General features: G+C 42.1%; 5 protein-coding genes, 2 long non-coding RNA genes and 1 other non-coding gene across 42 annotated transcripts; 3 read left to right on the top strand and 5 right to left on the bottom strand.

Moving 5' to 3' along the window:
* Window positions 1-45,109: 45,109 nt before the first annotated feature.
* RPP40 (ribonuclease P/MRP subunit p40) lies at window positions 45,110-55,338 on the bottom strand. Of its 2 annotated transcripts, XM_044773314.2 has the most exons (9): window positions 54,943-55,338; window positions 53,226-53,370; window positions 52,658-52,723; window positions 51,910-51,978; window positions 51,176-51,271; window positions 50,090-50,215; window positions 46,709-46,907; window positions 46,455-46,589; window positions 45,110-45,332 (listed from the first exon to the last, which is right to left on the bottom strand). In XM_044773314.2, the coding sequence occupies exons 1-9, from the start codon at window positions 55,336-55,338 to the stop codon at window positions 45,134-45,136; spliced, it is 1,431 nt and encodes a 476-aa protein (XP_044629249.2). In that variant the 3' UTR covers window positions 45,110-45,133. The 2 variants fall into 2 exon arrangements, with proteins under 2 accessions (XP_044629249.2, XP_014715673.3); XM_014860187.3 differs by lacking the exon at window positions 52,658-52,723.
* On the top strand, window positions 55,288-74,954 carry LOC123287029 (uncharacterized). 2 transcript variants are annotated; one of them, XR_011505238.1, is made up of 5 exons: window positions 55,288-55,426; window positions 55,586-55,750; window positions 58,690-58,936; window positions 69,435-69,526; window positions 73,488-74,954. It is a non-coding gene; the product is annotated as an uncharacterized lncRNA (long non-coding RNA). The 2 variants fall into 2 exon arrangements; XR_011505237.1 differs by lacking the exon at window positions 69,435-69,526.
* Window positions 74,955-78,524: 3,570 nt separating this feature from the next.
* On the bottom strand, window positions 78,525-85,120 carry LOC123286820 (uncharacterized). Its single transcript, XR_006529617.2, has 3 exons — window positions 84,319-85,120; window positions 84,088-84,187; window positions 78,525-83,973 (listed from the first exon to the last, which is right to left on the bottom strand). It is a non-coding gene; the product is annotated as an uncharacterized lncRNA (long non-coding RNA).
* Window positions 85,121-113,982: 28,862 nt separating this feature from the next.
* Window positions 113,983-116,493, top strand: PPP1R3G (protein phosphatase 1 regulatory subunit 3G). The gene has a single exon (XM_070515674.1). The coding sequence runs from the start codon at window positions 114,836-114,838 to the stop codon at window positions 115,889-115,891; it is 1,056 nt and encodes a 351-aa protein (XP_070371775.1). The 5' UTR covers window positions 113,983-114,835; the 3' UTR covers window positions 115,892-116,493.
* Window positions 116,494-136,520: 20,027 nt separating this feature from the next.
* Window positions 136,521-295,736, bottom strand: LYRM4 (LYR motif containing 4). 2 transcript variants are annotated; one of them, XM_014860189.3, is made up of 3 exons: window positions 295,439-295,736; window positions 248,875-248,995; window positions 136,521-136,971 (listed from the first exon to the last, which is right to left on the bottom strand). In XM_014860189.3, exons 1-3 carry the CDS (start codon window positions 295,522-295,524, stop codon window positions 136,903-136,905), a joined length of 276 nt encoding a protein of 91 aa, XP_014715675.1. In that variant the 5' UTR covers window positions 295,525-295,736; the 3' UTR covers window positions 136,521-136,902. The 2 variants fall into 2 exon arrangements, with proteins under 2 accessions (XP_014715675.1, XP_044629246.1); XM_044773311.2 differs by lacking the exon at window positions 136,521-136,971 and adding an exon at window positions 152,261-152,724.
* Window positions 295,737-295,812: 76 nt separating this feature from the next.
* FARS2 (phenylalanyl-tRNA synthetase 2, mitochondrial) lies at window positions 295,813-762,851 on the top strand. Of its 31 annotated transcripts, none has more exons than XR_011505236.1 (11): window positions 296,033-296,335; window positions 325,852-325,938; window positions 371,691-371,773; window positions 371,991-372,058; window positions 392,812-393,446; window positions 422,026-422,185; window positions 443,252-443,383; window positions 559,564-559,724; window positions 607,363-607,514; window positions 630,403-630,691; window positions 762,563-762,851. XR_011505236.1 is itself a non-coding variant. In XM_070515661.1 (11 exons), the coding sequence occupies exons 6-11, from the start codon at window positions 392,835-392,837 to the stop codon at window positions 762,699-762,701; spliced, it is 1,356 nt and encodes a 451-aa protein (XP_070371762.1). In that variant the 5' UTR covers window positions 296,197-296,335; window positions 325,852-325,938; window positions 371,691-371,773; window positions 371,991-372,058; window positions 392,182-392,245; window positions 392,812-392,834; the 3' UTR covers window positions 762,702-762,851. The 31 variants fall into 31 exon arrangements, 29 of the variants coding, with proteins under 29 accessions (XP_044629243.1, XP_070371774.1, XP_070371772.1 ...); XM_070515661.1 differs by lacking the exon at window positions 630,403-630,691 and adding an exon at window positions 392,182-392,245 and having other exon boundaries at window positions 296,197-296,335; XM_070515655.1 differs by lacking the exons at window positions 296,033-296,335; window positions 630,403-630,691; window positions 762,563-762,851 and adding exons at window positions 295,819-295,945; window positions 707,018-710,789.
* Window positions 454,550-454,656, bottom strand: LOC123287508 (U6 spliceosomal RNA). The gene has a single exon (XR_006530831.1). It is a non-coding gene; the product is annotated as a U6 spliceosomal RNA (small nuclear RNA).
* Window positions 762,852-951,001: 188,150 nt separating the features above from the next.
* On the bottom strand, window positions 951,002-960,000 carry NRN1 (neuritin 1). 2 transcript variants are annotated; one of them, XM_014860197.3, is made up of 3 exons: window positions 959,692-960,000; window positions 955,315-955,459; window positions 951,002-952,178 (listed from the first exon to the last, which is right to left on the bottom strand). In XM_014860197.3, exons 1-3 carry the CDS (start codon window positions 959,744-959,746, stop codon window positions 951,950-951,952), a joined length of 429 nt encoding a protein of 142 aa, XP_014715683.1. In that variant the 5' UTR covers window positions 959,747-960,000; the 3' UTR covers window positions 951,002-951,949. The 2 variants fall into 2 exon arrangements, with proteins under 2 accessions (XP_014715683.1, XP_044629234.1); XM_044773299.2 differs by lacking the exon at window positions 959,692-960,000 and adding an exon at window positions 957,034-957,205.
* Window positions 960,001-1,073,286: the final 113,286 nt, after the last annotated feature.

Below are 1,073,286 nucleotides of genomic sequence, written 5' to 3'. Positions count from 1 at the left end.
TAACCTAGATTCCACCTTAAGAAACTAGAAAAAGAAGAGCAAACCAAACCCACAGCAAGCAGAAGAAAGAAAATTAAAAAGATTGGTGCAGAAATGAGTGAAATGGAGAATATAAAAACAATAGAGAAAATCAATGAAACCAGAAGTTAGTTCTTTGAAAAGATTAACAAAACTCACAAACCTTTAGCTAGACTGACCAAGGGAAAAAAAAAGAATACTCAAATTACTAAAATCAGGAGTGAAAGATAGGACAGTACTACCAAACTCATAGAATAAAAATAATTGTAAGGGAATATTGTGAGCAACTGTATGCCAACAAATTAGGTAAGCTACATGAAATAGTCTAATTGCTACAAAGACACAAACTACTGAAACTGATGTAAGAAGAAACAGAAAATCTGGGGACCAGCCCCGTGGCCGAGTGGTTAAGTTCACGCGCTCCGCTTCAGCAGCCCAGGGTTTCGCCGGTTTCGGATCCTGGGCGTGGACATGGCACCACTCGTCAGGCCATGCTGAGGTGGCGTCCCACATGCCACAACCAGAGGCACTCACAACTAAAATATACAACTGTATACTGGGGGGCTTTGGGGAGAAGAAGAAGGAAAAAAAAGATTAGCAACAGTTGACGGCCCAGGTGCCAATCTTTAAAAAAAAAGAATAGAAAACCTGAATGGGCCTATAGCAAGTAAAAAGATTGAATCAGTAATCTAAAAACTTCCCACAAAAAAAGCCAGGACCAGATGGCTTTACTCATGAATTCTATTAAATGTTTAAAAGGGAATCAACAACAATCCTTCAAAAATGCTTCCAAAAATAGAAGAGGCAGGAATACTTTGTAACTTACTCCATAAGGTTAGTTTTACCCTGATACCAAAATCACACAAAGACATCACAAGAAAAGAAAACTACAGGCCAATATCCCTTATTAACAAAGATGCAAAAATCCTCAACAAAATAATCTAGCACCATGACCAAGTGGGATTTATCCCAAGAATGCAAGGCTGGTTCAAAAATCAATGTAACACACCATACTGAGAAAGGACAAAACTACATGATCACTCAGTGAATGCACGAAAAGCATTTGAAAAATGCAACAGTCATCACAATAAAAATGTTCAAACTAGGAATAGAAGGGAATTTCCTCAACTTGATGAAGGGCATCTATGAAAAACTGACAGCTAACATACTTAATGATGCGATTGAAAGCTTTCACCCTAAAATCAGAAACAAGGACGTTTGCCCCTGTCACTTCTATTCAACATTGTACCAAAGGTTCTAGCCAGGACAATTAGATAAGAAAAGAAATAAAAGGCAACCAGATTGTATAGGAAGAAGTGAAACCATCTACTTGCAGATAATATGATCTTATATATAGAAAATGCTAAAGAATCCACAAAAAAAACCTTATTAGAACTATTAAGTTCAGAAATCCAGTTCAAGATGGCAGTGTGGGAGTATCCTAAACTTACCTCCTCCCACAGGCACACCAAATCTGCAGCTACACATGGAATAATTTCCTATGGAAAAAAAACAAAAACTAGCTTAGTGACTCCTAGTCATCAGCATATGAGGAAAAAACCCACACCAAAGTGGGTAGAAGCGGCTGAGACACAAGCTCGCCATAAACCCCACCCCGGCATGCTGACCCACAATCAGGAGGACACTCACAACCCTGAGCTTCTCCCTGAGGAGCAAAGAGTTTGAACCCTCCATCTGGCACCCCGACTTTTCTTTTTTTTTTTTAAAGATTGGCACCTGAGCTAACAACTATTGCCAATCTTCTTTTTTTTTTTTTTCTGGTTTTTCTCCCCAAATCTTCCCAGTACATAGTTGTATATTTTAGTTGTGCGTCCTTGTAGTGGTGGCATGTGGGATGCCGCCCCAGTGTGGCCTGACGAGCGGTGCCATGTCCACACCCAGGATCCGAACCCTGGGCCCCAAAGCAGAGTGCATGAACCTAACCCCTTGGCCAAAGGGCCAGCCCAGGCACCCCAACTTTTAAGACCTACATCTGAGAGATGAGCCCTCAAAATATCTAGATTTGAAAGCCAATGGGGCTTGTGTCCATGAAACCCACAAGGCTATAGTGAACTGAGGAACAGTTCTTAAAGGGCTGGTGCAGACTCACCCACCCCTGGGCCCAGCGCCAAAACAGCCAAATGAAAAGCACCCAGACTTTCTATGAAAGAGGCTTGTTTGCCTGTCTTAAAGTATCAGCCTGAGGGGGCAGGCATCTAACTTAACACACTTATAGTGGCCTATCAAGTTACTCTCCTGGGACAGAGAACAGTGGGTGCCATCTTTGAACTCTCCCTCAGCTTCACTCTGTGTCACCAGTATCTCCTAGAAAGGAGCTTGGATGCTCATCTGGAGCCCTGAGGGCCAGAAGGCCTTGTGTTCACAGGTTCAACAGGATGGTAGCAAAGAATTCTTAACTGGCTATCACCCCAGGGCTCAGCAAAGAGGGAGCAGACGGAAATGCCCATCTCCCAGTCTTCCTATGAAAGAGGTATAGTTGCATACTTTAAAAGCTGCTGCCACAGGGTCTAGCTTCCAATCAGCCTGAATCTAGGTGCTGACTGAGATCCTTCCCTTTGGGATACTCACAGGTCTTGGCACACCTCAACTACTGGGAGCCAATAATAAATAAAATAGGCTGCTTGGACAATCACGAAGGTTTGAGAGATAACCAAGAGCTAGGGCAGCGTTGAATGATAAGTTTCACCTCCTACACGAGGCCACTCCTTCAAGAATGGGAGAAGTGACTGTTTTATCTAATGCACAGGAATCAATACAGAGAGTCAAGCAAAGTAAAGAAACAAAGGAATATGTTCCAGATGAAAAAACAAGATGAAACCTCAGAAAAAGATCTTAATGAAATAGAGATAAGTGATTTACCTGATGAAGAGTTCAAAATGATGGTCGTAAATAAGCTCACTGAGTTTGGGAGAAGCATGGGTTAATAAAGTTAGAACTTCAACAAAGAGATAGAAGATATAAGAAAGTACCAAATAGAAGACACAGAGCTGAAGAATACAATAAATTCACTGAAAAATACAAGAGAGGAGTTCACCAGCAGACTGGATAAAGTAGAAGAAAGGATCAGTGAATTCAAAGACAGGGCAGTGGAACTCACCCATTCAGAGCAACAAAAAGAAAAAAAGAATTAAAAACAGTGAAGACAGCTTAAGGGACTTATGGGACAACATCAAGCAGCATAGCATTTGTATTATATGACTCCCAGAAGAAGAAGATGGAAAGGGGCAGAAAACTTATTTGAAGAAATAATGGCTGAAAACTTCCCTAACCTGTAGAAGGAAACACATCCAGATCCAGGAAGCCCAGACAGTTATAAGTAAGATGAACTTGAAGAGACCCACACCAAGACACATTATAATTACAATGTCCCTCGTTATGTACAAGAGAACCCCTGTAGGAGTATTGGCAGATTTTTCAGCAGAAACTTTGCAGGCCAGAAGGGAGTGGCACAACATATTCAAAGTGCTGGGGGAAAAAACTTCCAACCCAGAATACTCTATCCAGCAAATTTGTCCTTCAGAATTGAAGGAGAGATAACGAATTTTCCAGACAAGCAAAAGCCAAAGGAGTTCATCACCACTAAACCAGCCTCCTAAGAAATGTTGAAGGGACTTCTTTAAGCTGAAATGAAAGGACACTAATTAGAAACAGGAAAATGTATGAAAGTATAAGTCTCACTGTGGTAGAAGTAAATATTTAGTAAAATAATGTTATAAAAGTGGTGGGTTAATCACTTATAAAGCTAATGCTGAAGGTTAAAAAATAAAAGTAAAACTACTAACTATAGCTACAATAATTTAAGGAATAAACAAGATAAAATGATTAAATTGTGGCATCAAAGAAATAAAAGGAGGGGAGTAAAAATGTAGAGCTTTATGCTATAAAGCTAGAAAGTAATTACAAGAAAAAAGCTGAGAAAGGGACAAAGATGTGGAGACTAAACAACATGCTACTGAACAAGCAATGGATCATTCAAGAGATTAAAGGAGAAATCAAAAAATATCTGAAGACAAATGAAAATGATAACATACCATACCAACTCATATGGGATGCAGCAAAAGCTGTATTAAGAGGAAAAGTCATCACAATACAGGCACACCTTAACAAACAAGAAAAATCCCAAATAAGCAATCTCAAATTACACCTAACTGAATTAGAGAAAGAAGAACAAACAAAGCCCAGAGTCAGCAGAAGGAGAGAAATAATAAAAATCAGAGCAGAAATAAATGCTATTGAAACAAAAAAGGCAGTAGAAAGGATCAATGAAACAAAGATCTGGTGCTTTGAGAAGATAAATAAAATTGACAAACCCCTAGCCAGACTTACAAAGAAAAAAAGAGAAAATGCAGATAAACAAAATCAGAAATGAAAGAGGAGAAATAACAGACTCCACAGAAATACAACGGATTATAAGAGAATACTATGAAAAACGATATGCCAACAAAATGGATAACCTAGAAGAAATGGATAAATTCTTAGACTCTTACAACCTCCCAAAGCTGAGTCAAGAAGAAACAGACAATCTGAACAGACCAATCACAAGGAAAGAGATTAAAACAGTAATCAAGAGCAACCCAAAGAATAAAACCTCAGGACCAGATGGCTTTCCTGGGGAATTCTACCAAACTTTCAGAAAGATTTAATACCTGTCCTTCTCAAGCTGTTCCAAAAAATTAGGGAAGATGGAACACTTCCTAACACATTCTACAAGGGCAACATCACTCTGATACCAAAGCCTGACAAGGACAGCACGAAAAAGGAGAACTACAGGCCAATGTTGCTGATGAACATTGAGGCAAAAATCCTCAACAAAATTTTGGCAACCCGATCTCAGCAATACATCAAAAGGATCATACATCATGATCAAGTGGGACTCATACCAGGGACACAGGGATGGTTCAAGATCCACAAATCAATCAACGTGATCCACCACATCAACAAAGTGAGGAATAAAAACCACATGATCATCTCAGTAGATGCAGAGAAAGCATTTGACAAGATCCAACAGCCATTTATGATAAAAACTCTTAAAATGGGGATAGAAGGAAATTACCTCAACATAATAAAGGCCATTTATGACAAACCCACAGCCAACATCATACTCAACTAGCAGAAACTGAGCGCCATCCCCCTTGGAACAGGAACAAGACAAGGATGCTCACTATTAACCCACAGCCAACATCATACTCAACTAGCGGAAACTGAGCGCCATCCCCCTGGGAACAGGAGCAAGACAAGGATGCTCACTATTACCACTCTTATTCAAAATAGTATTGGAGGTTTTGGCCAGAACAATTAGGCAAGAGAAAGGAATAAAAGGAATCCAAATAGGGAGTGAAGAAGTGAAACTCTTGCTGTTTGCAGATGACATGATCTTATATATATAGAAAAGCCCAAAGAATCCATCGGAAAACTAATAGAAATAATTAACAACTACAGTAAAGTTGCAGAGTACAGAATCAACTTACAAAAATCAGATGCTTTTCTATCTTCCAATAACAAACTTACAGAAAGAGAACTCAAGAATACAATTCCAGTTGCAATCGCAACTAAAAGAATAAAGTACCTAGCAATAAATTTAACTAAGGAGATGAAGGACTTATACAATGAAAACTATAAGACATTACTGAAAGAAATTGATAATGACATAAAAAGATGGAAAGAGATTCCATGCACATGGAGTGGAAGAATAAACATAGTTAAAATGCCCATACTACCCAAAGCAATCTACAGATTCAGTGCAATCCCAATGACATTCTTCATGGAAATAGAGCAAAGAATCCTAAAATTCACATGGGGCAACCAAAGACCCTGAATTGCTAAGGCAACCCTGAGAAAAAAGAACAGAGCTGAAGGCATCACAATCCCTGACTTCAAAATGTACTACGAAGCCATAGTGATGAAAACAGCGTGTACTGGTACAAAACCAGGCACACAGATCAATGGAACAGAATTGAAAGCCCAGAAATAAAACCACACGTCTGCAGACAGTTAATCTTCGACAAAGGTGCCAAGAACATACAATGGAGAAAAGATAGTCTCTTCAATAAATGGTATTGGGAAAACTGGACAGCCACATGCAAAAGAACAAAGGTAGACCACTATCTCACACCATACACAAAAATAAACTCAAAATGGATCAAAGACTTGAAGATAAGCCCAGAAACTATTAAACTACTGGAGGATAATATTGGTAGTACACTCTTTGACATCGAACTAAAAAGGATCTTTTCAAATACCGTGTCCTCTCAGACAAGGGAAACAAAAGAAAAAATCAACAAGTGGGAATTCATCAGACTAAAGAGCTTCTGCAAGGCAAAAGAAACTAGGATCAAAACAAAAAGACAACCACCACTTGAGAGAAAATATTTGCAAATCATATCTCTGACAAAGGGTTAATGCCCATAATATATAAGGAACTCACACAACTGAACAATAAATAAATAACTCGATCAAAAAATGGGCAGAGGATATAAACATTTTTCCAAAGAAGATATACAGATGGTCAATAAACACATGAAAAGATGTTCAACATCACTAAGCATCAGGGAAATGCAAATCAAAACTACACTAAGATACCACCTTACTCCTGTTAAAATGGCTATAATCACTAAGACTAAAAATAGCAAATGTTGGAGAGGGTGTGGAGAGAAGGGAACCCTCATATACTGCTGGTGGGAATGCAAACTGGTGCAGCCACTATGGAAAACAGTATGGAGATTCCTCAAAAAACTAAAAATAGAACTACCATACGACCCAGCTATCCCACTACTGGCTATCTACCCAAACAATTTGAAGTCAACAATCCAAAGTAACATATGCAGCCCTGTGTTCCTTGCAGCACTATTCACAATAGCCAAGACATGGAAACGATCCAAGTGCCCATTGACCGATGAATGGATGAAGAAGATGTGGCATATATATACAATGGAATACTACTCAGTCATAAAAAAAAGACAAATTCATCCCATTTGCAATAACATGGAAGGACTTGGAGGGAATTATGCTAAGTGAAATAAGCCAGTCTGAGAAAGACAAACATAGATGATTTCACTCATATGTGGAATGTAAACAAATACATAGACAAAGAAAACAGTTCAGTGGTTACCAGGGGAAGGGGGGTTGGGGGTGAGCACAGAGGGTGAAGGGGAGCACGTATGTGGTGACAGTCAAGAAATAGTGTACAACTGAAATCTCACATTGATGTAAACTATTATGAACTCAATACAGGAAAAAAATAAAGAAAAAACTGATACTGGGCTTTGCAAGAAATAGCAAGTCACCCTGAAATTATAGTTGTATGAAATTTACAATAAAGAGTATCATATAATGTAAAAAATAAATAAACAGGGGGCCAACCCAGTGGCGCAGCAGTTAAGTGCACACATTCTGCTTCAGTGGCCCAGGGTTTGCCGGTTCAGATCCCAGATGCGAACATGGTACCACTTGGCAAGCCATGCTGTGGCAGGTGTCCCACATATAAAGTAGAGGAAGATGGGCACGGATGTTAGCTCAGGGCCAGTCTTCCTCAGCAAAAAGAGGAGGATTGGCAGCAGATGTTAGCTCAGGGCTAATCTTCCTCAAAAAAATAAATAAATAAATAAATAAACAAATTAAATTAAATTAAATGTAGAGCTTAGGAATGTGTTCAGACTTAAGTTGTTATCAACTTAAAATTGACTATTATAAATATAAGTTGTTTTATATAATCCTCATACTAACCACAAGCAAAAATCTATAGTAGATACACAAAGATAGAGAAAGGAATTTAAGCAACACTAAAGAAAGTCATCAAACCACAAAGGAAGAGAGCAAGAGAAAGAAAAGAACAGAGAGGAACTATAAAACAACCAGAAAACAATTAACAAAATGACAGTAAGTACATACCTATTAAGAATTGCTTCAGGGGCTGGCCCCGTGGCCGAGCGGTTAAGTTCGCGCGCTCCGCTGCAGGCGGCCCAGTGTTTCCTTGGTTCGAATCCTGGGCGCGGACATGGCACTGCTCATCAGACCACGCTGAGGCAGCGTCCCACATGCCACAACTAGAAGAACCCACAACGAAGAATACACAACTATGTACCGGGGGGCTTTGGGGAGAAAAAGGAAAAAATAAATATTAAAAAAAAAAAAGAATTGCTTCAAATGTAAACTGACTAAATTCTCTGGTTGAAAGATATAGAGTGGCTGAATGGATAAAAAAAAAAACAAGCCCCATCTACATGCTGCCTACAAGAGACTCACTTCAGATGTAAGGACACACATGGACCGAAAGTGAAGGGATGGAAAAGGATATTACATGCGAATAGAAATCAAAAGAAAGCAGGGGCAGCTGTACTTATATCAGACAAAATAGACCTTAGGACAACGACGGTAATAAGAGCCAGGGAAGGTATAACAGAACTCTGAAGGCATCAATCCAACAAGAGGATACAACATTTGTAAATATCTATGCACCCAACATAGGAGCACGTAAATATAAAGCAAATATTAACAGACCTAAAGGGAGAAACAGACAGCAGTACAATTACAGCAGGGGATCTTAATAACCCCCTTTCATCAATGAATAGATCATCCAGACAGAAAATCAATAAGGAAACAGCAACCTTAAATGACATGTTAGAACAGATGGACTTAACAGACACATACAGAACATTCTATCCCAAAGCAACATACTATGCATTCTTCTCAAGAACGCATAGAACATTCTCCAGGGTATATTATATGTTAAGATACAAAATAGGTGTTAATAAATTTAAGAAGACTGAAATCCTATCAAGCATCTTCTCTGACCATAATGGTATAAAACTAGAAATAATTACAAGAAGAAAACTGGAAAATTGACAAATACGTGGAAATTAAACAGTGTGCTACTGAACAACCAAAGGGTCAAAGAAGAAATCAAAAGAGAAATCACAAAATACTGCAGACAAATGAAAATGGAAAAACAACATACCAAAACTTGTGGGATGCAGCAAAAGCACTTCTAAGAGGGAAGTTCGTAGTGATAAAAGGCTACATGGATAAACAAGGAACATCTCAAATAAACAACCTAACCTACATCTCAAGGAACTAGAACAACAAGAACAAATGAAGCCCAAAGTTAGTAAAAGGAAGGAAATAACAAAGATCAGAGCAGAAATAAATGAAATAGAGACAAAAAAGACAACAGAAAAGATCAATGAAACTAAGAGCTGATTCTTTGAAAAGATAAACAAAATTGACAAACCTTTAACGAGACTCACCAAGACAAAAAGAGAGAGGACTCAGATAAAATAAGAAATATAAGAGGAGGTGTTACAACTGATACCACAGAAATACAAAGGATAATAAGAGACTGCTATAACAATTATATGCCAACAAATTGGACAACTTAGAAGAAATGGATAAATTCATAGAAATATACAACCTACCAAAACTGAATCATGAAGAAACAGAAAATCTGAACACACCGATTACTAGAAAGGAGACTGAATCAGTAATCAAAAACCTTCCAACAAATAGAAGTCCAGGAGCAGATGGCTTCACTGGTGAATTCTACCAAGCATTCAAAGAAAAATTAATGCCAATCCTTCTCAAACTCTTCCAAAAAACAGAAGAGGAGGGAACACTTCCAAACTCATTTTACAAGCCCAGCATTACCCTGATACCAGAACCAGACTAGGACACCACAAGAGAAAAAAAAAGATTACAAGCCAATATCCTGATGAACACAGATACAAAAATCCTCAACAAAATGTCAGCAAACTGAACTCAGCACCATATTAAAAGGATTATATACCATGATCAAATGGGATTTATTCCAGGGATGCAAGAACGGTTCGACATCACAAATCAATGTGATACACCACATTAACAAAATGAAAGATAATAATGTGATAGCTCAACACATATAGAAAAAGCAAACTTCAACATCTATTTATGATAAAAAAAAAAACTCTCAAGAAAGTGGGTATAGACAGAATGCACTTCAACATAATAAAGACCATATGTGAGAAGCCCCCAGCTAACATCATACTCAATAGTGAAAAGGTGAAAGCTTGCCTCTAAGACCAGGAACAAGGATGCCCACTTTTTCCACTTTTATTCAAAATAGCATTGGAAGTCCTAGCCAGAGAAATTAGGCAAGAAAAAAGAAATAAAAGGCATCTAAATCAGAAAGGAAGAGATAAAACTGTCATCATTTGCAGATGACATATTATATATAGAAAATTCTAAAGACACCACCAAAAAACTTCAGAACTAACAAATGAATTCAGTAAAAAGTTACACAATACAAAATTAATATACAAAAATCTGTTGCATTCCTATACACTAATAATGAACTATCAGAAATAAAAATTAAGAAAAAATCCCACATAATGTTATAATCCAATGTTACTGCAATAAAAAATAACAATAAATAAGTTTTTTTAAAAAAGAAAAAATTACATTTACAATTACATCAAAAAGAATAAAATACCTAGGAATACATTTAACCAAGGAAGTGGAAGCCCTTTACACTGAAAACTATAAGACATTGATGAAAGAAATTGAAGACACAAATAAATGGAAAGATATTCTATGCTCATGGATTGGAAGAATTAATATTGTTAAAATGTCCATGAGCCAGCCCAGTGGCCTAGTGGTTAAGTTTGCATGCTCCAATTCGGCAGCCCAGGGTTTGCAGATTCTGATCCCCAGCACACACCTACGCACTGCTCATCAAGCCACGCTGTGGTGGCATCCCACATACAAAATAGAGGAATATGGGCACAGATGTTTGCTTAGAGACAATCTTCCTCAAGCAAAAAGAGGAAGATTGGCAACAGATGTTGGCTCAGGCCCAAACTTCCTACCACCCCCCCCCAAATGTCCATACTACCCAAAGCAATCTACAGATTCAATGCAATCCCCATCAAAATTCCAATGGCAGTTTTACAGAAATGGAACAAACAATCCCAAAATTGGTATGGAACCACAAAAGACCCTGAATAATCAAAGCAATCTTGAGAAAGAACAAAGCTGGAGGCATCACACGTCCTCATTTCAAACTATGTTACAAAGCTATAGAAATCAAAATAGTAAGGTATTAGCATAAAAACAGACACATAGATCAATTGGGACAGAATAGAGAACCCAGAAATAAGCCCAGGCACATATGATCAATTAATTTACGACAAAGGAGCCAAGAATATACAAAAGAGAAAGGAAAGTCTCTTCAATAAATGGTGCTGGGAAAACTGGACAGCCACAGGCAAAAGAATGAAACTGGACCACCATCTTACCCATGCACAAAAACTAACTCAAAATGGGCTAAAAATAAATGTAAGACCTGAAACCATAAAACTCCAGGAAGAAAATATAGGCGGTAAGCTTCTTGCCCCCAGTCTTGGCGATGATTTTGTCTATCTGACACCTAAAGCAGAGGCAACAAAAGCAAAACTAAACAAGCGGGCCTCCATCAAACCAGAAAGCTTCTGCCGGCAAAGGAAGCCGCCAAGAAAATGAAAAGGCAGCCTACGGAATGGGAAGAAATATCTGCAAATCATGTCTGATGAAGGGGTAATATCCAAAATATATAAAGAACTCATACAACTCAATAGCGAAAAAAAAAGAAAAAAAGAAAAAAAAAATCCAGTTAAAAAATGGGCAAAGGATCTAAAGAGACGTTTTTCCAAAGAAGACATACAGATGGCCAACAGGTACATGAAAAGGTGCTCAACATCACTAATCATCAGGGAAATGCAAATCAAAGCCACAATGAGCTATCATCTCACACCTGTTAGAAAGGCTATTATTAAGATAAGAAATAATAAGTGTTGGTGAGGATGTGGAGAAAAGGGAGCCCTTGTGCACTGTTGGTGCGAATGTAAGTTGGTGCAGCCACTATGGAAAACAGTATGGAGGTTCCTGAAAATTAAAAATAGAACTACCATGTGATCCTGCAATTCCACTTCTGGGTATTAATCCAAAGGACACAAAAACACTAACTCAAAAAGATATATACACCCTCATGTTCATTGCTGCATTATTTACAACAGCCAAGACATGGAAGCAACCTAAGTGTTGCTACGAATGGATAAAGAAAATGTGGTATATATACACAATGGAATATTGTTTGGCCATATAAAGAAGGAAATCTTGCCATTTGTGACAACATGGATGGGCCTCGAGGGTATTATGCTAAATGAAATAAGTCAGACAGAAAAAGGCAGACACTATGTGATCTCACTCACAGCAGAATCAACAACAACAACAACAACAAACCCAAGCTCATAGACACAGAGCACACACTGGTGGTGCCAGAGGTGGACGAGGGGGAGCAAGATGTTTCAAGAGGGTCAAAAGGTACAAATGTCCATGTATAAAACAAATAAGTCCTGGGGATGTAATGTACAGCATGGTGACTATAGTTAATAATATATATCTGTAGTTAATAATAGTTAATGCTGTATTGTATATTTGAAAGTTACTAAGAGAGTAGATTTTAAAAGCTCACAACAAGAAAAAAATTTTAACTATGTGTGGCAAGTATTGTGGTGATCATTTTGCAAAATATACAAATATCAAATCATTATGTTGTACCCCTGAAACTAACATAATGTTATACGTCAATTATATCTTAAAAACAAAGTAATAAGTTCAGTGAGGTTGGAGGATACAAGATCAATACACAAAAATTAGTTGTATTTCTATAAACTAGCAATAAACAATTTGAAAATGAAATTAAGGAAACAATTCCATGTACAATAAAATCAAAAAGAATAAAATACTTAGGATAAATGACCAAAAGAAATGCAAAACTTGTGCACTGGAAACTACAAAACATTGCTGAAAGAAATTAAAGAAAACCTAAATAAATGGACATAAGTTCACGGACTGGAAGCCTTAACATCGTTAAACTGGCAGAACTCCTAAATTTATCTACAGATTCACTGAAATCTTTATCAAAACTCGAACTGCCTTTTGTGCAAAAATGGACAAGATAGTCCTAAAATTCATATGGAAACACAAGGGACCCAGAATAGCCAAATAAATCTTTAGAGTTTAGACAAAGTTGGAGGACCCATGCTTCCTAATTTCAAAACTTGCTACAAAACTACAGTAATCAAGACACTGTGGTACTGGCATAAGGACAGACACATAGATCAATGGAATAGAACAGTGTCCAGAAATAAACCTGTACATCTAGAACCAACTGATTTTCAATAAGGTGCCAAGACCATTCAATGGGGAAAGAACACTCTTCTCAACACATGATGCTGGGACAACTGGATATCCACATGCAAAAGAAGCAAGTTGGACTCTCACCTTACATCAAATACAAAAATTAACTCAAAATGGATCAAAAACCTAAATGTCAGACCTCCCACTATAAAACCTTTAGAAGAAAACATAAGTGTAACTCTTCACGATCTTAGATTAGGCAATGATATTTTAGATAGGACACTAAAAGCACAGGCAACCAAAGAAAAAAATCAATTGGACTTCAACAAAACTCTTTTAAAACTTTGTGCTTCAAAGAACACTACCAAGAAAGTGAAAAGTCAACTCATAGAGTGGAGAAAGTAGTTGCAAATTATATATATGATAAGGATCTAGTGTTCAGAACATATAAAGCACTCTTACAATTCAACAAGAAAAAGGCAAATAAGCCAATTTTAAAATAGGCTAAGGATGTAAATAGACGTTTCTTCCAAGATCTACAAATGGCCAATGAGCACATGAGAAGATGCTCAGTGCCATTACTTATTAGGGCAGTGCAATCGACACCATAATGAGACACCACTTCACAACACTAGGATGGCTGCAATGGAAAAAATGAAAAACAGCACATGTGGAAGAAAATGTAGAAATATTAGAATCCTCCTCCATTGTTGTAGGAAGGTAAATTGGTGCAGCCACTGTGGAAAACAGCTTGGCAGTTCGACCAAAAGTTAAACAGAGTTACTATATAACCCTGCAATTCCACTCCTCGTTATATACCCAAGCGATTGAAAACAGCTACTCAAATATTTGTACGTGAATGTTCATAGCATCATTATTCATTATAGTCCAAAGTGGCAACAACTCAAATGTCTATCAAATAATGGATAAACAAAATATGGCATATCCAAAAAGTGGAATATTTCGCAATAAAAAGGAATAAAGTATTGGCACATGCTATAATGTGGTTGAACCTTGAAAACATTATGCTAAGTGGAAGAAGCTAGACACAAAAGGCCACATATCATATGATTCCATTTATAGGAGACCTCCAGACTGGACAAACCCATAGAAACAGAAAGTGGATTTGTGGTTGCCAGCAACTGGGAGGAGTCAGGGGAATGAGGAGAGAGTACTAGCCAGTACAGGGTTTTATTTGGGGATGATGAAAATGTCCTGGAATTACTGGTGATGTTTGAACAACCTTGTGAATATTCTAAAAACTATCAAATATTATACTTTAAAGCAGTTAATTTTACGGTATTTGAATTATATCTCAACTTTTTTTTTGGAAGATTAGCCCTGAGCTAACATCTGCCGCCAGTCCTCCTCTTTTTGCTGAGGAAGACTGGCCCTGAGCTAACATCCATGCCCATCTTCCTCTACTTTATACATGGGACGCCTAGCAGAGCATGGCTTTTTCCCAAGCGGTGCCATGTCCGCACCTGGGATCTGAACCAGCGGAGTCTGGGCCGCCGAAGCGGACCGTGCGAACTTAACCTCCGCACCACCGGGCTGGTCCCTATATCTCAATTTTTTAAAGAGTATATATCCTCTGAACTAACATAGAAAATGGAAAAATACTTAACTGACCCAAAATAAGCAAGAAAGGAACAAAAAGGACAAATAACAAAAACAGAGTTGATATGATGGATTTTAGCTCTAAATATCAATAAATATATTAAATGAAAATGGACTCAATAATTGTGTGAGAAGATCTAGATATACATATATGCGTTTACCAAAAAAAACTTGTAAAACTGAAAAATTGAAAGAGATAGAAAATATATACTGTGCAAATACTAACCAAAAACACCTGGCCTAAACCATATTAATATCAAAATATCTATTAAAGCAAAAAGCATGTTAGAGAAAAAGCATTACTTCATAATGACAGCAGACTGAGTTCTACTGAAAGATAAAACAACTCCAAATTTGTGTGCGCCTACTTACTTATCCTCAAAATATATAAAGCAAAAATTGACAGCTCTACTAGAGAAAAGAAACGAGCAAAAACATTAAGGGAGATTTTGGCACAACTCAGTAATTGATAGAATCTGACCCTCTTACACCTTCAATGAGGATTTGGGGACTTAGTAATGTAACTGGTTTTGAGCTTTATTTTTGCAGCTTCCCAAGTGAGTATGGTAGGTAGCTTCTAAATTGGCTCCCAATGATCCCCACCTCCCCAGATCGTGTGACTTGTTCTTAACAAATAGAATATGCCAATCGTGATTGGACGTCATCTCTGACTATAAAAGACTGACTTCCATCTTGCACACTTGTTCTCTTTCTGCCTCTTCTGGTTCACTCTGGGGAAGCCAGCTGCCCTGTCAGGGGGCGCCCATGAGCTAAGGAACCGAGGGCAGTTTCCACCAACAGCCAGTGAGGAGCTGAGGCCGTCGGGCTGACAACCCAGAGGAGCTCAGTCCTGCTGGCGCCCACGTGAGTGAGCTTGGGCGAAAACCGGCCCCAGTGGAGCCGTGAGAAGCCTGCGGCCCAGTCAGCACCTTAACTGCGTCCGCAAGAGACCCCCAGCCAGAGGACCAGCTAAGCCACGCCTGGATTTTGTTCCAGAAACTAGGAGATAATAAATGCTGGTATTTTAAGCCACTAAATTTCGGAGTAACTTGTTATGCAACAGTAGCTAATTAATACAGCCAGGATGGTCAGTCTCACCGCTCACTTTAGTATTTGATAAAGACACAGATAATAGATATATCTACATATAAATATAGAGCTGGCTAGATAGAGCCTCAGCCAAATTTTCATTTTAACATCCTGTTTCAAATCCTGATTCAGTCACGTCCAGGCTTTGTAATCTTTGAATTCTTTATGCCTCATGTTCCTTACCGTCACACGAGCGCTTTCCTCATCAGGGTGTGAGGACAAAATTGGATGACACCATGAAGAGCTGGGACAAGCAGGCCCGGCAAACAGGAAGCGTGCAGCGAACCTTAGCCACTCTGATGATGAAATCCCGCGTGGGAAAGCGAAGGGGAATGAGCACGTTTATTCCGCACGCTGGCTTCTACCTACCTGTGGTGTGGAGTCACTCCGATCTGCTTTCTTAACGTGAAATGATGATGTCTTTTGAAAACATTAGTTCTGCACAACATTAAGCATATTAATGATTACTGCATAAAACAACGAAAAGTCCAACGTTGATGCTCCTTTGGGGGAAAGCCTCAAACGTAAGGCGGAGGCTGCCCGGCAGGGCTCCCGGGGCAGCTCGGTCATCCACAGGCACGTCCGCAGAGTGTGAGCAAGGGGATGAAACCGTGGGAAAGTGTGTCAGCCGGCGTGAACCTCAAAGTGAACCTCAAGGAACACTAACTTGTTTTAAAATCATCTTTATGGCCTGAAAGGGTCCAAAAAGATTAAACATATGAACTATTCTGACAGTAGAGGAAAGAAAAAAGAAAGGAAGAAACTGGAAACAGCAAGTCCACGTGAGAAGAAAAGGGCCGTGTTCCAAGCAGGCGCTGCCTCCCTGTCAGTGAGCCGAAATCCTCATCTGGCTCCATCGGGGAAAAAAGATCTTTCCACTCTACTAGCTACGGTAGTCGTGGCAAAATCAGCGAGCGGACATTTGAGGAGCATCGGTTGGCATAACTGAATCTGACGCAGAAAGGACTCTGGACTTTGAAAAGTACTCCTGGGCTGATCGCGAGGGGTCACTCCAGACAGAAAGGATGAGAGCCAACAACTGCAAAAACGGTTTTTAAGTAAAGCTCAAGATGAGAGACCGTTACCAGGTTAATCTTCCTTAAAAAAAAAAAGAAAAAAAATTCTCCAGGTCATTTTGCCTAAAAATCCCGAATATTCCCCATAGCCTACAGGAGGGGCAAACACCCCTGGAGGTAAAGGAGCCCCACCTACCTTTGCAGTCTTGTTTCTCCATCAGGAAACGTCCGCTCGCGCCAGACTGGCTGCCTTGTTAGCTCCAGGGAGGAGCGAACCGCGCCCGTTTCAGCTCTGGGGCCCCAGCGCCTACACAGTCCCCGGCGCACAGCACAGCAGCCCCCTTATCCGCGGTTTCGCTTTCCCCACTTTCAGCTGCCTGTGGTCAACTGTGGTCCCAAAATATTAGATGGAAAATTCCAGAAATAAATAATTGATAAGTTTTAAATTTCCCGCCTGAGTAGCCTGATGAAATCTCTCACCATCTAGCTGCATCCTGCCTGGGACCGAATCACCCCTCGGCCAGCGCGTCCTCGCTGTTATCTGGTACCCGCCTGTCAGTCACTTAGTAACTGACTTGGTTAATTAGATCGACTGTGGCAGTATTGCGGCGCTTGTGTTGAACTCACCCTTATTTTACTTAATAATGGCCCGAAAGTGCAAAAGTACTGATGCTGGCAATTTGGATATGCCAGAGAGAAGCTGTAAAGTGCTTCCTTTAAGTGAAAAGGTAAGTTTTTGACTTAACAAGGAAACAAAAAAACCTGTATGCTGAGGTTCCTAAGATCTACGTAAGAACAAATGTTCTATCCGCGAAACAGTGAAGGAAAAAGAAATTCATGCCAGTTTTGCTGACTCACCTCAAACATGTGTGTATATTGGGGCCCGCCCCGTGGCCGAGTGGTTAAGTTCGAGCACTCGCTAGGCTGCCCAGGGTTTCTCTGGTTCCGATCCTGGGCGTGGACATGGCTCCACTCATCAGGCCACGCTGAGGCGGCGTCCCACGTACTACAGCTAGAAGGACCCACAACTAAAATATACAACTATATACCGGGGGGGATTTGGGGAGAAAAAGCAGAAAGAAAACAAACAAAAAGAAGAAGATTGGTAACAGTTGTTAGCTCAGGTGCCAATCTTTAAGAAAAAAAACCCAAACATTGAAAAAAAAGAAAGTATGTATAGGAAACACATAGTCTGCACAGGACAGGGTACCATCCGCCGTTTCCGGCCTCCACCAGGGGTCGTATGCCCCACGGATAAGGCCGGATTACTCTAGTTGCTCAGTAAGTGTTTGCTGATACCGCAAAAATGAGACCGTTTTTAGGCCTTTCCTCTGCCCTCACTCTTGGAAAGCCCCTTTCCCTCCTGTGTAGGGAAACCCCAGCCCTTCTCTAGAGCCCGCTGGGCTGCCTCCACCTCTTCTGACACCCACACGGATAGAGCAATCCGCGTTACAGGCTCCTCTCCCACTCAGTTCCTACAGATCCAATCGCTTGGGGCCTTGACCATCATTTAAACGTTTCCTGTCTCTATGTTTTGTCTGCTGCACTAAACTGGGAGTTTCTGGAAGAAGGCAGGATATTTTGAAGTAATGAGAAGCAGTGGGAAGGTTATCGATCTGTGGACAGACAGACCTAGTTATGTGACTCTGTGAAAACTTCATATAAAACATAGAAGCATGCATGGAACACAGTACCGCACTTCATAAACACGAGCTATTATCATTCGTCTCCCAGAACCTCAGCTCTCTCCCTTATAAAATGGGATTAGCAATAAATCCCCTGTAGGTAGGGCTTTATGAAGACTAGCAATAATGTCTGAAAAGTCTCTAGGACCTTCCTTGGCACAGTAGCCACTCAACAGCCACATGGCAGCTATTATTACAAAGTGTCCTGCTGAGTGTGGACAAGATGCTCCATGAAAGTTTATGGAAGGAGCTGAATGAATTGAGAGAGACATAATCTAATATCAACTCAAGTATCAAGGGAAAAAAATGAAAAAAAACCGCATCCTGTTTATTCTCTGCATTTAAATATCCCTTTACAAGGGATTGGATACATAAATGATTTTATGCTCATATAGTGGAATTCTGTGCAATTCTTAAAAAGAAGAGAATATTGGGGCTGGCCCCCTGGCTGAATGGTTAAAGTTCTGTGCACTCTGCTTGGGTGGCCTGGGGTTCATGGCTTCAGATCCTGAGCACAGACCTACTCCACTCAGCAGCCGTGCTGTGGAGGCATCCCACATACAAAATAGAGGAAAGCTGACACAGAAGTTAGCTCAGGGCTAACGTTCCTCAAGCAAAAAAAAAAAGAATGTGATCTTTATGATGATGATGTTAGTAAAAAAATATTCATATGATGATGAATATTTATTACTCTTTTAGAGTAGTCATATTAATTATATTAGAATTATAATCCACTCCATTTTTCAGGTGAGAAAATTGAGATTTGGAGAAGTTATACAATTTCCCTAAGGTCACCCCCTCGCTAGTAAGTGTTGGAGCAAGTACTTGGAGCAACCAAATCACACCCAAGATCAGCGTTCTCAGCCTCATTGTCCCCTGGGCCCCACAGACCCCGGGTCCTGATGTACATAACCCCAGGAAGCAGGAAGGAGCACGAGCCCTTCTCGTTTTCAGAGAATGGGAAAGAGCAACTGAGAGCTAGGCTTGACTTCACCTAGAAACATAAGTAAATGTGACATTGGTTGCCTCTTGAATTTTAGCAGTAATTTGTATTCTTGTTGCATGTGTACCATGATAGGTATTGTTGCTATCCAGACTTTCACCACTGAGCTCAAGGGTCACATAAAACCAGGTGACTTTTAAGATAAATCTTTGTTATAGAAACTCTTGCTACTCACTGTCTTAAACTCAGGAACCAAATTTATCTGAATCCGTACCATCCCTCCTGACTCAAGCTTGGTGTCTCTCCTTATCCAAATCAGGAACCAAATAGATTTGGGTGGAAAGGGACAGTTATGTACACAGAAAATACACCAAACTTTGGATTTGGCTCTCACTGAGTATCTCTAGTGGATGCTATTATGAGAAACTTTTACTTTGCTAATAAATTGTTGTAATGTTTTAATTTTTACAAGCATGTTGACATAACTAATTTTTATAAAATACACCTGTGGGTGGAATGCCCTTGTCCCTATCTTGAGAACCATAACCCAGATTCCCAAAGGGTTCCTTGCCCGAATATTTGGAAACTGAGGTCCTCAGAGCATGAGCCTGTTCCCTTATTCCCACCCACAGATCTTGGCTTCAGTGGTCCTTCCTTAGCACGGCCTCTGGTTTGCTGGGCTGGACGTGCCTGTGTTGAAGAGGCATCCACTCACACACCACGTGGACTTTTCATACTTTACTATGCAGCAAACAATTTGCTCCTCAGCCCTCGGTCACCCGGGTCCATTACTGGGTGTTCTGGGGGTGGAGGGTGGAGGCCTCTCCAACATTTTGCGGCTCAGCATTTCTGGCTCTTTCTCCTTTCACTCTGGAGCTGGTGCTCAGATGGTTAGAGTGCTGTGCAAATGAGGTGGTGATCTTGGCACGGGGACCTGTTTGCCAGCCTCTGACCCCTCTCCCAAGACCTCAGGCAGCTGTCTGGCAGCAACTGTTGATCACCAGAGGGACCAAGCAAGCAGCCAATGGACCGGGGCCACGTCAGGACTCATGGAGAAGGCTGCACACTTCCTACGGGGAGCAGGTCAACACATCAAAGACCCCTGAAGCACCTCTTCCTAGAACTGAGCCCTCATTTGTGTAAAAGAAAAAATGATCTGTTGATTTTTTACACTTTGCTGTACATTTTTGTTAGTAGCAATCTGTTAGTTGTGACAGTCCCACTGGGTCCCCCCCGACCCCGCCCCAATTGCTAGAAAGCTTTATTACTCTGGAGCTTTAAAGCCTCCTGGGGTGAGAAACTATTACATAAACACACTGTTTGGAGAGAGGAAAATGACCTGTCGTTCTCATTCTCTAAAGGGGTGTGATTATCACAACGCCAGTCCTGCCTCTGCTGGTGGGGACTCCCAGATGTGCCTCATTCCACTAGTGTTTTCACACCCAACCCCCTTCTCAATTTCCAGTCTGCTCAGGGAGGGGGAGGGAAGAATATTCCACTGCGTGTAGAGAAGAGAGGGACTCCTGTCGTGGGCCCTGCAGATCCTGAAGTTGAGGTCACAAGCTCCAGCGACTGTCTGCGTGTGTAATAGTTGTGGGGACGAGATCCTTGTGCGATTAAGTCTTTCTTACCCCTTACATCTGGCAAGTCCTCTCCTCAGCTTGGACTTCAGGGACTCCTGGAACACTGGAACATGCTGAAGATCCAGATCCAGCCCTCTGAGTGTTGGTCTCTCTCTTTTGTGACCAAGACACTTAGAAGAACCATGGCTTCTGCAAGAGGGCAGGTTGGGAAGAGATGCGTGCATTTGAGGGATTGAAGTGTAACTTGAACCACTTGTTTGCAAACTGCATGTGGGGATCTCATCCCAAGACTATTACACACCGGACAGCAGCTGGAGCTTGTGCACAAACGTGTGTGTGTACGTGTCAGGAGGATGTTTTTTCACAGCTTCATCGAAGGGTAATTGACATACAATAAACTGCACATATTTAAAGTTACAGCTTGACATGTGTTCACTGGCGACATCATTTCCATCACCCCAAAGTTTCCTGTGCCTCTTCGTAACCCTGCCTCCTGCCCCTCCTGCTCTACCTCTCCCCAAGCAGCCCCTGGTCTGCTGTTTGTCACAAATAAGTAGATTTGCAACTACTTATTATACCAGCTCTGAGCCCAGCAGGTAAACACTTTCTTGTTGTAGTTGGACCTTTCATTGTGTGTTTAAAAGTCTCAATTCCCAGAGAATGAGAGAAACAGAGACAGAGACAGGTGAAAGGCTAGTGTGGGTCCACCTCCTGGGGGTCTTGCCCTAACCAGCTTTGCTCACGTGCCCGGAGCCCCTACCCCCAGGACAGCCCCGCCCAGCCTCTGTCAGCTTGCTGGAAATTCTTACCACCTTTTCCGGTAGGTTCCGTCCAGTGTGGGACTCTTGGCCAGTTCTTGCACCGAAACAACAAATCCCAGCAACAGGATGTTTGAAGCCAGTCACTGCAACCTCACCTCCTATCCCTATCCAGCTGCTGAACAAAACGTACTCTCTCTCTCCCTCTTTTCTGGTAGCTTCCCCCTTACTGTCTGATCCTCCACATACTGGATCTTTCTTCCATCTGCTTCTTTCCCAGTCCATGCAGCCCCTGGAGCCCCATGTCAATATAAACAAACTCTTCTCTACCCTCAATCTGTCTGCAGAACTGCATCTCTGGCATGGATCTGCCCTGACGACATCACACCTCTTCCCATGGGGGCCTGCACCTGTGGATTCAGGTGAGGGTGGGAATGGGTGCCCACCTGGCTCCCCTCTGCTGCATCCAGGCCCATTCTCTTCCAACGTGTTAGATGTTGGGTAGCCATGGAAAGTGTCCAGCACACATATCATGTGTCCTGGTTTGGGCAAATGATGATGAAAATAGTGTTTTCCCATAAAATAGGCAATATCATCTGTGAAAGCACCTAGTTCATTTCTGACACAAAATAGGCATCAGAAAAGTAGGGCTTAGTGTTTTAAAAAGCTTCTTAAGAGACAGGTAAAGATTTCTTCAACAGGACATAAAAAAAGACTAAGCCAAAAGGAAAAGACTGATACATTGGACAAGAGTAAAATGAAGAATTTTTTTTCTTCAGTTTTATTGAGATATAACTGAGATATAACGTTTTATAAATTTAAGGTGTACAATGTAACAATTTGATATACACGTATATTGCAAAATGATTACCACCTTGAGTTTAGTTAACACATCACCACAAAAGTAAGATTTTTTTTCTTGTGATGAGAACTTTTAAGATCTACTGTCTTAGCAACCTTCAAATATACAAGACAGTATTATTAACTATAGTCACCATGCTGTAACTTACATCCGCAGAGCTTATTCATCTCATAATTGGAAGTTTGTACCTTTCGACCAACTTCACCCATTTCCCCCACCCCTCGCCCCCCACCTCTGGCAACCACCAATCTGTTCTCTGTATCGATGAGTTCATTTTTTTTTAGATTCCACATGTAAGTGAGACCATGCACTATTTGACTTTCTCTGTCTGACTTATTTCACTTAGTGTAATGTCCTCAAGTTTCACCCATATTGTTGCAAATGGCAGATTTCCTTCATCTTATGGTTGAATAATATTCCATTATTATCTTTATAATCTCACATCTTCTTTATTATTTCATCCATGGATGGACACTTAGGTTGCTTCCAAGTCTTGGCTATTGTAAATAGTGCTGCAGTGAACATGGAGATGCACATATCTTTTCAAGTTAGTGTTTTCATTTTCTGTGGATAAATACTCAGAAGTGGAATTTCTGGGTCATATGGTAATTCTATTTTTAATTTTTTGGGGAACCTCCATACTGTTTTCCATAGTGCCTGCATCAATTTACAGGCCAATCAACAGTGTACAAGTGTTTTCTTTTCTCCACATCCTCATCAACACTTTTCTTTTTTTAAAAAAAAATAGCCATTCTAACAGATACGAGGTGAGATCTCATTGTGATTTTGATTTGTATTTCCCTGATGATTAGTTACGTTGAGCACCTTTTCATGTCCCTGTTGGTCATGGGACTATCTTCTTTGGAAAATATCTATGCAGGTCCTTTGCCTGTGTTTTAACTGGATTATTTGTTCTTTTGCTATTGAGTTGTATTAGTTCCTTATATATTTTGGATATTTACCCATTTTCAGATATGTGTTTTGCAAATATCTTCTCCCATTCCACAGGTTGCCTTTTCATTTTATTCATCATTTCTTTTGCTGTGCAGAAGCTTTTTAGTTGTAAAATTAAGAATTCTTTTAATCAATAAGTGAGTAAAAAGGTAATTCACAGATGGAGAAATATATTTATAATATATGTAACAGACAAAGGACTCATATCAGGAATTTGTAAAGGATTCTTACAAATTAATAAGAAAAAGGCTGATGACCCAATTGAAAAAGGGTATATGAGATGAACAGCTGGAAACGGATGGTGGTGATTGTTGCACAACAATGTGAATATAATAATACCACTGAATTGCACACACAAAAATGATAAATTTATGCTATATATATGTTACCACAATTTTTAAAAAAGTCAAATTAGGTAATTAAAGAAATGAACACACGCTTCACCAAAAAAGAAAGAAAGGAAAGACATCCAAATCACCAAAAGCATATAAAAGATGCTCAACCTCATAAGCTATCACACAGATTTAAACCACTGCTGATGGGAAAGTAAAATAGCACACCCACTTTGGAAACTCTTTGGCAGTTCCACTAAAGCTGAGCACACCCTACCACCCAGAAATTCCACTCCAAGGCATAGACCCAAAAGGAATGTGCACATATTGTCATCCATGATGTGTACTAGAATGTTTACAGCAGCACTATTCATAATAGCCCCAAATGTCCATCAACAGCAGACCAGATAAATACATTGTAATATATCTATAAAGGAATTCTTACAGTAATGAAAATGGATGAGCAACTGCTATGCATCGGTGAGGAATCTCACCCACATAATGTTGAGCAAAGGAAGCCATATGTAAAAGAATGCATACTCCATGATTCCATTAATATGATGTTCAAAACCATGGCAAAACTTACCTATGGCATTAGAAGTCAGTACAGCAATTACCTTAGAGCTCAGAGGAGGGTGCCAGGGGGGAGGTGGCTCTGATGATAGTTTATCTCTTGATCTGAGGGCCAGTGAACCAGATGTGTCACTTTGTCATTCTCACTTGCTCTTCATGCCCCATATGAAGTAATAAAAAGCAGGAACACTTTTAGTAGACTGGTTTCCATGTAATAATTATATTTATATATGTCCTCTCAAAGATGCATGCATTCTCAGATGTCAGCAACATGGCAGAGGAGTTCTTCCCTTAGACTCTCCCCCATAAGATACAATGAAAAGGACATTCATATACCAACAGAGGTCATTCACACAACATAACAGATGTCTGAGAGACCCACGCAGCCATATGTCTGAAGGTGGAGGTGTGGGACTCATGGAGGAAGTGGAAGGAAGGGGATCTGCTCTCCCTTCCCCAGTGGCAGTAGCCCAAGGCATGGGACTGTGCACAGATCTGAGAGGAGAGAGGGGAGGGGGAGCCCTCCACAGGAATACCTTCATCCTCCAAGTTTCCTCACAGCCCTTGGGGAAGGCCCACAAAGAGGCAGCTAAGCTACTGCAGAGGTGTCTTCATCAAGCCAACAGCCCAGGAGAGCAGTTAGCAAGGATGAAGCAAGAATGCCCCCAGGATGGCACAGGGGAAAGAATGTGCACACCCCCTGCCCAGCACTCCAGCTCAGCCAGTGGGCCAGAGTGCCCATGCATATGACAGAAAAGCAGCAGCTGTGAGCAAGTGAGCCAGGGTCATGGTGGGCTCAGAACACACAGCTCTTGACCCCCACCCCATGGTGGCAAGTGGAAGCTGTGACCAAATACTATCATTACGTGGAGGCACAAATCCACACCATCAAACAGTATGAAAAAATATGTTAATACTCCAGACCAGAAAGAAAATGCCAAACACCCAGAAATCAATCCTGAAGGCACAGAAATTCATAATCTAAATGACAGAAAATTCAAAATAGCTATCATTTAAAAATTCAACAAATTACAAGAAAATACAGATAGGCAGTTCAATGAAATAAGGAACTTCACGAAAGAGAATGAAACTATAAACAAAAAACAATCAGCAATGTTGGAGATGAAAAACACAATGAATGAGATAAAGAAAAATCTGGACTCCCTGAATAACAGAGCTGATATTATGGAGGAGAGAATCAGCAGTCTAGAGGACAGAAATATGGAAATGCTCAGATGGAGGAGGAGAGAGAACTAAGACTAAAAAGAAATGAAGAAATTCTCCAAGAAAGGATGGAAGGCAATACTCCAAGCAAATAGTAAACAAAAGAAAGCAAGTATTGCCATACTTCTATTGGAGAAAGTGGACTCCAAGACAAAACAGGTAATGAGAGACAAAGAGGGACAATATATAACAATAAAAGGGACACTCCACCAAGAACACATAACACTTATAAATATATATGTACCCAACACAGGAGCACCAAATTTCATAAAGCAACTATTAACAAACCTAAAAAGAGATATTAACAACAACACGATAGTAGCAGGGGACCTTAATGGCCCATTTACATCAATGGATAGACTATCCAGACAGAAAATCAACAGGGAAATAGTGGGTCCAAATGACAAAATTGACCAGATGGATTTAATAGATATATATAGATCACTCCCTCCAAAAACAACAGAATACACATTCTTCTCAAGTGCACATGGAACATTCTCAAGGATAGACCATATGTCAGGAAACAAAGCAATCCTCAATAAATTTAAGAAGATTGAAATCATATCAAGAATGTTTTCTGACCATAATACTATGAAACTAGAAATCAACTACAAGGGGCCAGCCCTGTGGCTGAGTGGTTAAGTTCACGTACTCTGCTTTGGCGGCCTGGGGTTCACCGATTCAGATCCTGGGTACAGATGTAGCCCCACTTGTCAAGCCATGCTGAGGCAGCATACCACATAGAGGAGCTAGAAGAACCTACAACTAGGATATACAACTATGTACTGAGGGCTTTGGGGAGAAAAAAAAGACAAAGATTGGCAACAGATGTTAGCCCAGGGCTAACCTTCAAAAAAACGAAAAACAACTAGATTTCCAGCTGATTAACAAAATAAATGAATACATAAATTACAAGAAAAAAGCTGGGAAGGTGACAAACATGTGGAGACTAAACAACATGCTACTGAACAACCAATGGATCATTGAAGAAATTAAAGGAGAAATCAAAAAATATCTGGAGACAAATGAGAATGAAAATACACCACACCAACTCAAATGAGATGCAGCAAAAGTGGTCCTAAGAGGGAAATTCATGGTGATACAGACATACCTTGACAAACAAGAAAAATCTCAAATAAGCAATCTCAAACTACACCTAACAGAATTAGAAGAAAAGAGCAAACAAAGCCTAAAGTCAGCAGGAGGAGGGAAATAATAAAAATTAGGGCAGAAATAAATGAAATTGAAACCAAAAAACAGTAGAAGAGATCAACGAAACAAAGAGCTAGTTCTTTGAGAAGATAAAATTGACAAACCCTTAGGCAGACTCACTAAGAAAAAAAGAGAGATGGCTCAAATAAATAAAATTAGAAATGAAACAGGAGAAATCACAATGGATACCACAGAAATACAAAGGATTATAAGAGAATACTATGAAAAACTATATGCCAACAAATTGGACAATCTAGAAGAAATGGATAAATTCTTAGACTCATACAACCTCCCAAAACTGAACTAAAAAGAAATAGAGAATCTGAAAAGACCAATCACAAGCAAAGATATTGAAATAGTAACAAAAACGTTCCAAAAAATAACAGTCCAGGACCAGGTGGTTTCTCTGGAGAATCCTACCAAACATTCAAAGAAGATTCAATACCTATCCTTCTCAACCTATTCCAAAAAATCAAGGAAGATGGAACACTTCCTAACACATTCTACGAGGCCAACATCACCCTGATACCAAAGCCAGACAAGGACAACAAAAAGAAGAAAAATTACAGACCAATATTGCTGATGAACATAGATGCAAAAACCCTCAACAAAATATTGGCAAACCAAATACAGCAATACATTAAAAAGATCATACACTACGATCAAGTGAGATTTATTCCACGGACACAGGGATGGTTCAACATACACAAATCAGTCAACGTGATACACCACATTAACAAAATGAGGAATAAAAACCACATGATCATCTCAATAGATGCAGAGAAAGCATTTGACAAGATCCAACATCCATTTATGATAAAAACTCTTAACAAAATGGGTATACAAGGAAAGTACCTCAACATAATAAAGGCCATATATGGCAAACCCACAGCCAACATCATACTCAATGGGGAAAAATTGAAACCCATCTCTCAGAGATGAGGAACAAGACAAGGGTGTCCACTCTCACCACTCTTATTCAACATAGTAGACTATTGGTGGGAATGGAAACTGGTACAGCTACTATAGAAAACAGTATGGAGATGTCTCAAAATATTAAAAATAGAAATAGCATACAACCCAGCTAGCCCACTACTGAGTATTTATCCAAAGAACTTGAAATCAACAATTCAGAGACTTATACACCCCTATGTTCATTGCAGCATATTCACTACAGCCAAGATGTGGAGGTAACCCAAGTGCCCATTAACTGATGATTGGATAAAGAAGATGTGGTGTATATATATACAATGGAATACTACTCAGCCATAAAAAAGACAAAATCGTCCCATTCACAACAACATGGATGGACCTTGAGGGAATTACGTTAAGCAAAATAAGCCAGATAGAGAAAGACAAACACCATACAATTTCACTCATCTGTGGAAGATAAACTAACACATGGACAAAGAGAACAGTTTAGTGGTTAGCAGAGGGGAAGGGGGTTGGGGGTGGGCATAGGGCTGAAGGGGCACATTTATATGGTGACTGACAAATAATAATGTATAACTGAAATTTCGCAATGTTACAAACTAGTATGACCTCAATAAAAAAATTTTTTTTAAAAAGATGCATGCATTCTTTGTGACTATAAAAAAACAAAGAGCACTGTGGATTCTGGAATTAATGGATAAAGGGGAGGGGTTAGTCTCCAGATCAACAAATTGAACAAAGGGTACAATTGGGAAATGTCAAGCAGAGAAAGGTGGAGACTGGCTGTATTTTCTTCTGAATCTTTACTTTTACTTATGGAATGAAGGTCTTCATCCAATTAAAGAGATTCGAAAGTTAGCAGAGAAGATAGGAAGATCCTTTTTAGTGTGGAAGAATTTGTTTTGTAGAGCCAGAACTGATCCCATATAGACCCATGGACTGAGCTACCCCTGAGAGCAGGCCTGCGCCTGGGGCAGGGCAGGGACAAATTACAGCCAGGAGGCTGAGGCATCTTGCCTTTGCTGGGTGGTTGGCATGGGACAGTCTTCTGCTCAGTTCTGCACAGCAACAGCTTCTCATCAGAAGCTATGCTAAGTCTTGCGGATCCAAAAATAAATTAGATATGGCTCCTTTTCTCAAGGACAGGAAGCTACATAAATAGACTACAATATAATGCAACGATATGAGTACTAAGAATGATGCTATGATCCTGGACAAGCTGCTTAATCTCTTTGTGCCTCTGTTTCCTCATTCGTGAACTGGGGATAAAGATAGTACCTATACCATAGGGTTGTAAGGACGAAATGAGATCAAACATATGAAACAGCTAGCCTGGTGCCCAACACACAATAATTGCTCACTCCCTCACTTGCTACATGGCTGTAAAGATGATGACCAGACCACAGTTATGATAACGATGATACAGTCACACACGGTGAGATGGAAGCATCAAGACCCAGCCTGGGAATTGAGGGACACCTCCCTGCAGGAGATCTGAAAGCACGAATAGTTTGAGGGGATATGGTAGAAAAGAACAGCAGCCAGGACGGCTGAGAAAGTCCCAGAACTGTGCGACAGCGCAGCGTGTGCAGGCAGCCTCCAGCGTGGGAGGTGGAGCTGGAGTGTGGAGCACAGAGGAGGAGAAGAGATCTGGAGCTGGGTCTTGGAGAGCCTTGTATAAAATGAATGAGCTGGAATTTCAGCATGTAAGTGACAGGGAACCACTGAGGGGAGTTTTTTAAAAATCTCTCTCAAGTAAAATCGGCAGGGCTTGGTGTTGATTGGTTAGTGTTGAAGGAAAGAGAAGTCAGTAACGACTCCTTGGTTCTAGTTTGCAAAATGGGAATAGATGCCACTGGGAATGGAGGACACAAAAGGAAAACCAGGTGTGGTGGGAGGAGGGCTATGTGTTCTGTTTTGAGTGTGTTGAGTTTGAGGTGCCTTGGAACAATCTATAGCAAATGTCCAGCAAGCAGTTAGAGGTACCCACCTGAGGCCCAGGGAGACTGGCCAGATGTGAGGTGTAGGTGGTGCCAGGACAATGAGAGAGACATCCAAGAACTGCGTGTGGAGGAGACAGTCACCTCAGAGCCCCAGGCCTGGGGGCAAGCAGAGGAAGGGGAGCCATGTTGGGGCTTCAGGTGGAATAACGGGTCCATCAGGGACCAGCAGAGTGCAGTGCCCAGAGGAGGACAAATAAGACAAGGACCATGAAGGGCCTTGTGTTAGTCTGCTCTGACTGCCATGACAAGACCACACACTGTGTGGCTTAAACAACAATAATTTATTCCTCACATTCTGGAGGTTGGAAGTCTACCATCAAGGTGTCAGCAGGGCTAGTTTCTTCTGAGGCCTCTCTCCTTGGCTTGTAGATGGTCATCTTCACCCTGTGTCCTCACTGGTCTTCCTTCCATGTGTCTGTGTCCTGATTTCCTCTTCTTAGAAAGACACCCGTCACATAGGATTAGGGCCCACCCAGATGGCCTCATTTTATCTTAATCACCTCTTTAAATGCTTTATCTCCAAATACAGCCATGTTCTGAGGTTCTGGGGGTTAAGACTTCAACATTTGAACTTGGGGGCACACAGTTTAGCCAATGACAGGCCTTTTGGATTGGCAGTTGGGAAGCAGTAGATGAGCTCAACAAAGCATTGGAAGGCAAGAGGAAGCCAGGCTGCAGGGACTGGAAGGAGTGAGAGGCAGGAAATGGGGCCACCTGGGAGCCAACAGTGGGCTGGATGGAGAGCCAGGGTCAAGGTACAGGAGACTTGAGCACTGTAAAGGCTGAAGGGAAACATGGACGGGGGAGCAAGGGAATGAAAGGCCAGGCTCACGGGGTCACTGTGTTACCGCAGGTTCGTTTTTGCCCGTCGCCCAGAAAGCCAAACACTGAGACAACGAGATGGCAGCAGAGAGAGGGTTTAATCACAAGGCAGCCAAGTGAGGAAGCAAGAGAATGAGTTTCAAATCCTCTTCTCTAAAAATAGGGACTCAGGGATATTTATGGGGTCGGGGGCAAGGTGGTCTGAAACATGGAGAGAGGTGATTGGAGGTGAGGAGAGGTGAGGCAATTGATGATCTAAGCAAACATAATCAGACTCCATGCCTCTTCATGGGACCCATGTTCACAAAATGGCAGTGTTAGCATGATCTGAGGGTGGGGTTTTAGCCACTTGACGTCAAAAAGTCACCTATAGGACATCCGCGCTTGCCCAGTTGATGGGTTGGTGGTCTCAACTGACCTGAACTGGACAAGGGGTTCTAATTCCTGAAAAACACCTCACACGCCCATTACCATGGTGACCCAGGCTCCAGGGAGATGTTATCTATAGGAGCCTAGTGGGAGCCAGATAGCATATTGCCTAAGCAGCAGTTAACAATGGGCGGGTTAAACAGCTAAAAGCTATAATCAGTCATTGCAAAAGGAACAAAACCTTTAATTCCTAGCTACTTAATCATCAGTGTCTAACTGCTTGCCAATTTCAAATGTGTGTGGAGTGCGTCAGAGCACGTGTCCACCTCCGGACCAAGCTGGCCCATAATGAGCACAGTGAGTTAAAGCCCCCTGAGACGAGGGCATGGAGCCTGCTCAGAGACTTTCAAACCCTGATTCATCCTGACTCTCGCACCCTCAGGGATGGTGACTTGCCCCAGATGGCCAAAAGAAAAGCTGGTGGCCTGCAGGGAGCACGAGGAGACCTTGTCACTGTGACTTAAGGGAACAGAAATTTTAATTTTGTGGATGAAAAGATTATTTTCTCCTTAGCCTCAAGATACTTTCTAAATTAAAAAAGAAGTTTTCTTTCCACTTCCATGAGATTGCTGGAGGAGTCAAAATCACAGAGACAGAAAGTAGAACGTTGGTTGCCAGGGCCTGGGGGAGGGGGATGGGTAGTTAGTGTCTAATGGGGACAGAGTTTCAGTCTGGAAAGATGACAAAGTCCTGCAGATGGATGGTGGTGATGGTTGCACAACAATGTGAATATACTTAATGCCCCTGAACTGTACGCCTAAAAGTGGTTAAGATGGTAAATTTTCTCTGATTTTTTTTTTTTTTGAGGAAGATTAGCTCTGAGTTAACATCTGCTGCCAATCCTCCTCTTTTTGCTGAGGAAGACTGGCCCTGAGCTAACATCCATGCCCATCTTCCTCTACTTTATACGTGGGACACCTGCCATAGCATGGCTTGCCAAAGCGGTGCCATGTCTGCACCCATGATCTGAACTGGCGAACCCCGGGCCACCGAAGAGGAACCGCTGCGCCACCGGGCCAGCCCAAGGTGGTAAATTTTATGTTATGTGTGTTTTACTGCAATTTAAATAAATAGATAAGCAAATAAATAAAAATTTTTAAAAAGTTTCTATAGAGTCTGTTTTCCTCCCTGACATGCGTATTTGAACATTGGAGACAAAATGTCTAGAATGCTCTTGATTACCAAAATGTTTTTAAAAGCATCAGGCGGGAGACTGTCTCAGAGTTTAGACTATGAGGTGCCTTTCCAAAGTGTGGAAAGAGAGTTAAGCAGTTTGTAGGACAGTGAAGCGTTCTTCTCAACAAACCATTCCCTTCAACGGGCATTTGTTGGTTCCCTATTATGTGCCGGGCAGGGAAGGAGGGAGATTTGTTTTCTCTATTTGCGTCTTTTCGTGATTTGCTTCCTCACAAATGGTGCCGAGGTCTAAGGCAGATCGCTGAGTGTCGGGCAGGGCTGCGATCTGGGGCGCTCCTCCGATGCAGTCAGGCCCTTCCCCTGAAGAAGCTGAGGACGCTCCATCTGGCTCTCTCTGTGGTCCCTTTGCATCTGGGGTCTCCTTCCAATCTGGGGAAGCAGACCCGAGTCCCTCCCATGTCCTGGCCACAGAGGTCCAAAAGCCTTGTAAGTTTGAAGACAAACTGTTTGCCATCCGCTGGAATTCCAGAAAATTATGAATGAAAACAGCATTTGCAAGATGAAACGGCTTTGCAAACTACAGCTGGTTATTCACTGGCTGTCTTGGGTTTTGGCAGGAGTGCTCAAAATTTGCTGCTCAAGGATCCAAAGGGAGCAGTAGACAGCGATGGCGAAGCCTGGGCTCCCTCACCTCTCGCACAGTGTCTGCCGGTATTTGACTGGTACTGAGGAAGCTCAGGCCCCGAAGCCAGCATAAAGCGGCAGTTGGGGGCAGCTCCCGGTTCAGCTGAACTTGATCGTGTCTTCTCCCAGCTGGGGTGGGCTGAGGGCCAACACTCAGAGCCACTTATGGCTTTTGGCCCTGGGGTCCTGGGGAGCCAAGCCTACTTTTCAGGCACACCAGAAATGCCTGCATTCTGTCTCAAACGGGCCAGCAGACGCTTGTGGGTGCCAGGTCTTTGATGAACTGGATTTTGGATGCAAATCAAATATTTAAATTGATGTTTTCCCTCTCTGGGAGGACCATTCCAACCGGTCCTGTAGACTTGTTTTTACATAAAACTCAAGCATCTTTAAATATGCATTCCTTCTTCCTGAATATGCCTGAGGCAGGACGGTGGCTGCATTTGAAAACCCGAGGCTACCAGTCAGGCCCTAGAGAAGGGGAGGAGGTCAGCTCAGCTAGCCCTCTTGGCTGAAAGGCCACTTGTTAGAAAACCAATTTGCCCACTGGCTCCGTGCAGCTATCTGTTGTTTAATCACACAGGCCTTGGGCTTCCGCCAAGCAGCAACTTGCTGCCTGCCATCTTTTAGGAAAGGAGTAAGACAAATTCATTCACTTCTGTCTCTTTCTCAGTTTCCTGGGCTAAATGAAAGGAAGAACGTGTTTATGAACATTCCAAAGTGCTCTGAAATATCCATCTTGGTGAAAGTAGACATTCTGCTTCTTTTTGAAAAACAGCATTTTGTGAAAGGAATTTTTACCCATAAATCTACCTCAGATAATTCCAGATATTTCCATCGGCTCTCCTTCCTCCCTCCACATTACATATATAGGCTCGAGAAATGTAAAGTTGCCTTCTCCACCACTAGTTCTGGGATCTGGGCCTGGACCATGAGTCTCCGTCCTGGTCAGTTACTGCTGACACCATGAACACAGGGGCGGTTGGAAGCACATTTCCAGGCAGGTGCAGGAATTCCATAAATTCCATCCCAAGGAATCCAAGCAATCCCACAGCCACGCTTGGAAAGAGCAGGTGGGACGTTCACTTTCCAAGACGGGATGCAGGAAGAGCCGAGTCCTCCCCTCCCTCCTGCCATCCAGGCTGCTCCTCTATTGCCTGTGGAGGGCTGGGGATCCCCTCCCAAGCTGAGCCCATCCCTTCAGCCCCTTGAGCGGCCCTAAACCAGGAGCTCTGACCACAGCACACTCCTTTCTCCCTCTTTCCCACCCATTGCGCAGTCCAGCAGGAGTCCAGTTTTCTTACAGCCACTCCTTCTCTGCTTCGCTTATTGCCAGTAAACTGTCTCCTTTACTCACTATGCCATGGGAGCATCAACTGAGTGACGTGCATGTTACCTATCAGCTATAGACCAAGGCTTACTTGTAAAAGTCCAAGGTCAAGGTTCCGTCTCGGCACAGCCAACACACACGTTGGACACTGAGGTTTCTCTGAGCAACATCCTGGAGTGGAGGAATGCAGCCCCTGCTGTGCACCCGCCAGCCCAGGGTGGAAGAGTCGCTAAACCTATGGCCATGGGAACAAAAGCTTAAGAGAAGCACAGACTTGCTGAAAAGGGACATCATTCATGTCCCTATCTCATGGGGTCAGTGGGAGAACCAAATGAGTTGGTTCTCTCCTGCAGGTGCCTGGCATGGGTAACCTGTTGTTATTTTAATCTCCTTGTACTGCAGGCGTCGGTCAGAATTCAGTCCTTAGATGTCACATGTGGATCTGCACAAGGTACAGAAGAAAAGTCCAAGAAGACACTCAGCGTCCTGAAGCCAAACCTCTCCGGGCTGGGCGAGCCCTGGGGTCAGCAGGTTCTTCTTTAAACCCAGGGGGCTGAGGGCAGGGGACAATGAGAGCTATTGTTCAATGGGTACAGAGTTTCAGTCTTCAAGATGAAAAAGCATTACCTAATTGTACACTTAAAATGGTTAAGATGGCAAATTTTATGTTTTTCACCACAATTTAAAAATTATTAAAAAAAAAAAAGTCTGAGGGCCTGCTGCCCAGCATGTAGAATTGGAGCGACGGTCACTGCTCCACCTTTCTATCTCTCGTCCCCAGAACTGCAGTTTCTGGAATAGGCCCTCTCAGAAATACGTGGCCTGTCAGGTCTGCGTGGATGTTCTGAGATCACATCGCGGCCTTCTGACTGAGGGCAAGTGTACTGTGTAGTAGGAACACTTAGAAAACGACTTCTCTTTCCCTGATCCTACCACTCAGCAAGTGACCACCAGGAGCCTTCTCCACTCAGGCAGTCTTAAAACTGAGGCCCCACAGCTTTCCTGGCCACGGCACTCAGGGCCCTTCACACTGTGTCAGTCAGCTCGGGCTGCCACAACAAAGACCACAGACTGGGGGAGTGAACAACAGACATTTATTCCCCACGGTTCTGGAGGCTGGAAGTCCGAGATCAAGGTGTCGGCAGGGCTGGTTCCCTCTGAGGCTTGGGGACGGCCCCCTTCTCCCTGTGAACTCACTTCCCTCTGTGTGTGTTTGGGTCCTAATTTCCTTTTTTAAGTGGGAACATCAGTTATACTGGCTTGGGCCCATCCACATGACTTTATTTTACCTTAGCTACCTCTTGAAAGGCCTCATCTCTAACACATTCACCTTCTGAGGCATGGGGGTGGGCCAGCAGGGGGTTAGGACTTCAGTGTGTGATGAATTCTGGGAGACACAGTCCAGTCCATAACAACCACCTCCCACCAGCGACCTCCTGATGACCCCAACTGTGGCCTTTTTGTTGACCCCGTGCCCCAAGTGGCAACTCTGAACTTTAGGAAAACTTACAGAGGTAACCCGATGGGACTTTGAGGTGCCAAGTCCTGACCAGCCCAGGGTGCCCAGATGAAGGGCATTTACCCAGCACTTCCCCTCCAAATAGAGTTTCAAAAGTCACCAATAATTCTTCTGTTTAAAGCGTTAGAGGGGGCAGGGTTTCAGTTCGGGATGAAGAAAGAGGTCCAGAGATGGATGGGGGTGATAGTCACCCAACAACATAAATGTGCTCAATGCCACTGAGCCATACATCTACAAATGGTTAAGGTGGTCAATTTTATGTAAAGTATATATCACCACAATTTTTTTAAAAGCATTAGAGAGGAAGAAAGTTAAGACCAGGCCCACCAGTTTAACACGTCAGCAGGAAAGGACCCAAAGCCTCCAGACTGTGCTGCTGTGAGCTTCCTCCTCGACTCGAGGGCAGCGCACTTTCAACAAGTCTCTACCCTCCTTACAAATCTTTGTGGCCTGTGTTCAGCACCAGAGTGCATCGGACGGGGGATGGCTTGGAGTCCAGCACGGCTCAAAGCCAGATCTGCTGAGAGCCAGGTGTGTGACTTCACCTCCTCATCTGTGAAGCAGAGATAACAATGCCTATCGATGGGTTTTGTGAATATTCAACAAGCCAGCAAGCGTGTTAACAAGCTAACGCTCACTAGACTATAGCACCTTGAAAGCAGGGACTACTAAATTAGTAAATGAACTAGCCAATTATTGATGCATTCAACAGCCTGAACACCACTATCCCAAACTTCAAAACTTTTTGAAGGGCTATAAATGCAATTTCGGAGGCTGATTGGTGATCTTTGCTATCAGCCTGAGAGGAAAAGAAGGACGCTTCTCAGGCAAACAAAATATTACCACATAACGCCTACAGCAGAACTGCTACTTTGGTGGCCCCCAGTGAACCACAGCTCCCAAGATTCACTTCCTTGTATGGTCTCCCACTTTGACTCATGGCTTGGCCGTGAGACTGACTCTGGTCAATGGGCCATTAGCAAATATTTTAAAAGTGGAGGCTTGATAGGCACTTTCACAGTGGGGGTTGTCCTCTTGGAACGTTCCTTCTTAGCCCAGTCACCACGCTGCAAGGAAGCGAAAGCAGTGACAGAGTGAGGCCCATTTAGGGAAGAACTGAGGCTTCCTTCCACCAGCCCCAGCTGACCTTCAAGTCAGTAACCAGCACTGGCTGCCAGCCATGGGAGTGCCATCATCTTGGCTCTCCCACACAACTCACCCTCAGGTGAGACAGAAGACCCCTGGTCAACTGGCAGTGTCATGAGAAGTCATAAATGGTTGTTATTTTAAGCCCCTATGTTTTGAGGGCGGTTTGTTACCCATCAATGGATAACTGAAACAATTCCTTTTCATCCTCCCAATCTCATTTTGGTAATCAACCATGAATAAGGGAATTTGTGAGGGATAGCATACCTTGATGTTGAAAATCTCCAGCTATGGAATCAAACTTAATTTGTAATTTTGGTTTCACTGCTTACTTAGCCATGTGTCCTTGCAAAGATTACTCGTTTTATCTCACCTTATCTGCAAAATGTGAGTAACGCCTGCTTCAAGGGTCTTAAACGGGCATTCACTGATGGAATGGATATGAACACTTAGCCTCCTGAACACAAAGGAAGTGCTCAATAAATGTCAGCTCTTATTATGAAACCAGATAGTGTGGCTGGTACTTTTATTCTGAGAACTTTAGAATGGATTCAAATGAAACAGGGGCAAAGTTTACCCGTTGAGAATCGGAGACAAGCTTTGTAATTCAGAAGGCATTATGTACCCACAACTTTCCCTCAGGAACACACTGAGGCCTGTGAGAAGGCTAAGAGAAACACAACAAATTCTGGCTGCTCACAGACCCAAGAGACTGGCCTGCATTCTCAAGCGCTCCAACTCTTATCTGGGTCTCTCACCCAGAAGCCTGCACAGGCAGGGTGGACTAAAAGCCAAGAGCCACCAGGTTTACAGAACACACTGTCTCGAGGTTGCCGACTGTTATCTGAAATGAGAGCCAGAGATGAGCTCTTCACAAATGAAAGAGCTCAACTTACCTCATAAGTTGAGGGGAACAAAGAATGTCTGCAGAAATACACTTTTTCTGTGCCTGTTTTTTTCCTCAGAAAGAGCTCACAGATGCTAATGGCCTGATATTCCGGATTTCCAGCCCCTGAATTTCTCTGCATTTTCCACCTTTCTCACTGGGTCTTTCCCTGCTAGTCCTGCTCTGGCGATTGTGACAGATTTCTGCAGTTCCTTCATACTCAGCTGGCTGCCGCCACCTCCTACTGAATCCCCCTAATATCACATTAAAAGAGGAAGAAAAACATCTCTTGCCCCAAGTCCAGCCACCTTTTTCCATGAGTCTTCTCTGTCCTAAAACAAGGTCACTGTGTAGAAACAAGGCAGGAACTGCTATTCCATAAGTGGGGCACAGGGCTGTATTCAAGAAAACGGTTGTTTCTATAAGGTAATGCATTCTCCTGAGAAAAGGTGTTGATTCGCCATTAGAGGAGATCTAGCCAAAGAGAGCTGGCGTCCTGGTGAGCAACAGCTTCCCAAACTGGTAAGCTGGGGCCCAGGAGCTGATGGAGGGGGCTAGGAGACAGCAGCTCCAAGACTGGGAAGTTCCCAAGAGGCTTTCCTCTGCAGGGGAAGGGTCCTAGCTGACCTGAGACTCCATCCCTTCCAGCACGTTCCTTCAGCTCCTTCGGCTGTAACAGTCTACCTTGTCAAGCCAAGAGCTAATGAGGTCCAGGTAGAGACAGCAAACCTCCCGAAATGTCTTTTCCCAAAAGGAGAAGTCATCAATTTGCTCTGTTCTCACAATCCCCACAAGGAACTACCGGGTGTAAATCAGTTCCTCGATAGACATTACAACGAACTGAAGTAACTCAGGAGAGAGTTTATGTGTCAGCTTGACTGGATTATGGGGTATCCAGATATTTGGCTAAACTTTTTTTCTGTGTGCCGGGGAGCGGGTTTCTGGATGAGTTAGCATTTGAATCAGTGGAGTCAGTGCAGTGGATTGCCCTCGGTGTGGGCGGGATTTATCCAATCCATCGAGGGCCTGAAGAGAACAAAAAGGCTGAGAAATGGAGAATTCACACTCTGTCTCACTGCTGAGCTGGGACATGCATCTTCTGCCCTCGGACTGGGACTTCCACCCCTGGCTCTCCTGGTCCTCAGGCCTTTGCACTTGGACTGAACCACGCCACCAGCTCTCCTGGGTCTCCAGCTTGCAGATGGCAGATATCATGGGACTTCTTGCCTCCATAATTGGGTAAGCCAATACACCATAATAAATATTTATATTTATTACACATATAACAAATATATAAATATATTCATATATTTATGTTTCTAAAATGTTAATATATTTTAAAATATGTTTAACCTCTATATAATATATATGTTTATTACATGTATATCCCCTACCGATTCTGTCTCCGGAGAATCCAGAGATCTTTGTGGTGAAAATGGCACACAGGTTTAGAGGCTATGTGCCAGAAAGCAGAAGAAAACCCCAACCTTGGGAAATAGAAAAACAAGACAAATATTTCTTCAATTATGAGAGATGAAAATAATCATCTTTGACCTCTGGTCATTTCCTCAGAAATGGACGGGTCACCCTAAGCTTCCTGAAAAATAGTTTAATTTGATCTATTTATCAAGATGAATACAGCAGTCACTTTGCACGCAAAGGATAAAACTTTTCCCTAATCTGGATTCTGAAGAATATGCTTATAGTGATCCCTCTGGTCCCCAAGTCCCAGCAAATTACACTAAAAGAATTTGAGCTCACTCTTAGCTCCTTAAAAGGGATGCTGCTGGCAGAGCTCTTTTGGTCGGTTGCCGTGCTACCATTTCCTCTGCTCCAAACTCAAGAAAACTGCCTTGGTAATTTGTAGGTCTTTTTTTTTTTTTTCCGGAAACCTCTTGACACTCGTTCCTTGAAGATCTACAAGTCTATTTTCCTATTCATATAAGTTCCTCAACTCAGTCTTTTAAAAAACCCTTTTTTATATCAGATTTTAATTTTAATTTTATATAAAATAGTTGAACATGGTGTTAACCAGAAGATATAGTTTGAAAAAACTAGTCAACCCTGAATTATTTTAAAGAATTTACAGCAATAAATCTTACTTCCAACTTCAACTGACACCTCCTAAATTGAGTTCCTCATTACCCCGCTTCCTCCCAGTTGGCACGCACTCTTACAGATTACAGGAGGAGCACGCTGAAATAAAACCGCTCCTGACTTCCTGCTCAGGATGGTGGGGAAGGAGTGGAGCAGCTGGGAGCTTTGGGGAATATACTATCAACTCCTAAAGCAGCCCTGGAGGATACTCTGACTCCGTTGTAGTCCTACAAAAAGTTTAGAGTCAGCTTGTCAGTTTACACACACACACACACACACACGCACAGCCTGCGGGGGTTTTGATTGGGATTGTATTGAATCTATACCGAACCTGCGTTTTAGGAGTACGACATCTTAACAATTCAGTCCCCTGTTGCTTAACAAGAAGACTACGTTCTGAGAAACGTGTCCTTAGGCGATTTTGTTGTGCGAACACCAGAACACTTTGTGTAAGAACACTTACACAAACCTACACGGTATAGACCAGTCACACTAGGCTGTATGGGGCTAATGTCATGGGACCACGGTCACTGACCAGAACGTCGTTACAGCATGCATGCCTGTACTGAGTCTTCCGACCCATGAACAAGGCTTACACCCCCATTCATTTCGGTCTTTAAGTTATCATAGCAATATGTTGTTTTTCAGTGTATACAGGACTTTCACATTTTTTGTCAGATTTATTCCTAAATACTTTATATATTTTGCTATTGTAAATTTTTTTAATTTCAATTTCTAATTGTTCACTGCTAGCATACAGGAATACAACTGACTTTTGCACATTGCTTTGTATTCTGCAACATTAATAAACCTTTATTCATTCTAATACCTTGTTTGTAGATTCCATTGCATTCTCTACATAGATGATCATGTCCCTGTGAAGAAAGACAATTTTATTTTTTCTTTCCAATTTGGATGTCCTTTGTTTCTTGCCCGACTGCACGGTCTAGAATCTCCAGTACAATGTTGAATAGACATCCCTGATTTGTTCGTGATGTTAGGGGGAAAAGTATTCAATTCCTGACATTAAGGGGAAAGTATTCAGTCTTTCACAATTGAGTATAATATTCACCGTAGGGTTTTTTTAGATGCCTTCTATCACATTGGGGAAGTTCTCTTTATCCCTAGTTTGCCTGAGTTTTTATCAGAAATAGATGGTGGATTTTATCAAATGCTTTTTCTCTCTTGATTGAAATTACTGTGAATGTTAAATGAACCCTGCATTCCCAGAATAAACCGAGGACTACGATATGGTGCCTTTCATTCTATCATAGGATTCAATTGACTAAACTTTTACTTAAAATTTTTGCATCTATGTTCATGAGAATATTGTTTTGTAGTTTTCTTTTCTTGTAATGTTTGTCCAGCCAGGGTACCAGGGTAATTTTGGTACCAGGATGACGTTGCCCTCACAGAACAAGTTGGAAAGTATTCTCTCCTCTTTGAGTTTTTGGAAGTTTGTGGAGAAATGGTATTATTTCTTCAAATGTTTGCTAAACTCACCGCTGAAGCCACCTGGGTCTGGATTTTCATTAGAGGAAGCTTTTACCTATTTCGTCTTGAGTGAGCTCTGGTAATGTCTGTCTTTCGAGGCATTTGTCAATTTCACCTATGTTGTTGCTATATGAGCACAAAAGTGTTCTTAATATTCCCTTACTATTCTAACACTTGTAGGATCTTTAGTGATGTTACTGCTCTCATTCCTTACATTGGTAATTTGTCTTCTTTTTTCCCTTACCAATCTGGCTGGAGATTTATCAATTTGATTGATTTTCCCAAAGAACAAGCTTTCAAACTCACTGATTTTTCTCTATTGTTTCATCTTTCATTTCACCGATTGCCACTTTGATCTCTTTTCTTCTGCTCCCTTTAGATTTAATTGCTCTTCTTTTTCTTATTTCTTAAAGTGGAAACCAAGGTCACTGATTTGAGACTTTTCTTCCTTTCTAATAGAGGTGTTTAATGCTGTCAGTTTTCCCATAAGTACTGCATTAGCAGCAACCCACAAATTGTTTTTTATTCATTTCAAATTACTTTCTGATTTCCCTTTAGATTTGTTGCCTTGTGAGTTAGTTTCCAAATATTGGGAGATTTTCAAAGATGAGTTACTGATTTCTAATTTCATTCATTGTGGACAAAGAACATCCTTTATATGATGACTTTATTGAGATTTTTAAATGGGCCATGTGATCTTCATAAATGTTCCATATGCACTTGAGAAAAATTTGTATTCTGCTGTGGTAGGGTAGAATGCTCTATATCAATCAGGTCAAATTGGTTGATACTGTTGTTGAAGTCTACTATATTTTTGCTGACTTTCTGCCAACTTGTTCTCTCAATCATAGAGAGGGGTATTTAAATCTGATAATTGCATATTTGTCTATTTCTCCTTGCAGTTCTATTAGTTCTTGCTTCACGTATTTTGAAGCTTTGTTGTTAGGTGCAAAGACAAATAGGATTATGTTAATGACACTCATTAACTGACCATATTATCAGTACGAAACCACCTTCTTCAATTCGTTAATATTCTTTGCTCTGAAGTCTATTTTGATATTAATACAGCCCCTACGGCTTCCCTTTGACTAGTGTTATCATGGTATATCTTCTTCCATCTTTTTACTTTCCACCTATCTGTATCTTTAAAGTACATTTCACGAAGGGAGAATAGAGTCAGGTCTTTTTTATTTTTTAAATCCAATCTGACAATCTCTGCCTTTTAATTGGGGTGTTAAGGCTATTTATATTTAATGTGATTATTGACATGGTTGGTTTTGAGTCTATCATCTTACTATCTGTTTTCTGTTTGTCCCATCTGTTCTCTATTCTCTTTTACTTTTTTTCTGTCATTTTTTTCATTAATCAAGTACTTTATGATTTCGTTGTACCTCTTCTGTTAGATAACTGTAACTTCCGGGTTTGTTATTTTAGTGATTGTTTTAAGGTTTATAGTATACATCTTTAACTTATCACAGTCTAAATTCAAATGATAGTACATCATTTCATGTATAGTACAAGACCCCCACAATGCTATGCTTGTGGTATACCTCTCCCCTCCTAGTCTTTAAGCTATTATTGTCATCCATTTCACTTTTACATATATAATAAAGTCCACAATGCTATTTTTCTTTAAACTACTATCTTTTAAAGAGGTTTGAATAATAATAAATCAGGTATTTACCCATATTGTTACTATTTCCAGTGCTCTTCATCCCTTTGTGTAGATCCAGATTTACACCTGGTATCCTTTTTCTTCTGCGTGAAGAACCTCCTTTAACTTTCCTTGAAGTACAGGTCTGCTGGTGATAAAAGTCTTTCAGCTTCTGCAAGTCTGAAAACATCTTTATTTCTTCATATCTACTATTTTCTTTCCAGTGATGTCTAGTTTACTGTTAAGCCAATCCACAAAACTTTCAATTACAGCATTTTTTTGTTCCTAGATTTCCATTTGGAACTTTTCCCAATCTTCCTGGTTATTTTTACACTCATGCTCTTTAATCCTCCTTATTTCTTTAAATATAAAACCTAGTCTATATTGTGTTTGGTAACTCTAATATCTTAAATCTTTGGAGACCCGCTTCTTCTGTCCATTCCTTCTGCTGGTTCTTGACTATTTTACATGTTGATTTTTTTTATTGTGAACTTATATTCCTTGCAACTATCTCTGAGTTCCTCCAAAGATAATCTGTTTTGCTTCTGCCACTCACTGGAAGGCATTAAAAACTTGGCCTCACTTTAAATTTCCAGTTTGAGACTTTTTTAGACTCCCCAGGTTGTGTGAACAAACCAGCTTCAGGGCTGCTTGTGGTTACATATACACTCTCAGGGAAGATGTTTTCTCTCAGGACAATCTTCCTTGCTGCCCCCGGGAGTGGGAGGGGGGTGGGGGAGGCAGACAGGTTTGCTCACAGTTCACTCTGACTCTATGGCTACCCCTTTGGGGTCTCATCTTTACCCAGCCTCCTATGAGCCCTCCCACCTTGAGCAGGCCCTCAGCTTTGTCTGTTGTCCTCCTGCCTGTTCCCCACACCAGGCTGTGAGAAGCAAAGTTCAATTTGAGGGGCCGGCCCAGTGGCACAGTGGTTAAGTTCGCACGTTCTGCTTCTCGGCGGCCTGGGGTTCGCCGGTTTGGATCCCAGGTGTGGACACGGCACTGCTTGGCAAAAGCCATGCTGTGGTAGGCGTCCCATGTATAAAGTAGAGGAAGATGGGCATGGATGTTAGCTCAGGGCCAGTCTTCCTCAGCAAAAAGAGGAGGATTGGCAGCAGTTAGCTCAGGGCTAATCTTCCTCAAAAAAAAAAAAAAGTTCAAATTTGACATTTGGCAAATATCCTAAGGGTGAAAAGTGGCATCAGTGCCCTAATTATTTCTTTGGGTTTCTACTTCCATTAAAAACTTTTTATTTATTTAGCCTTTGAGAATTCTTAATTGTCTTGCAGCTCATTGATCTGTTTTTAAAAATGGTTCTTAATTTGTATTCCAGAAGTTCTGGTTGTTTCAGCTGGTCCTTATCAGCCATATAGCTGGAAAAAAATTCTTTCAATTTGTTCTTTATCAGTATACAGTATGCAAATATCCTTCCTGATCCAGAGGCAGGAGAGCGAGAACATACTTAGGAACCGGCTGGCCTGAGCTCAAGTGTCAGACCCACGAGCAGTGTGACCCTGGCAGCTTCTTTATACTCTGCAGCTGTTCCCTCATACGGCTGACGTGAGAATTAAATGAGGTAACATACGAACAGCAGTGAAGGCAGGGACTAGCTCTGTTAAGTATAAGAATTTTTTTATCATTCTGTGGAAGTGCTGTAATCGTGTGCCTGAGTAGCAGCACACACCTTACCCAATGGTCCAAAAACCACTGGCCCACTCTACCACAGAGTGACCCCAAACCCCTGTGCTTACACTGCCAGGGAGAAATCAGCTACCAGCTGGTCACTGGATGACAGGCCCAGCTGCAGTCACAGGAAGGGCCCGAGTCCAGAGCAGAATGCTAATAAATGCTGATCTAAGAAACATCGTCATCACATAAGCCTGAGTGAACACACAGCCCTTGGACCACTAAGAAAGCTGAGAACAAGCATACGCACAAACACGATTTTAAAGTCTGTATTTTTTTATGGTGGACAGTCATCATTTGCCCCCACAGCCATCTGAAGCCAATAGTCCTGATTATTAAAAATCACAAAGTTGTATAAATGTTCTCCTCCTTTTCGAAAACCATGTTCCTTTTCTCTCCAGGAAACAGGGCTGTCTGCAAAGCCTTGAACCGACAACGTAACCCAAGGAGCTAACTTTGGCTCATCGAAGTAGCGACTGAAAAAGAAAGATGATTCTTAACAAAAAGAGAGAGTGAGGAATGTTCACATTTCTTTTACTCATTCAGGACAAGTGGTATTTCTGATGTTCCAATGAAGCTTAGACCTTAGTTTTTATTTATAAAAACTAGAAGACGCAAATTAAATTCCTGATGCAGTACTGTGAATTCAATAAAGGTTAACCAATACACAACATGCAAAACAAACCTGAGCTGCTCCTGCCCTCGCTGTGGAAGGTCATCTAAGGTTCAAAGAACAAAAACCCACAAAGTGTGTAAGAACAGCTTCCCTCCTCTAACAGCGCTGTTTTCAGAGTCTCTGTTAACTGAAACACTGCAGAATAATTCATCCAATTTTTAAAAATTCAACGTTCTTATTGAGGAAAATCAAAGTAGTAAAAACACTAACAGATGTGAAAAAAGATGTTGGGTTGAAAAAGGAAAACTCTCGAGACTTAAATCCTAGACACTGTAGAGTGAAGACTGAGAAGTCTCGATGATCGCTTTATCGTCTTTGCAACATGGGGTCTGAGCTTCCTGGCATTCGCTACAACGTAGCGTTTTATTTGTAGAATACCTCCCAAATGAAAAATCCCATACTACTTCCTACAACCCTCGCCATGTTCCTGATGCTCAGTGATTCACAGGGTGTTAGAGCTGGAACAGACCTTAGATACGATTTGGATTCAGAGATGGTCAATTCCTTTTTTCCACCCATTTCAAAAAGAAACATCTTGCAGAACTCCAATATTTAAAATAGATCATAATGTGTTCTATAGAGTATTGCTGTTTTCTTAAGTGATATTACAACTTCAACTGCACCAAAATGGTCCGGGGGAGCAGAATAAGAAAAATGAGCAGCTTGTTTTCAAGAACCACGATTAAGCCCTGCTCTCTGTCCTTTCATAAGGACAAGGACGTGGCAGCAGAATTTTCCTCTCAGCAAGGATAATTATGTCATTTAAGATGATAAGATGATAATGTTACTACACTGTGAGCCCAAGCTAGGAAAAAGGGGAAACGTGTATGAGAGGACCCTGCAATCTGGAACGGCAGAACTGCCCCTAAAATGTCAAGTTGGCACAGACATGCAAGACATAAAAGGCAAAAAGTGTTCTCACCACAGCTGTTCCAACAGGAGACATATCTTCTCCGGAAGTATGAAACCAGTGATTGTACACAAATAGGCTTTTGCCACCACTGTGCTTGGCTGAGGACAGCAATAGGTTGATATGAAGTTATTAGGCTCATTATTTCTGTCACAAAAAAAAAGGAAACACAGTTATATCTACCACACAATCACTTTCAAAGTATTAAGCCCCTATCAAAAACCAGAAGCCAGAGCCGTCCAAGCCCCAGGAGCTCTCCTACGCACAGCTCGACGTCACTGAAGACGGCGCCCAGCCAATCGAGGAGCTCCCGAGCCCCGCAGGCCACCTCGGGCTTGCCCCCAAGCTCACTGCTCTGCAGCACTGGGCACTGCAGATCTGTCATCGTGCTCACGGCTATTTTTGGCTGATGCTCTTGAATTCGGTAACTGGAAAAGTATGACATCATCGTTGATTCTTCTGCACCTTAAAACAAACCATATAAGTCCTTTTGAATATTGTAAACAAGTCCTCTGAATCCCTGAAACTACCCCATTCCCAAGTGAGAGTTACAGGAAGCAGGTAAGATTAAGGAAAACAGAAGGAAATTGTGCAAAGCTGCATTCAAATTAAAATCACTTAAGTTGCTTTCAGCTCCTTCTGACAAAAGTTCTGCAAACATTCATCTTCTTTCACACTTTCCTGGAAAAGCATAATACTTTCAGATTCAACCCATACTAGTTTCATCATTTGCTCTAATAAGAAAATTTTGACTTAATAAATGACACCAAAAGTATTATTTACGTATAAATGAAATTAGTGAGCTCTACAGGAAAAGGAGCATATATGCACAATCTCTATAAAGGAAAGAGAAGAAGACAGAACCTCCTTAAGGCTTGTCTTTGAAAACCCAGTAAAATCCAGTGTTTTTTCAAGGATTTTTCAAAAACCCTGGAAGACAGAAGTAGTGGCCCCTTCTGGATCACAGGGCAGGCTTGCTTACTGTCCGGTGTAACAGAAATAATGTCTCCCTCCCACCTTCTCTCCAAGGCAAAGGTCACCAGCAGGCTTACTGACTGGTATAAAACATCCGATATACAGAAACTGAAACATAGCACAACTAGAACGACCTACGACTGGAATATACAACTATGTACCGGGGGGATTCGGGGAGAAGAAGAAAAAAAAGGAAACTGAAATATAATGATGTACACTTGAAATTTCTATCGTGTTATAAACCAATGTTCCTCAATTAAAAAACCTAAATAACAACAACAATGAAACGGTGAGCAAAGAAAATGATAAAGCCTGTGAGAAAATCTAAACAAACATTGTACAAAACAATAATTATACTTTATATTAGGAATTTTTAACTAGAGAAACTCGTGAACATGCACCAAGAGACATTTATAAAAATGCTCGAATAGTCTTTTGAAAAATAAAATTTACATACTGATAAGGCTCCGAAAAAAAACAAGTAGAGGCAAAAGGACAGAGTGACTTAGGGGGTACTGCTGTTTTTGGGACGGCTGCTTTCTATTAGGAGAGAAGGAAGCTCCCTCTCAAGAGGTGACCCCTGGGTGGTCTAAAAACCTTGACTATTTATATCTGAAAACTCAGGACCGGACCCTGAGCTTATAGTGAGGTATAAATTGCAAACTTACAAAGTTTGAGCAACCAGCCAGGATTTCTCTTTCTCTAACAACTTAAGTCCAATAATGGATAGTAAGAGATTAAAAAAAAAAAAAAAAAGACATATTAGTCTAAATTGCAGATGTGGAAAATGGAACTGACATTTGGGAATCCTGTCTTCTAGGGTGGACAAGTTATGTAATTTTCTCTGTCTTCAATTTTATCGATTATAGAAAGAGTTAAATTAGATGATGTTGAAGGTTCTTTCTAGCACTAAAAGCACAGGATGAAAGAAGGACCAATTTGGGGCAATTTCTTTTAAGGAAGTTATCAGAGTAAGTGAAATAAGTACACGTATGTGTATGTGTGAAGTTTGTAAAACTAGCCTGTGGCCACCTGACAGTTGTTAAAACCATTAGTAAATAACAAAATGCCTGTTCAGATAGGAAACAAGTTTTTCTTTAAAACAATGGAGGGGCCACCCCATGGCCCAGTGGTTAGGTTCATGTGCTCTGCTTTGGTGGCCCACGGTTTCACGGGTCTGGATCCTGGGCATGGACAGGGCACTGCTCATCAGGCCACGCTGAGGCAGCATCCCACACGGCACAACCAGAAGGATCCACAACTACAATATACAACTATGTACTGGGGGTCTTTGGGGAAAAGAAGGAAAAAGAAAAGCATTGGCAACCGATGCTAGTCCAGGTGCCAATCTTTAAAAAATAAAAGAAAGTTAATGTAAAAGTTCCATCTTCTTTAAAAAGAAGCAATGAAATTTTCATTGAAATATTTTGTATATTCAAATCACTGGTTTGGATATATGGGTTTTCATATGCATAAAGGTTGAGGCTTCATTATACCATGGTTCAATTAGTGGATTTTCACATTCGTAAAAAAAGATTGCGTTCCTTAAGCTCCGGGTTCCTCTCCTGTAACAGAGCTCACTGTGCTGGCATCATCTGACCTACTCTGTATCATCTGCAGGAACGCAGACTTGGTGAACTGATGCAAATGCCGACACTCTGGCTACTGCTATTGCTGTGAGTAATTAAGTCCTTTGTCTCTGACCCAGGTGTCTCGTGTCTTCTACCAGCATCCTTGAAACTGCAGGCTAACTTCTTAGCTTGCAAGTAGGATAAAATCTCAGACCTTTCAAAGTTCCTGACAAGCCCTTAAAATAATTAGGAGTCTTAGGAACCCAGAGCTCTTCAGAACCCAATGCACAGATGGTCCTCAATAAAGACTTCACGCAATTGAAATGCTAGTCTCTCTGCCCTTTTGTATCTCTACCATAAGCAGAAGGAGAAGCACCAAAGTATTACAGACCTAGGCCTCATGCAAGCAACTTGGAGCATTCAATGACCAGAAACTTCCCATGAGGAGCAGACAGATGGGCATATTTCCAAAATGGACCTATGTGCTTCCCTATGCTCCAAAAGAGAGTAGTACACCATCATATTGTGATGATTTGATGCATTATCATCTTGGGATGGGCCAAAGATACACATCTAAAAAGAGTGAGGCACATGGCAGTTGTGAGTAGATTAACGCGTTTGGTGACCATCAGACTTTTAATTAAATTTAGTGTTCTAATCAATTAAGAGTTACAACAAATTTAATCTGACTTTTAACAGTATGCCTGATTACTACCCTGTAATAATGAATAAGCAGTTTGTGTATGTAACTAAAATTGCTGTTATTTTAAAATATTACAGCCAAGGTTGTTTGAGGTAAGCAGTAGGAAGGAAGGGGAGAAACAGATAAGGGGTAGCTGCTCTGAAGCCACTCTCAAGATCTCTGGATCTACATACAACCCAAGAAGATGGAGGCAGATGGCTGCAGACCTAGATTATCCTGAACCACGGCTGTCGGGGATGTCTGAGGGGCCAAGGCAGCTTCCTTAATAATGTTTACATGTGTATGTACACAACTTCTCTGACCACAGGGATTAACCACCATTCAATCCTCCATTACTCTCCTTTAATTAACACGTACATTTCAAAATCATTGTATCATTATATAACATTCTCCATTACCTGTATGATGCCAAGCCAAAAGAAAATCAAATTTCAAAGGCTTCTTTTCTTTGAAGGACCAAGATATTCGTTTATACTTCTTAGAATCCAGGTTACAGGATAAATCCATCAAATCAATGGAAACAACTTAAAAAATGGAAGAGGAATAAATAGTTCATTCAAATATACACAATTTGCACTGTAGAAAAAGTACTGTATTAAAAACATCAGACTTTTTGGAAATTTTATGGTTAGTAAAAATTATTTTGTTCTTCTTGCACTCCCTTTGGTTTACCAAATCAAAACTCTGCTTTTAATGGGCCTAGCACTGACAGCTAATACCAACAGAAGTTTTAAATTCATACTTGTCCTAGGTCAAAGACCAAGGGCAGAGGTCCTTGGGAGGTCAACTCTAATCTACCTATGGATGTGGCAGCCTTAACACTGATGTTCAAGCCAGACACTGTCAGCAGAACCACATCTCTTCACTCAGGGGTGAATTTCTACTAGGAATCATAAAGACTTGGATAAATAAAAGGAAACTCTTTATTAAGAAAAAGTTATAGATGTTTTTAATTTTTTTTTTGAGGAAGATTAGCCCTGAGCTAACATCTGCTGCCAATCCTCCTCTTTTTGCTGAGAAAGATTGGCCCTGAGCTTACATCCATGCCCATCTTCCTCTACTTTATATGTGGGACGCCTGCCTCAGCGTGGCTTGACAAGCGGTGCATAGGTCCACACCCGGGATCTGAACCGGTGAACCTGGGCTGCTGAAGTGCAACATGCAAACACTGGGCCAGCCCAAGTTGCAGACTCTTATCTTGGGTTCACTAGTTTGAATTTTTCACCCAAAACATATATATCAAACAGATCATTCCAATTCTATGATCTTTATAAGACGTAGCCCACAGCTGAAGAGAAATACACGTAACAGCACTATCTTATCCTCTCCAAAGCCCAAGCCCCTCGAGTCAGAAGTTTTCAAAGTATGAAAAAGCCATACTTTTTCCAGCCAAAGAGAGTACAAGCAATTCAATCATTTAAATTTAAATTGCTATGGAAGATCATTGACTTGTTAGAAACTAATGGAGTGAGCATAATACCTACTAAATTTCATGATTTTTCTGCCAGAATACCGAGATGGGTGACCCTGAAGTCCAGTTTCTTCATAAGTGTCTTTATCCAGTGATAAAATTAATTTCCCTATAAATCAAATAATCATTCCCATAAGAGATGTTAAAAATATGACACATGTTCTCTGACTAAAAGAAAGCACAGCAAATTGAGCAGCTAGATATCAGTGTAATAAACTGCATACAAAGTTATTTATAATACAAGGATATTATTTATACATACTTATACCTTATTTATAATACAAGGGTATTACTTATACATTATACAGACAAGGATATTATTTCTAACAGTCAAACTAGAAATTATCTAAATTCCTATTAAAGAAGGAATAGTTAAATCATGATACACCTCTCCTTTGGAACACCTTCCAAACTTTAAAAGTACTAAGTCAGAACTATATGCAGTGAGATGGAAAGATATCCCCTTACAGCTTGGGAAAAAAGCAAACTGAGCAACAATGTAGTATGATTTAATTTATATTTTTTAAAAAAAGAACAACCTTTACACGTGTTTATAAACTCATAGAAAATGTCTAGAAGAATAAACACCAACCATTTAACAACGCTCCTCCTAAGAAGGGGAGTGGGCTGGGAGGCATGGGGATGAAAGGGGGATTTTTACTTTACACACAGCTGTACAGTCTGACTTTTTTCCCCTTACAGTATGTATTTCTTTTATAATAAAAGAAGAAAAATGCACGTGGTTACCGTTGGGCAGCAGGGCAGCAGTGTTGTCTTCATCAATATTTGTATTGTATGTCAGCGCACAGCATGAGCCTGTAAGAGAAAGCCCAGAGGGGAAATTAGGACAGAAAACCACACCTGCCAAAAGCTAGTGGATTATTTCCACATGCTAACAAATCTGCAGGTCACTGCTCCGGCTCGCTCGATAAACTAAAGCCCGCCAAGGCTAAGCCGGAGGACAGGGACAGCCTGGCGCAGCTAGCGCAAGCCCACCCAGGGCCTGATGTGCACACGGCCTCCTATCAAGCAGATGGACTCGGGATGGAGCAGGGGCCTTTGGGGATGCTGGCAGAGAGGCACAAAGCACAAGTGTACACACCTGAGACGCACCGTTCCAGGTTAAGACTGAAAATGTGCCAGGAACTTGTGTGAAGTTAAGAGAGCTACTCAATCTCTCCCAGCCTCAATTTCCTCCCCTGTAAGGTGGGGATCCCAGGCCGACTTCATGGAGCTGTCGCAAGGGTTCAAGTGGGTAAGACATGTAAAAGTGCCTGCTGCAGCCAGCATCCACACTATTAACACAGGAGGCCCGAACTTCAAAACAGACGGAAGGAATAATGTCGACAACACCCGACCGATGTCAGCTTCGCAAGCAGCCCCCGCCACCCCAGAATGAGAGAAGCTACAACTAACGAGGACTCTTCACAGCCCCACCGAAGAGGACAGACATGGGGCCTCCTATGAGGTAAGTGGCTCCTGCACAGTGACTTACATAGTGAGGGTGGAATCCGTAAAGACGCTGAAACACAGTGACAAACAAACGGCTCCGAGGAAAAAACTGGAACAAATCAATCAACCCAGCAGACATGAGTGGGAATGGGGTAAGCAGAGGAGGGTGAGAGTCACAAAATCTAAGACAACACCAAACCCCAATGAGCACCCGGCTCCGTGCAGTCCTGCTGTGGTCGCGCCGAGAGGGCAAGCTTCTGAGACAGACGCTTGGGCAGCTGGGAGCACAGTGGGCCCTGCAGCCACGCACTCAGCAGCAGTGCGTGTGAACACAGAGGGAAAGACTCTCCTCTCCACGAATCCTCGTTTTCACAGGAGGGATCCTCCCATGTTACAGCATCCCCACGCAACACTTGTGGACAAGGGTAACCAGAAGCCACCACACAGTGAGGGCACATGCAAGAGTGGGATGAGAATACTGAGGGATGGGGCAGTGATGCATGCACCTGACCACAGGCCCCATTTAAAACAGCAGAACCCTAGCACTGCGGATGTGACCCACCCACGCTTCCTCATCTTGCCACTCCCACAGACTACACGGTTTTTCTTACCTTTCTTTACAAAAGTATTGATGAACTCATGAGTAATTAACTCATGGAGAGGTAAATTCTTCACAAAGTAATAGGGTCCAGTTTCCATGACCAGGTTTTTCAGTTCTTTTGATAGTATCCCACATTCAGGAATCAGAAATGAAACCTAATGGAATGTGTAATATAAACAAATCTTATTTTCATGTGGATCGACACCCAGGTTTTTAGGGATGAGAGAACATCATGAAGGCTGCTAACGACTCCTCCACAGGTTTCAACAAAACTCTCAACTTACCAAATCTCAGGAAAAGACAAATGTGACAATTCAAGTTTTTCATTTGTATATTCAAATGCAGAGTACAGCAGAGTTGAATGAGCAAAGCAATTTAAATGGAAAGGTCTTGTTTGCGTTTTCTCCTTCTCAACTGAGCAGTGTATTTCATGTCCAGCTCCTGTCACTACTCCAATCAATTTATAGGGAAATATAGTACAGTCGAATGCCCCTAGATCTGTTTATCCTGGTGCCAGGCTAGAATCAAAGAAACTGCCCCTTAGGCCATAAGGAATTTAGGGACATCAATTAGCAAGAGGTTACAGGGAAGCGGAAGTGCTGCTGGACGTTTCTATTTTCCAGACGGGAGATGAGGTGCGCATCCCTGACTGCTGTCTGTGACGAGCTTTCCATCCAAAGCAGGGACGTTAGAGCTGACAGGCTTCAAACGCTGCCCAAGTGCTCCACACCTTGAACACCTGCCTGCTCCGGTGGATCCGGAGGATCAGGGTCACCACCGCGTCTGAGAAACCGGCCAGTCAGGCCTGAGTTGAGATTAGGCTCATGAATGGAAAGTGTAAAAGGCTTAAACCATTATCATCCTAAGGCTGATTTTTTGGGGGCCTCGCCACTTACATGGGTTGGTGAAAACAGCTCACTAAACAGCGGACTGGGAGTGTTAGCTGTTCTCAACTCTCAGCAGATGCCGGATAAACCCATAATTAACCTCACTGATGCCTCAACTTCCACATCCGTGAAAAAGGCGCCCCGCGAGGGTGACATTTTCATGAAGCAACAGCCAGAGTTGCTCTGAAGCTGTGCTTGCGAGTAGGGTCAGCAGGGCGAATTTCCGCTAAAGGCTGCCGAAACGGTGTGCCTCGCGGGAGAACGCGGAGGGCGGCAGGCAAAGCAGAAAGTTTCTCAGGTATCAGACCCGTTCCCAAAAGCACTTTAGAAAAGCCAGGAGCTCCCTGGGCCGGAACTCGGGACGATGCTCTGGAAAGATCTAAAGGCAAGCGGGTGGGAGAAGGAATCCAGTGGTGGGGAAGGGCGCGATGTGGCCTCGATTTGCGGCCGGCCCGCGCACTCTCCTAACTCCCTAGCCCCGACCCTGCCCTCCCGTCCCTCCCGGGGAGGCCACCAACTGGGGCGGGGGCGGGCTAGGGACCAGAGGAAGCAGACGCCAGCGCCTTGGACACGGCGAGGGGCACATCGCCCTGCCCCTCCCTCCGACGATTGGACACCGCCCTGAGCCCGGCGCATCCTGGGAGTTGTAGTCCTGCAGCTCTGCCATCCACCGCTCTGGAACGGTTAAGAGACTACAGCTCCCAGCATGCCGGCGAGAAGCCCCGCCCCCTCGCGCGTCGCGGGCTGGCCGACCACGCCGGGCAGAGCGCGGCTCTCCCCCAGCCTCTCCCGCCAGCGGGGATGGAGCGCGGTCCGGCTGGCGCAGGGGGTGGTACTCACCCTGTAATTGTGATAGTGCGTCTCCACAAGATGCCGGTGGCGCGACTTGTCGTGGCCGAAGTTGGATTTCTCGCAGACCAGCAAGTGCCGAGGCACCTCTCGCAGCCTGCGCAACGTGGCCATGCTCTCCCCCACGCAGGCCCTCCCCCAGCTCGGGCGCCCCGCCCCCTCTCGCCTTGCCCCAGGTCCCTGCCCTGCGGGCATGCGCGTTGCGGGCGGGCTTCGCATTTTTGAGGCCCCGGCGCCCTTCTTCGGGGTGTGGCTAGGTTTCTTAGGAGCCTGTTCAGGAGCTCTCTGACGGGTACTTGAAACGCTAAGCTCACTTCTTAAGATGAGAATAATCGGTACCTGTGGATCTTGCGTTTTCAAAGCCACCTTTCTCGCCATACCCTCCATCCCTCCCAGCTGCTGTCTCTTGCCATGAATCCTGCCTCTGGGCCCACTTTGGTCCTTCCCAAAGTGTAAAGGAAGTTTGTGTAGGACGGTAATAAAAATTTCTGCTTTCTGCTCTGCGTTAGGACTCCTTCAGACTTCTTTGAAATCACTTTTAAGATCCCCTTTTAAATATCCTTGGAACTGCTTTTAAGAATTTGTTGCTTCTGGGGATTACAGTGATAATTCATTTTTCCATTTAATTTTTCAGATCAACTCCAAGTACCACATTATTACTAGCTTCTCAAACTGAAGTATGCACAGCCCCAGTTCTGTACAGAAGGGATGCAAAACAGCAGAATATTTGTGGTACAACCTTCTAGAGCATCAATTTTACTCTCAGATTTTGAAGAACAGAACTTAAGTAATTTACATGGTAAGTATTTAAAAATTTAAAACTAAGACAGGCTAGAAAGTAATCTGCCGTTAATGTCAGTAACCTATGCCTGAAATGTCAGACTGTCTCCGAGGTTGCTCTAAGGAAAACCTATTTCCTATTATTGTAAGTAGGGAAAATTACAGGGAATAGGAAGTCAATTGAAAAACGATACCAATTTCCTAAATCACAGTATGGTACCTAGATATGTTAGAAATATCATCTTAGGATGTAAAATGCTTTTTAAAACCCTGCTTCTTGGGCATCTCACAATTAAGTAGCAGTGGCATCTCTTAGACTAGCACCATGAGATGTGTACGTCTTCTTTGTTGATACTCCAAAGCTTTGCAGAGTGACTAGGGTGACTCTGATGGTCTACTAATTGTATTTAGAAGCCACATGAAGCTTTTCTAGCAAGTCATTTTGTTTACATTTCATTAAGTTTTGAAGATTCGATAAAATTTTATTTGTATAAACATCAGCTGAAAAATGCATTGAGAGAGAAATAGCTGTGTGCAGTTTGGATATCCCAAACTCAGAAGGGTTCTTCCGGGGAAACATTACTTGAGGATATGTTCTGTGGGGTGTGCCTGTGTATGAAATAGAAGGCAAAAATCTCATGTGTTTTGAAGACTAAAGCTGTAATTCAGGTCAATTTGGGGCTGAGGAGTCCTCTCAGCCTGCCTCTTCAGGGTTCTGGAGTTCTGTCTATAATGATCCCTTGCCAGCACATTCATTTCCCCCTCCCTGCTGGGTCATTGCCGTCAGCAAACAAATGTGCCCTAATGTTGTGCATTAAACACACAGACCTCCTTGGACCCCAGGTTCCTCTGCATTCTCATTCTGTTTCTCTGCTTTTAGAGCTCTCCTCACGTTCTCTCCTGAGCCCATTCCATTCCAACTTTCCCTCGCACTACTTCACTGAAATGGCTTTTTGCAAGGTCACCAATGAGTTCCATTTTGCCAAATTCAAGGCCAAATTTTTGTTCTTATCTCACTCAAACTTTTAGCAGTATTTGACAAGATGATACAATTGAGCACTTCTTCCTTGCATTAACTATATTTCCTTATTTTCTCTGTTCTTATTTTCTGATGCTCTGGCATCTGGGGCCTTGCTGGCCAGCCTTGCTGACTACCCCTTGGAGAGTTAGCTAATTCCTGGAGATAGCAAACAGCTAGTGCTGTCAGCGTACCTTTCATTTGCAGACTCCCCCATCCAGAGCCCACACCCCACCACACCTCTTCTGTGGGCTGTTACACTCCAGGCTAACATTCTCCACCCTAAGCACCCCAGGGCCAGGTACCAGACAGCTGGGGACAGTCCCTCCACTCCAGAGCCCACTGAAATTGTTCAAACTAGCCAATCCTAAGGCTGCTTAGTCTGTTTTCCTGCGCCTCCCGTTTCTTCCCACAACAAAGGCTCTGGCTGATGCTTTCCTGCACTCCCTCTGCCTCCTGACCACTCAGGTGCTTCCCCAAGTGCCTCTGCCTGCCCGCCCTGCCTCCTGATTCTGGGGAACCCTGAGTAAAAACTTCTCCCTTCATGACAGTCATTTCCCTGTCTGCGTGTCTTACCATACCTGATCAGAGCAAATTCCCAGGTACATTTTTAAACATTCCTTCTTGAAACGCTTTCCTCTGGACTTAAGGCCCTCTCCTGGATTCCCTCCCACCTCTCTCTCCCTTCCACCTCCTGCTCCTCCTCCTCCAGATCTCTGGTAATCCTCAGCCTCTTCTCCTTCCTGTGTGCCCTCTCTTCTGAGGGTGATCCCACAGTCTCCCAGCTCTCAATACCGTCTACCTGCTGGTCACCCCCAGGACTGGCTCCTCTTCCCCGGGGAGAGCGCCCAGGAGTCAGGCTTGGCTCCTCCTCCCTTCTCACTCCACTTGCCATCTCACAGCAGGACTGTGGCTTGTTGGCTCTGCCTGTAACCTGCATCCTGGCTGTAGCTCCTTCTCGTTGTCTCTATTTCTACAGTCATTTCGGCTACCTTCCTCTCTTACTGGTTTACTGCCAAACAGAGCCTGGTGACTGTCTCCCTGCTGGCCCTCTTGCCCTCCTGCAGTCCGTTCTCCACTCAGCATCTGCAGTCATCTCTTGAAAAACATGATATATGCCACCCCTCCCCCATTGAAACCCTGCCACTGCTTCTCATTGTTGTAGAATAAAACCTCAGATAAACTGGCCCCTGCCTCCCTCTGCAGCCTCACCTACCCTTGCTTGTTTAGACTATTGTGTGTCAGATTCTCTGGTTTCTCAGGCTGAAAGCCATCTTAACTGACAAACAGATATGAGATCTTAGACTCTAGATCATAGGGCATGGAAAGAAGAGTCTATGAGAGAATGAAGGGTCAGAAATGACTAAAAAAAAGCCCAGGAAACAAAATATAACTGACGTGTATATATATCCAAAAGAATAATGAACTTTTTGAAAAAACAAGCCAAGAGACTTGCAAAGAAATAAAAATACCTTTGATTGTATTCTTAAAACAAAAATATGCTTAGTATCTAAAAGGACAAAAATTTTACACATGACGTTTTGGGGCTACAATGCAGTAAAATTAGCAATAACAAACAGAATTTTAAAGATGCTCAGCTCCTTAAAGATGTTAAAGTATTCTTTTAAACAAATTAATGCCTGGATCAGGGTCTAAATCTAAAATACGATGCCTATACATATATGTGCTTGCCATGTCATGCCTAGCTGTGTGCCGTGATCGGGAAGGAGAGAGCTGTCCAACTCAGAAGCTCTGGAGTGACCAGGTTGTGTTCATTGGGACCCTATCACCGCCCCGGAGCCATTTAACATCCTCTCATTATAATTAGGAGCAGCAGGGAAAGCAGGGCGGAACCGAACCTATGGCAGACGCCTGGTCGTAAATCAGAGGCCTCCCTCCTGCCGACCCTCAGCTTGACCTCCCAGTCCTTTCCGGCACAGGGCTCCAGGCAGCCGCCACAAGTGGACCAGTGTTGGCGAACAAGGTCAGAACTGCCCTCCGAGAGCAGGTAGAGTGGAAGCTGGATCCCGCAGCTGCAGTGGGAAAAACTAATGGCCCCCCGAGAAGAATATATGATCCACTCCCTGAGAGAACGCGAATCCCGGAAGTCCTCCTGCTGAGAGCTCAGAGCAGAGGCTTCATTTCCCCTCTCCTGGGCTGTCCTCCCTCTGGCTGACCGGAAATCAGGTAAGCACACAAACATGTTCAAAGTGGCAACTATGTGGCCTGTGTCAATACGTGGAAGTGTACAAATGGAGGAGTATTTTAAAAGCGGAACACTACACAATGTTTCATGTCAGTTATAACTCAATGAAGCTGGAAAAAAGCAGAACACAACAGTCAGAGTCTGATTAAAGTTCTTGTCACATGTGTTCATAAACAAGTTTGGAAGAGAATTTGGGAATAGTTGAAATTCTTTATAAAGCTCATTCTTTTAGTTTGTTTAACTTTATATATGTTTAGAAGTAAATTGGCACATAAAGAATTTAAATCTTAGCTATCCAGAAACTTAAGATATCTAGAATGAGGCATTTCTGCATAACTCGAATTTTACTGTAGTTTGAAAACTATTAATCCATAATGCACTTGATGAAATAAGATACATTTACAGAGAAATGAGCAATCACTATAATGATATATATGATTATTACTAATTGTATAACACTGTTGTGTATACTGTTACCTGTGTAATGGAACACCTGTAAAGAGGCGGGCGCTGCCAAAAGCACTTAGTATTCATTATTTCACGAGAACCCTCCCCGAGGTAGGTTTGAGTATCTTCACTTTAGAGGCTAATTAGTAAACAATACAGAGAATCAAATAATAAACTTTTTGAAATGGGAAAGACTCTCAAAAAATTCAATGTTGAATGAGAACTGCAAGTTACTAAAAGCATATATAGCTCATACATTTATAGAATTTTTAAAAACTTACAAAATTAAACTATATTATTTAGAGATACATATGTAGTGAAACTGTAATGAAAGTCAAAGGAATATTTTTTTCAACTTCAAATGAACGATTCTCTGAGGAGGGGAGGCCAAGGCTGTTTGGGCAGGGCTAGGCAGACGGCTTCAAAGGCTGCAGTGATAAAGTTTTATTTATTAAGCAGGTGACAGGTATAGGCTGTTTGTTTTATTTTTTTATACCATATGTTATTTTGTATGTATAAAATAGTTCATAATAATTTTTTAAAATTTTAAACAGCTTTATTGAGATACAATTGATATACCTACAATTTACTTATTTAAGTGTACAACTTAATGATTTTTAGTATATTAGCAGATATGGGCAACCAACACCACAGTCGATTTTAGAATATTTTCTTCGCCTCCGAAGGAAGCCTTTCCCTTTTAGCTATCTCCCTCCTGTCTTCCCTGCCCCCTGCCCCAGCCCAAAGCAACCATTAACCCACGTTGTGTCTCTATAGATTTGTCTTTTCTGGACAGTTCATATAAATGGAATCATATAATATTTAGACTTTTGTGACTGGCTTCTTTCACTTAGCATAATGTTTTCAAGTTTCATCCAAATTGTAACATGGGTCAGCACGTTGTATGGCCTTTGTATGGCCAGCATAATAATTTTAAAAAAAAATCTTGAATGCTGATGCTTGAGGAAAAGGATCTTAAATAGAAGGAAATGATAAAGATTAAGATTTCTCTGAAGATCCTAAAGGATCTTAAACTGCTTCCAAGATCTCCAGAGGTGGGTGGCGCTGGTTCTCGTTCCAGAATGTGACTGACTGTTTCCAGAGCTGTGGAGTACCAAGCTGTGGGGTGAATTGTTGATTCCCAAGTGAATGTGAATGAGGCAGAGTGGAAGAAGAGTTATTTTATGAAGAAAGGGGATAAAAATCGATGAAAGATACAGCAGGAGGGGTGGGGAGGGAGGCGAGAGAGCTGCTTGAAGTCGAATTGACAGAGCTCTGAGCAGTGAAACACAGAGTCAAAGGTGGAATACCGCGTGGGTACAGACCTGAGGGGAAGAAGATGAAGAGGTGGGAACACTGCCTGAGATAAATCTCTGGATTCGCCAGCAGCTGGAGTCGTTGCCCTGGGACTGGGCAGTAGGGGAGGCTAATTCTCAGGCAGGAGTGGGCGTCCAGGTGGCGTCAGTGTACACACGGACATCTACAGCGCCAGGTGTGGCACTTACGTGTCTTTGGCCTTCATGCCCATTGGAAGCATTCATTTGTTCAATCAACAACCCCTTAATTAAGTGCCACTGTGTGCCAGACACTGTGCTGACCACCACCGTACTGTCTCCCTGTCCTGGCCTTCGAGGGACTTACCATCTCATAGGACAATATTTGTTATTGTCCATCTCCCCACAGCTCCTGGAGTGTATTCTGCATAGAATTGTTAATAATTGAAGAAATGAAGCTTTTTACATTTAGAGTTTTTTAAAAAATGCAACATCTGAGATCTAGAACTATGTGTCTTTGGCTTCTTTAAAGTTAACAATACAGACAAAATCGAAAATGAAAAGACTGATTTCACACTGATATCAATGGGAGTTTTTTCTTCCTTTTTTTCCTCACAAAGAGTATTCGTGTACTTAGGACCTTTAGATGTTTACAAAACGGGGACAGGAGAAAAAAAATACATAATAAGGGACATGTGCTTTATCATTTCCTTGCGTTTCAAATTACTATAATGATTAATATATACATGGATTTATGGGTCTGGATTTCAGTGATATTTGTTTACAACTAAAACGTAGCTTTCGTCTCTTTTATTTCTGTTGAATTCTGTCATATTCCTGAGCAGCCATCAGAGCATTCTTACATCGGGGCTGGGTTTCTCTCCCTGAAAATGGTGTTTTTTGGAAAAGAAAAAGAAGGAAGTTGCCTTGAATCAGCTGAGCTTGGCCGTTGTGTTTGCATTCACTGAAGAGTTGTCTAGTGTCCTATGGAGTTCTGCTCCTTTCACAGATGGGCAGCCCTGTCTGCCCTGAATTCAGCATACACAGTCCCATTTCAACACCAGTGATGGCACGGGGACTGTCACAGTCTAATGCTTGGTGTGGACTAATTTGGGGGAATTTATTGGAATTGTTGGAAGTTATGTCCCTTTTTAGTAATACACATGCCCATGAAAATTAGATGCTATGTGACTCCAGACTCAATTCATTATGTCCTTTTTCCTGGCTGTGGACTGGAATTGGTATTTCTGATATTAGAAACTAAAAATGCTGGTAAGCCACAGCTAACCAAAATCCTTTGGTTTCTGAGAGCTTCAACTTACAATTACACCAGAGGAAGAGAATCTATGAAAAAATGAAAATATAGAGACCTGCAGCCAATCCTTGAGAAGATCTCTAAATAGTAAAGGTCTGGAGCCAAGGACAATGTCTTCACATTGCTTCTGCAGCCCCTGTGCAAGACAATGTTGAATCCTAGCATGATGTTGAAATGAATGTATAATTATTTTAATATTAAACTTTAAATGTAAGATTATATTGGGGTGAACATCTTTATTAAATCCTTTATTCACAAATGGAAACAATAAAATAACAAAATCTGGGGCCAGCCGGTGGCAGACCAGTTAAGTTCGCACATTCTGCTTCGGCGGCCTGGGGTTCGCCAGTTCGGATCCTGGGTGCAGACCTACGCACCACTTGGCAAGCCATGCTGTGGCAGGCATCCCACATATAAAGTAGAGGAAGATGGGCACGGATGTTAGCTCAGAGCCAGTCTTCCTCAAAAAAACAAAACAAAAGCAAATTCTTTTAAAATTTCAGGTTTTATAACCTTCCTGGACCCTGGTCTCTTGAAGAGGCAGCCTGAGCTTTGAAAAGGGAGGCAGTCCTCCAAGGCAGCGATGTCCAGTAGAAAGAGGATGTGAGCCACAGCTGTAGTTTTGAGTATTCTGGTAATCATCATGTTAAAGAAAATAAAAAGGAACAGGTGAAATTGATTGCAATAATATAATTTGTTTAACCCAATGTACCAAAATATTATTTTAATGTGTAATTCATATAAAATTATTAATGAAATATTTTACATTAATATTTTTGTACTAAATCTTCGAAATTCACTCTGTATTTTATGTGTCCAGCACATCTCAGTGCAGACCAGCCACATTCGGTGCTCAATGCCCACCCGTGCCAGTGGCTGCCACATGGCAAGTGCAGCTCTGAGGGCTCTGGTTCCCCCTGACCTCAGGGAGGTGAAGTGCCTGAACCCCGGTTCTCTGCCAGAGACCAGAGAACGCCCCCTTCGTACCAGCGTCTCTCCTCAGCCCCCAGGTGGGGAGAGAGGCAACAGGGGGGTGCACGCAGGAAGTTTCCAAACCACTGCTTCCCAGCTGCTGCTTGGCGTGGGCTCGTTCCCTCTTCCAGGGATCAGACAGCAGTGAAGGAGGCTAGGGCCCCAGGAAGAGGGAACCTGTGTCTTCAGATCTGTCCACAGCCTTGACCCCCAGAGTTCAGACTTGGAGGGAACAGATTAGAGGCAGACTTCTTAGTTTGCAGTCCGGCCTTGGGTCCTAGTGGTCAGATTCTAGATGTCTGTTTCCTCCCGTGTGGGGGGTACTGTGTGAGTTTAAGCACCAATCACGTGCATACATGTCTACATGTATTTCTCTATAAGTCAAGAGGTCCAACTTTTAATAAAGAGAAAAGGAAATCGCCTATAGGGTGCCTACTGTGCGCCAAGTAACTTATAATTAATACAGCATTGAATCCTACCACCCTGTCTGCAATTGGTGTATTATTTAGCTATAGTTACATAACAAACCACCCCAATATTCATCTAGCTTGTGATTGGGCTGGTCAGCAGTTTAGGTTGGGCTCAGCTGGACCATTCTTCTGGTCTCAGCTGGGCTCCTTCATGTGTTTGTGGTCAGCTGCTGGTTAACTAGGGGGTAGTGCTTCTAGGAGGTGAGCTGGCTGTTGACTGGGCCCCTTGGTTCCCCTCCCCATGGTAGCTCATCCTCCAACAGGCTAACATGGGCTTGTTCTCATTGAGATGGCTGGGTTCTGAAAGAAAAAGCAGAAGCATCTAAGACCGTTTGAGCCTACACCTAAGTTGGCACACTGTCCTACCCACAGCATTCTGTTGGCAGCTAAGCCCAGCCACAATGCAAGGTTTCGAGGAACAGATTCTGCCTCTCGATGGAAGCAGCTATAAAACCACATTGCAAAGGGCATGGATGCAGGGGGTATGGAGAGTCGCTGCTGTTTTTGCAATCAGTATCATTACGCCTTTTCTTGCAAATCAGGTTTATATAACTGTTCCAACTCAATTAACTTGTCCAAAGTCCCACAAAGTGGGACTGGGCTGGGACTTGGTATCAGCTCTGCCTGGCTCCAGAGCCCGCCCACCTCCACCAGACCACACTCCTCCTGCAGCTTCCCTAAGCATCTGAGGTCCAGCGAGTGATGCTTCTGTGATAGAAGCAGGATTCTTTGAGATTTGCGTCTGTCTAGTCCTCTTCGCCATTGGGAATAATCCCCTCAAGAGAATGCTGAGCCATCTTGGAAAGACTTGGAATAATTTAGGGAAATGACAGAGGGCTGAATTTAGGAAATCAAGGCCCCAGAAATATAGTTTTCATTTCTAATCACAGGAGAAATTTGAAAACACGTATAATGCACTCCACATGTTTGCAAATTCTTTTCATCCCTTTTTGGTATTTGTAGGCTATTTGTGATTTTCAACACAGACTAAATCAAACTACTGTGCCTGAAACAACCTCTTAACTCTGAAAGCAAGTGACATAAAGATAGATCTGCTGGGAAGACATTTCCTCTTGCTGCAATTTAGCCAAATAACTCAGTGACCTTGACGTCATCCTTTGATTTTAACAGGGCATAGTTGTTTTCTAAGCCCCCGTAGCACATGTGGAAATCACTTACAGCGAATGCATCCCGAGCCCTGAATCAGTGGTTCTCGCCCCCGGCTGCATGTTAGAATCACCTGGGGGGCTTTTAAAATTCCAGAAACCCAAGTTGCAACACACCCATGAAATCTCAGTCCCTGGAGTGGGACCTGGGCATCAGGACTTTTTACAGCTCCTCCGGGGGATTACAGCGTGTGGCCAAGGCTGAAAACACTGCTTTAAACCAACAGTTTTTGGGGAACTAGTTGCAAATGGTTTATCAAGTAAATGCAGAACGTTTGCCGCTGAGCTGTAGCCTTTCGCTCTCTCCTACTTGCTGACCTTTGTGGGAACCAACCTCTGCTACTCGTTTTATTCCCAGTTCAACCCAGTTCCACAAGTACCGCGTGTGTACTGCGTGCGAGGCCCTGTGCTAGGTGCCATGGTCTGGGTGAGCATCGTTGGGACGGGAGGATTTTTCTGGAAAAAAAATTGCATGATAAAAAATAAAAATCATGCCACCTACCAAATTGAGGCAAAAATTGACATTAGTTAACTACTTTGGAATATTAAAATCCATTGGATGATGCATGCATAAAGTGTTCCACTTTAAAACGGAACAAAACAAAATGCTGTTATTCTGAGATACTGAGTTAGGGTTTTTGTGTAGATATGTAGTATTCAAATTTTTATTGGCGTATAACATGCTTACAGAAATATACGCAGAGCTCACTCATGTAAAGCTCGAAGAGTTATTACAGAGTGAAAACACTGTGTAGCTAAGAGCTAGAACCTGCTTTTCTTGGGCCCCATGACAGGCGCTCTCTCCCTCTCTCCTCCGCAAAGGGAACCAATAGCCTAACGGCTGACACTGTGGGTCAATTTTGTCTCTTTACAAAAACATTTTATTGCAGAAAATTTTAAGCATATACAAAAAAAATGGTATAAATAGACCTGTCACTCAGCTTCGACAACTACTAATTATCTGCCATTTTTGTTTCATCTATACCTCAACCTATTACCCACCCCTCACTTTATTTTGTTGTTTTTATTTTTCATGAGGTAAGATATACATTGAAAGGCACAGATATTAACTGTAGAGTTTTGAGAAATAAATATGTCTATATAAGCTTCACCCCTTTTAAGAGCAGAATATTCCCATCGCCCCCAGGAAATTCCCTCATCTTCCCCGGCATTTATTCCTCCCCCACAGGCAGCCAGTGTTCTGATTTTTTTCACCATAGTTCGTTTTGCCTGCAGTCATACAATAATGTGTTATGTGCAGTTTGTCTCACCTGGCAGCATGAGATTCATCACTGATGTGTGTTTCAGTAGTTTGTTCCTTTGTATTACTGAGTTGCGTTCTGTTGTATAAATATACTACAATTTGTTCATCTGTTTTCCTATTGATCGACGTTTGGGTTATTTTCTGGGTTTGGCTACTATGATTAAAGGGTCTATGAACATTCTTGAACAAATACTTTTTGTATTCTGTTTAATTCCCTTGTTAGCAGGTAAGCAACACTCTTTGTATCATTTTAGTGGTTGCCCCAGGGATTACAATATGCGTCTTTAACATGTCACAGTCTGCTTAGCGTTAACAGTGCACTATTTTGACAAATGTAAGCTGTGAAAGCCTTGCTGCCCCACAGTGCCGTTTACCTCCTTCCACCCTTTGTGCTGTTGTTGCCATGCATTTGCACATGCTATAAATCCCGCAATACAATGTTATAATTTCTGCTTTAAATACTCATAGGTCTTTTAAAGACATTAAGAGAAGAAAGTTATTAATAAATGTTTGAAGGGAGATACTGCATGGGACCATGCAAATACACCATTTCTCCTTTATGTTTCACTCACAATTTGTACATTCGTGACTGAATCTTGCCTCCAGTAATTACTCCTGTGGTGCTTTAGTGATGACCTGATTCTCTGGGTAATAGTCCGATGCTGTCATTGTTTGTTCGTTGCTCATGCTGTTCTGGCTTGGGACACTGGGAGCCCTTTCAGCTTGGTTCCTTTTGACCTGTCTCATCCTTTTGGATTTTTTTTAAAAGCACTTGTTTACTTCCTGGCACTACAAGATGCTCTGGGCTCATCTTGTGTTTTCCACCCCTAGCCCTAGAATTAGCCATTTCACCAAGAAACCCTGGTTCCTTTTATTGGATAATGGTATTTAGAAACCAAGATCTGAGTATTGTGTGCTCATTGCTACTGGGGTGTCACTGCTAGTCAGTCCTCAGCAGACAGAGTTTGGAAATGTATGCATGAATACAAACTCAAGTGTACACACATATCTCTATCTGAGTAGCTAGCTAATTAACTGGATATATTATTATAGACACAAGTTCATACTGATACTTTCAACTCCAATCCAGCACCACAGGGTTTGCTCTGGCATTCTCCCTTTGTTTACTTGTAACTTCTTTCACCTACAGTGAGAAACTGGGCTCTAATTGTCTACAGTATATTTACTAACATGTAAAGTAACTTCAGAATTGCTAACTGATACCCTTTGGAGAAACAAATGTACCAACTACAGTATAGTGTTTGTGGACATTTCTTTAGCTTTACAGTATCCAGTCAAAATCCTGTTTTCCAAAGTTACTTAGATTGGCAGCTTTCATCCCCACCGCCTTCAATATGGTTAGGTCACACATTGCAATATTAGATTCATTTGTCACTGTCTGCATTCTGTCAGAGTTCCCCCAACATCTTGAATGGTTTTTTAAAATTCGCATAGAGTAAAATTCACTCTTTGTGGTGTACAGTTCTGTGGGTTTTGACACTGTATAGGGTCATGTATCCACCTCCACAGTGCCACATAGAATTATTTCATCACCCCAAAACTTCTCTCATGCTGCCCCTTAGTCAATCTCCTCCCCCTCCTCATCCCTTGGCAAGCACTGATCACTTTGCATCCACATAATTTTGTCTTTTCTAGAATATCATATAAATAATAATATATAGCCCTTGGGGTATGACTTCCCTCACTTAGAGAAATGCATTTAAGATGCATCCATGTTCTTGTGTGAATCAATAGTTTGTTCCTTTTTGTTGCCAAGTAGTATTCTATTGTATGGATGCACTAGTTTCTCCATTCATCTTTTGAAGGACGTTTGGTTTATTTCCATCTTTTAGAAATTATGACTAAAGTGGCTATAAACATTCACACACAGGTTTTTACTTAAACATTAGTTTTTAATTTACTTTAGTAAGTACATAGGAGTGGGATATCTGGGTCATATAATAAGTGTATGTTAAACTTTATAAAAAACTGCTAAGCTGTTTTCGAAAGTCACTGTACCATTTTGCATTTCCAGATCTAGTCACTCCAGATCCTCACCAGCACTTGGTATATACAATTTTATTTTTTAAGCCATTGTAATAGCTGTGTGGTATCTAATTGTAGCTTCTGCCTCATTTTTGGAGGAGAGTTCTGCTGAGTGAAAATAGAATTCTGTGTTGACATTTGACTTTCCTTTTTTCATCTTTTTTTTTTTTGGTGAGGAAGATTGGCCCTGAGCTAACATCTCTTGCCAATCTTCCTCCTTTTTTGCTTAAGGAAAATTATCCCCAAGCTAAAATCTGTGCCAGTATTCCTCCATTTTGCATGTGGGACACCACCACAGCGTGCCTTGATGAGCAGTGTCTGTGCCGAGAATCTGAACCCACAAACCATGGGCTGCTAAAGTGAAGCACACGAATTTAACCACTACACCACTGGGCCAGCCCCAACAAGCCCCAAACAAGGCTTTTTCCTCCTGCACTTTAAAGATCTCATTTCAGTGTCAGTTTGTCTCTGTCATTTTTGCTGATATATCATCCATCATTCATTTCCCCTTGATTGTAACGTGCTGTTCTTCTCTAGCTGCTTTCAAGATTTTCTTTCTGTCTTTGGATTTTTGCAGTTTGACTGTGATGTGCCTAGGTATAGTTTTATTTGCATTTTCTTTTGGAGTTTTTATTTTAACCTTTTTGGATCTAAAAATTTAGATTTTCTACCAAATTTTGGAAGTGTTCAGCTATGCATTATTGATTTACTTTTCTGCCTCATCTAATTTTTCTGTCTCTCTCTTCTCCTTCTGGGACTCAAGTATCCTACAGGTCTTTAAAGCTCTGTTCATTTTTCTTCAAACTTTTTTCACTATTTTCTTCAGGTTGGGTGATTTCTATTGCTCTGTCTTCAAGTTTCTCTATTCTACTGTTTTTATCTTTTTTTTTTTTTAATGCTTTATCTCCCCAAATCCCCCCGGTACATAGTTTTATATCTTAGTTGCAGTTCCTTCTAGTTGTGGCACGTGGGACGCCGCCTCAACGTGGCCTGACGAGTGGTGCCATGTCCACGCCCAGGATCCGAACCAGTGAAACCCTCGGCTGCCACAGTGGAGCGCGTGAACTTAACCACTCGGCCATGGGGCCAGCCCCTCTATTCTACTGTTTTTAATGTACTGATGAGCCCAAAAGTAATTTTTTTTCATTTTATCATCATTCTACTTTGTTCTTTTTTATGATTTCCATTTCTCTGCTGAATTTCCACATCTGTTCATTCATTATGAGAATATTTTCTTTTCCCCCCTGAGCATGTTTATAATGGCTTCTTTCAAATCCTTGTCTGCTAATTGCAACATCTTGGGGAGAGTTTCTACTGCCTGCTTTTTGTCTTGTATATAGATTACCTTTTCCTGTTTCTTCATACGTCTCATGATTTTTAAAGATTGCATACTAGACACTGTCGATGATAGTTATGGAGACTCTGGATTCTGTTGTATTCCTTTAAAGAGTGTTATTTTTCTAGCAGGGAGTTAACGTAGGTAGACTCAAAACTCTCACCTGAAGAATCTCTTCCGTTCTTTTAGCTTCCAGCTGCTGCTTTCACGCTGGGCCCCCCTTGGAGCTACCCTGCACATGCATGGTTCAAAAATCAGCCAGTTATTTGGGGGAAACTTACGTACGTATTTTGGAATTTGCCCCTTGTGATTCCCTCTTTTCCAGAAGTTCTCCCCTAACTTTGTAGCTGTTCTGCCAGCCCCAAAATGTATCCTCTGACACCACAAGAAAGACTGGTTTTTTGCTGCCTGCCTGGGCCGTGTACAGATTGTGAAGTGTTTCAAGGCAAAAAGACTCAAGCTTGCAAGTGTCTCCTGTTCCAATTCCCATCATTCAAGGGTAGACTCCCTCCCGCTCCTGCTTGCTTTTTGGAGAAATATGGATGTGAATCTAGACATAGATATATACATACATATATCCTATATGTATTACACATACATACATATTTCTTTTCTTTTTCTTTTTTAAAGATTGGCCCCTGAGCTAACAACTTTTGCCAATCTTTTTTTCTTTCTCTCTTTCTGCTTTTTCTCCCCAAATCCCCCCAGTACATAGTTGTATATTTTAGTTGTGCGTCCTTCTAATTGTGGCATGTGGGATGCTGCCTCAGCGTGGCCTGACAAGTGGTGCCATGTCCGCACCCAGGATCCAAACCAGTGAAACCCTGGGTCGCTGAAGCGGAGCACATGAACTTAACCACTTGACCACAGGGCCGGCCCCATAGATACATATTTCTATATGTATAAAAACACAACTGACTTTTATGTGTTCATTTTGTATCCTGCTAATCTGCTGAATTCATTTGTTAGTTCTAACAAGTTTTTTTGTGGAATCTTTAGGGTTTTCTACATATAAGATCATATCATCTGTGAACAGAGATAATTTACTTTTTCCTTTCCAGTTTGGATGCCTTTTATTTCTTTTTCTTGCCTAACTGCTCTGGTTAGAAATTCCCATTCTATATTGAATGGTAGGGGTGAAAGTGGGCATTCTTGTCTTGTTCCTGATCTCAGAGGAAAGCTTTCAGTCTTTTATTATTGAGTATGAGATTAACTCTGGGTTTTTCAAGTATGGCTTTTATTAGGCTGAGGGAGTTTCTTTCTGTTTCTAGTTTGCTGAGTGTTTTTGTCATGAAAGGGTGTTGAATTTTGTCAAATGCCTTTTCTGAATCAATGGAGATTATCACATGGCTTTTTCCCTTCATTCTGATATTATAGCATATTGCATTGATGAATTTTTGTATGTTGGATCATTCCAAGAATAAAGCCCCCTTGGTCATGGTGTGTAGTCCTTTTAATGTGCCACTTCATTTGGATTGCTAGTATTTTGTTGAGGATTTTGGCATCAATATTCATCAGGGATATTGGTCTGTAGTTTTCTTTTCTTGTAGTGTCTGTGTTCCACTTTGGTATCAGGGTAATGCTGGCCTCATAGAATGAGATTGGAAGTATTCTCTCCTCTTCAGTTTTTTGGAAGAGTTCGAAAAGGATTGGTGTTCTATAAATGTTCAGTAGACTTCACCAGTGAAGCCATCAGGTCCAGGGCTTTTCTTTGCCAGGCAGCCTTTGATTACTGATTTAATCTCCTTAGTAGTTAGGAGTCTATTCAGATTTTTCATTTTTTCACAATATAGTCTTGGTAGGTTTTGTGTATCTAGGAATTTAACCATTTTATCTAGGTTGCCCAGTTGGTTGGTGTACAATTGTCCATAGTATGCTCTTATAGTTCTCTTTATTTCTGTAGAATTGGTAGTAATATCTCCATTTTCACTTCTGGTTTTAGTAAGTAGAGTTTTTTGTTTTCTTAGTTAAACTAGCTAAAGATTTGTCAATTTTGTTAATCTTTTCAAAGAACTAGCTTTTGGTTTCATTGATTTTCTCTTGTTTTTATAGTCTCTTTTTACTGATCTCTGCCCTAATTTTCATTATTTCCTCTACCAGCTTTGAGTTTAGTTTGTTCTTTTTCTAATTCCTGAAGTTGTAATGTTAGGTTATTGATTTGAGATCTTCCTTTTTAATGTAAGCAGTTATAGCTAAATGTCCCCCTTAGCACTGGTTTTGCTGTGTCTCATAAGCTTTGCTATATGGTGTTTTCATTTCCACGAGTCTCTACGTATTTTCCAATTTCCCTTGTGATTTCTTACTTCACCCATTTGTTGTTTCAGAGTGTGTTGTTTAATTTCCACAAATGTGTGAATTTTCTAGTTTTCTTTCTGTTATTGATTTCTAACTTCATCCTGTTGTGGTGAGAGAAGATACTATGTATGATATTTATCTTTTTTAATCTGTTGAGCCTTAATTTGTGGCTTAACACTTGTGGTTTATCCTGAAGAATGTCCCAAGTGCACTTGAGAAGAATGTGTATTCTGTAGTTGTTGGGTAGAGTGTCTGTATATGCCTGTTATATGTGGTTGGTTTATTGTGTTGTTCACGTGCTCTTTTTCCTTACTCATTTTCTGTCTGTTTATTCTGTCCACTGTTGAGAGTGGAGTACTGAAGTCTCCAATTATTATTGTAGATTTGTCTATTTCTATCTTCAATACCATCAACTTTGGCTTCATATATTTGATTGGTCTGTTATTAGGTACATCAATATTTACATTGCTATATTTTATTGCTCTATTGATCCTTTTATTAATATTCTCTATTAATGTCCTGTTTCAATTTCACTGGTTTCTACTCTAATTTTATTATTTCTTTTTTCTATTTATTTTGGATTTAACTTGCTCTTCTTTTTCTAGTTTCCTAAGTTGAAAGCTTATATTGATTTTAGATCTTTCTTCTTTTCTAATGTATACATTCAATGCTATGAACTTCCCTTGAAGTGCTGCTTTTGCAGCATTCCACACTTTTTTTTTTGAGGAAGATTAGCCCTGAGCTAACTACTGCCAATACTCCTCTTTTTTCTGAGGAAGGCTGGCCCTGAGCTAACATCCGTGCCCATCTTCCTCTACTTTATATGTGGGATACCTGCCACAGCATGGTGTGCCAAGCGGTGCCATGTCCGCACCCGGGATCCGAATCGGTGAACCCCAGGCAGCCAGAGCAGAACGGGCGCACTTAACCGCTGCGCCACCGGGCTGGCCCCCACATGGACACATTCTCAATGAGCCCAGATTTCTCAAAAATATTTTTAGGGCCCAACCCTGTGGTTGAGTGGTTAAGCTTGCGCACTCTGCTTCGGTGGCCCTGGGTTTCACTGGTTTGGATCCCAGGCGCAGACATGGCACTGCTGATCAGGCCATGCTGAGGCAGTATCCCACATAGCACAACCAGAAGGACCTATAGCTAGAATATATATCTAGTACTGGGGTGCTTTGGGGAGAAGAAGAAAAAAAGAAAGAAGACTGGCAACAGATGTTAGCTCAGGTGCCAATCTTCAAAAAATATATATATATTTTTAAATGTTTTATTTTAGATGGTAATCTTTAAAAACTTGAGATAAGTATATTCTGGATCTTCTAGATGACCTTTATTTTTATAACTAAGTTGTGTAATTTCTGTGCCCAGTATTACAATACGGAAAGCCAGAAAGCGAAATGTAAATTTCTTGGTGTTTCTTTACTAAGAGTCATAGATTCACCAAAAACCTGTAAGCCTCACTACCTGGTTGACTTGAAATAAGGCTTTGGATGAGGGCTTTAAGTCGCTCAGTGTTTTCTATATCAGTAAGCTGAATGACTTACCAAATCTTCATAATAATTGACTTTTTTTTTGTTTAGGTATAATTAACATATAACATTATATTAGTTTCAAGTGTTCAACATAATTATTTGGTATTTGTATCTATTGCAAAATGATCCCTACAATAATCTAGTTAACATCTGTCACCATGCATAGTTACAAAATTTTTTTTTCCTGTGATGAGAATTTTTAAGACCTACTCTCTTAGCAACTTTCAAATATGCAATACAGTATTAACTATAGTTGCCATGGTGTACTACATTACATCTCCGTGACAGTATTTTTTTTAGATACAAGGATAGATTACCACAGTAAAAGTAAAATATGCATTTAGGACAGTCTAGTCCAGTCTTACAAATTTACTAGTATGATAGATATTTTCATTTCCTCTCATAATAGATGTGACATCCCGAGACTGACTCCAACACCATCCTGCCCTGAGGCGACCATGAAGCTGGCAGACGCCGACTCTCCCTGTGAGTCGATCAGGGTCCAAGGCCGAACTCTCCGTCAGGCAACTGAACGCACGAGGGGCTTCCAGATGAATCTGGCTGCTGCTTCATTCCCCAGGGCCACAGGGGCTCAGACACATCTTCCTCTCAGTGACACTGCCCTGTGGTTCAGTAGCCCAGGGTGCTTACCTTTGCTGTTGGGGATTACAGTACCCTCTAAATTAGGGTGGGAGTGAGGAGGGGGTGTATCCGCTAATTACGTAGAGGAATGGTCAGGGGCCAAGGATGGGGAGAGACTCTGGTTGGGGAAGCAGAGTGTACAAACCGTGTGGAACACAGAAGCAGAGCTGGGCGACAGCTCGAAGGTGTAAATCCATGTCCCGTTCTAGATAAGGTGGCATTAAATGTGAGGGGAAATTGTTCAGGCACAGGCAAGCTTTGGCTTTTGGGCTCAGTGCTCTTTGGTTTGGGGAATGATGAGGCCGTCATCTGTTGGCCCTGATCCGGGGTTTGATGCTCTGGGTAAGAGGGTCCCCCTCCCAAGAATCCAGGCCTTTCCCAGTTCTAGAGGATGAGTGGTAAATGTCTAGCTACATTTGACGTGCTTTCCAGAAATCTGCTGCTGAGACCCCCCCTGCCGGCAGCTTGCCCTCCCTGGTGCTGAGAGTAACAACAGGAAAGAGTCCCCCGTTCCTGGGCCTGTGCTTCCGGGGTTTTGATGGAACTGCTTTAAAGGAACTGCTTTGTGAGCTGCGATGACTTGGCTGCAGAAAAAGCACATCAGAGCTGGAGGTAGACAGTCTCTAACACTGGCATGGGGCCGGGTAACTCGGATGGACGCTGGCTGAGGCAATAATGAGTCCTTCGTCACGGAAACTGGCGACCACTCAGTGCTGTAGGGCCTGAGGTCTCATCATACATCACTGGGTTCATGAGAGTCTAAAATCAACCCAATAATTAAGATGTCCATTGTTTGTTGAGGGTTTCTTTTTCCTTTTAGGGGAAACGAGAGTGGAGGAGATGGAAAAGAAAGCAAGCTTAACGGATAAGGAGACCGTTAACTGTTACAAATAGCATCATGGCATTATTCGGACTCACAGCTTGCCTAAAGTTGCAGTTAAAGTGCCATTTTCAATGCCCAAATTGCTAATTTGGTTGCTTAAGTTCTTTCTTTTGTATTTTAATTAGAAAACTTCAGTTCAGGACTGTAGGACTTACTATCGCCCCTCACTCCGCCCCGTGCCTACTTGTCATTGTTCCAAGAAAATGGGAAACCAGGTTGATGGAACATGTACTAAGTTCCATGAGAGCAGGGAGTGTCTGTCATGCTCACTGCTGTGCCCCAGGGCTCAGCACAGTGTCGGTGCATAGCTGGTTCTCAACAAACATCAACTGAATAAATACTACTTTCCATATGGCTTTGCTTCAGCTTCTAAAACAAAACAATACTAATAGCTTCTAAGTGACAGCCACTTCTGGTAAGCTTTATACCAGTTTTTCTTGCAGTGTTACATACTTATTTTTAAAGCGGCAACTTATTTATTTCGATTAAGAAAAACACATGAAAATAATATTTTGTGGGCCCACTTATTCAGTGTCCCAGTGATATCAGACATCCTTAATTTTCAAAGTATCATAGTAATTTCAAAGTATCATAAGTAATTCTGATAAAAGATCCACTGGCAATATGTTTAGACATTCCATCAATGAGATGTGTCTGTTAATCCTTGCAGGCTTAACCCAGACATTTAGAGCAGGTCAAAAGGAACAAGCCAAATAGGCAGCTCTTCTCAAAATCAGGGAGACGCTGTGCTTCGGAAACCTAGATCTTAGAAGACTTTGAAAGGACCCTCCTTGGAATGATCCACCTGGCTTTCCAGACTTCAGCTTCTGCCTCTGTTGACTCAGAGAGGGGCTCCCCAGTGGTGTGACTGGCCCATCTCATGCCCTCAGTCCTTCTGAGAAAGCAGCAGTTCTTCTCACCCTCCTGGCTCAAGGAGTAGGTGCTGGCCCCAAGGGCAGCTCATTTACAGGGTGACCCCCATTTTAGGAGGTGGTCTGGTGAGAGCTCTCTGCCCAGCAGGAAGGACAGCAACTATCTGAAGCAATTGGATACTTTCTTTGTGGGGATTTGAATTCGAGACCTGTAGAGACCATCAGCACTTGCTTTTCTGGGCAGAAGCACAGGTAGGCAGAGAGCAGAGGGTAGAAGTGATGAGTCAGGACAAGCCATGACCAAGCAGAGGCTGGAGCAGCCCAGTCTCCAAACTGCAGCCCCAGCTCCTGGAGGAGCAAATGCCCAATCTCGAGGAGACAGCCGGTTATTGACTCACAGAGCTGCCGTCCAACACGGGACCCAGGGCTGACCACAAATGCCCCTCCCTTCAGGCCCCACACAGCCTGGTGAGGCTGTTTCCATTCTTTCCCTTCCTGTCTCCTTAGCTAACCTGGAAGAGCCCAATTAACACGTGTAAATTAAGATCTCTCTGGTACTAAAATTCTAGAATTACACTGAGCACAGTAAAAACTCATTAAGGCAGGCCACTTGTTCCAAATTTCTAATTATCCCATTTGGACTAAGCTAAAGTTTATTCTGCTCAGCAAACTTTTATTATAGATAACTCAAAAAGAGAAGGTGCAGAGGAATTATTCAAAAGATTTCAAAGAACAAGCTATTAATTTGTTAATTTAAAACTATTTTATTATAAAATAGTTTAGTAGTTATTTATTATAATAATAGTTATTTATTAAAAATTTATGACCCCAGGAACTTCAATTGCATAGAATGGATAAATATTGTTAACCTTTATGCTTTTATTTTTCAACAAATATTTACTGATCCTCTCTGTGGGCCAGGTTCTGTGCTAAGCACTAGAACACAGAAACATAGACTCAATCAAATACAGCATGGTACTGTGTGTTTATTTTAAAAATAAAATAGAAGTGGGGCTGGCCCCGTGGCCGAGTGGTTAAGTTCGCGCGCTCCGCTGCAGGCGGCCCAGTGTTTCGTTGGTTCGAATCCTGGGCGCGGACATGGCACTGCTCATCAAACCACGCTGAGGCAGCGTCCCACATGCCACAACTAGGTGGACCCACAACGAAGAATATACAACTATGTAACGGCGGGGGGCTTTGGGGAGAAAAAGGAAAAAAATAAAATCTTTAAAAAAAAATAAAAAATAAAAAAATAAAATAGAAGTGCGAGGTAAAAATTACCTTGGACTGTTGGTTTTTGCTCCCCCATGTGCACAGGTGTGCATGTGCGTGCACACACATATCATATATATTTAATGGACCTTGCCCGCAAGCAGCTTAGAGACTGGCGGGGAGACAGACAAATATATGAACAATGACGCTGCCACGATGGGTGCTGAGATGGAGGTGTGCGCACGGTGTGCTAACAGGAGTGGAAGAGGAACATCCCAGTCCCTCTAGGAGTGGGTCCAGAGAGGCTTCCTGGGGACAACTGGGGTTGAGGGTTAAGGATGAACCTAGGTGCCCAGGTGGAGAGGAGTGGGCACCCCAGGCAACTACAAGTCGCTCAGTGGGACCGGAGCCCACACGGCAGGAACAGCAGGGAGCGCAGTCACTTGTTATCTGCAGGAGTTATGTTCTGTGGACTTGCTGCAAACACTGAATTAGTGACACTGAACTATTGCTCGTAGGGGACACACAGGTTAGGTTCCTGGGAGCCTCCAGTCACAACATTTTTGTCAACCAAAACCCAATGTGTGTGATACAGGTTCGTTTACCAAGATCCGTGTAAAACAAGCCTGGCCCGTCAGCACGGCGCGCCTGCTGTGCCACACCACACCTTTCCTGCACAGCACTCACCAGCTGTTTCCAAAATCCTCCACAGCCTCCTGATCTGCAGAACCTTCCTCACCTGCAGGTTCAACGTTTTTCACAGCATTTCACCTTTTGAAATGTGCGAGTCAGCCAGCACTAGCTGAGAAGGGTTTAACGTTTACCTGGCTGTAAATCTCTTCGGGTTTTCTCACAACATTGCCCACTATGCTGTTTTTAATCAGTCGTCATCTCCTGAATCCGGAAATATAGCCGCTTTTCCATCTTCTCCATGGCTTCTCCACACACAACAGACGTTGCTCTAGCACTTTCTGCAGTGGCCTCGCGTTCAGATTGGCGAATTTCCTCTTCCTTTTTCTGGATGTACTGTATGTTGATTCACTAACACTGAGCCCACGGCTGACAGTACTGTGACCCATTCCTGACCAAAGCGCAGCTAACACGCGTATTTTCTCCAGAAGGCACATCACAGCTTTCTCGCCTTTAGAAACACTAGCCAGCACTTCAGCACCTACGCTTTGAGGGCCACTTAAAGAGCAAAATCATCAAAAAGCGCAAAAATATGAAAAACGTGGCACTAAGTAGACGATGAAAAGGATACTTGCTACAGTACGAGAGCTGAAGTGGAAAGCAGAGCGTGCCCTTGTTCAGCCCTGGCTGGGAAGCGCATGTTCGGCGAGTCAGATTTCTGCCCCTCTCTGCTCCCGTCTGTGGATACCGGGAAAGCACCGCGAGTGTTGATTTGGGGTACAAATAAATGTTAGCATGTAGGCAAATTCACAAATACGAAATCCATGAATAAAGAAGATCGACTGTAACGCTAGAGAAGCAGATAGAGGCCTGTTGCTAAGTGCAAAGGCTGCTCTTGTCGCGAAAGCCGTCATTGCCACTGAAGAGTTTCAGGCAAGAGAGCGCGGCGTGATCTCTTTGTGGGGACAGCACTTTTTCTAAATGTATCGCGTGGCTTGCAGAGAGGAAGATTGGAGACCGGCTGGGAGACGGCTGTCCCTAAAGAAGGTGAGGGGGTGAATGAACTGCCAGGGGCACACGTTTGAGGAGGAGCTGACCTGAGAGCCACTGAGTCTGCGGTGCGTTGGGCACGAGCGGCGAGGGGGAGGAAGGAGGACACCACCCCCCCCCCCCCCCCCCCCCCCCCCCCCCCCCCCCCCCCCCCGGTTTCGGTCTTGGGCCTGGAGTGGTGGAGGGCAGTGGGGGAGAGCTCTAGCCTCGGAGTCAGAGATACTGAGTTTAAATCCGGACTCCACCACTCACCAGCTGTGTAGCCTTAGATGTGTTCCTGAACTTCGCTAAGCTTCAGTTTTTTCATCTCTAGCACACAGATTCTATGTGATGGGAAAGTAACGCCTCTCAGAGTTATTTGGAGATTTAAATAAGTGCTGGTGCTTTTCACTTAAATAAGGAAACTAGGAAAAGGACAGCATCTGGGCTGATGGAGGAGAGGAGTCCCGTTGGACACGGGAAGTTGGATGTGCCCGTGGATGTCCATGTACCAACATCCAGTAGCCATTTGATATGCTCCCCAGAGGCCAGGAGCAGAGAAGCCGGGGCAGAGACAGGCTGATCTGGGTGTCATTAGCAGGCAGGCAGCTGCTACAGCTAGGAGGAGCAGGCAGTTCCAGCATCAGAGGTCCAAGGATAAAGCCTGGGGGATTCCAACATTTAAGAAGAGCCTGGGAGGAAGACCAAGAGAAGGAGGCAGGACGAGGAGGAAGGGTAGGAGCACCAGGAGAGCGTGGATGATGACAGGCGGGTGAGGAAAGTCCAGGAGGGAGTGGGCGGAGTCAGTGCTCCGAGAGCATCAAGTGAGAGTCACAGAACTCTCGGGCTGGAGGGACCCAGGAGATCTTTGAGTCTAACGCCCTTATCTGTCCTGAGAAGAAATCGACGTTCAAAGAGGAGAAGTGAGCTGTTTGAGGTCACACTGATTTCACAGCAAGATACCTAATTCCTAAGAAGAAATAAAATACATTCTTTAACAAATATTATAGATTCAAAATTGTTCCTCTTAAGTCACACTGGACTTTTCCCAATCTGATGAAATTAGTGAGATTGTATTGATGTATCAGAGCAACTGTTAACCTTCCATGTGCTAAGATGCTGTGTAGTCAATCTGTGCAATAAATCTTAAATCTATTTATAGTGTACATTTAAGAAATCATGCTCTAAAAAGTTTACAAACAACAAGAGTCATAACTCATGTTAAAAATTAGACAACAGGTCCAAAATGGAGTCACTTATGCTAAGCTCCACTTAATTGTGGTTTTGGCTCTCCCAGGAATGGACTCTTAAACCAGTCAATCAGGAATCACCTGGTCAGCACTAGGCAGGTAATCTGCCTGAGAGACTCCAGCCATCCCCTAAAGGAAGGTGACCTTGCAATAACCAGCCTGCATTTTGCCAGTGTAACTTCCCTGTTCCTGCTCCCTTCTGCCTATAAAAGTCTTTCATTCTGTACAGCTCCTTTGTATCTGCTAGACTGAATGCTGCCAGATTCCTGAATTGTTGAACACAGCCAGTAAGATCTCTAAAATTCACTCACTTGAATTTTGTGGGGTAAAAGCTTGTTTGTTTTGGTGAGGAAGATTGGCCCTGAGCTAACATATGTTGCCAATCTTCCTCTTTTTGCTTGAGGGAGATTGTCCGCTGAGCTAACATCTGTGTCAATCTTCCTCTATTCTGTATGTGGGACGCAGCCACAGCGTGGCTTGATGAGCAGTGCTAGGTCTGCGTCCAGGATCAAGACCCTGGGCCGCCAAAGTGAAGCTCAAGAACTTAACCCCTGCGCCACCAGGCCAGCCCCTGAATTTTGTTTTTAACACTCATCAAACTGTATATTTTAATTTTAACATATGTAAATTATACTTTAAAAAAAACTGAGTTTTAAAACACAGAGCAAATAAAAAGTTTAGCTATTTAAACTAAAAAGTAATTATTTTCTAAGTTATTTTGTACACAAAGACCTAAGGGGTAGAAACATTTGAATGTTTGGAGCTTGATCCTTCTTATAGCTTTTAGGGAACCACTTATTACTCTTCTTGGTTTCCTTCACAACGAAACGGGAATAATATCATCTTGTAAGACTGCTCATGGTTTATTAATACATGTGAAATTCTTGAGTAAAAACATTAAATACTTGATACTTAATATCTGGTAAATACCATCTAACTACATTTATAAATAATAGCACTTTTACAGCCAAGTTGGAATTACAAATTATAGCCCATATACAAATATATGCATACATACATACACTAGTAGGAAAAGAAATCCACAATTATCAATGAACAAAGAAAATATCTTTCATATAAGATTATTTCAATTGATCAATATAATAAATTCTGTGACTGACCATTTTTAACTTAATTGTTTAATGTCATTTGGGCCCTACCTAACTTATGTAAAATTGTATATGATGTAATAGCAGGAAACTAACAACTGCTGGCTTTTTTCCAGTTAATGAAGAGAACCAAATGAGGAAAATGTCCTGAAGATAAGCCATTTCATTTCCTCAAAACGTACTTCTGCTTCAGGAACCCAGGAGGACACAGTGATAGAGCTTTGCATTTCTAGAGGAAACATTCCTATAAATCAGGGTTGCTCAGTCTCAGCACTAGTGAGATTTGGGGAGCTTTGCTGTGGGGGGCCGACCTGTGCACCATAGGACATTTGGCAGCATCCCAGGCCCCTACGCAGTAGCTGCTCCCCTACCCCAGTTTGTGACAACCAAAACCATCTCCAGACATTGCCAAATGTCCCCTGGGGGGCAAATCGCCCCCGCTTGAGAACCACTCCTACAACAGCATTTCCGTGCCCAAGTGGGCCCACTTTTACGTGTACTGGGGACACAGGTCCATAGGTGGCAGTGAGTCTTTGGTTCCAACCTGGCATTTCCCGCTAGTTGGGCAGATGCAGCGTCCTCCAGATGCTTGGACCTCTCTGCTCCCCCTCCAGGCAGAAGCAGAGGTGCGGCAGGGGCTGTCTGCACAGCACCTTGGAGGAGCTGTGGCTGTGGGCAAACCTCGTCTGCTCAAGTACTGCCCGGGCCCTCCGAGGACTCACGACTCACCTCCCTACCCTCTGCAGCCAGGGCAGCCTTTTGGTTTGTCCTCGCTTCTCCAAACTAATTATCTAAAAAGTTTCCTTTACCATTATGTTATAAACACGTTGACACTTTGCCAAACAAAAACCTAATAAAAGATCTATCTTTGAGTTTTCTATTTTCATACATAAAAAAACTTGAAAACAACAGACCAGAGGAAAGACTGTGTAGAGAAACATAAAGAAAATGGTATCATAAAAAAGAGGTAGCGGGATCTTAGAGCTGAACTCCCAACACAGTCACACTAGCTACATTTCAAGGTCTCAGTAGCTGCACTGGCTGGTGGCTGCCATATTAGACAGCGCAGACATGGACCATTTCTGCGACCACAGGAAGTTCTATCAGACAGTACTGTCCCAGAGAGTATCTGGGTCACAGGCTTTATTTTACAGATGAGCAGTTAAGTCCTAGAGGACATATAAAACAACCTAGCTAAAAAGAAACCGCGAGCTTGTGGCAGCACCAAGACTGGAAACCGGAAGAATTAAATTCCCCTCCTGTGCTCTTTTCTTCCACACGCCGCCTCACGGTCAGTCCAAACTTGGAATACCACATGAGGTTTTCACCACTGTAGCTCAAAAATGGGGGTCAGAGGTGGGGGAAAACAACTCCAAACAATTAAGAAGATGGACCAACTCTAAATAAAATTTTAATCCAGCTCAACAACCATATGTTGCATGCCTATGCCTGCCATGTACTAGGAACTTGACTCTGGATATAAAGTTAAAAAGAAAACAAGAATCCCTATCCCACTGAAAAGCACTCACTGTCAATACCACGGTCAGAGCAAAGACGAAGGTGAGCGGGGAGCCCAGCCTGGGTGGCGGAGGAGTGCGGTAGGGCGCACTCGCTAGAGGAGACAGCATCCAGGTAAAGAAGGCGGGAGATGCGCCCAGGACGAGGGAGCTGGATGCCTGAGACACAAGAGAGCAAACATGACGGCGGCCTGGGCGACTTCGGCGACTCTTGGGCCTCAGTTACACTCGCCTGCTAACAGCGGCAAACCAGCGTGTCAGGGCAGATGGCTGCCTCTGCCTCTTGGCCCCTCCCACAGGAAGTCCCGCCTCAAGGCAGCGCTTCCGGTGGGCCTTCCCTGCACAGGCGCACCTTCCCATCCCGTGGCTCCCGCTCGAGCGCTTCTCATCCTCTGTTCCCGCCTTGCTCAGTGGTGCCCCTGTCCCCACAGGCATAGCCCTTCTGGGGTCTGAGAACCAGCCTCTCTTTCCTCTCTCTCATGCCCTGTATTCGACCTGTCACCAAACTCCATTACCATTGCTGTTCCAGCTCTCATCATCTTTTTAAAAAAATTAATTTTATTAAATTATGTTCATTTTAATAATTAAAATTATTTTAATTAATATCTAGTTATTTTAATTGAGATATAATTCACATACCATAATATTCATCCTTTTGAAGTGTACAATTTGTTAGTTTTTAGTATATTCACAAAGCAACCATCACCACTAATTCCAGAACATTTTAATCATCTCCAAAAGAAGCCCCATACCCATTAGCACTCACTCCCCACTCGCCCTCCTCACCTAGCCCTGATGACCAGTTCCTTTCTCTCTCTGTAGACGTGCCTCTTCTGGACATTTCGTATAATGGGATCATATAATCTGTGGTCTCTTGTGAGTGGCTTCTTTCACTTAGCATGATGTTTTCAAGGTTCATCCATCTTGCAGTGCATACCGGTACCAGTACTTTATTCCTTTACGGCCAAATGATATCCCACTGTATGGATATCCTACATTTATTTATCCTTTCTTCAGCTGATGGACAATAGAGTTGTCTCCACTTCGGGGCTATTATGAATAGTGCTCCTATGAACATTCCTGTACCCGTTTTTGTGTGGACCTAAAGTTTCAGTTCTGTTAGACATCGCATCATCTCTCAGCAAGACTAGTGAATGAACTTTCCAGGCTTATCCTGTCAATCCACTCTCCAACTTAATGCTGGAGTCATTTAAACATGTAAATCTTCTGAGTGTGTCAATCAGATCATGCTGTATTTAAAACCCTCCAATAACTTTCTATGGCACTGAAAAAAAAATGCAAAGACCTGAACGTGGCTTCCTCTTGCACCTCACCTCCCAGGGCGGCCGGGTGTTGGGACCATCCCTCTGTTCTCTCCAGCTGCTCTTAGGGAAGTGAGGCCGCGGGGCCACCGCAGCCTGAGCAGCTGCCGTTGGTGGTAGCACTATCTGCATCTTCCTTGTCCCCCAGCCCTCTGCTGCTGCTGAGACCACCTGCAGGGACCAGGCTGCCCTGCTGCGGGCTCTCTTCTCTCCTGGGGCCGTTCCTGAAATCCCCACGCCACAGGACCCAGACTGCCAGAGCCTAACGGGGCCTCCAGCACGTCCAGCCTGGTGATTTCCGAGCTGTGCTCTGGGGAGCCCCGGGCCCTGGTAGAGGCGTCAGCTGGGGATGGAGGACATGAAGCCCAGTGGGCAGGACACTGTAGGATGCATTTCAGTTACTTTTTGTTTGAATAAGATTTTTACCTGCTGAAAGAAAAAAAATATATTTGAGAACAAATTATTTAATCCAACCGTCTTCTTTTATAGACAAGGAAACGGCCCAGCTCTTCTCCTAGACGGAAGCCAGGCAGTTGCTCCCACCTGTGAGTGTCCCCTCAGGGCCCTGCTCCCCCATGATGCCTGGAGCGTCGGGCAGTCGCCCGAGGAACGCGGGAGCGGTTCAGGAGCAGAAGGACAAACGCTAGAGAGGAAACGAGATTTCAATCAAAGGTAAAAAGAGGGGCGCAGCCTGCTGGGGCCTGGGGCAGAGGCGCGCGAGGGAACCGCCTTGCTGACGACTCGCTGCCAGCAGGCGCAGGCGGGAAGTGCTACCTCAGAAACAGCCTCCGAGATGGAGAGAAGAGGCTGCGTCATGTGCCCAGGCTCCACCGAAAGTTTCGCGGGGTAGGGGTCGTCCCAGAGACAAACTTAAGAGGGAAGGAAAAGAAAGGCTGTGCGTGAAAGTCACCGAGGGGCTTCGGAAGGCGAGAGGCTGGGCTGTCATCCTTCCTGTCCCTCCTGGCTCCTGACCGCCCGAGCAGCAGCTGCTGGCGTCCAGCACAATTTTTCAAACCAATTAAGGAGAAGTCTTGCGGCCCCGGGAGGGAGTGCTGTCTGACTCTCCTCCTGAGTCAGCAGGCTCACATCAGAACCTCTGGCGACACGATCTGACGGCTCTAATTGATCCTTCATAGTTAAAAATAAAAAGCAGCAAGCAGCTACTCTTTGCCTTCAAACTGCTGCAGGGGGGTCTCTCTTTTCAGCAGAGGTTTTCCATCATCGGTGCCAGAGAGCGGCCTCCCCACCGGCTTAACTGTCTGTGTGCGGTGCGCATTTTCCTATTCTTTGCGCTGTCTCCTGCAGGAGGCCTCCCGTCCTGAGCTCATCAATTAGCCGTCCCATTTGCCAGAAGGGAGTTACATCTGGCGTGACGACATTGCTGTTCAAAACTAGGAAGCCCAAATCTCTCTGGCTGGGAAAGCTCACAAGGACTTTGGGCTCCGTCTTAAACCGGAAGCAGTCATTCGTTAAGATAATTGAGAGAAAAGAAAGCAGTGGAATAAAGCAGAAAAAGTGAGCCAAACCATCCGTTTTGGTCACCCTGTAATCTATAGACTTGGCTGCTGGCTGTTATCCGTTTACTTTTCCTCCAGTTTGTTCCGCGTTGTGTAGATCTTTCCTCAGAAAAAAGCCCCAGTTTACCTCCAAGCTTGAGATCAGAGTAGAAAGTTCTGGGCTTGCAGAGTTGGAAGGAAGATGAAATCAGAGTGTCCTCAGTCTTTAGGAAGGACACCCAGACCTTTCTCTCTTCTAAAACGTGAAAGCCAAAAATACTTCTTCTGCTTTTTTATAAAAATTGGATAGCAGCAAAATCATCACTGACTATAGTTTGTGAAAACACACAGCTCAATACAAGGTAACCCACATAAACACGGGACAGTACGGGCCAGTCCTGGCATGGTGTCACCTTCCAAGAAGTAACAGCCTGACACGGGTTGAAAGCAGTCCAAATCTGCATTTAGTCTCTGGAGGAAACTTTTTCTTAAGATGCAGCAAAACATCCATAGAAGGTTATATTTCTTCATCTCTCTCTCCTCTACCCCCCAACAGCTTCCATTACAGCTTCCCAAAGACCCTACCTGGGAGACCCTCAGCCCCTACCCCATGCCCACCCACACGCCCCTCCACCCTCCCTCTCCTCTCTGCTTCTCTCTTTATTCCATCCATCAAGGTAGCCTTTCTGGACTCTATAACTTTCTTACCTCCTGGAAACTGTGCAAAGTAGATCCCAGGAAGGAGGAGCTGGTCTAAGAGGAATGTGGGCACAGCAGGCGGAGGAGACGGCAGGAGGAGAGTTCAAAGGTGTGCGTACAAGTCTGCACTCCTCTCTCGCTCAGTCTTTGGGGGCCTTGCCAGGAAGGGAAGCCTATTGATTGTACCTCCCGGAGGATCTTTGCCACATCCCTCACCCCACTTCTGTCTTTTCTCCTCCCAGTTGGTCAGGATTCCCCCCAAAACCTCTGAAGACACTCCCTGGGGATTTCCCACAACATTTCTCTTTGCAGACCAGGGAGCAAAGATACTGGCTTAAGGACAGTCCCTCCCTCCTTCAAGGGTCTCTGCATCTAGCAAGATGAGGGAAAGCTGCGCTCATTGTGTTATTTCCTAAATGACCCGTGCTGCCACAACCAGAGTCAACATGGGGAGAGCTCCCATCCCTGAAAGTCTGAGAAGACTAGAGGTGTCACTGAATTGGTACCGCTCAACCTGGGGCCTGCCTCGCCTGTTCCTTCCCATGGAAACCACAAGAGTCTTGCCCACGGTTCTTCCCTCTCCCTCTGCCTCCTGACAACCCTGGTGCTTCCCCATGGCGTGGTGTGCCCCCTCCTCTTGGGAGCTGTCTTTTCAGTGGCTGTCATCTCCTGATCTGTTGGCCTTAGTATACCTCAAATTTTCCATTAATATACTTTTTTTTTTAAACAGCTGGGAAAACTCCCCATGCCAGTGTCAGGAGGCCAACTTCAAGAAGGTGAGGTTTCCCTGCCTCACTCGGGATCCCCAGTGCATCCTGGTGCCTAGATCTGACCTCTGTTTGTTAGACTTGCTCCAGGAAGGTGGCCAGGGTTTCTGCTTCTTCCTCAGCCCTGATTAACTTCAACAAGAATGAGAATTTAGCTTATCTGGTTTGTGATGAAATCCAAGATGCATTCGCCATTCTTGGTTCTCAGCTCTCCCGCTCTCATCTGACCCAATCACTCCTGATTCTCCAAGCATGGCTGTGGTATTGTCCTGGTGGGGGACGCTTTAGCCGCCTGTCCCGTCTGTATACAAACACAGCGTTGTCTTTCCTTTTTATTGGCACAGTTATGAATCCAATTTATGAACTGCGGCTACTCGGGGCCTGCTTTATCCTCTCTCCTGGGAAGCCAGGGAAGTGCAGGTTTCCCCCTCCAAAGCAGAAATCCTAGTGAGTCAGCAAATAATCCCTGAAGCTGGACCCCACTGCCTTTGTCTTTTTCTCTCCCTCCGTGACCATCATCCTTGCACCATTTCAATGATAAGCTCTAATCATGACTCAACATGCTGGTTGTCCATTGCTGTGTAACAAACCACCTCAAAAAATTTGTGGTTTGAATAAAAAGCAGGATCCCAAGGAGGTATTTGCACACCCATGTTCATAGCAGCACTATTCACAACAGCCAAAAGGTGGAAGCAACCCAAGTGTCCATCAGTGGATGAATCGGTAAACCAAATATGGCATATACAAACAATGGAATATTATTCAGCCTTTACAAGGAAGGAAATTCTGACACGTGCTACAACATGGATGAAACTTGAGATTATGCTAAGTAAAATAAGCCAGTTATAGTATAATTCAACTTCTATAAAGTTCCTGGAATAGTCAAATTCCTAGAGACAGAAAGTAGAATGGTGGTTGCCAGGGGCTGGGGGAGGAAGGAATGAGGAGTTATTGTTTAATGGGGACAGAGTCTCAGTTTGGGAAGATTAAGAGTTCTGGGGATGGACGGAGGTGATGGTTGCTCAACAGTGTGAATGGACTTAATGCCACTGAACTGGACACTTACAAAGGATTAAGATGGTAAATTTAATGAAAGTTTTATCTTACCACAATTTTTTCAAAAAAAGTGACTTAAAATCACACTCTTTTGTTATTTCTGATAGTTGTGTGGATTGACTGGGTTCAGTTGGGCGGTTTGCGCTTGGAGTCTCTCCCGTGCTTGCAGCCAGGTGGCAGCTGGGGCTCTGGTCGTCTGAGGGCTGGATATCAACACGGCCTCTTTACTCATGTTGGTGCCTCTGCTGGAGTAGCTGGAGCAGATGGGGCTTGCCTGGGATCTCTCCCTCCTGGTTTTAGCACTGAAAGTCCTGCATCCCAGTCCTGGGAAAACCAGGATGATTGGTCATCTGAATTTAGACATCCTCAATTTCATTAACTCACCTAATGCTTCAAAAGGCTGACCTTCCCGGGGCTGGCCCCGTGGCTGAGTGGTTAAGTTCGCGCGCTCTGCTACAGGCGGCCCAGTGTTTCGTTGGTTCGAATCCTGGGCGCGGACATGGCACCGCTCATCAAACCACGCTGAGGCAGCGTCCCACATGCCACAACTAGTAGGACCCACAACAAAGAATATACAACTATGTACCGGGGGGCTTTGGGGAGAAAAAGGAAAAAAATAAAATAAAATCTTTAAAAAAAAAAAAAAAAAAAAAAGGCTGACCTTCCCAAACCATGTATTTGTCTTAAAATTGTGATTCCAATTCTGATGAGGTCTCCACACATTCCTTGGTCTTTCTGGTGATTGTCCTAATCCGTGATGGTTTATATCTGATCCAGTTGTCTCTGGAGCTCTATAAACCCACTAATATGTCAGTGAAGATACATCCTTGGATTGGGCCTAGGGTAATTATTTTAATCCAAGATACAGTTGAGCACCATATCTAAGATCCAAAATCTCATGTGGTAAGCCTTAAAATGTAACCCATAGAAACCTGGAAGTTCACATGACCCAGACTTGGTAAGAATGTTATATTCAAAGAACCAACAATTTGACGGGAAAAGATAACAAAAGAGCAATTCAAACTTTATTTGAGTTGTAAATGCTAACACATTGCTCATTTTTTCCTCCTAATAATAGCATCAAACACCACAAAGTAGAAAGAGTTCTGGGTGCACTGGGGTCCTGCTGAGCGGCTCCGTGCCCTGGTGAGGGTGGTGAGGAAGGGTACCTAGCCCTGCTCCCTCCACCTTGAGATCCCAGTTAGAGTCAGCAGTCTCCTTAAAAATCAGCCAGCATCAAGCTCCTTCAATGTACAGGCTTAATAAATTCTGGTGATTGAACGGTCTGCATAAGCTCAATCTCTCTTAGCCTCTACTAACATCTACTACCATATTTCATATCCTGTTAAAGTGATGAGCATCTCTATTCTAAGATTTTTATAGAATATAGATGATCGACTAAAATTTTAATGACAGGCGAATCTTGATGATTCTGTGGGAACTTTTCTATGTGATCACTCTCTTTTTCATCAAAGAGAAAACTAGGCTAGCTGGCTTAGCAGAATGGCAACATTACATTTAAAGACAGGCTCTGTTTTGGCACTTAGTGTTCCCAGTAGCGCGTTCTGCGCTGTCCATCATGGACTTCACCTACATCAACTCATCATTTTTTACTTTAGAGTCCCGTGTGAACGACGACTCAAGGGGGCAGATAGCAGCCCAAAGGAGGGCAGGTGTAGGTGAGTTGTGTACCTCAACGGAAGAGAGTGATTGCTTAAAGGAAGGCAAGTCATGGCCTGATGGGGCAATGAGAAGGTAAAGAAAGCCAATAGTCCCTCTGAGCTCATGGAACTTGCCAATAAGCGTGAAAGAATTGGCAGCACTTGTTCCAGAGGGTATTGCTTCCCCTCAGGGAGAGCAAGGACGTAGAGCATCCTCCAGGGAGGAAGTTGGGAAGGGAGCTGAGGACAAAGGGTTTTAGTTACAGGGTAAGAAAGATTTGAAAGGGCTCACTGCAGAGGAAGTTTGAAGAGGAGACAGCATTGGAAGGAAGAGCAGCGAGGCAGTGAAGATCTCATGGGCGTCACCAGTGTGAGACAGGAGTACTGCACCTTCATCTCCATCTCTGGCCCTGAGGGCAGTTGTGTTACTGGGGTGAGAACCTGTGTCCTCCTCTCCAGAGACAACAGGGAGCCCCTGCCTTTGCCCAAGCTGAGAATCTGCAGACAGGCTCTCCTGTCAGGCCTAAAAGCACTGGCAATCGAGGAGCTTGCCCTCAGAGGACCTAACTTGCCACCCAGTTGGCTAATGTACATGATGTGCTTTGACTGCGATTCCCCTGCATCCTGCTGACCCTACAGACCATCCCCTGTCAACAGAGCGCAAGAGTTGAGATCATAGCTTTTAGAATTCCTAGGACCTTACACTTAGCAGCCATAGAACCTGCAACAGGTAAGTTATTGGTGGTTCTAACCCTTAGTTTCCGCATCTGGAATATACAAACAATAATAACTCATTATTATAATAGTACATGATCTCTTGATGGAGAACCTAATTTGGATCTCTTTTCCAAAAGAAAAGTTTGGGTAGCGGCAATCTTCCAGAATGTAACGGTACTGGCCTTCCAGCCATGGACACACAAACTCTGCTTTAAGAGGCACCCTGAGGTTGGATGTCAGAGAAGAGGGCAGAGCAGGAAGCACCCGGAATCCATATCCCCACACCGACAACAGTTGTGCTGGCAGAACCTCTCTGTAACTGTTTTGGAGCTCTGAAGTCCGCTGAAGGCTGGAACATCTAAGGGAAGTCTTGAATGGTAAATTGCAGTTAAGTTTGGTCAATTTCAGCTCTTAGAATAGTAGCCTCCCTCAGGGACCAGCCCCTGGCAGGCAGCTGTGCGCAGTTTCCTTGAGCAGCTTGCACACTGCTCAAAGGAGCCAGGGTGGGCAAGAAGGATCCTATCCTTTAAATAACAGGGATCGGTGCTGTGATCACTGATTGCTGCTTCTGATCACAGAGGTGCAGATGCAGAAATTGTTGGCATTGTTGCAATCTTCATTGCCATTGTTACAAACCCTACCTCCTCCAGCCGGGCAAATTCCAGGGGATTTAAAGGGCTGGCACTTGTTTTTGGATCCTGGGTTTTTTCCCCCTTTGTGTTTTCCTTTTTCCCCTTTTGAGAGCCAGACCTTTCAAGACTAAAACATTCAAAAGCGACCACATATACAGAGGACTCTAGAAAGTCACAGCACATACCCAGGAAAAGGTGTGGGCTCAGCAAGGGCCTGAGAAGACCTTACGTTTACCCCTCAGCTGATTTCCCGCACAGAGATACCCCACACAGTAATTTAAAAACAAAACAAATAAAGGGGGAAATCTGAGTTCCACATTAACACATTGTAAGATTCAAATGTCCAGTTTTTAACAACAATAACAAAAATCACGAGGCACATAAACAAACAGAGAAGTATGGCACACTGAAAGGAAAACAGTAAATCAACAGACGCTACCCCTGAGGAGAGCAGACAGTGGACGTACTAGACAAAGACTTTAAGTAGCTGTCCTGAAGACGCTCAAAGAGCCAAACAAGATGGAGGGTCAAGAAAATGATGTACGAACAAAATGGAAAGAGCAAGAAAGAGAAAACATAAAAAGGAATCAAAAAGAAATTCTGAAGCTGAAAAGTACAATACCTGAAATGAAAAGTTCACTACCAGGATCCAGAGCAGCTTTGAGCAGACAGAAGAGAGTCAGTGAACGTGAAGACAGGACAACTGAAATTCTTGAGTCTGAGGAGCAAAAAGAAAAAATATTGAAGAAAAGTGAACAGAACCTAAGGGACCTTTGGGATACAACCAAGTGGACCAACAGGTCCACCCCCTCTCTCCCACAGTATATACATTGTGGGAGTCCAGAAGGAGGAGAGAGAGAGAAAGAGCAGGGAAATTATTTGAAGAAATGATGGTAGAAAACTTCCCAAATCTGATAAAAGATATGAAAATAAACATCTGAGAAGCTCAATGAACTCCAAAGAAAAACTCAAAGAGGCACACATCAAGACACATTAGAATCAAACTATCAAAAGACAAAGAGAGAATCTTGAAAACAGCAAGAAACAAGTGACTCATCACATACAAGGGCTCACCAGTAGGTTTGTCAGCAGATTTTTTTTTTTTTTGGTGAGGAAGATTGGCCCTGAGCTAACATCTGTGCCAACCTTCCTCTATTTTTTTGTATGTGGGATACCACCACAGTATGGCTTGATGAGTGGTGTGTAGATCCACGCGCAGGATCCAAAGCTGCAAACCCTGGGTCACCAAAAATGGAGCACACGAACTTAACCACTATGCCAAAAGGCCAGCCCCTCAGCAGAATTTTTTATTAGAAACCTTGAAGGCCAGAAAGCAGTGGGTTGATATGTTCAGGGCACTGAAGGAAAAAACCTGTCAGCCAAGAATCCTATATGTGACAGGACTGTCCTTCAAAAATGAGGGAGAAATTAAGACATTCCCAGATAGACAAAAGCTGAGGGATTTTGAGACTGAGTTAGCATGAGAGACTCCATGTCTAAACGTTTCCAGAACCCCCCCCCCTGCCCCCGGCTTATCCTCACAGTGTGCTTTGGAAAATGCTGAGAACTGCACATAGGCAAGCTGACCAGTAACCAGTAGAAAGAATGACTTGTTAGCAGAAAATTTATGGCCCCTACCCCAAAACTGTTTCTTCTGTCCCTGATGAGAAAATCACTAATGTTTTCTTAGACTTCTCAGGAGTGTCACATTCAGCCGATCTGAAACTTTTTATTCATGAAGATGCACCCAAGGGTCTGCAGTCGTCCATCACCTGACACTCCTGAGCCCTCTCCCCAGCCCCATTCGCCTTATATAAGTTGTTTCCAAATCAAGTCGCCTTTAGGGTGGTCTATTTTAGGACAATATTCTGCCATCTTCTGATCGGCTAACTCATTGCTCAGTAAAGTTCTTTCTCTCCCACTGCCTGGCCTTGTGACTGATCAACTTTTGTCTTGTGGCAAGCAGACTGAGCCCTTGCTCGGTAACACTTCTGTTACCACCAGACCTACCCTGCAGGAAATGCTAAAGGGAATCCTTCGGGTTGAAATGTAAGGACACTAGACAGCAACTCGAAGCCATAGGAGGAAATAAAGATCTCTGGAAAAGGTAAATATGTGGACAATTAGGAAATAGCATTACTGTGACTTTGGTTTATAATCCCACTTTTTGTTTTCTACATGATTTAAGAGATTAATGTATAAAAAACAATTATTAGTCTATGTTTTTGGTCATACATTCATAAAGATGTAATTTTGTGACATCAGTAACTGAAAGGTGGTGGTTAGGGAGCTTTATAGGAGCAGAATTTTTGTATGCAATTGAAGTTAAGCTGGTATAAATACAAATTATAGTGTTTTAACTTTAGGATGTTTAGTTTTGCAAGATGAAAAATGTTCTGGAGACGGACAGAGGTAATGGCTGCACAACATACTTACTGTCACTGAACTATACACAAAATGGTTAAAATGGTAAGTTTTATGTTATGTGTATTTTACCAAAATTTTAAAAAATAAATAATATTTTTCAAATTAAAAAAAGGGAGGCATTAGGGCTGGCCCAGTGGCATAATGGTTAAGTTCGTGCACTGGGCTTCAGTGGCCCAGGGTTTGTGGGTTCGGATCCTGGGTGCAGACCTATACATTGTTCATCAAGCCATGCTGTAGTGGCGTCCCACATAGAAAATAGAGGAAGATTGGTGCAGATGTTAGCTCAAGGACAATCTTGCTCACCAAAAAAAAAAAAAAAAGAGAGGCATCCTGTGTTCCCCAAGGAGCCTCTTTTCCTAACTACTCTCTCTGTCTTCACACCTACCTTCTTCATTTGTGGGGAGGAGAATATAGACTAATTTTTGGACTTGCTCACATTGGCTGCTTCCTCTTAGTAAACAGTAATGCTTGTTTTTTCTTTCTCTCTTTTGGTCATTTCTAGTGAGGAGACATACACTATGAGCTGCTGCCTCCTGGTCTTCTGGAGCCATGCAAACTGAAAGCCATATTATGATTGTGTAATATAAAGAGAGGCAAGGTATTTCTATGTACTTTGGTGCTTACTTGGTACTCGCTGTTTTGGATATGGAATGGGTAAGCAGTCATCCCCCTGGAGCCTTGGCAGAGGGTGGGGATGGGGGAGTTTTTGATGGTATTAAACAGGAAATGTCATGATGACCCTGTTTCTGACAAAGTGGGTTTCCATTTTTAGCTCCTACACCAAATTAGGAAGTTCTTCTTCCTACCAAAGAGTGAGCCAGAGAAATCCTTTCTTCCACCCCAGTTCACTAACAGGTCCACAAGCACAAAACTAAGGAAACAGGATGGCTGACTATAGGGTGAAGCCTCTGACTTCAGCCTCAGGGCCAATGATGCAGAGGCGGGGCGTGAGGAGACAGGGATGGAGGAATGGGGAGGAGAGAGAGAGAGGCAGGAAGAGAGAGGGAGGGACAGAGGGAGGGAGGAAGCAGACAGGGAGAAAGAGAGGCCACTCACTGGAGAATAAACAGCAACAGACCTGGGGCAGAAATAGAAGCAGCAGATTTCTCTAGAACACTGTGGGTGAGGACTCTGTTCTTAAATTTTGGACAGTCATCTAAGCAGCGGAGGGGCTTACTACAGATGGTATTAAGTGCTCTGACACAATGAAGCAGCATTCATTAAGAAACTGGACATCGAGGGCTGGCCCCCTGGTGTAGCGGTTAAGTCTGGTGCACTCTGCTTGGCAGCCCAGGTTCATGGGTTCAGATCCCAAGTACAGACCTACACCACTTGTCGAGCCATGCTGTGGCAGTGACCCACATACAAAGTAGAGGAGGAGTGGCACAGGTGTTAGCTCACGGCTAATTTTCCTCAAGCGAAAAAAAGAAAGACAGAAATTGGCCATTGAAAGCAGAATCCATGGGAAATTATTTATATTATTATTATTATTATTATTGTTTCCAAGTTAGCTGTATGGACAACTGCATGTAGCTCCTGTTCTGTTTGAAGGAATCTCAGCCATTTTCAATGAATCCCATTCTCGTCTGCACGAAGTCCCTAGGGTAGGACCCTATAGTCAGTGGGTAACTTCTGCCTGATTATTACAGGAAAAAAATCTAGAACCCAAGTGGGCAAAAACAGGTAAACGGCCCAACTCCCAGGATGTGCCTTAGCCAGAGTTTATATGTTCTGGTTTTCCTACCTCAAATTCTGATGACAGTGCCTGTGCCCTCACTGTATCTCCACTAACAGATATGGCACATACTGTGTTTTCGAGTCTAGTTAACCTCTTACCTTCACCTGGGAACTAAAGCCAGGATGGCTCTGTCCTCACGGAAGTCATCTGGTTACGACTGGAATCCTAGTCCGAGTGTCTCTGCAAAGAGGGAGGGGGTGGGAAAGCAAGGAAAGAAGTCAATATTCATTACATGAACGCCTTGTCCCAGGCGCTGTGCTCCCATGTTTGTTTATGATTAATTGTTGCAGCAACTCTGAGAGGTTGGTGTTACCATGTCTGCTTTCCAGATGGAGAGACTGAGGCTTAAAGAGTTTGAGTAATTTGCTCAAGATCCTGGAATAAAGGGATGGGGAAGCCAAAATTCCAGCTGAGCTCTGTCCTACTCCAATGCTTATGGTCTTCTCACAGGAGGTGTGCTAACATCACCGTCTTAAGTCTTTACTCTCAGCCTCAAATCATGCAGAGTATTTCTCAATATGCTTCTGACAATAGGCTTATTCTAAGGCATGCCAAGAAGTTATAGGAATGATACTTGGTTATGCGAAGAGAGGTAGAGATGGAAATAAGAGTAGGCAAAAGAAGACAAGAACTGAAATACTTTAGCACGGTGAAATTAGCGTGCTTAAGTTTGTCCCTAGTCTGTGTATGTTACATTGCCCAGCCAAATATGACATGTCCCTCAAGATTTGCCTCAAATGCTGCCTGACCCCTATGCTATCTCCACTTCATACCTACCCTGCTTCTAAGTCTCTTTGGCTCAATTAAAAGGGCTTCATGTACTTCACTGCCAAGTACACGAAATATATTCCACCTCGCCAGGCTCCCTCCACCTCCAGGCAGAGATCTTCTAAGTGGGTAGAAACGGTCTTGAACTAGATAGGTCTCTGACCACCATGCCAGAATCTACTCAGAGGTTCAGACTGTGACTTTAGTTCACGGGGCTGGGAGGAACAGGGCCAAAGGGGACCCACTAAAAGGTAACCTCAGAATGCTTGAAAGCCATGAGCATCTTGCCGCATGGAGCTACTGGTGTTACTACCAGACCAGTGGATCTTAAAGTTTTTGGTCCTAGGACCTTTTTATTATAACTGTTATTATTATTATTATTATTATTATTGAGATCCCAAGGAGATTTTGTTTATGTGGGCTATATCTATTGACATTTACCATAATAGAAATTAAAACTGAGAAAAATAAAAAATATTTGCTTATTAATTGTTGTAAAAAAAAGAAACAAACAATTACAGGGGCCAGCCGGGTGACATAGTGGTTAAGTTTGTGTGCTCCACTTTGGCGGCCCAGGGTTTGCAGGTTTGGATCCTGGGCATGGACCTACACACTGCTCATCAAGCCATGCTGTGGTGGCATCCCACGTATAAAATAGAGGCAGACTGGCACAGGTGTGAGCTCAGGGACAATCTTCCTCAAGCAAAAAGAGGAAGATTCACAACAGATGTTAGATCACAGCCAATCTTCCTCACCAAGAAACAAAACAAAACCCCACTAATTACATGTTAATATAAAAAACCTTCTTTTGTTAAAAAAAAAAAAACCTATATTTTCCAAAACAAAGAAGATTAGTCAGAAAGGTAGCAACGCTTTACATTTTTTGCAAGTCTTTTCAATGATTGGCTTAAAAGAAGACTGCCAGATTCTCATATCCACTTCTGCATTCAATCTGTTGTGACATGTGCTCTGCTTGAAGGGTAAGAAGAAAATCCAGCCTCACACAGAGTATAGCTGGAAAGGGAGGAGTGTTCAGCAGCCTTTTCAGGCAGCAGTAGACGTCTTTCTTTGGTACTGCTCCAAAATTCAACTAGACGTGGTTTCTTTCAGGTGGCAGTAATGTGGAAACCTATCAGCAAACTTTTCATACCCTGTTACATTACAGTTGGTTTATTATGCACTTTGCATGGATCATTTACCCACGCATGATTTTGTAACACCATTCATTGATTGGTTGGAAAATATGGGTTTACTGAGAAATTCAGATCTTTCCAATGTTGATACCTTTCATTATCCGCTATCAAAAATTACATTTGTTTCATTGCTGCTCTCCTCAGAAAAGTCCGTAAGTACTGCGAAGCCGTCAGTCTCATGGGAGATGCAAGTACAGTCATGGGCCACATAAGGACGTTTCGGTCAAGGATGGGCTGCATATACAACGGTGGTCCCGTGAGATTAGTCTCATAGCCTAGGTGTGTGGTAGGCTGTACCATCTAGGTTTGTGTAAGTGCACTCTGTGATATTTGCACAACGACGAAATCACCTAATGGCGCAGTTCTCAGAACACATCCTCATCATTAAGCGACGCGTCACTGTGTTCCAAATCACAGGCACACTCCAGAGACGCTGCACGCTGGGCTCCAGGCCACCGCAACAAAGCCAGTCACACGAAGTTTTTGGTTTTCTGGTACATATAAACGTTATATATAAAAGACATAAAAGTTATGTCTACACTATACTGTAGTCTATTAAGCGTGCTATAGCATTATGTCTAAAAAACAATGTACATACCTTAATTAAAAAATACTTTATTGCTAAAAAATGCCCAATCATCATCTGAGCCTTCAGTGAATTGTAATCTTTTTGCTGGTGGAGGTTCTTGTAAAAAAAGTAATACCTGTGAAGCGCAAAAAAGCAAAGCACAGTAAAACAAGACGTACAAAAAAATGCCCACACAATCTTTCCTTCAAAGGACAGAGTTCAAAATTGGCAACACATTCTTTCCATTGCTTTCCTTGAAGTCAGAAACTCACTTCAGTGACTGGCAAGAAAATGTCACTAAACGCTCATTGTGAATGTTCGTAATTTATCAGTCTTTCCTTTAAGTGAAAATGATGTTTCATGGAAAAAGCAGCGAGTTCAACTCACAACTCAGCCATCACGAGGTGCTTGCTCAAGGCAACCCTCAGACTTCGGCAGCAGGAGTGCTTTATGCGGACGTCCCCTTTTGTCATGTAGAATATTAAAAGCCATGCACTCAACGGTTGAGATTTAATGAAATTAATCATTTTTGCTGGTTTATCTAGGATATTCTTAAGTGATACTGGCATGGTTTTACCCACCGTTGCTTTTGTACCATCAGTGCAAACGTCCACAGAGTGAAAGGCATAAAATGTCTTAACATTGTTATGAAAATAGCGTCGACTTCAGGAGCCCCCACTCCCTTCCCCGGAGTCTTGGGACCCCAGGGACCACACATGGACCACTGCTGTCGTGTCCTGTGACAATTGCTGATGCCTAGCGCATGCTCTAACCTAAAGGGGGAGCTCAAGGCCTTCCGATCTCTTTCCTTCCCTCCTCCCCTGTCCACTCTGCATCCCAACCTTGGGACAAAAGAGGTCAGGATGGAAGACCCGGATGGTCTCGAGCTTTCGGGTTCAAAGTTCTCTCCCTTTGTGTGCCACCCTCACTTTTCTTCATTCAGTTATTTATAGGACCTGCTCCTCTACATTAGGTCCCAAATACAGTTACGTCTCCTTTTTTGTCAATTCCCCAAGATCCAGCGTCCTTTCTTAAAGCTTCCACTCCCCTGAAGAGTCCAAATGGGGCTCTCTCTGCCTGGAGGGAGCCCGATGAGACCAGTGGGGCCAGCGCTGCGCTTTGCTGCGTAGGGTTGCAACTAAAAACAGGTCCTGGACAACATGACAGAGGATGCTTGTCCGAGCTTCTGCCCTCCCTGGATGCTGCCAGCCCCTGCCCAGACCCACACCCTCAACAACCTGTCCAAGGCCACTCCCTCCATGGGAACAGGGGGCTCTCAGCATTCTTCTCCAACTACAGCCCCGGGCCAGAGAGAGTTGGCCTGGAGGAACTTCCACATGCTGGTTCCAACTCCTGCCCGGACTCCCGCTGCCCACACTGCCCTTTTCAGCTCTGGGCCTCGCCTGGGCTCTGTGTGGCTCAGCTTCAGGCATCCTTGAGGGGAGCTCAGTGGGCATCAGCGTCCAACATGTGCACTCCAAGAGGACTCTTAGCTTTGTCTGCCTCCAGCTGTTATCTTTTCCCTTCCTCTTTCACGGTCCTTGTTATTTTTCCTGTCTTATCAATGTCATATTTGGTTGTACAGCTCCGTATCTCCACACTTCTCCACCATATCCAATTGGTTTAATGTCTGCTGTTCATTTTCCATTTGATCTTTCTACTTTAATTTCCTTTGTGTTTCTTTAAGGTAAAAACTTCCTGCTTCCAACTTGATTTCCTTGATTGTTTTATTAACTGTTCTTAATTGAAAGAGTAATAAAAGTGCATGATGAAAATGAAAATGATAAAAAAATATATACAATGAAAAGCAAGCAAGACCTCTGGTCTCCTAATCCCCGTCTCCAGAGGCAACGATGTTACCAGCTTCTTGTGCTTTCTTCTAGAAATCGTCTATGCATACAGTCATGCGTCGCTTAATGATGGGGACACGTTATGAGAAAGGTGATTTCGTCATTGTGCGAACATCATAGCGTGAACCCACACAAGCCTAGATGGTATAGCCTACCCACACCTAGGCTGTGTGGGACTAGTCCTATGGGACCACCGTCGTATATGCGGTCAGTCGTTGACCCAAATGTCATCATGCAGCACATGACTGTCTAACAAGCATGCCCCTTCCCTTTTATTGAACCGATAGAAGCTTGCTATTCACATAGCTCTGGATCTGCTTGTTTTCTTCTTAATCCAATATCTTGGAGATGGTTTCATTATCAGCACTTGAAGAACTACCCCAATATTTGTGAGGGCTGCGCTCATAACATAAAGTATGAATGTATGTAATATGTTGAATCTGTCCCCCTTTTATAGAACATCTCAGTTGTTTCTAGTCTTCTCCTGTTATAAACTCTACTTCAGTGAAAGATGCACACACGCGTGAGAGCACGGGATCAAGTTCTAGAAGTAGAATTGTTAGGGCAAAACTATTTTCTTTGAAAATGTTGATAGATATTGCCACATTGGTCTCCGAAGAGGTTGCCTTCTGTCACAGGTGTTGCCAGTGTTGTTCCGGTGTGTCTTCTTTTGGTTTTGCTTATTATGATTTTTCACCACGAAGAAATGTTGGATTTTTATGCAGGTAAATTAATGTTTATGCTTCCCAGGTAAACTCATGTATAGCTTTTGATTTTCATTTCTTACTTAAGTTAAGTCTTCTTCAGTCTTAAGATTTTTTTTTATTCTCCTATGCTTTCTTCTAGTCTCTTTTGGTTTTAGTTTTTACATTAAAATTTTTAATCTATCTGGAATTTATTTTGAGAATTAAAATTGAGGATGAGCTTTGTTTTTTCCCCAGATGGCCGACTCATTTTACCAGTAGTATTTATTACATGATTCATCTTTTCTCCACTGATTTTATTTGTTTTAATTTTTTTATTATTTTTTTTTCTTTTTTAAAGATTGGCACCTGGGCTAACAACTGTTGCCAATCTTTTTTTTTTTTTTTCTGCTTTATCACCCCAAACCGTCCCTGTACACAGTTGTATATCTTAGTTGCAGTCCTTCTAGTTGTGGGATGTGGGACACAGCCTCAACGTGGCCTGACGAGTGGTGCCATGTCCGCGCCCAGGATCCGAACCCTGGGCCACCGCAGCGGAGCGCGCGAACTTAACCACTCGGCCACGGAGCCGGCCCCCTCCACTGATTTTAAATGCCACCTTCATCACATACTCAGTTTCCATAGCTATTTGCATTCATTTCTAGATTCTAGAGAATAGATTCTGTTCTATTAATCTGTCTGCTTATTCACATGTCAGGGCCAATCTATTAAGGAAATAGCTTTAAAATTACTTTAACATGTGTTAGGACCGATGCCTTCCTCATTCTTTTATTTTTTTCTTAGAATTTCTCTGGTTATTTTTATAAATGAATTTTAGAATATATCTTTCCAAAATATTTTTATTGTATTGGGATCACAATAAATTTGTGGATTCATGTAGGAAGAATCAACATCTCTCTAGGATTATCGTTTCTTCATATTCAAGGTGAGGGTAGGTCTTTTCATTATTTACATCTTCTTTTGGAGAATTAAAGTTTCTTCAATGTGCAGACCTGAGCCTGTATATTTCTTAAGTTTACCTGTAGGTATTTTATACGTTTGTACTTTATTTTAAGTGGAATGTTTCTTCCACTAAATATTCTATCTCCCTTGCCTTAAACTTTAATTTTAATATTTAAAACAAAATTAAATGTCTTTTAAAAAAATTATTTTACTTTTAACTCCTTGATGTTTAATTCATTCTTAATCCTTCAATACTTCTATTTTCATGATTTTAACTCATTCTCAGGCTTCAGCTTTTTGTGTCCTTTATTCTGAACAGGATGTACAAGCAGTTGTCAATTTCCACGTACGAACTATCATACCGCGTGTGCTTCCTACGCTGTCCACCACCCATGAACCACGTTCCGTGTATGGCCATGATGGAGCATCTCCAGCTCCCGAATGGGGCCTGACTTTCAGTCAGCAGTTCAGTTCTAGCTGAATTGCCGTCTCTGCCCGTAGAGCAGTGATTTTGCAATTATTTGCATATTTTATTGCAATTTTGCCCTTTTCTATAAAAAAGAATGAACAACTGAAATTAAAAAATGGTTGATTCTATTTATGACACAAATGAGACAAAGATAGAAATATTAGTCATGCCCCAAACTTTTAGCTTGCTAGGTTTGAGCAGGTCAAATGTGTGTTCATTGGCGATAACTAAAAGGTAAGGATTTTTTTTTGGGGGGGGGGCGCTGATGACAATGTTCTAAAACTGACTGTGGTGATGGTTGTACACATCTGTGACTGTACTAAAAAACATAGACTTTTGCACTTTAAATGGGTGAATTGTATGGTATATGACTTAAACCTCAATAAAGATGTTTTAAAAACAGTAAAAGTGGGGCTGGCCCTGTGGCATAGAGGTTAAGTTCATGCACTCCACTGCAACAGCCTGGGTTCATGGGTTCAGATCCCTGGTGTGGACCTATACCACTCATCAGGCCACACTGTGGCGGTATACCACATAAAAAGGAGGAAGATTGGCACAGATGTTAGCTCAGCAACAATCTTCCTCACCAAAAAACCCAACCTAACATAAAAACAGCAAAAGCAAATAAAAGAAACTGTGAAAAATGCTGGAAAGTAGAACGTCAAAGGTTATATCCACCAACCTGGTGTAGGAGTGTAGGAAATGGAGAGAACTTGGGCATTCGGGATGACAGTTGTCATAGGAAATTCTTGTGATCCAAATGCAAAGAGTTGTTTTTTGGGAGAGTTTAATAGCCTTAAAAAGCTGTTAATAAAGATACAAATAACTTTTAAAGAAAAGAGATTGTTTTTGAGAAAGTTGACAGGATACCATCAAAATCCTCTGCCCAGTCTGTGTAGAGTGACTCAGTAATTCCTTCCTCCCCAGTCCAAACCTGTCTCTTCTCTTTGCCCCTGTACCGCTCTGAGTGAGCTGAGAGAATTAGATTCAAGTTTTTAGAAAACAGCTTTACTTAGATATAATCCACATACCACACAACTCACCCATTTATAGTGTATGATTCAAAGGTTTTCTGGGGTTCGCTGGTTTGGATCCTGAGCGCGGACCTATGCACCACTTGTCAAGCCACATAAAATAGAGGAAGGTGGGCACGGATGTGAGCTCAGGGCCAGTCTTCCTCAGCCAAAAGAGGAGGATTGGCAGCAGATGTTAGCTCAGGGCTAATCTTCCTGAAAAAAAAGAAACCTTATACCCTTTAGCCATCACTCACTACCTCCCCAAACTCCCCCAACCCTAAGCAAACACTAGTCTGCTTTCTGTCTCCATAGATTTCCCTATTCTGGACATTTCATAAATATGGAATCTTACAATTTGTGATCTTTCACGTCTGGCTTCTTTCACTCAGCCTAATATTTTCAAGGTCCATCCAAGTTTTAACATGTGTCAGAACTGTTATGGCCAAATGAGAATCCATTATATGGATACACCACATTTTGTTTATCCATCATCTTCTGCTGGACACTTGGGTTGCTTCCACATCTGTTGTGAACACTGCTGCTATGGCATGGGCGTACGAGTTTTTGTGTGGACATATGTTTTCCTTCTGTTGGGTATGCGCCTAGGCATGGAACTGCTGAGTCATGTAGCAACTCGATGCTTATCATTTGAGGAGCTGCCAGACTGTTTTCCAAAGCAGTTTCATCAGGTAAAAATCACTATTATTTAAATTTTTTTGTTCACTTAAATGACTTTAGTGACGATCACAGCTCTTGTTTCTTTTCCCCTTACTAACATGGATGCCACTCTGGTAGGGTGACCAACCATCTGGCTGTCTCAGCCTGAGAACATTCCCAGGACGCGGGACTTCCAGTGCTAAAACCAGGAACATCCCAGGCAAACCGATGGGGGTGGGTTGGTCCCCTAGTTTAAAGCTGTGCACGTGTGACCCCATGAATCTTCATTTCAACTCTGGGAGGCTGGGTCTGTTCTCGTACTCATTTTACAGATGAGGAGAACGGAGCCGAGTGTTTGCTTTGAAATTTCCAGCCACAGGGCAGGTGAGGATGATGCAGATGGCCCCTCTCCTGCTACAAACACATGGATTAGTAATCCTGGATAAAACACACACATAGCCCCAGTAAATTATGCTGCATAAAGTTGATTTTTTTAAAGCTGGAGAAAAAACATATAACTCCCCTTCTTTTTAATACATAACCAAGTTTGAAAGAATGAAATGTACACCCTTGGTGTCAGAAATAAAGAGAGAGAACAGAACCCAAATGGTAAACCGAAGCTGACGCAGGAGTTTGGGCTGAGAGCTGAGGCTAACGACCAGGACGGAGAGATGCAGTCCATGGCCCATCTGCCAGAAGGGCTGCAGAGGCATGCCTTCTCTCCTGAGCTTTGCTGCAAGGGGAACAATACTAAGTCTGGGCAGCATGTGGTGGGAGGAGGATGGGGTCTGAATCTAACTACCTGCCTGGTGCAAGAACTGAAACCTGAGAAATTAACACAGAAACAGATCAACGCCGTTGAAACCCGGGAGCTGGCAGAAGGAAACCTCCTACTGTTCTGTGCTGGAGCAACATTTTTACCACCCGAGGCTCAAAGAACTCCCTCAGAAAACCCACGAAAATGAGCTCACACACAAAGAATTAAAAATCTCTAGGAGAAATGAACTCTGAGAGATGCCATGTCCAGAAACTAAATATTTACACCATCATTGAGGATGTAGTAATATTTGTTTCTGGAAATGAAGGTCTTTTATATGTAAGTATTGTTCAACTTTTGTAGAACTCTGGTACTTTTGTACAAGAGTAAGCTGTTTAATACTGATATTTTGCTTTCCTCTTCCTACTATTCTCCTGGTTTAAGAGACTAGTATTTTAATTTCTTAATAATAGTTATTTCTCCTTAATCTCATAATGTCTCTGTGTTGTTCTTCTCCCAACACTGCTTTATTTAGTTTACCATTTCTTTCTAGAAAGGCCTAAGATAAGAGTGGCCAAGAGGAACCAACGAGGTACCACAGGGGGAAGGATTAGAAACCTTGCTTACTCTCAGCTGCCCACCTGCAGCTCATCCTTTCCTCTACTGAAAGCTTATCCTTTCTAAGGATCATTTTAAAAAAACAAATCAAAAGAAAAACAAAAACAAGAAACCCTCGCTCACCACCTTTCTAGTCCCAGGCAACTTTCAGGACAAAAATTATGTCTCTGCGCAAATGCCACATGAGTTCCTGGCTCCATCAGTTGATTTCTGCAATCTTATCCTTATGGGAGAAGCTGCACATTTTAGAATCTGTGATCTCTAATGAGTATAACTGCTGGATTTGGGGCAAATTAAAGCCTGCCACAGCCAGGAGGGGAAGGGAAGGAGGAAGTCACATGGGAAAGGACCTTGGTAGGACCCATGCGATACTGATGTCCCCATGGTCAAGGGAACCATGAGGGAGGGTGGCATGGCCAGTCCAGCACCAGGCCTCTGGAACTGCTTGCTCACAAGCCAGCCTCCAATGAGCTCACTTCCATCTCCCCGCCTCCCTTCTCTACAGACACAGGAATCTCTGTGAGCATGTCCCCTTCAATTCAAAGTCGTCCTGAGTACGATTTTTTAAATGGGGTACACAGGGCAGCTTAGATCTTTTTTTAGGATGGCACTTGGAATGGCACAATCTCAGGAGACAGGGAGGCCCGTTTCATCAACTGACCAAAGCCTTGGTCCCATGAGGCATCTCAGTGCAGCAGGAGATGGCTGGGGCTGGGCTTCAGGGATCTGTACCCCCAAGGGTGAACCAGGTGCTGTTCTGCGGAGACTGGAGTCCCTAGAAGGCACGCTAATCAACCTCCCATTTCCAGGTCCCGGACTTCCCTGACCCCCTATCCATGATGTCACCCTCCCCTCAACCTATCCCCCTCCCCCTTTCCCTTACTTTTTTTACTTTTTCCTCATAGCAATTATCATCATCAGATGTGTTCTACACGCGTGTGTTTGGACATGATCTGAGACCCACTACAACAAAGCTCCTGGGAACAATCCTGGGAACTTTGGCCTGCTCACCCCTGTACCCCAGCACCAGAATCGTGCCTGGCCCACAGTGATATTTGTTCAGTGAAGGAGCGACAGTACTCCTGATTCTGTGCCATTTCTTCCCCCCAGCTCTCATGCTGGGCACCACCATGGCCCGTGATGGGGGAGCCATCTCCCGTGACTAGACAAATCCCTTTCTTATTGTCCAGCCTCTTTAGGCGACACCTCCCCTAGTGCTCTTCTGACAACGGGAGGGCTGCCCCACTTTCCCCAGAACCTGAACCCCTGAACAACCCTCTTCACCTCTCTGCTCACGCCAGCACGTCGGTAACCTGACCCAGAAGTGTCATGTCCTGCTTCTCAGGAACTAGCTGGCCACTCTTTGCCTCTCAGTGAAGGAGCTTGACCTGCTGGGCAGAGGCGGTGGTCCAGCAGGAGCTGCCTCTCTGGTGGTCTGAAGCTATGCAGGCAGGCCCATGGCCACATTCCTGCAGATCTGGTGGACTCTCCCCGACGCAGAGCCTCCTGGAACGTTACGGGAGTCCATTCTCAATCTGCGTTTGGCTTTTGGGGGAATGTTTTAACAATACATGCCAATTAGGGATCCAGGATTTAGAATATTCTCCATTCCAAGGTCAAGGTTTTGGAACATTTATCCTGTTTGCTGGCTGGAAAACACATTGATAGAAATAAGGGTGACAGATGAATCAATCTTCCCTCATTCTCAGTGAAGTTTCTATTCCAGCTGGCCCGGATTTGGTTTCCTGGCACACTAGATGTGATGTCTAGTTTTGTATATTTGTCTTTATTCATCTTTTAAAATTTATTTTAAAAATAATTAATAGACCTTATTGTTTTAGAGCAGAATTAGGTTTACAGAAAAATTGAGAGGAAAGTACAGAGTTCCTATATAGCCACTGCCCTCCGCCACCCACACAGTTTCTCTATTTAGTAACATCTTGCATTAAGGTGGCACGTCTGCTACAATTGACACATCAATATTGATACATTATTATTAGCCATAGTTTGCATTAGGGTTCACTCTTGGTGGTGTATGTTCTTGAGTTGTGAGGAATGTATAATGTCATGTGTCCATCATTATAATATCATGCAGAGTATTTTCACTGCCCTAAAAATTCTCTGTGCTCTGTCTGTTCATCCCTCCCCTCCAATCTCTGGCAACCACTGATCCTTTTACTGTCTCCGTAGTTTTGTCTTTTCCAAAATGTCATGTAATTGGAATCATACAGTAGGGAGCCTTTTCAAATTGGCTTCTTTTACTTAGCAATATGCATTTAAGATTCTTCCCTGACTTCTTGTGGCTTGATACAAGCTCTTTATTTTTTTTTATGGCTGAATAATATCCCATTGCGTGGAAGTGCCACAGTTTATTTATCCATTCACCTACAGAAGGACACCTTGGTTGCTTTAAAGTTTTGGTTTTAAATTTATTTTTAATTATATAATTGAAGGAGCCATATACTCCTCTGGAGAAAAATTAAAGCAATACAGAAAAACTTATTAATTTTCTTGTCACTGTTCTACCTCTTCCAAGAGTGCCACAGTTCCCACATGCATGTTTCTAGATATTTCTTATGCATTTATAGACCTTTATGTTCATTGCTATGTAACAAAATTACTGTAAATTTAGTAGCATAAATCAACAATAAACATTTACTATTTTACAGTTTCTGAGTGCTAGGAATTGTGGAGTGGTTTAGTCGGGTGGTTCTGACTCAGTTTCTCAGGAGGTTGCCCTGAAGATGTTGGCCATCTTCGACAGTCATCTGAAGGCTTGGCTCCACCTCCCAGGCGGCTAATCCCCATGATTGGCAAAGCGATGCTCGGTGCTCCCCAGGGCTGCTTGAGTGCTCTCGCAACATGGCAGCTGGCTTCCCCAAAGCAAGTGCTTCAAGAGACAGCAAGGGGAATCCTGGTGTCTTTATGACCTCACCTTGGCAGAAGTCACACAGTCATCTCCACAATCTGCTTTTCGTTACACAGGTCATGAGAGGGGCATGAATACCAGGAGGCGAGGATCACTCTGGACTATTCTGGAAGCTGACTACCATATAGAGAAATTCATGGGTTTGTTTTGTGGGTCTTGTGGAAAACTTTATATTCGGAAAACGGAAAAATTACAAGTTGTAATCAATACACACAAAGTAAGGAATATATAACAAATCCAACGCCAATTTGTAGCAAACGATCTGTGTTGAGGAATTTTAACCATCATAGTAATGGAATCATAAAATCATTAAATATTAACATACAGTATGAAGGTTTAAAATTTGTGTGAACGAATATGTTAATGTTCAGATATGGGAATATTGCAAGAGTAAATTAACTGTCACATATTGAAAATCTCACAAAAACCCTGCATTTATCACAGAGTTGGATATGCTCTAAGTTTTATTTTTCCCTTTAAAAAAATGGCCCAGTTCCCCACACTCGGGTCTCTTTTAGGCGTGGGCTCATACATGTTGACCCTGGGCCTTTGGTTTTCTTGTTTGTTTATGAACAGATGTTTGCCTTACAATAGTGCTGTCTACTGGCCCATACACTGAAGGAGGTCGAAGTTGAGGGTCTAGTTGGTTTTGAAATGCTACGTCAACAGTGTTTGGAGAGAGAAGAGGATAGGTAAACATGGTGAATATTTCCTGCCAGAATCATCTAGGGCGGGAGGCACTGCCTGGAGACACAGGGGTCATAAACACCCTCCAGCCAGCACCTCTCTGACCCCTCACCCCACACGGTGCCCGAGAGCTGCTGTTTACTGTTCTGACTTCACAGAGCAGCGACTATTGATCACCAACAGTGCAAACTTATGAGTACAACAGTGGGATCATCCAGAGGGAAACTCACGTCAAAACACCTGTTGGTGTCTCACCATGTCATAGGTAGAAATGTCGCATGACCTCTGGGCTTTGTTCTTCTGTGCTGCAGCCCTTTCTAGCCACACACTTGGGATCCACTGCATGAGGTTTACACGTCCGTCTCAAGAGTTTAGGCCCCATATACATTATTTAATCACATTGGAAAGGGGATCTAGGACAGACAGAAAGTGAGGGATGGGAGGCTAGGGGAAAGAAAACGACTCAATCCACATATCTAATGAGTACCTACTGTGTGCAAAGCTGTGTATTTCCCAAAGCACACATCATTGTCAGGGATGCTGTATGTTTGATGTATTTATTTGTCGAGTGTCTCCCACTCCCAGACACTAGAACGTGAGCTCCCTAAAGGCGAGGATTTGTGTGTTTTGTTGACTGCTGTGTCCTCAGCACCTAGAAGAATGTCTGGCACGTAGTAGGCATGCAGTAAACATATGTTGAATTAACGAATGAAATCACTATGCTAATAGGTAATCACAGCAAACAGTTACTGTGCATTACATATGCTGGGCTCTGTGCAAAGCAGTTTGTAAGGGTTTCCTCTTTCAGTAGGCACTAACATTATCCCATTTTACAGATGAGGAAACCACAGCTCAGAGAGGTCAGGTCATTTGCAGAAATGGTGCTGTTGGGTTTAAACTCAGGTATTCTGTCTCCCAGGTCTTTAGTTCAGACCAAGCCTCCCAGCCCACACTCCAGGAAAGCTACAGAGACCAGTCAGACAAAGTCCCTGCTCTCCAAGGGGAGATAGACCAATTGGAGATAAGATCTGGAAACAAGTCTGAACCCACCAGAGCAGTGAACGGTAAGAAGCACTCCAGAGAAGCAGACAATAAACGCCATAGGTTTGCAGGAGTGAAAACAGGGCAGATAGAAAAAAATAAACAGCAAAATATTAACTAATAGGATTATTGCTGGATGATGAGATTATGAATGTTTACACTTTGTTTCCTACTTTATCTGTATTTTCTAATTTTTCCATAGAGAATAAGTATCGCTTTTACAATAAGGAAAAAAAAATCTTAAGAAATTTTCCCTTAAAAATTTAAAGATAGGGGCTGGCCCCATGGCCGAGTAGTTAGGTTCGTGCGCTCCGCTGCAGGCCGCCCAGGGTTTCGTTGGTTTGAATCCTGGGCGCGGACATGGCACTGCTCATCAAACCACGTTGAGGCAGCGTCCCACATGCCACAACTAGAAGGACTCACAACGAAGAATATACAACTATGTACTGGGGGGCTTTGGGGAGAAAAAGGAAAAAAATAAAATCTTAAAAAAAAAAACAATTTAAAGATACATTTTCTAAGGCAAGCCTCCTCAAGTATTTTTTAAATACTTTAACATATTATATACAGTAGCCCCCCCCCCCCCTTATTTGCAGGAAATACGTTCCAAGACCGCCAGTGGATGCCTGAAACCACGGACAGCACTGAACCCTGTATATACTGTTTTTTTCCCTATACATACATACTTGTGATAAAGTTTAGTTTATAAATTAGGCACAGTAAGAGATTAACAACATGATAAAATAGAAGAATTAAAACAATATACTGTAACGCAAGTTACTGTAGACCATATGTCAGTATATGATTTTTTTCTTTCCTCACTAAGTTGAGAACTTTTACCTTTTCACTTAAGGGGAGCACTTTATGGCTTCTCTTTGACATATCACATTGCCAGCATCACTACTCTTGCTCTTTGGGGCCATTACCAAGTAAAATAAGGGTTACTTGAAAACAAGCACTGCGATACTGAGACAGTCAATCTGACAACCGAGATGACTACTAAGTGACTGACGGGTGGGCAGCGTATACAGTGCGGACACCCTGGACAAAATGATGATTCACGTCCCGAGTGGCATGGAGCCCATAGGAATGGCATGCAATTTAAAACTTAAGACTCGTTTGTTTCTGGAATTTTCCATTTAATATTCTTGGACCGTGGTAACTGAAACCGTGGGAAGCAAAACTGTAGATAAGCGGGGATTTACTGTATGGTGTCATCAAGGAAGGGGTTTTCCTCTGTCTTCTTAGGTTCTGTGACTGGACCTGAGAATTAAAATGACAAAAGACAGATTAACAAAAGAAAAACATACAAATTTTATTTCATGTTAATATTTTTAAGTGTACATGGAGGCCTTCATGTGTAAGAAATGAAGACCCAAAGAAACAGTAGGTCTCGGAGCTTATATATCATTTTAACAAAGGATGATAAATTGCGGGGATGTGACAAGACAAAGGAAAAAGGCTTTTGGGCTGAGGTTGGTAAATTGTGGGAAAGTGACTCAGAAATATATGGGGGAAACTGATGGAAGATAAGGGTTGTTTCGGTAGGTTGGTTTGTGCAGACTCATCTCAGCGTCAGCTCCCTGTCTCACTGACAAGGTACAGGGAAGGCATCTTTCTCACAGGGAACTCGTGCCCTACTTTTAAGTGGAAAGGAGGAGGGCAGAGAGTCCTTCCTGCATCTGCTGTTTCTCAATTGCCTTCAGCTCAAAATAATCAACATGCCGGCTAAGGTCTGAATGCTTGTGTCTCCTCAAAATTCATATGTGGAAATCTAACCCCTAATGTGATGGTATGCGGAGGTGGGGGCTTGGGGAGGTGATTAGGTCATGGAGATGGAGCCCTCATAAATGGGATTAGTGCCTTTATGAAAGAGACCCTAGAAAGCTCCCTTGCTTTTTCTAATTTGTCCTGTTCTGTCATAGTTCAGTGGTTTTAAAGCACACCTGCAAGTTCTGGCACACTCCTCCAGCAAAAGGTGGAATCTCCTTCCTCTCCCTTTGAATATGTCAGCCTTACTGACTCACTTCTAAGGAACAAAATGCAGCAGGAAAGACACTGAGACTTCTGAGATTAGGCATAAAAAGTGGTACAGCTTCCCCATCTCTCTTCCAGAGCAAACAGGTTACAAGTCTGGCTGCCCTGCGGCTACCCTGCTGGAGATGACACAGAGAGATGCCTGAGGAGCAGCAGTGGGTCCAGCCTCAGCTGTCAGGGGTCTTCCCAGCCCAGGCAGCAGACTTGGGATCGGATGATCCCAGGCACAGACTTCAAGCTGCTGTAAAAGGGGAAGACACAAGCAGTGCTTGAGGGAGCCCTGCCTGTTTGGCAGATTTGTGCACAAAATAGATGCTGTTGTTATTTTGATAAGCAACTACATTTGCAGTGGTTTGTTATGCAGCAATAGATAACCAGAACTGATGGTAAAGCTAGGAGCCTCTGAATGCCTGGAGTAAATATTTTAGCAGCTGAAGTACGATATTTGAAGTAGGACTGAACACATTTCAGTGGTGTGGACTATGTGGGCTAAATTTTAAAAAATTATTTTGCATGCTGCATCATTTAGCAATTGACGTCAGGAATCCGGATCCCAGAGAAGAGAAGACTGGGGCCCTGTCAGGGGACAGTGAGCCTGGGAGAGAAGTCGTCTGCATCACCTCATGTGCCAGAGCAGAGGTGTGTGGGCTGGGGGCCAGAGATTGCCATTGTGTCCACACCTTTCAGGAGGCAAGGGAGAGGATCCCAAAGTCCCCACTGGCGCCAAGTGGAGCACTTCCCTCTCCTGCTTCTGAAGTCTTCCCCTTGCCTTCTGAAGAACTCTTTCCTGTTTCCTCCAACACTTCTGGCTGCTCATCCTCTCCTCCTGGCCTTGCAATGCCAGCGTTGCTGAAAGTTCAGTCCTGGGCTTTCCTCCTCTTCCGAGCTTTAGACCTATATATCCTACTGTGGTGTGACCAAAATGTGTATGTGGCCTTTGTCCCCAGTCTTAGCACAGAGCTCCTAAAACCTTTGCAATTTGCTGAGTGACAGGAGTGTCTTTGGTTTTGAGTCCCTTTTGATCACACCTATTTATACTAATGAGGTGACTTAGTAGGTAGGGCCCCCTAGATAGCCTCAGGATGAGCTGGTCACCAGAAAGACCAAGTGATTAGAGGGCTGGAATTTGCAGCCCCACCCACCAACCTCCAGGGATGGGTAGGGGGCTGGAGACTGAGCTCTATAAAAACGCATGAACGACAAGCTTTGGAGATCCTCCAGGCTGGTGAATACATTAATGTGCTGGGAGGGTGGATTTTCATTGGTTCAAAATCCTGCAATGGCTTCTCATTGTCCACTGCCCTGAGTGGCTGGCCCCTCCCTACTCTCCATCCTCAGCTCTGCCATCTCCTCCTGCTCTCTGACCTTGGGCCACACAGGCCTTCTTTCAGTCCCACTCTGCCACATTCCCTCCCCACAGGGCCTTTGTAGGGGCTGAAATGTTCCTCCCTGCAGCCCTATCTGTTAACTCCTACTTGCCTTCCTCACCGAGGCTGTCCAGGCCTCCCTGACCAGGTGGGATCCTGCCTTCTTAGCCTCTGCCCAAGTGGCTCACTCTGCATTTGCGTATGTGACTTTGTGGTTAATGCCGGGCTCCTCCAATACATTGAGAGCTCCAAAAGGGTAGGGAGTGCTAACGTTTCCACCAAAGAGAGGAGAGTGGGACGGGCCTGGGACCACGGCACGCATGGCCCTGAGAGTGATGCCTCCTTCAGTTCCACTGCCTGGGCGCCTCACCTCCCTCTAGTCCCTGCCCTGCCCCCAGCATCTGCCCTGATGAGAGCTGTAGCCCAGAGGGTCACCATAACCTCAAAATCTCTTTGAAGATCCAGTTTATCTTTAAAACAGCTTGCAAATTTTGTATTTAACTCCAAAATATATCAATACTTACTTAAACGTCTTTTCCCCTAAATCTTGGAGTTTTTCCAGGGAGACAGGCCAGGTGTACCCAGTGCCTCCTGGAAGCCCCAGGCTGAGATGCATCACGGCATCACACACCAGGCTTGGGAGGACCTGCAAGATGCGGCAAGCAGAGGGCAGGGCTCCTTCCTCAGGACCACCGCCCCAGCCCTGGTTTACTAGTTTACGGGACAAATCTTCCCTCTAAATTGCCTGGGTTCAAATCCCGCCACAACCTAGCTGTGAGGCCTGGGCAATGAAGAATCTTTCTACACATTTACGTCCCACGTGGAAAGTAGGGATAATATGACTCCTAGGTCACAGGATTGTTCTGAGATCAGATCGTGCAAGGGGAGCCTCTGCTCTGTTGATTGTTGGACACTCAGCCAATATTGGCTATTAACATGACCCTTACCTCCACTCACCACCGCTTTACCTGTCCCCACACCGAAATGCCTAAAGCACTGGCCCTTTCAATTCTGCCAGACCACAAGGTATTTTAGTCGCCATGCCTCAGTTAAACGACCTGGTAGCTGGCTTTGCTTTTAATTTTTTCTGAAATAGTAGATATGTGTTTCTAGAATCCCCAACTTTTTATACAAGTACCTGTACACGTGTGCACATAGGTTTATGAGTAGTCCCCAAATGCGGTCCCTAGAGCCTAGCGTCAGAGTGCCCCTTCGGAATGACTTGGGGGCTCCGTCCAGACCTAAGGACTCCGAACCTCTAGGGCGGGACCCAGCAATGTTTGCACAATCCCTCCAGGTGAGGCTGATGCGCCTTAAAGTTTGGAGAATCACTGACTTAGATCAAGCTCAAGTTAGCCTTAAAAATAAAACAAAACAACAACTAAAAACATTTTGCTTAGTCCCCCCAGTCCCCAGGTTCCGCATTCCCACGGAAGGCCTGGGACAGACTCTCGGCCTCGGTTCCTCAGGGCGCGACCCCGCGTCCCAGCGCGCGCCGGGCCCCTCGGCGGGCGGGCGAGGGGTGCGGGCTGGGGGCCGCGGCGCGAGGCGGTGCGCGCGGCGCGGGGCCGGTCCCGCGGGGCCCTCTCCTCTGGCCCGGAGCTCGGAGCGCGGCGGGCGGGACGAGGGGAGGAGCGGGGACGTGCTCCCGGGCCCCGTGCGAATGGCCTCCGGCAGCTCTCGCTGGCGGCCGTGTCCACTCTTCCTCGCGACCCGGCACCGTCCCCGCCCCGCACTCGGCCCAAGCCCACTCGGCGGCGCGGGGTCAGGCTTCTAAGTGGCACTGGAGCTCTGGGCGCCCTGAAGTCTGGAGAAGGAAGGAAGAAGAGGGAGGCGCTCCGCGCTCTCGTCCGCGCGGCCCAGCCGCCTCCCCGCTGCCCCGCAGGCGAGCTGTCCTCAATTGCGCGCCTGCCTCGGGGACTTCTGTGCCGACGCGACAGCCGAGAGGAGCCTGCTCTGCGACCCCCGAGGGCCGACCCCTAAGGACCTGGGGAGTCCACTTCATGAGCAGGAGGAGAGCCCGTGTCCACGAAAGCTGAGCGCGAGTTCACCCCCGGAGCTCCGGAGGCAGGACCGACGCGGGCCCCGCTCGGCTGGGCTGGGCTGCGAGGGAGGGAAAAGGGAGCCCCTGACTTCCAGAAAGCCGGCTCCCCGCTTTTGCGGCAGCATTCGGGGACCCCGCCCACTCGCTCCAGCCGGGTGCCGCCTCGCTTCCAGGTGTTCCGGCGGCAGCGCCAGGTAGCGGGAGGCCGGCCCGCACCGCCCCCTGGACCCTCCCCCGCCGCAGGCAGGTTCAATGCCGCCGGAGCCCGCCCCAGGCCCGTATCCTCCTCCCAGTCCGCTGAAACCCGGAGGCGCCCCAGTGGACGTGCGTTCTCCTCTGGAGCCCCGAGCGGGCGCTGCGCGCTCTTGCAACGACCCAAGACATTAAGTCTCCAGAGGAGTCTTGAGCCGGGGGTTCGCGACCTGGACAAGTCCCCCGGCCAGACGGCGTCATGGAGCCCCAGGGGGCGCAGCTGCTAAGTTCGGAGGCGCAGGGGCCTGCACCGTGTGTAGACCCCCCGCCAGCTGAGGAGCTGCCAGCCCCAGCGGTCCCTTGCATGGAAGGTGGCGGGGACGGCGGCAGCATGTCGGAGGCCTCGAGCCCCGACGCTGAGCCCCCAGCCCCGGGGGAAGAGGCTGCCCTCCGGGAGCCGGAGGAGCTGCTGGAATGCCGCCGCCGCCGCCGCGCGCGCTCCTTCTCCCTGCCCGCCGACCCGATCCTGCAGGCGGCGAAGTTTCTGCAGCAGCGGCAGCAGCTTGCCCTGGGGCTCGGCGCGGAGGGCGGCGAGAGGCCCGAGGGCGTGTCGCACGGCCCCGGCGGCTGCTGCGCCAAGTGCAAGAAGCGGGTGCAGTTCGCGGACGCGCTGGGGCTGAGCCTGGCCAGCGTGAAGCACTTCAGCGAGGCCGAGGAGCCGCAGGTGCCGCCCGCCGTGCTGTCCCGTCTCCGCAGCTTCCCCATGCGCTCCGAGGACCTGGAGCAGCTCCCCGGCCTGCTGGCCGCGGCCGCGCCCCTCTCCGCGCCGCCTCCCCGGCTGCGGCCCCTCTTCCAGCTTCCCGGGCCGGGCGCCGCGGCCGAGCGCCTGCGGCGGCAGCGCGTGTGCTTGGAGCGCGTGCACTGCCCGGCGCTCCCGGGCGCGGAGGTGACGGGCTCCGGCCGGGTGCTGGGCTGCCCCGGGCCGAGGGCCGTGGCGGTGCGCTACACCTTCACGGAATGGCGCTCCTTCCTGGACGTGCCGGCCGAGCTGCAGCCCGAGCCAGCGGAGCCGCTGCCGCCAGATGGGGCGTCGGGGGGGACCGGGGATGCCGAGGAGGAGCCAGGAGCCGAGCGCTTCCACTTCTCACTGTGCCTGCCCCCCGGCCTGCAGCCCAAGGAGGGGGAGGACGCGGACGCGCCAGGCGTCGCCGTCCACTTCGCCGTCTGCTACCGCTGCGCCCAAGGCGAGTACTGGGACAACAACGCGGGAGCCAACTACACGCTGCGATACGTGCGCCCGGCGGACGCGCTCTGAGCGCCAGGCGGCCCTCGGCCGCGCCCACCCCCAGCGCTCAGGACCGCGCGAGGGGCCCCGTCCCAGGGACCCGCCCTGACGCTTTGCTGAGCGGCGTCCACCTGGAGTGAGGGGAGCGTGGAAGGAAAGGAGGGAGCCGCTTCACCGTCACCTTGCAGCCAGACCGTCCCTTCGAGCAAGCGTGGTGACCCGGCCGTTTTCTTGTCGCTTAGGCCTTCCTCGATGGCCTCTAGAATTCTCGCCCCGCGTCGCAATGGGAAGCGGTGCTCAAGACTCCTGAGCAGTAGCTTTCTCCAAGAAAAAAGCTCCGAGACCCTAGCACAGCTGTAAGACCTTGGGATTTGTTTTTAACCGTAGGCGTCGTGTTCCAGCCTTTGCAGCTCGCTGGAGACCCCTCAGGCCTCAGGGAAAGGACGAAGCGTCGCGCCACACCGTGCAAAGGAGGGCGCAGGGCTGTGGCGCGCGCCAGGGCCTTCGCCCCGCGGCCTGTTTCTGGGCGGTCCTTTTTTCTTAACTGGAACCTGGGAGATGTTTGCCTTTCTTGACGTTATTATGCCTTTGTGTAAATGTCCTTTAAAAAAGTAAAGGCCACTTGCACACTCTTTTATCCTGTGCCTTGTATTTCAGCTCCTGGGAGCTGAGGAGGCCTTGGCAGTCAGGCCATTTTCCTCAGCTGATGACCCGCGCACTTTAACAATAGTTAAACAGCGTGTTTCCAAATTTCCTTTCTTCCATCCTTCCTCTCTGATGTGGAAAGGCCCAGATTTCCCATCCTGGGCAAAAGTGTTCTTTAAAATGTTTTGTAGGAGGCGTTCTGTCCCCCCCCCCCAAAATCAGATGCTTGGTGAATTGAAATGCCAGAGTAATCCTGTAGGCCTTGGCTGTGAGCCTGAAGAGCTGGTCCCTGGCCCCCAGCCCCCTTTGTGTAGGCGGAGCACACACTAGAGGCCGGACTTCTGTGGGCCATTAGCAGTCAGAGAGGCTGGACTCTCAGTGGCTGGACTCCAAGCGCAGGACATGGGGGATGGAAAGGTGGCTTTCTGTCCCACTCGGAGCCACAGGAGTAGTGGTGAGTTGACACGTGAAGCGTGCCCAGCAAGCAAATGCTGCTCAGAACCGGATGGGCGCCCTGCGCGTGGCGGGACTGCGGGCAAAGGGTCTGGTCGGCTTTCTTCACTCACTGCTGATGGCTCTGGAGACCAAGATGGGGTGGCCATGCGTGAGCATCTTGGATGAGGACTTGATTTCTTCACACCTCGGTCATCCCTTGGTAATTTATCTTTCCATATTTCCATATTTAGTTTTCATATTTTCCATCATTTTGTTTTGGAGTGGTAATCTTTAAGGAGGGATGGTTTCACTGTTGCTCTATAGGAACCAGGATAGGCATACTACAGCCCATGGGCCAAATTCAGCCTGAAGCCTGTTCTTGTAGGGTCCCAGAGTTAAGAATGGTTTTTACATTTTTAAACAGTTGGAAAAATTTAAAAGAAGAACACTATTTTGCGACACATGAAAGTTGTATGAAATTCAAATGTGTCCATAAATAAAGTTTTATTGGAACACAGCCATGCACATTCGTGTACATATTCCCTCTCACTGCTTTGCTGCTATAAGAGCAGAGTTGAGTAGATGCGACAAAGACCATATGGCAAGATCTAAAATATTTACTATCCAGCCCTTTATAGAAAGTTTGCCAACCCCTGCTCTAGAGAAGTAGTATTTTTTTTTAACACTGTATGCTGAGAGTTATACCTAATAAAGCAGTTAAACTTTTAGTAAAATTTGCCACTTGAACTAGGTCTCCTTTGAGTAAAGGTAAATAGGTTAGAATAAACACTAAGACACCAAATGTACACTGACTGCTGTACTGGGTGGGGGGGGGGGGAATCTTCCTGCTGCCTTCTTTCATCTAAGAAACAATAATACATCAGTGCAACTGAAATATAGCACCCATCTGAATTAATATCAAGCTCCAAAAACTGCTGGATATTTCCATGCCTCAAACTTGGATGTCTTAAGCTATAGAAATACTTACTTTGAACTCTGGGTTGGTGACATCTCTTTTGACGGAAGCAGTGTTTGTCAAAGGTAATTGATCATGGAAAAATTTTAATAACTTATTAGTGAAAGCCATCAGAAGTTAATTCATTATAATTTACATTTGGAGTAAAGCAGGCTAAAAAATGGTCCTGTTGATGAAATAATAAATTCTTAATTCACATATGCTTATAAAAAACTTTATAACAATAAAAATAAGCAATTATTAGATTTACATCATTTTTTGTTTACTAAACACAAAAGCAATCAAGCCTTTTCATGCAGTGTCCGGTATTGGGTCTGAAGTACCATTTTTTAAAAAGTGCATTATTGCATAATAATAGATAAATACATTTTATATTTTTCTTATGTATTTATGAATACATTTTAGTTGAAAAGTATCGATAGTGTATATAGCCTATAATACAGTTTGAAAGGCTGGTTTATATGGTAATAATGCATTCTTTTGGATTGTTTTGGATTATGTAATGATATATAATGTATATTGATCAAATATAATTGACCAATATAATGATCAAAATAGAGATCCTTTTGTCTGGTATACTTTAAAATGGTAACCTATTAAATCTAGAACAAAATAGATAAGTGGGTTTTTTAAGAGGTATGTATAGCAAATTTTCCATTCTTATAAAAGCTATTGTTGATTTTCAAAAGTATATTTTGGAATTCAAAGAATTAATTTAAAAAAATACTTGTTTTATAATATAATGAATGCCAAACATGGTTTTTAAAAAGGAAATCTAGCTTTGCTATCCCACAAGTCTTGGAGAATAGCTTTTCTAAGGTTCAGAATTTTGTGAAATATTTTGAACAGTCCAGTCTTCCTGCACTTGGTTATAGCCTTTCCAAGTACTAGAATTGGCAATCTTCCAAGTCAAGTTTATTTTATAAAGTGCCAGTTTTTCACTGTAGACTGATAGCAAACATTTTGTAAAGAAATGTAAGGAAGTGAAGATAGGTTTTGTTTCTGAAAAGTTAGTTTCAAAGGAAGGGGAATAATTCCTGACCAGAGTAAGGAAGTATTTAACAGTATATTCTCTGAATGGAACGAAAACGCACAGACTCATCCCAAAGACAAAATTCCCACGAGGCAGTTGCTGCTTTTTTGCAATATTTACCTCAACTTGGGTAAGCGAGTGTCACTCTGCTCCAAAATGTAATAGTTTTAATCACTAGAGCTGAGCAAGATGTTTAAGCTAAGTTCTGCTCAGCTCATTTAATGACTCAGAGAGAGAGAGTCCCGATTCTTCCTTAGGGCAGGTGGGTGCCTGGGTCACTGGCTCAGGGAATGCTCAGTGAAATGTGTTTCTATCTAGTTTCAGCCGCGTAGCTGGAAATGTGGCAGTCTGTATGGAACATGGTTTCCCCTCATCACCCCCAGGTTTGTGAAGCAAGGTGACCAGGCGGCTCCAAGAGCTAACTTAGGGAGGCCAGGATCCTGCTCCAGGGAGTGGGCACTGGACCCTGGGAGCTCCCTGAGTTCTGGGGACACTGAGGCATCTCTGTCCACGGGTAGCAGGGCCACTGCTCAGGCAGCCTTCCTGCAGCACCTGGTGGGGGCAGTTGTCGTCCACGAACCGTGGCTGTAGGGGCAGGGGGACTTTCTCCTGTCCAGTGCCCTGCGGCTGTCCATCCGACCACGCCCTCACCTGCTGTGCCTTTCCCTCTGCCTGACCGGGGATGAGGGCCTCTCTTGGTGATGCTGTGGTTCTTGAGCCTGTTCACAGATGCCAGCTCACAGCGAAGCAGAGCCTTCTGCTCATTTCCTTTTCGGAGTTTTAGTGTTGGTCTCTTTGTACATTATTATTTCATGAGTTTCCCCTGTTTCTGCTTTCTAGCACACAGTTTTTGCATATTTTAGTATGCTAAATTTTTTCATTCCCTGACTCAGTCTTGTGTTTCTTAGGAGCGTGTGGCTTGGAGCCACTGGGGGTATAGTGATCTGTGTCACGTGTGCTTTGTCAGGAGCACAAGGAACAGCCTTTGGGAGGAAATGGGATGTGGCATCGTGGAAGTGAATCAAATGTGCATTTTTGGTTCACAGAGTGGGACACAGGTTTGTAGGTTAAAGGGAGCACCATGACGTGTGGTACCTTAACAAACAACTCTGACAAACAGCGAGCTGTTTGCTGTTCGGCCTTTGCCCAGCCAAGCCCATGATGCCAGGGCCTGGACGGTCTTCCAGGGATCTGGGGTGTGCTCTTTGTGGTCGCAGGGGCAAGGGGCTGGGAGCAGGGAGAACCTGACAGCCTGGGCTCAGCCCAGGGACCTGGCCTTTCCTCCTACAGAATGGTCCTGGCATCTTGTAGATAAGTGGGCAGCGCCTGGAAGCTGGCTGGGAGAGGCTGCCCCTGGTTTCTCTTCCAGACTCCATAATAGACACGTTCTAGGTGGCCTGGTATATTTCCATTTTCCTCTCTGGACTCCTTTTAGCTGATCAAGGAGACTGTTAGAATGCAGCCCTAAATGGTCTTTTAATCCTCCAAGAGCTGGTTGTTGGAGTGCTAAATACTGTAATTTAGGCTCATTAGGATTTAAACTCCTTTGAATCTTTTTGGTAGACTTCACATTTTGTGGAGTTTAGTTCTTTGACCTTGGCCATCTGTGAGCTGACAAATTTTGGCAAGGAAAGAATAGAGTCACATTTCAGCTGAATGTAGATTTTTGAGATGGCAAAGGTCAAGGGCTTACTTTTAAGATGTGCTAGTGAGATTTGCCCAGTGAATCTAATAGAATAGAAGTTTATTTAAGTCATGAGTTCAGAGCCAGTTCAGCTGGGAAGTCTACATATATACAAATATCTCTGGTAATCAAAGATATTTTAGAGTAACTTACAGACATTTAAAGAAATTAGAGCAGTATAATTTCTCCATGATTGTACTTGCTTGCTTAGGTACAATCATATTGTTGACTTGCTCAGGTCCTTTGAAACTTGTTACCTCAAGTCATTTCCCATGGAAAGTCAACAGCATCCTAATGTATCCTGAAATGGGAAATTTGGTCTGAAAATCTGAATGGAATGAAGATTGAAGGCAGGTGGATTTTGTGAACTAAGCTTGAAACATTTAATCTCCGAGTTGAAAAATTCATGAGCACATCCTGTAAATGGCTTTTCTACAAATAGCTATACATGTTATGTTGAGGAAGCATCTTCTCCAGCAGATGAGAAGTTTGTGGTCACAGGAAGCTGATGGTCTTTAAAGGGGCTGCCTTGCAGTGCTCTTAGAGGATATGTGGTTTCAGCTCCTCCCTTGAGATCTTTGGATAAGGAACCCTTGTTATCAGGAGGCTGTTCTGGTACAGCTGAAGTGGCATCTTTTTATACCCTAAGCAGGTGAAAGAGGTTACTATTTCTTGGAGAGAGTTAGGTTTTTTCCTAATTTTTACATTATTTAAAAAGAAATGTGAATTTATATTCAGAACCTCTTAAATAGTCCAGAGCATTCCATCTGTTTCTTTCTGTTTGGTTAAGTAGCAATCGTGTTTTTAAGCACAGACTTCAGGCATGTTGTTTTTGACATTCAGGCAGAAAACCTCAAAACCTGTGTGTTACCACCCATGTCACAATTAACTGCAGACCCCAAGATTAGTGAGTCCTATTTATTATATTGTTTGTTGTTGTTAGTGCAGTCGAGTGGATTCCGACTCCTGGTGACGCTGTGGACAGCAGAGCAGAACCCTGCCCGGTCTTTTTGTGCCATCCTCTCACTTTCTGGGCTGTATCAGACCGTGTACCACTTCGCAGCTATTCACGGGTTTTCATGGCCAATGTTTTCGGAAGTGGGTGGCAGGTCTTTCTTCCTAGTCTGCCTAGTCTGGAAGCTCTGCTGAAACTTGTCCACCAAGGGTGACCCTGCTGGTATTTGAAATACAGGTGACGTAGCTTTCAGTATCACGGCAACCTGCAGCCGCCACAGTGTGACAGCCAACAGATGCGTGGTGTGGTTCGCTGACTGGGAAATGAACCCAGGCCACAGCAGTGAGAGCAACAAATCTTAATCACTAGATCACCAGAGCTGCCATTTATTGTATTAGGATTGTAATTTTATAAATCTGAGTTTGAAGGTCCCTGGAATATCTACAAATTGATATTAAATGGATAATTGCAGATATTAATGTATGTTAAATTGTAGACAAGTGCTTAACAATGAAATACATGTTCTTTTGCAAAAAAAACCAAAAGTTAGTACATATTTAGAAAAGTTTGTGAGCCTCCCACTTTGCCCCTACTCCCCAAAATCTGAACTAGAGGTTGCTTCTGTTACTAGATCCTGAGTTATTCTGGATTTGCTGTTTCCCAGCAAGTCACTGAAAATGAATTTATGTATTGGAGCAACATGCCCTGAAAGACTGGTTTTTCTGGCAGAGGAAACCGCACCCTCAAAATGGGTTGTAAAGGCACTGACTTCTGAGCCTGGGTGTTGCCCCTGCCCAGCACGACCTGCCGCTATCTAGAGCCCTGAGAAGGTGGAGGGGATGAGACGCCTGCTTGGGTCTCTGCCCTGGGCTGTGGTGTGTCCTCCCCAACCCCCCAGACCTGGCCTGAGCAGAAGGGCACTGATGGCTGCGAGGTCGAAGGCACAGCTTTCTGAGCCTTCACTTTTGACTCTGCCCCATCTAGTTGGTTCATAAGATCTTTCAGAGTCTTCACTATCCAGATAAATTTGTTGCAGCCAAGGGTTTCTAAAATGATTCAGCAACATTCTCTGTAGGCACAAATGTCAGAGGCAGTGGCAGAGACACCTGCGAAGCCTGACCCATTATGTGATGGCAGAGGTTTGGGACTGTAGGGCAGGGAGACCCAACCTAATGTGCAAAGGCTTCCTCGGTGAGTACCGATGGAGTCTGACTTCCGTGTGTTTGCCCAGAGCCCGTTATTGTTAAGGCTGATTGCCACTGTAATATCACTGAAACAGCCGAGTCGTTTCTCCCGGGTCTGAAAATGCAGTGTGGCTTACCTACGTGTCTCTCTGAAACCCCTGAGCTTCCTAGGGAGACTGCCTGTGGAGGGTGCTGACGTGCCAAAGGAAGTGGAAGTTTCCAGCCCTACCTGGGGGTGGGGGTGGTCATCAGAGCTGGAGCAAAGATGAGCATCAGCTTTTGTTGGCATAGTGTCTGTCCTCCTTAGCTGAAACCAGATGGGGCCGAGCGCGCCTTTATCAGGCATGCAGCAGAGACAAGAGTGGGCCACTATTTCAGACAGCATATTTTTATGTGATTGCATGAATTTTACACAGTTCCTTCTAATAAGGTGAGAGAAAATAACCTCATTAACCTCCGTTTTAAGATTTGCTTGAGAAATGTGCCAAGTGGAATGTCTGAGATGAATAACAAATTCCTGTGAATGTGATTTTTGATAACGTTTATTTAAACTAAGAACTACTGTAGTCAAAACCCAGCCCTTGTGTTTCTCCTTGATTTTTAAAAGCATAGTTATATCTTTGTGGTTTAAAATGTCTTTTCAATTCTGAGGGTTTTTAAAAAAACATTTTGACTGTTCTGCTTTATGTTTATTTTTCTGTATGTGTTACATCTAAAAAATGCTGAACCCAAAGTCCTATTTTGAATAAAGAATGTAAAGCACTTTGGTACTTTAAAAGCTATCGCTGAGTCTGGAAACATTTTTGGTGGTCACAACTGGGAGGGGTGCTACTGGTATTTAGTGGGTAGCAGCCAGGGATGCTGCTAAACATCCTACAATGCACAGGAGAGCCCCACAACAAAGAATTGTCTGGCCTAAAATCTCAGTGCCGAGGTTGAAAACCCCTGAATTAATAGTATTGTACCAACATCGATTTCCTGGTTTTGATAATGTACTATGACTATGGAAAATATTATCATTGGGGAAAGGTATGCGAAGGATACACACGAATTCTCTGTGCTATTTCTGCAATTTCTTATGAGTTTTAAACCATTTCAATATAAAAAGTTATAATAATAATAACAAAATTAAATTAAACCTTAAAAACTCCCTACTATTGAGAAATATAGAAAGCGTCGTGAGGCGCTCTGCTTGTGAAGAAGTGCGCTTAGCTGCCAGGGGAGGTGGCGTGATGTGGGAAGGACCACAGGCTCCAGGTGAGCCAGCCCTGCAGTTGACCCCAGCTGGGCCCTAGCTGGCTGTGTGCTTTCAAACAAGTCCCTTAACCTATGAGCATGAATTTTTCCATTTGGAAAATGGGGGCAGTAATTCCTGCCTAACTAGATTGTTGTGAGCACAAAGGGAAATTACCTGTGAAGTGACAAGCATACAGTCGGTTTTCAACATCTTTCTCTTTTCCCTTTGGCCTCTGCCAGCTGGTTGCTCCTGATTTCATTCTGAGGATAAAAGTTGTCTAACTTCTTCTGAATGTAGAAAGAATACATGAATCTTCCAATTTGGGGAACAAATTACAGTGGCCCCCAATGTGCTAACCAAACAAACTGTTCTTGTTACCTGGGGAGAAAACATACCATGTGCTTCCTCTTGTTCACAATATGGGATGTATATTACGTATATGTGTTGATATGACATAATGTATACAATGTACATATGTTCATCTGACCTATATCGTTGCATTTCCTTGAAATAGCTTCTTCAAAGATTATCTGTCTTATCTTAAGCTACTTTTGTGGGGGCCTCCTGTTTGTTGACTACTGTTAGATATGGTTGAACGTCCATTCTTCGCGACCCTGTTTTGGTTTCTGTGACCCCCTCTTCTGATCCTCTCGCTTCCCCTCCAAGCTGCTCCTTGTCGGGCTCTACTGGGCTGATTCTCCTTCTGTCTGCCATGTTGTCCTGCAGAAATCCACCTTGAACTCTCCGCTCTCTTACAAAGATGCTGCAGATTCCATGGCGGGAAACTACGTCTGATTCTTTTGACTCCCCTGCAGTGGCCACCGTTCCTCAGTCAGCTCCTGGGAAATCTGTTCCTTCTTTGAGCGAGTGTGGATAGCGCTCCTGCCCTGCGGCAGGCACAGCTGTGGCATGGGGAGACGTGAGGATGGAGACATGCAGGGGTCGTGGCTCTCATGGAGCCTGCGTTGGGGACAGCGGACCTTTATGTGAACACCTCCAAATCTACATCTATAGGCACATTCTCTGCACTCACATTTCCATCTTCCTTCCTTCTCCAAACCCTAGCCAGCTCCACACATGTAAGGAAATGTCGTTTTCTTCAGAAAATCTGGCACTCAGAATCCCCGGAGTTGGTGCTGCGAGAATCTCTGGTAGGCCACGTGGTTCTGCCTGTTTCCCTTAGATGAGCCTCCCTCATGTTGCAGGGTGGGGGTGGTCTTTGGACAAAAGCTGCTGCCGCCCACAGCAGACAGCTGCTTCCCGGCCTAGGCCTGGTCTGGCTGTCCACCCCTTTACGTCAGCCCTGTTCTCACAGGCATATATGTCTAGACATCCAAGGAGTGGGACTGTTACACTGAAAACCTGTTTGGCAGTATCTACTGAAGCTGAATGCACACATGACCCCACGATGAGAAATTCCACATATGTACAGCTGTGTACATATGGGCATCAAGAGACACATACAAAAATGTTTATAGCAGTGTTGTTTGTCATAGTAAAAAACTGGAAACAACACATACTGCAGTCATTGCAAGAACATGGAGATCTTCACATCCTGAGGCAGTGTGGATGCGACAGAGGGAGGGAGTTACAGATCCACACATCCCATCTCACATCTCCCTGAGATGCACCCCTCCAGCACAATGGTGGGCAGAACCCCTATATCCTAACTTGTCAGTTATGTCTCTCTCTTGCTGAGAATGGTTGACTTTAATTTGGTTAGATACTCATGGGATATAATGCCACTTTCCTGGATTGTTTCACTCAGTCCTAACAACTAGTCCTCCCTGGGTATCCACAGGGGATTGGTTCCAGGACCCTGGTGGATACCAAACTCTGTGGATGCTGAAGTCCCTTATATAAAACGGTGCAGTATTATATTTGCATATAACCTATGCATATCCTCCTGTAAACTTTGAATCATTTCCATATTCCTTATAATAACTAGTACAATGTAAGTGCTATGTAAATAGTTGTTATATTGTATTGTTTAGGGAATAATGGCAAGAAAAAAAGGTCTGTACATGTTCAGTACAGATGCACCCATCCCAGGCCTTTCAAAGTTGGGTGAACCCGTGGACGTGGAACCCATGGATACCGAGGGTGGACTGCATCAGTTGGGAGATGGGGAGGGACACAGTTCTGGCTCCTGAGAGGGCTTTCTCCCACACTTGCGGTCTCTTGCCCCATTCCTCACTGCTGCCCGCAGTGACCAGCGGGTGGGCGACAGCCATTGGTCTACATTTCCTGGTTGTGTGAGCTCATCTATCACAGGTTCTGAGGGTGGGTCTCCTCTCATACCAGTGGGAGGCCACAACCTGAACAGTGTGTACACTCTGCAGACTCACACTTCCCTGGTGTGAAGGGTCCCCCTGGGAATATGGACTTACGTAACCCGTTTTAACTCATACTTGGGCAGTGTTGTTCACTGTAGCCTACACCAATTATAAGGATGACATTGTTTCTACTGACCTTTTTATTTCTTAAATGGTACAAAACTTGGATTGGGAAGAGGTTGCGTGCTATTTACTGGGCCCCTTTAGAGACTCAAACACAACTGTGTGAGAGAGATATTACTCCTATTTCTGAATTTTCAAGAAATTGAGTCTCAGAGAGGTTGAGTAAGGTACCCAGCAGTAAGAGACTGAACTTGGATTTGAACCCAGGACAGCCTGACCCAGATCCATTGCTCTTAACCATATCCTGCTACAACAGATCCAAACACAGAGAAGACAACATATCTGGAGTTCATCCATAGGAAAGAAAGGTTTTACTTGGGTTCCTCCTTTCCTTGGAACTTGGTCTCTCACGAGGGTGCAGCCCTAGACATCTGGACCTCTTAATACCTGGACAAGGTCAACTTCCCTCACTTCCTACCCAGGTCCCATCATCAAAGTTTCCATTCCCTACTGCTTCTGGGGGACTGACACTAGAATGAGGTCCCCTTCTCAGAGGGGAACTTACCTACTAAGAAATGTGAACTAACCTCTTGCAGGCCTCAACATGATCCCATATTTCAGTAAAATAAAGCGGGGTCAGTGTTCCAAACTGCAAGTTACAGACACAGACTCAAGCCAGCTTGAAGAAACAGGGGAGTTGGTTTGATGGATTCTGGGCTGTCATGTGCACTCTAAAGGCAAGAAGTGTGAAGCTGCAGAATCAGGAGGGATTCCCTCTGCCTTGTCTCTGCTCTGTTCTGCTGCATCCTTCTCGCCCTGCAGACTGGATTTCTCCTCTTCTCTGTGTACATGATAAATGGAGGATGGCTGCTCTGTGCCTACCAAGTCTATGTCACTTGAGCTCCAGCAAACAGCTCAGGTAGAAACCGAACTCTCACTCCTAGTTCCAAGTTTATAAGAGAAAAAATTTGGTTCACTTTGGGTCAGGCATCCATCCCTGTTCCATTAGCTGTGGCTGGAAGTAGGGGTAGGGTTATGATGCAAAATGGTTGTCAAGAGCTCCTGACTCCTGTTGTGAGGGAGCAAAAGGGGGTCTCAGGAGATGGGCAGATACCCCAAAGGATCTCCACTGCAAATAAAACACATACACACACACTAATGTGAAATGCAGACATACGGCTGTGCATCAAGATATGTGTCTGTGGACGTGCAGCGAGGTGTCTGTGGATGTGCAGTGAGGTGTGTATCTGCGGACGTGCAGTGAGGCGTGTGTCTGTGGACGTGCAGGGAGGTGTGTGTCTGTGGACATGCAGTGAGGCGTGTGTCTGTGGACGTGCAGGGAGGTGTGTGTCTGTGGACGTGCAGTGAGGCGTGTGTCTGTGGACGTGCAGGGAGGTGTGTGTCTGTGGACATGCAGTGAGGCGTGTGTCTGTGGACGTGCAGGGAGGTGTGTGTCTGTGGACATGCAGTGAGGTGTGTGTCTGTGGACGTGCAGTGAGGCGTGTGTCTGTGGACGTGCAGTGAGGCGTGTGTCTGTGGACGTGCAGTGAGGTGTGTGTCTGTGGACGTGCAGTGAGGCGTGTGTCTGTGGACGTGCAGGGAGGCGTGTGTCTGTGGACGTGCAGGGAGGCGTGTGTCTGTGGACATGCAGTGAGGTGTGTGTCTGTGGACGTGCAGTGAGGTGTGTGTCTGTGGACGTGCAGTGAGGTGTGTGTCTGTGGACGTGCAGTGAGGTGTGTGTCTGTGGACGTGCAGTGAGGTGTGTGTCTGTGGACATGCATTTGCATTAATGAGGTGTGCTGTCGCCCTACATCTTATGATTCCAGTGAGAGGCAACCCCACTGTGTCAGTCTTTCAGGATCAAAACATTCAAGTTACCTTTGCTTCACTCCCATTCTTTATTCTGTGTATCCAGTCTCTCATCAAGTCTGTCATTTGGAAATAACTTTTGGATTCGTTCTTTCCTCCACATCCAATGCACATGGCACTGACCTCGGCCAGGCCTTAGTCCCCTCATATCTAAGTTCCTGCAACGATTCCTGGCTGGCTCTCCGCTCACGGGCATTCTCTGTGTCACTACCCAGTTAATCTGCTGCATTCCCCCATTCCCTGGCTTAACAACTCCCTTTCCCACCAAATAAACCTCAGACTTCTTCCTTAGAATTTACAGCTCAAGCAGAAGTAATTTCTCCTTCTTATGTATCTCACCCCCCGCTCCCTTTGAGCCCTGCTTCATGGGTGCCTCTCCTGGTGAACTTATCACCTTAGACTTTGTAAAGCTATTCACATACATGTCTTAAGCCAGTGCTAAATGTACTGCAATTAAGGGAAGAATCCACATCCAGTCCATTTCTATATCGCTAAGGTGTCTGACAGAGTTTCTAAGTGAATGATAAACAGCTGACAGTTGTGGCTTGCTTCTCTGCCTGACACACGGTAGACGCACTTGATGTGCGGTACGCATTTACAGTCCTCACAGCAACCCTGTAAGGTAAGTATGTGGTTAGATCCATCTCATGGAGGAGGAAGTAGGAGTTTAGAGAAGCTACTTACCCGGGATCTCACTGTCAGGGAGGCAGAGCCGGAAGAGGAAGGAATGAATGACTTTCTGGGATGTCTGTAGCTTAGGTACCTTATGGACCAGTCTATTTTTTCGGCAGGAAGCCTCTCAGGACCAGGCTTTGCTCCCTGTTCCAGGGCACACTCACCCCTGTGCCTGCCTCGCATGGTGCTCCCATAGGTGTGCTCTCCGCCTTCCCTGCCCTAACGCTCCGCTCCCCACTGAGGCTTCTCAACCCCTGGGTCCCTGTGAGTTCTCTCCAGTCCATGCTGTTCTCCTGCTCTCGCAGCCGGGCTAGCACTTGCTCATTTTCCAGTTTTTCACGCATGTTTAGCTGGTCTCCCCACAATGAGGACAGATTCTCAGGGGCAGGGAGCCCTGGCTCATATTGGCCCACAGCGTGCCTCCACCCCAGCTACTCACTCTCCCCTGAGTACCTTCAGAACTTTCTTTTTTAACCCCATCCTGTTCTGTTGGAAAGACATGCAAGGGAAAAGTTACTTCTGGGTAAGCGATAGATGTCCCTTCTTTTTCAGCTGAATCCAAATTCTGCTTTAGGAATCTCAGAAGCCAGCAGAAGCCAGGAAGACAAAGCTTTCAGTTCAGAAAATGTTGGAAACACACTTGTGTCAGAACCTGGACTGGAGGCTGGTGAGGATTCTCAGGAGCTATGGGCCTCCTCGCAGAGTTCCCTGTGCCTTTGCAGAAGGCCCAGCTGGCTTTGCTGCCCAGTTTCATCCCAGATGTGGGCTGTCATGGACCAGGAGCAGGGCTGAAAGCTCTGGCCCAGCCATAATAGCACCAAACCTCCAAACACGACAAGACCACCAATGCTGAGGACTGGCCCTAAGGATTTCCTGCTAATTTTTCCAAAAACTAACATTCGAAGGGTCTCCAGGATGGTTTCTTTCCTTTTGATTTAATTGGAATTGCAGGTTTTTTGAGCTAGAGAGGTCATTAGGGGGTCCTGGGATCTGTCCATCCCACAAAGGCCCAAGTTGAGGGGACTGAGGTGACATCACCAAGTCAATCGGTGCCCAGATGGAGTTAGAGCCCCTCATCTATGATGGTCTTCCCCAGGTCTCAGGCTGTCTTGTCCCAGTGGCTGGCCTATTTCTGCCATCCTCATTCCTCTCGTCACACCATATTCCTGTTTTCCAATTTCCTTTTAAGAAGGAATGTTTTATTTTTTGCAGTCCAAGTTACTGAGATATCATTTCCCCCCTTTGAACAAGCTTCTATTTATATAGTCCCACAAGGAAGCCTAAGGCTATTTTTAAACTGGAAATACATGTTAAAATTTGGCAAATTAATAATCCTAAATATCTCACATGTTTGAAGAGAATATTTAGCAAATCTTGACAAGACACTTAAGCAGTAATATTGTAGTCCTTGATCTATATCCAGCATGTGCTGTGTTTATTACATCTATGCACCTACATGAAATACTCCTTTAAAAATCTAGACCCAGGGGCTGGCCCAGTGGCACAGTAGTTAAGTTCATGTGCTCTGCTTTGGTGGACCGGGGTTCACAGGTTCAGATGTGGGGCGCTGGCCTACACACCACTCATCAAGCCATGCTGTGGTGGTGTCCCACAAAACAGAGGAAGATTGGCATAGATATTAGCTCAGGAACAATCTTCCTCAAGCAAAAAGAGGAAGATTGGTAACAGATGTTAGTTCAGGGCCAATCTTCCTCACCAAAAAAATAAATAAAATGTAGAACCAATTATATACTTATTAAACTGTCTCTGTACTCAAGACAGATTAAGTCCTGTGACTTCACTTAGTGTTTTAACAATGTTTAACCAATAGACATTTAAGTGAAACTTGCAAATAAAGTAACACTGACTGATGACAGAAAAAGGTTTCTATTTAGTACAACTGAACTTTTTGAGAAAGCTTACCACTTGAATAGGAAAAGGATGCAGACCATTCATAGGAATCCATTTTCCTTGTTTTCATGCTGATGCGGCTGATCTCTGGAAGTCCCACTTCTCTGGGAGGTGCAGCCAGAATGCCGCATGACTGACATGGCACACTGGTCAGCACAGGTATTTTAAGTCTGGGACATCTGGTTCAGGAAGACTCCAGCAATTGCAATTCCAACTCTATTGGTGTCCACAATTGCTTATGGTCTAATTTCAAGACAACAAGACACTGACTTTGTTTGCTGTCACCATGGTGGTGTCAGTGGTCCCCCTAGATAGGGAATACAGTCAGATTCATCTCTGAGAGTTCTCCTTTGGGGCTCTCTTTTTATAGTCTTTGGACTTAAAACTGTCCTTGAGCAAAAGCAGGAGCATGTATCTTACTCCCCAAATGGAGCTCAACATGAGAAGCAATTGTCATGAATGGTTCTTTGAAGTACTAAGGGCCACAGCCCCAGGAAGGAGAAGTGAAGGATCCCATTTGTTCTCAGAGGCAAGGTGAGCCACTGTCCATAGAGATTCTGGGCAAACTGTGGGAGAAAAAGCCTGCTCTATCATAAATCACTGCTCTCTCCGTGAAGTTCCAGCTGTTTTCTAGATCCTTTGTCACAATTGGCAAACACCAGATTGGCGATGAGGCGTCTGCTGACCTGGGAACAGCACAAGTTCCTGTTGGCTGTTCCACTCCTTTGTGGTAATGAGCAATCACACGGGCTTCGCCACCTTCGTCTGTGTGACCTCACCAGAGGTGTCCCTCCCAATGATTCAGAAAATGGGGCCACTTCCTGTGGCTTCTGAATCACACATGGGGCCACCGGCATAAAGCCACTGGCACAGTTTAACATTTGAAATGTTCTTTAAATGGTCCATATGGCTGGTGCCCTTAGTCAAGATTTGGTCATCTGGGTTTAGATCATATTTCTCAAGGAACTTGTCCACGACTGTGGGTAGGTTCAGAAGAAGAGTTCCCAACTCAGAGAACGTTACTTGTGGTGTGGGAAATGCTTTCTCCTGCTTTCAGAGTGCTGATTATTCCTTGAGCTGCTGCTATACTTACAGCCTGGCCTCAATACCTGAGATATTCTTTAAGCAAGAAAGCAAATAGCAGGGGCTGTCCCAGTGGCACAGCGGTTAAGTGCGCATGTTCCGGTTCGGATCCCAGGTGTGGACATGGCACCACTTGGCAAGCCATGCTGTGGTAGGCGTCCCACACATAAAGTAGAGGAAGATGGGCATGGATGTTAGCTCAGGGCTAATCTTCCTCAAAAAAAAAAAAAAAATCAAAAAAAAAAGAAAGCAAATAACAGTTTTAATGACATACTTAACCAAAGGAAAAAAGCAGCTTTTTGTTATAAAATGTATTTGTGTACTTTCTGTATACTTCTTGATATTTTACTGTGCATTTTAGTTTCATTCTTAGGACCGTATTCTTAGAGTATGTAGACCAACCTTCCTCAGCCTTTTGTTTTTTAAAATTTCATGTCATCTTTTGCTAAATACAGAAAATTTCCCCCTATTATCCCTGTCCCCAGTGATAATACTATCTATAGGCTTTACCTATAGAAAGAGGATATTTGTTCTACAGAGAGCAACAGATAAAATCTCTTTATAAGGGTCTTTCAAATTGTATTACTCCAATGGATTTTTTTTTTTTTGGTAAAACAAATAAACAAATAATATTTTCAACCATTGAAAGTAAACTATAAATTCATAGACACTGTTCTTTCCGCTTGAACTTGATGTTGTTTGAACCTGGCAGGAGAAAGCTTCAGACAGTGCCCTCTCCTGTCTTTTCTCAGCCAGTGGCCCAACGTTTGCTCAGTTACCCAGGCCCCAAACCTGGGACTCCTCCTGGCCTCCCCTCACACCCCTACACACTTCACATCCAATCAGTCATCAAGTCCTGTTGACTCTGTTTTCTTTTGTTTGTCCTGTTTTGTTCTCAACGTACACCCTAATGGGGTCCAGTGGTTTGCAACCCCTTCTGTCTGTAAGACCTGTGAGAACTGTACACGGTACTTTGAAGATACTTGTGGAAGTGGCCCTATACAAGAGACCCACAGTTTTGCCAAGTTTGTCTGCCTACACTTTGGTTTGCTATGTGGCCCTGGAAAAGTAATAAATTAAGGTAATATACTAGATGCTCCCTTTATTAGTTTGTTATTGCTTCAAAACAAACTACCCCCCAACTCAGTGCTTTAAACAATAATGTATTATTGTTTTATCAATCAAACAATAATGTATTATCACATGTCTGAGGGTTGGCTGAAGTTGGCTGAGCTAAGCTAGACTTGGCTGGGAGGCTCAGCTGGACTTCCTTGTGCATCTGCAGTCAGCTGGGAGCTGGCTCATGTACACCAGGCTTAGCTGGGGCATCTCTGCTCCACATGTCTCTCATCCCCCTTGGAAGAGCAACCTAGTCAAAGCAAGTTCTTCTCAGGGTGACAGTGATGCTCCTTTCGAGCTGTCACTCTCCTAGTTGAAGCTGCTACCATCTCTTCCCTGGATTACAATGTTCAATCTAACCCACCCGCCACCCCCCCCACCCCCCACCCCGGCCAAGTTGGTTTCCCTGCATCCCTCCTAATCTATTCCCCCTACAGCAGTGTGACCTTTTAAAAATACAAATGTCATCCTTCTTAAAAACTTCAACAGCTCCTTACAGTCCTTTGGCCAAGGCTCCCAGGGCCTTCCACGGTGTGGTCCCTGACTTTCTACCAATCCTTGTCTGCCAGCCATCCTCAGCTTCTTTTAGTTCCTTGCATTGCACTTCCCCTCCACACTTCAGGGCTTTGCATATGCTATTCCTCTTGCCTAGAGAGCTCCTCTCCCTACCCTTTGCCCCGTCAACTCTTCCTCATTTAGTCTTAAACTTCCACCTCCCTTCCTCAGGGAGGCCTTCCCTGAGCCCCACCATGAGCTCCTAGAGCACTGTATTTCACCCTTTGTAACGCTTGTCAGACCTGTCACTTTCTTATTGGCTTTCTCTGCTAGACTGCAAGCTCTGTGAAGGCAGAGGCTGTGTCTTGTATCCTGTGCTGGTCTCTCCTTGGCACCTGGCACTAGCTGGCTCTAAATCAATATTGAATGAATGACAAGAAAGATGAGAGAAAGGCCTGTAGGGGAAAGGGCCTGGATCTGCAAATGATAAAGAGATGCTCAGGATCTTAGTTTTCACACCTGCAGATTTGGGGGTTGGACTAGGTGATCTCTAATGTCTATCGGCTCTGATGCTTTGTCATCTCTGTAGACTTCACCCCAGCCTGTCCCCTTTGCTCCTGGTTGCACTACTGGTTGTATCTGGGGGCTTGAGATGTTGGGTGAGGCTCTGGATGAAGGGAATTAAAGGTAACTGCTCCTTGGTGGCAGGGCAGAGTAGATGGAAAGCAAGCCACATCAATTCCAGGACGATCATATTTCAGTTCCACAAACCAGAGAACAATAGCTGTTGGGATAACATAGTCACGTACTTGGCCACATAAAATATTAAAACATTACAGCCAGACCGACCAAACGTTATCTCTAGGAAACAGCCATGCTTCGCCAATGGTTTTTTGTCTCAGGATAAATTACCTTATGGCAGTATTTCTTGTCTGCTAAATGTTGACACTGGAAAGTGATCTCTAAACCCCGGCCTGAATCCCACCTTCAGAACAGCTGCATCTACTAAAGAGTTCTGTGAGGCCGACAGAGATGGAGGGTCAGCTCTCTAACAATCCTCTCACCCCAAGTCCCTCAGCTGGGGTCTACTCAAGCAAGTGGAATGCCTTACTATGGAAACACAAGCAATAGTCTCCATGGGAATATCACTTTATTCAAAGCTCTAGGGTCAACTTTGGGTCCTCTGAATTGAGCAATTCCCAGGTGAGGCTCTGCCTGCTATACCTGCACCTGGAATTTGAGGGAGGATCAAGACCCTTGTTTGTGGCTTTTTATGTCACAGAATTCTCAGATCTTTCCACAGATTCCAAATGCATAATTTGATTTGAGTTACAAAAATTAGCTCCATTCATTAAGGCTTTGGGCATGTTGAAACCTGTTCATGTGCTTCAATTGACATAAAAGCAAGCTGCTGTTAAAGGCCTGAAGAACAAGTTCAGTTTGCTGGGCCCACTGTCTCTGTGACTAAAATCGGGAGGGGGAAAGTCTCCTGTGGAGCTGTTTTCCTGCCAGAAATTTCATACTGCGAGGGGAAAGGTTCCAATCGGGACTTGGGTTTCCAAGTAGCAGCTGCTTTAATGAATGAAGTATAAATCAGAGGTGACATCCGTTAGCACGGCTGTCGGATGTAGTTGTTGCTGAAGGACCACGTCCTCTACTGAGGCAGAGTGGAAAAGTGCCCCCGGCTCACAGACAAGGGCCAGGAGACTGCCCAAGACAGTCAGCTGAGGAGGAGAGCCCATTTCCCACATCACTGATGCTCACCGTCTGTGGAACAGTTATTCTCACACCACAGCCCCCAGACTGTGTGGGGCCTGTTCAGAGGGTAACAGATCCAGAACGGCACTGGTCTCACAGGTGCACAAGACTATCCATGGGCAAAAGCATCCTGAAATCACAAGTTGTATTGCCAAATAGAATAGTACATGTTTAATCTATTTTGAATACACCATTACAACAAAACCTATAATCCATAGATGAGATGGATAGACACAATGTTGTGCCATGAGAGTGAGGAGGATGTGTACTCAGACTGCTCAGGCTCGACTCACAGGACAGTGAGAATTAAAATGGCTCAGGAACAGGTTTGGTGACACTTTCGTGGCTATTTTAGGACCTGTAAATATTTATATGAGCCTGTACCAAACGTAAACACATAAGTAATGAATTCACTTACTACTGTTTACAAACAGAAATAAGAAGTCACTTGGACAGTGCCTGGGTCCCTCATAAACTCCCCAGAAGTCAAGTCAGTCACCTAATACCTTCTTTCCATGTTTTGAACTGATATATAAATGACATCTTTATTACCCATAACATACTCAAAGAGCAGAGTTTCCTGAACTGGCTAAACATTAAAAACAGAGAATGCTTTAAAAATGTATATATAAATTATTGTGCCTCACCTCTCACTCACTAAGTCAGAATCCAAGGAGTGAAGTGCCAAGATACTTGTCTTTTTAGAAACGCTCAAACTCTCCGGGTGATTCTGACTTGGTGAGTGAGCTCGGGGAAGCAGTGCTGAGAGCGGCACCTCTCAGCCTTCAGTGTGTGCTGGAGTCGCTGCGATGTGTTCCACTGACAATTCTGATTAAAGTCTTGGGGTGGGGCCTGAGATTTTGCATTTCCAACAGGTCCCCAGGTGGGGCGGACATTGCTGATCCTCAGACCACATGCTGAGTAGCCAGGTTGTGAAGTACCCTTTCTCCAGGTGTGTGTCCACACGTGGGCCACCTTCGTTGTTGCATGGGCCCGGGTATAAATCACAGGGTGCATCTTCCAGACCTTCGGCCCTTCCCTACTCCCTGGTGTCCCCTAAATCTCTGGTGCTTGCACTTGCCTTCACAAAGGGAGGACTCAGCTCAGGGCTGGATGCTCCTGTTGGCCTTCCTCCCCCGCCCCCCGCAGGACCTGCATCAGCAGGAAACGAAAGTGCATTTATGAAGATGAGTCTATCTGGTATAGAAGGCTGAGGGAGACAATTCTGTTTATTGTCAAGGATCAAAAAACAAAGTCTGGAAATGCTCTGTATAAGTGGCGATGAGCTACAAAGGAGGGGTGGGGTGGAGAGGAGACACAATAATACACAGCATTATTGTGAGTGAACTCCAGCTCCTCATTCTAACACTTGAACCAAGGAGAGACAGCCATCCTTTTTCACTAAGGCTGCAGAAGAACGGAAACCTCACTCAGTTTATCAGCTCCTACAGGGCAGGCAGAGCAAGAAGCTATTTTAAGCTGATGGAAGAGGCCATTCGTGGTCTGTTGGGAGCCCCCATCCCAAGCATAGAATGGATGCTGAAGGTGGTCCATGGCTACCGGTAGTGGCTGGTCCCGGCTCGCTAGGTCCTGGGCTTCTCCTGAGTCTCAATGATAAGCTTGTCAGTCGAATACAGTTGGCCAATGTGGACCTGAAGGCAAAGAAAAGACACAGATCAAGAACCATGGGACTCCATTCACTGTGAAAAGTCAGAAAGAGCATTTTTAACATTTAAATGCAAATGTATGCTATCACAGAGCTGTCCCCTGCTGGAAACTGGACTGTGGGGCAAAGCGTAGTCATCAGATTTGCCTTTGCTAATTCCCTGTACCATCTAATTCCCACTACCCTCACTGTGAGAACATGTTAGAGATCCACACACTCACTCCTTCTTGCCTTTGAAATGGCACCAGCAGCCGAAGCCTGGGTTTCTTGGGCTGTCATGAGCTTGGTGAGACTATCCACCAGGTTCCCCAGCTGGTGGCTGGAGGGAGAGCCATCCAGATGTGTGCACAGCAACTCCTCACCTAAGAGGACCACCATCCTTTAGAACTGTTTCTTCCATAAGGAGAAACTTCCAGCATAAAGCAGCATGTGTTTTGTCTATTTTGGGCTACAGAAAGGGTGGCATTAAGGGTGATGCAAATGATACGGGGACACCTGACCTGGTGTGGCTGAGGACAGCAGTCTCTTTATTCACCTCCTGCCTCTCCTCTTTCCTGCCCTTTTCAAGTGTCCTCTTAAATGAAGTGTCTCTGTTAGTGCCCAAATGTTCCCACTGTCCCAGGTGGATGCTGGAGCCATAACCTAGGGTCACAGAAGGTGACTGGTCCTTCCTTTTGAACAAAGGGTCTTCATCACAATTTTTCTCCAAAAGTATGTGATACTTTCTTAGGAGCAGGTAGAATTGGTGAAGAAAGGATTTCAGAGCAGTTGGCCACTGTCTGTGGGTAATCTGGGGTGACTAACTGATCTTTAAGTAAATGAGGAAACTCCCAAAGGCTAGAGCAGCCACCAGAGTGGCCAGAGGTCAGCTTCAAGACCCTCAGGTGGCTTCCCTTCTTGCCTTAATACCCTATTTCAAAATGGTGACCCAGGAAAAGGGGAGATTATGTCACTACTAAGGTACACCAATGACAGCCCCAGTAGACCATCTGAATTTTTCCATTTTCCCATGCCATTTGCTACATCTTCCTAGCTGGTGAAGCATGCATGTCTGTTACTCTGTGGCCCACAGTCCTGGCAGACAACAGTGCTCAGCAGACCACTGACAAGTGAAAGAGAAGGAAGGGGGCCAAGGGAAATGGTGAACAAATGGCTGTGTGCAGCGGAGACACAGACACAGGGCAGGGGTCTTTCTTTTAAGTGCAATGCCAGTCACCTGCTGCAAGCTAGGAACAGGTGTTTGTTGAATGAAAGACCCAGTGAACCCTAGAGGAGGCCTCAAAGAGCAGCCACAGCCCCCAGCTATCAGGCAGACAAGTGGTGAGCACCTGCTGCGCCAGGCACTGTGGTCAGGCGAGACATGAGGACATGACTCCTGCCCTCAGGAAGCTCTGAGTCTGGGAGGGGAGACAGACAAGAAAGGAGGTGATCACCCTACGGTCCAGTAGGTGCTACCAACGTGGGCAACATGCAGGACTAGAGGAATACAGCAGGAGACGGGGCTCAGCCGGAGGGGGGTTCAAAGACTTCCCAGGGGAGATGGCTTTGAAGTGAGGCCTCAGAGGAGTTCAGTGGGCTGAGCAGCAGACCCAGGGACTAGGGAGAAGCACATTGCAGATGGAGGGATGGCACCCACAGAGGCAGCCGGCTGCGAACGCACATGACACATCTGGGCTTATGGAGAACGTCAAAGTCATCATAGGCTGTGAATGTGGATGGCAGGTGGGTAGAGAAGAGAGAGAATAAGAGGAAGGGAGGCTATGGCCAAATCAGGGATGCCAAACTCATTCTCAGGAAAATTTTGAAAAATTAAAAATAGAAGACCGACTTACTCAGATTTGTGATTAAAAAGATCACTTCACTAAGGTGTGAAGGCAAACAGCAGGTACAGAGCTGGGCAGGCCAGGGAAATACGTGGGTGATGTACAGAAGAGAGAACCAACAAGAGGATGTTCAAGATCAATCCCCGTAGACAAGAATTACCACTCTCATTGTTCTGGTGAGGAATGAAGGCTCAGAGAGGTCAACTCATGGAGGAGCAAAGACCTGAATCTACATCTGCCGACCCCTGTCCAGTGCTTTTCCCAAAACGTTGTTCCTCTTCCATTTCCCTAGCCAATGCTGATTCTTTTTAACATTAATTACATGTAACTTTAACACAGTTGTAGCAATCACAAAAACTTCAATGAAGGGGTGCAAAAACATTTATTAAAATTTAAGATAACCACATTATGTAATTGTGGCCTACCCAATATCTGTCTCTCCTTTTTCCTTACTGGGGACAATATATACATCCAAAAGACTATATTGTCCAGCCTCCCTTGTAGCTAGAGGAGGCCAATGAGGTGTTAGCTTCTGGGGAAATTCTTTAAAGGGGGCTGCCTCAGCTCAGGAGCACTCCACTTCCTCTCCTTACTTTGCCTCCTTTCTGCTTGGAATATGAACCTGATGGCTGGAACATCAGCAGCCATCCAGCACCGTGAGATAAGTTTGATATGGGAGCCACACACTAAGGATGACGGACAGAAAGAAGATGCCCAGGTTTTTGATGACCATGGAGCCACCATACCAGCCCTGGAAAGCTTAATGTCAACTTTTTTTGGCTGAGAGAAAAATAAACCTCCATTTTTTTTAGAGCTGTTGTTATTTGGGTTTCTTGTTATACACACCTAAACTAAATCCTAACTGATATGAATGCATATTGTGAATTTTAATCGTAGATCATATGACTATTGAAGAAGAAGTCACTGCAGAGAAGGAGGTGAGCTGTGCCCTAGGATAAGTAGAAACAATATCCCTATCACCTGGCAAGGTGCCATTAACAGACAGCCTGGAAATTTCTGAAGTTAAAATTTAAAACTACACAAGCACTTTATGAAGATCTTGTTATTTTTCCCTAAATATTGGCTTTAGAGTATGTGGCTATTAATATTTTGGTATTTTTCTGTCTAGTCTTTTAATTCACAGATTTAAAATGCATGTGTGTGTGTATGAGTAAACAAATACACAATATTTAAATTGGGAATCATATCATAACTTGCTTTTTCTACTTAACTTCATATTATAATCCTTATGTCACTAAATGTTCTCTGAAAGGATATTTTTAATAACTGCATAATATTCCATTGTAAAGATATACTTTATTTAATCATTGTCATATGGACATTTACATTGTTTCCACTTAGTGCTGGGATTACCATTCTTATGTATAAATCTTTTATAGCATCTCTGATTTTTTTTTCTTATAAAAGGTTTCTAGAAGTGGAATTATTAGGTAAACAGGTATGAATATTTTTATGGTTCCTGATAGATCTTGCAAAACTATTTTCCAAAAAGAGTCATTTGTTTGACACCTCCCTTTGTGGACCCTTTGAAGGTCCAGCAGCACATCCATCACACCACAGAATGAACACGCCTTCTCCCAGGTGACTCACTGTGTGGACGCCGCATGTGCTAATGGCCACCTTCCTTCCCGGTGGGTGGGCTAGAACAAGAACACAGGGCTCTCTGCTGCATGCTCTTCTGCTGTGTTCCTAACCGAAGGCCCACGAACACAGTTAACACATGACGAGTTTCTCAAAGTCCACCATCTGAAGCGTGGAGCCTTTGGGGGTAGCTGCTCTCTTGAAAGAAAGGCAGTTGTGATATGGGGTGAGCTAGTCCCAATCAAGCTCCACGTAAAAGGCTCCAAAGAAAGCTACAGAATGAAAAACAACGGGGTGACCCAAAGAGCTCAAGTTTTAGAAAACTTTAAATCAAAACAAATCTTAAAATTCATAGTCTGTTTTGACAGGAGTATGAATTAGATTTTAAAAATTCCATTCCGATACAACACTTTTATGGCTCTTTGGGGAAAAAGAAAGAATGAAATCAGATCTTAATGTTAATAGTGTTAAGAGGGCACAAAGATTAATATCTTTCCATCTATGCAGGCCCCTTGGTTGATGTTTACAGTCCTCTGATGGCCGTCCACCCTCTCATGTCAGTGAGCTTGTCACTGACTGCCAGGAGACCTTGGGTCTTCTAACTTCTGTGTCTTTGCTCAGGCCACTTCACCAAGAAAGGCTCACTCCATTTCTACCAGGCAAAAGCCCAGCTACCCTTTGGGCCAATGGTTGAAGCTTCCCTTGGCCCGCTCTGCAGAAGGGGCTCTCTCACCTGGGAACACTTACTGCACGTATCTGTGCCACTCGGGTGGCACTCATGCAGCCTTGTACCATCATCATTTGTGTGCCTGTTTCAGTTACTCTGTGTGAGTATCAGTGACTGATGGGGAGTAGGAAAAAGGAGGGGCTTATGTTCTACTTGACTTAGCTGCCTCATAGCATAGTTTAGGATAGTGCCACGCACTAGAAGGTGCTCAGTAAGTACTTGATAACTAAAAATACCACTGTCTGGTATCCCTGCTTATAAGGCTCTATGTCTAATGGTTCTAAAACCCAGATCTATAAGTGATTATAAAGTGCTTTGGTGGAGAGCTACTAGTGGAAATATGGAACTGATAAAGGCAAGTTAACAAAAATAGCAATAGGACCATTTACTGTAAAAGAATGTTCACTCACTGTTAAGCAAAATCAAATGATTTAAATTTGGCCCAGCAGAAGGTTTAAGGCTATAATCCAGGGCTATGAGGGAGCAACCTAGAGCAATTACAGAAGAGGTAAGGGAAATATTCAGTTCACATAGAGAAGAAATATTAAAAAGTTATCTCAATGAGGGCTATAGAGACGAGGCAATAAATGTTTGTGTAACTGTTGTGTCACATTTATTTAGGCTATAAAATGTGTCAGCATGCATCAGGGGGCCAGGTGGGGACGGATGCTGCAGTGCTAATGACAGAGCATGTTGCTTCCAAGCTGCAGGTGAGAGGAACTGGTCAATGGAAGTGAGGAGGCGCAATTAACAGCTCCAATTTACAGTCCCTCCGGAATCCCAAACTGACTTATACAGCCGTGCATAAATTGGTCATTAAAGCTGATCACACTTTTATTCTATAAACTTTAGGAGTTAGCATTAGAGTCCATTAGAAAAATACACAGATTACTCAACTGCAAGTAGATGGGATGACTGGATGGCCCAGAAACACTTATGAGCTCTGAGACTCATTAGACAAATAACCTGCTGGGAAGGAAGAAGTAGGATCCAGGAAAATAAAATTTAGTACAATGTTTCAGGTCTTCATTGCTTACTCATCTGAAGCAATGCGCTGTCTCCAGTGCAACACATCTCGATCTGATTTTGACCCAGAGGAGCTGGGCTCAATCACCAGGGATGGGGGAGGTGGGGCCTCTGCTACTCCCTGCCTATTTCACAGGGTTGTTCCGAGAATCAAATGAGATACTAGACTTGAAGAAAATGCACCAATTGCCCCAAATACTTCCTAGGCCCCAAATACATTAAATGCCTTCCTGCTGTTGGAGGATTAAATAAGAACGGCACCAGGTGTGCAGTAATAAAGAGTTGTTAAATGTTACTTATGTGCACAGCATTGTGCAAGGCCTGTCTGTTGTCAAGTTGAATACCACAGGGTCTCAGATCCTGACCTCAAGGATCTCCAAAATTCCTCACTCTCTAGTCATAGAGTGTATGATTTTGTACTTATTAAACTCCCCTGCACTGTGGAGAGAGGGTGTGAGTGATGCCCAAGACCACCACCTGGTTTTGAATTGGAACTTTCTGGGCTGGACTTGAGGACTGACTGCCAAGTCCATTCTTTCCTCGCCTCTGCTCTAGGCCACAGCTTCCGGTCCAGGTAGGGCCCATGATACTTCTAGCTGGTTAGCGCAGTTTGGTATGAAAAGGAGGTGCCCCTGGTCACTGAAAAGTTATGGGAGAGACATTGACATCTGGCTTTGCTGGTGAAGGCAAGGGGTAGGACTGTCCCTGCTCTCTTCCCTCTCTGAAGTGGTAAAACCACCCAGGCAGGGATGGTTCCCTGTTCAATGAGGGATAGTGCCAAATCTTGCCCCCGGCATTGTAATAATTATACTATAACTATTAATGATGGTAATGCTATTACTACTAAAAAGTAATAATGATAACGATGATGAAAGTAATGGTAACATTTAATGAGCATTTCTTTGTGCTAGGCACTGTTCTAAGCATTTAATTAACTAAATCAATTAATATAAAGTGTTTAATTCTAATCTCACAACAACTTTATGATAAAGATACCATTATCATCATCATCAATTTACAGGCTTTTTACAAGCAAACTCCACCTTTGGTGTTTAGTTTCCATATTTGGAAGGAGAGTAGCTGCTCAGATGGGCATGCCTTTCCATTTTCACATATAAGAAGCCAGCATCTGAGTGGATCACACTGAAAATATGAGAAAAGAGATTAACAAAAGTTACAACAACAAAAATAACACACCTAGAAAATCTAAATAAGAAATGCGTGTGATTTTTAGAAAGAAAATCATAAAACTTAGAAATATAAATTTGAATGAAATGAGAGATATACCATGTTCATGGAAATACTGAATCATAAAAATGTTAATCTTTTGCCAAATTAATTTATGTTTAACACAATGATGATAAAAATCCTAACAGGATTTTTTGAGATACTTGGCAAAATGACTTTAATGTTTATTTGAATGAATATGAAGACAAGAATAAGAAAGAACATTTTGAAAAGAAAGATATTAAAGCATTTTTGAGATACAATTAAAACACTGTGGCACTAGCCCAAAGAGAGAGAAATGAACAGAATAGAAGAGGGAGTTAGAAACGAGATCCTATTATACAGAAGTAATTAATACACAAAATCATACTCATGGGGGCTTGGGGCTTGGCTTGAAGAGGCTTCAGTAACTAGAACATTTCTTTGAAGTCTCATATTGATCTTCATGTAAATGGTGTATTCTGCTCCATATGCATTTATGCTCATTTTAGTATAAAAATGTTTTTAGTATAAAAATGTCAAGTAACTCTGGCCTTTCTAGAAGACGCACTTTATTTGTCATGTACCTTTGCCTCCTGACACACTTTCCTAAGATAGCTACATTTGACTGGGCCTTTGGAACACTCCCCAAAACCTTTAGAGTCACCAATACAATGAATCTTTGATAGTAGGATTACAATCTTTGGCCTCCTATCAGACCATACTTTCTGCTGCCTGCTGCCTGCTGCCTGCCGCCTGTTCACCTGTCTGGCAGAAGGAGAGCACATTTGTGCCCTTCCTCTGGCCTGAACAACATCAGATAGCTTTCCAGGCTGCTTGCATTCTTTCTGGTGAGATCGCAGTGTGGAGAGTTGCTGTCACAGCCTTGCGATAATTAAGTCACCTGCTATAATAAACATTTTTCAAATAGACCACTTTTATCACACTTTATGCTTCCTAATAATTTTTCCAAGAAGAAAACTGAAATAGGAATACATGAACTTCTATATAATTTTTTTCAGTCTCTTCTATTTAGCAATAAGAGGTATTATGAAACCCGAATTTATAAATATAGGTCACAGGGTCTTCCCCTAAATATAGCTCTCGAAGCAGATGCCTTTTTTCCTTTCTAGAATTCAGTAGTCTGTTTTTCAAAATGTTTACATATAACATTACTACTTTTAATTTTCCCATTATTTTATGCCATAGAAGATGCCTGAAATGTTCAAACTGGATCTTTGAAAATTCAGTCAACAATTAAATGTACTAGTAGAGAAAGGCCAGTTCAAAGAACCCAGGGATGGGTCCTTTTGTGTGCTCTTTCCCCATACACACACTATCTCCATTCAACTCTGTAAGCCTTGAATTTTAGATATTAGATATTCCTAATGTGGAGAGTGGTGTGAGGAGTTACCTCTTATTTCCTCTGTGATGTGTCTGGCAGCGAGGAACAAATTCCTATCTCTTCCCTAAATCCCATGTCACAGTTAACAATGTATCTCATCCTTGCTTCCAGAGACAAGAGAGAAACTAGATGCAGGAGTGTGTACTCTCATTAGCACGACCACACGTCCAGTTTACACCTATTGTCCCAGCGTGATTATTAATAGAGCCTTCTTTCCCTCTCAAGGGTCTGGATGATGAATTATATGGTTGCCCTAATTCTAATGCATTGTTTTCAGATTTCTGGGCCATTCTGTTGTTTTTCTGCATGTCTGAGGTTCAGTTAAAAAAAAAAAAAAAGCCCACCATGTCATAGTCTCTGTATTCCAGGCCTTTAGGGTAAAGGAAATCAAGCTGTTTTAATTGATCTCAGAGAACCATGGCCTCAGAGGAGACTGAAGTTGTGGGCAGCTGGCAGGGGTTGCCATTCCATCAAGCATACTTGCCCCTCTGCAGGAATAAGCCCTTTTTGAACAGATGTGCATATAAGGCAGTGGTTCCTAACAAGGACTGGGCCTCAGAACCACAGGGTCAGCTCTCCAAAATACATGTGGCTGGGGCCCCATTCATGTAACTTCTCATTAGCGATGTGGGGGAAGGGATCCAATGCATGTGACATCATTCCCTTGTGTTGGACTGTCACCCTGAGAAGGAGCACTAATCTAAGGGGATTGATGCTGAGCATTTATTAATATTTTTAAATTATCAGTTTTTTTTTCTAGTGGGTGAATCCTTTTCCAAAAAAACAGACAAAAAACCAGGGTTGATATGTACCCACTATGGTGTTTTTCTCTCATGTCCATATGGGTTTTCTTTTCAACCTGACTTCTGGGTGAGGGAGAGAGAAGGGGGCCCAGTTAATCAGATATGTTGGTATAGATCTGACCCCAATGTTGTTTAAGGTTTAATATCATTCCTGGAAGGCTCCCCAGCCCTGGAAAAGTGAGAATGTGGCTGACCATTTGTACTAATGTCCCTGGATATCACGTGGCAGGTCCCTGCAGGGATGGGACCCAAGGAATACAAGGCTGTTCGAAAAGAAGTAGATCTGTGTGTCCTGACATGAAAAGATGCTGAGCTTGAAAAGGGGCAAGTTGTAGAAAAATGTGTGGACTTTGATCTCTTGTTTGTTTGTTTCTTTTGTTTCCCATCATTTCTTTCATGAGCGCGACTTCAGCCCGTGAGAGGGAGGTAGGGCAGCGGCCACCAGCCACGGCCTTCAGTCAGAAACGGTTGAGTGTGGGATTGTTGGAGAGAAACTTTCCAGAGAGCCTGGGTCTGGAGAGAGGTGTGAGCACACCAGGGGAGGGAATGCTCACTGTCTCTCATCCGGGTACCCTTGCCCATTCCAGGCTGCTTAACACCAAAAAGCATCAAACTCAGCCTGGCAGTTTTTAAAAGAGGCCAGTAAATCAGCATATTTCACAAGCTTGAATTTAAGGAAAAAATTACAAGTGCACCTTCTGGTTCATACTCTGGAAACTCTCTTCTGTGTTGAGTGTCATTTCTTTGGTACTATAACCTTGACTTTGGATCTGTTCATTCGTTCCTCTGGAAGTTTTGAATCTGTTATGGGGACAGACGTCTCAGACGATGAATGCTCTCCCTAAGCCTGGAAACCCACAGAGTCAAGGACTTGTAAGTCCTACGGAGCAGTGTGGGTGGCTGTGCTCTGTACTGTCTAACCAAGCCTGGTGCCATCGTCATCAGATGAGGGAGACAGCAAAACCGAATGAAGTAGTCCATCTGCACATCTCTAGAAACGATTCGTCTGAAGTGGTGGGTAATCTAACTCAGTATTTGTCTTTCTAATATTTTGTGCTGAGCTTGCCTTCTCAAGTATATTCACTTAAAACAAATATTAAAATGAGAAGTGATTCAAGCTGACCCTGAAAAAAGGTGTCCCTGAAGGGGTAAAATAGCACCTGATTGTCCCAGAAAGTTCCCCAAGTAAGTGGTAAACATACAGTCAAGCACTTGCTGGTCCCGGCGCCATCCCAGGAGCTGCCAGCCTAGTCACTTGCATCACCTGTAACTAACGATAGCCATCCCGGGATTTGGGCTGTGCCGCTGCAGTGTCAGTGACGCAGAGCACTGAGTTCAGGGGCTAAGGTGCAGCTGAGCTCCCTGTAGGCGCGTGACCTTTGATGGGACATTATCTCTGGTGGTTTGCCTGGGCTCTTGTTGTCGCCATCCCAGCGACGTGCCAGGTTTCACTCTGATGTAATGTTTGGGTCCTGAGTTCTTCCCAGTTTCAAGAAGGGCTTGGTGACTGAGTTGCAGTCGCGCTAACAAGCAACATGGTATGCTTGCTGTTTGGACCCTTTCATCTCACAGAACCTTAGTTACACAGTGCTTCACAGCTGACTCCAGGGGACTCCTGTCCAGCATCTAGCAGACTGTTTGTATCCAGTGTCCCCATGTGGCCAGCTCTGCTTTGATCTCTCAGAGGTGGGGGAGGGAGAATTTGGGAATGTGGCAAGAAGACAGCCAGTGTCTGTCTCCAGTTTCATAGCCATCTGCCCACCAGAGCAGTGGTCCAGACCACCAGGTAGAAATCATCCACAAACACCCAGCACCTCTAAAGACCAGGTGCATGGAGGATAGGAAGATGCATTCCCTGGCCCTCATTAACAGTGCAGCCTCTTAGAGTGACACTATAAGGTACAAAGACACTTCTCTCCCTGATCCTAGTCTTGTAATCCGTGGCCCTACCTTCTCTTCCCCCAGGTCCTGCTTTTGCATGCCTCGGAGCAGGACAGGCTGCAGCAGTGGGCAACACGGGGCACAGGCCAGATTACCTGGGTGTTGGAGGGTCAGAGCAAGCCTGGTACAGCCCACCCTCTACCTGCCCCACTGCGTGTCCTCCTGGCTTCCCCAGAATAGGCCGCGTAGAGGCGCTCCCTGCAGCTGCAGCAGCAGCCTCCTTCCACCCACCTGGAGGGAACGGCTGCAGTGGAAGAAGCCATGTGCAAACAGGATATGGCCGCTTCTTTAAATGTGCTCATCTTTAACTGCTACGGGAAAGTGCAAGGAAATTAATCTGCCTGTCCCAACTTTTTACCTCAGCTGATTTTAAAAAGAGCCTCTTACCATTCTGCTGTTAAGGCCACTGCAATCTAGCAGATGGGCCTTTTCCTCACTTTCATTTGCTTCAATAGTCATACTATAGCCATTTTATTAAGACTATGACAACTTCATACTTGTATAATAATGATAGTAATAACTAATATCTGTCTAGCACTTTAAAGTTCACAAAGTATTTATACACTTTATTGGCTCACCTGATCCTTCTAAGGGCTGTTGAGTAGGTATCATCATCACTCTAACTCTATTTTACACTTAAAGAGATCAGGGCCTGGGAGGTAAAGTTAATTTATCCAACATCACGGGGTTAATACTTACTACTCTGACTTGAAGCAAATCTCTAAATTCTAATCCTTTAATTCTCAGTTAATTCTGCGATACAGTGTAGTTTTAAAAAACTATTAAAAGAGGGCCGGTCCCGTGGCCAAGTGGTTAAGTTCCTGTGTTCCGCTTTGGCGGCCCAGGGTTTTGCCGGTTCGAATCCTGGGTGCGGACATGGCAGTGCTTGTCAGGCCACGCTGAGGTGGTGTCCCACATGCCACAACTGGAAGGACCCACAACTAAAAAAAACCGCACAACTATGTACTGGGGGGCTTTGGGGAGAAAAAGGAAAAATAAAATCTTTTAAAAAAAAAGCTATTAAAAGAAACGTATTAAAAGAAAATTTAAAAAGTCAACCATAATCCCACCATCCCAAATCAACTTTATTTTTATTTTTGCATAATAATTCTGTCATGTTTACATATGAAAAGCTAGAAGTAATTGTTTACAAACTATCACGTGCATATACTATTTGGTGTTATTAATTTAGATTTCTAATACCACACACATTTCCCTAAATTTCTACATAGTCTTCACAATTATAAATGTTAAACAGTGTATTTCAGCTGAAAACATTATCAATTCCAAGATAAGGTTTGTTTATTTCCCCTCCCCCCCTTTTTTTACATTTTGGAGAAAGGATTTTTTTCTTAGAAAATATATTATTTTTATGAGTTCATATCTTTTGCCTCTTCTCTCTTTTCTCCTCTTTCCTTTTGTCCCTTATGTATCCAATTGGGCTAAGAGTATGACTTCAGAAATGTCCATCTCTCACGGATGGACCCTCTAAGAGAGAATTATTGCTGTTCAGGCAAGTGGGGACACACTTCCAGGAATCACAGCTGCACAAGGCAGCCGTTCAGGGAAGAACAGACAGGCTGGCTGGCTTTGTCCTGAGCTCGGGTGTCCTTCCTCCAGCAAGTCTTCCCTGACCCACGTCCCGGCCCGGCACCTCTTGCAGCAGGCACACAGCCCCCACTATGCCAGTGCGTCTCAAACTTCAGTGTGTGTGAGATTTACTGCAGGGCTCCTTGCCAACCCTCAGAGATTCTGAGGTAGCAGATCTGGGATGAGGCTTCAGACCGTGATTTGGAAAAGTGCTCCGTGCACTCATGACCTTCTGTACTGTCTCCGTCACAGCACCAGCCACACTGTACTGCCTTTATAGTTTATGTAGATTATGTGTTTGTCTCCAACAGGAGGCTGTGAGCTTCTTGAAGTCTGGGGCTGTGTCAGTTTCATATCCCTTACACCTAGCAGTGTGGAGTCAGCTTCGTTCCTACCCCCAATGAAACTGTATTCCCCCAAGAGTCTGGAAGCCAGTTCTCAGCATATGAGGCCTGTGGGATATCTTTCATGACCTTGCTAATGTGGTTGGCATAGCCATGGTGAGGAGAAAGGACCCTTGCCCCACCTTAGTCCACCGCACACAGCTGCTAGAATCATCTCTCTCTGATCATATGATTATATGAAGGTTCTTGGCATAGAAACCTGCATGGTTTATCTCTCTTTTTTTTTTGGTGAGGAAGATTTGCTCTGAGCTAACATTCCTTGCCAACCTTCCTCTTTTTTTTTCTGAGGATGATTAGCCATGAGCTAACATCCATGCCAATCCTTCTCTACTTTGCACGTGGGATGCCTCCACAGCATGGCTTATGACTGGAGCAAGCCTGCACCTGGGATTGGAATCTGCGAACCCCAGGACACTGAAGCAGAGCGCGCAGAACCTTAACCACTTGGCCACAGGCCAGCCCCCATGGTTTCTTTATTCACTCATATTGAATCCTCATTCCCTGGCCGAGCTCCAGGCCCTCCACCAACTCTTCTCCCCTTCAAAGCCACTCAGAATAGCCAATGGCATGCTTTTGTTGTCTCAATATGGAACCTTGGGTCTATGCAGCCTGAGTCTGAGATCATAAATCAGTCTGTGAGCAAACATCCCCCTTAGCTGTCCCCAGTGCCTAGCACGCTGTCTCAGTCAATCTCTGCTAAAAGAATGAATGAATCCCAAGAGAAGAAGGCACTTGTCCAAGGTCTCCGCGCAAGCCCCGGCCAGAGGAGCAGGAACCCAGCACTCTGAGTGGTCACGAGCCAGAAGCTGAGCCTGGCGGACAAGGCTTCTTCCTTAGGCAGTCCTTGCAGCAGAGTTCTTCATGTTGTTTAGGAAGAAGATGTTTTTGTTTTTTTTTTTTAAAGATTGGCACCTGAGCCAACAACTGTTGCCAATCTTTTTTTTTTTTTCCTGCTTTTTCTCCCCAAATCCCCCCAGCACACAGCTGTACATCCTGTAGTTGTGGTGTGTAGAACACTGCCCCAGCATGGCCTGATGAGCGGCGCTGTGTGCCTGCCCAAGATCCGAACCAGTGAAACCCTGGGCCACCGAAGCGGAGTGTGTGAACTTAACCACTAGGCCACGGGGCTGGCCCCAGGAAGAAGATGTTTTAATGATATTCCCTTGAACTAGAGAAACTGCAACATCTGAAGTACTTGCCGTTTTTTAGAGAGAGTGAAATTTGAAGCCTTTGATGATGATCTCAGTGATAAAAGCCATGCTCTGGATTTCCACTTGAGGCCAAAACTTGACCTGCTGTAAGTAGCTTTCCTTTGGACTGATTTCTGATTTGCTTTTCTGTTAAAACAAGGTGGCTAATCCATTTCTCTCATCACCAAGACGAAGGGACCCTGACATGGGCTTCAACCCTGAGGACATGGCCCGGCTGGTGGGACAAGCCCCTCTTTTAGAGTTGTTTGTAAGAAGCCCTCACCTTTCTCCTTTCCTTTCCAAATCGTTTCTTAATGAAAGTAACGTGTTCCTATCATTTAGCTTTGGGACTCTATTATAGAAACCTGGAGATTTACCACAAACGTGAGCTCTTTAGATATCAAGATTATTTCCTTTATTCTCTGACAGAAATATCCCAAACTCTTCTAATGCATAATGAAAGGTCACCCAGAACCGTGAGAGCACCAGGCTTCCTCTCCCTTGGAAGAAAGTGATAAAGCTCTTTATGGCCTTAGCACTTTGGTAGTGCCTGGGACACCACCCAGCCACCAGCACCAACTCACTATAAAACTCAGGGGGATGGAAACAAATCCTCCAAGACCACAGGGAGATTAGCAGTGTAGGTGCTAAAAATGCTCAGTTCTTTGAAGTATGTAAACAACAGGCAGATATGGCAAAGGAAAATGTATAAAAAATCAGTCGTGTGCAAAAATGATTTTGTGCAGCACTTCTATTCCTAGGTATATGCTCAAGAGAAATGAGAACATATGTCCACACAAAAAAGGTGTACAAGAATGTTCACAGCAGCACTATTCACAGTAGCAAAAAGGTGGAAACAACCCAATGCCCATCAACTGACGAATGGATAAATAAAACATGGTATATCCATACACCAGAATACATTCAGCCATAAAAGGGATGACATACTGATACATGCTACAATGTGGATGACTCCTGAAAACATTATACTAAGTGAAAGAAGCCAGACACAAAAGGACATATATTGTATGATTTCTTTTTTATGAAATGACCAGAATAGGCAAATCCATAGAGACAGCAAGTAGATCAGTGCTTGCCAAGAGCTTGCGGTGAGTGAGCGAGCAGGAGAGAATGCGGAGCGATTCCCAATGAGTGTGGAGTTTCTTTCTGGGGTGCTGAAAATGTTCTAAAATTGATTATGGTGATGGCTGCATAACTCTGAAAACACTAAAAACCAGTTAATCATACAATTCAAATGGGTGAATTGTATGATATGTGAATCTCAATAAATATGTTAAAAGATGTTAAGAGACATTAAAGGTTTTGTGTTTATAGCCTAAATACTACCTATACTTGTGTTGTCCTATTGGCCCCATGGCTATTTAGCACTTGCAATATGGCTAGGCCAAACTGAGATGTTCTATAAGATATACACTGGGTTTCAAAGACTTAATAAGGAAAAAAGAATGCAAAATATCTTAATATTTTTTGTATTACATGTTGAAATGACAATATTCTAGATACACTGAGTTAAAGAAAATACATTAGAATTAATTTTGCCAGTTTCTTTTTAATTTTGTTAATGTGGCTACTAGAATACACATGTGGTTTGGATTTATAGCTTGCGTTATATTTCCATTGAATAGTGCTGGTCTATACCATCCTTTTTTTAAAAAGAAGTTTTCTTTATTTTTAGTGGGTTTTTAAAAAACATTGCAAAATATACATTATGTTAAAATTTACCATATTAACCTTTACTTTTTATTTGGAAATTAATATACGTTCAGAGGAAGTTCACAAAAGTAGTACAGAGAGGTCCTGTGTACTTGTCACCCTATTTCTCCCAATGATAACATCTTGCCCAACTCTAGTACAATACTAAAACCAGGAAGCTGACATTGATACCATCCAATGAAATTTTTTTCGTGGAAGACCAGTCAAGCCTTGGTGAGGAGAAATCTAGGCATGCAATAGGAAATAGTGTCTTGAAGTTGTTGATCCTCCACAAAATAAACAGTACTCCTGTTGGAACAATAAAAATTAAGTGGAAATTTCAATTTAGATTTCTGTTGTCTGCACAGAAACATTTTATAGAACTGCCAACGTGAAGAGAACTGCAGCCATGACATTCACATCTTGGGAGCAGGGTGCCTATTCCGCTCTCTCCCTGCTCCTAGCTGAAAGTGGGGGTGACCAACTGCCTGGGCACCCTGTGGCCTCCCAGATACAAGGTGCTTCTTTAGCTCACCAATAATACCAAGGGCTTCATTAAGCTGTCAGGCTTGAGAGTGGCTGAGCACACTCCACCAGGGAAAGTCAAAGTTACAAGGCTGCCTGGCTGATGGACAGCAGATAAAAGGCAGACACCTTTATCTTTTCCTTCTCGGGGAAAGAAATCATATCTGAAGATTTCAGGGGCCACTTTTAACGAACTGACTGTCACAAATAAGTGCATTTGGAGATCATGCTCTCCCTCCTCCTTTACCTCCCCACAACCATTTTGTGAACTTGTCTTATGGGCCCTCTAACTGTTCTCTTTTGTTTTCCTCTCTGTCCACACTTCCTGATGTTCTTACACAACTTTGGATGTGAACTACTATGTGGGGGATGAGTCCATCAATCTTGGTTTTACTTACAACTTTGAGTGAGGTCCCTTCTCACCCACATGACAAGATGTTGATGCTCCCCCAGAGCTGGGGCCTGGGGATTCTCTCAGACAGTCCATGCTGGGGCCCACACTCCTTTGAAGGCTTGGCTTTGCCCCCTTCCCCAAGAACCTCTGATGTGCAGTTCACATAGGCACTTGCTCAAAGAAAACCTCAATCTCCACAAAGCACCTCTCTTGGTCACTAGCGCAGAATATCTCCACATGAACATTGTCTCTAAGGGCTTGGAGGCAGCCAGTAGCCTCAACCCTGACCACCCTCCAGCCATGCTCCCAGGACCGCAAGGGTCACTGTATATGTATGTGACATGTCTCAAGACTGTGTCCATCCCATTCCTTCCTGGGGACTGGGGACAGGAAATAGTGGCATTGGGTTCATCAGCTCTCCAAAGGATAAGTTTATGTATTAATTGCTGCTGTAACAAATTATCACAAACTGGTGGCTTAAAGTAACACAAATTCTCTTACAGTTCTGGAGGTCAGAAGTCAAAAATCAGTTTCAGTGGGCTAAAGTCAAGGTGTCAGCAGGATTGGGTCCTTCTGGAGGCTCTGGGGGAAGAATCTGTTTCCTTATCTTTTCCAGTTTCTAGTGGCTGCCTGTATTCTTTGGCTTGTGGCCCCTTCCTCCATCTTCAAAAACACATCACTCCAATCTCTGCTCTGTCATCACATCTCCTGCTTCTCTTCTGTAGTCAAATTTCCCTCTGCCTTCCTCTTATACGGACACTTGTGATTACAATTAGGGCCCACCTGGAAAATCCAGGATCATCTCCTCATCTTAAATCCTTAACCTGAATATCTCTGAAAAGTCCCTTCTGCCATGAAAGGGAACATTCACAGTTTCCAGGAATTAGGATGTGGACATCTTTGGGGGCCATTACTCAGCCTACCATTATTTTGTAGTTCTGTTGAAAATAAAAACTTGAAAACTTTAACATATTTTACTGTAGAAAATGTGAAAAGATAGCTCTAGGCCCATCCTTACTCTACCAGCCACACTGAAGGGAGAGTACAAGGCAGCCCACAAAGGCCAAGTCAGAGACCAAGTACCAAGGAGTAACCAAGGGAGGTGGCGTGGAGGGGAGGGAGGGTGTGCTCTATGAGGTCTTTATTTCTAAGTCAGTTAAGTTCTTGGAATATGCTTTTCTTATAGATTATATTCTCAATATTGATTAGGTTTCCAGCTCTCACTACAAAATTAATTGACTCTGAAATCTCTCTATTAAGAAGGGTTGGAGAGAGGGATTCTGGGAACTCGGAGACCAGATACGCTTCCCCTCTGCTCCCAAATCCAATCTCTCTGCCTCTCTGAGATAGGCACGAAGCTGCTGAGGCAAGTAGAGCAGCTGGTGTGAGTGAGAGCCTTCTTCCTGGAGAGCATGCCGGGCCTGGAGACCAGCACTGAGGATTCTGCGATGAGTGTAGCTGCAGGAGGTCTGTGGACCCTGGGGATCTGGCTGACACTGGTCTTGTAAGTGAACTTTATCAGTCAAGGAGGAACTGGAAAGCAAGGCTGGCACTCCCTGTTCCTGAGGATGGGATCGTATGAGGGGATCTGGGAACAGGAAGACAGGCAGTTGCTGCCATTGCTAGCCCAGTGGTCTCCTGGGAGTAGGAGATCCTTCCCTTTTATCCTTATGGAAACGTGGCCATGTAGGGCACCCCAACAACCAGACCTGAACCCAGTGAGATGACCAAGAAAAACAACAACACGCTTAAGGGACTCTAGAAGCCAGAGAGAAGAAAACTGATCCAAATAGCTGCCTATAAAATAAAGCTGCTGGGAGAGATGGACAAGTAGTATACAATAAAAGCGATTAGAGCGACTTGGAAAGAAACAACTAGTAAGCAATGAACAAATTTATGAAATTTATATACGTAGGGAAATAGGATGTCTTGATGGGAGAAATAGATATCCTTTTTCAAATAATGGTAACAAATGTATGCTTCTAATTATAAGCATCAGGCTACAGAAGGCAATCATCAAGGGCATAGAAGAGTACAACAGAATTCACAAACTACTAAAAGAGGAAAAAAAGGAATGAATAGCTACTTCATAAAACCAACAAAAACAAAGAAAGGAAGAAGGGAAATAAACCAGAATTAATAATAGAATGAGATGGAAGGAATAAAATCAACCCTACCAGCCATTATATGAAACGTAAATGGATTATCTGGGATAGACAAAACAAAACAAAACAAAACACCTAAAACAAGAGTGATAAAGACTGAAAATCAAGGGATGAATTAAGATACACTAGGCACATTTGAGGGGGAAAACACATGTTTATATTAACATTAGACAAGGCAGAGTTGAGTCTAAAAGCACTAAATTGAAAAATGAGCAACATTTACAAAACACATATAGCAGTTGTAAACCTGTATGCACTAAATAAGACAGTAACTAAGTATACATGGACTAAACTATTAGAAATGTGAGGAGAAACTGATGAAAATAAAATTATAGTGGGGAACTTTGATAGTCCTCTTTCAAAACTGGATAGAGCCAGTCCATTTTAAGAGGGCAATGACATAGAAGAATTGAATAATACAATGAACAAACTAAGTACACATATATGCAACTCAAAGCATATATTTTTTAAAAACATGTCCATAAGATATTTACCAAAATAAGCATCCACAAAAATTGGTCAAGGACTTGGCCAAAGAAAATCTTAAATCTCAGGCTACTTTACTTTTTATTAGATTTTCAAATTAGCTGCCAGAGTTGCCCATAGCTTTCTCTGACAGAATATCCTTAATATGTAATCATTAGAAATGAAGAATATTTAATGACCTAGAAAATATATTTTCAGTGGGAAAAAAAGGCAAGATATAAATCATAATTGAGATGCAATCATATGCCTTGGCCTCATAACTTTATCCCTAACTTATACCTCTATCTTCAAGGAATCATGGATCTACAATTGATAGATAGGATTTATCAGCAGATCCTAAATTCTAACCTGGTTTAACTGTACCCAGCTCTTGTGGCTTTCAGGACACCCTCACAGTGAAGAGAGAAGGCCTTTTTGCATCCTATCCCTTAACCCCCTGCCTGTGATGGATTAAGTTTGAGGATCACTTGTCTTACCTACTTAGCAATACTACCTATTTAGGAAAGTAACATTTACTGGGCATGTGTCAGCTTAGATGCTTTACTTAGTTTCTCACTTAATTTTTACAAAAACTCTACGCAATACATAAGACTCACATACATCTTATGGATGAGCAAAGAGAATCAGAGAAATTTAGTAACCTGCCTACATTTTCACAACTGGTAAATTAATTATGGCGCTGACATATGACATTCTAGGTCTTCTGACTCCAAAAGTGCATATAACCTTTAAAAAACCATATATATGTGTTTATTCACAACCAAGCTTTATTACTTTATTAGAGCTAAACAAGCATATCAAGGGTCACAGCAAGGAAGGGAGGAAACAGGGCCAGCTCCTAGGCTGGAGATGAGCCTAGAAAGGTGGTTGGTGAGGGGAATGTGGGTCAGAGCAAAATCTATGACGTTTTTACTACAACACACTTCATCTGAAAAAGTGTTTTTCTAATTAATATCTTAGACGGAAACTTCATGTTATTCAAACAGAAGAGTCCTTCGGTCACTTAGGCTGGGCTACAAAAGGCTGAGAAAGATCGAGTTGTGATTTCCAAGTTTAATTTGTAGTTCCGCTTAAGGAGTACATCTTAGCCACAGTCATTTTCAGAAATGAGAGTTTAGGATATTAACTGAATGCTGAGCAAAGAAAATTACAAGCCATCCATCTCTCGGATCACATAAAGAACTTAGCTTTGTGAAGCTCCATGGGGAGCAACAAGCCACTTGCCCAGTGTTTTTGAGTTTATTCAGATTTTGCCAGAAAAGGAAGTTGGCTGAAGCAAAGGAGAACTACAACTCCCTATCTACGTTTAAGCTATCTGCAACTCTGCCAAAGCCGCAGAGGCGGCAGCAGCTGTGGTCTGATCCGAGCTCACGGGAAGCGAGTCTTGCTAAGGAAACGGCATGTTCCTTCCTGAGGCAGGGAAGCAAGTGCTGCTGAGCTTCTACAGGACTGACGGCAGCACGAGCCATGCCCGGATTAGACAGATGACAGGGGAGCTCACTTCCCTCCTGAAGAGTCGCAGCAGTTGCTTGCTCTCTTGCGCCTAGGTTTTCTGGAGAAGTGGCCGGGACACACCCCGAGTCTGCTCTGGCAGGGTGTGTGCACGCCTGGGGAGACTGGGGACACTGAGGGGCCACTTGTCTCGAGGCTACCATTTCATGGGCTATGCCACTGTTTCACATATCTAGATGGCAGTTAGAAACGCAGGGCCTTTTTCTCTCATATTAAAAAACAATCACATCAGTGCAAGGTGATCTTTTTCTTCTCAGGCTTTCCAAACATTTATTTTCTAAAAAAAAGACATAATATTTTGCCTAACTCTAGGCAGCAGATTTCTGACAGCATCTGCTGTCTGACAGCAGTTGAAAGGACACGGCTATTCCTCAGAACAAGTGAACAGACTGGCACAAATTTAAATATATCACGCCCCCACCAGCACCTACGAAGACGACTTGAAATCCAGCCTCTATCTTCCAAACCTTGGCTGCCCACTGGCATCCCTTGGAGAGCTTTAGAATATTCTGATATTTGGGTCACACTTAAGAGATTATGATTTACTCGGTCTGGGGGGTGGCTTACATGTCAGAATTTTAAAAAACTGTGGTAAAATACATAACATAAAACTTACTATTTAAACCATTTTCAAGTGTACAATCCAGTGGCATTAATGACATTTGCAGTTTTGTACAACTATTTTCACTATCTACTTCCACAACTTTTCCATCACCCCATACCCACTAAGCTGTCACTCACCATTTCTCCTCCCTCCAGCCCCTGGTAACCTCTAATCTACTTTATGTCTCTATTGATTTCCCTATTCTGGATATTTCATATAAATGGAACCATACAAATATATGGCTTGTGTGTTGGACTTTTTCCACTTCGCACAAAGTTTTCAAGGCTCATCCAGCTTGTAGCATATATCACTACTTTATTAATTTTACGGTTCAATTCCACGGTGTGGATATACCACATTTTGTTTTATCTATTCTTCAGTTGAAGGGCATTTGGGTTGTTTCTACCTTTTAGCTATTGTGAATAGTGCTGCTATTTGTGTACAAGTTTTTGTTTGAAAACCTGTTTCAATTCTTTTGAAGTAGAATTTCTGGGTCATATGTTAATTTTATAATTAAGTTATTTAGGAACTGCCAAACTGTTTCCACACAAGTCAGGATTTTTAAAAGCTCCCCAGGTGCGTCTAACATCCAGCTGAAGTTAAGAATCTATTGAGTTAAGATCTACCTAATTTTTATACAAGATAAGTGATAAAGATGAAATCAGCAAAAATAGATACAAGGACTTACTTCTTCAGCAAACAAATTTCAAGAAAAAACAAAAGGGGCTGGCCCCGTGGCTGTGTGGTTAAGTTCGCGTGCTCCGCTTTCGCGGCCCAGGGTTTTGCTGGTTCGGATCCTGGGCGCGGACATGGCACCGCTCATCAGGCCATGCTGAGGCGGTGTCCCACATGCCACAACTAGAAGGACCCACAACTAAAATATACAACTACGTACTGGGGGGATTTGGGGAGAAAAAGCAGGGAAAAAAAAACCAGATTGGCAACAGTTGTTAGCTCAGGTGCCAATCTTTAAGAAGAAAAAACAAGAGTGAGCAAAAAAAAAAGATATATAGGCAGAACTTACAGATTAGAAGAAATTCAAGAGATACATTATCCAGAACCTTATTTGGATCCTAACTCAAAGACACACACACACACACACAGAGTGTAAAAAATTATATTTATGAGACAATTTAAAATTTAAACTGTATATTTCATGATATTAAAGATTACTGTTATTTTGTTAGGTATGATAATGGTGTTTTAGTTATGTTTTAAAAAAGAATCTATCTTGTCAGATATATACTAAAATTGTTTCATATGAAATATAAATTTTCTCAAAATAATATGAGAGGGAATGGCTGGGCATATAGATACAATATCATTAGCCACGAGTATATAATTATTAAAGGTGTGTAATGGGTATATTATACTACTCTGTCTACATTTGTATATATTCATATCTTTCTATAATAAAAAGTTAAAAAACAAGTTGGTACAGCCATTATGGAAAACAGTATAGAAATTCCTCAAAAATTAAAAATAGAATTACCCTATGATCCAGTAATCCCACTTCTGGGTACATATCCAAAGGCACTGAAATCACTATCTTGGAGAGATATCTGCATTCCCATGTTCATTGCAGCATTATTCATAACAGCCAAGATATGAAAACAACCTAAGTGTCTATCAACAGAAGAAGGGATAAAGAAAATGTTTTTTTTTGTATATATACGTGTGTGTGCATACAGATATTCATTGAATGGAGTATTATTCAGCTGTAAAAAGGAGGAAATCCTGCCATTTGCAAAAGCATGAATGAAGCTGGAGGACATTATGCTGAGTGAAATAAGCCAGACACAGAAAGACAAATACTGCAGGATCTCAGGAAAAAGGTAGAACTCATAGTGACAGAGAGAAGAATGGTGGTTACCAGAGGCTGGGGCTGGGGGCAATGGGGGAGATATTTGTTAAAGGGCACAAAATTGAACTTATAAGATGAGTAAGTTCTGGAGACCTAATGCACAGTATGGTGACTATAGTTAATAGTAATAATAATAATATACTTTATACTTGAAATTTGCTGAGAGAGCAGATCTCAAGTGTTCTCACCACAACACAAAAAAGGTAACTATGTGATGTAATGGACATTTTAATTAGCTCGATTGTGGTAATCATTTCAAAATTTATATATATATATCAAAACATCATGTCATACACTTAAATATATACAATTTTTATTTGTCGATCAAACTGGGGGGGAAAAAGTTAAAAAACAAACAAAAAGTCCCAGCCATTGCAAACTAACATACAGGGAAGAAGGTAACCAAATGTCTATTTAAGAAACCATATTTATTACTTTTTTATTAATATGAATAAATATTATTACATTTATCCCCTATTCTCCTTCCTTTCCCTAGCTAACGACATTTCTTGGGCCTATGAACTGAGTGCGGATTCACTCCAGGTGTGGTTTTTATGGTAGTAGAATGAGCTCCCCAGGTGCGGTTCACTCTAGATGCCTTAGGCCCTGTTTCCTTCAAAGACAAGGATTTTCTTTTAAGTTTTCCTGCTGAATCCACTCAAAAAAGCTTTTCAGCTCTAGAATTAGAAATAAATCTAATACTGTTTTTTATTGTGGTAAAATATACATAACATGTGCCAATTTAACCACATTTAAGTATACAGTTCAATGGCATTAAGTACATTTGCATTGTTGTGCAATCATGACCATATCCATCCCAACTTTTTAATCTTCCCACACTGAAACTCTGTACCTATTAAACACTAACTCCCTACTCCCCCCTCCCCTGGCAGCCACCATTCTACTTTCTATAAGGACCTCATATAAGTGGAATCATACAATATTTGTCCTTTTGTGCCTGGCTTATTTCACTGAACATACTGTCTTCAAGGTTCATTCATGCTGTAGCATGTGTCAGAATTTTTTTCCTTTAAAGACTAAATAATATGCCATTGTATGGATATACCATTTTGTTTATCCATCATCTGTTGATGGACAACTGGGTTGCTTCCACCTTTTGGCTGTTGTGAATAATGGTATGAACACTGGTGTACAAATATCTGTTTGAGTGCCTGCTTTCAATTCTCTTGGGCATATATATACTCAGAAGAGGAACTGCTAGTTCATATGGTAATTCTATTCAAGACTTTTTAAACCAAGTCAATATTCTTCTAACTAATAACTTGCCCAGTTTCCTGTTGCCTTTTAGAATGGGCCAGGCTGGAGGTGGAGAAGTAGAAGGCAGGAGTTCAGGTTCTAACCACAGCCTCTTCTAACAGCATGCTAAACTGTCCCACGAAAATGACACCTGTGGGAAGACTGGTTAGATTTCCTTCATTTCTTGTTGTAGAGAGTTATGCATAGAAAGAGCTCTGGTTTCTTCCTAGCACTTCTTCTTCCGAATAACTTTATGAAGACATAATTCGTATACCGTAAAATCTATCCATTTTAAAGTGTAAAATTCAATGGTTTTTAGTACGACCAAAGTTGTGCATCCATCACCACAAACAGTTTTCATTAGCTCCAAAAGAAACTCTGTACCTATTAGTTGTCACCTTCTAAACCTCCCATCCTTCCCAGCCTCTAGCAACTACTAATCTTCTTTCTGTCTCCATGGATTTGTCTATTCTGTTCATTTCATAAAAATAGAGTCATACAATATATGTCTTTTTGTGTCTGGCTTCTTTCACTTAGAATAATGTTTTCAGGGGTCATCCACATTGCAGCATGTATCAGTACTTCATTCCTTTTTAAGGCCAAATATATTCCATTGTATGGATTTACCATGTTTTATTTATCCATTCATCTGCTGGTGAGCATTAAGTTGTTTCCACTTTTTGGCTATTGTGAATAGTGCTGCTACGAACATTCTTATACACCTTTTGTGTGTGGATATATGTTTTCATTTCTCTTGGGTATACACCTAGAGGTGGAAGTGATGCATCATACTGGTGCTTCTTTTACACCCAATATAGAAGTGTTGCCTTCAGGATCTGTCAGGAGAGTACCAGACCAGCAGACACCAGACTCCTAGGGTTGGCTCCATTCAGAGAGAGCCTTAAAAGCTGTTCAAGTTTGTTGTTTGTAATTTTGCAATCTTGCCATGTTCATACTGAGTGTCTTCACTGAGTTCCTTCTTTTATAAACTCTAGTGTCCTTTAAGTATTGACTTTGCTACATGGCTGCTGGTATTCCTCTGTATGTCCACCTGTATTTAAAAACATTTTCCCTGGATGCACATTTTAATATTCTGCATCTAATGTCCTGTTACTCTATTTGTATAATGAAAACTACTCACTTGTTTGTTGACCTACTGTCAAAAAAGACAGAATTCCTGCTCTTTTCTAGGTATCTCCATTCTAGTCATAAACTGGAGTAAGAGTTGATACGCTTTGTCCTTGCAGGTTGCCTGGGGACCACCAACCAAATTACCTTCATCAGAGTATATTTTTGAGGGAAGATAGGGAGCATTCCTCCTGCAGTTTTGCAAATTCCAGCTTCTATTTTGCTTCTCCTTCTAGCATCAAATTACATAAGAGGCTCTGAATTCACATCAGTTGCAGAAAACAGGCACGTCTTCTGTCAAATATCTTACCTCTTCCAACTGTGCTACTCACACACCTTGAGGTGGTACAGACTTAATTTTGCCTTTGGTCAAAATTTATTGGGAATGGTAGTGGCCTCAGAAGTTACAAAGAGAAAAGCAATTGTGCTGTCTTCTAGGAGTTTAAAAAAGATTCCAAACAAGACTAACGGTAGATAAGGGGCTCTGAGAAGGTATCATGAAAGTAAGTTTCATGAGGACAAAAGAAAAATTTCTGCCAAAACTTTAAATATAGAAAAACTGATATTAAGCAGTTTTCCCTCAGTTGAAGAATTCTGAATCAGTAGCAAGTAAGTTGAGTGTTATTTGTGATTTCTAGACCATGTCACAGAAAATCTTATATATTATGACATTTGTTTATTACATAAGGAACCCTAACACATTCCCCGCTCAAAACCCAAGAAAACACCAAGATGCAACAGAAAATATACCTGGGGACAGACATGACTTTGGACTTAAGACTAGGGGTAAAAAAAAGTGAAAAAAGTAAAAGAAAGTTAAGAATTAAAGTTAAGAGAGAGGAAAAGTTCTTTGGGATTTTAAGTAGAAGCAAGTGCTAGAGATCTTTGAGAAAAGTTAAAAGCTGAAAATGAGATTAATCCTTTAGACACAGAAATTTTGGTCTTCACAACCATTTTAATACTTTAAAGTCTTAACACAAAAGTCTGTTGACAATCAGAGAAGGGCTTCAGAGTGGTTGCTACAGATAAAGCCTGAGAGAGCTTAATTCCAAAAGAAGAATCTTAATGTTCACTGAGTACTTACTAAGTTCCAGGCACGGGGCACTTTATACGCGTAACTGAATGCTACCCTTGCTGACATTTCTAGTAAATAGGTATTAAAATCTGTGTTGTAGGGACGAGAGGCCTGAAGAGGGTAAGCAGCCTATTCTAAATAAAGAGCTGGTGAACTGCAGAGGCGCGACTCATCTAGGCTGCAAGCCCAATGCCCCTGGAGAAACAGGCAAAGTTCAAACCATCTCATCACCACGACTCTATAAACATGGCTAATGCATCACAACTAGAACTTTGATTGACAATACACTTCAAAGTTAGGCAACAGAATATCAAGTCCAATTCATGACACAGGTCACACTGTATTTACAAAAAATACAAACTGGAGTAGGAGATTGAGAAAAATTATGTAAAAGTAAATGCTTGGTTTTAAAACAGTAGCACTTTACTGGTTTTTGACACTTTTGATATAACTGTGCTTAATATTATAGAAGATCTTTTGTTTAAATAAAGTTTAAGATTTGACAAAATTTTAAACATGTTTGGAGGAAGGGCATTTGTAAGTATGGAGAGTACATCCAAAGTACGTAGGGCTTTAGCATCAAAGGAGACCAACATTAGCTTTAGACAAACTATGATGTGCTATAAATATTTTACAAAGTAAAACTCTTTAATAGTGTTTTAAGGTATTTACAATTTGTAGCTGAGGACCTTTTCTATGAAGCATGGAGTTGGGCTTAGAAAAGTTAACCTTGTGTGTCAACTTGATTTGACTTGTGAACATGTGAGGCCTAGCACTTCCTTGCTTGTTATTTCTTAAGTTCTTGGTCACTGAATTAGAACCTGTTAAAAATGTAACACATGTACTTAAAAATGGTTAAGATGGTAAACTTTATTATGTGTATCTTACCACAATTAAAAAGTAAAAAGTAGCAACAGATTTAAACCCAAATGTGGACCCTTTCCTTTGTCCTGTACTGTAGTGTAACAGTACAGTTTTCTTCATGCCACCTTTCACCTCCTAAACAATTAACCTAGTAGATTAAAAAGCCTGTCGGTTTGTATTTAAAATATCTAGTTCTACACATATTCAAACGTTGTTGTTCTCCACCGATGTCATACCAAGAACCTCCATGTGTGATCATGATTACCTTTGGTTATAATCATTTTGGACTTTCAGCTCTTTAATCTAGAGTTTTATGTCTGAAAAATCTATACTTTTATAAAAGTAATTAAACATTTACCACATTTATGAAATTAAGAAGACAGCACTGTTCTAGGCTGCAGGCTCTTCCTAGAATGATGGAGATGACAGACATGGGGTACTGATGGGACCTGGGGTCCACATGTTTATATATGATCTACTAAAAGGATGATGTCACACAAACAGTAAAGTTCACTACCTTAGATAACAGAATTTTAGCCTAATTTGCCAATAATCCTGCTCTTTGTGATGGTTAATTTTGTGTGTCATTTTGAGGGGGCCAAGGGACGCCCAGATTAAACACTGTTTCTGAGTGTATCTGTGACGGTGTTTCCAGATGATATTAGCATTTGAATTGGTAGACTCAGTGATTCAGTTGCCCTCCTAAATGCTGAGGGCCTGAACAGAACAAAAGGCCGAGGAAGGAAGAACTCGCTCCCTTTGCCCTGACTGCTTGAACTGGGACACCTCATTTCATTTTCTCCTGTTCGTGGACTGGCATTTACATCGTTGGCTCCCCTGGGTCTCAGGTTTGCGGACTCAGGCTGGCTTTCTAGGGTCTCCAGTTTGCAGATCGTGGGACTTCTCAGCCTCCATAATTGTGTGAGCCAATTGCTCATCATAAATCTCCTTTCATACCCAATTGGTCTGTTCCTCTGGAGAACCCTGAGTAATACACCTTCTGACCTTGGGCAAATCACTTGGCCTCTCTGTGCTTCAGTTTCCTAAGGTGTAAGATGGAGAGTTTGATGATTCCCAAAGCCCCTACCACAAAAGCCACTCTATGATTCTATCATTCCACAGAAAGGAAAACATCTCAAACACCCTGGGCAGAACTTATAAACACAGGACTTCTTCTATAGATTCATGTATCCATATAGCAAAGCAGAATTAGTGTGGTTAAAGGAATCTCATTATGTCAACATGAATACTAAAATCAAACATTTGAAAGCTGCAAAAAGTCTAACTGATAATTTAATAGGTCTTTCATTTTATAGAGCAGGAAACTAAAACCCAAAGAAGCCAAGGAATGTGTCCAAGGTTTCAATGCTCATGGAGATCAGAGCTGGAAGAAATTTTACAGCTCGTTTAACTCAGGATTCTCAGGGTGGGGGAGGTGGGAGACTAGAATTTCCGAGGGGGGCTTTTCTAAACTTTTATCTTCACTCTCAATCAGAATTACTCCTGTTTCGAAACCCACTATCACTGAAGCACATATATCGGGACATTAAAAAAAGGTTAATAATCAGTGATTTAGAGCTTAGTCTTTTTGTTTTCCAGAAGGGGAAACTAAGATCCAGAGAGACTAAGACCAGGTCAAACTGCAAATTGGACACAGAACCAGAACTACAGCCAACCCACCGACCCACTCACTTAACCATCACAGACTGGTCCAGTGGTCACTGAGGGCCTATAACATGCTACACTCTGTTGCTGTACACGTGTGGGGATGGGGTTACAGACAATAAACGGGATAGGTACGGCAGATGGTATTTTTCAAAGACAGTCCTGCCACTCCACATGCTCGCCTGACAGCATGACTTGACTCTCCTCCACCGAGAGAAGGAGGTTAAGTTCCCTTTCCTTGAATGTGAGCAGGTTCTGTAACTCCCTTGACCAGTACTTTGACAGTGGAAGTGACATGGCATGACTTCTGCGGCTAAGTCATAAAGGCCATATGGCTTCTGCCTGGCTCTCTTTTGGGACTCTTGCCCTTGGAATCCAGCCACCATGTTGTGAGGAAGCCAACTCTACACAGCAAGGCTGTGTGTGCATGTTCTGGATGACAATCTCAGCCAGGCTCCCAGCTGACAGCCAGCATCATTCTTAAGACGAGTGAGCGAGTGAGTGATTCCAGGCCTCAGCTTTTGAGTCTTTTATAACTGTGGAGGTTTCTCTGTAAGACATGCCCAGTCTGAATTCCTGACCCACAGAAGCTGAGAGTGGTAATAAATAAAGATTATTGCTTTAAGTCACTAAGTCTTGGGGTGATTTATCATGCAGCATAGATAAATAATACGTAAAGTCCTTGGGTTTATAGTCTTAGCTTCCTCGATTTTCATTTCTACTATTCTGCCATTCCACATTCCCTTCCATAGTTCATGGTTAAAGTGAAAGGCCATCACTTTTTAAATGTTTCACTCTAAATTTGAAACATGATTTTCCTGCCCAACGACTTACCCTTTGTATTAGGAGATAATATTAACTGACATCTTTTTGGGGCTTACAGCCATGCCCAGATTTGAAGAGCCCAGCAGGCTTTATCAACTCTGCCTCTTAATTGCAGTATGTGGAATGCCTTTGCCTAAAAAGAGCACTGTCATGTCCAGTCAGGGCTCTCAGCCTGTATGCCTGCTGCAGAAATTTCACAGAACATCTGCATCGTGGTTGTACTGCAGGCATGATATCCCATGGTTCCATCAACACTCCTACATCCTTGCCCTAGCCCAAATCACCATGGGGCTGCATTCTGGATATTCTCCATCCAGCCTCTCACGCAACTTCAAGGAGCTGAGATGCCACATGTTTTGTTTCAGAGCTGGTGAGACTAATGATGCCACTTCAAGTTCAGAATAGCTCATGGCCATAACTGAATTGTATGATGCTGATAACTCGCTTGAGAAGGCTCATGTGACATCTGCTCTAAGACCCACGGCCATATTGAAGATCTTCATTTTGGATTAGTCTGATGCCTGGTCAGCACACCTCTGTCATTCAAGATATGATGGCCATTTTGAACTGATGTCAAAAGGTTACCCAATAATTATTCAACTATGTCTTACACAGGTGACCAAATTTACCTTCTGGCTCTGGTGACTCATGGCAACCTGTGTGGTAAGGTTTCTCTGCTGGAAATCATGTGAGCTCATGCTGATTTATGGGCAGGTTTTACTGGTAATACTAATAATTCCTGTTTCTTTGATGTAATATATTGGTAACTGTGATTTACAGACATTGAGAGGTAGACAGTTATGATAACAAGACCCCTTCTAAAGGCAAACGAAGTATTGAGTCTTTGCCCCTGAGATGCAGGCTGTCCTGGGGCCTGAATTCAGAGGGCCTAGATATGTACACAGAACTGGTTAAAAGTGAAGGTGAGGGGGCCAGCCCTGTGGCCTAGTGGTTAAGTTCAGTGGACTCTGCTTCGGCAGCCCGGGTTCTGTTCCTGGGTGCAGACCTACACCACTCATCAGTGGCCATGTTGTGGCAGCAACCCAAATACAAAATAGAGGAACGATGGCACAGATGTTAGCTCGGGGCAAACCTTCCTCCTCAGCCAAGGAGAAAAAAAAAAAAAAAAAAAAGCCAAGGTGAAGAAACCGGCTTTGTCATCTCTGTCTATCTTGTTCTTTCTGTCCTGCCAGTTTTAAAAAGTCCTATGGTTTTCTTTTACAATTCTCAAAAACACAAGGCAATTCAGTTTTGATGGGGTCAAATTTTATCCTAGAAAAATCTGAGCGCCAAAGGACTATGAAGAGCTGAAGGAAACTAAAAATATGGAAAACGAAGATTTAAAAGCATAATAAAACATTCGACCAGCAGATGGCAACAGAGGACTTTGTGAGCAATTCTGGCAGCCATGTTCTGAAATGCTGGAAGCTGGCTTTTAACGGCTATTGTATAAGTGATTTATGTATTTGGATTCTGCTCAATGTTATATATGCATTACTGAATAAAACATTCACAGTGTATTTTCCACCAGCAGCTGAGCTCCAATTCCAAGCTTCTGAGTCCTAATTCCCAAGGCTCAAAGGAGCCCCTGACATCAAATTGCTTTCCTCCCAGAATAGCCATTTCATATCCCAGAAAAAGAAATGTTTAGAGAGAGAGGGCGAGAGAGATCTGATGTGACCACATCATTAGAATGGCTTACCAAGTATGCGTTAGGAAAAGCAAATGCCTGTCAGATGGCTTCCTAAAGGCAAAGCTGCCCAGGGCTTCCCTGAGCTCCAACTGCTGTTGCCTGGATTTCCTCCATCTTGCTCTCCTTTGCTCAGCACCACTGCACTGATAGTCTGGGGTGAGAGGGGGCTAGCTTCAGCATGGACAAGGAAAAGGAACAGCTTATTTGTAAGAAATATGTCAAGTATATAAAAAAAGTGAAATTCTAATACTAATAATTAATTCATGGGGCTTTTCTTCCTGTCTTTTTCAGAGAACCCCAGCTACTCATAGTCATGGGGGCTGAGAAATCTCTCCAGCATCCCAAACACTGAGTTAGAACTGTCTGGCAACAGCAGGCATGTGTTGCTTGCTCTGAAGGCTGTGGGGCCATTCCTGGCCAAGCCTCTGCAATCCCTTCCCACGTGGTTTCTCAGCCAAGGCTACCCCAGGTGACTTCTGAGGCCTCCGAGGCCTGATGCGCTGTGGTGCTTTGATGTCCCACAGTAAGAAGGTAGGAGCCACAGAACTACTAGCATAAACCCAAGGTGTGATTCGGCTTGGTGGGGTGGCCCCCAGACAAGGAAACATACCTCCTCGAGAATGTTTTTGAGACAGAAAGGCAGGCTCTACCACCAGGCTTAGAGCTGAAAGATGTTTTCTACAGAAAGCACAGTGAGACAGGCCAATCCCTGTGGTAAATGCCAACCTACCAATTCAAGTACACAATCAACACGTTCGTATTCTGGCTTTAGTCTCTAATACATCATATTAGTTGAAGTCTGAGGCAAGCTTTTCCTGCTCCTTCTCATAATTTGCCTCCCTTTTTGTCTCTCTATTTGAGCAAAGGAAAGGAAATGTAGTTATGATAAGTGGAGATAATATTATTTTCATTTTGCAGGAGAGGAAAATGAGGTTTATAAAGACTAAGAAATGTGCCTGATTTCACACAGCTAATAAGTGGTGGAGCCAGGACCAAAATAGAGCCAGAACTAACACCCAGAGTCTGTCTGACACCAAAGTCAATGCTCCTCATCACTATGATGGTGACGGCTCCGCAACGGCTAAGGCCCTCCTGCCCACAAAGCGAAAAAAGCTTCATCTAAAGGGAAAGCAATATGACCCACGTCATTATAGGAAAAAAAATCGCAGGAGAGATGGATGCCAAGGAGGATAAAAGAATAAGCAGTTCATTTCTTCATTCCTCATGCATATTGATAGGAAACAGTATAAAGCATCAATAAGGCCACCAATATGTCTTTAATAAACACCCACCAGATGTGCTCTCATTTATACCCATGGCTTCACGACCAATGCTACAAGAGTACTGACTGTTAAATCTATATTGCTAGACCAGACCTATCTCTTGAGCCCCCAAACCAGCATATTCAGTCTTTAAATTATCTCTAGAGTTCATTCATCCTTTCCATTTGTACTGTTACCTCGTTCCCTCGCTCTCAAATGATCTCTTGCTTGGATTAGGTCTTCTACCTGGACACTATGCCTCCATTATCAACACTCTACAATTAATAATTTTCCTTACTGTAATTCCTCTAGCACACAAATCTGATACTATCACTTAACTGCTTAAACTATCTTAATACGCTCTTGGTGCATATGGTGCTTGTCACTCTGCCTTCATTCCTGCCTGGCCCATTAGACTGCGAGTGGCTTCAACACAAGGTGTGTCTCACTCACCCGTATACTGCTAGCCTGTCCGCTTAGCCAGTTTAGCAGCATCTTTCCCCTAGTCAGCCCCAGGAAACAAATACCTGTGAAGCAAATGAATTGTGCCAAGAGCTGAGGGGGCCTTATTAACACCCTGCCTGAAAAAGATTAGATCTTACTGGGAATGAAGAGGCCTGGGCATTCACATGACATCTCATGTCATCTCCTAGGTGGGTATTGTTGTTCTCATTTTTTATTAGTGAGAAAACTGAAATGCAGAGACATTAAACATGGTAACTTATCTAAGGTCACAGAGCTGGTAAAGGTAGAGGCAGGATTCAAACCCAAGTGCTTGCTTAACCACTACCACTAGGCAATACCTGGAGTACTTGGTAAACGCAGGTTCCCTGGCCCCATGCACTAAACCTACTGTGGTTGAGACCACTGGTTGCCCATTCCACAGTTGCTTGTTTTTCGCTTACTTCTTTCCCAACAAAGCCCCAAATTCTTCAGCCACCTGTAAGCTTCAAGGGAGGGAGGCCTCTTTCCAGCCCCATGGTATTGATCTTGACTGATCTAAGTCAATCATGGTCTCAATCTGCCTAACAAACAGTTTGGGTACAAGCATGTAACACAACTCTGGTCAATGTAACTAGAAGGGAGGATGGCTGGGGCCTTGTGGAAAAGGTTTCCTCACTCTGAAAGGAAGACATGAGCCAAGGACTTCCCTTTTTTTATTGTTGGACATTGCCAAGCTGGAGCCAGGAGGTCTATAGGCCACTGAATTAACCAACCTAGGACTTGTTGTTACGTAAAAATACTATGCCAGGTATTCTTATGCCAGAGATTTGCAGAGAGAGAGAGACCAACTTCCCCCCACATTGGCATTTCCTTAAGCATAAGCATCTTTCCTTAGGCTAGGAACTGATTGCTGTGCTCACCTTTGAGCACCCAGCTCACCTGTGACCACCCAGCTCGAGACAACAGACCTGCCACCCTTCTGTGTTCACTGAGACAGCAGACCTACCTGCTGTGTCCATCAATCGCTGTGCCGACAGAGCCATCTCGCGACTATTGTAAAAGGGACATTTCAATCATATGTGAAACATCCTTTTTGGGGGTATATAACCACACTGTACACCCCACTTCTTCAGTGCCCTTTCTTCCTTTGGGAAGAAAGGTCCCGGGCCATGGTCCTCACATTTCAGCTCAGAATAAATTCTCCAAATTTTCATTTATAGATTAGTTATGGATTATTTTCGGTGACACTCCGTTAGCAATTTATGGCCGTTAGCTCATTAACTCTCAGGTCCTGAGGATACAGGTCTCACGGATGGTGTCTGGCTTATTATCTCAGACACTGAAATGGAGACTAGGGAGATATTAGGTGGTTTAACCAAGGTCATACTGCATGTCACAAAGCTGGGATTCAAACCTTCTTAGATGTCAATGTCGGGTTTCAAAATCAGCTCAAACCACTGTTTGTCCTTATTGCCTCTCCTGACATTCTCCAAGTGTTCTTTGTTGGGGCAGGGAGGAAAGAACCATAAACTGCAATGAAACCTTCAGCAGCCCAATTTATCTAATCTATTCGGCTATTAAATATCCCAGGGGGCCAGCCCTGAGGCCGGGTGGTTAAGTTCGCAGGCTCAGCTTCAGTGGCTGGGGGTTTGCTGGTTCAGATCCTGGGCACGGACCTACACATCGCTCATCAAGCCATGCTGTGGCAGCATCCCACATAGAGGAACCAGAATGACCTGCAACTAGGATATACAGCTATGTACTGGGGCTTTGGGGAGAAGGGAAAAAAAGAGGAAGACTGGCAACAGATGTTAGCTCAGGGCCAAAAAAAAAATTCGAGGATTATAAGATACACTAAGGTTGGTGGGAAAAGTAATCTAAAAATCTTTGTATGTCTTATGGAAAAAAATGTAGCCCTGAAGTCTTTCACTGCTGTGGAGGTTAGGATATCATAGGGCTTCTTTTTTTTTTTTTCAAAGATTGGCACCTGAGCTAACATCTATTGCCAATCTTCTTCTTCCCAAAGGGCCCCCAGTACATAGTTGTATATTCTAGTTGTGAGTGCCTCTGGTTGTGCTCAAAGGGCTTCTTATATCTTAAAATAAGATCAATGAGTGGTCAGAGCTTTAGATAAGCCTTTCTCTGAGCTATGATTGGAATAATAAAACTATGAGACAGTGGAAAATTTGGAGCCAATGTTCCATTGAAATTAAATATAAATATTTAGAAATGTAAAAATGAGATACACAATTGCATTTAAAATCATACATGTGCATGCACATGCATGCAAACAAACACACACACACAGGGTGTATGAGCCATTCCAAGGATATGTCATCTTACTAGCTCATCACAGTACTATGTTTGTCACTCCTATAAACGACTCCCTAAAGGTAAAACATTCATCACTTAAAAATAATGTGAAGAACTCCAGGACAAATGTAAAAAGGGCAAATGTTACATATCAAGCTTTTATGCGCAGAAGCGGATGAGCACAGTGGCATGCCTCTGGCGTCCCTGAGTCCTGCTGACTTTCAGACATTCGCCCTTCTTTCAGGCTACAGTAATATGGGGTACTGAGAGGCAGTAATGTGCCACAGCCCAGCTGTTCTACTGTGAGCATGGAGAATCCTAGCACATCAGTAAAAGCTCAATGTGCAAGCTTTGTGGGAAGCAGGTGATTTCATGGTAGTGAAGCAGCACATGTTGTGGAAAGTCACTCCATTCTCAACCTTTACTCTCGAAGTTTCCAGTGGCAAATTAATAAACAGAGGAATCAACAGTGTCTACCTTCCTCACAATTCTTTCTTTCAATTTTTTCTTTCTTTTTCTTTCCCTGTTCTGTTTAACCAAGTCTGGAGACCTGAAGGCCATCAGACCTGGGCTCAAGCCCCAGTTTTGCCATTTACTAGTTGGTTAATTTATTTAACTTTGCTTCAGCTCCTTCCCATGTAAAATGGAGAAAATAATGATACCCACTTAGCAGGGATGTGAGGACTGAGGTATGTAAAACCCTGAGCACAGTGCCTGGTACACAGCAGGCTCTTCATAATTGTTAGTTATTAGCATAGGCATTCTTTCTCTGCAGTCTCTCCTGCAGCCATCGCAAAAAGCGTATGCGATACCAAATGTGCATGTGCTTTGTAAACAGTAGCATGCCAAACTCTTATTAGTTCATCTCAACTCCCAGCTTCCAGGTTTCCCCTACAAAGGCATGACTCCTGCATGTTCTGGCTCTGACTGCTTTCTTGAGTTCTAGAACTGCTGAAGAAATCTCAGCATCTCAGGAGTCCTCATCGTGTCTCTCAAGTCTGCTCCTGTTTTTGGGTTTGGTTTCCTGATGATACCACCTTTATGAGACTGCCACAGCATTCTCTTCAGTATCACCTTCTCTTCCTTCCTAATTTTGGATCTTAAATTTAAGCCCCTATCAGCTCATTCCTGCAGTAGCTCCCCAACCAGTCCAGATGACTCCTACCTCATCCCTGTCCACATTAGTACTCACAAGACATGGCTGGATGTGACCTCGACTTATCTAACCTCTTACCCAAATCTGGAGTAGCTCCAAAATGCCTTTTCTATAACTCTCGAATCTCTGTCTGACCCATCTGCCTTTTCAACCTGGCTTACCACCACACTTCCACAGATATTGCTAGGGCAGAGAGCATATTTAGGGGTTCCTACCTGCCTACTGCTTTCTCCTTCCAGTGTCCTTGCTGCAAATATTCTCCCCAGGTCACCTATGCCAATTCTACCCATTTTTAAGTCCTTGAGCAAATGGCTCCTCTGCCAGAAAGGGCTTATGCTGCCCCAAATGGCATATATTATCTGTTATTATCAATTCTCCTAGAATCTTTTCAGGAGGCAACATGGTCTAAGAGAAAAAGGATGGGCTTTGAAATCAGAAAGGCTTGTCTCTAAATTCTGGCTCAATATACTAGCTGCACAACTAGGGACAGATTACTTACTCTCTGAATGTTTGATCCCTTATCTACAAAATGGGATAATAACACCTACCTCACAGAATTATTGTGATAACTAACTGCATATAAAGTATTAACTACAGTCCCTAGGGCACACAGAGAGTCTTAATAAACATAAGTTTATCTTTCCATGGCCTTCTCAACTGGTATTTGTCATTTTCACTTTCTGGGAGAATTATTTTTGACACCATTTCATTTCCCTGGCTGGATGGTAGGCACCAGGAGGCAAGTCTTTATGGGGCTCATTGCTGCCTTCTCCACAGCATCTAGCGTAGCCCCCTCAACATAGAAGGTGATACAAACATAATGAATGAAAGAATGAAAGTATGATTATAATATTCTTGCCAACATGAATCACTGGAATCATTGAGTATAAGAACTGGAAAGGACTTTAGAAATAAATCATTAACTCAATTTCATTTTATATATGAGGAATCTATGTAATCCAGAGACGTTAAGTCACTTGCCTATGGTTAGTATGCAAGGAAACAGTGGCAGACTCAGCTTGGTGGTTCTCCTGCTCCACCATATTGCTTCCCTGATCAACGGGACGTTGCTGGCAGATATGTGATGCCAAAAGCATTTCTTAGGAAAATGTTACGGCCCATATAACTTAGGCCACTTGGGGAAGCATCCACAGGAAATCAATAACCTGTACTCTGAGAACGCATCCATAGTATCTCAGTACCTGGCATGACATAGTAGATTAAACAAGGAACCAGAGCTGGCTTTTAATTATCTTAATCCTTCTAATCTAAAGAAAAGTATATCCCGCTCTACCTTTGGTAGAAATGTCCAGTGAGAAGGCAGGGAGGACAGGGCAGCGGTGGAGGTGTCCGGCTGCCCTCGTCTAGCTCACACCGTTACGCTGCCTGTTCTTCTTCCACGGGTTGTTCACCTCGTCTGCACCCTTCCTCCCACAGTCCCACCCTTCAAACGGTCCTGTTTCCTCACTGCCTGAGTTGACTACTAGCTAGTCTCATAACCCAGCTAGAACTTACATGCTTAATGGGAACAGTTCTCAGGTAACGAGGGATTACTTGTGTCTTTCTGGAGAGGGCCCTCCTCTTTGGGTCTACTCTATTAATGGCTGAGTATGGTTTTCAGGCTGTGTCAGAAGACTATGTAATCATGTTGCTGGGCCAACACTCTGCTCACTGCTCTTTGAGGATGAACCTGCTGGTGGGTGGAGAAAGGTTATATGATAAAAGTATTTAGTATTTCATTTATCTCTAGATAATACACGTAACAACTAGGGGGATGTCCCTAATAGGATACTTAAGAACCCCTGGGCTCTCAGGTTCCTTACATGAGGTGAGTATTTGCTTAACTCTGCCCCTCTGTGGTACCACCATTGTTACAATATGCTATGTTTTCCAGTTATGTTTCTATCGAACCTTTGATAACCTGAAACACAACTAAGACCCCAGGTTACAAAACAGTGGGTTGGTGGAGAAGCCGGACACTGGGAAAATAAGATGAAGTGTTACCACGGGGTGTGACCTTGGGTAGCTCACTTAACCTGAGAGTCTCAGTGTCCTCCGTAAAAGAGAGGGTCATCAATAATACTTGTGTTAGTTTCCCCATGATGAGTGAAGGTGACATAAAACCACGTGAAATATATCCTGATACTCTTGGCAAACCTGTGATTTTCAACTGGGGACGCTCACCAAAACCATCTCTTAAAAATACATTCTGAGAAGTAGTCAGAATTGAGAACCACTGCTACACGGTACTCAAGAAATGTAAGGAATTACTGATATTTTTAGAGCTGTTTGTGAACACTTGAATGAAATGACCATATATTCTGTGAATACAGAAAGATACAAAAGGAAGCTTCTAAGAATTCCAAAAGAGAAAAAGAGACCTTATCCCTTAGAAGTAGAACATCCCAGATAAAAATGCTAAATTACAGGAATAAGGCCTGAGAACACCCTATACAGGGATACATGTCTGATTCTAAATTTCAGGTTCTTTCCTAAATCCAGTGAAGAAAATTACCTGCTAAATGTTATCATAAATGCAGGGGCTACAATTTTTGCCTAAGCTATAGAATAAACCAAGGGAAAAAACCCCCATAAATATTTAGATATTCTAAATCTTCAAGCCATTAATTTTAATCAATATCAGGCTGGAAGTTTTAAATGACTTTCTACTGGAACTACCCACCTCCATCAAGTAATTATCAGAAATATTGATTTCATTCCATACATTCAATCTTACAAGTTCATAAAATATTAGCCTATTAAGGTAACATAAATAATGTAATTTAGGGGCTGGCCAGGTGGCATAACCGTTAAGTTTGTGCACTCTGCTTCTACGGCCCAGGGTTCATTGCTTTGGATCCCGGGCATCGACCTACACATCACTTACCAAGCCATGCTGTGGCAGGTGTCCCACATATAAAGTAGAGGAAGATGGGCATGGATGTTAGCTCAGGCCTAGTCTTCCTCAACAAAAAGAGGAGGATTGGCAGCAGATGTTAGCTCAGGGCTAATCTTCTTCTTCTTCTTCAAAAAAAAAAGTAATTCAGTGTAATTGAGCAGCAGAGGGAATTCCATAAAACACCTGCAAATTGGGTCTATATAAGGAAGATTTTTGATATATCAGTGACACTCCCCTCCCCAGTCTGCAAACCTAAGTGTGGGGTCGGGGGAAGGAGGTGATAGAAAGGGTGATAACATAGCAGATAGAGAGTAGTGCGTAGGACCCACGATCATGCTGCACACAGACGAAACATCAGAAAAAAACTCCAACATCTCATTTTATAGATTAAAATAAATCAGACTCACAAATGTACGGTAATGACCCAAATTACATACTTAGTGTTAGAGGAAGGCATCAGAATCCAGGTCTGGGACTTTTTACAAACAATGTCACTGTAACAGAATAGTTGGTTGAATGGATGGATGGAAGGAAGAAGAGTGACACAGAAACAGTGCTTCTTTTCTGTACAGAATCACTGAATCTGTTATGTGGCCCACCGCTAGACTGATTGCTAATCCTACTATGGAAACACAGGGTAGGTTTTCAGACTCCATCTTTACTAGGCTAATAACTTCTCTGCTACCAAGATCACATGCACAGGATGGAAATTATGGATGCTGGCACATTCTACCATTTTTCAATAACTGAGTCTCAACAGCTGTGTATGTGTGTTTGGGGGGTGGGGAGCCATATGTATACATTATCATTTAGTGATCGTACACTTTTGTATCAAGATGTCATGGAATCTACCAGAAAACTGGGATTCTAATACTGGTTCTGCCATTACTTTGTTGTGTAGAGTAAGGCCTGTTTTATTAGCAGCAAAAAGTGGCTAACAGCCTTTCCCAGCTACTGTGAAGGTTAAAATGATAATCTATGGGAGAGCACTATAGAAAAGTTTAAAGCATTAAGCAAAGTGAAGCAAAGATTTTCGGTATGTTATAGCTCTCAGACTGTGTTTCAAGTATTATACATGCTCCCTGTGAAATAAGTATCAGTTGAGTTCTATGGCTAAGAAAAAAGGGCAGAGAGAAAATCTTGAGATATCTTTGGGGCAGGCTGGACAAACCAGATGTTCTTATCTCAAACTGAGTTCTCCAGAGGTAACCATATAGATTTATAATCTTGCTCATAGTATCAAATTCTTCAATAGGACTGTGTCATTTATCTTCTAGAGCATTTGTCAAAACAGGAGGCAATGGTAAAGAATGAATAATCCCTTATCAAATCCAAGATAACAAAGCTATACTGCTAAATCTGAAGAGGAAGACTGCTCCAGAGACACAGCCTAAACTCAAGACGAAAGGGAGCGTCCACATGCCAAGGCTCAGAGCCCCTTGTCTGCAGAGTGGCACACAAGGCCCTGGGGGCAGCTGACTGCCCTGGGAGAGGTGCTTGGACCACAGGTGCCTGCTGATGGCCAGGCCTCCCCATGGGGGGCAGGGATACTCCAAACTGAAGGAATCGAAGCAGTTATTTGAAACAGAGAGTCAGCCACAGGTAGCAAAAAGAATAAGCCGGGGGGAGAGCAAAGATGGGGCAGCAAAGTGATGGGAAAGGTGAACTGCTGAAGCTGCCGCTACATCTTGAAGGACTTCCAGTCTCGGTAAGGCAGGACAGGTGAATGCTGGGGCTGTTTGCTGAGCTGCCTCATTTCTCCAGGTGTTGTTAGAGTAAACCCCCATCCCAGATCTGTTCCGTGCAACCCGAACTTCTGCACCTCTTATTATCTGTTTCATGCACACAGAAATGGCCTAAGACAGGAGATACTACACGTCTCCTCAGGGAGAGACATCCTGACTTCTCAGCTTGCAAACCTAGATTGTCTCAAATCACAACAAACATCACAGTGATACCACAAGACTTTCTTCTAACCTCTCACTCCAGCCTAATTCCATCTTTTTAAAAGAAAAAGAAAAAACAACCTTCCAGCATTTTGAACTTTGCCTGGTGAATAACAATAAAGTGACACTGAGTCCACCTTCCAGAACTTTCTGCTTTAACTCAGATAAATAGCACAGAACTGCAAGTTAGAGAGTTTGTGACCCTTACAAAACAAAGAAAACACATTCTTCCATTCTCTTAAAATCATATGGATATTTGCTCATTGATAAAGAGATACTGAGTGAAAGCGCACAGCACAGAAAAGTATTTCCCCTAAATCATCGAGAATAACCTAGTATGGCAAAAGTTCCCATTTAATGCCTGGATTTTATTTTATGACTGATAATTTCACCTACAAACAAAGATTTAAGTGAATAAGGACTTAGGTATCTGCTAAGGACTATGATGCAGTCCTCTGATTATTAGTACTTTATTACCAGGCTCAGGCTGCAATTTCTTTACTATGTGAAGGTAGATACACAGCAACTATTTCTCACACGATCAGGTATTCACAGCCAGTTGACATTGTAAAATGTTCTTGGTATGAGCTCTGCAAACAGGAAGCAACTAAACAGCGTCTAAAGTTAAAAAAAAAAAAGGAACACTGAAATTTTATATTTACAACAGTATATGTTTTAACTAAAGAAGAAATCCTGCAGGTGACTTTAAAATAGAAACAACGCAGCAAAATCCCCAGAGGCGGCATCCAGCAGTGAGATTGGTTTTCACTTTACCTGGCTTAACTATGAAAACAGGAAGGATGGCTCCCGATTTCTCCAAGATCAACATATTAATCCATTTAAAGAAATGCCACCCGAGGCCTCTTCTACTTTTCCATGGAAGATAGATTTAGTTTGTTCTTGTTTAAAATTGAATGTCTTTCTCAATTTTAACAGCGCCTGAGCCAGAGCAGGGTAACATGAGTTGGATTTAAATCAAGCCTGTGGCAAAGCCTGCAGTGAGAACACCCAGCCGGCGGCCGCGGCTTCAGCACAGCCAGCAGGCCTGCTGCCATCCATGACTTCTGATGAAAAGAGGATGCAGGTCTTTGAAAAGGCAGGCGGCACTAAACTCCCAGGCAACACCACCACAAAGCATACCCGACTCTGTTTACTACTGGGACAGAATCAGAGAGAAGGGGGAAAAAGGAAGGACAAAGTAATCCCCGTTCCCACAAGTTATATACACATGTATGTGTGAGTGTGTCTGTACTTATGTATGTATGCAAGCACATGTGTGCATTCTGTATGTGTGTACATGTGTGTATGTATGGATTGTGTGTTTATGTACGTACTTACATACATATGTATTTATATAGATCCAAGAGTAGTCAGTATTTCAAAGTATTTCAAGAAGCATGAGCAAATGTGGACAGAAAAACCTTTGGCAGATACTTGTGGCAACGAAAATTTACCCTGAACATAATGTCATAAACTAGTATTAGTAACAATATTGTTTCCTAGAACACTTGCCACAGAGTGAGATAAACCGGCTATAGGGAGGGTGCTTTCCTCTGTCTACAGCTCTTGAGGTTATGCTCCTCCAGCACAAGTCTAAATAATTATTGCCATTGCCTTTGCTAGGTTGGAAGAGGGTGAAATCTGGAAGAAGCAAAGACTTCTAGAGGCAACATGCCCATCAGTTGGAGTGGGAGTTTTTTAAAGGCTCCTAATTTTAGAGAACTGTGGGTGGGAAGAAGACCTTGGCCCCCTCACTGTGCAGGCAGGTTCGGAATGCGAAACTCAGGTGGGTCACATCGGGAAGTGGGAGGCAGAGAAGTTCTAGTGCCACTGCAAGGGAGAGTCATGGAAGGGTTTTCAACAGGGAGTGACCTCAGCAGATCTGCATCTGGGCAAGAGACAGGCCACAGAGGATGAGGCTGACAGCAGGTGTCTACTCACCCGGCAGAAATGTGAGTACAAAGGCAGGTCAGTGTGCAGTTTGGAGAGAGGTGTACGCCAGAGACATGTATCTGGGTGTCACCACCACTCAGGTCATACCTGAGGAGGATGGTGAGTGGAAGGGTAGAAGGCCAGACTACAGTGATGCTGGGGCAAGGAGATGAGTGAAGAAAGGAGGCCACAAAGGGGATTGAGTGAAGTTGAAAGGGAAGTCAGGAAAGTGGGGGTATTTCAAAAACAAGGGCAAGAGAGTTTCCCAGAGAAATAGGTCAACATATTGTCAAAAGCCAAGAAAGATCATGTAAGATAAGGGATGGAAATTTATTTTATTATAATTCATTCATTGTATTTACAAAGAAGAGGTCACCAATGACCTTGAGGACGGCAGCATTTGAAATAAAACACTTTTTTTTCTTTTGAGAAGATTAGCTCTGAGCTAACATCTGCCACCAATCCTCCTCTTTTTGCTGAGGAAGACTGGCCCTGAGCTAACATCTGTGCCCATCTTCCTCTACTTTTATATGTGGGACATCTGCCGCAGCATGGCTTGATAAGCGGTGCTAGGTCCATGCCCAGGATCTGAACCAGCGAACCCCAGGGTGCCAAAGCAGAGTGTGCGAACTTAACTGCTATGCCACTGGGCCAGTGCCATCAAACACTTTTAATGGTTCCTTACTGCCTACCATGCAAACCCCCCTCAAAGTCTCTCTCAAAGAAAAGCTGTCTTCCAGCCATCGACAGGTGAATATACTTTAGGTCCTAGGCCTTCCCATCTTGACACTTCACTCAAGAATTTTCCTTAAAACTCATACCTATCTTTACACCCACTACAAATCATACCTCTGCTGTGAAGCTCCATGGGACCTCAGTCCAAAGTTCTTGATACCTCCTTTAACTTCAAAAAGTGTTTATCTTAATATCACCACAGCCACGCTCACTCAGCACATGTGTAGGGTCTTGGAACCTGCTTTTCCTGTTGCTCATCTATTTCCCTGCGTCCTCATTTCCCCTCCCTACATGGCTTTCTCATTCTACGCCACCATCTTTTCCTGGAATGTTTTCTTTCTTTTTATTTGTTTCCCCCTGGAATCCCCTCTTTTCTTTTAAACTTCAGTTTATAACTGATCTTTTCAATAAAGAAGCAGTTCTGCTGACCACCCATCCGCAAGTAATCTTATTTCTCTGGACCCCTTTAGCTTAGTGACTGCTATTTTCATAACTCACAACAGTCAATAGTACTTTAATTTCAGGTATATCCATTTGTGTGCGTAATTTTGCCTCCTTCCTAACCAGACTCTGAGCTCCTGGAGAAGGAGCAAACCACAGGAATTTCAGTGCCTGACAGGCCTGGGTTCCACTCTCTTGGAGTGGTTACTAGCCTCACTGAATCTCCATTTCCTCAACTGAAAAATCGAGGCCAGAATGCTGAGTTTGGAGGCGTGTGGTTCTCAACCAAGTCGAGGTACGAAACGGCATCCTGCTTGATGTCCGACTTATGGTGGCAATCACTATTCGATACTCCCCTTCCCTTTCTCTGTCTCCAAGTCAACTGGGCCATAAATTTACAGAGATGAAAATACTCCAAAGGAATAAAAAAAGGGAGCAAATGATTTAGATCAGAAAAATGGAATTCCAGCAATGGCTGCGCCCTGTATTGATAACACAGACAGTTACAGTCTAACCTCTCTGGACTTCGGCTCTCCTTTCCCGTTAGACAGATGAAGAATACGATACCATTGGTCCTGTCCAACCCACTGAAAATGCCGAGAAGCTGCATGGGATCATATATACAATATAGCTAAACCCAGAAGGAGCTGCTAAATTATGGAGTAACCAAAATCTTCCAAATTATAGTTAACGGTATATAAATTTATATCTTTTATTCAATAACAATATCCTGAGCTAGTGAATGACAAACTATGCTGGGAATAAGAACCAGGTTAGGGGGGCCAGCCCCGTGGCTGAGTGGTTAAGTTCGCGCGCTCCACTTCGGAGGCCCAGGGTTTCGCCAGTTTGGATCCTGGGCGCGGACATGGCACCACTCATCAAGCTATGCTGAGGTGGCATCCCACATGCCACAACTAGAAGGACCCACAACTAAAAATACACAACTATGTACCTGGAGGCTTTGGGAGAAAAAGGAAAAATAAAATCTTAAAAAAAAAAAAGTCAGGTTAGGAATATTAGATTAAAATTTTATTTCCTGTTTGCTCTTTGGTTGGCAGAAGAGATGGGTAAAGGAAAGGAAGAAATATAATTAGTTAAATGATAAATTAGTAGAATTTACCTTTAAAAGTTTTCCTTTATTTGCTTTTATTTAGACTTTTTCTATTTCATTGTTTTCAAACTATTGTACATAAACTTTTTTCCCCAACATCTCACAACCTTAAGTAGATTACTAGATGAGTATAAAATAATCTTAGTGGTCAGCATTTGGAATAACATACGGAATCAATTAAATCAGTATAATACAAAATATTAAAATATGATATATCCATTATTTTTGGTTACTGAAGAGGAAAGCAAATAAGATATTAACCACTGAAGAAAGCAGCTACAAAAGGCGGTATGAATTATGTAAAAAGGTTAGTGATGTATTTTCATTACAGTATATCTGTATTCACAATGGCATTTAAAAAATAAAAATGACAACTGCCTCATCACCACATTTCTCATTGGAAGAAGCTGCCTGAGCTTTGTGCTCTCACTGTATTGATGTATTTGAGTTACAATCATGAATTCTTAATCAGGGCGGTGGGGCTGAGAAGGATGGAAGGAAGACAGCTGCATGCACTAACACTCGAGGCCTTTCTTGTTTGCAATAGCATTCTCCACCGAGCTAGCACTGCGTGCGCACCGTCTTCAGTGAGCTCACGGGGTAATTAGGGAGGGTACGACATCTTTCTCTTTGGAAAATCTGTGAGCATATTCTTGAGAACAGAGTTTTACCATTTCCTGTTAGTCATTCCCAGGACTCATAATCCCTGGAGAAGAACTGTAAAAAGAACAAGTACCCCTCTCCCCAGTCCAGCCCAAACATCAATTATGCAGTGCACCAGGGTTGCTCTTTAGGGCAATCAGGTATTTCAGTCTTTGCTGTGCCGACTCAAGCACCAGCACAGGTCTCAGCCATGCCTACATGTCACAATCACTCAGGAGCTTTTAAACCTCCCAGGGTCCAGGTGCACTCTGGCCCCCAGGTATCAGCAAGTTCTTAGAGCTCTTCAGATGATTCTAATTAATCAGCATGCATTAGAGCAGTGTTTTTAAGTTGGTCTTGTATCAATTTCACACCTGTTTCATTTACCTAAGAAACAAACCATTAAATCTTCAGCTTTAAGAAATTTCCAAGCACAGCACACAAAGGGCCTCCTTACTTCATTCATCCCTGCCACTTACGGGCCCCTTCATTATTTCCCAAAAGATGACACCAGTGACCAGCAGTAGTGAGCCTGATGTGGCTCTGGGTCAGGGATGAGATATCCATAGCTTAAAGACTGGATTCTGTGTTGTGTATGTGTGTGTGCATGTGAGAGAGCGAGCGAGCGAGCAGGGGAGCTCTGTTTGCTCACATTTCATGGTAATGAAAAAGCTTATTTTTTTTAGGATTATAAGTATGTGTGAAACCATCTGGTGTTTCCTGCTGTTGCATCCTTTAGATTCTGCATGTTTATATGTCCATGGCCCCAAAACATCATGAGCCTAAAACAGTAACATTTAAAGGATGTGTTTTAATGTAATCACACATATTATTGATGTTTCATTAAGCATACTATTTTAGAATGTCAGTAGTAGAAATATTTGAATATAAAAGTAAAGAGAACTGACAAGAAAAAAGGAGGAATCATTTCACGTTAACTGGCCATCTCGGTATCACCTTTTGTGAAGAGTATTTTTGTATTTTTATACTTTTACACATTTTTAAAAGTTGATTTCTTTTAAAAAATTGATTTGTAGTTCTTTATATATTCTGGATGTTAATCTTTTTTCAGATTTTTCTCCCATTCTGCTTTTTCCATTCTCTTAATAATGGTGCTCTTGACACCATAATTTTAATATGGCCCAGTGTATTTTTTCTTTTAAGGTTCATACTTTTTGTGTCCTGTTTAAGAAATCTTTGCCTACTCCAAGGTAATGAAGATGTTTTCTTTTGTTTTCCTCTAAAACTTAAATTTTTTTACCTTTCCCACTTAAATCTACAATCCACTTTTATGTATGAAATGAGGAAGAGGTCAAGATACTTTTCCCTCCAAATAGCTATCTGTGTGGCTGAACTTCACTTACTGAAAAGGCCAGCCCTTTCCCACTGCACTGTGGTGTCACCTTTGCCGTAAATCAGATGCCACTGATTAGTCAGCCTAGCCTTGTATCAATGCCACACTATCCTAATTACCAGAGCTTTAGAATAGGTATTATACACAGTAGTGGAAGTATTCTAGCTTTCTTTTTTTCTTTAAGAATGCCTTGGGGGCCAGCTCGGTACCGTAGTGAAGTTTGTGCGCTCTACTGCGGCGGCCTGGAGTTTGCAGGTTCACATCCTGGGTGTGGACCTACACTGCTCATCAAGCCAAGCTGTTGTGGCGTCCCACATACAAAATTGAGGAAGACTGACACAGATGTTAGCTCAGGGACAATATTCCTCAAGCAAAAAACAGGAAGATTGGTGACAGATGTTAGCTCAGGGCCAATATTCCCCACCAAAACAAAAAGAAAGAGATGCCTTGGCTATCCTTGGTCCTTTGCATTTCCATGTTAATTTTTTAATGAGCTTCTCAGGTTTTGAAAAAAAAAATTGCTAGCAATTTGACTGGAATTGCATTACATTTATACACTAATTTGGAGAACACTGATAACTTTATAATATTGGGTATTCTGATTTATAAACATGAAATATCCCTCCATGCACAAATACATAAAAAGGTGCTCATCTTCATGAGTCATTACAAAAATTAAAATGAAATCCACCATATGCACTAGGATAGTTCAAATGAAAAAGGACAGAAAACATCAAGTATTGGAAAGGATGTGGAACAACTGGAATATACATTGTTGATGGGAATGCAGTCTGGTACATCCACGTTGGAAAACCACTTGGCAGAATCTATGATCTAGCAATTCCATTCCTAGAATGATCACTCATTAAAAGACAAGTACTGGAATATTCATATTGACAGTAGTCAAAATAGCCCCAAACTGGAAATTACCCAAATGCCCAGCTGTAGTAGAAAGAATAAATAAATTTTATGGCGTATTCACACCATGAAAAAATATACAGCCCTGAGGACGAACCATCCAAATTAGTATGCAATAATATGGGCAAATCTCAAACAGTATTGAGCAAGAGTAGCCAGATTCCATTTATAGAAAGTACAAAAACAGGAAAACCAATTTATGTGAGAAGTCAGGATGGTGGTTAGTCTTGGTAGGGTATAGTGACAAGGAAATACGAAGGCCTTCTGGAGTGCTGATAATGTTCTCTTTATTGATTTGGGTTCTGAGTACACGATGTTTTCAGTTTGTAAAACTACACTGAGCTGTACTCTTATGATATTGCACTCATGATATTGATATTTATGTTTTAACAAAAAATGTTTTTAAAGGGATACATAATTGGGTTTTTCATTTTAAAACTGATGCCTCCTCATCTGTTCCTCCCTGGTCCCAGAGCATTTATATGACTAATAACCTAAAGGGAATTAAAAAAAAATACTAGAACCAAAAAAGAAAAGTTGTATGCTCTACAGAAGCTTTCAAAATTGGAAATTAGTTTAAATGCAGTACTATTGGGTAGTATACCTTTCAACCAAGACTGTTGAACTCTTTGTAAGCATCTAACTAGAAACATTTTCTTTACCTTTTTTTAGGTGAGAAAATAGAGAAATAAGATATGAGACATTTCCAGTTTCAATGAGTTTGTCTTAACTTCCCATTCAAATCGACACTTATTATTCCTACCCATTAGAGTGATTCAGCAATAGCTCTGGCATGGACACAAGTGCGTCTGTATTTATTTTTCAAAGAAATGTAATATCATGAAAAATGAACAGCGTCTTTAAGGGTCCCTTTAGCCATCTTTTTGTAGATTAGTTATGCTAATATCTGGTTGTCCTAATTTGTTTTTCTGTAGTTTTGTGTCAACACTAAACTAATCAGTGGATGCAATTACAGAATTCCAGGAGACTCATTTTTAGATATGGTACAACAAAACTTCCCCCAAACTTGTAATAAATGCTGGCTTATTTCCTTTTTTTCTATTTCTAGAAAACATGCTCCTGCGATTGAGCCTCGTATTTCTATAATCCAGTAATTGAACATTTAAAATGAAACTAAGGATTGTGGGAAAAGCTGAGATTGTTTAACAAAACCAGTAAACCAAAAGGCTAGATGGATAATTTTAGTTTTTTTAAATAAATTATAAAATTACAATACAATTATAATTCAAGTTTGAATAAAAGTAACAAAAATCCTCATAGAGGAAGAAAATAAGTTCTCACGTGCTAGAAGAGCAAGTGCTGTCAAAGAGCTATCGGAAGAAGATTCTGTTCTGTGTCTATTTACCCAGCTTTGGTAATACACTAAACAATCAGAATTTTTAAGGAATATACCACAGTAAGCAGCACGACACAGAGATCTGTGATGGTTTTGAAAGCTGTCTATGAAAAAAAAAATTTTAACCACATTAAATATTTAAAATTTCCATTTAAAGAGCACAGAAATTACCCAATCTAAGTATATCATGATCTAAACAGCGTGGAGCTGAGATAGTGATAGTTGCATTGAAAAGCATGATCATTTGATTTTCAGCCACGTTTTTAAGTGGAATACACCCTGTAGTTCTATTCTTCATTTTTTTTCAAGGTGTCTTATTGCCCTCTTGATTTTGGGGGTGGGGTAGGAAGCGGAGTAGAGAATGATGTTGTAATTAAGCCATTTCCTATTTGTCTCCATTTGTTCCAGGATATCTGTCAGAGTAAAAGGGAGAAAAACAAGTTTTTTCACTCCATAAATAGCCCATATTGGGAGGTATGCTGCCACCATCACCACCACCGATGACTTAAGCACAGGTAAAGCAAAATATTGGCCTAAGTTTCAAAGGCTTATTTTTGGACACAGGAGGAAGGCAACAAATAAGTGACTTAAAATGAGGAAGAATGAAATATTCATTTCTAAAAGCTCACTTGGATGAATTAATCATTAAAAACTGGGACCATTTGTACTTGAGTGAATAGAGGTTGAATTTATTTTGAGAGTTTGATAATTTTCCTTGGGTATAATTTGTTAAGGCCAAACAAACAAACAAAAAAACCCCTCAAAAAACAAAAGAAATCAAAACCAAACCCAAAACAAGCCAAAAAACTGTGTAGTTGGAAACAGTTGACCTCACAGGGGAGAAGGGGGAGGGCCACACATTTACAGAGTGCCTCCTGCATGCAGGTCCCTCCCCACTCTCACCTGTGGTGAGTCTGAGGAATAAGCGGAACTCACAGTTGAAAGCAGCCCAGGATGTATGTGCAAAACTGGTTAACCTGTGAAGATCATTTTACTGTGGCATCCTGTCCCCAAGTGCTATACCCTTAGAATTCGACAAGAAGCACTGTTTACCCTGGGGAAGTGATCATTTCAAGATGGTACCATAAGTAGATACATGATCAGTGGCATTTAAACCTTCGTGGTAATTTTTAAAAAACGGTTGTTTTTGTAAAGCCACAGAAGCCAAGTTTTGAGGAGTATTAATTTTGGAAATGGCAGATCAAAACAAATTGTTCAGAGTTCATAAGTACACGCAGATATACCTTGACTTATTCAAAAGACATATCCCAATGACTTCACTTTAAAAAATATAAATCAAAGTGTATTTTAAATAGACTAGAAGTAATTAAGCCTGATTTAAAACACCATATAGTTACTCTTTCCTGAGTAAAGGCAAAGAACCATCTGGTATGGATGCAAATTATTTTCGCTAAGTTGATTTTCCTAAAGCACGTCTACTTTTGTCATGACCCTCCAGCAGTCAGCCCACCACTGTCTGGAAGATCAAGTCTAACTCTACTCTCACTACCCGACGCAACTCATGCCAAGGCTTGAGGTCTTTATTTTAAAGATTTTATTTTTCCTTTTTCTCCCCAATGCCCTCTGGTACATAGTTGTATATTCTTAGTTGTGGGTCCTTCCAGTTGTGGCATGTGGAACATTGCCTCAGCATGCCTTGATGAGCAGTGCCATGTCCGTGCCCAGGATCCAAACCAGGAAACCCTGGGCCACCGAAGCGGAGAGTGAGAACTTAACCACTCAGCCACGGGGCCGGCCCCCAAGTTCAAACATTTTTAATAAGAAAAATCTTAAATTTGTCTTTTTATTATAAGAGTAACATACGCACAGAAGGGCACAGAATGAAAAGTTTGAGTTTCCCTCTCTCGTGTCCCTCTGGTCCCCCTCCCCAAAGATAGTCACTGTTTAGAGCTTCTGATGTCAGGCAATGTCTTGTTCTAGGTCTACACAAACACAGAAACAAAGCCATCAGTTCAGTGCACCTTGCTTGAGCTCCTTAACAGACTAATCCCCCACATTCGGCTTTGTGCTTTCTCTTCCCCTATTACCTCTTGTAACATTAATAGGTACAATGTCAAGTACATTGGCTTGTCTCTATTTTTCAACTAGTTTTATCTCCTTTCGCCTTTTTAACAATATCTCCTTTTATATCTATAGTAACACTTAGCAGGGTGCTGGGCACACAATGTTCAATGAAAGTTTTTAAACTCTGAATTCTAAGTACAATTCACTTTCCTTTTGCTGCTGTCACGGAAGAGCCTTTTCACACACAAACAATGCTGAGTCAGATATTTCTTAATGGCCTGCTCTTCACCGGGAGGAAGTGCCTGTTTATTTGGATTATTAGTAGCTGGGCTCTGATACAGAAATCCGTTTCTGGAGAAATGCATTACATTTTATTTTTAGCTATGAATGGGGTATACATTTTTTGTTTTCTTATTTAAAATAGTTGCCTCTTCCGAAAAAATACAGCATGGATAGAAAATAACAGATAATTATATCTTGTATCATATAAACGGGAAGAAACAAAGAAAAAAAACACCTTGTGTCAGAAAGCAAGGAAGTGCTCAAAGACTAATGGGACACAAAGTCAAAGGGACAGATGAACTGGGTAGAAAGGGCCCTCACCGGCAAATGTGGGATAATGTGAGCATCAAAAGGAACAAATAGGGTAAAGGATTACAATATTCTGAATAAAAAAGAATCCATGAGTCTACAGTGATATTCAAAAAAATAGGGGGAGAAGAGGGAGGGAGGAGGAAAGAATTCTTCTTAAACAGAATGCCAGCTAGTTAGAAAATCACCTTTTGAAAACCACCCATATAATAATCACTCCAGGCAAGCAAGGGCCATCACCAAATGCTAAAACTTGGACGAAAAGTTGCTGCAGAACAGGATATGCACTAGGTCTCAAACATCACTTACTACTTACAAGGAGGAAGGGAGATCTCAAGAAAATGATCAAACTGATCACTCCAGTAATGGGGGCAAAGTCACACTATGTGCCTCCCAATGTGACAAAATGGGAAACACACAACATTACTCATATCACATTCTTCCCAGAAATGTTTCACCTGAATCTAAGCATGAGGACAACGAGACAAGTACAGATGGCAGGATGTTATCCAAGACAATTGGCTTGGACTCTTCAAAACTGAAATGTCACAGAAGACAAAAATAGGCGGTGAGGTGGTGAAGAGGGGTGATGGTAGTCAGATTTAAGGAGAACAAAAGAAGGAACATGATGGCCAATAGGTGGATCCTTCATTGGATCCTGGATGAGAGGGTGGGAGAGGGAGGAGTATGAAGAAATTTGTATTGGATTGTACTGTACACTAATGAATAATATGATCACATCATTCATAACGGTCTTGGATATGGATATTGGTACTGTAGTTATATAGGACAATGTGCTTGTGTGTTAAGAGATACATGCTGAAAAATTTAGGGGCAAAGTGTCCTCACGTGTGCAACTTACTTTCAAACGGTTCAGGAAAAAAATACATATATAGGGAGAGTGACAGTGGTAGAGAAAGAGGAGGGGGAGAACAAGAGGGTGTGCAAACAAGCAAAGAATGAGCAAATGTGCAAATGCTGAGACCTGGTCAGTCAGGGTAAAGGGACACACGTTAGTGTCATATAATTGTTTCAAATTGTTTTGTATTTTTGAAAATTTTCAACATAATTAACTAGAAAAAAAGACCAACGTATTTTTGGCTTTCTCTTGCTTGAATACCAAATTTTATCACTTATATGACAGCAGTCAGATCTGATCACTTAGAGATTCAAAGGAGAGGTAAAACTGGTCAGTTTTTAGCAAGAATAAAAGAAACTAACTGACACAAACGACGAAAGGCATGAGCAAAACCTGTCAGGGCACATGAGAGCATCCTTAAGGAGGCGCTCTTTTAAAAAAGGGAATTACAGTGGTACTTTGAATGGCACAGCCAAAAGTGTAACTAGGGCAGTGGAACTGATAGATAACTGTACAAGGTGAAAGTGCCATGAATACGAGTAGGTGAACTCACAAGGGTGGAATCTGCAAATAACGAGGAGCGACTGCACTGAAATACATACCTATTTTCATACCTAGACATCGTATATATTTTTCCCAGTAAATTAAAACCTTTTTCAACCTTGAAAACAATTCCTGTCTAAGGTTATAATTCACAATTTATAATTACATGCCAGCCAATTTATTTGCTTGCCTTTTTACCGACTGTTTCTCTCCCTATTCTGTAAGCCCCACAGGAAAAGGACCAGTTCTGTCTTACCCTGGCACCTTGCACTCTGCATCTGTTGTGTGACTTCTATGAGGTTTGGAGGAAGGAGAGCTGAGCATTGTGAGAGAAAGCCCCAAGACCAAGGATAACTTGAAGTAGCTTTGAGAGAGAGATTTTAAGGAATGGCTAGCAAGGGTGCTCTGGAGGGACATATTCAGGGACCATGGACAAACACGACCACTGTCCTGGGTCACAGACAAGGGAAGCGTCCAACAACTGGGCAGACTGAAGGAGCTTAAGTTTTAGGGGATTCAGTAACAGTTATGAAGCAGAATTTTAGGAGGACTAATTTGGTTGTGATACACAGTGGGGGTTGAAGGGAGAAGAGATGATATGATTCCCAACTGGCATCTTTGAACGCCAAAGGATTTGAGAAAGCGTCAAGGTGAAGGCCAACATAACATCCTCTACACTTGAAAGCAAGAGTTTCCATTTTGTTTCTCCGGAAAGTCTACTGGAAATAATATATTGATCCCAAATAAAGTGGAACAACTGAATTCAACCGTTGGCATTTTTGCTTTTAGTTGGAATTCTACAAACCTGTGATGACACACAAATGGTCTCACCTTGTTCACAGCACTGCACTGGGATCAGTGTAGCCGTGGGGTAAGAAGGCTAGGGGGCTCTGCATTCACACTTCCCGTGTCTGCATCTCGCCTCTACCATTTACTAGCTGTGCCACACTGTGCCACTTATACAGCCCCCTAGGCTTAGGGCTCATCGTAAAGTGGGAATTGAATATATGCTTTATAGAGAGGCAATTTATATAAATATGGTAATTTATACAAATGAAAAATATATAAATAAGGTAAAGTATATAAAGGCCAGAGTAGTGCCTGGTATATGGTAAATAATCAATGCTACTTTTTATTACTGACAACTATAAATGCTTTCGATTAATAAAAATGGCAAAACAGCTGGCTTGGTAGGCAAAACTCTCTCAGAACCTGAGATTCATAGGAAAAAATAGTAAAATTGGTACTGGTGGTAAAAAGCTTGAAAACCACTTGATAAAGACAAGAATACCAGCTGGAAGACTACTGCAATAGTCCTGAGTTAAGACAAAATTCTGAACTAAGCAGGTAATTGAGATGGAAAGAGTAAGAGAGATATGGAGACACCAGACAATAAGAATAAACAGGAGATGGGGACCAATAAATAAGGAGATGTTGGGTGTGATGGTTAATTTTATGTGTCTACTTGACTGGGCCATAGGGTACCCATATATTTGGTCAAATATTATTCTGGGTGTTTCTGTGAGGGTGTTTTTGAATGATATCAACATTTAAATTGATAGACTGAGTAAAGCAGATTGCCTTACATAAAGTGGGTGGGCCATATCCAATCAGTTGAAGGCCTGAATAGAACAAAAAGCCTGACTCTCCCCTGAGTAAGAGAGAATTCTTCCTGCCTGATGGCCTTAAAAGGATCATCAGCTTTTTTCCCCCTGCTTTTGGACTGGAACTAAACCATTGGCTCTCCTGGATCTCCAGCTTGCTGACTCATCTTGCTGAACTTGGGACTTGCCAGATTCCAAAATCATGTGAGCCAATTTCTCATAACAAATCACTCTCTCTCTCTGTATATATATGTTCTATTGGTTCTGTGTCTGTGGAGAACCCTGATTAATACACTGGGCAAGGGAGGACTCCAGTTCAATCTCAAGTTTCAACCATGAGTGACTGGGAGAAGAGTGGTACAATTAAAAGACATTTGGATGCCAGGAGGTAGAGCACGTTTTGAGAGAAAAATAATGAGTTTGGCTTTGGTCACACCAAATGGGACAGTGGGATATTCAACTGGATAAATCCTGCAAGCAGGAAAAAAATGCACGAACAGATGGGGTAACGTGAAGTAGGTGAACATGACATCCCATATATTTAAAATGGTCTCACCCAAATGGCTCAAATAAATCTTTGCTAATTTACTACCGATCTTAAGCCTGGAGTAGTAGGACCATTCTATGTTTTTGCAAAATGATTTCATTCTCAGTTTCAATACTATATTATAACAGCTCCTTGTAAAATAGGCTATATATGAAGGAGTATCAAGTATTTACTAGACTGGAACAGAAACAGTAAATAACTCCATTCTTAACCTAGTATGAAAGTGACAATAATTAAAAACAAAAACAAAAACCTAGGAGGTGGCTGCAAGTCAAAGGCTTAACTAGAGTCCATGGACTCTGGTCCACAGGTTCAGGAGTTGATGAAGCCCTGGCATTGTACATATACCTACAGGCATGGTACATATACCTACAAGCATTGTACACATACCTACAGGCATTGTACATATACCTACGGGCATCGTACATATACCTATGAGCATTGTACATATACCTACGGGCATTGTACATATATATACAGGGATTGTACACATACCTACAGGCACTGTACATATACCTACGGGCATCATACATATACCTACGAGCATTGTACATATACCTACGGGCATCATACATATACCTACGAGCATTGTACATATACCTATGGGCATTGTACATATACATACAGGCATTATACATATACCTACAGGCATTGTACATATACCTACAGGCATTTTTCAAGGGGAGTATCCAAACCTCTGTCAGATTCACGAAGGGTCTGTGACCCAAAAAGTAATTAGGTGTGAAACAGCTTTTTCTCCCTTTATTCCTTTTAAATATGCCCATATGAAAAATAAGATTTCATCTAACCTCATCGTATAAGAGTAACACATTAGAATATTAAAAACAAACACACTCTCTCCTCCTAAACTGGGCACATACAAAATCTCCTTATGTGGGGTATAAATTTTGACCTTTCTAGTCTATTTCCAGTAATCTATCCTAAATGAACAGCTAGATAAGTGAACAGAGATATATTACTCACAAGGATGTTCATTACAGCACTGTTTAAAATAGCAAATCCTGGAAGTGATCTAAAGGTCCAACAATAGGGGACTGGCAAAATAAATGACAGTTAATACATTCAGTGGCACCCTACGTGTCCATTTATTTTCATTGACGTGAAAAATGTTAATTTTAATTGTTGTTGTTAATGCTGCTCCTGGCGACCCTGTATACAGCAGAGCGGAACCCTGCCTGGTCTTTCTGTGCCATCCTCTCACCTTCTGGTGCTCTATCAGACAATGCTCCATTGCTACTCATAGGGTTTTCATGACTAATTTTTCCTGAAGTGAGTGACCAGGTCCCTCTTCCTCCTCTGTGTTAGTCTGGAAGCTCCGCTGAAATCTGTCCACCATGGGTGATCCTGCTCGTATTTGAAATACCAGTGGCATAGCTTTCAGTGTCACAAGCAACATGCAGCCACCACAGTATGACATCCGACAGCGGGTGGTGTGGCTCCCTGACTGGGAAACGAACCTGGGCCTTGGTGGTGAGAGCACCGCATTTTGACCACTGGCCCACCAGGGCTGGCTTAATTTTAATTAGGAGATCATATAGTTAAGTTATAAATGATTAGTAGGATTCCAGCTCATGAAAAATAAACATTCATATGTATCTATCTTCAGAAGTAACATTCTGGAAGGATATATATGAAAATAGTATTTTACGATAGAAGAATTACAAATAATTTTTCTTTCTCCCCTCAAATGTTATCACAATAACTACGGATTATCCAAGTAATAAAAAAAGCAATACTTCCCTTAAACCAACCCTCCCAATGTCAACAAAATCCCTAATCACTCATCAATATTATATCCCTCCCTACTTCCTACCCTCTCTCTTTGTCAGGAAAAACACTAAAACACTGCTGAGCCGCCTGTCCCTTCAATCCCTCCTTTACAAGTGTGAATCACTAATGACATTCCAGTTGAGTTTATACCCGTTGCCTGAGAAAGACACACCAATGTCAAACAAAAATGAACAATGGGTGGAGCGGGGAGGGGTACAATGACTACTAAAAGAGAACCAAGACTTACTTTTATAATCAGGAATAAATCTAGAAGTTTAACTGTCCACAGTCATAAGAATTAATACCAGCTGTTATCATTTTGCTGATGCTTGTTAACCAACCGTATAAACATTTTAAGAGTCCAAAGTGATGCCATAAGTACCACTTTCTGTGGTGGAAACTCTGATAGAGCAAATTGCGGGGACTTTATGACACTGTCATGGTAGGTGCTAAGATTTCCCCCTGTGCTTTTATCAAACACGGCAGATTTATACCACATGTTTAAATGGTTTATTATTAAGACAGAGTTATGAATGGGGGGAATCTCACTCAGAGATAATCAGTTTCTAGTACGGAATACCATAAATCACCACTCCATTGGAGTAGAGTCCATAAAGCTAGCAGTGACACCCACACGGCCATGCAGGGATGCTGACAGGACTGCAGCCTGTACTTGTAGCTGCAGGTGGCATACTTCAGGAAAAGCACGCCCGAGTCTACACACCTAAGCATAACGGAACTCTTGCCCATACCCAAAAGGGCTCTGGAGACACACTAACCATGCGACTGCAGGCCTACCTGCAAGCCGTAGGTTGGCAGCTGATCTGTGGAAACATGTGCTACAAACCCAGGCACTCTAACGTGCTGGGAAAGCATGCTGGAACCTGGCTGCTACTAAGTGGAAGAGCACAGTCTGCGGGGCAGCACTGTTCAGAAAGCCCAGAAAAAGAAAGAGCTGAGAAAAGAGCATTTCCAAACACTTGGAGTGAGAGGAAGCCCTAAACGCTGCAAGAATAATGACCACAGTTTCATGAACACCTCCCTTTCCTTTTGCTTCGCCGCTAGATTCACTCAACTGCCCAATCTGTTTTTTGCAATGTGAGATGCCCCACGGAAAGTCTCTCCCCGGAAGCACTAATCATCTCGTGATTCCAACATTCTGCATCTGCAGGGCTGAAAGTTCCGCTCTGTGGAGTGGGGACCACACCAAGTGACTGCACCCAGCTTAAAGAACTCTCCATCATCTTACAGACTTCATGCTGTTTGTCAGGCAGACATAAAACATACACTGAAATCATTCTCACACTCACAAAGCCAAAACATTGACATTTGTATTCATTCTAAAGGGACATGTTAAAGCACTTGGGAGATTAAAATTACTCATTCATAGCTCACAAACTGGTTAGTTATCCGTGGATTTTTAAAAAATGGGCTTTTGATGATTTGCAGAAATAATAATTTCACCCCTTCCCCATGTCCTCAGAATATAGCAATAAAACAATATGGTATTATTTCAGTGACCTCCAGGGCTAGCACCCAGTTATGTTTTATTCCTTGGTGTTAGAAGGAAAAACAATAAGCTCCCCAAATGATGTGGAGCTCAGCTGCATAGCAGCTTCTTTACTGTCAATAAATCTATTTTCTAATTATATACAAAGACACGTTTGTCTTTGGCCCTGATTACATTAAAAACACCAGAAGTACCCTTGTTTTAACGTGCATTATAGAAACACGACTCCCCAAGTGAATCTGATCCATTAATAACATCTCTTTAACTACTGTCTAATGATTTTTGTAGACACGTAATAGAATATTTTATCGCTGTCTTCAATCATCTGTCCTTTCTTTCAATATGAATTTGCCAGATATGTGATGAAACTTCCTGTGCTTTGTGCCATTACATGTTTGTTGATACCAACACATCAATTAGACATATCAACACTGTTACACAGGCTGTATATGGAGCTATGCTCTGGGCATTGCTCAAGAAATCAGAACCTTCTGTCTGCAAGATTCTCTTACGCTACTCCTTGAGCTGGCCTAAGGTTCTACCCTGTGTAGCAGCACATTCAGGTATGCACACAAGATGTGTAGGACTATGAATCATGAGGTTTGAATCAGTCATAGAACAACTAGCTGCATTAAAGATGCCACACTTTAAAGAGCTAAATATGCTTTTAAAATTGCAATCCCTTCCTTTTAAATTAACGATAACCTATATTAACGTTTGAAATTCCACTAAATTGTTAATTGAAGACAGAAGTTAATGAGTACAAAAATGATCAATAATACCTCATGTCATATTTTAAGCTTTTTTCATTTGCAAATTTACTATTTACTAAGTGCCTGTTTGGGCTAGTCACCTGCCATGGTCAATTCTTCCGAGCATAGGGCCCATGTTTAAATATGCATGTAAAAGAGAAATTCATTTGATAAGGAAGTATGTCTGACGGTAATGAACCAGCTTTCAAATTATAGTAACTTGCTTTAAGAGCTGCTTTCAAAAGGAAGTTGTCCTAGAGATGGGGCAGATTCCCAACAGTACCGGGTGCTGTGGAACAAGGAGACCTGAGAAGGCCTATTGGAAGCTGCATACTGAGGGACCTATTCCAAGACCTGGGGTAAACGGGGTTCCAAGGAGGAAGGTCCTGGTCACCATTAACGTCACTTCTTGTACTGAGCTCCAGGGTTCTGTGAGAAGAGAACTGTCAGCCAGCACAGTACGCAGACTAGAAAAACTCGCCTCCTCTTCAGTTCTCTATTGTCAGACCTGATGTTTCCCATCATAGATTCTCTGGAAATATTCCTGGCTTCATGTCTTTTTTTTTTTTATTTTTTAAGTTGGGGTAAAGGAGGAATAAAGAGCCTCCCGCAAGCAGCTGCCTATGTTTAGATATTACAATGCATTTATATAAGAAGCAGTAAAAGCTCTATGGAATATTGAAAAAATCATTAAAATTTCACCTTCACCAAGAGAAAAACAACTGATTTCACCCCTCCAGGGCATCAGCTATGTTACTAAGGATAGTGTCACCTTTAAAATCAATTACTGTGGTTAAAATGAGGAATATATCGCTCTTTCCCCACTCCTGGCTTCACCCAGAGGTGATAATGAACAGAATCCAAGGGACACATATTTCACAGGGAAGTTTTCACAAAGACTCAAGTGACAAAAATGAAACTGAAGATCATTCACTGTGCTGCATCCTGTTTGGTATCACCAGGACATTTCTTCTCAGAGGGAGAGGGTTATTTATAAACTTAGTTAATGATTAGTTCAAGGTAGGAAGAAAAATAAAACTTTAGCTTTCTTAAACCTTTTCTTGGTGTTTCTATTTTCTTATATTTTTTATTTTATCTTTACAGTTATAATTGCTAACCGTAAGGTCCCAAATACTAAATTGAGGTGCATACATGAAGACATTATTTTTCTTCTATTTTAAACCCATATCATGCTTAGGACAACTTTAAATTCTAACAAATGATAGAAGAGTTGAGAATATAAAACGTAAGCCAATCCTCCTTCGATTTTATACAGCTAATTATTAAAAGTCTGCTCCTTAGCTAACTGGGCCTAGAGATTTCATACATATAATTAATGCACCAGAAGGCTGCCATTTGTGTGCTAATTACAGATGGAGGAAGGATGCCTCCCACTTACTGAGAACCTAGATTCCTGGCTAGAGGTTTACAAATATTATTTAAAGTAAGCAGTATTTAAAGGAGGGGCATTCCACACCCCAGTGTGGACATTTCTGTGGATAAATGCAAATGTGCGATCTTAAATATTGCCTTGTTTTATGAGTTTTGGACCTTTATGAGAGGGGTTCAGAGACAGTTCATAGACAACAGCATAAACCCAGACTCTAGGAAGGTCCAGAGGTAAAAAATTAGCGGCCCTCAGGCTAGATGCAGCCAGCAAATGCGTTTGGCTGGCCCATACCATGTTTTTAAAACAATGTGAGCCAACATTTAAAAATCCAATTTCACATTAAAATGGGGGAGATCTGGAAATACAAAGACTTCATTCCTACCTTCAGTTGGAACAAACAGCTGTCCTTTTAAAATATACAAAAGCTTTCTAGTCAACCATAGTTCCTTCCACTTGAATTTTTTATGTATGCTTATTCACCCTTCTCTTTCCTGCCTGACCTAGTGATTAAGAATATGTAAGAGAATTATAATTCTTCTGAGGATTCCAGGACAAAGGGCTGTTGCAATACTAAGGAGAAGAGGCTGGTGGTTATTTTAAAACATGGCCACAAATTTTGTGACACTCTTACCATTGAGAATTGGGAGTCTGTGTCCCCATCCCTTCACTCTGAACTTGTGACTGCTTTTACTAACAGAATATGGCAGAAGTGATGCTATGTGACTTTCAAGGCTAGGTCATAAAAGGCCATGCAGCTGTGTCTTATCCTCTGGAATACTCTCCTCTGCAGTTCTGACCACCATGTAACAAGTCTGACCACTGTGAGGCTGCCATGATGTGAGGAAGCCCAAGACATGTGGACAGGCCACATATGGAAGTTCTATTCAACAGGTGGACCTGGTCCCAGCCTAGGCACCAGACCTGTGTGAAGAAGCCCCAGGTGATTTCAACCCCAAGTCAAGTGAGTTATCCCCAGCATTCCCAACAATGGTGGTGGTTTTACATTGTTAAGTTTTGGTGGTAGCAACAGATCATTGGAACAGGGCCTGAGGAATACTAAAATATCGGAAATGGCTTCTTCTGAGCTAGAAATGCTACTAGCCTCTGCTGGGTTCTAAGCCTTATCTAAGATTTCCAAATTGAATACTCAGCTGTCTGTAATCTGTTCCTCTCCTCCTCAGGAACCAGTGGGAAGGTTAACTGGGCAGTTTTCGTTGTCTTAACTCTGGTAAGTAGTGTGGTTTAGAAATACTCCTTGGCTGCTCCGTGCATGAAGGCTAAAGCACCAAAGGAAGTTTGCTTACGTTGAAAATGAAGTTTCCATCTTCATCTTGAAAACAAGGATAATGTCAGCTGATTACCTATGTCACAGTGGTTCCAAGTTTTGGTGAATATGAATCTCAGATTTCCAAACATGGGAGAACATAATTTTATCTACACTGACATGGAGGCAGAGGTATTACTCTGAAACCTCCTGTATATTTTCCCATCACATAATTACATATAAGTGGTGTTGTACATAGCAATATGCTCCTTTAATGCTCTACATATTTAATTTTGTTTAGGGTTGTTGGCTGTTTAAAAATATCTCAAATATCCCCTACTGTGTAAATGTCATAAACATGTGTCAAACTTCACAGTGGAAATATGAAGGAAAAATATGGAAAAGTACTAATACAATTGCATCATCAATAACTGATGGAGGACTACTAAGATCTCTCATTTCTTTGTGTGTTTAAGAGAGCCGTGCTCTTGACAGGTGTGACCACTGCTGAAACGTTAGTTTTGGCAGCAAAAATCTCAGACAATTTTAGAAATTTTTCAACTTTCCATTTCTCTGCTAGTTAATATGTCTTCTTAAGGCTTTCTTTAAATGGAATAGTTGATATATTCTTAAGGATCTCAGAAAGAAGTTTTCCTAGTAATGCAGAGAGTCAGGTATAATCATGCCCTTGCTTGGAACTAGATGATCTGACCAGAAAAGCCTGCCCCTGTTCTCCGGGATGATTTCTTCCTAAGCACTGACTGTCTCTTTAAGGGCATAATTCAGTGATACACAAGCTCTCTGGTGCCAACACAATTATCATCCTAGTGAAGGATGCCTGTTTACCTCTAGACCCAAACTCCCACGCTGTCTTGCTCTGACCTACTGTTTCTGTCCTACTGCTTTGGCTTCAGGAATATTTTATTTGTCTTTTCTTCAATCCTTTCAGCTATACCTATAAATATGTCCTTGTGGTACCAGGTTATTTTGATGACTAACAAAAGTATAAAAGCCAACTACAGTCATAAGATGCTCTAACTTATTATCTTCTTTGAACAGTTTGAGGGGCTAAAGAGGAAGTTATCACACTGTAGCAGTGTCTGTCTCCTAGCATTGCAAAGAAGTCAGATTTCTTATTTATTATGATTATTAGGAAATGAAGATAGTTTTCAAGAAATATACTTGACCTCACATCTTCCTTAAGACTGTCATTTTGGGAGGTGATAATGCATTCCAGAGATGGTGTCTTTGTTCAACACATTTCTGAAAGCTGCTCCTCACCCTGGGTTCCTGCTATACCCACACATGCCACCATTTTTCACTATGTATTTAATTGTTTGTGAGAATGTCTGTCTTCCCCTACAACTGTCAACGGCGTATGAGTAAGAACTGAAATTGTCTATTCATCTTGTATGCCTGCTGTCCAGCAGAACACCTGGCGACATAGTAGGTATTCAATATTTATTGAATGAATAACTCATACATTCTTTTGCATATTGTCTGTGTTGGCTAAATTTCATCCTTTGAGGGTAGATTTACCTTTTGGAGATAGTCAAAAGTGATTCAGAGTCAAGTATGAATTAAGAGGCCATGATACTATTCCATTTTCTTATGTGGACTGGACACGAAAACTGAAGGCACTTCAGAAAAGGAAGTTATTGGAGTAAACAGGCGGGCCCTTAAGGTAAATAATTTGAAGAGTAACACTTGGATGTAGAAATTCTCATATGGTTCTTAAAAATCATTGTTCAGGATTCCTAAGCATAATTTTTTCAAAAAATAAAACTTCTAAAAGTAAACTCTTTGTGTTTTGCAGAAGTACGTGTGTGGGAATAAAAAATACAAAAATCATTTATATCACTGTTCCTTAAACAGACATTTAAATATGGATAGACTTCATATTCTGGCAATCTGTGATATTGTAAAAGGGACTGAAAAACATTTAGCCTCTCCATCGTGGCTTCCTGTTCCATATCCTCCCATTTCTCTACATCTCAGCCTGAAGTACAGCACCAGTCTAGGCAGAACTAGAAAGAGACAACTTTCTTCTTTCTCTGACTTACACCTTCCTGTGGCAGTAATTATGGGTACTGGTGTTGTGAGGAGGGTGAAATGGGTAAAGGGGGTCAATTACATGGTTAAGGATGGAAACTACACTTTTGGTGGTGAACACGCTGCAGAATAAACAGATGTGGAATTATAATGTTGTGCATCTGAAACCTATGTTATAAAGCAATGTTACCTCAATAAAAAAATAAAAAAGAAATATACAGTTATAAGACCAAAAAGAAAGAGTAATGCCCACATAAGGTTGGAAGTAAGATATGTCGAGCATAAGCATCACTATGAATTAGCAAGAAGCAGACAGCCTAGGTTCTATGTGATACCTATGTTAACCTGATTCAGGGCTGAGGCTTGGCCTCCCTCTACACTCAACATTCCTTGCTGACTGTGCTATATTTAAATGCTAACTTTTAATCCAAATGAATGGATTGCAAAGCTGATCTACCTAGAGTTTCTTCTTTTTGAAAAACTGAAGTATAACATATATAATAAAGCACATACATCATTAGTGAATCAAATTGTCTTCATAATGGCTGAAAGCAAGTAATTCTCTTCTCTGATAACTTCCAAAAGGAAAAAGTAAGTGAATGAATTCACTTTTAGTATTAATATCAATCACTTCAAGAATGAGAAGAAAAACCTAAACAAATTCAATCCTTAACATTATTTTCAGTAAAGTTCAAAGAAACTGAAAATCAGAAAAAAAGTTTTTTCAAAAGATTATGTAGCAAGGAGATTTTATGTAGTTCCTATGAAATGACAGGGGCAGGCAAATCAACACCGAGCATTGCAAAGCAAGCTGCATTCTACATTTAGTAAAAGTGGTCCTGAACGTGACTTTTGGAGCCCACTTGGTCACCTAGTCTGCCTCTGCCTCTTAGCTGCCATGGACACTGTCTTAGACCACCTAGGCTGCTGTAACAGAACACCATAGACTGGTGGCTTCTAAACAACAGACATTTATTTCTCACACTTCTGGAGGGTGTGAGCAGGGTTGGGTTCTGGTGAGGGTGCTCTTCTGGGTTGCAGACTGCCGACTTCTCCTTGTGTCCTCACATAGGTGGAGAGCAAAGAGAGGAAGCAAACTCTCTTGAGACTCTTATGAGGCTACTAATCCCAGTCACGAGGGCTCCATCCTCGTGATCTCACCTAATCCTAATTACCTCCCAAACACCCCACTTTCATATATCATCACATTAGGGGGCAGGGTCTCCACATATGAATTTTGCAGGGACACAAACAGTCAGTTCATAACAGACACACAGAACCATTTTTTAACTATGATAAAGACAGTGGGTCAGTAATCCATGACAGTGTCTAATAGCACCAAAGTGACTACAGATATGCTTACTTATGCTCAGCTAATTCTAATCAAACTTTCTGCTGGTGCCACCTTTTCACTGTTTTACTTCTCAGGGCTCTGCCTAATGTTCCTAAACACCTGTATTTCTCCAGCCTGCTTCGTGGGCTTCTGTTGATGATGTTTACATAACCCCCTTGAAAACATACAGGCACCAGCACATCCTCAGGTATCTACATACAGATGAAGATGTGTGTCCTTGTGTATGCATGACTCAGTGCTTCTGAAGGCAGGGACTGTCAGCTAATTGTCCCCCTTCCTCACAACACACACACACACACACACACACACACTCATCCCAACACTTAATCCAAACATGCCCCAAAAGAGATCTATTAGGAATTTATGAGATCCACTGGCAAACCTTATTAATCTCTGGGAATCTCATTTATGGAAGGGTCATGGCCTGCTGAGGGTAACACTTCAACCTAGTGAAGATTTAGCTGAAATTTAGACCAAAACTACTTCCCTTCATCCCTCATCTTTCCTTGGAATGCTTAGTGAAACATAAAATAAAAATACGTATTGCTGTCATTCAGGCAACATGGCCGAGACTCTAACAGAGGAGCAGACAGGTTACAGAAGTGATTGAATGTGAGCCCAGGCCAGGTTGGCGAATCAGGTGATTTTTGGGGATAGAAATGAGTCCTAGATCAATTAGCCCATCAGGCTTACTTTACAGCCCAAAGAGAAAAACAGCTTTCCCTAAGCCGCACTGTGAACTTGCACCAAAGCTACAAGGAGAGGCTAGGGGGGAGCTGCAGCCCCTGCAGGGTGGCCAAGGGTGATGTGGTTGCAACACTGCCTCATTCCCAGGGTTGGCCTGTTCTTAAGATGTAGCTCTGACCCAGGCTATAAGGGGAAGTCTAAGATTCAAAGCAGGAAAAAGAGAAAAGATTAACAAAATGAATAAACGGTGGTATTTCAAATGAAGATATGCTTTTGAAAGTTTTCTTCCAAATAGGAGAAAGGATGAGGCAGCTGCCTCTGCCCCAATCCTGCTTCGCCTGTCTCCAGGGGCGTTATGCCTTGATCCCAGTGGGGAGGTTGGAAGATATGCTACTATCATTTTGGTGCCTTACATTTATAGAGAGGGTCATGGTTTTGAAAGACTTTTTACATACATTACCTTTTCTGACCCAGAGAGAAATAGGAGAAGAAATGAATAAAATGGGTGAGGTTGAAAGAGTTTTCTCTGGTTATTCTTGCCCTGCTACAAAGGGTTAAAATACAGTGAGTTTCTTTTAAGGAAGGGGGTTTACTTACTGGTGGTTCAAATTTGCTGTTTGAAAGCCGAATAAAGTATTTATTTGCATGTGTATATACACACACATGTGTGTTTGCACAGTTACTTATTCTTGTAAGATTAGAAAATGATACATAGGGGGCTAGCCCTGTGGCCGAGTGGTTCAAGTTCCACGTGCTCTACTTCAGTAGCTTGGGTTTGTGGGTTCAGATCTTGGGGGCAGACCCACTCCACTTGTCAGCCAAGCTGTGGAGGCATCCCACGTCAAAGTGGAGGAAGACTGGCACAGATGTTAGCTCGGGGCTTTTCTTCCTCAAGCAAAAAAGAGGAAGATTGGCAATGGATGTTAGCTCAGGGCGAATCTTCCTCATCAAAAATAAAAAAAAGGAAAATGATACATAGACCATGCTCTTACTGATTTTCTTTTCACTGAGAATTAAATGCACAGTTGGAAAAAAACAAAAAAAAGCAAACGTCTCTCAATAATTCAAAGTCAGAGGCTAAGATGTCTTTTTCTTTACTGTGATAAAACATATATAACAAAATTTAACATTTAAACCACTTATTTAGAAAAATTTACTCACATATTTTTATAAAATTGTGGTTAATTAGACATAAAATTTATCATTTAAGCCATTTTTAAGTGTACAGTTCTGTGGTGTTACACACATTCACACTGTTGTGCAACTATCACCACCATCCTTCTCCAGAATTCTTTTCATCTTCCCAAGCTGAAACTCTGAACCCATTAAACAATAACTCTCTATTCCTCTGGCAACCATCATTCTACTTTCTGAGTCTATGAATTTGACTATTCTAGACACAACATATAAGTGGAATCATGTATTTGTTCCTTCGTGACTGGCTTATTTCATTCAGTACAATGTCTTCAAGGTTCATCCATGTTGTAGCATATGTCAGAACGTCATTCCTTTCGAAGGCTGAATAATATTCTATTGTACATATATACTACATTTTTGTTTATCCATTTGTCCATCAACTGACATTTGAATTGTTTCTATCTTTTTGCTATGGTGAATAATGCTGCCATGAACATGGGTGTACAGTATCTCTTTGAGACTCTGCTTTCACTTCTTTTGAGTATGTACCCAGAAGTGGAATTGCTGGATCATATGGTAATTCTGTTTAGGTTCTCTGAGGAACAGCCATGCAAGTTGAGTTTTATAATATCTTGTCCCATCACGCTTACAATACACTTTGGCTATGGCTCTGCTTACCATTAATTTCTTACTGTCCTTAACCATAGGAGATGTGACTATGTCAGATGGAGTCGTCTTATGCCAGCCACATGGGCTAATCAATTTCCTTTAATTCTAGCCACATCACAGTTTCTTAGTTAGAAACAAACAAGTGAAGTCTCAACACAAACCACAAATGATGATTCAGCTATGTAAGCAGATTTGCTTACTGGGCTAACTTGAGGATGCTGACATTTTTCATGAGATGGCTACTGATGAAATCTGAAGAGCCTGTAATCCTAGAGGCCCCTACAGAGCCTCTGGATTCTTCTGAAGTTTATACCACCTGCTTACTTCACCTGCCCAGGCCACTGTGGTTGGCAGTGCAGGTGTACACTGTGGCAGTCCCGACCCTCTTCCCAAACTGGTAGCATTATCTACCAACTTCCTTCCTTTGGTAGCTTCGGTCCCCAGCTCAGTTTTCCTGTCCACTCACTCTTCTGCCAGCATTTTTATGCTTTTCAGCATCTGTGCTAATGAACTTCCCACACCCTGGCTTATACGTGTCATCCTCAAATCTAATCATTCCCTTTGCCTCTCTAACATCTCCTACCCTTCGGTGTGTTGCATCTTGGATCTCATTGACATACTCAAGCCCCAGACCTTGATTCATTCGCAATCCTTCTGCTTTTCTTAAGTCTGTCACCCCTGAGCTTGTTCTTCCCCTCAATGTGGCCTTCAGTTGATCAGTCCCTCCCATTCTCAGAGCCCGCCTGCTCCTTCCAGCTTCACAGCTGCCCACCTTGGACCTGGTGATCAGTCCCTGCAGTGAGCCTTGTGTGAGCACCTTTGCTTTACCTGACTCCTGCTGCATTCTCCTTGCCAATCCCGGCCTGGGGAAGATGACACCAACCACTCTCCCTATCTGCTGTCGAATGTTGCAAAACAGGACAGATTGGTCTTGCTGCTAAAGTGTATTTGACTTTATCTTTGTCATCTCTGTTGCACAACTGTTCTGGTACCCATTCTTAATGAACTCCCCTCACTTTCTCTACATCTACTCTAACAAACCCTTTCACTTTCCTCTTTTCACATTTCAATCGTACAACTCAAACTTTATACAGAGTTTTGCTTTTTAATTTTTTTGAAAGGACTGGGACCATGTAAGATGAACGAATTTTCATGCCAATAAAAAAAAAGTATAAAAGAAATTGTTGATATATTTGATTACATAATTACAAGTTTTTTTACAGCCCCAAACACAAGCCAGGTTGAAAGATGAATGACAAAGTAGGAAAAAGAAAATGTGAGCTGCTTCAATTTCTTCTTTGCCTCATAACTGTCCTACGTGTTTTTTATCTACTTTCTCCTTCCCCTCTCTAACAGTATTAGAGACCTCTGTGTTTTAGGAAAGCACATTTTCCCCTGGTTGCTCTAGGACCTTGCTCCATTAAGTTTTTTCTATTCTTTATTGTGTCTTCAATGATTTCTTCCGCATTGGCTCCTTCTGCTTAGTCAACAAACATAATAAAATCTTTATATCCTTAAAAAATCCCCCAAACTCAGGTGAACCCATCTATCCATTCCCCTGATTCTCAAACAGTTGCTCTGTTCTCTCCCACTCTTCAGTATCAAACTTCTCTCCCGCATTTGGTGTCTCTGCCTCTGGACCACTAGCTTGCTCTGTGGATTCTGTTCTTTCTCATTGAAGTTGCCCTCGGAATGACAAATGGCCTTTTCCCAGACAGCTTCCTGCTGAGCTCTAAGTAATGACACAAGCAAATATCATGCTTTGAAACTCTCTTCTGGGTGTTCTTCTTGTCCTCTTCTCTCTCTGCTTGCTCCCTCTAGGCAACACAGCCCAGTCTCAGGGGTTCACTCCTATCACTAGACTTCCAAACTTAGGTCTCCTGCCCTAAGTGGCCTCTGAGCTCTAAGGCTACATTTTCAACTGTTTGCTGGATGTACCCAGAAGATACAATGCTGGTATCTTAAGGCAGAATGTTTCCAAGAGAACATTTCCTTCCTTCACATGGGTCCTCTTTGTTCCCTATTGCTAATAGCATTCCCTTTGAAAAAGCAACAAATAACACATACACAAAGTCACACTGATGTAACAAGTGAACTTTACCCATAAAAAGGCAGTTCAGATTGGCGACAAGTGGCCTGACCAGGACTCAAGTGGTATCTACTTCAGGTCCTGTAATCTCAGGTATTCTTTTCCTTTTGTTATTAAAACTGAGACAGGTATTAATCAATGTGACACTTCTGAAATCCTAGGATGTGGTGGAGAGATAACGAAGACTTGAATTAAACAATAGTGTTGATATTTTAGAATAGGTTTAGGTGTAATTGTAGCAATTGGGTTTGCAACGACTATTTTTCTGTTGCTTTAGCTATTCTTTAAGGTGTGTGGTGAGTTTAAAAGAAGCAGCTATATTAGATTAGTAACTGCTTTTTAAATTGGTTAGGGAAATATAATTTAGCTTCTAATCAATGCTTAAATGTTTAGCAAAGATCCATTTTAAAGTTTCAGTTATTGGATATATAGGATTAATATACTGATCATTAAGTTGAGAATAAACTTATCCATGGCCGTAAGCTTGCTGCACATTAACAGGCAATCAATCTTTCAGAGGTATGTCATGCAGGTCTCTTCTTATCTTTATAGTAGTTTAGAGCCATGGCTTTATCTAGGAGTCAGGTGCTCAGAACTACAAGCCTGAGCGTGTGTATTTTAAAGAGGTGGTTCTGAGAGGCAATGCTGTTTAAGAACCACGCTTTAGATTCTTCTTTTAACCAACGTGGTAGAATACGGTAACCAGTATAGCCATGTAAAACTTAAATTAGTAGTCAAATCACATTTTGCTTGACTTCAATGGACCTTCTACGTTCTTCAGATGAAATGTATCACTTTTCAAGGCCATAACCTAAGAGAGGGGAATATTTTTTTTTAACTTTGTATTAAGATTATGATAGTTTACAACCTTGTGGAATTTCAGTTGTACATTATTGTTAGTCATGTTGTAGGTGCATCCCTTCACCCTTTGTGTCATCCCCTGACGCCCCCTTTCCCCTGGTAACCACCAATCAGTTCTCTTTGTCTATATGTTAACTTCCATCTATGAGTGGAGTCATAAAGAGCTCATCTTTCTCTATCTGGCTTATTTCACTTAACATAATACCCTTAAGGTCCATCCATGTTGTTGTGAATGGGACGATTTTATCCTTTTTTATGGCTAAGTAGTATTCCATTGTATATATATACCATATCTTATTTACCTAATCATCAGTTGATGGGCACAAAGGTTGCTTTCATGTCTTGGTATTGTAAATAATGCTGCGATGAACACAGGCTTGCATGGGACTTTTGGAATTGCTGATTTCAAGTTCTTTGGATAGATACCCAGTAGTGGGATGGTTGGGTCATAAGGTATTTCTATTTTTAATTTTTTTAGAAATCTCCATACTGTTTTCCATAGTGGCTGCACCAGTTTGCATTCCCACCAACAGTGTATGAGGGTTCCTTTTTCTCCACAACCTCTCCAACATTTGTCACTCTTTGTTTTGGATATTTTTGCCATTCTAACAGATGTAAGGTGATATCTTAGTGTGGTTTTGATTTGCATTTCCCTGATGATTAGTGATGATGAGCATCTTCTCATGTGTTTATTGGCCATCTGTATATCTTCTTTGGAGAAATGTCTGTTCATGTCCCCTGCCCATTTCTTGATCGGGTTGTTTGATTTTTTGTTGTTGAGCTGTGTGAGTTGTTTATATATTATGGAGATTAACCCTTTGTCAAATATATAACTTGTAAATATTTTTTCCCAACTAGTGGGTTGTTTTATTGTTTCAATCCTGTTTTCCCTTGCTTTGAAGAAGCTCTTTAGTCTGATGAAGTCCCATTTGTTTATTCTTTCTATTGTTTCCCTCGTCTGAGGAGATATGGTGTCTGAAAAGATCCTTTTGATACTGATGTCCAAGAGAGTACTGCCTATATTTTCTTCTAGAAGACTTATTGTTTCAGGTCTAATCTTTAGGTCTTTGATCCATTTTGAGTTTATTTGGGTGAATGGTGAAAAAGAATGGTCAATTTTCATTCTTTCAGATGTAGCTGTCCAGTTTTCCTAGCACCATTTGTTGAAGAGACTTTCTTTTCTCCATTGTAGGCCCTCAACTCCTTTGTTGAAGATTAGCTGTCCATAGATGTGTGGTTTTATTTCTGGGCTTTCAGTTCTGTTCCATTGATCTGTGCACCTGTTTTTGTACCAGTACCGTGCTGTTTTGATTACTGTAGCTTTGTAGTATGCCTTCAAGTCAGGGATTGTGATGTCTGCAGCTTTGTTCTTTTTTCTCAGGGTTGCTTTAGCAATTTGGGGTCTTTTGTTGCCCCATATGAATTTTAGGATTCTTTGTTCAATTTCTGTGAAGAATGTCAATGGGATTCTGATTGGGATAGTGTTGAATTTGTAAATTGCTTTAGGTAGTATGGACATTTCAACTGTATTTATTCTTCCAATCCATGTGCATGGGATGTCTTTCCATCTCTTTATGTCGTCATGAATTTCTTTCAGGAAGGTCTTGTGGTTTTTGTTGTATAGGTCTTTCACTTCCTTGGTTAAATTTACCACAAGGTATTTTATTCTTTTTGTTGTGATTGGGAATGGGATTGAGTTCTTGAGTTCTTTTTGTGTTAGTTTGTTGTTAGAGTAATGCTAGAGAAATGCTACTGATTTATGTATGTTGATTTTATACCTTGCAACTTTGCTGTGGCTGTTGATTATTTCTAATAGTTTTCCAATGGATTCTTTGGGGTTTTTTATATATAAGATCATGTTGTCTGCAAACAGCAAGAATTTCACTTCTTCACTGCCTTCATTTGGATTCGTTTTATTTCTTTTCCCTGCCAAATTGCTCCGGCGAAAACCTCCAGTACTATGTTGAATAAGAGTGGTGAGAGTGGACACCCTTGTCTTGTTCCTGTTCTGAGAGGGATGGCTTTCAGTTTTTGCCCATTGAGTATGATGTTGGCTGTGGGTTTGTCATATATGGCCTTTATTATGTTGAGGTACTTTCCTTCTATACCCATTTTATTGAGAGTTTTTATCATAAATGGATGTTGGATCTTGTCAAATGCTTTCTCTGCATCTATTGAGATGATCATGTGGTTTTTGTTTCTCATTTTGTTAATGTAGTGAATCACGTTGATTTACTTGAGGATGTTGAACCATCCCTGTGTCCGTGGTATAAATCCCACTTGATCATGGTGTATAATCTTTCTAATGTATTGCTGTATTCAGTTTGCCAAAATTTTGTTGAGGATTTTTGCATCTATGTTCATCAGTGATATCGGCCTGTAGTTTTCCTTCTTTGTGTTGTCCTTGTCTGGTTTTGGGATCAGGGTGGTGTTGGCTTCATAGAATGTGTTAGGAGTGCTTCATCTTCCTCAATTTTCTGGAATAGTTTGAGAAGGATCCGTATTAAATCTTCTTTGACTGTTTGGTAGAATTCTCCAGAGAAGCCATCTGGTCCTGGATTTTTATTTTTGGGGAGGTTTTTCATTACTGTTTCGATTTCTTTACTTTTTTTTTTAAAGATTTTATTTTTTTCCTTTTTCTCCCCAAAGCCCCCCGGTACATAGTTGTATATTCTTCGTTGTGAGTCCTTCTAGTTGTGGCATGTGGGACGTCGCCTCACCGTGGTTTGATGAGCAGTGCCATGTCTGCGCCCAGGATTCGAACCAACAAAACACTGGGCAGCCTGCAGCAGTGTGCGCGAACTTAACCACTCGGCCATGGGGCCAGCCCCACGATTTCTTTACTTTTGATTGGTCTATTCAGATTCTCTATTTCTTCCAGCTTCCATTTTGGGAGGTTGTTAAGAGTCTAAGAATTTATCCGTTTCTTCTAGGTTGTCCAATTTGTTGGCATATAGTTTTTCATAGTATTCTCTTATGATCTTTTGTATTTCTGTGGTATCCGTTGTGATTTCTCCTCTCCCATTTCTAATTTTATTTATTTGAGTCTTCTCTCTTTTTTTCTTAGTGAGTCTGGCTAGGGGTTTGTCGATTTTGTTTATTTTTTCAAAGAACAAACTCTTTGTTTCATTGATCCTTTCTACTGTCTTTTTTGTTTCAATTTCATTTATTTCTGCTCTAATTTTATTATTTCTCTCCTTCTACTAACTTTGGGCTTTGTTTGTTCTTCTTTTTGTAATTCTGTTAGGTGTCATTTGAGATTGCTTATCTGAGATTTCTCTTGTTTATTGAGGTGAGCCTTACTGCAATGAATTTCCCTCTTAGGACCGCTTTTGCTGCGTCCCAAATGAGTTGGTATGGCATGTTTTCATTTTCCTTTGTCTCCAGATAATATTTGATTTCTTCTTTAATTTCTTCAATAATCCATTGTTTGTTCAGTAGCATGTTGTTTAGTCTCCACATTTTTGCCCCTTTCCCAGCTTTATTCTTGTAGTTGATTTCTAGTTTCATAGCATTATGATTGGAAAAGATGCTTGCTACTATTTCAACCCTCTTGAATTTGTTGAGGCTTGCTTTGTTTCCCAAGATATGGTCTATCCTTGAGAATGTTCCATGCGCACTTGAGAAGAATGTGTAACCTACTGTTTTTGGATGGAGTGTTCTATATATATTTATTAAGTCCATCTGGTCTAATTTTTCATTTAATTCTATAATTTCCTTGTTGAGTTTCTGTCTGGATGATCTATCCATTGGTGTTAATGGGGTGTTGAGGTCCCCTACTATTATTGTATTGTTGTTGATGTCTCCTTTTAGTTTTGTTAATAAGTTGCTTCACATATTTTGGTGCTCCTGTGTTGGGTGCATATATATTTATAAGTGTTATGTCTTCTTGGTGGAGTGTCCCTTTTATAATTATAAACTGCCCGTTTGTCTCACTTTATCTGTTTTTCTTTGAAGTCTACTTTGTCTGATATAAGTATGGTGACACCTGCTTTCTCATCTTCATTATTAGCTTGGAGTATCGTCTTCCATCCCTTCACTCTGAGTCTGTGTTTGTCTTTGGGGTTGAGGTGTGTTTCCTGGAGTTGTTGGGTCTTATTCTTTAATCCATCCTGCCAGAGAGGGGAATACTTTATGTTATAGAGAGATTTCTATTGAAAAAAAAGATTTAGTTTGCACTATGTTTTATTTGTATAATCTAGCATCTGCCACATACAGTTGTAGAAACTACATCATAAGCACAAATCTTAGATTTTAAGTGAGAATACCTGACACTCACATATTATTTCATTACTAAAGGCTTCTTTCTCTTCCTCTGTCTTACTTCTCCTGGTCTAGTTTCCATGTGGAGAAAAGTTAACATACAGCCTGTGTGCATTTATTTAGAAAAGCATTTGGGAACTGGGTCTCTAGCTGGCTAAGTGAGAGTTTATGCACTAATGGCTACAGGAAAGAGAGAAAATAAAATATGTTGCTTTGTAACTTCCGCCCTTTCCTGTGATGTATAAATGAAAGGCTCCTGGTGCTTTCTACCCTGTCTAGCACTCTCCAGCTGTTGTTGAGGCAATAATCTTAAAGACTTAAATGTGGGATTCTGCAGCTTTAAGCGGCATGCATCTTTCCTTTCTAACCTTAGTTGGAGAAAACAGGTTATATAGTGTCTGGCATATAAGAAACATAATAAATGGCAGCTGCTGTTATTATTATATTTGGAACTACTATTTAGTGAAGCAAAGGTTTCCCATCCAAAAGGGATCAACTTGTACCAATGTAAAAATCTAAGAGTTAAAAAAAAATTTTTTTATTGTGGTCTAAACAGTTCATAACTGTGAAATTTCAGTTATACATTAATATTTGTCAAAAACCATATAAATGTGCCCCTGTACCCCTTGTGCCCACCCTCTCCTCCTTACCCTTGGTAACCACTAAATTGTTCTCTTTGTCCATAAGTTTGTTTATATTCCACATGAGTGAAATCATACGGTATTTGTCTTTTTCTGTCTGGCTTATTTTGCTTAACATGATGCCCTCAAGGTCCATCCATGTGGTTGCAAATGGGACAGTTTCATCTTTTTTATGGCCGAGTAGTATTCCATTGTGTATATATATACCACATCTCCTTTATCCACTCGGTCATTGGGCACTTGGGTTGCTTCTACGTCTTGGCTATTGTGAATAATGCTGCAATGAACATAGGGGTACATAAGTCTCTTTATAATTGTTGATTTCAAGTTCTTTGGATAAATATCCAGTAGCAGGATAGCTGGGTCACACAGAATTTCTATTTTTAATTTTTTGGGAAATCTCCTTACTGTTTTCCATAGTGGCTGCACCAGTTTGCATTCCCACTCGCAGTGTACGAAGGTTCCCTTTTCTTGACAACGTCTCCATCATTTGTTATTTTTTTCTTGGTGATTATAGCCATTCTAACGGGCATAAGATGATCTCTAACTGTAGCTTTGATTTGCATTTCCCTGATGATTAGTGATGTTGAGCATCTTTTCATGTACCTATTGGGCATCTGAATATCTTCTTTCGAAAAATGTCTTTCACATCCTCTGCCCAGTTTTTGATTGGGTTGTTTCTTTTTTTGTAGTTCAGTTGTGTGAGCTCTTTATATTATGAAGATTAACCCCTTATTGGATATGTGATTTGCAAATAATTTCTCCCAGTTGGTGGGTTATTTTTTAATTTTTGATCTTGGTTTCCTTTGCCTTCCAGAAGCTCTTTAATCTCATAAAGTCCCACTTGTCTATTTTTTCTTTTGTTTCCCTTGTCTGCGTGGACATTGTATTTGTAAAGATTCTTTTAAGGTTGATGTCAAAGAGTGTACTGCCTATGTTTTCTTCCAGAAGTTTTATGGTTTCAGGTCTTACCTTCAAGTCTTTGATCCATTTTGAGTCTATCTTTGTGTATGGAGAAAGATAATGATCTACTTTCATTCTTTCACATGTGGCTGTCCAGTTTTCCCAGCACCATTTATTGAAGAGGCTTTCCTTTCTCCATTGTATGTTCTTGGCTCCTTTGTTGAAGATTAGCTGTCTGTAGATGTGTGCTTTTATTTCTGAGCTTTCAATTCTGTTCCATTGATCTGTGTGTCTGTTTTTGTACCAGTACCATGCTGTTTTGATTACGACAGCTTTGTAATACGTTTTGAAGTCAGGGATTGCAATGCTACTAGCTTTGTTCTTGTTTCTCAGGATTGCTTTGGCTCTTCGGGGTCTTTTGTTGCCCCATATGACTTTTAAGATTCTTTGTTCTATTTCTGTGAGGAATGTCATTGGGACTCTGATTGGGATTGCACTGAATCTGTAGATTGCTTTAGGTAGTATGGCCATTTTAACTACGTTTATTCTTCCAATCCATGTACATGGAATATCTTTCCCTTTCTTTATGTCATTATTGATGTCTTTCAGTAATGTCTTATAGTTTTTATTGTATAGGTCTTTCAGCTCCTTGGTTAAATTTATTCCTAGATATTTTATTCTTTTTGTTGCTATTGTAAATGAGGTTGTATTCTTGAGTTCTTGTTCTGTTAGTTCATTATTAGAGTATAGAAATGCCACTGATTTTGTACATTGACTTTGTATCCTACAACTTTGCTGTAGTTGTTGATTATTTCTAAGTTTCCCGATGGATTCTGTAGGGTTTTCTGCATATAAAATCATGTCGTCTGCGAACAATGAGAGTGTCACTTCTTCAGTGCCTGTTTGGATTCCTTTTATTTGTTTTTCCTGCCTAATTGCTCTGGCCAAAACCTTTAGTACTATGTTGAATAAGAGAGTGGGCATCCTTGTCTTGTTCTTCTCAGTGGGACGGCTTTAGGCTTTTCTCCATTGAGAATGATGTTGGCAGTGGGTTTGTCATATATGGACTTTATTATGCTGAGGGATTTTCCTTCTATAACCATTTAGTTTTTATCATGGATGCATGCTGGAGCTTGTCAAATGCTTTCTCTGAACCTATGGAGATGATCATGTGGTTTTTGTTCCTCCTTTTGTTGATATGGTGTATCATACTGACTGATTTGCAGATGTTGAACTATCCCTGTGTCCCTTGTATGAATCCCACTTGATTATGGTGTATGATCTTTTTAATGCATTGCTGTATCTGCTTTGCCAATATTTTGTTGAGGATTTCTCTATCTATGTTCATCAGCAATATTGGCCTGTAATTTTCCTTCTTTGTGTTGTCCTTGTCTGGTTTTGGGATCAGGGTGATGTTGGCTTGAAAGAATGTGTTGGGAATATTTCTGTCTTCCTCAATTTCTTGGAATAGTTTGAGAAGAATAGGTAATAAATCGTCTTTCAATGTTTGGTAGAATTCTCCTGAGAAACCGTCTGGTCCTGGACTTTTATTTTGGGGGAGGTTTTCGATTACTGTTTCAATCTCTTTACTTGTGATTGGTCTATTCAGATTCTCTATTTCTTCTCGATTCAGTTTTGGGAGGTTGTAAGAGTCTAAGAATAATCTAATCTAAGAGTATCAAAAAAATTCCTGGAAAATGAGCCTACTAGTAATTCTGCTAAGGCTATAGAATCTCCTATTTTGAGTTCATTTCTTTCTACTCTCATACCCATTGGTTCCCCCCTTCAGATCCACTAAATCAGGTATGTGGTATAAAGGTGGTCACTTCTTATCTTTTGACTGTGTGACTAGAAATAAAGAAAAGAGGCAAAGAAAAGAATCTGACAACTAAATGAGAAAGCCTGGATCTCATTTAAAGCTCTGCTTGAGTTGTTAAGAATAATAAGAACCAAAAATCTTATTTCCTTTTCTTGTCTCTCAGACGGTTCTATGGAAGGGACTAATGGGGTAATTTAGTCCATTCTCTTGTCTTCAGACTTGCTTGCCCTGAAGACAAATGATTTTTCATATATATATTCTTAAATGTCCACACTGTAGGTACTGTGCGTTAAAATAAATAAACAAATTCCAAAAATCTAAAGCAGAATCCAAATGGCGAGTGGCATGGAATTTTACAATAAAGGGGTTCAAGATTACAACTGAATACTCTCCTCTCCTTCCTCAAAAGAGCTATGTCTTTAAAAGAAACAAGGTTATATTTTTCTTTTTTTCCTTTAGAAGGCAATAGATATTAATCAACTCTGTGTTCACACTTGTATTAAGACTCGATTTTAGTCTGTGGAGATGCTGTTAAAATGCTACAAAAACAAAAAGGACTTGCTTTTTATAAAGATCAGCCTTACTAACATTTTAATAAACTAATTTAAGCCATCTGGTGTTCAGAAAATGGGTCTGGTTCTCCAAAGAAAATAAACAAGATACAAATATCTCGAGTTCATGCTTTTTTTTTTAAGGAAAAGAAGACCTTTTTGATCATATACCCTGCATTCTAACATTTACCCATTCACCCACCAAACCCTGCTGAGCCTACTGTGGATCAGGCACCATTCTAGGTTCCAGTGTTAAAGACAGCCTCTGCTCTTATGGCACTTCCAAAGGGCAATAGTAAACAGATGATGGGCGCAGAGATAAACATAAACAGATGATATGCGCAGAAAAACCATAGTGGTGGAAGTAGGAGAGAATAACTGTGATCATTTCACACCTCCAATTAAACCCTCAAGGGCCCCTCTCTCAGGATACAGCCCAAGTATGGTCTCTGGCTCTTATTATCTCTCACAAACTTGACCTTTCTCCTTGACTTCACCTGGCTAACTCCTATTTGCTCCTTGGCTGGGGCTTCCGGAAGCCTTACCTCAAACGCTCCTCTTCCTCCCCGCCTCCCTGGCCCTTGGATTTACTTTGCCTCATTACAACAGTCTCCTACACTAGCTCCTTGAGGGCTGAACCTGTCTTACCGCCACTGAATTCCTAATGCCTGGGTGAAAGTCTGGCACAAAGGATAAATATTTATTCCATGAATGAGTGACTGAATGAGGGAAGAAGCTGTGTCTGTTGGTGACTAAACAATGACTGAAAGCCTGCCTTCTGCTCAGGACCGAGAGGGACAAAAGCTGAGCCAGGGAGCTGGCACGGTGGAGAGAAAGAGCACCGGCATTTAAAATGGTTACAAAGGGGATTTTCCTAGGAGATCGCAGCTCACCTCTCTGATCAAGTCTAAGCCTCTGGAGACACCAACAGATGCTTGGAGGGACGGGTTTTGGTTTCAGAGAGAGCAGTGGAGTTGGCAGAGAGGGAGAAAGTGAGGTTCTGGGAGAGCGGACGGCTGGAGAGGCAGGATTACCCTCTCCAGAGGAGGAGACTGTGGTAACTGAGAGCAAAGGAGAACCAGTAACTTTGGTGAGAATAATGGATGCTTCTTCATGAGGTAAAACGGAGGGAACTAAGAATTTTCTGCCCTGGTATGTTTGATTAAGACCAAAATATCTACGTATTCAATAAATGGTATTGGGACAAGAGGTTATTTTGGAAAAAGTTAAGCTGAACTCCTACCTCCATTCTTGTTCCAAAATAAATTCTAAATGCATCAAGAATTAAACATAAAAAAAAAAAAAATCTATACAAGCACCACAAGAAAATACAAGAGAATTTTCGTAATCTTGGAATTTGGCATGATGCAAAATTCAAAGGCAATAAAGTAAAACGGTAACTACATAAAAATTAAAATCTCTGTATAAAAAAATGTAGTAAACAAGGCCCCCAAAATAAATGACAAATAGGGAAAATATGTTTGTGACAAACATGCTAAGAAATAAAACAGTGAATAAATTAATATAGAAAAGAAACACACATGGCTAATATACATAAACTAGTTTTAATTTGACTTATAAATAAAGAGATATCATCTTTCACAAATTGGATCGATAGAGATGAAAATGTTTGAGATTCTCAGGGCCGAAGAGTGAGGGTGAAGATAGATTGTTGGGACGGTAAATGGCTGGGCAATGTGGTAATGTTGGTTTACATTTTCAATGCCCACACCCTCTGACTCAGCTCTTCCACCTCTCGGCCTTTATCCTACACAAAGACACAGATACTAATATGTCCACTGCTGTACAGTTTGTAATCGCAAAAAGCTGAGGACAATGTAAATGTCCATCATTAAGGCGTCAGTCAGTTAAATTATAACATATTCATACTGTGGAATACTATTCAGCCATTAAAAAGAAAAAGGCTACATGTTCTGATATGGGAAAATGTACAAGAAATATTCTATGAAGTGGGCCAAAAAGAGGGTAGTACAAAAGAGCATGTAGAGCATAATGTCCTCTGTTTTAAACAAAAAACCACATACTGTCTCTAAATGCAGAGGAAAATTTCTAGAAGGCTACAGAAGAATTTTAATGTGGGATGTGAGATTTTTGAGTCAGGAGAGGACAGTGAGGAGAAAAACCTTCTTTTTGTCTTTTAAGTTTTTTATCTTGAGGATGTACTATTTTGATTAAAAGATTACAAGTAAATAAATATAAATTTCAGAAAGATCAAGTTACCTAACTTGCAAATCACAGGGGAGGTTATTGGCTGTGTTTTCTGTTCCCTTTCATTTTAACATATGATCATGATAATCATATCAAGTCAACAGCTTGGGCTGTCAGTCTGAGTGTGAATCCTGGCTCCTTTACTTACTAGAGTGACAGTAGGTACATTAATTAACTGCTCTAAATTTTAGTTTCCTCACCGCATAATGTTGGTTGGAAGATTAAATGAGACAAGCACAATCATTTACATCAAATGAGGTAAATCATTTAGCATAGAGTTTGGTACAAAATAGGCGCTCAATAAATGTGATCTATTATCATAAATAGAATTCTTTCATCTTGCAGTTTTCTGGTGCCCTATTACATATAATTATTACTCGACTCTTCCTTTTTAGATTATAAAACCTTATTATCCTATCTCAATTTCACAACAGCCCCATTTTTACTGAGTTTCAGAGAAATTAAGCAGTTAGTTTAAGATCACAATCTAGGATATGAATGCAGATCTTCGGCTTAAAGAGTTTCTCCCTCTCCATCATAGCTACTGGAGGACCAGTAAGAGCACGGTCCCAATATTTTGCTGTGAATTTACGTTGACTGTAATTCCCTAGGCATTAGGGACCATGAAGATCTACATTACTCCATGTGGTTACGTGGAGAGAGCAAACCGAAGTGCTACCTATAACTTAATTCTGTTGATCACAGCTTTCCTTAAAAAGACTTTAAATTTGTCTACAGTGATTAGCAGTGACAGTATAAAGAGTTTAAAAAGCACAAAAAAGAAAAAAACCCAAAAAGGTCACTAAATCACCTGTCTAAGAAATCAATACATGCTTCATTTAATCTATGAATTTAACCACTGCTATCCCCAAATCTAGGCATTTAATCTGTGGTCATTAGGAGTACTACTGTGTTCAATAATTCTTTATGAAACAAAAAGTTGATTTGATCCAAAGAATGTTTTTCCTGGGCTAGAAAAGTAGACTGATATTGGCATTTTCACTTAGTAGATAGAAGCAAAGAGAATTTGCTTAATTTTCCCAAGGTCCTTCAGTGATTTAACGGCAGAACCAGATTTGAGTTCAGTCTCTTGCTTCTTAATTTGCCTCAAATTCCACACAGAGGGATCACACTCTTCCTAGCTTTAATTTTTTCACAGGATTTTCCTGGAACATCAGTTCTGAGTTTATTTTGGAATAATAAAGCATTACACTAAGCACATGGAGTAGATAGTACTGGAGCTGCAGTAAATTCCTTAATAGACTCAAAGTAATTGATTTCCTTGAGGTTTTTTTTTTTTTTTTTTAACAGTTTGGCTCAGCTGGGGAATGCTCAAGATTTTTTCATAGCTATGACTTCTAAATGTTCTCCTTTGATATAGATACATATTAGCGCAGTGTAACTCAGCTTAGGAAAAATCTACTTGGAAGAAAATTTATTTGGTATTCTGCAGTAGCACTATCTCTGTTCTGAACTATCTTAATGAGGGATCAATTGAATGTTATTTACCTAATTCAAATGACCTCACCTCACACATATACATATGCAAACACACACACGCATGCATGCACAGCATAACTTGACCACCTGTCATGTGACTGAAAACATCTAATTCTAGAAAACATTATTTTAAATCAGTTATCTTTCTCAGACATCTTTGGAAGCATTCTGAGTCAGGCTCTTTCCTGGGATGTGATGAGGTCAGAAATCTCTGCCATGTCTCAGCTGCCCAAAATGAGTACTTGGAGGGAATGAAGCAGATAGTATGGCTAATAATTCCTATGTTTTAATGGCAAGGTGGAAGGATAGCTCTTGACTTAAGTGACCTCAAAATCCCAATATTTACCTCAGTAAAGGCTGCATCTCAGCCGAAAGAAAGATTAAAAAATGTCTGGGTTGCAATTCCCACTGTGGAGATGTTCCCGGGTTAGAGTCCCAAGAGTTCAAATCTAGGCTCCCTTATCATGATATACTCTAAGATCTTAAGTGGGAAAGATATATCAGTGCTGTGGATTGGTCAGTCTAAGGTTCTAAAATTGCTTTTCCAAATTATAAATAAGTTAAGTTAGAATGACTGGATTGATGTAATTCTGATCAGGGAAAATTCAAACCCAAAGTGCCATTCTAAAAATTGCCATGACCCCACAATTACTAGAATTTTAGTTGTGGAATACAAACAAGTGAGTTATCGATTATGAAAGGTGAAGCATTCACTGTGTACTGAGGATTACAAGAGAAGCTGCAGGAACTGATTACGAATATAAAATATCACAACTCTATTCTCAAGAAATGAAAATCTGAGATGCGATCATAAGTATTTCTTATCAACATAATGGAAAAGCTCCTAACAGTCTCAGAACTACTTATTAGAATAAAGCTAGTGTCTGAAACTGTAGAATGGTGTGATCAGAGTGAGCCAGAGGGAGCTTCTTGGACAATGCAGTCTTGGGTAATTTCCAAAGTTCAATCTTGCAAACTGAAGTTTCTACACCTAAGCCCAGGGCTTCATTAAACCCAGATCTCGTATGCAAAACGTTGTCTATATGTATAGATGTACACATTTCTGGGGAGAGGGGGAGGAGCTTTTATCAAAGATACGGCACTGTGTTTAAAACTTGCCTCATAGACCTTAAAAACACACATAGTCTTTGACCTAGGAATTTTAATTTTAGGAATTTGTCTTAAGAAAAGAGTCAGGGATCTACATAAAGATATTTATGGCTACACTGTCTGTAGTGGGGTGGGGGGAGAAACCAAGTAAATTTTCAACATTTGGGGGATAAAATAAACAAATCATGGTAAGCTCTAAAATGAAATACCGGAAGCCATAAAAAAAAATCATGAGGCAAAAGAGAATTGAGTCACATGAGAAATGCTCACCATACATTAGGCAAAAAGAAGTTATAAACCTAGTGTGCAGTTATGATCCCCAAAGATGCTCTAAAGGCGAAGCCAGGTCTCCATTTTCATTCCCGGAATGGTCCACGTTGGTTGAGTGAATGTCACAGACAGCTCAAGAAAGCCACCTGAAGTCCTTCTGATACCAGACTGACCCCAAGCCTTTCTGAGTGGAAACAGTGGAGCCATGTGACACTCTGGGAAAAATATAACTCCAAGATAAAGCCTCAAAATGGGTTAGTAGGGTGTAGTTTCCCTGAGTCTTGGGCTAAGATCACGAGTGTGTTAAACTGGGAGAATTAAGACAGATTAGTGAAAAATGTAACTGACTGTAATGTAGGCTTTATTTTCATTAAAAAAGGCTCCCCCAAGTAATATGTAGAAGCTAATGAGGTGATGAGAGAATAAGAAAAGTCACTCATCTGCAACCACTAAGGAAAGAATTGATTCAGGCAAGATGCATTAATGGGTCTGAAAACCATTGGGTGAAGGCCTGTTGGGGAACAGGTTATTTATTAACTACAAAGAGAAACAGGATGTTTATAATGGAAGTATCTGGTCGACTCCACTTTAACAAATGATCAAACTTAACATAAATCAATAATGATACAACTGGCATTACAGGCCTCCTGATGTGATACAACGGGAGAACATTGTATTACCTATGCAGTGTTCCTGCCAGTGTTTACTCTGAGTGTAATAACAGATAAACAATCTGACAAATGCAGATTGGGGAACATTCTAGACTAAATATGTAAATATCACAAAAGTTAAGAAAAAGGCAGAGGAACTCTTCTTCATTAAAGGAGACTTAGGAGCCATGACTACAAAATACAGTACTTAATCTTTGAGTGGATTCTGGTTTAGAAAAAATTACAAAAAGGTATTAGAGGATAATTGGAGAATCTGAAAATGGACTGCATATCAGACAGTATGTATTGATGTTCAACTGTGAGGTGTGAAGACAGAATTGTGATAAGGTAGAAGGACGTCCTTATTCCACAAAGACATTCATTGAAGTCTAGAGAGGTTGTGTTATGCCTGCAACTTACTTTCAAACAGTTCAGTGACAAAAAAGGAAAAGGAAATAGATATAAAGCAAATGTGGCAAAAAAACATCAATATTGGTATAATTAAGTAAAGGGTAAAATATTCATTCTTTTACATAAACTGTTTAAGTTCAGGTAAAATAATTTTTTACAGGAGAAGACCATCCAGAAAAGAACAATATACTACTTTTCATTCACAAAAAACAGGCTTGAGAGACTAGTTTTAATAGTCAGCCCAGAAGCAATCCTAGGCTCGCTCCACAGGCACTGGGGTGATGCATCCCGAGTAGGGCACACATGCACACATTGAGAAGGGTGCATAATGAACCTCTTCAAAGTTAAATTTACAAACCTCACCAATGCTCTCAGTAAATATCACAGGCATTATGAAATTAAGATGAGAATTTAACATACAACAAAACGTAGATACCCCCCAACATTAATAATCCAAGAAATCACTTCCAGTCAAAATGCAGAGCCAATGAAAGCCTGAGATTTAGAAAAGGCAATGAGTGCATTTATAATCCATCTCTTCAGAGACATAAAGTCTGTTTCCTTTGCTGACCATCTTGGAGTGCGCTCCCCACAGGACCTGGTGAACGTTATTTAAAGTGCTCTCACTTCTACCCGAAGATAATGGGTGGTGGAGCTGGGTGGAGAGAACTGCTGGGGCAAGGAAGGAGGGCCCAAGGGCAGTACTTGGCCCCGTCACCTGGGGAGCAGGATGAGAGAAGTGCAGACTGTGGCTACTTCCTTCTCACTTTCCTGAATGTGCTCCAGATGTGTTCTGAAAAAGACTATCCCTCACACACTCTCCCAGATGTGACGTGTAGCAAGGATCTATTAGAAAAAGATTAGGGGCCAGCCCAGTGGTGCAGCAGTTAAGTGCACACGTTCCGCTTTGGGGGCCTGGGGTTCGCTGGTTTGGATCCCAGGTGAGGACATGGCACCGCTCAGCATGCCATGCTGTGGCAGGCGTCCCACATATAAGGTAGAGGAAAGATTGGCAGCAGTTAGCTCAGGGCTAATCTTCCTCAAAAAAAAAAGAAAAAGAAAGAAAGAAAGAAAAGAAAAGAAAAAGAAAAAGATTAATGCAAACTTTAAAAAAAAATTCTGGGGCTGGCCTCACGGCATAGTGTTTAAATTCAGCGCATTCCAGTTTGGCAGCCCGGGTTGGTGAGTTCAGATCCCAGGTGTGGACCTATATTACTTGTCAGCCATGGTGGTGGCGACCCACATATAAAGTAGAGGAAGACTGGCATAGATGTCAGCTCAGGGATAATCTTCCTCAAGCAAAAAGAGGAGGAAGATTGGCAACAGATGTTAGCTTAGGGCTAATCTTCCTCAGCAAAAGAAAAGAAAAAAAGAAAGAAGAAAAATTCTGAGGGGCAGGCCCCCATGGCCTAATGGTTAGATTTCGCGTGCTCCGCTTTGGTGACCCAGGTTTGGTTCCTGGGCACAGACCTACACCACTTGTCGGCAGCCATGCTGTGGTGGTGACCCACATGCAAAATAGAGGAAGACTGGCACAAATGTTAGTTTGAGGTGAATGTTCCTCAGCAAAAAAGAGGAAGACTGGCAACAGATGTTAGCTCAGGGTAAATCTTCCTCAGGAAAAAAAAATTCTGAGGTCCTGATCATTACTATACTGTTGGGAGATTTCGACCTTTGTGTCTCATGCTTCTCTCACACTAGAGCAAAGGCGAACGCTTGTGAAGGCGAACATCACCACCCTGCGGGCGTGGCACTGCTGTGCTCTTCTGTGATTAGATCAACATTTCTGAATTGGTGCAAGGTGAAACGACATCAAACCCACATCAAGCCGTGTACTCTCATGTATCCAAAGTGTGTTTGGGCACAACAGCTTCCTGGTTTGTAGTTTGGTAGACATATGTAATAAGCATGGAGTCCTACAGGAGAAGGCCTAAAATGCAAGATTCCTTGAACAAGCAAACAGGAGGGCTGACATCACAAAAAGAACCTGGAATTACAGTCACTTTCCTCTCCTATGACTGAGCGATAAGCTCTATCTTTAGCATCTCTATGTATTCATGGGATGTGATAATTTTCCCATATGATGCATTAAAAACAATGGCTTGATAGCTTTATTACAAGCAGTATTTCTGAAGACCATTTCAAGTTGGAGCTCAGCCACTCCAACTGAAGAAACATGTAAGGAAGGGCAGGGTTCTCGGACTCTTCCCAAAGCATATAATCTTTAGAAAGAGATTAGAGAAAAATGGCCAGAAAGAAGAGTGCTAGACTGTTAGCAGAGAGATTCTGTATATAGCACTTCTGTTCTTCCTGTTCTGGTCTTTGAAAAAGAGGCAGCAGGGAATCTTAGAGAAGTGAAGTCAGGTGGTAGGGTGTGTATGTAGAGGCAGTAAAGTAGTTTCCTAGCTTGTCAGAAGTGCTAAAAAGGCAAACGAAAGTTGCTCTCTAATTACTAATCTAAGTAACAAGAGACCATGTCTATGGTTGAGACGGAAGCAGCCACGGAAAGATGACCAGAGGCCCTGACAAGCTCCCTAGGCTGAAACACAGTCAATCAGCAAAGGCCCCTGGAAAGTCTGACAGACAGGACTACGGGTGACTTAAAGGAGCCTCCCAATCAAAGCTTGCATATATGGTTTGGTTAGGAGGGAGAGGACAAAGCTAAGGAAAGTGGGAAAATGAACGTATGGCGCCCGGGTACTTATTATCTCCCACATTTTAACGCAAAGAAGGAGCAAAATTAATGGTTCAAGTTTAATTTCAGCTGCTCTAACAGAGATACCATCAGAAAGTTTAAAAGTATGCTAAGTAGGCCACGCCCAGCCTCAACAGGCTTAGAGCCTGTATTAATCAGGATTCTCCAGAGAAACGGAGCCAGGAGGATGTGTATATATAAAGAGATTTATTTTAAGGAATTGTCTCACTTGATTGTGGTCGACAGACTGGAGACTTAGAGAAGAGCTGCAATTCGAGTTCAAAGGCCCTGTGCTGGCAGAACAACTTCTTGCCTGGGTGGGTGTCAGGGGTGGGGAGGATTCAGCCTTCTGTTCTATTCAGACCTTCAGATGATTGGCTGAGGCTCACTCGCATTAGGGATAGTAACACACGTTACCCCCAAGTTTAAGTCCCCCAATTTAAATGTCAATCTCATCTAAAAACACCTTCACAGAAACATCTAGAATAATGTTTGACCAAATATCTGGGCACCTTGGTCAAGGCAAGTTGACAGATAAAATCAACCATCACAAAACCCTATCTTTGGGGCCTGAAAAGAAGTAACTCTGTCACCCAGGGGGAGTAAATCACGGAGACTATCTCCCAAATTGAAATTTGCCTCTATTTAAGAGTCAACTTGATGCTCCCAATTTGGGGATTCGAAAAGAAATGTTACCTCCTCTGATAAACTGAAAGCTCCTTGAAGGCCTGGCTCATTGCAGGTTCCTAATAAATCTTAGGATACATACTTGACAAGGTTTTGCCTTGAGGTAAGAGCAGAGGATGGCAATAATAACAAAAAATAGCTACAATCCTTCTTCTAGCAACATGAGAAACTGGTGAGCATTCACCTTGACCCATGGTAACAGGTACTCCCTGGTGTACTGCTAGTTATGAGCATCAACTTTACAGTCCTTAAGTTTTTAAATTTATGTTCTCTGGCAAAATGATGAGGTGCTAACAGTCCTGGGTATAACCTCTAAAATCTTCTGTTCCCTCATCTCCAAAGTGGGTATAATACCTATCTCATGGGCTCCAAGGAGGATTAAATGCAATAAAACCAGTAAGTCTTATAAAAATGTCAAGTATTATCATTTTTTTTAAGCTCTTCTGTAGGGGTGAAAGTATAGATTTTTCCATTCATGTGGAAAACCATTATCTTTAAAGTTGAAAATTGTCCATAAATGGCCAAATCAGAAATAAGGAAAATATAAAAATACCATTTCATTATTGCAATAGCTTCTGGCTTTACAAAGCTCAGGTATTTTGGTAAAACTTATAGTGGTAGGATTTAAGCTTTTTAAATTTTTTATCTCATTAGCAAAATGTTTATACATGCAACCTTTATGTATGTTTATATATATATTTATATTTATTTAAAAATTATCCACATGTGCTTCTGTGCTACTAAATAAGGCGCGTTATAAAATATATACAAGAATGTACAGTTTAAAAGATGAGATAAAAATTATAAGCAGAAGTCCCATATTCCTTCTTGTACCCAGGATTGCCTTACAGGATTACCCTGAGGTGTACCCACCTCACCTTGGCAATCTAGAGGATGACAGTTTTAAAGTAAAGAAACATTCACATTGCTGTTTTGATCACTGGTTGCATTAAATTAACCTTGTTTTGCAGAGATGTTAGGAACATTATAAAATCCCACAGCAGGAAGCCCCTCTCACAATGACCTCTGCCAGCCTCTGCCTGGACACCTTCACTGATATTAGGGAAAAGGACAGGGGTCACTATCTCAGAAGAGGCTCGTACAGGTGCTGAGTGGTTATTTTATTGATTCACATAGAAATTTCCTTTCTCTTTAATACAGAATGTAAGCTCCACGAGGGCAGGGCCAGGGACTAGATCTGTCTTATTTATTGATGTATCCTAATGTCTAGTACATAAAGATTTCCAGAATTATTGTATAAATGTTGAGTGATTTCTTAAAGAAATCTTCCTCACACCTAGTCTGGCTTTATAATGTAGTAACAGCAAACTTTTATATCACACTTACTATGTGCCAAGCACCATCATAAGCACTGTTCGTATATTAACTCATTGAATCCTCAAACAATCATATAAGGGAAGTACTGTCATCACTCCCATCTTAGCTGAGGAAACTGGAACACAGAGTGGTCAAGTAACTTGCCCCAGGACAGGGGCTGGTGAGCGGCTGAGCTGGGATTTGCTGGGGGCAGTGTGGCTCCACAATACTCCCCTCATCACGTCAGAGGACTGGGCCCGGGCCCTCTTCTGCTGTCTGGATGCACAGAAGACAACGACTAACCCGCCTTCATGTGATGGTCTTTCAGGCACAGGAGGACAGACTTCGCAAGCTTTTTATATTCATCTCTTTTCTAAGCCAAACATTCTAGAGCCTTTAACTGCTCAACAGATGACGTGGATTCAGCCCTTCAACACCTGGGTCTCCCTCTCCTGTGGGTTTGGTCAAGTTTGTCCCTGAAAGGTGAAGAGTCCAGTCATGGACTCCTACAGCTCTGGGTTTGAGTCCTAGCCTTGCAAAGTCACTGTGTGATTCTGAGCACGTAACTTCAGCTCATAAAGCCTTAGTTTACTCTTCTGAAAAATGAGTTGATAACGCTTCCTTCTTTGTAGAAGTGCTCACCGTTCTTCTGTGAAAATTTCCTTCTTCAGGCAGATCCTTGGCACAGCACATTACTCTCAGGGGAGATACATTAGCATTCATTTGGACGGTGACACTGAACTTTATGGGAATATATTGTACTGGCTTGGGAAATAGCTTTCTTCGATTTTCATAGGAATGATTTGGCTCTTTAACTTAATTTTATATGGTGACAATGACTCAATTCTGTCTCTTGCTGTACAGTTCCTCCTTTCTCATAGGAAAAAAATCCTCATAAAAACAATTTATCATACATCAAAATATTGACAGAAGTCTTAAGCCCTAATGTCTGAAGATATCTGTGGGCATGATTTATTATAGAAGTTCCACTGTTATAACTTGGCAATTAGGAAATATTGATAAATGCAAAAACATTATTGATGTCAATTAAAAAAGCACAAGATTGAGGAGCCTCCCAAAGTGCTTTGACACAAGCAGTTAGAGAGCAATGCCCATCAATATACATCTAAGCACAATAAATGTCCTGGGAAATTGGGCTGCCAGGAAACAAAGGGTGCTTTCACATTAAAAGTGAGATTATTTAAACAAAAGAGCATCTAGTCAACAGGATTATATAACAAAACCTCAAGTAAAGTCCTCAGGAAAAACAGAACGCTTACTGGTGATTCATGATAAAGCAGACAAGGACAAGACTCAAGAGAAGTCCAAGAACGTGACCGCCTTGACTTAGCTAAAGGGTGGGCCAAGCACCTGACTTGGTTGGACCGGATTATATAAGTGAAGAACACATGCCAAGCCAGAACCTAAAGAAAAAGGGAGTTTTTAGGGTATTATCTTAGAAAATATTTTAATGTTTCCTATTTTGGAGGACCTGAAAAGAGTCTTAGATTTATTTTAAACAGAAGACATAAACAATCAAGGCTCCATTCTTTATGTACAGGGGTGAGGGAGGATTTGAGCCTGGGTTACTAAGAGAATGGAGATATTGGGAATTTGCGAAGGAAAATTAGTTTAACGGGAAAGGAAGAAAACTAAGTATGTTTTGGTCATGATGGGTTTCATGTTCTGGTAAAACACCCAAGTGCAAATATCTACTAGACACAGAGGTCAACAGTTTGCATGAAAAGAAGACCAAATATGACGTTTCAAGGAATAAACCTCATCAGCTCTGTAAAGAAGAGTAAGGATATAAGAAAGACTGACTGACGTAGCCATAAGGAGGTCTAAGCTAGAGTTCAAAGAAAAAGTCAGCTCGACACCTACTATGTGAAAGAACTCTATGAGGTTCTATGAAAGGCAAAGCACATTATCCTTGTCTATCTGGGAATCTCATTCTCTTCATTCAAAGCTCAGGGAGGGCTACATGGAACAATAAAAGACAGGCATTCTCATCCAGAGCTTCAGGTCATCCGAATCCACACCTGGCTACCCAAATCACATTGCAAACCATACCCATCTGTTATAAGCACTGTAAAGTCAGCAAGGGCTTAAACTGGTTCTCAGTCCACAGAGAACTGGAGTTTAGATATAGAGAAGAAGGACTGGTCTAAGGTTCATGTGGACAAAATAAATAAACAAAAATTTAAAAAAATCTTAACCTTCTTTAGAATGTTCCAAGAGCAAGTAGGTCAAAGTTAGCTTTCCAATCTAAATCTGGTTGTTTTTATGCACAAAAGGTATATGCCATACTACTTCCCAACCACTGGGATGGTTTAACCAAAACAACAGATAATAACAAGTGTTTGCAAGAATGTGGCAAAATTAGAACCTTTAGATACTCCTGCTGATGATGTACAACAGAGTAGCCACTTTAGAAAACAGGCTGGTAGTTCTTCAAAAAGCTAAACCTAGAGTTACCATATGACCCAGAAATTTTACTCCTAGGTATATACCCAAGAGAAATGAAAACATATGTTCACACAAAAATTAGCACATGACTAGGAAATTTCCACACAACTGCTTGACAAAAATTTGGTGTACTAGCCTGGTTCCTTTGAGCACATGAATGTTCATAGCATCATTCATAATAGCAAAAATGTGGAAACAAATGTTCATCAACTGATGAATGGATAAATGTGGTATGTTCATAAAATGGACTATTATTTGGCATTAAAAAGGAATGAAGTATCAATACATGCTACAACATGAAAGAATCTTGCAAACATTATGCTAAGTGAAAGAAGCCAGTCACAAACATAAAGTCCACTTATATGTCCAGAACAGGTAAATCCTTTGTGATTGGTGGCTGCCTAGGGTTAGGGGAAAGTGGGTTGGGGGGAAATGGGGGTCACTGCTAATGGGTATGGCATTTCTTTTCTTTTTGGGGTGATGAAAATGTTCTAAAAATGACTGTGGTGATGGCTGCCAACTCTGTGAATATACTAAAAGCCATTGAATTGTATACTTTAAATGGACGAATTTTATGGTATGTGAATTATATCTCAACAAAGCTCTTATTTAAAGAAAAAAGGCATACACTGAATGTTCCAGCAAGTTGAAGAACACATGATCTAGTGAAATTTATACAGTATTGGCCTTCACTAGGGAAGAACAGATTGAGCACCCAGTGAAACTGTCTCAGATTGTTTCATCAATGGGCTGAACCTTGAGTGATTCTGGAGTTGAGAAAAATCAGACTAGGAAACTTCCAGACAATTGCTTGAGAAAAATTTGGTACACTAGCCTGGTTCTTTTGAGTGCTAGAACATTTGGCCCAGTGCGTTAATTAGCATTTATCACTGGGCCGGCTCCCAAAAGCCATTGCCCTGCTCTGCTTCCACTGGTCTCCTTGCTCCTCCCAAGGTGATCTGAGAGTAGATGCTGAGGACAACTTGTGCAGCTGAGGGCTGCAGACAGTTTCAAAACAGACCAAAGGAGAAAGCATACTCATATCAACTATCTTGAAGGGCTGAACAAATTCTACAAGTATCTTTCTCGGTAGATAGCTTTTATATTAATATTAATGTATCTTCTTTTTTTCTATATAGTCCTCCTGAAAGGAGAGAAGCTACATGACGCCTTTAATAATTTTACCTAAAGTTGGACTCTAACTTGGGAAAATGCCTGCTATGAACATACAGGACACTGAGGATATTCTTATTGCCAGGGTTTATATGACAATCAGAAGTGTAGGACGGATGAGCTACAATTTATATGAGCAGCAACTCGCAGTTGCCCTAAAAAATGCCCCCAAAAGAATGTTAAATAACTTTTCCCTGAGATGAGGACTTCATTCCTGAGCAGACATCTCTGCCATGCTTTTGACACTAAGCCTTGTTATTCCACTCGGTTAAGAATATTGTCTTGGAACATCAGCCTAACTGCAAAGAACATCACCAGGAGTAAGCACTCCTTCCTAGAAGGGAGCACATGAGATTTTCAGTTATAAAAAGAGAGAGTTACACTGTTTAATTTGTTAGAGAACTTAAACAGTCTGAATCTCTGTAAAAAGTGAGACAGGATAAAAATTATCCTCAGAACAAAATTTAGAGAGATCTAGAGATCAGTAGTCACAAAGTCAAAGACAATTTGCCTCCAGGACTAGCCTTCTGGAGAACATGCACTTTGCACAGGGTCACAGGTTGGGGAGACCTGCTTAGGGTCCTTCCCTAGCTCAGCACAAACTCTGGTTCTCAAATCACCTGGGAGCTTTAAAAATACTGATGCCGTTGGTATGGAGGGGCCTGGTCATAGGGATTTGTAAAAGCATCCCAGCTGGATCTAATGTACAGTCAAGGTTCAGAACCACTAGTATGAGTAGATCCCGTCTTTGAAGATGCTGCTAAAGGCCCAGTAGGCTTTGGTCCCCCCAGTAATGCAGTTTAAAATATAAAGTTGAGTTCACCTAAATTCCAAGTATACTACAATACCCTAGGCACAAAACATTTTAAAACTAAGATGAAAATTTTTCTTTTTCTTGGGGAAACATATTATGGCTGTGTAGAGATTGGTTATAATTTTTCTTTCCAAATATTACAAAGTGCTTCGATAAGGGAAAACTTCACTTGTGTATGATTTAAAGTAGCTGAGATGAGTACATGAGTATAACACAGGTATCTGACGTGGAATGCACTAGTCTTCCTTCAGCTTCCTTTCACTATCCAGGAAGGGGCACGAGCAGTCTGGCAAACCTTAGTACCATCTACCTGAAGGGTCCTGTGTGGACAAGTGCACAGACAGGCATACATGCTCTTCCCCATCTAGCCAAACACTTCAGATCCCTGACCGTGGCCTGGCAACATACTAAAGCCTCAACTGGCCATCATCTAGGGGGCAGGGGCTCTGATTTGCTCATGCCACAAACTATTCCTTTTCTTTGAGTGAGTCATTTCACTGGTCAGACTTCATCCTCCTTTCAGCCTCTGCTCACTTGGGGTCTGGCCTCCTGGCTCACCTCCAGAGTAAATGTTTGCTGCTTTCAGAGGGAATAGTCTGTCTTTCAGATCCTGCCTGCAGCAAAGCTGTAAGAGCTCTAAGGGCTCAGGGTCGCTGCGCCTCATTTCTCTCTGTGAGCACCTGAGGACCCAGGGCATGGGGATTCAGGAATCACAGGGCGGCGGGTGCCTTTCCCAGAGACCCACTCCTCGACTTGGAGCAATCAATGGCTCTCAGTTAAAAGGGGTTTCCAAGGCGACAAAAGTATTCTAATCAAAAGTTTTTTGTTTTGGTGAGGAAGATTTGTCGTGAGCTAACATTGTTGCCAATCTTCCTCTTTTGTTTTTTTTTTGCTTGAGGAAGATTAGCCCTGAGGTAACATCTGTGCCAATCCTCCTCTATTTTGTACGTGGGTCACTGCCACAGTGTGGCTGATGAGTGGTGTAGGTCCGGTGCGTGCCCAGGATCCAAACTCACATACCCTGGGCTGCCGATGTGGAGTGCACCAAACTGAACCACTATGCCATGGGGCGGTCCCCCTAAATCAAATTTTTATAAAATTAATTTTATTAAAATGCAATTAAGGATTCTACTGTGAGGCAACATGGTACAGCGATGGAGAACTCAGCCCAAATCTTGGCTTCAACCAATACTGGCTATGGAGTCTCAAGCCTCCATAGTCTTAATCTCCCTGAGCTGGTTTCTTAACTTCTCTGAGCCTCAGTTTCTCACCTGTAAAATGAGAAAACTCTGCAGAGCAGTTATAAATCAAATGACCCATGCCTACAGCATGTGGCAAATAGCAGGAGATGATGAAATGTTAACCCCTTTTCTCTCCATAGTCAGTGAATAACCATAACCACAATTAGTTTTTATAGGTGCTCAATCAACCTCAAATTACATTTTGTTGGTAATCTGAATTTTCATAATGGATTTGTTTAAACAAAGTACCCCGGCAAAAACATTACTACATTTGACCATCCTACATTTTTAGGCATGTCTGAATTCACATCAACAGAGTTCTCCCACAGGGTAAAGGTGAGCAAAGCCATATCACAGTGAGGATCTTTGTGTTTACAGCACCTTTATTCCATGAAGCTCCAGAGAACTGAGCAGACAGGCAAGGCTGATGTCCCAACTTCCAATCTCCTTACACAAACAAGAGGAATATGAACCTTATGCCACCCCAACAGGCTGCCAAAGGAAGAAGTAGGCAATGGAAAAAAGAAGCAGCCTAACTCAGCAGTCTTTTTCATTCAAATCTTTGGGCAAGCATTACTTGCTACAACAGGCCTTTCCAAAGTTGCTTTGGTCATGCCACTCTCTTTATTCCTGCCTAATTCTCCCAAGAAGATATGAATAGATTGTTGTAAGTTGTATGCGTGTCAAGGGTGCCATTTGCCTCCAAAGAGAGAACTATTACATGGTTTTAATTATTGTTCCATGTTACGGATACAATTTAGTTAGCTCAAGTAAGACTTCTTGCTTTGCTGATAAAAGCTATGCCATAAATAGAGTGAATGACACAGAGCCACTACTAGGAAATTCAAGGATATATAATTCAGTCCTTTAAAATTAAAGCATATACGGGGCTGGCCCCGTGGCTGAGTGGTTAAGTTCGCGCGCTCTGCTGCAGGCGGCCCAGTGTTTCGTCGGTTCGAATCCTGGGTGCGGACATGGCACTGCTCATCAAGCCACGCTGAGGCAGCATCCCACATACCACAACTAGAAGGACCCACAACGAAGAATATACAAGTATGTACCGGGGGCTTTGGGGAGAAAAAGGAAAAAAAAAAAATCTTAAAATTAAAGCATATAATTCATTCAGCAATATTTTCTAAGCTGTATCAGCGTGTAAGGCACTGTGGCTAAGTGTGAGGATAGACACAGTCCTGTCCTCAAGGAGGCAAGGATAAAAACCCTAATAGGGTTCAGCCTGGTGGTGCAGTGGTTAAATTCGCACATTCTGCTTCAGTGGCCTGGGGTTTGCTGGTTCAGATCCTGGGTGTGGATCTAGCACCGCTTGTCAAGCTATGTTGTGGCAGGCGTCCTACATATAAAGTAGAGGAGGATGGGCATGGATGTTAGCTCAGGGCCAACCTTCCTCAGCAAAAAGAGGAGGATTGATGGCAGGTGTTAGTTCAGGGCTAAGCTTCCTCGAAAAAACAAAAAACAAAAAACCCCCTAATAAACTGAGAAGCCAAATGCACAACTCTCATTACCTGTCTACCTCTACGGAGGCATGTGTTAGAACATGGACACATGAAGTCTGCCCTTCATCTGTCCTTAGAAAACAAGTTCCTCAGATACTCTCCATTATTAGCCCCCCTGCTCCTACTTTGGTAACACATTCCAGTGGACACCCAATAATGCTTAGCAATACAGATTCTCTGAGATGAGTATTACAGAAACCTAAGGAAAATCTCACCCCTGCTCTGCTAAGACGTACCTTGTTTATCAGGCACTATTCTCTGTATATGAGTGTGGACGAAAAGACACTATGGAACCAGATCTTTCTACCTGTCCAGTTTGCTCTGATCCTCAGCCTATTAAGGGCTCCTAGTTCTGCTTCCCCTCTTCCGAATTTGAGGACACCTTTATTTATTCAAATTAAGGCACCTCCGGTTTTCACTTCCAAACACCAACTTGCCCTACCTGCTATTTTCATTTTCCTGTAGCCTTTCTTTCATTGCATTGCCTAATAGTCTGCAATGCGATGGGAAGATTTAAAGTAAGGAAGTAAGATTATGCAGACTGAATCTCCCTTTTGCGCTCCCAGTTCTATTTGGTGGATATACTTTTATTGGCACGTGATAAATATTTCATACAGAAACTGTCACTTGGAATTTAGTCTTCACAGTTCCACTGAAAGCACTGAAAAGCATTTGGGAAAGTCAGGCCTATATTACAAGTCCCATATGCCAGGAGCCTGCAGGTTAGCACAGCCTCTCGAGTCAGCACAGTGGAGACTGAGGACAGACCTGCCTGAAAGAGAACCAGCAGCACTCCCTTTCTGAATATTTAGGGGTCTGAAACCAAACTGTGGTGCAGCTCCATTATTTCAGCACTCCAGGTTTTAAAAGAAGCATGGAAAAAACAATCTGAAGCATGGATGAAGCTGCAACTATCTTTCATTTATTGAACATTTACCATGGGCCAAGCACTGTGCTGCATGCTTTATAAAACACATTTCTCACTTTCTACAAAGTGTGAACACTTATGGCTATTTTACAGAACAGGAAAATGAGTTCACTGGAAGTCATTTTCCTAAATTCATAAAACTAGGGAGTGACAACCAAGATTTAAAACTACTTCTGACTCCTTAGTCCCCTTGCCTTTCATACCTCCCAGTGGGGCAAGAAAATGCAATGATAAAGAGTTTCATTTCATACTGCTGCAATTCACCTCATCAGATCACCTCTTGTTTTCAGCTTATTCTGGCAGAGCCCATAGGCTAATTTCCAGGAGTTCATGGCTTCCTTTCTGGTAAGGGAGAGGGCCACTTCCTCAGCCAGAGCAGGATTTTCAGTTTGAGAGTTGGTTAGTGAAGGTCAACTCTACTCGCTGGTGAGTGGCTTTGCTGATTTCAGAGGGCGTCAGCACGGTTATCTCACTTTGTATTCACTAAGATGCCAAGTACACAGGGTAGGTATCTTCACACATTAGAAAACCTCAGGTCAGAAAGGCCAAGTCTGCTGCTCATGCTGCAAGTCAGAGGCAGAGCCTGGGCTGGAACCAGTCCTTCTGAGTTTCAGTTTAAAACTCTTCCTTCTGTGTTCTCCTACCAAGCTATTAAGTGTTAATGGAGTGCTTAGTACATCTATGAGGGACTGGGAGTCTCAGGGTGAACAAGAAAACAACCCTGTCTCTCTGGAAGGTCAGAGGCTAAGGGCAGAGATGACTTATTACCATGTCAGTGCAAAGCCATGTAATAAATGCTGTACAGCCACACTTCAGTGTTTTGGTGGCCCAGAAGACAACAAGATTTCAGCAGGCAAGAAAGGGGAAGAAGGACATCAAAGGCCTTCCCTCTGGGAGCTGGCGAATGCAGAAACGAGTTCACTGGGCATGCACTGGGCACCCTGTGCTGTGCTGGTCCAATGGACATGGAAAGCCTAGCCCTCAGGGATCCCACAGCCCAGCTGAAGAAAGACTAAGTTACCCCCAGTCGTGAAGCAATTGCAATGCTGCAAAGGCAGGACATGAAGTATGACTGTCCATGGGACAGGCTCCGCATGATACAGAAAAAGACAGGAGGAAGCTGTTTGCCTAATGGTTCCCTAAACTGCCTGGAATAGAAAAAAAAGTGAGCAATGTCTTATAGAAAATATGGGCTCAGTTTTAAAAAATATTTCTAGTAATAAAAATACTTAATATTCTGCAAATTTTAAATAATAGCTGAGAGTTATTGAAAAAACAAAACAGTAAGTCTGGCACAGCTAAGACAGATCCTGATTCAAAGCAAGAGGAAGAATCTCATTTTGCTCTTTCTTCTGGCCTCCCCTTCCCCACCCCACTCCTCAGAAGGTCTGTTGAGTCCCAGTGAAGAAAGCCTCATTAGTAAATGAGGAATTTATGATCTGTCACCTGTATGAAAGGGCAGGTTCTGTTCACAGCTCACAAGCCTCCTGAAGTCACCAGGATCCGTGTAACATTTCTGCCACCAGTGGGTGTTAAAAGCTTTTACAAAGTATAGCCAAGGGCTTTTCTCGAATTGGTCCTGCTGCTGAGGCTGACTGCGAAGAACTAACCTTATGTAACTCAGCATTACATAACCCAGTTACTCCCCCATGCTCAACAAAACATGCTGCCTGTGAGCTCTGGGCAATCCAGTTTTCTTTCTAAAGTCAATTCAGTAAATAGAGGTCAGTGACATAACTCACCCTTGGTCAAAATCCAACATTCACAGGTATGTTTCTGGGACCTAACAACCATTATCAATTATTTTTCAGAATCAGAAAATATCAGGCGTGAAAGGGACCTTAGAGAGCCATAGTGGGAACCTCTTCTCACCACAGGAGGAAACTGTTATATGACTGCCTGCTAGCCAGTAGGGGGTCCAGGTCTGCTGGCTCCTGGGCCAGTGAGTGTTCAGTAATTGAGTATTTACTGAGCTCCTATAGCATGTCTATCTCTGTGTAGGCAATTCTGGAACACATTCACTTAGTAGTGAAATGGCATAACCTCATGAAAGAAACCCCAAATCCAATCTCAACAAAGCAGTTAAACTTAGGTTTTTTAAATACAGTAGATTCATAAAAAAATTCTTGTGCTATTAGGACCCTGAAAACCAATGCACTCAATTCCTTACTTTTTACAGATGAGGTCTAATGGGTCAAGGACTCTGGTGATGCTATCACTAATCTGTGACAGACTCTGAAGGGGAGTCCATGTGACCTCTAGGTTGGTACTATTTTTACAGTAAGGAGGTGAGACGGGTAGGGAGAAGAGAAGTACCTCTTAGGCTCTACGAAGTGGAAATGTTTGAAGAAAAGGAAAATATTTAAAATGCTGATTTAATTATGCACTAGCATTACTTAATAAAACTAAGATTATTATAGTACCACATCTTAGAGAATTTTTAGCGCCTTTTGATTATTTATACCCAACCAATCCATAAAATGACAGCCTTAATTACCAGATTGGGGAAGAGAGAAAATTTCTGACACTTCATTTCGTTCTGGTATTTCAAAAACACAGCAAGTAAAAAACTAACATTAACTTAAGATTGGCATTTCTTTGCCTTTAGTAGAAAAATTGAATGATAATGTTTTAAGAGAGATTAAATATCATGACCAAGGATAGAGAGTTACCTAATAAGTGTTAGGATTGAAATTTAGGTGTATCTTGTTCAAAACCTCTTCTCTTCTTTTACCCACCACTCCTGTTACACCTCTGAGTAGAACAACAGTTTTTAGACTGATATTAAATCATGAGAAATCTTCCCAACAGCACCAGTGAAACTATCCTTCATATATATACAGATAAAACCCATCGAATTTGAAAAAATTCAACTGCAGGCATCAAGTGCTCAAGAAATGAGTACACGTCCTCATATACACACTGGGCATGGGGGGGTCACTACCTCCTTGCCATCTCAGAGGATGTGGTAAGAAACACAAATTAACATAAACAGGGGTGAGCTCTTTCTACTGCCCTTCCTAAAAGATGTGACATTGTTCCTTTGTCATCTGGGGAGAAGATCTCCTGCAAAAGCATGACTGGAATTAACTCTGATTACTTGAAAGGACAAGCCAAGCAGCAAGGCATCAAAAGGTTTCCACTGAAGGGCACTTCAGTGATAGCTTGTCAGGAAAAGCACAATTGGAGCTGCAACCTTCAGATCTATGGGGAAATTCTGAGCAAACACTTCTTAAATAAGGTGGCTGAACTTCAACATTTTCAGACTGTGGTTTCTGTATCTTTTTTTCTTTTGAAGGCAGAGAGAATGAGAAAGAGTTTTTTGAGAAATGATAAAGGATTCTAGCTCCTAGGGATAAACTATTAATAAGCCTACAGAAGGTAAGCCGTTATCCTCTAATAAGAGTTCTAAATGAACAATTAGAAAAAGAAACACACATCTTGCCTTCTCTCATCTCCAACATCTTGCTTACCTTCTGTTAAGTTAAAGCCACTCATGGTGTGAACCCTTTTCTACGAGCTGGCTAAAAAGTGAGAATAGATGTGGGCCCACCATTCTCCTAATTGTGTGTCCTTGGGAAAATTATTCAAACATGCCAAGTCTGAATTTCCTTATGGAACATGAAGATGATAGTATCTTTTTCACAAGACTGTTAAGAGAAACTGAGACAATGCATTAGAAGTGCTCAGTACATAGTGTTGGTGCATCGAGAGGGCACGATGAACCAACACCGACGACAAGCACACATCATCATCACCATCACCATCACCATCTCCATCAATAAAATCGTCCCTTTACAGATGTGGTAAATAAGGAGAATAAACAGTTTGCCCAAGACCACACAGTAAGTTACTATCAGAGCCGAGATGAGAACTGCCACCTCTTACCCATGAGATCAATGTACTTTCTGCTCCAGAGCTGATGATACCTACTTCTATTTTAGATGCTTCAGTAACAAAAATAGTTCTTCAAGGAATTCAAGATTGAACAGCTATAGTGCACTAGGCGGGAGAAGGATAATAAAAATTCCCAAACGAAACTCATGCAATGCTTTCCTATAAATGGCATTACTACTGCCTTCTTCATGAGCTGTTTTGAACATGAAAATATGCAAAACCCTCTCCCCCTTTATTGTATATGAAAAATGCAGAGGTAGATAGGCTTCTTCTAGAAAGGAAATGGAATCTTGTTTTGTGCATGTCAACCTTGGAGGAATCAAGCAAATTTAATAGGCAATCTCCAACTGAGAGGCATTTTCTCAACAGGAATGACAACTGTGGAAATACTACTGCCCCAGACTTAAGGACTTACTGGAATTTCTAGAAAAAGCAGAGAGGGAGGATATTAGTTTAAATTCTTGTATGAAGAAGTCTTTTCATAGCTGCAGAGGAATTATATATTGAACAGACTGAAAAAATGAATGTCATACATAGGCCAAGTTATAAAACTAAACACTCTTCTCACTGTCTTGCTTTCTTAAACTTTGATGGGAGCTGGGGAATTTTTCATTCATTTTCAAAGAATTCATATACCCCAAAAATACAGGGTTCACTTAGGGGACAATTCTGGTCATTGTATACAAATTCATGTTGATTTCCTGAGGATTTTTATTGAAGTCCAAGACAGAGCACTTAAGTCTTCTTTGCCTCTGCTTTATTATTATATTTTAAATATGTAGATTGATCCTTTGATTTAATCTTAGTTGATCTATACAGGTACAGGAGAAAGTACTGCTGGGATGTGCTTTTAAACTCTTTATTTCTGTTTTAGTTAATGAGTGAGTAGATGGGATCTACGATGGAGAGGAGGGGTTTGTCTCCAAAGAGCCAAAATGAGAAAGAACTTCTACAAGGTTCTGATGGACCTCATAATTCCATTCCAACTTTGCCTTCAAAAAGCTTATAAAGTCAATTCATAATTAGGTGGCACAGGGTGGGCACTCAAACATCTAGGGAAAGAAACTGTGGGCACTAATTACAAAAAATACAGTGCATTTGATTTATCTAGCAGGTTGTGTTTAATGTAGCTGAGAAGCCAGCCAGGGAGTAGGGAGAAGTTAACTCAAGAAGAAACTAGCGTTAACATTAAGGTGTGGCTTAAGGAAAGCATTTTAATCTTTCTCTTGCCTATCAGTTATCACATTATTGCTCTTCAACTGCTGCTGATCAGAGATATGTTCTAGTACTGGACACGTATCTTCTACCAGAAAGGAAGAAGGCTAACAGCAGAGGTGCTAGCAACCTTCATAAAATAATTCAATTTTCTGACTTTCCTTGAAACAGAAAGGTGAGACCCTGAGAAGTTTTGAAATTTATGATGGTATAAGTATACAGCTGGCTTAAAACTTTGCTCATTTATAGCCCAAGTCTGTAGAGTTAAGATACTGGTGAAAAATGGTCAAGGCAAGGTGAGCACAGAGTAATTTACTCTAAAATCTATCAGTAAGTTTCGGCAAATAAAGTAGGGCCAGATATTTATTTGAAATGTTGAACTATGGAATTCTAGAACTGGACCTAGCCTTAGGAATCACAGTATAATTCTTTGATTTTATAGATAAGAAACTGAAGGCTCACAGATATAAATCCACTTGTTTAAGCTTCAAATGACTTAAGCATCCCACCCTCAAACACCAGTATCTGAAGCATTTAATTTTATTTCTCCCAATTAAGAGAAAAAATGATGACTAGCTATAATTCTTTTCTTGGAGGGGAAGGGGAAATATTTTTTACTGTGAAAAAAAAAAGTTACCATACTGACCATTTTTTTTTTTAAGATTTTATTTATTTATTTATTTATTTATTTATTTTTTCCTTTTTCTCCCCAAAGCCCCCCGAACCAATGAAGCACTGGGCCACCTGCAGTGGAGTGCGCGAACTTAACCACTCGGCCACGGGGCCAGCCCCCATCCTGACCATTTTTAAGAGTACAGTTCAGTATTGTTAAAAACATTCGCATTGTTGTGAAATGGATCTCCAGAACTTTTTCATCCTGCAAAACTGAAACTGCACCCATGAAACAACTCCTATTTCCCTGCTTCCTCCAGCCCCTCACAACCACCATACTACTTTCTGTCTCTATGAAGTTGACTACTCTAGGTACCTAATATTAAGTGTAATCATACGGTATTTGTCTTTTTGTGACTGGTTTATTTCATGTAGCATCATGTCCTCAGGGTTCATCTGTGGTGTAGCATGTGTCAGAACTTCCTTCCTTTCTAAGGATGAATAATATTCCTCTGTATGTGCGTAGCACATTTTGTTCATCCATTCATCCATCTGTAGAAATTTGGGTTGCTTTCACCTCTTGACGATTGTGAATAGTGTATTTAATTCTTTTCACGTTTTTAAAAGCTCCTAATGTAGGGACTAACTTTCTTTTACTCCGTCAAAACAACTGCCAAGTAAATTTTTGAGATTCCTCCAAACTAGCAAAATGGTACTTAAACTAAACGTCTACAAGAGGAGAGACAGAGAGTGCACTATTACTTTTCCCCCAAAGGATCTAAAACAATCCTACCTTTTCACAGGCTGCTCTAAAGGATGAGAGCTGTGGGTAAGATACTAATTTAACTCAAGTTTTAACCACTCCTCAGGGCACTGGGGTGGATGCTGCGGTGACTGACAGTGAGAGAAGACAGCCATCGTTCACTAGCTTCTCGTCTCAGAACAGGCACATTAAAAAGTAACTGGTGGACATTTCTCTTGAATGATCATTTAAAGACTAAACCATAAAATAGCAAATAAAAGTAAAAAAATACAGTTTCAGAGACTCTCATCTACCACCACATAAAATGCCAATAAACTGGACAAATTATTTTGCTTTTAGTGATTTACAAATACGATAATTAAGTGTAAGCTAAGAAACACTGAAAATGCTTCATCTCTCTCTCACACACACACATACTCAGGTTAACAAAAATGCATGCTACTTATAATATCAACCCCTTCCCTGCTATCTTTAATGATCACACATAATGCCTGCTCACAATCACTTACAACTCCAGGGTCACAGTTCTGGGTCTGATACATCCACTATTTGAATTGCTTCATTAAAAAAGAAAATTAGCTTAAGAACAGCCAAGGTGATATAAAATCGTCATCACCGAAAAGCTCCTGGCAAGACTGGGATGACTCTAAAACCTTTGCTGTTATCCAGAATCAGAAAATATCCAGTTTATCTTCTCACCGTACAGTTACATACTACAGTAACAATGTATTTCTTCATCTTCATCCAAATAGTTAAGTCACATCCAACTTGTTCTGTTGGATGTAGTCCTTACTTCCATATTCAGTATACATGTATTCCATCCCTGGTAGGGTAACCAAACATTATGTGGATGTAACTTTAGTGCTAAATCCACTAGCCTACTTAAGCTAGTGGTTGGGAACCTCTCAATACAGAATATTTGTTCCTTTCCTAGAGATCATGATTTTACCCGGTTAACTACCTATGAGAAAGGTCTATAAAACGCACACACACTCCCCCCAACTTCTGTTACCTAGGTTTGCTGCTATATGAGAATCTAGAAGAACTGAAGGGTCATCTTCATAGGATGCCCTCTAATGAACACTGATAGCATTATATAGTTGTAAATAAACCCAAACTTTGCACAGAAATATATTAGTTTTCACCATGTTTTAAGAAAAAGTTGCTACACAATTAGGATTTCACTGAATATTCCTCCAGTCAGTCTTAATTCACATATTCAAGGAAATCTTGCTGAAGTACAGAAATAGAGGACTGGCAAATACTCCATTGCTGCAGCTATAGAGTTCCCCATTCCCAACTGTCTCTTCTATTTCTTCTCCTCTCACAGATGTGTGGCTGTGTAGCTAGGAACATAGCAAAGATTACAACTCTATTTCAGAATGCTTGGGAAATATTTTCTCTTTGGTGAACACCAAATCTCTGTGAACTACACAGGGAGAGAAGGCCCCCAGGCAACAGCTGATGCTGCGGGTCTTTACAGGACACTTTGAGTAGCAAAGTTACAGAGCACAGAAGTAGTGATATAAAACAAGGCACACTATGGTTGTTTAAAATCCAAAGGGGTATGACGAACTGCAGAGCTATAAGTGGGGGTGATTAACTGACAGTTATTCTAATTAATGCCTTATAAATAAGACTCAGAAGGAATACCTTCAGAAAAGCAAAATGCAAAAAAGAACAAAGACAAAAGCAAAGTCTGGTTGACCTTCTTGCCTCTGCTTCCGACATGAAGCACGCAAGGAGGCCTGTCTACTGCCTGAGGTGGAAAGTCCTTAGGTGCTTCCTTGCTGCCCAGATGGTGCGAGAGCTGTTTTGTCCAACCCTACACACAGCCCAGATTCTGTGCATCCTTTCTGACACCATCTGGCACATACACAAAAAGTCTCTTGAACTTTCTGATCCCGCCTGGGAAGCAGATAGGGAGGCTGGGTTTAGTGGGGGCTAGTCCAGAACTTGCTTCAGCAGAGAGGAAGAACTCATACAAGCTGCCAGGGTCAATCTGTCTTTACAGAACTGTTTTATATGAAAATAATGGGAGTTTATAGAAAGGTTTATAGAAAACTCTGCTGGTTTTGGGGTATGAGATGGATGCATGTAGCTGGAAAGGGATTAGAGACTGACAGACTGGATTACAATTTTCAAGAGGAGAGCTGGTCCAAGAAGGTCAAGGGAAGAACAAGTTATGCCAGGCTTTTATTCAGTGGGTCATAACTACGCAGAGTGAACAAATTACTTGCTCATAATGGAGGAAAAACAATCTGCCACTTTACTTCTTGAAATCAGAGTAATCCTTAGGAGTGGTGTGAAAGGCTAATAAGAAATGCTGATGCTATTTAGAATCCTTCAGAGTCACCATGATGAAGACTAAATATCTCTGAGGAGAGGCTGAATTAGGTTGATGCGGTCCTGAAATATCTTGAGAACAAAATGGGAGGATGACTTAGGAATATCTTTATCCTTCAGTTTCCACTGACTCAGGAGCTCTCGTCCTTAAACTTCTGAGTTTGCTCTAAGGAATTAGAAGACCTGAGCTCAGGTCTGGCCATGTGGCTGTGGACAAGGCATCCAGCTTTTTTGAATCCTGGTTTCTCTACCCAAAAAAGAAAGAGAAGAAAATCTTTGCTCAGAGACTTCTTTAAAATTGCAAAATCTTACCATGCTTACGGTTGTATCATTAGCATCACAGCTGATTGAAATGACTGAAGAAACATCTGTAGAAAGCAAGGTCCACTTTAAAGACTGACTAGAAAGCAGGGAATTAGGAACAGCATTGAGGGAGGAGAAAGTCAGATGGAGGATTTTAGTCTGAGTACTGCTTGTACAGATGTGCACATCTGGCAGCTGGAAAGATGTCTGTGGGCTTCTCATCCCTGGAAAAGTGGTGCTGAGACAAATGTGCATCCTGGTGGAGGGTCTCTGGTCCAAGTACTCAAGTGGAAGAGGGATTTGATATGAAGGATATTACAGCGCCTGAGGGTAATGTCTCAGGATCCTCATCAGATTTCTGCTTTCCTCTCAGGGTTCACTTTCTCTGAAGAGAGGTTCTGGGAAGCCAGCAAGATACCACAATTTTGGTGGCAGAGACCCCTTGTCTGAGGTGTATGGTTGATCTCAGGGGCAAAACTTCATATATCCATTTAGTCCACATAATAAGATAATAAGATAATAAGAGCAAACTCTATGTGAGGCTGTTCTAGACCCTCTGGATAACAACAATAGCAAGTGTTTACCACACGGCAGCATCTCTCTAAGGGCTTTACATATATTAACTTATTCTGTTCTCGCTGTAACCCATGAAGTTGGGCGTTTTCACCTGCATTTTGTATTAGCAGCAACAGGTTAAATGTCTGGTTCAAAGTCACATAATCAGTAGGCTGAGTCAGGATATGAACACAGGCACGCTGGCCCCAGAGCCCACACTGTTGCCCACCAGGCAGTGGTGACCTCCCTGTCTTCAAAGAAGAGGAGGAAACAGACAAGGCAACAAGTAATGTTGTTTTCAGTACTGATAAATGCTGTAAGGAGAAGTAAAGCAGAGTAAGGGGACAGAGTGACAGAGGGAAGGAGGCTATTTTATTTTAATTTTTTTTGTGAGGAATATTGGCCCTAAGCTAACATCTGTGCCAATCTTCTTCTGTTCTGTATGTGGGATGCCTCCACAGCATGGCTGATGAGTGGAGTAGGTTTGCACTGGGCACCCAAACCCGTGAACCCTGGGCTGCTGAAGTGGAGCAGAACTTTAACCAGTTGGTCACGGGGCCAGCCCCCGGAAGAAGGCTATTTTAGATAATGTGGTCAGGGAAGCCCTTTGTGATAAGGCAAAATCTGAGCAAAAGCCTGAGTGAAAGGCAGAATTGAGCTATGTGAAGGTCTGGGGAGAGACTATTCCAGGCAGAGGTACAAAGGCTCTGAGATGGGAACAAGGTGGGGGTGTACCAGGGACAGCAAGAAGGTAACTGAAAGGGTGTGAATGAGGGAGACTAGAGCAATGAGAGCCTTTGTGAACTGGTAAGGACTTCAGATTCTACTGTCTGGGTGCTATGAAGCCCCTGGAGGGTTTTGAGCAGGAGTGTAACCTGCTCTGACTTTCCTTTTAAAAAAGATCACTCTGGAGCCAGCCCTGATGGCCTAGCAGTTAAAGCTTGGCACACTCCGCTTCAGTGGACCAGATTTGGTTCCCTGGTGCAGACCTACACCACTCGTCTGTCTGTAGCCAAGCGGTAGTGGCAGCTCACACAGAAGAACTAGAAGAATTTACAGCTATACACAACTATGTACTGGTGCTTCACGGGGGAAAAGGAAGAAAGAGGAGGAAGATTGGCAACAGATGTTAGCTTTGGGCAAACCTTCCCCTGGAAAAAAAAAATCACTCTGGCAGCATGTGAAGAACAGACTACCGGGGGGAAAACAGGGAGGAAAGTTAGAAGGCTATTATAGTGGTCAGTGCAAAAAAAATACCGACACTACTTCATTTTAGGCCTTTAGGCCAACGTCAACTTATACCAGCTGACAGCATGGTGGCTCAGGAGTCTACTACGTCTCAGAAGCTAACGACGACAAATGTTATGCTTGGATTCAGGAATAGTCTTGATGTGAAAGGGAAGGGAAGAGAAACTTCCCAGTTGCTGTCTTATAACTGGCTAACCAGTTCTCCAATGGAATGAGAATGCTTTCATTTGTCAGGGCTTCTCTGAGGAGGGTCCTCAGAGATAACCTAATCACTTGCTGCTCTACTGGTTAATATGGAAGCCCTGGCCCGCAAGTAGGCAGCATGCGTTTCCCACCATCAAGGAAGGTGCACCTGCCAGGCTGTCCTGGGGAGGGCGCCCTGACGCCAGCACATGCCAGCAGCTCTACTGTTTGAGTCTGTTTCAAGTGTGAATTTACTGGGGATGTCTGAAGATGGCCCAGTCTAGGGTTTTCGTTTGTTTGTTTTTTGAAAGGGTAGTTTTAGCATTTCAAACTAAGAGGTGACTGGACAATTATATAACAGAAGAAAAGGTGGCACAGATTACTTACAGGTCTCCTTCTCTAAGCAGTTTCTACTCTGAGCAAGCTTACACTAAAAGATCAAACCAGCCTGTTTTGGAGATGCTTACCAGCTTCTACACTGCAAAGTGCCAAAAATTTGAACCTCTCTAAGTTTATGCAAAATAAGGACTCAGGCTGATTGTTTTTCCAAGTACCAGTGCTAAAGGAGCCCATAAAATTCAATCACTGGAAAACACCATCATTCTAGAGTTTTTGAAATAGCAACTGTATATCTGCCACTATCAAAGTATATGCAAACGTGCAGATCAGTTTCTTTTTCTGACTATCCTATTATCTTTTCATGCCTTTAGTTAAAGATCATTTCCCAGGCTTGTCCGAATGTGGCAAAGTTCTTCTATCGCTAGGTAACTGTAGAACTCAATGAGTTATCAGAATCTGAAATGTTATTCTGGAAGGGATTGTTCCATTATGCAGACAATATAACAAGACTTTTAATTTTGAGATAAAATGAAAACTAGAGTTTTTAATATGGTTCTTTTTTGAATTCTGTTTAGAGACAAGCATTAAGAAGGGTCAGAGATACATGTACATCTCTGATATATATATGTCATATATTATATGATATAATGTCAGCCAGGATGGCATCTCCTGATGATGCTAAAGAAGCCCTTTCCAAAACACTAGCAGAACTTAGGAAAATGGTGAGGGGTTTCCCCTCTACACTTTATAAACAAATTTACTGCAAATAAGAGAGAAAAACGAATGGAAGCAGAAATGGAGCTTAGAGAATAATTGTTGCCAAATCAAAGATTCTTTAGATAGTGAGAAAACCAATCGATAGCAGGCTACTTTAGCCTTTGGATTAACTAATTTTGCAGAAAGATGGACATATCACATTACCCAGGAGACCATGCTGTTGCAGATGCTCCGCTCTACCTCATGAGAAAGAGAAAAGCAAGCACAAATCAAGGTGATCCCTGGCACTTCTACAAGATGAAAACAAAAACACCTTCCAGGGGCCTTTATGGGGTCAGTATCTAAGCAGTTGTGCTGTCCAAGTGGCAATAAAATTTAGGTTCATCACCAATAATGATGTCTTCAAGAAAAGGGCAATATTTTTAATTATTTAAAAATACTAGGAAAAGTAGAATATATTTATACTCTTTGACTATCCACTATAAATGTGTAATGGATCTTACAAAGAGACAAATTTTTTAAAGTTTCCCATACTTATAGCATTAGCCTCCAGTAAACTATGAGAATTCAGCTCCCCAGAAGGATGCATTCCCTGGAAAGTCTAGAAAGCTGATATTTTCCTTTATGTTCTCCTTGAATTCAGTAACATGATAGGTCACCTTTCTATGTCTATATGAGTAAAAGGAACGGAGTTTCACGATCCTGTGGTGTAAATTATAAACACCAAAGCAGTGATGTCCAATCAAGGGGGATATGTCAAAGCTTAAAGCTCTTAATGAAAAATAGTGCAACACCAAACCATCTTACCTGTCGACGAATTATTTCAAGGTCTCTTTTGGCCTTGTTCACTAAGGCTTGAATTTCTACAGGATCCTTTACATTCTTATTTTCTCTGAAGGCATCTCTTATCCTCCTGACAGCGTAAGTTCTAAATCAATTCAGGGAAAAAAAAGAAAAGGTGTCAGCAGTCTGAAGCTATGCTTTTAAATGAATTCAAAAGCCTTTCTTTAGGAATTAACTGTCTGATTTTTCTCCTATGGATAATCTACTTTGATCTTTGCTCCTGGGACAGACCCATCCATTACTATTCTGGGATGACTAAGTAAACAGGTTTAGGGAAATAAATCTACCCCAAACAAGTCACATATATATGGCAAACTGCTACTGAAATGCTCCTTAGATTACTGGTTCTTTCGAGTTATTCACGTCTGCTTCCCTCCATTAACATTGATAATTGACCTCTAATATACAGAGACAAAGCAAGAATTAAGAGGTGAAATGACGCGTCACAGATGCATGCACCAAGACAGTGACCCATGCGGAACTCTGGTCAGCTTTCCAATTGTCTCATCTTCTGGCTGTTTCTTCCTCTTGTGCGATATAACATGTAAAAATCCACAGTGAGATCCTACCACAGTGAAGAGCAGAGATTACACCAAAATGCTTTTCTCCATCTTTAAAGTGTGTACATACGCACACACATACCTCCCCACCCCGATAAATTACACGCAATACAGGACAGCAGTCAAGAGCAAGACTTTCAAATCAGACAGGCTTGGGTTTGAATTCTAGTTCCAGCTCCCACTGTTTGTGTGAATTTGGACAAACTTCTTACCATAAGCTTGTTTCCTCATCTGTCAAATAGGCACAATACCACCTACCTCTCAGGGCTGCTGGGAGGATTAAGCTTTATAATGCGTGTCTGAAATGTGGCACAGAACCTGGTGCACAGAAAGACTCAACAACAGAAAGCTCTTCTTCTTTTTGTTATAGCTGAATGCAATCAGTATTCCCCTCTCCTCACATCACGGCCTCACCTTCATCCTGCGTCCTTAGGGTCACACCACAATGTGTGTAGAGAGTGTAGAATAGTCTGGACAATTGAAGAGTTCTTAACCTGATACGGTCCCACACTCAGTCAAGGCCCTAACCCTTACACCCACTCCATCTACACCAGACTGAAGACAAGGGACTAAGAGAAGCAGCCCAAGTCAGACACATCAGACATGATTTTCCTTAGTCCTTTCATAATCTCAGATGACTCTGCTTTTAACTTTAAACACCAGGTAAAGAATTCACATGAAACTATTAGTAACATTTAGAAATAGAAGAATGGAATCAGAGGCAAACAAATGAGAGAAGGGGGATATAATTCCTTGAGAGTTGCGGGGGGAGGGTGTTGGGAGATGGATACAACTTACTAGGAAACTTTGAGAGAGGACTAATTTTGCTTTAGATAAACTTCTAAAATAAAAATAAATTTTAAATTAAAAATTCAAAAATCAGGCCCACTTGCATTTAAAAGCAAGAGTAAAATGAAATCCTGTAATGTTAAGAACCATAACGGAGAATGGAAGATAGTTTAGGAACTTGCACTTCTTAGGATATAAGCCACTACTGAGACTGTCATCTTAATCCTACATGAACCAACTGGATTATCTGTAGAGGAGCTTCTGGGCGCTCAGTATCAATCTTAGGGCGACAGTGATTGGAAACGGAATCCTTGTAGTAGCAGACGCTATATTATAACGGGCTCATTCACTTAAAAAGGCATGTGGGAAGATTTTACTAATAGACTATATTAAATATAGATTTTCCTCATGTATAGCTGCTAATCTAACAAAATATTAGATAGTAGCTAGGTAACCTAAAAGCAATTTCTGGTTTATTTTCTTGTCCAGCGTAATGGTTATTTATATAACACAACACCACTGTTCTTCCTCCCACTCACACATTCCTCCAAAAGTTTCTCTTTTGCTGGTGATGGGAGTGGAGAGCGGAAAAAAGAATTTAATTCTAATATTTTGTTTCATATGCAGAACTGGTTTTATAACAGGAATTTACTTCAGGGAATCACTCATTGTTTTAATTCTTCACTGAGGACGCCACATGGACTTTTGGTCATTACTAAATCCATTTTTCTAAAAGCTAGAGACTAGCCCAGAATAGCTAGGAAAAAAGGAGTATGGCTTGGAATGCAAAGACCTAGTTCTTCCAAAGTTTAACGAAATCAGAAAACAGCTTAAGACACTGGACAATTTATATCACTTGAACTTAAGGTCCAGCATTCTAAATATTCTGCTGTGTATTCTTCTTGTCTCCCCAAATCTCCAAAGTCCATATCTAAAAGCATAAAGCTCTAGATCTTCAAATTAAATGTGTCTAAAGCAATTGAAAGTTGTCATTCTGATTTTGGATGCTCATTTGACATGACTGACATGATGGTTCCCTCCTCTCTTTCTTGCTCTTCCTCCTTTATCGCTGTCTAAAATACAAAGTGTCTTCTTTCACCCCAAGAGAAGACACTGCACTGGCTCAGAACCATAAAACTAACTCCTACTGCATGAAGAATTTTTCATTTGTACGCATTCTTATTCCAAACGATCAAAATGTTCTGAAGGTATCACAAATCTGGCTGAATCTTCCAATTTTGTAGGAGAGAGCTAACCATCAATTATTTCAATCCTGCTCCTGCCTTGGTTTTTATCATTTACATTTTTTTTCACTGCTACTAAGGGTGACCATTTACCCTTGAACACATTTTAGCCATCAGCCTCTTGACTGTATCACTGAGTAAGAACATTTCAAAGAAAAATGTGCAGATGCTTCAATGAAAATGGCAGCCAGCTGCTACACAATGCTTTACATTAGGATGATCCTAATATGAGTCAGATGCTGTTTGAAATAAAGCATGAAAAATTAACACATCCAGGGCAACAGCAACAGCTACCAACTATGAGAAAGTAGACTGCATCCACAGAAAGAGTAAGGCTATGCTGCTCACCTAATCACCGCTCTCCCTCTACCCTCCTGGAGCTTTGCAGAGTTTCTTTGTGCAGGAGATTCCCATTTAGCTTTTCTTTTCCATCCCAGACTTTACCTTCGATCTGCCATCAGACCTCCAAGTATACACAAGTTCTTCTACTGGCTTTCCTTTCACCACTGCAAGGATCAAACTCCCTTATGAGATTCTTACACCCATCACTATTTCCCAGCTAAAACAATACAGCAAGCAGTAATGAAAGCTCTGTAATGCCTGAGGTCCCGCTTCACTTTCACCCTTTCCAGAACCACTATCAGCCAAATGCAGGTCATAATCATCTCAGCCTCCTTAGCACTTGGAGGCTCACGTTGGTTTTAACATTTGAAAGGTATGATCTGGAAACCAGCTGATATAACACCCTTCATTTCTGTCATCCTTCATCACCACCCAACATGCTGGTTTCTCTGCTTACCATCCTGTAAAAATACCTGTGCTTTTTCCTCCTTCCCCAACTCCAAGTCAAGTATCCCAGTAACAAAACAACTCAACCCTTTCTACTGGCCTCTTTGGGCCAAATTCCTTCAATTGCTTAGAAGGACATACCCTCCATCTACTTGCCTTAACTCAAATGTGCCTTGCTCCTGAAGACAGTGCTTCCTTTACAGCCATTAAGAAGCTGCTTGATTCTGCCTTGCCTCCAGATTGCACGGGGCTGGGAGGAGAGTGCCAGGGTGTTCTTGGATTCTACTGCTGCTTCCGGATCATTGGTTTACCTGTATACATCTTTGAGGCCATGCTATCTAACAAAATCATCCTGTATGCCTCCACGATGATGCTGTCTGCTCACTTCTTGAGGACAAGACTTAAGATTCATCAAGCCTTAATATCTAAAAAGCACTCAGTGCATATATGGGCCACCAATTTTAGATAACTGAAAATAATTTTATTTAAAGTCTCCTAGCTATTTCTACCCAGTCTTCGTTGTGGGCTCATCTTATTCTTCTGCCTCTTATATGCTGCATTCTCTAGGGCTCTGTATTGGACATCTTTTCTTTTTAATACAATCTCCTTTACTAATTGCATGTGTCCAAGGTTTTGATTATAGCATATATATGCCATTGGCTACCAAATCTTTCTCTAGCCCACACCCCCATCTAAGTTCCAGATCTATGTAATCCAATCGCCTTTTGGACTTGCAGCAAAAGGCACCCACTATACCCACTACAGACTTTCCCACTGAACACGTTCAAAACTTAAGCCACCATCTTCCTTACCCTTGCCCTCAATGGCCAGTATTTCCTTCCTTGGTAGGAGCATCTTCATATAGCCAATTGTCCAAGTCAGACATTTGGAGATCATTCTAAATTCTTTCCTTTTCCCGAATTCCTTATATTGGGTCAATCACAAAATCTTAACTGTTTCAACCCTCTACATCCCTTCTGAATCACCTTCCACTTTTCCAAACCCTCGACCCTAATCTTGGTTCAAGCTGTTATCTCTCAGACTAATGCAACAGCCTTGTGATTATGGTGTATATGTGTGTGGTGTATAATAAAATGGATAGTAACACCAATAGAGAGAAAGCTCAGGGACCATCTGAAGGTCATAAGTACTCTGGGTAGATAATAGAGTGAGGAACAGAGCAGAGAGCGTCCTTCTTATGAATGTAAGTTCCTACTAGAATGTAAAGCCCACACAGTAGGGACTTTTACCTTTCTTGTTTACTACTGGATCTTAAGTATCTGGCTCAGAGATGATGCTCAATAAACATTTACTGAATAATGAACTTCCTGAAATATCATAGGCAATATTAAAAAGACACTCAAGAAAAATACCAATAACCAATAAGAAAGACCCAACAAAAAAAACTAAGAAATTGAATAAGAAATAGAATGAAAGAGTTTGCAGCACAAAGACTGAAATAAACTCTGAAAGGTAATGATTACAAAATTTGCAATGAGAATTCATTGAAGAAATATATATTGAATGCCTTATCAGGCCTACATATCAGCACTGTGCAAGGTGCTTGGGATACTGTGAAGATCAACAATGTTATTGGCTTCAGTGAGGGGTGGGGGATGAAATCTGTATACAAAGAGATGAAAGAGGAAACTGAAGCTATTCTAAGTGAACACAAAGAGGCTAAAGAGATTTTTGTGGGGGTGGCGTTTTCATATGCCTATATATTTGTCAAAATGTTGAATTGTACAATTACAATGGATGCATTTTATTGTATGTAAATTATTCCTCAATAGGTTGACTTTTTAAAAAAATTAAAAAATAAATAGTGTAGGAGTTATATTACATTTGCCCACTTTTAAGAAAAGCAAAAAAAGACAAGAAAGGAAAACATAAAATAAAGATTGCAATGCTAGAGTAATTATGTACACAGCTGAAGGAAATAAAAATTAACACTTTTATATAAAACAAAATAGACAACAAACTAGAAAATCAAATCTAAAACATAGAAAAATTAAATAAGTTGGTAAGAAATATGTGAGAAAAATTAACCTTCAAAAAAAGACAAAGCTATATAACCTATGAATAATAAGTGTGACAAACTGAACCGAGCATGTAATTAAAGTTATAAAGGAAGAAAATGTCCCAGAAGTGATTATAAAAAATTGAGAAGACTCACTGAGATTTAGCATCTAGAGGACACGCCAAGATATTTACTCAGAAAACCCTGCACCCCAAGATCAGAGAAAAAAATACTTTAAGAAAGGATAGAGTAAGAACTTAAAGCAGATAATATGGAATTGGAATATAGATAAGTATATCCTCAGATTCCTGTTTTCAAAATCCGCCAAGAAGAGGACTGATTTTCAGTCATTTGTTGTGCTGTTTTGAGGGTCTGAAGAATAACAAAGTAATATCTACGATTTATAATACAGGTGTCATGCACAGAGTACTGTGCTAAGTACTGGATATACATTATCTCATCTAACACAAATGAGATAAACAAACTATGACTCAGAGAGATTAAAAAACTTAGGCCAAGATCACATATCTAATAAGTCGCAGAGTTAGGTTCTGAACCCAGCTGACTACACCCTGTGAAGTTCAACACCAAGCTATGCCTCCTCCAGAGGCTGATATACTCTATCCAATCTCTGATAAGTACTTGATATAAGCCAAGTTGTTATCCATTTGAAAAGGCATTAAAAAAAACCTGTCTCTGGCATTACAAAGCTTAAAAAGATCATCTCTCTCCACACTACTTTAACTGTTCCTACAAATAGTTCAAGTGCCAAGCATGTCTTAAGAAAAGGTAAGTGGTTGAGAGCATTATAAGGGAAAGAGTTATTGATATACACAGCAAGAATACGTGAAATAATTGTGTTTTAATTGATTTAAAAAGGAGGAGAGTGACCACTGAGAATTGCTGTGGAGTGAGGAGCTGGAGTTACTATCAGAAAACCTACTTTGGAGACCAAAGCTTCTCAGTTTTGGGGCAGCTGTTAATAAAACCTATTGTATACTTCCCTGTTTAAAATTCCCTAATGGTTTTCCATTATCTTCAGGATAAGGGTCAAAAGTATTAGCATGGATGTATGTATAGTCCTGTTCATCAATCCCACTCCATCAAGTACCACTTCCAGCATGGCCCACCAGCTCTGGTCATGTGGAAAGACATGCAGTTTTCTTAGCTCTCCCTCCTTTGGGCCGGGTATTTCTCCATACATGGAGTGTCCTTCTCCAGCTTGATTCCTTGGCTAACTCCTACTCGTCCTTAAAGACCTAACCCAGTTAGAAACAAATATGACAAAAGATTAATACCCTTAGCATATAAATAGCATAAATAAATCAAGTAGAAAGACATTAGGACCACAATAAATAAGGGAGAAGCATGAAACAGCAATTCACAAGAGAGCACAAAGAGTGGCAATTTAGAGAGATGGATAGATACAGATATGTGAATGTTCAGTCTCAGTTATAATAAAAGAAATGCAAATTTAAACAAGGTGTAATTTTCTGTTCACCGAATTAGCAGAATTAAAAATTTTTTTTTTAAAAAAACAAAAGGCACATTCATCCTGCTGCTGGGAGTATGAACTGTACACTTCCTGTGGGGAAAATAGCATAATAATGTGTAGTAATGTTCATAGTCTTTTATCCAGTAATTCTACTTTTAGTGATCCTCCAGAAATAACTTAAAACATATACAAAGATGTATACAGAAAGATGTCCATCATAGAATTATTTATAAGCATTAAAAATAGAAACAACCTTAAATGTTCAACAATGGAGAAGTAGCTACATAAATTGTCACTATGTAGCTTTTTACATAGATGTTTCAAAAAACTTAAGGTCACAGGTACAAAAGTCAAAGGTATAAAAAGGTATAAGGTGAAGTATTGGTGTCCCTCCCAGTCCTGTCCCTCAGCCGGTACGCTGCCATCCCTCGGTTCCCCTCCCTGGACCCCCATTCCTCAGACGGCATGCTGCCGTCCCTTGGTTCCCCTCCCTGGACCCCCATCCCTCAGACGGTACACTGCCGTCCCTTAGTTCTCCTCTCCGGAATTCTTAGAAATGGAAGCGGTAGGGCAAAGGATATGTGTATTTATAGTTTTACTAAAATATTGCCAAAATTCTCTCCATAGAGGTTGTACTAATCTACGCTTCCACCAGCAATGTATAAGTGTGCCGTCTCCCAACACAATCTATCATCAAACTGCTGGATCTTTGCTAATCTGACAGGTGAAAAACAGTATTACATTTTTAATTACATTTTTGTTATGGATGATACTGACTACCTTCTCATAAGTTTGTATTTCTCTATTTATATCCTTTGCCTTTTCTTAAGTGAGTTACTTGTTTTTTTGATTAAGAAGGTCTTTGAGAAGCCAAGTCCTGGGGCCAGCCCTGTGGCCGAGTAGTTAAGTTGGCGCACTCCAGCTTCTGTGGCCCAGAGTTTCACTGGTTCGGATCCTGGGAGCAGACATGGCACCGAGGTGGCATCCCACATGGCACAACCAGAAGGACCTAAAATAGCGTATACAGCTATGTACTTGGGGTTTTGGAGAGAAGGAAAAAAAATAGATTGGTAACAGGCGTTAGCTCAGGTGCCAATCTTTAAAAAAAAAAAAAAGAAGCGAGTCCTTTGTGAGGAGTTGCAATATCCTCCCTGGTTTGTTAATTGGCTTTGTTTACAATGTGTGTGTGTTTTTGTCATGTGGAAAAGTTCAGTTTCTATGCAGTCAAGTGTATTAATTTTTATGTTATGGCTTATAGGTTACATATCATATCATATGGACAAAAGCCTTCTCTACTATGAGGTTACAAAAACCATTCACCCACGTATTCTTGGGAACTTTTATGGATTAACTTTTTACGTTTAATTTTTTGATCTCTGTAATTTATTTTAGTAGAAGATGTCGAGTATGAATTTGACTTTACTTCTAATGTTAAGTGTTTTAAAATGAAGGATCTAACTTTATATTCAGGATGATCTCAATTATGGAAAATACAGGTATAGAAAAACTACAAGGAAATATAACAGCATGTAAACAATAATTACTTTTGATTACTGAAGTTTATGCTTTCTAAATTATTACAGTAACCATTATTTCTTAATAATTTTTAAGTTCCTAGTGAAAAAATAAAATCAGTAATATACCACAATAAAGAGAAATCAGCAATAAAGGAGGTTAAATTTATGTGAGAAGAGATTGGGGAAAGAAAACACTTAGATAAGTACATATAGCCAGGTGAGATATATTATGCGTCATTAAACTAAAGCAGTGCCATGGGGAAAAAGAAGGGATGGATCAAGAAGTATTTAGTAGATAAAACCAATAAGCTCAGCAAATTTATTTTTAGACAGTTTATATTGAGGCAACGTCCAGCAGGCTGCCAGAAATATTGTTTTGGATTTCCGGCGAGAAGCTCCAGGCTGGCAATGAATTTGAGAATCGTCAACAAGCAAGACTGAGGCAAAACCATGGGGGTAGATGAATTTGTTCCGAGGAAAGCAGTAGAAGGGGAAAAGAAGCTAGCTTTGCAGAGACCTGGAGAAACAGTATCAATATTTAAGAGCAGGCAGAGAGGTCAGAGTACAGGCAGGAAAGAGAGGAGACAAGAAGGCAAACCTTAAGAGCGGAGAGGAGATAAGATTGTTCAAAAGTCCTAGAAAGGATAAGACAACGGCTAAAAAGAGCCCCAAGGAATTTAGCAGTGAGGATGTCATTAGTAACTTCAGCAAGAACATGAGCATAGACTTATGACTACAATGTAGTATACGTATGGAGAAAAAAATCAAAATTCTTGAAAATATACTCAAAAATAATAATTAGGCCTAGAAATAAATTCATTATATGATAAGAAAACATTTGTAAAATAATGAAAAAGATAAGGCATAAAATCTCTGGAATGTCATCAAAGCCATACTTGGATGAAAATTAATGGCTTATATATGCTAACTAGTAACAAAATAAATTCAGAGTTTAATAAATTAGGAATATTTCCTAACATTTTAGAAAGGCAAAACAGTATCTCACTAGAAAATAGGAGGACACAAGGTATTTAAAAAATATGTCAAACAAATTAAAAAAAAATTTAGTGGAATTAGCTAAGACAACTGAGTCTATTCTTTTATGTTATGGCTTCTAGGGTATACATCAGAAAACAAAATTATGAGAAAAAAGAAAGAGTGAGGAGGATTGGAAGTTTGAGAAGAGGGGTTAAAACAATCATTTCAGAAACTGAGAGCACGAGCAGACTGCAGGACTTGCTAAGCAATAAGAAGGGGTCAGTCGAGGTTGGTAACATCCAGTATGGTGGTACCAATTTGCCAAACCAAGTGATTTTTCTCCAGCTGTGTTCAACCGCCCAGGTGAAGTTATAGAAAAGACAGATGTCTGAGGAAATCCACAGTTGCAGTTTTGACAGGTGAGTGTAACAGAAGGGCAAAGAGAGAAAGGAAAACTTTCCAGGGCTCACAGGAGGTGGTGCTAGGAACTTCCTCCCCCAAGGTCATGAACTTCTGAAAGCACCAGTTCTTAGAACTGAGGCGATCCCGCCCCCCCCCCCCCCCCCCCCGACCCCGTCAACCCCTTCTGCAGGATTCAAGTCCTAATCTCAATGTTCAATAATAAACAGTCAAGGAAATTATGGTAAATTAACAGACTATATCTATCAAAATAAAAAGCCAAAAATTACGTACCAACAAGGAAAGGTATATTCCACACACTATGATATGACCTAAAAAACAATTGTACATATCTGCAAATTTTAAGTGAGGTTCTTTGGAGATTTTTTTTTTAAAGTAACTTGTCTCCAAAAAAAAAACCTAATAGAAGTAATGGAAAAAAAGAAAAGCACCACCATCCTGTAGCAGGTACTCCCTTCAGGCCTTAGAGGAAAAGTTTGGGACCATTTCTGTCCAGGCTTCCTTTTGTGGTGCTTTAAAATGTTTAAGATCTTTAACCTATAATTTATCAGAATTAAATTTCTAATTATCACTTGGCCTATCTTCATAGCCACTGACATTTTGTTGCAAACAAGATTTTTCAACATGTAAACCAATTTATCAAAGTAAAGGCCACCCACAAAATGCTGTCTAGCTCTTTTGCAGTAAGGCATACAGATCAAGCAGTGGTGAGGCCCGGCTTCTCTGTTATTTGGTTGCAGACGTGACTATTAGACAGTGCAGTACCCCGCAAGCTGGAATCTGAGAGCTGATGGCTGCAGCTAAGACCCACAGTCCCCTCCGCACATGTTCCTGGACTAAAAATGAACACGTCCTTCCTCTGTGGACTCTTGCAAACTACTCTTGTGAGGGAAAAAACAAAGATAATCCTCAGGTATTAACTGACCTCACATCTACATATTGTCTTCTTACGGAACTGGCCATATTCGTTTTAAAAGTATCTCTGTGACATAAAAGCTCTGAGTGCAGCGATGGGATTTTCTGGCTTCTTTTTTTCCCTCCACCTACCAGAAATGAGTGTGACCTAGTACCAAAATAGCATGTTCAAATTTTCATCATATAATAAGGGTTAAAAGGCTACAGAATATAATTTTTTAAATTTTATTTTAAAATTATACTGTGAACCAGCCAAAAGACACGACCTTTAAATGATTTAAAAATTATAGAGAATAACTATCTATGGCAGAATATTCCATTAATTCTGGACTTTCCACTTTACGGGAAAAATAAAGCACCAGCAGTGGAAATTCCTCTTGGTCGTTAAACTTAAATTTCTTCATTGAAGTTTCCTACCAGTGCTGCTAAAAAGAAGCCAAATAAAACGTCTTTTGTTTTATCCTTTCCTCCTGCCATTAGTCATCACCAAGAATAAATGAGCAAGGAAGCTGAAAGAGCACAGGGGACACAGATAAGTCACCTAGCTTGTGCTCAACATATTATTAAGGATAATTCACATAGCAAAAAAATGCAAGTCAATCAATGTGACACACCACATTAACAAAATGAGGAATAAAAACCACATGATCATCTCAATAGACAGAGAGAAAGCATTTGACAAGATCCAATATCCATTTATGATAAAAACGCTCAATAAAATGGGTATAGAAGGAAAGTACCTCAACATAATAAAGGCCATATATGACAAATCCACAGCCAACATCATACTCAATGGGGAAAAACTGAAAGCCATCCCTCTGAGAACAGGAACAAGATAAGGGTGCCCATTCTTGCTACCCTTATTCAGCACAGTACTTGTAGTTTTGGCCAGAGCAATTAGGCAAGAAAAAGAAATAAAAGGAATCCAAATAGGCAATGAAGAAGTGAAACTCTCACTGTTTGCAGACAACATGATTTTATATAGAGAAAACCTAAAAAATCCATTGGAAAGCTACTAGAAATAATCAACAATTACAGAAAAGTTGCAGGGTACAAAATCAACTTACATAAATCAGTTGCATTTCTATACTCTAATAATGAACTAACAGAAAGTGAACTCAAGAACACAATTCCATTCACAATCGCCACAAAAAGAATAAAATATCTTGGAGTAAATTTAACCAAGGAAGTGAAAGACCTGTAGGGGAGGAAGACATTTCCTCTATCTGCTCTGGGTTTTTCTGGCCAGAGAACGAATTAAATTCACATGACACAGACACAGGAAAAAATTAAACAAACCTTCATAACATGTATACACGGGAGAGGCTCAGGCAACCCGAGCAACTCACCAAAATGGCAGAAGCCACCACCTTAAATATCATCTTCAGCTAAAGACAAAGGAGGATGTTGGGCGTGGGGGGTGTCAGTCATGGGAGATTACCACACAAGTACAGTAAACAAGAGTCAGGTTATTATGCAGACTTGAGTCCTTGCCTTCCACATTGATAAGAGTTTCTAGAGATAAGGTCATCCCTCCTGCCTGGTACAGAGAGGGAGACAACTTTACAGATGGAGATTTCCTTTACAATGTAAATATCTCTTAACAAAGAGCAAGTAAATTCTATTTTTCAGAGTTTCTTTCCTGTCTGCAGTTTTTTAAAAGTAACCAGCCCAAGGGGCCGGTCCGGTGGTGCAGCGATTAAGTGCGCACGTTTTGCTTCTTGGCGGCCCGGGGTTTGCCGGTTTGGATCTCGGGTGCGGACATGGCACTGCTTGGCAAAAGCCATGCTGTGGTAGGCATCCCATGTATAAAGCAGAGAAAGATGGGCACGGATGTTAGCTCAGAGCCAGTCTTCCTCAGCAAAAAGAGGAAGATTGGCAGTAGTTAGCTCAGGGCTAATCTTCCTAAAAAAAAAAAAAAAAACAAGTAACCAGCCTGAAATAATCCTCATGCCCAAGAGACATATCTTGAGGTGGCCAATTCCAGTCCCCCACAGACCTATACAATGAAAACTACAAGACTTTTCTGAAAGAAACTGACAATGACAAAAAGAAATGGAAAGACATTCCATGCACATGGATTGGAAGAATAAACAGAGTTAAAATGGCCATACTACCTAGAGCAATCTACAGATTCAATGCAATCCAAATCAGAATCCCAATGACACTCTTCATAGAAATAGAGCAAAGAATTCTAAAATTCATATGGGGCAACAAAAGACCCTGAATTGCTAAAGCAATCCTGAGAAAAAAGAACAAAGCTGGAGGCATCACTATCCCTGACTTCAAAATATACCACAAAGCTATAGGAATCAAAACAGCATGGTACTGGTACAAAAACACCGATCAGTGGAACAGAATTGAAAGCCCAGAAATAAAACCACACACCTACGGACAGCTAATTTCAACAAAGGAGCTGAGAACATACAATGGAGAAAGGAAAGTCTCTTCAACAAATGGTGTTGAGAAAACTGGACAGCCACATGTAAAAGAATGAAAGTAGACCATTGTCTTACACCATTCACAAAAATAAACTCAAAATGGGTCAAAGACTTGAAGGTATGAGCTGAAACCATACAACCTCTAGAAGAAAATATAGGCAATACACTCTTTGACACTGGTCTTAAAAGGATCTTTTCACATACCATGTCTTCTCGGACAAGGGAAACGAAAGAATAAACAAGTGGGACTTCATCAGACTAAAGAGCTTCTATAAGGCAAAGGAAAACAGGATTGAAACAAAAAGACAACTCACCAACTGGGAAAAAATATTTGCAAACCATATATCCGACAAAGGGTTAATCTCCATAATATATAAAGAACTCATGCAACTCAACAACAACAAAAAATCAAACAATCTGAGCAAAAAATGGGCAGAGGATATGAATAAATGTTTCTCCAAAGAAGATATACACATGGCTAACAGGCACATGAAAAGATGCTCAAGATCACTGATCATCAGGGAAATGCAAATCAAAACTACACTAACATATCACCTTACACCCATTAGAATGGCTATAATAACCAAGACAAAAAATAAATGTTGGAGAGGTTGTGGAGAAAAACGAACCCTCATATACTGCTGGTGGGAATGCAAATTGGTTCAGCCACTACGGGAAACAGTATGGAGATTTCTCAAAAAACTACAAATAGAAACACCATATGATCCAGCCATCCCACTACTGGGTATCTATCCAAAGAACTTGAAATCAGCAATTCAAAGAGACTTATGCATCCCTATGTTCACTGCAGCATTATTTACAATAGCTGAGACGTGGAAGCAACCCAGGTGCCCATCAACTGATGAAGAGATAAAGAAGACACGGTAGATATACACAATGGAATACTACTCAGCCATAAAAAATGACAAATTTGTCCCATTCACAACAACATGGATGGACCTTGAGGGTTTTATGTTAAGCAAAATAAGCCAGATAGAGAAAGACAAACACTGTATGATTCCACTCATATGTGGAGGGTGGGCACAAAGGGTGAAGGGGTACATTTATAAGATGACTGACAATAATGTACAACTGAAATTTCACAATGTTGTAAACTATCATAACCTCAACAAAAAAAAAAGAAGAAGGGGCTGGCCCCGTGGCAGAGTGGTTAAGTTCGCGCGCTCCGCTGCAGGTGGCCCAGTGTTTCGTTGGTTCGAATCCTGGGCACGGACATGGCACTGCTCATCAAACCACGCTGAGCCGGCGTCCCACGTGCCACAACTAGAGGGACCCACAACGAAGAATATACAACTATGTACTGGGGGGTTTTGGGGAGAAAAAGGAAAAAAATAAAATCTTTAAAAAAAAAAAAAAGAAGAAAAAATGCAGAGCACTTTCCCCTCCCCCTTCCTAGAATGTATGAAACAGCAGAATATTTGATACATCATTCAGAAGGAAAAAAATTGACATAAAAACATTTCAGGTATATAGCAAGAAAACTAGAAACCAGGAGGTAAATAAAAAAGGTCTTGGGGCTTGGAGTTTATGGCAGCAAAGTACAGTCAAAACTTTGGTGAGCCTCCCCTGACTATTCTGGCTTTGAAAGGACAGCAAGGGACAGCTAAGTCTCTGTTCTCTCAATCCTTGAATAGTAGATTGAATCCAGGGCAAGGCAGCCCATTAGCTAACTTTACTTTGCCTACTTGGAGTTGAAGGGTTTTGAACTCTATATGTAATTTTATGCAAATTAACACATTAATCATATCCCTGGATTTACTGACAAAATCTGGTAGCCTTTTCCCCCTTTGGAGAGCTTTAATTTTGCCTTTCATAGAGAAAAGGCATCGCTAAAGTCTTGTCTAGTCTAAAATTCTATGAATTTAAAAATGCAATTAACCTCTATATCTCCTGGGATGTCATAAGCAGCATCAGGCATGGAATACCATGCACCATAATAAAGGGATGGTTATTTTGATCTGAGTGCTGTGTTGCTTTGAAATAAAGTTTGTTTGCTCAGCCATTTACAATACAAATAACTTGTTATTGCATCTTTCTTCTAAGTAGGTCAAAATATTTCCGTGCATTACATAATTTATTTCCTTAACATCGCTGTGAATCATCTAGTAGGTGTTTGTGTTAGAATTTAATTTTATTTTAAAGAATTTGAGGACTTTGACTGAAGAAAATTGAGTAAACATTTGCATTTACAAGTTGTTACTATTTATCATACTACTTTTTCATATTAATACTGAATAACATTAGAATGATGCTTGGCATTTATTTGCCAAAACAAGAAAAAAGTATACACGGTAGGTCAAACTAGAAATGCAGTCTCAAAATAAACTCTGATGATTAATATAAACCTAACTCGCCCCATAGGACCGGTGACCTGAGTCTTTCCCTGCGGGCATATTACATCTCTCCCCTCAGGGCAACTGTGGCTGAAGGAACCTGGCCACAGGCTGTCCCCGTTACCTTCCATGTCTGTGGTCACTACACAGAGCTCCTGTGCCAAAACTGCCTGCTTGACTGGACAGCCGAGCTCCTGGAAATTCTCATGATTCTCCAGGGTGGTGACACTTTCTGGACACTTAAGAGCATGCCTTGATTAGAAGACACGGAAAAAACAGGCAATTGAGTGTCATTACACGACAGGAGCCAGGATACTTGACAGAAGTGTAGAGACGTGCAGGAGAGGAATGTCCTACATTGCTAATAAAACTCTTTACTATATCTCACTGCATGTTTTCCTTCGAAATTTGATATTCTTCTTATTATTGCTTAGGTCCAAGGTTCCAGCAATTGCTGCTCTTTGGATGCTGACCATAACTGTTTAGATACCAGGTCTAACTGGTAAAATATGAAGAGCTTTATACTGCACCACTCATATTTTAGCATTCAAAACCTTAGGGATCGGAAATCTGCAAAATAGTTTCATTTTGAGTTGCATGAAACTTTATTACTTGGCCTAAATCCAAGGCCAACTTTTCAATATACGTAAATGTTCAGAGCAAGAACATATTTGGCCTCAGTGTTGTATTTAATTCCATGCTCCAATAAGCCCTGTCCAGAATCGATAAACAGCATGTTCACAGGGGTTATTTAGCAATCATTTTAATGTAGAGCAGACCAACTTAAATGAGTTCCATCTTCTTTATCTACCTACTAAAATTTTTAAATTGTCCATCCTGCATTAAAAGCCACATAACTGTGACAAATTGTATTTACCAAAATACTTAAAGGAACCACTGTCAATGGATTAACACAAAACAAGAAGCCCCATCCTCTCAGCCCATGTTCAGTGCACTGGGTTCAGTCAGGAAGCTCTCCCCTCTGCATTCTTGTGCAAAATGTAGGTTTCCTGGAAGTAAGGAGGTCTCATGTCTATGATCAACAATGGCAGGCAGAAAATGAGTGATTTGGTAGATTTGGGGAGGGCCTTCCAATTTCCTAGCTGTGCTTTCAAGAGCCTAAAGCAGGTAAAAATCAGATTTGACATGTCGACCAGCATTTCTCAAGTGCTATCTGAAAATCATCCCCTTGGGAAGAGTTACAAAGAATATTTGCACTTTAAAGCAGTGAAGAAACGTGGAAAGCTGAGAGACAAAGTCAAGACATCTGGATTCATTCACGAAACCTCTCCCCACTACGACTCATACCCATTACATTATGGGAAATGCTGATGTAGACAAACTTCTACCCAGGCAGCTCCTTCAAGGTTCAGAGCCTGGAAGTTGAATGGGCAGGTCCCAGACCCTGTGGCAACAGTTCCTATAGCCAAGTCCTGATTAATTCATTAAAGGCTATTTACAGAGTATCAGAACCAACTGTGAACCCTCCTCTCACAATAGCTAACTGATCCAACACACTTATTGCACACCAGGCAAGGCTTTGTTACTTTACTTATATCTCTTTAGCCCTCTAGCAACACAGCCTAAGAGGTGCATCAGTGGATCTTAGATGTGTGAATTCCATCACTTACAGCAGAAATCTTCAATATATGCCCCATCTCCTTCTCCCAAAATGTCCCCTGCCACACAGATCCCATAGCCAGCTCCAAAGTCAGATCACAGTAATGAAGGGGATCAGAACATTGCACCTCCAAATATGCCACTTTGGCATTTGCTTATTTTGAGCTGTGGCAACTAAGGAACAGCAGATGCAGGAAAGGCTCTCTGTCCTCCTCCTTTCTGCCTGGAAGCAGGGCATACATTTCCCACGAGATAGGTGTCCTCCCGGTACCAGGAAAAACAACACCCTTGTCACCAAAGATGGGAGTCTATGCTGAAATGAGTCTGCATAAACAAACTGTACTAAAACCATCCTTATCCTCCATTAGTTTCCCCCATATATTTCCTACTCACTTTCCCACTAGAAGCCCAAATCTTTTCCTTTGCCTAGTCACTTCTCCACAATTTAATCCTCCTTTGTTAAAATGGTATATGAGCCCCCAAGTCTAACTGCTTCTTTGGGGTTTCACGTTTCTGTGGAGACCCCTCTCCTAAGCCATATAAAAATATTAATATGAAATAAAATTTGTATGCTTTTTCTCCTGTTAATCTTTTAACAGTTTAATTTGCAGGTTCCAGCCACAGAATCTAAGAGTACCCTCTTATATTTTTCCTCCCCTACAGTGGTCTATGGGATTGCTCAGGATTGTGGGCAGTTTTGGCTTTCAAAGATGCTGAACCAAGGAAGTGGAATTGGTCTGACCTGAGGATCTTTCATCAGATTGGTATTCTGTAGCTCTTTCCCCAGCTTGTCCCTTCACTCCTCCACTGTAACTAACCACCTTGCTTTGCTTAAAGAAGGGTGGTCAAGAATTTGACTATAATTTCAAGCTATATTTCTTAAAACAGCCTGTACCATATATTTTCTAACATGATGTTAAAAAAAAAGGAACAAAGTAAAAACTCTCATAACAATGAGATTTAAAAAGACTAAATTTAGCACTGCTTTATATTTGAAGTATTAGCTTTTGGGGAATCTTCACCATTATTTAAAAATATTTATTCTGTTTCCAAAATCCCTGACATGTGGAGAACACTACTTTTGTGAGATGTGCTTAGTACTCAAAGGAAAGTCATTGGTCAATTGTTTGTTCACTCATACACTCATCCATTTAGGCACCAGATACTGTGTTAGCTACCAAAGACTCAAATGGAAACAGGCCAAGGCTTGATAAAGCTCCTGGGGTTAGGGACACATTATAAATTGCTACACCAAGGGTATATATACGCAGTGTTCTGAGAACAAAGAGGAAGAAGGGAGTAACTCGGCCTAGGGGTTTGGGACGTCCTTCTGGGAGGGTGACGTCTTTGAAGGATGAATACAATTTCACCAGAGTGGAGAAGCCGTTCTGCAAAGGGAGGTCAATGATAAATGTAGAACTCAAAATCCCATATTTCTACATGACTGGGAAAATGTATGGAAAAGGAAAGAGAAAAATATGGAAGAAAGAACAGAAAGTTTTGGAGGAAGGAGAGAGGGAAAGAGAAAGACTACTTTTTTTTAAACCTGATTACCTGAACATGGGATGGAATTCTCTGGTAATATTTAGTTGCTTGATTGAGAGAGAAGGAAAGCACATTTAGTGAAGTTGTAGTTTCAGAATTAGAGCTTGCAAGCAAAATTTAGTTCCCTCTAATGAGCACATCCAACTCCTGTGCCCCACTGCTTCCTAACAATGACCCCACTCCCAGGCCACCTCCTGCCTTAGGGTTCTGTGGCACTTAGTTTCTAGCACTATTGCTTACCCTCATTATACTGCCTTGTACTCTAGGATTTATGGACAGGTCTGTCCACCCACTAGGTTCTTCATCTCTTCAACAGGAACCCAGACCCTGTTCATCTTTACTTCCCCACAGACCATACTACGCTTTGTGCATAGTAGGTGCTCTATAACAACTGGGTTTTTTTTTTTTTTTTAGAGTGAAGTATAATTGACATATATTAGTTTCAGAAGTACAAAATGATTCAACACCTATGTACATTGCAAAATGATCACAATAACCCTATTTACCATCTATCACCATACAAAGTTACAGATTTTCTTTTTCATGTGATGGGAACTTTTAAGATTTACTTTCTTAGTGACTTTCAAATTTGCAATACAATATTATTGACTATAGTCACCATGCTGTACATTACATCCCCATGACTTATTTATTTTATAAGTAGAAGTTTGTACCTCTTGACCCCCTTCACCCACCTTCAACTTCCCTCCCCTCTGGCAACCACCAATCTGTTCTCCATATCTACGAGTTTTGTTTTGCCCAATTATTTCATTTTTTAGATTCCACATATAAGTGAAATCATATGGCATTTGTCTTTCTCTGTCTGAATTACTCTACTTAGCATAATATCATCAAGGTCCATCCATGTAGTTGCAAATGGCAAGATTTCATTGTCGTTAATAGCTGAGTAGTATTCTATCATATATAAATACCACATCTTTACACATTCATCACTTACTGAAGAGACTGTCCTTTCCCCATTGTATATTCTTGCCTCCTTTACTGTAAATTAATTGACCATATACGCCTGGGTTTATTTCTGGGCCCTCTATTCTGTTCCACTGCTCTATGTGCCTGTTTTTACAAAAATACCACACTGTTTTGATTACAATAGTTCGAAATCAGAGAGTGTGATGCTTCCAGCTTTGTCTTTCTTTCTCAAGATTGCTTTGGCTTCTCAAGATCTTTTGTGATTCCATATCAATTTTAGGACTGTTAATTCTATTTCTGTGAAAAATGCTGTTGGACTTTTGATAGGGATTGCACTGAATCTGTACATTGCTTTGAGTAAAATGGGTATTTTAACAATATTAATTCTTCCAATCCATGAGCATGAACTATCTTTCCATTCATGTGTGTCTTCCTCAATTTCTTTCATCAATGTCTAAATTTTCAGTGTACAGGTCTTTCACCTCCTTGGTTAAATTTATTCCTAGGTATTTTATACTTTTTGAAGCAATTGTAAATGGTATTGTTTTCTTAATTTCTGATAGTTCATTTTTAGTATATAAAAACACAACAGATTTTTGTATACTGATTTTGTACCCTGCAACTTTACTGAGCTCATTTATTAGTTCCAACACTTTTTTGGTAGAGTCTTTAGAGTTTTCTATATATAAAATCACATCATATGCAAATAGTGACAGTTTTACTTCTTCCTTCCCAGTTTGGATGCATTTTCTTTCTTTTTCCTGCCTAATTGCTCTGGCTAGAACTTCCAATATTATGTTGAATAAAAGTGGTGAATAAAAGTGGCGTTGTCTTGTTTCTAATCTCACAGGAAAAGCTTTCTGCTTTTCAGCATTGAATATGATTTTAACTGTGGGCTTGTCATATATGGCTTTTTTTATTTGAGGTACGTTGGGTCTGTACCCACTTTGCTGAGTCTTGTTTAATCATAAATTGATGTTGAATTCTGTCAAATGCTTTTTCTGCATCTACTGAGATGGTCATATAATTCTTACTCATTTTTTTTTTTTTGTGAGGAAGATTGTCCCTGAGCTAACATCTGTTGCCAATGTTCCTCTTTTTGCTTGAGGAAGATTGTCGCTGAGCTAACATCTGTGGCAATCTTCCTCTATTTTGTATGTGGGATGCCTCAACAGCATGGCTTGATGAATGGTGCATGGATCCACACCTGGGATACAAACCTGTGGACTCTGGGCCACCAAAGCAGAGCACATGAATTTAACCACTACACCACTAGGTCAGCCCCTATCCTTCATTTTCTTACGTGGTATGATGTTGATCAATTTGTGGAAGTTGAACTATCCCTGCACCCCTGGAATAAATCCCACTTGATCATGGTGTATGATCCTTTTAATGTATTGTTGAATTCAGTTTGCTAATATTTTGAGGATTTTTGCCTATGTCCATCAGGAATATTGCCCTGTAATCTTCTCTTTTTGTGGTGTCCTTGTCTGGTTTTGGCATCAGGATAATGCCAGCCTCGTAAAGTGCGTTTGGAAGTGTTCCCTCCTCTTCAATTTTTTGGAAGAGTTTGAGAAGGATAGGTATTAAATCTTCTTTGAATGTTTGGTCGAATTCACCAGTGAAGCCGTCTGGTCCTGGACTTTGTTTACAAGGAGTTTTTTGATTATTGATTCAGTCTCCTTACTAGCAAATCAGTCTATTCAGATTTCCTATTTCTTCATGATTCAGTCTTAGAAAATCATTTCTTCTAGGCTGTCCACTTTGTTGGTATACGCATGTTTACAATAATCTCTTATGATCCTCTGTATTTCTTGGTTTAGCTGTAACTGCTCTTTCCTGATTTTATTGATTCGTTCTGTCTTGCTTTCTCAGTGAGTCTAGCTTACAGTCTGTCAATTTTGTTTATCTTTTCAAAGAACCAGCTCTTAGTCTCACTGATCTTTTCTACTGTCTTCTTAATCTCTATTTCATTTATTTCCACTCTGATCTTCATTATTTCCTTCCTTCTAAGAACTTTGGGCATCATTTGTTGTTCTTTTTCTAGTTCCTGTAGATGTCACGTTAGAGTTTTAAATATTTCTCTTGTTTCTTGAGGTAGGCCTGTACGGCTATAAACTTCCCTCCTAGGACTGCTTTTGCTGCATCCCACAGATTTTGGCATGTTGTATATTCACTTTTATTTGTCTCAAGTTATTTTTTTATTTCTCCTTTGGTTTCTTCATTGACCCACTGGGTGTTCAGTAGCATATTGCTTAATCTCCACGTATTTGTGATTTTTCCAGTTTTCTTCCTGTAATTGACTTCCAGTTTCATACCATTGTGATTGGAAAAGATGCTTGGTATGATTTCAATCTTCTTCAATTTATTGAGACTTGTTTTGTGGCTTAAGATATGATCCTATCCTAGAGAATGTTCTATATATATCTCTTAAGTCCATTTGGTCTAACGTCATTTAAGACTGATGTGTCCTTATTGATTTTCTGTCTGGATGATCTCACCATTGATGTTAGTAGGGTATTAAATTCTGCTACTATTATTGTATTGCTGTCAGTTTCTCCCTTTAGTTCTGTTAATATTTGCTTTATATATTTAGGTGCTCCTATGTTGAGTGTGTAAATATTTACAAATGTTATATCTTCTTGCTGGATTGACCCTTTACCATTTGTGATGCACATCTTTGTCTTTTATTACAGTCATTTTTTTCTTTTCCTCCCCAAATCCCCAGGATAGTTGTATATCCAAGTTGCAAGTCATTCTAATTCTTCTATGTGGGATGCTGCCACAGCATGGCCCGATAAGCAGCGCGTAGGTCCACGACCAGGATCCAAACTGGCAAACCCCGGGCCGCCAAAGTGGAGCATGCAAACTTAACCACTTGGCCACAGTGCTGGACCCCTACAATCTTTGTTTTAAAGTCTGTTTTGTCTGATGTAAGTATAGCTACCTCAGTTTTCTTTTGGTTTCTATGTGCATGAAACATCTTTTTCCATACCTTCACTTTCAGTCTGTGTGTATCCTTACATCTGAAGCAAGTCTCTTGTAGATGGTATACAGATGGGTCTTGTTTTTTTTTTATCCATTCAGCCACTCTGTCTTTTGACTGGAAGATTTAATCAATTTACATTTAAAGTAATTATTGATACGTATGTACCTGTAGTCCCGCATCAATTAATGATGGGGACACTTTCTAAGAAATGCGATGTTAGGTGATTTCACTGTTGTGTGAACATCATAGAGCGTACTAAGATCAACCTAGCTGATATAGCCTACTACATACCTAGGCTATATTAATCTTAATATTAATATCAATCTTATGGGGCCACTGTCATATATGCGGTCTGTTGTTGCCCGAAATATTGTAATGCAGTGCAAGACTGTATTCCCATTTTGTTAATTGTTTTCTGACTTTTCTGTAGTTCTCGTTTCTTTTTTCTTCTCTTGTCCTCTTCCATTGTGGTTTAATGCCTTTCAATAGTGTTATGCTTAGATTCCTTTCTCATTATCTTTTGTGTATCTACTATAGGTTTTTGCTCTGTGGTTGCCATGAGGCTCACAAATAACAGCCTATATAGATAACAGCCTATTTTAAGTTGATAGCTAGTTAAGTTTGAATGCATTCTAAAACTCTACATTTTTACTCTTCCCCCTTTACATTTTATGGTTTTGAGGTCACATTTTACATCTTTTTATTTGTATATCCCTGAACTAATTATTGTGGTTATAGTTATTTTTACTACTTTTGTCTTTTAACCTTGATACTAGCTTTATAAGTGATTAATCCACTACCTTTGCTATATATTTACCTTTACCAGCGAGATTTTTACTTGCATTTGTTTTCTTGTTACTAATTAGTGCCCTTTTTTTTTTAGCTTAAAAAAGTCCCTTTAACATTTCTTGTAAGGCTAGTTTAGTGGTGATGAATTACTTTAGCTTTGTTTATCTGGAAAACTCTCTCTCTCCTTCAATTCTGAATGATAATCTTGCTGGGTACAGTACTCTTGGTTGGAAATTTTTCCCTCTCAGTATTTTAAATGTATCATGCCACTCCCTTCGGGCCTGCAAAGTTAGTGTTGAAAAATCTGCTGATGGTCTTATGGGGTTCCCCTGTATGTAACAAGTTGTTTTTCTCTTGCTGCTTTTAAGATTCTCTTTAACTTTTGACATTTTAAATATAATGTGTCTTCATGTGCGTCTCCTTGGGTCCATCTCGGTTCAAACTCTCTGAGCTTCCTAGATCTAGACGTCTGTTTCCTTTCTCACGTTAGGGAAGTTCCTAGCCATTATTTCTTCAATTAAGTTTTCTGTCCCTTTCTCTCTCTCTTCTCCTTCTGGGACCCCTATAATGCAAATACTGTTCTGCTTGATGTTGTCTCATAGGTCCCTTAAACTATTTTCAATTTTCTTAAAATTCTGTTTTGCTGCTCTTTTTGGGTGAGTTCTACTGCCCTGTCTTCCAGATCACTGACTCTTCCTTCTGCTTCATCTAGTCTGTTGTTGAACCCTTCTAGTGTATTTTTCAGTTCAGTTATTGTATTCTTCAGTTCTGTGTTTTCTATTTGGTACTTTCTTATATTTCCTCTCTCTTTGGTGAAGTTCTTGCTGGGTTCATTCATTCTTCTCCCAAGTTTGGTGAGCATCTTTATGACCATTACTTTGAACTCTTTATCAGGTAAATTACTCACCTCCATTTCATTAATGTTTTTCTTCTGGGATTTTTATCTTGTTCTTTTGTTTGGAACATATTCCTCTGTCTCCTCATCTTGCTTGACCCTGTAGGTTTGTTTCTATGTATTAGTGAAACAGGTATCTCCCCCAGTCTTGAAGGGGTGGCCTTGTGTAGAAGATGAAATTTATTGTTTAATCTTGCCTTAGCTCTTGGTTGTCTCTCAAACTTTTGTGATTGCTTAAGTAGCTGGATTTTTTTCTTGATAGGTCCCAGTTACTGAGGGTATGCCAAGACCTGTGAGTGTTCTAGAGGGAGAGATCTCAGTCAGCACCTAGTTATAGGGTGACTGAAAGCTAGACCCTCAGGCAGCAGCTTTTAAGGTATGCAAATATACACAGTCCCATGGGACCACAATCACAGACCCTGCTGGCCTCCAGACCAGGCCGTCTGGAGGTGTCCCCTTAGCAACAGTTGCCATAATCGGGATTCCAGACAAGTGTATGAGCTCCTTTCTAGGAGGTACCAGCAAGCCATAGCAAAGCCAAGGGACACCACAAAGATGGCATCCCTTAGCCCATGTTCCCTGAGAGCACTTCACAGTCTCTAGATATGTGGTAAATCTGAAGGCTGCCCCTGAGGCTGATGCTCTAGGACAAGTAAATAGGCCTATTTCACAGGAAGACTAGGTGTGTTTCAGTCTGCTGTCTGTGCAATGCCTTGGAGGTGGCAGTCTGCCAAGACTCTCCAATTGTTACAGATCTGTGTGGGCCAGAGATGCACTGCTCCCTGGCCACCAGAGCCAGGTGCTCAAGGGGTGTCCCCTGTGTGGGCTGAGTGAGCCTGCTGCCTTTGGTGGGGTCATGTGAGCAGTGCAGGTGTGGGGGTCTCACCTGGTTGGCTTTGGTAGGGTCGCAGGAGGGGCAAGGGGCATGTAACTACTGTTGAATTGAAAATTTTTATTTAATTAGAAAACAAGGAAACAAAAACTCTCAGAGAAACCTGTGCCCCAGTGGTAAATGTAAGATTACTATTCTAACAGGAGTAAAAATTCAATTACATTTAGCCAGAAGAATTATACAAATCAATAGACTAAACTGATAGTCACTGATTTTTTTTATTCTAACAAGCAATTTCAGATTCTTTTTTTTTGAGGAAGATTATCCCTGAGCTAACATCTGCTACCAATCCTCCTCTTTTTGCTGAGGAAGACTGGCCCTGAGCTAACATTCATGCCCATCTTCCTCTACTTTATATATGGGATGCCTGCCACAGCATGGCTTGCCAAGCGGTGCCATGTCTGCACCCAGGATCCAAACCCGTGAACCCTGGGCTGCCAAAGCAGAATGTGCAAACTTAACCACCATGCCACTGGGCCAGCTCCTAGATATTGTTTTTATCTTTCACCTACTAATTACATGTTTATATATTTTCTTCATTATTCATTTAATAATCATAGCAAATTATTAATATTAGACAGTTCTGGAAGTAATTTATATATATCTCCAATTAGTAGCATAGTATATTTCAATATTTGCTGTTAGACATAAGGTATTTGATCACACAGTTGATCATCACAATTCTACTCCTGTAACAAAATTTAATATGTGGAGGTAATTACTTTCTGATACTTTGGACTGAAATACTTACTAATATGTTAGACAGAAAAATAATCTAGTTGTGTTAGTCTTAAAAACACAGTTTAAGGCCAGTTCTTTTAACTCTGTGTCCAAGCTTTATTACCTGATTACAAAGTCGTTTCATCACAAAAATTGTGTTTACTGACAGATTGCTACTAAAAAACTATGAAAATATAAAATATTCTCACTAGTTTTGAGATTACTAATATGTATATAATATACTGGCTTGGAATAAAAAAAATGTTACCACTATGCTAAATGCTAAACTCTACCTTTCTGAGGGAAACTCTATGTCAACAAAACTATGACTACTCGAGAAGAGCAAAGTCTAGTTAAGTCTCTCTCTCTCTCTGAGCACACAGGGAAAGCCATTTTCCTGTCAGCAGATATTGAGGTTTTAACAAACAAGTAGAGTGGTCCAAAGAGATAATGGCTGTGAGCTCAAAATACTATTTTAAAATCTAGCTTTAGATAAAACTTTCTGACACAGAGTCTTAATTTTTGGCACATGTTAAGAGCTCAAACTAACCCTATAGAATAAACCAATTTAGTTACATAGGGGTTCATTTCAAAAGCAATTTATTTGAATGTCTCATTGAAAGCTATTTTGTTCAAAACAGATGGTCCATCATAATAGCCCATAAAAAACATCTCTGGGACAGAACTGGAGGCTTGGAACTTGAGTAAATCCAAAGTTCTTAGGGGTCTCTGGCTCTCTCCACAGTAAATCCCTCAAGGTAAAGGTAAATCTTTTACTTTCTACTCAGTCTAGTGTAATCTGTTATAACTTCACATCCATTGCTTTTCAAAAGGTATCAAAACTTTGACTGAAATAAGTACTATTCACGGGAGACTGACTAAAGGCGAGCCCTCTATCTATTCCTCTGGATACTCTAAACTCTATCTGTGGGTCGCACCAGGGACCTGCAATCTTGGCCTCTTGCAGAACTGCCTTAATCACTGCGGACTCGTGCCATTAGGTAAAGTTAAGAGATGCCAGAAGAAACTGCTGTTTGAAAGTGGTTGTATTTATGCCGACAACATTGCCCTTCATACAAAGAGCCACGAGAGAAATTTCTTGGGCTTTAGTGCCAGGAAGAACTGTTCTTCTAAGCAATTGGCTGCTTTTATATCATGGACACTGTACTCAGATAACTAGCCATGGTCCTCTTTTCACACAGGCTACTGGGAAGCTCAGAGCCAGACCTGGGGCTGTGCTCCTGGCTGCCAAATGTCCTGTCTTCTAAGCCCTCAGCATTCAAGGTCTCATTTTGGTTTTCCTATCCTTATTTTCCTGATTTTATCACTTCAAACACACATACAATCCTGAATCACTGGTTAAACACATATTGAAATAAGTTATGACTAAAATTAAATGCAGCTTGTTTTCAGTTTATTTGAGAAAGGATGGGGTTCCAAAATTTCTTATTAATTGAGAATTTGGAACAACACTACTAAAAGAGGTAAGGTTCCCAAGCCAGTTCAAGGAAATTTATTTAACCACAATATAAAAAATGATTGTGTTAAGAAAAGCTACTGTCATTCAAGACAGGTTCTGCAGGGTAATTCTCTATTTTAACTCAGTGAGAGTAGGGAAGTGAATACAGATATTTGAAGAACAATAAGATGTTTATTTTATGATCCTTTGTATTTTGGTAAAGCTTCTATATGACAGGACGCAAATGTGAATTTTGGTTCAGGGTCAATTCTTAATATTTCCAGCAGCAGAAAACTAATCTATTTGAATTTTACAAGCAAATTCAACATATTTCACATAAACATAATAATGTATTGGACATAGTTATTCATAGTCCTAGACTATGGCTTCTATTTACTGGGCTCTTATTCAGCATTTATTCATGTGCATTCTACCTAGTCAAATTTTCTTGAGAAATTTTAGCTTCTAAAGGAAAAATTCTGCTTCTATTAACCCTTTGTGCTACTTTTAAACACATGACTTCATAGAGTGGCACAATTAGATCTGAGATTTAGAAAAACATTCTGGTGGCAATATGAAGGATGCCTGGTAGAACTAAGAACTGGAGGCAGAGAGATCAGTCGAAGTCTGTTATAAAATCCAGACAAACACTGATGAGGGCCAACAAAGACAATCACTGTGAGGACACAAAGAAAGTTCAGTAACAGAAATATGTGAGAAAGAATCTGCTGGGCAAGAAGACCGATGACTACGCGTAAAGTAAAGAGAAAAAGAAGTGATTTCCAGCTTGAGAGCTGAATATTCAGACAATGAGAAGGAATGCAGGAGGGCCAAGTTTGCTGGGAGGGCTGGAATGGGTTAGGGAGGGATGCAGAGCTTGAGTTTAGACACACTCAACTTGTTTGCACACCCAGAAAATGCAGGAGGCCCTTGGAAAGAAGAGTTTGCAGGCTAGGGGAAAGGATCAACCAAGAGGTGAATCATCAGAGCACACAGGTGGAGGCTATGATTGATGAGTGCAGCGAGGGAGGGTGTGAGAAGGTGGAGATGGAATAGAAGAGAGCTCTCATATTGAAGGAAGAGAGTCAGAGGAGGAGCGTCAGCAAATGGGGAGGAGACTGGGAGACAGTGGTGTCCTGCATGCCAGGGAGGGAAGGAAGGAAGGAAGGAAGGAAGATGATTGTGCCAAAAGCTGAAGACATGCCAAACGGGCCAAAGACAAAAAGTAACAGAAGGCGTATGGCAAGACAGACTGCAGCGGAATGAGGAGTAAGAGAAGCTGACAGACTGGAAAGAGTGTGTAGACCATTCACCGTGAGCAGGCTGTCGGGGATCATCTACATCCTCAGTGGCACAAACCACACTGGTCTTTTTTCTAGGGGCTCTTTCAAAGTAATGATGTCTTCCTACAGGACCTGTTTATTGTCCTATGACAAAGGTTCCTTTAGCAAAGAGCCTCAGCCACCATTCTAGTCATCTCCACAAGGAACAGCACACAGACCCGAGGCAGAACAAGAGCACGAGCAGACAGAAGGATAAGACGGAAGGCAATGACTGCAGCCAGGACGCTCACACCTCCCTAGCTCTACCCTACCCAGAAAGAAACTGGGGCCTGTGGTCCAGGAAGGTTTCCTTCCATTACAGTAAGTGGGGCCATAAAGTGGCCTTGGCCCAAATGAGATTCATACCCCCAAGAGACTTTCCTGGGAAAGACCACCTTTAGGCAGTCAGCCCCGCTCGGGGAAAGCCAGCCTCAAGGTCTCTGCTGAGAACCTCTCCTCACAACAGAGACCTTTCCCAGGCTTCCTGCTGTCTTCTTGATTATTCTCTCTGATAAAATCCTGTCTCCTATCTTCCCTTTCTCCCTTTTTTCCTCGCCCTTTACTACTACTTAGCAGAAATATTTTACATTAACACTGCTCCTGCCCCTCCACTGATATTTTGAAATATGGCATGTACCCAAGTTAATTTATTTTCAATTTATAAAACTACAGCCTCTGTGATAATATTGCCTTAGGGTATACATACACAATACAAAATATTTACTTAAGAAACCTAAAACAAATTATCTGCTGCGAGCAACATCTATGAAAAAAACCATGGTGAAATGACAGTTTTAGGTATCTATTTTATCCTATCTTAAAAGGTGAGCACACAAAGGGGCAGCCAGCCTGTGGGAGTAGAGGAGTTCCAAAGCCAAGATATCTCTGCTGAAAGGATTCAGGGGCTTCCAATCTCCCCACAGACAGGACAGTAAACCCTCAGTAGCAGTATTCAATGTCAGTTTTAGCTCTGTGAGCAAGGCCAGGAAAAGGAAGGACTAACAAGAAAATGCAAATAATTATTTAGGGAATTAAATTATAGAGCTCAAACTCTCACCTGCACTTTGAAGTCAAGGGGTAGTGAGTACAGAAAGAGATCCGCTGTGAGGCTGGCAGGAGCTCTGTAGCAGGGGTTTTCACATGCACCCTCTTGGCAGGACACCAGAATGTGCTAGCCTATCTCTTATGTAAAGAAGCCTGTCCAAAGGTAAAGAGTTGCAACTTCCTGCAGAGGCAGGTGGAGGTAGAGAGGGCTACCTGTCCCTAAGTCAACACGGAACACGGGGAAAAGCCTTGGCATCAGAGAACGCAGGTGTCAACCTAGCTCCACACCAGCTGCATGATTTTAGGTTTGCTACTTCAATTCTATGAGCTGCAGCTTCCTCATCTGCAAAATGGGGGAAATTAAAAGTACCTGCTTCATAGAGTTTTGATGTTGATTAAATGAGATAATGCAAGGAGAGGCCTACCATGTCTGGCCCATGGGAAATGCTTAAGTAAAAAAATAGCTATTATTGTATTTGTAAAATGGAGTAATAATACCTATTTCATAGTGATTCTATATTAAATAATACATATTAAAGTGCATAACATATAGTGCTTGATATACAGCTGGTGATCAATGTTAACTCACTCTGAAGCCTCCCTTTCTTCTTCTACCCGCTAACACTGGGGGATCTGTGTGAACATGGAACAGATACCCCTAAGGCAGTAAACAGCCTCAGCGGCAAGGACAGATTTTATTAACATTATAGCTTTAATCAGGATTTAAATGAAACCAATTCTCCTGATGCTTTGATCCCTGAAATGAAACTGTAACTCAGCCTCAGCAGAATGCAGAATCTGGTACAACAGAGGTCTCTGTGAGTCTCCTACCTGCAGTGGATCTAGTAATCAACAGTACTGGAGGGTTTGTTACTTCACAATCTTACTAGAACGAAGGACCCTGGTAAGTCTTATTCCTGCTGTATCCCCAGGGCCAGCCCAGTCCTGGTACACAGTGGAAGCTCACTAAATATTTGTTAATTAAATGCACATGGCTCACAGGCATATATTATATATCAAAGAGTGTCAAACAGTTACTGTCCACAAGGATCAAGGAGGGGACAACAGGCACTGGAGGTAACTGGCAGCTGTTGTGTTGGTGACAGACAACTCACATACTATAAAATAATGACACATGACGCTGGTGTGACTCAGGAATACTGGGGGTTCCAAGAGAGCCCTTCATCTTTAGCAAGGCCACAAAATAAGATTTCAACCTAAATAAGACAAACCCAAACACTGCCAACCATGTTACCACTCCTTGGTTTGTAAGTGCTTTACAGATTATAAAGCCTTCACTCACAAATTCTCTCACTTAATAATTTGCTGGCTTGCTTTCACTTTTTATTAGAGTCCCTACTACAGGCAAAGCCAGTAGCATACTAAAAAAATATAAATATGATAGGATTTCTGCTCTTAAAGAACTCAAAATATAGTAGAGACCAGCAAATCCTTCAAGGGCAAATTCGGCTAACTTTGTCCGTCTGCTCCATCCACACTTGACTCGAGTTCTGCCTCCATCCTGTGCTTCTTTCATTCACAGGCTCCACTACAGAGGCAAACATCCAGGGCTCTGACCCTGGGTGCGCAGAATGCTGCTTTCTAATCCTGCTGTCCACAGTGCCCATTCTCTTGCACAAGTTAAGGACTTCAACCAGACTCTCGTTTCTTAGGTTCCAATATTCTGAACATATTTGTCTTAAGGCCAGCAATGAAAATATAAAGGAATTGCAAAATGAAAACAGGCTGTGCTGAAAGATAATAACTCTTTCCTCCATTCTTAAACAAGAAGAAAAAATGGAGGATACAGTACAAATAAACACTGGATTCCCTTTTATTTCCTACAGAGTTAGAAGGAGGCAGGGAAACAATCCCTCGTGATAATAATTATATACCTGAAATATATAAAATGTTTCAAGTGATTGTGGATTAAAATTAATTACTATGGAAATAATGTTATTGCCAGCAGATGACTGTATACGTTAGTAATAGAGGTTATGAAACAAGTAGTTTTTTGCACTTTGGTTATTTTTAATTACCAATTCATTAAAACAATTATTTTGGTTGTTTAAAAAAATTTTTTTAACAGTCGGTTTTTTTTTTAAGATTGGCACCTGACCTAACAACTGTTGCCAGTCTTCTTTTTTCTTTCTTTTTTTTTCTTTCTACTTTTTCTCCCTAAACCCCTCTAGTACGTAGCTGTATATTTTAGTTGTGGGTCCTTCTAGTTGTGGCATGTGGGACGCTGCCTCAACACAGCCTGATGAGCTGTGCCATGTCCGCACCCAGGATCCGAACCGGCGAAACCCTGAGCCACCGAAGCGGAGCACACAAACTTAACCACTCGGCCACGGAGCTGGCCCCTTATTTTGGTTATTAACTATTTAAAATAATTTGGCTATTTTAATTGCTTATTTTAATTTAATTTAAAACAAAGAGGCTTATTTCCCTCTATCTTATCTTACATACTGGTTCTTCTGACCTTTGAAAATTCTTCTCAAACAGATGGCGGCATCTTAATAAAACAATATGTCCACAATCACCACCAGTGACAGACATTTCCAACAACATGGCCCTTTCTTCTTCCCATACCAAATCTTATTCATCATCTGAGATGTCTCAATATTTGGGATAACTTTTTCTTGTGTTTTGATTTTTTTAAAGGGAAAATGAAATGGCTTTTAAGAAACTATATTTTCAACACATCTTGCTTCCTGAATTGAGTCTACTCCTTAATAATGCTAGTGATGTGAAATCACTGTAATAGAGCCCCCTCCCCTGCCCCTGTTCCTCCTTTAGGGGACAGACAAATCTGAAGAGCTCGGCGTGGAAGAGTACCTGGCTGAGGAGCCAAAGGCAGAAGAGCAGGAATGTCGGGAAAGGAGGAGAGAGAATCCTGTCTAAAGCAGCTCGTGAGTTCAGTCAGAACCTAAGAAGAAACAGTCCCAAACCCGGGCCCTTCCCTCTGTGGTGAGCAGCAGTTCTGCCCTAGCTTGGGATAGAGGGTTGGGATCTGCTCTCTCTAGGCCCATCGAGCAGGAGGCTCCAAGAGGGTCTCAGCAATGGTGCAACGTGGAGGGGCAGCCCGGCAGTGGCAGGAGGTACATGGCAGACACAGTGAACCAGTCTGTGCAGCCAGTGAGCGGGAGTCCACGGTGGGCTGGGCTGGGGCAGGTGAGCGGGCAGTCCCCTGGTTCATGCTGCTGCTGCTTACACTGCTAACGGTCTTCCCCAAGCTTGGGGAAGCCAGCCTGGGAACCAACCACTCTACAGTTGTGTGATTACTTGTTAGCAGTTTGCTTGACTACACATACAGTACATTGATCCCAATGAGAAAGAAAGAAATGCTGGTTTCATTTGCAGGAAGACCTTTTAAAATATCAGGTGAATTTCTGGGGAGAAAAAAGGACAGATATAAATTTGGTTTGGGAAAACCAAAACCTATCTTAAAATTCTCTGAGATTCCTCTGTATTCAGATATGTGAAGAGGAATGAAGGAAAAGAAAATTATGTGACTGTGTAGGCCCTGAACATGATCACCCCTGGTAGTTTATCAAAATCTTTTCACTCCTACTTGTTAATAAGCAGTTGTCCATACACACAGCATTCATCCACACTGACCACATCTCTTAGGCTCTTACAGTGTGCTACCACTGAGGAACCAAAGCTGACTCAAGCATGGTTGCTCCTCCCTGGGGATGAGAGTCTGGCGAAAAAGGGGCAAGAGTGACGGGGGATTAACACGGCAGGACTTTACACGAGGTGGAACAATGCGGGAGGGTACCGTGAATACAATTCATACATTCGCCAGAGTTGAGCACCTGCTCATGCCTGGCGTTGATGCTGCGGTTATAGTGGTGGCATCCTTGACCTCCTGAGGCCTGCAGTCAGACTGGGGGGAGACAGTACTCAGATAATCGCAGAGTGCACGCAAAATTCCAGCTGGCGGGTGTGTCACAACAAAGAAGTCTACAGGGCCATGAGAGCTTACTTACAGGACTGGGGACTGGCTTCACTGGGTCCAGGTAAGTGAGCAGAGAGGGGTGACCTATACGAAGGGAGAAGAAAGACCTTCAAGACAGAGGAATGGCATGAGTATGAGGGAGCAGAGGACTTACAGGGGTTGAGAGAGAAAAGACCAGTGCGATGAGAGCACCTCCCAAAACAGGAAGGTGAAATGATATAAGGCTAGAGGGCAGGGAAAGTGACCTTGCAGGGAAACATAGGCCATGGTAAGAATTTTGGACTTTATCCCAAGAGCAATGAGAAGCAACTGAAGAGTTTTTTTCCCCCTTTATGTTTCTTTTAAACATCACACGATAAGGGAGTAAAGTGGGGTTGGGAGGTTTCAAAGAGCTTATCAAGAGTTGGCCTATTAGCTGAATTTTGAAGGATGATTAGAAAAATTTGCTGTATGAAGAGAAGAAAGCATTCCAAACACAGGAATCAATACGTGATCACAAAAAGGCCTAAAGCCCCGTGGCACCACTAGGAAAATGGAAGAAGTCTGACTGGCTGAAGTGAAAGCAGATAGGAAGAGAGGAGGCAGAGCAGGAAGAGTGGCAAAGGAAGCTAAGAAGAAGGAATTTTACTCCAAAAGCCATGTAGAACCACGGTGCATTTTAAGCAAGGGGAGTAGAGTGGTTGGGTGAGAGCATACACATTCTGGAATCAAAGTTTTGGGTTCAAATCTTGGCTCCACTCCTTACAAGGTCTTTAAATTGGATAAACTATTGTACTTTTTCCTCAAAGAAACCATCCACTTACCACACTTAGCCTGGTGCTCAGCACCCAGCTCAGTCAAGTTAGCTACTTGCATTTTACAAACTTCATGGTCAGAGCAGAGTACAGGGGGGACATATAGCAGAATACGGCCGTAGCCATGGAATGGGCTAAGGTAGTGGGGACAAAGAGGCGGGGATGCACTGAGAGGGATCCAGACAGGATGGAGAAGAGCTGGCAACTAGGCAGAGAAGAAGGCACCCTGGACGAACGTCTACTGCCCAGCTCATTGAGGCAGGTTTAGACGCGGTGTGAATTGCCTACTGCGTCTCTGAGGGGCACCTGCAGGAGGCCAGTGACTAATGCATCTGGTGCTTGGGACAGGGGCCTGGTCTGGAAACAGCCTTGGGAGCCAACAAAGAGGTGGCAATTGAAACCATGGATTGTGATATCATTGCAGGGAAAGTAAAAAGAGGGAAAAGAGGAAGGACCAACTGCAAGAACCTGAGGAGTATGGATATACCTTTGGGTATATATTATAGTCTCAAGTGAAAGAAGTTCTTCAGGTATGGGGAAGGAGGGCTGTGTAACCCAGGTGCTGAGACTCAATGTTGTGGTGAGGACTGTGGGGCCTAGAGTAGGCGGAGCGTGGGTGCAACATCCCTTCCAGGAGGTGCCTGATCAGGGTCTGCTTTTATGTAGTTATACACCCACTGGGAAGTTCCTTCTGTTAGAGTCTCAAGTTTGGTGTTAAACATTAAGTTGCCACTAAAAGCTGTGCTTATGCTTCAGTGTCTCCACAAGTTTAGAGGTCCACCACAGTGCTAAATCTTTTCATCCTTAGTCTGAGAAGGAAAGAAATAGAACATTAGACTCTAGTACAGAGTGAGTGATCAATAAAGATTTGCTGAATGAACAAAAAGGAGACAACTGGACCAGGACAGAGGACTGATGGCTTTTTCTGGCTCCAGTCTGGCTGCAAGGAACTATTTCTCAATTTATTTAGCCTTTTTGCTTAGCAAAGGGCAAAGAGGATTTCAGTTAAGAGATGCTTCTGCCTACAGAAATGGTTTCTGGTTAAAACAAGATCACTCTTGGGGTTGGCCCCATGGCCAAATGGTTCAAGTTCTGTGTGCTCCGCTTCAGCGGCCTGGGGTTTGCTGATTCAGATCCTGGGTGCAGACCTACCCCATGCGTCAGCCATGCTGTGGAGGCACCCCACACGCAAAGCAGAAGATGACTGGCACAGATGTTAGCTCAAGGCTAATCTTCCTCAAGTCAAAAAAAAGGGGAGGATTGGCAATGGATGTTAGCTCAGGGTGAATCTTCCTCACAGAAAACCCCCCAAAAACAAGATCACTCTTAGCGATCAGATTTAGGGGAGGGATAATTATATAGAGAAAATATTTGCATATATTCTTAAAAGGTGGAGGAGCAAAAAGAAATATATGAAGGGATTACATGAATAATTATGCTCTAGAGCAATATTCATAATTACAATGAATTGATCATATAAGTAACTTTGAATAAACCCCCTCAAAAAATTACTCCAGGAATAAAACAATAAATATAAAGCTAATAGATGCATTAATGACATCCAATGAAGGTAGCAGCTATCTATCAAATAAAACAAATAATTACTTTGAGAACCGACACAATCAACAAATTGAACCCTGATGAACATTAACTGGCAAATTAATAACATTAATACATAAAAGATACATAATTGGAGAAAGAAAAGTGATATAAGCACATAGAGAGTGCTGCAGAATAATTAACACCCAGGGCTAAAGAGACGCTTTAAGATGGTGACTGAAATGTCCAGATGCTCCCCTGGAGCTACATCACTGCACACGAAGTACTCACAGAAAATGCCTTCCTCACACCAAGGAGCCACTGTCCCTGATATATGATGCTTCTTTTGGAATGATTTTTCTTGTTCCAATTATATTCTCTCAATCTAAGTTCAAGCCATTCTCTCTAATCCAATATATTCAACCTATCACTAAGACCAGCGAATTCTATTTCTCCATATATCTCAACAACTAGCCCCTTCTCTCCATTAACTATCAGCAGTGCTCCAGTCAGGCCTCTACCATCATTTGACTACACTGAACTAATGCGATTACCTCCTAGCTGGCCTCCATGTCTTTAGTCTCCTTCCCATCTGGGATGACTTGGCTAAAAGGTGTATCTGCAGTCCTCTTAAAACACCTGAATGGCTCTCCACTGCCTAGAAACACGTTCTAGCATCTTGGCATGGCATACAATGCTCTCTGTCATCTATGGTCCCAATTACCTCATCTCTCTACCCTCATCTTCTCTCACTGCCTGCCATCAGTGATAGTAAGTTCTGGTAGTTCTTCACCCACCACCAACTACAGTGTTTTTCTGCATCTGCCCCCTCTGCTTCTGCTTCTTTTCACCAGCGAATTCCTACCGAATCTTTACAGCTCAGGTCAACCACCATCACTCTCTTAACCCCAAACCCCTTTCAGGGCAGGCTATGTTGCCCCTCCTATCTGCTCCCACAATAACCTGTTCAATGCTCTATAGGTACATCGCCACCACACTGTAAAATTCTCAGTGAGTATCTTACTCTATGCACTGAACTCCAAGCTCCTCTTGGGCAAAGATCATGTTCTGTTTATCTCTGTGTCTCCAGCAAGGAGCAAAGGGTCTGGCACATCACAGGTACCCAATAAATACGTGTTGAATGAAGGCTCAAACCAACCTCATCATATGAAAACTATGTATTACAGTGATAGAGTTCTCTGGATTGCTAGTAAATACCAGGCGCAGAATGTAGTTCAACAAGTTTAAATGAGTTGGTTAAATAACTGATAGCTACTACAAATTTCAAAGATTTGGCAGTTGGAAAGTAAGAGATAACTATGTAGTAACTAGTTTACTTGTGTCTGCTGAGATACAGAAATAATTCTGGAGTACCTACCACTGTATGCCAAATATTCTGACAGAAAGTTTTGCAACTCTAGCATTCCTAATTTCTAGATGATATACTGGGGAGTAAATGATTTATGCCAAGGTCACAGAGCTAGTAGCTAGTTGACCTCAAATTTGAACCAAAGTTTCTTGCTTTAAAGGCCAGGAATTTTTCTAAACCAAGATTGCCTCGCTCATGATTCTCATTGATAATAGTGAAAACAATGTTTAAAGCAAATTAGTTCAGGAATCACAATATTAGGGAAAGAAGCGAGGGGAAAAAGAAACAGGGGGGAAGTTCTAGTATCAAGTCATTGTGACTTTCATTTCTCTTTCGTCATGACAGATAATTTCTGTGAGCTGTTTATTTTAAATCTCAAAATATCTGAGTTAAAAAAAAAACTATTATACTTTCAAATAGAATTACAATAATGAGTGGCTACAAAGCCAGATAGATAATCAAGATGCCATAGTGACATATGATTATGTTATAACTGGCAATTTGGTTGAGATCAGCTGAAAAAATCTTATTTGAGGGGCTGGCCCCGTGGCCAAGTGGTTAAGTTCATGTGCTCCGCTGCAGGCAGCCCAGTGTTTAGTTGGTTCGAATCCTGGGCACGGAAATGGCACTGCTCATCAAGCCACGCTGAGGTAGCGTCCCACATGCCACAACTAGAAGGACCCACAACGAATCTTTAAAAAAAAAAATCTTATTCAAGGCATTCCTATTACTAATCTAGACAAAAGCCAGGTGGACTCACCTTAATTTAGCTGAGTCTTGCTAAATCTAGAAATGCACAACTTGATTCACGCCACTTATCTAGTTTTATTACTTAATTTGGTTTCTCAAGGTTAGAATTTTCCTAAATTGGCTAGGTACCAGTTAATTGAGAAATAAATGCTAAGACGTATGTAAAAATCTATTACCTGATGAAGTGGGTTTCAGTGTCAGGAAAGGGGTGATAGAGGAGAAGTAATACGATATGAAGGACCTTTCATCCACAACGAAGTATGCAAATGGCTAATGATGCAAGTCATTAAGAGGCACTCAATTTTCTATGATGCTCATTATAGCAGTTTTCAAGCAGAATGCTTTCTCAGTACACTTTGCACTAAAAAAAAGCATTACCTTACTGCAACACAGAATAACTTAAAGATACTTTAATGAAATCCTATTTACTTGTAATTGCATTTTGCGGTCTAACTTTACTCCTCACTTCCTTGTATTCTCTATCTTTATTTTCTCTTTGCCCTGATTCTCTCATTTACTATTTTTAATTATAAGAATTATTTCATTTTATTGTATGTATTCTTGTAAGTTTTAAAAATGCTTTAGGGGCCAAGGTGAAGTATAAACAGAGTAAGTACAGTTTGGAAACTCTTACAAAATAAAGTCAATAAATCAGCAATGACACAAAGATCTAATAACTTTTTTAATACTTTCCTCTATTGTGAAGAGTAAAAAATAATACATTATTCCCCACCACCTCAAAATTAGGTTGCTGAATATCTTAAATGTTTTCTTCTTCAACTTAACCATACAATTTTTACTTATTTTTGAAAACCATTATCACTCAAAATGGAAGAACTTAGCAACCATAAGAGAAAAAATGTATTTTTCCGGAAACTCCAAGCATACTTAATGATCATGAAAAATCAATAGTCTAAGAAACTGTTTTTCTTCGCACAAATGAATTGCCTCTAATTGTTGTGGGGCACTGTAGAAGGAAGTGATCGGGTAACAGCAGTTCTAACAAAGTGCCATAGGCTACATGTGAGCACAACAGCATAAATTCAGAACAAATTTAAGACTTCATTGGGGAAGAACTTAGAAAATTTAACACTGGTCTTTTCTCTTTTATTCCTTCCCTCCTTCTCTGTGTAGCCTGTAATAAACAAGCTAAAGCAGTTCTCAGAGAGAGGTGTGATTTGTTCAAAGTTTTTATAGTGAACAAAAATCTCATTTGGCTGCTTATAACAGAATTCTACGGTTTACGTGATTACTTAGACATATACATTTCAAGACTTAAGAAGAGGGAAAATGTTTTACTGGGGAAACAAAAATCCTAATAATCTTGTTGTTAAGAATACCAGTGAGCAAAATGCAACATTTTATGCTCATGAACCTGATACCGTCCCAGGTGATGCTTGTGTAGCTCTAAATTGACATAAGGGATGAAGGAGGAGAAAGAATGAGAGGACAGAAGTTCCCACATATCAGCAGCTTCTGGTTAAAGGCAGGTTTTAGTTTGAGAACAAAGCAAAGATTTTCCCAGTGTGGAGGCTGGAGTTACGTTTATGAAAATGAAGAACATATTTAAGGATTTTAGGTTTCTAAATGAGAAGAGATGTATAAAGTAAAACTGGAGTGGAAGCTAGGGCTAGAGGATTGAAACCATCACTACAATGTTATTTTTATAATATCTGCACAACATTGTAATAGATAACTGACAAAACATCATCGTGACAAGTGTCTCTGCAATGCTACTACATTCAGCAAATCTTGAATTTGGGCATTATCTCAATTTGCATGTTTCCTCTGTGAGTTTCTTGAGCTGTCCTTTTATGTACATTTCACATGCCCAACTATACTACAACCTTATAACAGCATCTTGTGTTTGTAACCCATCTACCCTGAAGTCCTAGTGTGATAATACATTTACTATCGGTTTTCAAGAGATGTTAGCAACAAACTGATTTGTCTATTTGTTCCAAGGTGAAAGAACATTTGGTATTAATGTCTTCAGTGTAGCTGTCCTGTTTTAGAAAGGGAAAGGTGCTTGGTGTTAATACCATTAACATTAGAGTTGGTACTATTCCCCTCAGCAGAAGAGGAAGTCATTGTGAAAAGTTCTACAGCAATGAATACAGACACAAGTGAAAGAAACCCTCTGCCTGGTTCCTACTTTCTCCAGGAGCTCGCAGTACCAGGTCCTCTGCTTCCAGTTCAGAAAGAGAACAGACTTCTGAATATGAGTCATTTCTTAGGTCATTCATTAAGACTGCAATCAGAGACTCCAACAACGTTGCATTCAATTGTGTAGCACATAGTAATTGAGACCTGACATTTATCAACGGTCAGTCATTTCAGCAGTCATGAAACTAGAGAGTCTGTTTAGCTATTTCAGCTGTAAAAAGAAACTGTGAAAACAAGTATCTTCGGGTTGATGTTTCTAAAACTTTGGAAGGCAGAGTCAAAGGATGCATGGGTTGAAGGAAGTTTCTACCAAATGGTGTGGAATTGTGGAAAAAGCAGTGCACTGGGAGCTGGGTGGCCTTCTAGTTCCCACTCTGTCAATTACCAGTTGTGAGACAGTCAAGCTGCTTATCCTTTCTATGCCTCACCTTTCCTTTAGACCCATTTTGTTACTTGCTGGCTATTTCACCGAGCACTCAGTCCTCTATGATCGAACCCCAATCCAATGCTTCGGCCCCAATTACCTACATCTGGTTCCAATGTGCCCCTTGCACTAGACTTCCTCAGTGCCTTATTGTTTGTGCCCGGAGTGCTCCTCAAGCTATGTCCACATGTCCCCATCTGTGACAGACACTAACTGTTGGCTGACCCAGCAGTCATTAGCCACCTTCCACTATAGAGGCTAGAGAAGCCATAGCCTAATTTTCCAGCCCCTTGCTCAGCTAGCGGTAGAAATGTAATCGAATTCTGGTCAATAAGGTATAACCAGAAGTCTGCTAGAAAGCTCCCACGGAAGTGCAGCCTTTCCTCATGAAAAGAGAGCTTATCCTTTCCTGGTTGGGAGTGCCCTTCTTTCTTCTTCTTGCCTAGAACAGATGATATTTGGAGCTTCAACGGTCATTTGCAACCACCAAGCATAAGCATGAGAGTAAAACTGAGACTTGAAGACATCTTGGCATCCTCTCGCTGATAAATCAGCTCAAGTAGTTACATATCTCTAGACCTTTTCTATGCGAGACGAATAAACTCCCTACTTACTTAAGTACTGTGTAAAGGTTTCCTATTACTTGTAGTCAAAAGCATTCCTAATGATATCTATTTTTAAGGTGGTGCCAAAGAGGCCAGCTGCTCTATACAGCCTTTCTTCCTTCGTACTTTACTGACAATCTTCTGATGGTACTTACCACTCTCTACTACCATTAATGGGAGGCTCATTTTGATTTGCAGCTCCTAGCACAATGCTTAGTGTCAAATAAGTATAATAAAGGCTCAAATATTTAATGAAGAATGAAGGAGTTCTGACAATCGATTTGGTAAGCATTTGGGCTTTACTTTTGCCCTTTCTCACAATTTACAATAATCTATTTTTTTAATCTATAGGAGAAAATGGCTAATAAAAATTACCTCTGGAAAAAATTTCCTTTTGCTTTTCAACAACAAATATTTATAAGCATATACTAGGCAGGTATTGTGCTAAGCACTAGGAATAGAGATTAGACAGAATTTCTGCCTTCAAGAAACGAATGGCAAAGAGACAAATAAACCAACAACTATAAGTGTTTGATATGTGTAATAATAAATATGAGAACATGGTTCTTCCTCACATCCACTTATCTTTTACTTTATCCAGAAACTGGCTGTCAGTCTTGGCATGAATCACCTCAAATTCCCATCCTCTTACATTCCAACTTATCTTGACCTCCTTCACTACACTGATGGAAAAGGAAGTGTTCCTCCTTTTTCCGAGACCAATCCTACCACCTGTGCTCGCAGATACACCACTTTTCACCCCTTGTGGGGTCTTGCTCTGGTGGTTGTCCACACTCCTGTACCATGTTAACCAAACTTCCTGGTGGGGGGGGGTCTACATTCACTGGGGCAGTTTACTTCCTTCTGATTCACTTCTCAACCCTCAAAGGTTCTGCCTTAAGCACTTCACTAACACTGCTCCGGTAAAGGTCCCCAGAGATCTCTATATTGCCAAATCCAGGGACCACATTTCTCCCTTTATTTACTGGACATTGCCAAAGCAAGTGAACCTGCTGACCACAGCCACGTTCCCCAAATAACTGATTGTCTTGACTTCTGTGACACTACTCTCTTTGCTTGTTCTCTTCCTGCTTTTCAGACACTAGAGTAGTTACCCGAGTGTGGCCCAGGGACCACTAGGGGTCTCTGAGACCTTACAGGCGATCCATCGGGAAAACTATTTTCATAATACCAAGAAGATAGGATCTTTTTCACTCTCATTCTCTTATGGGGAATTTCCCAGATGCTAGATGATGTGTGATACAGGCTAGGGGGAAAAATATAAGAAGCCAGCCATCTTCTACTAAGCCAAACATTAAAAAGATTTGCAAAAACCTCAATGTCACTCTTGCCACTGATTATTTTGCGGGAAGAAAAATGGCTATTCTTCATAAAAATGTTATCTATGTTAATATCTAATGTGTTTATTAAGTCATTTAAAAATAGGTGTTTTAAAATGTTTTAATTTCTAACATAACATTGATAATTATGGCCCACGTAAACAAAAGCTTTTTGGGGTCTTCAGTAACATTTAAGAATGTAAAAGGATCCTGAGACCAATAAGTTTGAGGGCCACATTCTTAGACTGTGTCTTCTTGGCTCCCTTTAGTGGTTGTTCTTTGGCCAATCCCTTACATTTTGATGTTTTTTAGAACAGCATCCTTAGGCCACTAATTTTCTCACCATAAACCAGGATTTCTCAACCTTTGCCCATTTGACATCTTGGGCCCGATGAGTCTTTGTTATGGTGACTATCCTGTGCTTAGCAGCATCCCTGGCCTCTAACTACTAGATCCCAGTAGCATCCTCCCACCCAAGTTGTGACAACCAAAAATGTCTCCAGACAGTGTCAAATAAAACTGCCCCTGCTTGAGAACAACTGCCCTAAATACTCCTCCTGGAAATTTCACCTAACATCAAGATTTTAATTCCACTTATTGAGTGCCAACTCTGTGGTAGGCACAAGTCTAAGCACTTGACATATATTAACTCATTTAAACCTTACCATTCTATGAGATAAACCATTTTACAGATGAAGAAATTGCAAAACAGAGATATCAAGTGACTTGCCCAGGGTCACAAAGCGAGTGAGTGGTGATGACAACTCCAGCCCTGACTGCTTCCCTGAACTGTAGACTCTTCTGAATAACTGTCCCTGCTGGGTATCCCAGACGACATTCACTCAAGATGTCCCAAAAACGATCTCAAGTCTTCTCTCCACAAGACCAGTTATTTCTGCATTTCTTAAATCAGTAAATGGCACAACTTTTACACTTAACCTTTCTGTGCCTCAGCTTAATTAGTAACATGGATGTCATTCTACACTCTGCTTGGATGCTCCCTTATTTGTGAATCCAATCATTCAGAGTTCTAACAATTTTACCTTCTAATTATTTACCAAATATGTCTTTCTTTTCTATCTTTCACTATTCCTACCTTCAACAGTGCCCCAATCTCTCCTAAGCACTGTTGTCATCAACTCCCATTTGGTGTCCTTGTCTATAGTACTGAAAATTATCCTCTGCATTGCTGCCAGAGTGATCTACCTAAAATGCAAATCTAGCCACATCACTTTGAGCTAAAGCTCTTTACTGAATATGTGGCCCTTTCCAACCTCAGTCTTGTCTTCTCACCATGCAATCACACTTAACTTTCCAGAAATTAAACAATCTTCTACTGCTTGTTGTTAATGGAGCACACTACACTGCTTCATTCCTTTGATCCAGTGCCATCTTCTGGGAAATGTCCTTGATTCTACACCCAGTGCATACCTGTCACAGCACTTTACAGTGAAAATGATTTCTATGACAGTGTTCCCCAGAGGTCTGTAAAAAAGCCATTGATGGTAGGTGCCTTGCTGAGCCCAAGGCTCTCATCTTTCTATCTCCATGGTCTGGTATGGCACTGGGCAAAGAAGTCTTCAGATAAGTGTTTTGGAAGCACCGAAGTAAAAGCACACTTAGGAAGAGGACCTCTTTGGATGGGGCTGGGGGCTGTGGACAGGAGAATCAGCAAAACCTTTGTCCTGAGAAGGTCATTGTTGAGCTGAATCTCAAAGGAAGAGGAAGAAATCAAGACAAAGCTTATTAAAGGGCATGACAGAGAGAGAGAACAGTACAAAGGGCAAGGGGTTGTCTTTGAAATCTGCAAGACATAGCCTTAATACAGAAGAATATATTTTATAACAAGTAATTTTATTATCGCAGGAGATGATACGAGTGGGAATCTCAGGTTTTAGGTCCACGATTTCAGGAAACGGTGTAAAACGATTACCAGATTCCTCTGGATAATATATTTACATGTGGATAATAAATTTAGCTCAAAAGCATTACTCAAAGGATAATTTGAACAATCATTTTCTAAATGCGTATTACCTTATAGTGGCTCACATAGAAAGTCATTTCCAATTCCCTGCCTACTAGCTACAGCTTTGAATGATTTTCCTGCAGTTACCCCTGTTGACTTGGCATTTATTCACTTGGTAAAAACAGCCTCATATGTGGATTTCATCATCTGGCTCATAAATCATTTCCAAATGGAATTTTAGAAATGGAAAGGTTCTTAGAGCTGACCTGGTCCAACAGGTTAATTTTACAAACAAGGAAATTGAAACACAGGTTGAGTGACTTGTCCAGGGTTATATTATTCTGAGGGCTCCTACTCCACTTTTCTACAACGTGCTCTCATGTCCACCCTAACCGTGCCGCTCTGTCTCCAGTGTGTGACCCACGGCTGATTCTCAGTTCTTGTTTCTTCTCAGTAAATTTAAAAGACAAAATATCTTCCTCCAGACTGTGGCGAAAATTATTTCTTTCCACTTATTCACTTGCAAATTTTGTGGGTTCCTTCAACAGATGGGGTTGAGTTCTTGGTGCCAAGTACTTGGCTAATTTTTCATTAAAAATTCCACCAGTATCTCTGCTGTTCACAAACTTTACTTTCAAAAGCCAAAGTCATTAAGCAAAAGCATGCTCTTCCAAGAAATGTTTCTTTTAAGCACATGACTGAGTGGATATGACCTCATTGGTATGACCTAGATTGTCATTCTCATGAGTTGAGAAGAGTATTTTTTCTAGACAAGAATCTAAAAATTAGACAGTCACTGCTTGAGAGGTTTAGTGTTCTAGGGGATAACCAAGGTTGTACTGGGTCTACTCATGAGGGGGCCTGCCAGCTAGCTCATAGACCTACTGGGAGGGAGGGGCCTATCTAACTAGCACTGTTCCAGGGGTAGGCTCTGCTCCCAGGACACCCAATCCATAGGCTGGCCAGTGACCAAAAGTGAGACCTGCTGTGAAGGGATGAGCTGCTCTTATTGGATTCGTGCTTTGGGAATATAGCTCAAATTCAGAGAGAATCAGGTAGTTAGCAGAAAACACCACATCTGGAAAAAACGCAGAGAAAATCCATAAAATACATACACTAACGATGGGTCGAAAGTCATAAGGAAGCAAAAAAGAAAACAGAGGCTCTAAGGTAGACAAAACATAAAGAGTCAAGAATATGAATACCGGACTCAAGAGCAAATGTGAGAACGGGGCAGGCATGGAAAAAGATGTGTGCTACATTAAGGATATAAGAGTTTAGACTCTCACTCCCCTGCTGCTAAGATCCTTGACGCTGTATCCCAATTTGACGAGGCCAAGAAACCGTTTCAGCTCCTGGAAGCTGGCGAGACCTTTTTTCCTTTACCGCTACTTGTGCCTCCTTACAAACCCCGTTCTCCCCCGCCCCTTCCGGAGCCAGAACTGACTGGATTCTTGCAACCAAACAAACTAATGAAGACACCCAGGAAATGGAAGGAGGGATAGAAGCGAGCCTGCAGCTTTGGACATGTGCTGCCGCCCGGTCACATCCAGTCCCCCTGCCAGTTCTTTGGGAAGTTCTAGATGTGCAACAACCCGGTCCTAACCTGAGCGCCTGCAGCGTCCACGTCTGTCCTATCACCAAGCATGCGCCCAGAGCAGGGACCCCGGGATCCCACTCGGCGGAAAGCGTCACGAGGTCTGAACGCCTCCTCTGATACAACCAAGGGCAAGCCCCCTGCCCTTCCCCCGAGGCTTCAGGGGGCCACACATGTCGGCAAGGGCACCCTTTTTGGGGCGAAGCCTCCCGGGCACCGTCACGGGACAGGGGCTCCCTGCACCCAGGGCGCCCCCGACCTCCTGGCCCCGCCGCCCGCCGGGTCACCTGTAATTGTAGGCGCTGAAGTGCTTGCTCTCTCTCAGCATCGCCCGGTACAGGTCTAACACTTGTGCGCGGCTGGAGGCTGCCATTTTGGAAAGAAAAAAAGTAAACGGGTCCTCTTCGCGGAGGCCCCGAGTTTAACCCAACCCACCAAACTTCAGTCTCTGCAAAAGCGGCGATGGAGACCAGCGCCGCGGGCTCGCTCCTGCGGGGGGCCGAGCCTCGGCATAGGAGAGCAGCGGCGCGGCGCGCGACTCGGAGGCGTGCGCAGGCGGACCCCGGGCAGCTAAGGGGGAGGTGTTTCCGCTCGCCGCCCCGCCCCCCCGGGAGGCTCCGGCGCGGAGCGGCCCGCGGAGCGGCGGAGGGGCGGAGCCGCAGGGTCCCCCGAGGGGAAAGGGCTGGGCTCCGGGGTTGGCGGCGCCTCGGCACTGAGCCTCCCTCCTCGTACAGCCCGTCAGGGGGAGTCTTGGTGGACTGCCCGCGTGCCGGCGGGGACAGCGAGATTCAGAGGCAAGCGCCAGGTCGCGCCTCGCGAGGCCCGAGGCCGCGTTGCCCGGGTTACCGAGCGCGCGCCCGGCCGCCGCCCCGCCCCCCGGCGAGGCCGCCCTCGGCGCTGCCTGAGAGGCGCGCGGGGTCTCGGGGGTGCCTTCGCCTCGGCCACGCTCGTTCGGTGGCTCGGCGCGCGGGGCACTGGGGCGCGGGGGCGCGGAGGTGACGGGGCAGGGCCTCCGTGGCGCTCCGGCTCCGCTCAGGGCGACCGGCTGAGGGGCCTCGGGGGCAAGGCCCACTCTCCTGTCAAAATGGCAGCGCCCAGCGTGCTCTGAGGGGAGCTGAGGCGGGGGTCGCTTCCTGGGAGAGGAGGCGAGCCTGCTGCGCTTCCGAGTTGAAGCTGCCGCCAGGGTGGGTATCTGGGCGAGCGGCGGGTGAGTGCGGGCCCGCTGCAGCGTGGCTCGAGCGGGCGGGTGGCGCGGGGCGGCCCCGCTCGGGGGGCATCGGGTCTGCTCGGAGCTCCCCGTGGAGTGCGGCGGCCAGCCGAGTCTTGTCTTCTAATAAATACGCGCAAAAGGCAGGGGCCCCGGGCCCCGGGCGTGGGGCGTTACCTGGGGAAACGTCAGGGATTTAAGGGCTGCTGGGGTCAGTTCAGACGCCAGGCAAGCGGCAGGGCAGGGCTTCTCTGGGAGCTTTCGTGGCTGACCTTTCTCCCGTGGCCTTGCTCGGAAGACTTCGAGTTTTCTCAATCGCCGCCTTACAGTGGCGGACAGAGTTGTCGTTGCGGTCCCTGTGGTGGGACCCGGCGCAGGGAAGGAAGCCAGAGCTGGTTCTGGTTACTGTGTGTGCGGAGCACTTGCCCTGGTTTTGGAATATCGACGTTACGAAGAGCCACAACTCTCTTGCCCCAGACACAGCGAGGAGTAACTTTATACGTAACAAACAAGTTTGCGCTGACGTCCATCTTTCTCTAACTACGGAGTTATGGTTCTATTTCATCTCTCTAAGTTTATCTGATGTTGCAATGACACTTGCTTTGTAGCAGAGCAACCTCGATTTTCAGGAACTTTAAGTTCAGGACACACTTCTCTGACCTTCCTACACTTTAGTGTACTTGCAACGTGGTGTCTTTGCATCCATACTTATTAGTTATATTGCAATCGCATTGTTAAAAAGATATATAAGAGAAAATACTTTCATTAAAATCTTTTTAAGCTCCCTGTCTGATTTTTTTAAGGTCTGATACATCTAAGAGTCTCAAAATAAGATTTTTTACAGGGTAGCAGAACCTCTGCTACTCTGGCAGGTTGATCAGGCCATCAGGCAAGTCTTGCGTCAGGCTTATTGAAAGGGCTTTTAATATTTTGAGTTCATCCTTTGGTATTTCTTAAAGGATTAAAAACTGAGGGAATCGCACATTATTATAGGATAAGATCCAGAGCCGTTTTCCCTTAATATCATAGACTGTTGAGGGCTGATGATGTGAAATGGTTCTGTGGCACCTGGGAAAACTGCAGTGTTAATGCAACTTAAAAATAGAGAAAGTATCAAAGTTAGAAGAAAAAATATTTTGGCTTGCTTAAAAATAATGGGGATTACAGGGTCCAGCCCGGTGGCTCACAGGTTGAGTGCGCAGTCCGCTTTGGTGGCCCTGGGGTCTGCTGGTTGGTATCCCAGGTGCGCACCTACACAGGGCTTGGCAAGCCATGCTGTGGCAGGCATCCCACATATAAAGTAGAGGAAGATGAGCAGGGATGTTAGCTCAGGGCCAGGCTTCCTCAGCAAAAAGAGGAGGATTGGTGGCAGATGTTAGCTCAGGGCTAATCTTCCTCAAAAAAGAAAAAAAAAATAATGGAGTTTACATTATTCTGTTTTGCTTTCATCTAGAAGGTGAAATTGTAATAATCATTACTGTATACAATCATTTTTGCCTAATTATCAATGTACTCTGTAATGTATACAATTAGTGTATCTAGATGACTTTAACTTTGCTGTAATCATATAAAGCTTTCCAAATAAATATATAAAGTTCAGTTTGTTTGGGTAGCCTAGTTATCTGTTAGTACAAGAAGTAGTTGAGATTAGCAAGGTGATAGCTTCCCAGTTGATTTTAAACTTTCACAAAAATACTTTTATTTGAATTACTGAATTTTGTTTGAAACAGTTTGTTTGAAACCAGTATATTGGATATCTTTGCCTTGGAAGATTAATAAAAAAATAGTCACATTTCAAAGTTAAATCTCTATTTTTGTATAGCTTCATTGCAGAGATGACTATTTTCAATAATTGTTCTATTTGTGATTGAAAGGGCTAGAAGCTGAGATGGACCCTACTCATATGTTGTGTCCTTAATGTGCATTCTATTCTGGGCTGAGCATTTTCTTAGGTTTAATATTCACCTGTCTGTAGTTAGGAAATACCAATAATTCTTTAACTACCCATGTAAAATCATGTATTACTTTGTATTAAAATTAGGACTGCTAATGAGTACTTAATGCTTTTCGAAGAGCAATTTCTCCAACCATAATAAGCAGTATAACAACAATTTACAGATGTTTTCCCAGAGTTTATAGTTTAAATACAATTTGTATGTAGTTTAAAACATGGGCTGGAAAGTACAAAGTGTGGGAAAGGAATCACTGGTGACCCGCTATGGGGTCTCACATCCATAGCTGGTGCCTGGGCCCGACCTCAGACCAACAAAGTCCATGTGGCTGGGGCCCAAGCTGCAGGGAATTGTTTTTTTAATTCTCCAGGTGATTGGATGCAGCCAGGACAGAAAAACATTGATCTGTGGGAATTAGGGAGCTTTATGGAGGAGGTAATGTTTGTGTTGGATTTGAGAGGATTTAGGTTTGAGCTGGGCGTGAGGAATCACAAGGTTTGGATGTGTGGGTGTGGTAAGATGGCTGCTGTGGGCGGGAGGTTTATCCTTGGAAAGGGTAGAGGAGAGTGAGCCTGAGAGAGGTCTAGGGAAAAATAATCGTGGCCAAGAGAACACCTTGGGAGGGCCTTGTGTAGAGCAGCAGAGTACGTGAGGGCCAGTACAGTAGATGTGGCTGGAAAGGTAATCAGAGCAGCTCTCTTAGGTGGTAGATGTGAGTTGAGGCCTTATATATCTCAGTTAATCCTTTGGAGACCAGATGGGAAAGCTGTCTCCATTTAAGGAAAGGGAAGCGAGAGTCAGGCTGTTGAGGCGGTGGGAGTGGGCATGGCCCAGGTTGATCTGTCTGGCTGCAGCACTACACTGCTTCACAGAAGGTCCTCAGTGCCAGCTTCAGGCACTGGACGTTTCATGCTTGGATAATGTGGGTACATTTTAGTCATATTTGAATTTTAACTTAGTTGGATTCTCACTTATTCGTAAAGCTAACTGGTTTGTATAGGAAATATTACAAATATTCAGAGACTCTCAAATGTTGATTTTTCTGCTAGCTTTTTAATCTTTTAAGATAAATTTACGTTTTTTTCTATTAACATCTCTTTGAAAATACTTAGTGCTTTTTTAAGGTTGTCTATTCATGTGCTCGTGTGAGAGACATTACCTCTTGGGGGATTTTTTGAGACTCACATTTCTGTAGAAGCTCTCTTCAGATATACTGAAGAAACTTTGTTCTCTGAGAAATTTAGAAAGCAACTAGATATTCTAGCTTCACTGATTGGAGGCCAAGGGTTCCCTTCTTTGTGGGCAGCACCAAGAAAACTGACAATTGATTTTGTGTAAGGTGTATTAAATGTACTTACTTCTAGAGGGTCTTTTTTTCTTTTTTAAGCAAATTAATTCTTTGCCTTCTAAAGGAAAGAAACCATCTTTTCCTACTACATATCCCTACCAACACGAGAATTCCTTTACAATGTGATTAATGGCAATGTTCAGTTACAGATCACCTTCATTCTTCTTTTTATTACTAGTTTTGAGGGATAACTTTTAGGAATAATGTTTTCGTGTTGTCTGGATGTTTTAGAATGATTTGTTAATCAAAGTAGCTACATGTGATGATAATGATAGCTATTGTTCATTTAGAGTTTATTTTTTCTTCCAGGAGCTTTGCTGAGCACTTTACAAACATCCCATTTCAGTAATTCTTCTAAAGACAAATTTGGAGTTCTGATTGACTTCTTTGAGTGAGAAGTAATAGCTGCATCTCTTCTTTGTCCAAATCAGTTGGTTATTTACAAAAACACTTAGGATTTGCATTGTTCACTCTTGGTTTGGAAGAAAGCAGTCTGTGTTTTGGTAATCACTGGTGAAATACTAGGTCACTGTCTTAAGATATGCAATACTGAGTTCTATGAAGTTAACTCATCTCTTGGGAGGACCATATATCTTTGACACTTAGTCTCTTTGGACTGCTATAACAAAATACCATAAACTGGGTAGCTATGAACAACAGAAATTTATTTCTCACAGTTCTGGAGGCTGGGAAGTTCAACATCAGGGTGCCCGCAGATTCAGTGTCTGGTGAGAGCTTCCTGGTTCATAGACAACCACCTTTTTGCCGTGTCCTTGCCTGGTGGAAGGGGCGTGGGATCTCTCCAGGGCCTCTTTTATTTTATTTATTTATTTATTAATTTTTTTAAAGATTTTATTTTTTCCTTTTTCTCCCCAAAGCCCCACGGTACATAGTTGTATATTCTTCGTTGTGGGTCCTTCTAGTTGTCGCATGCGGGACGTTGCCTCAGCGTGGTTTGATGAGCAGTGCCATGTCCGCGCCCAGGATTCGAACCAATAAAACACTGGGCCGCCTGTAGCGGAGCACGCGAACTTAACCACTCGGACATGGAGCCAGCCCCCTCCAGGGCCTCTTTTATAACAGGACTGATTCCATTTCTCAGGGGCCCTAATGATCTAATCTCCTCCCAAAGTCCCTGCCTTCTCATACCATCACCCTTAGGATTTTAACATGAATTTTTGGGGACGTAAACATTCAGTGCATTGCAATACTTTACTGGAGAATCTTATTAGCAATAGAAGCTGTACAGAGAATTCACGATTTCTTTGCCATTATAGTGAATATTTTTATATCATTTAATATTTTATAACTCTTTAAACTAAAAACTTATTTGCTGAGCACAATTGAAGCGATTCAGCTTGGCAAACCTGTTTCCTGTATGTGTAATTGTGAATTTGAGTTAACTAATAATATTTAAGAGTAATAAAAGCCTAGCTTGTGTGAAATGGATTATACTAATATTGGCAGATTAGGTAATACAGAGTTAGCTTCAGTTAATGAGGATACGTTTCTTGGTAGAATTATCCTTATAACAATTCCTAGAATTCTAGAGTGCAGGGGAAAGTGAAAATAGAGAAGTCATAAATAGAAGAAAGCTTATCAGGCAGCATCCTTTCTTGCCTCCTTCTTGACACTTCGAGGTACAGACATTGTTATGGTTCAAATCTTTGAGCACTTTGAAACGGGTATGTGTGCCTGAGCGTTAATGTTGGGAATCCCGTTCCCACCTTGGCTTCCAGCTGCAGTGAGGGCGCCCCTAGCGTCCTGAGACCGGCTGGGTATGATGGTAGTCACCATACAGCTTTCATCTGTAGAGCCCCAGTCTTCAAAGAATCGCTATATGCACCACTTTTTAAGCCCCTGAGTAAATTTTCCCAGATTAATACGTTTCAGGACGTAAGCTCAGTTTTACCAGAACTGCCCAAGCTGAGTCAAGATGGCCCTCTGTTGAGGACCTTGTAGAGGAGAGTCCATGGATGCTGAGTTACAGTGTTTCCTGAAAATCGTTTTCTGTGGTCTTGAAAGCTATTTGAAAATAAAATGTTCAATATAGTACCAGTCCTCAGGTAGATTTATATGAATTAATGTTACCAAACTATAGACAGTAATTTATATGCCACCATCCCTACCCCCTCTAGTCCCCCCAATTCCGACCCCACTCCCCCCACCCCCAAACCTGCAACACTTTTAGGATAAAGTCTAAACTGCCCAAATAGCCTATAAGATGCTGGGAAGTGTGGCCCCTGCCTACTTCTCCATCCCCATATCCTACCGTATTCTTTTTCACTTGCTGTTTTTTAGTTCTTTAGTGTTTACCTCTTTCCCGTCTACCCTCGGGGCCTTTGCAAATACTGATTTAGCTGCCTGAATGTTCTCCCCTCCTTTCCCAGTTCTTCAGATCTCAGTTTAAGAGATCCTTACTCAAAGGTACGTTCTCAGTCTTGAGCAGATCTTCCTCTTTTAATCCCTCTTACTACTGTGAACTGCTTTTTAGCTGAGAGTGACAGCAGTTGAAAGCAAAAGGAAACCAAGTGGTATTGATTTAAACCAACATACTGGCTTTATTGTCTCATGTATCGTGAAAGTTCAGAAGTCAGATGGGCTTTAGGGTTGGTTTATTTGAGTGGTGTTTGCCAAGGACCTAGTTTTATCCTTTTCTCCACTCTGTCTTCTACAGTATCAACTTCATCCTCAGGCTGGTATCCTCTCTTGGTTGTGGAAGGCCACCAGTAATTCTGGGGTACTTGTTTCCAGAATGTCAGAAGAGCAAGAGAGCCTCTGCACCAGGAGTGCCCAACTGTCCTCTTCGTTCACCTTGTTGACCCTAATTGAGTTGTGTGCTCCATCTTTGAACTGTGGCCAGGGCGTAGAATTACGAATAGTTTAGGCTTGAGCCACCTGCCTGACTTCTAGAGGTGAGAGTGGGGACAGATGCCCCCAAAGTATACAAGCTGTGAAAGTCAAGGGATGGGTATGTAGGCATGGGGTACACACGGTGAGATTGAGGTAGTTACTAAGAGAAGGGGGGATTATTTTTTGTAAAAGACAAAGTTCACTACAGCAGTCTTGCCAGAGTTACGCATTTCTTTGATTATTTGATTAATAGTTTTCTCTGATATAGGCCATATATTCCATGAGGACAGGGACCATATCTGTTTTTGATTATGATTGTTTACCCAACACTTTGCATATACTGAATGATCGATAAATGTCAATGGTTGAATGAGTGAATATCACATAAGCTCTAAAAAACTCACCTGTAAAAATTATTGGGTGACTGGTAGATAGTGTGTGTTAGTTGGCTAAACAGCAACTATATACTTCTTCCTGGCCAACAGAAAACTCTGATTTTGTTTGGGTGGCCATGTGCCTAGTTCCTGGAAATGAATAATAGTGGTATGAAGCAGTCATGCTCATTCCATTCCCTTTTTCCCAGATGCTTGGTTTTCCAACCTTTCTTATAGCCAGGGGTAGCTACTAGACAGAGATCTGGTTAATTAGACAAGGAGAAGCCGCCTGGAAGTTTTCTGGAATAGATTTTGCTTTCTGTTAAAAGTTAGGTAGTACAGAGGAGGGCTTGTTTATGCCCTCTCTTCTTTCAGTTTGGGATGCTAGTATGAGGACTAATGCTTGAAGCTCAACAACCATCTTGTAACCGTGGGGAGAAAAGCCTGAGGGAAAGGACAAGCGAATACAGAGCTTCCAACCCAGTGCCCTGACTTTTCTGAGCTGCCTAATGAACCCTGGAACTGGATACCACCAGACTTGTTGATATACAAGAAATGTCTTTCTTTCTTAACCCATGATTATTTGGGCTTTCTTACAGCTCAACACATCTTGATATAGTGCTGAAAATAGAGTGTCATTGCTTCAGTCTTGCCAAAAGTCTTTATTTGGAATTTACTACACTTGTTAGTTTAAGGTCGTTTCTCTTTGCTACTTGTGAAGCTTTGGGACATTTTCATTATAGAAGTCTGTTATGTGTACACACAGGCTAGACTTTTTTCCACTTCAGGACTTTTGTACATGAGCGTCCCTCTCTGGAATAATCAGTCTTCTCCCATACTCTTCATTTGATTAGTAACTACTCAGCTTCAATGTCCCATCTTCAACAAGGTCTTCCCTGGCCACAGTGTAAATTACACCTTCTTTATTTTATTCTTTCTTATAACATCTTATTCTTTATCTTAGCTTTTTATAATTGATGAATTAAAATTATAAAATTATATACCTGCATAATTATAACTTATTGGTTTAATGTTGATTTCTCCCACCAGAAGTCAATGCCATGAGTGCAGGGCCCATGTCTGTTTTGTCCATCACTGTAAGTGTAGTGCCTAGTAGGTGCTCAGTAAACATTTGTTGGGTGACTGAGTGAAAGAGAATAAGACTGAAATCCTTGGATTTCTGGATCTTCCATCTTGCTGTCCCATCACCGTCACCAATTTAAGGCAACCTGAGATGTTCAGCCACAGCACAGAATCTTTCATTTGTTCAGATACATCGTTCCCTGTTGGCCAGAGTTTAGGTTTAGATTTTATAACGGGAGTAGTACTCACTTAGCATACTAACTGAGAGAGCGTCTTGTCAGTTTTTTTTAGAAGAGTGATACATATTTTGGACACTTTTTCTCTTGTGTTATGATTTATTCTCCCAGAATTTTGCATTATCTTAAAATAGGTCTTATTGGCACTGTTTTTCTAATTTAATGTGAAGAGTCTGCTAGTGAACATTTTTATTTTATATTTTGGATAACCCTGGAAGCGTAGAAATGGAGTCTCATTTTAGCAGGTTATTGTGCTTGGTTACTAGGCATATTATTTAAAATTGCATTTGGAATCCCTGTATTTTCTTTCTAAAAGAGTAGTCTCAGGAGAGGCCATATCAATTGTTATTATTTTTTTTCTAAGATTGGCACCTGAGCTAACAACTGTTGCCAATCTTTTTTTTTTCTGCTTTTTCTCCCCAGATGCCCCCAGTACATAGTTGTATATTTTAGTTGTGGGTCCTTCTACTTGTGGCATGTGGGACACCGTCTCAATGTGGCCTGACGAGTGGTACCTTGGCCACGCCCAGGATCCGAACCAGCCAAACCCTGGGCCGCTGAAGCCGAGCACGCGAGCTTAACCACTCGGCCATGGGGCTGGCCCCCATATGAGTTATTGACACAAGTTATTGACTTACAATGAAGATGCTTTTAAATAAAGCTTTTTAGTTTCAGCAGGCTATAATCCTAAATTGTTGGTAATAGTTTTACTGTTTCTAGGGAGATTTATTGTGCATTTTTGAAATGATTCTAAATGCTGTATGTATGTGATAGTAAGGGAGAAAACTTGACTAGGATTTGGTTGATTTGGTTACATTTCACAGCTCTCTCATAGCTTTTCCATATCATTTTAAGTAAGTCACTTAATATTTAAGTGATCATATAATTTATTTCCTAAATCAGGATACTTGTGAGATCAGTGAAAATGGGTGCTATTCAGTAGTGATGCTGGGGCAACAGGCATAAATCTAAACTGTCTTGGGGAAACCGAGATGTATGGTCACCTTATTTGGTACAATAGTCTGTGATGATGATGTTACTCTGTTTACCCTTGGCTCTGAGGACTTTCCAAAATTAGAGATGCCTTCTCTGTTGTGACAAGGCCTTAGATTGTTTTGTTTGCAAAGAGATATAAATTGCAAGAACCACTATTCTGAGGCTCATCAAAGGCTTCACTTCCCTTTTATTCCCTACAGGATCCCTGTGACCTTGCTGCCCTCTGCCCAGAGATGGGATTGTCCAATTGTCTGGATTCCCAATCTGCTGTGGCTCCATTGGCACTAGGAGATCGGGGGTGGAGTGGTACAACAAAAGGATTTTCTATGCTTTGAGGTTGAATCTCTGTGTATGACTAGTTGGCCGTGCTAAGGTATGAGAGGAAGGGAAGTGTTCTGCTGCTCTTGTTTCACCTAATACAGAAACTGTGGGTGTGTGGTGATATCTTATCACAACCATATTTTGTATTGTTAGGGCTTCTAAAAGAAAGCTTCTGCATATTAATAGGAACATAGAAAAAGGTGTCAGACATTTCAGAGCATTTGCAGGCTTTTTGGGTTGTTTTCCATGTTGCAGGTCTGCAGCCTGTTCTTTGGAAGGGGTCTGGGTTAAGACAGTCATAGTCTGTTAACTCACTCTGCCCCCATGAGAAGGAAAAATGATCACATGTCAGTGTTTGTGGTCCTGAGCCTCATGTAACCGATTTTCCCGAGGGTCACAGACAATCCTTAGAGTCCTCTTCTTTTCCAAACATTTTCTAATCCATTGCCAGACACTGCAAAAGACATCTGACATACACCCTCTTGCTTGGTTCTCATATTAACTGAATGAAGTAGATATTGTTACTCAACTTTTACCAGAAACAAAACAGAAACCCTGAGGCTTAGAGAACTTAAATAAGTGGACCCAGTTCACATGGCAGATTTGATATTTGAACTGAGGACTGTTTGTTTCCAAAATGTTTGTATTTTCCAGGCTATATCATGCCATATTTGATTTGGTGGTATGAAGCATGAAAGCATCCTTGAGAAGCTAAAAAGTGATTTACATTGAAGTCTTGTTTTCTATAATTAGCGTCCTCCTACAGTGAACCCTGTTTTACCTCTGGGTAAGCCTTCATTTTCAAGCCCTAGTTGCCCAAGGTTTGCGTTATTTTGCATTCTCTTTGGTTCTGTGCTTGAAAAAATTCAATTAGTGTGTAAATGCTTAAGTAAATACGATTAGAGTGAATGATCATTACTATGCATTACTAACCAAAACATATTCACTGAGTATTTGCTACTTGGTCAGTAATCTGATAAAACTTAGGCTTTGGCATTATATTTTGCTAGATCTCTCTGAACCTTTTTTCAATTGCACTATCAGTTTTTGCCCCCCCTAGAACCGCTATACTGCAGGTTCTGCAATTTTAGCCTGAGGAATGTGAATCTTAAAAGATTCGTGGTGCTATCAGTTAGCTCAGTCAATTAGAACAGTGGTTTCCAGTCCTTGTGCTAGAAACTGTGGGAGCCACAGAAAGAAAAGGCTTATGAATTCCTATGTTTCCGACATATGCTTGTCCTCCCATTTTTCAGTTATATGTGGGTAGTATAGTGATTGGAAAAATATTCAGTGATTAAAAGCTACTGTGACCCATTAATGCTTTTAAGTAATTTTGAATTATACAGCAGACGTTAAAAGTATATGTCTGTGATCTTGTGGAGATTGGATAGTTTTTCAAAGTTAAAATTTATTCTCCAACTGAAATAGGTTGGAGAATTCCTGGTTAGGTCATAATACTGCCAGGAATGTTTCTCCATGCTGTTACATTTCTCTCTCTTCAGTGGCTGCAGAGCACATTCTTACCCTCTGCATGAGGCAGAAGCATGTCCTCTCATCGCTCAATCATTCTCCTGGGTCAGGTCATCCTTGGCTCCTACCTCTCTTTTTAAGTACAAGCAATCAGTCAAGTCAATCTATGTCACCTTTAATCTACCTCCGATTTTGTCTATGGGCCAAACAATATTTTAATAGCAGATCGATGCTGAAATAAATTATTAGATTGTGCTTTGCATAGGATTCAATAAATATTTGCCAATTGACTTATCAATAAGTCAATGGAATATCCTACTAGTGCTGTAGTTTCATGATTTACTACTGTCCCTTGGTTTTCTTACCTCTTTCCCTCAAAATTAGATTTCATTCATGCTGCAGGATTCTTGCATTTTAAGCTAAATAACGTGAATTTTGTGGCTATGTTTTGACAGCTCTGTTCTTTTTCTCGTTCGCCCCTCTGTCATCCCTGGTTCACAGCTCATGAGCTCCCACCTGCACTGAGGGGATTACTCTTTGCTTACTTTGTGCCAGGTGTTGCGCTAGCTGCTTTATGTGTTAACTTATTTAATACTCATAACGCTCCTATAGAATGAAGAAACAAATAAATAGTGGCCTGGCTGGGATTTGGAGTTAAACACATTTTATTGACTGGCCCTCCTACATACTCGCAATTTTAAGCATTTCTCTTACTCTACTCTTCCTACCTTTCAGTTTACCCTCTTTGCTACCACTGCCCCACAAGCCTTTTGTCTCCATCAGGACTTAGAATCCATTGGCCTTTCCCCCTTTTATTGTGCCGTATCCCTCTCATATCCTTACTTCCCTCCTTACCCACCCTAGATTTTGTGTTCACTGCTTTTTAGTATCATCCTAATTGGTCTGCTTCAGACTAGTGTAGTTCTCATTCTTAATTATTTCCCTACTCTGCTTTGTTGATATGCTTTTATTAGTAGAATTGATTTACAGTATAAGGAAGAAACATTGGGGGCATGTGTACACCTGGCTACCCGCCATGTATTTCTGCTTGTGATTCAGTGATATTGCATATGTAACCAATATGTTGACCCCCCAGTACCTCTTTAAGATTGTGTTCAGTAGGGTAATACTCTGCCTCTAGATGAAAACTTACTTCTTCCATCACCCACTCCTCCTGCAAAGGACTCTGTGATGAGAAAGGGTGGTAGCGTGTACCTGACTTTTTTCTCTTTCTTTCCTCCTCCTTCTCCCCTGAGCTAGCTGTCTACCACTTAGGCCCCTGCCAGGGTTCAGGAGTGGAGAGAGGAGAGGAGAGTATAGGGATTCGATTCTACATTAGCTGGGTCACTTAGTACTCTAGATTTGACAGTCTAATTGGGCATTTTTCTGAGTTCTTCAGAGGACCCCCCTACTGCGTCCTTCCAACTTCAGCTTCCTTAACTTAGGTGATTCTTCTTTGACTTTCTATGCTCCCCTTCACCCCTGGCTCTTCTGAGGTCCCTTCCACAGAGGAGATGTTCATTGTTGCTGTCCTCTCACCTGCCAGGTGCTCTTGGGCAGTGCTTACAATAGCTCCGTGCTGGCTCTTTCCTCTTGTCCTCCTCTGGCCCATGAGACATGCCAACCAGTGGTAGGTACAGTAACTTCTCTAACAGAGCCCTCTGCTCTCTCTCCACCCCGCCTCAGGTTTCTAGCATTTTCCAGTACCAGTTGGGTGCAGGTTCATGGTCTCCCTCACTGCGTGGAGTACGCATCAGCCCTCTTTCAAAGGGATCCATTGAAGTTCCTACTCCTTGAGCTAAGGAGGCAGACACCCCCTCTCCTTCCCTGGAGGGAGTGAGGCTAGAGGCTCCACCAAAGCTTTCTCTGAAGGAATCCTCATAAAATCCCTTTCCTTTCTCTGCTCTGACCTCTTTTTGTATCTTTGGGTGATTATAGTCCTAGAGTTGTGCAAATGACTTTCACTCATTTCCTTTGTAAACTGCATTTTGATATGTGGCATTTACTCAATTTTGCCTCATTTAAAACTTCAATTTAAAATCTTGACACACAGTTTTTCTAAAAGTGACCCATGCTCATTATTTAAAAATCCAAATACATTAGAAAAGTAGAGAGACAGTTAAGCCACCCAAGTCTTACAGTCTAGAAATAACTGTGGTTAATATTTGGTAATCATCATTGTAAACACTTCTCTGAACTTTTACAAAGATTGATAGAAGGATGGGTGGCTAAAAAGTCTTTTACAAAGATAGGATCATATAATATAGTATTTTTAATTTTTAAAAATATATTTAATTTTATTTAAATGTAACAGAAGAAAAAGAAATTATAGAACTGAAAGAGTTGTTGTACTTCAAAAAGTCATGGAACACTGATGTTTGGATCATTATGACTTTTTTTGACAGACTTGTTTTGATTTTAGCTGGTGTATATGGTTCCTTTGAAAGATGGAAAAAATGAGTGCATTTGCGTTGCCTTCTGTCTTTCTTCCCTGCTCCATCCTTTGATTTGTTAACTTTTATTTTTATGTTGTCAAGATCTTTGACTTTCTTTTCTGTTGCCGATAACTCCAGTGGTTGTTAGCTATACTCTTTTAAATGGTTTCAGTGCTCACCAACAGTTCTTTTATAACAGTTTTTCCATTTCTTGGATATTTATTTTGACCAATCTTTTTTTTGGAGGGAGGCTGGATTTTTTCAAGGGCTTATCAGTGTTAGGTCCTTGAGTTCTTGTGTGATTGAGAATATGCTTACCTTTATGCTGGAAGATACCTTGGCTAGCCTTAAAACTGTTGCCAGACTGACTTTTCTCTGTCCTTAGGTAACTTGCTTTTTCTGCCTAATAACATGAAATCTAGTTCAAGATGTCATACTCTGAACCAATCTGCTGACTTTCAAAGCCTGTATTTTTCCCTTCTATTTCTTGAGCTGGACCAACTCAATTTTTATCCTCTGTTGTCTTCTAATCTCCTTTATGATCTCTTGTATATCTTCTTCGGTGCTCCTCAAGACCACTTTATCTTTTAATTTTTTTTTACTTAATTAATTTCTTAGATTTTGGAGAACAATTTGTCTGAATGCTTTCTTTGTTTCCTAGGGTAATTTCTCTCTGATGAACATTTTCTTCCTTTTTGCTTATATTTTTAATTTTGTTTTCATTCACCAGTTTCTATGGATAGTCTTTGGCTTGTTTCTTTTCTGGTAATTACACATCTCTGGATCAAGGCAGTTTCTGTTTGCTGAAGAATAGCTACTCTGCAACTTCACTTCAGGTTTCGTTATTTCCTAGTCTGAAGACTCCTCAGTTTTGGATGTTCAGGTGAGTGTGGTTTATGTTAAAAACTCTGTATTTTGTAACATAGTGACTGCTGGTTCCCTCCATCGCCGCACCCCCTTATCTTAACCCTGTCTCTCTGGGCAGTGACTCACAGGTAGGTTCTAGATGTAAAGATAGTGCGTCTTTGCTGCTCCTTCTCCTTCAGCTCTACCTTCCCCTGAGTTCCAGGGTGATGTTTATAGCACATACATATGTCACTGTGTTGCTCCTCTAATATCGACTTAATTTACCTAAAGGATAAAAGTCAGGATCCTTAGCGCCTCAGGATATGGCCCCAAACTCCCTTTCTTTTTCTGTCCGTTACCACTCTGTCACTTGTCCTCTACACTTCACTCATCCTAAACTACTTGCTCTTTCAGAATCTTCATACTCTTCGTGCCTCTGGTCCTTTGCCTGTATGGTCTCCACTGACTAGAAGTTTGCCATCAAGATCACTGGTGTGCCAGTAGGTGTTTAATAAGCGATGTTTATGGAAAGGGAGCCTAATTTGTAGTGTTGGCTGTGGTGGGTGTGTTTACACCCAATTTCAGGCTACTGACAAAAAGCCACAAAACACAGAATTGAGAAGAGATGTGCACAATCTCTGACGGTGTTAGCCATCAACCACTGAAAATTCACTCTTTGTGAAATCTTTTCTGTTATTCTCCCATGTAGAGTTACACTTCCTCCATTATCCTCCAGTGGTCATACTGTTTTGAGTTTTAGTTGGGGACCTATATATGTCTCACTCTGGTTTCCTGGTAGTCTGTGAGCTCCTTGAGCGGTATGACCAATTTTAGTTACAGTGTCAGATATTCAGTAAGCCTTTAAAGGCCAAGTCAGTGTATCAGTGGTATTTGTTGTTATGGTTCAGATGGGAGCATGTAGGTGGATCTCTATAGACCTGTTGTCCCTACTGAAAAAAATAAGTCATTGATGTTATTTTATGTTATTTATGTTATGTTATTTTCTTATATACCGTGATTTCTTATTCTTCTTATTTTGGTCATTATAATAATTATGCAAAATCATCTATAAGTTGCTAGATTTAATAGGTATATAAATCAGGTGGAAGACTGGCTGAGTTATTTTCCTGTCAGTCAATGACAATTGTTTGTAAATTGATCACACTCCTCAGCTTTTGTATCATTTAGTTGTAAAAGTGTTTGATACAGATTTCCTATATGAGTCTCATAATTTAAGGTGATTTGTTTTCTGCTTAGTAGTCGATCTGTATCTCCATTGCATTTTCCTTTGAAAACTGGTCAGGTAATGACAACTCCAAGATATTAAAGGATGTTATAGTTTTATACATGAAAGAGTAAGAAACCTATGCTGTTATCGTTCTTAGTCTTTTTCCTCAATATATTTGTAATATTTGTGAGGTTTAGACACTAGCAATGTTGCATAGGACTTCAGCAGAAAGAAATTATCTGGATCTCAATCTATATCTTATCCTCTTCTCTTTCTAGTTCCCCTCTTCTAAAAGGGAAACTACTGTCCAAAAGACACCTTTCTAGTGTGTTTTAATTGGGTTGTCTGTGAATTTTTGCTCCCTGGGTTTGAGAGTTGTTTGATTCATGAAGAGGAAATATCTCAAGGGCATAATTTATCGGAAACTTCATAACCTGAGATCAAAATATAGGCAGGGCAAGGGGAATAAAATCTGATTTACTGTACATCCATTTTGTGCTATATACTTTACCTAAATTCCTAATTTTAGTTTGTACGAGAACTTTAAGAAAGATGGCACTATTAGATATAGATGAATGAATTAAAGCTTAAAGAGTCTGTGATTTACTAAAACGTTGAAGCTAGAATTTGAACCTAAGGCCGTAGGACTCTAAAGCTACAGGGATCCATTTGTTTAGGATTTGGGTTCCTTCTTTGCCACTTGGCTAAGTATTCCATTCTTCTCTAGAAGTGGGGCTGAGTCTCTTGAACTGTTCTCCTTTGCTCTGACATTTAGATTAACCAATTCTGTCTTTTTATATTAAGGCATTACTGGCAGTTTTGTTTAACAAGTAAGCTATGATCTTATTCACAAGTTGTCTATGAGAGATCTTTGTTACTGGCTTCAGAAAAATATGGAGATTGTAGTACAGCTGTGAGGCTCTGAGAAATAAATTATTGAAGGTGCCTTATGTGTGAAGAGATGAGCTAAAGGATGCCGTTCATTTTATTTCCAACAGCTCATTTGGATTGCTCAGAACCTGACATAGCTCTCATTTTTGAATACCTGCTGTACTAGTTGTTGTACATCCTGTTAATATCAATCTTGGTAAAACTCCAGTGAGATCACGAGTGCCATTTTATATCTGGGGAAACTGAGGCTGAAAGAACTCTCACGAATGGGCCAAGGATACGCAGCTAGTTAATGGTGAAACTGGGATTTGAACTCTTGTCTGCTTATCTGTACGCTCAAGCTCTTCCCTCTCTCACAAGCTGCCTTGTCCTTTTACTTCTGTCTAGAAGAGAGACTAAGATTTGAATCATCTAAGCAAGCTCAGAGGTCAGATCTGTCTTCTTCATCTGAACTTGTATCCCTTTAGTTTTTCCCAGATCATACGAGCTGACAGTTGGATAACCTTTTGGTTTCATTAGCCCACTGGTTCTCTACCCTGGCCTCACATTACAGACTTGAGAACCTTTAAAAAATACCAATACTGGGGCTGGCTGCGTGGCGTAGTGGTTAAGTTCAGTGTTCTTTGCTTCAGTGGCCTGGGTTTGCGGGTTTGGGTCCTGGGTGTGGACCTATACACGGGTCATCAGGCCATGCTGTGGTGCCAACCCACATGCAAAATGGAGGACTATTGGCACAGATGTTAGCTCAGGGCTAATCTTCCTCAAGCAACAAAAGAGGAAGATTGACAGTGGATGATAGCTCAGGGTGAATCTTCCTCAGCAAAAACAGAAAAACAAAAAAACCCCCCAGTACTCTAGTTCCACTCACTCCAAGTTAATCATAAACTCTGGCCAGGGGCCCCAGCAATGTCTTTAAAAAGGGGGCTGGCCCCATGGCCGAGTGGTTAAGTTCGTGCACTCTACTTCTGCGGCCTGGGGTTTCGCCGGTTCGGATCCTGGGCGCAGACATGGCACTGCTCATCAGGCCATGCTGAGGCGGCATCCCACATAACATAACCAGAAGGACCTACACCTAGAATATACAGCTGTGTACTGGGGGGCTTTGGGGAGAAGAAGGAAAAGTAAATAAAATCTTTAAAAAGTGTCAGGGGCTTCTAATGTGCCATCTGGATGGATGACCACTGTCATCAGGCCCAGTCAGGCAGCTGACTGAAAAAGCAGAAGGTCCCCATCCGTGTGTATTGTGCCCTTGCTGGAGTGCCATTGCCATTTCTTACCAGCATTGCTGTGAGGAAGCCCTGAATTTAGCAGGAGAATGGCAGTACCATGAGGAAGAATACTTGGCACTTCACATCCCCACATCCAAGTGCTCCAGGAACAATTCAGATGACTGGGGACTAGATGTGTTCAAAGTTTCCCTTGGTAAGCCCCTTTTACAAGAGAAAGAACCTACTCTTAAGGGAAAATCAACCCTGTACTTGAACTTTTCCTCCCTTACACACTTTTTAGAATTGATCCTGTCCATAATCTTGGAATATGTGACAGTTAACACTACACTAAGACTTCTTGCTACCTCATTTAACCACTCTTCTTGCGACACATGTACCTTATTTTTTCAAACTCTAACAGCAAATCTCTAAAGCAAAATCTAATTTTGCATACACAAAGGCCCGAATTTATATCTTATCAGAACCGGTCTTAGCAAACCTTTCTATAGAAGCTGTGAAGATAATTTCAGGAGTCTTGAAAATGGCCATTATTTCTTTTTACTTTTTTGCAAAGTAGTATTTTTGTGAACACTTTAAGTGATCTCAATACTTAATTAAAAATGAAATTTTCATATGAAGAAGTAATAAAATGATTTTATGGGGAATCTGGATAATTTTTAATATGATTATCTAAAGGTGCTTATAACCTCCTCAAGGTTATATGCTAGTTGGAGTTCAGATGACACAAATAGTCTTTTGGAACATAAAGCAAAAAAAAAAAAAAAGAAAAAGGAAGTGTATGGGTAGGATGCTAAGATAGTTCATGAAATCCAAGGCTGAGCTGAACAACCCTTGAGTTTGAGAAGCAGTTTGAAAACTTTTGGCCTTAGCAGTGGTGGGAACTTGTGAGTTGTCAGTCTAGAGCAGTGGCTCTTGAGCCTGGCTGCAAATTAGAATCACCGGGAGCTTGTAAAACTACGAATGTCAGGGCTGCTCCAACAGCAATCAAGTAAAAATCTCTGGCCATGGTGCCTTGACACAGATATTTTTAAATAGCCTCCCAGTTAATCCTAATGTTCAGCCAAGAGCGAGAACCACTGGCTCCTAGTGCAGCCACCAAGATGTCTGATTTGTAAGGGCATAGTCATTGCCCATAAATAGTTTTGGAATCTTGCAAGGCTGGTCTTCTGAAATCTTTGACGACAGAGACATTTTCTTACTCTTTTCTGTTCCCCAGCACCTCTTCTAAGTACAGAGTGAATATTTGCAAATCAGTTTCATTTCTTTTAAGGCATTTGAGGATTTAAGCTGCTCTCTAGATCAAACTGATTTTATTCCCCCAGATAAGCATGGGCCTGTGTGCACAAATATTAAAGACTCACAAGAAACAAAATAGGGTCTTTTTAGGAGATTTAAAGCAGGGCAAGCAGGCCCAATGTAGTGGGAGTGACTGGCTGGTGGAGCAGAAGGTATTCCTGATCAGGAGGAGGAGATGTCCCCTTGTCCAGTCACTCCCCATGGGGTTAGGGGAACCTGGAAGGATCTCTCTGCCTATCTGTTTCTGTCTCTATGAATCAGGCAGCACAGGAACAAATACCTGTTACTGTTCTACCTTCAAATAAAATCTACCTGTGCTTCTCAAGTGCAGCCAGACTGTACTCCTGAGTCAACCTCAGAATACTGAAGGGTAAGGAGAAATTATTTATCCTCTTATGATGTTTAAGCCTAATTCATACGGAAGGTACTCTGTCATTAACTTCACCTTTCTGTTATTCATTGATTAAATGGTGACTGCAGAGCAGGACAAACACACAGGTAATGGGTTTCATTTAATGTTACTCAAAGCTTTTTGCATTTGTAGATGGGCTGGTTCACAATATTTTCTTCAGATTAATTGGTACCTGTCACAGGTGGATATTTGACTTTTTGAAAGACTTAAAAGAAACCAAAACATTAAAAAAGTGGCAGCTTAGAAATGCAAAATGGTTTGCTTTTAAAACAAACTGAATTGACCCAAGAGGTTTTGGAAGGACTGTACTTTTCAATTAAAGTCTTGAGGAAAAGAAAATGGATACCAATTCCAAATGGGTGGTTGTAGATACTTTTATTTTTTTGTTAGAACAACAAAAATCTTTTTATTTACTAGAAAGGTACAAGCTCAGAAGCAAAAAAAATGCAATAAAACTTCTTAAAGTTAAGGAATGCCAACTTGCAAATGCTTTATATACGTTTGTTCTTAAAGTCAGATCATTTCTCAAATAATCTCTGTTGGTTATAAAAGGTGATGGCAATATCAAAGCTAAAATTTGTTTTTATGTAATAGCATATTATCAGAAATACCATGTTTAGAAGTGAATATATTTAAGATTTGAAAAATATTTGTGGACTTTTGCTTTTTGTTGAATCTATATGTATTGTAATTTATTCATAATATAGAAGAACGTTGATTTTTTTCCTTGCTCAGCATTATTTAAATATTTTTTCAATAAAATCTTGACATCCCATTGTTAATTTTCACCCTTAGACCCATCATTTTAAGAAATATTGTTGTGCCCAGCCCATTGTGAATATCTACATAATAAATGAGGGAAGTGTGAATACAGTGGTTCCATGTGAGTTGGTTTCTTATATCCTGCGTTGTTTGGACTAGAACCCTATTCTTTTAAAATATTTTCTCCTTAAAGTTAGACTTTATCTGTAATTAATCTAAATTATAACTTCAAATAAAGCAGCCATTGATTGCTGGCAGTTTTCAGCTATTACAGTATGACCCTGAAATGGACAAAGTACTGAACATATGGCATTGGAATGTCAGAGGTAGCTGGGCTTTGCCCCAGTTTGTGTGTCCCGTGCCCAGATTACCTTTTCCTAGTTAACTATGTTCAGTCTAAAATGGAACTGAACTGATCTGTGCTCTCTTTACCCCTAGGGACCTTGTAAAGATTAAGAATGTATTCTCATTACTCTGTGCCATGAAATGAGTGTTTGTGGTCCCCTCCTCCTGCGAAATTCACATGTTGAGATCCTAACTCCCAATGTGATAGAGTTAGGAGATGGGGCCTTTGGGAGGTGATTAGGTCATGAGGGTAGAGCCCTCACGAATGGGATTAGTGTGCTTATAAAAGGGACCCGAGAACTTTTTCACCCATGATATTCTAATATTAGAAGCATATGTTTTCTTCAAAATATAGTAAAATGAAGTGTTTTTACAGGGTCTTTTACTTAAAATGATAATGGTAATGGCATATTTTATTTGAAAGAAGGTTAATTTTAATTACTGAAGTATGTTTAGGCAGAAATGTCTCTACCCAATGGATATGGTGAGATGTATGGATTTAAAATATATTCCTTAACGTTATCTTCCATAACTATTCTATCTCATTGGGTTATTCTGTTTAGTTAGCATTGGGCTTTTCTTCATTAAGGCTAAAAAATCAAAACCTGATGTGAGAAGCATATTTCCACATTTGATTCTTAGTTAATTTGATATGAGAATGCACCTTTTTTTCTCTGATACCAAACAGTTAGGTTCTTTCCAGCAATGGAGGTTCTGTTTTTCTGTCTCTGAAATAAGTGGACTTGGAAGGGAATTGTCTAGATTCTTTGGCTCACACAGCATGGAGGAAGATAGATGGTGTTCTCCATCCATCCTTAGGAGGCCTTGTGTGCCAGAGGACAAATGACTCTAGTACTAGCTGTCGGCCCTCCTGCCTCAGCTCTGTTCAGAGGTCTTGGGGTACTTCCTGCGGATGCTTTATGTAGCTCCTTGAAAGGGAACCTGGCTGTAAGGAACACACCCAGAGAGACCTGCTATTAGAAAGCAACTTGAGTGAAAAGGCAGTGTGAAGAAGACGAAAAGACAAGGTGCATGCAAATGGGATGAGGGAGCTGCTCACAAAGGCAAGCCTCTGAGCTGTAGAGGCACTGAGGGAGTTCTCTGTTTGGAGTTTCCCGTCAGCCCTGTCTTGAAGGCTGGGAGTGTTTTCAGTCTCCCACCTGTGAGCTGTCTGTGGGGCAGTGACAGTGTGGTGGAGTCCGCTGCACGGTAGCCAACTGCATTTCCTGGGAAAAGGATGTCCACCCAGTTTGCTGTATATTGCTGCTCAAAGTCTGTGAGTGAGTTGTTTGCCCTTGGCAGGAATATGATAACCTGCCCTCAAATGGAAACTGCTCAACTTGTGATGAAAATATCTCAATTACCCATGTTAATAGCAGCATGGAAGAACACAGGTAGTTAAAATTCACAGTAATTCAGAAACCTTGTTTAAGCCCAGTTTTCGTCTGCTAAGAAGTAACAAAATTAATTGCTCTTTCTGTACCTGCCCACTCGGAAGTTGGTGCTTCAAGAAATGAAATGACAAAAAGGCAAATGATTTAGAGGGACAAGGAGAACTGCCTGGGATAATATATGGACTGTTGTCTAGCTTCCCCTTTGGAATAGATTTGAGTGTCAGTTAAATGCTTTGCTTGGTGTTTCAAGTTTAATGAGACAGCTGCAAAATGCACTAAGATCAGTTTCTAGCACATTCAAAGCCCCTCCCACCTGAGCGCTTTGGTATTTTAGTTCTCTTTATTTGGAGACTGTTTCTGTCTTTTTTGAATGGCTTATCTTTCTCATCTTGGCTTAAACTTTACTTCCTCAGACAGGCCTTCCCTGGCCATTCTTCTTTATCTAAAAATAAGGTCTCTACTCCTATTTTTTAGGTTTCTATTTCTCTCTTTACTCAAACTGATAGTTTCACTTGTTGCCATGCCTGGCAACTAGCCAGTGCCTGTCACATAGCAGGAACCCAGCAAACATTTGTTGAACGAATGAATGAAAATACTGTGATTGCTTCAGAAAAAGGCACTTGGGATCTAGAGCAGCTCTGTCCAATGAGCTTTCTGTGATGATGAAAGTGTTTTACATTTGCACTGTCCATCATGACAGCCACTACCCATATGTGGCTCTTGAGCACTTGAAATGTGGGTAGTGCAACTGAGGAACTTAATTTTTGACTTTAATTTAAATTTGAATTTAAGTAGCCATGTGACTAGTATCTACTGTATTAGACAGCACAGATCTAGAAGATGTGATTTTATTAGTTTCCAACTTTTAAAAGTATTACCGTTGAATACTATCCCATTAAACGTAGTGAAGCTGAAGAGGCTTTCTAAAAGCAGTACCATGTGTACAGTTCATTGTAATAGGTGTGTTTTATGGTTTACTTGAAATGTAGAGGAAGCAGCTCTTATGTCCTTGGTGACATTGTATGATTTAGTATTATCATTGCATTTTCTTTCTATTCTTTATTTTTTATTTGTATTATTTTAACTGCATTATATTAGTGGGCTGGAGCCATCTTGGACTTTAGTTTGAGGGAGGACTCATCAGGGAATAAGAGTTGGGGTCGCTTTGCGTTCAAGCCTTCTGTGGTTTCCTTTGCGTGACTAACAATTGTCTGCAGGTATTTATGCAACAGTTGCCTTATGACTACATAGCATGGATCAGTCTTGGAGGCTAAAAGCTTTTCAAGTGAAGAGTAGGATTAAAAAAAAGGTGAATTACCAGATTAAACTTTAATAGTATATTAGTTCTTTCCAAGTGAAGGTAAGATTAAAAAAAAAGAATTAAATCAGGGTAAACTTTAATAATTAATATATTAGAGCCATCAGATTTAAACTGTTGATGTTTTGTTTCTGTTGTCTTATTCAAGTCTTGAAATGAGAAATAAAAAGATTCTGGGGCTGTCCCATGGCATAGTGGTTAAGTTCGCATGCTCCACTTTGGTGGCCCAGGGTTCATGGGTTTGGATCCCAGGCGTGGCCATACACACTGCTCATCAAGCCATGCTGTGGAGGCATCTCACATGCAAAATAGAGGAAGATTGGCACAGACGTTAGCTCAGTGACAGTCTTCCTCAAACAAAAAGAGGAAGATGGGCAACAGATGTTAGCTGAGGGCCAGTCTTCCTCAGCAGAAAAAGAAAGAAAAAAGAAAACTGGTAGTTGCATCTTTTACTGTTTTAAAAATAAAGCAAATGTTTAAAAGTCATGTTTTTTTGGGGGCTGGCCCCTGGCTGAGTGGTTAAGTTTAAGCACTCTGCTTTGGCAGCCCAGGGTTTCACTGGTTCGAATCCTGGGTGCGTCAACCATGCTGAGGTGGTGTGCCACATGCCGCAACTAGAAGGACCCACAACTAAAAATACACAACTGTGTCCTGGGGGCCTTTGGGATAAAAATGGAAAGTAAAATCTTTAAAAATAAATAAAAGTCATGTTTTATGATGGATTTTTTAAATTGTGGTAAAAAATATATATAAAATAAAATTTACAGTTTTAACTATTTTTAAGTGTACAGTTCAGTGGCATTAGTACATTTATGTTGTTGTTTAACCATCACCACTATCCATTCTCTAGAACTTTTTTATTTTCCCAAACTCTGTACCCACTGAACAATGATTTTTCATTCTCCCCTCCTTCTAGCCCCTGGTAACCACTATTCTACTTTCTGTCTGTATGACTTTGATGATGAAGTTTTTCATTTCATATAATTCCCTAGTCATTTTCCAAACCAATATGTAATACTGATGTCTATGTGTCTACAGGGATCACCTCTTTTAAAATGACCTTGACCTGACTAAGTGGGTAATTGCCTTATACTGGGAAATGGTAGATACTTCTTGTTAAGGACCTGAAACCACCTGGTTTAGTCATTGCTCCTAGCCATCACTAACCTTATGTGTTCACTCTGAGAAAGATCATCTCTCATTTGAAAAAACAATAACTCTAGAAAATTACTTTTAAGTGACAGGTAGTGAAATTGGCTTCCTTGCATCTGTATTTTCATGTGCTTTGTATTCCAAACTTTTTACCAGTCTCCATTGAGAAAGACAAAAAGAATCAGGAACAGTTATTTAATATTTTTAATACCTCAACTTATCAGTATAATATCATTGTGAACACTGGGCAACTGTGCAAAAATGAGCACATCTAAACTTATGGATTCAAGATGGCCTTTTAGTCATTTAATGAACAATAGGAATTTTGGGACTTTGAAGAGAAGTGTTACTCTCATCAACTGACTTGGTCTTTATTGCTGTGAGTACATCAGTGTAACCAGGAGACTAAGGAACAGAGCAGGAGAGGCAGCTCCGAGGGAGAGGCTTACCACTGACATGGATGCCTAGTGGGAATGTAAAGGCTGCCCTAAAAGAAACACGGAGTTCCACAGTCACATCCTGAATGAACATTAGGGAAAGTTTCCTGAGGTACGTGGCCTGTAAAACAGAGGGTTCTGAAGGCCACACATCATTTTAGCTAGTACATGTGGGGAAGGGAGACGTACGTGACATGGGACATTCCTGATGGAGGAAACCACCAGCATTTAGGCTTATGAATCGGGTCCAAAAAACAGCTGGAATTCTAGTTCTTGGGGGCAGTACCATTCAGCTGGAGTGTGGAGTCTAGTCCTTGGGACAGAAGGGGCTTGGGCCTGTGCAGAGCACTTTGCACAGTGGAATCCGGGCCTTTTGAAGCTTAATAAGTTGTGCTTTAGAAGGGTAAGTCTGGGCATGGTGTATACATAAGGTGAATCAGAGAAGATAATTATTTAAAGTGGAAAGGTTAAAGGCTGTTTAATTATTTCAGAGGAGGATACTGAGGGTCTCTAAATTATATCGGTTATAGTGAGATTGGAAAGGAGGTCCAAAATGGCAGTGATGCTGTAAAGAGAATTCATAGGACTGACCAACTGCCTGAATGTAGAGAATGAAGGAAGGTCGAGTGATCATAAAGTCACTTGGTTGTAATGCATATCTTATAAAATTCAAAAGGTATAAACGTATATATAATGAAAATTAAGCCTCTTTTCTCGGTCCCTCAGCTCTTATCACTTCTTATACACTTTCTGATATCTGTATATATGCATAAGCTACATTTATATTCTTGTTAAAAATGTTAAATGTATTTTGACTTAAGCTCTGGACAAAATAAAATATTAGATAAAATAAAAAAGGTTAGCTACTATGCACAGTTATCAATACCTTGTTTTTATCATTTAACAATGTATCTTGGAGATATTCCATGTCAATACTGTAGAGCTGCCTTATTTATTTACTTAGCTAGTCCCCAATTAATAGAAACATATTTCCTGTCTTTGGCTATTACAAATTGTTTAGTGAATATCCTTGTTCGTGCATCATTTTGTACACATACAAACAAGCATATCTATAGGTTTAAATTACTACAAGTGGGATTGCTGAATTAAAGGATATGTACACTTAAAGTGTTGATAGATATCGCCAAATTATCTTCCATAGAGGTTTTACCAGCAATGCCTGTTTCTTCAATCCTCATGATAGTATGATATCAAGCAATATGATCTTTCTCAATCTGTAGATTAAAAAATGTCTAGTTGTCATTTTAATTTGCATTTCTCTGCGACTGAGCATCTTTTTGTAACTTTCAGAGGCATTTGTAATTCTTTTTTGGGGAACTTTTTGTCACTAGCTGGTTCCCATTTCTCTGTTCAGAAGTTGGACTTCTAGGTATGCAATGGAAGGAGAAGAGAACAGGGCCAAAGATGGAACTCTGGGGTCACTGACTGATATGGGATGATTGGAGGATGTGGTTCTTTGAAGGAGATTGAGTAGGAGTGTTCAGAGAGGTGGGAGGAAGGCCAAGAGAGAGGCCATTAGAAACTGAGGGAAGGCACAGTTTCGAAGAGGATGTGACCAGTAGTGTCAAATGTTACAGAGAGTTCAAGTAAGATAAGCACTGAGAAGTGGCCACTGGATCGAGTAAATGGGAGGCCATTGATGACACCATTGCAAATAGTTCCAATGGAATGGTACAGCAGAACCTAGAATCCATTGGATTGAGAAGTGAATGGTTGAGAAAATGAAGATAAGAAGTGTTTAATGTTTAAGCCTCAGTGCCTTCTTGAGAAATAAAGAGATAAAGCAATGACAGAGAGCGCTCTAGCTAGATGGGGTTGTCAAGAGTGGGGTGCCTTTTGTTTCAGTGGGAGAAATTTGAGCAATTTTGTGTGCTGAAATGAATGACCTGTAAGGCTTTGGCCTAGGCGAGAAGAAAACTCCCTTTTCCATTGGAACAGGATGCAAGCAGGAAAGATGGATGCCAGTGCACTTAAGATTGAATGTGTGCTATGAGGGGAAGAGGTGAGAATTGGAAGGATTATTACTTGGTCGTTCTAGATCTCTGTGTAAAGAAAGGTAAGTTATTTAAAACGAAAAGTGAGCCATGTGATTTTTGTGATGAAGAAACTAGATTCACTGCATAGAAACTTGGATGATTTATAAATCTTTAACTCCCAGTGGAGGAAAAGTTATTACTTAATAGTATCATAGACATTCACTTTTATTTAAAGAATCTTTGTAGAAGATGAATTAGAAACTCCATGTACTGTTTTTTCTAGTACCAGAGGGTTTGCTCAAATTATATTCCTTTCGTTGGCATTTTGGAGCTTGAGGACAACAGAACTGTTACAACATGAATTTTTAGAGCCAATTTTGTCCACAGTGAAGTGACTGTGAAGGCTGAAGGTCAAGAGTATGATTGATTGGGTGATTAGAATTCCTTTTAAAGCAAATTAGAGGTGGCAGGTTTGCCACTGGCGAAAAGTACTGCAAGGAAATGAATTTCATCAGCATATAAACATCTTGGATCATCAAAAAAGAATTTAATGTTTAAATATAAACACACATACACACACGCACACCGGAATGACCTGCATAGGAATTCCTGTTTGTGATATTTTACACCATAGTGTCTAGCCTGGTTTTTCTGTTAAATAATATATAAGCACTAGATTGAGTCTGTTTTTTATTTTTAATTCAGGGACTGGCACCCTAAATGTTAAATGTGTCAGTTCAGTTTATCTATCTGCTTTCTATATTTGTCTTTATATTTGGGATCTTCTAGGTGTTTGGATTTGTGATTAGGCATTTGTGTTTAGGATCCCTGGCTTAGAAGCAGAAGGCATGGGGGCAGGAAGGAAGCAAGGACCGGTGTTTAGGAAGGGAAGGCAAGGGTAAGGGACCAAGAATGGAGAAGGATATGTAGGAGGTGTCTCTTCTCTTGGAGTGTAAGATATGGCAGTGGTCTGTGGGGAACCAATATTTCTCAGGAACCTAATACATGTCAGACACCAAGCTATGCGCTTTCATGTATGTTACATCCTCACAATAAACTTGGCAAGGTAGATATTGAAATTATTTGTAGTTTCAAAGGAAAAAATGAAAGAAGGTGAGAAGATACCAAAAAAGAATTTCTAAAAGTAAAGAAAAATGGTGATGATGATGATTGTTAGAGATGAGCATTGCTTCAATGTAGCTATTTGGTGTTTTTATTCTAATTTTTTGAGGGGAGAATTTTTTGAGAATTTTTTGAATTTAGGTAGAGTCAAAAAAGATTAAAGTTGGTTATTAAGCTGGGTATATGGGCGCTAGTTGAATTCTACTTTGTGTGTGCTTGCAAATTTTCATAATAAAATGTTTTTTAAATGATCAAGCAAAGAAGTAAAATAGTCTTGATTGTGATAAAAAGTGAAAATATTTATGAATAGCAGGGGGACTTTCTTTTCTCTTCCCCACTGATAGATGTGTATGATAGCATTAGCCTCTGAAGCTATTTTTGAGGCAAAATTATTAACCATTTAGGAAATAAAGACAATAAAATCAGTTTTAAAAAAATATGGTCATCTCAGCTTTATGTGTGAAGACTGCAGAAATTAGGTAGTTTCTTCATCTTCATCCGTTTGCAGTGGAAATTTTGTCCCAATGAAGGAGCATTCACGCTAGAAGGAAGCCCAGAGCTGGGAGGTGTATAGCTCCACAAGGAGGATCAGAATCTAGTCGGTGAGCTTCTCCTTCTGAACAACACGGTCGTGTGCACTGGAGGGAGCTACAAAGGCAGGACAGTAAGATAGCGGTTAATATTTATGGAGAGTTTATTCTGTGCTGGGCACTCTCTAAACAGTTCACATATATTTAATCCTTACAACAAGTCTAGGAGGGAGAGACTATTCTTTCTTATTTATTTATATATTTTTTAATGTGTTAAAATGTACAAGACATAAAAATTACTATCGACCATTTTTAAGCGTACAATTCAGTGGCATTAAGTCATTCACATGGTTGTGTAAACCATCATCGCCATCCATCTCAGAACTTGTTCATCTTCCACATCTGAAACTCTGTCCCCATTAAACAATACCTCTTCATTCCTCCCTCTCCCAGCCCATGACAACCACCGTTGTACTTTCTGTCTCTTTTGAGTCTGACTACTCTAGATACCTCATTTAGGTGAAATGACATTGTATTTTTCCTTTTGTGACTGGCTTATTTCACTTGCATAATGTCCTCAAAGTTCATCCATGTTGTAGCATCTATCAAAATTTCCTTCCTTTTTAAGGTTGAATAATATTCCAGTGTGGGGATATACTGTAGTCCCCCCTTATCCGAGGAGGATGTGTTCTAAGACCCCCAGTGATTGGCTGAAACTGCAGATGGGGCCTAACCCTATATATGCTATGTTTCCTATATGTACATACCTATGATTAAGTTTAATTTATAAATTAGGCACAGTAAAAGATTAACAACAATAACTAATAATAAAAGAGAACAATTATAACAGTATACTATCATAAAAGTTATGTGAATTTGGTCTCTCTCTCTCAATACCTTATCGTACTGCACTCACCGTTCTTGTGATGATGTGTGATGATAGATGAAGTGAGGTGAATGACGTAGGCATTGTGACATAGCATTAGGCTACTATTGACTTTCTGACATAGGTCAGAAGGAGAATCAATAGCCATGATGATGTCGGTAGTTGGATGTCAGGATCAGACAATGGTTGGGGGTCCAACAAAGGGATGATTCATACCTTGGGCGGTATGGAACTGCATGGCACAAATTTCATCACGCTATGCAGAACGGCACACAATTTCATGCTTATGAATTGTTTATTTCTGGAATTTTCCTTTTAATATTTTTGGACTGTGGTTGACCATGGGTAGCTGAAACTGCGGAAAGGGAAACCACAGACGAGGGAGTACCATTCTACCACATTTTATCCATTTATCTGTCAATGGACACTTGAGTTGCCTCCACCTTTTGGCTGTTGTGAATATGTTGCTATGAACATGGGTGTACAAATGTGTTTGAGACCTTGCTTTCAACTTTTTTGGGTATATACCCAGAAGCAGAATTGCTGGATCATATGGTAATTCTCTGTTTAATGTTTTTAGGACTAGCCATACTGTTTTCTACAGTGGCTGCACCATTTTACATTCCCATCGGCAGTGCACCAGGGTTCCACTTTTTCTGGATAGGAGGTAGGTGCCATTCTTATTTCAATATTATAGAGGAGGAAGAGAGGCACAGACAGGTTAAATGAGCTCACATAACTAACATATGCAGGTCTGAATTTGAACCCTGCACTCCGACTCCAGAACCTTTGGTATACAGGTAAGATGAGGCACGGAGAGTCTCAGAGACACGATTAAGGGCACTATGCCTAATATAGTGTCTGAGCCTGGGTTTAAACCTAGGCAGCCTGCCTTCAGAATTCACATTGTTACGTACTTTTAGATTTAGGGGTTGGTTTTTCTTTTCTTTTCTTTTTTTTTTTTTTTTGATAAAAGTACTCTTTAAAAAAATTCCCTATAGTAGAAAGATATTAATCCTTGAATATCTTTATATGGTTTTTTTCCTGCCTTTCTGCTATGTTTTAAAATATTCTGTTATTTAAAATATTATCTTTAAAAATGTATGCCATATGTTTGATTTTCTCTTTATTTAAATTTCTTGGGTAAAATGTTGCCTTTAAATTTTTTGAATAAATATGAATTAATTGTAGTGTCGTGTTTTATACATCTCTGCTCGTCCTACCCCTGCCAGAAGTATGCTTTCCAATAAAACCAAGCAAAACTATTTAAAGCCAGATTTAAATTGGGGGAAACTTGGGGGGTATCATTGGTACAAATTGAGGCCTTTTTAAAAAATTTAAATAAAGTGAGTTTTCTAGTTTTTCAGCAGAGGAGCAACAGCTAGCAAATGTGCCCATTTCTTTAATCCTTGTGTATATTTTGCTAAGATGCTGTGTATTCTCTGTCAAGTAGTGGTCACCAGGGGCTTCGTGGCATTCTGAAAATAGTACTTTCCCTGAGTGATGCTGGCTCAGTTGGGCCTGTGTGTCTGTTCATGTCACAGACTGTCTCCAGAGCCTCCTACATTGCTGCCAGGGAGGTGCCCCTGAAAATAGAGACCGAGGGGCCTCCTTTACCCTGCTTATCTGGGAATGCCCTCTGGGTGGGTGATCTCTTTTATGCTACATTTTAAGGAGGGCCTCTGGGTGTGCATGGCCCTGAGCTCCTCTCCCAGGTTTGGGGGTGAGTGGCTTGTACAGTATACCATCATAGCTCGGGTTACTTTTAGACATAGACTCCTGGTCCCAGCATATGAAGGGTCCACAGTCATGCTCAGATGAACTCTGATGGAGAAGGTATCTTTAGGATAATCTCTAATTCAGTGGTTCAGTCCACCTGAGGAGCTTAAAAAAATAATGATGCCAGAGGCCCACTTCCAGAGATTCTGATGTTACTGGTCTGGTGTGTGCCCTAGCCATTGGGATGCTTAAAAAGCTCACAGGGACCTGCCTGGTGGCGCAGCAGTTAAGTGCGCATGTTCCGCTTTGGCGGCCCGGGGTTTGCCGATTCGGATCCCGGGTGTGGACATGGCACTGCTTGGCAAGCCATGCTGTGGCAGGCGTCCCACATATAAAGTAGAGGAAGATGGGCACAGATGTTAGCTCAGGGCCAGTCTTCCTCAGCAAAAAGAGGAGGATTGGCAGCAGATGTTAGCTCAGGGCTAATATTCCTCAAAAAAAAAAAAAAGCTTCACAGATGATTCTAGTGTATGGTAAAGGTATAGGACTGTTGCTCCAATTTCTCTTGAGTGCTTTGTTCTGTGGTTTCTAATTACATTTTTTACCATCACAAAATATACAGAAATGTCTTTTCTCAGGGTGTCCTTATTAGCAGGGATTGCTGGAATGTATTCCTCACATACAAAGGGAATCTCTTCTATTTTGTTTATTTGTGGTAGAAAAGTATTTTTGTCTCCTTATGGGGTATGTCTCTGTATTCATACAATTTAGTGCTAGTTGCTGTAGAGGACACATCTTTACTCTGCAGAGCTTTGAGATTAGGAATACAGAGGAAGGAAAGCTATTTGTTCACCTAAATTTCAATACAAGCTCCAGGTCATTTTCAGTGTTGTGATGGCAGTTTCATTTTATAAACTGAAGACTGTAATGATGTCTGAGCTGACATTTCTGAAGTTCCTGAAGGCTTCTCATTTAGACACTTACCACCTCTAGTGCTTGCCCTCCTGTGCATTTAAACACTCAGCCATATCATTACTTTGGGAAATCTGGCTCTGTGTTTGGGTAAACCACATCGTCAGTCTGAAGGGTCTTTGGTTTAGAGGAATGGTTTGTCTGAGCCCTCCTAGGCCCTTGAGTTTGTTTAGAAAGACAGTGACAGGTCTAGTATTGTCCTCCTGGTGTTGGACTGGGAGCTTTAAGGTTATTTGGTTGAAAGGTCATCAAAGTTTAGAGATGAGATTTGGGGTTTGGGGAAATAAGTGTTCTCTTTGTTTTGATTTTGTTTTAAAAATGAGCGTTTAGATATAAAATTTTAAAACTTTGTCATTGTTTGTCATTTATCCATGAGAGCTCTGTCAGCAGTTGAAGCAGAAAGGATGGATCCCTGGTGGCTTTCCTGCTGTGTATCTCTCAAAGGGCTCACTTAAGGGCAGAACTTGATTGGGTTACTCCAGTAGTTGAGGACAAGGACTTCCTACCCAACCCAAAACATTTTCAAATATAGGCAGAGCAGAGGAATATAGACTATATTTCATAGTAGTTGTGGGGACTGGACTGGGAAGATAGCTGTCTTCTCACATTTGTGCGGATTTCTCCCCTTAGGTGAGTGATAGGTGTATGTGGAGGTGGGAGGTGGAACAAGGGCACTGTTAGATGAGAGGGACAGATTCCTTAGATAAAAGGCAAGGGCTCTAGTCATTTCTGATGTCTTAGAAAATGAAGTCTGTGCTTCCCAGGAGGGACTTTAAGGGGCTCTTGGATCAGTTGGTGTGGTTTTTCTAGTCTCTACTCTCATTGGTTTTCCTTATCTCCTTCCCTCTAATTATTCCCTGGCTGTTAACCTCCAGGGGCTGATTAGTTACACATGTCACTAAGAAAAAGTCAAGGGTTATAACAATGGGAGACTTAATTTTCTGTTGCCTTAACTTAGTTTTTAACATGCTGGATATTTGAAATGAAAAAGGCAGCAAGGTATCGGCAAATTCTCTTCAAGAATGTAGCCCATTGTTTTGTGGAGGATGTTCTGCCAGCCCCTCTTCCTGTCCTCATCCCACCCCCACCCCACCTCCTGGGTCTCTCAAAGCCAGAATCATTTCTAAGAGAAACAATTCAGAAATGATTCCCTTCTAGCAATGATAGTGTGTGTCATCTTCATATAAGAAGTATAGAATCAAATGCTATATTATAATAGGATGGGGAGGGGCCACTAATATAACTATAAAACACTTGTGTTTTTGTAAAAGTAACAAACGTTATTCCAATTTTATTGAACATGAGGATAACTTTTACACAGAGGTACTATCAGATGATTACAGTGAACTACCTCCTCTATTTCACTCATTCTCTGTTGAAAAACACAGATGAGTAAGATGTGGTCCTTACCCTCTTAAGAATTTACCAGGGAGCTCCTTCTACCATTTATCTTGGAGCCTTACACTCTTCCATAGTTACCAGTCACGTCCATCCCTCCATCCCCTTCCTTGTCCACTTACACATGCCTTGGTGACAGTTTTCTCACATCTTGGCGCACTTCCTCTTTGGAATGCACTGCTCTCTTTTCATTGTGGCACCTACTGCTCCAAGTGTGGTCCTAGGACAGCAGTTTCAGCTCCCCCCCCCACCCCCCCCACCCCCCCCGCAATCTGTGTTATAACAAGAACCCCCGGTGACTTGGGTGTACAGAATGTGTTAATATGCAGATTCTATTTCATTATGGCTGGGTGGGGTCTGAGAGTCTGCATTTCTAATGAGCTCTCATGTGATGCTGATGCTGGTCTGTGGACAACACTAGGGATGGCAAGGCTTTGCTCTAGAGAGCCTACCTAATCCTCCCTAGTGTCAGAGAGTAGCAAAGATGTTTGGCCTCCCTGATAATATGCGATAACATAGGTAGCTAACCAAGTACCTCTGGCCTAAATACTCTCATGGGGAGCCAAAGTTACAGAAAAAAAAGTGCCTGCTTACTCTGTGCAAGACACAGCTTTCAGAGCTTTATTAATATACTTGATCCTCACAACTGTCTTATGAGGTGGGATTGGTATTATCTCCAGTTTGCAGATGGGGAGATTGAGGCACAGAGGGGTTAAGTAATTTGGCTAAAGTCACATTAACAAGTGAAAGAGCAGGGCTTTGAATCCAGGCAGTATGGCCTCTGTACCCAAACTTTGAAAGGATTTCTGTGTGCTTCCTCTGTGTCTAAGGTGTCACATTTGCAGGGAAGTAGAGTCAGATCATGGTTCAGAAATGAGTCTGTCTTGGTTGGGTAGTGGGGTGGTTCCAGAAGACAAGCTGAGTACAGGTGTGTGGTAAGGATGGTTTAGCAGCAGAGAGTAGGGCCACACTGTACATGTTCAATGGCCAGGATTAGTGGAGGAAGGAGAGGCGGGCAGGGTGCCTGTAGCTGAGGAGCAAGAGGGCATGTGCTGTAAACTTTTATCAAGTACTATAAAGCATCAGATACTGGGGTTTACATTCATTATTTCACTTAAACCTTATAATGATCTTATGGCATAGGTACAAATTTTACAGATAAAGAAACTGAGGTTTAGAGAGATTAAGTAATTTTCCCAAGGTCAACAGAGAGGAGGGTCACATAATTTGAATTTTAAGTCAGTTCTGTCTGATCTCAAAACCTGTTTCGGAAACTTCTTTGCTCTGCTGCCTCCCTGGACAGGGACTCAGAGCAGAAATTAAGATGCAGAGGAGAGATCAGAACTTGGTTATTGACACTGCAATATTAAGAGGTGCTTGGCCCTAGGAATGGGGGCCAAGAGAAGAAGATAAGAGCAGCAAAGCAGAGAACCCACAAAACTCATTCATTGCTGGCTGTTTAAAACTGGACTGGAGCTCCCAAGGAGCTCTCTGTGAAGGACTGGTACCCGGATTGGATGCAGGTTTGAAACTGCATGTGGGGTGGAGTGGCTGCAAGTTTAAATCAGTTTCCATCTGATGATTAATGTTTGTTAGGATTGAACACTCTTCCTGACCTTCTGCATCCTTCATCTCCGAGTTAGCCCAGGAGAGGACAGTCCTGCCCTCACTTTGACTCCTGTTTCTTAGACACACACCTGTGTGGCAGCAGTGGTGGTACCACATTCCTCTGCTTCACCAGAAGTGAAAGGTGGTTTCTGATTTCTTCCCCTGATCTTTATGGTTATTGTATTTCTTACCACAGTCATTTCTCCTTGCTGCAAATGTGAAACTCTGAGCTTATTTACTTTAAATAAATTATCATACAGCCCTGTGTGATCCCATATAAATCTCTTAAACAGATACTGAAAGTTTATGGTTTGCCTGGGGAATTCTCTGCCTCGGGATGCTTGTAATGGAGGGAATTGACTGGGGTTCACAGATGGGCGCTGCTCATTTTTTGGCAATCATTGACAAGTACACAGCACGTCCAGGTGGCTCTCCGTGAAGCTGTTTTGTGCACACGGCTCTCAGCCCCCTATGCAGTGTGGAATGCCGCTGGTCTCCTTCCTCCCTGGGTGAGATAGCAGGCTGCCGTGTCTGATGTGGCCCCTCTCCTCTTTATCTTTATGATCAAAGGCCTGCATTCCATTTTTTAAAAAAAGGTTATCTTTTAGTAATAGAAGTGTCAGAACTGTATTACGGAAAGCTGAGAAATAGGGAAAAAATATGCTCATTCACCATCCTATAACAGTGATTATCAGTTCTTTAACTTTTCTTCAACGATTTTTACAGAGTTGTACCATATCTGCATTTCTCCTTATTGCTACATAATCTCCACCATTACTATTTTAATGATTGCATAATATTTTGTTGTGATAATGTACCATTAATTAATTCTGTTGTTTACATGTACACTGCTCCCAACTTTTCACAGTTATTAATAACACCACAAGATGTATGTGTGTATATAGCTATTTCTGTATTTTGACTTAGCTTCTTAGGATAGAGTCTCAGGTGTGTCGTTACTAGGTCAAAGAGTATGAACAATTTTATAACTTCTAAAACATACTGCCAGATTGCTTTCCAGAGGAGTGGAACCAATTTACAGAGCCATCACAGTCATTTGTTTCCCAGATGGTGAGTTAGGGTTAGGGATGCAGCCTCTCACAGTAGGAGAGGAGGAGGAAGGGTGTGTGTGTGTGTGTGTTTGCAAAACTCACTGGTTCACTGGTTCATATGTGTATTGATTTAAGCCTCAGTGACTCTATACATTGTTCTCATTAATAGGAATATGCTATGGGTCTAGTGCCAATATAATAGTCACTCAGGTCAGTGTTTAATATAGCAGTGTGCTAGACATGCAGTAAAGCAAGTTATAAATATTTCCTGTTTCCCTGGAATTTGAAATTTTTAAAAAGTTGGCAAAGGTGAATTGACAAGAGCATTCAGTCATTGCGACAAGTTTCTTAGTGGCCTCCTACTTTTTGGGAATACCTAATGATTTGGAGATGAAGGTGGAAGTTGAAGGAGGTTGGTAGAACAGGCGAGGGGAGGGCATTGGAAGTACCTGGGCGTGTGCTCAGAAGTGTGCCTAGTCTGGGCAGCATAAATAATCTCACCTGGTAATTACAGTCTTTCAGCTGCTGAATGGAGTGCTTGTCTTGAAAAGGATTGTGAGGTCACATCTAGCTATTTGTTCTAGAAAATTGCAATTTTATTCAACTTTTTGTATTCCCCTTTGGATGGTAAACATTAAGTGCCTTAAAGTAGAGACTATACCTTTTAAAATTATTACTTTTTATACCCATCCCCTACAGTATCTAGCACATTGTGCACATAAGTGGTGGTTTTGTGTCTTCTGATTGGATGAATGAATGAATGAGGGAAATTAATACTTTATCTTCATGGTCCCAGGAGTTCTACCAAAGCCCTGTGGTTGAGTAATGGGATCTCACAGTTCTTGTGCTCACATGTAAAACCTGCAGCAGATTTCACAGCGCTAGAGGAAGAGCAAATTTCAGCTGAGAAATTTGGAAAGGGTAATGCCGGAAAAGACCTTAGACTCATATATATTTTCTCCCACATCATCTAATGGGACCTCCTTGTTTGACCGATGAGGAAACTGAACTTACTAAGGCTAAATGTCTTCCCCAAGGTCGCACAGATAGTGGACAATGACTGGGAGCTCAGATCTGGGTCTTTTGGTTCCTGGTTTACTGTCCTGTCTGCTGTGCTGTGTTGGGAGAACGTGGGGTGCTTGTTTTGCTACTCCCACCCACCCGTGTCCTCAACAGATGTGTATTTGGAGTTTTCTTTGCTATATGCCCATGTTCTTCCTCTCTTTGTAGCTTCATAAAAATGTGTTTAGAGTTTGTGACCTTGATGCAGTAGTCACACTGGGGTCCAGAGTAGTAATGGCCTAGAGATTTGTATTGTGAGCCAAGAGATAGTGTGGGATCAAAAGTCTGTTCCATACAAAATTACAGCTTTGCATTATCTCTGAGTTTGAATATGAACTTTTTCCATTTTAAAGGAAGAATGTTCAATGTTAGTTGTGGTACATGATTTGAGTGTGTATTTGCCACAACTGTGCTCCTAATAAAACTCTCATGATCCATATGCTTGCAGTAGAGATTTAAGGTTGTCAAGGGAGCGTTAAATTTGAGTTGCCTGATTTCTTTTGTGTGACTGAAATCCAAACCTCAAAATTGCATCTACTGGGTAGTGTTTTTTCCTCCTTCCTCTCCATAACCTCTCACCCTCAATATGACAAGCACATTTTGTTATTTAGTTGAAATTCTGAAGCTAAAGGCTTTAATAGGGAAGTGCTCATGGTGAATGTCAAATGAAACGACTGAGGAGACAAAGCAAGAAAGAGAATTAGCAGTCTACTGGTTCTTTAACAGCCGTGTGATTCCACCCTGGGATTTGAATGATTTGTAGATGACTGGACCCTGCTCGGTCCGTGGTGGCTCGAGTCCTCTTGAAATTGATGTTAACCTCATAAGCTGTCACTAGTTGTAGCTACTGGGTAATTGGGTTTGGAATTTATGGGTATTTACATTTCAGGGGGCATTTACTGTGTTTCTGTAACTTTGGAGTAGAAATGTTTGTCCTTGGTATGACTGAATAGCTTGTTTTATGCATGGTGCTCGAGTGGTTAAAACTGTCTCAGTGTGTAAGCCACTTTCTTTCTGGGAGGGCATAAAGATAATCTAGTTAATCCTACTTGTGGACTGCTGGACAGGATGATTTTTCTTCACATCCCCACTAAACTAGCTCCATACTGTCTTCTGTGCAATAACTGGTAATATGGTTATACAGTAAAGAGAAGTTAGCAGTGTTTCACTGGCTTGACAGTAATAAACATTTTGTTACAGTCTGCTGAGGTCGGCACCTTTTTTACCTTTGTTTGGTCTTGAAGGGATTAAAATTTTTTTCACGATAGCAGCTATTAGCTTGTTCTCAAAAATTTAAAAAATAAGGAAAAATTGAAGTGAGAGAAAATTTTCCCAAGTTCCCTCCACCTGAAGGGAAACTACTTATTACATTTCAAAATTTTCTTTTGTTCTTTTTCTATACACATTTTTATGTGGTTGTAATTAGACTGATTATAAAAATTTTACCTTTTTTTACTTAACACGTATTTTTTCCTTGTTATTATATAATTTCCTTTATGGAAGCTTAATTTTTCATTGAGAGGGACTTATTAAAATATTTGCTTATTCTGTCAGCATCTGGACCAGAGGCTCAGTTCTTTTTCATCTGTGGGATTTTGCATTGCCCCTGAGTAATGGAGACTGATGTGGGTAGACAGTAGTGGTGGGCTCCCTCCTTCCTTTGAGAGTCATTGATCTGCACCTGTCCAATATTTTCCTGACTGCAAATTATCCTCTGTTGAGCTTTTTGTGCATAAAGCTTTGTATGTATTTAAGATTAGTTCTTTAGGATATTTTCCTAGGGTAGACTTGCTGGCCTAAAAGGATAAACATTTTGATGTTACACACGCACGCGCACACACACACACTAGTTTGCTGTTGTATTATATTGTAAATATTGTTTTCCACAAGTTGATACTAGTAATGTCAAATGGGTGAACTATCTGTATACTACATATAACACTGGATATTATTAGCTGTTAAAGCTTTGTTAACTTGACAGGCACAAAATAGCATTGAGTTTTTAATTTCTTTTCTTACTAGTAAGTTTGTGCCTCTTGGCATGTATTTGTTAATTATTTGATTTCCTATTTTGTGAATTACTTCATCTTGGCTTAACGTTGTGGTGGGTAGGAAGGGGTGGCGCCTGTCAGAATCTTGGTGAGGTGAGCATGTTGAGACACAGAGCTGCCCTTCTGGCTTGATCCTGGCAGGACCCTCCGTTGTGCTTTAGCTTCTGCGTTCCCTGGTGGCAGGCAAGTACTCACTCTATCCACACTGCTTCAGGAAATGAGAATCTTTAAAGACTGAAGTAAAGGGAGGGTGTGAGATGCTACACCGAAATGATAGTATGATTTGTAGCTGTCCAAAGAGTAAGGACAATGTATATGTGCTGACAGAGAAAGAATTCCAGTGCATGTTGTTATTAAAAGCAAGATGTGGTACATGACCCTGTTTGTGGAAAGAATCAAAAAGAATATGTTTTATAGATTAAATAAACACTGCAGGGGCTTCCCCTACCTTTCCAAAAAGGATCACAGGAAACGTAAACTGTTGAAGGAAAAGTGCCAGTGACTGAGGTGGAGACCAAGGAGGGATCTGGTTTGAATCATGTATATATGTATATATATGTATATGATCTGTTTTTAATATTAGTTTTAACTCAACAAAAGTGATCTGAGTATGAGATTACCTGGCTTTCTTTCTCTTTTTACTTCTCTGTATTAAAACATACACGCATCTACACAAACGTAATAAATGTTATTTATAAAAAAATTTGTACAAAAGTTTTCTTATTTGTAAATTGTGGTATTGGACTCAGATCAGCTTAATTTATTTATCCTGTCCTCTTTACATATGAGAAACCCTCTTAAGGGTGAGACTTTTTCAATTTTTGACCTTAGTGGTTTATTTAGCTGAGAAGAGGACCATGAGCCTCTTTTTAAGCACTGGCATGGAGGGTAGGTGAGAACCTAAAGGTTTGCAAGTGATGGGAACAGGGGGCTCATGACTGGATCTAGCCATCAGAAATGAGAGACAAAGAGCCACCCACAGCCTGCTTTCTTTTGTAACTGCAACGCGTTTCTGATCTATGTTGATATAATTTATCCATTGTGGCACCATCTGAATTTACCACTGTCGATTTGTTTGGGGGTAAAAGTTAGTTTAAATAACTTTCCATGCATCACAGGATCTTCTGAATGTTTCTGGGTTTTATGCAGTACACATATTTTCATCCACAAACCACACTTAGGTACCATAAAAGCTTTTTGACTTCTAACGAACTTTTTAGATGTATGCAATGTCTGAAACTTGTAGATAATTTAGAAATGAGCAAATAACTTGGGACGATTTTCTGGAAGCAATTCAGGTTATGAATAAAGCTGCAATCCTTCTGAATACACCTTTAATTTGAAAGGATGGCAGTTTCATTCATAGCATTCATTTATCCCCAGAAATTAAAGTATAAAAATTTCAATGAGAACTTCTTCTGGGCTTTGCCTACTGTTAATCTATAATAAGTCTCATAACTTACATTTTTGTAGCATTTTTTTGTGTCACAGAAGACTTTTTTTATACACTCTCATTTATGCTTCATAACAGCCCTGGGAAATAGACTGGGAATTATCTTTGTTATCTGAGGACTTATTGTTTGACATTTGAGGACTGTATTGCCAACCTAGATAAGATGTTAACAGTGGTGCAGAATATTAGAGTAAGACAGTGAAAAGAACCAATGGAGTAATAAAACTTAAAGATTTAGCTCATTTCTGTAACTGCTGGCAATGTGCTTTTTAAGGAGCGTTTTGAAAAGTAGGGTTATTCCCAGGATATGCTACAGGGTGTGGGGCTCTCTCTTCATGCCTCCTGTTCTGGGCTGTTATTTCCTAAAGAGCCATTTCTCAGATTTCAAGATCACAGTGCCAACGCTTGCTCTATCAGTTTTAAGGGATCCAACTTGGACTCAAAAAATTTGAGTGCCCAATATGTGCAAGTACTATAAGTGCTGGAGACCAGTCCAGTCCTGAATAGCGAAGTCACCATCCATTTTCTTAGGAGTTTCCTTCTGGTGCTTCCTGTTGGGGATGTTTGGTCACCAAGAAGGACATGTCCCTGCTCCCAGAGAACTTGGTGTTTGATGGGGGGTACTGTCAGGTCAATAGGCAGACCCAACACCTTGTATTCAGTGGTATAATCGGGGAAGTACAAATTACCAGAAAGCACATAGGTGTGGCCTCTAACCCAAATTTGAGGATTCTGGGTGTTGGAGTGTGAGTGTGTGTGTATTTGGAAGGTGGTGGGAGTACAAAGCAAACTTACCAGTAAAATGCAAACAACCAGCATCCTAAAAACAAACCTCAGTTTTATTTACTCAGATAATGGTTTATTAAAGGCTCGTCTGAATCCCGTGTTGGAAATTTAACCTTCTCCTGTCTGGGAGGGATATGCCAGACAATACCAAGTCCTTTACCCAGGTCGACCCCAGGTTGCGTGTCTTCTGAGAGCTGCCAGCAGGGTTAAACCTTTTTAGCTGTGCACACCCAGAGAGACTGTCATCAGCTAGTTCTGGTTACCTAGTCATTTCCTAAATTACTACTAGTTTTATACTTTGTTTTTTAGCAAGGTATAAAATTTTATTGAATAAAGGCCAATTGGTGTAGGGCCATACCTTTATCATCTTATCTGGTTCCCAGCTGTATTCACGACTTACACATCACAGCTTTTACAGCACAGGTCTGCATGTACTGCATGTATAGGTGTTTAATATGTGTTTTCCTTGTTAGTAACTTGATTGGGTATCCCCCAGTAGGTAATTTCCATTAGAAAATTCTTTAAGAACTCTACTAGAAGTCACAGGGAGCAAAGTAGATTTGCACAAGTCTTAAATGGAGGAGGAGTGTTCAGAGGGAACAGCCTCAGCAAAGCCTTGCATGTGAGAAAGCATGAGAAAATGTTGAAAAAATAGAAAATGGTTCAGGCAGGCTAGTCTGTGGTTTGGAGCAGCAAGTGGTAAGAGGTGAGTCTAGAGAGGTAAGCAGTGGCTGGTTCAGTAGTTCCCAAAACTTTCCTGTATGCTGGAATCACCTGGGAATTAAAAAAGATACTGATGACTGGCTCCCACCCCCAGACATTGTGACTTAATTGGTATGGGGTTTGCTGGGGCATTGGGAATTGTAAGGCTTCCTAGATTTCAATGTGTAGCAAAATTTGGGAACCTCCAGGCCAATTTATGAAGGGCCTTCTAATTATGCTGAGGCATATGAATTTTATCCATAGAGACATTTTTGGCATTAGGGAACCACAGAAGGATTTTAACCAAGAGAGTGACTTGATCAGACCTGTACATTTGGAAGATCATGCTGGTTGTTTTTGGGAAAATGGATTGGGGAAGCTAAGATTGGAGGCAATGAAACCAGTTAAGGGGCCCCTGTTGATAAAGAGGGCCTGATGGAGGGAGTAGCAGTAGAGATGAAAGAGGTAGATGGATCCCTGAGATACTGAAGAGATGGATGCAGCAGAACTTGTGGTGGATGGGATGGGGTGTGTAGGATGGAAGAGCATAACCAGTTGACTTAGGTGGATGGAAGCAGGGAGAGGAGGGATGATTTGGGGGAAGGGGGTGTCATTTCCATATTTCAGCAGGGATCACCAGCCCTGCTGGTTTCTTCTAAGAAATAACTGAAGAAGTTCATCAGCTCTTTACTAATCACTGACCTCATGTGATGAACTGCCCGTAGTCTGATTTCTCCTCAGGTAAAGCTTCTATTTTGTTCTTCTTCAGTTTGAGCAGATGTTTTTTCCCTAGTAGTTAATCATCTTGTATATCTCATTTGCATAAGAGATCTGTTTAAGGGGGATTCTCCCCATACTTGTGATCCATGAAAGTCCTGGTGGCCAAGGGCTTCCCAGTGGCTCGGTGGCATCTAAAGAGCTTCAGTTCCCTTTTGTCAAGAATGAGAGGTAATTGGGGAAATATAGATTTCATTACTCTTTCCTATAATTGAATTGAGAATTTATTACGTAAATCTTAAATGACAAAACAGGCAACTTCTGGGTGGAGATAATTGGTGCTTGATGATTTTGCTAATGGATTCTTGTCTTTGTGAAAAGATGCGCTGTAGGGGTCTTTTGTAACGTAAGGTTTCTATATTTGTTTAAATGACTTGGATGTTATGAATAATCTTTTGGAATAAGGAACAGCCTACTTGGATATTATATAATCAGCTAATATTGTTGTGAGAATCTTGGACAAGCATTAATAAGGATTAGGATCCCCTCACTCCACATAACGCTAGATAATGTCAGACAAGGAGAATCTTCCTTTATGTATGCACTGTCTGACCTTTCTCCGTTATGGTAGCTTTTGTGTAAAGTTGTTCCATCTCTTTCCTTGCATGCGGTGCTCGCAAAACCCCATAGTGAAATCAAACCCTGTGTTTGACATTTAGGTCTGTTGACATGAATGTCATTCTAAAGTCATAAATTATACATAATGAAAATCACTATAGATTTACCTAGGTAAATGAGTAAGTTTTGAAGCCAGAAATCATAGAAGTTGATGGGAAATTCATTTGATGGTGAGAAAGAGGAGCAAAGAGAAATTATCAAAATACAAACTGAAAAAAAACACAAACCCACAATCTGAAAAATAGTAAGACCTTAACATTAAGTATTTGCAATGGAGTGATATCTCTACCCCATCTTTCAGAGAAAGAATGATATACTAGCAATAAAACATATATTTCCCAAAGTACCAAGATCTACTGTTGGCAATATTTATTTTGAAAAGAATTTGTTTGTTTTATTTCTAAAGGATAGATTGATTTTTGGGGAAAGGGGAACAGAGGGCACTGAATACCTAAGACATTTGTGGTGAGCTGGTTATAAATGCATGTTTAGAGGCAAATGACTGTGATAAACGACCATATAGGAACCTGCTTTATTTAAATGAAGTCATTTCCCTCCTGCCACCTTGCATAGCATCAACAAATGAGTCGTGCATGAGAAGTACAGCCCCATATACTGCTGGAGCTCATTCTGTCATCCTCCTAGGGCTTCATTATGGAGAGGGATGCTGGTGGCTATCCAGATGCCTAACTGGCAGCCTTAACTGACTAATGGAACCATGTTCATGTTGGCTGACATCTGGTTTTGGAACTTATTTATAAAGAAAAAATCCTTGTAATCAAAACAGCCAGAAAGATTTTTAAATGTCAGATGTATTTCTCAAGATTCACCTAGGGTGAGTATCACTGGAGGAGGAATTAGCTACTTCCCGCAACACTTGTGTGTGTGGAGTATATTTTTCCTGTGTGTAAATAGTACTTTCAAAATAGCATGTTATAATGGGGGCTGGCCCCGTGGCCGAGTGGTTAAGTTTGCGTGCTCCGCTGCAGGCGGCCCAGTGTTTCGTTAGTTCAAATCCTGGGCGCGGACATGGCACTGCTCATCAAACCACGCTGAGGCAGCGTCCCACATGCCACAACTAGAAGGACCCACAACGAAGAATACACAACTATGTACCGGGGGGCTTTGGGGAGAAAAAGGAAAAAATAAAATCTTAAAAAAAAAAAAAAAAAAATAGCATGTTATAAGCAAAACCCTTGAAACAAACACAGACTTTGGAAGTTCTGAACGTTGTCAATAGGATTATAAAACTACCAAAATGACACATTAATAAACCAAAAAATTTTATGGGACAACACATAAAGAGCTTGGAAGTCCACGTTCCTGTCCTCACGATAAGAAAGAAAGCTCAGTAAACTGGAAATCAACAACTCTTCTTAGATCCTTCGGAGAATTGAGGTCACAGGGCAAACCACTATGCCGAGACGTGGTGAGAGAAGGATGCCTAGAGTCACAGTTTACCAACAGTGGAAGTTCAGGAGCATAACCCTTCTCCCTCCTACAACCCCCCTGCCCCGCACCTCTGCCCCGACCCCTCCATGACTGGTAGGAACAGTTAAACTATAATAGGTGAATTCTGGAGGCTCTATGTGCACAAGCTTGAGAGTTAAAAACTCCTGGGACCCAGTACTGGGGGGCCTCTATACTTTAATGAATTTTGCTTCCAGGAACCCCAACAGAATCTTGGAAATATCCTCTCCTGTTTCTGACAGTTGGAGGGGAAAAGTAACTGTTTTGAAATAGGTCCAGAGCATTCTGTTCTCCTAAACAAAAAGCTGCCCTCAAAAGAAACTATTTTAGCAAAGCTTAACAGACTTGGTTTTTACCAGAAACTAATTGACTTGGGTCAATTAGTGGGAAGTACCCAATACCAGCCCCTCTAAACTTTTGGTCTCATCTAAGGGGGAAAAAGAAAGCTGAGACACACTTGTGAAAGTCACAGCCCAGGGGCACAGGCTCACTTAAAGACTGAGACCTAATCAGAAGACTCTAGAGAGGGCTTCCCTGCCCCCACCACCTTAACACCACATCAGTCAGGCTCCTGGATAATAACGAGAGTCCAGCTAAAAGAGCTACAAGGCTCAGACTCTATTTAAGGGAAGCCTAAGGCAACAGGAAAGACAAAAACAAGGACACTGGAGGAAATTTTAGCCTCTGACACCCACAACTATCTCCTAGCCAGATAAACGTAAAACCTCACACTAAAGGCCTGTTTACCTCAGTTGCTTTTATACAATGTATCATGTCTGACTTTCAACAAAACATTACAAGGCATGCCAAAAGGCAAAACACAGTTTGAAGAGACAACAGAGTTAGATGTGGTAGAGATTTTTGAATTATCAGACTGGGCATTTAAAATTATGATTAATATGCTAAAGGCTCTAATGGAAAAAGTGGAATAAATGCAAGAACAGATGGGTGTAAGCAGAGAGATGGAAACTCTGGAAAGAATCAAAAGTTAATGCTAGAAATCAGAAGCACTACAATAGAAATGAAAAATACCTTTTGGCTCATCAGTAGACTGGACATGGCCAAGGAAACAGTCAGTGAGCTTGCAGATACATCAGTAGAAACTTCCAAACTGAAAAGCAAAGGGAAAAAAGAATGAAAAATACCAAGCTGCTCCAAGTTGACGTTGGCCTGGCATGTTATGACTGAGACAGAGGTGGCTATGAAGGTAATTAATATGAGTCAGCAGAGCTTTTACACCCTCTGGAGACTATTGCTCCAAGTCCAAAGCATGAAGGCCTTGAATTACCCTGGTACTATGAAACTGTTTATGGTGATCTGGACCCAGGACACACTCTATCTGGTCATGTTGTATGCTGGTGGAGAAGAGATGTTTGATTATGTACTGGACCACAGCCATGTGAAAAAAAAGAGGCTTGTGGTAAATTCCTCCAGATGGTGTCCACTGTGTAGTATTTGCCACTAGAAGAGTATTGTCCACAGGGACGAAAAGCCAGAAAGCCTTCTTGTTGATGTTGACCATAAGGTCAGATTTGCAGACTTTGGCCTCAGCAGTGTGTTCAGCAGCACCAGTAAGACGAATCCCTTCTATGGTAGTCTCCCTTATTATGCCCTGGAACTCTTCCAGAGCCATAATTACCATGGCCCCTCGGTGAATGTGTGGAGACTTGGAGTCAAGTTTTTATGATGGTCACTGGGTCCCTGCCTTTCTTTCTTTTTTTTTTTTTTTGAGGAAGATTAGCCCTAAGCTAACATCTGCTGCCAATCCTCCTCTTTTTGCTGAGGAAGACTCGCCCTGAGCTAACATCCATGCTCATCTTCCTCTGCTTTATATGTGGGACTCCTACCACAGCATGGCATGCCAAGCAATGCATATGTCCGCACCTGGGATATGAACCAGCGAACCATGGGCCACTGAAGCAGAACGTGTGAACTTAACTGCTGTGCCACCCGGCGGAACCCTCTTTTTTTTTTTTTTAATTACTGAGGAAGCTTTGCCCTGAGCTCACGTCTGTGCCAATCTTCCTCTGTTTTATATGTGGCATGCTGCCACACTATGGCCACTGACTAGTGGTACAGGTCCGTGCCCAGGAACCAAACCCGGGCCGCTGAAGCAGAGCATGCTGAACTTAACCATTAGGCCACGGGACCAGCCCTGGGTCCCTGCCTTTTGAGGGAGAGGACTTCAGAGATCTGTGGGAGTGGGTATTGAGTGGAATACATGACTTTGCTGTCTTCATGTCCATAGCGAGTGAAAACCTGCTGAAGAAATTCCTGATTCTCAACCCCAGTAAGAGAGGCATTTTGGAGGAAATCATGAGGGGACCTGGTGGGTAAACATGGGCTCTGAAGAGGAATTGAAACCTTACATCGAGCTACTCCTTGACTATAAGGACCCTTGGCAGACTAAGTTAATGCTGTCCATGGGCTACATGTGGGAAGAGACCCATGACTCATTGATGGGCCCGAAGCATGAGGAAGTAATGGCCGTCTGTTGGCTTGTGGGCTACAAGATAGCACAGCTGGGGAGGGCTGTATCATCACTATGAATTCCCTGCCTACAGCTGATCCCACCACTACTGAAGTATTTCCCCATCCCGTAAGTTAGAGCCTAGGGTCTCTGTCAACCCAAGCAGTGGAGTACTGCCATTCCCACCTTTACTTCCTTGTCTAACACAACAGAAAATCAGTAGAATGAGGACCAGGAGTCAGAGTGGAAGGCCAGCAGAACAGCCAAAGTGACTGTAATCCCATACCTGGCCTGGAGATGAAGACCAACACCCGAGTACAGCCCCTACCATCACCCTGTAGCCTCCCCATGCACCTACAATACCAGCAATAGTGGTGGAGCCCCGGTCAGATCCACCTTCCCCCAGCTGTATGTGCATGGCCTGGCCACCCCAAAGGACTTTGTCTTGAGGATGGAGGTGTGCAAACTGCTGTGGGGTTCTCTCCATGAGATTCAAATTAAGAAGCTCTCTGGCACCTCCGTGGCATTCAAAAGCATCGTGGCCAAAATAATAGCAAAGCTTAAGTTTATGGGATTGTCAGGAGCTCCGGAAAGACCGGCCCCTCCACCTGCACCTGGTAAAACTTCAGAGACTGGACTGTTTCCTGGAGGATTTCTCTCCTCCCCTGCTCTTCTCCCTCTTTTCTTTCATGTTTGTGGGGCAGGGGAGATGGTTCTGTAAAAATAAAGAAAATCAATCAAAAAAAATTTAATGGGTAAGCATTTAACATCTTATTTTCTGAGTTGCTTTTAGTGATGGATTGTGGGAGGTGATTATTGATTTGAATGGTCCACATGTATGTTTGTCTTAGACAAGTATCTCAGTTATCACTTCCTTGAGCAGATTGTATAACAATGATATTAACACCAACAAATAACAAGAGCATTCACTATTGTCCAAAAGTTTCTCTACCATTCCAATTCATTTTAGCCACAAGTGCCCATTTAGCAGATTGGGGAATGCTGAGGGAGGTTAAGTAGCTTGTTGACATCATGGAGCTGGTGAGTGGCAGAGCTTATGTCCTGAGCTTGTGCTCTCAACCCTGGGGCTCTGCAGCCTCCCTAGGCTCAGGACTGTGTCTTGTAGAGTCCTGTTTTTTGACATCACTTAAGGGGTCATTATAGTCATCTGGGAGATGAGAAAACCAACCACTTTGTGTAGCATTTTTCAGAGCACTTTAGGAATTAATTTATCTGTAGTCCCCTAAGTCCCTCTCTGCATAAGCAAGACATAGTCTTGAGTACAAATTCTACCTCAAAAAAGTGAAAGAAAAATGAAGCTGTCCAGAGTTCTGGAAACGCTAAGGGTGTATGGAACCCTATTTAGCCTAAGGGACAGTGCCCTCTAGGCCCTTTGGGGAGGCAAGTGGGCCTCCCAGGGGTTACAGCTTTTGGAGGAGCCTCATCCAGATCTAACCGGAGGGTGGTGGCCAGCGGCATGGCCTTCCTGCTGCTCTCCTGCCTCATGTCAAAATCCTTACGACCCAGAGAGCAGTTGTGAAGTGAAGACTTCAGAATGAACATCTGTTGTATATTTGAAATCCACTTATTAAATTGGAAGAGCCCCTTTCCCTGGCCCAATCCTTTTCCATTAATGGACAAATTAACTTATCCAAGTAGTTAATGTTTTGACTCCTGAGGGGATATTAGGAGCTGTATGCGTATATCATATGTATAATAAGTATTTGTCAAACTGATGCATTTATTGGGCAGCTACTATGTGCCTGAATAGTGCTAGAGCCAGGAAAGTGAGTAAAATATAGTGCTTGTCCTCTAGGAGCAAACACTAGTTGGAGGTTCATTCACGAGTCTTTATTATGTGCCTAGAGCCAAGCAAGTAATAACGGAGCATCTGTTTACTGTTGGTTGTTGAATGATGCAGATAAGGATAGAGGATGGGCGCTTCGTCCAGCCTGGGGGAAGGGAGGTTAGGTTTGGGAGAAGAGGTGGGAAGGAGAGGCTTCCCAAAGGAAGTGAGGATTGAAAGGATGGATGGGTGGAAGTTAGCTGGCTGAGGAGGGAAGAGGGCAGGACGGATCTTCAGAGATGTGGCCCTGAGAAGGCCCAGAACGTACATTTCAGGAGTCCATTTCAGCAGTGAGCTGTGTGTGTGGTGAAAACAGCACCCCTTCCACTGGGAAAGTCAGGGTGGAAGAAATAAGTTCCGGGCTGTTGGGGCCACTTCACCACTTTCCTGGTTGCCTGGAACACAGACCAGACTGAGAAAATTTCAGATGCACGAACTCAGTGCTTTCCCAAGGTGTTCTGTAGAACACAAGAGGCTTGGATATTAATAAATGCCATGTGATAAATAGGTCCCAAGGTCAAATTGGTTCAGAGAATGCAAATACCCATTTGTGAATCTTTCAAGAGGGTAAAGTCTGCAGTTTTCCGGAAGGTTTGAGAAGCCTTTCACCTGAGCATCTTGAGATGGGAAATGCTGTGTCACCACCACATGGCATGGATGTTACCAGCCTGGTCTCATAGGTCCGGTTCTCCCTGAAGATACACTGCCCTCCAGAGAGCAAGGCAGCTTGAGGCAGGCTGGAGGAGGGCGGCTGCAGATGCGTTAATGATGGGAAGACCCAAAAGTGGAGAATGAAAGCAGGTGTCCAGTTGACTGGTGTTCACCTTAGCCCACTGCTCCTCTGTCCTGTGCTGGGTATGTAAGCCCTTCTAGGTCTCCAAAGTGCCGTCTTTGTGCTGTGGCTGGAAAGGGTTTGCTCCTTTCTGTTCTCATTTCTTTGCATTCTTCTGACCTCTTAAGACAAAACAGAGACTGGAATGGATATTAAAGTCAATGGCTATTTTTGTAGATGAAATATTGGTTGGGAGAAATTATTGATTGGTATGGGAGAGGTTGAGAAATTGTTTGGTTTTCATCCTTTGAAACATGAGAAATTGGTGCTTTTTAAGATTTTTGGTTTTCAGATTTGATGGGAGCTTGTTAAATTGTTTTAGCGCGAGCTATCATAAGAATCCTCTCATTTATACTGGAAATGTCAGGGTTATCAGTGAGGGCTGGTCTTTCAGAGAGGATCTGCCCTACTCTTGGGCCTCAAAGGGAAGGAAGAGGAATTGATTTTCCCTGATTCCGTAGAGCGCCTGTCTTGGGTCACCTGTGCAAAATGATCATTGCCCCAGTCACTCTCCTGACGTCAGTGTTAACTTCAGTAAGCGATTTGATTTGTAGTTTTCATGATGCTCGTGTTCTTTTGAAGTCTTCTATGGTAAAAGGTCTTTACAGATCATGTAGGGTGGTGCATTAGGCTTGATGTGTTCTTGCATCGTTTGCGGAAGCCTCCTTCAACGAGCGTGGAGCAGGAAGGGGAAGACTGGGCATGAGAAGAGGGAAAGACGCAGTGAGCAGAGGTGGAGCTGGGAGTGTGGGATGAGTTGAGGGTGGGGTTCTTGTGTTTATTTATGTTTCCCTCTTATCATCATTGATCCTGGCCTCTGTGCCTTGGAGGAGGCGAGGTCAGGACAGCACAGGGGTGGTGGGTGAGAGCATTCAGACAGGGAAATGTACAGAGAGGAAAATTTTGTACTCAGCTTTTTTGTGTGTACTTCATCTCCATTAGGTGGGTGTCTTCTGTGTTTAGTGTCTGCTCCACAATCATTTGTCATCCGTACAAGAAACCTGTGGTATAAACTGATTAAGTTTCACATTTCTCCTGGCTCAAATAAAATGTGTTTGGATGCTGGAACCTCCAGTTACCACCCATTTCTCCCTCACCCTCTAAATGCCTCATATACGTTGACATCCTTAGGAAGTGCTATAGCATTTTTGTGGAATTATTAATAAGATTAGTTACATACTTGCTCAACTGCTTAGAGATGTGCATTATGGCTCAAAAAAGTAGAGGGAGTCGAGCTTTATGATGTGAAGGAAGGTAAATGTCTTGCATTATTTTTAAATAACTGTTGGTGTGAAGCCTTGTGGTTTTTATGTCTCCCATATGAGAGGTAAAGAATCTGAGAAATTCATTAGTTTTAAAAATGTCGTTTTGGGGGGAAGAAAATGGAGCCCTTTGTAGACTTGAGTGAGTGATAATTCACACCTGTATTTCTGGTTTGCAAATTGATGGCTGGGAGATGATGTCTTTATTTTGGGCAGTTACTTTTGAGAACACGTGCCATATGGTAACAAGGCAAGAAAGTCTCAGAATCCTTCTTTCTTCTTTCTTTCTCCAGAATGGGCTAATGACTTATTTGTGGCTTTTCCTTTACATTCTTCCCTCTCTTTGCAGAGCATGTTACAATGTCCTATTAACACCCTCTTTGGTAAGCAGAGCTATTTAGGTTCACGTTAGTATACCTGACAGTTTGTTATAGTCACTGAGAAACTTAGTTCCCCAAACAGCCAATTCAATTTAGATAAACATTAAAATTAAAACACAATACAATTCTCCATATAACATAGACCAGAAGACTAGGTAGTTTGTCACCAGTCGCTTGGAACCAGTGCCAGGAGCCACTCCGAACCAGTGCCAGGAGCAGCTCAGAATCAGTGCCAGGAGGTGCTCAGAACCAGCGCTAGGAGCTACTCAGGATCAACTTCCTGAATGAGCCTTTTATCCTGCCTCTCATCACCTTGGGTGGTTCAGGTCCAGTGTTCGGACTCAGCCTGTCAGGATTCCCCAGAATACAAGCCAAACTTATATTTTCAGGGGATCAAACCAGACAAACAAGGTGAAGAACAGTTGCTTTCTTAAAGATACTCACTGAGAGCCCAGAGATGTCTTGATATAGAAGCTGTTTCTTCCCCAAAAGAAAAACAATACCTTGGGGCCTAGAGTGCTTCAGTGGGGAAATGGGAATCCGATCAGCCGAGTCTCTAGACAAAATTGTCTAGGTGGTAGCTTAGGCTTGATGAGAAGACCCTGCAATTGGGTGGACAGTCACAGGACTTTGTCCCTTTGTGGTCGCCAAAAATTGTTACCAGGCAAGGGCCTGCCACCCAATGTGCATAAGGAGCCAGTTATTATGGGATCACCCTTTGGGAAAGGAAAAATAACTCTATTTGTGAGGTCAATCTGCAAGGGGACAGGAGGCATATGCTCTCAGATCTGTCTCCCCAATCCAAAGTTTGGGGCAAAATTTATGGGATAAAGGGCAGGGCTGTCTGAAGTACAGAGATAGATGATTGGAGTTAAGGAGAAGTGAGGTAATTGATGATCTGCACGAGCAAAGTCAAGCTTTGTGACTCATCATAGGATGCATATTCACAAAACAGTGGTGTTAGTATGATCTGAGGATGGAGTTTTCAGCCCTTTGACATTGAAAGGGTCACTTACTGGGCATTTGTGCAGGCCCAGTTGATGGGTTGGTGGTATCAACTGGCCTGAATTGGAGAAGGGGTCACAGTTCCTGAAAAACCACTGTTAGTTCCTCTGTTGATAAGATGGGGTCAGTTGAACTTATCCTAGAGGGCCCTGGTTGCACCTTCACTCCTGAGCTGCTGGCTCACATCTCCCTGCCCAGGGGTCAGCCACTATGACAGATCCCCTTAGCTGCACTGTGCTCTGGGCTTCTGTCCTCTCTAACTGTCGCAGGCACAAGGGACAGAGATCTCTTTTAGATGGGATCTTGAGCTTTCTCCAGAGTCAGATGGCTTGGTGAGGCCTCTGAAGAGTTCTGGAAGGGGTCCTCCCCCGCTTTTTTGTTTTTGCTGAGGAAGATTGGCCCTGAGCTAACATATGTTGCCAATCTTCCTCTTTTTGCTTGAGGAAGATTTGCCCTGAGGTAATGTCTGTGCCAGTCTTCCTATATTTTGTATGTGGGTTGCTGCCATGGAATGGTCACCAATGAGTGGTGTAGGTCCATGCCTGGGAACCAAACCAAGGTTGCTGAAGCAAAGTGCGCCAAACTTAACCACTGGGCCACAGGGCTGGCCCCTGGAAGATCACTTGATTGAACATTTCATGTTAGGTTTTATGGCATGTCCTCTAGGCTGAGATACAACTCTTTTTTTGTCTCAGCTTTCTTCTGGAATATGACTAGCCCAATGCCCAGCATGTAACAGTGCTCCAGAAACAGCGTTTTTCCTCTTTTCCCTGCAAGGAAGTGACAAAAAAAAGAGCTACAGGGAATTTCAGAAGAGAAACCACTATGTCCAGCTGAGGTGGATCAGGAATGTTTTGTGGCTGAGGCTGATCTGAGCCAAGAATGAAAGGGTAGGTTCATTAATTTATTCATTGACTTATTCACTATAGTCTACCCAATGTGTTTCAGGTGCTGCTATGGAATGAGAATATAAGAACAACTAAAAACAAACAAGGGTTTGCAATCTGGTGAGCCAGACAAATGTTCATGGAATAAGCCTGTAAATAAGTATAAATTTACATGGAAAGCTGCTTAAATGTCCAGCAGGAAAGTGGCAAAATAAATTATGACATATTCTTTTGATTTCATGTAGCTATTGAAATTGTTTCAAAGAATTGTGAAATGATTGCTGTAACACTGAGTCTTTAAAAAGGAGGCTATAAAAGTGTAGAGTATAGTCTCGATGTTTTATAAAAACAAATGCTTGTTTGCCTGTGCGTAGGAAAGTTGGTTGCTAGCACATCGAACAGTGGTTATCCTGGTGATGAGGCTGTGAAGCCTGGAGAATGTTCTCCTTAAAGAGTCTTATTTTTGCTGGGTAGCAAGTAGATCTGTTTTTCTATTGTTTTAATTTACGTGAGATGCTTTGCATGTTTAAAATGAAGAACTAAAGCTTTAACATGTATTCTTTCTTCCTTGTTTCATTTTGGTTTGATGGGCGGGGAAGTGCACTTGATGTCCCCAAGGACGCTTGTAGCTGAGGGACAAGGATGGTCCTGGGGAAAGCCCTCAGCCAGCGGCTCCTAGAGATGTACCTGTGGGCCCTGATTCCCTCTCAGTGCAGCACCAGCAGGATTCGTCTTCCTCTGTCTGTTTTCATTTTGTTTTGTTTTTGCCTGCTATTTTTGAAGAGAAAAACTTGTGTCCAGAGGGAAAGTTCCAGAAATGCTTCCAGGGATGATTATGAGAGTTTGATTTCCATGTCCATGTTCTTGTTTGTCTTGTTAAGCTCCTGTGTTATTACTCAAAATTTTTGATTATTCTGAATTAGTTCTTTTATAAGTGACAGCTCCCATTTTTCCCAATACCTACCAAAAATTATTGTTTTGTTTTAAAGCTTTTCTCTGGGATGCCACTGCAGTGTTATTACTTTTATCAGTTTGAGACACAATAATCCTGTTTCCAGGTGGTTTTGTTGTTGTTCTTTATTTTTGAGTTGCTTTTTAAAGTATCTGTGCATTTTCGAGGTGAAAATTAAAAGTATCTATAAGGAAGGTACTGATATTTTACCCATAAGGACAGAATAGGGCATATAATTTGTCATGTGAAAATTCCAGAAGTTTTTCTTCAGCTGTATAATATTTTCCCTCTCAAGAAGGTTTTTCTTTCTTTATCTTCTATTACTTATTTAAAAGACTCAGTGAGTCATTTAAAGTGACACAGTCCTGATGGACAAAATGATGTTGTGTATAATCTCTCTCTCCTGTGATCTTGGGCTTACCCTAGTTTGTGCAACAGAGGTGCCAAGTGTTGGCTTTATGAAGACTGGACAGAGTAGAATGAGCTGGTGGGGGAGGGGTGTCACTGTTGGGCTGCAGGGAAGAGCTGGCAGGAAGCTGCTCCCCCAGGGACTTTGCACGGCTGCCGTGGTTCTGCCATGACAGCAGCTCCTATCGTATTTTGCTGTAAAATGATCCAGCAGAGGCCGAGGATGAGGCACATCCGTTTTACCTGCTTGGAACTGGCTGGCAGTCTGCGTCTGGGATTTCTCCTCTTTCCTGTTTGGTTTCTGGTCTGCCCCGCTTCCTCTGCCCTCACCTGCAGCCTCTGCCTTTTCAGGGATAACTGCAGGGAAGAGAGGGGAACTTCTCCGTTGACGTGTTTGTTACAGCTCCATTCTGCTTTCACGCGAATATGTGGGTCCTCCTGCCTCTCAACCAGCATCCCTTTCCTTTCTCAGTTCTTCTTCTGCTTCTGGCACGTTTTCTGAACACGCTGGTGCAGGAGCCTTTGAACCATCTTGGTAAAATGAATTTTCTTTTCTCAACGTATGAAGAGTACAAGTTCAGGGACCCACAGCGCAGGTGCATGAGAACCTGTGCACAAACAGTGTTGGAGACCATGTCACTGTTCACTAACGCTTGGAGGACATGAATGGTGGAATCTGGCCTTCCCTGGGCCTCTCCTGGGTTGGCTTGCAGCCCCTGAGGTCAGTCCCTCTTCTGGAAGATGCGCACCAAGTGTGCCCTGTTCAGCCGAAGGAGAGTCAGGCTGGCTCTCCACCGAGAACACATCACGAATTTCCTTTGTCACTTCCCTGCCTCCTGAGATTGTCATGGTGGGACATGTGCCATCTTGCCTTGGGAAGGAGTCTGTTAGCAGCACTGGCAAATGTCTGGTTCCTTGTTCGTCGTAGGCAGCTCACAGGTGCAGATTTCCAGAAATCTGAGCACTTATCCAAATGGCTTTCATTGTTCATAGTATTCCTTTTTAGTTTGGTTGGTCTTCTTAGATTAAAAAAGACTGTTTCTATGTTGCTTGCCTGCTCCATAGATACATAGCATACCAGTTCCTTGTGGATTTCTCATCCCCTTGAAGGAGGCAGCTCTGGTGGATGTTTTAACATCTAGTTTTTGTTTGTTCCTGAGTCAAAAGGGAGAGGAGTTGCTGACATGGAGTGCCACAGCACTTGAAGTTAATCTATTTCCAGCTTGAGTATTGCAGCTAAAGAAATTGCTGGAGTGATGCATTATTAATATTTTGTCCCCTGATGCTAAGTGCTTCTGATGGGTGCGCTAAATGTTGCCCCCTGTGCCACCCAGCAGCAGCCAGGGCCTGGCACAACCCAACTGCACTGCCTGCTCTCTGTGCAGGGGCCGGTGTCAGCCGTGCTCAGCCTCCAATTTCAGGAGGACAAAGATCATTCAGTTGCTGAAGAGCAGGAGCCACAAACATTTGGGTGGTTTATTGTAGGCTGTGTGATCTTCTTACAGCTCAAGCAAGTTTCCTAGAAAACTATATTTGCATACATTTTTACTCTAGCCATGAACAACATTGTGCAGCTGTTCAGGAGGGTGCCATGATTTATTCTTTATGATAAAATTTTTCATATGCTTGTTTTTCTTATCAAGCATCATGAGAGAGGATGAAAGGCAAATGATCAAATGTTTCCAACATATGCAATATATATCATGGACGAAATAGTTAGAAAACAATCATCACCATAGCAGTAAAATGTCATGAACATAGAAGTAGAAAAGTTACATAAAAATATCAAAAAATTTAAATACCGCTAATAATAAAATAAACGAATATAAAAGCATACATTTTTAAGCATTACTTGACAGTGATGAAAAAACTCACATAACCCAATGTCACGGAGGAGCTGTTAAGTTGTCTTCTCAACTACTATTGGAAACATTCTCAGATACAAGTTTTTTGTATGGCTGTTTGTCTATGTAGTTTTTCAGTTTAGAATTTATGTAAAAATTTTTGCTGTGACAATTACCTCCTATCTCATGTTAATATAATTGGGCAAACTGCAGTGGAGGTTTGTCCAAGGTCGTTCAGGATGGTGTCATTGATTTCACGTGGCCGTCAGTCCACAGCCCACTCTGCCCCGTTCCCCCGATGTGTAATCACTGGATTCAGGGCCTGCACTCAGCCCCAGGGACCCCAAGTTCCTGTGTTGGTGACTGGGAGGACATCTCTTTTGCTCTGGACAGAATGATCACAGGTTCTAGAGCAGGGGCCCTGATGTGTTGTGAGGAGGAACACTTCTCATTTCCCTCAGTCAGGTCATTACCATCCTGCACAGGGCCATCCTGGCACCTCTGCAGCTGAAGCCTCGTCCACATGGCTGCTGTCCCCAGGGCTCAGAGGACAGCTCTGTGGCTTTCCTGGGGTCCTTATCCGGGACAGGGCGGGTTTCTCCCATGCTGGTGGCCCCAGCAGGGAGAAGAGAATGGGTGGGCCTTGGGCTCAGAGTATACAGCCCACTTCCTCCTTTTTCTCACTCTCCCCCACCTGTGCTGTCACTCTACTCCCTTTAGAACCCCAGGCTCAGAGCCTGTCGGCCACATGGGAGGCCCTGCATGTGCCCCACAGCAGCAGGGTTTGCCCTGTAATCGTTAGTGTGTCTCCATGTGCAGGTGTCCTCAGATGCACAGAGCAGCTGGTGTGGGGAGCATGCAGTCGTTGTGGTGTGGATTCATAGCTAACCACTGCTGTAGCTGGACCTGGTATTAAGGGCATTACAGACATGAAACACCGAGTAGATTTGGAAAAACACAGTCACGATAACAGCAAATCAGCTTAGGCTGCTCCCAGATGCAGGTGCCCGTTAACCCTGATGCCTGAAGCTGGAGTGAGAGCTCAGCTAACACTAGCGAAACTGTGCCTTTCTACCAGTCAGCTGAGTTTACCCCACCCCTTAAAAAAACAGGGAAGTCAAAGAAATTAATTTCTTTACTATCTCACATTTAATGGGCATTGTGCTAATGCTGCCCGTTATTATTACACCTTTTTTCTATCATATAATAGGAAATCTACATAGTTTGTGAAGTGGTTGATGAAGAGGAGAAGACACAGAAAGGCCAGTGAGCTGTGGACTGTGAGGGTCGCCTGTGGGGTTTGCAGTGCACGACCTGCATCAATGCACGCTGCAGCTCTGAGTTCACCTTTTCCTCCTTTTCTTCTTTACCCTTTATCCTGGGCGTGACTGGACCACAGCCTACCCCACCCGAGAATAGAAAGTCTAGGGGGAAGGGGAAAGGAAGGAGACAGCTAATCCTGCTCTGCCCCTCGCCTTGTGTTGATTCCCCACTTTATGGGTTCCCCTGGGCCTTGCTATTGTCCTGGGCTTTATTGAAATGACATACTGATGCCTTGTTTGCACAGCTGACTTTTAGTAACATTTTGGGAAATTTTAATCCCTTCAGAGATCAGGCAGGGGATAGAAAGGATCTCTTCTTAAATGGTTAAAGAGTCTCTGAAATTCATGCTATTCTTTGCAAGTTCACTTATTATACTGTTCTTAATAGATCTTAAAATAACTAAATGTATGCCTTTTATGTTTGCTGCTGTTTAAGCAGATGTCCATTTATGCTAGATTCCAGCATAGGCCAGCATTAAGTGCCCTCCACCCCCAAAATTGCAAGAGAATTAATTTGGAAGAGTCTACGTATTAGCTTTTTTTTTTTTTAAATGTTGGAAAATATTTTAACTTTAGTAGGAGACTGCTTTTTCTTCCTCCCTCACATCCTCCACTCCAAATCCACTATGGGCATAGTTATTTGAGAAATGGTGTGGTCTTGCAGAGCCATCTTGCTACCCTCTTAGTTTTGAGCATGAATGATTTGAAGGTAGGAGCCCCTACCCTCTTTTTTATATTGGCATCCTTGTGTCAGCAATGGCAATGTCATGTTATGAAATATTAACAGCTTGGCATCCAGAAGACCCAGCTTCTGGCTGAGTTCTGTTCTTAAGGGTTCCTGTATGACTATGGGGAATGTCTGCCTCAGTTTCCTAAGCTAATCCCTCTTTTCCATTACACCTCTGAAATATACTATCTGTACATCTTTTTGTTAGTGTTAATTTGTAATTTTTAAGTGTAGCTGATGTCAGTATATTTTAGATGTCTTGGTGCCTCTTTTCTTTTTTTCTGTTGGCTGTCAGGCTATGACATATTTTGTTAGGAATCCTTTTGTAGTAGGAATGACTTTTGAACTATTCTCCTGGTGAACACCTTTTCCACTGCATCCCTAAGTCCTAGAACTTTGTTCTGTGAACCTGAATGTTAATAATGTGGAAGTTTCCTTACTGCAGATGAGCCTAGTTCTGTGCTAAAGAGCCCTTCTTCCCCACTACTGTTCCCAGACATAACCTTATAAACCTTTGCCAGCCAACTTTTGCTGTGCAGGGCAGCCATGGCGAAATTCACCACTCTTGGCCTTGAACTGAGGGAGTGTGCTGTCTGAGAAATTAGAGGGAGGGAAAATCTCTAGTGCTACCATCAGGGCTGCAAAATCAGAACATACCTTTTCGAATTTCCCTGTTCTATGTGCTGAGTAGGTTGTAGGGTAATAGAGTGCTATATTTCAGTTACAAAGAGGCCTGGTAGATTTCCAACCACTGTTGTGAACATTGTCTCTGTAAGAAATGTGTGACTGCTAGCCAACTCTTAAACAAGTTGATAAAATATTATTATTTTGTAATTTGAAGTAGGCCATCTGCTGCAATATTTTTAAGGTACTATAGCATACTGATTTCCAAAATCAGTCATGTGCTTTACCTTATTCAATTTCTCCCAAAATTAGAGTGATAGTTCAAAATTGTGAATGTGAGTGAAATCTAGAATGAATTCACCATTGTCTCTTAATTGACTGTAATTATTGTCCTACAAACCATTGTTGTCGTGGTTGAGGTACCTATGAGCTGTTTTCACTCATTATATTTTTGGTACCAAATAGGGACATATTTTTTCCCCCCATACTAACCAATTTTCCAACTCTCCAGGTACCAATTGAGTGTTCTACAATTCAATTCAATTCTGGACTAACTACCTGGAGTTAGTACAGACACCCACAGGTACAGGGCCCAGTCCCACCAGGCTCCCTCCGACTTCAGATGCTTGTCACTATCCCAGGTTCCCACCTGTTTTCACCAACCAGCTATAAATCTTCAGTTCTTATAACCTGCTCCTTAGGTTCAATAGTCTGCCAGATTGGCTCACAAAACTCAGGAAAGAGCTTTACTTAGCATTACCAGTTTATTATAAGGAATACAACTCAGGAACAGCTAAATGGAAGAGATGCATAGGGTAATGTATGGGGAGGGTGCAGGGTGGAGGAGTAGAGCCTCTTAGGGCATGCCACCCTCCCAACACCTTGATGTGATCACCATCCTGAATGCTCTCTGAACCCCATCTTTGAGGGATTTTTTATGGGGGTTTTATCCTGTAGACATGATTACAACAAATACAGGGATATATATTTGGGATTAGAAAAAAATTCACCAACATGTGGCATCAAAGAAATTTCATGTTCATTAAGAGGCCACTTTAGATTATGCCTTCAGGCTGCCCCAGAGATATATTCATTCATTCTATTCTGATGGGGTAGTTAGATTTGAGTAGTAAGAACATGCAAGTATCTGAACAAACTTTGTAACTCTTAAAAGACTGTACAAATGTTAACATTGTTATAGTAGACGTTAAGTCAATACTTCTTCATTGATAATCTTATTCCAGATGTTTTTGGACTGTCATTTCTTAGGGACTCTGAAGTTTGCATGTTTATACTTAGGTGATCTTTGGATAAAACATCTAATTTTCTCTCTTATTTTGCTTGGCTGAGTTAATCATGGTCTGCTTCATTTTAATGTCATCTCTTTCAAAGTATGTTTACTAGACTAATGAGTTGTGGTTTTCAAGTGCTTTGTATTTAGATACTCATAATGAGAGATTAACCAGAGCCATGTTTCACATCTTCTAGGGGCATTCGATGTCACTGCTTCCTCTATGTCCAGTCTGTCCTGTTCTACCTGTTTTGACTCCCTTGCCAAAGAGAAGGGCTCAAGAAATGTTGTTCTTCCAGTGGCTAGGATTTCTTCTTCTCTGACCCTGCAAGTTAACTTTCCTGACATTCCTCGCTATTTCCTTTTGGAATGTTAGGACCAGTAGTGAATGTCAAAGGTTATATCCACTGAAGGACATACGGAAGAGAGACCTGTGTATTTGCTGGCCTAGGACTCACAGTAGTTGTTACTGGGTCATAGAGCATTGAGTCTAAACAAAGTGTGTGATCAATGTTGACAGAATTGGACCATGAAACAAGGTGTGGGAGATATACCAAAATGGTCAGGGTGGATTCCAGAGAACATTTGCCTGGTTTCACCCCTCTGTAGTCACTGGTCAAAGGGCATGTTACTTTGAACCCATGGTCCCACATGATCTATGTAATTTATGATCTCAGAGCAAACTTCTGTGAGAATGTATGTGTATAGTGTAGTGACAATCATTTACAATTTCTTCAGCCCTTTTGCGCCACCTACTCTGCTAATGACTTTAAATATGTCATTTCAGTTAACTTTTCACAGAAACTGTGGCATGGATATTCTTCACCCCCATTTTTCAAATAAGAAAAGTCCTGAGAGCTAACATGATTTGCTCAGGCTCCTGGTTAGATTTGGAAAGTAGTGGAGCCAGGATTCCAACCCAGGACTGTGTCACTCTGGTGACCAGTGACAGACACTGAGCACCTACTATGTAGCAGTCACTGGGCTGGCTTCTGGAAACACAAAGGAGAATTAAACTGCCTTCTCCTCAAGGAAGATAACACATCATCTTCATCAGAATGCTAAGGAGATTCCAAAATGACTTAATTAAAAGCACTGCATAAATGCATGACATTATATTAGGTTGGCAGTGGTTTCCTACCAATATATGAAGTGCTAAGAATCGATAGGAAGAAGTATATGGTTCTAAAAAAGAAATGAGCAGAGCCATAGAAAGGCTAATTGAAAGCATGGAATGTTTGGAAACTCACAGATTTATTTATGTGAAGTCTGGAAGATGCTACTCGAGCAGTTTCTGCCTGGTTTTGATGATTGATGATAAACCTAAAGTAGCTGAGCTACTCAGATTACCTCATGTTGCTTTATTTAAAACCATGCTCTCTCAGAGAACTTACTTTTAATGCACCTGAAGGTATATAATGCACTTCTGTTATGTTAGGTATAAGATATTTTAGAGTCAGAGAGGAAATGAAGAAAACACGGGCAATGTTATGTGGTTTCAACACCGTCTGTCAGTATATTTGCCCATGATATTGTGCCAGAGCAGCTAGTGACAATGTGTGAAGGGCAGGTAGGTTAGATGCTCCTCTGGAAAGATGGCTAGAATCCAGACAAGGGGTGAGCTACAGCAGGAACATAGAGGCTCACTATTAAGGAATAGATAAGAGCAGATGTTAGAAATTTGTTTTTATTCAGAAAATGAATAATTTTTAGTTGACTCAGTTCTTAGGTTCATAGACCAAAGCAAGAATGTTATACTAATATTTAGTTTCTTACATGACATCTTGAATTTAATCCAAAATCTTTTTTTTTTGCATTGGTAATTCTAATATGTGCCATTCTACTTTTTGAATTGTCTAGCCATTTGTCATAATCAAATGCCTTTTTTTACTTTTTTGATGGAATTATGTCAGTGAAATTAGAAAAACGTAAAAGATGGGCTTGGAGCAGTGAATATTTAAGTGATACTATGTATTTTCATTTTACTTGAAATGGGTGGTAAGGGAGGAGTAAGAAAGTTGTGTGTAGAACTCATTGTGTGCCAGGCACCTTCCTAGCACCTTTTATATATATATATGTGAAATCTCATTTCATTTGCATGGCATTTATAACTATTTTGCATATGAGGAAATTGTGGTTTTAAGAGATCAAAGCACTTAATAGTTAAGATGGGTTCAGAGTTTGAACCCAGGACTTTTTCTTTCAAAACTCTGGTTTTTGCTAGAGTATGCTGCTCTCTCTGGTTTGAAGTGACTGAATTGCAGTTTATGTTTATGTTTCAACATAGTAAAACATGGAAACATACTCGTAAAATATCGTATGATTAACAAGAGGCCAGCCCTAAAGTCCCATGGTGGTGCAGGAGGAGGAGTTTAGCAAGATAGTAAAACACGAAGTGGTGAAGATGTAGTCTTGTTTTTGATTTACTTATTTTGAGCAACAAGATCACATTAAGTAGATATTTTCAAGAGAGTCCTTAAGTGAATCTAGAAAATGTTTAAAGAAAATCCGTCCTCATTAGGTTTTGATCCCTTTCTGAAGGATATGATTACCTAGAGCAGAGGAGAGTGCCCTTCTGAATTGCTTTTCTCTGTTTATAGCAGAGTTTTAGAAATTCGTTTTGGCGACTGTTACTTGTGAAACTGTGCTGTTTGGCTGCCGCTTTGCTTCTCTTGTCTGAATGGCTTGTTGGTGTTTTGATCAGTCCCAGCCAGGTATTAGACCAACAGCATGCTATGTAAGTGTCTGTTTTGACTGAACTCTGCATCCTCTCATCTTGTTTGTCCACTCTCTGCTGTATCTTCCTTGCTCCTTTCTGGCTTTCCAGACCTGACTGGGCAGTGGACATCCACTTGGAGCCTCGGTTCTTCCATGAGTGCGTTCCCAGTTCTCTGTATTGGCTGCTCCTCCTCCTGCGCCTCCATGGGACTTTAGGACTGGCCTCTTGTTAATCATGTGCTCTTTTATGTATTTCTATATTTCACTGTGAATACCGTGGTGCTCCAGCTTCATACTTTTTAAATTCTTTGATATCATGGATGGTGATTTAAACAACAGTATTTTGCACAAAGTAGAGCTTTAAAAAAATTCTTTTTCTTACACATTATTTAGTGTAACTTTATTTTAGTAAAACTCCCTGACAGTATAAGGATAAAATGGTTTGATCATGTACAGTGTTAGAGAGGATGCAGGGAGCATGACACTCATCCATTGTTGGGGGCTCGTAGCTAGTGCTTGGGAGATCCATTTGACTGTATCTGTTCAAAACACATAAACCATTTGACCTTGTAATTCAACTTTTAGTTTATCCTAAAAACGCTTGTATGTCAACACATAAATATATGTTTACAAGAATATTCTTTATAGATTTATTCATTTTAACCAAGTATTGGAAAAATTTCAAGTGTTCGTCAATAGGGAAATGGTTCAATACATTGCGGGCTTTCATAGGATGGAATACTCTGCAGCACTTAAAAGAATGAGGTAGATCTGTATGCACTACTGGACTTCTATGGAATATCATCAGTGTAAATTCTTAACTGACAAGAACAAGGTGCAGAACAGTATGCTAACATTTGTGTAAAAATTAACTCTGTGGGATGGGTATATACGTGTGTGTGTGTATATGCACACCTGGAACTGTACAGCATGGAAACATGCCTGTAGGGAGGGACAAGAGGCATTGGAAGTTTACTTTTCACTCTTCACCCTATTATAACATTTGGATTTTATTACCATGTACACGATTTATCTATGAAAAGTAGATTAATTTTTTAAAGTCTGATAGTGCAGACTTGACATTCCCAAGTCTGTTGTCTTAACAACGGTAGATGAGATAATATTTGTAAAGGGCTCAGCTTAGTTCCAGATGTAATAGTGAGTATTCAGTAAATGATCTGAGTGGTGGAGATGGTGGTGGAGTAGTAATGATGATGTCAGAACTTTACATTGAAGAACCCCAAATGGCAGAGAATAGTGCGTGTGCCATCCTCTATCCAACCCTAACTTGGGGGTCTGAGTAGTTTTAAAGAGGTGATCTAAAGTGTGAAACATTTTATAGTTCTGGTACTTTGGTTTAAAAATTATGAGTTCTTCTTTGTTCTCATGTATAATATTTCCCTATTTGTCTTTAACATAAAATAATTGTGAATCCCCTAGTATTAGGAAACAATTAGAAAACTAATGTATCTCCTCAGGGGAAAAGAAATTATTCAGTCAAAATTGGCTATCTTGACAGATGAGCCATGTTTATCTTGTGATAATGTGGAACCCTTGTTCACTGCCATGTAGCTCCATCTGTATACAAGCCCTACTTCAAGAAGCAAGGCTTTCTAACTATAAATTAAGATTAGGATCTGATAATGCCTTTTGATGTTCTCTATGATGATTTAATGATTTCTGCGAACTTGATGGAGCTGAATTTGGCTTCCAAGTCATGTGACTTTCTGTTGCTGTTTGACCTGTGAGAGCATCAGTTGCCTGGCATGTGTGACCATACACACATACAAGGTGTAGTTGTCTGAAATGCCTACTTCCAAGTCACTGTCCTCACCTGAGAGATTTTTATTGCTTTAAGTGACTCGTACATTTGCAAATCCCATGTCCATTTCACTTCCGTCCCCATCTGATCCTTTGTGATGATCTAGGCCAGAAAGAGAAGCAAGTGCTCTCCTGGAACCTCTAGAGGGGAAGTGGGAATAAAAAGGAATAAGTGCCAGGGAAGGCTGTGTAGTTAACCAGCACGTGATCACGTGCAGGTGCTTTATGTTGATGTTTTTTTCTTCAGAGTGTTGAAGCTGTCCGGTTTGATGGACTGTATCTGTGAAACTATTAATAGATGTGTTCTTAATCTTTGTTTCTTGCACTTACATATTGATGATGTTTTTTGACCAACATTGAAATCTAAGATTGGTTTAATTAAATGCACAGATGTCATTCAGATTGAAACAGTTTCAAAACTTGTTTCTTCTGAACAAATATACTTAGGCAAAAATGGATATGTTACTGAGAAATTAGTAATTCTAAATAATTTTTCTATAATATTTTAGCAGTGCTGTTTGGTGAAATAAAATTATATTGGGTGATTCAGTGTGTAGAATGTCATGAATGAGTTTTTCACTATTATTTCTGGAGATTTAAGTTTTTGGAGAAATTGTGTGACCAGTAATCAAAGAATGTACAATATTTAGCAAAGTAGAAAGTGAAAAACTTTTAACATTCGATATATAAACATAGACGTCATTTTTATTTAGTCGTATTGTCAGATAGTAAGTGGTAGTACTTATATGTACAATTAGTGTAGTAGGTAGTGGATACTTGTGCCTTTGGGGCAGATGTTTTGCCTTTTACAGTGAAGAGAGGGACAGGTAGATTTTATTGTTCGAACTGTGCTGAATATCCACTCAGAGGTGTTGGCCCCACTTGCTTCGTGTCTTTCTAGTGCAGACTTAGAAAGCAAGGGGCCTATTTATTTCTTCAGCATGGAGCTCTTGTAAGACTTAACATGAAAAATTACGGAGGCATAAGTATAGTTGTACTATTAATTTTCAGCTGTTTTTTCCTATTGTGTTTTATTTTGATTTATCAGATACTATCTCCTTTGGCGTTAAAACAATCCAAAAGCTAAGGTTGATTTCAGACTGGAGGAAAAAAACTTAGTTCTAAATATATCATTCCAGAGTTATAAAATAAAGACAGCCTTTTTCTCTGAAAGAACGAAGATGTGGCAGTCTGATGGTTTTTAAAAATCTCAGAGACTTTATTTTATACCCATGTAACCAGAAGCTGTGAGTTGTTTCAAAGTGTTTCTAAAAGCAAAGATATTTCTTCACATATGTGAGATCTCATAAATATGTGGGCAAATAAGCTATTTTCCGAGGCCCAGATTTGTTTTTGAAATAAAATGTATGCTTGTGTTTCCCAGCTCTGTGTTTAAAATGATGCGAAGAACTATTTATGTGATGTAGGATATTGAAAAGACCATCAGCATTTCAAAGAGCTGATATTCTGTCTCAGAACTCAAGTAAATAGTGGCTGATAATTCACTGCAGAAATTTTTCTCAATTTCTTTTTTAACCTTTTGAGTTTTTTGATGTTTGTAAACATCAAAAGTCTTTTTAAATTTTTATTGGTCAAATTTATGTATCTTTCATTTATTTCATGTACTTCTTTTGTAGAACAGTCATTCCTAACCCAAAATCAGTTAAAGAATTACCACTATTTCTTCTTTTTTTTCCTGTTCTTTTTAAACATTTAACTGAACTCTACAGAACTCTTTACAGTCTGTTTGGCACATGGCATGAAATGAAGATCGGTTCATTTTTCTCCCAAATATTTAGTCAGTTTCTTATCACTATTTCACATATAATCTATTTCTATGTTGGTTTATGAGAATATATATTAACTTTTTAAATATCTTAGAATCTATTTGCCGTGTCAGTTCTTGGGCCAGTTTTTATTATTGTTGCTTTCTTCTTCTTATTTTTCTAAAAATTTCTGGCTCCTGTCACTTGTTTAATTTTTCAAATGAACTTGGGGATTATTTTAAAAATCCTTCTCTTAACTGTCCCCCTCAACCCGCACCAGAAATCCTCCCTACCTTTAAAAATTTCCATTGGGAATTACATTAAAATAATTTGGGTAGAGCTGGCATTTTATACTATTCAATCTTCTCAGACAAAGTATATCTCTTTCTATTATCCTTATCCTCTGATCTTCTTTCAGGGTTCTTAGTAAATTTTTATAATTTGCTTCAAATAGATCCCATTATGTCTCTATTATTATAAAAGATGTTTTTTTCTATTATAACTTTATTTTCTGTTGGTTATTGCTGTGATTGAAAAATGCTATTGATTTTTAAAAGTTTTAAATTGATTCCCTTCACCAAACTATTATTTGTTCTAGTAATTTATCTGTTGAGTCATTTGAGCTTTCTAGATATACAATTGTGTTTTGGCCAAAACTACTTTGGTTTCTTCCTTCTAGTAGTAATATTTTATTACTTTCTGTCTTATGTTCTTATATTGGCTAAAGTCTTAAAAATTTTAAAAATGGTTGGTTGTAAAGTATCTGCTTTCTGTTAGTGGAATGTGTGTTTATCATCTGATGCATGGAAGTCTCGGTTAGGCTCAGGAAGATGGTTTGAATATACAGTCCCCTTTTAATGGTTGGAAGTGCTGATTGCATGAAAGTCATGCTGTAAAGTTGTGGAGGGCCCATAAATGGTGTTGTCATCTTTGTTAAGTTGAATCTTTTCTGGGTCTCAGTTTCCTCTTCTACAAGATGACCAAGTTGGTCTTTGTGATCTTTAAGATTCTTTCCAATGTGATAATGTGATTCTAGTTGGGCTATTCAGCTCCTTACACAGAAATTGAATATTCTTACTTAGATGTAATTTGAACAAGTTTATTTTGTTTATATATTTTTTGGCCAACTATAGATAAGAAACTAGGAATTATCATCATTTATTTTTTACCTTTCTCTTAACTCAAATAATTGAAGGCAGCTTATAGCAAGGATATAAATTTGTAATAAAATATAAAAATACAGAGGACCAAGTAGGGGAATAGAAACAAAAGTGGAGAAGAAGAACAATACAAAGAGATGACGAATATGTTGACCATTAGGGCCAGCAGATGCGGGGTGTAGGCAGGTGGAGAGAGGTGGGGCCGCTGACACAGGGAAGGAGTAGCTCTGCAGCCAGGGTGTGTTGCCTGCCCTCTCTGGCCATCATCCCTGGAGAAGGAGAGGGCCTTTGTCTCTTTAGTTGTCTTGCCTACAGATTCTTGTTGCTCTCCTCTTAAGACTGTGGCATCACTTTTACCCTGAAGCATTTCAAGATGAAATTCACATCCACAGTCCCTTTAAAAAAATAAAAAATGGTTTATTAGCTCAAATAACAAACTAAAACATTGAACTGCCCATATGCATGATGATGCTAAGAATGAGCATTGCTCTGTTCTGAAGTGCCCTTTGCCTTTTTTTCTACAAGCAGCGTGACAGCCCTACCCTTCCATGCCTCCTTTTCAGAGATCTCGCTGCTTGTTTCTGGGTATGTGGTCACCTAAGTGGATGCCTAGATTTCAGTTCACCAAATGTCACAGAAGCTACTGCATTTTGTGTCGTGACTTCAAAGCAAGAGGCATGTCTGTCTAAGTCTGAAACCATGTTTCAGAAAGATGTCTGCAGCTGCATCCTGAGGAGAGATTGGCTGTTGTGGGCAAAGACCTCATTCCCTGTACTCCCCATAAGAGGGGAGTATAGGGAACTCCTCTGTATAGGGGAATGAGGGAACTCCTCCTTCCCTATACTCACTGATCCCATCGCTGCACAGGAAAGGGGACATGGAAACAGAGACAGTAGAGGGCATAGGAGACATTACAGGACTAGAGAAGAAAGGACAGGGAGCTGTAACAGATCAAACTGACTTGAAGGAGGGCCCTGAGTAGGTAACAAATCCCTCTTTTATGTTCAAGGTAGCTGCCTGGCCTCCTATGTCTCGGGTAACCTGTGGTGTCCTCTTGAATACACTCTACCTCCCTCTTCTGCTGGACTGAAAGGCGGTTCACTGGCAGTTAAGCTGGTGGTTTAGGGAGGAGGCAGCGAGTGGTCACAGAGGCAGCGCATCTCCTTGAAGCCTTCCTCTGTATTAAAGGATGTGTTGAACCAAATGACAAACTCTGCTCAAGAGTTTGTGCTTGGGGAGAGTAAGTGGACTTGGTCTGTATAACTGAAATTTATCCAGTATCCAATTCAGTGGAAAAACTATGCGCTTTGGAGTTAGATCTGGGCTTCTGATTCTTACCCGTACCACGTTTTTGCTATGTAACTGTAGAGCCTCATTTTCTTTTACTACAAAGTAATGTCAGTCTTGAATTATGATGACTAAATGAGATAATGTACATGAAGTGCCCAGTTAGTGACTCTAATAATAATAATAATGCCATTATTATTTTTAAATTTTTCATCTGTTCTTCCACCAGACCTTTTGCAAGAGATGTTAGTAAAAAGATAAGTGTCTTTTAGAGATGTTCTTCTTTGATCTGAGATAGAGGTGAAAAATCTTAAAGGCGAGCTGCTATTTTGCTGTTTGAAAAATATCAGAAAGACCCAGGAGTGTATAGATTGTAAAACTTCTAGCTTACCAGAGTATGTTTGACAGGGGTGTGACCTCACTCCCAGGTAAACTGATTTAAGAGAGGCATCTTGACTATACCAAAAATTAACTCCAGGACTCCTTTAAATAGCAATTTACCGACAGCTTCTCAGACACACATGTATGAAAGAGGTCCACATGCCCTTTGTTCAGAACAGGGAAAAGAGATTTAGAGAGGAAAGTAATTTCAGTTTAGTGTTTGAATTTTGTGTTTGAGAATAGCAGACAATTAAATGCTGTAAAGTGGTGCAGGAAAGTGGCTTGAACTTTAAGAATGTTCCTTTTCCTCCATTGTTCCACTTTACTCTGAGATTTTCACATTTATATTAATTATTTCTATAGTTCATATTAGGTTATACAGTAGAATCTGAATTTCAAATAAATGTCAAAATTAGAAAATAGGCCTATAATCTTTCACAGGCAACTATGAAGAAAATGGACTTTATGTTTTTGAAGCATTTTGTCATATGAAGAAGCACAGACCTTATTTTTCAAATACCTTGTCACCAAAATAACTAGAAAATCTCATTAAAGACTCTTCAGGGGTGCTGGGGGTTGTGGTAGGACGTGGTGGTGTGGAAGAGTGAGCAGTGGGCTGACAGTGCCTCACGAGCCTGGGTCCGATCCACCTGGAGCTGACTCCTGGGGATGGCCTGTTACCTGGAAGTCTCTTTCCTGGCTGGACCCAAGTTTCTGATCTGGAACCTCACGATATTAAACCAGTTGTTCTTCAGTGTCCTCTCCAGTATTCTAATTCTGTGAGTATATGTATGAGACACCACCCTGCATATTTTACCCAGCCATTCCTGAAAAAGATATGGGTGTTTTGTTACTCATTGAAGCCCATGGTGCTTATGTGGATAAAACTCATCGTCACCTCCAGCAATGATTTTCTGTGTGTGTGTGTGTGTGTTTTTCTTTGCATCGTTGGAGCCCTTAAAACTATTTTGAGTGAAGTGCTGGTTTATAACATATGTAAAAGAAGAGCAACTGTGATGTCATTAGGGCCTGTGCCCCACTTCCATAGAGTCCTAGGATTTGAAGACTAGACATATAGTATATAGTGTTGAACAAATATAAATAATCCCTGCCACTGTGGAGCTGGTTATCTAGTAAGGATACATAGACGTTAAGCAAATAAACACAAATGCTTTTATATTTATATCTGATGAAGTTCTTTTTATCCTTTAAAACTCACCTTAATTTGATATTTGAAAACCAGTCAATGTAATCCACCATATCAGCAAGCTAAAGAAAATGATATAATCATATCAGTTGATATAGAAAAAATATTTGACAAAATCCAATACTCATTCAAGATAAAAACTCTCAGCAAACTAGGAATAGAGGGGAACTTCCTCAACTTGATATAGGTCATCTATAAAAATCCTCCAGTTAACATCATAGTTCATACTAAAAGGCTGAATGCTTTCTCTCTAAGATTGGAAACAGGGAAAGGATGTCTGCTCTCAACACTCTTATTCAACATTGTGTTGGACATTCTAGCCGCTTAATAAAGCAAGAAAAAGAAATAAAATGCATTCAAATTAGAAAGGAAGAAGCAAAACTATCCCTATTTGCAGATAATGTAATTCTCTGTGCAGAAAATTCCGAAGAATCAAAACCAAAACAAAACAAAAAACCCTCCTGAAACTAAAGAGTGAGTTCTGCAAGGTTGGAGGATATACGTCAACGAATAAAAATTCATTTTATTCATTTTATTTCTGTATACTAGCAGTGAACCTGTGGGAACCAAAATTACAAACACAAAACTAGTTATAATCAATCTCAAGAAAATGAAATACTTAGGAATATATTTAAGAGAACATATATAGGGTCTATATGCTGAAGATGATAAAATGTTTATGAAATAAATCAAAGAAGACCTAAATAAATGAAGAATAGGGCTCAAAGATTGGAAGACGCAACATAGTGAGGATTTCAGTTCTCCCTAAATTGATCCATATGTTTAATGCAATTACTATGAAAATCCAGCAAAGTTTTTTGTTTTCAGTAAAAAATGTCCTTGATGGAATAGTAAAAATTATTAATCTTATTAAACTTCAATCCTTGAGCTGTTGTCTTTTAAATTTCAATCCTTGCTCATTTGTACATATATATATATACAGACACATATATATATATGTGTGTGTGTGTATAAAACATTTTAATTTTGGAACAGTTTTAGATTTCCAAAAAAATTGGGAAGGTAACACAAAGAGTTTCCATGTATCCCACATCCAGTGTTCTGTGTTATTAACATCTTACATTAGTATGGTATGTTTGTTACAACTAATGAACCAATCCCGATATTATTAACTAAATTAATTAGTTATTAACATTATTATTAATTAAAGTCCATACTTTACTTGGATTTCCTTTTTTTTAATATAAGTCCTTTTTCTGTTCCAGAATCCCATCCAGAATGCCACATTGTAATTAGTCATTTTGTCTTGAACTGTGACAGTTTGTTAGACTTTCCTTGTTTTTGATGACTGTGACAGTTTCAGGGAGTACCTGTCAGGTCTTTTGCAGAATGTTTCTCAATTGGGATTTGTGTGTTTTTTTCATGATTAGACTAGAGTGATGTGTTTTTTGGGAGAACAACCCCAGTGGTAGAGGGCCATTTTCATCACATCATATCATGGGTATATACTATCAACATAGCTTAACATTATAGATGTTGATTTTGATCACCTGGCTAAGGTAGTGTTTGCAGTTTTCTCCACTGTAAAGTGACTCTTTTATCCCCTTTTTCCCTACTGTACTCTTTGGACCAGCAAAGACTTTTGTAGAGAAGCTTTTTCTAAAGTTTATATGGAAAGACACAGGTCCTAAAATGGTTAAAATAATCTTGAAAAAGAATAAAGTCAGTGAGATCACTCTACCTGATATTAAAGCCTACTATAGCTACAGTAAACTCAGGCAGTGTGGTATTGGTGGAGGGGTAGACACAGAATAGAGAATCCAGAAAGAGCAATACAATGCCGGAAGGATAGCCTTTTTAAAAAGTGATACTGGAACAATTGGGCATCCATTGGCAAAACAATAAACCTTGGCCTAACCCTCACACCTTGTATAAAAATTAACTCAAAATGAATTATAGACTTAAATTTAAAAGGTAAAACTAAAAATCTTTTAGAAAAAATCATGGGGGAAAATTTTTGGAGTTCAGAGCTTGGCAAATAGTTCCTAGACTTGATACTCAGAGCAAGATCTGTAAGAGAAAAAATTGAGAAATTGGACCTCATCAAAATTACAGACTTTTACTGTGCTAATGATTCTGTTAAGGGGATGAAAAAAGCTACAAGACTGGGAGAAAATAATGGAAAACTACATATTTGATAAAGGACTAGCATGTAGAATATGTGCAGAACTCTCAGAAGTCAACAGTAAAGCAAACAAACACACAAACAAAAAAATAGTACAATTAGAAAATGGACAAAAACGTGAATGGGCATTTCACCAAAGGCCTTGACTTGGCAAATCCGCACATGAAAAGCTGTTCACCATCATTACCCACTAGGGAAATGCAAATTTAAACCACAATGATGTGTCACTTATCAGAATGGCTAAAATGGAAATCATGACAACTTCAAATACTGGTGAGGATATAAAGAAACTGGGTCCTTCATAAATTGTTGATGGGAAGTAAAAGATGTAGCAACTCTGGAAAATAGTTTGGCAGTTTCTTATAAAACTAAACATGCAACTACCATGTGACCCAGCAATTTCATTCTTGGGCATTTATCCCAGAGAAAGGAAAAGATATGTTCACATAAAAATCTGTACATGAATGTTTATGGCAGCTTTTTTTGGTTTGGAATAGTCAAAATCCAGAAACACCCCAGATGTCCTTCAAAGGGTGAATGGTTAAACTATAGTACATCCATATCATGAATACTGGTCAGCAAAACAATGGAACAAAGTATTGATACAGCAACCTTAGTGAATCTCCAGAGAATTAAACTGAGTGAAAAGATGCAATCCTAAGCGGTTTCGTACCATGTGATACCATTTATATAACATTCTTGAAATTGTAAAATTATAGAAGTGGAGAACAGATTTACTAGTTGTCATTAGTAGTGACATGGTGGGAGGAGGGAAGTGAGTGTGGCTATGAAAGGGCAGCATGAGGGTTCCTTGTGGTGATGGAAATGTCCTGCATTTTGAATGCATCAGTGTCAATATCCTGGTTGTGATAGTGTACTATAGTTTTTCCAGATGTTATCATTGGGGGAAATTGGGTAAAGAGTCCATGGGATCTCTCTGTATTATTTATTACAACTGCATCTAAATCTATAATTATCTCAAAATTAAGAGTTTAATAAAAAAATCACCTTAAAAGATAATTTCTTTGGAGAGCTAGGTTGTCTTCTAGCCCTTTGTGTATTTGACATTTAGTCATTGACTCATTCAACATTTATTAGGTATCTACTTTCTGCCAAATTCCCTGCTAGGTTCTGAAAATACAGAGTGAGGACAAGTCTGGATATGTTACCTGCGCATTGGCTTCTTGTTGTTCCCCAGGATAGAAATCAAGAGAGACAACAGACGGGAGTAGAAAAGTAGAAGTTTATTAGCTTGTGCACAGGAGAGGCACAAGAGAGCTGGTGCAGAAGGGAAAGGGGCAGATCACTGGCTCTTTAGGATTGGAGGGCTTTTGTTAGGCAAAGGCTGGGGAGGAGGGCCTTGTTATGCTTGCACCTGTGCTGTCATGTAGCATGCTACTACATGCGACGCATGGATCATTGGCAGCTTGTGGATGCTAGAGTGTGTGTGTGTAAGCCTGGGAAAGTCCAGAAAGTGCTGAGCATGGATCTTGGTGGTCTCGATCTGATTCTCCCAGCTTGTGGATTGGTTAGGGACCTTATCTTGTTAGGCCAGAGGCCTTGCACATGGCCCTGTTTCAGAGGCTGTTTCCTGTCTCAGATATAAATATTTGGGGTTCACTAGCATGTAAGTGGTAAGATATTAACCAGGGAGGATAATGTAGGTTCAGAGAGCATCAAGGTCGTAATGTTCGCTGTATTGTATTCAGTTCCACATGGCTGTCTCTATCAGACTGTGAGCTTACATATAGGGACATCATTTATTCATCTTTGTGTTCCAAGTACCTGCCTTTGTAGCTGGCGTATATGAAGCACTTAATGGAAATATGCTGTATACTTGATTGATTGCATGAATAAGATGAGGTTCAGAACATGCTTACCCCCAAATATGGCACTTTTGCATATTGAAAATCATAAGCTGAAGGAATCTGAAAAAATGACAAAAGCAAGAAGGTCACTCTGACCACCCTGACCCCCAAACCCCTTCTTCCCTGAAAGCAGGAGATAAATCTCCCATGTGAAAGTTGCCTTCTCTGTACCAGGGGGGAGGAATACATTCTTATCACCAGAGATGGGGAATTTGGGGCCAAAAAAATCTATACAAATAAACCTTGTTAAACTAATCCTTATCTCCTAGCTAGTTCTTTGCTATTTACTACCTATCAACTTTAAAATAAAATAGCCAGTTATTTTACCAACAAAATGAGTTTATTCAGGAATGGCAAAAGAATTGCAATTTGGGACATGCAAACTAGGGTGAACCACAAGCAAGTCCAGAGAACTAAGGAGGAGAACTTGCCTTTTTAGAGAAAAGGGAGGATTTTGGAGGGGCTGTTCTAAATGAAAGTTCAGAGTAAGAGTTCACGGTTGCAATGACTCCTTATTGGCTGAGCTGTGGTATTTTCCATTGCCTAGACTTGTTGCTGGGCAAGAAGAAAGTCTTCCTTTCTCCTGGTGGAGTAGTAAAGTAGTAGGCAACTTCCTGTTGGAGATGCAAGGTAAGATCTCTCTCTGTTTGGGGTGATGATGAGTGGTAGGGCTTGAGAGCTCCTCTCCCCCTACAGGCCTTTCTGTCTCCAATTTTAGTTGAGGTTTTCTTTATTTATTTTCACATACCCAAATTAATTAAATTTTTAATTTTTATTTTAATTAATTTTCACAGTACTCCTTTGTCTCATTAATTCTTCACAAATTTATTATTTCTTCATCTAAAAGGTATTAAAGCTTCCTGCTCTGGTCACTTCTTCCAGTCTTTATTCTCTTGTGAAGGCTTCCATATACATGTAAGTATTTAACAAAATTTCTATACTTTTCTCTTGTTAATCTGTCTTTGTCAGTTTGATTTTCAGACCCAGCCAGGGACTCTAACAGGATTGAGGAAAACTTTTTCCTCCCCTATGTCAACGAAAATAATCCATAGCCAATCTATAAATGAAAATTTGAGAGAGTTTATTCTGAGCTAAAATCTGAGGACCATGGCCCGGGGACTTTCTTCCCGAAGGAAGAAAGGCCACCGAAGAAGTGAGGTATACAGAGTGGTTATATACCCCCAAACAGTATGTTTCACATATGATTGAAATGTCCCTCCCGCAATAGTCACAAGATTGCCCTGTCAGCACAGCGCTTGATGGACACAGCAGGTAGTGGGTCTGCTATCTTGGCGGGTGCAGCGGGAAGCAAGTCTATTGTCTCAAGCTGGGTGGTCACTGGTGAGCGCAGCAATCAGTTCCTAGCCTAAGGAAACATGCTTAATCCTTAAGGAAATGCCAACGCTGGGAGGGGGAGGGAAGTTGCACCTTTATCTCAAGGGCCTTTGTTCTTGCCATAGGGAATGTCTAAAGCAGATATACAATGCAAGCTCAAAGGCCTTGGTCAGGCCCTTTGGGAAAGACAAGGTCAGGCCGAATTAGGTTTACACCAAATGGCTTCCTCATATACTCCAGTGTATCCTATTGGAGTCACCTGTAAATACATGCTTTAGTTTTTATGAGGGCAGTAAACTAATGACCAAATAAAAGAACTGGATAGGGAGATATAAAATTAGTTTTTTTAGATTGCAGTAGCATATTTTTTCACAGTACTATGAAACAGCTACTGTTTGGTGGATCTGAAATTTAGCAAATCCAGAAAAATCAACATCTCCAAAAAATATATTTCTGATATATTCCTTGTAATAGCTTACGGAAGATTTTCAGAAGTACCTTGACAGAGTATTGACAGAGATTAACCAATCCTGCACAGCCAACTACACTTCTCCTCTTCCCCCATTGCAGAAGCTCAGTGCATGAAAGCAGGGTAGGGGAAATCAGGTGGAATGCCATAGCCCTAAACTGCTGCTCATTTCTTTATATGCTCTTCTAGTAGTTTTTCTAGGATAAGATACACATAAATATATACAAAATAAAGGTAGTATCGTGTAAATATATAATTTTTTAGCTGCTTTGTCTATTTCATGACCATTGCCCAATGTCAAAAATTATTCTTGATTGCTGTCTTCTCTCACTTCATTATACCATATTTATTTCACAAGCCCCTTAAAGTTGGGCACTTCACCTGTTTCCAGGTGGGAATACTCACTTTTTCTTGTTTTGCCTTATTCAGTCATTTAGAGGCAGTACACTTTTGCAATCTTTATAAAAAGACAAGGACAGCATTTAGTCTAACAGACTAAATCTCTAGCAATAAAAATTTGAAAACAGTTTTTGTTTTTTTCCATTTTCATGGTGGCTCATTGACTACCGTGATGTTCTTTGAAGGTAAGTTTGATTTTTGGGAGGGAGCCTTAAAAAAAAGGTGCTTTTTCAGAAGATTAGCATTGATTTTTAAAATCTCCAATAATTAATGTATGTAATGCCCAATCTGCTCAAGTATTTGCTTGCCACTGTGTTGGTGCTTCTGCTTTCTTTGGGTGAAGGAAGGTACAGGTGGGATCATGGAAGGAGCACTAGATGATGAGTAAAGGAGAATAGACGGCCTGGCCTATAGTTGGCCTGGTGTCTGCAGAGAAGGAGTCTCTGGGCCCTAGTATTCTCATCTCTTATGCGTCATGGTTGGTCTAGCTCATGTTCAGGTTCCCTTTGACTTTAAATCTTACATTTCTTTTGAAATGTAAACGCTTTCTTAGCTGGCCTCTGAGAGAGCCATCCTTTCTAATGTTGGAAAGTCTGAAAGAATGAAGTCCAAAGCAGCAGAAGAAACCAGGCTTTTGAGCTCTTCCTCTTTGCAGCTTTGTATTTTTTTTTAAGTGAATTCTTTTTTTTTCCTTTTTCTCCCCAAAGTCCCCCGGTACATAGCTGTGTATTTTTAGTTGTGGGTCCTTCCAGTTATGGCATGTGGGATGCCGCCTCAGCATGGCTTGATGATCGGTGCCATGTCTGTGCCCAGGATTCAAACCATTGAAACCCTGGGCCACTGAAGCGGAGTGCGCAAACTTAACCACTCGGCCACGGGGCTGGCCCCTAAGTGAATTCTTATAACAACAGTCATACACATGTATTCTAGTCTAAGCGATAAAATATTTTCCAAATCTCAATATGTTAACATCTCCATATTATCCAGAGATTAATTTTCTACCCAAATGGCGCACAGCTCAGGTCTGGGAATTAAAATCCTCTAAGAAGAAAAAATGGCCGTTTTAAACCTCTGTACCCAGCCTTTTTGATACTTAGTATTCAATTCTAATGAGCTTAGTTATTTTGCTGCAAACTCAGAGAGCATGGCAGAGCATCAGTACTATTAGGGTGGTGGTGAAGGACTGATGGCCAACTGAAATCAAAGAAAGAGACAACAAAATTCAAAACACTAAAACGTATGATTGCACAGAATAGCAACATCTTTTCCTAAAGGATGACTGTCGTCATTGAGAAAAGTTTAAATTTTGTTTATAGCCTCTGTTTAATAGTATAGTAACATTTCACAGTATTTCTATACCAGCTTTTACTGGCATCGGAATCACCTTGAAGGCTTGTTCAGGCACAGACTTCTGGCCCTGCCCTAGAATCCCTATTTCTTGGGTCTAGAATGGGGCCTGAGAGTCTATTTCTAACAGCTTCTCAGTTGACATTGATGTTGATGTTGCTGGTTCTGGGACCACACTTCAAGAACCACCATCCTATACTAAATTATTTTGTGTTGTTTAAAATAACATGTTTAAATTTCCTGGAAAAATTAACTTAAATGTAAAGCTTGTTCCTTACTACATGATTATTTCTAAAATTCTTCATCTTGTATTCCTTTAGTGGGAATTGAAAGCCTAAGGTCATGAAATTCTTTTGCTTTTAAATAATTCCCTTTCCATTCTCTCCTATAAGAGTCTGCTCTCAGTTTCCTCAATGTAGAGAAACTCCAAATATTTGTAGTTTTCCATTTTTGAATTTATTTGTGTCTGCTTTCATTCTTTCTTGTTCTTAATATTTTGTTGTCTTTTTACGACTTGAATTTAAAGCTTAATTTTACTTTTTTTAGATGATGAATACGTTTAATGCTATTTTCTCTGAGCATGAGTCGTGAAATTTTCTGTCTCCCTCCCTCTCTCCTTCCCTCCCTCCCTCTCTGTCTCTCTCCTTCTCACACACACACACAAACACACACACACACAGACACACACACGCATGCACACCAAAATTCAAAAAGTTATATGGTAAAAAAATAAGTTTTTCTCCCACCTTTGTCTCCCAGCCATTCAATTCCCTTTCTTGGAGCCATCTACTGTTATCAGTTTCTTGACATAGACACAATCCTTATTCACAGATTCTGTATTTATGAATTCACCTAATTGCTAAAATTTGTTTATAACCTCATAATACACTCTTGGGGTTTTCGAGATCATTTAAGGACATGTGCAGAGCATCAGAAAATTTGAGTCTCATCTGAGGTTGAAAAAGGGACCCTCTGCTTTCTTGTTTCAGCTCAGACTGTAAACAAGTGTCCTTTTTGCTATTTAGTGCCATGTTTTTCGCATTTTTGTGCTTTCTGTTGATCATTTTCCTGTTTAAAATGGTCCCCAGTAGTACTGCTGAAGTGCTGTCTAGTGTTTCTAAGTGCAAGAAGGCTGTGATGTGCCTTATGGAGCAAATATGTGTTAGATAAACTTCCTTCAGGCTTGAGTTACACTGCTGTTGGTTGTGAGTTCAATGTTAATGAATCAAAAGTATGTATTAAATAGAGTGTCTTTAAACAGAAATGTGCATAAAATAAGACTGTGTGTTCATTAGTTGACAAAAATGACCAGCGGTTCTCAGCAAATTAACTCTGTATTTCCTTTAGGAGCAATGGTTCAGTGTTCACTAATTCAGTGTTCGCAAAGATGTTATAGATCATAACTGCCATGAATAATGAGAATTGACTGTGTATTATTTTCATTTCCTAAATATTTTGCAATTTCAATTAAGTGTTTTCACGTACTAGCTAATCCTCACAGCTTACAAAGCTTAGGAAAATGCAGAACTGTCTTTTTTATGGGAGAATTTTAGTAGAGAGCACAGTATGATCAGGACTGATTGGGCTGATAGAACCATGATATGTGGGCCTAAGTTTCATTCTTCTGCCATCTTGCCACTAAGTTCAGAATATGCTTTAGCATGCACTTAAAAACCTCCTCTGAATTAAGAATTGAAGACTGTTGTTTGATTTCTATCCTTGTAAATGACTTGCTTAATGAACTTGAGTGCTATGCTTTGGTTTTCAGTCTACTTTATCATTACATCTGCTATGGGGAGAGGATGAAGCAATGGAAATGTCATTATGAGTTGATGAATGATGTCTTTTCTCAGCGAAACAGTGATGTGAAAATATATAACATAGATGTTTGTAGTGGGGTTACTCCTTTTGACTGGGAAAAACATTCCTTTTCAGGACAAAACCATTGTCCCTGTCCTCAAGTAGTTTAAGATTCGGTAGATGGACTAGCATCCTAACTGTTGAGTGCAGGGAGTGTTTTATGTGCGTGAGTGTAGTGTGTATAGGAAGCAGTTGGTAAGAAAGAAGAGAGGGGTCAGTTCTATATGAGGAGAATTGGGAGGATAAGACATGGTTTCATAGAGATAAAACATCTCTGAACTCATGAATCACGTCAATGGGATGGTGTGTTTCAATTTGAAAAGAAAATTCACAAGGAACTTGTCAGGACTGTACCTATTGAAAAAGCAAGGTAGGCCAGTAATTATCAGGAGAGGGCAAGCAATAGAAATGGCAGAGGCAAGAGGCTTGAATCCTGATGCTGCCATTCAGTACTTTGTCAGTAGGCATGACTGGACAGATTGTCTTTCATAGTGTTGTCATGAGGATTAAATGAAATAAACAATAAAAAGAAGAATAAGGAAAGGCTTTAGAGAGGAGGTGATATTACATCACCATTTGTAGATAGAGAACTATTTCAGGCTGTTAACCTCTACTTATTAATTGTGGAACTAAAGACTGGCAAATTCTTTGTGTGTTATCATTTACTCTTTCCTCCACTAGAGCCAAGACTCCAGGATTTTATATGCAGCAACTTTATTTGGAGACTCTTAGATAAAATCGGTTTATTTAGAATGTTTAGGAGAAAATAATTTTTAACCTGGAGGCTATTTCTTCTATGTAACAGTAATATTTCTAATTGCCTAAAATAGTTTTTAATATGCAGTTTAGTGAGTTGATTTAAAACAAGTTTTAATTTTACTTGCCGTAGCCATTCTGCTTGCTAAATTATTTCTGGGTGAGAACTTTATTTTTTTTCACTAGCTGAATATTTTTTGAGACTGTTAGGTACCTGTACATAAGTATGATTATTATACACTTATTTTAAATGCTGAATTTCGTGGATAATTAACTATGTTGTCATTCTCTATAGAATATGTAGAACTACAATAAATACTTTCATTAAAAACAAAACTGATAACTAGTCAGTTGATCTAAGTGAAGATTAGCTAGCAGTTTTGATGTTTCACTTGACTTTGATGAGATGCTGCAGAGCATAAAGGATGAGTTTGGTACTTTTGTTTTATAGTGTGTGTGTCTAATTTTTACATGCTTTGAAAGGATTTGTTTCCCTGGCATACTTAGGAAATAGTCATTCATACTAAGATATGGGTAACATGAACTTAATTTTAACTGATGATACTTTTCTTAAGTGAAAAATAGTGACAGAGTGGTTGGGAGTCCACCTGCAATTCCAAATATGGTGATATCTTTAGACACTTATAAATCAATCTTCAAATTAATTTTGCAGGGTCTTTGGTCTGCAGTCATTCCCTCATGCATTTGTTTAATTGCAGATTTTAACCTTTTGACTTAGGGCAGCAGAACTGATTTCTCTTGGAACTGAGTAGATGATTTTGTTTTAAAAAGCCTTTAAAAATTGTATTTTTCCATTTATTTTTGTGTCCATCATAAGATAGTTTTCTCTTGAGTACTCCTTTATTCTTGAATAATTAAGAAGATCCCAGTGTGACAGACATTTTCAAATCTCCCATTCTTGAAAATATGGCATTTATTAGCAGAGAATGGTATTGATAGTCATTTCTCAACTGAAGTATAGTGATGAAAAGACATCTCTTCTGAATGGGAATATGGCATTGTAGATTCAGATAATGGTTGTGTTTAGAATTGCTTTCCCTGCTCCTTTTTCCCCCCTTAGACTTAATTTTAATAAAAGACATTATCTACACAAAAAGTAACTATTACAAAAGAAGACTGAAGTGTCAAGGGATTCCTCGGTCTCTCTGATCTGTATGCCCTGGCACTGTCTCTCATCGGGCTGCCCTCCATGTGCAGCTGCCAGGTTCTTGCATAATTGTCTTGACAAATGGCATACGCTTTAATACTGCAACTGGGCCTGTGCCAACCCATGGAAGCCATGTGCCCCAGGCAGCAAAATCCAGTGCCAATTTCTTGCTGGTAGATTTAAGCCATACCTTAAACACATTGTTGAAACCAATGAGGGATAAATAAATAGTCATTTGAGGTAAAAATCACTTATATGTACCCATGCAAGGTAAGAGCATTTGTGAATGGTAAGGGGCTGCTGATGTTTCTGAATGTAGACACTCTTATGTGCTGGAGCTACAGCTTCCTGCCTTGGGGGCTTCCATTTCGTTCCTTATATGCTCCAGAATCAATCCAAAAAACACGTTGCATGAATCCTTAGAGAAAAGAGTATTCACTTTATTCTCTTCAATGCTGTTAAAGTGCCCAAGGTAGAAAAGTGAGGTTGTTGTTATCAGTGCCTACAGTCATTTCTAGAGATTAGGGACACCAGATGCTGTGAAAAATAATAATTGTTTCTAAATGGACAAAACTCAAGGAAAGAGTGTGGAATGCTCTTAGTCCAACTGTGTGTTAAAATGTTCTCCCAGGCAGTTCATATTACTGCAGGTTAGTGATTTTAAAACACAGTGTCCATTTGACCCTATGTTGGTTATTTTCTAGTGGGAGAGATGTACATGTCCACAGATAATTACAAGTAGGTTAATTTGGCATGAAAGATCTGGATATTTCTATTTGAAACATCTAGATTATTTATATTAATTTCAACCAAGCCAGCAGGAGGTAAGGTTTCCTGGTGCCCAGTTAGTTCCACAGTTTGTAGAAACAGTATCTTCTCCCTTCTGCACATCCATACTGGACTCTTGGTGACATTATCCTTTGTGTATTACACAAAAACTGTCCCAGAATAACGCCCTAGTTATTCTCTGAGGTGGACCCATCTCTAGATAACATGTGGCCTTCTCTTCATGACTGACTTCATTTGCATGTGGCCTTTTTCATTCTAGTCTCACTCTTAGGAGGAAAGAGCTCTGGCTGGGGTAACCAGGACCAGGACCTGGGCTTGTTGAGTTTAATTTGTAAGACTTTGTCCTATTTGACCAAGTTTCAACTGTGTTCTTTGTTTTTCTGACTCCTTCAGTTTAGGTAATGTAAATGTTCTGTAACCTAATCTTCTCAGTTTCTCTAAAATGTATAAATGTACTGATTATAGATTTTCCTGAATTCAGAACAGACTTCTACTAACATAACATATTTTATTTCTCCAATGTATTAAGTTAAATTTCCCCCCCATCAATGTCACCTATGAGGTACGTGAAATGAAACCACTTTAATTGAATGCAATTACTGTTTTTCTTGTAATTAAAATTCTAATACATCTATTAATGTACCTATGTTAACATATCAGACTTAAAGAAATGCTATTAATGGAAGGACCCAAAATCCTGGGATCATTCCCCAAGACATAGGTTCCTGAGAACTGAAACATGGTGTGTGTCCTGGGAAGGAAGTTAAGAGGAGGCAGGAAAGGTAGTTTGGCATTGGGCTGTAAATTAATCTACACTTAATATTGTGGACTGTTAAGGGTTTGACAGCAGAGAAGTGACATAGTTACGTCTATGTTTTAGAGGGACCTCGTTGAATGTACAGTGTGGGATGGAGGTGAAAGTGGAAAAGCTAAGAGAAGGGACCAGATTAGGGGCGAGCTGCTCAACTGAAATGGTAGGATTAGGACCAAGGGAAGTCTGGGCCCACAATCTCTTGTTTGCAATTCCAAAATCTGAAAAAGCTCTGAAAACTGAAATCCTTTTCATAAATGTGGTGCCAAAACTGATTGGTCAGTAAAATCTTGGTTTTATATGTGAATTATTTCACTGCTGGTACTGGTTATGCCGATCTCTGTTGTTTCCTGATACTTTGTTGGTTTTTTGTGTGTGACTTTGAACTTAATTGCACTTAGGAAATGTAAAAGAAGAGTTAGAGACAGCCCTGTGGGTAACTGTCAAAAGACCTGAAAGAATCTATTATTATCAATAACACATAAAATAGAATTATTATAAACCTGATTATGTTATGTTTGTGAAGTATGTTATATATGTGGGAGCCCCACCATGTACAACCTAGAGAAACAGAAAGACAAGTTGTGGAATTTTTACAGGGATAGTGATGACCAAGTACTAGTAACAAATAGGGAAATGTTACATAGCCAAAAGAAGTGCAGATGTGACTATGCATTAATAGATTGGATTGGACAGTGAAGAACTGAAAGTGTGCCACTGACTGGTTTATTGTTTATGAAATAACTTGGAATATACCACAAAAAACTGACCATCAAAGGTAAGTATAAATATTCGGAGACTGGCTGCAGAAATTTAAAAAGCTTCATGGTGTACAGTATCTGAAAGCCTATCGTGAAAAGCTTTGTTCATCAAAAGCTAGTTTGAAAATCACATTGATGAATTTGCTAAGGTGATATTCATTGAAAACCCTAGTCCTCAATAGACTTTCAGTGTAGATGAAATAGCATTGTACTGGGATTAGGTTTCTAGAAAACAATAAGGATGACCAATGAGAAGACATCACCTGGTTTTAAGGATGCTAACCATTGGGCAGCTCTTCTTGGATATGCCAGTCCTGCAAGCACACTGAAGATAAAGTTGGTAGACAGTGGGGGGAACCCTACTTAAATGTGTTTGTAAGATACATGCAATTTAGTTAGGCATTATTTATATAAGAAAGCAGAGGTGACCAGAGAAATATTTTCTGACTAGTTCAATACTCTATGTACGAACAATACTAGCTCACTAATGATAAGCTGGAGTGGAAGAAAAGTGAGATTTTTTTCCTATACAACTCTTCCACACAGCCTTACTTTTCAACTTCTTGTGAAAAATAATGTTTTTGACTTTTGCCTAACCAATGACATCTGTAATTGAGCCTGATGACCAAGGAATTTTATGCTCCCTGAAGAACAAGTATACACATATTAAAAAATAGAACAAACTGCATGCTTGCTGTAGTTAATAGATTCCTCAGGTTCCAAAATCTTCTGAAAGAACTCAGCCTTAAATATGCTATTTATTACAGTTGCTAATACTTCAAATGAGGTTGATAAACACTAACAAGTGCTTGGCACTGACCTTGGATTACAATGATATTTGAAAGTGAACCTGCAAAGAAGACATTGAGGGACTGCATATCACTAATGAAAAGATTATGTCACACTTCTTATGCCAGAAGTTGATCAGCCAGATCGGTAAATAAGTTGAATAAATGCTGAATTTGATAATGTTGTACCTTTTGTGTATTCCTTGAATGATAGGGAAATTGCTGGCATGATATTAAATTCAGAAAGACGTGAGGAGAGTAGTGATGATGATGGTGACATGAATGCAGATGTGATAATGTGATTTATAATAAGAAATATACATTTGGTATTCATCCATTGTTCCTAGCACATAGCTCCTGAAACCCTTGTAATTTCTTATATAAGAGCCATAGGGAGATCTTTTGTTATAATGTTCAGTTTTGTTCCCTGTTCCCAAAATAACTCCAGAGCCATAAGCAAAATAGATATCTTTTGTTATTTGTATAACAAGCCCTTTTCTACCATAGCTGAGTTTATGTTAATAAGATGATTTGTGGCAAGCCCCTAGATAACTTGGGGATGGGGACTGGTTGCCAGGGGAACCACCCAGAACTTTGGGGGCAGGAAAGAAAGGTTGGAAATTGAATTCAGTTACGAATGGCCAATAATTTTATCAATCATGCCTCTAATGAAGCCTCCGTAAAAACCCAAAAGGACATGGTTCAGAGAGTTTCAGGGTTGATGAACACTTGGAGGTGCTGGGAGGGTAGTGTGCCCAGAGAGGGCATGGAAGTTCTCTGCTCCTTCCCCATACCTTGCTCTATGCATCTCTTCTATCTAGTTGTTCCTGAGTTATATCTTTTTATAATAAACCAGTAATATAGTAAGTAAAATGTTTTCCCGAGGTCTGTGAGCTATTCTAGCAAATCAATTGAACCCGAGGAGGGAACTTCTGATTTATAGCCTGTAGATCACCTGGACATTCTGTTGACATCTGAAGTGGGGAGAGAGGGCAGTCTTGTGGGACTGAGCCCTTAACCAGTGGAATCTAAGCTTTCTCCAGGTAGGTAATGTCAGAATTGAGTTAAATTGTAGGACACCCAGCTGGTGTCTGCAGGGAATAGGAGAATTGCTTGGTGGCGTTGGAAAACACACATCAGAGTAGGTGAAAAATCCCTGTAAACACTCTAGTGAAGAATGTGCCATCAGTTAATTCTGGCCTGAACAGTGAGTGTGCAGTGGTAATAGTGAGGAAGGGGTGACTCAGCGGAAGAGAGCCTGCTTGGACAGAAGCCCATGTTAAAGAGACGTGAGACTGGAACAAGCCTTTTTACAGGTTGTGTAGCAGGCTAGCCCCTTGTTAGATGTCCAGATTGAGGCTGGTGAGAGCATCCTCTGGCAGCCCCCTGTAATGAGCTGCGTATATAGCATAGCTGTTAGCTTTGTTTGAACTAAGTTTCAGTGAATATTTTCCTTAGACATAAATATTTTTTTCTTACTAAAGTACAATGTAACATTTTAGCTTTAATCTGTATTAAAGACTTCCTTAATGGGGTATAAGTGAGAAACATTTATTTGGTATAGGATCCAGTATTATCAATTTCTGAGAAAGTATGAATGTCTCGGGAAAACAGCATTGAGTGATTGGCATTGTGCTTTGGCAGTTGATTTATAGCTAGGGAAAGAAAATTGGAAAGGCAAAGAAGTTTTTTGTATGCCAAGCATTCCACCTGCATTGTTATCAAAAAATAATTGCTTAGCTCGTCACTGAATGCAGTTAATTAAACTGTCTATGGCAATGTTATGTTTATACTGGCATGTATTCTTGATATAAGTGGGTTTAATACAGGCCATTAAAATGGCTAGAGCTCAACTTGACAGATATTTTTAAATAACTTTTTCTTGTAATAATAAATCAGTTATTTCAAAATCAAAATTTAATTAACAATATAATGTCTATTTAGAAAACTTAGAAATATAAAAGTAGAAAATAAGGACCAGGGATAATAGCTATTAAATCTTGCATGGTTCTTCCAGGGTTTCTAAATAAAATATGCATGTATTTATAGGTAGGTATATACTTACATCATTAAGATCATATCATACATACAATTTTATATCCTATTTATCACTTTATAAGTATATAGTTATATCATTAAAACTCTGCTACCGTTATGCTTTATGACTGCGTAATATTTTATTGTGTGGTTCTACTGCAGTTTGCTTAATCATTCCCTTGTTGGGAGATGTTTATGTTGTTTGTAATGTTTTTCTGTTGTAAATAATACTGTAATGGAACTTCTTCGTGTTTAAGTTCTGTCTTCATTTACATTATTTCCTTGTGATAAATTCCTAGAAGGGTAATCACCCTATCAAATGGTCCGAAGTTTTAAGTCTCTTGGCAGTTCTGAATTGCTTTCTAGGAAGGTTGTACCAGTAATACTCCCATCAGCAACCTAGGGAACTAACCACCTTCTTAAAGACGTTTCTTTGTATTCATGCTACTCAGCAACAACAAAAACATCCTCTTGCCTTGCCCTTTTATGAGTAAAAGTTAATGGAAGTTAGCCATTTCCCCACTGTTATTTAGTAGAGTAAAATGTGTAAACTCTGTTTTCTGAGCCACGCTTCATTTTTCTTGGTGGAAACTGATTAAGTACTGCATCTGGAGGTTGATGGAATGTGCTTGATCTCCTTTGTGTGGTTGTGACCACATGTGAGTAATGTTTGCTTGTCATAGGCCTGTCCCGTCAGCTAATTGTGCTTTAGAGAAATTACCACTCCAGTAGAGTTCATGTTCTGCTGTACACACAGGACTGAGAGAGGCTGAAAGGAAAGACTGTGTAAACTGTTAGATTCTAACGCCTTCATTCTACCAGCAAACATTTATTCAGTGTTCTGCCAGTTCTAGTCACTGTGCTAGGTTTATGTGGTGAAGCAAGTTTATAGTATTCTCACTATGGCCTTTTGAACAACTGAACGAATCCAGGTGTAATCCATGCCCCTTTAACAGGATGCCTCCGATACCTTTTTATTTTCATCTGTTTATCAATTTAATTTTTAAAATAAAAATCATATATTTAATGTATGCAGTATGATGATTTGACACATAGATTCATAGTGAAATGATTTCTACAGTTGATTAATATTTCTTTTCACATAGTTACCATTTTTATATGTGTGATGAGAGTACCTGAAATCTACTCTCTTAGCATATTTCCAGTATTTAATACTGTATTGTTAACTATAGTCATCATTCCTGTACATTCGATCTCTAGGCTTATTCACCCTATATGACTGCAACTTTGTGCCCCTTGACCAGCATCCCCCCATTTCTCCTACCTCCTTGAGGACCACTAGTAACCAGATTTTAACTCTCTGCGTCTGTGTGTTTGACCTTTTTAGATTTCACATATAAGCGAGATCTTGACTTGACTTAACTTGAAATAGAAAGAACATTTACCTGGGAATCAGGCTGCTGAGTTCTGTTATCACCTCTGACTGTGATTGATTGGCTGTACATCTTTAGGAATACAGCTAATCTGTGACTTGGTTTCCTTATCTATAAAATGTGAGCTTTGAACTAAATGATGCCTCTGGTCCTTTCTGGTTTTCTCAAATTTTCTTATTCTGCTAAGGGTGGAATATCTCCGTCTATTTCTATAAAAGCTGAAATCCACACAAAATGTTAGAAGCCAGTTTGTATGTTGAGATACAATCTCAGGAATCAGTTTTGATTTTTTCAGGTACAGAATTCCCATTATTCTTATGTGAGCATCTAGATCTGCCCTGTCCAATATGGTAGTACTAGTCACATGTGGCAATTTTAATTAAAATTAATAAAATTAAATAAAATTAAAATTAAGTCCCTCAGTTGCACTGACCACATTTCAAATACTCAGTAGCCACATGTGGCCACAGTATTTGACAGTGCAGGTACAGGACATTTCCGTCATTGCAGAAAGTTCTGTTGGATGGCATGGAACGTTGCTTTTTGGTCAGAATAAGCTCTGGTTTAGTAAATAAGGATAAAATTTGCCACAAAAGAGGCTGTAAAAAGGGATCCAATATCTATTTAAAGTGTACCCCTTAGGGTACTCTAGAACTGCTTTTCCCCCTCATTTAGTTCCATTGTCACTTTTTCAGGAAAACTTTTCTGTCCTACTCAGAACATAGGACTAAGTACATTGCTTTTGACACTTGAAGAAAATGAACTTAAACCTTACTCACCTAGGATTTCAGTGTTAGAAGTGTTGAAGCTTCACTATATAATTTTGCTTTAAAAATAGTTGTTTTTACAGAATTTCAGTTTGGGATGATAGAAAAGGACCAGAGTTGGATGGTGGTGATGGTTGCACAGCATTGTGAATATGCTAAATGCCACTAAACTATACACTTAAAAATGATACATTTTATGTTATGTAATTTTACCGTATAAAAAATACTTGTTCCAATTAGTAGGAAAAAGAGTGTCAGGGTAGTATCACAATAAAGTTGAGTATATTGTACTTGTATTTTAGGAGGAAGAGTAGAGGATCCAGTTCTGTCATGTGTTTCTCAGGTTGAGTTTGCCAGGAATTAAATTTTGAGATGGAAGATTAGCACACAGGACACTTATTAATTATGTGTGTTGCTGATCGTGGCATCAGCACCTGTGAGGGACTGGAAAGAAGCAGGATTGGGCAGAGGAAGAAGTTGAGCTTTGACGTAGTCCCAGTGAAGATCTCAGCCAGCTGTTTGGGGGCCCGTCAGCCAGGCTTGTCCCGAATTATACCCCCGCAATGATGGGTGCAGGCTGCCCCTGGAAGGATCTGTGACTCTGGGCAAGGCAGCTTTCTTTAGGCGAGGCTATTCTCCAGAAGGGCTGAAACCTGAGGGGCATCTCTGGGCAAATGAGTCGTTTATTCCTGAGTAGAGATTTGTGTGGTGCTGCAGTTACTCATGACAGTAACAATGTCAAGCCAGAAATCTTTTTTCTAATGGTCCACATTTATGCACTATGTAAATAGAGGACCAGAAAGTAGGAGAAAAAGGGCTCTCATAGTATTAGGTAATTCATACAGCTACCAATATCCAAGGACATAAGAAAGGGCAGGCTCCACTCAGATTTTTTCTTCTCTTCGTTTGGGTTTATTATTTGTAATTGTTTATCTTTTTCTATAAATGTGAACTTATATAATAGCTATAAGTAAAACGTCATTTAGAGTGCCATGGTAATTTTTTATGTCCTGTGATCTTTAATTAGTCGAAGTAGCTTAAAATACTGTACGTTTGCATAATTTGGAATAACCAAAGAAAGAAGGAAAATATGATGAAGTGAATTAGCCCATACTGAACAGTGGGAGAAACCACCCCCCTTATCTTCACTTTTATCATCAACAAACAACATAGTGAGCACTTTTTTTAGGATAATGAGGCACTCAGTCTAAGGCCAGCAGGATGATTTTTACCTCCTTTTGACTTTTGTGTGGGAATGTATCTAGAAAAAAATCAGCACAAACTTACCTGAATAGCCTTTTAAAAAGAGTCTTGGCCAGAGCAGTCATTTCGAAATGTCCTTGTAAATAAATTAGAAGGAAAAAAATTCGTTACGGGTTTCAGTAATGTTGACTATATCAAGCATATTATTATTATTATTATTATTTTAAAGATTTTATTTTTCCTTTTTCTCCCAAAGCCCCCCAGTACATAGTTGTATATTTTAGTTGTGGGTCCTTGTAGTTGTGTCATGTGGGATGCCGCCTCAGCATGGCCCGACGAGTGGTGCCATGTCCACGCCTGGGATTCAAACCAGGGAAACCCTGGGCTATGGAAGCAGAGCTTGCGAACTTAACCGCTCAGCCACGGGGCCGGCCCCCTCCAGCATATTATTTTTAAGTCATGATAGAGTGAGAGGTACATAGAATTCCTTATAGAGCAAATACATGGCATTTATATATTCATTTTATAGGACTAAAACATTTTACCAATGACTGAAGAGATGCTTATTTACACTTTTGTTTTTGTGCCTCTTTTGACTCTGTCTTATTTCTTTTTAGGGGGGCTTAGAACAGAGTGAAAGGTCATGGAATTTTAAAGTTAGGAGACAAGGATTTGAGGCTCATATTTGCTACTATTACCCGTGAGAATTGAATTATGTCATTTATGAACCAATATTTCTTTATATGTGAATTGTGACTAATAATTGTATGTATCTCAGGAGGTATTATGGAAGTCAGTAATAAAATGCATGTGAAATTATTTTATAAAATTACTCTTTTATTATGAATATTTTTCAAAAGATAATGGTAACTTCTTGATCATGAGCTGTACTGTTTTTCCTATGGGAAATACCGACTTTAAGATGATTGGTTGAACTAAAAGGTGGGCCTAACATTCAGTTAGGAAGGCTCTCAGGGCTCAAGGGACTGGAGTGACATAGGCTAAAACTGAGGCTGGGTCAGGATGATAGATTATCTGGTATTAAAGAATATTCAAATCAATTTACTTACCTTACAGCCACCAGAGCCCTCGGTTGGTGACTTCCTTGGACTCCTCCCAGAATGTATATTAACGTTCTTTTTTGGTTAATATCCTTTGAGTCTATCTAGAAAAAGTCTTCTAGTGACTGCTCTCTGCTGTTAGGTTGTTCCTAGATGACAGGTCACCAATTAATATACTTGTTTTTGGTTGACTCATTAGTTTCCAGTCACCCTATCAATCATCTTTGTTCCTCTAGCGTTTCCTATGCATTCTGAGCTCACACTTTCTCTAAATAGGCTTCCTATTTCCGTTTTAAATTTCTCATATTTCTCTTAATTTTTATGTTCTACAAATAACTTTTAAGTGGATTTCTCTTAATTTCATGCATAGTGCCTTCCCTTGACCCTTTAATATTCATAACTTTTCATTCTAAACTTTAGCATCCCTCTTTGAAAAAAAGATCACATTTACTTGGCGAATATTGAGATTGTACACAATACTTTTCTTTATAAATCTACAGCTTTTCTCGGGAGATTAAGACCATCTTATTCAAAGTTCCCTTGACTTCCCTTCCTTCAATCTCAGAAGTTTTTAATATTTTTATCCATTCTCTCATTGATACCCTCCTTCATTTCTACATGTTCCATTCATTTCTTAACCCATTATGGTCTGACTTCTGTCCTCGCCCAGCCATTGAAATTTTCCTGTTGATGGTCATCTTGTCAAATAGTTCTTTACTTTGACTGCCCCTTACCTAACCCTCTGTTATGTTTGATCCTGTTGATCAATTTTCTTTCCATCCTTTTCTGTTTTTTGTCTTTCCATTCTTCCCTCGTCTTCTACACCAGGGTCAGTGTAGACTCTGGGTAAACAAAGATTTATATAAGAGAGGCGGGGGTGTGTGTGTGTGTGTGTGTGTGTGTGTGCGCACGCGCGCTATTCTCAAGAACCACATAGTTCAACAGGAAGACAAATAATAATAAACAGCATGCTAAGAATTGTATATACGGTGGCATTTGAGTTCAGAAAAGACGTTGATTTCCATCTAGAAACTCTCTGTCCTTGGCTTCTGTCTTACTGTACCCTTTGGTTCTCTTCTGGCTTACTCTTTATGTACCCTTCCCTTAAATAGTACAACTTCCAAGAGCTCTGTTTTTTGCCCATTTCTAATTTTACTCTTACCTTCCTATGGGTTCTTATGTACCTTTATGATGTTAAGTCTTTCCTCTATACAAATAACTCCCAAGGTTTCGACCACTAAATTCTTACCTCATTTCCAAACCCATGTCTCAAACTGAATCCTAGAAATTATAACATGGCTGTCTCACCCATACTTAATTTCAACATGTCCGAAGCTGTTTTTCTTTCCAACCGTAAACACACATATGAAAATCATTTGAACAAACAAAAAAATTCATCCTGTATTCTCTGTCTTAGTGAATGAATTTCTTGTTTTCTCTGTTACCTAGTCTCTAGAAGTCTCTGGGTCATTTTTAACTCTTAATTCAACTCATCTTATTTCTTACCTACTGGGTAGTGAGTTAAGTACAGTATGAACAGGATCTAGTTTAATTCTTTCACTTATGAGGTGGGTATTATTTTCTGTATTCTATACATGAGAAACTTGAGGGCCAGAAATGTCAAATAATGTGTCCGAGGACAATACACAGTGCCTAAGTGGCTGACTTAGGGTCAAACCCACATGGATATCTCTGCAAAGTATGGTCTTTGTCCATGACTGTTGTATTGACTCTTCTCATGGTTCTCAGGGTCTCTTATATACCAATGTTAGCACATTTAATATCCACATTTGTACTTTTATTACTTTTAATGTCTCTGTAATCTACGTGTATTTGTAACTAGGAAGATTTTCTTAATAGTGTGGAAGAACTTTTCAATGAATTAAGTTGAAACAGGGCTCAGCAAACTTTTTCTGTAAAGGACAAGATAATAAGTATTTTAGGCATTGTGAACCATATAGTCTCTGTGGCTATTCAACTATTCAACTATTCTTTGTAGTGGAAAAGCCACCACAGACAGTGTGTAAACAAATGGGCATTGCTAGGTTCCACTGAAACTTTATTTACAAAAACAGGACATGGGCAGATTTGGCCCTGGGGTCCTGAGTTAAATGGTTGTTTCACTTCCACCATCTAAGCTAACATGTTTTATTTGATTTATTCATTCATGTATTCATTTATGTGTTTAAGATGCATTGATAGATAATCTAAATTACTCAGATAAGATAGACATTAAGGTAGATAATTGAAGATATGTAACTTGAATTTAACAGTCTTGGGTCTGTTTTGATTGAGAAGTAATTGAATTGCTCAGAGTTCTGAACTTTGTCCATGGCTAGGTATATGAGTTTTTGTAAGTTACATGATTTATTTGAGCCTTAGTTTCTTTGTAAATTGGTAAGAATAATACCTACCTCACAGACTTCTTGAAAGGATGAAATGGAATACTACTATACCAATAGAAGTATGACTGTCATTGGTGGTGTTATCTTCCTGGGTCTCCTGTATTTTCCAGATGAACCATTTCTTATTGAGAAACTTGACAAAGGCAAATAGAAAGGAATTTACTTTTCAGATGGAAGTGGGAAAGCTATCATAGTCATTATTCTTTCTCTGTAAAAGATGATAATAGAAAAAACAAGTAATTATTTGGGGTGGGGAGAGATGACTGTGAGGAATATTATGTGCAGGAGCTAAGTGGATGGATAAGAAGTCTGAAAATGAGGACAAGAAAATGAAACTTTCTTCATCAAGCTAGGGGTGGGGTGAGGAGAGCAAAGCGGGGATGTGAGGATGGGGCACATCTGTGGGAACAGAGCCTAGAAGTGGGTTTGGATGTGTGCAGAGCTGGGAATTCAGAAGCATAGGGTAGTCAGCAACCCATGAAGAACTGCATCCAAAGCAGCTTTCCCAGAAGAATTCTGAACTTTGTATGACAGCACCTGCCTTTGGAAGGAAGAAATGCTTTCTTGTGTCTTGTCAAGGGTGCCGAGCTGGGTAGCTAACAACCTAACTGTGTGGCTTATGCTACAATGTATAAGGCGGCATGTGCATATTTAAAATTTATATCTACTGCAGTGACAAGTCACTGGACACTGTAGGTGGGAAGACAGATTTCTGTTGAAGCTGATCCAAAATCACTTTTCGGAACAGCTCTGACAAAAGAGTGCCATAAATGAGTAAATCCAGAGAGTTGCTGAGTATCTTTGAAAACTCACATGGAGGCAGTCTCAGAGGTGCTGTGCACAAGCTTCTAATAAGCGATCACACACACACACAATAATTTAACCTGCAGTGAGATATTGTGAGGTCCATTTATTTATTTTTTTTGAGGAAGATTAGCCCTGAGCTCACATCTGCTGCCAATCCTCCTCTTTTTGCTGAGGAAGACTGGCCCTGAGCTAACATCCATGCCCATCTTCCTTTACTTTATATGTGGGACTTTATATATGCCTGCCACAGCATGGCTTGACAAGCGGTGCGTAGGTCCCCACCCCGGATCCAAACCAGCAAACCCCGGGCTGCTGAAGCAGAATGTGCAAACTTAGCTGCTGTGCTACCGGGCTGGCCCCTGTGAGGTCCATTTTTGAATCGGGTGAACTGTGCTGCCTGGGTACATACTAGGTGTGCTTTAAATGGTCACTTGGAGCAATATAATTACCTCCTAAAGCAGCTTAATATCATAAGTTATATATTTTCTTTGTATGATTGTAGGGCCCTTGAAGTGAAATAACCACATAGTTGTATGTTTTAAAGTAATCCAATAGATGAAAATTCCAAATTTTCAAAGATGGATTTGGGTGATTTAAGTTCATAGTAAATATTTTATGAACATAGAGATATGACATCTACAGATTTTCATTACTGAAATCTCTGAGTGAATTTAAAACTTGCTTCTGTGAGAGTGGGGAAAGTACACTACGTTAGTGATCCAGAATCCTTTGCTGTTGTCTTAACTCTCCCGGTACCTTAGAGTTTGGTCAGCCATACCTGGGTCTTGGTTACTGCATCTGTGACATGTGTGGCCTATGCTAGATGACTGCTGAGGTGACTTTCAGCTATGAAATTTGGTCCTTTTTCCGTTAAATTCTAGGTATTTTTTTAAAAAAAGATCTGTTCAATACTCTGTCTTCTTCCTGCTCTGTATTCCTTCCCAGGTAAGTTTAGATCTGCTCCTGGTTTATTGTGGGTGCATAGTAGAAACTTGCTCTTTTATAAAACAAAAATGTAACTGATAGGGATGCTACAATGATTATGTTTACATGACCTGACCAGATGTGAGGATAGAAAAGATTTGCCTTTATAAAAATAATTTCAACTCCCTGTTAGTATAGTCTATCACTTTGGGTAATATTTCCTTAAGTTCTTCAGTTCTTCATTTTTATTTTTAAAAATATAAAAATAACCTCCATGTGAGAGGCTCAGAACATGACATGATGTGATAAAAGAAATTTTCTTTAAATCCAAGGATCTAAATGGCAAGGGAAGAACAACTAGAGATTAGGGATCTAAAAGTGATGTGTAAGATTCCCTTGATTTAAAACAGTAAATATTAAGCCTCTGTCAGCACATTTCCTTACTTGGATCATCTGTCTGTGGAGGAGGTGGTGGGGCAAACATAGATGCCAGTAGGATGATGGGGAGCTGATGGCAGACACGAAGGACGTGTTTACTTTCTATAGAGTGAAACTTGACTTGTGCTTTGCATGTGTGCTCTTTGCAGAATTTGTGAAAGAAGTTTCTACAATGGTTTGTTCAGCTCTCAGGAGAGTTGCACACGTGCGTGTCTACCTGGTGAGGAAGGCCAGTGGTGTCTCCAGAGGCCATCAGCATCAGGCCTTGGGCTCAAGGCCTGCTGCTTCAGAGTTTGCTGCCCGAGGCGCTCCAGGTAGTGTGGTGGAGCTGCTGGGTAAACCCTACCCTCAGGACGACTACAGCAACCTCTCCCAGAAGGTCCTCTCCAGGGTTGGCAGGAATCTGCACAACCAGCAGCATCACCCTCTTTGGCTGATCAAGGAGAGGGTGAAGGAGCACTTCTATAAGCAGTACGTGGGCCGCTTTGGGACTCCGCTGTTCTCCGTCTATGATGACCTTTCTCCAGTGGTCACAACCTGGCAGAACTTCGACAGCCTGCTCATCCCAGCTGGCCACCCCAGCCGGAAGAAGGGGGACAACTATTACCTGAATAGGACTCACATGCTGCGAGCCCACACGTCTGCGCACCAGTGGGACCTGCTGCATGCTGGGCTGGATGCCTTCCTGGTGGTGGGCGATGTCTACCGGCGCGACCAGATTGACTCCCAACACTACCCAGTTTTCCACCAGCTGGAGGCTGTCCGTCTCTTCTCCAAGCACGAGGTGAGTCTTGAGACATTTCTCATCATTAAAGGACAGCATGGACATTCTTGTTGAGGTCACTAAAGTTTATCTCAGTGAAACCAGTACAGTTGTCCTTGATCTTAATTTGCATTTGTGAATCATCCATCCTCGATGATGTCCTTTGTACAGGCTGAGCCTCAATATTTTTTCACTGATTTGTTGTGTTAGTTAACTACAGAAATTGGTAGGCCTTTGTTTCTCTTGTCTGTCCCTATCCTTTCAATACCAGCCTGCCTTTCTCTAGGTTTCTTCTTATGAATAAATAGTCAGTGGCTCAAATTTACCCTCAATCCAAGGTGACTAAAGATACAACACTGAAACCTGTGGCCAGGTTAGTCCACTTCTCAGTTGCTAGAAGTTGATTATGTGTTCATGCTCTTAGAGATTCATGAATTTCTTAGATAATAGAGGGAACTGGCAATTTATTATTGGCTTAGGCTATAACTACGTTCTTGTCCTCAAGCTTTTTCATTACCCTTTCTTGCTTTACATCTGTGGATGGTTTACATTTTTTTCCTTCATGAGATGTCTTATTTGTTGCTCGTCTTCAAGTGTGTATTTGGATGCCTAAAGCTTTTTTATCAGGAAATCTGATATCCTGGCCATTCCCAAAAGCATGTAACTCCTTGCATCTGTTATCTGATATACTAATATATTGTGTGCATCTTTTTTTTTGGCAAATTATCAAAAATTATGAAAAGCTTGAGTTTATTTCCTAAAAACCTGTGATACCATTTGTTTTTCATTCATACATTTTTCAACCATCTCTACTTTTAAGTAAGAAACAAATGGAATTAAATGAGGCACGGGAAATATTTCACCTTACTCCTTCAGCACGTCTTCCAAACTTGTTCATTGAAATAGGAGGAATAATCATCATCACAAAACTCCCTCCTGCGAACACTAGCTAAATGGTTGTTGGATATAAAAAGGAATAGAATAGGATCCTTAGGCTAATAGGTACCAATTTTTTGTTGTATTCAATAAGGCATGTTGTAGGAGACAGCTGTTTGCCTCAGGACGTGCTGTTATTCTCTGAATCTATGGTGTTACAGCAGTAGGTCAGCAGAAAAGGCTGTCCCAGCTTGATCTCACAGCTGCTTAGATTGGCATTCTTACTATTTGGAATACCTGACTAGTTTCTCAGTTAGGAATAATAACTATTAATAAAGATACAGATTTATTAGGAAATGAAAAGGAAATGAACAAAGACAGGCCAAAGTCTGGGACATTGACCAAGTGATAGACTGTCACCTACAATTAATGTGCTAGAGGAGATATGATGCCAGTAATATGATGTCCAGGTCACAGCAGCAGGAAGAAGCTCAGTCCAGCTTACCTCATTAAAAAATAAAAATAGAAAGCTCTCACTGCTTTGTAAGCCTGCAGGCCAGGAAAGTGGCCAGAAAGCTTGGAGACTCACATGAGCATTTTGATGGAGGAAAACTCAAGGCTACCTCAGAAGGTAGAAACTAGGAAGCAGGGTAGGGAATTAATACATATCTTGTTTCATGTTCATTTTGGGTCCAGTCCAGTTTAGTGGATAGCAGGCATGGCTAATCTAGTCTGATAATGTTAACTGTATATTCTGTGTTTTAGTTAAAGAAGTTACATACACATATATGTATATATCTGAAGTGACAGTTTGATAAGGTACTTCCATGTTCATTGTTTCATTTACTCTTCTTAATAAAAACCTTGCGAGATAGGTTGTTTCCACTTCAACCATGACGAATCTGAAGTCCCACAAGGTTTAATGACTTACCAAGGTTACCCAGCCAGTTGGTGGCAGAGCTAAAACTTGAACTCAGATCTTCTGAGGTCATTGTCCATTTTGCCGTATTCTGTTGCTTATCATGGAGCTGCTTTGTAAGTGGGACCTGCTTATGCCCAAGTGCAGCTTTAGTTCCAAGAATGGTGTGGGGGAGAGAGAGGTGTTGTTTTTTGAATTCCTGACCTCAACTAAAGTGTTGGTACTAAGTCTGACCTAATTTTAACTCTCAAAAAAAATGTTTTTTCCTTCTTGCAGTTTATTCCCCTATGAATATGATTTTTTCAATAGTTTTATTCACGCTACATATGTAATTTAAAAAATTGTATGGTTATCTTTTAAAATTTTCCTATTATTTAATAACTTTGTAACCATTATTTTAATCACAATAAGGTGCATTTCAGCAAGAAGAAAAATGAATACAGAAGAAAAAGAAACAATGATAAGCATAGAAATGGATGAACTATGACAATATATATTTAGCTATTACTTGTGAAGAAAACCCTTTTGTGTTTCAAAAAAAGTTAAAATATATCAGTATTCACAAATTTAAATGGATTAAACTTACCAATTAAAGATGTACATTATCAGATTGGACATTTTTTGATTAGAGAAACCTGAAACAAAACCACACCAGAGGTTGAAAATAAAGGGCAGGAAAAAGATATATCAAGCAAATACTTACTGAAAGAAAGCTGATACAGCGATGCTAATATTAGATAAAATAGAATTTATGGAAAAAATGATGAATATGAATAAAGAGGGATAATACCTCAACCAAAATGCTTTATGATTTAGGAATTTTAATGTGCCCAACATATAGCCCTAATACGTGAACCAAAACTGAAGAAATGAGAGTTTGACAAATTCATAATCATAGTAGAAGATTTTAAATGACTTCAACCAATGGATTAAGGAGACAAAATGAGTAAAGATATAGATAATCTGAAAAGCATAATCAACAGGCTTGATTTACATTTATTTTTAAAATTCTCTAACTATATATGTGTATCTGTGTGTGTGTGTACAGAAATACACATAGTATATGCACACACATATAAGTTCTATACCCAAGAGTTGGAGGTATACAGTCACATGGAATACTCAAAATAAGTTCTCCATGTACTAATTGACAGTTGAAGTCTAGACAAATGTCAAAGAATCAATAAGATAAGTAGAACCATGCCTGTCTAAAATGTAGTTTATGTCAAAAGCAGTAAGAAAAGGATAATAAAAACTTTCTGTATCTTCAGACATTTAAAAATCACAGCTGTAGATTCATGAGTTAAATAGAAATATTACAGTAAATCACAAGTTGCTTAAATCAGCAATGAAAATAGTCACTTTGAACTGCTCAGATGTGGGGAAAAATAGTTACTTTGTTATGTAGAAACTTGGTAGACCCACTTAAATTGTACGATCACAGTTAACATTAATAAAGCAAAATGGATGGGATGTAGCTAGAAAGGTACTTGCAGTGCATTTAGTTTTAAAGATATTTATTTAGAAAAATTTAAAACCCCCAAATCAATGAAATGTTTAAGATGCTAAAAGCGAACAACGTTGTTCTAAAAACGTAGAAGGGAGGAGGGTCGTATAGTTTTTAATAGTCCCAAATCTTACAAAACAGATACAGCAATTAGAATAGCAAAACCCCAAACCACAGACAACACGTGTAACACAACTGAGTGAAAGATCTCTCTAAGATCTTCATAAATGGGTGGGAATTCACAACTGACAGCTGAAAGATCTGCACTGTGTCAAAAACTAAGATAGTAGAAGGAATCAGTGGCGCCCGAGTAGAGGAGAGTTTCCTGAGGAGTCTCTCGGAGAACAAACTTTGGACAACCAAATTTAATAGAGGGGCTTCAACATTAACACTGCTACTAACATTGTTCACTGATGACCTCTCACATCAGAAAAAAGGGCAGCCAGGCTTAGATGTCTCCTGATGGGAGAATACAGCTATGAAGTCTTGCTAGAAAATTTGGACCTGAATCTGATCAAGTTCCCAGATCTAACTACCAAATTTGTAGGAAGGACAGAGCACAGAGAAACATGTTAAACTATACCATTGAGATGTAATGAACAAAATCCAGCCTCTGGAAAATTCTACAGCAATGCCACTCAAGATGTCATCTGCATAATGAAATGAATAGAAAAATCAAAAGTAAGTAATTAGAGATGTTTTAGCAATGTTAAATGTTTAGAAATATTTAAGCCATCATATTCAAGCATATTATCGCTGAACTTCTCTTGTAGAACAGCATATGAGCTGATTCAGGTGTTCTTAAACACTCGTGAGTTTTATGAGTTCAGTCTATGTGATAATTGTGCACAATAGCACCATGTATCAGTTTGAGACTGATTGGAAATCTAAAACTGTCAGTTTGAGAAGCACTGCCCTACAGGATAAATGATTCAATTTCTTCAAATAAATTGCAAAAAACCCCAAGGGGATGGTGCTGATGCCTACGCGTCTAAAGAAAGAAACATCAACCAATCACAATATGTAGATCCTACCAAGAGAAAACATCTTTAAAGAAAAAAACACTTAAGACCATTGAAAATAGGAACAATAACTGAATATTTGAATTTAAGGAATTAAGGTATGATAATGGTATTGTATTTTTATAAAGTCACTTTCTTTTAGAGATACTTAATTGAAATACCTGTGAGTGAACTGAGGAGATGTTTAGAATTCTCTTCAAAATAATATGGGGATTGGTCATGAAGTGTTAATTATTGAAGGTGGGTGTTGGATACACAAGGAGTTATTATCCTTTCTCTTTTTGCATGTGTTTGAAATTTTCCGAATAAAGTGTTAAAGAAAAAGACTGAAGGAAAACATTGAGATCAGTCAGTCAGTCAATCAAAAAAACATTTGCTGAACACGAGCTGGGATCCAGGACTGTAAGACGGTATCAAATAGTCATGAGATGGTCCCTGGTTTCATGGAGAACACAACTAGTATGATTAAAAAAAAAGCAGAAAGCAGGAAATATTAAACATAAGAGCATACATTGCTTTCAAAGAAGACCAAAACCAAATAAATCTAGAATAGCCTGTCATCCATCATTCTGTGATGATTTTACAAGAGAGTTTTTACCAAATCTGAAAGCCTCTCTTCCTTCAATCTGAGATGATTTTACACTAAAAGATTTGTGCAGTGTTTCAGAGAATAGCAAAAGAGAAACTTATCAAGCTCATTTTAGAAGTTAGACGTGTTAATATACATACTAGATAAAAAATTTATAAAGTTCATCTTTGTGAACATAGATTATTCTTTTTAATAACAGATATAGAATTATTAAATGAGATGTTTACAAATTTAAATCATTGGTGTATTGTGTCCTACCATGTTACTATTATATATATTACATTATACCATATTAACTGATATACAAGGAGAAAAAGCATCTGATCACCTCAACAGATACAGAAAAATAATTTGATGGCATTTAGTGTTTTATGACAGCATTTGATGACATTAATGATTCATCATAAAAACTTTTAGCAAACTAGGAATACAAGGAAACTTCCTTAACATTATAAATGATATTTGCCAAGCACTAACAGCAAACATCATAATTAGTGGTGAACCATTATAAACATTTCTATCAAAATTAGCAACAATTCAGGGTTATTTGCCATCACTACTTCTATTCGTAATTGTGTGGGAAGTTCTAGCTTATGCAGTAAGCCAGAAAAAAAAAAGGAAGGTACAAGTGTTGGAAAACATGAGATAAAGCTGCTTAATTTTTAGAGGATATGATGGTCTACCTAGAAAATTGAATAGAATATCCAGATCAATGATTAGAACTAAGACAGTTCAGTAAAGTTGTTTGGTACAAAGATAGTATAGAAAAAGTATGTTTCTTTTCCATAACTAATAAGCAATTGGAAAATGTAATAGAATAAAGATTTTATTCATAGAACCAACTAAAACTTTGAAGTACCTAATTGTTGCAGAATGTGCTCAAATTATTTATGGATAAAATTATCAGATATTATTAAAAGACATTAAAGAAGAGAAAAAGGAGAGAGATACAGTGTGTGTAGATCCATTGGTAGGAAAACAGTATCATGAAAATGGCAGTTCTCCCAAAATCTGTCTATAAATTCAGTGCAAATCTAATCAAAACGTTTACTGGGTATTTTGTAGAAGTTGAAGGACTGATCTTCAAATTCATAAGAAGAGCAAGTTTACAAATAGCCAGAACAATTTTTAAGAGCACCAGTGTAAGAGGACATACCTTACTAAACATCAAGACTTAGAATGCTCTAGTTATTAAGATGGTTTAGCATTGACACAAGGTTAGTGAAATAGAGAAGTTTGAAAAAGCTCTACTCATATTTGGAAATTTATTATCTTATTATAAAATAGAGGTGATGTTAAATAAGTGGGGAGATGATGGATTCTACACGGACTGCTCTGAGACAATGATATATATAGGGAAAAAAATTGATCTCTACCTCATTCCAAATGCAAAATGCAATTCTGGATGGATTCACAGTCTGTTTGTGAAAAGGGAGTCTTTAAAACTTAAAGAAGAAAATATAAGAGATTATCATTATCACCTTGGGGACAGAATATTATGTCTTAAACCAAGAATCCCTAAACAAGAAAAATCCTTAATGGAAAAAATTGTTAAAGTTGACTACATTAAGGCAAAAAACTTCTGCCTAATAAAAGACTTCATAAATAAAGTTAAAAGACAAGCAACAGGCTGGGTGGGGTTGTTTGCTATGTGTATAACTAACAGAAGATTAGTGTTGATTAAATAGAAAGGTCTCAGTATGACAAAAAGAATCCAGTAAGAAAAGGCTGACAGTACCAAGTGTTGGCCAATATGTGGAGCCTAGAGACTGCTCTGGGGGAGTATGAAGAGCCACACTTGAAACTGCATTCTCACGTGTGTACTTTAGATATATTCTTGAGTGCTTATATCAGCAGATAGGTGAGAATGTTCATAGCACTATTAAGTATTAGCACAAAACTGGGACAACCCCTATTTCTACCAAGAGTGGAACAGATAAGTAAGTTGTGATATATTTATCCAGTGCTATGTGAGTGTCATGTATCTGTGAAAGTGAGTAAATGACAACTGTATACATCAACATCAATGCATATAGAAAGTAGTATTAGAAAAGGAAAGAAAGTTACAGAAGCGTATATTGTGTGATTGTACTTATGTAAAGTTAAAAAAATGGGAAAAATTAACCAATACGTTATTTAGGAGTTTGTGCATATGTGGAAAAGTTAAGGAAAGCAAAGGAATAATTAAAAAATTCAGTTTAGGGGCCAGCCCTGTAGCCAAGTGGTTAAAGTTTTGTGCACTCTGCTTGGCAGCCCAGATTCATGGGTTCAGAGCCTGGGTACAGACCTACTCCACTCATCAGCCATGCTGTGTAGGCATCCCACATACAAAGTGGAGGAGGATTGGCACAGATGTTAGCTCTGTGGGCTACTCTTCCTCAACCAAAAAAAGAAAAAAAGAGGAAGATTGGCTGTGGATGTTAGTGCAGGGCAAATCTTCCTCACCAAATAAAAAGAAAAAAAGAGTCACTTTAGTTGTTACTTCTGTGAGGAACAGCAAGGGGGATTGTGATCAGCTGAGCCATGAAAGGGCCTGCAAAGTTTTTGGTGCTGTTCTCTTTCCTGAAAATGGATATGGGTGGTGAGCACACATGTATGTGCTTTTATTATTCTTTAAACATGATATACACTTTTTATATGAATAATTTGTTGTGAAATTTTTTTTAAAGAAAGAAAAATCAGCAAAGAGCGTTAGCAGCCTATTGATAGAAGAGACTCATGATTGGCCAATAAACAAGGACCAGCTTTATTAGTAAATAAGAAAGTGCAAATGAAAACAACCAGATATTATTTCAGACCCATTAGGTTAGCAAAATTAACAACTCTGATGATACCAAGTGTCTAGAAGAACCATAAATCTTGTATCTTCCTATTTGGAATGTATATAGTTGCCATGGCTTTGTAGAGTTATTTGATAGTTTCTAATTTTTTTTTTTTAAACTGTATTCTCTATGATCTGGCTTTTTTTCTGTAACTGTTAAAAAGGGACAGTGGGCTCTATTTGTACATTGAATGCTTAGTAGCGGTTAACATAAATCAATAGAGGTACCTATGTCAGCATGGATGAGGTTTTAATACAGTGTTGAGAGAAACAAATTATGAGTAATACTAAGCTATGATATCTTTTTATAGGTATTTCAGAATATGCCTCACAGCATGTGCTCTCATTGTGTACTTGTTCATGCTCTTTCTGTATCTCTGTTTTGCTTGTTGAAGCTCTGTTTTTGTCTCTCTACACACACAAACACACACACTCATGATAACCACACATACAATATTTTTTTGTTAGACAAGTACATAGATAGGAATGAAAAAAATACATGAGAATGATAAACACCAAAATCAAGACAGTGATTACCTGTGAGGTGAGGGGAGAGTGATCGTATCAGGCATCATCCTTGTTTGCAAATGATGCCAAGTGCTACAATTTTTTGGAGCATAGAAAGATTTTGAGACTAAAAGGTTAGAGAATGGGAGCCGGACCAGTGGTGTAGTTGTTAAGTCCGCACGCTCTGCTTTGGTGACCTGGGGTTCACAGGTTTGGATCGCGGGCTCAGACCTATGCACCACTCATCAAGCCTTGCTGTGGCAGATGTCCCACATATAAAATAGAGGAAGATGGACACAAATGTTAGCTCAGGGCTAATCTTGCTCAACCAAAAAAAAAAAAAAAAAGGTTAGAGAACCACCATTTTATAGCTTCAAAATTAAATTTTTACATAACATTTATTGAGACATTTATTTTGCAGAAAATAGCAGGTTTCATGTGTTTGACAGACTCACCAGAGGGAGCCCATACAATCCTGTATCTGTTTAATCTGATTTAAAAATATTAATTAAAAAGTACATACCTGGACCAGTAGGGGCTGGCCCCGTGGCCGAGTGGTTAAGTTCGTGCGTTCCGCTAGAGGCGGCCCAGTGTTTTGTTGGTTCGAATCCTGGGCGCGGACATGGCACTGCTCGTCAAACCACGCTGAGGCAGCATCCCACATGCCACAACTAGAAGGACCCACAACGAAGAATATACAACTATGCTATGTACCTGGGGGCTTTGGGGAGAAAAAGGGGGAAAAAATAAAATCTTAAAAAAAAAAAAAAAAGTACGTACCTGGACCAGTGCTCAAAGAAGCTATATTTTCCTTTTGTCCTCTGAGATGCCTTGTCCTGTTTCACCAGCTGTGCCCTGTGCACAGTTCCTGCGACTGCTCTGAGGGGCCATGCAGGAAGCAGACGGTCTGCAGTTTACTCTGTTGGCTGCAGAGTCTTCGTTTCCTCAGTATGTCTTTATTCTCCGTTGGTGAGTTCCTCTGGGTCAGTTTTATGCAGGATCTTTCTATTACGTACACACATATACAAGCAATACTTCCTCCTGAGTTTAAGATTATTCATGATAAGCCTACCTTCCTTCCTATGTCTGTCTTCAGTATTATAAAAGAATTTCTAAATGCTTTTTTTTTTTTTGAACTTTAAGAATGTGTCTATCTTGTCCCTTGTCTCTTGGCTAGTAGTTCTCAGACTTGAGTGTATTAAGCAGTCCTGGTCCATAACCAAGGTTTTGTTGATCTTACAGGACAATTGAAAGTATAAGAGCAATGTAGCAGGTTTTATAAAAGTATTTTTATTCACTTTTTTTAAAACAACTTTATTTGCCTATTTTTTTTTTAAAGATTGGCATCTGAGCTAACATCTGTTGCCAATCTTCCTTTTTTTTCTTCTTCTTCTTCTCTCCAAAGTCCCCCAGTACATAGTTGTATATTCTAGTTGCAGGTCCTTCTAGTTGTGCTGTGTAGGGCGCTGCCTCAGCATGGCCTGATGAGCAGTGCCATGTCCACGCCCAGGATCCAAACCAGTGGAACCCCAGGCCACCGGAGCAAAGCACTCACACTTAACCACTCAGTCACGGGGCAGGCCCCTACTTACTCACTTTTAAGGACTTTCCTTTGTCCTGAGATGATTTCCTTGTTAGTTTCTTGAGTGTTAACATATTCTTTCTTTTATTAAGTGATGGTGATAGTATTTTAAAATATGCCTGTACTTGGCAGAATAAAGCATTGGCAACCTTTGCCTTAGTCCATAGAAGCTTTTGAAATTTTTATTGGTCTATGAAATACAAAACTTTAGGTCTTGATAAACGAAGATACAGTTACATTATGGAAAAGTTGTATATATTTTATAATTAATATATAACTCATGAATATTCACATAGAAACAAATGTTTTTATAGAAGAGATGAGTGAAGGGGTACAGAGAAGTTAGCTTTTGGTATAATTTTGACAACAGATTACTGAAATACTGCTACATCAAGATGTCTGTGTCAAGTTCCTATCCCATCCCATCCCACCTCCCCTTTTTAAAAATAGTCACTGTCATTCACCATTTCTTCCTGTAGGAGTGTAGTTAAGGGGTTCCTTCCATAGATTGTGCTCCTTGCCTGTAATGATTCAATTCTAGTTGAGTGGATATCCTTCATTTTGAACAACCCCTCTGGCATCCTTTGTGGTTCATCCTTGTTAGAAAACCACTCGCGTTTATCATTAGAAAATTTCATTTTTGTTTCCTTTGATATTCTCTCCCACTTTCCAGATGGTTCATTAGAACCCTCCTGTTCTTGGGCTGCTTTTTCTGAGCTTCCCCACTGTTACTCTTGTGGTGAGCCAAGGGTAGTCTCTTTATTCCTGCTTTCTGCCCCGAATCACTTTTCTATCTTTCAGTGAATGACAGGATTTTAATTCTTTACCTTGTGGTTATTGGGTTTCCTTAATAGCCTCATGCAGAGGGGCTTTATTAAAGGCATTTTTATTTGGCCTTCATAGATTATAGTCACCAGGTTTCCCTAATCTCTTTAAAATCTTTTAGGACTGACTCCCCCGTCTCCAAGACACACTTAAATTGAAATTACTTTTCTGTTTTAAAATTCTTTTTATCTACCCAAGTGTTTACTTAGGTATATCTCTTGACAGTGAAGTGAAAGGTGACTGGTCACAGCCAGGAGTCCACGATATATTGGATTTGAATAATATCTCATTATTGGAGGACAAAGTGGCATTTGGAGAACCATTTAAAGAGAGACCAGTCTCTGTTTTCTGTGGCACAGAGCTTTTGCAATAATTAGTTCTTGCTTAAGACAAGATGGAAACTAATAGCCTCCTAGCCTAAGACCCCATCACCGACTTGTAGCATCATTGCCCACGACCTCTTTGAGCTTTCAGCACTTAACTGCCTTGATCTGTTAGTTTGTGTACATCTGATATCTCCAAGTAGTTAGTCAATTCCTTAAGTCTTTTGCCTCCTGTCTCTAACCCAGGATCCTGCACAGAATAGCAGTTGGTAAATTTGGCACTCAGATGTCTTCCTCATTCTGGTCTGCCAACTTCTACTCTGCAAAAAATGGAAGCTAACATAGTTAACTGTGTGGCAGTTCACCTGTCAGCTTTTCTGGTTGGGCATTCTTAGAGCTATTTGTCATGCTTCAGCCTTCCAGAAGAGCAGGTGTATCAGTCAAGGCCTGATTGCAAGACAGAAACCACACAGTAACTAGATCAGGGAAAGCTTATTGTAAAGAATTATTAAGTATAACACAGAGAATTGGGGTAATGAAGGATTGGCTGGTAAGAAGCAAAGAGAACTCTAGAGAACACAGAACTAACAGATAAAAGGAGCAACTCCTACCCCAGGACTGACACTGAGCCTCCAGGGAAGAGTCCCTCCCGCACTTCCCTTGCTGTGGCCCACTGAATGGCAGAGGTAGTAGTGATTTCATTCTGGTAGAATTGCTGGATATCCATACTCTGGAATTTGGTGGGAATCTGCTTTCTGAGGTACCACAGGGTAGGCTATTTTAGGGGAGGTGTCTTGCAGGAAGTGCTCTGCTATGAAACTACCTCTGATGGATAGTGGGGGAAACAGCTGGCCAATGCAGGAGCCCATGGGCAGCTGAGTGCTGCTGCCTGCACCACAGGGCATACCCATCAAGCAAGAATCCCTTGTAATGCCTCTCCAGTGACCACTACTGACAGAGCGGAACACCGTGCCAGCTTGCAAAGGAAAAACGTTTAAAGGGCCCAACTCACTTTTCACAGAGCAGTCAGTGAAGGATTGATTGGTGGCTGAGAGGCCATAAATTGATGACTGGCACAGTCAGCTAACTCCCTTTCCTGAGAATCTAGAAGTCTTTAGGGAGATAGGTTGTTATTCACCCAACCAATGAATTGCTAGGAAAAGTCACAATTAGGGAGGCAAAAACATTTGTTCTTGATCCTAACTCAAAATTTCTGTATGTAATTTAGGTAGAGGGAAGCTCTTTAGTTATTGGTTCTTAGTACATGGACTGTATAAAGGAGAGAGGATGGTTTGAAGGGTAAAAACTTGTGCTCCTGTACCAGTATAGCATCCACAGAAAAGCAAATGAATATCTTCTACATCTCAGTCCTCCCAGACCTCAAGAAAATTATTACTATTTACATTCTACATTTGCTGTTGGAGGCCGAGAGGGCCTCATTAGGTTTCACTGAATCCACATGATTACAGTAACAATATCTTTTGTACTCGCTGAAGTGGTGTGTGAAAGTAGCAAAAATATTTTCACAGTGATGTTATGCTCTTTCACAGTAGACTTTGCACCTTGCTAGAGACCACATTTCTTTGCTTGATGTGCGTTACTGAAAGTTACTTGTATGGATGGAGTGGTTTAAATTTGCATTTTCAGTTTGGTAGGTGCAGGTGGGGAGGTAATGAGAGGGAGTTTTCTTTACCAGCCAGCCTCAGAACGGGCTAGCACCCTGTGACACTCACATCTCACTGAATGTACATTCAGATTCCCAAGTCTACTCTTAGATGTAAAAGATGACTCTCCCACTATTTGACTGATATGCCCTTTAACAAGTACCTTAAGTGTCTTCTTTCCTAGGCTTTGTCTTCGAATTTACTGTCTGATGTCATCCTTCTGACTCATCCTGGGGTAGGTCTCTATGAAATTGTAAACTTGTTAAAATGAATGAATTTGAAAGATAAAATAGAATTTTCTTAAATTAGATACATTATCTAAACACTATGCTATTTTTCAGCTATATAGAGACTTTATATAATGTAACGATTGATAGCATTTCATCATGGCAATGATTTCTAACTTTTTTCTTTTACCATTTGAGAATCTGATGAGAGATTTGGACACTCGCCACAAATACACACACACACTCACACACAGAGGATTTTGTATTATAGCTTAAGGGGGTATTAGATTACGCAATTAGAAGTCAGTGTCAAGGAGATAGTTCAGTCTCCATGTACGTAATTCCCAACCTAAGTGTGTAGCAAATTGAAAACAACTGTTGTTCTTTATTCTCTTAGCAATTTTCTCTCTTCCCACGTCTGCTGCTTCTTTATAATACTTCTCTTGGATCACAGTGCCATGCTGGGATTATGTTTGGGGATGGATTACATAAACAGCAGCAGAGGTTAGGGTTAAGTTAGCTATTAGGAAGGCAGAAAATGCGCCTAACTTGGGAATGACCAGTTAGCTACTGGGGTGATTTGAGGATCGGGCTTGAAGTCAAGAATTAAGAGTCAGAGGCTGCCTACCAACAAGAGGGTGAGTTGAATGTGTTTGGGGAAGCTAAGGGAACAATTTCTGCCTAAATCTGAGAGCCTCTGTCCTAAGGCAGAGAATATTCCTGAGTAGTGGTCATTCCAGAACCAAGAAATAGAAATAGTTATTCTATGTTTAGAAAGCTCATACGGCAGAGAGAGCTACGTAGAAATCAGACTCAGGTGCAGAATTGGGTAGCACGGACCTTGTGGGGAGCAGATCTTATCACACATCTAGTAAAAGGTGACTCTTGGATGCCTGTTATGTATTGGGGTTTAGATAATTCATTTTATGTATTGCTTAAGGATTATGACCTAGGCTTAAATCAAAACTGAGAAGGATTTACGTTAGACAAATGGGAAGAGTAACTTTCTCACTGTAGGATCCCAAGCAAGAGACTGATTTTCAAATGGAATTTGGGTTACCTTCTCCAGGGTGATAATTCTCAATATTTTTAGGACATGGACTCTTAGATAAGGTGAACAACCCCTCAGTTCAGTTGCCCCAACTCTTTCACCTTTTCAGAGCAAAAACAACTCTGTGATAGAAATCATGTGTCATTTCATCGAAATTTGGCTGTGGAACCAGGTGGAATATGTATCCATCTGCTTTGGCAATAGTGGTATAAATGATTCTTATTTGAACTACATTGTCTTAAGTATAATTTTAAAATCTAGTTGTTAGATGTTGATTCTGTCATGCATCAGTATATGCTGTAGCATTTATCAAGGAACCCACAATAAATTCATCCAAAATGATACAACTAAAAGTGATTTATTGTTAAAAAGCTCTACCAGTATTTGAAATCTGCAACCAACCTCAGATGGCACTGAAGGTGTACTGATAGTTTCCTTCTTGTGAATTGTGGTGGTTTGAACTTTCCAAATGTGTGTTCCAGGGCTGTTGGGAGCTTTTTTGTCTTATCCGTTTGTATTAATCAAGATTCTCCAGAGAAACAGAACCAACAGGATGTGTGTGTGTGTGTGTGTGTGTGTGTGTGTACGTATGTGTGTATATGATTTATATAAAGAGATTTATTATAAGGAAGTGCCTTACTTCCTTATGTGGAGACTGAGAAGTCTAGACTAAGGAGAGCCAGTGGTATAGTTTCAGTCTGACTCTAAAGGCTTGAGAAGCAGAAGAGCCAATGGTGTAAGTTCTAGTCCAAATCTGAGCCTGAAGACAAGAGAAGACAGGTGTCCAAGCTCAAAGATAGTCAGACAGAGGGAAAGAATTTTTCTCCCACTCAGTTTTTTATTCTGTTCAGATCTTCCACAGATGGGATGGCCCACTCACATTAGGGAGTGCAACCTGCTTTACTCAGTCTACTGACTCACCGGTCAGTCTCATCTAGTAACACTCTCAGAGACACATTCAGAAATAACATTAACCAACTATCTGGGCAGCCGGTGGCCCAGTTAAGCAGACACATAAAATTAACCATCACAGTTCTTGGGTAGCTAGACTTTGTAGTGAAACATTGAGAGTCCCCAGTCAATATTAATAACTCTTCAATTTTGTTCTATGAATGCCACATTTTAGAAACTCTTAGTAAACTACTTAGCCAGTTACTAGTAAATAGCCTTTATTTATACATAAAAATATAAAAGTTTAGAATTATGCGTTTTTCACACATCAGAATTGAATAAAGGACTTGAACTTTTGAGTTGTTGGCTCTTAGAGCCAGCCCATCTGTGGGCGTTGGCATCATGTATGAAAAATGTTTCTGGTGGCATTGCTTGTTATTCTGGAAACAACACCAGCTTTTGAGCTGATGAGATGGAGTCAAATCCTGGCTTTGCAACTCACTCTCTGACGACCTTAGATAGAGTTATTTAACTGCTTTGAGCCTCAGTTTCCTTCATTAAAAAGAACAACTCCTTGGGGCTGGCCCAGTGGCTGAGTGGTTAGGTTCGCGCGCTCCGCTGCAGGCAGCCCAGCGTTTCGTCAGTTTGAATCCTGGGCGCGGACATGGCACTGCACATCAAACCACGCTGAGGCAGCGTCCCACATGCCACAACTAGAAGGACCCACAACGAAGAATATGCAACTATGTGCTGCGGGGCTTTGGGGAGAAAACGGAAAAAAATAAAATCTTTAAAAAAAAAAAAAAGAACAACTCCTTAGTTGTGGTTAAAGAACCTAGCGTGATGCCTGATGAGTGGGAGGTACTCAGCAAATGTTAACTCCCCACCCATCCCCTTATATTTATCTTAAAAATAGATGTCTACCCTTTTCATGTTGATTAAGTATAGATCTACCTGTATGTCATCAACATGAATTATTTATCCCGTGGGTCCTCCTTTTTAGGTCTGATCTACTTTTTTTCCTGTTGATTGATTAGTAGTGTCTTCTGTCATCTTCCTTTGGAATAGGTGATAGAGTTTAGGTGGAGCCTTGGTCCTGTTATATTTCACCTACTGAGATCGTGAATGAGCTGTTTAGCCTACCTGAAGAAGAAAGTGCAGTTTCTTTCTCTCTGTTTTATCTGTCATCATGGCCTAGGAAGAGGATGACAAGAGATCACAATTTTAGTCAATAGCAGAATGGATGACGTTTTCTCCTCCTTTGCCTGGTGGTTGTCACAAGAGCCAGTTCACACCAGGATGGGGTGTTTTTCGTTGTTGCCATTGTTGCCTTTTACCTCAATACATCCATACATTTAATTTCTCATGGAATTTGTATACAGCTTCATGTAACTTCCTTGCTTTGATGGATTGAGCTTCTGATATTTTCTCTATATAGGTTAGAGCTTGGCAGAATATTAGTCTACTTCCTTCTCTGATTGGTACCCCTAGAAGAACTCCTAAGAGAAAAAAAGTGCTGAAAAATATACTTGCCATGATATGCCAGTTAATAAAAGCAAGCACAACAACTGCCCAGATTTCCAAAATACCCAGAAGCCTTTGGCCATCTCTTTGGAGAGTGGCAGGAGGCAGAGGTCACCAGTGATGCTCCGCTGACATTGCTGCAGAGGAAGTGCGGCTTCAGCACAGTCCAGGCAAACAGCTGTGTGGAGTCGCATGGGCACTCACTTGCTGTCCTAAGGATTTTCCTGATCCTGGCTTCCTAAGAACATGTGTTTTTGTTACTAAGCGAGGAAGTAAATGGCCTTTATGATATGTTAGTTTTCTCTCATGGAGGCTTCACTGAAGAGAGATTTGGAAAGACCTTGTGGTCCAGCAGGGACCTGTTTGAGTCTGCAAATGAAGATCTAGTGTAAGGGGTTTCCTAAGAAAGCTTAGACTGAAACCATTGGAACTTGTCCATTTGAAACTTGAGCTTCTTGTCTTGTATAGTACCCTTGACAGCCAATATTTTGTTCAGCTGCCTGGCAGAAGTTGCTTTACAACCACCAACGTATTTTTGTAGCATCTTTCACCACAGAACATTGACTGTTTCAAGTTTCTTCCCATTACTCCACTGGCACAAAATCTCATGGCAAGGAGAGGAAATGAGACAAGCAGCAGGGAGAAAATAAAGTCTGCTTTTTGCAATGCAGAGTGTTAATGCATTGCCTCCCTTGTGCTAATCTGTGTAACTTGATTAATTGGCATGTGGTGTGTTACAGAAAATCCAGGGAATGACAAAACTGATTCAATATCAATTAGCTAAAACAGGAACAGCCTTCCCACAGAGACCCTAGGACAGAGTTGTATTTAACTGGGCCCTTTCAAACACAGGTCTTCCCAAATAATGAGCAGGAGAGGATCTCACCTAGGGTCCAGTTGTTTAAAGAAATTAAAAAATGTGGAAATTGGTAGCTGAACTCCACTTGGATAAGTCTGCTATCCCATTATTATGTCTGTCTATTCATCTGACTAAGACATCCCAATCCTTCCTCCAAAGAGATTTGAATACTTAATATTTGCTGAAATGCTTTAGTTGGATTTGAATAACATAATTGAATTTGCTTGCTGCATTCAGGGGAAATGAAGGTTTGGGAGTTCCTATGGTAAGATATGTAAACGTGCTTACTTTTAGAAGTGATTCTTTCTTATTTCTCTGTCTGTATACCAAGAATTAATAAGCAGTGGGCCTGCCAAATGTATGAGGCTATATTCAGTAGAGTTCCAGGCTTTGTCTGTGACTCTCCAGGTGACTGGCTTGTCCCTGGGCCTCAGAGGTGATCTGCTGAGTGAGAAGTTTTGGTTGAGCTGAATTGGATATAGTTTGCCTTTGCGTTTGGATGCCATGTGTTCTTAGGAACCTCGTCCTAAACAGGAGTTTGTAAAAGAAGATACTAAGTGCTGTTCCTTTTGTTTACAGCCTAATGAGAGAGACAGATAAACTAGAAACTCTACACAACACAATAAGCAGAGTAAAGGAGTTATGGCCATGCTACAGAAGAAGGAAATCTTTATCCCTCGGAGTGATAGTAGAAGGCTTACCAAAGAATCTTAAAGAGAAATTTGAAGTTATCCAGGCAGAGAAGGGGCGCTGTGTTGCAGGTAGTGGGAGTAGCAGATTTGAAGGCATTAAGATAAATGAGTCTGATGAATCCCTGGAACATACAGCATTGTGGAGTGGCTGGAGCATGGGGAAGTGATGGGAAATGAAGTTAGAGAGAGAAGTATAAACTGCTTCGTGAAGGGCCTTGTTTGTTACTTTTTGGAATTTGAGCTTTAGTTTAAAAAGAATGAGGAGTCTTTAATATCTTTAAACTTACGAGTGATGCAATCAGATTGGCATTTTAGAAAAATGATCGTGCAGGGTTGCCTGTGGACTGGAGCAGTACAGGACAAGATTGGAGATGAAGGGACTAGGTAGAAGATTATTTGTAATCATCTAAGAGAGAAGCAATGCAGGCCAAACCAAGGAAATGGCAGGGATGACAGATATGAAAGGATGGACTTGAGAGATGTTAAGCAGGTGGAATTTACTGGATTTGGTGGCTGCATGTAGGGGAATGAGGGAAAGGGAAGAGCTGTTGAAAAGAACTCTTAGGCTGCTTTCTCGTTACCATTCCCAAAGTTAGGGATCACAGGAGAAGTGTGTTTTGGGGTGGGGGTGAGGAGAGCTAGTTGAGTTTGGGATATGTTTAGGTGGAGGACTTGCAAATGTGGGTGTCCAGTTGGCAGATGCATATATGTGTCTGGGCCCTGGCACAGTAGTCTAGGGTGGAGATGGAGATTTACGATCCATCAGTGTATAGATGTAGTTGCAGGTTTGAGTTTAGCTGCTTCATCTACAGGAGAGTAAGAAGTGTACAAAGCTGAAAAATGAGGCCTGTGGCATACAACAGTTAGTGACAGGAAAGGAAGGAAAAGGAAGCTGTGAAGAAAACCAAGAAAGAGTGTGACCAGCTTACCTGTGAAGAGGCGAGAGAGTCATTATAGCAGGAGAGGGGATTAGAGGGAGATTTGTTCATCTTGTGGACTGTTTGTTTATAGAGAAGAATTGAACGCATTTACTGAGGAGACAGAGTCAGAAGAGAAATGAAAGGTAGAGGAGATGTGGGATGATTTCTAAGTAAGAAGTTTGAGGACACAGAAAATGAGGGGATGAGGAGTATCCAAGTCTCTGGGAGAGGAGTTAGCAATGCCTAGAGCCTGAGCGCAGAAAGGCATGCTCTGTGTTTTTTTAAACTAAGGTGGACATGAGGGATTGAAGCATGACTGTGAAGGCAAATGCGTTTATGAAGGGGACTAGGAGGCTGGAAGTTGAGGGGTTCTTTTCTGATGACTTCTCTTTTCTCAGGAAGAAGGCAAAGCCAGTTTTTATTTTTCCTAGTGAAAGTGGGGTAGACATTTTAAGCAGTGAGAAACATGATTAGGATAATCTCTGAAATTAATTGGAGAGAACAGCTAATACTTCTCCAAGATCTGGTTCTTGATTCAGCACATGCTTATGAGGCAGTTGTAAGTTAACCAAGCAGGCAGGAAGAAATGCAGGAAGCAGCTGCTCTTCAGGGTCCTGAGATGATGGTCCTTGCTCTGAGGTCACGCCTGTTACACAGAGCCCTTTGCCATTGCTCCCAAGTGGGTTAAAAATCACGGAGTCTGTCTCTTTCACAGAAAGAGTTTGAGATGCTGCTCTTTGGGCTTTAGTCTCTCTTTAGCTTGCTGACCTCATCAGAGGATTATATGGTCCCTACATTCAATTTTTTAATAAATGTTTTATTTTGGAATAGTTGTACGTTTACAGAAAGTTGTGAAGATAGTACAGAGTTCCTGTGTACCCCGCAACTAGTTCCCCCATTATCAACATCTTACATTAGTATGGTATATTTGTCACAATTAGTGAATGAATTCTTATATATTATTACTTATATTTATTTATTTATTTTTATTATCATTATTTTTGAGGAAGATTAGCCCTGAGCTAACATCTGCTGCCAATCCTCCTCTTTTTGCTGAGGAAGACTGGCCCTGAGCTAACATCTGTGCCCATCTTCCCCCCGTTTTATATGTGGGACGCCTGCCACAGCATGGCTTGATAAACAGTGCGTAGGTCCGTACCTGGGATCCAAACCAGCGAACCCTGGGCTGCCAAAGTGGAGTGTGTGAACTTAACTGCTGCGCCACCAGACCCGCCCCTACTTATATTTATTTCTTTATTTCCAGACCTTCTTGCTGTGGCCTTTTCAGTAATCTTTGGCAGTGGGAGGAGCAATTGTTTATTGATACTTCAGAAATTTGAGTTGAACCAATAATTTAAACAGCTTCCCTTAGTGTGTCTTTGTGATTGTCTTATCTTAAACCCTACTTTTTATCTCTTTGAGAATCATATAACTGAGGGGGGAAAAAAGGCGTCAGAGAAAAATAAGTATCAACTGGGATTTTGTCAAGTCAATATGACTCTGGGTCAGTTATGTGTGTCTTTCATTTAAGAAGTACATTACCTAGTAAATGCAGTTTGTTAGGTAAAAATCTTTCAAAAATGGATTCATGAGGGATAAATAATGAAAAGAGCGGGTTTTTTTGGTGAAAAGATTGTGCTCCATCACCAGTGATAACACAACACACTTTCCTATCCTGTTTGCCTCTAGATGGCACTGATTTTATACTGGCCTATAATTTTTAAGCTATACAATTTGGAATAAAAAGTTCTCTTCTGGTAACATTATGTCTGTGTTCACTAGCTCAGTCTCTGTTTTTCACTTGCTGCTGAGCATAACACACAACTAGGAACCTCTTTTACTTCCTGTAGAGTCAGTCATAACAAAGTCATTAATGAGCGATGGGGAATTTCTTGATACTTTTGTAGTAAAAAGGAGGAGAGCATTTGTATCATGTAATCTCCAGTGAAATAACTCTGAAAAATTTTAAATTAGCCTGTCCGTTCTCTCCAGGTCCCTTTTTCTGTTGTCATTTGGGAGTTGTCCTGAGCCATTCCTCCAGGTTGAACTTAGTTCTCTGGCACCCACTTTGCAGCACCAAGAAGTTTTAAAATTCTTCAAAAAGAAATCTGCTTTATCTTACAGACAACTATCTTGTATTCTATGGGTACCTTTGCGTTTTTACTTCCCAGCCCTGTTAGTGTTCCAACCCAAAACTCCCTCTGCTCCCATCTGCCAAAAAATTCTCTTTAGTTTTACTCAGAGACTATTATTTTTAGTTTTTTTCCATCTAATTATGCTGATAATCTTTTGAGTCAGATCCTTTCTAATAGAGTCATACAGCTAAATTAAACAATTTTTAAAATATTAGCTTGCAGAAATGTTTTATGACTGTAGGAGTAGCTTCATTCTAAGACACAGCACATCAGTCAACCAAAATGTCATATGGATGCTGTTGTTGAGATTTTGAAGCTCCACCTCCTCCTCCATCTCCTCCTCCTCTTTCTTCTTCCCCTGCTCCTTCCGCTTCCCTGCTCTTCTTTATTAGATACTGATTTGCATAGCCTGAATTCATTGTTATCTCCTATTTTCTTTCTTGTACTCAACCTGTCTACTTAAACTATTGTGTTTGGCTGTATCACCCAGCAGTATTTTTTCATTAACTTTATCTTGGGTTATTTTTTCACTACTCATGTTCCTTGCATTTGATACTGTGCAGAGCAAGAATGCTGCTATGGTCTGTCCTATGGGGCTGTAGAATTTTGCTCTATTACCTCAGGCAAAGATTGACTTGGGAACTTAGAATTAACTAAATTGGTGATAGTAGTGCATGACTGGATTACTAACTGGTTAAAATTTCAAATGCTGTTGAAGTGACTTTATTGTATTTATTTCAATGTTATCTATGCAGAAATGCTTTGTAACTTGAAAACATTATATCTGTTTCTAATTTGCCTTTCTAAATGTTGTCTCGACACTGCTACTATGGTTTTCTTGTTCTGGTACTTCCTTAGTTTGTTTAGGTTATTCAGAAAGTGAGCCTAATTTTTTCTTTCATGGTGAGATTAGGCTAGCCCCCCAAAGCTGTTGCCTGGGCCCAGACCCCTCAAGCAGGAAGGGTGGAATTATTTCATCAGCATTAAAGGTTAAGTTAAAATGCAATGAACATGTACTTTTGTGCATCCCACATGCTTAAAATATTCTTATTGGGTACCCTTGAAGGACCTTGCCTTTTATGAGCCCCCAGCCACCACAGGGACTACTTGAGTTAAGGTTTTATTTTGATTATTTTCTATGATATGTCATCTTTCAGTGCTTTATAAAAACACCAATATCACAGACCCATGTCTTGCTTTTCTAGCAGGTTTCTTCTGAACCACTTTTGGGTTTGAGCAGTATTTCTTCTGCTTTCTCACTTGTGTGAGGATTATTTATTTGCTCAACTTAAAGCATTTCTTTTCCACATTTCTGCTGCTGTTTTCCTTTGGTTCTCTTATTTCCTTTAGATAAGGAGGAAAGGGCTGAGATCACCTGCATCAAGCGCTGGTGTCATAATAGATGTCACAGGGATATCAGCCTCCCAACGCTCATTGTCTTTGAAGTCTATGTGGCCTCTAGCACACAGTGACTCCCTGTTAATGATGCAGAACATCGTTATAGCTCACTTTTGGTTTCAAAGCAGTTCTCAAATACCTGTTCACATTGATGCAGTTGCACATATTAATACATTTGAAAGGCAAATCTTAATTATCATTTTTGGAGGGCTTTATGGGACCTTGTACAATGATAATGATTTAATTAGGATAATCACTATTTTGTATAGATTCCTAAAGCAGTATCACTGTGTGAAACCACAGCTGCTCATCTCTGTTCGTGTTTTATGTCCAGTTCTTAATCCCATCCATCTGACTTTATAGATCTTTCTTACACTGAAGCCAAAAGATGATAATGTATAAGCTGTCATGGAAATAACCGTGAAGTTTAGAAGATGAGGTCACGAGTCAGGTTTTGGTTTGAATTCAGGCTGCACCACGTAACCGGGTAACAATGGCAATCTACTTAACTTCTCTAAGCCTCAGGTTTCTTATATGAAAAATGGGGAAATAATAAGGATTTTGAGGATTAAATGAAACCATTTAGTAAGGTAAGCTCCCAATAAGGTAGCAAATATAGTAAATGATCAGTAACCGTTAGCTAATAATAATGCAAGCAGCAGCAGCAGCAGTTTGTTATAGGGTCATGGTATTTGTCACAGGAACTCAGAGAGAGGCAGGGTTGGTAAGTAGTTGGCATTAATATATGAGGCCAACTATATAGATTAAACCAATGACCAATGGATATTTTTAAATAGCTGAATAGAAAAATGACTGCTTTGGGAACCACACACCAGTCTTAAATAACTCCTTGAAATAGTGCTTTCATCCAGGCCCCTTTTACACTTGGCTACTTCATAGGTTTTTTCATAGATATGTATTACTCTTCTGACTATTTGCTTTTTTATTTGCTTTTTAAATGTGCATTTAATATCTGGGCCATTTTGAAAAATTCTTTTGACTTTCTAAATTTTAAATTTAATTGGCTTTGCAATCCACTTTTATTCTTAAACCTGATTAGAATTAATTTCTTTCACCTGTTCTTTTCTCACTTGTGAACTACTTGCCCTGGCTTCTGTAAGCAGTGCAGTAGGGGGGCATTTGTGTTCTGGGTCTTTTGGGTTTGTGCAAGGGCACTTAAGAAAATGTCAGAGAAATACAAGAAATCCTAGTGGAAAAACAAAATGACACAGCCTATTGTGTGCAGTTAATGGAAATCTAATTTAATTTTATCAACAGTTGATGTCTCTCAAACAGAGCTAAGTGAGAGGAAGCCACTTAGAGGTCCCTGGAATCAGGGATGAAATGAGTGTTTTAGTCCCCACTTGGTGACTAATTGGCTAAGTGGTTTTGGCCTTTCTGGATCTTCACCTCTCTGGATTTTGTTTCTTGTTTTTTTGAGGAAGATTATCCCTGAGCTAACATCCACTGCCAATCTTCCTCTTTTTGCATGTGAGCTGCTGCCACAGCATGGTCACTGACAGACAAGTGGTGTAGGTCCACGCCTGGGAACCGAACCTGGGCCACCAAAGCAGAGTGCACCAAAGTTAACCTCTAGGCCACCAAAGCAGAGTGCACCAAAGTTAACCTCTAGGCCACCAGGGCCGGCTCCTGTCAGTGTTTTAATTTGCATTTCTCTTTTGAACACCTTTTCATATGTTTAAGGGTCATTTTTGTATCTTTTTTTGTGAATTGTCTGTTCCTTTATTTTTCCCATTTTTCTATTGAGTTTTGGCCCTTTGTCAACTTTTCAAAGTTCCTTTTATATTAGGAATATTATCTCTCTCTTGTGATGTTACCAGAAAGTTTTTCCTTCTCTTTTTTCTTTTCAATTTTACAGGTAGAAGGGTCTTTGTGTTCTCTTCTGTTTTTCTTAATGATTTTTAGTTTTATAATATTTTAGTCAAAGTATAGTTTATTGTTTCTTCTTTATAGAATGTACTTATATTTTTATTGTGATCTGATACCTGATCAATTTTTGTTAATATTCTCTGAGAAAAAAGAACTTGAGAAAAAAGGGCATTTTATTTTCTTGAGAAGAAAGCGTAGTTTATATCATCAGGGGAGCAAAATATATATATATGTATATATACACATATTTATATTTACATGTGTGTATGTATATATACACACATACATATTGTGTATATATATGTAAGATTTCCTCTTATTGTGTTGTTTGTGCCTTCTGTCTTAATTAATTTTGTGTACTTTGTCTTATACTAAGAATGCTGTATTAAAGTCTCCTATTATTATTAATGTGTCTAAGTGTGTCTTTTCATCTCCTATGCCTTCTTCTAAATAAAGGTGATTACTGTCTTATTTGATGTGTAGATATTATAAGTAGTATGCATTCATTGTCATTTGAAACTTTTAGAATTAATACAAGATCTTCTTTGTCATATTTAGTGTTTGTTTGCCTCAGTTCTCCTTTTTCTGATTTCATGATTACTTTGCTTGATTTTTTTATTGTTTTATTGTTTCCCTTTGCCTGTTATATGCTGTCCATTCCTTTATTTTTAACATTATTTTATGTATGTCTCTTGTATGCAGCATATAGTTAGGTGGATCATGCTTTGTGGCCTGATTTAATGTTTTTGTCTCTGTTGGTTCTCTTTTAAGAGTTAAGTTAGTCTCATTCACACTTAGTGATACGACTGATACTTTTGGTCTCAACGCTATCATAATATTTTGTAGTTATGTTATATTTATTATATTTATTTCTCTACAAGATATGTTTTCTTTGCTCTTGAGTTAAATTTTTGTGTTCTTTAGCAAGGTTTATATTTTTGTTTTCATGGTTACTTTTATATTTATACATCTCTAAATGCCCTTGTTCCATCTTTTTCTTATTTAACTTATCTAGTTTGTCTTAAAGATATCCTTTCACTATTACCTATTATGTATGCAATAACCAATGAGTGTATTCACTTTCCACTTTGACTCTCTTTTCTTCCACTTTTTTGTTACCTTATTTCTACTTTGTCATGACATAGGACAATTGTATGTTAACCTTCCAACTTAATCCCTAGCTCTGTTTTAGTCTCAAATATACAGTTTTCTGTGTTAATTTGTTATCCATCAATTTTTTTTCCATCAGAATTTTCCCAGTTATCTCTTGCTTGAATAAAGCTCATACTTTGGTGACTTCTTCAAAAAGAGCTCATTAATGTAAAATTCTCTGTGTTCTTGTATGTTTAAAGCTTTTCCTGTAGACTTGATACTCAAAGGCCAGCATTGCTGGATATAAAATTCTTGGTCCAGACTTTTTCTTATTGACTTGTTTGAAAGTGTGGCTCTGTTGTTGCCTTGTTTCTTTTGTTGTTTTTGAAGAGTCTGATGCTAGTCTAATTGCTTTGCCCTGCTAAGTTATCATTTGATCTTTTTGCCTACAGGCCTTGAGAATCTTTTCTGTTCGTCTTTGAAGTCTGTCTGTCTTCTGTTTGTCTAGAGTATGTCTTGCATTTGGTTCTTCCAGGTTCCTTTTCTCAGGTACCCGTTATGTCTGGTCCCTGTTAGTTCTGTTCCACTGTTTTGTTTTCCCTCTTTCAGGGACTCCAGTTATATAAACGTTATTCCTTCTTTGCTTGTCTTCCATTTCCACCATTTTCTCTCTGATTCTTTATCTCATTGTCCTTTTCTTGGTTGTTTTCCTGCTTTTCTTCAATGCCTCTTATTAAATCTTCATTGAGTTCATTATCCTTTGTGTACTTTGTACTTTAGACTTGTAGTTCTGAGATGATTTTTTTCTTCTATTTCTTTCCTGAGTTCAATCAGTTTTCTTTTTATTTCTTTCTGTTTTTCAACCATTTTTGTTCTTAATGTTTGAGTTTCTTTTTTTTTTTAAAGATTTTATTTTTTTTCCTTTTTCTCCCCAAAGTCCCCTTGTACATAGTTGTATATTTTTAGTTGTGGGTCCTTCTAGTTGTAGCATGTGGGATGCCACCTCAGCATGGCTTGGCAAGGGGTGCCATGTCCACTCTCAGGATCCGAACCAGCGAAACCCTGGGCCACTGATGCGAAGCATGAGAACTTAACCACTTGGCCACGGGGCCAACCCTAATGGTTGAGTTTCTTACTCAAGCAATTGGTTATATCCCCAAATGCTTGGTTGAGCATATTTAATTTAGTTTTCAAGCATTATCTTACATTTTTCATCTGTTTCTGGATTTTCTTTCTTTGGGAGGAGAGTTAGATTTTCGTCAGTTGAACTGTTTTGAATGGTTTTCTTTCTCTTTTTTTGGCAATAATTCTTTATAGTTCTATAAAGAATTTTCTTCTGTTTTTTGTGGATTTTTGGTTGTTTAGAGGATTTTGTAGTTCTCTGGTACCCTTTTCTGTTAGTGTAGCAAAGTGCAGTGTCTTTAGTGGAATTTTTTGGTGGGTGGTGGGGAATGGCTTTGTAAATCCTCTAATTTTTTAGGTTTGTTTTATCTTGTTGAACCCTAAATTTTCTCTTTTCCTTCTTTTATTCCTCCCCACACAATTATTATTTATTTTGAAGCTTAGGCACTCTCTATCTCATGCTGAGGGTATGGTGTTTAATAGTTTTGTTTGTTCTAATGTATTTTTAGAGGAAATATTGAAAGATGTAGACGTTAGCAGCTGCATCGTCTTCAGCTTTCATAGGAATAATTTGAGTCCTAAGATAGTAGAATCTTTTTCTGAAAAGATTTTTGTTTGATTTTGCTAGATGCATAGAGGAACTACCCATCTGGGATTGACTTAGTCCATTTTCACTGCCTGAGGTTATCTCTGTTGCCCAGGTAATGTGACACCTGGCTTCAGGTCTATACAGGAACAGGTTTACTTTTGTGTTCATCCTGGTCATGAGAATAAGTCCTTTAGGGCTGTTTATCTGACATCCCAACTTGGTCAGGTGCTGCAGGTTTCCACTTTTGCCTCACTTGCCTGGGAAGCTGTCACAACCAATGTTCAGTTTTCCAGTAGATACACTGAATAGGGAAGTATTCTCAGTATTTCTCTCTGGCTTTGTGCTGGGGTTTCTTTTGGCTCTGTGCTTTCTTATGGAGTTTTGTTTAGTAATTACTCTCTATTATGTTACTTCTTCAGTGCTTTTAAGAATTTTTGTATTTTTTCGTAGATTTATCAGGAGGTTTGGCTCTAATTACCCAGCCCAACACTACTAGAAACAGCAGTTGAGTCATTCTGTTATTAAAACATTCTTTTAGGGACTGGCCTGGTGGTATAGTGGTTAAGTTCGCGTGTCCCACTCCGGCAGCCAGGGGTTTGCGGCTTTGGATCCTGGGTACAGACCTATACACTGCTCATCAAGCCGTGCTATGCTGGCATCCCACATATAAAATAGAGCAAGATTGGCACAGACGTTAGCTCAGGGCAAATCTTCCTCACCAAAACAAACAAAGAAAACAGCATTTTTTATTTTGTATTTCATGGAACTTCAGGTGCAAAGAATGATAGATTCATTTGCTCACTGCTCCATCTTGAGTCAATCTCCTAGTGTGTAAAGCTCTGCTTTATTATTAAAGTTAGGGACACTTTGTTTTAGTGGTTAAAGCGGGTTCTGACTAATAATAGCTGTGATTAATAATAATGATTGTGGTGTTAATGAAGGCAGTCTGTTTAGCCATTGCAGTGTGCCAGGTACTCTGTGCTTTTCATGCATTATTCTATTTAATTATTACAAAGTCTCTTAAGTTAGTATTATTCTTCCTACTTTATAAATCATTACCTGAGGCTTACCTACCATATCACTTGCCAGAGTTTACCTGGATAGTAAGTGAGAGAAATATGTTTCAGACCCTGCCCTGGGCTTTGGAGATAGAGCATTAGCAAAGTCCAGCATGTTTCCCGCCTTTATGGACTTTACAGGATTTAATTCCTAGACAATACTTTCTTACCTAATCTCAGGTCACGCTGTAAGGACGCAGTGGGATGGTCAGGAATATAATTTTAGAGTCTGAAAGCCTGATTCACCGTTATTTCCACCAGCATAGAGGACAGTGTCTCTTGTGAGGAAATGATTGTAAATTAATGCAAAAGTAAAATGGAGAGATTATCAAAGATTAGAAAAGATTCTCTTTTGCATGTAGCATAGTGCTTTGTTCAAAGTTGACACTAAATGAATGTTAATTTCATATGTTCATTGACTATGATTTAATGGATTTTATTCCCACATTATGTTTTTTGATATAGACTGGCTAGGATACTGTTTTTATTTATTTATATTACTCCTCTTGGTTTACAGTTGTTTGCTGGCATAAAGGATGGAGAAAGCCTGCAGCTCTTTGAACAAAGTTCTCGCTCTGCCCATAAACAAGAGACACATACCATGGAGGCCATGAAGCTCGTAGAGTTTGACCTTAAACAAACACTTACCAGGCTTGTTACACATCTTTTTGGAGATGGTAGGTATTCAAATACTTTTGTCTTTGGGAGCTTAAATATTCGACAATTACCATCTTCCTGAAATCATTAAGGTTACTTGTGTCTTGCGTTTTTGGTCTAAGTTGATGCTTAATGGGTCAGGTCATTAGTGAGATAGAACTTACGAATTTCCTGGTTCATTCTGTTTGAGGAGCAGAAGGATATGAAAGTGGAATTAGCTAGAGAAAGAGAAATGATTACAACCTTTCGTAAGAATGATAATGGCTTAAGATCAGTGCCATCAGTGGAGAAAAAGTATACAAGCCCATTAGTGCTGTTGTATTACTATATTATCATTAGGTCAGACTTGATCAATGGGGCAAGATTCTTAACCATGTTAGTGAGCCTGGTGGAAAATTTTACGTATTGACATACTAATTACTACCAGCAACAGCAAAAATATGAATTTCCTGGAGGAAGCACAGTGTTTTTAGGACCTGGACTCTCACTTTAGTCACTTACCCTCCATTATTTCTCCAAGAAAATATTTTGTCTGGAATGTCCCCCTTCCCCTCCAACAATTTCTAACTTACTTGAGATAATATTTTGTTTGTTTTTAGGAAGATGTAAAGAGTAGGTTAAGAGATTTTCCCTAATTGTGACCTACATTTAAAAAATGTTTAGAAGAGAAAAGCCTAGTATGGTTAGGGTTCTCTTTTGTACTATTATTCTTGTGAACTTTTTAAAGAACAGCTTTATCGAGGTATAATTGACATAAAATAAACTATACATATTTAAAGTGTACAATCTGCTAAGTTGACATACAATAGACTGAACATATTTACACAATTTTTTAAGTTTGACATTTGTATACACCTGTGAAACCACCAGCAGAATCAAGATAATGAATGTGTCCATTACCCCAAAAGCTTCCTCCTGTCCATTGGTAATCTCTCCTTCTTACCCTTCCGTACAGCTCTTCACCCCAGGCAACCAGTGATCTACATTCTGTCACTATTGCTTAGTTTGCACCTTCTAGATTTATATAAATGGAATCCTATAATGTATACTCTTCTTTTTTTTGATCTGTCTTCGTTCACTTATCGTAATTATTTTGAGATCCATCCATGTCGTAGTGTATATCAATAGTTCATTTCTTTTTATTGCTGAGCAGTATTCCATTTCATAGTTTGTTTATCCATTCACCTATTGAGAGACATTTGAGTTGTTTCCAGGTTTCTGCTATTACAAGTAAAGCTTCTATACACATTCATGCACAAGTCTTTGTATGAACATATGATTTCATTTCTCTTTGGTAAATACAAAGTTATGGAATGGCTAGATCATATGGTAGGAGTATTTTAACTTTCTAAGAAACCACTAAACTGTTTTCTGAAGTGGTTTTACTATTTTACATTCTTTCTAGTAGTATATGGAAATTCCAGTTGTTTCTAGGTCTTCAACAACACTTGGTAGGGTCAGTCATTTTAATTTTAGCCATTCTAATAGAAGTGTAGTGGTATGTCACATAAGCATTCAGCATATATAAAGAACTCCTCTAAAAAGCAAGGAAAAAATTAACCTAAGAGAGAGATGGATGAACATGAAGGTGACAAATGATGTAGCTAGAATGACTAATGAGTTTATGTGAAGGTGCTCACCCTTATTAGTAATGGGAGGAAAGCAAGTGAAAACCACCGTGAGCTATCCTTTGTTATTCTTCACTTGAAAAAAAAATTAAAAACCTGACATTTGTAAGTATTGACAAAGATATAGAAAAATAAGATGTAGTCCAAAGTCCAGGGCTTATGTAGGAGTCTCAGTTACCATTCCACCAGCTGGAACTTGAGTAGTCACTTACTACTCTTGATTCACCTCTATGTTTTCATACCTCCAGATTTCCCCTATTTGTGTGTAAAGTCACATATGTGTTTAAAAGGATTCTTATTGTAATTTATTAAGCCTCTGCTGCCTTGTTTTAGTAAGATATTCCAAAGTTTGTTGGAATATCTTGACTGCTGTATTGTCAAAAGCATAATTCATGTACTGTTTAAGAAACCGCTAAATAATCCTATGTATTCTTTATCTACATATATTTTTTAAAAGAGTACATCCACGTCATGCTAGCATCTTTTTCTAGGAGATAGAGAATGGTATTAGGGAGGGAGGTAGAAACCAGGCTTCAAGTGTGTTCATAGTGTTTTATTAAAATAAAAAAGGATATGAAATTAAATGTGACAAAATGTTATGATTTGGTAAAATTGAATAGTGGGTGGATGGATGTTTGCTATTTTCTATTTCTTTTAGTTTGAAATGTTTTATATTAAAATCATATAATGTATTAGTGAAACAGGTTCCAGATAGAGATTGCTGATAAGAAAATCTTATTATAGCCAGCTTCTCTTTACTTTCATGATAAAAGAAAGGAATTGTGATATTTTTAGCAGTAATATAATCTATTTAATGCTGGAATGCTGGGAGATGGATTGTGTTGTTCAGACCATTTTCTAGGCAGGTTAAGGTAAAGGGATTCTAGTATTTTACAGAGATACCGTTCTGTCTCTAGTAGCTTTACAAAAAGATTGACGGTTGTCTGAAGTTTTCCATTGTCAATTGTTTTTAAAGCCCTCCTTGTTTATATGTTGCTACACATTTCTCTCATGAAATGATTTGCTGTTTGCAAGGTTTAGAAACTGCCTCCTGGTTAGATAACTGAGTGGTTCTGAATAGGCAGGCAGCCTCCTTTCTGTAATGACTAGTATTTGTGTTTCTCCTACTACTTTGTTATTTTTCATTCCTTTCCAGCCTCCTCCTCTTGTTTAGTCCCCTCAGCCCCTTCACCTGGATAATTTTACTTTTCCTGTGGTGTCAACTCAGATGTCCTCATCCAGGAACCTTTCCTGGAACACGTGCTGAGTCTCAGAAGTGGTGTCTCCTCTCCGTGCTTTTCTAAACTCTCTTTGGGGGCGGATTTTCACTTTTGTCAGCAAGATGTGCTGCTGGGAAATCCAGCCCCAGGTTGCCGGCATCACAATACTGAATAAGCTAGATGTAACTCCTGTCTTCAGGGAGCCGCAAATCTTAACCCTCTCACACGGAAACATAACATGTGATGGGAGTACTCAGGAGAGGCCTCCTCTGCGGTTTGCCTGTGCTCCAGGAAAGGGTCCTGCTTGGAAGACATCTGAGCTGACATTCGTCATTGAGAACTAGCATGAAGTGTACAGCAGTAAGGAATGAAGGAAGGAAGAGGGGAAAAAGAGAAAAGTGGTTAACAGGAAAATCTCATGACCGCTGAGAAATGGTAGTGTAGAATCAGAAAATTAAACTTAAGTTCTCTTTCATCCACACATTCTGGAATCCTGAACAGGTCATTTAGGCTTTAACTCAGCTTTCTAACTTTTAAAAGTTGAGCAATAATAACTTGTTTCTTATGAGAGTAAAGTGAGATAACATGTGAAAGATGCCTTGTAAGAAGAAAATATTAAATAAATGTGTAAATATGAAAAAAATAAAGGAAGAGGGAAGAGAAGGAAAATTAAGACAGGGCAGTAAAAACGGAGCATATGTAGAAATAGGAACACAATCAAAGAGCAACAGTTATGGTTGATTTGTCTTTATTTTCTCTAATGAAATAAGATGTAGCTTTATACCCAACTATGGCATAACAGTCAAATTGGTGCTGATGGTGGCCTTAATATCCTCTGAGCACCAGCAAGTATTTAAAAAGGTAAACACTGTACTAGACCCTGTATGGATTATAAGAACCTTCCCAGGGGCCTTGAGGATACACATTTCTCTGAATACAGTTGTGGACTTTCCTTTGTTTTATTTTTAATATTTGTATGTAAATAGCTTTAAAAACTGTGCATTAAGTTGAAGGTTTCCAGCGAGCAGCTTTCCTGATATAAAACCATTTCTGCAGTGTGTGATTTTTCTGACTGTGATGCCTGTCTTCACATGGTGGACATGCTTTTGGCCAAGAATTGATCATCTTAACCTTGGAAACAGCAATAAAATTGTAGCTTCTCTCTTTCAGGCAAACGTCTACTTTATTTTAAAAGTACTATTGGCCTAGACTTTTAAGTTTCAGATTTCATTACAGATCCGAGTTGCTATTTTATAAATCTTCAGATTTACTTTTTGTTTATAAGACTGAGTCAGCAGAATTGTGGAATCACATTAAAATAAAAAATCTACCTGCTTGGAGAATAAATGTTGTTCTTGTGCACTCAAGTCTATCTGAGAAGAAAGCCTTTCATTTTTTCTTTAATTCCAGTGATGATATCTTTTTTAACCCCAGTTACACAGTAGCCAAACACCCCAAAAATCCTTAAAGACATATTAACCGCATCTTTGCCTAGCCCCAGTGCGGCTTTGCTGTCCATGTGTATGGCTAAGGGAGCCATCACCAGAAGGGTGTGTGAGCTTGTCCCTGGATGTGTTTGGATATTTGTAATATCTGCTAAGGTGCTTCTTAGGGGAGGTGCTAAGCAGGGCGGAAAGGCGACCCAAACCCAGGCCCATTTTATCAACTACAAGGGTGAGAATATTATAGAAAACAGGTGCTGTGTGCTCTCTAGTGTTCACACTGAATGTTCACAGCTCCCTCCAGACTCTCAGCTGTTTCTGCCACACTCGGAAGAGATGTGCCATGTTCTTTCTTCAGGCCTTTCAGGGGGTCATTTAATTTGGGGGGGAGGGGCGGGCGGGTGCTAGTTTCTGAAAAATGTCTTGGTAAACCTGTCTAGGTACAAACAATCTGGATGTCATTTAGATTAATAGCAATAATGATGATGACAGTGACAATAACAGTGATGATAATTATAGTGTTAAATGCTGCACTACGCACTTTTACAGGGATTTTTTTGTTTTGACCTGCATCTATGATGTAGTTATTATTATAATCCCATTTTTTAGATGAAGAAACCTAGACACAGAGAAATGAATTATAGTCATGCGTCGCTTAATGATGGGGATACGTTCTGAGAAATGTGTCATTAGGTGATTTCATCATTGTACAGACATCACAGAGTGATAAACCTGGATGGTGTAGCATACTATACACCTAGGCTATATGGTATTAATCTTATGGGACCACCATCATATATGCCTTCTGTCGTTGACAAAAACCTCATTATGCGGGTGCAGGACTGTACCATGTGAATGTCACACAGTTGGGAATTATTTGAGGCACACTTTTAGCCCAGGCAGTCTGCCTTCCAAGCCCATGTGAAAGGTTAGCTCATTTGAAAGGATAGAAGGCAATCGTTTTAATAATATTTCTGAGGTTGTGAGGCCTACTAAAGCCATGATGTTAAAAAAAATTGGGCCCTTCCCTAAGTATTGCCTTCTGACTCTCCTCTTACTCTGACTCCCTACAGCTAGCTCAGGGGGAAAGCCCTACTTGCTACATCATATTCAGTTACATTTTGGATACCAAAGATCGTTTAAAAACTTCAAATTCGATCTTTCTTTAATTAGTTAGTGAATAGGAAATGCCTTGGTGGGCCTCAGGATTATTCAACTCTTTTTATATTTGTTTTTATGATCTAAGCTTTTCACTTTTTTTTTTTATTATTAGTGTTGTATTCCTTTGTTCTTGAAAAGCAAAATTAAAAATTGGAGCACATTATTTCCTTGTGGCAATTTGTTGTTATTACAGCTGCTTTAGTGTCAGGTATTTTTCCCTCTCCAAAGCAGTTTATTATTTTCTACTAACATTTCAATTGCACCAGCACCCGAAGGCTTTTTTATAAGAGAGGTTATCAGTTTAGAATTAGAAATAAAATAACTCTTTAGACTATTTTTTTTTTTTGAGGAAGATTAGCCCTGAGCTAACATCTGCTGCCAATCCTCCTCTTTTTGTTGAGGAAGACTGGCCCTGAGCTAACATCTGTGCCCATCTTCCTCCACTTTATATGTGGGACACCTGCCACAGCATGGCTTGCCAAGCAATGCCATGTCCCCACCTGGGATCCGAACCAGTGAACCCCCGGCCGCTGAAGTGGAACGTGTGAACTTAACTGCTGCGCCACCGGGCCAGCCACCCCTTTAGACTATTTTTATGCTTCTGGAATTCACTGCCATTTTTGACATTTCTAAGTTGTTTCCCCTGTAGTTTGAACCATATTTGGCAGATTATTTCTTTCAGAGCGATATGGAAGTTTAGGATTCCTAGTATTTTAGTTTCACTTTCTGTGCCTCATGGTGTACAGTCCTTCTGTGGCATAGTCTCTTTGCTAAACCCATTAGAATTTGCCTTTATGGAGCATTGTTCTCATAGCACGGTTTAGATGAATTAGTCTGTGAAGGAGAAATGGATTGTGATCCTCTGCTGTTGACTAGATATGTCACTGTGAGCAAGTCATGTCTCTTCCCTTTTGTTTAAAAGTGAAGAACGCTGTGATGGTCATGGAGATGCACCTCACAAAGCCCTCCAAGGATGGGCCCTGGCTGATGGGAGTGCAGATGGCCTCCAGCTGTCAGCTCCTTCAGGGATTGCCTCAGCTTTGGGACACCTCTTTGCCTAAGGACATGTCCTTCCCAGGGCTGCTGACATCTGAAGACTGATTGTGGCAGGAATATAAAGGCCCAGCATTTTGGCCCACCACCTCACTACCCCACTACCCCACTACCCTACCTCCAGGCAATTCTGATGGGCTCTATAAGCTCCAGATCTTGGGCAAAGTTAAGGCTTTGTTGGGCCTGATTGCAATTCATTGACTTCTCTCTCTGCCCCATCCTGCTGCCACCCTCTTCCTTCCATAGGTGATGATTCCCCCAAAGTAACCTGCCTGTCAGCCCAACCTCCACAGGGACCTGTATATGGTCCCATGCAACCAAAACATTCTAGAGCTCTGTATTGCGAATGTTGTTCTTGTCAAGAGTGAGGTCACTTGGTAATGGGAATGAGGATCCCGTGTCTTCCATATCTTTTCCTATTTTTCCCTATTCATGAATCCCTGTTAATAGAAATGAAGTGAAAGTGGTTGAGAATAATAATTAGGTTTATAGTTGTTAGTTCTCCATTGTTTCTAAAACTGAATCAATTAAAACATTTTGAACATGTCACTTTAATAATTTTTAAATCAGCTCTTTTGGGCTGTCTGGTGTTGTCTGGTTTGGAGAGGGCTGTCTTTCTCAGAGTGCTCCTAGGGAGTGAAGCAGCAAGCAGTTGTTGCATTCAGGCAGTGTTGAGTTGCCTCTGCTCACTGTGGCTTGGATGTCGTCCAAGCAGGCTGCACTTTCATATAAAAACTGCCTGACGCGCTCAACCTCTCTGAGCCTTTGGATCACTAGCTGTGAAATGGGGGTATGGAGTGCCTTGCACTGTGCCCAGTGGAGCTGCTCAGCCAAAGTAGGACACCACCTTAGGAATCAGGTGGAGAGAGACCTAGGACCACACTTTTCTTTAGATGTTTGGTGAATGGAAAAACTATTTACTAGAGTTGACCTTTGTGGCCTAAGGAGTTATTACAAGGAAACCTCTTGGGAGAAAGCTTGAGATAGCAATGACTGAAAGGAACTGGAATACTTATAGGGAGACTGAAACAGTTCCTGATTCTATGGCAGTTGGACAGGGGATAGCAGATGGGATCCCTACTCCAGAGAAATGAGAACTTGAAATTGTTTGGGGTTTTATGTTAAATGAAATAAAATTATTGGGCCGTGAGATACTGTGCAAAAAGTACTTAAAATTTTAGAGATACTGTAACCAAGCCAATTAATGTGCCAGGAACTGCACCCATTGCATACTGTTTCTAATGCCTTTTAGGTGGTTGAGATCAGGCAACAGGGAAAACATTAACATCTGTGGAGAGGGAAAATGCCTTCTCTGCTCCTTAGGTTCATAGCTCAATTTCTTGATTCATTCCTGTCACTTCTTTTCTGGCCTCTCCTCCAGCCCTAGCCCTGTCAAGGGATAGATAATCAACACAAGGTTAGTTATCTAAAGTCTGTTATCAACCACTTTTAGTCCTTTGAACCCTTGATTTACCCTACTTGCTTGTCAAAGACCTAAGCTTGAACTGATGCTCAGATCTATTCTTTCTGCTTTTCTGTGACTGCTCAGATTTTGTACTTATGATCTGCCACCTTCACCAGGTCAAGGTTGGTAGGAATTTTTTTCTTATCTTTGGTCAGCTCACTGTACAAATCCCTTTCTGTTACTCTAGAATATTACCACACTCACCTTTGTTGGTCCCTGTGAGAGGATAAGCTTATCTATTTCATTAAGAAAATGTAGATGACTGGGTTTGAATTTTGTGCTTACTTGGCCTCTTGATCCCATTCTTCTTGATTCTATTCCATCATTTTCTCCAGAACCTTGTTTCCTCAATGATCAGCTTAAAATACATTCCAAACTATATCATCCCAAGATAAAACAAACCACTGCCATCAGTTAACCTTCCATCCTTCTCTGGAAACTTGCTTTTCAGCCAGGCTTTCTGACATGTACTTTCCTATTGCTGCTCAACCCCAGCTGTGTTGATTGTAACTGTTTCTGATGAGATCACAATTAACCTCCAAATTGTAAAATCCAACAGATTGAAATAAGTGCTTATATGCTGACCCTTTTGCTTAATTTTTAAAACTAACTTTATTGAATTATAATTGGCTTCCAATATACTAAACATTTTAAACTGTACAATTTGATAAGTTTTGACATATTTCTACACATCTGAAATCATCACAATAATCAAGGTAACGAACATATCCGTTACCCTAAAAAGTTTCTTTGTGTCCCTTTCTCATCTCTCCCTACCCCCTTTTCTGCCTACTGTCCCTACCACACCATGCCTAGGTAACCAGTGATCTACTTTCTGTCACTAGCTTCGTCTGCATTTTCTAGATTTATGTAAATGGAATCCTACAGTATACATTCTTCTTTTGCCTGGCTTTTTTCAGTCAGCATAATTATTTTGAGATTGAACCATTTTGCATTCTTACTAGCAGTGTGTGAGAGTAGAAATTGTTCCCCGTCTTTACCAATACTGGATATGGTCAGTCGTTTTAATTTTAGCCATTCTAATAGTTGTGTAGTGGTATCTGATTGTGATTTTAATTGCATTTCCTTTATGACTAATGATGCTGAGCATCATGTGCTTATTTGCCTTCCATATACCTATTCTTTGGTGAAGTGCCCAAATCTTTTGCCTATTTAAAAAATTGTCTTTTTTGTTATTGATTTTTAAAGCTTCTTTATGTATTTTGTCTACAAGTCTTTTATCAGATATACGATTTGCAAATATTTTTTCCCAGATTGTGCGTTGTCTTTTCATTCTCTTATCAGTGTGCCTGAAAGGGCAGAGTTCTTAATTTTGATGAAATCAAATTAACCAATTTTTCATTTTAGGGATTATGTTTTTAATGTGGTTTCTAAGAAATCTTTCCCAATCCAAGGTCATAAAGATTTGTCTACTCTGTTTTCTTCTAGAAGTTTTATAGTTTTCAGTTTTATATTTAGGTTTGTGATTATTTTGAAAAATTGCATATATAGTATGAAGTATGGATTGAAGGTTGTTTGCATAGAGATATCCAGTCATTTCAGCACTCTTTGTTGAAGTGACCGTCCTTTCTCCACTCAATTGCCTTTGTACTTTATCTAAAATCAACTGACCATATATGTTTGGGTCCGTTTCTGGACTCTATTCTGTTCCGTTCACCTATTGTTTGTCTATCTTGATGCAATACTGCACTGTCTTCATTACAGTAACTTCATAATAAATCTTGAAATCAGTTAAAGTCTTCCAACTTTTTTCATCATTTTCCAAGTTGTTTTAATTGAATTATTTGCACTTATATGATTATTGATGTGGTTTGGTTTAAATTATTATTTTGCTATTCTTTTCTGTTGGTCACATTTGCATTTATTTGGTGTTCTGTCTCTCTTTTTTCTTAACTTTGCTTTCATTGGATTAATTGTGGGGTTTTTTGTTTTTGTTTTTTGCTGGGGAAGATTTGCCCAGAGCCAATGTCTGTTGCCAATCTTCCTCTTTTCGCTTAAGGAAGATTCACCCTGAACTAACATCCATTGCTAATCTTAGTCTGTTTTGCATGTGGGGTGCTGCACAGCATGGCTGCTAATGAGTGGTATAGGTCTGTGCCTGGGAACCAAACCTAGGCTGCTGAAGCAGAGTGCTCCAAACTTAACTGCTAGGCCATGAGTCCAGCCCCCTAATTGTGGACTTTTGCTATTTCATTTTTATCTCCTTTGTTTGGGTTATTAGCTATAACTTTTTTGGTGTTATTGTAGTGATGGCTTTATGGTTTATAGTATACATCTTTAAGTTGTCATAGTCTATATTCAGGTGATATACCACTCATAGTATAAGATCCTCACAACAGTGTACTTTCATTTTTCCCTTTCTGGCCTTTGTGTTGCCTTCGTTTTTTTACTGCTATATATGTTATCAACTCCTAAATACGTTGTAGTTATTTTTATTTTAAACAGTTGATTAGCTTTTAAAGAGATTTAAATAAGAAAAAAAGTCTTTATATTTACCCATGTAGCTGTCATGTCCTGTGCTCTTTTTCTAGGTTTCTCATTGATATCATTTTCCTTCTGCTTGAAGAACTTTGTTAACATTTGATGTAATACAAATCTACTAGCAGTGAATTCTTTCACCTTTGGTATATCTTTGGTATAAAAAAGCCTTTATCTTCCCTTTATTTTTGAGATATTTTTGCTGGATAAGGACTTCTAGATTGATTTTTTTTCTTTTCCGTTCTTCAAAGATAGTGTTCCTCTCTCTTCTCACTTAGATTGTTTCCTGTCAGAGATCTGCTATCAGCCTTTCGTTTACCTTTGTTCTTTGCTACATAAAGTGTCATTTCTCTTTGATGGTTTTTGAAATTTTTTCTTTGTCTTTGGTTTTAAGCAATTTGATTATGATTTGTGTAGATTTCCTTCAGATTTCTTGTGTCTGAGGTTGGTTGAGCTTTTGGGGTCCATGGGTTTATATTTTCATCAAATTTGAAAATTTTTCATACATTTCTTCAGATATTTTCTCTGTTCCTCTCCTTTTTGGAGACTCCAATTACATGTATATTTGGTCACTTGAAACTTTTCCACAGTTCATTTGTGTTCTGTTCACTTTCTCTCAGTGTTTTGTTTTCTCTTGTGTTTCATTTGGGATAGTTTCCATTGCTATATCTTCACGTTCACCAATCATTTTTCTGCAGTGTTTAATATGCTGTTAATTCCATCCTGGTTTTTTTTTTCTTTTTTCATTTCACTCATTTGTTTCAATTAGGTTCTTTTTTTATATCTTTTATATCTCTACTTAGCAGTTTTAATCTTTCCTTTAGCTTTTTAAATATACTGAATACCGTTATATGTATTTTAATGTCTGTCTCTACTAGTTCTATCATCTGTGTGTCATTTCTTGGTGAATTGCTATTTATTTTTCTCTGCCTTGTTTTTTTTTTTTTCCTCTTTGCATGCCTGATAATTTTCTGTAGGACACCAGACATTCTTAATTTTACCTTGTAATTCATTGGATATTTTTGTATTCCTAATAATATCTATGTGCTTTATTGTGGGATTACTTAGAAACATTTTCATCCTTTTGGTTATTTTTTTAAACCTTATTAGACAGGGCCAGCGTAGTGTTTTAGTCTGGTGTTAGTTTTTCTCAAAACCAATATGAGAACCTTCTTAGTGCTATAACTGATAGTCCATAAACTGTGAGGTTTTCCACTTGGCTGTTGGGAACTGGCACTATTCTTTGTCCTTGTGAGTGCCCAGCATTGTTTCCTATTTCTTTTGTGTGGTTTGTTCCCTGGCCTCAGGTAGTTTCTTCAACATACGTGCACTGACTCTATGTAATTGAATTCTAAAAGGATATCTTCTGCACATCATCAGAGTTCTCTTCTTTATGCAGCTCTCTTCTCTCCTTCAGTCTGTCCTGTGAACTCTAGCCACTCTGAGTTGTAAGACTCCCAGCTCTGTTTCCTCAACTTGGGAAGACTTCTGCCTCTTCCTGTGTTCTTCCCACCTTGGGCAATATCGGGGCTCATTTCTCAGGAATCATTGTCCTTGGTTACCTGATGTCCAATGTCTTGTGTCACATTGTTTCATATATTTTATCTGTTTTGTCTTTGTTTTTTCATGTGGAAGGGTAAAACTGGTTTGTTATTCCATCTTGTTCAGACATGGAAGTCTCTCTTTTTCATTTGACACTTTTGACCACTCCTTCTTTTAAATACTTTTTTCCTCCCCCTTTTCCATTACATCTCACTCTCCTCTTCTAACTTCTTTCTTTTCTTATATTTCTTATACCTCTGTCATCACTTTCTTTGGCTTCTTTTCTGCAGATGCTTAATGTTTGTGACAGGAATTCTTTGAAACTAGGGGCTTGTGTTTCCTTCTCAAAGCAGAATTTCATTGGGAGATGGATAAAATTCTAAAGATGCATTGTTTGGATCTGGTTTATGAAAGGATTGCCTGCCTTATGATTTTTTAGAACAAATCAGTGAGTTGTGCTTTCATGTATCTCTTAGGATGTCTGAAACATACTTATTTTAAAATCTCAGGTTGCTTTATAAAATTAGTTTCCTCTGGAGTGAATTAATGTTCAGTTGTTGGTTTTGTGGGCTATCTTACTTAGCATTAGATTTATTCGTGTATTTTAGAATTTTTGTTTGCAGGGTCTATTCAGTGGAAGATTTTTACTTTTGTTTTTGTTTTCCTTCTTTTTTTCCTCCTGTGGTTTTGCTTATTTCTCCCCTAAGTGGTTTTGCAGTTGGTTCCACCTAACTCTCTAGGCTTGAGATCCGAAATGAGATTTTATAGGGATCTGTGAGATGTTCTAACCAGCACTGATTTAGGCGATATGGCAGATCCAGTGCTCGGGTCTTGGATCTCTAAGCCTACAGCTCTTCAGAGCTACAGCCCAAGGCTGTATTTGATGACAATTTTTGTCATCTTTCATTTACCAGCATGGAGCTTATTCCATCCCAACATATGACTTCCACCTTTTGGCTTCTCTCAGATCCAGAGCCAGCAGTATGTTATCTTGCAGAAGGCAAGCTCCTCTTCCTGGTGGCGGACCCTGAGCACAGCAACACTGTGCTGTATTGTGTTTCACTGTTTTGCGTTTCTGTTCTGTTTCTGGTCTATGGAGATATTGATCTTAGCCTTGAACTAGACTATGCCTTTTTGGTTTTCTCTTTTTTATCATACCCATTGTTGTTGTGTGTTAGAAGAACAAGGAGACTGACAGTGTCATCTTGGACTTGAAAGGGTGCTTGGCATGGGAAGTTGAATTAGTGTAGTTTTTCATTGTCTGCTCCAGTGGAGGGCAGCATAGGGCTTTGTTGTCTGACACACTGGATTTGAATTCTGATCTTGGCATTTCATAGCTATGTAAACTTAGATTAGAAATGTAAACTGTTTCAGCCACACTTCCTTCCCTCTAATAAGGGAACAATGGTGATTATTGTGCAGTGTTTGTACCAGCCTTACATCGGTGTAAGGATTAAAGCAAGCATGTAAAGTATTCAGCACTGTGCCATAATAAATTAACAGCAAATGTGGTTACCTTAGGAATGCAATTTAGAAATGTTTCTTCATATTTTTATTAAAAGGTGAGAGAGAGATTTTAGATTATGGTCTGATTTTCAGTGACATTCAATTCAAAAATCATCCATTGAGTATTTATTAAGTGTCAGGTACTGGGCTAGATTCTTTACACGCTTTTCCTTACTGAATTGTCACCAAAACTCTGTGAGGTAAGTATTATTCTTATTTTAAATAAAATTGAGGCAGTCAGAGCTTAAGTAACTTGCTTGAGGTTACGTGGCTGAAAGTGGTAGAACTGGGATTTGATCCTAGATCTGTGATTGCTTTTCCCATACATTATATCCAACCCACCTAAGCCTCTGTAATGACTGTGGAGTGTGGATTGTGAGCCTTCTGTGTACCAGGCTTGTCTGTGCAGTCATCCTTTGTGAGCTGGTCGGGAAGAAGATGGAGGACCAGAGGGCTGTGGCTGCTCAGTCCCAGGCCAGCTGCTGTCGGCCTGTCCCCTCTGCTCCGTATGCAGCCGGAGAGTGATCACTCATCCTCGTGCTTCCGGTCCCAAACTCAGAGTTAGAATGAGGGGCAATTACATTGTTCTGTACTCTATCTCCAACCTCATTGTGAGGTGGAGAAGTGATAATACTTAAGATCCAAGCCCCGATCAAACATTCCTGTGTATAGGAGTCCCAGGGCAACAGGCTGAAACAACACAACACTTTAACACACTGGTCCTTCCACCAAGCAGAAGACTAATAGCTGTGGGATCAGTTATACCAGCCCCAATGGTGAGAGAAATTGCTAACCTTTTATTTTTCCCCTATTACTTTGTGTATGTCTTAGCCAAGGGGGTCTTTGTGGCTGAAATAGTGCTAACATCCTCTGCTGTGTGCTATGGAGGTCCTGCACCAGAGGATTTTATTACCCTTTTTCCCTCTTTGAGAGGGAAAAGGAGGTATTTAGCATTACCTTTGTAGTTGGAATGATTTTATTCCACTTAGCAGTCTGCAGTACTGGACTCGAGGGTGTGTGGCTGTGTGGACACATAGAATACATATGGTGCACTCAAGAGTCACAGTGGTGACATTGCCTGATTTGTAAGGCCCTATATGGGGAATGAATTGTTAGTTGTGAATGACTTTGTGGTACTTATAAGATGGGCTTGGAAGTGGAGTCAGCGTTCATATTCCCACGTGGATGCTTCAGGCCGTACATGTGCCTCCTCTTCCTCATTACTGCCAGCCATGCAGTTACTCACTCTTTTCCTTTGCTGGGGGAGAGAGAAGAGATGCAAAAAGACAGAGCAAGGGTGAGGAAGGCAGCAGGACCTGGGATCTTGCCCATGGTGCCCAGCTATTGCATTAGCTACGTGGGAGCTGTGTGTGGAGGTCAAGCAGGGTGATCTTTTATTAGCAGAGCCTTGAGTCTTCATTCAGGGTCTGAGCTCTAGTTTGACTCACTAGTTAGTTGTGTGGCCTTGGCCCCGTTGAAAAGTATTGAGCTGATGGGAGTGCAAAACTGTCCAACTCCTTTGGAGGACAATTTGGCAATACTTACTAAAATGAGAAAAGCATTACTCTTTGACCCAACAGGGCAGTTTGTTGCAGTGTAATTTTTCATAGCAAAGTATTGGTATAGACTAAGTATGTATCAGTAAGGGACTTGTAATATAAATGTGGCATAGCCACTTGGTGGAACACTGTGTAGGAATAAGAAAAGAAATGATGAGGTGCTGTATGTATTCAGGTGGAGAGGCTTCCAGAACATGTCATTAAGAGAAATGCATGGTACTGAATGGCTTTCAGAGTATGCTGTCTTTTATATAAGAAAGGAGGGAAAATAGAGACACATGCATATGTTTGCTTACATCTGGCAATAAAAAGGAAACTCTAGGAGTTCACCCATAAGGGGCCAGGAGGAGGTGGGTAGGCCAGGGACAGAGATGTAAGTGAGACTTCTCACTGATGCCCTGTTATTCAGTGAGATTTATCCTCTTACAGTCTTTTGATTTTGAACCCTGTGAACATATTACCTATTGAAAGAAAATTTTTTTAAGAAAGCTATTAGAATAGAGCAATATGGAGAAATCTGAAAAAATGCCTGTATGCTGCTTGCTACATTTTCAGTTTAAAGGACTGTAGGTCCTGCTTAAATTAAACAGCAGCAAAAGAGATGGAATTGTCAGGTGCCTTTGACAGTGACGGCTGGGTGTTGTCCCTCATTAGATTGTGGAAGACTTTATTTTTAGCCAGAGAGCACCCTCCGTCCTTTTTCTCCTCCACCTTGCATTCCTTCCTTTGATGCATACTGTATCCTGTGCAGAAAGCATGAGTAGCAGCACTGGTATCAGAGCACTACATTCTGCTGTTTCTCTGGTACCAACTGAGGGGAAAACCTGTTGAAAAATTAATGCCCAACAGCAGTGATTAATTGTATATTTGTATCATCAATTTTTAAAATTATCTGCTTCAGTGAAGGGTAGCCTTGGGTAGGATATGTAAAATCACTGATCGATGCTCTAGTTTGGGCCATCAACCTTTCATAGTTTAGACTCTAACACCTCTGGGAGGCGGTTCTGATAGCAGAGTCTCATCTTTAAATCTAAGGGGCATGGGAAACAGAGGAGGAGTCCCTAAATGAGTCAGTAAGTCAGGGAAATGAAATGTATTATGTTTATATGAGATTTATTTTGAGGGTGGGTGGAATGACATCTATTTGATATTCACAGTATGTCAGAGTGGTTAGGCCCCGCAACATTGCATAGGAGTCAGAGGTTGGTGGGAAGAGACCCTGCCCCCCCAAGCCCCCCACACGGATGCACCTCTGCACTGTGTTATTGATTGGTCTTGCCAAGGGTCCAGAAGTCGAGAGGCTGGTACATGGAGTGATCAAGATGCAGTGCTGCGTTTCCTGGCCTCTAGCTCCTGTGGCAGGTAGGATCTTGCCAGAGCTGAGAGAATGAGAGTTCTTGCTATACGTCTTCTGTTTGGGCTCACATCATTATCCTGAAGGAATTTCACTAATCAAGTCTGAGGTCCAAATTGAGGGAATGCTTCTAGACTTTGAGCTCTCCTCATTCTTGAAAAAATTCAGCATCCTCATTCAAGAGAGAAAGCAGTCAGTGCCCAGATCTCCAAAGAGGATCTCTGTTTCCGAGAAAAGCTGGGCTCCTGAAGGTTCTTTACTCAAAACCACTGGGTGAATAGCTGCCATTTTGCACAGTGTGGAGATGAGGTAGCTGGGACTCAGAGAGGTTAATTAACCTGCTCACGATTTCACAAGAAAAAAGGTGGATATCTGAAACTTGAATCCAGGTTTGGTTTATTCTAAGGTGTTCTTTCTTCTGCTTGACTCTAGGCTAAAAACTCAGGTGTGTAATTTTTGACAGTTACTGTAATCTCAGAGTTCCAAGATAATTTTTAAAAAGCTCTGAACTTCATTTGTAAATATGGTTTAATAAATTATTACATCCAAATACAGGAAAAACCCAAAGAAAGAAAATACGTTGGCATTATTTTCTTTAGATATATAATAGACACGCATTTAATTTTCCTCTATCACCTCAGTAACAGATCATTCTAATGCATAATGAATCCATATGATTTGGACATGTTTACAAAAAATTTCCCTCTATTAGTATATAACACAAAATACATCAATCTTTGGTGGATTTTTTCACTGACTCCTGATACTTGACATGTAAAATAAGTGATACTCAACATAGTTTGAGCTGGTTATTCAGTATCACATCTTTTAATACAAGATGCATGTCAAGATGATTTTTCAATCAGATATAATAATCCTTACTATAATTTTGAGGTTATAGGGAGAAAACAAGACAACAGTGTATTTTGGGAGTAATATAAAAGTATTCAACAAATGATTCCACTACCAGCGATTTAAAAAAAATTACTATTAATGTGTCAATGTATCTGAAATTTAAATTGTTAGAATATATAAAAGAATACGATGTTTTGGCAAAAATTTCACATTATCTAGTATAATTTACTTTCAAATAATGACCATTTGTGCTTGAGGTAGAGCCATGGGCTTCTCAAAAATGGAGTTTTGTAGATTTTGGCTTTTGCCTGTTAATGTGAGCGAAGCAGAATTTAAGAACTGAAGAAGTACTTAAAGTAGTGGAACAAAGGAAATGCATGGTTTATGCATTCGTCATTCTTTGTAGGATCATATGGATTTAAAAAGGAAACTTTTAGCAAAGGATCTGAGGAAGTGAAAAGGATTAAAAACTTCCCAGTCCTATTGGCAAAACTTTTGCCAATCTGTGTTTTCTGTCTTAGTTTCTGTGATATTATTATCAATGAGTTCTGCTCCATAGATCGTTAATATAAGTCATCTTCTTGGGTTCTGAAAAACTCTGGCTGACTTTCCTGCCTTTTCAGGCTTTGCTGTGTGTATCTCTCAGTGTGGAAAAATTATCTTTGATTGCTACTGAAAGAGACGCTTGTCAGAGGATTGAGCAAGAAGAACCCGAGGGCCTTGTGGCTGAGATCTTAAACCAAAAAGGAGCAACTCTTGAGTTGATGTAACCAACACATGGGCATTTTAATCTTAAGAATTTATTCAACAGCAAAAAATTTTAATCCAAAGTTATAATTTTTTTCTAGTTTCAGAAGTGGTAACGCAAAAGCCCCTCAGTAAAAAGAAGGTTCCTGGAGGAGAGGAGAGACCGCCACATAACTTTTCAGTTTAATCCTGGTTCTTTGATGGCACCATCAGTACAGACAGCTCGGACGGGTGTGGGTGAAGAGGGTCCTGTGTTGGTAGAAGCTCAGCTTCCCATAGATGTCGTGCAGCAGGGATTTAATTCGGGCTTAAGCAACATTGATAATTGAATTACTTTAACCAACACTTGGGATTATTTTGCGGATTTATTAATATCTTAAAAATTCTTTCTTACTAGGGAGAACTTAAGATTTTACAGGTATGAGATATAAAGCTATGTAAACTAAACTATTTGTTTAGCCTGTCCAAAGTAATAAAATAAGGACGTACAAAGAAAATTAATGTAGACCTCACCTATGTTCCAGGCGTTGAGGTGATGTTTAACCATATGATGATGAAAGGACCATGAATACTCTTGTTGCTTTTGGTAAAATTCAAGCCAGGTATAAAAAGCTATGTACAGAAAATTTGTTTCTCTAAATTGTTTTCAGAAGGTGATTAGTGCTTACTTGCCAGGCATTAGAAAAAAAGAGTGATAAAAATGTTTTGTCTGCCAGTCCTTCTGCACTCATTACATATCCCAGCACATCACACATTTCTGTTAGCCAGCAGGATTGTCTCTGGAGCTTTTGAATAAAAATATTAGTAGGAGATTGTTGGTCCCAAAGATGGGCAGTCACACAGGTGTACAGATACCTTCTTCTCAGAATGTAATCAAGAATAAGCAATTGCTCTGCACAGAGGAGCTTCCATACAGAAAAGTCTCGACTACTCAGGAGTCTTGTAGACATTTCCCCAATGGCCTGCAATGGGGCCAGCTTTTTTTCCTACTTAGAAAAAATGTTGGTGAAAGCTACTCAGTAATGAAAAGGAATGAACTATTGATATGTGCAATAACATATCAGTGAATCTTAAAATAATTATGCTAAGTAATAATAAATAAAAAATAAATAAATGAAGCCAGACAAAAAAAGTGTACATTCTGTATGGTTCCATTTTTATAAAATTGGAAATGCAAAGTCAACTATAGTGACAGAAAGGGGATTAATGGTTACCTGAGGATATGGGGGGTGAGAAGAGGTACAGGTGATGGACAGATGGGTAGGATTACAAAAGGGCACAAGGAAACTTTTGGGGGTGATGGATATGTTCATTATATTGATTGTAGTGATAGTTTCATGGATGTATACATACGTCAACATTTATCAAATTGTACACTATTTTTGTACAGTTTAATGTTTGTTATACCACACGTATATTAAAAGGGTAAATATTGTATTACTATTGTAAGCAGAAATCAGCTGTCACTTGCTGTACACAGCAAGTAACTAGGAAAATAAGTGCAAGTAAAACAGAACAATGAAAGAAAAACCTACTTTCTCCTATATAATTTGGGGCATAGGAAAGGCCTCCATGTTTCATAATTCTGTTCCCATCTGATTTTGCTCCTTGAAATATCTTTTTTGATGGGCAGGTATTATGTTTTAATTGTTAGGAGCAGGAGTTTAGGAGTTTGGTAGACCTGGGTTTAGCCTAGTCATCTGCTAGCTGTATGCCTTTGGGTAAAACACTCATCCTTTCTAATAGTCTTTTTCCCTATATGTGAAGTGGGATGATAGAGGCATAGTATGTATTCAATAAACGGAAGCCATTTTTATTATTATTTTTATTCATTTCCACAAGGTTTAAAATGGAGATATTCTTGGGCGAGAAAACAATATTTTAAATTCATAGAGGGACATTTTACCATGGAAAATCAGAATCAGGAGTGTTGCCTGAAAGAAGAGAAGAAAGATCATTACAGGAAGTGAAAGAAACACAGGGAGGGGACCGTAGATGATTGTCTAATGCCTGCGTTTTGTGCGTTCCTCACAGTGGGCATCTAGCTACTAGGTGACATTCTCATCTGGTTTCTCTTTAGTGACCTCTGCTCTCAGGCTTTAATTGTTTTGGATTCGTTAGTCTTTTCCTTTGTTAAATAGTAATATCATTATTCATGAGTGCCATATTTACAATTGCCTATTGAGAAATTCACTCTGGCATTTAGCATGTACTTTGCTTGTTTAGATTTAAGTATATTTATCATTCATCTGTAGAAAAATTTTGTGGACTTTTTAAATGTTTTGCTTAAATGTAGTTGATAGATCTTATTTTATTTAAATTTATTAGCTCCTGTAAACTTAATTAAAAATTAATACATAGACTTGTGAAAGTGACAGTTGATTAGTTTATCCTAAATTGGTCATAGTATTGATATGTAAGTTTGAAAGACAATGTAGTAAAAATACTTTTTCTTTAACTCTGAGATGTCATTTTCACTTATATGAACTAGCAAACTTACTTGCTTTTCTGCGTTCTTGACCTAATTTTTTCCCCTGCCAGGTGGTTGCAGGGATTTGACGGGTGATTGATTTGGTTTTAGAGGGTCCTGGAACTGTACAAAGTGTTTTTCATATTGGAAAAGACATGCCCAGTTTTTTACAAATTTTAAGATTTACTGCCACTGCCTAATGTGTTGCAAATTAATTTGTTTGCTATTTATTTTACTCAGAATGTAGTCATTGATGTCGTTAGCTGAAGGGCAGACTTGATCATAAGAAAGAGTAGACTGCCTTTTTTTTTTTTTTTAAATTTTACTTTTTTCCTTTTTCTCCCCAAAGCCCCCTGGTACATAGTTGTATGTTCTTCGTTGTGGGTCCTTCTAGTTGTGGCATGTGGGACACTGCCTCAGCGTGGTTTGATGAGCAGTGCCATGTCCGCGCCCAGGATTCGAACCAACGAAACACTGGGCTGCCTGCAGCACAGCGCGGGAACTCAACCACTTGGCCACGGGGCCAGCCCCAGGGTAGACTGCCTTTTAACGCGATTTGTTTGCTTTTGTTTGGCGTCTTTGCAGGACTGGACATTAGATGGGTAGACTGCTACTTTCCTTTTACTCATCCTTCCTTCGAGATGGAGATCAACTTCCATGGAGAATGGCTAGAAGTTCTTGGCTGTGGTGTGATGGAACAACAACTGGTAAATTCAGGTAGAAAAGAATCCAGCACTTTATTTACAGACTCTCTTAAAAAGCACTTTTCTCATTTAACTTGGCTTACATGTGGATTTACGTCCTCCTTTAGGGATAGCCTCACCATCTTTCTCCTGTCATATTGCCCTACAGACTTATCTCTGACACTTAACTCTGGAAGAACTTAATTTCTCCCATCTAATTTTGCAAAGGCTTCTTGTTTGCAGAGCTCTTCCTTGTCAGCACTTAGGAGTTGGAGCTGTACTTCATGATTTTGTATTTGTTGCTGTGTTGCTTTGTAATTGCCCTACACGCATTTGATGCATGTTGCTTGAGTGGTTTGTCTTCCAAACTATTTAAGAGCAAAGCCAATGTATAATCCTTTTTTGTTCTTATTGCATTTAGAATAGTCCCCCAACTTCAGCAGATATTTCATAAATATAATAAAACACAATATAAAAATACTTAGGCCTGTAAGGTTTAGTTGTTGGCCGCCCTCAGTTTTGGCAGTGCCACCTGATTGAGGGGTAAGTGGGAAAATGAGGTCTTTCATTAAATTCTACCTGTATCTATAGGTGCTTGAGAAAGATCTTTCTAGGTCTTATCTGCAGGACCATTGCTTAATAAAAATGATTATTTCTAAACTTAATTGCAGAGTTGTGCGTTTTTTAAAAACTTCTGGATTTAATTTAAAAAATATTTTTTCAGAGTGTAAGTTTTTCAGGGGAATTTGGTTGGGATTGGCATTTGAGCAGGGGCTCACTGTATAAGTATTAAGTGGAGGGGAACTGATTTGGATTCTACCGTCCCATAGTCATTCCCCTTCCGCCCCGCTCCTGTGCTCCCATAGAAGGGCATTTGCTCTGTGGCCCTTGAGGGCAGTGCTGGCTCACAGTTGGTTACGGGGGCTCCTGCAGCAGAATGGAGAAGACCAGTCCCTCTTGGTGACTAAAAAATGTGGATAGACCATGGGTAAGGTCATGGGGTTAGAGAATAAGAAAGGAGTGAGACAGAACTGATGAGGTGACAGTAAAGTGCAGGAATTTGTGTTACCTGGGCTGGGAGGCCGGGGGCCTGGCCTCCCTCCTTACTCTCAGGTAACCCTCGTCTGTGGGGCCTGGACTCTGTAGGCTCACAGATTCATTTCCATTCTGGTAAGGAATGGTTGGGGGAAAACCAAGCACAGTGCCAAATGCTTCTTGGACAGGTCTGTCTTAGAGACGAGGGAGCACAGAGGTCGCAAATTAGGACCTATGAGTAAAGGTTGTGAGGCCTGGGCTTGGGTGTCTGAAACCCCAAGCTGTTGTCACAGCTCTGTCGATTGAAAGCTGTGTGTCTTCAGGCAAGTTGCTTAACCCCTGTGAGTCTTGGTTTTCTCATAGTTAACCTTAATACCTACCTCTCTCCAAGGTTTCATTATAAGGATTAATCGAGGTGATACATGGAAAGAGCTTAGCACAAGGTCTGGCACGTCATAAACATTCAGTGAAAATTAATTGCTGATGTTTTTCTAAAGATTGGCACTTGAGCTAACATCTGTTGCCAGTCTTCTGTTTTTCTCTTCTTGTTCTTCCCAAAGCCCCCAAGTGCATAGTTGCACCTTCTAGTTGTGAGTGCATCTGGTTGTGCTATATGGGATGCCACACCAGCGTGGCCCGATGAACGGTGCCATGTCCGCACCCAGAATCCCACCCAGCGAAACCCCGGACCACTGAAGCCGAGCGCGCAAACCCAGCCACTCGGCCCCGGGCCGGCCCCGCTGATGTTGTTTTTGAAAACGTTTTTCCAAGTGGTCAGAGCTGTTTATCAACAGAGAGTCCCCATAATAGGAAATATTTAAACAAAGGCTGTCCTGCATGTCATAGGAGCAATCTCTGACTAGTTGGAACTATATTACTTCTTTGATCTTAGTTGTCTCTGTATCCATAATTCTAGATTGAGTGATTGATTTTAGAAAGAAAAAGAAAATCAAGAGTAAAAAGAAACAGAAAAATTAGGGCTAAGAGTGTATATGGATCTTAAGAGAAACACAAAATACTGAAAGCAGATATGTAAGATTTAATCTTTTCTTGAGTAGGAGCCAACTTCAAATACCTTTGTGGTGTTTCTGTGTGTTTTGTTTTGTTTTTTAGACAAAAGATTTGAAGGAATCCTAGGCTTCCTCCAGGAGTGCTGGTGTCAGGAGGCCAGAATTAGGAAAGCAGATCAGAGGATGAGCAGCTTACTTTTTGATTGCCACTTGGGATTGTGCTTCCTTGTATGTGTTCCAATTTCCTTGATGGGTTTTTATGAGGTTTATTCACACAGTAATTGGTCTGAATATGGTTATCTGAAACAGGTTTCCAAGTCATTATTGCACATTAATGAGACTGCTGTTTTACAATTTGATCAGTCATATTGGGTATTCTTGAAGGAAATGGCAAAGTGGAAAAAAGCAAAGAAGTTAAAAAAAAGAAAAGAAAACACCTAAGATGCAAATATGTTTGAGCGAGTCACAGTGGTGGTAGGATGCACTTTAAGCTGTTGAGAAATTGTACACATAAGATTTAAATATCTTGCAAGAGAGTAAGACTAAAGAAAAGGAAGAAGAGACGATTTCATAAAAGAAATTCTGTGTAGGCTTTGCTATTTAAAGTTGAAGTTATTATGACAAGTTCTGCTCTGTGTTCTCAGATGTGAATGTGTTTTGATGTCTGTAATTAAAATTTTTAAACTGTGTGCCTGGCAGTCACTAACCACAGATGTTATTTGCAAGTGTAGCTAGTTTTCTATTGTCTGAGTTCCCGTGACATAGAGAAAGACTATGTACGCTTCGTCCCCTTAGTTCTGTTTTGCCACTCTATCTTTTCTCCTACATTTTCTTCTCTTCACTCCCCTCTCCTATCCACCCCTCCCCCACCTTTTATAATAGAACTTCCGAGAAACAGTGAAATTGGTGGTTGTAAGATTCTCCTTCTTTATAGTTCTTTTAGAGTTTCAGGTAAGTGATGAAATAATTGGAAACCAAAGAAGCTCATGGAGCAATGATACTAGCAGACATCAATTGAGCCCTTACTGTATGCCTTCATCTCACCAAATGCTTTAGATGATTTCCTTCATTTAACCTTAGTAACAAGGCTCTGAGGTCTATGCTATTGTTGTTCCATTTTACAGAGCCTGATAAAGGCGATCAGGATCAAATGGCTGCACGGTGGTAGTGCGACTTGCCCAAGTCTTTCCAACAATAGTTAACTATGTGCTGTGCTACCCAAACAGTAAATTGCATGATTTTGAAGTGGCTAGAAGTTCATTTCAAATAAATTATTGTGTCTAACGTAGAATGAAGAACTGAAACCAAAGGAAACAAACAAGAGCAAAAAGAACTCTGTTCTATAGAAGCCCTAAAGAAGGGCTATGCCAGCATATGTATTATCTCCTATGAAAACGTGCATTTAATTAAAAGTATGAAATTAGATTGATAATTTGAAAAGTTACTAAAAACACTTTGTTACACATTTAAGTTGACTATGGCATGTATGTATTTTTGTGCATGGAATAGCTAAGGCCCTTCCAGATTTTGTGGGCAGAATAAGCTAATATCTTACAGAATTTTACTTTATTTCTTCTTTAAGTTATAATGTCTTCACCATTGCTTTCAGATTCTTTTCACTTAGTAATTGTGATGTGGTTGTGACCGTTGTCATGATGGTTTGATTATTTTTTCCCTTGAGGAGGTGTTTTTTTTTGTTGTTTTTTTCTTTTGAGGAAGATTATCCCTGAGCTAACTGCTGCCAGTCATCCTCTTTTTGCTGAGGAAGACTGGCCCTGAGCTAACATCCGTGACCATCTTCCTCTACTTTATATGTGGGACACCTACCACAGCATGGCGTGCCAAGTGGTTCCATGTCCGCACCCAGGATCCAAACTGGTGAACCCCGGGCCACTGAGAAGCGGAACGTGTGAACTTAACCGCTGCGCCACCACGCCCGCCGCCATGAGGAGGTGTTTTGAGGAGAGGTGCTGAGTCACATCCCCAAATACTACACACTGATTTCCCATTGGGCTGACTCAGGCTGCTAGTGTCTTTTCAGATAGTGTGTGGGGCACAGACATCTAAAACCATCACCAGGGTGATGATGTGCTGTGATCATGCCAGGAAGGAAATTAGCATTTATTCAGCCCCTGTGAAATTTGGAAGCCAGTACATAGGCCAGGGGGGAGAAAATGCTCTGTAGTGGAAAATAACTTTTTAAAAACAGTATTGCCTTCCTTACCTCTTTGTTAAAATTTAAAAATTGACTCTTTTGGGAAAACCTTGTAAATATGTACATGAACACTTTCCAGTTTTAAACAATCATTTTTTTGTTCATTTGTTTGTGAAATATTTCTTAAATTCCTTCTAACACTGTAGAAAAGTGAATAAATATTGTCCTTGCCTTCAAGAATAGCACAGCACACACAGACATAAACATAGATGATTACAGTACCACATGGTAAGTGTTTATAACAGAAGTACAGTGGGCAGAATAGGGAGGAGGGAGGAGTTGGAGAAGATTGTGCCAAGCCCTTGACCTGGTTACATTCAGGATGGAATATTGGTGATGGGGTATTCAAAATGTGCATTCCAGAGTAAGTTAGGTTCCTGTTTGCAAGGGGTTATGTACTTTATCTTTGCTTGGATGCCTAATTGGCATACCTAATGCTTGTTTTTCTATGTAGGTGTAAATCTGTTTCTAGTCTTTTCCTCTCTTGGGTAGCCAGTCTCTACAGCCTCTGTACACACTTACACCATTCAGTGTTACTGATCTAAGTTGGTGAACTCTTAGATGGCATGGACCAAGACTACACCAGTATGGTGTTATATACAAGCAGACAGGCTGTTCATATCGTTAGCATCTTTTGTGTGCAGGGCACTATGCTAGACAAAGAGGAGGATACAAAAATTGGTAAGATGTGACTTCTCTCTGTAAAACTTGGAGTACAGTAGAGAAGATAAGACTGTGTAATTAGAGCATGGTAGCATAAGTGCCATTCATGAGATGGAGCTTTAAGAGATATGAAGAGGGAACTATGTTCATCAGTTAGAGCAGTAGAGGCATTTGAAGTCGGTCTTAAACAGTGGTTCTCAGTTGTGTGCCTAGTAGTCGCTTGGATAGCTTATTTAAAATGTCTGCTCGTAGAGTATCAGATTTTGTAGGTCTAGGATAGGGACCAAGATGTGCATTTTAAACAAATACCCTGAGTAGTTCTTGTGAATGACATGCGCTCAGACCATGCTTTGCAAACCCTGTCTTTAGGATAGGTTGAATACATTCCCCAATTTGGGAGGATATAATTAAAGTATAATGAAGTACACATATTTAAGGGGTATAATTTGATTCATTTTTGGCATATGTATATACCCGTGAAACCATCACCACAATCAAGATAATAAACATTTTCATCATCAACTAATGTTTCCTTGTGCACTTTTTTGTAGTCTTTCCCTCCTTCCACCCCTGTCTCCAGGCAACCACTGATGTACCTCTGTCGTTATAGATTAGTTTGGATTTTCTAGGGTTTTGTATAAATGGAAACATATAGTATGTATTCTTTATACTTTGCTTCTTTCCCTCAGCATAGTGATTTTGAGATTTGTTTATGTTTTTGTGCGTATCAGTCAATGTTTTATGTATCAATTCATTCCTCTCTGTTTTGAGTAGTGTTCCATTGTATAGATATACCCCAATTTGTTTATCCATTCACTTATTTATGGATATTTAGGTTGTTCCCAGTTTTGGGCTATTACAAGTAAAGCTGTTATGAATACTTGTATAAAAGTCTTTGTGTGCATATATGTTTCCATTTGTTTTGAGGAAAAAAACCTTGGAGTGGAATGTGCTATAAATATTGAATAGATGAATGTAATTAAATAGCATTCAGCTCTTCTATGTCTGCTGGATTTTTGAGGGGGTGTTAGTGATCTATCAATTTCTCAGAAAAGAATGTTAAATTTTTCTACTATGATTATGGACTTTTTGTTCTTCATGTTTTTTGAAGCTACATTATTAGGTGCATAGACTTTTATAGCTGTTATGTGGTCTGCGTAAATTGCTGCTTTTATCATTATGAAATATCCATCTTTATCTCTGGTAATTCTCTTTTTCTTGAAGTCTTTTATTTATGTTAAAATACCCATTCTAGTCTTACTTACCCTCCTCCTCAGTTACCTTTATATTGTTAATAGTTACCTGTATTATATCTACATACATTGAAAACCACACCATTCAATGTTAAACTTTTTGCTCTAAGCAGTTGCATTTTAAAGAACTTGAAAGGAAAATAGTATTCTTTTATATTTATCTGGTTGTTTACCATTTCTCTTGCTCTTCCTCCATTCTTCAAGATCCAAGTTTCCTTCTGGTATTTTTTCCCTTCAGTTTGGAAAACTTCCCTTACTTACCATTTCTTACAGAAATGTCTGCTGGTGATGAGTTTTTTAGTGTTCCTTTATCTGAGAATGTCTTCATTTACCCTTTATCATGGAAGATGTTTTTATTGAATACTATGGAATTCTGGATTGATAACTCTTTTTTTTGGCAACAATTTGAAGATGTTGTTCCATTGTCTTGATAAATCTGTTTTGCAACAATTTGAAGATGTTATTCCATTGTCTTCTGTCTCTAGTTTCTGCAGAGAAACTGATAATCATTTCAATCATTGTTCAACTGTATGTAATGTGTTATCTTTCTCTAGCTGTTTTCAAGATTTTTTTCTTTATCTGTGGTTTTCAGCAGTGTCATTTTGATGTGTCTAGGTGTGGTTTTCTTTGAGTTTATCTGTTTTTAGGTTCACTGAGCTTGAATCTATAAATTTGTCTTTCACCAATTTGGGGAAGTTTCTGCTCATTATTTCTTCTGATTATTTTTCTGTCTCTATCTTTTCATCCTTCCCTTCTGGAACTCAAATTACATCTTTTGACTTTATCCCCGAAGATCCCAAGAACCTGTTCACCATTTTCTCTTTCTCTTTCTGTTTTTCATATTAAATAATTTCTATAGATTCAGCTCCATGTTCATTGACTTTTCTTCTATCGTTTCCACTCTGCTGCCTTGGTCATCAAATACAGTTTTTGTATTTCATATTTCTTTTAGTTTTCAAATTTGTCCTTGGTTCTCTTTTTTGGTTGTTACTTCTCTGTTCAGAATTCCTATATTTTTATTCCTAAAGTGTGTTTTTCTTTACGTCATGGAGCATAGTTTCAGTAGTTGCTTTAAAATATCTGTCATAGTTCCAGCATCCAGATCATCTTAAGATTGACTTCTCTTGAGAACTGGTCACATTTTTCTTGTTCTTTGTCAAATAATTTTGGATTTATGTTGGACATTGTCAATGGTAAGTTGTGTAGACTCTGTGTCCTGTTATAATCCTGTGAAGACTGTTGACATTTTGTTTTAGTAGATCATCAACCTGGTGAGGTTTAGGCCTTGGTTTTGACTTGCTTCCTGTAGGCAGTGATTCACATCTCAGTGTAAGTCTTTACTGTGCTGATTTGTGTCTACCCTGTGCATGTGTGCTTTAGAGCTTAATCTGAAGCTTGTGTGAATGGTGCAAGACTCAGTTAAGTTTCCTCAGCTTTTATTATGCTGTTCTGAGCCTGTGCTGTGCATGTGTAACTCAGGCGTTAGGTTGACACTTGTGCAGGTAGAACGAGGGCATCCCCTTTTGGGTTCTCTCCATTCTGCTCACAGAAGCCCTTTGTCTGTGAACAGAAAGACGGGTTTCTCTTCACGTCTTAGCTGCTCATGAGGTTGTGCAGCTCTATAACTCGGGCCCACCTCTGGGACAAAAGCATGTAAGAAAAAGACCAGAAAACGTGAAATTCATCTTGTGTAGGTCACTTCTTTAAGTTTTGACTCTCAATTAAAATTTGCCTGTTTGTTTACTTTTCAGAGTGCTCTACTGGTTCTTTTGTACACTTGTTCAGGGATGTCAGTTGTAATTAGAGTGAGGGATAGTGGGGTTATGAGTCCATAAGGGAACCAAACTCTAGGTTGGGTTGTGAAGACGCTGCAGGTGAAAGGATAATTGCATGACATAACTGTGTGGTGCCAGAAAAGTGTGAGTGTATTGGCTCTAGTATATATTTAATACATCATTAGTTAAGCATAAGAATTAAGCATAGTGTGTTTTTGAGATAAAATGATCAGTTGAGACTAAGTGACTGTCACTCTGGCTCCTTCCCTAACTTCCTCTCTCTCCCTCTTTTCTTTCTCCCTCTCTCCCTTCCTTTTCTCATCCTCTTATCCTTCCCTTGCTTTAAGTCAGTCTTGGCCCTTTTAGTGCTCTTTCAGAAAAGCAAACAAATATGTATCAGCCTTGTGTGTAGGTTTTGCCTTGTAGGCCCTCCTAGTGATATATTTTCAAGCCGTCAGAATAGAGATATCTGTTCAAATATTTATTTAGCCTTTGTCCTTTTTCCCTTTTCACAAGGGCAATAAGATGGTGAGATTTTCTTCTGATAGAAGAGAAATCTATAATCATTGAAAAAATTAAGAAAGTAAAGTATAAGAAAGAAAATAAAAGTAATTAGACATTGTCACCTACATAAAATTAAAAATATGCATATATATGATTATTAGGTATACCTATATGTAAATATCATATAATTTTATGAAAATAGAATCACACTTTGAATTTTTTGTGTGTTCTGCTTTTCCATAACAAATTTGACACGAGTGTCTTTTTGTATTACAACTGTCTATCTACATCTTCATTGTTAATGGCCGCATAGCTATTGTGGATGAATCTTTTTGCTGGTCTTTTACACAAATCACCATTTCTGTGTTGATGAGTTGTTGACAAGAAATAGTCTTTATACACGTGTCCTTGCACATTTGTCTTAGTGTTTCCTTGGGATATGTTTATAGAACTGGAATTGCTGGCTTTTTCCCCCTCCAAGGTTTATAATGTATATTGCCAGATACACAATGGAAAAAAGCACCTGCAGTATTTAAAAGTACCTCTTTTTTCCCACACTTTCACCAACACTGGACGCTATCAATAGCGTTGCTCTTTCCATCCAAGAGGGAAGAAGTGGTGTACTGGCATTGTTTTAATTTCCTTTTCTCTGGTTGCTAGTATAGTTTAACATGTTTCCAGAAGTTATTGGCTCAGTTGTTTTCTAGCAGCATGTGAAAGGATACATATTTTCTTTTTATCTTCCCACCTCAGATTATAACTTTATTCTCATCTTTATATGCTTGACATAAACACTTTCTGTTCTACTGAGGGCATCTAAGCCACTTTAAGTGAACTCTCAATACCCGTCTTCTCTATCCTGGGACTCCCCTGTATTTTCATAGTGTTTCTCCTCTTTGCTGAGCCTAGTGGCGTTGCCTCTGGACTTTATGCCAGATTCTATGCCTTAGAATTTGATCACATCACTTATCCCCATTTTCCTACTGCATATTTTCTATTCATTCTTTTTAAAAAATTTGTTTAATTAATTTGTTGAGATGAAATTCACATAACAGCAAATTAGCCATTTTAAAGAGAACAGTTCAGTGGCATTTAGTATGTTTACAGTGTTGTACAATGACTTCCTCTGTTTAGTTCTCTGTGATTTCCGTTACTCCGAAGGAAAACCTCTTACCCATTAAGCAGTTTCTCCCCCCATCCCTCCCGCAAGCCCCTGGCAACCACAGTCAGCATTCTGTCTTTATGAATTTATGTATTACAGTTTCATATAAATGGAGTCTTACCATATGTAACCTTTTGTATCTGACTTTTACTTAGCATAATGTTTTGGAGGTACATCCTTTGTAGCATGTATCAGTACTTCAGTCTTTTTTGTGGATGAATAATATTCCATTGAATGCATATGTTACAATTTTTTTAATTAAGATTATGATAGTTAACCTTGTGAAATTACAGTTGTACATTATTATTAGTCATGTCATAGGTACTCCACTTCACCCCTAGTGCCCTCCCCCCACCCCCCCCTTTTCCCCTGGTAACCACCAATCAGTTCTCTTTGTCTATATGTTAACTACCACCTATGAGTGGAGTCATACAGAGTTCATCTTTCTCTGTCTGGCTTATTTCACTCAACATAATACCCTCAAGGTCTATCCATGTTGTTGTGAATGGGATGCCTTTGTCCTTTTTTATGGCTGAGTAGTATTCCATTGTATATATGTACCATATCTTCTTTATCCAGTCATCAGTTGCTGGGCACTTAGGTTGGTTCCATGACTTGGCTATTGTGAATAATGCTGCGATGAACATAGGGGTACGTGGGACTTTTGGAATTGCTGATGTAAGGTTCTTAGGATAGATACCCAGTAGTGGGATGGCTGGGTCATAAAGTATTTCTATTTTTAACTTTTTGAGAAATCTCCATACTGTTTTCCATAGTGGCTACACCACTTTGCATTCCCACCAACAGTGTATGAGAGTTCCTTTTTCTCCACAACCTCTCCAACATTTGTCACTCTTGGTTTTGGATATTTTTGTCATTCTAACAGGTGTAAGGTGATATCTTAGTGTAGTTTTGATTTACATTTCCCTGATGATTAGTGATGATGAGCATCTTTTCATGTGTCTATTGGCCATCCGTATATCTTGTTTGGAGAAATGTCTGTTCATGTCCCCTTCCCATTTTGTGATCGGGTTGTTTGACTTTTTGTTGTTGAGCTGTGTGAGTTCTTTATATATTATGGAGATTAACCCTTTGTTGGATAAATAACTTGTAAATATTTTTTCCAAGTTACTGGGCTTTTTTTTGTTTCAATCCTGTTTTCCCTTGCCTTGAAGAAGCTCTTTAGTCTGATGAAGTCCCATTTGTTTATTCTTTCTATTGTTTCCCTCGTCTGAGGGGTTATGGTGTCCGAAAAGATTCTTCTGAAACTGATGTGAAAGAGTGTACTGCCTATATTCTCTTCTAGAAGACTTATTGTTTCGGCCCTAATCTTTAGGTCTTTCATCCATTTTGAGTTTATTTTAGTGAATGGTGAAAAAGAATGGTCAATTTTCATTCTTTTACATGTGGCTGTCCAGTTTTCCCAGCACCATTTGTTGAGGAGACTTTCTTTTCTCCATTGTAGGCCCTCAGCTCCTTTCTTGAAGATTAGCTGTCCATAGTTGTGTGGTTTTATTTCTGGGCTTTCAATTCTGTTCCATTGATATGTGTACCTGTTTTTGTACCAGTACCATGCTGTTTTGAAAAATATGGAATGCTTCACGAATTTGTGTGTCATCCTTGCGCAGGGGCCATGCTAATCTTCTCTGTATTGTTCCAATTTTAGTATATGTGCTGCCGAAGCGTGCACCATATGTTACAATTTATCCATTCATTCATTGGTGAACATTTGGGCTATTACCATATTGTCACTATTGTGAATAGTGCTGCTATGAACATGCATGTACATATATTTGTTTGAATCCCTGTTTTCAATTCTTTGGGCTATATAACTAGAAGTGGAATTGCTGCGTCAGGTTGGAATTCTATGTTTAACTTTTTTGAGGATGTACTGAACTGTCTTCCACAGCAGCTAAACCATTTTACATTCTCACCAGCAATATAGGAGAGTCTTATTTCTCCACATTCTTGCCAATTCTTGTTATTTTCTGTTTACTTTGTATTGTTTTATTTTGTTTTATAGCCATCCTAGAAGGTGTGAAGTAGTACCTCATTGTGATTTTGATTTTCATTTCCCTAGTGACTAATAATGTTAAACGTCTTTTCATATACTTGTTAGCCATTTGTATATCTTCTTTGGAAAGTGTCTTTTCAAATCCTTTGCTGAATTTTAAAATTGGATTATTTGTCTTTTTGTTGTTGAATTGTAAGAGGTCTTTATATATTTTGGATACCAGACCCTTAATAGATGTTTGATTTGTAAATGTTTTCTCCGATTCTGTGGGTTGGCTTTTCATTTTCTTTATAATGTCCTTTGAAGCACAAAAATTTTTAATTTTGATGAAGTCTAATTTATCTGTTCTTTTTCATCTCTTTCTCCTGTTTTTGATGTCATATCTAAAAATTCATTGCCAAATCCAAGGTCAAGAATATTCACTCCTATGTTTTCTTCTAAGAGTTTTGTGGTTTTAAACCATTACATTTAGGCCCTTGATCCGTTTTTTGGTAATTTCTGTATATGGTGTGAGGTAGAAGTCCAACTTCATTCTTTTGCATGTGAACATCCAGTTGTTCCATTGCCTTTTGTTGAAGAAACTGTTCCTTCTGCATTGAAAGATCTTGGCACCCCTGTTGAAAGTCAATTGATCATAGATGTATGGATTTATTTCTGGACTCTCAGTTCTGTTCCATTGTTCTATGTTTCTCTTCTCATGCTGGTACCACACTGTTTTGATTCCCGTAACTACATAGTAAGTTTTGAAATTGGGAAGTGTGAGTCCTCCGACTTTGTTCTTCCTCTATTCATTCTTTATTCTTTGTCATAATTATGTTCAAGTCTCCCTCATTTTTTAAAAAAAATATTTTTTCTTTATCCTGTTACTTTGTCAGCCCATCTGTCTGTCTGTTTATCTGTCTCTCTCTCTGTATTTTCCAGTTCTTTGTTATATCTGTCAGTCCAGTATCTACTGCCCAGCTTAAGAGATAGGACATTTTACAGTTGAAGTTCCCTGTGTGTCTCTCCCTCTCGGTATCATCCCTTTTACCTTCCCTCCTATGAGCTATCACTGTGCTGAATTTTGTTTTATTACCTTGACTTTCATTATAGTTTTACTTTTTATATTGTGAAACAAATTAGCTTTCACAAGCTTTTATACTTTAACAAATGGAATCATGCTATATGTCTTTTTCTGAGTTTTTCATGCAATATATTGAAGTTCACTTATGTTGGCTTGTGTAGAGTTTTAGTTCATTCATTTTTCTCTTTTTAAAGATTGGCACCTGAGCTAACAACTGTTGCCAATCTTCTTTTTTTTCCTCCTTCTTCTTCTTCTCCCCAAAGTCCCCCAGTACATAGTTGTATATTTCAGTTGTGAGTGCCTCTAGTTGTGCCATGTGGGATGCCACCTCAGCATGGCTTGATGAGCGGTGCCATGTCCATACTCAGGATCCGAACCAGCGAAACCCTGGGCCGCCGAAGTAGAGTGCGCCAACTTAACCACTCAGCCACAGGGCCGGCGCCTAGTTCATTCATTTTGCGCTGCTTAAATTCTATTGGATGAATATACCATAGTCTGTTCATCCATTCTTTAGTGGACATTTGGTTGTTTCCAATTTTTTTGCTATTACAAATGCTACTGCTGAACATTCTTATACATCCTGTATGTCTAAGTGTAAGAGCTTCTCTAGGGTGTATTTTATTTACCAACGAATTGCTAAGTCAATACTTATGAGCATCTTTAGCTTTATTGGATAGCAGCAGATTGTTTCCTAAAGCAGATGGGTCAATTTATACTGCCTGGAGCCTTTGTATGAAAATTCTTGTTGCTCCATATCCTCTTCAACACTTGACCTTGTTTCACCTTACCTAGCCAATCTGGTAGGTTTAAAATAGTATCTCACTGTGGTTTTGTTTGCATTTACCTGATAACTATTAAGATTGAACACATTTTTATATATTCAGTTGACACATTTAGTTTTTCTTTTGTTCATTTTGGCGTGGGGCTTATTTTTCTGTTTGTCTTTTTTAAATTGATTGATAGGAATTCATCATTTATTTTCAACACTAATCATTGTTATTTTTATGTTTTGCAATTGTATTCTCCAGGTTTGTGACTTTTCTTTTGTTTGTTTTTTTTAAGTTGCTTTTTCGTAAATGGAATACATGTATATCTTACTTGAGTAGCTTTAGGTTTCTGTATATAACATCATTCTCCAAAAAAGTCACTTCATCAGGGAATGTGAGTGGGTGTACATTGACAAGTTCCATAAAGATAACCCTTCTGCTTGTCATGCTTGATTCTGGTACTTTAAGACTCTGATGTTATTGCTATATCATTTATATTTTCAGCACGGGGATTCTCAATATTTAATGACTTTCAAACATCTACCCTCTCCCTCCTAATGTACTGTCAGATTTGGTTCCACCCTCGGTGACAGTTTCTCTTGGCTGGGAAGCTGTGCTCTAGGATGTGCTTTTTTGACTGGGAAATCTAGCTTGGAGCTTGGTTGGGGATTCCAGTTATACTGTTTGCACAGAATTCAGTTTGTTTCCTGGTTTGTTTTTCAGTTCTTTCTAATCCTGCTTAGAATCCGTGCCACCAATATTTCTATTATTGTAATAAAAGTAAAGGTTTGGTAACTTGATTCTAGGTGTGGTATGTGTATACATTTCTGATGTTTTTGCAGCTGTTGTATGTATTGCATATCGTCTGTGCCGTAATTTCTATACATAGGAGACGTCTGTCTAGAAAGCAGAGATTCTGTCCTGTGTATTATTTTCAATGTCTAAGGTCTTCTATATTTGGCAAACATAAAGCAATTGTTATTTAATTTCCTAGTACTTCCCCCATCAATGTGGACCTAATATTTCATTTTCAACTGTTTTCCTTTTTCCTATTGTCTACCCTATTCCTGAACCAGTAATGCCAATAGCACAATTCAACCATTAGCTTTTGACACTTTGAAGCTGATGGAGTAGTTTGTGAGTTTCCAAATAAGAGCTTCGGGTTGGAAAGAAATGGAAATCGGGGAAGTTTGGATTATTGCAAATGGTCATTTCTTTCATGAGAGTCCATTATTGTTCCCAGTTCTTCCCCCTTCCCTGTATCCATGCACTTTGCCCTAGACTTTGAAGTACTTTCCACTGTGGGAGCAGTATAATTCTCTGCCCTGTAGATTTTTGGCTTGGCCACAACTGCTGTAGCTAAAGGGATATTAGCAGATGTGATACGAAAAGAGGCTTGAAATGTACCTGGCAGTGGTTTTGCCCTCTTTTGCTTCTGCCATTGTTATGAGATGAACATCCATCATCTGGTTCTAGAATAGTAAGAAGCATGTGGAGTGGACCTGAACCAACCCCAGAACCTGAAGCCCAGCCCAGTCTGGGCCAACTGAGCCCCAGCCCCACAGGCTCTGGTGGTTGTTGCATAGCACTGAGATTTTGTAGCGGTTTATCCATCTACAGTAGCCGGCTGAGGAAATTGTGGTTGTCTTGCATATTCTTTCTCAGCTTACCCAGGGCTCATAGTGTGCTTAAGATTCTCTCCTCCAATACCATTTCACAGAATTCACTTATTTCTTTCCAGCTTTGTCTCACTACCTCCCTTTCTAACTTAATGAGAAAGGTGGTTGAAAAGAACTTGACTTTTTTTAACTTCCTTCTCTCCCTAGAGAAGCCATTGAAATAGTTTCCCAGTATTTTATTGTGTGTTGTGATTGTTCCCTAAACCAGACAGGGATTGAAGTGAGATTTATCTGGAAAGTCCTCCCTGTGTGAGTTTTTTGAAATGCTCCTGACATATGGAAGATCTCGTGTGTGTTTGTGCACACACATTCTCATATAACCTTTTTAAAGTTTTGGTGCCACGTGTCTGACTTTAGTCAATCTCAGGTAGAAGACTCTGGAGACGCTCGAATGTAAGCTTCATGAGAGCAAGGAATTTTTTGGTTTTGATCACTGTTGTATTCCCAGTTTCTAGAACAAGGCCTGGCACACAGTAGACACTCAATATACATAATTATAAAATGAATGATGGCTGGACTCCCCCTTCCTCATCCTGATATTTACTATTTTTCCTCTAGCCTCATTGAAACGGTAAAATGTGGAGGGAAACCACCCTAGTTTTCAAGACTGGCACTTGATCTGCCCTCAGCTGTGCAGTGTGCTGCCTGAGTCACAGGAACACTCACTTGGAAGCACAAGAGCTAACTTAGAGGGAGGATCTGCCTCCAGCGAGGCCCGGCCACTGTTTGCACAGGAGATCTTGGGCAAGTCCTAAGGGTCTTAGTTTCTTCATCTGTAAAGTAAGGGGCTAGAAGATATAATCTCCAGATTTCCTTTTAGCTTTTGGATCTTATGATTCAGCCTCCTAAACAAGCCAGAGATTTTTAATATTAATAAAACCCACAAGAGATTGTGTTTTGTTTATAGCACCACATGGAAAATTGCATAGCGGCAGGACTTTGGTATATATATGGTTGATTAATCAGGTTTCTTCCCCACATCCCCTTAAAGAAACTCTGAGAGACTTAAAAAAAAAAAAAGAATGCTCATATAATTGAATTTTATTTCAACTATTTATGAAACTCTTGCTTCATGGGATCACTGCAGCTTTGCAGGCAGGTAGTGATGTGCTCCTCAATGGCTCAATTTTATTTTCTCTCTTGCAAAAAGGCAATTTAGGAGTTTAGGAATTATTTATGGTACTGTGGGGATAAACACAATCTGCTGAGTTATTTTTCTTGTGTCATTTTTTTCAAGGTTCATTTCTGCATTTTAGGCTGGAAGCAATGTCTTTATGAAATGGCGATGTTGTTATATCCATGGATAAAATGAAGTAATGTCATTAGGCAAAATTCATGCCAAATTTTCAAATTGTGTTTTTTAATTGACCTAAGTCAGGAGTGGTCAAGTGTAGCATTTCTAAAAGTGTATGATGTAGAACACTGGGCATTATTAGGTGTTTCACAGGGAAAATGATTTGATATTCAACTAAGAGTGGAAAATAATGAGTTGGAAAAGCCCTACAGCTCTCTGTTGGAAAGCATCTCTGAACTAGGGAAAACTAGCTCTGTGCGGGGGTGGAGTGAGCAGCATTTCCCAGACCTATTCCATCACAGAATCCCTTTATGAAAAGATACCTTTTGTGTCCCAAAAAGGACACTTAGGGAAATGCTTGTTCACTGGCTGCCGGGATTGACAATAAAGTAAGAGGATAATAGAAGTGTATTTTGGGGAAGTAATGACAAAGTACAGTAAGATATTCTTTTAAATTTTACCTTGAGGAGTGCCTTCAATATGAAGGGAAGCAGCTGATATTAACATACATAATTTAGAACGTTCATTTGGCATTTTAGACTATTTGTCTATGGAGCTCTGGAAATTGAGAGTTTGTGGGCTTTAAAGGCATCAGGAAGGAAAAGCTCTCAAAATCCATTATTTGATATTTCCATTTATTAGAGTCAGCCTTCCTTCTCTCTGTCCATTCCTTCAACAAACATTTATTAAGTATCTGTGTGGCAGGCACCATGCTAGGTGCTGCCGATAGAGGTCATTTCTGCCTTTGCAGAACTTACAGTCCAGTGGTAGAGACTGACAGGTCAGCTACTATATCCATGGGGCTGTGATAACAGTCGAAAGAGGAAATAGTTCCTTGAGAGACTGGGCAAGGCTTCACCAAGTTTATAAGCTTGAACTGAGCAATAAAAGCTGAGTAGGTTAGATGATAAGGGTAGAATGAAGAGGAGATCTTTTCCAGACAGAGAGAGGAGCTTTGTGCAAAGACACGCAGAAGGTGGGAGGCAGCACTATGTGTTCTGAGAAGACCGATTAGTATGGAATGCTCAAAAAATCAAGGGGCATGTGAATCAACTAGAGGAGGCTGAAAACCTCCTCGGTAGTAGTCAGCTCTGGAAGAGCGTGGAAGGCAAAATGAAAGACCTTTAATGTCATCCTTCTGGTGGTAGCAAGCAACTGAATGATTTTAAGTAGGAGAAAGACGTGATCAGGTTTGTGTTTTAGAAACTAGCATTGTTGTGGAGAGTGAGTTGAAGAAATGCAAGTTCAAAGGCAGGGAGACCAGGTGAACAGTCTAGACTCTAAATGAGGAGAGCAGTAGCTGAAGCAGTGGCAGGAAGGAGAGAGGGGGACCTGATTGGAGTGAATCTTAAGAGTTATTGCTAGGCTTTATGTGCGTAGGGCCACATTCTTGTCATGATGAAGAGGTCATGAACTTAGGGATCAGATAGTTCTGGTGGCAGCCTTCCCACCAGAGCCTTTGGGCACGCTTCACTAACTGACACACAGAGCCTTTGGGCACGCTTCACTACTGTACGCCCTCCAGAGAATGATAGGTGGGTTCTATACCCCTGCCCCCCACCTTCTGTGCCTTCAGTACCTTCAGTTGCTTGAACCATACGTAACTATCATACCTTCTTTCTCATCATGGAGGCAGTTTTTAAGAGAGAGGAGGCAATTGGAACCGGATCTCCTGTGGAGTTGAAGAAGCAAGATTTTATTTCTGTTTTAAAGAGAGCTCTTCTGAATTATACTGAATTGTGGATCCACTCTGAGTCCAAGCATGTCTGCCTCCCAGAGAGTGTCTGGTTGATGAGTGGTCTACCCTGGATGGATAGCACAGAGACATATGCTTCTAACTGAGCAGACCTGAAAAGGTCTTTGTATACCTCCCTTTCTTTGGGTATAGAACTTTTTAATTGATTCATTTAATTAAAGCCATTCTTCCTTGTCCGTGACTGGTTATTTCTCTGCTAGCCATTGAGGGGGCTGGGCATTGGGCCTTCTCATTAGTTGAAGTTACTTTCTTTGTTGGTATCTTGGTGGTACATGGAATAGTAGACATGAGAAGAAGCTAGGGAACAGAATAGGACAGTGTCTCATAGGACTTGCTTTTTCTGGTACTTACTAGCTACTGCTGGCTGGTTTTCTTGACCATCTTGGGGTGGGTATGCATGTCTCTACAGAAAATATCGAGAGCTTTAGGTCAGAAAGATATACCTTCACTGACAAATACATTTATCACTTAACATTCCTGAATCCCACTACCTCATCTATAAAATGAGAATAATAATATGTACCTCATTGGTTTGGGATGAAGAGTAACTGAATTAATGCGTATAATGTGCCTACTGGAGTGTCTGGTGCATAGTAAATGATCAAAAAGTGATAGATCCTTTCTCCCCTCGCTTTAACCCTTCCATCTTTCAAAGAGAGTGTTAAAGTTGGAAAAATTTCACCTCATTAACCCTGTGAATCCCCTGAAATTAATGTCAAACTTTTCCATCTATTTGTGTAGGGGTATTTTTTAGTTGGGGGAACGAGGGAGAATAATTGTAGTTTTCATTAGATTCTCAAAGGGTTCTGTGCCTTAAATAAGTTAAGAACTACTGATCTAGTCTCATAGCTTTGGTTTTTGTTTTTTTTTTTTTTGAGGAAGATTGGCCCTGAGCTAACTACTGCCAATCCTCCTCTTTTTGCTGAGGAAGCCTGGCCCTGAGCTAACATCCATGCCCATCTTCCTCTACTTTATACGTGGGATGCCTACCACATCATGGCTTTTTGCCAAGTGGTGCCATGTCCGCACCCAGGATCCGAACCAGCGAACCCCAGGCTGCCGAGAAGCGGAACATGCAAACTTAATTGCTGCGCCACTGGGCCGGCCACCTAATATCCTTATTTTGAATATGAGGAATTAGAATTGTTTAAAAGGGCAATTTTAATTATATGTGGTAGTGAACCAAATGCAGGCATGATTTGGGGGGCACTGAAGAATTCCTGATTAATAATGCTGTCTGCCTTAAGGACCTTATTCAGACAAGTGTAATTTGTTAGGTGAAGGCGCTTGTTACCCAGGAGGGCAAAACATTCATCAAATGTTTATTGAGGAAAGGATGAGGAAGGCAGGCAGCATTTGTTGGAAAGGTAGATGTTTGGCAAGTGAAGATGAATAAGGCAGAGCTCCTGCCCTCAAGGAGCTATACAGTTATGCACATAGCCCCAGAAACAGGTAAGTTATCACGCCAGGTGGCAAGTGGGTTCAGCAACCAATGCTGTCTCTGGGAGTCAGGGAAGGTGTCCCAGAAGAGTTACCCTGAAGAGGTGTTATTTTACCTTGATCTTGAAAAATGTCTAGGACTTTGTTAGGACAATTGAAGTATGTATAGGGCCTTTTTAGGCAGAAGGGGCAGCATATTCAAAGATACAGACTTCTAAAAGATCTGGCATGTTTGAGGACAGAGAATTTCAGTGAGACTGGGGTAGTATGTCATGGGGGGCACCGATCCAAAGGGACCTGAAGCGTGATGGGTGTCGTTTGCAAAGTGAAGGAGCATGGGCTTGATACTATGCTTATTTCAGCTAATAGGGGTTTCTTTGGGAGGGTGAGGGGATGGTAGAGTAGAAGGCACCATCTATTTACTATGTAAATTTATTTTCTAGGTAATGCATTCACTTGGAGTGTGTGTGTGTGTACTCTTCCTTTCTCTGCTTTCACTTCTGTTGTTTCTCTTTTTTTGTATCCTTCCAGTTTTTTAATGCAAGTACGTATATATCTTCTTTTTCTTTCTTCTTAATAAAAGTAGTATACTATATTACTTGACATCATTTTCCCTCTTGCAGTGTATTTTAGACGTCTTTGTATGTTAGAGAACATGCTCATTCATATTCACAGCTGCCAGATTTTCCATTGTGTGTATGAGCCATAGTGTATTTAACCTGTGCTGAGTTGATAGGCATTTTGTGTTGTTTCCAGTCTTCTGCTTTTAAAAACAATGTTTCAGTGAATAACTGTGTAGGCATGTCAGGTTTCATATGCAAGTATCTCTATGGGATTTGTTTCTTGAAGTGGAATTGCTAGGTCAAAGAGTATATGCATTTATAATTTTTATAGGCGTCTTGCCTATCAAATAAATCTGGTAGGTAACCCTGTCAGGTTGCCTGTTTCCATTCCCCGCTGTGATGTGTGAGAGGGCTTGTTCTTCACATCCTTGCCAACACGTGTGTGATCAAGCATTTGGACCTTTGCTAATTCGACAGAGGAAAGCTGTATCTAAATGTCATTTTAAGTTGTATGTCTTTTATTTTGAGTGAGAGCTGAGCATCTTTTCATGTGTTTAAGATACGTTTTTATTTCCCTTTCTATGAACAGTCCTCGTATCCCTTGCTCATTTTTTTCCCAGTAGAGATTTTTTAAGTAGGGAAATAATGTGATGAGATTTAGGTGGGGTTTTTTTATTTTTGTTTTTGCAGGAGAATTCTAGAACAGTGAAGAATTGCTGATAGGACGATTAGATAAAGCTGTTAATGTAGATGAGAAAATGATGGCCTGAATTTCAGCAGTGACAGTAGAGAAGAAGATAAGGTGGATTCCAAGGTTATTTCTGGGGTGAAGCAGCCATATCTAATACGTGAATTGGAGGAGAGCAAAAGGGAGATGTTGAGAACGATGCCAAGTTTAGCCTCAGTGATTCATGATGTTGTTTCACAAGCTGGAGACAGAGAATGGTATGAAGGTTGCACCCAAGCTTTGGACCTCTTAAAACTGAAGAGCCTATAAGACTTCCAGGTAAAAAGATCTAGGAGATAGTTGGACTTAAAAGATTGGAAAGTGTAAGAGAAGCTTTGTTAGGAGATTTTGGAGTCATCCGTGTCGTTAAAAGTCATGAAATTGATGATTTTCAAAATCTTCATAGAGAAAGAATAGAAAGGCCAAGGAATATAAAGTTTCAGAAAAATAATCATTCTCTGGGGTTCCTTTATTTATTGAATGCACTAGAACTCGTTGGCATAAGGGGAGAGTTTTCACGTGGTTCAGGTCTTCATTCATTCATTCATTCATGCATTCATTCATTCATTCAATATTTACTGAACACCTGGTACTACCAAGTAGTGATTGAAATATAAAGCTAGAGATGTTCCCTGTTATCATGGAGCTTACAGGCAGACGGAGAATGTGGACAGGTAAATATATAATTACAATATGATGTGATGCTTACTGTGAGGAGGGGAGTACACTGTGCTATGGGAACAATAGAAGGTGGCATCTAGTGTGACTTAGGGGAAGTCTTCAGAAAGGCCTCCTAATGTGAGGCTTGAAGAATGAATGAGAGTTCGCGGTGAAAGGGAGTGGGGACGGGGAAGCATGTTCTAGGCCAGGAGTCGGCAAACTTGTTTTGTAAGGGTCCAGATGGTAAATATTTTAGGTTTGGCTGGCCATCTGGTCTCTGTTGCAGTGATTCAACTCTGCCATTATAGTGTGAGGACAGCCATAGACATAGGTAAACAAACACCGTGTGGCTGTGTTCCCATAAAACTTTATTTATGGACACTGAAAATTGCATGTAATTTTCATGTGTCATGAAACAATTTTCTTCTTCTGATATTTGTCCACTATTTAGAAATGTAAAATTCATTCTTAGCCTGCAGGCCATGCAAAAAAGAGGGGAGGGCCAGGTTTGGCCTGCAGGCTGTAGTATGTGGACTCCTATTTTAGGCAAGAGAAGTAGTATCTTCAAAGGTCAAGAGGCAAGAGAAAGCACACTGGGGTGTCTGTAATATCCTTTTCTTAGCTGGTCTCCTTGCTTCCAGGGTCTCCGTACGCTAATCTACCCTACATGCAATCACTTGATAGGTCTTCTTGGGCCACCTCTTTTGTTATTTCTGTGCTTTTATGAAAAACTTTCAGCAATTCTCCATGAAGGTAATCAAGATCCTCCCCTCATTGTCTGCTTTGTTTGCCTCAACTTCCCTTCAAGAAGGACTTGGGAAAAATTCTGCTCCATTGACAGTAACCTAGTATTTTAGATATGCTTGGAGGTGCTATAAACCCACCAGGGCTTGCTAGGTCACTGCTTATTCCTGTAGATGCATACAAGGTTTGCTTTCATTCTGAGCTTTTTGTATATGTCCTGGAAAAGTTACTTTTGTATTAATTTACATATAAAAGTTCTATATTTTCATCTCATTTTTATCCTGCCACTTCAGGTGTAGGGAAATAAATGAAAAAGTCTTCAAATGTTGACTTCTAAGACTTTATTACCACAGACAGCATCATTATGTTTGTGGAAATCTAGTGTGCTTTGAAGGAATTAATCTAGCCTTAGTTGCAATCTGTATATGTTTACATAGAATGAATAAACATTGCATTACATTTCATGAAAATTCAATTATTTCCATCTCCAGGAAACATGTTCTGCTTAGTGTTTAATTCTCAAGTCAGTCAGTATGATGGTTCTTGACCTGTCATAAGAATTTGGGATTTTGAACTCACTGCTAACTTTTATAATCCATGGAGAAACAGCTAGTGGAGACTTTTCGTCACTACTGCCCTGACCCTATATTTGGGGTTATAGGTAATATCTCTTTCAGTGGTTTAGGGCTAATATGAAGCACTATTCCTGCTAGATTATTCTTAAAATTAAGAGAAGTAAAGTTAAGAATAATGTTCTACATGATTAATATTTTATTTTGAATCTATTACGTATAGAATCTGTTTGGAATCTTTATGGTAGTTATTCAGCTTATCATTTTCTTCCACAGGACTTTAACCTCCTTGAGGGTAGGAACTATACATAATTCATACTTGGTAGTGATTGCAAATTTTAAAAATATTGAAGAAATGGTAAGTAGGGTTGTCAGCAGGCCGGGGTGGATGAGATGGAATGGGGCATACTGTGGGCTAGGGGAACAATTTGAGTCAGGCCAAGAGTCTAGTTGCTTGGAGTCTTCGAGGAGCAAGATGTGACATAGGACTAGAAGTTGAGAATGAATCAGGAAGGCAGATCATTAAGGCCTAGATCAGAAGGCATAGAAGACCATACTTAAGGATTGGGGATGGAGAACCTCTGGAAGTTTCTAAACAGAAATCATGTGTTGAGACCAGCTTGGCCTGTCAAGTCCTCCCTGACCTGGCCTTTGCCTGCCCCTCTAGCTTTCTCTCGCACTCTTGCCTGTAGATACTGCATGCTCTGAGGAACTCTTTCTGAATGTGTTGTGCATGCTCTGTTCAGCATTTCCCGACAGGACATGAGGCATTCCTAGCACTCACTTGTGACACTGTACTGTAGTTTGTTTATTGCTCTGCCTCCACGCTAGTCTTGAGCGATTGACAAGAGGAGATCAGGTTTCTTTATTTCTTTGTCATCAGTGCTTCACCTACACCTAAACTTTAGTAGGTACTCAGTAGATATTTATCGAATACGTGGATGAGTGAATGCATTTTGGCACAAAACCTCCACTTCTGGACTGAAAGATAGATTGGACGGAGCAGAGATGGGAGGCAGTGAGACTGACTAGGAGCATCACACAATAGCCTAAGAGAGAAATGTTGAGAGCTTGAATTATATCCGTGGCAATAGAAATTCAAGGGAGGAAATAGATTCTGGAGACCTGAGGAAGTATAAGTGACAGGCCCCAGCGATCAATAGATAAAATGGGTGTTGTGAAGAGCTGAGGGAAGCAGAAAAGTAAAGATAGACAGCTGAAATGCACCTGATCATGTTACTTTCTAGATGCTTTGTTTGGGGATAGGGAAGCCATTCTGTGTAGGTTGGACTGAAAATCAGTTTGAGGATTAATTGCCTTGGTTTGAGAAACTCTATTACTGAAGTTGCACAACAGAGTAAATCGTGGAGCACTAGAGCATCCTTGCTTAATTATTTAATTTATTTAAATTTATTCATAACAGTTCTGCAAAGGCTATGAGATAGTGATATCTATAGATACAGATATATCTGGATAAAACAAAAATCAAGGGGCAAAAGGTAAAGGGAAAATAAGAATAGGAAAATAATAAAGGTGGGTTAAGGTTGCAACAAAGAATTACACATTTATCTCAGTTGCTATAAGGAGACATGAACTTGGCTCTAGCTGCCTAATGGTAAAAGGAAGGAGGGAAACAGTTGATACTCTGTACAGTGTCTGCAAGGTAAAAACATGCCCATTTTTTCAGGGAAAGCACAATATTCTTGACATGGAAAGCTGAGGGAAAACCCTTCTTCATCTATGAAGCACTGTATTTTTAAAAAAATTAAATTTTATATTATTCTTTCTTACATCCCTTAGTATTTTCTTAGTAGTGTGATAAGATTTGGTTTGCTCTGTTTAACGTATCATGAAGTTAATTGTGAAAGATTTCTATAACCCAAATCCACAGATTATTTCCAAATCCCATCTTCTCTCTTTTACCAATTGCTCACTTGAAGAGTCAATACTTGCAAGCTCCTGTGTGCATGGCATGTTGACACGTGCCCTGGATGGTACAAAAAGTGTGTAGGAATTTCTTAAGGAGCTCACAGTTCCAATGGGCAGTTTAGGTATAAACATGTGGATAGTGTGTTAATTGCAAGAGTCAAATAATAAGATAACCATCCAGGAAAGCTAGAAAGCAGTACCTGAGCTACTGCTATATATGCGCTGAGACATTAGATGATGTCTGTGAAGTCAGAAGACGGTGAGACCAGTGTAGGCTGGGAGGGCCAAGGGAGGTTTGAGAAGGAAGAATGATTTTTTCTTTTTATGATAGCCTCAATATTTTTATCATTTAGCTTATACACTAAATTGGATATTGTCAGTAGTTGATTCTTTTAACAAATTTTAAATTTTGTACAGTCTTTAGAAACATTGTTTCCTAATTTTTTTTCTTTGTTTGCATAGACTTGTGCCTGGTAGTATCATTTAGAGTTACTAAATATCCCTTCCTTCCGTGGTTGCATGGACATGCTTTTATGATGTCACTCCTAAATGCTGAACATCTTAATTAATCTTTTTTTATTTCAGTGATTTTTACTGTTCTGAAGAACATAAACACTTGTTTTTCAAGGAATCCTTTAACAGGCAAATCTTTGTCGTTATAATCTCTTTATAATCTTTGGATTCTCAATGATCTGAGGGTAAAGTCCAAAGCCTTTAGTTGACGTGCCCTTCTAGGTGATGCCTGCTCTGGCTCTGGCCCTGACTGCCTCTCTAGCTACACGAGGTCCCCCTGGCACATAGCATTTCTGCCACATAGGCCTTTCAGTTCTTACTTCCAGCTCAGGCCTTGCACGTGCCCTTCCTTCTGCTGGGACTGCCCTGACTGGGCAGAGGACCCTATGGGACACTCCCATGGCACCTGCACACCTCCTCATGGTGCATTACCACTGCAAGACACCAATGATGGTGATTGTGTTTTACACGTCTGTGATTCTAGCCCCACTCCTGAGACTGTAAGTTCCATGGGGACAAGAACCCTGTTGGTCGTTCAAGCCAACTCTCAGCATCTAGAGGTGCCTGGTGATCGCAAATACTTATTTTTGTGCACTGGTGTCATTGCACAGTTCCCAGCTCTGGTCTTCGTTCAAAACTGTCTTGGTTATCCCTTATTTGTTATTTATTTCTTCCCTGCAGGTGGTCATGAAGGAGCTTTTTGATTTTAAATCTTTGCAGAAGATTCCGAAAAGTCACTCCAAAGATGACACAAGGCTCTATTTGTTGCCTTTCAAAATATATAAACTTTTAGTGCCAAGGGAAGACTTTTGAAGCTTGAGTATATGTTAGTCTCCAGGGAGCCAGTGGAGAAGGCCAGATTGTGAGATTGTTAGTCGAGTAATATCTAATATAGTTTACTGAGCAATTTCAAAGGAGGGTAATGGAGGTAATCTCAGAAATTCTAAGCAGCTGTGTTATAAAAGCACAGAGAGTGTTGCTTTCATTTCGTTGACCTGAAATCAGGATGTTTCCCCCATCCTGCTCCCAGTTGGTTTTTATTACCTTATATTCTGTGTCTTGGAGGTTCTAAACATTTTCAGAATAAAATTCTTTGGAGATCTATAAACTGCTGCTTTCTAATTTCATTGCTCTTAATTATAGGGCATTGGAAATGCAAAAAACAGGGGTAACTTGGGATGGTGGAAAGAGCTTTATACTCAGCATCAGGAGACCTGGAAATAGTTATGGTTTTGCAATTGATTAACTCCCTGGCTGGATGTGTGATTCGAGGGGAATTCTTTGACATCTCCAAGACTCCATTCCCTCATCTATGAAAGGAAGAGATTAAAGATATTTAAGATTGTGTATAGTCTCAGTTTATTCTTACCTACATGCATGAAGCTTTGTTCATTTAACAAATATTTATTGCATGCCTACTATGTGCCAGCTACTCTTCTAGGTTTTTGAGATACAGCAGAGCACCAACAAATGAACCTTCTTGCCCTGCTGTAACTTGCATTCTAGGGACATTTGAAGCATTTAGTAACATTTATTCAGTACCAGTTTATTACAGTTCTGTGTGATGAAAGGAGTGTGGCTAGAGAATATGGAGAGTGAAGAGATGGCAGTCACTGGCCAGGCAGAACTTGAAAAGTCAACTCCATCCTGCTTTGGCTGGTGGAAATCTGCCCCTCCCCAGGCATTTCTCATAATGCCTGAAGAAAGAAAGGATCAGCAGGAGGGACAAGATGTTCCTCATCCCTCTCCCTGTCCCTATCTTTCCCCACTTTCTGTGAATGGACCACCTTATAACAGCAAGGAAAGGGAGGCTGATGGTAGCCCATTTGCCTTGGCCTTGGTAAGTCTTCTCTGCTGCTTGACTCTCTAAATGATCAGTGATCCTCCACTGCCTGTTAGACAAAGGACAAGCAGCTACTTTTCCAACAAGACTTGAAACCACCCTCCTTACCTTTCCCTGCGCATACCCTCAGCTATGGGCAGGTAGACGCTCAGTGTCCCCCAGCACTTGGGGTGCATGCTCTCCTATCTCCAGGCTGTTGTACAGTTTTCTCAGCTCACAGCACTGTCTCACCATCTCTGCTGGCCAGTGTCACCACCCCCACTGTCAGAGGGCCTGCTATGGAATGGTAGCACTGTCATAGCCTGCTTAACTCCTCTTACTGAGTGCTTGACCACTAGGATCAGAGACTGTTTCTCCCTGAACGCCCCCCAATCTCTGTTGCACTGTCCATACCTTGAACGGAAGGGCTGGCCGACCTTTATTGATCTTCTTATGTTCTGTGCCTAACACAATGCCCAGCACATACCAGAGCCACAGAAATTGTTCGTTGAGCAGACCATTGACATGTTTCCTGCAATATTTACCATGGTTTACCTTTTGGTATTGATTATTTGAGGATTTTTTTGGGGGGAGGCGGTTTTAGATCTGAGCTCCTTGACAGCAGGGCCTGTGTGTGTTATTTTTTAATCCAGTGGTTCTTGGACTCAGTGAATATTAAATACCTGAAATAAACAGAATTGAATTCTTGGGTAGTTGAATTTGAGAAGTGAAAATAAGCATGTGGTTTTCATTTCTGTTTCTCTGGGGGGAAACTGAGTCAAAGAACAATGACTCATGAGCTTATGTCTCAGCCAAGGCTAAAAATTGGGGGATGTAGCTGAGAGATTAGAAATTAAGCAGTAAAAGAGCATTACAATTTTAAAAGCTTCTAAATCTCTCCCTTAATAAAGAAGTATTTCCTACCTTTTACATTCAGATCTATCATACAAATTTTGCTTTATTTGCTGAAAAGCCTCCCAACACTGAATGGGTTTGCTTTGGCATCAGCAAAGTCCCTGATTTAAGGTGGGGATGAGACATGGATCTCTTTGGCATGGCTTCCTCGTGGCTGCCGTGGGTCCTCTGCCCATCACTCTCCTGTGTGGGCCACGGTCAGCTCCAGGGCACAGCTTGTGCGTCTGCTTCTGCCGCCAGTGCCCCTGGCTCCCTTCCCCTTGGCTCTGGTTAGGCGCATCTCTGCCTTCTGCTCCTCAGGTCTGTCTAGATTTAGTCCTTTGTAATCATTTAGAGCAAGGGCTGCCCATGGCTGGAAATGCAGTCCTGGCTTGGAGGGAAAGGGATTTGGGCAAGAACTAGCTGTACTGTGTTTAAAATGCCTGAGGCCCTGCCATGGCTGGGGATGCAAGAAACCTGGGCTGGCAAAGCTGGCCTTCCTGCCCAGGGCCGTGGAGCACTGTTCTGCAGGAAGTAGAGCACTCTCTGGCTCCTTGGCTAGCCAGACCAAGGCTCTCTGTAGTCTAAAATGGCACATGGATTCACAAATAGAAAGAGTGGAGGTGATCTGGGTTTTCCTCCCTCTTGCAAACAACTGCTAATGATGAATTATTAATAGCATAAAATCAGGATCTTGTTTTCCATGTAGAGATCAGACCCATTATCCCTGCACAGTTATATAACCTACCCAGTACACATGGCTAAGACTGAGGCTGGCACCTCCAACCAGAAGCCTACTAAGTGAGGACATGTTTATTGCTGCTTCTACCTAGTCAAATGTCTGTTGTTTCCTATTCCTAAGAATGGCAGGGAGTAAAGGATTATTTATTTCCCTTGATATTTTTCATTTCAAGAATCAACATGGGCAGATTTATAGTGTTCACAAACGTGCTGGTAACAATTTGATTGCAGAAAGAATGAAATTTCTCTCAGTCAAGTGCAGATTTGTCTGTTGTGGTGAGAAGGGCCAGGCCTGTGTAAATGGTACAATTCTACCCTGAAGATAAATTTTAACAGGGACAGTGGTAGTGGTTTTTCTTCCTCTTTTGTTCTCTCAGATGCATTAGATTGAAAATTAAAGAATGCAATATAGTAATTTGATTAACTGGAATCTTTCAGCTGGATGTGTTTCTTTGTAGAACTTTTGCATTGTCTCACCATCCATAATGTTTACCAGAAATGGTGAAACCTGATCCATGTGGACAGTGTTGAGGGAAATAGGATTCCTCAGAGAGCAGTCAATGGATCTGTTTCTTAGACCTACACTACTTCTAAGACAAAACAAATTAGTTTTATATTATTTCTGGAAATCATGACTCTTGGATACTTCACAAGCAAATTTGAATTTAGGCCATCTAATTAACCTTTAACTCAAAATGTTGGTATTTTCACAACCATTTTAGGTAGAGACAGTTGTTAGTGGTTGCCCTAAACTTATTTCAGATACTCTATCTCTGAAAACCAATTTATGATTTTTATTTGACCCTTGGTATACTGAGATGTTGCTTTTATATCTGACCTTCTTCTGTCACTTCAGCTACAATTTTATTTGTGCTTCTTTCCTCTTTTGTGCTCCTGGCTCACCGTGACCAGCCATTTCACCAGATGGGAATGAATGCACCCAGTTGCATGCTGCCTATGCTGGTGTGCCCAGAGCAGGCTGTCCGCAGGGCCCAGAGCAGAAGGGACACCCATCTGTACTCAGAGTGCCTCACTGCGGAACAATAGGGAGAATCATGCCACTTCCTTTTCTTCTTCCTTTTCTCTTGTTTTTGGAGAATTTTTTCTTTCTATTGAAGTTTATTCAACCTGTAGTTTAAAGAGTCCAATACTTTTGCAAGGTTTGGGACAAATCCCAGCAATCCCCTGTGTTCCTTTCCTCCACTCACTCACACTCCCCCAGCATCCCCATTTCCTCCTCCCTAGTGGCAACTAGTTTCAATTCTCAGAGCTGAATATTTGACATTAAATCTCTAAATAACACACTCATGTTGCTGTTTCTGGATTTCTTCCCATTTTAAACATTCTCTTTTGACTATGCAATATAAAATATGAGGATTTAGCCATTTCTTCTCTACCCTAATACTAAAACAGACCTAAACTTCTCTATAGTTTAATTTGGGAGAGATCAGTACTCTGCATTAGGTTATTTTGACCATCTAAATGCTATCCACAGGTCAGACGTTTAGTAAACTATGATTATCTTTTCTTTCCTATACAGCTTTTTATTTAGCCTTTTTTGTTTGCTTACATTTCTATATACTTTTCACTAATTCAGAACCACATTCTACAAATTGTCTGAACTTACTCTCACTACACTCACCTACATCAGGTTCTCTATTCACTTCATCTTTTGGAGCTGTCGCTCCCAGAGCCTTCTGACCTGCTCTTGTCTGGGCAGGTTGATTTGTACACTTGGCACTTTGCAATCATCTTACTATCTCTGTTTGCCGTCCTCTTGAAAATGCCCTTTAGCTCTCTTCTCTATGGGATATACTGTTTCCTGTGTCTTCCTGTGTATTGTATCATTCAGGGGTTCAGTTGGAGGAGACAAAATCCACACCAGCTATTTAATTTTGCTGAGGAAGATTCGCCCTGAGCTAACACCTCTGCCTATCTTGCTCTTTTTGCCGAGGAAGATTTGCCCTTAGCTAACATCTTTGCCAATCTTCCTCTATTTTTTATGTGAGCTGCCACCACAGTGTGGCCACTGTGTGGTGTAGGTCTGTGCCTGGGAACCGAACCTGGCCGCTGAAGCGGAGCACACTGAACTTAACCAGTAGGCCTCTAGGGCTGGCCTCACACTAGCTATTTTAAACAGAAAGAGATTTAAAAATAGAGATTAGGTGCCTTCCAAATTATTGGAAGTACTGGAGTGGGCTTGAGGCTGGGCCCACACAGCTGCCATGACCTGTCAAGTGTACTACATCCTCTGCCACATTCGGATGGGGAGGAGTCAGGAAGCCTCCACCGGGACTGCTCACTTCAAGAAGCTTCTGCTGTAGTTGCAGTCTAAGGATCAGAACCTGTTGCAGTTGCTGTCTCTTTATACCTGTGAAGCTGATGACAGCTAGATCCTGAACACTTGAAGAAAAACCCACTAGTCCCTGTGCCGTGCTGACCAGCAGAGAGAACCAAAGCTGCAGAAGCATGGCCTCCACTTCCATGTCCCAAGTCTTACTTGAGTGCATCTAGTTGGAGGAACCTAATTTACTCAGAGAACCCAGTTGCAGAGAAAGCCAGGGGGTGTAGAGTTTAGCTTTCTGGCTGCTGCTGTACAGAAAGATGTGTGGAGGTGGATATGACTGCTGAGTGCCATTCCACTGAACACACCACACAAGCACTTTGATTGTGTATGTGTTTACTCGTATTCTGCTGGACCTTATCCTTCAGAGTGCCTTTCTGAGAAAGGATACATGGGAAGCATGAGTCTTGAGTCTTTGCATGTCTGAAACTCATCGACTCTGTCCTCACATTTGCACGGTAATTTTCAGAGTATAACTTTTTTGTGAAAATCGTTTCCTTTTAGAATGTTGAACATTGTCTTGTAGACTCCAGTATTTCTTTTAAGAATTCGGAAGACATTTTAATTCCTGATTATTTATTTGTGATCATTTTTTCTCCCTGGGACTTAAAATTTTTTTTAACTTTTATTGAGGAATAATTTACATAATGTAAAATTACCCAGTGTAAATATACAATTCAAGAATTTTTTAGTAAATTTTTACAGTTTTGCAGCCATTGCTACAGTCCGCTGAATGTTTCCATCATCCCAAAAGGTTTTCTTGTGCCCATTTGCAGCCAGTCATCACCCCGTAGCCCCAGGCAACCACTGTTCTACTTTCCGTCTCTATAGACTTGTCTTTTCTAGACATGTTACATAAATGGAATCATGCAATATGTAGTCTTTTGCACGTGGCTTCTTTCACTCAGCATAATGTTTTGCGGTTCATCCTATTAGCATGTCTCAGTAGTTTGTTCCTTACTGTTGTTGAATAGTGTTGTAGACATTTTGTTTATCATTCACCAGCTGATGGGCATTTAGATTGTTCTTACTTTGGTCTATTATGAATAATGCTGCTATGAACTTTCACGCACAAGTTTTTGTGTGCATACATGATTTCATTTCTCTCGGGTACATACCCAGGAGTAGAATTGCTGGATTGTGTATAAGCCTGATTAACTTTTGAAGAAACTGCCAAACTGTTTTCCAAAGTGATTGTACCATTTTACATCCACACTAGCAATGTATGAGGATTCTCATTTTCTACATTCTTACCAGCACTTTGTATTGTCTGTCTTTTTGATAATAGCCATTTTAGTGGGTGTTTAGAGGTATCTGATTATAGTTTTAATTTATATTTTTCTCATGAATAATGGTTAGCATCTCTAATGTACTTGTTGTATATCTTCTCTGGTGAAATGTTTATTCCAATATTTTGCCCATTTTCAGTTGGGCTGTTTGTCTTATTATTTGGTTGTAAAGTTCTTTATATAGTCTGGATATAAGATCTTTATCATATATATGATTTGCCTATATTTTCCACTAGTGTGTGGCTTGTCTTTTTATTTTCTTAGTGATAGCTTTAGAACTGAAATAGTTTTTAATTTTGATGAAATCTAGTTTATCATTTTCTTTTCTTTTGTGGATCATACTTTTGGTATTGTACCTGTGAACTCTTTGACTAACCCAAGTCATGAAGATTTTCTCCTAGAAGTTTATTGTTTTATTTCTTTCGTTTAGGTGTATGATCCATTTTGATTTCAATTTTGTGTGTGACATAAGGAAATCTTCTAAATTCATCTCTTTGAATGTGAATATCCATTTGTCCCAGAACTGTTTGTTGAGAAGATTAGTCCTTCCTCATTGAATTACATTGGTGTCTCTGTTGAAAATCTATATACTGTACCACAAGGTCTTAATTATTGTAGCTTTAATAACGTATCTGAAATTTGGTAGTGTAAGTTCTCAAATTTTGTTCTTTTTCCAAAATTCTTTTGGCTATTCTAGCTCCTTTGTATTTCAATATAAATTTTAGAATCAGCTTGTCAATTTTACAAAAAAAGCCGATTCAGATTTTGATATGAATTGCATTGAATCTGTAGATCATTTTGAGGAAAATTGCCATCCTAACAGTATTGCATTAACATGGAATGTCTCTCTATTTATTTAGATGAGAGACTGCTAAACTTTTTCTTCAAGGGCCAGACTGTCAATATTTTATTCTTGTGGGCTGTACAGTCTCCGCCACATCTGCTTCACTCTGCCTTTGTAGTGGGAAAATAATAGGACCGTGAGCTAAGGCTGTGTTCCAGTAACACTTTATTTACCAAAGCAGGAGCCTGGACTGTTGGCCATAGGTTGTGGACCGCTAACTTGATCATCTTTGATTTATCTCAGCAGTGGTTTGTAGTTTTCAGTGTACAATCTTGTTCTTATTTATTTTTTTTTTTAAAGATTTTTTTTTATTTTTTCCTTTTTCTCCCCAAAGCCCCCCGGTACATAGTTGTGTATTCTTCGTTGTGGGTTCCTCTAGTTGTGGCATGTGGGACGCTGCTTCAGCGTGGTCTGACGAGCAGTGCCATGTCCGCGCCCAGGATTCGAACCGACGAAACACTGGGCCGCCTGCAGCGGAGCGCGCGAACTTAACCACTCGGCCACGGGGCCAGCCCCCAATCTTGTTCTTATTTTATGAAATTTATTTCTAAATACTTTTTTCTTCTTAATGGTAATGTGAATGGAATTGTTTCCTTAATTTCATTATCAGATTATTTATTGCTAGCAAATAGAAATATGATGGATTTTTATATATTGATGTTGTATTTTTTTACCTTGCTAAACTTGTTTATTGGTTCTGGACGGTTTTGTGGATTCCTGGGACTTTTTAGGAACCTCTCTTTGTCCTTGTGTTCTGAAACTTCACATTATATACTTTGGCCTGGGTCCACTTACATCTATTTTGTTAAACTGACTTTCCTGTCATCTGTAAGAAAACTAACAGAGGAGTTCCTTTCTTGAGTGTGGAGGGTTTATTTTGTTGCTTGTCTTTGTAAGGAAGTGTAAAAGAGCACAGTTATGTTATATCTCTGCTGAAAATATTGTAGGAAAAATTTACAATGATAATAGATGTGATAAAACTTCAATAATATAGATTATCTGTTGATTCATTTCTCGTGCCTGTGGCATAAATAAACAGCGTTTGCAGAAGTACAGTTGCTTAGGTATGTGCTATTTATGAGCAGATTCATTTTCTAAAAAAATGCTGGATTAAGGGACATGACACATGCTGTTGTTTTTCTGCTTCTGTGCAGAAAAACTGCTTTACTGATTCTGCATGGTAGAGTCCCGTGACAGCATGTTTCAGCTCGAGAGTGCTTTCATTTTTCTTTTAGTTTACATTACTGATTTCCTCCTTCCCCTCCCCCTAATATCAAATTGGGAAAGACCTTGTTAAAGGAAGGAATAGAAAAATCTTTAGTAAGGTTTTAATAAGGTAATACAGTCATGTTAGTATATTAAAGTAAGGCACTGTGGAATGCCTTAGATTCAGCCTCTGACCTTAAGCATACACATCTGGTTGCTGTTCTTCATCTTCTGTGAAAGCGTGTCATGGTAAAAACCAGGATGTATATGTCTCTTGGAGGCTAATTTTAGTAATCATTGTTCATTTTTTCGTTCATTAATTTGTTAACCAATTTATTAATTTATTCAGCAACATTTATTGAGCACCTGCTATGTGCTGTTTCCTAGAAATGCAAAGAAAAGTTAGCCCTGTTAAGGGATCAGGGTTCCATTAGGGATGAGATAGAAATACTTTCTTAAGTTGCCATCCTACTGAGCTTGAAAAATGAGCTGTCGCTCAGCAGAGCAGCTGAGTTGGCAGCAGCTGGTTCCACTGTATGTGCAGGCCCCTCGTTCCCACAAATGGACAGTCATGACCTTGACCATTTCTCAGGCCCATGTCTTTAAGTCTACCAGCGCAGTCTGGGTGGAGTAACTGGGAGTCCTTGACTATCTTTGAGCTTATCCTTGAATCTTTCTCATTTTAGGGGGCATATTGAGGTAGAAAGAGCTCATCTGTCAGGCTTTGCTAAACCTATCAGATTGCTTTGTCACATTGTCCCTCCTCCATTTTTTTTTTGTGAGGAAGATTAGCCCTGAGCTAACATCCATTGCCAGTCTTCCTCTTTTGCTGAGGAAGATTGGCCCTGAGCTAACATCCGTGCCCATCTTCCTCTATTTTATATGTGGGACGCCTGTCACAGCATGGCTTGATAAGCAGTATGTAGGTCTGCACCCAAGATCCAAACCTGTGAACCTTGCCCACCAAACGGAGCATGTGAACTTAACCATTATGCCACCAGGCTGGCCCCTCCCCATTCACCCCCCCAAGCTCCCATTTTATTTAATTGCTGTTGATGAGAATATTCCTTAGTAGTGTTCAACTTTCTTAACCTGTTAGGTAACTATTTTCCTCTTTGATTTATAAGCTGGGACCATATGTGGTATTTTCAAGTAACTGTTAAATCATCAGCAGTGCTAGCATCTCTTAGCTTTTTACAATGCTTTAAAATTTTCAAAATGCACAGCAACTCCAAGCCAAAGAAAAGTACCTCTTCTGTAGATGAAACAAAAAACCACAACTTTGTTTCAGAGAGGTCAGTGACTTAATCATGTGTTTACATGATTTAGCTTAAAGAAGTTGAAAATAACAAAATGGCCATCTTCCAGTAAAGAAGATACTGCATCTTTTCTAGAGTCCTTGAAGGCACAACTAGAGGAATCATGCAAACTGCAATATAAGGGCTTTAGGTTAGATATAAGGAAGACTCTGGCCTGTGGAGATTGGTAAAGACTGAATTGAATTACTAAGAGTATGTGAAACTTTTTGATTTAGTGAGTAGATTTTCTTCCTGGGGACATTTTAAATATAGCCCTGCTGAAAGGAATAAGTTTTCGGAACGTCTGACAAGGCAATTCTAACCCCCAAGCATCTCTCTCAACGTCTGACAAGACAATTCTGACCCCAAATGTCTCTCTCAAGCCTTTTTTTTTTTTTTTTTTGCTGAGCAAGATTCTCCCTGAACGTCTGTTGCCAATCTTCCCCTTTTTGTATGTCAGCTGCCTCCACAGCATGGCTACTAATAGTCGAGTGGTGTAGGTCCACGCCTGGGGGACTGAACCTGGGCCACCCAAGGGGAGTGTGCCAAATGTAACCATTAGGCCACTGGGGCTGGCCCAAGCCTATTTACGTAAAAGCAAAGAGAGGGGGAAAACATCTAGATTTAAACTAAATTTTTTGGTAGTATGTTAGGAAGGAAATTGAGTGTATGTTTTTCATCTTCAGTGATTGTCAGTTAAGCCTCTGTCATTTGAAAAAGTAGAAGCAATGAGAAGAATTTTGAGAAAACAGAAAGTGATTGTTTTGGGTGTGAGTGTGTGTTGTTTATTTCTTCATTTTATGTTAACTATCATTTGTTTAAAGTTAGCTTAGTGTAGGCAAACTTCCAGTCTTATCTGTAAATTATAGCTTATTTATAGTTTTGGTCTTTGACTTCTAACCCACACCAGACCAGCTCACACCTTGCTTCTGTAGCAGCGCTATTGTACTAGCTTCAGATGACATCCCAATTGATTTTCTGTTCTTACCTAGGACTTTAAAGACCCCCAGTAAGTCTTTCCATTTATGTGTTTCGTTCCCGTTAACTCTGCAAAGATGGACATGCCTCCAATTCTCAAACCATTGCTGCCTTCCATAGCCATTTCAGCGTAAGTGCTGCTATGAAAACCAATCCTTTAGTCTTTTGCAGTTTTGGAAATTATTTGACAACCACTAGGAGATACCTTTTTTCTTTCATATTGGAAGTTTTTTAGTGTAAGCATTATTAGCATTTTATTTTTTTCAATTTTAACTTTAATGTCATAAAGACCTCTTCAAAGCCATGTTCTTTTTAAAAAAATACTATTGACTCCTGTCTAGATTCTTCCCAGTTCTCTAATGCTTCCATTGTAGAGGAATCTTACCCTTATTTTTAACATATCTCATTAACTTTGCAGTAAGTAACCCTTAGTTGGATGTACCTGCCTCTTTTTTCTGTCCACTGCATGCTTCAGAAGCCCCATTTCTTACACACAACTCCTATTTAGTTCTTTCCTTTCAAAGATGATGGATAATGTAGCTCCCTGAATGCTCCTTCTCTCTCTGCCTCTGTAACTTTACACATGCCATTTGTCTGCTTATAGTCCCCTTGCCCTTTTCCACTTTCTCCCTTTAATTTCTATTCATCCTTGAAGATTTAACCTCAGCTCCCTATTTAACCTCTCATTGCAATCTCTTCACAGATCCTGTATCTGCCCCTCCATTTGTCTTCTATCACCCCAGGCCCAAGAGGGTACCTTTCTTTGTATTTCTAAAATGCTCCACGCACATCTCTCCAATGCCATTGCCATACTTCTATGATTTCCGAGTTTCTTTCCTATTACTGCCACTAGATTTTGAGCTCCTTAAAGGCAAGAACTGTGTCTTAGTCAACTCTGTACCCCTCAGCTTAGCTCTGAAAACATAGTCAACAAATGTTTGGTGGAAGAAATAGGGTAGTATGTTATATACCTCTTCTGAGGTTTTATTTCAGTTTCAGATCAACCCAGAGGACGGAGGCTTCGTAATGGCCCCGATGACACCTTCTCATCCAGTGAGAGCTCTTTCTCAGGCTTCTGGCAAAGCGACTCAGCCCTTAGCGTGGCGATTGTCGAATCTGGGGAGCTTGGTACAAATGCAGATCCCCCTAAGATTCTGATTCAGGCTGAGTGTGAAGTGTCAGGGATTTGCGGTCTGAAGCAGCACCTCTGGTAATTCTGGTGCAGGGGATTGTTAGCCACCCTCTGAGAGGTGCCGGGTTCGAGAAAGGCTCGTGCTAGCTCCTGTCTGGATTCCATGCTGCCCATGAGGACAGGGACTCCTCATTCATATGCTGCAGTGGCTTCTTTCTCCGCTAACAAGGCCTGTGACCTTCTTGACACGAATGGTAAGAGGCACAGATTTCTTAGTTTGTGCAGTAGATGTGTCCCTGAAAAGTTGAATACAAATTAAAGTTTTATGAGAGGAAAACAGGATACTGCTAGTGAATTCTTTTCTAAGTTGAATGTCACTCTGTAATTTATTGGTTGTTAAGATGTACATTTTTAAGAATTAGTTTATTTAAATTAAATGAAATTAAATTAAATTAATGAAATTAATTAAATGAAATTTAAATTAAATTTCTGTATGTGGCTTAAGTTTTTTGACTGTATAAATTTAATAATGATTCTTTTTCCCAGGCGGTCACCTATTATTAACCAATCCTTAAATGGATATTTTAAACTTTTAAGTGAAAACCTTTTACTACAGTTGAAGAATTACTTTTGAAGCTTCAGAAGCCTTAATTCAGGGGCAAGTCTATTTCCGAGAAGTTTTTTTATGGTCATTGCCCAAGTTGGTTCTCATTGTAATACCTGAGAGTCCTTGAAACTATTCATACCTTCTTGTGAGCTAATAGCATTTATCCATGAGGAACTTTTAGACTCTGAAATAAGAATAGATCTGAAATGTTAATAAGATATTCTTCAGTGATCTACTTTCTCAGTCTCCTTTGGTGGATCCTCTTCCTTTACCAACTCTTCAAAATGTAGGTTTCTAGTATTGACAGTCTTATTTCTTCCCAATATGCTGTAGTTGAGCAGTTTAATTATTTTCAGCAGCTTCCACTTTCCCCTGTTGAGGCATCCAGCAAATTACTTAACCACCTTATGGCCAGGTTTTCTCCTCATAGGATAATGAGAGTGAAAATTGCCATCTACTTTTATTTTGGAGGCTGTGAATATTCACTTGATATTCTGGGCTCTTTCAATGAGATAGAATACTAGAAGAAAAAAGTATCTTCATTGTATATAAGAGAGTAGCTATCAAGTAAATATTAGTTCCCCTGTCTCCCTTCCTGCCTTCTAAGCACGCACCACCAGATTGCCCATATGTGAGTCGCGTTATAACTGTGGTGGCTATTGAGGCCCAGATGTTCATGGGGAGTCCTACTTTCAAAGATCCTGTCTGGTTTTTAGAGTGTGCTTCTCATTGTGGAGTTAGTATCCATAGTTGTAGTACTTACTATCTGCATCTTTCTCTGGACTCTCACACCCTGGGTGGGTTTCACCTGAGCTCGTCAGTCAGAAGGCAGGATCTTAATCCTCTGGTACCTCTAGTACCTGGCACAGAGAAGATCCTAAAAATATGGGCATGGCAATCCTGAGATATATGGTTAGTCTTAACCTTAGTTAATTCTATTAATTTAACTGTAATAACTTGGTTAGTTTATTTGCAAAGGTGTGGTTTCTTGTGGTTTCATGGGGTTAAGAGCAGGGCTGTTGCATCAGACTGCTAGGTGCTAATCTTTGATCTGTCCTTGCCATATAGATAAACTTATTATATATGATTATAAGACACAGTATAACCTCTCTGTGCCTTAGTTTTCTTATTTGGTAAAATGGGGATGATAATACTAATGTTTATCTCTTAGGGTTCTTAAAAAGATTAAAGATTATATATGGAAAACATTTAGAATAGTTTTTGGCACATAATTACCTTTTGGTAAATGTTAGTTTGAAAATGATAATAATATTATTAGTATTATTGTTATTACTGGTATATTTCTCCAGATTTCTCTGTTTCCTCATCAGTAAAATGAATGAAGTTGCACTAAAAAGCTTATTTCTAAGATTCCTTATGCCTTTATCATTTTACAGTTCTATGATGTCAGTTATGCACTTTGATGGTTATAAATGTTCATTGTCTTATGAATGTTATCAGAAGGGAATAATAAGCCATGTTTCAAAACATTTGTTTCTTAAATGTGATTTACTTCAGAATTCCATTAAATAAAATATATACTGGTGCAATGTTTATCATTCATTTTCCTTATTGAGAGACTGAGGCCAGTAGTAAAAACCTACAGTCACCAAACGTCAGAGCTGGAAGGGAGCCAAGGGAGCATCTTGTCCATCCTCTGTAGAAAGTCTGTGATATTCTCAACCCAAGATTTCTGGTGATAGGTTATACACCTCAAGATAAACTCTTTTTAAGATTTGCAATGTCAAGGAAACTCTTAGTGTCTGTAACATCAAAGCCAATGATTTCCTAAGTGGTATTTCTCATCTTGCAATGCATTGCAAAATAATATTCTTAAACTGAAAGATTGCACATCTGTAGGACCAAGGTTAGCTTAATATTTCAGAGCATGCCAATTAGATCTTTTTTCCTTGGCTGGTATTAGAAAAAATTTTTGGAGAATTTGTGTGATGGTAAAAATTAATATTGTATCTTATTATAATAACTGAGTTCCTTTTCATATTCTCGTCAAGTATTTCATATTTAAAGAGAGAACTTTTTAAGGATAATCCATATTATTATAGAAAGAATACTCATTTTCTAAAAGATAATTTGAGCAGAAATCTTTAAATCTTTTTCAAAAGGGACCATTTCATTCATAACAATGTAGTGATGTCATTTTGAATACTAGTGTTTGATCTTTCATCTTTTTCCTGTGTCTGCAGAATAGGTTACAGATTCCCTGAATAATCCGTAAACAATTTCATTTCCTAACATTAGCAAATTATTCCCACTTTACACAAGACTAGAGTGCCTGGGATTCTGCAGTCAGTTCTTGTTCTTACACAAATTGATTGGAAAATAATAGAATAAGAATAGGAATGGACAGATAATTTCCTTCATCTTTCTAGGATAATGTGTGCGAGATGTACTTGTGTACATATCCCTCTCAGAATGATGAAGGTTAAAGATTTCTGTATCTGGAATTTGTATCTGTAGATACAAATGTAGATGTGTATTTGACTTGGCATCCCATAGCTCCCTATTGTGTGACAGGAAAAATTTGAAAATATCTTCCTGACAATCTCACTTTGCTAGATTCTGGTCATTTCAAGTCTGATGGGATTTGGGTCCTTGAAAAGGGCCAGAGACTGACGTGAACCTGTCTTTATCCATTGCTTTTTCCACTCTGACCATTTCGTGGGGGCACTCAGTGGCAGGATGGTCAGCTGCCCACCTAGCAGCTGTTTTGTTTTCCCACCTGGGCCATCACTGTCCACTGGCCCACTGAGGTTCCTTCCTGTGCAGAGCTGTGCACCATCTGAGCCCACTCTGTGTGTACCAGCTCACAGCGGAACTGCTTCTCCTCCTCATCTCCCTGAGCCAAACACACACTTCAGACTTCTCTGCTCTGTGTCCCTCCTGGCAACAGCTAAAAAGACTCAGGGGCGGGGGTGACGAGTGGCTAATCTTGCCACACGGTACTTTCTTGTCCTTCTCCCTTGACAACTGCTCAGAGCTGAGAAAACCCCTCTCCTCTCTCCAGCATGTCAGAATCCAGCAGCTTGCTGCAAATTGCTGCTGAAGCAACTCACCGACCATCTGCCAGCTCTGGAATTTGGGCATGTAGCATGTTCGGAACACTGGCCCTGGTTCCTTATTGGAGCTGTGCTTCTCTTGGTGACACTGACTCAATCAAGGGTTACCAAATCATGTCCCAGGAAAAAGTTAAAGGTGATGGAAAAATGTGTGATCTTTGCTTCTTAAAAGATAAAGTTTGGGTTTGAAGGAGGAAATATATAAGATAAACAGAGCTTTCACAATTTTGGATTTTCTTTAAAGGAATGAGATTCTATGATCAACAGCTTTTCTGAGTCATCTCTCCTCAGAATTTGATTCTACTCAGTGTTCTTCAGCATAGCTTAATGGTTAACTGTGTGAGTTTTATATTTAAATGGCCTGTATTTGAATTCTAGTTTTGTCGCTTGTCAGTTGTGTGACCTTACACAAGATACCTTTTCTCTCTGTGTCTCCTTCTCCTCAACTCAAAAATGAAAATATTGGTATTGACCTTGAAGAGCTATAAAAATCAAAGAATGTTGCATGTAGATCACTTAGAACAGTTTCTGATGCAGAAAGAATTCAATTCATATTAGACTTGAATATATTATTATTTAGAATATTGTTACTATTACTATTATTATTACCAACTCCTTTCCAAAAGGAGTTAAGTTTTAATGAAGAAGCAGAATTTCTTCAATATGCTGTCCAATTTCAGCTCTAAGCTGAACTTGTATTTGCAGTTGTTTAAATGTTGTTTAAGGGTCATCATTTACATAATGGATAAAAGGATAAAAGTAATTCAAATTGTTTTCTTTTTTCATCTGTATAATTGTTTTGTTGATTATGATAACTAATAAGTACATCTAGACTCAAAGTGGATTTGTTCTTTATAGTGTTATTGAGTATGGGTCTGCATTTGTTTAAACTAAACTCAGAAACAAAGTTGGGAACTAACTGGTGCTGTGAGTGTTAAAAATTCCAAGAAAAACAAAGCTTTCTTTTTCACCTGACTTGTCTAGAAGACAGACCAATCAATAAGATCCTGTGGGTATCCTACTTTTTTCCCTCCTTGTCCTGGAAGAATATGAGCAGAAAGAAAGAGAATCCTTTTTTTATCCTTTTAATGTTTGTTTGTGATGCAAATGGAGCACTCTGAATTTTCTCAGGCCTTTTTCACTCTGCTGTAAATAACCTTAGGTACCTTTGAGTAGTCTTGGTACAAGGATGTTGCATTTATCACATCCAGCCTGTTGTTATCTGTTTTCTCTTCCTCTTCTGTTGCACCTTTCTTCGTGTTCTTTCTTATCAGTAAATGCCTTCTCAGCCAGAGTATAAGAATACTCATTAACAATAAGTGAACTCCAGTGATGAAGTTTCAGACAGAGAGACTGACCTAGAAGCAGCAGTAGAGGGCGCTCAGCCCCTCGTTTCATTATAATGGAGCCTGCACCAAACATCTTTCATTTGAGAAGCTAAAAACGAATTGCACATATTAATTAAGCCTTGCCAAGACCTTGTTCAGTGATCCAGTGCTAAGTGCCTAAAATAAGTAGATCTTATTTTAATCTTGGGGAAACTGGGTAGAAGAGGGAAATTCCTAACACTCCACAAGAAGAGTCAGAATTTCAGTAATAACCCAAAAATCCTTCTCTTGCCTTTCCCTCCTCTGACCGATATCCCACATGTTCCTTCATTTAGGAAGAACCAAAGGAAAAACCCAAGAGTTTTAGATTTCTCTTGAGTAGTTCCTTTAATGCAAGGTATGTGAGATGTGTGCTTTAAATGTCAGTTACAACACTGTACCACCTGCTTTAATATTAATTCTTTTGTAAGACGGTTATTCTAGTGGCTCTTTGCTTTTGACCAACAAAGACTCTTAAAAAAAGGAAAATGAAAAATAAATAGCATTCCTGGAATCCATGCAGGCAGATCATATTCCGTGTGATCTTGCTCACTCATATTATGTGGTGATTAGAGCAGGGCTTCAATCAGCTGGAGGATTCCCCAAGGCAAGGTCTCGTCCCACCAGTGCACATGGCGTGCCCCGTCTGACACCAGGGCAACTTGAGAATTGAGCCCAGGGAAGCTGCAGTGTGGTGCAGCAGATGAGCACCCGTGGTTGCCATGGAGATCGCTAATACTGCTGAAACTCAAAGAAAGGGCACTTGCCGCAGCTCAGGAGCCTGCCTGAAAATGAATGAGAAACAAGCAGAATTTAGAATAGGCCTATCAGCTAGTTGTCCCACATGGAGTTTTAATTTCCTTTTCTTTCCTGTTCCTCTTCGTTTTTTCAAAGAATCGATTGAAAACAAGGCTGTGTTATAAAGCATGCTCAGTCCCCTCCGACCTCATGGCAGCCTGACATATCCTTGGAATAGATGTAGTATATTAATGATGATGCATGACTAATAAGATTGGCGGTGGGGGCTGGGATGAGGCATGTGCTGGCCCTTCTGGAGCCTGTGTGCTGGTTGTCACCAGGGTTTAGTAGGCACCTTGGGATTTGTCTGCAGCATATGTGCTGCTGTTAATGATTGAAAAATTACCACAACAATTAGTCACGGATCGCTAAAGGCAGGGCCCCCAAATGTGATGGACAATGTGATTAAATCCATGTATGTGACAATTAACTCTTCTGCAGGTTTATCCACCAAGGAGAGTGCCCTAGGGGTGAAAGCAAAGGGAAATGAGAAGGAGGAAAAAAGAGGTAACAGAAAGGAGCAGGGGAGAATAACGCTGCAGAATGTATCTGATACAGCTGGCACTACTGGTTTTAATCTGATCCTGAATTAATCACAGTTTGATTAATCCTGGTTTATTGCACCTTTCTATTGCCCATTTATTTATATCTCCCTTAATTTTATGGAGGCATGACTGATTAAATTCTGCCCATTTCATGTTTTTTAAATTTTAAAATCGGGTCTCTCCACTTAATGCGATGTTCTAGGTGGTCCAAGGTGCAATTATCTCGTAAAAGCTAAGCAGGCACCAGACATAGCATGTCATGAATCCCCTTATGTATCACAGCTGAGTAACCCAGAATAAATATTTGTTTGCTCAATATTCTGCCTAAGCAAAAAAGAAGCCTCGTGTTGTCAATCTGCTTGTTTATTTGGGTGGAAGAAACAAAAATACACACACACACAACTTTGTTAAATAAGAGGAGCACAAATACAAAATTTTGTTCACCAGAAAAAATAGTCTTAATATTTGTATGAATTGTCTGCAAATATATATTCATAGCATAAAAGGGTAATGTTTGTAGGCCACAGATATGTTCATATGTGGGATTATTTTTAACCAGTATGTACTATTCTCATTTTGTTTTTGTTTTAGATATTATTTTAGGTGTTGTTCAGATTTGTGTACAAAATACTGCATTTAAATAATGTCAAAGAGGTGGTGGCAAAAACCAGCATAAGCAAAACCTCATGCTTTGTAACTCATGTACCTTATATGCTGTGTGAATTAAGATTACCCCACTCCTAATTCATGAGAGGGCATCTAAAGCTTTAGAAAGGACTGAACTATAAATGCATACGTGGTTTTTCTTCTTTTGGTGATCCTTAGGATCATTCCATTGTTCTCATTTAAATTGAATTTGGTAGAAGACTGAATTTTTTTAGTTTACAGACTAAAGTGGATTATCTTTGTTACTTGCATTTTAGCCTGATCTACTCAGGCATATAAAGATAGAAGATCTGTTTGTGATGTGGGCAGCAGTGTCATTGTAGTAAAAGAAAACAATCAGCATAAGCAAAGATCTTACTGCGTTGGTGGCACAACACAGCTGCTGCCCTGTTAGATACCCCTAGAAACTTGCATCCCTGATTGCTGATACCGCCACTTTTTAGAGCACCAGCTAAGAAACCCAGTCTAGCTGTGGATGATTTGGGAACCTTAGGATCTCTCTTGTTGCGAAATATGTGATCTCCTTGACAGCCTCCCAATAACCAGCTCTTTGGTTCTGCCAGGTATTAATATGAAGGTAGGAAAGCACTCCACTTGTGAAATATCCTTGATATCCACCAAACTAAAGTGACTGCGTACTTCTTAAGCTGATGTCTCATTTCTGTATTCTCTAATGGCACGTGTCACTGTCCACCTCTGTTTATTTCTACTGGAGCTTTAATGACTAGGACCAGCCAGCCCTGTTTGTTCATTTGTTTGTTTGTTAATTCGTCATTTCATTTATTTAATAGTTTACTGAGCAAATGTCATGTGCTGGGCAATATGCCTGGTACTTGAAGTGGAGATGAAAGTAGAAGATGGGAAGACTCACAAAAGCATTATTTTATGCTGAAGGTGTATTGTGAAGATAAGATATATACCAGAAGAACCATGTGCAAAGTAGAAATTGGCAAGTGTCACAAGAGGGAAGCTAGACGAAGTGAGGTGATTGTTTGCAGATGGGAGAAATGACTTCTCGCTAGGTATTGGAGGGTTTTGTGGCATTTGATATTGTCTTTCAAGAGGTTCCCAATTCACTTGTAGCCAATGGTCAAAGACTAGATTTCTTGGACAGTTCTCAAGAGGTGTTGAGTTGAGTGTATAGGCTTGAAGAGAAGTATATTCTAGGTATGTGCAAGAATGTGTGCATAGTACCACTTAGGCTGTAACAAGGGAACACAACTTGATTTGAATGTATGATGTGGAAACACTAGTTTGGAGCCAGCTCATGGAGGGACCTTAAATGCTCAGCCAAGAGCCAAGGAGTTTGTACTTCATTTTATAGTCAGTGAATTGAGTCATAATAAAAGAGGATGAGAGCACATTTCATGAAGCTTGTGTGTTTCAGACCAGGTCCTTCTGACTACCCTCTGTAAGTTTCCCGTGAAACTTCAGGTAGAATGGCACCGCCAGTCCAAGGCCTTCGAGACCCTGTACGTGTAGCCCCTGCCTATTCTGACTTCAGGCCACTCTCTCCTTCCCTCGCTTCACTGTCATCAACTGTCTTCTGTTTCCTGAACAGGCTCACCTTGTTTTGGCCTGAGTCTCTGCTCTTGCTGATGTCTTTATCTGAAACATTCTTTCCCCCGGGCTTTGCATTGCCATCTCTTTCTCATCATTCAGGTTGCAGCTCAGAGTCCTTCTTTCACTGTTTGCCTATTTCCCAACCTCCAGTCTCCCTCTCTAGACCCTAACCCCAGTGGCTTGCCTAGTGGGCACTGGCAGTTGCTTCCCTGACTTTATTCTCTCCCCTGATTTTGCTTGGGTAGCTACTTTGACCCTTGGTAGCTCAAAGGAAGATGCACATATCTCTTCTCCAGGGATAGATCCTGATTAGTCTAATCCAGTCATAGTAATTGTCTTCTTATCAGTGATTGGTTTAGTCAGGGGCATGTGACCCAGTGCTGGATGAATGACATAAAGGAGCAGCCAACCAGGGGCTTCTAGGAAAAGTGTTCTTACTGCCAGGAAATTTTCACGGGATGAGTTAGTCTCCTCTTCATCCCCTAGAAGTTGAAAATCAGGAGGTGATATATGGGTCTACTGCCTAAGGGTAAACCCAACACCCAGAGGAAGGCAGCACCAGGAGAATGGCAAAGAGCCAGAATCCTGATGGAACATGCCCAGAACCCTCTCCAGTCTAGACTTCTTGTTTCCTGAGATGTTATTTCCTTTTCAAGTTCCTTTGAGTTGGATTGTCTATTCCCCAAATCAAAATCATTCTAATTGCTATGCTTTCTTTTGTGTCACCCTGCTTTAGTTTCTTCATGGCATTTATCACTTTGTGCATTACCCTGTTCATTTATTTACATGTTTAATGTCTGTCTCCCTTACCAGAATTTAAGCTTCATTTGTGCAGGAACTTATCTGTCTTATGACTATTGAGTCCACAACTGCTAGAACAGTGTGAGGTGTATTAGTAGGTGATCAATAAATATTTATTGGCTGAATGGAATCAGGGAGGGAGGCTAATGTGCCTTGCTTTAAGTATCACGGAGAGGGATTCGAGATGGCTGGTGGAACGCTATTGCTATTGCCCCTTGGTTGTGTCAGCATGGTGGAGGCAGGGCCAGACAAGAAGGTTGTGACAGATCCAACAGGACTTGGCAACTGACTGAGAAGGGTAGATTTTCTCCTGAGACTGAGATCCAGGATTATTCGTAGGAATAGAGGATATAGGATGCAAAGCAGGTATGATGTGGGGAAAACAAGGAAGTGAAATTTAGAAATATAAAATTTTAAGTGCCATTTAGGCATCAGCATGGAGCTCTAGCTGGTAGTTGATAATCAGGAATGGAGATAGACTACTTTTATAATCAGAAGAAAATATCCCTCTTTTTTTTGTTTTTTTATGATTGGCGCCTGAGCTAACATCTGTTGCCAATCTTCTTCTTCTCCTCAGAGCACCCCCCCTCCCCCCCCCGGTACGTAGTTGTATATTCTGGTTGTAAGTGCCTCTCATTGAGGCATGTGGGACGCTGCCTCAGCATGGCCTGACGAGCGGTGCCATGTCCGCACCCAGGATCCGAACTGGTAAAACCCTGGGCCACCGAAGCGGAGCCACGAACTTAATCATTCAGCCATGGGGCCGGCCCCCTTCTCTTACTTTATAAAGATAATCAGGCCTGGCAATTGACTTTTCTCTTTCCTAGTAAAAACGCATGATGCAAAAGCAGGGCTCATGTCCAACTCAACTTTATATGTCCCAACCCCTGTTGTGTGTGCCTATCACAATACTTTGCACATAATTCTTTAATTAAGACAAAAACAAAACAAATGAAGGCCTTGACTGTCCTTCATTCTAACGAGGCTAAGCAGAACTAGTCCTAAGATTAACTTGGTGATCTGAGATGCCCAGGAACTGGTTTCTGAGCACAGTTGCAGCCCACAACCAGAACTCCTTCAGACACTTCCTATTTCATTGCTCCATCTTATTTTCTTCTTAACAATTCCTACTTTCCTCAAAAAACATTTGTTTGTTTGATCCATAAGAATGGGTCACTTGTCTCACTGCAGCATCTCCAGGACCTGTAACACTGTGATTAGAATGCAGATTCTGGATTCAGACTGCCCAAGTTTGAATCCTGTCTTACTAGCTAGGTGACCTTGGGCAAATTACTTAGTCTCTCTGAGCCTCAATTTACTAAATATGTAAATTAATTAGTGTTATATGTGCATATTGTATATTACATATATAGCTAATTTTATATGCATTATACATAATTTATATACAATTTACATTATATATATACTTTAGATATATATATACACACATACAAAATTAGCTAATATATTTCGAGGACTAAATGAATTAATCCATATGAAGTGCTTGGACAGTGCTTGGCACATGTAAAGTACTATGTCGGTATTAACATGGCACCTGAGGGCACTCAATAAATATGTGTGGATCACAACTAGTAGTCAATGGGGAGAAACTGGGAGTTTTCCCTCTGAGATACAGTACAAGGCAAGGAAGACCACTCTTGCCACTTCTATTTAACATAATACTGACTGCCAGAGCAGTCAGACAAGAAAAAAAAAAAAAAAAGGCATCCGATTTGAAAAGGAAAAAGTAAAATTATCTGTGTCTGCAAATGACATGATCATATATTTAGAAAACTTTAAAGAGTCCACAACAACAAAAAACCTGTTAGAACTAATAAATGAGTTCAGCGAAATTGCAGGATACAGAATCAACATGCAAAAATCAGTCACATTTCTATCCACGAAAAACAAACTATCCAAAAAGGAAATGAAGACAATCCCATTAACCAAAGCAATAAATAGAGTAAAACACTTAGCAATAATCTTAACCAAAGAGGTGAATACTTGTGTACTGAAAATTATTAAAAAATTGATGAAGAAAATTAAAGAAGTCACAGATAAATGGAAAGATATCCTTTGTTCATGGATTGGAAGAATTAATATTGTTAAAATGTCCATACTACCCAAAGTGAACGACAGATTCATTGCAATCCCTATCAAAATCCCAATGGCATTCTTTACGGAAATAAAAAAAAATTCATAAAACTCCGGGAACCACAAAAGACCCTGAATAGCCACAGCAATTTTGAGTGAGAAGAGCAAAGCTGGAGGCATCACACTTCCTGATTTCAAACTTTATTACAAACCTCTGGTAATTAAAACAATATGGTACTGGCATAAAAACAGACGTATAAACCAATGGAATAGAATAGAGAGCCCAGGAATAAATCCACTCATCTCTGGTTTACTAATCTTTAACAAGGGTGCCACAAGCACACAACGCAGAGGGGATAGTCTCTTTAATAAATAGTGTTGGGAAAAGTGGATATCCACATGCAGCAGAATGAAATTGGACCCTTATCTCACACCATATACAAAAATCAACTCAAAATGGATTAAAGACCTAAACATAAGACTGGAAGCCATAAAACTATTAGAAGAAGATATAGGGGAAAAGCTCCTTGACATTGGTCTGGGCAACAGTCTTTTTGGATATGACACCAAAAGCACAGGCAACAAAAGCAGAAATAGATAAGTGGGACCACATTAAAGTAAAAAGCTTCCACATAGCAAAGGAAACAATCAACAGAGTGAAAAGGCAACTTACAGAATGGGAGAAGTATTTACAAACCACATATCTGATAAGGGTTAATATCCAAAGTATATAAGGAGCTCATACAACTCAATAGCAAAAAAAACCAAATGATCTGGTTAAAAAATGGGCAAAGGACCTGAATAGACATTTCTCTAAAGAAGACATACAATGGCCAACAGGAATATGAACAAGTGCTCAACATCGCTAATTATCAGGGAAATGCAAATTGAAACCACAGTGAGATCTGACCTCATGCTTGTTAGAATGGCTATTGTTAAAAACAAAAAAAAAGGTAAGTGTTTGTAAGGATGCAGAGAAAAGGTACCCTTGTATGCTATTGGTGGGAATATCAATTGGTATAGCCACGATGGAGAACAGTATGAAGGATCCTCAAAAAAGTAAAAGTAGAATTACCTTAAGATACAGCAATCTCAATTCTGGGTATTTATCCAGAGGAAATAAGATCACTATCTTTTTAATTATATCACATTTAATTATATCACGTTAAAGATGGGGGAAAGGGAAAGGACAAAATGAAAAAACATGAAAAAAAAATATGTGGAATCTAATTGTGAGAACACAGATTGTTGTGGCAGCAACAGAGGCTCTAGATAATTTCATTAGCCTGTTCTCTGACCGGACACTATTTAACCTCTTTGTGCATTGATAGCTTTTTCCTATTGTAGATACAATTCTAGAATGTTAGAAATTATTTTCTAGATGATAATAATATATGTTTCACTTGTATGGTGCCTTTACAGATTATATTCTTATTCACTCTATGATCTTGGCCTGTTTTGGGAATAGACAGGGAATATCATTCCCATTTTATGAAACAAGAGGCTTAGGGATAGAGTGGTTAAATGTGCTAATATTTAATAGCCAAAGCATGAGTAGAGCCTCTGTTTCCTAGCTCCTGGCTGGAGCCGCTCATTTGTTAATCCCAGTCTATGCTACCAATGCAAGTAGAATAAATACCCAGAAACCTCGGCAAGATAGAAGTGTTCAGACCGCCATAGTTCTCTCAAGTTGACTGAGAGCTCCTAACTTGTAAGTGAAAAGCAACAACCTTCACCACTACAATGGCTGGTTTGGGTGGTAAGTAATTGAGTTCATCCAGGGTAGGCTTCCTAGCTTCCCTCTAAGTTGGTACTACTTTGAGCTGTCTCATGACCTACTCTGAGCAGCCATGAATGGCCAGGTGCTTGCAGTTTGATCATTTCCTTTTGGTGGCCATCTGGCAGTACTTCCCTGGACTGCCTCTATTCTCAGCTGAGGAGAGGATGCTCAGACCCATCTTCAGACAGAGCCCCAAATGCTTGTTGCAAGTGCAAATATTTTCAGAAGCCTCATGTCTTTTCTGTTTCTTTTTTTTGTTTAAGATGTTTGTTTGTTTAAGGAAGATTAGCCCTGAGCTAACTACTGCCAGCCTTCCTCTTTTTGCTGAAGAAGACTGGCCCTATGCTAACGTCCATGCCCATCTTCCTCCACTTTATATGTGGGGACGCCTACCACAGCATGGCTTTTACCAAGCGGTGCCATGTCTGCACCTGGGGTCTGAACCAGTGAACCCCGGGCTGCCGAGAAGCGGAATGTGCGAACTTAAACACTGCACCACAGGGCTGGCCCCTCGTGTCTTTTCTTGACTATAAAATATACAGATTATTCACACTATCACATAATGTTTGTTTTAATATGTGGAAGCACTTAAAATTATTTGTTATGTATGGAATGGTAGCTTTTGAGAATTCCATTGTGCTTAACCTGTGAATCTGTTTTCTGGATATACTGGGACCTGCCTGGCATTTCTCATACCCACGTTAGAAATGTCTAGGCTTCCTGGATATGTTTGGTTCTCTGTAGATCTTTTTACTTGTGATCCCTTTGTTCAGTAATCCTCATTGGGCCTGCAGTATTTAGCATGTTGCCTACAAAACATGTTAGGTTGGTCTACTTTTTCTTGTTGGCATAGTTATATCTACTCATTTGATTCAAAATCTATTATCTTCTATTCCAGTAGGTACCACCATGAGAGAGGCAACATGACATAGAATATAAGGAACCTGGGCCAGGGATTAAATTCTACTTTCCTCTAGTGTCCTAATATGTTACCATTGGGCAGTCTCTTCTTGGAAACCCAGGAAGAGGAAGGTTTCCAGATTCATCTAGTTTTATCTCCCGGCAGGATGAAACCATTTCTCACATGTAGTTGTTTATCTTTTAAATTTCATTCACTTTTTTGATTCCCAACTTCTACTTTTGCATAATATATCTATGAAAGTTATAGCCTGTTATAACAAATGCTGTTACAGCTCAAATCTCTGCATAATAAAGTAATTGCCAAAGCCCTGTGCAGTGACTCAGTTCAAGTGGTATCATATATATTAAATTCCAGAGTAGTTTTAAAAAAAGCATTCTACTTTGAACTAATAGTACCGAATACCTTGCAACTTAATTTTAAAGGTTAACTAACACCTTTAAAGCAGTTAAGCCAAAACCCACGTAGCCGCACCTGAGTATACTCGTCTGAGGTAGACATCAGCTAGCCGTCTTGATGCACTCTGTTCTGGTGTAGCCCTCTGCTCCTGAGGACCGGGAGAAGGGATGGATGATGGAGAGAATTAGGGACCAGTAGTCTGTTCTCTCAAATCTGTGTCTGTGGCTCTTTCATCTCCCCACTGTAGTAAGCAAGCATACACCAACAGAAGTCACACACACACATGCACACACACAGAGTCACATGCACAGGTACACCTACTGCGCAGACACACACACACACTCTCACACTATATTCAGTTTTCTTGTCTTTAACAGGTTAAGCCCCAGCTCCCAAACCTAAAAAAGGGACTAGGCTGAATAAGGGCAAGCAGTGGTTTGTGCAGAACTGAAGAGGGCCTGTAGTTGGGCGACACCTAGAGCAGCTCCTTCTCTTTACAGATAAGGTGACTGAAGTACCTGGAAGACAAATGACATGACCGGGGACACGAAGCATCTACTGGCGGCTCCAGAGATACATCTTCTGAGACCCAGTTCAGTGCCCCCTCCAGTGTAGCGTTTTAAACACATGGTGAAAAAGACATTGCCAAAGGCTCATAGTTTATGTTTCACTGTTGAGGCAAATTTTTCTTTAAAGTTAATTTCAGGTTTTGCATTTAATTTGTTTAATTCTGAGGATGAAATCTCAAATTTTTAACCTAGCAATATGCAAACCTCTGGTAAATGGAGTATATAAGCCATCAGATTATCATTCCTTGATGTAGAGAGGCTAAAGTTCTGGATAAAAAGGAGGTTACGGTTATTAATTACTTTCTTGGGGCTGAAGGATGCCCGGGCAGATGTGACCAGGTTGTCAGGGCTGTAGTGCTGTCAAGACTTTATGAAAGCTCCTCCCTCCTGGCCCCTCCCTTCTCCCTTTCCACTGAGCTTAGTACCTACATTTATCTATGGGCAGATAGAGACTACATAGTATATTGAACATCTGGATATCCGCAAGGCATGTGATAAAATATCCTTAGAGGCCCGTGTGAATAACATGGAGAAATGTGGGCTGGGCAGAAGAAGAATGCACTTATTTAGATTTGTATTTATTTGGACAGATCTTCCCAGAGGTTAGATTATTGGCTTAATGTTAACCTGCTGGAATGTTTATAATAGAGGTATGCAGAGCTCTGCCTTCAGACTTGTCTTGCTCACAGTTTTTATCAATGACTTTAATGAAGACATGTTTATCAAATTGGCAGTTGACACAAGGCTGGAAGGGACAGCTAATATGGTTAGTGACTTGATCTTGAGTCAAGAAAATCTTGATAATCCAAAATGATGTACCAGAAATAACAGGGTGAAAAACAGTAAAGATAAATATAAAGTCTTTAAATTAAATTTAAAAAATTAATTGCACAACTCCAGCGTGGGGAGAATTGGAGGATGTAATTTGTCACCAATTCATTGTGTTGACTCATGATAAGGCCCTTGAAAAATGTAGATGATATTATAGAAGCACAGTGTGCAGTTCAAGAAAACTATGAACGTTGAGCAGACCACATTTGGATTATTGTATCAAATAATCTCTCCCTTACCTGAGATATACTAGAATTCAAAGATTACCAAATGATATGCCTGTTTACTGAGTTAAGTGAAAATATTTAATTGTAGGGTGAGATATATTACTTTTGGATAAACTATTTGAAACAGAGAAATGACTATTTCAAAACACATCTTGGGAAATTGTGAAAAATCTAAAGAAAGCTTTACCCTTTGCTATTTTCTTCCTGACTCTCTGGCACCCCACCCCAACCCTGAAATTAAAACCTCTGCTACCACCGTTACTTAAAGCAAAAATAACAAATAGGCATCTTCTTTATTGACTGAAATCTTTATTCCCCCCCGCACCACAGTTTAACTGTATGGTGAATTTAAAGTGTTTTAATGGTTCTCTCTGTAAAATAGGCTTCTGCAGGCTCTATAGAGGACTTTAAAAATGAAAACATTGTGTGTGTGCATGCACATTCTAGTCTATTGGTTGAATCGATTTTGCAAAATTAAAAATGAAGGCACTCTTTAACAAACTCTCTTTTGCAGTTAGCCTGCAGCATAATGTTAACTGGCAGCAGGAAAAGGCAGTCAGTCCTTTATGCATGTCTTACACCTCCCTTTCAATTCCTGTCTCTTTGCTCTTGGAAAGAAAAATATTCTGGCATGAGCATCTTTTCATTGTCTCTCTTTGGAATGGGTACCAACTGCCTCCAGAGCTCAGGGGAGCCCTCCCTGTGTTCCTGGCTAGGCACACCACATGGTAATGTGGACCCTGCCAGGCTGAGGTGCTAATAGACTGGGGAGGGGGGGAGTTGATGTGGGGGAGGGAAAGTGCTGGAGCACAGTACAAAGCACTGAGCCACTGTCACCTATTTATTAGCTAGTTAAGGCTGCCTGTGGTGTTAGGAAGGGAGAATAAAAGACATGGGCATATTGCAAGCTGTCAACTGGACACAGTTGTAGTTACTACAGTAGTTTCTTTTCCTTCTTCTTCTTTGGGTCCGAGGTCATTATTCTTAGGCTTGGAGAGTGGGGAAGGTGACTGTAACCATTGTCACCAGTAGTCCAGGATCTTTACCCATTAAGTTGACTCTTCAAAAGAAAACAAAACTGTGATGTAATTTCCTACTACCAGTTCCATTGTTTTTCAGAATCACAGTCTTATATGTTGCTTGCTTTAGCCATGCACAGCTTTGCAAAAACATCTTTTTAAATTTCTCACTATTTCAGCTTATGCAGTCAGTTTTCCCTAGGAATTTTAAGTGTCCACGTTAGTATACGTTCTGACAGAGATGCTTTGGCAGGGCTGGAATGGCCTGCTCTGTTGAAAACACCCCCTTGTTTCCAAATACACTGTCCCGGTCGGCTTCATGATCCCTGCCTTTTCCCGCTTAGAGATGCAGCCCTCAGTGATGGCTTCTTGCTCCTCTGTTGCGAGTGTAAGGGTGTGAGTACCACAGATATCCCTGATGACTATCCTTGTAAGTTCCTTCTCAGCGTGAATGAGTTCATCAAATGCTTTCTTGAGTGGAGGTCTTGCCAGAGTGAGGAGCGAGCCTCATGAAATGGAGAGGGAGGAATGCCAGGGAAACATAGGCTCTCTGCCTTAGGATCCTCAGTTTTTTTTATTGGTAAAATGCGAATGATAATATCTGTCTCACAGGATTGCCAACTTAAATCTTTTTTGAAATCAGATGGGAAGTAAATAAATATCACATTTCAAAAAATTCTAGGAAGTAAAGAGGTCCCCCCAACACACATTTTTGTATTTCTGAAGTCACTATTCTATCTTAGAATCAGTATCATCTTTCAATTATCTTGGCAGTATTGTTTTCTTTCCTAATGGTAAATAAAATGATCTAGCATCTTATAATCAATGATATCTCAGGTCTGATGAAATATGGTTTAACTGACCGAGGCTGTTGCTGATTTAAATGAAGTAACATGAGGAATACAAAGCTCTACAAATGCCTATTTAATTTGTTGGGACCAGGGCCTTTATCTGGTGCTTCATTAATGGAGAGCATAAACATGGTTAGAGATTTGGAATCCTTCCTGTTTGATATCTGGGCATGCTCATTCCCTCCTTTTCTTCCTTCCATTCACTGGATGTACAGGTATTGAGCACCAGTGTGCCTAGTGGTGTGCTAGGGGCAGGATTCTTAGAGGTAAAGGACAGTTTTTGCCTTGAGGGAGTTCAGAGTCTAGTGGAGAGAGACAGACCAGTAAACGCACACTTCTAAGTCACTGTGAAGAGTGTCGCAGGGGGCTGTGGGAGCACATAGAAAAAGTACCCAGCTCACTTGGGGGTGGGGGAGCAGGAAAAGCTTCAAGGAAGAAACCACTCAAGCTGAGTTCTGAAGGATGATGAAGGCTTAGCAAGGGAGGTTCATAGTTGGCCACTTTAAGTAAATTACAACAGGGGAAGTAATACTTGTTCTCATTTGCGGAGAGGCCTGCCTTGAGAGCTGCCTCACCACTACTCTGCTCAGCTCTGATTCAGCTATAGCTGTGGTGGAAAGAATCACACAAGCTCAGATTCACCTCTGCTGCCAGGGGCCACCTTTCCACTTTCTGCCCTGGAGATTTCTCTGGTGTTGCCAGCATTCTCCAGGCCCCTGCCTAAGAGCTTCCTTGAAGTGCAGCCCTCAGCTAAGGGAGTGGGAGCCGGTGGATAGATGCCCCGGGCTGACAATTCCTACAGTTCTTCTTTGTGGTGGCTTTGAGATCCTACTGCTCACAGTAGCAACCTCATAACACACCTTTATTTTAGCTTTTCTCCTTTTGTCACTCTGCCTGTATCCTCACTCCTTCTTCTTGGGATCAACTCCCCAAAAAAACCTACCTGCAGCAAAGTCTTTGTCTCAGGCCCTGTTTTTGGAGCAACCCAAATTATTTCACTACTGAAATTATTTCTGCAGTGGAAACTTAAAGCTTGTATTGAGGAGATTTGGATATGCTGTAAAATTGGCAGACAGAGTAGGCCCAAGAGATGAAGAAGAGGATGAGTAAGTCAAAGAAGGCTGTTAGACAAAGACAACCAAGAGCTGACTACACGGAAGGTAAATATGTACATGCATTCTAAGGCTTTAGTGATTCATGTGGTAATACATAATTTCAGTAGGTTTATTGCAACCCATCAAGGCAAGAATACCCCAGGTGAGAAAGGAGATTTCGAATTTTAAATTGCGAGTAAAACTTGCAGGCAAACACATTAATAAATGATTCAGGTGTCAGATGATCAGAGGGAAACGTGTGGAGGGAGGTGTTCAAAAAATAATCACGAGTGAGTTGAATTTATGGTTCTGTGAAGGAATTTTATTAGTAATGAATAGAAGTAATTTGGTAATGGTTCTATGGCATTGTGTATTACCAATCAGAAGTTAGAATAAAGCATGCTCTCCCTCATCATATATTTGCATCTAACCAGAATTGTGTGGATTTTAGGTTTTAGAATACAGTACAGTCTAATAGAACTTTTGGTGATGATGGAAATGTTCCATATGCTGTCCAATATGGTCACCACTAACCACATGTTGCTGGTAAGCGTGAGTTGCACATGAATGCAACTGATGAACTAGATTTTTAATATTATTTAGTTTTAATTAGCTTAAATTGAAAGAGCCACTTGTAGCTATTAGCTACCTTATTGGACAATGCAGTATAAAGCATAAGAAAAGAATGCAAAATACCAAATGTAACCTACAGGAAAATCTGGGGACAGACAGTGGGCCCAGGGCAAAAAAGTATAGTTTGGCACACACACTAAGTCCCAGAGTTTCCTGACGTCCCAGGAATCACAGGAATGGTGTGAGGGATATCAGAGAGAAGACTTGCCAGCTGTTTAGAAGGGCACAGTGAGTTTCCAAAGGGTCTCAGTGTTGCTAAGAGAGTAGTATCCTTCTTAATGCGTGCACCTACCTGGGGGCCAGGTGGAAGGGGGCAAAGCTGCTCATACTTTTGAGGGGGCCTGGACTCCTGGGAGCTGTGTTCTTATTGATTGTTAGGATACCCTGTGAACAAGTCACACTATCCTTCAGAGACTGCTCAGGTTCTTGAAACTGGAAGCAGCCGTGGAGCAGCCCTCTCCCCACCTCTCCCTCTGCACCCACTTACTTGGTGGAAGAATAGAGGCTGTTTCTCCCATAGAGGGAGAAAACCCATGGCCTTAGCTATTGTGCTTGAATCAGTTGAACTTATGGGGTGTTCATGCCTGTACCATTTTCTTCGGCTTCTATAGAAATCTTATTTCTTAGGTAAGTCACTGCACTTGGAGTTGCCACTTCTTTGATGTAGCATTGAGCCCTGTTGTGTCTCAGTTTTCTTCTTTGTAAAATGGCCATCCTTGCTCATAAGGTTGTTTTAAATAAAACATGAGATGATGAATGCAAAAGCAGTTTGCAAATGTGAAGTGTTATTTTGGTGGCTGACTGTACAGAACTTAATTAGGACATGTCTTGGTCAGCATTTTTTGCCTTCGCTCAGGCTTGCATCACTTAAATACTCTAATAGAAAATATGAAAATGCTCACATGACGTGATTTTTAATGCCATGCTCACACTGTTAAGATTTAAACTGGGAGTCTGGGTTTGAAATCCCCTTTGCGAGGGGCAGTGATTGTGGTGGTGAAAGGACAACTCTAGGGCAGAGATCTGCAGACTTTTTCTGTAAAGGACCAGATAGGAAATATTTTAGGCTGTGGGGGCCATATGCTGTCTCTGTTGCTTCTTCTTCTTTTCTGAAAACCTTTAAAAAATATAAAATACATTCTTAGCTCATGGTCATATAAAAAGAGGTGCTGGCCAGATTTGACCTGCAGCTTATAGGATGATGACCACTGCTCTAGAGCTGCTCTGTCTAGTCCAATATGGAAGCCACTAGCTGCATGTAGCTATGTAAATTTAAATTAATTAAAATGGAAAATTTAGTTCCTCAATCATATTAGCCATATTCCAAGTGCCTAGTAGCCCATGTGCCTGGTGGCTACTGAATCAGACAGCACAGATACAGGGTATTTCTAGCACACAGAAAGTTCTCTTGGGCAGCCCTGCTCTAGAGCTGGGTGGAATCCTGAGTTTGCCACCAACTAGCCTGATGGACTGAGACTAGTTATTTATTCTTCCTGGGCCTCTGTTCATGAAACTCTGAGATGGAAATTATGGTATTACCTCTCTCAAGGATGTGGTAAAGCTTTAATGAATATAAAGTACTCAGCACAGGGCCCGGTCACACTCAGTAACTGTTACTACTAATATTACAGAAGCAGCTGCCTTTCTGTTACTGTTAATTCTAATAAAGCTTAGCTTTTCAAAATTTATATTTGGAAGGAGGGGTTGTCATCCGTTTTTGCAGACCGTTCGTGAAGTGAGATTACGTTTGGTTTTGGTTTTGGTAGCTGCCCAGTGAAAGAGCAGCGCTCCTCTAAGTCCTGAAGCGCTTCACCCCACAGAACAGGTGCCTTCTTGTCTGTCTTTTCTATGACTTGTTTTCAGTTTAACCTTTGATTCAGGTTAGTGTTCACCCTGTGGTAATTTTGTGAAAACTCCAGGATAAATATTTGTTCAGCTTAGTCATGGGGTAGAGATAAAGGTTAGCTCACAGGAGAGAATGCTCTGCCATCAGAATTTCAGAGTAAATCATTATTTTACTTTTGCTTATGAAGTAGTTCTAGCCAATATTATATTGATTAGCTTCTCCTTCAATGCTAGTGTATTACTGGTTGCTAAGCAACAAGACTTCTTTCATACATGGTAATGAGCTAAATGTGATGTGAGGAGACCCGCTTATGGGGTCTGGGCTTCTTAAGCCTGGCATTGCTTGCTTTCATTCCCTGGTGGGCGGCTGTAAGACATATTTACATCATGTGATGTGTGAACAGGCCACTAAGAGCCAACACTTTTGCCTTTCCATGCAGCAATCTGCCTCTATCGTCGCTGAAGAGAGATCATAGTCTTTACATACTCATGTTATTAGTTGATAATGGTAATAGTATTACGGATCCCAAATGAACCTTTGATCAGTTGAATTGTATGATTTATATACTCTGCCATTTGTTTTTTTGTGCTACATACATCATACTGTTAGAATCCTAGAAGGGCCTTATCATTGAGAGAAATGAAGGTGGTTGGATGTAGGTTGTTCATGTCAAGGTGTTGGTGCTTGTTTCAAAGAAGTTTCAAAGTGAGGTGTATGCACATAAAAAGATAATGCTCAGCTGAAACAACAGTGCTTGGACAGAGAAGGTGTTTTTGTTGTTTGTTTTTCAGTCTGTGCGTCAAGGTGTTTTGTCGTATCCCCTCTGAGATGTGCAGTCATATTTGTGTGCCCGGCTTCTGGGTTCATCACATAGATGGATTCCTTTCCAGCATGAGCAGGCTGCTGGTGGGACTGAGATAGGCCCTACTGGGACCTTCCTGGCCTCAGAGGTCAGCAGGTGGTGGGCTATGTCTTGTGACTATGAGGTAGAGAAGTGCTGATTGCCAACGGTAAGAGCCAGAAGGTGGGGCCTCTGGTCAAGGTGCGTGAATAGTTAGGGTCTGGCACTTAGGTGGGGTGCTGAAATTTTAGGAACAAGTTATCTAGACCAACAGGCTCATGAAGTAAGTTAAACACAGTAACTCAGTGACTCTGATTCCTGGAACAGAGTTTGGAAGAACAGTCTCTAAAACCTATTGGATAAAATAGAATTGTGGGGTAGTAACAGTACCAACCAGCACTATAATTGCTAAAATATAGTTGAGCACTTAGGACTTTGTGCTAGGTACCAAGGTAAAAACATACCTCAATTTTCTCCTTTCATGGTTACACCAAACCCTATACATTTGGCACTATTATTGCTGTTCCCATTTCACTGATGATGGTGGGGAGACTTGGAGAAGGTACCTTGCTCAAAGTCACACATTTTAATCAGTGGAGAGCTGGATTGAACCCTGGGTAGTCTTATGGCAGATCTTGTGGTCTCACCATACATGTGCTTCTCTTCTTGTCTCTCCACCTATTGACTGTGTCACGTAGACACGTGGCTCTACTCTCTGGGCCTCATTTCCTCATTTGGAGAATGAGTCGTTTGACTAGACTGTTCCAAAGTCCCTTCAGTCATTAATACGCTGTAATTTTTTAAATTCGAGAATCATCAGTCTCCCCTCAGCACTTTTGCTCATTTACAACAGTTGAGCTCCAGGAGGGCACGCACAGTGTCTGTCTGGCATATGATAAGTAAGGCTCAGTAAATATTGAATGAATAAGTTAAACTCTATATTATTCCTCATCGGCAGGGGTATGGGAGCTGGCCTCCAAGGGCAGTGCTTATTCTGGAGAATATTCTCTCCTGGAGGCAGTGTCCATCATGCTTGAGGATAATTTCTTCTAGACTGTCTTCTTCCTTAGGAGAAGGTATCAGGGTCAGCTGTGTCCTGGGACAGATGTTTTTTTTCCTATTCCTGGACTTAATCTTTAGCTTTTGTGTTAGACCCTGACCCTTTCTTTAACTGTCCCTCTGAATCCTGTCCCCATCTCCACTCAACTGTATCCAAAACAACAGTGGTGGAAGTGCTCAAGCTTTAAAAACAAAAGTGCAGCCATACATTTGTGAAGATATTCAAAAGGCTGACTTTAGTCAGGCTCCGATTCTGTTCCTTGTGAAGAACCTTTTCACTGGTTCTGTATGTATTAAAGTAGCCAGGCTTCTACCAGTCTGTCAGGACTTAAAGAGTTTGTAGGGTTTAAGCCTACCATTGTACTGCCTAAATAGTTTTCCTGACCAAATGTGCTTAAATTTGATTGCATGGACAGAATTATTTCTTCTGATAGCTGATAATATACAAAGTCATCATTACAAAGTGTGTATTATGTCCATATTCAGAGAGATTAATTTTTGCAGCACAGTGAAGTACGGTGCAGAAGAAAATGTTTTAGATTTTTGATTGTTTGCCATAGATGTTTTTGTTGAAAGAGAGCAGGTTTAATAGAGCATAAGAGTTTAGTGTGGGCTTGTTGAATTCAAGGTGCCTCTTGGAGAGCTCGCATTTTTGCAGAGTTACAGCCATTATCTTTGGGAAAATCACCAACCCCTAGTTCTCTTGCAGCCTCTGGCCCTTCCTTAGCTGCTAAATACCTCACACTCTGCATATTTAAATCTAAACCCATCATTTCTTCCTGTTCTCCTCAAACACACATATTTACACACTGATTTATTTTCCTGATTTTCTTATTTCTTTTAATGTTTTATTCAATTCATTAAGTAAATTTTTATTGAGCTCTTAATTAGGTAGCAGGTACTTTTCTAGGCACTGGGTGTACATGAATAAAACAGGACAAAACTATACCTTTCTGGAGCTTATATAGTCTGCTAGGAGTAGATAATCAACAAGGTGATTGAATAAATTATATTATCTAGTGTCGTAAGATCATAAATGCTGTAGTGAAAAATGAAGCAGGGAAGGAGGATAGGAAGTCCTGATTGGAGGGGTGGATGAGGGTATTTCAGTTTAAAATAGGACAGTCAGCAGATGCCTCACTAGGATGGTGACATTTGACCTTTTACTGGTATCATGATCCTCCCAATAGTCATATTTGAATGTCTCCTTTGATTCTCCTTCACCTCTAATCAGTTGACAGATTCAGTTCAGCCTGTGTAATATGGCTTCCGTCTATTTCCTTCGCTCTGTTTGTGATACTGTTCTAGTTCAGGGCTTTGTCATTCCCTCTTGTACAGTCGCGTTAGTTTCCAGATACACCTGCCAGTCACTAGTCTCTTTTAGATTTGATTTTCTGATTAGTCATTGCTGGCATATAAAAGTGTTTTTTCACTTTATGTATAATGAACTTGGAGTTGAGAAGCATCCAGTAATGTCAGATACATAATGATAATGGTTTTATTAAGGTGTTGTATTTACATAAAAGAAAACATCCTTTTCAAATGTGCAAGTTTGATAAATTTTGGTAGTATATACAATCATGTAACCACCACAGTCAAGATACAGAAAGTTCCCTCACCTTAAAAAGCTTCCTTGTGGCCCTTTGCAGTTGTGCTCTCTCTCCACTCCAGCTTTAAGCAATCACTGATATGGTTTCTGTCATTATAGTTTACCTTTTCTAGAGTTTCATATAAATGGACTCATAGAATACACAGACATTTGTGTTTGCTTTCTTTCACTTACAAAGTGTTTGAGATTCATTCATGTCGAGATTAATTCATGTATTAATCTTTTATTCTTTATAATTGCTGAATAGTGTTCCAGAGAGTGGATATATCACAATTTGTTTTATCCATTCATCAGCTGATGAACATTAGGATTCCTTCCAGTTTGAGATATTATCATGTATAATGCTGCTAGGAACACCCATGTACATATCTTTGTGTGGATACGTGTGTTCATTTCTCTTGAGTAAATAGGACTAGAAGTGAAAGAAAGATCATTTGGTAACTGTATGTTTAACTTTATAAATACTGTTACATTGTTTTCCAAAGTGATTGTACCATTTTCTATTCCCACCAACAGTGTATGACTGGTAGCCGGCCTGCACGATGATCCCCAGTGATCCTTGCTTTCTGAGATTTGTACCTGTTATATAGTCTCCTCCCGTATTGTATCAGGGTTGGTTTGAGTGATCAGTAGAATACAGCACAAGGGCTGATATGTTACATCAAAGCTTAGTTTATAAAATACACTGCAACTTTCATCTTGGTTATTTGCTTACTCTCTCAAATCACTCACTTTGGGAGAATCGAGGTGCCATGTTTCAGAGCAGCCCTATGCACAGACCCACATGATGAGGAACTGAGGTCTCTGGCCTTCAGCCAGTTAGAACCAATACCTCCTACTAAGGCTATGTTTGTGAGCTTGGAAGCAGATGTTCCAGCCCAGTTATACCTCCAGATGACTGCAGCCTTTGGGGACATCTTGATTGCAACCTCATGGGAGACCCGGAGTCAAAACTACTCAGCTAAGTTGCTCTTGCATTCCTGACCATCAGAAACTGAGTGAGAGAGCTGATGTTTGTTGTTTTAACCTGCTGCTGAGTTTTTGAGATAATTTGTTACACAGCAATAGCTAACTAATACAATGAGCGTTCTGATTTCTCTACATCAGCAACACTGTTGACATTGTCCGTCTTTTTTGCTGTAGTGAGTCTAGTGGGTGGGTACTGGTATCTTGTGTTTTCAATTTGCGTTTCTCTGATGACTAGTGATATTGAGCATCTATTCATGTTTTTACTTGCCATTTGTATATCTTCTTTTGTGAAATGTCTATTCCTCCTTTTGCCCATTTTTTAAATTGGCTTGTCTTTTTTTTAAATCTCTCCTGAAAATCTATTGCACTATCTCCACAGGAGATAAGAATCCTTACCAGTCATGGCCTCTGTAATTGTTGCTGAGCAGAATTAAGTATGCTTTTCAATAACACTTTCAAGATTTTGACTGTACTTAGCTTTAAATTCTCAATCTCCCTGCCTTTTTCTGGAGTGACATTGAGTTATTAATCATGTACCATTGAAGCTAATTCTTTAGCCACCACTCAAAATCTTTTCTCTGTTGTTAATCACTTCTTGTCTCTTGCCAATTACTGAGAGTTGGATAAACATGGTACTTTTTCCATGTTCCATAGTTCCTTCTCTGCCCTTAGAATTTTTTCTCCTAGCATCTGCTTCATTCCCTACACATGCAATATTCATCATTTTCTCACCTGATTCATACTTTACAATCACCCTTAATTTTTGTTCCCATCATAGCTGTACCTTCTTTCTCAATGGTTCTTTTAACACTTAACTGCTTTTCTACTTTCCAGATGTCATGAAGCTAATGTTATTCTTCTACACTTCAAAATTAAGTACAAATAACAGGAAATTCTAGTACAGTGGCCTTCAGTCAGATTAGCAGCATTTTCATAACATGCACTTCATAAGGTTGTTGCAAAGATTTAATAAAATAGTGTATTTCTTGATTTTTCCCAGCTTAAGAGACGAGTTATAGGATAGATTTGAAAAAGAAAGATGAATACAATATTACTATTTACTACTGATTTTGTTTAAATGGGCATTTCCTCACAGCTATATGTTAAGCAGAAAATTCAAATTCTACCAGCAATAGAATTGTATCAGCAAATATTTATTGAGTATCTGCTGTGTATCAAGCATTGTATTAGGTCTATGAATGCCAAATGGCATATGGCATATTTTCTATGAATTTTAATTTATTTTCTATTTGACAAGGATTTATCAAGGCCATGTTCTGGGCACAGTGTTAGGCAGTAGATACATGAAAATGAATAAGCTAAGAATCTTATATTCCAGGAACTCCTTGTTAGAGAGGCAGAGAGGCAGGTAATCCCCATGTGGCAATGTTGAATGCAGCAGAAAATGCCCATGCAAAGCACAGAGGCAGCTCCCAGGAGCACAAGGTTAGTTCTGCCTGGTATGCCAGAAAAGGCTTCCCAATGAGTAACTTTGGGGCATAATTTTGAAGGGCTGGTAGGAGTTCACCAGATGGGAAGAGTAAGGAAAGGACATTCTAGAGTATTCAGGATAAGGCAGTTCACAGGGTATCTTTGAGAACTAAAGTGCAGAAAGTTTCTATATGTTCTTCCATCCTTGCTGTGAGAGTCAGAGTGATGTTGGAATAAAAAACTGACAGATTTTAGAGGGACAGGACTATATCTGATATTGTTCTATTTTATTTTTGTGAATTTTCTTTATCTCTACATTGACTCAGATTATTTATGTTAACTTTATTAGTGCATTTGCTGCTTATTTTTCTTTTTTGGTGATTCTTAAATGCATTTGGGGCTATGCAATTTGATTATTTCAATACCTTTGTTATATAATTGGAGCCCAAATTAATGTAGCCTGAAAAGATACTTTATTCTAACTTGATAAATTCTATGTTGCTAAACCAATTTGTTATTTCTCTCTGTGACCTTATGCTTATGTAATTTGCTTAGTGACTATAGCCAGGTTGCACTGCATTAGATACAGCAAACCATGCTCCTCTCCCGTCTCCATTATTTTAAGGGTTTTAACTTTAAAATGTGCTTTTGTGGAATAAGTCCACTGTTTGCCTCTAATCTTCCTTCAAAGTGGTCTCAATGGTTCACAAAGCCACCTACAAATTTGTGTGTGTTTTTTTTGGCTTTTTTCTCCTATGGACCTGTATGTATTCTGCATACTTCTCATTTAGAAATAAGCCACATATTACACTATATTGCTCTCTTTGTTATTTAGGTATTGGATAGTTGCTTTTAATTATCATTTGTTTCATTTGTTCCTCATCTCTCCTGTAAGATTTTAATATTCTTGAAAGTAGGGATCATCATATCTCTTAGCATAGTGCTTGGTACAGAACAATGTTTAAGAACTACTTTTTCAAGTGAAAGAATGGTCTGACAACATGTTGGTAGAATGAATGTCTTTTGTTGTGAGACTCAATCAAGACCGCATTAGATTGGCCTTTGAGGGGATGGGTAGTCAAGATCATATTCTCCATGGGCGATCTGGTATAACCACCAGATCACCAAGCCAGGACTTGGGGGTCTGCCTTCTAGCTATATTGCTAACAAGCTCTGCAGCATTGAACAGGTCACTAATGTCTCTTAGCTTTAGGTTCCTCATGTGGACAATAATATTACTTATTTATAGTGCTGTTTTAAGGATTGAAAGAAAGAATGCACAGAAAGCACCTAGGATGAGTATCTCTCACATAACATTTAAAAAATTATTTACAACATTTTTGTTATGAAGTACTAGAAATATAATGATAACTAAATTACTTGATAAAGTACAAAGTGTTATACAAATATTTTACTGTTACTTGCTTTTATTTTGTCTGTGGCATTAATAACATATCCCTCTCTATTATGAAAATACTGTTTTAATTTGAAGGTACAGTGGGCAGTGCCACCTGTAACAATGATGGTGAGACTGTCTGGAATGCCTGGGCATGGGCTCAATTATTGGAAATTGTGTCAAAAGTCGAACTTGGTCCATTGTTGGAGAGGCTTCAGTGCTCCTTCTGTTGCTTGGTTTTCTCTAGTTGTGGTTTTCTGTTTTCTTTTTTTCTTTTTCTGTGGTACCGAGTCGTCTTTGTGGGGATGGTTTAAAGTTTGGGGTATGTACTCAAAGTTTCAGTAGTTAGTGACTACTGTTTGAGTCAGATTTGGTTTTAAAAAGTAAAATTCTAGATTTTAGAACCATACTGTTTTTAGAAGACAGAAGAAACCTCGATGATCATACAGTCCAACCATTCTTTTTTTTTTTTTAAAGATTGGCATCTGAGCTAACATCTGTTGCCAATCTTCTTTTTTCTTCTTCTTCTTGCCCCCAAAGCCTCCCCACCAGGAAATAGTTGTATATTGTAACTGTAGGTCCTTCTGGTTGTGCTATGTGGGATGCCACCTCAGCATGGCCTGATGAACAGTGCCATGTCCACGCCCAGGATCCAAACCAGTGGAACTCTAGGCCACGGAGGCAGAACGCACAAACCTAACCAGTTGGCCATGGGGCTGCCCCCTCAAGCATTCTTAATTTTACGGTCCGGGATCAGAAGGTTCAAGAAGCTTTCCTGAGGTTGCACAGCCACAGAACTGGAATCCTGTCTTTTTTGGAGCTCCACACTGCCTCCTTCGTGTCTAAGCAAGCTTCACACATTGATGCCCCACTGTATTTCGCAGTCTCTGAGAGATTCTCCTTCTCTTTGTGTCTTCCCATTACTCTTGTGAGCAAAGTAGCTTGATTTGCACCATAGAGATGTATTTCATATGTTTAGGGAGGGCTATCCTCTAGTGGATGGGCAAACCACTGATTAGGTTCATGCCTGCTAATCCTCTTCTTTCTCTTCCTACTGCCCATCCTTTTCACTGCAGGTCTTCCACTCTTTGGTACCTTTTACATGCTATCCTTCTTTACTTTTCCAGTGTCTCCTTTGCCATACTACCTGCCCGAGTTCACATGTTTGATTACTGAGAGGTTATATTACTTTCCCTTCTCTTACTTCCTCCCTCCTTTTCCCCTGGAGCTAAAGTGTTCAAGGTATCCTAATGGTCTAAAATGTCAAAAGAAAACTAGGTGAAGAAAGAGCTGTGGACAAGACCTCTATTACATGCTTCCTTATAGTTCAGATTAATCTTTTCCTTCTTTTTGACCCTTTTAAATAAATGAACCTGTTGGCCCATTTCAGGGGTAATTGCTGTTCTCTTTGGAACATACTTCCTAAAATGACAAGCTGAGTGAGGTGACAAAGGTCGGCAGGAGTGGAGAACTGTTGTTTTCCCTCCCTGTGTCTCATCGCCTTCTTTTTCTACTCTCTCAAATAATGAAATCCTTTTCCAACTATAGAAACTGTGTAGAGGTCAAAGGTATGACTCAGGTTAAGCCCAGTGAAAATTGTAGCCACCTTAAATTAGAATACACATTTTTAGCTTTTGGTCCAAGGTAGTGTGCCAGCTGGAAGATGTAAATTTGTCATCATTTTCTGTTTCATCTTTTCTTTCCTTTTCTGCATTGTGGTAATTCTCTAACTTTATTGTTTTTCTCTGTTATTCTCTTCCCTTGGTAAATCTCTGTGCTCCCAGTGGAACCAGAAGAAATTGTACATGGGGTTTTGATATTTTGCCAACTGTTTTCTATAATTAAAAGTGAATTGGAAATGTGAACACTGCCTCTGTTCTGCTGATGCTTCTGGGGTCTAGTCTAATAGAAACACAAAAAGGTGCAAAAAAAGCACTTGGAGGTAGGAAGAGAAAATGGAAGCATGCTATTTAGGCTAAAGGGTTCCTAATGGAACATAAACCCTTAAGCCTTTGGGTTATCTGTTTCAAATTTGCTCTTTTATTTGAGTCAGAAGATCATCTGTTAAGTTTTATCCAAAATTAAACCAGTAATTCTGAGGTAGTAGTTCATGCCACTCATGATTGGCTTGATCCACACTAATTATCTTCCCAGGTGAAGTAATCGAGAGTAGAAACCTATATAGAACTATTCAGAACCTGAGAGAGATTTTTGTTTGAATTTTCATGCTCTAAGCAAGAATAGTAAATAGATTATAACTTGTGTATCATCCTCGTTGACTGGTTTCCCAGAGTGCAGGGCAGAGAAGGATTTCAAGGACTAGACTGCTGATCCTATTAAAATATTGCAGCATTCTTAGGCCCTTTCTGCGCAGCTCACCAGCCCTTCCCTTTGATAGCACTTTTCCTTCAACTCCCACGCTAATGCATTGCACACCAATTGGACTTAAGTTCCACAGGGGCAAAGAACATGTCTTTCTTCTCACCATTGCATCTTTAGTGCTGAGATCAGTGCTTGGCACACTGTAAACACTCAGTAGGTGTTTGATGAATGAATGAATTAAAAGAAATGAGAACCTTTTAAACATTAAGGTTTTATTCTTTTGACTTTACTCGAAGTCTAAAATTAGGTACTTGGTATACCTCTATATTGAGATAGGGTGGAGTAGAATTGATTCAATACTAAAACCACTGGAGACTTCCCTGTAGGAGGAGGAGCTAGCGTGAATAAATGACAAAAATAGACCTGTAACCAAGGCCTCATGCTCATTCTCTAGTGGCTTTTTTAAATTACAAGAATTCCTAGTAGATTTTCAGATAAACCGTTGGAAGATATGATCTCTATAGTCTCTTCTAATTTTCATGTTTTATCTATAATTTCACCTTTTCAACTTCCTGTCTACTTTTAAATGGATACTATAGAGCAGCAAAATAGCCTCAAAAATATAGCCAAGGAGAAAAGGAAGAGAAATAGTTTTCTTGTTTAATTGAATATCAACTGGAATCATGTGAAAATACGTGTAAAGAGGAAGTTGATCTATTAGATTTCCTGTGGTGTATTGGGAAGCTACCAGAATAGTTAGCTTTTCCATTGACAGCGTGTCAGTGGATACGCAATTATTTGTTTGTTTAGTTTAGCACAATGATATATAGCCTGAAGACCTCTGTGTTTCTCTCAAGATCATGTCTTTCCTGCAGGAGTAAAGGTTTTCTTCTTAAATGTTGGCAAAACATTTTTTGGCCTAATGTTCAGTTCCTTCCATTCCTGTCTGTATATGGAAGAAAAAAAATCATCAGTGACCCTCACCCCCTAACCTCCCCACGACCTCCCCCAGCCCCCACCAATTACTATGACCTGGTTTTCTACCAAGATTCCCGCTTTGGCCACACAGCATAAAACTATATATTTCTTTTCCTTGTTAGCTTTCTTTTTATTTGAGGGGGAGTTGTTAATTTTACTCATTAATATTGAATTTTCAAATATGTTGCATGTTTCTCTGGTTGCTCTGTAGCAGATCATATTGTTCAAGTGGGTCATTTGTCACTTAGATATTTTTAGATGATGACTTTGGTATTGGAATTATAGGAGTCAGTCTAAGATGATTAAAAGTGAGACATTATGAGATGTTCAGCATTCAGAATATTTTGTCAGCAAAGGAAGGAGGAGCTTTGGGAAATTAGTGAATTTGCTCGACCTGAAACCTGGAGATCTGTGTATAGCATACCAGACATAGGGGGCGTCTTAGTCTGCTGGGGCTGCTATAACAAAGGCCACAGACTGGGGGCTTAAACGACAGACATTTATTTCCTCACAGTTCTGGAGACTAGAAGTCCAATATCAAGGTGTCGGCAGGGTTGGTTTCTTCTGAGGCCTGTCTCCTGGGCTTGTAGATGGCCGCCTTCTCCCTGTGGCCTCATGTGGTCTTCTCTCTGTGTGTGTCTGTGTCTTCATCTCCTTCTTATAAGGACACTAGTCCTTTAGATTGGGGTCCACCTCAATGACCTCATTTTATGTAATTACCTCTTTAAAGACCTTACCTCCAAATACTTTAAATCCCTGCTAATAAGAAAAGTAGTATCATTATCATTGTTATATAACATTTAACGGTAAATATAATGATTGTTATAATATAAAAGTGATAATGTTGTTTGAAATGGCCAAATCCATGTGAGAAAAGAATTTGAATTTTTCACCTTTTCCCAGAGTCCCAGAGAAACTAGTACATGTAGAGGATGAAATTAAAATACTGAGACAGGGACAAGCATTCAGCATCATTGCAACTGCTGAGTTTTGAGCAGTTCTAAAGAGTGGATTGTTTTGCCAGGCCCGTTCATTCTCAATGCAAGATGAAGGACAAACTAAACAGTATCTGAAACGATTGACTGTCATGGATTAAATGTCAGAAAAGTGAGTAAAAGGAACATTGTGTTCCTTTCTTAATAATAGAAATCAAAATGTTTCACCAAACATTATTTCACACCTTCAGTTAAAAGCCTGTATTAATAAAAGCCTGTATTACTATGGCCAGTAAGGTATTAACATTGAAAATGAATCCTGTAGTGTCATTCAAACTTCATACAGCTTCCTAAATATATTTTAAGTGTTTTCTTCAGTGTTGTTGTGATTGAGAACTAGAGATGTGAGTGATTTTATTACTCTTAGTTTCATTTTAAGTAGAATTTTAGCAAATGTTGGCTTTGAAAATGTAATCCCCTGATTTGTTCTCTTCTACCTCAAATAAGTAGTTCATTGACTTTTCATTGTAATAGGAGCTGGAGCATCTCAAGCCAATTAAGTGTTTTACATTATCATTCATTGTAAATAAACAAATAGTTGCCAATCCCCTCTCCCCAAACTGCTATAATTTAGGGATCATGTAGCTAATTATTCAGCTCTGGACCAGTGTTGAAGGGGATAAAAATCTCTCGCAGACACATCTGCGTCACCTGCCTGTGCTGGGGACTCCAAGTGTAGCGGAGTCTCTCTGGAGGTGTTTAGAACTTAAATATTTGTTGAATTAGGCAATTTGATGCTGCTTATAGTTTCACTGAATGGAATCTATGACAAATCTTATATGATAAGAAATGATTTAAATTCTTTTTTGTATTTCAGAGTTGTAAGTTGGAAATATGGCTTCCTCTGATAATAAAATACTCAATTCTAGATTGTCTTAGAAGATATGTTTATTTGGGTGATAGAGTTTTCAGGTTCTTTATTATTTCCCTCTTGTCCTTGTCCCAAGCTTTTGGCTATTTCGTTTCTCAGACTCATTGCTCAAGAGCACCAACAGAGGGAAAGAAATGCCGAGGGGAACATCAGAGCAGCCAAGTTAGCTGTTTGCTCCAGGGGAGCTTATTTTACTTCTCATAAGCTAAGGGTTTTGAGATCTTTTGACTTTTTTGTCTCTTCTCTAGATTTTAGATTGCTTGAGGAAGGAATCTGTTTCTTTCTGTGTCCCTAACAGCAGAGTGGCATATGCACACCAGGCATTCAGTAGTTGTTGTCTGAGTTGTTTGTTGAATTACATTCATGGTCCATGTATTTCTTTGTTTTCAGTTTCCACAAAGAATAATGTTGGCTTTGTCTTGCTTGCAGCTAACTCCTCTAGCCCTCCTCAAGGCAGCTCTCTCCAGCCACCACCAGCACTTAGGTTGTATCCCTGTCTCTTCACAGTAGGATAGCAGCATGAAGATGAGGTTAAGATTGCCGAGTTAAGAAGAGGAGCTTCTCAGTTACTGGGAGAACCTGGAACATCAATGAACCAGGATGCTAGAAATTTAAATGTGGCAGTTGCATGTCCACTGAAGCAAGCAATGCCTTTTTCTCATTGAAGGAGTCTTGGGTGAGGTGTGCTTCAGTTAGGGCTGCACTCAGCTTTTCACCAGCAGTTCTCCAACCTCGTTCTGGCTAGAGTGAACCCCAAGGAGCCTGAGAGGTTGGCTCAAACACTGTTTTCAGAGGACAGTATCTTGGGAGTAGAAAGAGGTGAGGCATGCAGACAGTGTGATACTTCCCCAGGGGTTTTGTTAGGGAGGTACAGTCATGTCTTTACTTCATGAGATGAAGACTCTATGAAGAGCCCTTCAGCCCCAACTCACATGAATTAGGGCAACGTGGTGAAAAGGAAAGAGTGATTAAGAATGGAATTAGGAGGCTTGAGTTCTAATATCAGACCTACCACTACTTGGGTCTATGACCTTGGAGCAGTCAGTTCATCTCTCTGGGCCTCAACATGCTCATCCATAAGATGAGTGAAATAAATGGATTGATAGTTAGTGATTGCTGCCCTTAAATTCTATGCATTTAGGAAGTTCGCAGTTCCCCTAAGTGCCCCATAGTTCTCAGTGTTTGCTGTAGTTTAAACTTTAGGTTCATTTCTCCCAGTTTGGTTCCCTTTGGCTTGGTGATGTCATTGCATGCAGAAATAGAAAACTGGTACAAAGCCATTTATCCAGTTCTGTATGCCAGAATATCTTTGATGAGATCATATGTTGCTCTTTTACTTTTAAAAACCAAGTCTGACTCAAATAGTAGTCACTAACAACTTAAGCTTTGGGGATAGGGATGGCCTGTATTTCCCATTCTTTTTGGGTTGGTTTTTAGCTTTTCCTGTGTGATTGCTGCCTTCTCAGTGCCTTCTCTCTTCCTTCTGCATAAATGATTCTAAGGAGCATCCAAAATTTTGGCAGAAGCAAATGCCAGTTGTACCAAGTTGAGGTAACAATTCTAGGGCTAGTGTCCTTTGGAAATGTGTTGTTTTATGAAGATAGAATTTTTACATGATTCTTCACATCAGCAGTTTTGCCACATGACGTAGTTTAAAAAACCTATTGGGTATCTGATCCAGTTCTCTCTTAGTCAACTGTGCTGCCCTTTCCCTCCCTCTACTCCTCTAGGAAACTTTATTTTCTCCAGCTTGGACAAGTGTGTGTGGCAGAGTGAGAAATTCTGGCCACTCCAGTACTGCGTTTTCTTCAGCATCTTGAGAAAGAGGCTGATGTGGAGGCTGGGAAAGTATTCATAGAAATGCTGCCTTTCTCAAGGCTGCTAATAGCTGCCTGTGATTTTGTTGAAGCAGAATGCAGACTAAATAAGATTTGAGGAGGAAGATAGCAAGCTAAAAAGTATCTCTCCCAGACAACCCAGGGGAAATCAAGGCCAGCCGAACCAGCCAAGAGTGGAGCAAAGCCAGGCGCTTCAGGTGGAGGCATCCCAAGGAGAGGTCTGTGCTGTTTCCTTCCAGTGTTTTCCCATCATAACACAGCCAAGTCCAGGCCTGTCTGGCACCAGGTGCTGGCTAAGGAAGAGACCAGGCTACTGTGGTTAAGGGCACAGACTCCAGAGTCAGACACACCTGAATTTCTTTTCTGAAGAAATCAGGGTGCGTTGGTTGTAAGCCATAGAAACCAGTTCTGGCTAACTTAAGTTTACGGCAGGGGGTTGTGGGTGGGGGACGCTAGTGTTAGAATGTATTAAAAGAACACTGAGTAATCCACAGAATGGGTGAGCCCTCAAAAAAGATAGGAACCAGGGTAGCTCTAGTTATCTAGAAGAACCAGTCCAAGGGGGTGCCACTGGAAGGACTTGAAATGAAGCATTTTCTGTCCTTGTGACATTTCATTCAAGACTCAAGTCCCTGAGAGAGAGATAATTGGTCTTGCCTTGCACTTTTTGAGGGGGTTGGGTGGGTAGGGAGTTGTAATGATTAACATATACAAAGTTAGTTCACCCAAAGAAAATTGGGCTACCCTTATCAAAAGAAGGGGTTAGGGTTGTTAGGCAGACCACAGCAACAAATGTGTAAGATATGAATGAATCCTGCCACTTAGCATCTTAGTGTCTGAATCTTGGGTAAAACCTCAAAGACTTGGGTCGTGCTTCAAGTACCTCAGCTTTGTGCTAAGAAAACTGAATTCAGGAGAATTATTTCTCCTGAAGAAATAGTACCTGTTTCATAGATATACTTATTGGGGGCATTAAAGAAAGTAATGCCTGTAAAGCTCTCAGTCATATGCCTTGTAGTTAGTAAGTACTCAGTGATTTTTAGCTATGTTAGTTACGTTTTCCTAGTAGAGTGAGAAATTGATGAGGTGATCCAAACACATCTCAGTTTGCTCAGGACTGTCCCAGTTTATGCTTTTATACACCTTTCAAATTAACGTTGTCTCAGATTTCTCATTTTTAAAATAAAGTATCATTATTACTGGTTGCATTAAAATAAGCCGGGTTGGGCTTGATAGACCTTTGCTTTGTACTTCCACTTCTGTCCTGGTGTCCTCCAGTAGTGTGTGAGATGCACGTGCAGGGAACAGAGTTCTCAGTGAAATCTGAATTTGACCAGCAGTAATCTTCCTCTCTTTCCCCAAGCCTTTCAAGATGCAGCTGAACCAACACCACCCTTTAAGGATGGCTTGCAGGGTGCTCTTGATGAAACAGAGTGCACTGAGACGCCAGTGACTAGGGGAGTTAACTCTTGTGGTGTGTGGTGTGGGGCTGGGAGAAGAATTGGATACTGCTGCCCCTGCCAGCCATGTGGTCTGTCAGCCAGCTGTGCCAGGGCCCATTCCATAGCTTTCAGGATGCATGAACCACTGGCCTTTAGTCAGCTTGGACGGTGAGAATTGTAACAAATTATAGGTTGAAATATGTGTGGGAAAAAGGCCAAGCAGTTCTGCAGTAGAGCCTATAAATACAGGGAGCAGAACGCACGCTCTTGTCACAGGGCTTTGTTGTATTGGATAGGGTATAAGTCTGAAGCTACTCATTTATTTTACTTTTTGATAATGCTTTTTATTTTTCAAAAATCCTTTTATTTATTTATTTGTTTGTTTAGTTATTTATTTATTTTTCAAGGAGTATTAGCCCTGAGCTAACATCCGCTGCCAATCCTCCTCTTTTTGCTGAGGAAGATTGGCCCTGAGCTAATATCTGTGCCCATCTTCCTCTACTTTATATGTGGGACGCCTGCCACAGCATGGCTTGATAAGTGGTATATAGATCTGCACCTGGGATCTGGCCCACAAACCCCAGGCCACTGAATCGGAGCATGCAAACTTAACCACTACACTACTGGGCTAGCCCCTCAATAAACCCTTTTAGTAGCAATTAACCCTCCTCTCAAAAAAAGTGCCTTTTTAAGGAAAAGTGAATTATCAGATTTCTATTTTTCAGGAAAGTTGATGTTTAATGTGTAACTTGTCAATATTTATCATTCTCGTGAAGGCCGTAACTATATCACTAACCATAAGAAAACCCAAAGAAATAAATCTGTTGAAGAAGCATTAGAATCTATCCCACAAATTCCGAAGATGAGAGTTTAACACTTGTAGTGCTTTTACATATTGTTTTATTGAAGAATGGCCTTTCATTTGGATCAAATAGCTGTTCTAAGTTAGTTGTACTCATTTTGAAGTTCAGGTTTTCTTGTACATGTGTGAAAAGTGTAGTTGTAGCTGTTAATATCTTGATTCCATTAGCGAAACAACTTTGCAGATAGTTAAGCGATCATGCCAATTTTGTATCAGTGTCATCTAATAAGATACTTCAAATAGAAAATGAGTTAAATTAATTCTAATAGTTTTTCAGGTCTTTTTTTTTAAATCTAATTCATCAGATGAAAGGAAGGCTTTTGGAAGTTCATTCTGTCAAAGGAAACACACCTGACATCATTTTACTTGTGATTGTAAATCCAGTCCAAAAGTTCGAGATTTATGGACAAATTATGTAGTTTTGCAATGGTAATATATTAAAAATTTTTGTGATGTGCAGTGTTTTAACAAAAGCAACACTCTTAATAAATTTAGAAAAATGGAGCAGAAATATACTTGGAATTGATTGTGAGAGATATACACACACACACACACATACCTCACTACAAAATTTTCCAACAAAGCTGAAGTGCAAAAAAATACCTTAATGTGGCAAGAACATACTTGTTTTCTTTGCTGCATGTCATCAATCAAATTTTTAAAATGTGTCAGTCTTCAAAAAACTAATTTGTATCTCCCCTAACTGTCCTACAATGTTATTGAATGTATTTACACTTTGGCTGCCTTTTTTTCCCGAAATCAGTTGGAATCTTAATGTATTGAAGTAATGGAACAGCAAAAACTTCAGCATTTGAAGCTTTTGGAGAATTGCAATTATTAACAATAAAGCCTGAAAACTAGAAGATAGTGTAATATATACTCTCAAAATCAAAGAAGAGATTAAAAATATTTTATGATGAGGGCCCAGTGATACACAAAATTTAATTTCAAAATTCTATAATTCTGATTTAGAATAGCTCTACTATGGAAAGACTTTTGATGTAACTTCTGTGTTTGACTGGATACATTTTTATTCTGTAGCAAATGGAGTGAAACTGAGATGGCTTATAGTACTGCATCATCAAATTTGGCAAAGCATTCAAAAGAAGCATAAATAGAGACAATTTATATGAAGAGCTTGGTCTTGTTAACATAGTTGTTCAAAACCTGTATACTCTTTGAATGGAAGCAGGAAGACAATTTCTTTGAAAATATTGTGACTGAAATATTTATGCATGCTAATAAAAAGTACAATTGAGAATATTCTTCATTTGGTAGGACTTGCTCTGAACATATCACACACTCCCAAAAGGTGTTTTCAAAAATCAAAATAGGGTGGTCTTCACAAAAGAGTACACTAAAGGTGTCAACAATCTCAAGTTGCAGAAAATGCAGCTTCAGAGAAGACTGCAGGCAATTTCATCACAAAAATTTAAAATACCACGGTCTTATTGAAAACATATACTTTTTAGAAAAATACCAGGGATGGAATTAAAAAGGTACAGTTATGAAACTGATCAAGATTTGTAAATATATGCCAAGACCAATTATTGTTTATATTACTTTAAATGTTCATAAAATTAATATAAAGAAGTTTTTCTCTTGTCTTTAATACATAGGGACATATGTTTTTTGTAGAAAGAATTTTGTTCTGAAAATTTTCAATGAAGTAATTCTTGTAGATCCATCAATATAAGAAAACCAATCTGTCAATAAATAAATATTTCAAAAAATAATATAATTTTAATTATTTGTTGCACCTATTTTCTCTCTTAAAAGTGTTTTGCTTTGAACAATAAATTATATGGATATTTTGTTCATTAATAGCTTCGGTGAATCTTTACAATTGAAACATGGTGCAATTCAAAGTGTTCAGATCAGATTGTAAGGGTTTTCTATCCAAGAAACTCATTCCCTTGTGGGTTCTTTCACTTGCCCAGCTTAACACTCAAAGTCTGCTTGGACCTAAGCTATTTTGCTCCACTACATCGTCTTACATAATTGGTTAACTCCACTCCATCCTAGACAGTTGACAGGAATGGGCCCCTGACCCAGGCTGAGGCAATCACAGTTTTTGCCCAGGAATTTTGGATTGAAGACAGGAAATAGTACAGTCTCTCTTTAGTACCTGAAGCTGTAACATGGAAAGCCTGGGAGCATTTGGTGGCCATGTGTCTCATTCTTCGGACTTGAGAGTCTGCAGACAGAGAGGAAAAGAAGAAAGCAGGTGCAGAATGAGAGGCAGGATCTCATATTTAATTTTCTGGGTGTAGTTTTTCCCATTAGATTCCACCAGTCACCTGAACATTTTTGTAGTAAATTAACCTTTTGCTATTGTAAATTCACGTTTAATTGCTATCACTTGCAACCAGAAGAGTCATTTCTCCCTCTCCTATGTTTAAAGCAAATTAAGAATAAGATATCAAAGCAGATGGAGATGAAAGAAACAGAACGTCAACTTGATTTCTCCTAAGCTGGTTAGACAAGCTGGCTTTATATCTACCTCCATGAGGGCCCAATACCACTTTCTTCCCACCACCTCTACTCCTCCTCTCCAGCCTCATAAGGGAATGGTGAGGTTGGCATAACAGGCATAGTCTCTCATCTGGTTGAGGTGGAGAGCATAGGAAAAAAGCAAATTCCTACTGTTTGAGGACTTCTAATAGATTGGCTCCACACCATTCGGAAATATGGGCGAATCAGGTAACTTATTCCTCCAATAGGGGCTCAGCAAGGGGCAGAGTGAGAGGTCGGAAGAGTTGCTCTACTAGAAATTTCTCTACAGATGGAAACACAAGGCCAGCAGAAAGGAGGGCACCCACCACAAATCTGAACTAAGACTTGAACCTAAACTCTCAAGATTAGTGAACACCCGCTGTTGGTCCTATACATACAGCATTCAGATGCTCAGCTAGAGAGCATGGACCGAGGGTAGTGCTGCAAGGCAGACTATCTGGCCAATCCCTGGCATGCCAGCCATCTTAATACACGTTATTTTCTGTTTATGATTCTGTGGGCAACCTTTGTTAGGATCAGTGAATAAGTCTCCCTGGCTTGTGTCTATCCTTTCTACTACTGCCTAAAGATTCCCAATGTGTATCAGTCTACTGAAGACTAGCATTTACAAATCGCAGGCTAGAATCATTAGTACTTGGTGATAACACAACTAATGATGCCTTAGACCTGGGAAGGATCTGCTTTTGCGGGGACAGAGCAGATTTAGCTAATAGTCGTGGCTTTGGGTGAGAAAAGCCATCTGCTGCAATGGATGATCATTTAGGCATTTGTGAAAAGAGCTAGATGGAAAATCACTCTGAAAGTTCGAACAATAACATAGCAGGGGAAGTCTGACTGTAACAATAAACCTTTGGTTTGCTCATGGCAATGCAGGGTTTTCCACAGAGAGAGGCTAAAAGGCTAACTATATATTTAAAGACTGCCCCCCTTTCCTGGATGTGTGTCTACTGTAAATGGCTTTGATTTTTCAACCCAGGATTACTTTTCTCCAGTTTTACACATTTGAGTGCCTGCACACTGCTGTTTGGAGTGTCACATCTTTCTAAAAACTGATTCACACAGATACCTAACCTCTCCAGTCCCTCTCTGCCACCTACATTCTCTGTGACTATAGTGCTCACAGCCTTTTAAAGTCAGGTTTTGGAATCTAGCAGCAAAAAATTGATGGCACCTAAAACGTTAGCAGTGTGGTTGACTAAATAGTAGTCACAGCCCTCCATGCCTTGCTAAGTTTCCCATTGTTAAGTGTGGTCACGCTGGCTAACATGGACTTAGAAACTGGGCACACAACTTAAATGTTTATGCTCAAAACCTGTTTGGGGTTTGGGGTATCGTTTCCTACATATTCATAAAAAAGGAGGGTTTTTTTTTTTTAAAGACTTTATTTTTTTACTTTTTCTCCCCAAAGCCCCCCGGTACATAGTTGTGTATTCTTCGTTGTGGGTTCCTCTAGTTGTGGCATGTGGGACGCTGCCTCAGCGTGGTCTGATGAGCAGTGCCATGTCCGCGCCCAGGATTCGAACCGTCGAAACACTGGGCCGCCTGCAGCGGAGCGCGCGAACTTAACCACTCGGCCACGGGGCCAGCCCCAAAAGGAGGGTTTTTTTTAAGGCTGATGTTTAGTTCCTTTTCACTTGGAATGGCTAAAAATGAGTTTAAAGTATATTCCTTTTCATCTCTTTTTTAAGCTATTAATTTGTAGTACTTTCATTTATGTTGGAAAAATCAGTTAGAAAGTGAAAGTTTCTAGACAAGAATGAGTAGTGGTCAGGCTGATATAGAAGACCAGGGGCTTGTGATGGTTTTAAGAGAATAATGATAAGAGCTTTCAAGAGAGCCAGAAGTTGCAATTTGAGCTTACTTTTTAGATTAAGATCATTTTCCAGCGGCCCAACCTGGCACTTAGTGACCTCTGGGATAATGGTTCAGATCCTGCAGTCACATGATGATGGCATGAAGGCAGAAGACCAACGAGATAGCAGAGGAACAAAGAAAAAGAAAGCAAGGGAGAAAATATTCCATCCTCTTTTTTCCTCTTTCTTAGGGCTTTTACAGCAAGGTTTTCTTACTTTGTTGGAAGTACAGTAGTTACCAGAACAGTATATTTATAAATGTTCAGCCTCTTAAAGACCTTACCATCCAAAGGGGTGTCTGAGGCCAGAGCATATGCCCCACTGGAGGAGTTTCCTTTTTATTTCCAAATTCATGATATCTGGTTAGCAAGTGGTTAAGAGTTCTGGTTTTTCATATATAGATATAGAAAGTAAACAAGTCATTGGGTTTTATTAAAGGAGGGTGTAATTCTATATCTCACTATCAGTTGTTTTTTGGTTCCTCTACTTACTACCTAGCACTGTAATATATGTCTGATATTCCAATGGGGACTTATTAACTCTTTGAGGAGATGAAAGGCAAAAATGTGAAATAACTGGAAAACAGTTAAGTATGTGATATAAACTATAAGTGCAATGTTCATTGAGACAGTAGAATTTTTCCTAGAGTGTAGGTAGTTGTCGAGATCTAGGATAGTTTGGAAACCACATCTAAGAGAAGATCATTCCCCAGATGAATTCCTCTCAGCAGAATCTCTCCTGTAGTCTTTGTCTTAATGTGGTTTTTGTCACCATTGGAATCTATAAGGTAAGCAGATAATTCATCAGGAAATGAACTGGGAGTGAGTGAGTACTTGGCAGCACGAATTGAATAAAAGGGCAGGATGTGGAGTGAACAATAGGGAATTTATGGAGCGGGAGAAGATCCCATGGAGGAAATGGGAGCAGAGCTGAGTCTGGGCTGGGGCAGAGGAAGCAACTGGAGCCTGCACCACAAGGGAGGAAAGTTCAGGGCATCTGAGCAGCAGCCGGGGCACGAGCCGAATAGGGCAGAGAGCAGAAGTGAGATATAGGTCTGACTTGGGGCCCTGAAAGGTAAAATTAGGAAATTAGCTTTGGTGGCGATTAAGAGCATGTAAGTCTTTGGACATAGGTTTGGGAGGATTTAATGAGTGATTGGAAGATCAGCCAGGCAGCAGTGTGCACGATAGGGAGGAGAGGTAAGATCCCCAAACTATAAGGTGATGAGAGTATGAATCATAATACTTTCACTGGAAATGAAGGGGCATTGTTATAGTGAGGAACCTTTTGGAGGAAGAAATGGCAGTATTTAGTGACAAATATAAGGTAGGAATCAGCAAAGTTTTTCTGTAAAGGGCCAGAGAGTAAATATTTTCAGCTTTGTGGGCCAGTCTCCAGCTGGTCTTTGTCATTGCTCAACTCTGCCATTATAAGTGTGAAAGCAACCACAGATGATGGGCATGGCTAGATTTAGCCCACGGACCATAGTTGGCCAGCCCCTGATATAAAGGGTGAAAAAGATTTTTTTTAGCTCTAGGGAATAGAAATGGACATTAGGTTGAGACTGGTAACCTTGTAACCAAGATTTCATTTCACCCAATTAAAACTGTTATGAACACTTATTTCTTGAGATACTAAACATCCAACATTGCCCAGCTCTGCCAGCTTCATGCCAACTTAGCATGGAACTCTGGGATGACCCTCTGCTTCAGCTGGACTTCTCTCTGATGAATGGTTCCTAGCTCATGTTACGTAACTGATGAAAATGTCACAGAGAAATTTCAGTGAGCATATTGGCGAAGTGAGCTGATCATGGCAGAACAAAATTGGCCCAGGTTTTTACAATTCAGATGCAGCTCAGAAAATGAGAGAGAGACTCAAAGTGTGCAGTTTCAGGGAAGATGGGTTCCTAACCCTAAGGCAAAGGGTCCTAATAACTTCTAAGTGAGTTACTTTTCCAGGGAGTAGATGATGAGTGCGGAAAGGATGTCAAGAGGGTAATAAGTCAAGCTTGATGCTGGAGCTGGAAAGCAGTGGGACATAAGGAGGGTAGGCAGAGCATCAGGACTGTTCTCAGAGAGTAGGTGGTTTCTTTATGTGGATACCTGCTGTAGTGTACTGTTTTTTAAAAAACACGTTACTGGGACGAGGATTATCCACAATACAACATCTATATATACAATACATAACATATGTATATTCCTCTATGTGTTTATATATACACATTGTTTCTGGTTTATTTTTCTTTTACTCAAAATACATTATGTCTCCCAATTTTGTTTTCTAATTTAGTGTGGAGCTCTGTCTGGTGGTGTTAACTGTACTTTGGTGAGGCCTGCCAGTGTTGGGTTGGGGTTATCAAGATTGTCATCTAGATAGATGGCAAGGAAGATAAGTAACCAAGTTTTACAGGGGAGGCAAAGGATAGGTTGATTTGAGTTTTTTTCTCCTTTTTCTTTTCAAACCGAGATTTTGCCTCATGCTTTTTTTTTTTTTTAATTCAGTGATTCTATGGTTATCTAAAGAGTGAAACATTACTGTTCTGTTTTCAGGGATGGTAGATGTGTTATGTAATCACTTAGGGAGATTCCACTTGGTCCCTTTGCCTTCTCCCTGCGTGATGCCATCCTGTCCAACTTCCTTGCATGAAACCCTCGTAGAGCCATGGAGCTAACGCAGTTCTCCTTGTTCATGCTTCAAGGAGCACTTTCTCTAACCCTTTCCATAGCCACAGCATAGCCTATCTTTCCTCCTAGTCTTTAAGCTCCCGAAGGCCCCCAAAGCAATGTGTTCAGGGCCTTGCACTTTATAGCTATGCAACATCTGTTGAATGAATGGAAGGAATTTGAGCTGTTTGATGGCAGAGCCTGTGTTTTACTGGCCTTTGTAACCCCTGTGTTTAGGAGAGAGCCTAGCGCATTAATCCATGTTTGCTGAGTGAGTAAATGAATACATGGATGATGAAACAAAGTGATGAGCTGGACCACATATGTAGTAGATCAGGTTCCAAGCTTTGTTCCCAAGTGCCACCATCCTTGTGTCCTTTTGAGGATTCACTGCCACGGGAGCTGAACTCACAAAAGTAACATCCAGATGAAAAATGAGGTCCTCTTAATTAACGGCTGGGCAAATGTCCAAGAACCACTCCTGTGCAGGGCTTTTCTGATGTGCAAGTTTTAGGCTGGAATCTGATATGAGTTCTCCTACTCTCTCTCCTCATCAGGGCTAGTGAGGGCTTGAGATCTGAGCCAGAGATGTTCCTGCACCCTCCCCTGAGCTCAGAGAGGACCGAAGGTGCCTTCACTCTAAGGACACAGTGGGCGTGAGACCAGAAGGTGAAATGTTCACACCCCGACGTCCACCCCAAACTGACTGGCCTTGCTAGTCCAAACCAGTAAATAAGAGAGTAGAGGGATGGAAGCAATAACAAGAAAAAATAGTAGAAGCTAAGATGAAGATATTTTACATGAGAAGGGTTTTAAAAAATCTTGCGATTTTCTTGCAGATGAAAATGAGTAGAATGAAAGCAGTTGTGTTGGTGAAAAATAACGTGTAAATTACACTTAAGTAACTTTCCAAATAAATATAAATCATGAAGTTACATAAAATCATTTTGATTTCATTATGTTAATGTTAATAAGTTTTAATTTTCAGGTGAATGTGCCTGAATGCCTGAAGGCTCTTAAACACAAAATAATCAAAAAGCTAATTAATCACAAATGGGCAACTTTCCTGAATAACTGTAAGAACAGTCACAATTAAGAAATAATACCCTATCTACAAAGTAGACTAAAAATGCACAAATAGACAAGAAACTTAATTACAAGCCATAAAAACCAAAAGGAATAACAGAAATGTCTCATTTCCTAGGCTAGGTAATGTCTCCAAACGTGTTTGGAGAAGAGCTGAAGATAAGGGTCATTTCCGAGACCTATGGCCCTAAAAGAGCCTTTTCTCTGTCCTCTTTATGTAACTCATCCTCCTGGGCCTCTTCAGGCCATGGAATCTTGACTCAGACATCTAGTATAATAACTCTTTCAGCTTTGAGAGACCTAGAAGTCTGATAACCTTGCCTTTTCTTCCTCCAAGTGCCTTCTGAGAACCGTAACTAGAATAGGGGCAGGTTCAGGCACCTGTAAAATGACACAAAAGACTTCTCTGCATGCATGCTTGTTCGCTAATCAGAACATTTTGCATATATTGATTCAGCAAGTTTCAGATTCCTCCAAGTGAATAATCGAGCCCTCTTTTCTCTTTCATGAGGATATCTTAAGAGACTTTAGCCAAGTGTTTTGCTATAATCCAAATATGCTTTATCTGTGGCATTTTTTGGCTTATCTACACAATAATGCAACCACAAGAGACAAGATGAATGGGATATTAGTCAGCACTCTTAGTTTCAAGAGTCAGAAGCCCAAATAAAGCAGAAAAAGGGATTTCAATTCCTTACATAAATAGGAGGTCCACGGGTTGGGCTGGCTTCTGATGTAACTGGATCCAAGTCACACAGCTAATTAGAGGTAGAGCCAGCCTAGAATGTACTTCAGGTCCTCTGGCTTCCATGGCAATTCTGTTTCCTTACGTGGTGCTCCCTTTATGGTACCTCAATCAGTATCAGCTGAATTAAAAACAAAATGAAACAAGAAGGGCAGGTCTCCTCCCTGGGGTCACTCTAATTATTCTGATTTTACCTCTCAAGAGCTGCACAGTTCATGTTGCTGAAGGAGCTAGCAAAGGCTTTTGGGCTTCTTCATGAAGAAGAAAATCATTGCTCTCTATTTGCTTGTATTCCACCTTGTGCCCTAAGCTACGGTAGATGATTTGTCCAGCAATCATTTGTCCCTCCATTTATTCAGGAACATTATTTAGCATTTCCCAGATTACAGACGCTGCGCTAGGCATTTGGGTTGCAAATGTGCAAATGTAATGAAGACATTTGGAGATAAAGGACAGTTCAAGCCAAAGGCTTAGTAAGTGTGCAAATATGAATATTCATTTGTTCATTCTTGTAATCAACACATATGTATTAAGCATGTAGTAGGTGCCAGGAATCAAATTAGCTGTCATTGGTAGGCATAAAAGAGTAGGACATATGTGAGAACCTGCAAATAGTTCAGTGTTGCAAAAGTGCAGGGTACATGTGGGAAGATATGGGAAACAAGGGAAATCACCAATGTCGGATCACCAGACACACTGGGGAAAACCTAGACAGATTTGACACAGGAAAGCATCGTGATCTGATTTTCATTCTAGGAGCTCCAGCTGTAGGTGTGTAGGTTGGGTAGAGAGGGTGGCGACTGGAGGCTGTGGGAATAGTTCCCAGGGGAGAGGACAGACAGCTGTGCTAGGCAGTGGTGGTTGGGATGGAGAGAAGCTAGATTCAAGAGGGAATCCAGAGGTCAAAATCAGCAAGCCTTACTGACTCTTTTAATGGGAGGAGAGAGGGAGGGAACAGAGTCAAGACGGATTCTGGGCATCTGAGTGGACGGTGAGATTGTTAACTGAGATTGGAACTCTGTGAGAAGGAGCAAAATTTCATTCATGTTGTGTTCATATTACCTAGATCAGAGCCTGGCACATAGTAAGAGCTCAATAAATACTTTTTGAGTGAATATCTGAATACAACAAAAAGGACAATATGAAGTTTTGTGGAAGTATTGGAAAGGGAATTCATCCTAATCCTGAAGGTCTTAGAAGACCTCCCTGAGAAGTGAGTTTTAGCCTAAGGTTGAAGAGTGAATGGGAGTTAGCCAGGGAAGATGGTGTAGGATGTTGTCATATGTTTGTGTGTGGCTCTGGAATTCCATCTCCTGTTTACCTGCCTTTTTCTTCTGGGTGCTGCCTCAACCCCTCTCCACTCCTGGCTTTGCCTCTTGAACTTCTGTTCCCAGATCCTCCTCCATCTGTCTAGGGAGGTGGTGGGTTGGCGGGGGTGATCAGAATGATAATGATTGTCATAGTAACTACTGTTTATTAAGCAGTTTTCTTGTGCAAGTCTATTTCAGCAGTCCTCAGCCACAGAAAATGAACACTGAGTCCTTAGGGTCTATTGCTGTCTAAGAGTGTCACTTAGGCCCCAGTCAGGGTCCTTCCAAGTCCCCAGGATGGGGAAAGCTTTATAAACCATTACAAATTCTAAGAGTCAAGAAGAAATAATTTTATGAGGTACATTTTAGATTTTTAAAAAATCTATTGATTGGTCAGATGTGGTACTTTACATTTGGTTCTCTGTGTTCTCCCGTGTTACACAGACCGCTGTGAAGATGCTCATGGGAAAACACACACTACAGTAAAATAGGAAATAAATTAAAATTAAAATGAAGCGTAGGAAAAATATAAAATAAAGTGAATCTAGGAATGTCCCAGATGTGTTTTGATTTTTAGAAAATTATGTATATTGCAGATTTGCAGATACTCTGCCAAACTCTTAAATGGAGCACAAGTAATCTGCCAGCCATCTAGTTAAAACAAGTTGAATTATAATGAAATTCTTTCCAACCAGGTACACATTTTTAGTGGATGGCAAAGTATTTCAGAGGAATATTAAGGCGAAAATCTTGATTGTCTCAGAGATGTGAGTAGCTTTGCCTTGCATGGTTATTCTGTAATAGTAATAGGGAATTACCTAGTTTAATCCATTATTTAGAAAGGCTTGGCAGCATTTAAAAGTCTAAACATCTATGAAAATGTGTTCTAAATGTCGAAAAGTTTTTCAGTATGAATTTAAAATTCAGGGAATTCACCCCACAATTGGCTGAAAGTATTCTGGCTGAAACATGAGGTAATCATGCTTTCACTTTGCAAAATAACTGTTGCTGTGAGCAGCTCTGCCTGGCAAAGAGTATTTTCTCTAAAATTGATGCCAGCTCAACTCTTTCCAAATGTTCCAATACAATCTTATACTGACATCCCTATATATATGTAGTCAAGAAATCCAAACTGTACATTGTTAATCCTCCCCAAAATGACATCTGTGGCTTTTAATTAAAGATACATTGTAATATGTGTATAGATAGGAAAATAATTGCAAGTAGTAAAATTGAAAGACGTGTATCTGACAGTAATAATAAAGACTTTTTTTTCTCGTAGTTTCAGAAATAAAGTGATGTAGTAATGCTATTCATAGATGATGAGTGAAGCCCACTTGAAGTTCCATGATAATTTTGTCCATAGGAATTCCTCATGGAATGATACGCTGTGTGGAAGGAAAACTCTAGGTCCTAGAGTCAGACAGTCACTTTGACCGGTTTAGCCATTTCATGAGGATATTGCCAGTTTTAGAAAAAGTAATTAGTGCTAAAATCCTGACTCAGCATTTAATTTTGTCTGCATGTTTTCTACTTTGATGATTTTATAAGGGTTTAACCAGATTTCACACCTGATACATCTTAAATTTAACGTATAGTTTATTACATTATTTTAAAATAAAAAGACCAAAAAATATTTTAAAGTGGATTTGTTTTTAGTAGTTTACAGTAATATTAATTACTTTTGCCACTATACTCAATTCCAAGATACGTGTCCTTAGATATGTAATTTAGTTTCCTGTCGGTTATTATTCATAGTAACTACACACAAGCTGCTTCCACTGAAAAACAACCTCAATCTGAGTAACTAAGCACAGCCAAAGTTTATTTCTTGCTCTTAAGGGGGGCTGACCCCTCCATTTGGTAACCCAGCATAGCAGGCCCCTTCCAGCCTATGGCACTGCTGTCCCAATACTGATTCCAGGGTCGGGGAGAGGAGTATGGAGGTGGCACACCAGCTCTTAACTGCCTCACCCCAGAGGTGACCTGGGCCACTTGCATACATGTTTCCTTGGCTAGGACTAGTCACACGGCCCCATAGAACTGTAGTAGGAACAGAAGAGGTAGCACAAGGAATATTTATTGAGTAGTATATTCTCTGCCATGACGTCTTGAAAGGAATTGTCAGCAATAATAATAAACAACTAGATTTTCAATTGTACAAGTATTCTCTCATTTTTTTTTTCTTAAGGAAGACGGGCCCTAAGCTAACGTCTGTTGCCAATCTTCCTCTTTTTTTTTCCCTCCCCAAAGCTCCCACTACATAGCTGTATATCCTAATTGTAAGTCCTTCTAGTTCTTCTATGTGGGATGTCGCCACAGCATGGCTTGACAAGTGGTGTATGGGTCTCCACCCAGGATCCAAACAGGTGAACCCTGGGCTGCCAAAGCAGAGTGCACAAACGTAACCGCTTGGCCACAGAGCCAACCCCTTCTCTCATTTTAAATGGATTTTAATTACAAATTTTATTGACTAACATGAATAGTTGACACAACCATACAAGCAGAGTGGTATAATGGAAAACTTAGGGGTTTGCGGGTGTGATTATGGTGTTAGTCCTGCATTAGCTTGTTTTGTAAATTTGTATTTGTCACAACTGATTCACCTATTTTATCTTCATTTGTAAAGTAACTAGATCATATCTAAGATCCCTTATAACTTCAAAATTTAAATTTCTTTATTCTACTCAAGCTTTACCACAGATATAATGTCTTCATAAGTAAGCTCTGCATTGGTACAGAACTTATAAAAGGATTGTGTATGTTTGCAATATATCTTTGCGTGTTTTTTGTTAACCAAGGATATAAAAAGTTCACTTAGGAACCCAGAATTTAAACTTACAACTCTGATTTCAGTGGTGTATGTGCTACTCTTGAAACTTCTTAATTTAATGAAGATTTAATTGTCCACTACTATGTACAAGCATTTTGCAAGGTGCTTGGGATATAAAAATGAGGAGATCTAGTGGGATTTTGATCTGGAGAAACTAGTATTCTGGCATTGGAGACAGACAGGTAGATAGATGATGTCAGTGTGCTTTGGGAAGTGTTATGATGGTGATATGCACAAGTAGTTATGGAATGTGAGTCTGCACTTGACACAGCTCAGGAGGTAGGAAGGGCTGTCCAAGCTAAATATCAAAAAATGAATATTGAGTAAGCTTGGAAAAAAAAGAACAAAGGCATAAAAGAGCATGGTATATAGGGAAGTGTATCAAGCATCTTGTTAGTGCTAGAGCTGTACTGTCCAACACGGTAGCCACTGGCCACCTCTGGCTATTGAGCACTCGAAATGTGGCTAGTTCAAATTGAGATTTGCTTTAAGTGTAAAAAATACACCAGGTTTTAGAGACTTAGTTCAAAAACAGAATGCAAACTATCTCATTAATACTTTTTAAAATATTGGTTACATGATGAAATGTGTATTTGAGATATATTGGGCTAAATAAAACATATTAATATAATTAATTTCACCTGTTTCCCTTTTTCTAATGTGGCTACTAGAAAATTCAAAATTACGTATATAGCTTTTGTTTTATTTCTATTGGATGTGGCTGTACGAGGGCATAACTTGTAAAGGAAGTTGCGGCAGGAGGTGATGATGCAGAGGATGGCAGGAGTCAGGGTGTGGAGAGTCTTGGGTGCTGTTCTCTAAGCAGTCTCTAATAGTCTTTGACTCTTTAAACTGGAAAACTTTAAATAGTAGAGTCACAGAGTTCCATTGCATTTTAGTTAGCTCTGGATTGATGATGTGCCCGGCTCTAGATTGGAGGCCGGGACGCTGGCTGGAAGGCTGTTGCAGGATCCGGGGGACAAATAGAAGGGGTGCATAAGGGCAGTCGCAATAACTTTGGAGATCGGGAGTTGGAGTTTTGGAAAGAGGAGTCAAGGGTGACTCTTGGGTTTCTCTCTTGGGTGACTGGTGGGTGTTTGTGCCACAAACTGAGATTTTGAGTTTTGGAGAAGTAGGCTATGCATTGGGGAGGATAACAATGGCATCAGTTTGGAAAACATTGATATGACTTGGTTGTGGCACATTCAAAGATGTTTGGGTAGATAAATTCAAAGCTCTGGAAGGAGGTCGGGGCTAGAGAAATAGATTTGGGAGTGATCGGGTGGTAGGTAAAACAATAGGATTCTATGTAATTACCTAGAGAGAATATAGAGTGAGAAGTATAGGATGCAGAAATGGTTGCCTGAAGAACAACAGCGTTTAAGGATGAGCCAGAGGAAACTATTAGGAACAGATATGACTGTAATTGAGTCCATAATATAGAAAAATATATGCATGTAATCAATTCCATAAAGGATCAGTAATTTTACTATAATTAATGTTAAACTGTAGGGACCAGCCCCGTGGCATGGTGGTTGTTTGGCACGCTCTGATTTGGATGCCCAGGTTCACTGGTTTGGATCCTGGGCATGGACCCACACCACTCGTCAGCCATGCTGAGGCAGCAACCCGCATATAAACTGGAGGAAGACTGTAACAGATGTTAGCTGAGGGCTAATCTTCCTCAAGTGAATAAAAAGGAAGATCGGCAACAGATGTTACCTCAGGGCTAATCTTCCTCAGCAAAAAAAAAAAAGTGTAATATTTCTGTTAGTAATATCCATGTTGGCATCATGCAAGAAATATATATTTTGATAATTATTTGATGATAATTTTTTATAATTATATAATCTATAACTAATAATTCCTAATAAAATGTAAGAATTTCTGAAACAGACAAGAGCTTTGTAGCAGTTGCAGTATCAGCACTTGCAATTTTGCTCTATATTTAGAAGAATTTTCAAATTAGTGTGAACTGCTATAGTACTTGCAGTGTATTAAGGAACCATTTTTGCACAAAATAAGAACGAATATTTTAAGGTAAAATTTTATATATAATAACCCTTGATATAGTACATACAATACAGAATTCTGTATCAAACGAGAAGTATCATGGGAAAATTTTTCCCAAGCCACGAATAGCTGGTGACCAGGCTCTAGCCTTGCATAACCAAGAAGTTTGCTAGCACATTCACATTGGATGTATGAGCTATGACTTGTCTAAGCAAAACCTCAGAAAGCACCCATTGCAGGGGGTGAATATGCAGCACTTCAAAGACTGTTATCACCAGTGTCAGAAGCAGCAAATTTTCTGTAAGATTGGTTTTATGGACTGCATGTTTGTATATCCCAAAATTCATATTTTGAAATCGTAATCCCCAATGTGATTGTGTTAGGAGGTGTGACCTTTGGGAAGTGAGTAGCTCCGCCCTCATGTATGGCGTTAGTGTCCTAATACGGAAGACCCCAGAGAACTCCCTTGCCCCTTCTTCTATATGAGGTCACATCAAATAAAAGACAATCTATGAAGCAGGAAGCAGGCCGTTACCAGACACTCAGTGTGCTGGTGCCTTGATCTTGGACTTCCGAGCTTTCAGAACTGTGAGAAATTAATTTTTGTTGTTTATAAACCACCTAGTTTATGGTAGCCAGCCCTGCTGGTCTAGTGGTTAAGATTTGGTGCTCTCACCACAGTGGCATGGGTTCGTTTCCCAGTCAGGGAACGAACAGACACTACCTGTCAGTTGGTTGTTGTATTGTAGTGGCTATGTCTTGCTGTAATGCTGAAGGCTATGCCACCAGTATTTCAAATACCAGCAGAGTCACCCATAATGGACAGGTTTCAGGAAGTTTCCAGACTAAGAAAGACTAGGAAGAAGGACCTGGCCACCCACTTGTGAAAATATTGGCCATGAAACCCCTGTGAATAGCAGCAGAGCATTGTCTTATACAGTACTGGAAGCTGAGAGGATGCCGCAAAAAGACTGGGCTGGGTTCCACTCTGCTGTACAGAGGGTCACCAGGAGTTGGAAGCCACTTGCTTCTTGTCAGTAGAGTGGCTAAGATTGGGGTCTCCCTGCCAAGCAGCCCTGGCCAATTCCCCACAACGCCAAGCTATTAGCCATTTTCAGGGGAGGTGGACAACAGTACTTCCTCTTGAGAAAAACCAGAAATGTGCTGGTAGAGGACCCCACTGCACTCTACAGTGACCAAAATCCAAGGATAATAAGTTTAGTTCAAAGGTGAAGCATCATGTTGGATTGGTGGTTGTTTCTTTTTTAAAAGAATGTTTTTATTTCTAGGTTTGTGAGGCCTGAATGCAGGCATTTAAAAAGACGCTGTAGTTGCAGCTGGTGTCCATATATTCACACTTCCTGTCTTGGTTCTGGCTCTTGCTGGGAATAGCCACATCCAGTTCAAAACTGTCCAGTTAGAAAAGTACTTACGTCTCTTGCTTTCTTAGACTAAGCTTGCGTATTTATTTCTTTATATTTGGTAGTGCATGAAGGAATTGACTTGTTCTGTCCCTGCCCTGGTAGGACACAATTTAAAAATTATTATTAAGAAAAATTTCAAGTATTCCACAAAGTATAGAGAATCATATAATCGACACCCTGTTTAAATCACCAGTTCATGAGCTAAGACCTTACGGATACAACTGAAGCCCGCTGTATCCTTCCTTGCCCCGGCAGCAGTGTACCAACATCCTGTTTGTCCACCTGCTTGCCAGCGTTTTTCATTGTCACACTGAAATGTTTGCCAATTTGATGAGTGAAAAATGATGAAGCCATATTTTTCAAATTATCCTTGGAGTTCCTGAGAATGGATAACACATGGAGGATAAGTTCTCAGAGAAATATAGCCCCCAAAGGAAGTGAAATATTAAAAATTCATGATAAATTTATTAAAATTGAAAATGATACAATATCGACATATATGTATGTATGTTAGTGAATCAGAATATTTTGAACATCCTGTTGGATTTTGATTGGTGAATGATGGATTTGGCTGCTGCCCCTGAAGGAATCAGGGCTGGCTTTCTTTTGACAGGTGTTATTTACCACCAAGAGTGATAGCCATGTACCTGCTTCTTTGCTTGATAAAATCACACCAAAGATGAGCTTTGGTTCCTAGAAGGTTTTTTTTAACATACTTTTAGAAGTTCTTAGAAATCTTTCTTTTCCTTTTGTAATCATTTTTGCTTTTCTATTTTTTCTTCTTTTTTTCACTTTTAAAATAAAAATTTCTGAAATGACTAGTTCCTAGAGGCTTCAAGAAGATCCTGATGATGTCTTTTCCAGTTTTAGCTAAGGTTTGGGTTTTGATGACAACAGGCAGTCAGAAATTTTCTGTTCATTGACATTTGGTAACATTTGGTATTCAGAATAACAGTCGACAGTTGACACTGAAGTTGAGAAGCAGTGTTCAGCATATCATGTTGATCTTGTCCTAAGATATGTAGGGTTATCTTATGAAGTCTCTTCACTATGAATTTAGGAAGGGAGAGTTGGGGTCTTGTCCACTCCCCATTCTGTCCCTTGTACTTTATGCAGTGTTAACATGTACATAGGCAATACTCACTAAATAGCTGTTGGAGGAATGCACACTAGAAATTGTAATAGAAAGCCCCTGCTTGGACAAAAAATTAGAAAGATAGGAAAGCTCTTCTGGGTATTCTGATCAAGAGCCGAGGCTCTAGCAAGGCTAAAATTCTGACACATGCAACAGTGGGTAATCATCAGTCATAATTATAGAGACTTTTCAGAACTCATGCTTACACAATCTCTCTGAGTAGCCTGTTTTAGTGCTTAGTTCCTTAGACATTCAAGATTTTTTTCCTTATGTTTTAGCCGAATTCTTTCTTATTGTACCTTCGTACAGTGGAAGAACATTTTCTTAATAACAGTTTGTAAGTGATTGACTCTCTAAATCTTCTCTTCCAGAGCTTATATGAGTTGTTTATACTGAGTTAGCAAAATTATTTTTAGAGTACGTGGAGAAGTGGCATTAATCCTAAGAGTCTGGCATCAATTAAAGGTTATGCAGTTCTTCACTGAGTCCAGGTTCCTCTAGCATATCAGAATGTTAGGGCTGATTAGTAGTCAGGATAGGGCTAGGCCATGCTGTGCTAAGAGAGAAGCCCCCTGAAATCTCAGTGGCCTAATCCATTAGAAGTTTATTTTCCAGTCAGAGAGAGGCCAGTATGGAAACCTCCATGCACAGTTACAACATCTGGAATATGTGGCTGCCAAGGTCCCCACGGCAGGGGAAGAGAGAGCTAGAGGGTCTCTAAGGGCCAGACCTGGAAGGGGCTCGTATCCTGTCTGCTTATATCCAGTTAGCAAGAGCACAGTCACATGATCCCCAGTCTCTCTGCCAGGAAGCTCAAGAGATATACTTGCCTTCCTGTCCAGGAAGATAAGGATGAAGCAGGGTTTGATTTTCACATAGCATTGTCTCCTATATGGATTATTCTTACTGGCCTAGAAGTGACTTGACAGAAGTTTGTTGATGAAAGGGACAATCTGTATCGTTGTTCCAAGACAATCTCTTCCAATTTGGTCTGTCTGATGAACACATTATATTATAGAAGTTTCATGTGCATAGACCCGTGGAATTGTCTTTTTAGCTTTGCCAACCAATATCTTATTTTTATCCAACTCAATTCCAATGTCCTTTTAAGTTCCCTTCCATCTGTTTTATCTCTTATATTCCAGAGCCATGGCTAAAAAATGCATTGGATTGCTTGGGAAGAGTGAGTTATTTTCTTGACTAAATGGATGAATTTTTGGCAAGCTTTAACATTAGAAAAAATAGCTGAGAAATTGGTCACATTTAATCCATATTTTTCTATTTATTTTTTATATTCCCCATCATTTCTATTCATTTTAACATATACTACTGTAATTTGGGTCAAGAGTAAAATATTTAAGTATTTTGAGTATTTATTTGTTACCTAGAGGCATAAGGAGGCAAGAGCAGGTGTGAAGCAGTCAGAAACACAAAGGAAGCGAGAACTGAGTGAGGCCATTTGGGATGAGGGGAGAGGAGAGAGAAGGTTACACTAAAACATAGTTATAACATTGCATTCAGTGAGCTGGACTCAGTAGAGGTTAACTTCTAAAATAGCTTTATTTTTCACACCACTGCCTTTAACAAATTCTGTTTAATCATTCTTCCTCACCCAGAGTGAAATTTCAAGCAGGTTTCATAGCTTTCCTGGTCATTTTCAAGTACAGTCTAGTCTAATGGCAAAGCTTCCATCTTCCATCCAACTTAAAGCTTTTTTTCCCTCCCTCAGCTCTGAACAAGGGCACACGGTGGAAGCTTGAAGCATGGTGATGGTGGTGTAGAGAGCAAGAGATGAAAAGGGTTGGGTAGGGAGGAGGGAAGTCAAGCAAGTGGCAACAAAGGACTTCTTTCACTGGTACAGTTGGAATCTGGCATTGGTGATTTCTGGGTGTGACCAATATCCAAATGCTAACTCATGGGAGTGTTTTTGTGGATTCCTTAGAGATTCCCCTCTAGTGACTTTTGACTGAAGGCCCCAAGAATGGGTGATGTCGTATCTGGCTGATGGTTGGGTCCTACCCCAGGGCCTCTGTATTCAGCAGGTATATTTCTAGGCTCTTCATGCATAGGTCAACTCATCCAGTACAGGATACCCGTGGATGAGGTGCTTTTCAAGGTGGCTCACAGCTGCTACTTTGTGCTTGAGTGCCCATGCAAGCAGAAAATTCACAGTTCTCCTCCCATTATCGAGCACAGACCTGTTTTTCTGCTCCACTACTACAGTCTTTTCCATTTAGTCTTCAGCCTTTAGAGTTCTTCAGGCGTGGATAAAGGGTAATCTCTAGGTCCCCTAAATCCAAGGAGCCACATGCCAAGTTCTCTAGATTTCCCTGCATTCCCCTACTTCTGTGATATTGGAGTCACTCCTTGTCTTCCCTAGGAGGGAGGGAAAGCCGGCTATCCAATGGTAACTCTCCAAAGAGGTCATTTCTTCAAGCACACAGTGAATTCTCAGCTTTTACTTAGCATGGAGGTGGGTGATGAGCAAACTCATCTCACTGCCTCATTGCATATACAGCATCTATTTTTCTTAGCCTTTGGAACCTCTACTGACAATAGAAAATATTCCATTTAACATTCTATTTCATATTCACATCTACTGAAACGATAGTGAAACCTGTGCGACCATGAGGGGATATATTAGTATCTGAGACGAACTATTTGTTCAAAGTGGAGCATGTTCGTGGCTCCCTTCTCTGTTGATATCTCCACAGAACTACGTAATGATCACTACAAGCAAATGTAGAGCCTTTCCCTTGTTCCAGACCCTCTGCTGAGCCTTCTTTTTTCTCCTCCTTCTCTTCCAAAGCCCCCCAGTGCTCGTTGTACATTCTAGCTGTAGGTCCTTCTGGCTCTGCTATGTGGCACGCCGCCCCTCTGCTGAGCTCTTTACCTGTAGTAGCTCATTTAAGCCTCACAATGTCTCTGTGAGGTAGCTACTATTATTAATTTACAGAAAAGTTTGGTCAGAGAGAGGCTAAATAATGTGCCCAAGGTCACCCACCTGGTAAACAGTGCAGCCAGGACTAGTCTGGCTCAAGAGTCAGTTTTCTAAACCTGTCTGCTCTCAAGATTAATAGTATATGATTATGCTTATGCTTATAGGATATAGGATAGGAAAAGGCTGAAACTTCCTTAGAGCCCAGTTTTCCTTTGAGGAAGAGAACAAGCCCCTTTCAGTCAGCAGCAGCTTTCTGCCACTGGCCTGAGCTCTCTGTGCAGCTTCTGAAGAACAGGAGCTGCTTCGGGGGCCTCCGGGCAGGGAACAGCCATCCACAGGCCTCTGTGGAATACGGTGGGGCCAGAGTTCCTTCTTCTCTTGGGCACATACTCCCCTGGGGAATTTCTAGAAAAGGAACATGTGGCCTCTACTTACTGAGAGATTTACTTCTGCTTAGCTTCCACACTCTTCCCAGCTAGCAGAACCTTCCACAAGAGAACTCTTCTGCTGCTTTGTACACACATGCTGCCCTGACTCAGAAGATGGTCCGTTCCCTGCCCATCTCTCCTCCATCAAGTTCTGAGAGCCCAGAAATGGCCAGAAAAAGGAGGAAGATGGGGCAAAAGTGGATTCTCCAAGGGAATTCAGCTTTACATTGAGCAAAAAGGTATGAAAATGTCTTCATTTAGGGATCCAATCAATACTATTTATCAAACTAAAAAGTTCCCATTTATTAATACTGCTTTTATTAATGCATTTATTAGTACTATTAATAATAGTATAGAAGTAATGGATGTGACCTGAGGAAGTTTAAAGGGAAAGGGAAGACTGGGTAAAGAAGGAGAAGGGAATGAGGTTACTGAATACTGCACTAACATCCCCTGCCAGGGGAGTATCCAGGTGCTGGGGAGAGTTTCTTGTCTATTGACTCGTAAGAACCGTAGACAGCCTTGTTAGGAAGGGTTTTACCAGACTGCCAGGGAGCAGGAGGACAGGATTTTGCCCTTCACAAATGTATGGAGCTGCCCTGGCTTTTTTTTTTTAATTGAAAGTGTTGGGGATAATTGTAGATTCACATGCAGGTGTACGAACAGAGAGATCCTGTGTACACTTTACTCCATTTTCCCCTATGGTAACGCTTCGCCAAACTGTAGTACAGTGTCACACCAGGTTATTGATGCTGATACAATCCCCTGATTTTATGCAGATTTCCCCAATTTTGCTTGAATTCATTTGTGTGTATTTGGTTCTATACAATTTTATTATGTGTAGATTCATGTATTCACCACCAAAGTCAAGATACAAAACAGTTCCATCACCACAAGGATCCTTCATGTTGTCCTTTTATAACAAGATCCACCCCTCACCTCTATCTCTGTCCCTAACCCCTAGCAATCTAATCTGTTCTCCATTTGTAAAATTTTGTTATTTCAAAATGTTACAGAAATGGAATCATAGAGTATATAACCTTTTGGAATTGGTGTTTTTCACGGGGCATAATTCCCTGTAGATGCTTCCAAGTTTTTGCACCTATCAGTAGTCCATTCCTTTGTTTGCCTGAATTAGTATTCCGTGGTGTGGACATCCCACAACTCTTAACCATTCATCTGTTGAAGGACATCTGCTACACTTGCTTTCAACCTCTAGGGTCATGGATGAATGGGCCTTCTAGTGGTTGTTTTGACTTTATTTCATTTTCTTACCACATCCACAGACTAATAACTTCTGAGTTGATATGTACCATTTGCTGATAGAAAAAATAAATCCATCTAGTGTATTTTTAATACTATTAGAGGCTTATTATTGTTACATTTGAATTACTATTACATCCCTGACTTTCCTACAATGGGAAACCCGTAGTTGACATTTTGTAATGTTAACTAGCTTTGTATATGTTTCCTTAGAGAGTGAATGAACAGTGCCCCTTTAGGACTTGGTCCATTTTTTTCAGGTTTTATTATAAGTTGTTGCACACAACTGAGAAGGTCAGGCTCTGAAGAATTTCAGGGTGGATATTGGCTCCATGCTTCCAATCAACCCTGATTACTTTGACTTCATAAGGGATGTACCCTCTAAAAGCAAAAATTCTGTTAGAGAGTTATGTCCTATAAAGAAAACTGTGGGAGCGCCGGGGGGTGGGAACGGGTGACAGAGAACAGGGGGTTAAGCCTTAAAAAAAAAAGGAGGAAAAAGTAGTTAAAGAGCTTGCCAAGTTTGGTTAATTTGTCCTGAAGGTATTTAGACATAGATTGATCAAGCTGTTCAGCTTTTGCTCAGAAATTTTCTTTTGTGTGTATTGGTAATTAACTTGACTTCAGCCAAGAGGTTATATAGGCCACTGAATTGTGTGTTTGGGCTAATGTGAAAGGATATCGCTTCTCTTGGTGGAGAGAGTTACTAAAGTAGATGGTCTAAAACAGTAAAGACAAATACATAACTCAATAAATTTTAGACTATTGGAGCAAACTCAGGAAGAAAACAGAAGTCTTTACAAGATACTCCTGTTGATTTGTTTGTTTGTTTGTTTGTTTTGGAAAAGTCAAAGAATATTTCCATAGCAGTGAACAACTCAATTAATATGTATCCAGTAACACTCAGTGATAATAGTATCCAGCTTTTCGTGTGTTGACAAGTGAGATTGATGCTCCGGGTTGACGATGCACCAGAGCGGTTAGAAGTAAGGGGTAGGAGTTTATCTGGGAGCTTCTGTCAGCTCTCAGTGAAGCTAAAGAGTTGCTTCTCAGTTGCTTTTCCTTTAGGAGTGGGATGCAATTTGATTTTTTGTTTGTTTTAAATGTCATCTTTTAATTATATTTTGGATAATGATGAAGAGAGATGCAATTTGGTTATGAGAGTAAATCTTAAAAGGCTCAGTGGCTCCTTTATCTACTGCTTAAGACAACTCCCACTGGTAAAGAGTGTTTCATTAATTGTCATTACTTGGGAATTATGGAATTAGAATAACTGACATTTCCTTCATCATTCATATATTTAAGTGACAGTGGTATTACTTACTCTAAATTAAGTTCATTTCATAGTTAAAAAATTTTAACAGTGTGACAAGAAATAGGGCACTATTAACTTTTATTTTGGAAATCAATTTTTCTAATAGAGATATGAAAACACACTTTTGTCAGTCTACAAGGCAGACAAATATTATTCCTTGTTCTATAAAATAAATAAAAAGGTAAGTACATCTAACTTAATACTTGAGGAATTGTAGTGATGGCTCAAAGTGTTTAGAAGGTGCATCTGCATGTTTTCTGTTCTCCCCACAGAAAGGAAGAGAGCTTTCTTCCATGGTGCTTATTCAAATACTGTAGCAACAGTGCTTTCCTTCTGGTAGCAAGTTAGAGCTGACCCTACAAGTCTCTGTTTCATGGTAACTGGAATCTGAGCAATAAAGGGCCAGTCATGTCTGTTGGAAGGACCATGTTGACCCTGCCATCCAAATGCATGTCCCATAGGGGCCACAGCTGATTTACTGAATCTCTTTCCATTTCTACTCCTTTCTTCCTGGAAGAGTTCTCAATTCAAGTTAGCTTTTTCTGTGTGGCCCAGTTTTGATAACTCTTGTGAGTAAGGAAACTCGATAGATTTGAAATAAGTAAAAACATATCCTGGGGCTTGCCCGGTGGTGTAGTGGTTAAGTTCACATGCTGGCAGCCCAGGGTTTGCGGGTTTCGATCCCAGCTGCAGAACTACACACCACTCATCAAGCCACGCTGTGGCAGCATCCCACATGCAAAATAGAGGAAGATTGGCACAGATGTTAGCTCAGGGACAATCTTCCTCACCAAAACAAAACAAAACATATCCCAACACTTCCAACTCTGAAGAGTGTTTCACAGTGTTTCCTCAAACACCTTTTATGGACGTGACTCACCTTCTGAAAATTGGTGTATGTAGAATCCACGTTTGGTTGAAAGTGATTATTCAATTAGTGCACTTAAAGTGTGATTCAGTTTTTTTAAAAGTCTCACCTGCAAATTTTGGGAATAAATAGTTACTTGAAACTCTGTTTACAGTTCAAGCAATTAAAAACAAAATGCAGCAATCAGTCAAACAAAAGCAACTTCTATCTAAAAAATGGAAAATGTCCAAAGCTGATAAACTGTTAGGAAGGCTAACTTTTGCTGAATGAAGACTTTTATTTGCAATGTGCTCTGTAACCATACTTAATTCTCTTGAGTCCTAAGATTTTAGCTTGAAATGTGAGGGAAAGGAGTGAAAGATATAAATACTATATTTGGGGGGCTAGTTAAAGGGAGATATAAGAGGTGGGATATGAGTCCATGGTTGATTATATTCAAGTCAGTATATTTAGCTTTTAATAAATGCTAAGAAAGGCTTGAGTATTCCTTCACATTTTCAAAAGATTCTGAGTTACCCTGTACTGTTGCCAATTGGGTCAACTCCATTTCATTTCCTGTTTCTACCTCCATATGTTTGCTTTTACTTTCCCCCTTGTTGGAAGATCTTTACTTTCTTAAACCCTACATGCCATTTAAGATCATACTTACCATGGGCAAGCCATTTTGCAATCATAAGATCACTGTGATAAGGATGAAAACGAAAATGCTATGGATGGTAGAGCAGAAAGATAGAAAGAACAAGACTCCTTGATGACATCCTTGAGCTGCTGGAAATGCCTGCTGTAGAATCCTTGTTATGGAAATTAAACGTCTATTGTTTAGACCACTCAATAATATTTTCTGTGGTTTGCAACCAAAAGCTTTTTTAGATAGCTGTGTAATCCTGGACAAATTAGTTAAATTCTCTAAACTTTGGTTTTGTCATCTATAAAATGGAGCTAATAATAGTGACCTAACAGGGCTGGTGTGAGGTTTAAATGGGATAATATTTTCTGACACATGGTAAGCAGATAATTGTTTCTTCAGGCTCCTTCCTTCATATAATATTGTTTATCTGAAAGCATATACAGAATGGTTTTGCACAAATATAAGCCACAGTGAATTCTGTTGAGTGAATTAAATGGGTTAGAATAAAGCAGTTGAGCAGACTTTGCAAGATGACCTACTATAGTGGTTTCCCACAGACTTGTTAATAGCTGAGTAGACTTGGAGAAGGAATTCACCTCACAATCAGGGTATAGCTAGGAGAGAGAAGTTTTCGGAAAGTAGCTCTGGGCAATAAAACCAAGCTCTTCTACTATAGGTTGAAAAACGGCCACAAATCTAACTTTCCCATTAGTTCTTTCTCTACTCCTTAAATTTAACTTGGCCGTGTGATTTGCATTGACCAACAGGGATAGTAGCAAACTTGATGCAAGCAGAAGCTTGGAAAGTGTTTGCACAGTGGAACTTGCCCTCTTACTGCAATTAGATCCCTGCAACCACCATGTGCATGAGCATGAGCTAGCTTGTCGGATCATGGGAGAGAACCAGAGTCTCCCAGCTGACATGCAGCCAACACCAGACATGAGTGCCAGCTGACCACAAATGCGTTGGTAACCAAGATGAGAACAGAAAACCCTTCCTGCTGAGCCCAAAGTGCCAACCAATACTGAGCTAGATGAATAGTCTTAAACCACTAAGCTTTGGAGTGGCTTGTTATGCAGCAAAAAATAAATGACATAGGAGTGGTCTTCGGAACCGCTGGTACCAGGGTAGATGAGCACCATGTGTCTCTAGATGAGATGCCTAGAGAAGGAGAGAAGATACCATATCACTTTTGTAGCGTTCCAGCTGGGTTCCAGAACCTGAATCTAATTATGAAGAAACGTCAGACAATTTCAAGTTGGGGAACATTCTATAGAATAATTAGTCAGGATTCTCCAAAATATCCATGTCTTGCAAAACCAAGACAGGCTAAGGAGCAGCTCCAGATTAAAGGAGACTAAAGAGGCATGGTATCTAAAAGCAATATGTGATCCTAGACTGGGTCCTGTACTGGAGGGAAAAAAATGCTACAGGGACATTACTAGGAAAATTGACAAAATTTAAATGTGAACTACAGATTAGATAAAAGTATTTCAGTGACGTGAAATTTCCTGAATTTGATAATTGTACTATGAATACATGAGAGGACATCTTTGTTTTTAGGAAATATGCGTTGAAGTATTAAGAGGTAAAGAAGCATGATATAAGCAACCTACTCTCGAATGGCTTAATAAATGATTACAATATATATTTATGTAATTATAAGTATATAAATAAATATAAATATAATAAAAATAGGAGCTGGCCCAGTGGCATCGTGGTTAAGTTCGCATGCTCTGCTTCAGTGGCCTGGGGTTCACAGGTTCAGATCCCAGGGGCAGAACTACATATTGCTCATCAAACCATGCTTTGACGGCAGCCCACATACAAAATAGAGGAAGATTGGCGCAGATGTTAGCTCAGTGACAATCTTCCTCAAGCGAAAAGAGGAAGATTGGCAATGGATGTTAGCTCAGGGTGAATCTTCCTTACCAAAAAAAAAAAAAAGTTAAAGAAAATATATAATAAAAATAACTGAGATAGCCACTGCTACACTCTTTTGACTAAGGAAAGTTTTTGCAAGTGTCTTCAAGTTTTTATGGAGTGTTCTCACTCTTCTTTAGATTGTACCTTATGATGTGCTCAGATAAAATGAGTATTACATGTGAGCCCCACTGAGCTTACGAGAGCAAAACCAAAATCAGCATCACTGATTCTCAGCCCATGATATTAAGGCACTGACCCTGTGTGCTGCTGTGTTCTCCCTTAGGGTGATTACCATGGGGAGTTTAGAGTTCCTTTACTCTGACTTTTGATTGGTGACCTGCGGTGAGCATCACATACCTCTAACTTGTTGACACCATTGATTTCTTGTGCTCTCTCATTAGAGTTCTTGGGTTGAGACATATGCTTACCAGCTCCCTTCCTTAAGGAAGTTTATTACTAGGCATAGCTATGTTAACATACTTCTGACTCAGGTGGTAATACTAACTCTGCATGTAGAGATGTCTACGTTATTGCACATAGGCCTGACTACTGCACTTTCTAGTTGTTAGACATATTGAAGAAATAGTTGGAGTGTGTTATACGGCTGTCTTCTCAGGGTTATTTTCTTTGCTCTGATAGGAGTTGAAGTCAGACTTCTCTATCAGCAGCGCCACAGTAATATATCTTAGTCTTTCTATACTTTTGGGATGAATCTCTTAGCATCCTTTGGTTTAGTTTTTCTAGAATTCCCCATGTGGTTCTTGATTCACTTTCACTGGCTATTTAGGGTGTTCATAACCTTGTTAAGATCCTAATTTCCATGTCTGGTGCTGTCAAGTCTCAGACCCTGGGTCGGCATATCTCCCACTGATGCATGATGGTTAGACTTCAGACAAGACAACCTGAGACTCAGATAAAAGCTACAATTTGTTATTTGTGGTGTCCTGAGAGAAGGCTTCAAGACCAGATTTGATGTCTTAAAATTACCCTTGTTTCCCCAACAGGCCCTGTCTTACAAATAGCTCTCTGTGCTTCTCTCCCTATTGTTTGATATATCAGGTTTTATGCATCTGGCAGCGAGAAGCAGAAACCATAGGTAACAGTGGTTTAAGTCCTATAGACTTTTAGAGTTCATTTCACAGACTAAGAAGTCCCAATGTATAGGTTACAGGGCTGGTTTTCAGAGGTCCAGGCTCTTTGCATTCACCTGCTCCTCTTTCCTCAGGGTGTTAGCTTGCAGCATGCCAGCTTCTTGCCTCCTGGTCACATGTTGGCTGCTGTAGCTCCAGGCATCATACTCATGTGTGATTGTATCTAATGTAGGAAAGAAGACAGAAAGAGTTCCAAATGGCCTTTATTTGAGAGGAAACTCTTACCTATGAGCATCCTAGCAGATTTCTTCTCTGATCTCATTGGTCATGCCCTGCCCTAGACTAGTCATGGGAAAACAGTGTTCCCTCCCCTGGGGACAGATACATTGCTGCCCAAACTGCAAAGAAGGCAGGATGGCTGCTGGGAAGGCAACCAACACTGTCTATCACACCCAGATTAAAGGCTCAAGGAGCAGAAGGACGCAAACTTGATAGTATGTAGGTCCCTAAGGGAAGCTGGAGACATCTCTAAGGAGTATTCTCACTGGATAACACCATTGGGAATTTGTTCCAGTACTGTTGATTAGTATATGCCCCAGAAACTGCTGTTTTCTTTGTTAAACTACAGAATACCAAAATCTAGGGTCTAGGAGGGAAAGGAGCTGGTCCAAAGTGAGTTTTTAAAATGGGTGTTAAAGAGTTTGTTTTAAGTTGATTAGAATGCAGTCTAGCTCAGATTCTATTCAGGACTATTTTCATGGCTTAGAGAATCTGACCCTCAGTCTGTTCCATACCTTGGAAAGTTTCTTTTAAAAGAGGTCTGCCTTTGGATTGTGTGAAGGACTTATTGACAGAAGTGTGTGGGGCCAAGGATATATACAACTAGAAAATTTTTTCAGGCAGATCATCAATCTTCGGGCACACCTTGAAAAGTCAATCATTCAGCGGCAAGTCTCTGAGGAAACAGTTCAAGTATTGTACCTGAAAAGCAGGGGATCAAGGACCAAGTCCATAGTGGCAATAGAAGAAATCAGAATTTATGTAGCTCTGCTGGCCTTTCTAGGGCTACCTCTGGGTGTGCAGCGTCACACTGGGGTCCTCTGGGCTTTTATTCCTGTGTGACTGTCACCGCAACTAGTGATCAAGGAAGTGGAAGCTTTTGTCCAATACCACTGCTAAATAAATAAATACACTCAGTTCACTCTGTAGGTTTCTGTCTACAAATTAGTCAAATCCAGTGTGAAAGGTGTGTTTGGAGTGACAAAACTCCAAATTCAGAAAAGTTTACTGATATATTTGAACACCAATGTATGCAGGCCATTTTACTAGCTTTCATGAAATAATGATAAAGTCAACAGAAAACTAGCAGTTATAGAGTAGAGAGTACAAAGACGTAAGTCTTTCTGATGTTTTGAAATACTTTGAACATAGCCCTTCTAAGTTAATGTTTGAGCATGAATCTGGGGAAACATTCATTGGATATATATGCTTGAAGTAAGAAAACATAGATTTGAGTTCCAGTACCTGTGTGATCTTGCTTAAATGGTGTTTATTTTTTAAACATAGATAATAACTCAGTCTGAAATTCCCTGAGAATCATTGTAAGGATCAAAATCAAGATAATATAAGTGAAATGCTTTATAATTGACATGTATATATCATTATAATGTCACGTAGAGTATTTTCACTGCCCTAAAAATCTTCTCTGCTTCTTGTCCCCTGCCCCTGCCCTAATCCTGAGCAACCACTGATCTTTTTTACTGTCTCCATAGTCTTGCCTTTTCCAGAATGCTGTATACTTGGAATCATAAGGTAGGTAGCCTTTTCAGATTGGCTTCTTTCACGTAGTAATATGCATTTAAGTTTCCTCCATGTGTTTTCATGGCTTGGTAATTTATTTTGTTTTAGCACTGAATGATATTCCATTGCCTGGATGTACCACAGTTTATGCAGTCACCTACTGAAGGACGTCTTTGTTGCTTCCAAGTTTTGGCGATTATGAATAAAGCTGCTGTAAACATTTGTGTGCAGGTTTTTGTGTAAACATAAACTCATCACACACTGATGAAGTCCAATTTATCTCTTTTCTCTTTTGTTGACTGTGCTTTGGGTGTCATGTGAAGATTTCTCCTAAATTTTTTTCTAAGGGTTTTATAGTTTTGACTCTTAAGTTTAGGTGTTTGATCTAGTATGAGTTCATTTTTGTATCTGGTGTGAGATAAGGGTCCAACTTTATTCTTTTGCATGTTGGTATCCAGTTTTCCTAGCACTGTTTGTTGAAGAGACTGTTCTTTCTCCATTAAATAGTCTTGGCAAACCCTTGTTGAAAATCAATCGACCATTGAAGTGAGGGTTTATTTCTGGACTCTTTATTCTATTTTATTGTTCTATATGTCTATCCTTGTGCTAGTGCCACATTATTTTGATTCCTGTGACTTTGTAGTAAGTTTTGAAATTGGAAAGTATAAATCTTCCAACTTTATTCCTCACTTTCAATATTGTTTTGCCTATTAGGGGTCCCTTGAAATTCTATATGAATTTTAGGATGGATTTTTTCATTTGTACGAAAAATGCCATTAGGATTTTGATAGGGATTCCATGGAATTTGTATATCACTTTGAACTGCATTGCCATCTTAACATTGTCTTCTAAACCGGCAACACAGATGTCTTTCCATTTATTGGTGTCTTCTTTAATCATTTTTTCAGTAATGTTTTACAGTTTTCAGTGTACAAGTCTTTTGTCTCCTTGATTGCTTTTATTCCTAAGTATTTTTTTTTTGATGCTATTGTTAATGGAATTTTTTTTTTAATTTCTTTTTCAGACTTTTCATTCTGAGTGTATAGAAACACAGCTGATTTTTGTATGTTGATCTTGTATCCTGCAACTTTGCTTAATTTTTTTAATGGTTCAAACTTTTTTTGTGAATTTTTTAATGTTTTCTACAAATAACATCATGTTGTCTGTAAATAAAGATGATTTTACTTCTTCCTTTCCAATGTGTATGTTTTTAAATTATTGTTCTTGTGTAATTTCTCAGGCTAGAACTTCCCATGCTATGTTAAATAGAAGTAGCAAAGTGGGTATCCTTGTCTTATTCCTGATAATAGGGAAAAAGCTTTCAGTCTTTCACTATTGAGTATGTATGATGTTAGCTGTGAGGTTTTTTTACATGGTGTTTTATCTTGTTCCTTTCTATCCCTACTTTATTGGATATTTTTATCGTGAAAGATTGTTGCATTTTGTCAAGTACTTTTACTGTATGAATTGTGATGATCATGTGGGGTTTTTCATTCTATTAATGTGGTGTGGTACATTGACTGATTTTTATATTTTGCATTCCTGGGATAAATTCCGCTGAATTTGGTTTTCTAGTAATTTTTTGAGAATTTTTTGTATCTATAAGGGATGTTTATCTGTAGTTTTCTTTTAGTGAGCCCCTCTGAAATTATGTTTTATTTTAAAACTCTATTATCCTTAGTTTTCATTCCTCTTTCTCCATTCTCATGTTATAACCTCTGAAAATAGGAATGTCTGCTGGGAATTTCCTTCCTTTTGGATTAGCGAGCCAAGAATATGTTGTACCATTTATTAGTATGGTAAAGGGTAGGAAGCAGATGCTATAAGGAGACAGGAACGAAAAACATAAATTTGTTGATACTCTAACACCTTTATATTCTCATCCCTAGCCCCAAGCACCAGAAAAATCAGGTTAAACATTGTATGTTATCTCTGAAAAATTGATATGTTTGGGCTTCTACATGTAGTCTGCTTTAAATTATGTTCTGAAGCAAGGATTTTACTCATAGTCTTCAAAAGGTTAGATAGGTCATCCATCAAGAATTGTAAATAAAAGCGTAAATGGCCTTCCATGGCTTCAAATGGGAGAATGGGTGTGATCTTCTCATTGTAGCAGATTTGAATAGACACTAGAAGTTAAGTCTGACTTCATTTAAACACCGCATGCTTTCCACCTTATTCTCAACTTTCAGAAAAGATTAGTCTGAGAAGCTATATTTTCTTGGAAGTTGAATTCATCATTTGAAATTTTTAAAGTTTTCCCCAAATTCCTCACATCTTGCATTGCCTGACGAAAGCATAATTGTATAATGTAACCTTCTTTTTGTGGCTCAAGATCATCACACTCTTGAGATAAAGGCATGTAGGCTTCACTTGCCTTGGTATAGCTCAAATACTTGTTTGCTTGTGTATAGACCTGTTTCATGGTCAACAACTGCCCATTCTCAGCCCTTTCTCTGGTTGGTGATGTGATGTTTTCTGCCTGGCACAGCAGTTTTTATAAGGACTTTTGGGCTGGAAGTTTGAGAACTATGTCCACCCCACCCACCCCCAATGCCTCCCGCAGACAGCACAGGTGTCCTGTGCCTTCAAAGGTATGGTGTGGAGCAGTAGCAGCCATTTTTAGTCTTTCCCCAGTGCTCTTTGCTTCTCATCCCAACCCGTGCCGAGTGCAGCCATTCCCACCTTGAGATGCCCCGTACCTGGAGGGTCTCTGCTTTGGAGGTGCAGACCAGAGGCTGTGTGCAGAGCCTTGTGCAGTGCTTTGCTCTCTTACTTTCTAGTGCTGCTCTGCCTCTTTGGAAGCAGAGTCTAAAGGGCCATCTGCTGTAGAAGGGACAGCTCATGGAATTAGATGGTTTTGGGCTTAAAGACCAACTTAGTTTATCCACTTTCAGACTGATGACTTCTTACTGTCCTCTTTTCTATTGCCATTCTCCCCCTCCTCCTCCTCCTGCCCTTCTCTTCCTCCTCTTCTTTTTCTTTTTCCTCTTATTTCACATTATCTTGTTTGTAAATATAGGCTGACCTCAGAAAGATTTTCAGCAGCAACAACAAAAACAAAAATTTTTCCTGCCTGGAATGCTTCATCCAGCACAAAATTACATTAATAAGAATACCTAATTGCTTCCCATCCTGAATCTTCTGTTTAATTGAGGATTTTCCTCTATAGTCAGTTTTCTGCTCTGGAGATTCTTAGTTTACTGGAAGCCTGCAGTACTGGAATGGGGAAAAAATACTGTCTTAAAACCCTGTCAGCCCTTGAGCACTCAGCAACAAATTACAGCTGAAGAGTGCCAAAGACCTGAAAATTAGACCTGCCTGGGCTGACAATAGCTTTAAGTGTGTAGTTATTTATGGCTCACTTTCTTCCATAAAGAATTTAAAGTGCCATATAAAAGTATGTACAAGAGGATAAAATAAATAGTTGCGATAATCACGACAAAGAGGAAATGAGGATAAGAAAATAAAACTGGGGTAAGATTCACACAGAGAAATGTACCCTGAATACTTGTACAGTTTTAGAGGTGACTTGCAAGGTTGGCTCTAAGCTTCCATGGGGCCAAAGTAAGGAGTGAATTATGATCAATTATGTAAGCTCTGGTATCCTTGAAATGAAAACAATACAGTTGTGTAGGGGCAAGAAGCTTTTCCTGTTCCCATTTTCTTATATCTGAGATCAATTTATTTCATGAAGCCTCGTAGGGAAGACTATGTGAGATAGTGATCAGCATCCTTGACAGGAGTTGCTGTGTCTTACGAATGTTAATAGCCTAATAGCACAATGCAGGGGTGCAATTCAGAAGAAGCAAATCTAGATGGGACTAAAACAAAGTGGTTCAAACATAAAATTCATTACAGCTCAGCAAATAGATGCTGTATTCTTTCTTGCAACTCTCCATGGTAATTGATTGTCACAGACAGGCTGTTCAAAAAGAAGGATTGTGAGAATCCAAGGTTGTAGGCAGTGAGGAAGCTGGAGTCCAGCTGCTCCCTGTTCCTAATGAAGATCTAGTCCTTAAGCTTTGACAAACAAGGTGATTGTCATTTCAGGTGCTTGATGGAATGGCCCCCTTGCTGGCCTTCGCATTGGGTCTTCTCAGGTAGAGCCAGTCTCCTGTCTTCAGAAGATGGTCTCTGCCTGTCCTTACTGACAGCCAGGTGCTGCATACAGTGATTTTGTATGTTGTGATCTTCCTAAATTCACATATTAGTTGCCTTTGAAATATATTCCGTAGGAATTTTTATGTAGACAATCATGCCATCTACAAATAGACAGTTTTACTTTTTCCTTTCCAATCTGTTAATCTGTTTTTGGTTTTGCTTTTGCTTTACCCTTTTTCACTGTCTTGGAACTCACGTTAATAGAAATAGAAATAGAAAATAGAAATAGAAATGATGAGAGTGGACATCCTTGGCTTCAATCTAACCCGGAGAACAAAGCAACCAGTCTTTCAACATTAAGTATGATAGTAGCTGTTGTTTTTTTTATTGTATCTTTGATCAGATTGGAGAAGTTCCCTGTGTTCCTCATTTCCTGAGAGTTTTTATAATGAATGGATATTGACTTTGTCAATTGCTTTTTTTTTCATCTATTGAAATGATTTTTCTTTTTTAATCTCCTTATATAATGAGTTACATTAACTGATTTTCATATGTTGAACTAACCTTGCATTCCTGGAATAAATCCAGTGAGGATGTAGTGTCCTTTCAGGTATCACTGGATTTGTTAATATTTTGTTAAAGTTTTTGAAAATGTTTTTGGCTTCTATGTTCATGATGCATATTGGTTTGAAATTTTCTTGTAATGTCTTTGTTTGGTTTTGGTATAAGGCTAATCCTGACCTCATAAAATTTAATTATTTTCTACTTTCTGGAGGAATTAGTATTATTTCTTCCTTAACATTTTGGTAGAATTCACTAGTGAACCATCTGGGTCTCAAATTTTCTTTGTGGGAAGGTTTCTAACTCCATATTCAATATCTTTAATTTTTATGGATTATCTATATCTTCTTAATGAGCTTTGGTAGTTTCTTTCTTTTGAAGAATTTTTCCATTGCATGCAGATTGTTGAATAGTTGTTGAAGTCACTGGCATGAGCTTATTCATAATATTCCCTTATTATCCTTCTGATATCTCTAGGCTCTGTCTTTAGTGAGGTTCTTTCATTCCTGACACTGGTAATTTGTGCCTTTTCTTTTTTTTTTCCTTATTAGTCTGGCTAGCAGTTTATCAATTTAATTGATCTTCTCAAAGAACCAGGTTTTGGTTTCATCAGTTTTCTCTGTTGTTTTTCTGTTTTCTATTTTATCACTTAAGCTATTATCTTTATTTTTTCCTTTGTTCTGCTTAGTTTGTTTTTAATTTTCTTTTCTTTTTCTGGTTTCTTAAGGTAGTAGCCTAGATCATTGACTTGAGACCTTTCTTTTTCTCTCATATAAACCTTTAATGCTATAGGTTTCTTTTCAATCACAGCTTTAGATGCATTCCACACATCTTTATCTGTTGTATCTTAATTTTTATTCATTTCAGTATATTTTTTAATTTCTTTGTGATTTCTTCTATGACTCCTGAGTTATTTAAAAGTATGTTATTTAATTTCTCACTATTTGGGGGTTTCAGATATTTTTATACTGTTGATTTCTGATTTATTTTCACTTTGGACATAGGACATTCCTTGTAAATTTCAGTCCTTTTAAATATTTTGAGATTTGTTTTGTGTCCGAGAATGTGGTCTACGTTGGTAAATGAACCATCTGTACTTGAAAAGAATGTGAATTCTGTTGTTGAGCAATGTCATGTGCATTATTTTATATATGACAAAATTAACAGCCTGTGATTTGTTGGAAAAATTTTTAAAAGTTCTTCACTAAAAACCAGTGCTTCTCAATCTGTGTGTAACTTATAGCTGAATACTTGTGTTTCCATTTGTCTTTATGATTGCTGGGGATGCCAAGTGATAACCAAAGGTGCTAGTATTTAATTCATATTGAAGCATTTTTCCAACTGGATCTTGCACATCTAATCTTCTGGTTCCATGAGTCTTCAAGTTCAGCTAGAGTGAATGAGGGTCTGTGAAACAATTTTAAGGTTTTTTAATGTTTTAGACAGACTGTAAATGCAAAATAAAAATAAGAGGAAAATGGCAAATACAACTCTTTAAGATCGGTCATTCACTGTCCTACCCTCACACACATGTACTGGTGACAGTGTATAGATTTATATTTTAGAAAGAAAATTGGTGGCATTGTTACAGATGGACTGGATAGGTGACTATGGTCTGACAGTGACCACTTGGGTATTTCTTGGATAGTCTAGATGAGAGATGTTTCTTGAAAGAACAAGTCTGCAGTGACAATAGCAGTGGAATGAAGGGATGGTTTTAAGAGAAATTTTGAGATAAGGTTTAAAGGTCTGTATCTCAAATGAGGTAGTTTTTGGAGTTAAAATTCACTATCAGGTTTCTGCTTTGAGTAGCTAGATAGATGATCTCATTCGCCAAGATGGAGAAATAAGATAAAAAGCAATAGTTGGTTTGGGAAGGGGTATAGAGTAGCCTTGGCTCAGCACAGTTTTATTTGTTTGTAGGATGAGCAATGTGGTGAATATGGGGGTGGCATGGCCCTTGGATAGATGAATGGTATTATGACATAATTGATACTATGGTGTATATGAGGTGCTATAATATAGTGGATTCATTTTATTTTAAGGTCTTAACTCCTGGTCTCTCCTATTTGAAGCCCTACCTGCTCTTTATTTGCATCATTCTTATATCTGGGATCTATGAATTTGTAGCAGCAGTTTAGTTAGCCTTAGTTTTACCATAATGGAAAATGTGTGTAATAAAAAGCAAAACATAGACGATTTAACAAGGGCAATATTCTGGTTATCTCTTGTTGAATAACAAGCCACTTCAAACTTAATGGCATAAGAGAACCGTCATTGTATTACTCTGTGGTCACAAATTTGGACAGGACACAGTGGGATGGTTTTTCTGTCATCTACCATGCCTGGAGCCTCAGCTGAGAAGACATCTGGGGTGATTCAGAGAGCTGTGGCTGGAATCCTCTTTCATCCAACATTCCAAACAGGCTGGAACCTGTTTCATTCAAATGCCTGCCATCGGGGTTAAGATGGCTTGAAAGCTGGGTGGTTCCCTGGGACTGTCCGTTGGAGTGCCTAAACGTGGCCTTGCCATGTTACACCTTCTCAGAGCATGGCAACTGGGTTCCAAGAGAGAATGTTCTGGAGGGAGAACACCGAGAGGGAGTGTCTAGAGAGCCAACATTCCAAGAAACCAGGCATTAGTTTTGTGGCTTTTTCTAATTAATCTCAGAAGTTGCATAGCATCACTTCCCTGTACTCTGTTGGTTGAAGCAGTCACTAGCCCACTGAGATTCAAGGGGAAGGGTATTGAGGAATTTGCAGTTGTTTTTTGAAACCCCCACAGATAATGACACTGATTTTCTAGGCTTAAAAATGTATTGGCTCTCAAGAAATAAAGAGACCAATTCAGGCTGTAAGGGAGACATAGAGATCTGTTGTTATTAATCATATGATTTCCTGAAAGTTTGGTACTAGTGAGTGTGACAAAAGAGGAGTTCTTTGTTCTTCTTACAACCTCTTAAAAATAAGCAGAAAAGAAATTACTACATTTTATCTAGCCATGAAAATTTTTATTATCTGAAATATTTCTTGTTGCTCTTTGTGTAAAAAGGCATGTAGTGTAAAGTCTCCCCATTGTCCTCCGTTTGCCCAGTTCCCTCCCACATCGCCCCCCCAAAAAGATAGCTGCTGCTTTTAGTTTTTGAAATATGCCTCAGACTTTTATAAAAATATTCTATATATTATAATATAATAATAATAGTATGAACATGGTATAGTTTATTTAATCAGTTCCACATTGATGCACATTTGGGGTGTTTACAGTCTTTTGCTGTTATAAACAATACTCCGATAAATAGCCTTATACATTCATAATTTCCCATAAGTAGGATACATTCTAGTAGTTAAAGTAACAAGATGGTATATTCATGTGTAATTTTGATAGCTACTGCTGTATTATACTCCTTAGGTCAATAGGTTAAAAACGCACATGGGAACCTACCACAATGTATGTGAGTGCTGTTTTCCCTTGGCTTTGCTATCCAGTATGCAATCGAATGTTTTTATTTTTGCCTATCTAGTAAGTAAAAAATGGTAACTTGGTGCATTTTTATCTTGCGTTTTTCTTAAGTAAGCTTTTCATTTGCTTAAGGATCATGTTTCTTTCCTTTTCTGTGAATGTCTTCATTGCCCGTTTTAAAAATTAGATTTTTGCTGTTTTTCTTACCTACTTTAAGGGGCTCTTTGTTCTTGTTTTTGCTTTAGAAAAAGTTTCAGAGATGAGGAAGCAAGTAAAGGTAATGGATGAAAGGAGAAAAAGCTAAGATACCAAAAATTGCTGGAGGTTAAATAAAATCAGTACCCTAAATCTACTGCTCATTCAGTTACAGATATTGGGTTCTATATGGCTGATTTTATCTAAAAACTTTATAATAAAATCTAAAAGATTTAATAATTAAGGAAAAAGCCCAACTTAAAAGCAACATTAACATTCCCACCTATCTTTATTACTTTTTTATTTGAAAAGGCTATAACAATTAGAGAAAAATGTTTTAAAGTTGTTTTAAAACTATTACTTCTTATAATCCTTCAATGTCACATTTTCTTTTTACTTTTGTGCCCTACAACCCTCATTTGTACCTACATTAAATAGCAATATCATAGTACATATTCATTTTATCGTAGACATTGTTCCTAATTTCTTATAGTCTGTCATTTCATAAACATTTATTTGTATAATTATGATTTTTTTCTTTTTGAGGAAGATCAGCCCTGAACTAACTACTGCCAATCCTCCTCTTTTTGCTGAGAAAGACTGGCCCTGAGCTAACATCCATGCCCATCTTCCTCTGCTTTATCCATGGGATGCCTACCACAGCATGGCTTGTCAAGCCGTGCCATGTCCGCACCTGGGATCCGAACCAGTGAATCCCGGGCCGCCAAGAAGCAGAACATGCAAACTTAACCACTGTGCCACCGGGCTGGCTCCTAATTATCATTTTTAATCACTACCTTAAAATATACTATAATTTTTAGGGCACTTCCTAATTTGGGGCACTTAGGTTGTTTCTGTGTTTTTTCTCTTATAAATAATACTGCTTTGAGTATCTTCCTTCATTTACCTTTTTTTTCTGTTGAATTATTTCCTTAGGATAAATTCCTGACTGGAATCATAAGGATAAACAGTTTGAGTGTTGTTATGGATTTTTATATATGTATTGCCATGTTATTTTCCAAATTGTTATAAAAATATATAGTGTAACAAGCAATGAATGAGGGTCTCTCAGCCTACCCAGGATCCTACTCATCCTGGAAATTATGTTCCTTTCATGAGCTCTTTTCATAAGCTTTTCCAGTAGTATGAGTTGCTTCCTTGCCTTCTTCATACAGCACTTTATGTCTTCTGTCTTATTCTGCTTCATATAAGTGAAATAAACTCTTAGAGTTCACAGCGGTGCTGTAATCTGAATGACACATTTTAACTTTGGAGTGAGTGGTACTAGATAGGCGTTTCTCCTTGGCTTGCTTACTCTCTATATATTACTGAGGAAGTTCTTAATAAGAGTAAGAGTGTGTTTGAATGAAGTTGAGAGTTCTTAAAGGCCTGACACACACCTTCTGAATATTAACGGTCTTCTATGGCATGTTTTAAACATACCTGCCTATCTAGAAGGCTACTTAGGGACACAGACTGTGTTTTCTCTCCCCTCTGTAACCAGGACCTAGTAGGCTAAATGTTAGAATAAGGGTGAACAAGGATTCTAGAGGAATCAAATCTCAGAGGCAGGAACCAGGGCTTAAAAGAGCCTGGAATTTATTCAGAAATGAAAGACAATGTTGGAGACAGTGCGACTGCAGAGTGCCTCAATGAGGGAAGTATGAAGGGTGGGGAGCACCAAGTTATAAGATTAGGCATCCTCTTTAGATGTCTCCACAGCCCCTTCCCTGTGCCTTGCTACTTGTAGGCCCTCAACCAACGTTACTGGGTAGTTATCAGAAACTGGTATGTACCTATGAAGTCTTTAAACTCTTTAAATCAGTTGTTTTGTTTTGTTTTGTTTTGTTTTGTTTCCTAATTACAGCTGGTGCTCAAGATCGGGTAGGTTGGGCCTTTGGCCTAGGACTAGAAAGACTGGCCATGATCCTCTATGACATCCCTGACATCCGCCTCTTCTGGAGTGAGGATGAGCGTTTCCTGAAGCAGTTCCTTGTGTCAGATATCAACCAGAAGGTGAAATTTCAGGTAAAATGCAAGAATTAAGTAAATAATAATAAAAATGGTTTTCAAGAGTTGAGGGGGTCATGTACTTGAAAATAAAATTATTGAATTAAAAATCATGTGAATTTGAAAAGATGTTTTAAGTAAAGGTCCATAAACACACAAGAGTTCATAAGCCTTCAGAACCGTATGCAGAAAAACAGAGATTTATCAAGCTTATTAGTCTAAGCAGAGAACCAACTTTGGACTTTGTTAATGACCATTTTATCATTATGAAAGATCCATCTTTATCATTAATGATATTTAGGGTTTACTTTTTCTTATACTGATACAGACACACTGACTTTCTTATGATTAGTGTTTGCAATGTATCTTGTAATCATTTTACTTTGACTCTCTGTCTTTGTGTTAAAAGTATGTCTCTTGTAAACAGCAGAGTTGGGTCCTTTTTTTAAACCCAGATTTAATTGGAGTATTGAACACATCTCACATTTAATATAATTACATAGAATATTCTTGGGCTTAGTTTTATCATCTTTTTATTTCTTCTCCATTTCCCCTTTTGTTCTTTATTTCTTTATTTGGAAATTGTGGTTTTGTGTTTTTTGTTTGTTTGTTTTTTATTCTATTTTAGTACCCTATTGCTGTTTACTTTCATCATTTTGTATTATTTTTAAGTGGTTATTCTAGATTACAATATGCCTAATTAATTCATCACATTTTACCATGAGTAACTATTACACAACTTCATGAAACATTTAACAACCTTACAATAGTGTAATTCTATTTACTTCTCCTGTTTTTTGTCTTATTATTGTCATATTTTATTTCTCCATATATTATAATCCCACAATGTATTGCTCTGTTTGCTTCAAATAGCCAGTTTGTTACTGGACCAAATGTAGGTTCCCTTCTTGGTGAATTAAGTCAAACTGTACCAGAAGTAGTTGTCTCACAGAGCAGAAATTTTATTTGTGGCATGTGTAAAAAGAAAATGGAGACCATAGGGAATAGTTTCACAAAGCTATGACTCCCTGAGCACAGGGAGGTAGGTACCTTTATTTTAGGTAGGGAATGAATAGTCAAAGGGGACGTTTTGTCATCACCTGTAGAGGTGGGCATAAGCTTGCACAGGCGTGGTTGGAAATCATGCTTTTACATACATCACATGATCTAAAAATGGCTTCTCTGCCCCTCCCAGGGGGCAGAATTTCTGCTGTGAGTGAGGGCAGGTTACTTTAGTGCAACTCTCTGCCTGTCTGCGCAGGTGTCATTCTTGTGCTGTGGTGTGGACTGGTCTTGTCCAGTTCAGAGCCGTTAGTTCTAGGGCCATTGTCGCCTAGAGCTTCTTCCTGGAACATAGCTGAAACCGCGTAAGCTCAAGACCCAACGTCATTGGAGAAAAGAACATCTGCACCTTTTAACAAGACAAGAAAAAGAAAGTTAAGAATTTAGGCAAGACAAGAGAAGTGGGTTAGAATCCATACCTAGTGACAAACTGTCTTTTAAAGAAATTTAGAAGTATGCTATTTTATATTTCCCTTGTTATTCATCCCACTGATCATCATTCCTTTCTGCTGATCTTGATTGTTCTAGAACTGTGATCATTTCTCTTCAGTCTGAAGAACTTCCTTTAATATTTCTTGTAGTGCAGAATGAATTTTCCCAGCTTTTGCTTGTCTGGAAATGCATTTGTTTCACCTTTAGTTTTTTAGGACTATTTTCCATGGATATAGGCGTCTAAGTTGCCATATTCTGTTTGTGTTTCTTTTCCTTTCAGCACCTTAAACATCATTTCATTGCTTTTGTCTTTTTACTCTGGTTTTCAGCAGTATGACCTCTTATGATTTTCTATCTATTATCCTGCTTTGGGTTTCACTGTGTCGGGTTAATGTCTTTCAAGCATCTTTGAAAATTCTCATCTAATCTCTTTTCCACCAATTCTAACCATTCTTTTCTTTTCAGACTGCAGCTGCGTGCATATAAGACCGTTTGGAATGATGCCATAGAACTCTGATGCTCAGGGTTTGATTTTTATTAGTGATTTTTTTTTACTCTGTGCTTTATTTTGTATAGTTTTTATTGTCTTATCTTTGGGTTTACTAATCTTTTCTATTGTGTCATTAACCATTAAGCCCCTCCAATGAGTTAATCATTCCAGATAGTGTATGTATCAGTTCTACAATTTTTATTTGCTTCCTTTTTAGAATTTCTATTACTCTGATGCAATTTTTCATCTTTTCATCCATTTTCTACATTTTCCTTTAAATTCTTTAGCATATTTATAATAGTTATTTTTAAGTCCTTGTCTGTTAATTATAACCGTTTAGTTACCTGTTGTCCTGTTATTTGCTGTTTTCTTCTTAGTTATGGGTCACATTTTTCCTGCTTCTTCACTTGTCTTACTTTTTAAATTGTGTTTGAAAGAACACAGAAGCTGAAGGGTTTTTGTTTTTGTTTTCATTTTTTTTAAGTAAGCTGTTTATTTTTATTCTAGTCCCAGGTCCTTCTAGGTTAATTTGAAATAAAGCTCCATCTAAATGACCAAAAGTAAAACCTGGCTAAGGATCTAAAGTTTTTCTCGTTTACTTTTTTATTTATTCAGTCATTCATTTAATCGGCAAACATTGAGTGAACACCATCTTCACTGTACAGAGCAGTGTGCTCAACACTGTGGTGAGGCAAGCACAGATCGATACTGCAGTTGCTGCCACAAGTTAGTGGCTTAAGTCCAATTTTAAGTGTACTCACAAGTGTCTTCTCTCAGGAGTCACAGAGATATCCAGGAATAGACCATTGGTCTCCCTTATTAAATGTCATTTTTTTTTTTTAAATCACAAAAAGTTAAAAGTTGGGGCTGGCCTGGTGGCGTAGTGGTTAAGTTTGCCTGCTCCACTTCAGTGGCCTGGAGTTCACCGGTTCAGATCCTGGGCACAGACCTATATACTGCTCATCAAGCCACACTGTGGCAGTGTCCCACATACAAAATAGAGGGAGACTGGCACAGTCTCTGTTGGCTCAGCAACAGTCTTCCTCAAGCAAAAAGAGGAAGATTGGCAATAGATGTTAGCTCAGGGCCAATCTTCCTCACAAAAAAGAAAAGTTAAAAGTCAATGTATGCGTATCTGTCCTATTATATAATTTATATGACTGCCTTTGTGTAATAAACTTAAGAACTTCTAATGGGGCAGTTAGGATTTGATTCCTGAAAAAGTATATGTCTTTAAAATGCTTTGTAAATTGTAGGTCACAGAGAGCTATTTCCTAATTATTCACTTATAATTAGTATCTATTGATTATATTCTGTGTTAGTTTCCTGTGGCTGATGTAAGAAATTACCACAGACTGAGCAGCTTAAAATAACATGTCTTTATTATTTTACAGTTTTGGAGGTCAGAAGTTCAAAGTCAATCTGACAGGCTCAAGTCAAGGTGTCAGCAGGGCTACACCAGAACCACTTGGTGGACAATCCGGAATCACCTGCCGGTCATGCCGGAACCACCTCTCAGGGGTGCCAGAACCATGGTTCCTTCTGGAGGCTCCAGAGGAGAATCTGTTTCCTTGCTTTTGCCAGCATCTAGGCTCTCCTTGTTCCTTGGCTCATGGCTCCTTTCACATTTCTTTTTTCCCCTCTCCTTCCCCCTGTGGTCACATCTCTTTCTCTCTGAATTTTTGTCTCCCTCTTACAAGGACTCTTGTGATTACATGGAGCCTACCAAGATAATTCAAGATAATCTGCACATCTCAAAATCCTTTTTAATCACCTGCACAATTCTTTTTAAATGCAAGGCAGCATATTCACAGGCTCCAGGGGTTAGGACGTGGACATCTTTGGGAGCCATTATTCAGCCTATCACTTATACCTTTATATGTTCCATTTTCATTATGCCAAATTGGTTGCCTTAAGATATGATAGAGCAGATTCTGTTGTTAGGTATAAGTAAAATAGATAATATCAAAGTATTAGCAATTTTTAACTATTTGTGTTGAGTGGTCATGGTTATATATTTGAGGGGAACAAGAGACTCGTTTTGTCACGTAATATTGTTGGCCTATCTTAAGAAGAATATTTAACATGATTTTAATACTATGCAAGACTTTTCCCCAGAAGGGAGGGGAGGAAACTTGGGGGAAAAGGTCTGCTGGCAGCTGTGAGCTTGTGAATTTCTAGGAAATTCTGGGAGCCATTGGGAATCATATTGTGCAGGGCTGGCAGGAGGCAGAAATTTCTCTTCTTTCGTCTCCCTTCAGGCCCTACTAGATCATGCTTTAGGTTCTCTTGGCTTCTCTGCCATCTTCCTCTACATAGTGTCCCGTCTTATCAATCCATCCATCCAGCTGTGATGGCCCTCTTTTAGGTGCCAGCGATAGTCTGATTTATGTCACCCTGGGATCTCCTCTATGCCACTCTTTCCCGAATACCTTGAAAACCGCTGTTTAAGTCTAGTAAGTAGAAAACGCAAGTTACAATGTGATTGTAATTTTGGGTTTTCATTTTACATGTTTTGAGTAAGTGTTTTGTCTGTTGTGGCTCTCTTTACCCAGCCTGGAACTGTGCTTGAGACAAGTGGATGACAAGCTGGTGGTTTTGTCATGCAGGTGTCATCTCACTCTGTACAAGAGATCTTTGTTCCCACTCCAGCTCCCCATCCTGGGCTCATTCTGGGCATTTGGGCCCTTGTTGTATGTACGTCTGCCAACTCCCCTAAAGTAAAACTCACTGTTTTCAGTGCACTGAATTGAATATTTAATATCCAACCTTTGTTTATTCTTTAAATGTTCTTTAAACAGTCCTAAATTATGAATTCAATATTTAGTCCTACACAGAGTAATTCTTGTTACTGAGAATCATTCATTAATCAACATTGTAAATTTTATTTGCATATTTTACTTACAAGTTATTAATTCCATGTATGCCCATGGTTGCTCACAAGTTGAGTTCCCATTTGATGAAGTAATTCAGCAGTGTTGGTTTTTGTATTCTCTCCCAGTTAAAGAGTTTTATTGGCTCTCTTCTGTGGGCACAGACTATATTTATTCCTAATCCTGGATATTATCTCAAATACTTGTCACTGCAACAGGAGTAGGGGAGAATGGATGGGTGGTGACAGGCACACCTATCATACCGTACCCTATTCAAGATCATCATAATAATAATCAGAGTTAGTGGCTGACACTTGTTTAGGCCTTACTCTATGTTCAGCACTGTTCTAAGGGCTTTACATGTCTTAATTTAGTCCTCTTACTAACCTCTGAGTTTAGGTACTATTTTTCTCTCCATTTTACAGATGAGGAAACAGTAGCTGAATAGTCACTGCGTGTTAGCACCATGCATAATTGTTCACTTAGGGCTTCAAAGAGCCTCTTTCTAAAGTTTTATCCTGAGTATAAAATTCATAGGTTGATTATTCAGAGCCAAAGTATTTAAATTTTTCTAACAAATCCAAAGATTGGTATACAATTTGTAGAAAAATAAGACATTGTGTTTAAGTTATCTAATTTATGAACTTACTGGTAACAAGCTACCTATATTAATGATTCTCAAACTTTAACGTGCAAGTGAGTGACTTGAGGATCTTGTTAAAATGCAGATTCTGATTCAGTATACCCAATATGTAGCCTGAGATTCTGCATTTCTAACAAACTCCCAAGTGATGCTGTTGCTGTTGGTCCATGGGCCACACTTTGAATCATGTAATGATGGATAAAATCATCTTGTCAGAACCTCAGCTACCTCATCTGCAAAATGAGATGATAAGATGAAATAGTCTGACCAAATTATTAACCTCACTTCCTCCTCTGTAGCACTCTACATTTCAGTTTAGTATAACTATTACAATAAGCAGATCTATAACTCATGATATCTTTTGCGCTAATCTCCTTTCTTTCCTCTTGCTCTAGATTTTGTTGCCATGAGTTTCAGAGTTGTAATACTGTTACACTTTTGTTTTTATGAACTGCCTAAGCTCTTCCTTCCTTCCTCCCTCCCTCCCTCCCTTCCTTCCTCCCCCCATTCATTCATTCATTCTTTTCTGTTTGTATTTGTTGGTGTGAGGGGACTGTATGAATAAACTCATACAGTTTAAATGCACATTTAAAAAATTATGCTTAAGTCAGAGATTTGTTTGTGTACTTTAATTTGTGAAGAGAAAATGTTAGTATTTAAGTTAGAAAAAAGTAGAACTATAGATGATGAAAGGTGAGACTGAAAGTGCAAAGAATTTGGTAGGCATCAGCAGGACAGTGCGTATGACAGGGCCTCATATCAACTCAGTCATCTCTGAGGTCAGTCCTGGATAGACTCTCAGGGGAAACCTTGTCAGAGTTTGCTCTCCCTGTAGTACCAAGCATCAGCAGTGAATGTTGTGTTATATGAAGACTAGGAATTTCTTATGGTCGGGCTTGGCCATTTTCCCTTATCCATGTCTTCTGGCAGTCATAGTTCAGTGCACCATACGTCTGTACATTAATTTGTTTAGTACTTTATAATATTTGCCGTTTGTTGAGTGCTGTGTGCAAGCCACTGAATTAAATACTATGTCTATATTTTAGCTTTCATTCATGACAATCCAGTGGGGATTTTATAAAACCCTTTTTATAGATGATGAAACTGAGGCTTGGAACCACCAAGTGACTCAACTGTAATAATTCTACTATTAAGTGACAGATTTCATCTAAAGCTGACTCCAGAGAGCTCCTAATATTGAACTAGTAAACTCTATTGTTGCCTAGACAATAGAGTTGTTGTAGAGTCAGGAAGATGAAATTGACAGTTCCTGGCTTCAAATTGTTTCCAATCTAGAGGAGGAGACAGGTTTATCAAGAGATAATTATAAAATAACGCAGAAGTACAATGATGGAGCTATACATAGGTGAATATAGCAGTTTGCTGATACTGACCAATGCATGTGGAGCTTAAAATTTTCTTCTTCTTTTTTTTAATCCTTTTTTGCTAGTTAATTCTCTAAATCCTTCCATGTCTCTCCAGAATTGTATTAGGACTTGAGCCTGTGATTACTTGCTAATCTCCATGGCTTGGAATAACTCCTAGATCTGGTTTTACTGTCATTATCATAAATGTTGTCTGATAGAGACTTAATGCAGGATTATGCAGTGTTTCCTCATTCTATTCCCAAATAAATCCAGCTTTGAGAATTCCATCAGCTTCACTGTGTTGCAGTGAAATTAATGGACCTCAAATTATTTCACTATTTCCATGTGCTGTTTTCCCATCTCACCCAAAAAAAAGCACGTAAGTATTATTCTTTTGCTGGAAAAGGGATGTTTATTCCAGAAGAAGCTAATAAAAAGAGGTGGAAGAAGTAGGGAAGATGGCCAACCATAGAACCTTTTATATGTGCTCTGTAATCCTTGTTGATTGCCAAATGAAGAGAGATGCAATGAGCAAGAGAATGGAGAGCTTTGTTTTGGGAATCTTTACAGTGGTTTGTATGTAAAGGATTCATAGCAGAGTCTATCACATGGTGAGTGTTTCATCCATGTTAAGTGTTGTTCGTATTTTCACCACCCCACCACCAGAACTACTACAGACATACACTGTTCTGAGTGCAGTCGCCACAGTCCTCATGATTCCTGGTGCTTCATGCCTACGGTTTCTTTCTTCAACTTGCTTTGCCAGCACTGGTGTTACATAACCCCAGCCTTATGATGCGAGGCTGTTTCATGACCCACAGTCTATTGAGTCTTGTGGATGGTGTCCCCTGTTTGTATTGGAGGCTTCGGAGGCCTGTGTAGTTATGACTTCTCTTTATTTTTCTGAAAGCAGAGGGTCTTGTGATATATTTACATATTTAGACAACTGCTACCACAAATTTCTTTCTTATATAAGGCACGTTTTAAAAAATAAGAAGGAGGTCCCTAGCATCTTCTTCCACAGCTTTCTTGTAGCGTAGATTGGAAGGATGCGTGTTATGCAACCTTTATATATATATACACATTCAATACGTATATTACGGGGCCGGCTCTGTGGCCGAGTGGTTAAGTTCGCGTGTTCCGCTGCGGCGGCCCAGGATTCGGATCCTGGGTGCGGACATGGCACCGCACGTCAGGCCACGTTGAGGCGGCGTCCCACATCCCACAACTAGAAGGACCTCCAACTAAGATATACAACTGTGTACTGGTGGGGGGGGGGGGAGGTGTTGGGAAATAAAGCAGAAAAAAAAAAAAAGATTGGCAACAGTTGTTAGCCCAGGTGCCAATCCTTAAAAAAAAAAAAAGACAGATTGGCAACAGTTGTTAGCCTAGGTGCCAATGTTTAAAAAAAAAAATACCTATATTACGTTTTCTTGGCTATTAACCTGATGGAAATGTACAAGAACTTCCTATGTATAGACAACATGTTAAACCTTAAATCTTGCCAACATCTATGAAATTTGACAAATTACGTACAATATATTTTAGGAATAATCTATCTGACTAGTAAAAATCTTGGTATTTCTATCTCGAACCAGATGGATAAATTTATATAGTACAGAATCATTTAAACCAGATACTAATAGTTGATGGATCACAAAGTTAAAAGTTATAGTTTTAGTAATCGTTTCATAATGTATGTGTATATCAAACTGTCACATTGTACACCTTAAAATATATACAATTTTGATTTATCAATTATACCTCCATAAAGCTGGGGGAAAAAGTTATAGTTTTAAAAGGAGATCATGAGAATAGAAAGCAAAAAGAAACACAAGTTTGAAGGGATTGCCATAGGAAGAAAGAACATGTCAGTTAAGCAATAATGGGTAGGTCAATGGGTTTTTTCCCAAGGTGTGAATATGGGAAATCATTGTTACAGGACAGCAGTGGGGATGCTTTTGGCTTCAACCAAGGAAGACTCAACTCAAAGTGGCTTAAATAAGCAGCACAATATCTGGAAGCCCTCAGTGACGCCAGGGCTCTAGAACCCTGAGCATTTTTGTCCTCAGGCTTAAAAGATGGCAACAGGAACATTAAGCATCACCTCATATAATGATGTTCAGAGGTAGGAAACAAACAGAGCATCCTTGTTTCCTTGTTTAAGTTGAGGAAAAATGTTCCAGAAGTCCTCAGCAGACTTTGTCACATCTCATTTTCAGGATAGTTGCAGTGGTCTGTGAGGTTAACTTGCTGTTTTCTGATATTTATACTGAGCTCTTGTCAGTAAGGCTGATGCTTTTGCGTTGTTTCATCACCAGCAATTCCAGATGTGTACAATTAAGCCCTACAGGCATTATATCTCTTCTTACTGCAGCCACTTTTATGACTGGACAGTCACTTATAAAATGGGATGATGGGGCTACTGGAAAAGCTATTCCACCCTAAAATCTTTTACCTTCTGCTGGCTCATGGTTGAAATCATCCCTCAGAGTTTGCTTGCTTTAGTTTAATGCTTTGATCCCTAGTCAAATGTGAAATATTCCTTTTGCCTAGAGCTGGCTGTGCCTGCTGTCATAGGACAATTGGATCAATTCATGGACAGTAGGTGGTTTTGGTCATTTTTTTCTCTGTTTAAAATCAAGTATGGAAACCAGGGTCATCATGGCACATCCAGCTAAGTTAACTATACTGGCCAAAGGGAAAAAAGCTGAAATACTAACCTCACGGTCACAGAACCTAGGAATGAGATCCTCAGAGTTAGCAAAAAAACAAGTGTTGATCAGAGCCAATTCAAATGGAAAATTCAAGGTTTTTATTAATGTTCTGGAGACCAAATAAAATCAAAATAATTTACCTTACTGAATTATTAGTCAAGAAAAGTAAGTGTAGTTGTGCTGTATCTTTAATTTACCTCATCCTGTGCAAAAGGAAAAACAAATGTCTCCACTGTTTCAATTAGAGGCGTGCTCTGCTCCTTCCCTCCAAGGATAAGAGGAGCATTCGGGCTCATCTGAAATGTTAGGACTTTTAAGTCAGCCTGTGTTTAGACAGAGAAATGAGAACATTTTGTGATTACATTATCGCACAGCTCTTCAAACTGTGCATTTATGTTGGCATTCTGTATGTATAATCTTGTGATCTTGAAAATGAAGAATGGTTAAAGCAAGAAGTAATTTATATGGTGGATGGCTTTATTATTCTTTCTATCACTTGACTAAGTAATGAATCAAATGTTTTCTTTCAATATGAGGGAAGAATTTATTTTCTAGAGGACCTCCCTGTGAGATTTATAAATTACAATTATAGGCTATAATTTACTACCAAGGATAGTGAATGATAAATAGATGACCCTTGTAGAGTCCATTTAGCAGAGTTTGAACTCTAGGTTAACTGCTGTTGGAGAACCAAGTAACTTTTTACATGTAACATTTATTTTTAAAATGATGAAATATTCTAAACATGCAAACATATATTTCTTGATTTACTTTGCTAATAAGATAAAACTGTGTGCCCTCCACCCAGCTATCTACCTCTATCAAATATGCGAGTATTTTACCACAGGTCCTCTTAAAGAATGGAGATGTTAGAGATGCAGCTGACACACCTATGCCTCCCTAACCACCTTCTCCTTCTTGCCTTCCTCCTCAGAGGTGACCGCTGACTTCAATTTGGTGTTTACCGTTCTCATATTATTACTACGTTTATGTATAACCAAAAACAATTTATAGGTTGCTTCAAAATGTACATTAAGTGGCTAACGTAGTTAAAAAATAGAAATTCAGATATTTTATGAGAGATTTAATGAGCATATTCTAAAATTTATACCAAAATGCAGAGGGCTAGAAATAGCCAAATAACCAAGTTGAAGGATTTGCTTAATCTAATGCCAAGTCTTTTTAAAAAGCTACAATAGTTGTGAGAGTGTGGAACTGATGCCAGATAGACATACAGACCCGTAAGGCAATAAGTGGCCCAGAGACACCTCTGTATCATGCTAGACTTGTGACGACACCTGCACATGGAACAGAGAGGCAGAAGGAGAAGCCTTTTGTGCAAATGAAGCAGGGATAACTGAGTATCCATATGGAAAAAATGAAACTTGACCCCATATTCCTAATTATTCAAAAATGAATTCCAGGGTGTTTGTAGATCTAAATGGGAAAGGCAATTTATTAGTTACCGACTTCGAAAAACTCATTTTACCATGAGTGATTCTTTGATTCTTTCTGGAGTAAATTGAATTGGGGAGATTAAACTAAATGAACTCTGGTAATGTAAAATGAAAACGTAATTAAATGTCTGATCTCGAAAGTTTTAAAATGAGTAGTTATTTAAAGTGGTTGCTATATGTTTTCTGTGAAGCCTTTTATCAAATTAGGGATATTTCCTTCTATTTCTAGTTTAAGAGTTTTTATCATAAATGACTATTAGAATTTATCAAACCCTCCCCTGTATTTTAAGGTGATCTTGTGAGTTTTTGGCTTTGTTCTGTTAAGTCATCTGGGCCTGGAGTTTTTTTTGTGGAAAGTTTTTAATCACAAATTAAATTTTAAGTAGTTATTAGGCTATTGAGCTTTTGTGTCAGTTTTGATAAATTGTATTTTTTCTGGGAATTAGTCCATTTCATCTAACTTTCAAACATATCAGCAGAAAGTGGTTTGCATTATTCTCTTATTATCCTGACATTTTAAAAAAATATTTATTTTTAATTAGTCAATAGTTAAGCACATTTACGAATGTTTTATCAGATTTTGTGCTCACCTTTTTTTTTTCCATACTGAGCCTTCTCCTAGAGTTTGATTTTCTTCTTAATGAAGTATATCTTTTGAATATTTTTTCATTATAAATGGTAAACTCTTTTGGTCTTTGTATATCTGAAAATGTCTTCATGTTACCCTCATTCTTGAAAGACAATGAGGTATAAAATTCTACAAGGGCAATTATTCTCCCATAGCACTTAGAAGATACTGCTTCTGGCCTTTGTTCTTGAGAAGTCTCATGTTAATCAAATTATTTCTCTGTAAGAAAGAATTGGGTAATGTTTAAGGCTTTCTCTTTACATTTGATGTCCTCCAGTTTTACTATAATACTTGCTGGTGTGGATTTATCTTTGTTTATCCCACTTAGTACTGAGGCAGCCCTGATGGTCTAGTGGTTAAAGTTTGGCACTCCAACTGCTTCAGTGGTCCGGGTTTCTTTCCTGGTCTTGGAACCACACCACCCATCTGTCAGTAGCCATGCTGTGGCAGTGGCTCACAAAGAAGAGCTAGAAGGACTACATCTAGGACATACAACTGTGCACTGGGGCTGTGGGGAGGGAAAAAAAGTCTGTGTTATTAGCTCTCTTTAATAGTGGTTTTCCTCCATTACCTCCATTACGTTTTTCTGGGTCTCCTGTTATTGTATATTAGAGCTTCTTAGTTATCAATCATGTATCTTAACTACTCTTTGATATTTTTTATTTCTTTGTCTTCCAGACATTCACCTGTGCTAGTGAATTTCTCAGCACTTTCTACCAGAAAGTATTTTGAGGTTTTTTTTAATGGAATAGCTATTGCTTCTTATTTCCAAGATATTTAGTTAGTTCCTTTTCTCTTCCACCTTCTTGTTTCATTTCTGCCTAGTTTTCTTTCCTACCTCCTTGCTTTTTAAAATGTTTATTACTTTCTTTAGCAATTTCAATCTCTTCATTATCCTTATTTTAAAGTTTTAACTATTCTGTAATATTAATTTTATCTAAAGTGAGTTTATGTTCTGGTTGTTGATTTAGTTGGTTGTTTCTGCATATTTTAATTTTTCAGTGTTTCAGAAACCTGGCTTTGTAAGCTCATTTTGAGCATATGTTCACTTTTTTCTTCATTTTTAAAATCACGAACACGTTGCTCATCTCTCCTTGTCTACCATCCTTGCATGGCCTCCACTTGGCCCTGTTGACAACTGTTTTTTTTTTTTTTTAAAGATTTTATTTTTTCCTTTTTCTCCCCAAGGCCCCCCAGTACATAGTTGTATATTCTTCGTTGTGGGTCCTTCTAGTTGTAGCATGTGGGCCGCTGCCTCAGCGTGGTTTGATGAGCAGTGCCATGTCCGTGCCCAGGATTCGAACCAACGAAACACTGGGCCGCCTGCAGCGGAGCGCACAGACTTAACCACTTGGCCACGGGGCCAGCCCCTTGACAACCAGTTTTTTAATGCCATTTTAGAGTGTCCACCTCTTGGCTGTATAGTCACCAAGTTGGTGGGAGTTTTGGTTCAAGAGACTAAAGCTGTTTTTTTCTTTTTCCCTTTTTTCTTTTCCCTAGGCCCACATTTTCCTTTAAAGGAAGAGGTGATTCAAAACATGAATTTGTAGCAGCATCATGACAGGAAGCTGAAATGAGACAAGGAGGCAATAATTTCCTTAACATTTAGGTTTTTGGATGAGTCTCCCTGTTTACGAGAAACCAAGCTATATGGCATGTGTCTGTGTTTGTTACAGTCAGCCTTTTCCCTGCCCTGATGTTCATTGGCACTGCTGTTTCCACAGATGTACCCACCCTTTCTTCTCCCAAACAACTAAAGTATACTTTTATGCAAGTGAGTCCCTGACTCTACTCTAATTTTTTTCTTTTTGAGGAAGAGTAGCCCTGAGCTAACTGCTACCAATCCTCCTCTTTTTGCTGAAGAAGACTGGCCCTGAGCTCACATCCATGCCCATCTTTCTCTACTTTATATGTGGGACGCCTACCACAGCATGGCTTGTCATGTGGTGCCATGTCGGCACTCGGGATCTGAACCAGCGAACCCCGGGCCACTGAAGCAGAACATGCGCACTTAACCGCTGCACCACTGGGCCAGCTCCTACTCTAATTTTTATACAGTCATGCACCATATAATGACGTTTTAGTCAAGAATGCATATACAACAGTGGTCTCATAAGATTAGTACCATATAGCCTAGGTATATAGTAGAATATACCATTTAGGTTTGTGTAAGTACTGTAGGGGGGGAAGAAATTTTCCTCTGCCCTTCTAGGTTCTTCTGGTTTGTTTAAGAATTATATTGACATGAGACAGATTAACAGGAGAAAAACAAACAAAAGTTTAATAACATGTAACAAAACTTTAATAACACATATACATGGGAGAAACCCAGGACAACAGAGTAACTCACCAAAATGGCCTAAGCCTTCACCTTAAATACCCATCCTCAGCTGAAAGACAAAAGAACATATTGAGGGTGGGGAGAGTCAGGGACTTCAAAGAGAAGGAACATCTCTTCAAGACCCTGCTTCCAGTTCCTTTGAGTATCTACCCAGAAGTGCAATTGCTGGATCATATAGTAACTCTGTTTTTAACTTTTTTGATGAAGCTCTCCCTCTTCTTCTGTCTTTCATCTGCCTCTGTCCTTCCATCTCTCTGTCTCTCTTGCTGTCTCTTTCTATGTGACATTTTCTTTTACTCTGTCTCTGTCACTCTTTTAATATGTGGTTCTGATCCAAGTTAGGTTGTCAACATAGCAAGGAGGATATGGTCCCAGGCTGCTTGAAATTCATAGAGAATGTTATTTCCCTGCTTTTTATTGAGACCATAGTTGATGTGTACGAAATGTGACAGGATTTATCCCAAACACAAAAGCATTATCAATTATTCATTCAGAAAATTTTTTGAGCATCTGCTCTTGTGCCAGGCACTGTGCCTGACACTGGAGATGCAGAGAGAGCATAGTTGCCTGCCGTTGGAGAGCTTACGCACTAGTGGAAGGTACATTAATATGAATAAGTGCTTTGATACAGGTAGGCCACGAGAGTGGGAGTGGGAGAGTGGGAGGCAGTCAGGCCAATAATGGGGCAAAGGGAAGTGAGGACAAAGGCCTGGAGGCACAATCCAGTCATAGCCTGTGGTTCTGGTTAGGGTGTTTATAGGGGAGTGCTCTGAGATAGAGGGGGAAATGTCTACAAGGACAAATTTGGGGACATGAAGCTTAGGGTTTGAATTTTATCTGGAAGGCAATTAGCATGACATCAAAAATCGTGATCAGATTTCCATTTTAGACAGATCCCAGTTCTGACAGTGTGAAGGATGGGTTAGGTCCACAAGGCGAGGAGTCCACTCCGCACCTCACAGTGTGGCTAGGGAAGAAATGATGCGAAACCAAAGAGGACAGTGCTAGGGAGACTAGAAGCTAGGGTTTGGGCTCAAGACATTTTAGGAGACAAGATTGAAAGGTCTCAGAGCCGGGTGTGAGCAGAGAGAGGTACAGTGACCAATCATTTATCATTTAAGTTGAGATTGGGCTCCCTTTGAGAGTTAATGGGGTCTCTGTTAATAACTGCGCTGCAGCTACAGGTACAAACTGACACTGACCTGGGCAAACTGAGTGTTTAATCACTGTAGGTAAAGATAAGTGGGAAAGAGAATGATTCCCAGGTTTCTGGCTTTGGGGGCTAGGTGGAAAGGAAAAAAGAGAAAAAAAAAGATCTGGAGAATTTACATGAGTATAAAAATTTAAACTTAGGATTCATTGATATCACTCTCGCATACTCTGCTTTTTGTTGTTTTCGTCATTGTTGTTTTAACTGGCATATGATTCAACAATCTTTCCCATTAAATTATCTATTATTATTATTTTTTTACTTTTTATTTTTTGGTAAGGAAGATTGGCCCTGAGCTGACAGCTGTGCCAATCTTCCTCCATTTTGTATGTGGGACGCTGCCACAGCATTGCTCAATGAGTGGCGTGTAGTCAAGGCAAGGCATAGGCAAGTCCTCAGCTGGGCATATGGTTGCAGGTGTGGCTGTGCCCAAGTGACAACTCAGGCCAGAGAAGTTAGAACAGGGATGTTTATTGTGGAGGACAAGTCAGAGCTGAGTTCTTCTGAGAGGGTGGTCCAGGCAAGTTGAGCCTGGAGAGTGTGTATTACTACCAAGCGAGATACAAGTGGTGAGCAAGTACCAGGGTTGGTGCTGGGGTGTTGCTGTAAAGAGGACAGAGTGCCAAGACCAACAAGTGAGATATGGTGAAGCTTCCTCCAGACGGGAACAGAGGAGGGTGGGGATGGAAGGTGGTCTCGGTCAGATGTACAGTTCTGTGGTCTGCTCAGCTTGATGCACTGGCCGGTGGCATTCTTTGAAGATGCTTCAGGCTCTTGACCCTTGCTTAAGGACAGTTATATAAATGCTAATCATCATTGAAGACGAACGTCAAATTATTACCAAAAAAAAGGGAAAAAGAGAAAAAAATCACTGTTGTTTTTAAGCTTTTGGAAATCCCTTCTTCCAGAATGTTTCTGTAAGTTAAGTATAAAATGTTATTTTCTTGACCAAAGACTGAAAAGTGAAAGGAAAAAAAATTAGAATCAAATATTCTAATAAATGCTATCCACATTTGAATATTTAGATGATCTTCCTAATATGTTTATTTTGTTGGAAATGTGAGGAAATGAGAAAAGAGGATGATATTTTGGGAGTTGGCTTGCATTATTTGTTTAAAGCTTCAACAGTCTTGAGTATTATGGTATGTCCTCTGCATTCCAGTGGAATGATAAAAACCATAACATCTTTTTTCACTCTTATGCACTTCAATTTGTATCTTTAGCATTGTATTACCATAACTTTTGCATCTTCTAAAGGTAATTTGGTTGCCCTCTTCCCAGATACTGCAGATTTCTAGTTTTATAGGATATTCTTTTCCTTCTCACCCAGTTTCCAGTCATCACCTTATTAATCACACACCTACTGCACAGAAAATTGTATTGTGCCATTTAACCTTTGAAAAGAAAAAAGAGAGAATTGAAAACACACTTTGTTAATCAGCTAATTCAACCTCAAAGAAAGTGATATCTCTGAGTGTGGAGGCTCACCATGATTGCTAAAAGCGAGAACCTGATTATTTAATAGATTCCAGAACTAGAACAAGAAAGGTTATTGACAGGTCCCTGGAATCAGGAGAATGTCTGCAATGCCACTGCAGCTGTGCATTTCCAGTTCCAAACCACAGAGATCAAGCCTGATGAGGAAATTGTTCTTTCCGTCTGTTTCTGCACATTTCTTTATGGAAGAGGCATCTCCATTACTGTACTACTCTGAAATAATTCTCATTTATCATCTCATCCTGTGATCAGCTTTATTTCCTAGTATAGAAGAAATGAATGGATTCACTGGCTGTTTCATTTTCAGATTTCTCATGAAGACATGGTAACTTTACACTTAAATGGTTATTCATTTATTATACTTACTTTCACATACTGCATCTATTAAAAGTAAATATGCAGCCATTAGTACGTAAATTGAACTTGGGCAATGAACAAATGAGGTAGAGCCTCAAACATTATTTATTGACTAATTAGTTTTATTGTAATCAGAGGAGAGCCTATAGGAATGTGTAAAACCATGCATGGTGAGCCTGCATTAATATAAACACATGTCAGTTTTGTTTTGGTCTGACTTAATTCATGCCATTTTTGTGACATATGGGTGTAATACCTTCATTTCATTTCAAAATGATTTAGATGCTTACGTAGCTGTTAAATAATGATAGATAGGGGCCGGCCAGGTGGCATAGTGGTTGGGTTCACACACTTTGCTTCGGTGGCCCAGGGTTCATGGGTTCAGGTCTCAGGCACAGACCTACACGCCACTCATTGAGCAATGCTGTGGCAGCGTCCCACATACAAAATGGAGGAAGATTGGCACAGCTGTTAGCTCAGGGCCAATCTTCCTTACCAAAAAATAAAAAGTAAAAAAATAATAATAATAGATAATTTAATGGGAAAGATTGTTGAATCATATAAAAAAGAAAGTCTCACAGCAGCACATAAAGAATCTTGCCCAACAAAGCAACAGAAGCTGAAAAGAAGGCATTGTGAGACTTGATGAGGATTCTTCAAATTTGGCATTTTCAGAGATGCCGTTAAATCATGAGCCCTTGGGTTATAACACCCTCTTCCCACTCTCCTCGCCATCATCTGATCACCTCCAACCTCACCTAGTGGCTCTGGCACCTGGATGGGTTTTTCTCTCCTCTGTCCTAGGAGCAATGCACAGGTGCCACAGTTAGTTGGCGTTCTCTAAATCAGACAAAAAGCATTTCCATCTGATGTCCTTACCTCACAGCCACATCTGGATCATCCAACCACAGTTCTTTTACTGTGAATCCCCTCTCATACCACAATACTCTGTCCTTCTGCCTCTCTGACTCCCACATTTCCTCTGAGCCCTCTCTTTGGCCTCCTCTTTACCCTCTGACTCTTGGCCATGCTGCCTGCATCCCCCAGGCCTCACTTCTTGCTCCATCCAGCCCAGACTGAGCCCATGGTCAATTGCTTCCACTGTGCTCTCACCAGCACCCCCAGTTCTCTCACCCTTTTATTTCTGCCAACCTATATATTCAGGCCCCTATCCTATGTTAACCCTCAAATTCGCCTTTTTCCTGTTTGAACATCTTGTTTCCATGTTGAACGTCCCTAATGAAAATAGCAGGGCAAAGCTGATTGACCACTCCACAAAAGTGTGATCTCTTATTGGGAGTTCTAGATTTGTGCCACAGCCTTCCCCACCCCCAACCTTTAACAAATAACCTCATTTTATCACTGGAAAAAGTGAGTCCATCTAGTGTGAAATCCCTCATCTTCCCTCTTCTCCACTTCTAATTTTTTTCAATATTCCTCTGTCCATCCTAGATGTACCCAGTCAGAATCTTTGGCGAGGGGATCCAGAAATCTGCTTCTTAACACATTCGCAGTGATTCTTATGTGCCTTAATATGTGAGAACCTCTAGTCAACACTGCTGTAGTAACCACCTAACTGGCTCCCCTGACTCTGGGTTCTTCCCGTTTCCAGCCATCATCCTCATATCATGGTGTTACTGTCTTGTTCTAATGTTGTCAGTAGTTCCCCATTGCTTACAGACTGGATCTGGAACTCCTTTGCATGACATCCAAGCTTTTTGTTCACTAATTGTCCATTCCTGTCCTGTCTCCTGCCCTTGCTTCCCTCATACCCTCTTTTTGGCAGTCATATAGGACTTCTATTGTCTGAAGTCAATTATTTATTGCTTCGCTGATTCCATAGCTCTTTGTTGAGTCTGTCGTGACTCGGACTCTACACTCAGCCGTTGAGTTGTGACCCGCACACAGTCCCTGCCCTCACTGCAGTTACAGTGAGATGAGCCTGGAATATGTCACTGAACTTTATGTGATTTTTATCATATCTTTTTTCTTTTCACAATCATTTCTGAAGGATTGAATTACATTCACTTTTTTTTTAAACTGCTTACTAAATCTATAGCGAAGTAAGACCATGGGGTCTTGGTTAAGCATAGATCCAGAAAGCAAGATATGTTAATATCTAGCAGTAGCTTTGGAAGAAAAGATAATTTGCAGTTGTGTCTTTTGTAGTGTCTTCTTGCAGCTATTAATCTTGGTTGCCATTTCCTGAAATCTGGCAACACTTCCATTCATGTACATAAGAATAAATAGTGATTAGGTCATCTGGTGGCTGCGCTTCTTCCTCAGTATACTTGGTGCTCATGTCCAAGAGGGAGATTTCGGCCAGGGCCCACCCCACCAGGACCCCTACTTCCTAACCCAGCCATGGCAGCTCAGGGAATGGCCTGTTCTCACTGGGCCCACCACCTGGGAAGGGAACTCTGGATTGCGGTGGGCTTGTGCTCAAACAAACCCCTTCACAGAGCCCGGCCTGTCTTTAACTCCGTGTACAAATGGCCGTGAAGAAGGCCGTGTGCACATGGTGGGAGAGGAGGGGCAAGGGGACTTCATTAACTTTTCAATTTAAAAAAAGTTATTTAAAAGAGAGATACAAAGATGAACACAATAGTGGTAAGACAGGACCTCTGGAGGCAGACTGCCTGAGTAAGTGCCGGCTCTACTGCTTTCTGAGTATGAGATTTCTCTAGGCTTTCTTATCTGTAAATTGGGGAGAGTATTATGTCCTACTTATAGGATAATGTTGTCATGAGGAACAATCACTTTAAATACACATAAAATCCTCAGCACGGTGCTTGACATATAGTTACTGTTAAGTAAATCTTAACTATAATTGCTGTAAATGTCCATGTTAGTGTTTTAAATAAATGCTCTACATGTATTTAAATGAGTATATTAAATGCCTGTGTATAAAACCTTGTCCTCCTGCCCTGTTAGGAGTTACTATATCTACTTTAAGATGAAAGTAAATGCATCAAAAATTTTTTGATGGCTCTTACTTTTTACCAGAATGAGAGTGTCCACAAAAAGGAAAAATAATGAGATTTTAATGCCTTTTCTGTAGGTTCAGCAGAAGGATCAAGTTGTTTTTCTCCCAAGCCAATGTTTTTCTTTTGCCCATTTGAACATTCTTTACATCCTGTGGGGACGGGATATGTGTGCCTGATAGCCTGTGAACAGCACTGTGTGTCTTGTTAAATCACTGATGATTTCTCTATGGTTATTTCTTTTCTGTAAACAGATAAGTAATCACCATGGCAACACTTACTCATTGATGCAAATATATACCTGCAAATCTACTTAAAAGTAAAATAGCATTTTTAAAAATATTGTCCTCTCATTTGACTTCAAGTATTCATTCTATCTTTCTTTTTTTTTTTTGCCCTAGGTTTCATCTACTTTTTCTTTGTCAGGACATAGGCTCCATAGGAAGAAAGGGTGGAGTTTAAGTTTAAGACAGTTTGGTTTTCTGGATCGTGTTACCCCCATCTTTCATTTGAAGAAACTGAGGCTCCCAGGTGTTTCTGCTATACTGTGGTTCAGTCAACCAACAAGACAACCACACAGAAACAAAGTAACCTGTCCTAACAGCTTCACCCTTCTACAGCCCAGATACCCAAATGGCCAGCAGCACTCTCCACCATGTGGTTCTGCAGCCAGATGCTTACCCTTTTTACACTTCTGTTTATTTATCTGTAAAATGGGTCTAATATCCTTCCCCCTTATCTGACAGGAAGAACTGAAACTTTGTATGTGAAATCACTTTGTATACAGGGAGAGTACTAGACAGTGCTGTCAGGATGTAAATTATCACTGTGCTTCTGGATACCATGATTCATGACGTGAAAGTTGAGAAGGCCATTCTCAGGAAGAGGGCTTCACCCTTCAGGTTCCAGGTAGCCCTCTTCACTTCCAAATAGAGTACTGGTTTCTCTCTGTTAAGATTCATAGCTATATTAAATATCTGCCAATATGTGCAAGTGGAGAAGACAGGTTGCCAGAAACCACATTTGTTTCATATAAAAGATAAACAGACCCATTGGGAAAGTTGTATATTCATTGGTTCTGGAAAGTTATCTCCTGGAGTATATAAAATTATTAAATCAAATGTTTGGAATCATGGCAGCATGGCAGAGTTTACAGCGAGCCAAAGAGAACATGGTTGTTGTTTTGAAGGTTTGCTGCCTAAAAGTGTGCAGAACGACAGAGGGGAGGAGCCATTTTCACAACTGGATTTGCAGTATCAATTATTCACCATCTATTTATGGAGAAGCTGGTGTGTGCCAGTGCTGGGGATCGCTCCTGCCTTGGAGAGTACTCCGTAGAACTGGGAGAGAGGCCCAGTGCACAAGAAATAATTTCAGAGCATGGATGTGCTCTCTTGACTAGAAATGCAAAACGAAGTTGAAACAAAAATCAAAACAGAACAAACACAGAACAAGGAGAAAGGAGGGTAGGCCATAGTGGGCAGAAAAGTGGATTTCAGAAAGCCTTTATATGGGTTATAGTTTTCTTTTCCCTTAAAAAAAAAAAAAAGTCATCTGTCTAGCCTCCTGGTACTGCTGCTGAAGCAGCAGCCAGTTTTGGTCCTGCACAGTGTCCCATGGGGTGCTGTTTCTCCCCATTGCTCACTGGCAGAGTTTCCCAGCCAGGTATATGTGAGATGTTGGGCATGCTTATTTGCTCTGAGCTCTGGAAGCCTCCTCCAGCTGACAGCTACTTTGTGAAAACTGCTGCTGCTGTCAGTGCTGGAGAGAGAGAGGGCAGGGCATGGTTGGGGGTCCTGCCTGTGCATATTGGGGTGTGGGGTGGTTTCTTCGGAAGGAGCTAGGCTCTTATTTCCTAATGCATGTTCTACTATGATCACAGTAAGGCACTTCCAGTTCAGATTTACGTCACTAAGTCAGCATCAGAACCAGATGCTAATATTATTACTACGAATAATGAACATCCTTTATTAAGCACTAATGTACCTGCAGTGACCAAGTACTTTTCCTATACAGTGTCTTTTCTATAATCTTTACAATGACATCATAAAGTAAGTACTGTGAGTATCCCAATTTTACAGATGAGGAAACTGAGATTTATAAAATTTAGGAATTTGTCATAAGTTACACAACTATCAGGTTGAACCATACCAAATTGCTTTTTGCCAGGGTCAAAACAGTCAATCAGTAGCAATTTTGTATGGTTCAACCTGATAATTTGTGACAGAGCCTTTGCTAGCAGATAGCTGTAAGCTCATGTGTGTGTACTGATGTAAAACTCTCCAAGGCTGGGCTAACTTGTAATCAGATTTCATCAGCTGAAAAATGACCTTCAGTAAAGTTAGAAAAAAAATTTTTTTTCTTGAACTTTCAGCAAAATAGAATGGTCCTTATTTAAAAATGTGTCATGGAATAATGAAGTTTATGATGTCATTGCTGACACAAGAGTGCTCAACCTTGCAGATTCTATGATGTAATATGTTGGTTTCTTTTTGATGGCTTGAGTTTTTTCAAAGCTGGGTAACCAAACATCACTTAGAGATGTTTGAGGTATATTAAAGGAGCACTGAACCAAGGCCTAATGGGCTTTACAGAATGAATGTGCTGCAATGTCTGGTGTTTCCCAGCCCTCACTCATTCATCATTAGACCAGTGACACTCTTTAAACAAATATCTTACCAATGAATGAGTGTTCCCCATGCCCAATACATAATTCCCATGCTTAAAAAAAGTCATTGTAAAAATGAAATGGTTCAGCATGCCAAATATATCACTGTTCTTCCTTAGCCATTCAAATCTGTAAAAGGAATGAAAGCAGAGTAAAGAATATTTGTATCTCAGTTACATTCTTAGTTAGGTCAAAGACCTCAGGAAATTCAGTTCCGGTCACCAGTGTTTATCAAGTACTCACTGTGAGTGCAGCCCAGATGAGAAGCACATGGCAGGACTTGCAGAAGAATTATCTATGCTTAAGTATGTCCTCTTGGTGCCTCAGTTTCCCCATTTGTGAAATGAATGAAGATGGCTCATACTGTTATTTGTATGACAACTTAAACTCTTCCAGGGAAGCATAGATGCCATTTAAATTATTAATCAGTCAAATTGTTCAGTAACAGAAACCAGCTCACTCACTCTCTCTTATATTTACAATTAGAGTTATGTATTTGTTTGTTTAAAAGATCCTTATATCATGCTTCCAGGTACTGGTCTAAATACTTTACATAAAACTTATTACATAGATACTTTTAGTATCCCTGTTTTACAGATGAGGAAGCTGCAACCCAGAAAGGTCACATAACAGACCCCTGGCCTTGTGCTGTGACAGTAAGAGGTGGCACCAGGTCTGAATGCAGGCATCTGGTCCTGACTCTTAATGAGTGCGTGTGGCAACCCTGCAGTCTCATCTGTCCCTAGCACAGGCAGGTGGCTGTTTTCACTGGGGAAGCCTATGTTGGATGGGTTCCTTTTTGTGTCCCTAAACGTGAGCCATTTTGCCCTTATTTCCCAAGGAAATTGTTGCTGCTGCCTAAGGATTAAATGGCTTTTTCATCCAATTTGTGGTGGAATCCAAAAGCGAAAAGATCGATTTTTCCAGGAGACATCTTTGTTTCTGTTTTGGAACAGCCATTGGCTGTAGTCGCCACTCCTCCTTGGCCTCCCCTTCCCTGCCTCACCTTCAGTGTGCAGATGAGGGCAGTGGCAGGCCCTGAGTTTCTACCTGTCGGGGTAAGAAATAAGAGACAGGTCAGCTCCCTCCCTCTGCCTGTTGTGCCACCTCCTTATCAGAATTCTACGTTCTCCTCTTCCTTTCACTTTCATAAGCCCATTCATCCAAGCTGTAAGACAAATAACAGAATTCACCAGACTCTCTGAAAGAATTGAGCAATTTTTGCAACGTCATCATTTCCCCCCTCTCCCACCATCAAAACAAGCAAACAAGCAGCCATCCACTTCCCAGCGTATCTTGGAGCCCTTATTACTCCCTGCATAGGAATTTTATATAGTTTAAGCATTTGCGCGTATCTGTTTATGTATTTTAAATGTGTCCTTTGGAGAAAGACCATCATAGGTTCCATCAGTGACACATTTCCTTGATGGTTATTTTATCAGCATGTTTTTTTTTAACCTTCCATAGATATGTATCTGCCCCCAAATAGCATTTAAGGAAGAATGTCTTGAAATAAATCTGAAACAAAAGCTGCTTTATTCATCATCCGCACGCAGAGCGCCCAGAGAAGCTCCTCTGTAAGATGCATAATTAGAAACCAGAGGACTGTGTTTGTGCATGTGCCTGCGCGTGGGTAGATATCGATGGTGGTAATAAAATCCTGCTTTTCAGTTCCTTCTGCTCTGATCAGAATAAGAATTAGGTTACATGGAAACTAAATGACAAGAGGCAGCAGAAGGAAGAAAAATGCACTATTTTTATTATTGTAATATCATTCTTCCCATATTCTTTTTCGTGCCAAAACATGGTGCTAGAAATCTTTAGGAAAACTATATATGAAAAGAAATCAGAGTTTTGTGGGGAAAATAAATATTTACCTTTTTGTAGAATAAAAATAAAAACCTTCCATATTTCTTTTTTAAAGGCTATTTGTCCTTAGGATTGGGTCCTTGATGCATTAAAGTCCTAGTAATCATAATATGACTAAGCCAAGTTACTTAGAAGCTTTCTTATACTATTTTCTCTGTAAACCACCATGGCTGAGGAATGGGGTTAGTCAAAATGTGTGGTTAAGCTATGTGACTTAACTAGGTGACTAGTCTTAAAATGACTGATAAATAAGAAAACAAAATGCATTTAATATAAAAACTCTGTCAAACATAATTAGCATTTCATCAATACATTAACATCTGGCAGCACTTTAGAATGTGTTTCAGTGAAAAGAGTGGGTAAATGTTCTGGCACTTACTTGGTAGCTCTGACTTTTATTTGTTCATCTAACCTCTTTGGGCTTTATTTTCTTCATCTATAAAATGGGAATACAATGATTTCTATTTTACAAAGGTACTATTAATATGTAAAACAGTAAAATATCCTATACGTGTAAGATTATTTTTGATATTCTTCTGATTATAGATGTGTTAAGAGTGGCAGTTAATAGAAATTCAGATTAATAGAATTATAACAACAAGATTTATTTTAATTGAGGAGATTTCAGGTTAGTGAGGAAAAGGTGAGATCATAAGCTAATAGATTTTTATAAATGAAATTCTATTTTCAAAAAGTTAAGGTTTGCAAATATTTGATGTGGTTTAGGAAATCTATGTTGCTTAACCCATAATTGTGAGTTTTCATTCACGTAGCTTCAGAGCCTGTCTTTTCTACCACAACATACTCCATAGTGTTTCTTGCAAAAGAAGATTTCATAACTAAATTTGGAGACATGGCTTTCTTACTTAGAGATTCACAAAGCTTGTTAGTGTTTTAAAGGTTCTAAGAAGTCTTACAATAAGAAACCTGAAGCTGCCATTTCCCAAAATTATTTGAGCATGGAACACTGTTGAAGAGGGCGTCTGTTAGCATACTATAGGTCCAAACCCTCCTACTGCCTTAAGTTTATGAGCTCTGGAGGTGAACTCACTGCCCATGTTCAAATCTTGGTTATGTGACCTGGAGCTGATTACTTAATTCTCTGAGCCTCAGTATTCTCATTTTTTAAAAGGGGACAATAATATTTATCTCAGGGTTGTTATATGAAATAATATGTTTTTAATACATATTGTTAAATGAGGTATTGTATGTGAGTTATGAGACAACACATTTATTGTCATGTAAAACCCTGATTTTGGAGGTGGTCCGGGCAGAGGCTGGGATGGAAGCACTTATTGGCCGGTGGTCCTTTCTGACCTTTTACCCCCCAATTAAGATGACAGCCAGGTCTCTTCATGATTAAGTTTTCCCCTTACTGTGAAACATGGCCCTGAATTCTTCCCCAGAGCAATCTTATTACCTCCCGTTCTTGATATCTGAACCTTGGGTCACCAATTCAGATGTGTACATGGACTAGGTGGGGATGTGAACAAGTTAAGGGGCCCAGCGTAAAGGCCGTGGGGAAGTAGTAGGGGTTGTGAGCAGTAGGGCATTGCCAGCTTCTTCTAAAGGGGGCCGCTGTGCTCTTACAGAAATCCAAGCCCAATGTTGCCACATCTTCTACTTTTTAAGAGATAAGTTAGGAATCCAGATGATGTTAAATTTCCTAACTTTTAAATATAAACAAATTATTCAGATGAAAAACACAACACACTATTTGGCCTGTGAGCTGTCAGTTTTGCAACTTCTGCATTTTGAAAGCAAACTCGCAGGGATCTCTGCTGATGAGCGTGTGGGTGCTGCCTTCTCCCTCCCCTGCTGTCTCTCCCAACTTTTAGCTTTGCTCTGACATCTGCCCTTTCCCCTTGATAAGAAGGAAACTCTTTTTTTTTTTTTTTCAGTTAAACTAATGGGTTCCCTTGGTTCTGTCTACCTGTCCTCTCTTCTTGTTGTCGAACTCCCTTTCCTCTGAGTCTTCCGTATGCAGTAATTACCATTTATTTACTAATTGCCCACTAGATGCCAGGCTCTGTAGGTTCATTGACATTTAATTCCTTGTGCGGACCCAGCTGCCTGCCCTGTGATCCCTGCAGCAACATGGTAAGGCCCTCACACGTCTGCGTCAGGGCTGCATCCTAAGGCCACGCCTGCCTCTTTCGCTCTGCCTTTCTCCATGTTCACACCATCAGCTCAGCTGATCGGCTCCTCAGAGGACCATTTTCCAGGAATTAATGCTCTATCAGATTGATAATTTCTCTTGACAGTTTTAGGTTAGTCTTCAATTTGTTGTTCCTTTAAACTTACCTGGAAAACTGGCCCTCACTGCCCTAGCTCTGTTGTGATGGGTGTGTTTCTCCACTTCCTGAGGAGCTGTATCTTATTCATCTTTATAATTGCTGTGCCTGTCACAGTACCTGATATACAGAAAGGTGGGTGGTAATGAGTCTAGGAACTGGAGCCAGCTTCCCTGGTTCCCACTCGAGCTCCACTGCTCACTGACTATAATTATATAATTCTATATCATATAGAATTACATACTAATTATATAACTATAATCCTGGGCAAGTTTCTTAGCCTCTTTGTGCCTTATAATGAAGGCTTGGTGTGAGGATTAATGGAAAGTACTAGGGCAGCATCTGGCACATAGTCAGAGCTCCATAAATATTGACTCTCATTAGGAAGAGGATTAATATTCGTGTGGCAGGAGTGTAGCACGTGCTGATCAGAGGAGTGAGCTCAGAAGACTAGCTTGTCTTTGGCAGTAATCTTCTCAGAACAATACAAGAATCATGTTGTATTTTGAAAGCAGTGAAAACCCTGCAGCTTTGTTCAGCAGTGTCCTGTTTTTCAGAGCTGCTCAGTTTGTGGGCTGAACGCAGCCACCTCTGCAGATGAGCTGGACTGCGGCGGTCTTTCTGCAGGGACCGCTTATGTGTCAGGTGAAGCACGTGGAACAGGCCATCTTGGGGAACACTAGAGGGGTCCCGTTAAGATTCCAGACACTGAGATTGGATGCACATAATAGCAAAATGTTTTATAAAAATAGATGCTGAATATATATATCCTTTTGGTAAATCATTTCCAAGTAGATTTTTTTCTCCATTTTGTGAATAAATATGTATCAAATAGCCTTTTGTGCATACATGCAGAACACATTTTAAAAACTGAATATCCCATACATATAAATAAGCTGGTATATCTTAGTGGTTAGAAGTACACACTTTGATGTCAAGCAGGTAGGGTTCACATCCCCGGCTCCACCCTAGATAGCTGTGTGACTTAAGCAAGTCACTTAACTTCTGTAAGTTATAGTTTCTCTATCTATAAACTGGGAAACCAGTTGTACTTCCCTCCTAAGGTTGTTTTTGAAGATTAAATGTTAAAAATATGTGAAAGGTCCTCAGCTCAATACCTAGTAAATGCTGGCACAGAGTAAGTACTCAGTAAATGTTGGATAGCACGTTTAAAGTTGACAGAACTGCTGAATTGGGTCTCAGTGTGAGCAAATGCGATAGAGAAGAGTGATGCGTGTGTGGCCAGCGTCCTTTGCTCCACTTTCACACCAAGTCTAGAATGTCTTTTGAGCATTTCTAGACCTTTCTCTTTCACTAAATTTTAAGCTCCTTTGCAGAGTGTCTCTGTCTTACTCATTTTAAATTTCTTAAGAGCTGCCTTGCACATTGTAGGCATAGAGTGAAATTCCTGGGGAATTGGATTAGCCATTTATTTTGGCGTTGCTAAATGATGCAAATCAGTCACAAATAAAAAAAATAGAGAGATCTAAGAGAACAAGTACAAATGTAACCTTACACTTTCACAATAAACCCAGACTTCTGTTTATTGAAACTTTGGGAATGGATGAGGGAACACTCTGGTGTTAATGCTATTGAAACGCGGATAACGAAAACCTCACCCTTTCATCTTTTTAAACAAAACTATAAATTAATTTCCAGGAATTTGGGGAAATTACCATATTTAAATGAAATTTAGATATCTAAAAGTTACACTAAGACCTAAGGCCAAACAGCAGTAGAAAGGAGGTAAACCCAGGAACTGAGTGATACTAGTGTAGGGGAGGGAGACATTTCCTCTTCCCAAATGTGGGTTTGTCTGGCCGGAGAACGGATTAAATTCACATGAGACAGAATAACAAGAGAAAATTAAACAAAGCTTTATGAGGAACCATGGCCCGGGGCCTTTCTTCCCGAAGGAAGAAAGGGCACCGAAGAAGTGAGGTGCACATAGTGGTTATATACCCCCAAACAGGGTGTTTCACATGTGTTTGAAATGTCCCTCCCACAATAGTCACAAGATTGCCCTGTTGGCACAGCGCTTGATGGACACAGCAGGCAGTGGTCTGCTGTCTCAGAGGGCGTAGCAGGAGCCAAGTCTATTGTCTGGAGCTGGGCGGTCACAGGTGAGCACAGCAATCAGTTCCCAGCCTAAGAAAAGATGCTTAATCCTTAAGGAAATGCCAACGTTGGGAGGGGGAGGGAAGTCAGCTACAGGAGGTTACCAGACTAGCACAATAAAATGCAGATCTAAGTCCTTGCCTTTGGTATTGATTAAGAGTTTCTAGAGAGAAGGTCATCTCCTTTCTTCTTCCTGGTACAGAGGGGGAGGCAGCTTTTACAGATAGAGATTTACCTTACAAATGTAAATGTGTCCTAACAAAGGGTAAGTTCCATTCCTCAGAGCCTCCTACCCTGTCCCAGTTCATCAAAAGCAATCAGCCTCAAATAATCCTGGTGCCAAAGAGACATATCTTGGGGTGGCCAATTTCAGGTCCCTACACTAGACTAGGTGACCAATTTCTTATATTAGAGAGTTGATTGAGTATGACAAGAAATCGTAGGTTATCTCTACAAGTTACGTTAACTTCTCTGAGCAGTGTTTCTGTTAGATTCTGTGGAGAAGACCACAAAACAGAGGACATGACTTCCGCTCTCCTGAGGCCTCCACTCTTCCTCGTATTGGTCAATCCAGTTGCCTGCTAGCTGTGTCCACTCAGGTGTCCTGATTGTGTTTCAAATTCAACATATGTGATTCATCTATTTCTTAGCATTTGGCACTTAAAGAAACCTCAGATATTGTCGCCTGGATTTTGCTGATAGATTGTCTTTGCCAAAGACATTTTTCTTACCCTGAGACCCCCTCCTCTCTCCCACTCAGGCCTTTGATGGTCATCAGGTTCAGATGGTCCCTCCCTTCATTCCTTAAACCAACCTAAGCAACATTTAAATATTTAGATTAACATATACTTACCTCCCCTATCAGCTTGTAAATTTGGGGGGATATTTTATGAATCTTGGTGTCTCTTGTGTGTCTTTGATGTTTCTTTGCACATAGTGTCTAATAAATATTTGTTCAAGGAAGGAAAGCAGACTGACAAAGATGGGTCGATTGATGCCAAAGTGTTTGCAGACAATACATTTTGTAGACGGTCATGTTTTTATATCCCTTCTCTAGCCTTTCTAAAATGTGCCATTTTTGCTTTGATTGGCTCCAGTCTTGAGGAGATCCAACCTTTACTATCATTTATAATGTTTTTAAATAGTTGTAAACAGTGGTGAGATCTAACAGTAGAAAATTCACCAACCTGCCAGCCTTAAAATCGGCTCAGCCTCCACACACTTTTTCTTTGTTTATGTGATGTATCTAGTGCCTTAGCTTTAGAGCTGAGTGGGCATTTCCCCGTCACCTGAAGGGATCCCATATTTCAGCCACTCACAATCAATAACCAATAAGAATGCCTCTGATGTTGATATAGCCCGCTTTGTGTCTTTCTTCACTTCCCTCTTCACTACCCGCCAGCACTCCCTGCCTGCCACACCAGGACCCACAGTAGGAGGAGCCCAGAAAGGAGGACATGGCAGGTACATGGGCCGCTTAAAGGCAATGACTGACAGCTCGGGGACCATCCGTGACGCTGCCCGGCGCAGTGCTCTTGCTCACAGCGCTGCTCACTGCCCAGCCTCTTGAGGTGATTGTGGGCTCTTCTGTATTAGGCCTCAGCTCTCAAATCCTCCATCTAGCCATTCCCGTCCTCCCCTCTCTTCTTTCTGCCTTATCTCCTTGTCATAATCTGAGAAAGGGTGAGCCAGCCAAAGCCTTCCTGAGCACTGACATGGTTCCGGTTCATTAGCAGCACACAGAACAAGCGAGGAGGGGCAGACAGCACAGACAGAATCCCGCCTGACAGTGAGCGAGTAACAAGTGTATCCTCTCAAGGGAAGTTCAAGGTTTACAGCTCACTCTTCTGCCTTCTCTTGGAAGGTTCACCACCACCATAGCACCTCCATGCAGGAACTGCACCTCTGTCCCTCCCCAGCCTCTGCCAGCACCTTTCCAAACATAGGGAGTTCATTGTGCCCAGCAACAGAGTTAGCACCGTAATTCAGGAACTGGTGGTCCAGGAAAGAGAACAGATGCAGCAAAGAATACAAGCCTCCAGCTGAATTGAGGGGCCAGTGTTCTTCCTTCCCTGTATCCTATCCCCACCCTCCTCGGCCTCCCTCTCCAAAAACTAAACAAATAAATAAAAGGAGTTTAGATTCAGAACCTTGGAAAACTCTGCCAAGAGGAAATTACCTCCTATCTGGTTGTCAAATTCAGGTTCTTCACACTTTCCACAGGAACAAAGACTGTCTCCTTATCACCTGTCAAGTGAGGGTAACAGTAGGCATGGCAAACCATTTGAATTCTCAGATTATTCAGGGAAGAAGTTATTGAAAAATAGCCTGTGGGAAAATGTTTGATTCCATTTTATTCAGGCTCAGTCTAAATTTCTGATGACACTGCAGGGCAGAGGAGAAGCCCTGGGGACAGGAGAACAGTGGGAGAGTCCTGTGCTGATGAGAGTGCAGGCTGTGTTTTCTGACTTAGTGCTGTCTATTAAAGGCAAGCCTCGGCATAGCAGGTGGCTAAGGCCCTGGCTAAGGACCGAGGAAGGGAGTCATGGCCATGTGGCAGGCCTCAGTGGCATGTCTCTCTGGCCTTGTTCCATCAGCCTGGAAGCGTTCACCCCTCCCTGATGCTCGTTCCCGTGTCCCTCGCCTTACTTGAGTCTCTTCTTCTGACATCACTGAGATTTATTTGGTAAAGGACTGGAAAGAAACTTGAAGGATCATGGGTCTGGTGTATTCTTTGCAGGGATGGTGGTCCTTTAGTCTAGGGTGTAGTCTTTGCAGTGTTTCTTTGTTGAGTATTAGAAGAGAAGGAGAGATAGTCAGTACCTTTGAAGTTTCCCTAAATGAGCAGAGGGTCTGTGCTTGAAGCTACTTTGTTCTTCCCTGAGCAGCCTATCAACAACCCTTTGTCTTCATTTCTTTGTTTAGATTTATGTCGTGAATTGGTTATTCTGTAGTTTATTAGAATCCAGTGTGACACAGGGATGGGGACCATAGATTCTTGGTAAATCTCTTTCTCCCTTCTTTCCTACGTGAATCAGTCAGGGTCCAAGCAGGAAGCAGAAACCACAGCAGTTTTGTTTTGTTTTTTTTAAATACAGAGAATTTAAAGAAATGTTAGCCTTTGAGGAGCTAGCTAAAATGCCAAAAAGAGAACACAAATCTTCCGTGGATGGAACAACTATAGGAAGCAGCCACCCTGTCCAGGGCTGAGGAACAAAGAAGTTGGAGTTAATAAAACTGGAAAGCTTGGTTGCAGGGTCCCTCAATGCTAAGGTCAGGACCTCTGAAAAGGAGGAAGGGCAAGTGTCTCTGAAGTCAGAGGAGGGACGGGTGGGCCTTGGACCCACCTCTGAGGAGGCGCACCATCAGTTGTGCTGGGGTCTCTGGGGAAAGTCTGGAGACGCTGGTTCTGCAACTGTTAGAAAAACTGCAACATGGATTCAGCTGCTGCTGCTGGTCAAACTGATGTTGCTAGGGTTCAGCAACAGTATTGCTGGGAGCCCTGACAGGGACAGAAAGCCAGCAGGGAGGAGCCAGTCCCTTCTATGTCCCCCAGCCTGCAGCCTCTTTCCAGGGAGCCACTGGCAGAGCAAAAAAGTGGTTTGTAGAGCCCAGCCCAGCCTCACACAGCAGAGTGCAGGAAGGGGGTTTGGAACTGGGAGGCAGGAGCTTAGTCACTGGCGCCAGAGGTGAACTGCTTCTCTGGCCTAATAGGAGATCCAAAGGTCTTTCTCCCTTGTTGCTCTGAACTTTGAGCATCCTGTTCTTGTTTCCTCCTCTCCAGCTCGACGCTTGACCCTTCAGCTCTCCAGAACAAAAGTCTAAAGAGATCCCTCAGTATTTCCATGTTTCTAGTTTATAATCTCTTCATCCTTTCTGCCAAAAGGGATCTGTCCCTTAATTCTTTGATGGATGCACCTAAGGGGGAAATGATGTCTCAGCTCTACCTCCCAATCATTTGTTCTTTACAGTAGCTTTTCTCTTTTATGAGCATTTCTCAGATGGCCCTTCCCCCCATTTCCTGCTTCCCCGCCCCAAGAACCAGTTTGTCTGATACTACAGCCAGATCAAGGTTAGTAAAACCAGGAATCATCAAAAAGAGCTACAAGGCTTTCTAATTCAACTCCACTGTGTTTTTTCCAGTGTGCCAGGCACCTGCCCTTGATACACTTTTAATCAGGTAATGCAAAGAGATATGTAAACTCTTCCCAGATTACAGACCACAAGTATGAGTGCCACAGCAAGAGGAGGAAGCTGAATCAGCTGGATCGGAGTTCAGTCGTGGTTCAGCCATGTGTGAGCAAGAAGTAAAGCAGTAAGGCTTAGGTACTCACTGTGTGCTTTACACACACTGCCGCCTGTCCTCCTCCCAGCAATGTCCTTTTGCATATGGGGAACTGAGAGGTAAAGGAACTGCCCAAGGTCACAAAAACTAGTAAGTGGCAGAACTGAGTTGTATCAGCTGAGTGACCTCCCTCGTAGGCTTCGTTTGAAGATGAAGTGAGGTAACAGTGCCTGGCAGACGGTGAGCACTGTCTAAATGATAACCATTATGATGTTGTTAATCTGATTAACTGTTTTTTTTAAAGCTTACAAAACAAACAGAAAGGATACTTAATCATACTTTACCTTGCATGGTGTTTTGTAACTTATAAGGGTTTTTAATACATATTGTCCTATTTAATCTTGATAATAATTTGGTGAAGGAAGGATATCCTTCCTGTGTTACAGAGGAGGGACAGCCTGCTGAGGCTGAGGGACATGCTGCAGCTCAAACAGGAACAGACGGTCCTAAGAGACATAGGAAAGGCCACACAACTGTTGGGGGTTCTCCATATCCAGGGAGGCCTTTAGGAGGAGGAGCCCTTTGCTGGGTGTGGTGTCATTTACTGGATGAATCAGAGAGTTGGGAGCCACACGCACCTGTGTTCAGACTACACCTCTCCACTCACTCATCACCTGTGCACCCTTGAGCGCACTTTCTGCTCTTCTGTTTCCCCATCTATACAATCTGGACAACACTGTCTGCCTTATCCCACTGTGAGGATGGTTAAATGAAAGTGGAAAACCTTATGTCAGGCACAGGTAATCAGCATATATGATAGTTTTTGGAGGAAAGATGAAATCCCCAAAGTTAGCTTCATGGCTGATCCTGTGTAAGAAACATTCTGATTCATTTTGCATAAGGAAAGTGAATCATTAATGAGCTTAGAATATTACCTCTTGAGTGACAATTTTGCTTGCTCATAGCCTCAGGGACATTACATAAGGTTTATTTGATGGAACTCAGAAAAACTTGTTTTTCCAACTCCAAATAGTTAAAATTTTAAACTGGCAAGAAACCCAGGGTCATTTTGAGTAGCAGGAATTGTGATTTGAATGGAGGTGACACCCGAGACATCCTGGAAGTCAGGACTTGGACGTATTCACCAAGTGCCCCCGCCAGTTCTCTTCTGGCACATGAGAGGTGGGTGTGGTGTGGCTCTGGTAACCAGTGGAATCCAAAATTCGGTTGCACTTCGTCCTTTTAGTTTAAAATTCAGGAAGGACAGACTCCACTAATCTTTATCAAGTTCCCCCGCCTAACATAGTTAAACTCAGCATTTTTCAGATGTACTTGATAATGGCCCATGTTTTTCAAAGTACGCCTAGTGACATCCAGTGAGACAGTTCTGATCGGACAATAGTGTCTAGTGTGCTAAGCACCTTCTTTTGCAGATGAGGAAACCTGGGCTCAGAGAGCTGACCGTTTGTCCGCCATCAGAGAGAAGCAGAACTCTGGGACTGCTGCCTCTGTGCAGTGGCTGTCCTATGATGGCAGCATCTTCTCCAGAAAGTAATCAGTCACCACTTTTCTCTCCCTGTCAAGTTTGGCTTTTGACCAGACAGATGGCCAAAAACTTCTTAATTAGCACTCCATGTTTTATTATTTTAATGAAGTTACCTTACTGAGACTTTGACCCAATGGGTGGAAAGTGTGTTTTTCTCTGGGAAGGAGAAGGTAATCTAATGACCCCATTCAGGCTTTTAGCTGTATTTACAAAGATGGCTGCATCTGCTCCCACGCCACAAGGGAGTCTTCCCTCTGCTCCAGTGCTCGGAGCACATTTTGCACGCACCTCTTCTGGAGGTCTCCTTCCCCTCTAGTCTGTGAGCTCTTTGGTGGCAGGGATGGTGTCTGAGTAGCCATAACAGCCAGCACAGGCAAGACATATAGTAGGTACCTGGTCAATGCTAGTTCTCTTATTCTTGGCTCTGATTACAAATAAATCCTTCTGCTAGCTGTCACTCCAGCCAGGAGAGCAGGCTTTCTCTCTCGAACCCTGTATTCATAGTCCTCTTACTCTTAACGAATGCATCACATCTTGCCCTCTGTGAACTTTGTTGGACTCGTGTGGATTTGGTGCAAAAGAAAATAATGCCTCGCATTTCTCCTTAACATGGGGAAGTTGAACTTATTTTGTTTGTTGAAATAGTATCTAATATTAACAGCTAGAATTTTATTTTAAGTCTAGAAAAAACAATTTCTTTTTAAAATGTGAATGCATAAACTATGGCAAATATTTTCCTCCATTACATAATTTCTCTAGGCATTAATATCCTTTTTCTTTCAATTATATTTTGATCTAACATTTGATATTTGGAAAATAATATGTCTTAAGTTATGAAGTATAATAATACAGTAGATACCCATGAAGCCGCTACCTAACTCTGATGAATATCACCTGCGCCTTGCATGTCATGTATTTTCCTCCCCATTCCATCCCCCTTCCTCCTCTCTCCTTGCCCAGAGCAGCTATGATGTGCTCTCTTAAAAATTTAGGTAGTCACAACTTTTTGTTCCCTACCTGTCTCTACCCTATGGCTGAGAGTTGATATTGGACTGTTTTCCAGGAAAACCAAATCACTAAATGTTTTCAGAACTAATTAGCCTAACTCACCTCCCCTGGGCATTTCTGTCACCAACAGGATGGAGAGCAAATCTTTAGACACAGACAGAGGGTGGGTGTCTTGTCCACTGGGTCTGTTACTGAGAAGCAACTGAAACAGTTTTAATTCTTTGGTATCATGGGTCTCAGGAAGAAATATTAAAGCAAGTAGTATCAAGGGATCTGGCCTAAAAGGATCAGCAGAAAGGGGTATGAGGGAAGAGGGTGGGGTGAGGAAGAAGGGAAGAGGGTCAAATCCAGGAAGTCTGCTCTGTAAAGGGCCTTCTGTCTGTGAGAGTCTAAAGTTCAATCATAACTCCAATTTTGAACAAGACATTAGAAATCTGATATCTTAAGTTCTTCAGGTTAATTTTTGTTTTGCTTATTTTCCTCTGTACGTTGGAATAATCAGAAGGCCAGCTCTGTATAAACTCAGGAAAGTTCAAGCTACTTTCCTTAGCGGGCCCTCAGTTTTCCCTAACAGAATGAGGGACTTGTAGAGACTGAGAGGACATAAAATGAAAGAGAAACTGAGAGCCAGCTCATGGAGTTGCTGCTTTAAGCAGGTACCATTGTGAGGTTAAATTTGGGGTTGGGGGTTAACAGACCTAGTTTTCCCTCATGTATGTTCTCACTAGGGCCTCCATTCACTTTCCTGAGGGGTATGGAAGAGAAATATCTGTCTCCCAGTAAACGTGATTAGCTGGGAAAAATTAAAATCATACAGCTATATCTAACCTCACTTAAAATATGGTGATTGCATACAGACAAGACATTTAATGGAACATTTAAACAATTGGGCAAAACTTCTACAAATATTTTACCTCTGAGAGGAAAAATTAGAGCAGAGAAGTAATGTTGGCTCTAGAAAGGCTAAATTATTTAACCTGAGATAGTGAATTTAAGAGATGAAGTCTTTGCTAAGTTCTGGAGATAAAGAGACTAAATAGAAACAGAAGTTCTCCATTTCTAGAACCCTTATTTCTTTGATCAATAAGTTTATTCATTTATTGTTTTTATAACAACTTTATTGAGATATAGTTCACATACTATACAACTCACTCATTTGAATTATGTGATTCAGTGGTCTTTAGCATATTCATAGAGAGGTACAAACATCTCCACAATCATTTTAGAACATTTTAATCACCCCAAAAATATTCTTTTATTTTTAGTACTTGTATTCTGTATAAAATACTCCGCTAATGCTCTAAGGTAGTGGTCTGGGCTGCAGCCCCCACCTCCTCTGCAATTCCTTCTTTAACCAGAGGCACATGCAATATTTTATTTGAACAAAGGTTTCTGAGGCTTACTCTTTTCTTTTGTTTCTTAAGTTAATAACCCTTATATTTGTGCAGGGCCCTGAAACCCTCCTTGGGATCCTAAGGTCCCACAGAGCTGTCTGTGGAGCCGCGTGCCGAGGTGGAGCGCCCCCTCCCCCCTGCTTACCTGAGCTAGCAGGTGCATCTGTGTTTTTCAAATGCATGTGATATGTTTTTGAATAAAGAGTTCTAGAGCTTTACAGCACATTTGAGAGGATTCAAAAAGATCTGAAATTCTGTTCCTGCTCTTAAGGAGTTCAGTAGGTAATTCAGGGGACCGTGGTGTAGAAACATGGAAATTTAATTCAATACGAGCGTGCCAAAATGATTGTTCCACATGATTTCATTATGAAAGTTCTTTATTTTCTGTGAATCTTCAAGTAGAACTGAAATTCTATCAAATTTTAAGAAGAAATATGAGAAACTTCCTTGAAGTTTAGAAGAATGCTGAGAACTTGGTGGGTCTCGTGGTTTCTTGGTGAAGAAACAGAACAAAAGTTGCCTGAGTAGGAACTGTGCCTACCTCTGACCAACACAGTCTGCTCTTGGCACTCAGTGAAATTAAGTAGGAATAAAAACAAAATACTGGAACAAAGTGAGAAAATCTGTAAACATCAAGGCAGCATGGAATCATGAGTTAGAACAACCTGAATTTGTAAAGTACCAAAACTGCTAGCCAAATTTGATAAGCAGTTTTTTATTACAAAATGAATAGATTGAATTAAAGTGAGGGCTAGCAAACATCTAAATGTAAAGCAAAGTAATTGATAGTGCATGCTATTTTTATAGGTAAAACTGATTTAAAGTTAATTTAGGTAAGAACACAATCACATGGACTGTAAACAGACTGGAAGTGCTTATAAATCAAGATAATTAATCTGAAAGCTAAATGAGTCATTTGAAAAGGAAATGTCATGGAAGGCACCATAGGGATAAACGTTAGATTTGATCTTATTTGCATAGTTATTAATTAGGCTGAGTAGACTACTTCTGGAAACTGTACCAGAAACTGAGCCATTTCCTATACAGCCCTTAGTTTTAATGGGAGGCCTTAGAGCATAGAGCACAACCTGGCCCTGCATTGCTCTTGGCTCTGTCACTTACTGGCTTTGACCTTGGGCAAATTAGCTAAGGGCTGTAAGCCACAGCTTCCTCGTGGACACACTGGGGATAGCAGTAGTGGCCATCTCACAGGATCTCGCCGTCATTAACGAGATGATGCATATAAATTGCCTAGCACAGTCCCTGGCATGCAGTCAGCACCCCATGAATGGTAACTGTTAATAATATAATCACGGTAAAAACCAAGAGGACGTGTGTTCCTATCTAGAAAGAGAAGCAGTGCCCTGAAGAGCTGCAGAGTAATCCTTTGCCTAAACTTGGCCATGGTTAAAAGCTGACTGAAAGTCACCTTAACAAGTTCAGAACTCTGGGGAGAACTTACTGAGGAAGCAGACCTTTCCCTGTTAGAGTGACTGTCAGATTAATTTCTAAACCAAAAAAAAAAAGGAAAGAAATCTTAGTAGCCTTGCCTCAAGAGAAGAAGACAGAGATTGACTTAATAATGATTGACCAGTACAGAAAACCTGCATTATGGGGACACTAGTATGTTATCCTGCCTCAGTATTGCTAAAAACAGAAGAGAGTTTAAGGTAAGAGGAGTATTTTGATGTAGAAACAAACTTCAATGGAATAAAAGTACTATTATACTGTATTGTGTTACCAACTGACAGTATAAGACTGTCTTCCTTGAGATTATTTACGAACAGATACAGGTGGCTGAAGAATTTTGATTTTATCGTGGAATGGTCTGAAAGGAGCCTTTGAGAATTTTAACCTTTGTATTTTAAATACGAGGTTGGGGGCTGATGGTGAACCTAGAGCAAGGGGCCAGTTAGGATGGAAGAGTATTAAACCAGAATCTCACTTTTTAGCCTCCCTCCATCACTTTGGTAAGCTTATGATTTATAACTGGGTCATGGACAACTATCAAAATTGTGTATCTTTTGAACTGTCAAGTCAATGTTTTGGCTAGAAAACTAGTAAGCATGTGCTTTATGAATGTTATTTCATGTCATCTTCACTGCAGTTTGCTGAACTAGGCACTTCTCCATTTTGTAGATGAAGAAACTGTGAAGTAAGTTTTCCTCAGGCAGGTGAATTCACCAGGCAAGGCCAAGGCCTCACTGATTTGGCTGGTGAAGGTGCAGTGAGCCACCTTTAGATTTCAGCTGTTGCTTACATAGCCTGTAGAAGGAAAGTAGCCAAAGGCGCCAGCTTCCCATGGTCCTTCTACCGCTCACCAAAAAAGAACGACACTGAAACAAAAAGGGCTATACTGGTTTCCCAGAGCTGCCAGAACAAGGTACTGAGTGGCTTAAACAACAGAAGTCTATTGTCTCACAGCCATGGAGCCTGGAAGTCCAAGATCTAGGTACCAGCAGTGTTGGTTCCTTCTGAGGGGTATGAGGAAGAATCTGTTCCAGGCCTCTGCCCCAGCTTCTGGTGGTTTGCTGGCAATCTTTGGCATTCCTTATCTTATAAAAGCATCACCCCAATCTCTGGCTTCATCCTCACATGACGTTCTCCCTGTGTGTATGTCTCTGTGCCCAAGTTTCCCCTTTTTTTAAGGATACCAGTCATATTGGATTAGGGCCCACCCTAATGACCTCATTTTAATTTGATTACCTCTCTAAAGACACTTTCTCCAAGAAAGGTTACATTCTGAGTTAATGGGACTTAGGACTCCAACATATCTTTTTGAGGGGACACAATTTAATCTGTAATGGAGTGGATGATTACAACGCAAGCTGTGAAAAACCCCATTGCTGAGGAGTCAGTTCTAGACTGCAGCTAAGAGGCTTTATATCCCACAACTCTGTTCTGAGGAGGGCAAGTCAGGAAGCCTCACACCTCTTCAGAATCTGAGAGGTGGTGAGAAACTGCCTCGTGACAGCCTCCCAGAGGAGATTAGGAGGTAAGTGGGAGGTGGCCTTGTAGCAGCTCCTCACAGCCCTCCCATCCTCTCCAGGAGAATCACAAGGCATCCTGCCAAGATGCAGGTGAGCTCTGGTTCAAATCTTTGCCTGCGTGGGCTCTGTAGATACATGAAAGTTTGCCAGGGCACCATGGTGGAGCCATTCCTCTATGTCATATAGCCATAAAATAGGGACTCAAATTCCAGTGCAGATCTGCCTCACACTAAGTGTATGTTCCTTGATGCTTGCTATCCCCCTAGACACACCAAATCTTTTGTCAACTGGTTGCTGACATTTTGTTGATGTCTAGGAGTCACAAGTCAGTTTCCCCCAGAAAGCAGACTCTAAAACAGAGATTAGCGTACCGGAAGCTTATTATCAGATGCTGTCAGAATCAGCACCTGCAGATGGCCAGTGGAGGAAGCAGGATTGGGAGGGAGAAGCTGGACTTGTATGCATTTACAACAAAGGCCTCAGCTGACCCGCAGGCAGCTCTAAATGAGGGTAGCCTTTCAGCATTGTCCCAAGGTGCAGTAAGGGGTTTCTTAGTCCAGCCCATAAAAAGCAGACTTTTTTATTTATATAAATATGACTGCATTTCCAGTAGCTACCACAAGACAAACAATGATGCCTACATGTATGGTTTTATTATCATAAAATATACATTTTTTGTCTATATGCAAATATACATACATACATGTATATATCATATGTTAGTAAAGAATGACTTGGGAATCTTTTACTCAGTGCAATAATCTCATTTATCTGTATTTGAACTCATCACACAATTTTGAATATGGTTCAAAGATGGGGTCCTTATTCTGACTCCTTGGATGACTTTTATTGGGTTTGTGAATCCCAGAAGTTCTGTGCAAAAATGTGTGTTTTTGAAAATATGTACTTTTCTGGAATAAGGATTTGAATCTTTCATCATGTTCTTAGAGAGGTCCATGTCCCCTCCCCCACAAAATTAAGAAGGATTGTGTAAGGAAGTATAGAAAGTCAAGTTGATGTTGCTTTGTAAGCTGCTCTTTCCCCACTCCACATACACAGCAGCAATAGATAAAAATCTAAAAAGAGCATATAAAAAGTGAGAACCATGCCTTCCTCTCCTCCTCCTAAAAAAGATATATCTATAGACAAAGTAAACACAAGGCAGAGAGTGAGACTGAAGACACTGTGGGCTCAGATTCATAAACAGGGAGGGGAAACCAATGGTTTAGCTCTGGTGGAGTGTCAGGACTCAAAGAGCTCTGCATAATATGTTGGACTAGAGCATACACTCTGCTAGAAAATATGGGCAGGTGGTGGTTGTCCTCCCTCACTCTAGAGGGGAGGCAGTAATCACTGCTGCAAATTGCTGCCTGCTGTGACCTCTAACTTATATGAAGCTTTGATCCAAGGAAAAGAGCAGGACAGAGACATGGCCTCTTTATCAGGAAATGAGATGACACCTCTATTGCATCATCAGCAATATAACCATTGGGCAGGAACCCAGACACCATGCCAACTTGATTCTGAGCTAGGAGTACAAGTAGAAGAACTGCAAAAACCTCTAACCAAGGAGGCGGGTGATTAGGCAGAGAGCATTAGCAGTTCTCTCCCATACAAGATGGGCCTGCACGCACACATTCCAAAGCACCTGAAGAACTCTGACCTTACAGCATCAGCCAATCAAATCAACAGTCAGAACCTGAATTCAGGGACCGGCACTATGGCCAAGTGGTTAAGTTCATGTGCTTTGCTTCCTGCGGCCCAGGGTTTCACTGGTTCAGATCCTGGGCACGGACATGGCACCACTCGTCAGGCCACGTTGAGGCAGCATCCCAAGTGCCACAACTAGAAGGACCTACAACTAAAAATACACAACTATGTGCTGGGGGGATTTGGGGAGAAAAAAGCAGGAAAAAAAGAAAAGAAAAGATTGGCAACAGTTGTTAGCTCAGGTGCCAATCTTTAAAAAAAAAAAAAGAAGAATCTGAATTCACTGGAGATTACAGTAAAATCAAAAAGCGTTCTTTGAACAAAAGAAGCCTAACATCCTCAAAGAGATCAATGGAGGAATAGTAGCCATAAAAACAAAAACAAGAAGAACAGGAGAGTCTGAATAAGGGGCAAAAACAGGCAGAAATGAAGTGTAAGTAGATATGGAAAAAAACAATTAGAAATATCAGAAATGAGTAATGGATTCATCAAAATGAAAGAGAAAAATCAGACAATACTAGACACAGTTGAAGGGAGAATTAGTAAGTAGGAAGCTATTACTGGAGAATTCATCCAGAATACAGCATAAATACATAAAGATAAAAAAAACCTGAAATTGATCAGTTAAGAGAAATGGAATATAGATTAAAAGTGCCACAGTAGATATTATTACAGTTCCAGAGGAGAATGAAAGGAATGGCAGAGAAGTAGTGGCTGGAATTTTTCCAGATAAGAACAAGACATGAACCCTCTGGATGAAAGCACACTCTGAGTACTGAGCAGAATAAATAAAGATAATGCAGGCCTGGCCTAATCAGAATCAAACTGCAGAGCCTTGGGTCTAAAGATAAAACTTCAAAACTGCCAGGAAGAAAAGACAGACTTCCTATGAAGAAATAGCACTACTGACAGTAGACTTCTCATCATTACTAATAGATACAGAAAAACGTTTTCAAAGTGCTGAGGGGAGACTCTATAAACCTACAGCTTTGCACCCTGCCAAATTATGTAAGTGTGAGGAGTTTCAGACATGTAAATACTGAGAGCCTTTGCCTCCCAAATACTTTCAATGAAAAAAACTATTAAAGGATATTCATCTGCAAGAACAAAAGTGAGAAAGAAGACTGTCAGGAACTGTGAAAGACCTAGGATTTTACCCTACCTGCAAGTTAACAAGGAAGCCTGCCACAGATTCTCGGCTGCTGGCAGAATGACACGAGATTCCTGGGTCAGAGACAAAAGACTTTATTACCCATGGCACAGAGGCAGCATAAGTTTCCTGTTCACATTGCTTCTCCTAACCTCCCAAATCCCATAGGGGTAATGTGGAGCAGCTCAGGTGGATGCTGCTCACACGCTGGGCCTAGAGCACAGTGAAAAGCTGAAGTTTAGGAACCCTCCAGTCTTTTGTTGGTTGGTTTGTGTTTGTTTGCTTGCTTGTTTTCCTGCCAATCTTTTAAAGAGGTTGTTAGCAAACCTGCCCCATCTTTGCCCCTGAGGAAGATGTTATCTTTATTATCCTGGTGAAGAAACAAATCTCCTCTCCTCACCCAAGGGAAAGACTACCTCTGTCTTCCAAGGTTGTTTGTTATACAAGTGGTTACAAGTGTCTGGAAGTTCCATGGAGAATTGTCTCCCAACAAAGAGGTGGAATGCAAAAAATAAATATAGAATTAAAAAACAATTTTTTTACTTCAGTTGTGTTGCTTTAAATAACTTGTTATTTTGTGTGTGCTTTTTAAAAAATAAAAACTCTAATAGTTGGGAAGAGGAGCTGTTAAAAAAGTTTTTTTAAGTTCCTATCTCATTTGGGAGCTGAATAGAGACCCTAAATAAATTTAGGCTTTAGAACAATTTATTAAAGGATATTTACATGTATGTGTGTGTGTGTGCGCATGTGTGTGTTAAAGAATAGAAATGCAATTTACAGTTTTTTTAACTGAAGAGATAAAAATATTAGAATATTTTAAAAAATTGATCAAGCCAGTAGAAGGCAGGAAGGAGAAAATTTATGGAAAGATAAAGCTTATGGCATATATCTAAAGAGGTATTTAGAGGAACATTTATAACCTTAAATGCTTTTGTTTAAAAGTAAGAAAGCCTCAAAATACATGAGTTATTCTTTCACCTAAATAAGCTGGAGAAAGAGCAGAATAAAGCCAACTAAACAAGAAGAAAGATGATAAAGAGAAGAGCAGGAATTAACTGGAGTTAGGGAGAAATGCACCCACTTTTCTCTGTCTCCTGTTAAGTGACTGGACTCTGGTACTTCAACTTTCTCACCTGCAAATTGGTGACTCAGGTCTGAAGGGACAGTGAGCCTTTAAAGGAGAAAGAGAGGGGTGGGAGTAGAGTAAAACTTAGTAAACAAAGCTATTTCAAAGAAAAGAAAAAGAGAAGGATAACAACATCTTTGAAAACCAAATTCATGTAGCCCAGATGATGGGCAGGATTGTCCTTTTGGGAACCATAATTATTATTTTTAAAAATCCAAACTCTCCTGGAAAACTTGGGAAGTTTCACACAGACTCCATCATATGGTCAGTTCAACAAGAGTTCAACAAGCGTTTATTATCCAGGCGCTGTGCTGCTGCTGCTGCTGCTGGGCTAACTGATGCTGGATGAATCAGACATGAGTGCGGCCTGGAGGACAAAAAGGCAGAGAAGTGAACCTCAGGGGGCCACTTAATACCATGAGGGGACTTGCATTGAGGTCAGGGAAGCGCATAACTCCGTGATTGCCCTGCTCCCAAACCCAACGGGGAAGAAAACAGTTCTTGGTTTGGAAGTGTCAATAATTGGCAGAAATAGGAGGTTTTAAAAAGGGCAAACTATATGGGGCTGGCCCCGTGGCCTAGTGGTTAAGTTTGCGCACTCCGCTGCAGGCGGCCCAGTGTTTCGTTAGTTCGAATCCTGGGCGCGGACATGGCACTGCTCATCAGACCACGCTGAGGCGGCGTCCCACATGCCACAACTAGAAGAACCCACAACGAAGAATACACAACTATGTACCGGGGGGCTTTGAGGAGAAAAAGGAAAAAATTAAATCTTTAAAAAAAAAAAAAAAGGGCAAACTATGAAAAACGTTGATAAATCCCTAGGATTAACCTAACCTGATAAATAAGGGTATTATTCCAAGATCATTAGAGGTAGCCACAGTGCAATAAATGTAAGAATAATGTAGGGAACAAAAAAAAAATTTTTTCCTTTTACCCTTATAAGTATCTGCTGGTGCTCTGTAACCAAAGACAAATAAGAGAAAAACAAGTTTATTAATATGTGCTTCACACATGTAACACATAGGAGTACCCAGAGATGGGTAATTCAGAGGTTTGGTTAGATCTTGGGCTTATGTATCAGTTTGGCAAAAAACCAAAACTTTTTAGAGAAGTGATAAGACAAAGGAAAATGACGAGTTTCTAGGAGTAGCGAATTGTGGAAAAGCGAATATATAGGAAACTAATGGAAGATATGAACTAGTTAGTAAAGATTTTTATGTAGATTCCTCTGATGCCATCTCTGAGCTGATAAGGGTCTTGAGTTGTCTCCATTGATTAACTTCTGTCCTTCCTAGTAGAGAGGGGAGGTGGGACACCTTTGCAAATTTGTGTCCTGTTCTTAGGCAAATCAGAGGAGAGGCAAGAGCTTTTCTTATATTAGCTTCTTCTCAATTGCCTTCAGCTCAAAATAACCCTTATACCAAAGTAGCATATTTTGGAAGGTAGCATATTTTACTATCCTCTAATAAGAAGAGAGTGTTAAAAGATGTTTAGCATCAATCTGCATGAAGGGACTAAAGTATAAGTTGGGGCTGATCTTCCTGTGGTGTGCCACCTGCCTTTACCCCAACCCAACCAACACCTCTAGTATGCAAAGGTCACTCAGTGCATTTGCTGCACAAATCAAGGTTGAACCGTAACTCCTTTGCATCGTAAAGATAAAGTTGAAATCCCTTTTTTACCCTTCTTAAATACTTTTCCCTCCTTTCCCAGAGGCAGTGATTGTTCCAAAGTCCTGTATAGCCTTCCCACATTTGTTTTAATACAACTTATGCATATATATTAATGCTATACCTGATTTTAAACTTCCTATAAATATCGTACTGAGCACATCTTATTACAACTTACTTTTTAAAAAAACTCAACATCATGTTTTTTAATTTTAGCCATAGTGATATATGTATCTCCAGTTTGTTCACTTAACTCTTGTATATTGTGTGTATAATATAACAATATATATGAAATAGTAACTGTATGAGGGTGGTACTAATAATATTTCCATTTTTCACATGAGAAAATTGAAAGCAGATGAAGCAGTTTGTCCAAGCCATATAGCTAATAAGAGAGATTCAAATTTAGGATCACAAATGTTTGCCTATTCCATTCCAATTCATTTAGTTCACAGCTTTTTCTTGTTTATTGCCTTAGTTAGGATTTATAATGTAATGGGGCAAGGAAGGGTGAGAGTGGGTGTCCTTATCTTACTCTAGACTTTATTTGGAATGCTCCTAAAAATTTTCTTTAACATCAAATATGATGTTTGCTACAGGTTTTCATTAATTACCTTGTTAAGGAGGTTGCCTTCTATATTTTTTTTAATAATGAATAAATATTACATTTATCAGGTGCTTTTGTTCTTTGTATCAATAAAGTTTTCAGGAACCGTGGTGTTTTGTTGAGAGCCCCTGGATAGCGGCTTTGTTAGTTCATTTGAAATGTGTGTCCTAAACCGAGGCATTTGTTTGACGACTTTATTGATATTTCAATTTGAACAATCATTTATGTTTGAATATTTGGTTCTTCAGAGGTTTTGCCATTTGAAAAATGTTACGCTTTTTCTGATCAATGATTCAAAAAAGGGTTGATAGTGATATCAGACTTGGTGTAAATCAATTTATAAATTTTCCCTTCTAACGAAATTATGGCTTTAGCAAATATTCCCTTCAGATTTCATAGTTATAAAATGAAACATTTTTTATTGTGGCAGTAACTTATAGACCAAAGCATGTATATATATATAATATATATATAATTGTGATGTACATATGTATACACCATGTAAACAAATGTAGTAACTTCTGAAAGTATCTAATTTTAAATGTCTGTCCAATATAATGATGAACTAATGAGCTCTAATAAACTGGAAAAAGTGGAATAAACTGGGGAAATGGCTACATTTGTGTGTATCACATCTTTAGAGGCGCACTTTGAAAAATAACTTCCTAAATGACTACTTATCAGCCCAGTCCTTTATTTAATTATTAGAAATACTAACATAATAACATTACTAATTGAAATATCAATTTTGACAAGGCTTTACTTATTTCTGTATTAAAATGGCTTCCTGAAAGTGTCACAAGAAGTTAATGAATCACTTGTTAATTAAATTTGAACTTTTCTCCTCTACTACTCAAATGGAAAAAACTGAAATATGATATATTCAAATTGCTTTATACTAAATTGAACATTAATGATGATGTAAATATAATATATGGTAATGTTATGCATGAATGTGAGAAGAATCTGTAACATTTATAATAGAATTTGCTAATTTTGAATATTGACTTATCTTTTAAGTTCATTTTGTTCTTAAAAATTCAAGTGCTGAAATAATATTTTACCAGCATTTTCTAATTAACCAAGTGTAACTTTCATGAATTTAAGCATTCTCATCCAACTAACAAATCCATCTATCTTTTCTTCTCTTGTTTTGTTAGCATCTTAGCAAATATCCTGCTGTGATAAATGACATCTCATTCTGGTTGCCCTCTGAGAATTACTCAGAAAACGATTTCTATGACTTAGTCCGAACAATTGGAGGAGACCTGGTGGAAAAAGTTGATCTCATAGACAAGTTTGAACATCCAAAGTAAGTAAAAATCTTTCTGATTTTATCCTTTTTTGTCTCTATGTGGTAAATAGCATATGGAGACATATAATAATATTTTGCTGAAATCCAATGCATATGAGACAAAATGTCTTCTGAATTTATAGTGAATGTATAGCTTATCAGAAACACCTTTTATATCAGTCCTTTCTGAAAATCTTTCTAAAATGCATTTTTAATCTCTCCTGCCTTAGTAAAGAAAATATATGAAACAGAATGTTTTAAAGATCTTGTTGTTTTCTGGTATTGTTTTTGAAAGTGATTTCTTACCATATCCCATCCCAGGAACAGAGGAGATGAGGCAGAAAGAGGAGTTTGTGGAGAAAAAGCTGTTTTGTTAGTCTCTTTGTGAATGTTTCTTGAGTACTTACCACAGGCCAAAACCTGTATTAGGTTCTGGGATAAAGTTTGGTGACTTTATCAGGATTCATCTTAGTGTTGACCTGTTCTCCTGGTGTGTCTGTGTGTCTATAGTTGTCTCTATAATCAGATTTGAGTCTGCTTTGGTTTTAGGAAAGTTTTGTGGAATTATATCTTTAAGGCTTTGTTCTGATCTGTTGTGTTCTGTTGCATTCTTCAGAGATTTCACTTATACATGAATAGACTCTCTTTTGTCTGACTTCTCTACCTATTAATTTCTCTCTAATGTTTTCAAACCCTTTATTTCCACTTCGTTTTGAATACTTTCCTCATTGTTATCTCTTCTGTCCCTTACTCTGTTTTCTGTGGTCTCTCCTTCCTTGCACACATTCCATTTCCATTTTCAGTAACTTTGTTTTTCACCCCTTTCTGAGTTCTGCAAGCTCACCTTTCAGGTCCTCCTGTTTTTTTTGCCATCTCTCTCTATTTCAGCTGTGTGATTTTTCTTCATAGAGAAATTTATTCACTTTGTTTTTAGAATTTATTGTAAAATATTTCTCCAGAAATTTCACATGATCCAATGGCAGCGTTTTTCTATGACTTCTCTGTAAGTAAGTTTTCTTGCCATTTTCCATATTTTTTTCCTATTTTTTGATTGATGTAGGTGTGGTCTGCATATGGTTACTTTTTTGTCACTCATATTTGAATGCATTGGGTCTTCTAAACCAGCTATTTGCACAAGATTGAGGTGTAAGGCTGAGGGTTGACATGGCAAGGAGGTGCTAGGGTGCTCATTCAGGCTAGTTGTTTTCAAATCACAAGGCTTTCTTTTTCTCCAATGCCAAGAAACCAACTCTTTCTTTAAATATGGCTCACTTATTTCTTTGATTGTTTCTGTAGGTCTGCCTCCCACCCAAAATCTCACCTTGTTACAGATAGAAGGTTTACCTTTGTTTACCCAGTTTCATCACTTTCTGGTGAAATAGACCTTGCACATGAGATTGTAACCCTCAGCTCCGAGAAATGTATTTTCGCTGGTGTTTTCTGAGATATGCCACTCTGTGTGTTTCTTCTCTTCACTTCTCCCCTTTGTCTTCTACTTTATTTTGGTTGCTTTTTGGCAGCCTTTAAGTATATTTTGGAGCTTGCAGATGATATCTGTTTCCTAGCTTTACAGAAAATAGAATGTATGGGGTTGCTTGAGTCTCTGACACAATGGAGTACCCTTCAGCCCTGGACTTTGATGTGAGAGAGAAATTTCCAGGAGTTTACATGTTGATACGGAAGGTCTGGTTATTTACTTTTGAAGAGGAGGAAAAATATGAGGAAAAGATTGTTGGCTAAGTATTAACTGATATGCCAAGGGCATGACTTGTCATTTTTTTCCCATTCTTATTTAATATGCAGAAAACCATCTGGAATCAAGGATTCAGAATCCATTCTTAATTTTTTATTTCTCAAGCTCTTTCTTCTTGATGTTGCCTTAGCTCCACCTCTACTTCCCATATCACCAATGTTAAAAGGAAGATGAGGAGCCCTTTTTGGTTGGAGATTGTCAGAACCTAAAGGTTACAGAGCACTGTTATTGCCCTGGATGTGGGGTAGCTGTGGTTTTGGGGAGGGGTTAATATTGAGTCTTGGTGACTTGTAATGAACAGGGTAAATGCAGAATGAGCATGTAGTTGGAGAGTTGCAGTGGGAGTGGGATAGCGTCAGGGTCCTGTGGACCCAGAGACAGAAAAGGCAAGCAGACAGTTCACTAAAAAGGAAAATCACTGCACTGTATGGAAGTACTCTGTTAACACAGGTCTACGCACACAACCCCATACCTACTGGTAAAAGGAGAATTTGTCCACTCCTTCTGAAGGAGGCAGCACTTTTGCCTGGAAATTTGAAAACAAACAACCAACGAAAAACTAGTTCTCACTGGCACTGATATTACCGTCTCTTAAATAAATGTTAAACAAATATCTGTCATTTTGGAGCTATGCCAAATGATTAGACTGCGCAGAGTGTGCACCTATCTTAGTAAGAGACTTGGTGATTGGAGTGAGGTTCCTGTGGCAGAGATTGCTACTTATCTTTCAATATCCAACCCCCATTTGAAAAATAACACAAGGTTGACTTTTTAATCCAAGCAACTTGCCAGCCAACTAAAAGTCTACACTTCTGAGCCTCCACTACAGCTAGGTGTATCTATGTGGCCAAGTTTAGCCAATGATTTGTAATTAGAAGTGGTTAGTGATATTTCCAGAAGTTTCCTTAAAAGATGGGTTGAGGCTATTCTTTTTCTTTCTGCTATTTGGATGTGAATGTAATGGCTGGTACTTTGGCAACCATTTTGGACCATGGTATGATCTTGGCAATGGAAGCTGTGTAGAGTACAGCCTGGGTGCTGACACTAGAGTGTCAATTCAGCCCTGGACTTTTCTTTGAGAGAGAAGTATCTTGTTTAAGCCACTATTTTTCAGTTCTTAATTACTAACAACCAAAGTAAACCTTGATCTTAAAGTCCTAAGGAAAAGGACATACTTGAGGAAAAGGATACATTATTTAGTAATGGCAGCTCACTTTGTAATGAGTCTCAGGAAATATCTCGGGCAGGGGGTAACAAACTTTTTCTGTTAAGGGCCAGGTAGTAAATATTTTTTACTTTGTGGGCCATACAATCTATGTCATCTACTCAACTTTGCCATTGCAAAAGCAGCATAGACAAGATAAAATCAAGTGAGCATGGCTGTGTTCCAGTAAAGCTTTAAGCATAAAAACAGATGGTGGGCTAGATTCAGCCCATAGTTTACTGACCCCTGACATAAAGGAGGTAGACACATGTAATTTTTAAATGACCTCTCCCACACACAGATTCTAAAGTGCTCCCCTAGGAGGTCATTCTTCCTTGAGCACCCTGCACCCTCCCGTGTTCCTCCCACTAAGAGTCCCTGACTTGGGTGGTGGCAAATGAAGGCTCACCTGACCTTTCACTCATCAATGCATACCTTGACCTCAAGATTTATTTTATTCTATCAACACATAAATTAAATATTGCCAGATAGTCCAAAAGAGCTCTTTGCCTTTCTTTGCCTAACATCAAAAACTGAGAATTGCTAGTACTGAGTGAAAGACAAAGGCCCTCTCTGCAATAAGCAGGTAGTTGAACAAATTAGGTGTTATTATTTTTTTAACAAGAATAGATCCCACAATGTTTCAGGGAGACATAAACTGCTTAATGTGAGCCTAATTTCATAATGTTAGACAAATGGGCAAATTTTTTCTTGATTACAAATAAGAGTCTGTGCCCTGAAGGAGGAATGATGTTCAGATTAGAAGAAGATGACATTTTGTTTCAGTTTGTCATTCAGAACCTTCTCCCAGAGCATCTTTGCCACTTAATTTATAAGCCACTAAATGTGCATAAGAGTTCTTGTAGTTCCAAATTTCATGTAACAAAAAATATAGCAATGCTTCCCTCTGGAGAGGAGAGCTGGGGTCACCGTATGTGCTTTGATACCTTTGGAATATTGTACTATATCCATGTCCTGAAAAATGAGAAAACTTAAGAAAACAAATTATATTTGTCAACATACTAACCTGGATATCTCTTGTTCGACACATTTATGAATATGTTGATTATTTTAGTCTCTGAGTCTATGCAACTTAAGGAGTTATGGTGTATAGTGTTTATTTTCTGCTATAACACAATTGCTCAAAATATTTCTTAGCCTGGGGTTAGGAGAAAGAGCAAAGAAGAGCAAAAGGAAACTTAACTGTTGTGTTCAACTGCTATCACTTCATTCGGGAATGCTGGCCAATTATATTTGAATTGTGGAGATGGCCTATAAAGGAAAGCAAATAGGACAGATTTAGTTTGTGCATAAGGCAGAACTTTTTGAAAGTTAGAATTAGGGAATTTAAAAGAAGTGTTTGATTTGAGTACAAGAAAGGGGTGGTAGTGAAAAATGTCCCAGGTGCCTGCAGCAGCGGCTGCCTGGAGATGTTCCCGAACCGCTTCTGCTCATAGACTTACACCTTGCTCCTGGGGCTGCTGCTTGCTTTGCCACGTCCTATTCATACCGTCATGGACACAATTTCCCAAATCCATCAACTGTGAGTCAGGGTGTGGTTGGGGCTAAGATGCTAGAGGTGAGCAGGCTGAACTAATGGACGCCAAAGGTGAGTCTCAGCTCTCCTCAGTCCTACTTGATGTCCCTAATGCTTATGTTCTTTGTGACCGACCACTTGCAGTTTTTAAAAAATTGGCATAAGTAGTATACTGGAACATTTGTCATCATTTTTAACAGAATTCTGAAAAGGGACGTCACCACAAGAGGCACCTTCTCAGTATAGCTGGCCTCACTTCTGAGAGGGTGTGAGTCATGGACATTACCTGTTTATAACTCTTTATGGTATAGTGGGCACAACTGTAGATGAAGCAGTTCAAGTGACTTCTCCTTCCTTCTTCCCCTCCTCCAGTCTTTCCGCCTCTTCTTTCTTTTTTTGGTGTGTTTATTTGTTTTTGCTTTGTCAAATTACACCCAATAAAAATGCCAACACATAAAACTTTGAAAATAAAAAAGGTGGAGATGCACCCATCATCTCAACCTTCTAACACAAATTTAACATTTTTACATTTTCCCAGTCTTGACTTTTCCATACATGTACATCACATGACATAAACCCTTGAATACGGAAAGGTAGTATATGCTTTGTATTATCACCCCCATGGTCTAGGGCAGGGTTTTCAACCTCTGCACTAGTGATATTTTGGGCCAGATAATTCTTTGTTGTGGGGGCTGTCCTGTGCATTGTAAGATGTTTAGCAGTACCTCTGGCCTCTATTCACTAGATATCAGTAGCACACACCCAATCCTACCCCTCTTATAATGATCAGAAGTGCCACTTGACAGGCAAAATTGCCCCCATTTGAGAATGACTGGAATATCATTTAGTGGAGAATGTCTTATTTCTTATGAAAAATATTTCTTAAAATTGTGCTTATGTGTCTTATGACCAGTGGGGAGAAGGGCTAGAAGGACCTCACAAGAGGGAGGTGTTCTAGTGAGGGTTCTTGTGGTTCCAAGGAAGACACTTGATGCAACATGGGAAAAGCTGGACAAACCAACTAGGCTTCAGAAAGAGCAGAAACTAAGGCGGGTCTGACCTTTCTCTGCCTCCATTGCTCTTCTTGGATCTGTCTACCAATTTCTAGTTCTCTATTCCATTTTATTTTCTCACACACACTCTGTCTCACCTCCATGGTCTAGGGCAGGGTTTTCAACCTGGAGGACCAGCTGGTGGACAGGCTCCACTTGAGTTAGATGCCTGCCCTTGGTCTAATTAGCTACATGGGTCAAGTGGACAGGCCTCTAACCTTGTTTTACAAGTCAGTAGGTTTACTCTTTATACAGATCTTTCTTTGTTTCCTCTTTAACCTGAACTCGGTAGCTTATGACTCAGGCACTACCATTTTTAGACTTCCTTGAACTTCATGCAAAACGCGTGTCATAGATACATTTGCCAACTGATTCTTGAGTTCCTGTGTTATGGGAAACATTGGGCTAATTGGGCCCACAAAGATGTTGAGGCAAGATCCTAGTTTTTATGGAGCCAAATAACACAGGAAGTAAATTGGAAATAAAAAGCATAAGGTGACAATAAGGTTGGTTAAGCCTAATAAATGGCCTGCACAGTTTCTTGTACACATTGATGCTCAGTAAACTTTTGTTGAATTCAAATGAGAGGCACATATCTAGGGCAATAGATTCAGAGGAAAGTGGCCATTGTTCTGGGAAGATTTACCAAGGAGACAGGATAGCAAGCTCTGTATGTTTGTCTCCCTTCTATAAACCTTGTTAATGAGATGTACACAATCCTGATTCTAATTAATGTGAGTAAGTACTCTAAAGAGAAACCTTCAGCTTCTGTAGGAAGAACTCTGGATTGTTAGGTTCTTTTGTTGCCAGGACAGATTCACTCATGGTGGCCCCTTTAAGACAAAGGGGATTTATTTAAGGATACACCTGAATCAGAATTGGAGCGCTGTTCAGAACCAAGGCAGATCTGAGGGCCAGATAACTTTGCATGTGGTTGCTTCTGGTTCTGTCCCTCTCCTTGCTCCTCCCGACCAGTGTCTATATCCTCCACCCTCCTGCTCCCTCCTGCTCAGTACTTACACACACATTAACATCTCCACCTTTTTCTGCATTGCCAAACTCTTTTCTGACCAGTTCTCTCCATTGTCCCAGTACAGATTCTGGAAGGAGCTAACCTAATTGACTGAGTAAACTGCCATCACCCCTTTAGGGCAGAACCCTGTGTACCAGGCTGCCACGTAGGGTTCTGGTTAGTCTGTGGATGTACCACTGTTGGGTAAAGAGCCCATTGTTGATCTAGTTAGAGACCACTAGTAAAATGGCCCAGCCAGCTTTCCAGAACAAGAAGCCACAGGCTGAGCATTTTCAACTGAAAGGGATCACTGAACATTTTTTCAGAACAGACACCCAACTACTTCCTTCCTTTTCCCTCATCCCCCACCAGTCTATTCTATCTATAGAACTCTATGTAACTGCTCCAAATTGTTGACTCATTCATATCTTTCAGTTTCTATTTGCATTTAAACTTTTCTAGGCTATTCTACTTGGTGGAAACTCCTTAGGGCACTATGGCCAAGTGGCTCTTTTCCATCTTCCAGCAACATTTATATTAGTGGAAGGGGGCCCACTATGTGATGCTTGGTAGATAGTTAATTGATCCTTCTTCATTCCTTAGAGGATCTTTTATTGAATGACTGGAAGTAGTTTATGACATAAAAAGTAGAGGCAATGTTGTCCAATGAAAAGAGCTCAGAATTCAGAGTCAGAAGCTATGAGTTGAGTCTTGACTTTCCACATCTTAGATGTCTGATACTGGAACTCTCTGAGCCTCAGTTTCCTTATCTACCAACTGATAATACTAATCTCATCCTTAATTGGTAGCTGCAAAAGTTAGATGAGCCAGTATATGTGAAATGTTTCAAAAACTGCACAGAGTTTTTTTTTTTTTTTAATGTTAGCTATTAGAGTAAAAACCAGTAACTTTTACAATCAACTTATCTTGTTTATTAAAATAAAGAATAATTTCAGTATAGCTAGGAGTCTTGGATTTGGCAGCCAAATGCAGACTAGGAAGTTCTGGTAATAAAGGGAAGCAGAATGAGACTATATAAAACTGTCATTCTGAAATGATGCATGTTCTTATTGCAACTTAAGGAGTAAATTTTTAATCAGAAAAAATAAAAATGCTTTGTAAAGTGGCATAGATGCTGGTTGGCAGAGCTATGTAGTCAATATGTCTGTTCCCTGGGTTGTATGTGGGAAAATACTATGGACAATGGCAGGTGGGATGACATCTCTGGTTTGCATATCACTCCCTGGTCTTGTTTCTTTTGTCAGAGCCAAATAAGTGCAGTTATCTGAACTTAAAGATTGGCCAGCAATGAAAAGCCAGCTACAGCTAATCTTGGGAGAGCTTATCAGAAGTTGTGTCCCCTTGAAATTGACAGCATATAGTACCAAGGAGATGGCTAAAGGCAGCTAGGCCTGCTCTAGATCTTGCCTGGTTTCTTTCCCTTTCTTCATTTATTTCAGTGCTGGTGGCGTGAATATAAGCACTTTTATTGTTGTGGTTCAGACACCCCAGAAAGCAATTCTAAGAAAACTATTTTTAGTCTAGATATTTGTTTTTCCCTACCTTCCTTCCCTTCCCTCCTTTCCAAAGCCTTTTTAAAGCAGTCCATAAGGGTTGCATTTCGTCACTGTCACATAGCAGCCCCGTTTGCCACCAGCGTTAGACAAATTAAAACACAATTAGTTCAGTCCCCGAACACCTTGTTCTGCCTCGTCCCCCAGCACGTCACCATTTGCTGAAGGATTCTTTGGGATTACCTTCAGAGCTGACCTGGCAGGGCCCCAGGAGTAGTGTGTCTGCACAGAGCAGGAGGAAGGAAGAAAAGTACTTGACAAGAGCCAGACAAGGAGAGAGGCCAGGCGCCTAATGAGCTGGATCTTTAGGGACCTGCTGCATTACAGGACAGCTTTGCGAAAATTAACCATGCAGCCACTCTTTCCTCTTTAACTTTCAATTAGCAGTTTTTGGGCGGTTCTTTGGATATTATCTGCACTTGGCATCCCGTGTACCTTTTTGTAGTGTGGAGATTGAATGCTCTTTCCAAGATGCAAGGTAAGAGTAACTCACATTCCTTGATGTTTCCCTGTCCCACCTCCAGCTGTACTGATCAGGGTAAAGAAAGTTAAAATGCACACCAAGTGCAACCTGTGAGGGGAAATGTCACAGAACTGCTAGAAGAATGGGATGGGGAGGGGCAGGCCCACCCCATGATTTTGGGCAATTATGAGTAAGGCTCTAAATCATTTTGGGTCTTTAGATTTGTTATCCCAATTCACAAGGTCACTTCTTTCCACTGGCTACCACCCAGATTTGATGCCCAGAGCCAGCAATGGGAGTCTGCTCTCCCCCTGCCCACTCCCCACTGTCTGTCCCTGTGTCAGTTACCTTGTTCTTCACACCCCACAGAAGCTTGGCCTTGAATGTACCACAGCCTTCACAGTTAATGATATTGTCTTAGTAACCAAGAGAGGTATGAATCCAAATACATCCTGATGCTATACAACCTCACAGTTGTATATAGGATAACCAAGTAGTTATCCTAATTATAGATTTTGGAGTTGAGTTTCTAAAGATGGACCAATGATTTGTAACAAATTCTCAAGGATATATAGGTGAGACCTATTTGAGTCACTCTTCAAAAATTCAAATTGCTGAACAGCAGAGATGGCCCTGGCAGACTTGGGCCTTGCTGGTCTCCTCCTGCGCAAGAAACAAGCCGTTTTCTGCTGCCAGTCCCTTTGGGCTCCAGCATCACACAAGGTCAGGGTCGTGACTCTCACAGTGGTGCAGGCTGGGGCAGTGCCATGAAGCAGCCCCATGTATCTCTTGGGCTAGTTATTTTCCTTAACTTGGTCAGAACTGAGGCTCAAGTAGCAATGAGGAGAGTGTACCAAAGAAGGCAGGGGGCAGGCACATGTGGGGATGAGAGGTCAACTCCATGGGGAGGGACCGATGGTATGCACAGATGGTTCAAATGGCACCCAAGATCTAGGGCATCTGTCTTATTAGGGACATTTGGGAGAAGCTCAAACAGTCATTGAGCACAGTGTAGGTGTGACAGAGCAGCCACCTGTCTAGCCAGGCCTAGGGGCAGCAATCCAGTTACTAGCAGAATGGAGTAATAGGTAAGGCTTGGTTACAGAGGAGTTTGGAGGCCACTTTCCTGGGATGTGAGGCTCTGATATTGCAGCAGAATCATCAGCAGGACCCCTTGGGTGCTCCACTGGTGAACTGCTGGCCCAGGGCTCCTGATTGTCTCCTCCTTAGACTTGTGATTGGGCTTAGAGTCCAGAACAAGGCTGAATCTAAGACGTGGGGTTCGGGGGCGGGGGGACAGTTAAGTTAGAAAACCTAGGAGACCAGCAGGTCTTTACAGGAGCTTCAGTTTGTTTTGGTTTGTCTTTTTTGTTTTGTTGTAATAGTCTATCGCTTCACTGTGATCTACTTATTCAAGTATAGTTTGGAGCCAGGGAAGGTATTATCATGATAAGAATTTAATTGGGTGTCTAGTGAGGAAAGAGCAAAGTAGAACGTTCCATGAGATTTACATGAAAAAGAGAAGGACACTTCAAGGCAACATAGTGCAAGTAAGGGAATTCCCATATCAGTGGGGGCCACTTATGACAGTAAGAGCAGTAGTCAGACACTTAGGAAATGAATTGAGGAACTTATGTTCAGATATCCTCAGCGTGTCGCCACCCACCTGCTCATACAGATCTCAGTCTCCTGCAAAGTCTCCCTCAAATATTTCTGGAAGTCCTAAAGGCTATCTCATATGTGTTCACGGACAAGCTTATTTCCAGTGAACGTGACAGTGACTTCCACTGGGCCCCCCAGGTTTCTTGCTGGGCGTTGCTGGCTCTGCTGCTGCCCCAGCCGGCACACCTTTGAGACTTTGGAGTCTTCATGATGTCCTGTGGTATTTCAGGTTTGTTCAGAGCTGTGCCTTCCTCCACCATACCACAGGTATGGTGTCATACTTGTCACCTGGGACTCAGGAAACTCTGCTTTGAGCCCCATCTTCCTACCTACCTTGCAAAGCGCCTCCCCTAAATCCTTTCCTTAGGCTTTCCCCTTCATGTGAACACTTGCGAATAAAGCCTTGGGGATTCCAGTTCAGGCGTGACTAAATCTCAGATAAGACCAGAATCTTTTCCATGGGAGTACAATTCAGAAATGAGGATAAAATCAACAAAATGCCAGTTGCCTTATAATTATTTGGGAACATAACTATTTTGTAATATGTTCTATGTGTGTAATGTTTCTCCGAGGAGAAAGAATGCTCCACAAGAGTTCTTAGATTCTGTGTTTGCTAGATATGGCTGCTTTCCTTAGCCTCCTCTCCCTCCTGAGGGAAAGCGACAATAGCGAGATGAGGAGAAAGGAAACTAGTAGTGAAAATTAAGCAGGGGAAATATTTGTACAGGAGATGACAGCTGTGGGCTACACATTTACACGGAATTTCACTGGAAGAATCGCTTCTCAGAGCATCATTATATGTAGTAATTTCTCCTGGCAGATTGTCCTGCAATGCACACGGTATGCAATTCTTGAAATTCTGTAGTGATGGTGGAACAAGCATTTCTGACACGTTCTTCCATTTTAGCAATGCCACACTGCACTGTATTTACACATTTTTCCACCACTGCACTGTGAGTTACTGTCAAGCACTGGGTCTCTAACTTTCTACTATATTGCGGATATAGAACATAATAAGTACTCAATAAACATTTCTGATGAATGAGTGATAAAGAAAAAGAAAGAAAACCCAGCAACAACATATGTTATATCATGTTTTCTTAAGATATAACTGACATCCCTTTCTCTATAGGCCAAAAAGATACCCCAGTTGGTAACATTTTCCATTTGGGTGACCAGAACTCTTTACTATCAATTATGATGGTTTCTTACAGGGCAGAAACAGAGTGGGGTGAGAATTACTCCTTAGAAACAGATACTGGGTTACAGTAAGTTGGGTTCTATGTAAACTGCTGGTTTAAAAATAATGTGTTTTAGACCAATGTTCAGATGGAGAAAAGGAAAACAGAAAAGTGCTTTTAAGAAGGTTGGTCATATCCTATATAAAATATACTTTAAAGCTCTGAGCTGCCCGAATCAGAAAACTGTGGGATATTGGAAGTATGCAAATTATTCATGGTTACCTAGGAAACCTCTTTATGATTGGAAGAGGCGAAATCGCAGGGTTGGATGGAAATTCAAGAAGTCAGATTATAATGTGTGTATGTGTATGTTTGTTGGCTACAAGATGAGGAACAAGGACAATTTTTGGAGGACGGTAACATGAAAGGAAGAAAAAAGTTATCTGTCTGGGGAAGGCAGAGAAACTTTAGATCTCTTGAATGTGGAATTTCCAAACCTCTATGTACTTAAGCCATCCTGTTTAGAGTAATAGAAGTAGTGGACCCTTGACATAGGCTGTCAGCATCCCTTTCTAGAAGCAGCTTTTTCCCCCATGTGCTTGATTGATAGGGGAGCTTCTACATTGGTATGGTGGGACTCTGCCCGTTGGCCTAGTCGATTGGTCCAGGAGTGGGCCCCTAACACCTTAAAGCTGGTCATATTTCTCTGTCATATTTAGATGGAAAATCAAAGAGACTTAAGCTGTGAGTGATAGCCCTATGAACCATTTCCAGTGATGTTTCCCATAGTGGGGAGAATGTGGTGAGCAGAGAGAAAACGAGAAGGAAGCAGCAGAACAGAGATACGAGATGGAGAGAAAACGGCAGTGTGGCTGAGCCCATGGTTCCGTTGTGTTCAAGGGCCCAGCTGCACCTCACCTTTCCCACAGCTCAGTTGCCCACTTCTTCCTCAGATTCAATAAGGGAGTGTAATTCCCTGTTGTTTAAGCTGGTTTGACTTGGGTTTCCATTACTTCAGACCAACTGAGTTCTAAGTTACATGTAATTGCAGACTTCTGGCACTAGAAGAGGCAAGAAGGAAGCGGTAGGCTGAGGTAATCAAACTTCCTTTTCAGGGAACTCTGGAGCACCACAGAGGTGAGGCTGCAGTTGGACCTTGGCCTCCGAATGTTTCTGTTCAGTGAATTTTAAATGGGTCTTTTCCTCTTAGCTAGAGTAGCTAAAAATTAATGCTATCCTCATGTTGTGACTCATTCATTCTAGTGAACATGTATTGAACGCTTACCATAGGTGAGGCATTATGTTGTCTGGATATCTATGGTCAGTAGATATAAAAATGATTTAAGCTCTTGTCCTCAAGGAGCTTACAGTCTGAAAGGAGATCATTGCACATAGATATTTGCAATCCAACATGAAAAGCATCTTAGGTAAGAGATGCACCACCCTGATTTCAAGAAAGGGTAGCACCTTACCTTTGCCTTAAATGTTTAAGAAATGTTTACAGATCATGGTTAAGCTGAATCTTGAAAGACAAACAGGAGTTAGATATGGAAGGGGGCAAGAAATTTCAGGCAGAGTGAGCAGGATGTGCAAAGACAGGAAGATAGAGAGACGAAAGTAATTGTGTGCCCAGCATACAGGAAACATGGAAATGAATCCAGAGAGTTTGGAAGGGGCCAGATCTCAAAGGCCCTGTATTCCCTTGTAAAAATGTGGATTTATCTGGCAGAACATGTGGGGAGTCATTGTGTTAATTCAACTGTTGGCAGTTTATACGTTATTGTCTGCCATGAGACTGTGTTGGCCAGGGGTAAGATTGGTGGTAGGGAAAGATGTAGAAGTACATCTGAGTAGTCTGAGTGGGAGGAGATGAGAGTCTGAGCTGAGACAGTGGCAAGGGCCGTAGGGGAAGAAGCTGACTGATGGAAAAGATATTGAGGAGTTAAAATCCATAGGAGCGGTGAGCCCATTCGAGGGAGAGTATGGAGATGCAGGAATGAAATACAACTCCCAGAGTCCTGACTAGTGTGACTAAGAGGATGATGGTTGACATTGAGATAGGGATTAACTAGGGAGAGCAATGCTTTGGTGGAGGTCATTTGACTACTTTTTTGGACTTCTTGAGTTTTAGATGGGATGCACAGGAATGTTGACCTAGGCTCATGAAGAGTGAGGGCAGGATAAGAATATATACCTGGCAGTTGGAGCTCTAGACATAACTGAGATGCCCAGTAAGAATCTAGAACAGAAGAATAAGATGAGAAAAGAACCTCAGGGAAGGTTTAATGGATGGAAGAGAGAAAGAGTGAGTGAAGGAACTCAGAAGAGTGATCCAAGAGGTCAGGGTAGAGGGGCAGAACCTGGAAGATGAAAACCATAGAAGGTGCAGTCTTGCAGAAGCAAGATTATAGAGTACAGTCAGGTGACATGCCAAGACCACATGGATTTGACTACCAGGAAGTCTTCAATAGTAAGATCAATGATAGAAAATACTTCGGATAATCATATTTCTTCGCATTTCCTACCTGTTGTACTTCCACTTGTCTTTATTCCACAAGTGTTAATAATTGGAGAATACTTGATTTAATGGATCTATGCAGAAGCTTGATGTGTTAGGGAGTAAACAAAATGCCCTAACTCTGGTAGCTAGATCTGCCTCTTCATAGCTACGTGTCTGGTAATTTTCATTTGGAATAATGCTGTAGGGAAGTTTCACTTTTCTGTCACTTACCTGTTTTTATTTTTCCTCCCTGTATAGTTCATTTAAAAGATGAAATCAGACAGCTGAAAGATCTCCTCTAGGCCCTCTCTGAGGAGCAGGAATTATATAGATGTGATGATGAGGGATGAGTTCCCCAGCACTGGGGTGGCCCACTTAAGACAAACCTTATTAAATTCATTTTATAGGGTATAGCCAATGTATTTAACTTAAGAAAGGATATGACATGCAAATTAATACCTGAAAATATGAATGGAATTTGAATAGTACTTTGATCAGCATTTCTTAAAATGGCACATGGGGAAAAAAAACTCCTTAAGCTTGCATATACTTCCGTTTAGTTTTGTATGTCAGGGGAATCTATTTACTGGCTATGTGGAATTGCATCCTCCCAGGGTTGAATCTACCCATTGGGACCAGAAGTGCAATACAATACAAAGTACACACAGTTCTTGAAATTCGATCTGACCTGCACTCACCTCTCCGGCCGAAAACAGCCTCCCCAAAATGAGAGAAAGAAAACTAGAAAAGGAAGGTGTGAGGAACACACTGCAAGGAAAACAGAGAAGAGTTGATTATCTTTAGTTTTTTTTTAACCTAGATTGAATCAATAAATACCTGTATATTGAACTTCTTAGTTTCAGGATTCCTACTGCAAGAGAATCTGTTTAAATATGAACCCCAAATCATGTTATCATATCTGATACAGGAATATATCTGGCAATATTAAACAGATCAAATTCTTGAGAAGACTAGTCTGAATAGAAGCTATTCTTAGCATAGTTTAAGTAAAGGAGATCACTATGGATATTCAAGATGGGAAAGTCCTAATAATTAATAGAAAACCAAAATTCAAGGTCCCTGCAACCTTCAAAGCAGAGCTGTTTCAAGTGTGTCTCAGAGATTTTAGCCGCAGCCCCCGAGGCAGTGAACAGCCTGCTCCTCTGCATCTTGAGTCTCTTTCGTGGAGTCCTTCCTCCCTGCCTTTAGATCATCTAAGGTCTCGGGTACTGCCCTGCCCCACCGGCAGCTTTGCTCGACCAATGGCTGGACCAAGTGGAGATCTGAAATTGGACCTATAACATATGACCAAATTTATATAGTTATATGTTGTAATTGCACTGTTTAACTGTTTTCAATAATACTTTTACTGACATTTCCTGTTTATGGCAATACAAGGAGGAATTTTTTTCTTCTAGCTTATGCTGTAATATAAAAATGGCAAGGCAGTTATTGTACTGATAATTGCAAATTTGTTTAATTAAAATTACATTCAATCGTTCTGACACACTTTTAAGCAACTGGGAAAAATGGCTATTATGATCTGTCGGTATGCTGCCTTGAGTGGCTATAATTTTAGTTAGATGGTGGTTTTAGTTCTTTATATCAGTAAATATAAAAATTAATGTTAAACTATCAATAATTTCAAAACTTTATATTTGTCTATCTGTTGGGCCTTTGCATTATGTTTTTAAAACCAGTTTCCTACCCTACCCCCCCACTAAAAATAAAGAAATTTATCTGTTAAAAACATGACAGGGGTGTATTCTGTGGAAAATAGACCCAAACAATCCATAGCGGATATGAGGGGGAGAATCCTCACAGGGTTACTCGCTCTCCTGCATTTTACCTCTGAGTCCAGAGTCTCTCGGGTTCAGGGGTGTATGACAAATCTATTTTAAACTGGTCTTCATTTAGATGGTGTCCCCATAGAGGACTACTTTTTTTTCTGTTCTTTTTTTTTTTAATGAGGTGAAATTCACATGACAAAATTAACCATTTTCAAGTGAGCAATTCAGTAGCATTTAGTACATTTACAATCTTGTGTAACTACTACCTCTATCTGGTTATCTAGTTCCAAGACATTTTCATCACCCTAAAAAAACCCCGTACCCATTACACAGTTGCTTCCCATTCCCTGCATCCCCCAACCCCTGGCAACCACCAATCTGCATTCTGTCTCTGTGGATTTCCCTATTCTGGATGCTTCATATAAAATGGAACCATGCAATATGTGGCCTTTGTGTCTGGCTTCTTTCATTTAGCATGATGTGTTTGAGGTTCACCTACATTTTAGCATGTATCAATACTTCATTCCTTCTTATGGCTGAATAATGTTCCATAGTAGGTATATACTACAATTTGTCTATCCATTCACCTCTCAGTGGACATTTGGGTTGTTTCTTTCTTTCGGCTAGGGTGAATAATGCTGCCATGAACCTTGTGTAAAAGTCTTTATTTGAGTCCCTCTTCTTAGTTCTTTTGGGTATATACCTAGGAGTAGAATTGCTGAGTAATTTAGTAATTCTATGTTTAACTTTTTGAGGGACCAAAACAGCCAAACTGTTTTCCATGGTGGCTAAATCATTTTACATTCCCACCAGCAATGTGCAAGGGTTTCAGTTTCTCCACATCCTCGCCAACACTTCCTTCCTTCCTTCATTCCTTCCCTCCTTCCTTCCTTTCCCCCTTCCTTCCTTCCCCCCTTCCTTCCTTCCTTCTTCCTCCCCACCCCCCCTTCCCTCCTTCCCTCTTTTCCTTTTTCCTTCCATCTGGTTTCGATTTGCATTTCCTTAGTGACTAAATGATCTTTTCATGTGCTTGTTGGTCATCTGTACATCTTCTCTGGAGAAATGTCTGTTCAAGTCCTTTGCCAACTTTTTAATTGGGTTGTTTGTCCCTTTTTGTGTTGAGCTGTGAGTTCTTTACGTATTCTGGATACTAGACCCTTATTACTCTAAACTTTTTATTGCCTTCTAATGTCTTGAAGGTTAAGAATTATTTTTTCTCACTCCTTCTTTCCTTTCTTCTTTTCTCTTTCCTTCCTCCATTCTTCCTTCTTTTCTTTCTTACATACTGAAAATGTTTGATTTTGATATTAGAAATAATGGATCTTTATTTTAGAAAAGAAAGGTATAAGGAAGAGGATTTAAATTCCCATAATTCTACCATCCAGAGATCAGCACTGTTTTCCCTTTTATATCCTTTTTCTAGTCTTTTTTTTTAATATGTAGGAGAAGCCTGCATACATATATATTCAGACAATTCTGCTTTCATCATGTACTATTTTAATTTTTAACAGTTTTTCTGACAGGGAAAAGTTTATTTATATATATTTATCAGAACATTTTCTTGTTTTAATGACTAGTGAAATAGAATCTTTTCATATATAATGTTAATCATTTGCGTTACTCTCTTAATTGTTCAAGTGCTTTGCCCACTTTATCTTTTGGGGTTCTATAAACAATAAAACATCTCATATCAACTTTCACAAGCTATTTATATACCCAAAATACTAATCTATTTTCTCTCATTATTGTTACAATTTTTTTTAAAATTGTTATCTGTCTTTTATTATTCTGTGGTGTTTGGGACATAGAGATATTTTATCTTTTTTTGTATTATCAGATCTAACATTTTTTTCATTGATTCCGTCTGTTGCTTTTTATTTTTTTTTAAGAAGATGATTGGCCCTGAGCTAACATCTGTGCCAATCTTCCTCTATTTTGTATGTGGGACACTGCCACAACATGGCTTGATAAGCAGTGTGTAGGTCCATGCCTAGGATCAGAACCTGCAAACCCCAGGCCACTGAATTAAAGCATGTGAACTTAACTACTAGGCTACTGGGCCAGCCCCCCTCCCGTTGCTTTTACATGTAAAAGGTCCTTATCCATCAAAGGAGGATATAAATATTTACTTACATTTTCTCCTAAGTTGTTTGTTATTAAAATTTTTATTCCTAGTTCCATCTGGAATTTATCATGGTATTGTGAGAAGAGCGGATCAAACTCTTATTTTCTTAAACAGTTAACCATCTTTCCTGATACTATTTATAAGATCAATAATTTTCAATAAATGAATCTGTTACCAAAGACATGAAACCAATTCTTTTGGTCAATTTTTTAAAAAGACACTTTAAACACTGGCTTGTATGTATATGAACTGGGTCATCTGTGGCTTGGTTTGCATGTATTCCTATTCATACCCAATAGTAGCCCCACTCTCGTTTCAGACGAGAGTCATCCACGTGGCAGTCCCCTCGTCCCTTTTCCGGGGCTGCAGTGTAGCCAGAGTAGACTGGGAAGCAGAGCCTCCCCATGCCCTTTCTCCCAGGCAAATCCTGGTGTGGTCAGATGCTCAGGTTCCTGAGATCGGGCCATGGTTTCTGGAGTTCAGTTGACCCTATGGCTACACTATGTCATTTTTGTCATGTTCTGTCTTATTTCTTGATGGGCCCTGGAAGGACAGGATGTGCCGTTGCTCAGGGAAGCCTTCGTAGAGTGGTGGCTACAGCCTGGGCCTTGGAGGTCACCCTAGTCCAGGTCCTGGCTGTGTCACTTGTTGGCTGTGGGACTTTGAGTAAGTTGCTTTATCTCTCTAAGCCTCAGTATCTGTATCTTTAAAATGGGTTTAGCATTAGAACTTACCTTAAAAGGTTATTTTGCAGTGCCTGGCACATAAGTATACAGTAAGTGTTAACTACTGTGGTAGTGATAACATCCTAGTGGTGAGTTTCTTCTGGGAGGAACTAATTGTAATTAAATGCAAGCATTAAATACACACCAAGAACAGCAGAGCTTCTAGTTAGAAAGCTCTCTGTGTTGTGTTTACTGTACTTAAGCTCATGCCTAAAATAGGCATCCAGTTGCTTAATGATAATTTACTCCAAAGAGTAAAGCTGCTTTCTCAAGGTCTAATTGCTTTGGATAAGAAGAGGAAAAAAGAAAAGTGTGGTGGGGTTTAAGACCTGAGAGAGGAATTTTTTTAACACGTTAAGAAAAGGTTGCAATGTCCTTTTTTTTCTTTAGCACAGTAGGTGCTGTAGAATGTTGGTAGCACGTATGTTGCTGGTAGAAAAGTACAGTAGAGGAAATGAGAAGGATGCCTTGAGGTAGGAAATGACAGAATCAGAATTTGCAGCCAGTACATCTGTTTGCAGGGTGATATTTGATGAGACTTCCATTCTGGGCAGGCCCTGTGTCTTTGTTTCTCAAGAGTTTGATTCAGGCCTGAAGTCTACTCTATAGGGTCTAAATATGAGAGGGATCCGGCACGAGGCAGCCAGCGCTTTGTGTCCTGATTTGGAATTCACTGAGCAGTTGATCTGATGATGTAAGTGAATGCCAGATAGTTGCTGTGGGTGCTCATGAAACAAGGGATGTCCACCATTTTGAGGAGATGACACTATTTTGCCATCATCTATTGGTTTTTAAAATCTATTTCATGGTAAAATAATTTCCAAAGCACATCAACTACCAGAAGTCTATTTTAAAATAGCCTTGTTATACTAATTTACAAAAAGCAGTAGCGTTTCTTTTTGAATTTAAAGAAATGTGATAGGTTTTTTGTTTGTTTTGTTTTAATCAGCATTTCTGTTTGGAGATATCTATTGAGCAATCCAAAATTCAAATTCATATATGAAATTCTAGTACTGGATGTAGCCAAGAAAATGGCAACACTTATGAGGAAGATTAAAAGTAAAAATCTCTGTTAGGAAGTGTAGTCCATATGATGGTGGTTTGAGTTTGACTGTAGAACCCTGAGCTTTTGCAGCCGAGGCTTCACAGCATAGTGGTTACCTTTAGGGGTGTCTGCCCGGCTCCCAGTGATTTCCCCTTCTCTGTGAACCACTCCTCTCTCCCAATCCAGAGCAGTGGGCCCTGGCAGCCATTTTGTGCAGTGAGGCTTCCTCTCCACGCACCGCTCCCCTCTCCCCACAGCTCCCAGTCTCAGCTGATTGGACCCAGACATACGCTTGGCCCCCACAAAGAGAATTTACAACTAAGGATGACAGAGATTCAGTCTTTCTTTTGACAGAGGTACCTTCCACATCATCTGTTGCCTTGAGAAGCAGAGAGGCAAAGAATGGCATCTGCAGAGAAGAGAACCAAGCAGATATAGAGAGAAGTAGAGGTGGGAAACCACGATGGAGTCCAGAGGGCAGTCAAGTCCCTATTCCTGTGCTTTCCTGGGCTGGAAGGCATGCCTCTCCCTGGCCCCCTGGCACCTAGAACAAGGTCCGTTTCCCCGTCAAGCCAGCAGGAGTAGATTTCCGTTACTTGCCCCCAGGAGTCCAGCAGAGGCAGCCTGGAAGTACAATGGGGTCCTGTTTCTGTCCCCTGAGAGCTTCTTTGTTAGCCCAAGTAATTTTTTTGACACTTAAGAACTTTCTTTATTAGCCTGACTGCCTCAGTCAGCGAGTTAGTCTTCCTGACCCACTGCACTGACAGGACCAGCTCACATGTCAGACGGAGCTCGCTGGTGAGCAGGGGTTGACTCACAAACCAAAAGCTGCTCCAGGCATCAGACGGGAACAGGGTTCCCTAGAACGTACTGATGAGAAGCAAAGCCTCTTTATCAAAACTTCCCATAAACACCCTCAGTTAAAGGGAGCTTCAGACAAGTGCACAGACAGACTAATAGATGACACAGCCATTTGTCCCAGCACACCATGGCACCAGACACTTCCAAGGATGTGGCAAACTCACAGGAAGGAGGAAGAAGAGGATCCAGAGCAGAATGAGTACCTGATTGCCAGGTCAGGCTAAGGCTGTCCAGCCATTCTTGGTGAGGAGGACTTAGCTATCAATACCCCGTCCTTGCTGTGTCACATCTGGTTAGTGGTACCCGGCACTGTCTGATTAACTGTGAAAGAATAAAAGTAGACCTTTCTTGAGGGCAGTGTTCACTGGCTCGAGCACAGCGCTGAGTCTGTACTCATCTGACCTTGTTACGCCTTCACCACCCTCCCCGAGATGCGCAGTGTCACAGGCTCCCTTCTGGACACCAGGCAGCGGAGGTACAGCATCTTGCCCAAGGGGACGTGGCCTCTCCGCCGCAGAGCGGTCTGCACCCAGGATAGGTCCCTCCCAAATCACTATGCTGCTCCCAGCTCATGGCTTTAGTCATTTGAGGGCCTCTTTGGTGTCTTCATAGAGAACCGACTTGAAGACTTCTGTGTTAGTTTGCCAAGACTGACATAAAAAAATACCACAGACTGGGTGGCCCAAACATTGGGGTTTTATCATCTCACAGGTCTGAAGGCTGGAATTCGGAGATCAAGGTATCGGCAGGCTTGGTTTCTTCTGAGGCCTTTCTCCTTAGCTTGCAAATGGCCGTCTTCTCCCAGTGTCTTCACGTGGTCTTTCCTCTGTACGTGTTGTATCCCAAGCTCCTTCTTTTATAAGGACACCAGACGTATTGCGTTAGGGGCCACCCATATGACTTCGCAATTTAATTACCTCTGTAAAGATCCTGTCTCCAAATGCAGCCACATTCTGAGGTACTAGGGGTTAGGACTTCAGCTTAAGAATTTGAGAGGAAAATTTCAGACCACAGCAGCTCCCCCTAGCAATTTTTATGGCTAGCTCTCAATCTCAGGCCCAGTCTGATATCTGAGGTTGGCAGGGAAAGCAAGGAGCACCCTTTCAGAATGGTGACTTCTGCCTGTGGACGCTGTACCAAATAGAGGGAGATGGTGCCGTTTAGTCATTCTCAGATTCTATATTCTGATACAGGACTTTAAAGTAATCATACGCTTTGCTCTTTTGGGTTACAATGAAAAGAGCTACTTCAGGGACTGGAGGCTTAGATGTACGAGCTTGGAGGGGAGACGTAAAACCCCCCAGTCTTCTCAGAGCAAGCCTCGCTGAGAACTGGCCTCTCAGGATCTGTGACTTGCTAGCACCCAGGAAGCTTGTCCTGTGCCTCCGTTATGTGCCCTCTGCAGGCTCGACCATGATAGTGCCTGGGCACCTGATGGTGTCTGTTTTATTTGTTCCAATGACTCTTTTTCTGTTTGTGGCATGTCCAGCCCCCTCAGGAGGGAGGATCTTATTGGTCCATGGAGTCACCAGCAGGATGGGGCTCCCTGCTGGGCAGAGCTCAGGCCACTCCCTGCTGCATGGCCAGCACCCATCCTTGGTCCCGTCATCGGAGGCCTGCTGATAGGATCGTATAACCCAAGCACCGAGACTTATACAGGGGCAGTGAGGGTGACAGGCACTCCAAGGCCTCCTGTAGCAGCACTCAGAACTGTCAGGCAGCTTCGCTAGGCTGTCCACCCCAAGATAAAAGCTACTTCTTAAGAGATTTCTCTCAGATGCATGTGCAATTAAATTGATTGATGTTGTAGAAAGAGACCTGCGTTCTAACCCGGGCACTCCCTCATTTGGACAAGTCACTTAGCCTCTCTGGGCCACTGGTTCATCGTCTAAAAAATTGGTATAATATCCCTACCTTGAAAGCAGCATTGTAAGTCTAAAATGAGAGGAAGCTCTTAAAAGTGCATCCAAATATTTTAAAACAAGATGATTGAATTTTTTATTTTAACATGTGTTCTTCAGCCTTCTGTCTGGCTGCCTTTGTGTTCCCAGTGCCTGTTACTGTACCTGGGTGTTTCATGTCCTGTCATAGAAGTTGTCATTTAACCAGAAGCCATGTTGGTCTCAATGATTATTTGAAATTTGCATATGAAATGTTATGTTTATACCCTGCACTTCAAGAATTCTTGAAGATTTGTGCTGGGAATTGTGTCTGACGTGTTCAGAATATCTTTGGGGATTTTCAAAAATGAGAAGTAAATTCTTCTTTCTGATGCACTTGGTTCCCAGTGCATCAGGCCATTTGCGTAAATGCCCTGTGAAAAACTCTGTGGTGCCTGGGAAGGGCCACATTTTCTTGTAAATTGGGGAATCCCACCTCTCTTCCTCTCTTCTCTAGTCAACATTTGGTTCTTTATTTGCAGGTGAGTCAGTGAGAACAAGTGCCAGTGAGGGCTCTTGGGGTATAGGGCCTTGAAAAGGTATATATTGTTCTTGGAGCGTTTCACTGACTGACTGGCAAGGTCCTCCCTCAGACCAGTCTGTGTCCATTAGAGATGTGGTCAGTGGCCCTACGTTGAGGTGTCTCCGCTGCCTGTCTGCTGCTTCAGGTCCTGAGCATCTGGCTAGAACACGGAGATCTTTGAAGGATCATCTGCTTTCTTCCCCTTGCTTCAGAGCTTTAGTGACCAAGGGTCACATACTTCCCCTAAGGTAAGTTGTCTCTTGAATCTACTCTTAACTCGTCTGGTGGGTTTCTGAATAATTCTTTTTTTTTTTTAGTCATGCTCCACTTTGCTAATATTTGCTTCACTGTTGGACTAAGTTTTTAAAGGTTGTATTCCCTAGATAATGTTTAACTTTTTTGTGAGTGTGTCTTTCAAGTCTCTTTCTCCTGTAATCCTGTGTGGGCACTTTTCTTAAGGGAGTTGTGTGTGTGTGTGTGCAGATGCACATGCTATTGAGTACCTGTTTTTTATGAGGTACTCTGTTATGTACTGGTACAGTAGGAGGACTGAGGCTCAGAGAGTCTAATTTGCTGGCCTGTGGTCAAACAGCTATTAAGTAGTCATGGCTGGACTTGAAGGAGACACAGTAACTCTGACTTTGCTTTATATCATGCAGAACAAACAAATTAATGCTGGGAGTGAGCCATCTCCCCTAGTTCAAGCTCCTGTATTTTGTTTTTCCAGGCAGTGTAATAGACTTGGCCTTGCTTGCTCACGTAGCTAACTGACAGCAGAGGTTTCATACAGAGGTTTCCAACAGCAGAGGTTTTGTGACAAAGCCCCCACTGCCCTGTTCCCAGTGCAGGCCAGAGACAGGCCAACTTCTCTTCCTTTGGGAGTAAACAGCTGTTTCAGAAGATTGTCTTTATTTTCAAAACGCCATTCATTTCCCTTGGTGCTCTTCTTACTCACTGTGGTGTGATATGACAGCATCACAGAGAGGGAAGGCACACCACTGATTCTGTTCAGCAGGCATCACGGTACACTGAACTGTCCATTGTATTTTGCATGTCAACAGTTTTAAGGACAGCACACTCCCACACTGCATTCCCTTATTGCCAAGTGCAGGTAATGAAACTCAGGATTAGTGTTAACCCAGGGAGCTAATACAGAAGATGCTGCTCATCCACAATGGTCATCTGTGAGTTACCACGCATACCAAGCATGGGTTACCAGGTATCCAAGAGTTCAGACACGGAGGCCGCCAGGGAAGCACTGTCATGCTGCAGCTCGAGGACTGCTTTCCTGGGAACCGTTCATGCTACCTGTGTCCTCCTAGGAGAGTTGTTCATCTGGTGTTCGCAGTACCTAAGTGTATGTCCATCAAAAAGCCACTAACATTTTATTGCACTTACTGTTTTAATGTCCCTCCCACTAGACTATAAACTCAAGGGTAGGAATTTTGTCTTATTGATCTATTCTCCTTGGTGCTTACCATAATGATTGGACAATTAGTAAATATTCACTGGATGAATGAAGTCCTCTTAGCCATAGGCTTATGCTAATCCCACATACGTATATACATATGTGTTTAAATGTGGATGTCTGCAAGGATTCTAACACATAATATCTATGTATACACATATATAATACACATTTTAGACTCTTGCAGCTTATCATTTTGGGGGGACAAGTTTATTACTATAGAAAACTATAAATGTAAAACAGTAAAGGCTTAAGCTTGAGCTCACTGACCAGGACAATCCATGGAGAATGCTCTTCTGAACATTGTAAATCCCTCATAGGCCTTTGTTTTCAGTCACTTGTCCACTGTTTAAGCTTTCTGATTGTTTGGAGTAAGGACTGATGATGGTTTACTCCAAGATAAAACTGTTACTCTGAAAAAATATATTGTTAGCTTTAAAACCTTTTAGACTATCTTAAATTATTTTTTTCTCCATCTAAAGCAGTAATTGAGAGCTGATGGTATAGCATATCCTGTCTTTGGCCCTGCATGTGAAATCTAACCCAGCACCTCAGGAAAAAGCATGGAAGAGGATTTCTTAAATGGCAAAAAAAAAAAAAAAAAAGAACTTCCTCCTGTGCATCTCACTCCAGCTTTTATTGCAGACGTTGGATACTTGCTCTCCAGGATTAGATAAGAGAGTAATCTGCACAGCTGTAAACAACTTAAAAGAAGGACAAATTTGAGATACATTGTGCTGTGTGGGTGTGCATCATTTAAAGGTCCAGGGTGCTGGCAGGGCAGGCACAGAAAGATGGGACCTGTGAATAAATTCACTGGGTGCATCAAAGCCTCCACAGCCCAGCTGATGTCTTCAGAGACCCCTCCCTGTCCTCATGCTGCTCCAGCGCCTGCAGCTGTGATGAGCGAGCGTATTCACTCTGGCTCTTTTGGGTCTGGCCCTGCAGCACACAGCATCTTGACCTGAACATGGCCTCATCCCAGAAAGATGGAATTGAAGGAAATGACGTTAAGGGCTGAAAAAATGAGCTTCAGGAAAAATCTTAATTAGTAGTTTTTTATAGAAATATTTATTTTAGATTAATTAAGGAAATAAATGCCTCCACTCTAAGAAAAACTCAACTCCCTTATGATCTATGTTCACACACACACAAATTTTCTTCCAGGAGGAGGGAGCAAATGTACATGGGTGAGACAAAGAACTGAAATAATAATCCAGCTTTGATCAAAACTCCTTGTTACAGTGTTCCCTCTGAAAATGATTTCTAATCAATGATCGCTACCACGGAGCACCGAGGAGTAATTACCTTACATGTGTTTCACTCTGAGCTGTGATTAGAAACAAGATGTGAGATCAGAGGGGCATAAAACAAATATAAGAAGGAAAAAATCTCAAATAGCTGAGATCACGGGCTGTGGGATATTTAATAGGTATGGAGGTTTGCTCCAGGTAGTGATGTCAACATTTGTTTATTCACTTGGTGAACATTTCCCTGCTATTTTGGGCAGCACTGATGATAGCGGCAGAATGTTAAGGTAACTTATCACATGTTGCCCTTATAGTCAAAAATAAGGCGACCAGCTGGCTTTTATTAGAGCGGGAGCTTGAGTTCACAGGTGTTCTGGTGGCAGAGAGGGATTTGGACTAGCAAAGCTACACCTTCCCACCAGGTGTCCCGTGGTTGGGAGCCAATCTTCACCCTGAACTGCTTGGTGCCGTCTCCAGCCTGAGCAGTAGTTGGACCTGGGCTTTATTAGTCCAAGGTGAGACACAGGGGCCTGCAAGGGAATAAAAAGACTTGAAATATTTCTACTAGTGAAGGAGGCTAGGGTCAAGAGCATGGCAAGATTATTGGGAAGGTGAAGACCACTTGGTCTCTGTTGAGGAAAGAAGTCCTTGGCCCAAAGTGCTTCCTGGGGCATTTACTGTACCCATGAGAGTTTCCAATCTCTTAAGAATATACCATGGGCGCTGGCCCCATGGCCTAGTGGTTAAGTTCAGTACACTCTGCTTTGGTGCAGACCTACACCACTTGTGGGTGGCCATGATGAGGCGGTGACCCACATACAAAATAGAGGAAGACTGAGGCAGGTGTTAGCTCAGGGCGAATCTTCCTCGGGAAAAAAAAAAATAATATACAATGAACGTATGATGAAAACACCTGCACACTGAGAAGCAGATGTGTTCATCATGGTGACTGTCCTACTGTGGGGAACACTCAGATAGAGAAGGTTACCCTCATTTGTCACTAAGACACAGGATCTCTCCACAACACCATCACCAGTTAGCCACAGCACAGCCACCCCGAGCTGCTCCTTCCTTTCCTTGAGAGGTGCCAATCATGTGTATTGGTTTCTTTCAACCCTTATCTTCAAATAGCTGAAAGAATGTCAGCATATCTATGCGTGTGATGTTAAAAAGCCACTCAGCATGCCTAGCCACGTGATTCCCTTGAAAGCATTGTTATTAGGTGATGCTCTCCCCAGAGAAAAGCTTGGAAACTGCAAGGTCTGATCCACCAGTTTTAAACTCAGTATCAGTGGCTTGCTTATCTTATGATGTTCCTAAGACTTCAATCTGTATTTCTACTCCCAGTGGGCAATAACATCATTTTAAAAATTCTTACGCTCTGCAAAAGGATTGAGAGAAGCTAGAATGAGAGGGTTTATTATGGTAGTCATTCTCTGAATGTGTTTACAAATGAGAATAGCTACAAACTCAGGGTCACTGAGGACTCACCTTAATGTCACTTAGAAAATAGACTAAACAAACTCCCATAGTGGACTCAGATCTTATGATTTTGAAGAAGTGATATTTAGGCACAGAATAGTACCTTACTGAACATCTTTGCATTAAAAACTGACTAACTGGGGCTGGCCTAGTGGCGCAGTGGTTAAGTTCGCACGTTCCGCTTCTCGGGGGCCCGGGGTTCACCGGTTCGGACATGGCACCGCTTGGCAAAAGCCATGCTGTGGTAGGCGTCCCACGTATAAAGTAGAGGAAGATGGGCATAGATGTTAGCTCAGGGCCAGTCTTCCTCAGCAAAAAGAGGAGGATTGGCAGTAGTTAACTCAGGGCTAATCTTCCTCAACATAAAAAAAACCTGACTAACTGACTTGGATAAGATAGCCTCCTAACCTTCAAGGATGTTTGAATTCTTCCTAGATTATCCTGTAAACCGTTCACCCATCAGTAAACCTTAGCAATCTCTGAAACAGCAAATGACAGTCATTCTGCCTCTAATGTAAAATTAGGGACTGGACCAGAGTGCCTTTACCTGCTTGTAGGCAGAATTAAAACAGCCAGAATGCGCTTTCAGTATCTAGGGAGGAATTTGGGCAAGGCTCTGGGCCAGGGCGTCTGTTGTTATTTTAGATTTATTCAATTAGAGTCACAAGCAAAGTAAATTGAGTTGTGTGGCTGATTTGAATATTACCTTGGAAGAGAGTGTAAGGAGATTAACAAAGCCTAAGGGACTAGGGAAGAGGAGTGCCAGGCTCCTCCCTCTGTCCCCACACTCAGGCCCTGGCTTTACAGATTCATTTACAAAGGATGAAAATCAAAGCAGAAGAGGAGACAGTCCTTTTGTTCAGTGCCATGTAGTCATTTTCTTCCTTGACTATCCTCTGAAATGTCCTCCATGTCTGTGAACTGCACCAAAAACCAAGCTGCTGTGTGTGGAGGCTTTCAGGTGGAAGAAGGGGGCCTAACCTGAGAACTGGGGGGGGTTTGGTCCAGTTGAATTTGCCTTTGTCTTGGCAACTGTGTTGTCTGGCACAGTCAGCTGCATTAAATTGGCCTGATGCTTCAAAAAATTGGCACGTGTGAGATATTAAAATTAATTGCACAAGCCTTGCATGTTTCCTTAGGCTGTAGGATAAATAAACCATGCATTTCAACAAAGAACCTTTTCAGCTCTACCATTTTTAGTGCCTTGTGGCGATTAGTTGTCTCACACTTCATTCAAAGAGTGAGGCATTTTTACCTGTTTTTTACTCATGGTTTAATGGATGTATGGTAATAGGGTGATACAAGGAAGCCATCCTGTTTTCAGGATCCAATTGGTATTTTTTAAATGTAAGTCTTTCACAATTGGGCAGATTGAGATGATGATGAGTTTATGAGTAGAAGAAAAAGCCAGAACTGAGGACAGAGAGGGAGCAGCAAGGAGACTCAAGATGAGAATGGGAAGATTTTCTTAGGGGTTACTTTTTGCCCTTGATTATGACTTTTTAATATCATTCTTATTCCCATGGCCTCTCACTGTTTTCAGAGTATGTCTAATGCTGCCCTTAATATCAAGGCTTTAGTATTGAGTTGAAAATTAGATTAGGGAAGAACATTTCTAGGCTGTAATGGCTCTGCCACTGACTAGCTGTGTGACCTTGGACAAATCACTTAACTCTGAGAAATGAGTTAAGAATCAAATGCTACCTACGAAATGAGGGAGCGGGATCATCTGGTCTCCCCGTCCATCCAGCATGGCCCATTGGTGGTCCGCGGCTCACAGCCTTGGATTCCCATCTGTGGCTCCTCTGCTCTAGAAAAGAGAAAGGGTTTAAAAAGCATGCCTAATAGGGTTTGGATTATCAATCTGTTTACTAAAACTATTGCCATTTTCCTAGCTCATGATAAACATTTTCATCAGAGAATACCTAGGGAGGGGAGATGAAACCTCCATTGCTCCTTTGCTTGTTGTTAGCATGAGTGTGAGATTTATGAACAGGAGAATGAAAACAATGACCCAGATGTATTTGGGGTTTAGTTTTGTTTACTGTGTTCCTCACCCATAGTTAGTAAGAGTACAGTTGTTCTCTATTACTAGCTACTCTTTTGCCAGGGAAGTTCTGCACTTTCATCCCATTCCAAGCAAGGGAGGGTGACTTTGGGTCTACCTGCCTTTTCCTGCCTCCTCTTTCCCTTCCTTTCTGGTAGGGATCAATGTCTTATTCATCTTTGTACCCTTAGCATAGTATTTGGCACTTAGCAGATATCAAAATATATTTGTTAACTGCCTTGATTCAAAAAGTAGGCCCAGAAGATGAGAAGGAATACTTGGAATTAAAACTGGAATTTTACAAATCAGCCATGTCCTCAAAATAAAACGGAATGAACATTATAAGCTAGTAAAGATGGAGCATGCACACATTTACCAGCCTGGACCTGAATAAATGTTGACTAGAGTTATCTAAAAAGTTTTGGTGATGAATTAATCATCTCTGATTTCTATATCATCTTGGAAAATTTATAACTTATTCTGTCAAACTCACCCAAATCACTGCTTTCTTCATTCAGAAAGTTAGAGGAGCTTATTGTCCCTTAAACATCAAGCACCATACCTTGAATTCAGTAGAACAAAAACAGGTTCAAAATAAAGCACGATGTCTCCTGTGGAAGGGTCAGATGATAAAGACTAGAATTAAATGCAGGTAAAATACAAACATGTGCTTTAACTTCTGCAGGATAATCAGTCACAAGTCCAGTGACCCAAACAACCTTCTAGATTCTCCTCCTTTTTATAACTCCTGCACTTGGCTTGTAACCTAATGGTTAAGACCATGAAATCTGGAGCAAGACTGCGTGGGTTTGAATTACAGCTCTGTGCTCGTTTCGTGTTATTTTAATCTCTCTTTACCTCAGTTTCCTGATCTGTGAAATGGAGGTAATAATAGTTCCTACTACATCCTAATTGTTGTGAGAATTAAATGAATTAATATATATAAAGTGCCAGGCACACTGCCTTCTGGTCTCAACCACAGTTATATTTCTCATTGTAAACAAATATACTACTGTTTGGTTTATAAGTAGTCTGAGAGACATAGGTTAATTTCAGAGAAATTCCCTTCAGTAAAGTCACGTATCTTGAACCTGGGTAAATTCACCAAGTTAAATACCAACCTGACATCTCTTAGCAGCCAGCCTCTTTTGCCAACTCACTAATGTCAGTGCTTCATTCAAACTTCAGAAATAGGACTGGCTTCCTAAGTGATGCCCTCGGTCCCTGCTCTCACTTTCTGGCAAGCATATGAGGTACCTCCACTCAGATCTCCATGCTCCCTGTGCGCCAGTCTCAGCTTCTAGCCCCCAGCCCCATGAAGCCCTCCTAGAGCAGCTCATTCCTCTCCCAGAGTGGGTGCTTCATGTCAGGGCCCTTTGCGCCTGGAGTGGGAGCAGAGGTTGCCCCCCCTCCCTGTGGATAGGGACCCATTCAGAGTGGGGTGAAGGGAAGAAGGCAGAATTGAGGGTCTTTGGACCCAGGATCTCTAGGTGAGTGTCCTTCCTTGGTTCCTATTTCATGAGCACCAGGACTCCTTAACCTCCTTTCGGATGCTTGCCTTTTTAATCTTTGCCTTCTTTTTTTTCTGTCTCTCTCTCTTTACCCTTCAAAGAATTCAAATCTTAAAGGCTAGATTTTTCTTTTACCCAGCTCTCCTTATTTGAAGTATATCATTCACTTCCCTTTTTTATTTTCTTTACAGCATTTTTTAGTTCTATAAAAATATTATTTATTAGCATGTTTAGTGTCTACCAGCAAACACAGCCCATGGAGATAAGAACTTTGTCTGTATGGTTCGTGCCGTATCTCCAGGGCCCAGACAATTCCTGCACCTAGTAGGTACTCAGTTAATCGTTGAATGAATAAATGCTATAAAACAACATTGTCCTGTATATTTATAATGTCTATGAGTTAATCGTCAAGGCTGGGATTTAAGAGTGCCTCATTATTCTATTCAACAATCTTATTAGAAAATGTCTTAAAAAAATCACAGAAGTACACCATGCCCCGATTTGTCAGAGGGTTAATTTCTGTAATTACAATGGTGGTTAGTAAATCTCCTTGAATTAATGAGTCTTGCAGAGTTAAGGCTGGTGTGAATAGGTATATAGTTAGCATCTGTTTGTTCTGTGCATATATCTCTCATCCATGCTGTATGTATATTTTAAGGAACATTTCTTTGGGTGCTGTGTTCTTTTCAGTTATGTCTTCACCATAAAAATATAAATAGATCATTTATCTCCCGTATCCTTCAAGTAGCTGGCATCATTTCAGTTTTGAAACTTTTACGTAACCAAAGTTTCTGCTGCCAGTATACATTGTTTGGAAGATTTGAGTGGTTGGGAGCAACCCTAGGAACACTGAGCCCAGCTTTTAGTGACCCCCCCAGGCTGATTGCAGGGCCAGGGGCTGTGGGGCTGATCGCTGGGGCCCCATGCCCAGTAACACCAAACAGAATGCCTGTGATGTTCACCTTGCACAAGACCACAAACCGTTGAAAGACAGAGCTGATTTTTGTTCATTTTTGTATCCTCCACAAAGTATAACACAACTCTCTGATCATAGTAGATATTTTAATAAATCTCAGTGAATTTGTAACATAAACATTATTTTGTTGGGGTAATTGACATATAACATTATATTCATTTCAAGTGTACAACACAATGATTTGGTATTTATATATATTGCAAAATGATCACCACAGTAAGTCTAGTTAACATCTGTCACCATACACAGTTACAAATTTTTTTCTTGTGCATAAACATTTCTTGAATGTGGTAATAAGAAGAAAATTAAAGTATCAGCTAGCATTTATGAACTGTGCACTGGTAGGTATTATGCTTAATGCTTAACATACAATATCTCATTTAAACTGATAGCAATTCTGTAAAGTGAATACTATGACTATTACCATTTTATAGATGAGAAAATCAAGGCTTAGAGAACTTATATAACTTGTGAAGTCCACACAAGTAGTAAGTGACAAAGCTGGGATTTGAACCCCAGATTCTAGGGTCTGTGCTCTTATCCACTAGCTAAACAGAATGGATTGATCCTGACAGGGATCCACAGGATGAGTTTGTCATATGGGGTCTAGAGTTGATCATGAGATGAAAGCAATGATTATTGGTGAGTGAGACCTAAAAGTATCCTTTTCATTGCCTTTTTGGTAAAAAGATCCCAGACATCTTTTCTCAGGAGGGGTTTCTTTGATTTCCCAGAAGTATTTTTATCACTGGAAAAGGTAAGAGTTGGCATTCATATTGTTGGGCAAGGGGCCCAACATTTCCTTCTCTGTTAGGAACCCTTTCAAACTAAGGTCAGAGGGCTGAGCCTAGGCTTTTGGTAAGATTCATGGAGCAAAAGTAGGGGGCATGCAGGACAAGGTGTGGATTGGACTGTGATAGCAGCAGGCTGAGAGGCATCATCTGAGTCTTCAGGGTCTAATGATATTTATCCTGGTACTGATCTCAAAGTGGGACATGTCTCTCTAATGGATGGCTCCTGTTGGAAGAGGCCCTCTACTCCCCTGGAGAGAAGTAATGTGTTCTCATGGGCTTTAGAATCAAGCAGACCTGAGTTCAGGTTCTGATTTCGTTTCTTACTGGTTTTATGAGCTTCAACAAATTACTTACCCTCTTCTGGTACCTCAGTTACCTTACCTAAGAAGTGAAGTTAATAGACTTTTGATTAAAGGTGGCAGACTGAACACAAGCATTAACCCCAGTCGCCTCTCAAGATGCTATTACCATAACAGTAACGTTTTCTCTTTTTTTGAGGCATACATTAATCACAGACTAAGTGAATAAGAGAGGAGACATCAGCTACATAATTTCAGAAGCTGAGAAGCAGTTGGAGAAGTAGTAGCTACTTTAAACAGACCCAAAAGAGCTGAAATCCAAGTTGGCAGTGGAGAAAGTCAAGAAGCAACCCAACTTAAACTACAATATCTCCCAGAGATTCAGGAATTAGTAGTACCAGTTTCCGCTAGAGTGGGGCTAAAGACAGAGCTGAAATAGAACTGTCAGTTGAAAGTGTGCTTGAGAAGCAGAACCCCAGATTTTTTCTCCCAACGCTATGTGGCATATACTGCTACAGCCCAATAACTGGCAAGCCTTCATCTTGGTAGAAGTCTGAAGATTTATCTCTGGAGAGAACAAAGCAGAGGATCTCTGGTTTGGGGGATGAAGTGAAAGTTTACTAGCTGGATCTTGAGGCCCCATGTCTTCCCCGACTTACCTCCCTGGACACTGGCCACTAGGTTTATCACCCCCACCCTTGCCCAGCAGGAGACTGGAATAACCACTCTGGGGATCTTACCAGCCTCTGAGAAAACAGCTTAACATTACTGACATCAGGGGTTCCCCAAGAAATGGAGCATACAGATTACTCTCCAGTGAACCCCGCTTTCAGTAAGCCCTAGCCTTCCAATGTATGCGTGTTGTGCACGTACAAACACTTAGGACTCCAACAGCTCACTCTGAAGTATGAACCCACATCCAACAAATACCAGGCATTTGCAAAGTAGGACCAAAGCAAAAAGACAATCAATAAATGCAGCCTGAAGGAACCATACACTGTGGAGGGGGAAGAAAACATGAAAAATGAACTTACCCACGGGGCCGGTCTGGTGGCGCAGCCGTTAAGTTTGCACATTCTGCTTTGGCGGCCTGGGGTTCACCAGTTCAGATCCCGGGTGCAGACCTAGACACTGCTTGTCAAGCCATGCTATGGCAGGTGTCCCACATAAAATAGAGGAAGATGGGCATGGATGTTAGCTCAGGGTCAGTCTTCCTCAGCAAAAAGAGGAGGATTGGCAGCAGATGTTAGCTCAGGGCTAATCTTCCTCAAAAATAAAAATGAACTTACATTAACATCCTCAGGGAAGTAAGAGATGATAATGCATTTAGTAACAAAAACAAAGAAACAATTCATTAAAAAATGGAATATTCGGTGAACAAAAAGGAGCTCTTGAAATTAGAAATATGATATAAAAGTCAGTGGAAGAGTTGAAAAATAAAGTTGAGTTCTCCTAAAAAGGAAAAAGGAAATTTTAGGAAAACATAAGAAAAAGGAAAACATAAGAAAAAGGAAAACATAAGAAAGTTATAGAGCACAGTGCAGCAAGTCCAACATCCAAATAAGAAAAGTTCCAGAAAGAGAGGACAGAGGAAAGGTAGGGAAGGAACTTCAAGAAATAGTGAAGGAAACTTTCTCAGAACTGAAGAACGTGTGTTTCCACATTGAAAGGACTCACTAGGTACCCAGTGCAATGAACAAAACTAGAGTCACACCAAGTTCTCAGGACCTGACAGGGTGATGGGGACAAAAGAGAAGATACTAAAAGCTGAGAGAGAGACAGAAGGTGAATTAGGAGTCAGAATGATACCATATATCTTGGCAGTAGCTCTAGAAGCCAGAAGAGCAATGCCTTCAAAAGCTTGAACAAAACTAATTTTCAACCTGGAATCTGATGCTCAGCCATACTATCTATCAGATCTGAGGGTAGAAGAATGGTACTTTCAGACTACTAGAGGACATGGCCACCGTAATGAGAGGTAAGCCAAGACAAGATCCATGAAGCAGGAGATGCACTGTAAGAGAAAGGCAAAGGGCATCCCCAGTATGATAGAGAACTTCCATCCCAAAGCCCAGCTGTGACACAGTCTTCAAGAGGGTGATCGTCCATATTGGAGTAGATCAGAAGGGTACATGGAGACTTCAGTAAGATATAATAATTGAATACCTATTAACAGTCATCACCACTTATATTTATTGAGAAGTTGCAGTGTGTCAGACACAATTCTAAGCATACATGTATTAACAGTTAAATCCTAACAGTGGCCCTATTAGACAGATAATCGTTATCTCCCTTGTACAAATGAGGGAATTGAGAAACTCAGTACTTAAATAATTTGTCCAAAGTTACATAGCTAGTAAGTGGCAAAATGAGCTTTGAATCCAGGAAGTGCACTCGTAACCAGTACACCGTGCCTTCTGCAGCCCCCTCACAACAGGAGAAGAGTGCAGCATACGCAGGTTCCTCAAAACTACACAGGTGAAAAGCCAACACCATTTTTAAAGCCAGGGAAACAAAAAGTTGCACAGAAAAGGAAAAGTAACCATAGTCACTGTTCATAATCACAATGAACACTGAATGGTGAGCTTACAAAAACCTCAGCATTCCTTTATGGGGAAGATGTGGGACATGTGTATGCACAGAATGGTGTGAAAGAGCACCGAGTACTTGTCTTCTACGGTGGAGACTTAATATATACTGCCGAAAACGGAAAAACGAGTGAAATCCCAAGAAGTAGTCATAAAAGTATCGTATTAGAGATACAGATAAATACCAAAAGAAGCAACTAGAAAAGCTGAAACCAGCTTGCCTGTTGGGAGCCGACTGTGGCAGGATTGGCCCTGGGGGTTGCTGTCTTTCAGAATAAGCTCTTAGAATTATTTGGCTCTTCAAATATGTACAAATATAACTTTGATAAAAATAAAAACTAAATTTTAGGAAGGAATACCTTGTAGTACTGTTATAAAATAAATGTGTTTTATCTTCCTAGGAACTCAGCAATAAATAAATAAATTCCTCCTTCCTTTTTCTTTCAAGGCACCGAGTTCCTATCACATGCAGAAATCAAAGATTGGCATATGGCTATGTTGACTGACCACTTTCCTCTCTCAAAAATGCCCATCTACCCTTCAGCCCTTTCATTTTTCAGTCACTAAGGTCCAGCAAAGAAGAGAAAAGCAGGGAATTCTGTTGACAGAGACTTTTGATCAGTGCTTGTTAGCATGCGCAGTCCTTGTTGGGCACCTGGATTTAGGCAGCACAGCAAATGGCCAGATGTAAGGTGGAACTACTGTGGTTAGAGAAACCTCCAGCTTTGCAGGCAGGGGCAATGAAGCATGTCACCGTGTTCCGGGAAACCGGCATCTGGTGCGTTTCCTGGCTGGTGGTAATGGACAAGCTTCCCCTCTAGACAGTCAACAAGGAAATGGTGGCATCAGAGCTCCTAGTCTTTTAGGCACCTCAAATTAGGGCCAGGGGCCAGCGTCTTGGAAGGCAGAGTTTGGGGTTTGTTTGTATGAGGGAGAGACAAAATGTGTATATTTATAAAGCATGCGATAGGCCATTTGTTCAATGCAATATGCATTTTATTTTTATCTTCTTTTACTTCAAAGACAGAGAAAGCCTACTAATTAGTAAATCTAGTCATATATATGTATATGCATATATATCTATATTATTATCAAGGTTTCCGTATTGATCAATAAACTTAAAAGTACTTTTCACTTCTGGCAAAACCTTGGATATTGATAAATGTGGATCCTCTTATTGGAGGATCATTTCTTATTGCTACAGTAGTTCTTATTGTAGGATAATTATGAGTTTGAAAAAAAATATATTGATGTACTATGATCTTTGACTTAATAATCCAAGTGACCTTTAGATGCAAACCCTATCTCTTCAAAAAAAAATGGAGAAAAGATGCTTTACTGATTCAAATCTGCTGACATTTATTGAGCACCTACTACGTGGAAGGCATTGGCTGCCTGCAGCGGATACAATAACGGATAAGGCAGGCTCAACACACAGCCTTCTACAGTTTATTTTGGAGAGGAAACATACAAACTAAGTGACAGCAGCACAAGTCTGAGAAGAATAGCATGTGAGAGGAATAAACAAGCCCCCTCCTGGGGGCCCAGAGAGGAAAAAAATCTCATTTCAGAGATCAGGAAGAGTTAGAATATGAATTAGGTCTTAGGGATTTGCCATATTGTAATTATAAAATAAACGCATCTCCAGACTCCTTTCATTCATTCATTTACTCATTCCACAAATGTAAGTGTGCCCCTCTGGGCACTGGGGATGCATCAGTGAACAAAACAAAGGGGGGCAAAAGTGCCCTCTTCATGGAGTGCACAGCTAAGCTAGAACACCTTCTTCCCTCACAGTGGCTACCTGGACAAGAGTCGACAAAGGATAGGTTGTGTCTCCTCTGCTGTGACTCTAACTTGCGTTCCATGACCATTCAGAAGTTTCCTGTGTGATGCACATGGACATTAATCTTCAGCAAGGCTGGGCAGTTCTTGGTGGTCAGGGTTTGGCTGACATGGGTGCTGTATGTAAGTACAGTATAAATGGTACCCTGGGTTCTCTGAGAGTATCCAAAACGTCACTATTGGAATGAGCAATGCCCATCAAATGGCAGAAACTCCTGCCCTGGCACTTAGTGCCATGGAATCAGCGTCTGGTGAGGGCTCTCAGGCCTTCCGGGAGCAGCAGGAGCAGGCTGATGGTGAAAGCCAGGGCTGCGCCAGCACAGCTGGATCGTAGAAGGGGGAGAATCTGCTTTGATGGGTCATGACATCCTTTTCTGGACCTCCCTACTCCCAAGTCTATGTATTTCCTCCTGGCAGATCATGGGTCAGCCAACTCTCCCAATCTCTCTCTTCGGTCTCAGCTGACAACAATTTCAGAGAGATTAAGTCAGAATTTAAAAATGTTTTCCTGGAGTTCCTAGTTAAAATATTTATCCTTCAAAGGAAGATGTTGTCAGAGTGATCCATGCTTTGTGATTAATAGCTTGGACTGCATTAATTGCCCCTAGGATTAACTGAGGATTTGGTTAGGAGAATCATAAGACCAAAAAGCTTTTAAGACCTAGAGACATGAAACTCTATGAGGGTGGAATTCCAGGCCTTGTAAAGGCTATGCAGAAGATATTTACATATTCCCTACACTACCCAGTATCTTGGAAGCCCCCTGCTCCACTGCACTTGAGACCAGTGGGTGGGCACATTTTGGCGTCTGTCCTTCTAATTATATGCTTTTCTCTCACTATGTCTTTCTTTTGTCTTTCTTAAACCCAATAGAGCTTGAGTTCCCAGTATGTGATCTGAGAAAGCCCTCTTTCCTTACCACTTGAGTAAAACTCCTTTTCCACTTGATTTTTTTTTCATTCATTTCTGTGCCCAGGATCCCAGTTTCACTTTATAGTAGCTGTAGTGGTTTCCTATTACTGCTGTAACAAGTTACCACAAACTTAGTGGCTTAAAACAACACAAATTTATTACCTTACAGCTGTAGCAGTCAGAAGTCTGAAATCAGTTTCACTGGGCTCAAGTCAAGGTGTCAGCAGGACTGGTTCCTTCTAGAGGTTCTAGAGGAGGATCCATTCACATACCTGTTCCAGTTTCTAGAGGCCACTTGCATTCCTTGGCCTTTAGCCCCTTCCTCGCAACACTCCAATTTCTGCTCCTTCTGTCACATCTCCTTTGGCTCCGACCCTCCTACCTCCCTCTTATGAAGACTCCTGTGATTACACTGGTTCCACCCAAATAATCCACATCTCCCCGTCTCAAGATCCTTAACTTAATCACAATTGCAAAGTCCCTTTTGCCATGTAAGGTAACACATTCACAAATTCCAGGGATTAAGACGTAGACATCTTTGGGGTACCATCCTTTTGCTACCACAGAAGCTAACTTTGAAAACTTTTAAATTAGCTGGTTGTTTCTTTTCCACTTCTCTGTCCCTAAATATTTACGGCCCAGGTTTTCAAAATGCATAACTTACTTCTTCAATATAAATTAAGAAATTGTTGTTAGTTCTTTAAAATAGTTAAGAAACAGTTATCTTTGCAGTGACTGTGAGTTATCACTCTGAAAACTTGACTTGAACTCCAGGTGTATTGGATGTAATCCTAAGTGAGTCATTAACACTCTAGAAAAACCCATAACTCCATTTTTCTTGGAAACTCTCTTTTCATCTCCAAATAAAAATGGAAGGCAAGGAAGAGGACAGTCCCTTTGTTGTTGCTGTTGTCATGTTGTTCTGGATTCTTGCCGTCTGCATAGCCTAGTCTGGAGCTCCCATTCATGCCAGTGACCGCTGCTCTTCCCTGTAGAAACCTTGACCCTCTTTCACATACTCTCTACCCTGTCTCCAGGCTTCCCATCTGCCACACATTTATAATCAGGCAGCCCGGCTTGTTGGAGGTGTTTGTGAGTAACAGGAAATAGTTGAGTGAATAATATGCTTTAGTGTGTGTGTGCAGTCCACTTTTTCTTTCATTCTAATTCTTCCCCACCTTCCAGAGCAGCGACACGTAAACAAACCCTGGACCAGCAGCATGTTTCTCCCTAACCTTGTTCTCTAATACAGGTGTTTTAAGCATCCATGTGGTGTGTCCCAATGAGAATGAATGAAAAACCTGTGAATGGCCGACCATATTGAATTCATCTTGGTGACCCAGCAGGTGTCACCCAATTGGCTTTTGATAGATTCTTTACTATGACATAGATACATTACAGATACTAAAATATTACATATTTTATGTATTATTATGTAATATATATACAATGTATGTATACATATGTATATGTATTTTACATGCATTATATATGTATATGTATAATGTAGCATGTGTATACATATAATAATATATAAAAATTTATAGTAATATGTAAAATCCTTGAAAATTCTTTTCACTTTTCTTCCCCTAATCCTCTTTTTCTGGGGTATATATTAAAAAATAATAATAATAGGAAGTGTCCTTTGTTATTGTTCAGCTACCAGCGCTCCTTCAGCTTAAAAGACTGATCCTTGTATCTTTTTAGGCGGAAGCCTTTGTTTAAATGAGGGCCTAAGAGCTGAAATCCCTCTGGCTAAACACACATTAAGGATCACTTGGTGCAATGAAGGCATCTTTTCCACTTTGCTGCACTGATCAGATTGCCCAATCAAGCTTAGAATAGGAAATGGCATGGAAGATCAGATGTGGGAAGTCATTTAAATATTTGCCCTCCTGTTAGAAGGTCACTAAAGTGCACTTAATGTGGGACCCAGAGGTCTTCACCACTAAGATGCAGGAAGGTGGCAGCAGTAAAACTGGTCCTGAAGATGTGTTGTTCTAGAGTCCTCTGTTCTTGTAAATGATGTTCTGGCTTCAAAGGAGCTTTGCTTTATTAGTGTGTTCCATGGGGATTTATACTGAAGCGTGAATTGCATTAACAGTTTTTAAAAGCAGAGAATACTGAAAGGGAACTGAATACTGAGAGAGTCATTTTCAAATATTCATGTTCAGAATTGTAACTCTCAGTTTTCGATAAAGTTTACGTTATGGTCACTAGTTTAGAAAGGCACAGTATTGAGTTGTGGTTAAGAGTGTGGAAGCAGGCTGGCTGGCTTCAAATCTTGCCTTCACAGCTTAGTAGCCATGTTGCCTCAGGCGAGTTGTTTAACTTCTCTGTGCCTGATTTCCACATCTGTGAGATGGGGAATAATAATTAATAGTGCCTTCCTCAGAGTTGTGAAGATTACATAAATTAACACATAAAGGCACTTAGCACAGGGCCTGGCACAAAGTAAGTGCTCTAAAAACATTGGTGGTTATTACAGTTATAAGTTATTATTCTTATTACTCTACAGAGATTGGAAATATTAAGACATTTCTCAAAGATTTTCATCCCCAATAGTTAAAACCAAAAAAACCCCATAGCTGCTTCAAGGAAGTGAACACTGAGCTGTACAGAGGTATCCTGCTGGGGCCTGAGACAGTCGTTTCACATTTCACTACAGAAGTTATCTACCTGTCCACTTGCTTCTTTAAGAAACATATATTGCCCAGTATTTTATTGCCCCAGCCATGCTGGCATTTACATTGTGTAAACTGTAGGGAGGTTGCCAAGAATTTTCCGTTAAAGAGCTAAATTTTTCCAGAACAAGCAAAATATATGACTGGAATTTCTGTCAGAAATTTTCAGGGAGATGAATTTTAAGAGAAATTAAGCTTTTCCTCCCCCAAAATAAAGCCAAGTTATTAGATAATTTTAAATTCATGTCAAATTGCTTAATCATCCTTTCCGTAGATGCTAACTGTAAAAATATTTTATATGTGCCCATATCCATTTCAGCTTTGGGTTAATTTTTCTTTGAATTGATGTCTGCTGAGCTGCCAGGTTGCTTGGCACTGATGTTCACCCCTGTTTTATAATTGTTCCCTATAATGTTTTACAGTACATATATTGGGAGACTTCTATGCAAATTGCCCATATTGGACTACAGTTGTTCCTTTAACATGATCCTTGTTAGCAATACCTGATGTGATTAGTAATATGGAAGATTTTTTTAAGTCACATGTGACTTCTTGTGATTAGCACAGTTGCTTAGGCCCTGGCTGTCCCCAGCTTTTCTCTGCTTGGTCGGATGGTTAATTATGGATTCATCAATTGTTAGAGCGAGAAAAAGATCTTGGAGGTCTTGGGATACTGTCAAGATTATTAAATCCAGAGAGTCAAGACTTTTTCAGCCGAGACTAACCCTGCTAGTTAGTTCAGGAGTTAGGACTAGACTTTGATTCATTTGGTAACTAAATTAAGGGAGTTGAGAAGAGAACTCACATTTACTTTGCACAAAGACAAAAAGGCCTGCCATTCCTTGAGGAACGCACAGTTTACTGAGGTGACAATCAGGTGAACGGGTAATTCCAGAATTGTCTTCTGATTCCCAGCCCATTGCTCGTTCCCTTACACTGTAGTGCCCTGTGTCAAGGTGATAGAATTATTTGGTAGATACTCTTTCAGCCCATCTACACAGTTGTAAAGTAGGCAACTTTGTTTTTGATGCTTATCTTTCCATTTATCCAGTCATTTATTTTTCTACCTATGAGTTATTCATCAAAAACACTCATGAGTGCCTGAGCTATGCCGGACACCAGAGTCACTTCAATGCGGCAGACCAGGGAAAGAAAATCATGGTCCTTGCCTTCAAGTATTTTATGGTCTAGCTGAAGCAGACAGGCGTATAAAGAACAAAGTACAAAGAAGTATTAAAGGAACCGTGATAGAAATATGACAAGGTGCATCGAAGACACAGTTTCAGTCCTTCTAAATCTTCCTCAGGTTTTCACAGATATGTCATGTGTTAGTTAATGCAGTGAACTTTAAAATGTACCTTCTTAGGGGTATTTACATTTTAAAGTAGGTTGGGAATCCTGCTTTTCTATCTTCTCTCCTCTTTCCTTCCTCTTGGGGAATGTGTCCAGGTTCTGTCACTTCTGAAAGAAGTGCTACTGGTAGAGTTAGCTCTTTGCTCCAGAATGGAGCAGTCACCTTCCGTCTTTACCCCACTCTAGAGAGAGAATGCCCTTCCCCAGTCCTGCACTCTGTTCCATTCATTTGTTTATTCAGCGGAAGGTCTACCATGTGCCAGGCACATAGGAGATGTGGTAGATGTGGTGGAAAGCAAAGACGGAGGTAGCTGATGTTCTCCAAGAGCTTATAGTCTAGACTAGCTGGAGAAACTAACTTTTAATCAAATAATCACACTTGCAAATGTGGGATACATCTGAGATGAGTGTTATCAACATGGTGCTTTAACAACAGCCGAATGCTGGAATAGAGGTTGAGTATAAGATGCAGGAGAGAAGAACATTCAAAGCTGAGGAGCAACACAAGCAAGGCTCTGGCAGGAAGAAACTTGGTGCATCATGGACCCAGTAGGAAGGCCAGTGTGGCTGGACAAAAGGGGGAATGTTGTAATGAGGCTCAAGAGGTGGGTAAGGCCAGACCATGCTGGGCCTTATAGGCCGTGTAAGGATCTCTCACTTTATCTAGAGCAACCAGGAAGTCCCCAAAAGGTTTTAAGCAAAGCATGTTGTATGATTAGATTTGGTTTTCAAAAAGATGTACTCTGACTGCCCTGTGATGAATGGGTTGGAGAGGAAAAAGTGGGGGCCACAGGACCAGGAGGAGGCTGATGTAGTAGCTATACCAGAGATGGTGGTAGCTGGGACTGAGCTTGTGGCCTCAGAGAATGAAGCAAGTGAACAGATCCCAAAACTAATAAAAACTAAAATTTCCAGACCTTACTCCTTAATTGAATATGAGGTTATAAGGGATGACACCAATTGTCTGCCTTGTAGGTGGATAGTGTTGCCGTTTGTTGATAAAAAGGACATGACTGGTTGAGATTTAGGTTTGAACACATTGACCTTGAGGTTTACCTGAGATGCTGAGGTAACTACATTGCACAGGCAGTTTGAAATAGTTTGGAGCTTACAGGAGCCTTGGGGCTGAGATATAAATTTGTGGATAATCTTCATTTAGGATGTATTTGAAACTGAAGTATAGAGAAGATTGACTAGAAGTATGGAGTGAGAAGAACAAGGGACTTTGCGTGATTCTTGAGAAACTCAGGCATTTAGTGGCCACGTAAAAGATGATAAACTCAAATGAAATGGAGAGCTGAATGGAACAGGGGAGAGCTAGGAAAGTGAGAGAGAGCTGAGGTAAGGCATATGAGTTATGGGAACCAAGGGATATGTAGATTTCAAGATAATGAGAGTAGCCAACATGTCACAACATATCCCCAGACTAATGACTTTGTTAATGACTAACAAAAGAGCCATTGTATTTAGCTACATGGGGGTCATTGGTGACCTTAGTGAGAAATGATCACTTTTAGGGGGCAGAAGTAAGGTTAGAGTGGGTTGAGAAAAAAGTGGGAGGGAAGGAAATGGAGAGAGTAAATAGAGACAACTAAGGGGAGGAGAGAGACAATAGTGTGGTAGTTGGAGGGGATATGAGATCAAGGGAAGTTTTGTAAAAATGTGGTAAACTTCGGTATGTTTAAAAGTCAATAGAAAAGCACAAAAATGCACCCTAGTGTAAAGTATGGACTTCAGGTGATAATGATGTGTCAGTATAGGTTCATCACTTGTAACAAATGTACCATTCTGGTGGGGGATGTTGATAATGGAGGAGGCTGTGCACGTGTGGGGCAAGAGGTACGGGGAAATTTCTGTACTTTCCTCTCAGTTTTCTTGTGAACCCAAAACTGCTTGAAGAAGTAAAATTTATTAAAAATAAAAAACAGTCAACCGAAGAATCCAGTAGAGGAGAGGTTGATTATATGAGAGAGAGGAGGGATACCCCCTAGTGCAATGTTCCTAAGAGAAGGCAGGATGTCACGAGACCAAAAGCTGAAGGAGGTGAACACAGTTGATCTCAGAAAGGAGGAGAGACAGAGAACAGGGTGGGTGTAGATACCACAGGCTTCTCAATTCAGTAACTGGACGTTGATGGAGTCCCCACCTGAGTGACTTCACTTCACTCTCTGAAGTATGTTGGAGAACTTTCCCAAAGATGAGTGAAGGGGAGGTCTGGTCAGGGTGGCTTCAGGATAATGGAGAACATTTGAAAGAGTGTGGTAGAATGGAGAAGGCTAAGCAGAGAAGCCCAGCAGTGTCAAGGCCTGTGTGAGGGTGTGCTGGTGAAGAGGGTGGGACCGTCTACGTGTGGTTTGACTTCAGGCACAAGTCCTTCCTGAGTGTCTCACACTGCTGGTGTATTCCAGCCTCCTTCCTTCACTGGGGAACCTTTTATTGAACTAATCTCTTGAGAAGTTAGCATGTTCAACTGGATAAAAACATATTTTGCAGTGAATCAAAAAGAAATGGTGAAATTTTTTTGTTTATTTTGCTTAGATTTTCTACTTGGGCTTATCTTTGACATGGATCTATGCCACTGTAATTTTTATTGACTTCTTACCATGAGTTTTTCTGCCTCAACTTGTTTTTAAATTCACTTTTTTCAATCTTTTTTCTTCTCTGTCAGCTCTTTTATTACAGACTGTATTTTTCATTTTTTCTATTTTCCCCATCCTTACAGTGCATTGCTTACAATATTATTACTGCTGTTCTGTATGCATATTATTAGTTGAGTTTTGTAGGGACTTCCCTGTGAATACCAGAATGTAATTTATGAAATATGACAGTCATTCTCGTAACACCTCTGTGCTTTATGTCACACTCACTCAAACAGCAGTGTGGAAATAGTTACCCATACTGCCAGCTTCCAAAGCTTCGTATTGCCTCTTGTGTTTAGAAGGGGCTTCACCCCAATTCTTCTCAGGATGGAGCTGTAGAGGGAAGTGTTGCCTACCACTCCCATTTCTGGCATTTACCATTTGAACTAACTCAAGGACAGATGTTTCTAGATTAATTCAAATATGTCTAAAGACACATAATTCTACTTTCAGTTATTAATGAAAATTATAATTATCTAAGAAAGTGATGCAAAGTAGTAGTTTTTTAGGTCCTTTCATGAGAAGCTGTCAACATATAATTGGCATGTACAGTGGTCAAGAGGGAAGATTCTCAGGTCAGACTGCTTGAGTTTGCATGCAGCACCTGCCATTTGCTGGGCATGTGTGACCTTGGGCAGGTTATAACTTCTTGGTGCCCCAGTTTACTGCTCTATAAAATAGACCTAATATTACCCATATCATGATTATGGTAAGGATTAAAAGAGTTAGTACACATAAAGCCTTAGGACAATACCTGGCACAGAATATGTACTTACTAAATTCTAGCTATTGTATTATTTAGGTACTATAATGGTGCTTCAGAAGTCTGTTGTCTTCTGCTGCCTCCACTTCTTGGCAGTTTTATTTAGGAATCAGTTTTTATCACATACAACTCTAAAAGCAGCTTAGTATAGTCTAAGTTTTCACAATATTCTGGAGTAATATGATCTACAGTGATAATATTTTCTATTATATGAGTGTTGATTTATTATCTCCCACGTACATAATAAGCAATGTTGCATTAAAAACAACCCCCGTCTCCCGGGGCACTGCATGGCTCTCGGATAGAGCGAATATCTTCAGCCAGCTTGGTACAGATAGAAACATTCTTTCTCAGCTCTTTTAAACCATTTAGCAGAGGAATCAGATGATGGAACTTTGAAGAACTGAGTCTGTTTGGATGGAATCTTTGCTGTAAAGATTCAGTATTATTCTGAGCCGCTCTGTGCTCCCTTAATTGAAAAGCCCTGACATTGACATTGAAGAGGGATTGCCTTTGGGGCCAGGAGCAGGCAGCTTTCTTTAGCGTCTTGTGTTGTTAATGACTCGGAGATTGTTTTCCGATGAGATCAGAAGCAATTCACTAAAGAAGAAGTGGAGAGAACTTGAGAGCTTCAAAGAGTGGAGAGGAGGTATGTGAGAAAACCTAAAAAAGACAAAACTTGCTGTGGAAGAAGGAGTAGGGCTGGCTCCATGGCAAATTTGCCGTTCATCCCCGTGCAGCTTTTCCATGCAACTAGAGATGACAAGAAACCCTGTCCTGAGGAACAATGATGTCTTTGAAATGATGTAAGGGAAACCAGAGATAGACAGGGAGTGAAGTTGAACCAGGTCCTCCCTATAGATCTTGAGGGAAGATTTATTCAGCACTATTGTTCACTCCTGGCCATGTCAGCATGTCTCTGGACGCGCAGAGGATGGACTGCAGACACTTAGATGTCCCCACGGGTAGGTGGCTCTGTTCACAGTCCATAGCTACTGCCTTCCTCCACCTTCCTCCTCCTTCCTCAGACTGCTCCACTGTTGACAGCTCAGCAGTGGAAGTTCAGTCTGAACACAAATTAAGTGGCAGTCTTGAGGTTTCAAAGAAAAAGGAAAACTTTTTCATTTTAAAAATGAAAAATTTAATGTCTCCTATGTCACTTCACTGTATGTCCCTTGAAATGGTTTCATCTCTATGCTAATTTTATGCTGAAAATAGGAACACTCCTGTGGAAGAAGAGAGAAAGGGCTGGAAATCAAAGACTATCTGAGTGGCTGAGAGCCAAGTGGACCTGCTCAACTCAGTCCCATTTAGAAAATGTCCTCTGGGCTCGCCTGGCCCTCAAGACAACCAGCATTGTACTGAGGGCCACGTTAGGGGAGCCAAGGGCTTCATCTCCCACCCAGGAAGCCAACTCCCAAGGCTTGGACATGGATTCATGACCCGCAGAGTCTGCATGTTTCCCCTTGGTCTTGCACCAGTAATTTCTCTGGCCTACCCAGATCCCAAAATTGACTTCCCTTGATTTCCTCCACTTCTATTTTAAGTGAATAATTAATTCATAAAAAGCATCATCTCAAAAGGACAAAATAGCCCATAATTCCATGACTGTGAGTTGTCTGAGTAAGTGAACATTGTATTATGTTTTGTTCTAGACTAGCCTTCTCTTGGAGGAACATGAACTGTTAAGGATGGGAACCTGGTCTCTATACCTCTAGCATGAACATGGAACCTTCCTCAGAGTAGGCACTTCTCGTACACTTGTTGAATTTTATAGTAGTTCAGGGGCAGTTGGACAAAGAAGAGATTGGAAGGGTCTCGTTTTCACTGTTCTATAACTGGTTTCACAAAGACACTTCTCTATCAATTTTATCCTGCCAGTTCTCTTCACCTAGTTTTCTGTATCTTTCCGTACACAACAATGCTGGCTTTTTCTTTTATTTATGTTGTTTTAAAGAGATAATTCATGATGAAAAGGGAGTATACTTGTTTCAGGGGCAGGACTAAGACCAGTGGGAGAAAATTATACAAGATTGATTTCAGCTCCATACAAAGAGCTTTCTGAAGATGAGAGCTGTTTGTGAAGGAACAAGTTCCCTGTCACTGACTATCTTTAAGCAGAAGCTGGGTGGTCACATGAGACTGTTGTCCTGAGGATGCCTGCCCCGAGACTCAGCTAGCCAAGGTGCTGACTGATGACTTACCTTGGGGACACTCACAGCTCCAAAGTCTGGATCCTCAGCTGACAAATGGCAGCAGAGGAGGTGTAGCAGGTGAATACAGGGCCACTGTTCCTTAGGCTCTCTCTAGGGGCGGGCTGGGGCTGGCACCATGTTGCTTGAACCCGTGGGCACAGCTTCAAGAATGCACAGAGAATGCTGACTGGGCAGTCATGCTGGGACTGTAACGCAGCTTGTCTTCAAAACGGAAAGAATTCCTAGAGATTTAGTACTCACACACTCCTGAGGGATTTGAGATGAGAATGTCAAGGAGACACTGAGGTGTGGGTGTGTGTGGATGAGGCAGTTTCTATCTGCTTGGTAATAAGGCTGTAAGCTTTATGTTTCTATTGTATTCATTTTTCCCTCACGTTAGGCTGTCTGAGCCAGAAACATGTATCCCAGGGCAGACATTTTAGTGACCTAGAATAGAGAAAAGTACATTATAAACAGATTCTGGAAACATAAGGGGCTGAAATGCGTGTAGCTATTTGGAAAGATAATGGAAATTGTGCTTGTTTCTTTGACCTAGTTCCTTTGAGGTTTAATTATATAGTCTTGCCTTTTTAATTCTTTCAAAAAACAGACCCAGAAAGAACTAAAATAGGTAAATGGAAAGCTAGTTACCAGCCAGCTACTGGGTGACATCTCTGCAGATGACAGCTTCCTACTTTCTTTCCATGGCAATTCCACTCCTCCGAGTGGAAGGAGTTGGTGATGTGGCAAAGTGTCACGAAGCTTTTGGAGAAGTGGCTGTAATTATAGAGGCATTATCATTGAAAGGACCCAGAAAGGGAAGGGGCATCTAGCTCCGTGGTAGGATTGAGAAGGAGGAAAGCAGGGTTCATAGCCACAGAAGGTCTAGGATGCTATGCTTGAAAAGGTTATGGCATTTATTGATTCATTGAACTCAGTTAACCCCAAAATACTGGGTACCCCCCATGTGCAGTGCCCTGTAATAGGAGTGGTGAGCTATACAAAGAAGAATCAAATAACTTCCTCAACTAACTTAGAACATTTATTACTTACTTAAAAGGAACAGAACTAAGAGCCAACAATTTTTTTTTTTTTCCTTTTCATAAAGAGCAATGCACATTAATGTGCTCAGTAAACACTTGCTGGTTAATGGCCACTGCAGGTCCCAGGATGTGCTTTGACTTAGAAGAGGTACCGCCTAGATGCCCCAGGAGTAGCTTCACAACAGGAGAGCAGCCAGCCCGATGGTTCAAGAGCAGTATCGAATCTTCTCCTATATGCTGCCGGGAGCTCCAGAAGACTTGCCAGTTGAAAGGAGAGAAATTGAATCAATATTTAGCGCATGATGTCGATTTGCCACATACCAGACATATGCAGTGCTAAACATTGGAGATACAAAAATAGACAGACAAAAAATTAAAATGCAATTAAATCATGACCAACAAAACCAAAATCTGGGGAGAAAAAAGAGGTATCATTTGACATTAAAGATAGCCCCTTAAAAAAAATCAATACCAGTTGCAGAGCCAGCAGCTGAATCCATAGAGTTATAGAATGTCAGAGCTGGATGAGCCCTTAGGACGATCTGTCCAAATCTGTTATTTTACAGATGGGGAAACGGAGACCCAGCGAGGAGAGGTAAAGATATTGGCTCCATTTAGTTTACATTTCTCTTTGGCTGCGTGTATCATGGGTAAATATACCTTAACTGTAGTGAGTTGATGAAGACAGATGCTCTCTCTCCTTAAAATGTTTTGGCTGCTAGTGACCAACTCCTAGAGCAAGAGAAGCACTTTCTGGCATTGATGAGGAACTATGTCTGCTGTGTGAGTTTGCTGAGCTACCGAGCTTTTTCGCAATCCCCTGCTTTATTGTTTCACAGGCCACATTCCTTTAATGCCCATCATCAGAGAGTTTCTCTCTACCGTTTCTCGGCTCGAGTCCTTCAGAAGTCTCTGTACACTGACAATAGAGAGTAGGTCTGAAAACAGATGAGTGGCTTTTAAATTTGGCTTTTCCCCCCAGGGGATGATGTAGGGTTTAGTGACTTCAGTTTTGTTGAATTTTACTTATAAGTGGTGATGACTTGTATGTAGTGTGAGTTTTATTTTCTGTTTCATATGTATTTTTTATGCAGCCACATAAGCAAATATTTAATTTATCCTCACTCCTGTACTGTTGGGTAGTGACAGCTAATGTAAATGATATTGTACTGATTCAAACATGGGATTAAGTGCCTTTGAGAAGGCTTGGTAGACACCCAGCACGCTGTTAGGATTATCCAAATGTCTATATGATACTGAAATAGCTGGTCAATTGGTCATTTTACTCAGATAATCAGAGAAAACAGTGGGAAAAGGATCCCTAAAACCTAACTAAATGAATAGTTTTTAGATGATTTTTACTACTTGGTTCAGGCAAAACATTTAATCTATTATTCTTTGTGTAGAAACAGCTGAAGCAAAAATTATGGCTTTGAAGACATATCCAAGTTTGAATTCTGGTTTTACCTCTTAGTTGCTGTGTACCTTGAGCAAGTTACTTAACTTCTCTGGGCCTCAGTGTTCTCACTTGTAGAAATGGAGATAGTAGTACTCACTGCGTAGTGTTTTCAAGAGGGTTATATTTTAATACTAAATATACTATTCCTAGTGTAGTACTTGCAACAACAAGCTAATGTTAATTCTTGTCCTCCTAAGAAAGAGTAATCCTGGAGGGATAAATGGAAGTCACCCATCGAACAGACCATGTTATTCTGGCCTCCCATATCATTGCCTTCACTAGGAGGTACTTGAGTGGTGTGGACTCAACTCCATCCTTGGATCCCGTAAGAAACAGCTGTATGAAATGTGTTACTGCACGTACACTGGGAAGATTATTGAGGATTTTGTCCATTATTTCACTCAACGCCCCCTACGAAACATGTAAAGCCAGGAGAAACTTAGCTTACCTTAAAGTACAGGTAAATTTCATCTTAAGAATTTTGTAACTCACCATTTCCTCCTTCACCCTGGCTGGGGAAAGGCTCAGAGCCAGATTTGAAGCTCAGCTCCTCTGTGCAGAAGCTCACTGCTCGCTCTTTGTGTGTCCTTCTCCCTGATCTCAGCAGTCCTCCTCTTATTAATAGTCCCCTTCCCGTATTGTTCCATGTTAGGAGAGGTTTTTGACGCTGTTATATGGTATTTCAGCCAGAACTCAAGAGTTACCAAATCCTGCCCTGCAAGTCACTCCTGCCTGTCAGGGTCCTGAGAGCCAAGCAGAGGGTGAAAGCTAGCTGAGGGTTGCCAGGGTAGCACCCTGTGGGCTTCAGGAGCACCCAGCATCCCGTCCAGAGCTGGTAGAGGAGAAGAGGGCCTGCGCTGGCTGAAGCACACTGCTCCCTTGTTCTGAACCCACACCTCAGATCTCCTGAGACCCTCGTGCGTGCTCGTGGCCCTTGAGGCGGCACGGGGAAGCAGCGGGTAGGAGTCTGGCTTGAGAAAGATGTCAGTAACATCCCACCTCTTATGCCACCCCTTATGTTCATTCTCTATTTTTATTCATATTCGAACATTATTTTATTGTGTATTTTCTTCGGTAAGCCTCATTAAATCCTTTGTAGAATGAGGCAAGATGTAAAAACATGAAGCTTCACAGATTATATACACAAATTAAATGTAGCATGTTAACGATACAGCATCCCGTCTTGTCCACGGGACATACATTCCCTCGTGCCAGTGGAGGCCTGAAACTGCATGCAGATAGTGCTGAACCCTATGTATACTATGTTTTTCCCTACACATACATACCTAGGATAAAGTTTAGTTTATAAATTGGGTACAGTAAGAGATTAACAACAACTAATAATAAATAGAACAATTATAAAATATATTATAATAAAAGTTACGTGAATTTGGTCTCTGTCAGAATACTTTATCATACTGCACTCACCATTCTCCTTGTGATGATGTGAGATGACAGAATGCCCACATGATGAGATGGAGTGGGGAATGACATAGGCATTGTGACTTAGCATCAGGCTACTTGGTGACCTTCTGACATACTCAGAAGGAGGATCATCTGCTTCCTGATCGCAGTTGACAGTGGGTAACTGAAACCATGGAAAGCGAAACTTCAGATAAGGGGGATTGCTGTATTTGCACCTAAACGTGAGTGATTATGCCACAAATGCACATTTATACAAAGAGCATTCAATGGCCAGGACCCACCATAGGCAGTTTAATTATTGATCAGTCATAGTTAGGTTTCTCTACTCAGATCACGTAAGTCAATACTGACCAATTAATTTGTTTTGAACAGGCGGTACACCTCACTAATCGTTGCAGATACGCTGCAGGAACTCATGTCTCACAGACCCGTGTCTCCTACTCAACTTTCAGCTTCTAGAGCGTGGAGACCGTGTCCTACTGTCCTTTATTTATAGAACTTGGCCAACAACTGATGCATAATAATTGCGTAAGAAGTGAGTGCATAAATGAGAATTTTTTTAAATGGGGAGATTATTCAGAATAAATGAAATGTAGAATATCAGAATATTTTATAAGAAATGGCATTTTGGACAAGTTGTTATTACTTATCAGTACTTTCAGAAACACAAACTGTTCCCCTAACCAAATGCTACTAGGTAAGATCCTGCTTTCGTGGATAGATAAATGTGATTTCTCAGTAGCATGTACAGCACTGAAGCCCAATTACATTTTTTTAAAATAAACACACTTTTTAAGTGTTTCCATGCAGCTTATTCTCTCAGAAAGCTTATCCAATTCACATTGTTCGTTTTATTGGCAGGCCCTGGCCTACTGACAGTGTCAAGTTTCAACTGGGACTCTGCACAATTACTGCTAATTCTTAATGACGACTGAAATCAGGTGGCTTTACTGAATTTGTATTTGCCTGAAACATTTTTATTTTTAGTGTTCTTATTGTTCCCACCCAAGACCATATATTCTGCAATCTGCAGTCTATGCCTGATCTATAAAAGACTTGACTGTTCACACGCTGTAATAAATACTGAGTGTCAGTGAGCTCATTGTGGTAAATCCTTAGGTAATTACTTTCTGCCTTAGTTAGGGGACTTATGGTAGCATAAGCTAAAATTATTCTGTCTTGAGAAAACCCTGAGGTGGCTGTTATAGTTAAATATAATTCATTTTCAGCATGTTTATTATAGTTAAATTTAACTAATTTATGGCCTGTTGCTGGCCAGCAGCTGAGGAGGAGGAAGTTTCAGCGTCCATAAAAATGAGGCTCCACGACCCATCTTTGAGAACATGACGTAATAGCTGCACCCACTCTGTCTCTGTTCTTCCTGTCCCCAGAGTTGGATGGGTTGTTGCTGAAAGTAGTTGGCTGATGAGCTATCCAGGCGTTGGATTACTGTGATGTGGCAAGAGGAAATCTCAGCAGTAGACTGGCGTTCCATTCAGTTCTCTGTTTCAATTTGGAACTTCCTAATGTTACAGAAAGAACCCTTATTTCCAGGGTCATTGTGAGAGATAGATTTCTGCAGGTTGCTGGGCTCCCTCCTCTCCTGCCCCGCTTCCTCACAAAATCATAGGGCCAATTTGGGTGTTACTTTTTCCTGGCCTTCCAACCTAAAAGAGTGTTTGCTCTGGAAAAAATGTGAAAGGACTTATTCAGAGAACCAAACACACATTTACGGAGGATGTTTTAACCTTTTAAAGATGTTCCCACTGAATGAACCCTTTTTAGAGTAGCATTTACCTCATGAGAGCTCCCCTGAGTTAGATGGCTGCTCCACTGAAGATGTGGAGGGGACGCCAGCATTGAGAGGTGACTACTTGTGAGCCATCAGCTTTGGTCCAAGGATAAAAGTTAAGAGTTACTATAGGTGGACTGTTCCCATAAGACAGAGACCCTGCCAGGAGGAAACGAAATTCAGATCATTGTGAGAACAAGGAATTGGGGAAAACATTGTTCTACTTTCCCACAAAAATATTACGTATCTACTTGGAAAGTATGTGTGCTGTTCTGGTAGCTCAAGAGAAGGTAGGAGTTGGAAAAAGTCCAGAAGATGAGTGAATAGACCCGGGAGTCAGTAGGTGGCTGTGTGAAGGTTAGAAAACAGCAGAGCCGCTGCAGCGGGCAGACAAGAGGAAGAAGACACACCGAAGCATGTAGAATCTATACAGGTCTGTTGGGGTCAGTACAGTTTCCTTCACCAATTCCAAAGTGCAAAACCAGCAGGGTAGGCACACCCACCCATGCCCAGAGGCCCACCCTGGAACTCCATCTAGAACAGCTGACCCAGCCTCACTAACCCTGGTCACATCCCGGCCATTCAGTCCCAAGGTGACTCAGCTAACAAAGGGCGAGCTTTCTGACTCTAAAGCTAGCGTTCTTTCCACTGCACCACACTTGCTTCCCTTGGGCCCAGATTCTTCTGAAAACTCCCCTTTTCCATTTTGATCAAACAAATTTTTGCCATGAGAATGGTTTGTGACTTTTATAGGCAAGCTGTGATATAAAAAGTAAACTCTAAGGGTTACATAATTTTGGGGGCAGGTTAATTTTTCTAGAAATCTAGTGTCAAAGTGAAGATTTAGTTTCGGCTATTAAAATTCAGGAAAAATTTATAAATCATCTCTGTACTTCCCTCCCCTCCCCCACCCCCTTAAAAATAACATCTAAAGTTTCATCGTAGCTGAGTCACTGTGCCTTGTGTTTAGGGCTAGGCTGCAACTGGACCTGTCAGAATGAGGCCACAGTGATTCATGAAGGAAGCTAAGTTTGGTTGCCACTGACAACGTGTTCCTTTCTGTTCTTTCCCTGGAGTTTAGTGACACTGTATTTTCCTTTGGAGTAGAAACACCTTTGCATAGTGATAGTAATGGGATGAGATAGGCTACTGCAATGAATGCACCTTCTGGGCCCTCCCACTGTGACGCACAGAATTTCTAGCCATTTATTAGGGGAAAGTATGTGTAATTAGCATAACCAAAGACCTATGGAGACCATAGCTGTGCAGGAAATTTATCTCATCTACCACTGAAGCTTACTGTCAGGTTGATCTACCAGCAAGGTGCCCCGGCACCTTTTGTGTGCCCCATACTGCACTTCTAGTGGAGGAGAGGTAAAAGGTTGAATAGATGTGGTCCCTACCTTAAAGGAACTTGGGGAAACTTAAACCAATGAAAGCAGCAGCCTGTACTTCCCATGTTGATTCTATTCATATATGGGTCTGTTTCAAATCAGCTTGTGCTGCCTTGAGGGCAAAAGCCATGTCTTGGGCTCATGCACGATGCCTGGCACATATTTGGAGGGGTCAGTCATGTTTGTGGAACTGAAATGAGCTGGTACTGCCTGCAGCACCTGCTTGCCTCCTTCTGCAATCAGAAAGCCTCGGTTACACCATTCCTTAGTGCCCTTCTTAGGACCCACATTTGGGCCTGTCCACCCTGGTGCAAGTGTCCAGGGAAGGGAGAGGAGATCTATGTCAGCAAGGATGCAATTACAATGGTTTTATTTAAAACTGGGACTTGGTCAGTAAAGAATTCTATGCTTCCCAGCATTTCTGCAGAATTCGGTTAAACTTATGCTAGTTAGACTTGTGCCAGCTCTTTGAAAGTGAGGAGCAGATATACGAAGCATGAGGACTTTCCAAGAAACGAGGTTGCTTCGTGTGATGCCAATGATGCTTGTTTCAAATGAATGAAAACTTATGGGAAAGGCAGAGCAGAGCTTTTCAAATAGGGCACCTTAGTATACAGATGTACACAGGTAGGTATGTCAACATAATGATCTCCTGAGCTCTTTGCACACCTAGATATGTCTGGAGTATGGGATGGATTTTATATATGGACGTAGATATAGGTATATTGTATATGTACATTCCAGAAGACTAGAAGGATATACAACAAGATGTTAACTATGCTTGTCTCTGGATGGTAGGATTATGATAACCTTTAATTTTTTCTACTTATTTATTTATTTTCATTGTTAAATTCTTTATATGAATTAGTCATGTAATTTAAGTCAACCAAATACTAACCAAGATGTTAAAGTAAGATTTACCAGTGTTGGGTGGTCTAGCCAAAGGTTTATGTATGTGTTATATTCCAACACTGACTTAGAAACCATTTGTCCTGACTATATGTCCTCTTTTTTATTTTTTATTTTTGTCAGTTTAAAAATGACTATTTTCAGTCAGTGCATACTCTTCTAAAAAAAAAAAAGAAAGAAAGAAAAAATAGGAAAGCAGATGTCACAAGTCAGAGAAATTGTTGCATGTTGATAGATTCACACCATTTATTTTCTTTGCATCTAAACCTAATATTGGTAACAGCCCAAACTTCTCCATTTGTAGATATTCTCATAAAGTTAACTTCCTGTGAAGGATATGTTTGATAGAAATATTAAGAGAAAAACTTATTGGTCAGCTGTTAGTTTGAAATGGCCAAACTACAGAGGACACTGACGGTTGGCCCTGGAGGACATGGAAACATGCTGAATGAAGCAATGGACTAGAATTTGGGAAGTCTTGTTTCCATTCTCGTCCTCCGCTTTCCCAGTGACCGTGGACAAGGAGTGATGATTTGACAGTTGTATTTTATGGCGTGTTGCATTTGTAAAATGTTTAAGGTCATTCAAGTTTGTTTTCTTCACGACACTTCTATGAACACCTGATTTCTTCTTGCCTACTCTCAGATTTGTAAGTGGGGGTTAGAGGGCACCATATGTCCCTTCTTCTCACATTGCAATGCCTATAACCTGAATGAGATCGATATCATTAAGTTCTTCTGGGAGAAGTACTATTTTTGCCAATTTCCAACATTATAAAATACTTCCGTATTTGGAACTGTGGCATTTTGTACTCAGAGAGATTTTTAAAAGAGATTGTCTGATCCTCTTCCTTCATTATACAAATGAAGAAGTTACGATGAACGCAGTCAAAGGGGAATGCCCAAAGTCCCAAGAAGTAATTAATGACAGGAGCCCACTTCTCTTTTGACTACTTCTAATATTCCATATTTTTTACCTAAGATTTCTAAATTGTTATGAAGAATTAAAACAATGTTTTCTAGTCTGCATTTTTTAGGGGGAAGAGACGTGAAAAACACAGTGACTGGCACACATAGGTAATCATAAATATTTGGTGAAGAAAGTATTTGATAAGCTTGCATATATTTACCTATTGAGTCAATAAAAAATAGAGCACATTTACATATACAAACAGATTGGTAGGTGGATGGACGGACAGATAGATAGATGATAGGTATAGGGTAACACGTAGCTGATAATAGCAGTGTGCTCTCAGTAAGCAAAAGGATTTAGTTAGCACGTGTGCCCCGTCCACATGGCTTTCTTCAAAGGAAGAAACTATGGAGAGGAATGACGGAATTTCAGGAGACGGAGAAAATATACTCCTCTTCAGTGAAATCCTAGCAGAATTGCTGAGGTGAGAAAGACATGCGCACCTGTGTGTATGTGTTTGGATATCAGTCTAGTACTGTCTATAGTAGCTATTTGTTTAGTCATGAGATATGTTTCCTGCCATTTCACGTGGATCAAATATAGTGTTGAAGAGACCTGTTAAGTTAGGATAACTCATATAGCAAGTGTGATAAGAGCATTACCCAGTAATTATGCAGTGTATCTTTGTTTTGGATCTGTGTTTCCAAGTTTCTCATATTTCATTTGAGAAGAACAACTTAGAAAACATTAAAAGAAAAGCTAATATTCACCAAAATAGAATGAAAGTTTCAGAGAGAAATAAAATGAACCTGGACTAATTCATAAATACCTTATAGAAGGTACATTGTTTTCATTATGTTTTTCATTGGTTAACATATCCAGCAGGAAGTTAAATTTCATTTTCTTTTCCATATCACGGAATGTGTTTTCTTAATCACCTTTTCCACACATTGAACATCATCTTGGTCATAATCGTGGCATATGCTACATTGAAACTATGGTGAAAATCATTCTTTTTCTCCCACCTAAGGGAAATTTCACTTTTTTATTGAATGAAAGTGGCATTTAAAGACTAAATTAAAATAAAGATGACTATTATTAAATTTGGTTAGGATCATATAAAAAATAATAAAATAGTAGTCAAAACAACCTGACTCAAGATTGCTGCAGAAAAGTTTAATTTAACACACTCCATTTAACTATGCAAGAAGATTTTCTTAACAATGCTTAAAGATGTCAGCTTCAGTTATCAAGGAAACTGTCTTGAATGGAGCATCAGATGAATGGGGTGTTTCTGTACTTGTCTGTTATTGATGATTTCATTTATTTGGTTCTCCCACGTCTGTCCTCCATTCTCATATTAGGCTCTTAATGATTTGATTGGATTTTGTATTTGTTAAATACAAACAATATCATACATATTAGACTGGACACATTCAGAAATGTGCATTTATATAATCTTCCATTTTTAAATCATGAGACTAACAATATATTTTATTGCACATGAATCTGGTGTCCTAGTTTGGGATCTGCTTAAATTCTCAATAACATCCTAATAAAGCTATTGTAGAGAGCAGAGCTGGTTATAAGGACATTTACAATGTCACATTAAGGTAAAGTGTATGCCACATGCCTTGTAATAACATATTAAATGATTACAAATAGAATTTTATATGGGAAAGGCTCAAAGCAGTTTAAAAAATTCTATATAGAGCCATATTTCTGAATGTGAAAGTTTCATTTTATTTAATTATGTATTAAATCCTCTCAAACTTATAGGGCTTAGCCTGTACTTTTATTCTATATTAGTAAGGGACTGTCCTTATTGTCAGCCTTAAATATATTGCCTTGCTGATGACTGCAAGCTTCACTTCCTCACTCTTGTATTGTCCCATGATATTTGCTGCTTCCTGAAGTCAATATAGACAGACCTGAGCCAACTTAAGTGTTGTCTCAATATTTACCTAGTACAAAGAAAATTCCAACTGAGAAAACCACAGAGTATAGTCATTCCTGGAACAACCAAGGGATGCTTATTAGTGTTGGAAAGAATTATTTTGCCCCACTTTACTTTAAGAGTGACCAAAATAGTTCTTTAAAGATGTATCTCAAGTTCAGAGGCATATGTATATTAAAGTGCCCACGTATCTAAAATTATTCTACATTGCTTTCGTGAAATGTTATTCTTTTAATTAAAAATATTTGAAATGTATAAACCAATGATGACTACTTTTTGTATCTTTGTAAGACTTTTATATAAATTTGTGAATCAAAGCAAATTTTTTATTAAACCATGTGTCTTGCTTTCTTGGGCATGGTATAAAATGCTGAGAATCAAAGCAGCCGTAATTAAAAAGGACTGGTCCATAAGAGAACTGTAAAGTAGGTAACACTTGTGTTCAGCTTTCTTCCATTTCCTTCCTCTGGATCCCTTTGGACAAGTTCTTTCTTCCCACCATACTCTGCCTTGCCCCTTCACATCATAATGTCTATTAAGAACCTAGCAATGAGCCAACATAGTAAGCTTTTCTCATAAATGAGCATTGAGATGCTCTTTTCCAAGCACTTTCTAATAGTTAAAGCCGTAGCACAAAGACACAGGCAAGCTACCTTGAATAATCAGCCCACCTGTGTGGGAGGAAGTCCTGCAGGTGCTGAGTGAATCTCTCTTAGTAGCAGTGGCCTTGCAACACTGCTCTGGGAAATTAACCTGGCCTCAGTGAGTAGGACAGAGAGGAGTGGTTACCTACCTCAGACAGACAAGCGAAGGACTGCTGTCCAAGCCCAGGGCCATTGTTCCTTCCCTGTATGCTTGTATAATAGAGTATGTGTACATTTCCAACACTTTTAGTTTTACCTTGCACTCATTTGAAATGTTTGTTTACATGCCTCTTTCACTCACTTGATTGTTAAATTCCTGAGGGCAGGAGTGGTATCTTACACCTGGCACAAAGGAGGCACACAGTAAATGGGCTTAGCATGAATGAGTGGATGAATCAGTCTGTCAAGCAATCAGCTAATCCAGGTGCAACGAGAGTATGGATGCAAGTGATGATGCTGAAAACTGTAAAAAATGGATGGCTGTAAAATACAGGGAGGTAGAGCTAAGAGAAAAGAAAAGTGAGAGAGATACCAAGGAGTCGAGGCCTCTAAGGTTTTGAGCCGAGCAGAAGGGAGAACTCGAGTGGTAATGGAAGAAATGGAGACTCGACAGAGAGAAATTTCCTGAGGGAAGTTGACTAATAAACTTTTAGGCAAGTTGAATAAAAGTTGAGGGACTATGTGTCAAAAATCTTTTTCTCAAAGAAACTGTCTCTAAAATGTGCCTCTGTTTCTAGCCTCTGACATCTCCTCCCCTTACCGCGCTCCACCCAATTTCCTAGAGATCTGATCTCAGATAAATTACTTTCCGACAGAAAAAAAACTGTTTCCTAGATCTAGCAAATGTACATAATTTAAAGAACATTTTCATCAGTTCTTGAAGGTCACCGTCCTTTGTAGACTTGAGAGGTAAGGTAGAGGTGAGGGATATGGAAAACCCAAGACTGGTATCTTGAGAAGAGGCTTTCCCAGCCCAATGGAGGCCCATCCTGTAAGAGGGTAACTCCTGGCAAGGGTCAGCCTGTCAGGGCTTGGCATCTCTCTCAGAAACTAAACTAAGTTCACATCAGAGAAGATACACTTTTACTTACAATCTGTGTTACACTTTTACTTACAATCTGTACCCTAAGCCGCTAGTGTAGATAGCCTCTTAATTTCTAAATAAATAATGTCTGAGGGAAAAGATTCACCTCATTTCACACCCAGCTACCCTTTGTAATACAGGGGCTGCTTGGGCCTGTTCATGCTGTCTCTTTGGCTTCTGGAGCTTCAAACACTTCTCATTCCTGCATCATTTAGCGATGCTGAGGAAGGACCTACCTAGCTGAGTGATATCTAAGGTAGGAGGAAAAGAACCTTATATGTGCTCGTTAAAGTCTGTGACTTATGAAGAGAATATCGTAAATAATTCATTTTCAATTTTCAGCCCCTCCTTCTTCAAAGTTTTGGAACGAGCTCTCTAAATTTCCCAAGGACTTCTCTGAAAGTTCTATCAGATAACAGAATGCAGAGATAACTGCCATTTATTTTCTTGAGTTTTTGTCCATTGTCTATCTGATATCCCAAAGATTTAGGCTGTAATCTTGTCTTGACCCAGAAGTGGTGCCCCTTGGGTCAGAAGGAATGTCTGAAACATGTTGATTTGTGTTTGGAATAGTAAGCTGAGCTCTAGGAACATCAGAGGCCTGTCCTCAGGAATTAGTCTCACAGATTTTTTCACTGGTGAAGAGATGACATGCTGCAACTGACCCTCTATTGAAAGCCAGAAAACAGAGGTGACAAAGCAAGTCTTTACTTTCTACTATTTCCTTCAGGCAATGCGTTTTTAGGGGTGATGCCCTCTATATTCGTAGAGACCATATCTGCAAGAAATCGGTCCTCGAGATAAGTGATCACCAGCCTCCGGATATAATTGTAACCAAACGTGCTCTTGGCTCATGAGCATTCTCTCACCCGTTTCTTTAAAATCCAAATAAAAATAATAAGACCTACTTAATTGGCATGCCCTGTTGAGTGTTTTTGAAGATTTTTGGGGGGTATTTATGTCCTACTATCTCCTCTAGCTCTAAATTTTTGTTTCTGTACCCATTCTGCATCATCCCTGCCATCTAGTCAGTACTCTGCAGGTTGTTGATTCTCGACAACATTGATCACCTCACCCCCTTTTATTCCCCAGGAGACCCTAAACAATGCAATGACTTGCAAAAGATTGGAAAAAATGGAGAGGAAACTAACACCGAATCTCTGCATCGCAGTTGTGACGGTTTATCAGTGGTTGGTCACCACAATGAATTGCTTACTCGCCATCTTATCTTGCTCCTACAGGAAGCAGGTGTCTCTTTAGAGGAAACCTTCTCTTTTCCTGGCTTCCCCTGAGTGCCTCTTCTTCCCCAAACTCCCATTTCTTTGGCCTGACCCAAGGAAACCTCCACAAATCCATTTCCTTCATAACGAACCCCTATGGTGATAACCTTTTACTTAACTATGTAGAGTGGTTTAGTTTAGCTTCCTCTGTTTCAACTTCCCTATTCCTGAGGGCCTTACTTTCCATCAAAAAGAAAAAATCATTAAAGTATATAGAGTTGTTCTCCCTCTAAAGCTGAATGTTATCCTCTAATCCAATGTGGAAATAGCTGCATCTGGGTATAGGTTAATAGCAAATTGTTTCTTTCTGCTCCATAATGAAAATTTGGTTTCAGCAAACTCCAGTGGCTACCATTACAGTGTAGCCCTGATGCTGAGACCCGGTGAGCTCATTAGAAACAACTGTGGTCAGAGCACTTGAGCGTGCTTGGACATTGTGTAAATGTAGACAATGTTATATTTCAGTCCACAGCCTTAAGTAAAGGTGCCCTTCCAACAGGAGACACATAATCAGGAAAACAAGACTGTAACTCTGCTGGTGAAAGTAGCCACAGGTTATGCAAAGTCATCCAAACCACTAGCTGGTCCAGTTACCGCCCACTTTGTATGTCCACAGTCAGACAGAAAGGATTTCTGGCAGGTATCTCTATCAGTGATAGAGGTGGGCTGAGGGAGAGTGTCAAATGAGAATTACAGTAAACTGGAATGAAGAAAGAAAAGCAGCCCCCCTGTATTTCCCAGGCGGCTACTCTGTTCACACACGTCTGCCTGTCTTTCCTGCCACCATCACCGCAGGCAGCTTATGTGGAAGACGACTTATTGGTACCTTTTTACCATGCTCCTGCAAGAAAATTCGGCAGATACTTACAGATCCATCACCTAATCCTTAACACGTGGTTAGCATTTGGTATATTTCCTTCTAATCTTGTTTCCATGCAATTTTTTCTTTTGGAAAGTTGCATTTAATAAGTATACAAATTTTTTTGGCTTTTACAAAGTAACATTATAGTGGCTCGAACAATCAGTGAAAATAATTTCTTGTTCTAATAGAAAAATGGCAATTTAATAGAAAGCAGTTCTCTAAACAGTTTATCTAAATTTATAGCCAGAAAACAAATTTTAAAAGTTCAGCCTCACCAGTAATCAAAGAAATGCAATTTAAAATAATGATTTCATTTTTCATCCACAGTTAAAAATATAAAAACAATAATATCTCCTTTGAATGAGGAAGTCGTGATGTAACTGCTCTCGTCCAAGGCTGGGTTGGGTGTAAAGTTCCAGGGGAATAGACAGTATTTCGGCTATATGAATCGACCTGAAAGTGTCCGTACCCTTGATCCAGTAATTCTGCTTTTAAAAATTTGTGCTAAGGGTTCAAAGACTTCTGCATTATTTCATATAAGAGTGAAAATTTGGAAACAACCTGAGTGTTACCCAATATCAGAATTGACTTTAGTGGAACCATTTTAAGATGGAATCGGAGCTGCATCCTTGCTTTCTTGAACCTCGGACTGGGCCAAACCTTTGGACTGGGCCAAAATGGCAATTGTTTTACAAGCAATTGTTTGAGAAGTCAGCAGGAGAAGGGACATCCTGATCGCAAAGACTGAGAATTGTGGACTTTCCAAAGATAACAGTCAATAGTCAATCAGTGTTTAGCTACGACTAGCTTCTGCTTCCAACTCCAATTAAAATTCTTTGTGATGCAACCTGCCTTCTTTGCCTTTAAAAGACCCTCACTTTTACTCTTTAGGGGGACACTATTTGGGTTTATACCTCAATCTGTGCTCCCCAAATTGCAATTCTTTGATCCCAAATAAATGCTTTGCCTCTTAAACTGGGTTCTGTTTTTGAAGCTTGACACCATCGAGAAACAAATTATGCTTTACTCGTCTGAACAGTGAACTATGTTGCACAAATTTAAAACATTTTAAAGAACCGTTACGGGCAATGAAAAAAAGTTCATAATATAACAATAGGTTTAAAGGGTCAAGAGAAGAATGTGTGTTCTAACTCTAACTTTATAAATATTTATGTGCGTATCCATAAGGGAGAGTGGGCTAAATACCACCGTAACAGTGGTTAGCCCTGGCTCGTAGGACTACAGGTGGTTTTTACATTCTTCTTTATGCTTTCCCATATTTCCCAAATTATTTTCAATGAATGAGTACTTCACTTGTATACAGAGGAAAAAAAGTTATTTACAGAGGAAAAAGAAGAAAACTACACTACTTCACAGGAGCTTATCAGGCATTTTAATAACACAAGATGGGAAAATCACCAGGATATACAAGCCCTTTCTTCCCCCTCTGACTTTGACTGATCCATCTACTAACAAAACTGCTGACTGTTTTCTCAAGAGATCCAAGAAATAAGACAGGCTCTGACCAGGCCTTTATTAAAGTCTTCTCAGCTCCCTTACTGCTGTCGCTTCTTCCCGTCCTCTTCCTCCTCTGGCTTCCTCCCGCCCTCCTTTGGTGCTTTCTCCTGAGGCCGGCTATATTTGGTCAGTGGTTGAAATCTCATTCTTTCATAAATAATTTCTGAAGTGATATGGAGTTTTCTGACAACAATCTACAGTTTGCTTTACTAAACTAATGCAATAAAGAGTTGGAATTAAGGCTGCTTGATGGCAGACCATCATGCAGTTTTACTCTGCCCTGCTTAGAATGGGGTTTTGGTTCTACTAAAAAGGGCACTTCTCATACAACCTCAATTTATGTGGCATTTTTACTTTCAGTGAACTTTCAGTGGCCAAATACCCCAAGAAGAAGAATGGATGGGCGAATTATAGTACATCACCTTGATTGAATAGTGCGTGGTCATTAAAAATTGCAAAGACTAGGTCACAACATCAAAAAGTGTTACAAAAGAAAAATAAGAAACAACACCTCTATATGCTTACAACAATGCAAAAATATACAACTGTATTGAAAGGAAACATGGAAAATGAAAATAATTTGATGGGAGATAGAAATTTTTTTTAAAATTCAGCAATAAATGTTGATTGGGCACTCATCATAAGCCAGACACTGCAAGGCCTGCTTATTTATTTTTATTTCTTTTTTGGTTTTTTTTCCTGAGGAAAATTAGCTCTGAGCTAACGTCTGCTGCCAATCCTCCTCTTTTTGCTGAGGAAGATTGGCCCTGAGCTAACATCTGTGCCCATCTTCCTCTACTTTATATGTGGGACGCCTGCCACAGCATGGCTTGATAAGTGGTATATAGGTCTGCGCCTGGGATCTGGCCCACAAACCCCAGGCTGCTGCATGGTTTGATGAGTGGTATGTAGGGCTGTGCCTGGGATCCAAACTGGTGAACCCTGTGCTGCCAAAGCGGAGCATGCAAACTTAGCTGTTGCACCACCGGGCATGCCCCTACTTATTTTGAAATGTAGTTGTATAATGTGTTAAATTCTAAAGAAACGTGAGGGTAAGGGTGGTAGAATTGATGTCAAAGATGTTACTATAGACAGACTTGACTGTATCTAAAGGGGACCTTAATATACCATTCTTTTCCACACTAGATCCACGTAAAATCTACTCTACTGGACTCTGTCTGTTAAATCCTCATTGAACCAGATGTGGCTTTTCTCCCCCTCTGTTGCACACGTTTCTCCCCCTCTATTGTTACACTTCCACACATGCATTCAGCAGATACTGCACCCGGCTGTGTGTCAGATTCTGTTCAGGTGAGGGCAATACACAGGGACCAAGATGACAAGGCTCTGTCCTCATGGGGCTTCCAGGCTGTTGGGAAGGACAGACACTAAACAAGCAAACAAGTTCATTGGAGTGTGATTTCAAGTAGTGATACCCACAGTGAAGGAAAGTAGAGCATAGAGATAGAGAGGAGAGTGGAAAGTGGTAGCTTATTTTAAGGAGTGTCAGGGAAGACCCTGCTAAGAAAGCAGGCAAGTGAAGGAGCAACTATGCAACGCTAGGAGGTAGAGGGAACAGAACGTGCAAAGGAACGGAGGCAGGAACAAGTCTGGTATGTTTGTGAGACAAAATGAATTCAGAGAAGTGGGAGAGGGCCAGGAAATAGGCCTGTGTGGGCCACAGTACAGGAACTTTTCGAAGTGATGATAAGTTTTAAGGAGTGTGAGGAGATTTACTACCTCTCGGTGGTGAATGGACTGTCATAGGAGGAGAAATAAAGAACCAGCGGGAGGTTCAGCAGTCCAAATGAAAGGTGAAGGTGGCTGGGCCTGGAAAGGTGGGCACAGGTGTGGAGTCAGCCTCAGTTCTGAAGGCAGAGCACATAGGATGTACTGACATGGGGCACGAGGAAGAGCCAGGAGACAAGGATGGCTCCTAGTTTGGGGACTGAGTCGCCACGTGAATGGTGATGACATCTTCAGGGAGGGAGAAGGACTAGGTTTTATTATTTCTTGGTGAAAAGCTACCTAGATCTCACCAAGGTCAGTCTGGAAGCTGCTTCTAACTCCCAGAATTCCAGGCTATGTCTTCGGGGCAGGAAAAGGGTTTCATGGGACAGTGGAGAGACCTCCAGCACAGGAGCCAGGAAATTTGAGTCTAGTCCACTTCTGCTACAAAATAACAGTTTGATCCAGGGCGCATTATTTTGCCTCTCAGAATTGTAATTTGCTGCGTATCTGCCCGGCCTGCCTCTCAGAACTCTGTAAACCCTTTAAAGTTGAATACAGACATGTAACAGTGTGGTCATTGCTACCTGCACGCCTGTTCAGCGAGCATTCTATTGAGAATCATGACCCAGAGCACGTGTGAAAGCACAGGTCATCAGAGGATCACCCCTAATGTGCTGGCTCTAGTAATAAAGCCCACCACTTTGTCCCCAGCGCCTCACCCCCACCTCACCCCCGCCTTGCCACACTTGCTGCACATCCATCGTGGGCCAAGCACTACACTAGAACTCAAAATGAACGGCTTGGCAAGATCTCTTTCAAGAGTGAAACAAAGGCATATTCTGATGAATGCCTGCATACCCAAAAAATTAAATTTGCGTTTCATTCTCTGAGAATTCTTGCCACCTGAGATGGTTGGCTTATTTTCATTATCACTGCCCTCCTGTGTTAGCAAATGTGGTGTTTTGTTTCCAGAGGATGTTTCCATCAGCCTCCCCCTAGATTAAGGTAGCGGTATAAATGAGAAGCCACAACAAGAAGCTAACTTCTCCCCTCCAAGCACTGCCTAATAGTCGTAGTCAGTGAACTTCTTTCCTTTCTTCCTCTTAAATACCACCTTGAAAAGTCCACTACCTATCACCTACAGGAGACATCTTATCCATTGAATGGAGAGGTAGAATGGACTTTGAAAGGACAATTTAGGGAGCTAATCTAAGCCATTAGAAGTTATTCTTGCTAACAGGAGTCTAATTCTATTATATCTGTGAAAGGACTCTATTAAGACAGGTTTCTTTGACTCCTAGCACTCTATTTAAACTTCTAAAGTCATTCAAAATGCCAGCTCACCAGTGAGGGAAAAATATGTTAGTCTTTTCCCGTAGCAATTAAAAAAAATTAAGTGGAGCCACAGAACAATTTCCTCTTATAATTTCCCTTCTTGAAATGAAGAAATTCAGAATCTTTCACCCAAAACACTGTGGAATTCATGGAGACTCACGATGATGAGAAGAACTTACCTCAAAAGACATTTGTATGGAAGCGTGGGGCATGGTCATGTGGAGATTGGAGCCGGCTAGCTCAGGAGGCACCTCACAGCCAGCCCCGGAAGGTTGCAGATCCACCCAAAAGGCAAGCTGAAAGCAAAAGGAAAGTGGTCCTGTGGTATGGGTACAAAACCAATCAATAATTTCTTCATTTCTGCCATTTCAAGGAAAGCTTTTTATCCTCATATATATAATTGCTTTTGCATAAAAGATTCATTATTCGTGAGCCAGGTACAGGAGCCGAGATATCCCCCTTGGTTTCCTGCACGTCTCTCCATCTCTTTTCCCCAGACAGAAGTATTGAACCATTTGGGGTTTATAGATCCAATGGCTGGACTCAAAACTGTCCTGTCCAACGCTTCCAACAGCCCATATCGTAACACTTGAGGTAACCAGGTGGGCCTCTTTGCAACATCCTACAAGTCGCTATTGTAATGGGGTAACTTTAATCCAGAGGTAACTGACCTTGATGTGTGAGAGCTGTGTAAAGAATGACATTTCCAGTAGCCTATCTGACTCTGCTACACAGAGAATAGAGAGAACTTAGTCTGGGGAGCAATTTAAACTGGAGAGACTCTCTGGGCTGGAGAAGGCGTTTTAGATTCTACCTGCAGTGAATAAAAAACATTCATGGTTTCGGCTCTAGGGGCTGGATGCGAGGTAAGAGGAGTGTGACCAGAGCAAGGTCACATTCAAAGGCTTCCTGGAAAAGGCTCATAGTGGGTCTTTTACTTTCTCATTCAGTCTAGTTGCCTTGGCAATATTCTCCCATATTCTCAGGAGAGAAAACTTTCTTAATCAGAAAAATGGAGACTGTAATTTTTAGAAGCTGTTATTTAGATGGAAGAACTTTAGAATACACTTCCTACAGTGCCACTCGGTAGATATTCAGGTCACTTCCTACAACCTCAGGATCCCACGTAAAGTGTGAAAGGGACCTCTGGGCTGAATCCATAGCCCCCAGAAGCTTGCCTAGGGAAGACTGTGGTGGATGAGGAGACCAATCTGTTCCTCCTGTGTCACCGAGCACAGTGCCTGGCCGTGGAGGGTGTTTAGTGGATGTCTGCAGAGGTCATGTGGGTTTGATATTGTTGGTGAAAACAGTCTTTGTTTCCATGAACCTTTTATACTGTTTAAAACTGAGTTTTTAAAATAACAGCTTGCCATTGGTATAACCTTTGGCAAGCTATATACACTCTTTTGGCCTCAATTTTCCTTTTCTATACATCAAAAGTTATTAGCTGAGCATTCACTCTGCACCATGCCCTGAGGTGGGCACTGTGAGGTCATGTTCAGAATTTTCTTTGATAATCAGATTTTTGAAAACCTTCGATGGAAGTAAAATATACAGGTAGAAGTTAACAGGCTTAAAAAATGTAGCACTTGATGGGTAGAAAATTTAATCTACTTACTGCTAACCAACATTAGGCAGAGGAATGCTAAGTTATTTTTATAATGTACCCCAGAAAATGTACCATAATAGATGCTGACATGACAATGTATGTATACTAATATAGTAAATCTACACCATATGAACATGTGGGATATGGTGTGTGTGTGTGTGGCTGTTTTGCATTTATACCTTGTATGTTGGTCCAGATGTTTAGCACAGTCATAAAGACCAAGTCAGTGGTACCAGGCCCACCAGATGCTGCTGACCATTCCAGCCATCACGAGGTAATCCTCCAGCTCTTTATTCCACCTCCCTCCCCTTTTTGCCACCAGAAGTGAGGATCCCTTCCTGGGCACAGACCTAGCACCCTCATCAGGCCATGGTGAGGCAGCATCCCACATAGCAGAGCCAGAAGGACCTGCAACTAGAACATACAACTATGTACTGGGGGACTTTAAGGAGAAGAAGAAAACAGAAAAAAAAAAGAAGATTGGCAACAGATGTTAGCTCAGGTGACCTTATAAATTCAGGTTAATCACTATTGTATTTCCTGTTCCCCATCCAGAGTTTTATGTTAGACCCTATGTCAAAGGATTTGTATTTCATCTGTTTTGCAAAAATATTAACAATAATAATGTTATTATTTTACTCCGTGGACACAGTATTATCCTATTAGTTTACTTTTACATATATCAAATACAGTCTGGCATTCATCTTTATTGTTCTCAGGATAAATGTTTTTAGGCTTAAACAGCCACAGAGACAACTGTCAAATGTGTCAGTTGGAACCAATGAAAGAGAAAAATGTGGCATCTGAAAAGCAACTTGCGAGATTATCTAAATATTTTATTTTCTTTTTGAAAACCCTCACCAGATTTGCCCCTTCACCAGTAATCTTTGAGCAGCCTGATGATTTATGGGGAATCCATTGTTCAGCTTTTATGTAGGGAGTGAGAGACGAATGACTGCTTCTCGATGTGTGGATGTTTAGCAGGATATTAATGGGCAAGGTAGCTAATCTGTTCACATTGTTCCTGTGGAAGTTTTGTGGTACTTTGGGGAATCATTTATTCCTAGCAGTTGCAAGATAGGCTGTTTTCAAATAAACCTAGAATAAAAATCTAGTTATCTATTGCTATCTAACAAACTGCCCCCAAACTTTGTGACGTAAAGCACTGATTGTATTATGCTCATGCATCCTCCTCTCTGTTCTGCAATGTTGGTGCCTTGTCTGGGAAGTCTCAAAGATAGGGGTGGCTTGATGGTAGGCCCTGAGTGAGGCATCTTCCCTCACAACTCTGGCAGGGAACACTGGCTAGGACTTGCTGAGATTTGGGCTGGAGACCACACAGACTCTCCATGTGGCCCAAGCTTCCTCACCACAGTGGCCTCTGGATCTTTAGACTCCTTCTATGGTGGCTAATGGCTTCAAGAGCGAGTATTCCTGTGAACATTTGGAAGCTGTACTGTTTTTGTGACCTAGCCTCGGAAGTCATATCATCACTTACACTACCTTCTGTTAGTGGAAGCAGTCATAAAAACCCATCTATTTTCAAGGGGAGATGGCATAGCCCACACCTCTCAAAGGGAGAATTCTCAAGGTCACATTGGAAGAAGAGCATGTAGGATAGAAGATACCATCACTGCCACATTTGAGAAAGAGATTTTGCCACGCTCCATGTGGAGATTTCTGTAGGAAATGAATGAGTTGGGTTCTCATGCTAAAACACATCTGAAAATGTGTTTATAGAAATATGGATAATCTTGTAGCATTTCTTGTAGGCACCAAGATCAACATATGCTAAGCCTGGCACCTGAACAGTAGACCTAGTTAACAATGGATGACCAATACGGGCATTTTCTAGGTACCTAAAAATTAAAATTTTACCAAAAGAGCTACTGCCATTCTGAACAATTAGGTCATGACACCTTAGATCTAGGCTGGCTTTTTTCTTGAATATGATGATGTTACAGTGATTAGAACGTATTAGAAAAGTAGATTACTTCATATAAAAATTGCTTACAATTTGACTCCATACACTGTTAAAGTAAGAAGTTTTTTGAAGAATTGAGTTCTTTAAAGAAATTTTTATTTTTCATTTTCCTGTTCTACTTAGGCATAATAAATAAATCAGATAAGAGACTGAGTGAATATGTAGCATATACCTTCAATTAGATATTCGTACATTGTTTCTCTTCATATTGTAAAGGAGATTGTGTGTAGGGTTTATGAATTCTCATTTAATGGAGGAGGACTATGTGAAATGCCATGTAAGTGTTGACACTTTTAATTTCTTGTTTCAGTTCTGTTCTTTGCTCTGGAGCAATTTCTTCTTTTCATTCTCTTGAAAGTTAACCTAAAGACATTGCACTTGCCCAAAAGTTATGTGCCCATGCAGCCATCACTGGCATTTGCTCTGATCCTTTTCAGTGAGCTCAGATCCCAGAACGATCAAAACATCTCTTAGATCCCAAGGTGCTCCCAGAACTGTGCTACCTGTGCTATCCTGCTTCATGGGAAATGTCACAGTGTTGCAGGACCACAACAAACGGGGTACTGGGCCCCCGGTGGTGTGCTGTGACTCCTAATTCTAAGTCTGCCTCCCAGGAAAATGTGAATTCACCACAGGTCTATTACTCATTCACTGTGGCTGTTAAGTGATGGTGATGTCTAAAATATAGGGGAAGCAAAGCTGCCATTTATTGAATACTTCCTATGTGCTGTGCACTGGGTTGTAACTACATTATTTTATTTGTCTTCACGATAACCCTTGGAGGTAGCTTTTATTATCCTAATCTCACAGATGAGGAAATTGAAATTCAGGGAGAATGAGTGACTTGCAGAAAGTCACATCATATCTAAATAATGGAGCCAGCCTATCCCACTATTTTCAGTGGTTTATAGAGATTAAATTAGAAGCAGTTCTTCCTTTCTTAGAAAAATAAACCTAATAGGAAACTCAGAAGCCATAAAGGAAAAGAGTGATGAATTTATCCACATAAAAATTTAAAGCTTCTACTTAACAAAATGTACCAAAAAATTGGATCAAGGACATATAACAAACTAGGGGAATGGGGAGGAAGAATTGCCATGCCATAATAAGAGACCAATGTTCTTAATATAACAAAGAGCTCTTATCAGTCAGTGAGAGTGAGAAATATAGACTGCTGGTAAACATAAGAAAGGATGCTCAGCCTCACTTGTGATTGGAGAAATAGAATTCAGAATTGAGACTTATACTCTTTCAGCTGTTGGATGGCAAAGATTTTAAAATCTGACAGTACGCAGTGCTGTCAAATGTATGGGATAACAGGTATATCATCCATCTACATTATTTGTGGAAGTGCAAATCAGTACAATTCTTCTAGAAGGCAATTTCACGATATATGTATATACATATATATATATATGATATATGTGATATACCAAAAATATCTTAATACAAGTATTCAAAGATGTGTGTACCAGTATGTTCATTGCAGTGTTTCATAGAATGTCAAAAACTATTCTTCAATAGAAGAACAATAAATTATAGAATGTTCATACTTTGGAATACTAGTAGTTATTATAGAGAATGACATCCACCAATAAGAAAAGGTGACCAAGATATACTGAAAAAGCCAAGTTGTACAACATTCTATAAATTATTATCCCATTTTCCTTTTTCATAAACATGAAGACTTTTTTGTGTGTAGAAAATATCTAAAGATACAAAGGAAATTGTCAATAATTTTTATCTCTGCAACAGGGCACTGGAATTGGGGATATCTTCTACTCTTCAGTTCATACCCCTCTGTATATAATTTAACATTTTTTACTATGAGAACATATTATTTTTATAATAAAACATAATTTAAAAAGAATCTGGCGTGGAAGACACTCATTTATGAGGGCTGCGTTTGCAGGAAGCAGCCTGTATAACTGGATCATCCGGCCTTAACAGAGCAAACCCACCCAACCATAGAGAACGGATACCAATGACAGTAAACAATCAAGGTGCTAAAAATTTTAGCAAAAAACTGACTAGGATCTCTTGAGAATGTATCTCTCTTGCTAGATGAGTTTTTCAGCCTAGCAGAAATAGGAAAAAATATTTTAGGGGGAAGGACAATTTCTGAGATGTTATTCAATTCCATGTATTTTAATATCTTCTTTCCCATTTACCAAAGTGACATATTCATTGTCAAAATTTGGAAAATACCAATAAGCTCAAAGAAAAAAATTAAAATCTCATGTGGGTTTTATTTTGGATAGCCTGTAAATTTAGACACAGATAACAATTGCAAGATTATGCCTAAGCAAAGAGAGCAAATTAATGGCTGAACTAATGATTGACTTGAATAAATTTTGAAATTTTTTGTGAATTGTGTTATATGAGAGGTAATGGAAACAGACTGATGGATGGAGAATTGAGAGGAGAACTAAAGTCAGTCTTTGAAAAGTGCTCAGATTTCCAGCCTGAAGAGCTTCCCACCCCCACTGAAGGGAATCCTAAACCAGCACCTCGAAACTCTTTGGAGACAAAAAGACATCTAACTCCATTTTACAAATGAGAAATTTGGGTCCAGTTTATTCGTTAATTTAGTTTAAAAATAGTTATCAAATACCCAATACTCTTTCCACTTACTGATATTGTCTGATGCAGGAAGAATATTTTCCTAGGACATTGCTCATTATTCACTGAGAAATAGGTATGACTTTTAATAAACAAAGATAAAATCATGAGATAACTAAAATTGATGATTCGCCTTTGAAGTGGTTTCAGGTCACTATTTGAATACTGTGTTCACACAGAACCTGTTTTATATTCATTTGCAGGCTTCAAATATCTAATTTCGGGGTGAAATTTAGCTGAGTGATATTAGAGCCCTCTGAACTGTCTTCAGGTTGGTGTGAAGTGAGAGGTCTGAAAAGAATATCAAGATAAATCTCAACTTAAAAGCAGCACTTATTTTTTTAATTAGAAAAATCATCCAATGTTATTTGAATCTTCTTAGCAATAGACTTGTGTCACGCTCTATAGTTCAAACTCTGGATGCAGCAAACTGGCTTTGAGGGAGTCTGGATTGCAGTAGAGAGCAGAAGTGAGAGCCAAGTCATAGTATCTGATTCTCTCCAGCCACGGTGCGGGGGGCAAGGGAAGAAAGATAAAACACCATGGCCAGGAACACTTGTTTCAGAAATGCCTTATTTATAAGGAAAGCTTCAAGGCCTTAGGAAACCCTTCTGAGATGTAGGGCCTTGTGAAGTTTCCCCAGTGGTCCTCTGGGTTATGTGAGTCATTAGCACCAGGGCCTTTAAGCAACATCCCCCATCCTAAATGGAATTGTGGCAGTTTGTCAGCAGGCTCACGAGGCCACCTAGGAGCCTCAGATCACCTCTGCTAGGTTCCTGGGACTGTCCCACAGGGAGTGAAGCCACTTAATCAGTGTGTCAGTCAGTCAGGGTTGGCAGGGCTAATGTTGCAGTAACAACCTGAAAATGTCCACCAGTGAACCCAACAAAAGTCTATTTCTCATTCCATCTACCTATCGGTAGACATTCTTAGACTGGGAGCTGGGCTCTGCCCTCTCAATTGTTACTGGGGCAGCCAAGTTGCAGGGAGGGAAGGGTGAGCACTGGTGAGTACAGGTGTGGCGCACACGATGTACTCAGACCCAGTTATGGTGCCTTCCCAACTGCAAGGGGAGCAGGCACAGACAACGCCCCCATGTGCCTGGAAGGAGAGAGGAAGTGAAGTCTTTTCCACAAGAAGTTAAAAGCAGTGACATTCACACCCATGCTGTGCTATTCCTTTACTCAGACTGCTGGGAAGGACCATATACCGAAGTAGATTGTAGTTTAATAGGGTCTTTTAGAGCCTAGTAGGGCCTTTCACAAGACCACCCCATAGCAACAGCTCCTTGTGGGATGGTATTGATTGAGACACGGTTACTTGTCCTCAATGAGCCTGATACTACAAATCGTTCAGACTTGTCTAACCCCATCTCTTGGGCTCCTTCAGTAGCTTCTTTACTGGTCTCCTACCTCATTCCCTCTCTTTTAAATCTACTTATGCTAAGGGATGTTTGGTTCACCTTTGGAAAGCTAAGCTCACATCCTCACACAGAAATGTTTGGTGGTTTCCTATTGTCTATGGTTTTGCTACTTAAACTAATCCATGGGCCAGCAGCAGCACCTGGGGTCTTTTAAAATGCAGCCTCTCAGGCCCTACCCCAGACCTACTGAATCAGAATCTGCATCTTAAGAAGATCCCAGGAGATTCATGTACAAATTAAAGTTGGAAAAGTACTTATCCATAGCACTGGTTCTCAAATTTGGCAGCACGTTTGAACTACCTGGAGAGCTTTAAAAAATTGCTAATACCCAATTTCCAGGTTTGGAGTGAGAGCTTGCGCCAAGATTTGTAAAAGCTTCCAGGTGATTCTATCATGCATCAGAGTTTGAGAACCATTGCTGTGCAGGAACCCAAGTGACCTTCACGGCCACCTTTTGTATGACCCCCAAAACCTTCCTAGTGCCATTTTCACTCCAGCTATCTCTCACAGACCTCCTATCCTCAAACGCAGTTTATACTTTTATAGAAGGTGTGGTTTTACCCCATTACCAGAATCACGGGGCCTTATATACGTCTCCTCTAATGAGTGGCGAGGGCATAGGACCACCACATCTAAATTTTGCTTTGAAAATGCCATGACTACAAGTCATGGAGATGCAAATACATTCATTTACTAAATTGTGCATTTAAAGTATTTTCTTGATTAATAAAATTTAAAACTCGATTCCCCAGATGACAGCATAAGGTAGCACACCTTACTATGTTACCATGTCTCCTTTTTTGTTTTATTCTTTATTGAACATCAGAAATATGGTAGATAGTGGGAAGAATGTGCTTGATTTCATTTAGGTAACTTTAAGGGTTATAAACAGAGGGTTCTTTTTAAAAATATATGTAGCAATAGTCATAGTAATCTGCTTTTAATTCTCACTGCTTCAACTCACTTAATTGTGATCGTTGACACCTTTTTGAGAGATAATCTGGCTTTAGAGACAGAATCAAATAAAGATCCTTGAAGGGCCAGCCCTGTGCTATAGGGGTTAAGTTAGCATGCTCCACTTCAGTGGCCCAAGTTGGTGGCTTCAAATCCCAGGTACAAACCTATACCACTCATCAGCCATGCTGTGGCAGCAACCCACATACAAAATGGAGGAAGTTTGTCACAGACGTTACCTCAGAGCGAGTCTTCCTCAAGCAAAAATAGGAAGGTTGGCAACATATGTTAGCTCAGGACGAATCTTCCTCAGAAATACATACATATGTACATACATACATACATGAAAATAAATAAATATAAATATATATAAATATAAAATCTCTGTGTCTCCATCCTTGACCTCTTTGATACCTCTCCTGATGAAATGAGGATGTCAGACAGACAGACATCTACAAGGGCTCCTTGCCAGGCCGTGGCTCACATAAGACAGTCCTGCCTTGGGGAGCACACCCCTGTCACACAGTGCCTGTCATAGAGCCCTGCTCACAGGTATATTGTTTTCCTTCCCAAATGGCCTCAGAAGAGGATAAATACTTTTCTTTATGCTTCTATTTCAGCCAGGTGTTAATTTTCAGCACGACTTTTATGGGCACGGCAAGCAGCAGTTGCTTTTCCGTGTGAACATTAAATAAGACTCAAGGTCTGAGAAGCCTCCCTGGAAGGCTCAGAGGATCTGGGGGATTCGGTGGGCGGCGGCAGACAGATGGCCTGTCCTTCCGTGACACGTGTGCGGTGGCTGCGGGCCCGGGTGTTGGGAGGCACGGGACGCTCTAATTCATCCGGATTACCTGGGCTCTGCCCTGGCAGCTCTTGGAGAGTTACAGCCCCACGTGTGCCTCTGTCTGGAAAAGCCTGGTATTAGTGGGGTCCGCCTGAGCCACCATCAGTCACTTCTCCCTCGGGGCTGCACTGCACATGCCCTCTGAACTGTGCTGTCTGTGTGCCTGGGCCCTGCACAGCCTGCAGGCATGGGGCACGTGGCAGTTGGGGAAGCATGCAGATTAAAATTCATATTATGTTAGTATGAATGTAAAACATGTTCGTGAATATGAAAGCATGTACTCGGGCCTTTGTACAGGGCTCTTACTGGGACCAGGAGCTTTGCACACAGCAGCAACTTTGGACAATGCGGAAGAGTGGATTCTAATGACCCATCAGAAACCAGAATAACAGCTTCTCTCTCACAGTTTTGGGGTTTTTTTGGTGAGGAACTTTGGCCCTGAGCTAACACTTCACAAACAGTTTTTTTTAAGTGTTGATAATCAAAAACTGACAATTCTAGTGCTGGCAATACTTTCGTTTTTCATTTCCTCTGGCTTCATCTCTAAAAGAACAATAGAAATGAAGAAGAAACAGTCATTAAATGAAATAAATTCAAAGCAAGGAGCAGTTACCTTTGTGTCAACTTTAAGATAATGTTAGTAAATAAAAAGGCTAATTGGAATTCTCAGTGTGTTCTAATAAGAACTTTTTATTAGTAAGTTGTTTTGTGCTTTAATGGGCTACTCAATGGCACGTGGTGGAGTGCAGTTCTCTTCATTACTCATTTTTATTAACACATACAACAAATTTTAAAATAGATCTTGGCAGCAATGATGTAGGTGGAAAATAGATGGGTGACTTGCCAGGTGCAGAATATAGCACTATGTGTGTATGTGTGTTCTTACCCCATTTTCACATTCATATTGGCTGTTTTTCAACCTAATCTAGCCTTTCTCTGACTTCTGTTTTATTGTACTATTGTTCTTGATATCCCCCTAAAATTAGAAATTTGGTTTAACTTATAAAATGTATCCAAAACTCTGGGACTTTTGAAAGCCGACCGTATATATCCTTTTTAAATGTTTACTTAAGAGTAAGCAAATGAATAAGAACAAGAAAAAACAGTTCAGCATATTTCTCCCTGTCGGAAGTTGTGTTTTATGCTTTTAGTTGGGATACCAGAAAGTGAAATATTTCAAAGTATTCCTTTAGCAAAGTATACACTCAACCAGATTTCTAGTAATATTTTGCTTCAATGTTGAAAAAAAAGTAAACTTTAGGGGGGCAATGCCTGCAGAGGTAATGACATCTGTTTTGATTAACCTCAATTAATTGGAATTTTCTGTATGTTCTGATTAATTTAAAATATTTTTATTAATCAGAATTAATACAGAAAACCCTTTTAGCTTCTATTCCTCTTGTTTATCTTTCTATAGTGATATGTGTACTTTCTGCCTTAGTAAGTAGATAAAATTTAGCTTTAATCTCTCTTTGATACTTGAAATGTTTTTCTTTTTTCTTTTTCTTTTTTGTTTTTTTTTTTTTTTTTTGAGGAAGATTAGCCCTGAGCTAACTACTACCAGTCCTCCTCTTTTTGCTGAGGAAGACTGGCCCTGAGCTAACATCTGTGCCCATCTTCCTCCACTTTATACGTGGGATGCCTACCACAGCATGGCTTTTGCCAAGCGGTGCCATGTCTGCACCCGGGATCCGAACTGGTGAACCACAGGCCGCAGAGAAGCAGAACATGAGAACTTAACCGCTGCACCACCAGGCCGGCCCCGAAATGTTTTTCTAATGGGCTATGATCAGCAATATTACTAGAACTTGATGGAAAAGCGATTCACTAATTTAATGAATTAGTGTAAGCTAATTCTTACTATAAAACTTTAGTAAGAGTTCTGGCCTAAAGTTGTACTATCCCTAAGCCATTTTAGGAAGTTTTTGTTTTATTTGTTTAAAAACAAATGCTCAGTCTACCATCATCTAAAAGTGAAATAAGACACCAAAATACATCTTATCTTATCTGAGGATTCTGGTTACTTGGATTTTAGTTAAGATTTTTGATGAATTTGTTTGAGTTTTCCATTTCCTTCGATGCATTGCTATAGCCCCGAGAACTGGGGCCTGAGATAATGAGGGTGGGGGGCTTAACCGCAGGGCTTCTGTGGGGAGTCCTGGCAACGGACTGACAGTTTAGGAAGGCCCAGCTAGGCTTCTCTCTCCCGTGCCCCCTGGATGTCACTGTCCTCACGGTCACCCCTTGGGAAAACCATAAAATTGCATATTGAGGGACTTTGGCAAAACTTTCACATGTACTGGTTTGGTTTTATGGATATTGGCTTTTCAATATTTATGATTTCCTTCTGCTTCAATATGAAATGAGATTTTCTCAAGCTTAAAAATTTCCACAGGCAAAATTAGAAGGAAGGGAGGAAGAAGGGAGGGAGGGAGGGAAAGAGGGGGAGAGAGAGAGAGAAAGAAAAAGAAGAAGGGAAGGAGGAAGAAAGGAAAGAAAGAAGAAAGAAACAGAACTAGCTAGATTCCACAAATTATTTTCCTTTATATTTTCATTTAATAAAATTCAGACAATCATTAAAAACAAACATAACTGTCAAATCTTCTGAATTGTTTGTTATGGTTCCAAAGAATGATGAACCTCTGGTAGCTCCTGAGATGGGAGATTTTCATACTGTGTTATGATTCTGAAGGCATAAATTTAACTGTTAACAAACAACGTCAGTTCAGTTCAACACATTTTTGTTGTTTGCCTGCTATCTGCTAGATGCTGAAAGGTCCCCTGCCTGATCAAGGACATTGTCTTATAAAATAAGAATCGTGGGCCCGTGGTGGGCAAACTAGCGGGTCTCTTGGCAGTTGACAGTTTTAGAGGAAATGTAAAATATAAGGTGAATGGAGATTTTTGCAGATATCCCATTGTATTCTTAATAATAGTTAGGTTAACAGACAGGTATACATTTTATCCCACAACTCTGGGTCTGAGAAGTGGCACCTTCCTTTGTCTAAATTTGATTTACTCTATCTCATATCCCTCCGCCACCCCCTGCCTCCACCGCACACTCACACACACACACATGCCCAAGGTTCGGTTGAAGGCCTGGAGAATTTGGGGAAGAGCACTCTCACCCTCACCACACTGGTCATGGGTATGATATATGCTCCACATCCAAGCCTGGGAATCCCTTAAAGGCAGACAGGTGGTCTGCTTCTGTGCAGAGCTGGGCACAGAGGTCTTTCAGCACGGCTCCAGGAGCTTCAGTTCTTTTTGTTCAGCCCCACCTGTATCCCTGAGCTATCCCACAGGGATCCTGCCACCCCTGGGAGATGCTTGCAGGCTACTGGCTTCCCCTTCTCTCAGGATCCTCCAGACCCTTGGTGTCTTCCCAGTTTGTGCCTCCTGATCTGCCTCAAATCCAGTGCCTTCCCTCCCCTCCCCGCCTTCCTCCTCTGGGCAATCCTGTGTCACCTCCCTTTGGTGGGCTCTAGAAACACTATCCTGGGTTCTCCTTCCTACGAGTTGGTGGGGATGGTCAGAGTTGTAAAAAAATTTTTAACACTGGTCAAGTATTTTTCTTGGTCACAGTGATAAGGGTGTTAAATATTTAACATATGCTACAAGGACTGTCTTGGTTACTTCTTAGCTAACAGTCAGTTAAAAGGGTATAATTATATGCAAATATATTTTTGTCTCAATTACATATGCTAAATTTACCTTTTTCATTAATGCTTGGATCACTGGTTCAAAATGGCTCATTGATATCCAAAAAAGGGGAAAATAATCTGTAAATCCTAGACCTCAAATCAACATGCAAATGGTAATCATTAACAGGTTTCTAAAGTGACTGGATTGTCAATCTGCAAGTGGGATGATGTCTCACAGGCAGCCAAAAAAGAAACATACAAACAGGAAGTATGTAATGCATATCTAAAATTTTGAACTTATTTGCACTGAGGAGCCATTTAGCTCTAGCTTTGGCAATTGTCTATTATGGAATCTTGTTAAATAGTTTCCTTCTCTGTAAGTGGAGATGATAATAATAGAATTTACCTCAGACTTGTTGTGAGTAATAAATGAGTTAAAGTACATAGAATGCTTATGTACACATTTATGTGCTGTCTGTTATCATTATTACAATTATTATTATTAATATCATTATTAACGTAAAGCACAGTGATCTCTATAAGCTTATTGAGCTTTTCCAGAGCAAACAAAAATAATAGTATAGAAGTGATAAATTTCGTCATTAAAGATGGAGAAACGGCCAGAACTGCAGCAATATCACTCATAGTTGCAAAGGTTTGTGCAAGTTACAATCTGGCTAAAGAAACCAAATATCTACTAAAGTAAATAGCAAATATTTCAGAAACAAGACATCTGCAGAACATGAAATTGCCATTTTCTTAAGTTCAAAATGTCAAATATTAGGAAATTCATATGTTTCCAGTTAATATTATAATAGCTCAGAGGAAAAGCAGAGTGAGCTACTGGCAAAATTCCTCTGCTAAGTGACAGTGTGGGAGGCCACACGATCCGGGTTGTGTACACTGGGAAGAGCAATTCCACTCTGAGAACGTTAGCAGATGCTTCACTTTGCTTTCTGCTGAAGCCACAGAGTGTACCTCTTCATGCAGGTGGGGTAAGTGGGTGAAGTACTGGCTAACTTTCTGTTGTATTTATCCCCTCAGACCCAAGCCAGGAAGCAATTTCCACTGTTTAGTATTGAGTATTCCTGAGCATGCTGTTGATTAGAATGAGTACACTGGGGTCATTGCTGGTAGCACCATGACCTGACCAGAAGGAAGGGCTTACATGAGGAGGAAGAGGCTTCCCAAGTGCCAGGCTGCACACTGCCAGTCCCTAGAGGAAGGTCAGCCAGACGCTTCCTCTCCCTGAGCCAGTGCTGGAGAAAGAGGGACAGTGGGAGCAGGAGTCTGTCAGCACCTGCCTTCCCAGTGCCCAGCGCTGAGAGACAGTGGACACCACATTCCCTGTTCCGTAATGAGGCTCTAGTCTGTTGAAGAAAAGGGTGTTACAAAGAATTTTTTTACTGTGTTAGTTTTTTATTGAGATACAATTTATATATCCTATAAAATGCACCAATCTTAATCATTCACTTCTTTGAGTTTCGACACATCTATATACCATGTAACCACCATCCTAAAGAAGATACTAGAACATTTCTATCACCCCAGAAAGTTCGCTCATGCCCCTTTCCAGTCTGTCCCACCCACTCCTCGCCCTACCCCCCAGAGGCAGCCACTCTGATTTCTGTCACCATAGATGAGTTTTGCCTGTTCTTGTCCATCACATAAATGAAACTTTATTCATTTGCTCTCATGAGTTTTGAAGCAAGAGATAAGGTAGAAGTATTTCCTTGTGACAGTGACCATGCCAGCAGAGAGCTTCTCTAAGATCCCAAGGACTTACTTAACAAATCGTGAGGATAAATTCAGCATTTTGAATAGCCTGAAATATTATGCTTCTTAACTTTAAGGATAGAATGACAAAATTTCATCAAAAAAAAAACCCCAAAACTGAACTGCAGTGCACATGGTCTGATTTCTGAAAGTTTGCACCGTTTTCTGTGTTTCTCTTCACTCGTGTGAGAAGGAAATCGGGAAGTATTAAAGGTCAGCGTTCCTAACCACATCCAAACGCTACTACAGAATATGAAGAAATACTTTGTGGAAACAACAATCAAAGACTGGATTAGGAGTCCACCCACTGCTTTCTTCCTCCCGAGTCAGACATGAACCTTCTAGCTCTTGAGTGGTTTCTGCTCGTAGACTCCAGATCAGACTGAGACTGGGGGTGGTTTCCAATGAGGAATTTGGCTGTGACCTGTGGATTGGTCCCCACACCTACCACTGTCTAACAGAGCCATCAAACACTTGCCCGTGGGCCAAATGATGGCAATTGCTTTGTAGGATTTTTATTCTACAAGAAACGGAGAGTGATCCTAACAGTGGAGGTAATAGTTGTAGTTAGCATTTCTGAGGCTTACTCTGTGCAGAAACCCTTCTTGGACCTTCGCTCCCTGTAACGTACCTGGGTCAGATTGCTGTCTCTGGTGTATATTGAGGGAATGGGGGCACAGAGAGCTTAGTGACCAGCCTGGGGTAGCAGAGCCATGACGTGCACTGTGCCAGGGACTGCAGGGCCTGTGGCTATGTTATGCTCCCAGTGTGAATACAGAAACCAGAAATGGGAGCCGTGGTGCCGGCTCACCGTCCCAGAACTGTGCGGGTACCTTGCTGAAAGAGTTCTGGCTGATAGCGGCCAAAAGTAACATTCACTTTTAAAATGGCTTCATTTTTGTTATCCAATGTTTCTTCAACTTTTAAAAATATATCACCAAATAATATCGATCCACGTCTGTGATAAATGCCCTTAAAGTGGCCCTTGGATGCCAGGAAACCCTGTTTTAGCCTAAGAAGTTAAGAACTGATTTCACGGGGCCTGGCCAGTAGTTAAGAGTGGGAAGTATTTCTTGCCGATTAAAATGGAAGTGCCAGGGCCTCTGTTTTGAAAAACTGGGGTCCATCCTCCTCCTTCTTCTGCTCTCCTTCTGGCTCTCCTCTGGTTTTATGTGGTCATGCTGCACAAAGGTTGAGGAATCACTTGGGATGAGGATGTGGATTTGTCTTTAGGGAACTTCTTCGTAAGCTCCTCTCCTCCCTGGCTGGGTGTGCTGGCCAGACTCCCATAGCACTCTGCTGATTCCTGGGCTGCTTCAGTTTCTGATTTCTCTTACTCCACCATCCCCTGAATGTGAGGTTTCCCTCCGTCCTGCTTCCCCATTCCTACAGTGTCTGCGGCCACCCTCTTCTGAGGGATCCTGGCCCTGCTTCTATAGCTGACTTTTCTCCAGAACCTCAGGTGCACATCTCCAGCTGCCTGCTGGATGCGCAGGACTGGATAATCTGCCTACACCATGGGTTAAACGTGGATAAAATGGGACTCATTTTGTCCGTCTGACTTCTTATCTGTCTACATGGCTTCAGCCTTCTCTAGGCCAGCTGGGCGTGGGACCTGAGCATCACCTTCCCACTTCCTCCTCCTGTCTCCCATCCTTCCTGCTCACTTTCATCCCTGCCTCTTTCTCCTGTCAAAATTGTCAGCCTGGGGCAAGTGCTTATGGCCTTCTATTTAAGCTACCACTTCCTTACTCTCAACTAGTTCCCTTTGCCTTTCTTCTTACTTTAATTGATCCTAAATGTTGCTGTCCAGCTAATCTTCCTAGAGGGCAGACCTAAAACATCCCTGCTAAGAAAGGAACAGTGGTTCTCCATTCTCTCTACTGCCCCAAGTGGCTTAGTGTAATGCTCAAGGCCCTCTTGATCCCATCTGTCTTAGTCCGTTTGGGCTGCTATACCAAGAACACCATAGACTGGATGGCTTAAACAACAAACATTTGTTTCTCACAGTTCTGGAGGCTGGAGTCCAAGATCAGGATGCCAGCATGGTTGAGTTCTGGTGAGGGCCCTCTTCCTGGCTCCTTCACATGTCAGAGAGAGGTCCAGTCCCTTATCTCTTTATAAAGGCACTAATTTCATCATGGGGGCTCCACCCTCAGGACCTAATCTAACCCTCGTTACCTCCCAAAGGCCCACCTCCAAGTACTATCACATCGAGGACTAGGGTTTCAACATGTGACACAAACATTCAGAGTATAACACCATTGTATTCTCAATGTTATTTCCTTTTGTTTTCCCACTTATGTGGTCTCTGCTCACTCCATTTAGAATGTTCCCATTTCTTGAACACCCTCCACGCACCTCATGCCGGAGCCTTTGCTCATGCTTGTCTTGCTGTATCTCACCATCTCTGCCTTTTCAGCTCTTGCCTATCTTTCATTGCCCATCTCGAATGCCACTGTTTATTTCCCAGTCTCTTGTGCTCAATCTCTCCTCTGAACCTCAAATCATACTTTGCAGTTTATTCCTTTTTGATGATCATTATCTTAGTCTTCTCTGTTTGACCGTAACATATTTGTCTTCCTCCCTCATTAGATGGCCAACTCTCTGAGGACAGAGGCTGTGTCTGGGTCACCATCATATCCCTCCTACATAATAGGCCAGCAGTCAATATTTCTTGGATAAAATTTGGCAAGTGTTGTCCCTGTTACTTCAGATCTCCTCCCCATCCCACCGTGGTGATACTGACGGGTCAGTAGGCATGGCTGTCAGCCTGTGCTGCTTACCTGCCATGAGCCCTGAAAGTTGCCAGAAGAAGTTCTTTTAAAGCCAAGCCTATGTTGACTGTTGGGTTTCCAACAAGGAAGTCTGTTTAGCTTGCCTGTGAATGCGAGCTTTCGCTGCTAAACTGAGCAAGCTGGTTGGTAATAGCTGGCCACCTTTGAACTTCCTTGATTGTTCTTCATTGTTTGTGACAGAGAAATGCACTCAGCACACTCCTCCCATTACTCCTTCTCTGTTAATTCTATCACTATTTCTTCAGCCTTGAGATTTGGCAGATGTTGCTGGGTGAAATGATCAGAGCAGCAGTAAGACGAATCTTTTGTGACATTGAGGCAGTGTGGGAAACTGCAGTCTTCCCATCCGTGTATGAAGTGCCTGTTGTTTCCGTCTCACGTCAGCAACACTGCAATAAAGACTGAGCAGACACAGCTTGGCTTTCTCCAAAGTGCCTTGATGAACCAAATTGTTTTGTTTTTGTTTTTAAAAATGCACAGTCAGCCCAGAACCTGTAGGTGCTTGCTTGTTCTTACTCAGTTTTTTTTTAATTTATTTTTTAATTTATTTTTATTTTTTTAAAGATTTTAGTTTTCCTTTTTCTCCCAAAGGCCCCCGGTACATAGTTGTGTATTTTTAGTTGTGGGTCCTTCTAGTTGTGACATGTGGGACGCCGCCTCAGCGTGGCGTAATGAGCGGTGCCATGTCCGCGCCCAGGATTCAAACTGACGAAACCCCAGGCTGCCGAAGCAGAGCGCATGAACTTAGCCACTTGGTCACGGGGCGGCCCATCACTCACTTTTATTCCTTTGTATGTCCTTTTCCTGCTTTCTTTTATTTGGGACTTGCTTGATAGCGTCACTTTGTTGCCATATTTGCTGGAAGAAAACAATGTGTCCATGTTGCCTCCTATGGACTCCTGTCTGCAGTTAGCAGCCTGGGCCTACCCAGGCAGTGCTGGCAGTGTGCATTTCACTCATAAAGGCAGCTTCTCAATAAAAATTGGGGAGCAGCCATTATTCCTATAGTACGTGGATTTGAAAAACAAATTCAGCATCTGAGAATGAAGTAAATTCAGAAGTGAGCTTTGAAATGGCACCAGGACCTCTAAAAAGCCATGCTCAGCATTCAGAAAGCCTTGATACTAGGTGGGGTTTCACCACACACAGACCTATGACCTTAGAGGAGGCATAGACATTTACAACTGAATTAGAAACAATTTAGATAATTTCTTCCAGCTCAGGCCACAGCCTTACTCAAAATCATCCAGAATACTTTGCAGGACAGCCAAGACTAGAACCTAGGTCTCTTTAGGTCTAGTCCAGGACTTTGCACGGCCTCGGACTCCTGCTCATTTATCCTTCCCAAACACTGTGTCTTCCTTAGGAGTAGACCGTCAATAATACCTTTCTCGCTTCCCAAGGTAGGGAAGAGCAAAGAAGAGCGTATGTAAATCTACTTTGAAAATCCTGAAGCACTACACTAGTCATGTAGAGCAGCTTATTTTCCTTCCTTTCACGTGTCCATCTGCCCAGTGCACATCTCACCTAGCCCCTGCCATGTCCCAGCCACCTTGTTAGGCTCGGGGGGTCCCAAAGATGAATGAAACACAGTCCCTGTCCTCAGGCACCTCACATTCCAAAACAGAAGGCAAACACTTAACAGGTAGTTGGGGTGCAGAGGGCACCTGCTTTAATTAAGGGATGCGTTAAGTGCTGTGGGAGCACTGGGAAGGAAGGCACTGATGATTAATTCCTTATTGCCAGGATATTAGGGAGTGCCTCACGGGGAAGGTGGCATTTGAATTGAAACTTGCAGGCCTGGAGGTTTTCAGTGTATTTGTAGAGCAGTAAATGGTCTAGTGTGGTGGCACCATGCCCAAGCAGAAGGGTTTTGTCCCTTGTCCTGTAAGTAACAAGCAGTCCTTGTAGAAAACCTATTTTTGTTAGAAACTTACATCCCTTAGTTTCACCAGGACATATGGGATTTCCTTACGGTTCAAGCCTAAATCTGTATTTGGAGTGAATCTTTTTTTTTTTTTTTGCCTAATTTCACTCTGTGAGGATGTGAGATCAAAGGAGCTCTGTCACTGGGCCAGCTATGGTCATTCATCAGTAGATCCCTACGTAGTCAGTGGACTTCAGTTTGTGCTGTGGTTTCCTAGAGTGGGAATTCACAGCTGTGACCCAGGCAGCTATTCTGAAGGGAGTGGGGTGAAAAAGAGGAGGGTGTTGGTCACTGGAAGTACTTCGTTTGATGTAGCAGAGATCTGCCGTGTGCCCACTGAATGCGAAACTTCTGCACAAACAGCTGCCCCCACTGAGCTCGGGACGCTCCTTGTCAGCTTTTCTACCCTAGTAGCAACTGCCCCCACTTCCAGTGGAAGGAGGACAGAGAATGTGGTAGCATTAACTGGCTTGGAGATGTCTTCATGGTTCTGTCTTGCAAACTACAGGTAGAGCTACCCTTTGGGGGAGGCTGATGTGCATTCAAGAAAATTCCCTTTGCAGTATTTCTGATTTACAGCGATTGAAGCACTTATATCTGAAAAGTGTTCTTTCCTTTAGAGTAAGTTTCCTAGATTTTAAAAATTTGTTTGCAAATCATTAAAGCCTGCATGACTTTTGGGAGTAAGGTTGCTAAGACCTGAAGACAGTGACATTGAGAGAGCCAGACGAAAATGACGGTTCCCTGTTTCTGTTCCATAAGGGTGTGCCTGTATGTCCCTTCATCTGATGCAGTTGAGGTGTAGGGAAGGCTCTGAGGAGAGCTCTAGGGGGGCATTTTCAGCCATGATTTTCCACCTTCCACCCTTGTTAGCTGAGTGGGTTTTCAAGCTATTGGTCAGTGCTCATATTAACCAGCATTTCTCAGCTTGCCCAGGATGAGGGGAAAATCCTGTAAAACCAATCATTGTCCTGGGGGAATGTGCTAACGTTCACACATTACTCATGTGGGCCATTTTCATTTAAATCCTTGGTCACTTCTGGCCAGTCCTGGCCCTTGTCTCCTGAGGAGAGTGGGTATAGCTGGTGAGGCAGTGCTCCCGCCAGCAGCTTTCTCATCATCCTATAAAGTATGCAGGAAGGCATTTTGGCTTCTAGAGCCTCCCAGTTTAATCCTATTTGTATTTTACACCTCCACCAACTCATATGTGATATAGACAGATTAACCCTGCTCCATTATTTTAGCCATACAATGCTGTGTGGTCAAAACTGTGTCCTTCACTTGTCTAAGAGCTGACTCACTGCGCATCACTGACTATGACAAGACTATTAGTATCCCTGGACACCCTTTATTCACCTTCAAATTTTCTGCTCAGACCAAGATAAAATACAGGGACTGAATTTACCTTCCCACCTTAGACAACTAAAAATCTGGCAAAATATATGAAACAGTAGTTTTCAAACACTGGACATAAGGTAGTGCAGGACCGTAATCCCTGAGAGGGGTAAACAATCAGGGCGAGCCCTTTAGTTGTCCCAGCTCGCTGCCGGGAGGGGGTTCCCAGGCCTGGGCGCAGGGAAGGGGGCCCTGTGAGAACAAAACCCGGGAGTCTCTAAGTTGAGGAGACAGAGTTAGGGATCCGGCAGGCCAAGGCAGAGCACTGAAGAGGGTAGAGCCGCCCTGGGGGTTAGCTCCCGAGATCTACAGAGGAGTTCCCTCCAGTCTTCAGCTGGGTACGATCAGCACACCCTGTGAGGAAACTTCCAGCAGCTGAGGAAAGAACCGCCAGAAAGGAACAGGCAGAACAATCTCAAGTTCATACAGGGCAGAGAATAGTTCATGTCCCACCAGCCAAAGTAGGACAACCTTGGGCACAATACTCAGAAGGTGACACCTCAGTTGTGGGAAAAAACAGCCCTAGACTAATAGCTGCCCTGGTCCTGACCAAGACAGCTTATGAGCAAGCCCACAGGGCTCCTTGGAGAAATGATTGATTCTAGGACTGGAGCAGGAAACATATAAGATGAGCCTGAAGTATCTTGTAGTGCCAGAAAAGAAAGAAGTGCTCAAAAAAAGCTATAATATTGTGGGGGTGGAGGAGTGACAAAGGGACACAGGTGCCAACTGAAAGAGCTCCCAATGGCAAAGCTGTAACAGTTTGAAAAACAAAATAGTATTGGATTATAACTGAAGTTTAAAATAAATATCCAGGAGTCTACTGTTAGAAATAAATGATTGGATAAGTAAATAAGTACATAAATAAATGGAGAATAGAGAAATCTCTTGTGCAGCAGAATTCCAAATAATATATGCAGATGCTTCATCCTCAGGAGGTGGACCATAGCCCCTCACCCTTTAAGTGTATAACGTGCATAGTAGCTTCTTTCCGAAGAGGACAGTATGAAAAGGGAGGGGTGAATAGAGTAACTTTACGATGGAGAAACCTGACAAACACGACCTCAGCCAGGTGATCAAGGTCAACATCAACAGCAATAAGTCATGCTGACTCCATGTACATACCTACTCCTAGATGCTATAATATGATGAGAGTGACACCGTACGTTTGTGGTCCTCCTTCCAAAAACTATAATCCCAGTCTAATCATGAGGAAAAAACGACAGATCCCAACTGAGAGACACTATGCAAAACACTTGACCAGTGGCTCAAAACAGTCAGGGTCATCAAAAACAAGGAAAGTCTGAGAAACCATCATGGCCAAGAAGAGCCTAAGGAGAGATGACCGCTAAATGTAATGCGGTGTCCTGGATGGGATCCTGGAACAGAAGAATGACAAGAGGTAAAAACTAAGGAAATCTGAATAAAGTATGGACTTTAGCTAATAATGATTACCAACATTGGTTCATTAGTTGTGCCAAATGTACCAGACTCTAATGTAAGATGTTAGTAGAGGACACTGGGTGTAGGGGGTATAGGGGAACTCTGAGCTATCTTTGCAATTTTTCTGTAAATCTAAAACTCTTCTAAAATAAAAAAAAGTTTATTAAAGTATAGTTATATAAGCTTACAATTAAATAACATATTTAAGCAAAAGGCAATAAATATTCAAAAACTTTTTAAGTTATTCACTTTACAGGGTTGTTTTGAATATTAACAATTAACCAGAGGCCAGCCCCTTGGCCGAGTGATTAAGTTCGCATGCTCTGCTTCGGTGGCCCAGGGTTTCACGGTTCAGATCCTGGGTGCAGACATGGCAACACTCATCAAGCCATGCCGAGGCAGTGTCCCATGTAGCAGAACTAGAAGGGCCTACAATTGGAATATACAGCTGTGTCCTGGGGGGCTTTAGGGAGAAGGAGAAGAAGAAGAAAAAAAAATAGATTGGCAACAGTTGTTAGCTCAGGGCCAATCTTAAAAAGAAAAGAATAAAATGTCCAGCACGGTGGAAGTAGCTGTCTCTTTTCTCCTTCTTCCTTCCTTCTCCTTCCTGTGCTTTCTTTGACAGCAGTTCCTGACATCACAAGAGATGTTAGTGTCTCCACAGAGTTCAAAAGGTATAAAAAAGTTAGGTTTAAAAACATAAATTACTTAATTACAGAAATAAATCAGGTTAACCAACGTGTTAAGCTTGAGTTATCCCTTGAGATAAACAATGAGTCTCTCAGGGACCCTTCTGGTTTGCAGGCCCTTAATCCCCTGTGACTTCTTAGGGGTGGCAGTGTCCAGAGGAGGACAGCAGGGCTGGGTGCCCAGCTGCTGGGTGCCCAGGAATTGCACAGGCACCTGTGGCTGCCACACCTCCACACCAGCTTCTGCTGCTGCCCCTCTTAAGACCGCTGTTGCCCCTACTGAGCACCTGCTCTTCACTTTCCATCTCCTCAACAACTCTGAAATACAGATGATTCCTGTTTCTCACAGGAGAAACTTGAGGCTCAGAGAGGCGAATTCAGTCCCCAAATCCCACAGCCAGAAAGTGGCAGCGCCACAGTTCCCACTAGGGCATATCTGCCTGTAAAGGCCTTAGTCTTTCCAGTGCAGCACCTGCCTCTCCCTGCAGCTCCCTACCATCTGTCCGTCTTTGCTCTGAATGGGTGGGTCAGTGGGGCTGGCGAGAGCTCCACACAGCTTCTGCCACATCACTGCTCCACAGCTGCTGTGGACAGACAGATCCGCGGTCAGGCATGCATTAAAGAAGCTGTGACTAATCATGCTTAGTCTCAAAGCTCATGCCAAAGACACACTTGCCTGTGTCCCTATACCTCTCCCTAAAATGGGACATGCAAAAAGTGTACCTATAGAACTCTCGCTGTCACCATTCTGATACTTCCGCTCCAGTAAGCTTTCTGGAAGGAAGAAAAAGAGCCACATGACAGCATATAACCAGCTCCCTAGCTTATCCTCACCTCCACTGAGTAACCACAAACTTGTAATGGTCATGGCAATTTGGCATTATGGAGCAGATGCCGACTTATGATTTTTTTTCTTTTACTCTCTTTACCTTTACTTGGGAATGGACACATTTTGGCAAGGAAGAAGGCAAGTTATATACACTGTAGGTGAGGACACACTGTGTTCCCAGAGGTGCCTGTTTGGTTACAAAACATCAACGTCAGTGTATCTGAACAAAGTAACACAATACATATTTCTATTTCAATTAAAATGCCAGAGGAGGCTGAAGAGGTCATGCAAGTAAACTGGAAGAACACTATTCATTTTGGCAAACGTTAAAAATTTTAAATTCTAGATATTATAACTGTAAAATAAAGTTTATTTTTGGTTCATTCTTTTGTAGGACATACTTGCTTACTTGACAAATGGAATGGCGGTCTGGAAAAATAGACATTTAGGAAAATAAAAGTAATTACCACGTTTACTTTTCACAGTGCGTGACAGCCGCATACACTCGTAACGTATCAGATGCACAGCCCCACAGACACTCAGCACTGCCCACTGTCTCTCTGAGCCTGGGGGCGTCCATGGGGAAGGCCTTGCTGCAAATGAGCGTGTTTCCAGGTGGAGAACGCTGAGTAGCACTGCTCTAAGATGTAGCTTTCACAGGAGCCTGTGCACATTTGGACAGGCCATTGCAGAGATGGGAAGAGCAGTTTGACCCCTGGCCCCAGGGTGAATTTGGCCCAAGGGTGGCACAGCACCTGCCTAGCCGAGTGGCAGACCCCGGGAGCAGAGCGGAAGAGCATGTTGCTGTCTTGCTCTACCATGTTTTTCAAAGCCGTGAAATTTCATTCATGTGATTAAATCTCTCCTTGGCTGATTGCCTTGTGCAGTGGATACATACAGTACAGCAAAACAAAAATTAAAATATCTGTTTTGGAGGAAACTTGAATGGGAGAAAATGCTGCAGTTCTGTGTGGAGAGCATATGTGAGCATATAAATCCCATTGTGTGTGTGTGTCTGTCTGAGCTGTGCTCCCAGAGTGCCATCTATAAAATATTCATCATGGTTTTACTGGTTTAGGTTCATGTAGAGCCTTTGTTATTGAAAAGGAGCCAAAGCACTTTGCTAATTTAGGAGGCCATTCTTGGGGGTATGAGAGTAAGACCCAAGGTAGATGACTGCGTCAGGATCCAGGGGAAAAATTGGGAGGTCTGTTCATGTTAGCAACAAAATGCACACGCCTCTGGGCTGAGCCAGTCTTATTCCCAAGGCACTACCAAAGCAAAGGGGTCTGCAAGGATTATCTGTGGGCTTTATCCTTTGCTCTTCTGCATTTATGGCCACAGCGGGTGTGGAGTTAGGCCTTCTGGCACAGAGTTGATTGATGTGGCTATAGTTGGTCTCCTTCTTATATCTCTTGCTGCTGCTCCTAAATCCTCATCTGTAGTCTGAAACCAAATAGAAAGCTAACTCACTCACAGAAAACAGAACCCTTTGAAGGAAAATACTTTGTTAAGGAGAATCATAAAAATTAAGAAGGACAAAGCCAACAAAACGTTAGGAAAAGTCAGGAAGACTTATGAGCATCTCCAAGATGTCCATAATTACTGTGGTTTCTGAGAGAGATGCTGATGAAATGGATGCTCCTGAAGGAGCTGATATGAGAAAAAAAATAGTGGAGAATAATAATAATTACTGTTTATTGAGCATTTTATATGTGCCAGACACCATTCCACATACTTTAAATGTATCAACCTCATTTAATTTATACAAACTTCTATTACCCCCATTTTACATTTAAGACAACTGACGTTCAAAGAAGTTAAATATCTTGCCCAAAGTCATACAGCTAGTAATTGGCAGAGCCAGGATTTGACCCAGAGGGTCTGATGATAGAGCCTACATATTTTAAAACATTTACAACACATAGTCTATTACATTTCACCTGTCTCCTTACTCCCTTCCCCATACCTTTTTTTTTTTTCCTGAGAAAGATTGGCCCTGAGCTAACATCCATGCCCATCTTCGTCTATTTTACATGTGGGACGCCTGCCACAGCATAGCTTGATAAGCAGTACATAGGTCTGTGCCTGGGATCTGAACCAGCGAACCCTGGGCCACCAAAGCAGAGTGCGTGAACTTAACCACTGTGCCACCAAGCCGGCCCCCCCAATACTTTTTTTTTAAGCGTACAAGTCAGTGGCTTTTAGCATATTCACAGAGTTGTGCATCTATCACCACAGTCAATTTTAGAATATTTTCACTACCCCAAAAAGAAGCCCAGGAGCTCTTAGCCATCACTCCTCAATATCATCTTTCACCCTCCCCCCATCCCTAGGCAACCACTCATGGGCTTCTTATCTCTATGGATCTCCTATTCTGGACATTTCATATACATGGAGTCATATAATATGTGGTCCTTTGTGACGGGCTTTTTTTACTAGGCATAATGCTTTCAAAATTCACCCATGTTGTAGCATGTGTTAGTACTTCACTTCTTTGCATTGCTGAATAATAATAATATGGCTAATAATGTTGAGCATTTTTTCATGCACTTATTTCCCCATCTATTCTTTTGAAGCTAATCCCATTTCATCCATGAATACTCATGTATGTACCTATAATGGAAAAAAAAAACACTTTTCAAAAAACAACCACAACATTTTTGTCACTAGTTAAAAAAAATATTTAATTATCAAACATGCAGTCTTCAAATTTTTCTGTTTTCCCTGTTTGTTTCATACTTTCTTTTTTCAATGGTTGGTTGAATCCCGATGCAAACAAGGCCCATACTTGCATTTGGTTGATGTGTTTCTTAGGTCCCTTTTAATTTATGTTTCCTCTCCCCCTCATTTTTGGTAACTTATTGTTGAAGAAATTGGGTTGTTTGTCCCACATTCTAAAATTTTGCCAGTTGCATCCCCATGGTATCATTTAACATGTTTTTCTGTCTTCTGTGTTCCCTACAAACTGGTAATTGAATCTGAAGGCTCAATCAGATTTAAGTTTGATTTGGGGTGGGGGCAAGACTCTTAATGAGTGGTGTTCTGTACTTCCATCTATCTTTTCGTGCTGCAAAGAGTGATCGGTAGATTCAGGTGTTGTCAGCTTAATACGTCTGCAATAAAGTTCCCCCATCAGCTTTTTACATAATGATTGGAGCAGCCAGAATGAGCATTGCCTAGATCCATTATTCATCAAGGGGAACTTGCTTTCCTAATCGCATTAGTCACATGCCTCCCAAGAATGCAATAGTACTCTTTCTACAGGCATGAAAATGGGGAGTTACGGGGACATTTTATTTTTTATATTAATTGTATAATAATTTACTCAACTCTTCTGTGCTAGACTGAAAACTTCCTGAGGTCTGTGTTGTTTACCGCTGGGTCCTCAGTGCCCACCCACCCGAAGCCTGGCCCGTGGGCGGAGCTTACTAAGTATATGTGGAGGGAGTGAGCGGTATCATGTGCTCGTTACTGTGTGCTCTTCTGAAGGTTTCCTGTGATGGCCAGTGTTGGCCACATGTTTGCTGATGGGTATTTACTGGCTTCCCTGTTTTCAGATGATGCCACTGTTGAACAGTAAATCGGGTGAAACAGCTGTAACTTACGGATGTACCATGGGAGACATTCAGAATATCAAATTCAAGAGTGACAATTCAGAATGCAAGAGGCCTTGTTTCTTTTTAACTAAAACCTCTTTTAGCTAAAAGACCAAATGTGGTCTTTTTCTGCCCCAAATTCATGGGCCCAGTTCACCGCTCATGGCTGAACAGCTAGTGAAAGGCTGAGCCTGTTCCTGCTCAGCCTGTGAAATGTGACTCTCAGTGCAAAGCAATAGGGCGCCTCTTTTGGATTTGAAAAGACAATGTTTTTATTAAATCCTAGTTTGTTAGATTCAAGTTAGATTTGTTACAAGAACAGGGAGGTTTTCTCTAGAATCTTCCTGTTAATATTGAATCTTTGGTTCTTCTAAAGCAATGCGTGTCTCCCCAGTCTTCCTGTGGAAGATGGCAGGAGTGTTTCCAGTCCCACGTAGAGCCCTACTGCTGCAGCTTGTGCAGAGCACATCATTTGCAACCTAGTCAGGATCTGAGAGTTGTCTCCTGCCTCCCCCACCCTTTTTACCTACTGATCCAGTTACACTTGTCTGAAGAACAAGGCTCCCTGTGGCTGAAGGAAAGCACTTAGAGGCTAACATGGGATTTTGAAAGTAGAAGATGCTTTCTTTGGAAAATCCAGGCAAGGCAGTTGGAGGGTACCATCAGTGCCCTTGTGTGTGTACATTCTCTCAGGCCTCAACACAAAGAAGAGCTTCGTGTGGATGTAGTAGAAGTTATGGTGATGTGCCAGCCAAGAGCTGTGGCTATCACTAGTTCATCACCGACGTGACACTAAGAAAGAGAGTGTGCGTCTTTCCAAGACAAAATAATTCCAAGTTGAGGTTCTGCAACATCATTCAGCCCATCTGAAAAGCTGTAGTTGATTTTATATACTAGAGTCCTTCAAAACTAATCCTGTAAAGCACAGTGTGTTTACTTTTACATGAGACAGCTTCCAAATGTGGCTTCCTTTTAGTGTGATGCCAACCCTTTGTGGACTCTCTGTCATACCACAGAAATTGTCATAGCCACAATGTCATTTGTCTCCCAGAAGTTCGAGTCACTTTTAAAACATGTCATGTGCTTTCCTAGTGAAAAGTCATGTTTAAATGGTAGTTAGGCTTCAATTTAGCATGCAGTGTAGCAAGAGCACCCTGTATTTGCAACGTGCAACAGTAAAAAAACAAAAAACAAAAAATACTGCTGCAATACCAGTAGTTAAAATTAAGGCAATTACGTTAAACACATTTAGAACTAGTTGTAAAATTTTTATCTTGATGTAGGCACTTAAGAAAAAGGAAAGGATGAAAAAATACTTGGAGGCATCTGTGGTGATTCTGAGGGAGACTTCTGAGTTCTTCAAGGACTTAAATGTTCGTGTCATTGGGTCTTCATCTCACTGGCATTACTCTAAAACTTATGAGCCATTGTTAAACCTTTATGCAGCTGTTTTGAAAGAGAGAACGGCAGACAAATGTTAAAGGGAATCTATCTTTGGTATATTCATTCAACAACATTTATCAAGTACCTAGCATATGCTAACCCCTAGAGCAGCACTTCTCAAACGTTTTAATCTCAAGATCCCCTTTACATGCTTAAAAATTATTGAGGACACCAGTTATATCTATTGATGTCAATCGTATTAAAAAATTTTAATGTAATATTTAAAAATATTTTATTAATTCATTTAAACATAATAATAAAACCCTTGCATGTTAACATAATGTATTTTTATAAAAAATAACTAAAAATTTTAATGAGAAGAGTGGCATTGATTTACATTTTTAAAAATCTCTTTAATGTCTGGCTTAGTTGAAGACAACTGGCTTCTTATATCTGCTTTTTGTATTTAACTTGGTGCTCTAAATTGTTTGGGTTGAAGTAAATGAAGAAAATCTGACTTTGACACAGATATGTTGTTGAAAAAGCAAGAAATGTCTTAATACCCTTTTTTTTTTTTAAAGATTTTATTTTTCCTTTTTCTCCCAAAGACCCCCAGTACATAGTTGTCTATTTTTAGTTGTGGGTCCTTCTAGTTGTGGCCCGTGTGATGCCACCTCAGCATGGCCTAATGAGCGGTGCCATGTCCACGCCCAGGATTCGAACTGGCGAAACTCTGGGCCGCCAAAGCAGTGTGCTTGAACTTAACCACTCGGCCACGGGGCCAGCCTCTGTCTTAATACCCTTTTGAAAAAATTGTAGATATTCTTCTTCGATACTATGCCAAAACTCAACAAGTGTTAGTTTCTTAAAAGTTAGTTACACTGAGAAATCTGAGATGATATCAATGAACTTTTTGTAAGTTACATTAAAATCCATTAGTCTGCCTTGCAATTTGAATGGATCTTTTACCCATGCATGATTTTGTGACATCATGCATTAGTCAACTGGAAAATATTGGTTCACTGAGTTATACAGCTCTTTCAAATGTTGACACATTTCACTATCCAAGTTTTAAAAATCACATTCACTAATATCACCACCCATCTCATCAGAAATGTCTTAACTATTGGGAAGAGTTGGCAGATAAAAGTTTTCCAAAATTCAGATTTTGCTTGAATTTCATCCTTGGCAAAAAGTACTGTCAGTTCTTGAAGTGGCAGGCTCACTTCGTTCATTTTTGCAAAAATCTCTGCCATCATGTGTCCATTGGTAGTTCCTTCACCTAAAATTGATGTTCCATGAAGGAAATTGCTAGTTCATCTTGCAACTCAAATGTCACAGAGTGCTTTTCCCTGAGACAACCCTTATCCTCAGTGTGTAACAGAAGTGCTTTATGTGCATTTCCCCTTTAGTCACACAGAATATAGAAAAGACATGTACTCAAGGGTTGAGATTAAATAAAGGTGATGATTTTTACTGCTTTTTCAAGGACATTCTTAAGTGAAACTGAATTGTTTTTTCCCTGCAAGTGTGGGTTGGTAAGACATTCAGTGACACTAGCACAGGCTGATGCCACTACCATGATCTGGGCTAGGTCACCATGAGTTTTATCCATTCTTACTTTTGCACTGGCAGTGTAAATGTCAACACAGTGAAAAGTGCACATAAAATCTTATTGTTATAAAATAGTTTCTGACCTTATGAATCCCTGAAAGGATCTTGGGGACCCCTAGAGGTCTACACTAGATATACAGCTTGTTCTAGTCAAGACTTTCTTCTTGTAGAGGGGGAAGACAGTTAGTAAAGTAGCCAAAATAAAGCAGGGCAGCGTGGCAGAGGAGTGTTTGAGGTTGGACGGTCATGAAGGGCTCCTTGGAGAAGGTAACTTGGACGGTGAAATTTAAGAGGAGGCAGAGTAGAACGGCCAGCTCAGGCTGCACGGCAAGGATGCTTAAGGAACAGAAAGAGGACGGCGTTGCTAAGCATGGTCAGTGAGGGGGTGTGGTGAGAGAGAATGGCAGTGAGATAATCAAGGGCCACACCGGCTTGGGCCTTAGAAACCAAGGTAAGGAGCTAGGTTACTGAGTTTGATGTGGACTTGGAGGTGAAAGGTGCGGACCATCTTGTTCTGCCCCCCAGGAGGTGCGTCTTCACCCTCGTCCACCTCCTGTCCTCTCTGGATGACCATAGCTGAGCTTCAGATTCAAACTGCTGGTTGTGAAGCTGTGAATATAAGTGGAAAAGTCCCAAAAGATTACATTACAGCATGATACTCTTTTTATAAAATAAAAAATAACTTCTAAAAATGTTACAGTTGCGACGAGGCTATATAAAAAGGAAACCAGTGGGGACAATAAATAGAGATTCAGAATAGTGATTACCTCAGATAGGGGAGCCAGGAGGACCCGCTGGGGGAAGACTGCACAGAGAGAGAGACGTCCTTGTCAAAGCTCCAGGTCTGGTGTTGAGTGCTGGCTTCGTGGCTGTGTATCATCTCACCTTATTAAGAACAGATGAATGAGTGAAAGCAGGCAGGTCATGAATGGGCCAAGCGTAAGTGTCGGATCATGTCCAACCAAAGTGTGAGCACCTGATATTTAACAAGAAGAAAATAGGAGTAGGGAAGAAACAAATCTAATGTCTTTTTCATTTCTTCACAAAACAAAAGGCAGCTTCTTAGCTCCCTCTGACCATAGCTACGCAAATATCAACTGTAGCATCTGATCAAGAACTTGGGTCCTGGGGTAAAACTGCTCAGATTCAAATCTTTGCTTTATGCACTACCAGCTGTGCAACTTGGGCACATCACTACCCCCTCCAGGCCTCAGTGTCTTCATCAGTAACGTGGGGTCATAGCAGAATCCCTCCGTAGGGTTGTGGAGAGATCTTAATAGGATAATACCTGTAAAGTGCTTGTTACAAGGTTTCTCCGTCACGCTTGCAGGGCAGGTGAGAAGTCTCTCCTGTAAATACTCCCCGCTTCTTTTCATTTCTTCTTTATGTAACCAGGGGAAACCAAGACTGCAGCAGGTTTGTTTTTTGTTTTGTTTGTGAGGAAAAGGTTGTTGAATCTATTCTTAAGAATGTTTGAATTACATTCTCTTTGCCTGAGGATGATATTTTTATCTTATATGATTGTTCTTTGAACAAGCAGTAAAAAAACAAAATGAAATTGGGAGGCTCCGTGCTTTCTTCCTGAAAAGAGGCTTCAGGGCTTTGGGCCAAAATGTGGCTTGAAATGAATTTTAGAAGCAGCCACAGCAGGCGGTGCCAGTTGTGAGGGGCCTTGCTGGTGACAGGCACATTTCCCCAAGGACAGGGGAAACGCCCTGCAGAGCCCACGCTGGGCTGCCCGTGGTGCAGGGAGCTGCCAAGGAGGAGCGGGCAGGCTCAGGGGAGAGGAAGGGCTGCCCCAGCGGGTTACATGGGAGGCCACCCCACACAAGTGCTTTACACTTCAGTGCGCTTTTCCCCACACTGTGTGACTTCAGTTTTCTCTTATAGGGATTTAGAATCTGTCCAGCTAGACCCTTTTCCTAAGGAAGGGGCTGGTACAGGGGCTGTCAGCTGTCAGAGACCTGAGACGGCAGCCACCAGCGCCACTCCTCACCAGCTTCAGAGGGAGCAGAGGATTCTGGGTTCCATGATAAAGAGGAGCTGCCAAGACCCATCATGTGACCAGGAACAAGGAGCAAACAAAACATTTACATGCAGGAAATGATATGGGAACTCTTTGCTGCAGGCATCGCTTCTCTTTGTGGTCATCAGAAAAAATACATGAGCGTGTAATGCTGTCATGGCTTGAGTCTCAGGATTGCCTATGCCCATGAGGTGTCTGGAGGGCAAGCTCTGAGTCCCTGGGCTGTTCCACAAGCCAAGGAGGCTACTTGGGAGAGAGAAAGAGGCCACGGCTTAGTGAGAGGGAAGGACGGGAATCCTCCCATGACTGAGTGTGCAGGAGCACAGCTCATCCTGCACTGGATGCAGTGCTCTACCAGCTGACCAACCATGGCTCAGAATGTCCTCGATAGAAGGATCTTAGAGGCCCTCGAGTCCCCCACACGTGCTCTGCCAACTCCCCTCAACACTCCATCACAGCAGCCCGTTGTATTCTAGAACAGATCCCTGTCATTGTTAGGGAGCTCTTCGTGATGCTGAGCTGAAATCTGCCACCCCAGGACTTCCATAGATCAGTTCTAATTCAAGTCTCTAGTAACATAAAATATGTCTGTCCCTTTTCAAAATTCACACATTAGCATATAATTACTGGGAGCTGCATGTGGCAGGCCATGCAGACGGAGAAGGTGAGTGAAGCCCGGTGAGAACAGCTGGATTGAGAGCCTTGTGGCACTGGGCAAGTTGAGCTAGTCTCCTCGTTGATAAAACAATCTCCTCACTGGATTGCTGTGAGGAGCCCGCCATATAGGATATAAAGTGCCTGTGCTGCCCTTGGCACATAGTAGGTGTTTGATAATGTGTTTTCTGAAATCTTGTCATACACAGACCTTGCCAAACATAGGAGAGATGAGATGGGACCATGGGCGCTCATTAGGCAGAATCCATGTGCCCCAAAGCCTCACAGTGCAGTGGCGATTCAGAAGCGAGAGTAATCATGTCAAGTTGCGTGGTCAGGGGAAGCTTCCATGGCTGCAGCTGTGGACAGGAATGGGTGATCTAGGACAGAGTTAGGGGGCTGCAGAGGGGAAGATGATTGATAGCAAGAGTCAGGTAGGGAAATTGGCAGTATATGGAATGGACAAAACAGAAGAGGTTTGGGGAACTTCCATGGGTAGTTTCCATAAATGCTGCCAAAGGAGGGCTTAGGTGACTAAAAAAAGCATATTTTTCTAAAATTACTGGGTGGGCCAAGGCCAAGACAAAAGTATTCTTGTTTCTCAAGTTTCTAATGAACTTAAAATTTTCTTTAACTTCTTTATTATTTTTTTCTATTTTGAAGTTAAGGTATATTTACATATAGTAAAAATTATCCTTTTGTGGACAGTTCTACAAGTTTTGACAAACACAAAAACAGTCATATGTTGCTTAATGACGGGGATACCTTCTGAGAAATGTGTCATTAAGCAATTTTGTTGTTGTGTGAACATCACAGAGTGTACTTACACAAACCTAGATAGTACAGCCTACTGTGCACCTGGGCTATGTGGGACTAATCTTATGGGACCACCATCATATATGTGGTCCATCGTTGACTGAAATGGCGCTATATGGCGCATGACTGTAGTCATGAAATCACTGCCAACCATGATATAGAATAATCCCATCATCCCCCCCTAAATCCCCTTTTCCCTTGTACCCCTGATATTGAACCTGAAGTGAGTTTGCTCACCTGTCACACAGCAAGCCAATCTCTGACACCGGGTGTAGTGGAAGAAAGTAGGACTTTTATTATTGCACAGTGCTGAGCAAGGAGAAAGGGCAACTAACTCTGAAATCCCAAACTCCCCAAAAAGCTAAAAGGAAGGATTTTTATTTGGGGTTTTAGGTAGGGGACAGGGAGCATATGGCCTTGCTGGTTGGAGCTTTCCCACCAGCCTGTAGCTCCTTGGCAGGGAGGAGGAGGAGGAGGAGGAGATAACAAATCCAGGTGCTTGTCCTTGGCTGTGTCTGTCTCCATGGAGGATAGTGGATTCTGGAGCCAGGAAGCCAGGGAGTAAGCAGGGAAAGAGTGCTTTGGTTTTAACCCAACTTATGCTGGGTTTACTATAGGGGAACTGATAGCATGACTGGTTTCACCCCTTTAGTCAACCCTGCCTCCCACTCTCAGCTTGCAGCATCCACTGGTCTGTTTTTTGACCCTATACTTTTGCCCGCCCCTGCCAGAATGTCGTATAAGTGGACTCATATGGTATATAACATTTTGAACCTGATTTCTTTCATTTAGTGTGATGCCTTTGAGATTCATCCATGTTGTTGAGTATTAGTAGTTTGTTCCTTTTTACTGCTGGGTTTTTACTGCCGGATAGTATTCTTTTTTTTCTTTTTTTAAAGATTGGAACCTGAGCTAACAAGTATTGCCAATCTTCTTTTTTTTTTTTTTTTCTGCTTTATCTCCCCAAATCCACCCCCATACGTAGTTGTATATCTTAGTTGCAGGTCCTTCTAGTTGTGGCATGTGGGACACCACCTCAACATGGCCTGATGAGTGGTGCCATGTCCACGCCCAGGATCCAAACCAGGGAAATCCTGGGCCGCGGCAGCAGAGTGTGCAAACTTAACCACTCGGCCACAGAGCCGGTCCTTGCTGGGTAGTATTGTATTGTGTTGATGAACACCAGTTTGTTTATCTATTTCCCAGGTGAGGGATATTTAGATTATTTCCAGTTTTGGGTGAATATAAATAAAGCTGCTATAAACATTCACATGTAGGTGTTTATGTGAACATAAGTTTTCACTTCACTTGTGTAAATATCCCATGAGTGGGATTGCTGGGTCATATGTTAAGTGTATGTTTAACTTTGTAAGAAACTGCCACGCTGTTTTCCAAAATGGCTGTACCATTTTGCATTCCTACCAGCAATATTTGATAGTTCCAGTTGCACAGCATCCTCATCAGCACTTGCTATTGTCAGGTTTTTGTTGGTAGGTTGGTTTGTCTGTTTTTTAGCTAGTTTAATAGATGTAATGATAAATTATTGTGCTTTTAATTTGCATTTTGCTGTTATCAAATAATGTTGAATATCTTTTCATGTGCTTATTTCCATCTGTATATCTTTGGTGAATTGTCTGTTCATATCTTTTGTCCATTTTTTAAATTGAGTTTTTCGTTTTATAAGGTCCAGTTTATCAATTTTTTTCTTTTATGGATTGTATGTTTGGTATCATATCTAAGAAATCTTTAATCCAAGATCACAAAGATTTTCTTGTATATGTTTTATAGTTTGGGGTTTTACACTTAAATTCAGTTTGAATTAATTTTTGCAGAAGATGCAAGATGTGAATCAAGACTCCTTTTTTACTTTTTTTGCTTATGGATATCCAGTTGTTCCAGCACCATGTTGAATAAACTCTGCTTTCTCCATGGAATTGCATTTTCACCTGTTTCAGAAATCAATTGACCATATACGTGTGGGTCTATTTTGGATTTTGTATTCTCTTCATTTTATCTATGTGTCTGTTCTTTCTTTATTACTACACTGGCTTGATTGCTGTTGCTTATAGGAAATCTTTATGTCAAGTAGTGCGAGCCCTCCAACTTTGTTCTTTTTCAAAATTGTTTTGAGTGTCCCTTTGCTTTTCCATAAAAAAATTTAAATTCAGCTTGTTGATTTCTCCAAAAACTTCTGTTCAAGTTTGATTGGAATTGTGTTGAACCTATATTTGTCTGGGAAGAATTGACATCAAAATACTATTGACTCTTTCAATCCATGACTATATTATATCTCACCATTTATTTACATCTTCTTTGATTTATTTCATCAGTGTTATACTTTTCAGCATACGTATCTGACACATTTTCTAAGAGTTAGTCTTACCTATTCCATGTTTTTTGATGCTGTTGCAAATGGTACTATTTGTATTATTTCAGTTTCCAATTGTTTACTGCTAGTTTATAGAAATATAATTGATTTTTGGATATTGACCTTGTATCTTGCAACTGTACTAAGTTTAGAAGCTTGTTTATAGATTCTTTGGAGTTTTCTGTGTAGACAGATCATGCTGTCTGTGAATAAGAGAATTTTATTTCTTCCTTCTCAATCCATATGCCTTTTATTTATTTTTCTTGCCTTATTACACTAGCTAGGACCTTTAATATGTTTATTATTATTTTTTATTAATTTATTCTTCATGGGTTTATCATATCTGTCCTGTTTGGAAAAGACATCAAGTGTCAAGTTTTATATAAGGCACTGCAGGGAATATAAAGGCAAATAGAACATTAAGCCAATATTCAAGAAGCTTATGATCATGTAGGAAATGTGAGATATTTTCCCAAATAAGTGTAACACTAGGTAAAAAGTACAGGTGATGCCATAGTCCCTTAGGGTCAAGTCCTAAATGGGTGAAGGCTTGGGTTGGGTTGAGAAGGAGGCAGGCAGTTTCCTATGCCTGCTCAGAAGGCTTCCTAGAATTGCGCAATAGATCAGAGATGGCCCCTGAGTGTTCCCAGTGTTGCAGGTTGGCTTACATGCTAGCCAGAGAGTTGGAGTAGGTTCAGTAATCAATGAAGCCTGACCAGGCCTAAGGGAGTAGCAGTTTGCACCTGTTTGTTATGATTCTGACAGAAAGGGCAATTTCTAGCATGCTATACCTGAAAAAATGATCAGCGAATACACTTTTCTTCCCTTCAAAAACTCAGAGACCCTAGAAGGAAACTGAAGCAGGAAGAATGCCCTCCCAAAACTGCCCTTCCAGACTTTGAGGGTCAGTCAGAAATATGAGATGGGCCTCAACTCCAATGGAGGGGAAAATGTGAGATGGGGGGCAGTGGAGTGGGAACTCAGAGACTGATGAGAAGAGAGATCAATGAGAAGAAGAATGATGTTTAGCTGTGTGTTGGGTATTCAAATCCTCTCCTCCTTTCCTGCATGAACCTTCACACGTCTGGTGTTTACACCACAAGCATCTTTGCGACAAGCATTTTCATCACATAACTAACTGGCCATAAGGCAATTTTGTCATAAGATAAAATCACAAAAAATAAGAGAGGGACATTAATTTAAAAGGACATAATGAAACCTGAAAAAAAGGAGTAATAAAATTAAAAAGACTTTATTGCAAAATATTTGAATACATGTAAAATGTGTATATGTAGATTCATGGCCATACTGGCACATGGCACAAAGAACTGATTTTATTTCATTTTTCGTGGATTGTACCTAGCTAAGCACTTGTCTTCGTTCTATGGGAAATGTGGGTTCAACTCAGCGCCTTCAAAGAAGAGGCCCTCGGCCCTCTTTCTGCTCCAATGTAGTGTGTTTCAAAATAAGAAACCACCTCTTGGGGCAAATCATCATCATCTGTCAGCTTGATGAAGCCATCAATAAATGTCACTAACTGGAAGAAATACTGTATTAAGATCACACCACCACCACCACATCTACTCATCACTGTATAGACCATTATGGAGGCTAGCTAAGATTTATATGGTATAAAAATGGAAATAACTGCAAGAACTTCATCAATGAAGAAATGAAATGACAAAAAAAACCCCCAAACTGTCAACCAGTTATTTTATCTTTCATGGCAGGATTGCCTTACAGCCACTTAGTTAAGTGGCAAAAATGTTTGCAGCACAGATCCCTGCAACAAAACTACCAAGAACTGAAACTTTAGTGTCAAGGTTGCAAGGAGGTATCACAAAACATTGTTTCTGGTGCTCAGAAAAGGGGGAGATGAGTGATATTGGAAGGAAGCTCCTGGAGCAGAAAAATGAATAAAATTTGGATATGCAGAAACAGAGGAGAAGGCCATTCCAGGCCAAGGCACAGGAAAGAGAGGCTGAGGGGTACTAGCTGAGAACAGTGACACTCTGGGCCTCACGTCATGCTTTGGGCCTCACGCCATGCTTTGGGCCTCACACACAGAGTGGAGCAGGTTGAAGGGAATTCTTAGAGAGAAAGCTAGAAAAGGACTGTCGAGGTGAGTTTGTGGGGCTTAAGTGCCAGGCTAACGAGTTGGAACTGAATCTGATCATCAACAGGAGGTGAGAAAAGAGTTGAGCAGGAAGGGAAATGACATCTGAGTTTTAAGGAAATTATTATAAAACAGTTCTAAGCATGGCCTCTCCAGCTGGCTGCCTGCGTTCAAATCCTGGCCCTGAGCTGAGGGAAGAGCTACCTGTCCTCTCGGTGCCTCAGTTTCCACATCTGTGAGACAGGAATAATAATAGTACATGCTTGTAAAGGTTGAAGGAGTTGATACATGCGAAGCTCTTGGAAGAGTGCCTGGCATGTGAAAAAAGTGCTATCGAAGTATTATCTTGTATTGTGATTATCGTCATTGTCATCATCATTATTTTAGAAACATTAATTGGAAGGAAGGTGGGTGAATTTGAGCAGTTAAGTGACTGTCACCATAGAGTGACTTTAAAAGGCTGAGTGTACTACCCAACCATGGCACCTGCTTCAGGCTCTCTCCTCTTCCTCCACCCCTGCACTTGAAACACAAATAAAAACTTTGCTCTTTTTTTCTTTTTAAAATCTTTTTTTTGATCCTGACTTTGGTTAATCACACTCTGGAACCCCTTCATCTGAGTGTATAATGGATATGTGCACATTTACGGTTGCGCTTCCCATGTGTAGATTTGGGCAAGGAATTTCCAGCACCTCACTCCAAGCCAGCAGGCCCCTGTGCTGGGGATGCATATGTGATGGCTGGAGCCCACCACTAAGATGATAATTATGAAGACTGCAGCAAACAGGAAAATATCTAGACAATAATGTTAAATGAAACAAAACCTAAAATTGTATGTATATATATAACCATGGTTAACTGTGGGAAAATATGGATACGTGTGAACGAGGACCGTAAAGAAGTGCAGACACACAACAATATTTGTGTTAAGATGGGGAGCATATGAGCACATTGTTTCTCCTTTAATGTTTCTGCAATTGTTTTAGCAATATGTAAAAAGTAGAAGACAGGGAGGGAGCACGCCACTCCCTGTGCCTCAGAGACACCTACTGTCGAACGGTCATTGTTTTAGCGAGATTGGAGGCTATGGAAGGGTAGAGGACATTGGTAGTTAAACAGGCAGCCCATCGTCCCCAAAACCAAGGTCCCATCTGCCCCCTCTGCCCCAGAATACATTGTCTTCTCTACTGTTGGAAATTCCTAGCGAATGGCTCCTGCACCAGCTCTCAGCAACAAAGGGCCCCACCCTTCTGCACAGACAGCACTCCCCAGGGACTCAGGGCCCTTCCAGAGTGAACAACCTGGGTAACTGGACATGGGATGAACGTGTAGGGTCCTTAGGCTATCTCAGGATGGTCTCAGTTAAAGAAACCTGATACACATTCCAGGTTTGGCACCATTGTGTGCAAATGATGTGAACTTGGATAAGGTACTTAGCCTTCTTGAGCCTCACTTTCACCAACTGTAAAATGGGATTAATAATACCTTTTTCAGTGGGCTGTTACTAGTAGGAAAAGCATGAATACAGTGCTTGGCACCCAGGAAATTGCTCAGTAAACAGTAGTGGCTGCTGCTGCTGCTGCTGCTGCTGCTGCTGCTGCTGTTGCGGTGGGCTGGGGGGGAGATGTTGTTATTAATCATTAATAGTTTTATTGGAGAGAACCACCATGGCCAGCTCAAATGCTGCTGCCTCTGAGATCAGACCCCATTCCTCTGCCAAGAGCTTTCTCTCTCTCCCCTGGTCTCCTGGAACATTTTGTTTGTGCCTATTTCATGACATCTGCTACTTTCTCCATGGTAGTGGTGTCATTTATATTCGTTATCACTTTTCAGAGGTAATGGCTTGGTGCTGAGTGGCCAGAATGAAGGAAAGGCCAGAGCAGGGACTTTGTCTTTAAGTAAAGACCAGAAATGCTGCCCCAGTGGGTTTCAGGTAATTGGAAGAAAGCACGATGAGGGGACCTTCTGGAGTCAGTCTTTGTGACTCAGGATGCATCTGCGTCTATAAGGGCCAGTGAAGGGGAGTAGTTTCAAACGAGGAGAGCTTTTCCATGTCCCTCAAGTCATCCTTCCTCTGTGGTCCCCTGCTCCATATATGTGACGGTGGCCCCATACCTGTGATCAGGACTTGGCCCTGTGCATCCACAGCACTCTCGGCCCTCCACTACAGCTGCGACCACACCCACACTGCTGCTGTCTGCATATGTGCATATGCTCCTGTCTGCTGTCCACTGAGACAGCACTGGGAACATTGGAGGCAGTCAGGAAATATTGAATAAATGGCTGAATTGGTTAGTTAAGTCCAGATAAGGTCGATATGAAGGATTTACAGATTGAGGTACCACAAGGATCTCGTTTTCAGGTGTGTTTCCCTCCGATGCACTGGGACAGCCGGGAGAGTTCCTTGAGCTTCTGCCATATCATGCTCACTGCCATGTGCCATGTGCACTTGGAAATGTAATGCAAGGGACGCCCATAGAGAATGATTTCTAAATGAGTTTCCTGTCTTAAGGAAAGGTTGATTGGCCTGTGCAGTTAGAAGGACCACCAGGTAAATGAAACTGCTGGGGGAAGTAATGTGGGTGAAAGGTCGCTAGGAGCTTAGCGTGCTGTGGCGCTTAATGGATGCTAAATAATTGAAAGAATATAGTGAGAGATGGGTGGCTGCTGCATTGATGAACCTGTGATGAACTAAGGGGTCCTAGAACATTTGCAAATTGGTCATTAATGTTTCATCAAACAGAGTCTGCGTCCTTTGTTAATTTTGAATGGTGGCAGGATTCCAGTCACAGGGATACAGTTTCATGAGGCACTGAAATAGAGGAATTATGCCTGGCCTGCAATTCTACCCAATAATTTGGGTTTATTTCAAAATAGTCTAATAGCTGGGAATGGCCTAGTATTGCTTGCTAATGTGCTTAAAAGGGACTCGGGTGCTGTCACATTGCGACATTTGGAGGGAAATTATGGATTTTATAGCATTACCGCTTTATTGTTTTGTTTTGCTTTGCTTTGCTTTGCCTATTTTTGAAGCAAGGTTTGCTAAAGCTGAAATGACTGTTTATTCATGACTGGGAGAGGGCAAAAAGGTATAGGGAATAATAATTCTACTCATCTACAAAGAATGCCTTCTTCAAAATGAGTTTTGCTGTTGGAAAAACTGAGAACATACTCACATGATTCTCTCCCTGCAGTAAGAGACGGGAAAGCACATTGTGCGCTGTGGATAGCTATAACTGGCAGCGAATTGGTTTAAATCATAAGGAAAGCCTCAGTAGACACAGCTCACTGTACTTCAGGAGGTCCTGGCTGGAGGAAAGAAACAGAGGCTCGTTTTAGAGAACTAGAAATATCAGGCCTAGTCACGAGCCTCCTGTGGCTGGGTTTCCCAGGAAATAACCATTTACTTGCCCAATGTGAGCTGTGCTTTTTGGTAAAATTTCCCACTGTCTGCTGCTGCCCTGGCCACCCCATCTGGCCACCCTGCATTGTAGGGTGTTGCTGAGCTCCTGTGTTGAATGTGCCCACCTGAAACCCTGCCTGAGCTCACCAGTTCTTCCATTGCCTTTTGAGAGTGGTGCAGAAGGAGAAATGTCCCTTGTCTCCAGCCCTGGGCAGCATGCTTTTGACAGTGGCCATCCTGCAGCCTATAAGGACGCTGTGCTACCAAGGAAGTTGGCTGTAGATTGCAATGGCTTGCAACATCTGCGGTGCTCACGCATACTGCAGATGGCTATTATTTCCATTTTTCACAACTTAAGTAAAAAGGGCACTTAAGCAAAGCAGGCGTTTAGTCTCAGGCAGAGTCAATCTTCCCACTGCAGGAAAGAGCCAGGCTCTGTGCAGCTGGTATTTGGAGTTAGTTTGAGTGTATGTTGACTCAAGTTCCTCTCAGGGTAACTGAAATGAATAGCTTGTGCTAATGAATGAGGTGTACCCAGAGCCCTGCCAAACTGGCAGTGGCCAATTAGGGCCTATTGAGTGTCCCGGGCCCCCGCGACGGGCAGAGCAGAGGGCCAGGCACCCTGAGCCTGGTGGAGCTGTAGCTCCAGCCTGGCCGGAGCAGCCTCAGAGCCTGCCCTGCGGCTGGGCAGGGACTGCAGAGAGTATGGGGCTGAGGAGCCTGGAGCAGAATTCTCAGAGGACATGGGGAAAAGGAGCAGGGTAGGGCACACAATCCAGGGCAGAGGAGGTGGTTCGGAAAAGGCAACGTGCATCCGACTGTCTCTGTGTTTCGGAGATGAAGTATGTGCTCATCTTAGTTCTTCTTTGGAAATGTTGAGGATATGTCACAAATCTCTGTATTCCTCTGATTCAGAGTTCTGTTTCTGTCCTTCTCAGCTTCTCTCTGTCTCTCTTCTTGAGGGATGGGCATGTCACTCATTCACAGGTGCCTGTGCCCCCATTCTTTAAAGCACAAGGCTTCCCTGCTTTGTTTTTGTTTTCTGTTAGATTGTTGTTTGTTTTCTTTTTTAAAGATTTTATTTTTCCTTTTTCTCCCCAAAGCCCCCTAGTACATTGTTGTATATTTTTAGTTGTGGGTCCTTCTAGTTGTGGCATGTAGGATGCCACCTCAGCATGGCCTGATGAGTGGTGCCATGTCTGCACCCAGGATCTGAACCAGCAAAACCCTGGGCCGCCAAAGCGGAGCACACAAACTTAACCACTCAGCCACGGGGCCAGCCCCTAGATTGTTTTTGAAGCACAGATTTTCAAGTATGAAATTTACTGACTTTATTCCTTCACTTACCTTCAAAAAAGCTGCCTGTTTCCCAAGGGATTGACCTGAATCACTCTAAAGTATGGTTCCTCAACCTCGGCACTACTGACATTTTAGACCAGATAATTCTTTGTTGTGGGGGCCATCCTATGCAGCAGCATCCCTGGCCTCCACCCACTGGATGCCAGGAGCAGCACCCCTCCTCGCCCCGCCCCCCCCCCAACAGACCCAGTTGTGACAACCAAAAATGTCTCTAGACATTGCCAAATTTCACCTGGTTAAGAACCACTGCTCTACAGGAATCATACCAAGGCAACCCACCCACTTTAAACTTAACTATTGCCAGTCCACATGGCAGGATGGGTCGTTCTGAGTTATTAAACCCTGTTTATTATTTGTTCATTTATTCACCTATTTATCCATTGATCCATCCATCTGTCCACCCAGCTAATCAGCCAAAAATCCATCCATGGAATAATAATGCCTTTTGGAGCTAGACATAGTCAAATTTAAATTCTGGCTGTACTTCTTACTGACTGCACGGCCTTAGGTTTAACTTCCCTGAGCCTCACCCTCTTCATCTGTAGAAGAGGAGAAAGTAGTGCTCCCTCATGAGAAGCAGCAGGACTGGGATCAGACTGGGCTTCACGGAGATGATGCTGGCTTGGAGTGTAAAGACTCACGACAAAGATTCTAAACAGAAGGCCCAGGCCAAAAGTTAGTGAGGAGGCACTGAATTGGGATATGTTTAGTGAGCACTGAGAGGGGGAGGTGTACATCTGAGGTTGCAGAATTGATAAGACTTAGACGTGGAGGCCAGAGAAAGTAAAGAGTCTAAGATGATCCCAAGGCTTTGAGAGTATCCAGGTGACTTGGAGAATGATGAACTGTGACCAGAGTAATGGAGCCCAGGAAAAAGGGCCGGCTGCGGAGAAGGAGTGGGCTCAGTTTGGCTGAGGCTGAGGCTGAGGCTGAGCCCCATGGACATGCAGTTATCTGCAGGTGCTCAGAAATTTAGAAATGTGGGCTTGTAAGAGGGGCCAGCTGTGATTCTCCATATAGAGGTGATAATTTGAACCATGTGCTCGGACAGAAAAAAAGAGCATAAACAGAGAAGAGAAAAGAGTAAGGCTAGATCCTCTGGGAGTACCCACATCAGAGTAAGGCAGGCCATATATGGGAGCGGGTGAGGAGTGGGGGACAGAGCAAATCCAGAGCCCAAGAAGCAGTCAGAAGCTGAAGATTTCCAAGAGCACCGTGTCCTTGGAGGCTGAGAGAAAGGAGTTTCAAAGAGAAAGATGGGGCGACTGCGACATATTCAAAAAGGTTAGATGGGTGAGGATGGAGCTTCAGGTCTCTGATGGTTGCTGAGACCTTAATGTGTCATTAAAGGATAATTGTGTTAATGGAACCCCATTTCTTAGGGATTAAGGGTAGAGGCAAGTACAATATACCATTTCAAGAAGTTGCTCGACAAAAATGAGTACCATAGGACATTAGCCTTTAAAAAAAACTTTTGTTTTTGAGGGAAATATGAGCCTTTTTCAGAAAGAGGGAGATTGAAGAGAGAGGAGATAATTACTGAGGAAACAGGATGAGATCTAAGGCACTAAATGGTTGGAAGAAGAGACTTGGGAGAGGATAGATGCTGCTTCTTTTTGAGACCAGAGGGAAGAAGGGAGACTGGAAACGCGAGAAATGTTTTGGTCATGGGGAAGAAGAGTTCACGAGACCCCAGTCCTAGATCGGTGTATACAGAAGGAGGAGGCACTGGGTCAGAGATCTTTGTCCAGCTGGAACTGTTTGTCTTGGGTTTATTTTCCCAAGGTATGTCATTGGGCAGTAATTCATTATCATCGGTTAATATGCCTGAGCACAGGGCCAGGAGAGAGAAATTAAGCCTTCTTCTAAGAGCTCCTAAACAAGGGACAAAGCATTCTTCACAAAGGACAGATTATGCAAGAGTTGGCAATCTTTCAGAGGTCATGAGCTGTCTTCACTTATTCACTCTTATTAAGTGGGTCTCTTAGTAGTAATTTCTCCTCCCCTAATCACTGTGAATTAGTAATTTTATTATGTACCTGCTATGTTCTAAGAGCTTCACATGAATTGTCCGTTAATCACTCAGCCCTATGAAGTAGTTTAAAGATGAGGAAACCAAAACACAGCAAGGTCAAGTTACTCGCTCCATGCCACACAGCTTCTAAGTGGATTCAGACCCCAGTAGTCTGGCTCTGAAAGCACTGGCTCTAAGACTGCGTGCTCATTGTCTGGAAAAAACACTGAGACCTGGGGCATATGAGTGTCACCAGCATACCACCCAGATGGGCTGATGATTCTCGGGAAATTCAGCTATCTGAGAAGGTGACAAACCTTGGGCATTTAAGAGAATCTCGGATTGGAGGGTTTTTTTAAAGGCGTGAAGAAGCTGGGATATGAGACTGCATTTGTTGGACAGACCCCAGGGACCACCACTCAGACTCCCTTCCTGTTTTCCTTTCCTCCTCCTCCTGTTTCCTCCCTCCTTCCTCTTCACTGTAGTGCCCCTCTCCCCATACAGCCTCTCTCTACTGCGCTGTAGCCCGCCTCACATGGGGAATGTGACCCTAGATCCTCAATACTCCCGCTCCCCAAGTCCCCCCCGCTGCTCTCCCCTTTTGCACTCACACCGTGGGTGCTGGCCCCCTGGATTAGAAGCCATGGTCCCACATGTTGAGCATTTTTCACACTAAGGAGTGTGGTTTTTAATGAAGAGTTTTACTCTGTGTCCCCCTCTGATCTCTTGCACATTCTTCTGTGGGCAATGTTGTGTCATAGGGGCAGAAGCTGGGCTGTATTGTGTACTTGGACTCAGAGTCCCTTTGCAGTGAAATTCCATCCAAAGCCTATGGATCTTTCAGTTTGGGGCACACTCTTTGATCTCTGAGTTCTCAGACACCCTTTCCCATTAAAAATTGAAGATCATAAAAATAGGGCCCCTTGGTCCCTCTCAGGGCTTCAATTGTTGTTAGCCATGGCTGGGAACCCTCCCCTTCTCAATGTCCTAACATGATTCATCACGTCATATGTCATCTGGGCTGCATTGTGGCATGGCCATACCGGACCCTGCTGTAGTCCCTTCCACGAAAGCCTCCGTGTGGAATTCAGCCTCTCATACCCTCTGCCTCCCCGTCTCCTGCTCTCCTCCTCTGAGGTCCTGCCGACCCCATTGCCAAGACAGGATTGCAAAGCTTCCCCGCTACCCTTGAGGTGCCAGTGTGTCCCACTGGTTCTGGCCCCCACCAGCACTCTGCCCCTCTGGAGCTCTTTGTACAGAGTTTTGCATTGCTTTTTAATGTGCATCCTTTCTTGTTGGATCAGAAGCCACTTAACACAGCAAACATTGCTCAGGACTTATCAAGTGCCAACCACCGTGCTAGGTGTTGGGGAGGCAAAAGTGAATGAACAGCCTTTAGAAGTGACAGACCTGTCAACAGATGGCTCTAGTAACACAAGACACGAGTATAATGAGAGAGGTGTATATCGGATTCTGTGGAGATAACATGTGCAAGCCACTTGTGGAGGGTGGGGACCACCTGGGGTGCAGTGAGGGGAAGATGAGCCTTTAGGGCTGCAGTGAGGAGTTGATGTGTTAATGCCTGGAAATGTGTGCAGTTGTGCTTGGCACGTGGAGAGCACTCAACACACGTGAGCTATCATATTCTTATTTTTGTGGCTCTGCTCCCTTCCAGACCAATCCTCCAAGTTTCAATATCGGGCCATACCTATGGTGTTCAGAAATGATTCTTAATTAAAATAAAACAAATGAGCAAGTGAATCTTGGGCCCATCAGGAGAAAATTAGAGAAGGTGGAGAGAAGAGCAGATGTTATTGGTGGTGCAGTTGGGAGGGGAGAGTCTGGGAAGAAGAGACAGGATCCCACGGGTACATCTAACTTTCCTCCTACAGACTGGCCACACTCCTCAAGTCCCTTGATGGTCCCTAGTGAGTCGCCTCATTGCTTGCCTCTTTCTTGTTTTCCTCCAGAAATAGGACCTTTTCATACACTTAACTGTTTTAAAATAAGGAATATTTCAAAGCCTTTTCCTCCATTCAGTCTCCCTTCAATTCACATCACTTCTGCAAACATTTATCGACTTCTTCCTGTGCATCAGATACTTTGCTAGGCTTTAAAAATACAGCCATGAACGAGATGATCCTGCCCTTCCCTGTGGAGCTCAGTCTGCAGGACAGACAGTGTGCCCTGCCCCACTCGCCTTCCACACCCCCACTGACAATAAGACAGGTAACGTGAAGGGTGGAGCTGGGGTTTCCTTTTCCCAGGATGAGGTTTTGTGTGATTTTAACTTATTTGCAGATAATTAACCCTAGGGTCAAAAACTCATACCCTTCTGCCTCTGCGGAGATTGAAATCAGATTTTTGAAGAGAAGCAATTGCTGTATAGAATTAAAAGCTTCTTGATGAATAATGCTGTCGTTACTCAGGGAGGAAATTACAGTCACACTTTCTACCATGTAATTAAAAAACCAAAAAGCAAAGATGAATGAAATACCCACAAGTGAAAATGGGATTTGGTTTTCAACAGAGGAACTTGAAGCTATTTGTCAGTCACATGGTTTTCATTTCCCAATCTAAGTGAAGTGTGTCCTGAATCATTTCAAATCAGAGCAGGAATCTCATGGCACATTTTCTTTAACCTTTGTAATACTATGCCTAAAAAAAGGAGATTTTTACTCTAAAAAATGAAGGGTTTTTTCCATCCTAACCATTGACTTTCTTTCTAAAATAGCACAAATATTTCATAGACCCAGGTGGGGTCATAATCTATTTTATTTTCTCTCCTCCCCACGGTCACACCCTGATTCTAGTAGCCACACTGATCCTCCTGTCTTTAATCTAATCACCTTCGCCTAAGAACGTATAAAGATTAGTAGCCCAGAGCTGAACTTGTTGTCCAAACCATGAAGTCCACACTGTACCCCCTGATCTGATTTTTCCTCATTATTATGAAATCAAGCCAGAGAGCCTGTAGCTGTGACTCCCTGGTAGGCCCCTAGGAAAGTAGAGAACACTGGCTCTGGAGTCAGAGAGACCTGAGCTCTGGTCTAAGCCTAGTTACTTGCTGTGTAACCCTGTGAAATCAGTAACCTTTTTAGAGTTGTAAGAATTAAATGAATTGTTATATGAATGTCTACTGCATGGTAAGTGCACAAGAAATACCAGCTGTTACAATCATCTTTGCTGTTGTTAGAAATAATCATGGGATTCAAGAGTGCTAAAGTGGTATCATAGCTAGGGGACTTGGGCTTACCAAAACCTGCTGTGGACAGTCGCCGTCACTTCTTAGCAAGTTCCAGTGGCAGATTTAAACATTACGAGCGATGGGAAATATAGCCTGACATCATTCTTCTTGGAATTCTGGAAAGCTGAGCTGGCGCTGGAGGCCTGGCCTAGAGGCTTAAGAGACCTCTTTCACCCTTCAGACCAGATCTCAGGGTCGTACACTGGAGGACAAGAGACTCAAGGTCCTGAATACACGTTCTGCTGCGAAGATATGGCCAGCTCTCCTCCTAGGCAGGAAAAAGAGCAGGTCGTCTTTAGGATTCCACATACATGGAAGTAGGAAGAAGGCCTTGAGCCTTTGTTCTTCTTTGCACCGTGAGATAAGGCAAAGAGGGCCTCAGAGAGAGCAATATACCATTTTAACACACTGCAATCTCATCCACTCAGGCTGTGTCCTGGAATTTGACCCATCAGATGGGAATCCCTCTCCTCAGAGGGAGAGCAAGGAGTTGATGATGATGATGATGATGATGACGACGACAACCACAATGAACACTTATATAGCACTTAATATGGCCAGATAATATTTTAAATGCTGCATATATATCATCTCATTTAGTGTTCAGAGTAACCCTTTGAGTTAGGTATTTATATTATGCTCACCTTATATGTAGGGAAATTGACACAAAATGAGGATAAGTAATTAGAGCCTGGAGAGTTCCTCTATAAATAAAAAGGATGGATAGATGGATAGATAGATAGAATATTATATCTATCTATAGTACATATACTGTATCTATCTACAGATAGATAATTCTTCTTATCCTCCTTTTCACAACTGTTGCCTCTAAAATGACCATCAAATAACGTAAGCAGCCTTTCAGAAGAGTAAGTACATATTTATTCCCAGACATGTCACCTGGTTATTTTCCAAGTTATATTAAAGTGCAAAAAGCATTATTAATTATTAGTTTTAAAACAAAAGCTAGAAGCATATATTAGGTTTAGCCTCAAGGGATTTTTTTTACTGTATGTACCCTTTGCTATTTATTATGGAATTGTTATCTGTCTAGTTGTGAATGACTCAGAGAGGGTAAGTAACTTACTCAGGGTCACAGAGCTAATAAGTAGCAGAATGTAATCTGGTTCCTGATTCTGTGCTTCTGTCAACTACTGTTTCCATATCTTTCTCCCATGATCCCATACTTCATGTGGGTGGCTCACGAGATTACATCAGTGGGCTGAATCAAGGAAAATATGGGTAGTTCAGTGGTTAAAGGCATGGGGCTTTGTAGTAAGAAAGCTCCTCGCCCAACTCAGAGTTCCATCAGTTCTATCACTTCTTGCTCTCTAGTTACTTATTCTCACTGGGCCTCCATTTCTCCTGCGGTTGTTGTGAGCACTGGATGAAATAATGATGCAAAGTATCAACACATAAGTGATCATCGTGGTTATAATTAATAGTACACCACATACCCCTGGCTATTTTCTCTTAGGAATTCTTCTTTTGCCTACTAGTTTAGCAGTGCAAAGTCTAAAAGGCCATTGTAAACCTCTGAATATTGTTGCTATTAATGACTGTAGTCAATAAAGGTAATGTCCTAAATCTTCAAATTCACTACTTGACAAGTTGCCTCCACCCCCTGCCTCTTGAACACACCCTGTGGGACAGGCCCTGTCTGACACCATGCTCTGTAGGGTATCATGCTGACTTTTCAAAAATTGTAAGGAAGGTCAGGTGTCACAGCAGCCGTGGCTGTTCTTTAAGGAAGCTGTTCTCAAGAGGATTGGAAATTTGGCTTGAACCATTTTAGAAGGGGAAGGATAATAGATTTGTTATCTATTGCTGCATAATGAATTACCCCCAAAGTAGAGTGGCTTAACACGGCAGACATACTATTCTCTCACAGTTTCTGTGGTCAGAAATCGGAGAGTGAGTGGCTTAGCTGGGTGATTCTGCCTCTGGGTCTTTCATGAGTCAAGATGTCAGCTGAGGATGCATCATCTGAAGGCTTGATTGGGGCTGGAGGATCCTCTTCCAAGCTCACTCTCTTGGCTGTGCCAGGAGACCTCAGTTCCTCCCTGGCCATTGGTCAGGAGTCATAGTTGCCCAATCTGTGGTCTTCTCCATAGGGCAGTGTGGCAGCTGACTCTCATGAGTGAGTGGCCCAAGAAAGAGCAAGGCAGAAGCCACAATGTCTTTTATAGCCTAGCTTTGGAAATAACACAATCACTTCTGTCTTATTCTGTTGGCCACACAGACCATCCCTGATCTGTGGTCTTGGTCCAGTGTGGGAGAGACCACACAGGGCATGAATGCCAGGAGGTGGGGATCATTGGGTGCCGCCTCAGAGGCTGGCTACCACAAGTAGTACATTCTCATCTCTGTAGAACTGAGATAATCCTGCTCGTCACACGTGTTGCCTCTAAAAAGACAACCCAATGGGGTAAGCAGCCTTTTAGAAGGAGATTCAGTCCACATTTATTCCAAGACATGTCAGCTAATTATTTTGTGAATGCAAAAAGCCGCACTGATAACATTAGTTTTGAAACAAAAGCGAGAAACATACTTCCTCAAGAGATTTCTGTCTTTTTTTGACTGTATGTCCCCCTGGCTATTTATTATAGAGATAGCTACAGAACCTTGAATATAGACCAGCATGAATTCAAATCTTATAAATTTAAAACCATCATAGGTGCTAGAACACTCCTTTTTCAATCCAAAGGGGAGAGTTATCTAAGAGTGATGGTTAAATACACGGCAAACCAATTTACTGCTTCAGCATCTGCAGTGTAAAATAATTTGTATTCCATCTCACTCATCTCTTTTCTGTCGCTGCACTTCCCATTAGTACATGAGGCTGTATCCTCCCTCCCTTCACACTAAGCCAGATAATTTTTGGTGAAAACATTGATTTAAACTTACTTTACTTTCTCTTTGCCCTATAAATTAATGTAAGGAAATGAAATCAAACTTCATAGGTACCATACATTAGCAACACAATCAAGCTCACATGATAGAAGATTACACCATTAGTTCTTATAAAGATAAAACTGAGCAACCAAAACCTCATACACACACACACACTCACTCAAAACCACCCACAAGGATCCTCAAAGGCAATGAGGGAAACAAGAAATAGAGTACACTTCAGAGATAAGATCCTATGGGAAGGCAAGTGTGCCCCTCCCCACTCTCTGCAGTAGTGTGAGTGGCAGATGGTATTGTTTGGCTGACCTAACCCTCATCTATAACTCTCTGATCCCTGGCTTAGAGGTGGCCGTGCAATCCAGTTCTGGCCAAAGAATAAACAGAAGTTTCTGGATGATGCTTCCTGAGGGCTTTTTGCCTGGCACGCCCCTTTGGCCTTTTACCATGCAGCCATCCATCTATCTGTCTGCAATGCTGATGTGAGGTCTGGGGATGGAGCAGCTATCTTGCAACCATTAGGGAACACACATGAAGACAGTGGCCTGCTTGCTACGGATGGTGCAACAGAAAGAAGAAAGAGTCCAGATCCCTCATGCCATCATTGACGGCTGCTTTCGTCTGTACACCTCCAGAAGTTTTTTAATGTGTTCAAGCCAAGTGAGCTTTTTTTGTTGTGTGCAGCTGAATTCATCAGAACTGACACACAATGTGGATCAGAGCTCTGAAAAGATACAATATGTTGTTCTGTTGCAAGTAGTCAAAGGAAATGGCATCCTAAAGGATGCATGAATAGAACAGGATCCCTGAATGTACAGTCCTTCAGTCTAAAGAGAGGTCAATGAATAAGACATTCAGAAAATGTCTAAGGATGAATGACACAGTGGAGTGCATCATTGTTACTTAGAAGTGGCAAGGAGAGCAGAGTTTTTCCTGTTTACCAGATACAGAGTTATCTACATAATTATAAGGAGTGTTTTATTGCCAGAAACATCTAACTTTTATAAAAGCTTAAAGTAATTTTTTATCATTATTTCTGCAAAATGTTTTTATTAAAGGAAACACCATATGGTAACAGCAAGAAGAGTTAGTTACAAGTCACGAAGCTAGTCACAGATTTCTTTCCAACAGTTAAATTCAAAATACTTATCACAAGACCCTACATTTAGGGGGAAAAAAATTCAAGTTTCAAGATTCCTGAAAGTATAAAACTTTCATCAAAGAGTTGTGCATTTATGTTGGTTTATTTTTTGTTTTCATTTTCTAGGATACAAAATAAAGTCTTATAAGACATTGTATTCAAAAATAAAGTCTTGTAAGAAGTTATATTCAAAATATTTAACAACCAGTCCAGCCTGGGAACTGACAGAACAGACATCAGCTGTGGCCACAGGTGTGGTTGTGCTTAGAACACAGTCTCAGGATGTCACCTTGGGAAACTTTGGGGCGGGGGGACATCGTGTGTGTGATGCTGAAATGTATTGCATCATACATATCCTATTCGGTGGTCATTTACAATCTAGTTGAACTGGCAGAATGCTAACACACCAGGTAGTGGGTTGGATTGTGTGGTTTCTATCTCTGTACTGGTTTGGTTTGGTTTTTAAAACACTCTAGTGCCTTGATTTTACATACAATGAAAGATGGCCTCACCCCACCCCACCCAAAAAAGGCAACAACAATAACAAAACAAGAATCCTAACCTCCAGCTCAATAATTTCCAACTCTGAAAAAGTTAAGACACTGACCTGTGGTTTGAATGATAATTGTGTGAAAACTCCCTGAGAGGCAAAGCTGTGGGTTGGCTGTGTGTGTGTGCAGCTCTATGTCATCATGTATGTAGATCTGCATGACCACTGCCACCGTTTGATATAGGACAGTTTGATATAGGACAGTTCCATCATGAAAGAGATCACCCCTGTGCTCCCCTTTATAGTCTCACCCACTCTCCTTCCTCCCGACTATCCCTATCTTCTAGCAACCGCTAATCTGTTTCCCATCTCTAATTCTAATCATACAGAATATTACATAAATGGAGTCATACAGTATACAGTCTTTTGAGATTGGCTTTTTTCTCTCAGCATTTTGCCCTTGAGATCCATGCAAGTTGTTGACTGTAGGAAAAAAACAAGAATCCTAACTTTTAGCGCAGCCATTTCCAACTTTGGCAAAGTTGGGACCCTGGTTGGTTGTTTGACCAATCCCTCACTGGAAAGCAAGAGTTCAAACCAAAGCAGTGTATTGTTTTTCACATTTAGAGTAAATTGAAAATTGCTTAGGAGGAGGAACCATGCCCTGGGGCCCTCAGGGTCCCTGATAGCCTGTGCGTAGGAGGTAGGACTAGCATGTAGGAGGTGAAACATCTACAAGACATGTTTCTCAGGGCTTCATTCACCACTTCATTTCTCATAGCAAAATTCTGGAATATTAGTCAAAAAGAATCTCCCTTCTAGGTCTTCTTTTGTAATTCTTGCTTTGGGTCCAGCAGGACAGTGGGTGAGCTCCCTACTCGGGCTGTGGGTCAAGGCAGGAGGGCTCCCCACGTGGCCACATGTTCACACGGCATTTCAGAGCACAGGCAAGGGAGCTGAACTGGATCTGGATCCAGATCTCACAGTTCCTAAGAGGGGCCTCTGATGTCGCAGCCGCTCTGCTAAATGCAGTACTTGCATTGTTTGATTTAATCCTCTCATCAACTCCACAGGACAGGTACTGTCACTGACTGCATTGTACAGGTGAAACAATAAAGACTTAGAAAAATTAACTCCTCCAAGGTGATATAGTAAACCAAGGACTTAAACCAAGGTTCAAAGAGTCCGTGCTCTTAACCACTGAATTATTTTGGCCCAGAATGACAAGCAGGCCAAAGCCCCTACCTACACCAGCATCTGTCACCTGTGTACCGGTAGAGAACATGTACCTGGTGCCACTACAAGTCTTGAGATCCACCTGAGTCGTGGGCTAGGACTCTTAAACCTTTTCATCTAAGGTGTCATAAAATACACGTGAAAGCATAAGCTGTTCCTTAAAAGTAAGGAAGGTGTGAGGACTCAGATTTGGGGGAGCTCATGGTGTGGAAGCCTGCCTTGGTGGTTTTGAAACACCTGGGACCTTTGTGGCTATTTCAGTTTTTTCCAATGAAGCAAGTAAGTGACGGAGATTTCTTAAGTCTGTGGAAGCAGAAGCCTGTGCCAGGGTTGTCTCTTATCAAAATTAAGTACCGAGTGAGTTGGTCTCTGCCTTTAAAAGTTAGTGGCCACAGTATAAGGTGAAACATTAAAAAAATTTTTTCTAAATCTTTCTTCTCTCTTCTCTAGCACTTGGTTTTTTGAAATAGCAAAATCCTTCAGCTTGGTTTAAGCAACCACATTGTGGATATTTACAAACGCCCCACCCAGTATTGTCACGGAGCCACAAAGGAGCTACATTTGCAGATGCTGTTTTCCCGCGTCTCACAGCTTACCCGCAGTGAGGAAGAGCAGCATCAGCACGCTCCGCCTGGGCAAGGAGAAAGCCTCTCAGAGACTTGCCTGTTATCCCCACCAAGCAAGCAGACAAATGGCCAGGAAATTAAGGGAGGGGAAAGGGCTCGTTAGTCTCTAACCTGTAGGGAGCAGTGCTACTGAAGGCGCACTGCAGGACTTCTGTTGCATTGTATTCATTGCTCCGTGTCCTTACCGGGAGCTTCACTGAGACAGAATACGCGCAACAACCTGCTGGATTAAAGATAAGATGGACTAGCTTCTGACCATCACACTTTTCCATCAAATCAGTCCCACCTGAGGCCACAGCAGGGCCCTCTGTGCTACTCAGGACGGCAGCCTCCTCCCCACCCCAGCCTCTGCACGCGTCCTTAAAGCATCCCAAGAGCAGCAGGGCGCTGACTCCTCACTCTCTTATGACAAAGTTCACTTTAAGTTTGAGGAGGAGTTTAACCAAATTCTAATAAGACCATGTTACCATTTCAACTTTAGTGCTTCCAGCTATCTCTGGACACTGGGCCCACCGCTGGGCAAGGCAGCTGCCGTGTGCTGACCTCATGTGTGGACACGATAATACTGGAGAGGTTTGTGGCACCGCAGCTTTGACTATGACATTGAGTCTTCCCCCGCCCTTTTACAGGCTTTGTTTCTATTCCCGGGTGTCCTGTTGATTCTTCCGTACTGTGCATAGGATTCGAATGCCAAGCAGCAGGGGGCATGGGGGGCATTTTCCAGGATCCCTGGGGTGTGCCAGCACTCCTGAACCATGGTTTAGCCGACGCCATCCAGCCGATGTCATCAGTGACCCCACTCACTCCTGCACCTACACTACACCTTCAGCTTCAGGTTTACAATCACCATGGCTATCCACTGACAGCCAGGCCCATAGAACAGCTTTCCTGCCTGGGCCGCTGAGCAGCTTCTCTTTAGCTGAAGGTGACTCCACGTTCAACAGTCTCCTAGGGTATTTCCTAGTGTCTATTTCTGAACTCCTCAGCCACCATCTTTTTATTCTACTTGAGACAGAAAGTTTCTGTGTAGATTTGCCTGGGGAAAGACGGACCTGACTCTTGCAATTCTAAGATTAATGAGTATCTTGGAGCCAGCTTTTTTTCCAAAGTTTACTTGAAACTCCAGGTTGGCTTGCTCCCAAATCTTCTCCTACCATTTATTACCAAGATGCTCACAGTGCAGTGGGGCTCGTGGAGAGAGTGCTGGTGCCTCGTTTGCCACAGATCCAGTCTGGCATACGGCTTTCACCCTCCCACAACTTTGCTTTTAATCATCATCCCGTCTCTGATTTTGTCCTTCTTGCTGCACTGCTACTCTTCCCGGGTTTCTTATCCCTTTGATTCTAAGCATGGTTTCTACAAAAGAACGAAGTCAGTCTAAGGGATGAGGATAGGGAGAAGGATAAAAATTCTAGTAGGTTGTTTTTTATTGAGGACATTTAATTTTTTTCCATTATATGTAGTACCTTTTAAGCATTAACTTCATTAAGAACTTGCCTGGTGGAAAGCGTTTAAAAGAGTTGGAGATTTTTTTTGCCTATACGAAGTTTCCTCTTATTTTCTATCCAGCAGAATTTTTCTTTGGTTGTTTTGTTTGGTTGGTTGTTTTTTCTTACCTTCCCATGACCCGCCCCCCCCCCCCCACCACCTTCCCTACTTTCCTCATGCTTTTTGAGCGTCTGCAAAGAAAAGGATATGTTTGAGGGTATTGAAAATAAGGAAAAGAAATCTGGTAATGTTATTCTAAACAGGTGAACTTCCTCTCTCATAAGGATTTCTTTAAATAGAAAAAAATAAAAGCCAAGGTCTTGGAAGGAATTCCTGGATATAGAAGGAAAGAGGCAGGTATAAACAGCCCTGCTGAGGTCGCAGTACTCATTTCACAGAGAACCGCTATGCTATTGCCTGATGGCCAGTGAGTTGCCTACAGGTGTGTATGTTTGTGTGGGGGTGAGGCTGGGGGTATACATGAGGATTATGGAGCAGGGGCTGGATATATGATCCAATAGATCAATAACATTATTAACTTACTGGCTTATAGACTGTATCTCGTTACTTGAGCTTTGCGAAGTCTCCTGGCTGTAACCCAGCCCTCTTGAGAACCTTGAGAAAAGTCCTTTAGGGATTCCAATATCTTATTAACTGGCAACTAACACTCCCTTTTGAACCTTTCATTTATCTCTAAAATTTCCTTGATGGGACAGCCTTAAATTGGTGACTTTCATCTTTCAAACTGATCGGTCACATTGGAAACCACGGAGAGCTTCTTTTGTCCACCCCATCTCTAAGACTGAAATACGAAGCAACAATCCCTGTTGTGGGGATGTTGACCACACATCTGTTGCCTCTGGAAGGCAACAGATGAGGCCAAGATCATGCATTACCTTTCTTACAGCGGCTGAAAGGTTACAGTGTTTGCACTGATTTACAGAAGCACTGAATCAGTGCTCCTAGTTTTGTTGTCTCTTTGCAACTATACAAAACAGCTTGACTACTAGGAGGTGAAAGCCATGCTCTGTGATAACCTTATGAAAGTTTCATGGTAGCATTTGATCAGTAACAAGTCTGGCTTAGAACAAAACCATGTTTGTAATGCTATTATTGAAGGCTCACACTTGCATTGAAACTGTTTTCATGTTAGGGTGGCTTTATAAGAGAGATTGTTGTTGGTAGATACAATGGTCTGGAAGAGTTGGGAGAAAGGATGAATGGAGGCTGGAAAACATATTCACTGAAAACATGCTGACCTTAAAGTTAGCTGTTTCACTCTTCTTTGAGGAAGTGAAAAACACATGTATTTTTTCATCAGGTGTTTAATAAATGTCTCTTATTTACACAACTACCACCATAATAGTTTCTATTCATTGAGGGCTAATTACATGCTAGGAACATTTTATGTACGTGTAATGCTCACTGTGCATTTCTCCTCAACATTTCAACATCAAACCCTACAGTTTGGGGCTTTGACAAACTTTGGAGCTCCCCAGCTCCAGGAGAGGCCCTTAACTAATCTCAGTTAGTGACATTCATTCCATTTCTTCCACTCAGGTCTAAGCCAGTCAGTGCTTGGTGTTTCCTGCATGACAGGAGTGGCTTAGGAATGGGCGGTAACCCAGCTGGGACCAGTGATTTCTGAGGGGAAGGCGTGAGATATTCTGAGAGAGTTTCCTCACCGTGAGAGAGAACCTTAGGGAAGATTCAACACAAGTCTGGGGATGAAGCTGGCATATGTAGGAGAGTAGAGCTAAGATAGAGGCAGAGAAACCAAGCCAGAGCCACTGCCATGGACAGCCTTCTCACCTGCCCTACTCTTAACAAAACAAATTTGATTCAATACCATTCTGCGTTCTTTGAGTCTATTCGAATTGGGAATTCTATTACCACAGCCAACGCCATCCTAACTGAACCAGTATGTTAACAAATTCCCGCTGACAACAACTCTCTGAGATAGGTACTGGTATAGTCTCTCTTTATAGATGATGAAGCAGAGCCTTTGGGGGCTAAGTGCCTTCCCCAGGTCTCATGACTAGAAAGTAGCAGAGCTGGGATGCAAACGTAGTTCTGTCTACTTCCTAAGCCTGTGCTCTTCTGCTCAACAGTTTCCATCCATTCCTGTATCCTGACCAGCTTTTCATCAGGAAGGCACTCTGTTTTCTGGGGGGCAGGAGGAAGCCCACCATTTCTCTGCCTTTGAACCAAAGTGAATAGAGGCCAGAGCATAGGGCAGGTACTCAGTGACTTATGCAGTACACTCTAGAGCTCCAGGGCAGTCCTGTGATTTTAGCATAGGAAGAAGTACCATTGGCATAGCCACAGAAACCTCTTGATGGGCAGCATGTTAAATCGCTTTACCTTTTTATTGCCAAATACAATGCACAGGCAGAAAAGTGCGTAAGATGTAAATATACAGTATAATGAACAATCATAGAGAAAATACCCCAGTCAAAATCTATTTGGATTTGGCAACTAAATGTTAGTGGCAGAAGAAACAGCTCTGACCATCTTGGTCATTCTCCCCAGTCTCGTCACATCATTAACTTTATTGGTAGCATTTGGCACTCTTGGGGAAAAGTAATGGTGTTTATGCCATAATCTCTAACATTTATGCCATAATTAACATCTGCAAATAGACCCACAAACTGGTATCCTAGAAAAGAGCCATTAAAAAAAATAAAACTTGAGTTGCTGAATTAGGACGAAAGCAGCAATGAAGTTATTTTTAGCCCTGTTCTACTTTCTGGCTCTTGTGGTGCCAAATTCTCAGGAAAAATGGCCTCTAAAGAGATTTCCTAGAAATCCAAAGTTATGGAGTGGTTCCCAGGGCTCTTGGGGAGAGGAGATAACTGCCCCCACCCACGGCCTCACCCTTTGCCCCTTTTCCTCCTGTCAGTGAGAGCCGGGCATGCTCATTCATGGTGGGCAATCTTAAGTGGACACACTTCATTGTGTGCCTGTGGTTTAATGATCTTTTCATTTTTTAGCAGACATCCCGCATAGATAAATACCAATTTCTGTTTGTGTGTGTCTCTTGTAATTGATTCTTTATTAGCTTTTTTCAAAGATAGTAGAATAAAAAGGTCTGTTTGAAGAAAGCACAGAATGTCCATTGCTGCAAAGAGACTAAATAAATCAGTGGACCTTCACTGCCACCTTTTAACCAGAGTGAGCCCTCTGTGACCCTGTGTGGCACAGAGTCAGAAGAGAACACTGGAACTCAGCATTGAAAGGAACCCCAAAAGCCTGTGATGTGGGACAAGCCTCAACCTGCATGCCCTGTAATTATTAGATGGATTAATCAGGATGTTCCTCTCCAATTCATATTTTAACCCTTATTTAGAATCTTCAATTAAAAAGACAAAAAAAGTCTTCCAGCTCTGATGACTCCTTTCATTATTTTAATTACTAAAGTAATCTATTTGATACCATACTTTCCCAGGCAGCCAGCAGATAATTATCTTTTTACACTGCTGAGACCGGCCCAAAGCTGGGCAGGCTTTCTTCTAGGAAAAGTCAGAGCCTACCCTTGTGAACAAAGACACGGTCCTTAGACGGTGCATGAAAGAGGAAATATATATACTCACATATATACACACATTCCTCTTCCATGCCAATGGTATCCAATTTATGTCTCACTGTGGCAGGTTCTTATCTGCTTGCCATATATTCATTTGCACTTTGAGTATAATTCAACAGTGGCTTTCTGTGCCCTTGTCATTGGACTTCTGCCACTCAGAGTCCCCCAGCCAAGTATGGTAGCAGAGTGCTCTTAGTTTGTTCCAACCAAAGTTCTTTGAAAACAGCACCTACTCAGACCTGGGGCTTCGGTGAGTAGTGGCCCAGCCTCTAGGCAGCAGCCAGATTTGGCTGGTGAGCCTGGGGGCTTGGTGAGGAAGAAGCTGGGCAGAGGGCTGGTATGTGGGGCAGGAGGGGTGAGCTTCCCTGACTCTTCCTAGGATTAGAGTCAGGTCTTATTCAGCTTTGTCCCCACAATGCATATTGCTTAATATAGTAATCAGTATCAGTGTCTGTGAATATGTATGAAGCCCCTGCTCTTTGCTGGGCTCAGAGACTACCACAATGAACAAAATTAAAGAGAAAGCACTGCCCACATACAGCTTGTATTCTTGTGGGGAGAGACAGATGATAAGGTAAATAAGTGACATATGTAGTATTTTTAGATTGTGTTAAGCGCTCTGGAGTAAAAGCAGGGAAGTGAGATAGGTTTTAAGGCAGGAGCATCCCCAAGTTTGAGGAATAGGTGGCGCAGAAGGCATCAACCAAGAGATGCCATAGGAATTAGAGCAGAGCGAGTGATGGGCATTGTAGAAGATAAAATCAGAAATAACAGGTGGAGGCCGGGTCACACAGGATCTTGTAGGCCATTGAAAGGACATTGGCTTTTACTCCAAATGAAGTGGGAAGTTTCTGGGAGGTTTTGAGCAGAGGTGACGTGATGTGACTTATGTTTTAACAGCATTATTTTGGCTACTCCGAGGAGGCAAGGGTGGAAGCAGGGAGACCAGTTAGACTGTTGCAGTAATTCAGACAGGAGAAGGTGGTGGTGTGCATGGCAGTGATGGAGGAGGTGAGAGGTGGTCAGTTCTGGATATGTTTTAGAGCTGGAGCCTGTAGGATTTGCTTATGGGTTAGATGTGGAGTATGAAAATAAGTGACATAGTGTCATATCTGGCATATTCTGCTGGTCACACAGGCCAAGTCTGGTATGATATGGGAGGAAATTGTCCAGGGGCATGAATACAGGTGGCAGGGATCATTGGGGAACATCTTAGAGGCTGGATACCGCAATGTGGGAAGGTGGAATGGATGCTGGAGAGGCACCCACCAGTGCCCCCCACAATGAGACTCAGAGGAGTTACATTACTTGCCAAAACTGTGCACATGATCTTGAGCAACAAAAGGAGAGAGCTGGCCTACAGTTATCTATCAGCCTTTACTTAGTTGCTAAATAATTTTTTGTTTACTGAAATATATTGAGTTATCAACCCATTTTAGATTCCTTAGATGCCTTGCTTTTTTCAGTGAATTTAGAGATTGATTGTTCTTAAAATCTATATTTAAAGCCTCCATTCTCTCCAATTCTAAACACATTCTTTTCTTAAATATTCTGTGCTTTATCCTGGAGTGTTTCTAAGATCAAGAGTATATATGAAGTGGCCTTAACAAACAGTTTCATTCAAAATCTGCCCCCAAGCCAGTTGCACCCCACCCCAAGAAAACTCCCATTGTGACCCCCCTCTCCCTCCCTCACCCCTTTACCCCACTCCCACCTTCTCATTGTCATTCCTGACGTGGGTGCAGGAATCTATACCTTCCAGAGCTTTGGGCTTCTCCCCATGAAATCTTTCCTCTTGACATTCTGGAGCCTTTTTTTTCCCCCCCTGCTTTATCTCCCCAAACCCCCCCTGTACATAGTTGTATATCTTAGTTGCAGGTCCTTCCAGTTGTGGGATGTGGGATGCCGCCTCAATGTGGCCTGATGAGTGGTGCCATGTCCACGCCCAGCATCCGAACCCTGGGCCGCCGCAGCAGAGCGCGCGAACTTAACCACTCAGCCAAGGAGCCAGCCCCTGGAGCCTCTTTTTCATAGCTGACCGAGGGAGAAAACGACACCTCCCATTATGAATGACAGACAGAAATAAGTATGTCTCAGGGACTCATTTCTAGTAAAAAGGATGGTATGTTTGGTACACAGGGCACAGCCAGCTTAAATGCAGAAAATGTAAAGAGAAATTAATCTTGAGAGCTTTGGGAATCACAGCCCTCATGGCTAATGTGCTGTTAAGAACTTGAGCCTTTCCTCTCCAAGAATGTGAGTGCCAGGCAGGAGTCCAGCGCCTGGCATCATGGCCACAGGTGAGAATCAGGGCTAAAAGCAAAACTGAAAATAAAAAGAACTAGCCTTAGTTATTCATGTGTGCCAGACAAGTTGCTAAGTTTATTGCATGCAAAATATATCGTTTTGTCCTAAAAACATGACTGAAGCGCTGGCCCCGTGGCATAGTGGTTAGGTTTGGTGCACTCTGCTTCAGTGGCCCAGGTTTGCAGTTCAGATTGCAGCCACAGACCTACACCACTTGTCAGCCATGTTGTGGTGACAACCCACATATAAAGTGGAGGAAGATTGGCACAGATGTTAGCTCAGGGCTAATCTTTCTCAAACAAAAAATGAGTAAGATTGGCAATGGATATTAGCTCAGGGCGAATCTTCCTCAGAAAAAAACAAAACACGACTAAGACTCAGAGAGGTGACTAACTTGTTCCAAGACACACTGCTAGTCATTGACAGATCTGGAACAGTAATCAAAAATAAGTTAGTTCAGCTACTGCCTGCCAATCTGAATACTTTTCATTCACCCATCTAGCAAATACAAATTAGTGCAGCCTATGGGCAAACACTGTGGGTCCAGTCTACTTTACTTTTTGACTTGTACCTGGTTAGCCTGAACAGTAGCAGATTGGGTTTGTTGATGTTTTGGGGAGGACCACTAAATGTCATCCTTCTTCTTCACTTAGTTCAGATGTAATTAAGTAAAAACAGGGATCAGACAGGTGAAGATCAAAATAGTTTTAGTCTTGATATGGTGAAATGCGAGGATATGGCTCAAGTTATAGCCACAGTCGAGCTCCCAAACTTACCCTGTCTGAAGGCAACCCTGTTCCCTACCTCTAGGGATGGGCTTACATCCGGGGGATGGGCTGGTGCAAAAGGGGGAGCCCCGAGAGGGCTGAGCCCCATAGGCCCAGCCTCCTCCTTACCTCCCCTTCAGACTAATCCCTCCCCCGAGGGAAGCATCCCAGGCCCGGGGTGTGGTATGCTTGAAGAACAAACAGGAAAGTTGTGTGACGTCACCTACAAGAGCAACAGGACAGGTGATAAGAGTGATGAAGTGGGCCAGGCCAGGCCTGCAGGGACTCCTCCATCTTTATCCCAAGAGTGGTGGCAGGCTAAGGAAGCATTGTTAGCAGGGGTGTGACATGGTCAGGTTTGTATTTTAAAGATCACACGGCTGCAGTGGGGAGAATGGGGTGGAGAAGGCAGGACCAGAAACAGGGAGACAGGACGGAGAGGGACTGGTGAGGGTGCCAGTGCCTCCTGCTGTCTGTTTCCCGCTCAGGATTGCTGCTGACCCCAGTTGGGGCAGATACAGCTGAGAGTGAGAACTAGGAGGTTGGGCTCTGGCCGAGCCTCGAGAAGACCTGCCGTGCTGTGCCTGGCCCTCAGACCAGGGGCTAAGCACTCTGAGCTGCAGGCCCCTGTGAAAGGCGTTTTCTCTTCAAGCTTCATTCCCAGCAGGAAAACTTCTTCCTTCTGGCATTTTTACAGTTTGTGGAGCAAAAAGGCCATGAAGAGATTTATCCTTCCCAGCCAAAGCTATAGCCCAGGTGCAGCTGTTGTAGGCTGCCAGGCTGACTCCTCGCCTGCACTGGGGAAGGTGTGATTGTTGCTAATGAGAGACCAGGAAACACGCACGGCGCACATGTGTATGCGGACTCCTCCAATGCCACCGTAAACATGGTCCATCTGGCTGAACAGAACAGCCCTTGGGAGGCTGAGGGTTTTGGGTGGGTGTGGTGAGTCTTTGCTCTGGGCCCAGCACTGCTCTCTTATCCTCTGCAGGCACACCACTGGTAAAGAAGTTTGTTGTTTTGCCATTTGACAAACATCTGTGGAGTTCCTTCTATGGGCCAAGCATCATGCTGGGTGCTGAGGATCCAGGAGGGAAAAAGAGAGACATAGTCCCTCCCTCTCAGAGTTAGTGGGCATGGGGGGAGGGGCACAGACCAGCCATGGACCATCACAACCCAGCAGCACAGCGATGCAAGGGCAGCACGTGGACAAGGGGAGCCAGGGTAAATTTCTTGAGGGAACAACTTCCCAGCAGAAGCCTGAGGGATGAGTAGAAATTAGTGACGTGGAAGGTTAGGTGGAAGAGGGTACACAGAGGGAAGGAGAAAGTGTTCTCAGCGGCCCTTAAAGTGCCCTCAGAGGAGGTGGCGGCCGGGTGCTCCCTCTCCTGGGATGCAGACCCAGCCCCAAACGTAGTGAGCACAGCAGGAGCTAGACTTCAGCCCCTACTCACCCCCATGATCAGACAAGATTCACTGGGCTGGAAAGTGAGTGGGGCAAGAGGAAGTGGAGGCAGCGAGATAGTCCTTTTTCAAGAAATTTGGCTGTGAAGGAGAGGCTAGAGATAAAATGAAAACCAGAGACAAGGCCCAGCTGAGAGCGAGCTTAAGATGGCCTAGACTTAGGCTAGTCTACATACTGGTGGGAGGTGGGGAGCCAGAAGAGAGGAGAGCTGCAGACACAGGAGAGAGAAAGCATCCTTGGCAGGCAAGGTCTCCCAGAATTTGAAGGCAGCGGAATGCACATTTCCATGCCAGGGTTAGCTTTAGGGGCGAGGAGAGACAGAAGAGAAAGAAAAGGCTTTGTGAAAGCTGGTAGAGTTGTGGGTTTAGGGTCAGGAAACTGAAGGATTTTCCTTCAGTTTCTTGGTGACTTCTTATTTCTGCCTGGGAGGGAAGGCAAGGCCATTTAAAAGATGACTATTAACAGGCTCTCTCTCAACTTTCCAGCTCATCTCTAAGCATCTCTCTTGGTCAACCCATTCTTATAGGGTTTCTAAGTCTTTCTTCACCACCATTTTGGATATTGCTTTGCTAGGCACCCTATTAACTCCACCCAGAACTTTTTGCTTCAGTTTTCCATGGTAAGGTAAACTTCATAAACATAATAAGTTAGGCAGATTTTGAGAGGCTGGGCTGGCATCCTAACACCATATACAACGTAGCTTCTAGGTTGGAGCATGCATTTTAGGTACAAACTCACTATCTTATAAGTGGTATTTTGGAACATAACTCCCCATAAAGGACCCTCCCTCGGTGATTTTAACTATTCCAGGCAATTGCAGAAGAATTTGAACCTCCTTGGTGTGTCAGTCTTGGGAAGACAGCCAAGAGTAGCCAATGAAGTGACTTAGGCCAGTAAACTTGGACTTTCAGTCTCTCCTTTAGATTATTAGGCAAAAGCATCTTCCAGCCTGGGGATCAGGTGCTGCTGTTATGGGCACTTGATGGTTGATGAATAATAAAAATACAGCAGTTCCTAGCGTGCAACAGGCAACTTTTTCTTGTTGAGCAAAGCAAGCTTAAGAATGACCCATTATGTGAACTGCCTTCAACTCTGTCCTCATTAGCATTCATTCTGGTGAGAAATCCTTTAAAAAAGTCAGTAAATCTAATTCCAATCATGGATCCTTCCAAAGCTTCTAAAGTAGAATATCGCCCCCCATACCCAATTCCAAATAACAAGATGAATAAATGCTTCTCCTTTGCCTATTTCTTGCTCCAGGGTTGAGCCTGGTAGAAGCCTGAGCTGGCCTGAAGCACCACTGGGCTGTGCCCAGGAAGACAGTTTGCACCCTTGTTCCATTGCCTTGATTCCACACAGGGACCTTGGACATGCCAAGCATTAAGATATTGCTTATTTATGATAAGGCATTGATATCACAAAAAATGACTTTTTCTGAATTTTTTCCACCCCAATTTATGCCAGAGTGCCCTATCAAATGTTTCAGTTTTACAGCATAATGGAATATTTATCCCACTTAGCACTCTATCAATGCTGGAAGATTAAAAAAAAGTCCTCCTGCCAGCTCTGCCCTGGCTCCTCTTTGCAGGCTTTGCTTGAACCCATTGTGTGCCCAGGGGTGGTTTTGTGAAGGGCCAGGCTCGCTTCGTCTCCCAGTTGTGATGTGCAGAGATTCCTGAGAAGGGGAGATCAGTGATTTTTAGGAAACACTTGAGCTGCGGCTTCTCTATTCTCCTCCTCCAAGATGTCATAACCGATACATCAGGGCTCCAAGCTCTGTTTCTCCCCATTTCCATCAGGAATCTGTGTAGAGTTAAAGCTAAATCATGAGTTGTGTTTAATTAAAAGACAAATGCCAAAATAAGGTTGTGGTGAATGCTTTCTAATTGTGGTCTGTTAGATTTTAATTACTCATCATAAATTGTGGGCGTTAATCCACAGCACATCTTTGCACACTCCTGTTCTTTTTAATCACAAAGAAAATGTTCTCAGCTGCTGACAGGATGGGCCTCCTCATCTGTGCGGAGCAACTTGATCTCACCCGACAGTGACTCAGCAACTTGCGAATTCAATTAGCAGCTTTGGAGCTACTTACTCAGAACAGCTATAGTGAAGCCTGGCTTCAGACGCCTCAAATGCTGGGTCACCCAGCCCGTGACTTGCTTGTTTGTTATAAACGATTATCATGGCCAGGGTGGAACAGAGCAGACGTTGGATGCCGTGGTGAGTTAGACACGTGCTTCCCCTGGCTCCCAGCTTTCTGTCCTTCCCTGTGATTGATACGGAAGCGCTTGGAAACTGATAGAACAGGAGTCAGAGGTCTTAGCGACCATCTAGTCCACATGAAGGAACTGAGGCCCAGAGATGTTAGGTGCTTGCCCAGGATTTACCTAGGCGGTTAGGGGAAGGGCTGACATCACGGGAACCCAAGCCTCCTGACACCCCACGTGTTGTCCCTTTCCCATGCTCCCCACATCTCTCACCCAGAGCTGCATCATAGGAAGGGGGAAATGGGGTGTCCTGCAGACTCTGCCCCAACTAGCAGGGCAGGTGAGGTGGGTGTGTCACACAACCCCTCTGGCAGCAAGTGTCCTTATTGTTACAATGGGAGTAGAAATATATGAGAGTTTTGAGAAGTATGTAAAATACTAAATACAGAATACTAAAAAAAGTTTAGTGAAAGTGCCCAAAGCAAAGTAGAAACTCAGCACCTAAAAGTCCCTTCAGTCTTGATTTGGGGGCATGGAGGCAGAGGGAGGGAAAGAGAGGAAAGAGAGAGAGAACATATGTATTGTGTGAAAACATTATGAATCAAAGCCACTTCTGCAACACTGAAAGAAGCAGGCGGCCAGAGGGGACTCTGCAATGGACATCAATTTACTTGGCTGATAACAAAGAGAAAAGGTGCTCTCTCTGGCATTTTTGCTTGAGGGCCCAGAATTTATACTTATACCTCCCTTCCAGCTATAGAGCTCTGCTCAGTATCTGCCAACAAGATATTAGATCCCTCTGCAGCTTTTCTCCTTGGACACTTGCCTGTGTTTTGTGAGTTGCTGTTTTTGTCATTGGAATAGACCTATATCTATACCTAGAGGCTAAGGTAAATTAATGTCTTTTAATGAATTGTAAAAATGATTGACTATGGCACAGAGCCGTCAGTAACCCAGGCCTTTCTGTTGCTACCCATTACCTCCCCACGTTAGCATGCATATAAATTTCATGGCTTTGTCCTATTTGTTGAAAAGGGAACAGCAGATCCGTCCTTTCTCTCTGCTCTATTTTGATTTTTCCTGTGGCGAGAGGTAACTATAGAGAATGATTTTTAAAAAAAAACCAACGAGATGTATCTTCCAAATCAAGTACAGTCAACACACTGTTTCAGAGGGAGACTCACTAGCCACTTCCCTGTAGGTTTTGTGAAAACCAGCAGTCCAGATGGCGCCAGCACCGTGGTGGTGCTGACAGAGGGCCTGCGGAGATGTCCTGCAGCTGGAGGTACTCGCAGGCCAGGGACAGTGTGAGGATGCCTGTACAGGATGAGGAGGTACAGTGTGAGGATAAGTGCCCAAGAAATTTCAGTTAATATTAATGCTCTGATTTATTTTTTTCTTTTTAAGTAAATCTGGGGACACATAACTTTTTATTAATCTAAATAAAACAAATTAATTAGCAAGGCTTACAATCCTAATACTAATTCTAGTAGCTGTTCTTCCATTGAATATTTATTTTGTGCCAGGCACTGTGTTACGATCTTATACACATGCATCTATAAAGTATGTTTTATAAGCCCCACTTAAAGGTGTCAAAAATTAGGCTGAGAGGGAGTTAGTAATTTGCCGGAAAGAGATCAGGCCTAGTGTGTGCTGGGAGCAGGTCTGTGTGCCTCTGGAGCCTGGGGTCTCAGCCCTCCTGCTGTCCTGCTTCACCGTGAGTGTCAGCAAGTAGTCAGTTTCCATGGGAAGCCGGGGATTGAAAGTAATGATGGGGACAGGAGATCGGCTTTCCTGAGCTACTTACTCCAGTGTAGGGTAATTCTGGGGATACCGTCGAAGATGGAGACTATCTCTGGAAAACTGGGACATCTGAAACTGCAGCTTTAAAGCAGTTCTGATGGAGAGTAAACCTACCTTTCACTGGGTTGTGATCTAAGCCATCATAGTATTGTTGCTGGCTTCTTACATCTACTCCTTCTTTTTGAGTTGTTTCCTTCCTCAAATATACCTCTCATAGGTCTTTCATTGAAAGTGTTGAGCTGTAAACCTTCTCATTTTGTCTCACTTTGTCCAAAAATGATTATTTTGCCATTATTGTAGAGCAGCAGTTTACCTGAGTATAATTAATGTAGGTTAACATTTTGTTGGTATTATTCCATTACCTTTTGACCTCTCTGTAGCTATTGAGAAGTCACCTATTTCTTTAATTGTTCCTTTGTAAGTTCCATATTTTCCTCTCTAGTTGTTTTCAAGGTCATCTGATTGTCTTAGCTGTTCTGCAGTTTTATTACAATGTGTCTAGTACAGACTTTTTTTCTTCCATGCAGAATTTACTGTGCTTCCCAGTCTGAGGATTTCATTAATTCTGGAAATTTCTCAGCCATTACGTTTTCAGATATCACCTCTCTTTGTTCTCTCTCTATTCTTCTGGTACTCATATTCTATCCTGTATGTTTCTTACCCTCTCTCATATTTCTGTGCTTCTCTCTACTGCATTGTAATCAGGTCCTCAGGTCTGTTTTCCAGTTTATTAATCCTCCACTTAGAGCTAATCTGTTGTTTATCCCTTTCACTCATTTTAAAATAACTATATTTTTATTTCTATACATTTTTTATGTAAGTCTTTTTCAGACCTGCTGTTCTTGTTTCATATATGTTCTTTCATATGATTCTTGTATGTCTTTAAGTATTTGAAGCATTTTTAAATGTTTAAATTAATTTTAATTATTTTAAACACCTTTCATATTGTTTTCTATCTGAGATTCTGAGGGTACTAATCTTTCTGTCTTTCCTTTCTAATGACTCTGGCCTATAATGGGTTATTTCCTCGTGTACTCTGTAATTTTTGACTGTGAGGTCATGTTCAGTAGAGCCTTTCCTGAGGTGATCCCATGTGGCCAACCTTCTCTCCACGGCTGTTGTGCATTTTCTTCTGCCGGGTATCCTCGCTGTCCTAGGATTAGCACCATTCCAGGACCAATTTTATGTTGATTTCTCAGTTTGAGAATCTGAGCCACTGTACATTTTGGAACCCAAATCCACTTGGAAAACAGACCTGGGATTTTGATTCTTGGGGTGGACTCCTTTTCAGTCTTCTCAGAATCCAGGCAAAGACAAGATTCCTTTCTTCTCTCTGTGCCAAGGATATATTTTTTCTTGGTCTACTGTTACATCAGGGATGCGGCCCTTTAGGCTACCAGCTTTGTGCAGGAATCTCAGTTCCAACTTCTTGCTTCCTGTGGAGCAAAGTCATCATCTCCTTCTTTCAGGCGGACATGAAAATCTAGAGTACAATAACTGATACTGCTCCCTACTTTAAGCAGCTAAAGCATTAGGCACTTACTATTGCAGGGTTTTTTCTTTATTTTTTGCGCCTGGAGATTTTCCCTTGCTTTCATATTGTCTACTCCACTATCTACTTTATTTTAAGCCAATGTTCTTATATGTTATTCAGCATATCTAGAGTATGTAGCAGTAGGATCTTTAGTTTATCTTATTCAGCAATCTTTCTGGAACCTTCCTAGCTCACTACTATCCTATTCTGAGCTAACTGTCATACGTGGAACAGATTGTGGTAGAGAAAGAGACAGACATACTCTTTGATCACCTGTTCTAGCAATCTGTCCAAAACACACACTGTGCCCGACTCTGCACTCATTCCTTTAGGAGCCTAAAGATGTTGGACCACACCAGTCGTTTCTCAAGGCATGACATTGTGTCACATTGCCCCTCAAGCCCACGATTGAGGTGCCTTGACCCTCTGCCTTTGACTTTAACCCTTGGGCCGTCTTATTGAATCTTGCCTAAGCATTTACAGACAGAATTCAACATCAGAAAATTGATTATATTTTTCTCTAGTATACCAGAAATGTAAGCTTGATATCTTTTTCTCTTTTTTTGAAGTAAGAAAATACCAAAAAGAGAACACTTTTCACTGTTTAAAAACAGACAACTGAAACTCAATAATATTTTGAAATGGTTTATTGACTCTGACTTTTACTTTTTTAGTACTTTCTTCCAAGTTGCTGACAATGCTTTGCTCACATGGCTTCAGTTTTTCCTGACGGAGGGACTAGTTAGGAACAAATAGCATTGCTTCTGTTTTATTGAGACCTGGAAAGGTCAATAGATTTATCCAAGTAGCAGAGACAGCCAGACCACCAAAAGAGCTGTTATTGAACCTACCCACCACTGGCCCCAAGCAAAATTGCTTTTTCATAGAAAGTACATTTTAGGGCTATTCCCTCAAGTTTCATCAAGGGAACAGCCTTATGAAACCCACTACTGCCTTGAAATAGCGATATGGTTGAGACATTGGCCACTCGTATCAGACCGCATCCCCAGCCCAGGATTAAAAGCACAGCTTTGGAGGCAGTTGGACACCTAGGTGGAGATCCCACCTCTGTTACTCACTGCTTGAGTGGCCTGTGTAAGTCACTTTTAACCTCTCTGAGCTATAGTTTTCTCACCTGCAAAATAGGGGAAATAATTCCCATTATGATAGGACTGTGATAAGAATTAACATAGATTTAACTCACTGACATAGTAAGTGACCAGTAAATCATGGCCATTATTAATTTAAAGTCCCCTTTATGAAGCCCTACCTGAGAAATTTCTTTTAGAATATTATGTTGGGTGAGTTTTGCTTCTCTAAATAACTGGGGTCTTTTCTCCTCTCAGGCAATGCAAACACAGAATTGGTCAGGCTTTCTTTTCACTTTGGTTGAGTTCTAAACCAAGTTGCTATCTCCGTGAGTTCAACTCACAACCTGCAGATCTGAGTTCTGTGTTCTCCAGGTCTGACTTTGTCTTCACCAACCTGATATTTTCCCTCATTCTGGCTCTTTTTTTTTCATATTTTCTATTAATGATGAGGATAAGATGAGAAACATTAAACTGCCTAGCACTTAATACATAATAGATGATTCTTCTCTGTAAAGTATGTTTTTCTTTCTTCTTTCACCTTTTCTTTCTTTAGACTTTCTCTGCTAAGTAATATTTACTGAGTTTATTTTTTCCTTTTTTGTGATAGTCATATTCATATTTCAAAAAGCATTCTGTGACTTAATTGGTAAATGATAATTGTTACTGTCGTATCTTGTTTAAAAGCAGTGCAGTTAACGGTGACTGCAGGGGACATTAATAAGCTGACAAAAGCGTGCCTAGGACAAAAAGATGGGCAGTTTCATGAAAAGGGAGTGAGTGAAGTCCCAGCCAGGCTATGTTCTAGCTGTGGGCTTCTCTAAGTCACTTCATCTCTCTGGGCCTGCTCCCTGCTCTGAAAAGGAGGTGACATGTGTCCGCCTCAGGATTGCCACGTGGATCACAACCAGTGACCTCATCTGAATACAACATTCTGGAAGCTGCATAACTATAATTGTTAACTGTTGTTATTGTAGCTACCATTATTATTAACAAAGTATCTTCAGTTTTACAAAGACTGTGTTACGGCAAGGCCCAGAGCTTTTTTTGATTTTGTCATTATTTGGAATTTAAAAGTTGTTTTCATATATAAGTTGTACAAGGTTCTAGGACAAGTTTTGTCAGTGTGTTTTCCTCATGTTAACTCTTCAGGGGACTAGGTGGTCTGGGGTGCTCATGGCCTTCTCTAGACAGTACCAACAAATCCATTAGGAAGGTGCTGTAACTGGTATGACCATAAAGTAGTGGGCACAAACATTCCAGCAACTTCTGAGTTCAGATAACACTGCACCCTCCAAATAGTCTGTGTTGAAGGCTGTGTGATGCTGTGTCGTTCTCACAAGCTGTTTGGAACTGTTTTTTTTAAAGAATTTTTATAGGACCAACAATAAGCCACATCAGAAAATGTATCTTATTACTTTATGGCTGTGCTTTCTTTTAACACATATAGAATATTATTCAATTAGATTACTTCTTGTCACCAATTTTTGCCATAAATATTGTTTGGCCATTTATAGAAATGAAATCTCTCTTTTATCATGATAAATTCAAATAGGCATTTGTAATTACAAAGTGCTTTAAAAACTACTAACTCTCCATAACACTGCGAGGCAGTTGTAATCCCCTCTGTAAAGTAGGGAAACTGAGGCTCAGAGCCATTAAAGGACTTATGTTGTCACTTGTCTTATAAAGGGGAGTTCTGGGATAAGAATCCAGCTTTCTGACCTGTCTGTCTGTCTTTCTGCTGGATCTTGCTGCCTTTATGCTCATTGGGTGCAAGGATTTCTCTTTATTTAGAAGAATGTGTTCCCCAAAATGAGCTCCAATCATATTTTAAGCAAATTTCACTTGGATGTGTAAGTTTTGAGATGAATTCAGGCAAACCATTGCCTCTCTGGGCTTTGCTTTCTTCTATTGTAGAATCTGGGGTGATATTAAAATTGCCATCCTCTAAGCCGCAGGGATTCTGATGAGCTTCTGGGGGCAAGGGCTGTCATGGGCAGGAGGTAGAGGCCAAGTAGGTGGGATCCTCATGTCCACTTCAACTAAAGCAGCTTTGCTTTGAGCTGTGCTATATATACTGTGTAATTTAGAGGAAACGGATTTCAAGAGTGTCACATGAAAGAGAGATTAGGGTTCTGTTGCTTTAAAAAAAAAAAAAAAAAGACCTAAACCACGAGACCATCAACTGATGGTGCTCATAGTAACTAACCAGGATTGAGCTCTCCAGGGCTTCAGCTGAGTGATATTTGCAGAATTGTTTTCTCCATGTTATAAACGAGGAAACCAAGACCTAGACAAGATCTTATAGCTCAGAGGAGGAGGAATTAGGATTTGAACTCAGATCACAGGGCCTTTGTATATGCCATTCCTGCTACCAGGAATTCTGTCCCTTCCCCTCCTTCCCTTCTTTCACCTGGTTAGTTCCTCTCCTCTTTGGGATCTCAGCTCTTTGGCATTTGCACAATGAACCTTCTCTGACCTACCCATCCAAGTTAATTGCCCTTTTATGTAGGCTCATGGCTCCATGCACCTGTTCTTCAGACTAGTTGCAATTTACATTTCTTTGTAATTCTTTGATTAATGCCTGTCTTTTATGCTAGACCGTGAACTTCATGAGGTCAAGTCTTTTTGTTTTGTTTTGTTTGTTTTATTCCACCACGAGGTCCTCAGTACCTAGCAGAAGACGTGGCATGTAGTAGATGTTCACTCCATTTGTTGAATGAATGTATGAATTGAGTGGATGGATGGATGGACAAACAGAAATCTAACCTTGCAGGCAGTGGTGTTAAACATTACCTGTGCTGCCTCCAAGATCCCTTCCCACTCTGACTACCAGTGGTCCTGGGAGTCCCCACCCAGAGCCATCGTGCTATTTTGCTGCTGACAGTGAGTTGAGGGGTCTGAAGGGCTGTCATGGGGGAGAAGGACTGAGATGAATCCAGGACCAATGAACAGGAAGCACTCATCAGTTCAGTGTAAAGGGGAGCTCCCTCTCAGCCTGCACTGTGGAAGCCTGGAATGGGCTGCTGTAGATGTAATCCAATTTAAGGCTTTGTAGAAAGAACTCAAGCATAGACCAGAAAATCTTTAGGGTCCCTTATCTTGGATTCTGTGGTTCTACAAAACATGTTACTTGTATGGTGAATACTTAATCAAGATATCACTGCTGTATTCCCACCTAGAATACTACAGATAGAGGAAACTCATCCTGCCAGCCAAGTCCCTATTTTATCACTCTCTCCCTCAATCTCTCACTCACTATTTGTCAAGAGATGGCACTGTGATTAGACCCAGAGGGTCCCTCCTCAAAAGCATTTTCAAAATAACCATTTCATTGGAAATATATATAAATTTACCTTTACTAATGTGTAATTCCTTCATAATTAACTTTCTTAAAGTAATTAGCCCATTTTACCTATTACTCACTAAAGAAATAAAAGCTATGCAACATAACACAGTCATGGGTAATTCTACTCATGAATGTTGGGGTTGAGGATAGATCTATAGCATATTCCTTGTTTGAATGGCTATTAAGCTCAGGTGGATGACATGGTATACCATAATATCTCAGTAACCCACTATTTTTGGGGGGTAGTGAGATCTGAAGTTAACTGAGGGCCAGTGAAACTGTCCAGAGCATGGTCCTACCAACCTTTCATAGGATTCTGTAGGGACCCTGAGCCTGGACTCTCTTGTTTTGGTTGATTGCTTAATGATGGATTTTTAGTTGAGGCTTTTTAGACAGGAATGTAAGACTCTCCTCTGTGACCGCGCCCACCCAGCAGCTTCCTGTCCCACCATTTCTGTACTCTATCCTCTGTACACCCAGACTAGCCACTCTAAACTACAAGCCTCTCCTTCAGCCTGTCCATGTGTGTACACGATTCTTTCTGTGCCTTTGCAGAAATGGCCTTTCCCCTTTACCACTTATCCATGTACCAAACTCATGTCTCATACTTCTAGCCCCAGTTCAACTGGCACTAGTCTGTGAGACTGTTCTGGTTTCTCCTGGGCAGGGTCAGTCACTTCCTGTACATGCCATGTACAGCCAGCTTTGTGCTGTGATTGTACACAACCTTCTCCCGCAGATCATGCCTCCTCTGGTCAGCTCTTCATAGGACCATATCTAGAACATAGACTCAGCAACTCTTTGTTGAAATGGAAGAGGAAAAAATATATAATGAGTGCCCCCCACCATGTGTGTGCCATTTTGCCAACTAGAATGTGCTCCTTGCCTTTCACCTGCCAAAAGTCTGCTCATACTTTAAGATCTAGATCTAATCTCCTCTCCCCTGCCAGTCTTTTCTGACTGCTAAGTTATTTACAATTTATGTCACTCACTTAACGTTTAGCATTGTAGCTTTGTCCTGTTAGCTGTCTTTTCATGTATGAATATCTTAACCCCCAAATAGGTGGTAATATAGCCTAATCCTTCTTTGTATTATTTTGGGATACTTCTTCCCCAACACTGCCACAGAATAGCCACTCCACGAATGTTTATGTATTGATCAAGCAGTTCGTATCCCTATTTTGTATCTCCCACAATGTCTACCTCAGCACAGAATAAATAATAGCTGATCTCTTGGTTGAGTTAGAAATGTAGCACTTCCCCTACCACAAATCTTCTGTTTTCTAACCTGACTCTTCCACCAAAGCGTCAACACGTTTGGGAAGCTGCCGTGTAACAGTATAGAGTTAAAGTTAGCTCTGTTGAATTTGGCTTGGCAGACTAAGCCAGGAAGAAAAATAAAATCTCTTCCAAATTTTCCACACCACCAAAAAGCACAGAGCTTTGGAAATCTGTGCAAAATGAGACATTACTTTAAGTTTGTTAGAAATGTAAGAGGGTGGTTTGGAAGACAATGAAATAGTTGGAAAGAATTTTTCAAATATGGTCAAACCCTGTTATAGCATTATGAGCAGGGGGGTCTTGAAAAATCCTTTGTATAAACTGCAGGGCAGCTTAGTTGCTCAGTTAATGAAATTAAGGAGCTGAGCCATCTGGGGAGGATGGAAACCAATCACAGTATACCCTTGCAATAGCCCTGCCACATGCATATCAATGATCTGGGGGGGATTTTTGTCGTCATTTTTTGTTTGTTTGTTTTTAGTATAAGTGTGAGTTCCCAAATTCCATTTCTAGTACTAGTCAACTAGGTTATTTGGGCCAACCCTCCTCAAGTTTTTTTTTGTTTTTTCCTGCTTACCCCCCACCCAATTCCCCCCAGTACATAGTTGTATATTTTAGTTGTGGGTCCTTCCAGTTGTGGCATGTGGGACGCCACCTCAGCATGGCCAGACAAGCGGTGCCATGTCCACGCCCAGGATCCGAACTGGCAAAACCCTGGGCCACCGAAGAAGAGCGTGTGAACTTAACTGCTCAGCCACAGGGCTGGCCCCCTCAAGTTTTTTTATTGTAATAAAATATACACATAAAATTTACCATTTTAACCATTTTTAAGTGTACAGTTCAGTGGCATTAAGTCCATTCACATTGTTGTGCAACCATCACCACCATCCATCTCCAGAACTGTTTCATCTTCCCAAACTGAAGCTCTGTCCCCATTAGACTAACTCCCCCTCTCCCTCCCACCCTAGCACCTGGCAACCACTACTGTACTTTCTGTTCTATGAATTAGACTATTCTAGGTACCTCATATAAGTGGAATCATATAATGTTTGACCTTTTGAGTCTGGCTTATTTTGCTTAATATAATGTCTTCAAGATTCCTCCATCTTGTAGTATGTATCATATTAGTGACCCATTTTTACAGATGAGGAAGTTGAAGCTCAGATAATTTGTCTAAGGTCATTCAGGTCTGTGTGGCCCAAAATAGAGGCTCTATAATCTTTAACCATGTAAATAATACCAATTGCTAACTGTATGCTTGAACTATGCTAAACACTTTACGTTTTATTTTCATTCAGTCCCTTCAAAAACCCTCTGAGTTCATTATCTGTGTCTTGGAATGAGAACCTGGCTCAGAGATTGAGAGCTGGTCCACGGTCCCGTGGCTGGGAAGGGGTGGCGCTAGGCTAGGCTCTATCCCCGTGCTTTGCTTCTCCATAAGAGGTTCTATGAGAAGATTTCCCCAAAGCAGTTGTTTTCATGTGCACGTGGAGACCAAGAACACCAGCCCGCTCTCCAGGAGGCAAGAGCGTGGGCTCCTTCCTCCTGAGCTACCTGGCCTGAGACAGCCACTCGAAGAACCAGGAAAAGTTAAGGGCTTGATGGGAATAAAACCCAGGGGGCGCTTTGAAACTCCCCTGAGGACTTGACAAGTGTTTGATGTGAAAAAGCATTTCTTGTCTGTAAAATGTGTGTCTCTTAGGCGCTCTTAAGATGCCAACATGCTGGATGACTGGGAGCTGGGAGGGCTGGGGAGGCAGGTTTGAAAGCAAGACTCTACGAGCCTGCCCAGCCAGCTTCTCTTTGCCTGGCTTTGGCTCTCCCTCCATCAAGGCCTGGATTGGAGTTGTCTTTCCCAAGGCAGTAACTGTCAGAGGAACCATCTGGTTTGGTTTCTTGTGACTAACTCCAAGGAACAGAAATCCCTCTGGGAAGAAATCGCAGCAGCCGTGAGAGGCAACTCCGGTGTTGGCTCGCTGGAAACTGGGGAGGCGCCAGCCCGGAATGGCCCCCTTGGGAGCGTCAGGCCTAAGACAGGCCGCTCTGAGAACAAGAAGGCAAACCTCTCAGTTGCAGAGCATTTGTGTATGGGAGTGGAGGGGAGGGGGAGGGAGAGGGCTAAAAGGTGCCCAGGGTGTCTGCTACAACTGGAGGTCACCTGCCACAGGAAGGCTTTATTAGTGGGCCCCACCGAGCTGTAATCCGCCCTCATTAAGCCAACTCACTTCCTCTTCTTTTATCACCGATATCATAAATGCGTGCTGTATCTATACTTCAGCCTGTCTAGAGATTCCCCCAGATCAGGGCTGCCTTCTCTTTCATTCTGTGCAGGCTCTGCAAATGCCAGCTGGCTGGCTGGCTGATTTCCTGCAGGTGGGCATTTACTGTAGCATCTCTTCCATCTTCTGAACTGACTCTGGGGATGTTAGAGCCGGAAGGAGCCTCAGAGCCCGTTTAGCCCAGCCCTCTTATTGGTGAGGTTAAGTGACCCGTCCAGAGTCACACAGACATTGCTGGGGCTGGAATGGGACCCAGGTCTCCTGCCTCCCAGGCTTGTGATCTTTCCTTACATTAAACGGAGGGCTTCCATCCCAGAAAACCCCAGAGCAGTTCATTAGGAAAAGCAGTAGAGAGCCATTGGACCCTAGGTCTTATTATCAGAATTTCATTTTCTCCTCTTCCCTTTCGGCTTTTTTTTTTTTTTAATATAGGGAAGGTAAAGGGGAAAAAACTGATTTACTTAGTTCCCAGACCACTTATTTAAATTGTGCCCAATTCTGAGCAATAATTCATCACTCTCCCTGACTTCCACTCCTCACTTAGCTTTCCTAGCCAAAGTGAACTAATATGTTCATGCTCTATAGGAGGGAAACTCATCCTACCCTCGGTCCCAGAAAGAGTGCAAGCCCTTACAGGAAGCCTAAAAGAAACATATAAGAAATATAAGTGTCCCCTCCCTGAGTGTCATTCCTCTCCCAATAAGCCCCATGGGTAAGGGGGCAGATGGGACCAACTAGTAGGTATTGAGCACCCACTTGGGGCAGTGAGCTCTATGTTAGCATTCTGCACACATCCCTAACTCAGTCAGCACAAACCCTAGGAAGCAAGTGTTGTTATCCGCACTTCACAAGGGGTTAAGGAAACTGTCCCAAAGCACACAGATAGCAGAGGGCGGAGCAGGAATTGGATCCCAGGTCTCTGTAGCTACAAAGTCTGGATTCTTCTCTGTTCCACCGTGCCCCGTTTCATTCTGTATTTCAAGAGTAGCTGTGAACACATAGTCCCCCTTCCCTTATCCCCCTATCGTACTGCCCGTCTTGCCTGAGTCAAACCCTGCCCTTGAAAGCAGTCTGCACCCTCCCGGTGGTGCACAGGTGTTGCCTTGTGGGGCTTCACACTGAGCTTCTGCATCATACAAGCAGGTGACAAATTAAGAGTGAGTCAGGGAATCGCATTTTCGTTACTCTGAAAGTGGGACCTGCCCCATAACAGCACCTTTTCTCCTGTTGAGTAATCCCTGCATGAATAGGTGGCATCTGCAATGACTAGTTATAAATGATCTATTCTGGGAGGTGTCCAATGCATCATCTGAGAACACGAAGTAGCTACTCTCGTCACAGATGGAGAAGCAGACCATTGTGGATGGTGCAGGAGCTGGGGCTTGGCTGCAGCCTGTGGAAGGGTTTTATTTAAGTGCGGAGTCTGTTTGGTTGCCAGGGTAAACTAAGTGGTTGTATAACAGAAGTCTTCCAGCCGTCGCTATCATCTGACCCATTCTTCTTTCTTCCCAGTGACGCTCGCTCGACAGCTCTGCGCTCTTTCAGAAAGTCTCTCGCTGGCACACTGTGAACTAGAGAGTAGCAGCACGCTCAGCAGTACTCTAGATACTTGTTAGTTTCATCACTTAGTTGGTCAGGAGGAAAAGAAAGACCTAGGCATCGTCCCTTTTAAACATTTACTATTTTGACAGTCCTTTACTAATCCAAACTTCACTATACACAGCAATTAAGCATCCTTTTCTGGTCTAAGGTTAGGGCTTTGGGAGAAGGAGACATCAAAAGATAAGATCCCTGCCTGCTGGTGTGTCCACCATCCAGCCAAGCTCTCCACCCTGCCCACATGGGGCTGGCTCTCCTTTACTTGGTGAGCAGGTGGGCATGCACAGGGTGGTAGAGCTGGGTAGACCTTGGCTATCACATCAGAGCAGGGAATGGGATCCAAGTGAAAGGAAGTTTCAGAGAAAGTTGGAGTCATGTTTCCAGTTCTCTGAGCCAGGCTGAATCTCTCAGAATGGAGGCTGATGGGAGGCCTGTTGGAAAAGCAGGAGAGGTGGAGTGTGGACCGAGCAGTGTACCATGGCGTCATTCATACCCAGCTGTGCACAGGCAAACGTGGGCTGTCTTATGTCCTGTTTTCTCCTCACTAGAGGTAAGCCCCTAACGGGCAGGATGATCTGAATTCCTTTTGTGTGCCCTGTAGCATCCAGCCCTGTGCTAGACAAATGGCACCTTGTAAATGCTCATGGGAAGCACCAGAGGCAAAAATCGTTTGCTAAATGAGCAGTGTTTGCTGAAGGAGTATATGAGGTTGGAATGTGGCATGGCTAGCTTCACTGCAAGAGGCCATGGCGTGGCCATGGAAGCACAAGTCCCATCATAGCCGTGAGGGGATGGCCCTCTCCTCAGCCTCCTCCCTGGTTGCTCCAGGACCTCGGCAGACCGCTGGCCCCTGGATGTGAGCTGGTTGGTTCTGGGTTCCCTTCACATGCTTATTTGTATCCAGCTCAGCGCCTGGAACATGTGTTTGTTGAATGACTAAATGAATCTATGAATGAACTAGTGATAGTTGAAGCCCTGGAAGCTCAAACATTCTAAGATTCTCACACCAAAATCTCTGTTAAAAATTCAAGTTCTAGCCAGTGACCAATTCATTTTAGCCAGTATCCCAACGCAATGAAATTCCAACACCAAAAAAAATGTTTAGGCTCTCTCTTCAAACCCATTATAATGAGATTTGACCTCTCAGCCTCAGTGATGAGTGTTCTCGTTTACTTTGCCTGTGAGTAGAAGCTACGAAGTACGCACAAGAGAACTTTATTTGCGTTTAAAACTGCAGATTGTCAATGCAGAAGGTTTCTCGTCCTGAAAGTCGTGCCCACGTGAGTCTTAGGGGAGGACCATGGCAGCTCCACACTGCCCAGGTGCTGGGGAGGACAGGGGTTGTGGCTGCAGCCCCACCCCGGCCCCCACACTCTCCCTGCAGCCCTTTATTTTCCCACCAGCTGCTTGGCTGCCCAGTGCACCTTCTAATGAGCCTGTAAGCTGGAAAGACCTTTATGACAGCATGGCTGTTCCCAGGGCTTCCCACTCCGCGTCACAGGTACTCCTCATCCGGGCTTGCATCCTCTCTGATAGTCAAAGGGCAGAGCTCGAGAGGAACACGGCTCACTCTGTCTCTGTCTTGAACAGAGGGATTAAAAGAACTTATTCTTCTCAACAATTTGCAAACCTTGTCACTGCTTAGAAGAGGTTGGGCTGTGAAAGGGAAGAGATGAGGAGTGTGGTGGAGCAGGCCAGTGTGATAGTTAACAGCTGGGCTCTGAAACCAAATTGCCTAGGGATTTTTTTGTGTTTTTTAAAATGGAGGTGAAAATTAACCATTTTTAAACTATACGATTCAGTGGCATTTAGTACATTCACAATATTGTGCAACCACCACCTCTGTCTAATTCCAAAACATTTTCATCAAAAGAAAATCCCGTACCCACTAGGTAGTTTCTCCCTATTCTCCCCTCCCCCAACCCCTGGAACCAGCAGTCTGCTTGCTATCTATGTGGATTGCCCTATTCTGGATATTTCATGCAAATGGAATCATACAGTATGTGATCTGTTGTGGCTGGCTTGTTTCACTTAGCGTGTTTTTGAGGGTCATCCACATTGTAGCATGTATCAGTACTTCATTCCTTTTAATGACAATAATATTCCATTGTATGGATATACCATATTTTGTTTATCCATTAATCCATCGATGGACATTTCTACCTTTTGGCTGTTGTGAATAGTGCTGCTATGAAAATTCTTGCACAGGTTTTTGTTTGAACACCTGCTTTCAATTTTTTGGGCTGTATACCCAGGAGTGGAATTTCTGGGTAATACAGTAATTCTGTGTTCAATGTTGTGAGGAGCCAGCACACTGTTTCCCACAGTGACTGTACTATTTTACATTCCCACTAGATTGCCTGGTTTCAAATCCAGCCCTGTCACTTATTAGCTGTGTGAACTTGGGAAAGTTACTTCTGCTCTATGTACCTCAGTTTCCTTGTCTATATAACAAGGACAATAATGATATCTGCCCAATGGAGTTGTAATGCTTAAATGAGTTAATGTATGTGAAGAGCTTAGAGTAGTGCCTGGGACATAATAAGCGCTACATCAATGTTTGCTGCTGCTGCTGTTATTGAGGGTCAGCGGGAGTCATGGCAAATGAGAGAGTGAGTAGCTTTTAGGCTAAAAGAGGCTGCAGTGAGTGAAATAAAAGAATCAGAGAGTTCTAATCCAGACACTTGGGGTTGGGCATTGAGGGCATCCCTCCCTTTGAGGAATGCATCCTCTTAGCTATTCAGTGATAAGCTGCGAGGTCCTCCAGCTCCTGACTCCGTGGTTTTCATGGTTGGACCACTCCTCAGGAATGAGGAAGTCTGGGGCTTCCACTCATGGCCGACTGCCAGCCCCGCCTTCAGTTCTCCAACAAGCGAAAGGAAGACAGGAGTATGTCCCACCATCTGAAAGCTCCCAACGGAAGTTTCCAGAAAACAAATAAAAGGCCGTTCTCTTTCTCTCTCCAGTGACGTTAGGAAAAGGCAAATCTGTTGACTCTACTGAATTATCACCAGATATTCTGCCAAATACTATTTCTCTCAATTTATAAAATTAATCCATATGTTTATGATTCATTCACACCTAACTCATCAAAATGTTTTGGAAAAGCTATTTGAATCCCAAGAATCCCTATAGGGGCCTTCTTTAAAGCACATAGAAACAAGAAGATAAATTTTTTCCATCCATCTTTGGTTGGAAACCTCAACTTCTAGAGTGGCCATATTACCAACTCTTCTGCTAAGACATCCCTGAATGAATTTAAAAAGTAGCAGTTGCCACACTGATGCTTTCACCTCGCACTCCTGTAGCACTTTATAACTTACAGAGCCCGGCCACTGTCCCAACAGGTCTCTGTAACAGTTTGGAAAGGTTAATGGGGAAAGCGGTGTTACCTCTTTCCACAGAGAAGAAACTGAGACTCAGGAAAGGTGTGTCGTAGCCCAGAAATGAGGGAGCCAGTGTGGTGACTCTGGGCTGCTGCTGGCACAAGGGGCCTCTGCGTGAGTCGGGGAGAGGCTCCCCTGGGACAGGGAATTGGCAGGAATGTTCCTGCCCCGGCCGGTGGAGGCAACCCCTGCAGTGTGCCCAGCTCAGCAGGAAGCCATCTTCACAGCCTTACACGGTCACCAGGGCTCTGACAACCTGGGCCTCCCGGATCCTGCGCTGGACTTGTTCTAGATGTTGCTGCCATCATCAAGCTGCACACAATCCCCCGCTCTTTTTCTCACTCCTTAACTAATTTCTCCTGCCCTATAATCTTCCATCTCTCAGAAACTCAGGATTTCGCAGCAGTCCTCCTTGATGAAGTGGGGATAAAAGCAAGGTCCTGTCTTCCTCACCTGGTAGAAGGGAGGCAGGCTGTTCCAGCTGCCAGGAAGAGGCTCAGCACGGCTCTACGCCTCTCTCGGGGACACTGTCTCTAAAGGACCCAGCCGGGCAGGCCTTGCCCCCTCCAGCAACACCACAAGGCCTGAAACACACACGCACATCAGGGGAGGAAGGCTCCTGAAGCGTGTACGCAGAGCATCTACACCAGGCACCATGCCTAAAAGTGTTTCTCTATAGACTGAGTTCTGCCAAAGGCCTCGCTACCTGGCGGGCCCATGTTCCCAGCGGGCTGCTGTGCTTGCGGTGCTCACTGCCCACCTGATTTACAAGTCGTAAGAAGAGGTCCCATTTATTGAGCTCTTCCAATGAGCCAGGACGCAGCACTTTGTGCATTTTATCTTTTGATTCTCCTTTGGGCAGTCCGCTGAGGTAGGCATGACTACTCTCCACATTTCACAGATGAGGGAACCAAGGCCAGTGAAATAACTAGCCGAAATTGCCCAGGGAGGAAATGGCAGAGCCGGGCATGAACCCTGGCAGCCTGGCTCCAGCCATGTCCCTCAGCGTCTACACTGACCACTCCTTCTGCCGGGAAAGTGGGGTGAGGCTGCGCTGGTTGAAAGAGCTTGGAGCGGTCCCGGGTATTTATTATCCTTTGCTACTCTCTGGTGTCTCTGTTCCTGGCGGGCATCTGCCTCCGTCAGTGATAGAAGGCAGGGGTGGAAGAGGAGCAGGAGGAGGCTGCGGCCGAACACAAGCAGGGGCCGTGGAGACCTGGCAGGGTGGAAGGAATGCTCTTCCGCCAGCGCAGGCAAGGCTGTGCCAGCCTCTGCTTAGGCCTTAAAGCAGATCCCCACCCAGGTGTTCCAGCAGCTGCGTAGCATCCATGCAGCAGTTTTTATCCAGCGCCTACTGTATGTCAGACATTGCTCCGTGCACCAGAGAAGCAAAGGGGAATAAGGCTGCTGGGCGCTGCCCTCCAGGAATGCAGTGTCGGGGAGGCTGCAGGGTGACAAGCAGGCAGCCAGGGAGACCAGGGTTCCAGGGGATGTGCTGAGGAGCTGCAGAAGCGCACTCCTGCCCAGTGCCCGGCGGGGCAGGTCTCTTCTTTTTTTAATATAGTGACTTTACTGAACTATAATTAACATATCATACACCCATGTAAAGTATCCAACTCACTGGTTTTTAAAATATTCACAAGGTTGTCAGCCATCACCACTAACTAATTCCAGACATTTTCATTACCTCCAAAAGAAACCCTGGACCCATTAATCATTCGCCATTGTCCACCACTCCCTGAACCCATGGCAATTACTAATGTGCTTTCTGTCTGTGGATTTGTCTATTCTGGAGATTTCATCTAAATGGAATGATATGATATGTGGTCTTATGTCTGACTTCGTTCACTTAGAATGATGTATTCAAGGTCCATCTGTGTTGTAGCATCAGAACTTCATTCCTTTTTAGGGCTGAATAATATTCCATTGTACACATGTACAACATTTTGTTTATCCGTTCATCAATTGGAATCAGATTATTTCCACTTTTAGGCGCTCTTGAATATTGCTGCTGTGAACATTCGTGTCCAAGTTTCTGTGTGGACATGTGCTTTCATTTCTCTTGACTGTACACCCAGGAGTGGAGTTACTGGATCATATGGTAATTCTGCTTAAATGTTTGAGGAACTGGCGAACTGTTTTCCAAAGTAGCTGCACCATTTTACATTCTCACCAGCAAGGTATAAGGGTTCTTATTTCTCCATGTCTTCTCCAACACTTGTTATTTTCCATCTTTTTCATTATGTCCATCTTAGTGGATGTGAAGTGGCATTTTATTGGTTTTGAATTGCATTTTCCCTGATGGCTAATGACACTGAGCATCTTTTTACATGCTTATTGGCCATTCATATATCTTCTTTGGAGAAATTTATTCAAATATTTTGCACATTTTTTGTTGAGTTATGTATCTTTTTATCCTTGAGTTGTAAGAGTTCCTTGTATATTCTGTATACAAGTCCCTTGTATATTATTTACAAATATTTTCTCCCATTCCGTAGGCTGTCTTTTCACTTTCTTGATGGTATCCTTTGAACCACGAAAGTTTCTAATTTTGATGAAATCCAGTTTGTCCATTTTTTCTTTTGTTGCCCACACTTTTGGCATCATACTTAAGGAGCCTCAGCCTAATCCAGGGTCATGAAGATTTACTCTTATATTTTCTTCTAAGAATGTTGTAGTTTCAGCTCTTACATTGAGATGGATGATTTATTTTAAGTTAATCTTTTTGTATTGCGTGAGGAGAGGGCCAGCTTCATTCTTTTGCATGTGGATTCTTCTCCAGTTGTCTCAGCACAACCTGTTCAAAGACATTTCCCCATTGAATGGTCTTGGCGCTCTTGTCAAAACTCCGTTAACTTTCAGTGGGGCGATTGTGCTTTGGATGGAACAAGTCAGCACTTCGCGCCAACATGGGTCTCAGATGTGTGGTTTCATCTGCTCCCACTCAGAGAGAGCTGTCAGTTTCCCTCTCTGAGCCAGGTTTCTCTTGCTCCCATTTTGGTACCTGGAGGGCTTGGGTGTGTGTGATGTCTGGGGCACTCATGTCAGGAGCATGGAATATGGAGAAAGGGCCAGCAGCTCTACGTCATCGGAGGCCCTCGGGGGCAGTTCAGGCAGCTGCCCCAGTACTCAGGGTCCATCCCCAGGCATGTCTGCTGAGTGGAGCTATTGGCCTGAGCTGGACTGAAAAAGAAAGAGGGAGGTGGGCAGGAGGTTTGTCTTCTCCCTTCTTCTAGAGCAGGAGTTGAGGTGTCCAGTGAGGGAATGGAGCCGGCGATGTGATGTCAGGGATCCTGAGGAAGCCCCTAGGAAAGGCTGTCTCCCCACAGCCCGACTTGACTGTCCTAGTACCTCAGTGGTAGCCTCTTCCTTTGCCTTGATCCAAACAGGGCTCTGTACCTGGCTGAAACGCCAATGGCCCTGTGAGGCACAGTGTCCTAAATCTTAGGAGCTTTTCCTTCCCGTAGGTGGACTCTAGGCCAGAGCGGGGAAGACAGCAGGACAAAGATGACTAAGCCCAGGTGGGGAAGGGAGGGGAGGCAACACTGGAAGAGGAGGTAAAGGGACAGCTCAGCAAGGCCAGGACCCGAGGCAAACCCTTCACTGATCAGGTGCCTTCTACTCAGCCAAGGGGAGTGGCATTAAAACAGACGGTGGGAGAGAAGGAAGAGAGAGAACCCCACTGAGAGCAAATCCATGACATATCGGAGGTCCCTGGAGGCAAAAGCTCTGGACCTAGTGGCAACAATGGGCGCAGTGGGTCTTCCACTGGGGCGCTGGAGTGGCCCAGGAGCCAACTCCACCAGAAGCCCATTTGTCCAAGGCTCTGGCATTACTGAAGGCCCAGTACTGTCTCACCTGCCAGAGAGAACGTGGCCTCTCCCTGGTCAGGCTAAGAACTGGCTGATGTCATCCTGGAGGGGATCTGCCCCAGACCCACTTGCTTTGCTTCAGCTTCTTCACCTGAGGCGAGGAAGGGCATGAGCCGACTCTCCTGCGGCTGGGGCTGGAAAAGAGGAATTCGTGTAGCTCTGAAGAAGAGAAGCAGAAGCGCCCAGAGAGGGAAGTGTCAGAGCCCTGGCCACACAGCCAATAAGAGGCAGCCTGGGGAGAGGGCCTGGTCTGCCAGCTGGTAGCCCGAGGTCTTTCTGATGAGACTTTCCTTACTGATGAGTCCTAGCAACTGTCATGTAAATAGTAATCCTTACTGCTATCATGTCCACATGTTCCAGAATCACCCAGCTGTTCCATGAAAGCCAAGTCAACACCCCCCTGGTAAAAGCAGAGGATTAAAGCGATTGTCTACATGGCACAGCGATGGTGTATAGTGTCTATATGGCACAGTTAGTCTATATGCTTCTCACAGCCTACAGAGGTGCCAAAAGAGCACCCCTCAGCCTTCCCTGGGGCCAGTCTCAGGCCTCAAGGTGACGGCAGCCTACCTTCCAAACGTGATTACCTTCTATGGGGTGAGAAAGGTGGAGGCTCACCGGCCTTCCTAACCCTGTCCGCGCGTCCACATCCCCTGAGGAGCCTAGGGAAAGCCCAGACACCCAGGGCCCCCTCCTACCTGCTGAGTCACAGTTCCCAGGGCTTGGCCCAGGGAGTCGGATTTGTGAGAAGCTTCCTTCCCAGGGGGCTTGGATGCATCTGGTCCAATGGAGGCAGCAGTCTTGATTATTCAAGCCAGTGTTCCCCTAACCACCGCCTCCCCGAAGCCTGTTAGCATCGTGATGTCTCTGTAATGCCACATTGGTAGTCTCTGGTCTCATCCTCAGCTCTCCACTGGGGTTGGGGAGATCCGGTCAGAGCCGGTGGTGCTGCTCCTGCAGGCGGTAGGCACACAGGTCCCTCACTCACCTCCCTTTCTCTCCTGTTCTCTAGGACACACAGGACCAGCCACTGCTACCGCATCACCTACCGCCACATGGAGCGGACCCTGTCCCAGAGCGAGGTCAGGCACATCCACCAGGCTGTGCAGGAGGCCGCCGTGCAGCTGCTGGGCGTGGAGGGCAGGTTCTGATCGCCACTTCCCCTGGGCCATGGCCCTCCTGGGGCTCCCGGATTTGCTGAAAGAGAAAAAGATACTGCTTGTGGACTGGGGCATCAGTCATCTTTTGACAAATGAGTCAGTTTTAGGACTTTGAGGAAATAAAGGACCGCTTTCCAGAAACTGTTGACATAGCATTTGTCTTTTATTTGTAGAAAGAAGGAAGAAAGAGCAATAAAATGAGAGTTCCCTCTTATTCCTTTTAGAAACGCTTTGCCGTTGGCTCCGTGTTGTTAATTGGTCCCTGGGTTCCGTTCAGGTGTAAACTCGGGCATGATTCTTGCCTGACAGGCTCTTCCACCCATGTAATGAGTGAGGCCACACAGAGGGACATCGGAAACTCCAGACATGGGAAGCTTTTGGAATCAGCTTCTGTTTCTGTCTCCCTTCTCTTGTGTTTCTGTTTTGCAAAGGGCAGCCTTCAAGCAGGGCACTAACGAAATGCCAGGGTTCCCCTCGGAAGTGGAGGGAGTCGCGTCTCTGAGCGGAGCAGGATTTGTCTGCTTTTCATAAACCGTGGCTTGGAGGCAGGCCTCTGGCCCCGGGGCTCAGGCTTAGCTGCCTGCTGCCCCACTGGAGAGGAAAGAAAGGAGAGGGAGCTGCCCCAGAGGCTTGGAGGCACACGAGGGGCAGGTGCCCAAAGCTCCTGAGAGTTCTGTGTCCTACCAGGAGGCTCCTCTTCCGGAGGCGACTTTTAAGGAGGAAGATGTGGCTTTGATGTCCCCCTTCCTTCCCATCCCAGGCACTTTGTAGTCTGCCTGCTTCACTCCTGACCAGTTTAATCATTGGGTTCCATCCCTGGCGTGATGCTGGAGGCTGATGGAGAGCTGCTACCGCCAACGTAGATATTTGATGAGGGGTGGCCGTTATCAGCACACGGGGGAGGGCACCGGGGGGCAGCTGCTTTCCAAAGGGCTTTGCTGTGACTTTACTGTGTTCTTCATTTGGACTTTTCCCTTGGATTTTCAAGGGAATTCAGGACTCTGTACCCCCCGATCCCACACTCAAACCTGGACCCAAACCATTGTCCAGGGTCCTGGGGTGCACTGGGCAGTTTCTCAAATGGTCAGATCTGAGTGGGAATGCCGAGTGTGATCAGTGATTTCTTCTCCAGGAGCGTTTGTAGCAGACCATTTCTGATCCAGCCTTGGGCTGCGTGTCCTGAGATCCCTTTTACCTCTAGGGCCGGGGAGACGTTCATTAATATTCTCTAACAAAACAAGCTAAGTGGGTAACACCCAGAAAACCCTGGACCACCCCAAGGCTCAGAACCAGAGGAAATATGTGTCAAACACTGTGCATGTGCGAACCCTATACTAGGCCTGGGTCAGGCTGACGTCCAGGAGGGTTCCAAGAGCTTTCTTGAACATTCTTCTCAACACGCCAAGGGGTATAATAAACTGTTACCTAAGTTTTACAAATGAGGCAGCTGAGGCCTAAAGAAGTCACGGCGCCTGCCCAGGAACGTCACCAGGAGATGGCAGTCCTCACACTTGAGCCTGTCGCCTCCAAATGAAGAACTCTATCTAAACAGACGCTGTTGGTCATGGGGTCTGCGCCTCCATCCTGCTCCGTGGGCCTGCGCTCTGCTTCTGTAGGAGCTCCAGCTGCGTGGGCTCACCCAGACCCCCTCGGCCTGCTCTGGCTGCTGGCACTGAGGCCAAAAGGGGGCCTGCCCTAGGAGGCACCCCAGCGAACACACTGCTCTTGACTTTTTCATGTGATTTCCACAGGAGAATAAATACTGAAAAAAAAATATATAAAGGGCAATTTAATCCATAAGATGAACGGCACTTGCAGTTCAAGAACATCCCTATAAAGCAGAGCACGGTGCCTAACACCAGCGCCATCTCTGTGGCCTCCTTGTAAATGGGAATGATAACAACAACGCCTGCCTCAGGCTTGCGGTGAGGAGGGAAAGAGACACGGCACGTGGTACACCTGGCACAGAAGCCGGCCCTAACGAGCAGTAAAGGATCCCTGCTCTGATTACTACTCAGGTGGGAGAAGGTAGAACCATGGATGTTAGAGCTGGGACAGGTCCCAGAGAGCGTCCCCATCTCCCCCCCCATCTATACATGAGGACACGCAAGTCCGAAGGGACAAAACGGCTTACCCAAGGACACAGCTAATTACTGTGGCGCAGGGCCTAGAGCCGGGCTCTTCAGGCCGTTTTTCACAACACCATCCTGGGCACGTCTTTAGGTGTCAGGCCCTCTGAGAGCCTGGCATTCACAAGGGTCAGGAAGGTTCAGTCTGAGGTTGCAGCCACATCCTAGAGCTGAGGACCAAGGATCCTTCCAGCACCTGTTTGGCCTCTCCCTGTGACTAGGCCTCTCAGGATGCCAGCCAGACTGAGGTCGCAGGCATTGGCCACTCTGAACGTTGTGGCAATAAATTCTGTGACCACCTGCAATCTCAGGTGGGGCGGAGGGCCTTGTGGGCTCCATGGCCATTTGCGCCTTTGTCCCCTCCCTGCCCTTCTCCCTGCTGAGTGAGACCGTGTTGGACTGATTCCCCTGTGCTGGGCCCTCTAGCTTGTCTGTCCTGGAACTGGCCAGTATAGCTCAACACTGGCCCAAGGCTCCCAGCGTTGGCTGGTGGTCAGACAGTCCAGAAATGAGAAAGGGAAGCTTCAACACTAGAGGTTCTTCCATTTTTCTTCATATGTAAGAGGAAATAAGTGACTAAACTCAAAGCATATATGAGAGTCTCCAAGTGCCCACACAGCTGGCTCTTCCTACCCAGATACCTCAGTGGGGACCCTGAGTCCTCTGTTCCCATTCTGGGAGTTCTCCAGACTCCACACTGACCATCATCACTTGAATGCACTTAGCAGCTACGAGCCAGGGCCGTCTGCCTATTTGCAGGTCGTTTCATTGTTTCCTGTGGCAGGAGGGCACCTGACAGTGGCTGTCGCTCATGGTGTTCCAGACACAGAGTTCTACATTCCTTCAGCCACTGGGAGTAGGGGCTACCATTCTATGTGCCACAGATGGAGCCAGGAAAAGGCAGGCCAAATCCAGCATCATTTCATTCAATCCTCACAACCCCCTGGTGGTGTACCATTATTATCTCCAGTAATCTAGAGCAAGATTAACAAGCTCAAGGAGAGGTTGCAAAGGCGGGCCTGGCAGTCTTTCTGACTTCCAAGCCTGTGCTCCTAATGGTGCCTCCCACTCCTCCCACGCACTTGCTCAGGCACTAGGCCCACTACAGCCAGGGCTCAGAATCCGCTCTGGACCAAAGGCGGATGGGCCACCACTGTGGGAGAGACATCACCAGCATGGGCTTCATCCTGCAGGACAGCGGCAACAGCAACAGACGAGCCACAGGACCCTCTCAGTCAGGTGTTATGGCATGTGACGTGGGACCAGCTATGGGTTCTCTGTCAAAACTGTTAGAAGCCCCTCTTTATCCTCTGGTGCTCAAAGTGGTCAGTGCATTTACACTTGCAACCATGGCTGTTTCAGGATAGCAAGTCAGATTCAAGGCCACAGTCAGAGCTGAGAGAGTCGGCTCCTGAGTGACTTTTCAGAGAAAAGTCTGAAACTGAACAATCTAAGACCTTGCAAGGGAAATCCATGTTCCCAGGAGGATGTGTCCTAGCCCCGGGAGGTGGGGCAGCTGGCGAGAGGAATGTTATCCCTGACCTCAGTGATTACTCAAGATCCTATTGGCTTTGAGTTTTCTGGGTGGCTTCTGTCCTGGGAAATGCCTCACTGCTCTACAAGCAAGCAACAAACAAACAAAGCCAGTGCCCTGTGCAAAGGCAGGGGCTACAGGCAGAGTTCCAGCCATGTTGATGAGACCACCCTGCTGTGGTCCTTTTTCCTGCCCATTCCTGAGCCCAGGCGCTGTTCTCAGGAAGAGTGTGGAGCAAGGATGCCCCACGGAGCCCTGGACCAAGCCTGGGGCCGAGTTGAGGTCCAAATCTAAACCCGGCTCTGCTACAGATGAGTCATTGAGCACCCCTAAGGCTTAATTTCTTCCACTCTAAAGTGGAGGTGATAATTCGTGCCCTTCCTACCACGGATTGAGTGTGAATGGTTCAGCAAGAGCAAGAAAATCATGTGTAAAACTCTTAGGCATCTCATGTGAGCCTCACAAAAACCCTGTGAATGGTAACCACATCGTGTCTATTTAGGAACATGAGGCTGGAGGACCAGGCCCGTATCCTCCAGGCAGTGGGTGCTGGAGCTGGAATTTAAGGCCACCTCTGGAGCTGGCCCCGTGGCTGAGTGGTTAAGTTCAAGTGCTCCGCTGCGGCAGCCCAGGGTTCAGATCCTGGCTGCGGACATGGCACTGCTCATCAGGTCACGTTGAGGCGGCGTCCGACATGCCACAACTAGAAGGACACAAAACTAAGATATACAACTATGTACTGAGGGTTTGGGAAGATAAAGCAGGAAAAAAAAAAGGCCACCTCTGTAAGGCAAAAGCCCATGACCTTCCCACCAAGCCTTATGTCTGTCAAGAATGGAAGACAGATGAGAACACATGACCGTGCATTGCTCTATGCAGCCTCGAGTATAAAATGCAGAGTGCCCTCCATAGCTTTCTCTCCCAAAAGGAGGGCCACCGTGTGCATGTCTTTGTCTGTTCCAGATAGAAGCATTAAAGAGGGATTGGCATCCTCACGCATCAAAAGGATGGAGGGGAGACCAGCCAACACTGAGCTAAACAGGAGACGCCAAGGAGGGCACTTGAGCTACAGGAATGGATCTGAAAAGGAGATCAGTGTGTTCAACTCTAAAGCAGCACCTTCCAGCCCGAGTTCCCTGCCATCTTGGGCTATTAGAATTTCACGTGCAGGACAAGGTGCACCCAGGGCCGAGCGCAGATCAGGGCTTGCTGGCTGTGTAGTGTCACCCCCTCTCTTGCAGTCAAGAAAGGATTTCAGAATGCGTGTGAGCTTGACATTATTAGAGAGGAAGCTTTCAAATCTATTTTTAACAGCTTCTAATCCATCAAGAGTGAATCATTTGAAGTCATCTATACTTTATTAGTAGTAAGAAATAACTAGGGTGCCAAAGCAACCCAATGGAGAAAGGAAAGGGTTTTCAACATGGTCATCCATATAAAATATCCAGCTGGAACAACTGGCTATCCATATAAAAAGAGGATCTCAACCCCTACTTCATACTTCACATAAAAATGATTTAATAGGGAGCATAGACCTGAACGTAAAAGCCAAAAACTTATTATAAGGCTTAAAGAAGAAAACATAAGGGACTATCTTTGCGACCTTGGGTAGGCAAAGATTTCTTAGAGAGAAGACAGAAAGAACTAGTAAAAAAAAAATTGACAAATTGGACTTTTTCAATATTGGAAACTTCTGCTATTTGAAACACATCATTAAGGACATGAACAGGCAAACCAAAGATGGGGGAAAATATTTGCGACATGTATGTTCAACAAAGGACTTATATCCAAAATATGCAAAGAATTCCTACAATTCAATAATAATTTTTTTAAAAAGCCCTTCTGAAAAAATGGGCAAAGACTTGAACAAATACTTAACCCAAAAAAAAGATTTATAAATGACCAATTGGATGAAAAGATGCTCAACATTATTAGCCATCAGGGAAATGCATTTATGAAGTGAGCGAGCAGACAGAGCTAATGAATAGTGGCAAAAAGCGGATCAGAGGTTGCCTGGGCCTGGGAAGAGATTGACTGAAGAGGCACAGGGGGAATTTTTAGGTGATGGAAATGTTCTATATCTCGATAGGAATGTGGGTTACGGGGACGAATGTTATTTGTGAAAACTCATCAAACTGTACACTTTAAGATCTGAGCCTTTCACTGTATGTAAATTATACCACAATAAAAAAGAAAAATTACACGTGTTGTGTCTCACAACCAAATGAGCACAGCAGCTCCGGAGCAGAGAAGGCCGCTCAGCACCGAGGCATCAGGGATCCTGCTCCCCCGGACATACGGGTGGACATAGCATGGGACTCTGGCAGCATGATCATCTTTGAGTTATGGAGCACTGGGGTGTGTGGATCTCTCCGGGAGAGTGGCAGCACACGAAAGGGAGATAGGGCGAAGCTGGAAGAGCAGGGTGCAAGCCCAGGCTGGCAGAGGACACAGGCAGAGAAGCAACCGGGCCCTGCTGACCCAACTTTCCATCCCTCAGTGGTGTCCTCGGAGTCACGGCACTGCCCACTTTGTCCATGAGGGCAGCAAGCTGAGGACTGGCCAGGGTGGACTCAACAGCACAGAGAGAAGAAGGAAAGGACAGGCCCCAAGGGCTGCGGATGGAGCCTCTGGCTTATCCATGTTGCTTCTTCCCATGTTGCTCCTTTTGAGCTGGAGCAGCACAGTGCACACAAGCCATGCTGGTCCCTGCTGCAGCTGGGGGTCAAGCTTATAACAAAGCACGTCCTGTGTTCATCTCCTGCCCAGTGGGACTCACCCAGTGATCAAACAGTGAAGCCAGGGCAGCTGCCCAGGGCTGCCTGGCTCCACAGAACATCTCTCCGACCTTGGGGAGGTCAAGAGTGTGGCCTGGTTGAGAAGTCAGGCTCCATCACGCTCTCCCTCCTGCTCTCTGGCCTCCAGTCCTGCCGCCAGCCTTCCTCCAGTCGGGTGGAGTGAGGAGACCAGCACCTGCTCTTGGACTAGAGCCTCACTAACCGCCACCCACCCCCCCCCCCCAGCAGCCCTGGGTCCTCCTGTATCCCACGTCTGAGCTGGACAGGTCAACGACCAGCTGCCTACAGCTGGGAGGAGCTGAAGGCCCTGCTGAGGGTTAACGAGCCCTCAGTCATCAGGTGTGAACTGCAGCCCTGCTCCCCACTAGCTGCTTACCAGCTGGGGGCCTCCAGAAGTTTCCGAGCCTCCTGACTCGCTTTCCTGGCTTGTAAAATGAGGATACCAATCCTTCTCTCAGGATTGTGATGAAGGTTAAATGACCTCAGGTGTGGGGAGCTCATATTTTTTAGCACAATATACTGTTACGGGTAAACTTGTATTTTTCTTAATAGCCCACGTTGGGAAAATGTTCTGGAATTAGATAGTGCTGATGGTTGCTCAACTATGTGAATATACCAAAATCCACTGAATTGCATCCTTTGAACGGGTGAACTTTATGGTCTGTGAATTATATCTCAGTAAAGCTATTATAAAAAAATGTTGGGGTGGGCCCGCTAGTGCAGCAGTTAAGTTTACGCACTCCCCTTCGGCAGCCCAGGGTTCACCAGTTCAGATCCCAGCTGCAGACCTACGCACCACTTATTGAGCCATGCGGTGGCAGGTGTCCCATATATAAAGTAGAGGAAGATGGGCACGGATGTTAGCTCAGGGCCAATCTTCCTCAATAAAAACAGGAGGATTGGTGGCAGATGTTAGCTCAGGGCTAATCTTACTCAAAAAAAAAAAAAGTTAAACATGTATTTACCACATGATCCAGAAATCCCATTCCTAAGGTATTCCCCAAGAGAAATAAAGCATAGAATTTTATTGAACAAGGAAACCCAAGCAGAAGAAACGTGCCTCTGAGACTGGCCATTGAGTCTGTCCTCTACTCTTGCTGGGGATTTGGCCACTGAGGACTCAGCGGGCAGCTCTCACACGAGCCGGGAGCAGATCCAACCAGACATTTGTAAAGGAGGTGTGTTCTGTCTGGCTATTAAACTGTAGCATTCTGGTGTCTCTCTTCTAGCTCATTGACCTGGCTGCTTCCGCCTCTCCCCAGGGAGCAGGGGCTGGTGGTTCCTCCCCTCCCCAGGAGGGCTCTATGGACCAGCTCCTTGCTATGTAATGTGCAGCTCCTCGACCAGAAGCACGAGCATCACCAGGAGCTTATTAGAAATGCAGAGTCCCAGGCCCGCCCCAGACCTGCATTTAACAGGATCCCCGACGACTGGTGTGTGCATTAGATCTAGAAAGGCTCTAGGCCAGAGAAATGCCTTCCTTTCAGAGCACGGAATGTTGAACCGCTCGTAATTAAGGCTTACCCAGACTGCAAAAGTGATGAGGAAGAAAATTCCACCTCTCAGATCCTTGAGGGCTCCTGTTATGAGTTGAGTTGTGTCCTTCCAAAAAAAGAGATGTTGAAGTCCTAACCCCCAGGACCTCCGAGTGTGACCTTGTCTGGAGAGGTAATTAGTTAAAACGAGGTCGTACTAGGGCAGGGTGGCACTAATCCAATACGCCTGGTGTCCTTGTAAGAAGACTGCCACGTGAAGACAGGCACACGCAGAGAGAACGTCCCGTGACAGCCGAGGCAAAGATTGAAGTCAGGCAGCTGCAGGCCCCGGAACCCCAAAGATTGCCAACAAACCACCAGAAAGTAGGAAAAGGCAAGAAAGGACTCCACCCCAGTTTTCAGAGGGAGCATGGCCCTGCTGACAGCTTGAATTTGGACTTGTAACCTCCAGAACTGTCAGAGAATAAATTTCTGTTTTCAGCCGCCCAGTTTGTGGGGCCCCAGGAAACTAATACAGGCCCCAAGAGGGACCACCCCCCCTTCTCATCAGGACTCTGAAAAGATGGCCCCTGCATCTACGTAGGGGGTGACCACGGCCAGTAACCAGGGCAGAGAGAGGCCCTCAAGTCTGGCTTTCCCGGGAGACGCTCAGTTTCTCTTGGTGCACCAGGGGACCTGGCAGCCCCTTGAGGGGAACGTGGGGCACTGAGGGCAGCTGAGAGCCAGGAGATGAGCCTTGGGGCCCACAGCTGAGACTCGGGGGGTCTCCCAGCCAGCCAGCTTCCAACTGAGGCAAAGCCAGCCAAGAAGGGCCTGTCCACACAGAGAGAGCCAGGACCACGGATTCCACCAGTGGTGACCGCCACCCGAGGCCAGGAGGCCACGAGAGACATCAGGTGTGGACTGCCCATGACATGCATGAGGAGACGGAGAGGTTCTCGAATGCTCTCGGCTCTCTAGATGAGTCTCCTGGATCTCCGAGAATCCGTCCCCTGGTGGGGAGTAGAAGACTCTGAGCCTCTGCCTGCAGCCCCAGCGCAGCCCCAGCACAGGCCCACAGCGCAGCCAGTTGTATGAGGCTGTGAGAGAGCTTCCGCTCTGCCCCCAGCCAGTCATGGCTTCCCCGGCCTGCACGGGCAACGGAAGTCCTTATTGTCACAGGGGAATTCGTGGTGACCCAAGTGACATCTCCAGTCCCCTCCTCACTTTCTGCCCCTGCAAAGCCTTGGCCTCAGGCAGCTGGACAGAACCCCTCCCTGCTTCCTTCCTTCCCCTAGCCACCTGCCCCTGCCCAGCCCACCTAGAGAAGGCTGCTCGGGCCAGGATTAACTCAGACCTGGGTGATGAGAATGAAGCCAAGCCCCTGCCAGAGGGAAATCCATCAGGCCTGCCCACCTGCTCACCCCCTTTGATGAGGGAAACAGCGCCGAGCAAATTACTGCTCCCCAGCGAGGGCAGCAGCCGATTCTCCAGTCATTGTGCGTTAATCACCTCCATGCCCAGCCTGGGCTCAGGCAGTGGGGCCTCTTAACAGCACGGGGAGAACCAGCTCGCTGAGCTCCTCCACCCCCGTACAGATGGCCCACAAACAGACCCCATCAGAGGGAACGCTTGGCAACGTGGGCCTCCCCACATCACGGCTTAGGGCTGCTGGCTCCCAGGGGTCACGCTGTGCTGTTCTAGTCTGGGCCCAGGCACCCAGCCTACTGGCCTTCTCTGTGCCAGCCCCTCCAGCCAGCTCTCAGCAGTATCTGCTGGTGACCCAGGCCAGGATAGCCCATTAACTCTTGGAGTCTATGCCGCATGTGGGCCTGAGAGCGTGAAAAATACTGTTTAATAGAGTTGCTTAAAGCACGTTTTCCAGAGAACACAGGCAGCTGAGCAAAATCGTTAAGAAGTTGGAGTCAAGCAGGTGCAAGTTCCAGTGCAGGCTCCGCGAGCACACCTGGTACCCTCCTGGAGCCACTCTGCAGGGTGGGACCCCGACACAGTGTAGGGGAAAGCTGCCAGCACTGGGGCTGGTAAGTAGACAGCAGAAGGGAGAAAGGAAAGCTAGTTGTGGGTTCAGAGATGGCCACAATCCCAACTGAAGGGATGGTGAGGTCTGGGAAGCTTCTGGAAAAATGTGGCCCTGGGAGGCATCCCAGAAAGTCTGAACTCAGAGGAACCTCAGAGATCATTTGTCCAGTGGCCCCGTTTTAGAGAGAAATTGCTGAGGCCCAGAGAAGTGTAATGACTTGCTGTATTATTTGAATGATTTCAACTCTAAGGATCAGAATAACCAATCTAGATGATCTCACAGCACAAGGAGTCCGGAGGGGCCAGGGCTGGCTCTGTGGCCTGACGCTGTCGCTGAGCCCCCAGGCTCCTCTCGTCTCTGCCAGCTGTGGCATGCCGGTGAAGTCTTCCCTTCCTGATTACAATACAGCTGCAAGAGCACCAACCAGCCTATCTCCATACAGTGTCCAAAAGCAGGACTGGAGAGGGCAAGGGGTCTTAGTTTCTCTTCACAAATCCTTTTTTATCCTAGGGGAGACATTCCTCAGCCTTCCCTTCGAGTCTCATTGGCCAGTCTTGGTTTATGCACCCACGCTCAGCTTCAGGGACAACTGGGGAAGAGATTATCTAGTATTTCCAGCCTCTACTGCAGGAAAAGGCTCTACCAGGAAAACTAAGGGGAGTGGGACTTGCCAGTTTACAGGCAACGAACAGTGTCTCTGAGGCTGGCCCAAAGTCATCCAGCTACTTGGCAACCAGAACTGCAGGGCCTAGGCCCGAACCCATTTCTCTTGGTTCCAGGCCCAACGTCATTTCTAGATCTCCCCCCACTGTATTTTGCTGCCTCCTAGCTGATCAGGGCCTTAAAAATGGTGTGCAGCGAAGGGCAGGGGGAAGAGGAAGCAGTTCCTGGCCAGGGGACCCGTCAAGCTGAAGCCTGGAGTCCAGGCTGACAGTGGGCTCAGAGGCTAGGCCAGGCCCGGTGAGGCCGTGGGAGTCAGCCTGGTGAGGAAGCCACTCAACTGAGCGCTCCAGTGGGCTTCCCACTGGGCTCGCCCCTTAGGACCTTTCTGCAGGGAAGTTTGTCAGAGAGAGTGGCTGACACTGGTTTGTGGCTTCATCAGCTGAGGACACTGGTATTCAGCACATGAAAGATTGCCCCCCAGAGCTGACTGGACAGAAGGTGTTTACTCACTGCTGGGGGCCTTTCTTTCTAGCGTTTTTAAGCTCTTCACAAATGCTAGTCTATTTATGTCTGCACCTTGTGATTAGCTACGTGGCAAATACTCTTTCCAGTGACGAGAGTATTCAGTATCGCATCTGTGGAGGGTGAGGGACTGGTTCAAAATCCCGCAGAAACCCAACTTTCTGATTGTCCGGGACTCACCGTGTTTGTTGTCAGGGACAGTCTGTGTCACCAGAAGTCAAAATGCCACGCCCTTTGTCACTTCTTCAAGCTTAATGTCAAGAAAGCGATTACGGATGCCCCAAAGGCTTGGAGGCAGGGAAGAGCCAGGCCCGTCTGGGGGACTGCACGTGGCTCCTTAGGCTCGGGCCCAGGTTTTAGGAAGAAGGATGGTGAGAGATGTCCTGGAGAGGGCAGGAGTCATGGCTGCTTGAGACTCCAGGCTGAGAGGAGAACATACCCCTGTTTCCTGCAGATGGCCAGGGAAGCAGGTTGGGAGTGGCCAGGAGCCGCCCAGCAGTCGTCACTGTGGGCGACGGCCATGGTGGTGGAGAAGGTTGACACAGAGGAGGGACAGGAAGGAGAGAGAAAGCACCTGGGGCCTGACTGGGCAAGGCAATGCTGGCAGGGTGGGTAGCGGGGTCCGTTACCGAGAGAGGGCACAGCAGGAGAAAGGGTTTGGAGAGAGCTGTGTCCTTGGTCTTTTCTCTGTTTGCAGAATCTCGTGTCTCTGATCATGCTGAGATCCTGGGCGAGGTCAGGCCTGCGGCGTCTGGCTTCCCTGGGAGGCCAGACTGTGCTGCAGCCATCTAGAAGAAACCAGTTTCCTTGCTCGTCCTTGCCTCCTTCCCTCGTTGGGGGGCCGGAATCACAGGACACCATGGCGAGCCACCCTCCGCGGGAGAGAGGGGGAGCTGAGCTGGCATGGCGCATTGCTGGCATGAGGTCTGATCTGTCAGTGGCCCAGGCCCAGGCCCAGAGCGCCAGGCCACCAGCCAAGGCAGTTCTCCCACTGGGCAGTACTTTCATGAAGTTTGTCTACCACCAAGAAACTCATTTGTAATTTTCTCCCCAAGGATCCCATGTTTTAAGAAATTTTTATCTACCAAACAACTGTACTTATCAAGTAATAATTTATTCATTTTCCCACTTTTAAAATTAATCAGAGATATATAACTGCCAGCCAGAGTCTCTGATCAGCAGGAAAGAACCCTTATTACCACCCTGGGTTGATTTAATTCCTGCCCAAAGCAAAGGAACTTGACATTTTAGAGGCCTGAGCAGCCTCGTTGTGGGAAGGTGGGTTTTCCATTACGCTTTGTGAAATAGTCAGAACAGCTCCCAGCCACCCATCACTAATGCACGGAGACCCAGGCCTCCAGGGACCCCTGTTGGGAACCACTGCACCGTATCATGCAGGGAGTAGCACACAAAGGGAATCTCACTGTCCCAGAGTCTTGCCACTGAACTGTTAGAGGATCTGTATCCTGGATCAAGCCCCTCCCAGCCAGGAGCCCTGGACAAACCGCTCAGTCTCCCCCAGCCTCGGTTTCCCTTCAGTAAGAGGGGAACGAGATATTAGTCAGGGTTCTCAGCTGCAAGCAACACAAACAGACTCTGCCCATATAGAGCAGAAAAAAATGTGTTAAAAGGATGCTGGGGAAAACAGTTTGGCTGTTTCTCAGTAAGTTAAATATAGAAATATAGAATATATACTCCTAGGTATATACGCAAAAGAATTGAAAACAGGTATTCAAACAAAAGCTTGTCCACAAATATTCGCAGCAGCTCTATTCACAATAGCCAAAAGTTGGAAACAACCCAAATGCCCATGGATATATGAATGGATAAACAAAATGTGGTCTATGCATACAATGGAATATCATTCAGCCTTAAAAAGGAATGAAATTCTGATAACATGGTACAATACGGATGAACTTTCAAAATAAGTTGAGTGAAAGAAGCCAGACACAAAAGACCACATAATGTATGATTCCCCTCGTAAGAAGCATCCAGAATGGGCAAATCCATAGACAAAATGCACATTGCTGGTTGCCAGGGGCTGGGGGGGTGGGCAGGGGAAGAGTGGAAAGTGATTGTTTAATGGGTACAGGGTTTCCGCGAGGCGATGAAAAAGTTCTAGAAGTAGACAGTGGTGATGGTTGTACAACATTAAGAAAGTGCTTAACGCTGCTGAATTGTACACTTGAAAATGGTCAAAATGATAAATTATATGTTATGTGTATTTTACCACAGGGAAAAAAAGGCACATACCGTGAGATGGAAAAAAAAAAGGTGCTGGCTAAGTCGCAGGGTGGCTGGGAGCCACATCTCACCATGAGGACACTGCCACCTGCCCTGTGGGCCCAGGGTCTCCATCTCTTGCAGTTACTCTGGCCTCAGTGTCCCAGGGACTCTGGGCAGATGCGTGTGATTGGGGAGGCGGGGTCATGTCCCTCCCAGTGCTGCAAGGAAGGCTGAGGAAGCGAGTCCCTGGCATCTTTATCTGGTGTGGGAGGGGCCGGCCTCCCACCGAGACACATAGGGGAGAAATTCTGCCAAACATGGGAAGGTGGTGGAGAGGTGGTTCAGAGTGACAAGTGCACGGAGGTAACGCCCACTTCAGAGACAGAAAGAGCCTGGCACGTGGGGGATGTGCGAGAAAGGCTGGCGCTCGCGGTCTTCCTCCTGTGGGAGCTCAAGGAAGAAGCAAGTCACAAAGTAAGTACGCTCTTTAGAAGGTTTGTGGTATCAGGCCACCTTCCCCTCCCTCTCCATCCTTTCCCAAACGCCCACCCCCCACACCCCGAGATCCCTTATTCAGAGACAAGCCTCCCTCGCCTTTCTAGGGCGTCTCCCCTGGAACAAGACGACAGGAGCAGCGGGTCAGCCATCTGACGGACACTCAGCCTCGCCTTGGCTTCAGGTGATTCACTCGGCGGGTTGACATGAGGGCCTGGCCACTTAGAAGCCCAATGACAGTGAGATGGTGCCCGGGAGCGGGGCGGGCTGGGGGGCCAGGTCTGCCCTCCACGCTGGGTGATGCCGCCCGGCCTGCTGCTTGGCGCCGTCCCGCCTTGCCATTCACGGCCCGAGGTGGGAAGACACGCCACAGGTCATGGAAAGTCGCCCTCAGATCTCGAATGCAGACCATTCAAGAAGGAAATGGAAGCAAAAGAGATGGATAGGATCAGTCAGGTTTTACCAAAAAGAATTTATTTTAATATAATTTCAAACTTTCAAAAAAGTTGCAAAAATAGTACAAAGAACTCCCATATACCCTTTACCCGGACTCACCAATTGCTTACGTTTTATCCTTGAGGCTTTACCATTCTCTCCCCTCCCCCTTCTCACCCTCTCTCTCTCCTTCCCCCTTTCTCTCGCTCTCTCAGACTGTTCCATTCTACCCGTAAACACTCCACTGTTTGTTTCCTAAGAGCAAGGACAATCTTTTACATAATCGCAGTATAGTTACCAAAAGCTGGAAATTTTTCGTTGATACAATATTATTGCCTAATCCTCAGTCCATATTCAAACTCACCATTTGTCCCAGTAATGTCCGTTACACCCAGTTGGGGATTTTCAAGATGTTGATTTCTAGTTTAGTTCCACAGCAGCCAGAGAACACGCTCCCCAAGAGTTCCACCTTCTGAGACCCGCTGTGTCTTCTTGTACGGCCCCTCCCTCGGCACCCCCACCCCTCCTCCCAGGGTCCCTGACCCTCTCCCACACAAGTGCAGTTCAGAGGTCAGCCACAGACCTGGGGGGAATTATATATAGATTTTAGGGCGCCCCCCCCCCACTCCCTCCTCTCTGGCCTTTCCCCTTGTTTCCTGCCCCTCCAGCGGTCCCCTCTCCACCCTCTGACCCCTCAGGGCAGTAAGACTGCGCTTTCCGCCTCAGCTCCAGCTCCACATCTGCCAACCAGGGAGTGACCAGACAACGCCCATTCCATGGAGTCAGTGCCCTTCCAGTTTCTGCCTGCTCACAGCCAGCTTCCGGTGCCTTCAAAGAGTTGGGTTTTTAAAAAATTATATTCCTTCCAGAGTTTATACATCAACACACATACACACGTGCAATTAGGAACGCATCTTGTTTATGCCCCTTTCCTTAACATGTCCTCTGACCAGAACAGACTTGACCCCCAACATGACGACTGTCGATTTGTTGAATTCGTCTGACTGAATTATTCATTTATCTGGTGGAATTACTGAATAATCTCTCCTCCATCACATGGAGAGCTCTTTCTGGGACTTAATATAAATAACAAAAGAATTCAGTGAGAAGAAACTGACACATATGAAATAAACCAGACACCATATGCTTCACTCTATGAATACATCAACCAGTAATTCACTTATGCATAAATGCACAAAGGAGGAAACACTGCTGAAACATTTCAGCCTGTATTTTATAAAACAGCTTTTAAATATTTGACGTAGTTTGGTAATATTCTAGAAAAACAGCCTACCTCGTTTGGATGGTATATTAGTCTGCTAGGGCTGCCATGACAGAATACCATGGACTGGGTGCCTTGAACAACAGAAATTTATTGTCTCACCGTTCTGGAGGCTGGAAGTCCAAGATCAAGGTGTCAGCAGGCTTGTCTCCTCTCAGGCCTCTCTCCTTGGTTTACAGATGGCCGTCTTCTCCCTGTGTCCTCCTTCTGAGTGTGTCTGTGTCCTAATCTCTTCTTATAAGGACACCAGTCCTACTGTACTAGGGTCCACCCTAATGGCCTCATTTTAACTTAATCCTCTCTTTAAAGGCCCTGTCTCCAAATACAGCCATGTTCTGAGGTACCGGGGGTTAGGACTCAGCGTATGAATGTGGGGACATAACTGAGCCCATCACAGGTGGACAGTCCCCTCAGCCTTCCTACCTTTGGTGTATTAACACATATTTTACCCAACAAAGAGTGGAGAGGACTTGATCTTAAGAAGAGTGGGAGGCAGGCCCTAGAAAGCCAGACACACCCTGACAGGGAAGCCCCTTCAGAGGCCTGGAGACTCCAGGGTGGGCTCCTCAGGCCTGGTGTCCTGGCGACCAGGGAGCAGCGAGGCAGGGGCAGCACTGACAGGCTGGACGGTGGACTTGTACTTGCTTCAATATGTGTCTCTCTGGACAGGCTCATTCTTAAACTGATCAACATCTACTTTAGTCTTTTTTTCTAATTAAAAATATTAGCAATTAGGGACATGGTAACTAATCAAATGGCACAAAAGAACTTATGGTGAAAGATCCCAGAATCCACCATTGTAATCCATTTCTGGCAAATATGTATGACTCGGCTGCCCTCCCCGTCTCCATCGTGCTCACCCAGCAGAAGCCCTCCCCTGCTTCTCTGCTCCTCTCCACCTCCTCCGCACGCACCCCAACAACCTGCTGTTCCTGGACCACTGTGGGGTCTTGGACCCTACGGACCACTGTCCCTCTAAACTCATGACCATGAACCTCAGAGGCCCGTCAGCGCTGCCCGAGGATCCTGTACCCCTCCGTCAGCGGGCGCGCTCCAGCCTCTCTTGGACACCCCCTTTTCTCTTGGGAAACCGCCGACACCCACGCTCAGTGCTGACCCCCATCAGCTCACCTATAACGTGGGGGCATTGGGAGGGAGAGTCCTCGAGCCCTGGCCACCTGTTTCCTGGGGCAGCCGGCCCGCCGCGGGTCTGCCTGCCGAAGCCAGCTCTCCCTCTCGCCCCTTCAGGGACTTCACGTGGCCCTGGTCCCCTCTCCCCTCTCATCTGTTTAATAAGCCTGATGTGTCCACATTTCCAACCTGTTCAACCTGAAGAGGGCAGGCCACGCTTTGAAGCCATGGGCGTTTCCTGAGGAGCCCCGGCTTCCCGTGGGCTCCGCTAGGGAAGGCCGAGCAGGCCCAAGACCAGCCCAGCAGAAAACATCTGCTTTCAGCAAAACATTGCCAACTAGAAAGACTTTTAATTACAGGCTGAAATTAAAAAACAAACAAACTCCTTTTTATATTCAATTTTAATCCTAGTGACTTTCTTTGATGGAAACAAAATACGGAAATTCTCTATTGGATTGAAGGTTTCAAATTTCCAAAATGTAGCTTTGGATTTCCACTTTTCCACTTCTCAAAACTAGGGTTGCAGTGAACTATGGAGCAAGCTCATCTGCCTGAGGCTCACACAACGTCAGGTGTCGTGTCCTGTGACCCCCCACTTGATGACAAAGAATGTAAGGACACTCAGTGCTACTTTCAGGCTAAGGTAGAACAGATGTGTCTCCTGGTACCAACCAGCCTGCACTTGGCTGTGGCTGTGGCTGTGGCTGTGGCAAGGAGCAGGAGTGGTTTGGAACAGACGGGACCCTGGGCCCATCAGGAAGAGCAGGCTCTTCCGACTACACGTGAATGTTACACGGAACGGGTGGCGGGAGAGCTTATGTGAAAGTCATGTGGATGCAAGGTAAAATTAGGTCACTTAACGAATTGTGATTGAGAATTCACCATGTGCCAGGCATGGTTGTAGGGGTGCAAAGATGAGAGCAAACAAGGATGACACAGCCCTACCCTCAGGTGCTCACATGCTGGTGGGAGAGAAACTTGACGGCAGATAAACAGAAAATAAATAAGCATGTGCAACCTGTGGTGGGAGCTAGGAAGGAAATCAGCACAGGCTTGAAACAGGTGGCAGAGTCCCACTGTAGATTTATTGGCCGGGACAGGAGAGTCTCTCTGCAGGCTTGATACTTAAAGTGAGAGCCGAAGGATGAGAAGGTGCTGTGGAGTGGAAGACATTGTCCTGGACGAGGGCAGCGCCCGGCCAAAGGCTCCAAGGTGAGGAAGAGATGAGGTGAGTGAGAAGCCAAAAGATGATCTGCATTGCACCTGGAGCAGAGGAAACGGGGAGTGACAATGAGATGAGGCTGAGGAGAAGGGCCTGGCTGATCTAACATGGCCTTTGAGCCAGGTGAGGAGTCTGGATTTCAATCTCAGGGAAATGGGAACCCTTGAAAGGCTTAAGCTGGAGAGTGGCATGCTCTGATTTATCCTGTAAGAAGTTCACTCTTGGTGTCGTGTGTAGAATGGACGGAGGAGGCCCAAAGTGGAAGTGGGAGAGCAGCTGGAGGAAGCTGCAGTCATGTAGGCTGGAGATCACGGCGACTGGGACTAGGGTAGGGAGAGAGGAGGGGGAAGAGGACAGATTCAAGATGGATCGATTGTATGCAAAGAACACAGGGAAGGGCAACAGCAAGGATGGCACCGGGGTTTTAAGGCTTGAGCAGCTGGGGGGCTGGTGGAAAAAACTGGAGGTGCACAGGTCTGGGGAGTGTCCAAGAAAAGTTGCACTGGACAGTTTAACAAGCAAGGAAGATTTTATTTGAGACTATTGCAATAGGGGAAGGGATTGAACTCACCTCCAGTTGGAGAGATTGAGTTCTCCAGGGTCAGCTGGAGGTTTATAGCCCAAGGCAGGGGCAGGGTGAGGGGACAATGGGTGCAAAAGTGCTAAGAGGCACTTCATTAGATATCAAGGGTTGGGGGATTCTTGCTAAATTGGTTTGACAGGCTTCTTGACAACCAAGCAAACCAAGGGCCTCAGGCCAAGGGTGAGGCCTAGCTGAGACAGGGTGCAGAGGAGCCCGACTAAAGTTTGGTCAAGGAGGGAGTCTTTGCAGGGGGAAGGACTCAGGGGTTCTGTTTTATCTGTGCCAAGTCTCAGATGTCCGAGAAGAGATGTCAAGTGTGTAGCTCTGTACGTCAATCTAGCGCTTGGAGAGAGGTCCGGGCTGTTTATAAAAACTTGATCATCACTGTAAGGTTAGTATCGGGCAAACTACAACCATCACTGAGCTCTCAGACCTGTGGGGCAGCGTGTGACGAACCAGCACCAGCTGCAGCCTCTGAAGTTGCGTGGGGTAGTTAAGCACACTAAACAGGTTCTACTCTCCCCACCCAGAGGGAGCAGTCATTCTCCTCCCTCGGGCTCGGGGTCCTTATCATTTGAAGAAAGGTGGAGACTTAATCAGGACTGGCCTCTTATAAAGAAACAAAATCCTCACACTCCCCCAGTACTGACTGAGAACATTCTTATTGTAGTGACACTTAAATGTACATAGTTATAAAACTAAATACAAATATCTTACGTTTATGGCTACTATACAATTATCAACACAAACTAAACTGAAAAGTATGTAAAAACCAAACACTATGCCTCCCCATCCCCACTGACCGAGCTGGAGAAGCACCGGACAGATGAGCCCTAACCTCCCCCAGGACTAAGGCGCAAGGATTGTTGGAACCGCAGGGTGAGAGGGAAGGACCAGAGCCGATGCCACGGGGATGAGGGGTCAGCTGGAAACCTGTCTCCTACAGATCCGCACATTGCGTGGGAGGCAGTTTTGAACAAAATAAATCGATAATGAAAAATTAGCAGTTTACCTAAAGAAACGAAACCAGAATGGGGATAGAAAGAAAAACAGCTTTAGTGCTCCGATGAAAAGAGGTCTTTTTCCACATATGAAAAAGCTCAGCTTTTAATCTTTCTTGACCCCATACCTAGAGGTTTAATTGAAAAAAAACTGTGAGACCTTTGTAAGGAATCACGATGTTGATTTCCATTTGGAGAAGTTAGTGTGCTATTCATTTTATTAATTACAAACGCAGAGGGGAACCATCTGACAGCCTCTCACCTCACACAACTCATATTATTTTGTGCATTCCCTTCTCATCCTCTGCCCAGGCATATGTATTTTTTTACCTACTATATGCAGAATGTTGTATCCTTTTAAAACTTAAGGTGGTGAGATGTGTTTTTCTCTGTTGCCATGCAGGGTTAGTTATAATTTCGTGGATGGCATAATCATATACTCTTGTATACACTACAAGGTACATAATCACCTTCCCACTATTTTCTGTTGCCGGCTCTTTGTCACCAGCATAAACTGTGCTGCAGTGGACATCTCGAGGGTTACAGCTCTTTCTATCTTGTGGCTTAGTCTGTGTGGCTAGATTCCCAGTTGGGAATTTCTGGGTCAAAGGGTACTATTTTACTTCAAAAAATGTCTCTAATGATCTAAAAACAGAGATGTGAGGATAAAATGGGAAAAAAGGGCAGATGTGCAACAGACACTAAGGAGCAAATTTAGAAATCCTGAGGGAGCAGCAGGGGCTGTGTCGCGGGGCACGGATGGTGCTCGGAACACGCGGTGCCGGTGCTGGTCCTTCTCAGCCTTTCTCGGCGCCTCCAGGCAAAGACCCCGAGCGCCCAGCAACAGGAGCAAATCCGACGCCGGCCGCTCAGCCCCCAGGGGCGCGCCTCGCCCGCATGGCGCTCATTACCACGGCGACCTCCACATTTCCCCTCTTCCCCAGGTGGACAGCTCCGAATCTGTGCTGGATGGCCGGATAGAATTAGTTCAAAAAGGGAGAAGAAAGAAAGTGGCTTGAAAAGACAAGTTAACGGTTAGCCTGAGGAACCAGCACCGGGCACGACACAGAGAACTTCTAGTCCATTCCTTTTTCTGTGTGACTTCATGGTTTGATCTTTTCTCTGAGATGAATTTATCTCCGTTTTTCTTTAATAAAACAGAAGCACCCGCGTGTCCCACTGCGTCTGATTGCGTGCAGCCTGTGGAGCGTGGAATGTCCCCGCCACACGGCCCCCCGGGCCAGCGCGGACGCCCTGGGGAGTAGTCGGGTGATGATCGTGGTCCTGCGGAAGCAGGAACAAGGGGTCTCAGACTCACGTGCCCCATTCCCCGCAAGGCCGCCTGGCTGCCCGACCTGTTGCGGTGGGGAGCTCAGGCCTGGGAGCACGGAGAGCCCGGCAGCTTGCCCCTCCCGGATCTCCCGCGGCCTTACGGCCAGCCCCCCCCCCCGGGCTGGGCGCTGCCAGCCACTGCCAGTGAGCTCTGAGACCAGAATTCAGGACGCGCTGCTTCCTCCCGGGGGCATTGTGTGCAGTTTGCAGCCGCAAACCAGTCACTGTGACCAGCGGCCTCAGTTGCCACGTCGGGCTACCGAGACGCAGAGCGGCAGAATTCACCCTTCGCGTGGTGGGGCGAGCGTGGCCGTAGCCCCCAGACCGCGGGGACAGAAGTACAGCCCGTTCCACACTTTCTGGAATGCATTTCTAACTCCGGACGTCCCCGCAAGGCGGGTAGGCAGCGTAGCTGGCTGGTTCCCACTGCTTCCCCTCTCGCCCAGCTCTTGGGTTTAACAAACTGCCGATGTGCCAGCAGCGGGGCGGGGGGGGGGTCCATCTGGTCCTCGGGCATCCGCATACCCAGGCTGCTGAGAAGACCCCGGGGGGCACCTGGTGCTGCTCCGAGGCCACACCAGGGGCAAAGAGGCCCCGCGCGTCTGCTGCGGGCCTGCCAGGCTGGACGCCCCATGCCTTCCTTTCGGGGGTTTATCTTCCTCTCTGAGCAGCGGGCCGGGGCTGCAGGGGCGTTTCTTTTAAGCCCGCGTGATTCTTTCTTCCTCTCTGTTTCTTTAAGGCGCTCTGAATTCCCTGTCCCCACGAGTTAGGGTTTCCTACAAGATAGAAAAGCCGGAAGTGAGTTAGTCTGGATGTGGACCCCCACACGCTTCCCCTAGCGCGTTAAGCAGCGCAGCTGCTAACTTGCTTAAGGGACGGGCGAGTAAGAGGCAGATGCTGGAGGACCGCTCCGCCTCTCTCTGTCTCTCTCTCCCATCTCAAAATAGCGTTCTACCCAACTGTCCCCCTCGCAAGGCCTGTGTCCTCATAAAGAAAATGGGCTTCTGATCCAACTATCTCATCGTCTCTCAAGAAGGTGGAGCCTATGTCTCTTTCCAATTTAAGTGTTAACCACCTCCACCGGGACAGCAGCGCAGGCTGTGTAGCTGGCATTTCCTCCAGCTGCCCTGGGGTCCGCCAGGAGAGCGTGGACATTGGGTGGATTTTGGCCTTTGCAGCAGATGGCCGAGACTCAGTCAAGGGACAGGAGGAGGGGCAGGCCCGCCACCTGGCAATGGACCCAGCTGGGCGGGGGAGGCCTCCTGCTTGGCAGCTGCCGTCTTACTCTGTTCCATGGTGTATGCCAGCATCAGCTGGGGTGGAGGATGTCTCTGAGGAGGAGGGGAGCACAATGGGAGGGCTGGGTTGGGAGCCTGAAACAGTCAGGGAGGACTGGTTATGCTGCCCACCCCTATGTTACACAAGGCCCTTTGAGGATTATCCTGACTTTGGGAATGGCCACCTGCCACCAGCAACTGCAGTCATTAGTTTTAAAGTTTCAAACTGAATCCAGTAATTTATATATTAAAAAAAGTCATGACCAAGTTTGGTTTACCCTGGGAATCCAAAGATGGTTTAATATTACAAAATCTGATAAGGTAATACACTACTTTGAAAGATGAAAGAAGACCTGTCCTAGAATGTTCAAAAAACAGCATTTTTTGAATTACAAAAAAACTGGGATAATTTAAAGTGTTCATTAGCAGAACAATGGATACATAAGTTGTGATGTATTCATATAAGAGAGTACTACGCAGCAGTGAACAATGTGTGGGCCAGTGTTATATATGTTATCATGCATGAATCTCAAGAATGTAATGTTGAGTAAGGAAAGCAGTTGCAGAAGAATACATATATTGAGATTCATTTATAATAAATAAGAACAATCCTGTGGACTATGTAGAGATGCGTGCGTGTCTAGTGAGCTGGTGAGGATAGGCCCTGACTTCACGGGGTGTTCACCAGGGTGCGAGGGTACCATATGGTATGCGGTCAGGGGCTGGTACTCGAGAGCTTCAGATATGTTGGTAATGTTTTATTTCTTTAATCACATGGCGGATGCACAGCTGTTCGTTGAATTTTTCTATACACATTGTGTACATCTTAAATATGTCACAATATTTTCGAATAAATTTTGAATTAGCTCTGAAATGAAAAAGCAAAAGAGGAAGAAGCAGTAAGGGGAAGTGCTCTCTGGATTAACCCTTGACCTATGGGGAAGAATCAGTAAGAGTCTTGGGAGGAACAAGAATGTTATTTTAGGACTCAGAGCGCTGGCTTTAGGGGAAACTCACAGATACCTTAGAATTCAGGGGAAAAGCTTTCAACAAAAAAGAAAGAATATATACAGAATTGCATTGACAGAGAACCAAATTTAAATTCTGAATACTCAAGTCCAAGGGAAGTAAAAGCCAGCCAGCCAGCCCCTCACAGTCCCTCCTAAGGCCACTGAAGATTCAGGGGGCTGTCACCTGAACACTCCTGATCGCCCTGGGGGCTCTGTGCCGAGCCCAGCTTTTATGAGGCCCTTTCCAGAGACAGAGGCAGGGAAGCGAAAGCTGTCGGGTGAGAGTCAAGGAGGCGGATCCCAGGGGAGCTGATGCTCGAGTCCCTGCGGAGCAGAAAGGCACTGTGAGGGCCTGGCGCCTGCTCACAGAAGCGGGGCCACCTTGCCTCCAGCGGGCCCTGGGGAGCAGCTCCAGCAGGAGAGGAGCCGACACCCCAGGAGGTCTGCACTGCTGGCCCGAGGGAGCCGGGCGAAGCAGCAGCTCGCTGCTTTCACGGGATTCAGACCTCGGGCCCGATGACTGAGGCAGAGGCACCCATCACAGACCACTGTCGTCTGGTAACTGGGGGCCAGGAGCTGGGAAGCCGATGGCTGGCAAGTGTTTAAAAATAAATTTAATAAAAAGGATTTCAGAAACTTGGGCTCAATTCCCTGCCGAGCACTTCCTCCCTCCCTCCCTCCCTCCTTTCTCTTTCTTCTCTTTTTAAAAAATAGACTTTATTTTTTTGGAGTATTTTTGGTTCACAGCAAAGTTGAGTGGAAGGCACAGAGATTTCCTATACAGCCCCTACCCCACACAGACACAGCCGCCCCCACCACAGTGGACATGTGGTACAGCGGATGGACCTGCACCGGCACATCATGGTGGCTCAGAGTCCATAGCTCACATGAGGGTTCACTCTGGCTGGTGTAAATTCTGTGGGTCTGAACAAATGTATAATTACATGGGTCCATCATTACACAGAGTATAATGTATTTACTGCCCTAAAAATCCTCTGCGTTCCGCCTATTCACCCCTCCCCCATCAACCCCTGGCAACCACTGATCCTTTTCCTGTCTCCATAGTTTTGCCTTTTCTAGAGTGTTGTACGGTTGGAATCATACAGAATGCAGGCTTTTCAGATCGGCTTTTACTTAGTAACAGTCATTGAAGTTTCTACATGTCTTTTTGTGGCTCGATAGCTCATTTCTTTTTAGCACTGAATACTATTCCATTGTCTGGCTGTGCCACACTGTCCATTCGCTCACTGAAGGATATCTTCGCTGTCTCCAGGTTTTGGCGATCATGAGTAAGGCTGCTGCAAACAGCCGAGGGCAGGGATTTGTGCGGACATGTTTTCAGTTCCTTTGGGTAAACACCAGGGATTCCTTTTCTTTCCCCGCTTCCTCCGCCCTCTTTCCCTTCTTCCTTCCTCCCAGCTCTGTCCTTTTATTTGCCCTTCCCATATCTAGAAAACCGTGAGAACGGACTGTGCCCCTCGGGCTGTCTTCTTTGCCTTGCACTGTTAGCTGGCTTTCCGGATCCACATCCTGACTCCCCACTTGTGGGTCGGCATGGTTTTCTTCTCATCTCCAGTACCAGTCGTGAAATACCATTTCAGAATACGCTGAATGACCGAATCAATGGGTGAACAGACAACCCTGCAAGGAACAACCCCGCCGTGCCCCCTGAGGTTCCTCATGAAGTGGGCTGTGAATGGGATGACTTCCCAGCCTGCCTTCGCCCTCTGAGCCTGGTGGACGTGCCTGGGCATGGGGAGCGAGTGGCTGTGTCTTTTGTAAAGTGTTTACCACCCAAGAGTGTAAGCCACATGGTAGGTCAGATCCAAAGGAAGAAGGCTTCAGAGCCGTCAACGCACACGGCCCGCTGTGGGGCTCTCTGAGTGCACACATGTAGGTGCGTGTAGTGAGCTCCATTCGATGCTTTGAGGGTAGCAGCATGTGAAAGGGGAGGAAGGGAGAGGAAGAAGGAACAGTCGTGGTGTGTGTGTTGGGGGCGGGGTGTGGTGAGTTCGGATGACTGTAAACATTTTGCTGGGACTGGAGTTGGTCAGGGGGAGAGGCAGAGAGAAGGGAAAGAAAGGTGTTGTACAGAGGGGAGAAGGTGTGTGGGGCAGAGTGAGATGGGCCCGGAGGGGCAGGTCAGGGCTCCACCAGGCAGAGCCTCAGTGACAGGCCCAGGAGTGGGCATTTCACCCTGAGGGGAGACCACCAACAGATTTCAGGCAAGGGCATGACATTTCAGAAAGACAGAAAGGGTGGCACTGTGGAAAAAAGATGGGAGGGAAGAAATGCTGGAGGCCTGGGACCACACGGGCAGTGACCAAAACTCAGGCGAGTGATGGGGTCCACGGCGAGGCAGGCACAGTGCGATGAGAGGCAGGGATGGGTTATGAGATGTTGTAGGAGGCGGCATCTCCAGGGCTTTGTGACTGAGTGACGTGGATTATAAGCTGGCCCCGGCTTGGGCGACTGAGTGGGTGGTGTCAGCAGGGAGGGAAAAGGTATTGAGGTCAGTTCTGGACATTTTAAGCTCTAAGAGTCTGTGGAACATTTAGATAGTGTGGTGGTTAATTGTATGTGTGGGATCAACTTGACTGGGCCACGGGAAACCCAGACATTTGGTCAAACATTATTCTGGGTGTGTCTGTGAGGGCGTTTCTGGATGAGAGTAACATTTGATGAAGTAGGCTGAGTAAGGCAGATTGTCCTCCCCCATGTGGGTGGGCCTCATCCAATCAGTTGAAGGCCAGAATGGAACAAAAAGGCTGAGTAAGTGGGAACTTTGCCTGTTTGACTGACTGAGCTGAAACAGTGGTCTTCTCCTGCCCTCAAACTGGAACTTACACCAACGGCTCTCCCGGGTCTCCAGCCTGCCAACTAGGGATCTGGGGACTTCTCAGCCTTGATAATTAGAATATATGTGTGTATATATAGAGAGAGAGAGAAATCCGGCTTATAGCAGATCAATGCTTCAGTGGCACATGGACCACTGAAGGAGTACTTGTGCTGGAGAAGCCTAGAGCTGCCCTGGGAAACAACCATGTTCAGGGTGTGGGGTCAGGGAAGGCTGGTCTGATTTTAATCTGAGACCTGAAGAGTAAGAGTTTCCCAGGCAAGATGGAGTTGGAGGCAGGCCCAGGGCACGCCAGGCAGAGGGACAGGCATGTGCAAAGGCCCTGGGACCAGGCAGGAGCCTGACATGTTGGAGGAATTGGAGCAAAAGAAGATGGCAGAGATGTGGTTGGAGAGGTGAGGAGAGGTAGGACCAGCCATGTGGGGTCTGCCATGGCGCTGTCACTTAATGTCCCTCCATTGGTAACAGAGGTGATGAAGGTGACGGTGGTGATGGGTGTCTCCCTGGATGACCACAGAAGCATACTCCTCCTGGTTTTCAATCTAGAAAGAGAGTTATCCTGGAGAGGGGTTATGTTTTAGACATATTAACATTTTTACATTTTCTTGGATATCAAGTGTCCAGGGCAGCTCTCTGCCCTACCGGGTCCTCAGGAGGTTGGGTGTATCAAGTTTGTCTTTTATTGTCTATGTTCTGATGCTCTGCCACCTGGGCCTTGCTGACCTGGAGGGACTGCCCCTCCCAGGGTGAGCCCTTTCCTAGAGACAGCAAACAGTGGACCTCCAGAGAGCCTTTCACATGCAAACTGACCAATCCAGCCCCACCCACCACCACCCTACGGGGCTCTCACAGTGGGGCCACCATCCCTCTGCCCTGACACCCCAGGGATGGTACCAGACAACTAGGGGCACCCCTACACCCCAGGGCCCACAGAAATTATTCAAACTGGCTAATCTTAAGGCTGCGCACCCTACCACACCTGTTCCTTCCTGCAGAAACCACAGTGAAGGCTCTGGCCCATGTTCTCCCCTCACTCTCTCCACCTCCTGACCGACCCTGTGCTTCCCCGCGTGGCCCTGCGTGTTTGCCACGCCTCCCATTTCTAGGGACCTGTGAGTATTACAAACCCGTGCTTCATGACGATCATTTCCATGTCTGTGTGTCTAGTCAAACCTGACTAGAACAAATCCTGCTGGGGCCGGCCCGTGGCCAAGTGGTTAAGTTTGCGTGCTCTGCTTTGGTGGCTCAGGGTTTCGCCGGTTCAGATCCTGGGTGTATACCTGGCACTGTTCATCAGGCCATGCTGAGGCGGCGTCGCACATGGCACAACCAGAAGGACCTACAACTAGAATATACAATTATGTACTGGGGGCTTTGGGAATAAAAAGAAAAAAGAAGATTGGCAACAAATGTTAGCTCAGATGCCAATCTTTACAAAAAGAGAGAAAACAAATCCTGGGAACCCTTCAAACACGAGACCAGCACGCCTTGCTCACCCGTTCATCAGGAGTCTTGGTCTGCCTCACCCACTCTCTCTCCGCAAACCCTCTCAGGGCCTAACCCAGGGCTGGGTCCGTGGTAAGGGCTCAGTCACTGTGGCTGAATGGGCTCTCCTGCACTGTCCAGCAGCCCTTCCTCGTGGGCCTGTGCCTTCGGGCAGTCGGTCTGTGTGTCCACCCAGGGTGTGGGATGCCAGCAGCAGTGGCAGTAGCAAACACACCAGTTTGCTGTCCCTCTCAGAGGCAGCCTCGGGGCTCTCCTTGCTAATGGTGAGGACAAGGTGGGTGAGGGACCAGCAGAAGAAGAAGGCTGAGACCCAGGAGGGGGTGGGGAGGGCTGTTGGAGGAGTGGGCAGGCGGCTGGGGAAGCCCGAGGCATGGGCCAGAGCAGCACTGTGGCTCCTCTGCTAAGATTTCCAAAGGCAGCGTGTCCAGGCTCCATCCTCGGTTCCATCCACTCCCAAAGTGACGCCTCCCAGCTGGGTGGGAGGGAGACGACTCAGAGGAGAAGCTGGGTGGGCAAATCACACTGGCCTCTGCCTCCCCTCTCCCTCTGCCTTGTTTTATGCAGGGTAAATCAGAGTGAGACAGCCAGACAGCAAGACAGACCCTTGTCGGGGCAAAGATGCTGCCGAAGGGCAATATGCGGCCAGAGCCAGCTCATCTCTCTGCTCGGTGGTGGTGGTGGTGAACCACAGAGTGCAGATGGCCTCTGTGACCAGTGGAGGGAGAGCCCTTCCTTTCTCCCTCTGGATGTTGCAGAGTCCACAACATCTCTGCTCTGGCTGTGCAGCCTGAGCGCTGGGGTTCGGGATGAAGGCTGCAGGAGAAGAAGGGGGTGCTCCTACTGCCACAAGTCTGAGCCCACCCCCTCACCTGTAAAGCCCGGTCCTCACCTGGGCAAAGCTGGGGGGCCTGACCTTTGCCACACAGACCTGGGCCCCTCCTCTGGTCATGTTCTCTCCCTGTCTTCAGACTGATAGACAGACACATAGATTGATTACTAGATGGGAAAACAGAGATATATTTACTTATTCATCCATTCATTCATCAATTATTATAATAAAAGAACCAAGGGAAAATGCATAGGAGCTTTGCCACTTTCGTACCTCAGGAAGTTTCTTTAACTCTCCGGCTTTTTCTACTCATCTGCTTAAAAAATATATTAATACCCACAAGACGCTGTATATGAAGCGCCTGGCCTAGGGTAGGTGTCTCATGAATGGTCCTTGTCAATAGTGTTTCTTGTGTGCCAGACCTGGGGATACACAGGTGGCTCATCCCCACGACTGTTCTCAGGAAACTCACATCCTAAGTCTTCTGCTTCCTTCCAGCAGACATCAGGGGCACAGACATGTTTTGGAGAGAGGTGTCCAGGATCCCAGAGCCGCATGAGGACTTGCTGTCTGAAGCACCCGGGTCCTGGGAGCACTCGGCCCAGGGACGGCTGGCCTCCCTCTGCCTGGGTCAGCCCACCGGCTCAGGCACCGCGCCTTCTGGACAGCACCCCTGGCTCTTCCCACCCCGTGGGACCTGGACTTGCATGAAAGAGTGGGAGAAGAGCCACGAGTTTGGTCCCTGGTCCCACAGCCACAGGCTGATGGCTGCAGAAAGGAGACTGAGGCACCTCAGGGAGATGCTCGACCCGAGTTTGGAAGCCCACAGAACTGCGATGGAAGGAAACGGAGGCACGGCTGCTTTCCGTGCTCTAAATGAGCAAATGTTTGGAACGAGGGTGCCAGAACAAAGCTGCCTGTGCTGTTGTCCCAGTCCCTTTTCAGCTCAAGTCACACATGTGCTAAGAGGCTTTTGGCTCCCGGCGGCTGGTAGACATTGGCTGACAGATTTGGGATCTGATAAGACACTGTTGATTTCAGTCGTGTGTGCAATGTCGGAGATAAATTTTAACAGTTAAAATGGGGAAAGGAAAAAAAAAACCGTAGAACGTTGCCAGGATTGCAACACTGGCTGTTTCTTCTAACGGATTTCTTGAAACTGTTAACTACCCGAGTTGGAAGAGCCTGTTTATTAAGGGGCATTGTTGTCCTGTGTCTTACAGGGGAGACAAAAGGTGTGTGTGGATCAGAAGCAAAGGGAGCTGTTCCCGGGGATGACTGGCCCTTTGGAAGTGGGAGCACCACTCGCCTCTGGGGCCCTTTTTGCTCTTGCACACAGTCAGCAGTCCTCCTGGGCAGGCCAGGCGCTGTCCCAGTGCGCAGGGATCTCTCCTGTGGGCAGCAGCCTCGGCAACTCGTCAGGGCCTGCAGCACCATGTGGTCTGCACAGCGGGTCTACCCACAGAACCAGGGGTTTATTATTATTATTATTATTATTATTATTATTATTAATTCTCCTCTGCAAAAAGAGACACTGAAAAACAAAGTTCCCTTTCCCAGGGAACTCCAATAAGAAATTTAAAAAATACATATGTTTAAATGTAACATCAAAGCATTAGCTGTTTTGGAAGCCACTAGGACATGCGTCACGCAACCCAAAAGAACGATTGCATCTGCGATGTGAAGGATGGGCTCAGCCAGCCTCTAAAACCAATTGCCCTGTCTCTTGACTTCCCTGCAAGTTGCATTTGGTTGAACACTGACCTCATCTCCCCCTCGGAAGGCCAGTGGCAGATCAGGCAGACAATGATCCCTTATATTCAGAAGGCTCTGTACAGTTTGAAGGGGTTCCCCCCATCTGATCCTTACAGCCCTCCAGGGTGGGGGCCGCGCAGGCATTTGCACCAGCTCAGGGACGAAGAAACTGAGGTCTAAGGAGATAAGAGCATAGAGCTGTAAATGGAAGGGCTCTTTACTCCGGACCTACGGCTCTTCTCACCGCATCACAGCATTCGTTCGCCCCACAGCGAGGAGCAGCCCAGATTTCCGTCCGAGAGTGAACAGCAAGCACCTCCAGCACAATCCTGGGCCTCCTCCCAGCCGCCCTCCGGACCTGCCGGAGGAGAAGGGGGAGAGCCGGACTGGGACACAGCTCAGAGCTTGTCCCCTGAGATGTGCCCCGCCTAGAAGGAGTACTCTGCAGGGCAGGCCATCCCTGGGCTCCCTGGGAGCACCTCTCCCTTTTCAGACACCGCCGCCACACTGACCGATTGGAGCCCTGGCAGGAATGGCGCGGACCAGAGAAATGCACGGTCTAGTGCATAAAGAACACACACAAAGTCTTGAAATCGGGCCCGAAGAGCAAGCTTTCTCCAAGAACTAAAGCTCCGAAAACAGTTTCGAGGAGAGAGGGATAGAGACCAGGATTTCAGCGTGGATTTCTACTCGGATTCTCCTCTCTGTTAGGACGTGTGGGATCAGTAAGAGCTGGCTGGGCGGCCACTGCCCGCTCTCCAGGCCCAGGCCGGGCGCTGAGTTTGGCTCTAGTAGCCACGCCCCCTGCACCCGGCTGGGGCGGGGCCAGTGGGACGCCACCGGCCGCGCCTCCGCAAGCCCCGCCCACAGGCCGCCCCTGGGCTGGACCCCGCGCTGCTCAAGTGTCTCTTTGCCCTGCTGCCAAAACCCGCCTCCAGGAGGAGGTGTGCCCGAGTGGCGCCGGGTGCCTAACTCCTCAGGCTTTGAACACGGACCCTCCCAGAAACATGGGCCCGGGAAACCTGCGAGGAGAGGGCATGTCGGGTGCAGAGTTCTAGGTGCACTGAGCTGGGGGTGGCTCTTTTGGTTGGGGGTTCCCAGTGTCTGTGGAGCCCTGTTCTTAGAGGTCCCCTGCGGGCTGGTCTGCGCCTGGTCTCCAGGGTTGGCTGGGAGAAAAGTTTACATGGGTGCTTCCCTCGGAAGACACTGTTGCCACCACCCAACAGCCACAGACATTTCACTTTTCTCAATACCTGCCTAACTGGAATCTTTAAAAATGTGTCACTCTTCTCTTTTACTAATAGGAAGTTCAATGTAGCGAATCGTGTGAGAAGACTCTTGCCCACGTTAAGTTATGCAACATTTTTAAAAAAGACTTTATATTTTTAGAGCAGTTTTAAGTTCATGGCAAAATTGAGTGGAAGGTACAGAAATTTTCCCCATACCTCTTGCCCCCACACACGCACAGCCTCCCCCATTATCAACATCCCCCACCAGAGTGGTGCATTTGTTACAAGTGATGAACCCATGTTGACAGAGCATAATCACCCAAAGTCCACAGTTTACGTGCGGGTGCACTCTGGGTGCTGTGCATTCTAGGGGCTGAACAGATGTATAATGACGCGTGTCCATAGTCGCAGATCATACAGAGCAGTTCACGTCTCCAGAAGTCTTCTCTGCTGCCTGTTCATCCCCGTCCCCCTCCAACCCCTGATCCTTTCACGTCTCCATGGTTTTGACTTTCCCAGAACGTCATATTAGTTGGGATCATACAGTACGTAGCCTTTTCAGATCGGCTTCTTTCACTTAGTGATGTGCATTTAAGGGTCCTCCATGTCTTTTCATGACTTGATACTCATTTCTTTTTAGTACTGAATAATGTTCCATTGTCTGGATGTACCACGGTTTATTTATCCGTTTATCTACTGAAGGACATCTTGCTTGCTTCCAAGTTTCGGCAATTATGAATAAAGCTGCTGCAAACACCCGGGTGCAAGTTTTTGTATGGTTGTGAGTTTTCAGCTACTTTGGGTAAATACCAAAGAGTGCAACTGCTAGAAGTTATGCAACTTTTCTTTTGGATCAGAGGCTCTCAACCCCGCTGCCCATTGTAGTCCCCTGATGAACATTTAAAAAATCTATATGCCCACCCCCCACCACAGGCCACTTAAATCAGACTCGGTGAGGGTGGAACTTGACCATGAGAGTTAAACAAACCCATCTGGGGATCACAATGTGCAGCCGGGGTTGAGAATCACAACTTCAGATGCTGACTCCAGAGTCTTGAGTCTCCGTGGACTCCTGGTCAGCTTCTCTACCTAGAAAGAGAGGTGGAGACTTTGAGAGCAACAGGGAAATGGTTAAATGGCCAATTGTTTGTTACGTTTTGTGAAACATTTCTATTAGTAGTCTCCATTTGACCAAAAATCAATTTCATTTTTCTAGAAAATCTCTCATATGAAGTTAACAGCTGCCCCCTTTCACTGCCTTTGACTGACACCAGGCCCCAGAAGGTCTCATTTTATTAAATTCCAGCATCCCTGGGCACACCCAGGCCGCCTTGGACTCTGCCAACCAATTCCGACTGCCCCTGGGGCAACAGTTCTCGGTGTGACGGACAGAGAGACGCTCTGTTGGGGCAGGAGACACGGGCCAACTCCCCTTGAACCTGCCTCATTCCTGGCCAGCTCCTCCTGGCTAATAGGGGTGTGAGCACCTATCACTGTCTGTCGGGGGCGAAGTGGGGACCACGGATGTCCAAGGTGGAAAGGTCCACAGGGGGTCTCCAGGCCAGTAGCTGACACGCTTGTTTACGTATGTGGAGTTTCCTTCCAACACATGTAGAACAAATACAAGCTGAGGGGCTCTCCATGGAGAGTGAGCTGGAAGGTCAGCCCACCCACGTGGCACCCCCTTTCTCCACAAGCTGGTGACACTTGTAGGGTTCCAAAGGCCACACATGGAGTCCTTATTTTGCACCGATGGGATGGGGGTTGGATGGGTGGCCAGGTGTTGCTGCCGCAGAACATTCCCCAGTTCCAAGGTTTTGGGCCAGCCGTAGTTCTGACGTGACGAGCATTCTTTGAGCGTGACTTACATGCCAGGCACCATGCTAACTGCTCTTCCAATGGTGTGGGGTGCTTATGATGCTCCTCTGCACCCCTGCGCACCCTTGTTTCTCCCTCCAGTGTTTGGCTCCCTTCCCTCCCCCCTTCCCTCCCCATCCTGCTCCCCTCCTCGCCTCCCTGGGCTTCTTCTGAAGGACAGATGTCTTCCTCTGAAAGGCAGCTCCTCTCGGATGGCAGAGCTAACACACGCGTTCAGCAGATCTCCTCAAGGCTGGGGAAAGTCAGGCTCTGATCATGGGGCTCTCTTGGGCTCCCCTCCACTTTTGTGCAGCTTGGATCTGCCCAGTTCAGACCCAGGGGAAAGCGGGTCCACTTCTCCTAAGCCAACATGTGTGCGGTCGGGGCTCCTCCCCCAGTGGGAGCAAGGACAGAGGGAAGTCGGTGTGAAAGAGGAGATGCTTCCTCCTCCATTTCTTCCTACCCCTTCTCGTCCTTGTCTTTCTACTCTCTCCCCTGCTTCTCTCCCTCCCAGGAGCCTCCCTGGAGCTGGCGAGTGGGAGCCGACATGAATGAGCTCCAGGCTGTCAGGGAAGGCCTCCGGGACCAGCACCGGGCTCGGTGTGTAGCTCATGTGGGCCTCCACCAACGCTCCCGCACTGTCACAATGGGATCTGGAAGGCCAGTACTTACACCTTTGTCACAGCAGTAATCATGAGGGGAAAGAGCACTTCGGTACCCCCTCCCTTTCTCCTTGCCCCTGGAGCGTTCCCGAAGTGCGTGTGGGGCAGAATCTTCGAAGCAGTAGTTATGAAACATTTGGCTCTGAGCCAGGAGAGTGCGATGGAGGAATGCTGTGGACAGTTCCCAGAAGTCATCAATGGATGCTTGTGCCAGCAAGGCCCCGGCAAGAGCAGGAAGGGGAGGTCACAAAGATAATGCATCACACATTCTGCCTAAGGGGAGACACTGTGAACCCAAACATGAAAATGCAACACGTGCTTCCTACTCCTGCGTGTAGAGAAGGAGGCTCAGAGGTGGTTCCCACCAGGGCCGTCAAGACGATCCCAATTAAGGAGACGTGATTGTGGAGACCAGATTCGAAAAGGACTCTTAGAAGTGTGTGGCTCAAGGTCACTGGGGCTCACTCACAGCAAAGATGCCTGCCACAAAGAGCTCCAGAATAGGCTGAACTCCTCCAACTCAGCGACAAAAATACATGCTCCCTGATTAAAATCTGGACAAAGGACTGGAATAGACATTTCTCCAAAGAAGATATACAAATGGCCAACAAGCACATGAAAAGAGGCTCAACATCCATAATCATTAGGGTAGTTTGAATTAAACTACAATGAGATATTCATACGCATTAGGATGGCTTTTATTAAAAACAACAACAAAAAAAGCAAAAAATAACAAGCAATGTCAAGGATATGGAAAAACTGGAACCCTTGTGCACTTCAGTGGGAATGTAAAATGGTGCAACCCCTGTGGAAAACAATATGGTGATTCCTCAGAAAATTAAGCAAAGAATGACTATATGATCCAGCAATTCCACTTCTGGGCATTTACCCAAAAGAAGTGAAAGCAGGGACTTGAACAGGTATTTGCACACCCATGTTCATAACACTATTATTTACCACAGCCAAAAGGTGGAAGCAACCCAAGTGTCCAGTGATGGATGAATGGCTAAACAAAATGTAGTACATACATACAATGGAATATTACATACAATGGGATATTATTCAGTTTTAACAAAGAAGGAAATTCTGACACATGCTACAACACGGATGAACCTTGAAGACATTAGCTGAGTGAAATAAGCCAGTCACAAAAGGAAAAATACGGTATGATTCCACTTATACGAGGTCCCTAGAGGAGTCAAATTCAGAAACAGGAAGTAGAATGGTGGGTGCCAAGGCCTAGAGGCGGGGAGGGGGAGTTAGTGTTTAATGGGGACAGAGTTTTGGTTTGGGACGGTGAAAAAGTTCTGGAGATGGGTGGTGTGATGGTTGCACATCAACATGAATGTACTTAATGTCACAGAACTGTACACTTAAAAACGGTTAAGAAGGGAAATTTTATGTTATGTGTATTTTACCACAATTTAAAAAAAAAAGGAGGAGAAGGAAGGTGATGAGCAGTGTGGGTAGGGGAGCTGAGTTTGTGTCTCAGAAGCCGGGGCAGAGCAGGAGGCTAGAAGAGAGAACTTGCAGAAGAGGGTTCCCAGGAGACAGCCCTGCAGAGGGTCCGCCCACCAGGCCCGGGCGTAGCTGTGGAGGGGTCTGGTTCCTGGAGGCTGGTAGGAGCCCTCCTGGAAGGTGGGGCCTGACAGAATCAGAGCGGGCCAGGATTCCAGCAAATGTCCCCAGGGGCGGAGGTTGAGGCTGCACCTTAAGCCCCTGGCCTCATCAGTCAAGAAGAAAATTCAATAGAACCAGGGTGTCTGGGGCTTCCAGAGTGAGCTCTGAGTCTTGGACCAGCATCCCCCTCAGACTGAGAAGCAGGCGGGAAGTTCTGTCAAAGAGTCCTGCACTCATGGGGGCATCCTGGGGAATTTAGGAGCAGGACAGCCCGCTGTCTACACTGGCATGACTGAAGGTCCTGTGGAAGGGGCTCTGGGACTCCTCAGCACCCGTGAAGCCAACATCTATGACTGGGCAGGTTGGGAGAAGGAACTCAAGGCAGCAAGAGCGATGCAATCACAGCGGCTGAGACAGTCCCACAGTCATGGCTTTAACAAGTGGGACCCACTTGGGCCCGACGGTGGAGGCCACCGTCATGAAGCCTCCAGGTGTTCCTGCCCATTGGCTGGACCCTTCTGTGCTCAGTCCCACCTGGCTCTCTGTTTCCGGTTCCCCATTTGTGCCAAAGTCCCACCATTTCTAACCCTCTTGGCCTTGTCTTCTGTCTTCTGCCTGGAACTTTCCTGGGACTTGTCTCAGGGAACTTTCCTTGTCTTCTGTCTCCTGCCTGGGACTTCATGCAGGATTTGATCCTCTTGACCCCATTGGCTCTTCCTGTCCTTGGCCCCACCTCACCTGGCTCTGGCCCCTGGGTCAGCCATGTGCATGGGCCTAGGTCCTGTGCCCTGTGCCCTGTGAAGGGGGCGTGGAGAAGAGCAGACCCTGGGAGGACAGTGTTCAGGGCTGCCTGCAACAAGCGGCTTCACAGGCATCTGCCCTCACCTTTCCTGCTGTTGGGGAAGGCTTGGAAAGGGAGGAGAGCAGGCTAGGAGCGCAGGCATCCTGGAGGACATATGGCCTCTTCTCCAAGCATGGAGGCTGTCCGGGATGGGGCTGGTGGGAGTGACGGGTCTCGGCTTACATTCCTGCAGGAGGCAGAAGGGAAACAGCCAGAGCCTGTGGGCCTTTCCCCAGGTCCCTCCAGGACAGTGCTCAGGACCTCACAGCGCCTGGCTTCTGAGCCTCCGGCCATCGTCTCCTAGCAGTGCTGCCCGAACAGGAGGAGCAGCAGATGCCGTTCTGCCCCAACCGCTGGCGCCGCTGCTTAGCGCGAGGCTCACAGACGTTCACTAAGTGAGCCTTAGAGCACTCTCAGGGGACGCAAGAGGGAAGAGCGCTAGCTGAGTCCTCTGGCAAGGTGAGACGGAAGACTCTCTACCCCTGATGCACGTGAACCGACCCCGCTGCTCCCTCCAGCTCGTGACTCCTCCTACGGCCTTCAGACCACGCCACCCACGGCTCAGTGACCACAGGGTTGCCTCTCTCCCGTGTTCCTGTGACGGCCTCGCTGGAACCGTCACTAGCTGTAGAGATCACCCGCGCCGTCCAGAAGTCGCTCCACCGCCAGGGCGGTCAGGAGGAGCAAGCGCTTCTTTTACAGTTAAACAGAAAAATGTGGACGTCATTTCACGTAGATGACAACAGACCAGCGCAGCGACCCCAGCACCACCATGTGAGCAGGCCAGCTCGGCAGGGGCGCTGTCCCGTGTGGGTCTCATTTCCCCTCTATCCGACCCTGCGGGCCGGCGGAATCTCAGTTCAACGATACGGGAACTGAAGCTCGGCCAGTACGTCGCAGAACCAGGATCGGACAGCCCAGCGTCCTCCAGGACTTCGTCCAAGGGCACACAGAGAGGCAGCAGGGCCCCAGGGGACGATGCCTCAGGGGAGGCCAGTCCCACCTCTGGGAGAAGAGACAAGGCACAGGACCAGAGGTCAGCATCTGAAAACAAAGCCACAGTGAAAACGCCCCTTCTGGGTTTGGGAGTGGAAAGGACTTCGGCCCAGGAAAAGAGAGACTGCAGAAGGAAGGCGGGGAGATGGAAGTTGCTCTCTGACAGGACGACAGGAATTTGGCGAGGGCTGGATTAGGCCGAGTGTCATCTGTGGTGATGAAACGCAGCCGCCGGTGGTAATGAAATATTTATGAATGGGGAGAGGATGCTGCATTCTGCAGTGCAGCACAGGGGGAAGCGAAGTTTCAAGAACACTGTAATAGCAAAACCCTCCATTAATTATCGGAAGCAAGCTGTAAGGCCGGTTCCTATGGCAACGGGGTCCCCAGTGGATTTTGTGCTTTTTTTTTTTTTTTAAGCTGCTCCCATTTACTGTGGTACATTGCATTTATTTTCCACCAAAGGTTTGTGCTTGTCTTTTGCAAATGAATTCATCCTCCCTTCACAGAGGCTGGAGCCGAGGCCGGCAGCTGGGGCCCTGGGAAAGTTACAGGTTATGCAACTCGGCGCTAAAGGCTCTGTAGGGAGGGCCATGGGTATTCTGAGGACCTGCCCTTCGAGGGAGAAGGCAGGAGGGCAGAGGCACTGAAGGAAGCTGGTGGGAAGCACGGTAGTTAGGGGGTCTATTCCAGCCCCCTGCCATGGTCTCTGCCATCCAGGTGTGCACCAGGGAAGCGTTCTTGAAGCCCAGCTGGGCTTTCCACCAAAGTGCTCGCAGCAGCCACAGCAGAATCTAATGCTTGCACGTACAGCTCTGGGTAGCGACATCTGAGAGCACAGTGCTCTGGTTCCAGGGGAGGGAGAGCAGCCCCTCTGAGGAGAAGCCCTGCAGCCATACCCTGCCTGGGGCCAACTCTCCTGGATTCCACCATTCCACCGCCCTTCCCGCCCTTCTGAAACGCCAGGTTAATTTGGTGCCAGTTTAAAAGCAGTTCTTCCAGGGGACACGCTGCTGGGATGGCCTGGCCCTGAGCTGCTGTTCACTGAAGTGCTCTGGGCATGGTCAGAGTGGTCCACAGCGGCTTCCTATGTCCTGCGCCAGCTGATGAGTGGCTCTGATGGTTCCATAGTGACACAGCCTGCTGCTCCTTCAGGAGGGGGCAGGCTGCCTCCTGGGAGGGGAGCACGGGCCCTTCCCACTCAGGGCCACTGCTTGTGGCTTAGGGGGCATCCCATCTCTTTGGTGGCCTCCTGAGAGTGGTGTGGGTCATGCTAAGTGGCACGGGGTGATGGGTCTGCCTTGACTCGAGAGAGTGCAGGCCTCATGTCTATGGGGCTATTCCAGGCCAAACATAAATGTCTCCTGCTCCAGAATTACGTTTCTGGCTCTACTCTGTTTTCTAAGTTGCCACAGGGACTTACAAGCATTTGTGAGTAAAACTGGGAAGATGCCAAAAGGATTAAACCAAATGATGTGTATGTGTTTGTGTTTGTGGAATGCTACCTGGAGCGGGAGCGGCGGCTCCCCTGTGGGAGGCCTAGGGGAGGAGGTGTGCCCAGGAGCCCAGGAACCGGGGCCTTCAGGACTTTGCTCTCTCGCTGTCAGTCCTCCCCATTTAGACTTCATCCTCGGCACTGACCTTCAGATACCAGGCCGCTGACGTGCCTCCCAGTGCAGGTGAGCACAGAGGGCCCGTTGAACACCTGCTGTGTGCCACACACATGCTGTGCCCGTGTGGCCGTTGCCTCATCCACTCTGCACAGGAGGTTGTCTCCTTTTACTGGAGAAGAAACCGAGGCTCCGAGAAAGGAAGTCACTTCCTAGGCCACATGGCTCCTCCGGGGCAGAGCTGTGCTTGGAACCCACATCTGACCCCAAAGCCTGTGCTCCCAATGCCTCACTCAATGGCCTCCTGCAAGGAAGGGCCGTGTTCTGCTGCAGCTCAGGCCCTCGCACGGCGGCCAGCCCCAGTGGGCTCTCCATCAAGGCCCAAAAGCAGTGGTCTCCAGCCCCGAGGGGCCACACCAGGACCTGTTGGACGTGCATGGAGAAAATATCAGAAATTCCAGTTATAATTTCATATTATCCCCTTAAAATATTAATGTTTCTGTCTGCTCTGTGATGCGTTCATTAGCTCAGTAGGACATTTATAGAATTTATAAATCAGTAAACATTCACATAATGGATGCATGTGTGAAATTATTTTACTGATAGTGGAAGTGAGCAAAAAGATGGGGTGTAATGTTGGTGAGAGTGATGAGGGTCCACCCGGGGCCTCTCAGTGCCAGGTGGGCGGCTCCCCACAGGCAGCCCCAGCCTTCACCCGTGGGTATGCTTGCTCCTCAGCATCCTTCCGGGCGCCGTGCAGCACAGACCTTCTCACCGGCTCCGTGCATTTCTGCAGAAGGAAATTGCTTCCACCAGACCTTGAGCGCAGGCAGGAGGAGACTGGGTGCACGTCTGCGGCTGGCTCCTGTCCCTGAGGCATTCCGGCCCCTCAGCGGTGTCACTCCGGGCACAGGGAGGAGGGGTGAAGAGCACACACATTGGCCTCACCGCCACCCAGAGAAGTCCTCAAGGGACGGCCCTTTCTGCCGCTGCCCCTTTGTGGGGACTTGTGCCTCTGGAGCTGCCCTGACTGGTCTGCGGGACTTGGGGGGTGGAGGGCACGTGGGACGGACCCTCCACTCCCCCTCAGGCGGGAGTCAGCGTGGTCCACACATTCCTTAAAGCAGAGAGGGACCCCTCCTCCCTCCTTAACAGGCCTTGGAGTCTCATTAAATGCTCTGGACCTCCATTTCCCTGTTTGTAAAATAAGAAATAGGTAATCAGATCTTCTTTATAGGGCGGTTATGAGACATTAACGAAGTTCCAGCATCTCCCAAAACCTGGCAGAGCATGTGACACCAGGAGCTTGGAGTAAGCACGGCACTGGGCATACAGTAGGCGCTCATAAATGATGGTTTTCCTCCAGTCTCTGCCACTAACTAGCTGTGTGACCCAACCTCCCTCTGCCTCAGTTCCCTCATCTGGAATGAAAAACGACACCCGTCCTGTTTCACAGCCCGTATAGAGAGGAAATGCACCACGGGTATGAGAATGGCCAGCAGACTTTACAACAGGCACATTCGTTCAGTTACAACAACCACCCACTGAGCAAAGGTGAAAAAGGCAGCGGAGAACAGTGGTTATCCACAGCTTCGTTTCTGGTTGCTTATTCTCTGCCGGCCCTTGCCCGGGGATTCTGGAAAACCTCTCTAGCCTTTTTGAGTCTCGTTTTCCCATCTGTGAAATGAGGGTAGTAATACCCTCACCTCATTAGGCCATTAGGACGACTAAGTGGGATGATCAGGATGAAATGTTCAGGCAGCTTGTCTGCGTCAGCGCTCAGCAAACGTCTGTCACTGGCAGTGGTAGAGCCACCAGCATTACGACACTGACGTTTCCAGGCTCCTATTTAGATTCTCATTTATATGTCACATCAACCCTGCAAAGTTGCCACTATTGTCCCCATTGTATAGCTGAAGAAACTGAGGCTTAGAGAGGCTGAACAACTTCCCCAAGCTCCCACAGAACTCAGCGTTGGAGCCAGGTCTCCTGGCTTCCGCAGTCTGTGCCTGCTCTCCTACACCAACCACCTGGTCCCACACTGCTGGCCCTAGGCTGGCCGCAGGACACTGCTTGTCTTGTCCACCCCAAAACCATACAGAGCTGGCAGTGGGAGGCTGTGGAAAGCACAAAACTGGTTCTCCAAATGGCGTGGCTCTCTGGCTGCCTTGGGGTTCTGTTAGGATCCCTGAGATCACAGAACTCCATCGCTCTTTCTTGCCACTCCAGTAGCAAGGCTGGCATCAGTGGCCCAGGCAGCAGGAAGAGAGGAAACCATCACTTCATGCCGGACACATTATTTTACTAGAAAAGTCAATCCTCTGAACGCCCTGCCAGGAGTCCACCCCAGGAACTCGAGGGAGGAACTGACTGCCTTTTTAGGGTTTTCTGAAATCTGCTTTGATTTTCTGATCTGAAGGAAAGTCCAGACCTGGGCCAGGGGCCCTGGAGGCTCTGCCTGACCCCAGGCCCACCAGACAAACCAGAGCATCCCTTTGAGGCCACGCAGGCTCACCGGGCTGCAGGGCTGCTCCAGGGGTGACAGGTGCCTCTCCGTCCAGCTGTGTGTGGTCTCAGCAGCTGGGCTGCTGGCTTGAGCCACATTCTGTGTACAGTGGCCCAACCCTGGGCAGTGTCCAGCCCGCTCAGCCGACCTTGTACCAGGGTCCTAAGACCCTTTCTTTCACTGTTTCACACCTTAGTGCTAGGATGACTGTGTGTGAACAACAGAATCACAGGATTCACGTCTCTGAGTTCACACTTGCATAATACCTGAGCCTAGCGTCCAAGAGCAAGGGGGAAGAGAACAGCAGCATTAAAGCAACTGTCTAGTGGCAAGAAAGGGGACCTTAAAGCTGTGTGACCTTGTCATTTAATGCAACCTCTCTGAGCCTCAGCTTCTCATTCTTAAAGTGGGAATCAGTTATTTCTGAGACTCATAAAGAATGTATGCAAAGCTGCTGGCTCCTGGTCTCTCTCTCTCTGTTTCCCAGCTTTATTGAGGTACAACTGACAAATAAAACTTGTATATATTCAAGGTATATAACTTGTTGTTTTCATATATGTATACATTGTGAAATAATCACCACAAGCTAACATACCCATCACCTTGCATAATTACCATTTTCTTTCTTTTTTTTCTTTTTCTTGTGGTGAGAATACTCAAGATCTATGCTCTTAGCACATTTCAAGTATAGAATACAATATTAACGAAAGCCACCACACTGCACGTTAGATCCTCAGAACTCATTCATCTCGCATAACTGAAACTTTATACCCCCTGACCAAGGTCCTTCCATTTCCCCAGTCCCCCAACTCCGGCAGCCACCATCCTACTCTCTGCTTCTATGAGCGTGGCTATTTTAGATCCCACACATCTAAAAGTACCACACAGCATCTGTCTTTCTGTGTCTGGCTTATTTCACCAGCATAATGCCCTCCAGGGTCAGCCATATTGTTGCAAAGGGCAGGATTTCCTCCTTCGTTAAGGCTGAGTAATATTCCATTGCATGTATATATCACATTTTCTTTGTCCATTCAGCCCTTGCAGGACATTCAGGTTGTTTCCGTAGCTTGGCTGTTGTGACTGGAAAGGCAGGCATCTCTTTGAGATCCTGATTTCCCTTCCTTTGGATAAATACCCAGAAGTGAGATTGCTGGATCACATGGTAGTTCTAGTTCTGATTTTTTGAGGCCCCTCACTCTGTTCTCCCTGGTGGCTGTCAGCTCCTGGTCTCTCGTCATTCAGGGTGACTGGCCGCACGTGCCAGGGCTGTGGAGCCTGTGGAGGTTACCGGGTGGGTCCACGGCTCTGGAGAGCTCCTCCCTGCCATGCTGGAAGGACAGCATGGCCTTGCGAGCAAGCGTTTACGCCCCAGAGCCAAGAAAGGCTGGGTTCAAATCTTCAGAGCTTGGCAGTGTGGCCTTAGGGGACATGGCTGACCGTCTCCGGGCTCTTCCTCTGTGCCCTGGGGCTGGTGGTGGCTCCTGCACACGGTCATTGAAGAGAGTCGATGAAGCCAGGCCTGTGGACATCTGTCACGTGGTAAAGGGCTCCACCACAGACAGTCAGCTCCGGTGTTTACTAATAATCGTCGGGCTCTCGGAAAGAGCCAACAGCCCTGGGTGGAGAGCGGTGAGCGTTCCTCGAGCGAGATCAGATGGCGCGGAGCTAGGCCCCCAGCGATGGAACCAGAGGAGAGGCTGCAGCTGGGAGACCAGGGCCGGGCCGGGCCGGGCCGGGCAGGGGCCGGGGAGCCCGGGGAGAGCCAGGACGCCCTCCTCCAGCCTCCAATTCGGCCTTAGGCAGGCCCCGGCCGTGGAGGGGGGAGAGGCAGCCAGGACTACACTCCCAAATTGGAGTGAAAGGCGCACCATGGGTTTTCTAGGCTCCCACCCTCCCATCGCAGCTTCCCCGGATAGGGTCCTTGAATGGCGCCTCCTCCTGGGCACGCCCGTCTTGTGGGGTCGCCAGGCAAACCCTGGAAACGCGTTCTTTACATCAGCCGCATCCCACTGCCAAGAGGAGACATCGGAGGGCAGTCTGCCCCCTGTGTGCCTGTCGGTCCCCTAGCAGCTGCCAGGAAGACACCCGTCTGTTGGAGGCCCTCCGTGTGATCTCCTCCGAGTAAGCTGCCCGTCGGGCACTTGCCATCTCAAGGCTACTCATTAGCCAAATGGCACCGTTGATTCGCCCAGGGCGTAATTCTAGGACAGGAAGGGACATGGTCTGCAGGTTATAGGGAGTTGGCAGCGGAGAGAGAGCGGGGAGCATGGGGCGGGGAGGGGGAGCAGAGTCACCTGAGGCTTCTGCTCTGCCACGCTTAATGGGAAAATGAGAGCTTGCCCAGGCAATTGCTTTTAAGTGACTATGGAAATTAATGCCTCGTTCTAGCTTCACATCTTTGTTAGAACGTTTGCCTCTCAGAGGGAGTAAAAAAAAAACGAGGAGAAAAGATTAAAAACCTGAGATGCGGGCTGGCCCCGTGGCCGAGTGGTTAAGTTCCTGCGCTCCGCTGCAGGCGGCCCAGTGTTTCGTTGGTTCGAATCCTGGGCGCGGACATGGCACTGCTCGTCAGACCACGCTGAGGCAGCGTCCCACATGCCACAACTAGAAGAACCCACAACGGAGAATACACAACTATGTACCGGGGGGCTTTGGGGAGAAAAAGGAAAAAATAAAATCTTTAAAAAAAAAACCTGAGATGAGCACAGCGCACCTGCTGGAGCTGCTGAGGGGGGCTGGGGCTGCGGGGCGTCGGACCAGGGAGGACTCGGAGACAGCTGCTGGCCAGCAGAGACTCCTGCCGCCCCCAAGCAGAGCGACAGGGCCTCAGATCCCGTGCCTCCGAGCTGCGGCAACGAGGCCTGCACGTGGCCTCTCACGGCTGTGCCGTGCGCCCCGGTCCTCAGTTTCCCCTCCGCGCGGGTTCCCTGGCACGCCGGGCTGCGCTTGCCAAGCGCCTTTGGTGGCAGGCAGCCCTGTGGGGGCGGGCATGGCGGGAGGCCTGGAGCTGGGATGGCCCCCGGGAGGCGTTCTGAGCCCGGAGGAGGGTTGTGGCTGGACTCCGGAGTCTCGGCGGGAATTCTTCTGAGCGGGCAGTGCGCCCTGCCTCACTTGAGGCCTCAAGATGTGTGTGGTTGTTTCCTAAAAACTGGAGTTGGACGCCGAAGTGCCCTCGACACTGTCAAAGGCACCCCCTCACCCCGCCCCCAGCCTTGAGCCCTCTCCCGAGCAGGGAGGAGCCTCCCGGCCGCGGTTAAGGAGGCGGCAGCAGCGCCTGCGACCCCGGGCAGGTTCCCGCGGGGGCGCTCCTGCAAGAGGCCCGCTCCGCGCGGTCGCCCCGCAGCCTGCCCTTGTCACCCGGGCTGGACCGTGGGGATGGAGTCAGCGCCCCTGAGCAGGGTGGCGGATGCGGGTTGTTGGCTGTGGTTCCGGCCCGTCGGGCCCCACGGGAGGGTCAGGCCGGGCTGGCTGCAGTAGTGACTTCCTGGGCTGGGTGGCCCCTTGCTGGGCTGAGTGCCACCAGGATGAGCTGGGTCCCTGGTCCCGCCTACTCTGCTGGGGGCCCTCTCCCTAACCCCAGGCCTGCTGGGTGGGGTTGACAGAGGGGCCTGTTTTGGCCTGAGCAGAAGAGCAGCCGCTGGACAACCAGAGCTGTGTGGAAAATAGGGCAGAGCAGGACTGGGCGCCTGTCAACTCGGGAGATGGAGGAAGGGCTGTGTCAGGGAGACTCAGGGGGGACTTCTCGTCCCCAGAGGGCCCCTGAGCTCCCTGAGCTTCTTCTCCAGAATCTGTGAATGAGCGAGCCAAGGACAACCTAGATCAAACCCTGGATAATGAGAAGGGACAGCACCTCTGGGCACAAAGATGCGGGGGAGGGGACAAAGAGCAGGCTGTGTGACCCCAAGCATGTCACTTAACCTCTCTGGGCCTTAACTTCTTCACCTATAAAATAAATCATTAGGGCAAACTCTGAGGAGTGTTGGACACAGATTTTATTCTAGGATTCTTGCATGCCGTCAGGTCCACGTGAGCAAGGAGAACTCCTCGCTCTGCATCTTCCAAACCCACCACAGAGGAGTGAAGGACCACGTGTTAGAAACAGGGAGGCTGAGGAGCGGCCCAGAGAGGCGTCCTGGGTTTCCATCGTGGTTTGGCTAAACCCCCTCTGACTCTGGACCGGTTGCTTCTTGGCCTTCCATTTGTGCATCTACCATTTTGGTGCTAGAACCTGCCCTACCTGGTTCCCAGGGTGGTGACGGGATGTGGACATTTGCTACATTTATTGGGGTGACGCTGGGCCAAGCACTTCCCATGTATTATTGCCCTGAGTCCTTCAAACAGGCCACGAGGTTGACGTCATTGTCGCCCCCATAATGGAGGTGAGGACGCTCAGGGCTAGAGGGCAGGTGGTGAGGTCAGGGCAGGCCGCGCCCAGGTCTGTTCTGTCTGAATTCAGAGCACAAATGCAATAAGACAGGAACGTTTTTACAGGTAATAGTGCCATCCTCGTGGGAGGCATGGCTACCCTCGTGTAAGAAGACCTAGAGCCTCAGGTGTGGAAACCGGCCCAGTGAGGCCAGGAGGCTGGCCGGGCATTGGCGCATTGGAGTGCGCCTTGGGAAGGGCAGGCCATCAGTCGGGCCACATTAGCATCCTTACCTGTTGGCCCAAATCCCAAGCCAGTGACCTTGCAGGCAGGTCCTTGAGAAAGTGGGACGCAGGCCTGGAAAGCCTGGATGGGGCTGCGAGGGAGAGGAGGAAGAGCCAAGGCCTAGGGCGGGCACTCCCTTGTGGGGGGATGTTGATAGGAGTCCCCTGGGCAGCTGGAGCGGGACGAGGGCCCTGAGGGAGATGCAGAGAGCGGACCACAACTGTGCTGAAGCTGAGAACATGCAACCTCGAGTCTCCCTGTCGAGTCCCTCTGCCCCCTCCCCCAGCCTCGCACCGAAGCTCCCAGGCGCACGGCAGCTGTTGCTTCAGGCCCAGCTGACGTCGTGCCTGAAGAAACCTGTGTTCTGCCCTGAAGAGAATCTTCCCGGTGAAGAAACTCTAGAAGACAGAGCAGAAATGACAGCTGAGGGGCCTTGCTCGGGGCCAAGGGGAAGAGAGGGAGGAACTGCAGAGGGCGCCAGCTCGGGATCAGCCATTGAGCCAGGGTGTGGCCCTACTCTGGCCATCTTTGAATAGTGGAAATAACCACAGAGCTGCACGGTGGCCCCTGATCTGATGCCCACCCTTACTGTCTCGGTTGTCCTACATGCCCATCTCCAGGAGGGGTGCCAGCTTTTGGTTTCAAGTGATACACTGCACAGAGCCCAGGAATGATTCAAACATCACTGCCCTGTGTTGGAGGTGCTGGGGGAGGCCAGCCACTGCCGCCCCTCCTAGAAGAACCTGGACATCCTGCCACCTGACGCCAGGCAGCCACTGACTTGGGTGCTACTCCCCAGGATACCACTGTAGAAACGTTCTCCTCACCCGTCCCCTCCTGCTGCCCAGACAGAAGCTGAAGTCCTGCCTGCTTCTCTGAGCGCACTGAGCCCTGGGACATGCTTCCCTTTAGAGTCCTTGTCCCTGGTGGGTCCCTTCACAAGTCTCTCCAGCCTCCCCACTGGAAAGAGATGGACTCCAGACACTCCTGAAACTACAACCTGGAACCACGCAGGCCTCAGAGGCGTCCCTGCATTTCAAAGGAACCAGCCTGGAAGGCTGCATAGGGGTCGTGGAATCAGAGGGCCTGGATTCTCTTCAGACCTCTTCCACCTGTACAGCTGTGTGACCTTGGGCAAATCACTTAACTTCTCTGGGCTTGTTTCCTCATTGGTCAGATGAGTACCAGATGGCCTCTGGGGTCCTGGCCAAACTGAAATTCTATGACTCTTGCTGGGATCATGCAGCAGTTTCTCTCCCAACGGTGAGGGAGGCAGAAAATGGTCCCTGGAGGCTGGCCAAAGATTGGAGTTTGGGCACCCAGGGCACAGTGATTGGAGTGTCCACACTCCACCCAAGATGTGCCAGTTTAGACACTGCCCGCGAGGCTGCCTTTACTGATTTCCATGACAACGCCAGAGCACCAAGGAGAGGTCAGTTTGCTACCCCTGGGTCTGGGCCGAGCCAGCCTGGGGAAAATTCCAGCTTGGGGCTGCAGAAAAGGCTCTGGGCTGAGCTTCGGGCCAGCGATTCATTTTGCAAAGCTGAGCCGTAAGCACATCACCGGGTAGCCGTGCGCCTCCCCAGCAAGTGAGAGAGGGCTGTGTGTCCACAGCATGGAGGGCGAGTTCTGGACAGCTGGGCTGTGAGGTGGAGCCTGTGATCAGTCTGCCTGGGGACGTTGGGCAGCCAGCCATCCTCTGTAAACGAGGTGGCCCTGACAGCATCTGTGGGGGCCGTGCACCCAGAGCAGACCCTCCCCAGGTGCTGATCAGGCACGGTTTCCATACTCCACCTGCAGCTGAGAAGCTGGCAAAGCTCTGGTGGCCTCCTCTCTCTCCTGCAGAGAAAGAACAGGCAGGTTCCAAGTCTGGTGATGCTGTCGTGGGCCCCGCTGGGATCTAGGGAGAGCCAGACCCTCTAGCAGGTGAGTCCTGATAGATTGTACCCAGGCCCTGGGACGGAGGAGGGGACATCAGAGCTCCCCACTGATGGCCGGTCAGGGACAGCAGCAGCCCAGGCTGCTACTTGCAGAAGGAAGACAGCCACTCAGGGAAACTAAAATCACAGAGTGAGCCTTCTCTAGAAAATGCCGGACAGTGTGGTGTGGGATGGCACCGGCTCATCACTGCCCAGGGGTGTGGCCTTTTGGGTGAATTTTCTCAGTTTCCCCCTCTGTAAAATGGGCACAGGTTAGGGAGAGCATAGGGGAAGCTGAGGTGATTCTGGGCGCACAAGAAATGCTGCTTCATCCAGACAGGTGCTCCATCTCAGAGCTTGTTCCGTGTCTGAGCTGGAGGAATAAGGAATCCTCGTCAGCCTGGCCCCGTGTCCTCTGAAGCATCCTCTGGTCAGCTGGACACTGAGGAAGGGGTGGAGTGGAGGGAGAACATAAAACGGTCCCTGTCCTCTAGGTCTCAGCTGGAGTGCACGGACGTGGAGCAATGAGAGAATAACGCCAAGACGCATGATCCAGTGCCATGCGTATGCAAGGTGCTCCCTGAATCCTGACTCAGTTCCTCATCCTCGCAGAATCTGTAAACCAGTGAGGACAGGGTGAGAAAATACTCAATGCAACTGAACATAGGTGACGCATTTCACTCTGGACAGCATATATGTTTCTAGAAAGTTCCGTGTGACGTGGGAATTTTGTAAATGAATCATACTTAAGAAAAACCTTTTTATTGAGGTACAATACACATGCTGAAAAGTGCATATATCACAATCTGAACACATCCATGTAACCAGTACCCAGATCAAGAGATAGTATATTATCTAAACTCTAGAAGATTCCTCCCCATGTTCCCCCCAGTCACTTACCCCCTTGGGATAGCCTCTATCCTGACTTCTAGGAACATAGGTTAATTTTGCCAGGTTTCACTTTATTTAAAGGGATTCCTATAGTTCACACTCTTTTGTGTCTGTCTTCTCTTGCTTAATGTTCTGTTCGTAAACTTCAGCCACGTTGTTGCATGTAGTCGTGGATTCATTCTTATGACTCTAGAACATTCCCCTGTGTGAACATACCACAGTTTATATCCGTTCTACCATTGACTGGTATTTGCATAATTACGAGAGTATTCTACAGCAAATAGTGCTATCATGCACATTCTAGTACATGTGTGTTCGTAAATATACATGTGCATTTCTGCGGGAGATATACCTAAGATTGGGATCTTTGAGTCACCGGTTATGTGCATATTCAGTTTTATGGATATTGTCAGACAGATTTCCGCAGTGGTTGTACCAATTCCCCTCTTACCAGCCACCTATGGGAGGGAGTTCCAGTTGCTCCACATTCTCGTCAACACTTACTACTTTTATGTTTTTCATTTTAACCATGCTGATGGGGGGTCTATTGGTCTTAAATTATGGTTTTTTAATTGACATTTGCCTGATGACTAAAATTGAGTATATTTTCTGTGTTATCAGCTATTTAGATAACCTTTTAAAGGAAATGCCTATTCAAATATTTTGTTAGTTTTTCAATTTGGCTATCTCTCTTATCCTTATTAATTTGTAGGAGTTCTAAGAGGACAGTTCCTTTGAAAATAGGAGAATCTTTTTGTGGTATGAATAGTGTTTGAGTCTACATTTAGAAACCTGAATATTGGGTTTTCTTAGAAGTCAGTCACACAAGTACCTACAAATTTCAACAGAGAGGTAAACCTAAGCCTGGGGAAATGCGGCCTCAAACTTTCCCAGCTACAAAGCCTCCTCCTGAAAAATAAGCAGACTGTTGCTTTTTCCTCCCATTCATTTCATGCTGGTTTGGCAAGTGGGGAGGGGCAAGGTCAGCCCTCGGTGCACAGTGAGTGAAGTGCCTGGTGGCCAGTGAGCAAGGACACGGATGGGTCAACCACAGAGGACGTGTAGTCCTGCAATCAGACTTGTTACGTGACGGGGCACGTCAACACGCCCAAGAAGAGCTCAGGGATGCAATTCCGTCTGACAGGGGCTCGTCGTGAAATGGAAGGTGAGTGGTGGAGGGCTGATGAGTTAGATGGCGGGTGTCTGGAGAATCGGTGTGAGATCAGCAAGGAAAAATGTTTTTACTTAATTTGGGGACAATCTGAGAAGCCAAAACGTGGAGTGAAAGTGCCTCCGGCAGCCCCTCAGATGAGTGCAGGTGAGCAAGTGGGTGTGCTCTAAGACTGTTCCTAGGCGTGCACCCACACTCAGAGAATGGCCCAGCCACCCGCTGTGTTCCGTCAGCCACCGGGCCACACACAGCAGCTCCTACAGCCTTGTGACACTGCTCTAAAAGGACTTTCCCTTCTAAGTTTCATTTTACACAGTGCTACATAGATATATTTGTCCTTTGTTGAATTAATATGAAACTCAGGAAAAATTTTCTTGGCTTTCATTGGTTCAATAAATTTATACTGAACACCTCCAGTATGCCAGGTGTCCTGCTAGAAGATAAAGAAATAACGTAAGGTTTTGCCCTCGGGAAGCTCACGATATTCTGGGGGAATACAAAAGTAAACAATTAATGTCAAGATAATGTAGTGGTTGTGAGACAGAGGTTTGCAGAGTGCTAACAGGGAAGGGACCTGACTGTGGCTGGGGGACACACAGGGCTGAGGAATCTTGGGAAAGACTTCCTGGAGGGGTTAATGCCTTCTGTTCTGTTTCTTCATCTGCAAAGGGGGGATGTTGGAGAAAAGTCAGAATTCACAAAGCCCTACCGCACATCAGAGCAGAAGGAAAAGATTTCCAATGTTCTCTCCTGTTTAAATGCCCCATGCTGTTACACCTAGGGTCCTCATGACTTATTTTAACGAGCCTTTTTCCCATTTTGAACATGAACTCAATGAAAGTTAATTAAAATGATGTAAAATGTGACCTTGTGTGAATTAATTAACGTTAGTAAAAATGAGCTTACTTTCTTTTCCTTCCTATTACTCACCTATGGAAACCCGAGGAAACAATTGCCACATCCCTTTACAAAGCATCGTCAGGGCTCATGGTTTTCAACATCTTTCTCTTGCTTGCGACCCTAAGAATGGGCAGCTGGGCAAGCAGGTGGGGAAACTTGGGTATTTGCTGTGTTGTGATTCAGCAGAGACTCCCTCTAACAGGCGGGGACCAAGATAAGTGGGATCATGAGTAAGAGAAATAGGAAAGAGTTCGTTAGAAATCAGAGTGGGGGCTGTAGGCTAAGAATCCATCTAGAAAGCCATTGGAGCCACTAAGTAAGGGGTGGTGGGAGTTAGAAACTCTTTCCTGTGCTCTTCTTGATGGAGCGCATGACAAAATATCGGTTCAATCAGTTGGGATGCATTTGGTTGCAAGTAATAGAAACCCTAATTCATCATGATTTCAACAACTAAGTGGTTTATTAGCTCACATAATAAGAAGAGGTCCAGAGGGACGGCAGCTCCAGGGTTGGTTAATTCACCAGCTCACCCATGTCCCAAAGACCCAGGTTATTTCCTTCTTTCCACTCTGCCATCCTAAGTGTTTTGACTTGTCCTCGTAGACTCTTCTCTGAACACACCCAAGATGACTGCTTTGGTCTCAGGAGCCATACACAGACCCCAAGTCCAAAGGCAGAAAAGCGAGCATTCTTATCTCTTCTTTGTGCATTTATTTAAGCAAGGAGAACCTCACCAGAATCCCCATCAGCAGGTTTCCCGCCTAGGTCCATTGGCCAAAATTGCATCTCATGCCCATGCTTACACCAAGCAACTGGCAGGGGAAATCATTCTGTCACATTTGGCTTGGGCTGTGAACTCTCACCCTGGACAGACGCATGGCCTGGACTTCCCTGAAGGACTCGGTGACTTGGATGAAGATGAACGAGATCAGATTCTATTAAGAAGGAAAGGGATGGATGGCAGACCAGGAGGCAACCAGGATGTCCACACTAGACAAGAGGTTCGCTGCTCTCTCCACTCAGCCTTGGGGATTCAGGGTTTGCCCTTAGATCATCTCATTTCTTCTCTTCAGTTGTTAATAGAATTGCATCAGACAAATGAGCACAAAGTGATGGAGAAACAACCTTGTTACAGTGAGAATATTTGGGAACAGACCGTATATGAGCATGGGGGGAGCCCCTTAGCAAAACTGTGGAGTGCTCAAAGCTTGGCTTCTGATACATGGAGCCTTTCCTTTCTGCGTCCTTCCTGCTCACACCAAACCCCACCCAAGAGACCCAGGTTCCCATATTCTCCTCTCTGCCCATCGAAGCCCACGCATAGGAAAGCATCAAACACAATCACACTGAGCTTCACCTGACAATGAGCACAGGATAGGGATTAAAAATAGACTTTGAGGGCTGGCCCAGTGGCCTAGTGGTTAGTTTCATGCACTCCACTTTGGCAGCCTGGGGTTTGTTGCTTTGGATCCTGGGAGAGGACCTATACACCGCTCATCAAGCCATGCTGAGCTGGCATTCCACATACAAAATAGAGGAATAGCCAGCTCAGGGCTAAAATCTGTGCCAATCTTCCTCATCAAAAAAAAAAAAAAAAAAGACTTTGAAAAGTCAAAAAGTAGACTTTTTCTAGCTTTTAAAGCGTTTTGATCTTCAATTTCCTCACCTATGAAGTAAAAATAACGATACTACCCAACAGGTTGTTTCTTCTGTGATTCTGTTCATTGTAATAAGCAAGCCAACTGCTAACAACTTGAAAATCTCCACGGCTTAATAAAAGTCTATTTCGCATTAACACAGAGTCCAACGTAGATGATTCCAGTCAGGTGGCTCTCCTGCGACTCAATGACTCAGGGATGCTGCCCTTCCATTTTATAGCACCACTGTCTTCCACATGTGGTCCTTAAGGTCTCCAAGGGAACGCCACACCTGCTTTAACTGCCCTGTGACCTGGAAGCAACTTCATTGTTGAGAACTACACCCACCTAGGCCCCAGGGAGCTGGCATACGGTGCAGTAGTGCCCCCTTATCTGTAGTTTCACCTTCTGTAGTTTCAGTCATCTGCGGGCAACTGCCATCTGAAAATATTAAATGGAAAATTCCAGAAACAATTCGTAAGTTTTAAATTGCACTCTGTTCTGAGGAGCATGATGAAATCTCGCACCATCCCAATCCATCCTGCCTGGGATGTGAACCATCCCTTTGTCCAGTGGATCCATGCTACACACACCGCCCTCTGTCAGTCACTTAGTAGCCCCCTCAGTTGTCAGATCCACTGTTGGGTACTGCAGTGCTTGTGTTCAAGTAGCTCTTATTTTAATAAATAAATGCCACAAAGTGCAAGAGAAGTGATGCTGGCCACTTGGACATACCAAAGAGGAGTTACTGTTAATCTCTTACTGTGCCCAGTTTGTAATCTAAACTTTATCATAGGTATGTACGTGTAAGAAAAAACACAGTATATACCGGGTTCGGTACTATCGGCAGTTTCAGGCATCCACTGGGGGGCTTGGGATGTATCTCCCATAAGGGGCTCTACTGTATAAAAGTTTGCCATGTGCCAGGAAGAGAAAAGAGATGTGATTAGCATCAAGCTAGTCTTAGCCAAATTATTATTTTTGTTGCTGTTATAATTATTGATACAGTGTGTTAAAAGGGCAGTCATTTTCCAGATGTGACTGTGACCCCTAACAGCTCATTGGTGCTCACTGCCATAATCCCAGGAAGCCGTTTCTGGGAGATAAGGAACCTTAAAAGCTGGTTGAAGTGTCGAGGGATCAGACATCATTACTGATGAGAGTGGAGAAGCTGGCGCCTTCTGTCTTCTCCACGACACCCAGCGTGGTCTTGGACATGTAGGTGCTGACTCGGTAACTGTGGGACTTCCTCCTGGCAGATGCTGCCTGTGCCTCACTCTGTTCCTCAGGGCCCCTTCCCATTTTCACGCCCCTCTGCACCCAGCTTGCTTTCCCTCTCCAGATGTAGACTCCCTTCCTCTTGTGAGAGGGCTGCCTTCATGCTTCTGGAAGCTGCTTGCCTGTGTGCACAGACAGCAGGAAAGGTTCAACCCTCTGCGATAGCCCTAAGCTAACAGGAGATGGGCAGAGGGGCCCTGGTCTCCACACCCCCGGGCGGGAGGAGCCAGTCACGCTGCAAGCCGGGGCCCTGCTGGCTTTGCCCCTTGGGGTGGCATCCTTCTCCCTGTCCTGGTCCCTCACTCCCCTTCAGAGGACTCTGCCCAGTAAACTACCTTCACATGAATCCTCATTTCAGGATCAGCTTCTGGGGGACCAACCTGAAGTAGCAGGTTAATTGGGTAATCAAAATTTCAGAACCCCCCAGCCCTGTTGAACCAAACAGCTGAGAAGGGTCTTCAGGTGTGTCGTTATTTTCCTCCCACCTCAGTGTTCACGTTCATAAATAAAAATACCACGGAGGCAGACTTAGGTACGAAATAGAATCCCTGCACAGTGTGGGGGTTGGAGGGTTTTTGCAGCAGCTCATCAGCCGACGTGCAGGCTTCAAAGTGTTCCAGAGCCGGGGCTCAGCCCACGGCAGCCAGGTCAACTGAAAACGGAGCTTAAATCAGCAGAGAGGGTCTCTATCTACTGAGTTAGACTTGCTTTTGTCAACAGGATATTATAATGTGAACTGGTAGACTCCAGAGTCCGGAATATAAATTTCCCCAGATCCGTGCTTAGATTATACAGTCCACCACAGGTGAGGCGCTCCCACCTTTACGTTGACCACGTAGAAAGCCTTTCCTTTCTCTTCTACCCCAATATATGGTCTGTTTGGCTTTGATTAGGGCTGCCTTTGCCTCGGAACTTCTGCTGTCCCCCACATTTGGAGATATGCTCAGTAATGGCCTCAGATCAGCATGGACAAGGCACAGTGAGGTACATACCAGGCTGCACCCCAAGCCACTTGAGGATCTTTAGTGACCTTAGTTCCTATGGTGAACATTGCAAAGGGCCACCCAGATCCCTCCCATAAGGACCTGCTGTCCCAGTGGTGGGGAGTGCTGCCCAAATCTAATGACCGGGGGACGTGAGCGCATGGGTCTTGTCACCTCAACCCAACTCAGAACAACTCTGAAGAGCCATAGGGCTCCTGACCCTGCCATGGGTTGACCAAGGCTGTCATTGGGTTGGCTCAATTTCTTTCTCTGTCTGCTCCTCCTTCCATCCCTTCCTTTACACAGGTGTTGACTCCTTAATCAACATTCTGCATGAAAAACTCCATTTCAGAGGCTGCTTTCAAGGGCACCCAACCCGTGATAGTCACATTTTTCTCTCTCAACCTCCAGGACTCTCCCTGAGGGCAGAAAGGATGACAAACATGATGGCCACAGTCAGTGCTGGAATCAGCTCTCTGCCCTTGTTTTCAAGCCCTTGCCCTTGGGTCAAGGACAAAGAGAAGAGAAAGCTTCAAAAAGTGCAGTTTGAGGATTGAACAATGGCCACAGCCACCTCGTTGATAGACGCAGAAGGGTAAAGAGGCTTTTGTGGTCTATGCAGGGGCCAGGGGGTTACAATCCCTGAGCCCTCTTTACCCCGAGCAGCTCCGAGAGTATTCTGGACATCCTCCCCAAGTGTTCCTAGCCTTCATCCCCATATTCAACCCCTTAGCAAGTTAGAAGGTCCTGCAGGCTCTTCATTAAAATATATTTTGAATCCACTTGCTCCTCTCCCCTCCTCTGCCTCCACCCTAAGATCATCTCTTACCTCACTCTGTGCATCTTGCCTCCTTGCATTCATTCTCCACACTACAGTCAGAATGATTCCTGAATAATTATATTTTTCATTTCTGAGATCTCTCATTGGTTCTTTTCATAATTGCCAGCTCTTGATTGATAACCGTCTTTTCTCATTTGATATGTAATACCTTCTCTTATCTCTGAAGATATTAAATACATGGATTTAAAAATTTCTGTTCTGATTACACTAGAGCTCCATTTCCTCAGTTATAAGTTCTTTCTTTTGTTGAATTTGTTGGTGCTCTTTTATGGGTTGGTCAGAGCCAATGTTTGACATATACAGATGGTATGAAAATCTCTGTATTTGCTACTTTGTATTAAACTACAGCTTGGTTTTTGTCAGCCCACTGGGGACATGGGTGGGAGCTGTTGCTCGGCTTGCACTGTGGGGAGGGGAGCGCCTGTTGCCAGGCGGGGGTCTCACTGTCCATCTGCATGTGAGGGCTGCTTGTTCCTTCTGGGTGTTGTGAACCATCGAGGGCTCTACCTGGCCCTGTCCCCAGCTTTCAGACTGACAGGTCCCTGGTAGAGGCAGGAGTGTCCTGCCAGGCAATCCTTCCATGGCATCCCCACATTCTTCCCCTTCATTGCATTGATCACAAGAGGTCATGAAATATTTATTCGTTTATGGCCAGCCTCACCCACTAACCAAGCTCTGTGAAGGCAGAGAGCAACTCTGTCTGGGCCACCAGCGTGCACTCGGTTCTCAACACTGCACTTTACATATATTTATTTCAAGAAATAACTATTGAAAGATGATTCGTTTACACTGTCAGGTAAAACTGCATTTAAAGAACGGATTCTTAGCTAAACACAGTTTGAAAACAGCTGCAAGAGAGGGCCTTGTGTCAAATGAGGAGCAGAGGATCATCCCTGTGCTTCGGTTTGGACTCCGGGGGGCAGAGGAATGAGCGTGGAGTCCTCTTTCCAGGCCCCACACAGGCCCCACCCCGAGGAACCTGCAGCTCTGCCGCAGTCCTAGGCTGACTCTGGAGCCTGACTTCCCTTCCCCAGAGCAGGGAGCTCATTTTCCCTCTGAACTCACAGCCTGCTGTCAGCAGAGAGAGGCGGAGCCTGCAGAAGCTGCTGCAGGACCATTAGGGGTCTTCAAGAGACTATTCCATTAGCTGCTGGGTCCTGGGGGGCTCAGCAGGCAGGAGGTGGAGCGGAGGAGGGAGGGAGGGCGGCGTGCTGCACCATTTTGGAGCCCGGAGTGCCAGCTCCCCCCTCCACCTCATCAGCACCACTGTGCAGTCTGCACCCATCTGCTCATTCTCCTTCACAGGGCTAACAGCTGCAGTTGGTAGTGGACCTTCCTGGAAAGAGAGTGTCATAACCCTTGAGGAGAAGGGGGCTTTAGAGATCACAGCCACCTGCCCCCTTCCTTTTATAGGTCAGGGAGCTGGCCCAGAGCAGAGATGACTGGCCAAGGTCATGCAGGCAGGAAGGAGGAGCTGGGTCTGGAAGGCAAGGCTCCTATCCCAGGGCACTGGCACTGCCCCAAGCTGCCCTCTCTTTTTCCTCCTCTCTCTTCCCCTTTACCTTGTCTCTGCTCCATCTTGTCTGCAGCCTCTTCTTACCACTTCACCCTGGGCTACAGCGGAAGGACACCCACTGCACCACCAAACCCATCTCACGCAATTTGCTTAACCCTGCTTGGGGCTAAGGGGCTTGCTGGCCTCTGACCGTGTGGCCATCACCTGACTGGAACCCCCTGGGTGGCATCAAGCAGGTGGTAGGAAGACCAGGAGCAGGCTTTGGCTGGAGCATGCACCAGCCCAGACTCACTGACCCTCTGCGCAGGCACTGGGCATTCAACTAACTTCCAGTGCGCCGGCCAGGCTGACCCTTGTCCATGAAAACAGGAGCCTGATTCTCAGGTTCCAGACCTGGGTCCTTGGGCCAAGAACACTTGTGAGGCCCCTGGACTGTGTGGGCTTCATCTGACAAACTCAAGCATGGGCTTCTGTCTCTAGCCTCCCCTGGTCCCTTTCTCCTGGTGCCACCTTCTCGCATCTTCCCCTCCAAAGCACAGTGATCACTCCCTTCCTTCGAGCTACCACTATGCCCGGTGTGACTTCTACTCCTGTACCCAGCATACTGTACTGCAGTGACTCACTGAGTTCTCTGTCTCAGGGCCTCCCAGGCACACCTTGAGACCAGAGTCTGTTTCCAGCACCTAAGGACGCTGGTGCTGAGGAGGACCTCAGTCATTGCTGGCTGGCTGGGATCCTGGCCACCTGGGATCCGAACCTGGGTGTAAAGGGGAGCATGAGAAGAAGAGGGAGCCTCCCCTAACCTCAAACTTATCACCTCTCCCCCTCCCCCAGTTGGGGCCATGGGTGACCAGGGGCAGCTGCTCATGCCTCATGTCACAACCTTCCAACTGACCAGAGCCTGGCAAGGCAGACCTCACGGCGGGTATGAAGTGAGGAGGCCCTGGGAGCATGACTGACCAGCTAGGGATGCCGGACTGTCGGCCACATCGGTTATAGGAGCATTTTCTAGAGTGTCTTCTGTAGAATGCTGGACCCATGCTGGGAATAAACGGTTCTGAGACGATCCAGGTTGGGGAAATGCTGCTTACTCCCTGCTGAAGCTTCACAGCGTACTGTGGTGTGTTAAAAGCTCTGAGCAACCCTAACTAAGAAACGTGAACTGTAAAACAGTAAAAACAAAAAATAAGTAACGCAGGAGATCCCATGCTGACCCTGAAGCTAAGCAGGTGCCTGGGCGGGAGAGCTGGTTCTCCGGGGCCTGCACGGGCTTCGGCAGCTGTCACAGCCCCTGTTCACAGACAGCGCCGCGCTGCAGCGGTGTGCTCTTCCATCCATCTGGGCTCAGGCATTTCGTTCCTCTCCTCTGTATTTTGTTTATGCCTATTTGAAATTTCTAAAAAACCGAATAAATAGTTTGAGCTCAGAAAGAGAGCTGGCCAATGAAACGGCAAGCTGGAGTATTACAGCATCAGCGACGCTGCCCATTGGTTGGTTTGCCCTGAGGAGATAGATGCAACTCCACGGCCCCTCCCCTCACCCCCGTTCCTTCACCCCGGCTTCAGTGAGGACCGGAGGGGAGTGGTCTGGCTGTGATGCCCTTGGCCCTGAGCCCTGTCAGCCCTTCCATCCTTGGGTGACAGCTGCCGCCCGCCTCTTGCAGAGCCAGCCTGTCTTCTGGCAAGGGCTCACACTGCCAGATCCTGGGCTGCGGCCCCCCGTGGCATGCTGTTCTAACAGTGGTGTTTATGCTCACCAGGGGCGAGGGTGCTGGGATATTCTCCTGCTTGAGAGGGTTAACCCTTCCTTCAAAGTTAGCGCAGGTCCCCTTTCCACTGTGGAGCCCTCTCTGCCTGCCTCAGCAAAAATATTCCTCTCCTCTTAATTTCTAAATAACTCATTCCTTGTCGGCACCCATCATCTGGTACTTGTAGCGAAGGTTATGCTGTGGTGCAATGCCATATTTTCTACCATTATATAAAATCTTCTGACTTTAGCTGGGCACATGTATTCTGGAATAAAGACTGCTTTCTCAGTTCCCTTTCAACTAGATGTGATTGAGTTCTGGCCAACAGCATGTTCATGTTCACCTTCCAGAAAGTGTCCCTAAAGGAAGGAAGTGTGCCTTTTTATGTCCTTTCCTCTCTCCTGCTGGCTGGAATGGACACTGATATCTGGAGCTCAGGCAGCCAGCTTGGACCATGAGGTAACACACTAAGGATTGTGGGGTAGCAAGATGGAAGTAGCCTGGATTCCTGGGATTCTGGAAACACCATACCAGCCCTGGACTGCCTACTTCTGGACATACATTTTTACGTGTTGTCAGGTATCTTTTTGGGTATATGATTGTATTAGTCAGGGTTCTCCAGAGATGCAGAGCCAACAGATTTATTTTGAAGAATTGACTTGTGATTGTGGGGACTGGCAAGTCTGAAATCTGCAGACCCAGGGAAGAGCTGACATTGCAGCTCGAGTCCAAAGGCATCTGAAGGCAGATTCCCTCTTCCTCAGGGGATTGCAATCTTTTCTCTTAAGGCCTTCAGCTGATTAGATGAGGCCCACCCACGTTATGGAGGGTAATCTGCTTTACTCAAAGTCTACTGATTTAAATGTTAATCTTATTCAAAAATACCTTCACAGCAACATCTAGACTGGTGTTTGACCCAAAGCTGGGTACTATGCCTGTTATGGGCTGAATTGTGTCTCCCTCCTGCAATTCCTAGTACCTTGGAATGTGACTGTATTTGATGACAGGGCCTTTAAGGAGGTGAGTAAGTTAAAAAGAGCTTGTTAGGGTGGGTTGTAATCCAGTCTGACTGACGTCCTTATAAAAAGTGGAGATTAGGACACACAGAGAGACACAAGGATGCACATGCACAGAGAGATGACCATGTGAGGACACTGCGAGGAGGCGACCATCTGCCAACCAAGAGAGAGGCCTCAGGAGAAACCAGTCCTGCTGGCAGCTTGATCTCGGACTTGCAGCCTCCGCCTCCACGACTGCAAGAGAATAAATTTCTGTTGTCTGAGCCACCCAGTCTGTGGGATTTTGCATGGCAGCCTGAGCACACTGATACACCTGCTAAGCTGATATAAAATTAACCCTCACATTGGTGCTCGTTTCCCTAGATGGCGGGTACTTTGGAGACAAGCACAGCGCATTTGTCTTTGGGCATCATGCAAGTTTTCACACCGTGCTAAGGAGCTTGGGCATTAGAGTCTTCAGTGCTGGTGGGCGATGGGAGGTGGTAAGTGCCATGGTCACATTTGGATTTTAGAGAGATCTCTCTGGAACCAGTGACGGGTGGAGGAGGGCGAGCCTGCAGTCAGGGAGACTGGTTCAGAAGCTGGCGTTTAAGAACAGATGCCAAGGGGCAGTGACAGGGGTAAGAGGAAAATTTAGCAGCAGGTTGGCTTGTTGGATAAAGGAGGCGTGCAGTCTAGCACGAATCCAGCATCTAGATCGAGAGGCTGGCCAGACGATGATGCCACCAGCCAAGCAGAGAACGCTGGCGAGTTCCTCCTTTGTGGTGGTGGCATGCAGGGCTGCAGCAGCGAACAATTCCTTTGATTTTCGGCATGTTGAGTCGTCCATGCTGTGAGACATCCATGTAGGGGTGCCAGAAGGCAGTTTCCCATGCTGGTCTGGGACTCTGGCTGGAAATCCAGATTTCTACCCCCATTTCTATCCAGCCATTGGATTTCTAGGACCAGCGAATCCTGTCATCGTACTCGCAAGTCTCCGTCCCAGGTGTCCCATACATGCGTGGCTGCCTGTTTCTGTTTTCTTTTTCTTCATTGTCATCAAAACAAGGTAAATTTCAGAAAGGAAACAGGCACTGTTGAGGACCCTGTGCCACATGAGAAAAACCCAATTTCATAGCAGATACAACTCACATTTTACTGGCCTGGGGTCTTTCTTTCTCTTTTTTAATTCAGAATCCTTATCATTCTCCCCCAAATATCTGAGACTGCCTTACTGTCCAGAGGGCTCTGTCCTTGGTCTGTATGGGGAAATCTGGCTGGCCTTCTAAGGGCACATTCCCTTAGATAAAACTTCTTCCCCACATCTGGAATTTCTCCAGGGAGCCAAAACCCATTCCTGACGCAGGCCCTCCCAGTCTCCCATCCTTAGCCAGTGTCTGAATCTCTCCTTTGCTGTGACCTTGGGCAAGTCCCTGTCAACCTCTCGTTACTGAGCACCTGCTCCACACCTGACCCTGAGCTTTCTGCTTATATCTGCGCCTCAGCATCCTCATTTGTCAAAAGGATAGGTGTACCCACCATGAAGGATTATTGTGACACATGAAGTGAAATAATAATTGTGGAAGGGCCTCGCACAGTGCCTGCCTCAGAGTAGGAAGTCAGTAAATATTAGGGAGCTTTGCATCTGAAGAACTCGCCTCTAATTACTCTCTTTCACTCCCCAATTAAACAAAACAGCAGCAGCAGCAGCAGCAGCCACAGAATGCACTCCACAGTACTTCTAGCTATTGCTTGCTGGAGGAACGTTTGCATCCTTGGTTAGTTAAAAATTACATGCCCTTCCCGGTCAGAAGCTTCTGGATCCATGTGAGCCCTGGGCTGCTTGATTGGTCTGTTCCTGTCTGTCTGCATCCCATTCTGCAGGGCTTTGCTGCTGCCTCCATCTCGGGGAATCCACGTGCTGGTACAGTGGGGGTCCCACCCCCTGTCTATTAGGTGTGACAGCCTCGGCCAGAAGCAGAGAGTCATGTTAACTATCTATTGCCCAGCAGGGACCTCTAGCACCAGGAAGATCTGTGAAGCTGTGATCTGCCCTACGAGCGAGGGGCTTCTTGTGGGGAGGGCCTGGTGTTTTCTGCTTCCCAGCGAAAATGCAGAGATCTCAGGAGCCACTCTGCTTTGGGGACCAGGTGTGTGTGAGGACATTCCCTTTGTCCTGTGCATAGAGCAACCTCCTCAGGCATGTCCACCTGCAGATGACCCTCTTGAGGCCAGGTGTCATAGCTCTGAGGAGGACACAACAGTTGGGATATTTCTTTTTGCAAACATCGAGGACATCCAATATGCTTCTGTGTTCAGTGAACCTTCATGAACTTTGGCCCAAGGTTCTCATCCCGACTGATAGAACCACGTGGGCTGGTTCCCACCCACAGGTAGAGTCCTGAGCTGCTTCCCATGCCGTCCTCAAGATGATAGTGGTAATGATGATGATGCTAATGATGATTGTAAAATCCACAGTAGCTCTCGTTTCTTGCCCTAGTTGGCTTGCAAGTTTTGGTGGCTCACCAATGCCTCTCTCTTTTTCTTCACTCCCGGCCAGAGGCAGGCTGAGTGCCCTGCGTGCCCTGGAACTCCGACTTTCCCCAGCAGTCCCTGTTATCCTTGTGGGCAGGCGCTGTCATCATCCCGCTCTGGATATAAGGACCATGCAGTTCAGAAAGGCGTAGAACTTGCCAAATTCCCTACAACCCAACGTGGCAGAGCCGGATGTCGTCCCCGGGGCTGTCTGCACAAGGCTGGCGCTTCTAACCCACATGTGGCAGTGGCTTTCTGGTGGGCGACCTCTTGGCAATGGGCCCGTGCTTGTCATGGCTCTCTGCCACGTCCCTGCTGCCCCTGCTGCCCCGGCATCCTTGGCTGGCGGCGGTGGGCAGGGTGGGAGGAAGGGGAGCCAGCTCTCAGCTCTGCGGAGCAGGGAATGCAGAGCCGGGAGGCGGGCTGTCCATTGATTGACTGAAATTGGATTTGTTGACACAAACTGCCAGCATTTCCCAGTGATGAAAGGATTGCCCACCGGCCTCATAACCAGCAGAGATTTCCCTGAGGAAATCTCCCAGCCACCGGAGCCGCTGGTGTGGTTCTTTGTGAGGAGAAGAAAGCGATTAGGAGACGGGAAGGTTATTAGGTCTTATTGCTTCCCTCGGCTCCAGCCCGGTGTGGGTTTCGGCTCCCCAGTCTACGTGCATTGTATCCCGTTTCCACTGTTTCCACTGCGTAAAGGCTGTCCGGGGACAAACACAGCTCCTGTATGCCGACTCCAGAGCATATGGAGAAGGCACACACGTATTCGGGTTACCAAAAGAAACCAGCAGGCGGAACCAGCTTTACAGACTTTAAAAATAACTCCTTTGGATCATAAACACACATCCGTGAATGCACAACACACATACCTCCCTACCTTGCTTTCTTCATCCCTTTTCGACTTTTGTCGCATTAACAGTATTCGGACTGGTACAGTGCAGAAGACTTTCTGGCAGGATGGGCAGCTACACACGCCCGCAGATGGGGAGGAAAAGGAGAGAGAGGAGGACACATTTCCTTGGGGACTCACTGCATTGCTCTAGCAACCGGTTATTGGGACCTGGAAGGTGCACAGGAGTGTGGATGAGCAGATGAGGGGAGAGGTGATGGAATATCAGGAATAAGGTCACCTTAGTTTGTAGAAATGCTGTAGCTAACAGAGCATTCTCACCTACACGGCTGTGTTTCTTGATGTGGCAAACTACACACAGCATAAAGTTTACCATCTTAACCGTTGTTAAGTGTACAGTTCTCTGACTTTAAGTACAGCTTTTCCTTGACTTACGATGGGGTTACATCTTGATAAACCCGTTTTAAGTGAAACTATCCTAGAAAATGCATTTAATCCACCTAACCTACCGAGCGTCATAGCGTAGCCTCGCCTGCCTTCAACCTGCTCAGAACACTTACATTAGCCTGCAGATGGGCAAAGTCATCCAACACAAAGCCTATTTTATAATAAAGCATTGACTATCTCAAGTAGTTTATTGAATACTGTACCGGAAGTGACAAGCAGCGTGGCTGTCTGGGTGCAGAACGGCTGTAAGCGTATGGGTTGTTCCCCCTCGTGATCATGGGGCCGCCCGGGAGCAGCACTCACAGCGCTGCCCAGCATCACAGAGAGGCTTGTGCCGCATGTCGCTGGCCCGGGAAAAGAGCGGCATTCAAAATTTGAAGTATGGCTTCTACTGAATGCCTGTCACTTTCGAACCACCACAAAGTCAAAAAATCGTAAATTGGACAATCCTAGGTCAGGACCATCTGTACATTCACATTGTTCTGCAAACACCACCACCATCCATCCACAGACATTTTCCGTCTTGCCAAACTGAGACTCTGTACCCGTTAAACCATAACTCCCGTTCCTCCCATCCCAGCCCCTGGCAGCCACCATTCTACTTTCTGTCTCTATGAACTTGACTATTCCAGGAACCTCATACATGGAATCATGCAATATTTGTCGTTTTGTGACTGGCTTATTTCATTGAGCATGATAGCTTCAAGGTTCATCTACTCTGAAAGCATGTTCGAGAATTTCCTTCCTTGTCAAGACTGAGTAATATTCCATGGTATGCATATATCTCATTCTGTTTATCCATTCATCTGTTGATGGACACTTGGGCACTTCTGCCTTTTGGCTGTTGTGAATAACACTTCTATGAACACGGGCATGCAGATATCTGCTCAAGTCCCTGCTTTCACTTGTTTTGCGTGTGTACCTGGAATTGGAATTGCTAGAGCACACAGTAAGTGTATTTTTAACTTTTTGGAGAACCACTATACCATCTTCCACAGTGGCTGCAGCATTTTATATTCCCACCAGCAGTGCACAGGGTTCCAATTTCTTCACAACCTCGCCAACACTTGTTGTTTTCTGTCTTTTTGATGGTAGCTATCCTAATGGATGCAAAGTGGTATATCATTGTGGTTTTGCTTTGCATTCTCCTAATGATTAGTGATGTTGAGCATATTTTCATGTGCTTGTTGGCCATTTGCATATCTTCTTTGGAGAAATGTCTGTTCAAATCCTTTGCCAATTATGTAATTGAGTTATTTGTTTTTGTTCTTATGTTGCTTTGTTTTGATTTTTACAATGGCTAGGGCTAGAGTTTTGGAGAAACCCTATGTTACAGAGAGGAAAATGTGAGTGACAGATATTCAGGAAATTCCCTGAGGTTTCCCAGTCAGTGGGTAGGATGGAAGCAAGGCCTTTTGGCTCCCAGTTCTGTACCTTTTTGCTCTCTCATGCTGTCTGATCCCAAGGGGGTGAGACAATGTCCACTCTTTTCTGGACTTTACATTCCACCTAGGGAACAATACATGATGACACAAAAGATGTGAAAAATGAAGGTTACAGATGACAGATTTCATGGGCATTCAGGAAAGGAAGCAGAGGACTGGGTCATTCGGGGAAGACACAATGGCGGAGTGGAGACCAGAACTGAATGTTAAAGAATAGCATGGTGAGACAGCCTCTGATGGCCCAGTGGTTAAAGTTTGGCATGCTCCATTTCATCAGCCTTGGCTCAGTTCCCTGGCGGAGAACCATACGACTTGTAGTCTGTCAGTAGCCATGCTGTGGTGGCAGCTCACATAGAAGAACTGGAAGGACTTACAATTATAAGATACAGCTACATACCAGGGCTTTGGGGAGGGAAAAAAAAGAAAAGAAAAGAATAGCGTGGTAGGCAGAACAATGCTGCCCCAGAGATAGTCATCCTCTGCTGCCTGGAACTGTGACTCTTGCAGGTAACATGACAAAGGAGGGTCAGGTTGCAGAGGGAATTAGGGTGCTAGTGAGCTGACCTGAGGTGGGGAGAGCATCCTGGGTTATCCAGGTGGGCCCAATGAAATCATGAGGGAAGAGACAGGCGGGAGAGTCAGAGGAGATGTGACACGGACTCAGAGAGTCAGAGTGATGCAGTTTGGGACCTAACTGTTGCTGCGTTTGAAGATTAAGGGAGGAGCCACGAGTCAGGAAATGTGGGTGGCCTGGAGAAGCCGGAAAGGGCGAGGCAATGGATTCTCCCCCACAGCCTCCAGAAGGAGCCAGCCCTGTGGACACCTGGATTTTTGCCCAGTGAGACCCATTTTGGACTTCTGACCTCTGGAACTGTAGGATAGTACATTTATGTCATTTGAAGTCACTCACATTTAAGTTTGTAGTCATTTGTTATAGCAGCAATAGGAAAGTAATAGAAATAGCCAGAAGGTGGTTATGTGGTTACAAGATGCGAGGTGTGAAGAGCAGATGGGCACAGGTAGGAGGTCAGTCTCGCAGGAACACAGGCTTTGTCTTGGGGAGAAATCATTGCTGATGGTGAGCGTGCTCCTCCTTCCAGCCTGCTTTCAGCACTTGTGCGTGTATTTTCAAGAGTCCCAGGAGGTTGGAACTATGATTATCCCCATTCACAGGGGAAGGGTCCCTGCAGTGGGACCTGTGGAGGCAGTAGGAGGTAGAGGAAGCTGTGCGTGACCGCAGCGCCAGCGTAGAGGACCTGAGTGCTGCTGGGGACCCTCGCTAGCTGGTGAGAGGTGGCGCTGGGCTCTGCTCTTCTGCCCGGGCCGAGGGCTCGCTCCGCCCGGCCTGTCATGTCCCCATGAGGATGGAGGGCAGCCCCGGGGCACAGCCCCTGGCATCTTTTGTCTGCGTGTCACCTAGTTGACAGCAAACCCAAGTGAAGAGTCATTACCATTCTTCCCAAACCCCCACCCTGGGCTGGCCTTGTGTCTGGATTCACCACTAACAACGGGAAGTGTGACTTCTGCTTCCAAAGCCCTTGCCAGGACCCGGCCTTTCCTCATGTCTCTGTAGCGAGGTCGAGGAAGCACAGGAGGCCCCCACCAGGAAGGACGTCCAGGGCCAGGACCGAGAGGCCGGACTTTCCCCAGTGGGCAGCCCTTGGGAGGGTTGGAACAGTTGACTGACCTGCTCTTCCACGTGTGCCTGGTGGTGAGATGCAGGAAGAGTTAGTGGGGAATCATACAGGAATGTGCACACAGCGTTATTATAATAGCCGAAAGGAGGAGACAGCCCAGACGTCCATCAGCTGATGAGTGGGTAGCACACAACGGAACATCATTCAGCAGTAAAGGGAATGGAGCGCTGACACGTGCTACCACATGGTGAACACTGGAAACATACGCTAAGTGAAAGAAACCAGTCACAAAAGGCCACGGATTGTATAACTTCAGTTACGTGAAGTGTCCAGAATAGAGAAATCTATAGAGACAGAGGCGTTATTGGTTCCCTGGGGCTGTGGGGGAAGGGAGATGGGGAGTGGTAACTAAAGGAGTGGGTGATGAAAATGTTCTAAAATTGACTGTAGTGGTGTCTGCACACATCTGCAAATATAGCAAAATCCACTGAGTTGTACTCTTTTTTTTTTTTTGAGGAAGATTAGCCCTGAGCTATCTGCTGCCAATCCTCCTCTTTTTGCTGAGGAAGGCTGGCCCTGAGCTGGCCCATCTTCCTCTACTTTATATGTGGGACGCCTACCATAGCATGGCTTGCCAAGCAGTGCCATGTCTGCACCAGGGATCCGAACCGGTGAACCCGGGCTGCCGAAGCGGAACGTGTGCATTTAACTGCTGTGCTACCAGCCTGGCTCCTTGAGTTGTGCTCTTTAAAGAAGTAAATTGTATTGTATGTGAGTTATATCTCAATAAAGCTGTTAACAAAAAGACCTAGTAGGAGAGAAACTCAAGGCCAGCAGACTGCTGTGTGCCACACCAAGACGTGACATCCAGGATGAGAGGATCGGAACCATCAGCCAAGGCCAAGAGGCGGGCCACAGGCTGGCACCATGCTGTTGCCAAAGCAGCAGACGGGCGAGCAGGCACATGGGCCTCAGGGGGCAGGTGGACCCTCAGAACCAGCTGTCAAGGTGGACACAGGTCAACCCAGGCAGGCCTTAGACCTGTGGTTTCCTCACTCAAAAAGCATGAGGTAGGGTGTCAGTGTTTTCAGCTGAAGTTACACTGATCTTTAAAAGCCCCTGAGGGGGCTCAGCCTTGGAGCTCAGGATTGAGGGTGAGGGGTGAGGAGTGAGGAGGAGAGAACACCTGAGTCACAGACACTCTGGCTGTGAAGGGCAGAGGCCGCAGGCAGGAGCCCGTTGGTTGGGGCCAGCAAATCCAGCATAGTCTAAGCTTCCCCAGCTCGGCTCTTGCTGTTCTGACAGTGGACATGGACACGGCACCAGGGCTGCTCCCTTGGAGCTTCTTTCTGGTGGCCTCTGGAGCTTGCGACGAGGGTAGAGCATCCCAGGCTGAAAAAGATTAGCTACTGGCCATGCCTGCAGGTGCTGACAGGTAGGAGGCTCCCGCGGCACGCGAGGGGAGGAGGAACGGGCGGGTGTGGGAGGCAGAGAGTGGAATTCAAGGATGTGTTTGATTTCTTGTATTCCCACATGCACGCATGCAGGGCATCAACAAACATTTGCTCAGTACTGGGCACGGTTCCAGGCATTGAGAAGAGGGAGATGAACAAGGGGGACGAGACCGCTGCCCCCGGAGAGCTTATACTTTGGAGCTGCGCTGTCTAAGTGCAGCTGCCCACATGCTCCTGAGCCCCCAAAGTGTGGCTGGTCCCCATGAGAAGTGCTGTCATGCAAAGTGCACCCAGAATTCCACACTGAGACCAAACAATGCAAGTACCTCACCAATTCTTTCTTATGTTGGTTATAAGTTGAAATAATATTCTGGGTATCTTGGGCTAAATAAAATATATTATTGAAATTAATTTCACCTGTTTCTTTTTGCCTGTCTACCTGTAGCTACTATAAAACGTAAAATTACACATGTGGCTCATGTTGTATTTCTATTGAAAAGCATGGTACCAGGGAGAGATAGGGACCATAAGTAAACAGGCAATTAAATAGGTACTGCCATATCAGGTAATGACAAATACTACAGAGGAGAATAAAGCAGGCTTAGGGGAGGAAAGGGCTGGCGGCAGATGTGTTTAGGATGGGGTGCTGTGTCTGAGGGGATGGTATCTGAGCAGAGACTTGAAGGCAGGGGAAAGGGTGGGTGCTGTTGGAGGAGCAGCAGGGAGCAGGGCTGGGGGGGGGCGGCCAGCATGGGGAGGGTGGGGGAGGAGGCTGGAGAGGCAGGTGGGCCAGGTCCTTGAGCAGCCACTCGGGCTGTGGTGCACCCAAATCCACAGGCCTTGGAGACTGACATGGGACCCAGGCAATGGGTGAGAGAGTCGGGCAGAATCATCATGAGGTGCTGAGCCAGCGGGACTTGGTGGGTGTCCAGGGCCTCTGGTTTGCCTGGTTTAGGGTGGAGAGAGGACCCGGGATGAGTTCAGAGTTCATGTCTGCTCTTGCTGAGTCTGAGATGCTGCCACGAAACTCAAAAGGAGATGGGCAGTTCAACATTTGGAGATAAAGAAGCGAGGCTCGGGCTGAAAGTGCACATTTAGAAGTGGTCTTGGAGGACACCCTAGAATCCATGTGCACAGACGTGCTCCCGAGGGTCTGAGGGCCATGAGTGGTGATGAGGGGATGACAATTAGTCAGATCTAGTTTGAGTCCTGCCTCTGCCACTTCCCACCAGCCTGTGCTTCCTCGCCTGTGTGATGGATTATGGATGGCCTCAGATCCTTCTGGCATCCCTCCCATTCCCTCGCCCTGAATGTGATCTGGCCTGTGACTACCCTGACCAGTGGAGTGCGGGGCAAGTGGTGCCCTGCTGGGTTCAGGCCTGGAGGTGAGAGGAGCGGCGGCATCTGCCTCATCTCTTGGACCCTGAGCCCTAGTTAAGAGAGTCACCAGCCCTGAGGCCATCATGTTATGAGGAAGCCCAATATGAAAAGCCTGGATAGAGAGACAGAGAGAGATGCTTGAACAGCCCCCAGCCATTCAAGAAGTTCCAGCTGAGGCCCCAGACATCACAGAGCAGAGACAAACTGTCCCTTCCTCTGCCCTGTCCAAATTCCTGACCCATAGAAGGGTGAGATACAAGAGTGATAAATTGTTGTTTTTAGCTACTAAGTTTCATAATAGTTTGTTGTTCAGCAATAGGTAACAGAACAATATGTAAGCGGGATAATAATACGTATCTTATTTGATAATTGGGAGAATGATATGAAATGCTAAGCACAGTTTCTGGCACTGGATAGATACTAAATAAATATTCCTTTTCTTCCCTTTGTACAACTTATACTATAAAGTCAAACTGTCTTGTCTTAGTTCAGTCTTGTGGAATGACGTAGAATAAATTGAAGTGCTATTGCATTTCATATATGTTCTTTTACACGTATGGAGGTGGCTGTCATGAAATCATGGGCTATCTTCCCTATGCTGGATTGCATATCTCCCCTTAATTACACTGGTTTCAAGTCACATTATCCTGGTCGCTCTGCCTAGGATCTGTTCTACCTTCAAATTCCCCTGTGGATGTGTTGCCTGGAAGGACTGTGACAGCAGTGGTCAGTACAGCTCTGGGCATGACAAGCGCATCCCCCTTCATCTGGATACCCCACACCACTGACCGTGCTGGCAGGTTGGAGAACACGGCAGGCTTTCAGGATCCCGATTCTGTTGTTTAATGTATTTGCCATCATTCCTAGCTTCATAATAACACAGATTTGATCAATTATACTATTCCTCTTCTTATCCAACTCATTTATGAAAATGTTGGCTAAGCCTGGGATGGCGATGGAGCCAACAGAGACCTCAGTGTATGCTGACATTTGTGTGTGAGTCAGCCCACTGAGTATGTTTGTTCAGCCAGATATGTGTGAATTGCCCAACACTCTGTCCTCCAACCCGCATTTTTCCCCAACTGTGTATGGGAATATTCAATCTAGCTCTTTAGCATATATTATCTTTGTTCTGTTACAATAGCCGGGGTTGTTTGCCTCACTGTTAGGTGCCACTGAGGGCAGGGGCCACGACCTGTTTTTCTTTTGTCGACCCCTACTTTGAACATGTGAGAGGAACTCACTGAGCTCTTGGATGGCTGAATCAGCCACACTCTCAATCCATAGGCCTGTATTCTGATTTATGCCCATTCTGACCCCATGACATATTTTTATTCATAATTTTTAACGTATAGGGTATGTGAACAAAATTCAATTTGATTTAAATTCTTGTTTTAAGTGAATCAACTACATTTAACCCAGATTAAATCCTTAACAGGGTGATTATAGAGAACTAGACAAGGCAGGGAATAGCAGGTTTGTCTTCGGCTCCTCCAGGAGAGAGCTGCTCTGTAAAGATTGGGGATAAGACGCAGCTCCGAAAGTAGAATTGCTTACAAAGATGGGCTGGAGGTGAAGAGAGGCTGCCGCGCTGAGAAGCAGGAACTTCAGACCAGGTAAGCTGGGGAGTTCACGAGGACTCGGGAGAAAATTCTGTTCACATGCAGTTTAGCCCTGAGAGCAGAGATGTCGAAGCAGATTTAGCAAGGCTAAATTAAGAAGGCGTCATTTTAGTGGTTCTAAATCTTTGTTTTGCTCTATTTTTATTGTTTGGTTTGTTCATGACCAATAAGTGAATTTTTGTGTGTGTGAGGAAGACTGTCGCTGAGCTAACATCTGTGCCAATCTTCCTTTACTTTATGTGGGGCGCCACCACAGCATGGCTTGATGAACGGTGCTAAGTCTGTGCCCGGGATCAGAACCTGTGAACCCTGGGCCACCGAAGTAGAGCGCACAAACCCAACCACTATGCCGCTGGGCCAGCCCCAATAAGTGAATTTTGAAATTTATATTGTGTTGTGATGAAGTCAATATTTACTGAGGCCGTATCAAATAGTGGCCGAGACTCTGGAGCAGAACCCCCGCCTCAAATCCCTGCTGCTCCACTCATTAGCTTGGGCGAATTATTTAACATCTTGATGCCTCAGTTTCATCGTCTGTAAAGTGGGAATATGATGTCATGGGGTTTGTTGGAAGGATTAAAATAGGTGAGACACAGAATGCTTAGAACAGTACCTGGCACATAGGCATTGCTGGTTAAGTGACAGCTTGTTGTTTATTTCAAATACTCACGTAATATTTTCTTGGGCCACTAAGTATTCAAATCCTGAAGTCGTTCATTCTTAAATTGAAATAGCTGCTATGCGTCTTCAAGAAATGCATACAGAGACAAATAAGTTGGTAAAGAAACAATTTGGAAGGAAAGAAATTCAGATTTTTTTTTTAGGACATGCCCCAACCTTCAAATAGCAACATCAAAGTCATTCAAAGTCACAGAAGAGTAATTAGATTCATGGACTTGCATTATTTATGCCAGTAACTCTCAAACTTTAAAATATCACCTGATGTGTAGGTTAAACAAGTGGAAGGTTTCTGTCGAACCTCTCCCTCCCCACCGATTTCAGAAATTTAGATTCAAGAGGCTCAGGTGGGCACTCAGGAGCCAAAATTGTTCATGAGCGCTGCAGGTAATTTGTAACCTTCCTTCCTAAGATTCTCCTTCCCTCTTTGTCTTTCTTCTCCCTTCCTTCCTCCCTTCCCTTCTATTCATTCATTCACTCACTCACTCATTCATTCATTCATTCGTTCATTCATCTGCAGAACCTAGCACTTGTATTCCTTTCCTAAGTTTATGGAATCCAGACGCCAAAAAGTTCAGACATTTGCTTACCCTGAACCCTGGCAGCAAAGGGGCAGATGTGTGGCTTAAACCTGGCCCCTGGGTGCTTCCAGTAGAAACCTGGGGTGTGGAGCAGGGCGGGCACGGATGCAGGGCGGTTAAGGTTTACAGTGGTGGTGGCAGCAGTGGCCTAACTACCGGTCCCTGGGACGCACCCTTCACGAGCTCCCATCAATCCTGTCCAGTTTTCACAGCTGGCTCTCCACTCTCCCCCCGGTCCCATGACGCACTTCACAGCCTTCCGAGAAATGCTATTTCTGTTCTTTACAGCAAGAATCCTGAGCATATGTGGCCCACACATGAGGTGAGTACTGCCTCTTGGCGTATTCTGAACACTATTGGTCTCAATTAGTTTGCAAATAATTCCTCAATTCGACCATTATTTAAGACCAGTGATATCGTCGTGGTGATACTATCTAGATTCCACCTGAGGTCTTTCCAGACTTTACAGTGTTATTAAACATACGAGAGATTACGTGCTTCCCACACAGTCTCCTCAAACCAGTTCTTAATCTTTTCATTTTAAAGCAGAAAGTCCGTGGCCCCCCCCGCTGTATTTTTGGTCATTCTAGAATAGAGATTATTCAGTGGAATGAGTGAATAAATTTAGATAAATACCACACTGGCTTCAAGAGCAGTTTCCAAAAAAACTACGGAGCTGAAAAATATGGCACACAGGAAAGCATAAATAATAATAGTAAAGCAAATCCCCACTTACGCGCCCACCCAACCTGAGAGACAGAGCGCCAACACTACCTCTGAAGGCAACGCAAGCTCCTGCCCAGCAAGGCTCTCCGCCCTCCTCCCAGGAACTCACCGTCCCAAAGTTTGTTTTAATCAATTTATGCTTTTCATTATAGTTTTATTGCATACATATGTATCTGCAAATAACAAATTGTCTAGTGTTTTGCACACTGTATGTATTCTTTAGTCCCTTGCTTCTTTTATGCTGTGTTTCACTTCTGAGATTAATCCATTCTAATGTGTATAGCTGTGTCCATTCATTTTTATGGCTATATAGTATTCCATGGAATAAATATACTACAATGTATATATCTATTTTATTGTTTATGAATATTTGATGCTGGTAGACATTGTTTTTAAATTTTGCTATTAAGATGCTGCTATGAAGATTTCTGTATATATATTTTGGTGTACATAAAAAAGTATTTCTCTATGGTATATTCCTGAGAATGCAATTGGTGGGTCATATCACAGAGCACACATATGTTTAATCTTATTAGATAATGTTATGTTTCCAAAATGGTTATAACAATTTACACTTCCATCAGAAGTTTCTGAGAGAGAGCTTAAAAATGTTTTCCCAAGAGTCCTTTAATTGTTTATCATATTTATTCCTAGGAACTTTGTATTTTTGTTTCTTCTATAAATTGTAGTTTTTTTATTTCATTTTTTTGACTGCTAATTGCTGGTGTATAAATACACAGTTGACTTTTGCAAATTGATTTTATATCCAGCGGCCTTACTAAACTCAGATTCACTTGGGTTTTCTGGGGTAGACAATCGTATTTGGAAATTTTGCCAAATATTGGAAATTTTGTTTTTTACTCTGTAGTCCTTACACCTTTTGTTTCTTTTTTTTGTCTTATTGGACAATGTAGAAGCTTCAGTAAAATGTTCACTAGAAATGGCAGCAGCAAGCATTCTTGTTTTATTTGATTTTAAAGGAAATGCTTTTAATATTTCACTATTTAATATAATGTATACTATATATTTTTATAGATTTAAAAATCACGTTAAGGAAATTTTCTTTTTCTAGTTTTCTAAGAGTATTTTTAAAAATTATGAACACTTGTTGCCTATTAATTTCTAACTTACACCCATTTTAAAATGTTCAAAAGATTTTCTGGATTTTTCCTCTGTTCTTTTCTCCTTGAAACCTGGAATATTGTTTTCATAATTAGCTGCTAAGCTAATATTCACATTCATGCAATTATTCATTTACCCAACGAAACTTCACTGAATGCCTAAGAACTGTGAGGTGCTGAGAGGACACAGAAGTCTCCTGAGTTAGACAAGAGGCACGTGAGCAACGAAGAGAGATTTCCTGTCCATACCTCACGACACCTTCAGGGCTTGGCGCTAGTCTTCAGAGTCAAGGAGCCAGATGAGAAAGAGCCAGCCAGAGAAATAATATTCCAAAGTGACCCTGGGGTCATAGAAGGTAGAAAGGCTTATTGCCGTGTGGCGGGGTCTCCAGCAAACAGCAATGAATAATGAAATCAGGGAGCCAAGCAGCCTTATTTTTAGAGTCATCTGCGTTTAGAGCTAGACGAGACCCCAGGGCCAGTAATAATCGCTTACAAACCTGCCTCCCAGGGAGAGATACACGTGTTGGTATCTGTGACCTGCTATACAAATGAAGGGCATTGTCGTCACAATGAGTGTGGTTTCGGCAGACAGCAAGAGAATATTGTCAAAATAACAAAATCCAACTCAAATGTGCACAGCCTTTGCATTCTTAAATTGCTCCAAATGATTCACCCAGAGTTTTTAGATACAAAATTCTCTAGAGGCCATTGAGACTCTGAGAGCAACCTGTTGAACACTGTCTTCCTTCTCACTGTCCTTCATCAAGTACAGTCACTGTACGGCCTGCCTGGAGCATACATCTAATTTCCTATTTGGAGATGAACACCATTTTCATCAATTACCCCATTAGTTGCTCATCCCCCAACTCGTGACTTTTCTCTTACAGATGAGAACACCTCTGACACTACAAGGAGCAGAACCTCCCAGAAACCCAGGCCGTGGTCCTGGGGTCCCAGTTCCTACTCTGATCTCTGGTGTCTGCTGCCTGGTACTATGGGGTTCTCTGCCTCAACTCATTTTAGCTTCTGACGGCACGAAGAGAATCAAAGGTACATGTACAGCCAAGGAAGACAACAATTTCCTAACGTGGACCAATCCGAAAAGGGCTTTAAAAGGAGCATCCCAGCCATTAGAGGGTCGTAAGAGGCAAAGACAGTTTCCCCATGTTTCACCTAAGTATAATTTTTTGGTGGTAAACAGGAGATGATATATACGTATATTTCCTATCCAAAACTGCACACAATTAGCATTTGGAAGATTGTAATTATAGCCTGGTTGGGCTTTTTGTAGGTGCTAAGACTGATTCCTTGGCTGAATTATTTTGCAACAGACTTAAACCGCTAATTGTACATCTAAACAAAATCGAGTGTGAACAAATCAAATAACTTTTATTTTACCTTGGATGATAATTTATTGATACAAATAAAACTCCCTAATTAATCTGGCATAGCCAGGCCTGTAGAGGCCCACATAAAGGCATTCTGTCCCCCAGCTTTAGTGATTATTTTAAATTTAGAACAATGCTCTGCTATTCCTAGAGAGAACGGCGGATCCATCAAGGACTGTGGAGGTACTGTGTCGTTTGAGTTCGGTACCTCTTTGAATCCCAGACAGATTTAGGATAGATCTTTTTGAAAGAAGTACTATTCACTTATCAATTATAATTAAACACATCCAAAACTGAAGCTTACATTACTATTTCTCAAAATAGTCTCTTAATTTGGAAGCTTCCAAAGTCTCTCAAAAAGGGAGGAAATGGGTGAAATGTGGAGACCCACTTTTATCCTGATCAATACATGTTGGATCCTTGATCAGAGAGAAACCATTGATATAAGCATATTAGTTTCCTCGGGTGGCCATAACAAAGTGCTGCAAACTGGGGGAAATTTATTGTCTCACAGTTCTGGAGGGTAAAATCCAAAATCAAAGTGTCCGCAGGGCCGTGCTCCCCCTGAATTCTGTGGGGCAATCTTGGCTTGCTTCTTCTAGCTTCTGGCAGTTTGTTGGCCATCTTTGGTGTTCTGAGGCTTGCAGCTGTATGACTTCAATCTCTGCCTTTGTCATCATGTGGCATTCTCCCTGTGAGGGTCTCTGTCTTCACATGGCCATCTTCTTATAAGGACACCAAGCACATTGGATTAGGGCCACTCTGCTCCAGTATGACCTTATCTTAACTAATTCATCGCAATGACCCTATTTTCAAATAAAGTCGCATTCTGAGGTACTAAGAGTTAAGACTGCAACATATCTATTTTGTGGGCACATGATTCAACTCACAACAATAAGAAAAAATTATTGTAGCACAGTTATACATCTACTCAGGGAGGCAAACACAAATTTAATGAACAACTCACTGCAAATTAGAATTGCTTTCTATGTTCTCAGCATCCTTTAATTCCCATTAATCTTGGGCCTGATCCAATATAAAACCTATGAACCACCTTGAGGTATGTAAAAGCATATTGTAAAATGATGGGAACTTCTTACTGTTTCCACTGAGATTAGGACAAAAAGAATGAGGACTCAGCTGTGGGGAAAAGCACTGAGGCATTATGCATTTGTGTCCGAGTGGTGCGGCACTGCACTATCTTGACAGCGAATTCTGCACTCGTCCTCTTCTCCGGGATGTTTTAGCAAAGTGGAAGGTTCCTGTCTGCTGGAGATTGGTTGAGTGGAGACGTTTCTAGAAGAAAGGGGATGGTTGGCTCAGGTTTTCAAACTATGTTTCACAGAGTTCTTGAAGTCACACAAAGCATATATGTAGTTCTTGAAAGTGCGGCCAGTGGGAGATACGATTAATATATGCAAACCCCTTCACTCTGTAAATGAACAAGGACTTACTTCGTCCTGTGTTTCTAAGTCACCAAATATGCTTAGGTTCATCAGGCTGTTTCTTTACTCCAGAGGCTTTTTCCTCAAGTCTTTGACTTGTAGCTAACTAGGCTGTCTCCCACTAGTGACGCTCTGATCATGTTTTTGTGGTCCAAATAGCCAGGTTCTCCTGTGTGGATATAGTGATTTTTTCTCATAGTACAGTGTGTGTGCGTGCGCATGTGTGTGTGTGCACACACCCAGACAGCGCAAGCATGTGTTCTCAAAGCGCAGGACAAAGGTGGACGTCTCCCTATGCCTCATATTGTCAGGAAAGGAAGAGATGCTAAAACCAAGGTGCATTATTGAGATCGCTGCTACAGGTAATGGGGGAAGGATTCTGCTGGGACCTCTGAGAAGTGCACAGGATGCCTCTCAGAGCCGGCCATCTGAGGGGTAGGAGGTGGGAGTATTGATCCACTGGTTCCTATTCCTCACTCGTTGTGGACTGCCCCTGTTGCGATAACGCCCCTGCACATCTGTCCTGCGCATGGACTAAGTGAGCTCAAAGGACTTCTAGAGAAGGCCCTGCAGCAGAAAGTGGAATGAGCTTGAGCGTGAGTTTGCACAGAACTGTCCACTGCAGCTGTGGCTGAAATCAGAGGTGGGTCAAAGGGATGTGATGCAGACCATCGAGAGCATCTTCTACAGTCCTCCCGTTGTGCTGCTCAGACCCGCTCATGCTCTATATTAAGTCCACTCTATTATTAAGTTTTCAAGATAATGGAAAGCTCGGCTCTCTTAAAAGTGTATGTTCCAAGCTAAAGTACCAAGTGGCACATCAGGTTCTGAGGCCATAATGAAAATTCTTCGTCTCCTTTCTCCATCACCCATTCTAGATTTCCCTTACCCTTAGAGGTACCTAAGCTGGTTTAGGTTGTTTACCTGGAAGAGTAACCCAGGAACTTGGTGAAGTTTGAGCTCTTTGATGTATTGCCATTGTTGGTCCATGGTTGTACGACTGCCACATTATCACTGAGTATGGAAACGCCAAGAGAGGCCCCAGTGAATACACTCTGTTACATGTTCTCCAGCCTGTCCCCATTATGTAGTCGCAACACTAACTCCTCATGATAATCAAGGGGGACTATTCTTGCCAGTATAGTGACTCTTTTCTTTGCCTGCCGGTCTACGAACGTGAGTCCAAAGTGACATGGTGGCAGTAATAGCTTTAGGGTTAGTGGAACCATTGCTGTGTTCTCTAGTGGAAGCATTTCCTTCCTGGGGAACAATACCTCTGATCTCACAGAGTCAGTAATTGCAGGGAAGAGAAGTTCAGATTCTCAAAGTGGGTGATTCAGAGCGATGGTGAGAGGGGTTAATCCTCCTTTCACTTCTTGGTTCACAGACTCATGTATTCTAGCCGTTGAGGACAGAGCGTTGTGTAATGGTCAGCAGTTCAATACATATACTGCATCTTAGAGGACAGTACCCCAATCCTACAAAGGGTTGTCCCTCAGGTAGCTTTACTGAGCCGTTAAGAGACCATTCCAACATTCCGTCAGTCAGCCTTTTAATATGTAATGCGGTGTGTGGTAGGACAGTGGATCCTGCAGCTATGCACTTGTTGTTGTACCTCGTTCATTGTAATATAGGCTCCACTGAGGAGGCGATATCCTGCAGGATCCCATGTATAAGTCAGGTACCCTATGCATTCCTGGATAGCGATGCTCTCAGAGGCACTGCAACAGAGAAGAGAAGGCAAACTCATTCAGAATAGATGTCAGTTCTGGTAAAGATGAATCTCTGCCCCTTCTAGGTGGAAGCGGTCTGATGTAATACATTTGTCACCAAGAAGCTGGTTGATCTGCTTGATGGATGGTACCATACATATAAAGCATTGAGCATCAATGTCTGCTTCTCATAAGCAGGACTTTCAGCAGCAGCAGTAGCTAGACTGGTCAGTCTTGGTGAAAGGGAGCCCATGCTGATGAGCGCCTGCACAGCTGCCATCCTTGCCACCATGGACATTACATTTAAGGGCTTATTGTACAAGCACTGGGGTGATTGAGGACAGAGGATGGCTGATATCCACCGGCCAATTCCTCCTCTCTACCTGGTCAGTGAGTGTGCTGTCTGTGCTGAATCCCCTCTGGTGGTATGGATGTAAGACAAAGATCTGCATATGTTGTGGCCACTTCCAAAGATCCATCTACGTGCTTCTTCCCAGACCTCTTTGTCTCTGATCTTCCAAACTTGTCCCTTCTAACCCCCTGACCAACCAGCCAAGCTATTTACCACTGCCCTGGAGTCTGTGTGCATCCTTATCTCAGACCACTTCTGTCATACAAAGTGGACAACCAAGCATACCGCTGACAGGTCTGCCTTCTAGAAGGATGTCCCCTCACTACTGTCCTTTAGGCCCACCCCTGGGTAGAGCTGTAGTGTTGACAGCAGTCCATCATTAGCCAGCACCAACAATTTGAATCAATCCGTCCATGAACCAGCAACAAGCTGCTTTTCCTCCTTCCTCAGTGAATGATAGAGGCCTCCAGCCCTGTCCCCATAGTTAGAGGTGTCAGCTGAGAGAGCTATCAGGACAACACAGGTAGGTGACACAGAGACCTGGGCCACCTTGTGTTCCACTCGGGTACAAGGATTTACTATGAGTTCAGATCAGGCAATGTGTTATCTTGCTATAAGACCCCAAGCACCTGGCTGAGTGTGCTGGAGTAAGGATCTTAACCAGAAATCCATTTCTGTTATTATTCAAAACAAAGATAAAATGGCTAAATATATACTACGAAGATTGCTTTCTTTAACAAAAGATCGGATCCCTCCTTCAGCTTGGCAATTTTTAAAATAAAGTCATGTTGAATTAAAAAAAAAAAAAAGGTCTGGACTTGCTCAGACTTGATCCTAAAAATACTGTTTCCATCATGTGCTTGACTGACCTGGTGGATCTGACATTGTTCAGCTCATGATGAGTAGCCAGTCATATAACCATTTAATGCTCCATTAAATCACTATAGTCCATTTTCAGCTTGATTTATCTACTAACCTATTATCACATCAGAAGCTGGTTTTGAGGTGGTGAGTGCTTACACAATGAATAGTCCCTTGAATGGAGTACACATAACCTTGCTCCAGAACCTAGGCACTCTGCACTGCAAATCTCCTATTGGGGCTTTTCAAAGATTCCCCACCGCATCCTTTTCCACTATGGGTACCCCTAGCACTAATGGATGTACTGAACTGTATGGCCTCAATAGCAGGGTAGGTTGCACTAAAGCTTAGAATTTCTGTATACACTTTGGGCCTCACTCGAAACTGGCGCCCCCAAAAAATGGATCAGAGAAATAATCTCAAGTGCAGTATAGGCTGCCTCAAAAAACCCAAAGTGGCCTACCAAACCACATACCTTTTTATAGGGGAGTAGTCTCTTACCTTAGAGGGCATGCCTCAGACCGTGGAATTTTTAGAGTCTTCACCAGTATGGCAAGACTAGGAAGCCTTAAAGGTTTTTGCTCTACCTCTGGCACACGTGTTTTACGATGGCATCCAAAGCACTTGCCACTTCCTGTTCACCATGTCCAATTAGCATCATGTCAATAATATAGTTGACGAGCATCATAATCTGGGGATTATCAAGATGACAGAGAGCAGGAGAATGAATGTAGCCCTGGGGAAAGACAGTGATATGTATTTCTATCCTTTCAACGTAAAACAGAGCTGCTTTTGATCATCTTTTCCGAGGAGATTTGAAAAGAATTCATCTTTTTGCCAGTTGGATATCTACAACCCAAGGACGGAAGGCATGTTGATCTGTTCTAGTGAAGACACCACATCTAATTTGGCAGCTAAAATTGGGACTACCGCTTGGATAAGTTTTTGGTAGTCTATCATCATTCATGAAAATCCGTCTGACGTTCGCAGAGACCATATAGGTGAATCGAATGGGAATATGATGGAGACTTCCACCCCTTCGTTCGTTCAGTTCCTGAGTGTGGCACCAATCTCAGCCGTTTCACCTGGACTCGCTCTCTTATCCGGGGGAGGGCACTTTCTGGAGTTTCCACTTGTTCCTTCCTGTCTTCTTGGTTCTTACTCCACAGGTCAAGAAACCCATGTGAGGATTCTGCCAGCTGCTAAGTCTTTACATTCCAACTTGTATGTTGAGGCAGAGAAAATGACCACAGGGTGGGCCCTCAGACCCTCAGAACCACTTCTGAGCCTGCCTTGGAAGGACTCCACTTACGACCTGGCCTCTGTAATCCCCATTCTAACTGGCAGCCATCATGGCATTTCAGGTCTTACTGATGTCAGTGTCAGCTGAGGCCTTTTATACTCCTATATCTGAGTACTCCGAGTATTTCCCTTTTCCTAGTGTAAGGTTACACAGTCCCTTGGGGGAAGGTTTGTGACATTGTAGGGTCTTTTCTTAAGGGGACCTAGTTTCCCCTGCTATCACTGGGCCCTGGGTCTGAGAAGTGGCTCAAATGTGGCAACTGGGTGAGGGATTATCATTTTTCCTTTTGGCAGTTGACAGCTTTCTGCTTATTTGCTCTTACTATTTTATCTGATTATACAAGTCGAGAAATACCCTCATTGGCTGTGCATCTGTCTTCCTCTAGAAACACCATGACCTGTTGGCCTCTCCACAGATCCCTGTGGGTGAGGACCCTGGTTGCCACCCTGGCCTTGCTGCCCATTGTGGTAATCATATTCACCTTGCCTCTAATGGTTGACACTGCTACTTGACCTTCTGCTACTCCAGAATGCTTTGATCTTCATCAATATTAGGGAGCTTAGTTCCACGGCAGCATTTCCTACTTTGAGCCATGGATCATGGAAGACAACCACCAGTGACATTCTCAACAATGCTGGTGGCCCCCTCACCAGTGAGTTTATTATTTCCTTAGTAAAGGGTGTGTCCTCTGGGCCTCCCAGGGAGCACAGTCAGGGTCTCTGGTCTTGCATAGTAAATCCCTGGAACTTCTGAGTGCTTTCTCAATACCATGCCAAGGCAGGTATGGGATTTTTTTCTCATTTTATGTAGACCATCTTTGTATTCAAGCCTTAAGGGACCACCCACCAGTGTATTAGGACTGGCACAGCTATCCTTTTGAGGGCATTAAGTCACTGGAGAATATCAATAAACGTTGCTCTATTCACTCTTACATGCCACTCTCTCTGGCCCAACACTCTCAAGATTCACTCCCATTTGTGTTTCTCTGATTTCTGCTGGTACATATTAAGTCTTTCAACTCTTTTGGTGAATTAACTATTCCTCCTGGAGTATGGATTGCACTTCCCTCCATGGGGCTCTGCTGAGAACAGACCCTAGTTAGTGATCTGGAGGCGACGAAGGGGAGGTGAGGACGGATCTTGTCGAGGACAAGCATCATCTTGTAAGTGGTACCTCAGGTGAGGACTTTCCATGGCATCCAGGAAAGGGGAGGCGGCTTTCCTCTAGCAAGGGAGAGGGGGCTGGTTCTACTGCCCCCAAGGGATCAGGGGGGTCCAAGGGTTCAAGGTTCTCAGACTCACCTCAGCAGGAGCTGTGATGATCCTTAACTCTGACTGGAGCGTTGTGTCTACACTATCTGTGTAGGTCACTTAGGTTCCTGCCAGAGTGTCCTCCACAGTGTTGGACAGAAGGTAGCGGCATTCAAACCTCTTATGGTGGGAAGTCAATTTCCCCAGCAGCGGTAGCTCAGGATGGAATTACTTTGCTTCAAACTTGTAGTAAATCTACCAAACCATTCATTTAAAGCCAAGAGGGATGAGGAGATGTGACGGTTAAGATTAGGCCATAATGGTTGAGGTGGCTACTGCTCAGGGTGGAAGAGGTGGTCAGTGTAGCCAGAGTTGTGAAGAATAGTGGGAAAAGGTGAGAATACACTTACACGACTGTGTAAGAGACTATGTGAAAATGAGCCTGCTCAGCAGTGTAATGAAATACCCAAATGTGCAAATGCAAATATGACCATGTTGTTGAAGAAGGTTAAAAAGAAACAAGAGATTTCTCCTTCTAGCTATATTGGTCTAATTTGTATCAGTCAAGCAGACAAGCCCTCCTTCTGAAAATAACTGGAAAACTTGAAGAAGGCTTTGGAGGCATAGATACCAAGGCAGCCAGAACTTGAGGTGCCAAGATCCCAGAGAGAAGAGAAATCATTGACGTGAGCCAAACATTTGTCACTGCTTTTCCTCTTGAGGCATTTGATAATTCCTAAAATGGTGCCAGATTGAGAGGTGAGAAGCTAAACTCAGTTAAGAGGCAGAGAAGCGGAACAAAGGTAGCCAAAATTTCACAGGACGGTGAAGAAGATAATTGGGTTTCAAGGCCACCAAGGCAATTAAAACTTAAGGAACCAAGACCTTGGAAACAGAAGACAGATGAGCTCGGTGTACTTTATTGTTTTTCTCTTGATGTATTTGCAACTTTATTTGCAGCAGCAAAGCTGAAAAGACAAGCAGAAAGTGGCAGTTATGAGAGAGTCTGAGAAGATTTCAACAAAGATGAGCAAAGATTTCAACAGTCTCACAGCACTGGGAAGACAAGGCTTTGGGTTCAGGGCCTGTCTGTGAGGAGGGACCCTGGAAAGATCTCCAGGCTGTCAGGTGGAATCCAAGAGGTAAGTGTGAATGAGAAATAGTCCAACCCTCTGAGGCTGAAACCATGTTCCAAATCAGCTCAATTGCAGATAAGAGCAAGGTGTTCTGCCCCAATTTTGTTTGCCAGCAGCACAAATAAATCCTTCTAGGAGGAAGACACAATTCATACACAATACCAGCATTCAACCCAAAGAGAAAAAGTAGGCAAGAGAAAAAGACCCACTGCTAACAGATATGGGGGGTTTATCAGATATAGATTTTAAATAGCTGTTATTAATAATTTAAAAACTGGAGTAATTGGTGGATAAAATGGCTGGAAATCTGATGAAATGACCCAACTATTGCTATATACAATTGCTGTATATATATATATATTGCTATATATATATGTCATTGAGAAAAAAAACCAGACAGAAAAGAGTCTGTATAGTTCCTGTAAAGTCATATAAATTTCAAAAACAAATCTATAATGTTTGAGACCAATTACCTTGGGGGCGAAGGGGCTGGTGATTGGGAGGAGACACGAGTGAGGCTTCCGAGAAACTCATTTAGGAGTTAGCAGTGTTCATTTTATAAGTATTTGTCAAGCTGTACACTTAGGATTTATACCCTTTTCAATAAAAGCTAACTAAAAAGAGAGACAGAGAAGCCGCAGGAGTGGCCACAGGAGTGAAGGCAGAAACACTTAGTTTGCTGGAAAATAGAGTTTGGATGACTTTTTCCAGCCCCACGCTACCCCTCTATTTTGAGCTATCATCTTCTCTTGTCTGGGTTAGTCCATGGCTGCCTTTCTGGTCTGCCTGCTATCACCTTTGTCCCCTGAAGTCTATTTTCTACACGGCCACTAGAGGATCCTTTTGAGACTAAAGCTGATGGTGTCACTGCTTTTCCTAAGACCTTCTGATGGCGTCCCACCTGTCCTGGGGTAAAGGGAAAGTCCCTCCCTGCAGCATTGGACCCTGTTACCTTCCTGACGCATCTCTCACTACTGTCCCCTGGATCACCCTGTCACAGCCACACTGGCCTCCTGCTATCCTCAAACATGCCAGACATGCTTCTGCCTTAGGCCTTTGTCCTGGCTGTTCCCTCTGCCCGGCTCACTCTGGCACATCCTCCCAGGCTTGGTCGTGTGTCTTCTCCATGTGCTCTTCCTGGCACTCTTGTTCCCTTCCCTTGCTCAGCATTTTTCCCTCCATAGTACTTACCACTTCCTAGCATAATATATAGCGTACTTATTTCTCATATCTATAGCTTATTACCTCTTTCCCCTGCAAGATTATAAACTTCATGAGGACAGCATGGCTTTTGTTCACTGATACATCCTATACACAGAACAGAGCTTACACAGAACAGATGCTCAATAAATATTTGTTTAATACATTTTGATAAATAGAAGCAATCTGAGGATAAATGGGTAACTACAAGAGAACCTCGCCAGACCTTACCCGTTTGTCTCTAGCCACGTGTTCACAAGCTGTAATTAAATGTACACATATATATCAGCAAATCTCTGCCTTCTCAGTGGATCTGTTTCCCAATTCCACCTTAAACAATCTTGTTCAGTTCAGCTTCATTTTAAGAGTCTTGGCACTAGATAGCACCAAGTTTGCATTCTCTCTCCACGGTTAACCATTGACACGATCCTGAGCAAGCTGCTGACCCGCTTTGCGTCCCAGTTTGCTTGTCTGCCAGATGGCAATAGGAATGCCTATCACGAAGATTCAATGGCATCAAATGTGTAAACCCATGGACCCCCTCATGCATTCAGAAATTACTTCTTGAGTTCCTACTGTGTTCCAGGAGCTCCCCTAGGCCCTGAGGGACAATTCATTCATTCTTCACTAAGTATTGATGGAGCGCCCTTCACTGTACTAGTACCTGGGAGAAGTGCACGGTGCACACGGTCTAGGGCCCTGCCCTCATGGAGCTTGCATCGTTGGGGAGGGAGACAGACATGGAGGAAGATGCCATAAGGAAAGATTTAGTAAGTTAGACGGTAACAGGTGCTTTGGGAAAAGGTCCAGAGGAGGGAAGGGGCTAGAGAGATGTGTGTGTGGGGAAGGGGGATGTTGCAACCTTCCCACCACAGGACTCTGGACTTTGGTGGCTGAATCACGCTGCTGGCCCTCAGGAGCACACAGCAGAGTATGCTTCTCTAGTACACGGCAGGCACAGCTTGGCCCTCCATGGATTGTGTCTGCTGTGGTTGCTGCTGATGCTATTGCTACTGAAGGAGAAACATCTGGACTCAGTGCCTTAGGAGCCTGTGTCACACTTGCCGGGTTACTGGTCACTGGCTCAGTTTACCCACTGACTCCCAGACACGTGCGCCCACATTAACTTATGGAGGTGCCGGGTCCTCTAGTCTTGCGCCAGCAGACACTTTCCTGCTGCAGTGAAGGCAGTGACAAAGGCTGGATATTTATAGAATGGCAGAGAATTGTCTTCGTGCCTATTTCTAAATCTGTTCAATTTGAGAACTTGGGTAGACCCAGGTCCAGAGTGTATAAAATGCTCATTTTATGACTGTCATAGGAGTACAGACTTTCTAGAAAAGGAAAGAAATCCATTATCTCCCCTAATGGATGTTATAGGAAGTTTCTGCTAAATATTGCATAAAAGAAACTTAAAACAATTCTCCGTGTTGAGTTTATGATGCAGTCTATGGCTCCCAAAAGAGAATAAATGATAATGGAGAGAGAAATATTTACCCAAACCAAAAGTGGGAGTCATTTATTTAGTCATTAACTATGAGACTGGCAATGTTTAAATTAGTCTGCTTAAGAAATTCATTTCTCAAACTCATAAATATCATCAAGCACATAATTCAAAGGTTTCAGTTTTAACTGTTCATTTAAAAGAAGAAATGGATTAGTTAAATAAGCCTAACTCTAATAGAGTTTCATTTTAGGGAAAACAGAAAATTTCCATGGACAAAGAGACTGGGTACACAGCCCTGTCTGTACCAGAAGTAACAGGGCCTCATAGGAAGAGGGGACGAGAACCCTCCTAAGGGGATTTCTCTAGAGAAGCTGTCATCATTTACTGAATAGCTATAGAAATAGCAAACCCTTTATTTAATCTGGAATGTTCTCCTATCTTCCTGCACCTACCCTCATCCTTCCATTCTCTTTTTTAGGATAAGGTCAGCTTCCACAGCCTCCAGGCAGCAGTCCCTGAAAATCCAGCACACTCTTCTGTCTTTCCTCCACCCATCGGTGACACTGATGGTCTGAGCTATGTATCACCTCTCCTGACAAAGCAGGAGCAGATCCTCAACAGCAAGGTAGAGCCATGCTTCCAATAGGTGTCCCCATCATTCTTGGTACCGTTCTGGGCGATTTACTTATGCAAACAATTTGATATGAATTGAAAACTCAAATATTACCCTACTACATTTTCCACTAAAACTTTCCCAAGCAGCTGCTTACTCTGGGTTCATGAGGCACAGAGCCCCTTCCACCTACGGTTGCATCTGGGAAATAAAACAAGGATTTCTAAATCTTTTCTAAATCTTCACTGTCTTCTCTCTTTGGAGCTATAATGCCTGTAGGAGCTATAATTACTGTCAGGAAAACAGAGGGAACCATGAAGTGACCTCAAAGAAGCTCCTGTATTGACAGACCCAGGGTTAGGAGGATGGAAAGGAGGATCAAATTCAAACAATTTGTTTTCTTTTTCTTAGTTAAAAAGCAATGTGTATTCGAGTTAGGAAAAGCAGAAATTAAAAGTAGGGAAAAGAAGAAAATAAAAACTACGGGTAATTCTAATCCAAAAGTAACCACTGCTCACAGTTCAGCTGCTGTCCTTTAAGCCCTTTTGTGTTTGTGCACATACCTGCTTATTTTCCTTTCCAAAAACAGAATCATTTTGAACACACTGTTTTCTAACATGCTTTTTTGCTTAGAAATGTATTCTGAATATTTTCTCGTGTCATTGCGTTTTCTCCTGCACATGATTCAGAATGATTGATTCTTTTGACGTCTTTCTTTTTGGCACATCCTGTATCCAATAAGGGTGAGAAATCCTTTTGGCTCTACCTTCACAACAGATCTGGAATTTCGCCACTGCTTCAGCCTCGGTCCGAGGCACCCTTGGAATGCTGCAATATCTTCCTAAGAGATCTCCCCTTCTGACCTTACTTCCTGAAGTCTGTCCTCAACACAGCAGCCAGAGTGATCTTTTGAGAACCTGAGTCAGGTCATGCTGTTGCTCTGCCCAAAAACGTCCACCGGCTCCTCCCTCCACAGAGGAAACCTCCAACTTCTTACTGTGCTCAGGAAGCCCTTGTAGGATCTGCCAGCCCTCACCTACCTTTCTTTCCCTCTTGCTCACTCTACTCTAGCCGCAGTGGCTTCCTTGCTATTCCTGGAATGTGCTCCAGCCTTAGGGCCATCCATTTACTGTTTCTTCTTTCTTGAATATTCTAGAACATTCTCTCCTCCCCATATCTGCACAGCTTGCTCCTTTGCCTCCTTCAAATTTTTACTTAAATGTTGTCTTCCCAATGAGACCTTCCCTGATTACCCTGTTTAATACTTTCTAGCTCCTCCCGCCGCCCTTCCCACACACATTCTCCATGCTCCTGCCCTGCTCCATTTTTCTCCACAGCCCAGCATCACCCTCCAACACACCACACACTGTGCTTTCATGAAAAAGGTACTGTTTTCTGCCTTTGTCCCCACTCCCTCCCCAGCATGCGGGCTCCGGAGGCCAGGCTGTCTGTCTGTGTTGTTCACTGCATTCCTCTCACCTCTGAAGCAGCGTCTGACACAGAGCAGAAACGTGATAAACATTTACTGAATGAAGGACCAGCATGCCACGTGTGGATAGATCACGTATGTTTAGCCTCTATTGTTGGGCATCTGGTTATATCTGATTTTCCTTTACTATTGTAACCACAGGACCAGGAACAGAACTGTCACCTCAAAATATGCCTCTTTGGCATAAGAACTATTTTTGGCTGATTATTTTTAAGAAACAGCAGACACAGGGAAAAGCTCTGAAAACCTGGTAGAAGTTAACCATTTGTAGAGGAAATATACATTTATAAGAGAAATCTCCATTTGTAAGGGTATCTTCCTCTCTGTGACAGGAAAGAGAGGGTGACTGAGTCTCTAGAACTCTTATCAATAGAGATGGCAATGACTGAAATCCGCATAACAGCTTTACCCTTGTTTGCTGTGCTAACCTCATCTTGACAGCAGCATATTAAAGCTACTTTTTAGGGCTGCGAGCCAGCCAGGAGCATGCACAGAAGAGAAAATTTTGATCTGGCAATCCAAACTCATCCTGCCAGTGCCTCCGCATACCAGCCGGCCCTCCCTCCTCCCTTAAACCCTACCCCACACCCTGGCTCGGGCAGACAGATTCGAGAGCCTGTCCTCCTGTCTCCTTGCCAATCAATTGCACAATAAACTTTATTCCCTCAAAGACTGATGTACGCAGTATCGGCTGCTGTGCACACAAGTGGAGAGAGCCCTTGCTTGTGCTGACGAAAATAATCCATAACCAATCTATAATGAAAGGTGGGGCAAGTTTATTCTCAGCCACATGTGAGGACGATATAGCCCAGGGCCTTCCTTCCTCGAGGAAGGAAGGGCACTAAGGAAGTGGGGTGTACAGAGTGGTTATACACCCTCAAATAGCATGTTTCACTTATGTTTGAAATGTCCGCTTTACAATAGTCACGAGACTGCTCTGTCAGCACAGCGATGGATGGTCACAGCAGGAGGTAGGTCTGCTGTCTCGGTGGACACAGCAGGTAGTAGGTCTGTTGTCTGGAGCTGGGTGGTCACAGGTGAGCGCAGCACTCAATCTCTAGCCTAGGGAGAGATTCTCATCCTTAAGGAAATGCCACTGTGGGGGAAGTTGCACCTTTATCTTAAGAGCATTTGTTCTTGTCCTTGGGGCACAGCAAATGCTTGAAGCAGATACACAATGCATGCTTGAAGGCCACATCAGGACCCTTTGGAAAAACAAAGTCAGGCCGAATTAGGTTTACACCAAATGGCTTCTTCATATACGCCAATATATCCTATTGCTCGCCAATTATTTGTCACTTGGTAACACCTATTATAGACAATGCTGTGACAATGAGCCCCCATCAATAAAACTAAGTCCTTTGGCTCATATACAACTTCTTTCTTTAGAACAAATCCTCAGAATGGGGCACACATTTTTTAAGGCTTTCAATACACAGTGCCAAATTAATTTCCAAAATGCTTGCATCGAAGAACTCTCACACCAGCAGCGGTCTAAGCCAGTGACCATTTGCCCACACACGTCAATTTTGGGTAACACCAGGAATTTCCAAGTGTGTGGATTCCCTTGTCCAAACAATAGCTTACCAGGAAACACAATAAGGGGTTTAAGTACTTTTGACACTGGGGTGAAAGGAACTCTCTGAACCAAAGTCCTCCAAAGATAGGGGACACCAGAACATGAGGTGGGCAAGAGAAGAGCATCATCAGGCAGGGGGGCAGTCACGCCACATGAGAATGCAGCAGTGTCAGCTGTCCCTGGCTGCTGTGGGCAGCACCGAGCCCTGAGAGCCACGCATGTGCCTCTCTGCGTTATTTTCTTCTTTTCTGACAGATAGCTGTAGAAGACCTGCACTGTGCAAAGCTCTGTGCCCAGTGCTGTTGGGATGCCGGAGGCGTGCTGGTCCTTGCCCTGGAAACAGCGGCACGCCAGTCAGGGAGAGAAAACACGCTTAAATAACTCAAGAGTCGTCCCTGGGGAGAGAGGAGCAGTGCAGATGGGGGAGTGACTGAGAAGGGAGGGCTAATGCCATCAGGGAAGCTTTGGGACAGAGGCAGCTGACATTTCCGGAGGGTTTACTGTGGGCCAGGCAGTGTTCGAAGTGCTTTTAAAGCTACTGAAGCTTACAGTAACCCTCACGAGGTAGGTACGACTGGTATCTACATTTTACAAATGAGAAAATTGAGGCACAAAGAGAACTCATTTGCACAAAGTAGCAGAGGTGGTAAGTGGTGGGGTCAGGAAGAATCTGGAATCCCCTATTAATCACTAGTCTAGGCAACTTTCATGTTTAAGTTACTATTGATGTGGATTAAGGCTGCCCCAGCTAGAGAAGCCCAAGGTGACCTGGCCTACATGCCAAACTATACGACCCAGTGGACTTTTTTTGTGGTATGAATTAGGACTGCCCCAGGGAGAGAAGCCCAGGGCATCCCCACCTGCATGCCGATCTATATGGCCAGATTCGTATCTAAAGTTATATGACCGCACAATAACCAGACCCCATCTGCACTGAAATCATTTAATGACTTTTTACATCATCTTTTCTTTTTTCCAGTAAAAATAAGTCACGTACCCATGCCTTATAAAATTAGCCCTAACCCTCAACTCGGGGCAGCAGCAGGAGCTCTGACCGCCCGTGGGTCCTGTCCCCATGCCAGCGGGGGCAGCAGCAGCTGCTCTGCCTGCCCATGGGCCCTGTCCCCATGCCAGCGGGGGCAGCAGAAGCGGTGGCAGCAGAAGCTCTGACTGCCCATGGGTCCTGTCCCCATGCTATTCCACACTATTCTCTAAATAAAAGAGCACTACTGCCAGATCTTGAGGGTCTAAGAAATCTTCCTTTCGACTCCTCGGCTCACCGACCCCGCATCACTATCACGGAGTAACAAACCACTCCAAAATTAAACACAAAGCAACCATTTTATTGCACTCATGAGCTCTGGCTCAGGACTTTGGACAGAATACAGCAGGGACACCTGCCTCTGCTCCACCATGCCTGGCACCTCCACTGTCTGGAGGCATCCACGCTCACGCGTCCACTGGATGATGCTGGCTGTCAGCTGGGACCTCCCCTGGGACGGCGGCTGGAACACCCGCATTTGGCCTCTCTGGGTGGCCTGAACTTTGTTGGCTCTAAAGGCTTGTCCCAGCAAACAAAGTGGGAGTGGCATCGCCTTCTCTGACCAGACCCTGGACATCAGGCAGAGTCCAAGCCCACCCAGACAGAACAGGAGGGAATACAAACTTCCTGCCTCTTGATGGGAGGAGTGTCAAAGAATTTGCAGCCAATTTTTTTGTTAATAGACTATTTTTCAGAGCAGTCTTAGCTTCACAGCAATGTTGAGTGGAAGGTACAGAGATTCCCCTCATACTCCCTGCCCCGACACAGGCCTGGCCTCCCCTACATCAGCATCCGCCACCGCAGAGGTACGTTTATTACAACTGATGAACCTGCCTTGACACATCATTGTCACACAGACTCCATAGTTCACATTAGGGTTCACCCTTGGTGTTGTACATTCTATGAGTTTTGATAAATGTATAATGACATGTATCCACCGTTATCGTAGCATACAGAATAGTTTCACTGCTCTAAAAGGCCACTGTGCTCCATTATTCATCCCTCTCTCCTCCGCTAATCCCTTACAACCGTTGATCTTTGTATTGTCTCCACAGTTTTGCCTTTCCCAGATGTCATATGGTTGGAATCGTACAGAACGTAGCCTTTTCAGATTGGCTTCTTTCACTTACTAATATGCATTTAAGTTTCCTCCACGTCTTTTCATGGCTTGCTAGTTCCTTTCTTTTTAGCATTAAATACTCCTCCATCGTCTGGATGTACCACAGTTTACTTATCCATTCACCTACTGAAGGACATCTTGGTTGCTTCCAACTTTTGCCAATTATGAATAAAGCTGCTACAAACATGCATAGGCAGGTTTTTGTGTGAACATAAATTTTCATCTCCTTTGGGTAAATACCAAGGAGCACAATTGCTGAATCATATGTTAAGAGTATGTTTAGTTTCATAAGAAACAACCAAACTGTCTTCCAAAGTGGCTGTACCATTTTGCATTCCCACCAGCAGTGAATGAGAGTACCCGTTGCTCGTAGCCATTTTTTAAAAGTCAAACTTCACAAAGAACAGGAAGCTTGAAAAAGACCTTGAGCTATAGATAAATGAGATTTGTAAGTGGACAGAAGAGAGGAGAAGAGAGTCTGGGTTTGGAATCACATTCTGGGAAACTGTGAAGTCCAGAAAGGACTTAGGCACGTGAAGTTATAGACATACAATCCCCTGACTTGCCCCAGGGGGACATGATCATTTCCCCCTCAAACCTCTTGGACGCCCCTGCTTAGATCCCTCTGCCCCCAGCAAATTTTCCAGGCAAAGCTATTGGGAGTTTCTTCCTTCCTTTTCTTTGGGACCTGTGTAGTAAGGAATTTGGCTTCACCCAAAGAGAGATCTGACTTTTGTTTCTTGCCCCTGGGAGGTAACTTCTAAAGCCTTGAATGCCCTGAGTGATAGAGAAGTCTTTGTTATTCATGGTCAGGCCCTTGGACCACACAAGGTAACTGATGCTAATGAGGTGACTCATGGTGGGCCCCTCTATCAGCCCAAATTCCATGGAGTGGAGAGCTGGAACTGAGTTCAACCACATTGGCCATCAACCAATCAATCATGCCTATGTAATGAAGTCACAATAAAAACTCTGGACACCAAATCTTGAGTGAGCTTCCCTGGTTGGCAATACTCCATGTGTATTGTCACACATTGATACTGGAGGGTGATGCATCCTGAGGTCAATGGAGACCTTCTATTTGGAACCCCCCAGACTCTGCCCCACGCATGTCTTCCTTTGGCTGGTTCTAATCTTTTCCTTGTAATAAACAATAGCCATGAGTATAACAGCTCTCAGTGAGTTCTGTGAGTCTTTCTGGTGAACTATTTGAAATGGGGGTAGAAAACGCCTGAAGTGACAGGTGGTGTCAGAAGCAAAGGCAGCCTTGGGGACTGTTGTCTCAGACTCTGCAGCTTGACTAGCTCCAGGTAAGACCCTCTGCCTCTGTGCATCCTCTGGACAACAGACAACCTCGTCTTTCAGTTGTTCCACTGTAACCCCAAGAAATAGCCACATGTTGTTGCTTACTGCAGGTACCAAAACTGTGTCTTAGAGGAAGTAACAAGGTTCTTATCTTTAGCTGTACACTAACAGTTATTACAATATCATAATATAGATTTTATTCATTAAGTATCTGGCTTTGTGCATGCAAGTGTGTAACCTGCATTCTGTGTGGTGTGGAAATGAAACTTTTTTTTATAGGAACGCCTCTCTCCCTTGTGTTTTCCACATGGAAAGGTCATTTTTGCCTGTCATCATTTGGAGTATTTATTTTAAAAAGCCAAACTCTTCTATTTGTGCTTACTCTGGCTTTTCATACTAAATAAATCCTTGACATTGGCAAAGGGCCTGACAAGCATTTAGTGTTAATTAATTCTTGGAAGCCTCTGGGGAGAAGGTAAGTATTCCTGGGCACTGACAAAATGGATTGTTTCGTTAGGCAGGAAAACCACCCCCCTAAGGCCTGAGCCACTGCCCCTCACAGTTCTCTCAGCACTGGGCTGGCCTGGGGCCTCATGCCACCCAAGGCTTGAAGGCAGGGACGGACTAGGGCACAGCGTGCCGTGTGTTGGTCTCTTTTCTTTCCCTTTCCCTACAGCCTCACTCCAGGCTTTTCAAATTCCAGGTTTGTCCCTATTTAGGAAATGAATTTTACTAGAATTTTCCCCCAAAGTTATATTTGGAAGTTCAAAGAGAGAATCCACAGGTGTCTGTTGTTGACAAAGTGTAAAACTTGCTTGGGCTAAGTGCCTGTCCTTTGTAACCTCTGACAATTTCCAAGGTAATTTTTTAATTATTTTAAAAATTTAAATCCTGCCTTTTTCCTGCTGGAAGGCTGTGCTTGTCTCCTTCTCTTCTACTCTTCTCACCTCCCCGACCCCAGGCCCACCTTCTTCAATCTAGAAATAGACTGGAGGCCCTGATGGGCGGGAGACTCCTGTGCCAGACATCTGAATTTGCACTGCCTGTTGAATGTGTAAATAATTAGGACACTGGCCCTGATGCCCTTGCTATGCTTAGTTGTGATTTTTTTAATCAAATTTTTATCAGATTTGATATATAGAGTTTGCAGCTAAAGGGATAGTAGACTCTACTCGCTTATCACAGTTGCCTCGCATCAGCTCTTTGTGTAGCCTGTCTCATCCACTGTTGGGCAGAGACCTCCTTTTAGTCATTTTCTTCTTCCGAATAGGGCTTTGCACAAAACTAATGCTCAGTGTGGTGGATAATACTATGATTCGCCAATATTCAGCTCTCTTCTAATTTGGGATTACAATTTTCTATACCCTTGAATTTAGGCGTGGCCAAGTGATAAGTTCTGGACCAAGACATGAGAGTGGAAGTGATGTGTGTCCCTTCTGGGCTAAGGCATTTATTTGCCAGAGCTTGGCTCTCCCCTCTCCTGTCATGGGAAACACAAGCCTCATGTAGAGATGGCAGTGTTATAAGATGGTGTAGAGTAACTTTGTGGAACAAATCCTCTATCCCCACCACCAACCCATATTGGACATGTAGCATGAGGGGGAAATAACCTTTCACTGTGTCCAACCTCTGAGATTTTAGTGGTGTTTGTTACTATAGCCTAGCCTAGCTTATGGGGTGGCAAGCTACAGCCCATGGCCAAATCTGGCCCTCCACCTGAGTTTGTAAATAAAGTTTTATTGGAACACAGTTACACCCATCCATATACACCTATTACATACACATACAGCTGCTATCACGCTGCAGTGACAGCCATGAATCATTGTGACAGAGACTACATGGCCTGGAAAGCAGAAAATATTTACTATTTTGCTCTGTAGAGAGCAGGTTAGCTAATGCCTGCCTATCCTGATTGACACACTCAACAAAAAGTTTCTTGAATTACTCAATTGGCAATATAAAAGGTGGAGGCCCCAAACTGATTCTAAAATAATGTCAGATTATTTTGCATGATAATCAATGCAGCTTAATTGGCAAGCATGTATTGAGTGCCAATTATGCGTCTGACTTGGGGAGAAGGCTTTCTCCTTTGGGCTCTCTCGGTTCAGAGGGGGAGAAGGTGCTCCTCGTCTTTGTAAGTTTGGGAAGGTGGGACTCAAGGTAGGAAGGAGGCTGTGAGAAGTGCATTAAGAACCCCAAGGACTCTGCACTGGCTGAAGGATTTCTCACCACTATCTCCATTAAAATTCATTAATTCATTCATCAAAAATGTCTTGAGCTGCCATTTACTTAGTCCGTAGCTGACTAGATGGCCAGAGAAATCATTAGGCAATTACGATGCAGCGTGCTAAATGTTTGGGATGGGAGTGGTACAGGACGCCTGCGAAGGTTCTTCTTTAGATCTATCCCACCCTTGATCCAGCCAAGGTGGTAACTGGTGTCATTCCCCGAGGCTGAAGCCAGGCAAAGGCTAAGAATGTGTGATTCACCTGCTGGAATATTTGGGACTCTCCTTCCCTCTGGAACAGTCTCTTCACGCCTGATTCGCACAGCAATTCCTAGCTCCCTGCTTTACGGGCAGCCCCACTGCTAAGGCTTGTATTACAAAAGAGCTTTGCCTGTGCACTTCTGCCCTTGGCTCTTCTCATTTGATCCTCCCCTAAGAGGCAGCGTGGAAAAAAGCATCTATTGATCAGGACAGCACAATCAGAATTGGTGATTTTCATTTTGGGGGCCCTGGGGGGTGGGCTCTGGGTTTGGGAGGAACGGGCTGGGTAAGCAGAGTGGGAGGTAAATGAGCGCAAGTACACACAAGCTGGAGGGGTGGTGAATGTGAAGTCTGAAGTCTGTGGTTTTATGTGAAGTTTGCCTTCCCCACCTTTGTACCTCCAACAAATTGATTTGATACCCAGTTCCAGCCATCACCTTATTTCAAGTTCGGTTACCAAGGCAACAGAGGGCACACTGCTGGGACAGTCTGCCCGTGTCCTGTGCCGACCAAAGCTGTTAAAGCCCATCAACTCGGCCTCCGAGAAGCACTGAACACGGGCACTTTCAACTTCCAGCCAGGTCCTTTATTTATTTTATTGCCTCAGCAGCAAAATGAGTTATTGAACCGTGCAGTCTGTCGACGAGCGCAGCTTTGCCCCTGCATCCCGCGGATGCCTGAGCCCTCTGGAGCCGGCGGCAGCCAAGACGCCTTTTGTTGATGGTGAGTGCTCACCGGGGAAGCCAGGCAGCGGTCATCCTCCGCCCCTCGGGGACGGCCGGCCGGGCGGCAGTGAGGGATGGCGCCACCGCGCTAGAGGTTCTTCCAGAGCCTGCGAACACGTGAGGAAAGCTATGTCTGCAGGCGCCGCTCACGGAGAAATATACACGCCCGCAGAGTCTGCGTGCACCTGAGCGGAGGGACTAGACTCCCCGGCTGAGGGCTCTTGTTCTAAGTTTACTCTGCTTCGGATAAATTTCTTAGTTTTGAAAAAAAAAAAAAAAACTTCAGATGTGTCCAAGATTCGACAATCCACTGTCCTAGGGACTATCTGACCCAAAGGAAAGTTGTTTTCACTGTGCCTCCTGAGGGGTCTCCCGGTCCTCTTGGGCCTGCTCTAAAAATGGTGAACTTGACAGAGACCATACTATTATGTCACCAGCCTGCTTCTGTTTTTGTACAGCCTGAGAACTAAGAATGGTTTTTACATTTTTAAGTGTAAAATGTAAAAAAGAATATTAGCATTTCGGGGGGAACAGTTGCTCAAGGAGTTGACGATATTCTTTTTTGGCTGAAAAAGCCTAAAATATTTACTCCCCAGCCCTTTATAGAAACAGTTTGCCAGCCTCCATTTACTCACTTGGATGCAGGGGGTGGGGATGGGGAGGGGGGGTCGGGGGGGACCCGGGGAGACTGGCTGTGGGAGGCACAGTGATTGTAGAGGCTCCACTGGGCTTTCTCCACTAGGATGGCTCTTACCCCACAGGCCAAGGACCCAGTGTGGATGCTGGGCCAGCTTCCAAGTATGTCTATCCCAATTAGACAATCAGGGACCAGAGAAATGACCACCAGCGGGGTCCATGGACCCAGTGGGCCCACTGTGAGCTGGGCCCAGGCCAGGACTCCATTTACTACCTGGCTTCTTTATGTTCCTAATCTAAGGTGGGCGGGCATGACATTGCTTTGTGACTCTACAATGTCAACTTGGATCCTGTGTCCAACGGTCTTCAAAACATTTGGGTATCTGCCTTTCTCCAGTGGACAGTTATCCAAGTAAGTGACCATAGTTCCCTTTGGGGAATCGTTACCATGTATACTTGCCATGGTGTTGCAGGCCCTGCCTTCCTTCCTTCCTTCCTCCATCCTTCCCTCCCTTCCTTCCTTCCTTCGTTCCTTCGTTCATTCCTTCCTTCCTTCTCTCCTTCCCTCCTCCTGGGGACGCAGATTCTCCTCCAGTCAGTGAGCTCTGGGTCCAAAATCTGGATCACGTCTAGAAATTGAGTGAAACTGGGGTACTGCCCTCAGCCTCCAGTTCCTCCATGCTTGATTTCCTTGATTGCACAGATGGAATGCTATCCTTTTTGGCTGCCCCTCTATTTTGCCCCAGGGGCACTGTGTTCTAGTAACTGTTTTCCTAACTCCCTGTGGGTCAGGACCCCTGGCTACACCTCTGACCTGCACACTCACTGTGATAATTGCCTCCCCTGGCTTCTGATGGTGACATGCCATGAAGTGACCTCTGTGGTTTTGGAGTCCTTTCATTCCCTTTCCTGTCGGTGAGTCCAGGTCTGTGGCAGCGTGTCCTGCAGAGCCACCACCGAACTTCTGAGCGCAGCCGGAGCCCCTCTCACCAGCGGACTCCTTAGTGCCTTGGGGAGCAGAGTGCCCCATGGACCTTCATGGGGAGTCTATCCCCCTGCTGAGTTTTCCAGCCTTGTGTAGGATACCCCGTGAGCATGTACATTCCTCGGAGCAGTTTAATCTCTTCACCACGTGCCGCTGAAGCTCTGGCATTCTGGCCTCAGTGCAGCATCACCTCTCCCACTACCAGGGGCCTTCCTGGTAGCATGTCCGCACCATCCCCCAGGCCCTTCCTTGGATGCTCCATCCTGGATCCAGGAGAAGGCTCCCAACCCATAACATTTCCTTTATCAGCCGTCGTGTTCCACCCCCGTTGCCCCAGCATCCTCAGAGTCCCGTCCTCTGCACACCCTGCCTGCCCTGCTGCTCCAGGTGGTGGGTCCTGCAGCTCCAGCTCGTTAGTGATAGAGTCCCTGTCCTCCTTCTCAGGCCCAGCATGTCCCTGGCTGGGCTAAGTTGTGCCTTCACCCTAGTAATAGGATTTGTGGCCAGAAGGGGAGATGGGTCTGACCCTGAAAGGAACACACGTTTGATGGGGGAGAGGCCTCTGCACCATCTTCAAGCAGGGGACTGGGGAGGAGCAGCCTCTTCTGTGGGCTCAGAGGGGTCAGCAGAATCTGGACTTTCAAGATTCTCCGCAGCTTCACCCTGGGCATCCCATCCCATGTGTCAGGGAACCATTTCTTTCCAACCAGAGCCCTGGCCTTGGCACAGCAGGCACAGCTTGTAAGCCTTTCTGAAACTGCTGCTCTGGAGATGGAGTTCCTTGCCTGTCTTCAGTCTTGTCTGCCTCCCCCCGCAGAAGATGAGAGCCTCTTTACCTGCCCCCAAGAAGGCCCCTGGCTGTCAAACCTGGCTTTAAATGGTTGATTAATCACTCTCAGGTTTTCCTTATCTTTTTCCAGAAGTCAATCAGCTTCAGCAGTAGTCACCCAATTCTGTTGTCCTTATGGCAATGATTTCCCCTGCATTTCTCAAGTGCCCGATGCATGGCACCAGTTAATGCATTCCCTACACTCATATGCTGTCCCTTTTCACCACTGTTGGAGGTTCCAACAACCGTGCTTCCATCGTGTGCCAGGGCTGTCTGGCCTCTGCCTCCCACCAGCGATGGGTTTTCATCATCAGTCTGGTGGCAGATGATCCAGCTCCAATATCTCATCTTAGTGTCTGCTTTCTCCAACCACTCCTGGTACCTCCCAACTGTCACATGTTGGGTTCTCTGGGAAGTCAACTCTGAGGGGAAGATTATTGTCCGGGTGTTTATTAGGGAGAGGTCTGGGGAGCCACACCTGTGGAAAGGAGAGGAAGGAAGCAGAATGGGCAGAGGAAGGCCTCAGGTGACCCCTTGGGGAGCTGTGGAGCTGGAAGGGCCCTTTAGAGTTGTCCCAGCTGGCGTCCTTTGTAACCCTCCATCACTGGTGTGAGCCACGTGGAAACGGTGTATGACCTTGGGCAAGGTGACTCTTGTCAGCTGAGGCACTTTGACATTTGAGGGCTCTCTTGTGATAGCACTTCCAGCAGCTGGGGAGATAAGTTGTTCCTGAACAGGCTCTGGGTAGCACATCGCAGTGTCCACCGCGCCCTGGTCAGATTCTCCAGCTTGCAGTCCCAGCTTGTCTGCTGACAATGGTGGCCTTAGATAAACCTCTTATTCTCTCCGATCCTCAAGTTTCCTTAAGTTAAAAAAAAAGTTAATATTAACATATGCCCATTTTAGACAAACATGGAAAATATAGTAAAGAAGAAGGAGTCACCTGTAGGCTCACCACGGAGACAGACATCTCCACCCTGGACTGTGTTTCCTGTCTGTTGGCTCCATATTTTTAACATAGTTGTGACCGTGTACAATGTTCAATTTTGCATTCTCATTTTCACTTAACATTATACAATGAGTGTTATCACCAACTCTGTGTAAACATTCATTTCAAAGGTAAATTGTTTCTGGTTATAAAAATAATAGCTATTCATAATAGAAAATTTTAGAAAAATCATCCATCATCTCTCCCTTAAGAAATAACCATAATTAAATTTTGTTGCATAGCCCTCCAGTTTTTCCCTGTGTGTGTTTATAAATAAAATTGGGGAATGTTTTCTAAACGTTACTCTTTTGGAAATGTTTTCTAACACCGACATCCAATTCTCTGAACACCAACTGGGTGTCCTACAATTCAACACAATTTTAACATTGTCTACCCAGAGTTAGCATCAGATTCCACAGGTTTAAGATGCTCAGTCCCATAGGACCACCAGATGCCAGTTGCAAGTCCCAAGGAAAGCCATCCATACTTCTGACCCATGGCTATAAATCAGGAGTTCCCACGACCCCCTCCTCAGGTTGGATAATTTGTTAGAATGGCTCACACAGCTCAGGAAGACACTTCACCATTTACTATTATTATTGTTATATGCATACAGTTTATCATAAAGAATACAAATGAGTAGCCAGATGAAGAGGTATGGAAGCTTCCTGAACTCAGGAGCTTCTGTCCTGGTGGGGGTGGGATGCACTATTCTCCCAGCACATGGATGTGTTTGCCAATTTGGAAGCTTATCAAATCTCCTTGTTCGAGAGTTTTTATAGAGCTCAGTCTCTAGCTCCCGCTTCCCATGAACTCAGGTGTGATCAAAGGGGGCTCCTTATGAATACTGAAGATGCGCCTATCACTGAGCAAACCCGAGGGTTTCAGGAGCTCCGTGCCAGGCACTGGGGACAAAGACTAAATGTAGCTTTTATTATACCACAATTTTAAATCTTTTTTTCTCAGTTTACATCCTGAAAATCCCTCCTACATATGACATATTCGTCTACACCGTCATTTTAAATATTTGCATAATATTCTACTGCTCGGTATATAGCATAACTTAATTAATCTCCCTTTGAATATTTTTTCTAATATAAATAATCCCCTTATGAAGATCCTTACATGTAGATCTTTGTTTTCATCTCGTAAAATCTTAGAAGTAGAATTTTGGGGAAAGAATCTATGAACATGAAGTTATTAAAGATATATTGCCAGATTACCCTCTTGAAAGTTGGGCTAATTTACTCCCTACTGGAAGTGCACACAGATACCACGTGGGCAGTTGTCATGCTTTCATAGCACTATATCAAGTTTGTTCTAGAGACGCCAATTGTGCCTGGCCACACCTGGAGTCCCTTAGAGGGGAAATTGCTCACCCAGAGTTCCTTTTGCAGAGGCAGCCTCTGTGGCCCTGCTTCTGTAAGATAATAACCCCGCCCTCCCTCGAGAAGACTCACCCAAAGCAGGCGGTCCACAGGCTTAGAAGCAGCCCACGGCTCCCTGGAGAGAATGGGACAGAGAGGGCAGAAGACTTTACTGTCTGTATGTGTGTGTGTGTGTCTCTGTCTAGATCTTCATTGACATCTACAGGCATATCTATGTCTATATCTGTGAATGTGTGTGTATTTAAAGAGTGGCTGTTTTGCATTTAAAAAAAGATAGGAAGAGAGTAAGAGAGAGGGAGACAGAGAGAGAGAAAGGAAGGAAGGGAAAGAAAGAAGGAAAACAAAGGTGCCCTGGTCTGTTGGTTGTTGGTACCTTGATGACCATCTTTGGAAGTCCCCTCTAAATTATAATTGTTCGTTTCAGTGAGGTTTCACATCTCTGCAAAGGATCAGGGGTGCCATGGCAGTGAATAAACTGCTCCTGGAGAGTCTGTCTGCATGAGGGTTCCCAGTGTTTTCATATAACATGTTCCTGCTGTTCTCTGGGAGTCTGACGGGGCTACACTTCATGAATGATTCTCCTTTCCCAGAGATGAACTCTCCAACAGTTGCTTTTTACACATAGTCTTTTAATAATATTCTCCAATATTGTTCTTTTACTTCAAAATTGAACAGAGAATCAACCGGATTAAATATAATGGGCATCTGATTGAACATTAGGATTTGCTACTCTTGTGTCATGCAACAATTGTCACGTTTCATACTTAAATATTTTAAGTTTAGAAAGCCAGAAATGATAATTTTTCCATATTCCACCAGGTGTAAAATACAGTGGGGTCCAAGGGCAGTAGAATTGCATCCCACAGAAGCTTACCGTACCTAGAGATGACAACACTGCAGACGTTGAACTGGCAGGCAGAACCTCAGCATACAACATCTCAGAGTGTCTGCTCACTAGCTGATGTGTAGAAATGAAAACCTCTGAGTCCAACAAGCTGTTGAGAGTGTTGATGTGTGTGGATGGTATGAAACTGGAGCACACACTGGTTAGGGGCGGAGAGCAACGCCCACTTAATAAGCTGATAACCTATGTTCGGTGTGTTTTTGGGTTAGGCTTTTTTAGATATTTTAGATTTTTTTACATATAAAAATGGCTAAGAGATCCAGGACATTAATGTAATATTTATTTACCTTTGCTTTTCCAACCACCCCCCCCAACTTCTTTATAAAGAAATAAATCCCTGTCACAATACTCCATAATAAAAGACATGGGAGTCCTAAGTACGAATTAGACACTCCTGCTAACCCTGCTTAACTCTTATAAAATCCACTTAATAAATCATTCGTCATTTAGGCCTCTCCCTCATGCACAGCATCTACTCTGGGACCTTTTCACAGTCTCTTATCCCTTCCGTTTAAGCCTTGCCATCATTTCTTAGAGAAGAGGTATTAATGGTCTGCACCCTCGCTGTCACCCTTGAGAACCACCCGCCTTACTTCCTCCATTTGGAGCCTTCCTTAGCCTCCTGAGCAGAGGGCCCCATCCTAGGGCACCATTTCTCTGCTAAATGGCCCTCATGGCTTCTCGAAAACAAAGACACGGATGCCTCTGTCGCTGCAACCGGCTCTTACCTCGGTCACTTCCTGCTGGTGTGCGACTCCTCAAAGACAATGCCTTAGGTTTTGCCAAGTGTTGGACATTTTTCTTGAGGCGTTTTTGAGAACCACCAAGGAAACTGCTCTTGGAGAGCTGTGGATCTCTTCAAGCTGCTCTCACACCATTTAGGAGGCAGGCGTGGTGGCAGAGGGCGCTCAAACGATTTGCTCATCAGCCGATCCATCAGCAACAGCCCAAGTGGATCCGCAACAGGACTTCATGCCCCAACCTGGTGCCTTCCGCAGGATTATTTTGTCACTGTGGTGCTTCACTTTATTATAAGCCCCTGGAGGGATGGGTTCCACTTAGTGGAGAATCATGCGACATTCTTAGTAAAGCTCCAGGTGATATAAAAAGAATTCTGTTCTCTCTCTGCGATCGAGGCGCTGAGGGGAGAGTCCCTGCTGATGGATGACAGCAATCGTAGTAAACGAAGGACCTGATTTGTGAATGGTTAATAAAGATGAACAAGGTGCTGGCAAGGGGGAGTTCTCTGAGATGTGCTGGTGATCAGAACCCTCGCTCCGTACAGACGTGATCGTGTTGGCATCCTTGCTATGAAACGGCTGGCATGTTGTGTGGACCGGATCGCTCGGCACCCGCCCCCCTTCCTCATGTGCTTCTCCGCACTGCAGAGCTGGAAGGCTGAAATCCACATTCTGTATTTCCTGCAGCTAGGGTTTGGGAGGTGAACTAAGTCCTCCCAGTTAGATGCTGTATTAATTATCTATATCTATTGCTAAGTAACAAATTACTCTAAAACCTAGGCACTTAACATAGTGACATTTATTCTCTCTCCTAGTTCTGAGGGGCAGGAGTCTGGGAGCAGCTTGGCTGAGCTGTTCCACCTCAGGGTCCCTCATGAAGCCTGGATGTCCACTGGCTTCACGAGACTGTTGTCTCTGAAGCTGGAGGAGCTGCTTCCACGTTCACTCACATGGTTGTCGGCAGGCGGCCTCAGTTCCTCACCACATGGGCTTCTTTACAGGGCCACGTGAATGTCCTCAAGACAAGGCAACTAGTTTCCCCCCCAGAGCGAGGGATCTGAGAGAGAAAAAGAACAAGAGAGTGTAGTGATGATAGAAGTCATACAACTCAATGTTGGAAGTGACACACCGTCACTTCTGCTGTGTTTTCTTGGCCACACAGACCACCCCTGGTACAATGGTGGAGGGAGTACGCTAGGATGTGAACAGCAGGAGGCAGGGATCGTTGGGTACCATCTCAGAGGCTGGTTATAGCAGACACGGGTCCAGGAGGCTCCAAAGGCAGAAATGAGGTGGGAGCCATTTTCTTGCTTACATGGCAGCTTTTCGCTAACAAATAGGTTAACTGGGAGGGATTTGCTGCAGCATGTCCAGCCTCGTCTTCATGGATGTTGAAAGGCATTCTGGTGGCTATGGGGACCCAACTCAGCACTATCCAGTCCGCAGCTTCCTGGTGGTGGCAGCATAGCTTCCTGATCTTTGCATCTCAGCTCAGGCAGTTGTGTGCTCTTGAACTCAACAGTTCCAGAGGCCACCACCTGGAGGTGTGCTGAGAGCCATTCCTCCAACCCTTCCAATGTACTACATTCTCTCCCCTTAAAAATAGCTGCAGTATCGTCCTAGTCCTGAGACTGGACCATAACCGATATAGACAGCGATCACTCCTCCGGGTGTTAACAGCAAAGACAATAGTGCCAGGGACTCTTCTAAGCAGGTTACACTCATTCAGCAGATTTTACAGATGAGAAAACTGAGATGCTGAGAGATTAAGTGAATTTCCCACACTTGCACAAGTAATGAAAAGTGGAGCTGGACCTCAGAGCCCACACTCTTACCCCTGGGCCACACCGGGGCCACTCAGAAGGCTGCGTCTCGCACAGTCCTCTCTTGGAAGGATGGCAGTGGCTAATAGGACTTTAGTGCCTGGCTACAAAGGCTGACAGGCTTGGGTTTCTTCATATGATCATTTTTTATTTTATGAGACATCTGGCAGGTAACAATTCACTGTCAGGAACCTCAGGCTCAGGGCAAATTGTGGCACCAGGCTAACAGCCAAGACCAGCGAGTAGAGGCCCGTGAAGCCATACTCTGTAATCTCTCCTGTGGACATCTGAACAAGACCCCCAGTGTTAGGGAGCAAGTTGTTAAATTATTGAAATTTAAAATTCCAAAATTATTGAAAACTTTTACCTGAGACCCAATTTTGTTCAGATATTACATGGACAAAACTGACTCCAACTCTATGCTAAAAATTGCTATCTGTCTACAGAGTGAGGACAGTGAAGCCCGAGTGAGGCAGCTCACGTAGCTTTCACCATGAGAATCACAGGGACGCCACTGAATCCTAGCTGGCACACAGTATTGTCATTCTCGAAATACAGGGTTCTACTTCTGAATTCATTTAACAAGTTTTTTGTGAGCAGATACTATGCTCTGTACACTGGATATTTAAATAGAGGGTAAAAGCAGTGATGACTGAGGTCTCTATTCCACCAGAAGCAGATCCTGGGCTCTTTGCACAGTGGCAGAGGTGTGAACAGCCAAACCGCCTGCTTTCTGCAGTTACCAGCTGTTGGATCAGGCCCCAAGTTCAAGGGTCACTGCTCCTGAATGGTTGTAAATGGAACATTGATTGGGTTTCAGGAGACCTCGATGGAAAAAAAAAAAAGATCCTAACATTGACTCTTCTGATACAACCAAAGTTGAGTTGGTGTTCAAGGCAAAGAAGAGAATTAAGATGATAACTGTAATGATCAAACCGACCCTTGTGGAGTGCTTCCTGCATGCCGGGAATAAATACTTTGCAGACATTCTCAAATTTAATCCTCACAACCACCTCCTGAAATAGATTCTACTTGTATCCTCATCCTAAAAATGGAGAAACAGAGTCTGAGAGGGTCAATCATTTGCTTAAAGTTATATAGCTGGTCATGAAGTCAGAATTGAATTCAAGTGGGTCAGATTCCACAGGCCATGCTCTTGACCCCCCCAACCCCCAACCCCCTCCCGCCCCGATCCTGGCAGGTTGGCCTAGATCATCCAAGTAAATTGTTTACACCATTTGACATCATCTCTGTGCTTGTCTGGACCTCAGCTGATAGATGCATTTGCCATTATCACCAGCCCCAGCCTCTGCTTTGAGGAGGTTAGAAAAACCACGATTTCTTTAAGTGCCTCCTAGTAAACACTAGGTAGATAAAGGGTATTGTGATAATTCTTCCTTAACTATTTGGCTTTCTCCACAGCACCGTTAATTAAGCCGGCCTCCTGCAGAGCTGCTCAGCTGAGACTGATAATGGGGACATAAATTGCTCTTTCTGATCTTAGATTTTTCTAAGTCAAGTTTATTCACGCCCATCTACAAGGGCGTGTAGGTGCTGTTTCCTCCTGTATAATTGAATTACAAAGAAGAAATCCCCACTCTATTTGTTGAGCAGTGCAGGGGTTCTCAAATGATCATGTGTGTCTAAATCTTCCAGGCAGATTCCTGGGCCCCGGGGCCACATCTACTGAATTGACATCTTTGGGAGAGCAGCCCAGCAATGCATTCTAACCAACATGCTGTCTGAGTCCCACGGGACCCAGCAGAATGGAACCCTGAGCCAGAGAGGCTCTCACCAGCACCTAATCATACCTGAATCCTCTGAGCTCACATGGGGGCACAGCCCTGGGTTCAAATCCTGCTTGCACCCTTACCAGATGGGTGGCCTTGGATAAGTCTCTTATCCTCTTTTAGCTTCTGTTTTCTTATCTGTGGAACAGGATTAACGATGCTATCCTCTTTAGGATAAACTTATTGTGGCTCAAATGGTAAGTTACATATAAAGCACTTACCATAATTCCTGACTAATAAATATCATTACTGGTGTCGATTTGTTATTGGAGCACTGCCATGATCCCTGACACAACTATCCCATATTTTTAGTTTTATTGACATACTCTGTCACAATACATGCTTTAGTAGAACACCTTGAAGTTGGGTGTTTGAGTTTGTGTCTACGTGCATGTGTGTTGAATGTGGTTCTGTAAGACATGACTGCAAAACATCTAGGGGGTCCTACTGGACCATTCACACATTCATGCATTTGTTCACCTCTCTATGCTGCGCTCTGCTGTATTGTGAGAACAGCAAGATGAATATGACACAACAGTCTTAGAGTTTAGAAGAGGAGACACAAGTACACAACCAACTTTAATATAATGTTACCGAGCAGGAAAAAATAATTTCATCATGTTGTTAGTGAAAAGTTTTGATATTTATTACCACATGAAGTATAATATTAATAAAAGTTTAAGATTTGGGAGCTGTGACATAGTATACCTACTATATACAACTCTTTGCATACCTTATTGTAGGGTTGTTCCAGTCCTGGCTGTTGAAGCTTAAAGGGACAAACATGACTTGCAGAGGGTTGAGAGGAGTCAAAGGTCATCACTAACCTGGCAAATGGGACACACAACCCTGGGATTGTTTTCCTTGAAACTATACCTCTGTCCAGGTCGTTTCCATTACCTAGAATGTCCTTTTCTTTTTTTCTTCCCTTATCCACATTTTAGAATCTCTTTGGATCCTACTTCCTCCATGAATTCTGCCCCAACTACTGTCAGCCCTCATTGATCTCGCTCTCCTTTGAACTCCCGTTCTGTCATTTATCCATCAAATATTCATGAAATTCCTTATTAGGGGAGCAAGAGGTAGAGTTACTGGGGATGAGGTCAGAGAGGCATCCCAAGATCAGATGCTACATGGCCTCCAGTACGACCTTGGAATTCTCTTGGAGTGATGAGAAAAGCCAGGACAGTTTCTAGCAGGGGTCTGTGGTGTGACTTTCATTTAAAGAAGATTCCTCTGGTTGTTCTGTGGACAGAGACTGTAGGGCTTAAGAGTAGAAGCAGGGACACCAATTAGGAGGTCTGGTAATGCTCCCAGAAAAGAAACTGTAGCTTGGACTGTGGTCTTAGTGTCAGAGGTCTTGAGAAGTTGGTGGATTTGGGATATCTTCCAAAGGGATAGCTGATGTGATTAATTTGATGACGTTAGAAATAGGATATAAGATAAAGAAAGATAAAGTGATCCCTTTCCTGAAGCGTATGCTCTAGAGCAGGAATCTTTATTAGATTCCTATTGCTGCTGTAACAAATGATCGCAAGCTTAATGGATCAAAACAACACATCCTTCTTATGTCACAGTTCTGGAGGTCAGAGTTTCAAATCAGCCTTGCTGGGCTAAAATTAATGTCTAGGTTGGGCTGCTTTCTTCTGGAGGTCCCAGGGCAGAATCAACTTCCTTGCCTTTTCCAGCTGTCAGAAGCCGCCTGCATTCCTTGGCTCATGGCTCCTTCCTCTATCTTCAAAGCACATCACTCTAATCCCTGCTTCCACCATCACCTCTCTTTTTCTGTCCCTCTGCTTGCATTGTCACATCACCTTCTGCGAGTGTGCCTCCCTCTTTTAAAGACCCTTATAATTACATCAAGTCTATCTAAATAATCCATCATAATCTCATCATCTCCAGATCTTAAATTTAATCACACCTGCAAAATCCTTTTGCCATATAAGGTAACATATTCACAATTGTAAGGATTAGGATATGGACATATTTGGGAGCCAATATGCAGCCTACCAGAGAACCCAAAAATCTAATGGAAAAATAAATTAATAATTCAACTTCCAATAGTAACGTTTTGAAGAAAATTGAGCAAGGTAACAATAGAAAGTGAACGGTGGTGATGCTGGTGGGAGGAACAAGGAGGTTGCTAATTTTGATAGGAAGACAATCTCTCTGAAGGAGTGGTATTCAGTGATCCCATTAATAAGAAGGAGTGAGCCAGGCAAATATCTGGGGAAGAGCATTTGGTGGAAGGACCAGCAAGTATAAAAGCATCCTGAGGTGGAAACAGCCTTGGCATGTCTGAGGAACCTGAAAAGCTGGTGTGAAGTGAGGACAGCAGGTGCGAAAGGACGGGAGCGGAAGCTGGAGACACTTGCAGGGGTCAGAGGAGAGGAGGTAAGGAGATTGGCTATTAAGGAAAATGCTGGGAGAAAAGCAGTGCTTGGGTTACGGTACACAGTCAACAAAAGGCAGTTTCTTTTTGTTTTGTAGTTTTTTAAGAATAATGGGGAGCCAGGAGAGGGGCGTGGCACGATGTGGATCACAGAGCCCTCTGGGCTGATGAGGACAGATTCGAGAATAAAAATAAGGCTGCTGTAGCCATCAAAGTTCAGTCAGGAGGCAGAAACACAGCAATTATTTCCACAGAGGGAATTTAAAGAAACTTACGAACAAGAAAACAAGTCTTTTCTGTCTACACTCATTCCTCATTTTATACTCTTCTTTCCTTTGTGTAGATCTGAGTTTCTGTTTGGTATCATTTCTCTTCAACCTGAAAAGCTTCCTTTGTAGTGAACAGTGAAACTTCATTTAACATTTCTTGTAGTGTAGCTCTGCTGGGGACAGTCTCTTAGTTTTTTTGTCTGAAAAATCTTTAGTCTGTCTTTATTTTTGAAAAATATTTTCACTAGATGTAGAATTCTAGTTTGACAGATTTTTCTTTCAGAACTTTAAAGATACCATTCCATTGTCTTCTGATTTGAATGGTGTCTGACAAAAAGTCTGTTTTAATTCTTAATTTTGTTCCCTGACATATAAAATATGTCTTTTTTCTTTGGTGCTGCTTTTAAAAATTATCTCTTTTTCATTGTATTTCAGAAATTTGACTCTGATCTGCTTTGGTGTGGTTTTCTTTATGTTTTCCTGATTAGGGTTTATTGTGCTTCCTGGATCTGTGGGTTTATAGATTTTATCAAATTTGAAAAAATCTCAACCATTATTTCCTCAGATATTTGTTCTGGCCCTTCCTCCATCTCTCCTTCTGGGACTCCAATTATACAGGTGTTAGGTCATTTGATACTGTCTCATAGGTCACAGAGGTTTTGTTCACTTTTTTTCAGTCTCTCTCTCTCCTTCACTCAGGAGCAGTCTTCTTGTGGTTTGACAGTTCTAGCCTTATCTGGCTTTCCCCATTTTCTTGCACACAGGTGTTTCCCTTAATAAAATCCTTGAACATTTAATCTTGTTTTGATGTCTGCTTTTTGGAGAATCTTGAGTAACACAGTTTCTACAGACTATTTTTACTCCCAATATGTTTTCTTCTTTTAAAGAGTGCTGAAGTTTGTTTTGGCAAGCTGGTAAGTTACTTGCAGGTCAGCCTGATCATTTCAAGGATTGTTTTCAAGCTTTATCAGGGCATATAAGAGTAGCCTTTACTCTAGGAATAATTTAACCCTATCATTAAAGTGTGACCCTCTGGGGTCTCTGTTGACTGGCTCTCATGTTCAATTAGTTCTCTCCATTGAGGCCGATTAGAACTCAAACATCTCCCAGCCCTGAGGATTGTTCTTTGCCTGGCCTCATGGAATTTCATCCTACGCATACCCTACATATACAGCCAAAGATGAAAGGGGATTATTATGTATATTTGTGGTGTTCTTTCTCTGTGCAGCTCCTCCTCTCTGGTTCTCTGCTCTGAAAATTCCAGTTGCTTCAGGCTTTCCATGGCTTTATCTTTATCTCTTCAACTCAGCAAGAACATGGAGTCTGCTTGGATTCCTCCTTCTGTGCCATGCAGTGGAAATTACCTATAGGCAGAAAGCTGGAACAATGATAGCGCTCTCCTTGTTTCTTTCTCTTCTCAGGGGCCACAGACCTGTGGCTGCTTCTTGTCCAATAAGCAATTCCCAAACAAGTTATTGCTTCACGTAGTGGAAGTCCAAAGGGAGAGAATTTAATATATAAAATTATTAACTAGTTGTAACCTATAGGTTACTGGAAGGGTGCAAAGCAAACCCTAAAGTACTATGGAGGATGCAATTACAGGAAGCAGCTATGAACCCTAGGGTTGATAGAACAAAGGGAAGAGATTCGAATTATTAAAACTTGGAAACTTAGAGGAAAAGCCCTGTGGAGCTAAAACTTGGACACCTGAGGAGGTACTGCTTGCTTGGTGTTGGTGTCTGTCAGCTTGGAGGAGTGCCCTGTGGGCTGGGACCCCAGATATCTGGGGAGAGGTTGCCAGCTGGTTGAAACTGGTCTCTTCACTGGGAGTTAAATGAAACTGTTTCTGCAAATAGTCAGGAAGCCCCCAGGAAACCAACTGGGAGGGGCAAGTCCTTCTTCTTCCCCCAGTTTTTCATTCTCCCTCTCACACCTCCTATTGTCAGACTCTAGCACAGAGCAGCTGCAGAGAGAAATGCCGTTTTCAGAGCCCCAGCCCTAGCATCAGAGCAGAGTAGGGTGAGTTTGGGAATGAGAGAGAATAGCTTAACAACTAGCCCAGTTACTTCTTAGTTTTTTGTCTGAGCAAACAGGTGACATGTGTTGCTGTTAAATGAGTTGGGGAAGGTTGGGGAAGAGCAGGTTCCAGGCTTACCTCAAGCCTGCTGAATCAGAATCACTGGGGAAAATATCTAGGAATCTCTATTTTTACAGGCACTAGTGGTGATTCTGATCAGGCAAATTTGGGGAAATTGTCATCAAATCAAATTGTTCATTTAAAGATAAGAAAATGAGGATAGAATTGACAGTCCAGAAATAAAATCTTACATTTATTGTAAGATTGATTAATTGATTTTCAACAAAGATGCCAAGACAATTCAATGGGGGCGAGAATAGTTTTTTTTCAATAAATGGTACAGAGTCAACTGGCTGTCTAAACCAAATATAAAAATTAACCTGAAATGGATCATAGACCTAAATGTAAGAGCTAAAACTGTAAAACTCTTGGAAGAAAACTTCGGAGTAAATAATCATGATATTGAGTTCAGCAATGATTTTCGACATGATACCAAAAGCACACATAATAAAAGAAAAAAGAGATAAATTGACTTTCATCAAAATTTAAAACTTTCTCCATCAATGGGTGAATAGATAAACAAACTGTGGGATATACATACAATGGAAAAGTATTCAGCCTTTTTAGGAAGGAAATCTTCTCACGTGCTACAATGTGGACGAACCTTGAAGATATTATGCTAAGTGAAGTAAGCCAATCACAAAAAGACAGATAATGTATGATTCCACTCACATGAGGTACTTAGAGTGAATTCATAGAGACAGAAAGTAGAATGATGGTTGCTAGGGGCTGCTGGGAGGGAAGAATGAGGAGTTACTGTTTAATGAGTTCAAAGTTTCAGTTTTAGAAATGAAAAAATTTCTAGAGACGGATGATGGTGATGATTGCACAACACTGTGGATACATCTAATGCCACAGGACTGTATATTTAAAACTGGTTAAAATAGTGGGCTGGCCCCGTGGCCGAGTGGTTAAGTTCGCACGCTCCGCTGCAGGCAGCCCAGTGTTTCATTGGTTCGAATCCTGGGCGCGGACATGGCACTGCTCATCAAACCACGCTGAGGCAGCGTCCCACATGCCACAACTAGAAGGACCCACAAGGAAGAATGTACAACTATGTACTGGGGGGCTTTGGGGAGAAAAAAGGAAAAAAAAATAAAATCTTTAAAAAAATGGCTAAAATAGTAAATTTTATGTCATGTATATTTTACCACAACTTATAAATAAGTAAGAAAAAAATTGAAAACTTTTTTGCTTCAAATAATACCATCAGGAAAGTGAAAAGACAACTTCTAGAGTGGGAGAAATTATTTGCAAATCATATATCTGACAAAGGGCTTGGATCTAGGACACGTAAAGAACACTCACAGCTCAATAATGATAAATAACCCAGCTTTTAAAAGGGACAAAGGATTTGAACAGGTGTTTCTCCAAAGAAGATGTACAAATGGTCAATAGTACACGAAAAGATGCCCAACATCATTAGTTATTAGGGAAACGCAATCAAAACCACAATGGAATACCACTTCACACCACTAGGATGGCTATAAGCAAAAAGACACACAATAACAAGTGTTGGATAACAGGTGTTGGCAAGGATGTGGAGAAACTGGAACCCTCATACACTGCTGGCGGAAATGTAAAATGGTGCAACCGTTTTGGAAAACAGTTTGGAAGCTCCTCAAAATGTTAAACATCAGGTTATCATATCACCTAGCAATTCCGCTCCTAGGGATTCCATTCCAAAGAAATAAAAATACACGTCTACACCAACGCTTGTAAACAAATGTGTACATAATGTATAGCAGTAATATACATGGTAGCAAAAAAGTGGACATAACCCAAATGTCCACCAACACATAAAAGGATAAACAAAATGTGTTATATTCATGCAATGAAATATTATTCAGGCTTTAAAATAAACGAAGTATTGATCTATACAATAACACGGATGAGCCTTGAGAACAATATGCAAATGAAAGAAACCAGTTGACAAAAGACCACCTGTTGCATGATTTCACGTGTATGAGATGTTCCTAATAGTAAACCTATAGAAACTGAAAGTAGGTGAGTGGTTGCCTAGGACTGGGGAGGAGGAAAGGGGGAGTGACTGGTAATGAGTAAGACATTTCTTTTTGGGGTGATAAAAATGTAATCAACTTTGATTACTGTGATGTTCACACAACTCTAAATATACTAAAAATCGTTGATTCATGCACTTTAAATAGGTGACTTTTATGTTATGTAAATTATATCTCAACAAAGCTGTTAAAATGCAAAGGCATCTCCGATGAGGAGAGAGGTCTGTTCCATCCCACGTGTCCTCAGTGCTTAGAACCGCACCAGGCACAGGCGTCAGCCCTGTGGAGGGACTGCTGCGTGGAACAGGGACAGTGCAGTTTTTAAAATTTCGTGTGTCCTAAAACATCTAGTACGGGTTTATAAAATATAATTAGATATTAATAAATATACATATACATCTTTTTTTACTGAAAAAAAGGAGAAGAGAAAGGGTTTAGAGAAACCCAAGATCATTTAGCCTGATATCAGGGAAGTTGGTGCTCAAGCCAGAATACCCCAGTTTTCTTATTTAATTCATACCATGTAGTGTAATGGTCAAGTCCACGATTTCTGCCATGTTGCTGACAGACTTCTCATCTGGGCTCAGCCCCCTTTTAACTCGTGATCTTGGCTAATTCACTTAGCTTGTGTGGGTCAGCTTCCTTATATGAAAAATGAGAATTATAGGTATTTTCCTGATAGAACCGTGACGATTTAATAGGGTTATAAGATAACACTTATCCTTGGCACATAGTAAATGCCCCATAAATAATAACCATTACTATGTTACAATAAGTGACCAAAAGAAACTACAGTTTGCACTTTACTTACTACACAAGACGCTGGAATAGGAGCTTTTTTCCCCATATACTCTCCAAGGCAACCATTTTAATTGCCATTTTTATAGGAAATTGAATCTCAGAGATGCTAAGTGAAACTCACCCAAGGTCACATGACTGGTAGCTGCTCTTCAGTGTGGCAATAAATCAACCAGCAGAGCCTCATCATCTTAACAGCGTTTAGGCTCTCAGCCACTCATGTCCCTTCCCTCTCATTACCTCCTGTGTTGTGCTCACACTGACTTATTGGTTTCAATCGCTCTGAAGTTGCTGTCAAAAATGGCGCAATACTTCCTGTGTAACAATTGGTTGAGACTATACAGTTGCAACCCAATACTCTGGATTTAACAAAGCAAATGAATGTTTCAACCGAGACTTCCTGCAAGATCTGATTTGTTTTTTGAGAAATCCCATTTTGGGACTGACTCCCTCATCTGGTTCTGGAAATCATTATAGTGCAAGGCAGAATGAGCTCTTGCTTATAGCTAAGGTTATACACCTCCACGTGAGTAGAATATCTTACTTTTTATTGCTTCTCTCTTCTAATAGAGTACAAGTTTTCACCTTCCATGGATGTTTAAACTGGTACTAAGGGATTCCTAAGCCAGGCTGATTTTCAACAGTTTAAAAGTTGTTATTACTTTTGTTTTTTGTTAATAAAACAATTAAATTATCAGTTATTATTATGAATTATAGTACTTAATATACTTCTAAGAAGTATTTAGAATACTTCTAAGTATGATGTAGCTTCTATTTCTCTCTGTCCACTCAACATTATAAACCAGATTATATCCTATTCTCTCTTGGCATTCTATAATTCTTCCTTTTTTTTAAAATTGAAGCCAAGATATATGGAATTATCTTGGCTCTTTTTTTTTTTAAGATTGGCAGCTGAGCTAACATCTGTTGCCAATCTTCTTTCTTCTTCTTCATCTTTTCCTCCTTCTTCTCTTTCTTCTTTCTTCCTCTTCTTCTTCTTCTCCACAAAGTCCCCCAGTATATAGTTGTATATTCTAGTTGTAGATCCTTCTGGCTGTGCTGTGTGGGATGCTGCCTCAGCGTGGCCTGATGAGCAATGCTAGGTCTGCGCCCCGGACCTTAACCAGTCAGCCTTGGGGCTGGCCCCCTAATTATTTCTTTAAATTGAATATTTCCTTATTGTAATGTATATCACTAACCCAATATTTTTCTTGAGAAGCAGAAGAAAACGAATTAACTAAATATTTTATTTGTTTATGGAACGTTGAATTTTAATTTTATTTATTAGAAATTGCAATGTTTTGTTAGTTAAAATAGAAAAGTGCATAGATATAAAATGATCTAAGCATATAGTACATAGTGATTGAAATTAAGACTTCTAAAGCCTTGCTATGCCGAAAATAATTAAACAAAAGTTTTCTTTGGCTTTGATTTTATAGCACCCAATTTTCCTTTCTACTAAGAATTCAGACACAGTCTTGAGAATATCTTGAAATTAAAGCATCTGGCAGCTATACAACGAATCTGAAAAGAACACCTATTTTGCCAATCCCTATGAATGATATGATCATTTGGAAAACAGATACAGTTATAAAAATGACGAGGAACCTCATAGTTCTCAGACGTGTTTGGCACCTAATCAGCATGCTACCTATGTTAGTGTAATCACCACCACCACCGTCATCATCATCATCCTCAACGTATTTCCCAAATCTTGGTGCTCTGAATGGGCACTTCAGCCTTTGGTTAAGAGATCAAATCACCCTGTAGAAAGTTATTTTGTGAATGTCTTCAGTCTCTATTAAATGAGAAAAGAAAATGTCTATCAATAAGAACTAAAGTGTGTTCACAGTGAAATAGTGTGACCTAGGAACTTGAACTTGTCTCTTTTTTGTAAATGAAGTGCTTGGGTTGATAGGAATGGAAATGCTATGTACAGGGGACTGTGGATTTCACGAATCCTTTGGAAGTTTTGCTGATAATACCCTTACGGACAGGAAGGAAAATGTAGGTCAGCTGATAGTACAGTTAAAGAATTTGACTCCACTGGTTCACTTTAGGGTTTTGTCCTGTTCAAATTATTTTCTTAAGCTCCGAATGAAGGAAGATTTAATAAACATGGTTACAAAATATACAGATAAAATGAAGAAGAATAGCTAACATGTTGGATGAGAGAAATGAGGTATTAAAGATCTTGACACTTGGAATATTGGGATGAAATTAACAAAATAATATTTAAGGGAGATAAATATTGTATTTTGTATTTGGATCCCAAAACAAAAATGCACAAGCACAAGCATACGCAAACACACAAAACACTTTGTGGTTTCAAACTGAGCACACCAGCTTGACTACAGATCCTGATCAAAAGTAAGTGATAACCATTCTGGAACAGTCCAGAAATTTCTTTAAAAATGAAACATGTAACTAGCATACAACCCAGCAATTGCACTCCTGGATATTCATCCTAGAAAAATGTAGACTTATGTTCACAAAGAAACCTCTACACAAATGTTTATAGCAGTTTTATTACTAATGGCCCAAAGTGGAAACAACCCAGATGTCCTTCAATAAGTGAATGATTAAACAAATCATACTACATCCATACCATGGAATACTATCCAGCAATAAAAAGCCACAAACTTCTGATACACATAGCAACCTGGATGAATGTCCAGAGAACTATGAGGAGTGAAAAAAACCAATCACAAAGGTTACCTACCCTATGATTCCATTTATATAATGTTCTTGAAATTACAAAATTATAGAAATAGAGAACAGATTAGTGGTTACCAGGGATTAAGGAAGTGGTAGGGGCAGGAGGGAAACAGGTATGGCTATAAAAGGGCAAATGAGGGATCCTTGTGATGATGGAAATTTTCTGTATCTTGACTGTGTGTCAATCAATATGCCAGTGGTGAGGCTGTTCTACAGTTTTGCAAGATGTTACCACTGCAGGAAGCTAGGTAAAGGTTACACAGGATCTCTCTGCATTATTTCTTACAACTGCATGTGAATTTACAATTATGCCAAAATGAAAACATTGAATTACAATAAAACAAACACATACACACAAGTAGACCGAGTTCTTAGCTGACTTGCTGATGGTTCAGAGTGAGGCCAACTTGAGCTACCTTAATACAGGACCAACCAAGAGAAGAGCAGTGGTTCTCTATTCCATACTGTGAAGACCACATACAAATAGCATGTTTAATTCTGGGAATCATTTTCAGGCAGACATCAAGAAATGGAGTGAATCTAGCAAGGGAAAGCCCTGAAAATTCTATCAAATGAGGAAGGGTTGAAAGAGCTGTGAATATTTAGCTTGGAGAGGAAACAACTTAGGAGGTACACAAGAATTCGCAGCAAAAATCTGAAAGACTCATCCTGAGGAGAGATTAGACTTTGTTTCTTTCCAGAGGGTAGAAGCAATAATATATGAAAGTTGTCCCAAAATAGAAAAAGTGGCTTCCCACCAGACTGATAGGACAGGATCCAGGTTCCAGTTATAGGAAAGATGAATCACTCCTTGAAGAACAAATAATCATTTTGGCTTATATGTTGGTCTTTCCTAAGTTTGGCTAATGTGAGTCAGGCTCCTTGATCTCATTCAACTCAAATACAGTCACCAGATTGAAATTATGGGCCTGTTGAAATGGGAGTCAGTTCTTAAATCATGAAGAATTCTAATTTCATTGATGCCTTATGAATGCTGTCTTGGTGACTAGGATCTAACTCTAACAACTGTACCTCATTTGTTGAGCATTATCCAGGCTGTACCAGTTGGTTCTCCCAGGACTAGAAAGTTCAGTTGAATTGGCATATATTTTAAATCCAACAACATTACATTCTCAGTGTTTATTTTTCTGCTGTCTTTGAATTCTATTAATTTAGATTAACATGAGAATTTTTCTGTGATGCTTTATATGTAAACTGATATATTTTAAAAATGTCATCTTTCATCTCCTTAATGTTTTAGGAGAATCCCAGAATCTGGATATGACTATTGGGGAGGAAGTCCATCAACCAGACGCTGTTGATCAGTAATCAGTGGATTTAGAGACTCAGAGAATCTCTGTCTAGTTGTGAGGTCACTGAGAAGTTTTCTTGATTTAAGTATGGAATAAGAACAAAGGGAAGTGGGTTGTTGAGGAGAGTTTGGTGGCAGAGGGGGTTTCTTTCATTCAAGCCTGGTAAAAATTGGAGGGGCTTTACCTGCCTCTTAACAAAGAAACCCACGTTTGTAGCCATGGCATCCCAATGTGAAAGATTCAGGCCTCCCCGCCCTGGCCTTGATGGAGGAGCACCACCACATGCATAGTCATTCGAGTCTCTTTTTAGACTCTATCTGGACCACCTTCTCTGGTTAAGACAGTCTGTCTTCTGATACATTAATTGAATTGATTAGGCCACAGCTTTCCTTTTCATCAGTTCCATCCCAGGCTGAAGATATCCGTTGGTCCTTCAGTTAGGTTTAAATGTTTCCTAGGCCTGCTCAGTCACACATTTGATGACCGTATTTTAAGTTGCCTCTCGTCCATTACATGTCAGTTTTCACTGCAAACTTGGGGGCTCTTCATTCTAATTCCCCATATAGTGACTTCAGCAACCAGAGTCATCTCTATAAAATCATGTTTTCTCAGTTCCAGAGTGGGGCAGGAGGATTTTTTAAGGGAGTAAAAGTGAGCTTTCTAAAAATAAATATTCCTGAATTCCTTGAAATCTTGGCCTTTAGCAAGCTTACTATTTATTATCCGTTCCTCTTTCATTCTTTTGCGTTGCTCAGAGAACAATGCGACTTTCCTCACACACAGGCATCTCAAGTCCTGCTCAGTAACAATATTCTTAGACAAAGGATGGTGCACTCTGAGTAATTCAAGCACGAAGGAAGCAAGGCCACCTTCCTCTTTGTGACCCAGGGATGGGAGCCACTGAGAATTCTGCGAAAATTCCCTTCACTCCGCAGCTAATTAGTGTTAACCAGGCTGAGTTCGTCACGGGGAGTGTGCTGGTGTGCCCAGGACAGCCCCAGTTTACGTCTGTTGTCCTGGAGTAATTATTATCCATGCTCCCTTTCACTCTCTAAAGAGTCCCACTTTAGGTGATAAATTATATGGTCACCCTAATTATGTGGCTTCTTAACTCTAAGAAGAGGCCAGGTTTCCAGATGTGGAATGAAGACAGTTAGTTGACAGTAATACGCAGGTGAAGCAAGGGAGAGGGGACCTACTAAGCTTTACCTTTGGAGGGCTTGGGCTTCATCTTCCCAAACTCAACAAAGAAGAAATCTCAGTTGTAAACCAACTTCAGCGAAGAGAAGGAAGGTAACTTGTGTTCCTAAGCAGGGCTTCTTACGAGCTGTCTAAGCCACATGGTCTGTCTGTCTAGCCTCTTCCCTTCTGTCTGTATGTGGTGAACTAGCCAAAGTGATCATCTTCCGCATAAGAGACACAGCTACTTTGCAGCCTGTAGGCTGTCCCCTACAAGAGCTGACGAGCTTGGCTCCAGGCAAACCCGCCAAGTCGAAGGCTCAGCCTTCCCTTCTGTTGCCTTTGCCATCATGCACGGCGTTCTTCTCCCCCATGGCCCCGTAAAGGAAGGACAGGGTGTCAGCTCAGGCTCTTCTCCTGCTGGAAAGCCTCCCAGGACCTGGGGGAGGCACACCCCTCTCTGCCCTGCAGTCCTTGGGGCGCTGATCCCACTGTGCAGCGCGGCCTCTCCTTGTCTGTCTCCACAGCAGACTCTGAACCACGTGAAGCCCAAATCTGGAGGGCTGTTTCCTCTTCTGTAAAATGCGGTTGGGTAGGTGTTGTATCTACATATCTCATTGTCAGTTACTGCTTTGAGGTAAAGAATTAAGCAATAGTTCCCTTCCTGCTTGAAATGATTTTCTCCATTTGGTCTGTTAGTCAGTTGTGCAGGTTCGACGGCTGGGATCAGCCCTACACCAAAATGCCGGGGCCAATAACTCTCATTGATAGTTTGGGGTTCCTGCAGGGTCTGTCTTGCACCTTCAGATCAATTTTTATATTTCACTCTACTTTTTTTCCACTTAAAAATAAAAACTTATAAATGCAACCTACAAACAAATTTTCTTTTATAAGAGTAAATTTAAATAGTCTAGGGAAAATTTTTTCTGAGTTCCCTTGCCATTTTCAATTGACAAAGGGAACATTTTCCTACTGACTTTTGCAGGCACTCGAATGGAGCCATGACTTTCCCTGACAGCCTGGCCACTTAGAGACCCAGCAGAAGATTCAGACTGGAGAGACTAACAGCTCCTTGCAGCATAAAACACAGCTCTCGATCTCAACAAATTCCACTCACCAGGCATTTATGGAATCCCGCTGTGTGCAAAGGGCTGTGCCAGTGCCCACCCAGTTGCAACTTTCCTGCCGATAGCTACAGATTTAGGCCGTCTTGTCCCCTGCTGCCACGGAGAAACTCTCTGCACTGTGAGAACCGCAAAGGGTTAAAGCTGCCTCCAGAATGGGTCAGCCTGAGATCGCGTGGCACCAGGAGAATCTTGTTTACCAAATTTTATATTTTGAGTTATTTTAAGTGAATGTGTAGTACACCACCCAGATTTCCCCTTCAGGACTATGGCGCACAGACCCCAAAACGGCCCCCTGATGTTCATGCCTCATATAATCCCCTCCCCTGGAGTGTGGGTGGGCCCTGTGACTCGCCTCTAGCCCACAGAACATAGCAGAAGTAGAGAGATTTTTGACATATAATTAAACCCCCAAATCAGCTGATTTTGAGTTAATCAAAAGGGTGAGCCTGAGTTAACCAGGTGAGCACCCTTGAAAGAGGCACTGACTGTCTCTGAGAGAAAGGCTCTCCAGTGGGCTTCATGAAGTAATTGGCTATGTTAGCAGCCAGGGGGCAAGGAACATGGACCAGCTCTAGGAACCTCGGGCAACCTCTAGGACCTGAAGGTGGCCCCCAGGCAACAGCCGGCAAAAAACCAGGCCTTCAGTCATCCAGCCACAAGGAAATGACTTCTGCCGCCAACTTAAATATTCTTGGAAGTGGATTCTTCCCAGTGGAGCTGCAGATGAAAACACAACCCAGTCCACACCTTGACTAACGCCTGTAGGACCCGACCAGAGGACCCGGTGAGGCCATGCCCAGACTCCTGACCCTTGGAAAGGGTGAGATGATAAATTAGTGTGGTTTTCAGCTGCTAAGTTAGTGGTGGTTGGTTACTCAGCAAGTAACTAACACGAGCAGCGAGGATCTCCGAGGCTCTTGTTCCCCCGTCTTCTGTGTGTAGGCGGCTGTCTCCCTCTCTGGGAACCATCCTCAACCAAAGATGGCCACCTCCCCCAAGGCCGTGCCCCTTCCTGCTCAGGGGCAGCCAGATCCAGGGAGGAGGGAAGGCCCCGCCACCCGCCTTGAGCTGGGACAGCTCTGACTGAGGCCTTTATAGTGACCTCAGGGCTGTTCAGCTCTTCTCTCACTCTGATCCCACTTTCTTTACTCCCTTTGTGTGTGGATCCTGAGGCCACTCCATGAAACACTTCCTGCATGCACCTCTCCACCTTGGATCTGTTCCCAGGGGACCTGACCTAAAGTAGCTCTGTTTTCTTTAACACAGCACTTATTGTCATGTGGTGTCCCCTAAAGTCTGAATGCTAAAGAGAAAGGCAATTGAGAGAGGCACAGTTACTGTTGACGTTGTTTTAATTTGCTTATTTTTGTAAACACAGACTCTATTATTTTTCAATAATCTTTCAAAGGATCCTTTAAAAACAATTGGTAAGAAGCCACTGAGATGGTCTTTAGAGATTATCAGAGTTCATTCTTTCTGTTTTACAGAATGGAACATGGAGGCTCGGCGGGTGTGCGTACATGTGTGTTACCTGTCCAGTTCATTCACTCGTTCAGTCTACAGATATTTATCGGAAGCGGAGCTGGCCTCCTTGCGGGCTGTGCAGCATGTGCCGGCAGATTCATGGAGAGTTACACCACAGCGTATGGCTTCCCGAGGTGGCAGCACTAGTGTCTGAGCTGGGCTGCTCAGTGAGGCTCTCTGGACCGACGGCCACCTCCTGCCTCTAACCCTGGTGCTGCCCGGCCCTAGGAGGAGCTCAACTTACTTAGCTCCTTTTATTTCTCTCGAGCTGGGAAGCCACATGCACTTGACTTGCATCCACTACACCATTTCTTAAGCTCTGGTGTGTCATTGCAGAGGTGGAAAGAGCCATGTTCTATTTTTGTATCAGCCTTCTAACTAAGGTGGTTTACTTTGATTTAACAATAATAGTCAGTAACACCTACACGGTGCTTACCATGTGCCTGGCACTGTTTGAACACTTTGCAAATACTGATCCAGTTAATCCTTCCAACAAACCCAGGCGGTAGCTAACATTAAAGATATTAACAGATACATGCCCGCAAGTGTGTTTGAGTTGCGGATAGCTTTCATTTCAGAAAAAGGGCCTGGGCTCATGAACTGATGCTTAGAAAAGACAAGTGAAACTCTTTCAAAGTTTTCATGAAACCCTGAATTTGCTGATAGTTCTTTCTCCCTTAGGAAAATAATCTCTTTTAGGTGTGGGTATTATATAAAATACATGCCTATTCCTGACTGCTCTGGTACCAATTACCAAAGTTTAAAATAGCCCAGGCTCATCACCTCTTTTCCTCTCCCTTCCCTGCCCACCTTCTAATAGTCCTCTCTTCCTAGACGTTTCCCCTGCAAACGGAAGAGGAGATGAACAGAAACCCACATTTGTCAGACATGGTTACCTGTTACCAGCTCAGCTGAAGACCAGGTGGGCGAAGAGAGGAAACTAATGGGATCCCCTGTCAAGGGCATTTCCACCCTAGCCTGTCCCTCTTGTCGTGGAGACTTGGATGCTTTCTTCAAGATCTGGTGACCCCAAACCCCCAGGAGACAGGAGAGCTTGTTTATATTATCATTTTATTTCAAGTTGTGAGCTTTCCCTTTATCACCAAAAAGTTCCTGGAAGAACACCAATTTAGTTCGGTTTCACTGAGTAATTGAACGTGTTTGCTATCCACTGTGTATTTTTAACCCCACATTGTTTACTGGCCACCTTCCATTGCATGGTGTCATTCTGTGTTGAATACTGCAAAAGCAGAAGTCCCAGTGTCTGCCAATAACGAATGACTGGGGAGAAAAAATAAACACAAATGGACAAAATGAGAAAAATAAGTGCTTTTATGGTATCTTTTTTTGATAACGAAATGCAACTGCACCCATCCTTGTCTATTTTATTTAGAACCCCCAATGTATTAGTTTCCTTTTGTTGCCGTAACAAATTACCACAAACTTGGTGGCTTACAACAACACAAATCTATTATCTTATTGTTCTGGGGATCAGAATTCCAAAGCACGTCTCAACGGGCTAACACCAAGGTGTTGGCAGGGCTGCATTCCTTCTGGAGGTTGTAAGGGAAAACCTATTTTCTTGACTTTTCCAGTTTCCAGGAGCTTCCCTCAGTCCTTGGCTCATGGATCTCTTCCATGGTCAATGCCAGCAATGGCCAGTTGAGTCTTTCTCACGTGCATCACTGCAACACCGACTCCTCTGCTTCCCTCCTCCACTTTTACAGGACCTTTGTGATTACGTTGGGCTCACCTAGATAATCCAGGATAATCTCCTATGTTTTAAAGTCAGCTCATTAGTAGCCTTAATTCTGTCTGCAACCTTCATTCCCTCTCACGTCTAACATAACATAGTCACAGTGGACATCTTTGAGGGAGGGAGGCATTATTCTACCCATCACACCCAGCTCATATATTCTCCAGAGAATGCCATGTAGATCAACAGATATTTCTATTAAAAAAATAAAACAAGAGAAAGAAAATGAAAAGCGTATCATATCTGCAAGAACACAATCGTCTGCTTTATGTTTTGGGTGGAGGCCATCATGGACACTGTCATTTGTGATTATTATTCCCCCTAAGTCAGTCAGTTGAGATGGAAATGTTGTTAAAGTGACATGGAAACAAATGCTGCCGGTTCTTTGTACTGTCAAAATGAGCATTAAATTGCTCATTTTAATTGCTAAATTAATCATAATTAATTGCTAAATTATGTGGTACAGACGGTGTGTGTTTTGAGAAGAATGAATCTCTTTTCCTTCTATTCTTTCTGATGATTCACAGTTTACTTGAGATGAGTGAAGGACCCAAAATTCCCCCAGTCATTCAAAGCCATCAACTCATTCAGCACGTATATTTTAAGCGTCTGACAAACGCTAAGTACAGTGCTAGACAGTGGGGAAATGACGAAGAACACAATCAAAAGTGTTCTTTGTGCTCTTGGAAATTTTAACCTACTGAGGGTCCATGTGGGAAATTCTATAAGCCTTATAAGGGAATTAGTGAAACTTGAAGCATTTGGAGGATTTAGAGAGGCTGAGAGGAATGAGGAAGACGTTTCAGGAACAGGAGGGAAAGCTGAGCAAAGCGACCAGTGCAGAAATTCACTGGAGAGGGGTCTCCGTATTCTCATCTCTTCCGATTTCCAAGTCCTCTGTTGGTTCCCACGATATCACTTTCAAGCCTGAAAACCCAAAATTAGGGTAGAAATGGTAAAGGAAATAAATTTTTCTGGGCCCAGTGGAAGAGAATCAGAAATCTGACTTTAGAAAAAAGATGACAATTGTGTTACAGTGAACAAAGGCAAATCCTTTTGGTGCCAAGTTTGGGAAATGCCGAATGTCGAAGGGCAGCTCATGACATTTCATCAGTAAAGGACACATGAGATGCACATTCCAAAGAGCTGACACAGAGCGTTGGACAGTTCAAGAACTGAAAACAGACTCAGAGGAGGAAACAGGGAGCACTTGTTCCCCTAAAATGTTAGATGATCTTTTGAAGCAAATCTCTGTAATTTTACTTGAATGGCACATCAGGCCTTAAACGTCCAATTTTTCATTTTGAATGATTAATTACCGAGCTGTTACATTGGTTTGGGCTTTCTTAAAATTGATTTCTCATTAATAATTATTTGACAAAATGCTTTGTTGCTGACAAATTCATTAAAATCTAAAATGAACAAAGAACAAAGAACAAAAAAGTCGATCCTGATTTTTGTAAAGCTGTTGAAGACTTCAGGAGAAGAGGATGAAGAGGCTGATTGCAAAGACCATGACCCCGGCTGCAAAGGTCTCAGCTAAAGGAAATAACGCTGACTGCTGTGACAGACTAGCCTCAACATCTCAGTGATCTGGGACAAGAAAAGTTTATCACTTGCTTTTGTCACAGTTCAATGTGGTCAGTGAGCTCTGCTCCACACAGTCATTCAGGGACCCAAGCTCCTTCCGTGTCGAGGCACAGCCATCTTCACCTTGTGGCCTTTTGGAAACCCTGACATCAGCTGGCCAGTAGACAAGGGTCGAGGCAGAGAGAAATGGAGAAGGCCCACCTACTCGTACCCGCCTCAGCCTGTCAGGACCATCACTTCTGCTCACTGTGGCAAGAACATGTCACCTGGCTCCATGTAATTCTAAAGGGGCTGGGAAATGTAGTATAATTGTGTGCCCAGGAAGAAAAAACTTGTTTAATAACCATTTAGCTAGTCTATACATCAGCACTCTCCTTAGATTTTCAAATTGTTTGGCAAAAAGAAAACCCAAGTGTGATCTTTTGGCTGTAACTGCGTCTACTGGGTCAGCAGCTCCTCCTCGTCCTTTGTGCTTCTTGGTGTTTACCTCTAGATGTGCTGGAAGGAGGTGGTAAGGAAAGGTGAGTGGAAGAGTCACCTGATGCAGGTCTTCCCAGGCAGATGGAGGACGCTTTCCGGTGATTCCCCCTCTGTTTCATTCTGCAGCCTCACTCCCACCTGAAACGTTTCATCGAAACAGGCCTCTATTGAACGTGGACACAAGAATCTCTGGGTATGCCCCAGTTTGTCTTTTCAGTCCCCTTAATTATGCAGCACCAAGGTGCCACAAATAAACTTGTGTTCTGGAGAATGGCATTACCTTCACCCACCTACAGAACTGAGATTACCTGTCACAGACGCTATCACTGAGAGTCAAGATGACACTGCCAACAATGATCATCTGTGTGTACAAGCAACATGGTGAAGCAACCACTACCTTGTCGTTTCCCTCTGCCCCCCACAGTGGCCAAAGCTGTTCCCTGTCCTGCCTCCTTTCCAGAACATTTAGCGCATAGCAGCACCTGCTCCAGTAACAGAGATGTGTGGTCACAGGCCCTCCTTCACCAGACTCTACCCAGAGGCCCTTTCATGAGAGTTCTGAGGACCCTGGCTATTCTGAAGGGAATCTAGGCCACATTAGACTGCAGTTTCCTCCTGAGCTGAGAGGAGCTAATGAGGGAGGCAGAGGAATAAATAGGCTTGTGCCCGCTAACTCCCCTAAATGGTGTTCCCATTAAAATAGACCCAGTGCAGAGGAGTCCTCACCTGTAATTGCCACTAATAAATCCATCACACCACAGCTATTTCCACCAAAGTTCAATCCACCAATATCATTAAACAAGGCAAAAGGAGCACATCTATTCAGGGGGTCATTCATCAGGGTCATGTTTAGACATTGTTGTCAACGATTACCTTTTCTGTGTCACATTGGACTCTTCCTCCTTTCCTGTAGCTGTTTTGCCTCTGAGATAATGTGCTTGCGTTTCACAAGCACACATGAACCTCCTGCGAGGGACTGCCCTAGAAAAACATTTTCCAAATAGATAGGTATAAGGTGGCAATTTGGCTCTCTATACACAAGGCACTATCTTTGTGGCTTTGCTCAAATTATTTAACATCTCCGAGCCTTTAAAATGAGGAGAGTAATAGTCATTTGCACCACTTTGAAAGGGTTAGACAAGCATGTAGAACAGCACAGAGTAGGTGCTCAATAAACAGTGGCTTTTCCTTTTTTCCTTTGCCTTCTCGCCTTTCCCCTCTCTTTTTTATTTCTCTTCTCAGGAGCACTCAACAGTTTCATAAACGGGACTCTAATCGGTGAACTTGCTGACAGCTGGGTTTAAGTTGCCCAAATCGAGGGGTCTTCTGTAGGTGTATATTCTACGTAAAGGTAAGTAAAATTGAGCTTGTCAGAAGCAAAATATCTTGTAAAGAGGCAGATGTTGAAGACACTGTGGAAATATAAAGGAAGCCACACGCTGCAGGGCGGTACGTGGGTGCCCAAGTTCTAAAGAGCCACTAGCGCCGAGGCCCAGCCGGCACTCGTCCCTTGGCCTCTGTGATGCACTCTCCTGGTTCTCTTCTTTCTCCCACTGCTTCTTTAAGGCTCTTTTGACAGCTTACCCTCCTCCCAACTTCAAAGGCTGCAGTTCCTCAAGACTCAGCCTTCAGCCCTTTTCATGTCTCACTTTACATTCTCTCCCTAAGCAACCTCATCGGTGCACATCACTTCAGTTACCAGGTATGTTCTCATGACTTTCAAATTTACTTCCCCAGACTAGACGTCTGCTCTGAGCTCTGGACTCATTATCCTCCTGCCTACATGACATCTCCACTTGGATGTCACAGAGCTACCCCAGGTGCAACCCGGCCAAAATTACCTAGCGTGATTACCACTCCCGAGCCTGGTCCTGCTGCAGTGTTTGTGACCCGGGGAGTGATGCCTGCTGTCAGGAAGTTGCTGGGGAGTCATCCTTTACTCTTCCCTCCCTCTCTCTCACCACTTCCATCCAACCAATCACGAATCTGGCCACAAATTCCAATGACAAAGCCACCATGCTTTCTCACAGAGCTACTACCCTGGCCTCTGCTTGACCTTCCACATCCACTTGGGCCCCACTTGGGTGCCACCCAGTCCATTCTCCAAACTGTAAACAGAGAGATCTTTTAAATAACTCCTCTGATGTATCTATCTCTCACCCTCCCATATCTACTTCCTGCTGAAAACATTTTGAAGGCTTCCCATTGCTCTGAGGATGAAATTCCGTACTCCTAACATGGCTTGCAAGGACTTGCATAAGTAAGGACAGGCCCTGCCTATCAGTTAACTTCATCCCTTGCCATCTCTCCTGGGTTCTGGGTCAGTCACCTGGACAGGTTGAATTTCTTGGAACGCACTGCACTTTTCTCACCTCTGAACCTTCAAACGTACTCTCCCTCTTTTCAGGACATCCCCGCTCTCACTCCTTTCTTTGCTTAGCTAGTTCTTGCTCATCTGTAAGAGCTCACCTTAGAAATTACCAGGTTTCATTAATTTTAAAGCACGTTTCCACATTTTAGCATCTCTGAAATTGGTGTGCATCAGATTGGGGTGCACTGGCTGGCAGCTGACAGCGGTTGGGCTGGTGCAGTGGCCATTGCCTCTGCACACGTGCACATCAACAGTGCCAGCACTGAAGCTTGGAGAACGGGGTTTGTGGCTTGGCAGCAAGTCCTGGACACAACCTGGAACCCTCTTTTAACCCCTGGAACCAAATGGTTGTGGTGTGGGAGTGGTGGATCACATCTGTTTAGCAACATTTCCCAAGCAGGAGTCAAGAATATGTTAGCTCTACGTGATTGCAAATTTGGCTTCAGAGCACAGTGACGATAACTTTTAGGTCTTTTATAGATTCTTTTAAGAAATGTCATATCACCACTGCTTTTAAGGGCACAGAGAATGATACTGTGTGGGAAAGCACAGACGTCCACAACTCTGAGCTGAAGGTGATTAGGAAGAGATGGACTCTGAACGTAAAGAAATTTCAGGAATTCCTTAAGGACCTAGTTTGCTTGTATTTTTTTAGTTATGCACAAAATGATAAAAAGTCTATGTCAAATTAAAAATAAAAGAAATATTCTAAGTCATAAAAAGCCTTACATCATATTTAATTGGAAGCATTATTTTTCTTTCCTAGTGTACATAGAATAATGGTGTATCTCACAATTGGTCACATCTTAGATTAGATAAAATAGTGGTTCCTCAGAGCTGCCTTCACTGACACCCCAAATTAGGCCATCCTTTTATATGCTTTTTCATACCCCTGTACCTCCTTGTATCACTAATAATAATAACTAATAGAAAATTGTTTAATTAGTCATTTAAAGTCTGCAAGAGTGTAAGCTCAGTATGAAAAAGAACTGTGTGTCACTCCACCTCGGCTTTTCCCTGGAAGCTAGAATGGAGAAGCTGCTCAAGAGATGTGTGTTTGAACGAATGAAGGAGTCTGACTAGGACTGCTCTCTCTTCCTTTGGGTGGCCTAGAAATAGACAGCTGTCCCAAAGTGCTTTATGACATAGCCTGGGCCACGGACCTTGGAAACAGACCGGCCGAGGAGCAGCCAGCGGCGCAATGCCGGGCCGTTGTGACCCCCAGCAGGAGCAGGGCCCGTGCGGCATGCACCCACAGCCCCGGCGGCACGCCCACTCTCCTCCTGGGCCTCCAGCTCTGGTCTGGGGGCACCTCAGGCCTCACTCACAATTCATCCAGAAATGACACCACTCCTGCCCCTGGGAACTAGAGCCTAAGAGTGCAGGAGGTAGTGTGAAAACAGGACAGACACAAACAAAGCAAACACTCCCCCATAACTGGCCTCTTCCCTCTGCACAATCTTTCTAAAAAAGACCCGGCAGCCCGTGTGCCTGCGGGTGAGGGTTGGAGTTTTGAAAAGGAAAGAAGGACGTGGAGAGCGCTTCCCACGCGATGCCCTGGACCAATGCCCGCGGCATGCTCCTCAGCAGCCCGTGCAGGTGACCGGGCAGCAGCTGGGGATGCCGCCAGCCTCTTCTCGGCTGTGAGGCACACCAGAGGGAAGCTTTCCAGTGAACCTACAGCTCTGGCTGCTAGGAGTTTGCCCTTCATGATGCCCCCAAGCAAAGTAGTAAGTCGGTCTGCTTTCGTTTCTTGCGTCTGAGAAGAGAAGTTCCTCATCAGCCTGTGCTGCCAGCTCTGTCTTAGTGGGAAACGTAAGTCCACGGGAGGAGCGGCACAGCACGCACACACCTGGTGTCCCAGATTGCTGGTGAGGAGCCCCCCGAGATGCAAAGGGCCAGGCTCAAGTCCAGCACCCCCTGTAGAGGGAGCCCTGCATCCTGCCCAAGCTCCTCTGGGGCGGGGGAAGGTGGGGAAGGGGGCTCACATTTTCCTCACCGCCTTGGCCCCTGACCCACGAGAGCAGCCACCACACTGCACTACAAGAACCCAGACACTGGGAGGGTCTCAACTCCTTCCTTGACTTCCCACAAACCCCACCCTCCCAAGAGGCCTTTCTTAACGTGTGGGAGCTGTAGGGCAGGAACGCCAAAAACACAAAGGCCTGAGGAATAAGTATGGGTGCTCCTTTTGCGGAAAACCTCAGCCATTTCTGCAAACTTGTTTTCTCCCAGTTCTTACTGGGAAAAGCTTGGCTCTCTCCAACCCCACGCCCAAGCTCGGCTCCTTGCCTCCCTTTATAAATCCAATGGGCCAGCCCCTTAGTGCCTCCCTTCCTCCCCACCCCCACCCCCACGTCTCTCCAAGGGGAATTAAGGAGCACTGAGGACGGTTACCTCTCACACACCCTTCACCTGAGAAGGCAAATTCAGCCCGACTTAGTTAGCATTTTAAATAATTTTTTTCCCACCTGGTTGTATCCAGGTGTGCGGATCACGATTGTCAGAGCTGAGGAAGGACCTCAGAGCTTTCTATACAACCTCCTCACTGTACAGGTGGCCAAACGGAGGCCCAGGTCTGTGGGTGTGCCTTACCCACGGTTACAGTGGAGTAGATGGCTCAGCCAGGATTAGGTTCTGGTGCTTTTTCAACTTTTCCGTGCTTTAAAGCAGAGCTCCGGACCCACGTGCTTGCCTGGAGCGGGCAGGTGATGGCAGCGACTGATGGGACCCAGGCGTGAGCACATTCACATGCGCTGTGTGCACGGTGGGGCTGAGTTGAGAGGGGAGCACACAGCTTGTGAGGGTGTGGCCTTTGCTCAGCTGCTGCAGCCTCCTGCATGGGGATGCCTATGTAGTGATGCAACATCTTCCTCTTTTTTCCCCAAGAAAAACTTGACATCTAGATTTTTAAAAATTGTGCAATATCTTTATTAGCTCAAATTTAAAACAAACCCTGTGCAGGCCAGCCAAGGGCTATCTGCAGGCCAAGTGCACTTCAGGATGGCCAGGTTGTTGAACAAGAAATCCTGCGGCAAAAGGGTTCTCCTCCAAGGGTCCCTCTCCTGACTGCTTCTCTGCTTTTCTCTGCGAGGCCTCTGGCTGCTTCTTGCGCCCTCCCCCGACCTCCCCACCACTTCTGAGCCCACTCCTCAAGTTCCTCTCTGCGGCCTCCAGATCCTGCCTCACCAAGCGCACGGCAAAGGGGCCCCCAGAGCTCTAACCTACAGGTCCCCATGGTCTTGCCTGGCCTCGTCTTCCTCCTGCTCCCATTCATCTTGCTGGTGAGGTAGAAAATGAGTTATTAAATCATGTTAAATTCACTGAGCACTACACCAGAGCCAACCACAAGTCAGCCAAATGCCTTGGCACAGAGGTGCTGTCTCAGATGCAATCCTATGGAAATGATGTTTGCCTTATGTAGAAGTTACCTTGATGGTAATCGGAAGTAAACGAAGCAAAACTTATAGCTAAAGAACAGCTTTCCTTGGATTAAGAAAGCCTGGAATATATCTGGCAGTCTTTGCTAAAATACTAGGAGAGCAGTTTGTAGAAATAGCCAGCTCCTCACAGAATTCCTCATTCACTGATGAAGCCACGTCTCCCAGTGGATGACAGTACCCCCAACAGAGGCTTAACCAGGGGTCGCACACTCAGATGCTTACAGCGACTAGGCAAGCAAGTTACATGAGTGCAGTGGGCTGGCAGGGGCTGTGGTAGACTGGAGAGCAACAGGCCCATCTACCAGGGGCAGCCATGGCTTGGCTCTAGCTGATGATGGATTGCAGGCCCCAAGTAACCAGAGCTTCTGATTTTTCATGAGAAGTTGGAAATATGAGTTTTTGTGTGAACTCTTTGGATAATTTAAGTTTGACAACTAATTTAGATAAAAACAAAATACTTTTCCAACCACATAAGTGCTCTCTGAGGGTTCGATTCGGGCATGGGCTGCCAGATAGCAACCTCTAGGTTGAAGGACAGGGCCAAGAAACACTCAAAAGCATCCAAGATAACTTAGAATGTTGTTCCCAACTGCTTCTGTGGAGTTACTCGCTCAGGATTTTAGATTCCCACATGGTCACAGAAGGATGCACTGTGATGCCTCCTTCTCCTAAACCTCTTTCTAAACAGGGATGCCACGTGCCACCTACGTCCTTCCGTAATATGTGCCAAACATGCTTGGACATACCCCTGAAGAAGAAAACTGGCAAATCCAATTAATGTCCCTGGGCCCCATCACGCTTTGTCCCAAATACGCACTGGAGAATGCCTCAAATAACCCCTCCCACCCTTCTGTCTCACCCCCTTTGCTTGCTTACAACCATATTCTGTTCAGGGTTGAGGTCATTCCTTGTCTAAGGTAGGCATGGTATGCCACAGAATTGCCCTCTGCCAACACACGACCACTGGGCGTGTCCAGTAAAGGCTGAGGCTACTCTGCTTTGTATTTTGTAGTTGGTGTTGTGCTTTCTATCCTGATGTGGTTGTCATGCTGTCAGTCACAGGAAGACAGGGCTGGTCCTTGTCCAGGAAACCAGAATGGAGAAGACAAACTCTGTTAGCAGGAAAAGTTACTCTGCTTTTCTCTAAACAAATTTTGGCTTAGTTTGACGGTATTTATTGAGTATCTACTATATGTCAGGCACTGTGCTACACATTGGCCACCACACTCTCGGGTTTAAACTTGGAGTCAGACTTGTCTTTGAGGTTGCTCCCGAGTGAGGGAGATAGTGGTGGCCTTCATAGGAGAAGGAAGGAGGGAAAACTGTAGGCTCCAAATGGGAGGTGAGGGAGCGATAGTTTGTAGGCCAGATTATCCGTTTCCTGTGACTACCTGTACTTCTTTCATTTTGTTAAACCAAAGTCTTTAGTAAAATTCCAGTACTATCTCGACCATGCTATTGAGTATTGACAGGAATGTCGTGCTTGCTCATTTGGGTGAGGGATTTTTTTACAGAGTGAGCAGGGTCCTTCCCCAAGGGCCTCGTGGTGGTGGTTGCAGTGATATGAAGAGATCTAAGGGAAAGGAAATTTTAGGAGACCGCCCAGTGGCGTGTGGTTAAGTTCAGGTGCTCTGCTTCAACAGCCTGGGGTTCACGGGTTTGGATCCTGGATGTCGACCTAGCACTGCTTCTCAAGCCACACTGTGGCAGCATCCCACATATAAAATAGAGGAAGATTGGCACAGATGTTAGCTCAGGCCAATCTTTAAAAAAAAAAGAAACTTCAGAGTTGTGGTCATCATCTTCCTCTCTCTGCCTCACTCTTCTCTCTAACTCCTTAATACCATATTCAAATGTTTGCAGTTTTGTTGAGACGTATTTCCCAGACGGATGCTCCACGAAACACAGGAGATGTTAATGGAGGCATTATGAAAACAGTATATTTGGTCAATAAGTTTTGAAACATTACATATTGTATTTTCAGAGTACATTAGCATGTTAAAGGCCCTGAGAAGTTCTGCCATTTGAAAGCCTGTTTTAACTTCATCAAACGCAGAATTTTCCACACTTTTCAACCACAGAATACTTCTCATCACTCCTGTTAGAGTTCCATACAACACTGGTTCATGACTAATTTGGAAAATTCTCTTAGGAGTGTAGCCCTGGAATGTCTCTCCCAGGGCTATTGCCTACTTCCTCTGTGATTTTGTTCTTACCTACACCATTCCACTGGCCTCTTAATTATTATCCTTTCTTTCAGTCTCTACCAATTCTAGCCCATTCTTTTCTCTGCATTCAAGTTATATCTTCTCAAACTACAGTTATGATTAAGTTTCTCTCCTACTCAAAAATCTTACGTGGCTCTCATAGTGGCTGAAAAATGAAGTTCTGGCTATTTAGCATGTATCTGCTTCCCTTTTGACTAGTCAGGTCAGTATGAACTGAAAACTGACCACATTTGCCAAATACTGAAAGTAGGTTAGAGAACAAATTACCTACAGCAGCTACAGCTGGAAATAGTCCAACATAGTAAATGAGAAACCAAGGTCATCCTTGAGGTCCTACATTAAAGGTATTGGGAATAAGGACCAAGATTTTTTCAATATTAATGACAGACACCAAACCACAGATCTATGATGCTGAGAAAGCACCCATACACCTGGGAATATCATAGTCAAGCTACTGAAAACAAAATTACAGAGGGAAAATCTTGAGGACAGACAAAGAAAAATGACACCTACCTATAGAAGACTGAAGATAAGTATTACAGCAGACTTCTCAGCAGAAACCATGAAAGCCAGAGACAATGGAGCAACACCAGAATTCTATACCCAGTAAAAGTATCTTTAAAATATGCAGGAAAAATAAAGACTTTTTCAACAAAACCAAAACTGAGAGACTTCATTGCCAGAAGACCTACCATACAAGAAATGTTAAAAGAAACTCTTAAGGGAGAAAGAATATGATTCCAGACAGAAACTTGGATCTACAAAAATAAAGAGTGACACAAATGGAATAAATTAAGGTAAGATAAAGCCATTTTCCCATTACTTTTAAATGCTTTAAAATATAACTGTCTAAAAGTGTTGGGGTAAAATCAGGGCAAGACCATGGGCTATTTTATTTGGATAAGGCAGGAGATGAGCTGGCAGGCAGATCAAGAATAAATAAGGAAGGTAAGTACAAGTATAGCTTGTTTTATTGCACTTCACTTTAGTGCACTTTGCAGATATTATGATTTTTACAAATTGAAGTTTGTGGCAACCCTGCATTGAGCGAGTCTATTGGCACCATCTTCTCCAACAGTATTTGCTATTTGTGCCTCTGTGTCACATTTTAATAATTCTTACCATATTTCAAATTTTTTAAGTATTAATATATTTGTTATGGTGATCTGTGATCAATGAGTTTTGATGTTACTATTGTAATTGTTTTGGGGCACCGTGAATCACACCCATATAAGACAGCAAACAATTGATAAATGTTGTGTGTGTCCTGACTGCTCCCTGACTGGTCATCTTCCTATCTCTCTCCCTCTCCTCAGCCCTCTCTATTCCTCAAGACATAACAATATTGAAACCAGGCCAGTTAATCACCCTACAATGGCCTCTAAGTGATCAAGCAAAAGGAAGAGTTGCATGTCTCTAACTTTATTATTTTTATTTTATATTTATTTATTTATTTTTATTTTTGGATGTACATCATAATATATTTCAAATTCTGTGTAGATTACATCATGTTCACCACCTGAAAACTAATTGAAAACACAAAGGCATAAAGATACTTGCACCCCTATGTTCATTGCAGCATTATTCACAATAGCCAAGACATGGAAGCAACCTAGGTGCCCATCAAGGGACGAATGGTTAAAGAAGATGTGGTATTTATACATGATAGACTACTACTCAGCCATAAGAAATGATGAAATCTGGCCATTTGTGACAACATGGATGGACCTTGAGGGTATTATGCTGAGTGAAATAAGTCAGAGGGAGAAAGTCAAATTCCATATGATCTCACTCATCAGTAGAAGATAAAAACAACGACAAACAAACACATAGCAACAGAGATTGGATTGGTGGTTACCATAGGGGAGGGGGGAGGGGGGAGGGCATAAGGGGTGATTAAGCTCACATGTGAGGGGATGGCATGTCTCTAACTTTAAATCAAAAGCTAAAAGTGACTGTGCTTAGTGAGGAAGGCATGTCAAAAGCCAAGACAGGCTGAAAGCTAGGCCACTTGTGCTAGTGAGCCAAATTGTGAATGCAAAGGAAAAGTTCTTGAAGGAAATTGAAAGTGCTACTTCAGAGAACACACTAATAATAAGAAAGTGAAACAGCTTTATTGCTGATATGGAGAAAGTCTTAGTGGTTTGGATAGAAGACCAAATCAGCTATAACACTTCCTTAAAGCAAAGCCTAAGCCAGAGAAAGACCTTAACTCTCTTCAATTCTGTGAAGGCTGAGACAGGTGAGGAAGTTGCAAAGTAAGAGTTTGAAGCTAGCAGAGGTTGGTTCATGAGGTTTAAGGAAGGAAGCCATCTCTGTAACATAAAAGTGCAAGGGGAAGCAGCAAGTGCTAATTTAGAAGCTGCAGCAAGTTATCCAGAAGATCTAGCTGAGATTGTTAATGAACGTGGCTACACTAAACGACAGATTTCCAAAGTAGATGAAACAGCCTTGTATTTGAAGAAGATGCCGTGTAGGACTTTCATAGCTAGAGAGAAGTCAAAGCCTGGTTTCAAAGCTTCTAAGGAGAGGCTGACTCTCTTCTTAGGGGCTAATGCAGCTGGTGACTTTAACTTGAAACCAGTGCTCATTTGTCATTCTGAAAATCCTCTGGTTCTTAAGAATTACACTAAATCTACTCCGCCTGTGCTCTATAAATGAAACAACAAAGCCTGGATGACAGCACATCTGTTTACAACATGGTTTACTGAACATTTTAAGCCAACTATTGAGACCTACTGCTCAGAAAAAAAGATCCCTTTCAAAATTTTACTGCTCATTGACAATGCACCTGGTCACCTAAGACCTCTGATGGAGATGTACAACGAGATTAACGTTTTCATGCTTGCTAACAAAACATCCATTCTGCAGCCCATGGATCAAGGAGTAATTTCAACTTTTTTTTTTTTTAAAGATTTTATTTTTTCCTTTTTCTCCCCAAAGCCCCCCGGTACATAGTTGTGTATTCTTTGTTGTGGGTTCCTCTAGTTGTGGCATGTGGGACGCTGCCTCAGCGTGGTCTGACGAGCAGTGCCATGTCCGCGCCCAGGATTCGAACCGACGAAACACTGGGCCGCCTGCAGCGGAGCGCGCAAACTTAACCACTCGGCCACGGGGCCAGCCCCCAATTTCAACTTTTATGTCTTATTATTTAAGAAATACATTTCCTAAGGCTATGGCTCCCATAGATAGTGATTCCTCTGATGGGTCTGGGCAAAGGAAATGGAAAACCTTCTGGAAAGGATTCACCCTTCTAGATGCCATTAAGAACATTCAAGATTCATGAGAAGAGGTCAAAATATCAACATTAACAGGAGTTTGGAAGAAGTCGATTCCAGTCCTCATGGATGACTTTGAGGGGTTCACGACTTCAGCAGAGGAAGTAACTGCAGATGTGGTGGAAACAGCAAGAGAACCAGAAATAGAAGTGGAGCCTGGAGATGTGACTGAATTGCTGCAATCTCACAATCAAACTGGAACGGATGAGGAGTTGCTTCATATAGATGAGCAAAGAAAGTGGTTTCTTGAGATGGAATCTACTCCTGGTGAAGATGCTGTGAAGATTGTTGAAATGACAACAAAGGATTTAGAATATTTCATAAACTTAGTTGATAAAGCAGTGACAGGGTTTGAAAGGACTACCTCCAATTTTGAAAGAAGTTCTACTGTGGGTAAAATGTTACCAAACAACATTGCATGCGACAGAGAATTCCTTCACGAAAGGAAGAGTCAATCAATGTGGAAGACTTCATTGTTGTCTTATTTTAAGAAGTTGCCACAGGCACCCCAACCTTCAGCAAGAACCACCCTGATCAGTCAGCAGCCATCGACACTGAGGCAAGACCCTCCACCGGCAAAAAGATTGTGACTTGCTGAAGGCTCAGATGATGGTTAGCATTTTTTTAGCAACGAGGTATTTTTTAATTAAGATGTGTACACTGTTTTTTTAGACATAATGCTATTGAATACTTAATAGACTACAGTATAGTGTAAACATAACTTTTATATACACTGGGAAACCAAAAAATTTGTGTGACTCATTTATTGCAATATTTGCTTTATTGTGGTGCTCTGGAACCAAACCTGCAATATCTCTGAGGTACACCTGTGTGAACTTGAGACATTTTCCGTGTCAGCATTCAAGCCTCAAACAATGCAGGGAGATGGGGCTAGGTCACGTGCATAGGGCCTGAGGGCAGGGTGGCTGGTTTATGTGAGGTTTGTAGAGGGCTGTGTCTCTTAACAAAATTCTTCACTTTTCGATTCGAGCCCTTCTTTCCAGCCTTGTCTCTCAGGACTTTTCTTCCTTTACCAACCCAAGACTTCAGACACAAGGATCCCATGTTGGTGTCCACATACCTTTCCTTTTTTGGGTCCTATTTGTTATGTACATTATTCCCTTCACTTCTGTCCCTGACTATTGTATTCTCTTCATCTTTCAACAATTCACTTACAATCATATCTCGTCAAGAAGCTTTTTTCAATCCTCCCAGTTACGGTAGATTTCTCACATCCCCATGACCCATGACAATTTTATTGTAATAGCTATGTTAATTTGACTGATACTGCACTGAACTATTTATGTGATTTTCTCACATCTGTTGTAAGCTCCATGAAGGCAGCCACCACAATCTGGTCATTTTTGAATCCCCTCTTCCCATCCATTCCCGACCTGCTGTAGCTCAAGTACTAATGATGGATGGATTCTGACATATACAGGCTCAGCCAAAGTTTCTTGAGTAAAATTAAGCCTAAGGGCCTTTGATTTCTTTGATGCATATGTTATTTGAGGTAAGGTAATGAATAAAACCAGTGTGAATGCTGACACAGGGCATTTTTCCTCTGCGGTCTGACTTCAGCAGCGTCTGTTCTCCAAGAGCCTTTTAGGACTGGTCAGGGTGACAAGGGAACTAGAATGCTAATCAGGAAACAAAGGAGACCCCTCTAAGAGGCCCGAACCCCTCCCACATGATGAGGGACAGAGAAAAGCCAGGATAGGTCATTCCCTTTAGCTCCCCAGCTCTGTGCTTATAGCCACGGTGGACATGGGGCTCCTCATGTGCCCCTTCCCGGGACCGTGGGAGCTCAGTCATTTGGCATGAGTAAGCCTAGTTGGGATGGCTCCTATTCAGCAAATAATCTTTCCGCAACAGATGAACAGGGTGCAGTGAAGTAATAGTTAACAGAAAAGGGAACCTCAAAGAGGACTAGAGAGGAGGCAGGAAGGAATGAGCTCAGAGGGGACAGAGAATGAGCTCAGTCCTCAAGAATGAATCTGACTCAGTATTGGCAGAAAGCTGAAGTATTCCAGGATCTTGAGCAAAGTTTGCAGGACAGTGAGCCTTGTGTGTGGACCAGTGAGGGAACTGGATGATAGGAGCTGTTCTGTGGTGGAAAAGTCAGAAAAATAGCACTGGGAGTCAAGGCCCCTTGGCCTGGAAGCATTAGTGCTTGATGCTAATTGCATCTGCGTTGCCGTCACGTGCTAAGAGGACCTCGGTCTTTGAATGAGCTTGACCTTGTGGCCTGAACACGGGTTGACAGCTACAAATAGTTAGGAGTGTACACGCCCTTATTACTATGGCCCCACAACACCAGTATCCTCCAAGGGGAATGTCTTAGTCTGTTCGGGCTGCTATAACAAAACACCACAAATTGGATGGCTTATAAATGAAAGAAATTTATTCTTCACAGTTCTGGAGGTTGAAACTCCAAGATCAGGATGCCACATGGTCAGGTGAGGGCCCTCTTCTGGCCTCAGACTTCTCTTTGCATCCTCATGGGATGAAGGAGCTGGGATCTTTGTGGGGGTCTCTTGTATAAGGCACTAAGCCCATTCATGAGGGCTCCACTTTCCTGAATCAGACATTCCCAAAGGCCCTACCTCCCGGCACCATCACCTTTGAGTGTTAGGATTTTAGCATAAGAATTTTGTGGGGACAGAAACATTCATATGATTGCAGGGCAGGCCATCACTGCTATAGAATCTTCAGCAATTTGATCCTGAATGTAATGCGCATCTTACTTGGAGAAAAGAATCACAAATTATTTTCTACCCTGAACTTTTCTAGATAGGTTTTAGAAGTAAGCAGAATCTAAATGCTTCCATCGGTAGCACTCTACCTTTCTCACAAGAATATGGCTCAAGGGATCACTATTTAAAGAGGCCTTCTAGTGTAATTATGGGAGTATATGCCTGACTAAGCCCTTTCTTTGCTCTTTGGCAAGGTGTTCAGTTAACATTGTTTGAGTTCAGCTCAGCCATGGAATCATCTAAGTGTAGTTCTGACCCTGGAGAGGCAGAGCCGTAGAGGGGCTGCCTTCTCCACATCCTGCAAGGATTGCAAACATCCAGTAAGTCAACTTCTACACAATGCTTGGGGATCCGAAGGGGCTATTTGGGCTATCAATGTGCCAGGAAGAATCCTTAGTTGTTCATTACTAGTGTGGTGGCTCAAAGGACACCCCATATTCTATCTTGATACCTTATTAAAAGTTGGAAAATCTCTATCAGGGTGAGAAAGACAACTTTCGCTTGTTCAGCGTGTGGTTTTTAAAAGCCTTAGAGATTCATTCCTAACAAAGTTCTATTCAAAAGAGTCAAAGGCACTCACCACTCACCCACACACGCAGGGAAAGCAGGAGACAGAATAGAGAAGAAATTAGAGCCTCCGGGTGAAAGGAGGAATTTTTGTCTGCTGGCAGGAAGGAGCCCCTCGCACACTGCTGGGGTGATGTCAAGAGAGAGCCACTGCGACCCGTCTCTCTACACCCACTCAGTGGGGAGGAGTAAGATGCACCCTGGATTTTTCAAACATTCGGGTTCTTAAAAACTTTTCTTAATTCGAAGCACTTATCATAATTTATATGGGATAATCATGGTTGCTAATTGCCATCCAAAACCAAAAAATATAAAGGTGTTGAATAAGCAGGCAATTATACAGAAGGCCACCTGTCTTCAAACATCCATCCTGGTTTCGACTCGTGGGACAGACAAGATGTTCAGGTCAGGCCAATGACATTGATATCTAGGCATTTCCCAACTAACAGAGTGGGGTCCTGGAAACTGGTCCCTGAAATCATTGGCCTTGTTTTTTACACTCTCCACATTGCTGGTGACCTCTTGGGAAACTCTACCACTCCTGGCAAGCTGAGGCGACTGCCCAAGACAGCCCCTCCCACCTGATCAACACTTCACCAATCTACATTTTGTTCCAGTTTCATTTCCAGTAAACTCAACCCTTGACTCTAGACTCCTGACCTCGATCCTTCCTCTGTCCCCTTGGAGCTGGTATTTGGACTTTGGCTTTTCTTTCTGCGTACTTTTGCATAGCTAGCCCTTCAACACGCAGCATCCCTTGCTACCTGGAAAGGCAGAGGATTCCCTTCTTTGTCTCTGACTCTACAGAAAATAACGTTTCAGAAAAAACCTTCCCAACCTCAGCCCTCCTGAGGGGAGAGGGTCAACAACTATGTATATACCAGGGTGACAGAAGCAGGTGTATATCTCCTTTCTCCCTTCTCTCTCTTCCTCATCCCTCCCTTGTAACGCACTGCTAGACTAATAAGGAAATCGACAGCGAGACCACAGATATTAAGACCAGCCAAATAGGTGGTCCTGCCTTGACTTTGGCAATGAAAGCCCCTGAGATACCCCTAGATGGTTCATTTCCTTTACACTGCTATTGCATCCCACCAAAAGGAAAGAGAACACGGATTTTGTCAAGCTTTCCCTACCAATTTACCTTTATGCTGAGGAGAAATTTCATCCCAAAGGGTAATTTATTCAAAAAACTGCAAATGTCTGGGAAGAGGGACTTCTAATAAAAGTACCTTTTAAACTATAACTATATCGTGTCCTGACATTTATAAAGAAGCCTGGAGCCAGAAATAGATTCTTCAGGAGCATGGGATGTGTCTAAACAGCTAGATTAAGTCTATTCTGCTTAAGTTCTGGGCCTCTCCTTGGCAGATTCTGGGGGTTTCCATGTCGGTATAATTCAGTGCGTTTCTGGACTTGCCTTTGGTTTGCCTGTGGGGCTCCCTTGAGTGGTGCAGCAATGGGCAAGCTGAGACCACATACACATGTGTGTGCTTTCATAGGCAACACAGAAAAGGAAATAACTGGCTCCATTTCTAAGCAAGACAGAAAGCTAACCTTTCACTATCTGTTTTATTCTCCCTTAAAATTCTATTGATTTGGTCTTTCACTTTGCGATTAGGAGAGAATTTAGTTAGCAGCCGAGATGTGCTGCTCTTATATGTATCATTGTTCTTGAATCCACCTTGAAATCCTTGGGTAGAGAGTTGGAACATTTTGGAGAATTAACTAAAAGAAGACAAAAATTTTTTTGGCTTGAAGAAACCACAAAGGGTCACAAAGGAAGGCTGTAGGCCCTTCCTTATTCAGCAGGGAACTCTTTAGACAGTTTCGGTGGGGGAGGGCAGGGAGACTTGTGAAGTGGGTGTGAAAAAAATCATTATATAATTTTCCTTAAAAATTGTGGTTTTCCAAGTATCTTCTAAAGAAAGCACAACATTGTAAGAAATCATTTAATGTCAGTTGGAGGCACTAGAGTAGAGAATAATCTTTTGAGACTCAAGTGTCCCACGCAAATAATTTGAAACAAACTGAGATTTAGAGGCCAAAAAGAAGGGTGGGTGGTAAGATGGTTAGATGGTGGCCAGGGAGGTGTTTTTCTTGTTGAGAAGCAGCCGCACAGGCTTTCACGCTGATGCAGGAGAGCGGCCTCCTCACCTAGGAGGATGTATGGGATGAGCTGCAGAAGAGATGGAGGGGAGAGACAGATCAATTGTACTTCTCTTGGCAGAAAGGAGGCTGCGCATGGAGGAAAATTACACAGATTAGAGAGAGGCTATCATTCATGCAAAGATGGTACCCATTTTGGAAGGCGAGATGACAACAGAAGTGTCTCCAAGGGCCAAGCCAGCTATGGAAATGGCGGCAGAGCTGCCCAACTGGAGGGCGCAAGCCCAGCCTGCAGGGGGCAGCACTGCTCGGTCCCAGCCGGCCATCACCATCTGCAAACGCAGGCCTGAGCAGCCAGATCTTCTGACATTTCAAGAAAAGCCAGAAAACTGGAGTTGGATTTGAAATCTCACCTACTTTAAAAGGTCGGCAACGTACCTAAAACCTTTTTAAAACGTTGTTCTGAGGACTTCTCTGACGTTGACACTTTGCAGTCACATATAAAAGACTTTCATTAAAGCAAAGGAAGAAGGGAACCGTGTTTTTAGCACAAAAGACAGAAGGAAATTGCAAATTGCAAGTCACTGGCAAGGGTTTTTATGAGAAAACTTCTCTACAGCCTCAATGTTGCAGCCAAACACTGAAAGGTTTCTAACCTCAAGTCTGGAAGTTAAAACCAGAGTGATATTAAATAGTGATTAATAACAGTTGAAGCTGAATACAAAATCACTTCTACACAGCAGGAGGTTAACTGTTTATGCTGTTTGTGAATCAGAAGTTATCCTCTGGTAGAAAATTCATGAATGACTGAATTACATATTTTATGTCCGGTCTCTCTGTGATTCGCAGTTTAACCATTTGGTCCACATTATCGTAAATGAGGTACCACTGCTCACCTGGGAGCAGCTATTGAAATCTTGGACAGAATGTCTAGAAAGAAATAACAAGCCCTTTTAGAGCAAGCCTCGGAACCTCCAACTTATAAATTGATGGGAATTTTCAGTGCGATTGGAGGTTTTTTCCACCCTCTATTGAGTTTGAATATTGCTTCATCTCACAGCAATCCTGCTCAAGGTAGTAACATTTATTAACCTCTCTAGCTTTGCAACCTATAATGAGGTACCTGGTAGAGTTAAATATGGGAGAAACTCCTTCTGTTACATCCTTGTGGTGGATCAGATTATCATCCAGAAATATTCATTCCCGCCCCACCTTCGCCGTCATGGGCAGAGTATACTTCCCTGACTTTTGACTCTGGGCTTTGCTTTAGTCAATATAATGTTAGGTGACATGATGTGATCAAAGGCTTGGAAAGCCCCTGTGTGCTTGGCTGGTTCTCTCCATCTGCAATCTCCATGAGAGGTGCTTTCTCTCAGTAACTACTGCCTCTTCAGTCCCGAATGAACACATATGGAGCAGAGCCACCCCAGCCAGACCCGACTAGGTCCACAGTTGAAACAATACACTCAACCGAGCCCAGAGTAGATGAGCTGCCCCAGCCAACTCACAGATCCAGGAGAATAAATAAACGTTCTTTTAAGAAACTGAGTTTGGGGAAGGTTTTGTTATTCAGCATTATTCTAGCACGAGCTAATTGATATAATCCTTTTCATAGTGAATTAGGCTTTTTGCCTTTTAATTGATCCCTACACTTGGTTTATTTAGCTGGAGTGTAGGCATTCCACTCAAGATGTGGGGAGAACTGAACGATATCGAGAGGGTCTAGGTTAAACAATGGGTCTGCTTTCAGGCAGGATACTGAGGGTCCACCTGCCACCATCAATTAAAGGTCAGCTTAAGTAGAACCTGGGTATCGTCCCCTTCTTAACCCTCTATTCCATCTCTCCTGTCCACCATCCAACCATTCACTATCTATCCTGTTCATTGTACTTCTTGCTTATGTCTCAAGTCTTTCCAAAGCTCTTCGATCTCATTGCCAGCAATCCTTGGCCAGTTCATTATCTTCTCTTGCTTGGATTAGTACAAACAGCCTCCACTTTGCCTCCTTCCGTTCTGTGTTGCTTCCTCCCTCCCCAGCAGCTTTAAAACACTTCCATGACTTCCCATTTTCTCTAGGCTAATGCCAGCTTCCTAATTACAGCTTCCAAGGACCTTTAGGATCTGGTTCCTGCTTACCTTGCTAGCGTCTCTTACCACCTGCCCCCTAATATACCCCAACCCTCACGTCTCACCCTCTAACCTTCAGTCCCATCGAGCTTCCTTCTGCCCCTTGACAGTGCCACAATCTCTTTGGGCCTTCACGCTTCCCCTCTCATGACACCCTTCTCTCTTTCTGTCATTTCAATTCTCACATTCACAGTGGGTTTATGAGACAGTCTGAGCTCAGAAAAGTGAAAACTTAACAGATTTTTCCCCTATCGCTTCCCCAATTAAGATAAACCAAATTTCCCTTTTCTACTCCATATTGAAAAATTGGGCAGATTTCATAACTACTTAACAAAATACTGTTATCAAAATCTTTATCCAGTTTAAACCACCAATCCCCAATCTAACTTCAGTTCCCTTCCCCTTGGCGACAGCAGGCTTTCAGCATGAAGGTCTTGGAGTGAGGGGAGGCCTGTGCTCTTAGTTTGGAACGGAGGAGGTGGGGGCATTGGCTGACTCTGGGACACCTTTCCTCTCCTTCTGGGGTTTCCAGAGTATTGGGCTGGAGACGATAGAGAGAAGGAAAGAGACAAGTGTCTCATACATAGATGGCATTACAGCCAATGCCCTCAGTATAGCAGACATCCAAATGCTGATTATTTTGGGGGTATATAGTGCAAATTTATTGGAGGCTCCTGTAGAGGAGACATCTATCATGTATTTCCTTGATGGGATTGACCTCTAGACCCCTCTTCTAAGTCCTCCAATTCACATCCCCCCAGCAGAATACCCCCATTGCTTTTGGGATAGCTGATTGGGCTCTTTTTACCAGTGGACTGCCCTCCTGGAAGCGGCACGCATGATTTTAGCCAAATATGTAAATAACTCTACTGAAGTTGTGCATAAAAGAAAACTAGGCAATATTTTTTTCTAAAAATTAAGCAATATATTTTGCTAAAAAAAATGGTTTGCTGGTAAATTTTGTTTCCTGTCTACTGGCTTAACATGGCAATAATCAAATGATTAGGAAGACATTTGCCCTGCTAGTGTTAAAAAAAAGAAGCAATTCTAGAATAATTTGATTATTTGTTTCTGTCCTGCCCACAGTGTTTAAGTTTTCCTGGTTTCAGTGAAGGAGGGTGAGCATTTTGGATTGTTTGTCCTGTTAGCAACCATTCTGTAGAAGGCCTGGAGTAGACGGGTCCTGAGTCCCTGTGAGGCTAGGACAGGGTGTTCAATCAGCCCTACAACAAGGAGCCACCCAGGTAATGAGATCTCTGGCTGGGAAAATAATGTCTGGCTCTTCTGGCTCTTCACCTCTCAGATGCTGCCAGATGAAATGAGATACAGTGACTTTCTGGTGTTGGATTCCATGCACGACTGGAATTACACCACTACGGATTGCCAAAGCGTGAGGCCAGGTCCCTCCCCTGCAGATTGGAGATCAGGGGCATGTAAACCTGTAAGGAAGAGTGTGTCTGAACCCATCCATCTGCCAACCCACCCTCTCTTTTCTTCATTCTGCCAGGGCCACCCGCCTCCCATTTGCCCACACGCTAAGATGGGTCCCTATCCAAGCAGGTAGCACACTGGATGCTTCCCAGACCTAGGATAGTTTGTCTTTGTCTTTTGGTCTTTTTGGTCTTCTCAGAGAGGTAGACTCTGGGGTCAGACTTGCTCTGCCACTCACTACTTGAGCAATCTTGTTGAGCCTCAGTTTCCTCATCTGTAAAAGGGGATAATAACAGCACCCGTCTCTTAGTGTTGTGAAGATTAAATGAAGTAACACATGAAAGCACTTGGATTAGTGCCCGGCTCACAGAACACATTGTACACATGTTAGCTGTTGTTATTATTCCTGGTGCCTCCCAGGACTTAGTCACTTTCCTTGCTTGGCCCTGATCTGTTTTCTCCTGGCTCTTGGCCTCCAGTCTAGGTCTGACACCTGAATGTCAGATAAGCTTCCTATTGGCTGAATCCCACTGAAAGCCAGAGGGCACAGGAGCCCACCGGTGTGTCCATTTCCAGATGGAACTGAGACTTGTCCAAAGTCACATCACTAGTTGGTGGCAGAGTGGGGATGGGTCTGGGCTGACTCCTGTTGAGCTCTCAGCAGAGCTGCCTCAGTGGGGTTCATGAAGTCCAAAGTGGTCATGGCATCTGTTTCCCTTTCTTTTTTAGAAAATAAACAAACGAAATTATTTAAATATACCTTGCCTTTAAAAATGAACTGTGTATTGCTGGTTGGAGTCTAAAGTTGTAGTCAGCAAATGAAGACAATTTAGCAACTATCAAAAGTCAAATGCATGAACCCTTTGAGCCAGCAATTCCCAGTTCTAGAAATTTATCCTACATGTATACCTGGAAACGTAAGAAATGATCGATGTATAAAGTTATTCATTGTGAGAGCATTGCTTGTAAGGCCAGAGATTGGAAACAACTTAAATGTCCACAAAACGTAAGAGTTTAAATAAATTATAGTATATCTGTACAATCAAATGGAAGCATAGGCATTAAGGAGAACGAGGCATCTTTTTTTATACTGATATAGACTGATCTTCAAGATGTATTTTTTTTTTTTTTTGGGGAAGATTAGCTCTGAGCTAACTACTGCCAGTCCTCCTCTTTTTTGCTGAGGAAGCCTGGCCCTGAGCTGACATCGTGCCCATCTTCCTCTGCTTTATATGTGGGACGCCTACCACAGCATGGCGTGCCAAGCGGTGCCATGTCCACACCAGGGATCTGAACCGGCGAACCCCGGGTCACGGAGAAGCGAAACGTGTGAACTTAACTGCTGCGCCACTGGGCCAGCCCCTCAAGATGTATTATTAAGTGAAATAAATAAATAACATATAATTCATACATATGTAAATATATAACATATATGTGTAAGTTATATAATACATACATATAAATTATATGTGCATAGTATATCCATGGCAGGAGACCAAACAACTCTAAATTATCCACAGGGAGAGAAACTGGGCTAGTCAGAGGGTCAGAAGAAGATTTTTACAGTATGCTTCTTTGCCACATTGAGCAAATGAAATGTGTTCCTTATTCAAAAATAAATAAATACATACATTGTTAATGGAACCACATGAGAGTCAGATTCCAAGTCAAGTGAACATGTGTGGTGATCACTAGACATCAGAGGAGCCTGCCCAGGACTCTGGCACTTGGTTTATTGCTTGGCTAAACCATCTAGCTGTCCCAAGATGTTTGACCATTGTACAATTTCACTTGTTTGTTGTCTTAGTCAAATATTGTTCAATTATTCATACAATGCACCCCTGGTTAGACAGAAAGCATAAGAAACCAATGGAGAAATACAACAAATTAATGAGGAGCATAAAGATGATACTGATTCTGCAACTTCGCCTCAAGAGAATGTACACCAGGTCTGAAGTTGTATGCATCTGATCAAAACTTTTCACAACACATAGAGATGTCTCTAAGGACCTCAAATACCAATGTTAAACAGGAAACATCCAAGCCATGATCTTATCCGGTTTGGCTTTTCTTTTATTGGGGTCTGGCTGGGCTTCCCCACTGTCCAGAAGATTCTGTGCAAGAATTAGCTTCTGTAAGAATCTGTGGAAGAATTATTCGTGAGATAAATGAACCCCTGCTGCTGATCACCCGAGAGCGGGCCTGGGTTGCCCAGGGGAGAAGCACCTCTGTTGTGAGTTGCCTATGACAATTGGGTGCATCCATTCTATTGATTTTTAATTCAGGGCTTATAGCTGAAATCACTGCTTTTCTATTCTTCCAGTTCAGTTCATCCTAATACATACAAGATGTCACTTCTGACTGGTGGCCACCAGGTCCTCTTACTTGACCTGTTTCTGCTGCTTAGGAGAATGTCTGCCTCTCAGTGCTTCTTAGGTGCCTGGACGGAATTTGTCTATGTCATACAGCCTATATTTTAAGTCATTTAGCCCAAGCATACCCTCTACATCTGGTGAAAATTTATCCAGTCGTTTTATGTGATATAATAGGAGACAAACCCAAAGACACAACCTTCATCTATATAGATGTCTACTGTCTACCCTGCGATACATTATTTGTGGTGAAGAGCTTATAGATAGTAATCCACAATCCTTTATTTTTTCTCGTCATTTGGAAAAAAAGCTATAAAATTACATAAATAAACCTTTTTTGTCTATTTTAATGCTATGACACATAGTTAAATTCAAATGTATGTAATATACCTGCAATCCAAAAATAACAAGGCAGATAATTTTGTAGTTCATTTGTTAACAAATAATTGCATACTTCATTTAAAGAATGAAGCACAGAAGTTCATTTATTAAATGAGGAAGGAGAATTTTTTTTAAAGTTGTGGTTAAAAATCACATGAGTCACTCTTCAGTTACTTACAAAAATATTTTTTAGCTTAAAATCACTTTTTTCTTACCCTATGAGAAAAAAATGACAAAATGACATTTAAGATGCTAAAGGAAGTTTTCTTGAGATTGTATTTTTCTTGGAAAAGAATTTATGAATCAGAAACAAAAGCATGCAGGGGAAAGTGCTTCCCGAAGGAAAGAGAAGTGCCCGGACTCAGGGTGTCCAGTGACATCCCCGGGAAGTGAACGCCTCTCTGCCCCTCCTCTCCACTGTCTGCCCTTCTCCCGCTCTGCTAGCAGCCAACAAGACACACACTGTTCCCCAAAGTAGCTCTTTTAAGGTTTCATTTATCCTGGCCACTTATCAACTAAATAGCAAGTAGTATTAAGCACGTAATCTGTGTCAAAACACTCAATAATAGGAATGACAACTGTCACTGCCATCGTCTTTAAAACCCTCCCCTAGGCTAAATAGATAAATAAGCAAATACATTAGTTAATGAGGGGAAAGTAGAATTCTTGGCAAAAATGAGTCAGCTAGAACACAATCTTATAGGGATTAGCAGATGTCATTAGAAGAGAAATGACAACTGTGAGAGCATTTCCATGCCAGTCTGTGCCAACGAAGTGTCTGGCAGGGCCCCCAGACCCCTTAGCACACCAGCGTGGGTGTCCCTGGGCACGCCCATCTCTGAGCTCCAACTTGGATCTTCTCTTCTGGGTAACCCCATTCCAGAACCTCTTCAGAAAAGGTGCTGCACAAATGCTAATGACACTTTGTAGAAGCATTGACTTGAGCTCTTACCTGGGAATCTGGCTTATCTTTAGCCCCAAAACCTTGGTGTGAGTTTTTAGGAGGCCACATTTCTCACCTTTGTTAGAGGACAGAAACATCTACCATGCCCCTCAGGGAAAGAGAACCTTGCCCTCTTCTCCTCAGGTGCTCCTGGAACTCCAGGGAGCAGGAATTCTAGCACTCGGGGAAATCTCTTCTATTTTCACTAAGAGGAGTTAGTTGCTGCTGTTTCTGGGCAAAGGGGAGCCAGGAGTAGAAAATGCATTTTGCAAATTAAAAAAAAAGGTCTTACGACCTTCTTTGAGAAATGGCTGTTCGCTAAGTTAATTATTTAGGCTGTGAGTACAGACACAAGACAAAGGGGAAATGTGAGCTAGTCCTTTGGAGTTATTAGTCCTAATTCTAAACACTTAGCAATGGCCTCGTTTACTTTCAGTGACTTTCTCTAAGAGTGCCTGGGCCTCAAACAAAATTCTGCTAAATGCAATGTGGTATCCTGGGGAAGATCCTGGAACAGAAAAAGGGCCTGGTTAGTGGGAAAACTAGGGAAATCCACATGAAGTCTGGAGTTTAGTTAATGGTGATGGTAATGTAATGTTAACGTCAGGGATTCTGGGCCTGGATGTATGGAAACTATGGGTACTATCTTTGCAACTTTTCTAAAAATCTAAAATTATTCCAAAATAAAAGCTTTATTTAAAAAAACCTCATAGTTCTGGAGGTTGCTTCCCCATTTGAAGTGTCCACTCACTCTTGATAGGGATGGGAATGAGGAGTCCAGAGCCACAGCCAACAGGAAGTGACAAGATGAGCCATTGGGTGCAGAGGTTGACCGAGGTGGACAGCAATTTGATTTGCTCAGCGTTGGCATTTTGGAAGATTTGCCTTCTTAGATCCTCTTTCCCTCAATTACACGATTTCAGTTTGCATGATTTGGATGGGGCAGCACTCCTAGATAGGCGTGGCTGTGGGCACAGTGCTGGCACACAATAGGCTTTCAAGAAATGTTTGCCAAATACACGTTTGTAGAATACATGGGTTGGCTGACTTTTCCTAGAGCGACGTTTGATAATGTGCTATTTATTACTCCTCTGTATGTAACCTCTCTCAGCTCTCTTTGCCTTTCTATTCTCAATCCTTCCTTCCCTCTCATGCTTTTCCCTTTGAGAACTCAGCTCTCACTGGTTCCTAGTGAGCCCACCTTCGGCTGAAAAGGGGTTATTTGTGGAGGTTGTGTAAGAGAAATGCCTCTGTAGCACTGGTGACCAGGCTGTGTGGCCCTGCTGTGTCACTTGTACCCGCCATGAGAGCAAATGTTCCCCTGGTTACTAAAGCTGTGCTATGAAGGAGCTGAGAGACCAAAGCAGAAAGCCAAACCCACGCAGGGACAAGATGTAAATTCAGTTGCGGTGGAAAAAGGAAATCTGGGTCACCTACGGCAGGTGACGATGTCTGTTTGTGCCTGGCTGGGAAGGTTCAAGCCTCGTTCCTCCAAACCACACACATCCCAGGTGGATAGCTTGGGATCCAGAAGGTGACTCTGTGAGTCTGTCTTACTCCTTAGGGAGGATGGTCAGCTTGCAGGGGGTCCTTAACCCTGGGCTACCAGAGAACGTGGCACACAGGTGCCTGATAAATATGACAACGTGAAGTACTGGGCAGAGGACTGTGAGAGTCCCACAGAGTCATGATTCTTAGGCCCAGGTCTCCAGCAAATGCTTTGGGAGGGCTCCTCTGAGCTCGGGGTTTTCCCTCTGAGCCCGGGATTTGCAGGACATATCTGCCCCCTCCTCTCCAAGCTTCCGTAGACCGACGCTCTCCTTCATAAACAAACTGCCACTAACCACCGACGAGGAGCATGTGAGCAGCTCTTCGTGCTGTGACGAGGAGTAAGGGAGCTTGTAGAGTCAATCAGATGAACACTGGCTGGGTCAGGGGCTTGGAGTTCTTAATTCAAGTTCTGCCTCCGTCATTGGCAACTTTAAGACTTTGTTTCCTAATTTAACATCTTGAAGGGTCTCAGTTTTCTCGGAGATAAAATGAGACTCCCCAAGATGGCTTATCTTCTATTTCTAACAGAGTACAAATGAATTTACTGGCTGGGCCTGGAAATTAGAACTTAGAATTAGAAATGTTCATATCTGAGCGCTCCCACTAACTTGTGCAGGCCATTTCACTCCTCTGACCAATTTTCCTCCCATAAAAATAAGCACCTGAGTTTTTAATCTAAAAAAAGACCATTTCTAGGTTGACTTACCTTTGACCTTCATCTAAGGGCAGCAAAAGGGATAAATCTTGACAAGGGTATTTCCATGATTTGTTTCTGTTCCTTTTTTCCCTCTGATGCCATACGAAATTGGGGCAACTGACTGGTTTTATGGGTATGTCTTGAAGGTACTATACAGAGGAATAATTCACAAAAGTTGCCTAAATGTATTATTCTAGTAGTTAAAATTCTTCAATTCTTTCGGCCCTACCAGCCTTTTAAATATTGCTCCTTCTTCACACCCCAAATTCCAGCCACTCTGGAGAATCTACTGGAGTCCACCATTCTAGCCTCTCACGCCCTTGACGTTCTCAAGCTTTCCTTTCAGGTTGAAATATCTTTTCTCCTATCCCTACCCCACTCATTTGTTTTTTCTCCACCTGGGGGATTCTTTTGAGAAGCTTCTCACATATCAGTTGCTGGGTAATCTTTTCTTGGCTCCCCCACCCCCACCCACCTCGGTCTACTAGGAAGAATGTGGCCTTTCCTTGTCTGTCCCCCTTTCCCATTCCACTGTTGTGTCAGGATATTTATCATGCCACTGGACAGCTAGTCATTTCCCAGTGGCTCCTCTAACAGCTTGTCATTCCCTTCAGGGCAGGGCTCTGTGCCCTGGCATTTATCACAGTTTCTAGCCGAGCCACTTGGAATTAAAAACCTTACTTCAGTTCGGTTTGAGGAAGTGAAGATAAGGGCCAGGGAAGGTTGAAGCCAGTCTCCCCACATTGAGGAGGGCTCGTGTGGTGAGATTCCCCAAATCAAGCTGTGTAAGAGATTTGTCCCCTCAGCACATGCCCTGGTGTTCGTACAGTGCTTTTTGAAAGGAACTGGGAAGCAAAATCCATAACCCCAGTCTAATCATTAGAAAAACATCAAACCCAATTTGAGAGACATTCTTAATACCTAATCAGCACTCTTCAAAACTATCAAGGCAATGAAAAACAAGGAAAGACTGATAGACTGTCATTGATTGGAGGAGACTAAGGAGATGTGGCTACTAAAGGTACTGTGGCGTCCTGGCCTGTGCCTTCCACCAGAACACAGACAGTGGTAGGAGAACTGGCAAAATCCAAATAAGCCTGTAGTTTGTTCTAAGAATATGATATTAATGTTAATCTCTTAGTTTTGATACATGGCCATGATAATTTTATTTACCCTAATTCTACCCTAATCCCCCTGTAGGAACTCTCTATACTATCTTTGCAACTCTTCTGTAAACCTAAAATACTTTTAATAAAAAGTTTTAAAAATTAAAAAAGAGAAAAAGGACCTGGGAAACCTGGAAACAGCACAATTTGAACAGAAGGGTAGAGCGGGCACACCTCTTCCAGACCCCAACATCGAGAGCTGAGAACGGGGCGGGTACTGAACACAGCAAGGGAATGAAAGGCGGGTCGTGGCTGTGCTTTTCCACGTGGTGCATTCCAGAGAAAGCGTCACTGTGCAGCTCACGGGTGACATGGCCCTGCCTGTCACTCAGCAGCCCCAAATGGCATGTACTCAATGACAGACATGTGCGTCAAACCACAGCAGAGAGCAGCCTGGGGGAGCTTGGGGCAGCTTCCACAGATCGGAAGTAAGCTATCAAAATCAGCCCCTGCAGGCTGGGGATGCTGTCCTGTCTCACTGTTCTGTTCCTCCAGGAATCAGGGACGGCTGGCAGCATGTGAGCCTCGGCTGGCAGTCCCCTTGATCCGCCATAGAGCTGCTGAGAAGGAGAGAGAGCTTTGGGGTGTTCCCCGCTAGTCCTAACAAGTGTGAAAAGGGTCCACTGGAGCCTGGTGGGGGAGTCAAGATGCTGGGCACCACATCCTCAAATATCTGGCCGTCTTATCTGGAGACTCTGGGGGCTGATATAAGGATGGGGGTGGTGGAAGAGGAACTATCTGCTTTGCTGTCGTCCTCCTCAAAGCCCCCTATACCTGGGAGAGGCCCTACTTGATGGCATCTTCTCTTCATAAGACTAATTGTCATTTCTATGATAGCAGCTAACATTAACTGAGAATGTATTGCATCCTTTATAGGATTATCTGCTTTAATTCTCACAACAGTCTTATAGGGTGGGTGCTATTATTGTCTCCATTTTATAGATGAGATGATTAAGGTCTAAATTAGTTAAATGACCCGCCCATGTTTACTCAACTAATAAGTGCTGAGGCAGGGACTCAGACCCAGGGTGTCCGGTGATTTTAGCCACGCTGTACTTCGTCCACCCAAGACCTGGAGAGAAAACAGAAAGCGGGGCCACATGGGTCAAGTGGGGCCAGGTGACACAGGAGTACCCGAGGCAGCCACTTCAGAGGTACTTCTTGACCCAAAGAGTAAGAAACCACTTGGAAAGCTTCTCAACCGACCCCGCTGGGTCAAGTGTCTGGAGTAGGGGCTCACGTAAGCAGGGTTCTCTGGGCGGCCACACAGCATGACCCAAACTCAAGGGAGGGGCTGTAGCCATAGCAACCATGGTATACCCTAATCTCTGCTCCATAGAAAGAAGAGAGTTTTATCCTAAAAAGCAACTGCCAGGATAATTTACCATTGACATTCAACTTGGATAGGAAAAAGCCAGTGGAGAAATTTGGTGATTGAAATATTGCCCCTCGACCACCCAGAGTTGTAAAGGAAGAGGGACTTGGGGCTCAGACAGTTCGGGTCTCCTGCTAGGAGCCCTCAGGGCAGGTTTGCCATCTGTCAGCGTCACGCTGTTCACTGAGACCCTTGAAGTCTTGCCTTCTTCTGTCCTGTTGGAGGCCACAATTTCCTTCCTCTCACACTGGCTCACTTACAATGTTAGTAAGCAATTTAAGAAGCGAATTATACTAATTTTGCTTATCTCTGAAGTGTGAAATTTTAGAAGATGGTGCCAAATGAATGATCATATCTATTTCTCAGTTTTTTTGTGCTTTCTTTTTAGTTTGTTCATTCTTAAAGACACTTCTTTGCTGTGCAAATTTCACTAAGCAAAATGGAAGATGAAAACCATTATAAAATTATCTAGAGGCACAGGTTTCGAATGCCAGTAAGAAGAAGAAAGAGACTTCCATGGATCTGTAAATGCAGATTTTTTTGTCCACAGAAATTCCAGGCCTATTGTTCTTTATGTAGATGGTAGAGACACCAGCTAGGGTATCAGCTGCAACAAATTGGCATAAATTTACTTCTGAAACAAAGTTGTCGTTGGAGGTAGGACGTAACTTCATCTTACATGCAAATTTGAGTCTAAAGTCAGTGCACTGGTCATGAAAATTGGATGTGTTCAAAGTTATTGTTGAAAAATTTTTTAATTATTCCATAAAGAACAGTCTCTATGATATGTGGTATGCAACCTGCATCGTGTAGTTCTCACCACAAATTCACTGCATAACAACCACACCCAACATCTCCATGGAAGACAGTAAGCATTTATTCATCCTTCACGTGCTTGTGGGTCTGTTGCAGCCTCTCTGCTCCATGTGCCTCCTTCTGGGGCCCAGGCTGGAGAGACAATTAGCCATGTAGGGTACATTCTCCCCATGGTGACGGCAGATGCACAAGAGAATGAGCCCAACCACGTGAGTGTGTTTTAAGCCTCTGCTTTTGAAGTGCATCAACGTTTGCTAACATCCTGTCGGCCAAAGAAAGTCACGTGCCCAAGCCCAAATCAAGGGGCAGGGAGGTACATTTCTCACACCATGAGGCCGTGGCCAAACGTGGCTGTCTAGCACTGCTACCCAGTAGTGAAGAAACAGAACAAAGACTGCAATTTACCACAAGTCCTTAAAGTATAGTATTTTTAATTTTATGTAAAAGACAGTGTTCTAGCTCAGTGAAAGCAAGTTAAATCTGTGCGTGATAAAGACAATATATTTCCTCAGCTTTTGGGTCCGTTTCCTTATTATACATGCCCTCTGATGACCAGAGAGATGTGTCTGCGAGAACTGACTCAGCAGCCCCAAAGCCGGCCTCCCCCCAGAGACTCTCTGCAGAGAGGGCCCTCCCTGCTCCTGCTCGCCGCTGTGGCTGTAACTCCCAGGGCTCCCCTACGGGTACCGCCCTGCTCCTTGTTGCTGCCTTGCCCTCTGATCCCGCTCCTGCCCTCCCCTACTCCCTTGGGCTGCCCAGGTGAGACTTCTGTTTACCCCCAGGAGCTGGACAGCTTCTCCCCGCTTCCATTCCAAGACTCCCAGAACCCTGGACCTCAGGGTCACTTGGAAGTGAGGGTGGACAACGCAGACTTGAAAATCCTACTTATCCCTAAAATGTCCAGCAAAGCAAAAATGGTCTAGTAGTCAGGATTCCCTCAGGATAAAAGGTGACACTCAGTATTTCAAGTAGAAAGAGATTTAATCCAAAGAACCACATGACCGCTGAGTAGGGCTGGGGAAGTCTGCTTTCAGGAAATCTGGAAGAGCAGGAACCACCGGGAGCGGCCAGGCGGACTCCAGCTGCCCAGAGGCCCAAAGCCGGTGGTTCTCAAGAGGGCGTCCCCAAGCCCAGGAGAGCCACCAAGGACCTCACAGCGTGTGGGTCTCAGGTGGGACTTCCTCTCCCCCAAAACCCATGACGTATCATCTCAGCTGCCTGACAGAATTCTTTCTTCTACTTTTCACTGGAAAACTCTCTGAACCATACTGGGAAAAGAAATTTCAGACTTTTCTCCGGCAATGCAGATATATAAATAGAATCACACAGTATTTGTCCTTTTGTGTCTGGCTTAGTTCACTGAGCGTAATGTCCTCAAGGTCCATCCATGTGGTAGCACGTGTCAGAATTTCCTTCAGAGGGTGCTTTTTAAAAAATCACCCAGATGGTGATATTAGTTCTAGAACTTGCGTTGCACTAGTGGGCCCATTTTTTATATTCATTTATCTAAACTGAAGAATAACATTCATAGTTAAGAGATTATTTTACTTTAATACTATATTTTTAAAAAAGTTTCCTGTGATTATTATACTATTCAACTAAACCCAATAGAGTACCAAACTGAAGTTTTTATAAGACTCTTCTTCATGTTAAAATCTGAAAAAGCTCTTCCTTCAGTTCTACCTAAATGAAGGAGAAGAATTCTCCTGGCATTTATTTTCCTCCTCTGTGGTTTCTTGACTTTGTTCATATATTATTTTAAATTAAAGAAAGTCAGACAGTCTAATCATAAATCATATTGGAAAATCTTAACCATAAACAATTATTCTCATCCCATTCTCTCCAGTATTAGAAGAATTTATGAAACATATAGAATATGCTTGTAACATAGAGGAAATAATTAGTTATAGCCCTCAGGGAAATTCAGTGATTCTAATGAAGTAAAAGTTAAGAAATTTGAGTTCAAAGCCCTCTGGGCTCCTGGAGTTCAACCATTCATTGATTCGCTGATTTACTCAGCAAGCATGCACTGAGCACTTGCCCTGTGCCGGGTGAAATGGTGCGTGGGTCCCGCTCTCAGTGGGTCCCAGTCTGGTAGAGGAGCTCATGGTTGTAGATCAAACTCTCAGAACTGCCATTCTTCAACTACACCTAGCACACAAAAATTCCCTCCCCCAGATAGAGTTAGAGGAAATTTGCCATATCACGAAATAATCTTAGCTTTCCCAAAAGAATCACCAAAGAGCTCTTTCAAACCAGTAATGAGGTTGTAATTTCCAAAACACTCAGTGCCATAGAGAAAACAACACAGCCAGCAGGTGGCTCTGGCAAAGCCATCTAATGAACTGAATGACTTGATCAGGACTCATGGCACTCGGGTGCCCATCCACATTGCCTGGCTTTTCAGGGGGATCACTGGTCAGGTCACTGAATTCCCTATTTTTTGGAAGATGTAAATGCCTGAGTTCTGGTGACTTTATTTTTTCAGAATTTCTCATTGAATCAGCTATTTAACAAGAGGTTGATGTTAATAAGTGCCATAGACTGGGAAATACAGGTTCTGCAAAATATAGATGGGTTCTTACTTCTGAAAGAGGATAATATTATATCCAACAATGAGGCTGTAACATCACAGAGCCAGAGGACTCTTCAGAGAGTTGCTAACGTACCTCCAGCAGCTGTCCAGACAGAACCACAGAAGGTTGGAGCTGCAAGACACCTTATATTTTAGAGCAGGAAACCGAGGCCCCAAGAAGGAAATGCTTACCCGGTGCCCCCCACTGAGTTGAAGGCTGAGTGGACCCTGTCACAGGCTGCCCAGATGATTGGCATCCCTATGGCACCACACAGCAAGCAGAGACATAGCTGGTGCTCAAAGATCTTGAGAAGAAATAATTTTCCAATCATTACTCCTTTGCTTATTAACCATCGCTGACTGCAAATCTATTTGAAACACACCAGTGATGTTATTTTACACATAACAGAGTTAAATGGAAATATTACAATACTACCTATAGGAAAAACCACTCCAATATTCAAGTTTTAAAAACAAAGGTCAGAGAAAATGTTGCTAATAGCTGCAATGTGTAAACTAGCAGGCACTAATATACAAATTAGGCTATAATTTTTATTATTGAGAGTCCTAACAACATAGTCAATAGTTAGGAGCATAGGGTTCAGGTTAGACAGGTCTAGTTTCAAATACAGTTTCTATTACACACCAACTTGGAAACTTGTGCAAGTTACTTAACCTCTCTGAGCCTCAGTTTCCTCATCTGTAAAATGGGGATGTCATAATAAGAGGTAATCCATGTAAATTCTTAGCCCAGTATTGCAATATATGTACTCACTAAATGTTAATCACAACCACAAAATACGTGTTGTAGATTAAGTAAATGGTCACTGTTGGCAACTGACAGAGCCTTAAGAAGTTAGCTCCAATTATTGTGGCCATCAGTCCAGGTGGCATTTCCAATGGCATTGACACAGAAGTTCTTCTAGTGTAAGCCCCCTGCCTGCCCGATCTCTCCAGGTGTGCTGGGAACCTCCACTCAAAGTCATGTAGGAAGTTCTGACTGTTCACAAAGGTTAAGTTCATTACCAATACTATTTTCTAATTTTTTTCCTGAAATAAAAGGAAGGAATTATGAGGCTTCAATACTTTAGCATGTAGAAAACTTCAGGGACTAGGGTATAATTTTAGTTGTGAGGAAATACAAGTTGAAATCCTGTAAATTAGAACTATTTTAAGAAGTTGGCCAATTTAGCCTATGTAACCATGAGCTGGATCCTCCTGTTCATGTGGACATCAAGACTCTAAGGCTGGGCTGGCCAGGAGCAACCAGGATGGAAACTCAGATGAAGCCTGTGGGTGCAACTGGTTCTGAGGCTTAATTCAAAAAGAGATAGCCTCAGCCAGGGGAGGGGACCTGAGCATCACAGGTAGGAAGTGGGAGACAGGGGTGGTGTAAGGGTTATGTCAGAAACCTGCATCTGTCCAATTCTGCTCCTTACTGGCTGTGTGACCTTGGGCAGGTCACTTAACCTCACTAAGCCTCAGTTGTCTTAGTGGTAAAGTGAAAAGTTCTTAGCCACATGCCTGGCCCAAAGCTAAAGCATAATAAATGTGGGTCATTATTGTAATTAAGAGATAACTCGGTGAAGACACTGAGGCCTGCATACCAAAGCCCCAACAAACCAAGGAGCGATGGGCAGGATGGGCTCAGCACAGAAAGGCCAGGAGTCCTGGGTCAGCACCCACAGGAGCAGGTGAAGCCCCTTCTCACTTGCTCTCCATGCTCTTGCCATCTGCCCTCGCTCCTGCCTTGCTTCAGGCTCTTGTCATCTCACACCAAGACCGCAGTGGTCTCCTGGCCTCCTCCAGCCATCCTCACTCCCGTCCATTCTCCCCAGAGCTGCCGGACAATGTTTCCTATAATGCAGACCTGACCAAGTTGCCAAACTGCTGAAAATTCTTCCACAAGGGTTTTAGCAGAATCCGGCCCAGACTGGTGGACATGGCCCATAAGCCTTCCGTGACCTGGCAAGTGCTTCCATCTCTCACCTCACCTGCACCCACACACATGGGAGAGTTCTGGAAGCCAGAGAAAGGCAAGCTTTACTGTGTAGCTCCCCAGCTGATGAGACAGCTTCTCAGCGCAGAGAAACTACATTTACCTAAGCATTTACCTTATATCAGTTCTCACCTTTCACTGCACAGTAGAATCGCCTGGGGATTTTATAAAATATCCCAAGGCCCAGGCCACACTCCAGACCAATTCTATCAGTCTGTGGGGTGGGGCTCAGGGCTCAATATTTTTCAGCTCTTCTAGTCATTCCAATATGCAGTCACAGCTATACACTCATTCTCATCTGTTAAAGGAGAGAGTCTTATCACTTGTTTGAAGTCCAAAATACATGAGCCTCAAATTCTAATATCAACCACCTGCTAGTCATTGCTAACTCTGGGAGGAATAGTGATCAATTTCAGGAAGAGGATGTCAGGGAAGTAAAGATGTGTGATCAATTCAGGAGGTGGGAGGGCAGCCCAGTCTCCCGCAAGGCCCATGTTTTACAAAAACCCGCCTGAATGTCAACGAGCATGAGTCCGCATGGCCTGGGCAGCTCTCAGTGAACAGCCTGGTCCCTTCCAACTTGGCTCAGCAGGACCAGCACGGGGAGGGAGGAAGTGACTCAGGGCTGCCCTCTCCCCGGCAACAGGATGGGGCTGTAACCTTTTGTGACAGGACAGGTAAAAATAGCAGCAGCACTTTAGAAAGAACTCAGAATTTTTAGATTATGAACCATCTGATTATATAACTGAGGGTAAGTAATCCAAGAAAGGGCAGGTAATAATTATTTATTGTCCTTTATGTGTCCTGGGCTGGGCGCTCTATGTGGGTCTTCTCACTGAATTCTCACAAGGACCCTGTGAGGTTGGTACTGTCATCTCCTTTTTGTAAGGGAGGAGCCAGTGATTGAGAGATGACATGCTGGAATCACCCAGCTGGCAGACAGCAGAGAGAGGATGAGTACTGGCACCAGCGTGTAGAAGGCACGCTGTGCACATTTGATAGCTGGCTCCTTGCATTGCCTGTCTGAGCGCTCACGCTCTGGCCTGCCTCCTGGCTCAGCCCCAACACTGACACTTACTTCTCCAGGAGCCAGTACACTGCTTGGCTGTATTCTAGCGTTCATGTAACAACGTGATGAGAGATAAGAGCAGGGCCTGATACAAGAGGCCCTGAGTTCCAGGCTGACGTGGATGGCTTGTCTCCTGTTGACAGCAAAAGTTCATCGAAAGGCGTCTAACAGAGGGAGGATGTGTACCACCTGGGTTTCAGGAAGATGCATCTGACAAAGCTACCTACGGTGGATCCACAAGGGAGCAAGCAGAACCTAGAAAACAGGTAGGAGGAGTCTGCAAGAGCTCAGACTATGCTCTCTAAATCCCTTTCACCACCAAAAGGAACCAGAGCTCCTTAGAAAAGTGGTCTTTTCCAGGTCTGGGGTAGGAAATTGAGACAGAAAGAAAAGAAACAAAGACTAGACTATTGAGGTCACGTCAAAAAGACACAGGCATCAACATGAAATGCTCCCACTGGCTAAAGGTGGGACAATTTGAATAAAACGGAATAAGGGCTGAAATGGATTGAAACATATCAAGTATACACAAATCCATGAATTCATAACAATACAACCCCATACACAACAAAAACAGAAACAAGAACAGAAAACGCAGCTCATAACTAGTGATGTAAGGAATGACATGATGGCTATAGTTAGTACTGCTGTGTGGTGTATTTGAAAGTTAAGAGAGTAGATCCTAAGCATTCTCATCACAAGGAAAAAACTGATTTTCTCTTTTTGTATCTATATGAGATGATGAATGTTAGCAAAACTAATTGTGGTAATCATTTCACAATGTATGTAAGTCAAATCATTATGCTCTACACCTTAAGCTTATACAATGCTATATGTCAATTATTTCTCAATAAAACTATAAAAAATAATAAAAGATAATCTAAAAAAAAGAGAAAATACACTTCATTGGTTAACTACTTTTGGAAGACTTTGCAGCTGGGGAAGCAACAGAGCCCAGTCCTGGCTTTCCATTTCTATTTCTTTCCTATCCCCCCACCCCCACCCCAGAGTGTAGCTAGAGAGGTAATGAAGGCCAGAGAAGTAAGAGTTTTCTGGAAGGAAGCACTGCCCCCACATGTACCCACCTGTCTGCACCCCCTCGCTCTGCCTTCCCACTCATGACCTTGGATTACCTACCCGTGCTCTCATCAAAGCTAAGCCATCACTGCACACTAAACGGCATCCCCTTGGACAAACCCAAGAACATTATTCCAGAAATTCTTTTGCTACCTCATTATTTTTCCTTCTCTATGGGATCATTAACATCAGCACAAAACATGTTTGTTTCTTCTCTCGTTAAAAATACCTTTCTCTTGAGCCACGTCTTTACCAATAACCACCAAATTTCTTAGCACCCTTTTATAGAAAAACTCCTCAAAAGGCTTACCTATACTTGCTGTAGCTAGTGCTTCTCCTCCCACTCCTTAAACACATTCTGCTCCCATCCCCTTCCTGCTGCCCCCTTCTTCTTGTTGAAGGCCAGTTCCCAGTCCTCCTCTTGGCTGATCCGCCAGCAGCCAGCAGCGCAGGCTGCCGTGCTTCCCTCCCTCCTCTTTGCAGCGCCTTCTTCTCTTGGCGGCCAGGACTCCACACTCTCCTGCTTTGCTCATTGCTCCTTCTCAGCCTCCTTTGCTGCTTCCTCCTCTGTCTCCGACTTCTTGATGTCAGTGTGCACTGCAGCTGAGTGCTCCATCCTTTTCTCTGTCTAGGCATTTTCTTGTCTTTAAATCCACCCACACACTGATCCTCCTAATTATACATCTCTATCTAGTCCAATCTCTTGGACCCCTGACTGTGTCCTGCCCACTCACCTCTCAAATTCTACAAATGAGAAGCTGAACTCTTGACGTCTCCTCTAAAACCCTTTCCACTGGCAACCTTCCCTATCTTAGGTGATGGCAATTCCATCCGTACAGTTGCTCAGGTTCAGTGGTTGGGACTCCTCTCTTTCTTTCACAATCTACATTCAGTCTTCCAAGAAATTCTATTGGCTCTCCCATAAAAAATGTATCCAGAATTTGACAATTTCTTAATACTTCCACTATTAACACTCTGCTTCTTACCATGATCAGCTCATGCCTAGGTCACTGCAGCCTTTTGTAGCAGAGATGGGCCATCTGTTCACAGAACCCATTTCCCCTTCTTCCGGGGCCCACGTCTGGAGTGCATTCCCTGGCCACCTTAACTTAGGTGTGGCCATTTGACTGAGTTCTAGCCAATGGAATGTGAGTGGGAGTGAGGTGTGCCACCTCCAGGCCTGGCCGCAAAGACCTCCCACCAGCTCGATGCAGATTGGTCTGCCTGCTTCTGCCCTAATCTCAATATAGCAGCTGGGGTGGCCCTTTTAAAACATCAGTCAGATTCTGTCACTCCTAGACACTTTCCAGTGCTCCTTGTTTCAGAGTCCCACCAATCGCCCACGAGGGCCCCTATGATGGGCTGCTCTGACTTATCCCCACCCTCTCTCCCCTCACACTCTCCATCCCACCACTCGGTCCCACCACCCCAGCCACCCTGGCCTTGTTGTTCCCAAGCACAACGTACACTCTACCCACTTAGGCTTTGCCTGAAATTCTCCCCAGACTAGCTTCCTCACCTCCATTGAGTATTCATTCAAGTATCCTCTTTTTAATGAGGCTAATCCCGATTAGCCTATCAAAAATTGCAGCCTCTCTGCTCCAGCGTGCCCGACCTCCTTTCTCACTCTATTTTTTGTTGTCTTGGCACAGAATTTAAAACCTTCTAATATAGTATTCAATTTACATATTGTTCATTATCTTTCTCCCCCACTGCTCTATCAATCTTTCTAGAATGTAAACTTCACAGAGGCCAGAAGATCTGTGTCTCTTGTGTCCTATGATGTATCTCAACCATTTAGAAGAGTGTGTGGCACATAGTAGGTATTTGTGGACTAAATTAATTAATCCTATAAGTATTATTTTATGGGGTTACTTCTATTTTGTAGTGTTATATATATTATTTATATAATTGCTTTTATAGGAGAATTACTCAGCACCTGCTGTGTGTTTGGCATTGAGGGGACACAATAAGGACATATTCATGTTCACCCTCTCCAGCTCCTCACTTCCAGTTCATGCCCTGACACACTCCCATCTGACTTCTTCCCCATCAGGAACAGAAATGGCTCTTATCAAGGTCACCAGCAACCCTCAAGTTGCTAGATCTAATGAATATTTTCAAGTCATCCACCTAATTAGACGTTTTAGCAACATTTGACAAAATACTCAATCTCATACTTAGAAGTACTAGACCCCTTTAAAGGTGTTTGTCGTTGAAGACCACTGTCTCATGGAGACACTCTGGCCCGTGACTGCTGAGCCACCACACTCGGCTGGTGTTTCTCCTACCTCAGGCTGCTTCCTCTCAGCCTCCTTCACCAACCTGCATCCTCCTCCTCCCAGCCTTCCAGTTATGGTTTTCCTCAAGCGCTTTATGCTTTTCAGTTGATTTAATCTACACTTATGGCTCTAATTGACATTCTTGCTTATGATCTTCAACATATCTTCTCTGAACTTGGGACTCATATCCAACTGACTTGTCAACATGTCCACTTGGATGTCTCAAAGTCACTATGTCCAAACTTGACCCCACATTGGGTCCTCTAGTGTAAATGGCCCACCAACCATCCAACACTCAGACCAGAGATCTGGGAGGGAGTCTTGACACTCACCCCTCTCTCATGCTCCACTTCGTCCTCCTGCAACAGGCCACATTTTCTCATCTAACTCATTCCTCCCTCTCCTAACCCTCCGTCATCTATTTTCTGCAAAGATCTTTTTAAAACTCAAAAATACTATTATCTTTTCTCTATTTAAAGTTCTTATTTGTCTTCCCTTTGCTTTTTGCATAAAGATGAAAGTCTTCGACATGGCTTGCAGGGCATGTAGACTTGGTTGCTGCCCACTTGCCTCCTTGCCTGCACTCCAGCCATTGCTTCTCTTACTCTCTACCCAGGACTCTCTTAGGTCCTCAAATGCTCCATGCTTCCCCCGTCAGGACCTTTGCACAAGCTGTTCCTTCCTAGCTGGTTCTCTCCCACTCATCCTTCATAGTGTAGCTTAAGTGTAACTTCCATGGGGAGGTTTCTCTGATCCCCCAGAGAAGTTCTAGGCCCATATCTTAGTCAGTTCAGGCTGCTGTAACAAATTACCACAGACCAGGTAGCTTAAACAGAAATTCATTTCTCATAATTCTGGAGGCTGGAAGTCCCAGGCCAAGGTGCTGGCAGACCTAGTGTCTGGTGAGAGCCCACTTCTTCGTTTGCAGATGGCCGTCTTCTCATTGTATCCTCAAATGGCTGAGAGGGAGAAATCACCTCTTTTGTATTTCTTTTTAGAATGGCACTAATCCCATTCACAAAGACTCCAGCCTTATGATCTAATTACTTCTCGAAAGCCCCATCTCCTAATGCCATCCCATTAGGGGTTAGGATTTTAACATATGACCTTGGAGGAAGTGGGGACAGAAACATTCAGTTCATAACAGCACTCTGCTGTCTACTCTCCTTGAACGCTTATATTTCAGTGTGTTTATATTTATTGGTGCTCTTATTTAATGTCCTGATTGACCTCTTAATTCTAAGCCCCATCAGGACAGGCACCATACATGTTTTGCTAATCATTTAATTTCTATCACAAACATAGTACATAGCATAATGGGGAGTCAATAAGTATTTGATGAATAAAGCAAAGAAAAAAGGAATAAGGAAGGCGGGTGGCAAGGAAGAAGCTAATAATCTCAACCAAGCTCATTTATAATGGTGGGTTTTGTGGGACACGGAAATATTTTGATATACCAATTTTTTCTTAACTATGTCTACTTAACTATCGTCCTAAATCTGAGTTGCCACAATGCACAATTGACCAACGTCTGCAGAATGTGATCTGTGCACACAGCATGGATATAATTTAAGCCTAGATTTGTTTTAAAAAATTGAAACATTAAATTTAGAAGTTGGGTTTATCCGGGCAATGTTTAACAAACTTGATAACCAAATATTTACAAATACAGCTACCAGCTGCTGAACTTAGATAATTTAATATCTCCCAGTTTGGGCCAGGCAAAACACTCACGGACACAAGAAAAGATGAACAGTCAAGAAAAACAAAATTGCTTTCTAGAATCTGTGACCTTTCTTTCACCCAACAAAAGGCATAAAACGGTTACACATTTTAGCCTGGGATAATCTTGAGTAGCCCTCAAGGAATGTCAGGGCTTTCTGTTTTCACAGAGCTTCCATTTAAAAATGCAGTCTTCCCACAAAAAAGGAGTGGACTATAACCTCTGCGTGGGCAGAAGGCAGGGTGTAGAGATGTCTGAAGCAGGAGCATCACAAGATTGCTCAAGGCCTCACGAACAGAGAGAGATGTCCTTGTTTGTGACCCAGTCAGAGGCAAACGCAGAGCCACCAGCACCTCAAATTCTGCCTTTGAATCTTGACTCTCACAAAGGCACAACAGCGTCAGGTGGCCTACGAATAAAATATCTCCAGTTTTAAATGATGCCTTTTACTTCAAGACATCCATATCTGTATGTGGAAATGCTACACTTCAAATATTTTACTTTAACTGGGCCTACCTGGTAGAAAACATCTGATAAAAGTTGTATTCATTTTCTATGGCTGCCATAGCAAATTACCACAAACTGGTGATGTCAGCAACAAATTTATCATCTCACAGTCTGTAAGTCAGAAGGCCAGCGTGGGTCTCACTGGGCCGACACCGAGGTGCCAGCAGACTGCATTCCTTTCTGGAGCCTCTGGGGAAATCCATTTTCTACTCATTTGGCTTGTTGGCAGAATTCAGTCCCTTGTGGCTGTAAGGCTAGGGTCCCGTTGCCTTGCTGACGGTCAGCTGAGGGCCGTTCCCCGCTTTTAGAGGCCACTGCCTTCCTTGGCTTGTTGTCCCTTCCTCCATCTTCAAAACCTGCAATGGTGGGTTAAGTCCATCTTACACTTTAAATCTCTCCTTCCCTCGCATCTCTGTGACTGCAGCTGGGAAATGTTCTTCATGTTTAAGGACGTGTGTGATTAGATTGGGCCCACCTGCCTAATCCAGGATACTCTCCCTATCCTGAGGTCCTCTCCCTATCTTGAGGTCCTTAACCTTATGTACAAAGTAAGGTATCACATTGCGTGGGGTTAGGAGGTAGACATCTGTGAGGGGCCATTATCTTGCCTCTCTCAGAAGTGTTCACTTGATTAGGGTGGTAGGTGCTGAAGAGATTTTCTTTAGAACTTTGAGTGAGCTCCTCTGTAAACCAAAAAGATATCCTCGTAAATTCCCTAGCCTTATACTTTGGATATTTAAGAGCTTCAGTTTTTCCATTTCTTGGAGAACTCCCTTATATTTTAGTAAACTCTCAAAGACCATTATTATTCTCCCCACTGAGCTGTACACAGAGCCTCAATATCATTATTTCCTTCCTTGCACTCTTTCTTCCTTCGCATCATCAACTGTAACGTGAGTCGCTTTTCCTTGTCGTATGCATTTATTTTCTTTCTGTTAGATCTTGTGGAGAAGGCCCAGATCATAAATTTTCCCTACTTTTTCAGAGTGAAAAAGAAGTCTCCAGGAGATGGAAAAGAGTTTTCTCATCCACCTTCTGTTTTGTTTCCCTTGACTTTTGAATTTTTATACAGTCCTTGCATCCTGATTTTCCCATAAGGACATTTTTTTACAGAACTGTTTGTGCAATTTTCTTGCATCTTGACTTCATGTTATAAATATAACCATAGCCTTAAAAACTATATCCAACAGGAATATGTGTTTCCCTTTATGTTCACTGAATTCACTGCACAGTGGATATGTTAGCCATTAAGAAACTGAAGTAACTGGACTTCAAACTGCTGAGTTAACAAATACATTGATAATCTGATCAGCTTTTTGATTATATAAGATCCAGGTGTTTTAAGATCTGACATTAAAGAAAGAAAAAGAATATATCCCACATTGACCAATTTAGTTAATTAATAGGCCCTGAATTTTAGTGTCCTATTTCTGGTCATATGCTAAATTTACCCATGGTGTTATCTCTCTTTGATAAAAAATTTACAGCAACCAAGGAAAACACAAAATGCAGCCATCACTGAAAGACCAGAAATGTTGAGATATTACTGGAAAGAAGATAGCAAATAGATGGACTGAGATTGCTAACAGGTGTGAACAGAAAACCACAGCTCAAAACACCCGTAAGAGAGGAACCAATCCAGAGAAATTCCAAACTGAGAAAGAACAAATGGAAGGAGAAGGAAAGAGCCAGGGGCAGCCTTTATGGTGACTGATAAATAACCACATCAGAACAGAGACAACAGTCCAGCAATCCACCCTCTCTCGGGTTATGTGGCTGACACAAGTGTTTGATTCTAGGTTGAAAGTTGAGAACCACACTCTGAAGAAAGTCAAATTCCTTCCGCGGAGAGTGTCCTGGTGTAGGGCCTGGGAGGATAGGAAAGCAGAGCCTGACAAACCTCCAGACCCCCACAAAAATCAGGGAGGGGAAAATCAGGAAGACAGCTCTGTCCAGGAAGGAAATTATTAAAGCTTTAATGGGCTTCACCTCCAACACAATGAAAATATTGCCACATTGTTTGCATCATTGGTATTGTCATGTAAAGTGTGATGCCAATTTGCTTCTCTTTTCATTGTAGGTAAGTGGCTGTTTTCTCTCTGCAGACACCACTTGAGAGGCTCCTTCAATCTGACAACTCGTGCTTTTCTTCAGCTGATGAAATTTTCTTCTCTTATGTCATCAAGGATTTCCCGTTTTTCTCTGTTTTCTCCTCTGGAGCTCTCATTAGATGATATGTGAGCTCCTGGATGAAGACTCCTTGTCTTTTAACTTTTCTATCACATTTTTCTTTTGATTGATTTTTTTGCTCTCCCTTCCTGGATCCTCGCAAGGATGAGTTCTTAATTTGGTACCTTTGTGGCAAATGTATCTCAGTGCTGCAGGGGGCTTTCGAGAAAATATTAGAATGTGTCAGAATTGCCCACCCCAGGAAGAGAAGAGGAGAGTATTTAACTCGCCAGCATTCTGTCTTCTACTGGTCAAGAGCTACTCAGAGAGCTAATTTTCTTGCGTTTCCAGACTGTGAGTACTGGGTAGGATTCTCCCAAACATCCTTCACTTCAAAGTCAGAGAAATCCTGGGGCAGAAAAAAAATGTGGTGTGGCCCAATTACATCTGAATGAAGACTACTACCCCAGAACTGCTGGAATTAAAGGTAGCCTGAGAAGATGTGGGGTGGGCATGAGAGGTATGGAATATACTAGGTGAACACGTGGCTAAGGTCCCTCCCAGCTAGCTCCTTGCTAGCACCCAGCTAGGGTCCCAGCTTAAACTTTCTTAGGGTCACAGTAAATCCACCTGTAAGGCCACATGCCCAGCTGGGCTAGGGCAGTGGGGTATAGGGCCGAGAGACTGAAGAAACGGCCTGGAGATGGCGGGCGAGACATAAAGATTTACTGGGAGTTATGCACAGGGAGAGAGTCCAGGGGTGGCTGGCGGGGCGTAGATCTGCACACCGCTACCACCCCCAGAGAGAAGCTTGTTTAAGAGGAACAAAGGCTACATGCTTGTCAAGGGGGATCGTCCCTGTTTGACCTGCATTCTAAGGACCAGAACCCCCCCTCCCCAAGTGCCTCTGTTTTCCTTCAAACCTCGAGGGTCTTTGTGCCAATTATCCCACAAGAAAGCAGCTGGGTCGGCCATGGCCAGGACTGTTATCATCGTGAGTGCTGGCTCGTAGCCCAGACAAGGAGCCTCAAGGACACATGGTCTTTAAAGGGCATGCCAGCTAATGCCCCTACACCACCTCTCATAGATACATTGTAAATGCACAAAAATTGGCTATAACCTCAGTCTTAACCAAAATCTGTTATTTGGCTTTGACCTTGGCCTTTAAAAGGCTAAATAATTGAATGCCAGCCATTGTGTCATTTCTGACATCCCTGTCTTCTTACATGATCAATAAGCATGTGAGTGCCTAGGTTATCACATGTAATCAGCATAACAACACAGGTAAGATGGATTACACACCATTTGGTTACATTGTCAATATCTGGACAGTCAAATAGAGGTAAGTATTCTAGATGTAACTAGGGTGAAAAAGTCTCTTGTGTGCTTTATATGTTGAAATTCCATTGTCAGTTGATGTATAAACAAATATTTATTACTTCAAGAGTAAAATATTGCATTACTAGAGATTCTTATGAAAACTTGTAATTTTATAAACAAAAATGATTATTAAAAACTTTCCAATTAACCAAGCTGACGTGCCTTGAGAATGCAAGAATTTGAGATTAGAGGAGGCGAAAGGGACTCGACAATGGGATGCAATGCACGGTCCTGGGTGGGAAAATTGCTGTGAGAGATATTATTGGGACAGTTTGCAAAATTGGTTTCTCTTTTGTTTTTAGTCTCCTCATCTGAAGTTGTTGACTTTTCTTTGCTGGGACCTCCAAGGTGACTACAATCCCTGATTAGAGACTTGCTAATCATGCAAAGATTTATCACAGAGGAAAAATATGCCTAAATGACAGCCCACAGGAGAGGAATTTGGGAATTACAGTATGATAATGCTTGACACTGATCTTTCACTCCGGCAAGGAAATTTATAAAGTCTTAACACCTCTTAAAAATCAACGTGTTATCCAGAGAAAAGAACAGAACAGGAAAGAGAGGGCTGTGTCACAAAGTCTTTTTTTGTCCCTTTCTTTGTTTTGCTGCTCTAAGGCGTTTTGAATCATCAGGTTCCCATGTTGCTAACTTGCTCCACACGAGGCACTCAGCCTTTGGTGGCAGAACGCCAAAAGGTTCTTAGAAAGTGGTTTGGAAGGGAGAAGAGTAATTGCTTCCTCGATCTGGGCTTGGAGTTCTGCTAAGAATCACTGTCTCTAGCACTCTGTCTACACTCTTGCCCTGACTCCCTGCGAGAACATTCTAATGGTGAGGACCTGGAGCACGAAGCGGCAACTCACCGTGTGTTTGCAAATATCCTCTACAGCAGCATGCACGTTCTTTCACCTGTCACAGTGGGACACAGAAATATTACTACTGTTTGCCCGTTCATTCATCCACGTTCGTGGACTCATGCATTCAGCAGTCAGTACTGAGTTTCTTCCATACACAAACATCTGGGCCAGGTGCTGCAGGTGTAGAAACATATAAGAGAGAGGCGCTCTGCTTATAAGAACAACCAGGTAGTCCTCAAATGTCTGAATTCACTAATTCAGCACATACTGATTGTCTGTTCTAGATCAGGCAATGTTCTAGAGGCTTATATCCTAGTTGGGGAAGATAGTCAGCAATTAAACAATCAAATTAGAAAGGTTGTTCCACTTCACAAAGAAAATGAACCTACTATGTGTGAGCCATATAATTGCTGTTATTTGGCCAAGTGGAGCTTAAAATACATTATCTTATGGAGACACTTTTAGCAAGATATTAAAGTCGATCTACAAAACCCATTTAAGCCACCATGCCTGAATTATTAAACCAAATTACCAAATACATCCTTGGTTTATGGCAGAGTTCCTCAACCTTGGCACTGCTGACATTTTAGGCTAGATAATTCTTTGTTGTGGGGCTGTCCTGGGCATCATAGGATATTTAGCAGCATCCCTGTCCTCTACACACCAGATCCCAGTAGCACTCCTTCCCCAGATGTGACAATCAAAAATGTCTCCAGATATTGCCAATGTCTCCTGGGAGCAAAATCACCCCGATTGAGAATCACTGATATCTGGGAAAAAGTGTTCCAAATTTCAACCAGGGACCCTAGAAGCTCAGATCATCTCCCTCCCCAATGTCCTCACCCAATAGTCCCAGGGAGCTTCTATTTCTCCCCGTTCTCACTTTATCTTTCTCTAATCTCTGCCCTGCATCAGGGACTTCATTTTCCTCTTCTCCTCAGTACCCTTGGGGGAGAGGGCAGGAAGAGAACTCAAGAGAAAATGCTTTCCAAAGGGAAAAGTCATCTCTTAGGTGGGAGGAGGGGGGAACCAAGAGGTGTTGCATTGGAGACAAGCTCTGCTCCATTGGAGCCTCCTGCTCCATTTGCAAAGAATATGGACTACTCTCAGTCTCACTGCAAATGGCACCCTGCAGCCACATTTACCTGTGCGATCATGGTTGATGAGCTGATGGCAGACCATGAAGAAGCCTGTTGAGATCAACTTACTTTCTGCTCTTCTGGATAGACAACTAGCTGCGTTGATTTCATATTGTAAGACAAAGATCTCTTTGCTACTGTATTTTCCACATTTCTTGAAGAGAGTGGAGTTTCATTGTATTGAATTCTGCTATGGTGGCCTATGGAGTGGCCCTGTGTTCAGGGGTGGGTTTTTCTCAGAAGAGAATGATCTGTACAAAGAGGAGGCTTCTTAGGCAACAGGAACTCTGAGCCAAGTGGAGAAGTGGGAGCCATCCAAGTCGCCCCCGGAGCCTTGTGGGGGTTTTGAAAGAATCTACAAGTGCTTTACTATGTCTTGGTTATTGGATTTCAGCAGTGGCATACATTTTGAAAACTATGGGTTAAACAAATCCAGTGAATTTCTTTACTGTCAGACTTTTACAAGACTTCAAAATACAATGCACAGGGTGACGTCAAAACTGGGAGCAAGCAAGTAGCATGTCCCAAGCTTATTTGACTATGGAAACTTCTCCTGTGTTTTAATTTTGACAGAGCTTCTTTCTAGTTTACTGTTCCCTTCAAACTGGTGCTATAGGGGACCCCAGAGCCCTGCTCATCTGTTTGGATGTTACTTTCTGTGTTCGTTTTCCTCTCCCCAGGTCTTTCATAACATCTTTTAAACATGATCTTATGTTGTCCATACTGTTTGGAACAGTATCTGTCATGGAACAGGAACTGTCATGGAAGCTGAGGGTTGTACCTCCACATTTTCAGCAGGCATCAACCCTGCCTCTGACTCAGAATCATTTGCTAAATCCACGACCGGCACCGCCCCCAATTGGCCTTTGGCTTCAGTAGGACTGAGAGAGGGCCCAGGCCAGGCTGACCAGTATTTTGAAAAATCAAACAAAATGTCCCCCAAGAGATTGGGAGGTGTAGCTAAGGTTGGGACCACCCCGACCTCCCCCAGGCCAATGTGTCAAAAAGGAGGCAGCAGCACCCCCCTGAGGCCAGCCTGGTTGTGGAAGAAACAAATTCCCAGAGACCCGCAAGGGAGTAATGAATCTCCAGGAACAGAAGTCAGGTAGATGAGGTCTCCTTCATGTGGAAATTCTTAATTGTCAACTCTGAGAGGCCAGGACTTGATTTTCCTTAGGAAAGTGGCAGTTTGTTGCATATATCATATTACAGAGGAAAAGAGATCCCTCACTGGAATGACGTTTGTTAAAAAATAATCATTTGAGTTATTTCTAAGATAGTATCATTTCCCGCAAAGTGAATATTAACGTCTGAATACCACCCTGGCCTCAGCACTCTGCGTCTGTGCAGACGTCAGCGGGTCGGGGGCTTTGGGCTGGCAGTGGGTTTGGGCTGAGCACAGTCCAGGCTGTGCTGCTGTAATCAGACATCGATTTCTGGGGGTGCAGACTGTGGCTAGGGTGCAGTCAGCTAACCTCCGTGGTGGTCAGACACCCACTTGTGCCCCAGCACTAAGCTCACCCAGGAGAGACCAGGCCCACCCACCACTGCCAGTCAGTTACTACTGGGCAGGTCCCAGAGAGGCCACAGCTGATTCTCTGGAGAGTGCCCAGCACTCACCACTCTGTATTATGTTGAGACCTGCTTATCGTTAAGACCAAGAGAGACCAAGCTGTGAGCTGACTGTGGAGAAAAGATCTGGGTGTGGAAGTTTAGAGGTGCAAAGGCAGGACGGGGAGCAGAGGCCGGGAGGTGAAGCTCAGGATGTTTAAGAGAGAGAGAGAGCTACACAGAGTGTCTGTCCGCCCCAGGCCTAGGGCACAGCTCTGCCCAGGGCATTGAAACTTAGAGAATGCAACAAGGTTAGATAGGAATTTATTAAACTCTATGCCTTTTAAGTGCTTGCACTTAACCAGGCAACGTGACAGTGCCTGTTTGCTGGGGAGGGTTTGGAGGGAAGGTGGCTATCACTTTGCAGTGGAAGGTCAGAGAAGGTTTCTCTGAAGAGGTGATACTGCGGTTGAAACTAAATGAGAGGAAGGAACCTTCCATGCAAAGATTTTGGGGATACGTAGAGGAACTCACGAGTACTAAGGCCTTAAGCCTGATAAGCTTGAAGCATCCGGGGCAGAGAAAGAGCTGGTAGGAGCTGAGGTCAGAGAACAAGGCAGATATTGGGTCAAATAGGTACAGGCATTTTATAGAAACGGCGAATGAAGATCCAAACTCTGATGGCTCCTCCCATCTCTTTGCTCTCCTTCTCTGCAGCAGACATACATCTGTGACTTGATATTTTTCACGCCGTTTCATAATGTCGCACCTGCTTGGAAACCACCGTCTGCATTAGCGAGCTCTTGGAGCCCGCTGGCCCAGGGCCAGCTTCGTTCTTCTCATGTTGACAGCTGTATCATAAAAAGACCCCAAAGGGAGACGGACAAAACCAAAACAGACTGCTCTGGGGTATCTAAGTGTGAGCGCTGGCGTTGCTGCCTCCCTGAGTTGGATGTTTGGAGGGAAGAGTGGCACCTTGCATGTCCCTTGAGCAGGTGACGAAGGCACATCCCTGCTGGGGTGCAAGGCAGCAGCAGAGACGGCTGTTTTGTGGCAGCTCTGTACTTGCAAAGAAAGAAACACATATTCTTTAAAATAAGCCATTCATTTTGAGAAAGTATTTTGTGTATTAATTCTTCTTTCCTCATACTTCAACCCATAAACACACACAGGCACACAACCATCAAAATAATAAGTTCATTTTTATTTTTGCTTGGGGTGCCCCAGTTTTTCTCCTCTGGCTGTGAGTGGGGTGAAGGGAAACCTGGCTGGCTTATTGTGCAAGTCTTTACATGAGATGACTAGAAAACAATGAACATTTTTTCCATAAACAGCATGAAAACTAGTCTCTTACATTATAGTGACAGCTATGTAGTCTTTATAACTTTCCATGTCAATGTTCTCTGCTTCAGATGCCCTCCCTAGAGGTCAGGAATTGGGTCCATTTTGGCTAACCTTGTACAGTGCAACCCAACACACAGAGAAGCCCTAAGGTGCCTGGTGACAGCTCCCGGGCCCAGTGGAGCCTGCCCTTCCAGCCTCCACAGGCCATTCACATTAGTTCAAAGAAGCATTAGTGCTCCTGATATTAGACCCAGAGGCACTCAGGCACTGTGGATCTGCCATCTAAAATTATTTGAGAATCCACGCATTCCACTACTGTCCTTCTGCTCCTTTTAAAACTCAATAGGCAGGACCAACGTATAGTCTCCAAGGAGGAGGAAGCATCTTCAGAAAATAAAGGTAGTTGGTGGAAGGATTTGGTGCTATTACACAATACATTCCACCCTTCTGCTGTCCCCTCTCTTCAGCCCAATCTCTCTCAAGGTACGATGAGCATGTCACTGGTTTTCTCAAAATAGCACAAATCACCAGCTGTTTAAAGACAAGATAAATCCATGTCATACGCTTGAAACTAATATAATGTTATATGTCAATTACATCTCAGTAAAAAAAAATGAGGGGCTGGCCTGGCGGCACAGCGGTTAAGTTCGCACGCTCGCTTCTCGGAGGCCCGGGGTTCGCCGGTTAAAATCCCGGGTGCAGACATGACACTGCTTGGCATGCCATGCTGTGGTAGGCATCCCACGTATAAAGTAGAGGAAGATGGGCATGGATGTTAGCTCAGGATCAGTCTTCCTCAGCAAAAAGAGGAGGATAGGCAGCAGTTCTCTGAGGGCTAATCTTCCTCAAAAAAAAAAAAAAACAAGGAGATAAATCCCCAAAACATGAAAAATTAAAGTTGTCATAGATCCTGGAATGAAATTTCTGAAGTACCAAACTCTTCCTCCTTTCTGCCTCTCTATCGAGAGGGAAGAATTGGGGCAAGCTTGTTGAAATGATCAGCTTCAGGTTTTTGCATGTGTACAGGCTGACAGGAAACAGCATCCCAGTTTTAGTGTTCTGCATGAAATTTCATCACTGCCCAAGCATGTGGCTCTCCATTTCACAGGCCCTTCCTGGGTACTGGTTATTAACCCTCCTCCATATTTGGGTTGGATGTTTCCGGATTAAGAAGTCTTTTTCAAAGAGCCCCAGATTCAATAACCATGGCCTTTCTAATTCTAAAATAATTAATGGGTCTCACTATGGTAGGGTCAACATTTGGACAAGCTGAGTCAAAAGTTAGCCCCATAGCTCAGGGGTTGGGTTTCTACAGGCTTTAGTCCTCTATTCCCTTTGGTATTATTAATCTCTTTGAATACTTTGGGCATAGTATGCCCAGCGACAAGTAGCCCCCACATTTCAGGCAAGGTGTTGAAAGCACGAGGGACAGTGCAGTGGAGTGGTCGAGCATATGACCTCTGAAGCCAGGCTTCCATACTGGGACTCTGACACCACTCGTCACCCTCTATATAACTTAATTCCTACAGGATTGAGTTTGCTCACCTGTAAAATGGATCACAACAGGACCGACTTCATGGAGATGCGTGGGAGCTAAATGAGTTAACGATTGAAAAGCAGTTGGCGCACATTATGCTCAATGTGTTAGCTCTTTTGATTAGATATGCTCTTCTACAATTAACAAAAAGGGCTTTGGTGTGGCAGCTCTTTTGAAGAATTTAGATTTTTGAACCTATCATTACTGAATAGGTCTTGGAAGATGAATGTGGGAACGTCTGAATTTCTTTGACTTCCTCTAATCACAAACAACTACTATATGCTGGACATTTTATCTTTGAGTAGAGCCTCACCAAATACATACGCCTTTATTTCCATTATCCCTGTTATTGCTCCCAGTGACAAATAACGTCCATTGGCCCTCAGCTCCTCAGTTGCCCTATCTGTATCTTTTCTCTATTGCCAGGGCAGGAAGCTTGAAAACTACATTTCCCTGACACCTTTGCCTACTGCTTCTTGGTAGTCTCTGTCTTGGGAGGCTCTGGCAGGAGACTGGAAGGTGGGAGGAAAGTTGAGACAAACTCTTGCCCTCCAACTTCTGAAGTGTCTCCAGCTGTGCAACACCAGCATCAGGGTCACAGTGGCCGTGGGCTCTGGGTAATGCCATTTTCTCTTTTGTTCCTTCAGATGTAAGCATTGAAGTAGTTTCCTACTGTCTTTGGGTATCATTACTTCTTTTTCCTCTTCCGGCCTTTCTAACACATTTTAACCAATCCCTTGTATTGTTACCTCCGTTTGAAATACCTAGACTGTTTTCTTGTTTGGACACTTATTGACATGGTCCCAAACCACTTCATGGCTGCTGATTCACGGTTGAGAGGAATCACTGTTTAAAGTATTTAGATATTCAACAACCCCCTCAAAGTATTTTTGCTATTCACCAAAAAATAGTTAAATAGATACAGTCCTTTCTTTTTTGGGTCTCACAAACAAAACCTATCAAAATTCATGTGGACATACGGACAAATGAACAAACACTGAAGAATAAAATGAAAGAAAATACCAGATGCATTTTATTAGCTATCTGTTGCTGTATAACAAATCTCCTCAAACAGTGGCTTCACAACAATAATGATTTACTATCTTTAATGGTGTCTGTGAATAAGGAGTTTGAGAGCAGCTTGGCTAGGTGGTCCGGCTCGGGGTCTCCATGCAGTTGCAGTCAGACATCAGCTCGGCCTGCAGCCATCTGAAGCTTTGACAGTGGCTAGAGGATCTACTTTTCAAGGTGGCTCACTCATGTGGCTGGCAAGTCAGTGCTGGCTTTTGGTAGGAGGGCTCAGTTCCTTTCTATGTGGGCTTCTACAAAGGGCTGCTTAAGTGTCCTCGTGGCATGGCGACTGCTTCTCCCAAAGAAAGTAATGCAAGAGACCAAGGAGGAAGGTGCAATACCTTTTATGATATAGCCTTGGAAGTCATACATCATTATTTCATTCTTATTCTGTTGGTCACACAGGGCCAGCCCTGGTTTGTTGTGCAAAGTGACTACACATAGGCATATAGACCAAGGAGTCATGGCTACCACATGCAGAGTCTTTACGTACACCTGAGGTGATAAGAGCATAATATGAGTGAAGATGAGGCATGGAAAATTCTCTTCTTCAGACAAGGGAGAAGGAAAGTTATCAATTTCAAGAGTTCCTTGAATGAGAAGGAGAGACTGAAGAGAGGAACAGGAGTCTTCCAGGTTTCCCTGTAGCCTATGAAAAAATATAGCAAGCTAATGAAATGTTGAGTAAGTTGTTTTGAGAGGCATGGAATGGATATGCCAAGGAGGAGTTGCTGCTTTTCTCTTTCCACCCTCTTGTTTTAGTGATCATTCATTCCTTCCCTTTTATCTGCATTGCTATGGGTGTATCTATCCCTTTGCTTCTAACCACTGGAAGGTACTCCATGGCTTGCATCCAACAATTTTGTACCTCCACTCTCCCAGGGATAAACATCTAGGCGCCAGGGGAGAGTTTCTGATGGAGAAAAGGCAATAACAAGACACAGCCCAAAGAAGAGGTTGGCCTCAGAAATATCTTTCTTTATCTTTTCAAAATTAGAATGTACAACTACATATGCGTCAGGCAAGAGGGGCTGGAAATGTTCTTTATTCCATAAACATCTGTGCCAGGCATAGTACTAGGTATTGTAGGAGATTCAAAGATTAATGAGACACAGTCCCTGACCTCGAGGAACTTATTGTTTAAAGACAAAACAGACCAGCAAACAGCTAATTATAATACAAAATTAAGAATAAAGGGCAATAGAGGGGCAACCCAATAATTCTGAATAGCGAGTCCGAGAAGGCTTCATGAAAAGTTGAGCCTGAACAGAGTCTTGAAGAAGGAGTAAGATGTCCACAGGTGGAGGGAAGTGGGTGGACGGAGGTGTGATGTATTTTAGACTGGAAGAACTAAGTGAGCAAAGGTGTGGAATAGGGGAGAGGATGCGTCAGTTCAAGGCGGGGCAAGGCATTCCATCTGGCCGCAGGGTATGGTGGGGGGTGTGGAGGGCTGCGGATGGGAGGAGTCTGGCAAGATGAGTGGGACCAGGTGCTGATGAGTCTTCAGTGCCGAGCAGGGAGCCTGAATCACTCCGCAATGATTCAACAATGGGAAGGAAGTGAAGCTTCTTGAGAAGGGAAATGACATGATCACACCCATGTAGAAAGGAGATAATTAACGTAAGAGACACCAAGACCAAAATGCATATCACTGGTTGGAGAAGTTACAGCTATTGTAATTCTTCCCTTTTGGATTACCTGCAGTTGCTAATTTTCCTACAGTCAGTGTAGATTCTTGGTAAATTTTGAAATAGAATACATAAAATAATTTGTATGTGGTAAAATACAAACAGGGAAAATGGAGGAGACCAAAGAGAGTGGAGTGTCTGCAGTGGGTGGGGGAACATGGTCTGCAGGGGCCCCGGAGGCCAGAGCTGGGGCAGGGAGGAGAAGCCAGCAGAGAAGGGAAGGAGAAAACTTCATTCACATGTTCTTCCAAATCTACCGAGTGTCTCCCTTGGGCTGCGCGCTGCTCCAGGAGCCTGATGGAGAAACGGGTTGGCAGTGCAGGGAGAGCAAGGGAAGGCGGTTACCTTCTGGGCTCCAAGAGATTTGAGTGTGTTTGTAAGCTGAGGGGAAGCAGAATTCGGAGAATGAAACACAAGATAGCAAAGACGATTGAGTAGATAAGAGGCAAGATCTAAGAGCAAATGAGAGGGAACAAGGTCAGGCCCCAAGGGCAGTGCATGTGTGTGTGTGTGTGTGTGTCTGAGAGAGAGCGAGCGAGCGTCTGTGTGTATCTGCGTGTCCTAGAGAGAGTATATATGAATTAGAGAATATGGAATTATGACTATCTGTGTAAGTGGGTATACATGAATATATTTTGGATTTGAATATATAACAACTCCTGAAAATAAAGATTTGGGCAGAGCCAATTTTCTCTGCTATCTATCAAAGTGCCAAGGGCTATTCGGAAAGAGGAAACAAATATACAACAAATCCCATGGACTGAGCAATGGAGGAGATGCAGTTTGCCCCCTCATTCTGTTCAAAAAGCAGAAAATAGTGCAGAAAGAGGGCAGAAGATGGTTACACAGGAAAATACACAGCTCAGAGGCTGCTCCGTAAGAGGGGGTAGTGTGTGCCACCGAACATGACCACCCCACACGCTCAGCAAATAGAAAGCCTCAGGGAGTCCTGGCCGGTACCCCGGCCTGGTTGTCACAGCTCTGGACTTGGCATTGATGGTTGTGCCTCCCACATGCCCTGATGCTCTTTATCCCCATCAGAGTTGCCTGTTTTGAAGAATTTGTGTTTGGCCAGAGTTAAATGAACCACTTTGTTTGAGGTTTCTCTCTCTGCATAACGGATAGCACAACTCAACATGTTTCAGGTGAAAGCCTGAGGCAGTCACCAGAAAACTACGAGGGTCCTAGAGCCATTTTTCACAGTCACTCCCCAAAGCTCAGCAGACCCTCTGCGGAAATGGGAAGACTGAGGTGGGCCTGGGTGCGGGATCCGCGGCAACTCCGGCGCCAGTCAGGCTGAAGCTGATGACCCCTGCCAGGCATCCTGCCAGCTTGCTTGCTTGGTCTTGCTTCTTACTTAATCAAGAAGAGACTCCTAGGGTGGCGTCTTAATGTAAACAAAGCAATTTGTGACTTGATTAACCCAGACAGAGCAGTGCGTCCTGTCCTCGCTTCTCCTCCTGCGCAGGCTCGGACTATTCCGAGGAGTTTCTCTGCACGTGGATGGCAGCGCCGCCTGTGGTCAGCCTGGCTTGGCTTTTTCCTGTGTTTCGCTTCCCACCACCCTTCCTAGGACACCCATAGCAAGTAACTCATCCCAGGTGTCGCACAGAGACTCCACCCACTGCCTCCTGTGCTCTGGGTGGTGTGGGAAGTTGCAAACACCACCACCATTAAAAAGCAACCCAACGCTTGATTCGTCCTGGTGATGAGGTCTGGAGCTAACATTAGTGGCTGTGACTCATCAAGAGAATATCTACTTGGTGATAGATTTCAGGAATGTACCATCAAACCATCATCACCGTGGTGTTGAACTTCTCACATCAGAGCAGGCCTGTGGCTGGTACAGAACTGAGGGCCTTGCCTGCACGTCTATTAAACTAGCGGAGGGAAAGGAAGCAAACGAGAGGCTCTTGCAGTTAAAAGGGACACAAAAAAATGGAGAAAATAACGAGAAAAGTTCTATGCCAACATGTTGTAAAACATCAACACAGTTTTTTGTTTGTTTGCCCTTTGAAATTTATTCCCTAATGTCCTCTTTCTCCACATGCGGAGCCGCCCCAGGCTGAAATGAAGCTGCCCACACCCTCCCTACACACACACACACACACACACACACACACACACGACACGACACTCAAAGAAGGGCCCTGAGCAGACTCAACAAACTTCCTGAAGATCCTGGCTCTCTGAGTATCTGTAATGTAGCCCTCAGCCATAATAAGGGTTTGTATTATTTTTCTATTTGCAACTGTAACAAGTTGCTACAAACTTGGTGGCTTAAACAATGCAAATTTCTTATCTTCGAGTTAGTGCTGTAGGTCAGAAGTCTGACACGAGCTTCACTGGGCTGAAATGGCTGGGCCGTTCCTTTCTGAAGGCTCCAGGGAAGAATCTGGTTTCCTCGCCTTTACCAGTTTCTAGAGGCTGCCTGAATTCCTTGGCTTGTGGACTCTTTGCTCCATCTTCAAAGCCAAAGAAGTGGGTCCAGCCCTTCTCACATCCCCTGACTCGGACCTCTCTCTTCTGCCTCCCTCTTCCACTTCTAAGGACTCTTGTCATTACACTGGGCCCTCAGGGGTGATCCAGAATAATCTTATTTTACAGTCAGCCCATTAGCATCCTAATTCCACCTGCAGCCTTAACTCCCTTTTGCCCTATAACTGACATATTTGCAGTTTCCGGGGGTTAGAACATGACATCTTGTGAGGCCATTATTCTGCCCACCATAGGACCTGAGTTTCTTTGTTGTCTTTTTTAACTTGTGCTGTCTCTCTTTTGGCTCCAAATAGTAACAGAACAAGCAAAGTGAAGTCTTAAAACAGATTCGTGCTCACATTTCAGCTGGGCCTCTTACCACCTGCTGCTAGGGGCAGGTTTCTATCCTCTCTCTACACCTTTTCTCATCTGTAATGAGGATAATACAATCTACAGAAATGAGCGCAGGAAATGAGATGATGTTCAGAAGCTTTAGTATGATGTCTAGCATGTAGTAAGCGCTCAATAAAGGTAAGTTAACTTTTTAAAAAGTTAGGCCGAGCAAAGAGGGGGAGGGGGAGAAAGAAGGGAGAGAGTAGTATAATCAATCTCTGTGCACCGAGTCCCGCACAGATGGTTCCGTCCTCCTCCTGGCTCCCTGAGTTGGTGCCGCCTGTGGAAGCCTCTTGGTCTCCCTGGGCAGGGAAAACAAAAGCTCAGCTGTCACCTTCGCTGCCCTTCCATCAAGGTGCGATTTTCTTTTCCTTTGCTGCCTCCTTCCTTCCTTCTCAGGCCAGGGGGTCGTCGCCTTGGTACTGACTCAGGAGCAGAGCCATTGTGGCTGCAGGGAGCTCCCGGATGGAAGTGGCGGTGGCGGTGGTGGCGGTCGGGGGGACTGGTAACGGAGCCCCATCTCCGCTCGCCCACGGTCACTCACTCAGCGCCCCCGCAGCACCCAGGCCCTGGCTCCCCCAGGCGTGTGGATTAGATTAAGGAGCGAGAGTCAAGGTTTTCCAGAACTAATTACACCTGACTTTGCATAAAAGTCGCTGCTTGCGCTGTCCTTGCCGCTGCCCGGCAGAGGGAGATCCAAAGTCTAGCCCGCCCTTCCCCGCCAGTCGGGAGGGCGGGGCGCTGTGGTAGCGATCTTGGCCCCGAGAACCAATGCAGGTGCCGGAAAGGCACCTTCCAGAGAGCAGCCAGGCTACCTACTGGGTTGACAAAAACAATAAAGTGTTAACACACAGTGTAGACGAGGATGAAGAGAAACCGGCACTTTACACAGTTGGGGAAAGTAATCCAACACTTTTTGTTTTTTTTTTTTCAAATTAAAAGCACATACACATTTAAAAAAATATCATCCATCTGTATGTACCTTTCTGCCAGTAATCCAACTTTGGGGATAATCTATTCTATTGAAAAAATAAAAATACTACTACATAATGTTGTTTGAACAGGAATACTTATTACAACAATATTTGTAGGACAGCAAAAAACTGGGAAAACCTACATGTCCGTCAATAGGTGGAAAATGAAATAAATTGTAGTATGGCCTTGTAAGAAATATTGTGTAACTATTTAAACGAAGCAGTTATTTGTTTAGCTATTTATCTTGAAGGATTTGGTAGAAAAGAAAAATACATCATAATTTTATAAAAACAAACAAAAACCCCATCCTCCAAACGGGTCTATGTCATATAGGTACGAGCACGGAGAAGGAGTGGAAGGATACACGTCACTCTATTAACGTTAGCGCAGGGCGGTTAATTTTTTTCGCTCTATGTATCATTGTATTGCTTTGCTGGATTCAATAAACGTTACATTTTTTTTCTCTTTTGGGAGAGTAATTTAATATGAATGGCTGTGGGGGAGGGGAGGAGGCAGGGAAGCTGCCTGGGAAGCTCCAGGAGGAATCGGTTAGTGCTGGGAGAACCCAGGGACTCGAGGTGGGGGTTCGCAGGCAGTGAAAGCCGGGGGTCTGGCCCAGGCTCTCGATCCAGGTTGGGTGAGGTAGGGTCTGGGGGCGCAGTCACCGTCGAGCATGATTCAAGGAGCTTATCCAGAGCATCCTCTGAGATCTGAGCAGGCCAGCGGGGTGGAGCGCGTGGCCTGCAGCGAGAGATATTTAAGCTGCTGGATTAGAAAGAAAAACTGCCCCAAAGTATTAAAGGTCGAAATGAGGTTCTCTACGCGACGACGTTATTTTGAAGAGTTCTGGGAGACTTATCGGATTAAGCCTGTATGGAGGCAGGAGGAAACAAAAATAATAACAGGTACCATTAGGTAAGCAGCATAATGCGCAAAAGTGCTTTGCCTGGGTTATCTCATTTGATACAAAGTACACTCCTACGGCGTAGGTATGACTATCCCCATTTCACAGAGGAGGGAACTGAGGCTCAGAGGGGTTAAGTAACTCACCCATGGTTACGCAGCTGGTAATGGAGGTCTTCTGGCTCCTGAGTGCTCACTCTAAAGGGGATGTCCTTCCAGGGCAAGAATCTGGACAGGAATGTTACATTCCTGCTCGCCCGGTGGGGCTGGAGTGGGGAGATTGTCGAAGCCGGGATGGGCGGGGCTGGCACGGTTTCCTTATTCGGGCGTTCGGTTTCGGGGCTGCTCCGGCCCCAACCTCAAGGAAGGGCCCCTAGGAGATGCTGTTCCTCTCCTTGGGGAAAAAACACAAACTACAGCATTACAAAGTTCCCTGACGCCCTGGCCTGGGTGGTGGGGGAGGCGGGGCTGGAGGGCGGTGAACCCAGTGTCTCCTTCCAGCCGCATAGCTAGAGCTCACGGTGCTTGCCCCTACCCCGCCCCACTTCATTTTCAGGACACAGGCGAGGCGCAAGCGAAGCAACGCTTTTTTGATGCTTTGATTTTCTTTGGCAGGTGTTCGGGAGGAAGGAGCAGTGGGACAATGACCCTTCCCTCCGGGCCCAAGGGAAAGGGTGGTAGACTGTTCCAGAGAGAGGACCCCTCCAGGACCACCCGCGCCCAGCCTGGCGCTGCCAGATCCCCAAGCCTTGGGTGTGCAGGGGATGGGGAGAGGGAGAGAATGATTGAAGACCTTTCCAGAAGCAGCTCTGCCGGTATTTGAGGGACTTTCGGGAATGGGGGAAGGGGAAGGGCTCCATCTCGCCCTCTCGATTTCCCCGGGGGCGGGACTCCGGGCGAGGGCTGGAAGCTGGCGCTCCCCCAGCTCGGGTTAGGCCTGCCCAGCCCCACAGCTCCACGACTCCCGTGGCCCCGGCTCTTGAGGTTCTCGGGCGGGAGAGAAAGGATCTCTGAATCCGCAGAGAGAGAATCTGCGGGGTGGTCTTGTGCACATCTGCTTCTCTGAAAGTCCCGAATGAACATAAGTCCTGATTTCATTGTATTTTCTCTCTCTGCTCCACACCTCTACCATCTCCAGCTCTACTTCTGGATCTGTTTTCCCCATCTTTCTCCACGCCGCCCACTTCCCATGTCATTCTCCTCCTCCTCTCTAATTCCGCCTCCCAAGGGCTCTGGAGTTCCTCGGCTGGGCCTGGTGCTCTGGAGTTGGAATTGGCCTGACATTTTCACGGGGATAATCAAACATTACACTCAGTGAACTTCTGTGTCTTGAATCTACTTGGGCAGGGGATAGAGTGAAGGAGGGTCTTTCCTGAATCCCAACATGTCCTCAAGGGCCCCAAGCCAGCGCGAGTGGACAAAGTGGAAAGCCGCGGGCCGCGCACAGAGCTGGAGACGCTGCTGTGTGAGGTGGAGGTAAGTAAGATGCTCTCCTTGGTGTCTGACACCCACTATGTCCCCGCAGCTCAGCGATGGGGATGCTCACCTTGGTTAATATTAAGCTCACCGAGCTGGGAACAGGGCTTACTGCGTTGCTGCTTAAAAACAATATCAACTAACATATGGAGATGTCGTCATGATTAAACACCAAATTATAGTCGAAGACAGCGCGATAATAATCTAAACAATCACCACAACCAGAAGAAAGGTTCGCTGAAGAGCCAGATGTGGCAACCCGCGTTTCCAAGATTCGCGGCCTGGCGTTCCTGGGGCTCTCCCCAAGTGCACGTGAGCGTGGTCCCCGGCCTAGAACAGGGCGAGGGAGCTCTAAACCCGGCACCAAGCTTTCTCGAGACTCCCCGGCGCAACCTGGGACAAGACAGAGTGGGGGCGCAGAAGGACCGGCGGTGGGGCGCCCTGCCTCTGCGGCGGCCCCACCTAGGAGGCAGTTGCAGCCGCAGCAGCACGCGGGTCTTTGAGAAGAACCCTGTTGAGGGAGCAGACGGGCCCTAGTTCCCAGTCCACAATCCCGCCCCCCCCCTTCGTCGCCTCTGTCCCCTCCCTCAGTCTCGCCTTCTTCTAAATTTGGAAGGAGGTTTGATTTCTAGGTGGAAGCCCGCGAAGCGGCGGGGGGAGGGGGAGCGTCCTCCGCGTGTCGCGGGGTCTCCCTCCCCTCAAAGCCTGGGGAGAGCGACGCGTGCGTTTTCTTTCGGCAAGAAGGGGGCCCAGTTGTGCGCGCTGGTTCACCCCCAGTTTGCGGAGGGAAAGATCGATAGGAGGCGGCGCGCTGTCAAGGCAAAAATGACAGGAGAAGACCCTCCCTCCTCCTCCTCGTTCTCCTTCCTCTCATTAAATAGATTCGTATTTAAAGTAGGCTCAGACATTTTAATTTGAATTCCAGGGGTTGGGCTCAGGTTGGAATTGTCCTATTTATACTTAGACCGAAAATAACCATTGAAACGAAGGGATCAAAACCAAACTCTATTTTCCAAAACAACTAGCGTTCCCGCGGTGCCCACTCCGCGCGGGCGGCGAGCGTCTCCTCTGGTTTGGACTGAGAATCCGGGACCGACGGCGGACGGGGCTGGGTAGCGGGGTGGCCGGGGGAACTATTCCCTGGGGCGGCCGGCGCGGCGCCTGCGTGAACTGGCCCCGGTAATATATGCTGCCATTAAGAATCCCGGCAGCTTCCAGCGCTCGGGGCGCAGGGACGCATGTGTTGCCGGAATTCAATCCGTGGGGGGAATGCAGATTTGGCTGCGACCTACCGGGTTTGATTTATGAACTGTTACTCTAGCGATTGTTTACACATTGCATTTCAGAGCCCCCACTTCTCCTCCAGGCGCCAGCCAGAAGGCTCCCCGGCGCAGGCACCCGCCGCAGCCCCTCGGCCTCCCTCCAACGGTCCTCCACCCCCCACCCCCCAGCCCGGGGGCCCCACAGCTCCCTCCCACCCTCGCCTTCTCCAGGAAATCAGATATCGATTTCATTGAACCCAGAGACGTATGTTCGGTTCTCCCTCCCCAGCCGGCTCCAGTTCTGCAGCTTGGACCCCGGCCTCTTCCGCTCGTGTTTACTCTCGAATGTTTACTCCTCCGTGAGGCCATGCGGAGCCTATAAATAGGAGAGGTGGAAGCAGCTCGACTGCCAGATCAATAGGGCCCCGTCTCCTCGCCATTTCAGCTGAGCTGTCTTATTAATTATGAAAGGATTCACCTGATCCCTGCCAGGGACCACAGCCTCTCTGCCCCTCTGCTGGAGCCCTTAATGGCGGTTCCTTCGCCAGCTGCCTCCGGCCACCACAGAGGAAAAGGCGAATCGTGGTTAGGGCTCGACCCGCCTGGGGCGGGGGCTGCAGGCCGGCCTCTGGCAGTCGGTCTGCGTGTGTTTTCTCAGCTGCTCGCAAGCCCAATTCCCCCAAACCTCACTGAGAAAAGATCTCCGCTTTTTAATTAACTTATTTAAAAAGAACTTCCTCTTTTTCTTCTCTAAGTAAACAGAATTTCAGGGAAGTAGCAAAGTGTCCCAGCTCAGGAGAGTCTGCTTGAAGATGGTGGGTAATCCAGTGGCTTGTGAACAGGCGAATTTATCACCTGGCGTCATGTGCCGCTTCAGGAGTTCTCCTCCCTGAGAACTCGGCCAGGAAAGCGGGCTCGGGCAGGAAACACACGACACCCCCATTTCAAACAATAACTTTTATTTTATACTTCTCTATACTTTGTAGCAAATCTTTTTTTGCTGAATTTAATTTATAATAAACTTTTTAAATTACATCTCTCTCTTTTTTTTTTAAAATCAAGGCTCTTTTATGTCAAAATCTTTTTTTAGCTATATTTTAGGTTAACATTTAACATCCCCCCCCTTGTGATCTATACCGTTGGATATTCAGGTATTACTGTATGTGTAACACGTAAAACAAGAGGGAAAATAAAGGCCGTGGACTTGGAAAGATGCATCGACAACAGCAGGTAAAGCTTAACCTCTCAGTGACGTTAGCAGCATTTCTTCTGGCAGCCTGTAACCCGAGGTTCCCTCCATCCTTTTCCTCTCTTCCCTCCTATCGTTAAACACAAAGCCAACAATCTGTCTTTTCACTTTTCTCGAGGAGAAATGTGCAGTGGAAATGATCAAAACAAGATACTGTGGAAGAAAGACGTGAGCGTGAATTATTCACCATATGCCTCCCTCGTGGACATCTCTCTTGAATTCATTCCCCTGGCCTTCTCCTCTCCTCTCTTTCCTATTAGGAGGAGCCCATCATTGGTCATGTATTAACATGATTAATATAGTAGGTGGCCCAGGGCCATTCCTGAGATTCTTGTGCCAAAAAAAAAAATTAAAAAAATGGGGTGCGTTTGCCGTTTTCTTATTTTTATGTGAAGACGGACTAAAGCTGAGGTCCGATTTTGGCTGTGCTTGCTTGCTCACTGATTGGTAACATTTGGCAAATAAAACACAAGAAATCAAACGAAATCAAAAAGAGAATCAGGATTTCCCACAATCCTATATGAGTGTTTTCAGCATCACAGAGAATCACAACGTCCCCAAAGAACGAATGGATCTTCCTCTCGATTTCCGGGAGCATGGAGTGAGTGTGGGTGGGCGCGCGGGGGGAGCCGGCCCCGCGCTCAGAAGGAAAGCCAGGCCGCTAAAGCTGCCGAGAGAGACACCAGGAGCACGGGGAGCGCCGGGAGCAGGGACCCCGCCGCCCCGTTGCCGCTGCCGCAGAGTTCGAATAAGCTGCCTTGGATGTTGAGGTTTTTGGATTCTTTTCTCAGTTTATCCCACATATCTTTCGCCCCTTCCTGGCAATCCGTAAGGGCTGTGACCGTGCAGCTGTGGAAATCCTCCCAGTATCTGGCGAGGAACAGAACAAAACAGAAGAAGCAGGTTCACTTGGGGCTCGGGGAGGACCCGGGCCTGCGCCCCCTCGCCTCCCGGGTCTCCGCCTCGCGCACCTCCCTCCTCCTCTCCACCTCCCCGGCGCCAGGCCGCACCAGGCCCACCCTGGAAGCCGCCGTCCCAGGGCAGGGGCCGCCCCTTTCCGGGTCTGGTTTCTCTTCCCGGCAGCCGGGAGCCGGGTTGCACCCGCTGCGCCGCGCTGGCACCTCGGCCTGCGCAAACAGATTGCTCGTCCTCCTCGGGGGAGGCAAGGAAAACAGTGCTAAGCCTTGCAAGCTGCCGCCCATTAATGCCTCTTAGCTTGTGAGATGGGTTGCTTGCTCCCAGCATGGCCCTCCCCTCCAGCCTTCTCACGTTCTCCTCCCCCTCGCCCCTTCGGGCTAACCCCCTCTCCTCGCTGCGGAACTCTCTCGCCGCCGTCGCCCTCCGTCTGCCCCTCCCTTCCTTTTGTTTCCAGTTCTTATTTTCCCTTTCTTTCCTCTTCCCTCCTTTGTCTTCCTCCTGTTCTCTCCCCTCGGTTTTCCTCTGTTCAGTTCTTCGCTTCCTCTTCCTCCTGCCCACTTGCCTCGGTCTTCCGCGGCCCGTCGCCTTGCTCCGCGCAGTCCCCCGACTCAGATTCGGTCCAGAGCCTCCTGCTGCCTCTCCCCTCCTCGGGGTCGGGGAATGTTAGTGCCCGAGCCCCTGGGGCCAGCTCTGTAGCCTTCCCCTGCTTTTGCCAACCCCAGTGCTCCTGGCCTACATGTTTGGTCCGCTCTCTCCTCCTCCTCCAGAGCCTTCTTCGCAGGCTTGGACCCCTTGAACCTTACCCGCCACGACCTTCGGGCGTAGTGCCCAGCCCCCAGGCCGGGACTCCTGGGCTGGCGAGGTGCCCACCGCTGCCAGCCTTTGAGGGATCCCTCTCCTGTCCTACCGGCCCGCCTCTTGAGCCCCACGCCTTCCTCAGCCGCTTCCTTCTCCTGGGCTCAGATCCTAGCCCCGCCCCCACAACCTTCATCCAACCTGTCCTTTTTTATTGTCCCCTTTTCTTCTGACAACCCAAAATAGATCCCGCGACTAAATATAATTCCAACCCGTGATCGATTCCTGGGGCGCTGTCTCCTTTCGGTGCTGGGTCGATCTGTGAGTCTCGGTAACTCTGGGCTGGATCCCGCCTCACCGGGGCCCTTAGTGCCAGGTCACCAGCAACTCACCTCCAGGAAATTTGGTTGTATTTTCTCCTCTCTCTCCCTTGTGCTTGCTAGCCTGGACTGTAAGCATGTTGAAGGCAAGCACCATGTTTGATTTATTCTTGTTTCCACTCCTACCCCATCTTCTGGCTACTAGTATAAGTCATAAATGCTTGTTGGGTTGCCTGGAGCTCTGGCTGTTTTCTAATGACCTCTGTGAATCTCCAGTTTGTGAAGACTCGGGGACCTGGGTCGCACGGCTTCCAAGTTCCTCAATTTGTAATAAATAGTGAGATTGAGAGAAACCAAGAGGCTGAGGGACAGCTCTCTGAGAAATTGCACCTCCCAGAGAATGTCTACAACTCTCCTTTATGCATGCCCAGATGGGGACAGGACCTTCTGGAAGAGGGACAGGGTGGAAAAGGACAGATATTCATGTGGAACTGAGAAAGAGGTGGCTTCAGCAGGGTGTTGAACGACCAGCATCCAGCTGTGGCCTGTGACCTCTGGAAGGACCCCTCCTCATTTCTATTTTCCAAGACCAAAGGCCTGCTAAAAAATTAAAATAGCTTCAAATAACCAAGTTCCAGCAAATGATGGAGGATTTGGGAGCTGATCTATATTTAACCTTTTGTCCAGCATTATAGATACATTCTTACCTATCATCAGACATTTGGAATTAAAGTAGGTGGGTATGCATCCCGGACCCAGCCTTTTGTCCCTTTCCTGATGGGAACGTACCCGCCACTTAGCTGCTGTGGCTCCTGGTGGACACCAGGAAAAGTGTGTAGCAAAACTGACTCCCATTTACTCATCATTTAAACAAATAAACATCCCAGAAATTAGGGAGAGAGGAAAGACTTCACAGTATGAAAAGGATGGTGCAGAACGTGGTCACTCCACCCTTTGGGGAAGGAGGCACACCTCTTGCCTTGGCTTTACGGAAGCGCCATTATGGTGGGAGGGGTTACAACTGTTTATGAAAAATACAAGTGTGTGTGTGTTTGTGTGTGTTGCAAATCATGGAGGTATTTCTAAGGTCTGCAGCAGCTAAAGTGTTACTGGCCACCACAGTAGGGCTCTGCTAGTTACCTCATTTGCTAACGGAAGCAGCACTTTCCAGCCAAGCTCTGGAAAATGCCAGTGGGCTTGGCCATGAACTCCTCCAGGCCCTCCTGGGGCCCTTTGCTGCCCTGTCCTGGGGATGCCATGTAGTTGCAGGAAGAGGGGTCGGAAGCAAGGAGGGTGGCTACCCTAAACCCTGGCAATCGCTAAAAACTCAGCAAAGATGGTCACTGGTCGCCAAGGACATGCTCTTCTTGGGCAAAGTCATTGGAACAAAACAAAATATTCTTTCAGCCTCTCTCCTAGAAAGAGGAAGAGGGACCCATGCTCCTTTGCCCACACCCTAGTTTTCGTGGTGTGTCCTGGAGGGGAATTTTATCAAGAGAAATGGACAAAATCGGCAAGTGACTTTCCTTTTAGGCAAACCCAGAATTACTTAAAACGCTCCTCAAACCAAAACTAACTGTTCTTCGGAGAGTACTCGGCAGGCCACTCACTCACTCGGAGGGAAAGAATGATGAAGGCTGCCTCAAACAGAGCGAGGAACTGGTGGCAGCTCTCCCGGGGGCCCTCACCCTGGGTTCCAGCGCTTTGAATGCGTGAGTCTCTGTGTGTGGAGTGAGGCTGTGGAGGGCTGGGGCTGGGCTGCGGGAGGAGGAATCCTCCTCTGCCCATGTCAGGCCATACAGTCCCCTCGGGCAGTGCAGGCCCCTGCCAAGGCCTGAGGGTGGGAGGCAGAAGCGGAGAATGCGCCCTTTCGCGCTGGCACGGAGTACAGAGCGCAGGCCGGGAGGCGAGGAGCTCCCGCACCTCAGCAGCGACCCCCAGAACAGAAACCTAGCAGGCCAGAGAAGACTTACGTGCACACGGTCTTGATGTTCGTCTTGTCGTCCAGGCCCTGCGGGTAGTTGGCCATGCTGTCGCCCAGCTTGAGCAAACAGTCCGAAAAGCCCTTAAAGACCGCATCGCACTTGCCCGCTGCTCTCACGGCCTGCACCAGGTACGCTGCGGGGAGGAGGGCACACCGGTCAGCAGCGCCGCGACCCCACCCTGCAGCCCCGCTGCCAGCCCGACCCGGACTTGGCGTGGCTCTGTCCCAACGAGCGGTTTCCACTAGAGCCCAGTCTCGAGGCGCGCCAGTGTTAAAGGTGAATGGAAGATGTGGCCCAAGAAAGACTGACTTGCACCCAACTACGCGTCTTCTGCAGACTGTCGGCGTGCGAGAGCTGGGGTGGGTGCGGGGTAGGCGAGTCCATTCCTTTCTGCAGCTCCCTCCCGCATCTCGCTCTGTATCTTTTTCTGTTTCATCGCCCCCTCTTCTCACCTCTCCCATCTTTTATTTCTCTCTTTCTCCTCACTCCCTCTTTGGTTTCCCAACACTTTCCCGGCAAGCATGTCAAGGCTCTAGCAGTGCAATCTTCCATTTCTGAGGTGACAGAGGGGGTCTCAGCAGAAGAGTGCGGGGGTGAGAAAGGGGTAGGGAGGCGGCAAAGCGTGGGGCACGCAGCTGAACCTAATGCCACATCGCTAAAAAGCCTCAGGCTCGGCGCCTGGTCCTTAGTGCTGAACGCATAAATTAATAAAGTCTCTGGAAGCCACCAGCAGCACTGAAATGGATCGTTTCTTCATAAAACCGACTGCCTACCGTGGAGCCTGTGTTCCAAGGGAGATTATCGCATACACCTTCCCCGCCCCACGGGAGACAGAGCGTCCGGCGACTAGGAAGGGGCGACAGTTGGTCCAGGGCAGCCAGGGCCCTACAGGGTCACGGCTGTGTCTGCGCGGGTGCCCAGGGTCACCTCCTCGAAAGACAAATCCGTGAGCCTCGTGCCCCCGGCTTTCCTCAGTCTCTGCCCCCGGCTCAGCTCCCTATACGCCCTTAAATCCCCGAAAAACTGGCCACCACTCCCGCCAGCAGCAGGGTAAGACCTTTCCGCTCCAGGCCTTAGCCTTGAGGCTCAGGGCCCAGGTGGCTGCCGCCTGGGGCTCTTGGCCTCTTGCTGGGGTTTCCTCTAGAGAGCAGGCCGGGATAGCATGGGGGGGGTGGTAACTGGAGGTGGAGGAGGAGGTGGAGGTGAAGGTGGAGGTGATGGAGGAGGAGGAAGTTAAGAAGAAGGAGGAAGGAGGAGAAGGAAACCCAGATCGCACCGAGGTCCTCCCTCCTGGCCTCAGGTCGGCCAAACCCCGCAGCGCCGGACCCGAGAGACAGGCTCCAGGCCGTGGGCGCACTGCCGTGGCCATTGCTCTCCACCCCAAGGCCAACGAACCGGGCTAAAGGCTCCGTGGCGAGCGGCCAAAAGCACACCGGGCGCCAGGAGGACGCGCGAGAAGCGCAGATCTGCGCTGTTGGGGCGAGGGGAGGGGAGGGAAGGGGCGAATCTTCTCAAAATCGAGACCGATCTCCAGCGCCTAAGGCCCCGAGCTCCGGCCCCTTCCTGGGAAGAGTTCTGGCCACGGCGGCGGCTTGTATGTGAATGTCTCTGTGGAGAGCCTTACCGCCCCCCCTCCGCCCCCCCAGCCGCTGGTCTCTAAGAACCGAGAGCCGGGCCAGAAGCAGACAAGGGGGAAGGTCACCGAACCTGCAGCAGCCTCCGAGAGCGCACCGTTTGCAAATTGCTGCAGGAAGAACAAGGCGGGCCTTGCGCTTTCTAATCCGGAACGGGAAGCACTGGGGAAGGAACTAAGGTTAACTGCGACCTCGGCTCCGGCGGCTCCGGCGGATACATAAACCTTCATAAATCTCCCGGTCCCCTCTACGCAAAATATTGAAAGCCCTTGCAACTATAATATCCGAGAACACTGAGATAGAATAAACCAATAAACGAATCTTCGTTCTACTAGAACGCGGTCACAATGAAATGAACGCTACACGTCGTCCTATATAACGCATACCTCAAATGCAGCTTTGCAGAGAAGAAACGAAATAAAACACACTCAATCCTTCCCCCCAGCTCCCTGTCTCTCCTTACCCCTCACGTCCACCCCCAAGATTCAGTGGCGAAGAAGTAGCCCCTAAGATGCATTGACATGTTTTTAAAGGGGAATTGGGGCTCGCCGGGGGCGAGAAGCGCTCCTGTCACGTTATCTTTCCAGGAGCTGCTGGAGAAGACTCTCCACACCGCGCATGTGTGAGTGAGTGCGTGTGTAAAATAAGAAGTCGTGAAAATTTCTGTTTTTTGCAACTATGACTCCTTAGTTTCTAGTTGGCTCGGGGAGACCGGGAGCTTGCGGGACGTGTTTTGCAGGCTCACGCATCCAGGCAGGTCGCAGCCCGCACGACCTCCCTGTCCTCCCTGGACCCGACTTGAGCGAGGCTCAGGCGGGTGGCCGGGGCTGCGTCCCTGTCCACTCCGACGTCCGCGTCTTGTGCCATTTCCATCCGTTCATTCATTCGTTCGACCTCTCATTCATTCCCAACTTCCTCCCGCCGTGTCTTCATTTGAGTTCACCACCCTGTCCCTCCCCAACCCCCACTTTTCTTGCCAAATGTCAATGATTTGGGACAGCTCCCAGCCATGAATTAATAAAGATCTAGGCTGTGGTGCGGGAAAGGGCAGACATTCGGGAACAAATATGCTCAATTTCAATTCCACAGCCAACAAATGGTCATTTTCGGGCCGAGGTTAATATGTTCCAGGAGGATCCCGCATGCACCATCGCTGTTTTTACCCCTCCAAAGTAAGGCTACTTCCCACCGCAAACCAGAGCCTCAAACCTTCTCCGATTAAAAGCCCTATCAAAAGTAACTGCCATCTCTTGCTCTCTAAAAATTTCCAGGCTAATTGCAAAATGTCACATCCACTTATTCCCAACATTTAAGAAATTTGCTGCAATTAGAAAAATGTTCTTTATTTATTGCAGCTCTTTGCACTAATACCAAAGATTCAAAACAAGCAGATTCAAAACATCAAGCCATTTCTTAGAATTAAAGGAAAATGCCAACATCCTGCATCCACACACTCTAAAATCCCTATAATGTTCATACAAAAGAAAAAAAATCAGATACTTAAAATCATGTCAAATGCATTAAAAACTCAATGCAAAGAATCCATTTTAATGTATAAATAACTCCAAACCCTGGTTCCTCCACATTTCTCATGAAGAAAAATGTTATGCATTTCATCTCTTGCCCCAAACCAATTCCCTAAAGCAGCCCCACGCCACTGCAAGGATTTGTCTGCAAAGAACGCTACAGCCTCAAATGATAGGAGGCAATAATTAACTCCCTCGCCAGCAAAGGGTTTGAAGAGTTTCTATTTTCTCTCTTGTCCATTCTATTAATAATCTGCTTCACTTTCACTTTTAGGCCAGTTAATTAATGCTCTGACTTGCACCAGAGAAGGGGTTTTCTAGTGCTCCCTCCCATAACATCTTCCTCAGTCTGGTTGGAAAAATGAGAACTTTTAGAAGCTCCACGACAGTCTAACTAGGACTCAACATTCCTTAACATAAAATGGACACTAAATAAATCCGTCCATAATCAACCCCAAACAAACAAAAATAACAAACACCTGACATGACATATCGCAAACATTTCTTAACCTTTTCCTGTATATAAAATACAGATGCCTTTGCGGAAAGAACAAGCAAACGTGCATAGAAAATCATATCCACGTATACTTGTCTGCCTTCAACCTCTTCCATCATAAGTATACTAAGAGATGTACTCTGGAGCTCCTTATCCTTCTCCATTTGCCCCCGGCCGGGTCTGCGGTGCTCGGTGCAAACGCTGCGGCTAGGATATGGGGGGTAGGGGGAACGGGAGAATGACAAAGTTCTAAATGCAGCCTCTGAGCCCCGGAATGTATTTGCTTTCTGCACATAAACTTTCCAGTTCCAGCTGCCTAGCCATCTTGTTCCTGCATTCACCTTTCGACCCTTCAAAATAATATCTTGCAGTATCTCAGGGGCCAATGCATTGTCCCAGAGCGCATTAAACCCGGTCTAACCCGAGAGAGGGAAGCAAAAATGGACGTGCGCTTTGACAAAAAGGGGGGAAACCCTCTCCTGAAAACGGCCGGCCGCACACATTTCCTGGCGAACGTTTGGAGTCTCTTTTTTTAGAAAAAACAACTCGGGACGCGCGAGTCCCTAGGAGCCGATGCCCCCACCCTCGGGGGTTTGCCGGCTTCTCCGCACCCCTGGGCGGCCCGGGGCTAGTCGGCCCTCCTTGGCGCCTCGGACCGGGCCGGCTGCCGCCTGCAGCCCGCTGTGTGCCCAGCCGGGAGGCCACTTACCTATTTGCACCGCGAGGATCAGTGAAATATATCTGCCGTTCAACTTAAGTCCCATCCTACGTTTAGTCAAACCATTTGCGACCGCAGACCTTTAAATAGTTAGTTTAGAGAACGCGGGGGAAAGCTGAAAAATATGCATTGCCAACAAGTTCCAGGAGCAACGGAGACTTTATGCACGGGGAACGCAGAGGGAGGAGAGAAAGAGAGGGAGCGAGGGAGAGAGAGAGGAGAGAGAGAGAAAGAGAGAGAGAGAGGCTGAGAGAGCGAGGGGGGAAGAGCTGGGAATGGTTCACTCCATTAGGAGGGGGCGGAGGAAGTACAGCCTCACGCCCACGAGCAGGCCTGACGTGGGGGATGACACGGAATGATTTTTTTAAAAAATATAGACACCTTGGTAGAGAATCGCCATTTATAGTCATCAGAAGCTGGAATTAATCAGATATCTCCAATTAATATGCGATCCGAACGAAATCTCGGCTCACGGGGGTGGCCACTTGCCCATCCCCGCGGCCACCCCCGCCTCCTCGCAGTTCCCGGGGCCCCCCAACCCCGCCCCCTCCCTGCGCAGAACAGGGGCTCCCTCTCCCCTCCCTGCCTGGAGCCGGGGAGTCCTGGCGCGCCCACTCGATTGTTGCAACCTGCTCCCCCTCCTCCACCAGCTCAGCAGCGAATCCAGCCCCCTCTCTACGATGCAGTGGGGTTTAAAGGAGCGAGAGCGGGAGAGGGAAAAACAGCTAAATCAGCTCTATTAATTCCACATCTCCCCTCTGCCGGCCGCCTGCCCCCTGCACTCGCCTACCCTCTTTTTCTCCAACCCGGCAGCTGAGCTCTAGGCTCAGCCTGGAGCGCGTGAGCACACACTCACGCACACACACGCGCACCCCTGCAAGCCGAGTCGAGAGCCCCCCGCGCCCGCCCGCACACACTGCGCGCGAGTGCGCGCACACGCCCAGGCCTCGGGGGTTTGGTCTGCACACGGGTGGCCCCTGATATATACACCGGGTGCCCTCTGTGAATTTCACCACCTCCGATGCCCGCGCGGGCCCCAGGCCGCTTCCTGAGACACAGCGACACCTGTTTTGGGGGGCGGGGAGACTACGGAGGAAGGAGACTTTGCAAAGACAATTTTCAGATACTAGAGATTTACTAACAGAGCTTTAGGAAATTTCCGAGGCAATCGCTAGTATGCGGCTTCTTTCTGATCCAGATGCGCCTCTTGGGGTTGTTTGTTGGGCTGCACACACGTACAAACTCATACACACGTACATCACGTAGGCGCACGCACACCCAGACCCACATACACCTGCACTGTCCTTTGATGCTCGGGCACAAACATTGTGTAGACGCAGCCTACTCTGCAACGAAGTGCTTTTGCAGCTGAGTCTGAGCTCCGTGCAAGGTGCTATTGACGACAGCTTGAGTTAAGAATGAAAAATAAACAGGGCCATTTCCTTTCTAAACGCCGCTTGGCTTTGGTTTCCTTCCCTTCTTCTGCACCAAAAGAAGCCTAAATCCTAGCTTCTTTAATCAAATGCTAAAGAAGGCATTGGTCAACTTGAAGATGAAAAAAAAGAAAACGACTACCCCAAAGCTTCCAAAAATACACGAGAAAACATCAAGGTATTAGATAAGCAGTAGAATTGCAAACGGGATTAAGGAGCTATCGAATGGAATTCACTTCTCCATGCAACGTGCCACCTGCGCGTCCATCTCTGGGTCCTCACAGTCACCCAGCCCTTAGGAGATGCATAGACAGAGAAAAGGAGATAAAGGGGTAAATCAAGGCGGGGTGGGACAGGCTGTGGAGAGTGACGGGCTGAGGGGGAGCGCGGGGGTACTGACTGCAGCACTTTGTGACGTGCAGCGCCTGCACCGGTCGGCCCCTTCCCCGCGGCCCACGGAAGCCGCAGACCAGGAGGCGGGGGCCCGGGGCCCACGGTCCGGAGGCGGAGCCACGTAGCCCCACCCCGGTGACGTCACTAGGCCGGTGGGTGGGGCGGCACGGGGCCTCGCCTCTCCAGCGTTCAGGGCCTTTGTGGCAGCCTCGGGTATTTCCTTTCCCTTAGCTCAGAGGCTCCTGGAAAAGCCGAAAACGTGGGCGGGTAGGGGGCGTGGCGGGGGCCGGTGGCGAGAGGGGGGCGTCCCTCAGACCCGCCCCCGACTCCCTCCAATGGCAGGGGGGGAGGTTGGTCCGAGGGGCGGAGCCTCGAAGGGAGCGCAGCAGGCCCCGCCCACAGCCCCGCCCCGCCCCGCCCCTCGGGGTCCCGCGCGCTCGGCCGTCCTGGTTCTCCTCTACCCCGCCCGGAGCTGAGCCGTGGGCTCCACGCTCGGACTGTGGCAGAGCCGGGGCTGGGGGCGGCTTAAGAGAGTTTGCCCTTAACGTCCTTGCTTTCCTCCTGCTCACCTACCCACACACTCCCAATCTTCCAAAACGTCGTTTTCCGAGACTGCCTCGGGATTCCTCCCCATCCCATCCCCTGTCATCTCGAAATTGGGGTGTTGGGGGTGTGGGAGGAGGCCGCGCTTAAGGGCTAAATAAAGCAGAGCGAAGCCTGTGCTCGCGTGCAGCCGCCTGCGGATCTGTGCGCGTGCGCATTGCCGCCCGCGTTCGAGCTCCTCGGTAGCCTCTCCCGCGCGGTGCCGCGCAGCGCACCCCTGACCGGCCTTTTCCTCTCCTCTTTCCTCTCCTTGCATGCCAGCCTCCCCTCGCTGTTGTGGGTCGTTTGAAAGTGAAGAAGAGAGAAAGCAGAGTTAGTACTGTACATACACGATATTGGGGTGAATGGTTGAAAGCCGATGCTAACGGTGGCTTTTTTTTTGGCCTTATTTTTAAAATTACAGGTCGTTATGCAGTCGGGGTCCCATGCGAGATTGGTTCTTTCTAGTTCCTTACTTAAAGGGAAATGAAATCCATGGTTGCCAACGTATGCTGACTATAAGGACAATGCTGACATTGGGGGCAGTATCCGTGGTTGACTGTGGCATGGGAGAACGTTACCTCCTTTTTTTTTTTTTTTTAATTTGAAGAGTCCCCCTCACTTCATATTTGAGGTGAAAGAGCAGTGAACCGGAGTGGAGAAACCCAGGTCCTAGGCCTTGTGTTATCAGTAATGCCATGACCTTGGTTGGTCCCCACGCTTCTTTAGCTTCTTTAGGTTGCAGTACTGTAATCTGAAGAATGGGGTAGATAGGACAGCGACGTGATCTCCAAGGCAGTTTTCCCCTTTGATATTTTGTAAACCGGAGATTTTCTAGAATACTGTGGATGGGGTTGGGGGGGGATGTGCAGCCCAAAGAATAAAGTCCATACCAGAATGCTTGTTATAGGCTAACTTTTTTGCAAAGGGCACATTTCCTTTTGATAAGCAATTTTGTTTAAAGTTAAAGAAACAAATACAGTTCAGGATAGAAAATAAAGCCATTAGTGCTGTTTGGGTCTGCATATCAAATTGAGCCAAAGGTACCCCTAAAGTAGATCTGCATAATTAAAGTACAAATATGCAAGACCTTTTATCCCCAAAACTGCCAGAAAGAGACCATATCTAGTGTTAAGCCTGGTTGGCAGCAAGTTCCTTTCTCAGTTCATGTTTGCTGCAGCCCCAGTCTCAACAAATTGGTACGCATGTTCCACACACATGTGAGCGCCCAGTGTGGGCCAGGCCCTATCCTCCACGTTCTTGCATTGGCAACAGGGCAGAGCATCGTGCCAGTCGATTCCCCAACTCTCTCTACCAATCCATCGTAAGTGGACTTTCCAGAAGCTGCCATCTCAAGAAACATCCCATTGAAATTATTTGCAAGAACAGTTGCCAGAGCCATTAGGAAATTCTACCTCTCTCTTCTTGGTCAGAGAAAATCCACTGCTGTATTAGAATGGCTTGGTCCAGCAGTGCCTCTCTCTCATAAATTGAATCTGTCATTTTTTTTTTTACTTTCAAGTAAAACGTTTAATCAAAATATGAAGGTAAATGTGTATAGCTCTTTTATTTAAAATAACAACTATACCATATTTTAAAAATCATATAAATTTGGAGGGGAATGAAATTTTTGTGGAGATACGTCGGTAGGGGGTCCCAATAAAAATCCACGTTGGCAGGCCTGGGTCTCCCTTTGCATCTGCTCCTTGATAAGGTGATTTTTTACTCTTTGATCGCTGCTTCAAAATTAGTTGAAACATCAAGGCCTTAAACATATGGAGGACTGAAGAAACTTGATTCTAACGCAAAAATTTGAATCCTGGGAGCAAATGCTATGTTTGAAATGTATGAATGTGATTAGGTTTCTATTTTAAAATCAATATTTTAATTTAAAAATTAGCATTTTTATGGTGAAATATACACACAGAACAATGCGCAGAACAAAGCTGTGCAGCTCACTGATTTATTACAAAGTGAATGGCTATGTTGTCCCCACTCACACTGAAACAGTCAGAACTGACATGACAACTAAATGCAACCTGTATTCCTACAGGTTAAGATCCTAAACCAAAAAGCCCAGAGAAATCGTTAGGATAGTTAGCAAAATTTGGATGGCGTCTATGAATTTGGCATTAGCTTGTACCACTGTTAATTTCTCTGTTGGAGTTGTATGCTGATACAGAGGAGGATGCACCTGTTTGGGGGGGATGCACACTGGAGTGTTTAGGGGTGATGAGACATCGCGTCTGCAGCTTGCTCTCAAAAGATGTGGAAAAGGAATAGCAATAATGGGCATAAATAGATAGCAATGGAACAAACCATAAAATGTTAATAATTGGGGAATCTTTGGGTGAAGGGATTCAGGAGTTCTTCGTATTGTTCTGGCAATTTTTCTTTAAGTTTGAAGTTATTTCAAAATAATTACTTTTAAAAAGTCTAGTCTAGGTGGGTTAAAGACTTCAATGTCCCAAACAAAACTGTAAAATACTAAGTGAAACATGTAGATGAATATTCTTAAACGTTGAATAAGCATAAAAAGCACGAACTGGAAAAGATTGATACATGTAACCATAATGAAGAAAAATTTTGTTCATAAAGTAACACCTTAGAGAAAATGAATGAGCAAATTACAAACTGTCACAAAAAATGGTATCATGGACTAAAGAACTCCTCAAAACAATTTTTTTTAAAGTGTACATGTGCACACACACACACACACACTCACACATACCCTAAAATAAAAATGAGCAAAAGACATGAAGAGGCATTTCACAGAAGAGAAAGCATGTGTAGTTTATTCCAGGAATATAAGCAAAACTGGCTTAGCATTAAAACTCTCTGTCTCTGCGTCTTTCATGTCCTGAGGGTTTTAAAGCTTATAGGTCTTTCATTCTAGGATGATCTCAGCCTGGTCCATCTGATGTTTTCTCATGACCACACTCACACCGTACAATCATGGTGGGACTACCTCAGAAACGAAGTTGTGTTCTTCTCAATGTTCCTCGTTAGGAGTAACACCATGTTGACCTGTTCCACCATTGGAAATGTTAACCTGGATTACCTGGTCATGTTGGTGTCTGCCAAGTCTCTCTTCCTTAAATTAACCATTTTCCCCTTTGTAATTGATTAGTATTTTGTGGGGCAGTATTCTGAGATCATGCCGCTTTCCTATCCTCATCAAACCTCCGGGCAAGGGCCTTAGCATCCATTGATCACTCCTGTCTGAATCACCCATCTCTACAGTGGTTGCTAAATGGTGATTCTCTATTTTCCTCATTTCTTCTAAATGTGTTATTTGGTGTTCTACTGTAAAGAAGAGCTTTTTTTTCTCTCTTCCTTCCTTCCTTCCTTCCTTCCTTCCTTCATATCAATATGAACTCATGGATTTCTGTTTTATTTAATGTGCTGTAATCTGTTCTCCTCATTATTTTAATGCCCAAATTGTCTCCTGTTCAGTCAGTGGGAGCCCCTTCAAGCTGATTTTTGTGTCCTTTCAGTATAACCCGATCATTCATTGAGAGTTCTGATTTTCTGAAGCAAAAAGATATTCTGGGCTCACCTTGTCTTGACCTAGCCCTGGAATCAGTCATTACTCCAAAAGCTCTGCTTCCTTTTAGTTTCAAAATCAAGATCTAGGCCCGGGTAGTGCTCACTGCTGCTAGCGTGTTCTTGCTTCTAGGCCTCTCAGAAGACACAGGTGGGGAATATGCGTTTGTTTTTATGTGTATACACATGCGTATTCACCCATTCCCATACCTCGTTTCTATATCTGTATAGTCTACATAAATATATTATAAAACTATGACTTTATATTGACACTTCCAATATCGGTCTAATAACTTAGGGGTATTTCTGGTCTTCCCCCTTTCTATATGTGTAAATATGTTAAGAATCTTGACTTGCATTATCCTCAGCATGTTATTTAGTTGCTCAAACAACTTACTTATTGGTTCAGTGTAGCCAATATTTAACCACACTGGCTGCCTCCTTCGCCCTCCTCCTCCCCCAATTTCCCCATGTCTCGGTGGCTCCTCACCACTCTAGACTGCCCTCATTCTTCGCCCCAGGCCCCTGTAATTCCCCACTCCCCACAGGTCCAAGTCCTCATCCTCTGGGCCATGGGCCTGCACCTCCATGTGGCTCCTCAGCTTCTTCTTATTGCCCTGTGTTCTTGGCCACCATGTGATTCCTTAATGCTGGGAAGGAAAGGTAAAGGAAGTTGGGCTGGGTTGATTTTATATGTGGCTTGCGGAAGCAATCCTATATCATCTTTTTCCATGTTGTGAATCATTTTTACCCAGCTTCACTTATTGACTACCCCTCCTTCTCTCAGTGAGATTACAAGTGGTTTCTGCACACACCTGCGTTCCACCTGTGGAAGGATCTGGTTCCGTACTCTTTCACTGGTCAGTATGTTTATCCCTGGGTTGATAACACACTCTTTAATTACCATTCCTTTGTAACAAGTCTTGGTATTGGACAGAGCCAGCATTCCTGTTCTGCCCTTCTTTTCCAGAAGTGCCTTGGTTATTCATGGCTATTTTAGAGTATTTTATTAAGTGGATACTTGTTTAGAATTATTATTTCTTTAAGGTGAATTCGATGTTTTTATTGTTAGTTAACAATCCTCTCCACATCTAATAATGCTTTTTCTTAAAATCTATTTTATACGATATTAATATAATTAGACCCAGATTTTTTTGGATGTTTAGATGCGTGATACGTCTTTTTTTCCTTCAAATTTTACTTTTTACCTTGGCTTATACTTATGCTTTAAGTGTATCTCTTGTAAGTAGCATATAAATAGATCTTTTAAAGCCCAACTTGACAGTATTTATCTTTTAATTGGTGTGTTTAATCCATTTACATTAGTTTCAACTATTGACATATTTAGACTTGTTTCTACTGTTTATATATTTCAGTTTATTTCATTTTCAAGCTGTATTTCCTTTTAATTATTTATTTAATATTTTTAATTGATAAAGACATATTCTTCCAAACAAAGCAAGACATTTATCTTGTCCCATCCATTCTCTTATCCCTTGGTTTCCTCCTACTCCCAACACTATCATATTGATATTATATAGACTTTAAAAAATTTTTATTTTAAAAATAATTTTAGACTCACAGAAGTTGCAAAAGTAGTGCAGAGAGTTCTCATATACACATCAGCTGGTTTCCCCTAAAGGTGACATATTATATAATCATATACTTTATCAAAACAAGGATATTAATTGATGACACAATTAGCTAGACTAAATATCTTACTCAGATTTCACCAGTGTTTTCATATGCACTCATTTTTTTGGTATGTATATAATTCTATGACATTTTATCATGAGTATAGATTCGTATAACCACTGCCACAATTCAGATACAGAATTGTTCTGTCACCCCAAATGAACTGCCTTTTTAAAAATAGTCACACCCTCTCTTCCCTTCCCTAACCTTTGGCAATCACTTATCTGTTTCAATTTCTATGAATTTATCATTTTGAGAATGTTGTATAAATGAATTGGGTTTTTTCATTCCGTATAAAGCTCTTAAGAGCATCCAAGTTGTTGTGCATATCAATAGCTAATTCTTTTTTATTGCTGAGCAGTATTCCATGGTACGGATATACAAAAACTTCTTTAACTATTCACATGTTGAAGGACATTTGGGTTGTTTCCAGATTTTTGAAATTTATAACAAATACAACTGTTATGAACTTTTGTTTACAGATTTTTATGTAAGCATAAGTTTTCATTTCTCTAGGATAAATGCCCAGGCATGTGACTGCTGGTTTGTCTGGCAAGTCTATGTCTGATTTTTAAAGAAATGATCAGACTGCAGCAAGGTGGTGGAGCCCATGACCTCAGTCCCCTCCAGCTGCAGTGGTGTCCACAACCCTGGCCTCCCCACCTGTAGTGGCAATGCCTGTGAACCTGACAACCCTGGATGCAATGGAGGCGACTGACTCCAGTTCCTGCCCTCCCCTTCTCCTCCCAACCCCCAGCTGCAGTGGGGGAAACCATGACCCAGGTGACCTCAGAGGCAGCAGAGGCTCTCACCAGAACAGCGACCCTGGTGGTGACACCTGAGACCACAGTGACACTGTCAGTAACCAGGCACCAGTGACCTTGAGGGCATAAGCAGTGACAGCAAGGGCACAGAAGACATTTCTGGCAGAGGCAATGGAGGGTGGAAAATGCTGGCTCTCAAAGATAACCAGAAGCAGCTCAGAATCAAAGTAAACAAAACTTTACCTAAATAAGAAATGTGTTTGCTATTACAAATGTGCCAGCAGAGGAACAACTCATCAAGCACCATGAAAAACTGTGTAACATGGTATCACAAAAAGAAAATGACAATTCTCCAGAAACCAGACTTGAAATCACAGAAGACTGTGATGTAACTGATAGAGAATTCAAAATAGCTGTCATGCAGAAACTCAATGAGTTACAAGCAAACTCAGAAAGACAGTTTAAAAGGCTCAGGAATAAAATTAATGAACAGAAAGAATATTTTACCAAAGATATTGAAACTCTAAAAGAAAAAACCAAAGAGAAATTCTGGAGCTGAAGAATTCAGTAAACGAAATGAAGAATATAGTATAAAGCAATGGAAATAGAGCAGATCTTATGGAAGAGAGAATTAGCGAGCTTGAAGATAGAAATCTAGAAATGATTCAGGTTGAAGAGGCAAGAGAGCTAAGATTTTTTAAAAATGAAGAAACTCTATGAGAAATATCCAACTCTATTAGAAAAAGTAACATAAGGTTATGGGTATCCCAGAAGAAGAGAGGGAAAAAGGAGCAGAGAGCTTATTAAAACAAATAATAGCTGAGAACTTCCCAAACCTGGGAAATAAACTGGATGTACAAGTCCATGACACTAATAGAACACCTAATTAGCTCAATGCAAAAAGACCATCTCCAAGACTTATTATATTAAAACTGTCAAAAGTCAATGACAAAGAATTTTAAAGGCATCCAAGGGAAAAAACACAATGCTCATTAAGGAACCCCCATTAGGCTATCAATAGATTTCTCAGCAGAAACTCTATAGGAAAGGAGAGTGGAATGACATACTCAAAATATTGGAAGATGAAAACTGCCAGCCAGACATACTCTATCCAGCAAAGTTGTCCTTCAGATACAAAGGAGAAATAAAGGCTTTTCCAGACAAACAAAAGCTGAGGGAGTTCACCACCACTAGCCCCAGCTTATAAGAAATGTTGAGGGGCTGGCCCCGTGGCCGAGTGGTTAAGTTCGCGCGCTCCGCTGCAGGCGGCCCAGTGTTTCGTCGGTTCGAATCCTGGGTGCGGACATGGCACTGCTCGTCAGACCACGCTGAGGCAGCGTCCCACATGCCACAACTAGAGGAACCCACAACGAAGAATACACAACTATGTACCGGGGGGCTTTGGGGAGAAAAAGGAAAAAATAAAATCTTTAAAAAAAAAAAAAAAGAAATGTTGAAAGGAGCTCCTCTACAAAAAGGCACAAAATGTTGAATAAGGTGGTAAATAGACAGTCAGAACAATAAAATTGCAAAACTATTGCTGAATAGGGTGTTAAACACTTAATTATAGCATAAAGGTTAAAGAAAAAAACATTAAAAATAACTAAAGCTGCTTCAATATGGTAATGAACTCATAACATAAAAGGGAAAATCTGTGACAACAAAAACATAAAAAGGGAGGAAGAAAAGGACAGAACCTGTAGAGGCAAATGCAGATAAGATGCTGTCAGCAGAAAAAGGACTATTTTGTCTATGAGACATTGTATGCAAATCTCCTGGTAACCACAAAACAAAAATCTAGAGCAGAGATGTGAAACATAAAAAAGAAGAAACTGAGAAAACCACTATAGAAAACCACCAAACTAAAGTGGTAGACAGAAACACAAGGGAAAAAAAAACAATGGAGATATAGAACAACCAGAAAACAAAAGATAAAATGGCAGTAGTAAGTCCTCATATATCAATATCACCCTAAGTGAAAATGGATTGAATGCACCAATCAAAAGGCACAGAGTGGTTGGATGGATTAAAAAACAAGACCAAAATATATGTTGCCTTCAGGAGACTCATCTCATCTCTAAAGGCAAACGTAGGCTCAAAGTGATGGGGGTGAAGACGATATTCCATGCAAATGGCAACCAAGAGAAAGTAAGTGTAGCCATACTTATATCAGACAAATAGACTTCAAGCCAAAAAAGGTAACAAGAGACAAAGATGGACATTATATGATGATAAAGGGGACTATCTATCAAGAAGACATAACATTTATGAAAATATGCAACCAATATAGGTGCACCAAAATATATAAAGCAACTATTAACACACCTAATGGGAGAAATTGACAGCAATACAATAATACTAGGGAAGTTTAACATCCCGTTACATAAGTGGGTTAATCATCCAGATAGAAAGCCAGTGAGGAAACATCCGCCTTAAATGACACATTAGACCAGACAGACTTAATAGATATACAGAACATTCCATCCCCAAATAGCAGAAAACATGTTCTTCTTAAGTGCACATGGAATATTCTCAAGGATAGACTATATGTTGGGACACAAACAATCTCAATAAATTTAAGAAGATTGAAATCATATCAAGCTTCTTTTCTGAATACAACAGTATGAAAGTAGAAATCAACTACAAGAAGAAAACTGGAGAAATCACAAATGAGAGATAAACAAGATGGAACTAAACAACTATTGGGTCAACAAAGAAATCGAAGGAGAAATAAAAAAATAAATGGAGACAAGTGAAAATGAAAATATGATATACCAAAATCTGTGGGATGCAGCAAAAGCCGTCCTAAGAAGGAAGTTTATAGCAATATAGGCCTACATCAACAGACAAGAAAAATCTCAAATAAACAATCTAACCTTACATCAAAGGAACTAGAAAAAGAAGAGCAAATGAAGCCCAAAGTCAGTAGAAGGAAGAAAATGATAAAAATCAGAGTGGAAATAAATGAAATAGAGACTAAAAGGGTAATAAAAAAGATCAATGAAACTTAGAGCTAGTTCTTTGAAAAAACAAACAAAATTGATAAACATTTAGCTAGACTCACTAATAAAAAGAGAGAGAAGGCTCAAATAAATAAAATCAGAAATGAAAGAGGAGAAGTTACAACAGACATCACAGAAATAAAAAGGATCATAAAAGACTACTACAAACAGCTATATGCCAACAAATTAGAAAATCTAGAAGAAATGGATAAATTCTTAGAATTATACAATCTTCCAAGACTGAACCATGGAGAAATATAAAATCTGAATAGACTGATCACAAGAGATTGAAACAGTAAACAAAAACCTTCCCCCAAAATAAGTCCAGGACCAGATGGCTTCACTGGTGAATTCTACCAAACATTCAAAACAGATTTAATACCTATCCTCAAACTCTTCCAAAAATGGAAGAGGAAAGAATGCTTCCTAACTCATTTTATGAAGCCAACATTACCATTATACCAAAACCAGACAAAGACAACACAAACAAGGAAAATTACAGGCCAATATCTCTGATGAACATAAATGCAAAAATTCTCAACAAAATATTAGCAAACCGAATATGACAGTACATTAAAAGGATTATACAGCATGATCAAGTGGAATTTATCTCAAGAATGCGAGGATGGTTCAACATCCACTAATTAATCAGTATGATACATCACATTAGCAACTACAGGATAAAAATCATATGGTCATTCCAGTAGATGCAGAAAAAGTGTTTGACAAGATTCAACATCCATTTATGATTAAAAAATCTCAATAAAACAGGTATAGAAGGAAAGTATCACAGCACAATAAAGGCCACATATGACAAACCCACAGCTAACATCATATTCAACAGTGAAAAACAAAAGCTTTTCCTCTAAAATCAGGAACAAGACAAGAATGCCCACTCTTACCACTTTTATTCAACATAGCACTGGAAGTCCTAGCCAGAGCAATTAGGCAAGAAAAAGAAATCAGAGGAATCCAAATTGGAAAGGAAGAAATAAAGATGTCACTATTTATTGATGACCTGATTTTATATATAGGAAACCCTAAAGATTCCACCAAAAAGTATTAAAAATAATAAACAAATACAGCAAAGTTGCAAGGTACAAAATCAAATACAAAAATCTGTTGCATTTCTATATATTAACAATGTACTATCAGAAAGAAAAATTAAGAAAACATTCCCATTTACAATCACAACAAAAAGAATAAAATACCTAGGAATAAATTTAACCAAGGAGGTGAAAGACCTGTACACTGAAAATTATAAGACATTTCTGAAAGAAATTGAGGACACCAAGAAATGAAAAAATATTCTGTGCTCATGGATTGGAAGAATTAATATTGTTAAAATGTTCCTATTACGTAAAGAAATCTTCAGATTAAATGCAATCTCTATCAAAACCCCAATGACATTTTTCACAAAAGTAGAATAAAAAAATCCTAAAATTTTTATGGAACCACAGAAGACTCTGATTAGCCAAAGGATTCCTGAGAAAAAAAGAGCAAATCTAGAGGTATCACACTCCCTGATTTCAAACTATACTACAAAGCTACAGTAACCAAAACAATACGGTATTGGCAGAAAAACAGACACACAGATCAATGGAACAGAATAGAGCTCCAAAACAAACCCACACATATATGGACAAGTAATTTGTGGAAAGGAGCCAAGAACATACACCAGAGAAAGGAAAGTCTTTTCAACAAATGATGTTGGGAAAACTGGACAGCCACATGCCAAAGAACGAAAGTAGGCCATTATCTTACACCATATACAAAAGTTAACTCAAAATGGATTAAAGACTTGAATTAAAGACCTGAAACCATAAAAGTCCTAGGATAAAACATAAGCAGTACGCTCTTTGCCATTGATCTTAGCAATATCTTCTTGGATATGTCCCCTTAGGGAAAGGAAACAAAAGAAAAAATAAATGAGACTACATCAAACTACAAAGCTTCTGCACAGCAAAGGAAACCATCAACAAAATGAAAAGACAATCTACTGAATGGGAGAAGATATTTGCAAATCATATATCCAATAAGGTGTTAATATTCTAAATATATAAAGAACTCATACAACTCAACAACCAAAAACAAACAACCCAATGAAAAATGGGGAGAGGATCTAAATAGACATTTTTCCAAAGAAAACGTACAAATGGCCAACAGACACATGAAAAGATGTTCAACATCACTAATTATTAGGGAAATGCAAATAAAAGCCACAATGAAATATCATCTCACATCCATTAGAGTGGCTATTATAAAAAAGACAAGATAAGTTTTGGAGAGGATGTGGAGAAAAGGGAACCCTCAGACACTGTTGGTGGGAATGTAAATTAGTGCAACTATTATGGAAAACAGTATGAAGACTTTTCAAAAAATTAAGAATCGAATTACCATATGATTCAGCTATTCCACTTCTGGGTATTTATCCAAAGGATACAAAAACACTAGTTAACAAAAGATATATGCACTCCTATGTTCATTGCAGCATTATTTATGATAGCCAAGATATGGAAAAAAACCCAAGTACCCATTACCCACTGATTGATGAATGGATAAAGAAGATGTGATACACACACACACACACACACGCACACACACAAAGGAAATACTATTCAGACATAAAAAAGATGAAATCTTGTTATTTGTGACAACATGGATGGACCTTGAGGGTATTATGCTAAATGAAATGTCAGACAGAGAAAGACAAATACTGTATGATTTCACTCATATGTGGAATACAAACAACAACAACAACAAAAATGAACAAACAAAAGAAAACAAAACACATAGAAGCAGACAACAGATTAGTGGTTACCAGAAGGGAAGGGGAGTGGAGGAGAGCACAATGGGTAAAGGGGATCAGTTATATGGTGATGGATGGCAACTACATTTTTGGTGGTGAGCATGCTGTAGTATACACAGATGTCAAATTTATACTGTACATGTGAAACCTATATAATTATAATGTTATAAAACAATGTTTCCTCACACACACACAAAGAGAAAAGAAATGTCCAGGCTGATTTCAAGAGGTGCTGTAGTATTTTACATTCTTATCAGCACTGTGAGAGAGATTCAGTTTCTTTGCATCCTTGACAACATTTGGTGTTACCAGTACTTTTAATTTTAGCTGGTCTAATAGATGTGTAGTGATATCTCATTAGGTTTTAATTTACATCCTTCTAATGTGTATTGATGATGAACATGTTTTCATGTGTTTATTTGTCATCCCATTTTCTTTGATGAAGTGTCTGTTCAGGTAATTTTCCCATTTTCTCACTGAGTTCTTTGTTTTCTTACTGTCGAATTTAGAGATTTCTTTGGATGTTATGGATATGAATCCTTTGTTGAATTTGTAATTTGCAAACATTTTCTTCCCATTGGTGGCTTTTTTTTCATCCTCTCAACAGGGTCTTTTGCAGAACAAAAGTTTTTAATTTTCATGAGATACAATTTATCCATTTTTCTCTTTTATGGATAATGGTTTTGAGATTATATCCAAGAGCTCTTCACCTCACCCTAGGGCACAAGGAATTCCTCCTATGTTCTTTTTAAAAGTTTTATAGTTTTACATTTAGATATTATATAGACTCAAAGTATAGAGTTTCAATTTTTACCTATAATGGATATATAATCTCTTTTACTTTAGTCTTAGCTTTTGTTTTTGTTGGTTTATTTTAAATAACAATACAATTAAGCGAGGTATTTAATCACCTTTAATTTACTATGTCTTGAGCATTATTTGAATGATCTTTCCTCTATTTATTCATCCAAGACTGTTTTCACTGTTCATCTTAGTGGGAAAAGCTTCTGACACCTTGTAGGATTCAGCATATTTTAATTGTATTTGATCTTCACTTTGGCTTTTCCTTTAATACTTTGAAAATGTGACTCCATTGTCTTCTGGTTTCCAGTGTTGCTATTGGGAAATCTGATGTTCATCTGCCTCATGCTCCTTTGCAGACAAACCGCTGAAATCCGTATATACTTTGAGAATTTTTTCCTTTGTTCTTGATATTCTCAAATTCCACTAAAATATATTTAGTTGGGCATTTTCCTTATTGTTCCTCTCTGGCACCCAACAGCCCTTTTTTTTTTTTTTTGTGGAAGATTAACCCTGAGCTAATTACTGCCAATCCTCCTCTTTTTGCTGAGGAAGATTGGCCGTGAGCTAACATCCATGCCCATCTTCCTTTATAGATGGGACATGCCCACTTTATACACGGGATGCTTACCACAGCATGGCTTTTGCCAAGTGGTGCCATGTCCACACCCAGGATGTGAACTGGTGAACCCCGGGCCACCGAGAAGCAGAAAGTGTGAACTTAACTGCTGCGCCAGTGGGCCGGCCCCCTAACAGCCTTTTTAATCTGAAGTCTTTTTTTTCTAGTTTTTTTAATTCTGGGAAATTTATCTCCATTTCCTTCCTTCCATTAAAAGAAGGAAATATTTCTCTCTTTCTTAGAACTTCTATAATCTGGATGGTTGGGAGATTCTTTTTAGATTTTTAATTTACCAGCCTTGGGGATTTGGAGGCAGAAAGACGGGGAAACTAATACCATCAGTTAGTTAGTCCCTACATGTTTTTCTCAGCTCTTTATTAGTATACGGTTCTGTGCTGCCTTTGTTTTTTTTTTTTTATTGAGTTAATGATAGGTTACAATCTTGTGAAATTTCAGTTGTACATTAATGTTTGTCATTCGTGTTGTAGGTGCACCACTTCTGCCTTTGTTTTACTCCAGTGGACATCTGGGTCAGAAGACTGAGTCACAGCAGGTGAGAAGGAAGGTATGCTTGATCCAAGGAAAGAGTGAGGGAGAAGCAAGGACAGAGCTGCAATAGTTCCTTTTCAATTTCATTCTTCCTCAGCCTTTTCAGGATTTCTGATCCATGGGCCAAAGCTACTACCCAACCACCACACATTCAGAACAACCCCTGTAACCTCCAGGTTTCTCAAAGTTTTCTCTGTTTTTCCTCTAGTTCCTCAAGTTTGTACTTAGGGTTGGGGGCTATCAGCCTTTCTTGTTCAACATCTTCTCAGGACCGGGATATTCTGGTTACCTTCTGGGTATTAATTGACAGCTGAATTGCAATACATTTAGAGATTGCATGATGCATGATCTCAATCCTTTTGGGGGGTAGATTTTCTGTGTGTACCATAAAAGAATATATTTTTGATATTTCTGGCTTTAATATTTTTATCACATCTTTCATATCCATACTGACTTTTTATGTGTTCATTTTACCAATTACTGAGAAAGATTTGTTGAAAATATATGATTTTGAGTTCATCTCTTTTTCCTTTTAACTCAGCCAACTTTTGCTTTGTATAAGACTATGGTATTAGATGTCTACAAATTTAGAATTTTTATATTTTCCTAGTGAATTGAACCTTTTATTATTGTTAAGTTCCTATCTTTATTAAATTTTTTTGACTTAAAACCTTCTTTTGCTAATAGTAATATAGTTATCTAAGATTCTTTTTTAGGAGAATGTTTGCACGTATATCTTTTTCCATCCTTTTACTTTTAAATTACCTGTTCACTTTTACCTTAGATGTCTCATAAACAGCACATTCTTTAAAAAAATCCAGTCTGACAATCTTTGAATTGGAGCGTTTAGTTCATTTATATTTAATATAACTATCAATATGTTGTTAGTAGCATCGAGTAGATTCTGACTCCTAGTCATCCTGTCCACAGTAGAACACAGGGCACCCTCCTTGTTCTTTTTGACAATGCTCTACTGCTATTCGCAGGGCTTGCGTGGCCAATGTTTTTGGAAGTGGGTGGCAGGTCCTTCTTCCTAGTCTGTCTAGTCTGGAAGCTCTGCTGAAACCTGTCCACCATGGGTGACCCTGCTGGTATTTGAAATACCAGTGGTGTAGCTTTCAGCATCACAGCAACATGCAGCCACCACAGCCTGACAACAGATAGACCAGTGGTGTGGTTCCCTGACCAGGAAGCAAACCTGGGCTGCAGTGGTGATAGCACCAAATCTTGACCACTAGATCACCACGGCTGGCTAATTACCAACATATTTGGGTTTAAATCTACCATCTCATTATGTACTTTCTATTTATCTCATCTGTGCTATATTTCTTTTTCTCTCCTCCATTTCCTTCTTTTGGATTGATTATATTTTATTATTTTATTTCCTCCTTTTATTATCTTGGAAGTTCTATACTATTTTACTATGGTCTCAGGTCTCCTAGAAATTAAAACATGCATTTTAAATTTATCAAAGTCTAATATAAATTGTCCTGTTCTTGGACAATGCAAGAATTTTTGAAACTTTAACTTCATTTGCTGCCTATCCCAACTTATGTACCATCATTTTTGTGTATTTTAATGTTTTTATGTTTAAAACCCAACATTACTATTATTGTTTTACCCATTCAGTGGCTTCATAAAGCTTGCATACAATGCTGGTCTATTGGATTGAGTCAGAGATGCCCGAACTGCCTTGGCACAGCAGCGAGGAAGGAATCAGAAGGCTCACGGAGGCGTGCATATGTATTAGAAGGAATTTACTACGTGAGAGCAGAGACACCACCACCTGACTATGTTCCCCAGGAAAGTCTGGTAGAGCTGCTCTTCACTAAGGCAGATATACTTTGGATATAAACTTTGTCTTTTCTACATATACTTCAAATATTTTCCCATATCTATTATTTTCTTTTTAACTTTATTTATGATGTCTTCTGTGATAAGGAAGTTTAAAATTTTTAAGTACTCAAATTTGTCCATGTCTTCACATTTGGCTTCTAGAGTTTGTATTGCTTATAAATAACTTCCCCACTCAAAGCTTATAAAACTATTAATTTTTCAGTGTTGAAAATGGATTTGTATCTGCTATAACTAATGACAGCTCTACTTACACATGAGCCTTTTATCCTACCATCAATTTATTAAGTTAAGAATTGTCATCTTGGTTCTCTTTGCTAAAGTAGACCTGATTCCATTGAAGAGACGGGCATCACTCTCTTTCTGCTACTCTGCATTTTGCTGATCCATACATTTGATATATCCTAACAAATAAATATGTCCTAATAATACCAATAAACCTATATGGTGTGGGCTACATTACACTTCTCTCTATCTTTGCTTAAGCATCTGATGATTTTCCTCAACAATTCTGATCCTGTCTGAACAACGGAGATGACAGAGCATGCTCAGTCTGCATACAGTCCACATAGAGGCAGGATTTTGTTTGTGATCCACTCCAAGAACACGTCGTCCCTAAAAACGGGGACTATTTGAGTATAGATTGATGTTCTGATACTTAAGTTTTCATATACTTGGGAACTTTGATGCCATATTGAAGGTGACTTTATCCAGAGTGTATTTGTGTTGTTTCTTCCAGTCTGTCAAGGCACAGGAACCTGGGCCGCTTTTAAGTAAACTGTGTGCTTTAGGGTTTCTGGGCCTCATAGGGAGTGAGAATTCTGGCTGCAAGCTTGCTTGAGGTCTGGCTTGAGGTCTCAAATTCTCTGGGGATACTATTTTCTCTCTTACTGAATCTTCCTTGTATTGAAGAAATAAGTATATGCCTACATTATAATAAAATTATAATCAACATATTTCAGTGATCAAAGGGAGATATGACATTTATGTTGCTGAAATAGTCATGGGTTCATCAGGCACATTCTCCATGGATTGCAGAGTTTCTCCTCCATGGATTGTGGATCTTCTAGCGGGTCCTGGCCTCAACAATCAAGTTCTCTAGGCAAGAAGAATTAAAATATGATTGAGCTCACAGTGCAGTCTTTTAACTAGGACTTTTTATTTTATTTTACTGAGGTCATAATAGTTGATAACATTGTGAAATTTCAGTTGTACGTTATTGTTTGTCAGTCACCACATATATGTACCCCTTTACCCCTTATGCCCACCCCGCCCCCAGCCCCCTTCCCCTCTGGTAACCACTAATCTGCTCTCTTTCTCCATGTGTTTGCTTATCTTCCATATATGAATGAAATCATATGGTGTTTGTCATTTTCTATGTGGCTTATTTTGCTTAACATAATACCTTCAAGGTCAATCCATGTTGTTGCAAATGGGATCATTTTTGTCTTTTTTAGGGCTGAGTAGTATTCCATTGTGTGTGTATATATATATATATATATATATATATATATATATGTATATATATATACACCACACCTTCTTTATCCATTTATAAGTTGATGGGCACTTGGGTTGCTTCCACATCTTGGCTATTGTGAATAATGCTGCAATGGACATAGGGGTGCTTAAATCTCTTTGAATTGTTGTTTTCAAGTTCTTTGGATAAATAGCCAGTAGTGGGATAGTTGGGCTGTATGGTATTTCTATTTTTAGTTTTTTGAGGACTCTCCATACTGTTTTCCATAGTGGCTGCACCAGTTTGCATTCCCACCAGCAGTGGATGAGGGTTCCCTTTTCTCCACAACCTCTCCAACATTTGTGGTTTTTTGTCTTGGTGATTATAGCCATTCTGACAGGTGTTTATCTAGGACTTTTCTAAATTAAAAAAAATTAAGGTATTATACTAATAAAGTAAATATTCGTTAAATGAGAATTATCTGTTTTTATATATTTGGAATAAGATTTAAATGGAAAGCATTTGGAATGAGATTTAAAAACAATAATAAAATGAATGAGTGGCTTCTTCCTAAATCAGATCTAAATAGCTTCTCAGGCATCTCCTCCCCAGCACAGCCTCTGAAGGCAGAAAGCGCTCTGAGTTACGTTTGTAGACATTTGGAATTAGAGAGAGGCTATCTTTTTGCTTTCAATTATTTGTTCACAAGGATTTCTTAAATATTCAGCAAACCTTGAATTATGAAACTTTAAGGGCTACTATGGTTTCCATTTTCATTTCATTTTTATTGGAGGCTCTGGTCCGCCATGTCCTGTGCTGATTTTCAGGTGGGTACTCAGTGTTTAACTTAATAAATCATCACTGCGGTGTGCTCACCTCAGCGTTTCTCCCCATCTCATTGCAGGTTGCTGAGCCCACACAGTGCAGGCAGCCCCTTGTTTGTAGAGATGAGAGCCTGAGGTGTCAGCATTCATCTCTCCTAGTTATTTCACCTGCTGCATGACCTCGTTGGTTGTCTTTGGAGAACCTATTAAATTTGGCAGCTCTTCCTTATTTATTTCAGTGGAATATGGTTTGATTCCATCATTTTCTTTTACATCCAGAAGAGGGTTTAAAAGTGGCATTTATAAAGTGGCTGCCTGTCCCCAGAGAGTGAAAGCTTCATGTGGTCGTCAGGAGCCTGTGGCCACATGGGAAACAGCAGCCACTTCTTCCAACAGAGCCCACTTGGTGTCATCTTTCCTACTCTTAAAGTTTTCCATGATTTTTTTAATAAGTTCAAGTGACTCAAGTGTCATTTTATCAGATATATATTTTTCCAATTATAATTTTGAAAAATGTGCTTATGTCTTCAAGAACATATGCTGCTCAAACACTGAGGCAGTCCTGATATGGAGGCCCAGCCGGCCACAAATGCCATCAATTATTCTGTGAAGACCCTGGGAAGTGAGCTGGGCTGGCAGCAGGGCAGCCACCACAGGAGTGTCCTGTCTCCCATTGGTGCCCTAGCATTAGGCTGGGCTCCAGGACAATCTTTATGAAAACTTTCTGGATAGACTTCCTTTCCGTTTGTGGGAATAAAGAGTCTCCTGGTAATAAACTTTGGAAGTCAATTCGTCTGACCCTGGCACAACGGTAATTCCAACCTCACCGATCACAACCGGTAAATTTCTGATCATCATGAATCATTTATTAGCACAGGATGGAAACGATCACTCCAGGTCGCAGCTTGGAGTCAGACAGACCGACGTGGGATTTGAGTTCTGGCTTCCTCTCTAAACTTATTTGCTGTAAAAACGCAGTCCAATTATTTACTTCTCTAGGCTTTGGTTTCCTTATCTCTAAAATGGGCAGGAAGATATTTACTGTATAGGAGTTATTGAGTAGAGAAAGCATGGTGTCGTATTAAAAGCTTGCTGAAGGCTGTGGAATCGGGAAGAGAGGACACCTCCTCTGTCTTCCAGGCTTCAGTTTTCAGACTGCAGGGTTCCCGCCCTCCTCACTCAGGGGAGCTTTGGCGCAACACTTTCGGCCTCTCTGTCTCAATCCCCTCCTGGTTCCTAGGAGCCTGGTTTCTTCGAGTCACCTCTCCCATGTGGGTCAGGTCACTGTGCTGTTGGTCAGTTCTTATGCTGGGAGATGGTCCTTTCTGGTGTTTCCAGGGGCCTCTGCAGTTGGCCTGTAGTCTATCTCTGGACAACTTGCTGTGTACGTGAACTTGGAATCTGCTCTGCAGACTGCTTCCGTCTTTCTCTCCTTCTGGAGATAGGTGGGCGCAGTGCACGGGCCCCGAGATCTAAATTTGGAGTGAGAATTGAGAGGCCCACTTAGGCCTCACGATTCAGCCGTCTTCTCTGCAGTTGTTATTGGAAGTTTGCTCTGAGATGCCGAGCATTCGTCCTGATTGACGACGCTCCTGTTTCCCATCAGTTTTGGGTTTACGTGTGCACGTTGTTCAGAACCTTGGGCAAAGGGCGGTGAGCAGCACCCCATACCCCAGAGACACAGCACAAAGTCACTGCTCAAAGCATTGCACGTGTGTGTGTGTAAAACACGTAACCCTAGGTGAACCTGGCCCCTGAGGTGTTTTGAGGGAGAGTTGGATAAGGAATCTGAATGAGCTTGAAGCAGTGAAATCTGGATTGGGCGGTCGATGAGGCATATTTCAAAATGACTCCGACTGAGAGATAGAGTGATGTTAGACCATGGTGTGACTATCTTGTTGGGATTAGGGGTGTTATGGGTTGAACTGTATCCCTCCAAAAAGATATGTTGAAGTCTTAACCCCTAGTACCTCAGAATGTGACCTTATCTGGAAATGGGGTCTTCACAGAGGTGATCAAGATAAAATAAGGTCATCAGAGTGGGCCTTAATACGGTATCACCCATGTCTGTATGAGAAGGGGAAATTTGGACACAGAGACAGACACGTACAGAGGGAAGATGACTTGAAGACAGCCATACAATGATGGAGTCAGGAATGGAGTGGTGCATCTAAATGCCAAGGAATACCAAAGATTGCCAGCAAGCCACCAGAAGCTGGGACAGAGGGGCCTGGAACAGATTCTCCCTCACTGCTCTCACAGGAAGCCAACACTGCCAACACCTTGATCTCAACTTAACAGCCTCTGGAATTGCGAGACAACAAGTTTCTGTCTTTTAAGCCTCCCATTTTGTGGCACTTTATCACAGCAGCCCTAGGTAATCCACAGGGCCAGACAACACTGCTGAAGTGGGGGCGGTGCTTCCCTAAAGGGAATAGAATTCCTGGGATAAGTCAGTCTTGGAGCAGGAAGTGAGGTGGCCTTAGACTGAGCTGCAGGAAGGACTTCCCGCCTTCTCTGTGGCCTGAGATCTGCTGGGCCGAGACTCTGAGGCACGGGGAGCCCTGTGTGCTTGCACTTGTGGAGGAGGTCCAAATGCTGCTTTGACCACGGGAAGGCAGGCGGGAGCAAGGCAGCGGCTTGGATAGTTGCCGGCTGGGGCTGTAGTCGTGTATTGTTTTCTGTGTTATATTTCTCTTCTGTTATTCCAGAACCTTTGAGAAAGTCTCACTAAAAGTTTGTAGCTCCGTATCTGTTGTATTGTGAGACATGATGCTCCACATTCGGGATATAGTAGACAAGAGGTCAACAGAGGGCACCAGAAGAAGCACAAGGGCTGTCCTGGGGCCACCACAGGCTCACAGGCTCAACCAGTCCCTGGGGGGTGTTCGAGGAGGGGAATCTGGGGGCCATATTCCTGGCACGTTTGAGGTGGTCCTTTGGGAAATGCTCAGAAATATCTGGGGGAACTCTTGGGGAGTAGTTAGCTGGGTAACGCACAGCAGTAAATCTTGCTACATTTAAAGTGTGTTAACTGAGACATACTTAGTTAAATGAGGGGATGGTGTTGCTCAGATGATGTCTAAGGAGGACACTTCCAGGCTTAAAATTCTATTACTCTAATTAAACAAAAATGCCACGGAGCAGTGACTAGCTGTCATGAGCCGCATGCTTGCTTCTGCAGGTGAGGGAAGCTGCTTTCGGACCCTCAGGCGAGGCAATCACAGCCAATCTAGGGCTGCTGCTCAGAGGCAGGAATATCCTGACAGCTCTAAGAAGTGACAGCTGGTAGCATATGCAGAAGGCACAAATTTTGCATCTGAAAAACCAGTGGCGGCTGGTGGCAGTGGGGAGCTGGGTGACTTCTAAGATTCTTTCCAGCACTATAATTCCACGATTCTGGGAGGACAGCAGAACTAGTAGGTATCAGTCCGGCAATCTGGGGAGATTTTGTTTTAGGAAATCCCACTCCACACATCTTAGGAGCCCCGAAAAGTATGAAGTGTTAAAGCTCATGAAAAGTTCAAAAAGTTTGTAAAAGTTCAACAGTTCATAAAAGTTCGTAAAGTTCATAAAGCTCAAAAGTTCCTATGTAACAGAAGTAAAACCAATGAACCGCTGAAGTAGGGATTAGTAAAAATTTATTAAGCACATACCAAAAAGACAGTTTGCAAACCAGGAGCACTCAAACCGAAACATGCAACGAGGCTCAGCGGCATATTGCAGGAAAGCAACTTTTACAGGGAGAAGGCTGCGACTGATCTCCACAGCGATGGTCATGCTAGAATTTTCTGAAGGGTAGAGGATTGGTAGTGGTTACCCCAAATCAACCGTGGGAAACAGTTCAGGTTTTGCTTACGATTTCTAGAGGCGTAAGCAAGAAATGACCCAGGTCAAGTTAGCCTTGCAGAATAAGCTAAATTAAGCTTCGTTTGCATGTCTAAACTGGTTTTGTCCGCTCAGGGAACTTTCAAGGCTGGTTTCCATTTGTTTATTTTAACGGCACCATCCACAGAACTAAACAAGCCTTTACCGAACATCTTCTGTAAGACAAGTGCGAGCTAGGTATACGGAAGTGAACAAAATGGACCTGGGTTGTGACCCCATGCCTCTGATGGCCTAGGGGGAGAAACACAGGTGAACGCACCAACGAATAGCTACAAACTGGGAAAGGTGCTCACGCTTTCTCAAAGTACAAGAAAGAAGAACTGCCAGGAGGAACCTATTCTACATCAGGTGGTTGTGTCTGTTTCGCAGGGCTGCTGTAACAGAGTACCACAAACTGGGCATCTTAAAACAACAAAATTTATTCTTTAGCAGTTCTGGAGGCTAGAAGCCTAAAGTCAAGGTGTCAGCAGGGCCGGGCTGCCTCTGAAGGCTTTAGAGAAGAACATTCCTTGCCTCTCTCCTGGCTTCTGGACGTTGTTGGCTGTCCTTGGCATTCCTTGGCTTGTAGTTGCCTCCAATTCCTGCCTCTGTCTTCACACAGCTGTCTTCCTTCTGTGTGGGTGTCTCTCTCCCTACAGGGACACGAATCATTAGATTTAGGGCCCAGCCTAATCCAGTATAACCTGATCTTAACTTGATTATAATGGTGAAGACCCTATTTCCAAATAAGGTCACATTTGCAGGTACCTGGGTTCAGGACTTCAGCATATCCTTTTGGGGGACATGATTCAACCCTCTACAGTGATCATGGACCTTTTCTCTGAGGGGTTGACATCTAAGTTGAGACCTCAAGGAGGAAAAGGGACAGCTGGGAAAAGAGTAAAGGGAAGAACATTCCAGGAAAAAACGAAAACTGTCATACAGACTTGAAGCGGGAGGGACCTTGTGTGTGTGAGTCTAAAAGAGCCCAGTGAAGGTGGAGTGTAGTGAAGGGACAGTGGGACAAGATGGGTTTGGATAGAGTTGGGGCCAGATTAGGCAGGGCCTTGCAGGCCACCTTAAAGAGTTTGGATTTTGTTCTAAGAGTCTTGGGAAGTCGTTGAAGCGTTTTAAAAGAGGGCAGTACCGGATGAGGGTACAGACATGATCTGATTTGAACACAGCAATGAATAACTCTGTGAGGCATGGATTGAGTGGGGCTGGGAGAGGCAGGGAGGCCATGCAGGAAGGTGACAGGTGAGAAAGGATGGTGGTGGCCATGGATATGGAAAGAAGAAGATGGATTCCTGAGACATTAAGAACCTGAATCAAAGGACTGATTTGGATTGATTGATTTCTTTTTTTTTTATTGAGTTAATGATAGGTTACAATCTTGTGAAATTTCAGGTGTACATTAATGTTTGTCAGTCATGTTGTAGGTGCACCACTTCACCCTTTGTGCCCACCCCTCACCCCACCTTTCCCCTGGTATCCACTAAACTGTTCTTAGTCCATAATTTTAAATTCCTCATATGAATGGAGTCATACACAGATTATCCTTCTCTCGCTGGCTTATTTCACTTAACATAATTCCCTCAAGGTCCATCCATGTTATTGCAAATGGAATGATTTTGTTCTGTTTTACAGCTGAGTAGTATTCCATTGTATATATGTACCACATCTTCTTTATCCATTCATCTGTTGCTGGGCACTTAGGTTGCTTCCATGTCTTGGCTATTGTAAATAATGCTGCAGTGAACATTGGGGTGCATAAGACTTTTGGGATTGCTGACTTCAAGCTCTTTGGATAAATACCCAGTAGTGGGATGGCTGGATCGTATGGTAGTTCTATTTTTAATTTTTTGAGGAATCTCCATACTGTTTTCCATAGTGGCTGCACCAGTTTGCATTCCCACCAGCAGTGGATGAGGGTTCCTTTTTCTCCGCAACCTCTCCAACATTTATTACTATTAGTTTTAGATATTTTTGTCATTCTAACGGGTGTAAGGTGATATCTTAGTGTAGTTTTGATTTGCATTTCCCTGATGATCAGTGATGATGAGCATCTTTTCATGTGCCTATTGGTCATCAGTATATCTTCTTTGGAGAAATGTCTGTTCATGTCTCCAGCCCATTTTTCGATTGGGTTGTTTGATGTTTTGTTGTTGAGTTGCGAGAGTTCTTTATATATTATGGATATTAAGCCTTTGTCAGATATACGACTTGCAAATATTTTTTCCCAGTCTGTGGGTTGTTTTTTGTTTCAATCCTGTTTTCATTTGCCTTGAAGAGGCTCTTTAGTCTGATGAAGTCCCATTTGTTTGTTCTTTCTATTGTTTCCCTTGTCTGAGAAGGCATGGTGTCCAAAAAGATCCTTTTAATACTGATGTTGAAGAGTGTACTGCCTACTTTTTCTTCCAGAAGCCTTATGGTTCCAGGTCTCACCTTTAGGTCTTTGATCCATTTTGAGTTTATTTTGGTGAATGGTGCAAAAGAATGGTCAATTTTCATTCTTTTACATGTGGCTTTCCAGTTTTCCCAGCACCATTTGTTGAAAAGACTTTCTTTTCTCCATTGTATGCCCTCAGCTCCTTTGTCAAAGATAAGCTGTCCATAGATGTGTGGTTTTATTTCTGGGCTTTCAATTCTGTTCCATTGATCTGTGCACCTGTTTTTGTACCAGTACCATGCTGTTTTGATGACTGTAGCTTTGTAGTATGGTTTGAAGTCAGGGATTGTGATGCCTCCCATTTTGTTCTTTTTTCTCAGGATTGCTTTAGCAATTCGGGGTCTTTTGTTGCTCCATATGAATTTTAGGATTCTTTGCTCTAATTCTGTAAAGAATGTCATTGGGATTCTGATTGGGATGGCGGTGAATCTGTAGATTGCTTTAGGTAGAACGGACATTTTAACTATGTTTATTCTTCCAATCCATGTACATGGAATGTCTTTCCATCTCCTTATGTCATCATCCAATTCTCTCAGAAAGGCCTTGTAATTTTCATTATAAAGGTCCTTCACTTCCTTAGTTAAATTTACCCCAAGGTATTTTATTCTTTTTGTTGTGATTGTGAATGGTATTGTGTTCTTGAGTTCTTTTTCTGTTGGTTCATTACTGGAGTATAGAAATGCTACTGATTTATGCAAATTGATTTTATACCCTGCAACTTTGCTGTAGTTGTTGATTACTTCTAAAAGTTTTCCAATGGATTCTTTGGGGTTTTCTATATATAAGATCATGTCGTCTGCAAACAGCGAGAGTTTCACTTCTTCCCTCCCTATTTGGATTCCTTTTATTCCTTTTTCTTTCCTGATTGCTTTGGCCAGGACCTCCAGTACTATGTTAAATAAGAGTGGTGATAGAGGGCATCCTTGTCTCATTCCTGTTTTCGGGGGGATGGTGTTCAGTTTTTGCCCATTGAGTATGATGTTGGCTATAGGTTTGTCATATATGGCCTTTATTATGTTGAGGTAGTTCCCTTCTATCCCCATTTTGTTCAGAGTTTTTATCATAAATGGCTGTTGGATCTTGTCAAATGTCTTCTCTGCATCTATTGAGATGATCGTGTGGTTTTTATTCCTCAGTTTGCTGATGTGGTGTATCACGTTGATTGGTTTGCGGATGTTGAACCATCCCTGTGTGGATTGATGGATTTCTAATATAAGTCTTGGTCCTGAGACACAAAATGAACTTTAGGGGCTCAAACATGGCTTAACTCAGTTTAATTTATATGAATTAAGCAGTATCCACATAAAAGCTTGTGTTGAAAGCCTTTTACTAGGTGCTGACAAAAGATGGCCTTCAGGTCACACTTGATCTGAGACAGCTCTTGTGTATTCTACATAGTATTTTAATAACAGGGACCTGTCACATAAAAATCTAGATTGCCACCTTCTCTTGCGAAGTCAGGAAAGCTGGCAGCAATGGGGCCTGCAACCTTGCTTGGCCAAACAAGCATGCGTTGAGTAGCAGCTACTCCCTCTAGATAGACAAGGTACTCTCCTGGTGTCACAGTCTGCAACTATGTTTTGTTCCACACCCAACACACTTCCCTTATAAACTTTATCTACCTGGCCTCTGTGGGGCTTGAGTTTGCTCCTCTGCCTAGTTATAATAAACTGAGCGGTTCTGCTTTGTGTGACCCCTCTGCATATTTCCCTTGTGAGAAAGTGGGTGGGTCCTTGAGTATTTGGGATTCAGGTTAAATATCTTTCTCTCTGGAGACTTTATCATCTTGAACTAGGAGTATGACAAATCCAAAAGTTGGTCTGAGTGATTCCCACGTAAGGGTTCAAGTATTGAATTCAATTGGTCTCACTGCTTCTTCTGATTTTAGTCCTTCCCCCTGGAACCATCTAGAGTCAGTCATGGCAGCCTTTCAAATAACTAAAGGCAGTAATTTATGCACACCATATTCAGTTTAAGAAAGAAGGCAAATATATAATACATTTTGGGGGGATTTTCACAAACGTCGTGAAATCCCAAATAATAAAGCTTGTATTCAACCCCAGTTTTCAAGGAAATTAATCTTTTCAGCATAGAGCATTACTTAGTTTTGTTGGTTAGATGAGGCATTTCAGTAATTATAAATGCCTTGGAAAATTGATTTGGATATTTTCCCCATGAACTGATCTCTGAATTGTGAAACTATGAGGAACTATAAATTGCAGAGAACTTCAGCTATGGGAACAAATGTTTTCTTACCAAAGGCTGCCCAAAGTCTAATATTTATTTCTTTAGATATATGATTGGAGCTAAAGTGAAATAATCTCTTATCCAGTCTTTTAGAAGGAAACTGGCTGCATATCTAAGTGCAGTCTAGTCACAGGCAAGTGGCTAAAAGGAAATTCTTGTTTCCGCTCATGAAGTAACTGCCATTTCTAGGATAGTCACAGAAAGGAAATCGCTATTTCCACTTATGCGTTCTCCAAACGACACTAAAATATTTCTTAGCAGCAAAATCAAAGGGAAGATTACTCTCTAGACTCCTAGAACTTCACTGAGCTTTACTCCCTGTACCCTTTGGCCTAACTGTTTGGTGTTTTGTCACAAAACAGGATAAAATGTACCAAAAATTTATGACAGATTGTTCCTAGTTATAATCTGCCTTGAATTGAGCCTCAAGTTGAGATGACGTTTATAGTCCGCATTGACTGATGGTGATGATGGCATTTCAATGGAAAAGTAGGAAGGTGGTTTTATTAATGTACGTATTTCATTTTTGGTTTAAAGTAGAACTCCTTCATAATATTGGTGTTGGAAAATAGTATCTGTCTCGTTGGAGTCCCTTATATTTCTCAAGGAATAAAGTGGAGAGAAGGAAGGGATGACATGATTTGACCAGTAGTTTATCCAGGTCTCTGTCATTCTGTGGAATCCAGTGAATTTTTGACGATGCTCTTTCAGCCTGACCTTGGTCATTAGGAAACATCTTTTCTTCCTCCCTCTCTTCCCTCCTTTAATATAAGCCTTGTTTTATTATATTAAACACATGCATAGATGAATAAATAAATATCAGTTATCAAGAAAAACTGGTTGTGTCCTAGAAATATGTCTTAAGCAATTTGTCACAAAATTTGGTGCCCAAGAAACAATTTTATAATGGAGCTGACCAGTCAGTGAAGGTGCCACCTCAGGTTAGGCAGGTGAGAGAACATTCTTGTACTTGTCAGCAAAAAGTCAATGTTAACTTGACATTTAAGTCAAGAGACCCACTTTGGATCACCATAGGTCCCCTTCCCTGCCTGTGGCATTCCTGTCTGAGTCCAGGCATTTACTACAGCACACTTCATTGTCTTTTGAAACTGTCACCACCCCATCTGCACTCCGGAGGGCTCAAAGAGATTGTTGTGCTACTAAGTGCTCCCCATGCCAGAAAGTTGTGCCCCAAGCAAGCTGCTAAGGCACTGGTTGCACTGTGGATTTCCTGCTGTCTTGGGTTCTGCATCATATTGAATTTAACTGAACAAGAGATATCGTCCATTTTTTCGTGGACCCTGCCTTCCGGTTACAGAATAGCGTTTGAAATTCTTTACTTAAGCCAGCTAGTGTAGCATTGGAGTAGCAGACTAGGGATGCAGGGAGGAAAGTGGTGGTAAGTGTAATGAGCATTTTTCATTTTCAAAGCTGAAGACAAATAGTGTTTACCTCCACTTGGCAATGTAGGTGTATAAATATGTTGGACTGTTAAGTGATGTTTTGGGATGTTGGGAGACTTTAGTTCACTCTCTTCTCTATTAATCAAACATAGAAATGTTTGCCTGCTTGCCTGAAAGTGTTGACATCACACTATTGCCCCACAATGAACATTTGCTCAGAGGCCATTACAAAATAATCAGAAAATGGGTGTGCATCCCCCGGTCTCGGGGAATAAGATCACTCAAACAACATGTATTTATTGTGCTCCTTAGTTTTTTGTATCTCCCACACTGCCCAGCATTGTGAGAAATATAGAAGAATGATGTTCTTTTCTTTTCTCCTTTTGATGATATAGAAGATTGATGTTTTCCATTTTTTTACTCTTTGTGAACACTAGAAAAAATTAGAAAATAACATGAGACAGGATGTAATTTAGGTGATATAGGCTGTTTGATTTAGAAAAGAGAAAGTTCCTATAGGCCCATGTAGCTGGAAAGATTTTTCTTCTCTCTCTTGCCACTCACTGGAGAGCATGCTCATCCTCTGGGTCCCAGTGATATCTTTCTCATCCCTTCACTTGCCACATTTTATATTGATTATAACTAAGGTTACTGGACATCCCAGTTTGCCCAGTACAGTCCTGATTTATGTCTGTTGTTCCAGGATAATTATTAGTGGCTCCCTCTTTTACTCTCCAAAGTCTCAGTTTAGATTATAAATATAATTATAACTCAAATATAAACTGAGAACCACATTGCCCAGATTTTTTATGCTGTTGTATTCAAATAAGCACAATCTAGTAACTAAAAGTGATTACAAATGTTTCTTGCATCTCAGGAAGAATGTGAAAGGTGACCTAAGTTATAACAGACAGTGGCAGTCTTCAGAAGTCTCTCTCCTCTCTTCCCTAAGTGTTCCTGGCAGCAGTGGCTGCTCTAAAGCCTTTCAAACAAACATCCCTAACTTTCTTGACACCTGACCCACACCTTCTATTTTGTCTCTCTTGCTTCCCTTAGCTTTTTTTTTGGTCTATGGTCCATGTGGCTTCTTTTCTGTCTATCCACTCTTTTAATTCTGCTTCACAAAGCCACTAATGCCAGTCTGGCAAATATAGAACTCTCTTTGGAGGATGAAGGAGGGAAAGAATTTGAACAGCCCAGACAAAATTGTCTTGAGTGGGCTGGAAGTGAGAGGAGGGAAGGCCGGGAAGTCTCACTGATAACCAAATCTTATCTCTCTGGTAACTTGTGAGAGCCATGCTGTGAGTTCTGCATCTCAGTGGGCAGCACAGTGCTTGGCATAAAGAGGTACTCAAATATGTGAGTGAAAGGGAGTGAATTTTAAGGAGGATTTTCACCTGGCTTTGAAGGAAGAACAATATTTGAGTGAGTGTAGAGGCAGTAGGAGAGAATCCCAGGGAAATAAGAATCAGGGTGTATGTAGTTGTGGGTTTATATGTGTGTGGTGGGATGTGAAGAGACTGGAGAGATGGCATTGGAGCTTATCAGTGGGGAATGGTGGAGAATTCTATTGGCTTCCAAAAGTGGAGCTAGCACAAGAAGATCTCTGGAAGTCTGGGAGAGGACTGTGCAGCAGACAGCCAAGATGGGTTCATAAAGTTGGGAGTGACATGGTGGAATTTATATTTTGGTTAATCTGCCAAGTTTGTTTGGGATAGTCAGTATGCTTGGTACATTGGATTGTGTTGTGATGGATAAAGAGCATATAGCACATAGAAGGAACTCAATAAGTGAGGGCTAATACCATCACCACCACCACCACCACCATCATCACCACCATCATGATTGTGATCACCATCACGATTGTCATCACCATCACCATCATCATCATTACCACTACCACCATCATCATCATCATCACTACCATCACCACCATCATTTTAATCCTCACTCCCATCATCATTTTTATTATTGGGAAAATCTTGAGGCAGAGAGATAAACTGGTGGGTTGCTTAAGGGAGGAATTGTGGAAGAAAATAGAGAAGCTTCTCTGGGAAGAAAGGAGACTCCAAATATTAGAAGGGCTATATGTAGAAGAGGGAGGAGGTACCTTCTATTGAGCTCCCTTGGATAAAGTTAGGATGAGAGAGAAAATCAGAGGGAAGCTGATGTTGGCTCAGCATTAATGAACTTTCTCATACTCAAAATGCCTGACCACTAAAGAGATTATTTCACGAGGAAGTGAGTGCCTTGATGTTGGGAGAGCCAAGGAGAATCTAGGTGATCACCTGCCAGGGATGTTACAGATGCTTTAATAAACACATGGAAGAGAGGATTTATTTCCTCTGAGATCCCTTCTAGCCGAAAGATGTAAGGAGTTGTAGACCCTCAGGGCCGGGAACAAGTTGGTAGTGGATGGAATCGTAAAAAAGGGTCATGGTCTATACCAGTGGTTCTCAACTATGGGTGATTTTTCCCCCTGGGGAACACTTGGCAATGTCTGGAGACATTTTGGTTGTCAAAACTGGTATCTGATGAGGAGAGGCCAAGGATGCTGTCAAACATCCTACAATGCATAGGTTAGCCCCCAACAACAAAGAATTATCTGGCCCAAAATTTTGGTAGTGGTGAGGTTGAGAAACCCTGCCTATAGTTTCACGAGTCCATCGATGTCTTCTATTGAAGAGTGAAGAGAGTTGCTGGATGGGTAAATGTTGACTCAATTTTTCCAGGTAGTATTTTCCTAAGCAATGAGCCAGAAATACTGACGAATATGCCCTTTATGTTGTAGTTTTCACACACATCTTAAAGATTCTTCTTTTCTCTTCAAAGCTTCTTTGAAGTCAGTAAAACTGGTTAAGAAATGCAGTAGGCGATAAGGACAAACTCACTGTTCGAACTCGTTTGAAAGCCAATTCTGGCTGCTACCCAGGAGGCTCTATGGAGTGTAGTCTCGTATTTATTGCACTTCCTGGAGGGTGACTGACTTCCTTGAAGCCTGAAGATGAATAAAGAGAATTCACGTTTCACAGATTTTTCTTGGTAACCTGGCCAGTCCTAATTTAGTACATGGCTCACGAATAGTTAGAGTGACCCTATGTCCAGGTTTGTCTGAAACAGTCATGGTTTGCCCATATTGTACTGGGGTGATTATTAATAGTACTTCTTTATACTATCAAAAGTGTCCCGGCTTAGACAATAAATTGTAAGGCCACTCTACTATTAATTGATCAATGCGTATTTTGATGATACATTCACACCATTTAAAATAATATGCATTACCTAACTTTAGTGCTATTGGTTTAAAAATAACCCCCCAATGATAGCTAATTTGATTTATCATCATGATCAAGATAGCTAATTTGAATAACTTGTCCAAAATAGTGATGACCTCTGTCCCTCAAGCCACACTTTGGCCCATTTCCTCTTGTGATCCACAACTCACATTTGTGGCTTGCTTGTGTAGACGATGGAGATTGAATCTGTGGCCACAGATAAAAGAAAGTAACTTGTACAGGCCATATTGACATGTCTATGATCTATTGCCAAACCTGGAAACACATGTCTATAAGATGAACAGCCGTTCTCTAACCTTTTATGCAAATTATTTCTAAATCATGACCTATTAATTTTTACATCTCATTTTATCTTTTCTACCCACTTCTTAACTCCATTTCATAAATCACTGCCTTTTGTTCAACTTTGATTCCCACAAAGCTGATTTTGAACATAGTTTCATTGGTTTCCTGAAGTACATAAAAAGGATAGATCTGATCAGGAAAATCCATATTTTACTAATCTATAGTCTCATCATTGAATACTTTTTTTTTTAAAGATTTTATTTTTTTTCCTTTTTCTTCCCAAAGCCCCCTGGTACATAGTTGTATATTCTTCGTTGTGGGTCCTTCAAGTTGTGGCACGTGGGACGCTGCCTCAGCGTGGCTTGATGAGCAGTGCCATGTCCGTGCCCAGGATTCGAACCAACGAAACACTGGGCCGCCTGCAGCGGAGCACGCAAACTTAACCACTCATCATTGAATACTTTAAACAGAGAATGATACCTGTTCTATGAAGCTTTCTGGCCATAAAGACCACAAACTACTTTCTCTTTGTCTGGGTTAGATTTTCCTGCGTTGTCTTCTCTGTATTGTTCTCTTCTCAGCTCTTTGGGGAGGGACTTGTTTGATCGGCTGGTGCTATGTAGAGTAAATTGCTGCATGCTTTTATGTTGCTATATAAATGATGAACATTTCTGCATTCACAGACACTTTGATAGCCACAGTCATAATATATTTCCCTTATTTTGGAGAAAAAGTAGATACATAAGAGTTTTACCTTGCTTCAGCAGATAATACATATCAGGTTGGCACATGACCTTATTTTTCTTCTTCAAAACCATAGCATAGTAGTTCAAGAGATTGCTCATAAAATATGCCAATTGCTTAGAAAGCAAAAAAACATGATGTTTACTGTACTCAATCTGAGAAATCGTCCCATTTTCTCTTCTCAGTTGACTTCTCAAACTTGGGATTTATAGGTTAAATAATTAGGAGATTCTTTTCCTACTTCTTCTCTCTGCCCTCCCAGGTTAATAAGCAACAGCACATATGTAGTCAGAAGCAGGGGCTTGGGAATTCACCAGGAGTTGGAAAATCAACGTGTCACTCACCAGCCGTGTGATCTTGGGCAAGTTACCTAATCTCTCTGGGCCTCGTTTGCCTCATATGCTTTAGGAGGATAATAAAGCTCATCTGTTAGGGTTGTTGTGACAATTAAATAAGATAGTTGCTAGGCTTGTCTACACATCTGTAGCACCTGGAACAGAGTAACACAAAATAAGGCAGCAATTCTTCTTTGAGATGCTCCCATGTCTCTTTCATTACACATCCCATAACTCAACTGTTATCATCTTTTCAAATGCCTGTCCTCATCACTAGATGGTGAGCAACTTAAGGGCAGGGCAAGACTTATTCGTCTATATAGCTCCAAAGTCTAGCTTAGCAAAAATTAGGCCTTCAATACATATTTTCTGAATCAATAAACCAATGGAAGAATTTGACAATTTTCAAGGATGGCAACTTATTGTTGCTCTCCCTACACTCAAAAAATTCCCTTTAAAAAGTCCAAACTGTGAAGTGTCCTGCTCTTCCATAATCCTGAGTACAAGGTTTGATTTGGCCTTGGGGATAAGTATCCCTCTATTCCCCTAGCACCAGAGGTCGTCACTGGCTACATCTGTGCAGTAGATGCTGTTGGTGCTCTGCCCACTCACATTTACTGCGCAGGTGCTTCTAACCTGTGTTGTCTGCTGACAGCACACAGCCGTAGCCTTGTCTGGAGCTTTTTCCTCCATTAAGAGGAGCCCCCTGTCCACAGATGTTGGGAGGTTATGCCCACCCTCCCTGCCAGGTAACCTGCTGTAGCCAATGACCGACTGACACAGAGATACAAAAGCCTGACCACTTTGGCACCGTACTTACACTAAAACCAAATCAGACTGATGGCATTGTGGATCCGGTCAATTACAAGGCCGTCCATATGGGGGCTGTGTGTCTCAGCGTTCAATCAATGCACACGTGTGGGACAAAATCAAGGCCTTTCTGCGAAGTTTTTCTTGTAAGGGCCCTATTTGATGTGAGTCTTCAGACCCATGGCGGTTTTCTCCCCTGTTCTTTTATAGTTGGTTCGCTTTTAGAGAAGATAGGTCATATTTTAGTATTTCAGATTTGAAACTTATTAGACTTACCAAGACTTACCAATTTATAGTAAAGGATCAAAATGAGTTTTTTATGAATGCTTAATAATCCTTGACATTTGACTAAGGAAAAGAATATTGGCAAAAAATAGTCTTAAAAACATAAGGGCAGGGGTTGGCCCGGTGGCATAGTGGTTAAGTTCACATGCTCCGTGGCAGTGGCCCAGGGTTCGCTGCTTCAGATCCCAGGTGCAGACCTACAACCGCTCATCGAGCCACACTGTGGCAGGTGTCCCACATGTAAAATAGAGGAAGATGGGCACAGATGTTAGCTCAGGGCCAGTCTTCCTCAAACAAAAACAAACAAACAAACAAACCCCATAATGGCAGAATGTCAGAATGGTCTAACTGTATCACTGACAGAAGTGCAGGTTAACTTATTTGTGGTAAACTATCTGTTTTCCAGAACAGTTGGAATATAACATTCTGATAAGATTTGGAGAGAGATGACACAGTGATTTTCCAGAGACTATATTCACTTTTATTCAAACTAAAGTGAAGATATTTTTCCTCTGATAATATAAAAATTTTGCAGTGCTTCAAGTTGAAAACTATGAACATCTGTTAACTTAGTATTGCAGACATGCAGCAAAAAAAAATCTAATAATAGAGATTGTTCACTTATTACAAAGTGTTGTAACAGAGAGCTTGGCATCAATGCATAAACTGAGCTGACTCCATCAGTTTCCATCACGGCCAGTAGGTTTCCAGAAATGGTCCTGTCACCACACACAGTATCTCCACCCAGAATCTTTCTGTGTGCTTGGTGTTGGAAATGATATTAAAGACCATTTATTCTAATTCACCTATTTTATTTTGTGGATGAAGACACTGAGGACTTGGAAATGGAGTGTCCAAAACTATGTAGTTTTTAAAACATGTAATAGTTGCTTTCACTGTGCCCTTGGGGTGGAAAGGCTCCAAGTGGCTCTTGCTGAGTTGTCTTGCACTGGTCAGGATATGAATGAGGCAGAGTGGACAGCACATGCAGGAGGGATGTGAAGGGTATGTTTTCTTCCATCCTCTGCAGTTTAAGAGAACAAGATGTCTGAATTGCCATGGCCCAAGAGATGACAGGGGAAGTGAGTTGTGACTTGATCCATAGCAGAGTGGCATCCCCACCAACATCCCTGTACTTTGAGCTGGATCTAGATATGCTTGGATCATTGGTGGCAACCTCTGGGCCAATAGTAATCCATATGGTCTGTATAAATCTAAAAGTAGCCTGAAGGAGAGGGAGATATTTGTTTTTCCAGTTTTGTCATGAACACCTTTGGGAGGGTGTGTTCATTTTAGATTTTCCCCTCCTTTCAGTCTCAAGGGAGCCTAGTGTATTTCAGAGATAAGGAAATGTGGAAGAGATTCAGAATTTGGGTTTTTAAGGGTCCATATGCAAAGAGACTGGAGATATACATGTATATATACACACACACACATACGTATTTTAGCCATTCAAAAAGTCTTTATATAGTGCCTACTGAGTACAGAGGGATGTATGAGATGGTTGGTCAACATTTAAAGAAAGCAAAAAGGGCCTTCCCCTTGGGAGATGATGATCCAATGGCTTTCCTGGCCTGAGCTGATCTGAGACAGCTGTGTTTTACAGAAGGCCCCATGGAGAATGAGAAAGAGTGGGATGGAGGCTGGGGCCCCTTCCAGTGTGTGCTTGTCCTCTGAATGTGTGAGATGGTTTCGAGCATGTGTCCCTTTATCGCACTGCCACACTCCAGAGCGGCCACCCTCTTTATAGTGCCGAGACTGAACTAGGTGACACTGCTCTGTTTCTCAGTTGCGGACTGGGCCCTGGCCCATGACAGTAGTCTCTTAACGAGAGGGGCCAACTAATAGTAGCTGAGCAGCAGCCCTGGCCCTGCTGCTGACCGCTCAAGCTCTTTGCTTGCCTTGTCCAGCTTCATCATGACCCCCACTCTGTGAGATGCTGGCAGACTTGCTGCCCTGTAGAATGTGCTTTGATGAAGAACTCTACCTATGAGAGCGAGGCTCCCAGTTCACAGAGGTGAGAGTGACTTGGAATGGCCACTGATCATTCACTTGGGCTCTTGGTATTGTCAAAAGTGGCTATAGTTGAGCCATTTTAAAATGGAGTCGAAGCTGCCTTTCCAGAGCAACTGCCTTGCTGTCTTGAACTTATGACTAGGCCAAACCTTTGAACTGGGCCAAAATGGCAGAACAGCCATCCTGACCACCAAGAATGGTGATTGTGGACTCTCTGAAGATAAAATTGTAACCGGAAGTTCAGTGTCCGAACCCGATGTCAATCCAAATAACAAGAACAGTCTTGAATGGGAAGGAAAGGCTTTACTTTCTTCGCCAGGCAGAGGGAGCAAAGCAATGGCTAGTGCCTCGAAAACTGCTAGCTCCCGGTTAAGAAATGGGTAGGGATTTGTATTTGGGGTTTTGGGTAGGGGAGGGAGCACATGCAGCTTTGGCCCTTGGCATTTTCCCACCAGTTTGCATTCAGCCTTGAGGCTGTTTTTGGGGCAAGATAAAGAATTCACAGATGGGCATCCCTGGCTGTTTGTCTCTGTGGTGGACGGTGGATTCCTCTGGGAAGCTCCAGGTTCTTGATATTCTCTGGACATTAGTTTCTCGGTAAAAGAACTTCAAGGACGCATGATTACCTAAAATTTTGGTGTGATCCCAGTGCCAGGCCACCTGGACTTTAACAATTTTCAACTTCTATTTGGTTGTAAATCTTAGGGAGTCAGAGGTTAAAGAAACAAATACTTGTGTAACTAAAGAAGTAGGGAACTGGGAATGTGTGCTTTTAGTTCCTAACCCCATATACGCTGGGTTCACTGTAGGGGAACTGATATCAGGGCTGATATTAACTAAGAGCCAGTAACAGAATCAATAGTCAATTAACGTTTAGCCAAGACTAGCTCTCTGCCTGAGACTGGATATCTTGAATGCCTCCACATGGATGTCAAAATAGACTGCCTTGAAGATGTGGGGACTGACACTGGTTGGGATTCTCAGGACCCTGTGGGTGGATCCTGAGCAGATCACGGAGGCTGAGGCATTGCTGCCCCACACAATAGACCACGAGATGCTGTCTCAGACCTGCTGCCCAGCCCACACCAATGACCAAAATATTTTGGAGTGTTCAGAGATCATTAAAAGAAAGCTGAGCCAGGCGAGCAGGTGAAGACTGAGGAAGAAAAAAATGAAGTCTAGTATGGTTCTGTTTGTAGACTGAATCCTAAATTTGGGGATCCCTCATTTGCATCTGCTGTCAGGGTGCTGCTGACTAGAGTCCATGTATCAGTAGATCGCAGATAACTAGAGGGCTAACGGTTTGTACAAGCAACACATGGGTCGAAGGGGAGCTAAGAGAAAGGGCAAAAGGGTAACCAATAAGTCAATAACCCCCAAGCAAACAAACTAAATCCCCCATCATCACCGCTTGAAATGGCTTCATTTTTAAACACAAATATGGAAGTAAAACACAAAACAGAATGTATTCTCTTCATGCCATTCTCTCTCAGGAGTTACAAGCAGCTGGAGGAAATGGAAAATAATTGTGTTGGTAACAAAACAATTGCCCATGACATTTTCAGAAGGGATGGAATATTAGCTGAGAAATGATACAGGCAGCTGTGAGAAGACACAATGCTTAACATTTTATGTTTATTTCATAAACTTATTTTTAATACTAGTAGGCAGAGATTTTAAAAAATAACTTTGTGCCCTTCCTAGCTCTGAAGTCACATTACTTAAAATTTATGGTAATTAGCAATCAGGACAATCATTGTCATCACTGTGGACAGATGGACAAGTGGTATCAGACTCTGGAGCATGAAACATACGTAGCGCCTTTTCTGCAATATCTGTAGGGAGCGGCTCCATCCTCAGGTTCCTAACTAAGGTCAGATCAAGGGCCCCTCTCTGGGCATCACCCTCCTATGTCTCTGTAGGTAATTATCTTATGTTTGTGCTTTTTGAGGATCTTTGAAGTAGATGCTTTGATGTAGTAATGTTGGCATTATAGTCATATTTTGATGGAGGGAAAGGAGCTGTAGGATTTCAGCTTTCCTGAAGACAGCAGTGGAATTGGTACCAAGGCCGAGATGCCAGATGCATAGCTCTGACCTCTGTTTGTTAGACCAGCAGCAGCTCTAAACCTCTCTCCCTCTGTAGTTTGTGTACACATGATGTGTACACACACTGCCATGCATATTTCTGTATTTTGATGAATCCCCACAAAATGTTGCAGAGAAGTAAAGCAAACATTACAACTTTTATTGTATTCATAAAATATATTGTATAAGCATGAGAGTAATGAATCAGCCTTCTAGAGATCTCAAAACTTGCTCTTTTACAAAGAAAATATGGCTCATCTAATTTTGAAAAAAATGATTGAACTTCTAAAAAGAGGTTTAGTGCTTCTAGATTCTCACTCTATAACTAGTATTAACAAGCTAGAAAGTATATGCTGTTAAAGAATAAAGCAAAACGTATTTCATGCAAAAATCACAGCCTGGAGATTTATCAGTTTCCAACATGATTTTATTACTACGAATAATATTATTGCTAATTTCATTTGTCTACAGTCATGTGCCACTTGACAGTGACACATTCTGAGAACTGCGTCGTTAGGTGATTTCGTTGTTGTGCAAACATCATGGAGTGTGCTTACACAAACCTAGATGGCATAGCCTACTACACACCTAGGCTCTGTGGGACTAATCTTATGGGACCGCCGTTGTATTTGCAGTCTGTCCGTCGCTGACCGAAATGTGCCAGATGACTAATCATTTTGTCTGCCTTTGATTTTGAAATAACAGTTGGCGTGTGACTAACTAGCATGTTTGTAGCATCCTTCTCACTCATGTTCCCTGAAGAAACGGATGTACCTATCAATCATGTTTCTTTACCTATTGTTGCTGTCTTCCTTAGGTCACCAGAAAAATCTAACAGAATTAACTATAAAATCACAATTTAGAAGCACTACAAAAATGCATAATACCCAAATAAATTATTAAGCAGAATTAAATGTTTTACCGTTTTTATTATAAAAAGTAGTACACGAGTATTGCATAATCTAAAGACACAGTGTACAATGAAGGAAGTGAACTTCTTCCCGACATAAGCACACTACAAATAAAATACTATTAACAGTATATATATATACACACACAACATAGTTATATATATTCAAATCTTGTTTGAAATGGGATCATCCTATAACCTACTTTGAAAACTTCACACAGCATGACTAGGTCTCTGTGTCAGTACGCACTGAGCTGCTGCATCCTTTTCATCACTGCCAAGCAGAGAGGAGGCCACGGAAGCAGACAGGGGACAGCTAGTACAGAGCCTGGTAGTACATCTGGATTTTATTCCAAGAGCAATGAGAAGCCATTGGAGGAATTTAATCAGAGGAATGACATGATCAAATTTGCATTCCACAAGACCATTGTGGTTGCAGTATGAAGAATAGATGGAAAGGAGACAAGAACAAATTTGGGGAATGTAAGGGAGTACGGCCCTTTCCATAGTAAGATGATGGTGCCTTAGGCCAGGGCAGTGGTATTGGAGGTGGAGAGAAGCTGATAGATTCAAGATCTATTTAAAAGGTGGAATAGAAACAACCTGGCTATTCATCAGCCATGGGTTTGAGGGAGAGACAGGTCTGGAGAATTTCTGGGCGGTTTGTAGCAGGCACAGTTGGCTAAAGGGAGTTCTGTTTGCTGAGTGAGGGGGTACTGAAAGGTCATGCTGGGGGAGGCAGTAAGATCATGAGTTCATGCTGACTGTTGACTTGGCGGTGCCTGTGGAACATCCGAGGGAACGCTCACCAGCCTGGAGGACAGAAAGTGGTTTGAACGTTAGGCTTAGTTGGTGCTGGAGGGTAAGGAAGTAGACCCCCGGCAGAGACAGAGAGGGGAGGGCTTGGGCCAAGGAGCTCTAGGGTAAAGGCTGGGTGGAGGCGGATGAAGGAGGCTAGGGGCCAGGTTTGGTTTTGCTCACTGTTTTTTTTTTTTCCAGGACTCAGCACAATTCCTGGAAAATATAAATGTTTTTAATGAATAAAATGAATGGGGCCATGGTGTCATGCAAGCCAAAGCCAGAAAGGTGTGGCAATAAGGATACATACTGAAAAGTGGTCCTGAATTTAGCGACGTGGGAGTCGTAAGTAACCTGAGCGGGAGCAGCTTAAGCAGCGATAGTGGGGGTACAGACAGGCAGGAGTGGTCCTACCAATTTACCTCATCTCCAGCAGCTGGGTGAAGTATTGTCTCACAGCCTCACCGGTGTTAGGTGTTACCAATCTTGCTGATTTGAAACGCAAAAATACCTATTTGACTTTGAATTTCTCTAAGGCTTTGAGCATTTTTGGGTTGCTTTTGTGGGGAGTAAATTGTTTATATGTTTTGCTTGTTTTTTTCTAGTCAGGTGTTTATTTTTTCCCTTCTTTAGTTTAAAAAGCTTTAGTATATTAAGGAGTTTAACTCTGTCATCCAGATGACAAACATTTTCTCCTGTAATTTGTCTATTCAATTTGTTTATAATGTTATGAAAATATTTTAATTTTTCATTATATTTATTTCTCTAACTTTTGAAATGAGCAATACGTTCACATAATTCAAAAATTAAAAATAAATAAGGTGGTGGAGCGAAAAATCTTTTTCCCACTCCTGTGCCCCCTCATTCAGTTGCATCCCCCCAACTGACAGCTACTATTATTGTTAGTGTCATATGTATTTTTCCAGAGTTTACTTTTGTGTATAGAAACAAATACAAATGTTACCGAAAGTTCAGGCTCTAAACTCGATGCCCATCCAAATAACGAGAACAAAGTCTTGAGTGGGAAGGAAAGGCTTTACTTTCTTTGCCAGGCAGAGGGAGTACAGCAATGGCTAGTGCCTTAAGAATTGCTAGCTCCCCGTTGAGAAATGGATAGGGGTTTTATCTGGGGTTTTAGGTAGCAGAGGCGGCGCATGTAGCCTTGTAGGCTGGCATTTTCCCCCCGGTCTATATTCGGCCTACTGAGGCTATTAGCAGGGTGAAATAAAGAATTCACAGGTGGGTGTCCTTGGTTGTTTGTCTCCGTGGCAGACAGTGGATTCCTCTGGGAAGTTTCAGTTTCTTGATATTCTCTGAACATTAGTTTCTCTGTAAAAGAACTTCAAGGACGCCTGATTAGCTAAAACTTTAGAGTGATCCCAGTGCCAGGCCACCTGGGCTTTAGAAATTTGTAACTTCTATTTGGTTGTAAAGCTTAGGGAGTCAGAGGTTAAAGAAGCAAATATTTACATCTGAGTGTAATTGAAGAACCAGGGACCCGGGAATGTGCGCCTCTAGTTTTAACCCGTATATGCTGGGTTCACTGTAGGGGAGCCGATATCAGGGCTGGTACTAACTAAGAGCTGGTAACACAAATATAGATATCTATGCTTCCTCCTTTTATACACAAAAGGTGGAAGATTGTACCCACCATTCTGTGTCCTGGTTTTTAAAAATTTAACAGTATATTTTGGAGTTCTTTCCATTTCAGTACATAGACAGCTTGCTCACTCTCAAAGCTGTAAAATGTCTTGATAAGAAAGTCTTTCCATCTTTTAAAAATATAAAAATAATTTCTCATATTTCTTATATTTTTACAGTTTTAATTTTCATATTTGTATATTTGATGTCTGGAAATTATTTTCATGAGGTTTGAAGTTAACATTTCTTTTTCAAAAGGAGATCCAATTATTCCAACACTGCTTATTGAATAATCCATCCTTTTCCCACTGATTTGAAATGCCATCTTACCCTACAATAAATTTTTGTAAATGCCTGTGTCTGTTTCCAAAATCTCTATTCTGTTTCATTGATTGATTTGTCTGGGCCAGAACAGCACTGCACTGTTTTAATTTCTCCAGGATTGCAATATTTTGTTAACTGATAAAGCAAAGATCCTCTCTTCTTAATTCTTTTCAAAACTTTCCTCACTATTTTCTTATCTTTTATTTTATGGGTGAATTTTATAACTAATTAGTCAAGTTCAAAAAATCTTGTTAAAAGATTGGAGTTGCATTAAGTTTATAGATAAATCTGTGGAAAAATGACATACTTCAATGTTGGCTTCCCATTTGAACCATAAAATGTCTCTTTATTTATTTATTCATTTGTTTATTTATTGCAGTAACATTGAATTATAACATTATATAGCTTTCAGACATACATTGTAATATATTTCGAATTCTGTGTAGATTACATCATGTTCATCACCTAAAAACTAATTATAGGCCATCACCTCACATGTGAGCCTAATCACCCCTTTTACCCACCCCTCTCCCCTCTTCCCCTATGGTAACCACCAATCCATTCTCCATCGCTATGTGTTTGTTTATTGTTGTTTTTATCTTCTACTTATGAGTGAGATCATATGGTATTTGACTTTCTCCCTCTGACTTATTTCACTGAGCATAATACCCTCAAGGACCATCCATGTTGTCACAAATGGCCAGATTTCATCATTTCTTATGTCTGAGTAGTATTCCATGATGTATATACACCACATCTTCTTTATCCATTCGTCCCTTGATGGGCACCTAGGTTGCTTCCAAGTCTTGGCTATTGTGAATAATACTGCAATGAACATAGGGGTGCATGTATCTTTAGCATTTGAGTTTTCAGTTTCTTTGGATAAATACCCAGCAGTGGGATAGCTGGATTATATGGTAGATCTATTCTTAATTTCCTGAGGATACTCCATACTGCTTTCCATAGTGGCTGCACCAGTTTGCACTCCCACCAGGAGTGTACGAGGGTTCCCTTCTCTCCACATCCTCTCCAACACTTATTTCCTGTCTTGTTAATTATAGCCATTCTGACTGGAGTGAGGTGATACCTCATTGTAGTTTTTTAAAAAAATTTTTTATTCAGTCAATGATAGGTTACAATCTTGTGAAATTTCAGTTGTACATTATTGTCTGTCAGTCATGTTGTAGGTGCACCACTTCACCCTTTGTGCCCACCCCCTACCACCCTTTTCCCCTGGTAGTCACTAATCTGTTCTCTTTGTCCACATGTTTAAATTTCTCATATGAGTGGAGTCATACAAAGATTGTCCTTCTCTATCTGGCTTATTTCACTTAACATACTTCCCTCAAGGCTGATCCATGTTGTTGCAAATGGGACGATTTTATTCTTTTTTTATGGCTGAGTAGTATTCCATTGTGTATATATAACACATCTTCTTTATCCATTCGTCTGTTGATGGGCACTTAGGTTGCTTCCATGTCTTGGCTATTGTAAATAATGCTGCAATGAACATTGGGGTGCATGGGACTTTTGGAATTTCTGACTTCAAGCTCTTTGGATAGATACCCAGTAGTGGGATAGCTGGATCGTATGGTAGTTCTATTTTTAATTTTTTGAGGAATCTCCATACTGTTTTCCATAATGGCTGCACCAGTTTGCATTCCCACCAGCAGTGGATGAGGGTTTCTTTTTCTCCACAACCTCTCCAACATTTGTTACTATTTGTTTTAGTTATTTTTGTCATTCTAATGGGTGTAAGGTGATATCTTAGTGTAGTTTTGATTTGCATTTCCCTGATGATCAGCGATGATGAACATCTTTTCATGTGCTTATTGGCCATCCATATATCTTCTTTGGAGAAATGTCTGTTCATGTCTCCTGCCCATTTTTTGATCGGGTTGTTTAATTTTTTGTTGTTGAGTTGTGTGAGTTCTTTATATATTATGGATATTAAGCCTTTGTTGGATATATTGCTTGCAAATATTTTTTCCCAGTTAGTGGGTTGTTTTTTGTTTCAATCCTGTTTTCCCTTGCCTTGAAGAAGCTCTTTAGTCTGATGAAGTCCCATTTGTTTGTTCTTTCTATTGTTTCCCTTGTCTGAGAAGACATGGTGTCTGAAAAGATCCTTTTAATACTAATGTCAAAGAGTGTACTGCCTACATTTTCTTCTAGAAACGTATGGTTTCAGAGCCCAGCTTTAGGTCTTTGATCCATTTTGAGTTTATTTTGGTGAATGGTGCAAAAGAATGGTCAATTTTCATTCTCTTACATGTGGCTTTCCAGTTTTCCCAGCACCATTTGTTGAAGAGACTTTCTTTTCTCCATTGTATGCCCTCAGCTCCTTTGTCGAAGATTAGCTGTCCATAGATGTGTGGTTTTGTTTCTGGGCTTTCAATTCTGTTCCATTGATCTGTGCACCTGTTTTTGTACCAGTACCATGCTGATTTGATGACTGTAGCTTTGAAGTATGGTTTGAAGTCAGGGATTGTGATGCCTCCAGCTGTGTTCTTTTTTCTCAGGATTGCTTTAGCAATTTGGGGTCTTTTGTTGCCCCATATGAATTTTAGGATTCTTTGTTCTATTTCTGTAAAGAATGTCATTGGGATTCTGATTGGGATAGCATTGAACCTGTAGATTGCTTTAGGTAGTATGGACATTTTAACTATGTTTATTCTTCCAATCCATGTGCATGGAATGTCTTTCCATCTCTTTATGTCATTATCCATTTCTTTCAGAAAAGCCTTGTAATTTTCAATGTATAGGTCTTTCACTTCCTTAATTAAATTTACCCCAAGGTATTTTATTCTTTTTGTTGTGATTGTGAATGGGATTGAGTTCTTGAGTTCTTTTTCTGTTAGTTCATTATTAGAGTATAGAAATGCTACTGATTTATGTAAATTAATTTTATACCCTGCAACTTTGCTGTAGTTGTTGATTACTTCTAAAAGTTTTCCAATGGATTCTTTGGGGTTTTCTATATATAAGATCATGTCGTCTGCAAACAGCAAAAGTTTCACTTCTTCCCTCCCTATTTGGATTCTTATTATTCCTTTTTCTTGCCTGATTGCTCTGGCCAAAACCTCCAGTACTATGTTAAATAAGAGTGGTGATAGAGGGCATCCTTGTCTCGTTCCTGTTTTCAGGGGGATGGCGCTCAGTTTTTGCCCATTGAGTATGATGTTGGCTGTGGGTTTGTCATATATGGCCTTTATTATGTTGAGGTAGTTCCCTTCTATCCCCATTTTGTTCAGAGTTTTTATCATAAATGGCTGTTGGATCTTGTCAAATGCTTTCTCTGCATCTATTGAGATGATCATATGGTTTTTATTCCTCAGTTTGTTGATGTGGTGTATCACGTTGATTGATTTGCGGATGTTGAACCGTCCCTGTGTCCCTGGTATGAATCCCACTTGATCATGATGTATGATCCTTTTGATGAATTGCTGTATTCGGCTTGCCAAAATTTTGTTGAGAATTTTTGCATCTATGTTCATCAGTGATATTGGCCTGTAGTTCTCCTTTTTCGTGCTGTCCTTGTCAGGCTTTGGTACCAGGGTGATGTTGGCCTCGTAGAATGTGTTAGGAAGTGTTCCATCCTCCCTAATTTTTTGGAATAGCTTGAAAAGGATAGGTATTAAATCCTCTCTGAAAGTTTGGTAGAATTCCCCAGGAAAGCCTTCTGGTCCTGGAGTTTTATTCTTTGGGATGCTTTTGATTGCTGTTTCAATCTCTTCCCTTGTGATTAGTCTGTTGAAATTGTCTGCTTCTTCTTGAGTGAGCTTTGAGAGATTGTAGGAGTCCAAGAATTTATCCATTTCCTCTAGTTATCCATTTTGCTGGCATATAGTTTTTCGTAGTACTCTCTTATAATCCGTTGTATTTCTGTGGAGTCTGTTGTTATTTCTCCTCTTTCATTTCTGATTTTGTTTATTTGAGCTTTCTCTCTTTTTTTCTTTGTAAATCTGGCTAGGGGTTTGTCAATTTTATTTATATTCTCAAAGAACCAGCTCTTTGTTTCATTGATCCTTTCTACTGCCTTTTTTGTTTCAATAGCATTTATTTCTGCTCTGATTTTTATTATTTCTCTCCTTCTGCTGACTTTGGGCTTTGTTGGTTCTTCTTTCTCTAGTTCAGTTAGGCGTAGTTTAAGATTGCTGATTTGGGATTTTTCTTGTTTGTTAAGATGTGCCTGAATTGCAATGAATTTTTCTCTTAATACAGCTTTTGCTGCATCCCATGTGAGATGGTATGGCATGTTATCATTTTCATTTGTCTCCAGGTATTTTTGATTTCTTCTTTAATTTCTTCAATGATCCATTGCTTGTTCAATAGCATATTGTTTAGTCTCCACATCCTTGTGCCTGTCTCAGCTTTTTTCTTGTAATTAATTTCTAGCTTTATAGCATTATGATCAGAGAAGATGCTTGTTATTATTTCAATTTTTTTAAATTTTTAGGGGCTTGCCTTGTTTCTCAACATATGGTTTATCCTTGACAATGTTCCATGCGTGCTTGAGAAGAATGTGTATTCTGCTGTTTTTGGATGGAGTGTTCTATATATGTCTATTAAGTCCAACTGTTTTAGCTTTTCATTTAGCTCCACTGTTTCTTTGTTGATTTTCAGTCTGGATGATCTGTCCATTGATGTGAGTGAGGTGTTGAGGCCCCCTACTATTATTGTGTTATTTTTGATATCTTCTTTTAGGTTTGTTAATAATTGTTTTATGAACTTTGGTCCTCCTGTGTTGGGTGCATAGATATTTATAAGCATTATTTCTTCTTGATGAAGTGTCCCTTTGATCCTTATATATTGGCCCTCTATGTCTCTCTTTACCTGCCTTATCTTGAAGTCTGTTTTGTCTGATATAAGTATTGCGACACCTGCTTTCTTTTGCTTGCTATTAGCTTGGAGTATTGTCTTCCATCCCTTCACTCTGAGCCTGTGTTTGTCCTTGGAGCTGAGGTGTGTTTCCTGGAGGCAACAAATTGTTGGATCTTGTTCTTTAATCCACTTTGCCACTCTGTGTCTTTTTATTGGAGAGTTCAATCTGTTCACATTGAGGGTGAGCATTGATGCATGAGGGCTTAATGCTGTCATTCTGTTGCTCGTTTTCTGGTTTTCCTGTGTTTCCTTTGTTTCTCGTCCTGTGTGTTTTAGCCTACCCATCGACTTCTGCAATTTCTTATGCTGGGTTTCTTAGATTTTTCCTTATTTATGCTTTGTGTCTCTGTTCTGCTTTTTAGTTTAGTGGCTACCCTGAAGTTTGTATTGAGAATCTCGTGTATAACAGTCCATTTTCTGGTGGTCTCTTACTTCCTTAGCCTAGACTGTTTCAGTCCCTTTCCTCCTCCCCGCCTAAATTATTATTTTCATCTCTTATTCCAACTTGTGTTGTGAGTTTGTGGTTAGGGTGATAAGATTGTCTTTGCTTTGGTGATTTACTTCCCTTTATCCTAATGCTATAGTTGAATATTTGCTATCCTATTCAGATTCTATGTATTTGTCTCCTTACTCTGTGTTTTGTGACCCCTTTCTCCCTTATTTTTCTTTTTTCAGGTATGAGAGCCTTCTTGAGGATTTCTTGTAGTGGCAGTCTTGTGACTACAAAGTCCCTTAGCTTTTGTTTGTCTGGAAAAGATTTAATTTCTCCCTCATATCTGAAGGACATTTTTGCTGGATAGAGTATTCTTGGCTGAAGATTTTTGTCCTTTAAAGTTTTGAATATGTCAGTTCAATCTCTCCTAGCTTGTAAGTTTTCTGTAGAGAAATCCACTGAGAGTCTGATAGGGGTTCCTTTGTAGGTTATTTTCTTCTGCCTTGCTGCCCTGAGTATTCTTTCTTTGTCATTCATTTTTGCCATTTTTACTACTATATGCCTTGCAGTAGGTCTTTTTACATTGACAAATCTAGGAGATCTGAAAACTTCCTCCACACACATTTCTCTCTCAATCCCTAGATTTGGGAAGTTCTCTTCTATTATTTCATTGAGAACACTTTCTGCTCCATTTTCCTTTTCCACGCCCTCAGGAATTCCAATTATTCTTAAGTTGCATTTTCTCTTTGAGCCAGCTATTTCTCTGAGATTTTCTTCAGGTTTTTAAACTCTTAGTACTTTTTCTTCCTCTGTCTGGAGCCATTCAGCCTGTCTATCTTCGATGATACTAATTTGCTCCTCTTTGGTGTCTACATGGGCATTCAGGGAATCCGCATTCTGTTTTTTTTTTTTTTTTATTAATGTTATGATAGATTACAACCTTGTGAGATTTCAGTTGTACATTTTTGTTAGTCATGTTGTGGGTACACCACTTCCCCCTCTGTGCCCTCCCCCCACCCCCCCTTTTCCCTGGTAACCACCGATCAGATCTCCTTATCAATATACTAATTTCCACCTATGAGTGGAGTCATATAGAGTTCGTCTTTCTCTGACTGGCTTATTTCGCTTAACATAATACCCTCGAGGTCTATCCACGTTGTTGTGAATGGGCCAATTTTGTCTTTTTTTATGGCTGAGTAGTATTCCATTGTGTATATATACCACATCTTCTTTATCCAATCATCAGTTTCTGGGCATGTAGGCTGGTTCCACGTCTTGGCTATTGTAAATAATGCTGCGATGAACATAGGGGTGCAACGGACTCTTGAGATTTCTGATATCAGGTTCTTAGGATAGATACCCAGTAATGGGATGGCTGGGTCATAGGGTATTTCTATTTTTAACTTTTTGAGAAGTCTCCATACTGTTTTCCATAGTGGCTGTACCAGTTTGCATTCCCACCAACAGTGTATGAGGGTTCCTTTTTCTCCACAACCTCTCCAACATTTGTCACTCTTGGTTTTGGATGTTTTTGCCAATCTAACGGGTGTAAGGTGATATCTTAGTGTAGTTTTGATTTGCATTTCCCTGATGATTAGCGATGATGAACATCTTTTCATGTGTTTATTGGCCATATTCATATCTTCTTTTGAGAAATGTCTGTTCATGTCCTCTGCCCATTTTTTGATCGGGTTGTTTGTTTTTTTGTTGTTAAGCAGTGTGAGTTCTTTGTATATTATGGAGATTAACCCTTTGTCGGATAAGTGGCTTGTAAATATTTTTTCCCAATTAGTGAGCTGTTTTTTTGTTTCAATCCTGTTTTCCCTTGCTTTGAAGAAGCTCTTTAGTCTGATGAAGTCCCATTTGTTTATTCTTTCTATTGTTTCCCTCAACTGAGGAGTTACAGCGTCTGAAAAGATTCTTTTGAAACTGATGTCAAAGAGTGTACTGCCTATATTCTCTTCCAGAAGACTTATTGTCTCAGGCCTAATCTTTAGGTCTTTGATCCATTTTGAGTTTATTTTGGTGTGTGGTGAAAAAGACTGGTCAATTTTCAATCTTTTGCATGTGGCTGTCCAGTTTTCCCAGCACCATTTGTTGAAGAGACTTTCTTTTCTCCATTGTAGGCCCTCTGCTCCTTTATCGAAGATTAGCTGTCCATAGATGTGTGGTTTTATCTCTGGGCTTTCAATTCTGTTCCATTGATCTGTGGGCCTGTTTTTGTACCAGTACCATGCTGTTTGATCACTGTAGCTTTGTAGTATGTTTTGAAATCGGGGATTGTGATTCCGCCGGCTTTGTTTTTCTTGCTCAGGATTGCTTTAGCAATTCGCGGTCTTTTGTTGCCCCATATGAATTTTAGGATTCTTTGTTCAATTTCTGTAAAGAATGTTCTTGGGATTCTGATTGGGATAGCATTGAATCTGTATATTGCTTTAGGTAGTATGGACATTTTAACTATGTTTATTCTTCCAATCCATGTGCAAGGAATGTCTTTCCATCTCTTTATGTCATCGTCAATTTCTTTCAAGAAAGTCTTGTAGTTTTCATTGTATAGATCCTTCACTTCCTTGGTTAAGTTTATCCCAAGGTATTTTATTCTTTTCGTTGCGATTGTGAATGGGATTGAGTTCTTGAGTTCTTTTTCTGTTAGTTCATTGTTAGTGTATAGAAATGCTACTGATTTATGCACGTTAATTTTATACCCTGCTACTTTGCTGTAGTTGTTGATTATTTCTAATAGTTTTTCTGTGGATTCTTTGGGGTTTTCTATATATAAGATCATGTCGTCTGCAAACAACGAGAGTTTTACTTCTTCGTTACCTATTTGAATTCCTTTTATTTCTTTTTCCTGCCGAATTGCTCTGGCCAGCACCTCCAGTACTATGTTGAATAGGAGTGGTGAAAGTGGGCACCCTTGTCTTGTTCCTGTCCTCAGTGGGATGGCTTTCAGTTTTTGTCCATTGAGTATGATGTTGGCTGTGGGTCTATCATATATGGCCTTTATTATGTTGAGGTACTTTCCTTCTATACCCATTTTACTGAGGGTTTTTATCATAAATGGGTGTTGGATCTTGTCGAATGCTTTCTCAGCATCTATTGAGATGATCATGTGGTTTTTGTTTTTCATTTTGTTGATGTAGTGTATCACGTTGATTGACTTGCGGATGTTGAACCATCCCTGTGTCCCTGGTATAAATCCCACTTGATCATGGTGTATAATCTTTTTGATGTATTGCTGTAATCGGTTTGCCAAAATTTTGTTGAGGATTTTTGCATCTATGTTCATCAGTGATATCGGCCTGTAGTTCTCCTTCTTTGTGTTGTCCTTGTCAGGTTTGGGGATCAGAGTGATGTTGGCTTCATAGAATGTGTTAGGGAGTTCTCCATCTTTCTCAATTTTCTGGAACAGTTTGAGGAGAATAGGTATTAAGTCTTCTTTGAATGTTTGGTACAATTCTCCAGAGAAGCCGTCTGGTCCTGGACTCTTATTTTTGGGGAGGTTTTTGATTACCGTTTCTATTTCCTTACTTGTGATTGGCCTATTCAGATTCCCCATTTCTTCCTGATTCAGTTTGGGGAGATTGTAGGAGTCTAGGAATTTGTCCATTTCTTCCAGGTTGTTCAATTTGTTGGCATATAGTTTTTCATAGTATTCGCTTATGATCTCTTGTATTTCATTGGTATCTGTTGTGATTTCTCCCCTGTCATTCCTAATTTTATTAATTTGCGATTTCTCTCTTCTTTTCTTGGTGAGTCTGGCTAGGGGTTTGTCGATTTTGTTAATTCTTTCGAAGAACCAACTCTTTGTTTCATTGATCCTTTCTATTGTCTTTTTTGTTTCAATATCGTTTATTTCTGCTCTTATTTTTATTATTTCCCTCCTTCTACTGACTCTGGGCTTTGTTTGTTCTTCTTTTTCTAGTTCTGTTAGGCTTCGTTTGAGGTTGCTTATGTGAGCTTTTTCTTGTTTAGTGAGGTGAGCCTGTATTGCGATGAATTTCCCTCTTAGGACTGCTTTTGCTGCATCCCAAATGATTTGGTATGTCGTGTTCTCATTTTCATTAGTCTCCAGATAAAATTTGATTTCTTCTTTAATTTCTTCAATGATCCATTGTTTGTTGAGAAGCGTGTTGTTTAGTCTCCACATTTTTGCACCTTTCTCTGCTTTTTTCTTGTAGTTGATTTCTAGTTTAATAGCATTATGATCAGAAAAGATGCTTGATATTATTTCAACTCTCTTGTATTTATTGATGTTTGCTTTGTTTCCCAAAATATGGTCAATCCTTGAGAATGTTCCATGTGCACTTGAGAAGAATGTGTATCCTGCTGTTTTTGGATGAAGTGTTCTATATATATCTATTAAGTCCATCTGGTCTAATTTTTCATTTAATTCTATTATTTCCTTGTTGATTTTCTGTCTGGATGTTCTGTCCATTGGTGTTAATGGTGTGTTGAGGTCCCCTACTATTATTGTATTGTTGTTGATGTCTTCTTTTAGTTCTGTTAAGAGCTGCTTTACAAATTTTGGTGCTCCTGTGTTGGGTGCATATATATTTATAAGTGTTATGTCTTCTTGGTGGAGAGTCCCTTTTATCATTATATACTGTCCCTCTTTATCTTTCTTTATCTGTTTTGCTTTGAAATCTACCTTGTCTGATATTAGTATAGCGACACCTGCTTTCTTTTGTTCATTATTAGCTTGGAGTATTGTTCTCCATCCCTTCACTCTGAGTCTGTGTTTGTCTTTGGGGCTGAGGTGTGTTTCCTGGAGGCAGCATATTGTTGGATCTTGTTCTTTGATCCATCCTGCCACTCTGTGTCTTTTGATTGGGGAGTTCAATCCATTTACATTTAGAGTGATTATTGAGATGTGGGGGCCTACCACCACCATTTTGTGTCTTGTTTTCCGGTTTTCTTCAGTTTCCTTTGTTTCTCGTCCCATGGTTTAATCTGTTCTGATGTAGAGCTGCTACTCTCTGTTGTTGTCCTTCTACTTATCTCCTCTGCTCTTGGTTTTGTAGCCCCTTTCCTTTTTTGGATTTTTCAGGAATGAGGGTTTTCCTGAGGATTTCCTGAAGAGGAGGTTTTGTGGCAATGAACTCCCTTAATTTTTGTTTATCTGGGAAAGTTTTTATTTCTCCATCGTATTTGAAGGATATTTTCACTGGGTAGAGAATTCTCGGCTGTAGACTTTTGTCCTTCAGATTTTTGAATATATCATTCCACTCTCTTCTAGCCTGTAAAGTTTCTGCTGAGAAATCTGCTGATAGCCTGATGGGGGTTCCTTTGTAGGTTAGTTTCTTTTGCCTGGCTGTCCTTAGTATTTTCTCCTTATCGTTGACTTTTGCTAGCTTCACTACTATATGCCGTGGAGTTGGTCTTCTTGCATTGATAAAGTTTGGAGATCTATTGGCTTCTGTCACCTGAAGATCCATCTCCCTCACCAGATTTGGGAAGTTCTCAGCCATTATTTCTTTGAATAGGCTTTCTGCCCCTTTCTCCTTCTCTTCTCCCTCTGGTATACCTATAATCCTTACGTTGCATCTCCTAATTGTGTCTGATAATTCTCGGAGAGTTTCTTCATTTCTTTTAAGTCTTGCTTCTCTCTCCTCCTCTGCCTGCAGCAATTCTATATTGCCATCTTCCAAATTGCTAATTCTTTCCTCCATATTATCGGCCCTACTGTTCAGAGCATCTAGATTTTTCTTAATCTCCTCTATTGTGTTCTTCATTTCCAATATTTCTGTTTGGTTCTTCTTTATCGTATCAAACTCTTTTGTGACATAGCTTCTGAACTCGTTGAGTTGTCGGTCAGAATTCTGTCTTAACTCATTGAGAATTTTAATGATGGCTGTTTTGAAGTCATCATCATTTAGGTTATATATCTCATTTTCTTTGGGATTGTTTTCTGTGTATTTGTTACTTTCTTTCTGTTCTGGAGATTTAATGTATTTTTTCATATTGCTTGATGTTGTTGATTTGTGCCTCCGCATGGAGATAGAGTTTAGTTGCTCCTTTCACTTGTTTCAGCTGCTGCGGTAGGGGAGCAGCTGTTTATACTGCACCAACCAGGAACTCTGTCTGCAGTTGCTAACTGGGCCTGGGCCCCTCCTCGTAGCCACAGTGGCCCTTTGGATTCCCTCCTCTGCCGTGGGGGCCATCACAGGGGGGCTTCAGGCTGCTGGTGCCTACTGTTGCAGCCCACCTAGATGTGCTCTCTCCTTGGGGTCTGCAACGGTGTTATGGGCTTTTCCAGCGGCCAGGGGTGGGATCACTTATATTTGTCTCTCCGTTGCTGACGGCACCCACAAAATCTCACTTGTCCTCTATGGGTTGCAGGAGAGCTATTGGCATCTTCTACAGTCTATGGTTAGTTCACCTAGCTATGCTGCTTTTGCCCTGGGGTCTTCCAGCCTTATGGCTGGCAGCTGGGTGCCTTCTACTGGTGCTGTGCAGAGGCTTTCCCTAAGGCTGCTGTGAGCCTGTAGGGTTTCCCCCTAGGCTACGAAGCTGGGTCTCTGGAACTCCCCCCAGCCCCAGTCCTCTCCGAGATCTCCGGCTATCCCTAGTCCCACGGGGCGGGCAACAGCTGGGGGTCGCCCCGCTCTCTGGGATTCTCTCCGGGCCTCTCCCGGAGCCGTGAATGCTGTGCGTGTCCCCTCTGCTAATGGCAGACAGAGAGTTTTGTCTGCTGCCCGGGCGGAACTCCTGGCGCTTCCCCTCCGGGTCGCAAAGCCGGCCTTTGAAACTTCCCCCAGCCCCGGTCCTCTCCGAGATCTCCGGCAATCCCTACTCCCTCAGGGTGGGCAACGGCAGCTGGGAGCCCTCCATACCCCCAGCGACTCTCTCTGGGACCCTCCGGGCGCCGCGAACACCAGGCGGGGTCTCCCCGCCAATGGCGGGGAGAGACTCTCCCCGCGGGCTCAGGTGTGCAACTCCAAAGTTTCCCTCTGCGTTTAGGAGTAACTGCGGGGGGTTTAGGTAGGGTTCTGGTCACCTGTTTCCACCGTCGCTCCTCTGTTGTGTGCTCGCTCCTGCCCTAGATGTGTGTAGATCCTCTGGGGGCGTCCGTTGGAAGAAAGCTGCTTGCGGGTACTAGGCTGCTCGTCGGGGTCGGAGAGTTTTCACCTATTTCCACATCCTCCCAGAGGAAAGTCTGTCCGCCTTCCGATGTATAGTCGCGTGGGTATCTCAGACGTCCTGAGATGCTGTCTGGATATCCTTTGTCAAGCGATAAGTGTCCAAATAGTTGTAGACTCGAAGGGGGAGAAACAAAGAGGACTACTCACGGCGCCATCTTGGATCCACCCTCCGCATTCTGTTTTATCTGGTCCATTGTATTTTTCATCTCTAGTATTTCTGATTGATTCTTCTTTATAATTTCAATCTCTTTTGTGAAGTAACTCCAGATCTCGTTGACTTGTTTCTCTATATTTCCCTTTACCTCATTGAGTATTTTGATGATAGCTATTTTGAACTCACCTTCACTTAGTTTACCTATTTCCAAGTCCTCAGGACCTACTTCTGTATTTTTACTATTTTCCTTTTGGACTGGAGCTTTTATAAATTGCTGGATGGTAGAGTGGTTTTGGCACATGATGCTATTATCTGGTTGCAGTTACAACCTCTCGCCCCTAGATGGGGGTTGAGAGCAGTGCGTTCTGAGCCCTCCGCCTTCAGCTGTGATGGCGGCATGCAGTGTGGGTTGGGGGAGGAGGGGCACTTTCTCTTGCTCGCTGACCTGGATTCGGGTCAGCTCTCGCCCTCTGGTTTCTCAGGGCCCTGGTTTGCTGGGGTTCCCCCATGCGAAAACTTTCCCCCGTTAGAGGGTTTCCACTGCACGGACAGTGGGAGTCCTGGATGATCCCCAGACGTGTGGCCCCTCCCCTGCTCCTTCCCTCACCTGCAGCAGTGATCCCAGTCTCTAGGGGAGGGAGCAAAGTTCTCTCCTACCTTGTTCCAACTCCTCCAAGTGTGGCTCCAGTCTCTCCACCTTCAGTTGTTTGGCTGCTGTGGGTCTCTGACGATTTCTGTTATTAGGATTTTTTTTTTTTTTGGTTGGAAAGCAGTTGCTCTTTTTGGTCGTAATTTGGAGGGGAGAGAGTCCCGGGTGAGCTCATGCCGCCATGTTGCTGATGTCCCCTCATTGTAGTTTTGATTTGCATTTTCCTGTTAGCTAATGATGTTGAGAAAACGTCTCTTTATTGATTAAATAAATCTATCTTCTATGTCGTTCAGTCAAGTGTTGTAATTTCTTTTTTCCCCTATTGGTCTTTTATATTTCTTAAATTAATTTATAGATATTTTATGTATTTTTTTGTTGCTATTAAGAAGGGTGACTCCTTTTCTCATTATATTACACTAACTGGTTATTTGTGGATTAAAGTTTGCCACTAATTTTGATAAATTTATCTATTTTTGTTTGTTTTAGGTTTTATTATAGAAAATTCCAAATATGCACAAAGCTAAAGGCAACATACAATAAATCCTTGTGCTCCTACCACTCAGATCCTACAGCCACCATCCCACAGCCAATCCTCTTCCATCTATTATCATGAGCATGATCCCCACCAACTCCGAGTTATTCTGAAATAGTTACCAGAGATCACATTTCATTATACATTTCTAAAAGATGTAGACTCTTTTTTAAAAATGTATAACTACAATATCATTATCACACCTAAATAATATTTACAACAGTCCTTTAATATCATTAAATATCCAGTGTTTACAGTTCCCCATTGTCTTTAAATCATTTTTAAAGTTTGTTTGTATCAGGATATAAGTAAGTTCCAACACATTGTAATTATTTAATATGTCACCTAAGTGTTTTTTAACCTATAGTTTCAACTCCCCACCCCTTTCTTTCATTTGCTGTTGTTATTGAAGAATTTAAGTCTTTTTTTCTGTAGAGATCCCCACATTCTGAGTTTTTCTGTTTGAATCCAAAGGTGTCATTTCCATGTTCCCATGAATTCCTTCCAATCCTACATCAAGGTCTCTCCAGTCATTTCGATTGATTATAGCTCATTTTCCTGTGGATTTCCAGGGATGGTTCATGGAAACACATTCCCTGAGTTCCTGCATGCCCATCACAGCTTCTCTGTAGACTTTATGTTTGAAGGTCAGTTTGTTTGAAGTAAACTTCTTGCTGATTGTGGGGTTCTTCTGTTCTGAAACTAACAAGCACCATGTTGCCTCCTCTGCTTCCTTCTGCACAGTTGCTAATGCCACATGGATCTTGTGGCTCTTTGTGTTTGTCCCCACCTGCTCCTGTTTGAGGTCCTAGATATCATATCATCTAGTTTTATTCTAGATGTTGTCTGTGGCTTTTTGGTTTTGTGATCCTATTTTCTGTTTTTTATGTGAGGATTAAAGGAGATTAAAAATTCTATAATGATCTCATAGCAACTTACCAAAATATATGGCTTTAAAAGTTTTTTCAGCTAGCCCTTATGGATTTTTCTAGGTGGAAAAATCATACCATCTGTTTTTTATTTTGTATTTCCAAGAGTTCTTTTTCATTCTCATATTGTTCCTCTGCTGATCTTGTTTTGTCATCCCAAACTTCTCAAATCTCACTAAGCATTCAGACTGGAATATTTCAGAAGTTCTGTCCTTTTCTGCTTTAATTCAGTTTTGGTGGGAGCCAATTGTTTCGGTGACTCAGATATTGTATGTTTGTATTTTTAAAATTAAAATCTAGGTTGGTGAGTTTTGGAACATGATGTGGTCTCTATGAATAATTATGTGAATGACTGTCTGGCTTCCTGGTGGGCTCCTTCCCCATCTGCTCAGCAGTGGTGGGCAGCTTCTAGAGCCCATGGTCTGACTCTCCCTCAGAGTGGTGGGCTGTGAGAGCAGCTTTGCAGCTGGCTTTTTTTTGGGATGTACCAGCTAGGCACAGACGGTGGAAGATCCCCTTGTGAATGAAGTGGGTAATTAGAGAAGCCCATTTAAACATAATTATTGAAGGCACTTACAATGGTTGTTTACCATTGGTTATGCTCAGTTTTGACTGAATAGTTATTTCTCCAATATCACCTTTTTCTTTCTCTCTTTCTTGCAAACAATTCAGAAAGAGAAAAAATGAGAGTGATGGCATATTAGGGGTAAACTTGAGTCTGCTCTAAAACACACATACACACACTGATATTTATAAATGTGGCCAATACAAAAGGCAAATTATTTAAAAACCAAAGTACTTTAATAATCAATGTAACAAATTATTTGTGATGTGCCTCAGAATTGATATTGACAAGCCAGGTGTCTCAAAATCACAGCATCTTGCAGGGAAATCAATGACTTCATATGTCACAATGCACTTCACATAACACGTGCTATATGTTGTGTCATAATGACATAAATGCCAACAAATAAAGAACTTTTGAGATTCTCCTGTTGAACCTGGGTCTAATCAGCATTAAATAAAAGTTGTAAGTTGTATAACTTATAATTGACTTATTTAACAAAATTCATTAGTTGGTTCACTTTGACTTTGATCAAATCTGATAATCAGTAGGTCTTCCTCTTTGTTCATGCTATGTACACAAAGCTGAACTATGAGAAAACATCTTCATACACCTCATTTAATGACTTTTGTGGTGAGGACACTTTTAGGAATAGAACTCATTTTAAGTGAATATGTTACAATTGATGATAATGAAGTTTGTTTACTGTTGAATTAGGAAAGCCCTAGATAGGGCTATTGGCTGTGAAAATTCTCTCAGCTTTAACTTTGTATTATATCCTCAGATCATGATCCACATTATTTAAAGTATTTAGATACTGTGGTAGAAATGAGATCTAAAAATATCTTAGTAGATGTTCTCAAAACAAAGTAGGAAATTATTTCATAGGCAAAGGTGGAGGAGAGGAGTGTCATTGTCGTCCTGCTCAGTAACTGATCTTCACGTGGTACATGAGAAGGACACATTTTGACCATTATCTCTTTCGCTCCAGTTTTTCAAATTCTCCTTCTCTGGAAAGGCTGATGAAATGAGGACATTTTATTTGCCTTTAAACCAGACAGCATGCCAAGTGTCATTAAAGATGGCTCTGCTCCTGAATCATTAAAGGCCAGCGGAGAAACTGCAATGAAATATGCCTTTTTTTGACATTCCGTAACATTGCCCTTCACTGCAGCTGCCAAAAGTGAGCAGCTGCTTCTCACATTCCCCTGCCATTTCCTAGCTTTGCTGAAAGAGGTCAGCTCTGTTTTCTCATTACCGATCTTTGCACCTGCTGGACATCTGGATTCATAGTCCTCTTGTATCCTAATTCAGTATTTCCTTCATCTCATAAATGACAGAGTGGACAGATTGGGCAACCTATGGCAACAAACGCTTTTAGTTTGGCCCCAGTGACTCAGCCCCAGCAATTTAACCCCAGAAATCCAGTCCGTGTGATGGAACAATCACTGTACTTTTCCATCCAGCTAGGACGGAGGAGTGCTCTTTAGGACACAGAGAGAGAAGGGAGGTGAGGAAACAGAGGGCTGCCATTTGTTCCTGCTTCCCTCAATTTGCAGACATTTGACAAAAATAATGCACCTAAAGATGGAGAATACATAGAGAGCTCTCCTGCGTTTAGTCACAGCAAAATCTGATGTTCCAGAACAGTTAGAACATTTCACCTAGAAGGGTTTTCTAACTCTGCCTATTGCCTCTGGAAACATAAGTAAATAAATGTGAGATTAAGAATTCCCATTTAGATAATTCGAGTTAAACAGCAGGACTATAATACCCTACAGGGCATTAGATGCCTTTACATAATCAAGCCTGAGGGGTTGACCAGGGTTCTGCTTGGACTGTGGTGGCCCAAGGCCAGCTTCTAGGACCACTCTGGGGATAGAGGCTTCTTCTGGGGTAAATGTGAGGGATCCTAGGCCACAGGAGGGTCTAGAAGTTGACTCAGGAATGCTGAGATGGACTTTCGGGTAAGCCCCAGACCACTGCCGCAAAGGTCTTAATGCTCCCAAGTGCTGTTTTCTCATCTCTGGATGGTGTTTGGAATTCTACCACTAGAAAGTCACCTTTTTAACTTCAGATCTTCCTCCTGAAAGAATGTTTTGGTGAGGAGGAGGGTTGGGGAACAGGACTGAGAAGTACTTAATTCAGACGAAGGTGGGAGGTGGGGTTGGGAAGAAGACACAGTGCTGAGGAAGAAGAATGGGCACCATGAAAGGGGAAAAGCATACTGAATATGAGAAAGTAAAACACTAAAAATAACCCCCTTTCTTATCAGTTTTCTTCTGAGTAGACTTGGTGAGGATCCAAAATAAGATTTGCCTGAACAATTGTGGAAGAAATTGTGATTTCCTGTAACCCGCATGTGGTTCTAAGAGACTTTGGGTGCAAAGAGAAAGAACCACAACTCTCAGATATTCCAGAATGATTCAACATCTGAATTTTTCTGGCTTGATGTTTCTGTCATCACTGAAATATCTCAGGAACACTGCTGTTTTAGTTTCTGAATGTGTTGTAGACCCTTGGTACTCAAATTATTGTCTGTGGACCTGCAGCATAGGCATCACCTTGAAGCATGTGAGAAATATTGACTCTCAGGTCCCACCCCAAACCTAATGAATGCAAATTACCAAGATCCTCAGTTTTTAAATCACTGTTCTAGAATACCTCTTAAAATTGGCTGCATGAAAATTTATTTGTCAGGGCAGGACCAAGTGACCTTTGTAGAGAAATCCAGAGGAGATTGTATTTTCTCATTATTGGAGCTGAACGCCTCCTTGACATGGCCCTGAGTGGGATCTGGCTAATGTGGTTCATTTAGTGCACATCTGGCCTCACTGGTAAAAAGGATTAAGAGCTTCAAAAGGGAAACAGCATCACAATATGTCTGCTCCTGAGACTCTTTAGTCCTCAGATAAAGATATTTCATTCCAAATCCCGGAGCAATACCAAATACTTATTTAATTTGTGATTTTTTTGTCCCTGAGGAGAAAAAGGACTGAGGCCATGTGGCAGCTGGAAGGTCTCATGCACTATTCCAGCCTGAGAATGACTCACAGCCCCTGCAGCCTCGCTAGCAGATCCAGGAACTGACTCTCATTGGCTCTCACGATGATACCGATAATATTAGGTGAGTACTATTAGAGCCCAAGACAGTATACTGTAGAACCTTTTCAAAAGCGTACAAGGAAGTCTTCGTACTTAAGAAATCACATACCTTGTGTCTTTAAGATCATGTAGGATCTCAGCCTCTCTTACTGTGTACTACTGAAGAATTGAAAAAAAAAAAAAGGATTGATGAAGTCAGTCACATTGTGGTCAGTATCATCAACAATATATTGAAAGATTCCATCCTTCCTTTCAAGAAGCTATTTTTTAAATCAAGGAAATGCCTAGGAGAGCTTTTCTTTGTGAAGAGAAAAGAACTTAAAGACAGCAGTGCATCTGGGTTTTGCCTCTCAATATTTCTGCCAACGGTGTTTAGATGCTTAAGTGGGTGAAGCCTTTAAGATGAAGACTTTCTCACCAAGGGGAGGAAGACATGAGTCAACGGACTTTATCCCCACAGCCAGGACACCTTATGGTTGGAGTGGTCACCTGGGCTCCATGCCTCCTCTCTCGGTATAATAATTACCAGGTTTCCTTCTTCCTTTCTCCCTACTTGGTTTGGACCTTGAATTAGTAGATTTACAAAACTGCAACTATGTAGGTTATAGAAGTCATTATATGGTCATTTATACGTGATTTATAAGATAAACTCCTGCTTGCTATTGTCATCCACATGGCCCTTCATGAATTGACCCTGTCTACCATTCCAGTCCCATTTCCAACACTCTCCAATTTCCAACACTCTCCCCCTGTCCCGTCTCTACTGAACTCCTGGGTTCTCAGAAGATGACTTATCTTATTATTGGTGGCTTTGTATGAGACTGTTCTCTCTGCTGAAGGGAATTTATTTTCCCCCCAATCTGCTTGGTCAATTTTCCTTTCTTCCAGGCTCTTCACAGATTAGCCCTTAGTGAGAACCCTCCATTCTTTGGTGTGTTCACAGCACTTTGGTGCACTTGTTGAGTACGTGTGGATTGTGTCATCAAGCCCAGATTGCCTAACACATGGTGGGCACACAATACAAGTTTGTGCAAGGGAAAGAGGGAGGAAGGAGGAAGAAGAAAGGAAGAAAAGAGTGAAGGAAGGAAGGAAAGAAACAGAGAGGGAAGTAACAAAACAGGTATTGTTGTAGGGTCAGTAGCCGCTAAACAGAAAAACTGAATTTTGGGAGTAACTTTCGTGGGGCTATGGGATTTCTCTTCAGTTCCATGTCCATATTTATTTTCCTCTTGTCTTTTCCTCATTGTTCCTTGTGATAAACCTTCAAAGAAGACCTGAAATGTCTTGTGCATTTTTTAAGAGAGAGGATAAGTGGGGAAGAGCAATGGGATCGCCTATTCTGCAGGGCTGCAGGGAGAAGACGCTGGTCAGAAAGGACGGGTGAAGACAACTTCAAGAAAGGAGCAGAAAACCCAATTCCTGCATCTGGAGCATAAAATAGAAGCACGGCAGGGGGCTGGTCTGTGACTAAGAAGTGTCTCAGAGGTGTCTGCACTGTCATGTCTGCTGTCAAATGGTTGGACCTCAAAGTAATAGCTACATTTATTAGAATACTGTTTACGTAAGGATGAAAATGAGTACAAGGGAGTGCTTATTCCATGAGGATCTCATTAAAACATGAACATGCATAAAGAGAAGGTCTTAAGATGTCAGTGCACTTGGCTAAATATATGTTTCCTCACTTCCTCAGGCAATGTTTCTAACATACAGTCCAAGGACCACCTGTCACCAGTGTCCCCTGGACTTCTGGCTAAAATGCAGATTCTTCAGCCTTTCTCCAGATCCACTGATCCAGAGTCTCTGGGAGCAGCTGTAGACTACAGATTTTCCACATGCCCACCAGGGGGTCCCTATATTCATTATAGGGTGAAAACCACTGTCCAGGGAGAGGTTTGGCCTCTCCTCATCATCTCTGACCTTGGACAGGAGCGAGCTTCTTAGGAGAGTCAACACTTTCAGTGATGGTTGAGTTGTAGTGCTAAAATATCCCATATGGCTGCCTGAGCCTTCCTGGGAAACCTGGGCACCTGGCAAACCTCACCTCCAGCCTCAGTTCTTCTTCTGGGACCAGTCTATGAGATTCTCCTCCATGTTACTCATAGGGACAGCTGAGAGGCTCTAGAAAATTCCTCTCCCGTGTTTCTTCGCGGCAGAGGTTCGGGTGGAATTGCAATCAGCCTGACATCTTCTCTTTAAATTTCCTGCATCAAGGAGACAGGCATCCAATTTTCCAGCTGGCTTATTTTGGCTAGGTTGTGAACTTCCACAACAAGCTCTGTCCAGCTTCCGAAAACCTGTAGAAGGTTAACTTTGTGGGTCTTTGCACGTGGTAGCCAGGAGATGAGGTCCAGGTCAGGACAAAGGAAAGACAGGGTCTCCTCAGGGAAAGGAGACATTGACATCTTCAGTGCCACAGTGGGGCAGACTCTTCCAGTGCAATGGCGGCTCCAGTATTTTGAGAATCCCTCTGCTTTCCAGCTGTTCCTCAGTGTCACACACACGTTGTAGTGTATAGACCTTTTGAGACTATTCTTATTTTAAAATAACCTTTCTATTATTTTTAATCATTTCCCATGAATCCCTAAATCCATTATTATTCCAAATTTTTAAGAATCCACATAAGAGATTTTATTACCAGCTTGTTTGGGAGCAGATGTGTCTTTTCCATAGGAATTATCAAATTATTTCCATAATTTATTCAAGAACAAATTATTCAGAATGATGATTTCTGTACTGCATAAGTTGTCTATAGCATGTTGCTTTTAAGCCAATACTTCTCCAATTTGTATAATGTCTTGAATTGTCCAGCTTTTTGAACATAAATACTGTGCTTGAACCCATATCTGTCTGGTTTTTAAAATTATATCTGATTAGTTCAAATAGCACACAATAAAGAAAGGGTATTTTTGGTTTGGGAATTACAGAGTCTGGGTTATTTGCTTAAATAGCTTGAATAAGTATATCAGTCAAATTTCCCTTTACTTCGTGTTGTGCACTGGCCCCCAGATACCGTGGATTGTCACACAAAGGCACTTGTCGAGTTCATTTTGAATAATCTTTCTGAACAGGAAGGACTGGAACACAAGGCACAGTGAACAAGTAGCATGAAGACAAGTAACGTGTGCAGGGGCGTTTGCTGGTTGCTAGTGTGAGCCAGAGAAGAATCACCTGACAGGAAGAATCATCTAACCTCGAGGTTTATATTCTGGGGCTGATAGCCACTTGAAGGAAACTTGAATTAACTATTTCAAGGGACACCTTAATCAAGTTGAATTTGATCCAGTAGAGGGCGCTGTATCTCTGTCCTTATGTATATATTTATGTGTATATCATATGCTATTAAATAAGCCCTATATTACAACAGAATATACTACTATAAGACAATATAGAGCATATATGTATATTTATTATTCCTTTAAGAATTTATCTTTTCTCCTCCTTAAAGAATGAGAGATTGCTTATATATAAAAACATGGCTTGTAGATGAAACATACATGAAAAAGCATTTAAGTGTAAAGTAAGTACATTATTGTTGTATATTTACCCATCCATATCAATGTACTTGTGGAGTAAGAAAAATAGGGATTTTTCTTTTCCTTTTTTTTTTTAAGCAACAGTGTTCCTGATTCTGGCTTTTCAGGGACGTTGATTACTGCATTTTTTTCTTCTCCAGGGAGAAGAATGTTAATTTCTTGAAAACGACTTTGATAGTTAAAACACCAGAATAAAGAATATCGATTTTAAGCTCTTCTCAGTTGTCTCTGACCGAAAAGCACCGAACTGGAGTCAACCAGGAAGGTCAGCTTCTGGCGCAAGACTGCCCGGTTCCCGGCGACGCGAGGCTGCAGCGCGGGTCCCCGGGGCGCCTGTCTGTGCGCAGCGCAGCGCACCCGCCCGCAGAGGCCCCGCTGGAGCTCGCCCACGTGCTTCGTGGATTTCCAGCAGCCCCCGTAAAACATCATCAGGAGATGGTGTGGAGGGAAGACCACCTCCCGTCCTTGCTCACGCGCGTCGACTTGGTGACTTGCTCACTGATCCTCATTTCCAATCATTCATGTTCAAACGCGCCAGCTGAAGGGCAAGTTGGAGCAACCGCGGTATTAAACACAGCCAAACAGTTCGTCAGAGTCGAGAGCTTCCGCTGTTAACGTAATGCAGAGAGAGGCGGCTTTGTAGTGCGGGGATAATTTAGCTGCGGTGACCACCGATGGGAGACGTCCCTTCTCTCCAGTTACCCCGGAACAGGCATTGCTCTCCTCCTGGCAAACATTATGACTTCCAGAGAACAGGATTTACTTATTGAAGTCTTCTGAATTTCAGCCCGACTGGAAAGTGAATGTCTTCCTCTGTCTTTCTTTATTAAAGGGGAACTTGCTTTTTAATTCGTCTGGAAGAGTTTACTAATTCCTCTTAGAGAGTCTGCTGCTGCAGAAAGGGCTTTAAATCGTGACACTTTCTGAAAGTGAAACAAGAGAAAAGAAAAGGTTGATGTCATTGGTCTTGATGATATATTTAGAAATACATCATTCCTAAAATTTTAGTGACTAGAGTGCAGTGGGAAAGGCCTGGAAGAAAGAGGAAAAATGCAGTCTGGCCTCCACCAGATTCTAGATATTCCAGAAAACTGCAGAAGGATAGTTTCCACACCTCCGAAAACTGCTAACTTTTTAAAAGAAGTAATTCCCTTTCATTTCTTCTTACTTTGTCAGGAATAAAGCTTCAGTTAGCTGCTACTATATTTGTAACAGCTACTACCATTTATATCCATTTAAATACAGAGGCTCTGGGCAAATAAATGTTTGCTCAATGAATGAATTGTGTTAACACAGAAGTAAAGCAATCAGGTCGTTTCCCCCCTCTGTGCCTCTGCTGAGGCTGTTTCTGCTGCCTTGGACGTCCTTCCCCCTTGAACGGGCAAAGTTAAATCCTATTTATATTTCTGCACTGCACTTATAGAAGGTTTTTTAAAAAATGACAATCCAGTGTTGGCGAAGGTGTGATGAAAAGGGCATCCGTCCACAACTGGACAGAACGGACGTGGTCTTACCCTCCTGAAAACAATGAGTATGACCTAGGAATTACGCTTCAACAAACCTATTGTAATAAGAAACATGGTCAAAGATCTGGGTATCTGTGAGTCGACTGAAATGTTATTTTTATGTTGGGTCTTTGGCTGGGCTTCATCTAGAGTAGGACACAAATGGAGCTTGAACTAGGGAGGCAAGCCCTGTCCTGGCATCAGTTTAACATCTGGTATAAATGGAAAACTGAGATGTTTTCTGAGGAGGAGTGGGGATGGAATTAAAGAAAATTGTTATGAAAAATTTCAAACACACAAAAATAGAGTAATAGAATAAACTTTCATATACCTCTAACCCAGATTTAACAAGTATCAAAATTTTGCAATGTTTGCTTTTATCCCTTTATTTTTTTTGCTGAAATATCTTCACACAAATCCCATTTATCATACCATTTCATGCCTACATACTTCAGTAGGCATCTCTAAAAAATAGTAACCTTCTTATACAGGCGTACCTCAGAAATACTGCAGGTTCGCTTCCAGACCACTGCAATAAGGCAAATATCGCAATAAAGCGATTCATATGAATTTGTTGCTTTCCCAGTGTATATAAAAGTTATGCTTACACTATGCTGTAGTCTATTAAGCATGCAATAGCACTATCTCCACAGAAACAATGTACATAACGTAATTAAAAAACTCTTTAACACTGAAAAATGCTAACCATCTCTGAGCCTTCATTGAGTCGTAATCTTTTTTGCTGGTGGAGGGTATTGTAAAAAAACGCAGTAAAAAAGCGCAATAAAGTGAAGCACAATAAAACAAGGTATGCCTGCATTCATAATGGCACTGTCACCCCTAGCAAAATTAATATTTTCATGGTACCCTTTAATACTCAGTTCATCAGCAAAAAATCAATTATTTGGGAGGGAGAGGTCAAGATCCAAACAAGGTCCATCCATTCTATCTGGTTTTTAGGGGATGGAAGTTTTAATGGTATTTTTCATTTGGGGCTCAGACATACGCAGACTTCTCAGCTAAACAAGGTGAGTAGAGGGCAATGGAAGAGATTAAAGGGAAGGATGGTGAAGCCACTGAGAGAGAATCTGGTGGGGTGTGTGTGTGTGTGTGTGTGTGTGTGTGTGCGCTATGGGGATGAAAGAGTCTGCCTGTGTGATGTTGAAAGCTTGCTTGCTTACACTGTAACAATTTGGGACTTAAGCAAATCTGATATGGGATACCCTCTTTTACCCTCTCTCTCTGTCTCCCAATTAAGCCCAGAAGGAGAGGACGTTTTCTGGCTTATTTCACAAGGGACTATAGAGTTGTGGCACCAGTAAGACCCACTGTCAGTGGAAAGCATGGCACAGACTCGTGGGGGCAGTTGAAGCTGGCATGGCAAAGCTCAGAGAGGGCAGAGGCTGGGAAGTAGGTGAGGCCAGTGAGTTTGTTCGTCTGAGAAAGTATTTTTCTTTCTCTTTTGAAGGATAATTTTACTAGACAGAGAATTCTAGTTGGTGGGTTTTTTCTTTGACTACTTTAAATGTTTAACTTCATTTTCTTCTTGTTTGCATGGTTTCTGAAGAAAAGTTTGATGTAATTCTTACCCTTGTTTCTCTATAGGTGAGGTGTTTCTTTCCCTGGCTTCTTTCAAGATTTTTTTCTAAGTCTTTGGTTTTTCTGCAGTTTGAAAATCAAAGGCCTAGGTGTAGATTTTTTTGGTATTTATCTGGCTTGGTGCCCCTCTGATCTTCCTGGATCTGGGGTTTGGTGTATCTCATTAATTTTAGAAAATTCTTGGCTATTATTACTTCAAATATTTCTTCTGTCCCTTTCTCTCTCTCCTCTCCTTCTGGTGTTTCCATTATTTGTGTGTTGTATCTTTTTTTCATCTGTCCACAGTTCTTGGATATTCTGTTCTGTCTTCTTTTTCCCCTTTGCATTTCAGTTTGGGAAGTTTCTATCGACAAATCTTCAAGCTCACTGATTCTTTCCTTGGTTGAATCCAGTCTACAGATGAACCCATCAAAGGCATTCTTCATCTCTGTTACAGTGGGTTTTTTTTTTTTTGTTTCTAGAATTTCCTTTTGATTTCTTCTTAGCATTTCCAGCTCTTTGCGTTATCATTTTACCATTTACCATTTACAATTCTGCATTACCTATCTGTTCTTACATGTGTCCATTTTTCCATCAGAGCCCTTGGCATATCAATCATAGTTATTTTAATTTCCCAGTCTGATAATTTCCCTCCTTTGTTGAATGGGGCAGTCAATATTGTAGAAGTTTGAAAATCATGCTAAACTTAATGTAGATCATACACACTCAAAGTTCTTCTGCATCAGGAAAATTTTGACTAAATTACAAATTTGTTTAAAATTGAGATTCTTCTCTATAGCTGTAAATGAACCAAATCACAAAAATATTTCTGAAATATGTCAGTTTGTGGATTAAAGTCTGAATATTCTTAAAACTCTTGTGGAATTATCTTGTGCCCTTCCTGGAACAATCCATTCTATTTAGTAATTTAAAACACCAGTTTTACAGTACAGAAAGCTTTTTTTTTTTAATATGGAGTTTTTCTTAAAAATATTATGATTTCCTATGGTGAGGTTCTCTTGGTGGTAAACTCTCTCAGTTTTGTCTATTTCAAAAATGTCTTTTGCCACTCTCATGCTTGAAAGAAGTTTCACTGGGTGTATACTTCCAGGTTTACACTCTGAATTTTAGGTTGATTCATTGAAGATATTATTCCACTGTGTTTTATCATCCGTTAATTTAACTATCTCTCTTTCTATGTAAACTGTTTTTCTCTCAGGCTGCTTCTAAGATCTTCTCTTTGTCTTTGGTGTTCCGTGGTTTTATGACAATGTGCTTAGGTGTCCATTCCTTTTTATTTATCCTGCTTGACATTATTTAATTATTCTACATCTGAGGCTTAGAGTCTTTCAACAGTTTTGGAAAATTATCAGTCATAATATCTGTGAATATCTCCGTGATATCACTGTATCATCTCTTCTGGAATTTCAATTGGATATAAAATAGAGCTTGCCATTTTATCCTCCATCTTTCCTAATCTCTATATCATACTTTTCATCTCTTAGTCTCTCTAGAGTACATTCTGGAAGTGGTTCTATTTTCAACCGTGTCTATACTTTTGTTTAAATCATCCTTGAGTTTTATATTTCAGATGGTTTATTGCATTATTTTTCAAGTCTTTGGTTGTTTTTTTTTTTTTTTTTTAAATATTTATTTTTTCCTTTTTCTCCCCAAAGCCCCCCGGTACATAGTTGTGTATTCTTCGTTGTGGGTTCTTCTAGTTGTGGCATGTGGGACGCTGCCTCAGCGTGGTCTGATGAGCAGTGCCATGTCCGCGCCCAGGATTCGAACCAAGGAAACACTGGGCCGCCTGCAGCGGAGCGCGCGAACCTAACCGCTCGGCCACGGGGCCAGCCCCAGTCTTTGGTTGTTTTAAGCTCTTATATTCTCTGCTCATATTTTTTAAGCTTCAATTATATTTTTTGTTACATATTAAACCTACTAATTTCATATTCAAAAGTATTAGTGGTTCTGAGTTTGTGCTCTATTTCTTTTTCTGTTGACTCTCACTCATAGTGCTTATCTCCAGTTATGTTTTTGATGAGTGACCTTGAGCTGTGAATTCATTTCCTTGGAATTTTATCTTTGGCTTTGAGACCTACACTGAAGCTACATTCCTCCATAGAGGATTTACATTTATTTCTGCTAGTTCCCTAGAGCACTAATTGTCTTAGACTACAGCAAATTAAATTATCCATTTGAGACTTTTTTTGATTGCACAGGTAGTGTGAACTTCGTCCCCAAATCTACATTTCCAACTGAAGGTTTATTTCTTCTTCACTCTCACAGAAAAGCTCTAGGTCTTTGGGGGTCCCAGCTTTATGTAGGTATTTTCTATTTGGTTCTATTTTAGTTGGAACCTGGGTTTTGTAGTCTATTTCCCATGATCCGTGTAGCTCTCACAACGGAAGCGCAAGATCACTAGAGTTTTACTGTCAATTTCAGGGCAAAAGCCAGTTTGGATGCTCTGTTAATCGTAAGTCTTACTTTCACATTGACTTTGTTCCTTGGTAGATTCTTTGCTTTTTAATTTTTTGACTAGCTCAGCAATGAATTAATAAAATTTTTCTTATATTTTACTGAGCTTTCATATTATTTACCTTTATATGGCCTTATAAGCCATTTGGCAGTATCTATCAAAAAAAATCCGTATGTTCTTTGAACCAACAATTCTACTTCTAGAAACTTCTTTGGCAGAAATACTTATATGTGTAAAAATATATGCATATCCTTTTGTTCACTGCAGTGTTATTTGTAATAGTGAAAAACTAGAAGTGTTCATTAATGACCACTCCATGCTATGATGTAATGCTGAGCAGTCATTAAAGAGAATGAGTTGACCTGCACGTACTGGCAGAGGATGACCTCCAAGATTTACAGTTAGGTGGAAAATAGCAAAGCAAGAAGAGCGTCTCAGGTCTTCAATGCACTTTCTTATTTTCCAATTTTATTTTTGATGTCTCAAACATTCTTAGCAGAAGTGATAATAGCAGCATTATATGCCAAAAAATAATAAAAAATAATAATTTGCTCTGCTGAATGCCTTTCATCTCTAGATTTCAAAGAGCATATATTATCATAACATGGAGGCATTAATAGACTAAACATTTATTATATGTATAAAAGATAAGATTATTTTAAATTTTGAAAATAGAACATTAACTTTATACAGGGTTTTTTGAAGTAAAAGCAATCTAATTTTTTGGGAGTTTTTGAGGGGTAGATAATTTCATCCATTACAATATTTTCTTTTATAATATGCAGAGACAGTATACCTTTTACAAAAGACTTTAATGTTGTCTAGCACCATGAATAACTTTTAAATTGGTAGAATAGAATTATTTCTTCTTCTATACATTTTAAGATTATTGTGTAGTGAAGTCCTGATGCCATAGTTTACCCACCAGATGTCAGTGATATTTGAGTTAGACAAATGACATTGTGGAAGAAGGTAAACAATCTCGGTTTCCTAGGCAGTTGTCATAAAACTAATCATTACAGAGTACATAGCACATAGGAAATTTTATGAAACAATTTGCTTTTAAAAAGGCTCAAGAATCTTGATTAATCATCCTTGAATAGATGAAACTGAATATTTTAACTAGATACCTAGAACTTTTGAAAATAAGAAAAACTCCCTGGATTTCTACTATTATGGGAGAGAAGCTGTAGAAATTTTTTGGAATGAGTATAAGTTTGAACCAATTTATCCTCCAATGAAAGCCATACTTTAACAATCCTCTTCTTCAGTGTGCCACGTGACACACTGTTAACCTGCAAAGAGTAGAATCTATTGAATGCTAAGTTTATATCTGAGTAGTACTCAGTCCTCAAGAGTGAGAGCCAGCCTGTTAGAAAGAGTTAAGAAACTCCCAACCTAATAGATAAAATAAGATTATAAGATAATACGTCTATGGCGTTTTTATGAGGAATTTTTATAGAATGATAGTGACAGCACAAACGTCAAGAGCACATCCTTCTGCAACACTCCACATTTGAGTTTCCTTTTTTATAGCTTCTTGAGTCTCTTGCTTTTGAAACCATTTGGATTCTCCCTTCCTTCCTTTTATAGGCTCTGAAAAACTGCATATATAGGTTGGGAATTCCATTTCTTGAAAGTCTGAGAAACGTATTTGTAAAACATTGTAAGCCTGGAGCCTTTTGGGGAGATATTTCTTTCTCCTGTATATTTCCAAAGTTATTAATCTATGCTGGTTTAAGCTTCTTCATGAGTCACTTTGGCAGCTTTTATTTTTGCATTTTTGCATATATTTTGGTTTATTTTGTTGTGCTTTTAATTTTTTAGGCATAGAATTGTACATTGTGTTCTATTATACTTTAAAAATTTCTTCCATAGCTGTTTTGTGTTTACTTGTTTATAATTTCACGTTGTTTAACAGTATGACAACGTTTTTATTTAAATATAAGTAAAAGATAAGGCAAATCTGGAAAGACGGAGACTCAAACATTAATAGCAGGTATCCCTGGGTTGTTGGATTATAAATGATTTCTTCTTTATTAATATTTTCAATGCACTGTGAGTGAATTAATTTTTTAACTAGGGAAAATGTCATTTTTAAATATAAGTAATATATCCTGGCTATCAAGCTTTGTTTCCCAACGGGAAACTTCAGTGTCGTGTTGTTCTGTCTCCCAATTATAGGGCACCATTGTGGAGAAATGGCACCGTTAGTCATTACGGTAGAAGTTTAAATTAACACAAATTTCTGGAGGCTAATTTGGCAGTAAGTTAAAATGTAATATTTGTATACTCCTTGTCCAGAAATTCCACTTGTAAAAATTGATTCTAATAAAATAATAGAGCACTTGCACAAAAATATTTTGGTAGGAAAATGTATGTCTATAAATGGATGTTTAGAATTGCACTGTTCAATATGGTAGCCATTAGTCATATGAGGCTATTGAGCCCTTGAAAGGTGGCTAGTCTGAGCGAGATGTGCTATCAGTGTAAAATACAGACTGTAATTCAAGGACTTAGGGCAGACGAGAAATGTAAAATATCTCATTAATACTTCTTAATACTTCTTTATTACTTTAATACTTCATTAATACTTCTTAAATTGGTTAGATGTTGAAATGCTAACATTTTGGATATATTGTGTTAAATAAGATGTATTATTAAAATTAATTTCACCTGTTTATTTTAGTGTGGATTCTGGAAGATTCAAACTTTCATGTGCAGCTCAAATTATCCTGCTGTTGACAGTGCTGTTTAGGAGGTTTCCCGCAGGTCTGACCTAAGGGGCCCCTCATCACCATGAGGCTTTCTCAGCATTGAAGTCAAACTCAGATTGTCTGACAGGGTGGAATAAAATATTCTGTCTGCTTGCTTCATTTTTCTCATGAAAAATTTTTTATTTTATTTTATTCCCTGTATGCCCAGGGAATTTTGAAGAAAGATGTGATCCCACTGAATGTATTTTGACATTAAAAGTCAAGAATTCATCTGTCTAAATCACTGAGTGTCATGTCTAACACCTTCCATCAAAGTGACATGCTCTGCTCTCTCATTTCTGTGATTTTCAATTACTAAAATCATTGCAACAGACTCCTAGATGTTTACTCTAATTCGCATCTGGTATTGAGAAAATTATTTTTCTCAAAGATATTTTTGTTCATTTTACTTCTTCCTTAGGAACTTTGTTTAGGAAGTTTGTCTCAAATGACAGAGAGGCTCCTTATCAATTTGACATCAATGTGGAATGTACCCATTGCTTCCTAACAAAGTCTGTGTGATTTTATTAAAACTAAGCAAGGATTGGTAGGGTACTGTGAATGAAGATGTTTGTTAACATAGCTTTTCTCTGAGTTAATTTCAATTTTCCCACAATATTGTTTTTGGAGATGGTTGAAACTAAGAAGATAAGGGACTTCTGTCTCTGGCAATACGATGAACTAAGGCAACCTGAATTCTTTCTGCTACAAACTCCTAGAAGAAGTGGATAAAAATATAACAAATAAACAAAAAGTCTTTTAAATATCTCAAAAAAGAAAAAAAAAAAGCCCTAGTGCCATAAAAGAGAGGGAACTAAAAACTTGGAGTGATACGGTGTGAACAGATGCTGTGCTGTCCTGGGGATGTGGTAGGGAGAATATATTGGTTTTATTAACCTAAGTGCTTGGGTGTCATTGCCCATATAGATACGAAGGATGAGGCCTTGGGTCTGAGTGAGGCAGACATTTGGAACTGAGGAGTTCCAATGTAATGCTATAACTTTTGAAGGGCTGCATCCTCAGTTAAAGGGTGAATCAGAACAGAAAAATAAAGTTTTTTTGCATCTATTGTGTTCTGAGTAGAAAAAAATAGATCTCTTCTGAGATTTCTAAAACCCAAGCTTGAACATCTCATAAGTTTGGGATTCCAATTTCACTACTCCTGTGGTCAGAACCTTGGGCCAAACCAAGAAATGTTAACATGAGTTTCATCCTGGGATGCTGATACCCCTAGGGTTGTGTCAGAGCCAAACCCAAAATCATTCTGGGAGGGAACATCCACAGCCCAGCCACAAGGAATTCCAAAGAAAAAAACTTCAAATTAAAATGAGTCCACATAAAAATTGCAAAACTAATGAGGAAGTATTCACCATAGGCAAGAGTCAGCACATATAGACAGTAGATTTAGAACTCTCAAGAACTTAAGATAACAGATCAACTGAGAAAGAGCACAAATTAGATATGTTTAATACATTAAAAGACATGAAAAATCAATTGGTGCCCTAAGAAAAGAACGAAAGCCTGAGAAAAGAACAGACAGATTTGAAAAGATACCAATTCTAGTTCTATAATTGAAAGATATAACTATTTAATATAAAACTCTTTGTATATGTTAAACAACAATTTTGAGGAGAGAATTAATGAAATGCATAATATTTTAAAAAGTTACTCAGAATGCAACAGAAAGAGATGGAAGACATGAAGGAAAAGTTAATAGACATGGAAAATAAAATAAAAAAGTATGGTGTGTCTAATAGGAATTCTAGAAGAAAAGAATAAATAGAATGGGGCATACAATGTAATAATGGTAGAAATTTTACCAGAATTGAAGAACAATAAGCCTCAGATTAAATAAATTCAGAGTCTCATGCAGGCTAAATAAAAATAAACTCACATATAGAAAGATTGTACTGAACTTGCATAGTACTAAAATCAAAGAGAAAATCTTAAAGTAACCAGAAAGAAAAGTTACCTACGAAAGAACAATAGCAGACTGTCAACAGACTTTTCAAGAGGAGCAATAGAAGCCTGAAGTCAATGGAATAATAAGGTCAAAGGACCAAGGGAAAATAAGGCTTAGCCTCAAATTCTACACAAAAAAACAACCACTGCAGTGTGTGAATAAAATGAAAATATTTTTCTGACTAAAACTGAGAGATTTGAACTCATGAACCTTCACAAAATGAATTAATTCAGGGAAAAGAAATTGAACTCAAAAGTTAGGAGTGGTATACAAGAGCAATGATGAACAAAGAAATTGGAAAACATGGGGTTAAATATAAAACATCTCCACCACAAAGGCAATAAAAGCAATAATCATAATGGCACGACTATTTAGGGGAATAAAATTAAGGTGAAATTAAAAATATAACCAACAATAATAGATAAGATGGAAGGGGATAGTCATAATCAGAGTTAAGATGGTCTAAAAATCTTTGCATTGTTCAGGTAGAAATATTAACTCTAGTATCCAGTTTTTTGAACAATTACACATTTAAAATGAAACTACTAAAATATTAAAAATACATTATGTCTCTTTCAAGTCAGTAGAGGGAGAAAATAGGGCATTAAAAAATGTAATTTATAATGAAAAGGAAGAATAGAAGAGAAAAATAGACAAAAAAAGCATGTTTAAGTAGAAAACAAAATAAGATAATAGAATTAAGTTAAAACTAAGTAATAGTTACAAAAATATGGAACTAAGAGATAAAACATGTCTATTAAAACCACATATTCTTAGATTAAGAAAATCTCACCAAGTCCAGTTGTATGCTGTACACAAGGTACAGACACATAAAACTTAATGCTAACAAAATGTTAAGGAATAAAGGATGGAAAATATCCCAGACAAATGCTTACCCAAACCAAGCTAGTTTAGCAATATTATCAGACAAAATGTACTTTCAGGCAAAAAGTATTATTTGCGACAAAAATTGCCATTATTCAAAGACAAAAGGAACAATTCACCAGAAAGCAGAATAATTCTGAACTTGTGTGCAGCTAACAAAATACCACTGAAATATATAAAGCAAACATTGATATTATTATAGGAAGACAGAAGCAAATTCACGTGTGTGGAAGATTCTAATGTCCTCTTGTTGATACTGGCAGAACAAGTACATGGACAATGAATAAATACGTGAAAGATTTGAATTGGATACACAGAACCATGCATCCAATATTAGAGAATTTATTTTTAAGGACATGTGAAACATTTACAATGATTTGATATTTAATAAACTATAAAACGTCTCAAAAATGCTAAAAAATTGGTATTATACAGATATCTAATGATAACAATATTCTGTCATCTCAATGCAATAAAATTAGAAATTGGTAAAAGAAAGATACTAACTACCCTATACATTTAGAAAATAAAAACCACACTTCTAAATGATTTGGGCCAAATAGAAATCACAATGGACATTTAAAAATATTTAGAAATGAATGACAACATACTCTCTACATATGAAAACTTTGAGATTATAGATAAAGTAATATTTAGAGAAAAACATCATATCCTTCGGGCCGGCCCCGTGGCCAAGTGGTTAAGTTCACGAGCTCTGCTTCGGTGGCCAAGGGTTTCGCCGGTTCAGATCCTGTGTGTGGACATGGCACGGCTCATCAAGCCACACCGAGGCGGCGTCCCACATGCCACAACTAGAAGGACCTACAACTAGAATGTACAACGATGTACTGGGGGGCTTTGGGGAGAAGAAGAAGAAGAAAGAAAAAAAGATTGCCAATAGATGTTAGCTCAGGGCCAATCTTAAAAAAAAAATCATATCCTTAAATGCACATAATTTAAAAGAGGATGACTAGAAAAATTCACAAGGTAAACATACAACTCAAGGAGTTAGAAAAGCAAGAACAGAGTAAATCCAAATAATGAAATATTGAAGAAAAGAGCAGAAATTAAAGAAATAGAAAATTTACCAGAAAGAAGACCAACTCTACCAAAAATTATTTTATAGAAATAATTATAACAAATATAATTAATTTATATAAATTATAACAAAAAGTAAATAAATAAAGTAGACAAGTCTTTAAGATTAGTGAAGGCACAAAACTGACAGAAATAAAAAAGGAGCTTTGACTATAGGGACTATAAAGACTTTGAACAATCAAAAGATGATCTATGCCAATAAATTGAAAACTTAATGGGAATAGACGATTTCCAAGAAAAATATAATTCTCCAAATCCTACTTGAGGAGACAGAGAAAACCTAAGTAGTCCTGTGACTTTTAAAAAATTGAATGGATAGTAAAAATATGTTCCCTAAAAACACCAGCCCAAACTATTTCATTAGTTATTTCTATCAAATATTAGGAAACTAATAATTTTTGTCTTATACAATGTGTTCCAGAGAATAAAAAAGAGGGCAATCTCACCAATTCCTTTTATGAGGCTGATATAATCATGTTGCAAAAATTGGTCTAGGGCATTATTAACAAGGAAAATTATATGGAGTTCTCACTCATCAACATTAAAGGAAAAATCCTAAATAAAATATTAGTACTCTAAATCAAGGAATGGGACAAATGCTCTAACACTTATAATATAATAAATCTATTAATGTAATTTACCACATGAATAGATTAAAGAAGAAACTATATAATCATCTCAAAAGAGGTAGAAAAACACTTGTTAAAATTCAACAGCCATCCGAGATAGAAACTTTGAATAAACCAGGAACAGAAGGCAGCTTCCTTCAGAGGGTGCATCAGAACGAGGGTGACAAGCTGTGCCTGGATGCTATCACCATGTTGACTGAGTATTGACGGGAGGTCCTTACCAGAGCAGTAAGGCCAGCGCTGGAGTACAGTGAATAAGGCCTGGAAAGGAAGAAGCAAGCTGTTAGCTTTTGCAGATGACATGAATATGTATAAGGAAAGTTCAAGAAACTGTCCGGGTAAACTGTAGGAACTATTAAGAGCATTTGGCAAAGTGGTCAGATAATCTATATCAATATCAGAAGTCAATAGCATTCCTAAACAGCAGTACTGAATGACTGACAATGTAATTCTCAAAACGATACATTTACAATATTATCCCAAACTGTAAGGTTATCAGGAATATAGCTACAAGAAATTTTCATGGAGAAAATGAAAAACTTTTACTGTAAGACATAAAGGAAGATGTAGATAAATGTCAAAACGTCCCACACTCCTGGATGAGAAGACAGTCTCGCAATGATTTTAATTCTCCCCAAACCGTTTGTAAACTCAATGCCATTCCGATAAAAATCTCACTCATCAACAATAAAATTCTCATAAAATTTTTCATGGAACTCAATATGCTTATCCTAAAATTTATATGAAACAGTAAAAGGCCAAGAAGAGTAAAACACTTTTTGAAAAGCAGTAGCATGAGCAGTAAAAGTGAAGCAGAAGCAACGGAAGCTGAGAAAAGAAAAGGAAGGGACAAGCGATATAAAGACATTATGTAGTTCTAACAATTAAAATGGACGGTAGCATCAGGGAGGGGCACAGCACAGACGATGCGCCAGAATAAGGAATCTAGAAACTGGCGCACAGATATCTGGAAATTTACATGACAAAGATGGTATCACAAATTATTGGGGGAAGGATGGGTGGCTTGGTAAATGAGAGAGCTACAATGGATTATTTATGCGGAAAAAGACGCAATTACATCCCTACCCCTTACACAGAAAACCAAATTCCTGATGGGTTAAAGACCTGTCAGGAGAAACACACTGCATGCATTTCAGGAAAAAACCAAAGAGATCTGTTATTTTTAGTACTTTTCTATATGCTTAAAATATTTCATAGTTAAAAATTATTTAAGAAAAAAGTAAGTGATGGGGCTGGCCCCGTGGCCGAGTGGTTAAGTTCGCGCGCTCCGCTGCAGGTGGCCCAGTGTTTCATTGGTTCCAATCCTGGGTGCGGACATTGCACTGCTCATCAAACCACGCTGAGGCAGCGTCCCGCATGCCACAACTAGAAGGACCCATAACGAAGAATATACAACTATGTACGGGGGGGCTTTGGGGAGAAAAAGGAAAAAAATAAAATTAAAAAAAAAAAAGTAAGTGAATCAGATGTTTGGGGAATTATACTATTTTGGGGAGAGTTTCAGAAAATCTAAAGAGGGAAATATTTATGGTCACCGTAAAAATAGGCTTTTTCCAATTTCCTATGGTTAAAATGGCACTGAAGCCCAAAAACGTGTGCTGATGAGCACTGTGTGGCTTCACTAACTCCCTAAAAATGAGGAAAATAAAACCTACTTTATATGGCTCTGTCTTTTATGATCTTTATGGTCAGGTTTTTTTTTTAATTGAGTTAATGATAGGTTACAATCTTGTGAAATTTCAGTTGTACATTAACGTTTGTCATTCGTGTTGTAGGTGCACCACTTCACCATTTGTGCCCACCCCCCACTCCATCTTTCCCCTAGTAGCCACTAATCTGTTCTCTTTGTCCACATTTTTAAATTCCTCATATGAGTGGAGTCATACAGAGATTATCCTTCTCTAACTGGTTTATTTCACTTAACATAATTCCCTCAAGGTCCATCCATGTTATTGCAAATGGAATGATTTTGTTCTGTTTTGCAGCTGAGTAGTATTCCATTGTATATATATACCACATCTTCTTTATCCATTCATCTGTTGATGGGCACTTAGGTTGCTTCCATGTCTTGGCTATTGTAAGTAATGCTGCAGTGAACATTGGGGTGCATAGGACTTTTGGAATTGCTGACTTCAAGCTCTTTGGATAGATACCCAGTAGTATGGTAGTTCTATTTTTAATTTTTTGAGGAATCTCCATACTGTTTTCCATAGTGGCTGCACCAGTTTGCATTCCCACCAGCCGTGTATGAGGGTTCCTTTTTCTCCACAACCTCTCCAACATTTATTACTATTAGTTTTAGATATTTTTGTCATTCTAATGGGTGTAATGTGATATCTTAGTGTAGTTTTGATTTGCATTTCCCTGATGATCAGCGATGGTGAGCATCTTTTCATGTGCCTGTTGGCCATCCGTATATCTTCTTTGGAGAAATGTCTGTTCATGTCTACAGCTCTTTATGGTCAGGTTTTTTTTTTTTATGGCACGGGAACAGGAACCCAACTCAAATTTGCTTCTGCAAAGCTTGGCTCAAGTAACTGGAGGTTCATGGGCCTTAAACATACTCATATAGTAACAGTGTTTACATATGTGAAGTGCCAGGCACTGGTCTAAGGGCTCCACATCCATCCACCCATTTAATCCTCATAGTGACCCTGTTATTATTCTCATCTTGTGGGTGGGTAAATAGATGCAAAGGGATAAACAGCACAGAGAGATAAGCACCTGTGTCTTTCTGTCCATGGTCAAGAAAGGACTTAGGAGACAGGAATGTGTGGTACACATTTCTAACATGTTTGTTCCGGGCTGTGTGCAGTGTGAACTCCTGTTCCACCTCTCCTATGGGATCTGCAAGGTCGAAGTGCTCACCAACATGTTGGAATGTTTGGCTTATTGGGGAAACCCAAAGAAGGGCTAAGCTCTTAAATCTAGCTTGATAAGGGGCAAAAATAGAGAGAGCTTGCGTGGAAGGAAGAACCCAAGGGTAAAGGGCCGGTTGGCCTCTGGGTTACACTGAACGGTTTGGAACTTACTCTGAGATTAGGCAGCCCTACATCGGTGTCTGAGCAGGGGCTAGCACAACCAAAACGTGTTTGGGCATTTCAAGTGATACACACAGGAAGTGAAAAGTGGAAACCTCGAAAGTAGGGAAACCAGACTACCACTTACTGCGTTGGTATAACACTAGATAAAGTTAGATTGAATCAGAACATAGAGTGTGGTCATACAGAAAACAGGAAGAGACGGATGAGAAAGGCGTTATCACAGAGTCATCAACAGCACCTGATGATTGATTGGATGTTTGGGGAAGGAGTGGGGAAAGTTAAAGATAACTGAAGCTACAGTCTGAGTGACGGGGAGAATGATGTCATTGGAAAGAAAAGGAAAGTGACAATAAATAACAGGTTTTAGGGTAAAAAAACCAGAATTCAATTTTAGACAAGTTGAATTTGAGATGATGGATAAGAAACTGTATCAGGATTGTTTAGTTGGAAGCAACAAAAACCAATTCTGATTTAAGTGGCAAAGGAAACTTTGAAAGGGAGCTTGGGCAGTTTGCAGTCTTCAAGAGACCTACAGAACCAGGACTGGAGTGACCCTCCCTGGAGCAGTGCCCCAAACCGTGAGGTCACCCCCGGCACTGCCTCTGAGCCCTGGACACTGCAGCGTGTGCTGCAGACCGCTGATGCTGGATTCTGCTTCCCTTAGCCTCTTGGCCACTGCTTCAGTCACTAAGGAAGTAACGTCCTTGCTCAGCCACATGCCACATGGCTACGCCTAGCTGCAAGGGCGGCTGGGAGAGCGAGTGTCTGGCTTTTTCAGCTTTATGGTGGGGAGCAGCCTCTGCCGCCAGTGAAGCTAGTCTTGGAAGTCTCCCCAAACACACAAGAAGGTCATATGCCAGGCAGTCGAAAGAGCATTCAAGTAGAAGTCCCTATCAGGGGTTTATAAAGTCTAGACTGGAGCTCAAGGGAGAAGCTGGGGTCTGGGATACAGCTCTGGAAGGGAATGTCCCCCAAAAGAGGGTCTAGAGCATGACAGGGAGAGAAGATGGCTGAGAATTGAAATTTAGAGAAAATGGTATTCAGGTGGCTGGGGGAGTAAGAGAAGGGGCATCAGACAATTTAGAGAAGAGTCAGCAAGAGAGGAGAGAGCTTCTGTGGAGTGGAAGTGTGGGACAGGAAAATGTCAAAATCTTGGGAACTAAGAGGAGGTCAGCATGGCTATCTCAGGCATTCAAAACAGTTACAGGGAAATAGTGGATGGGTGGTGAAGAAGGAAGGCAGGAGCTATGGTCAACCCATTTATAAGCATGAGAGGGAATATACGCTGTACAATTGCAGGCAATGTTATTTGTGCTGTAAAATTATTCACACACTCCATTACTGGCCCCATATGGAGAGCCCAGCTCTAGAGTGCTGTTTAGCAATTAGCTTTATGCATTTTCCTGAATACTTAATGTTTTCTGGCCGGGGCCTGGGCAGTGAGGGGCAAGCTTTATCAATATTTGAAATCTCTGGTTAGGGATGGAAGTTCTGCATTAGTTTCTGCTGATGTCTGCTTGACAGGAGATCACAATCTCGGCACATTAGAGACGGGTTTACAGGTGAGACACGTGGTGTGCAGATGGACAGATGAACTTCTTCTGGGTCCACAGAACCCGGTAAAGAAACTAATTGTAATGAATTCTGGTTGAGTCAGAAATTTTATTTGAACCTAATCAATATGAGGCAATTAGCTGTGCTCTCTGGGAAATGCCAGGAGAAAGGTGAGGTCTTGGGAACAGATTTAAATCCCCAGGGGTTTCCTGTTGCCCAGGAGTGTAGGATCTGGCTGGATCTGAGGCTTGGTCAGGCATGAAGCCCCGACTGTGGCAGAGCACCCTCAGGCCAGCTGTGGTCAGCTCCCAGTTGGGAACCATGATGTGACTTCATTGCTGACAAATTCCTCCAATCTCTGCAGTAAAAACTCAGACTGCAGCAGCTTTAAAACCTTCAGAAGAGACTACTGCTTAGCTCTCAGTACCGATCCCCCACGTGGACGGGTTGGCAGTTGGTGTCTGTCTTAAGAGAGGCTCAAACAGGGAGGTGAAGTGGTGGGAGCAGAGTTAGGAGAGAAGCTGGGAGAGGCGAGGGGCAGACTGGGAGGTTGTGTACCGTCAGTGAATGTCTTGACGGCTTATTTGCCGAAGTTTCCGGAAGCGAGCCTTTCCTGATGAATTTGAGCAAATCCTGTATTGTTATGAATAGCTGTTAATAGTTACCTGATCCCACCAGGTGAAAGTGATCTTTTTCTCTTTTAAAATTCTAAACTCTAATCCCATCTCTTTGTTTCATATAGATCTTATGGGTTTCCTTTAAAACCATTATGTATCTTACCACATCAGGGGGCACTTTAACTGGGAAGCCCCATATAAATATTAGTTATTTATGTGTATAGTGTAAAAGGATGTCAAAATAGAACAGTCTCAATTTCTCTGATCCCACAGGCTTAGATGCCAACCGAGCACACATTTCAAAGTGAGGGATGTGAAAATCCACGTGGGTTGGCCAAGGAGATTTCTGAAAATGAGCTTTGTAACTGTTGCTCCATCGCTCACCTTCCAGGCTACATAACTGAAAGCTAAGAATTTAGGGAAAGAGGTTAGAAATTAGCAAGCAGGTTCCCCCAGAGAGAGTCGTTGCAATGTTGCGGCATTCCTCTTCCCTCAAGTTACGTGAGACGGGTTTTGAGAGGTACAAGGAGGTGCCGACCTTTGCCTCCTGGGCTATGTAGGATGTGGAGAGTGATGACTATTTCCACCTGTGGGAGGTGAAAGGCTGTACCGCACTCCACCTGCCTGGCTAGGGGTTGAAGAAAGATGACCCGTTTGGATGTGAACATCACTCACTCCCAGCGATGGTGGGCCACAGGTGCATGCTAGGCCTGGGGACTAATAGTGCATGGTGCCAGTCTAGGGACAGTACTGCAATTCCACCCAAGAGAACTGCCTGCAGGGGTGAAGATGACCCCAAAAGAGGGGCACTAGCAGACACCAGGGGCTGGGTGACAAATCACAAGTTGCCAGGCAGTGCCCGTATAGAGGAGGTTGGAGTTGGAGGACTCCGTGGATGCCTGGACGCTTCTGTCTCAGTCAAGTGAGACCTCTCTTACTCCTTCCCTCTCCTCCCTCCCCAACCCCCCCCCCACCCCCCACTGGAGGACGCCAGACAGCTTGGTGACCAGAGGAGAAGAGACAGAAGAACTTGGCTGGCACATAAAAGGGGAAGGTGACTACGCCCACCTTTTCTTCCCTGCTTCCTCTTTGAAGCACCGCAGAGCTGGAGGGAAGGAGAAAGTAGGATATGGTGCTGTGTGATTTTGACTCTGAACTAGAGATTTGAATTCCTGAAATGAGACTGTTCCTATAACTGAAAATGGACCAAAATCTTTTTGTTATCTGGGAGGTATTGGAGAAATGAGTCTGGCAGGAGATTTCATCCAGGGGTGGGAACCCACCAGCGCACAGTTGGATTTGAGCCGTCTTTAAAGGGACAGTGCTCCCAGAATAAATTTTTTTCATCGAACCCTGTAAGTGCTACTAGTTCCAAGAAAGGGTTGCAAAAGATGCCTTGAGGGCAGGGAGTATGTGAGAGTCACCTTTTTATCCCTGTAGTGCTCAGAATGTGTCATTCTTGAGGTGTAGATTTCCTTCTTGAAACCTGGGGCTTTGCCTAAAGCTGAGGGTCTCAAATGTGTAGCCTTCACACCAGAACCGCCTGCAGGGCCTGGTGAAACACAGATTGCTGGGCCCCAGGTCCAGAGCTACTGATTCTGCAGGTCTGGTGAGGTTTTGGGGAGGGAGCTGCTTCCTATGGACAGGCTCCCAAGTGATGCTGATGCTGCTGGTCACGGGACCACACTTTGAAGGAACTGACCTAAAAGAAAAGGATAAGGGAGGGCAGGGCCATTAGTCAATGAGTTCATTCATTTATTTGCCCATGAATTAATTCAACAGATACTTACTCAGGGCCTATGGTGTGCTCTGTGCAGGCGCTGCTTGGGCCCTGGGACTACTCAGCTGTCTGGTTTGTCCAGTGAAGCTGCAGCATTTCCACCAGGCAGGAGGGATGAACAAGCTCAGCTCAGAGAAAAACTCCTCTCTTGCCCTCACATCAATCCCGTGTGAGGGTTTCTGTTTCCTTGTTTGGCCTAGTTCTGGTTGGAATTGAAGCCCTGCTTCATATTTAATGGAGGCTTTTGTTCTCCCTTCACACAATGTATTGATTCTTATAATTGGGCCTTTTGCTTTCTCCCAAACTACATTACCCACATTAACAGCTAGCTTAAAATGCCATTATAAAACCATACGGGTCTTAGTGGAAGAGAAAAAAAGGAAATGAGCCTCTCAGAGCTCCATCTCTTCCAGTAAGGCACTCCATGGATGGGGAAGTCTGGCAGTGTTTGCTTTTCCACCTCTCATTGGCCACAATCCCCCAGAGCTTTCTAGCCGGCAGGCCGACTGCTTATTCAGCTCTGCCCTGCAGACCAGGAATGTCAGACTGCGGTGGTGGAGAGCGTCCCCTCTTTTCTTATTCCACTCTTCACTAATGAATGAGATCTCCGTCCTATGACTCTGCGTATACATTCGTGTACCGTCCCGGGCCTTGGCCTGTTGCTTGAGAAGGTCAAGAGGGCTACACCTACAGCCCTGCAGAAATTCCCAGGTCAGCAAGTCAGACCTTGTTTTAGTGGCTTTCTCTCTATTATCCTTTGGCTTACTTGGCCAAGGGCATATTTTGCCATTACAGTGTTCCTAAGTCATAGTTTTGATATTTTCCTTAGTATCAAGGAGATTTTAAAGGGATCTACTTTTATTTGAGGTTTTCCCCCCGTTTTTTACAGCTTATAGGCAAGTGCAGTGAGAAGAGAGGAGAAAGCATCAAAGGCAAGAGAAGTTGTGCAGAAGGACATGCCTCCCAAATCTAGTCTGGATGGCTGAACGCTCACTTTGCAGGTGCTGACGCAGTGCAGGACACAGTCAGGGTCCTCAGTGTGCTTTGGTTGGACTCAATTCAGCCATGTCTACCGAGGGCCTGCCACTGGGGAGCCATCATGGCACGCTGTGGGTGGGGCAGCAAGACAGGGATTCAGTGATGAAAAAATCATAATCTTCACCCTCTAGGTGTCCAGAGAGGTTGTGATGGTTAATTTTGTGTGTCAACTTGGCTGCCCAGTTGGCTGCCCATGGTGTCCAGATATTGGTCAAACGTTATTCTGGATGTTTCTGTGAGGGTATTTTTTTCGTTGAGATTAACATTTAAATCAGTGGACTTTGATTAAAGCAGATGCTTTTCATAACAACAGTGGGCCCCATCCAATCAATTGAAGGGCTTGGATAGAACAAAAGACTGACCTTCCCCCAGTGAGAAGGAATTCTGCCAGCAGATGGCCTGCAGACGCGAACTGGGGCATCTGCTCTTCCCTGGGGCTCCAGCCTGCCAGCCGCCCTGCAGATTTTGGACTTGCCAGCTTCCATAATCATGTGAGCCAATTCTTTAAAATAAATCTGTCTAGATATTTATATATACATTCTATTGGTTCTTTTTCTCTGGAGAATCTTGACTAATACAGAGGTCAAGGCACAGATTTGTACAAACATACAAAGTAGATTGCATCATTGGATGTATAGTGGAGGGAGGGTTATATGGGACTTGTTGTAAAGGGCTGTGGAGTGTGGGTAGAAGGTCCACCCATGATGTGACTGGGGAGAGGATCCCCAGCAAAGAGCTCAACCTGAGCAAAGTGCAGAATCTCTTCCCGGAATGGCAGAGTCTAGCGCCTGAAGGACTGGACGTGACAGGGGCAGTGGGAGATGAAGGTGCAAATGTAATTGAGACAAATTGTGGAGGACATTAAGAATGTAGATGTTTTCCTGTGTGTAACAAGTGTGGAAAGCAGAAAGAGAGAGAGGACAGCTTTTTATTTGGGAAGAGCATTGAGACAGCATTTGGTGAGATATGTACCAAATGGTAAGAGACACAGTCTGGTTAACAGACATAGTCTAGCTACCCAAGAAAGCAGGGGAGTTGAAGGCAGGAAGGCCAGATCGTGTGGAACCGTCTTCCCAGGAAAGAGGGGAGACCCGGAAATGCAGAGAAATGGAGAGAAAAGGAGCAGCAGAAAGGGGGGCAGACAGGTCGAGAGTGAAGGTTTCCAGGAGGCTTCAAGGAGGTTTTGTGTCTCGGGGTCCGAGACTGTTTCATCATTTGGACTTGGTGGCAGAGGTACTGTTAGGGTTTCATAGTTTCTCTTTGAGGATAAGTTCATCTGAGCTGTTTTGCTAGGAATAGAATGGATTTGCCTAGATCTAACTCCTGGAATGCCAATGATGTGTTATCAAAACTATGCATTTATTTGTGCTTATGTGTGTGTGCACATGTGCCTTCTGTGTTCCCAGAAGAGCCAACAGGCACTGTGGGATGGAAATTTTATACTTCTTCCATAGCAGCTTCTCCCACCAACCATGGAAAGAAGGTGCCAGAATGTACTGGCATACTTCCTGGTACACAGCAGTATTCGGCAAATATCTAGTGAACAAATACACATGTGTGAATGGATCTCAGAGCCAATCAGAGGATTTAGAAGTTAAATTGAGCATTATGCTTTCAAATGCCGAAAGCCAAGTGCGCGCACACACACACACACACACACACTCTCTCTCACACACACACACACACATATTTGGTGTCTGCTGTTTTAAATGCCTAGGATGGCACAACCACCAAGCCTTTGACACCAAGGAAATAGCTCTGGTTCTCAAGAGAGAGGGACTGTGGACATGTCTGAATAACACAGAAAGAATGAGATTCACTGTTTCCACACCACAGGATCTCCATCTTGGCTACACATTGGAATCATTTAAACAATGCTGATGCCTAGGTTCTGATTTCTTTGGAATGGGGTATGGGTGGAGAATCAGGATTTTAAAGAGCTCCCTAGATGGTTCTAATGTGCAGCCCAAGTTGAGAACCATTGCTTCAGACCTCTGCTGTCCAGTTTGGTAGCCACTAGCCATACGTGGCTATTGAACACTTGATAACGTGGCCAGTCAGAACTGAGATGAGCTCTAAGTGTGAAATAGACACCAAATTTTGAGCATTTTGAAGATACTATGAAAACAAGACTGTAAAATAATGTCTCATTATTAATTTTTGTATTGACTGTGGCAGGCAGAATACTTCCTCCCCATCCCCCCCCCCCGTGCCCCCCCGCCCCCGCCCTGCAGCAAGATATCCACATCCTAATTCCCAGAACCTCTGAATATGTTATGTCATGTGGCAGGGAGATTAAGGTTGCAGATGGAATTAAGGTTGCTACTGAGCTGACCTTAAACAAAGAGATCATCCTGGATTATCGAGGTGAGCTCCCAGTAGTCACAAGGGTCTTTAAATGTGGAAGAGGGAGGCAAAAGTGTCTGTGTCAGAGCAATTCAATGTGAGAAAGATTCAACTGCCATTGCTGGCTTTGAAATGAAAGAGGGGCACAAGTCAAGGAATGCGGGCAGCCTCTAGTAGCTGGGAAAGGCAAGGAGTCAGATTCTTCTCTAGAGCCTCCAGAAGAACCAGCCCTGTCAACGCCCCGACTGTAGCCCAATGAGGCCCATTTCCTACTTCGGGCCTCCAGATAGTAAATATGCCTTGTTTTAATCCACTCCATTTGTGGTAATCTGTTATAGCTGCATTAGGAAAGTAATCTATTGACTTACATATTGAAATAGTAATATTTTGGATTGGGTTGAATAAAATATGTTACAAGTATTTTCACCTGTTTCTTTTTACATGTTTTTAATGTGGCTACTGGAAAACTTATGGTCACATGTGGTTTGCATTAGCTTTCTATTGGACAGTGCTGCCCTTATCCCTCAGCCTCTGGGTGAGATGGTGGTATGACTTATTCTATCTACTTCTAGTCGATTTGACACTGGTCAACATGGGAAGAGTGATGACCTCTCTGGGGATTTCTGGGCTAAATAAAAATAGTGTATATTCTCAGCCCCTTCTATGTGTTGGTAATAGGAGGAGAAATTGTGTCTCATGGTTGGATGTCCAATGAATAAATGGCTGGAAGTCATTTTGAGTGACAGATTTCCAAGTTTGCAGAAGCTATAAAACTGGCCCAATCAAATAAATGGTCAGAGTTCTTGAGAGAAATGAATATGGATTAGTATTCTTGCCCATTCACCGTTGGAATGTGATTCTCTAAGTTCCTCGACAACAGTGCGAGTGGGGCAGGAAGGTGGTGTGAGCTAGGTCTGCCAGCCCATCCAGCCCTTCACAGGCAGGGGCCTTGCGTGACGAGTTTGCTTTTTGTATCAAGTGTGTTTCTGGTTACAAATAATAAATTTCATGTTTAGGTGATGAAGATGGTTGCTTTTGTTTTTAGCAAATCCATAAGAGGAAAGTCAACCTACAGGGTCTGGAGGGAAGAGTATAGGAGTAAAGTCAGAATAAGATCGAAATTCCTTAGCATCTTTTCTTGGCAAGAGAAAGGCAAGAGGGGCTGAGTAGAGACTTCTTGAGGGGCCATGACAGGAAAGAAACAGCCTGTCCTTACTGCATTAGAGGATATGGGTTGCTTCCTACCCCCAAGCACACTAATGAATACTTTGAAAGAAAAATGCAGAGAGGAGCCGGCCTAGCAGGGTAGTGGTTAAGGTCATGTGCTCTGCTTTGGCGGCCTGAAATTCACAGGTTCGGGTCCTGGATGTGGACCTACACGCGGCTCATCAAGCCATGCTGTGGTGGCGTCTCACATACAAAACAGAGGAAGACTGGCACAGATGATAGTTCAGTGACGATCTTCCTCACCAAAAAAAAAGAAAAATGGGGAGAAGTTGACACATTGAGGCAAAGAGCCTCAAAATATAGCTGTGTTTTTCTTTTGCCATGAAATACTTTCTTCCAAAGACACAAACCTAGAGTATTGCAGAGATTGTAAGAAACATTGAACTTTCAAAATTAATATTAATGATTCTGGATTTGAAGTGTAGGCAATATTTGGAGTGCCAGATAACATTTGGAGCCATTTTGTGCTTCAAAAGACTTTTGTTCTACGACTGAAAAATACCTAAAACAATTCCCAACCATGTGTAAGTTCATAGGGCGAAATGACCACCCTGCTGCGTGTGAGGAGCTTGGATGGTGGGCACTAACTTTGCAAGGTTCAGCTCTTGGGAACACCTAAAATGACCACTACCACCTTGAAGCTGAGTGGAATCCAGGAAAAGAAAGACCTCTTTACTTCCAATTAGAGCATTTTCTCCTTGAAACCCCGATCATACTGTGTGAAACAATGAAGTGGGATGAGAGTGGTTCCTGCATTTTCTCCATGGCCTCATGCTGGTATCTAACACACTTAATGCTACTTTGTGTTTCTGGCCAACCCCTATAATCCACTTACGATACATCTTTGAGCTGCTGTTGGTGTGGATGTCCTGCCTCAAGTACCAGCAGTGACAGACGTGGACTCCATGGGTAATAAAAGCAAGAAGGTTATTGGGACTATCGTCTTAGGAGCTCTTTTAATGAGCAGTCATCACACCAATTGTAGGCAATATTGTGATGATCTTACAGTCGTAAAGACACTTTCTCCTGTGTGGGTAAAGTTCCCTGCAATAAATTAACTGTTTCTCTCCTAGAGACTGCTGCCCGCATTTCTCCTTGTTCATTTTGTGTAAAATTAGAGTGATGGAACTATGAGGGTGTCCTCTGTGCTTTAATTCCCCAAGCTTCAAGATGCCATCCAATCATGAAGGGCCCTTCACAGGCATCATGTGGGGGTTGAATACCTTCCAGCATTTGTACATTTTTTCTTTTTTATAGCTAATGGATCATTGCTTCTCACAAGGCCCCGTCTTTCCGGGGTCATCTTCCTAATGGAATTGAGTCATAGGATTTCCTTTCATCCTTCTACACCCTTCTGGGAACATCTCCCCCATTTTACAGCTCACCTTCCGAACTCCCTTGGATCCTTTTTAGGAAAGTTTTCTTTTGTTTTGAATTCATAGATCCATAGAAGGCCAGCAGGAGTCCCACCAAGTCACTAAATCATTCCTTTAGCTCAAATGTCATCACATCTAAAGTGCCACCAGTTTAGGTAAATGGGTCATGCTTAGCTAAAAAGAGAGAGAAAGAAAGGTGAGGGGAAATAATTCTTAATATTTTCTTTCTTTGCTTATCCTTCAAACTTTTCCATGACTTATTGCCAAGAAACAAGATAGACTTACTTCGATTTTCTTTAGTTGTTCCCTTCCTCTGACAAATTTCTTTTTTTTTTTTTGATTGGCACCTGAGCTAACAACTGTTGCCAATCTTTTTTTTTCTCCCCAATCCTCCCCCCCAGTATAAAGTCGTATATTTATTTATTTATTTTTTAGTTGTGGGTCCTTCTTGTTGTGGCATGAGGGACACCACCTCACTGTGGCCTGATGAGCGGTGCCATGTCCGCGTCCAGGATCCAAACTGGTGAAACCCTGGGGCGCCAAAGCATAGTGTGTGAACTTAACCACTCGGCCATGGGGCCGACCCACAAATTTCTTAATTTACACGTATAAACTTAAGTGCCAGAGACCAGAGCAAAGAAATCTCCAGTCAAACCATGCTATCTCAGGGCATTTGATGTGGACTTCATCGGTCTTCCTGCTTCTGCCCTTGACCTCCCTCAGTCATTGTCACCAGGGCAGCGGGAGTGATTCTGTTAAAATCTAAATCAGGCCATGTGACTTCTCTACTCAAAACTCTCTAATGGCTGAATGTTTGTGTCCTCCCAAAATTCATATGTTGAAATCCTAATGCCCAATGTGATGGTCTTAGGAGGTGATGCCTTTAGGAGGTGATTAGGTCATGAGGGTGGAGCCCTCATGAATTGGATTAGTGCCCTTTAAGAGAGGCCCTAGGAGCTCCCTTGCTCCTTCCACCATGTGAGAACACAAGAAGAAGTGTGCAACTGGGAAGAGAGCCCTCACCTGACCACGCTGCCACCTGCTCTGGGACTTCCAGCCTCCAGAACTATGAGAAATGAATTTCTGTTATTTTTAAGCTACCCGGTCTATGGCATTTGTTATAGCAGCCGGAATGCGCTAAGACACACTTCCCAAAGCAAAGTCCCTGGAATGGGTCCAAGGCCCTCTGGATCAGATCTATAGTTACCTCTCAGACCTCAGCTTCCAGACACTCCCTCTTACTCTGCTCCTGCTAGCTGAGTTCCTTGCTGTTCCTTGTGCCAGGTACCCTCCAGTACAGCTCTTTGTTCTTCTGTTCCCTTTGCTTGGAAAGCATTTGCCCAAGAGATCTTCTTGGCTCACACACTCTTTTTCTTCATGTATTTACTCAAAAGTCACCTCTTCATTGAGGCCTTCCTTGGCTATTCCATCTAAAGTTGCAACACTCACCCCACCACTGGGCTCTGACCTTTCCTTTCTCCCTTCTCTGCTTTATCTTTCTCTGTAGCTTTGACCTCTAACATAATGTACATTTTATTTAATTAAATTGTTTATTATCTGTCTCACTCAACCAGAATGTATGCTCCAAGTGGGCAGAGATTTTGTCTGTTTTCATCACTGCTGTGTGCCCAGCACTTAGAGCAGCGTCTGGTATACAGGAGGTGCTCATGCAATGTGCTGAATGAGTGAATGAACTGTGCCACCCCATTGGGAAGGGGCAGTCAAGCCACTAGATAAGAATAAATGAATTTCTTCCTCAAGTGTGCTCTGCTTTAACAAATGCTTTGTGCCTATGACTACAGCATTAGTGAAAGTTGACCTTGACAGTTTGTGAATAAAATTGATTTGTCATTAATAGATTGAAAGTCACCAGTGAGGAAAATGGATCACAGGGTGAGAAAGAAAATCAAAGCATCTTAATAACCATCACTAACCAGAAATAATGTCAAAGTAGCTCATCAAGTCGCAGGAAATAAAAGAATAAGAATGTTGGTATCACGCTCCCTGTGCTAAATACACTGTCACTGAGAAGTTGTCTTTTTGGGTGTATTGTTTTCCAGCTTTATTGAGATGTAATTGACATATAACATTGTGTAAGTTTAAGGTGTACAATGTGATGAATTGATACCTGCATATATTTTGAATGTTTACCAAGATAAGGTCAGGTAACACATCCTGCACCTCACATAATTACCATTTTGTTGTTGTTGTTGTTGTTGTTATGGTGAGAAAATTTAAGATCTAGTCTCTTAGCAAATGTCAAGTATACAGTACAGTGTTATTAATTCTAGTCACCATGCTGCACATTATATCTCCAGAACTTTTCATCTTCTAACCGGAAATTTGTACCTTTTGACTAACATCTCCTCATTCCCCCCACCCCTCACCCCACCAACCCCTGGCAACCACCATTCTATTCTGTGTTTCTATGAGTTTAGCTTTCTTAGGTTCCATAAATAAGTGAAATCATGCGGTATTTGTCTTTGTCTGACCTATTTCACCTAGCATAATGCCCTTGAGTTTCATCCATGTTGTCACAAACGTCAGAATTTTTCTTTCATTTTTATGGCTGAATAATATTCCATTGTATATACCACATTTTCTCTATCCGTTCATCATTGGTGGACGTTTAGGTTGTTTTCATGCCTTGGCTACTGCGAATGATGCTGCAATGACCATGAAGGTGGAGATATCGCTATGAGAAAGTGATTTCGTTTCCTTTAGATAAATACCCAGAAGTGGGATTGCTGCATCATATGGTAGTTCTAGTTTAAATTTTTTGAGGAGTCTCCATACTGTTTCCCATAATGGCTGTCCCAATTTACATTTCCACCAAACAGTGCACAAGGATTCCCTTTTCTCCACATCCTCACCAGCATTTGTTATCTCTTGTCTTTTGATAATAGGCATTCTAACAGCTTCTATCATCTGAGATGATATCTCATTGTGGCTTTGATTTGCATTTCCCTGAAGATTAGTGATGTTGAACACCTTTTCATGTAATTGCTAGATTTGTATATTTTCTATGGAAAAATGTCCATTCAGATTCTTTCTCCATTTTTCAATTGGATAGTTTGTTTCTTGCTATTGTGTTGTATGAGTTCCTTATATATTTTGAATATTAACCTTTTATCAAATTTATGGTTTGTCAATATTTTCTCCCATTCCATAGGCTACCTTTTCATTTTGTTGATTGTTTCTTTTGCTGTGAGTAAGCTTTTAAGTTTAATGTAGTCCCACTTTTTGATTTTTGCTTTTGTTGCTTGTGCTTTTGGTGTCATATCCAAAAAATCATTGCCAAGCCAATATCAAGACAGTTTTTTCTTCTGTTTTCTTCCAGGAGCTTTATGGTTTCAGGTCTTACTTTTAAGTCCTTAATCCATTTCAAGTTTATTTTTGTGAGTTGTGTAAGATAGGGGTCCAATTTCATTCTTTTGCATATGAATATCCAGTTTTCCCAACACCATTTATTGAAGAGACTATCCTTTCCTCATTGAGTATTCTTGGATTCCTTGTCAAATATTAGTTGACTGCGTATGCATGGGTTTATTTCTGGGCTCTGTATTCTGTTTCATTGGTCTACGTGTTTGCTTTTATGCCAGTAGCATACTGTTTTTAATACTATAACTTTATAATATGGTTCGAAATCAGGAAGTGTGATGCCTCCAGCTTTGTTCTTTCTCAAAATTGCTTTAGCTATTTGGGATCTTTTTTGATTCCATATGAATTTGAGGATTGTGTTTTCTATTTCTGTGAAAAATGCCATTGGAATTTTGATAGGCATTGCACTTAATGTATAGATGGCTTGGGGTAGAATGGACATTTTAGCAATGTTAACTCTTTTGATCCACGAGCATGGGATATCTTTCTATGTATTTGTGTTGTCTTCAATTTCTTTCATCAACGTCTTATCATTTTCAGTGCATAAATCTCTCACTTCTTTGGTTAAATTTATTCCTAGGTATTTTATTGGTTTTGATGCTATTTTAAATGGAATCTTTTTTCAGTTCTTTTCAGATGGTTGTTAGTGTATAGAAACACAACTGATTTTTGTATGTTGATTTTGTATCCTGCAACTTTACTGAATTTGTTTATTATTCTAACAGTTTTTTTTTCATGGAGTCTTTAAGATTTCCTATATGCAAGATCATGTCATCTGCTAACAGAAACAATTTTACTTCTTCCTTTTCAGTTTGGATGCCTTTTATTTCTTTTTCTTGCCTAATTGCTCTGGCTAGGACTTCCAGTACTATGTTGAATAGGAGTGGTGATAGAAGTGGGTACCTTTGTCTCATTCCTGATCTTAGAGAGAAAGTATATTTGTAGGCATATATAGCTATAAAATTCCCTCTTAGAACTGCTTTTACTGCATCCCGTAAGTTTTGGCATGTTGTATTTCCATTTTCATTTGTTTCAGGATATTATTTCTTATCCCTTTTGATTTCTTCTTTGACCCATTGGTTGTTCAGGAGTGTGCTGTTTAATTTGCACATATTTTTAAATTTTCCAGTTTTCCTCCAGTTGCTGATTTCTAGTTTCACACCATTGGGGTTGGAAAAGATACTTGGTATGACTTCAATCTTTTAAAATTTGTTAGGACTTGTTTTGTGACCTAACATATACTCTGTCCTGGAGAATGTTCCACGTGCTCTTGAGAAGAATGTATACCCTGCTGCTGTTGGGTGGAATGTTCTGTATAGGTCTATTAGGTCCATTTAATCTAAAGTATATTCAAGTCCAATGTTTCCTTATTGATTTTCTGTCTGGCTGATCTATCCATTGTCAAAAGTGGGATACTGGAGTCCCCTAATATTATTGTTCTGTCTTCTATTTCTCGCTTTAGATCTGTTAGTATTTGCTTAACATAGTTAGGTGCTCTGATGTTGGGTGCATATATATTTACAATTGTTATATCCTCTTGATGAATTGACTGCTTTATCATTATATGGAGACCATCTTTGTTTTTTGTTACAGTTTTTGACTCAAAGTCTATTTTGTCTGACGTAAGTATAGCTAACCCTGCTCTCTTTGGATTTTCCTTTGAGTGTAATGTCTTTTTCCATCCCTTCACTTTAAGCCTATGTGTGTCCTTAATGCTGAAGTGAGTCTTGGAGGCACCATATAGTTGAGTCTTGTTTTTTTTCATCTATTCAGCCATTCTGTGTCTTTGATTATATAATCTAATCCATTTACATTTAAAGAACTATTGATAGGTAAGGACCTACTAACACCATCTTATTAACTGTTTTCTGGTTATATTTTGTAGTTCGTTTGTTCCTTTCTTCTTCTCGTGCTGTCTTCCTTTGTGAATTGATGATTTTCTGTAGTGTTAGACTTTGATTTCCTTTTCTTTGTCTTGTGCATGTCTGCTATAGGTCTTTGCTTTGTGGTTACCCTGAGACTCACATAAAACATCTTATAAACATAATAGTCTATCTTAAGTGATAACAACTTAACTTCAATTCCGTATAAACTCTATTCTTTTACTGTCCTCCCAATTTTATGTTTTTGATGTTATGATTTACATCTTTTTATATTATGTATCATTAATAAATTATTGTAGCTATAGCTATTTTTAATACTTCTGTTACTGAATCTTTGTCCTAGAGTTAAGTGATTAACACATCGCCACATGACATTGACTTTATACTTACCTTTACCAGTGTGTTTTATATTTTCATATGTTTTCATGTTACTAATTAGTGTCCTTTCATTTTAGCTTGAAGAACAGCTTTCAGCATTTTTGGTAAGGCAGGTTTAGTATGATGAATTTCCTTAGCTTTTGTTTGTCTGGGAAAATCTTTATCTCTCCTCCATTCCTGAAGGACAATTTTGCCAGATAAAGTTTTCTTGTTGGAAGTTATTTTCTTTCAGTGCTCAGAATACATCATCCTACTCTCTCCCTGCTTTTAAGGTTTCTGCTAAGAAATCCACTGATAGCCTTATGGGAGTTCCCTATTAAGTGACAAACTTCTTTTCTCTTGCTGCTTAATATTCTCTTTGTCTTTGATTTTGACAATTTTATTATAATGTGCCTTGAAGAAGAGCTCTTTAAATTGAATCTATTTGGGGATCTATGAGATTCATGAGCTTGGATGTCCAAATCTCTTCCCAGTTTTGGGAAGTTTTTGCCATTACTCCTTTAAATAAACTTTCTTCTTTTTTCTCCCTCGTTCTCTTTCTGTGACTCGAATAATACATAGATTGTTTCTCTTGATAATATCCCGTAGGTCATGTAGCCTTTGTTCACTCTTTTTCATTCTTTTCTCTTTTTTGCTCCTCTGACTAAATACTTCCAGACGATCTGTCTTCAAGTTCACAGATTCTTTCTTTTGCTTAGTGCAGTTTGTTGTTAAAGCTCTCTATTGAATTCTTTAGTTCAGTCATTGTATTCTTTAGTTCCAAAATTCTGTTTGGTTCTTTTGTATGTTTTCTACATATTTGTCAAACTGCTTATTTTGTTCTCGTATTGTTTTCTTGTTTTCATTAAATTGTTCATCTGTATTCTCTAGTAGCTCTTGAGTATCTTTAGAACAATTATTTTGAATTCTTTGCCAGGCAACTCATGTATTTCTATTTTTTTGGATCAGTGACACTGGAAGTTTACTGTGTTACTTTGGTTGTGTCATGCTTCCCTGATTCTTCATGAGCCCTGTGGCCTTGCATAGGTGTCTCTACATTAGAAGAAGCACTCACCTCTTCTAGAGTTTATGGACTTACTTTGGTAAGGAAAAATCTTTACCTGCAAGTGGGGGCATGCTGGAGTGTTCTGTGATCCTGAGTCTAATGGTGCAGAGTGCCAAGTGTGGAGGTATGTGATGGCTCTGGGTCCAGGTGCAGGGGGCATAATGTCTTATTGGTTCAGGCTGTTGGAGTCCAGGACATTGACAACTGTGTGATCCTGGGTGATAGCTGCGGGAGGTCCACAGTGACTACAAGGACTGTTGGGTTCCTCAGTAGTGCCTCTGGGTCCAGTGTCTAGGGACCAGAGCATGCAGTGACAGTGGTGTGCATACGCTCACCTGTAGGGAGCATTTGCTGGTGCCAGTATAGTGACAGGGGCCAAGTGCACACACAGATTTAGTGTAAAGGGGGTAGCAGGAAGGATTGGGGCCAACTGTGGGCACACTAGCAACTGTTGGGACCCTGGTTGTTGGCATGCACTCTTGTGGCTGCATGGTCTTGCCAGAGATGCACAGATGGCAGTAGAGGCCAGTGATAGGAATCAGGCTGGTAGTGTGGAGGTGCACAGCTATAGGGGCTAGCTATGAGCACATTAACAGTGGTGGGGTTGGTTGCAGGAGTTGAGCCTGGCATCTTGCATGTACGCAGCCACAGAGGCTGGGGCTGGCTGCTATTGTAGATCTCAGGCTCTGGCAGGAGGTGGGGACAGGTAGCAGAGAGGGATTCAGGTGGCCGACACCTGTGAATGTGAAAACCTGTGGGGAGGAAACCTCATTGGAGAAATCTGCAAGATTTCTTGGAATTTTGTAGGTAGAAATCGTGTCATCTGTAAATAAAGACATTTTACTTATTTTTTCTAATCTTTATGCCTTTTTAAAATAATATCTCAAGATGCTGAGAAGTTTCTTTTTTTTTTTTTGGTGGGAAAGATTGGCCCTGAGCTAACATCTGTTGCCAGTCTTCCTCCTTTTTTTTCTCCCCAAAGCCCCAGCACATAGTTGTATATCCTAGTTGTACGTCCTTCTGGTTCTTCTATGTGGGGTGCCACTTCAGCATGGCTTGACAAGTGGTGCTAGGTCTGTGGCCAGGATCTGAACTCGCAAACCCTGGGCTGTCAAAGTGGAGCACAAGAACATAACCACTATGCCAGTGGGCCAGCCCCCTTTTTGCCTTTTATTATTATTGTTTTTTTCTTACTGCCCTGATTAGGACCTGCGTTTTCAATGTTCAATAAAATTAGCGAAAGAGACTATACTTAGCTTGTTCCCAATCATAACAGGGGAGATCTCAGTCTTTCACCATAAAGTATTATGTTCCATGTGAATTTTATCAGGTTGGGAGAAGTTCCTTCCATTGCTGCTTTGCTGAGTTTTTAAAAATCCTTTTATATAAAGTGGGTTTTTTGGGGCTGTTTTTAACACTTTTTCTCTTTATCTCTGGTTATCTGCTATTTGACTATAGTCAAATAATTTGCCTTGGTGTGTTTTTTTGTTTATTTTGCTTGAGATTTGTCGAGCAACTTGAATAATCCTACAGGAACTTATTTTTTTAATCAAATATTGAAAATTTTAAATCACTATCACTTCAAAAACATTTTCTGTCCTCCTTCTCTCCCCTACTTCTTGCTTTTTTTTTGGTACTCAAATTATGTATCTTTTAGACCATTTGGTATTGCTCCATGTGTCATTGAGGCTCTGTTCATTTTTCAGTCTTTTATCCATTGTGTACTTTTGTTTGAATAGTTTCTACTGTCAATTGTTTAACCTACTGTCAAACAAATCCAGTGAATTTTGTTTTTGTTTTAATTATAGTTTTTTTGTCGTAGAATTTCTATTTAGTTATTTTCAATATTTTCTAATTCTCCACTAAGATTCTCTATTTGTTCTTTTATTATTTGTATGCTTTCCTAGAAATCTGTGCCCATATTTCTATTAACTGTTATAATGGTCTTGTCATTGCTTATTTGTTGACTGTTATAATCCTGTCATTTTGGGGTCTTTTATATTGACTGATTTTTCTCCTGATTAGGGATCACATTTTCCTGCTTCCTTGCATGTCTGCTATATTTTAATTGTCTGTTGGTTGCTACATTTTTATAGACGTTATATAATTTTTTTTTGGAGGAAGATTAGCCCTGAGCTAACTACTGCCAATCCTCCTCTTTTTGCTGAGGAAGAGTGGCCCTGAGCTAACATCCATGCCCATCCTCCTCTACTTTATATGTGGGACGCCTACCACAGCATGGTGTGCCAAGCAGTGCCATGTCCGCACCCAGGATCTGAACTGGCGAACCCCGGGCTGCCGAGAAGCGGAACATGCGCAATTAACTGCTGCGCCACTGGGCCAGCCCCTAGATGTTGTATTTTTGAGCGTCTGCATTTTGTTGTCTAAGTTAATAGAGCATTAATAGGTGTTCTTACAGGAGCTAATTTACTTGAGCATCAACTTGATCCTTTTTAAGCCTAGTTTTTAAGTTTTTTGGGATGAGTCAAGAGTAGCCTTTATTTTAGGACTAAATTAGCTCTATGTCTAAGCATTGCTCGTCTGGAATCTTGACTGTTGGTTTTCAGCTGTCTCTTAGCCCTGGGAGAGCTCTGTTAACTGATGAGTTTACAGGTCTCAGTAGTTGTTGTTTCCTGGTTGTTGTCTTTGCTTGACCTTGTGGGGTCTCAGCCTGTGCATATACAGCTTACTCTTTAGTCAAGGACTTATGAAGACCTACATGCTTATTTCTGCAGCCCATCACTTCACAGCTCTCTTCAATCTGATACTGTGTTCTGAATTTTGACACCTCAGTAGTCTTTGTACCCTCGGCTCAGTAGAACTGTTGTGTTTTATTAGAGCTCAACCTTCCTGCGCTAAAACCTGAAAAAGACTTCCAGACAGAAAGCTGGAAAGTTAATAGGGCTCATTTTATTGATTCCTTTCTTTCAAGGATCACAGTTCTGCATGGCCTGACATTGAACATCTCGAAACACTTGTTTCCTAAATTTTGTCTAGGTGAAGAGCTAGTCTGGTACCACTCTTCCATCACGATCAGGAATTGAAGTCCTTTAACCAATGTTTTGAAGAAGAACTTGGAGTCTTTTGTTCTCACCATTCATGATAGTTTCATTGCTGACAGATCACAAATGTTGTTGAGTGGCAAATTAGAATCCTCCAGATCTTGTTTCAGTTTACTTATTAAATTCACAGACAGATGGTTGGCAGTTAGCAATGATATCAAAGATCATTCATAGCATATCATATTAGAATATGCATGTGGAATAACACCCAGACAATCAGCATTTGCTACATATATTGTAGTCTCTATAATAACAGAGTAGTTTTAATTTATGGCTTAATTTTGTACACATATCCCCATTACTTCAATCAATTCTTTGCAAAATATTTTGGATAAATTAGTCACTTAGTTTTTCTTATTCACATCTTTCCTAGTGGTCATGAAAAGTGGATAAAATTTAGCAATTAGCTTGACAATTCCAATCACATTTCTGTTATCTGAAGAATGTATTTTTCAGCATGACCTGTGTAAGAGAAAACTTCCTTCATGTAAAAAATGCAGTAACTACAACTACTCTTATGGCACCTCAAAATATGTTCTTTCTTATCTGTTTTTTAATATATTGGTTCTATGCATTTTAATTTTATTAAACATAATCCAAGAAAATGGATCCTTGTTGTACTTTGTGGAACCTTTATGACTTTTGAGAGATTTTAATATATTCGTCTAGTCTGCAAATCCGTCTGATTTAAGCAATGTTTGTCTTGCTGAAAACAATTCACCAACAAAGTGAACAAAACAATGTCAAAACAATAACAAAAATTTTAGTCTTGAATTGGCTACCCCAGATCTCAGAATATTTTGGAAATTTAACTTTTATTATCAAAATGTCTGCTTAAGAAAAATCTTTTAAAATTCATTGTCTATTCTGACTGATTCTCTGTTAACATTTTGGGAATCCATGATTTAAAAAATCAAATGGCCTTTTGCTAAAGAATGACTAATGAAATTATTTCGCATTATAACAGGTCATTTGGAAAGATCACAGTACAAATTGAAATAAATTCATTAAATGAGCTGCCACCAGTTTTGTACATGCTCTGCTGACTGTAAAATTGTGTGTATTATTAACTGTTACTAACGTCTTCCTTCTGATTTTTATTTATCTTTAATTTAAAATTTTTGTTTCCTAGTTGAGAGTCTACTGGTTCTCATAATAGTCTTTATTTCGTCTCTTGTCATGTTTATTGTCTATATTTTCTTCACTATCCTGATTCCTTTCCTAATATTCCTAATATTGACTATCATAGGTTTTAGTATCAATTTTAATACCATGAGTTTTTATGACATTTTTCTTGTTCCTTTGCCATAATTTCCAACTTAAAGAAAAGTTGAAAGTACAATACAAAAACTTTCCCTCTCAACCATTTCAGTATAACCTGCTCACATGATACCCCATCACTGCCTGAAGACTGTAGAGTGCATGTCTTTCAAACAAGGCATTCATCTGTGTAACTACAACGGAAGCATCAATATCAGAAAATTAATATTGAGATATCATTGTCATCTAATTTTAAGGTCCCATTCAAATTTCAACAATGGTCCCAATAAGGTCCTTTATGGCAAAAGGATCATGTCTTTAGCGTGCCTCCACTTGGAGCATTTCCTCAATTTCTCCTTGTCTTTCATGACCTGGACACTTTTGAAGATTACAAGCCTACTATTTTGTAAAGTGTTCCTTAAGTTCGGTCCTTCTGGTCTTCCTTCATGATTGTATTCAGGTTGTCCTTCTTTGGCGGGAGTGGTGCTGTTTTTGTCTCATTGCATTCTATTAGGTGGCACATGATTGTGACTTGTTTCTTTATTGGTGATGTTAGCATCGACCACTTGCTTAAGGTGACGTTGCTAGATTTCTCCACTGTTAAGTTACTTTTTTCCTTTTGTATTTAATACATGTTTTGTGGGGAAATTTTTGAAGACTATTTGAATATCCCATTTGTTATCAAAGTTTTACTCACTAGTTTCAGTATCTATTGATGTTTCTTGACTAAATTAACTATGATGGTTGCTAAATGGTCATTTTTTACTTTAAGAATTTCTTTTGCGTTTGTTGGTGTAAGGTAAACACTTCTGTTTGTTTTTTAATGTATTTATATTAGCAAGAGCTTATTACTTATTTGATGGGTTATAATCTGTTAATATTATTTTATTTTGATGATAAAATTGTGCCGGCTTTAGTCAGTAGTTATCCTCTCCAGCTGACTTTTGTCTTATTTACATATCCCTACCATTCTTTGAGCATTCCCTCACTTTCTGCCACAAGATAATCCACGTGTCAATAGCAGTAGACAGAATGAGGGAATATGGGTATGTATACACACACACAATGCACATATTTATATTTATTTCTATATTTATCTGTATATATATGGAAAACCGTGGGTTCACACCTATACTTCCAGTTCCAATTCAACATGACAGAGGTCATTCTAGTTTTTCCCTTTTTCATATTTGTAACTATTTGCAATATATTTACTTACCAATCACCTGTCACCAGGGCTGGCTTCCATCAACCATAAAGACACTTTCCTCATCTAGCTTGGGCTGTCCTGCCCTGCCCTGGGCTACCACTCCCCCACTCTCCAATGGGGATGCCACCTTTACTTGATTGAGACTTTGACAAGTCCATGCATCATGCCACCATCCTACCTAGCATGGGCTCCACTGGCCTGTGCCAAGCTGCTCTCACCACCCTCCCATCACATGGACACCTTCTTCCCTTGTTCTGGCTTCAACAGTCTGTGCTGGGCTGATGCCACCCTCCTGTAAAGACCCCTCCTCATCCTGCTTGGGCTCTGATACCCTTGCCCAGGCTGCTGCCATCATCCCACCCCATGGGAACCTGTTCCTCACCCTATAAGCCTCTGACAGCCTATGCTATCCCTCAGATGGGCCCCCTCTTCATCCTGCCTGGGCTCCAACACCTCAGCCTTGGCTGCTGTCTGCCCCCCATCCCCCAGTCACTTGGCTCTGCTTAATGGTATTTTGCTTGAATTATTCCAGAAGAAACGATGGTATGAAGAAGCAAGGGAAATAGCAGGGCAGGAAGAAATTCTTGAAGGAGATTTTTACATTTTGAAACTTTTACAAGCCTTCTTATTTTAGTTTACATTTTGGCTCCTACTTCCTTCCAGTCACCTTTGAATTTTAGTGTGACCTAGAATTCTGAAAATATCTCAAAATTTATCTGGTAGTAAGGCATGAACAAGAGCAATTTGAATGCATTTTAAAATTTCTCTTATGTTACTCCTAGTTGTAAACTTGTGTAGTCAAATTACTGTTATGACACACCCTTGACTTACTGGTGAGTATGTGTAGGAGTTTGTCACTGGAACATTTGTTTCTCCAGCCTATTTCACTGTATTAGTTGGAATTTTCATAATATTTCATCTGGAACTATCAGACTTTACTAGGATTAGGTGCATCAATCTGCTAAGATGTGATCTGATACTTTGGGATGCATAAAACATGTGAGTCTATACGCTGATATAATTGCTTGTGTGCTATAAACTCAAGAATTTTCAAAATTCTATTTTACGTTATTCTCATAAAAAAAGAAACATCTGTTTTGTTTAAAATTACATATGCTGTATTATTTAGCATACACCAGACAGAAGAGTTCTCTCGTTATCACTTGGTATTGATAAGAACTAAACCCTTAGTTTATAGGTTTACACAGACCAGCTTCTAGCTCTCTACATTTTAAACCTTGTTTCTCCCACATACTTCCAGTGAGGAGCCCTCAGAGTCACATTCATGCCACGGTAGATTTCTGTTCCCTGCATCTTTGTGAGTAAGAGATTCCAGTATTCCTGGAAATCATTCTCATGTTCAGTCAACTATCAATAACTTCCCTGCACACAAGGGAGACAGTGAACCACATGAATGTATCCAACTAAATATGAAGTGAATCTATTCTCAGTTTCTCATTCTCCATATGGATCCCCCAAGGCCTGTGGATAATCTAATGCTACCTGATACAAAGGGAAGTGTGGCAGAGGGAAAATTGCTAACTTAACTGATTATGGCTAAAATATCCTCCTTTTGCAAATTTTAAAAATATTTATGACCATGTGAAAACAATGCCAGGACCCCCCAGGGCATTGGAAGAGTACTGTGCAAGTGTAGGGTCCTGAAGCATAAGCTTTCTTAGCTTCCTGGTTAACCTGCCTATGTGGGGGCTGCAGTGGGGTCTCTGTTCTGCACACATCACTGGAACCTTGGACTGCCTTCAGCCTTCATCTCATATTTCCTGGGCCCTGTCATTGTGTGACATCATGATAATCTGACCTTAAATAGTTTTCTTTCTCAGTGAGTCCATGGCATTTGGGAGGAATACAGAGAAATAGAACTAAGAAGTCAGGTTTTTTAGTTTGGTGTAAAGGAGGAGAGTTTAAGTGGTCTTTTCCACGTGGATTGTGAACCTCTTCAATAAATAAAGATGAAATTAAATTCAACTTACATTTAATTGAGAACTTACCACATGTAAAGCACTAAAAAGATGATGTGGAACATGTTGAATGAGACAAATCATATGAATTAGCTAATCTTATCTAGATGGCTTTATGAAATGGTTAGTTAAGGCTGGCACAGGTGATTCAATAAGAAGCCTACAGGCGTACCTCAGAGATATTGCAGGTTTGCTTCCAGACCACTGCAATAAAGTAAATATCACAATAAAGTGAGTCACACGAATTTTTTCGTTTACCAGTGTATATAAAAGCTATGTTTAATACTACAGTGTAGTCTATTAAGTGTGCAATAGCATAATGTTTAAAAAAACCAATGTACATGCCTTAATTAAAAAATACTTTCTTGCTAAAAAATTCTAACCATCATCTGAGCTTTCAATGATTCTTTTTGCTGGTGGAGGGCCTCGCCTCGATGTTGATGGCTGCTGGCTGGTCAGGGTGGTCTTTGCTGAAGGTTGGGATGACCGTGGCAATTTCTTAAGATAAGACAACAATGAAGTTTGCTGCATCTGTTGACTCTTGTTCTCATGATCGATTTCTCAGCGGCATGCAAAGCTGTTTGATACTATTTTACCCACAGTAGAAATTCTTTCAAAACTGGAGACAGTCCTCTCAAACCCTGTCATTACTTTATCAATTAAGTTTATGTAAAATTTTAAATCCTTTGCTATATTTCAATAATCTTCACAGCATCTTCACCAGGAGTAGATTCCATCTCAAGAAACCACTTTCTTTGCTCATCTATATGAAGCGACTCCTCATCCATTCCAGTTTGATCGTGAGATTGCAGCAATTCAGTCACATCTCCAGGCTCCACTTCTATTTCTGGTTCTCTTGCTGTTTCCACCACATCTGCAGTTACTTCCTCTGCTGAAGTCGTGAACCCCTCAAAGTCATCCATGAGGACTAGAATCGACTTCTTCCAAACTCCTGTTAATGTTGATATTTTGACCTCTTCTCATGAATCTTGAATGTTCTTAATGGCATCTAGAATGGCAAATCCTTTCCAGAAGGTTTTCCATTTCCTTTGCCCGGACCCATCAGAGGAATCACTATCTATGAGAGCCATAGCCTTACGAAATGTATTTCTTCAATAATAAGATGTGGAAGTCGAAATTACTCCTTGATCCATGGGCTGCAGAATGGATGTTTTGTTAGCAAGCATGAAAACGTTAATCTCATTGCACATCTCCATCAGAGCTCTTGGGTGACCAGGCGCGTTGTCAACGAGCAGTAAGATTTTGAAAGGGATCTTTTTTTCGGAGCAGTAGGTCTCAATAGATGGCTTAAAATGTTCAGTAAACCATGTTGCAAACAGATGTGCTGTCATCCAGGCTTTGTTGTTTATAGAGCTCAGGCGGAATAGATTTAGCACAATTCTTAAGGGCCCTGGGATTTTCAGAATGGTTAAGTGAGAAGCGGTTTCAACGGAAAGTTATCAGCTGCATCAGCACCTAACAAGAGAGTCAGACTGTCCTTTGAAGCTTTGAAGCCAGGCTTTGACTTCTCTTCTCTAGCTATGAAAGTTCTAGATGGCATCTTCTTTCAATATAAACCTGTTTTGTCTACACTGAAAATCTGCTGTCTAGTGTAGCCCCCTTCATGACTTGCCTCAGCTGGATCTTCTGGAGAACTTGCTGCAGCTTCTCCATCAGCACTTGCTGCTTCACCTGCACTTTTATGTTCCGGAGACGGCTTCTTTCCTGAAACCTCATGAACGAAACTCTGCTAGCTTCAGACTTTTCTTCTGCAGCTTCCTCCCCTTTTTCAGCCTTCACAAAATTGAAGAGAATTAGGGACTTTCTCTGGATTAGTGCTGACACCATATTTTCTGAACACCAACGCGTTGGCGCTAAGTCCTAAGAGACGATAGGAGGGGTGAGTGGACTGGGAACTGACCCTCCATGACTCAGTGCTTCCTCATTTCATAGATCGCATCTCAGATTCACCATAGCTCTCTCTCCTTGTCTTCTCCTGGTCCTCAGGGAGGCTTCTCAGCATCTTTGCCTCCCCTGCGCATCCCCTCTCTACTTTGGCTCATTTGCCTGTGCATGTGAAAAACATCAGATTTTGAAATTCTAGGAAACGATGATGAAAGTAGATGCATGGCTTCACTTTGGCTTAGGGGACTGTTGTGGCTGGTTTGATCTTCTATCCAGACCACTAAAACTTTCTCCATATCAGCATAAGGCTGTTTTACTTTTTGGTCATCTGCGTGTTCACTGGAGCAGCACTTTTAATTTCCTTCAAGAACTTTTCCTTTTTCATTCACAGCTTGGCTAACTGCTTGGTGCAAGACCCTTGGGTTTTGACATGCCTTCTTCACTAAGCTTAATCATTTATAGCTTTTGATTTAAAGTGAGACACATAGGACTTTCCCTTTCACTTGAACACTTAGAGGCCATTGTAGGGTTATTAACTGGCCTAATTTCAATATTGTTGTGTCTCAAGGAACAGGGAGGCCCAAGGAGAAGGAAAGAGATGGGAGAATGGGCAGTCGGTTGAGAAATCAGAACACACACAGCATTTATCAATTAAGTTCTCCGTCTTATATGGGCATTCTTTGTGGTACCCTGAAACAATTAAAATAGTAACATCAAAGATCACTGATCACAGATCACCATAACAAATATAATGGTAGTGACAAAGTTTGAGATATTGTGAGAATTACCAAAATGTGACTCAGAGACATGAAACAAGCAAATGCTGTTGGCAAAATGGTGCCAATAGACTTACTGATGCAGAATTGCCCCCAATCTTCAATTTGTAAAAAATGCAGTATCTGCAAAGTACAATAAACCAAAGCACAATAAAACAAGATATGCCTGTAATTTCTTTTGCAAATCAGGAATTGTAACTTGGCACTTACAAGCCTTAGTATCTAGTGGCTATCTCCTTGAGATGAATGCTTACCAAAGAGTAGATAAGGAATTAGCCTTTTAAGACTAAATGATGCTGCATGAAATCACCCCTGTTGGTTTGTAGACTACCTAGACCATCAAGAGATCATCAAAAAGCTTATCTTTATTATTTAACTTTGAAATAGCTTTTCACTCATCTTTTTTCCAATCTTGCCTTTCTCTTCTTTTATAAGAGAAAGAATTAAATGTAATAGAATTAAAGGAAAATTGTCATAAAAGTCAATGAAATTAGGTCTTGCTAGGAGTGACTGCATCTTTAGAGAGAAAGGCTACTGTCTTTATCTTAAGCTTCCTTAATGTCCAAATCTAGAATGATGAGGTGAGCTCTATAGTTGATACGGCTTTTGTGCTCAGCACTGTCCACATTTTAATTTGGATCCATTTAAGGATCAGCCATAGTGAGGCCATGCATCTACTTTCATCACTGTTTGCTAGAATTTCAAAATCTGATGTTTTTCACATGCACAGGCAAATGAGCCAAAGTAGAGAGGGGATGCGCAGGGGAGGCAAAGATGGTGAGAAGCCTCCCTGAAGGCCAGGAGAAAGCAAGGGGAGAGAATTTTAAATTCTCTGTGAATTTGAGATGCGATCTATGAAAAGAGGCAGCACTGAGTCATGGAGAGTCCGTTCCTGGTCTGCTCAGCCCCTCCCACTCTTTCTTAGGACTTAGTGCCAACGCATTCATTGTCAGGAAATACGGTGTCAGCACTGGTCTTTTGAGATGTGAGAAATTTCCTTTTTTCATAGCATCATTTCTTTTAATTCAGATTTCCCTGAGAGTGTAGTTCTCATACATTTAGAGCCCTAAGAATTTGGAAATAATAGACATCTATATTTCATTCTAAATGAGTCATCTGTATATGTGGAATTACAGGCTTTCTCTTTCCCAGAAAATTACTTCAGGAGAGGCAAAGGGATAGACACAAGAATGGAGTTTGTACATCACTCTTTCTGCTCAGGGCTGTTAAGATGAAGGACACAGAAAATGGTAATTATATCATCAGCTCTTACTGCCTTGTTCTTTATGGAAGAGACGATCTCAGTTTTCTATGACCTATAGTCGGGTTTAGTTTGTGGGGGCTGAACCTTAAGGCTAACAGTCCAACTGAGCTTTGCACCAGAGAAGACTCTTACAGCCCCCTGGTGGATAAAGTAAGAGAAACATGGTCCCTAAGGACCAAGGCCAAAGAACCAGCAAACTGATTAATTCTTCCAGAGGGGGAAAACAGTGGAACAATATTACGGGGCGGTTTGGTACCTCCCTTATTCAAATGCCCTGTCTCCCTATTTTATAGCATCCTCTGTTAGGCCCGGGTCAGTTATTGCATTTACTCTGGTCTACCACTGTGGCCTACTCTTCCTCCCCAGGGCTTCCCAACACTTCCCATGTTAAAGGGGCAGTCCCTCTCCCAGCTAACTTTGATGAAGGATGGACTTCCATCTCATACACCATTCAGCTGTCTTTATTCCTGACAGCTTTTCCTCCCCCACCTATCTTCTCATCCTAGCTATCTCAAAGCTTGTCCACATTCTGGATGGTGGTTAGCTAGGAATGAGTCTATGCAACACAGAATATAATGTGTTTTCCAATGAATTTATGCCTCAAGTACCTATACTGTGTTTTTTGAAAATTCAACCTCCTCCAACCTGCTAATATGATTAACAGTCATTTTTGGAGTCTGGATTATTATTAGCTGCCCAGACCTTAATATCTCTTTGCTTCCAAACCTTTCATTGTTTTTACCAACATCCTATGGTTGTTAATGGGAAGGCAATTGACTTTAAAAATTGGGCCTTAGATGCTGTGGAAAAAGACTGGGAATCCAGCTAATAAATTGAGAAGTCTCTCTCTATCTCTTTTTGTTATTTCTACTATCTTTCACTTTCGGCGTTCCAAGAGCATATTGTCTTTTTCTGGTAAAAACAGTTGGCTAGAAGGGTGTACTAATGAGGCTCAAGTTATGGGTTAAGGGTGAGGTAACAAAATTCTTACTTATGGACACACAGTGCAAACACAATCCATGATGGCCATCTTGGTCACGGGAAATACTGAATGACACAGTGAATGTTTCAGCTCACAGTGTTGATGGGGAAATGTTAGGTGTTATATCAAAACCAGAATCTTATAATAATAGATTCTTAGACTTAGAAATGACTTTAGAAACCATCTCATCAATCCTCTTGCCTAGTTCAGCAAGTCTTACCAAAACATTCCCAACAAATGGGCTGGGCGCCCAGCCACTGGTTGGGCATCTCCAGGCTGCGGATTCACTATCTGGAGTGGTTGTTTGTGGGAAATTGTATTTGTGGGGAGGTCGGCACACAATGCCTAACTTTGAGATGGAAAATGAAAGGTCAACTTCTCTCCCTTATGTGATCTTCATGTCTAAATTCCCGAAACCCAGCCTCATCCCGATTCCCAATCTTAGCAACAGAAGGAGCTTAGAGCAACTGATGTTTTCTATAAAGTTGTTTAAAATCACTTTGGCAGCAGTATGAAGAGAGAAAAGGGCTATCTCTGACTCTGATTACTTTCTTGACAGTGCTTGTGCATGGGAAAATGGTAGCTATGTTTCCGGGAAAACTTGGTTAAGATAATTCAGGTTAGAATGCTTCAGGAGGTTTCATTTCCAGGGAGGAGCAGATAGACAATGAGCTGTGTTTAAAGGAGCTGTGTTCAATGGCAGAGTTCTTATTTTTATCTCATCTTGACCCCTGTTCTCTTTGATACTATTTAGGCTTTAATGCTTGGGTCAATTGTACGAGGTGGAATGGTAGAAAGGAAACAAACTGCCTGGAGACAAAGTGTTTTGGGATTTTAGTGGCATGGAAGTGTTTGAATAGGAGTAACCAAGACAACAGGAGCAGCCTGAACTATGAGTACCAGAAAGAGTAACACTAATTCCCTTCTCCATTAGGTGGCCATTATGACCATTCATTCATTCAGTCATGCTTATTGACAGACTATTCTGCACTAGGTACATAGTGATGTATGCACCAGAACCACAGAGCTCCTTTTATAAGTTGAAAAGTGGATGCTTGCCTAAACGGGATCTATTTTAATCATTTGAAATTGTTAGTCATTTTTGGCAAAGGAAATAATCGTGATGGGTCAACCAGATACTACAACTTCTTTAAACATTTGGTAGAAATTGTCAGGGAAGCCATGCCAAGGCACAACAGAGATTGAAAGAGATAATCAACTTTATGCTTAAGGGGCACTATTTTCCCCTCTGTTAACATATGGTCTGCCATTCAATCTCTGCTATTTTTACTGATTTTTATCTACAATGCGATCAATGCCAATTGAGGTGGCCCAAATATTAATAGAGAAGGGTATTGGTTTTCCAGGTTGTTTTCTAAGCGGTATCTATAATCTCGATACTGAAGTGAAAACAGCAACTCCTCTCTCCCTGGCTTCCAGATATTGCCTTCTTAGCTAAAGAAATAGACTAGCAGGTCAAAGAGGCTCATTTAGGTCTAGTCAGATGGTGGTCTGTCAAGAAGTAAATCCCAAAGCTTGATGTCTTCTGTTAAGGAGGAAAAAGCCCCAGGAAACTGAATTAGAACTCTGGAAATATTCATGGACACCTTCTTAAGCCAAAGAAGGAGGACAACATGAAATAAAAGAATCTTCTATAGCCAGACCCTGTGGCTTCATCTCAGCAATTCTGAGAATAATTTTTTAACATAAACTTTATTGAGGTATAACTAAGATAGCCCCCAATGGTGCCTGCCTCCTAATATTCATGCCCTGTGTAATTCCCTCCCATTGACTGTGGTCTGGACCCAGTGACACACTTTTAACAGAATATGACAAAAATGATGGGATATCACTTCTGAGGTTAGGTTCCAAAAAGTTTTGGCTTCTATCTTGCTCTTTTGCTTTTTCATTGTGATGAAAGGCAAATGTCAAGTTGTGAGCTGCCCAATGGAGAGGCCAGTATGACAATGAACTGAGAGAGGCCTCCAGCCAATAGCCAAGAAAGAACTGAGGCCCTTAGTCCACCAGTCTGTGAGGAACCCATGAATGAGCTTGAAAGCAGAGCCCCTCCCAGTTGAGTCTTCAGATGAGACCAGAGCCCTGCTAGACTTGATTGTAGCCTTGTGAGAAATCTTGAGCCAGAGCACTTAGCTAAGCCATGCTGGATTGCTGAATATTTTTTGGTTATTTTGAATGCTGTGAACATTCTTGAGCACTCTTACCTTTCGGTGAAAGGAAATATACCTAGGAGTGGAATTACTGGGTCACAGCATGTATTCAGATTTAGTAGATTTTGCCAAATAGTTTTCCAAAGGAGTTGCACCAATTCACACTCCTAGCAGCAGCGCCCAAGACCAATCTCTTATCTCACTATTTCGGCAGGACTCTGCTGCTTCTCAATTCAGCACCAGACCGAACATGCCATGGGATTTTAGTGGCAGATTTTGTTAGAAATAATACTAACACAAAAGATAATAACAGTGAAGGTAATTTTTTGGATACGTAATTATCTAAAGTGTGAATTTTCGAAAGGTGATATACAGCCAGTGCTTCATTATTTTACATATCTCTAATGGGACAAAACATTAAGCACTAGTTAGAATACATAGATTCCATGGCTGCCCTTAAATTAGATTTTTTAGTAGATAACTAGGATTAAAGAAAAGAAATGGTTGAAGAAGAATGCTTGTATATTATTTTCAATATTTAGCTTATTTAGGTGAGCTCAGGCTTGTTTTTGGCTTAAATTTCCCAGATAATGGCCTTCATTTTCTGCTTAACATTGCTAGTGAAGATATCACTGAAGCCTACT

Source organism: Equus asinus, chromosome 8, assembly GCF_041296235.1.
Source record: "Equus asinus isolate D_3611 breed Donkey chromosome 8, EquAss-T2T_v2, whole genome shotgun sequence".
Lineage (NCBI taxonomy): Eukaryota > Metazoa > Chordata > Mammalia > Perissodactyla > Equidae > Equus > Equus asinus.
This window is presented reverse-complemented; position numbering and strand designations above follow the sequence as displayed.

Coding starts and splice junctions, on each gene's coding strand:
- LYRM4 (XM_014860189.3), bottom strand. CDS start 295,524: ATGGCAGCCTCCAGCCGCGCACAAGTGTTAGACCTGTACCGGGCGATG. Junction 248,996..295,438: donor TTCAGCGCCTACAATTACAG/GTGACCCGGCGG, acceptor GAATTGATTTAG/AACTTACGCTGTCAGGAGGA. Junction 136,972..248,874: donor TTGAAATAATTCGTCGACAG/GTAAGATGGTTT, acceptor CTTTGCCTTCAG/GTCCACATTGGCCAACTGTA.
- FARS2 (XM_070515673.1), top strand. CDS start 392,835: ATGGTTTGTTCAGCTCTCAGGAGAGTTGCACACGTGCGTGTCTACCTG. Junction 422,186..443,251: donor TACACATCTTTTTGGAGATG/GTAGGTATTCAA, acceptor GCGTCTTTGCAG/GACTGGACATTAGATGGGTA. Junction 443,384..559,563: donor ACAACAACTGGTAAATTCAG/GTAGAAAAGAAT, acceptor TCCTAATTACAG/CTGGTGCTCAAGATCGGGTA.
- NRN1 (XM_044773299.2), bottom strand. CDS start 957,190: ATGAAGGTTTATGTATCCGCCGGAGCCGCCGGAGCCGAGGTCGCAGTT. Junction 955,460..957,033: donor GCTCTCGGAGGCTGCTGCAG/GTTCGGTGACCT, acceptor TCCTCCCCGCAG/CGTACCTGGTGCAGGCCGTG. Junction 952,179..955,314: donor AACATCAAGACCGTGTGCAC/GTAAGTCTTCTC, acceptor GTTCCTCGCCAG/ATACTGGGAGGATTTCCACA.
- RPP40 (XM_044773314.2), bottom strand. CDS start 55,338: ATGGAGGGTATGGCGAGAAAGGTGGCTTTGAAAACGCAAGATCCACAG. Junction 52,724..53,225: donor CAATACTTTTGTAAAGAAAG/GTAAGAAAAACC, acceptor GATTTGTTCCAG/TTTTTTCCTCGGAGCCGTTT. Junction 45,333..46,454: donor CTCCTGTTGGAACAGCTGTG/GTGAGAACACTT, acceptor TTTCTTTTTCAG/TCGCTACTTCGATGAGCCAA.
- PPP1R3G (XM_070515674.1), top strand. CDS start 114,836: ATGGAGCCCCAGGGGGCGCAGCTGCTAAGTTCGGAGGCGCAGGGGCCT.